The following is a 1,153,433-nucleotide window of genomic DNA, read 5'->3' on the forward strand; positions in this document are numbered from 1 at the left end:
GTGATGTCTTGTGAGGGATGATAGCAGTGATTTAGTCCATCCCTTGAGAACCGGGCAACAAGAGTGAGACTCTATCTCAAAAAAATAGAAAGCAGAGGCACAGAGGGGTTGAATGACCTGCTCAAAGTGACACATTCATACCGTTTCTTGCAGAACTGAGATTTTAGATCATGTGCTTCAATATTTTCTCCCAGCTCCTTCCCTTTTTTCTACAAAGAGGGGAAACGGAAGTCCTGGAGAAGAGAAGGCCAAGTAGCTGGAACCTGGGGTTCCTGCAGCTGTCGACTTGAGATCAATCTTCTCTTTCACACATAAAGGTTCCAAGTACAATCTTAGAGAGACGATCTCGTGCTACTGAAAAGTGTTTGAAGACCACTATAATAGACAAGCCAATTTTCTCTTCACGACAACCAGATACAAAGATGAAATGAAAAATTTGAATGTTATCTGAAGACCTGGTTTCTATATATTAAGCCACTCTGCACATAAATAACACTTTCACTAACCCGATACTAACATAAACCGGATACTCAGTCTCAGGACTACTGAATCTTGTAGATGGAAAGTCTTCAGAAATATTGATTAAATTAAATTGCAAGTCTCAACTGCACCAGCAACTGTGGTTCATAGGTACAGTCCTGACTGACTCTCCCTGGGTCAGAAAAGGCCAGATGCTTATTTGAAATTCAGAATGAGGCCAGAAGAGGCCAGATTTAGATTGTTACTTCTTGAGAGACAGAAACCTTTCAGCATTTTGGCAATTACTATTGAAAAACCACCCAGGGAGAAGGTAGTTTTAAACACAATTAGGATTCTATTTTAAGGAGAAATCATAAACTGCCCATTTAACGTGCTAATGTTTGATCTACTGTGAAGCAGAGAAGGGAGAAGCTATTACAAATTTGCTAATACCATCAAAACTTATAAAGTGATAAAATGAGGCTACATGAAGAAAATGCAGTCATCCCAAGCATTAGCCATGCTAATAGCTCTGAATGTATATGAGAGCAGAGAACTGTTCTGAGAATCAGTGAGATAAATTGGGCTGTTTTATCTGCAGTCTGCTCCGTGACCCTTGATCACTCCTGATTCTCAGACCACCTGAACGCTCTCCAAAGCGTTCACACTCCAAAAAATTAACATCATGATGAGAACGTCTATGGCATTTATTTTTATTTTCTCCATTTAAAATGATGATTTTTCTGATTTTTTAATGCCCATAATATTTTAGTACAGGAGTACACAAATATAATTTTAAATAAATAGCTATCCTACCCAAACTCAAGAACTGAACTAATTCAGATATATTTTAGGATGAATTCTTGGCAATCCAAATTCTGACCGCTTGATGTCAGAACCAAATAGATTTGGATAAACTGATACTCTTCACTATCCAAATGTACCATCTCAACTCAGGAACTGATATTTTTAGATAGCGAAGGATAGCTGTGTGTAATTATGGAGATGCCAGTTTGTTGTTGTTTTTACTGATAAAATGCACTATTAAAAGAACTGAGGAGATCACAGCTGCAGATGACTGATCGACCTGACTCTGAGTCACGGGCAGACAGGGCCTGCAGAAGCCGGGACAGAGCGAAACGCTCCGTCTGTGCTTCCGTGTTAAGTACACTTGTATATTTCTTGGAGATTAGGTTCTGACCTCGGTGAATAAAGTGAAAAGTTCGTATATCCAAATTTTCCCTTGAAAATCCCTTGGGAAGATATATTTTGGAGGCTAAGTTTTTTCTTTAGTTTGGGAAAAGATCACTATTTCTTCATGGAACTCTAAGAAGATATTGAGTTGCCCGTTGGAGGTGTACCAGAAACTTGTATCTTTATTTATATTTATTTATTTATTTATTTATTTATTTATTTATTTATTTATTTATTTTTTGAGGCAGAGTCTTGCTCTGTCACCTAGGCTGTGTAGTGTAGTCGCATGATCTCGGCTCACTGCAACCTTTGCCTCCCGGGTTCAAGCAATTCTGCTTCAGCCTCCTAGTAGCTGGAATTACAGTCATGCACCACCCCCAACCCTGGCTAATTTTTGTATTTTTAGTAGAGATGGGGTTTCACCATGTTGGCAAGGCTGATTTCGAACTCCTGACCTCAAGTGTTCCACCCACCTCCGTCTCCCAAAGTGCTGGGATTACAGGCATGAACCACTGCGTCTGGCCAAATTTATATCTTTAAATATTAGAATGAAACTCAGTGCATTGACATACTTTATAAGAGGACATGAAGGAGGGAGAAGCCCTGAGGAAGACCCAGTTCCAGTGTCTCCTTCTCATCCTCCCACTGGGCTATAGTTGAGCCTGGTGCTGGTTGCACAACACTGTGAATATACTAGAAACCATTGGATTGTACACTTTAACTGGGTGAATTGTGTGGTATCTAATTATATATCAATAAAACTTAATTAAAAAAAATATAGCCCTAGGCACTCATTTTCTAAAGGACAAGTTTCAAGAGATGAAATCAGTACCACTCTTAATTAAATCCAGGCAACTGGGGCTCCTGTCCTGGGTCCTCTACTTTAAAGGGCCCTTTCTTTGGCTCTGCTATTGCTATACTCTCCCCACAGGCTGAGGTGTCCCTGGAGCCAAGGGGATGTGACTACCCAGGTCTCTCCCTCTCCTTTATAAGCCCTGCTTTCGGGCCCAAGCACCCTGAAATTCCTGCTCAAATGGCCCCAGCTTGCTTTCATGCCCTGTGGAGCTCTTCCCCTGTCCATCTTTCAGTGGCAATGTCAGACTTTGCCACATATGTATATGCTTCCAATTGCAAAGGGTAGTCTTTGCCTTTGGAGGGGAAGGGTTTATAGGCAGAGCTTGGACTGTATAGGTTGGGATGTCTAAGCATGTGCACAAGACCCATCATGGTGCAGGACTTCGTTACGGGTTGGAAAAGAAGGGGGTTGTCCATGAGCCAGAGATTCCTATCTGTGCTCTGTTCCAGGTCCCTGCTATGTTGGGACATACATGTTATGACAGAAAAAGGTCTAAAGCCAGAATATGCATCAACCTAACCTAGTACTTTTCCAATATACATTCCCTTTTTTCTCAGAAATCCAAATACAGTAATGGCTAACATGTATTACACGTGTTAGGCTCTCTTTTGTGCATTTAACATACATTATCTCATTTATTTCTTACAGTTATGTGGGTACTGTTAACACCCCGACTTTCCTATGAGAATACTAAAGCTTAGGGAAGTTAAGTAAATAATTGAGTCTGAATTTGGTCACAGAACAAGCTGACAAAATCCAACTGAGCCACACTACTCCCTAGGAATGCTTGGCTCATAGATAAGATTGTGTTAGCAAGAAACAGGCCTCTTTTTATCTTCTAGCAATTCTGAAAGTGATACAATAAGAAAAAAAGAAAAAAAGGCTTACCCTTCAACAGAATCGTTGACTAAGTTCCTTTTATTTGAACAAGGCCGGATAGCACAAAACGTGCATGAGTATTGTAATATGAATCACATTTGTAGAGGACATTTTCATTTTCTCTGTAGCCTGAGGCAGTGGGTTGTCAGTTATTCCTTCTAAGATTAATCTTTCTGCATCAGAGATATGGAGATTAAGCGTTCAGGGCATGATGACTTATGCACAGATGAACTTGATTTTCTATATGTTACAAAAAATTTGGTTCACAAAGCATCCCTTCCATCTAAGATCTCAGTGGCATGGTTACTCAGAACTTATTGATGTGCTTAGGGGTGGTTCTCTCAAGTTGCAGACAAGACCTCCAAATTTACCAGCTCAAACTAGCTTTATAAGAGCTGACTCAATTCTAGCATGGATTAAGCTAAAAGCAATTTATAAGAAGTACATATATGTAAGCATGTTCCATTGTTAGCTGACATCTCCATTTTATAGATGGGGAATCCAAGGCTCAGAGTTCTGTAAATTGTTCAAAGTGATAGGGCCAGAAATCAAACTAGTCTTCTGATGCCACTTTGCATGTCAGTGTCCAGTATTTTACAGATATAGGTCATTGTCATTTTCACAATCTTCTGTGATTTTTATATTAGCCTAGTGAGCTGTATAGGAATATGGAATACGGGCCCCTTGGTGATTGCCTCCCCAGCCTCTATTTCTCCATCTCTCCATCTCCTTCTCCCAGAAATAGCATCTAGATCTTTATTCGGAGGGGAGTCCACTCTTAGGGTGGGACAGCCTCTACCTTATCTCCAGAGAAAGCTCTAGTTAGTTTCCATTTGTTCAGCTCAAGAATTTGTCAGGATGGCCATGTGACTTGTTTTGGCTGATGAGGTGTAAGGGGACAGTTGCTGGAACTTCCAGGAAAGAGGTTTCCTCTTTTATCTATGGTAACTACTGGAAGAGATCAGTCTTCTTCCTTTGAAGTGTGGACTGTGTGGAGGAGAGGCCTGAAAATTGCTGTTGTTTTTACCACAAAAGGAGGCAGCCAGGCTGGAGGGGGAAGAAGTGGGGAAGTGTGGAGTTGACCCACAGGGAAGGATGGAATACAGAGTATGGCAGAGAAATGGAGATGGGGCCATGACACCATGACCTCAGGATCAATTCACACCCGGACTCATCATTTTACTTAATTTTGATTGTGTTGATACAATAGGAACTATCTTCTTGTTGCGTATAAAAAAACCTGAAGCTCAGAGACAGAATAACTTCTCAGGTTACCATAACTACAAAGAACCATGTCTAGGGCTGACATACATGTTCCTTGATTTCAAGTCCAAGGTGGCTTTCGTGTTTTTAAAGATGATTTCTCCAAATTTGGGTAAGAGCAATGCTTCTTCCTCTTCTTCTGAGAAAAATAAGGAAACATTCACTCCATAGAAGATTCATGGGGCAAAGGCCACAAGAAATAGAAAAGAACAATCAAGCCATTGTAACAGAAAGAGTTGTTACAAAGCCAATAGAACCAACGGAATTAGAAATGGCCAATCTTAGGTGTTCAGAACAAGTCCTATTAAAAATGTTGACTGATTTGTTAGAAACCAGGGAGGCCATTTTAAATTTTTATAATTACTAGGGACCTCAAAATATTCCCATTATGATGCCAAAACCTGTGGAGCAAAGAAAAAATATAATTAAAAAAGCGTAAAATATTAGGTTTAGAATAGACGTTAAACATCAACTCATTGGTGGGAGCACCAATGGAGAAGTTCCTTTTACTGCACCCTTAATAGATGGCCATCCTGCTCTGTTTGAACACCTCCATTTACGGAGCTCTCACTACCTCATAAAGTAACTAATTTTGTTTTTTAAATGATACTGTCATCTGATTTAATTAATAATAAAATTTAAGCACACATAAAAACAGTAATGTTGCAGGATAATATCGTTTATATTTATATCAATTTTTTTTCTTCATGGTGTTTACTGTTATCCTATAATAAATCTTCCTCTGATTTGATGAACAGCATGCATGTTCTGTTTCTGCCTTAGAAGAGGGAGGGCCAAGCAGAATGCAGAAAACAAAGGGTCAATTTTATGGCTTCTGGGTTTCAAAAGCTTGTCAGGGCATAAGCAATAGATTTAGAGATACAGATGTAAAGCCAGACTCTCTTGCCTTCAGAACAAAAAACAGCAGTAACTACAAAAAGATTCTGCAGACAGGGGAAGGTGAAAGAGTCAGGAGAGAAGCAAGGAGGGCTCAGACACAGTGAGGGGCCTACAAAGGTATCTGCCTCCTGCCCCACCTTAGGTCAACCCCAGGATAAGAGGGAACAGAAGACCCCACGGTGGTTCATGCCCCTAATCCCAGCATTTTGGGAGGCCGAGGTGGAAGGATCGTTTGAGCCCAGGAGTTCAAGACTAGCCTGGACAACAAAGTGTGATTCCTGTTTCAATAAAAATCAAAATATTAGTCTTGTGTGGTGGTGCATGCCTACATCTCAGCTCTACGGAAGGCTGATCTTGAGCCCAGAAGGTCGAGGCTGCAGTGAGCTGTGTTGGCACCACTGCAGCCTGGCGACAGAGCAAGACTCTGTCTCAAACAAACAAACAAAAAAATAGAGGGAACAGCAGAAATTCCAGACAGGTTTGTGGATGTCAGGAGCCCTCTCCTTTTTTTCTGAAGAGAGTCTGTGAAAAGAGAAAATAGGCCAGAGTTCCAGCCTAGGCTACATGGCCAAACTCCATCTCTACCAAAAATACAAAAAAATTAGCCGGACATGGCGGCGTGCGCCTGTAGTCCCAGCTGTAATCCCAGGCTGAGGCAGGAGAGTTGCTTGAGCCCGGGAGGCGCAGGTTGCAGTGAGCCAAGATCGCACCACGGCACTCCAGCCTGGGCGACGCAGCGAGACCATGTCTCAAAAAAAAAAAAAAAAAAAAAAAGGCCAGAGTAGAAAGGGTCATGTGGCCCGTCTAGGAAAACAGTGCTGCAGCGGCCTTCAGGCCGCTGAGTTGGCGAGGTGCGGTATGGAAAAAGAGACAGAATGTGGCTCCTTGCTCCTGTGGGCGGGAGGAGGCAGATTCCATGGTGACCTGCATGGGCTCATCACATGGAAGTGGCAACATCTCAGTGAGACAATAGAGATGAATAATGACCAAGGTCAGTTCCCGACCCCTGTACCAACATCTGGTTCTATGTCACACCACAAAACAGAACGCAGTCTCACATTACTTTTTGCCTTTCCCAAATCCAACCTCTCTCTGGGATTCCCTAGGGGAACTCTTTCTGTCTCTCCACTGCCCCCTCCTCTGCTAGAGTGAGGACATGTGACCGATTGTCACTCATTGAATGCTTCTACCCGGAAGTTTGACATTTGAGTGAGTGAAGGGATGATGAGACCAGCCTGGCAGCGACCGGGACAGTGGTCTGCCGTGATGGCTATGCTTGTGACTGGCTATGGTTACATCCTGGCGAGTTTTTCCTGCTGCCTCGCTTTGCTTGGTTCTTAATTTTCCAAACCTGTGAGCTACCTAATACCTTCCAATGAATCCCTCTTTTGTATTAATATATGTGAGTCAGAATCATTTTCTGTTCCTTGCAGCTTATTGATGCAGAAATTTGTGCCGAGGCATATACTCCGGGCTCTTCAAGTCAGAAGGCCTTTATGATAGAAATCTGGAGTTGATCAGATTGCCTCAGTGAGGAGTTAGGACATGATCATTCTTTTAGGATTCGGAGACAGGAATATGGAAGCTCATGTCCACAGCAGTAGAACATCTAAAGTATCACCTGTGGTCATTTGGAGGAAGTGCTCATGAAAATCAAGGAAGCTTTTAGGACAGCATGTAAGTATTGTCCTGGGTCAGCGTAAAAGACAGGAGTTAAGGACTGTGGAAGAATGGCTGCTTCAAATGGCCCTGGGTAGCTTATAAAAAGAGAATGACACATTTAAATCCCCAGATTCTCAATTTAAGGCAGACATCCACACCCAAGAACTTTCTATGGCAGTGCTGAATGAATTTCCAACCTCTAAAAGCCACATTGCTGAGAGAGTAGAAAACAAATTCAAAGTTGGACTGTGAGATTGGTAGAATTACATCAGTTGAATGCACAGCTTTGTCATGCCTCTTTGGAGAAAGTTAAGGTACTGATAGAGTAAGATGTGGAAGGCCAGGTGCGGTGGCACATGCTTGTAATCTCAGCACTTTAGGAGGCCGAGGCGGGCAGATCACCTGAGGTCAGGAGTTCGAGACCAGCCTGACCAAAATGGAGAAACCCTGTCTCTACTAAAAATACAAAATTACCCAGGCGTGGTGGCGCATGCCTGTAATCCCAGCCACTCCGGAGGCTGAGGCAGGAGAATTGCTTGAACCTGGGAGGCGGAGGTTGTGGTGAGCAGAGATGGCGCCGTTACACTCCAGTCTGGGCAACGAGAGCAAAACTCCATCCCCCCCCCCCCAAAAAAAAGATGTGGAATGGGGGCATATGAGAAGACCTAGAGAAATCACCAATTTTTCTGTGCCAGCCAAAGCAACTCTCCTCCTTGGACTGTTGGCTCTCTTTATTTTTTGCTCAAAAGACACTGTAACTCTCTTACCCAAAAGAGTTACATGGAAAGAAGGAGTCTGTCCTTTCTCTGCACTGCAGCATCTCTCCCTTGTCTCTGGGATCTGACCTAGAATACCTGTGGGGGAGGCGGGGAGTAAAAAGTCAAACCGGGAGCAGAAGGTGTGTATAACAAATGATTTGCAAGACCTTGCTAATTTACACCTTCAAAACCGAGGAATATGTGTGGGAATGAATTCTGTACGTTCTTGACCAAGGGGAAAGGAACATAATTTCAGATCAAGTTGAAGTCCCTGGTAATGATGCACTTAGTAGAGACTCCAGATTCTGTTGCTAGCTCAGAGCAGCTGGGAATAGACACCGTTGTTTGTTCAGTTGGTTGACAGAAATCTGGACTCAGTGGTGGCCAATATTAAACAGAGTTGAGATGTCATAAATTCCTTGATACCGAGTAAAGGAAAGAATCCAAAGACTCTGAGAGATAGGAATGCTGGAGTGAATTTATCATGTGCAACTAACCCTATCACTCCCTGACTATGTCTCCGAGGAGAGCTTAGAGGACATACCCTTTGCCAAAGTACTGAGAAATACCTTGATGAGGGTAACACCAGCAACTGCTATCTGGAGGCTAGGGATACTGATGGGAGGTGGGATGACGTGGGCTCCCTGAATTCAGTGGGGAGGAGGGTCCCAGGGCCACACTGCAGCTCTTCAATGGCAAACGTGGAAGCTGAAGGGGGAATCCTCCCTGTTTCGCCCTTGGGGACATGTGGCTTTAATTCAGCCACTGAGATCTTCCAGTCCAGAATTCTAAATCCTAAGCAAGTAAAGCAAAGATGACAGATGATGAGACTGTCTCAGAGGACCTTAGGGTAAAGACCCAAATACACTACCCTCCTTAATTTGACTTTTGATATCTTAAAAAGCTGAACATGATCAACCCCTTACTTATTTGTCCACTTTCATCTTGCTCCACTCTCCCACTCATCCACTGGGATCCAACCACGTTGGCCTTGTTTCAGTTCCTTAAACTTGCCCAGATATCTCCCTTCTCATGGCTTTGATAGACACAATTTACTCTGCTTGGAATATTCTTCCAGCTCTGGCCTGGCTAACTCCGCTCATGCTTCGGGAAAAATAGCTCTGTCTTATGAGGCATTTCCCATTACACTTTATTTATTTTCCTCTATAGCTCTTATCAGAATGTTAATTGCCTTTTAATTTGTATATATTTCTTGTTTTTTATATATATATATATATATATATATATATATATGTCTGCTCATGACCCTCCAGGTTTTCTGCTGTGTTCCTGGCTGTATTTGCTGTTGGTGACTTCTAAGAGAGGACCTAACAGAGATGGTGCTCAGAATGATTTGCTACATGGATGCTGTGTATATGCTGCTTTGATTGATTGTTTTCCATCACTGTATAATGAGAACACCTTTTTCCATCAATAAATGTAAATCTATAAAGTCATTTTTAATGACACCACAGTATTCTACAATACGGATGATGATAATAACAATAATAGTCTTTATTTTAACATTACTTTCTGCAGGCCCTTTTGTAAGGGCTATACATGGATAACTTATTTAATCTTCCCAAACCTTATAGGGTAAAAATGTGTATATTCCTATTTTACACAGGTGGGAACTGAGGCATAAAAAAAATTAGGTAACCTTCCTCAGAGTCTCACAGCCAGTGTCATGTGCAGCCAAGATTTGCACCAAGGCATTTTTGTTTTGTTTTATTTTTAGTTGAGAAATAGCACCTAGGCATTTTGCCTTTAGATCTTGTGCTTTAATCTCAGTGTTACATGGCACATAAAATTCTATTTCATTTAACCAATCTCTTAAGGATATATATTTAGGTGTTTTTTAACTTTGGGCCATGGTAAATACTGGAATTAACTCCCTTATCTCTGAGCAATTATCTGATCATATTGGAAAATATTTTGCCAAATTTCTTACCAGATTGAGCATTTTCCATCAGCAGAATGAGACTGCTCTTGCCCACACGCTTTATGCTTTTCAATATTTAGGGCTGACAGATTTAGCAAATAAAAATACAGGATGCCCAGTTCAATTTGCATTTCAGATAAGTAACAGTCTTTTGGTGTGTGTCCCATGCAACATTTGAGACACATTTCTGCTTAGTACAAGTATGTTCCATGCGCTGTTTGGGACATACTTATACTGAAAAAGGTATTCTTTATTTGAAATTCAAATTTCAATTTAAACTCCAGTGTAACTGGGTGTCCTGTGTTTATCTGGTAACCGTAAGGAGAAAAGAATACTTCATTTAAATTTGTCTGTCTATCTTTCCTTAACTGGTCATTGCAAAATGATTTATGAAGCAGTGGCTAAATGCTGGCAACTGTGACTGTAAAAAGGAATACATAATTCCTGACATCAACTAGTGCACTGTCTAGTGAGGAAAATGGACACATCGTTAAATCTAGTGCAAGGTGGCAAGGACAATGATTGAGAGGTGCACAGGGGTTTCAGGGAAGAGCATCTAACACCAGATGCAGGAGGTAGAGAAGGATTCCTAAAAGGCTCCTAAAGAATAAATAGAATTTAGCAGCCAGGAGCGGTGGCTCACACCTGCAATCCCAGCACTTTGGGAGGTTGAGGCAGGCAAATCACTTGAGGTCAGGAGTTCTAGACCACCCTGTCCAACATGGTGAAACCCTGTCTCTACTAAAAAAAATACAAATAATTAGCTGGGCATGGTGGTCCACACCTGTAGTCTCAGCTACTCAGGAGGCCGAGGCAGGAGAATCGCTTGAACTCGGGAAACGGAGGTTGCGGTGAGCTGAGATTACACCACTGCACTCTAGCCTGGATGACAGAGAGAAACTCTGTCTCAAAAAAATAAAATAAAATGAAAATGGCAGTTAGCCCAAGGGGTGGTGGAGTATTTCAGCAGATGAGAGTCATATAATCAAAAATTCACCAGCAGCATGGACATGGAGGCAACCACCAGCAGTTGATGTTGCTGTAGCCCAAAGTGTGGCGCAGAGTGAAGAGAAATGAGACTGGGGGTCAGTGGGAGCCAAATCATGAATATGGTTCATCTTTTGGGTCATGGTACTGAATAGAACAAGATTGTAAGCGGGACCATGTCAGGGAGATCCTCTCTTGTCCTGATCAGCTACCATTGTCTTCTGTGTCTTACTTCCAGTGTTCTCTCTTCCAGGAACCTTTGCTCACCACCCTTTGGTGACTTAGGTGCCTCTCCTCAGGGCTGCTCTAGGACCCTGAGCTTGTTTTGTCAACATGTGACCACCTTGTGTCAGAAATGCGTGTTCACTGTCTTCCCCACAGCGTTCCTGAGGACAGGACTAATGTCTTCATCAGTTCTGTAGCCTCAGCTTCCAGTTCCCTTTTGGTTTTCCTGAATCCTGGCTATTTGCATTGGTGGGTGCTACATTAGTGATGCCCAGGCAGACCATGTTCTCTATACTACTAAATCATATTCTATCTCTGCAGAACCCCAGATGACTTCCAGTGCCCAAACCCTACTGTCAGTAGCTTCCCTAGAGCTGATAGCCCTCAGTTAATTCCAGGGCCCAGAAATGAACCTTCTCATGGCCCCCCACCAGTCCTTGCCCCCTGGGAAACCGTTTGGGGTGTCCATTGTCCAGCAACTTTTACTGTATTATCCCCCTATCTTTCTCCCAGAGGTCCCTCCTCTCCCAGACCATTAAGTTTCTGACATATATTAATTGGTTAGACCTTTGGGCTTGCTCAGATTTAAGCTGATAGCCCGGCATAGTGATGCGAGCCTATAGTCCCAGCTACTGGAGAGGCTGAGGCAGGAGGATTGCTGGAGACTGGGGGAGGTAGAGGTTGCAGTGAGCCATGATTGTGCCACTGCACTCCCGCCTGGGTGACAGAGTGAGGCCCAGTCTAAAAAAAAAAAAAAAAGCTGAGTTGTTGCTGTATATAGTTGAGATCTCAGAAGTCAATCTTACTTCCCACATTCTCCTTTTTATGATTTTCATACAGGAAGTATATCATTAGCTGATCTTCAAGCCTGCCTGGCTGTTGACCTTGCTGCAACCTTTCCTCAGCATGGATAACTCTGCTCTCTTTGCGCTGCCCTGCAAGTCCAAGCCCTACACTGCACCCCAGTGGGTCCCATTAGGTCCTCCTCAGCTCTGGATTTGGCATTTTGTCTTGGCCTCTGTGTCTCTCCAGGGTCATGAGTTTTTATGGTTTAGTTACAAGAACTTTGGAGTCTGAAAAACGCGGCCTGGAATCCCAGCTCATTTTTATTTAAGACTTTATTTTATTATTTAGTCTAACCTACCTGTGTATCCTGTGATGACTATGTTAACCTATCACCTTTTGTTGACAAATAAAAAAACTGTGGGCATAGAAAGGTTAAACGTTTTTCAAAACTGCCCAGCTAGTGAGTAGCGTACCTGAGACTCAAATGCTGGTTTCTGTGATTTCAAAACTCACATTCTCCCTGCAATATGGCGTCCGTGCAGACACCATACATGGGCCTAGGGCAAGCCACTTCAATTTTATGAGTGTCAGCTTCCTGCTCTCTGAAATGGAGTTAATTGTCGGTTAATAAGAGCTACCTTTCAAGATTGTTGTGGAGATTAAATGAAATTATGTAAATTAGGCACCTAGCCCAGAGCCTGACAACAATTGTGCAAGAAATATTTCCTTCCCTCTTTGCTGCACCCATCTGGGTAGACTTTTCCATTGCATTAGCAAAAGAGGAGCTCTGAGGAAATATCAGCCATGTCAGCTGTCCTGGGAGGAGCTGCTTTTCTGATGAGCAGGTGAATGCGGGCTGTTTCCCCAACCATCAGGTAGAAATGGGCTTAGTCTCCACAGGTCCAGCAGGATGGCCTGAGGCCTTCCCCTGGGCCTGGGAAGCCAGGTCTTCACCAACCTATGACATCCCAGAAAAAGGTGATGGTTAATGGGCTCAGCAACTTTTTTGGAAGAAAAGATGTTTTGGATAAGCCTTTTAGATAAGTGCTACATTAGTGATGACCAGGCAGACTATATTCTCTCTACTACTAAACTGTATTCTATCCCTGAAGAACCCCAGATGGTTTCCAGTGCCCACACTTGGTATTCCTTATCTCTCCAGCCCATCTAAATATGCCCATGGCCTGGCTCTGAGTCACGAGGACATAAATCTCCATCACAAATTTATTGCCATGATTTATCAGCTCCTGTTGCTCAATGGCCAAGTAGTTAATTTTTAAATGAAGTGGGGCTGTTTTCATTAATACCCTTGCGCTAACTACCTATCAAAACACTCAAAGACAATTAATACCATGTTGTTGAAGTACTGAACCAATAAATATCTCTAGTCTTCTCTCTGGCAGATGAAAGACATTAGACTCATCCTCTGATGTAATAGTATTATCCCATTGTCTTCCTCTTCACAGCATCAGAAACATCTACATTTTAGGACTAGATTACATGGCTGGACCAGCCCATACCATGACTTTAAAAGGTTGTTGCTTCATGACATCTATGTAATGCCTTCAGGATATCGTGGTAATGATATCGTGGTAATGAAAACTTTTGGTTTCAAAGGCTTTCTAGAAAGCAAATGCCTTGCATCTAACCAGTGCCAGAGTTTAGGTTTATCAGTAGTTTGAGCAGTGAACAGAGGTTGAAATTCACATTTCTCATAGGCGCAAACCTGTATAGAAAGAACATTCTAGATTTTGACAACTCTCGAGCCACATCAGGGATCCATAGCCCATGATAATTTGTTATTTACTAATGCATGGTTTTACACCTCATATAGAGGCTGCTGTGAGCCAGTGATTTTTTCACTTACAGGGACATTCAGTTACCCTCCTTGCCAATAGTATCTCACTCAATCATTTCCTCCTGAACCATTTACTGGGGGCCTACTGTGTGCTAAATGCTGTCCTAGGCCCCAGGGGAGGGAGCATGGCACCTCTCTGCCATCTCAATCTGCAGGGAGCATATTCATATCTCCTTTATTATTTTCTACGTGCCAGCATCATTTACACAACAACTCTTAGGTCATAAAAAATTGGTTTCTTTATGGAAAATAGCCCTGAAAAGAAATCCAGGTGATGCATTTAAAAAGTTGTTTTTATTGCTTTTTTCCCATCTTGCTTAAATAATGTGTTCACCGTGGCAAAAATTAGAAACTATATAGGTAGGCAAAAAGAAGATAATTAGCTCCCTTAATTTCACCATCCAGAGATCACCACAGTTAACCTTTGCCTCCCACACACGGGCTGTCTTTATTCTTTTACATATATCCATTGTCTTTTTTTTTAAGTCACGATTATTCTTTGTATAATTGTCGTGTAATTGTCTGCTCTGCATTTCCTTATATAAGGCTATCCTGCACCACTATTCCATCTTCATAAACAAACTTCTGTAATTGATGGCTGTAAACACTCTTGGAGCCCTGTTGACTTGTGCATGTAACATTCTAAAACATGTAATAGTTTGCTTAATCAGGTATATTAGTCCTTCTTGCGTTGCTATACAGGAATACCCGATGCTGGATAATTTATATAGAAAAGAGGTTTATTTGGTTCATGATTCTGCAGGCTGTACGTGAACCACAGTGCCAGCATCTGCTTCTGGTGAGGGCCTCAGGGAGCTTCCAATTATGGTAGAAGGCAAAGAAGGATCCAGCATATCATATGATGAGAGAGGGAGCGAGAGAGGAGGAGTCAGCCTCCTTTGAACAACCAGCTCTCATATGAACTAACAGAGAGAGAACTCACCTGTTACCACGGGGAGGGTACCAAGCTAATTCATGAAGGATGTGCCCTCCATGACCCAAACACCTCCCGCCAGGCCCCATCTCCAATACTGAGGATGACACTTCAAAATGAGATTTGAAGGGAACAAACCTCCAAACCATATCGCCAGGCCTCCATTTTTTGGATACTGAGGTTGTTTTCTGTCCTTTTGTATGATAAACAAAACTATAGTTTTATTTGTGTAGCCGTCTTCATTGCCAGATTCCCATGTAGACCCCTAATTATGTCCTTGGGATAAATTAACTGTATGCACATTTTAAAGGCTTTGACACATGTGGTCAAACTGCCCTCAAAATGTTTCCAGTTTATACTCTCAGGCATCCTCTGCCACTGTCACATGAAGAATCACCAGCTTCCCACCCTCAGGTTACAGAAAAATCAACTGCTTGCACCCCCAGCATTGCAGAGAAACTGACAGCACCTGTACCCCTAGCATTGCAGAGAAACCAGCTGCACCTGCACCCCCAGCACTGCAGAGAAACCAACTGCTATCTACACCCCCCAGCACTGCAGAGAAACCGACTGCTCCTGCACCCCCAGAGCTGCAGAGAAACCAAATGCAATCTGCACCCCCAGCACTGCAGAGAAACCGGCTGCGCCTGCACCCCCAGCACTGCAGAAACTGACAGCGCCTGTACCCTCAGCACTGCAGAGAAACCAACTGCTATCTACACCCCAGCACTGCAGAGAAACTGACTGCACCTGCACCCCCAACACTGCAGAGAAACCAACTGCAATCTACACCCCCAGCACTGCAGAGAAACCGACTGCTCCTGCACCCCCAGAGCTGCAGAAAAACCAAATGCAATCTATACCCACAGCACTGCAGAGAAACCGACAGTACCTGTACCCTCAGCACTGCAGAGAAACCAACTGCACCTGCATCCTCAGCATTGCAGAGAAACCAACTGCGCCTGCACCCCCAACACTGCAGAGAAACCAACTGCAATCTACACCCCCAGTACTGCAGAGAAACCGACTGCTCCTGCACCCCCAGAGCTGCAGAGAAACCAAATGCAATCTACACCCCCAGCACTGCAGAGAAACCAACTGCGCCTGCACCCCCAGCACTGCAGAAACTGACAGCACCTGTACCCTCAGCATTGCAGAGAAACCAAGTGCAATCTACACCCCAGCACTGCAGAGAAACCGACTGCACCTGCACCCCCAGCACAGCAGAGAAACCAATTGCAATCTACACCCCCAGCACTGCAGAGAAACCAACTGCTCCTGCACCCCCAGAGCTGCAGAGAAACCAAATGCAATCTACACCCCCAGCACTGCAGAGAAACCGGCTGCGCCTGCACCCCCAGCACTGCAGAGAAACTGACAGCGCCTGTACCCTCAGCATTGCAGAGAAACCAACTGCACCTGCAGCCCCAGCACTGCAGAGAAACCGAATGCTCCTGCACCCCCAGAGCTGCAGAGAAACCAACTGCAATCTACACCCCCAGCACTGCAGAGAAACCGACAGCGCCTGTACCCTCAGCACTGCAGAGAAACCGACTGCACCTGCATCCTCAGCATTGTAGAGAAACTGACTGCGCCTGCACCCCTACACTGCAGAGAAACTGACTGCAATCTACATCCCCAGCACTGCAGAGAAACCGACTGCTCCTGCACCCCCAGAGCTGCAGAGAAACCAAATGCAATCTACACCCCCAGCACTGCAGAGAAACCGACTGCTCCTGCACCCCCAGAGCTGCAGAGAAACCAAATGCAATCTACACCCCCAGCACTGCAGAGAAACCAACTGCGCCTGCACCCCCAGCACTGCAGAGAAACTGACAGCACCTGTACCCTCAGCATTGCAGAGAAACCAACTGCACCTGCAGCCCCAGCACTGCAGAGAAACCGAATGCTCCTGTACCCTCAACATTGCAGAGAAACCAACTGCACCTGCAGCCCCAGCACTGCAGAGAAACCGAATGCTCCTGCACCCCCAGAGCTGCAGAGAAACCGACTGCAATCTACACCCCTAGCACTGCAGAGAAACCGACAGCGCCTGTACCCTCAGCACTGCAGAGAAACCGACTGTGCCTGCACCCCCACACTGCAGAGAAACTGACTGCAATCTACACCGCCAGCACTGCAGAGAAACCGACTGCTCCTGCACCCCCAGAGCTGCAGAGAAACCAAATGCAATCTACACCCCCAGCACTGCAGAGAAACCAACTGCGCCTGCACCCCCAGAGCTGCAGAGAAACCAAATGCAATCTATACCCCCAGCACTGAAGAGAAACCGACTGCGCCTGCACCCCCAGCACTGCAGAGAAACCAACTACACCTGCACCCCCAGCACTGCAGAGAAAATGACTGCAATCTACACCCCCAGCACTGTAGAGAAACCGACTGCGCCTGCAGCCCCAGCACTGCAGAGAAACCAACTGCACCTGCACCCCCCAGCACTGCAGAGAAAATGACTGCAATCTACACCCCCAGCACTGCAGAGAGACTGACAACACCTGCAACCCCAATATTGCAGAGAAACCAACTGCAATCTACACCCCCAGCACTGCAGAGAAACCGACTGCTCCTGCACCCCCAGAACTGCAGAGAAACCAACTGCAATCTACACCCCCAGCACTGCAGAGAAACCGACTGCTCCTGCACCCCCAGCACTGCAGAGAAACTGACAGTGCCTGTACCCTCAGCACTACAGAGAAACCGACAGCACCTGTACCCTCAGCACTGCAGAGAAACCAACTGTGTCTGTATCCTCAACATTGCAGAGAAACCAACTGCACTGCACCCCAGCATTGCAGATAAACCGACTGTGTCTGCACCCTCAATATTGCAGAGAAAGTGGCTGCCTCCACCCTTGGTTACTGTGGCAGAAGCCTCCCTCCTCCTGCCCAGGGCTCCCTTTCCCCTGGGCTCTCCTTCCCATCCCTGCCCCAGCCTCAGGGCTTTTCCTCTATTAAGTGACCTCTCTTTCTCTAAGCTCTCTTCCACTACATGTAAAAATGCTTGGCACTTGCATATTAAAAGAAAAGAAAAGTTCTGGACCTACAGGTTGAATTGCATCCCTTCCTTCCTCCCAAAGTTCATATACTAAATCCCTAACCCCTAGTACCTCAGGATGTGACTGAATTTGAAGATAGGGTCTTTTAAACAAGGTGACTAAGTTAAAATAATTCTATTAGGGTGGGCCCAACTTCAATCTAGATGACGTCTTTATGAGAGGAAGAATTTGGGCACACAGAAAGAAAGCAAGGATGTGGATGCACAGAGGAAAGCTTGATGAAGATGCAGCAAGAAGGTAGCCATCCACAAGCTATGGAGAGAGACTGCAGAGGAAACCAAACCTGCCAACACCTTGATCTTGGACTTCCAGCCTCCAGAGCTGTGAGAAAATACATTTCTGTTGTTTAAGCCACCTAGTGTGTGGTATTTTCCTATGGCAGCCCTAGCAAACTAATACAACATCCTAACAGCCACTTCGATGACAGCCCCCATACAACCAAACATCTTGAACACATTTGCTCTCATATGCTTCATTCCTTTGCCCCTTCTCACTCAACAGCCCAATGCAGTCAGGCTTCTACCCCCTTTTTGGGAGACAGCTTCCACCCAGGTCACCAGCAGCCTCCACAGTAGTTACTCAGTGAACATCATGCCCAACATAGGTAAACACTGAATTCATGACGAAGTAGTTGCTGTTGCTGTTACAGTTGTTTAAAAGGGGCCAGCTCAGTCAGCCAAATTAGGGTACAAGATAAGAAAGTAACCCAGGGTGTTGGTGGGGAAGTAGGGATGGTTAATAGATACCAAAAAAATGAAAGAATGAATAAGACCTAGTATTTGATAGCACAATGGGGGGCTAAAGTTAATAATAATTTAACTGAACATTTAAAAGTAATTAAAACAGGATAGTTGGATTGTTTGTAACACAAAGGATAAATGCTTGAGGAGATGGATACCCCATTCTCCATGATGTGATTATTACACATTGCATGCCTGTATCAAAACATCTCAGGTACCCCAGGAATATGTACACCTACTATGTACCCACAAAAATGAACATTTTTAAAAGTCTGTATTATTCTTTCCAAAAAGTGTATTGGTATTTTTCAGTGTACACATGGCATAGGCATACACATTTGAGACTTATTTAGAAAACAGGATAGGCATACACATTATATAGATTATTTGTAAAATACAGTGTGATACTCAAGCAGTCCTCACGGGGTTAACAAGCATTTTGGACAGAAACAGAATTATAATGAAGCATGAATCAGGCTGTGCTTTGGCTCAGTTTCTTGTAATGGAAAGTCTTGTAGCACTAGACACCGACCATTTGCATCCTCATTGTTCTTATAGGTAGGCTCTCCAATGTTAGAATCATAAAGCTTTTAAGAATTGCTTAAGTTGTTTTTCAGACCCTGAATTCCAGCGGAACAGCTGAGGACAACCAGTCTGAAAACCCCCACGGTGGAACCAAATCAGCATGAGAATGCAATTTCTTCATCTCCCTGTCCCATGACTTCACCCCGGCACTGTTTGACCAGTCGATGATCTCCACACTTCAGCCTATTCCAAAACCCTTAAAATCCCTAGTCCCAAACTCCTTGGAATGATACATGTGAGGTTTCCTCCCATCTCCTTGTTCAGCAGCCCCAGGATGAAACCTCTTTCTCTGCTACAACCCAGTGTCTCAGCATATTGACTTGCTGCACATGGGGCAATGAACCTATTACAGTTATAATATCTTGGTCAATTTCCTCCAGGTCTTTTTTTCCCTTATGCTGAGGTTGTCTTCATGCTATAGTCTGCAGAATATTCTCTATACAATTATTTGGCACCCACTTTTCTTTCATTTTAGGAAACGTTATAACCATTCCTCCTCCAGCTATATTCAGGCTATTTAAAAGCAGCATGTAGCTCATTGATCTTCCTGATTCTCCTTTCAGGTTAGGACCTCAGTTTCTGGTACAGCCTTGGCCTCTATAAGGATCAAGACCAGTCAGTCAACAAGCACCCCCTGGACTATAAACCTTGTGCCCACCACACTCTTCCTCCCCCCACTTTCTACTCCCTGACCTTCCACTGCCCCACCTGCAGATGCATATTATGGTGAGTTACTTTGATTTTTTATTTGCCAGGTGTGGCGATTGAGGGATTCCAAGGAATTGGCAAAGAAGTGAAATGCCATTCAGAAAGCAAGGTGAGTCAGGAACGGCTCTTGCAGCAAGCACCTGGCATGCACATGAGCTTTGAATATAGTGATGTTCCTTTCATCTGCTGGGTGGTTTCCCCCTCTCAAAGGAGGGACTCTGAATGACCTTTCACAGACCCAGGGAGAGGTGGCTGGAGGAATTTCAAAACAGATTTATGGACTCAAGACACAGAGATTCCCTGACTTGCTTGAGCAAAGTAGATGCAGCTTTGATGACAAAAGAGGAAGGAATTTGGATCCTATTTTAGGGTGTGGGTTGTTCCCATCATAGCCCCACGGGCACACAGGGCCAGGGTGGAGGTGGTAGGACATGGAGGGACTTTCCTAACCAATCCTTCAACCACACTGTGCTTCCTGAGAACCACATGTCAGACCCTGGAAGGAAGAGAGTGGTCTTGGACCCAAGAGCACCAACCTGCTCTTCTCTGGAGGCTCTCTGTTCTCAATGTCCACTCCTGCCTCTGTAGCTTTGAGGTGGCTCCTTGGAAGCCCATCTCTCCCTTTTCCAGTACATTCTGCCCTCCTTTTCAGGCTCACTTGCTTTTCCAGCATGTCTGTTACCTGACTAAATTCGTGCTTGGCTTCCTGCTGCTTGACAAAATCACCAGTAGTTCAATAATCATGTTGATGGAGTTGTTTTTCTATTTCATTTGTTTTTCTTGGCCTCCAAAACAAGGATCCAGAAACAGTTCCTGCTTTAAGTCTAGAAAGACAGGTATACAAAAAGAAAATTCATAGGGAGAGTGCGACCATAGAGAAAAGCACAGAGTGCCACAGGAGTTCAAGATCCCCTGAAGACAGTTTTTAAACCCAACCAGTGGGCCAGATTCCCAAGCTTACATATATATATTTTTTTCCCCTGCACTTCAGATGTTTAACAACAAACTCACTGCTTGACTTCAATGTCTCACATGCATCTGTGGCTTAAAATGTCTAAAGTTCAGCTCTTAATCTCCCACACATGCTATCCCACACACAGGCAGTAACACTCAAGCCCTTGTCACTTGTCCTGGCTCTGCAACTCCCAACCCCTGGCGTGGCTGCTCCAAAATCCACATCAGGTGCTTCTACTATGTTCTCAGTTTCTACCATCTTTCTAGAACCTCACGATTTCTCTTCCTTGCAAGCTCAGCCACACAATTAAGTTTTACAAATTGTATTGAAAGTAATGGCAAAAACCGCAATGACTTTTGCACCAACCTAATACATTGTTCAGAATGTCTAATTATAAAAGGCATGTGAGTTTCAGGGTAGCTTAGTCTGCCTTAAATGCCTTTATTATATTAATATTTTAAAAGTGTGAAATATAACACATGTATAGATAGGTACACACAATGAAAGTCTAAAGCCAATGATTTATCATATGCAAACATTCTCCTTTATCCTGTCGATATGGTAAATTACTTTGACTTTTGAGTGCTAAATTACATTTGTATTATGGGAATAAAACACCATCCTAGTTGTGTTGTATGCCCATTTACTATAAAGCTGGATATCTTTCTTTTCCTTTTTTTTTTTTTGAGACAGAGTCTTGCTCTGTCGCTGAGGCTAGAGTGCAATGGCACTCACTGCAACCTCTGCCTCCCAGACTCAAGCAATTCTCTTGCCTCAGCCTCCCAAGGAGCTGGGACTACAGGTGCCCACTACCATACCCAGGTAACTTTTTTGTATTTTAGTAGAAATGGGGTTTCACCATCTTGCCCAGGGTGTTCACAAACTCCTGAGCTCGGACAATCCACCAGCCTCAGCCTCCCAAAGTGCTAGGATTACAGGTGTGAGCCAACGCACCTGACCAAACTGGATTTTGTGTTAACATTTTGCTTAGGAGTTTTGCATCTATGTTCGTGCATGAGATTAGCCTATAATTTTTCTTTCCTGTAATGTCCTTTTCAGGTTTTGGTATCCAGGTAAAATAGAGAGGTTTTTCTTTCTTATTCTCTATAAGAGTTATGAACTATTAGCATCGTTTCTTTCTTTAGTGTTTGGTCATCTTCACTATTGAAGATATTAGGACCTGGAGTTTTCTGGGTGGGAAATTTTTTGACTTTTTTTTATGGTAATAGGATGGTTCAGATTTTTAATTTAATCTAGTGTCAGGCTTTTAAAAAAATTGTCCATTTGATCAATACTTTTTAGTTTATTGGGGTAAGACTAGTTCATAAGCTTTTTTTAGCTGTTATTTGTAATGCTGCCACATCTATAGCACATCCCTCTTCATTTCTGACATTGCTTATTTGTGTATTTAAGTTCCTCTTTGACGAATCATTCTCCTCAGGGAATATTCCATTTTATTGTTTGTTTTAAAGTACCAACTTATGGCTGGGCATGGTGGCTCAGTCTAGAATCTCGGCACTTTGGGAGGCCGAAGGGGTGCGAATCACTTGAGCCCAGGAGTTTGGAACCAGCTTGGGCAACATGGTGAAACCCCATCTCTACAAATAATACCAAAAAAAAAAAAAAATTAGCTGGGAGTGGCGGTGTGCACCTAGAGTCCTGGGCAACATGGTGAAACCCCGTCTCTACCAATAATACCAAAAAAAAAAAAAAAAAAAAAAAATTAGCTGGGTGCGGTGGTGTGCACCTAGAGTCCCAGCCACTCGGGAGGCTGAGGCCAGAGGATTACCTGAGTCTGGAAGGTCAAGTTGCAGTAAGCTGAGATTGCACCACTGCACTCCAGCCTGGATGACAGAAGAGACTCTGTCTCGAAAAAAAAAAAAAAAAGTAACAATTCATGGCTTTCTTAATCTATATTGTGTATTTATGTTTTCTCTAGTTATTTTTTTCTCTTTCTCTTTTCTCTCTACTTTTCTTGGGCATAATTTAGTGGTTTAAAATTTTTTTTTGAGTTGGGTTCTTAAAGCAATGATTTCATCCTTTCTTATTTGGTAATACATGTATTCTTAACTACAACATGTTATTCAAGTTATGGTTTAACCAAATCTCTTAAATTTTTAAACTAAAAAAATTTACAAACAGTAAAAATTACTTTACTTCTTTGATAAAGTGTCTATTCAAATCTTTTGTTTATTTTTAATTGGGTTGTTTGTTTTTATTATTGTTCAGATTTGAGGGTTCTTTAGGTATCCTAGATATAAGTTCCTTGTCGTATACATGTTTTGAAAAATTTTTTTTCAGCCTGTGACTTGTCTTTTCCATCTCTTAACAGTGTCTTTAGCAAGAAAAATACTTTAGTTTTAATAAAGCCAATGTATCATCCTTGATACTTTTGCTCTTATATCTGAGAAGCACAACCCAGAGTCACAAAGACTTTTTAGGATATTTTATTCTAGAAGTTTTATAATTTTAGGTTTTCTATTTAGTTCTATGATCCATTTTGAATTAAATTTTGTATGAAGTATAAAGTAGAATAGAGGCTGTTCTCTTTCTTCTTTTTGCATGTGATGTCCAATTTTCCAGCATCATTTGTTGAAAAGACAATTCTCCATTGAATTGCCTTTGCACCTCTTTCAGAAATCAGTTGATTACACTTGTGTGGCTCTATTTCTAGACTCTGCTCTGTTCCATTGATCTATATATGTATTCTTTTGCCAATACTGCACCTTCTTGATTATTGTAGTTTTATAGTAAGACTTGAAATCAGGTAGTGTGAGTGCTCCAACTTTGTTCCTTTCTTTCAAAAATCTTTTGGTTATTCTAGTGCATTTTTAAAAATATAAGTCTTGAAATCAGATTGTTGATATCTACAAAAAAGTGTCCTGAGATATTTATTAAGAACACCTTGACTCTACAGATCAGTTTGTAGAGAATTGACATCTTAACAATATTGTCTTCCAATCCAAGAATATGGTGTATTTCTCCACATTTTTAGATCTTAGTTAATTTCTTTCATCATTGTTTTGGGTTTTCAGAATACATATACTAACCATATTTTATTAGATTTATATCTAAGCGTTTTTGTACTTGTAAATGGTAGTTTAAAAATTAGATTCGAATTGTTCATTACCATTACATAGAAATATAATTGATTTTTGTATGTAAACCATGTTACTGTTATGGGTGGAGTGTTTGTGCCTTCCCAAATTCATATGCTGATGTCCTAACCCCCAGGGCAACGGTATTTGGTGATGGGGCCTTTTAAAGGTAATTAGGGTTAGAGGAAGTCTTGAGGATAAGGCCCTCATGATGGGATTAGTGACCTTACAAGAAGAGACACCTGAGGGCTGCTGAACCAGTTAGCAATGTCCTCCCTTGTCTACGGGTTTCACTTTTCCCAGTTTTAGTTACTCATGGTCAACCACAGAATGAAAATATCAAATGAAAAAATCCAGAAATAAACAATTCATAAGTTTAACATTGTGTCTTGTTCTGAGTGGCATGATATAATCTCAAGCCATCCTACATCACCCTGCTCGGGCTGTGAATTATCTGTTTGTCCAGCAGATCCACACAGTGGATGCTACTCACCCATTACCGTACAGGAAAAAACATAGTGTCTGTAGGGATTGGTACTCTCCGTGGTCTCAGGCATCCATGGTGGGATGAGGGGTGTCTTGGAATCCATTCTCCATGGATAAGGGGGGACTACTGTATTACCTCTGTGATAGTTCACGTTGTTTGTCAGCTTGACTGGATCACAGGACTCTCAGGTACCTGGTTAAACAGGATTCCTGGCTGTGTCTGTGGGGGTGTTTCCAGAAGAGATTAACGTTTGAACTGTAAAGTTAGTAAAGCAGACGGCCCTCCCTAATGTGGGTGGATATGGTCTGATCCATTGAGGGTCCATTGAGGGTAGTATAATAGCACACGAGGGCAAAGGAGGGCTGAATTAGCTATCTGCCTGACGGCTTGAGCTGGGACATCCGTTTTCTCTCGTCCCTGGCACTCCTGGTTCTCAGACCCTCAGACTTGGACTGGAATCTCCACCATCAGCCTCTGGCTCTGAGGCTGTTGAACTACACCACCAGCTTTCCTGGGCCTCTGCTTGCAGACAGTAGATGGTAGGACATCTTAGCCTCCATAATTGCGTGAATCCACACCTTATCTCTTTCCAGATACAGATATAAATATAGATATTTATCCTCTTGATTCTGTTTCTCTGGAGAACCCTGACTAATACAATCTCTCAGCTCCAAACACCACTGTTAAGTCCAGATTCTGTGTATTTTCCATCCCAGGAGATGATGAGGCTCAATTCACTCAAGGGGACAATGGGCCAAGAGTAGGAATCTCTGGCTTCCTCTTGCTGGGCTGAGGGCAAATCCCTGGCTCTCTGTGCAATCACTGAGGATTTGCCCTGACTGAACATGTAGGTGGACTCCCCCTACACAGTGTAACAGGCATGGGTGTGTGTCCTCAGGGGTCATGTTCTCCCCTCACCCACTGAATGCCCCCCACACTCTGAAAATGGTGCTCAGGTAACCAACAATTCAGTTGATGGTTCATGTACTGGCCACTCACTCCCAAAGGACAAAATTTCTTTAAAAGTTTAGCCTATTCCAGTAGTGTTAACATGATTCAGAGCTTTTATCAATTATTCTGAAAGCACTGAAGGATTGTGAGGTGTCTACAAGTCCTAATTGTGAGCATTTTGGGGTGCAAGTATTCAATAATATTAGTTGATAGCAACTCTTCGTCTAAATAAATTTTACTCAGCTTTTGAGGCTCAGAGGTGAGCCCTCAGGGTTCACGCTTTCCATTTGGGTGACTTTAATTTTTCTGTGTCTTATAGTTTCTTCTTTTATTGAATGGGACGCCTAGTTTCTATCCTGCTAGCTTACTGGAAGGATTAAATGATTAAATGAGATGACCCCGTGACACAAGTAAAGCACCCTCTCTAGTGCTGACTGTTGGGTTTCAGGGCTGGACACCTAAATGATGTAGGAATGAGAAGGGGCTGATACATCGGCCATGTATGCTTTTGTAGGAATAGGCTGAAATCCCATGTGATTGAGTTTACTAATCTAGGAATGAGAATAAAACAAAGTGTATGAGATTAGAGAACACTTTAATAATCCAGGTAAATGCTTTAAAACAAACAACTGGGATTGTGTGTGTGGTGTGTGTGCGCATGCACGTGCACTCACACACACATGTGCGTGCATGTAAATGTATATGTGTACATCAAGATTTAGGGGAGAAATTTTTGAATTTTAGTACAATGTGTTTTAAAGCAATGGTCTGTAGGCTATGAGGTTTATCAGATTCTAGGTTTTACTGCTGTTCCTGGTTCATGGCTGGCTCAGTTCAAGTCCATTGGAAGCCCAGTTAGGTAGAGATTGCTGAAGAGAAGAAGCAGAGTATAATGGGCTGAATCACGTCATATGTTGAATTCCCAGTGCCTCCGAAGGTATTTGGAGATAAGGCATATAAAGAGGTGGTTAAGTTAAAATGAGGCTGTTGTGGGGCGGGGGCTCATTCCACTGGTGTACTTATAAAAAGACATTTGGACACAAAGAAAGACACCAGAGACACCAGGGATTTGCAGGCAGAGAAGAAAGGTCACGTGAGGACTCAGAGAGAAGGCAGCCATCTGCAAGCCAAGGAGAGAGGCCCCAGAAGAAAGCAAACCTACAACACCTTGACCTTGGGCTTCCAGCTTGTGGCCTTCCAGAACTGTGAATAAATACACTTCTGTGTTGAAGCCACCCAGTCTGTAGTATTTTGTTATGAAAGCCCGAGCAGACAAATACAGAAAGGGAAGGCAGAGCTGAGGGGAACTGCCTGCAGATTTCTGTTCACAGAGTGGCAGCCTTTGTCAGGGCTGGTCAATAGCAGCAAACCGGCACCGTCCAGAATTTCAGGGTTTGGATAACAGGAAGAGAATACATCTCCAGTAAGATAAAAGTAAATTGAAAAAGAAGAATTCACCATGACTTCTGTCAGGAACCCATTCCAGCCATTTTTTTTTTTTCAGAGATTTTGGCTCCATCTTTCCCTTCTGCCTCGGATAAACCTTTCAAACACATTCGTGTAAATGTTAGTTACAGTGTAGGGTTCTCCTAGAACGTCCAGGTTGACTGCTTGAGACTAGCATGTGCAGATTGTCTGCCTTCATTGATCTGCACTTCAGAGCCTGAGAAGGGCGAGGATGATTTAATGCCTATTTTCAAAGAATAGAGGATCTTTTTTCAGCTCTTGCCAAGGAACAGACAAAGGAAACGGGCTTCACCTGTAACACAGGGGTTCCTGTTAGACAGGAGGGAGATTTATCAGGCAAGGAGACTGAAGACACATGAGTGAGTTATGGTATCTCCTCACCTGGAGATCTTCAGAGTAAGATGTACTTCCCTCTGACAGGAGCAGTCAGGTGGGGGTGGGGGGCGGGATTCCCAGCTGGAGGCAGAGAAATGGACTTCAGTGACCTTTGAAGGTTGAGTCCAGCCTTCTGAGTCTAGGATAAACTAAGATGGGAAAATTTATGGTTTTGACATCTATCATGTGAATAAATCTGAGCCTGTGCTGGAGTTTCAGGAGAAAGAAGATTCCGGAAGCCTGCTCTGGCTTGATCTATCAGTCAGGGTTCCAGCAGGAAACAGATGGCACATACAACTCAAGATGGTTTGAGAGGGGTTTAATACAGAGACTTTTTACAAAAGCGTGGGCAAGATATAGGGTGAATACAAAGGATACAGCAGTACCTCCAGAGCTTTTACTACCCCACGCCTGAAGGAATGAGGGAGGGAGCAGTTACTAGAAAGTAGAAGGAGAAATTCGGATCCAGAGAATCTTGAGAGGAGCTGTGACCTTCTGTTGAGGAATGCCACCAGCCAGAGGGGAACCAGAGGGAGCCAGGGAAATACGACGAGTCTTTAAAAAGTTCATGGAAAATGTGTATTAGGAAAAAACTATGCTTGATTTTCAAAATTTTTACACCAAAATAAACTCATACTAACTTGTTATAACATAACTGAATAGGATCTGCTTTGAGGCACTAAGAAGGATAAGACATCGGTTTGAAAAGAGCCCCTATCAGAGAAGCATGAATTCTGCTAAAATGAAAGCAAGAAGAAACAAATGTATGGTGAAGCTTGGGTGGAAGAATGGTGAGATCACTGATGCATCACAAAAAGTTTGTGGGAACAATGCCTCCCAATAATCAGCAGTCTAGGCCAAGCATGGTGGCTCACGCCTGTAATCCCAGCACTTTGGGAGGCTAAGGTGGGCAGATCACTTGAGGTCAGGAGTTCAAGACCAGACTGGCCAACGTGGCAAAACCCCATCTCTACTAAAAATACAAAAATTAGCTGGGCGCGGTGGTGCACACCTGTAATCTTAGCTACTCAGGTGGCTGAGACATGAGAATTGTCTAAACCTGGGAGGCAGAGGTTGCAGTGAGCCGGGATTGTGCCACTGCACTCCAGCCAGGGTGACAGAGCAAGACCCTGTCTCTAAGAAAAAGAAATCAGCAGACTGCAAATGGATAACTCATTTTAAGAAGGAAAGAAACAATGTTGAAGATGAAACCCACAGTGGCTGACTGTCCACATCAATTTGTGAGGAAAAAAATTAACCCAGTTCATGCTCTAAATGAGGAGGACCAATGATTAACAGCACAAAAATAGCCAACCTCATAGACATCTCAGTGGTTCAGCTTACACAATTCTCTGAGTGAAAAATTAAAGTTGAGTCACCCATTCCACTCAATGGGTGCCAAAACCATTGTGCCCAGATCAGCTGCAGACAAGAGCAGTACTTTCAGTGGAAATTTTAAACAAGTGGGATGAAGCCTCTGAAGCACATCTTTGAAGAACCGTAACAGGAGATGAGACACAGCTTTACCAGTATGATCCTGAAGACAAAGCACAATCAAAGCAATGGCTACCAACAGGTGGAAGTGTGCCAGGCACCATGAATCACACCTGTAATCCCAGCACTTTGGGAGGCTGAGGTGGAGGATCACTTGGGTCCAGAAGTTTGAGACCAGCCTAGGCAACATAGCAAGACTCCATCTCTACACAAAATAGAAAAAATTAGCCAGGCATGGTGGTATGCTCTTGTAGTCCCAGGTACTCAGGAGGCGGAGGTAGGAGGATTGCTTAAGCCCAGGGAGCAGAAGCTTCAGTGACCTGTGATCATGCCACTATACTCTGGCCTGGGGAACAGAATGAGACCTTGTCTCTCAAAAAAAAAAAAAAAAAAAAAAAAAAAAAAAAAAAAAAAAGTAAAGAAGTAGAAGTGGTCTAGTCAAAGCGAAACTGTTCTAGTCAAGAGCAAAGGTCATGGCAACGGTTTTTTGGGGATGCTCAAGGCATTTTGCTTGTTGACTTTCTGGAGAGACAAAGAACAATAACTTACTATGAGAGTGTTTGGAGAAAGTTAGCCCAGGTGTTCACAGAAAAATGCTCAGGAAAGCTTCACCAGAGAGGCCTTTTCCAGCACAACAGTGCTCCTGCTCATTCCCCTCCTCAAACTGGGGCAAACTTTATGAGAGTTTCAGTGGGATATCATTGGGCATCCACATCACAGTCCTGCTTTGACTCTTTCTGACTTCCTTTTGTTTCCTAATCTTAAAAAAATATTTAAAGGGCACCCATTTTTGTCCTGTTAATAATGTAAGAAAGACTGCACTGACATGGTTAAATTCCTGGGACCCTCAGTTCTCAAGGGATGGACTAAATGACTGCGATCATCCCTCACAAAGATGTCTTGAAATTGATGGAGCTCATGTTGAGAAACAAAGTTTGTATTTAAAAAAAATTATTTTATCTTTTTTTGCAGCCTCTGCCTCCTGGGTTCAAGTGATTCTTCTGCCTCAGCCTCTCGAGTAGTGGGGATTACAGGTGCCCGCCACCATGCCTGGCTAATTTTTGTATTTTTAGTAGAGACAGGGTTTCACCATGTTGGTCAGGCTTGTCTCAAACTCCTGACCTCAAGTGATCTGCCCGCCTTGGCCTCCCAAAGTGCTGAGATTACAGGCATGAGCCACCACACCCAGCCAAAAATTATTTTATCTTTTTAACATGACCCCCAGAAAAGCATTATTTTTATCTTTTAACTCCATTTCTCCAGGAACTTTCTGTAGTCCCCGCATAAATACCCTGACATCACTCTCCTCCAATCCACCAGTCTGTCAGCGCTTCCAATCTGCTGATCTCAATTGAAAGCTCTAGGTCAGGGAAGCCCACTGATGTGGTCCACACAGGTCAGTCTTCTGAGCAGAGAGGATTTTGGAGAAGATTGGAGAGTGCATCTGGAGGGGCACACAGGATAATAGGATGCTCATCCCCTCACAGTATAGAGTGCGTTTTATATGCCAAGCACTGTTCTGGGCATCGGGAAGAGGGCGGTCAGCCAGACTTCCTTTTGGAACAAATTGTGATTTACACATGTCAGGCACTACACCCTTTAAACCTCTGAGTGTTTGCACTTTAAGGTCATACACAGGTAGCTACTAAGTAGGGAAAAAATGCTACTGAAACTGTGCCTTGGTATCCTCATCTGTAAAATAGGGATAACAATGGTGTCTCTGCCACTGGGTTGGATTATATGTGCTAGTGCGTGGAAAACACTTAGAATAACACACGGTGTGAAGTTAAGGGTTCACTCAATGCATGTGGCTGTTGTTACTATTAGTGTCATTAATATCTTCCAGCCAATCTCTTGAACTCTTCCTCATCCTTGAAGTCCCGGACTGTGTATCTCCTCCCTGTAGCCTCCAGGGGCTCCCTGTAGAGCCCCTGCTCCTCCCTCTTCTCTCTTCCTTGGGCATGGTCGATTCTAGATTACCTAGCTCATGATGTCTTCCTGGTTCTTGCAGGGCTGTGGCATGATTATTTGGTTTGCATGTCTGCTTCCTCTGCTAGACTCCATCCTTCTGGGATGATCTCAAATTCATCTCCTTCGCTAACCCCAAGTTCTGGCACGTGGGAACTACTCAATGATGTTTGTTGTGTTTGTTTTGAATGACTTTACATAATGAGCTTTTGTAGTTTCATAGAAAAGAGTTGGCCCAGGTCAGGGTTCAGAGCTATGGTGGTGGAAGTGGAAGCAGCAAGTGAGCTAGAGATGAAGTGACCTTAGAGCCTTCAAGAATCCAGCCCCACTGCTTCCACACAGCCTGACCAGGGAATTCTTTCTTCCCTGGCTAGCAACTGACTTCTGGTCCCCAAGAGCACACATTCTCAAAGGAAAGAAGATGCCTATTGAACAAGGAGGCATGAACAGACACAATTTATTTTTATTTTTATTTTATTTATTTATTTTTTTGAGATAGAGTTACTCTCTTGTTGCCCAGGCTGGAGTGCAATGGTGTGATCTTGGCTCACTGTAACCTCTGCCTCCCAGGTTCAAGCGATTCTCCTGCCTCAGCCTCCTGAGTAGCTGGGATTATAGGCATGCACCACCATGCCCGGCTAATTTCGTATTTTTAGTAGAGAAAGGGGTTTCTCCATGTTGGTTAGACTGGTCTGGAACTCCCGACCTCAGGTGATCTGCCTGCCTCGGCCTCCCAAAGTGCTGGGACTGCAGGCGTGAGCCACTGCGCCTGGCCTATTTTTATTTTTTGAGATGGAGTTTCCGTCTTGTTGCCCAGGCTGGAGTGCAATGGCATGATCTCCACTCACTGCAACCTCCACCTCCTGGGTTCAAGCGATTCTCCAGCCTCAGTCTCCCGATTAGCTGGGATTACAGGCGCCCACCACCACACCTGGCTATTTTTTTTTTTTTTATTTTTAGTAGATACGGAGTTTCACCATGTTGGCCAGGCTGGTCTTCAACTCCTGACCTCAGTTCATCTGCCTGACTTGGCCTCCCAAAGTGCTGGGATTACAGGCGTGAGCCACTGTGCCCGGTCCAGACAGACTTCAATCTCGAGTTTTCAACCAGAATTATTCATCTTCCCTGTTAAGGTGGAAATTTTTTTTTTGTCTTTTGTTTTTGTTTTTGTTTTTAATATCAGTAGAAGGTGACAAAGGAGGACAGGGTCTTTTGTCATTCAGTAGGCCCTCCCTTAGCCTTCACTTTCCCTGTTAGAGGAAACAATACAAAACAAAACAAAAATTAGCAGCATAGAACTGCCCGGAAGCACCTTGCCCTTTGGGCCAGTTATTTGCCCACAGTTTCCAGAGAGTCAGGACACAAACCCAAGGGCAAGTCCTTTAGTCCTTCCCATGATTAATCTGTGAAACAGTCTTGGGATTTCATCCCATAGGGTCAACTTCCAAGGTCAGGAATATGCTTCCAGTTTGATGGTAGAACATGCTGAACTGTGTATGCCACATTGATGTAATCCACCAAAGCCTGTGAAAAACTCTTCAGGACAAATGACCCAGTTTCTCAAGCAAATTGTTACAAGGAAAATACCAGAGAGGGAAGGAGACCCTATAGTTATAAAGACTTAAGGCATATACAAACCATTTAGTGAATTTTTCTTATTTGGACAAACTATTTTTAAAAAATTTTAAGACAGGAGTTTTTGAACAGACTGGTTATTCAGTGATATTAAGAAATTATTGTTACTATTTTGAGGTATAAAATGGTATTTTGAGTACGTCTTATAAAAGAATTCTTGTCTTTTAGAGATATATTCTAAAAATTTAGGGATGAAATGAAATTTATGGATACCTGATATTTGTTTTAAAATAACCTGGGGGTGGTCAGTCAGGAAGTGGCTGGGGTGTAAAGGGGGGAGCCATTGATTACAAGTGATGGACGATAGGTACATATTCATTTGTTCATCAATTCTCTTTAATTTGTACATGCATGATATTTTTCCATAATAAAAAATTTAATGTGATAGTAGAGATAAATGTGCTTTTCATTTGTTTTACCAGGTTTCCTATAAAAAGACTTAAAATCCATACTGAGTGTGCCAGATGGAAAGCAAATTTACAATGGCCTAATGTGTTTCAGAGATGAACCAGAAGGTATTTCACTCCTCATAAGTCAGGGGAAGCCCTGCTTCTCCGCCGGTGGGATCTTTACTATTTAGCCATGTTCTTTTACCAAAGAGGCAGAACGTGGATGGTTAAAATGATGACTGGTGCCAGTCTCTTGGCCTTCTTTCCTTGCCTGTTAAGAGTGGATTTACCGGCGGGCGCGGTGGCTCACGCCTGTAATCCCAGCACTTTGGGAGGCTGAGGCAGGCGGATCACGAGGTCAGGAGATCGAGACCATCCTGGCTAACACGGTGAAACCCGGTCTCTACTAAAAATACAAAAAATTAGCCGGGCGTGGTGGCGGGCGCAGTGGCGGGCGCAGTGGCGGGCGCCTGTAGTCCCAGCTACTTGGGAGGCTGAGGCAGGAGAAGGGCGTGCACCCAGGAGGCGGAGCTTGCAGTGAGCCGAGATCGCGCCATTGCGCTCCAGCCTGGGCTACAGAGAGACACTCCGTCTCAAAAAAAAAAAAAAAAAAAAAAAAAAAGAGTAGATTTCCCTGGCAGTCAGAATACCGTTGAGGAAAATAGGAACCAGAGCCAGGTGAGGCCATCTCTCTGGGTTCCATCCAATCTAGTCTGGTGCCTGATGCTTGGAACTGTGCTTCTCAGCATATTCTCATCCATGTTCATTGAGCCATTCGGACTTCTCTCTTGAGGGAGGCAGAGATTGCTGCATTCATTTTACCGGTGAGGAAACTGAGACTCCGAGGTGTAGTAACTTGCTTAGTGTTATGTGGCCAGTAAATGGTGGAAGTGGGACTCACAATCCAGTCCTCTAGTTTCAAGCCAGGCTCCTTTCCACTATACAATACTGCCCTCCAGGGTGCCAGGGTTCTTCTCCTTGGAGAGGCACCAGAGTAATAGTTGTTATGTGGTTGATACTGCGCTGGGTGTTTTACATGCATTAATTTCATTTAACCCTTTTAATGACCTTATAAGGTAGTTACTATCCTTATTCCCATTTTACATATAGGGAAATTGAGGCCCTTAATATTGCAGAACTAATAAAATGACAAACCAAGACTTAAGCCCAGTGTGTCTGGTCTCAGATCCTGGATTCACTTTTTTTCCTTTCATATTTCTATTAACTCTTAAAAATATTTTGAGTTAGCCAGTATGGTGGCTCCCGCCTGTAATCCCAGCTGAGGTGGGTGGATTGCCCGAGGTCAGGAGTTCGAGACCAGTCTGAACAACATAGTGAAACCCCGTCTCTACTAAAAATACAAAAAATTAGTTGGGCGTGGTGGTGGGCACCTGCAATCCCAGCTACTAGGGAGGCTGAGGCTGGAGAATCGCTTGAACCTGGGAGGCAGAGGTTGCAGTGAGCCGAGATCGTGCCATTGGTGCCATTGCACTCCAGCCTGGGCAACAAGAGTGAAACTCCATCTAAATATATATATATATATATATATATATATATATATATATATATATATACACACACACACATTTTTAAGTTTTGGCTGGGTGCAGTGGTTCACGCCTATAATCCTAGCAGGCACTTTGGGAGGCTGAAGTGGGCAGATCACTTGGGGCCAGAAGTTCAAGACCAGCCTGGGCAACATGGCAAAACCCCATCTCCACTAAAAATATAAAAAGTAGCTGGGCATGGTGGCGCACACCTGTAATCTCAGCTACTCAGGAGGCTGATGCACGAGGATCAAGAATTGCTTGAAACCAGGAGGTGGAGGCTGCAGTGAGCCAAGACTGTGCCACTGTACTTCAGCCTGGGCAACAGAGTAAGATTCCATCTCAAAAATTTTTTTAAGTTTTAAATTGATACATAATAATCATATATATTTATGGGGTACATGTGTTCTTTCAATGAATGTATACAATGTGTAACGATAAAATCAGGCTAATTGAAATATTGATCACCTCCAACATTGATCATTTCTTTGTGTTGGGAACATTCAAAACCTTCTCTTCTAGCTATTTTGATATGTACAATATATTATTGTTAGCTACATATATCCTACTATGCTATAAGAACACTATAACTTATTTCTCCTAATTGTAATTTTTGTCCCCATTAGCCAACTTGTTATCCTGCACACCCCGCTTTTCCTGCCTCTGATCACCACTGTTCTACTCTCTACTTCTACAAGATCAACTTTTGCTTTCACATATGAGTGAGAACATGCAGTATTTGTCTTTTTGCGCCTGGCTTATTTTACTTAACGATAATGTCCCCTGGGCTCATCCATGTTGCTGCAAATGGCAGAATTTCATTCTTTTATGGCTGAATAATATTCCATTGTGGATATATACCACATTTTCTTTATTCCTGGACTCATTTTTTATGCTACTTCCTCCTACTTAGTTGAGGCAGGGGTTAGATGAAAGGTTTCAGAATTCACCCAAATAGAGGCCTGAAAATGATCAGGAAGAGGAAGAAGGTTTATGCCAACGGTGCACTGAAAGAATGCCTTATGTCTACATTTTGGAATCATTTGTTGCGTTAGTTACAGCATTCACATAGCATTTACAATATGCCAAGCCACTGTTAACCACTTTACAAAATTTAACTCATCAAAAAGCTACATCAGCCCTGTGAAGTAGTTTGGTGCTGTTATAATTATTCCCATCTTACCAATGGGGAAACTGAGGCACTTGCCAACACCACAGAGCTAATAAAATGCAGAGCCAGGATTCAACCCACGCTGTCTGGTCTGAGTCCATGGTTTTGATCACTGCATTACCTTCCCTTTGAGCCCAGTATTACACACCACTTGTCATAGAGTATGTCAATAAAGGGGTGGTGTTGGCTGACTTTCATTCCAATTTCTTAACCCCAAATACTCAAGACTGAAATAAGGTAGTGACTGATTTGGTCTAACTTAAACTCTAAGGCATGTACATGTGAAATTGCTCTATTCACTTGAGTCAGCAATGTGTTTTGAGGACTGACTATACCTTTCTGAGAGCTACAATAATAAGAGAGAACATATTCAATTTAATGGGATAAATCACCTATAGCACTTGGCACATCAAAGAGCTCAATATGCAGTGGCTATTAATATCCGTATTAATCTCTCGCATCTATCCACTTCTCTTACATTCTATCATGGGCACCACAGCCTGGGAGTCTGTCATCTCTTCCATTGCTGCAGTAGCTTTCTTCGGCAGCCCTCTCCACTCAGGTCGTACTTCTCTCTCCTCTCTTAACTAGTCTGCAGTAATGTTCTCTAAGCCTTCCGCAGGGAAGGATTATCCTTCCAGGTCCTGTCAAACCCAGGCATGGCCTGGTGACTTGCTCTGGCCAGTGAAATGTGAGCGGAGTGGCGTGTGTCAATTCTGGTTGGAATATTGAAAGCCAGCTATGTGCCTTGCTGACACAGCCAGCAGTGGTCCAGATGGTAGCTACTTTTCACCCTGGGTCCCGGAATGAGATCCTGTGCAGAGGCCCCAGGCAACCTTTGATAGACATGTAAAATTGGTGGTAAACCTTTATTGTTGTGAGCCACTGAGATTTTGGACTTGTTTGTATGACAGCATAAACCTAGTCTAATCTGATTGATACATGTTTTATAAAGCTCTTAGAGGGTATGACAAACCTGCCTGCAAGGTCCCACAATGTCTTGACCTAAATATCAAGCTTCATTTCGTACCGCATTTCCTCTCCATTTCTCTCTTCATCCAAACAAGCCTTCTTCTAGCCCCTCACGGGTGCCGAGCTCCATTTGACTCAGGTTCTTTGTACATGCTGGTTTTTCTGCGCAGAATGTTCTTTCTTCCCTCTTTTGCCTGGTTAATTTCTACCTATCATACTAGTCTCATTAGGCTTTCATGGCAATGTATATCCTTTTTTAAACAAATTTACTTTGAGACAGGGTCTCACTCTGTCACTCAGGCTGGAGTGCAGTGGCACAATCATGGCTCACTGCAGCCTCGATCTCCCAGGTTCAAGCCATCCTCCCACCTCAGCCTCCCAAGTAGCTGGGACCACAGGTGCACACCACCATGCTCGGCCAATTTTTAAATTTTTAAATTTTTGGTAGAGATGGGGTCTCCCTGTGTTACCCAGGCTGGTCTCGAACTCTTGAGCTCATGGCATCCTCCTGCATCAATGTATATCATTTATGGCACGTATCACAACCACATGCTTACCTCTGCTGCTGTTCAAACATTATTTGAATGCTTTGTTTGTCCTCTAGAATGCATACTTTATCAGCACAGAAGCCCAATCTTTACTATTTCTAGCCCCTGGCATGATCTCTGGTATGTAAGTAGACACTCAATAAGTATTTATTGAATAAATAATTAATAGAGTCAATATATTGCAGTGATTATAGGATGGAGGTTGGGGCCGGATTTCTTGGATTCAAATCCCCCTTTGTCAATTACACACCATATGGCCTTGGATAAATTATTTAATCTCCCTCTGCCTTGGTTTCCTCATCTATAAAAGGAGGATAAAAGCAGTACCTATCTCCCAGGGTGGCTGTGAGGTTTGAATGGACTGAGATATGTCTGCTGTTATTTATGTATCGTCTTGTCTCCAAGCTGTCTCATCTATATTCTGCTTCACGGGGTTGGGGCTGATACTTTTCTCGTTACCTTTTCCAGACTCCCTTGCCTGATGGCTACCATTAGGTCCAGGCCATGAGAGACACAGGCAGGAGCCTACGAGGAGGAGGAGGAGGAAGAGGGTGAAGGGATTTCTTTCTGGTTTCAGTTTCTGTCCACAATGCCACCGCAGCAGAGAACAGCTGCACCTGCCGCCTCCAGCTCCTTTGGGCACTCTGGCACCAGCCACACCTCACCTCCTTAGAAGAACTAATCTCCCCTTCATTCTCCGCAGTGATTCTAGCACCAGCACCCCATGTCTTCTCAGAGGTCTGGCCACTGGCCATGTGTTGTCCCCACCTTCGTAGTGACCACACCCCTCAGAAAAGACCCAAATATCAGCTGTGTGGTGTCGTTCCTTGAGTGTCCAGGCTCTGGTAAGCTCACCTTTCCCTTCGGTTTCCCCAGCTCAAGGGGTGGTGGCTGTATCCTGCAGTTACTAATACCTAGGCAACTTTACAGCCCCTGTTGGAAAACCCATTGAATCTTATTCCTGATTCCCGATTGGGCCCCAACTGATACAATCTATACAGCACTCAGAACAATATCAGGCACACAGTAAACACTATGTGAGTGTCAAATCCTGTATTTGTCCAAGTAGGTGAAAAAAATAACACTGCCCATCAGAACACAGCCAAGGATGCTATGTGCCCGACAAACCCCATGGTGCATAAAGACCATCTTCTGTGGGAGCCTCCAGTCCACACCCGTGACTGTCACTCAATCACCCAGGCATGCTGTAAAGCAAATGATGACACAGCTTCCATAGCATTAGCAATTTTTTATTTTTCCTTTTTTGTTGCATAGGAAATGCAGTACTTGCTTCCAGTAATTGTATTGTAATGTGAGAAGGTGGTAGCACTAATGGTTGAATACAAGAGTTAAACTAATCCACACCAGCTCAAAAAACCTGTGGAGATTTAGTTGAATAAGAATGGACGCCCACAGTGATTCTCAACCAATTACAAATTTTCACAGAACACAGTAAAACTAAAAGGGTAACTATGAGAGTCAATACAAGTATACTAGAGGCACAGGGGGCCCGGCTCATAAAAACAGATTTCAGACCAAGTTATTAACACGGGGGGTGTTTCGTTTCATAACAGATCTCTTACCATCACTGGAAGTGTTCCATCCCCTCCCCCTACAATTTGAAATGGAAAACAGAGGTATTCCGAGTGGACAGATTTCCATGTGTGGTGGGAAAAGTCCCCAGTGAATTTTGCTCTGGTGAGAGGGCAGGGCTAAGGGTGGGGCGGGGGATCAGGGATTTGCCTTTGAGAGTCTTCCTAAAGGACCTCCTAGAACCTGATAAAGCTCCTAGTCTAGGTCTAGTTAGTATCTCAGTGGTGAGGCTACCAAATGCCTTCGCAGTGCAGAGACGATGGTCTGAGACCAGGGAGAAGGCACCGAGCCGGCAGTTCTCTCAAGCCTCCGTCCCAGCGGAGCTAGCGGCCTTATGACCTTCGGTTGCAATGTCAAAAGAAAAAAAAAAAAAAAGGCTAATTTACAGACTATTACCAAAAAATAAAAATTTTAAAAATAAGAACAACTCAAATAAGTCAAAGGAAAAATAAAAGCTTTTTTCATTTTGAGAAGTTGAGTATAAAAACAGCAGGAAAAATGGCCCAATACATTGGACACTATTTGTCCTTGAAACCACTGCAGAGATACAAAAGTTCACATTGTATGACCTGGTGGGTGTCTTCCACCATGAAGGTGCTCTAGTTAGATTAGAGGTAGCACTTCCACTGTATGCTCTTGTGGTTCAGACATATTTTGGGAAAGTTTATTTTTCTGAATCAAATAGGCGAATGCGTCTACATGTAAAACTCAGGATACCAGGCACACAGATGAGGTCCCACCCCCACACACTGTCTCCCTGTTCTCATGCCCAGCTGTGGGTGGTCCCCCTTATCTTCCTAAGCATTTCTGCTATCTGCTCCCCACATACCATCCCCCTAATCTGGGAAAGGTAACTCTTTGGGGAATAAAAGGCAGATGGGTGCTGGTTTAGGGAAAAAAAATGAGATGAAATTTATTTAATTTGGGAAACAAGTAATTTCAAATTTAGACCAAAAAAAGTATATTAAAAAAAATCCCGTGTTAATAGCAAACTTCTTCTTCTTATGAATCGGGCCCAAAGTTTGTACAGAGTTTTATTTTTGAAGAAAATATTGCAACTGTGCATGAAACTAAATAGCCATGTGATTTCTTACATTTTTTTTCTTATTTTTCCTTTTAATATGAGGAGGTCTGGTGTGAAGACGGATCAAGCATGGGTACCTGGCTTGAACATTGTCCATTAAGAAAATGTATCAGTCTCCGCACAGCGTCAGTCGAGGGTCAAGAAAAATGCCCCTGACTTGCAAATGTTCTCAGAGTGTCTTCGCAGCACAGTTCTTGAAATTCAAATAGTCGTTTTGAGACAAAAATCTCGCCAGGTACTGATTTCTGAAATCAAACACCCATGCTTGTCCCCTAGGAAAAAGAAAACAAAAAAAAAAAAAACAAAAACAAAAACAAAACACGAGTAATACTGAATTTAAGTAAATGTATACCTCCAAAATACTGAAAACAGCCGAAATCAAGAAAAGACAGAATTTGCGTTCTCAGTGAAATACCTTTAAACCTAGCTGACAAGAACCAAGTCGGAAAAAAAGACTAACATAACTTTGAGTAATATTCATACAGTTCACTAAGCATTATGGAATAGCATGCATTAATATTGTACGGTTATTTTACATCACCTATACCAGAAGGTCCTGACTGACAGACAGCGAAGGCTACCGGTGTAGAAAAATCTTACTTCAGAAGAGCAATATAATACAGATTTCACAGGCACTACATTTTAATATATCAGGTATTATGCTGGTTTTCTTATAATTCTTTCTGTCCTAAAGCTGGCATTATAACAATGACCAAAAAGGCAAGGATTGAAGTAAACGGAAAGTAGATACCAAAGTTGATATAGTTTTTTTCTTCAGATAGATTAGTGCATAGTTCTCATGCAGATAAACACTGCTATGCATTTACACTGTTGGAAAGCAGAGTGAATTGAGCCCAAGTTGTCACATTTGTGTAAATCATTTTGTCAGCCTATAATAGCACCATGTAATGGATTTGCATTAAACATTAAATTGATTTCAAAATTGGTGACACAGTATTCACTACAGTTAAGTGCTATGGAATAGCTTCAATGTTACCTGCTATATATCAAAGCAATTTTCATCCCACTGCTTTTTTATTGGAAAAAATAAAAGGAAAACATACACGACGCTAATTAGACGAATGCACAGCCTTGGACGTGGAGAAGGCAGAGCGGGTTTACTGTCAAACAGTAAATACATGCATTGACTCAAGACAGAATTGGCCTTGGAAGCCTATTTGAATGAAAGCCGAGCCGGTGGGCAGTGCAGCTTTCTGAGACTGTCTTTGGACAGATCTCGGAGGGTGGGTTGTGAGGTGCCACTGAAGCTCTCCTTACATTACTATGGTGGTTGTGTTTCAGATTTGTTCTATGGAGGCCTGCTACCAAAAATAAAAAAGAAAAGAAAGAATGAAGACAAGAAAGAAAACAGAAGCGAACAAAAAGAGAGAGAGACACCACCACCACTATGGACAAAGATATTTCCAGAGACATGATGCAAAGTACATTAAATGACATTCTTAGAATCCCTTTCCCCTAAAAAACAAAAAAAATTCACAGGAAAAAAAAGGTTTTTCTTTATCGAGGTTTTGTCAATCCTTTATGCCACTGTAACTACAGGATTCAAAGCTTATGGGTCTAAGGGCTTGGAAAAAATGAAAGACAAACTTTTGGAGATGGGTCTTGCATATTCCTGGGGGCTGACTGAACACCGTGGCTGGGGGAAGTCTGGGTTCCTTCACACTTTGACTGTCAGAAAATGAAGATCACAAGCTCTGGGAGGTGTAACCCTGTCGGCCTGCCTAGAGCCCACACCTGGCGGTGGCAGGGACAGGCCTGGGGAGGGGGCTGACCATACGTAACTGTCATGCCAGGGTGTGAAGAAACAGAACATCAGTTCAAACCTCAGAGGAAAGAGAAGGCTCTCTAGGATGGAGAGCGTGGCATTTCTGGGACGGCCTCTGCCCGTGAATGATCAGAAAAGGGTTGTTTTGCCGGCAGGGACAAGGGCCAGAAGAAAAAGTCTACAGAAAAATGCTAAGATTTAGTGTTCGTGCCTCTGACTTCAGTTCCCAAAGAAAAAAAAAACAAACACAGAAATTTGAGGGACTCATCTTTGCCCAATCTTGTTAATGCCATTTGATGGGAAAGAAAAAATTCAAATGTGTCTCAGAGTCAAGGGCCGGGCCTTCAAATGCTGATAGCTCTCAGTCTGTCTGTCTACACACCCCAGGTAGCAAAGTCTTCCTCAAGCATCTTCACTATGCTTTTAAGCTAAAAAGCAAAAACACTGGAAACTGTTGGTGTTTCTTTTTTCCTGCTTGATCACAACTGAACTAGTTTCCTGCTGCTTTCTGGACAATGAAACATGAACAAAAATGTAACTTAGTGTATTTAATACTTAACCCCTGTTCGTTATCACCCTAGACTGCCTCCCTAATGTTTTAAAGCCTTTAAAACATTTTTTTCCTGGAAATCTGTTCAGAGTTCCCTAATTTTAGCTTCATCAAACTTAATACAACAAAATACCTTCAAAAATACAGCATACCTGTAACGTCCATTTACAATGGTTTTTCAGTAGACCTATACTTCTCAAGCATAGGAATATGCTATACCATTGAGAGAAAAAAAATAACTGTATTTAAATACTTACAAAAAAAAAAAAAAAAAGGAAACAGGAAAGTTTTAAACTTAAATCCAGTTCCCAAAGGGGGGGTAAAAAGAAAGAAAAGCAATTCTATGAACGCTGCCTTTATAATGAACAATCAGAAATTTTACTAGGCTAATTTGACAGAAATTTTTCCTCATTTAAACAACATTACAAAAGTCCTGCATTATAAAATAGGGTAGAATAAATCAGTGTAATCAATAAAACTATACAACAATACAAATTACATATCTTCTGAGTGGGCAGTTTATTCTCTCTCTTTGCAGTCATGACTACAACATGCTCACTAAAAACAACTAAAACTGCCCAAACTATTGCTTAGTTTGTTTTGTTTAAAAAAGGGTGCAATTTTATTGTATATACAACCAATTTACTGGTAATACCTTGGCTTATTGCAAGGTTCTGACAAAATGTTTGTCTAGGCTTTTTTCCCTTCACTGTGAAGCACTGAAAGCTGCTATTTTTTCTTTTTTTTTTTCTTTTTTTCCTTTTTTTTATTTTTTAGTGCACATATGTCATAATAAAGTAATGCCCAGCTAAGTGCTATAGGGGAAGGCAAAGTATGCTGGCTGGCTATAGGAAGTGACACCATACACTGACAATCACACCATACAACAGCGCCAAACGACTATTCAACCACTTATCAGACACATATGAAAATCCAAAATGTTTTATTTTATTTTTTTTTCCTTAAATAGAGATAACCAGTAAACAATTTTCAGAACTTGGAAGTTTAAAAACGTGCATATAAAAATGGGCATTATATACTTTTTCTTGAATGTGGATTGACTGCAGTCTGCTAAGAAAAATGGGGTGTGGGAGCTGAAGAAAAAGGAAGTTGTCTTTTTTTTTTTTAAGGCTTGCTTGTGAAAGGAACAGTTGTAAAAACAAAATTGCTTGAAGCAGGGTCAGCTTAGTGCTTCACAGTTTGACTGCTTCTCTAAGAGGAGCCCTTCCTGCGCACGTGCATTCAAAAATCACAAAAAAGTACAAAGACAAACACCTAAAACACACTGCGTCAAGTGCAGCACCGACTTTGGTCAAATAAAAAAAAATAAAAGAAAAATTAATAATTGCTAAGCTTTTCTACATGATATAAGCAGGTATTGCATATTTTCATATATCTGGGGGAAAATAAAGGAAGACTCCAAATAAATTGTAAAATGCAGCAACATCCAAAATACTGATATTCTAAGCATCTACAGATCTCAGAATAGCACTGCCACCGACCGTACAGGACAATAAAGACTACTCCTATCTGCGGAACAACTAGCTTTCTATTTAGTTCTAGATGTTGAAACTGACGATGGCTGACATAAAAGTCACATTTACAAAAAGTGTCTCCAAATGCTTGACTAGGGAAAAACCCCTTTCAATAGAGGAGCATGTGCAACAATTCCACAAATAATCGCTATCCAGGGCAAGGCACATTGATATGGAATTTTTGTTTTCGTGCAAATTAAGGAAAAAAAACAAAACAAAACAACATTGTTTCGGGGGGAAAGATGAGGAGCAAAGTGTCTTCCCAAGAATTTCAGTTACTTGATTGTATAGGACAGTAGTAGAACCCTTCTGAAGGGCTGAAAAACATAGTTTAAAGGCAAGTGCCTAGAGTAGGGATTACAATATTGTGTCTTAATGCACTCTACTTTATCCTACATTAACTATATAAAAATTAGTTACTAACACTAGAACATGCAGAGACTTTCTCTGATCAGCAGGGCTTGCCAACCAGAACGTATATATATGTATAGTATAGGAAACCTTCTTGAAGTCGCATGGGAAGCAAAGGGGTGCTTCGCTGTCTGGTAGAAAAATCACTTGCACTTTTTTTTGTTTTTGTTTCTGTGGTTTTTTTGTTTTTTTTGTTTTTGTTTTTGTTTTTTTTTTCATAAGATACAGGACATTTGGGGGTGCAAACTTTTTTTTTTCCCTAACAAGTACCCTTGATCTGAATGGGCACCAGCATTTGTGTCAGTATTGGTTTCATTATCATTATTATTATTATTATTACTATTATTATTTCCCATAGCCCAGTTCAGGGATGCAAAGGTCTTTAAAACTTCTGGACAATCTCTGGTACAATGAGGTGTGTGATAACTGATAAATCCTATGATGCCAGATAGGTGTAAAATTTTTTAGAATTGGCATAATCCATTATAGTGACTTCTAGCTTATAAAATTAACAGATACCATGATTTCATTTTAGTCATGTGCTTTGATAACAGAAAATAATTAATTAGCATTTAATGTAGTTAACATATTGTGGTAAAAGCACCATTAGATTTGTTTTTTTGTTTTTTTTTTTTTAATTTCCTTCAGTTTTTAAAGGGATACAAGTTTAACAATAAAAAACATAAAAAGCAAAAATAGCTCCCCTTTTTCTTGCAAGGCTGTTTTTTACCCCAATAATTTAGAGTCCTGGGGTGAAAGGACTTGAAAAACAAAAATAGAATTTTCAACAATCTCTATCTTACAAAGATATTTAGCTATCCAATGAAATTGCACTTTACTCAATTCAAAATTCGATTGTTTTGATTGATTCCTGTCAGTTTCTGTCAAAACAGACCATCTTCCCCATTTCCATGTGAATTTTTGTGTCATTGTTGAAATTGTTGAAAAAATGTTGTTGTTGTTTTTTTTAATGTAAGTGCAGCATTTCAAAACTTTTAAAAAACTGAACAGTAGTAGTAGTTTGCCATTTTCGGAATTGTTCTGCAATGTGAGTGGATTCATTGTCCTTGCGGGCCATGTTATATACTTAACTGCTGACTGCTGAACCAAAACAAACTAAAGGAACAAATAAAAAAGGAATATAACTGCATTTTCTTTTTCCAATATGTTACAGAAAAACATTGCCCTTTGACTGTCCCGTAAGTTATATATTGCAGATCTCAGCTACTACAAAAGATTTAGTTCTCCATGTGCCTCCTCAATGCTCAAGGAGGATCACACCTGTGTGGGTAAATTCATGAAATACTGTGAAACAGCCAGGCTCCGTAAGGAAAGTGTGTTACAACAGGAAGTCAGTGAGCAAGGGTAGTCCTCCGCTAGCCACGTCACCTAATGCTCACGCTACCATGGAAACACTTCAAATGTTACAAAGCCCAACCATTTCCAGCACCATATGAGAAATTACAACAGTCCCTAAAGTATTTTTTTTTTAAAAAAATCCCAAAAGGTTATGGCCTTTGCTGTTTGACCATAATGCTTGCTGTTTCCATGTACAAGTTGATTTGAATCGGTTTTTCTCCCCTTCCACTGACAGTGAAGTTGTAACTGCGCTGGGTTGAGGTTGCGTCCGTGTTACAGAGTTGAGAAGGGGTCAGGTGGTCTGTCTGGTGGATGGTGGGACGCTGCAACTTTTATCCCAGGTACCAGGACTGGAAGACAAAAGGAAGAAATACAATTAAAAGCACAATTTGTAAAAAAGTGTGTTTTAGAAGCTGCCTTTTCAATCATGAAATCAGGATCTACGTTAGGGATGTGGGAGGGATTTGCTGGGAAAAGTAAAGGCATGACAGACAATAATAAATCCTGTGACACTGAAACTGATCTTACTCTTCTGAAATTATAATTCATTGTCTTCGTTGGGGTTTTCCAACATTCTGAGCGTGTCTTACAGAATGAGGTATTTCTGTTCACTTGAAATACAAATAAGCGTTTTGTTAACCCATGGGGGCCGTTATAGGAGGGCAGGAAACTTGACCATCTTGTTTATCATTCAATCCTCAGTGCCTAGCCCAGTGCCTGGAATACAGAACGTTCTTAATGAAGAAGAGTTGAATGAATGGAGAATGGGTGAAGGGAGGAGTTTCATGTGGCAATGAATGGCTACTCTGATGATTTTCAACATCTCCTTTCAAATGAGGTGCAGGCACTAAAGCCATGATTGTGACACTCTCCTAACAGGCCCAGATGGTCAATAGCGACACAAAAGTAAGGGGAGGTAAAGTGGAAAAAGTGCTGGACCCAGTCTTCCTGGGTGATTTTGAGCAAGTCACAGTATCTTTCCTTCCTTATATATGTAGGATTTTATGAGGGAAGATGCTCCTTTCAGCCCAATATATCTAAGATGGTATTTTCAAAGATGAGACATAATAACTAAGTAGGATCAAGATTTTACTCTATTAAGTGCCACATTGTCCAAAGGAAAAATGAGGCCACTGCATACCCTTCATTCATGCTTGCGTCCATGCAGCATTTATTTAGAGCCTTCTGTGTGCCTGCCGGGCCCAGTTACTGGTTACCTTTTCCTTTCATAAATCCTTAGGTGATTAGCTTTGAGCAATTGTCTGGTCATATATCACTTTATCTGCTGGCATCTCTTTTTCTGTTAGCTAGACTGAATGAGCAATTATGGACTAACATCAGAGTTAGTTTCTCCAGTGAAATAAAAAAGTATGTGGCTTTCGCTGACTTTTCTCTAGAGATACCCTGAAAACTTCACTACATTTATCATTATTTACAGAAAAATTACCAAGGCCTAACAAAAGCCAATGCTTCTGAATTCTTTAAGTTGACGGTATTAGAAAGGACTCTAATTGGGTTGCTTCAGGCAGGTGAAGGATCATCTCTGTGGAAGGGATTCAATTAGGTAAAGTAAGGACTCGTTTGGTCCCCAGGGATGAATGGCTAAGTGATAGCTACATGGAGTTTGGTATAAGATTTCCTAGTCACACAAGCCACCTTTGATTTCCAGAGGAGTTTAAAAAACTTAAGCCCAGACCGAAAAACTACTCATCCTGTAGACTTTTAGATGTTATTCTTTGACCACATGCTTTGAGGAACACAATAAAGCCTCTTGTGTCCCGAAAGGAAATCAGCCTGGCAAATACACATGGCCTAAATCTAGCTGGACAAAAGAAAGAAGAGGGGGAGAGAAAGGAAAGAGAAAGCGAGCCCCAAACTGTGTTTCTAGTAGGCCTCTACCTAACAGCTGACTCTGATCCACGTTAGAGCCGCTTCCTCTCTTCTACAAAACAGGCTCAAACTTTGGGTGTGGGGAATAATGCTTACTATTTCTGTTTTCACACTTTCTAAGTTGGTTGTGAAATTCCAGACTTCTTCAATCCGACACTAAGGTAGTTCTTGAAGCAAAGGCCTGGCACCCAGTGAGTCAGCAGGGGGAGCAGTTCTCCACACCACAGTTTCTGGACGAGACCTCAGGGCACTACAAAAATCTGCAGTGCCTCTGCACTTCTCTTAAAAAGCAAAGCAAAAAAAAAAAAAAAAAAAAAAGTTTCTTCACACATCTTACTATTCAGTATGTGCCTTGCCGACAAGGTTACCCCAGAGCAGCTCTGTAATCCTTCACTGAAATAGGCTTTATTGATTGCTCTGGTCTATTGTTCTCTTTTCAAGTCCCCCAAGTTCAAGTTCATCCTGGTGTTACATCATGTCTGGTTGCTAAGAGCAACCAGACAGACCCAGACGTGACTATCATTAGCAAGAAACCCTCTGCTCTCCTCCTACCAACCTTCCAGTGGTTCTGACGTAGCAGGCCCACTGCAAACACATTGAAGTATTTATTCTGCCTAATTTATGACCTACACAGCAAGCAAGACCCCCACTCCAAAAACCAACACTGTTGTATATTTAATTAATCTGTCTTTCTCTGGCACTTGGGAAAGTTAGACAAAGGACTAATTATTGTGTTTCACTCTCCACACTTTTCTTTTGGGGGGTGGATATTTGCATGGGAAAGAAAACTACAAGGCCCAGCATCAGCCCCCCTCCTCTTTTTCTTTTTTGCCCTATTGACATTTCATGAAATACTTTAGCTGCTTAAGGGAATTAGAAAAAAAAATGCGATGTGAATGTTACTCCTTCTGAGTTGGTATTCAGTAACACAAATCAACTCATGACATGTTTAAATTTAAATGCTAACCACACACTCTCAGAGTTACTTTAAAGGTTAGTTTTTAATCAATAGAAGTTGCTGACTCCGGGTTTTTGAGCTGTGCGCTGCAACTCTTGGGCTTTTGTCTAACGTTAAAGCTTTCAAACTTTTTTTTTCCTTGAGATGATTTTAGCAATGATTTGCAGACACAGAAGGCTATTGTGCTGTGACCAGCAACATGTCAATAGAGGGGCTGAGCTGCCCTGTGGTGGGGTGTCAATATGGCTCCTGAAGGCAGAGGTTGGGGGTCTTTAATAACCCGTGAAAAAACCTTAATTAACCCTTTCAGGCCCAAACCAAAACCTATTCTTAAACTTGTTCACTCCTATAATTTGACCATTAGTACTTATTTCAACATCACACTAATCTTCATGACAATTAACCCAGCTACTTGACCAAGGTTTTCCAGAATAGGAAGTTGGTTAGGGGAACCACACAGGGAATTTTTTTTTTTGAAGTCTCTGATTAAATCTTTTATTTGCAGGGATGGCAGATAGACGGTTCTAATAATAATAATAATAATAATAATTCATACATCTCCCTGAATTTTCTCCTAATCAGTTTGTAGTTAAAGACACTCATAATCCCATTGGGATGAGTGTGACAGTCACACATGTGTAAGCCAATCAATTCCTAGAAACTTCCATGAGCTGCTAGTAACACCAGATGGACAATATAATGTTTGTAAAAGCCTACTTTTCTCTTGTGATATATTCTTATAATTTCTATTATGCAAGCAGTACAAGTTTTAGAACATTAATTGAGGAATGATTCTGCATATTTTCTTCTTGGGTCATACAGGAAAAACATAAAAGAAATCTGAGCTTATTCGATTGTTGGGGTTGAGCAGCAAGTCACTGGGAAAATGTTGACACATTAAACAAAAACCATCCTCAGACATTTAGTGACATAAGCTTAGGTTTCATATGCTTTCTGCCTTCGTACTTTATAGCCCCTTAATCTACCCTACTGTATCCAAATGGACTACAAAGGAATCTCCCTCCCTATGTGCAGTGAGTGGCATTATTACAATGCAATATAGGATGATGTTATCTTGATACATTTACATTAAGGAAGTAAACACAGAGCTTTGATCTATTTTTTCCTCAGGAACTTTCAGCTATAGTTGTTGTGGAGGTCCATAAATCCACACTGCCACCAAGGCTCCAGTTACGTAAAATTAGTCGGTAACATTCACAATGTCTAGAGTTTGGGATGTGCTGAGCGGGAGTGGGGAGGGAAGGGGGGTGACTGTCCTCTTTCAATGCTCAAGGTGAAACATCAAAAGAAATCTGCAGTCCAGGACAAAAGCTCAGCTTTCCTTTTCTCCAGTCAAATGAAGAAGTAATCTCATCAGGTTGGAAAAGTGCTGACTAAGGATTTAATAAAGTGCCTGCAGATGTGGCGTCTCTAAGGTATTCAACTCATGTAATGCAAAACAGCTCCACACTGAATGTGCTTATAAAATTTCATTTAACCATTGCAGCGCGACTTTTTTCCCCTCACAGTTCTCTAAGGAGTTTTATCACACTTGCCGCCCGTTAATTTACAGCTCCATGAAAGTTCGAATCCCATTCCGCTGGGATTCTGGAATACTCACAGTAGTCAGGTTTTATGAACCATAAACAATATCTATCCGACTGCATCCTAAACAGGAAGGCTGAAATGGCAGAAGGTACCTCTGACAGTGCCAATCTCTTCCATTTCTTACGCCTCACAGAGAGCAATCAGAACACAGGGGCCATCTTCCAATATGTGGTCATGGGGCTGCTGAAGACACAGCTGATGCGGGCCATGGCCTCAACCCCTGCGTTAACAACAAATGCTCTAATGTGTGCAACAACTTTTTAAAAGGCTTTTTACATTCTCTTTTTACTAAGAGGGCAGGATGCACATTCTAGAGGAAAAAGAAAAATGTCTGAGAAACATTTTTTGTATTTTATATTTTACTTTAACCCCTAAAAGGAGCAGAGAGTGCTGGGGTGGCAGGGGCAGAGGGCAGAGTGGACTGTGATGCAGCAGAATCTGTTTTTCAGATTAAAAACTTAAACAAAAGGCCTCAACAAGGGCAAAGTTTAACACTGCGGAAGGAGGTTGTTAATGTGGAATCCAGAACTGGGTGTGACACTTGGCTTTCTTCTGCAGGGAAGGTGGGTTATTTGAGGACATTCACACACATAAAACGGAAACGTGCAAACACAGGCTGGCCTCCCCGCAACCTGCAGCCCCAGCTCCTCATCAGCCCCCAAAGAGGACTCAGCCAACCAATAAGCCAAGACTCTAGGAGCTGCTGTCACTGTTGTGCATTCTCTCTTGGGGAGGTGCTAGCTTTGCACTACTACTTCACACTATTCCAGTGGGTCATTTTTGGCTTCCCGCACTTGTGTGGATGGACTAAAGCCTACTGTTTAGCCCAAATGAGTTGTCCTTGGCAAATCAGCCAAAAGCCCGGTAGTCTCTTCTGCCCATCTCAGTATGATGGAAATGGATGAGAGCTCTCAGTGGACTTTGAGTTTCTCACATTCGCATAAACCATTTGGGAGCATTTATTCACTCATCCAACAAGCACTAAGGGCCTTCTATGTGCTAGGTGCTATGTATGCTGGCTCTGGGGATATAATGAGTAAAATATAGTCCCTGCCCTGAAGGACTTTCTTGTCTATCAGGAAGCAGGGGCTAGATTCTAGACCCTTCATGATACCAGATAGCCTGCTTTTCTCCCAATAGGATTTTATAAACTTCTGGCAATGAACGGATGCCCAGTATCCAGTGTCCAAAGGACTCAGGATTGGTGTCACTTTTTCCACTGACCAGCAGTGTGACTTCAAGCAAGCCAGTCCCTGTCCTGCGACCCTCAGAGTCTTTTTTTTTTTTTTTACCTTGGACTTTTTAGTTTATTACAAACAAGCATACTCAACAATATTGAGAGATATATGAAATAACAAAGATAGTACAACTTAGTTGAGGTTTTGTGTAGGGGTTCAGAATTATAACCTAAATTAGCACTAGGTTATAATCTTATTTTTATTTTTACTTTATTTTTAATTTTTTAACCCACTTATAAAATACAGTTTATTTTTAGCATATTTACAGAGTTGTACAGCGATCATCACAATCAATTTTAAAACACTCTTTATGATCTCTAAAATAAATTCTGTACTCAGGGTTCCTAAATCTCCCCATTTCCCCAGCCTTGGGTAATCATCTGTCTAGCTTCTGTCTTTATAAATTTGCCTGTTCTGTACATTTCTTACAAGTGGAATCATACAGCCATCCTTGGTGACTATCTTCTTTCACTTAACATGATTTTTTTTTATTTTATTATTATTATACTTTAAGTTTTAGGGTACATGTGCACAATGTGCAGGTTAGTTACATATGTATACATGTGCCATGCTGGTGTGCTGCACCCACTAACTCGTCATTTAGCATTAGGTATATCTCCTAGTGCTATCCCTCCCCACTCCCACCCTCAGAGTCTTGTGAGGACCAGTCTGTATTCATGAGAGGCAGCAGTGATTTACACTGGTTTCTTCTGAAAAGGGTGTCATGCTGTACACAGGTGTTAGTTACTGGTACTGCCAGCCTTGGGCTTTGATCTCTGTAATCGTTTTTCTTGCCTGATTTTATTTTCTTAATTAAAGAAAGTCTGTTTTCAGTAACTCCGAACCAAGACTTGTTTATTGTACAGAAAACTATTAAAACCGTAATCGGCTGGGATTGGCCCCGGGCACCTTTGTGGCCTTATCTTTTCACCACTTGTCCTCAACACTTGTGTTGCCTTAAACTTCTTCCAGATCCCCCAAAGCCAAATGCTTTCTCCCTGCCAGGCCTGGGCACAGGCTGTCCCTCTCCGTGGCTTTGCTAATGCTTGCTAGTCCTTGGGTTCTAAGATTAGATGTCCCTCTTCAGAGGGGTCTTTCTTGGGGCCTTTACCCTCAGGATTCTCCTCTGTCACAGTTGCTAAACTTTAATTACCTGTTTTCACCCCAGGCAAGCTGGCTATCTAAGGGATGCCAGGGTAGGCATGTAATAAATACTGTTAAATAAATAAGAACAAGCTGTATCCGAGGTTCCCAAAGCCTGGTGTCAGTCACCCCAATGAGGGCAAAGCAAGGCATCTGGATGGATGACTTCTAGCATGCTCATGCCACATGACCATGTCTCCCCAAATGACAGACACTCTCCCTCGAGGGACACAAGTCTCCACAAGCCACTCCAGGCAGTTCCGATGGGAGAGTTGTTGCAGCGGGGCCAATTGCAGCCAACTGCGTCAGTAGCATGTGCAATAGTTTTGTAACATGGACTGCTGCCTACTTACTACAAGCTCAGAGGAGTTGTCCAAACCACCAATCCCTGGAGAATGACTGTGCTGCTCCCAGCCAAGACCTCCGTTTTGGTTCAAACCTCAAGACGGGAAAACACTAATCTTTTTACCCAATAAGCCATCCAGTACCTCCAAACCTTGAGAGTGCATACACAATCCAATTATTCTGACTGTTCATCCAAAGTCTGAATCTTTCACGAGATTCCAGCTTGCCCTAGTGTCTCTCTTACCACCAAGTACATTTTTATTTTGGTCTCCCTTCCTTTCCATTTTTCATCACGTAACCTTTTACCTCATGGAATCAAAGACTGCTGGATTAAAAATTGCACTCTGGCCCACCTGCATTTGCTCCAAGATCTTACTAGAGAGCTGCGTGCATAGCCGTAAGAGCCAGGACTCTGGGGTCCGAATGACAAAAATCCTGGCACCATTATGAGCTAGTTAGATAATCTTAGGCAAGTTAGCATCACTGGGTCTCAGTTTTAGACTCCATGAAATGGAGGTAACAACTTTATCAGTTTTTGTGGGGATTAAATGCCTGGCTAGGGGCTACTACAGAAAACCAGAAAGCCAGGGGTAGCTGGGTTCTCTCACTGTAAAAGGTTTCTGGGGCCTTAGAGTCCACGTGAGACCTAAAGTCCCCGGGAAAGCAAATCGCTCTACAAGGCGGCTTTCTCTTATTTAATGATATAATTTCTTAGTTAAAAGTAGCAGCTGCGTCAATTCCATTTCCCCAGTTGCAAGAGAAAGTTCTTGAGAAAATAAAAATCTGTCTTTAATTGCGATATTAAAATCAGAGCGGCGAAACCAACAACACAAAAGGAATTGGCTCAAGTTTATGAAAGGCATTTGGGCCCTTGCCTTGCAAGGCTAAACTGCACGCCTTGGAGGTTGGGGGTGAGGAGAAAAGGGGAGGAAGGGAGGGAGTAGTCAGGCAACCAAGTGGGACAGAAACAATCCTATTTTGGTTTTTGTTAGCGAATGGCATACTACATAGATCAGAGACTTCTTATAAAATACAAACCCCCACTGTACACAAAGCACAGGAAAATGTGAGGAAAAAAGGGAAAAACTAAAAGCAGCTTAGGGTGTGTTAACGCTGCTATTCTGTCAGCTTAAAGAGTATTTTATGCTTGATCAACAGCTCTTTTTTATTGTGCTTTTCTTTCATTCATTCAAGACATCAAAGCCGGGCACCACCAGCGTACCTGCCCTTCTGGAGCCGCTTATGACGGGGTTCTAATGAAGCACGACTCTGGGAGCCGGAGACCCCCGTGGACACGGTAGTTCAAAGGGAATATTTCAACAATGATTACATTTTGTAAATCTTTTTATGAAAGAGACAGCTTATTTCCTGCTTTTTCATGAAAAATAGATTCTATCCATTAAATTGAGCCCGCGCCACGGAAGCTGCTTGAGATCTGAGGTGCAGCGTGGAGATTAAGGGGACAATGACCCGATGAAATTGTCCAGAGTTCCTATCTATTTGGTCAAGATGGCACTGCCGGATTTTCTGGGTGGAGCCCAGACAGTGCAGTGGATGGCTCTGCTGCGGAAAATGCAGTGGCGACGGGGTTTCGCGGCTTTATTTTTCAACTCGGGCCTCATGTTTATTATCTGTTTCTTTGTATTTATTGATTCCACAAAGTCCAACAAATATCAGAAGACAGGCCACACTTTCCATCGCATAAGAGCAAGATAAAAGATTTAAGTTACAAATTCATTAAAGGCTGTATTTTAATGCCCTGAAATGGGACAAACCCTTTTCCATATGGGAAGTTAGCCATAAAAAAGCTGGCTCCTGGTCTGAAGACACAATACAGGCTTTATGATTGGCTAATGTCTCCCCCAAAGGCGAAAAATAAAGAAGCAGCCTAGCCCTTTGTAATTTTTGATTTTCACATTAAAATAATCTTTTCCTTCACAATTTTTTTTTTTTTTTAAAATTTTTTGGCAGGGGGAGAGTTGAGGAGAGTGGGGAAGGAAGGGAATATGACTTCCTGGGGAGCTATGAAATGAAAAAATGTACGTTTTCTACACATCGGATTCCAATTTTAATTAAATGCCTGTTGTCTAACAAGTGCAGACAGTCACACTTGGGGTTGGCCCAATGGTGGCCCAGGGTGGTAACCTTTCTTGTTTAAAAAGAGAGGCGTGGGAGTGGAGGCTGGAGCTCAGCAGAGCGTGGCCACATTGTAATAATCATTCTACTCTGTGCCTCTTCGCTCTTGCTCTTCCCAAACATGACTCAGGTGAGAGCCAATCAATCACGGAGACCTCAGTGTGGATTGTGCAGGAAGATAAAGTCCAGTAAGAGCGAAAATAACATTGAAGTAAAAAGTCCAGCTATTTCAAAAATTCTCCCAGATACACCCTGCAATAGTATGCCAGAAGATCTGGCCTTTTGCCAGAAATGAATTCCCAAACCAACCTTTCCAGCCCAGAAGCCCTTCAGACACTGGATAGCATCTGCCACCTTTGGACTTCTCCACCCCAGCAGGCACTTCCACGCTCAAGCCCTGGCATGGGTCTGCTCCTTACCTCTTTAATTCTCCCCTGTCCACTGTTCCTGGTCTTTCTAGTTCCATTCTCTATCTCCTCCCACCCCTCAAGTTAGTGTCTCCCTCCCTCTCCACCTGTGTTTAATCCCTGTGCAGGAATCATGACAGACCCCTACTCTCTCCCAGGCCGTGCAGACCAACAGTCCCTAAGGATTAAGAGGAAGTGAAGAAGGCCTTGAGCTGCAAACTACAACCCCTGGAAGGCTTCTGTTGTGAGCCAAAGAAACAAGACATACAGGCAGCATTTGGAGAGAATGCAAAGGAAACTGTGGCATCTTCGTTTTCAGATTCATGAGAAAAGATAGTGAGAGTACAGTGAGATGTCACTGAGCACTGGACTGTGGGTCTGGTGGCCTGGTTCAAGTCCCAGTTCAGTCACTGGCTTGCTGAGGGGCCTGAACTTCACCAGACCTCTCTAAGGATACTACAAGATCCTGTTGCTATGCCTTTCTTTACCTTCTAGGAACACCTGCTTTTAGATATCACTGGTGCCAGGAATCATTTTTTTTTTTAATCGTTCACAGGGTAGATGGGATATTGGGAGAGGTAAAACTGTTCCTATCTTTAACTGAGGTCAGAATGAGCTTGGCTATGGAAAAAGTCAGATCATGGAGTCAGAGATCCAAATCCTAGTTTGTAGGGAGTCAGGGGTCCACCTTTAACTTTTCTGCAAAACAGGCCTCAGGATACTAGTTATCACAGCATTTGAGGGAAAAAATAAAGTTAAAAACACAAAACGACTTTCAGACACTGGCCTAAAATGTAAGGAGCATAATTAAGTGAGGCACTGATATAATCTAGATGGGAGGTGTGTGTGTGTCAGGGTTTCATCTGAACCAACAATTCTGGATAAATACCGAACAATTTCCCTGTGCGCAGTCATAGCTCTGTGTTATCCTAAAAGCCCAAACCCGGAACCAGTGAACAATACTTTTCTCCTCCTTCTGAGGATGTGGTAGGATTTAGGGTTTTATGGCAACAAAACTTGTCTTTGTTAAGACGTGACTTGCAAAACAAACCCACATGGGAGAGTTTGCAGTTTCAAATGACAGTATTTTTTTTTTAATGCTGAAACAGCAAATGCTTTTTATGTTCAGATTTATTTCCTTCTAAATTTGTAGATTAAATTTACAACTAAGCAATATTCATTGCTACAAACAATTAGATTCCTCCCAAATATTTCCAGGGGATATGAGGGGGAGGCTTCTTGATGGGGCTGCAGTTGGGATTTGTGCAAGGTGAAGATCCTATAGCATTGACAGTCTCCGTGAAGGGCCTTACCAACAACCTGGACATGTACATAGCATACATGATTGGCAGAGCTACTTGGCTTCCCTGTCAGGGATCTATGCTTCTTGGACAGAGGTAATATCATTCTAACACAGACAATTTATTTTTTACCTTTTTAGTAGTGACTTCTGAGATGGAGATCTCGCAAGCAAAGATTATTGAAGACTGATTCAAGAATGTGTTTTATAAAATTGAGCATGCGTACAAAATCATTCTCACTTTGTTTTCGGATAAATTCCACTTGGTAGTGCTCTACCAGCAACTGAGATTTGGGAACAAACTCTGAATACACACACACAGTGCTAGTTTGAAACGGTCCCACACCTCTACTGTCACTTTATTATCAATTAATAAAATCAATTACAGATGGCAGGACTGTTATATGTGGACAGGCTCTTTAAATATCCTCTTGTTAAATCACCATATGGATAGGAAATTCTATTGTTTATTTTGCAAGAATGGTGATATATGTTCAAATGATATATATACATATACACTTCCATTCTGATTCTGCAATCCCAAAAATCTTGCAGACATGCCAATTTGTGCTATTCTAGAAGACAGTTCAATTAAGAAATACTTTAAGATATTTTCCTTCTTTTAAAGGAGTAAAATGTCTGAGCTAAAATATGACTTCCTGTTCTACTGCATCAACCTTTCTGTATTGTTCTCAAGGAACACGTTTACAAGTTCAAGTTCAGGTTTAAACTAAATAAAACACTCCTCAGGAGTTTATAACGGGGCCTCATTTACATGTGCTCCCTCTGAACTCTGCCGGCCTCTGTATGTTAGTTTCCAAGGCTTGGTGAAGGAATGTTTTACAGTTGGAATCTGGACTGCTTTCTCAGGCATTTCAGACTCAGAGGCTACGCAGCACCAAGTTCTCGTTGGTATTAAAAATTTCCTCAGGTCTACTCCAGAGGCAAAGAAAGACAGAGAGAAAGGCAGGGCAGGGGCTAGGAGAACTGTAGCTTCTTAATTTTCCCTAAAAGCATTCTAGTTAACATTATAGTTGAAAATGGCTTCTAGATGTAGATTCTAGAATCTCATGGCCATGACTTAAAATTTCTGTGCAATGATTTTCGGCTTTCTGTAGAAATGGTCAATGCAAGTTGATTCTCTTCAAATATTAAAACTAGGGTTTGCTTAAATGGTTTTTCTGCCTTGAAGATTAAGTTATGAAGAGAAATGTACCCAGCCCAAAAGAGATCCTAAACCTAAGAGGTTTTTGAGGTCAAAAAGATCTCAGGGATTTTCCAGCCAATAAAGGTGCATCAGAGAGGAAGAAATGGCTATTTTTCATTTAGAAGCAGGAAGAGTTGAAGGGGGTTCTCAGATGCCCACAGGGAACCAATCTGGAGAGAGCTGATTTCCTGGCTTATTGAAATTAAGACTCAATCTTGTTGCTAAGCAAGGGTCAAGGAGTTCAGAGAAAGTAGCCATCATCTTCATGGGCAGAAATGGAAAGGGCACAGGAGAAAGAGCACCAAGGACTCTGCTTCTCAACTTCTCTCTGAATCGGAGTTTATCTATAATAGCAAGAAAGTGGGTACAGCAGTAATAAATCAATGATGCTAATAGTAACTGTAACCTCAGGGCAATGCTCAAGAGTTACTTTATAGCATCTTTTCACACTGGAGCAGTCCTTTCCTAGTAGGTGAGCATACCCGGCAAAACTGCAGGTTGTGGCATTCCCAGTACCCAGATTCAGCAGCTGTATCCCTGCAGAGTGGCATGTGATGAGTCAGATAAATAGTTCAAGAGTAAGCACTGCTGTGGGGGTGGTGGGGTTCAGAGAAGCAATTGCATGGCTGGGGGTGGATGGACTAGGAGTGTGTGGTGAATCTGGATCTCAGTTTGCACCTCTGCTAAGAAGGGATGAAGACACCTTGCTAGCATGGTGCTTGTGAGGATGAAATGAACTAATATATGTGTTTTTTTCTCCTAACAGGACTGTAACTGATGCTTTTTTATTTTTGGAGTTGTTGGGGTGGGGGAAGGGGATTCCTCTCAGTCTTGGGGAAGACAGAAACCTCATCTTCATGTGCAAGATCATGGCCTTTTCTTAACCTAGTGCAATATTGAGCTGTCACTTTTCTTGCATAAGTTCAATAATAGCACGAGCATGCTAGCTATATGCAAAGCTTTTAGTCTTTTTTTCTCAATCCCCTGAACTCAACCTAGCTCAATACTAAAAAGCATTAAGGGTTTTCTAAAACCAAATTAAATGTGAATATGCTTCTAAATAAAACCCTCTGCTGCAAAAATCAGAAGCTTCCTCTTACTGGATAAGGACATGAATGAAAGCGGAATCCATTTAGATGACGTTCTGCAGAAATGAATGATAAAACTGGTTTCTTTGGGAGCAGCAGTTTAGTTACAGTGATTGGGTGGAATTGGGGCTTACAACTCTAAGAGTTTCTCAGCCTTTAGCCAGGACTGATTGGCTGATTTCCAGAAAGAAGATAATTTGCATAAGATAATTTCTCATTGGTCAGTCAACTCCAAATGACTGAAAATCATGTGTTCTTTCTTTTGTGTATTTTTTCTTCTTTCTTTTTCATAAATATCTATCAAACTTTGGTTCATTTTCCACTGTCCTTTGGACCCCTGCCAATAAGGACTGCTATAGGAAGCCTATTAAACATAACTGCTAACGTTACTTTTTTTTTTTAAGCAACTCCGATAAAATGGTGAATGGCAGAAATATGAAACTTAAAATGGTTTGCAGATTTTCCTGAGGATTTAATTTATTCATGTGGATCCTAATGGTTTTGAAGACAAAATAATTTGATAGTTGATTTAACAGTTGATAGTTCAAAGTGTTTTATACTTGTTCATGTGTGGGTAGGTAGATTCAGATCTAATCTCATTTCATTTATGCTGACTCTTCTGGTAAAATAGTAGTTTCATTCACCTATAATTTTCTTTAAGAAACAGAGGGCACCAACTTTGGAAGCATGCTTGCTTGATCAAACTATGTGGAAGGTGTGGGATGAAGAGGGGAAACTATTTCCTGGAAACGAATCTAGCACGGGAAGGAGCAATGCTTCTCTCCTGTACTCCCTTAGAGTTACCTACTCAGCGCCTGGCATCCCTCATCGGGGCTTCATTCTGTGCCTGCTTCTGACTCAAAGCAAGCAGCCAGGAAGGGGTGTGAGGGGACAGTCCAGATTTGACAGTATTGACCCCAGGGCTGAGGAGCATTAGCGAATTCCATAAGGAGTTTCATCCAGCAGTTCTTGGCTTACAAAGGTCACTGCAATGCAAGACCCAAGGGATGAGCCAAGCAAATCGCCTTCCTGGAAGACGGTGGGGGTGGGGGAAAGGGAACAATGACGTTAACAGGGGGGTGGTGTGAAGGGAGTTTGGTACATCTTTAGACTTCAAGACAGGAAAAAAATGTTTGGGAAGAGGCCAAATAAGAGATACAGCGTGGCCCTAGCTAAATGGCAATGATGTAACAAAGAGCAATATTCAGCACTATCCAGATATCAGAGAGAACTGGTGGATACTAAAATCATTATAAGATGTGAAATTATACCTCTCACTGCTTCATTATCACTATATTTCATAATATTTGTCTAGAAAGGCACACAAAGCCTATCAGGTTAAATTAATCCTAATGATCAATTTTAGTTTTATTCTAATTAAATAATTTCAATTTAATTAATGCTAGCACAGAAATTAGTCAAAATTACAAATGTAAATGCTGAACTTTAAATCAAAGGTCCTCCCTACGACCTGCCTCATGTAGAAGCACTTTAAAGTATTTGCCTGTGAAGGTAGATGGGAATTTTGACCTTTGTCTGCACTGTGAAGATCAGAAGACAGGAAAATATGCAACAAAAAGCTGTCCAGGAGCATAGACGGAAGTACAGGTTACACAGACACACACACAGACACACACACACACACACACACACCCACCTGCATGGCAGTCTATTAAAGTAAATGCTGCAAAGTGAACTTCTGAATTACATGCATTTGTTCCTTTGGAATTCCAATGCGTTTGAGTCAGTCTAATGATATTGGGCTTTTATAAAACACCTTTGTAAAATGGAAACCATGCACCCATTTTCTAAGCCACATATTAAACCACTAGTCCCTTCCTTCACTCATAGCAGGTCCCTGCATTTCAGTCCTGCTCTGTCTCTGATTAGCTTTGGGGCCTTGCAAGTTGTTTCAGTTCCCCAGGCTTTGGCCCCTCTTATTTGGAGGTGCTACTTTATTAAAATGATATGAACTTTATTCCAAAATATTCTTAAAGTTGTATCTGAAAAATGATGGGAGTCTGGAGTAGATAATCTTTAAGGAAATTACCAGCTTTAAGGAAATTTCTAAAACTTTGAAAAATACTGGCATCTTAAAATGGATTTGAAAATGGTACAGGGCACATGTGTCTGAGTCATCATATAAAGACATTTAAATATCCTTTCTTCCCTCTTCATAAAAATCCAAAGTAGACAGTATTCAGAGCTCAAAAAATTTGTGGAAAAAGGAATCTGGCAAAACAGACGTTCTTTTTCCCAAAGAAAAGAAAAGAAAAAAAAAAAAAAGGTGGGGAGGAGGATACAAAAATCTTAAAGAGAAAAAAAAAAACACAATAAAGAGAAATACATGTTCTTTTTTTGTACTTAAAAAACATGTACTAATGAATTATACTTAATAACAGGTCTGTAGTGCCACTCATTCTTCATCTTAAAAGAACGTTCTACGTTATCACTGTTATCCATAAAACAGCCACAACTTCTTTCTTCAAAAGAAGGCCTTCATCCATGATCCTCCATCTCAACTTGTTCTCAACTGTATATGAGAATTATTTGGTAGCAATCAATTCACTATTACTGTTTGGGGACATTACAGAACAGCAGAGTAATTTAATAATATAGTTGATTAGTATAATAATCATCATTAAATTTAGTAATGATAGTGGGATTCCCCTTAACTTGGTTAATGATCATGGACAATTCATTTCTTGACTGCCAGTGGTAGAAAAGGTTTTTGAAATATTAACTTCTGCCCCATGGGAATGACACTTGGCCCATCACATTTAATTTTTGACCTTCACTGAGTAGCACGATCCTAATCCCTTGATTTTATAATCTTAACTAGGAAACATTAAAATATGGATTGACTCCAGTTGGCAGGAATCTTTATGTTCTTTTCACTAAAAAAGCTATAAATTCAATGGTTGACCTTTTATTTCCAGGTCACAAATGACACCCACTCAGTTTTGTCCGTTCACACAGGATTTATGTTAGGGTCTACAGGTATAAGCCATGAAAGTTGAACTTTAATGAAATGTCTTTCAAAGATGTGCACTTAACCAAAAATTCCTCACAAAAAATTAGCAGGTGGCCTTTTAAAAACAGCCATTATGTCCTCAGGTTCACTGCTGGCCTCCACTAAGTCTATTTTTCACTTGTAATAAGTTTCTCCTAATATCATTTTTCAGGGAATACAAATTACGCTTGTGTTTGGGATGACAATAACACCTTAGTTCCCAATTTAGGCTTCTAACTTGAAAGATTTCTGAGATGTTCTCTTTCCCATAACCACAATTCATCTCTCTCCAGTTGAAAAATGTTCCTTGTCCTTTTCACAAAATCAATCGTATTGATGGGAGGCATTCCGTGTTGTCAATCAGGGAAATGTGATTTGATGGGACCCCAAAGCAGCGAGATAGGGAGAGGAATACCAAACCTGCTCAGGTCCACACCATCAGAGTGAGATCAATGTTTCCCATAATACTCATCCTGTCATATGGCACCCTGTCACAATTAATAATGTAGAAGGAGCTGATTAACTTAAGTAAAGTGCTCTCTGCTGTGTAAACACATAAAGATCTATGAGGAAAAACAAGGCGGGGGAGGAGGCAGGAGAGAACAAAACGTCATTTTTATTTTTCATGTGTACACGTTCTCACTTTCTATTCTTCTCTTGTAACAATTACTGTACCAGCCACTCTGGCAGAGTCAATAAATTGATCTGGGTCTTGACGCAGCAACAAGGCAGACTAATCTGATACACCATTATCTACACTGGAGAGTGTGGGGGCTTGGGGGTGCACTCAGGTAACACAGGGCAAAGGGAAGGAAGTAAAGGCCAGCCAGCCTAACTCTAGACAGGTAATTAATGTTCAGTGTGGAGCTTCTGGACTAGATGGATGCATATGTAGCAGGTGTGTGTGTGTGTGTGTGTGTGTGTGTATGTTAGGAATGGACAGAAAACGAAGCCTTCACCTTGGCTAAAGGATGCAGCCTAAGTAATACCATATGCACCACTTATTTAAGTCCCTGCGGTATTTCAGTCACTCATACCAATCTGCAATTCAATGAGGATCACCACCCCATTAGAACTAATCATGTCAGCTGTGTATCTGACAAAATAAACATTCAGAAACTGTGCTCCTAGGTTCAGAACTTGTTTTTGCACTGGGATTTTTTTTTCCTTCCCTCCCTTAGCCAGTATAAAATTTAATCGTTTTTTTAATATGAAATTATAAGACACACAGAAGCTCTCCGTATGGATTCCTCAGTGTATTTATCCTTACAACACGAAACTGGCGACGTTAGTTGAACTTTAACTTGCTCCTTGGGAATATGCTAAGTATGATCTTAATAAATAAATACCATTCCACTGGGTAATGAGAGAATTAATGGCACAACTTATGGAAAATGGACACGGGAGGATGCGGTGAGAAGAGACTCAGCTCAGGGAGAACATTACCAGATTACCTCCGGGGTGCTCATCATATTACCATTTCTGTTTCTTCTTTGTGGCCACAGGCCCCTTGTCCTAAAGATAAATGAGCAGCACCCTGCATCCAGTGCTCACAGAGGTTCCCTCCTGAGGGCTGAAAAGGCAGCACCACACATTGGCTAGGCAGGGTGCTGAGGGCTTTTTCATTCTAACTAGACTGAGTCTTTACATAACTCTAAGTGGAATACAGGCATTCATTTATAATTTTATAGATGTGACAGCTGAGGGTCAGAAAGGCTAAAAATTATTCCAAGGTCACATACTGAGATCAAACTCAGGTCTGTCTCCCTCCAAAGCTTCTATTTTTTCCACTACATTATGCTGCCCAGAAGAGGAAGGTACCTCATGACCACAGGTCTCAATGCTACTACTGCCCGTAAAATCCTGTATCTCAGGAAAATTGAACCAAGCAAGGCAGAGGTTTCTTCACATATAGAGATCCCACTGTGCCCATCACCTGCTTCCCATCTCCCACAGAATAAAGTCCAAGTGCTTTACTACCCCTGGAAAAAGGTATGTATTTATTCACGACTAGACCCTGATCTAATGTTTCTGCCGTCTACTGTAAACTGACAGACACACCAAACAGAATAGGGTTCTTCAGACACACACTGCTGTTCCTTTGCGTGCACTGTTCCTCCTGCCTGGTCTGGAATTTTCTCCCCACCAAGTGTATCTGTCTCCTTCAAAACGACTCATTTGTCTTCTCCTCTGGCATATCTTCCATGAGCTCCATGCTTCTCCCCAGAGTTAGTTACTGACTCTTCTGTATGGATTATACCTATTTCAATTACTTCATCAATCACACCTTAGTTTCTTTACTTTTCTTTCTGTGAGCTATGTATGGCAGGGATTGAATAATGTACATCTTTAGCCTCCCTTCCAGCTTAGTATGGTGCCAGGAACATAGTAGGTGCTCAATAAATTCTGGCTTCTTTCTCCTCCCTAAGATCAATCATGCAGCTGGCGGGTGGGAGAGATGAGCTAGGAATCCAGGTTTTTTGACTCCTAGTCCAGGGTTTCTCTGTGTACCAAGATGCACAGGTCCCTCCTACGGTCAGTTTCCTTACTAGACCTACTGTGTTATTCTTCTATCCCCCCAGTACCACTCCTTCCCCATATATGCACAGACACACTGCCAGGGACCAGTGGAAGGAAGACTGTGCTTGAGAGGGGCAGAAGCTGTATGTCATGAGGGCTGGCCTTATGTTTCCCTTCACTAGTCAAGGCAACAGGAGATATGCAGCATAGTCCAGTCCTGGAGGGCAGCAAAGGGTGCTTCCCACATTATTAAGGCAGCACTGTGAGGGTCTGAGGTCGCCCTGTGCTGAGAACAACTGTGCCCAGTGGCATCCCCATTATCTCAACACATTCAGACTCTGAGGAAGGAGGGTGTTGAGGGTGAGAAACACAGGGCCAGGACAGCCTGTCCTAACCCAGTGTCCCTGCTCCAAGACAAGGGATCCGGCTTATCACAAACTCATGTGACTCATTAGTTAAATGTGTAAAGCGTTTGGAAAGTGAAAAGCCAATTAGAAGTGCTAAGTTATTTCATCTCTGCTGTAAAGGAAGCAATGTGAGACCTTAAGAAAAATTCTCATGCAAATATTTTGGGGGACGTGTGTGCTGTGGAATGTAATTCAATGAACAGACTCAATAGAAAGGCTATATCCCAAAAAGACAGGGCACAGATCAAAGAATGTGCCTAAGTCCTCAATAAACAAACAGGAAGGTAAGCAGGTGAGTGTGAGAAAAATGGACAGGAAGAATCACTGAGACCTTGCGTGAGATCTTCCATGGATCTCACATTAGACAGCAAGCTCTGGGCTTGAAACTGTGTGTGTGACAGTGGAACTTTCAAGGCCTTAGACTCATTAGAAACCATGAGAAAGCCTACGTCCAAAAGGATTCCTCGTGCTGAATCCTTTCCTCATGTGAACAGTCATTATTTAGAGTATAGAAATATTCGGTAAGGCCAATTTCTTGGGCATGGGATTTTCACAAGCAAGGACTTTGTGGACAGTGAGAACACCACCTGTATTGCGTTCTCTCCTCAAAGTTCATGCAGCAGGGCCAGTCAACTCATTTTCCTGTTCTCTGAACTCGTGTTGACTCAAGCTCTGCAAAACCAGGCTTTTTTCTTTTGCAAAGGAAGCATCTGGTTCCATGTCATAAAAGAGAAACCCAGAACCTATTGCTGCCTGTTTGGTAAGCACTCTGGAGGGCACCCAGGGGGCACTGTTTCACAGAGCTCCCCTGCAACCACAAAGGCACATATCCTCCAGCTCAACCTTCTCAGAGTTCAAGTTTAACCAGTACACGGTGACCCAGCCCCATGGGAGCTGGTCTGCACAAAACGCCAGGACTTCTGCCCAAATCCTAGACCTCAAACAGAGGCTGAAAAGAAATGACCTCTGCACAGTCACACACACAGCATCTAAGTCTCCTAAACACATAGGGAGTGTGTGGAGGAAAGGCAGAGTAATAAGCCAAGCATTCAGAGACAAGAGGGTCAAGTGCAACTACTGGAGTTGAAAAGTGCATGAAACCTATCAGGGAATAGGAAAAAAGAATATGGCAGATCCTATTAACAGTCTATCCACTATCTATTGCCCCTTCTTCCTTGGGACAATTTTGCTTAGAGAGGTAAATGTGACTGGTCCTAGGTGACGGGTCATGATTTGAGCCAATTAAGATAATCTTCTGCTGGTTTTCTCAGCATCCTTTGCAGCTAGAGATTAAAATGTGACCCAGATTTAGCCAATGAGACCTACAAAGAAATTTGCTAGCAGGGTGCAGAGGAGGAATAGCAGGGCCTTTTCCCTGATATTAGAGGAAAAATAAGGTACGATATGACTATGCTATTTGGAGCTGCAGCAGCCATCTTGCAGTCAGAGGCTCTAAACATGAGGCTGAAAAGGCAGCATACTGAGGAAGGCAGAGCAGAATGTTAGGAAGGGCATGGGTTCCTGCTGGCCTTGTGCAGCACTGAAACAATGCCAACAACCACTCACTCACAGATTTCTTGTTACGTGAGGAAAATAATCCTGACTGGCTTAAACCACACTTAATTGGGGTTTCTTCTATGAGGTAGATACTAATATTGCCTTCATTTCACAGATGAGGAAGCTGAATTTTAAAGGGTAAGATACACAAGACCACTGAGATAAATGGCACAGCCAGGATGTCAGAACAGGTCTGTCCTACTCCTCGAATCATGACTTTTCCTCCTGTTCCCCCAGAGAAACCTGTTGAGTACCCAGTACATTTCCCTTAGTACCCTGGAATGTCACTGATCAGAAGCATTGTTATGGAGACCCATCTAAAAGCTAGAAATGTTGATGGCATTTCTGCACTTGGCACTATGGTTTTCTAAGTTCCATGCATGGCTATCATCAACTTTTGATCTAGTTCCTGTCAGTTCTCTCCACCAACTCACTGCTCCTTTTTCCAACCCTTTTCCTGACATCATTTTCTGTCCCCCTTTTCCCACAGTTCCAAGTGCTAATTTAATGGATAGCAGATTTTTGGTCTATTCCCTTCCTCTCCCATACAATGTAAAATTTCCTGTGAAATCTCTTTTTTACCTTCCCCTTCTCTATTGCCACTGTTCTCATTTTAATATTAAAAAAAGGAAGCAAGAAGAGAAGCAATATTTACTGAGCACCTATTGTGTGCCAGATACTATGGTAGAGACCTTAATTACTAAATAATCATCAATTCGTTTCAACTAAGAAGATCCCCCAAATCTTTGTGGAGCAAAGGTGACAGGAAGAATAGGAACTGAGAGAAAAAGGCGACCAGTATCTAGAACTAATGGCTCGAACTTTGTCCAGAAGTGAAGTTGGTGGCCAAGGATGTCTACGACATGCTGCCGAATTAAAACTTGAAAGACAAAGACTCTGTTTATTGCAAAATTTATTTTAAGAGTGTCTCATAGCCTGTCAGTGAGTCAGCTGCCAAGTGTATGTAAAGAGAATGTGTCAAGAACTTCCAGGTTGGTGTGGGAGCTGGAGAAGCTGGGACGATTCACTCCTGCCCACAGTAGTATGGAGGGAGGGGAAGCAGACTGCATGAGTAACTCATCTCTGCGAGGTGTTGCTTACTATTCAACACCTGCTACTGGAGCTGAGAACATTCGAGAAAAAATGACCAGGCACCACCTCGATTTAGGTACCTCCTTTCCCTTTAGATTCTGGGGGGTGCATTCACTCCCTGCCAGTCCTTACCACTCTCAGAGACATGGTCTCCCCTTGGGAAGGCCCTTCTCAGGCACAATTTAGCGTAAGGGAAGCAATGGTGCACTTAGGCTGCTGCCTGTACAAGGGAAGAATAGCCGTGCCCAATTTAAACAGGCTTTTGGGCACCTGTAAGGCTGATGCTCAATGGAACAACCTACAGGGTTAGGATCTTGCAGCGGGTAGTAGGGGTAGTAGGAGGCTTCCTAATTTGCTAGACGGTTGCTTTTGGTAAGTAGATTCTGACCATAGAGCAGCAGGTGCTGAACGGCTTATACACAAGTCCTTCCTTCATAGGACACGCGGAATCAGAAGTGGGTTTGTGTACTGACTCTACTGACCTCTGCATATGTGGTTCTGGGAAAGTCACTTCCCTTCTTTAAACCTCAGTTTTTTTAAACCTATACAGTGGGGATAACAATAATAACAATAGCTCTGCCTACTTCAAAGTGTAACTCTTATAATCAAATGAGAAAATACTTTGTAATCCAGAAAATAAGAGTTTAGTTATTAACCAAACAATGAAAGCTATCATTTGTTAGGTGTTCATTAGGTGTTAAACACTTTTTTTTACACTAACAGAATTTAAGACCCAAAACCATAAGTGTGTGTGTGTGTGAGTGTATATACACACACGTATTTATATCTCACTATTTTTACTACTTTACAGTTAAAAAACCAGGCTAGATAAATTGAATTACTGTGAAAAAAAAGAAACCAACAACAACAAAAATAAAACACACAGAATGCTTCTAAGTGATAGAATAAAGCTTCAACTAAAATCAGAAAATAAAGGAGTTATCTTAGCTGCTCTGCTATCTGGTCTCTGGACAAAGGCTAGCTGTTCCCACAGATGCAGACTAATATCATTAGTAAAGGTCTTCTTCCCAGGCAGGATGAGAGAATGAATTCAGTCTTGGTTTTACAGAGACATGAACTAACAGGAGACCGGGGCAGATCTTCAGAAGAACGAAGTTCAGCACAGTCCCACTGGAGCCAGGGAGCACTGACACTAACTTCAAGGCTTCTGATTCCTTGATATAAGAGTGTGAGTCAATCTTAGACTCTTTTAAAGAGAAAATGGTCAGTAACCTTTCACTACAAACAATTGGGGATGCAGATAAGTATTTGGGAAAAACAGAAGTTTTGGAGACTGGTTCAAATCTCAGCTACTTCAATTACCATGGGACAAATGTACTCTTCTGAAACTTCGGTTTCCTCTTCTGTAAAATGGAGATGTAGCACCTTAGAGGGCTCTCGAGTATTGCAGTGAGTGTAGGCACAGAACCTAGCATGCACAGGTGCTGTAGAATATTCATTTGGCCAATAAGACTTTTAACTTGGCTCAAAGTCAGGAGAAAATGGAATTTTATCTGCCATTCTTCTCTAATCTTGGGAGTTTTCAGCTGTGAGGGCTTGAAACTGAAATGCTCAAATCCACTTCTAATTAGAAGATGAGGTAGGGTTGCAGGGTGGGGGGTGTGTGTGTGTGTGTGTGTGTGTGTGTGTGTGTGTGTGTGTGTGTGTGTGTGTGTGTGTGTGTGTGTGTGTGTGTGTGTGTGTGTGTGTGTGTGTGTGTGTGTGTGTGTGTGTGTGTGTGTGTGTGTGTGTGTGTGTGTGTGTGTGTGTGTGTGTGTGTGTGTGTATTTTTCCCCTCTAAGGAAATCTGAATTTCTTGCCTTTGTAACTCTCCAGCTGCTCCTTGAACTTCTGTGTGGTAACTAACCTTCTACACTCAGGCAGCTCCTGTCAGGGTGGGCAGGAGCCCGGGAATGCTGTCAGCTAACTGAAATGCAATCTCAAGTGAGCTTGGGTGGGCAAGTGAGGATGTACCACCAGGAGGAGGTGTTTCTTGGAAATGAGGGGTGAACGGGTTACTAGCTGAGCCTTGTGCAGCAGTAAAGGAGTCTAATTTTATCTGGTCCAGAGAAGACAGAACTGAACATGTCTCTTATTGGGATGGGCTAGAACACGATCTACCATCTGGTTGGCAAAAATTAAAAGTAGGGAAAAGTGTACAAGAACCGTATCATTAGGCCCAAGCTAGACAAGGACAAGGACAGAAAAACTATCCAGCCTCTTCTGCTGCTTCCACTCTTTGGAAAGTTCCTATACCCAACTCTGTTGTCTTAAAGCCTCTTAGACAAATCTTTATAGTACTGCTATTACACTGCATTATTGATGTTGATGTTGTCATTACCATTATTTCTTCACATTTGTTTCCTCTGCTAGACTTTGAACAACTCGAGGAGAGTTTTTATTCCCTGTACTTTGTAGGTGTTGAGGCTCTATTAAGCAATTAAGTAAACACTACATGATTGAAGAAAGGAACTTATGAAGAGTTCCACAGATGGCCTAAGCTTTGGTTTCTCAGGTAGAGCTTCAGGAATATGATACACAGAACTGCAACAGCTCAAAATGCCCTCTATGATCTCTACCTCTTTCCTTCTGGGTGTACCCCCACCACAGGCAGACAATGCGTGTCATGCCCATAATTTAGCTATGCAGGGACCTCTCCAGATCAGCCGGCTTCCAGCACAGTGAAGTGTGTGGCTTGTGCATACATTTGTAAATTTCATGAGGCAAAGGCAATCACACTGCTTGCAAGTCAGGCAGCTAAATGATTTATTAAGCAAAGGTTATAGCACCTGTGCCTTTTTGTCAACAAATCAGGCCCATGCCATGCCAAGTGAGTCTTCTAATAGTCCAAATGGTAATTTGATTTTAAACAGCATTTTGGATACCATGATTCTGTTGATGCAAAACAGTGATAGATTTGGGTGGTAAGGAGGAAATGTCTGTTCTTAATATTGTTTGCACTCATTTTTCATTTTAAAGAATTAGTCCTCATTGGAGTTCTGTAGGTTAAGCGTTTTATTTAAGCCTTTTGATTAAACTAGAACCTGTATCAAAATGAGTTCTTTGCTCAGTCCCCCTGTGTGGAAATTGGTATTTCTATTTATTACCTGATGATGAAATATTAACTTTTTTTTCTTTAAGTAAATGCCTCCTCTTAATGGTTCTCATTTTCAGGGATCAGATTAAGTTATGGGATGCAATTGAAATGGCCATTGGCTTTCTGTTATTTGAAACAATGGCAGGTTCCCTATCATTACATTATATCATTCAGTGGGCATGCAGGGCACGTTAATAGTGTCTAAAGAGAAGTAAATACTGTAGGCCCCAGAGACCTTTCTATATGTTAATATCAGCTGTCACGGGACAACGTTGAAAAATAAGAGATTCAAGGTGGGACAAGTGGCCACAGTTTCTCAGTATTGATGGGTGTTCTAAAGGCTATAGGGAGGTGGCCACCTCTCATCTCAATGATCAGTTACAATATGGAGAAGGAGGAAAAAAATGAGAGGCAAATGACGGTAGCAGAGGTAGCAGACAAGTGAGGCGGAAGAATGGGACAGATAACTCGGCAGGAATGTTCGAACAAAGCCGAAAGCCAAGGCCAGATATACAATGCAATTGGAAGGCAGTTTGAAAGAAAACTAGCTCAAGGCAAGGCTAAAGAGAAGGCAATTCTGCTTCAGTCAAGGGAGGAATTCTCTGGAGAAAAAAATAGACTACAAGGGAAAGAGGAGGAAAAATGGCTTTCAATTATCCACGTTATCTTTCCCTACCAATCATTACAGATGATGAATAGATGCAATAAAAGCCAATATTCAATTTTTCCAATTTACATGGAAAGAAGGCCATAATATATTGTTAAGGGGAAGAAACAGCAGGCTACCAAACAGTGTATATAATATGATCTCACTTTTTGCAATATATTTGTATGCACAGAAACACTCTGGATGGATTTATACAGAAATGTTAACAGTAGGACTACAAGTGATTTTTATTATTTTTCTCATCTGTATTTTCCACAATTAACATGTATTATGAATATAATAAGAAAAAGTCATATTTTTAAAGTTCCTTCTGAACCATTTAGACTCAGCCAATGTATGCAGAGTACCCACTATGTGCTGGGCATGATAATTAGTGCTTTTCTGAGCAGTCAGCACACAATTACTCTGATCAACAGTCCACTTGCTCTGACTGTTTTACAGAATTTTTTACTCCTAAGAGGTGAAAAGGACTTTAGAACTTATTTAATGATCATGTTTTAAAAATTGTGGTGAAATACAATGTAACATTTACCATCTTAACCATTTTTGAGTGTACAGTTCAGTGGGATTCTGTATGTTCACAATGTTGTGCAAACATCACCAACATCTATCTCCAGAACTCTTTTCATCTTGCAAAGCTGAAACTCTGTACCCCTTTAACACTAACTCCCCATTCTGCCCTTCCCCTAACCCCTGGCAGCCACTACTCTACTTTGCATTTCTATGAATTTGACTACTCTAGGTACCTCACATCGGTAGAATCATACAGTATTTATTTTGTTGTGACTGGCTTATTTCACTGAGCAGAATGTCTTCAAGATTCATCCACGTTGTGGCATATGCCAGAATTTCCTTCCTTTTAAAGGCTGAGTAATATTCCATTCTATGTATAGACCACATTTTGTTTATCCAATTCATCTGTCAATGGACACTTGGGTTGCTTCCACCTTTTGGCTGTTGTGGAGAATGCTGCTACAACCACAAGTGAACAAATATCTCTTTGAAACTTTGCTTTCCATTTTTGGGGGTATAGGCTAAAGATTAGATTTTAATGCAGTCTTAGGGATAAAAGCAGGGACTCCACCAGTAGTATCCCTGAGAAGTGAGCATCAGTCGCTGTTGGAATATCCCCAGGGAAAAGAGCTCACCAGCTCATGAGGCAGTAACATAATATAGTAGTTAGAGAGCACAGGCCTTGGTGTCAGACAGAACTGGGTGCAAATTCTTGCTCCACTCCTGACTATTGTATGGCCTTGAGAAAATCAACAATCTCCTTAGTCTCAGCTTCCACATCTATAAAGTAGGGCTCTATCCTATTAGGTGACTATAAAGATTAGGTGCATCACATACTTGATGGACTTAGTACATAGAAAATGCCCAGTAGAAGCTACATACAATCAAATAACTCTTTTTCTTAAAAAAGATCTTATGATCGTCTGAAAGCTGCCTACTTACAATGTCTGCATTGGTTCAATTTCTACCCATTTGAAAAAACAGAGACCCCATCAGTTCCATCTTCTGCAGGATGATGCTTCAGGCATTTTAAGAGATTTCCACTGGAAACTGGCCTTTGGGAGCAGAAAGGCCATTTTATTTTGCATCCATTTATAGATTTATGTACAAGATAATGCTTCTACATTTAGAAAGCTTAAGTATCTGCTTGGGTGACTCTTCAATTCTTATTTCTCCATAGGCAGAAAGCAAAATTTTGTTTTCCCAGATAACTTTTCCTGTAATTCAATTAACATAAATGTCATGCTTTGTAACAAGGGTATCAATATAGAAAAACACAAGTTTGCCTAGGAAATCTGCAGACCATGTTCTAATTATGTTTTTAAAAATTCTTCTCAAAAATTCCTCTTCTGAACTAATGTCCCCTTGAAAGGGAACTTATTTTTTAAGGTATATTATTATTTTTATTATCTATATCTACATATATCTAACACTTTAAGTGGTCTCAGAAAATATTTCCTCAGTTAAGGAAAGAGTTAATATATATATCTTAAAATTAAAATATTTAGAACACATAATTTTTACCTCAAGATATCTTTTTTTGGGGGGAAGATGACAACTCCCTTAGCATAGTTTCTCATTAGACAACTGGGAATGACTTTCTTCAAGCCAAATGTGGCAGGTGTCACTATGGTAAGAAACATTTAAGCTGTTGTCCCCATGATGCCAAATATTTAACAGAAACCAAAAAAAAAAAAAAAAAAAAATTCAGTTCCAGATGCCAATACTGGGCCCACATGACATCATTCATCCAGATGCGTGGAAAATCTGGATTTTTAAGAATTGAATTTTTGTGGTCAGCATTATGAAAACTCAGATTCTGGGTTAAGTAAGGCATTTGTGAAGGAAAGCCACAGTGGAATATAATACATTTTGATTATAGAGAAATAAATTGAACAGAACATAGCGTACAATTTCAGGGCTGTGAATCACAGCTTATATAAAAAATACTATGTAAAATACAAACAGGACATTTCAAAGCTGCATTTTAAAGGCTCTTAATGAAGCAACCTGAGGACATTCGTGCTTTGGGAAAAGCAATCATCCAATATAGAGCCACCATCTCCAGTTCTCCCCCTCTCATTGAACTTGGACACTTACGCCAAATGTACAAAATTAAATTATGTTCTTCTGTTTTAATGCTTTACAGGTTAATTATGCAACTTCAAATTCACCGGAAAAGTGTTTGAATATTTGAAGGTATGGGAGAATAAGGAAATAACTGAAAGAATTTTATGAGAGGTACTGAATAGGAGATTTTAATATCAGACGCCATATGCAGGCCTGTTTAAGAAGAAACAGCAGAGGTGGGAAATTCAAGAGTTAACCTTCTCCCTCCCCTTTTGGCTCCCCCTCTCTTCCCAGCTGCCTTCTCTGCTGATGCTGTACTTTCTGTGACCCGGCTTCAGTGTGAGGAAGGCTTCAGACACAATGCAGTTTAACCTGTGCTGTCGACATAGCAATAAACCAAAGCCCTTTACAGAGGGGGCAAATGGACCCAGGAAAGCAAATCTATCCCATTCATATAGCACCTGGCCATAGTTTTACAAACAGACGTGAATAGTTATAAATTAGGCATCTGGAGATTCCACACACAGGCATGTGCACAAAATTGCTCCAAGAATGTTTTCAAACACCGTGCTAAGAACCTTACAGAGAAAATACTTTCCTTATGTTAATTATGATAAAATATGGCCATGATCTAATTAGGAAATCAGAGAGTTTATTTCAAAACGTGAATCTAATTCTATTTCACAAAACTCTAAATGCCTCTACCTACACTAACTTTGAACTTAAAAAGTCTTTTACTGTTTCTCAATATACAGCAGCCATTCCAAAACTTTTCAAAAATATTTCTTCTCCTTGACCTAGACTAGCACAAAACACAACTATCTATGGGCAGACAAGCTCTGGATGTCTGGGCAGTCCTCTTCTCTCAATCACCTGCTTCAGATATGACTCATACACACCCCTTGCCACCCACCGCACCTTGCTCCCCAGTGGCCAGCAGTAACCACTAACAAACACGTCTTATTTTTGGACCGACAGCAGCAACTTAATAGGGCTCATACACCCTTTTCCCCCTCTTTCTTTTAGAAAGCTTGCCAGGTTCCTGGGGACTCTCTAATGAATACAGAGGAGTGGCTGGTCCCTCCATGACCAGCATGCACTCTGATGTCACTGGCAACCAGATATTATTTTCAGGTTCTGTAGGGGCCTGCTTCTGTCTGCTTGCATTTAGAGGGCCATGAATTCCTAAAAGAGGGAACACACACTAGCTAACACTGGGAAACCTTTTTGTGCCATAGCTAAAACAGTTCTTCTTCTACCCACTCAATACAAGAAGCAAAAATTGCAGGCAAAGTTTTCTGTGATTTCTGAGAACACATGGAAATGTGGCTGGTGGGATCAGGAGGAAAGGGAAGACTGGACAGGGTCTGGAAAATGTGGCCTTTTGTGCCAAAAGACAAGTTAAAATGCACCTGATGAATAATACAAGCTGCACCACATACAGAAAAGATGAGAGCGGCCCACCTGTGTCTGTTGAGGGATATTTACAAAGCTTGGATCCCGTGGTCCAACACTGACGAATCGGTTTGCGGGGGAGGTGCTGGGTGTCGAGTAGGCTGTGAAGGGAAGGGACACATGCGTTCAGGAAGCAGCACGAGATTGCACACACAAACAACACCAAAACACACAGTCTCCGAGCCGACGCAGCTGATTAACAAGGAAATGTGCAAACACTGTAGCTAGCAAAGGGGTCTGGCTAGCAAGGGCATTTTAGACAGTCAAAAAAGGGGGAAGAGGGATTGGCTTCCAAAGACTGTTGGGATAAAATGATGTCAAACTGATGCTCAGGCGAGCTATTTTCTCCTTCTACCGTACAAATTAGAACATGCAGGACATTTGCAAAGTATACTTTCTGAGTTAAACATGAGCTCTGGGGTCAGAAAGAGATATCCTAGTCTTTAGAGCAGAGGGAGAAAGAAATTAGGAAGGGGAGGAAAGCAGTTCATTTTACAAGCTTGCTTTTCACACTGTTACACTCTTAAAAAATCATGAAATGGTCCTGTGCCTCTACAGCTAGAGATCGAAGAGGAATCTTTATAAAAGGAACTAATGGGTTCTCCAGGAAGAAGGTAGAAAACCATTCAGAATAAGCTGTCTTTATAGGCCCAGTAGTGTCTAGAATTTTTATGATGCACAAAATATGCTTTTCATATTAACATTTGTAGTCTTCCTATCCTAGAACCTTTCTGTTCAGGCATAAACTATCAAGACCCTTTATCAACTAAGACATCACACTGGAACCTCAGGTACCACACTTCAGTTTACTATCCTTTCTTGGTTTATGGAAGTTTTGTTGTTGGTTTTCGTATTTGTATTTAAGAGCTTCTTTCTACTTTAATGGGAAAAAAATCAGTGGCTTTGTTGTTTCACTGGCTTATAAATCCAAGGGTACATTTTGTTTTTTGGTGTCCTGCGATTCACTTCTTTATCATCAACTCCAAGGATTTGTTCACATTCTTCCTCTGTACTAGAATCTTTAGACTGTTACTTAAAAATTTCAAATGTCTTAACAATAATTAAAAAGGCCTAAGGTTTTTAAACTAACTCTAGACACACACCATCTAAGAAACAATCAGGATATGCAACTTTTTAAAACACAGATAATTGAGGGCATGATATCAAATTCCTGCCAGATTTTTTTTTTTTCCTTATTGACATCATCTGCTCCTCTTACTCTGGCTTTCTGTTTTACAGAAAATTGTTCATACTTCTTGTTTCTCTCATTAAACAAATCTAGGGATAAAATTTCCACCATCTGGCCCAGACCCTGTTGGTTGTCTTTGGTAAGAGCTAAGCCACCCAAACAGATCTGCAATGGTCACATGGATGTGGACATGGCTGTGTTAAAACGGCACTGAACAGAGGCTGAGCATGAGGGTCCCTGATGTCTCTTAAATAAGAAACTTTTTGTGATAATAGTATTTGTTTTAGGAGTATCTATTCAGTAATGACTTTATTTAAAATGATCTAAATGTATGATATGTCATACTGTCTAGCAATGTAAATCTACTGATTTTGTCTCTAGCCCATGCTACGCCAGACTAATTTGAACAGATTTGAGAAATACCTCTGCCTTTAGCCATTCTGCCTGTACCTCTCACTTACTGGTATAGGGGTAATTTAATTTTTTTAAAAGCTCAGTGAAATAATCTATATTAAGTGTTCCATTCACCCCATGGCTTTACTTTGATATGCTTTGAGAAACAGCAACATAGTTTTTATATTGAAAATGAGAGACTATAATTATCTGACAGTGTGTTCCCCTGCTCTTAGAGCACAAAGAGGATGTGGGAGGGATAAAGAGGAAGCTAGGAGGTGAAATAACCTGTTGAACCTGTTAGTGGTTAGGGAAAAAAGTGTTCTTTCACACATGAATAGGTAGGTAGGTTGAGAAGGAACAAAAAGGAATGAAGGGTATATTAAGGTATGAAGTCTGAGTGATTGATGACAGACGCTGAAACGTAAGTCCATGTTTGATGGCCCTGATAGAACAGTGTGCACTCGCCTGCTGCTCATCATAGACACATAGCAGGATTTCCTATGACATTTTTACCATACTGGGGACATCCAAAACAAGCATGCTAACTGATCCCAACACAGAAGCCATTCTGGGGGTTGGCGGGGGCGGGGGGGGGGTGTCATTTTTTGTGAAGATAGCTTCACTATAGCAAGCTTGCTAAATCTGGAAAGGTATTTACATTATATCCCATCATCTATTTTTGCTTAACCTCAATTTCTCCATTTGAAAGAAGATTTAGCATACAAATACTTCAGCTACGCAAAATTTCTATGAGGCCAACAATCAGACATTTTCCCTTCTTCAATCATGGGACAAAACTTGCAGTCTTAGTTTCAGAACATCCCAGAAGGCCTTTCATGCTATCAAAGCCTACCAGAGCTTCTCCAGATTTGATTCTAGTTCTTTAAGAAAAAGAACAATGGTAAGAGAGGTGCTAGTGGGTTTGCATTAAAAAAAAAAAAGTATATATATATATATACATATATAAAACAGCTACAAAATTCTACTAGCCTTTGAGTACTCAGGTGAAAGAATGGGACAAATGGTGCCCAGGCAAGTTTATTCCATAGAAAGCTAGCTTCTGGGAAAAGGACATAGGGAAAATAAAGGAAGGAAGAAAGAAATTCTGACTCATCTTCCATTATTCTAGCAGGGCGGTCACCTATAACAGGATATAGTCCCAAAAATGATATAACATAAGTTGAATTTGATTTTCCTAAAGAAACAATTGGATAAGGGAATTACACTGTTGAATAAAACCTTAATTGAAACTTTTTGTTAAAACAACCACATTTACCATAGTGAATCAATTACACATGCACAGTTAAGAGATTACAATGTGAATATAAAATCAAGCAAAGAGGCAATAAGGTAATTAATTACATACAACTGTGTATACTATGATATTATATCATATTCACATCTTTCTTAATTACAATTCTTGCTTTATTTACAACAGCAATAATCAAAGCTGTAGGTAGAACTATGAAAAATAATAAAATCCAGAAAATAGTTTTCTGGGGAGATTATTGTAGGACATTTTTGGGAATTCTGGAGAGGAGGTTCAGAAGTACTTGATGACTTACTGATAAAGTCAACAAGGAAATCAACTTGGCTACTTAATCTCATTATAAGAATCCTCATGGCAAACATGACTATTAGCAATCAAATCATTGATTATTTGGCTGCTTCTGAAACACAAAGTGTTTGCTTTTTTTTAGCAGCCATTTTACCTATATTAGCAATAGCGCTATGAACCATTTTCCTAACATTGAAGAATGTTCCTATAAGAAGCTCCTGGCAAGCTCTCATTCGCACTTATCTGACCATATTTTCTCTCTCTCTCTAATGTATTTCTTCACATTATCCAAGAGTCTTAGTTTGGCCTGCACTACAGCAGTAAGTTTCAAAATCCCAAACCAGAATTTGATCCCATATCTAGAAAATTTGCATTCTTTCTGTGTTACCCCCTTATGGTAGGCATTGCTAATTATATAATCCTTCACTTAGACGATACCGGTCCTGCCTCCCTAAGATCAGTTGGGGAATGGCTCAAGAACAGTTCTCTCTTTATGAACAATAGTTTGACAGGGCCTCTGAGGATGCTAGGAATTATCTCTAGGGGCATTGTGGGGTACATGGACACGAGACAGTGGGGTGGAGAGGGTTAGTAGGGGTAATCACCCATCAGTACTGCTCTTTTTTTTTTTTTAAATAGAGACGGGGGTCTCGCCATGTTGCTCAGGCTGGTCTCAAACTCTTGGGCTCAGGCAATCCTCCCACCTTGGCCTCCCAAGGTGCTGGGACCAAGCACTGCTCTTTATCATGGCGGACGTCCCCGAGAGGACTGAACCGCCTCTACATCCTCAGAAATGAATGTGGCTTACTGACTGCTAGCCAAACAAATTCCAGTTTTTGTTGTTCCTGTGGTAGGTTTCCGTTTTTCTTTTTCCAAATGGGAAGGTATAAAGGATATATCTGCAAAAACGAACCATGGCATTTCCAGATGAATTAGTTTTGAGTCTGTAATAGCCTTCACTCAACAATTATACCTGAACACGCTGTTGAGAATGTGGTCAAACTGATTTGAGTGGAGATGCTTTCATCTTGTCTTTGGAAAAAATATGACTGAAGAAGAAGATATTAAGATATTAAAATATTTATGCCAACATCAATTGATGTTTCTTTATTTTTTTGAGATGGAGTCTGGCTCTGTCGCCCAGGCTGGAGTGCAGTGGCATGAACACAGCTTACTGAAGCCTTGACCTCTTGAGCTCAAATGATTCTTGTACTTCAACTTCCTGAGTAGCTGGGACTACAGACGTGCGCCATCATGCCCTTCTACTTTTTAAAATTATTTGTGGAGATGAGGTCTCCCTATGTTGCCCAGGCTGGTCTCAAACTCCCAGGTTCAAGTGATCCTCCCACTTTGGCCTCCCAAAGTGCTGGGATTACAGGCGTGAGCCACCACACTCAGCCAGTTGATGTTTCTTTAAGATAAAAATAATACTAATAAAATTCCCCAAATCTGACAAACTGGAAAATGTGAGTTCATATTGGTTGGTTTTGAAAGCAGGCAGTTAGTTTCAAGGTTTAGTTCAAATTTAGCAATCACTAAAATACATGTAATCACAGAAAGGCAGAAAAGGGAGAAAATTTAGCCAGATTTCTTCTGTGTAAAGGGTAAACCTGAAAGGAGAGCTGCTCTTTGAACAAATACCCTTCCATATACCCACAGGGTGCCCAGAAGGAGGCTAAGTGGCTGGTTTCACCTGAGGCTGACCTACTTGAGTGACAGCCAGCTCCTCTGGCCGCAGCTAGGAGGAAAATGTGAGGCACCTTGGCAGAAAAGATACGGCAGGGTGAGCTTTGAGGTTCTGAATTTATTTCCAGATGCAGGAAGCGATGAGGTACCCTAAACCCTGGCAGCCTGGCCTACAAACCGACATGAAGTTTGAAGAGAAACTGGTCTTCTGTTTTATCAAATACTCTAAATATATGGAAGTAGCAAACATTCACCCCCTCTTCATTCCCTTAAACTCGATCCACCAAATCTAGCTTCCGCAGTGCATCATAGAGACATTTTAATAGATTCATTTTTTTTTCTCTCTCTCCAAGAGATATTTCAACACTTGCTACGTGCCAGGCTCTGTACTGAGCACTATGGAGGATGCAAAGGCGAGTGAGACACACTGCTATCCCCAACATGTTAGAGCATAATGGGGAGAGATAAGTACAGAAGACGGAAACACGAGTGCCTAAAAAGTAATATAAATAAAACTCTGCGGGGTGTAAAGGACAGAAAAGTGACACTGGCAGGAGGAACAGGACAAGCTTTACAGGGGAGATGGAGAGGGCTTCTGGGATGGGCTGTGAAAGATGTGTTGGTTGACAGGTTCCAGTGGACTGAGGCCACCAAGGGCACAGCACGATCAGAGGAACGGAGGCAGGGAACGGAGCTAGCAATTGCGGAGGGAAAGGAGAAAATAGAGAACCTGCAAATTACGTTTTGCCATACAGCAAGGAAAGGTAACATTTTAAGGATCAGGGATCTAAATGTTTGAAAATGATGGGCAAGAAACCTGTTGAATTTATTTTAAGAGGAGGAAATAATTTACAAAATAAACAGACACCACATTTCAATTCTAAACACTGTTAAGGCAACTAGACATTCTTCCGCTCTAAACCTTTCCCTTCTCATCTCAAATATCAAGTTGCACCTTCATGTGTTCCCTCGTTTTCAGAAACTCAGACATATTCATGTGTGGGAGTCTCCCTCTAAAGCTAGTTGAAAATTCAATTTCATTCAAAATAGGCTTACTATATGATTCTACTACCTGCTCAAAATTTGCCAGTTATTAGACAAAAGTAATCAAAACAAGTTCAGGAATATAGACTTAAACAGAACCCTGGGTATTCAAATTGCAATTTTATTAAATGTTTATCAGTGACTCCTGGCAGTAAAGGAAACGTGCCTAAGAAGCATTCAGTTGCAAACTGAAACAGGGAGGTGGCTAAATACCTCATTGAAATAATTTCCCGAATCTTTTAACTGCACTGTCATGCTATTTAAAAAAAAAAAGGCCCTGTGAGAAAACTTTCATTTCTAAAAAAAATGCAGAAACTGTTAGAAAATAGATCGGCTAATTTCTATATGAAACCATTACAACTGAACTCACTTAAAAATTTGAACAGCACCATTTCTTACGAGGTCACAAAAGAAATGCTAGAAAGTATTGGAGTGTTTCTCCTTCAAAAAATCAATTGGTATCGACAAGTTTACAGGGCCTGGGTTAGTATTAGTAATATCATTAGATAGCTAGAGAAACAGCCTTTTAAAAATCTACAGGCCTTACTTACACATGATCCAATATTCAGAGATTTAGAAACCCCCACATGATGGAATGGATGTTGTAGTTTTTATCCAGATGTTTAGCATCTAGAGGACAACTACACCGAATTTCTATTACTTTGATCACATCTGTACAGCTACCGCATCCTATTATTTCTGCAAATCTTTTGTCTTTGCAAACAAGTTACCAACAGCAACAACAAAAACTCACAACCCTCAGGGCACAGAATAAAAGCCTCCTTATCGCTAGTAATTACAGAACAACATACCCATAAGCTTCCTTCCTGAAAAGCTAATGAATTCTAACTGAAATATATTAGCAATGCTTAACGTGTATGATAACTATTTGCACGGCATGTCTAAGGTGCCAAGAAGTCACAAAAATCATGAAAAGAAATAGTCTGGCCAGATGGCTTTGCTCTGTTGGTATTTCTGTTTGTATTAAGGATCCTAAGGGCAGTAGGAGGTCAAGCTATATCAGAATATGGGGTAAAAAGTATAGAAAGGGAGGTGCAAGAGAATTCATGTTATAATGTGCACACAGAGAGGCGACCAGAGTAACCCTTCAACTGGAGATGCTTTGACCTTATGTTACCAAAATCTGTGCAAGAAGAAGGCACTTTACAATGAGTGCAATGAGTGTTTCCTGTAGCCAATCTTTTTTTTTTTTAGAGACAGGGTCTTATTCTGTCACCCAGGCTGGAGTGGAGTGCAGTGGTGTCATCATAGCTCGTTGCAGCCTCAAACTCCTGGGGGCTCAAGTAATCTTCCCACCTCACCTTTTCCAGTAGTTAGGACTACAAGCATGTGCCAAGGTGCTCAGCTAATTTTTTTACTTTTATTTTTTGTAGAGGTAGGGGTCTCATTATGTTGCTCAGGCTGGTTTGGAACTCCTGGTTTCAAGCAATCTTCCTGCGATGGCCTCCCAAAGTGCTGGGATTACAGGGGCGAGCCACTACACCTGGCCCACAGTCTGTCTGTCTGAACTGCCTGTAACATTCTTTCTCATAATAGTTTTTAAAGGCTAAGAAAACAACTTTGTTTCAGTTCACTTAAATTTATTTCTGATGGCTGATCCAAATTTTATGACTGTCATTTATTTTTATGTGTATGCTGTGTGTTGCTCAATTGACAGAAAATATTTATTGATCAGAAGCAACCATGTATATGGGTAGGGACAGGTGAAAGTTATATTAAATAGCCACAGGGAATAAACCCTGGATTCGGCTGGGGTTTGCTAAAAAAAGAAACTTAGGTCAATATATTGGATCGCTCCCTCTTGAAAGACTTCTGCAGCGTCTCAAAAGGCAGTGCAACTCTGGAAATCTACTTCGGGAATTTATCCTCCACAAATACTAATAATACAGATAAAGGTTTATGCTACAAGATGTTCATTACATCATTACTTATAAGAGCAACAAATTGGAACCAACTTATAAGTTAATGCTTCATCCATATATTGGAATATTTTGCAGCCATTAATAATATCTTAATAATAATATTGTAATGTGCCTATAAGATGAAATAAGAATCATTTATAAAACTGTATAATACATACACACATATATCATGATCAATTATGATTAAAATATGCACAGAAAATGACTGGAAAATATGCACAGAGAGTGATTGTCTTTGAAGACTGGGATTATGGATGATTTTTTTTCTTTTTTGAGATGGGTTTTGCTCTGTTGCCCAGGCTAGAGTGCAGTGGCTTTAACACGGCTCACTGCAGCCTTGACCCGCTGGGCTCAAGTGATCCTCCTGCCTCAGCCTCCCGAGTAGCTGGGACCACAGGTGTGTGCCACACGCCTGGAAATTTTTATTTTTTGTAGAGACACTGTCTCATTATGTTGCCCAGGCTGGTCTTGAACTCCTGGGCTCAAGTGATCTTCCTGTCTCAGCCTCCCAACGTGCTGGGATTACAGGTGTGTGCCATCACACCCAGCTGGATTATGGATGATTTTTAAATAACTTCCAGTAATTTTTAATCTTAAATAAAACACAAATGGAACCTAAAAATCTCAAATAATACTTTTTTTGGAGACAGTGCAACATAGTCAATAGAAAATAAATTTTATAAACAAGCAAATCCTGGATTGAATTCATTGGATCTCTTATTAGAAATGTGATCTTGGCAAGTCAGTTAACCTCTCTGAACTTCTCTATATAGAGTCCAGTATAATGGACATTACTCCAATCTCCCAGCCCTTTAACTAAGGCTTTACCCCTCTGTGATATCCAACAGGTCACTCTCTTCACAGGAACAGTCCAAAGGGTGATCCCTATGGAGAGGCTTTGCAAATAGGATGGGAAATCCCTAGAATTCCAATTTTAATATAATTGATACAAGTAAAGAAAAACACTAAAATCGTTTCATCAGGGACTACTGATTCCAGTATCTGATAAGGGACATTATATCCCCAACACATTTGCCTTCCAACAATTAAAAAAGATAACACCCAAACTTCTTAAGGGTTATGTTATGATCATACTCGTACACAATTTGAAAAGGTGTAAATTGGCACAACCTTTCTGAAAGCAATACAGTAATGTGTATCAAGAGGAATGTTCATACTGTTTGTATTAGCAATTCCAATTCTAGAAACATATCCTAAAAAAATTATTAGAGGTGGGGACAAAAATACATGTTTAAGGATATGCTGGAGCATACTCCATAGGTTAGAAGAAAAGTTTATGTCCTATAGTAGGAATATAGGTAAAAATTATTTAAAATCCCAGTTCTTAACTTTTTTTTGAGTAAGAAAAGGCATAAAATGTGAATTAATGGCATACTAGATATTATATTCAGTATGGTCACAATCATCTTATATGTGTACACACACACACACACACACACACACACAAAGATGAGGAAACAAGACCAAAATGTTAATAGTTGATAATGGGAGAATATAATTTTCTTTTTTATGCTTTTCTATATTTTGCAAGTTTCCTAAAATGCCATATATTATCTTTATAAAGAAAGACTTAAACTCATCTGTCATCTGAAATAATAAAAAACTAAGGTGAACACAAGAGTTGACTGGGTTATGACGACCCAAATGAATGGAATCATCCAATGTCCTGTTCTTTTTCCTATTCCTTCTTTGCAATGCTTATCTCTTAATCTTTTTCCTGCTTTGGTTTCCATGTTTTTCATCTGTTTCAATGTACCCAGGATGGTGTTATTCTTGACGCAATGTAGAAGATTTTTAATGGGGTGTTTTAAGATTTTCAAGGGAAAGCTGCATGATATTACACCTCTAAACATAATATGTGTCCTGGTAGAGTAGAAAACACTGGGCTTTGGAGTCCAGCAGACTGGGATTTGAACCTTTGCTCGGTTTCATCTTCTTTAAAAGGGGCTAACAATTCCAATTGTGCAGGTTTATAATAACAAACGCAACTAAGGTAATACATATGAAAATACCTATCAAAATGCTTGATTTTTAATAAGTTTTTCTTTTCATTTAAAAAATTTAAACACTAAAATATTAGACTACACAAAATTAAAATACTCTAAAAAGTATTTATAACAAATTATGTTATAAGATAGTACAAGTACATTTATATTTAATGGGTTCGTAAGGCAGAACCTGCAACCAACTAACAGCTACTGTGAATGAAAATGCTCACCTTACACTGAACCCCATGCTCTCTGTGAGGGGGGAAAAGAGTATTATTCTTTACTAGAAAAATCACACATTTTTGGAATCACTCCAAAAGTTCAGGTTAGTACAGCTAAAAGCTAGATGTATAAAAATATTGCCAAGGATTTTATGAACTCCCCCATGTGTGAGTATGTGGTTTTGATCACTGTCATCATTTTAGTATAAACAAGATTATTAGATCACTAGACAAATATTTTTAAGAATAAAGAAATCATAATATTTGATATAAAAGGAGGACTGAAAACTTAACAATATCTTTCTCACTGGATAAGGCACCAAAAAGTTGTCTGCCAACAACCTTGTCCCTTTCCCTGGAGTAAACCACTATTAGTTTCTCTCCTTCCACGTACAATCCGATGTGTACATCATGCATCCCCTCTCCCATGCAGCATTCCATACATATTTCTTAGCACTCTCCTTTGCTGAATTAATGTAACAATAGAACTCAAGGATTAGTCCATGAATTCCTGGAGACAGACCTATCTTTTTATTTTTAAAGAGTTCCTAATGTACCATATTCAGTTGGTGGGTGTTTCAGTTATTACCAGTCTCTTATTGTAATCAATGTTGCAATCAATACTTTATGTACAGTTTTGTTCATATGCCCAAGCCATGTATGCATGGCTTACATGTAAAATTTATATATGTACTAATATAGGTACAAAATGTAAACATGTTTTTGTGTATAAAGTTTATCACACACATTTACATTTTATATATATAAAAAACTAAAATGTCCTCTGTAGAGGCTGAACCAATTTACAGTCCTTTAGTAGCATAAGAGAATGTCTGTTTTCCACATGCTTACGAATATTGTGTTGACACCTTTTGATCTTTGCTAATCTAATAGGTAAAAATATCATTCAAGTTTTAATCAGTATTGCTCTCATGCTACATGAATGAGATGTCTTTCAAATGTTTTCCTTTTCTGTTTATATCCTTTTCTTGTCTTTCTATTGGATTGTTGGTCTTTCTCTTACTAACTGTTAAAAATAATTTATATGTTAGATAATTTAGCCCTGTCACGTCTATTACAATTTTTTTTTTCTATCTTTTGTGTTTTGACTTTGTTCATGGTGTCTTTTCCATGCATAAATTTTGGATACTTTCCTTTCATGGATGCTGGTTTTTTGGCATTATTTAGAAAGCCCTTCTTTACTCCAATATTATAAAAATTTGCCCTGTATTTTCTTGTGCTATTTTATGGCTTAATATTGTATTTTTGATTCCAGCTGAAATTTATTTTGATGTAAGAAACATTATTTTCTTCAGACTGTCCCAATATACTTGACTAACCCCTTTTGCTCCTCTAATATAAAATGCCACTGCTACCATAGATTAAAATACTGTATGTATTCAAGTCTCTTTCATAATCTCTCAATTTTTGAAACATAATGGGATAGCAGCAGCACTGATAGAGGAATTAAAATCAACGTGGAAATTGAGCAAAGTGAAATAAGTTCCCTGGCACTAAGTGACATCAGACGTTAAACTAAGAGTAGGTGAGAACAATGAGAGAGTTTGGGGATTGTTCCATATCCTGTCTGTGGTATTGGTTACAAGAATGTTATTAACATTCACAGAGCTGTACACTAAAGAGTGAATTTTATTGAATGTAAAATTTTAAAATTAAGAAAAAGTACAGTAACATAGTCCAGGCATCACCAATGAAAAAAAACAGTTCCACGAACGGAAGCCACTAACTCCTTTTTTTCATTCTTTCTTAAAATCTACTGCTTCTTCTCTGACAGAGGAAACACAGTCCTTATGTCTCCCCTCAAACTTTCTGCTCTCTTCCTTTACCTGCTAATAAGATGCACTCTCTGGAACAGAAACCAATTCATACTTAAGTATAAACAACTACTAACATCTTCCTCTGTATTTCTCCCATTGGGTTTTCACTGGAAAAAACAAAACAAAAAAACAAAAAACAAGAAGCTTTGGGCTAAAGCAAAGATCCTCATGCTACAGCCAAACCTATGAGCTCTAGGTTGAAGGTGAATTGGATGGAAATCATGACTCTAGCATCCTGGCTGAATGACCTTGAGAAAGTTACCTTATCTTTCCATGCCTTGTCTTTCTCAATCTGGATAACAAGAGAATTTATTTCATAGTATTATTCTGAGGATGAAGTAAGATAATACATATATAAAAACATTTTGTAAAGTGGGCCGGGCACAGTGGCTAATGCCCGTAATCCCAACACTTTGGGAGGCCGAGGCAGGTGGACCGCTTGAGGCCAGGAGTTTGAGACTATCCTGGCCAACATGACGAAACCCTGTCTTTACTAAAAATACAAAAATTAGCCGGAAGTGGTGGTGCGCACCTGTCATCCCAGCTACTCAGGAGGCTGAGGCATGAGAATCACTTGAACCAGAAAGATGGAGGTTGCAGTGAGCTGAGATTGCGCCACTGCACTCCAGCGTGGGTGACAGAGCAAGACTCTGTTGCAGAAAAACAAATAAACAAACAAAAAAACAATTTGTAAAGTGACATATCTGTAAAAGCAAAATACTTGGGCCAGGCACAGTGGCTCATGCCTGCAATCCCAGCACTTTGGGAGGCCAAGGCGGGTGGATCACAAGGTCAGGAGCTCGAGACCAGCCTGGCCAATACGGTGAAACACTGTCTCTACTAAAAAATACAAAAATTAGCCAGGTGTCGTGGTGGGTGCCTGCAGTCCCGGCTACTCAGGAGGCTGAGGCAGGAGAATCGCTTGAACACGGGAGGCGGAGCTTGCAGTGAGCTGAGATAGCGCCACTGCACTCCAGCCTGGGTGACAGAGCGAGACTCCATCTCAAAAAAAAAAAAAAAAGCAAAATACTTTGTTGTTGTTAATTTCTGACAGTAGCAGACAGCTGTGGTTCCCCCCAGAATCAGAAATCTAGTCATGTTGTTTGTAATTTGTTCAGTTACAGTATGAGTTAGTAGAAAGAGCATGGAAAGGCTTGTATTTGACTCCCTACCAAACTAACCTGGGAACGTAACCTCCATCTTCCAATCTCAGTTTCCTTGCCTATGAAATCCTGACCTCATAGGAGTGTTGAGAAGATGGGATAATATATATGTAAAAAGAGCTTTGTTAACCAAAAAGCATTGAACACATGTTAATTATTATACGAGAAATTTTAAATCCCAGTCATAGATTATTGTTATGTTCTTGGCTAATGAATTCATATTCATTTGTATAATGAATATATACAAGATTCATCAAAGATATAAAAATAAATAATAAAGGTAACTTATTATATGCTTCTATTTTAATAGAATTCTAGTTGAAAAAAATTCAAAGTTCATAGTGAAGAAGGCATGGAGAAACATATTGATAGGTCTTTTGTGCATTTTTAAATTGAGTTTTTGTGTTCCTACTTAATTAAAAAAAGAAAATATGCATGTTTTATCTTCCATCATAATTCAAGTGTTTTTTCTCTTTCCATTATATTTCCAGATTATGATGCCAGTCTTCATTTTTTTTTCTGGAAAAGTCCATTTTTATAGTATATTGATTCCAATCTACAATCTAAAAATTGGAACTTAAAGTACAGTTACCAGAAAGAATTGTGTATTTTGAATTACCACAGCACAAACAGACCCAAACATAATGAAAGATTTATCCCATGCCTGAGCTGTTCTCAGGACTCTTAGGTCTATTCATTCATTGTACTACATGTTCAAAAAGGAGTCCCTTCTCAATTTAATGAGATGATACACACAGAAAAACCCAGTCACCTGCAAAGAGCTGCGAAAGGCAGCAGGTTACTATGATCAGGCCATCAGTAAGATGTCTAATAGGCATCTCAAACATAATTTGGTCAAACCGAACTTCTGATCTCCACCCCTCACCCAGAGATGCCCCTCCTGTGGTCTTCCCATCTCAGCTGCTGGCAACTCTATCCTAGTTGCTCAGGCCATAAACATAGGCATCACCACCAATTCTTCTCAACCCACATCTAATGTGTCAGCAAATCTTGTCAGCTCTACCTTTCAAATATACCTGGAACCCACTTACTTCTCATCACCCCTGTTGCTCCCACGTTGGTGCAGGTCATTAGCAACTCTTGCCTGGATGATTGCAATAAGTGCCCCTCCCCATCAACCCTGCTTGTTTTAGTTTTCTCCATTGTACTTACTGGTCCTTAACTCGCTAATTTACTTATATTTTAATTATTGTTTATCCTCTTCCACTAAAATGTAATCTTCACCAGGGCAAGGGATTTTTGTCTGTTTTGTTCACTTTTATATCCCTTGAACCTAGAATACTGGCTGGAATGTAGAAGATGCTCATTTTATTTATTGGAAAAACCCAGCTTTTTAACTCCCTGCTTTAATTCTTTAATTCTTGCTCCTGACAATCTATTTTCAACAAAACCTTCAGGACGTATCTATTAAAATCTAGGTGGCATTACCTCTCTGCCCCAACTCACTCAGGGTAAATGCCGAAGTCCTTACAACAGCCTATAAGAACCGGTGTGATTTACATCCCCAAGGCCCCAAATGCATCCTCACTCCACTCTGACCTCACCCCCTGCTTTCATTCCCTGATCTCACCAGATTGGTCTGCCTTTCTACTGGCTGGTTCTTCTGCTTGGAAACCTCTCCTCCTACAGCATCCTGGCTCACCCTCTCATCTTTGTCCAGACTTTGTTCAAATTTGCCCTTCTCAAATAGCCCTCCTCTGATCACCCTACTTAGAGCTGCATCCCTCCCCTCTCGGCTTGATTTCCCTATGTAGCACTTACATATCACCATCTTATATCCTACCTACCTTTCATACTCACTATTTTGTTCACTGTCTTTCTTCCCTCTCTAGAATCAAAGTTCCATAAGGCCAGGGATTCCCTGCTGAATCCTAGCACCTAGAAGATTGCTTGGCACATAGCTGATGCTCAATAAACATTTACTGAATAAATGAAAGAAGTGGTCTTTTTTCAGTAGGTATCAAAACCCACACAAGTAGTTAATCTGTGGGAATGGAGCACATTGGTTGTGAAATGCTCTTACAGGTTATGCTTCCATTTGTCATAGTATCCTAAAGAGACCTGGCACAGTCTATCAATCTTTCTCCAAACAAATCAACAGTATAAAAATTATTCTTGCCCCACCCCCACTTCCCTATTTCTTAGGGCACTGGTAAGGATTTTTCCCATTAAAATGTATTTATTTCACAGGATTTTTTTTTTCCCCCAGATCTGCCTTCCCCGTTTTTCTGGCCACAGCTGCAAAGTTTAGTATTAGTGCCAGAGGCAACTGATTAGTTAAAAAATACATACTCTGCTCCAGGCTGGCATCCATTTGTATTTCATTATAAGAGGATATTAAAAATGATGCCTTGGACTTTTAACCATCTACAGCACAGCACATCTGTTACTCCTGTTTGTTCTGATAATCTGACTACGAGAGTGAGTAGAGCAGTTAGTGTTATTCCCATCAACACATAAGGGAGTTGAGGTCTAGAAAAGTTGATAATACAGGAGACACTTGGCATGTTTTCCTACTTTTATTTTTATTTATTTTTATATATATTTTTTGAAACAGGGTCTCGCTCTGTCACCCAGGCTGGAGTGCAGTGGCGTGATCTTGGTTCACTGCAGCCTCGACCTCCTGGGCTCAAGTATTTTTCCTGCCTCATTCTCCCAAGTAGCTGAAACTACAGGTGCACGCCACCACGCCCAGCTAACTTTTGTATTTTTTGTAGAGATGGGGTTTCACCACATCGTCCAGGCTGGTCTCGAACGCCTGAGCTCAAGCGATCTGCCCCCGCTCCTAGACCTCCCAAAGTGCTGGGTCTTCAGGTGTGAGCCACGAAGCCCAGTCCCTGTATTTATTTTTAGAATTGTATTTTATTGCAAGTCATCTCAAACTCCTAAATAGAAAAGGCTGTTTTACATCATACAGTTTACATTTTTGAGAACAGCCTCCTTTCAGACATCAAACTGTTGGGATGCTGAGCACATGTACTGAATACCCCGTCATGATGTTCCTTCTTGCTAAAGTTGAGCTCTGATAAACTGACAAAATAAACAGAATCCACTCAACCTGTGTTTTTAATTTCTAAGAAAGCACCTGATTTCTGAAATTATAGTTTTGCCCTACATTTTTATCTAGTGGTAATCCAATTTTAGGCCCCCCACCTGGTTTCAGAAGAAAAGTTCTATCTTAAGACACCAGGACGTTATCCCTACTAAACAGCTTAGAAGTCAACTCCTCTAAAACATCTTTATCTGGAGGCCTACACTGGACCAAACTCCTTCCCATGTCTTCTCATGGCACCTATACACACCTTTATCCCAGTGTCATCCTGTGTAAACTGCCTGTTTACCTTTCCCTCAATAGACCCCCATTTCTTGAGAGCAGGGATCCACCATCTCTGAATCCCACGCACTAACACAGCCATGCTGCGTCATAGGTGCCTGATAGGTGCAGGCTGAATAAATGAATGAAAAAGGCAGTCATCAAAGATGAATGTTAAGGGAGGGGGAAGCTACTTCACTCCTGATATTTATTCCCTTCCATCTACTCCTGGCTTCTCTCCACCCTCTCACCTATTACTCTCTAGGTTATAAGAGCTTCAAAGGAAAAACTGGACATGACTAGTCCCTACCACCCCACCCCGTCTCTTCCTCTTCAGGGACAGGTGCTGGTGGGAAACACACTGCTACCTGCCCCTTCAAGCCATCAGCTTTATAGGCTAGGGCGGACCATATGTAGGAAGGGCTGCTGTGGTCTAGCCCTGCCAGTGACCAGGTAGCTATGACGATGTAATTGGGGGTTCAGTGTTAGGAAGTGCCCTGCCCACAGTTATAAACTAAATTATCTCATAATTAAAGGTGATATTTCATCTTCTGATTTTAAAAGATATTTTATTTATCAATTGGTTTAGAAATCAGGGCATGGGAGAGGATATTTTAAAATGAGGGCCCTTAAATCCCCTCCAATTAAGGATGAGTGGGCTTCAAGATTTTTAATTTGAAAGGCTTCTCCTACGCTATAAATTACAGCTCTCCCAGCCTAACACCACCTTGTTAAGGAAGTAGAAAATGGTAAGCAATAGTATGCTGTGAAACTACATATTACTATGAATTCATCATACCCTAGAAAAGCCTTTAGCTGAACAAGGGCTATAATGAATGATGATAAAAACCTTTCTGTGTCATCCGTAGAACATTTTGTTTTGTCTGTATTTCTAGAATCCCATGATTCAAAAAGTAAGTATCAAATTATCTGTATCAAGCTCTGGGACTCTTTCTCCTGATATTCTCTCACCCCCACCCCACCCCAAATCTTAAGTGCCGCTCTAACATGCAACCATATGAGTTGGATCTGCCAAGACTCCTTCTGCCCTTTGCCCCTTAGTGCTGACAAGATGCTTGAGGCTGGGCACAAGAGGATGATAGGTATCATCTTATACGTAGCGCTTCGTTCAATCCATGGAGTGGAGTCCAGAACTGTGGACCCAAAGGCATCAACTCAGTTTAGGGGTTGAGTAGCTTCTCCAAGTCCCACAGATATATTTTACCATTACCCAAGCCTGGAGCCTTCCACTATGTAAGAGTTTGGGCAGATAATAAAATACTCCAATGATCAGAACTGATCTCACACAAACATGTCAGGTAGATATTATCATCTACATTTTATAGAAGAGGAAATTGATTCAAAGAGAAACACAGTTAGTAATTTGAAAGGTGGGCATTTGAGCCCCCATCCTTTAGACTTGAACAGCCACACATTACTATTTCCACTCTTCTGCTGTGCCTCAGCAGAGCCTCATTCCCGTTACTGAAAAACTCATTATGACACATGAGCCATTGAGAGTGGAGGTGAGGATCTGTTTCCACGGAATTGATGGCATATTACTATGCAGCTTTTAAAAGACTGTGGCAATGTCCTGCACAGACAGAGAGAACACGAGCAGAAAATGGTATGCGGAGGCATGGACAGGGCACAATAGGCATAATCTGTAAGCCAACATCCTCACGGAACAGATGTAAGTAGAGTCTGGGGCAGTTATTTCTCTGACTTGTTTAAAGATGTTACATAAATACACAACAAGCAGGGCACTTATTGTGTATGTATGTGACATCTTTGAACAAGCCTCAAGCCTCTGACAAGCAGAGGCTTTCCTTCTAAGCTGAGCTTCTAAGATCCACGGGCCAAGCCCATCTTGCTTCTGTGTCATTGGACACTCAGGGTTTTCTCCTTTGTTGACAAGTATTGAATCACCTCTTACCAAGAGAAGTAGGTCTTCCCTAGATTGCCCCTGGACCTTCAATCTTTTGGCTATTGATACAGAATCCATGCACAGTGCTGCTCATTTCTGCATATATTATCAAAATGCATAAATACTGGATAACCCAAAGCTCACTCTCTGATGTGTCCACGAGGGCGTCTAGCCATCTGGGTTCCGTGCCCCCAGAATCAAATTCTATGAACATGGCATAAACAGGGGCTCAGTTTTCTTCTTTGTCTCTTTCCCTCCTGTATTCACTATCATTATTATTCCAATACTGAAGGTAAGGAAGCTGACAGGCCCAGAATCTTCATTCACTGTATTTATCCGGAGGACTGCCCAATCCCGATGCTTATGTGTACAAAACACTCCCCACCATGTCCCGTTCCATTTTACACCTATTACTGTGGTTCAAGTTCTTGGCCTTAACACTCCTTTCCTATGCTGCTCTTACATCCTCTTCTCTATAGATTCCTTGCCTCAGTCTCACTTCTTTTGACAACCCCCTTGAAGGCTTTCCTTAGGGTCACACTGCCACAGTTCCTATCCTTCTCTTATACTTTGCTGCCTCTTTACAGCTTTAGGGAAGGTGCTCATCACACCATCTATCAAGGCTAGGGCAGCCATTCCCTAGGAACTCCAGCCATCACTTTTTTTGTCATTATTCCAGGCACTAATAAAAGCTACATTTGTGCATTCAAACTATTTCTATCCCCTTGCCATCTCTAAAACATCAGGGAATATCTGGAGAATTATTCTCTCTCTAGTTCAAGTAATCATTCCCATCATCTAAAAGGGTTGTGAAATCTCATATTCTTTGATTAAATGTTCTCAGACTGTTCACAGAAGAGCCAAGAGTTCTCTCCTCCTTCCATCCTACTCTCCCCTCTATTTCCGTACCCCAGCCACTACCCCAACCTCTGCCAAACCTCACCATGCGACTGCCAGGGCTATTAGCGTTGATCTTCTGCCAGGCTCTTACTCTTAGCGAATGGTCACTGTACACACCTTTGAGTTGATGCTTTGATCTAGACATTTTCTCCTATTTGATGTATGAGGTATATAACTTTCAAGTACATTTCTCTTAGACTGCAAGTTCCTGGAAGGCAGCGCTGTCCGTAAGAATGAGGAACTTTTTCTAAGCAGAATCCATGTAAGTAGCTGCTGCTTGATGATGGGAATAGCATTTGAAATCCCTCAAATAATATACAAAACGTAATAGCTCATAACTTGACTTCAGTCCTAGGTATGTAGCTACACCATCTCACTCACCCAACACCCAGTGTTTTCCTCATCTGGTGGAGTACCCAAGAGTCGTGTTCACTTTGATTCTCGGTCTGGCAAACTCATGCTACAACATCACTGGGGATCTGTGCCTCTTTCTAGAGCCTATACAGTGAGGGACAAAGCCTAAGTGTGGATTCCAGTGCATACAGCTTTAGAAGTGACCGGCGCCTTGTTGCAGCCATACTTACTTGGTGACGTGGGGGAGGCTGCACCTCCTTCTGTTGACGTGGTCGGAGGCTTTGTGTCTGGCACCGGCAGAGGCACAGGCCTGGCCATCGGTGGTGGCGGTGGTGGTGGCAACATTGGGGTGGGAAGGAATGGGTTGTGCACCTTGCCTTGGCTGCTCCCATTGGGCTGTGAGGGCGGGGGGCAGAAAATACACATACAAGAAAAAGAAGAAAGAGACAGCAACCATTAGCTGCTTCTGAAAACAAAATATTCATCAGGCACCTTTAATGTAAATTACTAAGTATCTAGCTGCTTGAATTCTTCCATAAGTCCATACGGAAATGTCCATTGTTGGGTTCTGTTCTTAAGGCATTTCACAAAAGTACTCTTAGCCGCATGTGCTCCATGCATCCTAAACTTATCTCTTGAACTACATTGTCCTTCTTTGCATCTGGTTTCATAAAATCACCTGCCAATCATCACTCTGGATTTGTCACCTGAGTAATCAACTTTTGCTCGGAATGTTTTGTATTTTTCTGTATTAACTGCTACCTTCATTATCTTTCTCATGATTATTAAATATTTAATATCTAAGTGTTTTATGGACTGTGGCATTATTCCACTATGTTTCTTTACATAGAGATAATAAAGTTTCCTAAATATGCACTTGAGATAAAAAAGTAATATTTTATTTTCACTCTTCAAAGTTGATATTATATAACATTTAATAAATGTGTTAAGTGAACATAGAAAATTTTGTTCACATATTGTATAACATCAGGCACAGAAACTTTAGAATTCAGCTGTCAGAAGTCTGCTAGGGAAAAATATCACTTCTAATTTTGATTTAAATTATATAAGCATATGCCATAAGAGTCATATTTATTTTGCTGCCTGATGTTAAAACAACCAAATAACAGCTCTTTAACAAAAAATTCCCCTCTAAAGACAGCAATAAAATCCACTTTATTTTCAATTTTTTCAAAATAGTTTCATGAAGAGACCTGCCTTAAGTTCTATAAAATTTTGATCAAAATGCAAAACTGGGCATTTGACAGTTATATAGGGTGTCAGGACTATTACAAAAATGGTTAAAAATTTAGAAGTCAGATGCTTGATGCTGGTGATCAGCTCAGTTTTTTCATTGTTTCCCAAGAGGCCTCTATTCAACCAACAACAACAGTTCACATTTAGTCCCCAATCAAAATTCGGTTGAAGGAGATTCTGCTGTCCCAGGCTTTTACATTTAAGCTTAATAATTCTACAGAGGCAGTCTCACTCCCCCATCAACATTTACTTATATATTTAGTATTGCTCCTCAAAGACTACCTCGTCTGACGATCAGAACGCTGTGCTTTCTTGCCAGCAACCTTGCCTTTGCGTTATTTCTGAGTGGGCTGAGAGTCCATAAGTGAATGCTTTAGAATAAGCCAAGCAAATGAATATACAAGCAAAAAGAAAAGAGGCACCATATTGATTTGTTGTCTAGACAGAAATGTATCTGCTAACACATCACCAGACATTAGTCAAAGCTGCCTGTTCTGGCTCTGATATGCAGAATCAGGTATTTCTGCAAGTGAAAAAAATCGGTGACAGGATGGTGTGACATACTATCCTAAATTGGCCAGTAATAATTATGGCTAATCTGTGACTTCATGCACAGTTATTAGTAGAAAAGAAAAATCAAATTTGGCTTTATGCTGGTCATTGTTTATTATTATTGGCCTTGGGATACAGCTTTGCACTGTAAACATCTAATCCTATATTTGAAATAAAATTTCTGATTTTTAAAAATCACTTTTACATTTGGAATGCCATTTCAAATTGTGATTATTTGGTTTATTTGAGGAAAAATAAAAACATTCATGTGAAGCTATTGAACACTGTTTAGCTTTATACCAAGATAAGTGGGAAAGATAATGACTTGCAGAAATAACAAACCATAATAAACTGTACTTTTAGCATCTTGAGTTCAAGTACTGGTCAACTTGATCTAAAGTGTTACAAGACTGTATTTTTCAAAAATATCAACTTAGTTGATCTGAAACATCTGTCCCCTTCATCTCCCTACCTCTCTCTACCGCCCCAAATCATTATTTAAAACTATTTGGTCTTTCTATTTTGTTAACTGTATGAGCCCTGGGGTTAGAATGTACGAGGTGGAATGATCAGCCCACAGAACTTAGAAGGTTATATGGTTCACCCTTGAGCTGATTTATATCCATAAACTTGACAGTTGCAAACTTAACACAAACACTGTTTTTAAACCCTGACTAATCACTCTTAGACCAAGTTAACGTTCCCACAATCTAGAATAAATATGACATTTGCCTGCAGTCAGTCAGCACAACATTAGAGCACAATGTCACATGATCATAAGGTCTCCCCTTGTTATTTTTATATTCGGCTAACATTTCTAAAGAAATGGAAAAAAAGAGGTTTCCTTACATTGAGGAACCCCACCTGTCCAGCCTGCTGACCAGCATCAGGGCAGACAAGTTGGACAAATTCTTTCAGCGTCTCCTGAGGGTGATAGCGGATGGCTGGGTGTGAGAAGTAAGGCCCAGGCTGCTGGATAATGGGTGATGTCGGGAAATGAAGAGTCGATGGTGTTGCATGAGGACTTGCTGCAGGAAAAGAAAACATCAGGGTTATGAAAAGAAAGACCTGCTTTGTCATAGCTGAACCCGATTCAACTTCCTCCTTTATTTCTCTTCCTGGCCCGATTCACAATATTGCTCATGTGACTGAATTTAACACTGGATAGGTCTGACAGATTTTCTTCCTTAAGGCTCTAAGACAAACATGGAGGTTAGATTAGGGTAGAGTTTCAAGCTGTCTTTCTATTTTCAGTGGACATGAGTTATAAAGACATTAATAATCCTTGGTGAGGCTGAAGATTATTCATTACCTTAAGAGCCTTTTTAATGAAGCAAGCAATAAAAAATGTATTTGGTAGATTAGACCTGACTTAACTGACATTACATATGACAAATTCTAGTTTGCACATATGGATCCCCTTTCACGCTGAGCTATCCATAGACAATAATTCATTGTTAAAGCTCTTATACCCCTTTCAAGGAAATTTCCAGGGACTAATTCAGGATGAAAATTTTTTGAAGTATGTAGTAAATGATCACTTAATGAACCCATGCAATTTGGGTGCCTCACTTTACACGGATGGTTTATGTCGCCTTCAGATGCCATTTCAAAGCCAAACTCAGAAATGCATAGATGTTAGAGCAGGGGAACCCACAGGTTAAGCAGGCAGTGACCCCTGCTAAAATGTTGGCCCTGTGCCCATAAAAACTGATAAAAGACTCAGACAACTACTACTCCCTTACATTTGAACTCTGGTAAATTTCATGTGAACAAGAAGATTACATTAGATTAAAAAAACTTATGTGAGGTGCCTAATAACTTCTCTAAGAGAACTTTTGCCCTTGAATTAGAAGGATGATTGATAAAACTGGCTGGAGGATAAGAGCAGTGCATGGGAAGGTTGCAGATATTCAAACCAAGTCGAGCCAAGATAGCAGCTCTTGCTTCTCAATGAGAGCCAGAGAAACCTCTCCCAAATTAGAGGAGATGAGAGTATTTATCCTTCCTTTACTTTCTTTGGTTTAAATCTTTAAACTAAAAATCACAGGAATGTCCACATTTTGGAAAATAAGACCTTTCTAATACCAAGAATGACTCATAATACTGAAGAGAAACCCAGTAAGACAGGCCACCACTTCTACCACTATCCCACTCACGGCTAAGGGCTGTGAAAAAGAATGCATCTGTATTAGTTGCTGGGCATGGGCTCTTTGTTCCCTACCGGGATCTCCTCATGACTGGGGTACTTTCTGACTAATGACTGAAATGACTGATGCTATGGGGTTCAGAGTGACATCTGTAGTTTTCAAAAAGACTGGAAATGGGCGATTGGAGTGGAAGCAACTTTCCAATCCATGTCTTGCAGGTGGTCTGGTGAAACCCTTTAATTCATGCAATCTTTAATCTACCCAAGAAATATTCATAGGCTCCTACTATGGGCTCAAGAAACAAATCTGAGCCAAAACAGATGAAATTTTGCCATCGGTCATACAATTGAGGATGTCTCAAACATAACCTATTTGAATCAGAATTTTCATTACCTTCTCCTCTCAAGCTTACACTTCTCCCAGTCTTCTCCATCTTCGTAAATAGCTTTTCCACCCACTGCAATATCCCCAGAACTGAGTCTGGCACTCAATAAATATTTGTTGAATGTGCAGTGAATGACTGAATAAACAGAGGTTAATAAGATAATCATACCGTTAAACATAGAATAAAATTTGCTAAAACCAAAACTTGGTTTCTCCACCTGGTCAAGAGCCAGGGAGCTTTTAGAAAAATCGGTAAAACTGGCCTCGTACGGTGGCTCATGCCTGTAATCCCAGCACTTTGGGAGGCCGAGGCAGGCGGATCACGAGGTCAGGAGATTGAGACCACCCTGGCTAACACAGTGAAACCCCATCTCTACTAAAAATACAAAAAAATTAGCCAGGCGTGGTGGCGGGGGCCTGTAGTTCCAGCTACTCCGGAGGCTGAGGCAGGAGAATGGCGTGAACCTGGGAGGCGTATCTTGCAGTGAGCCGAGATTGCGCCACTGCACTCTAGCCTGGGCGACAGAGGGAGACTCCGTCTCAAAAAAAAAAAAAAGAAAAAAAAAAAAGAAAAACGAGTAAAACTTAGGACTTCCTACAATGAATGATAAATCTTGGAATCTATTATTGTTGCTGAGTTAAAACCCACAAGCTAAAAAGTTAAATGGCTCTGGTCATCTCTTACTCTGCAAATTATGCCACTGGCTTTAAAGAATCAAAGAAATTTTTTCATCCAACGTGGTATAGTCCTCCTTGCTGGTGGCAAAAAACTTTTACTCGGTACCCTGCGTCGGATGGAATAGTCACTAGTTAAGGACAGAACGTGATATTTCCCAAACTAGGCTGAGAATATACTGAGCCTAACAAAACGAAACACCCAACTTTTGCAGGATGTCAAACACAAAGGTACCAATTCTGCTGACAAGAGCCCCTGGTAGGCTGACCTTGAAGACAAAGTGCCGCTGCCGCAGGTGCTCAATGGAAAGTGATGGGTAATAGTTAGATTATGAAATCATGGTGGCCAACAGAGAATGCTGCCCAAAAAAGAAATTCACTTGAGCAAAGATCAAGCAGAACTGATCTTTAAAGAAATGAGATAGAAGAGATAACTCAAAAGCACCCTGTCATCTCCCCATTAACTGTTAATAAACATCCTTTCCCTCATTTTGTTGTTGTTGTTAAATACGTAAAAGACAATCATTAGCAACTTAAATTTAGACCTTCGTTTTTTATTTTACTAAAAACAATTTATTCACCATTTCCTTGTGGAATAGAGTTTAACACAAACACAAGAACATATGGTACTATATGGAATTAATTCTACAATGACTGATTTATAAGAATCAATTAATTCTTAATTAATACCAGGAAATCATTTAGCCTGTAGTTTCAAATTAGGCAATTGCCGAGTCTGCATTTTAAAGGGTCATCCTTTGCAACCCTTACTTTCTCATGCTTTGGACTTTCTGGTTCAGTCATCAGTTCATTGTGCAACTGGAGAGAAATCATTCAAGATCCTGAACCTTCATTTCTTCAAACAGAAAATAGTTACATTACTGACATCACAAAGCTCTAGTAATTATTATTAAATAGATGCTGTTTCTCTGGATAACCTGCTACTCCTCTTCTACCAGACAATGAAACCCACTGAAACTCAGAATTAAGATTTCATCAATGCCTGCCTAATTTTGTTTTTCTTCTCTCCTATTTCTTGTTTTCTCTCTTCATCTTGGATGTTTTTACTGTACCTAAGTTTTTATTTGTCTCAAATCATTTTAGAAAGAGCCGCTGGGGTTAAATCAATTAAAGAGTAAAATTCATCAACTATATTTTGAGATGGCCAGATCAGGCTTTATAGAAACAAACTACCATTATGAATTTGGCATGATGCTAATGGAATGCACAAAGAATGGTATGAGTCCAGATTTTTGACGAAGAAAAACATGTCTTATGGATGTGTGTGTGAGTAGTTGACACGATAAAAAATTATAGCACATTATGTAAATGCATATTTAGATCCTTTAAAATGTGCATTATTTACTCGAGAGTCAATAAAGGCTTTTCTCAAGTGGTTACAGTTTATTGCAGTGCATCCATCTGTATCCACATTGATGTTAATACAATTTTGTGTATTAAAAGACACTACAAAATTGGCTGCTTCCGGCATCTAATACTCTCAGTACCCTAGGCCAGGAGCAGCAGAGAGTGTCAGAAACACTTCACTCCTGATGGATCTCACTACTAGTTTAAACTTTAACGAGTGGCCAGACTTGTTTAAAACAACTGTTGGGGCTTTTCACAAAGAATACAAATAAGATGGGAAGGAAGGAAATTTGATCAGGTTTCTTTGGCTGCAATGGCACTGCCTACACATCCTGAACAAAGTAGCCACAACGAAAGAAACAGAGAGCCAGAATTTCCCAAAGGGTGTAATACTCAGCTATTTATTACAAAATGATCATATTACTGGATACTTAAAAAAACGAAAGCAGGTCAGGTTGGTTTACTTGTTCACTCCCTCCCCACCAGTCCAGCAGCCCACCAGTTCTTGAAAATCCTCTCTTGGTTTTAGTTTGAAGGAGAAAAAGTTAAAAATTCAAACAGTTGAAAAAATACATATACATGTTTAACTCAAAAATGCTTCTTCCGTTAAAAGCAGAATTTATTAAGACTGAGAAAGGAGAAGGTCAACATCATTATTGTATTATTGGATATGTTGCGAGACTTCTATAATACAACCAGTGATTCTTGGTCTGAGAGTCCACTATGCGGAGGAGGTCTTGTAGACACACAGAGTGCTCTTAAGAGGAGTCAGAACTAGTTAGAAAATCTAAGCGTGGGCCATATGAAATAGGATGGTATCAGGGAGCTGTGTCCAGACAAGCTTGGAATCTTGCATTTTTCTGCTTTTATAAGTCTTAGGGAAGAAAAAGAGATAGAAGAAGAAAGTAATCTCTTAGTATTTCCAGTAGTTTTTCTCAAGCTCAACCTCCAAGAACTCTAATAAGTCTCACACATTTTCCCTCAAACCAAAATTTTATGGGTTGAAATATGTTCTTCTGTATTATAACCCTGACATTGCCTTAATTGCTTTATTCCTTGTCCATGAACTGTTGCAGATTCTCACACACTGGACAGAGACTTGGATTCTTTTCACGTTAGCTTTTGCTTTCTGGCATCAGCCTTTAAATCCCAGTCTCTCTTCTATGGGAGGCTCCAAAGAAAAGCTGTCAAGAGAGCAACACAAACAATAAAATGTAATCCTCCTTCAGGCGCAGTGTGCTCTTAAGGCAGTGTTATATACAGGCTTCTTCCCTCACAAGAGCGAATAATCACTCCTGAGCCCTGGCATCTGCAAAACTTCACAGTCTTAGTGTTAATCAATACAAAGGCAGTGGCAACAGGTGAGATTCCAAACAGTTTTTCTCTGTTAGCGCCATTATAAGAAAAACCTTATCTGTCTTCAGAAATAAGATGTTCTTTAGATGAAAGTTACCATTTCCATAGAGTAAGGGTGGCATTAAGAACTTTTGACTACTCATAATTAGAAGTAAAAATCTGTAATACGGCAAAGCTTCAAAAGGAAAAGAAAATCGAAGAAAAAAGTCCCACTTAAAAAACAAAAGAAGCTTTCCATAAGGGTAAATAGAACTTAAAAATGGCTTGGGTTGTCAACTACTATGTATCTTGCTTCTTCAGAAATTCAAAACCACACTATATAACACCATTATACCCTACCTAAAGCTGAGAAATCTATCTTAATGGTCCATAGCCCTAATTTATAAATCATGCATGAATCAGGCCTGCCATTTATGAAAGCTGAGAAGTTTGGAGTTATGGGATTTATTTTAACAGAGACACAGGAAAGAAGAATCGGCAATGCTTTTCAAACCTTTAAGAGGTGATGCCTTTTCTAAATAACAAAGCTTTTGACTCGAGGTGAGCCAAGGTTTTTCAAAACATTTGGTACATATCTTTTAACATCACGAAGATGCACGTGAAAGGACCCGGATATGTCAATTGAGAGAAATATATGACATTGCTTGACAGCTTGCAAAACACCAGTGTTTTTGTATTACTGCTACCAGACAAAGTAACTTTATGCCACAGTTAGTTTCCAAGATGGTTGATAGAGTCTATTCCATTTGAATTGAGGGGATTTTCTAAGAGATCAAATTCTAATGTCTTTTGGAAAAACCGAAAGAAAAAGAAAGACCCACACAAGAAAACAGAAGGCCAAAGTCTTTTCAAATTTTTATCTAGATCAATTTTAGCTACTTCAAGACCTTTGTTGCTCAAGGCCCTGGCTAGACCAGGAGTTGGCAAACATTTTCTGTAAAGACCAGATACTAAATAGTTTAGACTTTGCAAGCTATATGGTCTCTGTTGCAACTGCTCAATTCCGCTGCTACGGTGCAGAAGCAGTCACAGACATTACATAAACAAATGAGTGCGGCCGTGTTCCAATAAAAGTTTATTTTCAAATACAGGCAAAGGGCTATTGGACCTGCGGGCCCAGCCATAGTTTTCCAGTCCCTGGTGTAGACCCACAAAATTCTTGTTCACTCTCCAAGCACCTGCTGTGCTCTGTGAGTCAGACACCTGACAATCACTACTAATTCCACCTCAGCTTTCTGAAGCTTTCCAAAGCAATCTGGTCGCCTTTGATACCTCATTAACTCTCCATGGTAGCCTTTTGATTGTCTGTCTTCACCATTACTTAGCATGCCTTGGTCTGTGCTGGCTGACCACATCCGTGTGTGTGTGTATATAATTCTAAGTTAAACATATGACTCAGAAAAGCAGTGCAGTACAATATAAGGACCAGGGCTTTGGAGTCAGTTAGACATGAGTTTAAATTCTAAGCTCTATCACTTACAAGCTATGCTTCAGGTTGCTGAGCTTCTCTACAACTCAGTTTTGGCATCCACATAATGGGGCTAATAATACCTCATAGAGCTGTTGTGAAGATTAAATGAGACAATGTATATAAGGCAAAAGGCACAATTTCTGATCACACAATTAAGTGATCAATAGCTTCTTTTGTAGTATGATAGTACTATCATAGACAAGAATGGGATAGGCAATGAATACATTGAAATTTGCTCCTGTGTGCTAGGACCTGTTCTGATTGTAGAATACATGAAAGAAAGGAGTGGTGGAACAAGAGGTACTTGTTACTCGCCTGTCTCTTGGACAAAAAAGTACATAAATATTGATAAAATAGTATATACTATCAGTATAGATATGACATGAGGGCCTTGAAAATAATTCCACAAACAACCAAATGAAAAGTAAAAGCAACAATAGCAGTAGCAACAATCTTGACCTAATAATCATAGATACCATAGATATCTAAGTAAAGATAAAAGTTCTTTAAAGACCTAGACAAATAAAGAGTCTTTGCTGACCAAACATACTGTGAATTCCTGCCTTTACTTAAATTTCAGACTGTGAGACTTAACCCAGAAGCTTAGAACTGTGGGGCCATCTCCCTTTAGATGCTATTTTTCACTTAGACCTACAATCCTTGAGTGTCCATACTGACCTCCCTCTTCACCATGTAGGCCCCTGCCAACCGGGCATTATTATTATTATTTTTTTTTTTGGAGACAGAGTCTCACTCTGTCACTTAGGATGGAGTGCAGTGGCGCAATCTCGGCTCACTGCAACCTCCGCCTTCCGGGTTCAAGCAATTCTCCTGCCTTAGCCTCCCAAGTAGCTGGGACTACAGGTGCCTGCCATCACACTTGGCTAATTTTTGAATTTTTTTAGTAGAGACGGGGTTTCACCATGTTGTCCAGAGTGGTCTTGAATTCCTGAGCTCAGGCAATCTACCTGCCTCGGCCTCCCCAAGTGCTAGGATTACAGGGATGAGCCACTGTGCCTGGCCCCCAGGCACATTTCTGACCGCATCACAATCTGAGCGTGGCCTCCCCAGGGCCTCCCAAAACATGGAAACAGTGGAAATCTCTATCATTTCCCTTGAAAGTCCCATCATGTTAGTTATTGGGAGTTTGCTTATCAGAAATCTAATACATATTGACTACTAGAAACACTTTTCGGCTGGGTGTGATGGCTCATACCTGTAACCCCAGCTACTTAGAAGGCTGAGGCGGGAGAATCACTCGAGCCCAGGAGTTTGAGACCACCCTGGGCAATACAGTGAGATCTCATCTCTACAGAAAATTTTAAAAATGTAGCCAGGTGTGGTGGCAGGTACCTGTAATCCCAGCTACTTGGAGGCTGAGGTGGGAGGATTGCTTAAGCCCAGGAGTTTGAGGCTGCAGTGAGCCATGATCACACCACTGCACTCTAGCCTGGGTGACAGAGCAAGACCCTATACCTAAAAAACCAACCAGCAAACAAAAAAACAGTAACAAAAACAAATGCTTTTCAGAAGATCTAGGGCATTTTTTAGGAATATTTTCAGACTAGATAAGGGACTTGGGTTTTAACTTAGTTTCTGCCACTACCTGGCATATTATAAATGTGGATGGCGTCTCTCTCCCTAGGCTTCCCTTCTCACAATAAGCAGCTTGAACTAAATACCCTCTGAAGCTCATCTAGTTTAAGCTCTAGTGGATGTATAGAATTCAGTCTCTGGGATTACATTTACAAATAGTACAACTGATCCATAAAAATAAAATTAAAATCTAAAAATCAAAATAAGCAAGCCTTTTAAAACAAAGTATTTTAAAAATGTTTATGGGACATTAAGTTATACGGTATATCTAGACTCAGTCTTTAAGATACTTTGGCTTTGGGGAGACTGTAATATTTAGAGTTTTAAAAACCCTGGGTATGCTACTTTAAGCTCTGTGAAATAGAGCCCCAGCCTTTGTCCTGACAGGGCCTCTTTGAATCAAAATTGACCATATTCTCACACTAATTGCCTAAGCTTCCATGATGGCTGATGTGAAATGTGTTCAAACGCCATGCAACAGCTGTGATTATTGGAAATATTTAGAGTGATGGTTTAATAGGCAAAGTTGACAAGAATCCAGTTCCATGAAGGGAACTTGAACTTTTACGTAACATGTAAGTGATACTACTGTGAGACTAAATGAAGAATGAAAAACAAATCAAAACAATTACTTGAGAAGAAACTAACCACCATAGATTGGATGATTCCAGAGATTAACAGAAAAAGGGAGGGAATCATCCAATGACCTGTTGGAAGTGAAATGGAATTACAAACTGCAGTCCTGTGAAAGAGGACTTCAAAAAACAAGATCCATGCAGATGCTTCTTGGATAATGACCAAGTGCTGGATCTAGGCTGTTCAAGTCTTTTCCTGCATTAAAAAAACACAAAAAACAAAAAACCACACAGAATATAAGCAGACAGAAAAGCAAATCTCATAATGAACATAAAGCCATGGGTTATTTTGCAGCATTTCTCTCCACCAAATTGTCAGATTTATACTGAAATGGAAGCCTCTATTTCTGTGCAACATGATTACTAAAGCATAGGCTACTTTTCTCTCTCTCTCTCTCTCTCTCTCTCTCTCTCTCTCTCTCCCTATCTGAGACAGGGTTTTGCTCTGTCACCCAGGTTGGAGGGCAGTGATGCAATCTAGGTTCACTGCAACCTCTGCTTCCCGGGCTCAAGCGATCCTCCCACCTCAGCCTCCCAAGTGGCTGAGACTACAAGCATGTGCCACCACGCCTGGCTAATTTTTATATTTTTAGTAGAGATGGGGTTTCATTGTCACCCAGGCTGGTTGCAAACTCCTGAACTCAAATGATCTGCCTGCCTTGGTCTCCCAACATGTTGGGATTACAGGTGTGAGCCACCGCTCCCAGCCAAAGACTACCTTCAAGGCATCCTCCTGAACTTGAAGTATCTTCCTGAATTCACCCCATAGGATTTAAGGATTAATCCTACTGTGGGTAAATTTCACACAAGGAATGGAATAAGCAACAGAATAATCAGTCTAGCGATTAAAGTCAGGGGACCAAGTTTTCATTCCAGCTTGGGTATCAACTAGCAAGATGCCAGCCTCCTGTATTCCTTAGTGTCCTCTACTACAAAATGAGCTTGACTCTTCTGGCTTTAAAATCATCCACTCCCTGTGTTAATCTAGGCAAAGTTATTTAAATTTCCAAACCTACATTTTCTTATCTTTAAATTTCTTATCTTTAAATAGTAGCAGCAATTGGTCAGGCACGGTGGCTCACGCCTGTAATCCCAGCACTTTGGGAGGCTGAGGCAGGCAGATCACAAGGTCAGGAGTTTGAGACCAGCGTGGTCAACATGGTGAAACCCCATCTCTACTAAAAACACAAAAAATTAGCCAGGCGTGGTGGCGTGTACCTGTAGTCCCAGATACTCAGGAGGCTGAGGTAGGAGAATTGCTTGAACATGGAAGGCAGAAGTTGCAGTGAACCGAGATCGTGCCACTGCACTCCAGCCTGGGCAACAGAGCAAGACTCTGTCTTGGGGGCGGGGGAAGAAAGAATAGCGCAATTTAAAAGGCTTTTCTGAGGATTAGAATTAATGTACACAGATGCCTCATTCATCATAGGATCACTCATTCAACAAATGTGTTGAGAATCTACTGTGTGCCAAACAGCATGCTAGACTCTGGGTTATTTAATATTCTTAGGATTGTTTTTAGAATAAATTGAGATACATGAAAAGTAATCTGGATTATACAATGCAATGAGTTAACACCAGCTAATTGAGAATCAAGAACCGAACTGTTTTCAAGTGACCCTGGGGGTCTGTGGCATGAACAAATAGGCCTGGGTTTTTCTTGTGCTCTGCAAACGCTAACTGCAGGAACAAGCCACAGCTAGTGAGGAAGCTGAGCTCATTGGCCAGTGCTCAGGCCAGCTTTGCTGTTATCTCCTGGGGGTAGCTATTATTTTTGCCTGCCCAGCTGTTCTTCACCCCTTCTTCTGGAAACAGAGCTCTAATGTTTCTTTGGGGAACTCTCTGTCCCTCAGCCTCAGCCTATGTGGTTAGGGTGGACTTGACTTAACCCGCTGACTCCATGGGTGGACAGGGAAGCCAGGTCACACCAATGAGGCACTCCATTGTCTTTTAAACATAAGGGTTGTTTTAAAAGTGAGCAAATGACCCAAACCCAGATAATCAGAATCATAAGCATCCAGGAGTAGGCCCTTCCCTAGATCTATTGTTGAAAAGCTGCTCTTTTTTCTCTTGGGATTATTAAATTGGTGGAAATTAAGCCTGGAGCTACTCACACTATCTGGGCCACAGTCTGAGGATATTTAGCCTAAGAATAAAGCTCACACAGAGAATAGCAGACCTGGGTGGGGGTGGGGGTGGGGAGGGGGAGAGAGGGGGAGAGAGAGGGAGAGAAAGAGGGAGAGGGAGAGAGAGAGAGAGGGAGAGGGAGAGGGAGATGGACAGGGAGGGCGGGGGGGGGAGAGAGAGAGAGAGAGAGAGCGAGCCCAAGAGAGCAAGAGCTTTCTGAAGGTAGCATCAGAACACCTGACTCCATCTCTACCTGAAGCCATATACCCCTGGACTTTTCAATTACATAAACTAATCCATTATTTGCTTTTGGGGGAGTGGAGGAATGGCAAAGCAATTTGATCGGGTTTCTTTCATTTGTAAGAATCTTTCACTAGAACAAATACGTGTTAACATATCTACTGTTCATTACCTAGTATGTGACAATTCAACAACTCTTATTATGATACTCAGGAATTTGGAGATTCAGAAAGATCTAGACATATCCCTCAGGGATACCAAAGTTTTAAAAATTCATATTGCATGCCAACAAAAAAGACCCATATATCCTGACATAAGTACATCCAAATCTCTGCAAATATTTCAAACAGCTTGCTATAGTATTCCTCCATCTTCTTTAATTCCCTGCATAGTAATCTCATCACAGGTGTAATCATTTGGCTAATATCTGCCTGTTCTGCTAGATTGGAAGAGCAGGACTGGCTGGTCTAGCTTGTTCATTGGGGCCCAGCACAGTGCTTGGCAGATAATAAGCGCCCAATAATTATTTGCCAAATTGACTCTTACAAACAACAGATTCTTGTAAACAACAAACGTGCATACCCCTTTAGGAAGAGCCATGCCTGAATGAAGGCAGGTCATGCCTGAATGAAGGCAGGTCAGAGCAAAGCCTAGACCATGGCTAAGGGGCTACCCCTTATGCGAGAGGGGCTGCTTGCTCCACTGGAAAGGCTCCCCCCGTGCTTCCAAGTGTACAAGAGCAATGGGATGGGGTAACGGGGCTTGCTCATGTCCCCAAGGCCACATCTCTTCTAGGCAAATGTGGCTTCTCCCCGAGAGGGGGAACACATTCTTCCTCTGGACCAACAAGAACAGGTAGAAAGAGAACTGGGGATGGGGAGTGAGGAATGAAAGAATCATTGCAAGAGAACCACATATAAAAACATACAAAAACAAATAGCAATACGGGGATGGGAGAATCTGAGAGATAAAGAACATGTATGTATTGGATGCCTATTGTATACCGAGCTCTTTCCATGAGTCATCTCACTTCCCTTCCCAGAAAGCCTTTCCAATTTGGGACAGGTGGGAAAACAAAGAACAGCAGAGAATAAGTGACTTGGAGAAGCTGACATAGACCCCAAGTGGCCATCCAGGATCTAAATTCTGTTCTGTCTGACTCCAAAGCCCACGCTCTTTTCATTGCCCTCTCCTGCTCCCATTTATTTTTCAGAGGTCAAATGATTTATTTGCTTTCAGATTTTTTTTTGCTCACAGGCCCCTTATTATTGTAATAGCAGCTGGCAATTCTGATGATCCTAAGATGTGTTTTGTGCATAAGGAAAAGGAATTTTTTTTCAGGGGGAAAAAGCAGCTACCATTCAATATGAAGAAATGGCAAATGTAAATTTACTGCCAAAATATGAAGTTTAAAAAACATTCCATACGTGTGGGTGATTAAATATGCTAGTTTCAATAACACAAAGGATGCAGCCTGGAATGGGTGACTCTTAGTGATACTGCAAGCACATTAATAGGGCCATACATTCCCATTTCCAGTATCAGCACTCACCCCTCCTTTCCTACATGGATGATAAGCTGATACTACATAAACATTGTTAAAGCTACAGTCCCATGCTATAGTAATTCACTTAACTTTAACATGATTTATGATTCTGTCAATAGGGGAGGTTGAAAACCCTGCACTGAAGCTTAAAGGTGAGCTTCATATTTAAAACAGTAATTGTGTGTCTGTGTGTGTGTGTGTGAGAGAGAGAGAGAGAGAGAGTGAGAGGCAGAAGAAACCATTCCACATAAAGAGGAGATACAAGTTCAATCTTGAATTTTTTATTCTATGCTGAAAAAAGGAAAATAAATAATGAGTCTATACATGGAATCAACTTTAGATTAAGCTAAACCAGAAAGAACGAGGCTTATCTGATTATGCGAGGTACAGTCCAAGCACACGATACCAGGAAGTCTTAAAATGAGGGGTTTCTAAGAAACCTTGCTGAGAACCACTGCCTTCACCATGTATGGATACGTGGGTCTATGCCTGTGTGTGCCTGTGAGCACACGTGCACCAGTGGGGCACACAGGCCTGCGTGTGACCGAGAGGGACAGAGAGAAAGGGGCAAAGGAATTCCAAGGGAAAGCAGCTTCTTTTGTGAAGATGAGTTTAAATCCAGGTCCCCTGGGTTAATCACCCTATTCTCTTCAGCACTCACCCTGGAGGCCCTTTGCCTCTTTAAGAGATTAAGGAGCCAAGTGGTCTCACTGCTCTAACCTGTCCTCCCATGGACAACATATTAACATGATTCCACTACGGAAGAGCTCTCTTTAGAAGTTTGCTGCAGGGATGACAAATTAACCCAGCAGGGTGTCCCACACATCTATCACAGTACAAATTATTAGTGTAATAGAGCTTTTAGTTGTGCATTTATCTAGTAATTATTGAATGTTACACAAACCCAAGCTGAGCAGCCATGGCCCTTTATGAGGGTGGCTCGGTGGGTGGCCTTACAGTTAATTTAGGATAGTTCTCCACTAGGCAGTTCACTTGCAGACAAATTAGCTAAACAGCCTTCTCCTTTAAATATTTTCCATGTCACAGTGAAACTCTTTACAATACAATAAAGGTACAGTTTTAATTACACGCTTCCTGACTTTTGTTTAGTTGTAGTTTTAAAACATTTGCTGGCACTCTTTTTTCCTTTGGCTGGGCAGTAATAGCTGGTTCTAAGTATCTGGCTAATGAATTTAATAATTTCCTGAACGGGGACTTAAAGGACCTTTGCAAAAAAAAGAAAAAAGCTGCTTTTTCTCTTTAGTGTCCTGCAACTTCAAATCCCATCCACAACGCTGCCCATTAGGCTAGACACTGGCACTTGAACTAACCCTGAACGAGGCTCACAAGCCCTCTTGCTTCTCTGTTCCATGCTCCTCAAAGGTGGTACTTGTTAGGTCTATGAGGCCTGCATTTGAAAATCAATTCTGGCAATTCTTCTTGGAGAAAGGCAACGTAATGTTTTCTCAAGTGACATACTCCAATAATAAATAAACACCGTGTGTCTGTTGGCAGATTATTTCAGCACCTTGTTAGCAACAGGTACCTAATTGCTTCTCATTTTCCTGAGATGATTCAATTGCACTAAACCAGGAGAGACAAATTAGATTCAGTGGATCACCAGCATGTTCTACAACTAAGTTAAAAGCTTTCCTAAGAGGCAAAGAAGTTTGTGGATGTGATAGGAGAAAGATGAACAAACCTAGCACTTGGGGGCCTAGGCCAGGGGAGGGGGTGCCACAATTACAGTAGTAGTGAAACGCCAGGGGACGTTCTTTCTGGAGGGACCTTAGTTTGGAGAGAAAAACTTAAAATGCCACAGCAAATATTCTACAAATAGGGGACCAAATAATTTTGAGCTCATTTCTCTTAAGGTCTATCAAGGTAGATCTTAATTAAAACCAAACATATATTAGGCTGGGCATGGTGGCACACGCCTGCCAGAATCAAGGCAATTTTACTTCTAAACTGCCTTCCTGTGTGTGTGTGTGTGTGTGTGTGTGTGTGTGTTTGATTCATAAAGAAGTGGGGTTTAACCTTGCGTTCGCATTTTGTATGTCTTAAATCCTCAGTACTTAGTTATGTAAGGGCATGACTTATTTGCTGTTGTAATCCCAGCACTTTGGAAGGTTGAAGCAGGAGGATTGCTCCAGCCAGGAGTTCGAGACCAGCCTAGGTAACACAGTGAGACCCTGTCTCTACAAAAAAATTTTAAAAATTAGCTAGGCATAGTGGCATGCGCCTGTAGTCCCAGCCACTTGGAATGCTGAGGCAGGAGGATCCCTTGAGCCTAGGAGGTGGAGGCTGCAGTGAACTGTGATCAAGTCACTGCACTCTAGCCTGGGTGTCAGAGAGAGACCCTGTCTCAAAACAAACAAACAAACAAACAAATCAAATATATACTGAGCACTTAAACATGCCATGCCTCTTTCCACGTGCTGCTCAATACATGCATTGGAATATTATATTACTACACAGTGGAGAAGGAAAGAACTTCCTATTATTCTCAAACTTTCTATTTCTTCAATCAAATCCATGCATACATTCATTCATTTATTTGACAATTATTTATTGAGTGCTTTCCTTATGCCAGGCACAAGGCGGAGGGATTCAGAGATAAATGATAAAGATGTGGTCCTTGCCCTAATAGGCCCTGCCATCTAGTGATGACTGTCACCATCCTATTTTACCTCTCCTTCCCCGCTCCTCTATTATTGTCTGTGCATATTATGAATCCACACTCCTCTAACCTTTCTTGGTGACCCCAACTTCCTGAAAGGTGATCTTAATTCTCATAATTCTCTGCAGTATATTTTTCTTGGCCAAACTGGGAGATATTGTTAACTTCAGACCCTCAGATGTTTCATCACTGAGAGCAAGATCCCTGTTTGGGCCAGAAGGATCATGGACTTAGAGAGGTTTATAGAGCATATAAACTTCTGACTACCTCTCCAAACAGAAACTGGAATGATTCTTTGAAAGCTGCACAATAAATCTTTGGTTTATATAGTGATTGCTTTAGTGTATCTTAGGCGTATTTTCAGAATCAAGGCAATTTTACTTCTAAACTCCCACCGTGTATTTTTTTTTTTTTGACTCATAAAGAGGTGGGGGTTTAACTTCATGTTTGCATTTCGTATGTCTGAATTCTTTGGTACTTAGTTATCTAAGAGCATGATTTATTTGCTGTTGTTCTGTTTTGCATGCCCATAATATGAAGGCAAACTGTTTGACAATAGTGGTTAGGTCTTCTGCGTGTCTGGACTTGCGTAGTGCCAGATACCACTGTAGTTGTCCACAAGGAAGGACATCCTTCCCCTCATTTTCTACCGCACCCTGTGCTTCTAGCACAGCAGTGCAACTGCTGGTTTCCTTGTCCTCTCGTCCTCCAGGAGGCAAGCACTCTAAGGACAGAATCCATGCTTCTCTTGTTCACTCTACTACTAGAGCATCTTGTACACTGTAAGAGCCTGATAAATATTTGTGGAAAAAAATTAATGGGTCCCCAGATAGTAATAGGTATCTGCAAACTAATACAATATTGGAAAAAGCCAAACTGACCTCAAAAATTGTCTCTAAAGTGTCATGCACCTGGCACATGTATACATATGTAACTTACCTGCACATTGCGCACATGTACCATAAAACCTAAAGTATAATAATAATAATAATAATAAAAGAAAAAAAAACAAACAAACAAACAAAAAAAAAACAAAAAACATAAAGTGTCATGCACCTAAGAGAAACCATGAATTTAACAGTAGCAAGGACTTATGGACTAATAAAAAAGGCTAAGTGATTTGTTTATGGCTGCTATTAAAAAAAAAAACTCAGCGTGATGGCACAGGTTATATTATGATTATCAAAAGATCTAGATGGATATGTTATGACTTTGACTCATAAAAAATGTGAAAACAAAGTAATTGTTTAAATAAATGCAGTTAATTTCTCCCAGTCGGGGGAGAAAAAGGTAGAAACTACTGATATGGCGAAAAAGGCACTGAACTAGAGACTTGATTTCTGGTCTTGGTTCTGGCTAGCTCAGATTTCTCATCTGTAAAAATAATGGGGAATATGTTGCTAACTGTCAACCAGCATATTTATCCCCTATTTACCCACTGATAAAACCTTAATTTTATAGACAGTGGCCATATGCTCAGCTAAAAATTTAGTTTCCAGCCTCCCTTGCAGCTACAGGTGATCATGGGACATAGTCTGATTGTGCTGCAGAAGATCCTATGAAAAAGTGGCAGGATAAGCTGACAGGTCCTTTTTGCCTTCACCTTTTCCCTTCTTTCTGCTTGGCATGCAGACATAAGGCAGGGGGCAGTGCCCATGCTGTGACCTCATAAAAACAATCCACTGAAACATGGCTAGGAGAAGAAATCTCAATCCCTGATGGCACTGCAAGTGCCACCCTATCAGCCTTGAATCACATACTTACTTTTTTTTGTTGTTGTTTTTTTGAGACAGGGTCTTTCTCTGTTGCTCAGGCTGGAGTGCCATCATAGCTCACTGCAGCCTCAAATTCCTGGGCTCAGGCAATCCTCCCACCTCAGCCTCCCGAGTATCTAGGACCACAGGTGTCTACCACTATGCTCTCCTAATTTTAAAAAGTTTTTGTAGAGATAGGGTCTTGCTGTGTTGCCCAGGCTGGTCTCAAACCCCTGGCCTCAAGTGCTTCCTGCCCCAGCCTCCCAAAGTGCTGGGATTACAAGTGTGAGTCACCATACCTAGCCACATACTTGTTTTTGTATGAGAAAAATGTGACTCCTTATTTTCTTAAGCCATTGTTCTGTCAGATATTCTGTTACTTTCAGCCAAAAACAATCTTCACTGATACTGGGAACACATTATACCAAAAGATTCCCAGACCATAATTCTTTCAATTACTTTCAATTGTGCTGCCCAATGTGGATCGTGTAGGCTGCTCCCTGTTCCTAAATCTCTAAGGCACAGAATTGCTTTACTTAGTGCAGAGTATTTAAATAAAGTATCATTCATTATCTTCTTAATCTTCAAAACAGCAAATATTTTAAGCAAAAAGATAAGTTTCAAGAAGATCTAAACCTTCAAGAAACTTTAAGATGTAACTGATGATTACTCTAAATAATTCTCTAACAAGTTAGACCCTTCAGATCATCAACCAGGCAAACTTGCAATTCTTGAAAAGGCAAAGGTATGAAGAAAGATTTCTTTTTTCAATTATCATGAATAAGACAAATAGTCATGAGTAAATACTTTATTATGGTTACAATTTTAAGTAGTGGTAAAAGAAAGTCTTTGAAAGCCCAATCTTTCAGCTTAAAGTACACAGTAATTATACTAATGTGTAACGATGTACAAATGCCTCTACTGAAATTTAATATCTTCCCCCTATCGATAGGATATTCCCAAATAACCCCTTTACCTAATTCTAACCACACAGAGAAACAGGTGGTAAACTATTGTCCCCATGGTACAGATGGCCAAACTGAGGCCACAAGGTTAAGTGATTTATCAAAGCCACAAAGAAAGCCACTATCAGAGAGGGGATTCATTTTAAGAAACCACATGTCTCTACCTTTACACTGTAAATAGGGAAGTGGTTAGAACAACATAAAGAAAGCCCATAGCTCTTAATGGCAAAGCTCTACTTAGAGAGTCTTGCATAGGTTTTCTTTGGATGCAACGCCATGGTTCTTCCACGTCTTGGACATTTCTTACAAGGAAGTACTGCATGAACTATCACACATTTATCACTCTTGGCTCTTCTGAAGAAACGAAAACTCATCAGGGTCAGAGAGGGGATAAATGTCTCCTGTGTGCATTTATATGCAATTTGACTACTTTTATTCATTCAACCAATATTTGAGCATAAAACCCACTGTGTGAGGCACAACAAAGATAGTGAAATGTCTAAGTTAGAGATCATTCCCTTTGGAGGTTCTCCTCTAGGAGACATGTAGATTAACTAACAAGGCCAGATGAGGTTGGTGGAGTCAATGTGCAGACATGAAAGGCAGCAGGAGCTTAAGCAGTGTGAGATGATGGCAAGCTGGGTGGAGGAGAGGAGGTTTCACTTTCAAAGTACTGCTTGAGCTGATCTGGGGGATGGGCAGAATGTTGCTGGGTGAAGGCAATAGGGACAGCATGATACTTTCAAAGCCTGGGTGAAAAAAGATTATTTAACTGTATGACCTGTGTGCATACTGTACTTCCAGGCACTGTGCAAATGACTACAAATACATTATTTCCTTTGCTCCTAACATAATACAATTCTTTTGAGTTAGAGATGAGAAACCTTTGGTTCAGAGAGAAAAGCAATGTGCCAAGTAGTGGACAGAGATTTAGACACCAGCCTATCTGACCCCCTGAGATTTTGTGCTTAACCACTGCTATAGGCTGAATGTCTGTGGCCCTCTAGGATCCATATCTTGAAATCCTAACCCCCAATGTGATGGTAATAGGTAGCAGGGCCTTTGGGAGGTGATTAGGTCACAGGGTGGGGCCCTCATGAATAGGATTAGTGCCTTTATGAAAGAGACCCTAGAGAGCGACCCCACCCCTTCTGCCATGTGAGGACACAGCAAGAAGATGCCATCTATGAACCAGGAAGTGGGCCCTCACCAGACACAGAAGCTGCCAGAGCCTTGATCTTGGACTTCCAGGCTCCAGAACTGTGAGCAATACATTTCTGTTGTTTATAGACCACCCAGTCTATGGTGTTCTGTTCTGGCAGTCAAAACAGACAAAGACAACCGCTGTGCTATGCTACCTCCCTTCAATGCCCTGTGTTTCTCCCTTTGCTTTGCAATCTTAAGAGAGAGATTTTCTTTGTAAAAGGTGGCCATGAAATTTCCAAATGCAGCTTATGTTTGCAGCCAAAAGTAAGGCCCTTGTGTTTTTAGTGAGGTGACCTTGATTTGCTGTAGCTCTGTAAAATCTCACCTCCATTCTGAGCGTGGATGTGTGTTGGACAGTTATTGCTTACTAACTGGTGCTAGTCTAGTTGAGGCATTCCTGTGATAAATGCTAGTGAAGGCAGCAGAAGCCTCGCAACCTAGTGCTAACCAGAGAGCAGTCAATGGTCTCCGTGATCCCTGTCCCATGCCCTGGGTACCTGATAAAGGACATTCTTTTCTTTTCTTCAAGACTCTTTTAAAGTTTGATTCTCTGGATTATCTAATAATTTACTATTTTGGGTTGTGGCAACTTTGCCCAATACAAGGAGTGTCAGAGGTTGAAATCTCCTTTATGCGCACATGTGACATCGATTCCACACTGACTTGCAGCTATACTCTTCCTCCTCAGTTTTGGCCTCATCTTCCTAAAACACCAAGTCTTACTCCCAAATGTGGTATCATTCCAAGCATTAGCTTTCCAACTAGTTCAGAGAGAAATGAAGGAAATTACAGTACCCATAGCAAATAAATAATGAGGCTGAATTCCAACCTTTTAAAAATATCTTAGCCAGAAAAATGTCTTACGTTAGCCTATCTCAATTCTTATGATTCTTACCACAAAGAGGCAACTGAAGTTTCATCTCAACTACTCCAATTCCCTTCACCAGACCACTAAGCGGGGTGGGACACGGTAAGAACGGGTACCTGAGTAGACTTTCCAGAAAGGAGAGCCGAGGATGCTGGGAGCCATCTTGAATTCTGGTGAAAACAAAGAATCTTTGGTATTCCATAATTCTTACACTAGGCATCTTTCTCTTTTCCTCAAACACAATTTTATGAATGAATATGAATAGATTGGAACTCGTTATGCTGTGAGCTAAGGAGGTCCACTCTGGTTCAACCCAGCATGGGTCATTTTAGAAAACGTGCTTAGTCATCTAGCATGAAGAAGCTCTCAACCTGTACCCATAGGGAAGTGCTCATGACAATAATTTCTAGAACTACAGTTTTAAGGCAAGACACACATTAGACACTCTTAATATTTACTGACTAATGATAATATATACAGATTGCATTATGCTCTTCATGGAATCTCCACAAATACTGTTTTATTGTTGTTTCTGTATAAGAATACAAGATTGGGAGGAAACGGTCATTCGTTATTAGTATTGTACCCACTGTATTGATGAGGACCATTAAAAAACCCAGAAGGTGAGTGGGAAGGAAAAGAGGGAGCCTACCCAGCTCTCCTGATTGCTGGCATACTGTTCTTCTCAGTTCTTACTAACTTACTACACCACAAATCTTTCCTTTGCTTACGATGGCCCTCCATTTATCTATGCATCTTTTAAGATTTGACTTCAATGTTATTTATACTTTGAAGTCTCTTTTTTTTTTTTGAGAAGGATCTTGCTCTGTTGCCCAGGCTGGAGTGCAGTGGCACCATCTTGGCTCACTGCAGCCTCTGCCTCCTGGGTTTAAGTGATTCTCCTGCCTCAGCCTCACAGGTAGCTGGGATTTACAGGCGTGTGCCACACCTGGCTAATTTTTTTTGTATTTTTAGTAGAGATGGGGTTTCACCATGTTAGCCAGGCTGATCTTGAATTCCTGAGCTCAAGTGATCTGCCTGCCTTGGCCTCAGAAAGTGCTAGGATTACAGGCGTGAGCCACTGTGCCCGGCCCATCATCTTTTACTTGCTTACTTCCTTGTGTGCCTCTCTTCTGCAGTAGAAAACATGCTCTATGAGGACAGGAACCACTGGTCCCAGTGTCTATAGAGGCACTCAGTAAATCCTTGTTTAAAGAGTGAATGAACCTCCATGGTCCCCCCAATACTGAGCTCCTGCAGGAACTTTTACCATTCAGTTAGCATTTAGAATATGTTAACTTGACCCCAAACAGATGAAAAACAACACATGCCTCATCTCCTTCAGGCCATAAATATTCTGCCTAAAAGGGCTTCATATCTCTGATCCCCCACTACAGTTTATATGCTCAATGAGTGTTAACTATGAGGATAATATCTTAATACTATTTAATAAGCCTCATTCTGGGACCTTATAATCTAATTCTAATGCAGGTTTTCCAATTATATATTGATAGTAAGTCTGTCTGATTATACCACACATATACACAAATGAAAGAAGGGATCTTGAGAAAGTTCTACCAATGATCACAAGATGTTTAAAGATGAAGCAAGTAAGTTTCATAATTATGGATAAAGAAGTTGCTTCCCACAGTGGTCAAAATGCTTACTTTCTTCAATATGATTCCCATCTGTGCACCGGACAGCCCTCTTACCCGCCACATTTCCCTGAGATGCACACAGAGCACATTGATAAAGGGATTCAGATTGGTGGGGCTAACATTGAGATTAATGCAAGAAACATCAGTTTCCCCAGGTATATGTCAAAGCAGACAAGAGATCATAACTTTCTAGGATGTTTTATGAAACCAGCTGGTAGGTCACAGACCTACCTAAAGGAAAATCTGATAAAGGAAAGCAAACATGGCTACAATTATTCATACTCCTACTGTGGGAGTTTCATAAACAAAATAATAAATATTTTTATCTTGCAATAAGATCAAGTTAAGTGATTTGCTGACATTCTCCTGAGGCTTAAGGCTTGTCTTTAATGCGAAATACAAATCATATTTCTTGTGGACACATTTTAATAATAAACTTAAAAGCATATGAGACAAAAATAATGAAAACATTGCAATGAAAACCAGACAAACTATCTACCACTTCAAAAGGAGTGAATGAAGACTGCTTGTCAACACCCTGATGCAAACAACCTCAACACAAAATGCCACATATTGAAATCAGGTTTTATGGAAAGAGAGTCAACAGGGATGAGAAAAAGCTACTACTTGAAAACAGGTAACTGATCACATGGAAATATACTCACCCAATGCATGCATGTGTGCACGCGCATGCGCGCGCATACACACACACTCTCTCTCTCTCTCTCTCTCACACACACACACACACACACAACTTGTAGAACAGATTTGATTTTGGTTCAATTCAAGTTACTTCCCATCTTTCTGCAAAAATCTCACTGGCAAACAAAAAACAGATTTGGTCCCTTTTTGCCTTAGGAAAGGACAAAAAATTTGATGCCAAATCTCTTTGGTCTCTAAAATTCCAAGGCTGCCCCCAGGGGTAAGAAATTGGAACACTCACTGCCTCACAAGTGTTCGGGGGAGTCCTCACTGTCTCTCATTTTGCTACTTGGGTCCAAAGGCCATGATATAAGCACAACCAAGGGTGCCTGTGGAGCAGCTCACCTCTGGGTCCTGTAATGACAGGTCGGTGATGCTGTGTGAACGCCGTTCCCAGGGAGGAGGTCTGTGAAGGGGAGGGGCTGCTGAAACCAGACTTCTCCGACTTCTTCAGTGTGGTTGGAGATGGCATTCCTGGCAAGAAGGATCAACTGGTAAGTACACTTTAATTCATGGAACAATGATTTGTGCAACCTAAAAGATAACATTTAAAGAATTAAAAAACAAAAAGAGGAATCCACCTGTGAATGAAAAAGATGTTTTGAATTGCTTTGCATTTGTCACAGGAACAAAGAGGTGACAGAATAGTCCCCTGATAAGTTGGTCTGTATTTGATTTCAATTTATTCTAATTAATCACAGTCCATTTTTGGGTTATTGGTCTTCAATAATAATATAGGGTTCAACTTTTCCAGTGTTTCCTAAAAGTTGCTCCTTGTGTCTGTGACCTCTGGGACTCCCAAAAAGGAGACCATCTATGCTTATGAAGACTTCACATGCAATCGTTTCATCTTGTTGGTTACCTTGCTTTGACACCAAATCACTTTCTCCATATTTTAAATAATTTGGCTGTTTTAACATAAGAATACCCTCAACAATGGCAACTTAGTTGTTCATTCAATGAATTCTTTAGAATAGAAAAAAAGAAAAAAGAAAAGTAAAAAAATCTTAAATGCCCTACAATTGGGGACTGGTTAAATAAGTATGGTATAATCAATGTAAACAATACTGTAAAAGAGTAATGATGTGGCAAAACATTTATAATATAATGTTAATTGAAAAAGGCAATTACAAAATAGGATGTTATACTATGACACCATTGAAAAGGCTATTTCTATGCATAGAGAAAGAACTGGAAGGCAATATGCATAAACTATAATGGTAGTTCTCTCTCCGTATTGAATTTGGGTGATTTTCATTGCCTTCGTTTTGCTTACCTGTCTTGATGAACATATATTGCTTTCATGTTAATACAATAAAAGCTTGTTTTTAAAAATAGTACTTTTATTATTGTGTCTAAGGTTTTCACAGCATTTCCAGCATAGAAAAAGCTTTGGGAAGAAAATAATGGAGAAACAGTTCCTTGTAATTACTGGATTTGTAATGTTCTCAGCAACCACGCTGACATACCCAACTGGAGGCATCTATCAGTTTGGTAGGGTGCCAATTAAAACAAGGAAAATTTGGATATAAAAATAAAAGAAATAACTCCTAGTCTCTGCATCAGGGGACAAATTTGAGCTCTCTTAAGGTTGTAGCACGAAACTGGTCTGCACTGATGTTAAAAGAACCAAATTCCATTTTACTTATACATGTTTACATGTGCTGTGTTCTGCCCATGACCAGAGAATTATTTGGGTGAACTGGAAAATTAAGTAATAAAAATCATAATGATATTAACATGTAACTGTTATGGAGTACCATGTACTGTGCCAAGCACTTTATAGGTATAGATCTTTCCAGAAATTTAGTTAGTTTTGCCTGTATCTAAATATGTCCCTGTTATTTCTGATCACAGATTTCCTTAATGCAATTCTACAACATGACCTTTGAGTGTGACTCAGACTCTATAAGGACAGAGTCCTTGTCGGCTTTGTTCCCCTCTACGTCCAAGACCTCCAAGGCTCTGAAACACCCAAATGGTCTGAAAAGATATTTAAACTACTCGTGCAGGTCTCAGCTTTATCTGTAGCTTCATGAATAGATGCTTAAACATAGCAAAGCTTAGAATTTTAACCCCAAGAAAGAAAAATTGAAAATTGGTAAACACATTTGCATAGTCAGATATAAGTACAACATAGAGTGGTATGTGATTTCATACTAATTTGACAATTTGAATCAGATCCTTTCTAGATCAATATCCATGTGATTTGAATTAAAAATGAAGTAATTAAGTCAAGTGACTTTAGTTATATTTGTTGCTTGCTGAATCAGTAACCAGTCACACCATACCAAAGTTCTAATGTAGGATGCACTGAGATTTTGGGTGAACATTCACTGCAAGTAACCTAACCTAAGGTATCATCATGTAATTACACTAAGGAGGAGATTTCAAATAAAAAAAATGAAAGAAATAAAAAGCTACCAAAATGTAAACAAATCTCCCAACTCATTTAAACCTTTTTGTGTAGACCAATTTATAGGCTGCCAACCGTTCCACTGATTTAAATTTAGTCCAATGCCTGAACTACATGTCATAAAACAGAAGCAGAACAGATAATTAAAACAAAAATCAAAACTTTAAAGGTGGCAGATTTTTTTTTTTTCCAGATAATGGAATCACTGATGAAATCCAGTATCCTAACTAATCTTATTGATGATAGCAAACGGCTGGACTCAAGAAAAAGTTATGATTTCTTTGAAAAATTCATGTTTTCTAATTCATGCCATTCTAAATACTGCAGAAATATGGACATGATTGAAATCCACTATTTATGCTTCTAAAAGGAATTACAAGTAAAATTTGGGCAATAACAAGTATCAAGAATGACCAAGTTGGTAAACGAGTTCAAAAATAGCAAAATTTAAATCTTCTTTGCAAGGGTTAAAGAGGGAAGAAATACCGTCAGCATGCAGGAACAACCAGCCAAACTCTGTATAATCTTCTAAATTTATCACAGTCAAGTAATATGAACCCTAAGGCTGTCATGAATCTCAAAATTACTTTGTGTTTTCAATTTTTAAAGAGTCATATTGAGCACATTTCCTTAGTATATACTTTAATATTTTCTCTACATGCATAATGTATGTTTTGGTTAATTTGTTTTGTATATTTAATTGACCAGATGAAATTCCAAAATGCTAGTAAACTACTCTCTGTTAAAAGCTAGAGAACAATCTTGGCTTTTATTTTTGAAATCAAATTTGGTTCTGCACATTACTTTAAAAATAAATCCTTTTTAAAATCTCTTTTGCCAATTATTTATGCACAACTGTTACAAAATTACTGTACGGATTAATGACTGATTGGCTTTCTTTTAATGAATTAAAAATTTTAATTTCAATGTATTTTCTAGAAGTACCAGATTTTTAAAAAAAGATTACAGATGAAGTAATCCTACTCCTTTTCTGGAGGAAATGAAATGTTACTTTAAAGTTCAATGCAGAAAAATAAAGAATTTTGTAGAATGAGAAGCAGAAATCTAGCATAATGTTTTGTTTCAATGGGGCATTTCATCCTTTTGATTGGTATAAAAAAACCCAATGAGAGTAAATAGAATTGGAGAAACATGTCAAGAAGGCCTGTGGCTTGTCACTGGTTTTCTAAACATCCAGAATTTTTGAATTTTGAATTTCCCTCTAGTCTGCCATTTTTTCTAAGCTACATGAGTCATTCCAAATTGTGTTCAGTAGACAAGGGCAAACATATATGGGATCTAGTCATGTAGTGGCTTTCATCTCTGGAGGCACTTATAAGTGCAAAGTTCAACAAGAAAACCTTGAAAATACAGGTCAAATGCACTATTCACAAAGATTCCTTCAAATTCATCATTGGTATTTGTGGTAGTCAGGCTGGGCTGGTGGCTCATGTCTATAATCCCAGCACTGTGGGAGGCTGAGACAGGAGGATTGCTTCAGGCCAGGAGTTCGAGAGCAGCCTGGACAATATAGTGAGACCTTATCTCTACAAAAAATTAATTTTTAAAAGTTAGCTGAGGCCAGGCACGGTGGCTCATGCCTGTAATCCCAGCACTTTGGGAGGCCGAGGTGGGCAGATCACAAGGTCAAGAGATCGAGACCATCCTGGCCAACATGGTGAAACCCCATCTCTACTAAAAATACAAAAATTAGCTGGGCGTGGTGACATGTGCCTGTAGTCCCAGCTACTCAGGACATGGAGGCAGGAGGATTGCTTGAACCTGGGAGGCGGAGGTTGCAGTCAGCCCAGATCATGCTACTGCACTCCAGCCTGCTGACAGAGCAAGATTCCATCTCAAAAAAAAAAAAAAAAGTTAGCTGAGTGTGGTGGTATATGCCTACAGTCCCAGCTACTCAGAAGGCAGAGGCAGGAGGATCACATGAACCCAGGAGTTTATGAGCTACAATCACACCACTGCACTCCAGCCTGGACAAAAGAGAGAGACCTTATCTCGAAAAAAAAATTGTGGTACTCAGAATTCTAAGATGGCTTCCTAGTTCCCAGCCTTGTATAATGATGCCTTATATAATCCTCTCCTTTTGCGTGTGTGAGATATTTGTGAATATGATAAACGTAATTCTTGTGAATAGGTTATATTATACTGCAAAGGTGATTACATTGATTAGGTTATGTTACATTGCAAAAGACTTCTACGGATATAATTAAGGTCCCCAATCAGGTGAGTTTGAGTTAAGGAAAAATATATTTTCCCTGGAGGGCCTGACCTAATCATGGGAGCCTTGTATAAAAGGAATTAGAAGTCAGAGAGCTTCTTCCTCAGGCTTTGAAGAAGTCAGCTGCCATATTGTGAAAGGGCCTGTGACAGCCACAAGGCAAGGAACTGCAGGGGCCTCTGGGAGCTGAGTGGGGCCCCTTGCTGACAGTTAGCTTTCAGAAAGCAGGGACTTTAGTCCCACATCCACAAGCAACCGAATTCTGCCAACAATCACGAGAGTTTGCAACAGGCCCTTGAGCTCCAGAAAGAAATGGAGTCTGAACAAAATTCTCATTGCAGCCTTGTATGACCTAAGCAGAAGATCTAGATGAGCCGTGGCCAGGCTCCAGACCCATGGAAACTGTGAGATAATATTAATAACTGTGTGTTGTTTCAAGTTGCTAACTCTGTGAAAATCCGTTCTGCAGTAACAGAAAACAAACATGATATTCAAATATAAGACGATTGCAATGCTAGACATGTGTGTATTAAAGATGTTTGCTATACAATAATTACTCTCTATATTTCTGAAAGTTTCCCTTATTTTTACCTAATCCACCCTAGGTTGTACAGTCTTCCACTAGCTAGTCACCCAGAGAAAACGGTAAGACGTATTCTTAGAAAAGGAACTAAAAAGTGGTAATTTTCAAGGGACATAAATACTTTTGAAAATTTCTACTTCTCCTGATTCTTTCGAGAAACATCAATAACAAAATTAGATTGAGTGACGTGAAAAAAACCTCAAAACAAATTCTCGGGGTCTCCCCTAAGAAGTTAAAATTTGTTTTAGGGAATTTTTCACTGCAATTTGATATCACATAAAATAAAAAGAAGAAAATGGAAAACCAATCATAATTAATTTCACCTCTCCCCTACTCCCAAGTTATGATATTTTTCAAACACTTTGACCAAGAACTCTACAGTGACAATAGTAAAGGAAACACTGCAGGAATCGTTAGGAAGTACAAAGCTGTTTATTCTTCCTTAGGTATCTTCTTAAAGGGGAGATTTTAAGGAGCCAAAGGAGCTACAACATTAATGGGAATGGAAGAGAAGGGAAGGATCACCATAAACTGTAATTATTCCAGTGACAACTGAACAACATGTTGGATTTTTCAAAAGGAACTGTAACTTCTCAGTGTTAGTGCTTACTTTGTTAGAGCACCTATCCAAAAATTCATTCTCCTGTTAAAAGTATCCCTGGTAAGTGCTGCCCGGGACAGCAGGACCTTATCTTGTCTGTCGCAGGAGTTTGGGAGATGTAATTCAAGTTGTCAGAGAAGATATAACTGGTGTATGTTCTTTTCTTCAAAGTGACAAAGTCAAGAATAGAAAGTTTAGTTTCAATAATGTTCATTTATAGTCACAAACAGAGAGAAACTCTGAAAGCAAGCAACCTCAGCACTTTAGCTTTTAAATCCAATACAATAAGCAGGTTAGAGAGGACCCCAAAATGTTACAAGTTTAATTGTTCATGACTTGGATAGCGTCCTGTTCATTGTCATCATCTAATTCCCAACAACCTATTTTTATAACTGTTATTGCCAGAACAACTATTACACCAAACTTAAAGGCTTAAAGGCAACTGGAAGCCTTCATCCATCAAGTGGCCTCAAGAGAGGCAGGAGGCAGCTACAGAGATTAAATCTCTACATATCGATCATGTCCAAAAACCAGGCTGAAAATAATAAAAGCTACAAATTATGGAGTGCCCACTATGTGCCACGTACTTATAAATCTCAAATCCTTACATTTTCTTTTTTTTTTTGAGATGGAGTCTCGGTCTGTTACCCAGGCTGGAGTGCAGTGGTGCGATCTTGGCTCACTGCAACCTCTGCCTCCCTGGTTCAAGCGATTCTCCTGCCTCAGCCTCCTGAGTAGCTGGGTCTACAGGCACATGCCACCATACCCGGCTAATTTTTGTATTTTTTTTTTTTTTTAGTAGATATAAGGTTTCACCATGTTGGCCAAGCTGGTCTCGAACTCCTGACCTCAGGTGATACACCCACCTTGGCCTCCCAAAGTGCTGGGATTACAGGCATGAGCCACCGTGTCCATCCCCAAATCCTTACATTTTCATCTGAGATAGGTAGGTATTATTATCCTTTCTACCAATAACTTAATATTACAGAAATCAGATATCAAGTGATGTTAAACAATTTGTCTAGGATCATACAGCTATTAGATGGTACTGCAGATCCAGGTCTCTCTGGTTCTCAAGTTTTATAAAACCCTCATATAGTTTTCCTAGTATACTATAAACAGTGTCCTATTTAAGTCAATAAAGTATATTTATAGCTGAAGTTTTAAATTTGGTTATCCAAAGGGGGAAAAAAAGGAAGGGTATATCAGATACAAAAGTGTATGCAAAAAAACCCACTCTGAAGTATACTAGGAATCATTTGTCTTATATATCAAAGTTTTCTCTTGGCCTTAGTAAGGATCAGTTAAGATTTTATCAAACACACACTGAATGAATTATCAGCGATTCTAACACAGAACCTCCACAAAATAAATGTCACATAGATTTAGAAGAAGATAATGACCCCAGATGTTGAGTTGCAAAAGAGTATATAAGTGTTTTATATTTACTATAGGCCTCTTGCCTATTCAACAAGTTGCTTCTTCTATAAAGCCTCCTGCAAACCATGTTATATCTCTATCTATAATAAGAAAGGACAAAAATTCTCCTCTTAAGACTTGTTGATAGTGTCCAAGCCTAGACTATATATTACAATGCAGTAATAAATAGCTCACTTAACCAGAGGCTATAACACACACGATTATTTAGAATTCAGTAATTTGTAAAAATCAAGGAAGGCTCCCGAGTGTCTAAAGTCAGCATCAAAACAGGTAACTAAGTTGAGGCATTTAACTCATTGGAGAGTTTATAGAAACTAAGAAGTGTTTCAAGGAGAAGGCTGCAATCAACTGAGTTGAATGCCACTGAGAGATCACGTATAATGAGGACAGAAAAGGGTCCACTGGATTTGGCAACATGAATGTTTCTGACAGTCTTGAAAAGTGGGTTCCAGGAGAGTGAGGCACAGAGAAGATAGGATAGCATGGTTTATAAAATCAATGGGAAGTGAAGAAACAGGGGAAATGGTGTAGTCAACTTCCATGAAATGAAGGAGGAATCTGCAGAGGAGAGCAGAAAAATAGGGTAGTGGCTACAGGAAGAGGGAGGGAAACAAGGGATAGCTTTCTGAAGGTAGGAGAGAGTCCAGCATGCTTGTCTACTGATGGGAATGGTCCAGCAGACAGGCAGAAAGCCATGACTCAGAGAACAGAGGGTCCCTGAGGCAGAGCAGTCCTTAAGAAGGTGAGAGGCTACATAATCAGTGAGTGGAGGAGCCAGGATTTGAACCCAGGAAACCAAAGCTCTTGCTCCTTTCAGTGTACCATGCTACCAAGATCCCTACTTCTGGGTGAGGGTGCGGGGGAGTACTACTTATGTATCTTATCAATACAAACCTATGATGAGCTGATTTAAATCTGAACTATTAAAGACACTTGAACATGTTTCTTCTTGCAAACATTCCAAGTCTTAATGATGCTAACTGCTTTGTGACTCTTCTTTTTTACACTCAGGCATTCAGATTCCCCTACTCCACTAGATCTAAGTGTGGGGAACAGACAGCCCAGTCATGTCCATCAGACTAATGGCGTCCGCATAAACTTCAGTGACATTTCTCAAGCCCAGGATGAATGCTGAGTACCAGTACCATCTTTTGCAAGTCATCCACTATCAGATTTACACTCAGACACATCTCTTCCAGATGCAGAGCTATACTGCACTCTAGTAATTCCCCCACAGGCAGGAACAAGACCTTTCTAGAACCACTGAAAGTATATCTTGTAATTAGATTATCTCTAACCATGATGCCAAATAAAGGCTGTGACTGAACAGAAGAATCCCACGGTTAAGGGACCATTCTGTTCTTGTGAGCATAAACACAGGCTGCGGGATACAAGGAGGTCATTGAAGACACCGCACGTTTGTTAGATGTGTGTCCTAATGATAAAATCCATTAGGGTTCATTCTAGTATAATTTTTTATGATTAGCACACTCAACGATAAAAAGGTAAAACAGACTATTTTGACTTTTAGCCTTTTTCAGTGAATAAAAATGTTTTAAAATCATTTTTATGATAGAGAGCATAAATGAAAGTTAATATAGCTTCTGAGGTTTATCCTTCTTACTCTATATGCAGCCATTGAAAATGAGCTAAAAGGACTCCCAAAGAATTATCACATCATAAAGAAGTTCAGGTAATTTAAATGGGTTGGGGACACCAGTGATTTCTTCAGTTTTTAAAAAATGGGAGTATGGAGTAAAAATTACATGGATTATTCAGGGGGAAAGAAATGATGAGTTCTGTAATATATTCCAAATGTTCATTTGTGAGTGAAAATTTACAACCAGAGAGAGTAAAGAATAGACACAAGGAAAATGTCATATAAAAATCTGGTTTCTGAGCCAAAAATAAAATCTCTCGACTAGTTGGGGGATTTCCTCTCCTTTCAAGGTAAACACAGACACCCCAGTGACAGGACTGAAATAAAAAAAAATTGTGTTACATGCTCCATATACTTACAAGAGGTTGGAGATTCCCTACCCATTCCATCTGCCCCCTAGCCATCCCATCCCCCCATGTGTTCAGGAAAGGACTGATTTTGGCTCAACATAGCAATTATACGCATTCACAGAAGGACTGAGGATAAAGAAGACATTTCTGAGAAAACCAAATTATTTCTTTCCATAAACAATACATATAGTATAAAATAGCATAATGTTTTATTCATTCTCCTTAGATATCCAGCTGAATAGTAAAAAACTCAATCATACATATGTTTGGTTTATATCTGCCCTGCCCAATATGGTAGCTACTAGCCACATGTGGCTACTTAAATCTAAATTAATTAAAATTAAATGAATTTAAAAATTCAGTTGCTCAGCATAGCCACATTGCAAGGGCTTAGTAGCCATATGTAGCTCATGGTTAGAATATTGGATACTATAGACACAGAACATCTCTATCACTGCAGAAAGTTCTATTGGACAGCTCTGGTCTATATGATATGATACCAAATAACTTTTTACTTTTTTGGTCATGCTGTACAACAGTAGATAAACCTTATTTTGTATTGTTCAGCATGTTTAGTCTTTTTTTTTTAAACTTCCAAAAGTGAAACATATTCACTGTACAAATATAGAACTGTATAATGGGAAAAAAATGAAAGCTTTTTCTCTCCATCTCCAACAAGCTGGAAGTAACTCAGTGTTCAAGCTTGGTTAACACCCTTATGAATACTTTCGTTGGCATATAACATTAGCCTTGATGATGTGAACTTTAGTATTTACTTAAATATACTCTCTTCTGTCAGTTAAAACATGATAGAGAGCTAGAGTTTAAGGGTCCTATGGATAAAATTTAATTTGAAAGAGATGCATAGTCTGTGAGGGTCCATGTTTGGGATACGCCTGTGCTGGAGCTCTATTAGTTCCAGTGTTCCTTGGATACAAGCAGAGCACCCAGCTAAAGCAAAAATTTGAAACTGATTGAAACATTTCATAAGAGAAAAAGAAAGAAAATTTTAGCGCTCTTCAAATTGCTTGAACTGTGAAATCAAGTAATGAACACGAGAAAAGGTTCTGTCAGCTAGAATCTAAGGCTTCGTGTTGTCAGCATTTTCTTGCTAAATCTTATTATGGCAAAGCATTTGCTTTTTCATCTCTGCACTCTGTTCATCCCACAAATAAACTGCTTTGACCTCCACCTGTTACTTAGTGAAATCTGCCTGCCATCCTTCAATAACCCCATTCTTTGCCTTTGAAGGCCTTTGAGTCACAGAGAAAGTGGGAAGCTAGCGTTGTGCAATGAATTAAGCTGCTATCACTTTATAAGTATTCAGTAGTTCATAGTTCAAGCTAGAAGCTACATAGCAAAAGAAAATGAATTTTTTTTAAAGATAGTGCTTATGAATACTGGAAGAGGGCAATACATTCCATCATTTTAACCTCAAATTTTTAATAGAAAGAGGTTCTCTCTTCAGCTCTTATTTAATGCAGAAAACTTCTAGCCCATTCCTTATAAGAAAACCTTTCTCTGAAGGAGTTGTGCCTTCAGTTTAGGTAGATGAGCCAAAAGATCCCTTCAAAGCTTAAAAATACTTCAAGTATGTTCATTATACTGATATTTTGCAAAACAAAATGAATGAACCACTAACCTCAAATGCAGCTTCATGGATGTAAAAGGACCACACTACTATTAAACACTATTAAAACAAACACAAAACAATAAAAAGGGAAATAACTGTATTTATGTAAATCACACAACTACATGAGTCATTTTCTGAAGCACTGTATCTGACAAAATAATTTGCTTTTTTTTTTAACAACAATGACATATCAGAAACAAGTATGCTGTGTAAAGTTGCACTTCTAATGATTAATGCTACATTCAACAGAAGAGATGGTGTCTGTCTAATTATGTTAAATACTTATCTAAGAGGGATTAGCAGGCTGTTTCTGCTCACTGTCATTCTTTGTGACAACGTAATGATCCATTTACTTATGAGTACAATTATTAAAAAGCATGCTATTTTCTTAACTGTCTTCATATCTTAGAAATATTTTATTAAAAATTACTTATTTGACACTAAGGGTAAGTGCTTGGCAGAGTTTGGCATATCAATTAAGTAAATGAGTTAGTTCCATCAGTCACAGTCTTTGTTGGGTGTCTTATTTAAGTTGGGTGAAACTTGATCACCATAATCCTTTCATATTGGAGTTAATGATTCACCCTTTTTTCTCCTCATCTTATTTGTCCAACTCCTAAAGTTTGGTTTTCACTTAAACTAAAAACTGCTCATGGCCGACATTTTCTCTGGAGTCATGATTTAACACTTCTTCTTCACATTCACACCTTTTTTTGGAACCGAACACAAGGATCCAATTTTATACAGGCAACTCTTCATAGACCAATCAGAACGGGTTGCTAGCTATATACCATCTTTTGCGGCTTCTTCTACTCATGCAATGAACTTTATCCAGCACTTGTGAGGAAAAGGTCTTTAGACAAGATAAAAACAAGAAAGCAAACCACAATGGGCACTACAACTAGGCTGGCTACACCCAAACCAAAGGACTATTTCCATATGTGTCTAAATAGACAAAACTAGGTTCCTCTCTGTCTTTGTCCTTACACTTACTAACTCTCAAATGACAACTGCCACCAACCTGGCCCTTGGGTATGAAAGACAACCAAATAAGGGTATTGGGTGAAAGTTATTTACTGAACTGCTCCCTCAAGGAAGACTTTATCTATGTCTATAGCTTTTGTCAACTTAAGACAACTATCAAGTAGGCCAAGTGGCAGATAATAACATTTCTAATAAATTATATCTCTGCAAAAGTCTTCGAATGTATGGCCAGGGCAAAAATTTATGTGACCCAATATAATAAATGTGTGTCACAAAGATTTTATTCTAAACGAAAGGTATGTTAAAGTTTCAATGCTGATAGACAAACTTATCAAAACATCAAGCACATCAAAAAAAGAAAAATTGCTAGTTAAGTCTTTTGAGGATAAGATTTCTGAAGGAAAAAAAAATCCACTGGAAGAACGAACTCTTAAAATTAGAAGCAGGTGTCAGCACCATGAAGCGATAAATATCAAAGAATAACTGGCCCTGAAAAGCATTCTTAAGCATCCCATACTACTTTTAAGCCTTACACGTGGATTTTGACATTCGAACATGAAGTGTTGCTTATATAAGTCCCTAAAGAGTGTTAAGACATGAGGGGTGTTGCACAGCCATTTTGATAAATGCTCTCTTCCGCTGGGTTCATGAAATGGCTGAAAGGCAGATGGCAAATTCTGACTGGCATTAAGTCATAAGTAATCATGCTATCCTAGAATTCATTAATCTTGGAAGCTAATCATAGTTCAGTGATTTCTGGGTGGGGCTAACATGGCAGGGGCTGGGAAGACCCTTCAGATTAGAAATGGATATTGAGTTGCCATTTCTTGAATTTCTAATGACGTGAGTGCACTTCCAGCTACACAAATGAAAACTTTAAACTACCTCTCATTACAAGAAAGTAGACGATACCTACAGACTGGAATGTTTCTTCAAAATGAAGAACAAGATGCTTGGACCACAGTAAATCATCAAAGTGTGGGAGTATTGTCTGAATAAATACCGAACATTCACAGCTGTCTGGAAAGCCAGTTCGGCTGAGCGTGCTGGACCACAGGAAGAATTCCTCACTTGACAAAGACCAGAGAATCAAGAACAAAAGTAACACTGTATTTAAAAAGCCCAACGGTTTCAGAGGGTTTTAATTGTTAAGAAAGGGAGGTCAGTGACACTTTACTCTGAAGAGGGAAGCCAATTAATTGTATTAATATTTAATGAGTTTTGCCATTCTACCTCAGTTTAATTTTTCAAGTTTAACAGATGCTTCAAAAAAAATAAAGTGATGTTTTATTCCGGAAGTTTTCTTCCACTTGAGATATACTTTGTGAATCAGTGCTGGAGACAGCCCTCTTCATTTCAGTACTTGGTGTGTCGTTCAGGAATCCATCAGGAAATAGTTTCTGATTTACTCTGTCGATGTGAGCATTTCTCGTAATCTTCCAGGATGTAGTTCACCCAGCATTTTGAAATGGGTGCCATGTCTCTGATTAATTGATGAGTTTATGATGTATCTAAAATCCTTGGATGGACAGAGCTGGATAAATAGGCATTGTTGTAATCCTCTGCTGAGCAGAAAGCAATTGGGATGTGCACAGCTTCATGAGAAACTGCTGCACAGCAGCGTGCTGTACACACTATTGATTGACTCCTGGGATCTGCATGGACCAAGGACTTATTTCTTCCCTCTCTCCCCAATTCCCCATGTAAAAGCCACTTATTCTGGAGTGTTAACAGACTACTTTGTTAAAAACATTGATGGCCAAAAACCACAGAACTTTATTTCCATGTAAATTGATGGTGCTATATTTGGTTATTTAACATTTAAAGAGAATCATCAGTATGCAGGAAAAATATAAGACCCTATGAGAGAGGGAAATAAGTCTGCAAACAATAGTATTAGTGGTATCACTTTTTTACAAATTAAATGAATGTATATGTACACACACATATATATTTATATATGTATGCATATAGCTTAGAACAATGTGTGGCCCATAGTAAGTGCTCAATAAACATCAGTTATTGCTATTACTTATAAAACTCTTATATATTTAAAATTTCAGCAGCAGTGACAAAATATAAGCCAATATATATTTATTGTTAATCAACTTGTCTTGAGTCTACACTGTGTTTATATGATACACATCTACACTGCATTTATATGATAGAACGGAGGAAGTAAGATCACTAAAGTATTTTCATCTTTATATCTGTGGTTAAAACTACCTTCAATTTACGTTCTATAAATATTTAAATAATATTAGATATAGGAAAACATGGTATACTCTTAGGTAAGTATGATCTATTACCTGTCTATCAATGATCGCTCTGTCTTTTTTCTTTCTTTCCTCCTCTTCCAACTATACTTTCTGGTTATCTTACCCTCTGGTGAATTTAATCTCCATTCAGATTAATTTTGTTCCCTCCAAGTAAATTATTTGCTTGTATTCTACCCAATCTATTATCTACAAATCAGAAAACTGCCTGTTTCAGGCAGGGGAGATTTGGGTCCATGAGTATAGTATGATAAACTGTATTTTTGTATATGCACTTCTTGAGGACTTCCTAGTATGTCAGCTCTCTAGATGCTTCTTAGAGATGGAGTAAGATTAGACTCTGATATTACGAAAGGAAGGAAACGGGCCAGTATTCATTGCTGCTCCTTTAACGATGAAATGGCTGATGCACCAGCTATTTCAAGCAGGCACAGCAGAGGACTGTGGTCTAAGCCGCTGAATAAACTCCTCACCCATATGAAGCTTGCTGTGCTCTACATCTTATCTATTACAGCCATTGGGTACTTATTTAACCAGTTACCCTTCCTTCCTTCACTGGGCTGTAAGCTCTTTGAAGGCAAGTTCTGTTTTGTTTATTTTCATATTTCTTCTATCATTTTTGCACAGTTCTTCGCATATAATAGATGCAGAGGTGTAAAATATGTTATCAAATAAATTTCACAGTATCGTAAATTCATATAGTAAGTTTAGGGTTTTCAAAGTATTTACCCCCTAAAAAGGATATACAGTATTTCTTTACAGCGTTTTATTAAATATACTTTGCGTATATTAAAAATATGTATACTGCCCTGCACAATACTTTTACACAGAGCTGATGCTTAATAAATGGTAGCTCTTGTTCTTATCAGCTCATTTGATCTTTTCAAAGCTATGAGTTAGGAAGGCAAGGCTGCTTTATTGTCCTCAATGCTTACATATGAGGAAATGAAAATTCAGAGAAGTAGTTTGTTAAAATTCTCAGGCTTGCTCATGGCAGAATATGAGAATGACTAACTTTTAAAATTCTTAATTTGTACTTTTTCCTCTTTATAATACATTCTATTTCTCACTTATCTTCCTCCCCAGCAAGCCTATGAAGATTGCTGTGGTTGGAATGAAATTTGCTTTAATGTTCCTCCTTACAGTATGCTCCACCCAAGCCACACCACGAGTTGGCCACCTGAGCCATGGGGGCTGTACTGAGGATGATGACAGGCACAGGGAAGAGGATTTCACATATAAACCTAATATATACACTGCATCTCCTTCTTCCTCCCCTTCTAGAATATTTACACAGCTTCATTTTCAAACATGAAATTAAAAATTTGGAGATTTGGGTAATTTATTTATTCAGACAAGACCAGCTGAAATGCAGCATCTGTTTTCCTGAGAGCTTCTGCATTCACAAAATTGTACATCTGGGTTCTCCGATGCAAGTGGAGCAACGCTCATTCGTTTGACAAACGTATACATCACTCTGCTTCTGAGCGCTTGATCCTACTCGAAGGACAAAGTGAGACGTGTGTGATCTCCATCTTATTATTTACTTATTTATTAAACAAATATTGATTGAATGGCTACTAAGTTGCCAGGTACTAGAGGCTTCAGGAATCCAAACAACTTTTTGGATCATGCTTTATCATATATGTATATAACACATACACAGAGTATATGTGTGTGTGTGTATGAGAAGAATATTTCTTTTCCTCTAAGAGGTAACCTTTTAGACTCCAATTACAAAGATCTGTTTTAGGCCCTTTTCTGACATTAAGAAAAAATGGCCTTGATAAAGCAGGCAACGGATTTTTGAAGGGTGGTTACAGTGCTAATTTGGTAATACAGCTTTCCTGTCATAACCCCCTATTTGGGTGAAATTTCTCTGATAAAGAAGGGTTCGTAAAGGAGAGTCCCCTTGTTACTGTACCAATGTCCCCTGGTGCAGCAGTCTCTAATGAGCAGGTGCCAATATGAGAAGAGATCATAGAAGAGGATGTGGTCCCAGATGATGCTTTCCTTCTGCTCCATAAATGCAGAAGAAAAGCCAAGACATCGATCCCATGGCAATGTTCTGTAGCAGTGACTATTCCTACTCCAGCAGGAGATGATGGGAGATTTAATCATTTTCTCTAATATATGCTAGTGCAGTGGAGTGTCCATGATCAACGCACTATTGTTACCAGTCACTGCCTTTTTACTGGCACTGATAATGGGTTTCCTCTGTGTCTCAGCTAGAAGTCTAAGTTGGTAGACTTCCTCCACTCTTACAATTGATAAATGACTGTTGGCAGTCAAATTAGGACCAGCAGCATTGGGAATCCAGGTGAACCTAATATGTGACATTTAAAATTACAACGATTAACATAAGTCTGCAAAATTCAACTATGTTGCCAGTAGTTGTGACACTGACCCCTAGTTCTGAATGCCCTGGGTAGCTGACTGACCAGATGTTTACCGAAATATTCTTCGACAGATGCCTTTAAACAATTTTTTAAAACTGTGTTTCTTAATAATTGTGATAGGAACAGAGAACATGTTATTAAAATACTTAACTTTTTTTTTTTTTTGAGATAGGAGTTTTGTTCTTGTCTCCCAGACTGGAGTGCAACGGCACAATCTTGACTCACTGCAACCTCTGCCTCTTGGGTTCAAGCGATTCTCCTGCCTCAGCCTCCCTAGTAGCTGGGATTACAGGAGGGCGCCACCACGCCCAGCTAATTTTTGTGTTTTTAGCAGAGACGGGGTTTCACCATGTTGGCCAGGCAGGTCTCAAACTCCTGACCTCAAGTGATCTGCCCATCTCGGCCTCCCAAAGTGCTGGGATTACAGGTGTGAGCCATTGTGCTCGGCCTAAAGTACTTAATTTTGACCTTCAAAAATGAGAACAACTTACTCTTTGCAGAGAAATGTATCTCTAAAAGTATTTATAAAAATAAAACTAAATTTATTCCTTATGAAATTTGACTTCAAAACTTTCACTAAACTGTTTTGAAACTTTCAACATGTTGGTGGATGTAACTGTGTCTGTTAATTGTTTTACAATCCCAGTATAATTGAAGGCATTTGGAATTTTGAATGTTTTTCTACAGGAGAAAATTTAAGTAGCCTCTTATGCATATATTTCAAACACAGTACTGAACTTGACTGAAAAGTACTGTAATTTCATGTTTTTTTTACAATAAAAAAATTCGCTTTACTTTTTAGGTCTGCCAAAACTTACTGATATGTCTGTACTTAATGCAGATGCGGTCTCAAATCTGAAAGTGGTGCAACGCAGTCATCCGTGAAGCCCACTGGACCCCTGGTATAAATCGTTAACTTTGGGGACAAATATAACCTGAGAAAGGCTCACAGAACAGCCACAGAACTGCCTTTCAACTTAGGAAGAAGACTTAAATTTATATATACTAACAATCAAAAGACTAAGAGACAAGTCTCACTTTCAAGTGAGACATGAACATTTCTCAGTCTGATTCCATCTAAATCCAGTTTAACTGCCACCTTTTAAGGAAACTATCCCTTATTCTCCAGATGTAACAGCTTTTTTCTTTTACTCCTGTGACACTTAACCCTGTCTGCTTTCAACTACCCTCAGCTGGGTAAGCCTGGCTGCCTCAATAATCCTAATGATGATATTTCACATAATTAGAGAATATTAACTTTCACAAAGGACTTTGGACTTCATTACCTCATCGGTCATAACTTTGTGACAGAGATGGAGCAGAAGGAACAGTTCCCACCTTACAGGTAGTGACTGACACTTGAGGAAATTCGGAGGTTTGCCCTTGGAGACAGGGACTTGCTGGAGTCCCCTCTGTATCTACGCTAGTATACTGCATACAATCAGCACTTAATAAGGATTCAACAACTTGGCTTGGCTTTAATGATAATGATTGGAAGACCAGCCATTCCTTTTCATGCAGCAGGCCCTGAACTGGAGGAATATGGGACAGAGAGAGAGACAAGAGAATTGTTTTTCTTATAGTGAGGTATCTAAGAGTCACCCAGAATCCAATCTTCTCTAATCTATTTGAAAATAGGCTAGATTTCTACCTATCTAGAATTGCTTTAAAGAGAACCTACTTTAACATAGAGAGAACAGTTGGAGAGCATGACATTTAAAGTTAAGGTGGCTTCCAGACAAGTACTGAGTGAGGAGAACCCACCTAAAGGAACAAAAAAGCAGCCTAAATCAGTGCTTTGCAAAGTGTAATAGGCACAAGCATCGCTGAGAGATCTTGTTAAAATTCTGTTGGTCTAGGTGGGGCCTGAGATTCTGTTTTTCTGTTTGTTTCTCTTTTCTTTTGAGACAGGGTCTCACTCTGTTGCTCAGGCTGGAGTGCAATGGCACAATCATAGCTCACTGTAACCTTGAGTTCCTGGGCTCAAGCAAGCCTCCTGCCTCAGCCTCCCAAGTAGCTGGGACTACAGGCACACGCCATTATGCATGGCTAATTAAAAATTTTTTTTTGTAGAGACAGGGTCCTGCTATGTTACTTAGGCTGATCTCAAGGCTGATCTTAAGCTCCTGGCCTCAAGCAATCCTCCCACCTTGGGCCCCATGCCCGGGCAGGGTTCTCTATTTTTAGTAAGTCCCCAGGTGATGCCATGTTGCAGGTCCTCAGACCACACTTTGAGCAGCAAGGGTCTGCAGTGTCTCATATGGGTGCTCCTTACATTTGTAGAAGAGAAAATTTGGTACAGAAATCTGAATTCTTCACAGGTAAGTCAGGGAGGTTGTCTATACTACATAAAATGTTCTATAAAGGATTCACTATTGGGATTCTTAATAAAGAACTAATACTAAACAATGAACTTAAAAAATACAGAATTATTATTTTTTTTTTAAAAAAAGGTTTGATTCACTTAAAGGAACACACTTTCAGGTGAGGGATACTTGTAATAAAGTCAATGCACTGCTGCTCGTCAAGAGGTCCTTGGCTGAGCCTAAGCAATTGTTCTGCTTACAACTTGCTAGTAACTGGATTTGACTGAGAGCCTGCAAATTGAAAGTGTAGTAAACACCAATTCTGACAGTATTCTTGATAGCAAATTCTGCTTTCAAGTTTATTGAAAGCACCCCAAATTCTCTGCTTTATCGCTTCATTCATTCAATCAATATTTATTGAATACCTATTATGGGCTAGACACTGTTATGGATGTTAGAGACACAGCAATGGAAAAGACAGACTAAGTCCCACTGTTCATGGAGTATATATCCTAGAGAGAGAAAACAGACAATAATAGCAGAGAGATGGCCTGGCGTGGTGGGCTTACATTGGTAATCCCAGCACTTTGCGAGGCTGAGACAGGAGGATCACTTGAGGCCAGGAGTTTGAGACTAGCCTGGCCAATATGATGAAACCCCGTCTCTACTAAAAATACAAAAATTAGCCAGGCATGGTGGCATGCACCTGTAGTCCTACCTGCTCGGGAGGCTGAGGCAGGAGAATCACCCGAACCCGGAGGTGGAGGTTGCAGTGAGCTGAGATCGCACCACTGCACTCCAGCCTGGGCAACAGAGTGAGACTCTGTCTCAGAAAAAAAAAATAGTGGATGCAGATGTAAAGAAAGCAAAACAGTGTTGTGAGTTATAGGATGATGGAGGGAGGGTCAGCAGCTATTTTAGATCACTGAGGGCCTGTGTGATGAGCTACTATTTGAACAAAGACCTAACTGCTGAGGGTTATTTGATTTTATAAATGAAAATGATAGTTTACTTTGTTAACAGTTAATACTCTTTGCTTATATATTGTGTCCTATGTATATTTAATAATCTATATTTCTTCTCTAGGTGAAGTTGTATGACAAGGCTTTGGGATAAGGAAAATCGAATATTTTTCAGGTCTCTCTCATGAGTTATTTATTGTTTCTTATTATAATTTTTTTTTTTTTTGACGGAGTTTCGCTCCTGTTGCCCAGGCTGGAGTGCAATGGCACGATCTCAGTTCGCTGCAACCTCCACCTCCCAGGTTCAAGCAATTCTCCTGCCTCAGCCTCCCGAGTAGCTGGGATTACAGGCATGCAGCACCATGCCCAGCTAATTTTGTATTTTTAGTAGAGATGGAGTTTCTCCATGTTGGTCAGGCTGGTCTCGAACTCCCAACCTCAGGTGATCCATCCACCTTGGCCTCCCAAAGTGCTGGGATTACAGGCGTGAGCCATCACACCTGACTTTATAACGTTTTAACTGAAGTACCAGTCCAGGACATGAGACCCTAAAATGCTGCTCCAAATGTTTATGGTAAAAGAGATTATTGAGTATAGAAGATAAACTTAGACTATGAAGTCAGATTTGGTTTCAAATATGGATTTTGGATCCACAGATTTACTATCTGTGTGGGCTTGGGCAAGTCACTTGACCTTTTATGAGTCTCAGCTTTTATCTCTTTAGAGGCAGGATCAGTATATCTTGCATATTTTAAAGGAGGTTAATTTTTTAAAAACCTCTTATACAGTAGGTACTCAATTGTAACTAGAATTTTTCCATCTATTTGAAAGCAACATGAGTATCTGACCCAATGTGGGCGCTGTCTATTGGTTTCTTTCCTGCTTATCTGCATTATCAATTTCTCTGTAATTCTTCATTTGTACAGATAAACAAGAGCTGATGGTATGTGCATTTGTGCTTGATAGAATTTCATAGGACTCGTTTTGTCAATTCATGATTTGCTTCAAAGCTTCGTATCTAACCCAGTTTTGAGATAACTGGGAAACAAAACTAAGTACGAGGGACAAATGCAGCATTGTAAGAGAAGCGAAAGTCATTCTGAAGTTGTCTGATGTTTTTAAACTAACATCATCTTTAATCTCCTATGCCCTTCTTCCCAGATAATAAGAGCTGTGCACTAAAAGTGCTGAGATAAACTAATGGGGAAAAGGATACTACAAAAGACATTTGAAATAGCCCGTGTAATTTACTGCATGTCTGGTTTGTTTTACTTTACATAATCTTCCTGTTGCTCTAGGAAATTTGTCTCTTCTGGCAACCTTTGGCCCTGTTTTGGCCAGGGAGTCCTGAAAAAGCATTTTAAGGCAGGTAAACGGAAACCAAAGCGTTCTGAGTGAGGAGCAGGTACAGGCCTTGCTTCCTGTGTCACATCTGAGGCATAAACACAGTATCCTTAGTACTTGTTTGAGAGAATTATCCCAAATGTAGGCAACCAAGAGGCTGCTGGTGCATTCAGATATACACAACTCCCAACATATTTCTGAAGGTAATTTACATGTGAACCACTAAAAGCCTCCTACTCAATTAACTGTAACCCTGGGGAAAAACTATGCAGGCCTGCATAAGTGTGGGAACAACATAAAGGTGCTCTCTGTGCCAAAAAGGGGATTGGGCTTTATGGAAAATCCCCAAAAAGACCATCTGGCAGCATAAATCATCCATTTAAAATGGCTGGTGTGAGTTAATGACACCAAAGTCACCATGAACATGTGCAACATCCTTCAGTTGAGTTTTAATGTCCCCTCAGGCCTTGTTGCAATTATGACTTTCTGCGCTTGCTGAATATGGCCAAATGTACGTTTATCCACTGTCCTCTATCACTCCCTATAAACATATACCATGAAACTGCATTTTTCTGTAATGAAATGGGGATAGAGAATGGAGAGTCAGTCCAGGAATACAATTGCGAGGGATTCTCTAAGAATATATATGTGTATGTACACACACACACACACACACACACACACACACACCTCTTACCAAAAAGGATTCAGCCATTAAACTTTAGTTGTTTAATGACTACAAAGGATTCAGGTATTGAAACGTTGAAATTTATGATCATTTGAATCATAAGGTACAGACAGGAACATGAATTGCTCTGAATAAAAGAGTCACTAGGTCAAAATATTCTATAATAATCAATCAACCTCCACAGCCTCCAATATACCCAGAGGAAGTAAATGTAAGGACCTAGAGCTCAGTCTCATGATGGGGGAGCTCTGAGTACCTCAACCTAATAAAAGCAGCTTCAATATGCACAAAAATGCATCTACACAATAATCAAGCACAAATGTACCAAACCTATGTTTAATTCTGATTTTCACTGAAGCAGGTAAATTGGCTAGGGCTCTAATTAGCCTTTGAAAAAGGGTTCAAAGAAGTTTTACATCTTTTAATTTTTTAATAGCACATAAACTTTTCATTGGCACTATATAGAGGTCATGCTGACGATGCAGGTAGGGGCAGTGAGAGTCAGCATTTTTCTTCTCATTTAGGACTGGGACTATTTCTTAGGCACTTTAGGCAAACTGATGTGAACACAAATGCGGAGAAAAGACGATGTGTGACCTTCATAGAAGAACCACCACACCTTGAGTGCTGTGGTTGGTACTAATTAGAAACAGAAGGCATGGAAGACTAACACCACCATCTCTGCGCTTCCCATATCACCGTATAATGATCTGCTTATGTGTTTGTTTCCCACCTCTGATTGTGAATTCCTTGAGAGCAGGGGCCATAACCTTCCCATCTATCCTTGAGTTCCCAGAACCTGGCATAGTGCTTCATACAGAGAAAGTCCCCAATGAAGACTATCCAATGAGTGAATGAATGAGAGACTAGGCAGGAGCAAAGCAAAGAGACATTTTTGCATTTTAATAGCAGGGGCAAGATAAAAGACACAGCCAATGGCCTGAGGTGTTTTTGTTTTGTGTTTAATTATGATACAGTAAAATTAACTTGAGCAGGGAGGTATGTACTTCTGTGAAAGTTAACGATTGTATAGATTACTGTCACCACCACAATCAGGATACAGAATGGTTCTATCACCCCAACATTTTCCCTGTGCTACATCTTTATAGTCACATCCCCTGAGCATTGTCTTTTGAAAAAAAATTTAGGGAGGAGACAAGGGAGCTAAGATTTATAGATGAAGAGGTTGGTTCAGAAATTTTCTTGGTGCTTGTCTGTACTTGCAGGGAATTAACTCTGAAGCAAAAGCTGGGGAAGGATGGCCATAGAACAGTTTTTTCATACTTACTCTATGCTAGGTAGTAGCTATGCTAGGAAATAGCTATTAGTACTGTCAGATTATAAAAAGGGAGACACAGGCTCAGAGAGGCTAGGTAACTTGCCCACAATCACACAGCCAGCAGGAGTTAAAGTCAGGTTGACACTCCAACTGTCTGATTTCAAGGCACATACTCTATCCTTTATACCCATTGGACTTGCCATATTCAGGAAGCCATTGGAGAAGATTCCCTCTAACCCACATGTTAGACATCGGTAAGGGTTTCAAATAGTTTTTGCGATCAGACTTATTCATATTACTCCCAAGACTCCAGAGCCAAGATTAGACTACCCCAGGAGATTAGACCAGCAGTCATCATTTGTTCAGTTTAGTACAGATTAGAATAAAGAGAGTTGTTCCATTTAAATAGAAAAAAATCATGATGATATCCAGTAATAGGAAAAATATTGCAAAGTGTCCTTATTACATAAAAATCTGAGTCTAAACTGTAGCGCAAGGAATCCATTCTTCTTTTGAATGTTATCAATCCTGCTGAAAAAGTTGATAGATTTTTATTAGGATTAAAAGATAATTTTAAAAACTAAACCAAAAGATAGTATAAAAACAAAAACAATTGGGAGGCTGAGGTGGGTGAATCACAAGGTCATGAGTTTGAGACCAGCCTGGCCAGCATGGTGAAACTCCATCTCTATTAAAAATACAAAAATTGACCAGCTTGGCCAACATGGTGAAACCCCGTCTCTACTAAAAACACAAAAAAATTAGCCGGGTGCCTGTAATCTCAGCTACTTGGGAGGCTGAGGCTGAAGAATCACTTGAACTAGGGAGAAGGAGGTTGCAGTGAGCCAAGATCATACCACTGCACTCCAGGCTGGGTGACAGGGTGAGACACCGTCTCAAAAAAAAACAAAAAACAAAAAACAAAAACAAAAAAACCAAAACAAACAAAAAAACCAAAAGCAAATCAAATGCTGGATTGTGGTGTAGGGGAAAATATGTAGAGTAGAAAATCATACACCATCTCACCAGTCTTGCATTTCAGTTGAACTACTACTGCTTTGCACAGCCATCCTTTTATGAATGTGGCAATCAGATTACAATACAAACAACTGCTCATCCTGAAAAAGTGAACTACCTTGAGCTTTCTTTCTTCACTTTTATGCATGGCATGGGACCCCATATGCATTTTCAGTTTCACAGTGTTAGCCACATGCCCGTGTCCCCACTCTGCTTACCTGGCTCCACTTCATGCCATCCACTTGACTGACTGCCACTTCCTGGGGAGCGCCCTTGGCCTGTATAAAATGGCTCCTCACCAGGACTGTCCATTTCATCCTCCACAGACTTGAGGCGCTTTGTGGAGCTGAAATAACAAATGGGTGCATGTTTAAAAGCAATCGCAACCACCTTTCTCTTGGACACTGCACCTCTGGTTGAAAGAAAGCCAAGGGAGGAAGCAATTGGGCAATTTAGCGTAGTTCTAGGACCCCTTTTAAACTTCTGTTCAGTGTGGTGAGTCACTGGATGTAGAACAAAGTCTTGGGTCTGTGTTGTTCCAAGTGTCTGAGTTTGATTTTTATTGTCAATCAAGTTGCTGCTGCTGCCACATCCTGTTCCTGTTTCCTTTGAGGAATAAGTGGCTGGCTCTAGCTCCTGTCTCCACCTGGAAGTGTTGGGAGTAAGGCCACATATTTCCTATCTCCACAGGTGGTGGCTGGGGCCTGGCCATCAGCAATGAACCTGGGCATCAATTTAATCCCTGCTGGAACCCCAGAAAAGATAAAAAGCAGGGCTCGTGATCCTTCAAGAAAAGCTTGGATTGGGCTGGGCATGGTGGCTCAAACCTGTAATCCCAGGACTTTGGGAGGCCGAGGCAGGCTGATCACACTTGAGGTCAGGAGTTTGAGACCATCCTGGCCAACATGGTAAAATCCTATCTCTACTAAAAATGCAAAAATTAGCTGGGCGTGGTGGCGGGCACCTGTAATCCCAGCTACTCGGGAGGCTGAGACAGGACAATTGCTTGAATTGAGAGGTGGAGGTTGCGGTGAGCTGAGATCGTGCCACTGCACTCAAGCCTGGGCGACAGAGCAAGATTCTGTCTCAAAAAAAAAAAAAAAAAGAAAGAAAAGAAAAGAAAATGAAAAGTTTGGATTGCTTTTTTTTTTCTTTTGCCACATTTTCCCATCTTCCACTTGGAGTTGTTCATTCAAAAAAACATTTACTGCACAGCTAGTCCAGGTCCTGCTCTAAACACTAGAAATAAATCAGTGAACAAAACAAATAAAAAGGAAGGAAGAAGGAGTGTATTGTCCCCTGAGAACAAGAGACATAAAAAAAGAGTGGCCCAATGACTTTTATGTGCTTTCTCTATACAAAGATTATCAAAACAAAGTTTTATTCCATCAGGGTAGGGATTTTCATTTTTTGGAGAGGTATGGTCAAGAAACTTCCAGAATATATCTCATTTTTTCCAGTTGAAGGACTGAATATTCTCCCCAATTTGAGGCTTCAGGAGTGAAAATGTAGTGAAATGCCGCCTGCTGCTATGCTTGCTGTCGTCGTTTTAATTGAATGCCACAAAATCAGGAAGTTTGCAGGGGTGATAAAACTGTCAAATCTACCCATATTATTAGGACGAGTAGATTTCATATCTACTGGGAGGGCTTGTTGGGAAATCTCTTCTTCATGTTTCAGGGGACAGAATTTTTCGTATGTTTCATTCATGAAATACCTACTGTGCGCATCCTACATGCCAGGTGCTGTGCAAAGCGCTGGGATACAGAGATGAGTCAGACATGGAGACAGAGAGGCAAACAAAACTGTGCAAAAGAGAAATATAGGAGTTATGATGGAACCACACACAGGGTACAGCGGGTCACACAATGGAGACAGTGATGAGCCAGGGGTTCGGGAAAGGCTTCCTGCAGGAAATGGCTCCTGAGCTATCTTCAAGAGTGTCAAGGAGACAGGGAAGAATGAAGGAAAGGGCAGAGGCAGGGCTGCTATACAGCTGATGTACGACTCAGGCAGCCATTTGGTATTAAAAATATTATCAACAGGCAAACTGTCATTGTCTCAAACTCCATACATTTCTTCCAACCTTGCCTCCCCTTCTTTGTCCCAGACACCCTCACAGTCCGAAATCTAAAGGGTTAACGTCTTGCAGATCAGGAGCATTCCAGGACCTAGCCAAAGAAAGCTGTGCAAGCAGGGCAGTGTCTGTTCTAATTGGTATGCTCATGTCACACAGGTTATCAGATATTTCGAACATAACCCCCAGAAGGGAGGAGCCTATCAGGAAGAAGCCACATTGTGAGTGAAGTGTGATATGTTCGGAGAACTGCCAGCTGTTTAGGATGGCTGAGGTGGGGAAGAAGGGGCACAGCGAGTGAGAAGGGTGGAGGTTATAGAAGATATTGCATGTCTGGACTTTCTCCTATAAGCAATGTAGACTCCCCGAAAGTGTCTAAACAGGGAATGACAGGGGAGTTCTATTTTAGAAAAGTGACTTTGGTAATTGTGCAGATGACAGATTTAGAAAGGCAAAGGGGAAAACAGGAAAATGGAGCCTAGGGCAGGGAGACAGTTAAGCTATTGCAGCAATCTGAATGAAAAAATGTGGAGGGCCAATTTATGGCAAGAAATTCTAATTATTAATGTTGGCATTCCAGTATTCTTAGCCATTAAGTTCTATTCTCATTAAAGCCAGACCACAGGAAAGCAACATAACTGTGCCATGCTAGCTTAGTACTCAAAGGAAATGCCTTTAATAGCTTATTTAATGTTCTTTGCTTGGCTTTCCTTGAAAGTTCAATGAAAAATAGCCACTGAAGAACTTTTCTATATTTTATATAAAACTACATCTAATGGGAGTCCTTTATAAGAGGATATACACAGAGAATTCCTTACAAAACATAACCAGAAAAATATGGTCTCTCTGAACAAATTTATCTTGTTTCCTTTTATTAGAAATGCAAACTATATAACCCTTTTTGCCCCGGCAACCAGGAAGCTCAGGGCTAAACTTAAGGCATAACTCTTGGTTCAAGCTCCTGCTATAACAATTTTTTTCCACACGGTTTCTGGCCTCTTTCCACATTTAATATTACCTGTTGTTTTAAAATGCAAAGCCACTTGAAATCATCTTGGAAATAGAAAGAATACATGTTAGAAAAAAATAAACATTTCCCTGAAGTACTCTGGCAAATAAAATGAGAAGCCTATATGTTCTGATGGGGCTGTAAGATCTTTAGGGAAAATGACTATATACTTTTTAATCTCTAGTGCCTACCACAGTGTCTGGCTAACAGAAGATACTAAAAAACTGCTGAATTGGGCTACTGACTTAGAAACAGCCATACAAATACATGCGACATGGATTCATCCAAGTATCATAATTCAAATAGATCTAGCCCCAAAGGCCAACTCCATTGTCCATCATTCTCCCATTATTGATACTTTTCTGAGTTTTTAAAGGTTTTGATTTCCTTGGCATCCTCTAATAAAATGCAAATACCCCAAGCCAGTATTAAATCCTAGAGTTGAAAGATTCTATAGTTATCAGTTGATGCCTTAGTTTGAAAGCAAGGATTTTCAGAAGTTGACAAAAGAAGGCTGGGCATGGTGGCTCCCACCTATAATTCCAACACTTTGGGAGGCCAAGGCAGGAGGATCACTTGAAGCCAGGAGTTCAGAGACCACCCTGGGCAACATGGCGAGACCTTGTCTTTACAAAAAAAATATTTTTTAAACCAGCCGTGTGTGGTGGCAGATGCCTACAGTCCTAGCTACTTCAATAGCTGAGGCAGGAGAATTGCTTGAGCTCGGGACTTCAAGGTTGCAGTGAATTATGATCACTGCACTCACCCTGGGTAATACAAAGAAGTCTCTTGGAGAAAAAAAAAATAAACATCTGGAAGGAGCATGGAAAAGAGGAAAAGATCAGGAATTGAAGCAAGTTAGGAAGCACAGGTGGAGGCTTCCGAGACAACTTTACTCTGACTTCACAAACTTTTGACAGCTGTTTTATCTTGATAAAGTTTTTTGGAATAAAAAAAGTATCCCAATTTTTACACTGCTCTTTCTATGATTTTGAAGATGTTTACCCTGAAGGGGTACAGAACTTACAGTCAGTACCATTGCATCACATTATCTACCTACCTATCTATTGAAATGAATCAGTCATTGATTTTGGTTTCTTGCTCTTTCTAACACACTCATTTTATTTTCCCAGAAACACCTGAGGGAAGCAGGAAAGTATCTGTAAGATCTACACAAAAAGTGAGGATGAATATTCTCCTAAGGAGTGATGCACTATCTCTTCTTGTATGTGGAATTTTTTCTTGTATTTCTAGCAATTATATCTAAAAAATAAGGTAAAAGTATTAAAAAATAAGGGAAAAGTATTACCTTAATTCCAAATATCTTAATTCCTACTCTGTGTAATTACAGCCTAGAAGTCTTACTTAGCATTCCTAAGACTGCAAAATGCCTTAACTTTCCTGAGTGTTCATAGGACCCTGAACTGAAAATTCCCACTTCTCAGTCTCTACCACGAGATTGTAAAGCCCCTCTTATTTGACTTTACACCCATGGTGCCGAGGACGGTGTCCTTGTTTCTTACTAATAAAGTTCGCTGCTGAATGGGAAGAGTTAGACACTGTCATTCAAGGGACTCATGTCTAGATGGGGAGGCTGCACACGTGCTGGCCTCAAAGATGGTAAGAGTAACTCAAGACGGCAAACACTAAGTGCCAGGGAGGAACAGAGATGCTAGAAACTCCTTTTTTAGTACCTCATATTCTATTGTTCCTTACTAAAAGAGTCAGTCCTATTCTCAAGAGGATTCTGTGTGAAAAGAGCATATTTTTAAAGTTCCAACAGACCTGAGTGTGAATGGAGACTCCTCTATTCACTAGGACTGTGACTTTGCGCAAGTTACTTAACTTCTCTGAGCTTTGTGTTGTTGCTCCACTGTTTAAATGGCAACATTGTGTATGTTGTAAAATTATTGTGAAGAATAAATCAGAACAGGTATACAACTCACCTAATGTGGTGCCTGCCACAGAGAAAATGACCCATCAATACTGGCACAGCAGGAAGACATATTGATCGGTGAACATTTCTATATATAAATCTGAGATATTCTTCTGAGCACACTTTCTAACCTGTACATCGTTAATTCTGCTGAATCTACGTATTTAAAGAATTTTAAAAATCATCCTAGGAAGAGCCTAATGAGAGTAAAACAAACATATTACCGGGTTATTAACTACTGATGCAGGTGATAATTAGCTCCTTATCAGGGTTAGTTATTTGCAGAATATGAGAACGACACCGGCCTTTTAAATGACATTCATAATGAGCTTTCCTCTCAGAGAGTCACAAAAGATAATAAAACATAGCTGGACAATTGTGTGAAAACATAAAAAGGGGTAAACACTCTTTGGGAGGTACATGGTACACGTACAGCACACACATGAAAAACAAACAGCCCATAAACTTTTAAATTAATCACTGCCCACAAGTATTTGCAAAGCTTTTTCATGTTGACTGAGTGCAGTTACACACAACGTCTCTCCCATCAGCAAACATTCAAAATCCTCAAAATGTATGAACACCCAAATGTATCCACAATCTCTTTCTTCTATTATAAATATACTTTGGATGTGTGACTTTTTTGTCCCTGAGGAGCTGATACTACAGGGAACTAAAGGGAATATTTAAACAACATGAAAGATGATGGTAGGATTTGGTAGTTATATTAAGGGAATACCTGTTTCTTTAACTGTCTTCAAGGTATTAGTGATGACTAAGTTGATTTTTTTTTAAAGTAGTGATGTTTAAAATATATAAAGGCAAGCTAAGAACGAGTGTGCACCAAGGAAAATTTCTATAATTTGGGCGTTGTTTTAAATCATAGGACTCAGGTACTTGCTTTAGGAGGAATATACCTTTGTCAGACATTTTTCTGCAAAGTGCACAAACATTAAAGATCGTTCTGTACCGTTCTATTCTTTGTTGTCACAGTCCAGTGCTAAAGCCAATTTGTAAAAGAATACCGTGGGTTTAATGCCTAATCCCTTTCCCTCTGGTTCAGGTTATCTAGAGACAACACCATCTTGCAAAAATGCTTCATTTTGATTTTGGCTTTGTGACGTTAAAGGGAGCAAGAACCCCAGAATCATTACCAGGTTACACTACTCTAGCTTTACTGTTTTTAAGGTCTCTTAATACAATGGGGTCTGTGGTCTGGCCCTACCCTCACTTGAGGTTATGCAAGTGACTGCTTCCATTTGTATAACCTCACACCAGGATATCAAATGGGCAACTCCAGTAAACTGGATATTGAGAGCTTTGGGGGCTCAGTGTGAAAAGAGCTGGCACTGAGCTGTAATGTCTGCTGTGGGCACGACACTGGGACTGTCACCAGTGTTCACTTCCTGCCAAACAAGCCAAAACATATGCCCTTTGCTGCAGTCCAGCCTTGTCCTTCATTTCCTGAGAACATGTTATGTTCATCATCCATCCTTCCTCCATGCCTTTGCTCATTTTTCACCCCACCCAGAATTCCATTCTTTTTCCTTTCTATCTCGCCAACCCTAACTAATATTTAGAGCTGGAACCAAGGTATTCTTTTTGGATAAAGCTCTCTTTAACTATTTTTAGCCTGTGTCACACAATTTAGTTCACAGTTTTTTACTGTGTGTAAGTGTGTGTGTGTGTGTGTGTGTGTGTGTATTTAACCTTGCTACATGCATATTTGCTTTATCTCCCCAACGAGACTGACAGTCTGTTGGGGCTGAACCCACTACTTTGGTATCTTCTATTACTAAAGGCGCATTGCTAAATGCATAGAGGGCCCAGAGTTAAAATCAAGGTGTGCAACCATGTAGCATAACTTCTTCAAGAGCTGCCAATCAAATTACCTCGTAGAGGATGTGCTGGGTAAAGACCTCCTCATTGCTCCTGGACTCATGCTGTAGTATGAAGAACTTTCCAAATCTGAGAGAGAAAAATTTGGGCCAGTTCCTGCAGCTATTGGTGCTAGAATTAAGAAAACAAAAATCAGTTAAATTCTGTGGATAAAAAATCAATGACAGCATACTTCAGTGTTGCATTTAGCACATTGTCTTTTTGCATTTATATGTAAGCGAATCGAAAATAATCAGTAATAAACTATGACTCCAAAGGAATATTGACTAAAAATAGTCTATACAGGAAAGGCATATTTTTTCTAATATATTTTTCATCTTTTCTCTTTATGTAATAGTAAATTGTCACCAAGGTTGCAGCATTCTTGGATGCTTTTAACAAAAATACTTCCCCACATTTTGGTCTTAAACTTTTCTGGAATGACCAACCAAAACACTCTTTAGACTTTTCTAACTTTATCTGATCCTGATAGCTTCTACTCATCCGTATTTTGGAATTCTGTTTTGAACTTTGGTGAGAACAAAGTCATCTTTCTAAGCTGTCCATTCCCAGTTTCTTATAATACGAAATGTGTGGTTTCTCTTTACTCTGAATCACCTCTCCATCTTGCATATACCTTAACTGAATATTTGTCCAACCTTGTAATTTAAGGCAGGCCCATAGTTTTCATGAATAAAGTTTTACGGGAGCATGGCCGTAAATGAAAATGAAAAATGAAACACCATGGCCTTTCATTTCTATATTGTCTATGACTGCTGCCACATTACACCATCAGAGACGAGTAGCTGCAACAGAGACCATATGGCCCACAAAGCCTAACGTATTTATTAGCTGGCCTCTTATAAAATAATTTTCTGACCTTTGATTTAATTTTGATTATTTGTGATTTTCAGAAATGACCCTTGTGTGAGACTGATTCCTTGCATTTTCTGTCTTTGAATCTTTAGATACCTTTTTCACAGTAGTTTAATACATGTTTTCCAATGGACAAATAACAAGTACCAATTTTATAAAACAACTCTGTAAAATTAGTGGTGTAAATTATTAGTGCAAATAATCTTTTTGAAAGGTTACATAAAAGCAGGAACAATAGATACTGTATTGAGGCACTGGTTTGAGAGCTAAGCCCACATAATTTGATACTGGAATAAATAAATTACAGGTTAGTATCCATCAGAAGAAATAATAATAAGGGTTATCATGAACCAGGGACATTTATACATCCAATGAATGCTTACTGAGAGCCTGCTACTGCCAAGAACTATGCTGAGTGAGGAAGGCACTTAGATGAAAGACATGGTCCCTACCCTTAAACGGAAAGGGAAGTCTGACAGATTAATTTTTTAAAAGTCTGAGAAGTCATCTGATAGAGCTACAGGTGCTCAACTTATAATGAGGCTATGTCCTGATAAACTCATCATAAGTTAAAAATATCATCAGCTGAAAATGTACTTAATATGCCTATTTTATAATAAAGTGTTGAATATCTCATGTAACTGATTGAATATTATACTGAAAGTGAAAAACAGAGTAAGTGTATGGCTACTTGAAGTATGATTTCTACTGAACATACGTCACTTTCTCACCATCATAAAGCTGAAAATTTTAGTGGAATCATTGTAAATTGGGGACCATCTGCATTCCTAAATTGAAGTGACTGCAAAGAAGTGGGTTATCTAACCCAGCCTGGGGATAAGAAGTTCAAGGGAATGGCCTCAGAAAATGTGAAGCCTGGAAACAATGTTAAAAGGAAAGGAGGAATTATGCAACTAAAAGGGATGGAGGACTTCTAGGTAGAGGAAACAGCATCAAGAGAGCAGAAAATGTTTACTGGATTTCTGATAGCTTGGTATGATGACATAGTGTAGAATACATGGGAAAGAGGAAGGATGGTTAAGTTAGGTTATGAAGGATCTGGTAGGTTTTTCTTTCTTTTTTTTAGAGACAAGAGCTCACTTTGCCACACAGGCTAAGTGCAGATGCAGAGGTGTGATCATAGCTTACTGTAGTCTCCAGCTCCTGGGCTCAAGCAATCTTCCTGCCTCAGCCTCCGGAATAGCCGGGACCACAGGTATGCTATGCCACACCCAGCTAATTTTTAAAAAATTCCTTTTGTAGAGATGGAGTCTTACCATAATGCCCAGGCTGGTATTGAACTTCTAGTCTAAAGCAATCCTCCTCCCTTTGCCTCCCAAAGCACTGGGATTACAAGCATGAGCCAACATGTCCCTGGTGGGATCTGGCAGGTTTCTTTAAGGAACAAATTTGATTCAGCAGATTCCCAAGTTTATAAGCTATTAAAGCATTTACCTCACCCCACTATAACTGGGGATTATATTGTCAGCATCTAATATAGTCCCTGACACCAGGAGGCAGTCAATAAACACTGGTCAATGGAATGGGTTGCTGCATTGAGTTATATTCAATAGTCAAAGAAGGACCAGCATAGTATGGGAATGCTATCATCAAATTTGCATTTATCACCTAGAAAGATCAGTCTGTCATGAGGGTAGGCATGGAGGTGAAAGGGTGGGGGGCGCTTGAAGAATATAATAGGCAAACCAGAGAGTCCACTGGGGCATTTATGCAAGGTATGGTGGGGATGGGGTCTAAACTCAAAGGATGGAAAGGAGGAGCCTGATGTAAGTTATTCAGGAGTTAGAATCAAGATGTACTGACTGGCTGGGCACACGTGTGGTGGCTCACGCCTATAATCACAGCACTTTGGGAAGCTGAGGTGGGAGGACTGCTTGAGACCAAAAGTTCAAGACCAGCCTGAGCAACATAGTGAGACTGTGTCTCCACAGAAAAAAAAAACATTAAAAAAAAAATTAAATTAGTTAGGTGTAGTGACACGTGCCTGTAGTCCCAGCTACTTAGGAGGCTGAGACGGGAGGATCACTTGAGCCCAGGAGTTTGAGGCTGCAGTTAACTATGATCATGTCACTACAACTCCAGCCTGGGCAATGGAGTGAGACCCATCTCAAATAAAAATCTTGGAAAATAAATAAATAAAAAGAAGACATGCTGACTTCTTGACTATTGTAATAATGGGAACGGGGGCGTATGGGATAACTCCCACGATTAGCGCTTGGGAATCCAGGTGAATTGAGGTGCCATAATGGAACTATGGAATCAAGGGACGGTATGAGGAAATATAACAATTTCTAAGAATAAATACTTAGTTATTTGATTAATAGCAATGAATAAACCTTAATCACAACTGTCAGTATACAAAAACAGTCACTGCTAAAAAAAAATGGAAGACTGAAATTCACATCTACTTTCTGAAATTCAAACACATCTCTCAGTAACAGGCTTTAAGGGAGGAAGAGCCTTTCGTTTAAAAAAAATGGTGAGGCTTGACATTAAGTGTAAACAGGGTTCTAATTAATAATTCTGACAGTTATCCCCTAATTTGCTTTTTATGTTAAATTTATTTGCATAATTTCCTCTTTTATTTCATGATTTTTATGTATGAAATAGGCTATGGAGGAAGGGTGGGGGAGATTACTCAAATATGAGCCTAGATCACTCATCCTCACTCCCAGCAAGCTGACATACAGTAGGTACTTAACGCTTTGTGCCTTCCTGGAGATTAGAGGTTCACACCTCTCATTAACTAAAGAAGAGTTATAAGGCTGAGCAGTGTCATAGGTCTGGATTTAGATGTTTTTCACAAATGTCAGAAGGGAGATGAGGCCTCAACTGGGTGGAGAAGCTGTTTCATTTCTGAGCATGGCGGACACTGTCTGGCCCTCACTCCCTTGCTCTTGGAAGGAGAGGAACACAGAGCAAAGTGTGAATGTGAGGGACTTGATCAGACAGAGAGAAGAAGCGGCCTCCTAGCTCGTGGTGAACATCCAGCTGCACTTATATTTAATACTTTATCTATCCTAGAAAAATGTCTTTTGCCTTATCTTTTTTAAATGTCAAGAGAGCCAGAATAGGGGAAGAAAAAGAAAAGCCTGTGTAAACATGGTGTGCCCACCTTCCAGACGTTAAAAAATAATTAAGCCCACATAAACGGGCTTAGCTTGGCCATATATATACTTCCTGTGAACCACTTAAGTACACTGGAATTGTAATGTGGCAAATGGCACCAGGTGGCCTGGCACTTCCCGAAAGTGTCTATCAGACTTCTGATGAGTAACTTGAGAGCTTGGCAAACTGGTTATGTGTGTCTTGAATTTTAAAACATCACTAAGTTTCTGAAATGAGAATGGGTTTCACAACCTGAGTTAAATAATCCTAGTAATTCACAGACCCAAACTCTGCCTTCTTCAAGAGTCTTATAAAGGAACAGCCCCCTGCAACTGCCTGTAGGTATGAATCACATGGACAGTTGGTTTATTGGGTTGGATTCTGACTCAGTGACACTGTCACAGCCAAAGAGAAAGCTTCACACTTGAGGGGAGCAGTCCCTGTCAAAGTATCCCTGCATTGGGTTGGGTATTCTCAATACCTCTAATCTGGAGAACAGAAAGAGCTTTTGACAGGTCATGAAGAACTGAAGAGGTGGGCTTTAGGCAGGCCTTTTGGAGCACCCATGATGCCACGTTTTGATAAGCACTTTATTTACTTTACTTAATTTCATTCTCAAACTTCAAAGTGCATTTGCTAGATGAGGAGAACAAAGCCTTGGAGTGAGATTAAATAACTTGTCCTCGATTACAGAAAGACAAAGAGAGAGTCAGGGTTAAAATGTAAGGATGTTGACCTCAAAACCTGGGCTTTTCTTACTGCACCACACTGACTCCCACATATAGTATTTGCCTTAAACTTGAAATAATAAAAAGATACACGGTGTCTCTGTCCCCAAAAGGTTTATGACCTAAGTGGAATACTAAAATAATACCTGAATATCTAATGCAATGCCGAACATACTAAATTTCATAGGAAAAATGCAAAGAATGTGCTAGGAAAGTTCAAAGGAGGCATAGATCCCACTGACTTGTGAGATCAGAAAAAGGTTTGATTTCAGGAAGAGTGGGCACTTAAGCTGAGCCTTCGAGGACAGTTCAGATTTAAAGAGGCACAGGAGACAGGAGAAGCTTCCTTAGCAAAGGACAAAGTATGTGCATAAGTTTGGAGATAAGAAGTAAAGTGGGCCGGGTGCGGTGGCTCACGACTGTAATCCCAGCACTTTGGGAGGCTGAGGCAGGCGGATCACGAGGTCAGGAGATCGAGACCATCCTGGCTAACACAGTGAAACTCCATCTCTGCTAAAAATACAAAAAATTAGCCGGGCGTGGTGGGGGCTCCTGCAGTCCCAGCTACTCGGGAGGCTGAGGCAGGAGAATGGTGTGAACCCAGGAGGCGGAGCTTGCAGTGAGCCCAGATCATGCCACTGCACTCTAGCCTGGGCGACAGAGCAAGACTCCATCTCAAAAAAAAAAAAAAAAAAAAAAAAGAAGTAGAGTGAGTGATCTGTGGGATCCAGGACAGTTTCTGAATAGGGAAGTGATAAGATCACTGTGGACCTGGGAACAACCATAAGGCAACTGATATGGTTTGGCTCTGTGTCCCCACCCAAATCTCACCTTGAATTGTAATTTCCACATGTCAAGGGTGGGACCAGGTGGAGATAACTGAATCATGGGGGCAGTGTCCCCCATGCTGTTCTCATGATAGTGAGTAAGTTCCCACGAGATCTGACGGTTTTCTAAGGGGCTTCCCCCTTTGCTGGGGACCGATTCTCTCTCCTGCTGCCCTGTGAAGAGGTGCCTTCTGCCATGATTATAAGTTTCCTGAGACTTTCCCAGCCATGTAGAACTGTGAGTCAATTAAACCTCTTTTCTTTACAAATCACCCAGTCTCAGGTATTTCTTCATAGCAGCATGAGAATGGACTAACACAGCAACCATATTCAGAATGCATGGAAGGGGGCTAAGATTCTGGAGGTGGAGAAATCAGAAGATTGATGCAAGTGTCCCAGCAGAAGGGAACAGAGGCCAAGACTCTGCGGCTGGGAAAGAAAATAGAATTTTTACAATGGAAATTTGACACCTCCTCCAGGAGAACAAACAGGTCTCAAAGACCTGTTCTCAATTGTGCACTTGAAAGGGCATAAATAAATGATTATATTCTTCTAACAAATATAAAATATCAATAAGATATGTAACACAGTATACTTTTTAACTAATAATGGCATTAAGTCCTTCTTTTGAAAATTAAGAAACTAATAAAAGTTGTGGAGGGTTAAATGATTTGTCCAATGTCACATAAATTCTGGCCTGCCCAGGTTATCACATTGGGTTTCTGAGGTTAAAGACTAACTGCCTTCTGGTGTGCTACAAAAACGACGCAGCCACTGCCAATCACATGTGGCGATGTTAGGGTAGGACTGGACCAAGCACAGCACTGCCTTTCTGTTCCAATTATTGTGAAATCCAGTTTTGCTCCATTTGTAATTGACTCTAGGCTTTATCATGCTTTGTCTCATATGTAACATTTTCTCCCTATCTAGGTTGAGATGCATTTTGAAGGTTATAAAGAGATATCATGGGGCATAAAAAATGCTAGTCTAGGACGGGGAGAGATTGTCTAGATTCCCAGTCCTGCCAATAACCAACTGTTTACTTGATTAAGTCACTGAAACTCTTTGGGCCTCATAATTCTAATAATAATTGTGGCAAAAATGAACTGCCACCACTAACCACTGCTGCCATCATCACCATCACAATTTATTAGGCATCATTTATGAACCAGAAGCTGGGCTAAGGGTTTTAAGCACATCATCCCATTTACTCCTCACCAGAAGTCCCCAACCTTTTTGGCACCAGAGACAGGTTTCATAGAAAACAATTTTGCCATGGATCAGAGTAGGGGGGTGATTTCGGAGTGAAACTGTTCCCCCTCAGATCATCAGGCATTAGACTCTCATAAGGAGCCTGCAACCTAGGTCCTTTGCACATGCAGTTCACAATAGGGTTTGCGTTCCTAGGAGAATCTAATGCTACCACTGATCTGACAGGAGGCAGAGTTCAGGGAGCAATGCTCACTCACCCACCACTCGCCTCCTGCTGTGCAGTCCGGTTCCTAACAGGCCACTGACTGGTACTAGTCTGCAGCCCGAGCGCTGGGGAATCCTGATCCTCACCATACCACCAGGAAGGAACTGAGGCACGAAGAGGTTAAATAACTCTCCCAGGTCATGAAGTCAGAGGTAATACATATGACCTTTAATCCTACAGGTCCTAGAGCTCCCTTTGACCACAGTTTTGTGTACATAGTTGATCATCAATAAATATGCTTTGAATTAAGGAGAGTGAATAATTACCCTCCCTATTCGCCCCCTCTAAACTTTAAACAATACCAAGTGAAACTCAGAATTCTATAAATACATATAAATCGTGTGGAGGGGCTCCTCAATTTTCTTAAGTAGTATTGTAATGAACAAATATGAAGTATTTTGCTCTATCGAGGAGTTTTTCTCAAAAGGTTAACTTTTGGAAATTATCTCTTCAGATATTACTTGCAAGTCATTCATCCTCTACCCCTGCCTCTTTCCTGTCGTAAGCAGAATGTAGTCTTTGTGTCATTTCTTAATAAATGGTTTGCTATTAAGGAATCATTATAGTAATGTAGGCTACTGGAAGAAAGGGGTTATTTTAGTAGCCAACCCTCTTAATGACCTGCTCTTCTGTACACATTAGTAGTTGGATAAGGTTGTGGTTATTGAACTTCTGCCATCCACCAGAGACAAGCTGCTCAGGCTTGCATTGTTGGAAAGAGAGGATGATGGAAAAAACTTCTATACAAATTTTTGAGCTACTCTGCCTGAGAGATTACAGTGTGCTAAGTTTCCAACTTGTTCAACAGAAGTCAGCAGGGAGCATTAACGAAATGACTAGTTTGTCCAGCCTATGGTTAATAGTACATCTCCTCGGAGAGGCTGTATTCAATGGAATTCAACAATATTTATGGAGCACTTTTAGTGAGCCAGGGATCATTCCAGATGCTTGAGAAACATCAGTGGACAAGATATAGAAAACCCCTGCCCTTGTGGGGCTTACATTTCAGAGACTGACCATTATTGTCCCTTCTTCAAATCTGTATGGCCACTGAGGAATATGAAAGAATGGCAATAAGTAACCCAACTCAATTTCCAACTTACAACTATGAAAAAATGGAGAGACATTTTTCTTCTGATTACATGATCTAAAACACTCAGTGAGACTTTGGGAACTTGTACTTTAAGACCGGGGGGGAAAAAGTCCAATAGCAGCACACAGTTCTATGGACCCAGCACAATTTAGTGTTGTTTTGCATTCCAGTGGCAAAGATCTTGTAAGAAAGTTCATGTCACTGGCACAAAGGGACTGAACATGGGAAAATACTTGTTCTTCTTTCTATCAAAGGCACAGTTGTAAAACGCACAATGCTATGAAAACTCAAGCAAATCTGGAATCATCGTTAAAGGGAATTAACTTGGAAAGTAATTTATGGCAAGAAATCTCAACTCCTTTGTTATCTCCCTTTTACCGTAATATGCTTCCTGAACACTGCCTATGAGAAAGGGCTTTTAGAAAGAAAAAAAATAAGTATAGTAAAAATTAACTCATTTTATCAATTTGTGCTCTCTGCCAGAGTTTCCTGACTGTGGCTACGAGAGGCTGTAAAACTGATGAATTTGCATGGAAAAAGAAACCAGTGTAAGTAATTCGTGTAAGAGGTAACATGAACATAGACTGCTATAATTCAGACACCCTGCAGATAGCGGACTGCTGCAGTGTGAGCAGTTATGGGTTAGAAAAATGACCACACTGCAGTCAGTCTGACTTGAATGGAAATCAATCATGAAGGTACTTTCTCTGCAGCTTCTACGCCACAGTCTTCAGCAACTCCTTTGCCAAGCAGATTTCTGGTCTGTAAACCCTGTGCTGATCTCCTGTTTTCCACTTTTCCTTTCTAAAAAGTCTGACCAAATGCAGGCTAAGAGTATGGTTTTCCAAACAGGAACATTAAAAAAAGGCAATGAACTAAAACAAGGATTTCCCTCTATGTGAAAATGAACTTGCCTGCTATTAAAAGATTTAAGCAATGCTTTTTATGATATGTATTATTAGGTGCCAAAAGCCAGTAGAATATTTTTTAACCCCATGAAAGGTATCCGCTAACACAGACAGAGCCCTATTTTCACACATCCCTGTCTTGTGGACACACGTTAAGGAATATATACATGGTGGTGGAAGGAGAAAAGGGAGGTGAATAGAGGAATTTTTATTTTTCAAAAAATGTTTCTGTTTCATTAAAATAGGAAAAATTAACCGATACATTTTCACACCCCACTCCGAATCAGGAAGATAGTTTATCTTTGACAGATAATTACTGTTTAATTTGTAAATTAACTGTATTCAGGCATTTTATTGCCATCAAATAAGCTCAGTCTTAGATCTCAAGAAACTTAGATATATACTCTGTAGAGGAAAAGGCTGTCTCCTACTTATTTTTGTATTCTCCTCAGTACACAGTGCAGGGTGCTTCATATATTACATATGCACCAAATGTTTACTGAGTTGAACTCAAATTACACGAGCTTGTTAATGAAAAATAGCTAAGAGCTAATATTTATTGAGCATTTATTACATGCCAGGCAATGTGCTAGGTATTTTACCTGAATTGTCTCATTTAATCTTTGCATTATCCCTATGGAATATGTATTTATATTATTCTCATTTAGAAATGAGAAACTACGCTGTGAGTTAAGTAACATGGTCAAGATCATGCAACTAAATAAGTGACAGAGGAAGGGCCTGAATGTAGATATTTCCTAGATATCTGTTCAAAGAAACAGGAGTGAAATTCACATTTCTAGTGCTGCTGTCTTTCCTTTGTCATCAGTTATGAAGGAGATAAATTCAACACGTTTAAATAGAAGAATAATTATCGCCTACACTTATGTGGCAAAACTTCTATCTCATCATTCTCCTTCTCGCCTCTCTGCTTTTGCAGGTCTTAAACTTTATAAGCGTCAGCAAGAGTTCCATTGGATGAAGGGCCCTGCCACTTGGTCTAACAGAGCAGTCTACAGAGGGGTTAGCAATGCTCACTGATCTGCATTAGTGCCTTCTGCTTTGGGGGCCGAAATTGATTTTCTGCATTTTAGAGTATCATCATGTCTTAGCTTTTGGTGGAGGTCAAATGTGGTACCCGTTTAGTATCTGATACAGCCTCAGTCACGGGATTAAGTCTTCTCTGACAGGGGTGGGATCTGATGGCCTAAGAGGTCTTTTTGCCACAGTGATCTATAAACCAGGGAAGGGCTAAGCTAAACATAAGCCCCACAACCAATAGTGCACTGGGACTACTTGACCATTAGCTGTTAGGAAACCAAACTGTATCAACAGAGTCCCATCCCAACAACTGACTAATTCAGCTGTTTACAAAAAAAAAAAAAGTTTTCAATATTTTCACCAATAACTTTCATTTTTTTCTCCTCCACCTAGTGAAAAATCCTGGGTATTAACATGTACTCATATTAACCACACACTGGATTAGTTCAGTTCCAGTATTTGACCTATGTGTGGTTTTGCTGAATGTGGACTTCATAAGCCCCATTCTAGACATGCTAAGATGGTCACTACCAACAGCCCTTCTACTCGGCAAGAGTTAGCTATGATAATGTACTCCAGCCAAATCTCAATAATATTTGTGGCCCTACTGCAGGGTAATATAGGATTTCTCCCAAGCTTTTGGAAGTCACAAAAACCCCTTCTAGTTTTTCAGTGTTACTACTGGATATGGATATCCACCATTAAAAAGTTGAGGCTTATGAGTACATAAATAAAGGTTTATTAAAAAGCACATTATTAGCTGGGCACACTGGCTCATGCCTGTAATCCAGGCACTTAGGGAGGCCAAGGCAGGCAGATCTCTTGAGCCCAGGAGTTCGAGACGAGCCTGGGCAACATGGCAAAACCCTATTTCTGCAAAAAATGCAAAAATTAGTTGGGTGTGGCAATGCGTGCCTGTGGTGCCGGCTACTGGGAAGGCTGAGGTGGGAGGATCCCCGGGGCCTGGGAGGTGGAGGTTGCAGGGAGCCATGATTGTATCACCACACTCCAGCCTGGACAACAGAGTCAGACTCTGTCTCAAGAAAACCCAAACAAACCACACTGTCAGTAATGACCTGTAGCATGCTTCTGCCATTCATAGGGAATTTTTGCTCATAATGAGTGAAAGCAAAATTTAAAAATACTATAAAACTAAGTACTACTTTTAAGAATGCTGGTACACGGGCCAGGCGCGGTGGCTCACGCCTGTAGTCCCAGCACTTTGGGAGGCGGAGGCGGGCGGATCACGAGGTCAGGAGATCGAGACCACGGTGAAACCCTGTCTCTACTAAAAATACAAAAAATTAGCCGGGCGCGGTGGCGGATGCCTGTAGTCCCAGCTACTCAGCAGGCGGAGGCAGGAGAATGGCGTGAACCCAGGAGGTGGAGCTTGCAGTGAGCCGAGATCACGCCACTGCACTCCAGCCTGGGTGACAGAGCGAGACTCCATCTCAAAAAAAAAAAAGAAAACAAGAATGCTGGTACAGATAACCCAGGTGTGGTTTGCCACTTAAAAAGTTGTTAACGTGTCAGTGTTAGATTGAGAATTTTAGAACATTCTGCTATCCATGAGATATCCCTAGGAGAACAATTTCTAGAATAATGCAGAAACACAGGCTCTAGCTGAGAATTTGAGGAAAAAGAATCTTCTGAAAATTTGAGGAAAAACAATGCTCAAAACAGAGGAATGAGGTCTAATATTGGCATGCTCTTACTGTACTGGAATTACTAACTCTGTATGGGTCACTAGAGTGGCTCTTCTAATAAATTGGTTGTTAGAACATGAATTCTAAAATTGGCCCTTCTTAATTTATACATGCACACACACATGCATTTTCAATAAATTTACTGATAGTGGTCAGCTCCAAGATTGGCTCTGAGCACACAGTGAAGAAAGATCAGGGGCTGAGGCTCTGTTCAATCATCGTGGTGGTTATCATTGTTGAGCATCTACTATGTGGCAGACACTAGACTATCTGTCACTGAACCCTCATTACACTCCTGAGAGGTACTGCTATTTCCAGTACTTGGACTTAGACTCAGCACGCAGTTAGGACTTCATAAACATTTGCTGAATGAATAAATGATTGTAACCTAGAAGAAAACACAGACAAGAGGGGTTACATATTGCCCAAAGCTATAGAGTTGATAAGTTGCAAAGCTCGATTCCCCAACTCTATATCCTGTACTGTTTTACAATATCATGCTGCCATCTTGAATATAGGTTTTATACTTGACACATAGAAAGCATAACTGATGAATGACCTAGAAATAGATGAACATACGAATAGAGACCATGACAACACATTAGTATGTACATCAAGGGGTATGTTGTGCTTCTCCCCAGTTAAAATCTTCATAATAAGAGTATTCATAGTCTGGTAAATTTATCAGAAGCTTCAGCTGAGAACAGAGATCAAAAGGGCCCCAAATTCTGCCATGAGAACTCTCACTGCCAGCTCTAACCAGGAAGATTGTAGGAATATGCATGTAAGAGAAAGGACTAGACCTTCATGCAGAGCACTGACTGAAGGATACACTAATGTCATAAGCTTATTCCTGCCATAGTTCTAATTTCAACAGCTCAGTGGTCCATGACAACTGCCAGGGCACATATCGAACACAAGGTATATACACCTTTTAATTCATAGGGCTGAGTCAGCTGAGGACAGAGTCAGTCTAAGGGTGGGGACACTCTCATCTTACATGGCTTCATTAGGTGAGGAGGGTAGGATAGGAAAAAATCAAGCTTGGCCACCCATACTGCGAGCTAGGATTCAGAAGAAAGGGTAGTTTGATGAAAATTTCTATTACCTCCAGTCCATTGCACTTGCTGCCAGCTTTACTACCCAAATATTCACCCCAAATATGTCAAGAAAATTAAAAGGAAAAAATCATACAACAAAACATCCTCCTGAACTAATTCAATTTCAATATTTATTTTGATAATTTATTGAATTATAGTAGAGGAAGCTGGCTGAATTAAGCCAGCCAGACTGTTATTTTTCTTCCTAAGAGTATGGCAATATTTATTATTTTACCTCTCTATGAGGGGTTGATTAAAACTAGAAAATGTAACATTTGCAAAGTCATAATATATTCAGAAGAAGGTGGTTCAGATAGGCAAAATAAAAATATATAGGGGCCAATCAGAATTTTCTCTCCCATAACAGATTTTCTTTAAAAACTGCATTTGGAAATAGACATTATGATTTTTTTAAAGGGCCACCCACTCTTTTGTCTGCTCCACATTCTACCTTCACTCTAGAAGAGGTGCCATTGACTTCTACAGATATAAAATGTGTGATGTTCATTTTAAAATTACTAGTAGAGCCTGCTATTGACCATCTAATTATGCCGAGTTCCATTTATAAACATAGCTAACCACTAAGTTTATGGAGACTTTTTGTGCTGCTTTAATAGGATATTGATCGAGCACATAGTTTGAGTAGACTGCCATTGAATTGTGTAATGGCATACAAAAGGCAAGGTCACAGCAACTGTTCATGCTAGGGCTGCAATCTATTTTTTATTATATTCTTTTTGTTTCTTCCTTTAATGCTCGAGCCCAAATGGTTTCTTTTGAAAGAAGATCTTGCTTAAGAATATAAGCTATTTTTAAAATTAATTTCCATGCAATGATCACAGCTATCGTGTTACTTAACACAGGAAAACCAACAGGCCACTCGTTTAGAAAGAAAGTTTTAAATCTATCCCACTTTAATTAAGATCTAAAGTACTGCGAATGTTTAAATGGCACCCCAAATGACTGGATGTCTGGAATTTCTTATCCTACACCCATTTCCTCATTAGTCCTTCTGTGCAAGAACATTTTGTATTTTCAAGTTTGGGCTTGTTCCTACCCAAGGGTTTCATTTTCTTATTGTGCCTTGTAGCCGAGTTCATTCTGTCTTAGAAGTTCCACCATGTCAGGTTAGAATATTGCCAATAGTTCTTACTAAATTACTAGCCTGAAAATCTAAGCATCTGAATATGGGTACTTGAAGATGTAACAAGGACCTAGAGACTTCAAAAAGAACTTTAGAAATGAACTGCAATTTGGATGTTAATGACAATTCCTGTGTGAAAATATAGAAAGAACGCACATTTCTAAGGCAGAAAACAGCCACTAGGGTGCCACCTCATGCCAGGCTGAGGCATATGCCTGGTTCCATTCACTCCCACTCTCCATTGACAAACAACTCAGGAATCCTGTAGTCGACCCAGCAGCTGAGCTTTGTGGCAGAGCCAGGACAATTCAGCTGCCGGATTTTAATAGATTCTGCAGCACTGCAACAGGAACCAAAAATCAGTCTGGGTAACTGAGAGTGGTTTTCACACCCAAAGACTCTAAGGCTGGCCACAGTGTACTGACAATCCTGGCTTTTCAGAATTCCAGGGCCATGAAGTCATCCTTAGCCACGAAGTTTACTTAACCCTTGCAGCCGGCTTGGGTGTACAAACCGCCGCTAGAAAATTAGAGCCCACCAGGCCAGAGTCACAATGGCTTGTGTGTATTTGCGGTTTTCCTCTTTCCCAGTGAAGTAGTTAGGGTTTCGAAGTCACTCCACCAACTTCAAGTAAAATAGAGTCAGCAATTTGGAAGGAAATGGGCAGAAGTAGTGGATTTTTCAGGAGAACTTTCTGGGTTCATACCAGGAGTGATATTTGACAGCCTCAGAGCTCATACTTTGAGGAAAACACTGGTGCAAAATAAACAAAAGAGTGGGTGCTGACAGAGAGAGCTACCTAAGCAGCATCATTTAGCAGCTAGTAGAGTGGGCTCTCTTTGTAGCAACTTCAAGGGAAAGAGACCAATCTAAAAATGCCTTGAGAAGGCTTTGTTTGAAAATGCAGCATCATGTAAGAGCCATTTCAACAGATGGTTCTTGTCTCTTTCCTCATAGTATTATGCTAAAACAACTTTAGTGATTCTGAACCACATTGTTAACACTTGTAAAACCCCCTTCCCCAAAGCAGAGAATACTTCTCTCTCTCTCTCTGGCACAGCGTCTAGTGGTCTGTATTTTCCTCCTCCCCTGGAACAAGGCAATAAATAATTGAGCTACTTTCAGATGGTCCTACCACATGCGGGAAAAACTAGCAAGAGAACAAATATAGATTTTTATGCTACAGTATTTTCTTTGCCATGGAAGCAGAACTTTCCATTCTTGCCTTTCGTGGACTTTAGATGATAATGAAAAAAAAAAATTAAAAGGTGGTGGGCAGGCGGCAAGGAGGAAAGGGGAGTTCACGGAAGACTGCAGCTTCAGCTGGCCAGCAGGAGTCCCTGATTCCAACAGGTTCATATATCTGATCAGTATAATTCAATGGCAAGCATCCTTGTTGCCTAATCCCTCACCTCTGAATTTGTGAGGCTAAGCCAGCAGCTTTCTCTTGAGTTTCTCTGCCATTACCACCTTGGTAGTGACACTATTAAAAACAACACACTTAGCACATAGTTATTTCAGTGAATCCACATGAGGAAATACTGAACTAGCACCTCCCTCCTCTCTTACATTTAAAAGGAAGAAAATGAAAAACAAAAACTAACTGGAAACCTAGTGAAAGTAAATATTTGTATTAGCAAATGTAAAAATCGAATACTAAAGATCCAGAAAGGGAGAAAAATCTCAAGCTAAGCCATCATTAATGACAACTGTGAAATTTTCAGCCCATATAAGTAGTCATAATTAGGTATAATTGCAGGGGACTGGATGGGGCTGGGATAGATAACAGAAGGTTAAGAAGAAATCTGCAAAATAGTCAGAGATTGTAGGACACTGAGACCATTAAAAACATCTAAGTGAAAGGCATAACTATGCAAAGAGTAAAAAGATCAGTGGTGGGGAGTGGGAGGTAATGAATAGGTGGAGAACAGGAGATATTTAGGGCAGTAAAACTATTCTGTATGATACCATAATAGTAGCTACCTGTCACTATGCATTTGTCAAAACCCACAGAATGTACAAGAGTGAACCCTAATGTAAACTGTGGACTTTAATTAATAATTATGCATCAATATTGGCTCATGAATTTTAACAAATGTACCACACTAACAAACGATGTTAACAACAGGGGAAACTGTTGGGAGGAGGGGTATACGGGACTTCTGTACTTTCTGTTAACCTAAAACTGTAAACCTAAAAAACTGCCCTAAAAAAGAATAAAGTCTGTTAATTAAAAACAAACTCGCACCTGAAAACAAATCCAGGAAAAAAAATTAATTAAGTATCTTACTTGCTTTGGTTTACATGAAAATAGTTTTAACCTTTTTTTAATGCACAAATTAATAAGCTAAAAGTGTATCCAAATCAACAAGAACTGATTATTCAATAAAAGCACAGAATCCTTGGATTCTATTTAGTTCTATAATGCAATTATAGGAGAGGTTTTGATGAAAAGGTAGGCAGTCAGCTAGCTGAGTAGAATAAAGGAAAAAGAGCAAGTTGCTTAACCTCTTGGAGCATCGCAGACTCCATCTATAAAAAGGGACAGTAAGACCAACCATGGCAGGATTGAATGAGATAATGTTTACAAAGTACCCAGCACAATGCCTGGTACATGGTATATGCTTGATAAAATGCTAGCTACTCTAATTTTTTATATTATATGACATCACACTCCTAACAGGGCTAACATCATGTGTTTAATCACCTTATGTGCCAGTTAGCTTATTTCTTTTTTCTTTTTTTTTTGAGACGGAGTCTCGCCCTTGTCACCCAGCCTGGAGTGCAACGGCGTGATCTCGGCTCACTGCAACCTCCGTCTTCTGGGTTCAAGCGATTCTCCTGCCTCAGCCTCCTGAGTAGGTGGGATTACAGGCACCTGACACCACACCTGGCTAATTTTGTATTTTTAGTAGAGATGGGGCTTCTCCATGTTGGCCAGGCTGGCCTTGAACTCCCAACCTCAGGTGATCCACCCGCCTTGGCCTCCCAAAGTGCTGGGATTACAGGCATGAGCCACCATGCCCGGCCAGTTAGCTTATTTCTATTCGAGGATACAGAATGCACTCCAGGTCCACTCATCTGCAAAAAGCATCCACCATAGTTCTGAAACGGGTGCTTCTCTTTTCCCACATGGGGGAACAAGGAGGAGGGCAGCCTTGCGAGGCAATGCTGAGGGATTTCAACTCCACCATGCGGCTTGAGTGTTAAGCCTTTCAGGAGGGTGCGTAGGTGAGGAAACCTGAGCTGGAGATCCTTACCCCAGCAGCCAAGGTAATCTTGTGAAATATACCCCGACAAACCTAGATTATCTCTAAGAAAAAGGGGTCTCCTGACTACAGTCGACTAGTTTGGCCTGAAGCCATGATTGAGCTGACACAGCCCAGACCCACTCTTGCCAAACAGTTTCTGTCAGCATGAGGCCATGTGTGAGTGAGTCCCAGAGCGATTACACAGCAGTGTGCAGAATCAAAAAGCATTTGAGAGCCAAAGGATGTTCATGATGCCAGGCACTGGCTAAGCAATCCCCTAAGCGGGGACAGGAAACAAGTCCAGGTCCCTCTGCAAACTCAATCCCTGTCCAGCCATAATCTCTGGCAGTCTTGAAGGCAGGTTTAGAATTCATTTGGCAGCCAAGCTATCTTAGACTGACCAGAGTTCTAATCAAACTTGGAACTGATAAGCTTTGAGATATAAGACCTTAAAAGGAAAGACACGGAGTGGAAGGAGGAGGAGAGGCTGGGGGTGATTCTGTACTGTGTGGGCCTTCTCATACAACCCCCAGGCCTGGGAACACTGATGGTAATGAGGACTAAATGTAAGAATTGCAGCATCCAGGGCAGAATAAAATGGCTAGCGCTCCAATCTTACGCTTAAAAGGATTTTCGTTTCACTCTTTAAGGCTATGTTTTAGATCCCAGTGAGGGCTCAATGAATGTATTTTCCTATAATGCTACTATGACCGGTATAGTGTGATATATATATATATAAAAATACACTCTCCATATTACTGTTATTATTAAAATTACAAGAAAATGTGAGATATTTATTGTGTTCAAAAGCCCTAAGAAGTAAAAAAAAAAAAAAAAAAAAAAAAAAAAAGATGTATACAGATGCACTGTTATTTGTCTATGGCAAATAACTGCCTAATCAGCTGTGCTATAACTAGGACAGCATATATCCTCTCCAGCTTAACAAGGCAATGTAGTGTCTACTTAACTGGCTGTTTACTTTAAGTACACTTCAGTACCATGGCAGCAACCTCCTCATTCCAAGTCACGACCTGCTGCTCCTAATGTCTCATTTCCTAGGGTTCCAACTCTTCTACACTGGAATACCTCAGCATCAACCTGGGAGTCCTTGATTCCCACAATTCTAACCCCGACAGTTACCTTCCCACTGTTTCCCTGTCTAGTCTCAAGCTATAGATCTCTTCAAGTTCCTTTGGGCCAGTCTAAGAGTACGGATACTGGCCTTATAGAGACTTAGCTTAACGATTTATCCACTATTTGAATTTTTTGTTTGTTTTTTGAGATGGAGTCTCGCTCTGTCGCCCAGGCTGGAGTGCAGTGGTGCAATCTCAGCTCACTGCAACCTCCACTCCCCGGGTTCGAGCAATTGTCCTGCCTCAGTTCCTGAGTAGCTGGGACTATAGGTGTGCACCACCATGCCCAGCTAATTTTTTTGTATTTTTAGTCAAGACGGGGTTTCACCATGTTGGCCAGGCTGGTCTCAAACTCCTGATCTCAAGTGATCCGCCCGCCTCGGCCTCTCAAAGTGCTGGGATTACAGGCATGAGCCATCGTGCCTGGCCTCACTGTTTGACTTTGGATAAATAACTTATATAGACCCTCAATTTAACTCATCTTTAAAAATGGGGTAATTTCTTATCTGAAAAGCTTATTGCAAGGATTAATGTATGTACCTTACACTAAGGCCTATGACAGTGCCTGGCAGACAGTAAATGAATAGTAGTCATTAGATTCTCCCCTGTTCTGACACTGTATATCACATTCTGTGCTCTCAAGACTCTCCTAGCCTATGAGTGACTGAAATAAGAACAGACAAAATCCAGGCTTTTGGGACCAGGATGGCTTGACTTGTTTGACCTGATGTCATGTCCTGAGATGGACCAGCTTACTCAGTCAATCTTGCAAGCCTGTAACACAGTGAATGGGGGGTATGAACCTAAAATGAAAATATTTCTTTTTACTCCAGCTCATTCCACAAAGGGCTGATGCTGCTCAAAACCAATTTTAACCATGTAAATTTTACCTAAAAGTGGTATTTTTAAGTAGGTGGAGGAGTAAAACAAAATAAAATTTTAGTATTTGGTATTTATTTTTCCTTCTTCTTACTGGGACCTAGAACATCATAATCATTGTATTTGTGCTTTTAAATAAGAAAAAAGAGATTCCTAAGGGAAGGCAACTGTGTGTGTGTGTGTGTGTGTGTGTGTGTGTGTGTGTGCGCGCGCATGCTAGATTGTCATAACAAAACTACAATCAATTGAATGGGCCTTTGATCAATGGAGCAAGATGGTGACAGGTACTCTTCATTCACTGTTAGTGATTATTGACAAGCTGGTAATGATCATCCCAGACTGTGTCACTCATACTGAGGGCATTAGCATTTTTTAAAGGTCAAAAACAAATTCTTTTGAAATGCAGAATTTCTTAGAAATCAGGGAAGCCTCAGAATATATGAGACCCTCAGGATTTTGGTCTTTCTTTTATGCCTCACATCAAAATAATATTTAATTTTTCCTGATTTAAATTCTTGGTTGTCAAACAAACTGTGTGTCAAAATTCTTCCAATGGGTGAATGAAAAGGAGATTCTGAAAGCTTTTTTTGGTCTCTAGGAGTCCTAGGCAGAAAGTAAGCACAAACCAAGGCAAATCTGTACCAAATCAAAGCAAAATTATACTTACTCTGTGACACTCTTACTAGCTCAGTGACACTAAAAACACCTGATGTGACAAAACTGTCCTGGAAGCCCAAATGTCCTGAGGAAACAAAAACAAAAGAAAACAAAGTGTCATAAATACAAGACATTTGACAACAGAGCTTTAAATATTAGTTTCATTATGATTAACACATGTGGTGCCTAATCTCATTCTCTGCTCTCCTTAGGGTTTATGTGGGAGGGCACAGTCATTTAGCTAAGCAGATAGATTTTTGGTTTGAATTTCAAGGTTGTGCAAAGCTATGGTACAACAATTAGCTGATTTTTGAAATGGTTAAAAAAAATTCAACAGGAAATCTGAAACAAAAGACAATTTGCAATAAATAGTTACCTTGGGTGACCTCTAAGACCTTAACAATTGGGATAAAAACAGCATATCTAAGAATCTATAGGAGAGCTGCATTCCATCACAGTTTTTTAAACGTTATTCTCTAAAGAAACATTTGATTGGAATTAGTTATCTATTCATTTAACTCAAACAAGATTTAAAGGTGTTCTTTTCTAGAGGCACCACAGGGTGAATTTTTAAAAAGTCAAAATAGAAAAAGCAAGCCCCAACCCACAAAATAGGAAAACAAATTCTTTTGAGCACAAATAAAAATTCAGATTATTTATACACTCCAAATTTTTTTTTTGTGTCCGTTGATTTTTTTGAGAAAAGATAATAAATCAATAGTTCAAAAATTGATTAATCTTTGAACTTTGTTTCTGCTTCATTTTTGCTGGATGCAATTAATTCCCTTTAAGATACCTGGTATTATGTCGATCACCAACTACTCATTTAATTTTATGATATATTCAGAAACATAGAACTTATAAATGACAAGGAACACATAATCTATGATATGTAGTTTCCTGCTCTGCCTCTAAAATTTTCTGATTTTATGACTCTCACACAGGTAGATTCTAGTTGAGAGATCACTCCAAGGTCAGCTTAGTCTTTCCCTGCTTTAAAATCTGGGTCAAAAAATTGTTGGCCGAAGGGATTTTTGAAATAATTGTTCTTTGACATAAGAAACATACCTTGAGAAAATGCAATAAAAGAAAATAGACCAATATGAATATATAACAATCCATAAACCAAATTTATGTTATTAATAAAAGCTAGATTTCATACAATACTGAGGGAAAGCAAATTTACCCGTGGCACTGCATATCCACCGATAAATTTACTAAATGTCATAAACATAAACACACGCAAAAAGTTGCCATGTTTTAGAGGAGTATAGCTGGACCTGCAAATTACTTGTCTTTTTTAGGTTACACTGGATTTTTGCATAAGAAATTTCTACTGAGATTTTTAAAAATTTCATTTAACTTTTATATCAAATACATAATCTATGGTATTTGAGATGAAACAGTTCTAAGTTTTAGGGTAGACAATAATTGTAAACTGCTTTTTGAAATAAAATGGCAAAATTTTACCATCAAAGTGCTCAAGAAATTTCACCTCTCAAAACCACCCACACCCAGGTATTCAGTTGGCTTTGGTAAGCACCTAAGATGCTGTCTCTTAGATTAAGAGAACTGAGAAGTTAAAAAATTAATAAATAAATAAAATTCTCTAATGAGGTCTTGGCAAAACAGACCACAACATCTCTTTCTTATAGGGAGACCATCAACATTACATTTATCCCACAGATCACAGCAAAGGAAATCTAACCACAATATACATTAAGGTTGACTTAAAACACATAGAACAATAACAAGGAAATTCATAGATGAATAGGAAAATCTGGGTTGATCTCCAGCTCTTGCTCATCCCTACCTTCTTTACTTGACTTACAGGCTGATACTTGTTTCAGTTCCAATCTTTGAAATTCCTTATCTTAAGGATGAACTAACATGAATTTCTGTATAGCGTGAATGTAAACACATGCAATTTAATCCTGCCACCAAAAAAGCAAGCAATATATTTTAAAGGCTAAGTTGAGTTTGGTGCAAGGACTTGGGAATTGGGAAGACCCTTGCGTGCGTTCATTCAAATTACCACCCTCTCCTGGTTGCTCCCTTTTCTTGTGTCCACCTCTTAAATGTTGGTGTTCTCCAGGGTCTGTGCTCATCTCTCCCTGTATGTATGTACAGGTGTGTGTGTGGGGGGGGTGTATCTATTTCCTAAGTTATTTTATCTACCTCCATGTCATCAACTAGCAGTCTAGACTGTGATATTTGTGAAAACTAAAATAATGTTTTTATTTACCACTGTATACTTAATGCCCGAGACAAAGCAGGTTAAGTAAGTGAATATTTATTGAATGCGTAGATGAATGAATCTACAGGCCAATGACTCTCAACTCTTTATCATTTACTGAGATCTATTTCCTGGGTTCCAAACCCATAAATCTAAGTATTTGTTGGGCATTCCATCCAGATAGCCCACAGGTATTCTTAGACCCAACATGGGCAAAGCTGAATCCATTTTCTACTGCACCCAAAACCCGTTCTTACTCTTTTGAATTCCGTATTTCAATGAACCATCGGCCATTCATCTAGTTTTTTGGCATCATCCCTGACTCCTGCCTCTGACAGTCACCCACATCCAAGCAGTCCCCACCGCTTCTGTGATTCCTGACTCTATATACGTCTCCATCGCCCTCCTGCGACTGTGGCTGAGGACCTTCCCACTTCACCAGCCTGGTGGGAAAGCCTCCTAACTGTGCTCTCTATCATCTCTCTTGGCTTCCTCTCCAATCCCCTCTCCACCCTTTAGCCAGGGCTGTCTGATAGACATGCAAATCTGATGAGTTATTCATTTATTCAATAAATGTTTACTGAGTACCTACCATGTGCCACGCATCATGCTAGGGGCACAAGATATAGTTCCCACCTTCAGGGAGTTTACAGAAACAGCTAAAAACATGTAAAAAAATTACGGCTGGGCACAGTGGCTCACACCTGTAATCCCAGCACTTTGGGAGGCCGAAGCAGGTGGATCACGAGGTCAGGAGTTCAAGACCAGCCTGGCCAACATAGTGAAACCGGTCTCTACTGAAAATACAAAAATTAGTTGGGCATGGTGGTGAGCGCCTGTAATCCCAGTTACTCACGAGGCTGGGGCAGGAGAATCACTTGAACCCGGGAGGCAGAGGTTGCAGTGAGCCGAGATCGTGCCACTGTATTCTAGCCTGGGTGACAGAGCAAGACTCTGTCTCAAAAAAAAAAAAAAAAAAATTACTTTAAAAATGATAGGCCGGGTGTGGTGGCTCAGGCCGGGGGCAGTGGCTCTCACCTGTAATCCCAGCACTTTGGGAGGCCGCGGTGGGTAGATCACAAGGTCAGGAGATCAAGACCATCCTGGCTAATACAATGAAACCCGTCTCTACTAAAAACACAAAAAATTAGCCAGGCATGGTGGCACACGCCTGTAATCCCAGCTACTCAGGAGGCTGAGGCAGAATAGCTTGAACCTGGGAGGCGAAGGTTGCCGCGAGCCAAGATCGTGCCACTGCACTCCAGCCTGGGCGACACAGCAAGATTCCATCTCAAAAAAAAAAAAAAGAAAAAAAGAAAAAAATTATAAATGGAGGCTGGGTGCGGTTTCTCATGCCTGTAATCCCAGCACTTTGGGAGGCCAAGGCAGGCAGATCGTTTGAGATCAGGAGTTCAAGACCAGCCTGGCCAACATGGTGAAACCCCATCTCTACTAAAAATACAAAAATTAGCCGGGTGTGGTGACGCATACCTGTAATCCCAGCTATTCAGGAAGCTGAGGCAGGAGAATCGTTTGAACCCAGGAGGCAAAGGTTGCAGTGAGCTGAGATCACGCCACTGCAATCCAGCTTGGGTGACAGAGCGAGATCCATCTCAAAAAAAATAAAAAATAAAAAATAATAGGCGGGGCACAGTGGCTCATGCCTGTAATCCCAGCACTTTGGGAGGCTGAGGCAGGCGAATCACCTGAGGTCGGGAGTTAGAGACCAGCCTGACCAACATGGAGAAATCCTGTCTCTACTAAAAATACAAAATTAGCCGGGCATGGTGTTGCGTGCCTGTAATCCCGGCTACCCGGGAGGACTGAGGCAGGAGAATCACTTGAACGGGGAGGCGTAGGTTGCGGTGAGCCGAGATCGTGCCATTGCACTCCAGCCTGGGCAACAAGAGCGAAACTCCGTCTTAAAATATATATATACAAAATAAATGATATGAAGGAGAAAAATATCAAAAGCTTTAGAAAGGGTGACCAGGGCAGGTCTTGTTTAAGAGCTGATATCTGACAGATATGAAGGAGCCAAATAGGAAAAGGAGAAAGAGCTCTTCAGGCAGAGGATTAACATGAGCAGAGGCCCTGAGGTAAGAAAGAGCAAGATGTTGGAGAAACTGAGACAAATCCAATATGTTCTGAGCCCCCTGCCCTATCAGAGAGCTTACAAGAAATATGCATCCAACAAAGAACTAGTATTCAGAATTGACAAGGAACTCAAATAAATCAACAAGAAAAAAAAACAAATAATCCCATCAAAAAGTAGGCAAATGACATGATCAGATATTTTTCAAAAGAAGATAGACAAATGGCCAACAAACATGAAAAAATGCCCAACATCACTAATCATCAGGGAAATGCAAATTAGAACTATAATGAGATGCCACCTTACTTCTACAAGAATGGCCATTAATAAAAAGTAAAAAAAAATCATAGATATTGGCATGGATGTGGTGAAAAGGGTATGCTTATGTACTGCTGGTAAGAATAAGTACAATCTCTATGTGAAACAGTATGGAGATTTCTTAAAGAACCCAAAGTAGATCTACCACTTGATCCAGCAATCCCACTACTTGGTACCTACGCAAAGGAAAAGAAGTCAATATATCAAAAAGACAACTGTATGTGTATGTTTACTGCCACACAAATCACATTTGCAAAGATGTGGAACCAACCTAAATGCCCATTGGCCAAGGAGCGGATAAAGAAAATATGGTATATATACACCATGGAATACTACTCAGCCATAAAAAAGAACAAAATAATGTATTTTGCAGCAACGTGGATGGAGCCAGAGGCCATTATTCTAAGTGAAGTAACTCACGAATGGAAAACTAAATACCATCATGTTCTCACTTACAAGTGGAAGTTAAGCTATGGGTGTGCAGAGGTATACAGAGTGATATAATGGACCGTAGAGACTCAGAAGGGGGCGGCTGGGTAGGGAATGAGGGATTAAAAAAAAGCCTACATATTGGGTACAAATTATACTGCTTGGGTGAGGGATGCACTAAAATCTCAGACTTCACCACTGTACAATTCATCCATGTACCCAAAAATCACTTTTACCCCGAAGGCCACTGAAATGAAATATATATATATAAATATATATTTTTATATATACTGGCTTAGCCACCTCCTAAAGTGTCTTTTAGAACTCAGCTTTGTTGTCACCTCTCACAAAAGTCTTCCCTGGCTGCCCCCACCACTGGGGAACACTTTTTTTCTCCCTTCTGAATACTGACCAGTTATACTCTATATTTCTCACCTGGGACCTGCCGTACTCGATTGTAACTTTGTCTTTTTCTCACATTAGACTGTAAGCCCTCTGAAGAGGGGAAGTATCTTCTGTGCCTCTGGCCCTCCAGGTCCTGACACACTGCCTGACAGGGGGTCAGTGTTCCTGAGATGCCTCAGAGTGAATGAAACTCAAACTGGGCTCACCTATGTCATTTTTCCTCTTGGTAAAATCGTTGGCAGAACTTCTTATTTCTGTCTCTTTCTCTCATTTCCAGCAATATAGTTTAAACTAAAACTGAGTCAGTCTGCACTGGGAAACTATGAAAATGAACTATCCACATATTCCCTCCAAACTAAACAGGATCAGGACAGGACAGGCAATGAAGCTTCTGGTCAGATTGATTCAGGCATTTCTGATGATAAATGCCAGGGGATTGTCTTATTGTTCCCTTTATGGTTCATATTTTTAAAGTTCAAGTAAAAATAGAGTTAAAGGGCAGTAGCATTGTCCATCATGGCCATAAAGCTCCCTCCACCCAAAAAGGATCTAGTCCCAAGCTTACACGAAGATCTTGTGTGATCCTGAGAAAGTCACTGCAAAAATAACAATTTCATCCCTTTTCCCCTACCAGCAACTTGCCTCCCAAGGTTTACCTTAGTGGAATGTGTGCAATTTAGAAGGTAAAATACATGTGAATGCACTATTTTTTTTTTTGAGACGGAGTCTCGCTCTGTCTCCCAGGCTGGGGCGCAGTGGCGCCATCTCGGCTCACTGCAAGCTCCACCTTCCGGTTTCATGCCATTCTCTTTCACGCCATTCTCCTGCCTCAGCCTCCCGAGTAGCTGGAACCACAGGTGCCCGCCACCACGCCCGGCTAATTTTTTGTATTCTTAGTAAAGATGGGGTTTCACCGTGTTAGCCAGGATGGTCTCGATCTCCTGACCTAGTGATCCGCCCGCCTCGGCCTCCCAAAGTGCTGGGATTACAGGCGTGAGCCACTGCGCCCAGCCTTCTTTGGCAGGTTTTGATGTAACCATCTCTTCACACAGTATTATCAGACAGCCTTGGCTAGATTATGTTTATAATATGTCCCCAAGGAAAGGTCTGGGTAAATACTCCATGTAACTTTAAATAGTGATGAAACTGCTCTTGTTCCTTTACCAATTGCTTGGAAACCCACTGATGAACTTTGTAAGAAGATAGCAATGAGAAATGAAACCTAAGAAATGATGGAAAAAGTGATATTGCTAACACAATTACTAAGCAAACCTGAGTGAATTAATATTTCATTCTCACGAACACAAACCAAATCTTAAAAATGACTTTCAGGGAAATGACACTAATCTGATTGTTCTATTTTACTGCAAAGTAAGAAAAAAATAGAAAAGAAAATAAAAAGGTGAGTTTAAGCTATTCCAAATTCAGATATTATTAGTATTGAAAGATCCTCCGTTGGAAAGCAGATTAAACACTCCCAAAAGGTCCCAAGATTCACATCTTGAATAGGGCCTCTCAGAAAAAAAGTGCAAAACATGTGCTTTTGTTAAGTATGTCTTAGATAAAAAGCCAGGTTGCATATTGCGCTCTCTACAATTCTGTACTACTGTTCAGGAGCAATTGTACAGGAGATTGAAATGAGGAGCAGATCCTTTTTCATTTTATATAATATGGCTAAAAAAGTTCATTCACTGAAGTCTTGTTCATTGAATTCCCAATTAGAGCACAGACTTCAATACCTTGGAGTCAGTCATACTCACAGTGGGGAGAGATTAAACTATATGGGAGAGGTAGAAATATAAAAAGCTAAATTCTTTCATGGGTAGTTAGGAGAAGCAGCTCTCTTTACCTTGATGATATCAGCAGTGATTATGGAAAATGCCATTACATGGGAACCAAATCTCATTTCATGGAGGAACTGAACATCTATCTGCCTTTTAGCAGGCAGGAGAGGAACAAAGTTAAGATTTGAAGAGAGACAGGTAACCTTGAAGAGCTGTTCAGAGGTCAAGGCCAGAGACACCTGGGAACAAACCACACAGGAGGCTGACCGCTAAAGAAAGTTTTCAGGTCCAAGAAACAGAGTTAATTTTGCATCTGAGAAGGAAAGTTTATATCCAAGATGGTATTTTTGTTTTCTCTGCTGGAATATCAAGGGGTTCTCAGCTCTAAATTATCAAATCTCGTCTGGTTAAGGAATGTAGGCAAACTGCAATACCCCGGTCATTTCATCAAAAAGAACTCATCTCTATTCTAGTCTTCCTTTGGTAAATAGGGTTCCATCCCTAATAACAAGACAGGCCAATGATTACCAGGCTTCTCCATGCTGGTGTGCCTTGGCCACTTGATGGGAAAAGCTCCCTCCTTCTCACGCTGTTTATATTCCAGAAGGATTTTGGACTGCCTGTGCTGTGCAGGTCTGTGCTAGTCCCTGGGGACACTGCTCTCAGGGAACCTACATTCTCATCCTTCTAAAGAAAAGTTTACCTCATCAACCACACTCCCTCCTTGGAATTTTAATTTCTCCTGTGAATTCCCCACTGGCTTATGAACCACCTGTGGGAATGTGGCTCGTTAATCTTCCCTCTCACCCCAACACAGAACATTTTAGGTGTGCTCAGGAGACACTGTTCAATTAAGGAGAACTTCTCTGCTTGTCTTACGGCACTTGCCTCTTTCTACCTGACTGGACAGTTATTTGTTTATATGTCTTATCTCTGTACTCCTACAACAAACCAGGGGAGGGGAGGGTTGGGTCTCATTATCTCACATTGTCCACAGGGCCCAGCACAAGCCTTTATTCTAGGTGTGTAATAAATATTTATTTAGTGATTCAGATGAGTGACTTATGATACTCTTATTTGGTAGTCCTCTAAAGCATGATGTAAATTTTTGTTAGCTCACCTACAGTGATATTACTTCTGTACTCTTAATTTAGAATATCTTGGAAAACAGTTTTTCCTTTTGAGGAGTCAGGTGCAGGGATGTTTCTGCTGATCCATTAATGCCAAATTTTAAATTTCTGCTCTGATTTCTGACTGTATAGTGACTATTTAAATTGTTCTGCCACTCATTGGTGACATTTGAGATACGGCTTATTTTTAGAATAATTCCTTATATTTTAAAGAAATGCAAAAATTCAGATATCTAAAAAAGAACACAGGAGCAATAAAAGTACATATATATTCTGTTTGTGAGATTAACCTTTATGATAGTGGAGAAAAATTCACTTGGTAGTGTGCTTATGGTAAACATTAAAAGGTTGACATATGGTGTTGGACTGACAGTAAGGCTGAAACACTTCTATATCTAGAAAGCTATGCCCGAGAATTTGCAAAATGCAGAAATGTTTGTCAGCTAATAATATGGATGAGGTGTTTTGAGATTCTCAGATGAATACACGGATTGCTTTAAATGCATTTGTAACATGGTTATAATTGTCATTTTGGTTTATCATGACACATTAAGAAATTGTCACCATTATGGAAATAATGTACTCTTAGACCAAAAGAAGGATGAGGCAAAAAGAGGTTTGAGAAGTATGTGTCATGGGACTTACACACTGTTGGCCTTCTTTTGTGGCTCCAAATTTCCCTGTGCCACTCATTTACTGTTACTCAATACAGACACCTAATCTGTGTTTTTTTGTTTTTGCCATCATTGCTCACTCAATGATTTCTGCCATAGCCATACAGACAGAGTCAATATTTAATTTACTGCTTCCATTCAATAAATGTTTACTTAATGTCTATTACATGGCAACCACAATCCTAGGACCTGGGATGCAACAGGTAATAACACAAGGTCCTTACTCTTGGGGGCTTATGTCCCCAGTCAAGGCAGATATTTACACCAAGATTTTCAGTAATGTATTTATATAAAATTCATGTTTTTGTAATACCTTTCTAGGAGGACATTAGAAACCAATAAAGACTACTGCAATATCTTCCTGTGATGAGTCTGCTGTTTGTCGCACATATACGTGGTTGATAGCCAGAAAGCACACTTTCCAGACTGCCTTACAGTTAGGAGTGGCCACAACCAGAAAGTGAACGCAAGTGATACAATCAACTTCTACCCCCACATACCTGAAAGGAAATTCTTGCCCTGAGCATTGTCTCTACCCCCTTTTTATGAGCGAGAACACTTTCTACCATGCAGGCACATACCCATGGAATAGCAGAGCAGTAAGACAGAAGGAACCTGGGACCCTGAATGACACTGTGGAGTAGAACCATCCTGCCAACTTAGGCTGCTCATCTGGGAATATTACCAGAAAGAAAAATAGATTTCAATATACATTAACTACTATATATTTTTGCGTTTTATTGGTTGCTTTGTTATAGTAGCTAAGCACTTACCCTAACCCACATAACTACTAACTTTTCCCTTTTGAATCTAACATGTCACAACTTAGCAGCCCTCAGGCCAATTCCAGTCTACAAACATATTTTGCTAGTATAGTATGTATTATTAATCTGCATAGGAATGCCTTTAAACTAGACATGAGAAGTTAAGTGACTTGCTTAACGTCACACAGATAGTGGCAGAATTAGGATTAGAACACAGGTATATTTACCACTCTTTATATAATAAATTTTATTCCATTTTAATCCATGATTTTTAGCATCAAAGATTTAATTACCCAGTCTAATCCAAAGGCCTTGTCACATCTTTTCACCAATTCCTGCAGTTAATAAAGGAAGGGTAGCATTTAATTAAACTAAATGTAATTGCCCAATGACTTCATAGAAAGAGAGTTTATGAGTTTTAAGTTCCAAGTGATTGAGCAATTAAAGGACTATGTCTATTAGATATCAAAATACCTAAAAATAAAAGTGGAAATGATTTTTACCTATTTGTATCTTTGCAAATATCAGATCCATGGCATCACACAATGAACTGGATATGGAAGGGACCTTAAAGTTCATCTAGCAGTGGAGTAATAATCATCATGTTGCAACAAAAAAATTGTGGTTAATAAAAAATGAGGGGTTAAAAAAATCATATTTCCCTGAATATATCTACCTTCCTATAACTTGTAATTTACCTAGATTTGGTCCTCTGGTATAGGCAGAACAAATGTTGGCTCTCTTTAATTCTACTATCCTTCAAATATCTGAAGACATCTCCTCAACCTAATTTTCTCTCTTCCAGGCTAAATATCCATCCTTCCTTCCTTCCTTCCTTCCTTCCTTCCTTTCCTTCCTTCCTCCCTCCCTCTCTCTCTCTCTTTCTTGTCATGTCAACAAATTATTTTCCCCATTTCCCCTAAACATTTAGAATTATGCATTTATTAGTCTTAAAAGTTGAAACAGTTGTTTTGCAAGCGGACTCAACTGAAAATTTAGACTTGTACAAGAACAGAGAAACACTTAAAAATAATCTTTAGGGATTATTTTTAAAATTTAAACACTTACTTTAGCACCATTTTAAAAAACAGACAATTTTGCATCATATTAGAAAAGCTAAGGTCTTCTGTAATTAGCATAGTATCAGTATTTTATAAGCTTAATATTTTAAAATTAATTTTATGGTTTTAATGCACTATAAATTAACATTTTTTAATTAACCTGGTTTTGAATTAAAGAGGTTTTTTAAAAAGCAAACTTATTGTTTTTATGTTCTGAATCAAAGTTTCCTCTAAACTTGGACAGTAACAACTGGTAATTTGCAAATGGATCAAGCTATTTGTAATAGCTTTAGTTTCTGCTTATGAACTTTTACATATACTAGGGAAAAAACAGGGAAATGTATTCCCTGAATACATCAGAAACTGATTATCTTAAGTGAAATAGACATGAAACTGGATCACCTGAGGGCTACCCTGGTTCATGGATGTTAAACAGCAAAAAATCATAATGGCCCATCTCCCTTTTCTTCCTTTTTAGGTTTTATACACAGGGCTGTGAGACAGACCACTTACAGAGAATCCTGCTTGCTAAACCACCTGAGGACACATGCAATGATAACGAAAGTAGATAGCCAGGGGCCATGTGCTAATTTTAAGATACTCAACACTGATTTTGGTTCACCAAGCATGGAAAGAAAATCCTGGATGGAGTGAAGCAATAATATTATTTAAAAATCCTTACAATTACTTTTCTAAGACTCCAAATATTAAATGTACTATTATATACAGTTCTCCAAATATAAAATAAAACTAGCTAATGTTTAGAACCACAAAATGCAAAGAGCTTTCATCTTTTCAAAAGTCATTTTTTGTGTAAGTCTTGCTCATTTACCCAGTAATTAGTTATCAATGCCAAAATTCACCGTGTTTATTAAATTCTGGAACCTGTATTATTCACTTCTGCAGATACTATGGCGGGCCACAATCATGTGGGTCACAATACTTTGAAGTTTGCTGGCCTAGCACAAAGTATTTTAGAAGTACCAGAAAATTCTTTGTGAAATGTAACAGAATGAATTAGACTGTTCAGGCCATGTCGTGTTAGCACAATGGAGGAACACTTTTAAGACTTTAAAGTCATGTAATGCAATTCTAGGCTGGATTTTTCTTGTTTAAAAAAAAAAAGTAGAATGGGAGTGATTGGAAGAGAAAAGGGCCAATATTTGACAACAGAAATCAGCATAACCTTTTAACTGCAGCAGCCATGGGTGACTGCCCTCTGACCTTGGAAGATTATGTGGGATTTCAATGACAACAGCTGGAAGTGAGCATGTGTGAATAGAGAACACAGATCTGAGGCCTGGTACAAAAGACTGCACAATCTCTGCCCAGATCAGAGTGCTGATTAGAAATTGTTTCCTGGTCCTGGCTTAATAGAGTGTGATCATGAAAGTTGGTGTGTGTGTGTGTGTGTGTGTGTTTAATTCTTCCAGCAAGAAATAATTGGTGGATTTCTTCCATATCCATTCTACTTCTTCGGCCTCTTCAAATCTTCAGGATTTTCATATAAAACAGACTCCTCTTTCTTCGAATAAAACCTTCGCTCCTTTTTGTAGACAAAATATCTTTAAGTTATAGAGTTCTCTCCTTGAGTTTTAAAATAACCTCTACTGGGGCATTTCACGTAGGCTATCATTATTTTTTGTTTAAGGATCTCTCACTCGCAAACAGACAGACAGACACACACACACACAGCTTGAATAAGGACTCAGTTAAAGTGGGGATCTTGTCTCATCTTTCTACCATTTGTACAATGTGTGACATATGGTGGGTACTCAGTATACCTATGATGAATGGACACAGAAATGAAACATCTATTCTTAATGGTTTTTTCCTTTTATTCTTGAGATGTAATGGAAGATTCCTGCTACTACACAAACATTTGTATAATTTCATCTTTTTTTCCAACCAGCTTCATATATATTTTAGCAATTTTTTTAGTGAAGTCTTTAGGTGTAGTTTGCCAAACATAAACATATGAGAAAGATTAGTAATTACTTCCTTTCCAAGGCAAGGTAACTTAATCCAGTAGATACAGGCTACCTGGTGAATGTGGTAGTTTCCATGCATAAAACCCTCAATGAATTATATTCACTGGGCTGAAGTACATGTACACTGACACAGATGCTCTCTCGGATTCCTACACAGGACCCCATACTTGCTGACACTGCTCTGAAACCACCAGAATGATGCCATATGATTACTGAAAGGGCACTGGGTTATGACTCATTTACGTTGTTTTGGTTTTACCATACACTCTATCTTACCTTCCATTACTCTGGATTTTGCTAACTCTTTTAGCTCTGGATTTTGCTAACTACTCTAGTTTCTATATCAAATTAGCTTCGGTAGAAGGTGGCCTTTCCTTTATGCAAATACCTTGAGTCGGGCAAAAACTAACCTGGCTGAACAATAAAGGACAAGGAGAAGAAACTGGCGAAACTGTCTTCCAAATCAGACATGGGTCATCTGCCTCCATCCTTCTATAGCAACTCTAGATGTTATTCCAAACAAGCCACAGGACAGATTGTTTTTTCAGAACAGACCAAATCCATTTGCTGTTTCAAAATTCTATAAACAAAGTATTAAGGAATTCAATTCCCAGAGCAACTATATGGGTGTTGGCTTCAGTTTCATGGGAGCGTCTGCCAAGCTCACATACTTGTAGAACTATTGGTTTAGAGCGTCCTTTGCAGCTCAGAGCAGGAGGGACCATTGCTTGTGATCTCAATTCACTTTAAGGACTGGGTCTTGCTGGTGACAGGTATACATGATAAATGTTCCAGAAGGCTGACCTAATTTCCGCTGAAGTGAGTGTTTTGCTAAGAACATTCCCTCAAAGTGTCAGCTTGCAACCACGGATTCCAACATGCCGGGGTCCATTCTCCTCAGTGACTTATTACCATTGCTTGTAAAACTTCTCTTAAAATGAAGTTAATTTCGACTTATTTATCCACCTTCTCCAGACTTAGTTTTGAACTTAAATAAGTTATATATCTAATGTAAAATATGTAATTATCAAACATAGTAAGTTTCATAGTTTTTAGTTGTTTGTGATCAGAAAAAAACAAATACTCAGGGCTAAATATGAATCGGGGTGAATTTGCAATGTACTTGTCTTTTCTCTTGTAAAGGGATCTATACGGCAAAATGTTCATTCATTTCATCTTTCAAAAATCGTATTTCCAAGATATTATTTATTTACAATAAAGTAGGAGGGGCAGTATTACAGAAATTATAATTCCAAAATCCTAAGCCTCAATTTCCACATCTGTAAAATGACACTAATGACTATACTTACTTCATACGTTTGTCATTAGGAATAAGGAAATAGTACATTTAAAATGCTTAGCAAAGAACCTAGAACACAGAATGTGTTCAAAAAATGATAACTGTTATAAATAACAAACATAATCTTTATATTTTAGATCTTCAATCATACAGGGAATTTTTAATAGAAAAAAATAAGAAATAACCACATTCTTTTCACATGGAATGTTAAATAATTCAAATATTCTTATAAAAGTAGTCTATATAAATCAAAATGTAGATAATGTAATTTTATTTAAGTGAATTTTTGAGTAAAAAAATTATTTTCTAAAGCTAGTAACAAATTATTAAAAATAAATTCTCTGGAATTTTTTGATTTTTCTACAAAAAGTGAGAAATAACAGTACTTAGTCTCTAAGCTATTTTAAATGTTAGAAATCTAATTCCTAAATATAATCATATTAGTATATATTTATGTATGTTTATGAAAATAATTGTTTATAATTCCTCAAATATTTTCAAATATAAATCACCATCTCTTCTTTAAATACATATTGAATATCTACAGGGGCCAAGCATTATTCTAGACTTATAAGGATACAAATTTTGGTCTTATATTTTTGGGATGATGACTACTAATACTCTAGAAATGGACCTTAGGGCAATTTTACTTGCAGGAGATCAAGTTTTCTCTACTTTTTCATAAATGATATACAGAAGTATATAGAGAAAGAATTAAAAATGGCTTCCTTTTTCCAGTTTCACTTTATTTTTTAAAAGATTTTCGTTTGCTGAAAATTCCTGTTCATAACTAAATATGCCATGCTGCCTGCTCTAGGAAACTGAATTTAATTTATTTAATTTAGAAATCTAATTTTATTTTTCAGTATTTTTTGAAAAAAAGTTATTTAAATTTTTAGATGTGAAAGTACTTCAGATGGTATCAAAAGGCATATAAAATAAGCAATTAATATTAACACTAAATGCAGAAGTCACTTTTTAAAATAAACTACCCTCTAGTGCAGAGCCTCCACACTTTAGCTCCTTCCGTCAATACAAATGGAGAATCATCAGAAAGCATCATTAAAGAAAGGGTCTTGATTCCTTATAGCTTTAAATCAATGCTAAAAGAATTTGGCCTTTTAGGCAGGAGAATGATCGACACATTTCACTTGACTGACTTTGATCACTGAAGCACTTTATGATCCAAGCCATTTCCTTGATTTTAGGGAACAGAACCTTTGACTCACAGAATGTGTTGAGGACATCTCAGACTCAGCTCCAAGTAAGAGCGCTCTCGTTCTTCTCGGAACCACTACAATGTTTCTCATCAGGGTTATCAGCATTTGGAGGGGAATCAGTTCCACTGTTCAGAACTGCCCTGTCCCCTCAGGATGCTCAGCATCCCTGGCCTGCACCACCGAATGCCAGCAACATCCCCTCCTTGTGAGCACCAAAAATGCCCTCACACATTTTTGAATACCCTTAAGGAGGGCCATATGGTCCCTGGGGGAAAATAGCCTCTAGTGTATAAACACTGCCTTAAGACCTCAGCAGGTATTTAGTACTATGTGATCTTGCCGCTGTCGAGCTGTCTGACTTATATTCTCTGTAATTAGAATATAAACTCTTATAAGGTCAGGGACTGATTATTACAATTCTTTTGAAATGCCCCTTCTTCCTCAGCCATACCCTCTACTCTTCACCCTTACGCAAGTATCTAACTCAGATTTTATAGTGAGAACTTGATTTTAAAAATTGTTATACCTAAACTACTATCTTTGGTTGAGGGGGGTTGGGAGGAGACTGTCAGACATGTGGTCTATAAATATAAACTCGACAATTTGGACTTTCTGGAAGAATCTTGATTTTGAAGATTGGCTTATCAGTCCGTATGTGGACCAGAGAGCACATTGGCCAAGCCTCCCTGATCTCCTTTTGTTGTTGCTGAGAAGGTGTGTTCACTGCACTAAAGCTCTCAGGAACACTCAGGCAGCATCTTATTTGTTCACGACAGCATCATTGTCCCTAAAAGTCCACAGCCTCTATGGAAATATGAAATAACATGTAAAAATTGAAAATAAATATGCATTCTGTCCTCTGCTCTCAACTCAAGGATGCAGGTGAACTAAAAAGCCACAGCACCAAAATGACCTGTCCTTATTGCTGAAACCAAATAAACACAACCCTGAAAATATACAGGAAACAAAATTAAGCAACAACAGGCTACATAATGTCAACCAACCATGAATTCCAATGAGCGCCTTTGTTTCAACTGCTTGTTCAGAAGTAGGGCAGCTCCTCCAGCTCTAATTTTTTTTCCTCTAATCATTCTGATATTTTATTGAATATCTGTCATTTTTACAAAATTAAGAGCCAAGGGCTGCTACCCAGTACCAGGTTGCATGGAAGTCCTTCTGCTTTGTGATTACCAAGGAGTACTCTCTTAGTTAAACTCCTACCTCTAACATTAGAAAATCGATCAAATCTCCCAAGGTTGCAGCGTAGTCACAGACCAGATGCAAAGTCCCATGTATATGCATGTATACACAAACATATATGTATGCGAGTTCAATTTCATTTACTCCCTCGAAAACCCACACAGAGAAAAGCACTTTCTTGTCAGATGTTAACTGTCAGGGGCACTTGAAATATTTTTCACTACCGTAGGCATTTCTGACCCTCAGTGTCACCATTAGCAACAATGCCATGAGGGACATGATTTGTAGCTAATTTGAACATGGAGCCCTTCTGGCCACAGCTGGTGAAGCCAATAGCATTCTGCTCTCTTATACAGTAAATCGTTAGAAAAAGAGTCAGTAAGCTCAATGGCTAATTTCTGATGTTTCAGCGACCACTAAAAGGGTTAGAGAGAAGCTAAATGTAGAGTTTTTTTGTTTCAGATGCTTTAATTATAAACCTAAAATGTTTCTCTACAGCCTGATTTATTCATTCAACAAATATCTATTGATGCTAACCTATAAACAAATATGAACAGTGAACTCAGAACATATATCAAAATACTTCGTGTCATCAAGGGCTCACAGATTAGTCAAAACTTCTTTCAAAGAAGAGCTAGTGGGGAAGGCTTGATTCACACCAGAAAGATCCAGTTCAAATGTCACCACCTTCTGATATCATTTCTGTATCCTTAGAGCATCACAGGTCGCTGCAATGTAGGCCTCAATAAATACTGATGACTGCTTGAGAGGAGATGAAAGTGCAAGTCAAATTTATGGGGGGCAACAAGGATAACCCTATGGATAGGAAGTCAAGTGTATATGTTGGAGGCAGAGTATAAAGTGAGTACTATTGTCAGACAGAGGTTTGAAGAGATGATAGAGCCAAAATTTGGAAGGTTTCAAGTAATTTTGAGAGTATTCTGTAAGTAATAATCAGGTGGAATCATAATTTAGTGCATTATTATTATTAGAGGAATATTTTTCTTATAGCTTATTATTTACTTTTATAAGTCAGACATGGGTTTCACTCAATTACTAGCTTTGTGACCTTAAGTAAGTTAATTAAACTTTCAATAATTTACCCAAGAAACCTTTGTTGAATATCTGCTCTGCTTCAGGTACTATGGTAGGCATTAGAGTGTACATCTTTGACCTTCAGGTCCTTGCAGTCCAGTAGGGGATGCAGGCCAACAGAGGAACCATTACAATACAATGTGGTAAGGGCTCTGGTAGTGGAAGCAGGCTCTGAGGGCACAGAGGAGGACATTAAACTAGTGAAGGGGTTAGGGAAGGCTTTATGGAAGCAGTGATGGCCTATACAAGTCATCAAAGACCAGCAGGATTAGTGACGTGAAGTGCAGGAAAGTGACACAGTTTTTTTGTGGGTGTAAGAATAACAATAACAATAAAGTGATAAAAGCTAATATTTACTGAGTGCTCACTGCATGCCAGATATTCTCCTCAGCTTTGCCATGTGTTATTTCCTGTAATTTTCAAAGTGTTATGAGGTAGGTACTATTACATATTATAATTTCATTTTACAGATAAAGCACAGTCTAAGATCACACAGACAGTAACTGGTAGAGTCGGGATTTCAACTTAAGGAATGTAATTAACTAAGGCACTGTTCCCTAATTGCACGAGTAAGAACACCTACTCCAGAGGCCGAAGCACTTAGAACAGGTTTGGAAGATGATGATGGATTATAACCATTATTGTAATCAATGTGTACATACAAATTCCTGATGTGCACATCTAAGTACCATAGATTTTTTTTTCTCACCAAATGATGGACTCAGTAGATTTTACCCAAACCAAAACTCCAGCTTTACAGTCCAGGGAAAGTGTCTGATAGAGTGTGGATGTTGCTCCCTCTAAATCTCATGTTGAACTGTAATCCCCAGTATTGGAAGTGGGGCCTGGTGGGAGGTGATTGAATCATGGGGGCAGATTTCTCATGAATGAAACAGTGCCATATTCTTGGTGTTGTCCTCAGAATAGTGAGTTCTTGCAAGATCTGGTTGTAAAGTGTGTGTCACCTCCCCAACCTCTTCTCTTTCTTGCTCCCGCTCCTGCCATGTGACCTGTCTGCTCCTGCGTCACCCTCTGCCATGAGTGAAAGCTGCCTGAGGCCTTCCCAGAAGCCCAGCAGATGCCTGCAGCATGCTACCTATAGAGCCCACAGACCAGTGAGCCAATTAAACCTTTTTTCTTTATAACTTGCCCAGTCTCAGATATTCCTTTTTAGCAAAGCAAGAATGGTCTAATACAGTGTCGTTCATCAAACAACCTGGTGGGAAGGTTGCTTCTTCCTTATCAATACCACTGAAGCCATTCTCTCTGAATACAATTTGTCATCACTAACACATTTCCCCTCTACTTCTTCCCCCTGGGCTCTATCCTTGCCCTACTACTATCCTTGACTTAGTCTATCCTTGCCTACTACTTAATTTACTGTATTTCTGTTCATATGTGCAAGGATAAAGCTATACCAAATTAATAGTAAAAGGTGGGAAAGAACACGTGAGGGACAGAATTACTAAAAAGTATTTTTTTGTTTTGTTTTGATTTTTTTTTAACATCTAATGAGATTCTGAATAGAATAACCCTTATTGTAAAGAAGTCCTAATTTGAAGTTGGGCATGGTGGCTCACACCTGTAATCCCAGCACTTTGGGAGGCCGAGGCAGGAGGATCGCTTGAGCCCAGGAGTTTGAGACCAGCCTCAGCAATATAACAAACCCCATCTCTAAAAAAATACAAATAAAAAAAAATACAAACAATTAGCTGGGCATGGTGGCATGCACCTGTAGTCCCAGCTACTCGGAAGGATCACCTGAGCCTGGGAAGTTGAGGCTGCAGTGAGCCATGATCGTGCCACTTCACTCCAGCCTGGGTGACCACGTTGTCTAACCCTGTCTCAAAAAAAAAAAAAAAGTCTTAATTTGATTTTTTTTCCAAGTCATAACATTGGGGAGAAGGTCAGCAGTGAATTATAGAATGTCACGAAAAACCACAATTTAGGAGCTCATCTGGATTTACCAATCATGTTAGATAATACAGAATTCTAATAAAGAAAAACCTGGAGAAATGTTGTTATCTGTGTTTTCACCTGAGGGCCCCTTGGGCATGTGGACACTGCACTTACAAAGGTTTCACATGGACAAAACATGAGGGAGAGTACAAATCTCTTGCTTGGCAATGGTTTACCTCCATGAACTCTACTTCCCACACCCAAAGAGCAGGCCAACTGTGCACTCGCAAGTCTACATAGGCAGGCTTATCATTACAGGCATATAAGCTTGCCTGTGATTACAGAGTGCAGGTATTACTGCACAGAATAGCTAACATATGGCTCCCCACACCTTGGTGGCAGCCAACCCCAATGAAATAACACAGTCTCCAGCACAGTTCCCGGTAAAGGCCACGGGAGAGGAATGCAATGGGCACCATTTCCTAATACTCCTGATGTTATTTCTAGGAGCCTGTGACTGCAAAGGTGATTCTAAAGGGCTCTTCACCACTGGTGGAGGTGCTTCAAGCCTCCAAATGGTGGGTGGATTATTTTATAACACTGAAATTCTTAAGAGCTTACAGAATACTCAAACATTAACAGTTAAGATTATACAGCCCAATAATTTGAAGATCATTCCATAATGTGTTTACTAAATAGATTAGTGAATTATTGGTGCCACAACATATAGAAATTTTGTTTATTAAATGGAATTCAATATGTTAGTTCTTCTTTTATCTTAATTTGATGATTCTCAGTTGGGGTGATTTGCCCCCAGGTGACACTTGGCAATGTCTGGATACATTTTTGGTTGTTACTACTGGGGAATGCTCCTGCCATTTGGTGAGTAGAGGCCATGGGTGCTGCTAACATCCTACAATGCACAGGACAGTAACCCACACACAGGACAATGCATGTGACAGAACACAGAAGTATCCTGCCCAAAATGTCAATGGTGCTGAGGCTGAGAAACCTTGACCTTATTTTTACTGAACTCCCTACAGTATGGTTTTTTTTTTTTTTTTTGAGACAGAGTTTCGCTTTTGTTGCCCAGGCTGGAGTGCAATGTCGCAATCTCGGCTCACCGCAACCTCCACCTCCTGGGTTCAAGTGATTCTCCTGCCTCAGCCTTTCGAGTAGCTGGGACTATAGGCATGTGCCACCACACCCGGATAATTTTGTATTTTTAGTAGAGATGGGGTTTCTCCATGTTGGTCAGGCTGGTCTCGAACTTCCAACCCCAGCTGATCCGCCTGCCTTGGCCTCCCAAAGTGTTGGTATTATAGGCGTGAGCCACTGCACCTGGCCTACAGTATGTGTTTTTTTAAAAATTACTTTCAGAAAATGCAATGCAATACTAACTAAATACCTACTATTCATTAGTTCATTTCCCTAAAACACACCAAGGGCCTACTATGTTCCAGGACTGTGTCAGTACTGGGGATACAGAGATGAAGACTGGGACCTGCCTGTCAGGAGCTTGCACAGGTGAGTAAGAGTGGAAAGAGCACACAGTGGGCTCACCACCCAGGTGGAGTCACATGTGTACCAGGGGCAACAAAAGTGCAGAGTAAGTGGCATCTAAGTAAGGCCTCTCAGAGAGGATGTATAGGAAATTCAGAGGAAGGAAGGAAGGAATGAAGGAAGGAAGGAAGGAAAGGAGGGAGGGAGGGAAAGAGGGAGAAGCAGGAGGAGGGGATAAGAGGGGAGGGGAAGGAGGAAGAAAGGAAAAGAGAAAAGAAAGAAGGCAGGTGGCACGTTTGGTTTGTGATGGCTGGAGCTGGGACTTCTGGGAACACTGATGAGGCTGAAGAACCAGGCAGGCCTTTCTTAACAGGGACATGACTGGCATTTGGGGAGAGTTAATTCTTTCTTAGGCAGGTCTATCCAGAGCATTACGAGACATTTAAGATCCCTCACTGCCCTCTTCCTTTTCCCCCCATACACTAAATGGCAGAAGGTGCTTCCTCCCCAGGCATTTTGACAAGCGAGGGAGAGCCTCTACTTGTCCAAGTACCCCATAAGCACCAGCATCGCCTCCTCACTGGAGCTTGGGTAAAGTGCTGAAGAGTTTCTGAAGAGTAGTAAGCTTCCAGTAATGTGATCAGATGGAAGATAACATGGCAGTTCTCACTGGGAAGAGAGTTGAGCTCCTTTATCTCCAGTGGTCTTTTTCTACTGCTGTGTCTTATTCTTGCTGCAATAGACTTGTTAAAGTTTGATATCACATATACACACCAGAAAATGTGGCCATCGGCCCAGCACACTAAAGAGATTTTCAAAACACAAAGAAACATTGAATTGATTAACATTTCACCTGAGATACATCTTCACTGAGCAACTCCAACTGGGTCTTACTTTGTAAATTATCTCTACCACGGTAAAACTCTCTAGGCATTCTTATATATTCAAAGCAAATGGCTTTAAAAACAGACTTCCATTTTATTAAAAAGTTAAAAGAGAAGCAACTGCTTTTATTGCATGCAACCATTCTATAAAATAGAAAATTAAAGGGAGAAGGTAACATTCACCTAAATTTATTTATTTACTTATTTATTTATTTATTTATTTATTTGGAGATGGAGTTTCGCTCTGTCGCCCAGGCTGGAGTGCAGTGGTGCGATCGCGGCGCACTGCAACCTCTGCCACCCGGGTTCAAGCAATTCTCCTGCCTCAGCCTCCCAAGTAGCTGCGACTACAGGTGCATGCCACCACGCCCAGCTAATTTTTGTATTTTTAGTAGAGATGGGGTTTCACCGTGTTGGTCAGGCTGGTCTCAAACTTCTGACCTCGTGAGCCACCCATCTCGGCCTCCCAGAGTGCTGGGATTATAGGCGTTAGCCACTGCGCTCGGCCACATCCACCTAAATTTCTATACTTCTGGAATTTGCTTTTACTCCTTGAACTGATGAGAACCTGGAGCCATGTCTTTATATACATAAGCCTTTGTGTGAATTTTCTTGTTTTTTTTTTTTTTTTCTCACTGTGGAAAGCAAAGGAAAAAGTATTAGAGAAGGAAGGGAGATAAAATACGTACAGAAACATGAAAAGACTTAAGTAAGGAAAAATCATGCATACATTTGTGGGTCAGGGGCTTTTTTGGCAAGTGCTCATATCTGGCCCCAAATTAAAGATAATGAGTATTGACATTGGAGAAGGAGTCAAGACTCCAAGATTCATAGGAGTAACATGTAGGACACATGTCACATGTAGGGTCTCTTCATATTCAACCCTGACAACATCCCTTTATAGAGATGTTTGGCACTAGGCTCCATATAATTACTACAACATACAAAGTGTTAGAGCTCAGACGAAAGAAGGAAAGGCTTTGTAAGGAAAATTGCAGGAAAGGAGGAAGCTGGGGAAAACTCTATAGAGTATTCACAGACATAGTGAACAACTAGTCTCTATCTACTCTGATGAGTGTGCAAATGGAAAATGGATTGAGATCTTAGCCCTACAGTGTAGGTTACTAAATGATGGCATGGATTTCTTATGGCTTCTGGAGAAGTGCTGGGTTTGAGGAGCTTTACATCAGCACTGGTTCTCAATCATTCAAAATAATTAGGTTATGGTTACTCCTTGGAATATAGCATACAGTATCACCACCAGGGCTTCTGAATCAAGACAAGAACAGCAATAACAACAGCAGGAACAGCAATGGTGATCATTTATTGAAGACTTACTATGTACCTGAAACTAAAGCTGCAAAGAAATCTGAAAGTTAGGTACTAACTTCTTTGCTTCCCGAGAAAACTAAGACAGAAAGTTTACATGATTTGCTTGAGGTCACACTACTAGAAAAGGACAAAGCCAGGATGTAAACCTAAATGATTTCCAAGCCTATCTTCTTCCCACAGGGGCACCATCCTCACTGTACCATGGGTTGCCTTTATGCAAAACTGCAACTTACTATCCCCAACAGCTCACTAATATAAAACAGTTCTATTTCACATATAGCCTTTAAAGCATGAACCTGGATTATACACACCTGAGAGGGAAGTCTCGTCTAACTCATTTTAAAAAGAAATCTTTGCTCTTTCCTATGGTGTAACACTCAATGAGACCTTAAGCAATTTTTTATTATTGATGATGATGATATCTTATGGATTTTTTCTACTCATTTATTCCTTGACTTGTGCACTAAAATGGCAAAGCATATGAGCAACTGCATTCATGTTTCATTAAAAGACTGTCATCATCACCTGCTTTCTACCATTACTAGAAAGAAAACGTAACTTCCTTCATCTCTGTCCTCCTCTGCAACATTCATACAGAGATAACCTGGCTGCTACTGCATTTTTCCAGCTTAAAAATTTAAAGCCAATAAATTCCAAGTACTACCAGGTTATTCTGCTAGACTTGTCCTTCATCCAGTTCAGCTACAGAAGGGGATAATGATCTGTCATAAAGGTAAATTCATTACCACGAAATAATATCATCATACTTCTACTGCATTTTCACAGCAAGGCATGCTCTCTCTGTAATGCTGTATCTTAGTCCTCTGGGGAGCAGTTTACTGCTGACACAATAATAATAACAACAAAAACAACTGACATTTATAGGAAGATAAGACAGCCTGTTTCTAACTCTTGACAAAGAAGGGCTCCCACCTCTACTTCAGATGCATCAGTTATCATAAAAAAATGCTCAGAAAAATCCAGAGTCTTTTAAGATGCTAGCAAATGGATCTCCTAAAGGTTCATGAAAGTTTAGCTGTCACAAACAGGTGACTCAATTGCCAACCTCATTGTGCTGGGGAAGCACTGCTAATGGCATTACTCCAGAGCAACTTAATATATTAAACACAAAACAGAAGCACAGTCATATGTGGGTACTGGAAATGATTCTTTATGCATTGCTGACTGATTCAATGGATCACTCGACACACTTATCCAGGTGACTGATTCTCAACATGGTTTAAGAAAATCCCATTTTCTAGAGTTGGGTGGTGGTGTTGTCTTAGTCCTTTTGAGCTGCTGTAACAAAACACCATAAACAAGGTAGCTTATAAACCACAGAAATCTATTTCTCACACTTCTGGGGGCTAGAAAGTGCAAGATCAAGGCACCAACGGATTTATTAGCCAGTAGGAGCACTCTTCCTCATAGATCACACCGTCCATGTCCTCACGTGGCAGAAGGGCTAGCTAGCTCTCTGTGTTCTCTTTATAAGAGCACTAGTTCCATTCAAGAGGGTTCTAGCCTCATGACCTAATCTCCCGAAAGGCCCCACCTCTGAATACCATCACCATGGAGTCAGGATTTCAACATATGAATTTTGTGGGGACACAAACATTAAGGCCATAGCAGCTGTGGTTTACTGTAGAATGCAAAAATCCTTCCAAGCTCATGCCACTGCTCCTACCCCCCAGAAGTTTTTTTCCCTAAAGACACAGCTTTAATCTAAAATGGGTAATCTGTGCTGCATTCACCAACCCAATACTTTCTGAATTTTTCCTATATGGACAGTATTGGGTTAGATGTGACAGAGGAAGGCAAGTTGAATTAGAAAAGAAAAGTCCTCCAAAAGGCATACTGGAGCAGACTGGTTCCTAAACTTTGGCTTAGTGTGACTCTTCTTACAGCATAAGAGTTTTCTGTACCCTGATATGACAAGACAGACAATACCTGGCTGTGCATGGATTTGCTGTTCCTATAGAATAACTCCTCCAGGACTCCAAGGCCAGTATGTGGACCACTATGTGTTTTTGAGGTTGGGTGGTACTTATGAACAACCTCTACAATCTAGGAAGTATTCAGGGGAAAACCTTACTTTGCAGGTACCTTGTTATTAATCACGGTAAGTGGTAAAGAAGAAGTGAGTGAACAAGAGAAAGCATTCGAGAAACAACAGCTGAGGGGAAAAAATACCACACCAAATCCTACAGCTGCTACTTGAGAACAAAATCTGGCAGCGCTTTGGGAGGCCAAGGCGGTGGATCATCTGAGGTCAGGAGTTCGAGACCAGCCTGGTCAACATGGCAAAACTTTGTCTCTATTAAAAATACCAAAATTAGCCAGGCGTGGTGGTGTGCGCCTGTAGTCCCAGCTACTTGGGAGGCTGAGGCACAAGAATCGCTTAACCCCAGGAGAGGGAGGTTGCGTAAGCCGAGATGGCTTCACTGCACTACAGCCTGGATGACAGAGCGAGACTCTGTCTTTAAAAAAAAAAAAAAAAAAAAAGAACAAAATCTGGGTCTCCAGGATGATAGGTGAAATGGCTAAAAGGTAGGCAGATAGAGAACCAGAGAAGTGAGAGAAGCAAAAAGGTTGAGTACAAGTCTCCAAAAATAATCAAAAGAAGTCTGGGCGCGGTGGCTCACGCCTGTAATCCCAGCACTTTGGGAGGCCAAGGTGGGCGGATCATGAGGTCAAGAGATTGAGACCATCCTGGCTAACATGGTGAAACCCTGTCTCTACTAAAAAATACAATAAAAATTAGCCGGGTGTGGTGGTGTGTGCCTGTAGTCCCAGCTACTCGGGAGGCTGACGCAGGAGAATGGCATGAACCTGGGAGATGGAGCTTGTAGTGAGCTGAGATCACACCACTGCACTTTGGCCTGGGCGACAGAGCGAGACTCCGTCTCAAAAAAAAAAAAAAAAAAAAAATCAAAAGAAGACAATTTCTTGCTAACAGGAAAGCAATCCTTTGGAGCTAGGCTCCAGGTCTGGATGCTGGCCATATTCTTTTACTAACCAAGCCTCAGAGTCTTCTTCTGTTAAACGGGACTAATGTTGTCCATCTGAGGATTAAACAAGAGGGCAAGCCCTGAAGACAGGATGGTCTTCCCTTCTGTTTCCATCCTATTGGAAGAGCATTGAAGGAATCCTACCCCTCAAATGCTTACATGGGGACTTATAAAATGTCTAGGCTCTCAGCTTATCTGCCTAACAGGACTGCATGGATATCAGATTTCATAAGTCTACATTGCAAAACCACCATAGCTATGTAGAGTCTCCAGGTGTCTCCAGTCTCTAACTTGCAACCTCTCTAATACTTCTCTTGTTTTCTGCTGTTTATAAAAAAAAATGCGGAGACTTCTGCAGGTGCAGCCAATGGCCATCTTGTGTTTAATGGAGGTTCTGGCCTGATGCTTTGGGGGGCATGGTAATGAGTTGCTTATGGTTAACCTCTGCCCTGCTAACAGGTTCTAGGAACTGTGGTCCTTTTCTCCTCTGCCACCCCTTCCCATCCCCTCCTTCCCCTTTGTATTTGCCTCTGGCTACCTTAATATCGATCATTCCTGCTCCCTACCATATCTCCATTTTCTACCTGACTTCTTTTCCTTCTCTCTCCTTTTAAGGGGTTTCTGCTCTTCACTCTCCCATGCCCACAGCATTTCCACCGTTTTCTCCTTTGCCCCTGACTTACTTTATACTACACTATTTTTGTATACAGTGAGAATTTTGGTTAGGGACCAGTAAGTGTCCATCTTGAAAAGAGAATATAAGTCTACTTACATTTCATTGTGATCATGATAGTTGCAGCTAACATTTGATGAGTACCCTCCCTTAACCCCTGCTATGAGACAAGCACTATTACTATTCCTGTTTTCAGGCGAGATTAAGAGACTTGAGCAAGGTTGCACAGTTATTAATTGGAGGTTTATGACTTTCCTTCATTTTGTACATCAGGAAGGAGGAAAAGGTGGTGCCACGTTATTGTTCTCTTTCCTTATTTATTCCTCATACAGCTGGGTATCTCAGGGAGCATTTGTACGTACTATAAACACAATTTTGGGGGACCATGGGAACTTTCATCTCTTCAATCCTACAAAAAAAAAATCAGATCTTAGATCAAATGGCAGGAATCTGAAGAACAACTGTTGTTTCTCTTCCATGGACCATCTCAGTGTCCCGTTCCCCACTGCCTCCTGAGGATATTCTACGAGTCCCATGTTCCTAGGCAGATCCTTGTCAGCCATATTTGAAACATATCCCAACTATAAACTCCCCATATTTTCCATCTGTTTCTCAAACTTGTAGACAAGCAGCTCTTTGAAAAGGAATTCACACACTAATTAAACTGAAGATTTAACCAAAGGAATTTTAGGTTGACATAACTAATGCTTAGTATGCTTTTGCTTTAGAGGACAACCTGAAATAAACTCGGAATGGAGAGAGAGCATAGCTCAATGATGTCACCCTGACCTCTCTTTTTTTTTTTTTTTTTTAAGATGGAGTCTTACTCTGTTGCCCAGGCTGGAGTGCAGTGGCGTGATCTTGGCTCACTGCAACCTCCACTTCTCAGGTTTAAGCAATTATCTCACCTCAGCCCCCTGAGTAGCTGCGATTACAGGCATGTGCCACCATGCCCAGCTAATTTTTCTATTTTTAGTAGACACGGGGTTCGGGGTTTCACCATGTTGGCCAGGCTGGTCTCTAACTTCTGGCCTCAAGTGATCTGGCCCACCTTGGCCTCCTAAGGTGCTGGGTTTACAGGCGTGAGCCACCGCGCCCGGCCGATGTCACCCTGATCTCTTATTTTGATTACTGTAGTAGAACCCTAGTTGGTTTCCCTTCTTCTGCCCTTGTCTCCTACAGTGTACTCAGAACAACACAAAGAGATTTTGTTTCTCCTATTCTCAGTTCCTGGAAATGGCATTCATGTTATTAAGAGGAAAAGCCAAAGCCTCCCAATAGCTTCAGTGGATCTCAAGTGTGATCCCTGGACCAGTGGCACTGGCATCACTTGGAACCTTGTTAGGAACGCAAACTTCTGAATCAGAAACTGTAAAGGTAGTGCCCAGAGATCTGTGTTTTAACAAGACTTCCAAGTGATTCTTATGCTGCTGAAGTCAGACAGCCACTGTCCTGCATGAACTGCCCCAGGCTTTTACCTGAGTTCCTTTTCTCCTACTCGCCTTGCTGTCTTCATTCCATCCACACTAGTCTTCCCCAAGGAAAACTGCACGTCACACTCCCTCACCTTTTCTAGGTCTTGTTCAAATGTCAACTTCTTAGCAATGTGTTTGTGGCCATCATTGCCTTTCAAACCAAAACTACTCTGGACTACCTATTCCTCTTTCTTTCTTGATTTTTCTCCATAGCACTTATTACCATCTCATGCACTAGATACTTTTCTCATTGATATTTTAATTATCTGTCTTCATCAACTAGAATGTAAGCTCCTTGAGGGGCAGGGATTTTATTATTCAGTAATGTATCCTGTGCAACTACCAAGGTATCTGGAATAAAGTATGTGCTCATTAAATATTTCCTGAATGTTGAGAGAAGGAATGATTACATTCTGCCTCTTAGAAGCCATTTGACCTGTGCAAGGTACTTAATCTCTTTGAGCCTCAGTTTCCTCACCAATAAAAAGAGAATGAAGATGAAAAGCAGACACAGTGCACAGATCATTTAGCCATTAGATTAACAGTAGCAGTTGTGACCCTCAAAATAGGAAAAAACCATTTCAATATCATTAAAACCAAATGAGGAATAATGGTTTGAACTTTTACAAGCAGTTTTAGAATGTGGAGAACATTTTTGGGAGGTGGGGGTGTACTAAAGATACATTTCCCTTTCTGAGAACAGGTTGGTGAAAAAAAGAGTAATTTTCCTATGCTGAAATTATTTTCCCAAAAGGCAGCATTTTGATGAATTAAGAACAAAGGAATTATAAACATACAATCTAATTATCCTTCAAAACAAAATACATATTGAATAGGAAACACATTGAAAACTTAGGTTTGTTTGTGGATGTTTTTTCCAAAATATTGCAATAAAATGTTTGGGAACATCTAATAAAACTAATATGCAGCTGGATTTTCCTGCCCTGAAACTAATTTGTGCTGATTACAAGATAGGTCACAAGGTCTGCAGGCTTTATTTTTGATGCATTCATTATAATTGTTACTATGGATGAAGACTAAACACAAAAAATAAAACATCCTGTTGGGGAATGATCTACCCAACACACACCACATGTTTTCTCTTGTATCATTAGTCTAAAGGGGATTTCCACAAAAACTGAGATTCTTAGAAACTAAGCTTTTACTCGTCATTGCTGCATATTCCCACTTAGTCACTGTCCTGGGACCTCCCAGTTGCTCTCTGATGAAATAAATCTGAGGTTGTACACTAAAAAAAAAACCGTAGCTATGAATTAGCTATTTGGAGAACAAAACTCTTTTTGTACTGTTATGTTTAACAGTATAATATCATGATCAACAGCTTAACAATTTCTTAACATGACTGCATTCCATATAGTTTCTATATGACCAAGACTTTTGTAGAGTACCCATCCGGAGCATTTAGAACTAGGAGATGTTACAGGTCCTAGCCCACACTTCTCTGCTATGAATGAACAAGGTCAAAAGAGAAACTCTGCCCACTGCATGGGGAAATGGCAGTTGTCACAACACATACCTTCACACCTACCACTGTCTCCCCTGTGTAAATAACCCTTTTGGTCCTAAGCAACTGTAGTGTGTCCAAGTAATATTGTAAATGGGAAAGTTCTCTCTCAGAGGAGAGCTATGGATGAGACTCAAAGAAAAGGTTACCAGGTCAGCAGCAGCTAAGTGCTGCCAACAACCACCTTAGGAAACAGCATTGTTGTTTGCTTTTGTAGGTGACCTGGCTCATACGGAACCTACCATTTCACTCCCCTTGAAGAACCCAAAGTTCTTTCCACAGGAGAAACTGCTTTCAGGCAAGAATCTGATGTCAATCATTTCTGTCTGGAGGTGAATTAAATCAGCATGTTCATACCCTCTTTAAAAAGGCTCTGCATTCTAAACCTCATTTCTCTTTAAATAACAATAGACATTATACACTGTTAAATAAATCTTCAGGAAATCTATTAAGGGAAGATAATGAGAGGAATTTTTAAAAAGCACTTTAAAAAATAACCACAAGGGTAAATGCTTGCTTTTCCTATATTCAGGAGCTTCAGTTTTTACTTTATAAGGCCAATCCTGTTTGTTTACTCTGTAAAGTCAAGTCCTTAAGAAAATATCAGTTCTTAAAAAACATCAATGTGAACTGTCTGTGGCTCAGCTTAAACCAAAAGTTTGGCTGTGAGAAATATTTAAAATCATCCAAGGACTATGAGACCTACCTGCTTCTCAGGATTTATAAATTTCATGATGTGAATTTCTCCAGCTCTTATAAAAGTCCTGATGGATTGGCAGCAAGTTACTTTCATGGATCACTCAGAATCACTTTTATTGAGTTACACTTTTGCATTAGGTTCTCAGTTTCTAGTTAGTGGGCCCTAAAAGAAGCTATCTTACCAAATCCTTTAGTCTATCTATTTGAATAGCACTGACTGTTAGCATATCACCCGGTGTCCTCCTGCTGAAGTTCTACGTGAGAAATTTACATCACAACTAAGTGCCAGGGAAAGCTTCCTTCCCTTGAGGAACTGGTATGTATTTTCTCATGGGTAATGAGAACCACATGATTAATCATATGTTTCTCTTTTTCCTTTGGCTGCCAGGAAACTCAGAATCAAACTTATATCTCAATGTTATTAACTATGTAGAACCATATGGTAGAACATTTGTTCAATTTTTTTCCTCTGATTTTACCTTTCTACTTTAATTTACGTATTTCCTAATTCTCGTTTTTTACTTGTTTATATTTTCTGTCTTACTGTCTGTACTCTTATAAGCCATCAATCTTTATAAAAATGGAGGTTTATACATGTGTATGTACCTCTATGTGTATAGGTACATATATAAACACATACATACATATCGAGCTTACATATGGGTGTGTGTGTATATACATATACATACACATATATAGCCAGCTTACATATGGTATGTGTGTGTGTATATACATACATCCATACATATACATATATGTGTATATGTATACTGGGTAACTAGAAAGACTATAATTTTAGTAGTCTATTTTCATGAGAAAGAACTAAAACAATATTGGTTGTAATGGATTAGTCATTGTGGAGAATTATTTTAAATAAATTTCTGCAGGCTATCAATGAATATATAGAAATAGCCATGTTTAATGGTACTTTCTGTAATATTTTTGTATAATGTAAGTAAGTATTTAGAGTTCTTGAAATCTAATTTTCTAAATGGTCTTGTTCTTAAAAATTTCAGACAGGTGTCAATTTTTAAAAATTCAATATGCTTATTACTCATACTCTAGTGAAATTGGTATAGATCTGTTGGAATATCATAAAATGAGAAGATCTGTAAGGTACCTCATGAGATAATGCATAGGCAAATGTTTTGTAAAACTCTAGAGTGTAATTGTTAGCTATCACTGCTATTGCCTAAAACACATAAAATATGATCCAGAGATGAACTGTATCTTACTGGTAAGCATGGTAATTACTGTGGAAATGCAGAAAACAACTGTTGAAACAAGTTAAAAATGTTTTTTTAATGTCATCCTCAGTTGATTTGCTCCTTGAGAGGACCTGGCCAGCTCATGGATGAGTTTTTTGTAAGTTCCAGAAACTTTTACTGGGACTCTCAAAAATACAGATATACTCACAAACCCTCAGATATTTGAAAACTCTTTCACCTCATGAGTATAAATATCTAATTCTAAAATATTCTGCATAACAAACAGAAGTAAAAACCTCAGAGATGAGAAGTTTTCTCGGTGAAGGTATTGGCCTGTTTGTTACTTTCTTTCTGTTTATTAAATACAACTTAGCTATTCAGTAATAATCCAGGAAGCACAGAACTAAGACATTAACCAGCTTGTGTTCCAAACTAAAAGGAGGTTAAAAACAGAGCATTGTAATACAAACACAGCTTATAAGTACAGCGTGTGTACCTACTGTTCAGCCATTTAAACTTTGAGTCGCTGTACAAACAAGTCTATCTTGAGGAAACAGACTGGGTAATTTTCCATTTGGACTGTTTGAGATTTCACCAAGAGCCTCAAACTTGCAGAAGTCTGTGTTGCCAGACATTTTCCTCAAATTTGTTATCTACAGTTCTTCCCATTAAGATTTCCCTTTAACAAAAATGCTTTTCAAAAAGGTTGTGCTTTAAGCGAAAGCTTTTCTTCTACAGACATTGAGATTAAATTAAAAAGAAAAATTAAAGAGGTAGTGGCCTCATTTTGGAAACATAAGTTAAAGCTCTCTTCTGGAGAGCCTAGGACAGACCCAGATCAAGATGTCAAACACTTGAGTCTTCAAAGTTCAGAGGAGAGTTCAAAAGATTGAAAAGGAAGGTAAAATTCTAATCAATGAAAAGATCAAGATGCAAAATTGCTGGAATGGCACTAAATGCCAACAGAGATTTGAGGGATCTTTAGAGCCTTTTGATACCGGATGGGAATCTGTCAGAGAAGGAAAAATTCAGCACTTAGAATGTAACTAGAGAAGATCATCTTCTTTTTAGTTTCTATAAACTCACTGGAACACTCATGAACAACTGTCAAGCAATGCAAAAGAGCTCTAGTATACAATTATTTTAGAAATGCATGAAAGTACATTTCATAAGTTCAGGTCTCAAAAATTTCAAAATAACTACTCTACAAATACAAGTGAGCAGTATTTTAGAATGACTATTACTGGGAAGGAAATAAATAGGGTCTTATTTTCCAAGTTAACGCAGTCACTTTGAACATGGGGACTTTTCTCCCAACGTGTTGTAAGTTATCAATAAGTAAAATAAAGTCCAATTTAATTAAGATGGACAATGAAGTATAAAAATATTTTTAAGTTGTTTCTGCTTTTTGAGTACTGGTTATATGCTGAGGACCCTGCTAAACACCTTTTAGGCATGGTCTAATTTAAGACTCTCAACAGCCCTGTGGTAGGTAGTATTATTATCTCCAATTTACAAAAGTAAACCAAGGCTCAGAGAGAAACAGTTATTTATCCAAAATCATAGTCAATTAATGGCTGAGTCAGGAATAGAAGCCTGTTTTATGGGTTCCTGATTTAATGCATTTTCTACCAACATTCTGACTGGTTGAACTACAGAATTGGGTTAAGACAAGCTCTGGTGACAGTGAGTCCATGGCCAAAGGTGAATTGATCGTTTCTTTGTCTTATGCTGCAAGGATTATCTAAAAGGGTAGTATGTTAGTCCATTTTCACACTGCTATAGAGAATACCACCTGAGAACTGGGTAACTTATTATTTTTTTTTTTTAAAAAAAGAGGTATACTTGACTCACAGTTCTGCATGGCTGGGGAGGCCTCAGGAAACTTACAATCCTGGTTGAAGGGGAAGCAGACACATCTTACATGGTGGCAGGCAAGAGAGAGCATGTGTGAGCATGGGAAAATACCATTTATAAAACCATCAGATCTCTTGAGAGTTCACTCACTATTATGGGAACAACATGGGGGAAACTGTCCCCATAATCCAATCACTTCCCTCCCTTGACACATGGGAATTACAGCACCCTCTTCCCTTGACATGAGGGGATTACAATTCGAGATGAGATTTAGGTGGGGACACAGAGCCAAACCATATCAGTTATACAAAAGCATGAATGCCTTACCTCCATCCCCTCATTACCTTGCAAAGGCCATACCACACTACTTGGCGATTATCCAAGCTCATCATAAACTTTCAGACCACACTATGCCTTTGGGGGTGCTTTTTTATTTTTTTGGAACCTCTTTCTCTATCCTCCTTACCCGTCTCTGCTGGTTGAAATCTAACTTTCCGCTCCCTGCCCCTAAAGTCTGAATTAAAGCATTCTCTTTTCCACATTCTCAGAGCACTTTGTTTCACAGTTAGAGCACTTAGCATATTTACCCTGCATTGTTATTAGGTGCAAACCTGCCTATCACCTGCATAAAAAAGTATGGCTCTTAAGGGACTGCATCCAAAACATGTTTCTATAGCCATGTGTCTTCAACAGCACCCTGAACACAGCAGACACTCAATAAATGTTTCATGTAGAGTTAAAATAGGAAACTCAGGTACTACTACCGCAACATTTATATCAAAGAAAGGACTATTCTCAAAGGAAGTAGGGAGTTTTTTTGCTCACTCTTCTTTTTGAAAGGACTTTTCAGACAGCCTATCACCATTCCAAGGAAGGTAATGGGGTTATTTTTCTGTTTAGGAACCACTGGTTTAAGTAATGTAAGCTATGGATCAGTGGTTTGCAATGATGGGGCTGATCGAAAGACAATCACACTCAGCCCTGCTAAGGTTAATGGCATTGCCTCTTATAGAGGAAATATAAAAGTGGAAGATAGGGAAGAAACCAATAAAAACATTTACACACACCTTTAATGGTATGCAGAGTAGAACCCACTTAAATGAATACCAACTAATGAAAACATCTTGAAAAGAGAGTGATTTTTAGAGAAACCTTTTATCTACAGGTCCTATATTTATAGAGCAAACCTTTTAAATAAATACAGGGTAAAAAATGAATTAAACTGGTAATTGTTGTGACTCATTGTGGTTCATATAACTTTCATTAGGCCAGTGAAATAAATGAACCATTTAACAAAAGGAAGCTCTTCTCCACCAGTTTATGCCATGTACTTCACATTGTAAGTAAGAACCTCCTCTGTAGGTACCACGGACCAAAAAAATTGTCTTGGGAAGACTGGACTTTACCCATTCTGCTGTACTTCTAGCTGGGCACAGTCAAAGACTTTTCTAAGAGGAGGTGAAAGAATTGAGTTCAACCAGAAAAATGCATGAAAAGAGAAACATATTTGTCTTAGCCCTCCCAATATATGTGAGAGGTTTTCTTTCTATGAAACTTATTATTTTTTTCTTTTTTAAAATGAACTTTGATGTCTTAAAGTTACAGGTGGGTAAGGACTACGACGAGGGGGTAGAAATGGAGGCTCAAAAGCAGAGATAACAGTTGGAATCACAAGGTACTCAAAACTTTCTTCTAAAATCTTAGAAATAATTTGTCAGGGATTTAAATCTTATGCTTGACAGATATTTTAGACCAGTGGCTTAAGAAAAAGGACACTAATATTTCCTCTTAAGATCACCAAATACAAAGAAGAAATTACTTGGGACAACTGTGTTCCTACAGCCCTCAGCAACTAATGAAATGTATCTATTTACTAAAACATCTTTGTGGTTTGAGCCTATTTTGTCTCTGAGCTGATTGTCTCCAAAAAAGAAAAGCCTAAGTAAAAGCCAATTCAAAGTGATCTGAATGTCAATGGGGAGAATATACTCAATGCAAATAAGAAAAAAGCCTGGAGATTCAAGGGAGTTTAAGAATAAATAAATGAGTCAATCTGAAGTCAAATACTGATAGGTTAACATAGTCGAAAGATTTCTTAAGTGTATTCTGGATCAACTGGAGCATCATTTATTCAGCGTTGTATTTATTTGTTTTGGCTCTTTGAGGTAATTTTGGATGCTTATACTTTTAAAGATTATGTTTGAAAATCTTAGAATGCCAGATCAGTTCACAATAGAGGGTGAAAGTGATACCACGGTAAACACAGAAAGACACCTTTCAGTACCCTGAGGACTCTGCAGTCATGGGGGTGCACTGGTATGCTGAATGTAAAGAATGTTCCCCCTAAGAGAGGAGTGTGCATTTCTTATGCAACAGCTTTGTTACCATATTCAACCTGAAAATGAATACTGCTGGGCTGAAAAGAAAATATGCAATATAGCCACTGGTTTCTTAGCATTGTCCAGGGGACCTGGGATGGAAATGAAGGAATTCCTAATGACTCAAAATTATTATAATAGCTCATTTTACATATGGCTTGATTGTTCATAAAGTGCTTTCAGATACATCATATCATTAAATCCTTACTAAATCCTTGGGAGCAAAGAAGGGCAAGAGGCATTCGTGACCATTTTACAGATGAGGAAACTGAGGCACAGGAGGTCAGGTACCCTTCCTAAGGCCAGTTACAATTAGTAAGTGTTTCTGTTCTTAAAGCGTTTCACAGCCAGGTGAGCTGTCAAGGTAGAGTCTCCCTTTATCTCCCATCCTTGCACTTGCCACACTCCAATTAGAGGACCACACTCTTCCTTTCAACAAAGTTCCGCCTGAAAGAACTATCCAATGTATCACTTCGAACTTTACCCATGTTCTGAACCCAATAAGATCATGAAAAAGATTGGGCAAGAGAGATGTCATGTCTTTTATGTCTGCTAGGAAATATGAGGTCGACATTGCCTTTCTTTTCACACTGGTTCTTGCTTCAACTCTAACCCAGAGCCCACTCCTAGTTTACTCTGGCCTCCCTTTGCTGAATCTCTCTCGGCACAAAGATCTCTTCATGTACAAAGATCTCTTCATGTCAGTCAGCTTTGCCATGGAACGAGTATTTCTTTCACACTTTGACTAGTTACAGCCACCTCTGCCTCGTATACAATTTTCTGTCAGAGTGCTGCACTTAGGACAGCTGATGGCTATGGGCATATGAGGATGGTGGTGCTGACGTAGAGGGAAGACCCAGATGTGGAGACTGAAATCCTGCTACTCCTAGCCAAGGCAAAGCTTTCTCCCTCACTGGCAGCAAACATTTCATACCCTGCTCGAAACCATCTTGCTGTGTCTGCAGCCTGGGGGCCTCCAGGTACCAGAGCACCCACCCCAACATAGCAAGGAAAACTACAAGCTGCTTGACTGGACACTTAAGTACTGAATATCGAGTTCTGCAGAGGAGATAGACTGGGAATGACATGCTCTATACAGAAGTCCACTGAATACGGACAGCACTGTTCACCATCTTACCGGCAACAGACTCAGAGCTCACGCTGCACACACTGCACCAGACAACAGGGATATAGCGAAGCATAGGAAATGCATTTAGTTCTGCATTTATAGTAGATATTTATTGAACATGTACTATGTGATAGGCACTGTGCTAAAGAGAAAACAGTGAGTAAAAAAGAAAAACAATCCTTGCTTTCATGGAGTTCACAATCCACTTAATGTCTGCCTTTAAAGGCATTATTCAGAAAATCACACACATAAATGTAATATGAAAACTGTGTTAAACTGATTCAAAATCCTACACAAATGACTTTCCAATAACCTTTACAACTTATTGGCAAATGAAAAGAATGATTTCAATCGCCTTTCAAGTAACTTTTTTTTTTTGGTGAAACAGCAAGTGTAAGAAAAGCAGAGTAGAAATGTAGGAGAAAGAAAGCTGGACAAGGAACCAAACATCAAGGCTCTCAGTTCTACAATGAATCTGCTATTGGACGCATGACACTTTACTTTTCTGTGCTTCATCAGTCTTGTGACTCATGCCTGGAGCAGTATCTGCCATACACCAGATGTTTAATAAATAAATATTGGTTGAATGAGTGAATGTAATATGTGAAGATTTCGTGTGAAGATTTTTGTAGCTCAATGTAAACATTAAGAAATTGCAGATGAGAGGAGTCAAGTAACAAAGATGCATGTACTGTGCTTACATACCTGCAAATCAAACTTCTCTAGTAAACTGTGTCAAAGTGACCAAGTGGCCAGCAGGAAAATGTGGGAATCTGACCACTGGTCCTACTTTTTCACTGCATCCCTCAGGCTTGAATTGTATTATAATTTAAACTCAACAAATGGACTTTTTCTGATTCCAACTCAGTAGGCTAGTACCCTGGCTAGCAACTTCACTGGTGCCATTCTAAGCCTTCTCTTCAATATTTACAGAATAAAAAGCAATTTTGGTTTGAGCTTTGAGCACATTAGATTTTGACAGCTTGGAAATGTCATTCTCAAAGCAAGGACTTCTCACATGCATAGAATTCTGGCTCTTAACTATTCTATAAATGCAAATGCAAATATCCTTGACCAGAAAACCTTGAGCATCATGTTCTAAGAATGTTAGTGAGATTACACGAAGTTCTTTTTAACTGTATTAGTTTCCATCCAACATCTACTAAATTGAATTAGAGTAAAGTGGGGAAGGCCTAGGTTTGAAAGGTGGATGCCAAAGAAGTCACATTTTAATTTCATCTCCATCTCTCATTTATGGATGCTTTCTAGCTGTCAGCCAGTCAGTCAGCAAGCTTCATTCCAAGGGAAACACGCTGGGTGACTGGCCATCCAAGAATTCAACATGATATGACTGGCGTATTTGAAACTGTTCAGAAACACTACGTCTTAGCCAAGCTGCAGCTTTACATGCTGGGTCCTTTCTGCCCCTAGGCCTTTACCCATAATGTTCCTTTTGTTTAACAAGGACTTTGCATCTTCCCTCTCATACGCATAGAAACTGCAAATTCCATCTATCATTTTGTCAAGAGTGCCAGAATCCATTGATTGGGAAAATATCTTGATGGCACATTTCTTATTCACAAAGGAGATTCCCAAGAACATAAATTTGCAAGGCTCAAGGAAAACTAAACAAGAACAAGGAGAGGCTCAGAGAAGAGAGGGAGGGAGGAAGACAGGGCAATGGTAACAAGGCAGAGTGACCTAAGTGCTCTTAAAAACAGTTGTTTAAAATCAATGTGATGCGGTTAGTATGTTCTGAGACTTTACTGAAGTGCCCAAACTTGCCCTCCTACAACTTCACCAAAGCCAGCTGTACACATAATTTCTATAGGTACATCAGACAGAAATATAGAGAAGGTGCTCAACCCAACATATGGGCACAGGACATGGAAAAGAGCATTGCACGGCTTCGGGGAAGATCTATAAAGTAAACTAACTCAGCAGGTGCAGGAACTGACAGCTAGAAGAGAACTTTTGCTGTAAGCATTCCCAGAAACGCACAGAAATCCTGGGATAGGCTTTAGATTTCCTCAGGTTGTGGAATGGTGGGTTTGAGCTAATTTTAAGGAGCAAGATAGCTCTAATAACATCTAGGAACATGTATACACTTCAGCATTTGGGCCAAATACCTAACAAGCTCTTCTCTGAACACTTCTAACTTTACTTTTGCTGCTTCTTGCATAGCCTTTATCACTTGTGCCTCCACCATATGCCCCAAACACCATCCAAATAACTTTAGGAGATCACAATCACATTTTATGCAACTATCTGCCTAAATATCTGTATCCCTTGCTAGAATATGTACTCAAGGAGCATGGGGTTGGTATCTCTTTTATGTGGATATGCCCACTGCCTGGCACAGGGATTATATATTAATAAATACATGTACAATTAAGAAAGATCAATTGGAAGGAGGGGAATAACTTATGATTATGTATTATTTTCCCCTGAAAGGACTTAAACTCCTGAACACAAGATTCATTCATTTACCCATTTACTCATTCATTCATTCACCCTAAAATATTTATTGTGTGCCATTTTGTTTGGAATATAATACACTAGTTTCTGCCCTCAGGGAGCACATAGTCTAGAATAGTGGTCTCCTCAACACACAAATTAGGGGTGTCCAAAGAAATCACTGGAGCTTCCATTTATATGGTATCTTTGAAAAATAGGTCGTCTTTGAAAAAATGATGTTTATTTCTAATAATGCATTCTCCCTCACTTGGTACCAATGTCAGGTGGTCATGTGTCAACCATGGTCTGTGAGGTATCCTGAGGAAAATGTGGAATTCTGCAGACTCTCTCTCACTGGCTTCACTTTCAGCATACTGTGACATTTACTATTTTCATTGACTGGTGTTCAGTCAAAGTCCTAATAGATTATAAGGACTACAGATTACACATTGTAATATAATACATATTTACTCAATAATGTAATACATAATGTATGTAACACTATAATACATATATTATGTAGTATATCGTATGACATTATGTCACCATACTTATATGTCATATGCCATTGTTATTCCCTGACCTCAAGTCTATACTTTCCCTGGGGTAAGGGGACAGAACATATAGTCAATACATTGAAAACCTAACAATACAAATTATTTGAGGTTATTATAGCTGCTGAGTACAAAACACTTCAAAGCACACCACTATCCGTTATCCCTGTTTATTCTCAAAGCTCTCCCAAGAAAGATGAAGCAGGCACTCACTTGCTATTGATCATGAACATGTGCTTCAACTTCTGAGCCTCAGTTTCTTCATTCTCTACATCTTAGAATTATTACATCAAATTAACATATTCAAACAATCTAAAGTTTATAGTACACAGTATTATTCGACCACAGTCAATTTTCGTGCCTCTCTTGTGAATGCACAGAAAAAAATCCACAGACATCAGAGTCCAAAACTCAAATGTTCTACACACTTACATGTGATTGGGCTATGAAACTTTGTTAGAATCTTTTGTTTCAAAGTTATGATTTCCTAGTCAATTTACATAGAGAAGTACCACCTGAGTCTCCTACACTGAGCTGCTTTCCACATCGGCCTCACTATCAATTCTGCTCAGATAGAACTGAATTCAACAATATCTGCTGAAAGAACAGTGGAAAGGGGTACAATGGAGATGACGGGCAGCACTTGCAACAACCAGTCTCGACTGGCTATTCCTAGCATCTGCTTTTCTCTTCTTTCTTTGTCTTCCCTAAGAGAAAGTTAAAGGCTATTAACCGTGGTCTACAGCACAGGCTTCTGCATCTTCTCACCATTAAGGACAACTTGTAATCATTTCCTCTCATAGGGCCAGCTTCTCAAAGTATTTAATTTACCATCTTTGCTAAATAATAGATAATTCACCACTCCCCTACCTTTCATTAAATGAATCCAAACTATAACTGCCAGAGTCTCTGTAAGTATAAGAGAACCCATGAGTTCACAAACATAAAGTCAAAAGCAAAAATCTTCAGCCAGTGCAGCTTTATCTAAGGGGAAAAAATGCATAATTTCTTTTAAGATTTTTCCTCTGGCTCCCTTCAAGGACCACCAGTTGGTAACTACTGGTGGAGCACGCGCTAAGGTTTACTTGCATGCCTTTCATGATATTGTGTTGCAAATCCACTAGAACTGAAAGGACACAGACGTTCTGCACTGCTACTTTTAGAACTGACTCAAGCTCGGACAACAAGGTGCTTCATTTTCCTTCTTTCTATTGTTTAGGATCCTACTTAGAGTTCAAAGCTGTAACAATGCATTAAACTGAAAAGCTTTCAGTTTGGGTAGCATTTGCAGTTTTAAAAGAAGATAAACCTCTCTGTGGAGTTAACATGATCTGTGAATGTGGGACCTGCTAGGAATCAGATATCCTAATGAACTTTGTTTTGCTCACTTGAAATGGAGAATTAACCAATTCTTTTAAATAATTCAGAAATCTAAAATGAAAGGAATGGGGCGCCAATTTCTATTGTATTGCACAAAAAATGGTGAATGAAAAGAAACATTTTATGTTTTCAACAAAACTATACCCCTACATCTTTTGCAACGGAAACACTTTCAAATTTATTGGCAATCATAATTGTTTTATGCCATCTAACAAACATAATGGCATCTGGTATAAATACCTTGCAACTAACCTCATTTTATAGTCTCCGCCTCCAGCAGAAAAATCAAATGAAAACTCAGTCCATTGTTTAAAAATATCTATTAAAGTACCATATACTCATAATACTTGAGACTGTAGAAAAAAAGAACGAAGTGTTCATAAAAAACTAAGAATGTAATTTTTCTTTAAAAATGTATATTTTGTCAAAAAAAAAAAAGAAACTTAAAAAGAAGATGTCCCTGGCACCTAGTTCATGTCTATGAGGCAATGAGGTGGATGAGAGAGAAGGTGAGCTACATTTTATTGAGTATCTATTACGGATTGTTGCAAGCGCTCAGCACTTTCCACATATCTACATCCAGACATATAATCCACACAGAAACAGTCCTGTTAGTTCTGAGGACGTAGTTAAGCCTGTGGGTGCCTGAACAAGGCTGAGGCAGATACCTGGGAAGATGAGATAAGAAATAAAGGAAGAGATGACGATCCTAAATGAGAGCAAAACAAGAGGAAGGAAAAGGAACTAACGTTGTTTGTGCTCAGAACAAAACAGCAACGAAAACACATTTCCTGGGAAGGTGATGACATCGCACCTTATACATTAGAAAATAAAAGTTTAAGAGTTTAAATAACTTGTTCAAATTTATACAATCAATACATTATAGAACCAGAGCTTGAATTCCATTCTTTCTCTAATATAATGTCATGGTTAAGCAGTTAAGACTCTGGATTTAGAGTGAGTTTGAATACCCTTTATGCCTTCTTGACTGTGGGGCAAGCTACTTAAATTCTTTGTGTCTCAGTTTCCTAGTCTGTAAAATGGGCACACTAATAGCACCTACCTCCATAGGATTATATTAAGATGATATAAGATCATGAATATAGAATTCAGCACAGTGCATGGCTCTGGTGGCCATGAATAAAAATGGGCCACCCTGATCACCTGTTGCAAGGAACATGGTTGCCTAACAGGGCTGCTCCTCTGAATCCACCACCACATTTGCTTAAAGGCCACACTTCCTCCAGGCTGTTTCCAGCCAATAACTGAGGGGGAGGATACCAACACAGACCCATTCCTATAAAACACAGAATTCTTCCAACAGGGGACTTAAGCTCAGGGACTCTCCATTGGCATGGCCAAAATTTTCTTAGAAGCTTACTCCAGGCGCAGTGGCTCACACCTGTGACCCCAGCACTTTGAGAGGTTGAGGCAGGTGGATCTCTCGAGCCCAGGAGTTTGAACCCAGCCTGGGCAACATAGTGAGACCCTCGTCTCTACTAAAAATACAGTAAATTAGCTGGGCGTGGTGGTGTGTGCCTGTAGTCTCAGCTATTTGGTAGGCTGAGGTGGGAGCATCACCTGAGCCTGGGAGGTTGAGGCTGCAGTGAGCTGTGATCATACCACTGCACTCCAGCCTAGGCAATGGGAGTGAGAGCTCTGGGATTCTTCCAACCCAATCCCTCATTCTTCCCTCCTCCTTTCCCACCTGTCAGAACTGTACTGCAGCCTAAAAGTTCTCTCAACCTACTCTTGCTCTGTCCCCCTTTATATTTTATAGGTATTGCCCCGATAAATCTCTTGTCCTATCAGGACATATTATTCTTGGAGGACCCAAACTAACATACTGGCACACAGAAAGTCCACAATGATTGTGAGCTACTATTATGATTATTATCACCAAAAACCATTATTTTTGTTATTGTCTGGCTTTAAGCCCAATAGAGTTTAACCCTATTTCCAAAATTGTTTTCCTTGAATCTGTGAACATTATTCTTTTTTAAAGCAGGAGGATTCAAAGGTTACACTATATTTCTTTAACATGTTCAAACAAGATTTGTCGTACCTAGCAAAGCTGTCCCAATTACAGATGAAAACATATACATTTATCATTCCATATTGCACATGAAAAATATGGCCCCTTCTATTTTCAAGTTTATCAGAAACGTCATTTCTCTACTTCACCTTTAGATGTGTGAATTCCAAATGCTCTATTATTTGACTGATTTCCTATTTTTATCATCTTTCGTGAGTAAATGGCCTGCCAGTAACTGGATGTATTGGCTCACATAGTGTCGCAGTGGCTTACTCAATTAATATACGACTAATTAAACTTATACACTCACTTGCATGGGCTGAGTGGCTCTCGACTATTATACTGTACCTCTTGACTGTGCCTCACAAGTGGTTTATTGTTCCAAGAAAACTACTGGGCTAGGTACCAGCAGATGCGGGAGGAATGGAATTTAAGCAGCCAAGTCACTAGAACTTTGTAGTACTCTTCCCAGATTTCATTTTCAGTGGGTTAAATTCCAGTGGTTTGACCTTTTGTGATCAGTGAAATCATCACAGACTAATCAAACCTTTTCATACACTGCTGTTACTATTGCCTATGTAACCTCCACACGAGTATGTGGAGAATTACAACTGGTTGCCAGATAAAATACAAACTTGGTCTAGACAAACAATGAATACTTTGTTTGTGTAAGTATATTTCATGCAGTACTAAAAAATTATTCATTGTTTATCTGAAATTCAAATTTAACTTGGCATCTTGTTTTTTTTGGGGGGGGGTTGGGGACAGTCTTGCTCTGTCACAGGTTTTGCCATGTTGCCCAGGCTCGTCTCAAACTCCTGGCCACAAGTAATCTACCTGCCTCGGCCTCCCAAAGTGCTGGGATTACAGGTGTGAGCCACCATTGTGCTACATCTGGCAACTATTAAGGAACAAAATCCACCTTCATGGTGAATGTATATGAAACCTGGGGGTTATAATCTAATGGGGTCACAGGAGCAGGGGGTAAGCTGAAACTCCACAGAGTTAGACCTCCATTTTGAGAAATAATTGTTTACACAATTGGGTATGTGAAACCAAATATTATTCCATGGAAGTAACTTGGCTTTTAGTAATACATGCACGAGGGAAAATCTTTGGAGGTAATAAAAGATATTGCCATGACAAATCAAAGAGTTTCATTCCTTAACAATGCTATGAATTAGGCCTTTGTGTACAACTCCACACTAAACTCTGTCTACTTTGCTTCCCACTGAACACTCAGTATCTAGAACAGTGACTATCACAGTGTAGGGGATCAGGACATATCTACTGTATCAAGAAATGAATGGACTCATATGTGCATTCTTCCAGAGTATATCATGGCTTTTCAAGGATGTGCCATATCTTTTCCTTGGTTTACAAGATCCAATATGATTTGCCTTCCTGCTACTCATCTCCAACTATTCTCTCCCTTGTTTGTACCCTTCAAGCCACACCAACCCCCTTAGTGTTCTTCTAGCATGTCTCAGGGCTGTTATATTTAATGTTCCCTCTTCTTAGAATAAAAGTCCCTAATATCTGCATAATTCACTTCTTTGACTTCATTAGGATTTAACTCAAATGTCAACACATCAGAAAGGCCTTCCTTTACCACCCTTTATAAGACAGTACCCACATCCTCCCTTCTTTAATCCCTTATATTGCCTTATTTTCTTTTATAATGTTTGATGCCACTTGGCATGTGACATGTGTATTAATCAGCTGATTGTCTGTCTCCTTCCCCAAGAAGGTAAGGTAAATTAAGAGCAGGATTTTCTGTTTTGCTCAGTGTGATGCCTAGAACATGCCTGGTTCTTAGAGTGTATTTGATAAATACCTGTTGAATGAATGAATGAACAAATGGTGTCTTTTCCCTTTTACTAGACTATCAGGTTCTCAAGAGCAGGATATCTGCTCTATCTCTGTATTCCCTTAACACATCCAATACCTAGTCCAAATATATCCAGCAATTTTTTTTTTTTTTTTGAGATGGAGTCTCGCTCTGTCACCCAGGCTGGAGTACAGTGGCGTGATCTCTGCTCACTGCAAGCTCTGCCTCCCAGGTTCATGCCATTCTCTTGCCTCAGCCTCCTGAATAGCTGGGACTACAGGTGCCCGCCACCACGCCTGGCTAATTTTTTTTTTTTTTTTTTTTTTTTTTTTTTTTTTAGTAGAGACAGGGTTTCACTGTGTTAGCCAGGATGGTCTCAATCTCCTGACCTCATGATCTGCCCGCCTTGGCCTCCCAAAGTGCTGTGATTACAGGCGTGAGCCATCCCGCATGGGCTATCCAGCAATTCTTTAGAATGATCTGTTAAATCGCTTATGAGAAAATTGAGGTACAAGTCTTTAAGTGACTTGGACAACTGATTTCCCTTAACAGATGCTCAGTGTCAGGCTTTTAATGGCAAGTCTCTTTTGCTAATTTGACCTATTCGGAAACTGTGATTTGGCTTCTTCTTGTTCATCTCTGAGTTTACAAGTGCGACTTGCTGAGAAGCTCTCTGGTTGTAAAATACCTACAGAGATCTAAGAAAACACTGACTTTCCTTCGTGGAGAGATTGTTGGAAAGCTATTCCTATTTTGCTGAGCCTTGCCACAATATCCTTACATTTCTCTTTTTGGATATTCACCATATGATGCCTGTGGATAAGCCATATGAGACTCCCTGGTTCCCTTTGGGTTAAAATCAACCAAGTATAGAAATTCACAACTGAAATGGGGCAGAGTAATCTGCAGCAAATAGTGCCCCCTCCCCTCCATCCCTATTTGAGATATCCCAGTAGATTTCCTTAATGACAAGCTAATGCCAGGGGGAAAGGAGTTGCCTGGAGCCGAGTAAAACCTGAAGAAGAGAAAAAGAATGAGGAAGCTGCAGGGAGAAAAGGTGCCAAAAATCCTTGTGGCCACATGAATTTTTCTAGCAGGCAACTAATCAATCTGGATTAGTGACTCCAAATCCCCAAATACATCATTTATATTACATTCAGTTTACTAATATTATCCACAAATAGGTAATTCCTTCCAAAAAATAATGTACAGGCTTAAAAACAACAAATTCACATTCAAATTTAAAATCAGAAGTGACCCTATTATTTGTGGCAAGGAAAGCTCATACCCAATTCCTGACCCCAGCTTGCCCCCCTGATCTTTCACCATGCTGGTTTTTAATTGATGGGGAGGTATGAAAAGTGGCCATTAGAAGTGGTCCTTCTAAGGATATCTCTGTCAAAGGGTCCTGTCATACTAGTTCCAGGCTTAGATCACAGGGAAAACAGAGCAATGGCAGATGGAGCTGTAGCCAAACACCAGGTGCACCTTCTACAGCACTGCGATTTGATGACGGCTCCTCATTTGATTTCCTTTTTGAGCCCAATTCAAATACTGCATAAATTGTATTGCTTCATATTTTCATATTTTTAGAATCTAGATCTATGTATATATTTACACAATTCCAGATACATTCTAAATACACACTTTAAAATGCTTTTCTACTTGGAACGTTACATTCAATGGGCACTCCTGGGTCTCTCCTGGGATAAGAGTCACAGGCACAAATGAATTTGAGGACCAGAAAGAAATCCTTTTTTTTCTTCTTTCCTGTGTAACTCTTTGTGTGTGAAGGGTTGGAGGTAGGGGGAGTGGGGAGGGGAAGATGTCTGAAACAGACCACCCAGTCAGTCCATTTTAGAACTTGAAAATCAGGGGAATAGGATCTAAAACATTTCCTATTTTGGCTACTAGCCAACTAACCTAAAGTCTGTTCAGCTAGTTATTCTCTGTGTGTAGACAATAAAATACTCATAATGTGTGAGGATAAGACTACTTTAAAATGGCTACAAATCTCCCCCCACATCCCCCATTTTTCAGTTGAAAAGGCGCCTTAAGTACACTGGATCCCGTGGCTTAAGCTCTGCAGCCTCCACTGCGTCATGCACTTGGGGAAGCCCCCAGCCTAGGATGGCACCTCATCTTTCACAGAGAAAGACTCAGGAATTTCCTTTGTCTGGAGGCATTTCTAAGGAGCCTTTGCAAACAATGATGGGTCACACCTGCTAACAATTCTTAAGAAAGCAAAATTCACCTAGTTTCAGACTGAAATTTCAGATGAAACCAAATTCTAGTTCCCTAGTCTCTTAAAGAAGAGAGACTAGCTTCATTGCGTTGCTGAAAATTCATCAGTCAGAATTTAATTATACAGATCTGGAAACCAGAAGGCATTTAGGTTTTAATGTCTCCCTGAGTTGGGACCTTTACATATTTTAGAATATTGATCATAACTGTTATTGCTGCTATTTTGGTGGTCACTCTACTGTGTCTGTCCCTGCGGGGTTTTTTGAAGGAACACTGCAGAGAAGAACTGTTGCTAGGTAATTGTAAAAGAAAGTCATGCAAATTATGAAATATTGATAAATTGCATTTACAAGTCAATGGTGCTAGAATGCTCCTTCTTTCCCAGTAAAACATAAACTGTAAGGTTGCATTGCCTCCGAATTTTTTTAAATCACCCAACTAAATGACACATTCATCAAAACAGTTCCTAAAACAAGCAGTTCATCCAGCAGTGACCATTTTTGCAGTTTTGAATTATCAATTTTATTTTGCCTTCCCACTATATATAAATATTGCAATATAATATTGTAATATATCTACTATACATGTGAGGAGGTAGTAAAAACAATTTAAAACATTAAACAAGAAGGCCCACAATTTTTAAAGAGAATAATGTCAGATAAAAAAATGTTCATCAAAAAGAGAAAAAGAAATTTATAGGTTTCTTTTCTCAGCCCCAAATTACAAAGTAAATCCTACACATAAATCTTTTTTTTTTTTTTTTTTTTTGAGACGGAGTCTCATTCTGTCACCCAGGATGGAGTGCAGTGGTATGATCTCAGCTCACTGCAACCTCTGCCTCCTGGGTTCATACGATTCTCCTGCCTCAGCCTCCCGAGTAGCTAGGATTACAAGCGTCTGCCATCACGCCCCGTTAATTTTTTTTTTTTTTGTATTTTTAGTAGAGACCGGGTTTTACCATGTTGGCCAGGCTGGTCTTGAACTCCTGACCTCAAGTGATCCACCCGCCTTGGCCTCCCAAAGTGCTAGGATTACAGGCGTGAGCCACTGTGGCCGGCCCTACACATAAATCTTAAGTCAGGAAGTCAGTTGCATTAAAACTTATTTCGTAAACATTAAAAATTCAATGAGTTAAATAATAATGCATGAAATAGCAACAATTGCGGATGAAAAGAAGTACATTCCTTGTTCACCTAGCAACATTTAACAATGATACCTCTTTTAACAATTCAGGATGTGAACGACATAAATGAAGATGGTGAACATGAAAGCTAGATTCAACCAATACTCCAGGGTAATTTTCAAATTGGCAGGTAGAGCTGGAAATTTTCAAAATCTGGGGCAAGCATCATGATTAATGGGCTTCCACTGATTGCAAAGACCCATCTGAGGGTTGATGCCACCAACATATGTGCAACTACCAGATAAATGAGGAGGAACAAACATGATTAAACCTAAAGGAAATCATCTAAATACCAATTCTGATTTCTTGTTATAAATATCACATTTTAAAAACCACTATGATAAAGTTATTACTAGCAGTCTGTGCAGGCGATGAGAAATGGCAAATAGAAGGGAAAAATAACCAGGTGAAGATAGCATTTCTTTCTGGCAAGGGAGCCCCACATTTTCTTTTTTTAGTTAAGGATGCTTTCACGGATAACAGTGAGAGCCAGTGGGGGTGTGTTTTCAGAGTGCCAACGCTGGCCTATACTATTGCCTCAGACACTGACTCAGTGCAGCCCTAAAGAAGTGTGCCTTGAATTAAGTAAGAAGGCTATCACATGAGCTTTATCCTCATTAATGACTGACCTGATACACCACAGAATGCAAGCTTTGGAGGACTGTTCACAGGCCCTGTAAATATCAGGCAGGCATTTCAAATACTCTGTCCCATAAATATGTTTAAAGTAACCAAAGCATGTCATGGGAGTTCACAAAAGTTGTTTAAATAGATGTTCTAAGTCAAAGTCCAACAAATCAGGCTTAAAACCTTCAGGAGCTCTGGAAAAGCCAGATTCAGTGATATAACAAAGGATTAAATGATACCAATCAGAGCTCGGAACTTTGTCTGAACTGCATTCCCTATGGTAATCAAGCATCATGCATAAACTGAAATGGTGATATTTCAAACATCTGACCACACCTGCTCATTGAAGTGGCGGTGGGAGAGGGACAACTTGATGTCCTATTCCCATTAGTACCTAGCCCTCAGCTTTGGCTTCCTAGACCTACTAGTTACATCTGTTAATCTCTGTCCATGTGTCTGAGTACAGCCTTCCCCCACACCCAAATTAGGTTTTCAGCTTCTCCAGAGCGTTTTTTTTTTTTTTTCTTAAAATCTCTAGGTAAATCAAGAGTGAACAGATACTCCAAAAATATTTGGGAGTAATGACAATATATTCATCTACTTTTTAATTTTATTCATTAAGCAAATAAGTACTAGGTACCCATTAAGTTCAAGGCACAGATCTACGGGCTGTGCAGGATTTTTTTTAAAAGGAATTTGTAATAAATCCTACCCTTAATCAGCTTATAGTTTTTAATAAGCCAGATTCTATTTGGTTTGTGCCAAGGAAAAACTCAGCTAAAATTAAAGACATCTAGGAGAAGTCTCTTCTTTCCAGAATCACCTTCTTGAGCACTCATTCTGAAGGTTCCAGCAACTCTGAATCCTTTTTGCAATTCCCTGGTTCTCAAACTCATGGGAGATGAACAGATTGTGAGGATAAAACAAAACGGGAAAACAGACATGGCACCGTGGGGATTGTGGGGATTTGGGAAACCTATGTCTGACATTTCAGAGCAGGGTAAGTACCCACTAAAGATGTCTCTAAAAGTCTTGGTATATTTCTGACGCCATCCGCTTCCACTCCAAGGCTCCCAGCTTTGGACCTCTTGAATATAAGTACCCGTTGTAAATACGACAAGCTTTAACTGGACGGTAGTAATGGTAACTTTCCTTTGAGTCCTTACTGTGAACCAGGCAGAATGCTATTTTGTATGCATATTCTGAGTTTAACACTCATGAGATACGTCCTTTTAGTATTTTATTTCTTTTCTTTTCTTTTTTTTTTTTTTTTGAGATGGAGTCTTGCTCTGTCACCCAGGCTGGACAAAGTGGCGCTATCTTGGCTCACTACAACCTCTGCTGCCAGGATTCAAGATCGTCTCCTGCCTCAGCCTCCCGAGTAGTGGGATTACAGGCATGCACCACTATGCCTGGCTAATTTTTGTATTTTTAGTAGAGACGGGCACCATGTCAGCCAGGCTGGTTTCGAACTCCTGACCTCAAGTGATTGACTCACCTCAGCCTCCCAAAGTGCTGGGATTATAGGCGTGAGCCACTGCACCTGGCCTCCTTTTAGTATTTCTGTTTTACTGGTAAGAAAACTGAGATTGGGGCATACCTTACTCAGTCACTCAGCTATTATTTAATTTGAACTCAGGTCTTTTTGACTCCAGAGGCAGAGTTTTTACCCATTATATTATACCAATTTTGAGTTTCAGAGCTTCTGATGTTTTATCACTGGGCTTCAGATAATTCCTTCAAAATTCCCATCTAATGCTCTAATTGGACAAAGATTTGTTTTCTTTTACAGTTGAGTCTTAAGGGAGTACAAGAAAAGAAAGCAAAAATTCCACAGAAAAAACAGACTAGTTGGACAGGGAAGAAACAGCTGCATCCACTTTATGTAAAGTTACATGGCCCAGTTTACGGTTTGGGATGAAACAGCGTGTTACCATTTGTCTATTCATTCTCCATGGTTTACTAGGGAAATACCATTCGTTTCCCATTACCTTTCTCAAGAGTTAGGATAAAAAGAATATTATTTTTTCGCATATATACAAACATACATATATATACACACACACACATACATATATGTGAAGTAATGAGTTCCCATTTTATTTGAAGAATCAAGTCTGTTACTTCTTCAATCAGCAAGATTCCAAAATTTCTTAGAGCTTTGTTGATACACCTATGAGAGTTCCCTCTTTCAAAACAAAAACGAAACACACAAAAACCTCTCAGGAATTCATCTTCATATCCTGAGGTAATGAAAAAGAGGAACCGTTCTCTTGATCAACTCAACACCAGAGAGTAGAACCTTATCTAATGCATGTAAATACCAAGCCCTGAATCTTCATTTATTCCTTTTGGGATTATGTGTCTTTAAGGAAAAGAGAAAAATCATTTTTCCTCCACTAACTTCATCTGAGATTGACAAGAGGCAGAAAACTGAGTAGGCTGATAATTCTTCAACTGGGGCTAAGATAAGCCAGCTTCTACTACTTTTTCTTTGAAACAAATAGAAAACTGAAAAGATAGGAATTTATTACTTTATCTCCTAGATATTTATACTTTCTTTCTTTGAACTCACATGATTTCCCCAAAATGATAGCGTAAATCCTTGAGGTAGTAGCATCAAGTGATCTGAGGTTAAAAGTGAACTTGGCTAGTATCTCTCTGCCTTTGGCCAAAAAATCCAGGCTCAATCCTGGTTGCTTTCTGGAATGGGAAACACACAATATTGGGATTGCAGGCAGCTCCAGAAAGGCATGCCAGGCCTCTCATGCTCTCAATTTATATTTGCATGTGAACAGCTTGTTGGCCATTTTATGAAGACAGATGAATCGCAGGCCTGCTAGAGGGGCGGCCAGACCTAAATACGCGAACTACACACCCGTACAGTCCACACATTTTTGAAGATGAAAATAAAATTATACCTCTGGAGACATCTTTAGGGAGATTATGCACAAATACAATATGTAGAAAAAAGTGAAACTTTGAAGGCATCACCGGCAAGTCAAGTGGAAAATAAAGAACGAAACTAGTCTATAAATACCACTCTTTAAAATGTCAACAAAAAATAAGATGTAGCTGTATATGACACTAAAAACAAACCTCCAGAGTTCTTTTTTTTTTTTTAACTGCCTGCTTTAAAAAGACAACTTTGATAAAGAAAATATCACCAAAATACCAGGATGAGGAGAGGAATTGCCAGGCAGTCCATATTTAATGCTAGAATCCAGCAATGTAATCAAATTTCTCATGGGTAGGAAATGAAACATATTCTGAAAAATTAGTGATAGGATAGCTAATGTGGTAAACTTGATCCTTCACCCCACAATACCAACATAATTCCATTTGCCTATCTTTTCCAAAAGATTGGATGGAGATCAACATGGAACAATGTACAGAACAACAAAAGGAAGAGACTCAAGCAATGGGGTCATTCAAAGTGGGTGAAAAACAAAGTATGATAGAATTATATTGACAAGAAAAATAATAAAAGTCATAATGAACCACAGCTGACATTTTCAAAGCATAAACTCTATGAAAGATACTATGATAAGCACATTACACATATTATCTCTTCAACAAACAGGTAACATTATTACCCTGTTTTAGAGGAATATATCAATACTCTGAGAGGTTAAATAACCTATTCAGTATCACACAGGTAAGAAATAGTAGAGGCAGAATTTGAATGCAGGTCACAGCCTGAGCTTCCGCTGCCCCGCCTCCCCTGAGATGGAGTTCTGCTCTGTTGCCCAGAACTAGAGTGCAATGGCGCAACCTCGGCTCACTGCAACTTCTGCCTCCCAGGTTCAAGCAATTCTCCTGCCTAAGCCTCCCAAGTAGCTGGGGTTACAGGCACATGCCACTACGACCGGCTAATTTTTCTATTTTTAGTAGAGACATGGTTTCACCATGTTGGCCAGGCTGGTCTTGAACTCCTGACCTCGTGATCTGCCAGCCTCAGCCTCCCAAAGTGCTGGGATTACAGGTGTAAGCCACCACGCCCAGCCCACAGCCTGAGCTTTTAATCACAATGGCATATTCTCCCCACAGGCCCTTCAAAGGTAAAGCATTCCACTAGAGTCCTCAGTGCTATCAGCAAAGAAGAACATTTTGGAATTTTATGAGATGATATCTGTGAAAGTATCTAACACAATGTTTGGTATATGATAGGTACTGCTAGTTCACTGAAGTCTCTGTTTTTATTGAAACTGATAGTTTTATTCAATATAAAATTCCAACCCATGACAATATTTTTCATACTTGTAGTGCCTGCCACAAATTCAAATTTTACCAGATACTATGATATTCATATATAATGTATGTTTTATTTTAATAAAGCATCTGCAACAGAAAATTTAGATATTTATGCAGCAGTGGAATTTAATGCTGTCCTGTATCCTCACTATTTTATTTTAGACAATTTAAGGTAGAAAAATCCTTCAAAGCATAGATTTTTTTTTTTTTTCTTAAAGGAATTGGCAAAGTGTTGAGCTCCCAAAAGGCTTAAAACTGCTTGTGAATGAATGATCTTAAATCACTAGTGAAGATGATCATGGGGCATTTGCCACATTAAAGAACTAAAATGAAATGAAAAAGCCATGACTCCTCACTTAATGCTATTAAAGAAAATCTGATTTGGTAAATTAACCCCACTTCTCACAGTTTAATTGGGTAATCAACTTTCTTGGGAATTCAGGTTCTCATGGGCACCCTAATAGTGTTTAGGGCCAGGGGGTCCTGAGGCTGCTGGGGTGATCCCGAGAACAAGAAGTTGCCCTATTAAAAGTAATCTACTTGAGTTTTTCCGAGTCTTTGGAGTTGTTCCTACTGTGGGCTACTTATCGAGTAGGCCCACAAATCCTCACACTTAGTCGGCCTGCTGGCTGCTGTGGACTCTGAGAGCAGCAGTTAGAGTCCCAAGCTAAACTTACCATTTTCTGGCTGGTCCTTAATGTCAGCGTCACTTGGCTGGCTGGGACTTTCAGATTGACTTGAATCTGAAAAACATAAAAATACAGCCAAAAATTACAGGGTCTGCAAGGGAAAGTGGATCAGAGGTGCCAGACTTTCTCAAAAGGTTCAACCTATAAACTAAGAATGGGAACATTACAGAAATGACATGAGACATGAAAAAAAGAAAAGATGGAAAGAGAAAAGAAAGAGAGGGAAATGCAGCAGCAGCCTGTGCCTTTAGAGAGGACGCTCCGGTTTACTGACACCTACAGTGGCATCGGCTTTTGCCAGATCACAACTTGAAGCTCTTCAGCAACCATTCTCTTAGGGAGACCATTTCCAAACTGCTCTTCTCCACTATTTACACACTCGAGTCTGATAAAGACTTCATCCTTCATTACACACATCTGAAGCTTGATTCAGAACATAATAAAGTGTCAAAACATATTTTGAAGCTGGTATATAAAAGCAACCCAAACAACAGTAACAAGTTCTGTTGATATTTAGCTCTGCATTCCAGCAACAGACTATGCAGACTAACACCATTAAATACTAGAGTCCTAATATTCCATCACATTTTCTTGAAATAACTGCATAACTCAAAGAAGTCTTTCTGAAGGTACAAGTTTCCCCTACTTTATAAGAATTATTTTTTTCTTATACTGATGCATTTGGAGATCCTAAAAGGACTTGTTTGCAAAAACAGATTTTTGTACACCTCTATAGAATTAAACATTTTTTAATTTAAAAAATATAATCATATTTTCAAACTAAAAAAGGAATTTGATTAACTTAATTTCTAAATGAAATAATTGAAAATCAAAGTAACTTAATTTTTAAATTAGATAAAATTAACTTAGATCAAAAGAATTTCACAAAATTAGAAACAAGCATATTTATGGTACAGTTTTTGGGGAGAGGAGAGAAAAAACAGGCAAAATGTTTCAAGGGGAAAAATTTTGATATAAAAATAAAGCGTTTTCTGAGACTTGAAGTCGTTTACAACATTGTTTAAAAGCAAACACAAAAATTTTTTTTCAACAAAACCTCTGTATCTGTGGAGAGCTTGCATCCTAACTTCAACTTGACTTCACAGGTTTAGAATTAGCTGCCTGAAATTTAACCACATTTCTGCAAGTTTAATGTAAGGTCAAAAGGTCATGACACTTAACTGTGATTAAACAGAAAATATTACTTCTATAGCAACTGAGTTATAGCATCACCCTTCTCCTTCTTGGAGATGCTGCAGAAAGAAGTGGCACTACTAGTGACCTTAGGTCTAGAAATGCTAATTTATTACTTTAAAAGACTCCCTGCTTTTAAGCAAACGAAGATTTTAATTATAAGAAAGTGCAATAACAAAAAATACCTATTTTAAAATTTTCAGATAATCTTAACCTGGTAACTATGGCAAAAATTCTATGTTGATTCAAAGGTTTAAATAACAGAAGATGCTAAAAAGTGAATTTTTATTTGAGTCTGGCAAAATGACAGCTTTTATCGTTCTGTAACAATTGCCACAGAGAAGACACAAACAAAATGTATTATTATATGCCAAAAACCTTTAAAGAAATCCGTCAGAATAAACTACAAAAATACAAAACCTGGACTAAAAATTAGAAATGCAAACAAATTTACATTGACCCATATTTAAAATTTTAACTACATAAATTAATATTATATATATCACAAACAATTAAAAAAATACAGCATGACTACCTTCTTTTTCTTCTAGGAAACAAGCCTATAATTTTGCCATTAGAAATTACACATTAAATATTTTGAATTCAATGTATTTTAGGAGAAAGACATGCCTCCATTGTTTTTGTTCTGGAAAATCTTAAACCATTAATTTCTATAACTAAAATGAAAGCAAAATATCTAATTTTGTTTTAGGGAAAATTAAAATTCTTGATCATGTCCCGAAACAGATACATAAAATTTTGCCAAACATAATATTTTCTTTGGAATAATACTAGCAAACATACATCTCTATCCATGTGCTACTACTATGTGTAATATCTTTATAATTAATCACTTCTCTATGAATAAATGGAAAATAGTTTTATCTCAATTATTAGATATACAATAGCCAATTACTTTTCTGATATTTATCCATGAATATTAAAGCCAAAAGGGATCAGGAAAGACCCTAATTTTTTTTTATATAATCTGAAAGCGGACTTCTTTCTTCTTTTCACTTTTTGTTTATATTTGGTTTGTCACCTACCTTTACAGATACATAGCATAATAATAGAAAACATGAACAACAATAAAAGATGAATATTAGGTATGTTCAAAGAAAGTTTAAAATTCCAAACCACAGAAAAATAAGCAAACCAACAGCAAAGGAGTGAGTGGCAAGAAAATGCTCAGAGTTGGTCTGCAAGGGGCGGCCGCATTCTCGTGAAAGCTCAGATACAAACACTGGAGAAGGCATCTAGCCAAACTGAAAACGGAATTTAATTTTTCTAGTTTTATTCAAAAGCTGGAGACACTGCTATCCATCCGAGGACCGCATACTAAAATGCACCATCCTGCTAAGGGGCAGGCAAAGCCAAAGATCTACAAGAAAATGTATATGATCTCAAAACTTCAATAATTATTTTCTACCCTCGGCCGTTCAATACCATTTTCTTTTTCAGCCAAGAAGGAGCAAAACTACTCAGTCTTAGTGCTATTCTCTGCTGAGGACGCATGGACACTCTTTCTGGTATTGCAAAAGGTCACTGATGCTGTTAAGTGTGGAGCCAACCAGATGACCAAAATTACAAATTAATTTCTACCCATGCATAATTGATACAAATGAAAGATCTCTTTCTCAAACATTTGCATTAAAACACTATCAAGAAGGTTAACAATTAATTTACTTTTCTCCTTTATATACTCCATAGACACCTGTCAGAAGCCAAGGTAACTTTGTATCTTACTCTTTTGGACAAATATCACGTGGTTGATTGATTTCTACCACCTTAAATAATTAGGAACCTCAGAAAACAAACCCAACTGCATAGAACTGGATGTTCTTCTTGTATCTGAGTCTCCCATACCAGTGAGTTTCTCTGGCTTACTGGTTGAAAGCCAGAAGATTTGTATATTACAATGAAGAGAATATTACTTACACTGTGTTTAAAGGATAGGGTTGGAAATGCTCTTATAAGGAAGTACATTAGGGTTATCAATTTTTTTTCCCTATCTAGGGATTTGCTTTTTGTTTAAGGAAACTTAGACTTCAACCTAACCTTGAAAAGCCATGTTTCTTTGGGTTTTTAAAAAATTTATGAGCAGAAATTTAAACCTAAAATAGACAGGGTTTGCATATGGGAGGCTAGGTTAAGAACTCTTAATTGAACTGGTAGCCATCCATCTATGCAGTTTTATGGCGCCTACAGCTATATTGGTGGAGTACTCAGACAAAGATAGTTCACTGTCAACGTAATCACTAGGGAAAGGAATAAAATAAATCCTAATGCCTACATATTAGTCTCTGCTTCCAAGCGCTTGTACAATGCAAGAACGGAAACCTTGTACTGGATTTGCTACATGTACACATATTCGGCTCCTCAAACCTCAGGTCTACTCCCCTTCAGAATGAAACTTCAGTATTCCTTTGGGGAAAGGTGAGGAATGACAAAAACATGTTAGTATGGTAAAATGAATGAGGCAAAAACATAAATATCTCCTCCATGTATTTTATGCTCTTTAGGCAAGAAACAAAGATAGAATATTGCTAAATCTTCCCTTTCACCTAGAAGTAAACACTTTGTCCTCTCCAGTCCGTCTTTCATTGCAAATATATCTCTTACAGTGTGATTAATATTATGCTATAGTAAGGTGAGTTTAAACCATCTGAGAATGTCAGCTTCTAAAGAAAGGAGTTCCTTCCTACTCTTCTCTTATCCCCAGTACTTTCCACAGGGTGCCTGGCCCAGCCAAGGAGTTCAATAACTGCTGAACTGAAGAGATGAAATTTCAATTGTTGTTCAGCTTTCTAACACTGAACCACTGTCAGTGACTGAAAAATATGCTAAGCTTACACCTGAAAGGGGAGTGGGACTTCTAAGATGAGAAAGGAGGGCAAAAAGTCCTTTATCTCTGCTTGATGCCTTGCTTCTTGAGACCTGGCAAGGGAATATAAGGCATATCCCTCTGGTTTGTGAGTGGTTTGGAAATCTTACACAGTGTTTAGAAATTGCAGACAATCACCTCCTATGATCCACTGGCCACGCAGCACAGAGGCTGAGCTGAAGCCGTTATCTGACACATACGAGGCCCTCCAGAAATGTATACAGGTTAAAATGATGAATGATGGAGGAATATTTCACACATTTAAAAATTACAAAGATTAGAGAAACCCACACCATATTCTGGTGCCTGTAGACTGCCTCAAAATCCTCACAACTGCTGTTGTGAATTGCTTGATAAAGGAAAAGCGGACATACTGGTGAGGAACCCTTCCTACCCTAAAACAAACCAATGTCATTCCTGGTCCGTCAACATGATAGCAACCAAAGTCTATGGACCATAAAAGCACAAATTCTGGTTCCACTAGAAAAATAATATAGCCGAAGTTTCAGCCTCCCTACATGCATAATGATTTGGCTAAAGATGAAGTCTGAAGAGCCTTTGTTAGAATTTTATGTCCAGTTTTAAATCTCCCAAATTAAAAGACGGTATGAAGAAACCAGAAGGCATCCAAACCCAAAAATATTAGTGAAAGAAATAAAGTGAAAATTCCACTCATGAGCTAGAGTTGTTTGTAGTATAAAAACTAAAAGGCAAGGACAGCAGTGAATACTTTCCTGCAAATAAATGAAGAGTTAGGAACATTTCTGAGGTAAAAGAAAGTAAGGAGTAAGGATGATTACACTCTGAGTGTAATAAGCGGTTACCCCCTACAATTGTAGACCTTAAAGATGTTCAAAATTTAGGTAAGTTTTAGTTTTTGAGGGTTTGGGAAGATAAGTACTCTGCAAAAGAGTCAGGCCAAGGAATTCATTTTTCTACATCTATAAGGTTGTAATAGGGAAATAATTCTGTTCTTATGAGTAACATAATTTTTAAAATTACTCTGTTTTGATCAGCCAGTACCATAAATTTATTACATTAACAAAATCCAGAAAATCAAACAGCTATAATAGTCACATTTTGCTTATTAGTCTCACAGCTGCAGTTATAAAAGAAATTATTATTGTAATGCTTTGTAATATTTAGGAAAATTATCTATTTTTTCCAGTATGACCGTGACCTTAAAGACTGAAGTGTGAAGAAAATATTTGAAAAACCTTATTTGAGAATGTAGAATGTCAGCGTACAGGTGTACCTATGTATATACAATTTGTAGCTTAAGGGTAAACATTGATGAATACAACACCATCAGCTAAATATAATATTATCCATCACGGTCTGGTTAAGAACAAACAGAAATCTGTAACACTGTTACTAAATCCGGACCACCGAAAATATGCAATTATTATTAGCATTTCCAGAGAATGAATAAATTCTTTTAAGCTCAGTGAATAACCAAACTAATATTTAAGGTCAATTAATGTACACAACTGTGGCCCGTTTAATGAAAAATTAACGTACAATAACCTAGTTCCTAAAACAGATAAATTATGGGTGAGTCATACCATAAAAGTTTTCTTAAGCTTTAAAAATGGAAACACTCTGTGGTTCTTTAAATGAGAAATCTTATCATTACTGGATTTTAAATACAAAATTTGATCTTTATAACTTTCCCAGCAAGCTAGAATTGAGTGTTTGTCTAGATATATGTACACGGTAACTGCAGTAATTAATGTATGCAGAGTAAGTCCTTTATCGAAGGGAGATGGGGAGCTGTGGCAGCGGGGTGCAGGGGAACTCCTAGCTCCAAAAGGACCAGGCTAGTTTGCACACATTGGTCCTCATCTCCTCTACTCCTGATTCAGACAGGGAGCAAGGTCTGTGTTCCTGCAGCAGCCACTTGGAAGGGCTCCCTCCACCAGACCACCCTGGGGGCTGCCAGCTGCTCTGGAGATCCACCCCTTAGTCACTCCCCTGTACTGCATTGTCAAGGCCTACTTAAGATTGTTACATAATCTAGGTTACTACCATTTTCTTTCTCAAAACTTTTCTTTTTGTAATGCCTTTCTGGCCACGAGTTTGTGAAATATTAAATTTACAGAAATTCAATTTTTCTGGTATTTCATTAATGTTGGTATTCCAGGGCCCATCTGTTTAGTCGGTACTGTGTACGATGATAAGACTGTTTAAGTTGAAGAGTGAGTCAACTGCCTTATCACCTACTCATCAATGTGTTATTTTTCTACATGCACGAGGAGGTTGCAGAATGATACACAGTTCTAACACGTTGAGAAAAAAATGAAATGGCATAACTATTGTTGTGTTATGACAGTGAGAGGAGGATCATTTCTAAGCTTTAAAAATGACAAATTCAGTCACTCTGAAAGTAATGACAAAATGACTCAATCATTAAACCTTCAATCTTCGCATGAGGCTGAATTTCAAGTAATGATCAGCTTTTTCAGTGATGTTATAAATGAAGTCAATGCTAAGAAGCTGGTGATTATAAAAGACAGGCAAACATGATACTTTGACTAAGTTTGTAACTTCTCACATTTTCTTTGACAAGACCCTTTGACTAAACTAAACTAAAATGTCTAGGTAATCATTTTGAATTTTGTTTTCCCCATAAGAGGCTCTGTGTTCACAGTGGTGCCTGCTGATTAATTCAGAACTCAAGTTATTGAGTCTACCGGATCACCTACCCACTCCCATGTAAACAAAGACCTGCTTAAAAAGCCATCCCTGCAACATTATTGCATAGCAGAATTGTGCTTAATTCCCCCGTTTAGTCACTTTTTTCACAATCAAAATTAATCATAACACTAGGTTCTTGGAGTTCTTCAACAGAATGATATACACTTGAAGATTACTCATACAGCCATCTATATACTACTTAATGTAGAAAATGTCCCTGTATTCTTTCCTACTATAAAATACATGCTTCAAATGAAAATGAAGCATAATTGAGTTATAATCTACATGCATTATTTTCATGTACCTGGATGTCTGCACAAAATTTTAATGAAATAATAAAATGCCCTCTATCAAGTGTAAACATGCTATTTAAGTCCAGGTAGCACCTTAAAGTACTAATTTTCTTGCATTCATATTCCACCATTGAAAGGAGTATGAAATGGTAAAAAGATGGTGTCCTAGAAACCTCACTCAGCTATATAATTTAACTGTGCTGGATCTCAGTTTCTTCATCTGTAAAATGGAGACACTACTGATCATTTTGCCTAACTTAACAGGATGTTGTGTGGTTCAAATAAAATAAAGCAAGAAAACCTGGTTTTGAAACTCATAAAGGCCCCCCAAAATGTACATTTACCTCTGCCCTACAGATCTTCACATCCCAACAAGTTTTTTGTTTCTTTGTAAAAATCAACCCCAACCGACACATGATGTGATTCTAGTATAAAACATTAGGAGCACAGACCTGGTTTTAAAGAACAGGTTCTTAATTCTCATATACTGGGAAAGAGATTATCTTTGATAATGGAAATGTAAATCTCAGCTTGCCGTTGTTTATTCCAGACAGACATTTGTGTGTTAAGTCTGTTTATCAGGCAACACTTTGTCTAAGCCAGGAAGTAGTCAGTCTTTGTAACAAGATGTATGCAAATGAATTTCCCATGAGTCTCTGCAGCAAATTGTAGCAGAGAAAAAATAATTCCTTGTTACTTTACCAGCAAGAAGCTACCTCAAAAGTAGACTAGAGACAGAGAACTATGAGCTAGACTATGCTGATGAGTTTAAATGAGTCCTAAACATGTGCTCACAGTCTGTTGCTCTTTATTCTAAGCAGACTTGGTGCATTACATCTGTTTATCAGACAACACTGTCTGGATATTCAGGCTTTGGAACCTGTGTGAAAATGAACAGTGACCATAATCCCATGAAATAACCTATCTGTGGCAAAACTCCAAACCTCCTGCACTTTAAGAATTCTCACCAACAGAAACACCCACAAAACCTTGGAAACTTTTAAAAAAATACATCCAGCTCTAACTGTTTGTCACCTTCTATCATAAATAACTTTTGTACAGGCATTGGATTCCCTAATGGTAATGACAGATTCATGTCAGAATGGTGAATTGCATCAGGCAAATTAGACTGATCAATAAAATATTTGCCAACAAATGTCTTATTTAAGTATCAAAACAGAGCTTTTAAAATAAAATACTTTCTATCATAATAGTATTCTTTAATTCTACTATTAAAATATTTGTCCCAAGTCTTTTTTTAATCCTAATATAACCAATTCTTTTTTTTAAAAAAAAAATTCTATACGTGAAGAGTTGAACAGTGTATTCATTTTCTTTTTGTTTTTCTTGTCGGTTTTCTACAGGGTTTGAAAATCTTACCGAAGGAATCAAATTGGTTTAGCTTGTCTTCCTAGACAAAATAAACACTTTAGGACTCTACTTGTTTGTATTCTCCTCAGTGGCACTGTATGCATCAGCAGCTAAAAACAAAGAAACTTTTTAGCTGCTCAGACAAAATGCAGAAGCTTCCCAAACAACGAGGCAAGGGAGGGGGCACGGGTTCAGGGGACGGTGGGGGTGGAGAAGTGTGCGGAGAGTCTGACAGTCCATTCAATATAGGGATGATGGCTATAATGCATCCAGGGTCCCCTTGCTAATTAAATATGCATTGGCACAGTTTTGATCGATGCAAGCCATGGATCAGATGACACACCTGCAAAATCTTGAGCCCAGAGCTCCCAGGAAAAGGGAAAATACAGTCTTGTCTCCTTATCTTTGTTTTCAAAGCCTCTCAATTTCTGTGCTTAGATATCTAATTTAATTCTCTCACCCCTCAGCAAACTGGATTAGGGAAGTCAATACTGCCTTTGTGCATCGACAGGAAAACACAGCTTTCCTTTTATTCAATTTAGCTATGACCTTTAGACAAAGATAATGACAACTGTCTAAAAGTAAGGTTAAGGCCTCAAGAAGAAGACCCTCAGAACTAAGGCTCCCTAGAAATTCTGGATGACAAGGTGGTAGGGTTTACTGTGACATATCCCTTCCTGGTGAGAAAAAAAGGAAGAAAGGGAATTAAGAATTGGTGTCGGGGGGTGGGGGCAGGGGAGTAGGGGGGCAGGAAGATAACATGGTAGAAGAGATTTGAAACCACAGAATAAATGACTAAACTCTGAAAAAATCAACTGGGTCTTGTCATATCCATAATCAGAAAATAATTCTGTGAAAGGATAGGAGTAAGAATGGCACAGTAACAATTTGCCTAAAAAATGCAGAAGCCTTAATGAGAAGGTTGAAGATTCTGTGGTTGGGTAAATAAGGAATTTCTTTTCCCCTTGAAGCATTTGAGAAAACAGGATTGTCTATGGAGTTTTGCCATAGACAGGTTATTTCAGTGTGTTGGTGAATCCCACTGCTGAGGAAAGCTATAACTAGAGATTCTAGACAAGTCTGGGATTCTGCAGTCATAGCAATATTCATACCACTACTCCTACCCAAAGGGGAAATGATACTGGATCATTCTCCTCTGAAACAACACAGGTTCTTTTTTGATTTAGTTGTCTTTGGGCCTATCCATCTCATTCATTCATTCATTCATTCATTCATCCACTCGGCATCTACTATGGTGCCTTTCACCCTGTATACCTGGAGATACAAAATGAAAAAAGGCAAGGTCCCTCCCCTCAAAAAGCTCCTAATCAGGATAAAGATTCTGTGACATCCCCTCTTGACTAAATCCTATCTCCTGGTGAAACTGGGGTAGAGCAACAAGTTGTTGTGTACATTCATAATTGCTTTTATTCTTTTACTATTAGCAGCAATCAATAACACTAAATGTACCCTTGGAACAATTTACAGCAGCCCTGATACTAACTGGCGGTGGCAGTGGTTAGGGTTAGCTCTTCTAGTGAGATAAAGAGGTTTAGGCAGAATCTTTTTTAAAGTGAAATATGAAGCTATTACTGCATAACTAGCATTGCTGGAAATGGTGTAAAGTATCCAATTTTTTTTCTTGAGACGAAGTCTCCCTTTGTTGCCCAGGCTGGAGTGCAATGGTGCAATCTCAGCTCACTGCACCCTCCGCCTCCTGAGTTCAAGTGATTCTCCTGCCTCAGCCTCCCAAGTAGCTGGGATTACAGGTGCTGCCACCACGCCCAGCTAATTTTTGTGTTTTTTGGTAGAGACAGGGTTTTACCATGTTGGCCAGGCTGGTCTCGAACTACTGACCTCAGGTGATCCACCCACCTCAGCTTCCCAAAGTGCTGGGATTACAGGCGTGAGCCATGGCACCCAGCCTAAAGTATAAAAATATTTTTTTTTAATCAGACTTTTCTCCTTAGAAACAATTTCATAGATGGTACAGAATGTTATTCTGAATTAGGCCTGGTATCCTCCCTTTAATAGAAATGACAGTTCTAGCAGAAGTAGCTATGGTATAGTGAAAAAACGCAAAAGGCACAATAAAAGAAAACCTGGGTTTGAGTCCCATCTTGGCTATTTTTATTAGCTTTGAGGAATTGGGCAAGCCCCTTTACCTCCCTGAACCTCAACTGACTCATTCCAAATACCCGACTCTACAGACTACCAGGACTGAATGGCATGATTTACAGTGCCTTGTAAATTACGAGTGGCTATAATTCTCTAACTGCTCACTGCTTGGAAGCAGGTTTTCTGAAGTATATAGACTGGTTAAAGCATCATGCTATTTAATTTTCTGTCTCATTTTTACTGGCAGATAGCACCATGCCTGGAACATATAGATACTAACACATGTTTGTTGAAATGGAATGTAAATACAAAGATGAAAAAATAGCTTTTTCAGGCCAGGTACAGTGGCTCATGCCTGTAATCCCAGCACTTTGGGAGGCCGAGGTGGGCAGATCACCTGAGGTCAGGAGTTTGAGACCAGCCTGGCCAATATGGAGAAACCCCGTCTCTACTAAAAATACAAAAATTAGCTGGGCGTGGTGGAGCATGCCTGTAATCCCTTGGGAGGCTGAGGCAGGAGAATTGCTTGAACCCGGGAGGATGGCTTAAACCCAGACAGAAGATGCAGTGAGCTGAGATCGTGCCACTGCACTCCAGCCTGGGACACAGAGTGAAACTCTGTCTCAAAAATAAAAATAAAATAAAATAAAAAAGAAAGACAGAAAGAAAAAAAATCAGCTCTTTCAGAGCCATAAAATACAATAGGGTCTCTCTTGGGAAAGGTCAATAGGTGTTTGGGGTGTTCTTTCTGGTTTGGGGGAGACTCTATGACTGGAAGATGGTATGTTTCATGTGGTAAGAACGGTCTCTATGGGAGTCAGGAGGTCTACTTTCTGGTCGTAAATCACCCATTTTCCCTTGGATATGTAAATTCTTACCTCTCCAGGCCAGAGTATCTATAGATGAAGGTGGGGGTTAGGTGTTCAGTAAAGGTTCTTTCCAGCCCCAGAGTTCTACGTTTGAAACAGATCACTAGCAATTGAGCTGTTGGTGTTTGGCTGCATTCAAGGCTAAGACTCTCATTTCATCAAAAGGCACTGAGTGATATTTGCTTATTTGCTGCTGATCATAAGTGCAATTAGAAATAACATGAGTGCAATAATCACTGCAAGTCATAAACTGTGTTTTCTATACTTTATAAATGACCGCAAATAGCCCACTAACAGTTGCAAATGTTTATTTTCAGTGACTTGGCTAACCCCTGACCACAGAAGGCCATAAACAAAGTTTTTTTCTTTATATCTTGACCCATCGGGTCTTCCAGAAAACTTTGTGTTTCAGGAGCTACTAAAAAGATAACCTCAAAGAATTTAATCTAGGTCCTAGAATTTAGGATAATACTTAAATATATATCTTAGATATACCTTCTCTACATTATATTATTAAAATAACGTGTTTTCAATTTCCACATTGACAATAACTTTTCTGTAATAACTTGGTTTTTGAACCTATAACAAATACACATGAATATAGGGAGTTAATCATTTGGTAACCAATAAATGCTCCACCGACTTCCCATATTATAATAAACCTCAGGTAATATCTGATTCTTCAGAAATTCACCCAAGCCTTTCCTAAGTGGAAATAGGCATATATTTTGCTTCTATGTCTTTATGAGAGATGAAATTATTTAAATGATGTAAGTGAATCATTTCACTTATAGGAGCTTCTGTTTGAATTCTATCATGGCTTTCTCCCTGACATATGCAGTGCTAAGTTATTTAAAATTAATTGCAGTACAATATTTTAAAATTTCTTCACATGGTGCTAATCTCGAGTGCTTTGGATGTTTGAACCACACTTGGAAGCCATCAAGTTCTGTGTATCTTTATACTATAGAACAGTGGAACATGCTAAAAGGATTAGTCAGTGATTTTCCAGTGAACTTTAATCTATAACCAAAGCTATACTGAATTACAAAACTTCAAAAATGTATGAGTTGATACAAATGGGAAAACTGCAAACATCCTATATAACAAGGAAAAAACAAACCTAGGTAACTAAAACACGTGAATTCGCTTACATAGCTTTAAAATCCCCAAACGCTTTCAAAGATCAGTAACCAGTCATGAGGTCCCACCCACTCAAACCCAGCTCAGTACCATTGAGCTTCTGTGCTCTCGCCTTCACCCAAAGTTCATTCTATCTGTCATTTTTCACCTAAGTACAGTATCTACATTCTTGTCTGTAGTTACACTGGGGGGAGATAAAAATATTTTCCATCTCAGTAACTCAGTATTTGTGAGTAATTTGCTTAGTAATAATCCTAAAATTAAATTGTCTTCGTATAAGGACTACTAATAGTTTGTGTGGGATTTGCCAAATAAACTACCTTTGGGAAATTCTTTTTTTTTTTTTTTTTTTTGTAAGGTGGAGTTTTGCTCTTATCGCCCAGGCTGGAGTGCAATGGTGCGATCTCGGCTCACTGCAACCTTCACCTCCTGGGTTATGGCAATTCTCCCGTCTCAGCCTCCTGAGTAGCTGGGATTACAGGCGCCCACCACCACGCCCAGCTCTTTTTTTTTTTTTTGTATTTTTTAGTAGAGATGGGGTTTCACCACGTTGGCTAGGCTGGTCCTGAACTCCTGAGCTCAAGCAATCCACCTGCCTCAGCCTCCCGAAGTGCTGGGATTATAGGCGTGAGTCACCATGCTCAGTCAAATTCTTTTTTTCTAAAAGCTTCTTGTTTGTCATCTGGATGTATTTTAATAAAAAATCATGTTTGCTGGGAGGACTCTCTCTAACATAGGTGCTATTTCAATAGCTGATCATCAAAAAGTCCAAGAGGGCGATTGCAACTTTTACTCTGATTCACTTTTCAAAAATCAGCATGGATCCCTCACTCTAAAGAATGACTATTGATTAACCTTTCTTAGGAGGAGGAAGCTTGTTTACGTCAGTGCCTCAAACATTTGTTATCACCTACTGTGTGCAAAGCATTATTCAGTCTTGAGATAGCTCATCATGTTCACCAAGAATTCCATTCATTCAACTCTGTATCATTTATAAAAGTTTACACTTTTTTTTTTTTTAGTCAGAGTCTCACTCTGCCGCCCAGGCTGGAGTACAGTGGTGTGATCTCTGCTCACTGCAACTTCCGCCTCCCTGGTTCAAGCGATACTCCTGCCTCAGCCTCCTGAGTAGCTGGGACTCCAGGTGCATGTTGTCATGCCCGACTAATTTTTGTATTTTTAGTAGAGACAGGGCTATGTTGGCCAGGCTTGTCTTGACTTCCTGGCCTCAAGTGATCCACCCGCCTCAGCCTCCCAAAGTGCTGGGATTACAGGCATGAGCCACCGTGCCCGGCCAATGCTATTTGTTTTTTGAGAGTAGCTACTTCCCTTGTCTTCACTGGTGGTGAGAACATGGAGTTTCTCTGTGTTAGAACCCTTGCCAAAGTCTATCAGGAGGTAAATATTCCTATGAATAGGTAATGGCTTATCTGTTTTATATTCAACAAAAATTACTTATCTCTTGGCTTTATGGTTTTTCAAACATTTGGTCATGGTGGAAGCCTATTCACAAGAAAGAGCCTATAGGAAGGCTGGGGCGCCTGTGTGTAAAACACAAGCGAGCAGTTCTACCTGCCCATCATGCCCTGTTATCACACATCCTCACCCCACACTCCCGCCTGTGCTGGGCTCCTCACAGCAATGTTTAAACCCCAGCAGCATCAGCACAGCCAAGGCACTAACCTGTGGCTCCGGGTGATACCAGTATCACCTCTGTCTTTTTGCAGACTTACAGCCTTAAAGTAAGCAAAGAATAACCAGTGACTCAATCAGTTTGGTTAACATCTACAGACATTTCCTTTGGAAACTCTGTCCTGTTTTAATTTTTGGTTACTAGGAAAGAAGATAAAAACAAATCATGATTGGGAAAAACAAAGTCAAAGGAGAAACAGTTGGAAAAGGAAAAAGAAAGAGGTAGTAATAAAAGAAGTGGTATCCTTTGAACAGGTGACAGAAATAGCAACTGTTCAAATGAGATGGGAAATTTTATTGGCAACAAACATGGGAAAAGTTATAAGTAAGAATCAGAGTTTATTCAAGAATTAAAGGTGAAACAATATGCGGCAAGGTGTCTCCGAATTACCAGGTTAGTGTTGGGGGATGGATGGAACAACACAGCAGAGCTACATGGGAATGAGGTGAAAGAAGGGATGAAAGTCCTTCTTCCATTTCCTTTGATTCTGGCTATCACCTCCCAAAATAGCACATAATTCCATAAGGAGACTATTCCATTTAGTAACTTTGGGACAATTCTTTCTTGATACTTTTGCCCGAATGATTTCCAAAAAAATCACTGAGTGTGTTTTCATTTTCCATTTTTACTTTATACTTTAATAACTCATCTATTGACTTAATGATTTCCTTTTCTCCTCTAAATGGAGGACCCATAGAAAGGAAAACATCTCTAAGTTTTAGTCAACGAAGCCATAAGTCTTGACTACACTCATGCTCATTACAGCCTCACGTCTACACCACTGTTGATATACATTCTTCCAGTTGGCCTTAAAATCAGCACGCCTTTTGTTTTAATGCTGCCTCGTTGGTACTGTAAGGACATGTTTAGATTTCAGACTTTACACAAACATATTTATAAGGACTTTCATTAAAAACATTAGGCAAAACATTTGAAATTAGCAGAAAGTAACATCTCACCAGTAGTAGACAGAAATAAATTATTCAAAACTGTATACAAACACTGAAGTCATAATGAACAACGTCATGCTGTAAGAAACCTCACTGTGAAAAGCTGGTACTTGCACAGTAATTGGGAGTGAAACAAAATACAAATTTTCACATAAAAAAATCTTACCCATTGCTTTTCATAACTCACTCAAAACTCCCCATTGTGGCACTCTCAAGGCACAAACTCTTTATTTCCATAAAGAGAGAAAGTATAGAACAACATTAAAAGTCCCAAGACTCTTAGAGAAGAAATTCATGCAGAACATCAAATGTTACTCAACATTTTCAAGTAACCATAATATGTCAAACAGACCACATGATGCAAGTACATTTAAATATAAGTTTCTATTTCTGTTTTAAAATAAAAAAGATCAGAAATCTGAATCTGGAAAAGCAAAATCTCTTGCAGGTTTAGAAAGCATATACAAAACCTGGCAAAAGAAAACACTATTCACTGTCACCATCTGCTTTCTGGCACACTGAGGAAACTTTTACTAACAGCAACATTTTCTTACATTAGAAAATCCACTAATTAGTTTTGTTGTAATAAGAAAAATAACCTTTGCATGGAAGGCAGATCGCCAGCTTGCTTTTTTTGTTGTTGTTGGCTGTACCTTACATTAGGCCTGTAACATTTCCACATAAAGTTAACCTCTTACTGAGTTCTCTTCTCCTAGAGTACTTTATTATTCCTGTTTAGTCTAAAGTAAGTACAGATGCACTTCGACTTATGATGGGGGTTGCATCCTGATAAATCCACTGGAAGTTGAAAGTATCATCAGGTGAAAATGCATTTGATACACCTAAACTACCAAACATTACAGCTTAGGCTAGTCTACCTTAAATGTGCTCAGAACACTTACATTATCCTGCAGTTGGGCAAAATCATCTAACACAAAGCCTCTTTTATATTAAAGTGTTAAATATCTCATGTAATTTATTGAATACTGTACTGAAAGTGAAAACCAGTATTGTATGGGTAATCAAAGTCCCATTTTAATGGAATGTGGATTCTTAAGTTGAACCATCATAAGTTAGAGACCATCTGTATTCATAAATGTGAGTGCAACAGAGGGGAAAAGCTTGAAGGTATTTGGCTTAACAACCCCTCAAAATGGACATCAAGTTCACAATCAGGAAACCTGGGATTCAGAATCAACTGTTAGAAGCTGGGTTAGCCTGGGTCTTATGTACCTCATCTTTAAGGCCACTAAATTAAATGGGCTCCAGATTTCCCCTAAAATTCCTAAATTATTTGACTCTAAGTCATTTTTTTCCTAAGAATTGTATGTCCTAAGAAACACATGACTTCAAAAGAGCAAATGGAGCTTCAGACATCACTGATAAACACTAAATAACTTTAGAAATTGTGTCATAGATATACTGATTACAATATTACACATCATTCAGCAACCAAGGAAATGGAAACTCTATGAAAATTTCTTGGCAGGGCGCGGTGGCTTACGCCTGTAATCCCAGCACTTGGGAAGGCCGAAGTGGGCAGATCACGAGGTCAGGAGATTGAGACCATCCTGGCTAACACGGTGAAACCCCGTCTCTACTAAAAATACAAAAAATTAGCCGGGGGTGGTGGTGGACTCCTGTAGTCCCAGTTACTCCGGAGGTTGAGGCAGGAGAATGGCGTGAACCCGGGAGGCGGAGCTTGCAGTGAGCCGAGATCACGCCACTGCACTCCAGCCTGGGCGACAGAGCGAGACTCCGTCTCAAAAAAAAAAAATAATTTCTTGATGATATACTGTAATCATTTACTCAGCATATCATTCCACAAATAAAACTACAAATATTTATTGAGCATGTACTATGTGCCAAGCACTACTGTGAGCGCTAGAGATGAAGTCGTGAACAAAAAAGGCTCACCAAGCTCTGTCCTCACCAAGTCTATATCACAGGAAGCCTGTCACCTAGCGAGCTGACATTCATCCGCTGATGAATTCATTCGCCAACTGCAAATCCCTACACTGTGCAGAACAGAACAGTGACATAGTCTCTGGTGCCTGCTCACTGCTCGAAAAGTCTGCGTGAAAGTTCCTTAAGAAGACAAAACAAATGGGTACAAATACTATTTTCTGAAAAAGTGCACGGAAAATAGGTGTCATGTCCTTCGAAACAAAACAGGTCACTGAGGCAATAACTGTGACAGTTTCGACACAGCTTTTCTGTGAAAGATGTCTGCGACCTAAATTCCTCAAAGAGGCCCTGTGCCTTGAGTGAACACATTCACTAGTTCAAAACTCATCTCTTCCATTCCCTTGATTTTTTTTCCATAGGCTTGAACTTAGCTAAATTTAAAAACAAAGCTGCAACACAAGATGAGCTATTGCAATCTCAAAAGTCCCTCAGCCTAAGGAATGAGTGACAGGCTACTGCAAGTTTAATTACCCCACTGGGATTGCAAAAACAAACCCATTCTACTCTTCTCAACTGCATGGCAACAATGGGTTTATTAACCCTCAATTGTCATTTAAAAACATTAATTAAAATGGTAACACTTTATCCAATGCTTTCTACCAAATATTTGAAAAGATTTCGGTTAAACTGTCCCAAAAATTGGCTTTGCTTCTACCTTGTTTACGCCAACAACCTTCTTAGGCACAGGAGGTAATTACACTCTTTCCCAATCTCTGTTAGTCACATGTATACAGCACAGATCTCCGTCTTAAATTTAGGATTCCATCCTTCTATTCTAACCAGTGTAGAAGATAACGTCAGAATCCTTTCCCTTCCTCTTGGCAGAACTCATCATTCCTTCCTCTGGCTCCCTACACCCTGGTTACTGAGAATGGGACTCAGATCCTAATTCATTTCTCTGTGTATATAACTCCCACGTGCCTTCCCAACAAGTTATAAGCCCTTGAGGGCACACTGCTCGTACTTGCCTAAATGAAGTGCTTGCACATAGTAAATGTTCAATAAGTGAGCCTTGAATGGAAGAACAGAGAAGGGAAGGGCCAGTCCGGGCAAGATTTTAAAGGAAGAGTAGACATCTATCTCAGAGATGGCTTATAGACTTTTCTATCTCCTAGCAGAAACAAAGTCCAGTTAGAAAAAAGTATAGATTTTTCAATTAAGGCTAAAATTCCTAAACTGGCTACACATTAGGGAGCAAATTTCTTCTCTTTATCAGGGATGGGCAAAATGTGTCATCTGTGCTCATAATAATCCTAATTGACAATGTAATATTTGAAATATAAACCAACAAAAATTAAAATTTAAAGAAGTGGATAGACAATTTTGACAATTCTTTGCAAATTTTGTAGGAACCAGAGTCTTTAAAAACATTTCCTGGCCAGGCATGGTGGCTTATGCCTGTAATCCCAGCACTTTGGGAGGCCAAGGCAGGTGGATTGCTTGAGCTCAGGAGTTTGAGACCAGCCTGGGCAATGTGGCAAAACCCCGTCTCTACAAAAAAATTAGGTGGGTGTGGTGGTGTGTGCCTGTAATCCCAGCTACTTAGAAGGCTGAGATGGGAAGATCACTTCAGCCCAGGAGTCGAGACTGCAGTGAGCCATGATCATGTCACCCCACTCCAGCCTGGGTGGCAGAGACCCTGTTTCAAAAAAATGAAAAATAAAAACATTTCCTATTATCTGTAGTAGGAATCCATTAGTTTATAGTCAAGTTCTGTTTAATGTGAATCCTGTTAGGTCCTTACTATAGAATATTTCTATAGTATGTGACTCTGGGCTTCTGCAGCAACGGTTTCATAATTGCTGAAGATCCCTTAATATACATCAGACAGCAAAGAACACTTCAGTACACATATGAGGAAGTAAAACAACCATGTTGGGACTAGTGTGTCTACAGGTCTGCTGTTAATGAGAAGAGAAGAGCAACAAAAATAAAGACATCGGAAGTTACCTCTATAGATGACTGCAAATACGATATGAAAAAGTCCTTTTGGTTTTCATTGTAGCATGCATTTAAAAAGATGGGTCTAGAAACTGTGTTGAAAATGTCAGGCTGGCAACAAACTCCAACATGTAGCCTGTTTCCACACCCTATCTCACTCAACTGAATTGCTTTAATCTTTGGCATGATGTATACACAATCACAGATAAAATTAAATTCTTTTAAAAATCTGACCTGCAGTTGAGAATGCTGCTTCCAAAATTAGCCAAAAGTTATGAAAATGGCTTATTTTTATGTATCTACAGTTTATTAGATGCTATTAACATACTACAAGTATATTCAGAATATCCATAAAGTGATGTGGAATTGTGCAGATAATAAAATAATACATACTTTCAAGGCACATAGTATACATGATAAAAGACAATGAACTAATAATAAAGATTAAGGGTCCAGGATTACATCCCTGTAATCCCAGCACTTTAGGAGGCCAAGATGAGAGCATCATTTAAGACCAGCCTGGGAAACTTAGCAAAACCCTGTCTCAGAAAACAAAAAAAAGAAAAAAAGAAAAAAAAAAACAGCTAAGCATGTAGTCCTAGTTACTCAGGAGGCTGAGATGAGAGGATCACCTAAGTCCAGGAGTTTGAGGCTATGCTGAGCTATGATCGTGTGCCACTGCACTCCAGTTCTGGCAACAGAGTGAGACCCTGGCTTGAAAAATAAATAAATAAATAAAGATGAAGGAAACAATATTCAAATAACATGAGAGGGGAAAAAGCTTCACTTATGAACTCAGTAGAGCTGGGTGCGGTGGCTCACGCCTATAATCCCAGCACTTCGGGAGGCCAAAGTAGGCAGATCACGAGGTCAGGAGTTCGAGACCATCCTGGCTAACATGGTGAAACCCCATCTCTACTAAAAAAAATACAAAAATTAGCTGGGCATGCTGGTGTGTGCCTGTAATCCCACGTACTCAGGAGCCTGAGTCAGGAGAATTGCTTGAATCCGGGAGGCAGAGGTTGCAATGAGCTAAGATCACGCCACTGCACTCCAGCCTGGGTGACAGAGGGAGACTCTGTCTCAAAAAAAAAAAAAAAAAAAAACCTCAGTAAAAAATATAAAAAACAAAATCATGACTGGAGACAATTCTCTACTTCTGCACAAACATGCTTATCCTGCTACAGAGGACTAGTTAACTAAGCTGCGACAGCACAGACACACTTCTCTCACATTCCCACAACCTACTCTTGCCTCAATTCTCTGGGTAACTGAGGTAAAACGTAGCTAAGGATATTGGGTTTTCCTCTGGCTGAATAGAGGAACTGATCTTCAAAAACATAAATAAAAGAAACTAATTATTTGCGAATTTGCTAAAATAGATGGACAGTAAAACAACAAAACAAAATTAGAAAAAACCCAATTGGTAGTCCTTTAATTATAACACTTAAATGCAGCTCTAAGTTGAAAGGTTTTAATTTATTTACCAAATTTACGAAAATGGTACATCTTTCTCTCAAGCCTTGAAGTTCTTGTCCCAGGCTGGCACAAGCACACACACACACACAGTGTATGGCACTGTGAGTCCTTTTGGGCCCATACAACAGAGGGTCCTAAATAAATGATACAAGGATCATTTACTGGATCCTTGCATTTTGCTAACTACAGACCTGTGTAAACCATATTCTTGCAATCAAAACATGACAGTATACAACATACAAGCACACAAACCATGACTGTTAACTTTCCTCTTTCTGTATTTCCCTTTTGACCAAAACATAACAAATAGCAGTATAAAGGTAGAATCTGGGCTCAGAAAATTCCTACTTTCCGGTTTAAAATGAACAACACTTAGGGACTAAACCAAGCTTGCCCAACCCACGGCCCAGGGGCCACATGCAGCCCAGGACGGCTTTGAATACGGCCCAACACAAATTTGTAAACTTTCTTACAACATTATGAGATTTTTTTTTTTTTTTTTTTGAGATGAAGTCTCACTTTCTCACCCAGGCTGGAGTGCAGTGGTGTGATCTTGGCTTGCTGCAACCTCCGTCTCCTGGATTCAAGTGATTCTCCCGCCTTGGCCTCCCGAGTAGCTGGGATTACAGGCATGCACCACCACACCCAGATCATTTTTTTGTATTTTTAGTAGAGATGGGGTTTCACCATGTTGGCCAGGCTGGTCTTGAACTCCTGACCTCACCTCAAATGATCCACCCGCTTTGGCCTCCCAAAGTGCTGGGATTACAGGCGTGAGTCACCATGCCTGGCCAACATGCTAAGATTTTTTTGCGATTTTTGTTTTAAGCTCATCAGCTATTGTTAATGTTAGTGTACTTTCATGTGTGACCCAAGGCAATTCTTCTTCTTCCAATGTGGTCCAGGGAAGCCAAAAGATTGGACATGCCTGGACTAAATGATATGCTAGGTATTTACAGAGCTAGAAATACTTCCTAGTGAGCTTACATTTGGTCTACCTGAGGGCAGCCTAGCAGCGGACACATTAGTTGACATGGGAAGCTTGAGCCCCAAATTAAAAATCAACAAGCACAAGATCTGTATTATACAACAAAGTACCAAAGTTTTCATTTCTGTGATATATAAATTGTATGAAAGTAAGAATCCTATGATCCCGTGTGAGGTGCCAAGAAAAAAGAAGTATCTTTTCTACTTAGTTTCACAACTGCCAGTCAGGTGCCAAGGTGACTTGAAGACCAAAACTTCCCACCAAAACCAAACCCTAGGTCTATTTCCACTATGGAACACAATGAAAATCTACTCTTAAAAGATTTTGAGTCTCCCACAAAGTAACATACTTTTAATGTGACCACATTTCAAACAGTTTACCCATCACAATAAGATCTGAAATACATATAGCATGTCTCCTTAGTCTGTTTCCCTTATTATACATGTGGTTTCCTCTTTCTAAATTCGGACTTATGCCCCATTTTAGAAAGTCAGGAGAAAGTAACGCATAATGCAAAAGTATTTCAAGCAAATCATATGATATCTGTACTTGATAATTTCTCATGGTTTTACACCAAGAGAATCACTGCATATTGAAGATTACACATTTTTTAAAAACTAGAACACTGAGCCTTCCTTTCAGACAATTCAAACAAGGAGCGTATTGCTGACACAGCAACACTGTGGTCTCAGACTGTGGGAAATGTCAAATTTATGGTCCTGGGGGTGATTGGTGGATGGTTTTGTGGTGTGTATGGTGTTTTGTTTTGTTTTGTGTGTGCTTTTTCTTTTCTCTTTTGAGCCTCTGACAGAAACAGAGCTCTACAAACTTTCTGGCGACCTCCCAGGAAAACAGAAGGAAGCTGTATCCTGTACTTCCCCTGGGATCTAATGAAATATACAGCCTCTGGGCTTCTTTCAATTTGGACTTTCAGATTGCTAAGCCAGTGAAAAGGGGATCCTAGCTGTCACAAACGTCACATGGTCAGGGTCACCTGCTGCTCGGGGGTTCTCATGCCAGTTGTTGACATAATAAGCCCCCCTTACACTTTAATTACAATTCACAGTGTGCAAACTATGCAATCTGCTTTAAGGCAGACTGTCTTTTAAATCAACACTAAAATTCTAGTACTAATAGGGCAATGCAATGTAGCAGAGGAAGGGTGTGTCCACATGACTAACTATATGCAGATATCTGCCGTTTGGGAGAGAGTGGGTAGCATTTGCCAAAATATAAAATGGTGTTGCTGACCCTAATTCTGGGAGATGGTACTTGAATCTTACTGTGCTCTGAGACTTCTTTCCATAAGCCACAAAAAGGTGATACAATATACTTCATGTGTAGCATTTTACATTTTTATAACTACTGTTTTTTTTTTCACATGGCTCCATAACTGTTCTATGTACTAATCTTGTCTATCCAACAGGAGGAGTGTTGAAGAACAGTGAATTTCTACTTCCCTATTTCTTCTCCTTTAAACCTAGGGCAGTGCCAGTGATGTTTAACACATGCTTCTAGAGTTGTGTCAATGCTCTATCATTTACTGGATCCTTATATTTTGCTAACTACAGACCTGTGTAAGCTATATTTTTGCAATCAAAACATGAAAGGTCATTTTAAAACAGAGCCCATTTAAAATGATATGACAATGCAGGGAGCTGTTTAAAAAGTGCTAACACATAATTATAGTCTACAGTTTTCTCCAAAAACAACAGTGGAAATTAGTTACAATTCTATTACAGACAACTGCTATAAACTTAGGTGGGCTAACCTCTGAATGAACCATCCCAGTACTCTGGGAATTGCAATCTCATTTTCAGTGCCACAAATGACGTAAGATGGAACACACAAAACAAACCCACACAAAGTACTTTTATGTTTATAAAGTCTTACTCAAACACCTTAGCTGAGCTAACTGGTATGCCTCACTGTAAAACACCACCACCACCAGTAACAACAAAATAAATAATCAAACAAAATAGGAGAAATCCAAATAGAAAACAAAAGTTTTAAAAATAATAATGCCTATACTTGCTTTAATGAAGGATGTACCTGAATTACAAATGCCATCATGACAGATTAAATTAGCCAATAATTATTCACTGCTTTTTTTTTTAGTGTCAAACAATGGTAGATACCAAGACAAGTAACAACAAAAGCAAAAGAGTTTATTTTATTTAGACATGGTCATTCTAACATAAGGAGAAGATGCATTTTCCTTTCAAAAACTGAGGTCTCTTTGGGCAAACTTTCAGTCCTTTGGCTATTAGGGTTTGTCTTCATGAAGGCAGACATAAAGCAATTCTGTTCTCTTCCTTATTTGAACACTTTCAGTCTTCACCTGGCTCTCTGCCACCCCAGCTAAACCACTTGACCTCCGATTACATAACAGTCCCCATCTGTGAGCTCAGCCACCCTCAGGAGATAGGAGGGGCCGTGAGAAGCTCAAGTTCACCATGAACCACAGCAGTAAGCCATGCTTTAGCCTCTGACCTGTGCTCCAATTTTGGCACAATGATTTCTGCCATGTTCTCCAACAGGTAAGCTCTACCTCAGGGACTAACTTCTGTACCTGTATTTGGTCAAGTGCCCTGGCTCATCTGGAACTGGAGATGTTGAATTGCTTTTCCCTACCTGCCTCCCAAGAACAAAATTCTGGCATGGAAACCCAGGCTAGCACGTGGAGCCCTATGACCCACTGACAGACTTCTCTGACATTAACCTTCTGCCTGGATTACTGTCATCTGCTTATGTTCTCTATTTCTTGGTTCTGTCCAACTTTTGGGACATTCACCTGCCAGTTAGACTTCCATGTTGTATAACACTCCACTAAGCTTACCAGCCTATACTCCAAGCATTTGGAACATGGCTGGACTGAACTTCTTCATGGAACTTCAAAACTACCAATCCCAGAATATCAGCCTTCACGTAATTTCAGGTCCTGGCCCTTTACACATCTCATCCCAAGATATAAACTCTATCTGCCAATTCCCTTTTCTCTCCCTTGGTAAGTAGGAAACAAAACATCTCTAAAACTCTGTAAAGAGTCAGAATAAAAAATAGAATAGAAGTTATCTTATCCAGTACCGTTAGGGCCAGTCGTTGATTGGTTAATTTGAAAAAAATGGAAGAAGAAGATACTCATTAATGAGACATATGCACCTTAAACATTTTAACTTTGAGCACGTATATGTACATTCTTTGGCCAATCTTTTTATGCAGAGACAAGAATTTAAATTTAATAATAAGTCTGTTAATAATTGGAGCTCCACAGCATCTTTCTCATATAGTGCATATCTATAATGCATCATAAAAGATTTCCAGTTCCATTTACTTTAAGTAGAGGGAGAATTTAAAGATATTTCTAAAATAATCTAACAAAACTCTTATTTTTACAACCTTCTCTCATCTTCTGTAGTTATCTCACTTCACATGTAATCCGACAGAAATTTTTGTAGCTTGCCTTTACTGATTCTTTCCAAGGCACTGGGTTAGTTTCATAGAAATAAAACTTTTCCATTTTGAACTTGCATGCCATTGGTTCACATAAATTTAATTAAATTACACAATGGTGATACAAATAAGACTAGTATAAACAGGTCCGGAATAACACAACTGACGTGGTAAGCACACAACTGGTAAAAACAATAGTGCTAGGATGCGGTAGTAGGTAACTGTTGGCCATGAACATTCAACATGCCAAAGGAATCAGTTAGTATATTACAAAGAAAATAAAAAGCTTAGTTAATCTTGCAAGCTGGTTAATACAGAGTCTCTACTTTGAGGGTCTATCCAAAGAAAATATAATCCAAATATACATTAAATGGATATTATGAGTAGGAATTGATGTTTGATGCATAATGCTTGATGCTGCGATACAATGTTGAAAAAGACATCTTTCCTAGCATTCTGGTATAGCTCTAATTTCTAATAATATCAAAAAGTAATTAGAAATAATTATAAGAAACTCCTCATTGGAGTTACTGTATTTTAAATGGTAACTGAATTGATACCTCTATCTACCTGCTGTAGGAGGCTTAATATTCAAGTTGATCTAAATGTATTTAAAGAACATGAAAAATAGCCAGCTTACCTCCTAATACAGTATTTTCAAATTCTGAACTCTGTTTATATTTTTGTTATTTTGTATCATTACTTCTGTTTTCATTTAAATACATGATTGGTGAGGCAGTTTTTAAAATTAGAGGCACTGTGTTAATACAAAAAATCAACTGCCATTTTAATATCACGTAGTCTGACAATTGAAAACAATCATACAAGTCATAATTTTTCAGTATTTTATGATTTTTCAGGTTATGTAACTATCAGTTTTCACGTGATTGTACTTAAGATCAATCTTTTAGCAATAAGAAGCCTTAATCTCAACCTTCTGCTTTTTATGTTTACTTATTATCAGTTTCAAATTAAATGTATGACGTAATTGTGTTACATATATGACAATAATGATGGTCACAGTAACAGCTAGCATTTATTGAATGTCTAGCAATAAAAATAAAGTGATTTACATATACGTAACTTTCCCAGCAACTTTTGTAAAGTAAACATTACTATCCTCATTTCAGGGTGAGGAAACAGACAGCACTAGAGAAAAAGCTGGAACTCAAAACCAAATTAACTCCAAACTTGAGTTTCCCACTTCGACAAGGTGTGTGTATGTACGTAGTAAAGAGATCACAGAGTTCCCTTTCCAGTGAAATTTTTATTTGTACAGATGCATGTGTATGTAGGCATATGTGCACACAAACACACACATACACTTTAGTTAAATCAATTTCATATGCAAAAGAAAAGTGAGCCAGGGCTAAGTTATTAAAAGAAGCCTTTGAAGCAGAGAGTGATGGTGTGTGAAAGACACACAACAAAAGTTTATTTAAACAAAGAACAAGCACAGAGGGATGGGACAAAAGTGAAAATAAGAGAAATGAAGGCTCTCCATCTTTTTTCTGTGTGTATGGATTTCTCATACATAGAAAAACAAAACAGTAAGAAAGAGATGTATGCAGTTTATGGAATATCCAAAAGTAAAATTAGTTTCAGCTAGGGCCCCGATGAACTCAACTCCACATTGATTTTTCAACAAAGTTTTTCTATGTGAAACACAATCATGTTATCCTGTAGTAAAGTCCTTGATATTAAACATAATTTCTTACTTCTAAGAAAAAACTCGAGCTATGATTTTAATAAATATTTTTATAGTATCTTTTTCAATGTCATGCTATAAAAGCAAAATTTTCAAGTAGGCTTCAGAAAAGAGATAGAGCTTTTTTACTTTCATTCATCATGCTCTGTAGAACATTTCAATATCCGAGTGTACATTTCAACAGGCACTAAACTGGCCCATAGTTTTCTTACAATTCAAATTTTTGTCTGGTCATCTTAATTAAAAGTGAAAAATTTGGCCAATCATACAGAAATTTTATATTCATGACACACACCATCTAGATCATACGGAAGTGGCATGGTACTTGTAAAAATAAATATTCCTCTTTTAGCAAAACAAAGAGCAACATTTACATTGCTCTTGGGGAGCAGAACAAAAAGAGAGGCCAAAAAGTTGCAACAGAGAAAGGTCTTCTAATCTAAAGTGAAAACTAATTTTGTCTGCTTGCATTTAAGTAGACATTATAAAAGTCTTACAGAGACGCCATGCTTACAGAAGGCATTATTGCCTTTGAATATAAATGAAAGCACATTTCTAGCACTTATATTATTACAAATATTGAAAATGGTCTCCAGAAGCTTTTAGCAATGTATGCTTTGTCTTGTTTCCAAAGAAGCAATCCAATTAAAATGATCATTTTCAGCATAGAGGACTAGGACAATGAACCGTACCTTACACCCGGCATCTTAGAAATACTTCGGGGAAAAATCTATGGAAAATAGATTTGAAACTTCCATATGCTTTCTGTGCACTTTTACTAACCAAGATAATTTACCAATATTTTCCTAGAAAAGGAACTGCATGTGTTTTTCTGCCTCTTCCAGTAAGTATCCATCCATGATTATTCCAACCCATACCATGTTTGCTTCCTTGAATTCACTATGTCACGATGTATCTTGTGTACTCAAACTGTCAGCAGGAACATGGTAAGGAATATTATTCTTTTTTTCTTTTTTATGAGATCAAGTCTCACTCTGTTGCCCAGGCTGGAGTGCTGTGGCATGATCTCGGCTCGCTGCAACCTCTGCCTCCCGGGTTCAAGCAATTCTCGTGCCTCAGCCTCCTGAGTAGCTGGGACTACAGGCGTGTGCCACCACGCCCAGCTAATTTTTATATTTTTAGTAGAGACAGGGTTTCACCAGAGTTTGAGGCCAGGCTACTGTCAAACTCCTGACCTCAGGTGATCCACCCGCCTCGGCCTCCGAAAGTGCTGGGATCCACCTGCCTTGGCCTCCAAAAGTGCTGGGATTATAGGCGTGAGCCACCGCATCTGGCCATTATTCATTTTTGATACATTCCTTCCACCTCCCCCATCTAATAGCAAATACCCATGTTAAGCATAAAGAAGACACTTAATAAACGTGTTGGCTGAATTATTTTTCTTACAGTAAGATTACTGCATTGTTTGTCCTAACTATAACATTTGGTTAGTAAATTTTTGATTTGTAGAAATTATTTCCTTCTGAAAAAAATCGATGTTTACCATGTTGTTGTGGTCTAAATTTTTTCAATTCCATAAACTTAATTCTTGTGGCCATTTTTTCAATCAGTAAGTATGTAAGCACCTTTTATAAATTGTTTTAAAATAGTTTACACTTGATACTAATGAAATTATAAAATAAAAATGTACTGTTTTATGTCTTTCAGGATGTATGTCATAAAAGTTGGATGCCTTCCTTTTAAGACATTTGAATGGATCACCAAATAATTACCTACTTTTCTCTCACAACTCAGATAAATAATTAAAAGGAGATATACACAGATTGGTTGCATACTTAAGAGTGAGAATCAATTAAAACAAAATTGTATGCATGTTCTTCCAATAATATATCCCTAAAGGGACCATGAGATGCTACCTTTACATTTGTAAAATTACTGAGGTCAGATCAGAGCCTTAATGCTATTTCTCCATGAGCATTCAGAAGTGGTTGTGCATAGGCGTATGTGGAATTGGGGCTGGGGAAGATTTAATTGGCAATTTTTTAGTTATTAATATCTTCACAATTAAGTGCTTTAAAAGTTTCTTATAATGCCCCAGAAACCAGAAATGGTCATTGAATATTTATTGAGCACGCCTAGAGTGGACGTTTCTTATTTAAGTTGGTATTTAAGTTGGGACTGCAGTAAGGGCATCTTTCACCAAGAAACATTTTGGGATTACCTTTAAATAAACATTTAAATCCCCTTCATTAATTGTCTCAGAGCTCTCCGGTGCAACTTAACAATAGGAAGCAGCTGTGCTCCAAACAAAAGAACACAGAGCTTTGGGAAGATGCCACCATTTGAGAAATCACACATCATAAGGAAAGGTTGTTACTTCTAATTTAGTTCTGTGGACCAATTCAAGTTTGGGGGTTCCAGAAAGCCTGAAACCCTACCTCTCAGGGCTGTGTTTTAATATTAGGGAATTGTCTTAATTTGTGCTTCAAGAAGTTCTGTGCATTAAGTTTTACGAAATCCATCTCACCCAAGCCTTTTAGTTAAAAGGCTTGCATAATTGTGCACACAGATAAAAACTGCACTCATGATATTACATATTTTACTGCATTCTCCCTTGAATCTATCTGCCCATTATTATGGTTAATTATGCAGAGGTTTGGTTCTCTAGCTGGAGGGACAGCTAGTTGAGGGTGAGCTAGTTGAGGACCTTTATTTTTTTCCCTGCACCTAGTTCAGTAGCTGACATAGAAGGGCTTGGTAAATGCTGGCTCAATTAGATTTTTCAGAACTTTCTCAGACTAATGTTTGCTTATCACCGCACACATGTACAAGAAATACTTGAACCTCTTGAAAAGGAAATGTAGTCCTTTAAGGGTTCAGAAATAACAATGAAAGATAACATTCTCACCAAAAAACAAAAAAGCTCAAAACCAGGAAACACTTGATAAAGGAGCTCATGAGGATACTTATTCTCTCATTTATTAAACTAAGAAAGTTCTCAGGATCATGTTGGTAGTAGACTATTTCTGGCCCTGAGATGAATGCCCTTTTTCCAAGTTAAAACTGTGGCCCAGCTGTGAAATAATGATGGCTGCAAGGAACCCAATGGTGGCAGCAAACTCAACTCAAAGGCCCAGTATTTGTAGGCATCAAACAGACATGCCAGCAAAACAGGAGTGGTGACCAGATGTCAGCAACGGCCCGAGGGCATCCCTCTCACCTCCCCTCACACATAATGCTGCTTTCTTCCCCCACCCATTAAGTGTGGCATCAAGAGCAAGTACAGCACACCCCCAATGGACCATGCCAGGTGGGGAGCTGTAACACCTGTCACAGGCCTGCATGACATTAACGAGGACCCAGAAAGTAGCTTTAACGAGCTGACCCTGCAACAGATAGAACCTAGTGTGGTGTGGTGTACGCTGCGACTGTTCCAAAGATACTGCTCCCTATACCTAGAACTGGACCAAACACATACATTCTGAAAGCCCAGTTCTTCAGAGTGCCACTGCATATCACGAAATGAAAGATGAAAGTCTGTGAAGTACACGTTTCACTTGGTGTCAGCTTAATGTTTTGTTCATCTGGAAATCCTTATCAGTGGCATTCAGGTGATGAACTTGAGTTGTGTCTTGACACTCCTTTTGTGACAAAGTTGTAACTTTGGGAGTTGTAAGCTCCTTTAAGAGAAGATGCATTTCTTTCCCATCTAGCTCTTCCCAGTGCCCAAAAGCCAAGTACATGGCAGATGGCTGGAAGAATGAATGGAAAAACAGATGATGTATGAAAATTACTTAATGCTTATAAAACTTATCATGAGACAAACGGTCAAAAAAGTAAAATGTTTAAGAGACTGACAGAGCTCATTTTGGTTCATGGTCAACATTTACAGGCAAAGGGAATGACTTCAGGATTCTTGAGCATCCAAGACACTGGCCTGTAAAAAGTCATACAATGCTTAGTCAACTTAATAAAATCACTAATATGCTAAGATACTAAGGCTACTAATAAAGAACTACAGACAAACCAGTAAGCCAATTTCACATCAGGAGCCCAGCAGGTGATGTCTAGGAGTAAGTACTCGGTACACGTTAACAATGATTATACTTCTGATTGCAATAATAAGAGATATTAGCCTAGTGATTTACAATGTGTCCTCCATAAATCTGTCATCCCACCTTTGAAGAGGATATTATGGACAATGACACAAAGATAGTTGCTTCCAGATATTTTTTTTTAAGAGTTGGAAGGAATCTGAGACATTGTTTTAGTCTAATCCCTTCATTTTTCAGAAGAGGAAACTGGTGCCCCCAAAAGATTAATATACTGTATCTGAAGTCATGCAGGAGTTCTGTTTCTCTTTCTGCCTAAAGAGAACCATAATACCTAGCTTCTATCAACCCACACTGTCATAATAAATGATTATCAAGAGTCGCATTTTAAGTATACGGCATAAAAGTTGGTACAAATCCAAGATAACGTTACTTTTTCAAAATAATGTTGATGAACATATCTACTGTTAATTCCACTCCTAAAACAACAATCATTACTACAACTATATTTATGTCTTGGCGACTTTCCGAAAGATCCTGGAAATGTTAATACTTGTAAAGAAGTTCCAGTTCCTCTTTTTAAACAGCATTATTATTAGATCTTCACAACAGGATAACTATATTTAAATACTAAGTAGCTTATGATTCATACTTTCGAAATAAAATAGTTCATTTCCATATGCAAAGCTTGTCTTCAAACTGTGGACACATAAAGCAGCCACTAGAAAATAGTGGTTTTTAATTATGTGCCGGCTTTAGTTATTTTGATTCTTTGGGGTTCATATAGGGTTTATAGGACTTCCCTCAGTTTATGGGGTTCAGACAAGGCTCATAGTGAATTTCACTTGGAACTTTTCACATGGTTTGAGCATTAACCAGGGATTGAGTGGTTTATAGATCATCCAAAAGAATTTCTGTCTTGGACTCTTGCCGTGAGTTCTAAGTATTTAAATTCCAAATGAATTTATATCACAGAATGACTACAGGTTTTTAGTAACTGTTTCTATTTTCTTTTTTTTGCTATTTTAAATGAAAACCATGAAGTAGATACATAGAGAGGAGAATATGATAATCCAAAGTTTTAAAAAAAAACATAAATAAAAACCTAAATGTCTTGATATCTAACAGTTTACAAAGGACTTTCATATATTAACTTAGTGGATACTAACCACTGACCTTTGTAGAATATAATGAGATCAGTATTTATCCTAATATTATCTCACTCTTTACCTACGTAATTATGTTTTCTAACTGAAATCTTTATGAAAAATAATAATCAATTATTAATAGAATTTATTTTGTAAACAAAGTGTTAAAACCATTTTTATAACATGTTTTTCCCTGAAGAACAAAAGCTTGGACCATAATATATGGAAAACATTTTGTTGCCTATAGTTAGGACTTTGAACTTTGAAAATTTACTTCATATTTATGGAAATGTTTTCAGGGGATGTTATAATGAAGTTTTACTGTGTATACGATGTTTAAAGAGCTAACACAATGAATGAATACTTACAAAACAAAAACTATGCCCCTCAATTTAACTCTGCATACATAGTTTATAAGATTTCAGGATGGTGTCATAGCTTTTAGTTAAGAAAAACCCATCTAAATTTTATAGGTTGAAACTTAGCAAAAACCCAAGTATGTCCTCCTCATACTAATGCATGAAATGCCATTTTTGCTTATATTTTGAAGACTCAAATTCATCCCAGCCATTTTTCTATACATAATTTATGTTTGAGTTGGACAAACCTAGCAAGAGGACATTTAGTTCCATTTATTTCAATCTACTGAAAGTATCTAATGAAGAAAAAATGTTTAAATCTCAAATATATCTCAGGGAATAGACCAGCAATTCATATTGCTCAGTCTACTTAATGGTTGACAATTTAAATCTAGACAGGTAGAAATAAAATTTTAGCATAATTCCCTGAAGTCTATTAGGTGTATACGTAAAAAATGCATTTATGTGAAGTAAATTATTATGCCATTTAAAAGGAGGAGGATACTCTTTTGTTTGAGGAAAAATTCAAGATTTAGGCCTCTAGCCAGAAGTCACAAATAATCTAGGGTTTTTAAATAATCAATAACCAATTATGAAAACACTGTCACATTATTTGAATCCTACTTAAAAGTAAATAATACTCTTCTGAGAATGTCTGACCCAAACCCAGGTGACCATAATGTACTAGATTATTTAAGTCCATCATTTGTAACTTATAACCATATAATTTAGCTCACATATACATTCAAGGTATATAACAGCTAAACCCCTAGCCCTTGAGTTTCCCTACACACAGCCTCTCTCACCTATCCTGGCAGACCCAGGCCTCTGGCTGTGAAGAAAACCACAATGTGGGGAGGAAAGCCTACAAAAGAATGAAAACAGAAAGTGTCTAAGGCCTTGGCAGAAGGACACTAAATAAAATAGAGAGTGGTGACTCATTTTGGCAGTGAATCCACCTCAACCCCTTCAAAGCCTTTGGCAAGAGTCCTCAGAGGAGACCCCAGCCTTTTGCCAAGCCACAAAACACCACAATTATTATCGCAGCAGTCATCAACAAAACAGATTTTGTAAACTGACTTGTTGGCACATAGATTAAAGAAGCTATAAAAAGGAATAACAGCTGTTTGGGTTGCCCTATGCAGAAAGCTACTATATAGAAAGTAAATTTTATATTTCAATACATACTTGGGTAGACACCAGCATACACATACACCCCATGTACTAATTACACGTGTATGCTACGTAGAAAAGGGTAAAATGCTAAATATACCACCACATAAATTTAAAACACAAACAACTCTTTTAAAGTAAAATACTCACTTTGGAAGGACTAATAGAAAAAATTTCCTAAAGAAAAGATTTCTGCAATTCACTAATTTAAAACACGGACTGTGTCTACAACAGCAAAATGAATAAAGTTTTTCTCGAAATACTAAAAAGTACTATGCTTTTTCATATAAGCAAGAATGGTGATGTGGGAATTTGCAAAAATATGCCTTATTCTACCTACGTAAACACTGCCTGATTGGCATTTTATACTATAAATTTAGAATTTTGTCATGCTTCAGGCAATTTGAAAAAATTCTACTTGCTTACATACTCATAACTTGTTATGAAGAAGTAAAAATGACATATTTTAAAATGATTTAATTTTTGCCTCAGCTACAACAACGTTAGTCATCTGAATAAATCATCAATGAATATGTAATATAAAAAAACAACAAAACTGACAAGTAATAATCAGTATTACTTACACATTCTTAATCTGAAGATTTAAAATGCACTATGATTTACTGTAATGAGGTGTGGACTCTTGATTTTCTAATTTAAAAAGAAAGGTTTTATTCGGGTTCGTTGTCACTAACTTACAGTACAATATGTAAGAACTGGCAAGAAAGACTTTTAATTAAACTATTTTACATTTGTAATATATAACATTACAAATATACTCTGGAAATATGTAAGAAGGGATCTGCTACACACCTTGCATATCACACATTTGCCCCACTAACCTCTAAATGCCTCCATAGCTTTATGTTGAAATTTCCAGAACTGAAGCATCTTAATGAACATTGATCTTCTACGCTGAAGGATACAGAGTTCAGATTTCAGCTCTGTCAATAACATTTGGTTTTACCTATTGAATGATTGGGCCTTGGTTGACAATTGCTTACTAGGCGAGAAAAGACTAGAAATAAACACACAAGAAGCTTTGATGGCTACAAACATTGTTGCCTAAATGGCAGGGGAAAATCAGCAAAAAAAGGACTGAAAAGTCACATTTCTTGACTACCTCTTGTGATAGAGAATATACAAAATGTACACACCACCTAAGGGCTCCATGATTGAACAAATCCTAAAGCTATAGATTTTTCAAAACTCAAGCTATATAAACTATATTGCTCTATAGTATTATCACTAGCTGATTCCACTACCAATTGAGATAAAAACAAAACACCACTACCTTCATGACAACCAGCCTTTTTTAACAGCTACTTAAGCATTAAATAAAATGTTTTATCACCTAAAAACTATCTTTAGGAATGCAAGTCTCGATCAGAATATAAAACCTAGTCCATTGCTGATATTAAACAGAAGATCTATTTACGGAATTCACTGACTAAACTAACTGCCTGGAGAAGTTAATTTATCTATTTTTTAAAGGATCACACAGAAAAATTTCAACAACTTGGAGAAACATATTCACTTTTAAGTCATTCTTCAAACTACCACAAATCCTGCCATTTTCAACTTAGTTTAGTACTGGTTATTTATATAATTAACCATATCACAGAGTACAAACTGCAGAGGGTTCAAGTAAAATTCTTTTTTCCAGGCCTTGTTTTTTAAGTTCAAACTATCTTCCCTTATTACCATTTCCTCAGCTTCTTCTATCTACCTTGGAATCCAAGCACATTATGCAGCCAGCACAATGAACCAACATGCCAGCAGAAGTAGTATGCTCCACCTATCCAAGAATTTTAAAAGCATCCAAGCACACACACACTGTCTCCTGTGTAGCCTGGAGATCCCTATTGAGCTCGTGCCAAGTGTCTGAAAAGTTGGACCCTGCATCCGGTATTTACACTAAGCTAAAATTCTAATCAGCACTAACAGCAGTATGTTTTAATTCACCCTTATGATTTTATTTCAATCTGCTAAGTACCACAACTGCCAGAAAGCAATTGCTATAAACTTAAGTAAACAAATGCAAAACTAAAATAAATCTTAAACCTGTTGTATATAAAGTTTGTGCCACTTTAGGCAAGCAGTACAAAAAGGCACAGCCCGAAGTCTTAGTTAACGCTCTTCGATCTCATTTAGAAAGCTCTTTGAAAGTATTGCCTTGTCTAGGCTTTTTCCCCCTTTCTAAAGAATTATTTGGCGCATATTAGATAAGGTAAAGAAAATGACCATGTTATTTTACAGTGGTTTTTCACCTCATGTATTCCCCTGAATAGTCTTCTGCCAAGCATGTGAAACAAGTAGTACGCGGTGACTACTTGAATCTCTGGATGACACTACAGCCACTCGTGCCAAGGAGATGGTGCCAAGTCTTGCATCTTCGGGTTTGTGGTTTTTTTCCTTCCTTTTTGGGTGGTAGTTGTGTGGGGGGAGGGGGTTGGCAGTGGGGGAATCTGACCAACAGATTCTGAGAAGTTGGTCACCATTTTGAACCTGTTCAGTGTGCTCAGACCTTGGCAGCCATCTTACAGCTTGGCAACCATTTTGAGAATTTGTTTGGCAAGCTCTCAGAATTCACTGACACTGTTTAAATAGAATGCTAGTTAAAAATAGTCCACATTAAACAATACAATGTGATATCAGGTAAAATAACCCCCAATAAATCTTGCCAACAAAACAATTTACAACATCCTCATTGAGGTAATGATATCCCAATTTCCTTAACTTAAATACACTGCACGAAAGCAGCTTAAAATCTGATTCTTTAACCCTTTAACAGACAAGCTCTTAAGCAACAATGTCAGAGGGGCACCAGTGAGTAGGAAAGTGAAAGGTATAAGGAAAGAAAGATGGCCAAAAACACAGCCACGATTGACATCAACACATTCCCAAGTGCTTTCAAATTCAAGATATAAAATAGAAGAGAGAGGTGCTGTCATCACATTTCATCAGGTATAATTCTAGAAAATGATCACAATATTTCAGACTGTCCCACTTCATGTTTTATGAGCTCATGGAAATTCTCTTAAGGAGTCATGCGGCACAAAACTCTCCTTGGGTAAAGAAATTATAAACCAAAAACACGTAATCTTATGAACTGGACTAAAAAAAAAAAAAAACAAACTCAAAAAGACAAAACTTGCAGGTGCTGATTTTTCCAAAATCAAGAGGTATGTATAAAGTTTTCTGACAAAGTGGTCATATTCAACTTCACTCTTTTCCCTTACGTTTCAACATTTCTAACTCAATAAAAAATAAGTTCTGTCCTTGAAAATATTTCTCGATGTCTACAAACCTGAGATACAAATGACAATTTTGCACTGGTGTGACTCTGGCATCATTACCAGACCTATATAGTTTTGTAGAAAATTGAATTAACCAAAATGACAGTGGGTGATAATTTTATACCATATGAAAAAAGAAAATGACACTCTAGTAATATGAAAATATCTTTTGTCCATATTGAAATAAATAACACTTTCATGTATACTTCAGTATCTTCTCTTCAATGTTATCGATAGTTAATATCGTATCAGTATGGGGGGAAGATTTACGATTAAAAAAAAGACCCTATTGTGTATGGTTTGTGAAAAAAAAAAAAGTCTAAATGAGCTAGTCTGTGAACCTACTCTTATAGTTAAATCATAAATATGGTGATAAAGCCTAAAGAATTTTGAATCTTGTGATGTTAAAAGACAAAAATTTGGAGTCATTAAATAATGTTCCTGGCCAATATTTGTTATTTGAATTTTAATGCTTTTGGGGGCATGATGGATACCTGACTTGTATTCTAGTTTCAATGGTGATATAACTCATAATGGCACTGAAAAAGGCTAAAGCCATGCATTAATAACAATGTTTACACTATTGCAGTGCTTTTTACACTTGAAAGCTGAATTTTAAAATTTCTATTGAATTTTACAGAGAAAACATTTTACTTCACTTAATACTATACAGAGTGAAACAATTAGTTAAACCATGATCGAAATTAGAACATCACATAGAAAGACATTATGCTGAAATGGATCCATCTGAAGTCTTTATACTATTAGATGTCTCTTTATTGAATGACAGTATCTGCAGAGGTATGACGTAAACCATGCTAGAATAGTTTGGAATGCATTGATAAATTGCTCTATCGATCTCGTTCTGCTTCACTTACCATAATTATAGCACGGTAATGAAAGACATGAATGATATATTTTCACTAGAGAGGAAAGCCCAGAATTTGCCTGTTTCTTTATGAGATTATACCAAATCCTTTCAATTAATACAGCATAGTTGATATCTAACACTATCTGATGAAAAGACACCCAATTCTAGTGTTCCTTCTTAAATATTATTGTTCAAATATTTGACAATTATTTCGAATAATATATTAAGTGTTTAAAGACATAGCATTTGCTCCTCTATAAGATGCTGTTTCAACACAATTTTATACAAACATTATTTCACTTAGAAAGCTATCTTTTGAAACTTTAAGCCACCTTACAAACACAATTTTATCATCTTATATTCATTGAACATGCTAGAAGTTACCCCAAAGTTTTTCAAGGATAATTCCAATAAGAGTTATTATGTTGAAGAAGAATACATATTAGAATGAAAGAAAAGATAGATAAGCAACTAAAAATATTGTCAGAAGAGAAAATTAATGATTTATTTAATTAATGTTATCTGATAGTCCTGATAACAAGAGATTTCATAGAAAAGACTCAAAATAAAAATAAACACTTTTTAACAGACATCACTTATAATAATTATTCATTATCCATAATTATTTGGTATCCATAAAAGTAATCATTTAGTTTCAAAGAAACCAAAATCTGCATTAAAACCACACAAGCATTAGAGCTGTTGTTGTGCCACTTTATTCTTCCTGATATTGCCATTCTAGAGTACTACTAAGAAAAGACACCAGGTTTTCCCAAATGGATACATTTAAAATTAAAAGTGTCATTCCAAGTCATGCAAAAGGAACGTGAGAAATCCTGAACAGGATACAACTGAGTCTTAACAACTTAGAGCAAGATTGGGATTGCTTTTATTTTAAAATTTTCATTAATGAAAATATTTCATTTTATTTGCTTTTGCTGTGAAGAAGGAAAATAAATATGTAAATTTTTCAAAGAAAAATCAATTTATGGAAAAGAAATTCCCCCAGCAACTAAATGGTATAAAAATTGATCTATTCTTCCCTTCTTAAATTACAAAGGCTATCGTGGGAATAAAATGTAACCCAGGAGAGCTGTGACAGCTATCAAACTTTCCCTGACACATTATAATGTCTGAAGCCCAGACACCAAAGGTTTACATCAGAAAAACTCCAGCATGTAGGGAACAACTCAAAACCAACTATCGACCATGCTATTGATTTTTAGTGGAGAAACCAAGAGGGAAAAGCACCAGAAAAGATAGAATTTCTTTTTTATTTTCTCATCCTCAACTTAGTGCGCTGCCAAACTCAGGTCTTCTCAGACTTGAGCCCTGTGAGCTTGCATTGCAGCTAGCCAGGATGTCTGCCTGAGATAATTCAAGCTGAAACCAAGCAGTGTACGGTGGAAGGCAATTCTCCACTGACTTGCAACATAACCTCAGAGACAAATGCAGTTTCTTCACAGAAGGGTACAGGAGACAAGGGAACAACTGCAAAACTAAAACATATAATTTTCTTTTCCAATGATATTTGAAGATACCGCATATGACTCTGAAAGTTCACAAATTATGCTCGACTCAACAACTGCTAGGAAGCTAGGCCAATCATATTCGAAACCATTTAAATGTAGATTATGGACAAGGTGTTACAGATAGATTTATTTGGAAATTAAGGAGTAACCCACTTAGTCCCAAATTCCAAACTAATGACACAGAAAACTCTAAGTTAATTTTTAAAGCGCTAACTTCTTCCCTTTCACATAAATTAACACAAAATGGGTTATTCGAGAAGCTAAAAGGTAACAAAGCAAACTGCTTGCTTTAGCTCCTTGGGGTCTTAATCACATAATCTTGAATTGGTTGAGGATCATTTACTTGGATCATTATAATCATATCCTACAAGTTTTCTGCCACTTAATTTGTGAAATGCATGACCACAGAGCATGTACATAGAAAGAATTATTAGATGAACTCATTTTACTATTAAATTTAGAGACAGCTTTGAGCCATTTAAAAATACTAACAATAATAATAATGATTAATAATGATGCACTTCCATTCTGACTCACAGAACTATCTCAAGAGGTTTTACAGCTGTTCACTAATTAAGTCTCATATTCCCCACCCCCTTACTAGGTAGATGAGTACTGTGATGCCAATTTTATATCTGGGAAAGCTGAGGCACAGCAAAGTGGTAAGAGTAAATCAAGGTCCTACAGCAGGCACAAGAATGAAAATAAGAATGTAGGAAACCCACAAAATAGTGCATCTTGAAATCCATATTTGAAAACAGTGATGGGAGAGGAAAAAAACTTGCACGGAATAACTAATGAAGAAACAATAGGGCTTATCTCCTGTTGATTCTGTTGATTAAAGAACACCCACAATGGGTTTTGTTTGTTTGCTTGCTTTTACCTATTCTGCCAATGATGAAAACACTATTTGTTTTCTGAATTTCAGTTTTAATATACATAAGCACAATATTTTCTCTGCCAGAGATTTAAGTATTTATCAGTCAACTGTCAAACTAATTCTTCTGTTGCTAATGTCATCCAACAAAGATGAGCTTCTCATATTACCTTTTGTTTAACAGAATTACAAATCACCACTAAAGAACTTACTCATGTAACCAAACACCACCTATTCCTCAATAACCTATGGAAATACAAAATTAAAATAATAATAAGTGCATATTTTGCTGAGTTGGGAGAGTGCTTTGACTTGCGACATGGCTATGTAAGTTTGATGTTCTCAATAATGCAAATGAGAGATAACTATATCACCAACTATTTTAGGGTGAATAAATGCTTTGATCATTTATTCATTCAACATGGGGGTGGAGAGGCGAGGCACATCTCCTATGTGCCATGCAGTGTTCAAGGTGCTAGGGATAGAGCAGTGAACAAGAGACAAAAAGTCCCCACCCTCCAGGAGCTTATATTAGACTGGACTTGAGAAGAAGGGTTCTAGATATGTATTAATTAATTCATTCAACAATTATGAAACACCTCAGCCTCTGGAATAAAAGTATGAAAGAGTCACTGGCTATGGCTTCAAAGAGGCTGTTTTGTTTTCTTCTTAGAAAATTTAATTTTCTTAAGATATTCTCACTGGTGACAAGCAAAAGAATGATTGCCATAGCTCTTTAGGCAGGAAATGATTAGAGAAATGGACCATATCTGCCTATGGACTAAGTCCTTGGTTATGTCCTTCACACGTTAATACCACTGATGAATACACTGAGCCATTTTAGACAATAAGGAAAAGAAGTTGCAAAAATCACAAACAAGAAAGAAGTCCTTTCTTGAAAAAAAAAAAAAATCCTGTTTAGTACCTGTTAAAAACATAGCCAAGTAATACTATTAGGCCAAAGTGTGGCTTGGAAGGTGTTTGTTAGCCCTACAACTTCGGCATTTTCTATTTCTCTGTGCAGTATTTTTGTAGGTAAGGGTCATGATTTGGGGTTTAGATGTGATGAAGTACATTGGTGAGAAATCATATCAAATAAATAATGTAAAAATTATATAAAACACCTGCCTTAAAAGCACAGAGCAAACATTGCCGTCTGTTATTTTGTTCAAAGATAGCTTGTGCCATATGTTTGGGGACCCTAACTACAAGTACCCTCAAGATACAGCCTCTGCTTCACACCTATTTAGCTAAAGAACTCTCTCAGATGGCTACTGGGTTTGTCAGCTCTAAATAGAATGGCTGTTCCCATGTTGATACTGACCTAGAGAAATTGGCTTCTCTCTGCCCTCTCTTTCCACCTTTTTTTTTTTTAAGATGGACTTTTCTCCAAAACAATAAGTATACCTTGAATTGGATGCAGATGAATTGCCCGTTTCAGGCTGTTTTTAACGTGTTCTGAATCAGCAGTAGAACATAAAATCAGCCCCAAAGTAGGGGTAAGAGGAGGAAAGCGAAGTTCAGAACCATGTAAATAACATATCATTCCCCACGGATCTGTCATCCACATTGTCAGGCACTAACCTAAAACAACTATGTGTCTCTATAATAGCAAGACAATCTTCATTGAGTGGGGGAGCCAACTCAGTCTTTTTTCTTACAAATGAAGCTGAAAAACCTTTTGTCTCTTTCTTTTTTTTTCTTTTTTTTTTTGAGACAGGATCTTACTCTGTCACCCAGGATGGAGTGCAGTGGCACTATCACAGCTCACTGCAGCTTCAACTTCCCAGGTTCAAGCGATCCTCCCACCTCAGCCTCCCAAGTAGCTAGGACCACAGGTGTGCATCATCACACCCAGCTTTATTTTTTTTTAAAGAGATAGGGTCTCACTATGTTGCCCAGGCTGGTCTCAAACTCCTGGGCTCAAGTGATTCTCCCACTTCAGCCTTCCAAAGTGTTGGGATTACAGGCATGGGCCACCACACCCAACCTTTGTTCATTTTTATTTTATTTTATTTTTTATTTTATTTATTTATTTATTTATTTATTTATTTTGAGATGGAGTCTCGCTCTGTTGGCCAGGCTGGAGTGCAGTGGCGCGATCTCGGCTCACTGCAACCTCCGCCTTCCGGGTTCACGCCATTCTCCTGCCTCAGCCTCCCGAGTAGCTGGGACTACAGGCGCCACCCACCATACCTGGCTAATTGTTTTGTATTTTTAGTAGAGACGGGGTTTCACCGTGTTAGACAGGATGGTCTCGATCTCCTGACCTCGTGATCCACCCGCCTCGGCCTCCCAAAGTGCTGGGATTATAGGCGTGACCCACCACGCCCGGCCCCTTTGTTCATTTTTTAAAATTGCCTGTGATGTAGTAGTTTAATTCCTTTATTCACTCAACAAACACTGGTCCTCCTGTCCATTATGCCTTTCATTGCAAGTGGCAACTTATTTTTGTGGGAATAGCTTCTTTCTTAAGAAAGTAGTCTTAAAAGAGGTATAAAGGCTTGACTAGGATAAAGACAGGACCTACCAGGAGGAGGGAGGAACTAAAATAAGAAGCCAGGGGAACCACAGACAGATGCCAACTGGTATGGCCAATCGCAGTTATTGTGTTTTTAGGAAATAATGCAGATGTAGCCACTTTTAAAAACAACAACAAAAAAAGTAAAACAACACAAACTGTATTTTTAATTTAAAAAGCCTATTCAGGAAGTGCTGGAAGTCAAAATACATACTCAGTCTTCTTGAGTAACTTGTAAGTCATCCGCTCTCAGACCATTAAAGCAGCCCAGCTAGAAAGGAGGGAATATTGACAGTTTTATGGTAACATGAAAAGCACAACCTTTTTTTTTGCCTAAAGTAGTTAAATACTGCATCTCTTGCTGGGACCAGAGCTAACCATTAGGCGCCTCTCTGAGGGACTACTTTCTTTTATATGCTAGTATTTATGAAGGGATTAGTAAGGGCAAAGTAATATGGTAGGTGGGTAGAAACAAGAGAACAAACTTTCAGAGCTCACAGAAGAGTTGGCAATCGGAACAGAGGAGGCAGACGTATACCCGCATAACACAAGGATGATCAGCATCAAGCATTCAAAACCACAAAGCTGGGTCTGTGGTCTCAGGAGCCCCCCCCCTTTTTTTTTTTTTTTTTTTTTGAGACGGCGTTTCACTCTTGTTGCCCAGGCTGGGGCCAATGGCACGATCTCGGTTCACCGCAACCTCCGCCTCCCGGGTTCAAGCGATTCTCCTGCCTCAGCCTCTTGAGTAGCTGGGATTACAGGCATGTGCCAACACGCCCGGCTAATTTTGTATTTTAAGTAGAGATGGGGTTTCTCCATGTTGGTCAGGCTGGTCTCAAACTCCCGACCTCAGGTGATCTGCCCGCCTCGGCCTCCCAAAGTGCTGGGATTACAAGCGTGAGCCACCGCGCCCGCCCAGGAGCCACTTTCTACATTAGGTCCTTGTGTGGAAAGGAGAGCCATTCTCTCACTTCCCCTTCTGCCCAGATGATTTAAAACAAGAAACAGTTAAGAGGTCAAAGATCTTTTCATAGCTCTCTGTAGATCTACCTATAGATTCTCAGTAGAAAATAATAAATTATGCCAAGCAACTATTGAAACCAATGTAATGGAAACCAATTTTGTAGCTTTGTGGATACACTGACCCATGGCCAAACACCCTCCCAAGGAGAGGCCACAGCTATCTCCAGGAGGCTGCTGGCACAGAAGGGAAAGTGTAATTATTGATTGAGCACCTCTGCGTCGGCACTGTGCTAGGTTTTTTACTTATGTCTATTAATTGCATCTCACAAATCCTCTTTGAAGTGGTTACTATCATCCCAATTTTACATATAAAGGAACTCGGGCTCAGAGAAATTAAGGAATTTGTTCAAGGTCATAAGGCTCCAGGATTTCAACCACCTCCTCCAATTATAAATTCAAATATTCCTTCTTCTATTCACAGCACAGGTAGTAAGCACCAACTATGACGAGACTCCTCTGACTTCCCCAGTTTCAGTAGGTTCCCCTTCACTGGGCTCCTCAAATACCTGCAGCATGTTGCTACCACAGGCCTTTTTAAATAGCTTAGCATTGTGACGGTCAACTTATGGAACTTTCTCCCATCACCTATGAACTGAGTTTCTCAGTATGGTCTGTGGGCTCCCTGCATCTGAATCACCTGGTATTCAGAAGTATGATCTTTGGCCTCTAGTTCAGAATCTCTGCATTTAAGGCTTGGGAAAATACTTGCTTAACAATTCTTTCCAAGTGATTTTTGTGCACACAATAGTTTGAGAATAATTTCTGTATAAGATTTTTTCTAGGCTGCCTTTCACCTACAAAATCCAATGCATAGATTAGACAAGAATATAGTAGGTGCTGAATCAATATCTGTGAAAGGCAAGGCGGGGGGGAGGGGGGAAAGAACATTTTTTTAAAAAGCAGTGCTCCAGAGTCCAGAGACAATGTAAAGGCACTGAATACACACTCTAGGAGCTTAGAATTTATTTAGCGAAGACAATATACACTCAATTACAATTCTGAGAAAAAATAGAACAAACCAGAACTAAAAGAGTGGTTAAAACCCAACGAAAAATTCTTGCCAAATGAATTTATGAGCAATGAGTGAAAAAGCAAGAGTTCAGAAAAATAAACTTGGGGTGACGTAAGTACCCACAGAGAGTTTCTTGGAGATGGAGCTTGAGATGGGTTTCAAAAAAGAAAAAAACTTACATAAAAAGGGAAGAAAGTAGAAAGTGTTTATACTTAGAGCAGGAAAAACTAAACTAAACTGGAAAGGAAGATGTTTTTTAAAAAAACTCCTGTCACAACTGTTTTTTAAAAAAATCTCTGTGCATTAATTTTTGCCACAATTAATGGAACTAATATTTACAGGCCAGCAAGTTTGAAATATAGTGCCAATAAAAACTTTTACAACTCTGGAAATTTCTAAAATTGGTTCTCTTTAAATTTGTAGCATAGGCAGAATACTGGATGATGTGGTACAGTAAAAACATTTTATTGGCATTTAGTTGAGATGACCTGCATAATTCACTTGTGGCTTTACCACTTATAACATGTCATCTCAAACTCATGGCAATAAAACTTTTATGTAATATTGCTGTACTATGCTTTATATAAATATGTACATATATAATATATATGGCTTAATTTTCCCTTTTAGTTAAAATGGGTCTAGCCCAATCACTCAGAGGAATAACTGTAAACTTGGATTATTCATAATTAGTGGTTGTGGAATGCCTATGAAACAGAAGGGCTACCCAATGCCATGCTTTATCATTCAGATATAACCTACTCAATATTTACTTCTACAAACGTAAAAGTAAATTAAGGGAAAAACTATTAGAAAAATCCAGAATCACTGTTCTGTTCTGTTTAATCTTTGTGGACTTGCTTTATACTTTCCCAATGCATTACATTTCTTTTTTGCATATTGAGTTCTGTTTTGAGCCCTCAATCAAGAAACCGAAAACTAAGGTTCCAGCCTCAAACCCATCACTAATAGCTGGGTAATGATAGTAGTCACAGCATTTCTTTGAAAGTCAGTTTCCTTATCTATAAAATAGAGGATATAGGCCCTCTCAGAATGCAATACTGTTGTATTATTTCTTGTTTTTGTTTGTTTGTTTGTTTTTTACATTGAGGCATGGTCTCTCTTGTGTTACCCAGGCTGGAGTACAGTGGCTATTCTGAGTTACAATCATAGCTCACTGTAGCCTTAAACTCTTAGCTCAAGCAATCCTCCTGCCTTAGCCTCCTGAGTAGCTGGGACTATAAGCATGTGCCACTATACTCAGCTTAGACTGCTATTTTTAATCTTAAATTGGCTGTTGTATAAGCAGGTCTTACCTTATATACAAGCTTCTTAAAGGCTGAGCTATTTTACAATAGCTAAATACAATAGCACCAAGTTCAGTCCTAAGCATATAAAAGAACGTGGATAAATATTTTTTGAATGGCTCTGAATTTTACCTATATATAATTGTGTCATTTACTATTTTAAAAACATTATGTGATTACATTTTCAGCATATAAGCTAATGACATTAATCTAGGCATAACATCTAACAAAGAAATGGTAAGCAGTGGCAACATAAACACAAGTTCTATCCTAATTCATAAGACTTTATTTTTATTCTGAAAAAACATTAAACATTGGTCAAACTTTAGTGGTGACATCAAATATGTGTATAGTGATACTTTATATCCAGTCATTGCTTAGTTCCAATATGCAAAAAAAAAAAAAAACCAGGAAATTTTAAAGTAACTGTCCCAGAAAACAGCTGTGTAACTATAAAATTATCTCAGAAACACAGAACTTCATGAGTATCAAATTTGTTAAAAATATACATTTCAACAAATAACAAAGAGCCAGCCACTGAGCTACATGCTAGAGATGCAACAAGCTTCACACTCTAGTGGGGGCCACTAGTAGCTACAGTATAATGTGATAAGTACTGTGGCAAAAGTATACAAAGCTTCTCAGGAAACAGGGAAGGTAAGTCCCTAACTGCAAGAAAGTGTGTGGAATGGTTTTCCAAGTGATCCAATGCCTAAACTGAATGTAAAGAGGAGCTGGAGTTTTCCACGCTGTGAAGCCATTTAGATGGAGAGTGTCCTGTAGAGAAACCAGAAGACGCAATGGCTCTGCACTGACACTGCAGTACTGAGGCACTGGTAAAGCACAGCACCTTGGTAAACTGTAAGCATGGCAACTCAGCTAGAACACAGAGCTGGAGCATGGTATGCCCAAGTGTGAAAAATGGGATGCGGGTGAGGAGAGTGGACTTTATACAGCTGGTGAGCGGGAGTCAATGAAGGTATCTTAACAAAGGAGCAACAGTTGTTATTTCAGAAAGATCACTCTGGCAGTAGTGTAATGAAGGGACAGATGATTGGGAAAGACTGGGAGTAAAGAAAAGAGGTTACAAAGTCTAGGTTAGAAATAATAAAGGTCTAAAACTGAAGGAAACATAGGGTAGGATAGGAATTAATTTGCATGCTAATAAAAAGGTGGACTCGGGGAACTTAGTGGATGATTAGATATGAAACATGAAAGAGGAGTAAGAGGTAACTTCTAGGTTATGATTTGACAGAAATATTTAAGGGGTGATACCATTAGATGCCATTCCTTCCTATTCATATAACTCTCATAATTCAGAACACCCACTTCATAGTAGGTCTTTCCATCAAATTACTGTCAAATTATTTTAAGGTTATTTCTAGATATTCTGTTTTTTATTGCTCTCCTGAATGAGATCTTTTTTCTGTCGCAGCTTCTTATTGGAGATGATTGTATAACACAATTTTTGGCTTTGGGATGTTTATCTTTCTGCTAAATTTTCTTATTAATTCCAAATGTTTTTTAATTAAACCTTTTGTCTAGGTAGATAATTCTATCATTTCCAAATAGTGATAATTTTATTTCTTCCTTTCAGATAGTTATAATTCTTATTTCTAAGTCATATAATATGACATCGTCCAAAACTTCTAGAAGAACATTAAATAATAATGGTGACAGCAGCCATCTTTGTTTTCTTCCTGATCTTAGGGGAGATGACTCCAATATTTCACAATTCAGTATGATTCCTTCTGTTGATATGCCATAGATAATTTTATCCTGTTAAGGATACTATTCTCCTTTGTTACTGGTTTTAAAAAATTTGGAATCAATGCTAAATTATATCAAATTCTTTTTGCTCCAAATGATTTTTAGTAAGGTTTTCACACCTGTATCCCAGATTTTTGTAGAAAAGTCAACATTTAAAATATTTAAAATTTGATTGAAAAGGCAATAAATGAATGTTGGGGAGGAAGGAAAGACACACAGCTCCTGATTCAATCAGATTTTGATCACAGAGCAAGGATGGGGTTCTTATAGCACCTAGCATAGTAGGCATTCAATAAATGAACCAATATTGATTTCTCTTTGAGATGATGTCTAGTTTCACATTCCATTTTTGTTTGAGCTTATCAAACAAAATCAAATACAAGGAATTTTAATAAAACATTTCCTAAGATCTTACCTAGAGCAACAATGATGTTTTGGGGGCCTATGTACATGAGAAAATATTTGAGAGATGGGATGAAAAATTCACTGCACTATAAATATATCACAAAATTTCAAGCATAAATACAAAAGATATTTATTTTCAGAATATATGACTGAGTAATTTGGGGGTTATATTGAGAAAAATGACATAGTAATTTATCTTTCTAAGAATATCTTTAATGTGATCTTATATTTTATGCTTTTTAGTTCAATAAAATGGTCAAGTTGATTTGTACAGAGGAATTAAGAAATTTGGTTCCAATAAAGGAAAAAATTACATTGCTTTTTTTTCTTTCTTTTACCCTGACTCCATTCATGACTTACTTCAGACCACTCGGATGAAACATATTCATTTCCTCCCCTATATGAAAGAGGATAATTTGTGTATTATTTTGGGCAATATATTTGCATTCTTTGTTATTAATGGGTTCTTATAAGATTATTTTAAGGTTGAAATAATTAACCTTTAAAGGCACAAATAATTAATAGTCTTTTCTTTGTTCAGGATTATTGAGCTTATTGTTGCACGCAAATGTTTTCAAAAGAAAAATTTATATCTCAGAATAAATGAGGAGATAATAAACATTCGAGAGCAAAGACATACAATGTGGCTGCCTAACGAAGAAAGCTTAAATCATAAGATATAAACATAAATCAGAGAAAATACTACTAATATGATCTTCAGGATTCTTTTGGATTTAACATTACACCGAAAACCTTCATGTACACATTTTTTTTTAAAAAATACAGAAAGCCCAGTATTTCTACCAGGTCCAGAAAAAAATGAAATGAATGAATGAACTGAATACTGCAGAAATTTTAAAATTTTAGAAATGCCAAAAAGCTAAATCTCATAGTTTCTGGAACATAATAGTTTTTCTCTTCCAACATTAACCCTGTCACATTTTGGCCGTTATTATTTGAGCCACACCATCTATTTCTTTGAACATCTTTCTTCAGGGTAAGTGTTCAATACTGAAGTCCAGTCCAAGCCAAGGATGCACAGATGGGTGGTTACAGCTGCAGCTCCTCTGACAGACTGCAAAAACCCGCTGGGACACTTCCCCCAGCTCTGTCTATCCATCTTGTGAGCTGGTGCAACTCCACCTTGCTCACGGCTTTGTTAAGTGTGTCACAGGACTTTGGCCAAAATGCTACAATTCGAATGGGTCTTATTAATGGGATGAAAAATGGACTCTCAAAACACACATACATACAGATCACATGTTTTTCCTGAAATGACTGACAATTCTAATAAAAAAGAACATTATAATAGGTTTAAAAAAACCTTCAGAAATAGTGTATTCAGACTCTCTTTAGCAGGGTGAATGAGTCAAGTTACTCAATAGGATCCATTCAGACTGATTAAATTGGAACCAAGCCAAAACAGATCTTCAAGATCTGAGAGATAGTGGTCATTGAGCCGGGAAGAGGGAAATGGCATCAACTTGAGAATGTACAGACCACAATAGTGATAGAAAAATTGGCCAGTCCAAAAGCTAGCACAAAAATTTATAATAATGAAACTTCTAGGCTTAAATATTCACAGCTCTTCTTATTTAAAACCTGAGATAATGAATCTGAAACACCTGCTTATGACACCAGGAAAGGCCATTTAAAGATTTTAATTAGGAATAGACTACAGTTTCTAATCTGAAGTTTTATTTACTTACTAGTTACTTCATCTACCTTCCAAAAATGATTTGAAATGGTTCATATAGTAAATTAGCACACACACACATTTAAGTCCATGAAAGAAGAAAAACATGAACAAAAACTGCAGGGGTTAGAGAAGTAGTGGGGGCAAAAACTTAGGCTGAAATATTCACCAAGGTTAAGAATTAAATTTATCTCTGAGTTTCTTGGGAGCCAAGGCAAAAAGGGAAACGAGGCATTATATAATTTTTACGCCCAGATGAAAGAAAGAATACTGCCTTTCAGGAGTAAAGCTTTCTCCATCATGACTTTTAAAAAGAACGAATCAGTCTTCAAGATCCCATCAACGAATCGTGCCTGTTCTGCATGATTCCTGACCTAGACTGCCAAAGATTATGAAATCAAGCTTGATAAATAAATTATGAAACAGCTCAACCAATTTCTAAACTAAACAAAAAGGGAAAACCAAATGAACAAACGTTTCCAAACATTTAAAAGTTAGAACCACCCAAAATAAAATTGAAACCAGCGGCAAATAAAGCCAATCCAAATCTCAGCAAACCAGAATCAAAAAACCCTGTCGCTACAGGCTTGGTAAAAAAATGCTGCTTGTCAGTCAAAGTGTCTGTCTATGGCATATGGGTAAAGGTTTCAGTCTGCTATCTCCAGACTCATCTTATGGCACTGGTTCAACACCAGTGAATGATGCTTTAAACAAAAGGAGAGCTCATTCAAAATGGGCATTTGAGAGTTACCGGTCAGTGTAGCTGTGCAGTTTGTATGAGTGAAAACTATTGGCATGGGAGAAATGAAGTGCAGCTCCCAGGCCTTTGGAGTTTCCTAAGTGCTGAAAAGCAGCCGGGAGGTTAAAGCTGGCTGGTCGGAATGGCATACTTGGCTGAATGCACAGCCAGGTGGCTTGGGCATATTGGCAAACAACTGGCAACCTGCCCAATACATATGGCTTAGATTGCTTTGCTCTTCCCATGAAGCCTTCTTAGACTCTTGAGCAAGCATTCGTTTTAGAATAAAATGCATCTGAGTGTTAAATAAAAATTTTTAATAATATCTGTCTGATGTAAAATCCTTTTACCAAAAATTAAAATAAAAATAAAACGATGGGAGGGGTTGGTTGCCAAATGCATGAAATAAAGCATTTCTTTGTGGGAGGAGACTTTGCAGATCCCTTTTCAACCATCTTTGAACTGAATTATTTGGACCTTTCAGTTTCATGGGGGTTAAAATGACCCCTGCAATCCCTGGGAAGCAGGGTTAATGTGAAGTTTAGGGATGGCTGCCAAGAGGTCAGGTGACCATGAATTCCTAATAAATACATAAAAATACAAAGTAAGTAGAGTAGGATAATGGATGTGAACAGCAGATACATTTTATAAAGGAATATTATTAAATCTTGATTGACAGATAACACTAAAAGGTGTTAGTATGGTCTATCATGTAAATACATATCTGGAGACTTGTTAAAACACAGTCTTTAAGTGCTAACTGTTGAGGCACATGTTACTTCCCAGGCTTTACCAAGTGGCTGCTTAACGTTGATAGCATGAGGCAAACTTTGGGTTTAATAACCCCAGCTGATCACTAATCTTGTAATGCTACTACTATCGTACCACATTAAATATTACACAAATACTACTTTCTTCTGAAGTTGGGTTTTCTTCTGTTACATGTTTGTTGTATGTCCACTGTTTCATTTTAGTTTACTGGATATCTTAAAAGTATTAACAACTGATACATTAGTGAATTCGATTACATGGATTACTATCAGAATACCGTTTTACTTATAATAATTTTTAAATATATGTTTATGGTCCCTTAAAGTTGCAAGCCATTCATCTAATAAACTATGTTAAATCTTCTGGAATTACTATAGTCTGCTCGGTAAAAAGATTACAGAGCTGGTGTTGTATTGTGTGTGTTTTTTAAGATTTTAAGCTCAGTAACAGCTCAAACACTGAAATAAATTAATCTCTCATACTAATGAGGGCTACATACACTCACGAATCTAAAATCTCTTAGGTAGATGCAAACATATATATTGTGATAGAAAAGGAATCATTTGTGCTTATTCAGCAAGTACTGAAGATGTCAATCGTAGACACGAACAAGCAAACTTCCTTTTGGTGATACAAAATAAAATTTCCTGCTATAGTTGCTCCATCTCTTTCACATGCAAAAAAAAAAAAAAGTACCAGCTGGGCACGATGGCTCACACCTGTAATGCCAGCACTTTGGGAGGCCAAGGCAGGCGGATCACGAAGTCAAGAGATCAAGACCATCCTGGCCAACATGGTGAAACCCCGTCTCTACTAAAAATACAAAAATTAGCTGGGCATGGTGGCGTGCACCTGTAGACCCAGCTACTCGGGAGGCTGAGGCAGGAGAATCACTTGAACCCGGGAGGCAGAGGTTGCAGTGAGCTGAGATTGGGCCACTGCACTCCAGCCTGGCAACAAAGCGAGACTCGGTCTCAAAAAAAAAAAAAAGTACTATGGACATAAAAACTCATGTAATGGCTTTACATTGAGTATTTACTGCGTTTTAGGCTAAAACCTTCAAATCAATTTCCTTCTCACAGACTTTTTAAAAAAAAAACAACAAAATATGTAAGTGATAAAAACACACTTTGAGGAATGGAGCAAACTTAAGGTAGAAGGGTTCAATAGGTTCCTATGTCATGAATCTGGAAAATAATACATTTTTCAAGTCTGTTTCTTGGTAGGGATAACATAGTAAAGAGCTTCATTAGTAAATCTTTCCAATACTCAAAATTATGGGGTGAAAGGAGTGGAGACCTTTTAAAAATGGACTTCAGTGCCTCATGAAATGACCTTTGTAGCATCACATTTTCAACACCCTTATCCTCTCCTCTTGATCAGCAAGTAGTACCACTTAAGAGCTTTATTAGAACATCCCTTTGCCAACTTGGAATAGCTCCAGGCAACTCTGTCTTCCAAGGACACAGTTTGAAGTACTTAGAGTAAATTGCAATGGACCGGATAGATGAGTAGAGGAGGTGAGACAACTGAATCAAGTATCACTGCTTCTGAGACAGAGTCCCCCACCACCAGGCACTTGGTACCAAATGGAGACCAGAGCGTTATTAATTTTTAAGGGTTTCAGATAAGCAGAAGCGTCAGCAGGAAGATGATTTTTACACCAACAGGACTGAATCAGAGTAAGTTTCTTCACTCAAAAGCAGAGAAAAGGCTAAGGGCAAAATTTCTCAAAGTGTGTTTTGGGAGGTTAATGGGGGTTGCATGAAAAAAGGATTCCACTGACAAATAAATTTGGCTACTGCTAGTTTAAACAAAGTTCTGAGACCCTCTAATATATTAATGTGCGTCATGTCTCTCTCCAAGAGAGACAACGGTATGCATACATATTTAAATCTTAATTCACCAAAAAAGCACCCTTTTTTCTATGGAGCATAAGAGATAAGTATTAAGAAGTATATTTTGGCTAATACTAACTTGAGCTTTTAAAAGTTAGACTTAAGTAAACTTGTTTAAAATTAAATCGAAACGTTAAGTTCAAGACAATAAACTAATTTTAAATATATTTTTAAAACTAATTTTTAAATATTAAACTAATATTAAAAACTAAGTAATAATTTCCCTATTTTAAATACAGTGTCTAACTGACCTTACTGTTTGTATCTCAATAAGTAAAATTCTATCCTATCAGCACTAAAAGTCCTCCCCATCTCCAAATAAAACCCAACTCTAACACAAGCTTTTTTCTTCATATTAGGCAAGAACCATCTGGTAATTTGTAAGTAGAGAGGTCAGTTTTCAAACAGGATGGTTTCTGAATATGGGTTTTATTATTTAAAACAAAATTTAATTTTTCTAGAAGGTTTCTGAGATGAAGTTTTAGTTGATATCCTCAGAAAACCTCAAAGTATTTGTTAATAGAGTTAAGCACCCTAATGATCTAGATTTTGGTCACAGAGTTGTCCAATTAGAAAATGTAAATTTTAATAAATAGAAATACAGAGAAGAGGTGGAGGATAGCTATCATTCTAAATAAAATACTGTTTATTATCAAATGAGAATTCCACATTCAGACAAAATATTTACAAAAAAACAATTCTGGTATCATGTGGAATCTCAGAGAAGGTCAACAAGTGATCATAAAATTTTTAAAATATAATTTGAAATGTTTATCTTATATTCTAAAAATAAGTTAAAATTTGTGGAGTTTCCAAGTAGTCTCATTTTATATTCTCAATTCCCTTTATGAAACCTGAAAAACTATAAGTTTTCCTTGCAAAGTACAGGGAAAAGTTCTTCTACTCATAGCTCCATGTGATACCTTTCATTAAAGCTACTTTTTTAAAAAAAGTGACACAAGAATATGCTTGGATTACAACACATTTTCCTGGTAAACATTTGCTCTATTTTATTTTTGTTTCTGGTCTCTATTTCCTGGCTAAAGAGTAGTCTCACCTAATGGTAATAAATGATTTATTTCTTGGTTAAAACTCCTAAAGAAAATGTTCTTTAAATAGTGAAATTTTATTTAACTTAATTTTCAAAGAACTGCTGTTAAAAAATTCCAGTTAAAAAGAAAGATTAAACAGTTCTAAAAATAAACAATATATGGTTAAAAAAATACACAGATTTAAAGCATATGGGTAAAAATGAATGTTAGTGTAAACATTCGGCAACATTTTTTCCCTTCAAACAAATTTCAGAGAAGAAACAAAAAAAAGTTATTTTGGTTTAAATTGTGAAGCCATTTTAATAAGTAATCATTTCTTCCTCAAGAAAAAACATTTGTATAGCCTCAGAAATCTGTTTCATTTCAGTCTTTGTATAAAACTGCACATGAAAAGTATATTTATAAAGGAAATACCAGACTTGGAATTATTTATGTCATTGTAGCATATATATAATAAATGAGAGCTCACTGGAGATATACATATCTTACATATATGAAGGTTGAATTCTGTCTTAAAACCTACTCTAAAGGAGTATTCTAATTGAATCACATTTTAAAGTTCTATAAAGCATTATTTCAACATAACAGTGCTTTACCTATACTTTAGCAAAACAGAATCTAGCTTTTTACCAGATGTGGTACTGACTCTAAATACCCATCATTAAAGTTAGTAAGTTTGAAACTATACCTCTCAGCTCTCAGGGCTCAATTCTCTTCTTTTCCTAAATTAGAGAAAGACTATAAGGACTCAACCCTTAAACTCCTGGCAACATTCACCCCAAAATGGGAAACTAGAGCTGAATACATCTGCATGTAACAGATGATTCAAGAATGAAAACAAACAGGTTGAAAATATGCTAATGAGGAGAAAAGGCAAGGTACATAGAAACCCAACTGCAAGCCTCTAAACGGTATAATGGAAACCTTAGAAACATAATGCAAATTACTCAACTTTCTTTGCAATTGGATACTCTTGGACTTATATTTAATATTTTTTACATCATTGCTATGAGAATGTTCTTTAAAGGTGTTGCTTCTGCCAACTAAATTTAAAATATATATAAGACGAGTTGGTGGGTGCAGCGCACCAGCATGGCACATGTATACATATGTAACTTACCTGCACATTGGGCACATGTACCATAAAACCTAAAGTATAATAATAATAATAATAATAATAATAATAATAATAAAAAAGAAGAAAACCGTAAAACTTTTTAAACTTCTCCATAACAAAGAGCCCACACTATCCATTTCTACAGTAAAACTTAAAACACGTAGATCACTTTAAAACTTCATATAGTGATAGTGTTTAATATAACTTATTTTAAAAGTATCTTGTTTTGGAGAAAATTTGTGAACAAAAACGTTGTACAGAGTTCAGAGTGCTTTTGAAGCCCAAAGACCAAACGTTCAGTTTTAACAAACCAACAATGTCTGTTCATTTTGCCCAAATCTTTTCAGCTTAAATATTCACAATGTGCCATTATTACCGAATCATTATCTGCCTTTAGCTCTGACAACAGCATCATACGGGCTATGAAAGGCTCCTTTCTTCTCATGATTAGTCCCTAAAACATTTCCTCATCTTACAGTGCTTTTTAACTTCCCAGAATGCATTGCTCAATTACAGTGCTGAAATTAACTGTATGCCACTCTTATTTATTGAGAAAAGAATAATCAAGTACTCCAAACCATGTCATGGGTTGCCCACAATTTTATATCAAATTTCAACTAATAAAGATATTAACTCTTTCAGGATGCCAATTTTTAAAATCTACCATTTATCTTTACTTTTTGGCTGTGTCTTGCAAAACTATCAACAGTTTGGATTTCTACTGTTCTCTATAAAATACAGCTTTTACAATAAATGCTAAGTGTCTATGGAAGGTCTATTTATTCTTAAAATAAAAAATTTTAAATGTTTTTATCAGATCCCTTTTAAACTTAAATTCCTTCCTTCTTTTCTCAGCAAAGTAGGATTTCCTTCTACATCTACTAATGCACAGTGTGAAACTGCTGCAAATTATCTTTCTGGAAGCAGGAAACAGAAATAAATGAAAACCCTGATATCAAAGTGTAGAAATGTTTCAATTCCATAATAATTTTGTTTATACCACTAGATAGCACCTCTTCCTCAATAATAATAGTAATCTTATTAAATAGAGAATGTAATTTTTATACATACACTCTTCAAACAACTGTTATTCTGACAGTATTATTTGAACACAACATTATAAATGAAGTTTGCCAATCTTCAGATATTATTAAATTGATTATTTCTATGTTTTGGGGAAGCTATATTCAAAGTACTTAGTAAATTAAAAAATGGATTACTATCAAATACTACAGTTGAAATATATTTAACAGACACGTGTTGGGTAAACAAAAACAAAAAGCACAGAAACAATGAATTAAAGCTATGATTGTATTCACACTGCAAGTATCTGTATGGAAAGGGATGAGAATATTTAACATGTAGATTTATATTTATTTGTTTTATACCTTCAGCCAACAGAAGAATGTAAATAAAAACACTTTTTAAACCTCAAATATACTTACTAACCCATGCATACATTAATCATTCATACCGCATGATTATTGTTCAGTATTTTCTGCAATAACAAATTGGAGGGTGTGGGGGTTATTGTGGGTTTCAGCAAACCACATTCTATTTAGGCAAAGCCAAGTATTAAAGAAAGGCCTAACTTGCCAAACCAAGATAAATACATGCCATTATTATGATTACATAAAAGCCACTGTTCCCAGCGTTACAATTTCTCTTATAATTGGCACTATTATAATTAAATGGATTCATATGTTTACAATTCTTCTTTGAATTGTAAAGTGATTTAGCAATGATAGTGTCTCTAATTTCTTTTAACTATACTGACAAACTTCACTTAATCAGTGGTCTAAATACCGCATTGCCACAATAAATTAGGTAAATACCCAGTAAGGCCTGAATTGCTATTGAGTTTAAGTATGTTATAATAAAGTAGCAAGTAACTTCTCCAAAGCCTGTTGCTGGACTAGCCCACAAACCCACAAATGGAGGGGATGGCATCAAGTATCCCAGTGGCATTTAAGATATTCTCTGATGGATAGGGAGGCAATATGAACAGGGAAGAAACACACATGTACACACCCATGCAGAGTTAAAATCTCATGGGTTTTGGAAACAAACAGGAAGTGACAGATCATTACAAAAAACAGAAACACTAATATTGTGGGGTTTATAGTCCTTGTTCCTTAAGACCCAAGGAGTTCTTCACTTGCTCCTTTCTCATCAACAGAAAGACAGGGGCATAAAACATGCCTCCCTATCATTGGCGGAAAATGCCGATGGGACATGCCATAGTTTACCTGCCACCCCCAAACAGAAGCTATTATGCGTTGTTTATTTATTTATTATTTATTTATTTATTTATTTATTTTGAGACGGAGTCTCGTTCTGTCTCCAGGCTGAAGTGCAGTGGCGCGATCTCAGCTCACTGCAACCTCTGCTTCCCGGGTTCAAGTGATTCTCCTGCCTCAGCCTCCTGAGTAGCTGGGACTAAGGCATGGGCCACTGCGCCCTGCTAATTTTTCTATTTTTAGTAAAGACAGGGTTTCACCATGTTAGCCAGGATGGTCTTTATCTCTTGACCTGGTGATCCGCCCGCCTTTTTTTTTTTTTTTTTTTTTTTTTGAGACAGAGTCTTGCTCTGTCACCCAGGCTGGAATGCAGTGGCGCGATCTCGGCTCACTACAAGCTCCGCCTCCCGCGTTCACGCCATTCTCCTGCCTCAGCCTCCTGAATAGCTGGGACTACAGGGGCCCGCCACCACGCCCGGCTAATTTTTTGTATTTTTAGTAGAGACGGAGTTTCACGTGTTAGCCAGCAGGGTCTCGATATCCTGACCTTGTGATCCGCCTGCCTCAGCCTCCTGAAGTGCTGGGATTACAGGTGTGAGCCACCGCGCCCGGCTTCTTTGTTCTATTATTTAAATGTTAGATAGTTGGTAGTTCCTTAGATAGTTTTAAGCCTCACTAGACTCCTCATATATGCCAAATCCATATATCTAATAAATGTTTAAAAATAGTTTAGAAATAATTGAGGCTAGTGGTTGGAAAAAATTCTTTTACAAAGTATGCAAGCAATAATGAAGGATAGAGGTTTGTTTTTTTTTTTTTTGAGACTGAGTTTTGCTCTTTCACCTAGGCTGGAGAGTAGTGACCCGATCTCAGCTTACTGCAACCTCTGCCCTGCGGGTTCAAGTGATTCTCCTGCCTCAGCCTCTCCAGTAGCTGGGATTATAGGTGCCCACCACCACACCCAGCTACTTTTTGTATTTTTAGTAGAGACGGGGTTTCTCCATGTTGGCCAGACTGGTCTTGAACTCCTGACCTCAGGTGATCTGCCCGCCTCGGCCTCCCAAAGTGTTGGGATTATAGGCGTGAGCCACCGTGCCTGGCTGAGTTGATCAATTTCTTATCACTTAGTTTTGTTTAAAAATGTTTTAAAAACACAAGTTAATGCTGCTTTTTTACAAAGATGATCTATAAGTACACAGTCATGTTTGAGCAATATAGATCTTAATCGCCACATTAATTATAATAATAAAAACTTGCAAACAAACTCAGTGGCCATCACAGAATTGGTTTCACAAATGATCCATCAATAACATGAAACACTATACGCCCAACGAAATGATTCTGTAGAAGAATACATAATAGGGAAAGGTGCTTGTGATACAGCATTATTTTTTAAAGGATTTCAAAAATACATACATATGTTTGGAAGAATAAACCCCTACATAGTAAAATTTTAAGGATTATTTTCCCAAGGTGATTTTATTTTCTTCTTTTTGCTAGGATGTATGTTACAAGTTTTACATGATGAGGGTATTTTCGATTTGTGGTTGATTGAATCCATGGATACGGAACCCACTGGCATGAAGGACTGACTGTGAGGAACTTGAGCATCCGTGGATTTTATCATCTGTGTGATGGTCCGGGAACGAATCCCCTGCAGATACCAAGTGACGACTATACTCCAACATACACCACTTTGTATATCAATTCGTGATTCTTTGACCTCTTGAAGTCGGTACATGAACATTCGGTGAAGAACCCCCATTTCCAATAGAAGATCCCCAAAGCTTCAAACATCTCTTACAATTGTAACATATTCAGAGATGCAGAGGCGAAGTGAGAATCAGTAATGCCTTAGAAAAAAAGAGTGGTACCTCCATTACAAAATATGTCTCTGCATATTTAGATATGTGTCTTTCTGTTTTACCTACTTAGCAACAATATGGTAAAAATGTTTGGCAAATGCTACTGAAAGAATGAAATATATAATCATGCCCTAGGAGCTTTCTGCCTTAAGGTTTTGCTGAACAAGAAGGAAACCAACATTTATTAAGTATCTTCTCTGTGCCAGTGACTATGTTAAACACTTTTAAGCATTACCTCATTTCTTCTTCAAAACAGTGCCATAATATAGGTATGACAACTGCCCTTTTAGGAGTTGAAGAAATTGAGGTTAGTGGATAATAAGCAGCCTGCCGAAAGTCCCAGAATTCTTAAGTGGCAGAGCTCAGACTGAATACAATGTCTAACTTTAGGCCTATATTCTGTTACATTTAAGAGTTTATAAACCACGAAATGAGGTTTATTCTCATTCTGCAGTAAGACTGTGAGCCTTTCCCCTCCAAAGTAAAGGTTAATCATGTATGGGGCTGTGAGGCAAATGTTTCATACTGACATGTGCCTACCAAAGTTCCATTTCCCAATCTTGAGCTTTTCCCAACCAGATCCAGCTGAAGTCCTGTGGGTCCTTCCCCTCTTGACTTCAGCTCTGCTATGGATTATTAAGCAAAACTCGTGTTTCTGAGCAGCTCTGGAAGCACAGCTAAAGGAATGCTAAGGAGACAAAAGTGTAGATCAACTATTCTAAGCATAAATTTAATAATGACATATAGTTCTCTTCTGGGCATAATTATGTATATTAACAGAGTCCATACAGTAGATATAGCTATTGAAAAGTTTAATCGGCCAGGCAGGGTGGCTCATGCCTGGAATCCTAGCACTCTGGGAGGCCAAGGTGGGTGGATCACGAGATCAGGAGTCTAAGACCAGCCTGACCAATGTGGTGAAACCCCGTCTCTACTAAAAATACAAAAAAAAAAAAAAAAATTAGCCAGGTGTGGTGGCATGTGCCGGCAGTCCCAGCTACTCGGAAGGCTGAGGCAGGAGAATCACTTGAACCCAGGAGGCAGAGGTTGCAGTGAGCCAAGACTGCACCACTGCACTCTAGCCTGAGTGACAGAGTGAAACTCCATCTCAAAAAAAAAAAAAAAAAGAAAAAAGAAAAGTTTAATCAATCTCCTTTTTATTAACTAATTAATTTATTTAGAGATGAAGTCTCGCTCTGTCACCCAGGCTGGAGTGCAATGGCATGATCTTGGTTCACTGTAACCTCTGCCTCCCAGGTTCAAGCGATTCTCCTGCCTCAGCCTCCCGGGTAGCTGGGATTACAGGAACCCACCACCACGCCCAGCCCATTTTTGTAGTTTTAGTAGAGATGGGGTTCCACCATGTTGGTCAGGCTGGTCTCGAACTCCTGACTTCAGGTGATCTGCCTGCCTCGGCCTCCCAAAGTGCTGGGATTACAGGCATAAGCCACTGCTTCCAGCCTCAATCCCCTTTTTAGAGAATACATACACAGACAGTTAAACAAAATAGGACAGTAAAAGTTATTGCTACACACTAGTATCAGAGAGAGTATAGATGTCTATTTCAAACATGTGTCTCAGAGGCAATTAATTTATGTGAGCAATCAATCATGTTTTGTTGAATTGAGCAGGTTTTTAAAAACTAAACTGACTATTCAGTTCAGCTGAAACAGTGAAACATTCTCATTTCAAGAGCCAACTGAGATAACTCCTATGTTCCACCATGAGACTGCATCTACCTTTTACCCAGAGCAAGAAGTTGAGGCCTTCTTTGAAATTTTTATAGTCACCTGAATATTTTTCACATTTTTTTTTAAATTTAGGGGTTTGTGGGGATGACAGATAAAAATTGAAACCCACAGTACTGGGTTGGGCATCCCAAGACATTAAAAACTATTGAAGGTATGCAGATGCATCTTCCAGGCAAAGATGATACGATGATAGCACTGGACGATTATGCAAACCTTACAGCCCTTCCAGAAATGTGAACTACCCAGCACCATGAACTGAACACAGTGATGTTCAACAATGGCCCAAACTCTCTGATACAGGGAATGGGTAAATGAACTGGAACCATGTCACTACAACATGATTTACAACAAGATATGACTATCACAGTGCATCAGCACCATGCAAGGTTCATAGCCATCAATATTTGTCCTTGCACCTGGTAACATCAGCAATTTGGGGAATTATCAAGTTCATGGCAAATAAGCCATCAACCATTTCAAGAATTTATTTAACCAAAGCAAGGTACGTGAATGCTGACCGCATGCGCTGAACTTTCATGTCCTGTTCATTTTACCTGTCTGGGTCAGACTGACCTCAGAAGAGCAAAGGGCAGAATCTGATGCTGAGTCACATAAAAAAGGGGCAAATGAGTCCTGAAATACTTCTGTTCATCATGTTACTGAAGTAAGTTAATAAACAATTCATTTGTAGTTAGCTGATTTCCACAGGAAATATAAAACAGAGGTCATTTATAAGTCAAATAGTATCATCCTTATTTAATTATAGCTTGATAGATATAAAATGGCTTATCTCATTTACTTGAATAAGTTACACTTCTACAATGATGATGAAATTTACTTTAGTTTTTTCTATTTAGTGGTCATCAGTGGAAAGAAACTTACATTAATCAGCTACAGAAGGAATTGAATTTTTATTGGTGGAGTTAATCTAATTTTTTAACCAGTCTTTTACTTTTTTTTTTTACCTGGTTCTAAACATATCTAATAATATCTCCTAATAAAGTAATGATCTTTTGTCTTCAACAGTGGGTGATTTTAATGTTTTTGTTTTCAGAACAGGAAAACTTGGAACATGCTTATCAAAAATTTACAGCATTACATAATCAGTAATTGCATGGACATGGTCCCACTAGAATTTTCCAACTGTGTTACATACAACAAAAATATTCTTGTAAGTTGTATGAGAGATTTTAGACTTCATATAACAGTATAATCATTTTGAGCAGTTTGACAATATTGAAGAATCCATCAAAGGTATTTTTTAATATCTTCATTAAAATACATTTTAAAGCAATGATAAAATTTCCATTTAGGTACTATTTTTTTCAGTTTTAAAAAATATATTCACTGAAAAATGTGCATTTTAACAAATATTTCACTGCAGACACTTATTTTGTTGAAGAAGGGGTACTATGAAGTCATGTCATAGTACTATCTGGCATTAGGGAAGTGGGAAGAGTGTATTCCTTGATCTCTGCAGCTCTTTGCAAATGATTTTACAATAAAGGAGTTACATTTAAGGGTAACTCGGAGCTAAGACCTGTCTCACAAATGGTGCTGGTTTTAGCAAGCAAAGCAAAAAACTTCAGTGCCATTTGTTATACCGGCTACTGAGGTAGTAAACAAAGTATGTACTTACAAAACATCTTCAATTGTCCTATCATATCAAATATGACATAAGACAGGGAAGATCTCAGAAAGCTGAGCTTAGCTAGTATATATTACAGAGGTGAAAGCAAGGCGACTGGGGACAGAGGTCTTGTCATATATCCAGATTCAGAAGTCACCGTTTAATGATTTGGGGAAAATCTCTTTAAATTCTCAGAGCCTCAATTTTGTTATCTATAAAATGGAAAGTGGTAATGATGATAATGATAATAATAGCCCTTCTTTCTCAGCAAGCAAGTATAAAGCTCAAATAATATGTGGGCACTTAGCAAGCTGTTAACTGATATATAAATGTAGTTTATTATTAACCCAACTTTTAACTTCCATCAGCCAAACACCACTCTCTGGCTTCTACTCCCAATTCCCATCATTGAGATTCTATGTAAGATATTAGCAAAATTCTGGCTTTCCAGGATTTTCTTTTTTTTATTGCAAGGACTGAGGCTGGAGCTCCACTTAAGTGGTTTGATCCAAACTGGAAAAGCAACTTCCAGCAAGGAACACCCAGATAAACCCTTCGCAGAACAAAAGAGTGGGCCCCCTCCTGACCACAAAGATGGAATCCAGTCTCCTTGATACAATCCACGAATTTACATCTTTTAATCGGCCGTCCACTCAGGCCTAGGCGTAGTCAGAAAATGACACCCTCCACACATGTGTAAGCAGAAATTAGCTCAACCACGGCTGACCCTATGTGGTTCTGGGTTTGACTGGGGAGCACTTTCAAACTCCTATACTTGCGATGAAACTCACTGGAGCTTTTAAGTGACACAGTTCAATAATTTGTATCCCACCTTCCTGGAGTGTATCTTCCCTGCTACTCATGAAAAGTACAACCACGAGCCGACACACGCCTGGTGCGTCAGCAGGACTTAAACTGTCTGACTGGTGGGTGAGGTCGGGGAGTGTAGGGTGGTGGCGGGCATGATCTGTGTGCAGTGTGACAGAGTAGGAGCAGCCAGGAGAAGTTGGGTAACATGCACTCTGACCATTATTTCAAGCCATCAGATTGCAAGGTTGTGGGTAAATGCTAGGGAGAAAAGCAGATTTTTAGTACCGCTTTATGAAACCCCTTGTGTCCTTTCCAAGGAACTGTACTCAAGCAATCATAAATACTCTGCATACAGTATGTGGTACCAAGGGCATTTTATCCTGGGAAAACAGTAAAATAAGATCACTACAGAGCTGAGGTTCTTCTAACTCAAGTTCAGTTGGGGTGGGAAACCATGTCCATGTGCCAGTACAGATTTAAATGATCTATCATCTGCCAGAGAGGAAAACAGAAAATGAAAAAAACACAGGCCCATCATGAACAGGGTTACATATATCAGCTCATCCTTGGAGACTTAGACTTGCAGTCTGTTTCATGTGAACACATATCTTCACAACCCGCATCTCCTGTTGACATTGAAACATTCACACGTCATCTATATCAGGCGCACCATGCCTCCAACTGAAATGGTATTCAAATCTGGAGCATCAAGACTGATACTCAATTATCAACTGCCCACCAGGAACTTCTAAGGGTCTGAATCAAAGTATATGAAACCATTGGAGGAACCACAGCATTTTCATATCCTGTACATCAAACTTGGGTCACTTTAAATTTAAAATTTCATTATTGTTGCCCTTGGGGTTATACTTTCCTGATTTTTGTCTTTTTCTTTTGATGCAGTCATTGCAATTGATCCAACTGCCTGATACCACAGAACATAGGAAAAGTCAGGGAAAGTACTGGGAAGGGCAGTGGAACAGTCAAGAGGAGCAATGGTGAGCCTCCTCAGATATCTCTGCCAGACCACTAATGGTGACCAGGCCACAGTGTGAAGGCAACATTAGCAGAACCAGGCAAAGCTGCACACTTTAGTAAAAAGCTAATGCAGCTGCCAAATTGAAAATAAGTATGGTCTACTTTCGATTATCCACAAGTGGTTTAACCACACGGCCTCCTTCTTCCTCTGGCTCAACCTCAGTCTGGGCTGCAACCCAGACACTGGGCACGGTGGGGGTCTGTAGGTCTGAATGCAGTGTCTGTGCCTGAAGATACAGTCCCAACTATACTGAATAGTGAATTTTCTTTTATGCATCAAACCACAAAGTTCTCTTTTATCAATAAGGACAACTGCAATGTATAAAAATGAAATTGTTAATAAAAACTATGTTTTACAGCCTCTTTTTAATGTTATATAAAATGAGGTTCTTTGAAATTCACAAGCAGATGTTTAGTAGGTGATAGAAAACTTTATAAATTTTATTCATTAATTCAATTACTCAAAAAGCTTTAAGAAATCCTTACCACATTATCTGCTGGACATAAAGATGAAGACAATTCTTGGCTCACAGACCATACTGCATAATAAACTAGAATTCAAAACTCATGTTTTCTAAAATCTAAAATATCCTTATAGATTAATATTACACTGTCCTTGGAGTAAATGTAATTTATTTGTTAATTGTCTAGAAAAATAAGCTTTAGTGTGTCTCAAAGGTGACATCTTAGAAAATTTTCAGTGGAGTAAAGGTGAAATGTTAGCACAGATGGAATCTGTCTTTGATGTTCTGCCCCACCTGTGCCCTTAAGCACTGCAAGTTCCTTGCCTGCTTATCCCTCTTTTAAAAGCAGACCCCTATGCTATCACGCCTACTTAAAAATCCACAAACAAAACCTTTCTGCTACAACTACAAATCCAACAACCCAATTTGCTAATTTAAATTCACACCCTAAGTGTATAAGACTCATGAAGACTAAAACTTCTAAAGGAGTTTTCTCACATTTGAAAAATAGCAACCAATCCCAGCACTTTGGGAGGCCAGGCGGGCAGATGGTTTAAGTTCACAAGTTCGAGACCAGCCTGGGCAACATGGCAAAACCCAGTGTCTACAAAAAATACAAAAATTATCCAGGTGTGGTGGTGCATGCCTGTGGTCCCAACTACTTGGGAGGCTGAGGTGCGAGGATGGCTCAAGCCCATGAGGCAGAGGTTGCAGTGAGCCAAGACTGCGCCACTGAACTCCAGCCTGGGTGACAGAGCCAGACTTTGTCTCGAAAAAAATAAAAATGAAAAGAAAAATAGCACCCTTCTCTACAAGTCTCTAATTGATGGAATATGTGGGAGAAAAACATGTTTAATTGGGTGTAATATATCCTGGTGTCTCTTATTTGCTCTAGACATCTATGAGAAGCTATTTAAGTTCTCTGAAAATTGACTTTCTTCATCTATAAAACGGCAATGATAAAAATATAAGACTTAAAAGGTTGTTGAGACAATTAAATGAGATAATCCATGAAAGCATTTAGCTTGGTATCTTTTTAAAAAATAAGCTGTTACTATTTATCATCATCATTACTACTTAAATATTATCATTACTAATAAATAGTAATTTGTAATTCATTTCTGAACTGTGACCAACTGCTGACTCAGAAGACAGGGAACCAGAATCTTCTTAATATTATTAAGGCTTCATAAGGTCTCAATGACTGAGAAACATAACTTCTGGTACTGTAATCTTCCCAATAAAAACTGGGTACTGTTTGTTTTTTGAGTTAATATATGCAATTCAGGGCAAAGCCCCTAGAATGTAGTCATTATGGAGGCAGCAGTCATCACAATGTCTTCAGGCTTTTAAAATGACACAGTTCACTCAACCAGAAAAGGTTATACTAAGATACCCATAAGCCACGAAAGTGTACAAACTTCCTTCCTAATACAGCATACTCCTTGCAATCTATTTTCTTACTTGAAATTTATTGCTATAAATACAGAGCATGAAAAATGTGAAATGATGCCAGTTCAGCCATCACATTGGCCCTGATCCTTTGCTAAATTTATGCATTTCTCTAGTTTTCTAAATGCCAAAGAGCTAGGCAAACTAGAAGAATATTATGCTCTTCTCTTCAGTAAAGAAGTCCACCTGAGTGTTGCCTGTAGATGGAGCCAAGAGAGCCAAGGAAAGGGGATAAAAATGTTCTCTTTACAGATGAGACTGGCAGGTTGGAGGTGTCCAATGAGGTAGGATTACAATGAAATCATCCCTCTCTACAAGTGATCTGTGGAAGTCTTGCACACTTCCCAATGTCATATTCATTCTTCCAGTCTTTGTCCAATAATGGATAAATTTAACAGAACAAGGTATGACTCAGCACGAGAACTGTCAGAGATGCACAGCCCATCCCAGAAAGCATCTTTAAGGAAAGATCTAACTCAACAGAAAATAGTCTTTCAGGATTCAGGACTGTGATAGATGCTACAAAAATTTGTACATGCTTAAGGATCTTCCATCCTCTCGTATATAAGTCTCCTTCTCCATATGTGATAATAATTTAAGCCCTTAGGAGAAATGTTCTGGGGGAAAAAAGTACATTAAAGCCTGAATTTGTTCAAAGAAATGGTTTTTGTGGTTTTTTTATTTTTCTGAAAACAGGAATACCATAACGCAGCAAAACTGGGTTGTTTCATCACCTTTGTTACCTATCATAGGGGCAATGTGAAAATTTCTTTCGAGCTTACCAACCTTCCTTTTGCAATCTTATTCCACTTGAGGAAAACCACATTTCCTGCTGCAGAAATGAGAGAGCCCTGAGCTAAGGAACCCAAATGTATTATACCCTTCCCTGTGATTCTGTCATCCCAGTTTTTATGTCTATACACTTTGCCTGGCTACCATCAGTTTCTATCCTACAACACCTGGGCTCAGCATGAGAAGATCTTTTAGGATATATCTGTATTCATAATCATAAATAGCTAGCATAAAGCTCTGTACTAACAGAAAAAGGCTGGAAGGAAGTATACCAAGATGTTAATGTTAATTATTTTTGGACAGTGAAACCGTACATGACTTCTCTTCCATTTTTCTGTATTTTCCAAACTATAATAATCTCATATTACTTTTTATTTTTTTTTTTTTGAGACAGAGTCTTGCTCTGTTGCCCAGGCTGGAGGAGCGCAGTGGCGCAATCTCCGCTTACTGTAACTTCCATCTCCTGGGTTCAAATGATTCTCCTGCCTCACCCTTCCGAGTAGCTGGGACTACAGGCACACACCACCATTCCTGGCTAATTTGTTGTTGTTGTTGTTGTATTTTTCATAGAGATGGGGTTTCACCATGTTGGCCAGATTGGTCTCAAACTCCTGACCTCAGGTGATCCACCCGCCTCAGCCTCCCAAAGTGCTGGCATTACAGGTATGAGCCACCGTGCCTGGCCTCGTATTACTTTTTATAATGAAAAAACTTTAAAAATAAAGATGTTAGTTTATTTTGGGCCTATCTGCATACCGTGATGTGTACCTTGAGAGCGGTATGATCCCTGCCCTCACTGAGATTATTTGGAAAAATAAATTTTAAAAGAACACAAAATAAATAAATAATAACAAAACCATTTGGGAGAAGGGAAACCTATTTAATCCTAGCTGGCTATTGATAGCTTCCAGAAGAGCAAATCTGTACACACACAATGGCTTTTTACACAATGAACAGGTTGCATTTCTCTAAGGCAAAATATATAAATCTGATAGATAATGCAGTTCTCTCAAGTATTACTTTTCCTCTGAAAAAATCCATTTCCATTTAATATCACTGGAATACAAAAGACCAATATCTGACAGGGAAAAAAAAAAAAAACAAAAAAAAAACTCTTGTGCTTTTTAGTTTCCAGGTTTCCTTAATTCAGCAGTTCTTTTGGGTCCTTTGCCCAGGGTTACTCCAGTGCAGCAGGAAATTCATCCTCCTCCCAGGCAGCACTGGGAATGACTCCTCTACTCTGGTCCCCTAATTAAAGGGGCTGTTACTGTTAAGAGCTTCATTCAGTACTTTCTCCTAAATGTGTCATAAAACAAGTATCTTTGACTGCCCACTACTTAATCATCAAGAAACCAATCATGTCTGAGCCCTTTTTAACGTCTTCCATCTTAGACTCCAGACATGTTTATTAAAATTTTAAACTATATTCAATAATAAAGCTTAAGACATATCATATTTTGTGAAAATTAACAGTAGGAAGAAATGCCAGGACAACCTTGTTAATACAAGAATAATAGCAAGCCACTATGTGTAAGGCTCATAAGCAATGTCTTATTTAACCCTTATAACAATCCTATGATATACTTCTATTATTCCTATTGTACAGACAGCAAACTGGATCTCAGAAACATTAATAGTTTGTCTAAGGTCACAACATACAGTTTCAAACTCAGATCTTCCTGACTCCAAAGACAGGGCTTCTAATACGTCAAACTGCTTCCCTTTGAATTTAGAAATAAAGGATGGGAAAGAGAATTTGAGTCTTTTCAAGACTAAAAGCCAAAACAAACATATATATAGAAAAGCTACCAGAGTAGTCTTTTCCTCTTCATGCTCTTAAACCACTACATATTTCCCTTCCTCTTCTGAGCTCACTCTGCCTGGCATGGACCATACTTTTCCAAACTAGCTGCTCTCAGAAGGAGTATGGCAGAAAAAATGATAAAACTGGGCAGACTTACTTGCAATAAGATTTTCAGATGCAAGATTTTACTGGTGTACAAAAACAAGAGTTCAATCATAATGTGAACAGGAAAAAGCAAAGGATGATCTAGTTATAGGGAACGGTTCACCTAAGTGATCTCTCTTAGCTAAATATTAAAGAAAGAAAGCACTTGACCTGCTCCTGCAACACCACAGGTCTACTGGGAGTTCTCACTTTTTAAAAAGTGCTTCACGCATTGCAGACAGTGCCTTACCTTATCCATTTGTGAAGAGCTGCATCAAAAAAAAAAAAAAAAAAAAAAAGATTCAGTGCATTTCCAAGGCATACCACTATCCAACTGGGTGAGACTCCTTTCACTCCTCATTCCTTTTCCTCAGCAAAACGCCCACACAAATGTGCACATTTCCCTCAAAATGGTAACTGATGGGATGTTATTAATATGGAAGTATGTTCTAATCTTTTAAAAACTTTTGTCTGAATAAATAAAGGGCCTATGCCTAACAAAAGCAAAAGGAGGCAGAAACAGTGATGGAAATGGCAGCACCAGAGAAGGCTTTTCACTCATGAATCGCTTTGCTGTTGGTGCCACAAAAATCCCACTTCACAGAAGAGAGATTCATAGGAATTCCATGTGGCCACATCCGAACAGCGCTTCTGTGGTCAAAGATGAGTGCTCACAGCTACAGATTTCCCTGCACTGCTCACACACTCTGGACTACCATCAACTGAACTCTAGATGTCTCGTGAGTATCCCAGTTTGTTAAGAATGACAGCTACCACACTGGGGGAGCTGGGAGAAAGGCACCTGTAGCTAGAATTATTAAATTATCTGAGATAAAACCATGAAGTTAAAAAGCAATAAAAAAGGAAGAAAGATGAACTGTTTAAAGTTGGCTTGTGGTCTTGTTTTAAATCTAAAAATCATGGAGAGAGAGAAAATATGAATAGATGTGAAATGGGTCTATTGTTTATGACTCAAAAATAATTTCCCAGTGAGGGTCTAAATTTGAGAGAAATAAAACAGTCAACGTAAAATATCATTTCTTCCCCAAACCAATCATTCATTAAATTTTTGTTTCAAAATTCTGTACATTGTACAAAATTTTGACAATCTTCTCATCTAATTTTCTAACCCATCGCAGCTACAAAATCTCTGAACCACCTCAGCAGAACCATTCCCTCCCAGATGCAGGGTCCCCAGCTCCTCCACAAGTCCACTGTTGGCCTTCTTCATTGTCATAATGACTTTCTTTGCATGGAGTTGACATCTATCTGTCCTCTAACTCCCATTAGTCCTAGACATACATCGAAAGATATAAACAGTACCTTTACTTATTCTTTCATATGACAGCACTTCAGAATAACAGGTATGTTGGTCCCAAATATGCAAAATTTTGCAAATAACAGTACAATGGTGTGTTTGAATGTGACTGTATGTGTGTGTGTGCTGCCATGAGGTAGGCTTGGAAGGGCAATCTTGAGCAGAAAATAACAATTCTGAAAGAAAAAGAGGAAAAGAACAGCTTTAAGATAATCCTCAGCTCTTTTCCAAAGGTAGTATCCAATGAATTTATATTTATCTAGATTACACCTTGCATCTTTAAAATGCAACATGTCATCTAAAATAGAAGAAATTCCATCTGGTCAGAGGATGCACAGAAAAGAAGGCAATATGGGTCTGAGGTCACATTGACAAGAATTATCAATGCTGGTGAAAGAAAATCTTCAGACTGACTTCTAATCACGCTCATGTCCAAAAGAGAGAAAATGCTAGTCATTGGTTTCAGTCTAAAGCCCATGGAAGTTCAATCAGTTTTCTTCCCTAGTCAACACAGTGAAATTGGTCTAATCTGAAAACTTGTTAGCAGCCAAGGTAGTATCTGTAGCTTCTCTTCCTAAGAAAAGGTTGTTACCAAACAGTAAAAGTGTTGCAGAAAGAAACTCTGAATCCAATCTGACAAGACTCAGTGTGCTGGCAAAAAGACTGATTCCATACAAATACAAAACATTGAAAAATGAAACACTTTTCAACCAGGAAAAGCCTCATATTACAAAATTTTATGTCTTAAAAAGTCTTATATAACAATTTTTATAACAAAAAAAGTCTTATATAACAAAAATTTTATGTCTTAAAAATGTCTGCAAAATAAGCCTGAGCAATAGAGGGAGACAAAAAATAATTTTAAAAACATTAGTTGGGCATAAAAAAGCTAATTGGTACACACCTGTGGTCCCAGCTACTCGAGAGGCTGAGGAGGGAGGATCACTTGAGCCAGGGAGGTCAGGGTGCAGTGAGCCATGATTGCATTACTGCACTCCAGCATGGGTGACAGAGCAAGCAAGACCCTGTCTCAAAAAAAAAAAAAAAAAAAAAAGGCTGCAAAATAAAGAGCAAAACCTCAGTGTAGGGCATTTGCTGACTACTGTGAAACTGTGAATCAAGGTAAAACATGGTAACCTGTGTCAATGCTGAAACACTGACTGGAATAAACACGAGCCTGTTGAAGTTCTTGTCAGCTCAATTCAACAAACCTCTCTGGTCCTGTCTCTTTGGATAACCAAGTGTTTGAACTCTGCCCAGTCTCACAACTTTCTGACTTCCTACTTTTACTTTTTAACCTACTTATGCCTAGTGTTCCATTATTGGAACACTAAGCATGTGGAAGTTATTTATATCCTACTGCTCAAGATCATCGCCAAGGTCTGATTGCAAAAATTCAAAAAATTGCAACCTCCAGCATAAATGGGTTAAAATGAAGACACTGGACACAGTGCTAGGCCACAGCCAGGAGCACCAGATTTGCTCGATTCTAAAAGTTTCTCTATTTTGACATAATTACTGCTATGCCTATGAGAAAGCCTCATCTCTGAGAGCTAACTTTTTATACAAGTGCTAAGACAATTGAGTTATGATGAAACATCTCTTGAATCAAGAAAATCTGTTAAATGGACCTGCACAGAAATTGAGATGCTCTACATCATTTAGGCTAAGTCTTGCTAAAATTCTCAGGCAACTTAGTATAATATTAAGAGTACAGACTTGGGAATTAAGACAACCTCAGTTCAAAACCCATTTCTACAACATATCCTAGCAGTATGGCCTTCGATAAACTGATCCACTTCTTTGTGCTTCAGTTTCCTCATTTGTAAAATGGAGATAGATAATAATAGTATTACCTTATAGGATAGCCATTAAGTACCTAATTGAATTGATAGTGAAAATGAATTTATAATTGGCAATGGGCTTTAAATCCATCAGTGTATACTAGCATCTTCCTAGTCCTATACTAAACCTTCTCAACAAAGTAAAGTATGTTTGGGCCAACAGAATACAATCCCAGTGCCTAGAATGGTGGGTGCCAAGTAAATAGTCATAGAGTGAATGAACGAGAAGGTTTTTAGAGAAAAAAGCTCTACCTAAATGTTTTCAATATCACTCAGCATACGTCAGAAAAATGCTCACACAATAAACTAATCATAGACTACAGGTGTCTTCAACTCACCATCCCTGGTAGGTAAGAACAGCTGAGTTTGTTCTACTAGTGAAGGTCAATGTTCAATCTCCAGATAGCCTCACTATCTTCAGTAACCACATCAACCCAAGGGTGGGCGGGCAGAAGGTGGACTAATGCAGACATAATACAAATACCCACAGCTAGAAATTATATCAAATTTTAGTGCATTTTTGCTGCTTTGTCTCTATAAGGAGTATAGATACAAATAAAATGGAACTCATGTAACCATCCAGGATTGCACAGAAAAGGCTGTTTTTAAAAAAAAAGAAAAAAAAAAAAAGGTCCCTCCTGCTGCATCTCACATTAGTTACTACCTTTAGGGTCATTTACATCCATGCTCTAAATCCAAATAGATGCATGGATGAGATAGTCTATAGAAAGTTCTGTGGCCCAGGCCAACCTTCTAGAAACTACATAGGAATCAGTTTATGCCTGAGTAACATCCAGTCCACCAGCTAACTGGCTCAAGTTCACTAATCAAAACCCAAGTTTAATTCCTTTGAGCCTATGCCTAAGATGACAAAGATCTGAAGACCACAGACTAATAAGAAGTTCTAAACTAGACCCACTTCAAGAGGGCCAGAGGAAAAGCGGGGATCACTTTAATGAGAGCAATGTGGATGCAGAAAGGCCCCTGTCCTGTTCATCATTTCATAAACTGCTAGGCAGTTGGTGGCAAAATACATCCCACAGAATTTACAGCAACGGAAGTCACAGCAACACCTGGAAAAGAAACCAATATCTTCTTTGGTCAAAAATGAGTATTCACCAACTACAGCTCATACACACACCTAAATATCTGCCCTGAAATATGGGGTTAAGCTCTCACATAATCCAAATGGAGCCTGGCAACTGGCCACGATCTTGGGGATGTACAGAGTTCCCTCAATGTATCTTTATCACTCAAAGGCTGGCTCCTACTAAAGTCGATTTCTTTCATTTTTTTCTTTAATTCAGTCCAAACAAAAGTTATAGGGCACCCACTGTGAAAAAGAACATCACAAGCACTAAGAAAACACCATCCCAGTGTTCAAGAAAACATGGCCCGGTGTAGGAGACCTCTTTACACACAAACAAGTACAACGTAAACCAGATTTAACCACTACATGGCAACAGAAACCATGTACAATGGGTAGAAGGGAGAGGAAGAAGGCTAATCAAGGAAGGCTGTACAAAAGAAGAGATATGTGTTCCCCACCTTCTTCCACAAAAGATTTGAGGCAGCCTGAAGGATGAGCAGGGTTTCAACAGGCAGAGCAAAAACCAGGCAACACAGGCAGAAAAATAGGCATAGAAAAGGGGGAGGAGGGCACAGCAGGCTCAAAAGATACTTCTGTTTTATAAATAAGGGAGGGTGGTGAGCTGTCCCGTGGAACTCGTGCTTTAATTTTGACATGTACACTTGAGCACTTGAAGCGCTCACTTTTACACTTTCTCCCTGTTAGTAATATTACTGATAGGTTCAAAAGATTCTGGGGCTTATCCCAGTTTCGCCTGCCTACAATGTCTATCCCACTGCTTAACTCCTTCATTTAGTCAGGGCAGGCTTTAACATGTGGCTCATGGAGAAAAGTGAAACCATAGACACCAACGGAACTCGGAATAAAGAACACATTTTGAAATAAAATAAAGGTTAAGCTCTCACACCAACAGACCTTGCTTGATCAGCAAAAATGTAGGTGTTAACAGGAAATCACTATATTGTGTAATCCCCATTTCACCCTCCACAAAATTGCACTATAATTCAAAATAAGTGAAGCAACAATTGGACGGATGACCAGTTTTTGTTGTTTACATAGTTTAATGCACAAATGTGCAGTTTCCATGATTTTCAGAATGACGTGATTTACATGAGGCTTTAACAATAAATAAACTTAAAGTGCTGTATATAGTTAGCATATGGTGAAATTTTTAAGCAAAACTTTCTTCCACTCCCTGCAAGACATTTAAAATATTCTCCCCATTGGGGTCTTTCATTTTTATTTTACATCCTGCTAATTCTCCTCCTGTGCAAATATAAATTTTTGTTTTATAAATAAAATGTAAGGGTGGAAAATAAAACAAAAAACATGTTCTTTATGTATTATTGCCACAATAATCAGTAACAACTGCGCATTGACTTTACAGATATTTATAACTTTGCCATTTTAAAAGTTAGTCATGGATGACAAAAATACTTACATTACTGTGTAATAATTTATGATATTTCTATAGACCTGGTATGTATCATCCTTCTTTAACCACCTGACATGTCAGAATATCTAGGAAAGGATTAACAGAATTATTTGCAATAAATCTCAAAAATGTACCTTGTGAAGATCATACACAAATAAATCCTTAAACAAGGATGTACTCTCTTGTCAACTTTTTAAAAACCCTGCCATATGAATCTTATATATATAAGACTTCCCAGAGTCTTAGGGAACATATTTTGACCAAGGTGAAGGTCATGTCTGTATTCCATCCTCCTTCCCCAAAATTCACCACAGTGTTTTCCTGCCTTTTTCCTAGCTGGATTTTATTTAAAGAACTCTAATCAAGTTTATGACCATAATTACACTATAGGGAGATAACGCTTTAATTCTCTCTTACCATAAATAGGAAGCAAGCCATAAAGGTGAAATCTCAATCTTAAGTTACCATTGGCACCTATCCTTCTGGAATATCAGGGCAATTGATGAGTTTGCAATGTTATGTAAGTCACGATCTAACACCTGCCCAAATTGGAAGTCAAGCAAGGTCAGCCCTGCAGTTCAATTTTTAATGGCAAATTAAAGAACACATTGGAATCTGAGTTTTTTTTTTTAAGATTTTCTTAAACACGATAGTTGTTCAATAAGATCATCAAGAAATAACAATGTCAGCGTACTTTATTAAATACTCTTAGCCCAGAAATTGCTACTAGAGCTATTTGACAGCTTTTATTTGGAGCTACATTTCTATTCACACTTGCTACAAATCTTTTACCTGAAATACTTTGTATGGAAACTCATTAAAATGCTCTCGTGAAAGCAGAGCACACCACTGCCTTCCCTTTGTCTAATAGCTCAGGACCTCTCGCTCATAAATTCATTCTAATTAAATTATGCTTCTCAAGGTGCTCCCTCTCACACAATCCTTATGTAATTGTACCTAATATTTTCTCCACAACTGATGTTACATTAAACAGGCTTTTACTACCTAATGGCCCCCACCCCTTCCTCCTTCCCTTATTTCCTTTTTCCTTCCTTCTTCTTTTTTTTTTTTTTTTTTTTTTTAGTGAAAAGGAAAGAGAAATCTAACCTGACAAGACACTTTTTAAAGTTTGCCTTAAGCTTTTAAGTTCTTTATAATTTTCTTAATGTGATACATAAAATACACAAGGACTCAAACAAATGTATCTCTCTGAGCACCAGAAAAAGAAAAATTACATTTTAAAGTTCAATGAAAAAACAGAAAACAGGTCAGTTGATACTATTAGCCAGTTTTATCTCAAGGAAGTGTGCTATAGAGAAGGGGATGTGTTGATTAAAATTAGTACAATGACTCATAAAATTATCAACAATCATTATATTTTCCATAGATAGGATAAAAGATACTGATTCTTTACGCTATCAGGGTGATACTTAAGGTAACAACAACAAAAAAGCCAAATCTGAGAAAGTATGTGAGATCTTACTACATATCTTGGCTTGTATTGCAGACTCCCATCAGAATTTTCTATTTTTAAATAAAATGTAGAGGGAGTTGTTGCTTTCCCTTTTACACTTTGCTGTGTTTCAGCAACCCTACAGAATAAATGGGAGTTTTATAAGAAAGGAATCGTTCATACATGAAAAGATTATAGATGACAGAATTTCATAACTTTGCTAAGTCTGTAAATAACTTGTCTACAGCCATAAGAGAAGCCACTTAAATGAGTACTACTACCTTCTATTACTGCTATTATCACAGTTAGAAATATTATTAGCATTATACACATTATTAAAATTTCTGGAGGTTTTTTGGTTTGTTTAGCTTTTCTTCATCTTTTCTGTCATTACTTGGGGATGAATACACATTTAATTATGTGGTTGTGATAATTCACTGGACTGAATAGGTAAGCAACTCTAGAGCACTTGTGGAACCTAAGTAGACATGTCTTGTCTACCCAACATGACTGGTACCTTTTTAAGGTTTATGATACTGTTTTTTATTTTGGAGAATGTATACATCATTTTATAGCAGAAGCTCCATCAGCAATTGACGACTGGCAGATCAAATCAAGAGGGTGACTCATTTTAATTAATCAGATGCTATATAAAGGCCAGAATTTTCTAAAGCATGGATCAATTAATCTCCCTTAATTTCTTTTTTTTTCTGTGTGAAGTCTAAAATGTGTTGATTAATTTTAGCTAACCTCTAATGGGTACTTTCAATATTCCAGGAGGAAGATTCTAAGTGTTTTACTTGGATTAACTCATATTATTATCCCACACAGATGAGGAAACTGAGGCACTGAGAGGTCAAGTGATTTGCACAAGATCACGACGCTAGTCAAAGGGGAGCTGAGATCTAAAGCAGCAACTGGGCTCCAGAGTCCATGCTGCTAATGACTGCGCTGCCTCCTGCTGTCATTTAAAATACCCCAGTTTGTCATCACTGCAAATGGTGACTAAGGGTCAATAGGGAATTGCATAATTCTAGCTCAACATATATATATATATATACATGTATCTATATATTTTGTGAGTTGGAGTCTCACTCTGTCACGCAGGCTGGAGTGCAGTGATGCAATTCCAGCTAACTGCAGCTTCCGCCTCCTGGTTTCAAGTGATTCTCCTGCCTCAGCCTCCTGAGTAGCTGCGATTACAGGCACGCACAACCACGCCTGGCTAATTTTTGTATTCTTAGTAGAGATGGGATTTCACCGTGTTGCCCAGGCTGGTCTCGAAATCCTGACCTCAAGTGACCCACCTACCTCGGCCTCCCAAAGTGCTGGGATTGTAGGCATGAGCCACTGTACTTGGCTACTCAACCTTTTTTTAATACATCACCAAAACTTAGCGTACATGGAAAAGTATACACACTTGGAAGTACACCACATATCTGTGAAGCGAGGATTAGAAGGAACCAGAAAAAAACTTCCATTTTCTTCCCAGGAAGGAAGCAATGTAGTATATACAATCTCAAGTCAAATGGATCTGAATTCAAATTTCATGTCTACTACTCATGAGATACGGTACATAAGATTGGAAATGGTACATAAGCCATAGTATACTCATCTCTAAAATGAGGGTGTTAGCCGTTGCCACAGAATAGAGGTGGTCTGAGAATCAAATGAGGCAACACATGTAAATCGATTTGCATTTTTCCTTAGCATTTTGTAAATGATCAATAAATGGTAGCTATTAACAGATATCCTCAACCAGCAGTATGTCTTTTTTGCTTTGTACAAAGGGACCTACTTCATTAAATTTTGTTGTTACTGTTTTCCAAGAATGCTCCATCTAATCCTATTTTAAAATTTCAAATGTAAACACAAAAGAGCTAAACATATTCACAAAGAGAGGACAGCATTGAAGAGTGATCTGTATGAACTACTGGAAACACGGGAATCACATTTCTGGTCTTTAGAATTCTACTGAAGGGCACCAGCCACATTTCTTCACACCACTCCTTCTCCCTTAAAATAACGACTATTCTTATTTCAAAATGGGAGGTGAGAAAATTGGAGAGTGATGATTTTTTAGTGGGCAAAGGCCGTTTTCCAACTCATTCCTAAGGATGGCAAACATAATACTTCAGAGTGATGAAGGAGGGGGGCAAGCTGGGGTGGTGAGGTCTCTGCCTTTTAAGCAAGCCAGCCAGCAAACACAAATGCATGCAATTTGAAATTTTAATTAGGGTGCCATGTGCTGGTGACATATGGCGACACACTGACAGCTGGGCATCCAGGTTCAGGAACAGACCTGGGTTCTGAAGTCACAGTTGGCAGAAGCAAAGTTCTCTGCTTGTGCGCTAGGTGCTAGCATGCCTGGAAAGTGCTCTGCCAACATCACCCCACTATTCAGCACTGCCTTCCGGTCGCATACAGACGCTGCCTGCCAGAGGACCACGACTGCAATTCAGATAGAGAGTGAAGAACGAATGAAAAGGAATAAAAAGAGTAAAACCCCCAGGTCCTATTCTCAGTTGCAAGTCCAGATAACATTCAAAACAATACAGCCATTGATTTTTGGTGACTTCTCAGTCAAAGACCCTAGTACTTTCACACTAAATCACCCTTGCAGGGGGTGCTCTCTCTGTCACCATAACAGAACACACATCAAAGCACTGCCATCAAGAGCTCTGTGTTACCTGCTCCAGTCAATCAGAAGGAAGCCCTTATATAAAACCAAGTATGATTTAAAAGTCTGATTTGCATAGATTGGAAGATGAATCATGTTAGCAAAGAACTGTATCAAGATTGAATAAAGACATTTTAAGAAAAGTTGTTAAACCGTGAAGGTCAAGTTTTCTTTTTTCTTCTCCCAGAATTTTTTTTCTGTGATGAATTAAATGTTGGTCAGTTTGACCTTTGAAGCTTCACAAGTTGCCTGAAAATGTCTTAAAATGGGTTAATGAATTGTCTTGTGGCTTTTTCATCTGCTCTTCCTTGCCCCACTTTGCCTGTTTACTCTATTTGAAGTGGGAATAGTCTATCTATGTCTGTTCGTTCTCTTTCTTTCTCTCTCTCTCTTTTTCCCTCTTTCTCTCTTTCTTTCTTTCCTGCATAGTTTCACTCTTGTCACCCAGGCTGGAGTGCAATGGCACAATCTTGGCTCACTGCAACCTCCGCCTCTCGGGTTCAAGCGATTCTCCTGCCTCAGCCTCCCCAGTAGCTGGAATTACTGGCATCCACCACCATGCCCAGCTAATTTTTTGTATTTTTAGTAGAGATGGGGTTTCACTATATTGGCTAGGCTGGTCTTGAACTCCTGACCTGGTGATCTGCCCGCCTCAGCCTCCCAAAGTGCTGGGATTACAGGCGTGAGCCACCACGCCATGCCTACGTCTGCTGTTTCTAAGTAAGCCCTCGACTCACAGTAAGTTGAATAATAACAAGGTTTCTTAGCCAAACCATGCAATATTAAGAAAATCATATCTGAATCCTTCTTTATCTACAGAGTGTTTTTGAGGTATAAATCTTTCACTATTAAGAACCAGAGTAGTGGCTGGGTGCGGTGGCTCACGCTTGTAATCCCAGCACTTTGAGAGGCAGAGGTAAGTGGATTGCAAGGTCAGGAGTTCGAGACCAGCCTGGCCAACTCAGTGAAACCCTATCTCTACTAAAAATAAAAAAAATAAGCTGGGTGTGGTGGCAGGCACCTGTAATCCCAGCTACTCAGGAGGCTGAGGCAGAAGAATCGCTTGAACCCAGGAGGCAAAGGTTGCAGTGAGCCGAGATCACGCCACTGCACACCAGACTGGGTGACACAGCGAGGCTCCGTCTCAAAAAGAAAAAAAAAAAAAAGAACCAGAGTAGTAAATAAGCATGCCAAACTACACCCTCTACAACTCTGTGGGAAATCTGAGTTTCTAGCCATTACGTAATGAAATTCTTCTGGAATATTATAAATATGGGGTCCAAACTCTTATCTCTTCCTTGCACTCCAAATACTGCTATCACATCAGCCAAATGAATTTAAGGTAGAGCATCACTGAAGTGGAAATTCAAAATTCATCAACTTGATTAAAAGCCAGCAATTCCCTCTGTTTAATTAAACACAAATACATATGCATCACACACACACACGCGCGCGCGCACACACACACACTCTCCTTTAAAGTTTTAAACAGTGTGACCTATAGGATATTAGACTTTATTTTTTAACTATTGACACTATTATGAGTATGCAGAGAAGTCAATTTACATCACATTTTATTCTACTTCAAGTTAATTTTGGATAGCAACAAAATAAGCTGAAGATTAACATCAGCCGTTTCAGGCTTCAGACAACACTGCTTCAAGCTGGAAAATAGAGATACTAGAATTTACACCCTTCAGTTGTAAGCCCATTAACTAGTTTGGACAGCAAATATGCATTTGCATACAGTTACCCTTAAAAAAATTAAACATGCTGATACAAAAAAAAAATACTAAGTCTCCTATATATTAGCATGAGATCTTTGAAATAAAATGCCACTGGCCAGTCAAATTGCATGCAAGATTTGCTCTACACTAAGAAATATATTTACATGTACTCTTAAGAGTAGCAGAGAAAACTAAAAGAAAATATATTATCAATTCTAGACATTTTCCAAATTTATCTTAAACCAGCTTTTAGCTGGTTCAAGTGAAGATTTCTTTAACTTAATTAGGAGCTCCATAGCCATGACCTAGGAATTTACTAAGTAAGGCAGAATATTGGGCATGAGGATGCAAATTTTTGCCCTGCAAAAATCCTTTATAAAGTTTATACAAATTTCTTATCCAAATCAAATTTTAGGTATTGATTCCCTACTCGAGGTTTTCAGTAGCACACTACAGCTATAATTTTCTCAGAAGATACCATTAAACTCTGTTTAAAACACATATATAGCACCTACACATAAGACAAGAACAAACATACCTACAAAGCAAACTGACTTTTAATTTTCTTTGTAAAATTAAAAACTTGTAAACATGTTAATTACAGAGTTTAAAATATGCTTTGCAAACAACATTAGTGGATTCTGAATTCATCTGTAGAGAAATAAAGCAAAGTCTGACTAAAAAGATCACATCTATGGCACAGAAAAATCCAGTTACTCTGTAAGAAAATCCAGACTCATTTAAAACGGTTAAATACAGTATTTTACTCTGCTTTCTTTATATGTCACATTTTTTTCTAACACAAGAACTAAGTTAACAAAAAGTGAAATTGAATTTCTAGCCTCCAAAATGACATTATTAAAAAGTAGCTTTTAAAAGAGATATTTCTTGTGGTTCTCAAAAGTATGTAATTTTCACTGTTTTTCACAAAATGATAAATTTATTATAAAACATTTACAAAAAATAAGTATCACCTTTCAATAGGCTAAAACTGTAAGGGGATAAAAAAATTTATAAATCTGCAAAAGTCAAATTTTCAAATACAATTTAAATGCAGATAAAATGGATGAGGTGGCCAAATTACATTTTAAAATGTCTTAACTCTTAGTGACACAATATAGACAAAAATAAGGAAAATGATAATATACAGACAGAGGAGGGTACACAAAAGGTCAGGAGAACAACATTGTTTATGGGAATAAATTACAGACTAGACCTTGAAATACAAACGATTCAACAAAATTAAGGTTTAGGTGAAAGACTTCCGGCTCCTTGGGTTGCATTTCACATACAAGTTGCATGTGCCTGTCATTTTCTTATATGGCTAAGATAATATTAACTAATAGGGGAACACATTCATGATGCCGTAAGACCCTGTCATCACAGCAGTTTTGACAAAGGAATCCCAATTGAGCAAAATTAACATTCCCTAAAATACAACAGGAAAGGAAAACTTATAAATGTACACCAAGAATCCCTGCAACTGTTCATGCTGCCGAATAAATAAGAATTATAATGAAAATATTTCAGTATAGATTCCTGGTTACCATGACCTAAAATGTGGCAGTTGAAGTCAGAATAACATATACAACAAGAGGTGGTGAGAGAAAGAAGCAAGCGTTCACAGAATTGATGTCTCAGAAAGCTACAGAAAAGAGACATAATTTTCAAAAGGGGAAATTGATAGGAACTTGTGAAGAATTCTATGCTGTGCTTACTTAGATATCTTTGAAAATGAAAAGAGCTCTATATAGTCAGAGTATCTGGATTTAATCCAGACACACTCATTAAACAGTTTTGAGAACCCTAAAAATTAAGAGCTGTAAGCAACCTGTCAATGAGAGGCCAGGAACAGGGCAGTTTAATTAAAAAGAAAAGTCATCAGCCTGGGATAGTGGGAAGGGCACTGAGTTCAGATCTACTTTGTTATCTTTGCCAGTTCCTACATACAGGACCTTGAACATGGTGCTTCTTTACCAGCAAACTGATGGGCTGAAGTCAAGGCCATATTTCTTCCCAGCTCTACAATTCTTTATCTCTATAACCTAATATCTACCTTACCTACCTTACAGGGGTTTTGTGAAAATTAATTAAGATAAGTTTGCATGGAAATTATAAGATGTTATTTTTTAAAATATAGGGACAATTAACATGACCTAAAGTTGATATAAATAAGGGAAGGAGAAACGTTCCAACTGCAAAAAGATGGACAAAATACAAGGCAAAGACATGATGCTTGCACTACTGATGTCTTCAGAAAAAGAAATGACTCTGTTCACTCAAAGAAATCTGACAGCGATCTGAGACATGGTGTCTTTCAGGCAACACATACTTTAAAAATACTAGAAAATAACAAAAGGTACTACAGTTCATCAGTGACTGGCCCAAGTGTTGTGCTGAGCACTTCCCTAACTTATCTCCCCAATTCTCACTACCTTCTGGGGTCAGTGTTTTTATGACATCTTAATGGATGGGGAAAAAAATGAGACTTAAAGAGTTTAAAACCAAGGTCATCTATAGTAAGGATTTGAACCTAGGTCTCTGCCTGACACTAAACTATCTTGTTAATCAAATTAATTAATTATCAAGTCAAATCAATCTTGTTAATCTTAACCACCACATTATACTAATGCCGTTCCTCTCTGTACAAGCACTTCCCTATTTTAATTAAATTCATCAGGCCAATCAGTTAATTGGGTCCAAAAGTTAAGTTGACTCTGGATGTATGTAGACAAACCCCTGAATAAAAATGTAGGCATAAGGAGGCATTCTCTTAAGAATGTGTACTACAATTATCACTTCTATTAAAGTGGGATGTTTGCCTTTTGGTATTTCCAGGAAAGGCACTAAGGACATACTGGGGAAAATGTTAAAAGGAAAAAGTGGTCATATTATAAAGTAAATGCATTAACCATCAGAATTTTATTTCTAGGACCTAGTGGTTTTGCAGCTTGTTCCACAAATATTTCATATTTATGTATCATCTTTGGTAGAAGCAAAATATACCTGACTACAAATGATAATCCTTCATCTCTTTTCTGCTCCAACTAATGGACAAAACATTTGCAGAACTACGCTGAAAGGCACCTACAATGAATTTTGCCAACAGAGGAAGAATGACTAATTTTTACTATACATTAACAACTATTTGTTTCACCTAATTCAGGAGCTATTCCCTCTCTCTTTGGACAGGAAGGGAAGGTAGTTATAGAGGAGACAGAACACCAGAGAGAGTGACTTCCACGGGTCATTAGTTGTCACTTCACCTAAGAGACCTCTATACATGGAAAAGTTTAAAACAAATACACAAAAGATCCTTCTTGTAGTATTCAGTGATCAAAAGAAAAATACTGCAAGTCATAGCAAAGCTTCTTCTCTTATTATGCTTTTCTGCTCAATTTTATACTCAACTATTCTGAATAGCAGAGATAACAATTTTCATAACCATGTGAACATTTTATAAATTGGTCCAAACCAAACACATGGACACCTGCCAACTTTGGTAGGTTTTGGAGGCACATTCAATGATAATAGCCATGTTTTCCCCCACATCAGAGGATTCTGGCAGTGGTTTCCAGTTTTGAACGCTATACTAGGCTAATCTGAAAAATATTTAACAGAGGAGTTTAAGAATCTGAGTACCAAAGTTTTCAAGAGTGAGAAACAAAAATGTTCAAATTTTAAAATCTAAGCTAGGGCCAGGTAAGCACAAAGGCCAAGATGCAGGATGAAAATGACCAGCATCTCCTTGGAATGTCGGTCATCTACTTGGAGTGTTGCTAATGAGACACATTACCATGGGTAATTTATGGACTTTCCTCTTTAGATCAGAAATACTTCCCAAACCACCTCCCACTTGGTGCTTCGGCACTTACAGTAAATGAAGTCAAGAGTGAAAACACACACAACTCCCTCCTTACTTTGACATTTCTTTTTTTTTTTTTTTTTGAGACGAGTCTTGCTCTGTCACCCAGGCTGGAGTGCAATGGTGCAATCTCGGCTCACTGCAACCTCTGCCTCCCCAGTTCAGGGGATTCTTCTGCCTCTGTCTTCTGAGTAGCTGGGATTACAGGCGCCCACCACCATGCTCAGCTAATTTTTTTGTATTTTTAGTAGTCATGGGGTTTCACCATGTTGGTGAGGCTGGTCTCAAACTCCTGAACTTGTGATCTGCCCACCTCGGCCTCCCGAAGTGCTGGGATTACAGGCATGAGCCACCGCGCCCGGCAAGATATTCCGACATTTTAAACCTCAATAAAGGTTCAGTTCCACATGGTGGCCTAAAACTCGCTAATATAGAAGACTAAAGAAAAAGAAGTTTTTTGTTGGATTGTTTCTAATATGCTTCAAAACTTGTTACTTTTTGGCCGGCTGCAGTGGCTCATGCCTATAATCCCAACACTTTGCACGGTGGCTCACACCTGTAATTTTGGGAGGCCAAGGCAGGTGGATTACAAGGTCAAGAGATTGAAACCATCCTGGCTAACACGGTGAAATCCCATCTCTACCAGAAATACAAAAAATTAGCCAGGCGTGGTGTCAAGTGCTTGTAGTCCCAGCTACTCGGGAGGCTGAGGCAGGAGAACTGCCTGAACCCAGGGGGTGGAGGGTGGAGGTTGCAGTGAGCTGAGACTGCACCACTGCACTCCAGCCTGGGCGCCAGAGCGAGACTCCGTGTCAAAAAAAAACAAAAAACAAAAAACAAAACAACAACAACAACAAAACTTGTTATTTTTAGTAAATTTTAAGTCACAGGTTTGAAAAGTTAACAGGTTTCTGTAAGGGTAAGGCCAAATCCCAAACTCAGGTACTCAGAAGACTGTTAGAATTACTTAGCATCTAGAAGAAAATTTATGGTTTTTTAATGAGTTACCAATATCTGTGGGGGGAAAAAAGCAGATCTCTGAATAGTGCAACCACCCCCATTTTGTATGATGGATGTGGGGTAGGGGAAGGGAGAGGAGATAAACAAATTGATTTGAATGCCATGGCATCACCAGGTTGAGAAGGGATCGGAACCCAGAAAGAGGCACATCACAACAACTTCTCAAAGTTTTTCAAACAGAGCTACTATCTACACACCAGAAGCTGATGGAAACAAAAACCTTCAGCACTATCTCCTGCCTAATTGAATTGGTGCCTGTAATGGGAGGAAGCTGTTTCTCAGAACCCAAAATAAATGGTGCTGGGAAAAGGAGGAGGCCAAAAAAACCAGGCTAGAGACAAACAGAATTGGTGGAACAGGCACCCAGATTCTCCGGAAAGCAAATCCCGTTTAGCATTTATCCACCCAGGTCACGGTGAAGCCTGTATCATAGCAACTTGAGACTTTAAATACTACTATTCATTTGGTCATTAGTTTCTCTTGGTTCCTTTTACTTATCCGTATTTTTGATAGCCAAATCCTTAAAAGAAAGCAGAGACTATGAGAATGTTGTCAAATTTCAATAATGCTCAAGGGGGAAAAAAATCGCCAATCTCTTAATGGTTTGGTCTAACATTCTTTCTGGAGTTACCCAGTAACAGATTAATGTAGCTAAGCATTGTAACATTGAGCTAAAGTACTAAGAAAACATGCCTGAAATTTACAAATAGGCTGCCCTTGCTTGCTTAAAAAAAAAAAAAAAATCCTTCATTTTCACTGCCAGTTTCTTTCTTTCTTTATCTTTAATTTATCGTGGTGTCAAAACCCATGTCTGGTCTTGGAAAAATTTTGGCACAAAGTTGGCTTTTTATAGTACCAGACCATTAAAACTACAAAACCTCAATTAAAAAACTGCCAGAAGACTTTGGTGCTCAGCAGAAAAAAATGATACAAAGACTGCCATGGAGAAAGGAAGAAAAGAAGTTGGTGTTGCAAGAAGTCTAAATCATGTGACTAAAATTTTGAGTACCAGGGTAACCAAATATGGTCTATAGTCTATAGTGAATGTATGTTATTCAAATCATATTCCTGGACCCTGATTTCCCACATATTCTGATTAGAAACTGTGTAACTACAGGTCATAAAATTTGTTTGTTTCAGTGGATGCCTAGACACAATCAGGTATATCACAATATGTGTAAATAACATTTGCAACAAACCCTGAGATAGATTAGCTATCATTCTGCCTGACTTGTTTGATTAAATGTGAATCATTCTTGTGATGTAACCATAAAAATGGGATAAGATGTGTGTCTGTTTTACAAGGAAAATACTGGAAGCCACACATTTGGAACTTTAAATCCCAATTCTGACATCAGCACAACTCAGGAACACGGCCTGGCTTCCAGGAATGATTCCACACTCCAATCCATGCCTGGCATAATGTTGGTAGCACAGAAATCATAAACAGCTGGCAAATAAAGGAATCACCAACCTCCTGGTGCTGCTGGGGAAAGAATTAATTAGTGCAAAACATCATGGAGATGGAATCTATTCTGATGAAGACCATGTTGTGTGGTCATTAAGACCATGGCCTCTAGTGTCACCTGCCTGGTGCCAATTTCCTGGTCAGTAAAACATGGGGGGAAATAGTACTACCTCTCTAAAGAGGTAGTGTGAGGATTAAATGAGGTAACTGATGGAGAGGCTTCCAATGCTACCTGTGTGCCACATTGCAGCACTCAATAAATGCTATTAAAATATCATTATTCTTTAATATCACATTTAATTTCATTAAATTCACTAAATATCATTATTCAAATCAAACAGCATGGTAATCAGAACAAGCAATCCGTGACATTATTCCTTATCCTAAAACTGTAAATGTGAACTAAAGTTCCCCAAATCCAAGATGTGGTCCAAACTCAATCCATCCATCAATAAGTATTTAGTGAGTTTCTAGGATTCAACATGCCTGGCACTCCTGTTTAGCCGGTCTCCTTGGATGTAAGAAGAAAGGAAATCTTTTTAATACAGGCAAATTGGGTCTGCATAATAAAACATTAGCAGTGAACTTACTGATATAGATCTACTGACTTAAAAGCTGGAGACACAACCTATGGCAGACTTTTTTTTTTTTTTTTTTTTTTTTTTTTTTTGGAGATGGAGTCTTGCTCTGTCGCCCAGGCTGGAGTGCAGTGGCCCGATCTCAGCTTACTGCAACTTCTGCCTCCCGGTTTCAAGCAATTCCCCTGCCTCAGCCTCCCGAGTAGCTGGGACTACAGCTGCACGCCACCAAGCCCAGCTAATTTTTTGTATTTTAGTAGAGAGGGGGTTTCACCATGTTGGCCAGGATGGTCTCGATCTCCTGACATCATCATCAGCCCACCTTGGCCTCCCAAAGTACTGGGATTACAGGCCTGAGCCACTGCACCCGGCCAATGACTTCTAACCACACTCTAGAGCACTCTCTCCAAACCTGTAACTCCGGGGCCTGAAGCCATATGCAATCCAGGCAGAGCAGAACAGAAGCAGAAGGGCAAGAGTCACTGTCCTAAGGTCAGGCCCCAGCTCCACATCCTAATCTTCAGGGCTCCTTGTCCTTGTCTGCTTAGCTTCTGAATCTGTCTCCTCCATACCTTGCCAGCCCGCGACCTGCCAAGATCACTGCTTTCTCTGGGCCACAGAAGACCATGCCTTTCCTTGACCCATTACCCTACTACACCTCCTGATACCAGGACTTTGATTTGATTACAGTTATCTCTTTGGTCCCTTATTTGCCTGACTGGTGATAATGCCCCACAATTTTTAAGAGACACCGTAATGGCCATTTTTTTATATAAATCATGTGTCATTTTCACAATGAGCCTATTAAATAGATACTACTATCCTTATTTTACAGACAAGGAAGCACTTATTGTACCTAAGTAATTTGACCCAGATGGAATCGGACAAACAGGAATCTGAAAACTTGCTCAGGCACCAATTAGTATGACTTTAATATATGTAACTTGGAAAAATACAAATTAGGTATGACCTGGCAGCAACAGTTAAGAGTAAAAGAATGACTAAATCTGGCCCTAGTTTTTAAAGATGGGAATTTTCAGATACACTAAATGACTGATTTCTACATTAGAAGAACAGATTTCTGTCTACCATAAATGCCCTAGAAGATTCACAGAATTCAGCTAAAAGATGACGACTATGATAACGACGACACAATCGCACAAAGTCAAATAATTTGCCTAAAATCAAACAGCATCCAAGTGGCTGGGCCAGGATTTAAACCCAGATTAATAAATTGTCCTCTTTTAAGATCCAAGAGTAAATATACAACTCATATGGGGAAAACAAGTTTTTCAAGCTAAAATAGAACAGAAACAAAATTCCTAGCATCTTGTTATTAGTTCCCAGCATACATCTTTCTTTGCAGTCCACGACACAATAGATGTTTTTGTTGAGCTAGGAGGGGATATTGCTATGTTGTAACTCTGTGTGCTTTTTGGGATCATGTTCTTCCTTCTCTGAAATCTAAAGATGGTCATGTAAGAAAACTACCAGGCTGGCCAACACAGCGAAATCCCATCTCTACCAAAAATACAAAAATTAGCTAGCGTGGTGGCGTGCACCTGTGGTCCCAGCTACTGGGGGGCTGAGGCAGGAGAATCACTTGAACCCGGGAGGCAGAGGTTGCAGTGAGCTGAGATCGCACCACTGCACTCCAGCCTGGGTGACAGAGCGAGACTCTGTCTCAACAAAAACAAAAAATAAAAACAAACAAAAAAACTTCAAGGGTAAGCTAACCCTGCTTCAGTTTAACAACTGGCTAAACCAGGCCCAACATCTCTGGGAACACGGAGTCCACCTCAACCAGGAGGCAAAGTGAGCGAGGCTATTCAACTTCCTGACTGCAAGGCTGCCTTTTCCCCACCCTGTGGAGAGGGAGGGCACAGCCCGCTCTCACACAGACCCACTTCAACAAAAGGAAAATGGAGATGGGGCTGTGATGAGACCTGCCCTGGTTTTCAGCAGGGACAGGACTTTAAACAGTGGCATTTATACAGTTCTGAAGTCTTCAAGGCAGGGAAAACATTAAATGCTTTTTAAAAATCCTGCACCACAGGAACAAGACTTAAAGGCAAGTTGTGGGCAATCAATACTTCTCTACCCCTGCTGCTAAGCAAAGTTGCAGAGGATAGGCCAGTCTGTGGTACTGAGTCTACAAAGGAAGGAACAGATCTTTCTGAGACTGTTCTCTGACACTGCAGAGGGAGTGGGTGGCAATATTGAGTCTAAACGGAGCGCATCTCCATGCCACCACCACCGCTCCTTACACTTCCCCAGGAAAACAAACTGCCTCACAGATGCATCGATTTCTGAGTTGAAATATAAAACGAGAAGAGTAATTTTTAAATGACTAAGGCAGTTATGGCAGTTGGAGAAGCAGCTGAGGGATGGTGCTAGCAACCTGGGTAGGATGCCATTTCAACTGCTGGGAACTTGTTCTCTTTGGAGGTGGATATACCAGCACGGATGCTAACATGAGAAGCGGGGCTCGGGTAGGTCACAAGGGATCACAGATCTCATTTCAATATGGCATAATAATAATAATAGCAGTAGTAGTAGTAGTTACGGGGAACATTTGTTAAATGCTTACCATATGCCAAGCAATATGCTAAGCACTTTACCTGAATTATCTCATTTAATTCTCATAATCACCCTATAAGGTAGGTGGATACTTTTACAGTTGACATTTTACAAATAAAGCAACAAGGGCTAACAGGGTAAAACTGGCTCTTTACTGAATCCTTCCAGGGCTTCCATACATTATGAAAGCAAAAGTACAGCACCACTGGGATGCCAAAGTGACTAAGCAGGGATAGCACAGATGTCCTAAGAGTGAAAACGTACGAGATCCCAGCACTGACATTTAATAGTTATATGACCTTGGCATGCCACATAATCTCTCTTTGGCTCACTTTCCTTCTCTGTAAAATCAGGGTGATAACAGTACTGTTTCATAAGGTTGCTGTAAGGGTTAAATGAGAGAATATATGTAAAACAGAGTCTGGTACATTAGTAAAAGAAGTACATAGGTATCCGTTGCTATTATTTTATTATTATCTCTAGGGGACATATTTTTACATAAAAAGAAACTTAATCTGTCTCAAATGCTACTTCCCGTAAGGCATCTTTGCTGTCTACTTAACAGAGGCAATTGCTCCCTCTTTTATAATTCTTTAATATTCTGTTCACATAACCTGAGAGGTCTTGGCACAATGTATGGTAGGTAACTTACCTATTTACATACATGTCTCTTCTACTGACTGAACGATTTCATGGACAGAAGCGTTTCTCACCACAGTTGCACACCCACTGCCTAGTACTGAGCCGCCACACTGCCATTAATTAATAGCAGTGGCAGCAAAAATAATAGTAATAGCTAATATTTGTGAAACTAGAATTTTACAATATATCACATTTAATCTTCACAATAATTCTATGACATAGAAAGTGTTTTTACATCTCACTTTACAGATGAGATACTGAGGTTCTGAGTGGCTGACCCACCTGCGGCAGTTCATACAACTAGTCACTGGCAGAGCCAAGACTCAAGCACAGGCAGACGGATGGCTCACAGCTCTGTCTTCTCCCAACCATTGTGCTCCACCGACTCTCAATGGAGCACTGGAAACATTCGTTTAACAATGTATTTTATAATACAATTCTTATGAGTATAGGTAATAAAATGTAGGATTGAGTAAAATTTAAGGTAAATGAAATATTCTGGAGTATTCTAACTTGCTCAACATTTTATTCCCAATGTGATTAGGAAAAGTGCAAAAGGTAGAAAAGAAGGTAGCAAATGTAGTTTGCATCCTGTGGGACTGATATCACAGTGCAAAAGAGAAATAAATAAAATGAGTAATCAAATAAATTAACAAGAGCATTTCAGACTGTTATTAGTATTATGGAAAATATAAATAGGAAGGCCAATTTTAGACAGAATACTCTTTTACAGGGCTATCATTCGAACTGAAAGAACTGAAAGATAAGAATAAGCCAGCCACAAAAGGAGCTGGGAAAAATGCATTCTAAGCAGACAAGTAGCAAAGGGGATGGCAGGTTCCGAAAACTGAAAGGAAACCAGTATGGCTGGAGCATCTAAGGAGTCACGGTAAAAAAAAAAAAAAAAAAAAAAAAAAGTGGGGTTAGAAAGGTAGATACAGAAGCCAGACAAATCATGCAGTGTCTTTGCAGGCCAATGCAACAAGTTTGGATTTTATTCTAGATGCATAAGAAAACACTGGAGGTTCTTACGCAGAAGAGTGATATAAACTAACTTCTTTGAAATATCACTCTGGCGATGGTGTGAAGGAACAAGAATGGAAAAAGAGGGAATACTCAGGATTACTCAAGTAGTCTGGGTAAGGATGATGGTGGCTTCAACTGGAGATATTCCCCTTTTTTTCCTTTTGATTGACAAATTTCCACATAAAAACTAGAAATGCATTTTATACTTATTCCAGTTGTTTATTCAAATTCAATTTCTTTAGGGCTCAGAAGACTACTACCTATCTTCTTTAATGTCTTCATTATACATATATGGAAACAGGTATAGTAGGCTTACATAACTTGCTAATGTCACAAGAGTAATTAACAGGAAGACTTGATTCACTTAACCCACGTCAGGGTGCAAAGATAAAGCATGTAAGTTTAAAAAGTTTTCTGTTACCCCCCAAAAGCCTGCCAAATTTTCATATTTGGAATTTGCAGCTATCCTTTGACATTAAAATCTTTTAAAAGTGTTTAAATCTCACATTAGTTCTCATATTAACGTTAGGCAGTCCAGCATTCTGCTCAGACACAGAGATGGAACTTTCAGGGTTAAAAGAACGTAAGTCAAGTCAGAGAACTGTGTTTTATGTCTGGGAAAAGTTCATATAAGTAACTTTAAACTCCTCTGTTTTCTTTCAGTTTCTTCCTTCGTGTTTATGTGCAAATTATACCTTACTCTCCAGGTTGCATTTTACCATTTTTCTCTCGTTTCTCTAAGAAAGCTCCCCAAAGTGACAATGCTTTTCTAAAAGGGGCCAGTATGAAGTTCCTCTGAGTTCCTGCTCTCTTGGAGCACGGCTCCTATCACACAATAATGTGTTATTTTGTTGAATTTTGGCATCCTTCTAGCTTGTTTGGTCAGAAGCCAAAAAATTAGAGTGTGTCGGTCCACCAGTTTCTCAGCAGAGAAGCTCTCTTCTCACCCAGCGAGTGTGCTGTACCCTTGGCCTCTGGCCAAGAAGGGAAATCCATTTTACATAAAGAATGCACAAAGCTCAAGTGCTCAGAGACTTTTTACCTACTAAAATAACTTTATGGACAAATGCCAGTCTGCTAGACACATTCAGCAAGAACATTTGGCATGCAAAACAAGGTAAAGTACTCTGTGGAGGTAGCAAGTTTTTTAGAAACAAGGAAATGGCTGTGCGTGCCCTCGTGGCATGTCACGTGGCTTGGCACTGCCGGCTGATTGGCTGCGGCCGAGTAAATACAGCCGCCATGTAAGGAGCGGAACGTCGCCCTTCACTGGCTCCTTAAAATGGCGGCCTGAACCCACACCAGGAGAAGCAAGCCGAGTCCCATTCTCAGTTTCCCCTCTGAAGTTTTTTGTTTTTTGTTTTGGTTTGGTTTTTTGGTTTTTTTTTCTTTTTTTTTTGTTTTTTTTCCCCCCCAATAAACCTTACGGATCTGAGTAGAAACAGATTTCTCACAACTTGCTTCTCCGGCTCAGTTTCACAGTTCGGCATACACTCAGGCTCTGTCAAAAGCTTGACAATGTTCCAGGGAAAATATTAACCGTAAACTTTCCAAGAGGAATTAAAGGAGCAGGCAGAAATGTCAGAACGTCCTGTCTTTTGAAAGCACATCCCAAGTTTGCGCACGTGTACGTTTTGGAGAGAAGCACATGCAGCAAGCTCAAATGACATCCAGTATGGTCCCACTTTACCATGTCACGGTGGAAAGGGAAGGGCGGAAAAAAAGGACATATCCTCTTTGGCTAAAACGCACGGAGGTCTCTCCCTCTCCCTCTCAGGCCTGACCAGTTGAACACTGCACACTCTGATGTATAAATATTTGCCTCTGGCTAAAGTTCAAGCAGCCCTGTGTGGCTGCCAGACACAACAGAAAACCAACATCCAAGGGAAAGTGTTTACTGCAGTGGGGGCCAAAGGAGCAAGTGCCAGCAAAAGATCACATCTGATTGGCCAGGCATGTCTGTGGTGTTATCATAAAGCACCTGGCCACTGGCCACTGGCCACTGGCCGCTGGGGTGTTCCCACCCTTTTAGTGATGGTTATGTTCTTTAATGCACAGCCTTGCCGCAGTTAACGTAAGACCAAAAGACATCCTGATGGTTTATCGGTGTTCCTCCAGAGCAAGGGGCTTGAATGAGCCAAACCACCCTGCCACCACTACTGCAAAACAAGCATTTGCTCCTTGAAAGTACCTAGATAAGGCCTGTGACCTTTTTGCATGGCTCCCACCTTCTGACGTGCACGCCTCCTGCAAACCTCCCAATTCCCATCCCTAAGTATTCTATAATTCTGTAGTCCATAATTCTATAATTTAAGCATCTCTGAAATTCCCGCAGGAAAAGAAATTAAAAGAAACCTCTGATAGGTGGCTGCAACAAAATATTTTAAAGTAATGGATCCTTCCAAGTCTCCCTCCAAGAACCAAAATATACACTGTGCCATTTTACCAGTACTATAGTTCTGAAACAGGTAGAAATAAGAGAAGCTGCCCATCAAAAGATTACGATCTCTAATTAGGATAAAGGAAGTAAATGAAAACAGGATCTTGAAAAAAATCTTTTTGGAAAACTTATGAGCATAGTTAATGCTAAGCATGTAGCTGTCAGGGCAAAGCCTTTTCATGGTTTTCAATATTCGGGGAAGAGTTTGACTACAATCATAAGTAATAATATTTTTAAATCACTGTCATCCATATAACATTTCTATCTTCATAAACAATAATTAAACTTTTCCCTAATGCTGCAAATGAAATGTCTCTTTTTGGCTGAACCAAAAAGCTATACAAAAAACAGGACAAAAAATTCAGGGAATATGAAGAGAAGAACTTATTTTAAGTAACTTTTTTGATATTATGGAACAATAACTTAGGTAAAGCAAGCCAAACTGTTATGATTTCATCTGTTTCAAATAAAATACACATTTGCTTAACTGAAACATTTGCTGTTTGTTGAAAATAAAGATTTTACGTCCCTACACAAATTACAGTTCTAACTTTGAAAATTCTTCAAGGTCCTGAATCTTGATTAATCTTAGGCTTAAGGATATTTCTAAAGTTGAATTTGTTGCAAAGCTAAAATCATGCATCAATTTCATTTTCAATTGTTTCTGAAACTTTTAACAACTTCATTGGTTTTGTCTAATCTAACTCTTAACCAAACATGCCACTAAGTTTGATCTGTGTTCGACCTTAGAAGCCTAGGACTTATAGTATCAAGTCCAGCTTCCAAGAGATCCCAGCGAATCATGTGCAAGGGGATCACAGAGGAATGTTCTGTTCCCAGCTGTGAACAAGACAGAATTAACTCTAAGATGCTTCCTCCTGCTGCCCTGGTGGACAGAAAGGTCAAGATGGTTAGCTCATGTAGTCACAGTATGAACCGTCAAAACAACATGTATGTTAAAAATAGATTGCAGGCAACCAAAATACAAATACAGAAAGAATTTAAAGTAAAAATAGTTTTTATATATTTAAATTTCAGCTTCAAGTATTTTCAAATACTTGAACCTTAAAACCAAGGAGAAAAAGGACAAAGCAATAATTTTCCCAAGTGCATTCACTTAACAAACTTTGAGTCTTAAATTTTAAAAAGCAACCATTCTGACCCATATATGACACTTTTCTTAGGAAATTCCTTGGATTCACAAGTAATTCATTGGGAATTAAAGCACAAGAGGCACATTTACCACTTTTATTTGTTTATATTTTGATAACTGCATTTTTCTCAGCCCAATTTCTATGGAAATAAAAATACTATTTACTATCACAGGAATTTCTTTATGTATCAGTAGGGAATAGAGTTGAAATATTATGAGGTGGTTTTTTTAATGCAATGAAATTATCAAGACATTCCACAGTGCTATAATACATCAGTTCTATCACAGCCATGTAGAAAACCAGGGGTAACTGCTGTTTTATATGTAAGTAGATACTTAACACTTATCACCAAGCAGCATGTTTAATAAAGTCTGTTGCATTTGTATGATAAAATGTTAAAACAATAATAAAACTAAAGTGGAGATGAAAGAAATTCCATCTTATAGACTTTCACACTGAACAAAAATGTACCTTCTAAATAAAAATTATGTTACAAATGTAAATATTCCTTTTAAAGCTGCTGAACGCATCCCTTTACTAGGAAAGGCTTAGCTATGTTATTTGCAATTCCCTCATTGCACAACAATGTACATTACTGTCTGTAAGCTCTAATTTGGCATGGCGCATCATTAATGACCTGAATGGTGGCTGTTTCACACATACATATTTAATTACAACAGCTGAACAAATTACATATTTATGCTTTATAAAGGGGATTGCCAGTCTAATTCATTTGCTATGCATGCAGGTACAGGACTCCATCTGCAACAGCATCTGCACAACAAGAGCTAACAATTATCCATTGTACAGCAAGTAAGCATATCTGGGGAAACCTGTAAGGGAGGCAGTCATATTAACTATTTCACTGCCTCAGGCACTGTATTTTTTTCCAGGGGTCAAAATCTTTTAAAACCTTGAGTAGTAACTCAATAATAAAAATTTTAGCTCTTATATGCCAGCCCAGTCATTGAGAAGAGTCAACCAACCCTCTAATCCATGCTAACTTCCAATGGGTTTAAGATGAGACGGAGAAATAAAGATTCTAAATCCTGTACTATAGTGAGGTTGTACTTTGTGTGACTTCTTATCATGAGCAGACATCTTCTTATAAGGGAATAAGTTGAATTTGCAGCCCCAGAATTCAAGCACTGGTCCTTAATGGCCCAATAACACGGTTTGCCAAGATGTTAGCGGGTCTTACCATCCACCAAGATAGAAGCTAAATCTCTGTTACCATGCCCCCATCAGACTATCTACTTGGGTGTTTACAAAGGATGGGCCAATAACTTTTTTAAAAGAAAGCACACTCTGAGCCTTTTTGAGAGTCCCAAGACTTCTGTCTGCTGAGCCATTCTTATCATCAATATATTCCAGCTAAGCCACAACTAAAAGCTACTCTTCTCTCTTGGTAATAAAGTCCTATTCACCAGTGCTGCAACCCCATCTTAAATGGCTGTAGGACTTTTGTATGTTTAATTTAATATATCCAATGAGTAATATAAATATTCTGGACCATCACTTCTACTTCAAAACCCAAAGAGGAAGAATTAAGAGTCAGCCAATCAATAGTGAGGTTTCCCATTATCATTTAAGGCTTTTGCTGGGCAATAAAGAGGCTCCATAGTGATGGCCCCTAAAAGCTCCTTATGGCGTCTTTGCCTCTTTAGGCCACAAAATCAAAGTATGAGTCAGAGGTGTGGGGTTTTTAATGTTCCCTCTTGAGTGACGGAGTTCAAGCCAGGGGCTAACTGGGGTGGGTGGGGTGAAGGAATGGCAGTGCTTGCCATGATGCTGGATGGGAGGGGACACAATCAGGGGCATCCACCTGCCTCTTTCAGTGTGACTCGTCCTGAGGAGTCAGGCGGTGCTGCAGAGAGGATGCGCTCTTAGCTATTCAGACCATTCTCAGCTGTGTGAGGGCCAAATTCACATAATGCATAGAGTCCTGATTAACTTGATATCAGCCGCCTGTGGAAGAGTCAGCCTTTGGTCAGAAGTGAAAGAAATGAAAACCACTGTGGGTTCTTCTAAAGGCTGATGGACCTTTAGTCTAGTGCTTGATATATGGGGTTGTAAATCCAATCAAAATCAACTTTCACCCCCCAAAACATCTCTGCACTCGATAGGGAGCTACTGGAAATACAGTCTCACCTGGTGCAGAGCAGGGTTAGCAACTCTCAGTAAGCCAGAAACCAGATGAGAGAAAGGGGCCTACATAGGGTTTGAATCCCTTACCCTTGACTTCCAAAGTGTCAGGATATTTGAGGACAGGCTTCTTGAGCCAAGATAGCAGCCTTCAGGTGTGTCTTGTAAAGCAAACAGCTGCCCTCAAAGCTCTGCTAGCACCTAGTACTCCAGCAGATTCCTCAATCAGGAACTCCAATGGCAATGACTCAAAGGTGGCATGTCGCTTTATCATTTACAAACGCTTTTATGAATGGCATTGCATTTGATCCCTGTGAGGCAGCTATGTCCACTTTATAGCTGAGAAAACTGAGACTCGAACAAATTGACTTGCCCAGCATACAGCTAGTAAGTGGCAGAACTAGGAACAATACCCCAAACTGCCTGATTCCAAATCCTACCTTCTTCTCCTAAGAGGAATCCTAGCTTCACTGCCTACTCTCCTGTCTCACTTATTTATACAAGGTTGTCACCCCCAAAGCCAGGTGCATCAGTCTGGATGCATCTTTATCAGCACTGGTGCTGGCTTCAAAAGCAAATGTAACAGAAACTATTGGTGTCCTCCCCACATGCTGCTCACACTCCGTGGAGGTCACCGGCAGCTGGGGCAGACACGCTGTCCAACTTGAAGCACAAACACCGTAGTCTCTCTGCCTCAGGGCTTTCTCTGTCCACATGGCAAAGTGGGGCAGGCTGAAAGGGCAGGGGACTTAATGCACTCAGGAGCAACTCTCAACTAATGAAAGACAAGGAGTTGCTTCTCAGTTAAACAATGAGGCATGTTCTACAGTCTATCAGGGAGGTGCCCACAGGGAGGGAGCCCAATCTCTCACAGTGATAATCTGCTCATTAGGACATCCGTTATTGAGTATACGCCCTCACCATACTTCCTGGGATCACCTCCCAAATAAACTATAATACTTGCCCTCAAAACCTTGTTTCAGAGTCTGCTTGTGAGGAAACCCAAACCACAGAAACAAGTATTAGCTCCTTTAGCAATGAGAGCCTGGCTTCGGGGTCCACTGCAAACTGTAAGCTCATGCTATTCCACTTCAATTAATTTGTTATCAAATATTATGCACAGAGTATGCATCATCCTTTTAAACAAGTGGATGACTTCCAGTAAGGCTGCAGCCTTGCCACAGTCACAGGGGCAAATATTGGAGACACCTGGATTGAATCCTGATTCCATCCATCTGGTTACACATATTCTTCAGCAAGTTATTTAACATCAGTGATGATCAGCTCCTCCTATGTGAAAGGAGGATAATGGCTCCTACATCTTGGTAGAATTTTTTTTTTAAGGCATTTGGAAAAGCACCTAGCATATAGCCTAGGCACTTAGTAAAAATTCATCCTTATCACTAATATGGAATTAACCACAAAGCCAAAAGCATGTCAATATGATTTGGACAAATGTTAAAGAGGAAAAAAATTCTCAAGGTAAACTTTTTCCCCTATTACTTTACCTTCTAGCCATTTTTATTTAACCAAGCACAATTCAAATGCTTTGACAAACTAATTATTTGCCAGTGTGGGTGATATCACCCTAAAAGTTATGGGTGATACTCAACACCAGCTCTAAGTCAATGCCACAGGTACTTCAGCTGACCTTGGCAAATTTTCAAAGTGCAAAGCCATCCTCTACTTCATTTCTGCCTTGATCTCTGGCGATCTAGGGGAAGTGGGCAAAAGCAATAACTAGAGACCCACATAAGATAAATGAGCTCTTGTAAGGTGCCATATACCAATTCATGCGCTTGAAGGGAGATGAATGGTGCCTTGAAAGAGCTGATTTACTGTCTAAGGATAAAGTCTCCTATAGATCTTCATTAAGAATGCTAACTTCCCAAGGTTGATTTGCAAGAGTGGCTACTGTGTGGGAGAAAAGGCAAAAAATAAAGTTTGCAAATGTCAAGGTCTGACAGAACCAATAATAGAGTTGGTTTATTAAAGCTCCTCTCTATTCAGGATGGTTCAAATTTGAGGTGGGGGCTTATGGAAAGGGGAGTCAGACTAGCTGAAAATCAAGAGAGACTTATGAATTATAATGGTATTCCAACACACACACATACACACACACACGATAGAGAAGACATTCTTACTATAAACACTATCCTAAATATAACATAACCTTTTATGATTCAGAACATATCTGAGGATCTTAGCAAGACAGAGTTAATTTCTCCATGCTTTGATTATCTTGTTAGAATAGGGATAACAATAGCTAAAGTTTTAAGCATTAAATGAGATAATGCACATAGCATCACTAGATAAATGGGAAAGTGTTAGACAACCATTACTTTTCAAAATCAGGATTATTATTATGACTCTCATTGTGAATTCACCAAATCCTGTTGAAGACGTATATAGAAGGCATAGGAGATTGAAATAACTTGACACATTTAAAGCAATCTTTGAACTATCTCCTGATAAGCTTCTTATAAGCTTCTTTTGTGTTTTTTCATAAATAGAGAGACCCAAATGTGGGAAGGAGGGAAATACAGTTACTTCTACTTTCCTATGTTTGATATTCCCAATAATTGTCAGATTTCCCTGTAGAGCATTTGAAAGGTTTTAACAAACAAAAATGAAGATAAAGCACGGAAACATAACAAGTATCTTTTTTTTTTTTTTTTTTTGAGACAGAGTCTTGCTCTGTTGCCCAGGCTGGAGTGCAGTGGTGTGATCTCGGCTTACTGCAAGCTCTGCCTCCCGGGTTCACGCTATTCTCCTGCCTCAGCCTGCCGAGTAGCTGGGACTACAGGCACCCGCCACCATGCCCAGCTAATTTTTTTTTGTATTTTCAGTAGAGACGGGGTTTCACTGTGTTAGCCAGGATGGTCTCGATCTCCTGACCTCGTGATCTGCCCGCCACAGCCTCCCAAAGTGCTGGGATTACAGGCATGAGCCACCGTGTCCAGCCCAAGTATCTCTTGAATAAATGAATTTTTTAAAAATCAGTTTATTGCAATTTGATTCTGCTTATATTCAAGAATGTATACAAGCATAGAAAAAAGATTTTTAAAAGAATATCCATCTATCATTTTATAGTAGTTCTTCAAGTAGTAAGATTAAGGTTAATTGTAGTATTCATCTATGCAGTTTTTCTTTTTCCAAATTTTCTAAACTTAATATTACTCATTTATAATAAGAAAAAATTTTTAAAAATATCAATAAATTTTATATGAAAAAAAGCTTTAAGTGGAAGTAAGCAATCAGAGGGGAGAAAATCCACTCAGCCAGATGTTTTATATTCTGGTATGCTAAAAAATCAAAATAGATTTCATTTCTATCCTGTAAAATATCTGCTGAGATGAAAGGGGAACCTGGTAGGACTTAGTTTTATAAGGCAATTTAAGAGGCCTTTACTTTTCATTAATTCATGCCTGCCTCCTGCATCCTACGTTTACGCCCCAACTTAAAATGACAGCATTTATAATAAAAAAAAATGGCAAAAATTAAAAAGGGTGGGGGAGAATTATCACCCTGTAAAAGATAAGTATGGCCCTGCTAGGAGACTTTCACCAGCTGCCATGAAGCCTTCCACTAGAGGTGACACAGTAGTTAGCTGCAGGCTTTCCTCAGCGGACTCCTGCCTTGCTCTTCGGCCTAGGCAGAACTAGGCACAACTGCTGGAACACACCCTGTTCTCCCCAACCTCTCTGCTTTTCTTTACACATGCCATGCTTCCTGTCTCCATCCTGCACCAACCCTTTGCCTCTCAATTCCCACTCATCCTCTGCAACTTGGCTTTGATGAGGTCTCGTGCAGAAAGATAGCCTGGGGCACTCTGCATTAATTCTATCACAAATCAAGCTTTATTGTCTTTGCTTTTCTTTCTCCCCTGGACTGTGAGCTTTGTGATGGCATGACAATTACAGTTTGCAGCACAGAGTAGGTGTCAAAAAAATTGTTGCATAAGCAAGTGAGGAAGTGACTGACTATATAGCTAGCTGTAACCTAAGAAGGAGAGAGACACTTGCAGAAGGCAACCACATGAAGATGTAGCTTACCTGTGAAATAACTGACTTACACAGACTATGACATGTGACAATAAATAAATCTAAGAATCATCTGCATAAATACTGGCCTACTAGAATAAGGCTTCCTGTAGTGTGGGTTCATTTATAATACTGCCTTTTTTGAGGACCTGGAGGAGGGATAAGGTATGACATTGTTACCTTACTAAATACCATTTGGTACTCTACCCTAACAATTACAATGGTAGAAAATGACGACAACATTTGGTAATAGCTTTTCCCATCTATAGTTATACAACATTTTTCATAAGCTCAAAATCATGAGGGCCAGGCGCTGTGGCTCATGCCTCTAATCCCAGCACTTTGGGAAGCCAAGGCAGGTGGATCCCTTGAGGCCAGGAGTTTGAGCTCAGCCTGGCCAACATGGTGAAAGCCTGTCTCTACAAAAAATACAAAACTTAGATGGGCATGGTGGTGCGAGCTTGTAGTCCCAGCTACTCAAAAGACTGAGGCAGGAGGACCACTTGAGCCTGGGAGGCACAAGTTGTAGTGAGCCAAGATTATGCCACTGTACTCCAGCCTGGGCAACAGAGTGAGACCCTGTCTCAAAAAAAAAAAAAAAATAATAATAATAATAATAATAATAATCAATACAGAAAAGTTTAAGTGTCAATGCTGAATAATGCTTTGGTGCCTGGTCTGTTAATATTCAATAAATGCCAAGGTTTGAGACGTGTTTTTTTGTTTTTTTTAATCCTTTACACTGGCATTGGGGAGGAGGCCACACTTTCAAGAATACCAAAATCTAAGCATGTTCTAGCCACAAAGGTGCTCCTCACTCCATGCCAGGATTCTTCCCAAATAAACAAATCATCTCTTGTTGGGTCCCATCAAAAGTGCATCCAAAAATGCTAGCTTTTCAAATGCAAAGCCCAACTTCAGTCTCAGCAAATGTGACTCAAGCTAAACGTCTCAAAGACATGATCTCTGTCTTCTCATCCTTTTACCCAAGGCATATGTATCCATCATAGTATCAGGCACACAGGAGGTATTCAGTTTATCACATAGAACCAAAACAATCTGCCCTTCCACATCATCTTGTGGAATCAAAAACAAAACCACACTCCTCTCCTCTTTCTCAGTTTTCAATGCAAATGGCAGATGTCAGCTACTCAGTAGTTTTGGAGCACAGAGTAGCAGCTTCATTTACTTACTTCCTCTTTCTCACCTCCCCACTCCAATGCCAGATGAGACCAGGAGTAACAAATTCTTCTAAAAGGTGTGGTATACCATCTCTCTGCCCCTTGCACTGGATTCATAATTGAGTGTGGAATTCCCCAACCTTTCCATTAAAAGTCCATTTCATTTTCAGACCACATGGAAAGCAAAAGAAACCATCTGCTTTGTGAAGTGTGTGTAGGCACGCTTGCAGCTTTCAGAGCAGGTAACACTGCCTGGGAAAAGCCTCCACAACAGCTTTGCAAACTACCCTGGCCTGCTGAGAGCGCATGTGTTTCAAAATCAAGTAAGGCTGGGAACAGACCCAAGGCAGGGCTTCAGTAACCACATTTAGCCGCCGACCTCTCCATCTGCATAATGCCCTCACCTTCTAGATGTCTCTTCCCTCAAGACACCTCACATCTGAAAGGGGAAAAGATGAGAGACAAAATGAAAGCTGAAAGATAACAAACAGTGCTTAAAGTGGAGAAAACAGTCAAATCCAAAAGCCATCCTTGTCTCCATCCACTTCTCTCATCACCTCTACCCTTAGCATTTATCTCTATTCACTTTTCCCTAACACAGAATAATATTTATTTAGAGGATATTGAGTACCAGTCACTATGCCAAGGACCCTACATCCATTACCTCACTTAATTCTCTTAGGTACCACCCTCACCCCAGCTGTACAGAATAAACTGAGGCTGAGAAAAGCTACCACTTTTCCTGGTTACGCAGCTGGAAATGGGCAGGGCTGCGCTGACTGTAAACCTAAGGCTCCCTCCGTGGCATGTACCCTCATTCTCCCAGGAACATCTTCAGAGCCCTGGCCAGAGAGGTGAGAGAAAACATAAAGGGGAATTAGGGCCAGTCACAGTGGCTCACATCTATAATCCCAGCACTTTGGGAGGCCGAGGCAGGTGGATCACTTGAGGCCAGGAGTTCAAGACTAGCCTGGCCAACATGGTGAAACCCTATCTTTATTAAAATACAAAAAATTAGCAGGGTGTGGTGGGGCATGTCTGTAATCCCAGCTACTCGGGAGGCTGAGGCAGGAGAATCACTTGAACGCAGGAGGTGGAAGCTGCAGTGAGCCGAGATCACGCCACTGCACTCCAGCATGGGCAACAGAATGAGACTGTCAAAAAAGAAAAAAGAAAAGAAAAGAAATCTCAAGCAAGGAGAAGTCAGTGACTTGCCCATGATCACACAGTGAATGAACTAGGGCAGGAGGCCAGCTCCCTAGACCCCCTTGGTCTTTTCCTGTTTTACTTACTAGCCAATGTGACTCTCTCAGATCTGTCTCTCCTTCAGATTTCCATGTTCCTCCGCGAGAACTACAATTTTTCTTTCCTAGATAAACAGTGAACTTTCCAAGGGTATCAAAACGGAATAGTGGAAAGAGCACTGGCTTTTGAGCTAGGGTAAAATCTAGGGGGCTCCAGTCCCAGTCACTGAGTGGCTGTGAAACCCTGGGCAGGACTTACAAGCACTCAGGTTTCGGGTTCCTCATCTGTAATTTGGAGGTAACAATACCTGCCCTCTCTATCCTCATGGAGTTGTCAGAAAAATCAAATGAGAAAATGAACATGAAGAGTTCCTTATAAAACTGCAAATACTGTACAAATATAAAGGATTATTATTTTTGGATTCAATAGTCTTTCTCAAATGAATGAAGCCCTGTGTAGCTAGATGGTCAAGTTATGTTATAAATAACCAAGAAAAATGTTCTGATTCTCGAAACAATTTTACCAGCCTGCTCTCTCCCATGAAAGGACACTGGTTGTAAAATAAATTAAATCAGCACTCCTTGCTATCTTCAGGACATAAATTGTTACTGGCTGAGGACAGGTAGGGGAATGGATATTTTCAAAGGCATACAGACCTCTGACTATAAAAAGAGCTGACCTTCCCTAGTCTAGAACAGAGGGCTTGGGGCAAGATGGAAAAACAAAGGAGTTGCCTGCTTGTTTTACAACAAGAATTATCCAACATGGACTGCCTCATCTCTAACAGTGGTTGGAAGGGCTCAGATGCTAAAGTCAGCTTCTTGTTAAATATTTCAAGGATGCTAATGGAACCAAAAGATCAACTCTGTTATGCATCAACAGGCTGGCTTTATCCTAAAACCAATTATAAATAAACTTCTAAATACAGCCTGCTTTAAATTTGTATTTTAAAAAATACATCCAACCTTCATGCCATTCGTCACCAGCACATATCCACATATCTGACTCATCTAAAACCCACTTTTCTCTGGGGATACCATCCTCTGCTTCTGTGACCATTTGCCTCCAGGATCGTGGCTAATACAGAATTATTTCTAATAACTTCTAAAGGTTCCTTTCTCTTTGGGAAGCAGAAATTCACTGCCAAATACACTGCTTCCATTCACAAGATTATTTATGGCACTGATAATTAAATTCCAGTCACGTGACTAAGGAAGCCTGGGTTGAGAGGGGAAAGAACCCAACCATAATTTCTAGAAAGATCCATAAATTACTGCTTTTCTCCCTCGAGGTTGAAGTCCTTGGAGCTCTATGGATTCTTCCTTAGCATTGATTCTAAGTTTGGAATCAACGCAGAAATTCCTTTCTCTGCACTCAGTGACAAAGCTCTTAAGGTAAACTCTTTGAAATTACTCTTTGCATCAGCCCCTGAGAATTTCTAAGGAGTGCATAGGAAATCCCCTCCTTTTTCAAGGACCAAATGCTGCTGTCTCTAGGCAAGCACACAGTTCCTATAAGTACAGAAGATTAGAATTAAGGATACAACCTTATGACAATCTGTGCTCTCTTTCTCCCAACAAAGGCACACACCATCACATCCACACCCACACAGGTATAGCACCATAGGCATGATAGCCACAGGGAGGAGGATTCTCTTATTCCTCCTCAAATTAGATCAGCAGGCCATTTTCTCCATTTCTTCAAGAAAGACCTACCAAAAACCTTTCCTAAATAAGGAAACTTCTCCTCTTCTCAAATCCTATATTCAATGTTTTAACAAAGATGAGGCTTTAATGAGTCAACGTAGTATGCATTACAGATAACAGTTACCTGTTATTATCCCTTGGCTCAACCAGAGAAAAAAAACGTCACTACATTTACCTGATTACTTTCAAAATATTTCGTAATTATGTTTAAAATAAAAATACAATGAATAATGGCAGTCTAGAAGGAACATTAAACATTTTTTTTCTCTAAGAAATACCTTCTAAAATGTATCACATTTCGATTTGCTTGGCTTTTTATTTCAAGTAGATGGGTTAAACATCGTCATCCTATTGTTAATACTTTTTTTAGCCTGGAATAATTTTAGCATTTTAGAATTTTTCCACAGTCCTTTTTATTTAACAGTTTCAGAGAATATAATAAACACCATTTGATAAAAGATTGGGAATAAAAGAAACTGAGAGTGTAAATAAATCTTCCAAGGTTACATAGCCAATCTGGTATCCATTTTAAGGCTTTATACTAAGTATTAACACAAGCAGCCGTGTAGGCATGCCTACATAAACACACACACACACACGCACACACACACACACACACACATGCCACAGAGCAATGGCAAACACTGCATTAGCAAGTTAGACATTATTCTCTATAAACTTTCTGCCCTTTTCTATTTAAGAAAGAATGTCTCTTTTTTTTATGAAACTGAAACAGTTCATTACTGTTTAAAACAACAACAAAGTCTACTTCTTTAGAAGCTTATCAAGACCAAACACCTTTGTGGGTGCACCATCACTGATGTTGGCACAGCTTTGTGATAAGTGTCCAGCCGTTAAAACGGCAGGGACACTAATTTTTGCTCAATTCAGATCCTCTTCTAAAGTTCCAAGGTAAAGAAATGCTTCCTACTATACACCACGAAGAATGCAATTTTGTAGGAAAGTTCAAAATGCTACTGATAGTTATCTTTGTCATTTAGATGGCAAAAAAAAGGTCTGGGGGTGTGGGGGAGGGCATATTCCCAGGCAAGAATTCAACTTTGGTTACAGTCCTAAGCATCCAGAAATCCTACACAGGCTAGAGTACAGGGAAATGCCAAATGCTATGACTAGACTGTGAGCACCTCCCAAGGCTATTTATTAGCAAGCTGGATTTCTGGGCCTATCCTAACAATGTAGGTCTTGTCCATAATTTGCCCAAGAGCCCTACAGCGTCTTGAAGGTCAGCTCAAGTTCACAGGCATTCCTCCTCCCCCATCGAGGTAAAAGGAAGCTCTAGAAAATGCTGTGGATCAGAGCAGCTGTGAACCTGTCCAAATGCCACCGACATTTTAGAAATCTTTCAGGGAGACAGGTGTGAGATTCATTCACTTAACCTCTGGGGTCAAGGATGCCTTTGGGAACTTGATGAAAGCCACAGCTGATGGTGTCCAGAGGTTGCAGTCAGACAGTTGTCTATGCATGAGGATCTCCAGGGTAGCTCTACATAGCCAGATGAGGAGGCCAACGCAGTGCCTACAGGTACTCAATAAAATTGACTGCCTGACCTGTGCTAATTTACCATGCCTTCCAAACAAAGAACAAATGCCCAACGACTACATGGTAGGGGTAACGGGAAAAAATCTTCCTTTCTGTACCACCAAAAATCACAATATAATGGCAAATAGAACAAATAACATTACTTTTATTTAAATACCAAAGAAAAAGCTAAAAATCTTTGCTGTTCAAATTCAATCAGAAGACAACTGGTTTACTCAACTAATATGGCTCAATGACCATTTCTTGAGCAGCTACTATGTGCAAGAAGCCAGGATTCACAGAGGACACCAAAGAATTATAAGGCCATTTCTACCAATTGGGAATTCAGAACCAAGTTGGGGAGAAAAAAAACAAGAAAGAGGTTACTGACATCATGGGCCATGTTTTAAACTGTTCGCTTTCCCCAGTAAGTAACATAGTGTTTGACAATAAGAGGCATTTAGTAAATATTGGTTGACCACTGAACATTACTGAGTACACGAACACCTAACACACAAGGTAGAATGAGAATACTGAGTCCAGCCAAAAAGTAGGTAAGATAATTGCACTGGAAATTGTGGACCCCTTTCCACATTCAGTTGGAGGTGTCCATAAAGTCTTCAGGAAGAGCTGATAGCATTTAAAATGCAGATTGAATGACAAATAGGATTCTATTGGACAGAGATGTGAGGATGGAAAGAAGAGCATTCCTTGAGGGGACAAACTAAGAGAATGCAGGGTGAGAAGTGTCCTGGAAACAAACAGCAAGAAATCAAGTTTGACTGGAACACAGAATAGTGGGAAGGAAAAAGGAGCAAATATTTAGAATCTTCTCTTCTGTGCTTGTTACACAGCTGGAAAAACCAGGCTTCAGACCTTCTATGTTGCCTTTTAAGCTTGCAGCAGCAGGGGAAAAAAAACTTGGAATATTTATCTAAAAGCTTTCAAGATCCACTAAAATGACTTTTTTTCCTTTAGGGAGGAATTGACTAAATTTTGCAAATAAAAGATCCCCTTAAACAGAGTCAAGGCTAAGTTTAACAAGTTGCTATTTTATGCATTTAGGCTTCCCACAAACAGAGTCTGATAGAAGGAGCAGAAGTTTCACAGGTTTGTTCTTTGTTTTATATAGCTGCATCTTCTCACCAACAAAATTATGATAAGACAGACTTTGTTTTCTAAACAAACTTAGGGCCTTCCATAAGCAAAGGAAGCGAGTCTTGCTGCAAAAAAGAAAATGCTGATAAGTTGGTAAATGAAAAATATTTAACAGCCATTCATAATTAAGTTTTCAAAAAACTGTGACCAAAGCTGTGGGTTTGTAGACAACACCAAGATTGCTATAGCCAGGCCTTAATTTTTCAAGTCTTAGAAAAGAGATACATAACCTCCATCCTAGAAGCATGAAATAGTCCTGGAGTATTCCAAATATATTTTGAATTTTAAGGAATATAATCCAAGAATTTTTCATTGAACACCTTCAAAAATCAAGGTTATAAGAATATGTCAGTGTTCATAATCTCCACATATCTCTAGTTTAGGAAACTGAAGCTAATTCCTTTAAGAAATTCCAAACAAACAAAGTCTCACCCAGCTGTATATTTAATTCTAGTTAATGTTACAAATAATGCTGTTTTATTTAATCATTCCCCATAATAAAAGGGCAATTTACTAGGGTATTTTTTATTTCAAAAACTATAACTTTTTCAAATGTATCTCTCAATATATACCTTTAATATACATGCACACGCAGAAATAGCCAATTTAGGCAGAAGTAGGTGTCACTGAAATCAGTTGCTTTAGAAAAATAATGTAAACATAAATCAATGCTTGCACTTCCACAGAAGCAGTGGTTTTTAAAAATCACAACTGGTCTTTGCACTATTGATTAGGGCTTTGCTTTTTTATATCTGTATGGGTTAATTCCACAAGCTTATATGATTATTAATGCCCCAATAGTTAACATAAATATATGTGCTAAACTTGGCTTAAAAATGTATACCTAAAGTAACACAAAAAAAGCTCTGACAATGTTCCCCATTACCTGCAATCAAAGCCCAGACCCACTCGCCCTCTGATGGTCCTTTATCTGATCCACCGTGTACATGCAAGGTATCAACTGGCATAAAATCTTCCTAATCCTATTACGTGTACATCAAAATCTATATATGTGGAGAGCATCCAACATTGGAATTTAAATAACCTTCAGGATTTGAGCTAAGAGTTTTGCCAGGCACACCCAGAAATCTACCAGAGATAAAAATAAGCTGTAAAATGCCTTTGAAAGCTTGGTGGTAGAGAAAATGAAATTAAAAGAAAACTAAAAGGATCGTAACACCTAAAACCTGCAAATGTTTTAATGAGAAATAACACCATTTTTGGCTCAAATAAATAACAACAGGATTAATAGTTGTAGATTTGTCCCTTCTACTGAGATCCTTTTTCAAATTATTTCAAAAAATTAGTATGTGAGAGATTGATTTTTAAAGTCATGTAAATTCTTAGAGACAATGCAGACTGACTTAATTATGATCAATAAAATCTACAGACATTGATGCAACCCAGCAGAAACACTGCTACCAAAAAAGCATAGCATAAAAATCACCCTGTGGCTCCCTTTCTACACAACAGTAATATGACCTTAATAAATATTTCATTCCTTTCAGTGAATAACCAAGCATCAAGATAGCAAATTTTAATAGCTATGAAATAATATCATAATGACTCTACAAAGAAAATGCCTCCTTTAGAGAAAAGTAACCTTATTTTAAAGTAAAACTTTTAGTCTTCATTTCCAAAACATACTCCAAATCAGTACACGATCATACATGAGTACACTCATCTATCTTCCTTGCCATACAGATTGATGTACTGCTTAAAGAGGTTTTTACAGGGTTATTTTTCTCACTATGAGAACGTAAGAAATGTCTTATGGGAAAAGATGTAAATTCTTTTTTTTGTTTAGACAGAGTCTCGCTCTGTCACCCAGGCTGGAGTGCAGTGGCATGATCTCAGCTCACTGCAACCTCCACCTCCTGGGTTCATGCCATTCCCCTGCCTCAGCCTCCCGAGTAGCTGGGACTACAGGTGTGTGCCACCTCGCCCAGCTAATTTTTTGTATTTTTAGTAGAGACGGGGTTTCACCGTGTTAGCTAGGATGGTCTCGATCCCCTGACCTCGTGATCCGCCCGCCTCAGCCTCCCAAAGTGTTGGGATTACAGGCGTGAGCCACTGCGCCCGGCCAGAAGGAAGGAAAAGATGTAAGTTCTTTAAGTACAAGAACACTATCTTTATCCTCACACAAAGTAGGTCCTCAATAAACCCTCCTGAATTGACTGTAGGGAAGAGACAATAGTCATGCTGAGAGACAGCCTATACTATGACTCCCAGGTTTCTTTCATGAGTTAAAATTAACACCTAAGAGTCTATAAACTATAAGTTTGGTAGGTGTTTCTTCACTAAGTACATTATCATACATTTACCCATATTTAAGCCCATCTGCTATTTTTCTTCTCAGTTGGCCCGTGTGGGTGGATCTTCTGATACAGGGAAAAGAAATGAGTATGGAACACAGACGGAGCTGGGTTCAAAGCTCAACTCCAAAATGTACTGAATACATATCTTAGGCAAGTCATTTGGTGTGGACTTGGTATCCTCATCAAGGAAGCAGTAGTAACAAAAGCTAATTTATAAGACTGGTATGAAGATTAAAGACAGCAATTTCAATGCGTCTGGCATAATCTCTCACATTATAGGTAGATATTGAATGGAAATGTACTATATTTTCCTATACAAATAGGTTTCCCTACTCTTTTCTTCCTTGTCTTTAAGAGTCCCCTATTAAAACAAAGCACTAATTATAATCCTACTATAAAATAGATTTTCATACAGCATCTGGACAAAATTTTTATTTTTAATCCTAACTAGATTATTTGGAATAGCGGACTGGTTCTCATATCTATATACCCTTTCAATCATTCTAAAAGACTGTCTAAGCATAGTCTCCCCTAATAAAACAGTTTTGCCTTTTATCCTATAGCTTAACTATTTAATTATCCTAGTATTACTAAAGATTCCACTAACTTGCTCAGCCTGACAAAGTGATTACGTATTGGATTATATGTTGTAAAGGTTCCCATGCTTTTAGGTACTCAGTAGGCAGCCAACTCACAGACCCTAAACTTACGATAGTAATGTTGAGGAGTAACCCTTCAGATTATCTGGGGTTCTCTTTTTATTAACATCTAGATCATGAAAACCCAAATTTATAACCCCAAGAAGAAATGATCAGGACCAAATTGGCAGAAATATTTTTCTCAATTTATCTACACGTGGTGACTTCCTGAATTTGTCAAGGACATTAAAGAACAGCTAACTCAGCAGTTAAGCTGCAGAAAGGTGTAAGCAAAAATATCACGAGTCAATTTGCTGGAGTCAGATAGATATAGTTTTCCTTTAGTGCATTCTCAGCTGTGATTTGGAGTTCTTCAAACTTCCATGATTCTTGAGTTTAATTAACTAAATACATACGTGGTTTGGTAGCACTTCAACTACATACATGCATATAGAATATACTTTTAATCAGCTTAAAATGGCTGCTTTTGTAAAGCATTTTGAAAGAATTTCCCAGTGTCTAAGTATACAGATATTAATAAAAAGAGAAGATTCCTTTCTAATAGAGATTACCAAAATCAGGTAACAATGATTTACAAAACAGGCATTTATCTCAGAATAAAAACAACTAAAGGGAAGTGTAGTTTATCCATCATTTTTAAAAAATAGAGTAATTCATATATTAAAAATGTAATACAGCAGTACAGAAATAACATTAAATGGCATTTTCTTCTCTAGCTTCTCCACTAAAACTCTAAATAAACTTTTCCAAGAAATAAATTTATACAATGTTCCCTCAACAGTTTGCACATTGTTAGCAATGACCTATCTTATATATAATACGAAACCATTTAAACAAAAAAATAAAGCACTGGCTGCCTCTCCGACCCTCCTCCTTTCCACCCAAATGATACTTTCACTTTATAATCCTCAATCTGAAGATTTTTGATAAATACTGCAGGCCACAGGGTCTTCAGGTCCTGCAGTTGGGTTTCATGTTGAGTTAGCTGCTGCGCCAGACAGCAACTATTCACTAGTAAATGCAACAACGATTTCCCACTTCTTCACCATCTCCCGCTGTAGAGGCTAGAAAGCTTGAGACATTTGGCTGCGCGTGGTGGCTCACACCTGTAATCCCAGCAGCACTTTGGGAGGCTGAGGCGGGCGGATCATGAGGTCAGGAGATTGAGACCATCCTGGCTAACATGGTGAAACCCCATCTCTACTAAAAATACAAAAAAAATTAGCCGGGCGTGGCGGCGGGCAGCTGTAGTCCCAGCTACTCGGGAGGCTGAGGCAGAAGAATGGCGTGAACCCGGGAGGCAGAGCTTGCAGTGAGCTGAGATCATGCCACTGCACTCCAGCGTGGGCGACAGAGCAAGACTCCATCTCCCAAAAAAAAACAAAAAACAAAAAGCCACACAACAACAACAAAAAGAAAGCTTGAGACCTTTTCCCAAGCTTCCTTGCAGCCAGAATGACCCAGTTTTGGCCAGTAAATCATAAGGGATGTGGCCTGTGTAGTTTCTGGAAAAGTTTGCACTTTCCTGATAAATGGAACAAATAAGGCTAGTCTAATGTATCTCCTTCATTATCCTATCTTCAACATACATATGGCAACCATAAATGACAAGCACTTTTTTTTTTTAAAGTCAACAAATGAAGCAAGTCAGGACAGAAAAATGGAAAGTGTCTAAATTCTTGTTGGTATTAGTGAGCAAATAAAAACACTAGCTATTACTGCTGGACTCACTGCTATGTAAGAAAAAAAAATCTTTGTTTAAACCACTGTTAAACTAAAATTTTTGTTTCTTGCAGCCAACAGCATTCTCAAGATACAGCTGCAATTATTTAAAGCATCCTATGATTCATGTAAAAATCTGCACTTCTAGCTTCTTAGGAAAAAATTAAAAGAACTGACAACACTAGGCCCAGATTTTCACACAACACCAATTGGCTAGAGCCAAGGGGCCTCAACTGGGACTCATGGCTTTTCAATGGGACATGGGCTGTTGCTATGTCTATGGCCTACTTCATTCCTTTAGTTACCTCTCTAGATGCTCCAAGCATTTTAAGACCCCAGCATACAAAAATAGATACCATGCAGTATAAAAACAAAGCACCATTAAAACCAACAAAGTATTTTCTGTTTTGCTAGTTAGAATGCAGGTATCCAGCATAATAGTCACAGTCTCACTTATAAAGTATGTCTTTTTTTTCTGACTACTAACTTTTTCAACAGGCACACCAATTTTGCTTCCACAGCACACCACCAGGTCACCAAAGAACGATGCAATACTAGTTAGGTCTAAAAACAATATCATGGTGACAATAATGATAAAAATAGCTACTATTTACTGGAACTATAAAATTCTAGGCAAAGTGCTGAATGCTTTACAAATACCATGATGCTTAATCCTTTACAGAAAACCAATTAGGTAGGTATATTACCTTTGCTTTAAAATTAAGTGAGTCTCAAAGAAAAGAACTGATCCAAAATGGCACAGCTAACAAGCAGTAGACAGAGAATTCAAATCTAAGTCTTTCTAAGACACATAATTCTTAACCACAGGTTATACTGCTTCACAAAGAAAAGACCAAAATTATTTGATTATTTTTGAGAAACATTCCATAAAGTGTCTCAGCTCCTACATCTTATTCCTATGTAGCTACATTCTAACATGAATATTATGTTAAGTATTTGATTTTTAATGCCCATTAGTATAAGTCTTGATTCCGGTATAGGATTTTTCTTTTTTCAAAAGGCACTTCCTTCTTAAGTGTAACTGACCTGGTACAGTAAGTTCTCGAGATTCAAAACTGACTCATTTCCAAAGCTCCACACATTAGCAGCTGGTATTATTCAATCTGAGATTTAAATTTAGAATGTACTCTTGATAATGTACTCCCAATACATTTTTCACTTCTCTATCTCTTGAATGACACAAGATAAAAGATCTTTAAGGTATAAATATTTTATATAAACTTTCACTCTGTTTCTCCTCAGCCATTTTCCATTTGCAAACACTAGACATGCAAAAAAAAAAAAAAAAAAAGGTTGAAAGAGTTTTATGGATTATGTTGAGGGGGGTGGTGGCTGAGAACTGCTTATCCATTCTGCTGTGGCAGCAGACACCACAGCTACGGGCCTAACTGCCCTTGCTGGCTAATTAGAATGTTCCACCCTCCATGGGGTTTGATTCAGAGTACTGTTTTCCATCGGACAGATAGTAGGCTAAAAGGAACAGTTCTCAGCATAATCTATCATGATAGAAACTAAGGATACAGATAGTGCCTGTGGAACCCTGGTACTAGGATGCCTCCTTCAGCCCAAAGGGTAAGGACACAGCCATCCCACCCAGGCCTTGGGTAAAAGAACACAGCCTTCCCAAGACTCAAGACCCCAGGTAAGCATGTGGCTTTTGGCAGATCATTTATAACTCTGTCTTTTCACATTTGAAACATGAAGAAGTTAACCCATCAAAGGTTTTCGAACTACGTGCACAGTTTTCCCCAGGGACTTGCTTCTCAAAATGTGGCCAGTGCATGTCTAACACATTAGGAGTTTATCTGAAATGCAGAGTCTCAGATGCCTTCCCAGACACACAGAATCAGAATCTGCATGTAACAAGCTTCCCAGGTGACTCCTCGCTCTAGGGGCTGATTCCAACTGGGGCTGCTTCTGGGAGAAAGAATAGGTGGGCCAAAGTTATTAATAATATGGATCCAGTACCCGCATACTTTTCAACTTAAAAAAATACATACATGTACATAGCTTCTCCACAGATTTGGTCCTGAAGAAAACATTCCTATTTAAATAATATTTGAAACCACTGGAGAAAATTATCTATGAGGTCCTTCATAACTAAAGATGTCTATGACTTTATAAATTTACAAAATTGCTTACATTCACCACTTTAATAACTACCTGTTTTCTACATTAACTCATTTTGGAGCAAAATCTTCCATAATTTGTTACTAATATTATTATATGCAGAAACATGCTTTAATCTTTTCCTCAAGATATCATTAAGAACACAAGTTAAAGCGTTCCAATACAGTGAACACCCAAACAACTATTTAGGAATTTAAGTATACAGGATTATAGGGGTGTGTGTGTGTGTATATATATATAAATGTAAATGTATACGGATACACATACACACATAGACACATGCTCCTCAACTTGTGACGGGGTTACATCCTGATAAACTCATCATAAAGTCAAACCGTTGAAAGTCAGAGGCTGTCTGCAAGTGTGTGTGTGTGTGTGTGTGTGTGTTGCACATGGCGCATGTCTAGAGAGAAAGAGAGGATCTCAAGCTACTATCCATCTCAACCTCTTGGACAGTGTCTCCATGTCTTTCTTCATTGTTCAGCTGCCAGCTAACACCTCTTGTTTGTTTCTAGTTTCCAGACTGAAGCAGCTGTCCACTATGACTTTATTTGCTGCTCTGGAATGAAAAATCAGACCTGTGTCTAGAACAGAAGTTGTTAGACCTCATCGAGGAGGTCTTCTCTGTACATAAAGATTGTGCTCTCTAGCGCTTGAACTTCGTAAGTTTTCAGATGTATTTCCAAATGTACAAACTAACGAACAAAAACTGCAGATACAGGAAATATAACTGTAAATGACTTTAAATAAAACGTGTACTGCCAGGCATGGTGGTGCACACCTGTAATCCCAGCACTTTGGGAGGCCAAGGTGGACGGATCACTTGAGGTCAGGAGTTTGAGACCAGCCTGGCCAATATGGTGTAACCCCATAGCTACTTAAAATACAAAAATTAGCTGGGCATAGTGGCAAGTGCCTGTAATCCCTGCTACTCAAGAGGCTGAGGCACGAGAATCACTTGAACCCGGGAGGCAGAGGTTGCAGTGAGCTGAGATCGTGCTACTGCACTCCAGCCTGGACAACAGAGTGAGGCTCTGTCTCAAAACAAAACAAAACAAAACAAAACAAACATGTATTTTACTTTCTCAGTTTCCTTCATCTCACAACAATGCAAATAATCTAGATTGTGATCAACTTTTGAAAGTTATTGAAAAGTCTATAAAATGTGACTTGGTGCTATATCATGATGACAACCATTCGGGGAACAGGAAGAGAGTAAGGAGGAAACTAAAATGGAAGAGAACTTTCTCAGTGTGTACAGTCATCTGCATTAGTCAGCTTTTGTGGGCCACTAAAGCAGCCCCAAAACTGGATAAGCTAGACCAGTGTAAGTCAATGCAATTATAATCTATTCCGAGTTCCAGAGAGGTGAGGTTTTAACCGTCTGAGTTCAGTCCTCCTTACCACATGCTCAATGCAATACAATCACAGAAGGTTCAATTCCCCAATCTTCCTCTACCTGGGAGATGGGAAAGTGTCTAGAGATCACACAGATAGGCTTTCTGTTGGCTGAACCTATAAAGAGAAGGCTTAAATATCTCATTTCAAAGTTGGATGACACTTCAGAAAGTTTCTCAAAGTTTAGTTGCATCAGAATCACCTAAAGAGCTCATTAGAAATCGGATTGCTGGACCCCATTCCCAGAGTTTCTGATTCACCAGGTCTCAGAAGGGGCTAGGAATCTAACCTGCATTTCTAGCAAGTTTCCAAGTGATGCTGATGCTGCTAGTCATGCAACTACCCTTTAAGAAGCACTAACCCTTTAAGAAGCTAGGTCAAGCCCTTATTTTAAAGATGTCACAACAGGGGACCAGGGGAGATGATTTGGCCAAAGGCACAAAATGGGTACTAGGGAGGCAGGGATTCCAGTTCCTTTCTCCTGCCTCACAGTTCCAAGGCTCCTCCTATTAAAGAACAGCTCACACTGATTTGATGAAAGGTATCCAAAGAATGTCTGTATCTATAAACAAAGATCCTTGCTGCTTTATGCTTATTTGACACTTTAAAATTACATCTACAGGCCAGGCGCAGTGGCTCACGCCTGTAATCCCAGCACTTTGGGAGGCCGAGGCAGGAGGATCACCTGAGGTCAGGAGTTTGAGACCAGCCTGGCCAACATGGTGAAACCCCATCTCTACTAAAAATATAAAAATTAGCCGGGCATGGTGGCAGGCACCTGTAATTCCAATTACTTGAGAGGCTGAATCAGGAGCACTCCTTGAGCCCAGGAGGCAGAGGTTGCAGTGAGCCGAGATCGAGCCACTGCACTCCAGCCCGGGCAACAGAGCAAGACTCCATCTCAAAAAAAAAAAAAAAAAAAAATGCATCTACATTATCTAATTTTATTCTCATAACAACCCAATGAGGTAGGCAGAACAAAGATTAATATCTCAATTTTATAGATTAGGAAACTGAGATGCAGAGTTGTTAAACAGTATACCCAAAGCCACAAAGTTAGCTAAGTGGTAGAGCAGACCCTTACTACTCAGGTTGTGGTCGGAGGTTCTACAGCAGGGATGTCTCAGAGAGCTTGTCAGAAATGCAGCATCTCAGGCCCACTGCAACCATACTGATTCAGACTCTGCAGTTTAACAAGATCCCCAGTTGATTCGTATGCACATTAAAGTTTGAAAAGCATTGGGGTAGATAGGCCTAAAAACCAGGTCATCTAATTCCAAGATCAATGCTTTCTCTTGCCTCTTTTTTTCTCTCACTCTCTGAAAACTACCGGTAAGTGTCTTTTTTGATTTGTTTTCCAACATGGCCTAATTAAGAAGTTAACTCTCACCAGGTAAAAAATGTTTACAGTGTTTTGCCTTTAAAAAAATACTAAACTAGGTTAAATTACCTTTATTACTAGTCTTGGTAATTCCTCGGTAGCTATTTTCTTGACTGATGTATAGACCCCTATGAAATGAATCCTCGGAGAAGAAGATGGAAAAAAACAAGACAGTGATCAATGGATTCAATTAGTTACAGTATAATTCTACTAAGATGAAAAAAGATCAAGATGCAATGCAACTACTCCAGGGTGGCTAAAATACTTTACCCAGAAAGTACACCATTTCTTTCCCACATTCTTCAACTATTAAGTTCAGGAAAGCACAAAACAGCTGCTCCTAAGACACCTGGGAAAATAACCAAAATAAATGCCGGCTCCTCACAACTGGAAGTATTTAAATACTGCTTTAATGGTCTAGGCATGATGACAACTGCATTTCTTCACATACAGGAAGTGTTATACAGACCAATTTCTCTAATGACAGCAAATAAACCCCTCTCGCGACATAAAGTCAACCAAGAATTAACTCTGCGGTTACTGTAAGACCACAGTTTTGAAACATGTATGCACAATTTTTCCTTCAACTTTTCAAATCAATCTCTTCCATTGAGATTCTCTGTTAAACAGAAACCAGAATGCTGAGATAGTGCACTTATGAAAAGCTGATTAATTCAACATGGTAAGATGTAAATTCAAATGATTTCTTGTAAAACATATTAATCATAGGCATCTGAATGAGTAAATATAAATACAAACACAAAAGGGTTTTTTGTTGTTATTTTTGGTCATTTCACAGTTGCTTTGTACAAATGCATGATTAGTCAATCAAGGTAGTATGATTCCAGTTATAAAAATTAATGCGCAGGACATAGAAACAACCATTTATAATACCTGAGTAGATCAGTATATTAAATAAAACCTTCTGCAATGTAAAATTATTAAGAAAGATGCACATCTAGTAAAAGGGTTTTTTCCTAATTTAAAAATGTGGTTAATTAATAAAGCTGATCAAGTGATTAACAGGATCCATAATCTTAATCCTATTATTTTCAAAGATGAAAAGGCTTTTCTGCCAAAAGCCAATTGCCTCCATTTGCTTAAGAACAATAAAATCTGACTATCAACTACCTACTCTGAGATAATGTGTCATAGGCATACCTTTAATTCTCTTTGTATTTCTTTATAAGATACACAAAGCTGTTAGTGGTTTATCCCTCTGAAACCTGGGGATTCATGTAAATAACTTTTAACAGTGGGATCACACATAACAATTTACAGAGCACTGTGGCATAATGCAATTCAAAGTTGTGCTTGATTTAAAATGTTTAAAGTCCAACCACAGTGTCAGTCTGCCCAGAGAAATCTCTTATGAAAGTTTTCACACTCTGTTGGGTTAAGAGACAGTGGGTATTAATCCTATGGCTTCCACGCCAAGCTTCCTTTTTGTGGTCAGCAGAGAAGCTATGTGGTTGGTCTGAAGGAGTCCAAAGTCTTTTTTCTGTGTTAAAACAAGGGAAAGTGGGCCGGTTACAGAGTAAAAGAAAAACCACAGCCAGCTCACTCTGCTGTGGCTTTTCCCTTAAATGTGGCCTACAGCTATTCTGCTTTCCAAAAAAAGGTTTAATTTAAACCATACACAGTGCTGCAGGCTGCCACGTTTCCAAACTCAACATTCCTTTCTAATCTGTGCACTTCAGAACCAACATACTCCGTTTCCAATGGTACTCAGACAAGCTTTAATAAATAAAATATCACTGCCCATCCATTACTTAATTTGATAATAATATGTCCTTTTTTTTTCCTTCCTCTATTGACATTATTCTAAGTGCTCATTCGAGTGTGTTGAACTGTTGTAAACATCACCTCTAAAAAATCAGTTCTGCTCTCTTTTGCGGGGAGTGGAGGGAAGGAAAGAGGGAGCTACAAAGTGAAGGAACTTATGAATGTTACCAAGTAGTCCAGAGCTCAAGAAAACAATCCCTTTGTGAAAAGGCTGCATGTGCCAAAAATAGCTTATTATTTTTATGTCAAAAACAAAAAAAACAAAAAGCCAAAAACAGTGTTTGTTTATTCCTTGGATATGATACCAGAATCCATGCTGTCATTGAAAACTACCACCAGGAAAAATAACAGTCACCATAGCTCACTGCTATAGAACAGCCACATGACCAATGCAGTTCTCTTTGGCCACTGGTGTGGCCGGTACTGATCACCACACTGGCCACAGTGAACGGAATGAATACCCCACAGTTGGAGAGCTTTAATTTTTTTGCCTCAGTGTATTAACTTGTATGTTCATTAAGAACTCCAGCCCCAGCAGGCAGCCCCGCACAAGGTTTACTATGTGAGTTGCCATGCCCTATTATACGTGACACTTGTCAATTAAAGAGGAAACCCTTTTAAAGCAAAGTGAAGTTAAGCTGGTACTTTCTTCAACATCTGATTTACCGCTGCTGTTATCTTCCAAAAGGAAGTTTGTTTTAGAACAATGATAGCAGTAGTAATCCTCCTATTTCAGTAGTGAGGGATTTAAACACATTCAGGGCACTGGGGACCAGTCAAAAGGTCTCTTTCAACAGAACTATGTATTTTCGGTAGTAAAAGGAAGGTCTTACTGATGGGATAACTGCCAACAGTGGACAATTTTTCAGCCTAACAGTTTAGAGAATATCATTTTAAACTACCTGGTATAATAAAACTGTGGCACAATAGATCAATGCAATGAATTCTCTATAGTCAGTAAAATGCTCTCCCAAATAATGAAATCCATTAATAATGATTACTGCCCCGGTGCCTTTGCCACAGAAGTAATGCCCAATGCTACGTCTCAATGGTCTCTAATAAATACATACAAGTCCCACAATAAGAACATAATCATAACATGGCAAATGAGGGCTGACTCCAGTGACAGTACAAATTAAAAAGCCATTATGAAGGATACTCACCGTTGAAAACTTATTTTACCTTGGAAAATACACTTTCCTTATCTGGAAAATGGGGCTTAGAGGAGATAACCTCTTAGGTCCCCTCCACCTCTATGAGTCCAGGAGGGTTTAAAGTTTTCTCAAGGGTTTTAATTCTTTTTATATTGGAGACAGTCTCGCTCTGTCGCCCAGGCTGGAGCGCAGTGGCACGATCCAGGCTCACCGCAACCTCTGCCTCCCGGGTTCAAACAGTTCTCCTGTCACAGCCTCCCGAGTAGCTGGGACTACAGGCGCACGCAACGCTGAGCTAATTTTTGTATTTTTAGTAGTGACGGGATTTCACCATATTTGGTCAGGCTGGTCTTGAACTCCTGACCTCAGGTGATCCACCCACCTCGGCCTCCCAAAGTGCTGGGATTACAGGCGTGAGCCACCGCGCCCAGCCAAGGGTTTTAATTCTTAATGAACTCATTTTAGGACTTTCACCAGCACACCAATAATAATTAATGCCAATATGAGTTTGTGAAACTTTTGCAATGAAACTTTAATTGGGATTGATCTAGAGGGAAAAGGAAATGTAAGAGAAAAATTTCAACTCTAGATTTTTAAAGTCAGACATCATTTGTTTCTCGAAAAAACTGAAAGCAGCACATTTGGAACATACAATTGCTAGAACATACAATTTCCTGGAAATGTATATGGGTGATCCAGCATGTATGAGCAGTCTTAAGAAAGTATGCCTTCACACTTTTCTTTAAGAGAAAAACCTCAACGCTCAGAAATATATTTCAATTATATTCTCGATAAAAATGATCATGAATATTCATTGTTTCTTCTATAACCAATATGATGATAAATCCTTTGTATGAATTACTCTAATTTATTCCAAACAGTAAGCCATTATTATCCCCATTTTACAAATGAGGAAACCAAGGCCTAGGGAGATTTAAGTAACCACTGCAAGGTGACAGAATTAACAAGTAACCAAGACAAAATTACACCCAAATTAGGAACCCCAGAGCCTAAGCTTTTAGCAACAATGTAGACACTATCTCTTCTTGTTAAATTATATCTAACCTGGTTAAACCAGGCTGCTATCTTCCAAGCCCTTTATTTTTGTGTGATGTGGACTGCTTTAACAGTCATAGGTCACGTCTCAACTTAAGACTGGTTTATATGCAGATTACTTCTACACTATGTATCTTTCATCTGCTCTATTTAAATGTATGTTTGGCCAGATGCAGTGGCTCACTGCCTGTAGTCTCAACGCTTGGGGAGGGTGAGGCAGGTGGATCGCTTGAGCCCAGGAGTTCAATACCAGTCTGGGCAACATGGCGAAACCCATCTCTATTAAAAATACAAAAAAATTAGCCAGGCAGGGTGGCATGTACCTGTAATCCCAGTTACTCAGGAGGCTGAGGTGGGAGGATCACTTGAGCCCAGAAAGCGAGGGCTGCAGTGAGCCAAGATCGTGTCACTGCACTCCAGTCTGGGTGACAGAGTAAGACCCTGTCTTAAAATAAAATAAGGCCGGGTGCGGTGGCTCATGCCTATAATCCCAGCACTTTGGGAGGCCAAGGCGGGCGGATCACCTAAGGTCAGGAGTTTGAGACCAGCCTGCCCAACATGACAAAACCCTGTCTCTACTAAAAATATAGAAATTAGCTGGGCATGGTGGTGCATGCCTGTAATCCCAGCTACTCGGAAGGCTGAGGTAGGAGAATCTGGGAGGCGGAGGCTGCAGTGAGCCAAGATCGCACCACTGCACTCAAGCCTGGGAGATGGTGTGAGACTCCATCTCAAAAATAAATAAAAAAATAAAATAAAATAAAACAAATGTGTATTTTAAATTGTCAATTTACAATATTCACCAACAGCCTGAGTTAAAGTGTAAAAAATGATTCTTCTTAACTGGAGAGCCAAGTTTTCAAATTGTCTCCCAATCCTTTTAACAAATTCCAAAATACTCTTGACTAAAGGGAGAAAATGTAACAAGGGCCTTTTGGGTAAACTTATATAGGAAGCTCTTTTCAGCTCACTGAATGTAAAAGCCAGGTTTTGTAGAGCCTTCTCTAAGCTGACCAATAAGGAGACAATTGAAAAGACATGAACTGCATGTGGATAAACAACTTACTTGACGCTCTAATGACCAGGGCAGTTCAGCAACTCATAAAAGAATAAACTAAGTTCTCACCTAGAATCCTTTGTCTATCACATGTCTAATAAGGCAGAAGACCTGGGAACTATTTTTCATATATCAAAACTTCAAACAAAAACTATACACTTACCCATGAAACAACTGAACAAGCTAGCTGAAACGTCAACCAACTCATTGCACAAACACTTTTATATTTATACTGTTGATGGCTCATTTGTGTGTTCAGTTACACGTGTCTGTTTTTACAATGGGAAAATTAGTTATTAACCAATGCAGTGTGTCTGGAACACCAAAAGTTTTCAAATGTGGAACAAAAAAATAATAGTTGAGGTCCTTGATGATAAAAGGGTTGAAAGTTAGAGAATTACAGTTGCAGTCAAAGGCATCAACGGCTAACCTGAATCAGATGTAGACCCTTACTATAGCAACAAAAGATCACATGATCAATAATTACAAGGAATCATAAATGCTTATAGACTCTACAGGCAAATGATAGAAGCAGGCTGCTGATAGAACACAATATAATAGGGAACAGTAGGGATTATGGCAAACTAGAAGGCACAGATTCCATCTAAAGACATTCCAATTCAAGTGTTTGAAAACACTGTGCCGGCAGTATTCAACCCACCAAAAACAGATTTACTAGCCCTGAACTCAACACACTCGTTTCATTGATCAGAAAACTTGTTTTCAGGAAAGTAAAGGGACTTGCCTAAATTCACTGCCTGAATTCACTCCCCACCTTTAATGACTGGATGAAGACTAGGAAGAAAATTTCCTGACTCTCACCCTGGGGCTCATTTACTGAACAAACCCAGTGCTTATATTGCCAAGGCCCTCTGGTGAAACCAGGGCCAGAAAGACAAATGATTTAAATCCCTGCCCTCTCTCTCCTTAGAGTAAATGACACAGACCAGGAAACAAATATTACAATACAGTATTAGCCCTACAATGATTCTCTGTTCTCATAAACGCAATGAGAACACAAGAGGCAAACAGAAGCCACTTTAGTGGAGGCAGAGCTCAAATTTTAAAGTGTCCAATCTCTGCATGTGTGTACTCCTATGTGATAATGTTTCTGGACTTTATTTTTTATATCTTCAAAGCAACACATTCCACAAAAAGAAAAAAAAGGCCTTAGATCATGATACTCTTGCAAAGTCTTAGAGAAAACTTTAATAGCCCAGTGATAAATCTTCTAAAATGAGAATTTATAATAGAAATACTGACAGACCTTTAATTATGGCAGCACTATGGGGCTTTGTATAATAAAGCCCACATATTTTCAGCTTAGATCATTATTTATAGGATGCCTTGGAAAGGATTTTATTTACAAGTGCCTGCCTGAATCAATGAGGTAAAGTTTTACACAAGGAAAGGAAGTGCAAAGTACACTGTTTGAAAAAGCAGGGATTTACCTCCTGGGGTGCAGGAGGCCCAGGGTGCAGGGGTTTCAGGCAGTGAATGATGATTTTGACTCCTCCAGTTTGTATAAAAGGTTGAAGTTCAGTCTGGCGCAGTACAGCATTCCACAAGACCTGCTGCCTCTTTGGGCAGGCGATTAATCTCATGATCGATAGACCATATGATTAGGCACTAATAGCTGATAGGAGGAGAGAATAAACAACCATAAATTTGCTTTGTACCGAGTAATCCAAGTGTAGGCAGGGTCATTTAATGGCCCCATTGGGTCATGTTACCTAAGGGGCCATATGGAATAAAAATGGAAGATACATACATTTTTAAAGATCTTCAGTTATTATCACAGTGTTATGGAACCAGGACAGGACTCTCTGAGCAACACCATGAATTCAGTGTTCTTTGGTGAGAGATGCCAAGGTTTCCACATTCTGAGCGTGGAGGGTGATTGCAGAAAGAATAATGGAAAAGTCCCATTGTTGAAATAATTCCTCTATAAGCACTATCACCATCCACTCTCAGTATAACATAAGTGGCTCTGGGTGGTCTAGCTCATCACTCTGTGAGCCAGTGGAATCTGTGCCTAGGGGAGAAATGAAAGGGAAGCAGCACTCAGGACCCAGAATAGTACTATGTGTGTCTCTCAGTCAAAGAAGTTGCCGGACTATTTAATTTTGCCTTTGCATGCAGATCACTGCTCTGAGTTCCAGGGCTGTTTCTCAGGGTGTCATGAACTTCCAGTATTGGGAATGGTTACGCAACATAAAAGCTGGGATCCAGAGGGTCATAAATCTCATCCCTTCTTTTCTCCTTTTCCCTGATTTCTTCTCCCTTTCTAAGACTCTAACCTCCTCAACCAGCCCCTTGAAAGAAAGAAATCAATCACCCCCAGACTAAAATGAAAACCTGAGCCTTCTCTGCACATTGGATCGTTTTCCCTTACCTATGATAAAATTAAAAAAAAAAAAAAAAAAAGCTGCATTAGCCAGGCATGGTGGTGCAAGCCTGTAGTCCCAGCTACTTGGGAGGCTGAGGAACGAAAATCACTTGAACCTGGGAGGCAGAGGTTGCAGTGAGCTAAGATCGTGCCACTGGGCTCCAGCTTGGGCAACGGAGTGAGACTGTCTCAAACAAACAAACAAACAAACAAACAACAACAACAAAAACTGCAAAATGTCAATTTCCTCTTATGTGTGTCCTTCTCTCCAGCCTATTCTGAGCCCAGGGAGGCAAGAATCCCTTAAGCTCTTGCTATCAATGGCCATGATAAAGGAAAGAAGACACTTAGTTAGCCTAAAAGAAACATGATAGAGAAATTAGCTGGTTGATTAAAAGAACATCAACTGGTCTTGCACGGCATCTTCAGTCCCAAGGCATACTACACAAATCCCTTTTCTTTGAAAACTATCTGGGAAACAAACCCCTCCAATCACCCTCTCCACTTCTGAATTGTTCCTCCCAGCCCTCATTCTCTTCACCTCCCACGTCCCTCCCCATTCTTACTAATATGGTCTTTGTTAATTTCCAAGCCTAGAGGGAGCAACTGTTCTCAACCCATCCTTCTAGTCTAACTGTTCAATACTGTTGATAGCTCTTGAGCCCACAGAAGAGTATTCAATCGGGCTGTTTGAGAAAAAGCAGGCGCTTCAGACACCCTGGGGTTTGTTGGGGGAATTTTGTTGTTGTTCCCAGGAAGCTGAGAAATCCACTCCCCATTCAAAGACAACCATTATCGATACCCCTAAGAAGTCCAGTGTCGTAAGCAGTTGCTCTAGCCAAGTCAGATAAGAATTTTAAAATTTTCCCCCAAAATACCTTCTCAGTATATATTTATTCAAAGCATTTCTAGTTGTAGAATTTCTGAGCTGGAAGACTTTTGGCCAGGTGTATTGTACCATGAAAGGATGCCCCAAAATGTCAAATCACAGGGTTACTCCAATGCTCAGCCATTTTTCTGCTAACACTTCTTAAAACAGTTAGATAAGCCCAGTCCTACTGGGGCCACCCACATCATACTAACTCCCCGTCAGGAGGAAGCACTTGCCTGGGAAGAAAACAAACTATAATCCTTTGGTCCAATGTACTCAACTCACAATGCAGGGACATGGGACACAGTGATCTAAAGGGACTTGGCAGAGAACACAGAGCTGAGTGGAGCAGAGCCTGGCCCCGCAAGAATAACTCACGGGTCAGTGCTCTTTCCTTCATACCAACCTGCCTTGTAACGTGTATTTTTTAAAGGTCTTGCTTAGTAACTAGTATCCATTTCTGGCCATCTCTGAAACACTCAGAACATAGGGAGAGAAGAGGCTCTCAGTTCCCTTCTTAAACCAGTCTGAATTTTCTCCAGAGGAAAAAAAGGAAAACCTTTTTGAAGACACATGATGGAACCTGTTTAGACCTAAATCAGCTGTTCTGCCCTGATCTTGGTGGTTACCTGTAAGCTTGTCCTTACTGAAACACTGAAGGGCTTATAGCCCCACCTTGGCTCATTGCAGTAACAGGGTCAAAACAACTACCATTTACTGAAGATCTAATATAGACTACGACATTTATCATTTCTCATCATCAAGCCATCCTGCAAGTTAATATTGTCCCCTCCACTCCATTTTACAAATGAAAAAACAGAGACAGGGGAACTCAGAGAAGTTAAGCAACTTGCCCAAAGTCACACAGCCCATCAGCAGTACAGACAAGATTTGAATCACACCCATCTGACACAAAGGCTAATTAGCTTTCCATTAGATCATGCTGTTTTCCACACTGGCTTAGTAATTTAATACTGCCCTATAGCTCTGAGGAATTAGTTGGTACTGGTACCAATAACTGGCTCTTCTGGTTTACATTTTTGCAAACATGTAAGGCATACAGTCTCACACCATTTCTATGGATACAAGAATCTTATATCACTAAAGCAATCAAACAAGATGAGTCAGTCTTAGCAAAAGCACTAAGTATAGTCTGGGGCTAGAGCTATGAAGGCCAAAAGAAGTGTAGTAGAAAAGACAGGGAATTTTAAAAAATATATTATTGTAAAGCAAAAGGAAAAAGAGGCAAACAAAACAAACTTGGTTCATTTATTTTTTTCATCCTCAGCAAATGTTAGCTGAGCTCCTACTATGCACCAAACTTTCCTAAGTTAAATTAGAAAGGAAATGGTTCAGGCTGGGTGTGGTTGCTAAAGCCTGTAATCCCAGCATTCTGGGGGCCTAGGGTGAGAAGACTGCTTGAGGCCAGGAGTTCGAGACCAGCCTGGTCAACATAATGAGACCCATATCTCATCCAAAAAAAAAAAGAAAGAAAGAAAAAGAAAAGAAATAAATTAACCAGGCATGGTGGCATGCACTTGCTACTCATGAGGCTGGGTTAGGAGGATCCCTTAAGCCCAGGAGTTCGAGGCTGTAGTGAGCTAGGATCGTGCCATTGCACTCCAGCCTGGGTGACAGATTAAGACTCTGTCTCTAATTTTGAAAAAAAGAAAGAAAAGAAAGGGAATAGTTCAATTTCCCAACTTCTTTTTGCCTGTTTACCCACTTTAGTATCAGCTGTACCAAAGGTAATTCATCAGTAGTTTTCCTTCATCTTCCCATTTTACCCTGATACTGATGCTACAAATGGAAGAGAATCTGCTGCTAACTTAACTTCTGTTTCAGCTACTGTAGCACCATGTTCTGCCCATATCTAAATGGAAAGTACCAATAGAGTTTGGAAGATGTACATGCAAATGATGCAAGGCACCTGAAATGATCCACATTCTCCTGAGAAGAAGCTTCAGATATGCAGCTTTCAACGGTGCCACTAGTCAGCAGCTCTCTGTTGTTACCCAAAGAGATATGTTATCATAGAGATATGAAAAACAAACCAGGCCTTCAACCAAATACCCACTATGATGCCTCCTAAAACGTCTTCTAGAAGGTGCTAAGTCATAAAGAACCAGCGGGAATTAGCCAGACAAAGGGGATAGGGGACAGGGAAGGTGGTGTGAGAGTCAGAGGGAATGAAATGTACACAAGTCCAAAGGCCGGAAAGAATGTGGAGTATTTAACAAGCTACAAATAGAATATTATTGCTAGAAGGTGGGGAGATGAGAAGGCTACAGAGGTAAGCAGGGACCAGGATTTTTAAGAGACTTTGCCACAACAACCACTCATTCATTCTTCTATTCATGTTGCAAATGCTAATGAGCACCTACTACATTAGATGCCAGGCCCTGGAGATACCAAGATGGGTTAGCAACATCTCAAGATACCTGTACCACAGCTACTCAACAATGCGCTGTACCTTAAACAGCTAGTTAATGTTGAGTGTATAATGTAAACTGGAATACAAGAAAACACCCCTTGCTTTTACTAATCGACCTACTAAATTAAACTATTCACATCTGGAAGGGAAAGACTCACTTGCATTGGTGTACAAAGAACATTAGCCAACCCCCTAGGATAATGTTGGACTTCTGCCCACTCGTCAATATTAATTGCAATATATATAGATGCAACCCTGTGTTCTCCCATTTCACCAATTTCAGCCCTCACACCAAGCTACTTTTCTTAATCCAACCGAAGTTTCAGGGCACACACTTCAGTGCAGCTGGGACTATAAAAATTCACATGGTATCATTAAGCACCACTAGGTGAAAAAAACCAAATGAAAATTACATGCTTTCCAACAACACAGAAAGCCCAAGGTCTGTTTTCAAAGGGGAAAAAAAAAGTCTGCCTGAATGCTGTTAAAAAGAGGCAAAATGATTTTCCAACAATGACCATATTTTTCCACATAGTAAGATTCTACTTTAAAATTTTTAAATAAAAATGTCTCAATACCAGCGACTTGATTCCATTACAGTAACTCGAAGTTATTAAGCTACAGAATATCTTCTTTGGTGACTAAAACTGATTTTAAGAATTTAAAGATTCAGCTCAGGCGCAGTGGCACACACCTGTAATCTTAGCACTTCGGGAGGCTGAGGCGGGCAGATCACTTGAGGTCAGGAGTTTGAGACCAGCCTGGCCAACACGGTGAAACCTTGTCTCTACTAAAAATACAAAAATTAGCCAGGCACGGTGGTGCCCACCTGTAATTCCAGCTACTCAGGAGGCTGAGGCACGAGAATTGCTTGAACCCAGGAGGCGGAGGTTGCAGTGAACCGAGATTGCACCAACGGATGCCAGCCTGGGCAACAGAGCAAGACGCCATCTCAAAAAAAAAAAAGAATTTAAAGAATCAGGTATTCACCTTGATTTCCCATCACTTCCAACTATGCAGAATCTACCTGGTTTATGGTAGATTTACAGCAACACAGTGGGAAGAATGGTGCAGAGCTTCAGAATTGTATTCAACTGAAAAGAGCCATCCGTAAGATTCACTAATCCACAGCTCAGTCAGGTGTCCTAACAATGTAATATACAACTTAGGGAAGCCATGTGATGCCAGTCCTTCCTGAACCCAACCTCATCACACCCTACTTTCAGTTTCTGGTAAATACCTTTTTAAGTGAAATTAAGTTAAACACACATAAAACTATTAAAAAAAAAAACTATAAAAGATGAGAATCCATTCATTGATACACAGACTTTACACATGTCTTCTGTGTGGTCAGCAGAAGTAGTCCCTTTCTGGAGAAAGCACACCACGTGGGGGTGGAGGGTATGGGGACAGTGGGCAACAAATAAATCCACACAATTACAACAGGAAAGCTTTGATCATGGAGTCACTTACACAGAGCGTGACACAGAATCACAAACACGGAGTACTATACGAGCCCAGGAAAATTCAGGAAGGCGCCTTGGAGGAGGGGTTTTTGAGCCAAGTCTTGTGGAACAGACAGCAATTATTAAGAAAATTTTAGGTAGTTGTGCACATATAATTAGGCTCTGCCAAGTTAGCAACATTTGCATCTTAGAGTGTTTTCTGCTGGGTTGGGTTTCATAGAATGGGAAAGACTGCTCAATAAAACCTGCTCCTTAGCAGCTCAGCCCAGGGACACTGGAATTTCTCACAAGGTATGATCGGCCGAACAATGACCAACCACCAAGATGTCTATGTCCTCACTTCCAGAACGCATAAATACAACAAAAGGGACTCTGCAGCTGTGATCAAGTTGAAGATCTTGAGGTAGACAGATTACCCTGGATTATTCAGGCAGGCCCGATGATGCAACTGGAAGGCTCCTTAAGTGGGAGGCAGGAGGGTCAAAAGTCCAGGGGAAGGAAGCGGAGCTTAAATGGAGTGATGCAGTGAAGAGCCAGCCTCTAGATGCTGGAAGGCCCGAGGAACAGGTTCTCCCCTGGAGCCTACAGAAGGAACCAGTCCTCGGAACACCTTCATTTCAGCCCAGTAACACTGGATTTGAGACTCCCCACCTCCAGACCTATCAGAGAATAAATCTGTGTTACTGTAAACCACTAAGTTCATGTTGATTTTTTACAGCAGCAATAGGAAACTAAAACACAGGACTTGTAGTCAAAGAAGAGTTGAATTAAATCGGCAGTGACTTGACCCTACAAACCCAGGGCACCAGGACATGTCAGAGAGAGAGAAAATGTGACAGCGTTCACTAATGAAGAGTTAAACTTCACCGATAAAATTTAAAGCAGAAGAACGCCAAATGGTTTGACTAGATTATATCACTGAGAATCAGCAATCATCTACAGTGCAGGAAATTAACATGTGAGTGCCTATGATGCACCCAACAACACCCTAGGCTCAACACCTGCATATAACGCATTACTCCAGAGACACCTACACACATGCCCATGTGTGAAAAAGAAAGTAACAAAGTATAGTACCAAGAGGGCAAAGACTTTTGTCCCATTCATTCACTGCTATATCTTTAGCACCTAGGACAATGCTTGGCACATTGTAGGTACTCAATTAATACTTAGTGAATTAATGAACATCTGGAGATAAACCTTGATAATCTATTGGTGAATAACATCTAAGTCATCCAGTAGATAATGTTTCTTCTGAAAGGTTATGTGACCAACCAGACCCTACAGATTTTGAGAAAACATCCCCCTCATAATTGCACTTTGTTTTAGCCATGCAGTCCAATATGCAATAGAAACAGAAAAACAAAAATTTCAGAAATACCAGTGAAATCAGGTTATACGGCAGTATGTTAGCTTCGTGTTCCTACCGTGCTTAAGGGAAGCATTAATTTCCTCAATAATTTTTCTCCTTGGCTTAGTGCTGAAATGGCACAAAATAGGTGGAGGTCTGATTCTGATTTACTATTAATGCCACAAGCATTTCAAGAATAAAATATCTACAAGCAGATTTGGAAGCCCCTTAATTAAATAAAATTTTAGAGGCACTTGAAATATTCCAAAATTAAGAGGTAAAGGGGAAGGCAATATCACACTCTGACTGATGAGGATGAAGTAAAAGCAGTGGCTAAACTGAGGCAGGTCACACATTTCCAAGAGGACTCTGTGTGTCAGGTGCGCCTTGATGCTGAGTCCCATTACTCTTTTTTCTTCTGCTAAAAATGGACCCAGGTTGGAATTAAGTAGCTGCAGACCTTGAGCTAACGGCTAATACAAAGGAAAATAAACATCTACCCCTTCTTTCAAAGACTTGTTCTCCGAGCATGTACCCTGTGCCAGGCCAGGTGCCGGATCCTGGAGAGAGAAAAGCAATTGTCACTAGTTACTGGACATTTTCTTTGTACCAAGTAGCCATGCTACAAATGGAGGTATGGTCCTATTACTGTCAACCTCATTCGCACAATGAAGAAACTAAGGCTTAGAGAGTTTTCCTAACTCTCCCAAGTTCTTGTGGCTAGTGCTTGGCAAAGTAAGAATCTGAATTCAGGTATATGTAACTCCAGGGCCCACATCCTTAGGTACAAATGTCCAAGTGCCTCTGCCCCATAGAGGCCCAGCATTTGAGCTTTGCCAATCACTAAATGCCGTTATAAGGTAAGACCCCAACACTCACATGTACACACACACACATAGTAGTCTGGGAATGAATCAGGAGACAAAGTTTTCCAGAGAGCTATCTGCCATAGGAACACAAATTGTTTAAAATCTTCTAGAATACTGGTTCTCACACTTTCACATACATCATAATCATCTAGAGGGCTTGTTTAAAATCAGGCCCCACCCCTAGAGCTTCTCACTGAGTAAGTCGGGGGTGGGGACCAACATTTGCACTGCTAACAAGTCCCCAGGTTATGCTAATGCCACTGATCCAGGAACTACACTTTTGAGAACCACTGATGTATTAATCTGCAACATCACCTCTGTCAGAGCAAGGATTCTTTTTTGTTCACTGTATCTAGAACAATCTACTTGGCACATAATAGGTATTCAGAAAATATTTGCTGAATGAATCAATCTGCTTTGTATTTGAAAAACAGATAACCAAATTTATTAGAATTGTGGGTAAACTAAGTAGATTCTTACTGTGGCCTAGGAAAACATTTCATGATTAAGGGCTTAAGCACCTTAAAGAATATTGTGGCATATCCTTTGGCCTCTCAGAGGCCTTATGTCAACGTATGGGGACTGCTAACACAACCTTTCTCAGCCTCGGTGGTATGGCATATTGGAAGGAACATGGAATCAGAGCTTATCCTGCGCTTGCTGAATACAGACTCGATATAGCTACTCTATATGGCCAGGTGTCCTGGGATAGGTTCCAAACCTAGTGGATCAGAAATAACACATGAAGGCAAGGCACGGTGGCTCATGCCAAGGTGGGCACATCGCTTGAGTCCAGAAGTTCTAGACCAGCCTGCGCAACATGGTGAAACCCCATCTGTACAAAAAAATACAAAAATTAACCAGGTGTGGTGGCGCACACGTAGCCCCAGTTACCCGGGAGGCTGAGGTGGGAGGACTGCTTGAACCTGGGGGTCATAGGTTGCAGTGAGCTGAGACTGCACCACTGTACTCCAGCCTGGGTGACAGAGTGGGAGGGACCCTGTCTTTAAAAAAACAAAAAAACAAAAACCAGAATGACATATGAAGTGTTCAGCTACACGTCTAGTGAGTAAGAAGTTCTAAATGGTAGCTATGATTAACTTAATCACAAACATACGTTTGTCAAGGTCATCAGAGAAATCTTGTTCTTCAGCAAACAGCCTTTCGCTTAAATAATATTCAACAAATATTTACTGAGCATGCCACTGACTCTCTGCACATGTGATTCTCTGATGCTATGCTGAGTAATAGGTTAAAAACAAAAATCTCCATCCTAAATTTCTTGCCACCCCAAAAAGCTTGTTCTTCTAAAAACCTTTTGAGGAAAAGCCCAAAAGAGCATTCTGGAAGAGCTTAGGGACAAGAATCAACAAGAGTTATGTAAACAGGTGAAGCCAGGTGTTCCTCCTCTCTGAGGAGACACGAAGAGAGTTGAGTCAACAATCCTACTCGCTCTTGGGCCAAGCAGTTGCCACACAAGCGGTTCTCCTCGCCAGGGTGAGTGCATCAGAAGAGAGGCTGCACTGTTCAGGAGCCACAGCAAGGAGGGTCCATCCCCGGCTCTCTCTTAAGTTCTTGGCACAGGGGCAGGAGCTTTCCATGTGCCCTAAGAGCCTCTGTCTGTGTCTTCCTGTCTCCTTACCGGAAAAACTAACGGCAACACATCTTGTAAAGTGCCCCTCCCTCCCGAAAACACTTCAGCGAAAGTTAGTATCTACTGTGTATATATTTGCATCAAGTTATACCATTAAGAAAACTAAAATTACAAGTAAAGGAATCAGAGAGCAGAAAGTAACCTTTACAATTTCATAATCCTGTGTTCATTCATAATCTAAAAGACTTAGAAAGGTACCCATTTGGACTCTTGGGAATAGGAAAATCCCAAAACCATAGTTTACTATTTTCAAAGGAGTTTCAATATGGGCAAAAATCAAGAATACTGTTCTTCAGGCTAAGTTTATATCCTGAAATATGCTTCTTGTAAGAAATAATTTTAAAATGTGGAATCTAAAATTAAGCAAAAATAACATACAGTATGTTCAGCTTTGAAATTTGCCGGGACTCAGCCAAGTTTACCATAAACAGAAGGCAGAATTGTCTATTTTTAACTTTACAGCCCTTGGGTGATTAAAATTTTGAGCCATAATAAACAACTTTTTTCTTCTTTGCAACATAATTTCTCATTTGAAATTGCAGTCTTTTTAGTTGTTTAGGAGATATGGATTGAGCACTTCATGTTTTTAAATTCTTTCTTAAATGGAAATTTCTTGCAGAGACTAAATGCATGCATTAGCATGCCAAAAGCACAATTTTTTTTTTTTTAAGGGAAGAAAAGGGAAAAAAAAACTCACTAAGGCCCAAAACTGAATTGCCTTCTCTTCTATTTTAACTGTTTACCAATTAGCACCTTTGGCCAGCTGCATTTTAGGAGAACATAGTAACAGATCCCGCCATTCTGTTCCTGTAAGTAGAATGGCCACAAACACCTCACCATCACGGGGGCAGATTATTGGGCAATTTGGCATGTTTGCATACCTATTATGTCAGCAGAAACTGTATCTTCCCACCAGGAAAGACAGTTGCATATGCAATAAACCAATAGCCTTTGACATGTCAGTTAATTACATCAGTTAGCCACTATCTCCTGTGCATGATCGCTGTGTTAATGAAACTATTTTGGTGTGGAAATGAAACAGGTCAAGACAAGTAGATCAGGAAACAGAAGGGATTTAGGGTCATATAGAATGTCAATGTGCTGAGTCACACAGAACTTAACCTTGGCCTTCAGAAAGGATATAAAATTTTTCCCTCTGCTGTGAGTAATGTTAGTATTCCTTTTTCTTGGCATCACTTCATGCTAAATAGCTCAAAACTCTTTAGAAATTATCAAGTTTAACAGTATTGCCTCCCCTTCAAGGGCTGTTAACAATTGAGTTATTGGAGATAAACCAAAGACCAGTATTATAGGCGCTGACTTTAAAAGACATGGTTTTTTTTTCCCTGTGTAAAGGGGACCAGTCAAAGATGATGCCCGGTTTCTGGTTTGGACGACAGGGTTAAGAATGGTGACAGCTACTTATTTTGAAACAGGATGAGCAGATGTATTGGAAAAACAGATCAGATATTGCAAGGAGATGTTAACTCGGGTTTCTGTTGGTTTTTTCATGCTGAGCAGGGGTTTGAGGCTCTAGAGAAGGACTTAACTCCTTCTTCGATCTTCTAGCACATCAGAGACTATCCCACCCCTACTTTCACCAGACACTTAAATATTTAAGCTTGTTACTGAGGTCATTCTAAGAAATCTCTTCTTCAACTTTACAGACATGCCTTCTTAACTGCCCGTCACATAATATGATTTCCCAATTCACCGGCATCGAGTCTCCATTCTGTTGGCGTTCCTCTTAGCATTCTGTGCCCAAAACTGGGCAAAAAAAAACAACAACAAAAAAACCCAGCTGTGGTCAGACCACAGCCCAACTACAGCACTAGCTTTTTGAATGGCAATGTCACACTGCTGGCCCCTGTTAATCTTGTGGTCACCATACACTCTTGGGTTAGCTGTCAAATTAAGGTTTCTCCACCCTGCTTTTGTATAATGAAGTTTCTAATCCTAAATGCAGGATGCCCCATTCTGAGCCTGTTTGTATTTAACAGAAAATGGGGATTTTCGTCCCATTTTTATCTTACCAATTCACTCCCCAACTGTGCCAGAATGCCCAGAGGTAATAGCCTTTTGGAAGGAGCTTTCCCATGCTACATTCCAGCAGAGTAAAACAATCTGAAAATGTTCTTGCCCCTTTTATCACTGAATTCTCCATAGCCCAGGCTATTTTATAAATAGAATTTTTCCCTACAGAAAATATGTAAAGCCACTGTGAAGAGAAAACTTTTCTACACATAGAAAACAAGATAATTTCTCATTAGTCTTGGAACAATACAGGTCTACTCTAAGTTGTTTCTTATTCTGGAGTACAAAATTTGCATTTTATAATGTAAATTTGGACACTGTATACTAGTTTTCTCCTACCCATTGCATCCCCCCGCCCTCGCCCGCCAAAAAAAAATACAGCCAGATATTTACCAACATCCTGGAGGCAGTAAACAATTTCGGTTTTTCTGCAGGCAGTAGTACGGACTGTTGATTGCATTTACTTAGCTATCAGTATGTAACAAGCTGTAGAGCCTTCAGGCCAGGGGTACAGAAAAGTGTAAAGGAAGGAGCTATGTTAAAAAAAAATGTATACGGGCCAATTTTCAGTACTTATCTCAGCCTTGCAGCCCCACTGCCTGCCTGTCTCAGGGTCATACAAGGATTTAGAGCTTAGGGGGTGAGTGGTCTCATGGCATTTAACTCTTTGGATATTCCTATCATCATTTATTGGGTATCATTCGGGTTTGGTGGAGCCCAATGTCTGGATTTCTACCAGGTCATGCATCTACAGGAAGAGCTATTCTTCCACTGAGTTTTCAAAACATCCTGCTAATTTGACCCATTAGCAGATACCAACTTTTTTTTTTTTTTTTTTTGGTAAATTCCCTAAGTATAGAAAACAACGTTATACCTCTGTGGGAGATGGTAGGAGAAATATGCTTAGCTTGATGCTTATCAACTTTAAAACTTAATAGTTCAGCTCATGACATAGTCTTTTAAAGAAGAATAGGAATACATCTGTTTGGGGGTAATTTAGGTAGCAGTGCCTGAAGGCAGGAGGAAAGACAAGATCACTTCCCAATAACTGTACATGTTCATGAACAATGCCACCACAGCAGGCACCAGTGACTCAGAATTGAGACAAGAGAGAATATTATGAAATCTCATAGTTAGGAAATGCTGATCTGTATCAGCTACTAACTCCCCAGACTAGCTTTCAGCAAAGTTACCTTCTTTCCCTACTTTCTGATCTGTAAAATAGATGCCCAGAAATCCCTCAGGTGAAAGATGATCTCTTTGAATAGCACCAACCTGGATTAAGAGTCGGCTACAGGCCCACTTGCTCAGCTGCACCAGCAAGCTGCACGGAGCCCCTCAGCAAACTCTGCCCGGACCAGTAGCCTAAGATACTTGTACCTCAGTTACCTAATAATGGGAGCTACATAGGAAGTTCCGGACTATCCTCTGCATGTTTTTTTCTTCACTTTTATCCTCCGAGTAACCAAATGTGTTCAGAATTATTTCTGTTTTACAGATTAAGAAACCAAGGCCCAGAGAGTTTTGTCCTTTTGTTTTGTTTGAGACAGTCTTGCTCTATCGCCCAGGCTGGAGTACAGTGGCGTGATCTTGGCTCACTGCAACCTCCGCCTTCCAGGTTCAAGCAGTTCTTGTGCTTCAGTCTCCCAAGTAGCTGGGATTACAGTCACCCAGTTAATTTTTGTATTTTTAGCAGAGATGAGGTTTCACCATGTTGGCCAGGCTGGTCTCGATCTCCTAGCCTCAAGTGATCTGCCCACCTCAGCCTCCCAAAGTGCTGGGGTTACAGGCATGAGCCACTGCGCCCAGCCCCAGTGAATTTATTTATTTATTTATTTATTTATTTATTTTTATTATTATTATACTTTAGGCTCTATGGTACATGTGCACAACGTGCAGGTAAGTTACATATGTATACATGTGCCATGCTGGTGCGCTGCACCCACCAACTCGTCATCTAGCATTAGGTATATCTCCCAATGCTATCCCTCCCCCCTCCCCCAACCCCACAACAGTCCCTGAAGTCTGATGTTCCCCTTCCTGTGTCCATGTGTTTTCATTGTTCAGTTCTCACCTATGAGTGAGAATATGCGGTGTTTGGTTTTTTGTTCTTGCGATAGTTTACTGAGAATGATGATTTCCAATTTCATCCATGTCCCTACAAAGGACACGAACTCATCATTTTTTATGGCTGCATAGTATTCCATGGTGTATATGTGCCACATTTTCTTAATCCAGTCTATCATTGTTGGACATTTGGGTTGGTTCCAAGTCTTTGCTATTGTGAATAATGCTGCAATAAACATACGTGTGCATGTGTCTTTATAGCAGCATGATTTATCGTCCTTTGGGTATATACCCAGTAATGGGATGGCTGGGTCAAATGGAATTTCTAGTTCTAGATCCCTGAGGAATCGCCACACTGACTTCCACAAGGGTTGAACTAGTTTACAGTCCCACCAACAGTGTAAAAGTGTTCCCGTGAATTTAAAATGACTAATTCTAGTCAGGCGTGGTGGCTCACGCCTGTAATAGTAGCACTTTGGGAGGCCAAGGTAGGCGGATGACTTGAGGCCAGGAGTTCGAGACCAGCATGGCCAACATGGTGAAACCCTGTCTCTACTAAAGATACAAAAAATTAGCTGAGTGCAGTAGCGCATGCCTGTAATCCCAGCTACTTGGGAGGCTGAGGAGGGAGATTTCTTGAACCCAGGAAGCGGAGGTTGCAGTGAGCTGAGATTGTACCACCGCACTCTAGCCTGGGAAACAGAGTGAGAGAGCTTGTCTCAAGAATAAACAAACAAACAAACAAACAAATAAAATGACTAATTCTTTATCAGAAAGTGAGAAACCAGGATTTATCACAAATCTGTCAGGCAACAAAGACTCTTTCCACCTCTAAGGGTGGTGGGGTAAGACCACTGTATTTTGAAAATAACTTTGGCCACAGCAGTGGCTCATGCCTGTAATTCCAATACTTTGGGAAGCTAAGGCAGGAGCATCACTTGAGTCTAGTAGTTCGCGACCAGCCCGGACAACATGGTGAGACCCTGTCTTTACAAAAAATACAAAAATCAGCCCTACGTGGTGCCATGTGCCTGTAGTCCCAGCTACCTAGGAGGCTGAGGTGGGAGGATCAATTGAGCCTGGGAGGTCAACGCTGCAGTGAGCCATTATCTCACCAATGTACTCCAGCATGGGCGACAGAGAAAGACCGTGTCTCAAAAACAAGAAAGAAAAAAGGAAAGAAAATATTTTTTGTTTTACTAAGAAACTGGAAAAAAATACTCCTGCTCTTTACTTCTCTGAAGGGAAAAGTTACCATAATCACTTTTCTCTTCACTCCATCTAATTTGGTCTCCTTCAATAGAAAAAAAAAAGAAGTGGGAGAGAGAGAGAGAAAGAAAATGCGCTAACATTAAGAATAGACAGTGTTTAATTTTTACATGCTAATTAATGCATAAACAACATCTATCACAACTGGAAAAGATTTCACAGCTTCCATAATTATTCTTCCAAACAAGCAAGAGGATCATAATCAACCTTGGCAAATCTCTGGTAAAAGTTAGGCTTAATACTGTGGGCAATCAAAACACCTATGCCTGAGGTAGAGAGATTTTAAAGCAGAGGTCTTCAGTGCAGGTTGCCTACCTGGAATCACTAGAGGAGCTTTAAAAAATGCTAACGCCCAGATCCCACTCCAGGTGATTCTAAATGGGCAGCCAAGGTTGAGAACCAGAGTCTCAAAGCAATGGAATGAGGGTTAAAAAAATAACATAAAATAGGTTTATTTAGAACTCACCCAAGGATGAAAAGAGCCAGAAGGGAGAGAGATTACATATCCCCGTAATTTATATGACAAATGTGATCTTTACAAGTTATGAACATACCTGCACTAGTCTGCCATCCAACCACCCCCAAGAACTAGGCCAACACTGAGTTCCAGTCCTGACTCTTCTATGCTAAAATGCAATTCACGTAGCCTTTCTGAACCTCTTTTTTCCCTATCTGCAAAATTAGGTCAATAATAACTACCTTGTAGAGTTGTTATCAATATTAAATGAGATGGTAAGGTATACAGGATGTTTGGCATGCAGCATTTAACAAATGTTTCAACCTACTCTCTCCATTTGGCTGCTGTGGGCTTCAAATAATTTGCTTCTTATGTTTGAGTCACCTTTTCTTCCAAAAGGTATAAGCTTCTGTCCGCTAGCATTTTCCCTTAAACTTATCTTGATCCGTAAAATTACGCACACAATATTTACATTCATAATCCAATTCTCACATATTTATAGGATAGTTTGCTTGAAACCACTCTTAACTCAGTGGAAGTTCCTTCTAAATACGGGGTACCTATTTTTGAGCACCTATTATGTGCCAGGCATTGTGTCAAGTGTTCTATACTTACTATTTTAATTTTCTAAAATTCTTATAAAACCTCTTCAGGAATAGAATTATTTATCTCATTTTATAGATGATGAAATTGGATTTCACAAAGGTGAAGTAATGTGCACCGAAGAAATCCTCCCCAAACAAAAAAGCTAGTAGGGGAAGTTGCTAGAATTTGAACCCAGGTCTGCCAAAACTCCCAAGTCAGCCCATAATTGTGTCTCCCAGCATATAAAGATCCATAAAATGCTTTGTGCATAGGTGTTAACATGCCAAATTCTGGAAGATTAATAAGTATAGCCTTTATTTTTATACTTATAACAACATAATAAAATTAATTTCTAAATCAATATTGAAATTCATCCAGTTTCCATGTTTCGCAATTGGTTTTAATTTGCCTCTCACAGGCGTTAGAAAGGCTCCATAGCACCTCCCCCAGCCTTTTTATACTACTCAAGCTTTTTATTAGCCCTAATGTTGATTGCCTTCCCAGGGCATCTACTAGTTTGCGTATAATTTGTCTAATTAAATTTAAAGAAGAGATGTTTCAGGGAGCACCATTTCATCATTTCTTCTTACATTCCATGCTGTGGACGTTAATGAGGACCTAAACCCCATCTTAACTCAGCCTTAGTTTCAGCACAGATGAACTATGCTTGTTAAGACAGTCTTCAGTTGTCAGGGAAAATAGCTTTATTAAGGTCACGGAATGCAGAGAGTTTGATTAAAGCTAATCAAGGAAGAAAGCCAGGCTGTGGCACGGTGAATCCAACCTCAGTACAATATGTTTAACATAACTTAACCTAGCCTATCTGTTAAATGCAGACATAAGTAAGATCAGGTTTCCAAAAAGAATGCATGGACAAATGCAGACATATTACATGATGTAGTATATCTCCTGGGTTCAACTTAAACAATGCTTTCAATAAGCAACATATATTTTAAGCTACATGTATGCAAGCATAAGCAGAGGGTTCTGATTTTTTCCAATAGCCCTTGCCACTTAAAAAAAGCTGGGGTAGGGGAGACTACATATATTCTTTCAGATTTAAAATGCGTGCTCTATAGATATGTCCAGACAAGGATAAGGATGACACATAGACGAAACTGTCTTATTAACCTGAAAGTTGGTTTTCTGGTTCAGTAAACCTGGGTGACTGTAATTAGCAAATGTAATGCTAAGGTGGTCAACACTAACAATATTTCGGAAAGTTCTCCTAAGGTGGGGCCTATAATACTGATTTAGGTTTAAGAAAATTCAAATCGCAGCACTTTGGGAGGCTGAGGCAGGAGGATAGCTTGAGCCCAGTAGTTTGAGACCAGCCCACACAACACAGGGAGACCCCGTGTCTACAAATAATTTTTAAAAATTATCCAGGTGTGATGGCACATGCAGTAGTCCCAGCTACTTGGGAGGCTGACGTGGGAGGATTGCTTGAGCTCAAGTTTCAGGATGCAGTGAGCCATGACTGCGCCACTGCACTCCGGCCTGGGCAACAGAGCAAGATCCTGTCTCAAAAAAGAAAAAGAAAGTTCAACAATCAACAGTTAGGTAACAAGAAGGCATGATAAAAATTTAGGAACCTAAAGATGTAGGTTACAGTCTTGACGCTAAAGAACCCAGTAGCACGACCTTGTAAAAGATCCTTGGTCCGGGCTACCTGGGCCTCAGTTCTCTTAAAAGCCAAATCAAAGTAGCTGTATTAAATGATCTCTTAAATCTAAAGTTTCCATGTTATTAAAGTTGATTTCCAAATCTAAAGTCTTACAATGCTTTTAAAGTCTGCTGCAGCCTATACACAGTTTTCTTCCTAATTTAAAGCAATGTGTTAATATAAAGAACCTCCATATTATTTGTTTCTTAGATTTAAGAATTCTGATAGAAAAAATAAATGTGGGAAAAGAATGGGTGTAAAGCCTCAAGTTGTTCCAAAAATAAAAAGTAATTGTCCTAATGATGCCATCTTTTCTCTTTGTCAATACCATTCTATTTTCTTTTCAGTTTCTGTTTCTCTTCCAGATGTACAACCCTGGGACATATTATTATTAAAACACATAAGCAAATGCATATATACACTTTTTTAAAAAAAAATTTATTTTTATTTATGATAATAGAGACAGGGTCTCCCTATGTTGCCCAGGCCTGTCTTGAACTCCTGGACTCAAACAATCCTCCCACCTCAGCCTTTCAATGTGCTGGGATTACAAGCGTCAGTAACCTCATCCAGCCTAAAAAGTAAATTATAGCTAATTCTATGACACAGACTTTAGTTTACTATGTTAAAATGCATGATTATCAATCCATCATATCAACAACTAATAAATACTTCAACTTAGTCATCAAACAATCTTAAGAGTGGTCATAACTAAAAGACTCTTAAGTCATACGTTATAGCCTGTATAGTTCAAACAGGTAAGAAAGTTCATGAGACATGTAAGCAAGATTTCTGAGTCCCACAGAGTAACATGGACATGAGAAAACAGCAGAACCCGCTTTCCACTACAGCCTGACTCACCACCTTTTTCTGATTTACTGGAGGTAATGGAATACAGAGGCTTAGTAAGAACAGAGGAGAGCTGTGCATAATGGGATTTAAATAATCTGATTTTCCTAAGAAAAGAAATTGAGAAGCAAAGAGATAAAGGATTTTCTGTACACACACACACACACACACACACACACACAGTCTGTAAAGCACTCTGTAGTTTCCAAAGCACTTTTGTATCCCTCAGATATAATTTAATCATTAAAAAAACCCACAAAAGGCAAGGAGAGCAGATACTATTATTCCTCTTTTTGTTTTGTTTTTGAGACGGAGTCTTGCACCGTCACCCAGGCTGGAGTGCTCACTGCAACCTCTGCCTCCTGGATTCAAGCAATTCTCCTGCCTCAGCCTCCTGAGTAGCTGGGATTACAGGCATGCACCACCACGCCCAGCTAATTTTTGTATTTTTAGTTAGAGAGAGAGGGTTTCACCATGTTGGCCAGGCTGGTCTGGATCCACCCCCTCAGCCTCCCAAAGTGCTAGGATTACAGGTGTGAGCCACCACACCCGGCCCCTATTATTCCTTTAAGAGACAGGGTCTCACTATGTTGCCCAGGCTGGAGTGCAGTGGCTATTCACAGGCACAATCGTAGTCCACTACAGCCTCAAACCCCTGGGCTCAAGTCATCCTTCCACCACAGACTCCTGAATAGCTGGGCTAGTCCCAATTTTTTTTAAAAAACAGAGAAGCAAAGAAGTTAAGTGATTTCAGCAACAACATATTCTTGATTAATGGCAGTGATGGAACCAGACTCCAAGTTTTCTGAATTCTAGTCTAATGGTACCCCCACTAGGCAATGCTGTCAATTTACATTCATTTTTTTCACTCAACAAGTATTTACTGAGTACCAGTTATATGTCAGGCACTGTTCTAGACACTGGGAAAACAAAGAGTGAACAAGACCAGTAAGTTCCCTTCCTCATAAAACATTCTAGTGTACATATGCATGTATTTATAGTAACTATAGTTTAATATATATGGCTTTTCATACACTTTTCTATACCAGCCAGTTTATGAGACTCATTAAAAATTAAGACCACATATAAATATTTATTATTTTTTAAGAACTGCATTCATTAGGTCAACAGAGAAAAAAAAAAAAAACCCCAGCCACTCCCGCCTCCCTTCCTTCCTCATTCCTCCACACAGCTAGCCTTTTAAAACAATCTAAGTAAACAGCAAAGTAACATCTATTTGAGTTACACATTGGTTCACATGCTGAGAAGAAGAAAAAAAAATGCCTATAAAAGTCTTTAGAAAAAGGAGAGGTTCAAAATTATGGAGAGGGCTTTTTTAAAGGATCGTTTTAAGCACACACAGGATCTTAAAGAATGCACATGGACATCTTGTTTGGAAAAAGTTTGTTCTTTTTTCCTTCGTCTTTTTAATCTACACAAAGCACAGTCTTAAAAAGCCTGGGTGGGGGGGCAGTGTCTGCTCCCCATCTCTAGGTCTGTTGCTGAATGAAAGATCGACAGGAAATTAACGCAGTGGTAGGGAGTTGCTTGCCAAGAGTGAACTCTGAAACAAAAGACCCACTATTGTGTAAGAAAATCTGACATCTATACCCTCAGCCATGTTCTAAACTTCGGTAATCCTTTAGTATGATCTATGATTTGTTATAAGTTTTTAACATGTATATCTAAAGTGTTGTGTTACTCCTCATCTTCCAACTCCTCCTAAAAAAGAAACAGATTTTAGTTTCTTTGGTTCCTTTCTTCTTCCCTCCCTTTTCTCCTTGTCTTTTTAGCCAGCAACAGAGTAAAAGTCAATGAATTCAACCAGCTTCCTTCTTTCACCAGCCATGCCAAAAGACGCTATCTTTGTGGCTTAAAGGACTTCAACTGCTCCCAAGTTATCTGAACTTATGGTACCTGAGGTTTGTTGTTTTGGACTGATATTTAAGAAAATGCTCATTTCTTGATCCATGAGTGAACCTGACATGGCAGTATTTCCTCATTTCTAACAGTTTTCGTAACATTAATATCGTGAAAAGAATACTGAAACTGATGGTGGAAGTCTGTAATCTAAGAATCTAAAACTAAACCACGTCCTCCTCGGGTGGATCCAGGAAGCATGATCCATTTATGGGATGAAGTTAAAAGGGTAGATTTATTTTAGTAATGGGAGCGGACTGCCTGGCTTGACGTTCAGTGCTGATCTCTCAGTTAACTTTTCTGAGGGATTTTCCTCATTCTTTTTCGACCAAATGACATAACCAAAGCTTAGCATATCTTCAGTGCTAATCTCAACAAGCAAATTGGGTTTACTTCATTTCTACCAATTGGCTTACCTATATATAATTTTTTCTACAGAAGTGTATAAAATTTTGACCTACCAAGACACAATTATGTTCCTCTGCTATTTAAATAGGTGCCAATAAAGCCAGGAGTAGGAACAAGTCACCAAAGTATCAGCTGTAGAGGTTTTCTGGGCACACTCCAAAAGTCTACATCTGCTTGGCAACAATTCAGTGAAGAGATATGGTTACTCTTTTAACAGTAACAGAGCTTTCCCAGGCTTCAATGTATGAAAAACAGCTTGGTCTGTATCAGAAAAAAATTCAACCAGATCTGCAAAAATCACATACTTACTATCCTGACTGATCAACTTAAAAATTACTGCCAGAAATGAAACCAAAATCATTAATGACATAGTTATCATAGAGTAGCCTGTTCACATGGTTTGACAGTCCAAGTGGGAATCTTTTTTTTTCCTTTTCTTTTTGCAACATAAACACTTAAGCATTTAGTGATAAAATATTAAAAGCTAGAGGCTCCAGATCCAACGAATACAAGTTGCTGATACAGCATCATATACCAAGGAAAGGTGTCAAGTATGCTAAAATATGGCTCTAGCTTAGACATTAGGGGCCCTACTCTTCCCCTAATATGCTTTCCTTGTTCCTACTGTCCACAGTTAAACGCACACATCAGCACTAAAATGCATCCCCTTAAAATCTAGGGAGGAAATTCAACACATCTATGTCAATGAACAAAGTAATTGTCACATTTATTCACTACAAACAACAGATCTAGACACTGTTTTTAATTATAACATTGATTGATCTTTTGTAATCACTAACTAGAATGATAACATCACATTTAGTTACTTTCCTAGCCAGAGTGAACTTCCAGTTGCTGGAAAATGCATCAATGAAGAAGAGGGTGAGGTGGGCAAAAAAGAAAGATTTAGCAAAAAAAAAAAAAGTCATACTTTTTTTTAAAAGAAATGTTTTACCACAGTCAAGCACATTTTATATTTTAATTAATCTTGCTTCGTGTGAAGATTTCATTTAGTCTCTTTGCAATTAGAGTTCATATTGGTATTATATAAAATGTTGCCCCACTGTTGGGAAATTATGAACAAGGAAGACTAGGTTGATGACCAGAAAAGCTACCTTTTGTGCCTTGAGGGAAAAAGAAACGTCATATGAACCTGTCATAGCCCTAGTCTGTGAGAAATGTAAAGGACTTTAATGGGTATTTTAGTAGAACCACTTAAAATTAAGTGATGAATTGGAATGGGAAAAGTTATTCCAATAAAAGCAAACAAATTAACTAACCTGACCTTGGTCCACATAAAAGATTCATTTTCTTAATGGAAACAAACTATTTGAGTCTAGCTCAGGTTTAACCACTGAAGTGTATGTGGAACCTAAATTAAGCTATAGAAACGTACACCCCCCCAGACACTCAGGTGCACACACACAAGGAGGTAAGAGTTCTTACAGCTTCGCGATTTGCCACTGGCATGGTCTAGTAAGACCCACTTCTACAATGATTACCATATGAGTCAGAAACCTGTTAAGACCCAATTAACAAAAATGTTATGCATCACTGATGCATGTTTTGTCCAGAGCTTAATTCCATCGTTTTCCTAAGTAAATTCTGTCTTTTCTACTCATTAACTTTCTCTTCCCTTGGGTACAAGTACCAACTTCTCTCCTATGTTGTTTAAAAAGGTTACAGAAGATCTGAAAGTTATAGGGCAATGTGTCTGTCTTTTTGTCCATGACTTAAAAAGAGTAAGATGGCATCCGTCTGTTATACATTTGGTATCTCTGATGCCGTAAAAACCACGAGTCTCCCTGATTTCACTAACAGTCTCAGAGGTAACATAATGTAAACCCCAGACAACTGGAAACAGCCTGGTTTTTTTCTCTTCTTCCTACCTGAATAACCAAAACTGTTTTAATACAAAGTAGAAGTGATTGCTGAATAAGTCATTCTGGAAGCATAAGAAAATCTTAGAGTGTAGGCTACTAAGACTATCATGCTTGAAGCCATCAATGACATTGACTTTAGCTATTTGGAAAAAAGAAACCAAAGAAGGGTCTTCTTACCAATATAAGAACCACCACACCGGGTCAATTTCCTTGCCTATCAAGCCAAGATTCTAACTCTAACGGGCGCATCCCCTCCGCCCTTTCTTCAGTGCACAGTCTATAGGAAGGTATGGTTGCTCTCTGTAGGGTTAGGAATGTCTCCCCACATCTCTAACTTTACTCGATATTTTTAACATATTCGTTATCTCTAAAGTTCCCCTTGGAGAGTGCCCCTATTGTGAAACGCAGCAAAGAACTGGTAACTTCAGATTATAAAGTAGTATGACTGGCCAGGCATGGTGGCTCACACCTGTAATCTCAGCACTTTGGGAGGCTGAGGTGGGCGGATCACTTGAGGTCAGGAGTTCAAGATCAGCCTGGCCAACATGCTGAAACCCATCTCTACTAAAAATACAAAAATTACTCAGGCAGGTGGCATGCACCTATAATCCCAGCTACTCGGGAGGCTGAGGCACGAGAATCACTTGAACCTGGGAGATGGAGGCTGCAGTGAGCCAAGATCACAGCACTGCACTTCAGCCAGGGCGACAGAGTGAGACTCCATCTCAAAAAAAAAAGAAGAAAGTATCATGACTATTGTCATTCTGTGCATATGTTTCAGTTGCATAGAAACCATCCTTTAATCCTTTAAAACCAGGTTGTGTGGATTTATGTTAGATGACTCTGTAAAATAATGGCTGATATACACATAATAAACTAATCCTGGGACAACTGGGCTACTTCACATGGTCTAGAAATTACCTGTCATCTTTTAACATTTTAAAGATTTTTCTAAAAAACAAGTAGGCCGGGCGTGGTGGCTCACGCCTGTAATCCCAGCACTTTGGGAAACCGAGGCGGGTGGATCACGAGGTCAGGAGATCGAAACCATCCTGACTAACACGGTGAAACCCCGTCTCTACTAAAAATACAAAAAATTAGCCGGGCGTGGTGGTGGGCATCTGTAGTCCCAGCTACTCGGGAGGCTGAGGCAGGAGAATGGCGTGAACCCGGGAGGCGGAGCTTGCAGTGAGCCGAGATCACGTCACTGCACTCCAGCCTGGGCGACAGAGCAAGACTCCATCTCAAAAAAAAAAAAAAATAAGCAAGCATCACCATTGGTTGGAAAGAGTACTACTGTTCTGGGTCTGCGAGCTTAGGAAAGTCCCTTCACTAAGTGTCCTTATCTGTAGAGTATAGGGAATTCTATCAACAGATCTCCCAAAGGTCTCAAGTCTAAAATTCTCTTCTTAACATATGTAAAATCATTAATGTCCATTAATGTCCATTTTATGCAAGCCAGTGCTCATTTTCAATAACAACATGTGATCGGGGTTATGCTAATCAACACTTTTACTTTGGCTACATTTTTTTAAATGTCAAACATAATAAAGGTCATCTTTTTTGTTTTTGAGATGGGGTCTCACTCTGTCACCCAGGTTGGAGTGCAGTGGCTCACCGTAACCTCCACCTCCCGGACTCAAACGATCTTCCCACCTCAGCCTCCCACATATTAATAGCCAGGACTACAAGCATGGCTAATTTTTGTATTTTTTTGTAGAGATGGGGTTTCGCTATGTTTCCTAGGCTGGTCTCGAACTCCTGGGCTCACGTGATCCACCCGCCTCGGCTCCCAAAGTTCTGGGATTACAGGCCTGAACATCATCATTTTTGAAGAGGCTCTTCATTTTCCCTGTGGACCACATCTCACTGCAGTCCACTGTTCTTCCTCCTCATAATTTATTAAATGTATTAGGGCTTGGTGCAGTGGCTCATGCCTGTAATCCCAGCACTTTGGGAGACTGAGGCAGGAACATCCTTGAGGTCAGGAGTTCGAGCCAGCGTGGGCAACATAGGGGGACTCCACGTCTATATTATTAAATAAAAATTTAAAAATTAAATTAAATTAAATGTATTAGGTGCTCAGTACAATTGCATTTTTAGGCCATTCAGCCAAAATAAAGTCACATGAAATAAGATTCGCCAGATGCTGGGTTCAGTGCTAGGGAGTCAAAGACTTGCAAAGGTCCCTGCCCTTGAGGAGCTCCCAGTCTACTGAGGAAAATAAAATTCTTTATACAACAGATAAGTTCTGGGCTTACAGAGATATTCTTCAATACCACATTTGTTTTCAAAGGTTCCTGCAGACTAAAGGGTAACCTTTTGGTGAACAATCTTGGGCTTACAATCTAAAACAAAGAAAAGTAGGGGAAAAAAGTGAACTCTGTAACTAAAAATTTAAGGATACTTTTTTTTAAAAGGCCTGCGTAACAATATTGCAGTCTCTTTTTCCATTTTTAAGGGCATAATTATTCTTTCTCAAGGTCCAGGAATATCAAGAGAATTCAAGAAATACTTTAATACTTTAATTTAGTCAGGCATCTTACAAGACCATTCACCATATCTTCTGGATGAAATACATGGTCTAGTGATGGCTGAGTTATATGAATTTATGGTCATTTGGGAAGCTCTCCTCAAAGAGGTTAGTATATTCATTCGGGAGCAAGTTCTCTACTCTGAGTACTTCTCAATACTTTTTTTTTAATATGGAGTCTTGCCCTGTCACCCAGGCTGGAGTACAGTGACGCGATCTCAGCTCACTGCAACCTCCACCTCCCGGGTTCAAGCAATTCTCCTGCCTCAGCCTTCCAAGTAGCTGGAGCTATGGGTGTGCGCCACCATGCCCGGCTAATTTTTTGTATTTTTAGTAGAGATGGGGTTTCACAGTGTTAGCCAGGATGGTCTTGATCTCCTGACCTCGTGATCCATCCACCTTGGCCTCCCAAAGTGCTGGGATTACAGGCGTGAGGCGCCGCACCCGGCTTTTTTTTTTTTTTTTTTGAGATGGAGTTTTGTTCTGTCACCCAGGCTGGAGTGCAGTGGCACGAGCTTGGCTCACTGCAACCTCCACCTCCCGGGTTCAAGCGATTCTATTTTAATCTCAGCACTTTGGGAGGCCAAGGCAGGCAGACTGCCTGAGGTCAGGAGGAGACCAGCCTGGCCATCATGGCGAAATCCCATCTCTATTAAAAATACAAAAACTAGCCGGACATGGTGGTACACACCTGTAGTCCCAGCTACTCAGGAGGCTGAGGCACAATAATCACTTGAACCTGGGAGGTGGAGGCTGCAGTGAGCCAAGATCACACCACTGCACTCCAGCCTGGGCAAGAGAGCAAGACTTTGTCTTCCCAAAAAAAAAAAAAAAAAAAAAGAATCTGACAATAGTTACTGACCATTTTTCCAGAAAAATTCAGATAGGCTAAATTCTGCATGCAATTTCAGAAACTTATACATAGACTACAAGTTAACCTATCCTGTTCACCCTGTTCATTATTTTTATTAATGGCTTGACTGATGGCATACTAACAATTGGCTGATGAATCAGGCAGGGAAAGATGAAACTAAAGTATCTTCTGATACTCATACTCTTTGAGGCTATACCTCTAGTATTCAAAAAGAACTCCGTAGGTTGAAAGATGGATTGCAGTCAATAAGAGGATATTTGTGTGTGTGTGTGTGTGTGTGTGTGTATTCATTTTCAAAAAAACCAACTAGGTAAAAGATGGCAGAGGCCATTTTGGCAGCAGTGGTTGCAAACATAGCTGCATAAGGAAAGAGAATTGCATCAGATCTGTGATCCTCCTGAGGCCGAATCAGGACCAATGAGAGATGTTAATGGGAGGCAGATCTCAGTTAAATAAAAGAAAGCATTTTTAAAGAATCTGCATTATTAGACAGAAGAGGTTGCCTTAGCCATGAAGGGAGCTCTCCTTCATCCTGAGAGGCAGTTTAGTGTAATGCAAGAAGATGGACCTAGGTTCTAATTTCAGATTTGCCTCAAGCTAGACACCTGAGCTGAAGCAAGTTTCGTGACACTTATATAAACTTAGTTTCCTCACTTGTAAACTTGAGGGTTATAAAACCTGCACTCATAAGTCAGATGAGATGGCGATAAAGTACCTACTCTAGTATCTTGCAGATACTAGGTACTCAACATGAATTCCTGCCAACCGTCATCCCCACCCCCACTTCCTCACTTTTCTCTGGAAGTATTTAAGCAGAGGGTTTCAGGGTATCACATGAGAGGTTCCTACAGAGGAAGGTGGCTAGACATCATGACCTCTAATTTTAAGTCTAGGGTTTGGTTAGCAAAACTAGGCTTAGGTGATCTCTTCTATATTATGTGTACAAAGTAGAAAACAATTTACTTTCATCTATCTCCCTTCCTTGAGCAGCTACCTAAAAAAATCAGAATGAATGCTCTTATTTTTCTTCTTAGGTATAATATGCTTGCTAGCTCACTCCACTTTATTTCAAAGAATTTTCCATAAGCTCTTAAATGTTTCCATATGACACTATATTTTGCAGGTAACCTGAGTTCATACCATTCCCCACACACGAGTCCCTATAAAACGTTCCAGGATCTCTTTGTGTGCTCTGAATAGAATTTGTTAGGCTGCCAAGTCATTTGGTCTTCTCCAGATAGCCTTGTCGTTCCTAACTTGGTTATCGAATTCTTTTATCAGCATATTTTAATCAAAGCCTTTCAAAACAGTCTAAGGGTTAGGAAATACCATAAGGTCTAAATGAAAAAGGCAAGAAGGCAAAACAGAACTACTAATCGGGACAAAAGCAAAGGGCTATTCTGACTTTGCTTTGGAATACAACACAGCGGACGCTACTGTCATCTCAGGAGGAAAAAATGCCAGCTCAAATGTCACATGTGAATAAATTATTGGCCATTCATAAACAACAACAAAAAAGCGGATATTCAAGTTTTATTTCTAATCCATGGGTTTACAAATGCTCTTTAGTTAGAATAGTTTTATAAAGAGGGAATCTCTCTTTTGTCACGAGATCAACATCTATCACTTACAAATTTTTTTAATAAAATTAAACATTAAACAAGGAAGAAAAGTCCCAGGTTCCATGCCTCCTAAGGCAGCACAGATTCACTCCTCTAACAGTGAGAAGCAGAGACGGTGGGTGAGATCCAGAGTCACAGCTGCTTTGGAAACTGCTGGGCTCTCTTGTCATTTCAGAAGCCTTGCTGCACACAGGCACATTTCAACATGGCCACCTGGATTCCCTCCTCTCATGGAGGGAGGCCAGGTTACAGTGGTTCCATCCACCACAACGCCCTGAAACTAAAAGGGAAGGCTGCTCTGCAAGGTGTTTGCTGCCTCATATACAAGTTGATTTTTCAAACAGGGGAATAATTATAAAGAAAAAAATTGCACTGCTTCGTCCCATCCGGCCCCAACTTTATCACTAAAGGTAATCGTTTCTTCTTTCACTATTATTTTCTTTCAACCATGACAATAAACACTTTTCAGCTAATAACTCATCAGTGGAAAGCTATTCAAATAATTTTACACTGATAACACAACGAACGTGGAACTGGAAAGAACCTTGTTGATCATTTGTTCTGAATCTCTCGGTATTCAAATACCTGGAATGCCTGATCCTCTTGCATGTCAAAATAGAAAATCCTTAAGAAGGATTTGTAATACAAATCTTCCTGTCTACACCAGACAGAATTGACTTTTCCTGTTTTTGTGCACCCGTATCTCATACACAACACTCTCTACATCGTTCAACCACAATATGTTTCCATTGTAAGACCTGGAGTTTCATAAGCATAGGACCCAGTCATATTTGTCTATGGATCCACAATGCCTAGCTAAATAGGTAGCCCACAGAACGTCCTCACATTTGCCTCAATAAATGGTTGCTGAATTGACTTGAGTCAAAGGAAGCACTGAAGGCCAAGAAGCAGAACGACTGGCCAATGATCATACACAGCTAGAACAAGAACTCACTACACCAGCAGTCCTCTCTCTCCTCTTCCACACCGACTCCCTACATTACAAAATATGATCCTAATGGCTCATTATTTTATTGTCTTTCAAAACCAATTGTTCTTCCTAGAACACTGAAGCAACTCTTCCTCTAGGAGGAGGTATCTTTCTCAGCTTCAAGAAAAAGGAATCTGTTTTGCCCAGTATTAAATAATTTGATAAAAGCTGGTAAAACAGAAAGGTTTTTACACATGCAAATCTGCCCTTGCACCCAATTTCAATTCTCTTATTTTCCTGATCTATATTCCTGCTCTCCAGATGGACCATCAGCTTTCTACCAATGCCAGCAACAGCTTGTGTATTGTTTGTTTAAAACAAAGATGATGGATTAAATATCATATGCAATGTGAGGAAAGAGGTTAAGGCTAATATTCCTGTTCTGAAATATATCATTAAGCCAAACCCATGTAGCCTTCCTCCCTCGGTGGATTCGTATAAATAAAGACTTAATTTTATTTTTCAGAGTCATAAGAGGAAGCATGCATTCATCTAGAATATGGAGCCTTTCCATCGCTCCAGATTTATTCTTGTTCTAAGGCATCATTACCCTCCAAATTATACAGACTTATGTCATTTCACTGAAACACTCATTCACCCATCACATGCCCAGATCCAACAGTAACACTTTTGTTTTAGAATTATGCCAAAATGAGCAAACTTGAAATTCTTTCACCTATATTTGAGTACTATGAAAAATGTCTTGAATCATCTCAAATAAATTCCAACCAAAAAATCTACAATTTCAATACAAAATATACAAACGAAAGAAATCACAGTGTAGGTCTCTCTCTGTACCCTCTGCACTATTACATGAAGCTGCCTACAAAACAGCTGCCAGTAGGATGGCCTGCGTATCAAAACCAGTCTCACTATGCAGGTTTCCCGCCCTGGCTGTGGGCTCTGTCCTATGTATTTGAATGTTGTCTCCATTAGAAAAATGATTTAAGGGAGGAAAAATTACATTTAGAAGCTAGAATGGAAGAACTGTGCAAAATACAAAGATAATTCCATAAAGGGATTCTGATGATAGGATATCATTTAAGTAGATTATCATCAACAGAAGAACACTGATGAGGGGTTAGAAGTCCCATAGGGAATCTCTCTAGAAGAATCCAAAAGTAGAACTCTCCATTTCTCCTGGATACATGGACATACATACTGAGTAGAAATGAAGAGCTTGGGCTGGGTGGGGGAGAGCATTAGGAAAAATAGCAAATGCATGCTGGGCTTAACACCTAGAAGATGGTTGACAGGTGCAGCAAACCACCATGGCACACATTTACCTATGAAACAAACCTGCACATCCTTCACATGTACTCCAGAACTTAAAAATTTAAATTAAAAAAAGAAAAGACATGAGCAGCTCATCTGGAACAGACAGAAATGCAGAGTCTAATCCTAGACACAGTCCACACATTGGTTTCTGGACCAAACATTCTATTACTCTGCCATTTCTACCAACTGGTCAGGTTGAAACTTTATTAAGGCTGGAATTTGGCCCTCCCCAGTTGCACCATGAAGAGAAAATATTTAAAGAAAGGTGTTTTGCAACTCCTTTGTTTGGGATTAGTGATACAATCTGTAGTGCTACCACCACTTTCTAGATGACAGCTCAATTACTACCTTTTTGTATGTCAGGAGAGAATAGTAGGTAGGGTGTATGTCTAATGAGACACTCAGCAACACCGTGCAAACTCTGGGATACATGCAAGTTAGTCTAAAACTTTACAATATAACTCTTACGGCAACTTGACTGCTGAAAGCACAGTTAATCCAGTCTTACTTCACTATAACTCTTTACCAGTTTATAATACTGGATTGCCATCTTCTCTTGTTAGTTTGTACATGTGAGCATATTAGTAGACTAAAAGGCACATACAAGCATCCAGACAAATAAAAAGAAACTATGATACAGGATGTTCCCATTCGTGATATTTAAAAAATGGCCACAAATACATGATGGGTAAAATGACACATTAATAAACTTAACTTTTAAATATGGAAAACTCCCATTCACAATCACAAAATATACATTTTATCTAGGACCTGGATGCTAAAATGTGCGTTAAATGAAACCTATGGCCCCTTATAACTATAACATTCTATGATGCTCTGGGTGTCTTTTTATGTATGTATTTGCTTGGATTTTTTTCTTGTCAGGGAAGGTAGCTCCAGCCTCCTTCTGGAATAGCTTTCCACCTACACATCTTCCTACTGCAATGACACAAGTTGAGCTGACTGCACAGTGATGTAACTTCAGGATTAAAAGAAAATGAAAAAGAGAGTTCTACCCCAGTCCTTCATGCTATCACCACCAAGGTCCAGCTAGTGAACATTTTGTTTTATCAAAATATTAGAGGCTACACTAAAATGGTTCCTAACAGGTTAGGTTAAAAAATTCTCCTTTCTTTTAACTTATTGAGGGTAAGAGGGAGAAAATTACAAGGAGAGCAGAAAGATTCTTTTATGTTACACATCTACCTATGGAGTACAAATCCTGTGTCCCATAAAGAAAACTCTATTTGTGCTGAATGTTTATTTACCATTTCCTGCTAATGAAGTAAAAACTGATTCCAGATGAAAGAAAAAATATTTTAATTTTCACTGAAAATTAATTCCAGGGCAAAAATGCAAGGCAGTTTTTTTAAAACCTATAACTCTGTTGATCCATTTCTGATTTCCTGTGCACGCATTTTACTCCCTAGAATTCTTGGGGAGGAGGAGGGTCAGTTTGTGATAATACAGCATACTTTTACATTCCGAGCAAAGGATTGCTAATTTCTATCTAGAAACCAAAGAACTCACATGTTTTCTTTCCCAAAAGAGAACGATTTTTAAACAGCAATAAAATAACAGCATAGCATATTACCTAATAAAACAACAAGAGTTCAAAGAGCCCTGGGAAAAGCAGAGTTAAAGATGATCATTTAATCAACCTTAACTCACACTAGAATATTTAGCTATTGCATCATTTGCAGTACACAAGTCACACGCTGTCCTCAGTCCACTCCATTGAGTAACAGACAATGCAATGCTTTAAATTTGATTTCCTAATGTCCTAGATGTCAATTTAAGACCTTACAATGCTAATACTTTTATCGTAAATGTACTGAAGATTTTTTAAACTGTCCCTGATATTATGGCTAATAGATACTGTTCACAAAATATATTACAAGGCACTAATTAGATATCATAAAATGCAAAGTATGGCCGTGTTCAAGTTTTAAATCTGAAGTGAGAAATTGTAAACTTGAAAGGATCTTATGCCCCAGAAATTTCTTTTGACTTTTAATTTCCAATATTTCCATTTTCCTTAAATTTAGAACCAGCAAGGTATTTAAAAAGTAGTTTGTAGAAGAGCCACTTTCAGTTTTAAATGGACTTAACTGCAGATTGTTAATAACTTCAAAAACGCAGACTGTAGAAGGCCTCATATGTGCTACCTTGATCACTTTTAAATAAATTTCCAATAATGTCTTTTGAGATGGGACCAGAAAAATGACTTTATTGCTTCCCCAAAGGCTTCACTTACAAGCTTATCACTCTTTTGATGGCAGCTCTGTGTGACTGAAAACTGTCACGGTCACGGCAGACATGAAATAAGTGGACATTAGAATAACAAAACGACCAGAGTGTGCCTGGAATGCTCAACCCTGTGTAGTAACAAACGTTGATTTTGATTCTAACAATATTTCCAAACAATCCTTAAATCTGGCAGACAGAAAGAATACTAATCACCTAGATAAATGTGTTTCTTCTACATTCTGGAGGAGTGCCATAAGAATATATCAAGTTTAGTAAGCTTATGTGAGTGGCTCACTGTCCCACTTGGCATTACTTATTGAATTTCATATTATTTTATTAGGATGTTGATACAGACACTATGTAAAACTCTACAATTAAGTTAATTCAATCTTGTCATCTCACATAATTACAAATATTACAGAGCCCAAACCAAATCAATGGCCAAGTGTACACCACAAGATTTAAACCAAAGAAATCCGGTTTGACATACAGAAACCAAAAAATTCAAGGAGAAGGGGGAATCCCTTTACCTCGGCCTTGATTATCCAAATATGTTACCCATATAGATAAATTCCTTTGCGATGTGGGCATAACCTACATTCAGGTAATGAACTACCAACCCTCTAAATATGCAAACTTCTTCCTTCAAATGTTTATTTTTCAAACAATATCAAAGTTGGTAAGACACAGATGAGCAGGGCATACAGAGGCTGTTAAAATTTAAGAGCATTAAATACAAATATCTACTCACCAGGTATAAACCTGATGCATGATTACTAATTCTTCACAGAAAACCTATATACTCTCATAATAAGTATTTCTTCGCCAAGAAGGCAAGCAAACACTATAATGAACACACATTTTGACAATAAAGATTTTAGGTTATAATAAGTAGCTCAAACTTTCAGACCTAAGAATTGAATGTTTTTTAATTCAAATTTTAAAGTTTCTTTAGTCTGAGTCCATGCAAAACTTTAGCAAGAACTATCACAAGTTGTTTCAGTCATACAAATTATTTAATGAGCACCCATGCAATCTATGCCAAATAAAAATGAAGAAGATTGCAATGCCAACTTCTCTGATTAATGCATCCTTAGCTTACATTTCCATACAGTTTCTCTTAATTAAAGACAAACAGAAATTTCCTCTTACTAAACAATTTTACGTTCAAGTTTACTTTCTAGAGCTATTTCTAAAAGTGTATATCATTTGTTTTGCTGAGTAACTGAATTACCTCATATGATAAAGCTATTAATTACGTGGACCTGGTAACAAAGGAAGAGCACTTGGCACAGGAACAGAGACGAGAGAGTTTACTAGTGGGGTGGACTTTGGGACTTGAGTAAGCCAGGTTTTGTAAGTAACACCAGGGGGAAACATACCTACATAAAAGCTAAAATTACCAATTATACGTGCAAATATTTAAGATTTCACAGGAAAAGATTAGCTAATTAAAAAGGTTTGAATACATTATATCTTTCAAAGGGAGATCATAATTTATCATAATAATTTTTCTGAAAAAATTAGCCTGAATAATTTCCTGGTTGTATTATAGGAGGAAAAGACCTATAATATCTTTCATATTCTGTACATTTTTTCAAAGACTACTGAGATGTTTTCCTAGATCAAAGCAATTCTCCACTGGTCTGGATGGCTACAGCAATTATTTCCTTGAATTATGTTTCGCACTTGCCCTCTGCTGCTATAACAGCACATTCCAGAGCCAAATGGACCTGGATTCAAATGCTGCCCTTACCACCACTGCCTATTCTGTGTAACCCTGTGGCAAGCTGCTCTCCCTCCCAATATGAACTTTATTTAGGCCACTCTCCCTTAACTGTCCAGCCATAATGGCCTTCAGTCTCTGGTACACACACACACACACACACACTCATCCTGACCAAACTTTTTGCACTTGGTCTTCTCCTTACTTAAATGCTTAGTATGAATGCGGCCTCATCCTTCACATTCCCATCTAAAGCAGGTCCTCTTCAGTTATTCTCTATCACCTCACCTGTTTCCTTTAGAGATCTATCACATTAGAAATTATTTTGTTTATGCACCCACATACTGTTTCCCACACTCAAAGTGCACACTCCATGAGAGCAGGGCTGTCTCTGTGCTGCTCACTGCTGTACTCCCAGTATCTAGCACACTGCCTGGTATACAGTGGGCAGCCAACAACAGTTAGCTGAATAAATAAACCACCTAAAATAATATTGATTGAAAACATCATTACATATAGAATTGTTTTCTCCATTCAGATTCCCAGAAGTGATCATGCTGATTCTGAATAAGAATTCTTTTCCTTTCTTTAGCCAGACAATATTTCTTTTTTTTTTTCTTTTCTTTTTTTTTTTTTTTGTTCTTTGAGACGGAGTCTCACTCTATTGCCCAGGCTGGAGTGCAGTGGTGTGGCCTCAGCTCACTGCAACCTCCACCTCCCAGGTTTAAGTGATTCTCCTGCCTCAATCTCCTGAGTAGCTGGGATCACAGGCGCCTGCCACCACGCCTGGCTCATTTTTTGTATTTTTAGTAGAGATGGAGTTTCACCATGTTGGCCAGGCTGGTCTCGAACTCCTGATCTCAGGCAATCCACCTGCCTCGGCCTCCCAAAGTGCTGGGATTACAGGCTTGAGCCACCACGCCCGGCCAGCCAGACGATGTTCCATAATTTGTGCCCCACTGGAAAGCAACTAATGAACTGGTACCTACTTTTATCACGAGATTATAGAAAATTTGAGGCTACAGACTATGTCATATGCTTTCATCACTAAGCTCAAAGCCTTGTACCCAGCAGGTGCTCAATAAATACATTTGAGAGCTTTAATACTAAATAATAAACTGCAGTCTGTCAGGACACCGAATTATTAAGCAACCATTATTAGTGAAATATACGATAACCTTGTAAAACACTCAAGATGTCTGCCAAGTAATATTAAGTAAAACACAAAAATAGGTGCTATATAGTTACATTAATATAAAAACTATGCCTATATAGTTACATTAATATAAAAACTGTGCCAATCCAGGAATCTACATTTTTCTTTTCCTGTTCTTAACATTATTGCAGACTTGACAATAAAGGATTAAGGTGGAGAGAAACTAGTTCCTAAACATAAGACCTTAAACTTTCAGGAGGAAAAAAAAATGGTATTAGGGACACCAAGTTAATCCTATATCACAATCCAGTGATTCATTAGAAACATTCTTCTTTCTGGGGCTCATTCTTCCATCACTATGGAGGGATTTATATCCATAACCTCCATTAACATTAATGGAAGGTAGCCACATAATTTCACCAGAAGTCCACTAGAGAATCGGGCCTATAAGAGAAAAAGCTTTCATTTATTAAGTTTATAAAGAATTCCTAGTATAACACAAATAGCGGTGTCTCTGCTAACTGCCCTGATGGGTGCAATCATGCTGTAGAGGGTGAAATTGAACAATTAAACTAATTCTGCTATAGTCACAGAAAATATAGTTCATAAAGCTACATGCTTCTAATACCTTCCACTCTCAACAAGAGACTATCCTTTGATTCCCTACTGTAATTTCAAAAGCAAATGGTATGTTAAAAGTATTTCTTGTCATAAAAAAGCATGCTTTAAAATGGAATGTTCTAACAAAATACACTCACACATGCAGGAAATAAGGAATTTACAAGCCAACACAAGGTCATTATTTAATTTTTAATTAGGTTTCACCTAACAATGGAAAACTAAGTCTTCCTTCATCCATTTAACAAAATGCTCATTTAGAATACTCCATGGCTTAGAAAGCTTCTGAACAGATGTCTAAAATGAGAATTCAAGACTCAGGAAAATATGAAACTCACTTTACTCTGTTCTCAAGTGATGTGATAAACAAACAGCCTCACCCACTGCAGTCATCGTTGATAATTTATTTCCAGAGTCTGATGACTATACGGCAATTCACTTTGCTGATGAAACATTCTTTATTTGGGTGGGATGCACACAGAAACCAACTTAACGAATGTCATTCCCACAAGATAATAGACCATCGAGAAGATGCATGCCAGGCAGTACTGCATCAAAAAACCGCTTTTCACCTATCAGAAGATGCCTTAACAACTGACAGTGTTTATCAAGTGCACAAAACGTTGTTCCCGCTAAGTACAGTTTCAGAGCCAACTCTGTTTCTTCATTAAGGTCATCTAAACTTTCTATGCCCATGTTTTCTGCATATTTGCATTAAAAATCCTTACACTTGCAATTATTTATAGCAGCACTGGAAGTGGCAGATATGTACTGTAAGTTATTTTTATTTTGTTAATTAACTTAGGGTCTCATTTTCACTGTATACAAGGGCTTCCTCAAATTCCTAAGACAATTCTACTGATAACTGAGAACTCTCCTTTTCCAAGATTATTTTAGGGTCTCTAATTTGGGCTTGCTTTTATACCATTTAACTTTGTTGTAGCTGAGGAGCTCTAAGATGACAAGAAATCAGCATCATATTTAAACTCTCCCAGGGGAGGAAAAAAGGGGACTCCTCAAAACAAGGCAAAAAAAAAAAAAAAAAAACAGAAGACATGGCAGACACTCCTCAGATCACCACTGGAGGAAAGGCAGAATCCAGCTGCAGAGTGAAAGAAGAAAAAGAACAGGGAGAACTGTGGTCTTCGCCACCTTTTTAGAGGTTCAAAAGTTTCATACTTTAAATTCATCAAGGGAACGTGAGGTTTCAAATGTACATTTGGGCCAAACTTTATGCCAAGGGATAACATGTCAAAGGCACCATATGTGGACCTTCTCCCTCTCTGAGGCAAGGGCAAGTGGACAAATGTTTTCAACATTGCCCATGAAGTTGGGAAGTTTCTCATGGGCAGCCTTGCTCAAGGGTCAGCACGAGGTAAAGCACGGGTGCTTGCTGAAGGAACAAGGATGGAGGTGAAGCATTACATACTCTATGCATGTGTGCTCTGCCTCCACGTGCTGTGTCCAGAACATACGCTACATATGCTCATCTCCATGCTCTGTCCCTGAAAGTCCCTTGCCAACCTTCGAGGCCCTGCTTTAGGTCATCTCCTCACAGAAGCCATCCTCATTCTCTCCAGCTCAGAATCAACCCTGTTCTCTCCCCAGCCAAGTAAATCCCTTGTAGTCTATGTGTAAGACAGCATTTAATACATTTTGCCTCTTCCCCTTTGAATCTAGGGACATCTGGAAGGGAAGCCCAGCTTCCTGTTTTTCTCTATATTTCTTCTACCAACCTGTACCATGCTACCTTACTTCCAGTAAGTTATCAATATATATTTGCGGCTGGGTGCAGTAGCTAACACCTATAATCCCAGCACTTTGGGAGGCTGAGGTGGGTGGATCACCTGAGGTCAGGAGTTCAAGATCAGCCTGGCCAACATGGTGAAACCCCATCTCTACTAAAAATACAAAAAGTTAGCTGGGCGTGGTGGTCTTTGCCTCTAATCCCAGCTACTCAGGAAGCTGAGGAAAGAGAATTTGAACCCGGGAGGTGGAGGTTGCAGTGAGCCAAGATCGCACCACTGCACTCCAGCCTGGGAGACAGAGTGAGATTCTAACCAAAATAAACAAAAACAAAACAAACAACAACAAATATATATATATTTGCTTAATGTTGAAATGAATACTTCTACCTATGCCAGTGTATTCCAGCTTCCTGTCTGAGTATTAGATCCACTTTTTTCCTGATTATATTAAAATACCCAAAATGTGATGTTTGAGATCAAATCTTTTCTAGTGTCTTCAAGGCACTCAGATTACATACTATGAACAAGGTAAATAAGGAAAAGTGACAAGAAGAGTGATAAAAGTCACCATGCATACCATGTCCAAACTTATCAACGATAAACCATTAAAAGATAAGAAGAAAAGTCCAGGTCTTTCTCCTGAGTAACTCTGACATGACCTCAGCTTCCAATGAAGAGCAAATATTGACAATGAAATAGGCCACACTCAAAGAGAAACGTGCTCCCTTAAAGCCAACTTTTTAAAAAATATACAAGAAAAAATAATCTGGAAATAATTTTCCTCTGAAAGGAGAAAGGAAATAATGTTTTTTGCTCTACATTTTGAGAAAGGATCTTGCTCTATTGCCCAGGATGGAGTGCAGTGGTACAACTGAGGCTCACTGAAGCCTCAATCTCCCTGGCTCAAGCGATCCTCCCACCTCAGTCTCCTGAGTAGCTGGGACTATAGGCAAAGGCCAACACACCTGGCTGATTAAAAAAAAAAAAATTTTAAGATGCGGTCTTGCTATGTTGTCCAGGCTATAATGTTCATTTTTTTCTATATAGGTCTTTCTACATATATAGAATTTGTTGCTATTTTAAGATAACAAAGAAATAACATGTGTTTTATCGTATAATGTTATTTTTGAAGTTTCAAGTACTACTCAGAATCAGAAACCATGTATTACTTCAAAAGTGCTCTTGCCATTTTGTATATTTTGTCTATGATATTACTCAGGGCACAGGAAATAAAAACCATCATGATTTATAATTCTGTGCCGAGACAAAGCTACTGTTCCACTGTCTGTCACTTTACTCTCATTTTCAAGGCTCCCTACATTTGGACTTCATGATTAATCCTTTCAAAAAAAACCTCTTGAAGCATGTCATATCCCTGTTCAAAAACTCTACATGATTCTTACTGCCTAAATCTTTAAATTGGCATTCAATACCCTCCGCTATGTAAACCCCCCATTCTAACCAAACTCACCAACCGACCTGCTCTGGGACAAATCGTGCATATGTCTGCTTCTGCAGCTGTGCTCACACCTTTCACCTGCTCTCCAACTCTTCTCTCCTCTCCACCATGGCCTCTGCTCATTCTCTCATTTCCCAACAATCCTTCATCCACAACTCAAATTAGTTTTATCCAAGAAGCCTTCCAAATGGTCTCAATTCAGCATAAATTCTCTTCCAGATTTCTACCAAACATATATATATATATTTTTTTTTTTTTTTTGAGATGGAGTTTCGCTCTTGTTGCCCAGGCTGGAGTGCAATGGTGTGATCTCAGCTCATTACAACCTCCACCTCCAAGGTTCAAGCAATTCTCCTGCCTCAGTCTCCAGAGTAGCTGGGATTACAGGTGCCGGCCACCACGCCTAGCTAATTTTTTTTGTATTTTTAGAAGAGACAGGGTTTCGCCATGTTGGCCAGGCTGGTCTCGAACTCCTGACCTCATGTGATCCACCTGCCTTGGCTACCCAAAGTGCTGGGATTCCAGATGTGAGCCCCTGCACCCAGCCCACCAAACATATTCTCATTTGGTATTTAAATGTCCCTAAGAAGAAGTATGTTTCATAAAGCACGTCTACACTGTATATCTAGGATGACATCCTCCACCAAACCTAGTACAACTGATACAAACCTGTGAATTAAGAAATTTATCTCAAAGACAGTAATTTATAAACCTTACAGAATCAAATTAAAGAATATATTGAAAGACTGTAATAAATTAGGATTAGCTATATATTATAAACAAAATGTTTTCAAAAGATGTACCATTTTAAGGAGAAATTTTCATTCCAGTCTTATTCCTGATCTTATCACATTTTTAGGGCTAATAAAACACTAGAAATACTATTATAAATTAAGCATGCTAATTTTAATTCCTCAATCCACAGTCACTATAAAAATTAACAACAAAAAATCCTAAATTCTGCAGATGACATTGTATGTCCATATATGCACGATGTAATTAATGCAAGTTCAACAATAATAATCAATGCATATAAAATGAATGTTAGGCCTATAAAAGTACAGCAGACTTTTGTGGGTTAGTATGAAAACTTCATTAATCCACTGTATGCAAACATGTCTCTAATTTTAAATGAGTTTTAAAGAAGATAGTTTATTAAATCACCCTCTAGGAAGCTAATGGCAATTGGGTGGCCATTAAACAGTAAGTTTCTGATTACAGATGTGAGCTATCACACATTTATAAGATCTGGGTAAAAACTACCTTTAATATACACCCTTAATTTTCAACAACAAAAAGACAATTACAAGACAATCTTAAGAGTCTAGCAATAGCCAAAAGAAGCCTTTGACCATCAATAAACTATAGGAGCAGTTTAAAACTCTTATGTGCACAAATGCACACACTTATCTACATGCATGCACACATATACACACACATACACCTTCATCATAACACCTAGTAAGTCATGGTTACTCTGTACTACTACATATAAATGATACTGTACCTTGATTTTAATTTCTTGTTATCATTACTTTAGGAACCAAAGTGTTGTGTGTGTTCAATTTTAAAAGTATACTAAAAATGAAGGATTCTAAAAAGAATAGAGAAATATATTATTAAGAAAATTGAAAACATTTATTTTTAAAAGGACACAGCTCAACATACTAAAGACATACTTAAGCTGCCAATTTTTAGAGTATAGTTTTTTTTAAAAAAAAAATCTTTCTATTTTGGACAAATAGGATTAAGCTTCTTAGACAATTCTTTGTTGTTTTGACTTCAACAATTTATGCAAATGAGATGTTAATTAGTGTAATTGTAACTTAAATTATGCTTGTGTAAACCTCTCCATTGGTAGAAAAGTGTGGGAATCTACACAACTGGTATTTAAAGTAGCTGTACTAACTCACTTCTGAAAGCCCAGCATAGCAAGATCACTTTCATGTCTTTACAATTTGTTTTTATGAGGTGATAACATTTTTACAAATACCATCATTTTTGGTTTTTTATATTGTAAGTGACAGTCTGACATTTTACAACTGGCTTATTGAAAACAAGAATTGAGCACTCTAGCAGTAACGGACATTAACTGCTGAATAGAGATTCAGATGCTAATGAGGTGAGAGGGGCTCCAGAAAGTTTTGATAAATGCTACACACACTCTAACTAGCTGTGAATGTGGGTTGACAAAGAACATCTACACCAGGGTTCAATAAAATGTAACCCTTTAAATTAATCATACTGGCAGTATTTAATAGAATGCACAACAATCTCCTTTTCTGTTGGCTATAAAGCTGAAGAAATGCAAAGTCTTCACAAATGAATGTTCCCACATTCCCCACTCCACATTGCTACTTTCATTTGAACGTCTACAGCTGTTTCAAAAGTACTTACTGTAAATAGCAAAGTATAAGCAGATTTCAGAGTCTGACTCTTTCACAACATGAGATATAATTTTTTCTTCATTTTTACACCTAGAGTTAAACAAAAAGTCCTAAGTAAGAAAAAACTCTGAATATCTGAGCGCTCAGTACAGAATAAGCGCACAGTAGGTTCTCAATAATGGCAGTTATTGTTATAGGAAAGATCTGGCAACTTATAAAAAGAAAAACCATCTGCTCGCACAGGAAAAAATAAGAAAATTCAGGAAGTAAAGCAAGCATTCAGTCTTCAAATCTACAAACTTAAAGTAGGCCTTTGTTCTTCAGGGACTGTGAGGAAAACTATTTTATAGCTTTCGTGAAGAATTCATCTTACATAGAAGGAAAGTAATTATGTTCTATTAAGTAAATCTATAATGAGTCTTAATTCTAACAAGTGTCAGAGAGCCTCTACTTATTTTATTTAATTTTTGATGCTCATATTAATCAAACTCTTCTATTGATTGCAAACTTGTAAGTTTCAACAGACTACAGTTCAAGAGATCACTCTTACATTTCTTAAGCAAATGCAGAACATTAACATGTTATTTCTTCTTAAAGTGACAATCCCTAATATCCTTTTTGGTTTTTGCCAATTTTAATCTTGGCAGGAAGTGGAAATCTGTGCACTCAGCAACACTGCAAGCTTGCTGGCTGTCAAAATTATGTCTCAGCCAATGCCTGAGTGGTATTCTTGTCATTTCACCGTGGTAAGAAACTTATCAGTCTGACATATAAAGCCTCTAAAAGTAGTGATTCATGCCAAAATGTAGATACACTTACCCACCACCTAAATTTCGTTTTTATAACTCCTGCAATTATTACAACTTCCCCTAATTATATATACAGATTGTAGGATGCTTTAAAAAATTCAGAGAATAATTATGACTCAAATAGCTTCAGATTAAAAGACAACTGAATTTTAAAAGTATACATTTTTCTATACTGATACGTGTGTGTGTATATATATTTGTTCCTATGCTTGCCCGCAGATATTGCATATTTTTTTAAAAAATCATTTTCTCCCAAATAATCTCCATGTGAACTATACATTTTTCAGCTAAAAAATTAATCACTTATCAATAGGCTGCATAAAAATGATATCTTTACCCCCTCAACAAGCACTGGTTACTCTTTGACTTTTCTAAGAGTAAAAACTCTCACTTAAAAAAAAAAGTGAACAAGTAGACAAATGTGTGCTATGGTTTGGAAATGGCCATTTAGCCAAATTGCATACCTGTGCTGTGTCAGCGCCAGGCAGAGTCATCTCATTCCACTGGTCTAATGGATGGCAATTGAATTTAATTAACAAAACTCCTTTGACTTAGTTTCATACTGTGCTGAATGTAATGGAATCCTCTCTGCCCCCTTTATCTCTCTCTCTTTCACTCTCTCTCAACTAAAAATTGTCCTTAACCAACATCCACTTTAAGAATATTAAAGGCTATACATTATGCTTAAAAGATGCAATAGTCATCCCCCTTTCCATGACTTAAATTATATAACATAAAATAATTAAAAAGATACTTTGATAGTGATACACAGTATAGATTCAATTACCACAATGTCTCCATTAAAGGTACTTTTATAGTATGAATAAAATGCAAATTCCTCTTTGTGGATCAATACCAGAACATAATTCTACTCTTCCTCCTAAAAAAGGAAGTTAACTATTATAAATCATCTTCACATGAAAATGGTAAAAAGGTATTCCTTTGAAAATGTTCTGTTAATCTCAATATATTAAGAATGTTATTTTCTGTGTTACACCCATTTTAAAATTATGTATTCTAGCACTATCTGATAAAACCGATAAACAGAAAACTTGTTGACCATTATTTTTCATATTTATTTAAATGCTTGTCACTAAATTCAGAGGCATTTCAATTAATTAAATAATCTTTTCTAAATAAAATAAAGAACACACCAAAAAAAATGCTCATAAGAGATTCTGAGTAAGTATTACTACTCTGCCTAACTTTTGCCTGGCTGGGCACTCTGAGACAAGTTCCTATGATTGATTATTGTGGTATCTCTGAATCTTTGACTTTGAACCATAACCTTTTTTGTGAACAATGACAGTTGGGACCTACCATTTGCCATCTGTAGAGATGGAGGGGGGAAAAGGACTTCTCGTACATTAATCAACCAATTAAGAACAGACTTAAACAAAACACTAAAGCATAATAAACCCCTGACTGCTTAATAGCTTTCTACTTTTAATAGTTGTCTTCCTGCAGTCTGCTCACAAGATTAGAAGAGTAATCTATTCAAGTCTTAACAAAAATTACATGAGGAAAAAGGAAAAAGTAAACCCATCCAAACTAGACATTTTAAATTGTAAAAAAAAGAATGCTACTTAAGCGTTCTATAGTTCAAATCAAAACGTAAGAGACTGATCCACACAACAGAGTATCAAAAAATCTCATCAGTATGAAATATGGCAGTTCTTTTCCCTGAAATACCTAAGATAATTAGTTCATACAAATGAGCCTTATATTTTGAAATTTTAGATGACTGCATTCTTTAAAAACACTACTTACCCACTAATTAACAGATACTATACCACTTGGCATAAAGTAATTTGTGAGGAGAATCTGAGGTTTCAATTATGGTAGCATATACCAAACCATAAAATTTTTAAAAATAAGAGGAAAGTTAACAAAACTAGGTCAGGTCTTGTCCTTTCTCTGATTAAAATGTGAGCAGCAAAAGTAATATTTAAATATTAAGGCATTAACTCTGATTCATTCAAGGATTAAAAATAAATAGGAAATCAAGGGAAAAAAAATCAAGAATGCCCACTATCACAGGTTAACTTAACACCGAGTTGCAGATCTTAGTGCAATGAGAAGGGTAAGGAAAATAAAAGCATAGATAATAGAAATGAACATCCTTCTCATTGTTCGCATTTGATATGATTATCAAAATAGTTAACAAAAAAGAATTTACCAATACATTATTGGCTAAAAATATGTAAATATCTCTGAATATAAGATCACTATACACAAAGTAACTATTTCTATACTAGAAATTAGAGTTAAAAATAAAATATTAAAAACAATTTACAAAAGCAGCTTCACAAAAGTGTTCAAAACCTGGTGAAAAATAAAATTCAGTGTAACCAAGAATAAGATCTAAATAAATGAAGAGACATACCATGTTCATAGATAATAATATTTGATAGTTAAAAAAAGATGTCAATTTCCTTTATCTGTAGATTCAATATATTTCTAAACAAAGTCCCAATAGGATGTTTCACAAAACTTGACAAAGTAATGCCATGATATATATGGAATAGTGAGGGGTAAAGAATAACTAAAAAATTTATTTTAAAAAGAGGTGTGAAATTTTGCTTTATCATATATCAAGACTCATTATAAGGGCTTAGTAAGTGAAAAATGTGGTGATGGTATAGGGTAGACAAGCTGATCAGTGTAACAGAGCAAAGAATCCAGAAACAGACATACACAAATACAAAAAACAAATGACAGAGGTATCATTTTACATTATTTGGGGAATAGAGAAACTATTCAATAAGTGATAAAGTGAAAACTGTTCATCCATACAGAATAAAATGAAATTGGATCCCTACCTCACACCATACACAAATTCCAGATGGAATACAAACCTAATGTGAGATGAACACTTAAAAGATGTACAAAAAAATACCATATATTTCTAAACTTGGAGTAAAAAAGGATATCTTCAACAAGACAAAAAAGCAATAACCATGTGATAAAGATTGATAAATGTTACTGTATTAAAATTAAGAATTTTTGTTCATCAAAGATAACATGAAGAAAATTTTAAAACAAGCCAGAAACTATGAAAATATATTGGCAAACGTACATTGGCCAAGAATTAGAATGCAGAATCTATAAAGAACTCCTACAAACCAATAAGTAAACAATAAGCAATAAAATAGAAAAAAATGAATAAATGACAAAAACATTTATTCCACAGAAAAGGAAAGTGGCTCATACATATACAAAAAGATGTTTAGTCTCATTAGTAATCAAATTATAAATGCAAATTAAAAACACAATGAAATACTCTTTTTTAGCCTCAAGATTGGCAAAAAGTAAAAATCTGGCAGTGGCAAATTCTGGAGAGAATGCAGATCAACAGAATTTTTTGTATACTGCTACAGCGAGTGATCGTATAAATAGGCATAACTTGTTAGTAAGATAAAATATCACTATCTTTTCTTAAAAAAAAAAAAAACTTAACATTTACACACCCTGTAATTCAACAATTTAAGTCCTAGGCACATACCATAAAGAAAATTTTACACACGTGCTCTAGAAGACATGTTACAGTTCATAGCACTTGCTAAGAGCAAGAAACTGGAAACCTTCTATAGATCCATCACAGAATATTACACAAGAAACAATAATAAATTACAGTATATATGACCTTATAAACATATTGTAGAGTGAAAAAAAGCAATTCCCAGAAGTGTGTGTGTATATGTATTTATATATATGTATGTATATGTATGTGTGTAAATATATATAATTTTTTATAAAACTTAAAAAAACAAGCAAAACTGAACAATATATTTAATACATATGTGTGATAAATCATTTATTTTACAGGAGGGGAATTACAAACACAAAATTCGGGATAATGGGAGGAATTTCAGGGTAATGGGAGAGGAAAAGAACACATGGGTAAATGAAAGGTATTGGTTGTTATCTTTCTTGGTTCACAGATTTTCAGTCCATACTATGTGTTATAAGTTACATATATATTTATATTAAAAATAAAGTGAAAATAAGAAATTAAACCAGGAATGTTTGTTACAATAAAAGGATTTTCCACAATATTCTACAGCTTTTTAGCAACAGATTTGAAAAAGTTTAAAAGAAATACATTTGGATTTCCATTTTGAATTATTTTACTAACACTATCTTTTTCCCCAAGAAAATACAATAATAGTCAAATTTAGGGGAAATGTAATTCTTTTTTACTTGACTAATGTGAATAATTTGTAGTTAAAATCTAATCTCAGCTCCCCATGCAAACAGGGAAGGTGCAGTGAGGGGGAGGTAACTCCAGCATGGACAAACTCAAATAACAGCTATCCAAATGTATGTCTGACTTAAAATGCATTATCCAGTCTTTTAATATTTCATTTTATGTCCTGTTTATGTCTGGTTTAAAATAAACTTCCATTCTTGAGAAGGGGCTAAGAATGAATGATCTAGGTTGTTGTAAACAGCTGTGCTGTAATATATATGCTGTAAATATACAGTGTCATATATCATATATATGAAGAAATATATATATACGAATAAATCAGTAAGAGAGAGAGAGATAGATAGATAGATAGATAGATAGATAGATAGATAGATAGATAGGAGAGAGAGAGAGGATTTTTGTGGTTTGGCAGAAGAAGGGTGATAAATGAGTTCAAAGCTTCCCTCCAGTGGTAATATTCAATATCTGGTTACAGAACCGAGATTCTACAAATAATCTCCAAAAAACAATTTTTTTTAACCAAGTGAACATGAGTGGCACATGACAGTTAAGGATGAATTTAACTGAATTCGGGAATTCTTTCATCACAACCTGAGTCAGAATTTCAGCACACCCACTGTTGTAGGTGCACAGATATGCAATTCTTTTAAAAAGTATCTTTCAAAATGCCTTCCTAGGTGTGCTAAGTCAAGAAATGGCAATAGCAATGTCCATCCATCCATACTTTGCCATAATGGAAATAATCTTCTCTCAGATACAAAAACATAATCAGAAAATTAAGTAATAATTAAATGAGTTAGAATTTCACTGATAAGCATTATACTCGCTGATATAAAGTTACTCTCTACCAATCAAGATCTCTCCAATATGTTCCCATCTAAATATGCACTTCTCACGACCTGAGATGTGTTCAACTAGCAACATCAAACAAGAAAAAGACGAGCACCACAAGAAAGGCCATGAATTCATTTCTGTAGCATCAACTACATTATTAAGTTAAAAATAACCAATTTTATCTAAGATGCTGTAATTCTGCTAATTAAACATCTTGTTTAGAGATCAATAATACCCTAAGGAATAAAAAAGTTAAAGTTCTTCCTAATTCAAATTATAAATATTAAACATATTGTAGTGTAATGTTAAGAAACGAAAAATAGAGATATTTACCTCCTCAATACCTACCTAGTTTTTGTCATTTAAACATAATTTGAGTCACCATAGGAAAATCTACGTCAAAACTGTATTTCTCCTTCATGAGATTCTTAATACTTTATAAACAACTGGCCACACATTGACCTTGACCTGAATCTCACACTTCAGAAACATGGAATTGCAAGAAGATATATAAGAAAATACACACAATCCCCTATTATTATAACAGTTATAATAGGATGACCCACCCTATCCTTGGAAGCGCAGCAGGAAAATCCTGTGCCTTATACCACAGTGGAGAGTTTGCACTGGTACACTATTTTCTCTGCAGCATTAAGACCTAATTATAATGTAAGTTTTTAAAAAATCCATTCTATTTTTCATTCCCCACTGCAATATTTTTGGTGATTGCTCACCAAAGAAGATCAGAATTTGGTTTCTTTTAGCATTCTATGAAAGCACAAAAGAAGACAATTATTCTCAGTCTCTTTAAAGCATTATATTTTCATGCGATTTTGTAAGTTTTTGTTTCTCATTAATTTTAAGATCTTAGTTTTAAAAAAAGAAATACATATTCTGTCAAAATGTTTCCATCATTTCTTGCTGAAACCAGTAGAAGCGTTTAGATACGAAAACAGGGCCAGACAGAAACACTTTATGGGAAAGTCTGCAGTAGAATGATTTTGATAATGAACACGCCTAGAGAAATAAAATCATGAATGCTGTATGTGTTGGGGGGAAGAAACTCTTATCTTCAGTTGGGTTCTGTTTCCCTTAGAGAAGCTTATGTTACCTACAATCAATAGGTCTCCAATTAAACAAAGAAGATTTACATATGTGGGTGCATTTCCGTCTAATGAAATTGGTCTAACAGTTTTAATGAGAGTAAAGCATTGGATAGGAAGGGAAAATTCTGACTGCACTATATCTAACTGGGCCCAACACCTTAATTGTCATCTTTAACTTTTCTTTTACTTCCTGTGCCTCTCACAGCTTAGGATTAAGTAACCACGCCAAAAACACCCTGATAAGTGAGGACAGACATACAACGTACAAATGCTCAAGAGAAATAAAGACATGACTGACAGGCCCTTTTCCTGCAGAGCAAGACAGTATGTGATTCAAAACCAACAAAAAATGTGAGTGTCCACTCTGAAGAGAATGGGTCAATTTTTAATCAAAATTGTGCTCTTTAAAAATGCAATAGCATTAAATTGAAATCCTTTATTTCCTCCCCTAGCAGGGTACCCAGCACATAGTAGGCACTTGATAAATTATTATTGGTAGAAAGATTATACCCTCACATATAAGCTAGAGCAGTTGCAATATTATTCCATCATCACCAAATCATCTTTTCTAGATAAAAAGCTCAAATAAAAGTCAAGCCCAGGATCTCAAAGGGAAAAACAGATAGCCTAAATGGTTTAGCATCATCAATTGTCCAGCATCATCAGACCTTTGTTTTCAGAATTATAATTACTTACATGTCAATAATTCCTTTGGGTTAATATGAAACTATTGATTTGGGTGAAGAAACAGAAATCCATTGACATGGTAGGGTGAGAAAGGAAAATCATTCTGTAAAAAACATAGGCTTAAATTCAGTCCTAAGGTAAATGCCCAAAAACTATTTTATATGTTACCTAGTTTTAAGATTCATATTATAAGCTTCTCAAGTTATTGTTTTGTTCAATCCAGATTTCCCATCTAGTCGCCAGCTAAACAAAGATACTGAGTGCACAGTTAAGTGCCAGGTTCTATGCACCCCTATGTGGGGGTACAAAAACATTGAATACAACCTAGTCCCTGCTTAGAAAGAAATCACAGCCCAATCTGGAAATACAGATGTAGACAAATAGTTTTATTATGATAAAGGAAGTGCTAATGGCAAGTACTAATATGCTGCTAATGGATGCTGTAGGCATGCAGGGAACGAGTCCTTAGCCTAACCTTGGGGGGAAAAGAAAGCTTCCTTGAGGAAATGATGTTACAGCTGAGCCTTAAAGTATAAATAATGTTAGCCAAGTAAAGGTGGGTGAGGACATCCCAAGTAGGACTACTACAAGGAATAAAACAAAAATATGCGTGCATATACCTGTACTACAATAGAACCTGTGTACACAGGCAGGAAGACAAGATGGTTTCATGTGTTCCACGTACCAACATTTTCACATATGTCTTTGCACATGCTCCCACCAGTTTCAAGGTTTGTTATGTTCACTAATTAACTCAACCACAAAAGGTAATTTATCCACTTTTATCAGGCCACATTTGTCTAAATACACTTACCCTTATTGAAATATTGTACCTACTGTTTTGATTACAAATAAGAACATGCAGTGACACACAGCATTGTTAAAGGGGCCTTGTCAGATGCACAGGTCATTCCACAACACTAAGTTTCTTAAGTCTTGAAACACCCTCTCAGACTTTAACTTCTACTTCCAAAAGCTCAAGGAATCAAAGATCTGAGGCTGATGCGTTAGAATTTACTGAAACATCAGCCTAGCAGGAGTATGCAATTGGGGATTAATCCCAAATTTAAAGACAAGCAATCGTTCTTCCAGATGTTGGACAGAGTTGGAGAAAGAAAATACTCCGAAACAATTTCCTTCTAAATAATGGATTTAAAAAAAAAAACAGAAAAAGATGTTAATGGCAATACTGCAGACTCATAATTCTAACCTGAAATAGATATTTAAAAATATATAGTATTATTGAAGGCTATTTATCATTAATGTGTTCAGTTTTATTCATATTATATGAAGTAAGGGAAAACTAAAGGAAACAGAATAAAGCTAAAACTTTTAAAATGCTATTCAAGATTACTAAAAAATAAGATAAGGAAAGAAGAAAAGGAGGGATATGATTCTAAAGATTTAGTAGCAAAAACAGAGAGATTTTCAAATTTTTTAAGCTTTCATTATTTGGAAATAAGACACTCTGAAAGGAAACATCAAATATTGTTAAAATCATCAAGTAAATTGTGAGATTTGTATACAGATGGCTTATTTAATATGAAGTAACGTGGTTTTCTCTTTCTCTGAAGGAACTGAACTGCTAATATCTCATGAACTATATCAAGTTTGCTTCATGTCTCTTACTGACTGTTAGACAAAGAAATCTGTCTTGAATTTCATGATGTCCTACATGTTACTGTGACTAATCCCCAACCATTTTTATTTACAGTGTTCAGAATGAGTTTCTATGACAATCCCATGCCATTTCTTAAATGTTACAAACACATTTTCTGCTTTTTAAAAATAATTATGGAACAAATAATTTGTTCTGTGCTCTATACAAAGAAAAGCACACATATTAATGAATGGAGAAACAGATTTCACTTTCAGATTGAACAACCAGCAGATATAACAGAGAATAACAACAAATCCAATATATATTGGGCCACCAGATTTTTCTTGTTGTTATTTCATTTATCAGCCAAGCAATAGTTCTCTCATATTTTCTATCACCATCCATACACATTGTCCCATTAATCCACTAACACATGCTCACACTTATAAGACCCCTTACATGCTTTCTGTCTGAATGTAGTATGTATCTGTTTTCTTTTAATAAAAGAGAGAAGAAAAGGCAAATCAGCTTCAGACTTCTGACAACTTAAAATCCACTTCAGCATAAAAGTCTCGAGACTGCTAACTTTTCTCCAAGAAGGAGCAAAATAGGGAATTTAGGTGGCTATGCTACTGGGACTTGGCTGTGTTTTAGGAACTGCCAAATGAATTCACTATCGCCTGCTCTCCAAGGCCTTCGCTTCCTTTCTGTTTTCTACTCTCTCGTTCTCCTGCTGTTTCATTTTCCTATAACGCTATTTGTTTTATATTTCAGCATTACTAGAAGGATGTCCTTTAAAAAAAATAGAACTTTTCTGTGCACAACCAGCTTTCTTTAGAGAAAACATGCTATGGTGGCGAACTACTTTTTTTTTTTTTTTTTTTTGAGACAGAGTTTCACTCTTGTTGCCCAGGCTGGAGTGCAATGGTGTGATCTTAGCTCACTACAACCTTTGCCTCTCGGGTTCAAGCGATTCTCCTGCCTCAGCCTCCCGAGTAGCTGGGATCACAAGCATGCACCACCACGCCCGGCTAATTTTGTATTTTTAGTAGAGACGGAGTTTCTCCATATTTGTCAGGCTGGTCTCGAACTCCCGACCTCAGGTGATGTGCCCGCCTCAGCCTCCCAAAGTGCTGGGATTACAGGCATGAGCCACTGTGCCTGGCCAGGTGAACTATTAAATAATAGAAAGCACCTGTACCATCTTCTGTCTGCTTGAATTTTCTTTACATTTACAAAAATATTTTTGATATAAGAAAACAAAAAATTTAACACAATAGAAATATAGTCAAATGATAGAATTCCTTGACATATACCAATTTTATGGTTAAAAAAAAAAAAAGCAATGTTAACAACTGGTTCCACAAATGTTTAAAACTTCATATAGGCCAGGTTTAGCAGCTCACACTTAGAATCTCAGCACTTTGAGAGGCTGAGGTGGGAGGATCACTGGAAGCTAGGAGTTCAGTGACCAGCCTGGGCAATGTAGTGAGACTCTATCTCCACAAAATATTTTTTTAAGTTAGCCCAGGGTGGTGGGATTCACCTTTAGTCCCAGCTACTTAGGAGGCTGAAGTAGGAGGATTGTGTGAGCCCAGAAGTTTGAGGCAGCAGTGAGCTATGACCGCACCACTGCACTCCAGCTAGGCAACAGAGCAAGACCCTGTCTCAAAATAATACTAATCACCATAAATTTTTTTTAAGTGTTTTAAAAACTTCATACAGGCTATTAGTTGAAAGGACCCTAATTTAAAAACATCAAATGCTCTAAAATCTTGATTTCTGAGGAAATTATATCTGAGATGGTACTGACTTGTCTCAAGGTATTTTCTTCAGTTTTGCATCTCTGGAATCTATCACAGTGCCTAAGATGAGTGCTGGAAACCTATCTGCTGAACTGACCCACCAATCACACAGTAGAGCTTGTCAATAAAGGTAACCAAAACAGATCTTCTATGCCAACACCACCCAAAGAGCATCTGCGCTGATGGAAATGATAACGGTTTACAACTACTCTCCAACTCACACAAGAAGTTCCCGTCTCCATAGTTTCCGGGATGCATGGGCTTAGAATCCTCAAATGTAAAAAAGAAGGTTTGGGCCTTAAGGTTCCCTTCAAGGTAGGAAGCTGAAACTAACACCAGAAAAGAAAAAGCTCTAGTTTCTCACTACTTTTTCAACTACTTTCTAAACAGAGAAAACAATGGCTTTCAGAGTGTTTATGTCTTTGCAGAGAATATTTTTCACTCCATCCATAGCTTCAAGTCTAACATACTGGGGATCATCTGAGATAAAAACAGGCCATAGAAGGGTCTGGCCTAGTTACTAATCCTAACCACATATTAACCATATAACCCTGGACAAGTTACTCAACCTCTCTGGCTGTTTCCTCACTGGCATGAAGGGAACCATAAAAGCTCCCCTACCTAAAATTTGAAGTTTATATGAAGGGCTAATTTAAAAACGCATAAGAAGAGATAATTTAAATAATGTAGTTTTAGGGCAAAAGTCTGGGGTCTAAGGGAATTGGCTTAAATGCTGGCTTTGCCTCTTAACTGTTGGTGTGGCCTCAAGTGAGATGCTCTCCGAACGTCTATTTCCCAAATAACAGGAGTAAGCCACAACAAAGGTCATCTACAATCTCTACTTCTCCAACACCACCCAACATGAAAAATTCTCCAGAACTTGGAAAAGTCAAAAAGGACCAAAAAAATTTAAAAAAACATGCAAAACCAAAGAAACTCACATCCACAATTTAGAAAATCCAACAAAGCAAATCCTAAGAAATGATACCCAGATAGGCAACCTCCTTGAATTGCCAAAAGTGTTTAAAGAGTTGGTAATCGAATGCTCTATCACAAAGCAAAATGAATGGTTAATGCTGCTCTGTCCTGAGTTTTAGACTGGGTGACTTGATAGTAAAAAGCCCAAAAATATGAATCTATGTTCCTCTCCAATCTGTCTGTTTCCCTCCAATTCTAATGTCTCAAAACACAGCTTCACTTATTCATCGTCCCCACCCCACTCCAGCACCTCCAAGATTCAACCGCACATAAAGTAAAAAGCTATGCATAATCAGTCTTTATACAGCCAAACTGAAAATGTCTTTCTTTGAAGAATTACAAAGCTTTCTGTCTGAAACCTCTGACCTTTCTAGAGAAATCAGAGTTACTGTAGTTTAAAAATGTAGGTGGTAAAAGCACAAAGGATTACATTTATCCATTTTGCATGTTTGTCGTCTTTTCTGGGGCCAGGGGCAAATATCTTTAGAACAATTAGTTCTTCAACCATAACATTTTGGACTGCAATATCCTCATTCTCCAAAGAACTATGTATACATATATATATATGGTTATACAGATATAGAACTGTGTGTGTGTATTACTATGTATCTTGGATCCAATGAGATGGCACTTTTTTGTTAATTTTTGTTCCCACTTCATTTTACTGAAACTCTAAAATACATTAATTTTAAAACCTTTTTTAAACATAAGGTTTTTGTCTATACAGTGAGTAAGCTAAGAAATCAATAAAAGTTCATTTAAATTTTTTTTAAAACTGTAGTTACTGATTGAATGTAGGGAAAGGAGAGACTTCTAAAGGTATGTTAAGAAAAGAATTCTTAATAAAAGTCCTTGTCACATATTAAGAGGCCATACAATAAAAGTACTGCAATGACTATCTTTCCCTGACAGGAATGCACAACAATAGTTACGCTGTTGAACAGCATCGTTACAAAGACTTCATTCTCAGAAGTTACTTGAAACTACTCTCCAAAAGAGAACCTCTACCATTTAAAAGAAGAGGGGGAGGAAAGCCAACTAAATGAATCCATCAGAAACTTTAGTAACTTAGTAATTTTTATATGGTGTGCATCCATCCAAAAAAATCTTGTCATAGTCATACAAAGACGCAAAATTTCTTATGCAAATAAGCTTTTGCCAAGTTCTTATCTAGAATCTTTGCTTCATATCAAACACTGGTAACCCACTTATCGTTAGTTCTCAATTATCTAATGTTGAAAATATGTTCTCAGGTACACAGTTTTCCATCAGCAACATGTTAATGTGTAATATTATTTATGAGTTACATTCAGCATAAAAGATATTTACAATTGTCATTGTTAATCTGCTATTATATCTGAGCCTGCACAACTCTGTTTAATAGTACGCAACAGGGGTTTACATGCAGATACACAATATCTTAATTACTTATTCTATAGTAAGCTCTTTAAGCATCTCCATCCCTCATTCATTTGGAATGTTAAAAAATGCCACGAAGAAGGGCTTGATGTCATCTCAACACTGAAAGCCATCTGTCTATGGCCCTCCTTTGACTTTACTCCTTCTGCAGCCAACATTTTCACAAAAGTTGATGAGAATTTGTCAACCTAAGGACTTGTCATGTCAGCTCCTTTGAAAGGCAATGGAATATTTGAAAGTGACAATGATGGGACCCTGTATGTACAATATTCATTTTATGTAGGAGCTTAAAATTAAATAACTAATCCCTTTAAGATTAAACTACACAGAATTCTAAGTGCATCCGACAGGACAAAAGGAGAGAGGCAAGCACATACCAATGCAAAAGAGATGGTTCTGAATTTCTGATATTAAGTGACATGTCTGTAAATTTGAAAATTAAATGAAGATTGGTAATGTAACACTACAGTTTCTATTACCCACTGACAAATACCTTTCCCTACTAAAAATTACTACTCAGATCAAGCTATCTGACTCACCACAGATATATCTTCTCCAACAGCATGAATGCAATGTACTACCCAATCACTGGCTGGCAAAATTACAAAAGGAAATAAAATCAACCAAACCATAGCAACAAAGACAGCCTGAAAATGGCAGCTGCTACATAGACATTCATACAAATTTTTAAATAGTACGGTATTTTTTAAATGTTTTAATTTCGCCTCACTTTTTTTAACCTGTAGAGCACTACAGCAATAGCCATTTAAAAATTTATATGAATACACATGCTCTGAGAACTGTCTATGTCTGGAAACTCACAAGTTATTTGGGACCACCATAAGCACTTACCAGAGATATAAAAATACATACAGTATGGAACTGGATACAGTTGACAATGGGATATGAGTACTATTTTTTTAACCAATTTAATCACTTTTCTTCACATGCCTCAAACTCAGTTTTCCCTTTCTAGCATAACTGATGCTACACAACTCTAAGATTCATTAATATTTCTTAAAAAGAAAGCTATTTTATTTTCTTTGCTGTAAGTTCAGTTCAGCTGCTTATTTTTAAATTAAACCTTAGAAGAATTAATATGTATAATGAATTAATATAGTATAAATTATACTTATTGGTCATCTTTTTCTATTTACAATTATAAAAATTATGTTGAGTGAGGCTTTGAGTTTTTGCACTGAAGTCATTAAGAACTAATCTTGTCGCTGGGAGCAGTGGCTCACGCCTGTAATCCCAGCATTTTGAGAGGCCGAGGTGGGCAGATCACGAAGTCAGGAGTTCGAGTCCAGCCTCACCAAGATGGTGAAACCCCATCTCTACTAAAAATACAAAAATTAGCCGGGTGTGGTGGCGGGAGCCTGTAATCCCAGCTACTCAGGAGGCTGAGGAAGGAGAATCGTTTGAACCCAGGAGGCGGAGGTTGCAGTGAGCCAAGATTGCGCCATTGCACTCCAGCCTGGGTGACAGAGCAAGACTCCATCTCAAAAAAAAAAAAAAAAAAAAAAAGAACTAATCTTGACTAAGTTTAAAGAGTTAGAAACAAAGCTCATGGCCGGGCGTGGTGGCTCATGCCTGTAATCCCAGCGCTTTGGCAGGCCGAGGCAGGTGCAACACCTGAGGTCAGGAGTTCGAGACCAGGCTGACCAACGTGGAGCCCGTCTCTACTAAAAATATAAAATTAGCCAGGCATGGGGGTGCATGCCTGTAATCACAGCTATCCGGGAGGCTGAGACAGGAGAATCGCTTGAACCAGGGAGGCGGACATTGTGGTGAGCCGAGATCGCGTCACTGCACTCCAGCCTAGACAACAAGGGCTAAACTCCATCTCAAAAAACAACAATGACAACAACAACAACAACAAAAAGCTCACTAATACACTAATTTAAGGGCATGAAATTGAAACATGTCCATCTTCAATTTTTTTCCTATTTTAAGTTTTTAATTTTAAACTAATAAAATTCCATTCTTTTCTCAAACATGATTTTGGTTTTATTTTAAATAATTATACACACAGCCATAACCAAAGGATTTTTTCAGAGCAAAGTGAATTTTGCATTTTAAAATCTAATCATTAGGGGAAGTTAGAAATAGATATTTCTCTCTCTGTAAATATATATATATATAAATATATGGAATGTATAGGGGAAATTAGAAATATATGTCTTGTACATACAAAACTATGTACAAAAATCTGCATAGTAAAAATTACATGCAATTTAGTTTTTAAAATAGTGCTTAGTTTAATACACAAAGGCTTCTCAAAGCATCTAGAACCAATTAGTTTAACTTTGTCTTAACAACTAAAAATCTTAAACCTGTGTCATAATGCTTCTATTCACTAAATTTCAACATTATAAAAACAAGAAAGAACAAATCATTCCAGATTTTGACCCTAACACTGACAAGTGTAACGTCATTTCTCTCTCTCTTTATCAAGTGTGGCCTCATTCCGTGGCTAACATCTGAATTTGACAGTGAAATATCTCCATGGGAGGGGTTTGGATTTTGACTTTTTATTTTCCCTTTGATTCAAGACAGGTGTGTGATACCATTAAAATGACATCCAACCCTAAACAATAAGATATAAAGAAGGATACAAAATGAATTTGAATTGTTTAAGAGCATAAGATTTGAAATCAGAAGACCTGGGTTTGAATCTTGCTCTGGACATGTAACCTGGCCACTCTGAAGACTCTATCCTCATCTGTTCAAATAGAGAGTGCATTACTAATTCATAATACTGCTATGAAAGCGACAGCAAGCTACGATATATGACTATGACAAACCTTACTCAGTGCCTGCTGCAGAACAGACATTCAATAAAAGTTATTTCCTTTCCTTCCATCTCCTTTTCTCTACTCCCAATTGATCTAGGTCCAAAATATCTACCACTAGGGAAGTATATGAAAGACATGAAAAGAAGTAAGTTTAAAGTTCTCAAAGAACATTATAGTTATTCCACTTCAATCTCTAGTTATCATAGTTATCCTCATCATTTTTGTTAGGGTTAGCAACATTTTAAAGAAGACCAAGATTTGCCAAAATACACAACACAAATGAACTTCTTTTTCTCAGTTTTATCTTATTTAGCTTGTTTTACAAACAGAAAAGCAAAAATATCTTCTGCTTCAGAGTTGCTGCAACTTGTCATTTGTTGGACTTATTTCTTCACTTCATAAGCCATGTTTATTTAACTAGAACACTAACAGGAGGACTAATTCCATTACATAAAATATGCTTTATGCTGTGGAATTATAACAAAACATGAGGAATTGTTTTCTAATATTTTGGGGAAAATCTAAGGAAAAAAGTCATTTCTGTCTAAGTAGCAACTAAAGAATTCTGTTAAGTTCAGGGACCCAAAAGTTTGGATCAATAATGAGTATCTTACCGTTGCCTACTGGGAAAGAGCCAAAAACCTGACAATACTCTGAACTGCCACCTTAGAAAGCAAAATAGTAAAAAGAATAAACATCTCCATGGCCCCTTTTCTGAGCTTAAGTGTGCAATGATGTCTCTAACTGGACTCTTAAATTCTAAAAAGAATTTTTGCAAAACCTTTTCCTAAAAACTTGAATAAAAACTCCCAAAGCTCCAAATAGTGTCTTAGTCTGAAAAAAGCTATGCAAAAAATTGTGGGAAGACAAATTATAAAATTCTCCACTTGATAGCTCACTGCCCAAGATCGCTTTACAATCATTACTTAAACCAAAATACTTTTACGGTATCTCCATTTGTGATTAAGTTCAGGGTTTCATGTTTCTCTTTAACAAGGCATACGAGTTCGTTCATTCTCTTCCTCCTTCACCTGACTTCTTCCTTCCCTTACTCAACCCCCATGGATTTACAATTTATAATATATTCAAAAGCAAGCTCTAACCCTTAAATAACCACGGGAAAATTATTACTAAAATGGTAATAAATCAGTGTTTAGCACATTCACTGAACTCAATCTGCATTTTATGTTTTTTCTTCTAGTCTAATCCTCAAAATTGGTTTCAAAAATCTATATTGACATTTGTGAGCAATTAGAATTGTTGCTGCTTCTGTGCAAGATTTAAAATGCCGACAGGCTGTTCCGTGTCCTCTGGAAGCAGCTTGAGGCCTTAACCAAATGAAACACCCAGTCCTACTGTGTACAGCAGTGACCACAACAAAGGCTGTGGTTTCTCCCACACTAGCCTTAAATAGGTTTAAATTAATGCTATTCATCACTGAGTGGAAAAGAAGACAAGGAAAATCCAAGCCAGAAGCATTGGGAAATTTTCTTACCAACACACTCAACCTCTTAGGCATAAATGAACTGACTTCCATTCAAAGGTTTACTCCAGAACAACTATTTCTCCCTATTCCTGTACACTCTCTGCCTTAGAACTACCATCTTTTGCACTACATTCTAGATAAAGGATTTTGTTACTACATTCTAGGTAAAGGATATTGTTACTATCCTCAAGTTACACAGAAAACACTCAAGGATGTAAAATCAATATTTATCTCAAATTTGTTGACTGCTACTGCTACCTTTTTTGAAGAATTAAAAGATAAATTAAAATTTCTAAAAATATGCCATATATCCATAATTTACAATAGCTCGATCAGCCACAAAATCCACCTTGAGCTTAAAGCTAGTTTGATAGGGCGATCCTTACTCTCCTAATTTAAATATCACTGTATATACTAGTTTTACTCCTTCTTTTTCCAAACACGCTTTATTAATAATTACAAATCACAGGAAGTAACTGCACAACTTTCTACTAGGGAGTTTATTAAGTTACTGAAAAAGTTTAATTACAAAAATGTATAGTCCTAGATTTGAACGTAAACACACATACATGTACCTGCTAATAGAATATATTGAATATATTTTATATATGCAATGTTGCCTCAAACTAATGTAGGAAGTTACCTAAAAATTAAGAAATTATCATAATCATAATTAATTTGGCATAAAATTATAAACTGTAACAATCTAATGTGATTTATGTATAAAAATTATAATATTCTATATGCACTGAAAACCTTATCTGTATAATTACACTGTATTTAAAATACTAGCATTTCAAAAAAGAAATCATTCCCATTGCTCAAACAGCACTCTGTGCAGCCTGGATGTGCACACACATGCACACGAAGCACACACACGCCCCTACACCGACACTCCTAATCTTACACCTGCTCTGAAGCAGTAGGAAGTGAATTCTCAATCTGTCAACATGACCATCTGGTCTATCTGCATATCACGGCTTTCTCTATTACTATATGAAGGAATGGCAATCACGAAGCCAAAATAAAACTAAAATGCACCTGAATGGGAGTAGCTCTCTTTTGGCTGAAATGGAATAATATGAGGTACAGCAGAACAAAACTAGCAAGAATCTAAATAATTTGAAATGAGCATTCATGTCAGCATAATTAAGTGAACAATATGGTACAGGTAATGTGGTAATCAGTAATATTGTTGAGTAGGTTTATAGGACAGGTATCAGGCTTCCGAGACACTGAAACAGCTCCTTCAGTGATTGAAAGGATCTTTGCTATTCCTGATGCAAGCAAAATTAAGTAGAGGTAATAATGGTAGTAGTGTGGAAGCAATCAGTAACTACTGCACTAAAAGATTACCGTGCAAAAGTGTTCTCTTTCTACCTTAAAACTAACAAGTACTCATACTGCTGCCATTAGGACAATAGCAACCCGCTTTGTCACTGGCTAATTAACAATTAAAGCAATTACCTGACAAACTGTGGTCACTTATTAGTCTTTCAAACTGAATTTTAAGACTGCTAAAAATACTTCTAATGTTAGAAAATTCCTCATCTGCAAAAAGTGAAGATGGCTCACTGTGATTTAGCTTTTAGGCCTAATGTCACTTGAAAATTAGCAAAAGCCTTAGTTGAATTAAACATAAATTCATTTGTTTAATTTTAGATTTTAAATGTCCCCACACAGCTGCCTCCGAGCTTTTATTCTACCCCATGGCAGGTAATAATATCAAATATAAATTGTGAAACTGTCATTCTATGGCCTAAAAATAGCAACCTGCCTCTATCCAAGAAATGAGTTCTTAAAAAGTATAACCTTTCACAAAATCTAACTAATTTGACTGAGAATCTTTCTAGAATCTGATTACATTACCAGAAGTTATACAGAAGTGGTTAAAAAAAAAAAAAAAACAACAACTCTCCAGAAACTTTTCGGTTGAGTGCCTACTAATGAACAAAGGTTAACTTTATCTAAAAGGTCAAATGCCTGGTGGCTAAGGTTATGACCTTAACAACTTAAATTGTGACCTTGCCACGTGCCGGGTATATTGTAGATTCTGATACAGATCATCTGGTAAAGACTGGTCATAAATTAGCTTTACTGTTACATACCCACAAAGAAAACCATTTGCCACAATACCATAATATCTCCAAGTTGTCATATGATACATGGGAAGGACAACTCAAATTGAGACCAAATTAAGGGCATAAAATGGTTTTGTTCTTTTAACAAGATGAAATTCTCAGGCTTATGAAATCACTCCAATTTCATTACACTTGTTACTGTTTATCAGCCACAAAATTCACAGTTCTAATGCCACTGGATTTAGAGGGAAAAAACTGGAATGTAGTTTATGTATTATATTTTAGCATCTCAATAAGTCTTAGAATAAATTACCTCCGCTTTAAAAAAAAAAAAAAAGATTGATTCTGCATTTGCTTCTAGTATTCTCATGTATGTTCTGAGATTTCAACTTCCTACCAAAGAAAGGTGGACACATAAAGCAAGAATTATTACACACAAATTTCAGAAGGAAAAGAAGATCTAATTTCTATGACCATCTAGGGGGAAAAAAGGCATTCTGGAAAGGAAAAAAAATAACATTTTAAAAGAAAGAGCGAGAAAAAACGCATTATAGGTGAAAAGGCCACAATGGTTTTGGCATGTATCTTGAAGCACGTTTCAGAGTCTCTGCCTCCTGCCAATACTGGCAAGTTCTCAAAACTTTTAAGGAGGTAAAAACATTGTTTAGTGTTTACAAATCTTCAGTATTATAACAGATGCTTGTCAAATCAGTTGTATGTAAGTTGACCGATCTACCTCATATTTGTATTGGCAGCTTCCCTTCCACAAATAACAGGTCTCTAAATCTCTTAAATCAAATTTGAAATATTTTCAGACAAAAGACCCTTAATATTTTCTTTTACAATCTTCCTGTTGCGCGCACAGAGAAGCAGCCATTACTGCGGTCCCGTGAAAACCAATGGCCAAACATTTGGCTGGCATTCAGGCATAACAAGGGATTCTGGGATACATCAGGAAAACCAAACCGAAAGGTAGTCTGATCTATGCTGCTGTCAATAAATCTTTCATAAGCAATAAGGATGCTAACTCTCCTAAGTAACCTTCTAAATGTCATTTTACCAACATAACCCCTTCAGGCATTGCAACAACCAACAACTGTGTCAGTTCAAGGATTGGGAGCAATAGCACAGTAACAAACCAACGACGAAAAAGAATGCACGTAATGAGAACAGCGAAAAGATTGCATTTCTTTAAATACAGAGAAATGTTTAAGACGAAAACTTAGAATGGACGCTGCTTACACCGACAAAAACTTCACAGGTATTTCATTTTGATGTTATCTTATATGGAAGCACACATCATGATCTGCATCACCTGTTGGCACTTTCAAGTTTCGATGTTGGTCAACTATTCAGGATAATTTATAGGTTATATTTTTCTAAATATCTAAAAGGTAAAAACAAGAGTTTAAAGAGTGCTTCTTGAAAGCACCTGTAACATCTATACTTTTTTTGCGTTTTGCTGTGCTTAACATATGCAGACACATTTTTAAAAAATTTTAACTTTGCTTTTTCGGTAAACAAAACAAATGAACAACAATAGGGTTAAGAGTGGGTTAAAAAAGGGCTACTTATTCCTGTTTAGAGGTCACTTGAGAGGTGCTGACTTTTCATTCTTGCTACCCAGAATTGGCTAAAGCAAAAGGCAATTCTTATAATTAAGTATACATTTTTGAAAACCCAAATATTTGAAACACTTACAGCTCACATCCTCTAAAATACTCATCTATCCCCTGCCAACAGAATGCAAATGATGATGTGACATGCTTGCAAAGCTAATTTCTCCAGTTTCTTATGTAAGGGCAGATGGATAACAAAAGTTCTCTTTCTAAAACATATATTGAGAAAAATAATAGAGAACAGGCTATCAGCTGGCTTCTTTAAAAACTCACTAACATTTTTAGAATTAAAAATGTTTTGAAGAAAAGTGCAGTGTTTTTACAGGTAACATCTCTCCTTTGTAAAAAAAAAAAAAAAAAAAACATAAATATTTGAACCCCAAAACAACCTACTGGTAGGATTCCACAACCCTCTTTCTTCCATCTGGCTCAAGTAACTGCCATGAAGGTAATCTAGCAAGACCGATATGTACATATATAAAGTCAACAAGTTACACAAGACCTGAGCGTTCACATAGCACAATGAGCCTTTTGTCTAAAACAAGACGAAAGGAACAAAGTAAAAATGCATTATTTTATCTAGTCCTCAACAGTTTTATCCTGCATGCTATTCTAAACACTGAAACATGCACAGGTAAGACATGCCTTGAAAAAAAAGAAAAAAAAATTTAAGATTTTATAATAAATCAAAGCAACTCACTACATCAATTATCAACAGCAATTTTTCAATGTGTTCATGCACTATACAGGTTGATTATTTTTAATATTAACCTCTCCATCAATTACTGAAAGGGCTGGTTTGTTTCCCTTAACTATCTGAGACAACACTAAGAATTCCTAAATACAAAACTACTAAGTCTGCAAATTAATGTGATTTTTTTCCTTCCTAAATGATCAGCAATTTGATAGTAATCTTACCTCCAACTTCTTAACTGGCAAGGGGTTCAAGAGGCCTCAGTAGGTTAAAAACACTCCCAGCAGAAAACCAACTAAAAATATTGCCTCAATACCAAAATAAATGCTTTTAAACCAGATCATTTGTCAGTTAAAATATACTCTTTACTAAAAGGGTTTTCACGAGGCTTCTCTCACCCCCTCATCAAAAAATGTGATTTAAACATATCACATATCTGATTACCAACGCCTCTGAAAACACTACTTACCAAAAGAGCTGAACTTAGTGAGAATTCGCTCAAAGCTATGCTTTTCCACCTGAATGAAGGTGGCACCTCAGACTTTGGTTTCTCAATCTTTGAAACCACACTGGCTTCATGTACGTGGCCTGTAACTTGGGGAGCTCAGGAAGGATCCGGCATAACGCGGAGGCCATCAGGAAAGAAACACACACAAGAAAGTGGGAGTTAATTCTCACCATCGCACTTACCTGCTGCATGCACAAAGTATGCCAAATATAAATCGAGTTCCTTAACAGAAACCCCTATGTGATGGGGTTGGACACAGAGCCCTGGATTAGAGCATTGTGGGGACTTTACAAGGCGCTCGCCATCAGTACTTTCCAGCGGAATACCTTTAAACAAAATCACCATAACAAGGTCCAACCTCCAGACTTTATCTGCCTGGCGGAGGCAGTCAATTCTTCGCATCTTGCCTTTCTGGTCTGGGTTGGAAAGAACACAACATGGAGGTTTTTTCCCTGTAACTGTAAGAACAAAATCCTCTCGATATTCGGGTCGGATATCTTTCCGCAACTTTGCCAGAAGTCGAGATGCCCACTTCTGCTTGACCTCTGGTTTTTCACTTAGCAATTCATCCTTCACGGCTCTCTCTTCTTCTTTTGACATACGCTTTTCATGCTTTTTGAAGTATTTTCGTTTTCGGGCCTGCAGGTTGAACCATGTGTAGGCAAAGGCTCGGACGTGGGGCAGAAGTGCTTCGATGAAAGGATGAAATTCATCCTAGGAAAATGAACAAAAACAAAAATATAAGTAGAATGAAAACAAAAGAAAACAACTTTTCTTCAGCGGGTCACCTTAAGAAAGAAATTCCTCATTTCACTTGAAATTTGATTAGAGCATTCTGTTACCAAAATCATACACAGGATCCTAAGGGAAGTCTGGGAAGGTGGGAGAGAAAACTATCAGTATCATTTCTTATGATTGGAAATAAAAAAACTGCTAAAAATTAAAAAACTGTTTTAATATGTTCACCAGGGTACACCAGCTGCTATTGTCGGGCCTAGCTCCCCATCCTTTAGATAGTAAGTGAAGTTTATCTAAATGCTTATAACAATGTATAATCTTAACCCTATTTCAAGGAAAGCATATCTAATTTTGTCCCAGCCTTGACCTCACCACTTGTAGTACAGCCAGGGCCCGGCCGCCAGATTGGCAAATCCTAAACATTTAGATGCCAGTCAATGTTTATGGAAGTCTAGGAGCAAAAAATCATCTCTACAATCAATGAAAACAAAGGCTTTCCCTCTAAAAATACTGCATGTAGATTCTGATATGTTTTTTACTTATTTTGCTAGTGTCTAAATTCCCCTTTTAAATATTATAACTACATATAATTTTTTTTAGTCAAAAACTAGGAAAAATTTGGCAGGTTCATATACAAAAGAAGGGATGAATTTCATATTTATTAGGCTAAAATAAAAGATCTATGCCCAAGACATAATTGCTAATATTATGGGAATGAAACAAAAAGGCGGAAGAAAGAGGAAAATAAAACAAAGAAAAGCATACATGAATACATTTAATTTACTAATATGATTGTGAAGTGCTTTCAGTAATAATCATACCTAAAAAATAGATTATTTAATTTTTGCAAATACTATTTCAGGATTTTTCTCATAGGGAAACAGAACCTGGTATTTTCAATATTTACCAGATTCCAGGAAAACCCTCATAGATGCCTCTTAAAATTGAAAAAAAAAATTGAGTTTCAAATATTTAAATGTTTCTTCCTGTTTTGCTTAAAATGTTTGATCCTTATACATGACATTTTCATAGGAAATATAAATATATTTTTTAAAAAATTAAGCAGTAACCTCCACAAAGCTTTCGGAGTACGTCTAACTTTTGATTAACTAATCCACAGTGTTACATAACTTCTCTCTGCCACGTAACCCCCTCTCCAAAACATAGATTACCTTCAAATAAATGAGGATTAGAAACCAAAGAAAGATTCGATGGCTTTTTGCTAAATGGTGTAGGACAGACAAATATTATAAAATGCATTCTTTTTCAGTTTGTTATATCTAACTAAATATATACTTTCAAGGCACAGGTAGCAGTAATGTCCAGAATATTATTATTAACGCAATTACTAAATTTTTAAATGTTCAAATGTGAACTGATAAGGTAAAATTGGTAAAATATTTAATAGTCGTGTTGTTTAAAAATTTAGCAAACTATAATCAATCATTTAAACACTCTATATGACTGAGCTTTTAAAAGTATATATTAATATAATACATAATAAATCACTTCAATAACTGACTTTTTTCCTCTCTGCACAAATTTCAGGCTCTATGTTTCAAGTTTAGCTTTCAAAACTACTCTTTTTCAATAAAAGAATCCAAAAGAGAAGTAGTCAGCTTTTGTAATACGTGTGCATTCTTTAAGTAGAGAATAGAAAAAAATACAGGAATTGTTATTCTTGCCATAAACCATTAACATTTTTTAAATTTCTGATGTTTGAGAATATTTCTTATTCTCATACTTTAGGTGACAGGCATGGGGGGCAAGTCACAGTTTATCTGCAAAGGTATTCGCCAAACCACGAAGCATCTAAACGTTACTAAATTCTGAGCTCATCCTTGAAATGATCTAAAATACATAAATTTTAGGTTTGAAACAGAACTTCACATTGACTGATTTTCTTATATATACAAGACATGCTAGGGACCAAGACTCTGTTGTATTATGCAAAAAACTCCTGGAGTCTACCTTTAACTACCAAGTGAGCTTTCACCAAAAGGAGGACTTCATTTTAAAGTTTCATCCCCATTTTATAATGCAAAGGATAACTTAGCTCCAAACAATTCATATCTATGTTAAAACATTATCTTATTTAAAAGTTTGATTAATGATAATAAGCATTTAAAATAAACATTCTAATATGGCATTTTAAGTGTTTGTAGATACTCCCAATATGCTTTTCAAAAAACTGCAAACTGCATGCATGCATTCGTGTTCAACAGGATTCTGTTTACCTGCCAACCAAATGCCCATATATCTCATCATAAAAATCCTTAAACAAGAACTATGTCAGCTAGTCATTAAGAATAACCTAAGTCCCCAATTTTGCATCAAAAGTATTTACAATGTATTACTCCCCAAAGGTTAAGAACCTGCCAGTAAAAGTCCACAATATTTTGTATAACTTTACTCATATGCACAATTAAAGTATTAATTTTTTCTAATGTATCTTTCTCAAGTCATGATTTAAAATATTCCAGAATATCAAAACTAAAGAGTATCATTAGCTTGCAAGAAATGTCCAGGAATAGCATAAATGATTAGTTAAAAAAAAAAAAGTAGTGTGCCTTTATAATTCATATTGCTGAACATATCGCTATAAGCTACGTACTATTTCATAACATTCAAGAGAAAAAAAAGAACATTTTACATATGTACTCAGTGAGAAAGTTATAGGCCACCAATAAAAACAAACCTGAAAACCTGTTTCAAAAGTGGTATTACTTTGAATCAGCATCTTAAACATTGATCTGTTTGAAAGTGAGCCAAGTTTAAGAACCACTGAATGTTGATATTTCTGGAAACTACTTTTTTTAAAGGTTCACCTACAACTTTCTGCTGGGTTATCACTATATGGACAGTATCTGATTTGATTATATGCCCATATTTGATTAAAATAAGATGTCTAGGTTTTTCTTGGTAAAGTTTTTTTTTTAATTGCCTACAAGTTAAATGGAGTTTCATTTACTTTTATCACTGTGCTTACTGATTTTTTTAAATGAGCAATAAACTACCGAAGTTCTTCTTCCTAAAACTGGCTCTAAAACATTATAAATATCCCAGCAAGTTAAATAAATTGTAAATAAAATTTTAAAAGAAGAACCCATAAAATATGAGCCCTCATTCACTATTTATTGTACATTTTCTTTACAAACTGTTACACTAAATAAGCATTTCTCTTAGTGGTGTTTCCAGAAGAAGGCCTAGTGAATGCATCAATCAACGCTGCTAAATATGTAAGCCAAAAAAAAACAAAAAACTTTCTTAATGTCATAATAGCTCATGAACCAAGAGAAGCCAACTTTGTTAAATACCTGACTGTGCCCTAGGCCTGCATGGATATACAGGTGCCCTCATATACGCACCATTCCCAAATATAAATTTATCTTTTCAGAGCTCAATTGAGAAGACACTAATGTATGTTAGGGTCCTTTCCCTTTATTGCAGCTCGCTGGTATTATCTACAAGTTCTGTGTGTTGCAAACTTCTGCCAGCTAGAACTTCAGCCTTCGAATCTCAGCATTTTCACTATAGTCCGTAATTCATTCAAATTATCTTACACTTTGCATCTTATCCATATGCAATTGTGAACCTTGCCAGAAGTGGTTGGAAAAGTTTCATTCCATACTTCCACAAGTTACTAAAATAGGAACTTTGGAAGTTTGTTAGGAAAAAAAAAAAAAAAACTTTTACAGTAACTAAAAGTAACTGCTATCCATTATTAATGCTAGGCCTAAATCCCAAACAGACCATTTCAACATAAAAGCTGCGTTTAAGAGTCTTCTGAGATAAAATACCCGGCATTATTACTGTTAGATATTGCAATAAGAAGGGATGTCATGTGGGAAATAAATCCAGAATCTAGAGAGTAGAGCGAAAACTACTGATACTTTTTAGCCTTCCAGAAACTATTCCGGTTAAACCGTTATCTCCTACTAAATGAAGGCAAGAAGTGGTAGGTTTTTTAAGGGAGAGGTGAATAAACATTTTATGTGAAGCATACAACTTCATGTAGGTGATTAATGGTCAGATCCTAATGTACCAAAGCAGTATGAAATCTCACGCTTAAAAAAAAAAAATAGCGCAAAACCACTTTGACTTCATGCCTTTTAGTCAAAGAAAACAAATAACATATTCAAAGGGGACCGGATTTGAAGTCTCGAAGCAGCAATATTTTGCCTGGGGGTGGGTAGACAAGGGAGGGATGGACAGGAGGGCACGGAAAGGAGAGGCGGTGGGGCGCGAGAGCCCCACGCTCTGAGCTGAGTCGGAGGGGAAAAGTTGCCCCCGTCCTGCGCGCGGAGCGGCCGGAGTCGCGCGTTGGCGGTGGTGGCGGCGGTGGCGGCGGCGGCGGGGGGAGCCGTGTCCGGCCCGGGCCGCCGCTCCGGCTCACGGCTGGGAGCCCAACTCTGCCCGGCGCTACCCGGCCCGCGGCCCGCGGCCTCCGGCGCTCGGCGCCCTGCACAGCGTGGGCTAGTCTCGGCCCCGAAACTTTCACTCCGGGAGAGCGAACGGGCCACCGGCGCGCGGCGAGGACGCAGGCTCCACCCGGCCGGCGCGGGGGAACGCGCGTCCACGCAGCCCCGCTCAGCCGAGGGCTCGCCGCCGCCTACCCGCGTCCGAGGGGCGCTGTCCGGGCCGGGGCCGGGACGGCAGCCCGCGTCCTTCCCGCGGCCGGACCCCGAAGGCTGACAAACAATAAACAAAAGTAAGAGTTCGGGGAGGCGGCGGGGGGCTGCGGCAGCGCGGGCTCCGGGGAGCGGACCGTTGGGCGCAGGCACCCGAGGTCTCCCCGCACCAGAGGACTGCAGCCGGCCCGAGCGTGCGGGGTGAGCGGTGGGCTCCGTCGGCGGCCCCCTCCCCGGGCGCCGCGGAACTACGGAATCCCTGCTCCCGGCAGCAGAAACGCTGAGCCAGATTTCTGCGTGTCATGGACTGCAACCCTGCCGAAACACGTGCGGGGTGTCCGAAAACACTGCTGTTCCGCAGTCCGTCGCCCCGATATTAATTAACGCATTAATAAGAGGGCGCCATTAGCCATGTGCCCACACAAATGGCCGTGCAAGAGGAATGCACCCGCATGGAAACAAAGTTACTTTCTTAAAGCGGGATCCCCCCCACCCGCGGGCACACGCGCGCACACACACAGAAACACGCGCAGATACAGACACACACCGAGACGCACGCCCTGGGCCTGGCCGGAGCGACGGCCCCGGTGCCCCCCACCCAGCCCCAGCCCTGCCCCCGGCGCCCTGGCCCCCCAGCCCTCCGCATCCACGCCGCGGCTTACCTGGGTGAGACAGAGCGGAGAATACATAACTGCCGGGCGCTGGGGTATGCGTGTGCGTCTGGGTGTGCGGTTTGGAGGTGTGCGTGAGTGTGGGTGAGAGAGGAGAAAGAGGGAGAGAGGAAGAGAGAGAGAGAGAGAGAAGGGGGGAGAAAAAAAAATCAAGCCTGCTTCTTGCGTTCACATTTCCAAGTCGGCTCAACTGCAGCCAGCCAGCGCTATTGCCGCTCCATGAGCTGAACTTTAACCCCGCCTAGAGTTTCCCTACACTCCACTATACATGCCTACTGTACGCGGGCGTTAAAGGCATAGCGCACCCTTTCCCGCTCCCGCGCCGGCCCGGCCGGGTGCCCGCGAGCTGCCCGCGCGCCCGCCTCCGCCTCCGCTCTGCACCGCACCGCACAGCCGCCGCCCGCTCGCGCCGCCGCGGCGGGGGGGAGGGGGTGTGGGGGAGGGGGCGGCTGCGGCGCCGCGCGGCCAGCCGGGTCCCGAGCCTCCGCGGCCGCTCGCGCTCGCAGGCTGGCTCCCTCGCTCCCCGGCTCTCTCCGTGGCTCGCTCCTTGCTCGCTCGCTCGCTCGCTCGCTCGCTCTCCCGCTCGCTCCCCGGCCCCCCCGCCCCCCTCCCCCGATCAGCGCATTACTGGGTAACGCAGTGAGGAGCAGTTACAGTCTGTACTCCCGGGCAGCTATAGGCTGCCACAGGATGTGCTTAAGCAAACAAAACTACTTTTCCTCGTCCCCATCCCCCCACCCCCGCTGCAGACCTCCGCGGACCTCGGTGGAGGACTTGGGCAACTTTGCCAGGTTGCCCCGCACCCCCCGGGCCACCGCGTGGGCACGTAGAGAACCGAGGAGGAGGCCGGGCGGCACATTTGCATGTATGCAAATTTCTTTGAAAAATCAGACCTCCTAGGTAACTTTTTTTCCCCCCACTGAAATGCGGTAAGGCTCAAAGCATTGTAATCTCTCCAGCGAAGCTTTCTGTGGGAATAGATTCGTCGGCAGAGGTAATTATGCACACAATCCTGCAAACTTTGTGCAGCTTCGGTCCTGTGGCATTCAGAAGCAGGGGTGGTGAGGAATCAGTGCCCATAGAAGATTCGCCGGATTTGGGGGGCGGGGGTCTGGAGAAAAGAAGGCGGAGATTAATGAGCGTTCTCCCTCCCAGGACTGTGAAACTAGTGGGTTTGAACACAAGACGCCATAGAAAAAGTTCTATCACGTTCAGAAACAACAGTGGTTTAGCTGTGACATCTTTTTCTTTTTAGGGGGAAAAAAATACGTGAAAGGGATGTCCCCTTAGGGAAGGGAGATATTCTGATACACAAACGCGTGCCCAGAACTGGACATAGGCTGTCATTACCGTCCCAGTTTCTGGGACACCTCTGGAAGGGTGCCTTTTAAGAATCCCATTTTTCCCTCCCCCAGGTAATAGTTCTTAAAATGGAAAAGAGCTTCCTGCAATTATTTTAGGTTTGCTAAAGTATTGTTTTGGCAGAAAAGGGGGGTGGTTTTTAGGGTTTGGCAAGTTGCCAGTAAGCCTGCTTTTCCAGTTTTTTTTAACCTCATATTTTCTCTCTAGGCTCTCCTCTCTCGGAGGGGGGAAAAGCATACCTGCCTCTTCTAAGCCCCCATCCCTTATTTTACTTCTCTTCCTCATGATGGTTTGCTAAATGCTTCATTTGACAACCCTTCTCAAAATTCCAAAAGGAAAGAGGTGGGTATCATGTTGAAAGACACTGGCACACAGGGGAATCTGCCCTTCGGTGCAGGTGACATAGCCAGAGAGTCTCTAAAGAGAGGACATTCCTGTAGGAAAGTGAGGGTAAGTGATGTGTTAACAAGTGAGGGTGAGTGATGTGTTAACGCCACTCTCATTCAGACATCTTTTCAAAGCAAGGGGCAGGAAATATTGTACTGGAGAAAGAGCAAAAGAGAACCTCTGAAATAATTCTGCATCTGTCTAAAGTTATTTTATGCTTGTACGTTAGTTACTTTATTGCCAAAATAATTCCCGAATGCTCAAGAACCATTCTCTCCCCCACCCTCCCTCCTAAACATCCTTGGAAATCTCTCAAGATTATTTACTAAGGAGTGAGGAGAAATAATGATTTCAGCCTTTAATGAGAGAGTCCATTTTCCCAAACTTAACCCACTGCTTTTCCTTGGTTCCTCTCAGATTTTAGTAGGGGAGGAATGTCCTAAAAGCCAAGCTGTGTTACAGAGACAACATCCCTGGCCACGAGAACCTTTGCTGGGATCTATAACTTCAATGCGCTCCAAGTTTCCTCGATAGAAGTTTCTGGCTGACGGTCCCAACATGTAACTGAGGCACAGTGAGAAGTTATTGTTCAGAGTGTGTACTCGGGAAGCTCTCTTCCAGAGCAGATTAAAATCTTTCTTTTGGTGTATTAAAAGATACACTTCACATCTGCCTATTTTCAAAACGGCAAAGATTCTTACTTTTGAGTCTCAAGGAAAAAAAAAAGATTTTTTTTAAAAAAAGGACTGGCACGTCGCCCTGTTTTTTTTTTTTTTTTTAAATGGGGGAAGTAATTTAATGCTGATATTTCTACTTTAAAAACTTCTTTTGTTGCAGCAGTTGATGTGCCCCGCGATTTCCAGCTTTCTGCGGTTAGCAATATTATCTTAAGTAACTTTTGGCGCCCTTCGTAAGACTTTTGGATATGGGACGATTGTTTGCGCCCTCTAGGCAAGGGCTGGATCCAAGTTCAGCACCAAAGCCCTTCACATCCGCTCCTGCTTTCTCTCCTATCTCCGCCAGCTCCCGCTCCCTCCCCCGCGGAGGGAGGGGGGGAGGCGGGGGAACACTACAAAGCACAGTTCCAACTACAGCCTTTGGAAACAAGACTGAGAAAAATACAGTAGAAGAGTTACAGTTACAGAAAGGCTTCTGGTAACTTTCTCTCCAACAGGCATAAATTTAAACACACGCACAAAGAAACAGATGTTCCTCAAAGGGCAGACTGGGGGTAAAAAACATTTCCAACCCTCTCCCCTCTTCCCAAGTTGCAAAAGTAAATCCTTGTCCAGAGTTCACAAAGATACTAACGCACTTGAGAGAGAGCAGGGATGGAGGAGGAGGGAAGAAAGAAAGGATAGTAGAGAGAGCAGTGGAGGAAACGCAGGTGAAGTATGGAAACTAGTTCACTGCAATCATATAAATGACCCATTGTTAGGAAGGATAAATCCCTTATTGGAAATAACCACTCCAATCATTTATTTTGCAAGTGGTAGGAGGCTGCCTTGAAATGGGATTGTCTCTGCGCAAAGGAAGCTCCTGTCATGCTCTCTGTTATCCATATTCTTCCTGGCACAGAGCCCAGCCTTGCATTTACTGTGTTTTATTTGCAGAAACGTTACCTTGCCAGCTTTAGTGAAATCCTCTTAGATATATAAATTACGTCAATAAGGTTTCACTTATATGTACATCTCAAATAGCTCTCATTTTGGAGGTTTCTTAATAGGGAGATCTTATTAATATGATTTAGATTTTAATACCCAAAGCAGTGAAGATAGGACTGGGATTCATAAGCGACAACACCATAACTCTGTAGTTCTTATCAACACTAACTTTATTAACTGGCATTTTTCAACATTTTTTCTTCTCTGGTTTTTGACCTGCTGGTCACTTCTGTGCAGATTTTTCTTATGTGCATATAATCCTAAATTGAATCATGTTGCTGAAGTGAGTGTCCAAGTGAATTCTTACATCAAATTTCCAAGCCAGATATGACTAGAAGGCCTAAAGCCTTGGGAAATAGCTCGATGGGAATTTAATCCAAAGAAGGGAAAGAGCCCATATTATTTTCCATTCACTTCCCAACAGAATTAGGTGTCTACACTGCTCAGAGAGGAGGAGATGGAGATATTTTAGTCAGAGGCTGCCAGTTACTGTCTCCAAGACAAGCTACTGCAGTTGGTTTCCACTGGATTTGTATCAAGCACTTGTCCAAGAGGCCAGACTCCAACTAACAGCAAGTCAGCGATCTTCCATACTCACACCCTCCATGGGGGTTGTTGTGGTAACAAGGAGAAACGTGAACTTGGCCAGTCTTAACGTCCTATTTCCTACTGACCATATACTTTAAAAAGCAGAATTCAAGAATAGCCAAGAAAAAACACTCCCCCCATTTCTTTCAAGTGTGTAAGACAGCTGCTAGTCCACATGTGAAACATTCTCTCCTTTAAAACTGTTGTTTAGAGTTCAAGAAGAGAGGTTTACCTATTAATTTCAAAGTACTTGAAATGCCAAAGCTTCTAAGATAATCAGAGTAAGAAGTTTTGTAATGCTGAATACGCAATATGTTATTTCCCAAAGCTCACTACAGTCCCACAATTCAGGCAAGATTTAAGCCACACGTTTCTTAAAGTTGAACTTCACATTCTACAAGTTACCAACTTCCCTGAGCTTAAAAATAATAGCTAATGCAAAGTTAATAACTAATACAAAGTTATTTCTCTAGCAGAATGTTTCTTTTTCCAAAAGACAAGGAAGAAGGCACACGATTCATACAAAACTCCCCCGATCAGCTTTTTTTTTCTTAAACGCGAAAACTCTTTCCTATTGTGCTTGCTAAATCCGGAAGCGCTTGTAGCTTTGACAGCTTGAACCACACCATCCCCTTCAGAGCTGCAGAGAACTTCAGATCTCCTCTGCCCCGCCCCCTCTGGCTATTGAGAACTATTGTACACTCAAGCTTCCTTATGATTGGATAAAGCTTTTGTCAATCTCCCATGTTGTCCCATTGATTAGAGGATCTAATCGTCAATTATTCTCCGGGTCCAGACATTTCTTTTCGGGTTAGGTTGACTGCTGAGGCCAGACGTCTTTTACAGAACAGAGCACGTACAGGATTTCCCCCCACCCCTTTCTGGAACCGAGCAAGCGCTAGGAGGAAAAAAATCTGTCAAGCTCAGCAATTTTTTCAAATCCCGAAAAAAAAAAAAAAGAAAAAGAAAACCCGGTCTCTGATGCACATAGCAAAAACACCATCAACAAAGCTACATCTTTAAAACAAAACCATCACAATAGACATTTACCCAGCAATCACTTAAGTGCATATGCGAGCTAGAGAAATTTTAGTCTTAGCCATTAAACAAAATCATTCTACCATTATTGTTCATAAAACGCATATCATATAAATGCAAAATAGAAAGTTTAAGATGTACCACGTACCATTGCAATGTAAAAAGAGTACGTGAGAAACTTTAAAATGCTCAGACGAATTGCTTCATTTGTTGTCCCCTTTTTTTTTGCATTAAAAAAATATCTAAATAAACTTGGAACCGTTGAAAACCCGGAAGAGATTTTTTAAAAAGCTGTTGGCCAATTGCAGGCTTCTTGGAGAATTTTTTTTTAACTCCAAATCAGAAGGCTTTTGCAATTGCAAGGCGCGCTCTCTCCCTCTCTCACTGTCTCTCTCTCGCTCGCTCGCTCGCTCTCACTCTCTCTTTTGAAAGCGATCCAACCCGGGCTGGCTGGTTCTCAGATTCTCTCTGGTTTTGCCTTGCGTGCTTTGGATTGTACGAGACTTTGCAGAAGTTGCAATCGATTCGGCAGTCCCTCTCTCCTCTCCCTACCCCCTTGTTTATTTCCGCAATCGCTGCAATTTGCATAGTAACCACGCACGAGGCACCCGCGGCAGCCGGCGGCAGAGGGGGCCGGGAGGGGGCAGGGAAAAGGCCTTGCCCCCTTCTCCCCTCCTCCAGTCTCTCTCCCCGCCAGTCGTCTCCTCCCCTACGGCGCGTGGCCAATAGGAGCCCCTACATTCGGCGCAAGCTCCGGTCTGGACACCGTTTTGAAGAAAAGCCCCTGTGTTACTAGGCCCGGCTCTCGGAATCGTGCTGTTGGCGCAGTACAAGTTCCCCTGCCTGCGGACCTCGCAGCCGGTACTGGGCAAACGTGAGGATAAAGTACCTTTGCCTGCGGTTGTGCGGGTTTTGCACGTTTTAATCAAGTCTGCACACCTGCTTTCTCGGTTTCTTTTTCCAGGGCCTCTCGTGAGTTATTAGGCTAGTTCATGATGGTTAGTGAGAGATTTAACCTTTATTTGCACTGGTGTAGACCAAGAGTTAAAGATCCTGTTTGGTGCATTAAATCAAGAGAGTGCAAAATGTCACAGGGAACTTGCAGTAAAATAAAGCTTCTACCCTAGGTTAGGAAAGAAAAAGACAGTGGCTCTATTCTCTGCAGATGACTGAACATAAAATTGTTAGGTGGGCTCCCTCAAGAATAAAGCTGTTCTTTTAAGGCAGGAGATACGGTGAAATTCTAATTTAATTGCCAAGCATCTAATTTGTCAATATCCTTACAAAACCTAGGTTCCACAAAATTAAAGGAGACCCCTCCCCTTCCTACTCCCCTAAGAGAAGAGCTGTAAGAGTTTTGACATTTAAAAGGGGGGCTTTAAAAGATAATTATTGGAACATTAAGTCCTTCATCTCACTGACTCACCTTATTTCATTAACCCAAACTCTTTAAGACCATGTAGTCTGGATATTTCTGTGTCAACGGCTTAAGTGTTTGTTTTAAACAAAATAGCCATTGGTGCAGAGCAAGGAAATAAGACTCTGAAGGGAGGGAGTTATCTCTTTAAATGGAAAGCACACAACCAGGCTACTGCGGTTTTCGTTGTTGTTTTTATAAATGTGATTTCGTTGTTGTTTTTACAAATGTGATTGCTGGCTGGGCGCGGTGGCTCACGCCTGTAATCCCAACACTTGGGGAGGCCGAGGTGGGCGGATCACAAGGTCAGGAGATCGAGACCATCCTGCCCAACATGGTGAAACCCCGTCTCTACCAAAAATACAAAAATTAGCTGGGTGTGGTGGCGCGTGCCTGTAATCCCAGTTACTTGGGAGGCTGAGGCACGAGAATCGCTTGAACCCATCAGGCGGAGGTTGCAGTGAGCCGAGATCGCACCACTGCACTCCAGCCTGGTAACAGAGTGAGACTCTGTCTCAAACAAACAAAAAAAAATGTGTTTGCTTTGAGTCAGTTAAGGAGCATAGGACATTTTGCTGAATAACTTAGAGGAAAACGTGTGCTTACCTGGCTTGATTAAAAGTATCCAGTAAGAAGTCAAGAGTAATAGGAAGCAACCTGGCAGTTGTCTGATTTTCTTAACTGTCCTTGGTGAAGGTACCTAATTAATTAATAACAGGACCTTGCATAGTTAAATTGGAGGTTAGAGAAACCTCATATTTTATGTTGAATCACATTTTTTGCTTTGGTCTTGCTCTCTACAACTAGTCGACTGATGTAGCTGTACTGTGGCTGGCCTTGGCATTAGCTTTGCTATTCTGGTCTGCCCCTCATAGATGCAGACATGCTCTTGGCTGTAGCAAGCCTGTGGCATTTAATCCTAGCCTCCTCCACTGAGCATCCATTTCCACTTGGTGTACTACTCTCACCTAGAAATACACTTGATGTGATGTAGCGCCTTCAGTTTAAATAAAAAATAATACTTTGGGAGGCCGAGGCAGGCGGATCACCAGGTCAGGATCTCGAGACCAGCCTGGCCAACATGGTGAAACCCCATCTCTACTAAAAGTACAATAATAATAATAATTTTTTTAAGTAACCAAAAAAAAAAGTTTTGGGCCTGGTTTAGCTGGTACTAGACTGTGTGACCTTGAGATGGTTACATAACACCTGTAAAACAAGACATCAACCTATTGTGAGAGTGGAAGGCTGTTTTGTCAAAAGGTAAGAAACTTTGAGATGCAGAAGAGGTGTCAACCTGTATTGCATTGCTCTGTAGATGCTGTGGTCTGAATAATCTCCGATGCTAAGCAGGCCAGGCCTTGTAAGTAGGTGGTAACAGTGAATTTTGTGTGCATTGTCTGTAGTGCATTAACTCAGTTTGATATGGTAGGTTGGCACCATTTCCAAAGTGACCTTTTATATCTCCATCTAGTCAACAGCAACATAGCATTGAAAACATAGCATTGACAACATAGCATTGGCTTCAGAGTCCAACTTAGGTTTTTTTTTTAGACAGAGTTTTTGCTCTTGTTGCCCAGGCTGGAGTGCAGTGGTGCAATCTCGGCTCACTGCAACCTCCGCCTCCTGGGTTCAAGTGATTCTTCTGCCTCAGCCTCCTGAGTAGTTGGGGCTATAGGCGCCCACCACCATGCCTGGCTAATTTTTGTATTTTTAGTAGAGACCGGGTTTCACCATGTTGGGCAGGATGGTCTCGATCTCCTGACCTTGTGATCCGCCCACCTCGGCCTCCCAAAGTGCTGGGATTATAGGCGTGAGCCACCAAGCCTGGCCTCAACTTAGGTTTTAATGTTGGTTGTACCATGTGTATTTTTTTTTTTTTTCAGGCAAAACGTCTGTAAGCTTTAGATTTCTGATCTGGAAAATGGGAGATAGATAACATATGTAAATTAGCTAGTACATTATGTGTGCTCAATATAGGCACATTGAAGGTGCTAAGAGCTAGGGATACAGCAAAAAATGAGACATTATCCCTGCCTCTATCAACCTTTCAATGCAATGGGGTAGATAAGACATAAAGCTAACTAATAGTGTAATGTAATAAGCATTATGTCCAATATATAGTATAAAATGGGCAGTGGTGATAGAATGATTCATTTTGTCTGGGTCATTAAGGCAGAGACAGTCATTAAGGTCTAAAAAAGAGACATTTGTGTTGGGACAGAAATATGCATTAGTTAGGTAGACAGGTGAGGGGCAGGGCATTCCTTTCCAGGAAAACACAATGATGTCAGTGTATGCAACAGGCCAAAGAATGGGGATGTATTCTATTGTGGCTAGTTGTCTAGTTAGGATTAGCTTGTATAGTCATGTGTCACTTCATGACAGGGATACATTCTGAGAAATACGTTGTTAGGCGGTTTAGTCGTTGTAAGAACATCGTAGAGTATACTTGCAGAAACCTAGATGTTATAACCTTATACACACCTAGGCTATGTGGTATAGCCTCTTGCTCCTAGGCTACAGCTCTGTACAGCAGGTTACTCTACTGAATATTATAGGCTACTGTAACACAATGGTAAGCATTCCTATATCTAAACATAGAAAAGGTACAATAAAAATACAGTATTATATAATCTTATAGGACCACCATTGTATCTGTAGTCTCTCATTGACTGAAACATCCTTAGGCGGCACTGGACTGTATTACTGTAACTAGAGATGACCTTAGAAAGGCAGGCAGAGCCAAGGTGGTGGAGAGCATTGTGAACCCTTTGAACCTTCACTGGAGGGGCTGTATTTAACCAAGAGATATACAAAATAACATTTGCAAATTAGAAATATCATTCTAGTAGTGGAGGCAAAGAGAGTGGTTAGAAAGATATGAGAGAAGATGCAGTCCTGAGCTATGGCATCGCTGGAATGAATGAGAAAAAGAGAGAAAGGGAAGGAGGAGTAGAGGGTGAAAGAGAGGTAAGGAAACAAGGAAGACCCTCCGTTGATACAGTTTTCAGGGACTTTGATCAACAGAGGCAATTTAGGAGTAAATTTTTCCCAGACTCTTCTCAAAATCCAAATAGCCAGAAGATGTATAATAAGGTCTGTTAGTGAAATAGGCTCTACTTACTCCACAAATTGCTGCTTCTAATATCCTTAAACCTAATATTAAATAATATTAAAATAATACCAGTAATAGTAGTTCACATGGCTTAAACGTTTACACTACATCAATTCTTCCCACCTTTGTGAATTTGCATTCCAGTAACCTTGGCTCCACCATGCCACTGGAAATCAGGTGCAAATCTAGTAGGGTGAATTTGGGTTGCTAACCCCATTGAGAGCCTCATGTTTCTGTGTAGGTTGGCTTTATGCCTTGAAAATAGTAGGCTCTTCCAGGAATTTTGCTTTGTTGACCCAAATAAAAACTTAATCCTCTTGCAAGACATTGATATGGAAACTAGAATGTTAGAGTTTTACAGAATTAGAAACATAATTCAAAATTGCAATATTTTTCTAATAATCAACTTAAGTTTTAATTTGTGAACTAAGTTGAATGTTGACACACAGAGATATATTTCACATTTTCTTGATTTGCCTGTATAAATCCTAGATCATTCAAATCACTTTTTAGACAAAGTAATCAACACAGGCATTCAAAGGACACACATTGCAATATAAATGATAAACACTACAAGCGAAATTAATCTAGGAATTGATGAGATTCCCAAATAAGCAAGTTGTGGCAGACTATTGCCTCCCCACTCCCAAATCTGTTCTTTCTCTATTCTTAGATACACAGATGAACAATTTAAAGTCAATATTAGGCTGAGCACAGTGGTTCACACCTGTAATCCCAGCACTTTGGGAGGCCAAAGCAGGCAGCTCACTTGAGGCCAGGTGTTCGGGATCAGCCTGGCCAACATGGTGAAACCCCATCTCCACTAACAATACAAACATCCTCTGGGTTTGGTGGCACACACCTGTAGTCCCAGCTACTCAGGAGGCTGAGGCAGTAGAATCGCTTGAACCTGGGAGGCAGAGGTTGCAGTGAGCTGAGCTCGTGCCATTGCACTCCAGCCTGGGCAAAGGGGCGAGACTCCAGCTCAAAAAAAAAAAAAAAAAAAGTTCTTCGAGAGAGTTTGATCTCTCCCTACCGTGTTTGAGAACCAATCCTATTAAAATAAAATCCTAATAAAATAAAAATAAAGTTAATATTTCCTAGCCTTCCTTGCAACTAAATATGACACATGATTAAATTCTGTGAGCAGTATTGTTGGCTGCAACTTCATGACACTTGCTTAAAAGAAATTTGTCCTGGGCCAGGCATAGTGGCTCATGCCTATAACCCCAGCACTTTCAAAGGCCAAGGCAGGAGGATCACTTGAGCCCCAGGAGTTCAAGACAAGTCTGGGCAACATAGGCAGACTTTGTCTCTGCAAAAAATAAAAATAAAAAATTTAGCTGGGCATGATGCCACACATCTGTAGTCCCTGATACTCACGAGGCTGAGGCAGGAGATTGCTTGAGCCCTGGAGATTGAGGCTGCAGTGAGCTATGATCACACTACTGCATTCCAGCCTGGGCAATGGAGTGAGATTCTGTCACAAAAAAAAAAAAAAAAAAGGAAAGAAAGAAAGAGAGAAAGAGGAGAAAGGAGAGAAAGAAGAGAAAGAGGAGAAAGAAATGAGTGAAAGAGGGAAGGAGAAAAGGAAAAGGAAGGAAAGGAAGGAAGGGAGAAAGGTGGGGAGCAGCAGGGGGAGAGAGAGAAGAAAGAAAGAAAGGAAAGAGAAAGAGAGAAAGGAAAAAAAGAAAGAAAGGAAAGAAAGAGAGAAAAGAAAAGAAAGAAAGAAAGAAAAAGAAAGATAGATAGATTTGTCCTGAACTTGTGGCCCTTTCCAAAGACAGCAATGATACTGAAATACCAACTTCAACTACAAAGACCCGGACAATTCCCTGGGAGACAAGAGCGCTATGGGATGAAAGGAACCTGTGTTCCTAAATAACCTCCTGGAGCAGAGCCGCTTCTCTAGCATAGATTATATTTAGGCTACCATAGTTGTGTTTTTTTTAAGCTACAGTGTTTTGAGGTCTCCGATACAGCAGCCTAATCTTCTCTATAACTAATAATCAAGATCATAAAACAATCTCATGGTATATTTGAATTGTTTTCTCTCTCAAATCTCATGGCCTTTCTCCAATTTGGTATATAATATATCTAATTTTTTTATCAGCCTACTTTTCCAGACTCCCCTCCTGCTCATTCTCTCTCTGCTGCCCCCTCATCCTAGCCACAATAAATGACTCAGTTTTCCCTTTTTATCACCTCCCAAATATACCATACATGTTCATCCCTCTTTTTCCTTGTTTGTATGATTCTTTTTGCCCAGAAGACCCTGAAGTTGTCTCCCTGTTTCACCCATTTTCTCAAGGACCAATTTAATGCTGTTTCCCAACTCCCATAGGTGGAATTGGTCAATCTCCTCTGTGTTCTCTAACATCTTACACTCATCTAAGACTGCTCTCTTCACATTGTATATCAGTTATTTATTTGTGTGTCTGTCTACTGAGCTATGGGCTTCTTGAAAATGCAGTTATTTTATTCATCCTTGAATGCTTATAAGCAAAGTGCCACAGTAGATCTTCAGTAAATGTTTGGTGAATTAATATGTAAATGACATGAACAAAGGTTACCTTTTCTAGACTTGCATTCTGATAGAAAACAAGGTCAGGAGTATGGCTAATGCAAGACAGGGCATTATCACAAGGGTGGAATTGTCAGTATAACTAGCAGGGCATTGAATTTGCCTTTCACAGGCCTTCCACACAGGTCATCACCTTTAACCTTCCTACTGCAAAGTGGCTTAGACTTTGTCATTCCCATCACAAAAATGAAGAAACTAAGGCTCAGAAAACTATGGGAAGTTTATTACTCAAAGTCATTCTCTTAATGAGTAGTTAAATAGAATATTTAATTCATTTAGAATTGCTCCCCAAAGCTCTAGCCATTGTGTCTGCCTTAGGAAAGACTTCAGGATTCAGTTTTTTAAAATACAATGTTGATGGTTAGCTGGCTCTAATCATAATCAAAGGTAAGCATATGGTCCCATCCTTCTTATCTTTGACACACCACAATAAACTGCAGAAGACCAAAAATGATGTCCAATTGAAAAATGATATTCAACTGAGCTGCTGAGGTGACCAGCAGAAAAAATCTTGACTACAGTAAAGGCCGCAGCTGGGTGTGGTGGATACTCCTGTGATCCCAGCACTTTGGGAAGACAAGGCAGGTGGATCACTTGAGGTCAGGTGTTTGAAACCAGCCTGGCCAACATGGCAAAACCGCGTATCTACTAAAAATACAAAAATTAGCTGGGTGTGGTGGCAGGCACCTGTAATCCCAGCTACTCCAGAGGCTGAGGCACAAGAATCACTTGAATCCTGGAAGCGGAGGTTGCAGTGAGCAGAGATCACGCCACTGCACTCCAGCCTGGGTGACAGAGTGAGACTCTATCTCAAATAAATAAATAAATAAATAAAGTAAAGGTAGCAAAGTATGAGTTTACAATTCACAGAAGCAGAAAGCTGAAAGGGAACTCAGAAGTCTCCAGCCACCACATTTTACAGATGATAAAACTGAAAGTAGCACAGTGAAGTAGCAAGCTCATGGCCACACCATTGGTAAAGAATTCATCCGCAGTCCAGTGCCAGTTTCATTACTTCATGAAAAGGATATTCTGCAGGAATGGGAAAGGAGTGAATAACTGTCTCTGGTATCAAAATAGAAAAGAGGTCTGAGAAAGTGAAGAAATACTGCTGGTAGATCTGATAGGAGAAAGAAAATGGGTAATTGTCTAAACTGAAAAAGTAGCTATAAAATCCAGGCTAGCACTTGAAGATTTACCCAAACATGTTTAGATAGATAAAGGATAATTTTTCAGGAAAAACAAATGAGGCAGGAGTGAGAGAAACAGTCTAGAACTGTAACATAGAGAGTAGTGACTTGAGTTTTTTGTAGTTATTTAAAGACAGGGTCTCTCTCTCTCACCCAGGCTGGTGTGTGGTGGCACCAACATGGCTCACTGCAGGCTCAACCTCCCTGGCTCAAGCAATCCCCCTGCCTCAGCTTCCCAAGCAGCTGGGACTACAGGCCCGCGGCACCACAGCTGGCTAAATTTTGTGTTTTTTGTAAATTCAGGGTTTCATTATGTTGCCCAGGCTGGTCTTGAACTCCTGGGCCAAACAATCCTCCTGCCTCGGCCTCCCAAAGTGCTGGGATTACAGGCATTAGCCTCTGTGCCAGGCTGTGAATTGAATTTTTGAGCTGTGGGGTTAATATGCTTTCCTATTCTTTACTCTTGTTGACCTTGGGACAGTTTAATTTCTCTGACATCCTACCCATCCCCCACCCACTGTAAAATGTAAATATTGTCAGCCCTGCTTACCTCATGCGGCTTGGTGAGGATTCAATAAAATCATGAATGTAAAACTGTTCAAAATATGTAAGTTTCTATTCCCTCAATACCTCTACCACCAACAGTTGTTAATAGAGGACTATATATAACAAATAATTTGAATTTTTATCTAGTCATATTTATCCTGCCTATATTTTATAGGTTTTGGAGTAGAGGTATGTACACATACATACACAAAGTCTATCAAGATAAAAATGCGGTGAAATTGAGAGTAAGATTCAAAACATATGCAGTAAGATTCCATTTACTTTGCTAGCATTGATTTAAAATTTGACTTTGAGTTTCCTAATAATTTAAAGAGGAAAAACTAAAATATATGAAATACACAATGTCCATGTGATTATAAAATTCAAGGCCAGGGAAGGTGACTCACTATAATCATAATATTTTGAGAGGCTGAGGTGAGAGGATCACTTGAACCCAAGAGTTTGAGACCAACCTGGGCAACATGGCGAAACCTTGTCTTTACAAAAAATACAAAAAATTAGCCAGGTATGGTGGCATGTGTTTGTAGTCCCAGCTACCTGGGAAGCTGAGGTGGGAAGAATCACCTGAGCCCAGGAGGTCAAGGCTGCAGTGATCAGTGATTGCACGACTGCTCCCCAGCCTGGGTGACAGAGCAAGACCTTGTCTTGAAAATAAATGAAGAAATTAGCTGGGGATGGTGGCTTGCGCCTGTGGTCCCAGCTACAAGGAAGACTGAGCATGAGCCCAGGAGGTCCAGGGTGAAGTGAGCCGTGATTCTGCCACTGCGTACCAGCATGGGTGGGAGAGCAAAACCCTGTCTACAAAAACCCCCCCAAAAAACAAGAAAACCCACAAAATTCAAGAAAGTTTATTCGGAAGCAACAGAGATGTTCTGAGGTCTGAAAAAATTTACCATGTAACCTCCCACTACCACCTTCACCACTGCCACACAGACCTGGGTTGTCATGAAGAGAACAGTCTTGACTGTGATGCACTGAAGCATTTACTCCAGCCCTGGATGAGAGTCCAGCCAACGTAAGGACAGAGGGAGTGGGAAGGATGGGAATCTTCTCAAATGACTCTTCTTAATGAATATTCTCAAATGACTCAGCTGTAGCTTGAGTGCCATGGGCTAATGGAAAGGCCTAGAATTCAGCAACAGAGAAGGGACAGAACTAGTTGGCATTGATCCCTCTGCCCCTATGGTTTTTCATACTTACTCTAATATTCCTAAGATCACATTACACCTCCCAAAAATAGTACAGAGGAAGGAAGCAGAAACTGGACAATCCAGTTGGTGTGGACGCTATGGCTTCAGACTCTTCCAGTCTCTTTCCTTTGGCTCTCCAGCCTCTCCTGACGTCTTTCTTGCATAAGGTGACGCAAAATGGGGTCAGCAAAGAGAGCTCTAACAACGGAAGTTGTAGAATTGGGTTGTTGCTGTTTGATACAAGTAACAGTAAGTGGGTATCTTGCCTCAAAGCTCCGTTAATAGCCTAAGAACCAGGACTTCAGGGCAACTGAAATCATTACAGAAAAAAAAATGTATTGTGGGTCAGAATAGGAGATAAGTTGAAGTCTGACCCTGTATTGGTGGAAAATGACAATCTGTGTATGTGAAAAAAATATATAACATAACATTTACCATTTTTACTTTTTTTTTAAATTTGAGATGGGTTCTGTGTTGTTCAGGTTGGAGTGCAGTGGTTCAATCATAGCCTTTGTGGGTCGGAATAGGAGATAAGGCAAAGTCTGACCCTGTACTGGTGGAAAATGACAGTGTGTGTGTGTGTGTGTGTGTGTGTGTGAAAATATACATAACATTTACTATTTTTACTTTTTTTTTTTATTTGAGACAGGTTCTCTGTTGTCCAGGTTGGTGTGCAGTTGTTCAATCATAGCTCACTATAACCTCAAACTCAGCCTCTTGCATTTTAAATATATAAATATATATATATGTGTGTGCATATATATATATATATATTTTTTTTTTTTTTTTTTTTTTTGAGACGGAGTCTCACTCTGTCTCCCAGGCTGGAGTGCAGTGGTGCGATCTCAGCTCACTGCAAGCTCCGCCTCCTGGGTTCATGCCATTCTCTTGCCTCAGCCTCCTGAGTAGCTGGGACTACAGGCTCCCGCCACCATGCCTGGCTAATTTTTTGTATTTTCAGTAGAGACGGGGTTTCACTGTGTTAGTCAGGATGGTCTCAATCTCCTGACCTCATGATCCGCCCGCCTCGGCCTCCCAAAGTGCTGGGATTACAGGCATGAGCCACCACGCCCGGCCTTAAGTATTTTTAAATGTACAGTTGAATGGCATTAAGTAGATTCACAAAGTTGTCCAACCATCCCCACCATCCATCCCCAGAACTTTATCATCTTCCCAAGCTGACTCTGTATCCATTAAATAACTCCTCATTTCCTACTTCTCCTAGCACCTGGCAATCACTACTCTACTGTCTGTCTCTATGAATTTGATAACTCTAGGTACCTCATGTAAGTTGACTCTTACAGTATTTTTCCTCCTGTGACTGGCTCATTTCACTTAGCATTATGTCTTCAGGGTTCACACATGTTGTAGCTTATGCCAGAATTTTCTTCCTTTTTAAGGCAGAATGTTTCGTTGAATGAACATATATATATGCACATATATACATATGTATGTGTATATATATATGTTATAGTAAGCTGTGTTTTATATATATATATATAAAACATTTTGGCTGGGCGCAGTGACTCATGCCTGTAATTCCAACAGTTTGGGAGGCTGAGGTAGGTGGATCACTTGAGGTCAGGAGTTTGAGACCAGCCTGGCCAACATGGCAAAACCTCATCTGTACTAAAAATACAAAAATTAGCCAGGCTTGGTGGTGTGCACGTGTAGTCCCAGCTACTCAGGAGGCTGAGGCAGGAAAATCAGTGGAACCCGGGAGGCGGAGGTTGCAGTGAGCCAAGATCACGCCACTGCACTCCAGCCTGGGTGACAGAGCAAGACTCCATATCAAAAAACAAAAACACAAAAAACAAAACAACAACAACAACAACAAAAAAACACACACAGTTTGCTTCCAAACCTTTTTGGCTGTTGTGAATAATGCTGCTATGAATATGGATATATAAATATCTCTGAGACCCTGCTTTCAATGATTTTGTATATGTATATACCCAGAAGTGGAATTATTGGATCATATGGCTATTTTTAATTTTTGAGAAAAAAAAACAATCTTTATTATTGGAGAAAAATATTGAATGAATTATTTAATGACTTGTTGCATTTATGGAGTTGATTTCATGGGCCTCAGGAAGCTCAGATTCTAGTCCCCATACTCCCGTTAGCTGTGTGGTCTTCAGAAGTCATTTGAGCCCCGGTATGGTGGCTCATGCCTGTAATCCCAGCATTTTGGGAAGCCGAGGTGCTGGATCGTTTGAGCCCAGGCATTTGAGACCAGCTTGGACAACATGGCAAAACCCCCTCTGTATTTAAAAAAAAAAAAATTCACTGGGAGTGGTGGAGTGGGTGGAGTGTGCTTGTAGTCTCAGCTACTTGGGGGCTGAGGTGGAAAGATTGCTTGAGCCTGGAAGGCAGTCAGCTGAGATCTCACCACTTCATTCCAGCCTGGGTGACAGAATGGGACCCCATCTCAAAAAAAAAAAACAAAAAAAGTCACTCGAATTGTCAGGACCACTCTGGGTTTCCTCATCTCTAAAGTATCTTTCAACTAATGGATATCTAAAGTTGTTAGAAATTCCATAGGTCTATAGTTCTGCATAATATAACAATATGGTATATGGGTTCATCCATTCATTTCTTCATTCATTTTAGGAATACTTTATGAACGCTGGAGCAGGTTTTTTTCTCAACCAGAAATAAGAGTTACCCAGGAACTATGGGAATTGGGAGGAGGAAGGCTGGAGAGGAAAGAAGAAATAAACTGGACTGAAAACTAGTGGGAGAGGAGGTATCAAGATGAGGCTGAAGGGGTAAATATGAGTCAGAACATTTGGCCATAGTGATCAACTTCAAGACTATAGACTATATCCTGACAGCAATGGAGAGTCATTGAAAGGTTTAAAGAAGGTGGTAATAAGATGAGTTTTTGTTTAGAAAAATCAGTCTGACAGCAGTGTAAAGATTGGATTGCAGGGTTTCAGAAACAAGCTACCTTTCATTTCTTTCCTCCACTATCTCATGTTTTCTCTTTTTTTTTTTTTTTTTTTTTGAGACGAGTCTTGCTCTGTTGCCCAGGCTGGAGTGCAGTGGCTCAATCTCTGCTCACTGCAAGCTCTGCCTCACAGGTTCATGCCATTCTCCTGCCTCAGCCTCCCGGTAGCTGGGACTACAGGCGCCCACCACCATGCCCGGCTAATTTTTTGTATTTTTAGTAGAGATGGGGTTTCACAGTGTTAGCCAGGATGGTCTCGATCTCCTGACCTCATGATCCGCCCGCCTTGGCCTCCCAAAGTGCTGGCATTACAGGCATGAGCCACCATGCCCGGCCTTCTCTTTTGTTTTACATATTGAAATGTTAGTCAAGATGTCCCAGAGCCTAACATGGAACAAAAGACATTTATATCTAACTTATTTCATCTTGGTAAACAATACCATACTATACTTTTTACAGTGAAAAATGTTTGGTCACCATTTTACACAAACTTTGAAACTACTCAGCTGAACTCACTGTGGTTGGTAATGTATGCACATCTTCAGGTCTTTAGTCTGCCAATTAATATTTTAGGGCTATAACATTAGAGCAATTTAGAAAAAAAGTTCTAACTGGGTGCAGTGGTTCACACCTATAATCCCAGCACTTTGGGAGGCAAAGGTGGGAGGATCACTTAAAGCCAGGAGTTTGAGACCAACCTGGGCAACCAAGTGAGACTCTCATCTTGCTTGAGCCCAGGAGGCTGAGGCTGCAGTGAGCTGTGATCACACCACTGCACTCCAGCCTGGGTGACAAAGTGAGACCCAATCTCAATTTAAAAATAGGGCTGGGCGCCGTGGCTCATGCCTGTAATCCCAACACTTTGGGAGGCCGAGGTGGGTGAATCACTTGAGTGCAGGAGTTCAAGACCAGCCTGACCAACATGGTGAAATCCCATCTCCACTAAAAATACAATTAGCCAGGTGTAGTGGTGTGTGCCTGTAATTGCAGCTGCTCGGGAGGCTGAGGTGGGAGAATCACTGGAACCAGGAGGTGGAGGTTGCAGTAAGCTGAGATAGCACCACTGCACTCCAGCCTGGGAGACAGAGTGAGACTCCATCAAAAAAAAAAAAAAAAAAAAAGTTAAAATAAATACAATAATAAGAAAAAAGTTCTGATGGGAAATTGTTATCTTCTTTATAACATTAAAAAATTAAATATCCCATGTTAATGTAATACCTTATATTTTATGGAAAAACTTTAGAAAATACGTATTTTATTAAGTGGAATTTTTTTCTTAATTGGGATGCCAAAAGTCTAATTCTGACTTTATATATTATTCTTTATATAAATAACATGGTATTATAAAATCATAAAATTACAGGGATACTGTTTTCCTTTTTAATATACCTATTATTTTCTTTACTCTGCAAGTTAGGAGTTGTGCTGCATCAGCAGAACCGGGTACCTATGGAAACAATGAATGATCCCTGAAGACCATTATTTTTTATGGGCCAAGAAAAAAAAGTTGGTTTCTATCTTAGATCACATGAATGCAGAAATAAGTTGTTTGGAAAAAAACTCTCTGGGTTTTAATATGCAAGAATAATATTTTGGTTTCCTGTAGATATTAAGATTCATTCCATCAGCAATACCTTGTTCAGTAAAATAATGCTGGAAAGAATGGCATTTACCTTCAATAAATTTTGGCAGTTTTGGCATAATTTTTACTTTATGTTTACCAAGGAAAGAAAACAAAAATGGGAGCAAGTAGAACCAATTATAAAGAGTGCTTTAGTTTGGCGAGGATGTTCTAAATGGCCAGTTTGTTGTAAGCAGGGCCAGGCTGAAAGCTGAAAAATGAAAGTTTGTTAGGTCCTTGGTACGTTTATCGTATACTGAAAAAAGAAGTACTTTTTAAAGAAAGAGACCAAAGAATGGTGAATGTTTCTGGTTTTAACATTATCCTATTAGTTTGCTAGTCCTTGCAAGAGCCATAAAATTGACAATAAATCAAACATATTTTAATTTGTCATGAGATAGCAGATAGAAAAAAAATTCCCAACTGGTCTTCTGCCAAAGTATTTCTACTAGCCCTATCTGCTACCAAAATTTATACTTCCTAACATTTTTTTAAAAAAATAAATTGAACTATCAAGTTTGTAAAATATTTACTGAATGTTATTGGTGTGCCAGGTATTACACTGGGTTCTGGGCATACAGGAAAAGTAAGGGGCAAGCTGGTCTTTAAAAAAAGCAAGTGATTCTCCACAAGGCTAGATTACCTTATTTTCCATAAGGCCAGAGCATAATAGCCTTTTCTGGGTCAGTAACAACATTTGACACATGACTTTGCACCAAATAATGGGTTGCGTTCTACCTCACTTCTCTCCTTCCAAATCCAGTTTCATAGTTAGTAGGACTATCTTTTGGAATTCTTATTTGAACATCAGATTACAGTAAATCCTATGTCCTGATGTGACAGCATAATATTCAAGTAAATTCTGAAAATGTAATATGTGTGATACTTGCTTCAACCCGTGTTAAAAATAGTTATTAATATTCAATTTCATTTCTCAAAGTCGGAATTTGAGAAGACAATTGAATTTTATGTTACCAATAATTGAAACACTCATTACAAATGCTATTTAAAGAGTTTGATTTTTTTTTTTTTTGAGACAGGGTCTCACTGCATCACTCAGGCTGTGCAGTGACACAATCATGGCTCACTGCTGCCTGGACTTCCCGGGTCTAGGTGATACTGACACCTCAGCCTCCCGAGTAACTGGAACTACAGGTGAGCACTATCACACCTGGCTAACTTGTTGCCATTTTTCTTAGAGATGGGGTTTCACCATGTTGTTCAGACTGGTCTTGAACTTCTGGGCTCAAGCAATCCACCCACCTTGGCCTCTCAAAGTGCTGAGCTTGCAAGTGTGAGCCACTATGCCTGGCCTGATTTTTTTTTTTTTTTTTGAGACAGTCTTGCTCTGTTGCCCAAGCTGGAGTACAATGGCGCCACCTCAGCTCACTGCAACCTCTGCCTCCTGGGTTCAAGCGATTCTCCTGCCTTGGCCTCCCAAGTAGCTGGGATTACAGGTGCGCACCTCCCTAGTAGCTGGGATTACAGGGGCACATCACCACACCCAGCTAATTTTTGTATTTTTAGTAGAGACAGGGTTTCACCGTGTTGGTCAGGCTGGTCGTGAACTCCTGGCCTTGTGATCCGCCTACCTTGGCCTCCCAAAATGCTGGGATTACAGACGTGAGCCACTGTGCCCGGCCCGATATATATATATATTTTTAAGCATAGGTAGGAGAGAGTTTTTCTTAGTAGATAATAACATTGACACAGACACCTGTTATTTCCCAAGCTAAATGTTCTTAATTGGAGAGGTATTGAAAGGCTTATAAAATGTATCCTCACCGGGTGCGGTGGCTCACCCTTGTAATCCCAGCACTTTGGGAGGTCGAGGCAGGCAGATCATGAGATCAAGAGATTGAGACCATCCTGGCCAAATTGGTGAAACCCCATCTCTACTAAAAATACAAAAATTAGCCGGGCGTAGTAGGCACCTGTAATCCCAGCTCCTCAGGAGGCTGAGGCGGGAGAATTGCTTGAAACCGGGAGGTGGAGGTTGCCGTGAGTGGAGATCACGCCACTGCACTTCAGCCTAGCAAGAGAGCGAGACTCCATCTCAAAAATAAATAAATAAATAAAATGTATCCTGCCTTTTTTTCTTTTGTAAATGTAAATGTAAATGTGAATAATGACTCAATCTCATAGTTTTGTGTCTGTATTGCTTTTACATTGTTACCTGATCACCCCAGTTGTTTCAATTTCTTCAAAGCCTTTGCTTCCATTTTTTAAAATGTAACATTGCATAATGTTACTTACTATTGTAAATTGTCTCCATGTGTATGTTGGGTACAATAGTATGACTTTCATGGTCTATAGATAATATAATTATGTTAACTTTGATGTGCACCCACTAAAAAAACCCTCCTTTTTTTTTTTACAATTGATAATATGAAAGTTTAACACATAAATCATAAGTTGAAAATTAAAAAGCACTTCATTGATAGAGCAATCCTAGTATGGGAAAATCTGAAGATTTTACTATGATGTTTTATGTTACTTTAAAAATAAGAATATAACCAATTAACTAAGAAAATACCATAGTTAATGTTTATACTATTCAGATATTTATTATTGTCATTAAACGAAGTGCCCATTCAGTTTAGAAAAATGGTCTACAGCAGCAGCATATTAGGAATTTTACTAAACGTTTTCTATAAGAAAGCTATTTTTGTGATTTCTTTTTTGCTTAAAAAAAATCTATACCAAGAAAGTTTATAAAAATTAACTCTGTGGTCTGACTATAGTCTCTATAATGGTGAATCATGGTTCTACCGAAGATATCACAAAGAGTTTTAATTCAGATAGAATGTAGGGGAGTGTTTCGTGAGTTTAGGGCCTTGCTTAATGACCAACAAAGGCTTATTTGTTAGTTTTCAAATGTTCATATGTGAATTTAAACATTTTGGTATCACTTTTATAGCTGTAAGTCAGAATCACATCGAACTCTGAGGCCCTGGAATGTGAGTCTTTAAGAAAAAAGGCAGTGGAAGTTTCGGTGCCTGGGAGACAGTATCGGTTTCCTTTGAGTTGGTAGGTAGGCTGCCTTTCTGTGGACCTAGATGTTAACCTACTTCCATTTGTCTCTTCTGTAATGGCTGAATTAAAATATCTGGCTGGGGTGGTGGCTCACACCTATAATCTCAGCACTTTGGGAGGCCGAGGTGGGCGGATCATCTGAGGTCAGGAGTTCAAGACCAGCCTGGCCAACATGGTGAAACCCTGTCTCTTCTAAAACTACAAATATTAGCTGTGCGTGGTGATGGGCACCTGTAATTCCAGCTCCTCATGAGGCTGAGGCATGGCTATAATTTCTCCTAAAAAGGAGTATTTTTTCACATCATGGACAATGCAGGCCAACTTTATCAAGTTGAACCCAGGAATCACTTGAACCCAGGAGGTGGAAGTTGCAGTGAGCCAAGATTGTGCCATTGCACTCCAGCCTGGGTGACAGAGCGAGACCTCTCTCAAAAAAAAAAAAAAAAAAAAAAAAAAAAAAAATTCCATCAAGTTATGGTAACATGAAAATTGTACAGTTTTACAAATAATGAGTTGTGAAACAGTACCCCAAACACAGGACCGATTAAGTGTGTTTTAAATGTTGGGGAAAATGAGGTTGTTGGTGGTGAGTTCATTTGGGCTCATTTTCACTATTTTAGAAGCACATTTAAAAAGCTGTCTTTTGGCCAGGCACGGTGGCTTACACCTGTAATCCAGGCACTTTGGGAGGCTGAGGTGGGCAGATCACTTGAGGTCAGGAGTTCGAGACCAGCCTGGCCAACATGGTAAAACCCTGTCTCTACTAAAAATACAAAAATTAGCTGGGCATGATGGCACATGCTTGTAATCCCAGCTACTTGGGAGGCTGAGGTAGGAGGACTGCTTGAACCTTGAACCCAGGAGGCAGGGGTTGCAGTGAGCTGAGACTGCACCACTGCCCTCCAGCCTGGGCGACAGAATGAGACTCAGTCAAAAAAAAAAAAAAAAAAGCTATATTTCAACTATGTTGTAATAGCTTACTCCACTGGGTATATATTCACATTTAACTGAGATGGATTTTCGCTGTGTGGCTACATCTAGCTTTTTAATTTCTCCTAAAAAGGAGTATTTTTTCATATCATGGACAATGCAGGCCAACTTTATCAAATACATTAAGGTCATCAGTTTGGCCTCTTTCCAATCTCTCCCTTTTATTCAAGAAAAATGGGGTCCTCTTGCCCCTGGTATCTGCAGGTTGGGATTTCATATAACAATGAGGACTGCAGAACTAACCGGGAGGGATGGATCACCCTCTTTCTTTCTTCTTGGCAGTTTACTCATTTGCAATCCGCTCTGCACTAAACCCTTTAAGGCTACATATAAACTTTGGGAAAGTTACATCACTGTAAACAAAGATATGCTGCTTAAGTTATTATGCAATACTGTGTCATTACTCACACATTCACACTGCAATTATCTTCCCAATTTGATAAATACCACTATGGCTCTGCAGTCAGCTTCAAGAGAGATAAAAACCTAGGATAAATATGTCAATGGCATCTTTATGAATGGAAAAGTTTTCCCACCCCCTCAAAAAACATTCAGGTTTTGTCCTGCAAACAAAGTTGGGTGGCACAGCTGACCCCCAAGTCTTTGGAATCCCACTTTTTAAATGTAAATTATGTCTGGTGTGATCCATATGCTCAGCTACAGAAAATAGCAATTCAATAATAAATATATGAAAGTAAAATTCTGGATGTGTTTTTAAATAAACTCACAGGCATCAACACACATTTCTAGAAATTAATTTGTTAATTAGCCACCTTCCTCCAAAAATTAAAAAAAAAAAGTGTCTGTAACTATTGAGTTGTGTCTGCCCCAGGTGATCTCTACTAGATCTGGTAAAGAGATTGCCTCCTGCTGCTGTTCAGCCACTGTATGGGTTGGTGTTTAAGAAGACAAATCAAACATATTCTGGACAGATGTTTATTAAAAATTTGATAACTAGACAAAAAGGATCAGTTTTAAAAGAAAAAAAATTGGTAACTACTGTCAGAAGAAAAAAGGGAGTGAGAACAAATGACCGGCACGAGTGCCTATGACAATTTCTCTCCCTGGGCTGTTGCAGAGCTGGCAAGGTGGAGGTGGGTGAGGGAGGGAGGGACAGAGGGAAGAAACAGATTAAAAGTGACACCTCCGGCCAGGCGCTGTGGCTCACGCCTGTAATCCCAGCACTTTGGGAGGCCGAGGCGAGTGGATCACCTGAGGTCAGGAGTTCGCGACCAGCCTGACCAACATGGTGAAACCCCGTCTCTACGAAAGTTAGCCAGACGTGGTGGCCGGCGCCTGTGATCTCAGCTACTCGGGAGGCTGAGGCAGGAGAATCGCTTGTACCCGGGAGGCGAGGTTGCAGTGAGCCGAGATCACGCCATTGCACTCCAGCCTGGGCAACAAGAGCGAAACTCCGTCTAAAAAAAAAAAAGTGTCACCTCCCCATCTGCAAAGGTCTGGCCTCCCGAAAGCTCAGGAAACGGTGGTGGCCATTTTCTTTTTTTTTTTTTTTAAGGGAATAAAGGGGAAATAAAACAGAAAATGTATATCTCCCTCTTTGCGCCAACAGCTCGGCTCCTCTCCACAAATAAAAAAAATATTTTTTAAAAAAATCACAGGTACAAAACCCAATCCACATGCATCCTGTGAGGCTTCTGCTGTCAACTCGATTCCATTTGGCGAGTTGCACTACAGGAGATAGGATCTTGAAAAAACCCGTGCTCGCGCCCCCGCGCCGCCGCCGCCGCAGCCGCCGCAGTGGCCACAAAATTAGCGGCTCCGAGGACATTTTTGCCGCAGTGCACGTCCGCCGTAACCACCGAGCACTCGGGTGAATAATGGAAGTACAGTGTGGAGACAATCAAGTTGATTTATCACGCAAAATAATTCTCTGCTTCAGTCCAGTTCTTGGTCCTGTCACTTTAAATCACAAACGCGCGCATACACAGATCCATAGGCGCCCACACATGCACGGTACACGTGTGTGTGAGACTGTGTATGTGTGTGCGCGCGTGTGTGTGTGTGCGCGCGCGCGCGTCAGAGCCAAGTGGAATGATTCCAGATTGCTTCACGTATATGAAGGGGGTGGGGGGAAACGCCCGTCACCCCAACCCCCTACCCCAACCTTTTGCAGCCTGGACAAGTGGTCTGTAATGCAGCTTGGCGCAAAATAAAGTCTGAACAAAACTAGACTGTGAGACTAGCACGTCCTAGAGTGGAATTGACTGAGGTTAACGCAGAGTCTGTAAAGACTACAGACTTGATCATTTGCAAGCAAACTAAAATTCCCTTTTTTAAAAAAGAAAAAAATCATTAATTGGGTTCCGATCTAAAATACTGCTCTTAAAATGCGCTCACATGTTGAAGACTCTGAGATTGCAAGTTCTCGAGTAAACATCTGGTGAAGACATTCCAGGAACACATCTGAAAGGAAGAAAGGAGTAAGACAGCCCCTTCTTTATGTATCTTGGGCCAAAAAAGGGTTGTTAAAACTTTTTTTTAAGTGTGCTGTTAGTCTAAATACTTTTTATCAACTCTAAGGAGCAATCTGGTTTGGGGGAAGTAGACTGAACTGAGTGAACTGGCAATACGGAGTCCTGGGTTCCTTGTAAGCTCGGGCAAGTCTTTCTTTTTCTATGCCCCCAATCCCCACTCCACCCTTTCCTCATCTGTAGAATTGCAGAGGGTAAATGATGTGGTTTTTAAAGTCTTTTTTTTGCACAGACAATCCATGATTCTATTTAAGAGGGAATAATGATGGGGGGAGGGGGTTAATGTGGAGAGAAAAAGAGGTCACATTCCTCAGGTGGCATCTGTTTAAACTGAAGGTGATGAAAGCGATGAGTCCAGTATGCATGAGTCCTTAACAATCAAGATTGTCTGTATTAACAGCTGTTATTGTCCTAGCTCTGCAGTAGATATAGCATATGAGTGCTCTTTGAGAATGACAATTTAATCATATATTTTCTGGGGGAGGGGAAAAAGACCATTTTCAAGGATCAACCAAAAGGATATGGGGAATGGAACAATTTTCAATGTTCTTGTTTATTTATGATCTGTATATAAAATGCATTGAATCACTTGGATAGCTTATGGAAAGTAACTTTTCAGTGGGTAAGAGTTCTTCTGTGCCAGGTTGGCTGTCTAGATGGACCAAATTAATGGGATTAATTACTTCCTGTCTACTTTTTCAGAAAACAGCTCCAAGCAGGATCACATGCAGGGATCACTGTTCAAAACCCCTCTTGTCTGTGTAGTTAGTGGTCAAGAGCACAGGTGCTGCAGCCAAACCACTAGCTAGTTTTAACATGCACTGGCTAAGTAGTAGTAGGCAAATTACTTAGTTTATTTGTGCCTCAGTTTCCTACATTTATTAAATGGAGATTAAAGCAGCAACTAATTCATAGGGCTGTTGTCAGAATTAAATGAGTTATCATATTAAAGTGCTTAGAGCAGAGCATGGCACATGTAGCGAACAGCTCAATGAATCTTAGAGGTTATTATTACTCCAATGTAAACACAGGGAAAGCAAGGTCAGATATAATAGGGGGATCTTTGAACTGCTCCTGGATTTCCACTGAGGCCTCTAAGCAGTTTATTTTATCTGGCTTTTATGATGTCAGTGTGAAGCAAGGAGCTCAGCAGTCTTTATTATTATTAAGAATAGGTCAGAACATTCCCTACCAAATCTGTTCCCATACATGGAATAGTTAAGCAACTATGGAGAATTCTCCACTTGACCAGATCAATGCAAATATGTAATGTTGGCTGTATATGTTAAGTGCATACTTATTAATGTGTGACTATCCAGGTGGGAGGAAGCCAAGGTTTCCTTTGGAGAGAAGTTTTCCAAGCCATGTTCCTGTTGCAATGCTTTCTTTCCTACACAACTTGTTACCTCAGGCCTAGTCTGTCACTGAATTATGAAGAAGTATAAACAATCCCAGGTCTCAGGTATGCTCCCTTTGTGTCATTATTAGTTTAAACCGAAAGAAGGCCATCCTGAATTTCCCTGTCTCTTAAGGAACCCCAGAGTGCTGACTTGAACAAGGCTTCAGGAAGGGTCAAAGGAATGAAATGCTTAAGGGAGCAATTCTGCTAGTGTTTGCAATTTGGGATTGGAGGCAAGCTGCAGTTAAGCTTTATAGCGGAAGCAGAGATTAGGTGTTTCCAGAACAAGGTAGGCGCTGGCAGGCTGAGGTCATTGCTTGTTGGAAAGTAATGCCCCACTTCTTTCCTCCTTGCACTCTTCGAAGCCCCAGGTGCAGTAACTGTTTTACCAGGGGCCGGCAGAGAGACCGCCCCGTCGAGGGCAGGCAGGCCTGGGACGCCCAGTGTGGTATGGGACGCCAAGTTTACTGGGTTGCAAGACCCGGGGTAAAGTTCTCCATTAGTAGAAAACATCTTGCTGAGAGCGCCGAGAGAAAAATTCATTCATTCCAAGCGCTGGCGTGAGCGTAGGACTCCACTTGATCAATCTTACACAATTTTAAAAATAATGAATAAAAATAGAAGAGGGTGTGCTACCTTCTCCTCCACCTGCCTGTCTCCCCCTTGCTCGCTTGTGGGGCCAGGGTGAGACTTTTTATTTAGCAGGCAAGAACTCCCCACCCCATCTTCACTATCACACTCGCACACACCCCTTCGAAAGAGGCGCTGTAAGTATCAGAAGGGAAATCTAAGGTACTCATACTTCAAAAAATTTCGGGAGCCCAATGTGGGAGATCTGGCGGGGCTTCATTTCTCGTCTGCAGCAACCTGGCACCCAGAAGTCGCGGGCGCTTGGCCTGGGAGCTCCTGCCGAGACCTCCTGCGTCCGGGTGGAGACTCAGTGATTACTGTCCCTGGCGGCCTGCGGACTTTCCCAGTTTCAGAGCTTTTAGGGGAATTTGAGAGCAAATAAATTCAATTCTGCTCTCCATCGCCACCCACCCGGACCACGGGGATCTTCCACTGCAGGCCCTAAGAGGGACTGGAGTGAGGGCGGGTGCAGGGACCGAGCCTGAGGCGCAGGAGCTGCTCGGCAAGGTCACGACCGCGAGGCTGCAGGAGGAGGCTGTGGAGCGCTGCAACCGGGCGCCGCCCTCTGGCTCGGTGGCTGACCCCGCGCCGCGCCCCCTTATCTGTCGCCCGCCTGGCGCATCCCAAGGGGAAGGAGGGGGCGACGCGGCAGAACCGATCCTTACTTTCGTGGTGGCAGCTGAAACCCGCCGGGCTCCTGGGCGAGTTGTCCTGGATCAGATGCCCAACACAACTGAACTTTAAATAAACGGGTTTCCTGCGCTGCCCCCTCTCCCTAACGGCGACCTGTGAGGAACCTTTGTCGCCTTCCCTTTGCGTCTTTGAGCCCCGGGAACCTAGCCCGGACGGCCTCGTTCTCCACATTAATTCGTGGTCCACCAGCTCAGCAGCCTGTCCTCTCAGCTTCTTCTGGGGTGGCTTATAATGAAGGTAGCAAGTTCAATGTTTTTTTGTTTTTGTTTTCCCTTTTGGAGGGAGGATTATGTGAATTTAAAATCTCCTAGGCGTTCAAAACCAAAACCAAAACCAATACCAACCAAACAAAAACAAAAAACAAACATAAACCAAAAACAACAACAGCAACAAAAATACTGTCTTCACTTAAGTGGATAGCGGAGTCAATCCAAACCTTCCTTGGGCTAGTCTTGCTCAGACAGTGGAGTTCCTGAATCTTTCAGGAAAACAGAGCCCCTTTCACCCGCTTCTGGAGGGAGACTTAATAAGACTGCAATATATTACCATGTTTAAAACGTTTTGCAGAAGCAAGATTTCCTAAAAACGACCTGCTGGCGATACACGGGAAAGCAAATCCGCTTACAGAAAGGGCCCGATCTGGAGGAAGAGGGGAGAAGGCAGGACCCAGCCCCAACTAAAACCCAGCACTTTCCAATTTTTGAAACACAGCACTCAATGCTGTGGGGCTACAGGATGGAGTGGTGACGGCCCCTGGAGCTGACAGGTTGCAGACCTTCCGGGCTGTTCTTTAGTGCTTACTGGAAGTCTTCAGACTTCTTTTGGAGTAACCGTTCCCCTTTTGTGTTTTGTGGGCATGTGTTTGTACCCTGAATCAAGCTTGTTCCCACACTTGAAGTGGATAGCTCTTGTTCTTTCACTGGCAGTGAGTGGCCCTAGAGTGGGAATGTTAGTGCCAGTGCAGACTAAGGTGTGTGTTTGTGCCTGGTTTGTTGTCTCGGGGAAACCACCACCTTAATCGTTTTGTGCTCAAGGTGCCTGTGTTTTTAAAGTGAACTCAAGGGAAAAACTGCAGAGTTTGCAAGTTTTGTGATTCCTCAGGCCAGGAGAGCCTGCGAAGGTCTTGGATCCTGGTATCTCTGGGGCGAAAATCATTAAGAGTATTTTGTGGAGAGAGCATAGCCTCCCAGTTTCATGAGGATAAGGCTGCTTTCTGTAAACCTTCAAACCACAGTGCACCAAGCCTCTACCCTCAACCCCTCTTCGAGAACAGAAATGCACTCCAAGCATTTCTGGTCCTCTTGTGGTTACCATGCCATTACGTAGCACCACCTGAAACTATCTCTTTGAATACTGATTCCAACTTTTACAAAGTTTCTTGTCCTTTTTTGCACCCTGATAAGTTGTACTTGTCCTATGTGTAATGCAAGCTTGCCTCTGAGCCCTTGACATGCTGTCAACCCCGGAATAGGGAGTATTCTAAAGGTCACATTTTCGTCTTAAGGGATAAAAATGTTGCTTTCATCCTGTTTACCGAGGGTGCCCAGTACAAAGTGGGCAAAGTGGTAGGAAATGCGGTCTCTGGGCTTTGCCAGTGTCGGGAGGATAGTTCCAGCGTATTAGTCCCTGTCTGCTTAAATGCCGACGTTAGGTACCCGGGATGTGATGTCCTGCGGTTGAGCCCTCTTACTCTTACTCATCAGGTCCCGGCTGCAGCGCTGGGAACGCTGGGCACACCTGCCGATTTTAAAGCAGCAAATTCAGTTCAGGCCACCGGGAGCGGGAGGGCTCGCTTTTCCGCTGGGGCTACCGCATGAAGCAAGTGCTTAAATTTTTTCCCTTCACAAAAGGGAAAAAAACATTTTGCTTAAATCTGTTTTTTCTTAGGACGCACTTAGAGACCAGGCCCGCCAATATTCCAGTTAGAGTTAACGCTACCAGAAATGTGCAGTGCTTTAGGATTCCAGCTTGGGACTCGTTGAAGACCAGAATGTTACAGTCAATCTCGCCTTTCTCTTTTTGTTTCCAACACCCTATTTTCCCTTCAGTCTCTTTCCTCTTCGGTGTTCTCTACCTCTTGAAATATAAAAGTTTAATACAAACACCACCCTATTTTATTTTTTAAAATAAAAGTTGACACTACATTTGAGAGCTAGTGTTGCAACTAAGCTCTTTGGAAGTTTACCCATCTGTTCCCCAAACCTTTGATGCCTGTAATGTCAACCACGATTGCTTCTTAAAATTCACTAAAAGAAGTCTTTCAGTAACTTTGAAAAAGTGTAATAAATGCTAATGAGGGGGGGAACTCCCAACTCTGATGGATTTTACTTTCTCGGATCAAGGAGCAGGACTCCAAGCAAAAGAATAAACTTTATGTAGTTTATTTTTAAACTATTCTATTTTCAGTAGCGATTTTTCTTCCTTAGCTAAATTACTCAGCTTTGCTCAATTCCACTTTTACCTTTCCCCACACGTCCTCACTGACTCAGCAATTGTCACCGAGTGAGACCCTAGGTAGTGGGAAGGAGGCCCCCACAGATGTGCTCCCCGGCTAAAGCGCTCAATTGAAGATCTGAGAAAATATCTTCAGAAACTACAAATGGAGCAAATCATTTACCTAATTCACTCAAGAGCTTCCACGGGAAGGACTCTGGAGGATGAGTGTCCTCCTAATGCGGTGCTAATGAAAAGCCCCTTAGCAGGCTCTCCGGCCGAGCGCCGGACCGCGTCCGCTCGGCGTCTACGGCAGAGCGACCCTGGTTGGCGGCGGCCGCGCATTCCCTCCCCACCTGCCCGAGGTGGCGCGGCGGCCGCGGCGACTCCGGTCGCCGCCGGGGCCACTCTCCGGAGCGCCGCCCTGCGACCCCGGACGCCGCCTCCCTGCCCCCACCCACCGGCGCGGGTCCTCCTCCCGCTCTTCCTCCTCCTCACCCTCCCCGGGGCTCTGTGTGGGGGGCTAGGAGGTGACTGGGGACGCTTCCTCGGTCGCTACTCCCGGTTCTCCGCGGCCTCCCGCCCGGGGGGGTTGGGGTTAAAATCTGGGAGTTCAGCTCTGCGGCGAAATCTCGGGTTCCCAGGGAGGGGCCGGAGGGAAGGAAGACCCCGCGGGGAGCGCGCCGGCCAGAGCCGCCCCCGCCCCGCGCGGCCGCTGTCCCGTGGGGAGGATGAAAGCGCAGGGCCCGGGCGGGGCCGCGGCGGCTCCAAGGGGCGGCGAGTGCGGGGCGGGGACTGCGGCGCTCGCGGTGACCGGGCCCCCCTTCCCAAGCCGCGGCTCCTGGCCCTGCAGGTGCACCCCCAGCCCCCTTTTAGGCCCCTCCGTGGAAACCGCCTTCCGGCCCAAGTTCTATCCTTTGAGGCTTTGAACGAGGCCTTTCAGAAGTTTTTAAAGCTGCCCCGCCCCGCCGGCACTCACGGGGGTCACAGTCCCCCATCCCTCCACCTCCGCTACAGCTGCCGGCGAAGCGGGTGCCGGGAGGAAGCGGAGTGGGGGCCAGCGGGCCGGCCCGAGGGTCGGGGACCGAAGCGCCGCCCCGGAGCGCCAGGCTCGGCCTCAGCGCTTGGAGATCGCGCCGCGTAGTCCGACCTCGGAGGAAGCGCAGGCCCGCCAGCCCCTGGAGAGGGGAGGGCAGGGGGGCTGGAAGAGGAAGAGCGCCCGGGGAGGGGGGCACGTCCCCATCACCGAGGTTCCTGCGCTGAGTTCAAGCCAGGGGACAACTTAAATTGGCCTTCAGGGGAGGCAGCTGGTGACCCGTGTCCTCGCCCTCCAAATTCCCCTGAGCGAAGCAGGGCGCCACCTACAGGTGAGCTCTAGATAGCAGGCAGGAGAAAGAGACGCGCCTGCCGAGTAATGCGGCCCCGTCGCAGCAAGCCTAGCAAGGCCTGTTGTGTCCACAGCCTCCTCTCAGCTGCCTGAGCCTGTACAGAGTTATAGGTCTGTTGGCAACAGCAAGAGCCCTGAGGGCACTCAGCGTGTGCTTTTGGGGAGTGGAGAACTGGGTGTTAATTTCAGGAATCAGGGGATTCCAGTATCAAAGAAGTAGAAGCTCTGATTGGACAGGCAGGTTGCACCCTGACAATTTTGGCTGCACTTTGACTCCAGTATCTCGACTTCAGGCTATTTTCATGGGATGCACTATGTTTCCTTGAGAATAGCTGTGTAGCCTTGGCCAAGTTACTTTATCTCCCTGAGTCTCTATTTCCTCATCCCTCAAGAGGGAATAGTGGTACCTGTCTGATAGAGTCATTGTGAGAATTTAATGAGATGATGTAGGTAACAAGTTGTAGGTGCCTTCTAAGGAATTTTCACCTATTTCTTTCTGTTTTAAAAATTGTTTTTATTAATTAATTAATTAATTAATTTATTTATTTATTTTGAGTCGGAATCTCTCTCTGTTGCCCAGGCTGGAGTGCAATAGCGCGGTCACGGCTCACTGCAACCTCTGCCTCCCGGGCTCAAACAATTCTCTTGCCTCAGCCTCCTGAGTAGCTGGAACTACAGACACGCGCCACCATGCCCGACTAATTTTTTGTATTTTTTAGTAGAGACAGCGTTTCACCATGTTGGCCAGGCTGGTCTCAATCTCCTGATCTCAGATGATCTGCCCGCCTCGACCTCCCAAAGTGCTGGGATTACTGGGATTACAGGCCTGAGCCACCACACCCAGCCAACTTTCACCTATTTCCAATGTGAAAACCCATCTTTTATTCTAAGAAATCTAACTTGTAAGACTGTTTAGCTTCTTTCTGTTCCTTGAAGATTAGGGCCTTAGAGGAAGTGGGAGAGAGCTAAGAGGTTCAAACTCAAGAGTTTGAGTAGGAAACAGGATGGGTTACGGGGAGTTTTGATAACTAGCTTATCTCCTCACAGACAACGGCTGTAGGCCGGGTGCTGTGGCTCACATCTGTAATCCCAGCTCTTTGGGAGGCCGAGGTGGGCGGATCACCCGAGGTCAGGAGTTCGAGACCAGCCTGACCAACATGGCGAAACCCCATCTCTAATAAAAATACAAAAATTACTTGGGCGTGGTGGTATATCTGTAATCCCAGCTTCTCAGTAGTCAAGCAGGAGAATCACTTGAACCTGGGAGGTGGAGGTTGCAGTGAGCCGAGATCACACCACTGCACTCCAGCCTGGGGAACAGAGTGAGACTCTGTCTCAGAGAGAAAAAAAAAAAAAAATAGACAATGGCTATGTGGTGGCTCAAGCCTGTAATCCCAGTGTTTGGGAGGTGCATGGGTCACTTGAGCCCACAGGCTGGAGACCAGCCTGAGCAACACAGAGAAACCCATTTCTACAAAAAAAAAAAAAAAAAAAAAAAAAAAAAAAAAAAAAAGCTGCGCATGGTGGCCCATGCCTGTAATCCTAGCTACTTTGACAGCCAAGATGGAAGGATGGCTTGAGCCTGGGAGGCTGAGGTTGCACTGAGCTGAAATGGCACCACTGCACTCCAGTCTGGGTGACAAGCTAGATCTGTCTCAAAAACAACAAAACAACAAACCGAAAAACCCAAACAACATCTTATATTTGTGGATGACTTACTATTACTATTTACTATTTTTATTATCATTTGCCTCTATTAAATGATTTAATTATCATTTAATTTTCACAATCTTATATGGTATACATTATCTCCATTTATTTATTTATTTAAAGACAGGTTCTCTCTCTGTCATCCAGGCTGGGGTGCAGTGGCACAATCACAACTCACTGCAGCCTCAAACTCCTGGGCTCAAGGGATCCTCCTGCTTTGGCCTCCCAAAGTGCTGGGATTATGAGCATGAGCCATTGTGTCTGGCCCATTATCCCAATTTTAAAGATGAGGAAACAAAGACATAGGGATGCAAGCCATAGTTGCTATATATTTTTTCTGCTTTTAAAAATATTTTTTGGCAGGGCACAGTGGCTCACGCCTGTAATCCCAGCAATTTGGGAGGCCAAGGCAGGTGGATCACCTGAGGTCAGGAGTTCGAGACCTGCCTGGCCAACATGGTGAAACCCTGTCTCTACTAAAATGCGAAAATTAGCTGGGTGTGGTGGTGGGCACTGTAATCTCAGCTACTTGGGAGGCTGAGGCAGGAGAATTGCTTGAACCCAGGATGTGGAGGTTGCAGTGAGCCAATATTACACCACTGCACTCCAGCCTGGGTGACAGAGCCAGATTCTGTCTCAAAAAAAAAAAAAAAAAAAAAAAATAAATAATTTTTTTTTTTTTTTACTCTAGGAGCCCTAGATTTATATTTCACTATATTTCAGAATCTACCTTTTTTTTTTTCTTTTGGAGTTGTGGTCTTGCTATGTTGCCCAGGCTGGAGTGCAGTGGCTGTTCACAGATACAGTGATAGCATACTTGTAGCCTTAAACTCCTGGTCTCAAGGGATCCTCCTCCTTCAGTCTCCTGAGTAGCTGGTACTGAAGACTCAAGCCACCATGTCCAGTCAGAATCTAACTTTAACATTAATCTACCTTTAAGTACCTACTGTGTGCTACATTACTAGATTAGGAATTTTAAATATCAGGTGTCATATAATTCTCACAACACCTTTGTGAAGTAGGACTAACTTCTGTCATCACAGAAGAGGAAGGAGAGGTTCAGGGAGATCAAGCGAGTCACTTAAAGTCTCATAGAGAAGTGGCAGAGCCAGGTTATGGAGAGCCCAGATCTCCCAGCACACACCCAGGTGTCTTCCACTGCATTACAACTTAAGAACGCACCAACTGACTCTAGGGTACTTAAAAAAGTTATCAAGAAAGATCAGGCAGAAGGGTGGCTTCCTCGGTAGTTTTGCTATGCTAAAGATGTGGTAAAAGATGGTGTTTTTAGCCTCAGTTAATTGTAGATTATAATGTTTCCTAGGAAAATGTTGATGATGGAAGAAGGGAGCAGGGGTGCATTGGGAAAAACCAAAGAATGAGTGAATTTGTAATTTTATAAATATCAATAATTTATATTTATTTTATGACCAAAACGACCAAATGTCATTTTAGTGAATACATTACAATGAAAAGTTTAGTATAATCTAGCTATTGTCAAATCCTGGCATCTAAACTATAGTCATAGTGCTTTGTCGATCTGGTTATGGAAATTATTTACAATAGGTGTTTTTGTATAGCAAATGTTTTTGCTGGTCTGTATCCATGTAATAGGAACATTTTATGATGAAAGGACTGGATTGTTCAGGGAAGCAAATTATGCTCCTTTCAGGAGTGTTGTTTTGTCATTGTGCAACAATTACTCATTAGTTCCCCTTCTTCTTACTTACCTAAGTAGCAAACCAACCCATTCATCATTCCTAACCAGAAACCTCCTTTCCATCCCCGAGAACAACTGAACTCATCAAAAGGTGTGGAGTTACTGATAGAAGGGTTTGAGTTGGGCATTGGATGTAAAGGTGTGCATTCCATCTTCTTTCTCCCACTGGGTCCAGCCATGATGCTTCTGCTTGCCAACGTATTATTGTGAGCTCAGACTTTGGCAATTCATCTCTGGTTTCTTTACACTGAGAGTGTTTCTAATAATATAGTAGATTTTCATTTTGAAACAGATGCCACAGAGGATTCGTTAGAAGGAAAACCCTACCGTGTAACTAACACCATAAAGTTATCAAATGTAAAGTTGCGTGGTTAGATTGTTAGCTTTTGGGGACCAGTTGGTAATTAGATAAGAGGGCTTTGTAAAGAAAAACCGGTTGAAACCAACACATATTAGTGGAATGTATTTTGTATATTCTACACTGTTCTAGGTGCCTAGCAGAAATATGGAGAAATAGAAGAGTATTTCTCCCGACATTTACATTATTAGTTTTAGGGTAAAATTTTCTCCCATTCTCCCATTTTTCAAGTTCATGCCTTAGTTTTGTTATAATAAAATCATGAGGATAACGTTCAAAGAACATATACCCTAGCTCAAACATTAAGCTGATAAATTTTCTTCCTGAAATTACTATCTTCATTCTAGAATTTTAATGTTCCTCATTTCATCATCTTCATATAGCTAGGGCAACTTGAGAACAGACTTTAGGACTTCCATGTCATGGAAACACACATTGGTTGGTGTAAGAGTGTGGATTGGATAGGTATATTTCTGGAAACCTTAGCTACTTCTTTTTGGTGCCATTTCCCGACAATGAGCAATCCAGGGCTCTTTTTAGTAAATTAAGGGCAGAGCTGTGATCCAGTCTAGAGGCCACTTTGGTTATTTATTTATTTATTTATTTATTTATTTTGACACAGAGTCTCGCTCTGTCACCCAGGCTGGAGTGCAGTGGTGTGATCTCAGCTCAATGCAACTTCCGCCTGCTGGGTTCAAGCAATTCTCCTGCCTCACTCAGCCTCCCGAGTAGCTGGGATTATAGGCATGTACCACTACGCCCAGCTAATTTTTGTATTTTTGGTAGAGACAAGATTTCACCATGTTGGCCAGGCTATTCTCGAACTTCTGACCATTCGCCTGCCTTCGCCTCCCAATGTGCTAGGATTACAGGTGTGAGCCACTGCGCCAGGCCTATAGGCCTTTGAAACTCATTAGTGTTCTTTGAAACTCATTAGTGTTCTTCATATCACCTGTGTTGAATCAGAGCATTGACCTTCCCAAGTCCCAGTCTCAGTACTTCAGAATGTGGGTATCTCCCTGAATCAATTGCAGGGCACAGGCTGTTCTGTGTAGTTTTAACTTTGGGAAAACAGATACTTATTACAATGAAATGACTTTTTACAACAGACAGGAATAAGATTTGCTTAAGAAGCTGAACTGCTGCTCTTGATCATGGGGGGTGGAATGTTCAGTTAGGGCCACTGGTGAGCGTCTAATAAACTGATATTACTTATTATTGACATTAAATGGACCAGTCTTATGGGCCGGTTACTCCGAAAGTCAATTACCAGAAGCTTGTAGTAAAAACTCAATGTTTTCAAATAATTTAGATGCTACAAAAGATATCAGTATAACATGGACTGCTGAGTGTCTGAGGCAACAGAGCTGACTGAACATAAACAAGATGGGCATAGTCACATATTTATTTGAAGAACTCCTGAAGATGCCCAGAGCCTAGGGATCATGGGAACGATTTTGAAATGGTTGAAGGAGAAGGAGGTGTTATATCAATACCAAAAGTATTTAGGCCCAAGGACATTGTCTCATTTAACCCTGTGTACTCCTCACAATACCAAGGCATAATTATCCCCATTTCAGGGAGGGAAACAGAGACTCATAGTTACAATTCGTAAGAGGCTTGGATAGGGCTGCTTCTGTGCTAGTCTGGCCCCAAAGCCAGTAGATTATCCGTTCGATTCTGGGCCCCTCAGCCTTCTCAGTGTGGGCTTGATTTACTTGTCCAACTTTATCTTCCAACCGGAATGATTGGCTCTTTTTTTTAACAACGCCATCTCGAACTTTATTAAGTATCTGTTTTCTAGGCTGGGCCTACATAGAACAACCTCTGAACTGCAGTGAACTCACGGAGATGTCCACACACACATGCTCTGAGACTCCACTAGCCAATTCCAATACCCATCCTTGATTTGTTTACTCAGCTTTGCTGCATCTATTTGGATACTTAAACCAATTTGTCCCTTTTTTGAATTTTTCTCTCGCTAATCAGCTTACAAGATCCTATTCTCATTCTCAATAAGCGCTGCTGGTGCCTGATTCAGTGCTCCGCACGTTGTTGTCTCTCAAGAAATCCTTGCTGATTGCCTGTAAGGCACTCACTCTCCCTCCTTGGCTTCCCACCCTCTCTCCCAACAAAAGCTGGTGCAGAAACATCCCAAAAGGGGCCAGGTTCCACGTGCTCCGTCCCCTTCCTCTGTGCCCTCACTGTCACCCACCAGGCCCCAAATATAAAAGGCGAAAGGCGCCGTTGCAATCAGAGCCTCAAAACAAAAGGCTCAAGGGGCGACTTTATTGACTCAGCCCCAACCAACTCAAACTTCCCCGTCGTCAGAATGTTCTTTCCCGCCACCACCCCGTCTTCCTGGAGCTGAACTTAAGACTCTTGGTCTGGCACTCGAAAACGCGTGAGGTGTGTGTGTGTGTGTGTGTGTGTGTGTGTGTGTGTGTGTGTTGGGGGGAAATGGGAGAGGGTAGCAATAGTGCCGAAGGTGGAGGCAGGGGGGTGCGGGGAGAACGTTTCCCAGGGAACCTGAGAGCCCCAGATCTCGCGGCTGGCGACTCCCAGCTCTCCCAAAGAAAGCCGCGGGCCTAGCTCGTTCATCAGTGTCACATTTCAATGACAGCGCGGGGCGGCCTCGGCCAGGTGCCCGCGCGGGGCCGCGCGCCTTCCCGGCACGGCTCGGCCCGTCGGCGATTCAGACACCGCCAACCCACAAAGCCCAGACGGGAGCCCGGGGCTTGGGGAGGCCCCGAAAGCCCTGCGCGCCTCTCCTTCCTGCCGCCCCCACTACCCGGGGCTCCTTCGCGGCCTGCCGCCGGGCAGTGCGGGCCGAGTTCGGGCCTCTGTGGCTGGAGCCCGGCCGTCCCCGCGCCCCGCTGCCGTCGTGGCTTGGGGGTTCTGTCCTTCCTGCCTTCTAAGGCCAGGTCCCTCCTCGCCCTCCACTCTGGTTCCCCCGGGAGCCACTGTCTGGGGCCAGGGGAGCCGGGCTTTCTGATCGCAGCCTAGCTCTGCGCGACAGCGGGGCCGTGGACACAGCGTCCGCAGAGCGGCAAGGGACTTTCTAGACTCCGGGATCTTTCAGTTTGCGAACAGGGTGGCGAGTAGAACTCGACCCCCAGCGCCACTGCTTTTACCCGGCCGCCGCGAGCTGACACCAGAGGGCGCCGTTTTAATGCGCTTCGGGCAAGGACGCACGCTCCGGGAGCGCCCCGGCGTCGAGGTCGGGCTGGGATCTCGGGACTCGCTGCGGCTCCCTCTCCCCTAGGGCGCTCGGCCTGGGGTGCAACAGCGAGCCCCGCTTCCCTCTTCGCGAGGGGAGGTTTACTGCAGTGGATTGCACAGAATGAGTGTTCCTTGCAGCCGTCCGGGTGAGGAGGAGTGGGCCCTACCTGAAGCCGTGCCCCCGCCTAACTGCTAAGGAACGCGTCTGCAGGCGTTGTTCAATTGCGAACGACTAATTAATTTTCCAGCACTTGTGCAGAATACTTTAAAATGGAAAAATGAAGGTCTTCGATGAAAATGAAGCTTGATAGTGTGCACCTGCCACTAATGTACGGTGCACGGCAACTTCCCCTCATTAGAGCGATGACTTGGGTTGAGAACAAGTCATATAGTGAAAATCACTTCAGCACGTGCCTGTTCATATGCATAAACTCCTGTGTACCAGATGGCAAAATATAATGACATCTTAAACAGCTAATTGCATAAACCTTGTAATGCAGATAATTGCTGTACCAAAGTAGGAGTTAATAATTTCCCACTGTATTGCTTGGCTTCAGAGTAATCCTCAAGGAAAGTTGTGACAATTCTAACACACTAAAGTTCACCAAGAGGTAATTAAAACTAGCACTTAAATCATTTGACTTTCAAACCCTTAATTATGATTCGGAAGAACTGCTTTGTGGAAACCCAGAATTTATGGATGGTTGTGTGATAACATTTAATGCCTGTATTTCATCAAGTTTTCTTTCATATATTTTATTCTGGAAAGTTATTCCAATAGCAAGGGTTTTCCATTTTGGGGTAAGAGTGGTTAACTCCCACCCCCAGATGGATCTGTTGATTTTTTTCAATTAAACATTTATTTATAGAGCCCCTTGTATAATAACTAACTGCAAGCCTTACCATGTGCCTGGTATTGTTCTAAACACTTTATAGGTATTATCTCATTTAATCTTCAAAACAACCATCTGAAATGTGTACCACTGTCATCCTCATTCTCCACATAAGGAAGACCAGACATAGAGATGCTAAGTAATTTGCTCAAAGTTGTCTAGATGTCACTTTCCCAAACTCCAACAGTCTGACCCCAGAGCTCATGCTATTTACCACTGTAATCTACTGTCTCATGGATTAAACCAGGGCCTTAATAATTTAATATTTCTTTTTTTTTTTTTTGAGATGGAGTCTCGCTCTGTTGCCCAGGCTGGAGTGCAGTGGTGTGATCTCAGCTCACTGCAAGCCCTGACTCTCGGGCTGACGCCATTCTCCTGCCACAGCCTCCCATGTAGCTGGGACTACAGGCGCCCACCGGCACGCCCGGCTAATTTTTTCTGTTTTTAGTAGAGATGGGGTTTCACCATGTTAGCCAGGATGGTCTCAATCTCCTGACCTTGTGATCCACCCTCCTCTCAAAGTGCTGGGATTACAGGCGTGAGCCACCGTGCCCGGCCAATTATTTAATATTTCTAATTATTGTCTAATAATATTTAGAAATAAAACTAAAATAACATAATTGGAGTATAAAAGTCAGTTGACAGGTAGATGTCTTTGCTGAATTTATCAGTTTATGTCAAGATACATTCCAGAAGCAGCTATCTGCTATTTCCACAGGGTAATTTTACAACAGTGAATACACCAAGAAAAATAAGCCTTTGAAACTAAGTTTTAATTTCATCAATACCTAGTTTAGAGGCATGTGTGTCAAATATTGTATGTTCTCATTCATAAGTGAGTGTTAAAAATGTGTACACGTAGACATACAGAGTGGAATGATGGACAGTGGATACTCAGAAAGGTGAGAGAGTAAGAGGGAGAGGGGGGTGGTAAGAAATTAGTTAATGCATACAATGTACATTATTCAGATGATTGATAGCCTAAATGCCCTCACTTGACCACGTTGCAAGCTATGCATGTAACAAAGTTGCAGCTGGGCACCATGACTCACGCTGATAATCCCAGCACTTTGGGAGGCCAAGACTAACAGATCACCGAGGCCAAGAGTTTGAGACCAGCCTGGCCATCATGGTGAAACCCCATCTCTACTAAAAATACGAAAATTAGCCAGACGTGGTGGCAGGCACCTGTAATCTCAGATACTCTGGAGGCTGAGGCAGGAGAATCACTTAAACCCAGCAGACAGAGGTTGCAGTGAGTCAATATCGTGTCACTGCACTACAGCCTGAGCAACAGAGTGAGACTCTATCTCAAAAAACAAAACAAAGCAAAACAAAACAAACAGAAAAACAAAAAAGTTGCACACATACACCATAAATTTGTACAAAAAATGAAAAGCATGTGTGGCTTAGTGTTTCTCTTTCTTCATCTTCAAATAAGACTAAAATTAGGCTTCCCAGGATATACAATAATGAGCATAGAACAAAATACTCTTTATAAAGTACACAGAGAACCATAGCCTTCCTTCTCCATATTGATATTGTAGAATTTCTCTTTCCTCAGTTTGGGTAGATGTAGGGGGGCATAAAATGAGAGATGCCAGCTACGTCCTTAGTATAAGGGCCATATAGCATTGGAAAGCCCATCATTAGAGATTATTTTCTGTGAGTTAAGTGCCATCTCATTTGTTTTTATGGCTGCATCATATTCCATGTCAATAAACCAACTTTTATACAGACTCCCAGTAGAGGAAATCGTTGGTGTTTTATTGCTAAGCTCCTAAATCCCTCTGGTCTCTGAGCTGTTGGCTTATTTTCCTTATTAAGGGAGAAATCAGTTATAATCATGGCAAAATCCAGGACAGAAAACTTTAAAAATCCTTTTAAAATTGTTTTAAGATGGTAAATCTCATTTATGTTGGTATGCAACTAATTGCTTAGTAGTTCCAATCTGGTTGTAGGAAGGGAAAAATATGACTCTCTAACACTGCTAGTAGAAATATACATTGGTAATCCTCTTCTGGAGGGTAACTTGTCAGTATATATAATGCCTTATATCTTCTGATTATCCGTTCTACTTTTAGGAGTTAATCCTAAGGAAATAATCATGAACTGTTCAACTATTTAGCAAAATAATGTTTGTGACAATGGTTTTATAATGTTGAATATTGGAAAAATTCTGATAGTCAATAATTGTTTAAGTGAATTGTGGTATATACATACCTTGGAAAACCATGCAACCATCAAGATGTTGTGATATATTAAATGAATAAATTGTTATAAAATAGTAAGTACCGCATGATCTCATTTTTGTTAAAAATGTTTGTATATATACATAGAAAATAGAGCAGTAGGAAATACATATTAGAAAAGTGGAATTATAAGTGATTTCTATTTTCTTCCTTTCCATGTTTATATTTTCTAAATTTTTATTTTATTTTGTTTTGTTTAATTTTATTTTGTTTTATTTTATTTTATTTTATTTTTGAGACGAAGTCTTGCTCTGTTGCCCAGGCTGGAGTACAGTGGCACAATCTCAGCTCACTGCAACCTCTGCCTCCCTGGTTCAAGCAATTCTTCTGTCTCAGCCTCCCAAGTAGCTGGGAATACAGGCGCATGCTACCAAGCCTGGCTCATTTTTGTATTTTTAGTAGAGATGGGGTTTCATCATGTTGTCCAGGCTGGTCTCGAACTCCTGAGCTCAAGTGATCTGCCTGCCTTGGCCTCCCAAAGTGCTGGGATTACAGATGTTAGCCACCATGCCCGGCCATGTATTTGCTAAATTTCTAAAAGTGGGAATGTCTAACTTTCATAATAAGGAAGCAATCATAATAATAAGACATAATAAGAACATAATGTAAAATTATTTACAGTCATGCATTGCCTAATGACTCCATATATGATAGTGGTCCCATAAGATGATAATAGAGCTGAAAAATTCCTATTGCCTAGTGATGCCATAGCTGTCCTAACATCCTCCCACAATGTATTACGTTTTCTATGTTTAGAAACACAAATAATTACCACTGTGTTACAATTTTCTATTCAGTACAGTAACATGCTGTACAGGTTTATAACCTAGGAGCAATAGGCTATACCATATAGCCTAGGTGTGTGGTAGGCTCTACCATCTATGTTTGTGCAGGTACACTCTATGGTGTTCACACAATGACAAAATTGCCTAGTGATGCATTTCTCAGATTGTATCCCCATTGTTAAGCAACGCATGACTGTATATTAAAAACAAAATCAACAGAGCAGAATGAACATCTATCTGGTAATGGTGACAAGGTAATTTGGACTGATCATCCCCCTGAGGACTATGAGAAAAGCTGATAAGAATATAAAAATATCTGCCTTAAGGCATTGGAGAACTAGCAAGGTAGGGAAGAATTACCTGGCCAGTATCTAGAGCATTTGGGCCTAATTTCCGCTAGGGTTATTTGCCCATTCTAGAGAGAGTGGCTAAGGATTAAGGTTGGAGAACAGAAATTAAACATCAGTGCCTGCTCAGGTTGGGAGGCCTGAGTTACAACGCTGGGAAGGTCTGAACCCTGGGAGTGTGGGTGAACCAGAAATAGAGAGGCCCCACAGGAACTAAGATCAGTCCTAAATCACCTTTAAATTGGATTGAAGTGATTATGGCTTGAGGGCAGAAACAAATGGGAATCCTCTCTGGGGAAGATAACATCATCCTAGACCTCAAATTAATTCTATGAACAAATTCTGAAATACAAAAACTATTGCATAATAAGAAAACAACTAGGCATGTAAGGAGATAAGATGATAGGAATGAGAACTGGCAAAATCAACAGGGAATGGAAAAAGATCTATTGGGACTCCAGATATAGGAGTTATGAGACACAAACTTTAAAATTACCATATTTCCATGTTTACAAGAGACAAACCTAAGGCATAAAAATACAGAAAAGTTGAAGAAAAAGAATAAAAAAAATACATAATACTAGCCAAAACACAACTGCTATAGTTATACACATTGTAAAGCATTACTAGAGATGAAGAGAGACTTTGCACTGAAAAAAGATTTAATTCATAGGAAATTGTAATGTACCTAATAACATAGTACAAAAATATATAAGGCAAGAATTGACAAAACTGAAAGGTGAGATAGACTAATAAATATTATAATGGGAAATTTTAATAATCACTTTCAGTACCTAAGAGAACCCACAGACCAAAAATTAGTAAGAATATAGCAGATTAAAATGCATTATAATCACATTTAAATTAATGGACATGTGTAGAATAAAGCACACAAAAATCCCAAAACACACATTTTTTTCCAGGCACATGGAAAACTTAATAGACCATAAAGAAAGTTTCTAAAACTTTTCAAAAATTTTTATTTCAAGCAATTAAGCTAAAAATCAGTAGCAAAAACAGAATGGGAAATCCTCAACTATCTGAAAATTAATAAATATTGTTCTATAGTCCCATAGTTCAAAGAAGAAATGACAATGAGAATTAAAAAATAATTTAAACTAAAAAATTGAAAATATGTATCAAAGCTAGTGTAATACAGCTAAAGTCATTCTTAGAGAAAGATCTATAGCTTCAAAGATGTATATTAGAAAAAGAGAAAGGCTGTCAATGTGTTAACCATCCATTTTGAACATTTAGTGACAGAGCGGCAAATTAAACAAATAAAATAGAAGATAGGAAATAATAAAGATAAAAGCAGAAACAAATGAAATAGAAAACAGAATAGAGAGGATCAATAAATCCAAAAGTTTATTTGAAAAGGCTAATAGAATTGATAAATCTCTCATGGAAAAAACATGAAAAAAGGAAAGCAAAGAAAACAGAATACACATCTAATGTCACAAATAAAAAACCGTCATGATTACAAATATTACACACATTAAAAAATTTAATGAAAGGATAGTATAAATAACTATGCAAATACATTTGAAAATTTACATAAAATAGACAAATTTGCTGAAAAATGAAACTTTCCGAAATGGATAGAGTAGAAAGAAAAAATATAAATGATTTGATAATTATTAGATAAATTGAATCTATAATTTAAAAACTTTTATTTATTTACTTAGTTTTTCTGAGGCAGAGTGTCACTCTGTTGCCCTGGCTGGAGTGAAGTGTTGAGATCATGTCTCACTACAGCCTTGACCTCTTGGGCTCAGGTGATCCTCCCACCTCAGTCTCCCAAGTAGCTGGGACTCCAGGTGCATGCCACCATGCCCAATTAATATTTGTAATTTTTTGTAGAGATAGTTTCGCCATGTTGCCCAAGCTGATCTTGAACTCCTGGGCTCAAGCTATCTGTCTGCCTTGGCCTCCTAAAGTGCTGGGATTACAGGTGTGAGTCACCACAACCAGCCCATGATTTAAAACCTTTTAATGAAGAAAATCTGGAGCTAAATGGCTTTTCCAGCAAATTCTATCATTTAAAGATTAGATAATGCCAATCTTCTGAAAATTTTTTTCAGAGAGTAGGAAAAGGGACAGTAATACCCCATGAAGCCAGAATAACCTTAATACCAAAACTTCATAAGCACAGTTTAAGAAAATTATAAATCAATCTCTCTTATGAAGATAGACATAAAAACTTTAAGAAATTAGCAAAAAATTTAGCAATATATGAAAAAGGATAATAAATCATGACCAATTTGGGTTTAATCCAGGAATTCAAGGTTGGTTGGACATTCAAAACTCAACCCACATACTGTGTAAATTAAATAAAAGAGACAAATTATATGATCACCTAAATATATGCAGAAAAACATCTAATGAGATTCAACATCTATTTTTGATTAAAAACGTCTTAGCAAACTTGCAATACAAAGGAATTTACGTATTCTGAAAAAAGTAGCTACAAAAATCCAACAGCAGGCATCACACTAAGTGGTAAAATGTTAAAAGCTTTAAAATTGGGAACATCATAAGGATGTCTATTATCAACATTTCTACTCAATATTGTACTGATCCTAGTTAGTGTATGCAGCAAGGCAACAAGAGAAATAAAATGTACTGTCATGTGTCACTTAATGATGGGAATGCATTCTGAGAAACACAGCATTAGATGATTGTGTCATTGTGTGAACATCATAAAGTGTACTTACACAAATGTAGATGGTATAGCCTGCTTCACACCTATGCTATATGATATAGCCTATTGTTCCTGGCTGCAAACCTGTACAGCATGTTACTGTACTGAATACTGTAGGCAATTTTAACATCATGGTACATATTTTTTGTGTACTAAATATAGAGAAGGTAATGCATTGGGCCATGACTTTGAGATGACTATGAAGTCATTAGGTGATAAGAATTTTTCAGCTCCATTATAATTTTTTTTTTTTTTTTTTGAGATGGAGTCTCGCTCTGTCACCAGGCTGGAGTGCAGTGGCACGGTCTTGGCTCACTGCAACCTCCACTTCCTGGGTTCAAGCGATTCTCCTGCCTCAACCTCCCAAGTAGCTGGGATTACAGGCACGCGCCACTATGCCCAGCTAATTTTTGTATTTTTAGTAGAGATGGGGTTTCACCATGTTGGCCAGGCTGGTCTTGAACTCCTGACCTCATGATCTGCCTGCCTTGGCCTCCCAGCGTGCTGGATTTACAGGCGTGAGCCACCGTGCCCAGCCCCATTATAATCTTTTAAAATTAAAATTAAAATTTTTTTTTAGAGATGGGGTCTCACTCTGTTGCCTAGGTTGGAGTGCAGTGGTGCAATCATAGCTCACTGCAGCCTTGAACTCTTGGGCTCAAGCAATCTTTCAGCATTGGCTCCAGAGTACCCAGAACTACAGGTATGTGCCATTAGGCCCTGCTTCCCTTGTAATCTTATTGGATTATACTTAATCCAATAAGATTATAACAGTATAATCTTATACCGTTGTATATGCAGTCTGTTATTGACCAAAATATTGTTATGCGGTACATGACTGCATAAAGATTGGAAAGGAAAAAATGAACTCTCATTATTTATATATGATATGATGGGGAATATAGAAAATCCAGAATACCTATTAATTACTAGAATTCTTAATTGAGTTTAGCAGATCACTGGATACAAGAGCAATATGTGAAAACATTGTATTTCTATATTCCAGCCTTGAACAGTAATAAAATAAAAATTTAAAAGTAATCTTTTGGCTGAGTGCAGTGGCTCACACCTGTAATCTCAGCACTTTGGGAGGCCAAGGTGGGCAGATCACTTGAGGACAGGAGTTCGAGACCAGCCTGGCCAACATGGCGAAACCCTGTCTCTACTAAAAATACAAAAATTAGCCGTAGATGGTGACATACACCTGTAATCCTAGCTACTCAGGAGGCTGAGGCAGGAGAACCCCTTGAGTCCAGGAGGCAGAGGTTGCAGTGAGCTGAGATGGTGCCACTGCACTCCAGCCTGGGCTACAGAGTGAGACTCTGTCTCAAAAAACAAAAACAAACAAACAAACAAAAATAAATAAATAAAGTAATCTTTTAAAATAACATCAAAACTTTGAAATACCCAGTAATAAACCTCAGAAAACATGTGCAAGAACATAACAATATTATGTTAAAATACCTAAATTAAAAAGGCATACAGCTTGTTAAAGTTGGACAATACAATATTATAAATATGTTCTTTCTCTCCAAAATGATCTGTAAGTTTAATGTATTCCCAATGAAAACCCCAACTGGAATTTTAAAATGGAACTTGGAAAGATTATTCTAAATGTACATGTTAATGCAAATGGCCAAGAATAGACAAGGTACTTGATGAAGAATACTGGGAGGGTTTGCTCCATTGCATATGAAGACTGCAGAAATCAGTGTAGTGTTGCCACCTGGATACAAAGTTAAAATAGGAATTCCAGTAAGAGACCCATGCACATATAGCACTTGATTCAAAGCAAGATGTTGTTTCTCAAGACACTTTTCCAAAACTGGGTCAGTTGGCTATCCTGAGTAAAAAAATTAAATGACTTATTGCCTCACACCAGACTAAACATAAACAAATTCATTCACTCATTCCAGGTCACTGTAGACCTAAAAGTGAAGGATAAAACAATGAAGCTTCTAGAAGATAGCATAGCATAATATATTCACAACCTTGGGATAGGGAAATTTTTCTTAAAGTGAATGAAATGAAGCACAAAATCTCAAGAGAAATATTGATGCAGTGGATTACATAAAATTAAGAGCTTCTTTTCCTCTGAAGACACCATTCGGAGAGTGTAAAGGAAGCCATCAAATAGGAGAAGAAATTTGTAAAATATATAACTGATAAAGCCTATGTCCAGAATAGATAAAAATAACTTATCATTAAAAAAATACAAAATGACAAATCTGGTAGACAGGCAAGAGACTTGAACAGTGACTTCGCAAAAGAAGATATTTAAGGCCAGCCACGGTGGCTCACGCCTGTAATCCCAGAACTTTGGGAGGCCAAGGTGGGCGCATCACCTGAGGTCAGGAGTTCGAGACCAGCTTGGCCAACATGATGAAACCCCTTCTCTACTAAAAATACAAAAATTAACCAAGCGTGGTGGCAGGCCCCTGTAATCCCAGCTACTCGGGAGGTGGAGGCAGGATAATCACTTGAATCTGGGAGGTGGAGGTTGCAATGAGCCGAGATCATGCCATTGCACTCCAGGCTGGGCGACAGAGTGAGACCCTGTCTCAAAATATATATATATACATATATACATACATATATACATATATACATACATATATATATATATTCAAATGGTAAAAATAAATAAAAGATGCCAATTAGCCATCAGGGAATGAAAAATTAAAAACTACATAAAATATCACACACATGCCAGAAGGGTTAAAATCAATAGACTGAGAAACACAAACTGTTGGTGTGCATGTGGAGTAATTGACATTCTCATACATTGCTGGTAGATGTGAAATTGATGAAACTACTTTGGAAAACAGTTTGGCACTATCTGCTAATGTTGAACGTAAGAATACCTTGTGACCTGGAAATTAGTCTCTAGGTATAGATCCAACAGAAATGTGTGCTCCAAAAATGTGAAAGTTCATAGCAACATTATTCAAACTAGTTAGAGATTGGGAACCATCCAAGTGTCCATCATCTGTGGACTAGATAAATAAAGTGGTCATATGTTCACACTTTGTAATAATTCACAACAGTGAAAAATGAATAAGGGCTGGGCGCTGTGGCTCATGCCTCTATGCTTTGGGAGGCCTAGGCAGGAGGATTGTTTGGGGCCGAGTTCAAGACCTGGTCAACATATTAAGATGCTGTCTTTACGAAAAATTTTAAATAATGAACTGGGCATGGTGACACATGCCTGTAGTCCCAGCTACTTGAGAGGCTGAGAAAGGAAGATCGTTTGAGCCCAGGAATTCAAGGCTGCAATATGCTATGATAGTGCTACTGCACTTCAGCCTGTGTGACACAGCAAGACTCTGTCTCTAAAGAAAAGAAAAAAAGAATAAGCTAAAGCTATAGCTATAACTACTTACAGCAGCATGGATCAGTCTCACAGACATAATATTTATTAAAAGAAGCCCAATACAGAAGAATGTGTAGTATGTGCTTCAATTCATATAAAGTACCAAAAAAAAAAGAAAAAAAAAAGAAAGAAAAAACCAATGCAAAACCAAACTGTGCTGCTTATGGGTACGTCTGTAGGTGATAAAATTATAAAGGAAAGCAAGAACATAGTATTCATGAAAGTCAAAATCACGGTAGGTAATGTTTGGAGGGAACTAAAGGGAGGAGTTTGTAAGACGCTGATCATGTTCTGTTTCTTGACCTGGGTGGTGGTATCACATACATTCACTTTGAACAAATTGTTGAGCTGCATATTTTTGTTTGCATACCTTATATATTTTTGTTTAGTAATATGTTTTAGGTACACATGTTTTATTTCATAATACAAAGGTTAGAGGCTGGAGTCACCTGCGTACAGTTTATAAGGTGGCACATTTAGATTGTGCCAACTTTCAGAAAAATATTTTTGCCCACATTAAGGGCAATAGTTATAAGAGGCAGCATATGTACGGCCCTTGTGAGTTCCACTCAACACTTCTTTTATGGCCAACAGACATCACCAATTAGATTGTGACATGCTTTCCAAAGGCCCAGTACGCCATTCTCAATCAATCTGACTGACTCATCATGGAAGTTGCAATCTATTGTCCGTCCCTTTTCTACATATTCTGACTGGTTAAATAAAGTTAAAGGATCAGGGGAAGGTGCAGTGGCTCACGCCTGTAATCCCAACACTTTGGGAGGCCGAGGCAGATGGATCACTTGAGCTCAGGGGTTTGAGACCAGCCTGGGCAACATGGTAAAACCCTGTCTCTACTAAAAATTCAAAAATTAGCCAGGTGTGGTGGTGCACACCTGTGGTCCCAGCTACTTAGGAGGCTGAGGTGGGAGGATCCCTTGAGCCTAGGGAGATTGAGGCTGCAGGGAGCTGTGATCACACCACTGCTCTCCAGCCTGGGTGAAAGAGTGAGACCCTGTCTCAAAAACAGAAGAAGGGGTGGAGTCAGACTAGTTTTTGAACCCAGTGCTGCATACCCTCCAAAGCTCACTATATCTTGACATTGACATGGATAAAGAAATTGTGCATAAAATCAACATCAGCCCTAGATACAGGAACCTAAACAAAGAACTCCTGAGGGATAATCTGTCCTTGGAAAGTAAGACTGAACATAAAAAATGATACAATTCTTCTGGTCACTTGGGACAAAGAAGGAACAGCACAAATATGATCCTTGCCCTTACGGAGTTTACCTGTCAGTCTCAGGCTCCCTCAGGCATGTGTGCCATTTTTCCTGGCTGTCACCCTCCTGTCTGATCTCCTACCGCTACTGTTCACCATTCATTGCCATTGCTGCTATTCAATTCATCAAGAATTTGTTCACCGTCCTGGTGCTTGGAACTGTGCAAGATGATACAAACGGATATAGTGAAATACGAGACATATTCCCAATCTGGATGCCATTCCATGAAATTCAGGGATGTAAGATCCATATTCACTTTAATGAGGTAAAAATACAGGACCTGAGTGGGATGGAAAAAAACTACTGTAGGATTTTCAAGGCAGGAGGAAGTGACAAAAGTGTAAGTAGATAGAGAACACTTCATGGACAGAGTCCTTAATTGAAACTTTAATTAAATTTTTTCTTTTTTTTAGACAAGGTCTCAGTCCGTCACCCAGGCTGGAGTGCAGTGGTATGATCACAGCTCACTGCAGCCTTGAACTCTGGGCTCAGGTGATCCTCTTGCCTTAGCCTCCTGAGTAGCTGGGACCCCACTGGCATGCGCCACCACACCCGGCTAATTTTTCTATGTTTTGTAGAGATGGGGTTTTACCATGCTGCCCAGGCTGGTCTGGAACTCCTGGACTCAAGCGATCCTCCCGCCACAGTCTCCCAAAGTTCTGGGATTACAGGCATGAGCCATCTTGCCAGGCCCAAAGCTTTTACTCTTTTAAATGTAAACCCCAGTCTTTTAACATGGCTTAGGGGCCCATTATGACCTTGGTGTCTGACAACCTTTCCACTTCCAACTCCTTGTTTGGTCAGTCTACACTTCACGTTCAGATTTAACCCATGTACCACCTCCTTTAAGAAGCCTTTCTTGATTTCTTGTCAAGCATATTTATGTGTCTCCCTCATGGTCTCCCATATCACTTATTTTCAAATAGGATTTATCACAGTATGGTGATTAGTTTAATTTTTTTCCTCAATTCTGTAACCCCAGCACATATGCACAATGATTTTTACATGATAAGTAATCAATATTTGTTGACTGTTGAGGCAATGTATTATAGGAGATAAGGAAGTACATTAAAAGTGTTGATAATGACACTGGTGCATTTGCCTGCACGTAGCATCACGAAGAATATCTGAGAAGGGTAGGAAATCACTCTTTTCAATAGTGCATCTAGGGTCAATTCTAGTGACTAGATTCACATTCTCATGCTTAGTTCAGTACCATACTTTTTTTTTTTTTTTATTGAGATAGAGTCTCACTCTGTTGCCCAGGCTGGAGTGTTTTGAGATGGAGTCTCGCTCTGTTGCCCAGGCTGGAGTGCAGTGGTTCGATCTCAGCTCACTGCAGCCTCCGCCTCCTAGGTTCAGGTGATTCTCCTGCCTTAGCCTCCTAAGTAGCTGGGACTACAGGCACCTGCCACCACGCCCGGCTAATTTTTGTATTCTTAGTAGAGACAGGGTTTCACCATATTGGTCAGGCTGATCTTGAACTCCTGATCTCAGGTGATCCACCCACCTCGGCCTCCCAAAATGCTGGGATTACAGGCATGAGCTATTGCGCCTGGCCCATACTTCTTCTTCTTCTTCTTTTTTAAAATTCCTCCTGTCAGTTTCTCTATACTTGGCTTTGTGCAGTTCAACATTTCTATCAATTATTTGCATGAGGAATAGATGTTTCATTTAATAAAACTTACAGATGACAGAGAGCCAGAAGGAATAGCTAATACGGCAGATGATACAATCAAGATTTAAAATAATCTTGACGAGCTAGAATATTTGTCCAAAAACCACAAGATGATATCCCACAGGGATATATGCAAAGTTTTATGTTTAGATTGAAAAAAAAAATCAATGGCACAATTATAGAAGCCTAGTTTAATGTAAGTAAACTGGAAAAATATTTAAGTGTTTTAATTGATCATTGAAGGAAGTTACAGACATCAGCAAGGAACCCTCCCCAAAAAACTCAAAGACTAAAATTACAAAATCAACACACATAATGGATGGGATTAGGTCTACACAAAAGTAACTTCAAGGGTGAAACTGGAAATGCAAATGGAATTTGATTGTGGAATAATCAGTGATATTATGTCTAAAAATAGAAGGTGTCAGTCCAAAGGTAAACGGATGGTTAGCAAGAAATATAGAAAATGAGGAGCCAGGCTGGACGCGGTGGCTCACACCTGTAATCCAAGAACTTTAGGCGGCCGAGGCGGGTGGATCACGAGGTCAGGAGATCGAGACCATCTTGGCTAAGACAGTGAAACCCCGTCTCTACTAAAAAAAAAAAAAAAAAAAAAAATACAAAAAATTAGCTAGGTGTGAAGGCGGGCGCCTGTAGTCCCAGCTACTTGGGAGGCTGAGGCGGGAGAATGGCGTGAACCCGGGAGGCGGAGCTTGCAGTGAGCCGAGATCGCACCACTGCATTCCAGCCTGGGTGACAGAGCGAGACTCCGTCTCAAAAAAAATAAAATAAAATATAAAATAAAAAAAAGAAAATGAGGAGCCCAAGTGGACCAATTGGTATGGTGTCAGAGGATAAGTACATGGCCAGTGGGTAAGTACGTAGTCAATGGGTAGGTACATGGCCTTGGGGTCACGCTTTAAAACCAAGTTTACAAAATACTAATTATGTGATTTTTGAGGAAGTTACCAATGCTTCGACAGTTCTCACCTATACTATGGGGAGAATCATGATCCCTACTTATGGAGTAGTGAGTATTAAATAAGATGATGTGTGATGGTGCTTGGCCCTTAGGGTTTAAATACATGTTAGTTATTATTGTGGTTTTCTTCATTGTAGATTGATACACTGGCCTTTTTAGTCTCTACACCAGTCTTTTGTGAAATTCTACAAATGGTTCTTTCCTCAAGAGTGTGCTTCATCTTTATTGAGCTGAGAAAAAACTCAAATTCCTGAATGTTTGACCCTGAGACTACATAGTTATTTTTTATAATATTCATTATACATAGTTACCATGTAATGATACCATGGTAACTATGTTAAACAGACCATAATGGAATGTTTTATTAAATTATAAAAATCTATACTCTAAAACTGGCTGAACAAACTGAAATATATCCAGGTTACCATGGCTTAAGAATGGCTAAAGAGCCAGAAATGCTAAAGGGAGCCAGTCTGGTTGTCTTCAATACTTGAAGACATGTCATGTGGAAGAGGGAGCGGATTTGCTTGCCTCCGTGAAAGGAAGGCCTCCACAGTGAATGGAGCTGCCTCAGAGCACAGAAAGTTTCTCTCCCCTGAATGCACATATTGCAGGCCCCGGACAGGCTATGGAAAAATAGCTCTTTAGCTTTGTATTTATGTAAGGCTGGGCATACGCAAAGAAATTTATCAGCCATTATCTTAAGTCCCAATGAAAACCCTGTGAAATAAACAGGATGTGCAAATCAGTCTTTGGCTTCTAAATCCAGTGGGTTTTTTGTTTGTTTGTTTGTTTTGTTTTTTGGTTTTTGAGACGAGGTCTTACTCTGTCGCCCAGGCTGGAGTGCATTGGCGCGATCTCAGCTCACTGCAACTTCTGCCTCCCGGGTTCCCACCTCAGCCTCCCAAGTAGCTGGGACCACAGGCCTGCATCACCATGCCCAGCTAATTTTTGTCTTTTTTGTAGACACACGATCTCGCCATGTTGCCCAGGCTGATCTTGAACTTCCGCCCTAAAGCAATCTGCCAGTCTCTGCCTCCCAGTGTTGGGATTACAGGTGTGAGCCACCACACCCAGCCTGTTGTTTTTTGAAAGTGTGTTCTGAAGTCACCTACATCAGAATCACCCATCTGATACCTGGGCCAATCCAGATACCTGTGCCATATTTCTAGAGATTCAGATTCATTGAACCTGGAGCAGAGCCCAGGAAACTGCACTGGTTCCAGTCCAATGCTTTTCTACTTCTCTGCTAAACTTTCTACTATAATATCAATTTTAAGGCTATTCTTTCAATGAATATTTACTTCCTCCCATGTAGCAGTCATGGTTTCAGAGGCTGGCAGATACAGTGGTAAATAAGATTAAATAAGTCTCTTTTTCTTGAAGCTTATAACTAGTGGGAGGATACATTTTTGAAATAAACAAACCAATAAAAATTGAAAAACATATCAGACAGTCAGAGAGGCTTGTCAAGAAATAAACAGGGTGCTATTGCTGAGAGTGACCGGTGGCTTTTCTGGACTGGAGCATCTCTCAGATGGTGATGTTAACCTGAGAGCTGAATGATAAGAATGAAACCACCATGCAGAAGGTCAGGGTTCCAGCTAACCAGTTGTCTAGTGCCAAGGCCCTAAAAGGAGAATAAGCCTGTTGTAGTTAAGGAGCAGAAACAAGGGCATTGTGGCTGGAGTGTGCTATGTGAAGGCAGAGTGCAGCATCAGGTCAGACAGGTTAACAGTTCCCAGATCATGCATAGCTTTGGAAGCCAGAGAAACATCTGATTTTATTTTTAGATGGCAATTGGTTGGAGAGTTTTAAGCCAGAGAGGGTAAAATCTGATTTATATTTTTAAAAGGTCCCTCTGGCTGTTGTGCAGACTCTATAGGGGTGTGACGCCTCGTTATTAAATATATCATACTACCACTGGAGAGAACTTGCTTTTCATGGGTGTCTCTGTTCATAGTATATAGCACTTCATAGTTTACAAAGCATTTTTTTTTTTTTGAGACAAGAGTCTTGCTCTGTTGCCCAGGCTTGAGTGCAGTGGCATGATCTTGGCTCACTGCAACCTCTGCCTCCCAGGTTCAAGCAATTCTCATGCCTCAACCTCCCGAGTAGCTGGGATTATAGGCGCGTGCCACCAAGCCTGGCTAATTTTTTTCTATGTTTAGTAGAGATGGGGGTTTCAAAATGCTGGCCAAGCTGGTCTCAAACTCCTGGCCTCAAGTGATCCACCCGCCTCAGCCTCCCAGTGTTGGGATTACAGGCATGAGCCACTGTACCTGGCCTACAAAGCATTTTTATATACCCTGTTTCATTTGATACTCTCAAAAATCATATGAGATTCATATATCTATAATCCTCATTTTACTGATGAGGAAACTGAGGCTCATAAAGAATGAGATTCTTCTTAGGCCACGTATCTTTTAAAGGAAGACATTGGAAGATGGGGGAGATTTTACATAAAACTCCGGAATTTTTGCTTTTCAGAAAATAAAGGCTGGGTACTGTGGCTCACACTTTGGGAGGCCAAGGTGGGAGGATTGCTTGAGCTCAGGAGTTTGAGGCCAGCCTGGGGAACATAGAGAGACCCCGTCTCAACAAAAAGTAAAAAATTGGTTGGGCGTTCTGGTGCACCATTCAGTCCTGGCCACTGAAATTCAAAAAACTAGCCAGGCCTGGTGAGGTGTGCCTGTAGTTCCAGCTACTTGGGGCGCTGAGGCAGGAGAATTGCTTGAGCCCGGGAGGTTGAGGCTGCCCTGAGCCCAGATCGTGCCACTGCAGTGCAGCCTGAGTGACAGAGCGAGACACAGTCTCAAAGAAAAAAAACAAAACAAAACAAAACAAAATATAAGGATGTCTTCACTGACCCTGCATCCCTCTTGGAGACAGTGGGCTGGAGCTGCGGGGAACCGCCTCTGAAGATGAGACTTGCCCACTCCAATCTCACCATACCAGGTTGGCTTCAGGCTTTTGTTACCTGCCAGACCCCTGGACACATCTGAGTTCTAGAATGCTGCTCTCAGGTATCCCCAGCCTGCTCCTTTGGTACTGTATCACAAGCCATTTTCTTCTTCCCCCATCAAACATGTTCCCAGAAAGAGAGAGAGGAAGCCTGATGCAGCTTCATTGCCCCGAAGCAGAGGACTGTGAGGTTGTTCCCCCAGGAGCTTAGCCAAATGCAACCTGCACATCATACAGATTTCCTTTCTTTCTTTCTTTTCTTTCTTCTTTCTTTTTTCTTTCTTCTCTCTCTCCTTCCTTCCTTCCCTCCTTCCTTCCTTCCTTTTCTTTCTTTCCTTTCCTTTCTTTCTTTCTTTCTTTCTTTTTCTTTCTTTCTTTCTTTCTTCTCTCTCTTTTCTTTCTTTCCTTCTTTCTCTCTTTCTCTCTTTTTTCTTTCTTTCTTTCAAAATTGACAAATAAAAATTGTATATACTTATGGTGTACAGCATACTGTTTTGAAATATGTATACATTGTGAAATGACTAAATCAAATTAATTAACATATGCATTACCTCACATACTTTAATATTTTTTGTGTGTGGTGAGAATACTTAACATCTACTTAGAGCTTTTCAAGAATACAATACACTTTTATTAACTATAGTCACCATGATGCACAAGGAACAAGTTTTCTTGAACTTATTCCTCCTGTCTAACTGAAATTTTGTATCCTTTCACCAACATCTTCCCAATCTCCTCCTTCCCCCATAACCCCTGCAAAACCCCTGGTAACCATCATTCTTCTGCTTCTATGAGTTTAAATTTTTTAGATTATTGGATGCTCATTATAGCTAAATTCCTGCTCTGGAATGAAATGCTTCCCCTTTCAAATTTGTATATTGAATCCCTGACCTACAATGTTGCTGTATTTGGAGATAGGGCTTTTAGGAGATGATTAAGGTGAGATGAGGCCCTACTCTGAGAGGATCGGTGGCCTTATAAGAAGAGGAAGAGTGAGATATTGCTATCTCCCCATGTGCGTATGCCAAAGAAAAACCATGTGAAGACATAGCAAGAAGGAGGCTGTCTGCAAGCCAGAAAGAGAGCCCTTACCAGAACCTAACCACACTAGCACCCTGATCTTAGACTTCCAGCCTCCAGAACTGTCAGAAGATACATTTCTATTTTTTTTTTTTTTTTTTTGAGATGGAGTCTCACTCTGTCTCCCAGGCTGGAGTGCAATGGTGCGATCTTGGCTCACTGCAATCTCCACCTCCCAGGTTCCAGTGGTTCTCCTGCCTCAGCCTCCTGAGTTGCTAGGATTACAGGTGTGAGCCACTGCACCCAGCCTACATTTCTGTTTTTTTAAGTCCCCCAGTCTATGGTATTTTATTATGGCAGCCTAAGCTGAGAAGACAATGTCCAACCCCATCCTTTCCTGTCCCCACCATCCCTGCTAGAGCAGGGACAGCAGGAGCATCCCCTACTCCATCCTGTGGTTGAGGTTGGTCTAGAATTGGCCTTGCTGTTATAAGGCATGGGATTCATTGTGTAAGTGTTCTGGTGTTCACCAAGGTGCAATTTCCTTTTAATGACCAGCCTTGTGCATATATTAAGGCTTCTGATGGTCTTTTCTATTGTGCTTCACTTCCCCTGTTGAGCACAACACTATACTAATCATCAGCCTGCTGGAGAAGCAATATGGCTTAATGATTAAAGATGTGTGTTCTAGAGCCACCCTGCTGGAGGCTGAATCCCAGCTCAGCTCCTTACTAGCTGTGTGACCTTGGGCAAGTTACTTAATCCTTCTGTGCTTCTTTGGTTTCCTCATTTGTGAAAGGGGTTCATAATAGTGGCTATGTAAAAGGGCCACTTTGGGATTAAATGATTTAATATATGGAAATGCTTAGAACAGTGCTTGGCACATAGTAAGCCTTATATAAAAGCTAGCCGTTATTATAATTGCTTGAGTTGCACTCCATCTCTCACCCAACTTTGGTTGGCCTACTTGCCTCATTGTCTGGGACTTGTTTCCAGTTAGAGAAGCTACCTGCTGGAGTCCTACTCCGAGTAGATGCATCACATGCTCGGCGATGATTCTTATCTCACTGGGAATCTCCAGACACTATAGCCCACTACTGGATTTGAACCCTTTGGGTACTGACTTGAAGGTTGAATTACTCTTTCTTGAAACACAATGCCCTACCTAACCCAGATAATAGAATGAAGATGTGAAATTAATGCAAGCACCTTGAGGCCTTTCTCTATTCCTAAATAGCAATTACAAAGGGAGGGCCCGGTGTGGTGGCTCATGCCTGTAATCCTAGCACTTTGGGAGGCTGAGGTGGGTAGATCACGAGGCCAGGAGTTTGAGACCAGCCTGACCAACATGGTGAAACCCCGTCTCTATTAAAAATACAAAAATTAGCCAGGCGTGATGGCACACTCCTGTAATCCCAGCAACTTGGGAGGCTGAGGCAGGAAAATCTCTTGAACCCGGATGGCAGAGCTTGCAGTGAGCCAACATCCCACCATTGCACATTGCACTCCAGCCTGGGCAAGAGAGCAAGACTCCATCACAAAAAAAAAAAAAAAAAAAAAAGGGAGGACTGTTTATTGTATCTCTATGTAAGGGCTCGTCAGCCAAGAGGGCTTATGTATTATCTTTGACTGGGGGGTAAGAGGGAGATTAGGACTGGTTCTCAAACATGATGAGGAAGGATCTAAACTCTCTTGAGGAACTTTTTTTTTCCAAGATCGAGTCTTGCTCCTTTGCCCAGGCTGGAGTTCAGTGGCACGATCTTGGCTCACTGCAACCTCCGCCTCCCGGGTTTAAATGATTCTCATGCCTCAGCCTCCTGAGTAGCTGGGATTACAGGTGTGTGACACCACACCCAGCTAATTTTTGTATCTTTAGTAGAGATGGGGTTTAGCCGTGTTGGCCAGGTTGGTCTTGAACTCCTTGGCCTCAAGTGATCCTCCTGCCTCGGCCTCCTAAAGTGTTGGGATTACAGGTGTGAGCCATTGCACTGGCTGAGAAACTTGTTCCTAATGTGGTCCCTACATTCCACAACCAGAGCTTCTGTTTCAGTAGGTCTGAGGTGAAGTCTGGAAACGTGTATTTTTAGTAAGTGCCCCAGGTCATTCTAATGCATTTGTTTAGCTGACTTATATTTGAGAATTCCTTGGCTAGATGATTTTTCAAGGTCTCTTTTAGCCTTTGGAATGTAAAATTCCAGAATGAATAGAAAAGCTGGAATACAAAGAAATAACTTAGAGCAAGGTAGTACTTTATCAAAGCATTTCCCAGGTCAATACATGACTGGCAAAAGCACAACCTGGCATGCCTATGTAAGGTTTAGTCTAGATTTTAATTTAAATGATGTGCTAGCTAGTTCTAGTTTATAGAAACCAAAGAATTAGTAGCAGTGTCCATGTCAGAAAATGGAATCACATTTTAATTATCACAGCCTCAATTTGTGAACAGTCTGGGAAGGGCTTCTGGCATGCTGGTCTCATTTAATTTACTATGAAGTATTAATACTTTCTAGGAAAGATGGATAACTGACACCTTCAACAATGTTTATTTTCAAGAATGAACTACCTCGGCCAGGTGCGGTGGCTCACGCCTGTAATCCCAGCACTTTGGGAGGCTGAGGTGGGCAGATCGCCTGAGGTCAGGAGTTCGAGACCAGCCTGGCCAACATGGTAAAACCCGGTCTCTACTAAAAATACAACAAAATTAGCCTGGCATGGTGGCAGGTGCCTATAATCCCAGCTACTTGGGGGCTGAGGCACGAGAATCGCTTGAATCTGGGAGGCAGAGGTTGCAGTGAGGTGAGATTGTGCCACTGCACTGCAGTCTGAGTGACAGAGCAAGACTCCGTGAAGAAGAAGAAGAAGGAGAAGGAGAAGGAGGAGAAGAAGAAGAAAAGGGTAGCTAACATCTTGTAGGTGCCAACTAGAATTTCAGAATTGCTGGAAAAAGAAGTATCCTTGTAGGGAAGACCTAAATCTTGGAAACAACAGCTCAGGAGAGAAAATGCCATTGTCCTGTATTTCGCCAAGACCGCCTGGGATTTGTGGAGCAAGCTAGCTAGTGTCAAGGAGGCTGCAGGCACTGCACATTAAAAGGCATCTCCCCTTTGATGAGTGTTTAATTTGGCCTTGTAAAGTGTATGAAGTGCAGGCATTTAATTTGTTTGACAGAAGCAAGCCCAAAGCACCTTCTGTAATACCATGCCACACGGTTTCATGACTCTTACCACATGTTAGGCATAGTCTGGGAGTCTATTAAATAAGCTTTGAGTCAAAACACTAGTTTGACAAAGATCTGTTTTAATTAAAAGACACAAACCTCTCTCTCCTGAGCCTCAAGAAGGGACATAAAGGAGAGCATCATCCACCCGCCTGGCTAAGGAACACTTTGTTCTTTCCTGTAAGAGGACAAAGATGCTTTGGGGCTGGCAGGTAGAAATCTATCAGTGGGTCCTGGAATGTCTGATGTTGCTGGCCTCCTGTAAGATTCTCCTTCGGCCAACAATGCTGGCTATCTGCCACAATATCAATTATCCCTAGCTGAGACAGTAAATGATCTAGGATACCACTTTTTAAATATTACGTTTTAACAAACTAGAATTAGGAAACTCTACAAAATTAATGCACTTTGACACCCTCTGCATCAATATCCAGTTACTCATAAATCAACCATACCCATCAGGCTCTTCTGCCTCAAGCATGTTAAGTGACCATCTTTAAAAAATGTATTAAATATTTCTCCAATTGGAGCATTCTATATTTCCCTGTTATGGAGAATGCACACCTCTTGGAGAAGTGTGAGAGATGACAGAGTTGGCTATATCTAACTTGGAGTCCAAATCATGCCTCCTTTTTTTGGATTGTCCACCCTGACTTTCCATTTCTTCAGCAAAGGGCCCAAGCTTTCTTGTCCGTCTCATCTCCTGCCACTTTCCCACTTGTTCTGTTCTCTACACTCCAGACACATGGGTCTTCTTGAGTTCCTCTATTATTTTATTTTATTGAGATAAAGTCTCACTCTATTGCCCAGGCTGGAGTGCAGTGGCATAATCTTGGCTCACTGCAACCTCCATCTCCCAGGCTCAAGTGATTCTCCCTCTTCAGCCTCCTGAGTACCTGGGACCATGGGCATGTGCCACTACGCCCGGCTAATTTTTGTATATATATTTTTTGAGACAGAGTCTCACTCTGTCACCAGGTTGGGTGCAGTGGCATGATCTCGGCTCACTACAATCTCCGCCTCCCGGGTTCAAGCGATACTCCTGCCTCAGCCTCCTGAGTAGCTGGGACCACAGGTACATGCCATCATGCCCAGCTAATTTTTGTATTTTTAGTAGAGACAGGGTTTCACCATGTTGACCAGGCTGGTCTTAAACTCCTGGGCTCAAGCAATCCACCCGCCTTGGCCTCCCAAAATGCTGGGATTATAGGCGTGAGCTACTGCACCGGGCCTCTTGAGTTCCTTTAAGAGCTTGATGTGCTCTTCTGCCTCAGGACATTTAAAAAAGGCACCTCTTTACTGAGAAATCCCGTCTGACTGCTAGCCCCTACACCCCCAAACCCCTTCTACTGGTTTCTTTGTTCATTCATTCATTCATTCATTCAACAAGTATTACTGAGGGGCTGTATATGCAGAACACTTGAGTGAATGCAACTGATTTAAAAATTCTCATAGCATCTACATTCTAATTGAGGGGGAATCAGATTATAAAGAAACATAATAAATAAGTAGATTATATAGTACGTTAGAAGATGATAATTGATACAGAAAAACATAAATGGGTAAGGAGTATGCAAAATGCTTGCAATTTTAAATAGGATGGTAGGAAGCGTTTACTGATACTGTTACATTTAAATTAATTCTCAATTGTCCTTAGACTTCAGCTCAAATGAGCTTTCTCAGGAACATCTTATCTTCCAGGATAGTTCCATCAGTGAGTCCTAGAGTCTGTGACTAGGTCATTCCCTATTATATGCTCTCAGCATTCCCAGTACTTTTCATTCATAGTTCTTAGTACCATTTGTAATTGCATACTCATGTGATTATTTATTAAAGAATGTCCTGTCTGCTATAGTAAGCTCTATGAAGGCAAGGGTGAGATACTTTTTTGATTACTGCTCTCTCTCCAAAGCTAGTTGAGTTGAAGTGCTCAATACATATTTGAATTGAATGAATGAAAGAACCTGTGCAGTATGGATAAAATATATACATCCAGACTACTTTAAGAGAATCAGTTGGGATGATGAATGCATGAATCCTTTTTATAAATTGCAAGGTTCTATAAACATGCCAGGCATCATTATTTCTGTGGATAAAAACACTCTTGTATTAACATGTTTCTGTTTATTGATGTTGTATGCTCCTGAATCTCCTTTATGGAGGCAGTGTGGTTTAGTGGACTGCCTGGGATAACTCAGCTCTGTCACTTACCTCATGACCTCACTGTTTCTCCAGCTCCTCCTCTATAAAATGGGATGATAATAGTACCAATCTCACAGAGATGTCATGAGGATTAGAAGAGTTAACGTTTCTCAGGTGCTTAGAGTAAGGACTGGAATAGAGTAAGTACTCAGTACATATTATCATGATTATGGTTGTTGTTGTTATTATCTGCCAAGCTTTTAACTGCATCTAGGTATTTATTGATTGATTGAAATCTTTCTTGGTTTCTTCTTAAAGATGAGTGAACTAGAAATTCATTGTTCAGTGATGTTTCTTTAACATAAGTCAAAGAGTAAGGCTGACTCTCAGGCTCCATCTTATAGCTTCAGCACCTGTTCTAGTTCATCAGTGACTTCTGTTTTTTCTTGGTGGATCCTTTTCAATTGTTTTGACAGCTAGAAGTTAAGCTAGAGCCATGGATGACTGAGAAAACTAGGTTCAAATCCTGGTTCTGCCACTTACTGGTTGAAAGACTTTAGGCAAGGTATAAAACTCTTTGGGGTTCACACTTTCACTCATAAAATGAGACTTATAATCGCTCCTTCGCTAGTTTGCAATGAGGATTGAGTGAGATAATATCCTTGAAGGACCAGTGCAGAGAGAAATTCTACAAATATTAGTTTAGTTCTGCTTACCTTGACCTTTCCTCAGGAGCAAATGTAAATTTTAAAAGAAAACTTCTGGAGACACAATGACATTGTGGTCTGCAAAGAAGTCTCTGACAAGCATTCTAAATTAGGGGGTTAAATTCAACACATGTGGAACCCACTATACATGCCCTAAAATAATTCATATTATTGGCAGAAATCAGTGCAAGAAGCACAGTGTTGGGCTGGGCGCAGTGGCTCATGCTTGTAATCCCAGCACTTTGGGAGGCCAAGACAGGTGGATCACCTGAGGTTGAGAGTTCGAGACCAGCCTGACCAACACAGAGAAACCCCGTCTCTACTAAAAATACAAAAATCAGCCAGGCTTGGTGGCACATGCCTGTAATCCCAGCTATTCGGGATGCTGAGGCAGGAGAACTGCTTGAACGCAGGAGGCTGAGGTTGTGGTGAGCCACGATTGTGCCATTGCACTCCAGCCTGGGAAACAAAAGCAAAACTCTGTCTCAAAAAAAAAAAAAAAAAAAAAAAAAAAGGCACAGTGTTCATTTGTTGTTCTATCATCCAGGGAAGAAGTTATTTTTGAAATATTCTTTTTATTACCAGAAATGTATCAATTTACATAGAACTAACTAATTCACCAGAAATACCAAACCAAATACATTTTGTGGATTGCAGAAAAATTTTACAAAACAACTTCTCCTTGTTGACTAACAAATACTAGTTAGGAATAGTTGATGGCATAATAATCATAGGAGTTAAAAAGAATCTTCTTGAATTATTTGACGTTATTGTTTGATGCTTGTAATTAGGAATTGCCTAATTTGTGTATGTATGCGTGTGATTTTGACAAAAATGAAAGTAATTCCAAAATGTTCCCTTCACATGCATGAAGACTCTAGACTTCCTTCTTTCCTCCCCTGGATGTTTTGCTAACCTTAGCTGATAATTTTCACCAATTGTTCACTTGCAAAATATGCTTTTCAATATATCACAGTTAAACCCTTCAAATTATGTTCCACTTCAAAAGACCTGGTTTCAGTTTCCAAATCTTCCTTTTCCCCATGTTTTGGGTTTTTGATCAACAAATGTTTATTGAGATCCCACTGTGTAAGTGGCAGCCTCCCAGAATGGCTTTCCCGGTGCCCTTGGTGTTCCAGATGTTGGATAAATTGAAAATCCATGAATCTGAAGTTAAAGCAGAATTAAAATTATGTGTGAACATGAACTGAGTGCTTAAAGGACAACATGCTGTTCACCACTGGCAGCAACAGAATTGGGGGATTTATTTTCTACTTATTGGCTTAAAATGTGAAATTTAGATGTGAGGGGGCCTAGCCTACCTGTCCTTAGGGAATCTTCATGCCAAAGCTACTCATTTTAATTCATCTGACGTTTGTTTCTGCTTGGTGAATGCTCAAGCCACTCACTTGTTCTAGTTAGTGCCTTTGATAACATTTCATGGTCTGTAAAATAAAATTTGGCATTCGAAGTTCTTCATGATGTGATTGCTATGTATCTTTCCGTTCCTATTTCCTTTTGCTCCTTTGCTGGCCCTTAATGGTCCAGCCAAAACCAATTTCTTACTGTTCCTCCTCATTCACTGAGTACCTATTCTTGGCCAAGCACTGCTTCATTAACTTTAAAAAATATTTTATTCTCTCACATTTTCTGGGAAGGAATTATTGTTATCCACACCTTTTAGATGAAGACACTGAGGATCAGAGATGTCAAATGACTTGTTCAAATTCATGGGTTAGTACAGGAATGAGCTGTGATTTGAGCCCAGGTTTATAGTGGAAAAGGATCTTCCCAACATGCCATGATACCTCCTCCTCAAAATGCCCCAGCGCTGTCTTATCATGCCCCTTTCTTCCATGTGGTGGCAGAATAATGCCCCTTCCTCAGAGATGTCTATGCCACAATCCCTGGAACCTGTGAACATGTCACCTTATGTGGCAAAGGGGGATTAACTTTGCAGATGGAATTAAGGGAGAAGATCTTGGACTATGCAGCTGGGTCCAAAGCAATCAGAAGTGTCCTTAAAAGGGAAAGAAGGAGGCAGAAAGGTCAGAGAGGGAGACGTGACGAGAGAAGAATGGTTAGAGAGAAGCACCATTGCTGGCTTTGAAGATGGAGAAAGGGATCATGAGTCAAGGGATATGAGTGGTCTCTAGACACTGGAAAAGGCTGGGAATCAGATTCTCTTCTAGAGACTCTAGAAAGGGCTACAGCCCTGCCAACACCTTGGCCGGTGAGACCCATGTTAGATTTCTAGCCTACAGAAGGGTAAGATAATAAAGTCGTGTTATTTTAAGCTACCAAGTTTTTGGTAATTTGTCTTAGCAGCAATAGAAAACGACCCCACAAGTAGCTTTCTTTCTCTACACACTCCAGCTGCCCGCATGTCACGTTCAAGGCTGAAATCCACCATTCCCACCAACCCCTCTTACTCTCAAAGCCTGCCCTTGGGGAAGATCTGAAGCCGATCTTGATGAATCGTATGATGCTAGACAGAGTATTTGCTGATTGACTAACTGAATGAACATAATAGGGACTCAATAAGCATTTCTAGCACATAATAGGGACTCAATAAATGTTTGCTGATTGACTAAATGAATGAAAGGCAGACAGGTTTTCTGAATTTTCTAGTAGTTAACCAGCCAACACTTGTAAAAAGGTGGCTTGAAACTCCTATAAGTAATCGCACAATCACATTTTGTAGCAGATTGGTGCTAGCTAGGGAATGATGGTGTGTCCAAAAGCCAATGAATTAAAACCCTGCTTTGGCATATCCCCTTTCAGAAATAGGAGCAGTCTTTCAAGCAACTTGAAAAATAGGCTTCAGTAAAAGTGTTAGAAAATATGTGCAATTAGACACAATCAATAAAGTTGTCCTTGACTGATGTCTACATTTAAGAGAGTTTAATTAAATTATGAAAAAGGCCATTCTGATAGAACCATCAGTCTGGCTTATCATGTATGTACATAAACTCTGCATGGGATCTTCCTTCAAGACTTCTAGACCCTCAGTGAACACAAAGATACAAGGAAGTATCAACCCATTGCTTAAGAGGGGAGAATCTGGTAGATAAGTTTGAGAAAGCAGGGGAGCTAAAGCCATCTGTTAGGGTAGGTTGAAAGAAATGGAAATCCTGCAAAATGCTCTTTCTCTTCTCATTCATTCATTTTGAAAATATTCATTCAGTATGTACTATATGTGAGGGACTGTGCTAGGTGCTGGCAGTGTACTGGAGTAGAAAAGATAGACGTCAAACACAAATATCTACATCTATATCTATCTAATTATAAATTACATTTATTATGATTATGCTCCCCCAAGCCCAGAATGCCTTCTCTTCTTTATTTTGTTTACATGCATTCAACATCCTTGCAACAAACAAGAGGTAAGGAGTAATGCATTTTGTATAAAAAATATGTCATGTCTACCTTGGCTGGGTGTGGTGGCTCACGCCTGTAATCCTAGCACTTTGGGAGGCTAAGATGGGCGGAGTTCATGATCAGCCTGGCCAACATAGTGAAATACAACATAGTGAAACCCTGTCTCAACATGGTGAAACAGCCTGCCCAACATGGTGAAATACAAAAATTATCTGGACGTGGTGGCGCATGCCTATAATCCCAGCTACTCGGGAGGCTGAGGCAGGAGAATTGCTTGAACCCCGGAGGCAGAGGTTGCAGTGGGCTTGGACCCTGCCACTGCACTCCAGCCTGGGTGACAGAGTGAGACTCTGTCTCAAAAAAAAAAAAAGAAAAAAAAAGTTGTGTCTACCATGTGTCAGATATTGTGCTAGATACTGGGGACACAAATATATCTTCAAGGTGCTTACAGTTCTAATGGGACATGTAAGCAAAAAAAAAACCAATACACAACAAAAATAATAATGCAAAATGAAAAGTGTAGTGACAGAGATAAGCATAGTTGCTGCTAGAGGAACACAGAGCAGAGGAGCTGCCTGCAACTCTCCTGCCCTCTCCTCTCCCATCCCCTTTGAGCACCTCTCTCCCTCCATCTTCTCCGCTCACCCCAGGCACAGAGGCTGGCCACGGGAATGGCAGAAATTGAATAATATCACCAACACTTTTTACTAAGGAAAGCCAGCTTTGAATGAAACTCAGCACTTCTGCCTATCTTCTGTTCCTACACAAGCAGAGGAAGGTTAGGCTGCAGACAGGGCCATCCATCCTGGGAAGATGGGAGAGAAATTAAAACTGCTGCAGTGAAAGAGCTTCTGGTCAGAGTAGAGGAGCTGCCCAGAGGAGGGGGTCCTGAAAGCTGCAGGAGTATTCAAATCCCACCTGGACTGGCTCCATCACACAGTTAGTTGCTCTGAGGTGCCCCAGGCAGAAGGCACTGATGTCAAAGTCAGCAGCAGATCCCGTTGTGGCCAAAGAACGCTCAGCTAAATTTCAAATAGGAAATACATTTAATTTCACTAATTTTATTTAAAACGTTCTAAGTACTGTTTTTAAAGGCCGCTAAGTAAAAGAAGTACTGAAATACCAACAGTGCCATTTTGCCTTAGTACTGTGATCCATGGCCAGGCTCACAACTAGCAGTCATGGGATGAATTGAGATTGCAAGACACACTTTGCTGTTCAAGCACATTTTAACATTTGAGAATAAAAATGTCTTTAGGTGGGGCTAAAGTCTTTCTTCTGTTCATAAAGTTCTGAACACTCTGTTGGCTGACATTGCCATGTATGTTACATGTCTGATCCCAGAGGGCATCTGAGGTTGCAGCCTTTGATCTAGGCTAACCATTTTATTTTTCAGACAAAGAAGCCAAGGCTTGGAGGAAAATGTGTTGTGTGATACAGCAGAGTTAGGACTAGCATGCCAGTGTCCCCCTGCTCTAGCTCTCCCCATGACAGGTGCTCCTGTCATAAGAAGAAGCAGAGAAGTACTTTATGAACACAGTGTGCCCCGGCTGCAGCCAGAACTGCCTTCTGCAAGGAAAAAAATCTCCTTTGGTACCAGTAAATGCAAGCAGTGGGGTTTGGGGGAAAACCTAGGTGAATTATGTCAGGTTCTTTGCAAACTATGCAATTGTTTGGCCTTACACTGAAGATAAATGACAGATTTCTCTGCATAGGATGGTCACATCGCCTGTCTCCCTGTAGGGTGCCCATTGCAGGTTAGAGATAACTGGGTGACCACGGAATGGAAAGCAGGGCAGAGTTTGGCTGAGGAAGAATTCATCACTTTGAAAACCCTCTGAGCCAGGGTCACTTTGGAATGCCTATTTGCAAACTCAGATGTGGATGGGTGGGGAAGATTATGCATTAGGGCTTATCTCGCCCTCTCAGCTGGCTTTCTGTTATCCCTGAGCCCTGTGGTGGGGGCTGGCAAAGGCTCTGACCTATTTGCTTGGCAGGCTTGGTCTGCATGTGTTCGTCTTCCACACTCCCAAGGAGTTGGGCTGGGGGAGGTGGGGTGAACATGATAGGAATCCAGGTGGGAAAAAGAAATCAAATCCCCAAACTTAAACCCAAATTTACAAAAATATACAATGACCGGCTGGCCCCAAGTATGGGAAGAAGGCAGGCCAACCATTTTGGGAAGAATAGACATCTGGGAGGAAAGTGAGCTGATAAACAGCCTTTTCCCCACAAGCCAAGGCATGCTCTGCTCTTGGGACTTTTACATTTTCCCAACACACTACTTTCTCAACTGGCCCCTTCATCACCACTAGCTATGGGGGTTGGGGGGTTCTCTGGGTGGGGTTCACAGGCTTATGACTCCCTAAAATTGGGCAAATCTGGAGATTTCCCACCTACCTGGCATCCTGAAAGGTGACAGAAAATCAGACCATTTGCTGCAGAGGAGCCTGTCACTTTTCTCAGAGGGTCCCAGGCAGAACTGCCACCTACTTTGCAGAGACCTTATAAGACACTGACAGTCCTCTCCCTCATCCCTACCAGCTGCATTCAGGGGCAGCTGGAGGGACTGTCACCCTCACCCTCCAGAAAAAGTCTGGATGTGCATGATGTCTGCATTCAGCACCTTTACCCTTGTGCTGACAGATGGCTTCTGAGGCCACCTCTGTTGCAAGAGCTCTGACCCTGGAGTAGAGTCTTGGATTCTATTCTACTGACATGAAGTCGCTTTTTTTCTATGGAAAGAGGTCTCAAAGTGTTTACCTTAGAAGACTAACAAAAGACCTCATGACTTCAAAAAAGGGCACAGAACTCTTGTCCTGGACTGTGACATTCTTAAGAGAAAAAATGATGGCTCACTTATGTTTTTGTTTTATAGGACCTAGTGCTGTGCTTAGCACATGATTAGCGCATGGCAAAGAATTCTTAAATTTACAGAATGCTGATCATGTGTCCAGCACTGGGCTAATAAAGAAACAGATAAGGTATACTCTTTAACCACAATGAGCTTAAAATTTAATGAAGGAAAACATGCAAATAAGGTGTTCCCACACAGTAAAGAGGAGCAAAGCATCCTCTGTGGAGTGGAAGAGTGTAAGCAAGGGTAATTCCTCCTGATGTTGCCCTTCTGCACGACATCTCTTTGAATTGCTTATGAAGAAATAGCACCAGCCTTGCACCCTGAGTTTCCAACTTTCCAGCAGAACCATGTAGGGTCAGCTCGTGGGTGACATCCCTTATATACCTGAATAGCCTGCCCTGCTACCATGGCCCAGCGTTCATGGTATCTGGGCTCAGGCTGACTTGCTGTTTCTTACAGGTACTCATCCACTAAATAGACTCCTGGCTAGCAGATTCACTTTGAGAAAAAGTTTTTGGTTGTCTTTTAGAGCTCATTTTTGAAAGATAGTCCACCTGGTGCCTGCTCCTGGGCGCTGGATGAAGTCCAGGGGATGACAGCAACACGAACTCGCTGTAGATAACAAGTCCTCTGTTATGACTGGAAGCGTTTGCAGTGCTATAAATAACTCTATCAATATTGTGATAATGGCACTTTAAAGAGGTCTATTTTACAAGTGCTGAATGTAAGAGAGACCACAGCTGCACTCATTAATTCTGAAGTATGCCTCCATCTATGTACAACTTGCAGGTGTAACAATAGGAGTGTTGACTCAATGAAAGTCTAGATAATGTTTGGATTAAGGAAAAGGTTAAAGTAACATTGTTAGCTTCTCCATTGTGTTTGGCATAATGAAAACAAATTATAATAGCTTAATTGGAAATAGGGGGAAAAAGGCAAAACATAACTTTGTTACAGATTTCAGATGCTCACAAATAGCTCCTCCCCCTTCAAGAGCAAGTATCATAATTGACAGCAGTAGATCTTTTGATAATTAATTGCAGTAAATTATCACTTGGCACAAAGAAGGCATAATTGTAATTAATTTACAACCTTCCCAGCATAACGCTGAATTAGAAATGGCACTGCCGTAATTTTTCCAAGTGAGGAAACGGAGGGTAAAAATAGTGTACCTTTTTCTTCTTTTTTTGACATGCATTCAGAGTTGTAAGGCAAGCCCTCCTTGTTGTAATTTTTCTGGTATGATCATGGCATCTCTGTGACTGTCTTGGGTTAGGGGTGTTTAATTTAGGTTGTGACTGTTGGCTCTGGGCTACGATAGTTACCAAGAAGGGTCTCCTGCAGAGCTCTGCCATGGCTTCCCATCTCTAGCCTCGAGTTAGTCACTTAACCTCAGCATCTTTCTGTGTCTGTGTTTCTGTATCTGTCTCATTCACTGGGGTGCAGGAAACCTAATTAATTCAGACAATAGGCATCATTGTGGTAAAAAATAATATTATATTTTTACTTTTAAATTTTTATTTCTAACAGCCTTATTGAGATATCATTGACATATAAAAATTATGTATATTTAAGGTGTACAACTTCACGTTTTGATATACATCATGAAATTATTGCCACAATAATGTTAATTAACATATCCATTACCTTTACATAGTTACCGTTTTGTGTTGTGTGTGTGCGTGTGTGTATTGAGAAGATTTAAGATCTATATTCTCAGCAAATTATAAGCATATAACAAAGTATTGTTAACTATTTTCATTATGCTTTACGTTAGATCTCCAGAAATTATTTGTCTTGCATAACTAAAATTTTATACCCTTTGACCAATACCACTTATTTCTCCTTATTATATTTTTATGTTTTCTAATTAAATGAATTAAGAAAGTTCTTTTTTTTCTCAAAATGTTTCAGTGTAACCTATTTGTAGGGTGATGCAGATCATGATTAAGAATCTTTGCCATAGTACAATTTTATGGTGATTGTAATAGATCAAGATTCAATCTAATTGCTCAACAATTAATTAGAAACAGAAATGAGGAATAAAAACTATTTTCACTGGATTCTAGGGAACAGTTTATAGCATTTCATCAGAGTGCCTGGGAGAACAAATCATTAAGCTATAAAAGATTACATCTGGGCTAGAATTAAAGTCAAGCGGATTCATTAAGCCAAATGGTGGCCCAGAGATTACTGCCATGGCGTTGCTGCACTGACCAAAGGCTCAAGGGGTCATGGACTCTTCCTTCTCCTGCTACATATGTCCCCTTGAGAGAATGAGGAAAATGGCCCTTCTGGCAATCAGGGCAAGAAATTGTTCTCAAAGTTTTGTAGAGTGGTTGGTGATTTAAAAAAAAAAAAAATTAAAGATAAAGATCATGGCCCTATCAGGAAGACCAATATAATAAAAATGAGCCTTATTAAATTTTTTGAATACTTTGAACGTTCTCCTTAGCCCTATTGTTATAAACACTGAAATAAGATGACTTTGTAGCCAGAAGCCTTCACCACTGCTGCCTTGCCTGGAAAATGAACTCGGACTTGACCTATATGTAACACCTTCTCTGGGGGTTAATAAATCATTCAATCTTCATGCAAGTTTCCTTTCTCAAAACAAAAAACAAAAAACAAAAAAACAAAAATGCTTTAAGTAACCTCTGCTACCCTGCACCCCCTCCCCCCAAATAATGTTCTCCAGTTGGGTTGAATTAGTCGTGATAGTTTTACTGTGCGAACTAATATTCACAAGTGTTGAGTTCAAACTGTCCGACATATCTCAAGAGACTTCAAATCGAGCTCAAACTTTAGCCCTAGTTGCCAAAGGTCCTGATGCTTATTTTACTGATCTCCCTATATGAATACCTAAAACACATTACAAGGAAATGTAGACACCACCTTCAAGGGCTGCGTTTAGTGTCATAAACCTAGGATGTTAGAATGTTCACTGAGAATCACTGGGAACAGAACTCCGATTTTCCAGTCTAAAACTGAAACATGATTTCTACGGAGCAAATGAAGGTAAGAAATTTCTGACAGACTCTCATCTGTAAGAGGAAGTAGACTTAATCTGTGCTATCCTCAAAGGATTAGAAAAAGGATTCATGAATAGATGCTTCAGAGAGGTAAATTTTGGCTTACATTTATAGTTGTTATGTAATGTTATGTTATACACTGACAGGCAAAAAGATGCCCATCACAGGAGGAGTTGGAATAGAGAGTGGAGATCGTAGGCAGGCAGGGTTGAAGGGATTGATGATGGGATCTAGCAGGAGGTCTAGCCCAACACGGAGGGCCTTCTAAATTAGTATCCAGCTCTGTGGGTGGAATTATTGATAAATTAATGATTAAACTTAAAATCATTCATTTGTTCTTCCAGTCATTCATTTATGCAACAAATGCTTCTGCAGCCTCCCAGTGTGCCAGGCCGTGGGTGTGCCCATTGCTCTGGACTTAGATATATTCCCTAGCCTGGGGCTGTTCTTAGTCAGGCTGGCCAGTGTGCCTCAATATTTTGGTATTTTTATTTCTCACTCTGACTAGTATCCCAAAGAAAGAAAATATGCTCACTAATAAGAAGAAAATGGGAAGCAAAAGTTTCTGAATTCTATATAAGATTTAGCTTAGACATAAAAGCTTGATCTGGTCCCTGCCTGCCCCCTCTCTAACCTCATCTGATGCTTCTCTCACTGTCATTCTTCCCCCTGCCCCTCTGCCTCACCCCAGCTGCATTGGCCTTCTTTCTTCCTTTCTTTAGGTAAAATCTTATTCAGAAGCCCAATACATAAAAGAAGTCAAAGCAGACTTGGCTAGACTAAAGTGAAGGTAATTTGCACAAATCCAGGGCTGCCACTCACATGGGATTCTATGTGAAGGAATGATGTCCCTGTGGCACTCTGTGTCTGTGGGCAACTTAGGAACTGCCACCATCATGATTACCTTCGCTTTAGCCTAGCCAAGTCCGCTTTGACTTATTTTGTATATTGGGCTTCTGAATAAGATTTTACTTTAAGAAAGTGTTCCGCTACAAAACAAACCTTTTGAAACCTCACTGTTTGCTAATGTACCAGCTGAAGCTTGGGTAGCTGAATGACCTATTCTTGACTTTACAACCAGAGAAGGGCAGAGGTGAGGCTTGAACCTGTGACTCTGGACTCATGGGGATCACTCTGGCCTCTTCCCTAGGCTACCTGTTTAGGGGAGATGTGGCAAATTACAGAGATGACATAATGGGAAGTAAATCTGGGTTGGGTATTGGAAGGGACCTTGTGCAATGAAGGGATGAAGACTGGAATGTTCCAAGCTAGCCACCATTTTGGACCCTGCCTGCACTGGTTAGACATGCTTATTCCTTTACTCTGCCCTGAAGATATGTATCACCCTTGCCCTCATCGCCAGCACCCCACCCCCCTTAACCCCTCCTCACTTCTACCTTGATGGGTTCCCCCTGCCCCCCAAAGAAGCCTTTTCTTTCTCAATTTTGAGAACATTGGAGATTAACACCAGGGCCCTTTCTCTGTTTCCCAAAATTGCTGGGTGTGCAAATTCTTCAAATTCTACCTTATCCTCTGGTTTGGACCTAATTTAGACCTCCCATTCGGCATTAACCTATGTCGGTCTCTAGGACTGTTCAACACCTCAGATAATCTTTTGCAAAGAACAGGCATGTTTGTTGTTGCTGTTCTTGGTAATTAGTCGTAACAAAAAGGCTAATTATTCTGAGAGTCTTTTATGCTTTCTGCTTTGGAGTGAAACAATCATTCTCCTCTTGACCCCATGACCTCACTAATCACATGTGGCCTGGTGAGAACTTGGGGAGTTCAGACTTAAAAAGGATTTCTGGTAGTATTCAAACCCTGGCAAGCACAACTGTACTAAAGGGAAAGAAAGTTACTGTCAGTGTGTCTAGTTTGTAGTTACAGTCAGCAAATGTTACCAGTTTGAAGTATCTTAACTCACTGAATTCTCTGACAGGGCTGGCAAAATCTGTGTTTTTACAGTGTTAGATGTTCTGGCTAGAGTATATACAAAATGGACATCAGCTGGGCGTGGTGGCTCATGCCTGTAATCCCAGTACATTGGGAGGCCAAGGCGGGTGGATCACGAGGTCAGGAGATCAAGACTATCCTGGCCAACATGGTGAAACGCTGTCTGTACTAAAAATACAAAAATTATCTGGGCGTGGTGATGGGCGCCTGTAATCCCAGCTACTCGGGAGGCTGAGCCAGGAGAATGGTTTGAACCCGGGAGGCGGAGGTTACAGTGAGCCAAGATCATGCCACTGCACTCCAGCCCGGTGACAGAGGAAGACTCTGTCTCAAAAAAAAAAAAAAAAAAAAAAAAAAAGGACAACAGATCGTGTCTCTCCCACCCATTAATGGAAACAAGACAAATTCAAACCCCCATTTCAACGAGTGTACAAGTACTAAAACCTCCTCAAGATGATGGAATCTTACCCTGTGTCTTCTGTTCTCTGGGTCACCTCTGGCTTTGAGCTCTACTCTCAGTTCAATCACCCCGCCTTTATGGATTTTCTCATGCCTTGATGTGTCTGGTACCTTACCACATCAACTCAGGTGTGAAACCAACCCTTTCTCCTAATTTTACCAGGAAAACCACGTGTAACTAGGCTTTCAGGCACATAGAATGGGAGGAATTTTGATTGCAGTAACACAGAAAACTTGAAAATTTCATATTAGGGATTTTTGTTTCTGAAATCTCTTTAGCCGGTTTGACAAATTGGACTCCAGTCTCCTGCCATGTGGCAGAACTTACCCCCTATCTCTTTCCTGTCCTCTTTCCCGTCCCCTCTCCTGTCTACTCTGTCACCTCCAGCAAATAAAAACAAAACAAAAAACCCCATAAGTTTGTGTCATTTCCTCATGCAGGGGAATTGAGCTCTTAAGCTTTTGCTTTCTAAATTCAGACCTAAACCCATCAAGGTCTTTAGCAGGACAATAGGACTTTCATGTAACAAGATGCTCCCCTCCTTAGAAATAGAAAGCACAAAAACAAGCAAAAATTGCTCTTGGTTACATATGGAATCAGTGTGGATTATGGAACATGAGAAAAGACCTGTGGTGGGCATTAGCTGGCACAGGGTGTCCCGGTTCCCAGGAAAAAAGGCCTGGGCTTGCAAGTGTGATGAGGAGGGACAAAGGCGGCAGGGTCTCTGCAGGGCATTTGCAGGCAAAGTAGCTTCCCTTTTGCTGACTCTGCATTCCAGGCGGCTGTCACCACTTGCTCTTTGGAAAGGGGACCGCAGAAAAACGTGCCTTGCTTAGAAATGACAAGCTCACCAAGCCCTGCTGGAGGATGGCTTCTGAGTGACAGGCACATCGTAAAGAGTCCCTGCCCAGAGCTTGTGGTCTCAGTCAAGCATCTTTATTGCCGCTAATGCGAATGAGTGTGAGTCTGTGCTGTGCTTCTGGGCAGGGCTTCCTCTTTGCAAGATCCCGGAGACGGGAATTTGAAAGATGGTTGTTAGATCTATATTAAAATGGCAAAGCCAAGTGCAAGAAGCAGCTGGAGCTAGTGGGATGCACACAGGTTCAGAATCAGGAGATTCTAGTACTGGCTGTCTCTGCCTTACACTTGCTGAGTAACCTTGGGTAAGTGATGCCTCATCCTCTGGCCTCAGTTCTGTTATGGTAAAGAGAGTGGTCTTTGGTTTTCAAAGTGTGTTCTTCAGGGGTTCTGTGAGGCATTTGCATGAGACTGAAAAGAGGTGAGGGGAGAAAGAAGCCCCAACCAGGACAGCTCTAGCTCTGGTTTTCCCTGTTTTATTGCTAGTGGCACTTTTTTTTTTTTTTTTTGCATAAAGGATTTGGCTGTAAAAGAAATCTGAAAACTACTGCTGTAAAGGATGACTGTCTTTGGTCTCTTCTAGCGCTGACATTACATGATTCTAGATGGAGGCACAAAAAAGAATGGATGCTGGGAAAGATGCAAGCACAAGAAAAAGAAATTCCTGCTCCAAATAAATCCCTGGCCAATCTCTCTTAATCTCTGAAAGTTTAAAGATTTAAAATATACTTTAAAAAAAAAAACCCTGCAGTTCTCAGCAAATAAAAACTACTTTAAATTATTTAGGTTTGTTACCCCCACAAATCACCTATACAGTACATTCTAAATAAAAAGCTAATAACTCTGTCTCTGCAAGAAGTGTCCCTTCCAAGGGCTATGTATAAGGCATTAACCTGCACTGGGAGAAAATAATCCTAGTGATTTCCAAATTACACTCATTTTAGGAAATAACTGAAATAAATGAATTTGGCCAAATGCAGCCTGCTTATTTCTTCTGCATTGAAATGCAGGGGTAATATTTTTCTGCCAGCAAGTATTGGAAACAAAATCACTTAGAGCTGTACTTAAAGTAATGTTTTGGAATCCTTCATAAAACTACTTTAGTTACATTTCCAAAGCCTTTTGCTTTTTATAGTGCTTAGAAGAGTTGGAAAGGGGCTGAGGGAGGGAGAGGGGGAGAAAGAGGGACCCAGAAAGAGCTGTGGGCTCAGGGCTTCAAATTCAGAGACCATAGTAGTCATCCAAGGCAACTCTGCATCTGTCTCTGCTTGCAACATTCCTGCCTCTAGAAGACCCCCTCCAGGCATGGCTAAGAGTCCATTCCTTTTTTCTGACAGATCTAGTTATTGGGAAATGCTTGGCATAGAGTAAACACTCAATGCTTGTGAGTTAGTAGAAATAGCCTACCCTCTGGTTTTCACCCATTGGTTCTGGTCAGCCCTTTCTCTCTGCTGTACTTCTGGCTTTGCAGGGAGTGCACAGGACAATATTCCTTCAAGGGTGGCCCACAAGGGTCATTTCTCAAGAGGTGGTTGAAGCATGCTGACTAGAGGGGGCTGGGATGCTGGGGTCCCACTCTTTCTCCCTTTTGCCTTGGATGGTGCTGAATGGCAGGGCTAATTCAGTGTATTAGCTTAGGTTGGAAAAGCAGAAGCGTCTAAGATGAATAAGACAAGGAGAGGCAGGCCATGAGGGCACGGGCTATAGCACAGCAGCTGGAAACCTGAGTGCTGGTCCTAGCTGGGACCTTCCTAAGGGACTGATGGTGACAGCTTACTTCCTGTGTCTGAACATCCGTTCCCTCATTTATAAAATGAAGATAACAATGCTTACTGTATAGAATGGCAGTGACAATTCAGCCCAGGAACATTTATTGAGCACCTATTGTTGTACCCAGAACTGTGCTACATCTCTGCCTTTAAGGAGTTCACAGTCTAAAGAGTAGACAGAGGCCAGGCTCAGTGGCTCACACCTATAACCCCAGCACTTTGGGAAGCTGAGGCGGGTGGATTGCTTGAGCCCAGGAGGTCAAGGCTGCAGTAAGCCATGATTGTGCCACTGTACTCTAGCCTGATAGACCAAGACCCTGTCTTAAAAAAAAAAAAAAAAGAGTACACAGATGAGTAAACAGACCAGAGTAAGGTAGTACAGAAAGTACTGCAAGTAAGGATAACTGCCAGGTGTTAGAGGAATACAGAGGAGGAGCCTCAACCCAGACAGAGGGTGGGAGGAGGCTCAGGGCAGACTTCTTGGAGAATGAAAAGATGAAGCAAGGGCTGTGATTTGTATTAGAAGGAGATGAGGCCAAAGTGCAGGCAGGGCCAAGATCATGAGGACCCTTGTATATTATGCTAAGAACTTGGATTTCACTCTTGGTGAAGGGAAGCCACGGAAGGGTTTGATGTAGTGATAAAATTTGCTGATGTATTGGAAAGCACCTGCCACACAGTAGGCTCTAAGCAATGTTCATTTAAAATTTTTGAGCTAAGGTCATTTTTTTTTCAGGAGTGACCTGGCATATCTTGGCTTTATGCAAGTGAAGAAATTAATGATAACAGAGACTTAGTGCTGTGAAAAGAGCACTGCATCAGGAATTAAGAGACTTGGGTTAATCCACGCTCCCTTACTTACTAGCTGTGTGATCTTGGGAAATTCACTTAATATCTTTGATATTTGGTTTCATGAACTCTAAACTGAGATTAACAATGCCTACCCTATCTACTCAGAGTGCTATAAAGGGTAACTCACTGTATCAATATCAGGTGTTCATGTTGTATTTTTTAGAGCTCCCAGAGGACTCTGGGAATCTAAGGTCATAGGACAGGGAAGGAACATGCAGGCAGGATCATGAAAACAGAGTTTTGGGAGGAGACAAATACATCTCTTCCTTTACTTTCTCAACTCACACCTCCTAAGCCAGTGAACTATATATGCCATGTGCATCTCAAGATGGCTGAAGCCGAGTGGCTGAGGATGGAAATAGCCCTGCTGATTTACGAGCAGGAGGCAGATTTGTTTTAATATCGCAACAGAAGAAGTCAGGTCTCTTAAATAATATGGCTCATAGATTTACGGCTGTGCTGCGTGCTGCTTCGGTGCTGTCTCTGACCATGGACGGTGTTTTACTCTGGAAAGGCTGAAGTCAGCAACTTCCTAGACACTGGGAAATAGATCCAGTGGCAGCAGCCAGTCCACTGGGTCAGCTGTTTTCAGCGGGGCCCCACTCCCTCCCACACCTTTGTTATATGTTGTCAGAATGCTGGGGACCTTTTCAGCAAGCAAGGGGCTGGTTTGGGTCCTGCAAAGCCAGAAGTACAGCAGAGAGAAAGGGCTGGTGCTTATAGGGTACTATTTTGGAGATACCAGGAAACCCCAATATTACCTTTGCCCCTGACCGTTAGTGTTATGCCACTGGGGCAAAAATCACTCCCTTTTTGGGCCTTTCAAAATGCACACCAGAAGGGGGGCTCTATAAGTCATTGGTTTCTTAATAATAACAATGATGTATTTATTCCACAAATATTTAGATAGCACTTATTATAACCCAGGAATTCTTAGACTAGTCTCTACTTTTCCTAAGACCCCTCTGAAGTCAGGCTATTATCTTCATCTTACAGATGAGGACACTGAGGTGTAAGCAACTTTGCCAAGGTCACAGAGCCACTGAGAAATGCAGACAAAATTTGAACCTGACAGTCTGGCTCTGCTGTCTGTGGTCCTGATCGCTATGCCATAAATAATAATAACACAACCCCAAAGACAGTAGCAGTGGACATTCACCCTGTGAAGTAGTTACTATTATTTTCATGTCCATTTTGTAGATGAGAAAGCTGAGGCTTACAAGAGGATAGGACTGGCAGACGGTCAGGTAGGTAGTAAGTGGCACAGCTGGGATTTAAATTCAAGCAATGTGACTCCAGAGCATGTCTTGCTAAATGTGAATGTGGTGAGTGAATCTCTTCTTGTTCTTTTTGAAAAGAAAGTGATAAAAAGAGGGAGAAACCTTTAAGGGTAAATGTGAGAATAAACCTACTTATTTTAGCTTCTGCCAAGGGATGGCCCTGTCAGTCTTGCCTGCAGGAAGCCCATGTCAGTGTGGTGGGGATGAGGGCTGACCAGGATACTGTTGAAAATGCACAATGTTATGGACAGCCAGGCTCCCTGCACTTTGTTCTCTTCAACAGGAGGATTTGGTTTCCTTTCCATCCATTACCGCTCCTCCTAGCTCAATAGCTCCTACAGCCATCAGAAATCATTCCTGTCTTGGAATCTTCTGTCTTGCCCACCTCTTATCCTCCAGTTCTCTTATCTGAGTCCTTGACTTCCCCCTTGTCCTTAATAGTTCAATTTGATGACCTGTCCATGTCCTATTTCCTGCAAGACCAGCCCCTGTTTTGCTTTCTCCAGGCTCCCAAATGCTGGAGGTTTGGCTCAGACCTCCAGGCCTGTGAATGTGGCTTGCTGTCAAAGCTGCCATGTTGACGGAACACCTGCTTTTATTTCTTCACTCATTTGATGCACATGTATGGAGCCAAGAGAACACTTATCATGTGCCAGGTACTGTGTTAGATGCTGAGGATACAGAGACCCACAAGAATCAGTCCCTTTCAAAAAAGAACTCATGATCCACTGGGAGGAAACAAATCAGCAATTACAGCACAATGGATGGAGTGGCATGACAGTTGTGAACACGCAGCACTATTGGAGCAGAGAAGAGGACGATGTTAAATCAGATGGGGTGTGTGCAGGTGTGTGTGCATGTATGTGTATTGTGAGGGAGGGAGGCATGGGGTGGTGGAGAAAGGCTCAGCCTTGGCATAGGTGAGTTTTGAATGTTGAGGGAATGGATGAAGAAGGAGAAGGGATCAGTGTTTGTACAGGGGAAATAGCAAAAGTGAAGGTCCTCAAGTTTGGAACAGGGTGGCCAGCTTGAGTAAATTTTAGGGACCTGATATAGCTAGAATAAGGAGACAAAGGAAGGAACATAAGAGGGTGTGGTGGCCAGAGCTGTAGGGGAGATGGGAGAAAAGGATGGGCCTTGTGCACTGAGCTTCAGAATCAGAAGTTTGTTTTGTAGGTGATGGAAAACCAGTAGAAGATTTTAAACAGCGGCATGCTCATCATGTTCAAGTCACCTTTTCAGATTTCCCACTCCACTCAGGCTGTCCACAGCTTACTGAGACATGGAATTTGTGGCCAATTTTTCTGCTCTCACCAAAGGCCCTGTACCATTGCTCTCCATCTACTCCAGAGGAACTGTGCTCCAACCACTAGACCGGATCCCCGGGAGCTGGGTCAGGTGCCCCGCTCCATCATAGTCCTTCCCCCAGCCTGGCGACTCTGGTGGGCTCCCATACCAGTACTTCTGGGCTGTCTGAGGGATAGCAAGGAAGCAGTGGGGCTGGCACAGAGAGAGTGGGAGGGGAAGAGTTAAAATCGCACAAGGTCAAGTCCTGACACTGACCTACAGTGCCCTTACGGTGTGCTCTTTGTTACCTTTCTAATAAAGATTAGTGTAAGGACTTGATCTGGTACTTTTACTGAGATGGAGAACCAACCATTGGAGGGTTTAAGTATAGACATGACATGATTTGATTGACATTTTAATAGGATCAGACAGCTGCAGTGTTGAAAAAAACTGTAGTGTGGCAAGAATGAAAGCAGGAGCCTAGTTCAGAAGCTGTCACCTAATCCAGATGAGAGAAGACGGCAGCTTGGATGAGGATGGGAGTAGTGGACACGGTTGGATTCTGGGGATATTTAGGAGATAGAGATATTTAGGAGATAGAGATAGAATTTCCTGTTGTATTGAATGTGGATTGTGAGAACAGAGAGGGAGTCAAGGGTGACTCCCAGGTTTATGGCCTGTGCCATAACCCTGACGGGTTACCATTGCCTGAGATGGGCAAGACATCCAAGTATAAAACCTTTCAGTGTTCCTGACAGATTTTGCATGAGAGTGACGTGACCAGGAGACCAAAGTAGAGGCCCTGAAGATGACAGGAGTCTCTCAGGGAGTGGTGTCTTCACCTTGTGGCTTCTGCTACAGGGTCTAAGGTTTGGAATTTCATTATGGGAAATGTTTATTTCTGGAAAATACAAGCAAGTTAGTCACTTCAGTCTTTTTTTTTTTTTTTTTTTTTTTTTTTTGAGACGGAGTCTCGCTTTGTCACCAGGCTGGAGTGCAGTGGCACGATCTCGGCTCACCACAATCTCCACCTCCTGGGTTCAAGCGATTCTCCTGCCTCAGCCTCCTAAGTAGCTGGAACTACAGGTGCCCGCCACCATGCTCAGCTAATTTTTGTATTTTTAGTAGAGACGAGGTTTCACCATGTTGATCAGGGTGGTCTCCATCTCCTGACCTCGTGATCCGCCCTCCTCAGCCTCCCAAAGTGCTGAGATTATAGGCATGAGCCACTGCGCCTGGCCCTATTCTCAATATTGATATATTTCCAAGCACCTGTGTGCTACATCTGCAGTTCTGTTGTGTCCTTCCGAAGGTGCTGTCTTACTTATCCTATTGCTAGGTGACAGGATTTATGGTGGCCTCTTATGCCAGGCTCTGTGATGTCAATGTTTGCTAATCAGAAACTCTGGTGCAGGGACTCAGTAATGAATGGGTCTTTCCACAAGCCTTGTATGTTTAATAACTGCCTGGTTATCCCCAAGTGATTTCCGTGGGAGTGAACCAAAAATTGCCTATCAGTCCTAATGAAGAATGCCACAATTTCTTCTGCTTTCCGGTTACTTTTTAATTTCCACACCACTTGCTCCTAGTTCCACCAGGGCAGACTCTGCCAGCATTATCATTAAGGACTTTGTCTTCCTGTGATGTGTAACTCATCAAATCACGGTCCTGTCCCAGCTCAGGAGCTTAAAGAAGTGCTTGCCAATGTAGCAGTATCTCTGGCCTGAGAGACATAAAATGTGCTGCCCCACTTATGTCTAGATTTTGGGCCCATCGACAAAGCATGCCACAGCGTTACTTTGTGCGTGTGTATTATGTTTGGCATCAGGGTAAATTCCACCCAGGCAGAGTATGTGGAAAATACAGGGGCCTTTGCATCACTAAGAACCAGGCTCACATCTTAGCTTTATTACGTACTAAGCTGGTGACTTTAGGTAAGTTAATTATGTCAATTATGTGCTTTGAGCTTCCCCAGCAGTAAAATGGATATGGCATCTGCATCATAGGATTGTCATGAAGAATAGAAGGGCGTAGAGGAAGCACCAGGAATGGCTTGGCACGTGGTGGGCTCATACTACTTGTTAGTTGCCTCACCTTGCCTCATGGGTACAGTCTCACGAGCGTCCTTGTCTGAAAATGGAGATACACTGAACATCACTAGAGGTCAAGTGTTTTGGTGCCAGGACACTTAGATCTGAGTCCTCGTTCCTCTTACTAGTTCTGCGGTCTTGGGAAATTACTTAATCTCCTTGCGCTCAGCACCTAAAAACAGATATTAGCCGGGCGCGGTGGCTCATACCTGTAATCCCAGCAATTTGGGAGGCCGAGGTGGGCAGATCACGAGGGCAAGAGATGGAGATCAGCCTGGCCAACATGGTGAAACCCCGTCTCTACTAAAAATACAAAAATTAGCCAGGCATGGTGGCTCACGCCTGTTGTCCCAGCTACTCAGGAGGCTGAGGCAGGAGAATCAGTTGAACCCAGGGGGCGGAGCTTGCAGTGAGCCGAGATCGCACCACTGCCTTCCAGCCTGGTGACAGAGGGAGACTCTGTCTCAAAAAAACCAAACAACCAACCAAACAAACAAAAAAACAAAAACCAGATGTCAAGAACATTAGCTTCCAAAGATTGTTGTATGTCTTAGGTGAGCCAGTTAATTCATGGAAAATTTTAGAGCAATGCTGGACACAGAGTAAGCTCTCTACAAATGTTAACTATCATCATTCCATAAGGTTCCTTTTTCATCAACGGCACATTTAGTTTGTAGTTAACAAACCCCTTTATCAACTTTGCAAAGTCAACTCAGATACTTGATTTCATTTGATTCTCATAATCCTGAGAGGTAGGAAAATAACCTTTTTTTTTTTTTTTGTGAGACAGGGCCTTGCTCTGTTGCCCAAGCTAGATTGCAGCGGCAGAATCATAGCATACCTCAGCCTCCACCACCGGGGCTCAAGTGATCCTCCCACCTCCACCTCCCAAGTAGCTGGAACTACAGGTGCATGCCACCATGTGTGGCTATTTTTTTTTCTTTTTGTAGAGATGGGATCTCACTCTGTGGCCAGGCTAGTCTTGAACTCCTGGGCTGAAGCAATCTTCACACCTCAGCCTCCCAAAGTGCTGAGATTACAGACATGAGCCCCCATGTAGCTTTTTTTTTTTTTTTTTTTAAACTGCTCTCTAACATACAGGTAACTGAAACACGAGCAAGAATGTAAATTGCTCGAGGTCACAGACTAAGTTAGTAGCAAAGCCCAAGTTAGAACCTGTCTCCTCAGTCCCTATTCCCAATTCTTCTCCAGTGTATTGTACTGATTCCCATCAACAGCTGGGTGGAGGGTATAGGCCAAGTCCTTGGAGCAGTGTGGAGTCTGGTGACCTATGATACTCTTGAATCTATGACCCTATCCTCATTTTTCATAACAACATCACAGTACATTCATTGAGCATGTTCTTTGTGTCAGGTACTTTACATATATATCTTGTTAAATAACCCCACATCCATCCAGATTAGGCGATAACATTCCTATTTCATAAAGAGGAAGCAGAGGTCCAGGAGGAATTAGTAACTAGCCCAAGGCGAAGCAGTTGATGAGTGGGGCTCTGGGATTTGAATCAAAGTCTGTGAGGCTACTCCAAAGCCCATGCTTTTTTCAGTGTGCTATGCTGCTTTCTTTAGTTCCCAAATCAAGCACTTTCATAGGCTATGTGGACTCCCTCGTACTGCCTATTTCTTTGAGAAAGAACACTGGATCCATTTCCAGATACAGTTCATATTATTAAGTTGGTGAAAAGGTAATTGCGGTTTTTGCCATAGCTGCACAACTTTGAGTAAGTCATGTAACCTCTCTGAGCCTAAATTTCTTATCTTTAGAGTGGGGATTACATATGCCATACCTGATCAGTAAGAGCAAACTTCATAAGACTCTTAGCCTACATCTCTCTGGGGTATTGGGAGAGGACTACGTATAAAACGTATATAAAAAGACTTCACAGACAGAAACATGATTTACTATTCTATTTTTTTTGAGATATAATTCACATACCATAAAATTTAGCCTTTGATGCCTTTTTTTTTTTTTTTTTTTTTGAGATGGGTTCCCACTATGTTGCCCAGGCTGGCCCTGAATTTGTGGGCTCAAGTGGTACCCCTGCCACAACCTCCTGAGTAGCAAGGACTACAGGCATGTGCCACCATGCCTGGCCAAATTTAGCCTTTTAAAATGTATAATTTGGTGATTTTTTGTATATCTGCAAGGTTGTGCAACTATTACCAGTATCGAATTCTAAAACATTTTTATCACCTCCCAAAGAAAACCTGTAACTATCAGTAGTCATTCTCAGATTTTGACAGTCACGAATCTACTTTCTGTCTCCGTAGATTTGTCTATTCTGGACATTGTATATAGGTAGAATCATTTGTGACTGGCTTCGTTCATTTGGCACAACTGTTCAAGGTTTATCTACATTGTAGTATGTGTCAGCACTTCAGTCCTTTTTCTGGCTGAATAATCTTCCATTGTATGTATATCATTTTTGTCTATCCACTCACCAGCTGATGGACATTTGGGTTGTTTCCACTTTTTGGTTATTATGAATAATACTGCAATGAACATTCACACATATATTTTTTAATATGAGTATGTGTTTTTTGTTTTTTTTTTTTTGAGACAGAGTCCCACTCTGTTACCCAGGCTGGAGTGCAGTGGTGCGATCTCAACTCACTGCAACCTCTGCCTCCTGGGTTCAAGGGCTTCTTGTGCCTCAGCCCCCCGAATAGCTGGGATTACAGGCACGTGCCACCACACTGGGCTAACTTTTGTATTTTTAGTAGAGACAGGGTTTTGCCATGTTGGCCAGGCTGGCCTCAGACTCTTGACCTCAGATGATCTACCTGCCTCAGCCTCCCAAAGTGCTGGGATTACAGGCGTGAGCCACCGTGCCTGGGTGAGTATGAGTTTTAAATTCTTTTGGGTATATACCTAGAAGTGGAATTGCTGGGCATATGGTAACTCAATGTTAACTTGTTGAGGAACAGCCAAACTGTTTTCCAAAGTGGCTGAACCATTTTATATTCCCATCAGTAGTATATGAGGGTTCTGATTTCTCCACATTCTCACCAACACTGGTTATTGTCTGTAAGGCATTAATTTTATAAAGGCTATATCTTTATTTTGAATACTTCTTATCTTATATACCATTTAAAAGACCACACTACTCAGTCAAATAGATGAGAAGATTTTCAAAGTTCATGGGTTCAAGAGGAAAAAGTAAATTTGCTTCCTTCCATTTGTAAAATAGCTTTAACGGGAAAGAACATGTAACTATTGGCTTTCATATCCTTTTTTTTTTTACCATTTATTACTAACATTTATTCTTATTTACCATTTGTTCTTAACATTTCTTCTTGATAGTCTCTTGTTTTGAGAAATCATTTCAAGAATCTTGGACGAGACTAAGTTATATGACCTTAGGTCCATAAGACCTACTGTTGTACTGGTAGCAGTAGTAGCAGTAGTGATTATGTATCTCTACTATGTGCTAGGCATTGTTCTATGTGCATCATGCATATTAACACATTTAACCTTTGCAACCACTTTATGAGATGGCTACTATTAAAATCTCCATTATGCACTGAGGAAATTGAAATACAGAGAAGTTAAGTAACTTGCCCAAGGACACACAGCAAGTAAGTGGTGGAGGAGAAACCTAAACCTACAGTCCATGTATTTAATCACTTTCTGCAGTGGTATTAATTTTTATAAACTTTGCCTGAGGTTTCAACCTATTCTGGGCTAAAACACTCTCAGATTCCAAGGTCTCTGGGCAGAGCCTAGGCTGGTTGAAGTAGGTTTCTACAGTACCAAGGCCATACCAAGGGACTGTGTGAGTAATACTATGAACAGAAACAGCAAACAGAGAAAATTCCAAGTTAACACTCTAAATCCTCCTTTCCTAAGACTTCCTCGATCCCCTCATTCAGAATTATATCTTATGACAGTTCAATTCAAGAAATACTTTTGTGCCAGACACAGTAATAGTTACTGAGATGCAGAGATATTAAGAAACAGTTCCTTCTAGCACCTATAGTAGTCTGGCTTGTAGTAATTGTTTACATATTTCTCTGTTTCTTCCCTAATTTTCTCTGTACTGCTCCTTTCCCCAGGTGAATAACATTGAAAATAAAATCTAAGTTTCAGGGTAAGCCTTTATAACCTCCTTGTATTTCTGTGACAAAAATTCCCCTCATTTTTCTAGGAGGAGAAGGTACGTGTTATGTGGTCTGTTTGTTTTCCCCCAAAATTCATATGTTGAAATCCCAACCCTCAAGGTCATGGTATCAGGGGGCAGGGCTTTTAGGGGATGATTAGGTCATGAGGGTGGAGCCCTGATGAGTGAGATTAGTGCCTGTATACAAGAGGCTTAGAGGAAGCTCTTCATCCTTCTGTCATGTGACGACTCAGTGAGAAGGTGCCCTCTGTGAACCAGGAGGTGGGCTCTCACCAGACACCAAATCTGCTGGCACCTTGATTTTGGACTTTCCAGACTCCAGAACCATGAGGAATAAATTTCTGTTGTTCATAAGCTACCCAGTTTATGTTTTTTTGTACAGCAGATGGATGAAGACAGTATGGGATCCCCATTTCTTGTCTTCCCTCCCAAAGAGATACTGACCTGATTGGAGAGACCAAGAGAAGGAAGAGGGCATGCTGGTTTCAGCTTGCTTCTCTCCACCAAGCCTAACATGTTGCTCTCCAAATCCCGAGCCTCCTCTAGGAAGGCGAGGAAATGGCACCAACATCCACCCAGTTGCTCAGGTCCCAAATCTAATAGTGTCTCTGATTTCTCTCTCTTCCTCATCCACATAATTTGAATTATATGTAAATTTTGTGAACTCTTTCTCAAAAAAAAAATCACACATCTGTCCACCTCCCTCCACCTCCACTTTCCCCTGGTCCAAGGACTTTCCTGCCATCATCTCTCACCTGGGCCACTGCCGTTAGCTCCACTCTTGTCTCCTGCAATTCTTTCACTACACAGCAGCCAAAACAATACTGTTCAAACATAAATCAGGTTACAACATTGTCTTGCTCAAAACCAGGCAATGACTTTTCGTTGCACAGAATAAAATCCAAATTCCTAACCAAGGAAGCTCTTTGTGATCTTGCTCCTGGCCACGCCTCCCACCTCTTTTCCTTTTAGTCTTCCCCTGCTCACCCTTAATATTCTTTGAATACTTCTTAAATGGCAAGAGGATTTTTTCTCAGACTCTTTGCATTTTCTGTTGCTTCTGCTAAAATGTTTTCTAACCACCTCTTCTCCTGAAAACTTGGCATGGCTCATTCCCTCTCTACATTTGGGCTTCTGTAGAAATGTGACTTCCTGAGTATGGCCTTCCCTGACTCTATCTAACAGTTACCCTTTCTCCCTACTCCCACCTCTGTCATTCTCTATCCCTTCTTATCCTGTTTAGTTTATATTTGTAGCAGCTATCACCAGCATCTTACATGTTTAATGGATTATGTCTCTCTCCTTTGTTAAATATATGCACCATGAGTTTCGGTCATAGTCTTAGTGCCTAGAGCAGCCAGCCACATAGTAGATCTCAATACATATTCCTTGAATGAAAGGAAAAACCAAGCACGTGCAGCTCCATTCCTTTCCCCCTGCCCATTTCCTTTTTCAGAAAGTCCTGTTCTCAGAATGCACACAATCTTCACTCCTATATGGGTAAGCTGACAGGTAGCTATCAGTTATCTTTGTCCTGCCAAGGTCATCTGCCAGGGAGCAGATAGTCATGTGTTAGGTCTCAGCTTAAATTGTGAACTCTTTAGGAGTGCCTTCCTTGGCTACTCTATCCAAAGCAGATCACCCTCAATGAAGCTATTCTCTTTCTCAGCATCCTTTTGGTTTCTTTCTTCATAGGGCTTATCTTTTATTTACTTCTTACTGTAGCCCCTGCCACAATTGCAAAACTTCTTTGGGTCAAAAACCTTGCCAGAACCTTGGAGATATGACATGGTTACTGTACTCAAACAGCCTTCACCCTAGTTGGTAAGCGGAGGAAGCAGAACAGACAGACATCATTCTGTCTGCAGTGGAATTCTAAACTGTAGAATATGAGGGAGGGGACATTTGTTGGGGTTGTTGCTTGTACCAGCTAAGCTAAATTCACTTGCAATGGAAAGACATGACCCTTCCAAGGACTTACTATGTAGTCTGTTTCCTTACAGATAAAGTTACCAATACACCTACCCTATTGGAATAAGGGTGAAATGAAACCGTATATACCTATAAAGTGCTGTCACTATGTAAGATACATGCTAACTTACAATGCTTGGTGTTAAAAAACAAAAATGCTTGCAATTTCAAACCAAGACCATTTGATTCCTTCCCTTTCTGTTATTAGTGTTGACAGTTTGGTATGTATCGCAGCAGATTCTCATGGGTGTAAGCAGGTTGGTTATAATGGCAAGTGGTGCACAGGCCCTTCTTTTCTTTCCTTTCCCACCAGCACACCCTTCTCCTGTAGCTTGCCCTGGAATGTTGGACAGCTGGCCCAACTGTGTTCCTTGGTAGAGCCAGTTGTGCCAAGTAGAGCCAAAAGAACAACAAAACTGAGACCAAATATGGTGCATGGTGTTCTGGAGAGCACAGAGATTGATAAAATCTAGAAAATCGCCCAAACTTGATGCAAGATTTTTCAGAAAAATGATTGGAGAAGTCAGGTAGCATTATTAGGCAATTCGGCATCTAAATGGCCACATCAACAAGAGCTCTAGCCAGATAGAAATCAAGTTTTCATTCCAGTTTGGCAAATACCGAGTGTGTGCTCCACGCCAGACCCTCTCATAAGAACTGGAGTAAAGAAAAGAAGCTCAAATCCTGTCCTCAAGGAGCATACATTCTAATAGGAGGGAGAGGGACAATAAACATAATTAATAAGTTAGGTGCCCGTGATGCAATTTTAAATAGAGCAGACAGGCAAAGTGAGCCCTGAGCAAAGAGTAGAGGAAGATGAGCAAGTCATGTGTGAGTCTGCATGAAATGCATTCCAGGTCAAGGGCAGGAGCGTGCCCTGCAGGTACGAGGGGCAACAAAGAGACTGGTGTGGCTGGAGGAGACTGGGCAAGGGGCAGAGCAGTGGGAGATGAGGTCAGGGCAGAAACAGGCTCCAAGTACTGCGGGGTTGTCTTGTAGGTGATCTTGAGATTGGGCTTTTCCCCTGTGAAACGGGGAACCATTGAAGGGTTTTGATCAGAAGAGTCACCTGATACATTTAAAAGAAACTGGATTATGGAGGAGTCACTTGTGGAAAGAAAGACTGATTTGAGTACTATTCCAATAATCCAGGTGAAAGATAATGCTGGATTGGGCCTGGATGGGAGTGGTGGAGCTGGTGAGAAGTAGGCAAGGTGTAGACATGTTTGGAATACAGAGCCAACAGGATTTTCTTAAAATTATTGTTGATGAATCAAGCTGAGTTAATGTGCTTAAGAATGTTGTCTGTTTCTGTGAGTTTGTAAACTTTTCAGTTTATTATCTCATGTGATCCTTACGACAATCTTGCGATGTGGGAGGGGCCAGCAGCCCCATTCTCAGCACAGACAGGTGAAATGGTTCTCCCAGGGCCACACAGCCTGGAAATTGGCTGAACTGGGGCACTCAGCACCTCAGTCCCCTGACTCCTTTTCTAGTCTTTCCTTCTTGTCAACTTGCTGCCTTTGGACCTGTGCTCTTTTAAGAATCTTACGCTCTATTTTCTGAGCTACCAATGAACCATCCCCATCTTTAATGGCTTCACTCATATCCATCCAAATTTCAAAACACAGTGATTTAACAAGGACAAATGGGAAAATCTGCGGTGCTGGAGGGAAGACTTTCTGGCTCCCAGGCCTTGAACCCCCTCCCTCTGTCTGTCCCCTCCCCTTCCAGTTCTCTGCTCCCTCCGACCCTGTGAGTCTGGACTGAATTCAATTATTCCTCGCACTCTCATTACAGTCTGACCAAGATTTATGAGTTGATAATTGTCTGAAAGTAAGACCACAAAGTATCATTTGTGTTTGGGGCTGACCTTCCCGGTGACCTTTAGGATTAAAGGCAAAATGAAAAGTGTGATTTCTGCAGAGCCAAACAGGGTAACGTGATCCAACCCGGCTAATAATCCAAAGCCTCGGATTTCCCTGGTTGGGGACATATTAAAGCTGGGCACAAAGGTGGACAACTAATCCTGCAGGTTCATTTCACAAATTAATTTTTTTTAAGGCATCACAACCTCCCTCTCTCACTTTAGGGTGCATTCTGAGTGACGTTTTCCAAACAGGATGATGACAACAGCTCACACCTCTGAGGCCTTTATTGGATTATTTTTACAGGCCATTTAAAAACACTTTTTTGAGAGGTCCTAATTGAAAACAGACCTCTCCCCTTGCTTGAGTTAGCAAACAGAGCATCACTGGGGGTGAGAGGAAAATGAATTCATGGAAACTTTCCCAGATCGGTGGGTGAGACTTGACACTCACTTCCCCGAAGCACAGCACACGCGCAATAATGGCCCTTCCTGATAGCTCTTCCTCACGTGCACCAGCTACTCAAAGACAAAACTGCAAAGAAAACACTCCTTGAGACTCAATATAAAGCTTCCAGCCAGCCTGAAACATTTGTGAGGCATTTGTGGTTCCCTGTTGGGAATATGTAATACTGTGTCATTCTGAGTTAGAAGGCCACTTCCTAAGGGAAGAGGGGCTGTTGGCCTGTGTCCCACGCAGTGAATCATAAAATGAAAAGGCCTAATAAATATGAAACTGTGATAACGTCTTCCCTCTGCTCAGGCAGCCTCGATTTTTAGTTCAATACATATCTATTGCACCCAGCACTGGGCTGGGTCCTCTGAAAAAATCCTGTCAAACCTCAAGGAGCTCACAGGCTGGAATATTGTTTCATAGGCAAGCAAGGACCCAGGGCTGTGCTCAAGCTGGGCTACAAGGGCTGGACCAGGGTCTGGGGTTGGGCATAGGTTGGGCTGACTTGCAGTTGCTGGCCTTGGAGAAAGGAGAAGCAAAGCCATTGTGATTGGAGGAAGGAGATTCAGGAAGCAAGGACAGCTCTTAGTGTCAGTTCCGATGGTTGGGTATGAGAAAGAGAGAGTAAAAACTGGGGCTTCAAGAAGGCAGGGACTGTAGTTGTATTTCCTCCCAGTGTATTCACAGTGCATCTGGTTCACCAAAGGTAAGATCAACCATTGCTGAACTTAACAATTTGGTTCCTCCCTTTGTAGTCAATTGTGGTGATATTTCTAAATGCACATATTATTTTACACCAAGTATTTGAGCATTGTCTGAGAATCGTGTTTATTCCACTTTGGAGTATTTCTTCATGTATTTTTTGCCTTCTCTATGACATTTTAAACCCGTCTAACACACACATGTACCTGTACCGCATAGCAGGTACAACCACAGTCTCCTCTGGGGTTAGGCTGCGTGTTGCATCTGTAAAATGGAGCTATCAATAGTGAGATCAACTACGTAAAGCACTTAAAACTGCACCTGGTCTACGTTAAGTGCTCAATAAACTTGAGCAATTATCATGATTAGTCACTAATACATGTGAGCGGTGTAGGTCTCATGGATATCTGTGACACATTCCAAAACCCTCCTCACTTTTTCCTGAACTATTCTTTTTTTAAACAGGAGTTGACCCCAGCCCTGTTCTGATCTGCACCTTCTTTGTGAAGTCTGCCTTCAGCTCTTTGGGTCTGGTGTTAGGACTTTATCTCCTATGTGTCTGGCTTTCAGCTCTCTGTAAATATTGGCTTGGCCTAGTCCTGTAATTCTTACCATTCCAGATGGCTTCAAGTAAGCTGTCAGTTCACATCTGGCCTCTTGAATTGCCACCTGGAATCCCTGTTCTGACACTGTTGCACTGGTCAGCCCTCTGTCCAAGTGAAGTCATCCCAGTGGTGCACTGGAGTGGATTGCAACTGCCCATGAGGGCCAACTGTTAAAAGCTACAGAAATTTTGTAAGCTGGTCGTCAAACGCAGCCACTATTAAAAATTAAATGATATCAATTCTCAATTAAATAAAATATATTTAAAACAGAGTTAATAAATACACAAAAATCTTTGCCTCCAAATTATTTTATTGTATTTTACCATGTTCCATACTCTCAAGGTGACTTCATCCATGGCGGCTGTGTGGCAGGAGTACTACGTAACGGCGAGCTACTTGCGCATCTCTTCTGTTCTGTGAGGTCATGTTGGCAGCTTGAAACTGATCAAGTGGGAAGCATTTACATCACAGAAATTGGTAAGAGCTGCAAATTAGGGCTTCTTTCCCCGTGGACAGCTGGTTGTTTAACACTGACCAGCACACCCCTGGTTCAGCTCTCCTGATGTGGCATAGGAGGCTGCTCAGGCTTCAGACAAACACAATGGCTGCAACTACTGGCATAGCAGTGTGTCCCTTACTGGACTGTGACCAGGTTGAGGGTGGAGGACCAACATCTATTCATCTTCGGTCCAGACTCCCTGTTTCTCTATGCTGCCCTGTCCCCAGCCTATTTGTAGAATAAAAATTTGAATGTGAGTTTACAAAAAAAAAAAAAAAAAGAAAAAAAAAGGCCTCTGGTGACATATGCCAAGATCCCTTTTTTGGGATCTTAACAGAGTGACAGGTAGAGAAAGGGTGAATGACAGCAAAGACTGTCATCCCATCCTCCCCACTGTAACTGGAGGGAGCTGGTGTTTGGTTGGGGTGGAGTTCCCCCCAGGACACTTAGTGACTAATCTACACCCACACATCTTGTGCCAGGCAATCTCCATCAGCAATAATTGTCTTTTGAAAATGGAGTACGGGTGACAGAGAGAAAAAAAGAGAAAAATTGAGGGAGAGAGAGAGAGAGAGTCAGTTGTGTAGATAGAAAAAAAGACAATGTTGAACTGTAGGAGGGAGGAGGTGAAGGAAGGATAGAGTGGCTGTTTAAATATTACTTAAGGATGCTAAACATGTCTCAAAGTTAGAGTTTTTGGTGATCAGACTATCGTTATAAATGCTTGCATTTAAAGCTTTTGCCTGATGCCTGCAATGGAATGTCTAAACAGTGCACACCAGCTCCTTGTAACTGGAAATTGTAGAGGTGCCTAGGAAATAATAAATAGCCCTGGGTTCGGTGCATTCATAAATTTCATATAATGATAACTAGTTAACACTTTTCCAAAGGTCCAAGGAAACAGCCAGGATGACCCTTCACATTTAAAACTCAGCTTCACACATTTTATAATTAAACTGCCTTCCAGGTGACTTATGACCTGGGATTTTTCCTTTTTCCTAATAGACTGCCTTGGCATCTTGTAGGGCTTGACTGTTAACCTGGGTGTCTGCCTTTTGGGAATAATCCTGAGTTCTGGAGAATAAAAAGCCATTGCTTGTGCTTATGCAAAAGCAGACTTTCGAATGGGAGACTCTGGCCACCTCATTCCCCAATAACCTGAGCCACATCATTAGGAACATCTCTGTTAAGAATGTTGCAGGCCAAAGTTTGTGGCTCTGGGCACATTAAGACACCAGCAGAGATGAAATTGCTCTTCAGTTGGAAAGTTGTCTTCTAACATGCAGTTTGGGACAACTGGGATCTTTAGGGCGATCGATCTGAATCTGTTTTAAAATTTGCCTCAAGCATGCTGTTGGCTTTATTTCTAAAATAGTCAATTTAATCATGTAGCTACAGACTGTGGACACATGTCCTATGTCTGTAGGTTTCCCTGCTAAGTCAGAGCCAAGCGCTATAGTATCTTAATAAAAACTAATGCATGTTTACTGTTATTTCTATTTAATAATAATGATGCTAGCAAACATGATTTTATGTATTATATATATTATATATTTATTATGGTACATTGCTATAAGCCAGGCAGCCAGGCATACTCTAAGAATTTAATATGTACATATCATTTAGTCCTATATAAGCTGAGTCTTGTTACTATCATTCTCTCTTTTTTTTTCTTGAGACAGAGTCTTGCTCTGTTGCCCAGGCTGGAGTGCAGTGGTGCTATCTCTGCTCACTGCAACTTCTGCCTCCCGGGTTCAAGCAATTCTCATGTCTCAGCCTCCTGAGTAGCTGGGATTACAGGCGCATGCCACCACGCCTGGCTAATTTTTGTATTTTTAGTAGAGATGGGGTTGCACCTTGTTTTAATTCTATGTATATACATTTGTATGTACTGGTTTATCACATAAAATGTATTATTATTATTTTTTTACTGTGGATAGCAGTAAAATAAAGTTTGAAGAACAATTTTCAAGCCAGCAGGGACTTATAGGGGTGGGGTTTTTTAAGTAGACAAGTGACTAGGCAACTAGATCACACCTGCAGGCCTGCCATGTAGGGTGATCAGCTGACAGCTTTGTGTAAGTGGGTTGAAGATGAGTTGGGATGGAACCAAGGTCAGGCAGGTGAGTTAGGAGTGACTGCAGTTGTCCAAGTGGTGGCTGATTTCTTTCCAGTCATGGGAATATTGTCTGCTGTGCATTTTAAAAATCTGCCCTATTCCAGGCAGGGTGCGGTGGCTCACACCTGTAATCCCAGCACTTTGGAAGGCCAAGGCGGGCGGATTACCTGAGGTCAGGAGTTTGAGACCAGCCTGGCCATCATGACAATACACCATCTCTACTAAAAATACAAAAATTAACTGGGTATGGTGGTGTGCACCTGTAGTCCCAGCTACTTGGGGGACTGAGGCAAGAGAATCACTTGGACCTAGAAGGCAGAAGTTGTAGTGAGCCGAGATAAAGCCTCTCCATTACTCCAGCCTGGGTGACAGAGTGAGACTCCATCTCAAAAAAGAAAAAAATCTGGCGTACTCTGTTCTGCTGAGAGGCAGGATGACATGAGGAATAGGGGCATGAACCCCAGCCAAGTGGTCCTGAGCAAAGTCTCTAACTTCTGCCTTAGTTTCCTCATCTGCATGATGGGGATAATACTAGTACCTGCCTGTGGGCTTATTGTGAAGATTAATTGAGTCTGAACATTCAGCCCCCTAGACCAATACACGTTGCCTAACATAATTTTGAGATTGACAGGAAAAATGGCAATGTTACAATTATGGATTCATCTATTTGTTGCCTATTCAAAAGCTGTTTACTGAATGCCCATAGTGAGCCTGGAACTTTGCCAGCCCGGGAGATACAGGCCAGTAGAGGAGACAAATCCTGATGCTATAGCAATAATAAAAATAAAATAATTATAAGGACCACTGACATTTGTTTAGGGTGACTAGATTATTAGCTCCATGAGGACGTGGAATTTTACTTGTTGTCTTCATTCATTGCTCTATTTTTAGCAATTAGAGCAGTGCCTGGCACACGGTAAATATTGATTATTAGATAACTATGCCAGCCACTATTCTAAACAGATGTATATGTAACGATCACCCCATTTCACAACAACCCTATGAGGTACAGACTGTTCATATTCCTATCTTGGAAATGAGATAGGTGAGCCCAAAGTCACTCATTTAGTAGAAGGTGACCCACAGCAGCTGATGCCCAAGGTTCCTGCTCTATGCAGAAGAGATAGTGCCTTAAATCCCTAAAGCTGTCCCCATGGCACCCTGTTTAGGGCACAGCTGATACACAGTAGGGCTCCACTGTGTGTCACCATATTTGGATTCTGAGCTACAGCGAGTGGGGAGGGTCCCAACACAGTTCCACTCTAGGTTGTCTGCCTTTGAGACAAAGTAAACATCTTAGGGCCATTTTTTTGTGCCCACCTCCTTTCCAAAGCACTCCAATCAATCAAATGATGTATCAGGCATTTACCATGCATCCTGCAAAAGCTGTGGGGAGGGTGGGAAAGTGAGATGGAGTTTGTTCTTTCAAATTCCACAGACTCTCTCTAACGAGAAAGGGTTCGCACACAAGGGGAGACTATGAAAGACAGTGGGGGTTTGTGGTGAGCTGTAGGAGCTCTGAAGAGGAGAGCCCAGGGCCACTTGGGTGGTAGGTGAAGGTCTGAGACAGAGCTTGGAATTGTACATCTCCCATGGGGCCAAGAGATGTGTGAAACCCCATCTCTACACAACCTCATCAAGCAGTTGCCCGTTCTCCTAGTCACTGGTCTCTACTGCCCAGCGACCTTCATGTCACCTCTGCATAGCTTTGCCTCCTCAGAAGTTCTTTCTTACCAGCCGAAATCTGCTCTCTGGTAGGTTTTGGTTGACAGGATGACTTAGAATGGAAAGAGTGGATGAGAAGCTGCCAGGGAGGGAGAAGGCTTGAGGGGCAGCAGCATGTGATGGCTGTGAACCCTCATTGACTGAGGACTGGATTTCCCGGATGATAGCAAATGTGAGCTAATGTCTGTGCTAAGCCATGTGTCTTTGAAAAAGAACTGTTAAGGATGTTTTCCCTTCTTATTACACACACTAATTTCCTCACCAAAATAACAAGTCCTGAAGGCTTGCATCTGCTGGGAAACTGTATCCTCTGGGACCGTGTTCTGCATGTAAGTTCATTTGGAGTTTGGCCTGCGCCTGGGGAAGCCTGCCTCTCCTCGATTCCTTGTGTTTTCCTTGGACAAAGGAGAGACTTGTGTTTGCTCCTTTATAAGTCTGAGAAGCCCCCTCATGGCTCAGGCCCCAGCTTGACACTTTGCTGGGTGGGAGACTCACCTGAGATGTCTTCTCCTCCTGTGAACCCTGGGAAGCCCCAGCTGTGCCGAGAACAAGTTGCTGAGTGGCTTGTTTTGGTTCATGGAGCTGACCCACCAGTCATCGGGCCCTGTGATTGATGCAGGGCCCGTGCTCTGGGTTATGTGAACTCGGAGTGTTTTCAAGGGAAAATTTTGGTCATAAGGCAAAGCCTAGCCAGGTTTGAGATAAGTGTGAAAAACACATTACAAAAAGAAACAGACTCGAAATTTCCTGACAAGGGAAACATTTAACCCTATGTTTAAGGAGTGTGAGAAGCACACACTCAGAAAACCATGCACGTCTGTGTGTGCGCATGTCCCTGTGGACAGAATGGCTGAGTGTGTGTGACGGAAAGTGTGTGAGTGTGTGGTGTGGGTGTGCACGTGTTAGAGAGGGAGAGAAAGAGAAAGAGAGAGAACAGACGTGCCTGGGGAAGGCAGGGATATTAATCATGCTAAAAGCAATCTGGCCCCACGGGATTTATAAGGATCCAGCTAAAATCAATGGGAAGTTTTATGAGACAATTTTCCTCTTGCTGGCTCTGGGGATTGTTTGAACTCTCATGGAGCTTAGGATGGCACTGGCTCAGAGCTACCCCAATCCTCACACCTGTGCATGAGACAATGTACATTCTCCACATCTGCGCCTCTCAGCCGACTTATCTCCAAGGACTGCCATGGAGGGGCCCTGGCCTCCTGACCCCCTGGCTCTCTAGCTCAGACCTGCAGCTTCTGGTTAGGGGTTTGGAGGTCTGTGAGGAGAGGGAGAGGGGCGGAGGGCAGTAAGTATACTTTGTCTGTGGTGTACAGATAAATGTGAGAGGCCAGGAGGAAGATGCACACAGGCCTGCGGGGCTCGAATAGCTCCAGTGGTTCCCTGTCAGTGTCAGAATACGGTCCAGAGACCTTGGTACAGCTGCTTCCTACTTAGTCTTTTCTATTCTCTTTCACACCCAGGCATCCCGGGTCAAAGTGACGCTATGGGTCACTCCTCAGATGGGGCGTTTTACGATTCTGTGCTCCTGGTGATGTTCCCTCAGCCTGGAGGGCCTACTCCTCCCTCCTCCCCATTTCTCCCTGATATGAATCTTCTAGTTTAATTTTGAACTCTTTTAATCTTTCCAGAAAAGTACAGAAAATATTTATCAGAAACTTATATAGCCATCACTCAGCTTTAAGAGATGTTGATATTTGCTAAGGCCCTTTTCCCTTTTCCCTCTCTAGAGGTGAGTCAGGATGTAACCATTGCCAATGTACTTTTACTGTATTTAAATATAGTCACAAGCAATACATAGCATTGTTTATGTGCCCTTATATTTTGTATAGTGGTGTTAATCAGCCCATATCCTGTGGGGAACCATTTGGCAATGCCTGACAAGGAACATACACCAGTAATTCCACTTGTGATTGTTCATGCTAGCAAAAGATCTTGCATGTGTCCGAAGCATGTACATGGAGAGTCAATCTAATAATGTAAAAGTGGTAACAACTTATTTGCCCCTTAGTAGACCAATAAAGATAAGCTGTAATTTAATAAAATGAGATACTATATGGTAGTTAAAATAAATAAGATCTACTTGCATGATAAACATAATATGTGGAAAAAAGCAAGCTGCAAAATTGTCTGCTCATTTTTTATGGCTAAGTTAAAAATGTAATCCTTCTCTTTAATAAAGTGTCCTGTGAAAAAATCCCATCTAAATGTAATTAATTGCTCTTTCTCTCCATAGAACTTTATAACTTTATTTGTTTAAGAATTACTTCTTACCCTTCACTTTCCATCACACGTACATTATGAACTTCTTACATGCAGAAGCTGGGTCTTAGTCATCTTTGTATCCCCAATGTCCCAGCCTGAGAGCTTGCTTACAGTTGGTACTCAATAAGCAGTTGTGCAGAGAGAAAAGTGCTTATGTGTGTGCTTTAAAATATCCCATGAAGGCCAAGCATAGTGGCTCACGCCTGTAATCCCAGCACTTTGGGAGGCCGGGGAGGGCAGATCACTAGGTCAGGAGATCAAGACCATCCTGGCCAACATGGTGAAACCCCGTCTCTACTAAAAATACAAAAATCAGCTGGGTGTGATGGTGCATGCCTGTAATCCCAGCTACTCAGGAGGCTGAGGAAGGAGAATCGCTCGAACCAGGGAGTTGGAGGTTGCAGTGAGCCAAGATCACGCCACTGCACTCCAGCCGGGTGACAGAATGAGACTCTGTCTCAAAAGAAAAAAAAATACTCCTGTGTATCTCAGGTCATGAGAGCTTTATTATCCTAGTGTTTCTGATGAGGAAACTGACTGAAGTGCATTATGTCAAATGACTTCCCCTCTGTCTCTGATGGCAGTGAACGATGAAATCCAGGTGTCCTGTCTCTTGGCCACTGGGGGAAGTAGGAAGACGAGGATCCAGTCGCTCTTGCACAACATTGCCGTGTAATTAACTTCAAGCCAGTGGGATGGTTTAAATTTTATGTGACTGACCTGATATATATGGAAAAGATGGTGGAAGACTTTCTGGAAATCAGGAGAGCAATACATGAAGAACCTTAGAGATCAAGTGAGAAAGCTGAGGCCCAGAGAGGGAAAGTGATTTCATTTCAAGTCAGCATAATTGAATAAATATATTTGAATATGCATTATGTGCCAGGTGATTGCCTAAGCCCACCCAGGTAGAACAAATGGAGAAATCACTGGAAAAGTGCCTAGCAGAGCACTGGAACAGAGCCGGGTTCAATAAACGTCAATACCCCCCACCAACCTTTTTTCTTTCTTTAAGGGCAGAGCCAGAATGAGAACCCAGATTTCCAGATTCTCAGTCCAACATATTTTCAGCCATCTCATGGTCATCCAGAAGTGCAACCAGGAAAAAGTCTGTAGGGAGATCATGCCTATAATACTCTTGCTGGTTAAAAAGAGTATTATGGATTTTCTGACAGCTCTTTTGCTGTGTCACATCAGCCCCCTGTCTGATTTTATGCTCACATGGCCATTACTCTCTATTAGCATACTAATAAATGTTTATGAGATTATGCTGTATAAACTATAAACTTTTACATATTATTAATTAGCCTCATACATTGGATTGGGAGCTCCTGAACATTTACTGACTTGTAAAACAGGACAGTGGCGTACAGGGAGCCGTGTCTGCAAAACTGGTCTTATTTGCTCTATCTGGAGGAAGGGTTGCATTTTCATTTTTGTGACTCTTAAGTGCAAGCCACAGATAGTATAGTATTTGAAAACAGAAGACCTGGTCTTGCCTCTTCCCAGCTGTGACCTTAGGTAAATTTTGTAAGCTCTCAAAGGCCCAGTTTCCAAAATGGGCATAATAATACCTATCTGTGGGGTTACATGGCAGGTACCTAATAAACTTAAACTGAATGAAATTGAACCAATGCAGGGAAATGAATGGAAATGACAGGAAGCCAGTTTGATTTGTTACTGATGAAAAGACCAATGATAGGGATTTCCAAGAATGGACGGCCTGCATTCCGATGTGGTAAATAATGTGTTCTCACTGGAGGTGTGCAAGAAGCTGGACAAGGGGATTCTGTAAGGAATGGGAGGGTTTCCTCCATTCCTATGATCTAAGAATTCTATGAGTCTCTCTCTCTCTTTTTTTTATTTATTTTTATTTTTTAGATGGATTCTTGCTGTGTCGCTCAGGCTAGAGTACAGTGGCGTGATCTCGGCTCACTGCAACCTCCGCCTCCCAGGTTCACGCCATTCTCCTGCCTCAGCCTCCTGAGTAGCTGGGACTACAGGAGCCGCCACCACGCCCGGCCAGTTCTTGTCTTTTTAGTAGAGACGGGGGTTTCACCATGTTGGTCAGGCTGGTCTCGAACTCCTGACCTCAGGTGATCCCCCCGCCTCGGCCTCCCAAAGTGCTGGGATTACACGCGTAAGCCACTGCACCCTGCCAACTCTCATTTTTTAAGGCCAAAGAGGAGGCAAAGTGGGAGTGGTACTTCAGGTCTTAGATTCTAGTTTTAACTTAGTTGCTGATGAGTTTTGCAAATTAGTCTAGACTCTAGGCCATTCAATCTTGTCTCTATTCTTTTATCTATAAAAGAGCTACACAAATTTGATGTGGTGATCAGAGGAGAGAATGGCTAAGAAAGCACTTTCAATAATACAAGGCTGATCTTTAGAAAAATATTAAGTTTAGGCTGGGCGCAGTGGCTCACGCCTGTAATCCCAGCACTTTTGGAGGTCAAGGCAGGTGGATCACGAGGTCAGGAGATCGAGACCATCTTGGCTAACACGGTGAAACCCTGTCTCCACTAAAAATACAAAAAATTAGCCGGGCATGCTGGCGGGTGCCTGTAATCCCAGCTACTCGGGAGGCTGAGGCAGGAAGATGGTGTGAACCTGGGAGGCAGAGCTTGCAGTCAGCCGAGATCGTGCCACTGCACTCCAGCCTGGGCAACAGAGCGAGATTCAGTCTCAAAAAAAAAAAAATTAAGTTTAGCAGCTAGGTTCATTTCACTATTTTTGATGTTGATAGCTGAACATCCCTGCTTTGAATCTTCTGCAATGCTGCAAAAATGTTATGGGAAGAACCCAGACCTGAGAGTCAAGTGACCAAGTCCAGGCTCTGTCACTAAGCTATGAGACTTTGGTGGAGTATTTCTGTCCTTTGCATCCCAAGTAACTGATCTCATGTCTGTAAAATGAAGCTAACAAATCTGCTCTGCCAACATCATGGGGGTGTCCTGAGAGTCAAATAAGGTAATGGATGTGATTTAGTGCTTTCAAATCAGCTCTCGATTTAGCTATTTCATCAGCTATGTTCTCATTTTCTACCCTACAAGGCTGTAAGACCTGTAAGTACAAAGCTGTTTTTTAGATCTTCGTATTTGCCAGTGCCTAGCAAAGTGAATTCATTGATTCTGGACACATTCATGAAATGCCTATTTGGGCCAGGGATAGTGGTAAGTTTTGGGGTCAGGGATGAAAAAGACATGGCCTCTACCCCTAAGGTATTGCTTTGCAATAGAGGAGTAAACTATAAACATATCCAAGAATAAAGTTAAAGGAAACTGATACTGAGATCTAGCCTTTAAGGGCCCCGGCTGTGTGTGTGTCGCCACCTCCGGGGCAGGACAAGCTTCACCCCCTCTCTACTCTCTTGCAAAGAACTGACAGGCGCCAACTTCTGTGTTTTTGATGGCTGCCTCTGTGTTTCTGATGGCCACATAGTTTTTGGGTTTGTGTGTTTCCCTGCCCTTGGACACGTTCTGGTGGAGTACAAAGTGGTAACTGACTCCTGGGGTCTACTCAAGGTGGCTGGATGTAAAAGATTGGTGAAATGATTTAAAGCTTATAGAGATGGGTAAGTCCCCAGGGGCTAGCAGGTACTTTCCAGGGAGGAAGAGGATGCCTCTTATAAATACAATTACTATTGATTACTGTCAGATTCTTTTATCTGATTCCTGCCCATTAGGCCCTCTCTTTGCTGCTAGAAGCTCTCACTTGCCCTCTGCCCCATCTTACCTCTAGAAGTGCTTCTTAAATGAGTCCTGCAGAATCATAGTGATCCTTGAATAGCTCATAGGTACTAAGAGAGCATTCAGAAGAATACTTCAAAGCTTGACAATAAATAACCATTTTACTATTATGACATAAGTGGAAAGAAGGGCCAGCTCATCTCAAAATGATGGCAACAACAGCAAGGTCAGTGAATCCCCATTCAGCTGATTAGCAGCAAGAGGCTTTGAGTGGCACCCTGACTGTGAGAGTGTGCATAAGGGACACTTGTAGACTGCTTTGCATCCAAGGCATCCAAGGTATCTTCCCTTAGCTTTCGACAACAGTACCCTACTTTTGCTTTGGGAGAACTGCCACTCCCTCATTCTCAGTCTTATACTTTCATATGTCCCAGGGGCCGAGCACTTTACATAGGTATAAGGCAATATATGAATTTTATTTTCTGGTCATAGGAATGACCAGATGTTCCAGTTCAGGCCATTGAGAGAGGCAGAGAGTGGTGGTCCCAGGCTTGTGGAAGAACCTACTGGAAGAGACAGTGCTGTGTAGTGTGATGTGTATCTGAAGCTGCTGGGGCAATGAGGAGCCTACAGTGTGAGTCTGAGAATGGGGCCATTACCCGAAGAGCTGAGTCAAGATTTGGATCCCAGACATATTATCGGAGCCTGGGTCAAGCTGTGTCTGAAGCCAAATCTGCTCACAGACTTTCCAAGATATTCCTTTATCTAGTTTGAGTCAGGGCTGGTGGAATTTTCTGTCATTTGCATCCAAAATATTCCTAATATTATACAGTATGTGGTGTTTTACTTCATTTTTGCAACGTTTGGCTAAACAATAATATATTACATAATAATAATATGTAATAATATATTACATTATATGTAGTAATATATTACATTATAATATGTAATATATATTACATTATAATAATATGTAATAATATACATTCCTCTATTTAATCATTATGCAAAGCTAAGAGGTAAAATTTATGATTAGATTTATAAATTCAAATACTGAGTCTCAGAGAGAAGGAGTGGCTCACCTGAAGATACACAGCTGATAAATGATTGAGATAGGACAAGAATGTAGGGCTCCTGACCACAATGATTGCTAAAGATGCATTTTTCCCAAACCAGCTACTTCTGGAAAGCACATATAAAACAAATGCAAAGGAAACCAAAGGTAATGCTGGTTGCCACAATATATTTTTTTGTTGGGAAGTTTCATCCAAAATACATGGTTTCATCCAAAGGTAAAAGACCCTCAGCCATATTTCCTACGGCCAGTGCCTTGGTCCATCAGGCCTTCATCACTTCTCACCAAGTTTCCTCCAACATTTTTCTAGATGGTCTTTTGCCTCCAGTCTCACTTCCCTACTATCCATCACTCACAGTAGGACAGAATCATTTTTCTAAATGCAAGCTGGATTATGGTATTGTTCGCTTACAGCCTTCAATAGTTTGCATAGCTTTTAAGTACAAATGCGGCTTTGCACACAAGACACTTCCTGATCTGACTCTGGTGTTCTCTTCTGCTTCATCTCCTCATTCCTCCAGTAATAGTGAATGATCTGGGGTTCTCTGAGGCTGATCCATTGCTCTACTTTTGTGCACACCATTCTAGCTGTGTGTGGAAACTGTTGCTTTTTTTGTTTGTTTTCTTTGCCTGGCAAACCCCTCTTGTCCTTAAAATCTCCTTCATCCTTCAGATGTGTTTTCTCTAGGAAGCCTTTTGTGATCCCTCAGACTGATTTGGATGTTTCTTCTCTGTGCCCCTGCTAGACTCTGGATCTATCTCTCCTTGCACTCTCACATTGTAGAGTAACTGTGTATTACATGCCAGTGTCTCCTCTAGATTGTGGGAAACAATTGTGCCCTACTCCATTTTACATCAAGGGCCTAGCAGACAGCTTGGCACATAACAATCAGTGAATGTTTGTTGCATGGATGAAGAAGGAAAGGGAGGAAATAGGCCAGGCATGGTGGCTCATGCCTGTAATCCCAGCACTTTGAGAGGATAACCAGGAGGATCACTTGAGGCCAGGAGATTGAGATTGGCCAGGGCAATGTAGCAAGGCCCTGTCCCTAAAAAAACTAAAAAAAAATTTTTTTAAAGGGAGGACATATGGAAGAAGAGGTCAGTACTTTCTCTTTTGTTTGACACTTTCGTTTAAAGTATTATACACTGATGTTATATCGTTTCTTTTATTAAATTCAAATATTATGTTCTTCCTAGCTTTAATATTTGAATAAATTGCTTTGCTTTTTTTTTGAAGAAAAATTTCACGGTGTTCCAAATTAAGAAAACAGTGTTTATTTTTCTGTGACCTCAAAACACTTGGGAAATATTGCATGATGAAGTAAGGAAGGGAGTGGTGAGGGTTTTGTGAATGGTGAGAAAGAAAGTGGACATTTGGAAGCTGAGAGCTGAGGTCTCCTGGTCCCATTGCTAGCTGAAGACTTTGGCAGGATGAAAATGATTTATGTTAGGAATCTAAGAGTAGCTAACTTCAGTTTTCATGGACAGAAACATTCTTTCCCCAACATGTCAGGTTGGGGGTCTTGTGCTTACTGAGTCTGACAGTTGGTACGGAATTTTGTCTCCAAGGACCTTGTCTTAAATTTGCCCCTCAAAACTTCCAGGGGAATGGCTTTTGTTCCTTGGGTTTATGCTTTAATTGGGGTTCTTTCTAATTAAGTTGCTTACCCGCTGTTTCTGGTGAGTATTAAGTGTGTATGTGCTGAGCAGGAATTTTCCATGTTAGGTCTATTATTTTATGAAACTGATCCTTAATTATCAGCTCTCACGTATTTGTAGAAAGTTTAGCTTCCATGTCAGATTTAAAAAATTCATGCTTCACCAGAGGCATTTTATACTTGCCCCAAAATGTGAAATGAGCTTTTGGCAAGTTGATTTCTTGATTGGGTTATCTCACTGAACCATCCTTCCCGCCATCTATCCCTCTATTTATCCATCCACTTATCCATCCCTCAATCCATCCATTCCATAACCATTTTCTGAAATGCTATGCTTTTCCCTGTACTTCTTCTGTGGGAACAATGAGGAGGGATACCTAAACCCAGGGTGGGGGTGGGTGGAGGACAGGGGCAGAAAAATCTTCCTAGAGGAAAGATGCCTGAGATGAATAATAAGAAGGGAATGGGACTTAGCTAGGTTGGTGGATGGAAAGCAGAAAGGGGGCTTATTTCAGGCAGATGGAGCAAGAAGGGCCAGTGCCCAGAGGTATGAGAGGGCATGATGAGTTCCAGGGACTGAAAGCCGTTTAAACAAATATTTACTGAGCACTTTACTTGTGCCAGGGGCTGCATTGAGATCTTCTGGAATGAGCTTTGCTGCATGACTACAACAGTGAAGGCCTAACGCTGAAGCAATTGCTAAGTATTAGGGTGAATAGAACATTTACTAAATAAATTTGATCTAGATGGCAAAGGCAATGGAGGAGCATGAGAGACAGGGAACTACATTCTATTTATTGTCTGCTATATGCCAGAAGCATTACCTTCACATTCTCTGTGATGTTCCATGTACTGCTGTAGGAAGAATCCCCATTCGAGATAAAAGATAAAGAAATAGAATCCCACAGAAGAAAAGCAAACAAACACTGCTGGCTTTGGGGACTAAAAACACCCATAATTTTTCTAGTGTACAATCCTGTCTATCATCAAGAAAGGTCTTCCCTTTGACAGATGGCTCCCAGGATTAGAATCTCCCTCATTTTTCCCTACAGCATTTGGAAACAGAGCTTAATCATATAAGCTACGACTCTAGGGAGTCTTTTCTGAAAGAAGGCCCCCTAGCAGGGAAACTGAATAGAAAGAATAGAAAGGGGATGTCAGGGAGACATTTGAGTTTGGTGCTTTGGACCAAACCATCTTTCAAGACCTGTCTTAAATCCTCTTTCCTTTGACAAGCCTTCCCTGACTACCCCAGACTCTACCCATCTCCCCCTGCTCTGCTCTGGTTTAGGAGATGGTGGCTGTGCAGTAGACTTAGCAATTAATCATACTTGCCCTTGTGACAGCTATTGTACTATTGCCTTAAACTGGTATTTTGCTCTGGCCTTAGAATTCATCTTTGTGCATGTACATTTTCTCCAATGAGATTATAAGCACCTTGAGGACAGAGATTTTGTCATAAACATATCTTAAATCCTTCCTTCCTCCCCAATACCTAGCGCAATTCTGTCTACATAGTAAAGGCTCAATAAATGTTTTCTAGTTCAGTATAAAAGGCCCTGCAAGGATTTCTGAATCAAAAATATGATAGAAATCAAATAAATTAGTTTGAGGAGCCGGTGATTTAGATTTGTTACTTACGGTAGAATGCAAAAATTGCCACAATAATTTAAAGCAATTCTTATCAAGAGGCAGTCTATTTCCCGACTCCTTGAATCTGGGCTGGCCTTGTGATTTGTTTTGACCAGTTGAATGTAGTGAGCTTAATGTAGTTTGAGGTCTGAGCCCAGGCATCAAGAACCCAGCAGAAGAACTGCACAGCTGAGACCAGCCCAAATCACAAACCTACAGGACTGTGAGTTAAATAAATGTTTTTTTATTATAAGTCACTAAGTTGTGGGATGATGTGTTAGGCACCAAAAGCTAACTGTTGCATGATCTTCTTTAATTATCAGGATAAGCCCTTGAGATGCATGTTAGCATCCTACTTTATGAGTTAGGAAGCAAGCATTCAGGAGCAGTATGATGTAGAATGATCATAATTAGCATCTTTCAGAGCCGTTGTTAGTGTCTTTTAGCAAATGTTACCTGGATGGGGAAACATATCAGGAGGCACATGTCTCAGCAGGCACTGGTCTGTCTGATGGGGAGGGGGACAAAGGAGTGTTTGTTGGCAGGAGTCAGGAAAAGTTCAGACCATGGAGAGTTCAACAATGTGTTGAAGGAACAGGCAAGACAGAGCTTGAGGGCTCTTGGGTCCATGCGTTCAGGCTGAAACGATGTAACTTGGGAGTCTATAAAGAGGGAAATGATAACAACAGTGACTAATAAATTCACTGAACATTTCTCATGTGCCACAAGCTGTGCTATGTCTCTAATCTTCACAAATGTCCTAGGTGAGGCTGAGATAAATTAAATAGGTCATATAACTTGTAAGTGATTAAATTTGCCATCGAGACAAAAATGTGTCTAACTCCAAAGGGAAATAGCAAACAGCTAAAAATGCCCTGTTCATTATATTGTCTGGTCTGTAAAATCAATTTCTTCCTAACTTGCCACAAACCTAATGGGCACCTATAAGTCATCGCAGGCAAAACTCTTCGGGTCCTTGGAGCAAAGCCATACACAGCTGAAAACTCATGACTTGTCCCATATTGGGCATGGAAGTGTGGTTTCTCCAGTTTGATAAAATCAGGAGGTCCTCTCTGCAACATGCTTTTGCGATAACATTATGTGGCTTAGCAAGAGTTCTACAAATAGGGTCCCTTTGAAGGGATCTGCCCCTTCTGCTTTTGAAGTAGGGGGACCACAGCCCTCGAGCAGAAACCTTCAGATATCCTCAGGTGGTGGTTTCATCTAGACTAAACTAGTTACAAACCCTTCCGCTTATCTAATAGTTTATGCACTGTGCACACATATATCTTGTTGAATTGAGTAGCACAGCTTTGTGGGATTCACTGGGCAGCATGTGTGATTCCCATTTTATAAATGAGAAAACTGAGACTCAGAAGTTAACTGACATGCTCAAGGTCATAAAGTTAATCTGTGGTAGAGCTAGGACTGGACTTGGTCTGTTTGACTCCTCCTCTCATGTTCTTGACTGAGTCAACACAAAAGCATTCCCTATGTATGAGGCATAGAGAGTACAGAGATGTTTTAGGCTGGGCTCCTACACCCAATAACAGCAAATGTCTGGTCTAAATGCTTTACTTAGAGTAATTAATTTAATTCTCATAACAACCGTATGAGGGAGTACACTTTTTACTCTTGTTTTATGCATGGGAAAATAGAGGTACAAATCAGCGAAATAGATTTGGGGTTCGCATACAGGTGGTCTAGACAGGGAGGCCTTTGACTTAGCCACAGCACCCCACTGCCCCTACGCTCAGGGAAGCTACTGGGGAGAGGAGTGAGACTCCTGAATAACAAGGAGACCTATGACAGCCTGGTAACAGCAGGTCATGCCTGCTTGGGTTCAAATACTTGGCCCAGTGCTTAAAGCTGTTTGGTCTTGGGTAAGTTTTTTGTGTGTGTATGTATCAGTTTTTCATCTGTAAAACGAGATTTTGATATTGCTCACTTCATAGAGAGGTATTATGAGAATGTAATGATTATGTGTGTATGTGTGTGTATGCGCATGCATGTGTTCAAGTGTGTGTGCTTATGTGTGTAGCTAAGAATAATCTCTGGTCCTCCAGTTAGTATGATTTGAGTGTTTGCTATCATCATCATTCCAAGGCCATGAAGTGAACTAATTTCCAGACACATAGCGCAGAGAAGAGTCACAGATTCTGAGAAGAGGGAGAATTTATTGTCAGCAGGAATGGTCAGGACAGGCTTCAGTGAGGAGTTAAGAAGATGTTAAGTGGATCTCGAAGGATAGAATCACAAAGTTGGTAGTTGAAGAGACTTCAGCATTCATGCAATCATATGACTTTATCTCATAGAAGAAATCTAGGACCACAAGGGAGAGGTGATCATGCCATGTTTATCCAGCTAGTTGGGGGCAGGGCCTTGACCGGAACCCAGGTCTCCTCCAAACCATGCCTGTCTGAATTTTTCTGGGCTAGAAAAATTAGAAACCCTGCATCCCCAGTCAATACTGGTGCTCTCTCTTGTAGTCCTCACTCCAGTCTAAGCACCCTTTACTACCTTTCCTCTGCCATCCCTTTGGGAGAGATGCAAGTGAGCAATGAATTTCACAGTGATAGGAAAGACCTTCTACAGAAGCAAGGGACTTGATAATCTATAAACAGTTCCTGGGTAAAAACCATGAATGTGTACAGAGCACCTACTATCAGGTGCTTACTGAATTTTCTCAATCTCTACAGTAACTGCTATCATTCTTTGTATAGATAAAAAACCAAAAGGCTTAGTTTTATAGTATCTTAGTTTTGGTAATTTTCCCAAGATCTCACAAAAAGAAAATGTTTGAGCCAGGATCCGAACAATGGTTTATAAGATTCTTCTATTCACCCACCCATCCATTCACCCACCCATCCCTGCACACACCCATCCATGCACATACTCATCCACCCACCCATCATCCATCTGTCTATCTGTTCATTCATCTTTCCATCCAAGAAACCTTTACTGAGAGTGTGTTCCATGTAAGGCAGTGTGCTTGGTGGTATGGAGCTAAGGAGACACATAGCCCCCTGTCCTCATAGAGCTGAGTGGGGCCTCCTCGAGGGTACTGTTGGGATAGTGTTAGGGAGGAGAGTGATGAGGAAATGGTTTATGTGGAAACTGGGCACTTTGGAAGACCATGACAAGAGGATCAGTGGGTTGCTCCCCGACTCCTGCTTCTAAGGTTGCAGATGAGTGCCCAGCTGGCCAGCTGGCCACTGGCATAGTCTGCCTCTTTGTGTAAAAACTAGTGGAGTCACATATGTGCTGCTCCCAGATGCAGTCTCGGCACCAACACCTTCCAAGCAGGAGGTTCTGTCATGGTGCTGCCTGCCAAGCCTTGTCCAGAGGACTGAGGCCACTTGGCCAGTTGCACTGGGCCTTGTGCCTGTGCAGAGACTGTCTCACCACAGCGGCTGGGGGCGGCAGGGAAGGGCAAGAGCTTCTTTTGTGTGTGTGTGTGTGTGTGTGTGTGTGTGTGTATGTTTAAGCTGGAACGAAGCCCTTTTTCACTGTGCTCTGTACTTGAGATATTTCACTGAGTGGGAGACAAAGAGGCTTTGTGTGCTCTTCAAAGTGCTCTCTGCTGACTGTGATACACATCCAGGAAAAACCCAGACCAAAGCCATGAAGTCACCCCAAGTTCAAACCCAATATGCAATTTGCAGTGGTTAGAAATGACAAAGGATGGGTGGTGGGATCCAGAGAAAAAAACAGTGAAACCCGATGGACCTTAAATAGATCTGAGGGCACTGATTTGATTATTTTGGGTGAAATCTTTTAAGAAAATCTTGTCAGATTCTTCACAGAAAATTTGGTAAAGCCTATATTTCATTGCCGGCCTAGCAAAGGTAAGACCCACGTTAATTTTCTTGGAATATTACTGTTGTTTTTATTCTTAGGGTGTATGTTAGGAAGAAGGGAGGTAGTTTGTCAGATGTTCTTTCCTTGTTAAGCTTCACCTGTTCTTAAGAGCAACTTGCACTTTGTCAGCCACAGAATAGTGCCTGCCGTTCAGGCTAGTGTTTTAGATATAATTGAATTGCTGGGACGCATTAAACATCATAGGGTTTTTAGTGGAGAAATAATTTAATGATGTGGCCTTTAGGATTGTTAATTAGCACTGTCTGTATGAACATGTAACAATAACACCACCTACCGTAAAAGCGAATGTTCTACACTTCAGAACACTCATTTCTTTAGGGCTTCCCGCAAAGAAGCAGTCATTAACTCTTTTTTTGACAAATGCTTTTAGACATGCTCTGTAGGGCCGTGAATTCACCCTTCCCTCCAATCCTGAACCCTTCTCTGCATTTATCCACAAGGCAAGCTGGCAAACAGGGAAACAAGGAGAACTGTGTGCTCAGCCCTCCAGAGAGGCACGGATTATGAGGAGGTGATGGTCCTTCCTTGCCAAGATCCTGAGACACTGTCACTCCGGAATCCAAAAAGAGATTCAGGCAAGGATGTGGGAAAGTTGGAACACTGCATGCTGTTGGTGGGAATGCCAAATGGTGCAGCTGCTATGGAAAACAGTATGGAGGTTCCTCAAAAAATTAAAAATAGAATTACCATATGATCCAGCAATCCCACAGGGTATTTATCCAAAAGAATTGAAATGAGGATCTTGAAGAGATATTAGTACTCCCATGTTCATTGCAGCACTATTCACAATAGCCAAGATGTAGAAATGAACTAAATATCCAACAACAGATCAATGAATAAAGAAAATGTGGAACACCCCCCCCCCCAGAATATTACTTAGCCTTAAAAAAGAAACTCTAAAGTATGTGACAACATGGATGAATCTTGAGGACATTATACTAAATGAAATAAACCAGTCAGAGAAAGACGAAACTGCGTGATTCCACTTATGTGAGGTATCTAAAATTGCCAAATTTGTAGAATCAAAGAGTGCAATGGTGGTTGCCAGGAGCTAGGTGGAATGGGAAATGAACAGTTGTTAATCAATGGGCATGCAGTTTTAGTTAAGCAAGATGAATGAGTTCTAGAGATCTGCTGTACAACACTTTACCTATGGTCAATAATACTGTATTGTGCACTTAAAATTTTGCTAAGAAGGTGGCCCTCATGTTACGTGTTCTTACAAAGTTGAAAAGGAAAAAAGTAATGGGATTGGCTCACTGGAGGAGAAGCTGTTGGCTTGCATCCTGCCTGCCCTGCTGAAGGGAATGGTCAGGGGCTGGTTTCTCTGCTGAAGTTCAGGCGGGTCTGTCTGAGCCATGGGTCTGGAGGAGGCCTGCATAGGCAGTACGCCACAGGTTTCTCTGTCTTCTTGAGAACAGAGCCTGATAATGATGGAGAAATGAGAGCTTCCCACTCCTTCTTCTGTTTACATTAGAACAGCCAAGTGTTTCTTCAACCATCCACCATTCCCTTATGTCAGATGTCTTCTGAAGACACTTTACCTCCTCAGTGAGGCAAGAGCGGCAGCATGAAGGTATTTGAACACTAGATTGTGCCTTGTTCTTCAGTCAGCCAAACTTTTCCCTAGCCATGTTCTAGGTCTTCACGAAACCTCACCTTCCAACATCTCATGCTCTGGCCACAGCCCCCTGTCCTGCTACTTCTGTTACTCCTCTCTTCTCACAGCCTTGTCTGGCCTCTGGTCCAGAGATGGCAAATGCCTGGTGTGATTGTTGCCACTCTTTCCGGCTCATTGAGAACCTCACAGACTGATCATGCCACTCTCCTATTAAACCCAGAGGTTGCTTTGGGATCCTTCTCAGCACAGGTTCCATCAACTGGAGTTGACACGTGAGATGAAAACTATTCGCCATTCCAGCTCCAACTTCTTGATCCACTTTCTCTCAGCCCATCAGGCAGGACAGACTCCACACACTTGCATTTGAACTCTTCATGGCACACCTCCCCTTCCCTTGCACACACACATGCTCTGTCTGTCCAATGATGTGTTCTCTCCACTTTCTCTACTCTCATGCCCAGAGCACTAAGTGTTTTTGCAGTATTTTGCATTATGATGTGTACTTAATGCCACAAAAAAAAATTTGTGGTTTCTACTTCGGAACTGTCTTTTATTTGTTCTTTATTAGTATCTTCTTGCATTTCCCAGAGAAGCCTTCCAGAGCCTATCTTGCCTTTTCAGTCCCCCAAACCACACCTCCTCCCCTCCTTGTCTGTCAACCTCACCTCTCATTTCCCTGAGAAAACTGGCAGAGGTTCCCTATGCTTCCACCCCTGCCTTATTCCCCACTCTCTGCCCACATGCACCCTGTCTCTCCCTTTCAGAATTTTTGTTATCTTTCTGCCTAGAGTGCTGTGGCCTCCCTCTTCTTTCTCCTGAGATGTTCCCTTTTCTTCCACACTCAGCAAAGGGTCATTTCTTTGACAAAACCTTCCTTTGCTAACTTACCCTCACCACAGGCAGGCTGGGAAGTTCCCTCCTCTCTCTTCCCTCCGTATCTCGTATATACCTATATTAAGGTATTAATTTCAGGGAATTGTCATCTCTCTCTCTCTTCTAGTCTACTTTTCATCCCTGACTCTAACAGTATCTGGAATAGGGCAATGATTCAAGTTGTATTTATTGAGTGAATGAATGAATGCATTGGGAAATTGAGGCAGTGAATAGATTTTGCCCATCTCCTGGAATTGGTAATCATCTCATCCTGTTAAATTTCACCATCTGCACTTTTCTTTTTAAAAATGATATTTATCATTTTCTATCATTGGTGTTACTTATCTATGTACAAGTCTTATCATTCCTACCACACTGCAGCTTTCTTGAGAGAGTTATCTAGATCGAAATCAACTATGTGTCTCCCAAAACGCAGTAAGTCACATGTGTTGTTTTTTCAATATTTGTTGGATGAATAATTCTTAAGTTATCCTTGTATTACTTAGAATAAGGGTCCAATGCAGGCTTGTTGAATAAAGCTGTATTTAATCCTTTGTCATAGATATGCTGATGTCGTTTGTTGTGACCCTACCCAAATCTCTTCCTGAATTGTAGTTCCCATAATACCCACACGGAGGTTGTGGGAGGGACCCAGTGAAAGGTAATTGAATCTTGGGGATAGTTACCCTCTTGCTGCTGTTCTTGTGATAGTGAGTTCTCACGAGATCTGGTGGTTTTGTAAAGGGCTTTTCCCCATTTTGCTAGACACTTCCCCTTCCTGCCATCATGTGAAGAAGGATGTGTTTGCTTCCCCTTCCACCATTATTGTAAGTTTCTTGAGGCCTCCTTATCCATGCAGAGCTGTGAGTCAATTAAACCTCTTTCCTTTATAAATTACCCAGTCTCAGGCAGTCCTTTATAGCAGCATGAGAATGAACTAATACAGTAAATTGATACCAGGTAGTGGGGTGCTGCTGTAAAGATACTTGAAAATGTGGAGGTGACTTCAGAGCTGGGTAACAGGCAAAGGGTGGAAGAGTTTGGAGGACTCAGAAGAAGGCAAGAAGATGTGGGAAAGTTTGGAAATTCCCAGAGACTTGTTGAATGGCTTTGACCAAAATGCTGATAGTGATATGGACAATGAAGTCCAGGTGGAGGTGGTCTCAGATGGAGATGAGAAATTTATTGGGAACTTGAACAAAAGTAATTCTTGCTATCCTTTAGTGAAGAGACCAGTAGCATTTTGCCTCTGCCCTAGAGATCTGCAGAACTTTGAACCTGAGAGAGACAATTTAAGGTATCTGGTAAAAGAAATTTTTTAAGCAACAAGGTGTTCAAGAGGTGACTTGGGTCTGGGCGCGGTGGCTCATGCCTGTAATCCCAGTACTTTGGGAGGCTGAGGTGGGCAGATTACTTGAGGTCAGGAGTTCTGACACCAGCCTGGCCAACATGGTGAAACCCTGTCTCTACAAAAAATATAAAAATTAGCTGGGTGTGGGCCAGGTGCAGTGGCTCATGCCTGTAATCCCAGCACTTTGGGAGGCTGAGGTGGGCATATCATGAGGTCAAGAGATTGAGACCATCCTGGCCAACATGGTGAAACCCTGTCTCTATTAAAAATACAAAAATTAGCTGGGCGTGGTGGTGCACACCTATAGTCCCAGCTACTGGGGAGGCTGAGGTAGGAGAATTACTTGAACCTGGGAGGCAGAGGTTGCAGTGAGCTGCGATTGTGCCACTGCACTCCAGCCTGGTGACACAGCAAGACTCCATCTCAAAAAAAAAAAAAAAAAAAAAAAATTAGCTGGGTGTTGTGGTACACACCTGTAATCCCAGCTGCTTGGGAGGCTGAGGCAGGAGAATTGCTTGAGCCTGGGAAGTAGAGGTTGCAGTGAGCTGAGATTGTGCCACTGCACTCCAACCTGGGTGACAGAGTGAGACTCCATCTTGAAAAAATAAAATAAAATAAATAAATAAAAGATGTGACTTGGGTGCTGTTAAAAGCATTCAGTTTTATGTATTCACAAATATATGTTTTGGAAATGGAACTTATGTTTAAGAGGGAAGCAGAAAATAAAAGTTTGGAGAATTTGCAGGCTGGCAATGTGATAGAAAGAAAAATCCATTTTCTGAGGAGAAATTCAAGCTGGCTGCAGAAACTTGCATAAGTAATGAGGAGCCACATGTTAATTGCCAAGACAATGGGAAAAATGTCTCCAGGACATGTCAGAGACCTTCATAGCAGTCCTTCCCATCACAGGCCAGGGGGCCTACAAGGAACAAATGGTTTTGTGGGCTGAGCCCAAGGCCTTGCTGCTTTGTGTAATCTCAGGACTTGATGCCCTGCATCCCAGGTATGACTAAAAGGGGCCAAGATACAGCTGGAGTGTGGTTTCAGATGGTGCAAGCTTCTAACATTAGCAGTTTCCATGTGATATTGAGCCTGTAGGTGCACAGAAATCAAGCATTGAGGCTTGGGAACCACTCCCTAGAATTCAGAGGATGTATGGAAATGCCTGGATGTCCAGGCGGAAGTTTTGTGGCAGGGATGGAGCCCTCATGGAGAACCTCTGCTAGGGCAGTGTGGAAGGGAAATGTGGGGTTGGAGCCCCTACACAGGGTCCCTACTGGGGCACTGCCTAGTGGAGCTATGAGAAGAGGGCCACTGTCCTACAGATCCCCAGAATGGTAGATCTGCTGACAGCTTGCACCATGCACCTGGAAAAGCTTCAGACACTCACTACCAGCCCATGAAGGAAGCTGGGAGGAGGGCTGTACCCTGAAAAGCCACAGGGGCGGAGCTGCCCAAGGCTGTGTGAGCCCACCTCTTGCATCAGTGTGACGTGGATGTGAGACATGGAGTCAAAGGGACCATTTGGGAGCTTTAAGATTTGACTACCCTGCTGGATTTTGGACTTGCATGGAGCCTGTAGCCCCTTCATTTTTGCCAATTTCTGCCATTTGGAACAGGTGTATCAACCCAATGCCTGTATCCCCATTGTATCTTGGAAGTAACTAACTTGTTTCTGATTTTACAGGCTCATAGGTGGAAGGCACTTGCCTTGTCTTAGATGAAACTTTTGACTTGGACTTTTAGGTTAATGCTGGAATGAGCTAAGACTTTGGGGGACTGTTGGGAAGGCATAATTATGTTTTGAAATGATGTGAGGACTTGAGATTTGGGAGGGACTGGAGAGAAATGATATGGTTTGTCTGTGTCCCCACCCAAATCTCACCTTGTGTTGTAGTTCCCATAATCCCCATGTGTTGTGGGAGGTACCCAGTGGGAGGTAATTGAATCATGGGGGCGGTTCCCCCATGCTGCTGTTCTTGTGATAGTGAGTGAGTTCTCAAGAGTTCTGATGGTTTTATAAAGGGCTTTTCCCTCTTGCTTGGCACTTCTCCTTCCTGCCATCATGTGAAGAGGGTTGTGCTTCCTTCCCCTTCTGCCATGATTGTAAGTTTCCTGAGGCCTCCCCAGCCATGCAGAACTGTGAGTCAATTAAACCTTTTTCTTTATAAATTACCCAGTATTGGGCAGTCCTTTATAGCAGTGTGAGAACAGACTAATACATATACCTAAATATCTGAAAAGGCCTGAAAGCTGACTGAATTTTTAAGTTCATGAGGGCAGAGATGGTGTGCCTATCTTGTTTAATATTGTTCTTAGCAGAATGAAAAATACTAAATAAATATTTGTTGATGAAATAATGGACATCTTTTACCCTACCCTTAGGAAGTAGCAAACTCAAGTAGCTGAGAATAATTCTAGAACCACTTTTTATGAAGTTCTCTAGAGTGGACAGCATTTTTTCCCTGAGTACAACTAACAAACCAAATGTCAGGAGGGGAGGTTGTCATAAGCTATTCACTCCCTTCCTTCGTTCATTTGATGAATAAAATTCCTTTTTATTTAGAATAGAGGTAGAATTTTTTTAATCCTGAGACTCTGGCATGGTGTTTGAGTCCCCAGAATCACTAGCTCAGACTGACAGACATGTTATCTTTCCTGCTTAAACACTTTCCTTAATAGATGGCGTCTGGTGCCCTTAAACGCAAGTGCATTCCCACATGGGAGTGTGGCCATATTTCAGCTGTAGTGATGGGGTGGGCAGTGCTCTGTCAGATCAATTATGTACAAAGCTCATCTTCTCTAAGGTTCTCTCAATTTTTTTTTCTCCTGACAGTTCACCTTGTGCCCAACCTTCTGTCTCCCCGAGTCAGACCTGCAGATGATTGCATGCCACCGGCTGTCTTCCCTCCTGAGAACATGACACAAAGGAACGCTCCCTGTCAAGTTCTTCATTATCCTTCTGATGAATTTCCCCTGATTTAAACAAGTTGGTGTTAGACAGACCTTTCTCGCATTTTCACAGATGTGCCAGGAGGAAACCCAGCGTCTCTCAGTTGCCTTTAAATATATGAGGTGGTATCTCATTGTGACCTCAGCTTTCTTCTATTTTCTATTCACCTCATTTTCTATTTCTTCTGAAGTAGTAATGCCACTTTGACCACAGTGAACAGGGCAAACCACCCCGGGGCTGTTTGGAAGAGCAGGGAGTTCTCTGCCAGTGGCTTCTCTCTTCTGTCTGGGTCAGCCTGGGCAGTGGTCAGGGAAGCTGTCTGGCTTCCTAGCAGGCGTTGTTGTTTGTGAAACTTTATAAAACCCTCTCCTGGGGTGTGCAGAGGAGATGACGGCATCACATTCTGTTATTTCACTGAAGTTTTTGTAGTCTGACTTGGCAGAAGCCGGTCAAAACATAATGAAAGCAGCTGGCAGGGGGGCACCACGTGGGAGTATCAGAAAGGCAGCAGCTCCTGTCCACTTCCAAAAGTGTAAAGTGGCAAGTCAGGTCAGCAATTTCCCCAGTTACATTCAGGATGTGGCCACTTCTTCATGTTGCTCACTTATACCTGATCTGAGCCAACATTATTGCTCCATCTGAAGTCCTGCAGTGGCCTCCCCTCTTGTCTCCCTGCATCTTCTTGTCCCCTCCAAACAGCAGACAAAATTATGTTTTTATAATGCAAATCATTGAAAATATTTCAAATGCTTCCATGGCTTCCTCTCTTAATTAGAATGAAACCTGATTTCTTGTGATGACCTGCCAGGCCCCTGAGACTTCACCGCCCCTCCTTTCAGACCTCCTCTTCTACCATTCCCTCACTCATCACTGCAGCCTCCTCCTCTTCTGTGGAGGCATCAAGTCCATTCCTGCCTTATGGCCTTGGCACTCGCTATTTCTCCTGCCTAGAAGGTGTTTTAACCAAACCTTTGCAAGGTTAGTACCTTCTTGTCCTTGAAGCCTCAGCTTATAGGCAACTTTCTTGGGTGAAACCTACCTGACCACCCAATATAAAGCAGACCCGCCCATTTTGCCCTGGTTTATTTTCTTCATTGTACTTCTCTCTTGCAGGACTTTTCTTATTTTACCTTATATGTTCCTCTATTATCATCTGCTGTCTCCAAAAGAAATTATTCCCATGACAGCCTTTTTTGATCATCACTATATCCTCAGAGTTAAAAAAAAAAGTTTGCGGTACAGTCGGAGCTTAATAGGTATTTGTTGAACATTTGAATGAATGGATGTAGTCTTTGCATTCTTCTGTGTCTTCTTAGACTGCCACCTGTATTTTTCATTTATACTTTCTTTAAGACATAGTTGATTAGAGTTTAGGACCTGGATTCTGACAACATTGTGTTCAGGGTCCCATTTTGCTGCATGCTAACTGAAGAACCCTTGGGCAAGTTAACTCTCCAAGCCTCAGTTAACTGATCTCTACAATGGGGATAATAATCATAGGGCCAACTTCTAAACCGGTTGTGAAGATCAAATGGTGTAATACTTGATTGGCACCTGACACACAGCAATTGCTGATTAAAAATAAAAATTTGGCCAATTTATGCAGGGTAGAGTGTATTCAACTCAAAGCCTTGAGAGGACAAATAGAGGCCCACAGAGAATTTTCAATCATAGGCCTTGGTGCTAGAGTTATCTGGATTGCTTTTTTAAAATTTATTTTATTACAGGGTCTCACTGTGTCACCCAGGCTGGAGCACAGTGGTGCAACCATGGCTCCCTGCAGCCTTGAGCTCTTGGGCTCAAGCAGTCCTCCCACTTCAGCCTCCTGAGCAGCTAGGACTACAGGTGCATGCCATCATGCCCAGCTAATTTTTTTGTTTTTTTTGCATTTTTTGTAGAGACAGGATTTTACCATGTTGCCCAGGCTGGTCTTGGCCTTCTGGGCTCAAGTGGTCCTCCTGCCTCAGCCTCCCAAAATGCTGAGATGACAGGCATGAGCCACCAGGCCCAGGCGAGATCTGGGTTCTAATCCTAGTGCCACCATTTGAGTGTCTTCTTTAGCTTTTGTCTCCTTCTTTGTAATGTGGAGAAAATTATGCACTCCTTGTAGGGTTGAGGTGAACATTAGAGGTCATCTTTACCAAAAGGTCAAGCTGGTGCCTGGATTTGGGCACAGTAAGCAGCAGCCACTCTGACTGTGTCCTCGCTTCCTGGGTGGTGAGGTTTGCAGTGTGGAGAGGCAGAAGGGAAGCAGACAATCTAGCAATCTGTGGAAATTCTTTTCAAATGCTTTGATAAGCTCAGGCCCAGGGGCTGTCTCATTTGACTTCCTCTTACTCACCTTCCTGTCTGGTTGGCAGTCACCAGGCTGGAAGCCATGCCATGGCCCCTCACTGGTGGGTCAGTATGTTTTATTTCCCCTCAGTCCTCTGTAATGAAAAGCACTCGCATCCTGTAAATCTTTCTTTGCTCTTATTAAAGCACTTGATGTTGGTTATTGAGGTCTGTTCCAAGCTAGGTGAGAATCAATAAGGCGATCCACTTAATCACTTCAGCAATCAACACGCTATTTTCTTAGCTTGCACCCTGGCCAGTGCCTACAGAAATCCAGGGGCTTATCAGGCCCTTGTAACCCAGGGAGCTGCCTGGAGACTTTCCCTTTCATTTCCCTCCCCCCTGTCAACCTCATGAAGTCCCAAGTGTTCTGAAACAGCCCTGCCCTTTGCTTGGTCTCAGGGCTGTGTTGGGTAAGATAATGACAAGCCTGTGCTTCTACTTGTACTCTTGCCATTAAGGGCTCCAACTGTCTCTGGGCTGTGGGCAGTCAATACCTGATTACAGATGGTCTCGTTTCGGCCGTTGTGGCTTTGCACACTTGGGCAGGGCAACAGCTTAGAATGAGGGTGACCCTATTCCTACTGGGCCAAGCCTTTCTCCCACCTCAGTATTCAGATTTCACTGTTGCTGGGAAATCTTTTTGGAACTCCCAGGAAAAGGATCAGTCGTTTCCTCCTTATAATGTTTTGAACATATGTTTACTCTAAGGTATGCTGTACCATATTCGGGCTCTGTGCTGTTTTCCAGACAGCCTGTGATCTCCTTAAAGACTGGAGCTGTGTCTTAGTCATCTCTGCATTATCGAGACCACCCCAATGCCTGACCTGCAGGAGCTCAGTTGCACTTATTGAAAAGAAAGAAGGAAGGAAGGACAATAAGAAAGAAAGAATGAATTTTTTTTTATAGTCCTAGAAAACAGCATGGTTTCAAGTCCTGGCATTGCCAATAATTGCAGGGTGACCTTAGGCAAGATATAGAATTTGTTTCAGCCTCAATTTCCTTATCTGTCAGTGAATTAGATAATCCCCCAAATTCTTTCCAGCTCAAACATTTTGTAATCTTATGCCTATAAACCTATGGTTCTCAACTCTTTCATACCCAAAGCCACTTTATATAACAAGTATTTTGAAATCTCCTTTTGCCAACATGAAATGAAATGATTGAATATTACAACCTACCTTCATCCAATTAGGAAAAAAATGCTCTAACTATAATTTAAAGGGGAAATAAAAGGAAAACAATTTATGATAAAATAATACATATTCCTTTATGTAAAAGTATGACTAGTACCACAAGATATGATGAAGGAGTCAAAGCCTTGCACTACTATGTTGAATCACTTTGAATGATGTGACAGCTACAAATGCAGAGTGATGCATGTAGGTTACTTTGGTGCCTCATATGCCACGAGAAGTACTGATGTCATTAAAGTTCTAAACTAGCAGCACACATTTCCAGAATTGACATGGTAGTCACATTCCTGGAAAATTCAAGATATGTAAAGCAAAGGTAGATTTTAGGCTCAGATAATTAAAAACAGGCTTTTCAGCCATGTGAATATCTGTAGAAGATTCAAAAGCTTTCTGGGAAGCAGGAAGATTCTTCATAGTTCAGAACTGTCCCTGACATTGAAGATCTCTAGAATTCTTGGCTCCTGCCCACTATGAACCAGCAGGGCCTCCTTGAACCAACGAAGAACATGCCCACCTACCAAATATTAAAAATGCTATCCACAAGTTGGTATCATTTCTTCCAGGAGCTAGTGTTCTAAGCTTTAAAATGTTCTGTGCAGAGCAGGCTTCAAGGACGAACAATCTGCGTAGTCATCAGGGCTCCCTGCTCTTTGAAGGACCCTGTGCTTGAATACTCTGTTGTTACTCTCCTGAATTTCTTAATGATTTTTGAATAAGGGACCTTATGTATTCGTTTTACACCAGGCCCTGCAAATTATGTTACCCGTCCTGGCTATGTATTATGATAGGATTGCTGTATTCCTAAACATCTGAGAGATGTTTAGTGTTGAAATGACTATTTTCTTTTGCCTGGTAGCGCTTTCTTTAAATTAGCTAGGATATCCCTAATTACTTTAATTAATTAATTTGTTCATTTATTAAACTAATACACATTGAACTTCTATTATACACCAGGTAGACTCTGGAGTCAGAAGACCTGAACCACGATCCTGAAAGAGCTTACAGATTCTTGGATTCTCTGACTTTAACATGGAATTACTAATAATAACTCTTTTTACTTATTGTAGAGAATAAGTGTGAATTTAAAAAGATACAGCATTTGGAAGTAAATTGTACACTATGACATAAATGTCAGTTGCTAATTTTATTATTGTGCTACTCTTTATCTCTGGAGTAAAGTTTTCTCCTTTTCTTCAGTTAGATAGCTCTTGGCAGAACACCAAATATGAACTTTCCCACAAAAATCAGAAAACAGAGTAATTGGGTTCAGCAAAATCTTTCAATTTGGGTGTTACTAGTTTAGACTTCATGATAACTCAAAATAATTTTATCAAATTTAAAAAAAGATACATTAAATTGAGTTTGTCACATAATCATGGAAGTTTTTGGCTGATATAGATTTCAAAAAATTATCCAGTGCTTAAATCTTCTATATATCCCTATTGAGTATTTACAGAGCCAGCTTTGGTTAATTCCTGTGATGTGTACTTTGGAAGCATGTGTGCCCTATGCTAGGAACGTTTGAAAAATCAATTCAGCAACTTTTGTATGTGAATTACAAATTATTCTCATCCACTCATTAAAGCAGGGCAGGGCAGCGTGCCTTCTACTAGGCAAGACTTACTTAATTTAGTTGTATTTTATAGTAACAAAATTTCTCTGAAAAGATATACTTTACAATTAACACTTTTCACAAATTCAGTTCACCCCTAAGCACCTAAATTTTTAATAGTAAGGTATTACCATATTATGAAGAAATTAAAAATGTAGGGAGTGACTTTCACAAGTATTAGAATCTACTGGGATATAGTTAGTTGGTTGAGAGATTATTAAGCAGCAACAATTTGTGCTTGGGAGGGAGATGAAAGCTGGTCTTGCCTTAATTTGTTGGAGTCATGGGCTGAGTCACAGTAAGGTCCAGGCACGGGGTCATGTCAAGGCATGGTCCTAACTCTGTTATCTACAGGAAGAGAAAGGGCCATTATACTTTGAGACTGGGGTTCTTTCCTTTGTGGTAGCTTTATGAAAATAGAATTGAGAAGAGTCACATTTTCATATGGACTGCTGGCTGTATATGGTCTGTTCGTGAGAATTTGAAAATGGATATCTTTTGATAACATTAATAAAATGACAGATTTTATTTAGATAGTTTTATATGCAAACCTACTTATATGCATATGGATGTGTGAGCGAACACATGTGTGTTTGTAACAGGAGGCATGAAGAGGTGAAAGTTATGCCCTTTGATAATACCAGGTGGGATAGGCTATTGAATGGTTTCCTGTTGGAAGGACTCAAGCACCTTGCAAGCAGAAAGTGACTCTCCCTGTCCAAAGGGGTGTGAAACTTCTCCCACTGCTGAACCTCACAGGACAGAGAAACGATACAGCTCTCTGAAAAAGTGGAGTGGCAGGGTTCAGGTTAGGGAACAGGAAGCTGCAGGAAAATGCTGAAGGTGTTTTCAGAGTATGTTGGTGGGAATCAGAGTTTTCCCCAGAAATAAATTATTTAATGCTTGGGACCTAGTGTTTAAAGACTGAGTTCTAAGAAAGTGTGCAGGCAAAGACTAAGGGCTGCAAAGCAAGAAATGAGCATTCCTGTGTGGAAAGCTTGGCACCGGAGACTCGGGGGCCACAGGAAACACAGAAAGACTGTTCTGTAGCCTCATTAGTTGCACGATTCTTCAACCAACCTGCACCAGACTCACTGTGGAACTCATTAAAAATGCTAATTCCTCAGCCCCACTTCAGGTCTGGTGATTTTGGAATATGTAGTTTTAAGCAAGCTTCCTGGATGACTTTTAGTCACACTGAAGGCTGAGAATGAGGAGGAATGGAGTAATTATTGGTATAATGCCTGTCTGCTCTCTATGTCTTCTATGAGAACAAGGACCGGGTCTTGTTCTGCAATGTTTCTCCGGCACCTCGCTCAGCCCTTCGACCATCAAAATCATTCAATAAATAGTTTCTGAATAATTAGATGAATGAATGAATAAAAGGAACTATAAACTGATATGATAGCCCACTCTATACCTTTTGTAATTCTTTGTATTTTGATAGTAAAGGCCACAGGTTCCAGTTTGTATTTAAGGACGGGGTTAGACATTTTCAATGAAATCCATTTAATGTTTTAAAAAATCCTGCCTCTAAGAACTTTAAAGTATTGTTATATATAGGTATCTTGATTAGGTGGATTCTTGCTGATTATTACAGTACAGATGATGACGCTCAGAGAGGGGAACTCCGGGTGTGTGCAATGTTAAGAATTCTTTGTTAATTAAATTTGTTTCTGTCTGTGCTGTCTATTGCACACCTACCTAGAGGGATTGCAGGGAAACATGTATGAACTTACAGTTAAAATCTGGAAGAAAGAGTTCAAAGACAAAGCACATCATATTGTGGTGGTCTGAACATCTTTCAACTCCCTCCCTGTTATGCAACTGAAGGATACAGTGGGGCTGCAACCTAATCCCAAGCCCTTCTTCCCCAGACAGAGGTTTTTTCATAAAATCCACTCAGGCCCTTCTTCTCAAGTTCTCCATACACTTCTCACCAGAAAAAAGAAATCATTCATATCTAACAAAGGGTCTTGGATTCTTTAGATAGTTTCCATTATAAGTTTTTGGCACCATTATTACCCTCAGCTCAAGTTACCTTTCTGATCCCTCTTCTTTCATCTGCTGAAAATGGATTATTTCCTTATTAGCTCAAAACCGTTACTGTTCACTGGAAGCAGGCCTGTGTATGAACAATGCTACCCCTGGCGTATTCCTGAAGATCCCCGTTTGTTCAGAAACCTGCCCTTAAAGCAAGCTTCCCTGAGAGTGGAATGGCAGTGTCTTTTCAGGAAAGGCTTGTTATCACCAGAAAACTTTCTAGACCCTTGCCTTGAGAAAGCTGAGCACAGCCAACAAGTGCTGGGAAAACATAACAAAGTATTTTCTGTGAAGGAGGTGTCTCATGGGTTGGCTCTATTGGGGGTTCGTGGGTCTAAGAGGCACAATGAGGAGACTTGGGAGTCCTTCCTACACAGCTTCAGCCAGAGTTTTTCTGCTTTGAACTATTTCATCATGGAAATTCTACTTCTTGGTTAATCTGGAAAAAAAAAAAGATCTAATTCCTAAATGTTTTAGAAATCAGCTTATAGACTATCTCAAATTTGAAATATTTCCTGAGGTTCTTAGCCAGGGTTCATGGATATTATTCAGGGATATTTGAATTTGGATGAGAAAATAAATTACACCTGTATGTTCACTAATCTCTAAAAGAAATTTATCATGTCTACTAATTAGGATGGTGAGCAAAGTCGCAGTAATATTAGCAAAAGCCAGGACTTTGTCCTCTCTAGAAATCACAGATATCTTCATATCACATTGCAGTTGTTGAAGATGTCTTGAAACATTATTTACATTTACCACTATCTTGAAATTCTGGTAGATATTAATCCCTCTAATAGAGCTTGCTTTGTGATGCATGAATACAGAAGCACTATTCTTGCCATAGCACAATATTTGAAATATTTTGATACATGGATTTGATAGTTATATATTTGATAATGTGTGTATGTTTGATCACAACATACTTAGTAACTTTAGTTGCTCAATGCACTTTCTTTTATGTATTTAAAAAACTACTCTGAGAAGAGGTCCGTGATTCACCAGATGGGTTAAATGGGTCCATAGCATAAAGAAGTTCAGAACCCCTGAAAGCAACTCAGGGTCTGCATTTTGTGATTGTAGTAGCTAATGAGTTGTGAGAAGTAAAAAGAGCCCTTGACTTGAAATCAAGAGGTCTGTGTTTGAGTCTCAGCTCTGCCACTAAAGAGCAAGTCACGGGCTGCTTTGAGTTCCAGTTTCCTTACTGTTAAAGGGAAATAGAAACAATAGCCACTCGTGGGGGTAATTGGCAGGGTGAGATCAATAGCATAGGATCTCTCTGTCTCTGGTCTCCCTAACTCAATTTTTAAACATCATACACATGCACACATTTTTCTTCTAAAATAGAGTCCTGATGGTATTATTCCACCCCTGCCTACAGGATACAGTCCAGCACCTCAGCCCAGCACAAAGTTCTGGAACCTTCTCCAACAGTGCTCCCCACTCAACCACTTCAGCCATGAAGAGCTTTTTGTCATTTCCTTGTCACATCATCCTTTTCCTTCCCTTAAGAACTTTGTCCATTCAGTTGCCTGTCCTTGGAATAACTGTTCCAGCTTTTTGATTCAGAAAATGTATACTCAAATTGTGCCCTTCTCTCTGCAGCTCTTCCCCTGCTTCTCTCAGCAGACTCCCTCTTCCTCAATGCTCCCAGGGACGTGCTCTGCTCCTCTATTATAACATTTGACACCCGCTTATATTAATTCATTTTTACCATGTTTGATTCTCTCATTCTCATTTATATTATGATTTTTTTCAAGCTTGGGATACGAAGCTGTATTAGGGAGAAAGGTTGCACAGCTTAAAAAACATGTTGATATTATCATCACATTGACTGGATGTTGGTCATTGTATTTCTTTTATTTTGGAATTCCAGATACCATGAAAGGATTTGAGGTTTTTTTAATGTGAATCCAAAGATGACATTTACAAAAGGTGGAGAAGCAGTTCCCTACTGAGGGACATGGATACAAAAAGCAGATGACACAACGCATGTGAGCATTCCCCACGTGCGTTCTGGGGAGGCACAAGCAGTGGTGCCTTGACCGGGGGTGGGCATCTTCCTTTGGAAGTTTCAAAAAGCCTTTCTCTCTCTCCTTCTTTTTCAGCCCATAGAGTTCCCAAGGAAGAATGAACCCAGATTCTTGACCTGCAGAGGTTGTGTACTGGCTGGAGAAATCTCTGGCTGGTGACCATGCTAGTCTGTCTGTCCACCTAACTGTGGGCTCCCAGATCACCACTGCCATGGGCGGGGGGCCGTGGGGTGGGCCTGCTCGGGGTGACAGGCTAGCTGTGCTCCCATAGCAGAGGTGGGAGAAGGGAATCACATCTGGTGAGCAGCTATGTCGTGCCAGGCACTGTGCTGTGTATTGCACACATCTCAAACCTTGTGACAAATGTGTAAGATATTTTTTATATATTACAAATGAAGGAACTGGGCTCAGAAAAGCTCCATTATTTGCCCAAATTGCAGCAGTAATGCAGGGATTTGAATCCACGTTAATCTGACTCCACAACCCATGTTCTTTCACTTCATTCCCGTATCCTTGTTCCCCCTACTGTCCTCACTGGTCAAGGTGAGCTTGGTCTTCCACAAACAGGCTAGAAAAGTATGCTTACTTATCTTTAGTTTTATGCTTTTAAACTAATTCTTAAAAATCTTCTCTGGATAAGTCAAAGACAATGGGAATGTGTATTTCTAATACATTAATTATAATACATTATTGGTTTACACAATGCCATCACCTTGTCATTTTCTTTGACACAACGTCCCCCTCCCCTCTAGTTTATAAATGGGGACGTTGAGGCACAAAGTGGTTAAGTGACTTGCCCAAGGGGGAGATTTGTCCAATCATAAAGATGGGCCTGAACTTTTTCTACTTTGCATTCTTACTTGAAAGGCAGGAAACATATGCTCAAGAGGGAGATCTCACGAAATTTCATGTCATATCGTGCTCTCGCTAATTTAATCCTGTCATTCCTGGTTATATCCCTTTGGAAAAACCACCACCAGTGCTTTCTCTTTTGATATATTTGCAGTAAAAATTTTCCCTGTACAAACCATCTCACTCTTTCACAGGGAACTGGCTTGGCCCTCTCCCCTGAAGTGGGTTGCACATCCACCCAGCCCACCCCCAGCTCACTCTAGCTCCCTTCCTGTTAGAATTTATTCAGAACCTCCCTTTCTAGGAGGAAGCATGGAGGGGGCAGTTATCTTCGTGGACTTTGGTCCTCCTGGACCCTTTGTCCTCGTGGTTATGTTTCAAACAGAGTTGAGGGCTCCCCAAAGGGGAAAGATTATTTAAGTTTTGTAAATGCTGCCCTCCAAAAACCACTCCACATAAATGTTTCACGGCTTAGCCTCTGTGAGGCCAGAGCTGGAACATTCAGCTGTGAGGGTGTTTATATTTGTGGAACTCTCTTGAACATTTGCTGCGGGTTTTAAACAGCTGCTATGCTGAAGCTCTGGGGATAGGAAGATCATGAATATTCAGGTGAAGCCACCAGAATGAACAGCCGTTAATAGAATAAATGCCTAAACAGTTGTGTAAGGCTTATTAAGACCTATTGGGGCTGAGATAATAAATTCCCACTCTGACATGTTGCAACTACTGTCGCTTAAACACTTTGGACCACCTCTTCTGAACTGAAGGAAAAAATGATGTTAGTTCTCTGCGCGAACACAAAGAAACACCTGGAAGCCTTGGCAAGGGGATGAGATTTGGCAGAGATCTTTCCGTGTACCCATGCATCCTCAGGAAAATGATGTGCCGCTCATTGTTCCTGTTGTCAAGGTTATCGCAATCGACTTCAGGCTGGAACGGGCATTGCTCTTGCACTGAAGAAAGTCTGTCCTGACTCCCTCAGAGTGCCTCAACATCAACCAAGAGCCACCGTGAACCTCTGGGGCACTGAGCCTGGCCACCAGCACCCCCCACCCCAGCCCATATGGCCTGGGCCTCTGCCTTAGTAAGCCTCTTCCAACAGGGTATCAGAGGAACCAAATACACACTTACACTGGACGCTTGCTTTTCATTCGCTTGCTCCATAATCCATAGCAGGGAACACAATGCAAAGATTGCAAATGTAAAAATGACCTTTCCAAGTGGCAACACCTGGTGTGTTAAAAAGTCCATTGCAGACTGGGTTTGCAGTGTGCACACTGTAAATATGGGGAATGTGGGAAACAGTAGAGAGGGACTGTTTTCTCTTTTGGGTGTTAGCTGTCACATTGTGTTAGACTGAGCCAGACTCCTCGGTTCTGGCTCCCACAGTCACAAGGCATTAACCAAGGGTATACAGAGGAACTCACCCAGGTTCACACCTAGAGAAGACTCAGTAATATTTGATCAGCAACCTGCTGTCAATTTAGATAAACGACATTTGACTTCAAATACAGGTGACTAACTCAATGAAGGAAGCCTGTGCATAGAAGGCAATGTTTGCTTCTCCCAAGCTGTCAGGGAGAGCTTGCCCACCCTAGCAGTGGTCGCTGATTTTCTCCACCTCTGAAGACATGATGGGGTCCTGCCAAAGGCTATGAGCTGTCAGAATTCTGAAAGAGACAAACTCACAACAAAGAAATGCACATGTCTCAATGTGGCTTGGGAGGAGTAGCAGATTTTAGAGTGATGCTGACCTGAGTTTGAATTGTGCTCTGCCACTCAAGGTCTGAGTGTCTGAAAGCAAGTTATTCCACTTCTGTGAGGTATAGCTGTCTTGCCTGTAACACAGGCATTATTCTACCTATCACGAACTTGTTCTGAGTGTTAAAAAACAAATAAACCACCTGGTCGAGGAGCTGGCTCATGGTCGGCAACTCCATTAGTGTGTTTATTCATTTATTCACATGAATCATGAACAGTTATTCATTAGTTTGTTTACTTCTCTTCCTCCTCGTTATTTCTACCAATAACTTGAACAGGGTAAGGTTTTAAAAATTCCCTTGCAATGCAGAGATTAGCTTTTTTCGTATGCAGTTTCAGATGTCTCCATGCCTTTAACGGACTGGATAAATCAGTGATTTGCCTAAAAGCCAGGCAGATGTAAGGGGACAAAACTTATATGCCCCTTTCCTTCAGCCTTCCCTACTCTACTCTCCATCCATTATTGGTGACCTGGTTATCAATATAAGAACCAAAGCTGTTTCAGAACCTTTTGTGTCATGGTCAAAGTTCCAGAGGAAAGAACAGATGGAATAAATTAATTAGTCAAAGCATGCTTAACTGGAAGGGCACTTACTTCCAGGAGTGGCCCAAGGGTAGTGGAACATGCAAGGGAAAAGGAAGCAGAAGTCCCTCAAAGAGTCCAAGGGCTAGTGCTGGGCATCATTCTTTATTTTGAATAAAGATGTATGGTTTTTGTTCCCGTTAGCAAATAAGTCAGGAGGGGTCTGACAGTCGTTGTTTTTCCAGAGATGGGTCAGAAAGTGACCCTGAAAATCTGTCCAAACGGTAACACTCTTTCAGAAGGGGGGTGGGTAGGAGAGCCTTTAATGTGATCTCGATGGAGCTGATCAGACACTCGTCTGTAATGATGCCTCCTGGCAGGAGCTTGCATGGGGTTGGCTGGACAGCTGCTTTCGGGAAGCTCCTGGCAAAGCCTGCTTGCTTGGCCAACAGCAGGGGCCCAGCTGATCAGAGCCCGGATCATACTGCTTCTCTTTCTTTCCTTTTTCCCTCCTCTCTGTCATGGGCTAATACTTATTTCATCACGTCTCTGCTCCCCATCCTTGGCACCCTTCAATGTTGACTGTCACTCCCTGGGTTCTGATTTGAAGAGTACCACTCCAGGATGGAGGACTCTAAGAATGCCATACTGTTATTTTTATCACACAACAGGTGTGTACTCTAGGCAAACCCATACAGAGTAGAAGTCCCCTCAAAGCCCCAGATTATGGATTTAATATGCTAAAAATACCTGTCTTCCCACCCCGATTCCATCCCAGGTCTCTTTGTCACATGAAGTCACTCTCACCATCTCTCTTTCCCTCTGAACTTGAACAAACAGCAAACAACACATGCTTTTTATTGCTATTCTGGAAAAGAAGAGCTGTTTCCCATGAAAGCCCATGCCAAGCAGAGTCCCTCTTTTTCCAAGAGGTTTTGGGAATGAGTGAATTTATTTTCAGCCAACAAGCAGGAAAATAAATGCCAAATGGAGGTTGCTTCATAGACAACCAATGCAGGAAGGGACCTGAGAGATGATCGCCTCTGACCAGCCAATGCAGGTGAGGAAATTTGGGACCCAGAGGTTAAAATATTGCCCAAATGTTAGGGAGGATAGGAGAGAGCCAACGCTCCCACTGGGAATGATAATGAGGATAAATTACGTTTACTGAAGCCTTTGTTTTAGATGCAGGCTTTCTGTCATTACTCCTTAACAACCCTCTCATATTCAGGCAAGGAAACACCACTGCAGGTGGGAAGTTAGGTAACTTACCCAGGGCTACACAGATAGTGAGTGGCAGAGCTAGGACACATGCTTGGGCCAGTTTAGTTTCAAGGCTGATTGCTTCACCGCAACTCACCCTCCACCACCTTCCATCGCTCCCCACTTGCAAGAAGTCACTGAGTCCAGAAGACAACCAAGGATTCTGTGCTTGCTCTCAAGTGGAAACAATTGAATCAAACTTCCCATGTTAAGCTGCCCAGTTTTCCTGGGCAGAGCTAGAGTAGAGGAAGTAGGGACACAGATCTCCCGTGCTGAACCTTAGCAAGCAAGCCTATGGCACTTGCTTAATCTCTGCCATCTTACTTTGCAGTTGTGGTTAGAGGTAATTTTAAATATGTCCCAGATGTGACTAGAGGGTAGTGAGCAGGTCTCCGCATGGGAGAGCTGGGCCATGTGTGCACCGGCACCTTGGGCTGGCTCAGGAAGTGGGTCTATCAGCTGAAAAGTAACAAACTTCCTTTTCCCTCTGGCCAGAGGAACCACAAGGTGGAATGGGGGAGGGGGCTGCAGCTGGCTTGAGTTGAATGGCTGGGAGGAGGGGGCAGCTCCTAAAGGAAAAGCAGCCCGATGTTCTGATGTTCTGTCTCTGTGCAGTGTGCTGGGGTATGCATGGGTTTTAAAGTCAGGTAGATTTGGGCCTGCCACTTTACATCTGTAGCTGGTAAGTAGTTTTAATTCCTCTAAGCCTCAGCATTCTCATCTGTAAAATGGAGATCTTTATTTGCCTTATAGGGCTGTTTTGAGCATTAGAGAGAAAGTATGCGAATAATCAGGAACAGAAAATGTTGGGTATTATGTTAGTATTTTTCGGCAGGAACAATAATGAAATCAACAGTTTTTAGATTTGTATTTTTCTCCAGCTCTCTCTCTTTCTGTTCAACAGTTCCCAAACTTTAAAGAGAACAGATCCCAAGGAATAGTCTTAGGTTTCCTGAGTAGGGTTGATGGCTAGGGGTGCCAGTTGCTCTACCGAAGAGAGATACGGGGCATGGTAGCGGTGGCTACAGGAGAGGAATGGGTGTAGAGAAGTTGCAGGAAGGAGGAGAGAGGGAGGAGCAGCTATACAGAAAGCTGCTTTGGGGAAACAGAGAGATTTCCAAGAATGAGTTAAAGGAGGTTTTGCTTTGTAATATAAAATGTGAACCTCCTCCTCTATCTCCATTAAGAAACTTTTGGTAAAACCTATATTATGCTTCAATGTTTCAGAGTATGCTTTGTGATACCTGTTGCTATCAGGCTCCAGGATATGAGTGGCTCAAAGTGACTCAGTTATACTCAAGCTACTTTCAACAGTCTTTGTGCTGGGAAGGGTTACTCTGTATTCTCTGGCTAATGCCTGGAGTGATCAGCTGAGCTGACAACATAGGTGCCATTAGCAACTGGCACTGGGGACTGGCCTTTGGCGTTCAAAGAGCTTTTTTCCCCTTTGTAAACACCACGAATGGGATGATATTGGTGGTGGTATGTATAGGTATGTATTGATGAAATTCAATCTCAGGCACTTGAATCCGGAATCTTTGAAAAACTTCAAGGAGGGGTCAGCATTTTTTTTTCTTTCTTTTCTTTTTGCAGAGTCTCACTCTGTCACCCAGGCTGGAGTGCAGTGTCGCCATCTCAGCTCACTGCAACCCCTGCCTCCTGGGTTCAAGTGATTCTCCTGCAGTTTTAAAGACGTTTTCCTCAGCAGTATATATCGGGTTCGGGTGTGTGAAGAAGGAAGAACTCATGGGAGTTATTTTGTTCCTGTAGTATGCAACAGATGAGAGTCCTGGTTTTCTGAGAGTAACGATAATCAGTGGATCCTACCCTCGGGTCTTAGAAGGAGGCCTACACAGGGTGGGGAGTGGAGAGAGAGTGCCCAGGCTAGGAGTCTCATCTCCCCCCTCTCTTGTGACTATTGCCAAGTCATTCAGCTTCTCAGGTCCCTCTGCTGTAAAGAGTATCAACAGGGACTACTAAACTGGGTCCTTGGGAAGATTTAGCAGGTTATCATGAAAGTGCATTGTTAACTACAAAGTGCTAAACGAATATACAGTTTACAATGATAGGGCTCTGGACTCAACCTTGGCTCTGACGCTTTCTACTTAGGTAACCCTATGCACCACCTGTGACCCTCTGAGCCTCAGTTTCTTTGAAGAAAAGGAGGGGCAGCAGCACAAACTCTGCTGAGTTGTTGTGAGGATCAGAAGAGTAATACTGGCAAGTGTGTTTCATAAATGATACAGTACCATAAATGAAAAAGTCTCCTGCAACTGCTTTTACTGCTTACAAATTTTAGTGTCAATCACATGTAGACTAAAAGAAAAATGGAGCCCTTATATTAAATGCTACAGAGCATACAGCCTTTTAATGCCCTCTAACACTGATTTCCAGTAAGGGAATGACTGTAAGCCTTTCTGAAATGAAACACTCTTCCACAACATTTTATTTGAACTTAATTTTACTACGCACCTAGTGTGGACAGAGTTCCTCTATGGGTAATACATGACTCACCCCTCAAGCTTTTCCAACAACAGTGAAAAGTTATAACTATTTGATTTCCCCAATAAAGAATTATTAGCAGTAATAATCTCAGAGAATATTAGGTTAGGCGCTGTGATCCCAATTCTCAGGGGAGGCCCAGGCTTGAGTACAGTAAATATTTTATAATAATTCCCTGGCTAAACAAAACAGATGCAGAGCCCTGAGACTCAAGGTCTGGATTGTAGCTGCCTCAGTGAACCAAGCCACTCGCCTCTGGCTCGGTCATTCTGGCTCGGGTGCTACGGATCTGAACTTCTAAAGGTTGCAGGACAGAAGGCTCTGCAAACCCCCAAATTCAACATATCCCAAATCAAACAAAGCATCTATTCTGTAGACGTGACACAACCAGCTTTCTAGTTTCTAAAATTCAAGATTTCAGTGCCACAACTGACACAACCTTCTTACTTATTAAGGCCTATCAGGACTGGACTGTGTCTAGCCAGGCAGATCACCTAGTCAGCATTTGCCATTTGTCATGTCCTTTGATTTTTGCACCCACTGTCCCATGTCAAGCCCTCATCATTCTCAGGTGAACCATGGACATTTTGCTTGGTTTTAAAAATCTCATCTGGATCTCATTGTTCTAGCCACCTTTAGTGTATCCTTTGTACAAACACTCTGCACTCGTGTGCCATGCTGGGTTTCTAAAGCACAGGTATGAGCATCCCATTACCCTGCTCATAAGCTATCTATGGCTCCCTAGTGCCTATAGGGTAATGTTTACACTCCTTGGCCTGGCATTCTAGGACCTTCATAATCTGATCCCTATCATACCTTGTTCTTTAGCTATACTCAACTCCTTGCTGTTTCCTAGACACACTTTGCTTTTCTTCCTCTCTTCCTTTGTTCATGCAGTTTTCTTCACATATGAAATCTCTGTCCATCTTCAGGGAAAATGTGAAGAAAGACACTTCCCTCAAAAAAGTGTCTTTTCTATAAGAATCCCTTAGCTGGAGCTAAATGCCTTCTTAACCTATATGCCCACAGAACTTCCTGCATCTTATACCAGCCCTTATTACTCACACTATAACACGAAATATAAGGATCACAGGTAGGAGGCAGCACAAAAGATACTTTCTTGTAAATGTCACATCTGAACCCTACCTTTAAAGAACATTATCCCCTATTATTCTCTTTCATAGAGTTTTGTCGTTTCTCTATAAAACATTTAACTGTGTTCATAATTTATATTTGTTCGTATACCCATTATTTAATATGTGCCTTACCTATAGCACTGCAAACTCACTTTGGGAATGGACCATGCCTGTATGTTTATGTTTATCACCAGGGCTTAGCAAAAGTGCCTGGCTCATAGCATATGTTAAATAAATACTAGTTAAGTAAATAAACAAAGAATGAAATGCCTGCAACTCTACCTAGATTGACAACTTCTTGTGGATAATCTTTGCACTTCACTGCTCCATCTATCCCGGTCCTTTTGCTAGCAGATGCCCAACCAACAGTAACTGAATTGGATTTTAACATTAAGTACTCATTTGTTTCTGTTGAGTGAGGAAACTATTGTGATCAACTTGTGGCCCTTTTGGTTTGTTCGTGAAAGAAAAGTCATCAAAAAGTAGGCAATAAGGTAGTCTTTGCTTGCATTCTGGCAGATTTATGCACCGGAGATTCCCAACATGCTTCCCAATAAAAGCCTTTTCATGGTAACGCAGATCTACAAAGTGGATGTTAATTGCAAAAAGATAATTAACAAATCTCTGATCTAAGTCTGTTTATACTGCTACTGTCAAGGGTAATCATGTTAGTTTAAGAAAGACATTTTGCCTTAATTCTAAGTGTTCACACATGAAAATGTTGTCAGGTATGGATTCTGGCTATGAAATTAACACCTGCAGAAATTTATATATGTGTTCATATTGTGGATGACCCATAACTTTAATGAGGGCAGAACATAATTCATGTGTGAAAAAATTGACCAGACAAATTGTTCAACCATTCATCTATTTGTTACTATTTTGTACTTTAATCTTTCATTCATTCGTCTGCTGACTTGACAAGTACCAGAGTGGTAATTGTGGGCTTAGTAGAGTGAAAGCTATAAGCTCACACAAAAGGTATCAGTACTAGCCCTCAGTGAGAGCTTAGTGTGCATAAAATGATCACAGAAGGCTTTATGGAGAAGTCAATACATAAAAAAAAAAAATAAAAAAGCTTCTTCCCTTTAACAAACCAACGGAAAAATAGGATCTTTGTTCAGTAATTTTATTTTATTTTATTTTGGAGAAGGAGTCTCATTCTGTTGCCCAGGCTGGAGTACAGTGGTGCTATCTCAGCTCACTGCAACCTCTGCTTCCCGGGTTCAAGTGATTCTCCTGCCTCAGCCTCCTGAGTAGCTGGGATTACAGGCTCCCACCACCACGCCTGGCTAATTTTTGTATTTTTAGTAGAGATGGGGGTTTGCCATTTTGCCCAGGCTGGTCTCGAACTCCTGACCTCAAGTGATCCGCCTGCCTCGGCCTCCCAAAGTGCTAAGATTACAGGCATGTGCCACCGTGCCCAGCCTTTTGTTCAGTAATTTTATATTGCTGTTTTCTGTTGGGCCCATTTAGTCATTAACCATACTGTGAGTGTGTGTTTGTATGTATACATTATGCATATGTGTTTGCGTGTATATAGTAAACTAGCTATGCCTAAATTCTGGCTGTGAAGGAAAAATGGAGGAAATTGAAATTTCTAATTTTCAAAATCCATTATTTATGAAATGCCTTTAAACTATAGAACTCATCATTAATAATAATCTACTGTGTGGTGAGCCAGTACAATATATAGTCAGGCGGAAACACTGGTGGGAAACCAGGGTAGGAGGCACTGCGTGGGTCACTCAACCGTCTGTCTCTAGAGAGTGTCTAGGGCTTTGAGTTATGTGATATAAAAATCACTGGCTTAAATTTATCTCTGTTGTCTTTCTTTCAATGTTTTCCTTTGATTTTCAAAGTTTTGTTTACTAGATTCATGTGTTTAGTCTATCAAGAAGAAATCAGAATACAACTAGCAACAGACATTACTCTCCACGCATAAGATCCCTTCAGATATAGAAGAGTCTACCAGTACCCAGGTGAAGAAGAAACAGTTGTCACTTGCTAAAGGGTCTCCTGGAACCTTTTCTCCAGATCACAGTTAGTGAGCAGAGCCCTAAAGGGATCTCAGTTATATCTGAATTGTTTCAGGCCCATCACACAGTGTATAAAATGATGAACATTTGGCAAAGCACAGTGGCTCACGCCTGTAATCCTAGCACTTTGGCGGGCTGAGGCAGGTGGATCACCTGAGGTTGGGAGTTCGAAACCAGCCTGACCAACATGGAGAAACCCCATCTCTACTAAAAATACAAAATTAGCTGGGTGTGGTTGTGCATGCCTGTAATCCCAGCTGCTCTGGAGGCTGAGGCAGGAGAATTGCTTGAACCTGGGAGGCGGAGGTTGCAATGAGCCAAGGTCGTGCCATTGCACTCCAGCCTGGGCAACAAAAGCAAAACTCTGCCTCAAAAAAAAAAAAAAAAAAAAGAAAAAAAAAGGTGAACGTTTACGTTACACCACCAGCAAAAGAATAAAACCCCATAATTATAATGGAATATCTCTACCTTTTCTTTAATTGCATTTCCTCTGCCCTCATTGCCCCCAGCCCCCTTGAGGTAACCACTCTTCCGGATTTGCAGGTCTGCCCTTATTTTCTGAATACCGTAGAGGGCAATTTGGTTTGTATGAACTCTGGATTCAGTTACTCAGCAAGGAGAATTTCCAATTCTTTGGGATTTTCTGCCTTAGATGATCACTAAATTCTTTTTTTTTATTAGTTGATTTGACCCCCTGAAGATAATTTAAATTTGACTGGGGTATTTAAGTATGTGGATTCAACTTGAGTAAGTTGTTCCACAGACACCATGGCCAAACTCTCCATTAATTCAGTTCACTTATGGTGAGCAGCAGTAAGATTGGGAGGAACCAGGAGGATGTAAAAATGGAAAACTAAGGGAATCCCAAGGGAAAGGCTAATGAGAAGTTTTGGGAACATAATTGTCATCCAACTATTTTAGGGACTGTCATTCTCCTTCATACTCCTGACACCTAACGGGTCATCAAGTATTCTCAGTTCCGCTTCTTAAATATCTCTCAGCTCTGTCCCTTCCTCTTCATCTGCATACACAGTGCCTTAGTGTATTCAGGCCCCTGTCACTGTGGCCCGTTCTATTGTAATAAGTCCTTCTCATTTCCTGACTCTACTCGCTGCCCTCTTTATTCATTCCTTTCACTGAACCGAGAAATATCTTTCTAAAACACACATCAGAGTAGGTTACTCCATTTTGCTTGACACCTTTCAGTGGCTCCCCATGGAGGTCAGGATACAATCCTGTCTTCATAGTCAAGGTCCCCACCTGCCTCTGCAGCTTCCTGGATCAGTTTTCTCTACTGCTCACCCTTCCTCCAATCATGCTGAGCTCCATGCAGTGTCCTCCTCTCATGTAGATGTGCTTGTGGCTGCTGTTACCTCCTGCTTGTCCTTCAAGGCTTAGGTATAGTGTCACTTTTTCTGGGAAGCTTTCCTTGATTGGCTCTTTTTGAGTTCTCATGACACCTCCAGACTCTTCTATCTTTGCACTTGATAAACTGCCCTGTAAGGTTTTACTAGTTTGTCTCTCACCCTTTACTGCAGGTTCCTTAGAAGGTAGGGACTGTGGTGTTTATTTCTGAACTATGGCATTCCCCCACAATACCTGGTCTAATCCATGCTTGTGAAACAGATGAATGCATGCATGCATGAGTGAAACTAATGGAGCACAATTGAGGGCTATTCCCCCACTTGCACATAAGCGCCAAGAAGGATGAGGTTTTTGACTGTTTCATTCTTTGCTTAGCCTCTGCACCAAGAACAGTGTATGTCACATAACTGGTACTCAATAAGCAGTTCATGAGAGAGTGTACTATGACTTTTTCTGTGTGGCTGCAAAACGGTGACTTTTTCTTGGTAATTCCAGGGAGACTGTCTGAGGTGCCCATTCCTGCCCTCTGACTCACTACCAGGAGGCTCAGCCCTGTGCATGCCTCAAGCTCACGGTCAGGTCTGACAGCATGATTGACACTTTGTCTCTCTACTGGACAAGTAGTTTTCAAAATAGTGGTGTGTGAACCATCTGGGAAACAATTGCACCAGAGTCACCCAAGGTGCATGTTAATATGACAGTTTCCTGGGTCCCACAGCACACTAGCTAAATCAGAATTTCTGGAGTGGCTCCAGGAATCTGCATTTTCACCAACTTTCTACTTGTTTCCTATGGACACTAGGAAGATTCAACAGTGGAATGGGCTGCTCTAGAAGGTAGTGAATACCCATCACTATAGAAGGTCTAGAAGAGGTTGGGCAGCCTAGGACTGGGTATGTGTTTCACTCTCCCACTGCACCTCCTAAATAGTAAAAGAGTAGCACGGTCTCTGGCCCAACAGGCACTCAATAAAACTTGCTGAAAAGAATGGATAGATTCCGAGATTTGTTCATACAAAATTATGTAAACACATGTAAATGTTTATTCATTATCTACATGCTCAATGATTTATTTATATGAACCAATAATTAGTCTGTTTTTTTTTTTTTGGACTTGAAATTCTCTTTATGTTCTCAAATAACACAGCTGATTTTAAGCCATTAAATTTCTTCTCTAACACTTTCATAAAAGTCACAATTTTCTGAGTATTACAAAATTCCCATAAAGAGGAATCCCTTAAAGTTAATGTGTGTGAAGTTGACCTGGAAAAGGCAAAATGGGTCTTGAAATTGAGGAACCACAGTTATAACTACCTTAACTAACTTACAAGACACTCTCCATGAAAGAGGATGTAAAAAAATGTAAACGTGGTGTACGCAACATAAACGATTTCTTTCATTTGACAAAAGATACCTCTTGTTCCTCTCTATAGTAGGCATGTTTTATCTTTAGCATTTAAAAAGCATTGGCATTTTCAAGAATATTATTCAGATCACCCTGATGCTTTCCCTCCTGGGTTCTTCCTTCCCAATCAATAGAAATGCCAGCAGCAGAAAGAATCAAGAAATCCTTGTTGAGCTGGGAATGCCTGTTCAGAACAAACTGGGAGGATTTCCTGACTTGTTTATCTTTGGGATTTTCAGCAGGTGACCATGAATTCCTCCAAAGATGTACTTTTTGATCTTTTGATATAGTACACAGGCAATCATTTTTACCCCTCTGGGTTTCACGAATTTCAATATCGGCATTTTCTGTTGATTTAGATGTTTAAAGGAGATGATAAAAATGCTGTAACCCAGATAATGATCACCTTACTCATCAAAAATATTGCCCAAGGTACTGCTGATTATCATTACCTCTCTGTATCTGGTCTCTTTCACTACATGGTAGGAAGCTATGTATGGTGGGTTGAATGGCTGCCCCTCTCCCGACCCCCTGCAATCCCTCCATCCCCCGCTCTCCTACCCCCAACAAAATACGTGTCCATTTGGACCCTGAGAATGTGTTCACCTTGAATCTGTGAATGTGAGGCAGGAGAATAGGGTCTGGAGGCTGGGAATATAAGGCCAATTCATGCTGACTTCCTAGAACTAAATCAAATGGAAACACTTCAGCTATGACAAGAAATATCCTCTCTATTTACATAGGGCTTACACTGAGTAAATGACTTCGTAACTTTACTTCATCCTCTTCATTTATATAGGGCGTACACCAAGTAACCAGTGGAAACCTCTAGAGGGTATTTAAACCCCAGAAAATTCTGTAAGCAGGGGTTTGAGCCCCTATGCTTGGGCCTGCTCCCACCCTGTGGACCGTATTTTCATTTTCAATAGATCTCTGCTTTTGTTGCATCATTCTTTCCTTGCTTTGTGCGTTTTGTCCAATTCTTTGTTCAAGATGCCACGAACCTGGATACCCTCCACTGGTAACAAATATGACTTTATTCTTAGCAAGCAACTTTGCAGTGTAATTAAGTTAATGATCTTGAGATGAGATCATCTTGGAATATCTGGGTGGGCCCTAAATCCAATGACAAGTGTCCTCATAGGAAGAGAAGATACACACAGAGGAGAAGGTGGTGTGAAGATGGAAGCCAAGACTGTCGATACCAGTTGGAGAGCACCAAGAACTACCCGCAGCCACCGAAAGCTAGGAGAGAGGCATAGGACTGTCTCCTTGAGACCCTCCAGAAAGACCAAACCTGCCTGCGCCTTGATTTCAGACTTTTGGCCTCCCACATTGTGAGAGAATAAAATTTTGTTTTTGAAGCCATCTAGTTTGCAGTAATTTGTTACGGCATTCCTGGGAAATGAATACACTGTACTTTGGACCCAGTGTCTCCCAGTCACTACCATATCAGTCTCATCAGGCTAGAATTATCCTGAAGTTTACGCCTCCTGCTATAGTAAGAGGGGTTTTACTCCAGAGACTATGCTGGGCGTCAGGGCCTTTGGGGACAACCATTGTCATCTTCTGGTGGAGAAAATGGAAAACTAGCTAATATTTGTTGGTCATTTGTTATTCGTCAGGTGTGCTAAGAGATTTACATGCATTACCTTAATCTTCACAGTAAATCTATGTATGAAATCAGGTCTGTTATTTTCTTCCATTTTCTAAATGAGGAAACAGAGCCTCAGGGGATTTCTCATGTATGAATTTAGGGAATCATACTGTCGAGGGTAGGGCTGAACGCCTAACCTGGATCAGCCTCATACCAAAGTCTTTTCTCTGTATCACAGGAATTATGGGGAAAACAAAGAGAGCCCCTTGAGGGCCAGGGCCATACTAAGCAGATCTTTCATATTCATGAATGCATTCTTAGAGATCTGTGTGACTTCTTAGGTTCTAGAAATCTCTCTACTTGAGAAGGGGACAGTGGGCTAACTAACTCATGAAAGAACTCTCAGGATGAGTGACTTAAATCTGATTCTTATTTAATCCCCAAACAGGATTATGTGTTCATCATTATTAACACTATGACAAGGTATACAAGTCATGAGATACGGAGGTTGCTCATGAATAGAAGAAACCACCAACATCACATTTCAGAATCTATTTATTTTGTGAATCACTTTACATTTTAAAATGTATCTTTATCCTAGAAAAAAAGTTGATGAATATCTCTCTAATCTCTGTGTAGAAAGGAATTTTTTAAATCCTTAAAATTAATGGAAGGAATCACAAAGTAAAATTTAGATAGGTTCAACTTCATAAAAATTAACTGCATGTCAGAAAGTATGTTAAGCAAAATTAAAGGGCAGACAAACATCTGGGGAAACACTTGCAGGAAATATAAACAAAGATTTAGTAATACTATAGGATGACTTTATACATATTGATAGGACAAACAATACTATTCTCCAATAGATAAATGAAGCAAGACATTAACTATCTCAATGATTTTTACAAAGTGTATTTATTCAGCAGCAGAAAGAAGCATCATAAAATGCTAAATCCACAAGGTAAGCTATAAAATCATGTTCAATATACTAATGAAAGCTAACATTTATTCAGGGCTCATCACATGCCAAGCACTGTATTGAGTGCTTCCCATGCCTTATCTCCTTGAGTCCCCAAGATAACCTAATGGGGTAAGCACTGTTAGCATTTTCATCTTATATATGAGAAACCTGAGGCTCAGAGTGGTGGAGTGACTTACTTAATGTCATGCAACAAATCCCTAGCACAGCTGGGACTCAAACTCAGGTCTTTCTCTGAAGTTGTCATTCCTTGTTTCCAATGGCTTACTATGTTAAGTGAACTGGTGCTGGGCCCCTGCCTTTTGCTCTTTATACCTCTCATAGTACCTTGCAAATAATTCAGCCTTCTGAATCGTGGGAGGCAGAGTAATTTATTGCTTAAGATAATAGTTTTAGGATCAAAATGCTCTAGGTGGCCCTGGACAATGTAACTGCTCCCATCTTCAGTTTCTTTACCACAGTAAATTGTGGCAAGGATTAAGTGAATTTGCATGCTTGGAGGGCCTAGGACATTTCCTAGGACATAGAAGATGATCAGAAAATGGCAGGGAATACTGAATAGAATGGCATCATACCTCTTTGTGTGTAATAAGGCAAAATTATTTGTTACTTTAACAGTTGGCACTAACAATATTTTGTGTGTGTGTGTGTGTGTGTGTGTGTCTGTGTGTCTGTGTGTATGTAAGGGGAGGAAATTGTCTTTGTTTGAGGGAAAAAACCCTTGATGACTCACTAAAGGTATTTGAGATCTGAGGGTATGAGTGTTTTAAACCCAGCCTTCAGAAATCATTATCACTCCTCTCCCTCCTCCCTTCCAAAAAAGAGAATGGTTTAAACAGTTGCATCTGAGAATATGAGATTTTTTTTTCTCTTGAGAGAGAAGAGAAGAGTACAAAGGGGTAGAGAATTATGTGGGGTGAGGCTGAGCTGGTGGGAAGGAAAGACGTGAGCTAAGGGAGGTCTGAGTGAAGTGTCACTTGCAATCTTCTGCTTTTAAGATGGTGCCACCTTTTACATTTAGTGCTTAACATGATGTTGTGTTGCTGCATCATTACTCCCTCCTCGTCTCTCCATATTGCAGTGACATCTGCCAAAAATCTACTGAACTCACAAATGCTTTGCAAGAGCTTTTATATAAATAGAAATGACCTCTCTCATGGACAGGTGGACATGGGCTGAGGCAGAGGTGGCACTTAGAAAAGACCTTGTAGACCTGGATGACTGTAAGAACACAAGCCCCTCCAAGAATCCTCAGAAATCTTAAAATGTCAGTGGAATAAGTGGGCATTCACACTGATTAGGAAGAGCCGGGGGACCTCTACTGATATTTGGTTCACCTTTGTTGCCTTCCTGTTCTTTGCATGTAATAAATGCTCAGCAAGAACTTCTTGAATAACTGAGGAGAACAATAAAAAGCATATCTATATGGCTCGGACTCTGATTACATTGGAGTTCGCAGACGGGAGAGACCCATGTGCTAGCGGAAGCAGGAAAGGCTTTGTTCAGGTGTCACTACTGACACCATGCAGAGCTGACCCAACAGCAAGTTTTTCTGTTGTCTCTGTGTTGATAGGAGCAGATGAATGGAGAGTATTGGTGAAGCCAGCCAGCTCTGTCCCTGGTTAGAATCTAGTATTGGCTATTTTGGACATCTGTGGAGGATACTTGGATATAGTGAGTGTGGTCAGAAGTGGACGGTGCTGTTGTAATCACAAAGGAAAGAGGACCAATGAATTCATTTTGGATGGGAGCAGACAACTCCAGGATCCAGTGTAGGTGGTGTGGGCACAATGGAAGATGAGGAGGATTGCCCTTGCACATACACAGGACAGGATTTAGCTACAGAATGGTCACTTTGCCTGTTGCCTAGGAAAGGGCACTTAGGATGCCTCTCAGTTGGAAGATATTATCTCCAGATGGAGTCCTCTGCCTGTTGGCAAAGTCAACAGCATTATTTGGTAATATTTTGATGTGCTATTTATGTGGAAAGGGGGCTTATTGACATATCTTTCACTTCATGCACAAACAGCTCTAACTTTTCTTTCTGAAAGGGACTGTTGCAATGAAGATGACAAATCTCAGAAGGGCACTGGGGGAGGGGGGCAAAAATGGGCAGGGCATGGGCTTGTGCCTAACACCATGTGTCCCGGCTAGAGTGTCCAGGCCTGGGTTTGATTTGCATTCAGGCTGCATCTTTGGTTGGTGAAGCTGGACTCGCCTGTCATTCTGATGAATCTGGCAAAAGCTCCAGACAAGGGGTTTCAATGAAGGCAAAACACTTTGGAGGGCTGGAATGGGAGGGGAGGGCTTGGGAGAATTACCCGGGTGGTGGGGGGTTCATGTCATGTATTTGCATGTTCATTGTCTCCAATTGGGAAACAACAACTTCAGAAAAGCAAGCAAAGAGGTTCACGTTATTTTAGTGACCCTGAAAAACTTGCGCATTTCTGCTAGGAAATGTGTGCCTTCCCTCTATGCAGCATTTGTTTTAAGTATTTAGCTTCCCTACACAGTCGTAAGTTCACTTGCCCGTTCTCTCTCCCTCCCTCCCTCTCTCTCTCTCTCCCTCTCTTGTCTTTCTCTCAATTACTTTAGTCAGCACAAATTTGGAGGCAGAACCAAACCTAGTAATAGCATATCTCATGTTGCTATCAATTTTCCCCCAGAAGAACATTTCAGGACACAAAGTCCTTTGTCTATTTCCAGAAGCTCGATTCAATGACATTACATAAATGACTACAATACTATAGCATGTTCCGCACCGTTTCAAATTGTAACCTAAAAAAGGGAAGAACCTGGATCGCAGCCAGGGTGTAATGATTTCAGTTCTTAAGAAAATCCAGCAACCATTACACTACATTCAATATTTTCTTGCTGTGGAAATTTAAGATTCGACTCTAATCAAATAGCAACCCCCACCTCCTCATCCTCCATTTTGCTATGGTTCCTGTTACTAACTGGCCTCCCATGTCTGTTTTGGCTTAAAAAAATAAATAAGTTTACAATATGTTTTTAAAAATTGGGCCGAATCAGACAATTGTATATTTTAGAAAATGAAGGCAAAATGTAAAACAGGCTAATCATGATTCCAAATTCAATCTTCAGGGCCCTAATTGATCCCATCCCAAAGGTAACATTCTATCTTAATTGACATGCTGAGATGGTTACAATTATGTAAAATAAAACTGGGCTGGTTGGAAACCCCATGTCTTCTTGTAGAACAGGAGATGGCCAGCTTTTATAATAGTTGATTGCAAAAGGATGTAACCACTTTGCTCATATTTCCTATTTTGGTTTGGCCCTTGTGCATGTGCATTGAAGTTCCCCCATCCACCCTTTAAATAAAGTATGGACTGCAAGGGGAATTTGATGTCATTATATTTTCTTTGGGGTTGGGAGAGGACATCTTAGAAAGGGTCAATGTTTTCAATGCCTATTTTTCAAGTCAGGGGTGTGTGTGTGTGTGTGTGTGAGAGAGAGAGAGAGAGAGAGAGACAGAGAGAGAGAAAGAGAGAGAGAATGAAGCTGACATTTCCATATTTGTTGGCCGAGTGATTTTTCTGTGCAATTGTGACCACACGCATGAGCTTGTGTTCAGCCTTGATAGGAAACAGATGGCAGTGAGTGTGGCGATCACACGATGCTGGGCCCACAGAATGGACTCACAGCCCTTCCAGGATGCCCATGAGGGGGCTTCACCCTTTTTCAGATCCTGCCAGACCTTGTGCCTCCCTGCTGAGAGCACCCTGAATGGGAGGCCAGGGCTCCCTGGGGTGATGCTGGATGCTGAGGAGGCAGGAAGGCGGGAGGCCTGTTTATGCAATCAAGAGAGGCAGAGGCCTTCTTCGATGGCAGGGAACACCTGTGCCTCTTGGCATCTTGCCTCCCTGGATGGGCGAATGAAGCAAGCCATGTGCATGGTGATTAGTATCATACACCCCCTCCTGCCGGCAACGCCAGCCATAGGAGTGTCGTGAACATCACATATCCATCTAGCTCACTCCTCTACCTCTCAAGAATGTGGTCTGTGAGCATCCCCGCTGACCCTGGCTTAATTCAGAGCCTCAACACGTCTCCCCCAGATTGTTGCAATGGATTTTCTCTCGGCCTCCTATCTCAGCATCTCTAATTCATGAAGGAGCCAGAGTTGTACAAATCTGACAATGTGACTTCCCTGCCTAAGCCTTTTGCGCAGTTCCCCAAGTGACCCCAAATAAAACACAACCGTTGTTACTTATTTGTGTAATTATTTGTTTAATGCCTATGTTGGCTGCTGGTTTACTGCTATATCAATGGCATGGAGCCCTGTGTTGGGGGGCCTCAGTAAATGTTTGTTGACTGAATAAAAAATTCTTCCTTGAGAACCAAGGAAGACTGCACCTCTAGGGCATTATACAAGTGTGCTAATACATTTTTCCCTTAGCACCATATCAATGCCTTAATCAATATTTATCACCTCCTCCAGGCCCAGATAGACAAACAACACAGTGACAGAAGCACCCTTTGGGCAACAGGTCCAGTCTGGACATGCTTAGCTCTTCAGGAAGGAACTTGGACAGTAATTAATAAGTGGAAAATATTCTATTTTGTGCTTACTTTTTCTAGATTTTAAGGACCTCATGGCTGCGTGGGTCTTAGCCCACCTTGTTCAAAAAACTAATTTTCTAGGAGAGGAATTTTCTGAGCCCTGGAAAGGTTATGACTTCCTAGGTGACCTGTACTCAGTTATCAGCAGGGCTGTGCTGAGAACCAGGGATTTCTTGTACCATATTGGGCAGGGGCCCAGGTTAACTTGGGAATAAGCAAAATCTCTTCATGGTACCTCCGTTGATTCCATTTCACTTTTACACTCCTCCTCCATTCATTTCCTATTTTTATTTTACTTATGCTCAAGGCCCCCATGGGGCCTGTTCGGAAGTAGGCTGGGACAAAGGAAGAAGAGTGGACCCCTGCAGTCAGAAAGACCTGGGTTCAAATCCAAGCTCTACTACTTCCTTGCTTTATGAACTTACACAATTTACTGAGTTCTCTGAGCCTCAGTTTTCTCATAATAATCTCATGGAGTTGTATGAGGATTGCATGAGGAAACATATGAAAAGCCTCTGACATATCATAGAAGCTTAATGAATATTCAGTGCCTTTTCCTTCCCACAATTCTTTACCCCATCAACACTCAGCCATCTTGAGTTTCTGTGCCATACTCTCTGCCAAGTTACTTACACTATTGCATTTCTTCCCTTCTTTGCTTCCTCTTTGCACGTATCCCAAGATAATATGCGCATTTCAACAGGATCTTTCTGGAATAATTTATAATAATTTCAATTTTATAATAGATATAGTTACATAATATGTAATATATTATATAGCAAATTTGTATATATTTACATATTTTTATTCTATAATAATAATTTTTTTGTCAAAAAGATAAATAGAATCCTATGGTCAATAGGTGATTAGAAAGGATGTGGCCTTTGGAATCAGACATGACTTTGAACCTCATGTCTCAAACTAATAATGACATATCCTTGGGAGGGCTACTCTAACTTCTGAAAATTCGAACTTTCTCTCCTGTAAAATGGGGCTGATAGTTTCTACCTTCCAAGCCTGAAGTGAGGATTAAATGGAATGGTGGCCCCACGCCTGGTACCGAGGAAGTCCACAGGAAATATAGGGTCCTTTCTACCTCCTGGTGCAATCTGGGGCCCATAGGAATAATTCCAACAACTGATTGTTGAATTACATTGAATTTCTAAACCCTAAAGGATTGATTTTAATGTAGGGGGTAGTAGAGAAGAAGAGCAGAGTTTCCCAACAAACATGTCGTAAGTTACATAGTATGCTAGGAAGTGGAGATAATGAATGCACACAGTGGGTCACTGTGGTCCCTAGAGGAGTCACAGCCACCCACTGAATACATCCAGCATCCGTTATGGGATTTTCAGCCTAGGTGTCAACAGAACATATATATTTTATAGTAAACAACATGACAAGGTGGCCTAGGCAAACAGCCACAAGAGTGCTCACAATTGACACATTCTCAAGGTGGAGTAGAAGGAGTTTTTCTTTCCGTTTTTTTTTTTGTTTTTTTTTTGAGATGGGGTCTCGCTCTGTCACCCAGGCTGGAGTGCAGTGGCGCGATCTCGGCTCACTGTGAGCTCCACCTCTTGGGTTCACGCCATTCTCCTGCCTCAGCCTCCTGAGTAGCTGGGACTACAGGCGCCCGCCACCACACCCGGCTAATTTTTTTGTTTTTTTGGGTTTTTTTTTTGTATTTTTACTAGAGATGGGGTTTCACGGTGTTAGCCAGGATGGTCTTGATCTCTTGACCTTGTGATCTGCCCGCCTCAGCCTCCCAAAGTGCTAGGATTACAGGCGTGAGCCACTGTGCCCGGCCAAGGAGTTTTTCTTTTAGGCAGGGCTCGTAGGACATTCTTTCCAGGTGACACTAGCGTGTGAGGTGGGCCTTGAAGAGAAGGCAACTGATCAGAGTTTGGAGAAGACTCTATCAGTGGGAATGCAGAAAGGATGAGCTCTCTTATGGCCTCCTGAAACATGTCTTACAGTTTATCCGGAAGCAGAATTGTTAGTGGGGTCAGAAACTGGTGGAGTACAGCTAACTGGAAATTGTCCATAATTGACATGCACTGGCGCTGTTATTCCTGATCCCTGATGTCTTGGATGTCACTTTTCTAATTCCACCATGTTGGTTATAATACTACAGGAGGAGGGGGTTGCTGAATAGCATCAAACTAGAAAAGCTGTTTGTGAGTGGACGCACCAGCTCTGACACTTGCTTCATTCATGCAGTCATTCTTTCATTCATATTTTATGCTGATTATATGCCAGATATCTTCCTTGGACAGTAGCATAGCAAGGGTAAATGGTATCCATCGCTAAGGTATTGTATCTGTTCTGTCTCTCTCTCCACCCACTTGGCCCATGTTGCCCTAGAATTTTTCTATTTTTGTTTTGAAATGGGGTCTTGCTTTGTCCAGGCTGGTCTTGAACCCCTAGGCTCAAGCAATCCTCCTGCCCTCGTCTTCCAAATAGCTGGGACTACAGGCACATGCCATAGTGCCTGACTTAGGTTCTGAAATTGTCAAGAGTAGCATCTTTGTGGTGGCTTTATATGCTGGTTCCAGAGACGAGTGTCCCCCTACTACCAAATACAGTCCCCCATGTGCCTGTATTTTGTACTGTGAATACCACAAGGATGTACAAGACATAGTCATGCTCTCATGTTTTCTGACTAAGGCGTCAGATGAGTTGAGAGAAAATAGAGTCTTATCAATGCTATGACAGATGTAAGCATGATATGATCTGAGGGACCAGAAAAAGACAATTGAAACCTGATTGTGATGTCAGGAGGACTTCTGGGAGGAAGTGACATCTGAGATGCGTCCTGGAGGAAAAGTCTGCGAGAGTAATTTAGGTGACATGAGGAAATACTGTGTGCTGGGCACTATTCCAGCTGTGAAGTTTACAGCGGTGATGAGCAAAATAAAGTTGCTACTCTTAAGGAGCTTTCTTTCTAGTGGAGAGAGAATGAGAGACAGAGAGAACACCATGTACAGAGAACTGGAGGCGTGATTAGAGAACAATATATAATTCAGCAAGGCTAGAACCTAGAGTCCACAGAGGAGGAAGCAAGGAGTGGGTGGTTCAAAGAAAGATAGGACTGAGAGGTAAACATGTGTGTGCCTGTGCGTGTGTGTGTGTGTAAGTGATCGTGAATGACCTTGCTGTGTGTGTAAATGATCATGAATGGCCTTGCATACCAGGCTAAGGAGTATAAACTTTGCCCTGAGGACAGCAGGCAGCCATTGAAGAGTTTAAGCAATGAAGCGGCATGATCACATGTCTCTCTTGGAAAAAGAAGTGGCCACAGAAACAAAAAATCACTCTAGTTTCAAGAATGAAAATAAATTGGAGGGAGAAAATTGTGCAACCTTGAAATAATTATTTAACCTGAGCCTCAGTTTCTTCATCTGTAAAAGGGAGGTACTGTCCATCTAACAGGGTTGCTGTGACATTAACTAAAGTCATAGCTCTGGCATCACTTGGTCCTGTGTACTCTTCCTGTTTCAAGATGATTCCTTTTTTAAAAAAAATTAAAAATTTTAAATTTTTGTGGGTACACAGTATATTTATGGGGTACATGAGATATTTTGATACAGGCATACAATACATAACAATCACATCGGAGTAAATGGATGTATCCATCAACTCAAACATTTATCCTTTGTGTTGCAAACAATCCAATTATATACTTTTAGTGATTTTAAAATGTAGAGTGAAGTTATTATTGACTATAGGTGCCCTTTTGTGCTATCAAATACTAGGCCTTATTCATTATATCTATTTTTTTTTTGTATCCATTAACCATCCCCACTTCCCCTGCGCATCCCCCGTTACCCTTTCCAGCCTCTGGTAACAATCGTTTTATTACAGGATGATTCCTTTTTAAGAAGCCCCAAATTCTGAATGGATTTTAGTCAACAACTTTGAGAAAGAAGCCAGGATGAGGCTGGACTGGGTCAGGGTTTCAGATTGACATCAGGAGCACAGACATTCAGCCCTGAATTCAGAAGAGAGTTAATGAAGGCTGCGGTGTGTCTAAGGATTAGTGATGGAACAGGAGGTGGAGTGGTGGGGGGAGGGAGAGAAAAATTGCTACTCTGAGGCAAATGGCAGAATCCCTGTCAAAGAGGAAAACCTTCGTCTCCAAACACACCTGCAAGGGTTTGTCTGATCATAAAGAGGCTCTGTAGCTGCTGGGCGCGGTGGCTCAAGCCTATAATGCCAGCACTTTGGGAAGCCGAGGTCGGCGGATCACCTGAGGTCAGGAGTTCAAGACCAGCCTGGCCAACATGGCAAAACCCCATCTCTACTAAAAGTACAAAGATTAACTGGGCGCCTGTAATCTTAGCTACTCAGGAGGCTGAACTGAGCACCTGTAATCTTAGCTACTCAGGAGGCTGAAGCAGGAGAATCACTTGAACTTGGGAGGTGGAGGTTGCAGTGAGCCAAGATCTCACCACTGCACTCCAGCCTGGGCGACAAGAGCAAGACTCTGTCTTTAAAAAAAAAAAAAAAGGCTCTGTGGCACAGCCAGGAATAGCTGGGGGGAAGGGAGGAAGAGAGATCCAAACAGATACAAAGTAGCTGGGAATTTGGAGAGTTGAGAACAAGGCAGAAAAATCTAGAGGTAGGAGGAGGAGGGAGAGAGGGGGAGAGAGAGAGAGAGAGAGAGAGAGACAAAGAGCAGCAGAACACCAGCGATTCTGAGGAGAAGGTAAGCAAGTGAGAAATTCCAAGTGGCAGGTATGGTGCAGAGATTTTAAGAAGAGGAATCTCTAATTGCTTAACAGTGACTCAGGTTGTATGCTGTGCTATTGCTTTTGTAGTCCCCCTTCCCTATTCTCCTTATAGTCTCAGTAAACTGTTCAGTAGTGATATTTGGGGTAAATCCAAGGGAAAAGTGGAATTTTGTATTGGAATCCGCATGGAATAGAAAGAAGAGGACAGGGCTGGGCGCAGTGGCTCACGCCTGTAATCCCAGCACTTTGGGAGGCCGAGGCGGGTGGATCACGAGGTCGGGAGATCGAGACTATCCTGGTTAACACAGTGAAACCCCGTCTCTACTAAAAATACAAAAAAATTAGCCAGGAGTGGTGGCAGGCACATGTAGTCCCAGCTACTCGGGAGGCTGAGGCAGGAGAATGGTGTGAACTCGGGAAGTGGAGCTTGCAGTGAGCCGAAATCACACCACTGCACTCCAGTCTGGGTGACAGAGCAAGACTCTGACTCAAAAAAAAAAAAAAAAAAAGAAAGAAGAGGACAGATACAAGAAGGAAAAGCAATAATGTTAACTAGATTTAGTAGGAACAAAAAATCTGAGTATCAAGAGATCAAGAATGTATAAACCCTGTAATCCACAGAAATCTTGGGGAAGAATATTAGATTTAATGTGGAGTGGGAGTGGGGGTAGCATCTCAGCAATTTTGTCAGAACCTTAAAGAACAGAAGCGATGCCAGCTGACATTTGAGTTGCATATGGAATTTGCGGTGACCATTTGCAGAAGCACCAGGAAAAGTAGATGTGGCCTTCTGGGGAAAGCACCAAGCAAGCACCTGAGTTAGAGCCTTATCCACTTTATCTACATTTAAAAAATGTTATCCATCCACCCATTCAACCATCTCTCTGTTCACTCATCCATTCATCCACCTACCCACCCACCCTTTCATCACTTCTATCTCTTTCTTTCATTGTTCTTTAGAGCCCAAACTGATAAAGTGAAAAAGTACAGGAAATTCCTCTCCTATTCCTTAGACTTTCCACTGAAAAATGTGAAACTTTAGACCTTTTTGGACTCTTCTTGTTTTATTGGAGTTTCTTGATAGTTACCTGCACTGCCAACAGGATCATCCTAAACAAATGTGTATAGCTTCTTACTTCACAGTTTGTGACCTAGATATGGGTTGAGGACTTCAGGATTTAATTAGAATCCATTCTCCCCGTTTTGGTGGTGATTGAATAATATAACCTGTATTTCAAATCCTCCTAACTTGACATGAATCTGTTATGTTTTCCCCTTAACTATTCAGATTAGTTTAGTTTTTTTTTTTTTTTTTTTTTTTTAATAGAGATGGAGTCCGGCTATGTTGCCTATGCTGGTCTCAAACCCCTGGCCTCAAGTAATCTTCCTGCCTAAGCCTCCCAAAGTGCTGGGATTACAGGTATGAAATACCTTGCTCAGGCCAGATTGGTTTAGAATAGATGTTTGAGAGATTGTGTCTTCAGGCATTAAAAGAAAATGAACATTTTTTTTCTTGAAAGACTCCCATTCATATTTATTATCCACCTTTATTTTATCCAAAACCATTTGGGTGGATAACTTTTATTTTATGAGCAAATTATTGAGGCTCCCAACATGGGTTTAAACATGTTGTGGTGAACAGGTCTTTGCATTACAACTCCAAGAATCTAATCCTGAATTTTAAACTCTAGGGCACAAATGATTTTCAAAATAGGTTGAAGCCAAGTTTCCAGACTGGGGTTCTGAATGTAGAAATGCATAGTGTGGGGGAGACTGAGGTTATATAATAAAGGCAGAGGCAAACCTTAGCAAGGCCATGTGGAGAGAAGCACCTGAAAGCTGTAATGATTGCTTGGCTTCCTGTCCTGTAGTCCTTTAATCCTCCAGGTGCAGCCAGTTACTCCGCACCTGTGGGCTCAGCCTTGCCCTAGAATATGGAGTCAGTCCTGCCTCTATTTAATGATTAGTACCCAGTGACTCAGATTTGCATCCTGGTTTGCTTAGTTTGCCTAGAGTTTATTCTATTCTGACATCCTGTTTTATCTGAAGTCCGGTTTCCTGGGAACTGGTTCTTTGCACCCCCTTCCCCCATCCCAGACCACCTGCATGTCTGGATATTGCCAATGCTGTTGAAATCAGGATGTCACTTAACAACTAATGCTTCGAAATGCCAGCTGCTTCTCTGCCTACATTTTCCCTATTTCAAGCATTTTCTTCATGTGTTCCCTTTAATTGGGGTTTGTTTAATCTCTGGATCTTGGTTGATTTTCATCTCTTTCTTTGAAAATTTCTGTGCATCACTCACTGTACTACCCAATACAAAATGCCAGGGAAGAGCAAGGAGGGGTATCCTACTCCTGGGGATGATTTGGGGGTGGCTCCACAGAGGAGAAAACTTGAACCTTAGAAGATGAGTAGGAGTTGGCTGCATAGATAAGTTAGATGAACATTTCGGTGAAACAGCAAGACAAAGCACACATTAGTTTGGGGGCATTTCAAGCAGTTTGGGAAGGTTCAGGCATTGGATGGGTAGGAGGTGAGGCTAATGAACTCAGCAAGGGCCAGACCAGTGATGACTTTGTGTGAAATAATTATGACTTTGGCAGTGGTAAGAGTAGAGAAGGATGTTGTTAATAACACAGAAGCCAATGTTTCTCTTTATAATATTAACATAACATGAGTATGAATAACTCATACAATAAGAACAACTAATTTATTTTCCCAAATGACTTTCCTAGGATGTTCCTGAGCGTTTCTAACATCCATGGTCAGACATTTGGGAATTGCTGTGTTAAACTGTGCTAACCAGGTTTCTTAGATCCTTTGATGTGTTGATGTGTTTGTGACTGGATGTGTCTAGAGGCACTTTCCAAACATATTTGACTGCTACCTTCCGTCTCTTGCAGTATTGCAAGGGACTAGAGTTTTGAGCAGCACACGTAGGGGATAGAACTAGGATGTTCTGCATAGTGTTGTCCAGTTGAGAGCATTTATGAACAGCGAATCCTGGCCTATAAGGAAGCACCAGCTGCAGGGGCCTTGCAAAAGTGTGATGCAGCTCATCTACCCGGCTTTGTTCTATCATCCGTATCTGCTAAGATGTTACTGTTAATCACTTAGGCAATGCACAAGGCTGCTCAGTGTTCACCACTTCTGAAAGTAAAGCACTGGAGAAAGAATCAAGTGGAAAGGGGGTGAACTGTAGTAAGAGAGAAATTCTAATAGTGGGAAGAAAAAAATGAGGAAGAAACTTTAGAATGGATAAAACATTCTCACTGAAATTGGACACGGAGCCCATTCTCAAGTTATATTTCTGGTTTAGAGACATTAGGCCAGGGTTGAAGACATCTGGGTAAAAAAGACCAGTAAGTCACTGTTTCCCAAGCCCTGGAAAGGCAAGATCTTACTAACTTTTGTAACTCCAAGGGAGTTCCTCATGTGAGGTAGGTACTCAGTAATTGTGTTAAATAATTAAATTTCTTTTCTCTTGGGGGCTTAGCCTTCTGTTAGTAGGCTTGTTGGTTTCCATTGTTGTAAAAAGTAATGTTTCTTTGAAAACAGTGGTTATCTTTGGGAGGTAGGATTGTGACTGATTTATATTTTGTGCTTTCTTTTGATGTGCATTAAACATTTATTATAATAAATGAATGACTTTTATAATCAGGAAACAACAATAATTCTTTAAAAGGTGCATCACTAGTTCTCTCTCAAGCAATTTTCATAGGTAGAAAAAATAGAAGGCTGAGGGAGTTTGCTTTCATGGTAACAAAAATGAATTCCACCCTCCTTCCGGCAGGGAAGGGTGGAGGGAAAGACTGGGGTTTCTAGACCCAACATTTCCAAGAATTGAGGCCAGCATAGTAACTGGCATGCAGTGAGTGTTCTACACATATCTGTTGAATGAATGAATATCAGGGTGGTTGGTGAAGTTTATTATGCCATTCATTCATTTCCCCTCCTAAAGTTCTTTCCAGTTACAGAATTCCTCCTACAGCCTATAGGAGAGGAACGGGCGAGACAGAAACAGGGCCCAGACAGCTTGAGTGACCTGCCCAGGTCACTCTGTAGGTTAGGAGGTCAGTTTAGCCTCAGGGCTAAATCCAGAGACCTGGGCTCCACCTCCCGGCCAGGCGCAGCGGTCTGGCAGGGTCTTCAGCCATCAGGGTGCTGCACAGCAGTGGATTGCATGCACAGTGCTGCATTCATTCCACCAACGGTGGTGGTGTTTTCAGCATGCAGCTGCCTCCTAACAGCTCTCCACTCCATGGAACATGGAACGAAAGTAACTTTAAAAAAAAAAAAAAAAGATCCTCACACACTAGCACCCTTCCTGCCGGCCCTGTTGTGATTCTGCACCAAGGGTGCATTTTAATTGATGAAATGTGCTACACAGCCCAACCAAATTGAAAAGTAACAACCTTCACTTACCATTTGGAGATGTGACGGAAGTGGCAGGAGTTAAACTCCGAGGACTAAATGAAATAACAGAAGCTCCCTATCCTCTCTTGAAGAAGCTCATTAGTTTTTGCTTTCTCACATTCTGTTTGCTGTGGCCCGCAGCCAAAAAAATGGCGATGCAGAGATAATAAGTGAGAGTTAAAAATATGACGAGAGTGATTGGGAGGTGCAGGACCTCAGGCAGCTGGGTGAGGTGGGGGCGGGGGGGGGGTGGCTCAGGTAGGGCGAGTCTGGGAGGGGGCAGGAGGGAAGGATGCAGAGACCAAATGAGGGAGGCTGAGGAACAGAGAGAGACAGCCACGTGCAGGGACACAGGGAGATGGAGAGAGGGGCAAGGGAACAGAGAGAGAGGGAAGGGTAGAGAGAGAGGACGGGACACAGAGGGTGAGAGGCAGCGCACACACAGAGACAGACATCCATAGGAGGCGCAGAAAGGGTGGAGAGTGGGAGAGGCTGAGAGAAAGATGTGGGAGATTGAGTGTGCTCTTGGCAAAGGTCTACAATAATTGGGGCGGGTTCAACGGTCAAGGCCATGCTGTGGGGAAGAACAGGAACAGGGTCAATTACATCCTGCGGATCCCTCAACATACCACCCCATGGCAGCATTTAGACACGAGGGAAACTGGATTTAATGTGAATTTTGAAGGCAGCCGTGGGAATGACAAGTAGGACACATTGTCTTCAATGTGGCCAGTGGCCCGCCAGGCAACCCAACCTGGCGCCTTCGTCTGTGATGAAGGCTACAAAGCGTGATTCCTTGGTCCCAGCCCCTACTTGCCAGGTAAGCTGAGAGGCCCCTGAGGCTCACCTCCTCTTGTAACTAACTTCCTAGACTTCCAGGCCTAACACAACATAGACAAGCCAGGAGCTTGCTGGGTGCTGGTTGGCAGAGCACACAGGTGCGCCACCTCCTCCCTTCCTGCTACTTCTTGATGATGTCATACAGATCACTCCAGTATTTAGGAAATGCCTAAGCATCTACTGTGTGTGCCAGGCACTGGTGAACTGGCTCAGCCTCTTTCCCCCAAGACAGTCCATTTCACTGGGAAAGACAGACTAAAACATCAGCGCTTCTCCCTAAGGCAGAGCACAGGGGTCCCAGTGAACTGCAACTTGGGCCAAGCTTTGCAGGAGAGTTGCATGTACACGTCTTCCACAAATGCCACAGTGTTCAGGCAGACTTGGGTCTGAAAGGAAATGTCAGGGAACAAAAAAGGAAAAGGAAAAGAAAGGAAAATGCTAGCATTTACTCTTGTGCCAGGCACTGCCACATATGTTATTTCATTGAATCCACACAGTAACCCTGGAACGTGGCTATTTTTATCCTGGTTTTTTTTTTTTTTTTTAAAGTAGATAAGGAAATAGAAGTTCCAGGAGGTGAAGAAACCAGTGCGAGGTCCCTCAGCTAGTCAGTGGCAGAGTTGCTAGCCTGGGTCTGTCTTTCTATTGCCCCAGATTCCTACCAAAGCCTCATGAAATTCATCATCCACTGGGCAGGCCCAGAACACAGCCAGGCTCCGGCTGCCATCCCCCCACACCCCCATAAATGTATTTTTCAACAATGAGGGTTTCTCTGCAAGTTAGTGATTTTATGGCTCTCAGCAAAAATCTGTGACACCAGATGTTAAATGCAGCAGGAGAAAGTTATTTTCATCATTGGTGAAATCTTGCACAGTGCACCGAGTCTGGTCATATCTGACTTCAGGCAACATGTGATCTGATTTCTGTTCACAGAAAGAGGCCCTACATGGGATGACAGAGAGACATGCATGGCTATTTGGGCTTCTGGGTGTTGGGAAAAGGGACAGCTCAGCATGAGACTGCCTGAGACTTGTGACCTGACTGGGAAACAACACCTGGCTTTGTCTGTGGGCTCAGACCTCCTAGCCAGAAACCCCACAATTCATTGCAGGGGCTTGACAATAGTGCTCTTGGGACCTGTCCACCCTGCGGCCATCACTCCTGGAAGTCTAGCTGGTGTGACAGATTGACCCCTCCTCTATTTCACTTCTGTCTTCTCTGTTCCCTCCCACTAGCATATTTAATTCTATCTGGGTTCCTGGCCAGCTCTCATGGAGACAGGAACTATGGGGTTGAACCACATGAAATTGTCATTTTTTTGTGTGTAGGTAAACAACACCCACATGTTGGTGATTGCATTTTATTCATGCTAATATATTGAAAATTTCAGTATCGTATCCAGGGTGGTTTCCTTATTGTAAATTGGAAGGCTGTGGTAGTTGGATCATAGGGTTGTTGAAAGGTTAAATTAGATAATGTTTATAAAGACACTAAGGTCATTGCTTAGAACAGAGTCAGTACTCTGTAAATGGAAGACAGTATTAGGATATGATAACTATTGTCCCAAGTTCCTTACCCTATCCAGAGTTTCTTGCCCCCAAAAGGAGCCTTGCCTCAGACTCCTGCTTAAGGCTTACTTGTCCCCCTCTACAACTTGAGCCTTCTGGTACTCTGGCTTAGGTGCCAGGTTCCTACCACCGAAGACAGTGGCTGGCTCCAGGCCCTGTTGAACACCCCTGAGTTTCTGCCTGCGTGACCATTGACTAAGTCAAGGTCGTTCTTTCATGGTCTGATTGCCCCAGCATTGCCAACATCTGAGGCAGTGGGTTTTCTCAGCCCCTGTGTTCATTGAGTTATGCAAGTCTTTGGTTTGCTTCCCATTGTATCTAGAAGAAATGAGTATCTTCCAGGGGGTGGGGGACAGTGATCGCTCAAGCTGGGCCTTACAAGGCAATGTACTTTGCTGAGTCCAAAGGCCTGGTTCTCAGTTCTGTAAATTTAGAAACATGATATTTGTTCTTAAAGTCAGAATAGAGCAGGGTTTCAGGACAGATTCCTGCTAGCCTGGTGCGTGAGCTGGGCCAATTTATTCACTTTCAATGAGAAACAGAGCTGCCGAAGGGTTAGGAATACTTGGGTCAGCACATGGTCTCCCTGTAGGAAAATTTGCAGGGGAAGTTTATGGGATGCTTGGTAAGCAGTGAATCTGAGAAAAGGAGGCCAGCATTTTGAAGAAGGCATGAGGCCTGATGAATGTCCCCTGCCTGCAGCAGGGCACCTGTTTCCAGTGGCCAGCTAGTGTCACTGACAGATTCACTGACTTTCCCTTCTGCAGGGCCAGGCAAAAACAGCCATTTCTTCCCTTTAGAATTTTTTTTTTTGGCCTGTTCTATGATGATCCATTTTCTTTGGTGAACACCATCTTCTATACTATTTACCAGTGATTAGTTTCCTTAAATACAATTAAACCTCAGGTTTGCATTCCTGAGATTATCCACGTTATAATTCAATTCAATTCCAAATGACAAATATTTCTTGTGCACCTACTATATGCCAGGCTTGCCTAAGATTTTCTACATGATATTAAATTCACTCTCTTCTATTAGGTTTAAATTGAAAAGTATTTATTGAGCTAGGCCCTGCCTGAGACCCTGGGGAAACAATGGTGGACAGTTTATATGTGGTCCTCATCCGGTGGTCTGGTTAGGGGAATGAGGCAGGCAAACAAGCAATTACAAAGCACTGTAGAAGGGTTAAGAGGAGCTGTACAAAGTGCTATGGGAGCTCATGAGAAAGGCATCTAATCTAAGTTTAAGGTTTCTGGGAGGGCTTCCTGGAAGAAGTGACATCTGATCTGGGGCCTGAAAGATCAGTAGGGATAGGGGAAAAGTGTGTTCGTGTGTTTGCGTGTGTACATGTGCTTGCATGTGTGTGAGTTTGTATATGTGTGTGAGTTTATATATGTGTGTGTGAGTGAGTGGGTGTACATGGCACAGTGAATTGGAATCGGAGAATTAGCTGAGGTGAGGCTAGGAAAGCAGGCAGGCACCAGAGACGGCAAGGTCTTATTGCCCTTGTCACGGAGTTAGGACTTTGTCCTGACAACAGTGGGAAGGTATTCAGAAGCTTGAAGCGGGTCATGAAGTAATCCTATTAGTGGTTTAAGACGATCACTCTGGCTATGGTGGGCTTTGGGGGATTTCTAGTATCCGCTACTGATACTTTTATAGATATGCCTTGAATTCTGCTATATGTGATTAAAATTTCCCCATGATTGATGGATTGTTTATTTTATGCATTATTTTCAAGTTTTTGATGAGGAGGGGGTGGGGGGATGGGAAACACTCTTTGTTCACCTCATGAATGGAGGATGTCCTTACCCCCTCTCCCTTCCTGCCTGGTCTTGCTAGAAATGCATCACACCAGAGACTAGTAATAAATGATAGCAACGATGCTCACACAAAAAAACAGGTCTTCCCGTTAGCATTCAAACACTTTTTTTTTTTTTGGTGAGAGCAAAATGGCCATAAAAATGACTTAAAAAATAAGAATTACTAACTCTGCATTTGGTTGTTTAGGTTACTACATGATTTCTGAGTTAAGGAGGAGTCCAGCCTGTGAGTGACAGAGACATCTCCGAATGATAGGTCATTGATTACTTCCTTAATGGAACAGGCTCTGGGGAAGGACAAAGATAATCCTGTTAGAGAAATCAGCATGTTCTAATTGACTTACGCGTAGTGAAAGCAGAGGGCTCCATTCCTTCTCCTTCATTTGCTACCAGCAGGTTGAGAGGGAGCAAAGCTTGGCAGCTCCTGCCTGGAACTAGGTTTTCCTTCCCCAGGTAGAGGAAGAGGGACCTGACCCTGCCCTGTCATGCGCCATTACCTGCATATTTAGGGCTTCCACAGTGAGGCAGGGTAAGGGAACAAAAGGAAACTTCTTGACATGTACAGAGTTACTCCTCACTGTGGTCCTGGCTTTAACACTTGGGGGAGTGATTTGCTAAACTGCCCTTCTTTTACCACTTTGTTAGCTGTTAAAAAGTGTATGTGTGTTGGCCGGGCGCAGTGGCTCACGCCTGTAATCCCAGCAATTCGGGATGCTGAAGCGGGCGGATCACCTGAGGTCAGGAGTTCGAGACCACTCTGGCCAAGATGGTGAAACCCTATCTCTACTAAAAATACAAAAATTATCTGGGCATGGTGGTGAGTGTCTGTAATCCCAGCTACTTGAGAGGCTGAGGCAGAGAATTGCTGGAACCTAGGAGGCGGAGGTTGCAGTGAGCTGAGATGGCGCCACTGCACTCCAGCCTGGGCGACAGAGCAAGACTCCATCTCAAAAAAAAAAAAAGAAAGTGTATGTGTGTTCGTGCGCTTGATGTATGCAGCAGATAACAAGGTAATACAGCTCTTGATGGGACCAGTTCTGGACAACTCTGGAAAACAGGAACTTGTCCTTGTGATTTCTCAATCTCCTTGGCTGTGTGGGTCTCCAGCTGCTGGATTCTCTTCCTCCCACCCATTGCATTCATGGGGTTTCCTTTATTTTTTCCTTCTTCCTTTCTTTTCCTTTCTCTCTTTCTCCCCTCCCTCCCTCCCTTCTTTCCTTCCTTCCTTCCTTCCTTCCTTCTTTCCTTCCTTCCTTCATCCCTTCCTTCTTTCCTTCCTTCCCTCCTTCCTTCTTTCCTTCCTTCTCTCTTTCCTTCCACCTCCTTTCAAGAAGGATTAACTTTCACCTTACACTATTCCATAAGCATTTATAGAGAGCCAACTATGAGTTATTACTATGCAGGCAACAAAAATGAGTAGGACATAGGCCATACCTTCAAACTCAAGACACAAGTAATTATTCTATAAGGCAGAATGCTTTGAGGGTCATAAGAGGATAGGAGAAGGCACCAACATTTATTAATAATAAGCACTTAGTATTGGTCAGCTACTTTCCACACATTATTACTTTTAATCCATATGAAAACCACATGAGGTAGGCATTTCAATACCTATTGAGAAGATGAGATTCAGGGAAGGTAAATAGCTTGTCCGAAGTCACAAAGCTGGCATACGAGCATAGGTCCATTTGACTCCAAAACACACGTCTATTTTCCTCAAGTTTTAAAGTCTAAAGAGAATAAATACAACTTTTGTGGGAGAAAGGGGCTATCAGTGAAGGCTTCATAAAGGAATAATACTGGAGATGGGCATTGAGTAGGATACTGTGTTAATATTTAAACATTGGGGCTATAGTGGGATAATATTTTTAATGAGAGAGTGAGGAAACATATAAGAAAACTTTCAGATGGGTAGTAAATGACAGAAGGTACCAAACAGGATTTTGACATGCAGATTGAGTTTCTGAGCTGCAGCAACGTGTAGGGGGAGGGAGGCTTTGGGTTTAAGCCCCAGCTCCACCATTCATTAGCTTGCTTATGTGATCTTTGGCAAAAATAACCTCTCTGAGGCTCAGTTTCTGCATAGGTAAAATGGGAACAGTACTATCTACAGTAATATCTGTGAAGATTAAATGAGCAAATGTTTACAGCATGCCTGGCACATGGGAGGCCCTCAGTCAGTGTTAGCCATTCTTAAGATACAAAGCTATGCATTGGGGTCCAAGCCCCCATACTTACTCAGGAGAAAGAAGTGAGCAAATTCTCTTTGTCACAGTGGGTGTGGGTGATGGCTCTCACAGGCGAACATTGTTTCCTCTAATGACACATCACTGGGTCATGTCTGGGAATGTAACTGTTTCCACCTTTTTACTGTACAGTTAGTAAATGCCTTTACAGGTTTCTGTTTCCTAAGAAGGCAATTTTAGAAGCATTTATTATCTTTGGTGCTTGCTAGATAGAGGCTTTCTTCCCTCCTTTTTTGCATTAGTGGTAGGATACGGAAATGAGCGGCCAAGAAGAGCCTGGTGTTGGGGAGCATTAAAATGCTTTGGTCCATTGTGGCCAGTTTGGTCTGTGCCACAGAAGGTCTGTGATGTTCACGGCCCAAGAAGTCTGAGGAAATAGGTCTGCAGAACACAGAAAGATGCAGCCTCATAAAAATCCTGCTTAGAGCACCAGGATACAGGGTCTTGGGCCAGAGTCAATGCAGTGAAAGATGGTCAGGCACTGTGGGTGCTGCAGAAAGGGAACGTAATACTTCAAAGGCCCATCTATTTACCCCAAGGCCAAAATTTACAGGAGAAAAATTTTTTACACTTCAGTAACCAGATCACGTCCCTCTCAAAACCCTCCAGCCACTTTGGTTCATACTGTGGCTGAAGTACAGGACTTGGCTCCTCTCTGCTCACCTGTCTGACCTCAGCTCCTGCTACTCTCTCCTTTGCCCATCCTACTACAGCCACTTTAGTCTCCCTGCTTTCCTAGAATGTTCCAGGCCTGCTTCCAACTTAGGGCTTTTCCTTCCATCTGGATGCTCTTTCCTGACCACACTGTTTAGTAGCACGCCCTCATGTCCTGGTACTCCTGTCTCTCTTACTGCGTCATTTTTTCCATAGCACTCTTACCTTCTAACATTGTGATGGGTTGAACTGTGTCCCTCCCCAAATTCCTGTGTTGAATTCCTAACTCCCAGGTCCTCAGGATGTGACCTAATTTGGAAATAGGGTCTTTACAGAGGTAATCAAATTAAAATGAGGTCATTAGGGTTGGCCCCAATCCAATCTGACTGGTGTCCTTATAAAAAGGGTAAATGTGGACACACATCCACATAGAGGGAAGGCAGTGTGAAGGGACACAGGGAAAAGACAGCCATCTGCAAGCCAAGGAGAGTGCCCTGGGGCAGATCCTTCCCTCACAGCCCTCAGAAGGAACCGACCCTGCTGACACCTTGATTTCAGACTTCTAGCTTTCAGGTGAGACAAAATATTTCTGTTGTCTAAGCCACCCAATTTATGGTACAATTTAATGGCAGCCCCAGCCAACGGATACGCAGTCCCTGTGATTGACTTTCTCAAAATTAAATTTATTCTCTGCCTCCCTCAGGAGAGCATAAGCTGCTCTAGACAGAGATTGTTTTTCTGTGCTGTTCACTACGTTAACCCCAGTACAACAACGATGCCGGGCATATCATTTCTGTTCAATAGATATTTTTAAAGTGAATTTATCAGAAGACAGAGATTTATAAGTCTATTAGCAAAGTGCCCATCTTAAGAACAAGACCAGGAGGAATAGGTCTCTGCCACTGTTTGCTAGGTTTGCCTACATAAGAGTGAGGAGCCTCAGATGGTGGATGCCGTCTTCGCTTTGAGCAGGTTTGGGAAACTTGAGCCATTCTTTAGAAGACTTTTAAGGATGAGGAGGGTGCAGCCCTCCTCCGTGTTCAGAGAGAGTAGCTCCAGATGGAGCATTTAGCACAGGGCTCCAGATCCAGTTACACTCGACCGCGCTGCCACAAGCACTAATAAGGCCCGACGGCCTAATAGGCTGTCCTGTGGTGAGGCTGTGTTGGGAAGAGGTTACCAATAATAAGATTATTCTCTTGACGGTTAGCTTGGCAGGGGTGGGTAGTGTTAGAAGTAGACTTGGGTCAAGGTGTGCTAGGCATTTGGAAATTCTGGGCTCCCAAGCCTGTTTCAAAAGCAGTACCACTTTCCCTTTTTGCTGGCTGCAGCATCAGACAGTTTCTCAGAGACACATAGAACCTTCTTTCTTTTCTTTGGCTCTTCTCTCATACTAGCCCAGATGAAGAGCTGAAGGTTATTATTGTCATGGTATAACATGACATACAATTATCATGGTATAATAGCTTTTATTGAGCACCTACCATGTGCCAGGAGGCTATTCTAGATCCATAAATTGTGGGGAGAGACAGGGGTTAGGCACATACATTAGAGAGGTGTCATGGGGATGAAGTGAAATGCAGTGAAATGAAATGACGAGGAATGAAAGTGCCCAGTATCGCCTGTGGCTTAGTGTGAGTGTTGAGGAATACGTTGCCTTTCTTTTTTCTCTTTCTTTGGCTTTCAATGTGGGTAACAGCTTGGGGCAGAAGGCAGGGCATGTTGAAAGAAAAAAGCAAGCAGTGTTCCTTCTTTATCTTTTCACTCCTAGTGCCAAACTGTGGTGTTTATAAAGAGGCCAAGAGATTATGGTCTGAGTGTTTACGTCCCTCCCAAAATTCATATGTGGAAACCTAATCACCAGTGTGATGGTGTTAGGGGGTGGGGTCATTGGGAGGTGATTGGGTCCTGAGGGCAGAGTATGAATGGGGTTAGTGTCCTTATAAAAGAGATCCCAGAGAGCTGCTTCACCCCTCCTGCCATGTGAAGACACAGCAAGGAGGTGCCGTTTGTGAAGCAGAAAGTGGGCTCAAATCTGCTGGTGCCTTAACCTTGGACTTTGCAGCCTCCAGAACTATGAAAAATAAATTCCTGTTGTTTATAAGCCAAAAAAAAAAGAAAAGAAAAGAAAAAAAAAAAGAAAGAAAAGAAAAAAAAAAGGCAAGCTGGTCTTATGATGGGAAAGGCAATTTTGTGTTATAGGGTTTCAGAGCAGGGACACCATGAGGGCTGGAATGGTCAAGGGGACAGGAGTAGGTGCTGGAGAATGAGAGGAATTCTGCTAAGGGGAGGTGGATGAAGGCATTTCCGCTGAGACTGAAGCTTGCATATGTTGTAGAGAGCTGTGGGTTTGGGAGGACCCAGGGGCAAAGCTTGGGTCCCAGTAGGTCGGGGGCCAGGCTCTGTGCTATGGGCTTTGTGTATCACAGTTCTTTTAGAAGTTACTTGCCTCTATAAGGTAAGTTCAGTTACTATCTCCACTTTATAGCTGAAAATATGATGGCCCAGAGAGGGAAATAACTCAACCCAGTTCACACAGGAGGTAGGAGGCAGAGCAGGGTTTAGTTTTGGCCTGTTTGATTCTAAAGCTTATACCTTCACCCATGAACCTGATAAGCGGCAATCAGGAGCTAGTGAGCTGTAAAACAGTTCCTTGTAAAACAGTTTCCTTGGCTCGAAGCCGCCTTACTCCAGTCTCTGCCTCCATCTTCACAAGGTGGTCTCTCTGCGTGTCCACCTTCACGTGGTGTTTTCTTCTTATAAGGACACCAGTCATATTGGATTAAGGCCCACCCTAAGAACATCATCTTGTAACTCGATTACATGAAACTGTTTCCTCCGTTCTTTCTCACTGTCAGTTGCTACCTCCTTTATTCCCACTGTTCTCCCAGGGTGTGGGTACAATTCCTTTATCTGGCAATGTAATTCCTTCTGGGGAGTGTAAAGCACTTTTCTAGGTGTTATTTCACTCCCCCTCACCATCTCTGTGATGGATAATTGCACCTCCACTGAGGCTAAATGAATGCCTGTGAGTATGTATGGAGTTCCTAGGGCTGCTATAACAAGTACTGCAAACTGGGTGGCTTAAAGCAACAGAAATTTATCGTCTCACAGCTCTGGAGGCTAGAAGTCCAAAATCAAGGTATTGGCAAGGTCATGCTCCCTCTGAAACCTGTAGGGGAGAATCCTTCCTTGATTCTTGCCAGCTCTGGTGCTTTCCTGGCAATGCTTGGCTTTCCTCGGCTCACAGCTGCATTACTCCAATCTCTGCTTCTGTCTTCCCAAGGTGGTCTCTCTGTCTTCATGTGGTGTTTTCTTCTTCTTACAAGGACATCAGTCATGCTGGATTAGTTCCCACTACTACTCTCTGGGACCCCCAAATCAGGTAAAAATTTGAGTTTGTAAACTTCCAGCACTTTTTAGTAGTGGCTCCTTGCATTCCTCTAAATTCTCTACACTCTGTCTTACCTCCTCGCTTTCATTAATTTAACTAAAAATTGGGATTATCCTCTTTCTTCCTTGGTGCTGGAGTGTCTCTTTCTTTAAGGCCTTTCACCTCTGCAAATTGTCCTATTCAACCCCAGCCTGCACTGGCTACTTGTTGCTCTAAACCCTGTAACAATTAGGGTCATCTTGTAGGTGGGTTGACTGTTTTACAGTTCACCAGTTCCTGATTGCCACTTTAAAAAATTTGCCTTATTTTTGACAAAGGTGCCAAGAACATACACTGGGGAAAAGGCAGTCTCTTTAATAAATGGTGCTGGGAAAACTTGTTATCTATATTCAGGAGAATGAAACTAGAACCCAATTTCTTCTCATATACAAAAATCAAATCAAAATGGATTAAAGATTTAGGCTGGGTGCAGTGGCTTTCTCCTGTAATCCGAACACTTTGGGAGGATGAAGAGGGAGAATCACTTGAGTCCCCGAGTTCAAGATCAGCCTGGGCAACATAGTGAGACCTTGTCTCTACAAAAAGTAAACAAAATTAGCTGGGCATGATGGTCACATGCCTGTAGTCCCAGCTACTCAGGAGGCTGAGATGGGAGGATTGCTTGAGGCCAGGAGATCAAGGCTGCAGTGAGCCGAGATCAAGCCACTGCACTCCAGCCTGGACAACAGAGTGAGACCTTATCCCCCCCAACCCTGCCCCACAAAAAAAAGGATTACAGAATTAAATCTAAGACCTCAGACTGTGAAACTACTACAAGAAAACATTAGGGAAAGTCTCCAGGATGTTAGTCTGGGCAAAAATTTTTTGAGTAATACCCCCAAGTACAGGCAACCAAAGGAAAAATGAACAAGTGGGATGATGTCATGTTAAAAAACTTCTGCACAGCAAAGGAAACAATCAACAATGTGAAGAGACAACACACGGAATGGGAGAAAATATTTGCAAACTACTCATCTGACAAGGGATTAGTAACCAGAATATATAAGGAGTTCAAACAACTCTATAGGAAAAAATCTAATAATCTGATCAAAAAACAGGCAAAATATTCAAATAGACATTTCTCAAAAGAAGACATACCAATAATAAATAGGCATATGAAAAAGTGCCCAACATCACTGATCATCAGAGAAATGCAAATCAAAACTACAATGAGATATCTTACCCCAGTTAAAATGGCTTATACCCAAAAGACAGGCAATAACAAATTCTGGCAAGGATGTAGAGAAAAAGGAACCCTCATACACTGTTGATGGGAATGTAAATTAGTACAAGTACCATGGAGAACAGTTTGAAGGTTCCTCAAAAAACTGAAAATAGAGCCTACTTTACCATCTGGCAATCCCACTGCTGGGTATATACCCGAAAGAAAGGAAATCAGTATATTAAGGAGATAGCTACACTCCTATATTTGTTGTAGCACTGTTTACAATAGCCAAGACTTGGAAGCAACCTAAGTGTCCATCAACAGATAAACGGTTAAAGAATGTGTTACATATGCACAATGGAGTACTATTCAGCCATGAAAAGGAATGAGATCGTGTCATTTTCCACCACCTGGATGGAACTGGAGATGATTATGTTACATGAAATATGCCAGGCACAGAAAGACAAACATTGCCTGTTCTCACTTCTTTGTGGGATTGAAAAAATCAAAACAATTGAACTCATGGACATAGAGAGTAGAAGGATGGTTATCAGAGGCTGGGAAGAATAGTGGGGGTGAGTGGGGAAAAGGTGGGGATGGTTAATGGGTACAAAAAAATAGTTAGAAATGATGAATAAGACCTACTATTTGATAGCACACCAGGGTGACTACAGTCAATAATAACTTAATTGTACATTTAAAAATAATGACATGAGTATAATTGGATCATTTGTAACACAAAGGATAAATACTTGAGATGGATATCCAATTCTCCACAATGTGATTATTATGTATTGCATGCCTGTGTCAAAACATCTCATGTATCCCATAAATATATACATCTATTATGTACCCACAAAAATTAAAAATTAAAAAGAAAGAAAATTTGCCTAACCAGGTGTAAGCTCCTGATTCTCAGAGATAGAGACTAATCATGTCTTTGTTTGCTGCTTTAGGGTTTAGCATAGGCTTAGCACGTTGTAACTCTCATTAAAGCCTTGCTGGATGAATGATATTTGTTTGTTTCTGATTTTAACTGCATGGCAGAGTCCCCTGGAATAATGTGACCACCCAGCCTATGACGTGGAGAGCTGAGCAGTGAGCTCGTAAGGCTAATGCTTGCAGGAAGCCAAACTGTGCATTCAAGCCCTGCACTCAGTATACTTAATTTTTTTTGTAAATTTTATTCATCTGGTTAATTACCTTAACTTTCCACCAGACTTAACCTGTACCAACACAGCCAAAATTGCAAGAGGTTTGGCCAATCTAAGGACTAGCAGGTCGGAAGCTAAACTGATCAGAGAACAGAGCAGGCCCAAGAGGATAATCTAAGGGTCGCTTTGTTCCAGGTGTCCTCAGAGAGACTCCGCCCCAGGGGATCACATTGCACCTCCACTCCTGGGGAGCAGAACGCTTCTCTTCCCTCCCCAAAAGCTGGCAGGGGCCCTGAATACTGTCATTCTGTCCTTGCCAGCTGTTTCCCTTGCTGACAGCACATCCTTTGTGAGGCCCTGGTGTTTCCTCCTCCTTCCTAAGCACTTCCCCTGAGACTTTCCAGGGATGGCAGTGGGGCAGGAATGAGCAGAGCAGATGCTCAGCCCTTCTCTTTGTTAGTGGAGGTGACTGTCCCAGTGTTTATGACACCCATGGAAGTTGGCAAGAATGTGAAATTTGGAATGTGAGAATTTTAGGCTGGATGATGTCTTTGGGATAGTTTTGCCCAAATGAACCTTGTTTTGCCAGAGGGAAACTTAGAAGTCAAACAATGAAGCTACCAGCTAAAGAGGCACTTTATGAGGATAAGATGGTAAATCTGAGATTAGAACACAGATCTTCCACCATTTAGACCAGCATTGTCTGCTCTCCTAGGTCATTTTGGGAGTCAGCAAGACAGGAGCAGGCAGGGATTCTGCCCCATAAAGGAAGTATGGGGAAAGGCTTCCCCCTGCACGTAGGATTAAATCCATGTGAGCTGGTCTCTGCTTACCTGTCCAGTCTCATTTTGCACCTCTCTTCCCCTTGTTAACAAAACTCTAGCCATCTTGACGTTCATTTCGAAGCTCCTTCAAACTTCTGAGCCTTCACACATCCTGTTCCCACAATCTGAAGTACTCTTTTGCCCACATTTCACCTGGATAATGCCAACTCATCCTCTAAGCCTTAGCTTAAATATCACTTCCTTAGAGCAGCCTTCCTTGAGCTCTGTCATCTAAATAACACACACCATTCATCGCGTTCACAGGACTATGCATTTTCCTTCATAGAATTGTCTATTTATTTGAAGTCTGCTGCTATGCTAGCTCACCTTGACTGCAAGGCTCCTGACAGCAGGCATTACTGTGTAATCTGGGCCAGGCACATAGTAGGCACTCAATACATACTTGCTAAATAGATGAATGAATGAATGAAATAAGAGACTGACTTTTTGGATAAGGTATGGCCAACCTATTCATCTATTGTAGTTTTGTTATTGCTGCCATGTTATAGAGAACTCATTATTCAAGCAGGTCTGGGATATGGGTATTATAATACCCGAGTTTTCATACACATCAGTTGAAGGTCAGAGAGGAGGAGTACTTGCCCAAAGTCATCCAGATTACAAGTGACTCTATTAGTCTGTTCTCATGCTGCTGATAAAGACATACCCTAGACTGGGTGATTTATAAAGGAAAGAGGTTTAATTGACTCACAGTTCCACATGACTGGGGAGGCCTCACAATCACAGTGGAAGGCAAGGAGGAGCAAAGTCACGTCTTACATGGCAGAAGGTGAGAGGGCAGGAACAGGGGAACTCCCCTTTTTAAGGCCATCAAATCTCACAAGAAGAGCATGGGAAAGACCTGCCCTTATGATTCAGTTACATCCTACTGGGTCCCTCTGATGACACGTGGGAATTGTGGGAGCTATAATTCAAGATAAGATTTGGGTGGTGACACAGCCAAACCATATTAGTGAAAGCCTGGGTTGGAATGCAGGTTTGCCTGGCTCCAAAGCTGAAATTTTAAAACTATTTTATGATGCCTCCATTGTATGTCAGGTACCTTTTCGGTGCATCAGAAGTATCATGATGTGCCCTTTGTGCATCAGATATTTAAGGGTCTGGTTTCCCCAAGATTGCACACCTAATTAGGGACAGAGCCAAGTTTCAACAAAACTTCGCTGACTCTCAAATTAGAGTATTGTATGCTGGCTCCGTCCTCAGGGCACACCTTGGGTATACATTCTTTGGGGTCTAAGTTTCTCCAGGGCACACACTAGCAGAGCCCTGGGTAGCATGGGTTAAAAAAGAAGCCATTACCACATCCATTTACCATGAATCCTGTTTTTTTTTTTTTTTTTTACCCTGAGTAACTGAGAACAAAGCTCACTTCACCAAAATGTTCTGATGCCAGGGGTCCCAATGAAACTCCTGTTTTCAACCACTTGCACATAGTTAAGTGGAGACAGTTAAAACCCTAATTACTGAAATGGTGGGGCCCACTGACACCTGTAAGACATTTGGTACAGTACAGGAAGTAATGCTTCCTTTCCAGTTTACATCACTATTTAATCTAATTATTCCTTCCAGTTTGGCTTTCACATATTCCATCAAAGAAGAGATTGCTCATTTCCTTGCGAAACTGTATACGTCCACTGTAATGCTATTTTTCACCTCTCGTAAGTAATCTGAGATTTCCTAACCTTCTCCCCCTACTGTATTCTCTGGCTAATGTAAAACTTGGAAGAAGTTTCTTGACAGAGAAGTCAAGAGAGTCTCACCTGTGGGACAAGCATTTCCATTTCAGAGAATTGGAGAGCTCAAAGGGGCCTTTTACTTCATCTGCATCAAAAGTCCATCCTTTTCTAATTGAGGATGCTGAGGCCTAGACAGCAAACTCTTCCTGAGCTCCTGCCATGTGCAGGCTCTAGGAAAAAGGAGTGGATGAGGCCAAACAAAGCTCCTGCCCTCAAGGAGCTTGTGTCCAGAGAAGCAGAGAGAAATGAATATAATTGAAAATAATCAATGAATTCCAAATGCTCAAATCAATGTGTAAAAGAAGTACAGGTTTTTAATGAGAGGTTCCTTGAGTAAGTCATGCTTAAAATAAATCGTAAAAAGTGAAAAAAGATTGCACCAGGTGAAGAGTGAAGAAAGAACATTGCAGGTGGAGGGAACAGGCATGCAACTGGGATGACGGAGAGATGTCCGGAGCAGTGGGAGTGGGCAGAGTAAGACAGAACACAGTCGAAGAAGCAGCTGAAGTGGTGGGCGGGGCCAGTCTGTGAAGCTTTGGAACACCTGTTAAGTTCTCTCCTTGAGGCCAGGAATGGATACTCCATTTTCCCGGGTAAATCTCTCTCTACCCTTTTGCACTCTGTGCCCTAGGAGACTGACCTCTGGGGGTCACCTTGAGACAACTCAGTTGCCCTCTGCTTTCTGTTTGGGTTTGGCCACTAAGAGGCACCAGGGGAGATTGGAGAGCCGGAGGAGCGACCTCGGGATATTCAATCCCTGGGCTGTTCCCCTGCTGGGTTGCAGGTTGGCGAGACACTGCGCTAGGGAAGGCCCCCGCTCCTATTAGGTGATCATCTCCTATGGGCTTCCCTTTGCTTGTTCCCTTAGGCTTAAGGGTGGTGATACCTCTCTGCCTGGCCAGTGTCTGGTCACGTCACCTCTCTTGTTGGTGTCACCATACCCTGCCCACTCCACCTGTAACCAGTCCTTTGTGAAACTCCCTTCAGTTGCTCTGAGTCTTCCATCTTTCTCCTGCAGGGTCCTTTACAAAAGGGCTGTGGCATCAAAGGGCAGCCGGTGGTGGAGACGGCCCTCAGAGCAAGGACGTCAGTGATGTGGATCAGCAGCTGCAGCTGAGGAGAGCGGACTCAGTCCCAGTCCGCTGAAGGAGGGACATGAAGTCAAGGGAGAGGCAGCTGGCAGACCTAGCAGGGGACCCTCTAAAGTCCCATGAAAGTACACATGACCAAAAAAGGGCAGCTCTCAACTCCTGCCAGGCACAGAGATCTCAAAGCCATCTAATGAAAATGCCTACTAAGTAAGAACTTTCCTACATCCCTTTCTAGCCCCTATGCCTGACCCTGTGCCCCAACCATGAAGGGGCCAGACATCAGGATAAGCAAGCTGGAGGAAGAGATGGAAAGGAGAGGGAGATTGTGAGAAACAGAGCAAGTGAGCTCCAGGCACTCCCAATGTGTGAAGGTGTGTCTCTTGCCCACAGCAGCCAGCTCAGGAGATAGGAAACATCCATGGACAGATTCTAATCTCTATGTTGAGTCATTGTCTAAGAGATGTCAGAAAAGTCACAAGATTGCCAAAATTTTCATCCAGGTGTAAGGAAATGACTACTAATACCACCAAACAGATTTATAGAAATCAGGAGAAACAGAACGCCCACACTTGCCTTCAGGATTACCCTTCATGAGACCCTTCCTTTTTGTTCAATTGACCAGTGATTTTTAGGGAATGCTGCAAACTAAAATTGTATTGTGTTTACAAGTTGCCTATTTCACTGTTGAACTTATTTGACCATGCAACACTTTTTGGGACTAAAACCCCAATGTAATTCTTTCCTTGCCATGTACTTTGGAAAATGTTGCTTTTGATACCAAATGCACAAGTAAACAAATAAATAAAACAACTAAACATTTTCTTCCTAGGGAGGACATTATAATAATGGCTGGTTAGGGCTGGCATGATCCAGTAGGCAATGGAACTATTGTTTTCGGTGTTAATCTGCCCCAAAGCACAGTTTTAACCTAACAATATAGTTGTATAATAAATAAAATGTCCATACTCAAGACCAGGAAGTTATAAAAAATCATCAGAGAATACTTTGCATATGTCACGTTATATAAATGGTAACTCATGCTAATAACGTGAACACTTTGTATTCCTTTAATGACCTCTGGGACCTCACAGCTCATACAGAGTCAGGGGAGGGGCCTATTGGGCATTAAAGAGAGAGTGTTAATAGAATCATGAGTATTTGTTTATCATCTGTTGGCCATCAAAATGAAATGTAGTGAACTTTTCCTGTATAAAGTGATGCCATAATTTTATAGCGAATTTAAAAGACTTGCTAGAATCACAGAAATAAAGTAATAAATGAAAGCTAGTGGCCAGGTGCTGTGGCTTACGCCTGTAATCCCAGGGAATAAGGAGGTCAGGAGTTCGAGACCAGGCTGGACAACATGGTGAAACCCCGTCTCTACTAAAAAATACAAAAATTAGCAGGGCGTGGTGGTGCACGTGTGTAGTCCCAGCCACTTGGGAGGCTGAGGTATGAGAATTGCTTGAACTCGGGAGGGGGAGGTTGTAGTGAGCCAAGATCATGCCACTGCACTCCACCCTGGGTGACAAAGCGAGACACCATCTCAAAAATAAATAAATAAATAAAAGCTAGGAAGAGAAAAACACCAGATGGAAACTTGCCCTAGAGAGGCTTTGGAATTCACCTTTGTCCCAGTGAGAGAGAATAGACCCAGCAGGCAGTCTTAAAGGCACGGTGTATCTCAGGCACCCGTCCTTTACATTTTCCCCACGAGGGAACAAATATTGAGGCTTGTGGGTGCTAGTGTAACAACTGTCACTTGGAAGGTGTTCACAAAATATGTGCTGAATGAATGACTCTGCCAACTCTGTTGTTTCCTAGGTGAGAAGGACACAGGTCCTACTGTGTCACTGTCTCCTTTCCTCTCTGCTTTGCTTTCTGCCAGTTTTTTTTTTTTTTCTAGATTGTGTCTAAATGTCACAATATCACTACTAGGTAAGAACTGTGATTCTTATTTAACGGATGAGAAGACTGAAGCCTAGCAAGATCACACAGCCGGTGAATGATAGATAAGTTCTTATTGCCCCAATGTGAAAGTAAAACTCAGTAAAATGTGCCTGTTCCTGGAACTATTGGACTGTTGCACACTTAGCCTATTAGACAATAATAATAAAGCATAGAGGAGACCCTCGGTATCTTTCTAAAAAGCTTTAAGTGTGAGAGTTTGGGGCCCTGTAGCTCTGAACATTTTATGAAACCAAGTATAATAATACTTGATGGGCATTTCCATGGGTATGAGTTTATGAGACATTAGAAAGGAGGCCTAAGAATTTCGAGAACAGAGTTAAGATGACGACGCATATTCTGATTTTTGACAGCATCTTGAAATAGGTGCTGTTTGTATTTGGTGCCCTCTCGCCTCCATTTAGTGCCTTCAGAACCCAAAGGGCTGGGTATTTAAAGGTGGAATTCCAGGCACTGCAGTAGGCAATGGAACTATTGTTTTGGGTGTTAAATCATAAAGGAGGCTCCTTCTTTCTCCTTGTGAGCATCTCCTTTGACATTCCTGTGAAGTTGCCACATCTTCCTGCTCAGTAGAAAGCCTTGATTCCTATGGCTAGTCTTACTATATAAAAGGAAATCCTGAGGCGTGGAGAGCCAAACCAACTCAAGGAAGGGGCCGACTGCATTCTCCTTTGACCTCCAGACTTGTTAGTTCCTTGACTTTTGGATAATTTTGTTCCTTTACCCGAGTACGCTAGGAATAGCTCATTAAAATACCCTTATTTAAACAGATCACGATTACAGTCTCTGCTACCTCCATTAGCACTCTGAGCTCATCTCTCACTATTCTTCCCCACTCACTCTGTTTTCAGCACATCAGCCTCCCTGATGTTCCTTGAGTAGATCAGGTGTGCTTCACCTTTGCAATTTGCTTTTGCATTTGACCTTTGCACTTTGCCTTTGCACTTCACCTTCGCACTTGCTGTTCTTTTTCTTCCTCTGGGTACCCTCATGGCTCCTCACTTACCTCCCTCAGCATCTTATTCAAATGCCAACTTTTCAGACTCAAACTCATCTGACCACCCCATTTAAAATTGAGAACCTTCCCTTACCTGGAACTCCTTATCCCTTTTCCCTATTGCTGTATTTGTAGCATCCAGAACCAGAACAATGTCCAATACAGAGAAGATACCCAATAAATATTTTGAATGAATTAATACATTTAAGTAGCCTCTGCTTTAACTGGATTTCCTGCAGCCACTAAAAATTCTGAAATGCCTGTGCCCAGGTGGGGCTTCCTGTTCAAATACCTCTCATTTTTATTAAGCTCCTTCCTGGTCACCAGTCTGAGGTCAAACTCGCTGCCTAACAGGGGCAAAGAAGGAACACTGGCTTCAGTAAGCACAGTGAAAATGCTAGGAACGGCTACACACTTGGAATCAATCCCATATTCTATCTTTAACACCGCTCTTAAATCCCCTTTCATTTCAAATTAAGGATGACAAATAAGAACCAACAACTCAGAGTTGTCTGGTTTTCAATGTTGAGTTAAAACTTAAGTCAGCCTTCATTTTTATCAATCTTTATTTTAGGGTCAAGAAGATGGGTTCTGGGGGTGGAGCATTTGGTTTGAGATCTTTGTTCCATGCCATAGTAGCTAGGTGACCTTGGGTAAGTTACTGCCTCTCTCAGTGCTCCGGTTTCCTCATCAATAAAGAGAATATGATTATAGCTACTTCATGGGGTTGTGGTGAGAATTAGCTGGGGAAATATGTTTAATGCACTTCGAACAGTATAGAGGAAGTGTTAGAAATTTCCCTTATCATATGGTGGGAATACTGCTATCTTTCATTGATCTTAAGTGGAAGAAATGCACCCCAGTTACCTATGTCAGCTCCAGACTCCTGCTCTGGGGGTGGGGGTGAGGTTTAGTGATTCTTTGGGTCTTATATCAGTGTGGCTTAATCAGACAAGGAGTGCCCAGTGATGCCGGTTACTTAAAAACACCACCCTCTAGCCAGCCTGGCTGGGCCCTGGTGATTACTCCTGCCCACTGGCATCCTCTGGTAGCCACTGCCTGTGCCTGTTGGCTGGAGAAAAGACCACATTCGGCACTCTTGCCAAGTCATGAGTGAGATGCAGGCTGGTGCCTTGCCCAGCCCCATGACACAGGAGACTGTTGCCCCAACTGAGATAATTTTCTTGTCACCAGGCCTGAAATCCTCACTTGAAGTCATCTTCAAAGTGGTGTTCTGAAACAGGGCCAAGTCCCCAGGCCTGAGTTTGCAGGCTGGGGAGCTGGTCTTCCCTAAAATGCACCTTTCTAAGAAAAGGAAAAAACTTAATACAGCTTGCCGGGGGAATTAAGTGTCAGTGTCTGTTTTTTTGAATGGCTATTTGCATGTAGACAGGAAGCTTCACAGTCTTTTGCAAAAGCAGGGGGGAAAAATGAAAAAAGAAATCCCTCACCTCCCCAGGGAGACATTTGAGGAATAGTCAAGCCTGAGGGAAGTTTGGATGCCAAGAAAGCCGTGTTCTGCACTAGTCAGAATGTGGACATGGTGGGCGAGATTTGGGCAGCTGCACAGCTACTGGGCAGCTTTCTATTCAAACCCGCTCTGGCAGAGGGGAAATGCTCTTTCTTTCATTCTTTCATCACTTTTTTTTTTTTTTTTTTTAAAGGAAAGTTAAAAAAAATATTACGAAAGATCCAGAGACACGCTGATGTCACTGAGAGGGGAGACCCAGGTCATCATCAAAAGTTGGTTTTAGGGGACCCCCTCTCCACCCCACAAAAAAAGCTGAGCTCTAAAAGGCAGCCTAGACAATGGATCAGATGCCAAACCATGTGAAGTGCCCAGAGGCAACTCCAAAACACCCGGCCCACCAGTGGGTGGAGGCTGCCAAGGAGCCAGATGCTGTAGCTTTAAAAATATCTTCCGCTGCTTGGCATCTGCAATTGCAGGCTGCTGTCTCCAAGAAGGAGCGGGCGAGGGCTGGGACAGCTGGCCAGGCCGCAGCAACCAGCGTATATGTAACGAGAGCGCCTCTAACCACGGGGCTGCCCATTTGGCCTTGTTAAATCACCCTCAGCATATGGTGAGAGACATCTGCCCAGGATCTGGACCTCACAGCCTGGAAGAAGAGGGCTCAACACAAGCATTCTGAGGCCTGGGAGGGCTAGAGGCAGCTGGGAAGGCATTCCCAGGGCCGAGGGCCTCCTTTGACAGAGGAGACCTGGTTCTGAGAAAGAAGGGACTGACTCAAGGTCATGCAACAGTGTGCTGTCAGTGTGCTGGGGAACAAGTCATTGAGATTCCTTCAGCCTCTGTTTACTTATCTGTGAAATGGGGTAAAGTATATACCTCATGGGCTTGATGCGAGGGTTAGATAAAATAATTTAAGTGAATGCACCTTGCTTAATACATTTCAGTTGACTATGATTCTCAGTCTTCCAATTACAAATGTTGAAAGCAGCCACTGACATGTTATGTTTTCAAGAGGCTTTGGGAAAGATCCAAAACTCTCCCCAATCCATCTCTACCTGCTTACTGCTGGATGCAATTCACTTACCCAGGAATTGCACCCATTTTTGGCTGCTATTAAAATGCAGCCTTACTTCCGAGGGCAAAACTTTGAACTGTGAAGAGTTTGCCCTCAAGGCAGGTTTTTGAGGGACAGCAGGGAGTCCTAAAAAAAAAAAAAAAAAGGCAAACTAGGATGGGAGCCAACACCTTCATTAGAAAACAGCTCTTTGCCTCTTAGAGCCATTTAACTTTCCTCTACCTTAAATCTCGACTCCAAATAGCAAAACTATGGTTTTATTTATTTATTTACTTATTTTTTTGGCTTCCAGATAACATTCTATTGGATTATTTTTATACCACTACCCTCTCAATTTAAAAAGCCACTAGTAAGTAAATTCTTAAGTAGGGCAATGACCCAGCCTCGAAGGTAGTGGGGATATATAGTGCCAAAGTGGTATTAAATGAGAAGAAATTCATACAGATATCCTGGTGGACATTGGCCATGCATAGCTATGGTAGCTAGAGACACACCACTTTTTTTATCTTTATATAAGAGTACTTCATAAATATCTCTGAAGACTATGACAAATCCTTGGAAGTATCCAATATCTTTCCAAGATCAAATCTGAGACTTTTCATTACAGTGACATTACTATTCTTTCCTCATATTTGTGGTTGCATTGCCAGCCTTTATTCTCACCTGTCTCCAATCCCAACAACCTCTAATTGCCTTTTAGAACTTATGGGGTCCAGGTTCCACTCCAGGTGTGGACACAAGACTGTGTTAATTCAAGCAGTGTCTCCTACCCTCTGGCCACAGTTTTGGTTTGAGAATGGGTCATAGGATGGACATGGATTCAAACAGATTGACTTTGGTTTTTTTTATTTTTATTTTTATTTTTTTTCTGGGAATGCTGAGACTCTTTCTTGTTAGATATAAATGGGGAAGAGACTAGGGAGATTCTTGCCTTAAAACTCCAAGGAAGGCAGAATGGAGAAACTGGGTGACTGAGTTGCTAGATCAAGCCATGACTGAAGGCCATGCTACATTTGGATTTTTCAATGACAGGAACCAATATAGTCTTTTATATTTTAAGCCTGTTTGTGTATCCTGTTTTCCATATTGAGCAACTGAAAATATCCAGATATGCTCAGGGAAGCCCAAGGAAGTTGTACTTACAGATATTTGGTCTTGGCTTAGTTTTAGATTGTCAATTGAGACTTAAAAGTCTTTTGTGGTTTGGTACATATGTTACATGACACCATTAGAGCTTGGGGCTGAGCATGCTTGACCTCTTGTAGCATGAAAAAGATACCACCCCTAGATTAGGAATGAGGATAAATGGGGGCAAGTCCTCACTTACCACCAAAGAAAACCATTTTTGTCCTCCAGTTCCCCACTTGAATTGACAAGCGGGACATATTAACTTAACTTCAGCCATTTATCTATTACCCTCATATTTTTTTCTGTATTCACCTGTGCTATTAGTTGCTTTAAATTAATTCACTTTCAGCATGCTTATACATTGTTGGTGGAAATGTAAATTAGTTTAGCCACTGTGGAAAGCAGCTTGGAAATTTCTCAAAGAACTTAAAACGGAGCTAACATTCCATCCAGTAATTCCATTACTGGATGTACATACAAAAGGAAATAGATCATTATACCAAAAAGGACACATACACTTTGTATGTTCATCGCTGTGTTGTTCATAATAGCAAAGACATGGAATCAACCTAGGTGCCCATCAATGGTGGATTGGATAAAGAAAATGTGGCACATATACACCATGGAATACAATGCATTCATAAAAAATAATGAAGTCATATTCTTTGCAACAACATGGATGGAGCTGGAGGCCATAATCCTAAGTGAATTAATGTAGAAACAGAAACCAAAATACTATATGTTTTCACTTATAAGTGGGAGCTAAACATGGAGCACACATGAACATAAACACGGAAACAATAGACCCTAGAGGGGAGAGGGAGGGATGGGGACAAAGGTCAAAAAACTACCTATTGGGTACTGGGTTCATTATCTGAGGCAATATACCCATGTAACAAACCTGTACGTGTACCCCCTGTATCTAAAAATAAAAGTTCAAAAAAATTAACTCACTTTTCTTAATTTTATAAATCATTTAATAGTAAAAGAAAATGTATATCATGATAGCAAATGTGAAAGTCAATATTTAATACACATTTAAATAAATATACCATTATTAACAAAAAAAATGTATACCACCTAAAATTACCCTGCATATGATCCATTGGGAAAGTCTAGGAGTTGGCCTATGGTTTTCAAGCTGTGTTTTTACGGAACTAAATTGTTTTGTTGTGGCAGTGTTAGATGCAAATTTCATTTTGTAACATATTTTAACTACAGTCATCCATTGCTTAACGACAGGGATACGTTCTGAGAAAGGTGTCCTTAGGCACCTTTGTTGTGCCAACATCATAGAGTGTACTTACACAAACCTAGATGGTATAGCCTACTACACACCTAGGCCATATGACATAGCCTATTGTTCCTAGGCTACAGATCTGTACGGCATATTACTCTACTGAATTCTGTAGTCAGTTGTTACACAATGGTAAATATTCATGTATCTGAGCATATCCAAACATAGAAAAGGTACAGTAAAAATACTGTATTATAATTTTATGGGACTACTGTCATATATGTGGTATGTCATTGACAAAAATGTCATTAAGGAGCACATGATTGCATTTTGAAAACTGAAATAAAAATCTATATTTAGTGTTAGTGTCAGTTTTGGGTTCCTTGTGTCTGTTTTTCATATTTATGTAAAAAAAATACTTGTCTCTTTCTCTGTCTCTCTCTATATATATACACACAGAGACTTAAGTATATTCTTTAACATAAATATAAAATATTTATAATAAATATTTACTTACGAATAATATTTATATTAGAGACCGACAATGTAATTATTTGAGCTACTAGGCAACTAATTTTTATATGCACTCAGAAGAAAACATCAACAATCTCTGTGGAAATATTTTAAAAATAATTTTCATCAAATTTTTATTACAGAAAAAGACTAATACCACAAATGGCCAATAATTCCATGGCCCACGGAATCCCTTGGGTTTTTAAAAAAATAATAATGCTTATCTGCATGTACATTCTAATTTCTTATAAGTATGTAGTTGATTAGGAAGATTGTAGCTCTGCAATGGTCTTTCTGGAATTCAGACTTTTAATCTAAAATTGCACAAGTGAGTCACAGGTACTCCAAATAAGTGGCAGGCAAATATCTCATTTACTTGGCCAGTCCTGTTGTCAAGCTGTAACAATCTAATTCAGTTATGTGTGAACTTGTGACATGCTGATCCCCGTGAATCACATGTTATAGACAAATTTAATGTTAGTGCAAGTTTTGGGCTCCTTGTGTCTGATTGTCATATATATGTCAAAGAATATCGAGGACTATCATTGGTATTGTTACTGGTTCAACTTTGAAACAGAAGTGTCTCACTATCTTGCCTTCAAGCTTCTGGCTCAGATTAAATGAAGAGTATCTTGAGATTGTGAGTCAAGCTGTTAACAAAAAACAAACAAACAGGAAGCCCACAGATGTTACCACTTTCACTACTTATCAGTGCAATCAGAATTTCCGTGAGGCCAGGAGTTCAAATCAAAATGCCAAAATAAAGACAATAACTGAGGCTGATGTGTTTGCAAATATCATCCATAATTCCAATATCAAATGTTAGCATTCATCGGAATAACTTCATTGCTCTTTGTGGCTGAACTTGAAGAAGTAAATATTATTAATTTTAAATAATGAAATAACATTTTATTAATAAAGTTGCAATACACACACACACACACACACACACACACACACACATTCACTTGCAATATCTGAAAACCAGTGGGCCGTATGATTTTTAAGGTATTCTTCCACCTCTAAAAATAAAGTCAACCCCTTAGGCTGACTCAACTTCAAAGTTGTGGTTGTGAAAAATAATAGGAAAATGACAGGTAACATTCATACAGTGCTTCGCAGATTCATAAAGTGCTTTGAAGAGTATGACTTTCAATCCCTAACTGTAACCTCAATTTTTCTGTGCTGCTTTCTCTCATTGCCCCAGGCCACGTTAAGCACATCACTGTCTAGGCCCCCAGGGTTCCTGCTTCATAATTTTGTACTGCCCTACCACAGCACTTTAGAATTATTTCTTTATCTGCTTGCCTCTGCCCCTGGATTGTAATCTCCTCAAAGGAACAGACCATATCTTGTTCATCTTTGTATTTTCAGTGCCTAGTGTAGTGCAGAGCATTTACTTAATGAGTGTTTGGCTGCTTAAGTGAATGAATGGTTTCTTGGGAGTGAACAGAAAAACTGAGCACTGAGTCATTACGTTTTTTGTTTTTTTTTCATCAGCTCAGCACATGTCTTCCTCATCAGGAATATTTATTAAGTAACAGCATATGTTGTCCTCATCAAGGAATATTTATTAAGCAACAAATTTGCACATAAAATTTGGCAAGGTACCATTGTCCCGGACACCCGTTCTCTCCTCTCAGTCCTGACACTGTCCAAGTTCATGTCCTCATTAACTTGGGTCTGTTTCAAGAGCCGTGAACTCTTATCAGCACACACCTGACCCATTCCTATCTACGAGCCTCTGCTCATATGTTTCTCTCCACCTGGAACACCTTTCCTCATCATTTCTGCACATTCGTTATCACTTGTACTTCAAACCCTTTCTGATAGTCTCTTCTGGCCCAGTCCTACCTGAAGTTCAGAAACACCATCTCCTGAAATGCTCTAATGCAGCCTGTTACCCTTCCACTGTCCTTACTCTTCTTAAGGGGAGAGTTTATGTTGAATCATTTGTGTGTCTATCAGAGCATCAAAAGCATATAGTACACACTAAAAAAATTGGTGAAAGAATACTTTTTATGGTCCCTATGGCTGAAACAAGCTAGCCACTGTCAGTATCAGAATAGAATCCTGGAATTTTGAATCAGGTTCATCTGTCCAACTAAGAACACAAAAGGAAATGATTCCTGTTCTTCATTGGTTCACACGTATCACAGCTGTGTATTCCCAGGACAGTTACTTAGTATGTCCAGTTCCCCAGCTTTTCTTTTGTTAATCTTGATTGGTAGCATATATCTGAAGAACAAAATAGGTAATAGATGCAGATGTATCATTATAGGGCCTGGCACATTGGAAAGGTCAGGTTGGTGGTCACTACTATTACAGTTGTTGTTTTTGTTATTGCCAAATAATGCTGTAAAAAATCTTATAACAATTGGAAATTAAAAAGCATGTGAGTTGCGGAAGAAAGCTACAGAGATTTTTTTAGTTGATGAATTTGGCTCTCAATGGAGAACTCCCTGAGGGCAGGTTCTGCATCTTATCTATCTGCATCCTTAGTATAACACGATACTTGGTACTGAAAAGGGATGCATTAAAAGGCTCTCTGATGTAACTGGATGCATTTGTTGATTATGTTAAGAAAAACTGTAGTATTCTGAGTGCTCACTAGGTGACTGCTAGTGTCCTAGATCCTCTCCTGACTGTTTCATGTAGTCCATGCAACATTCCTGCTAGAAATGAGCTATTCTCCTATTTTGTGGCAGAGGCCACAATGAGGAGGTAGCCTAGCCATGATTAAGATGCAGGTCTATTGGATTCTAAAGCCCCTGCTCCTCACCACTGCTATACACACTACAGTATTGCCCTACAAAGTTAGAAGGTTAATGCAATATTCCAGTCCCTGAACTAAGGAGGGGACATAGATGATGGTGAGGCAGAGAAGAAAGCAGCAGTCAATTGACTTTGGAGACCGATTCCTTGGGGAAGGGAATTAAGAGTTGGATGGAGGAAAAGAAGAAAACTAATGATCGCAAAGAGAATTCACGAGAGAGGCAAGCTAGTGAGCCAGATTGCCCAGGATCTAGAGCGATACACTTCCCACCGCCCCAGGATCACGGTGGCTTTCCTCGTAGGTTTCCTAACAGGCCATGACCGCAGTTGGCACTGGCCGGCTGCAAAGCAGGCCCGATCTGTAACAGCAGTGCTAATGGGAAGTTGGCCCTGCCCCAAGCGGGTATGGAAAGCGGCTGTTGGCTCTTGTAAAAATCCTTGGTCCCGGCCACTTTTCCACAAAGAGAAATTCACCATCCCAAAGAAACGCCATCGCCTGTTCCTGGTGCCAAACTCGAGGAAAATCAAGTCGTGAGACTCTCTCTCATTTGCCTGGGTGAAATGACAGATAGCAAAAGAGCTTTCAGTTTCCTCTACCCCCAAAAAGTCTGCCAGAGATATAAATATTTAAAAACAGGAGCTAGACTGAGAGGGTTAGCTTTCACTGTGTCTTCTTTGGCAAGCTTTCGATCCACCCACCAGATATCATTTTATTCTGTGTAATGGAATGGCAGTTCTGGGTCGCACATCCCAACTTCTGACACACTGAGTAGAAAAAAATGACTGTGACCCTTGTAAACTATTTTTGTAGTTTCAAACTGATACAGACTCAGGTTGTGAATGCCAGATTGAGTATAGCTATGAGAGGTTTAAATGCTTTTTTTTTTTTCTGCTGTTTCCTTATTTTTATCTCCTGCTAAGAAGTCCTCTTTCTGATTTCTGTCCAGTCACTTAACTCCTTTTCCTTGGTACACAGGATGCAAAAAAAAAAAAAAACAAAAACAAAAACAGAAACAAAAACAAAAAAACCTGCTTTCATTTCAAATTGGTTAAGCAAAGTACATAAAAGTGTACAGTCTGCATTTCTTTGTTTCTCTCCCATGACAGTCCCCAAAATTGTCGATAGAGAAGACAATTCAAAATTATTAATTCTCTTTTTCATACAGAGAAGTGGATGCAAACCCCCTTGAAATTAAACAGGGTTGAATCATCACAGATGACCTTCACAATCCAGGCCTTCATAATTTTAGGTGGATTAGAGAAAACTAATGAGGATTTTGAAACAGGCTTTGGACTAAAACTCTCATCATGCAAATCCACTGAAAGACCCCATAACTTTAAAGCACAATTAACCTGATCCCCAGTCCGCACCCTCCTGTATCGGACTCATTTTACTTCCTCTTATTCTACTGCCTTCACAAAACAATGACGACGACAATGCAGCAGATATTTTTCTCTATTTTTCATTAGATTCTGCTGTTCTTTTTCTTTCTTTTTCTTCTTTCTTTTCTTTTTGTTCTCCATTGCTCTGTCCTCAGAGTCCTTTTTAATTTGGCTTAGGACTCACAAGAGTTAATAGGCGAAGGGGGTTGGGGGGGGAGGAACCCACTTGTTTTAAGCCTGGAGCCTGTCACCTTTTCTTGGCAATTACACTGCTAATGGCTGGGTCCCAAGCAAAGTGGCAAAGAATATCTCTTCTCACGTTCCCAACTCACAGTGCATTCCCAAATACCAGATGGTGTTTTTGGAATCCATTTCACTATGTTTGATATGACAATACTTTTGTATAATGTTAAATTATATATAACTATTGCAAATAGCTGAGATCAGAACAACCAAGAAGCGGAAAATTAGACACAAGAAGGAAAGATAGAAACTAAAGACTGTGGACTTTCATCTGCCCCCATTGTGCCCTTTTTCCCTTGGATTTCCTTTTAATCTGAAGAGGATTGGCAGGAGGGGTTGCGGTGTGGGGGCGGAGGGGGGGTGTAGTGTGGAGAAGCATGGGGGGATGGGGAAGAGTGAAAAGTGGTGCTGCTGTGTTGTTGCAATGAAATTACATCAAATCGGGATCCTCTCCCTGTTATAGTTTGGTACATATCATGAAAAACTTGCCAGACATTTCGAGAGCAGCGTCATCTCGTTTCAATGGCCAAAAACCTCAAACTAAGCCAAAGAAGACTGATAAAGCCCCACGACCAACCCTTTCTGGAAGCTGTGTGTGTTTTTATTTTTTGTTGAGGGACAAGCCAGTGAATCACCAGATCTGAAAACCTCAGTCACCGCCTTAGGAGCCATGAGAGGGACAGGGACACAGAAAACAAATTCCAACCCAAAACAGTACAAAGGAATTCAACAGAAATAGTCCAGAGGTTTCTTCCTTGTTTGAGGGCATATGGATATATTGATTTGATTTCTAAAACAGTGGATGAAACTGGACCCTTGCAATAAAAAATATCTCCAAGAATCCACCCTTGAAAAATGCGACCAGCACCAATAAAGCTGTATTTCTACCCTAGATGGCTAAATGGAGTAAACACACCACTTTAATTTTAATTTTCTGGCTATTTGACAATAGGCAACCTCTGGTCCTCCTTCCCCAACCTTCAAACAGGCCTTATCTCCACATTGCAGGACTTATTGATTTCAGCCCAGAGTGAACGCATTACAGCCAAGTGATAAATTGCTTAAAATTATTCTTAAATGAAAATGCTGGAAAAATGCAGCTTTTTGAATGGAGGGAGGGCGGGACGATTTCCAAACTGCATATATGAGAGATTCTTTGAGCTGATTGATTTCTTCTTCATCAGTCACATTACCAACCTTAAGAGGTGATCGTCAGAACCAAGGCCCTACCCTATTTCATGCCACTCGGATTGTATGGGGCGAATGAGTTTTTTTCCCCTATCGCCAGTCTTTGCTCCATGCTACCCCTTCTCTCAACAATTAACCCCTCCCCTACTTCCTTCTTCTCCCAGCATATAGCCGAACAGTTCTCCCAGGAAAGCTCCTACAGCTCCAGTGACTACTACATAATTAACAATAACTTGTAGTAATGCAATTTAAGAGTCCTTTTAATGGGCAGCAATGGTAGAATGTATAGCCCATCTTTCTTTGTCATCTGAGAAAAGCGGCCTCATGCAGAGCTGCTGGTTGCTGAGTGACGCTTTGTTGTTTGCACCAGACACAGTACCAGCTGCACTGGCAGGTAGCCGAAGTGCAAGGAGATAGCTGCCAAACTATGCTATACAAAGGGAGCCGTGCCAGAGAGAAAGGGACCTTTGCATGTGATGACCTTTGACCCCCAAGCCAGCATGGATCCCATATTCATCCCTTCCAGACAATTGCATCTTTCATTCCACCACAAACTATGATTAGAAAGGGACCATTTGTGATCAGGGTTGATTAGCTTCTAAGTTCCCACCAATGGAGTTATTGGATTTTTCTTCCGTTTTAACTGTGACAATATTTTCCTTAATCTGGGGTAGGAAGAGATAAGCAATTAAAAAAAGGGAAAATTTAAAAGCAAAACAGTAATCCAGCCAATGGTGAGGGGCAGGGATTCAGGGAAAGTGAAAAGGGTTTAGATAATGGCCATATGGCATTTAAAAAGTCAAACGGAAATTGAACTCTACCTGATCACGGGGACCTTCCTGTAAGGAGACCAATAGAATTGTGCATTTTTAAGGAAATTACTAACTTTCTCAATACTGCTGTATAATACTTCCTTTATTCCACCAGCAAAGCTTTTGTTTGGGCAACTTAGATTAATGAGAAACTAACAGCTTGCATTTGAATATGTTCTAGCAAGTTCACTTTTGTTCTTCTTTGAAAAACATCAGTGATCTTTGGAAAACGGCTTTTATTTTGTGTTTTAAAGCCATTCTCCATCAGGACCTGTGAAAAGAAGCCTCAAGCTCAAGTAAAGACCACCTCAAAGTCACAGCAACCTTTTTGAACCTAACTCTTCACCATCTTGTCTAGTGGGCAGGGGAATCAGTTGTCAGCATTACATACCTACCACAGCTGCATACCAGAGTGCACCTAGGAAACGTTCCCACAGCGGCCAGAATATAATGATCCGAAGTTTCGAATTCTACATCTTTCCAAAAAAAAAAAAAAAAAAAATCTGTGGTGCACGTGGGGGTAGACTTTGAGAGCTTTTCCAGCAGCAGAGGCATTTCTGGAACAGCCCTTCTTTGATCTGCCTCCCTATCAAAGGCACCGTTTCTTTGAGGTAGGAGAAAAAACTGATACCTGCAGGCCAGCCTGGAGGAGCCGCACCTGACTTCAGGCTCCCATGTGAAGCCGTCTGTTCTTTATTTTCACTCTGTATGAAGCTAATGGAATTTGCAGTTGATTAACCTCAAATCTGGAGAAGTGATCCAGTCTGGGATTGCAGCTGGCAGGGCTAGGGCTACTTGTACTTCTTAACTGAGTCAGACAGCAACAAGTGTTTTTCCTCAAAAAGTAAAGGCCCAGAGAAATGGGCATGAGAGGGAGAGTCCCACAGCTCCAAGGACAGCCAGCAGGCATGGAGGCAGACTGTCTAGCGTCTGAGCTGCAAAAATAAGATGATGATGTCTAGCTGACAAATTAAACCAGGAACCTGAGATCCTCTAAAAAAAAATTCACAAATAAATACATGGAGGCTCTGCTCTGTGGAGAGTCAGCAGTGTTGTGGTTAAAGCATGGATGTTGGAGACAAGGACTCCCTGGCTTTGAAACCTGGCTCCCCTACCTATTGCTGTGTGACTCTGAACAAAATACGGAACTTCTCTGTGCTGCACTCTCCTCATCTGTCAATTGGAAGTAATCAGGGAATTTTAATGAGCACTAAATGAATTAATGATGGTAAAGTGCTTAAGAATAGTGCCCATCATAAGCTTATAGGTATTTCCTTAAAAATACATGGATTTGTTTTCAGGAAAATATGCGAATACATATTTTTCTATTAAAGTCATTACTCTTACTCATAATGCATAAAGAAAAATTAGAAAATTCTTCATCAGCTTCTAAAAGATAATAGTACAGGTATACTAATATTATGTTTGGCTAAATTTTTTATGAAACTAACTCTCATATTAAAATCGGTTGAATAAGCAAGTAAAAGACATTGGGTTGTTTCTTATTGTTCCGCATCAGACAGCAAAGGTTGCTGCTGAATTTTCTGAGGGGAAGCTTCCACATATGGTATATTTAGTGCATGAAATGTGGCATTTGGATTCCTGTGTTTTTTTTTAAATTGTCACATAAACAAATAATTCCAAACATATTTCTTCTTCATGGATTTGTTTCTATTTTGCAAATTGTTTCAGGCATCAATAAACAGGATTACACAAATGTGCATACAACTGCAAAACTCATTTAGTTTAGCAAGTGCTTCTCACATATTCATTTACTCAACAATGCTACTTTCAAGTCATGTCAACATTACTCCATTTCTGCCTCATGACTAATACAGTGTTACTTAAACCCATTTCACATCTTACATCCAAGGAATACCACCAACCTTTTTGGTTTGTACCACCTGGTTTCTAATTAAAATTAAATTGAGAAAGAAGCCTTCTGCAGAAGTGTAGATTCTTCCATAGCACACTTATGGGGCCGGTGTCCTCAGCAAGGATTTAAAATATAAGACCACTAATGTGAAAGCTCATTATAGGAAAAAAGCAAAAAGTGAAAAGCACATTAGACCAATTAAGAGGCTGTGAGTGAGAGGCATATGGGTATCCAAGAGTGTGATGCTTTCATTGTCCGTTCTATCAAGGAGAGTGAAAAGAATTTTTCACTTGTAACATAATACTGTGCCAATTTCAAAAATAGGTCCATAATATATGTGGATGATAGAACAGGGGGAAACACAAACTGAAGCCCCTCACCCTTAGCATAATAATAAAAGAATCTACTATTTTGTGTGTGGAGTCAGAGATTTCCAAACGCTCAACCACTCTAACTACCGTAAACAGGGAAACAATACCCGTTATTCACTCAATTTTCTTGAGCTAAAAAAGGCAAATGATAACAACATATGCTCCAAATGTGACCCAGGCAGTTTAGCTTAAAGGCAAAATAAGATAAAAGTCAGCATTGCACGCAGAGTTTAAACAGAAACATACGTATCTATACACTTTCTTTCCCTCTCCATATGTTACCCTGTGGTGGGAATTATAATACTGTGCATCACACCTTTCACTCAAGGATCTCAAGCCCCTCTCAGAAATGAACACAAACTCGTACACCAGCTCTGAGAAGCAGGTGGTGAGTATTATTATTACCATTTTACAAACGGAGACAGTTAGTGTTCCCAACTTCTAGCTGATTGAACTCAAGGCACTGCCACTCTTTATTTGGGGAGGGGAGAGTGTTCCTTCTCTTCTCTCCCTCTCTCTCTCTCTCTCTCCCTCTCTCTTTAATTTCAGTGACAACACAAATGCATGGTAGCACTTAAAGTTGGCCTCATTCAATGATAGTGTAAAAGAGTTTGCTTCTCTTCCATTTACTTTCCTTCACCCCTGAAACTGCCAAATACAACTCTTGATTCTAAGAATGATCTCAAACTTTCTTCTATGTTTCTCTTTTGGATAGAGCTTGGAACACTAACAAGTGAAAGTCACAATCCAGGAAAGTGAGTTCCTGAATTTGATGTTTTCATTACCAAGAGTAAAACGTGGGCAGCTTAGAACTGAAACTGACAAGTAGCACCCTCTGTGATGCAAACTTTTGTGCTGCAGCTGGGGAAGTTGACTTAGACAGCTTTCCAAAGCAGCCCAAACTCTAAATCCAACAAAGAGGGGTATATTTCATAGCAGTGTTACCCAGGACAGAGCTTCAGTTGAGATTCTCAGTTACTAAATTTTAACCTAAGCACAACTGCTTAGGAACCTGAGGTCCAAGTGAGCACACACAGAGGATGGTTTTGAGAGCAGGCTTCCCAGGGAAAACCAACCTCTGAAGTCAGCAAGTTGGAGCTTATGAATTATGAGCTTCCTGCCAGTTTCATGTCCTCTGAAGTTGAGCTTCCATGTGCTATAAAACTGGTCTTGTGTAGGTGACATGCTTTCTGAATTTGATACAATCAATTATTGGGAAAAAGAGTTTTTAAAAATTATAAAAGTCAGTTTGCTTTTCAGGTCCATGTATCTAATTGAGAAGAGCTCACTTTGCTGATACCACGTTCATAAAAATTTGTGTTTATGGGAAAGACTATTATACCCCTCATGAGATCCAGCACAGAGTGAAATACATAGAGATGCGGGCTTGGGAAGTCCTTGATTTTTTATTTTTAGGAGGATCACGTATAGCCATAAGAGGGAAAAAAACACAAATCAGAGAACCCTCTTCCTCCCTTCCCCTGCTAAAAACCAAAAAAAAAAAAAAAAAAAAAAAAACTACAAAGGAACAAAAAGATGTATTTGTCTAATAATAATAATAATAATAGCTAACATTTTTGAGTGTTTATTACACACCAGGCACTGCGCTAGACACTTTGTAAGCTCACACCCTTTAAAAATTATGAGAAAACTGAGGCTAAGAGGGTTTAAGTGACTTTCTCATGGTCACACAGGAGGTGCTTTTGGACTCTAGGTCTGTTTGCTTTCAGAGTTTGTACTCTTAATCACTTCTTATATTGCCTAAGGTCAATTCTTATATTACCTAAGGTCAATTCTTATATTGCCTAAGTTGTTTATGTGAGTTACTAGGACGTAATTAAAATAGGAAGCGAGTGAGGTGGCAAATAGAAGTTACATGTAAAATAATTTTTTATGAAGACCTGCCTTTCCTCCTCTGGATGGATCTCATCGGAATCAACTTTTACAAGCCTCCTAGAAGGCTAAGGGGCTGTATCATAATTGTCTTTGCCTTCTGAGTAACTAAGCCAGTACTAGTCGCAAGTACAGGCTCAATAGAAGTTTATTTAATAAATCAATAAATGAAATGGCTTTTGGTTCTTTGAAAACACTTTGACCCATCAATGGATTATTGGTGACAACTTTTAAAACAGTGGCTAGCTTTTCCAGGTGTTGAGCCAGCCTCCTCTTTCCTTTAGTCCGTGTGTGTCCATGGCATGTAAAAGGATGGAGCCATTGTGAAAGACAGCACGGTGGTTCTTCAAAAAGCTAAACATAGAATTACCATGTGATACAGCAATTGTACTTCTAGTATGTACCCCAAAGAATTGAAAGCAGAAATTTGGACAGATCTCTGCATGCACATGTTCATAGTGGCATTATGCGCAATAGCCAAAAGGGGCAAACAACCCAAATATCCATCAATGGATGAATGAACTAAAAAAAGTGGGGTATATATACAATGGAATATTATTCCTCCTTAATCGGATAGGAAATTCTGACATATGCTACAACACAGATAAACTTTGAACATTATGCTAAGTGAAATAAGACACAAAAGGACAAATATTATGTGATTCCGCTTATATAAGATACCTAGAGTAGCCAAATTCATAGAGACAGAAAGTAGAATGGTGATTGTCATGGGGTGGTGCTGGGGGTGGGAAGGGGAATGCAGAGTTGTTGTTTAATGGGTACAGAGTTTTAGATGAAACAGTTTTGGAGATGGATAGTGATAATTGTTGCAGAACAATTAAATGCACTTAATGCCACTGAATTGTACACTCAGAAAAGGTTACAATGGTAAATTTTATGTTATGTATATCTGACACAATTAAAACAAAAACCTATCCTCAAAGTCAGTGGGCAGTGGGCTGGATGTGTGAAATTGACGGGAAGCTTGGGACAGGCCTAATCTCTCACAATACTATAATGCAGGGGTCCCCAACCCCTGGGCCATGGATTGGTATCCATCAGGTCTGTGGGCTGGTAGGAACTGGGCCGCACAGCAGGAGGTGAACAGTGGGCAAATAAGCATTACCACCTTAGCTCCACCTCCCGTCAAATCAGCGGTGGCACTAGATTCTCATGCCAACACTATTGTGAACTGTGCATGTGAGGGATCTAGGTTGCGAGCTCCTTGTGAGAATCTAACTAATGCCTGATGATCTGAGGTGGAACAGTTTCATCCTGAAACTGCTGCCCCCACCTCCACTGTCTGTGGAAATATTGTCTTCTGTGAAACTGGGTCCTGGTGCTGAAAAGGTTGGGGATTGTTGCTAATGGATTCCCAGTGCCCACCATCGTAGGAAGAGGTGTTTGGCGAGGGTGCTGATGGCCTCTTGGCAAGCTCTCAGGGTTGGGGAAGTGGATGGCAGATGCACAGCCCCAAGGGCTTGGTGTTTCCTGAGCCTGTTGGTAGGGTCCACCATCTGGCACACAGAGCCGAGAGTTCCCAATCTCTGCTTTGAACACCTTTTGAATTTGAGTGGGTCTAGGGATACCGAGCATAAAATCTCTGGGCTAATGAGTTGGTTTCCATTTATCACTGCCTTTGGCTTTTAACATGATTTCTGTGCCACACAAAGCAATACCTTTTATCCAAGGTTGACTTACAGGACATCTCTCTTAGGCAAGGTCTCCCTAAGTACAATAAGGGCACTAGTAAAGCCAACTGAATCAGATGCCTAATGACTTTTTGAAGATGCAGAATAGCTCCTTTCATGGGAAGTGGTATGATTGTTTAGGAATCTAGAAAACTTTTGTAAAGATGAAGAGAAAAGTCACAAAACTGAATTCTGATCACTTCAGAAGTAAAGTGTCAGGACTTAAAGCTGCGTAGGTAGTGATATTAATCTCTTCCTATTTGTATTATTTTCAATATTTTACAGCTTTGCTTTCACATCTACTATTGCCACTAAGCCTTTGAAGGAGGCAAGGCAGAAATTTTTTCTAGTCTACACCTGAGAACACTGCTAAAAGTTCCTTCAGATCAGAGCCTATGCCTTGTTTCCCATTGTATCTTCAGTACTTGGCCTTTCTACCCCAGCTCTGAACACAATAGGTTTTCCAGAAGTTCTTGTTGAATGACTCTGAATATACAAAAAACTTTCAGTTGATTGGTTAAGGTAGTTTGGTAATGAGAGCAAGGGCTGAAATTTCTTCAGCTTTCTTTTTCTATAACAACATCTTGATATAAACAGCAGTTTTTCCTGCCAAACTCCTTCTGGAGACTCTGTCCACCTGTAAGGTTAAATACATCTTAGCTAACTGGCCACTAGCTTGGTGGGCTGAATGCCCTACTGGTTTCCCCATAGGGAAAAACTGTACATCTTGATCGAAAGCTGGCAAGGTAATGGTGTTCCTCTAAGACCCCTCCATGCCACCCTGCACCTCACTGCCCTTCCTCTTGTGCTGAGCTCTCTGATTGGCCAGCTTCTGTCACCCCTTGCTGTCTGCGTTAGGTGATTCCCTGCCTGCCTCTAGACTAGCTGCTGCTAGCCAGACTTCCTTTATCTCTTGGTTTTCTATCGCTGTCTTATCAGGCAACCCCACTCCTGTTGCATCCTTCCAGGCCTCCCTGCCGGGTGCTAGGCCTTTGGTAGCAAGGCACTCCTCCTCCCTCCCCTGCCCCCATTTGCAGTGAGCTGCTTCTCTCCTTCCCTTCTCTTTATCACAGTCTGCTCTGTTTCCTATTAGGGGAGAGTGCATTTTAAATGTCTCAGCAGCGTCTGTCTCCACGGTTCCTCTGCTCCCACCATCCCCCTCCCAGCCCCTTTCTCAAGTCAGACACTAGAGCGGGTAGCATCAATTTACAGTTTCTGGCCAGATACCAGATGTTCTGGATGGAAGCAAATTGTCATAGAAATGTTTGTAATTTCAGATAAAGATCAATGCTGAAACTGGTAAGGATGGAAAAAAACAAAGGGGAGTACAGTTTTTATTGTTATCACAATTAATAATAGTCCCAAGCAGTCCTTCTTTCTCTCTTTCTTTTTCTCATCCGGTTGGAAATGATTATAAAGTTTCTTTCTGAAGTTTCCCCAGTAGACAGTCTTCATCCTGTCCTGATGTCCACAGTAACATAGCTGAGAAAGGATTTTTGTTAGATAGTAGAGAAAAGTGATAGGCAGTATCTCCAGGAGAAATCTTTGTTTTAATGAAAAGTTGTCATAGACTCTTAGGGATGGTACATGGAAGGTAATGCTGAAACAATCCAGTCTAAACACTTAATTTTGAAGATGAGGAGACTGAAATTGAGGCTCGTAAAAAATAAAGTAACTGGCTCAAAGTTACACAAGATTGAGAAATGTTGCTCATTATAAAATTGTTCTTAGAGAATCACAAAGTGTAATAGCATGTTAAAGACACTGAAATTTGGCAGTCAATAAATAAGTTTAACTTTAGCTGGTTTAGCACATTCCTAACCTATTTCACCATGGAAACTTTATTTTCTCCAGGTGATTAGGAATTAGGGTTCTGCAGAATATACTTTTGGAAAATCTGGCTTAACATAACAAAGACCAGCACTGTCTCTAGTCATAGAGGTTTTTAAATGGTATATTTGCATCCAAACAAAGATGCTTCATAAATAACTGGAATTATTCTGGAAATGATTCAGGGGACTTATAGAAAATACCGTGCCATTTCTCTGTGTTCTTTGGAGATGGTTGCTGGAGATAACAAAACTCTCACATTGGTTTGGGGATGTGTGACTAATGTTGATGCTAACTCCAAAGGGAGAAAACAACTCTTCCTGTGGCACATCCAATAAGTGCTGTCTTACAAAGTTACAGGGGGAAGCCCAGGAGGAAAAATTTAAGTGAAGATTAGGTGAAATAAAAGTCACCACAGTTAGTATGCTCCAGATTTGAAAAATGATAGCTGCTTATCTGTGCACATTTACTAGGAACTGAGGACAAGGACAAATATTCTGTGATATTTCAAGTTTTTAGAGGTGAGATAGTAGAATGAATAGTGAGTTTTTGAAAGCAGAAGTGGATGATATTTCTCTTTAGACTTTTATGCCTCTGATTTCCAATTGCTTCTGCTTCTTTCTTTTGGCCTTCTCTCTCCTTCCTTGGTGGGTGCAGGGTGGGTGAACCAACCCAAACATTCACATTTGCTCAGGCTATCCTGACACTCCACTGGGATCTAAGAACTGATCTAGTAAACTGATTCACTCATAGGGGAAAGGACATGCTGTGCCCACAGGTGGCATTTTAGCCATGTGATAGCTTGTTATAGAAAGAATTGAGAGTCTGCACCTGTTTAGAGCATAGGTAACTACCTATGCCACCTATGTGGGATCATTGAGAAAATAATGTGATCAAGGCAAAATGGTGGACTAAAGGGAAAGAGCTAGGCAAGCAATAGGTCAAATAAGTCATTGCCCTCATTTTCAAGAGCAGAGGTTTGGGGCAACTTCAGTTCCTCAGAACCCTGATCCACAAGAGAAGTATGACACCATTCTTACGCTCTTGCAGATGATGGCAAAGGGAGAGAACAGACAGCATTCAAAAAAGAAAGTGATGTGGCAGTAACCAGATCTGTAGCCCTCACTAATACCCAAGTCACAGGCGCTCACACACTCACACATGAAGGATCACTCAGTCCACCACTGTAGTACAGCACAGAAGGTATAGCACAATGAGGGTAGAGAGGAGTTTGATCAACAATTTGAGTAGATGAGAGATTATGAATCTCTTAATGAGCTTGTATAGATACTGCTGTAAGCTTAAATTCATATTGGTGAATTTCATTTTAATTTGTCTCATGGCAGACCTCATTTAATCCACACAGCCTGTAGTAGTAAAAGAATTCATTCAAAAGCAAAATAAACAAAATACCTTTATTGTTCTGAACTAATATTTTGTTTTTCTATTTCACTTTTTTAGAGACAGGGTCTCACTCTGTCACTCAAGCTAGAATGCGGTGGCGCAATCATAGCTCACTGTAAACTTAAACTCCTGGACTCAAGTGATCTTCCCACCTCAGCCTCCCAAGTAGCCAAGACTACAGGCGCATGCCACCATGCTCAGCTAATTTTTGTTTTAGTTTGGAGAAATGAGGTCTTGCTATGTTGCCCAGGCTGGTCTCGAACTCCTGGGCTCAAGTGATCCTCTTGCTTCAACCTCTCAAAGTGCTGAGATTACAGGCGTGAGCCCCCGTCCCTGGCCTCTGAATGAAATTAAGTAGAAATGTGTATATTTCCCTTGCTTTCTAATTACTGTAACAGGAAAATAGGCAACCATAAGTATAGAAAATGAAATCAGTTTTTCTCAAAAATGCTACTTGGTGTATCAAAATTAACTGGGAAGACACTTCAAAGCATATCTGCTTGCCACCCCACCCCATCTTGGATGGCGTATCAGAGTCTGTGGGCTATGGGCATGTGTGGAGGGGGACCCCCAACTCCTAGGTGTGCTTATAATGCCCTGTTCTAGAACCACTTTTATGAGATTTGTCTCTAGCTTAGTTTCAAAGAAAGACCATGGGATTTGGGATCACCTTGGAGTAGTTTTATGATACGGGGAGATTTATTAACTCTTTGAATCTCAGTTCTTTTGTCTGGAAAATGGAGATAACAATACTTAACACTTGAAAGGGTGCAGATCAGTGTGTTTGACAACGTCAAGCAAGTGCCTGACACAGTATAGTGTTCAATCACTGTGAATTTCCTCCTATTTCTAAATTGAGCATTATATATAGTCACAAATTGATGCTCAGAAACATGACTCTGAACTCTGCAAATCCTTACGCATTAAATAAAGATTCAAACTTAATTCCATGTTGAGGCAGAAAAGTGTGCTGTTGTTTTTGGGTTAACTTTCAGTTAACTAGAAAATAAAATCAAGTAGAGTAGCTCTTGCCTAGAAATGCTAATTGGCTGAGATATTTTTGTAGCTATTGACAAGTGCCCAGAGGATAAATCTAAGGCAACAATTTGGCTCAGGAAAGGCAAAAGGTCTATAAATAATATTAAAGTTATTCAGAATTAACCCTTTCCAAGCACAGAGTGTGCCCTTCTTTTGAGAATTTTAAGAGTTGTCTCTTACATTTATATATAATTTTGAACTTAAAATGTTTATTTTCTGCTATGTAAATTCCAGTAAGCTCCAGCAAAGCAACAAACAGACAAACCTAATACTTCAGGATTTTGACATGAATGTCATTGGAAGTATAAGTCAATTTGAGGGAAAATTGTTACATTTGAAACATTTAGGATATAGTATGTTATATCCCCACACTGGAGATATGTTTAATCAACTCTTCTTAGTAATGACTTATAGTTTATTCATTCAAGTTGCACATATTTCTTCTTGGGGTTACTTCTAGGTATTTTATAATTTTGTTTTTGTTACTACTGGGAATGGAGTCATTTTTCCATATGTTTTTTTAACTGCCACTGTTTTCTATAATTAGCTTGTGGCTATCATTTTAGTACCCTATCTTATTAATTTCAACTGGTGCTTTTGGATTTTCTAAGTATTTAATCAGGTCATCTGAAAATAATAATTCTTTAGTCTTCCTTAATAATTACACCTTGTATTCTGTTTCATATCATTGGAGATGGTCAGAATTTCTTCAACATTAAATAATAATGGTGACTGTGGCTGGGTGTGGTGGCTCACGCCTGTAATCCCAGTGCTTTGGGAGGCCAAGGCAGGCAGATCACTTGAGGTCAGGAGTTTGAGACCAGCCTGGCTAATATGGCAAAACCCCACCTCTACTAAAAATACAAAAATTATCTGGGCATGGTGGTGCATGGCTGTAGTCCCAGCTACTTGGGAGGCTGAGGCAGGAGAATTGCTTGAACCTGGGAGGCAGAGGTTGCTGTGAACTGAGATTGCACCTCTGCAGTCCAGCCTGGGCAACAGAGTGAGACTCTCATCTCAAAAAAAAAAAAAAAAAAAAAAAAAAAGGAAAAAGAAAAAGAAAAAATAGTAATGGTGATTGTGGGCATCCTTACACTGTTATTGCTTTTAATGGTAATAATTCTTGTTTTGCCATTAAGTATGATGTTGACAATTCTCTGTTACTTCCTAGCTTTATTGCATATGACTAGACAAGAAAGCCTGTGCGATTTTCACTTTTGGAATATATTGGAGGGTGTGTGTGTGTGTGTGTGTGTGTGTGCATGTCTACACATCCGCATAACACAGTAAATTTTTGGTCAAGGTTTTAAAAATACTTTTAAAGGTGCCATATTCTCTGTTTATAGAGGCCAACATTGTCTAGGAGCCTTACTAGTATTAATTATATTTACTCAAATTGTCCATGTCATTATTTCTTGCCTAATGAAAACTATCAAAATTAAATAAATCTGTGTTAAAATTACATGCAAACCAGTTGTGGTCTTGTCAGTTTCTCTCTGCTTTTCTAATAGTTTTAAATTTATATCATTTGATACTAGGTTAGTTGGCGCATGAAGAGACTAATTACTACTGTAACTTCATTATCTCATTTTCCAATTTATCAACATAAATAATATAAATAATAGATGATATACATATAATCTATTTGCTCTTATTTAATTGCTTTTGCTTTGAAGCCTACTTTGCCAGAAATTAATATTATCACTTCTACTTTTCATTTTATTGTTTTCAATACCTCTTTGCCATTCTTTTTATTTTTAATGTGAACACTTTTGCTTTAGATATGTCTATTGAACACAGCAGATATTTGGATTTAATATTTTACTCCAGTTTGAGGACACTAGTTTCCTAATAAAGGGGATTTAAGCCATCTATATTTACTGTCAAATGGGTTGCTTTGTTAACTTCTGTTGTTCTGTTCTACATGATTTTCTTTCTTCCTTTCTTTCTTTCTTTCTTTCCTTCTTTCTTTCTTTCTCTCTCTCTCTCTTTCTTTCTTTCTTTTCTATTTTGCTTTAGGAGTTTGCATATATGGAACGTCCTGTGTGTTTTTAACTTCCTTAGTAATTGGGAAGGTATATATCATCTTTTCAACTTCACTTTAGTTTTCCAGAAGTCAGTTTTTGATCTTAATTTTTCTAATTATCAGAGTCAACAATTAAATATAATTTTAGAATCTCTTCTATGTGAGATAAGACAGTGAAATTTTACTCCTCTTCCTACTCCATTTTGTAAGCAATTCTTTTTTCTGTTTCTGGAAAGCAGGCTGAGTTCAGGTGTGGATTGCTCATTTATTTTGGCCTGGAATAAAGTAAACTTGGCTAAGTCTATTAATGTTTTGCATGTGCATCCTTTTTTACCCTCTTCTAGTTCAGAAAGTTTTTTTTCCTTCTGTTATGTTTTTGATTGTTGTTTCCTATTCAATTGTTCTGGTTTTCTTTGGAAACACCCTTGTAATTCTTGAGTTGGATCTTCACTTTCTGGGATAGGTGTCATTCTCTTTCATGTGTGTTTTATGCTTTGGGTAATTTGTCTGTGTCTGGGAAAGTTATTGGAAGTATGACTTTCAAATTACTGATCAATTTTCACAGGGTTAATTCTGCTCCATAGCAGTCTTAATTCTGCTAATGCATTATTAGTTTTCTTGCATTGCTAGTTTGTCACTCTCATTTAAAATTTTACCCTCTAGTTTTTATTTCTTATTTTCTTCTAATGGCTTTTGACTCTTGTTTTAAAGAACAGAAATTTTAAATCTGTTTCTTACAGTTTTTATACTTTATGATTTTCAGATATTTTCATTCTGAGTCACCCTTTGCTTTTCTTCAGCAGCATGTAACACTTTTCATTTTTGCAGTGGAAAAATACAAAATTTTGATCCGTTTTCAGGTGTGGAGAGAATTATCTGGATTTAGTATTTACTTACATTTGGGTATGTAGCTTGTTCCTGGTAATCCATCTACTCTCCATTTGGGGTCTGGTGAATCTTCTTCCCAGATTTATAGCTGTACATAAGATTGATCTTCTGGTCTGATTTCCAGTGTGGTAGGACCTTTCTGCTATTCTGCTTGTCTGTGATAAGAATTTTTTTGTAACCCAGTGCTTGACTCCCTAACAGTCAGAGCAGATGGAATATATACAATTATAATTCCCAGCATGCGTGTATACTAGGACTTTCTCCATTTCTTGACTGTCTTTTGGGTTTTACCAGTGGGACCACACTTCAGATGATGCAGCGTGTCACTGCTGGCTTCCCTGACGCCCCTACTTAATTGTTTTGTGGTAGTTACGTTATCTGAATGAGTGCAGAAATGTTAGTGGCAAAACAGGAATGGCTATCTCTATGTGTTTTAGAATCTGTGTTTTTGAATTAGCAGACAGACAGTGTAGATATGGCCAAAAATCTTCTATCTATTTCTGTGAGCACATGGGCCTTTTATTTTATTTTTGCAGCATAGCAGTCATGGGCCACTAATTGTATGTTTCTATTCAATATCATAGATACGTAGTTAGTGACAATTCCTACCAGAATTGTCAGTGTGTCAATTTTTGGTACCAGTTGTCAGTATTTTAAAGATGTCCTGTCTTCTTTCGTGCCTTAAGTATTACAAGGTTGGAAAGGTTCCATTAGGGCCTCCTAGCTAGAAGCCCTTTCAAACCAGAGGTCTCCAATTCTTTTAACTGACTTAGCATTGAGAGGGGCTAAAGGGGCTTAATTATTACACTTTCCAGGTCTTTAGTTCTGCAACCTTAAGTCCTGGATCCCCATGACAACTTTGTGGTTATTATTCTCCATGTGCAAAAATATTAATGATATGATTAATAACTAATGTAAATTTTAAACAGCAAACATTAATATAACAACATATTTAATTAGTTGGTATATCCAGGTGGTTCAGGCTATAAATTTTAGAGTATAAGTTCTGGGCCAAGGTTCAAGTCCTATGCCAGTCACCTACTAGCTTTTTGAATCAACCTTAGGTAGGGTTACTTAACATCTTGGCTGCTAATCTATAAAATGTGAATACTTCATAGGGCTATTGTGGGAGAAAAATGATGTAAGACAGTGAAATAGTCAGTAGAGGGCCTAGCCCATGGATGTGTTCAATATATGCAATCTATTACTATTATTTTTAATATTATTATTGAAAACATTCTTAAAGTTTCCTAATATAGTTTTCTTGAATAATGAAATAAAATAAACTCAAGATTAATAGATGTGTTTTGATTCTATCTCCCGAGGGAACAAAAGGTCGTGGATATTCCAAAAAAACTGTTTACTAAAGGTTGTTGAGCTGAACCTCTGACAATTCCAAGTAGCAAAAGCATGCTTGTAGTTCTGCATGAATTTAAGTGACAGGAAGTTTTCTATAGGCCTCTCTCACTGAGTAATCGTCTTGGGAAGTAGAATTGCACCTTGAGAAGGGAACACATCTGCTTGGATGAAGTTTTTATCATAAAATGCAGAATTTCTACAGTGTGGGATAAGTCTATTGTTAGTTGGATGTTTTTCGTAAATTTTCTGTTACAGAGAAGATGTCTTAGACACATGGCACTTGTGTTAGGCAAATTCAGTTGTTGGGGCTGATTAATCTAACAAGTGGGAAAGTGATTTCTCTGCTTCAAAATCCAAATATACCATCTTGAGTAAAAAAGTTTGTTAGATATTCTTTAACCACCTCGTTAACTTTTTTTTTTTTTTTTTTTTTTGAGACAGTGTCTTGCTCTGTTGCCCAGGTTGGAGTGCAATGGAGTGATCTCGCCTCACTGCAACCTCTGCCTCTGGGGTTCAAGCGGTTGTCCTGCCTCAGCCTCCCAAGTAGTGGGGATTACAGGCACCCACCACTACACCGGGCTAATTTTCTTTTGTATTTTTGGTAGACGCGGGGTTTCACCAGGTTAGTCAGGCTGGTCTCGAACTCCTGACCTCAGGTGATCCGCCAGCCTTGGCCTCCCAAAGTGCTGGGATTACAGGTGTGAGCCACTGGGCCCGGCCCCAGCTTGCTAATTTTCTAGGCCCCTGAATATTAATCTCTTAAAACACTATAGTTACCAAAATAATAATGATGATAATGGTGAAAATGATTACAATCTTAATAGCTGATCTTTATTAAGAGTATGACATGTGTTAGGCAATATTCTCAGTGATTTATACAGATAATTTAATCCTTAGAACAACCCATGAGGCAGGTACTAGCATTTGTCCAATTTACAGATGAGTAGATTAAGCAATTTGCCTGAGGCCACATTGCCTGTGAGTTATGGAGAAGGAATTCAAAATATGCATTCTAATTCCAAAATGTGTGCTCTTAAACTAAACTCTCTTTATTAATTTCTCACTCTTCTTCCCCTTACAAACTCATGCACATCCCTTCAATGATCAATACTTGAAGTCATTGTTGACTACGTGTGTTGAACTACTTCTCCTTTCCCCCATATGGCCCATCGTGAAGAGAAGATAAAGAAAAGGCCATGAGGGCTGGGCGCGGTGGCTCACGCCTATAATCCCAGCACTTTGGGAGGCCAAGGCGGGCGGATCATGAGGTCAGGAGATTGAGACCATCCTGGCTAATATGGTGAAACTCCGTCTCTACTAAAAATACAATAAATTAGCTGGGCGTGGTGGCGGGCGCCTGTAGTCCCAGCTACTCAGGAAGCTGAGGCAGGAGAATGGCGTGAACCTGGGAGGCGGAGCTTGCAGTGAGCAGAGATCGCGCCACTACACTCCAGCCAGGGAGATAGAGTGAGACTCTAACTTAAAAAAAAAAAAAGAAAAGAAAAAGAAAAGGCCATGAGGATTTTGGTAGAATGTGTCTATTTGCAGCCTGTGTTTTTAGGCTTAGCAATAGTAGCCTCTTCTATTCGGATCCCACTTTTTTAATTTTCAGAGAGGCTTTTTCTCCCTGCTGATTCATTTGATCTTTGAAACAGCCTCATGAACCATAGGAAAAATGACACTATTATTTTAAAGATGACAAAACTGACAACCAGAAAGGTTAAGGGGCTTTTTAAAGGCCATACAGATTACTGGAAGATTTGGGACCATTTATAATATTGAAAGTAATGATAAAGCGTTTATTAAATGTTTACCGTGTGCCAAGTACCATGCTAATCACATCAGTGGCATTAACTCATATAATGCTCCACAGTCATAGACGTGAAATCACATGGCTGAAGTCCATTACTAGCACATGACAGAGCCAGGTCCCAAACCTGGGGTGGGGCTCTCAGCTCTTTAGTCTCTAATTTCTGTTTTACTAGAGAGAAATGGATTTTCTTTAAAGACATAAAAGAGGACTTTATCCACATTAAAACACCTTTCTGTTTGTGGCAAATATTAATTATGACAACAATGGTTAATAATATCTCACTGTTCACTAAGGCAGCCACTCTACTGTCTATGTGCTCATTGAATCAATAAACATTTACTTACCACCCAGGTTCTGTCCTGGATGCAAGAAAACATGAATGAGTAAGACATTGTCTTTCGTGGAGCTTATATTATTTTGGGAGAAACATAAAGTAATCCAATAGTCACACATATTTATAAGCACAACAGCTCTATTTGTTTATATAAAGGAACATCTGGAGTGTTCTGAGAGTTTATCAGTAGTGTCCTTTGATAAAGTCTGGGGATAGGGAAGTTCTCATGAAAAGACTACATTCATATTGGGAATGGTGTAGAAGTGTTAACTACAAAGAGAGGAATGTTTCTAGGGAAAGCAGATTAATATGGATAATATTTGAGATTTTGGGGGTTTTGAGGAACTCACAGAAGATTAACTGGCTAGAGTATGTTTAGCGAGAAGAAGAATGACTCAAGACAGGCTTGGAAAGGCAAAACTATGCAGGTCTCATTAAGGATTTTGCTCTTTATCTAGGAGGAAGAGTAATCCATTGAAATGATGGTTACGTGTGTCGGAAAAGGTCCTTTAGCCTTAAGTGTAAAGAATAAATTGTGGAGAGCAAGGATGCCATGAGACCAGTTAGGAAGCTACTATGGTAATGTGGGCTAGACAGAGAGTAGCTTAGATCGGGGGAGAGTAGAGGAGATGGGGAGAGTGGATGGATTTAGGAATTATCTAAGAGGTAAACTTATCAGGATTTATTTGGGATTAGATGTTGGGTAAGCAAGAGGAAGGTGTGAGAATTCTTCCCAGATTTCTGGACTGTGCAATATGCATTGTTTCATCTAATCCTCCTAATGCACTATGATTATTTTATTTCCAGTTTGAAGACACAAACTGATTCAGAATGTCACTGTCCATTCCGTGGTTATATACAGAACATACACGGCAGAGCCAGGATTTGACCAGTGTGCTTAATCAGAAATCGGTGCTTCTGACAGCTGCTACACTGGGAAATGGGAAATAGGAAGAACTACCTGACCCACTATAGAAAGAGGAGTCTTGGCCAGGCGCGGTGGCTCACGCTTGTAGTGTCAACACTTTGCGGGGCTCAAGGAGGGGGACTGCTGGAGCCCCGGAGTTCAAGACCAGCCTGGGCAACATGGCGAAACTCCATGTCTACAAAACATACAAAAAATTAGCTGGGGGTGATGGTGCGTACCTGTAGTCCCAGCTACTCAGAGAGGCTGAGGTGGGAGGATCTCCTGAGCCCGGGAAGTAGAGGTTGCAGTGAGCTGAGATTGTGCCACTGCATTCGCGCCCTACCCTGGTGACAGAGTGAGACCCTGTCTCAAAATAAATAAATAAATAAAGAATAGAGTCTTAAAAACAACAGTTGAGCAGTTGAGTATGGACTTTAATGAAAAAAATGGGCACCACTCTACTTTGAATATATGTACATCCTCAAAGCCCAGTCTTATGACATCTGCTACTGCCATTTTTATGAGATCAATGAGAAGAGGACTAATATTTTTAGTGAGTATGATTTTGTTAAATGTTATTTTATAAGTGAAAAATACATGTTTATTGAAGAAAAATTGAAAGATACAGAAAAGCCAAAAGAAAAGAAAATGAAAATCTCATGTTAACCTATAACTGAAGAGAAGGAGAAAATGCTTGCTTGGTTTTAATTAAATAATACCATACACTATGATTCTCTACCATGGGTATTTAGCAGGAAGCAGGAAGCTCACTAGAGGCTTCAATTCCAGACCCAAACTTTGTCAATACTTCGACTTTGGAAGAATTTTAGCCTTTAGGGCTCTAGTCTTCTCCTTTACAAAATGACATGAAATGTTGCCCGCATTTAATTATCACAGTCTTTTTTTGAGCCTTAGAGCATGACAGTGCTGGACCTATTAGCATCATCACAGCATAGGAGAACACAGCTTTGGGGTTTCTCAGACTATTTACTGGCTTCTTCAGCCCTATGACTCAGTTTCCTCATTGGTGGAGTGGAAACAATGATATTGATCTCAAAGGGATGTTTTGAGAAATAGCTCCCATGTGTGCAGAGCACTTGCTGGGCTCAGTGCCTACACAGAGCAAGCAGTCAACACACAGGCATCGCAAATCTCCATCAACACATGGCATGCAGCAGTTTGCTGGATAATCTACCTCTTGTAGTCTTGAGGCTCCTACTCTGGGGGAAGCAGAGTCCTGGAAGACCCACTAGCCCTTCTTGGCCTCACTTCCCCAACTTCACCTCCTACTGAACTACACTTTTTTTTTTTGTTTTGGGGGGTGGTGTGGGAGGGTAGGGAGGTGACACTTGCGAAAAAGGCTAGGCACTGGAGATATGAAGTGTAGGACCCTAGACTTTATTCTTAAGCAACAAGCAATGTAGTGGGGTTGGATAGTAAACAGAAAAACTCCAACACAATTTAATCAGTGTCGTCGTACTATGAGCAAGCAGCTGTGAGGCCAGAGGGAGGGGGTGGGGAAGTGACTCATTTTGCCTGAAGGGACCTGAGAAGGCTTCAGGAAGAAGCCTTCATTTGTACGTAGGCTGGCAGGAAGGGTACAGTTTGTTGGGTGGAGAAAATGGGCATGAGCATCAGCCTGAGTGGTAGGGAAGAATCTTTTCCTGGAACTCATAGTCCATGAGACCCTACGGATTCCAAGTCCATGGATGAAAAATCTGGGGCCACAGTGGAGGGAAATGGAGTGGGCAGGTAAGGCTCTGCTGGTCTCTATCACCACCAGGCTTCTTTTTCTGCATCCCCTATGAATCCTCCAACATCTCCCAACATCTCTAGTCTGCCAAGTGTCTTTCCTGCGCCAGGGCCCCTTTTCCTATTTTAGATACTGACATGGTCCTCTGCCTCTCTTCTCCCACCCACAAAAGTCTGCCAGGAAGAAAAGATCAGACGTGAATGGTTTAACCTGTAGTGTAGTAATTTATGTGTGTTACATTGCTGTAATCCCTTTCCCATGTAACGTTTAAGTTTCTTTCTTTTTGTAGAATAAAACAATTTGATGCCAGAACCTCATTCTATCATCTGATCCATGGTGTATGCACAATAGCTTTAGGCCCCAGGCAGCAGATGCATTCTGTTTGGTTAGTACAGTGTTGTATTCACTGTTGTTGTTTGTGGTAAATCACTTTCCAGTTTGTCACAGACCCCACCCCGCTCCACACACCCCTGTGTGTACTTACCACAGTCCCACTGCCTCTTCCACTTAGCTGACCTGCCTGGTCTGAAGACGTGTGCATTTGTGCCCCCCATTTTTAGCTTTGTTATTTCTTGACTTTTCATTGAGAAATTATATCAACCCCTCCTATAGTTATTCCCCCCCACCTCAATTATTTATCTTTTTTTTTCTTATGCAGTTCTACCAGCAATACTGTATTGACTTGGACCTCAGTATTGGGCAATGTATTACAAGCTTTCAAAGATTCCTTACTGTTTATTAGGACGGAGTTCAGGCTATGACACCTGAAAACAGGGTGTTTCTCGCATACTTACAAAAACGAGAACTGAGGTTGCCATTTTTCTTTTTTTCTTTTTCTTTTTTTTTTTTTTGAGATGGAGTTTCGCTCTTTCTCCCAGAATGGGGTGCAGTGGCACTATCTCGGCTCACTGCAACCTCCGCCTTCTAGTTTCAAGCGATTCTCCTGCCTTAGCCTTCCGAGTAGCTGGGATTACAGGCGCCCGCCACCACGCTGGGCTAATTTTTGTGTTTTTAGTAGAGACGGGGTTTCACCATGTTGCTCAGGCTGGTCTCTAACTCCTGACCTCGTGATCCGCCCGCCTCGGCCTCCCAAAGTGCTGGGATTACAGGCGTGAGCCACCGCGCCCGGCCGCGATTTTTCTTAAAGTAAGACACAACGAAACAATATGTGATAATTTTACAGGAGTCCACTGTCAAATGTGGTTTCACTTTCTGCAGCTTCAGTTACCTGAGGTCACCCTCAGTCTGCAAATAGGTGAGTCCAGTCCAATAAGATATTCTGAGCAAGTGAGCAAGCGAACATATTCACATACCCCTTTTTTATAGTATAGTGTTATAATTGTTCTATTATTAGTTATTGTTAATCCCTTACTAGCCCCAATTTCTAAATTAAACTTTATCATAGGTATGTATGTGTAGAAAAAAATAGTATACATGGGATTCTGTACTATCTGTGATTTCAGGCATCCGCGAGGGGTCTTGGAATGTATCCTCCTTGGATAAGGTGGGATGACTGTAATTGATTCTTAAATGAATAGATGAAATCAATTATTTAGCCGACACTGTTTGTCTTTTCAACATTTGAAGAGGGCTTATCAAACTCAGCCGCTAAGGCATTTCCTCCGCAGGACTGAAAAGCACACAGCTGTGAAGGAGAGGGTGGTTGAAGGATATTTGGGAAGTCGGGGGAGGCAGATGGGATCATTCTCGGAACAAAAATGTTCTCATCTCCTAGATGAGTTTAGACTTTGTCTGCACCAAGGTCACGTGGGGGAGATGGGATGTGTAATGTGATATTTATTTGGCAATGTATGTGGCTGGCCACATACATTGTGTGCTCAATTCAGCTTACAAGTGCCGGCTCCCGGCTCTGAGGGCCCCATGTGCTTTGACTTGGTGGAAGGCTGCTCTGCCAGGGTTTACGCATCCCTACCTCTGACCCGGTCATTATTCCCAATTATCATCCATTTAAAATGGTCAGCAGGGCAATAGCATGTACACATCAAGGATCACAAAAGGAACTTGGATTAGGAGGAATAAAAAATCTGTCCCACATGTGGCACTATTAAAAAGCTCTGGCTGAGACACACTGTTTATAGTCAGCAGTTGTCTGGAAAATAGATGTTTACTTGGAATGCCTGTATTAAGATCTTTGCCATTAGGCAATATATATCCTGCATTGTGTCTTCTCCTACAGAAAACTCTACATTGGGACAAACCTTTAATTAGCAATTCTGTGGCAACAAAAAAGTATTCAACACCAATACTGTTATATGTTGGCATTTCTGCTTATTATAAAAAAGAGAGACAGAGAGCCAAAACCTGGAACTTTTCTTTGGAAGGATGGCCTCTTTTTTTTTTTTCTTTAATGGAATGCTCCATTTAAAACTGTAAGTGAAATATTTGCTAAATAAAGATTAAATTACTAACAGAAAAAAATGTTCTCAATATTTGGCAAAAACTTAGACACACTGGGTTTCCCTGACCCATGCATGCATCTTCTGATGAAAAGGTGCATTTTAATATGCCTAGGTGCATTCTTTGCATCAGACTCTGTCATCTATCTAATGAATTTCTTTTGTTGGTGATGAGACTAGCTTTTCTGCTTCAGAAGAGAAACATGGACAATGCTTCTGGAACAGGGACCAGGCACCACAGGACTTGTGTCCTATTCTTGCTTTTGACACAATATACATTTTTTCTGCCTCTATTATCTTAGCAAACAGACTTGTGCCCCCCGAATACCATCCTACGAAGGGATGATCCTACTTCTGTGAAGTTCTGAATAACATTACATTCTAGTGCTAAAATAATGAATTAACCTCAGACAAATTTGGTCTAAGATTAAGCAAGTGGACTCTATAGTCTGGGTAGCCCATCCTCGGCCTGGGCACACCCTTGGGCAATGGGCAATGTTTTCTTAGTCTTGGTTCTTTTATATATAAAGCGGGACAATAATGCTTACTTCATAGGTTTGTGGTGAAGATTAAATGAAAAATAAAAAAAAAGAAAAGTAAAGCCCCTAGCACAGATTCTCACAGATAGTTATCAATCAATGTTATTGGTTAGGTGCAGAGGGATTCCCTAGTGCTTTTAAAACTTGAATAATGGCAGCTGGCAGAAGCAGCCACTGATTTTTGCCCCCTCTGGCCCTTAGTAGGAGCCCAATACATATTTGGTGAATAGATGAAAGAATAAAGGGCTACCAGAACAAGCCCCTAAATGTTAAGTCCCAGCTCTACCAGTCTAAGCAACCAACTCATTTTGCCAGATCCACACTCCTCTTCATCTTCTATATCTCTCAGTAGAACCCACCACTGCAATTAGAAGCAGGAAAAATGGTCACATATTCATCTAGAACTCTCTTAAGCCAAATCAACAAATACTTATTGAGGGCAACAGAGGTGAGCAGAGAGAGGTCAGGAATGAGAATTCTCAGCATGGTTTCCAGAGCACGGCTCTGCAAAGATATACGACACAGTAAAAATCTAGAACAGTGTTTTGTTTTCATTATTTATTTTTAATTTTAAATGATCTGAAGGCATAAGATGAATCCTTACCCTCTTGTCCTTATCTGCTATTTCATTCCCTGCTAAGCACCCATTTCATCATATATGCTCACCTGGAACATTCAGACCTGCTGCCACAGTTAGAAAGATTCCTTTCTCAGTTGGTGCCAAAGGGATCTCAAAATGGTTTTGAATGCCTGTTAGATTAACACCTTCACTCCTTATGGATCCCCTTCTCTATTCATTCACTAATATGAGTGTTTGGAATTTGAGGAAAAAGGACTGCATTAGGGCAACTGCAATCTATTTTTCATTTTCAAAATAGTGCATCTTGCTTTCTCCCTTATAGTATTTCATTGTTTGCTTGGTTTCACAGAACTGTTTTGGTAAGAAAGTTTTGAGAATATCCTGGGATTACAGTCTTTGAATGAACTTTCATACGCATAGTATAAGCCCCTTTGGTTTAAAACTATCCCACTTAAAAGCATCTACTTATAACTACCAGCTGCTGGTTCTTTTCTGTTTCTACTCATGAATGCACACATAGACACATACAGATACATGTGCATGCCTGGTTGCGTGTGCACACACACACACGCACACCCTCACGTGCACTGTATATATGTAAATATCCAGAAGAAACAATGCGTTGTATAAATTGTCCTGTTGAGTTCGTAATCTAGAGTGAGTTACTGAGTGCTGATAAGTAAAGGAAGTGCAACCAGACAGTTTAATCCTCCAATTTCCTGTCTTCTAATCAGCCCCTGACTCTTTTGGTTTTAAATTAGAAACATTCCTGTCAATATTCAGTACAGGTGAAGGAAAATCAACTAGAAAATAAGTAAGGACAAAGCATTTATTTCACTGTCTAAAGTTCACAGGGGAAATATGAGTATAACAACAGGAAATCAAGATTTTTAAAAAGATAGTAGAAGTACATAGGCTTGCTTAAGTAACCAATCACAATTCTGAATGAAGTACATTTGGATCATAATTTGATTTAAAGAAAAAAAAATAGGAACATAGTTCAATGTATTTATTTCTCCCTAAAAATAGTAAATGGTACTTTAAAAGATGTTGTACAAGGCTAACCTAAAAGAAAATGATAAGGATAACTTCTTAATATATGTGAGAGGGAAAAATACCTATCCCATTCAGATTTTGCTTGCAATCTGCTTATACTGTGAGAAAATAATGTTGGAGTGTACAGAAATCTTGTAAGTTAATGCATATTCTTGGAAATTAATGTACTTACATATATTTATAATGGTCGATAAAAATAAAACTGTGCATTTAAAAATAAGCTCAGGTAGAGCCACTGCACTGCAAATATCTGCAAAATATCTGTGAAAATACTTAAAAATAGAGTTTGCAAATGCATTAAATAGAAAGTGTATAAATATGTTTACCATGGACTCTTTAAAAATATGCTGAGAGCTGAGAATATGATATGCTTTATAATTTATTGAATCTCCTCAGTTTGAGTCTTTTTATTTATAGGTATTGTAGCAATTTCCTAGTTTATCATAGAAGCATAAGTGCAAATTTATAAACAAATCTCCATTAGGCAATATCTTCAAATAATTATAACAAACAATCATTAAGAAGAGTTGTTCAGCTGGGAATTTTGAAAATTGAAATGGTAAATACAACGTAATATGTGAATCCAGCACATCCTAACAACAACAAAAGATTTCCATGAAATATGAGTTCTTAATTTTGTATCTGCAGTGGTTAAAGCTGCCAATCATTTGGGAAGTAGGCTGGAGTTGAGTTTTTTTTTTTTTTTTTGAATTGTTGAACATAGTAAGGCAGTATTTCATAGAAGTATCTTGCTATTTTTTACATGTGTACTTTAAAGAGTAGGCATTTATACTACAAGGCACAGCATATTCTTTTTGCCCAGTGTTTTCCTGGTATGCAAAGTTTGAGTTGTACAAGTTTGAGTAAGTGACAGACAGTTCTTGATTTTAAAAGTGTATGTCAAATTTTTGAAAGAGAATGCTCCCAAAATAAGTGCTTCAGGACCTAGCATGGGGTGAGGGGGCTGTAGGATAATTTAGTTGCCTTCATTTCACAGTCACTATGAGTTTTTAAATTGGAGGGCAGAAACAAGACAAGTGCATTTTGTAATTCACATAAAAATAGTTCCATAACACATTGTTATCATTATGAAGAGGAGAATGTTCATTCTGCCTTCATTTCATGCCATATGGGTGGAATGGAGATAATTCTGCTGGACAGAATTATATTTTGAAGCAAATACATGCTTCTAGGGTGCCTCCATTTCATTTGGAGCTGAGGAAAATTTCATGAGGGTTTTCTTTAGTTTTCTATGGGAGAGTTTCTACTAGCGATGTCACAACACAGCTAGATTAAGTTGATATGTAATATCTATTTCTTGATTTGCATGATTAAAGCATTAGAGAAGTGGCTCAGATATCAAAAGGTTTCTCATAAGTGGCAGCGCCAAAGGTAATTACTGTTAAAATGTACATGCTTGAACCCTGGTTGCTTGTTAACTTCTAAGTTGTTTACAACTCTGTGGGTTTGAATAAACTTTTTTATTTGACTTTTCAATATCAAGACCCCTTTCTTGCTTCATTTTGATATAAAAAATGTAGTTATCATTCTTATATCCGTGTCCCACAAGGCAACCTTAGCTTCAACCAAAAAAAGTAATGGAGGACAGAGATGGCCCTTCTCCGTATTACATATTTTAAAATAACTGTTTCTTAAACAAAAGTAGTCTTTTAAAGACAAAATTAAAATTTATACCTAAAAAAATTAAAAATTAATCGAGTCAACTGATTATTTCCAATTAGTTATCAAAGAGTGTAGCTAAAGCCCTACTGTAAGCCTGAGTGAGTTATGAGAGGGGGTGGGGATAGAGAGGAAAAGAGGGGAGAGAGGGAAGGAGAAGAGAGGTTGTTATTCTCAGTCTTTTATTAACCAGTTTCTTTCATCCTAGTGTGTCTTTATTATTTAGAAAAATAAAAATGATCCAGAGCTCTACCCGTTCTCACCTAAAATTCTGGAGTAGGTAATGACTGTCTACAACCTGGTACAACATATGCCCCCATACTAAAACAAACAAACTCATTTGCCATACAAATTGTTTACGATTCATTAAAAAGCAAAATTGCATATCCCGTCGCTGGCAGCTGAGGCCGCGTCTCCACGGGCGGAGGGGGCATTCACTGAGTTGCCTTTGTATGCTGGGAGGACCAAGCCGGAGGTTCCCACTATGAGCCCGGAGTCTGTGCAGCCAGATGACGCATGAGGTAATTTTAAAGCTTTATTTGCCTTTAGTGTGAAACTCTGATCTTGTACTGTCCTTTGGTTAAATAACTATATCAGCCAGAAGGAAGTTTAAATTTTTCTTTCAGCTGGGGAAATTGTTTGGGATAGCGAGGTGGGTGAATGGACGGAGAGGGAGAGCATGTTATTCAAGGAAAGAGATCTAAGAGAAAATGTGAAATTTGTGTTATTTTAATTAGTTCCCTCTTTCTTCATCAAAGTCCTCAATTTCCCATCAATAATGAGAAATTTACATTAGAATTATTGGTAACTGACAGATCTGAAATGCCATGGTATGTGGTCACCTTTGAGGGAAAGAAACAAATTGATTTATTCCCCATGATAACTTGTATAACTTCTTTAGAGAGCGCTCTGATTTCTCACTCCTTTTCAAAGCAAAGATCTAGAAGCACTGAAGTTGAGAGAAACTTCCCTGTAGTATGCAGCCTAAACAGCAGCATGTGAGCTTTCAACATTGTTTATTTTTAGGCAACTGCATTGCTAAATGTTTCCACCACTTTTATATGTTATATTCCTGGCGGTAAAACATCTGTAAAATAATTTTAAATGAAAAGCAACTTCCAAGTAAACTTTACAAAAAAGAAATTACAGTTTTCCAAGTTAAAAAAAGAGAAGCATTTGGTGATCTTTGCAAGAAAAAAAAGAGAGAGATGACACAATTTGCCATAAAAAGTAACAGTCTATAAAATCTATGAGCTCTTGAAATACAAGGAAGTAAAATGTTTCACCCAGAATATGACATCAGCGTGCAGTTTTTTTGTAAAAAAAGCTTACAACTTAGAAAATAATTGCTAAACCAATCAGTATATTCATTTCTAATGTTTAACAAGCTGTATAAAGTGAAGCAATAGGCAACATCATAGCATACACAAGTAAACCTTGTTCTTGCTGGCAAAAACTCTAATGGGAAAATAAGTGCCCTGAACAAAAGTTCAGGGTCAAAGTGGATAGTCTACTGTTAGTCTAATTAGCCAAAAGCTGCATGTAACATTGTCCTGAAATTACTGGTAAAGTTTCTAATGTCTAGTTAAGAAATTACAAGTTAAAACACACATATACACACATACCCACAACCACTTTAACTCAAGAGTCCTTAGGATGGACATACTGCATCCCAAGAAGCAGCCGGATAGAATTCTGTGGTAGCTCACTTTTAACAGTCTCTCAGTCCTCCGAATTCCTAAAACTTGCCAAAATGATACCACCATTGGTCCAGGAAGGGGAAAAGAGAACTCTTTCTGCAGATCATACAGTGAAACCGACCATGCCCTGTTTTGTAATTCCATTCGCCAGTCTCCCCCTTCAACATCTCTCTCTCTCTCTCTCTGTTTTTTTCTTAAACTGATATCTATGTGAAATGAGCTGAAGTTCACGGTCCAGTTAGGAACGGATAATACATTCATTGTCCTGGCAGCAAACTTTTTTTTCACTCCCTGGAAGAATTCACGCTTGCCGCAAGAATAATAATTACGGAAAACTAGAAATGCACTGCTAACAAATTAATCCTTAACGGACACCACCCTAACGAGGGCAGTAATGATTTGAGGACTCTCTTCCTCACGGGACTTGCATCTCCTGTGACAATGAGCTATTATGCATCCTCCCAACTCACTCTACCTCTTATAGATCCAAGATGTCAAAGGTTGTCTGTCCTGGTTGACCATGACATGTGAGTTAACTCATTCTGCTGCTGCATGGCAGAACTTTATTCAAACTTTATTTATATCCAGAGTAACTAAAGATAGAGTGTGCGGGTCTTTTCCACTCAGAGCTAGAGTGCCTAAGAGACAGAAAACCTGCTCTGACATAAACGGAGAAAAGTTAGATGAGAGCTGTGGGTCCCCTGATGGAAAATAGGGAGTGGGGACCCGGAGTTCTCTCACAGGTGACTTTAGGCAATCCAGTTAATTGGCCAGGACTAGAATTCACTCAGAGGTTGCTTCTCCCTAGTGCCCAACACGCGTCCTCAGAAAATGCTACAGCCAGAGAAAACCATACACCCCATAGTCCCTGAAAACAAAAGTAAGGGGGATGTGAAACTGGAGAGAGGGGGCAAAACCTGAGGGCCGGGACGAATGTTTCATTTTTTCCCCCAATACTGACTTGGCTAAAATATCCACCTCCACCTTACAACTGATACTCTTTTAAAAAGAATTAAAAAAAAAATAGAAAACCCCAAATACTGTCCCATGGAAAATGAGGGCAAGCATTCCTGGGAACCCAAGTCGCAGAGTGGCAGAGAGAGGATGGCAAGAGGCAGCAGTGTGAGGCTGCCTCACTGAATAGTGTGAAAAAAATCAAATGTGAGTTTGATGAATGTGAGGTCTGGGACATTTTGTCAAAGAGGGAGGGAAAGTAGAAAAGAAAAAAAAAAAAAAAAAAAAAAAAAAGCAGCCCCGGCTGCCAACTCACCATCCACCAAGTTCTGGCCGAGATGTCGTAGCAGAGCTGCCATTTGATGGAGCCGTCGGAAGCTTTCCCTGCCATTACGCTGTCAGCAAGCTTCATCTGATGCTAACTCACGGGAGATAAGACACCTAATTGAGAAAACATTTGCAGTGGCATGTGGGGCAACATGTAGTCCGGTCCATACCATATGGAATCATGGGTAAAAAAAAAAATCTCCTTGACAATGAACCAATCTCTCACAGACCCAGTGGCAAGGTGAAGTGGAGATGAAAAGTCTTCTGCTCCTAGTACTGTCTTCTCCTCTCTCCTTTTTAAAAAACAAGAACCCACTGCTACACATCAAAGGGAGGTGGTTAAAATTAGGGCTTCATCACTCAGATGATTTTGGTCTGCGGGGTTTTTCCTTTCCTTCCAACAACCAATCCCCCCCTCTTTTTTTTTTTTTTTTTTTTTAAGGAGAATAAAGAGATTTAATAGGACAAAGGCAGGTAGTGGACTGCGGAGGGAGATCGCCACAGGCTATTAGCCTAAAATTTCTGCTTGACAGATGGAACTGCTTAGAGACTATCATGCAATGTTTTGGGCTTTTTCCCCCCTATTCACCCCCCCTTCTTCGACTTTAAGTCTGATTCAGTATCTGTTTTTCACAGCCACTTTTCTCAAGAACGTGAGCTGTGCATTTAAAAAAATGTTTAGTTCAGTTTTGCTGTCTTACACATCTCTGTTGGAAAAGTCTCAAACTAAATCTGGGAACAACTGAACAGGTTTTCCAAGGAGTTAAAAAAAAATTTCCAGGAAAAATATTTCTCTTTCCTTACTTTATTTTTTAAAAATTAACTCATTAGTTAATTTAGTCATGAAGGAAGATAAACAAGAGATGGCAGCATTCAAGTCTCTTGATTTTTGGTTTGGCTGGCATTGTGTTTAGATGTATGATTTATGTGAGTAAATAAATACACTACTGATATTTTACAAGTTCTAACCTATGCTGGGCTAGGCACCACTGATTTTTTTGGTGTCTTTTTAAATACGTTAATTTTGGACTTTTCCATTCTTTGTAAACAAAGCAATCAGTCATTATCAATTCGGTTTAGCACAATTCAGGCTAAACTTGACATGAGCTCTTCCTTAATCAGAGAAAGTCACTTCTGATTTCCTTACTGTAACCTAGCCATCTTCTTCACAGGGGTTTTTAACTACACATCCTCTCTTTAGTATGGAAAAGTAAACCACAACATGGACCTACCAATAAGAATGGTTGTAAAAATAATTTTTTTTAAAGTGAAAAAAAGTCCAGACAATTGCTTCATTTCAAGTCATTTTACTTAGGACTAAGAGGGAGAAAGAAGCAGAGAGAATGACTTGTATTCGTTATATTCTTTCAAATTGTGTGACACTAGGGACTGTAGAAATACCTTTATCAGGGTACCAAACACGTCCTAATTTTTGCGGATGTGCACCAAACACATCCTAATTTTTTCTGAATATAAGCGATCCTTTGATCTCCAAGAACCTACGGTCTTCTCCACTATGGGCCTTCAATATATGTACTCCAGAATATGGGAGAATTGTCCATCACTATTTCTCAGGGCTGTTGAACTGTGATTATTTAAAAAGTTGTGCATTTAGTGCCTAATTATCCAGTGGATTTTTGGTTCTGGTCATATTTTTGACTGAATAATATTTAGATAAACTTATTCAGAGCATATTTTAAGTTCCAAAGAGGTAAATTTGGTGCATTGTGCTTTCCTATTTCTGATCTCTTCCTTAGTAGGTATTATTTTAACCATTTAGCATGCTGTTTTGACAAAAATAACTGTATTAAAGCAAATTTTATCGTGTTGCACCAAAAATATTTCTAACTTAAAGCATGATGCACAGACTGCTTCTAGGAATGAACTACAAATACAACAGATATGGAATTTTTTTTCTTTCTCATTCCTTATTGTAATGGGATTTCTTCTAATAAAATTGGGGTGAGAGGCGATAGCCAGAATTATTATCAAATGTAAATATTGTCATCACTCTTAGGAAATATCTTTGTATACTTTATTACCTTGGTGTCACCTGTCTTTTCAGAAGAAGAGTCTTCAGTAGCACAGGAAGTGTTGTTAGCTTGTGTCCAACGAATACAATGGACATACTACCAGAAACTTGCCCTGAGCTTGCCAATGAAAACATTTATTGCCATGTGTAACTGCAGCATCATTAAAATTACTTAGTCTTTCTTAAGTTTATCATTTAGAGAAAGATAAGGAAAAAAGTTGGAAATTCTATATAAAATGTAAAATATCATCTACCAAACAAAAAAAGGAGGAAAAAAAGAAGAAGAAAAGAAATGAAGTAGCATTCTGTCTTTGAATCAACCAACTTCTGATTCTACTTCATCCATTCCTACTTGCCTCTGACAAGCAGACAAAACAAAATTTCCCTGTTTTAGGTCTCCTCCGCTTTCTCCCAGGGCATACAGGCACATGGACATCTTGGACTTGTGGGTCCACAGCTTTACAGTTTCTGAGTTTATCCTGCAGCAACCTCTGAAGTTGGAGCTGTTTCTTGTCTGAGTCGCTGCATTTTTGAGACTCAGAACACCCTATGCATGCCCATTATTTATGAATGAATGGAGCACAAGGTAAACTGGAGTCCAGATTTCACTCTGTGAATGATAGAATAGCCGGGAAGATTTTTGCAGGAGAGGGCACATAGTTTGAACAAAAAAATGATAAATATTATTGGATAATAGTATTTTAAATCCAGAACAATTAGGTGCATTTAACTTTATCATTGTTCTCTAAGAGGCTGGTGGAAGCTGTCCTTCCCATGCAGCAATCAATCTTTTCACAGTGTGGCCCTTTGTTAATAGCCTTAAAACAAGATTAAATAAAACATGTTAAATATTGCAATTATTGTGGGAAATAAAATTATTTGGTGAGCATAATGGGGAGCAATTCAAGCATTTAACATGATCCAGGAAATGCTACTCCAAACAATTGCATTTGCTTTATGCATTTTTCCCCTTTGATTGCTGACAGATGTCTTTTTGGAAACAAACATCTAAACGGTTTGCCTTCAGTTAGAAAAAAAATATAACAGAAAGCGGCTACATGTTTTGAATTTAACTCTTGTCATTTGAATACTTCTTCCCACTGCGCATGAATGAATCCAAGGCAAAAACAGCGCTCTCATCAAGAAATAAGCCCATCAAAATTTGGCCTTTCATATTTCCTTTCAGTATATTTTATAAGAAGTAGGAATCCCCCTAGATAGGGAGTCAGGTGCTGAGGACTATTTCCTGAGTGACAATGGGGAAGCATTAGAAAGGGAATTGTCTCCTTATAACATGAAGCCTCAGGCAAAGTGCAAGTCACTTTCCGGCCTCATTCAGGTCATCATGGCCAGTGCTCCCCTAATAAGCTATCCCCTTTTGTTGAATGGGAAGAACCCAAGAAAACTCAGAGGATGGTGAATTTCCATCTGTGTCATTGCTGCAGTGCATTCGGATAAAGGCCTCGAAGACTCTGCTGTCAACAGGTGTACAATAGCAACGCCAAGGAGAGGTTTTGGTTCCTGTTATATATGGCTAAAAGGAGATATGATATGGAATATTCATGATTTTCAGAGGCTGGGTCGTAGAGAGATTGAGAGAACTGCTTCTGCAATCTAGTTGTCCATATCCAGGCTCTCTTGGTTACTGTGTGACCTCTCCCAGGTTACTTAACCTCTCTGATTCTGTGTCCTATCATAATCAGGAAAATGAAGATAATAATAGTTAAGTGTGTGTGTGAGTGTGTGTGTATGTATGTGTGTGTGTAGTGTAGTTAGAAGCAAAGAAATGCATAGGGTACATAGTCCCTGATATGTAATGAGTGCTCAACTGAAGTTATTGTGCTGTTATTGATGTCTTGTTACTATTGTTCCCCTGTCGAGGGAAGCTCTCTTTCTTCCCCCTTCTGGTCCTGTGCTGTGAGGGTCAGTTGGATCCCTTCCCTCTGTTCTTCCATAATAACGTGTGCCTTGCGCCATTGCAGCTATTAGCACCCTCTTCTGGAATCATCTGCCTCCTAGTCTGTTTTCCCTCCTGGACCTTGAGATCCTTTTCTTTTTTTTTTTGAGACAGAGTCTTGCTCTGTCACCCAGGCTGGAGTGTAGTGGCCCAATCTCGGCTTACTGCAAGCTTCGCCTCCTGGGTTCATGCCATTTTCCTGCCTCAGTCTCCTGAGTAGCTGGGACTACAGGTGTCCGCCACCATGCCCGGCTAATTTATTTTATTTTATTTTTTTTTTATTTTTAGTAGAGACAGGTTTTCACCATGTTAGCCAGGATGGTCTCAATCTCCTGACCTCATGATCCACCCGCCTCAGCCTCCCAAAGGACCTTGAGATTCTTAAGGGCAGGGCCTGTATCTTGCTCATCTGAGTAGCTATAAGGCCAAGCACAGTGCTGGGCAGAGTAGGGGCTCCCTACATGGTTAGAGAATGAGAATAAAAAGGCACAGGACATTAGCCACTTTGAAATTTGCCTTCTTCTATTTACACAGCCTTGTCTTTTACCTTGGCTCAAGCTATTGCCCTCCTTGGACATGATCTCCCTTTCCAAGGTAACACCCTCCTCAGGACGCCAGCTCACAGTGACCCTTAACACCTTTGGTGCCCTGCTGCCTTCCTTATATGCACCATCCATTAGTACTACTTTGCATCGACTGTATTATTATTTGTCTTTGATGAAAATGTGTCTTTCATTCATTTATTCACCCATTTAATAGCAACATATGTGATGCAGGCACTAAAACTTATTTTCTCTTTCTTTTCAAGCTCTGTTTCTAGGACCATTGGAAATTTGAAAGTCTAGGAGAAGAGCAATTTGATTTCGTATGTAACAGCTCATGTTTACTGAGTGTTTCCTCTTGGCCAGGCACTGTTCTAAGATCTTTATATGTGTGTGTGTGTGTGTGTGTGTGTGTGTGTGTTTTCCATGTGAGTCCTTATGAGGTAGGACCTATTATTGACTCCATTTTACAAACAGGATAACAGACTCCAAGAGGTAAAGTGACTTGCTTAGGGCTCCAGAGTTAGTGATGGAAGGGGGATTCAAGCCTTGGAATGATGACTTCAGAGCTTCACCACTCTGGTGTTGCCTCCTGAACCAAAAAAGGAGAGAAGTAACAGGATTTAGCACCTGCTACATGTCATACAGTTTTTAAACACACTTTTGGGTATGATATGTTGTTTAACCTTCACAACAACCATAGGAGGTTGTTATTATGATTTTTAACTTGCAGATCAGGGTCAAAAAGGTAAGAGTCTTAGCTAAAGACACACACTAAAGAACAAGAGCCAAGATTCAACCCTATGTCTGTATAATGAAAAGCCCATGCTTTTGCTATTCCAACCAGCTTGTTCTCAGAAGATAATTTTTATTTTTTATTCATTTTTTTGGAGATAAGATTTATCTGTCACCCAGGCTGGAGTACAGTGGCCTCGGACTCCTGGGCTCAACTGATGTTCCTACCTCAGCCTCCCAAGTAGCTGGGACCACAGTTGTGCACCACCACACCTGGCTAATTGATTTTTTTTTTTTTTTTTTTTTTTTTAGAGAGACGGGGGCTTGCTTTGTTACCCAGGCTGGTCTTGAACCCCTGGTCTCAAGTGATCTTCCTGCCTTGGATATTTTTTGTTTCTTATGTAGAGTTGAATGTTGAGCTTAACAGATATGTATGGCCTTGAATCACCAGGCTCATGGAAAACATGAAATTAGAAATGTACCCTGTTGCTGAAGCTGCAGAAATGTTCAGTTTAGAGCAATGGGTATCCAAGATTAAAAAGAAAGAAAAGAGTAGAACAGAAAATAAAAGCTGTATTAAGAGGCATTAACTACTATTAACACCTAGATGTTTCCTCTAACCTTAATCAGGTGGAAAATCCTAAGATGGTGTTCAGGCCATCACCGTCTAAACCTTCGAGTCAGGACGTATTCACAAGTTAAGTGTTGGGATAAAAAGAAGAATCAACACAAAAGGATAGAAAGTCTAGTTCCTCCAAAGCTCAGAAAAGTGTGAAGGTCTTTGGTGGGAGATTTATCCTTTTTTGATGAAGGGCAGCAAAATCCTCTGCACAGGTACACGTCATTACTGGGTGTGAGTGTGGTGACTTAAAGAAACCAGCATTCCAAGTCACCTGGCATGGTTTTCTCACCGTATGGCAGAAGTGAATGCTGCAAAGATGAAAAGGGCAGAATTGAAGAAAGTGCCAGAAGGTCCAGACAGCCCCATCTATTTTATTAATTTGCCCAGAGATTGCTCAGATTTTTGATCTGGTATATATACATATACATGGATATGGATACGTATTTATTGCTCAATCAATCTATCTGTATTGTGCAAGGAAAATATTGATAATTTATTTTTGGCAGAAACTCACCCACAATGTCCTGCAAAGAATCAGTTTTCTTCTTGGAGGCAGATCTTGTGCCTCACTTCCATTTAGAAATTCTTTGACTTTTACTTTCTCTGCATTTTCTGTTAACCGGCTGCCACCCAAGATTGGACTAAACCCTCTGCCCCCTGTTAAAAAAGAAAAAAAAAGGAAAAAAAAAAACCACATACAACATAATCCTCTAATAAGTATATTCACAACTTCTATGCAAGGCGCTTAAGAAAAGTAAAGGTTAATATATTCTAACTAGATGTTGGGTGTAGAATGTCAGGTCTGTCAAATTTCATTATAACTTGCTGCTCATTGGAAAAGATTTGATTTCTTTTGCCACTGTCCTACTATGTTCAAGTCACAGACTGCCAGCAGCGGCCCACAGAAGACCACAGGCTGGCAGTGAGCGGGCTCGAGTGGGAAACCAGCCGCAAGGACCATCTGTTTCCGATTTCTAGCTGAGCCAAGATGTGCAGTGAAGTGCATTCCATTCACCAGGCCAGCTTCTCCCCTGCTCAAGTTATTAGTGTTACAAGTGAAATTGTCTTTTCCAAACAGCAGGGGAGCTATAATCCTTATGGAACAGGACACTTTAAAACACACGCACACACACACATACATGCACACACACACACACACACACACACACACACACACACACACACACACACACACACACCATTCAGACATCTTTTGTTAAAGTTGTGGGGAAGGCTGTTTGTAAATTTAATTACAGCCTTCATGGGGTTTATAAAGTATGTTTTATTAAGCATGATAACCTCTGAGGCAGCAGCATATACATTGGCCTCATTTAGTGTAATTGAATGATCAAATATCTTTAGGATGCTTTTTGTGGGCATGCTTAAAAATGATAAGAAGAATGTATTTAAACCATTTTAAAATGAAATGGCTTTCAAAAGCATAATGGGTTTTTAGGAATAATCAATGGAAACCCTTGCCCAGCTGGCCCAAGTGAGCCAGTCTCATGCACATTGACAGTGCTGAGGCTTGTCAGCCAGCTATTAAATCCCAAGGGGGCCAAATGACTCATATCACCATGTAAGTTGGGAGACCATAATAAGCTGCATGTTTGTTATTTGAGATTGATCTTCTGCCTGTGTCAAGATGAATAATTTTTAGAAAAATTTGGAGGCGAAGTAGCAAGGCCGATTGCATGATAGTGTGATAGAAATAGCAACAGGAGAAGTCAAGAGACCTTAATTAAGTAATGTTATAAACGTGTTCAGTAACAGGTACTTGCCATCACACTAGGTGTTCAAGATATGAAGAAGAAAGCAATAGGGGCTGCCCTCAAGGAAGTCCCAACTCTCACTGAGGAGACAGATAGAGGAGCAGGCAAGTACATTACAGTGTGACAGAACCATGCTGGGGTTCTAGCCTTGGTTCTTCTGCATGCTCGATGCTTGACTCCAGGTTGTCACACCCTCTCTGCAGGCTTCACCTGAAATGGGGATGGTGATGGCAGACTTTCAGGGACTATTGTCAGAAGTAAATGAACTATAATCCCCATAAGAGGACAAAAGTCTGTGAAAGGCACTTAGGCAGTGCTCAATGTATGCTAGTTTCTATTTCCTTTTAGTTATTCTTTGAATATGTGATAACCTTGTAAATTATAGCAGGTTTCTCCTTTGTGGATGAGTGGCACATTGATCTAGAGAGTATGCCTCATTCGTGACTCCCAGTACAGGTCAAACAGCCTTAGGCCACACATTCCCTAAGGGCAAGGACTGAAGAGGGTGCTGTGCAGGGTCATGAATAATGAAATGCTTAATGTGAGCTTTTGGTTCATGGTTAATGACAAAATGATTTTTCCAAAAATGAACTTTTTTATTTTTCAAAGCAGAAATCATATAAATTCATCTAAAATGAAGAGGGGGCAGAAATATGATAAAGCCTCTTATTTTGTATTTAAGAAAATGAAGCCCAGCAGAGAGAATTACCTGGGGCCACTGAGCAAGTTAGTGACAGAGATAGGGTTCCAACCTAGAGACCCCAATTTTTGATGTCTCTGCCACTTCACTGATTGTTTCACAGTGTTTGAAAGACGTGTTCTGAATCAGGTAATTCAATTGCATTCAGATGCATGTGAGTCCCTGCTGCTGCTGCTTCTGCTGATTGTGTTATAGACCTAGCAGTTGGATCATTGTACTTCACTTATGTTTACAGACAGAAATGGAGGTCATCTGGTAGAGTCCTCTTATTACATAGATGAGGAAGCTATGGGTCAGGGTCCCAGGTAGGTTCTCTGAAAGCAGACTTTGAGACTTGTATGAGAATTGTGAAGACCTGTGTGCGAGAACTTTATTGGGATGACCGTCAGGATCAACACCTGCAGGTAAGTAAAGGAAGGAAAATTGGGCAGAGGGAGGAGATGGCTAGACGAAGTTCTAGCTAATTCTACAGGAAATGTGGAAACTGGGATGGCATTGCAGAACTGTCCCAAATTAGGGCAAGGGGATGAGGATATTGTACTCCTATAATGGATCACCAGCAATTGAATGAGAGCTATTTTCAGGGAAAAGGAAGAGACTCCAGGCTGGACAATTCTTTCCAAGCAAAGAAAAAATGCAAAGGAGTTTCAGCTGAGAGCTGTCAGCTACTAATATTCCCAATAGGTGGGAGGGAATCTCCATGGTATGTCACAGGATCCGCCTATACCCAGAGAAATCAAATGGCCTACTTAAAGTTAGTGGCAAATTTGGGCTTAGAATTTATGGTCCATATCTCAACTCTTTTCTCCGATGACAGTGAGTAGGCTTCATTCGCTATTTGAACCTGGTAGATCCAGGAGTACCCCTTCTCCTTCAGAAACAACAGGGGATGAGGAAAGGAAGATAAGACAATGAGGGCAATATTGGTCATTTCTTGGATTCTTCTTCAGTTGTGCAGTGATTGTCACCTTTCTTGGCAGATGCAAGAGTTCAGTGAATGAATAAAATAGATGTTTGGAGTGTGACTCTGAACACATCTCATCAAATCTTTGTTTGAGCCTTTAAAGAGTCTCGTGGTAGAAGCAGGTGTTGGCATCTGTCTGAGGCCTTGCACCTGTGAGGAAGAGGATTTGGGAGAGGGGAGAGGAAGCACAAGGCAGCAGTGGAGTGAACCACTGTTGTTTCTTATTTCACATGTTTTCATCTCAAAGAAACTCTCCCTTAGACCACCCAGTCAAGAAAAGAAAAAAAGAGGAACCCCCGAATCTGAAACATTAATGGTGTGTGATGATTAAACTCTTTGCTTCAAAGGAGTTCTTTGGAGAACAAACCCAAGCTTCCATAATCTCCTAAAAAGAGCAAAGCTGTTTGATATGGAGCTGAAAGAGGGCTTTTAGAGTCGATACCCCCTCATACCTCCACCTCCTGGCTCTTTAATTTCTTTTCCCTTTGTGTTCTCAGTGGGATTCTTTTATTTGTTATAACATTTTAAAAAGAAGCCATCTTAATCTTTGAGCCATTGCCATCTCTGCATTTCACTGGCAGTGAACATGATGTAAATTACTCAGGAATCCATGGGCACTCAGATTCTCTAGTTAGTATCTCTTCTCTGGTCCTTGGTGGGACAAGTCTAGGAGACTAATTTTTGCCTTATTCTTCATTGTCCCAACATAAGGAACACACCCTTTTACAGGGGATCATGGACTGCCCCTCATGAGAAGTAGAAAAAGGGTTTCTGCATCCATGTTTGGCTGGATGTAGGTTCCTCTCCTACTCCCTCCATCTCTCCTTATCCTGTTCAGAGCTTGTATTTACAGTTAAGACTTTCATTTGTCTCTTCCCTCTCTCCCACTTTCCTTTCTTCCACTTGTTCTTCATTCCTACATTTATTAAACTTCTCTTATATTCCATACACTGTGCTAATGACTAAGTGGGTACACTTATCACCAAGACAGAAGCTTGCCTTTATGGCACTGGACCTCGGAGCAGACAGTCTTGTACCCAAGTTGTCCCAATTCTTTGTGATAGATCCTGTGATGGGAACATATAGGGTCTTAAGAGAGAGCAGAAAAGGGGTACCTCACTTAGTATAGAGGTGGCGGTAAGGGTGGGTTTGTTGCATTTCCTGCAAGTAGTAATGGTGAAGCTATTTTGGTTTGAAGGATGACAAGGCACATGGCAGATAAAGGCAGATGCTGGGGAGGAGGGGTAGCAGGAGTGTTGTAGCTAAAAGAATAACAGAAAAGACCTGAGGGAGAGTCTAGTAGCATCACACCCCTGAAAACTGTCCAATGTGACTAGAGATCCCCACATTTCCTGATCATTGTATTCTCCCTGAAGATGTATCTATAGTCCACCTACTATTTTTTATATGGCTCAAGAACTAAGAATGATTTTTACATTTTTTAAATGGTTGAATAGAAAATGAAGAGTCATATATTGTGACACATATAAATAATATAACATTCAAATTTCAGTGCCCATAATAAAGTTTATTGGACATAGTCATGTCCTTCATTTCTGTATCATTTATAGCTGCTTTTGTGCTATAATGGTAGAGTCGAATAGTTATGATGGAGACCGTAAGGCCTGAAAAGCCTAAAATATTTACTATCTGGTCCTTTACAGAAAAAGGTTTGCTGATCCCTGGCCCCGTGGATGGGGCTTAGGGCTTGGATTAAAACAGGCTTGGACTCAAATCCTGGCTCTTCAACTTCTACTGGTGTGACCTTTAGCAAATTTCTTAAAGTGTCCATGTCAGTTTGTTCATTTGCCAAATGGTAATAATAATACTTCATAGCCTTGTGAAGACTGAGGAAAATATTGTCATATAAAGCTCCTGGGAATATTAAGTGCTGAAATATACTTATTTATTAAAAATAGTTAATGACAATTTCAACTGCTTTGAGCTATTAATAACATTTGTGATAAGATAAATATGATAACATTTTGAACTGCTGTATTCATTGCCATAATGACTGCTTTGGGAATTATCAGTCAAAAAATATTTTCTGTTAATAGATCAACGAGGAAAGGGAAAGTCATATTTGTAAGAGCGAGAGTCGAAAGCTGATGCCAGAACTCCTCAAAATAATAATTACAGTTAAAATTAAGTGCCTGCAATGACACAATGCTGAGTACTTTACATGCATTGTATCATCTGATCATCACTTCAAACCTATGAGGCAGCTACTGTCATTCATTTTTATAGATGGAGAGACTGAGGCTTAGAGGGGTAAAGTTAATTTAAGTTGCACAGACAATAGGAGGTACAGTCATGGCTGGAACCCAGGACAGTCTAATGCCAAAGTTTCTGTCATAACCGCTCTGCTTTTGGAAACATCTGATGAAAAGCAGAGATTCATATTTCAGGGCCCAAAACTGTTCCTGGTGGCTGGCACAGTGGTGTGTCATTCTGAGTTGAGCTCTGTAGAAGTTTCCAGTTAGAAAAATGCTATTGCAACTGTCTATATTCACTCTTGAGTCAGTTTCTCAGAAGAAAGCCAGTAAGAACTACAACCAAGATTGTGTCTTGAGAGTTGTCTTATTAGGAGTGGTCTTGTATGTAATCTCTCTGTTACTTGGGTGTGGGCATGTGGATGTGGCTGTACTAGGGGTGGAAAAATGGGAGTATGTTTGGCTGTGTGATTGGGATAATATGTTGTGATTAATAAATAAAATCTGTTTGGTCTCTAAGTATTATTTATAGACATGGTAATAAAATACTCATACACAATAGTGTCAATTTGGTAATTATGTGCGCATATGTATTTATTTTCAAAAAAGATGGGGAAGAACTATACCAAGATATTCAATAGGTATCTGCCTCTAGGTCAAAGAAATAATAGCAAATATTATTTTGTCTATATTTCTATTTCCAGAATTTTAAGTGATGTTTATGTGATTATGCATAAATAAAATATATGTGATTTGATGCCACATACCAAAAGACTTAAAATTCCTCAAATTCTTCAAATTCTTTTTTTTTTTTTGAGAAAAAGTCTTGCTCTGTCGCCCAGGCTGGAGTACAGTGGTGTGATCTCGGCTCCCTGCAACCTCTGCCTCCCGGGTTCAAGTGATTCTCCTGTCTCAGCCTCCTGAGTAGCTGGAATTACAGGCATGCACCACCACACCTGGCTAATTTTTTGTATTTTTTTAGTAGAGATGGGGTTTCACAGTGTTAGCCAGGATGGTCTCGATCTCCTGACCTCATGATCCACGCGTCTCGGCCTCCCAAAGTGCTGGGATTACAGGCGTGAGCCACTGCACCCAGCCAAAAATCTTCAAATTCTTAAACTCAATTCTACCTCTAGTATACTACCATACACATTGTTCAACCATTATATACACGGATATATGTTCATTTTAGTATTATTTGAAGTGGTGAACAAATTTAGAAAAAAATTTTCTGCATGGCATGACTACTTCAGAGCATATTATGTAGTCATGAAAGAAAATGTTATTTACAAATGGAAAATGCTTATGCTATAATATTGTGAAAAAAGCATGAGACAAAATCGAACATACAGAATGAGCACAATTTGGTGAAAACCCAACAATCTGTTCTTTAAGAGACAGAAGACACATTCGAGTGTTAAGAGTTGTTTATATAATTGGTAGGATTATAAATTTTTTCTCCTTTTTTGTTTCTGTGCAATTTCAAAAGTTCGTTTAATTAATGTTAATAAATAATAAACAATGTTAACAAAAGTTCATTATTAAATAATGAAAACAACTTTGATATTAAAAAACCATTGAAACTGGAAATCTATTGGCTGGTGATTAGGCTTAAAAACTCCCTCTTCTTCCATAGCTCAATTGTGGGTACCTTCATCTGTTTCCTTTTATGGTTATCTGGGTGTTTTCCAGATTAGGCACAAGAACTTTAATGAAAATGCACAATAGCAAAGACTTGGAACCAACCCAAATGTCCAACAATGATAGACTGGATTAAGAAAATGTGGCACATATACACCATGGAATATTATGCAGCCATAAAAAATGATGAGTTCATGTCCTTTGTAGGGACATGGATGAAATTGGAAATCATTCTCAGTAAACTATCGCAAGGACAAAAAACCAAACACCGCATGTTCTCACTCATAGGTGGGAATTGAACAATGAGAACACATGGACACAGGAAGGGGAACATCACACTCTGGGGACTGTTGTGCGGTGGGGGGAGGGGGGAGGGATAGCATTAGGAGATATACCTAATGCTAAATGACGAGTTAATGGGTGCAGCACACCAGCATGGCACATGTATACATATGTAAGTAACCTGCACATTGTGCACATGTACCCTAAAACTTAAAGTATAAAAAAAAAAAAAAAAAAGATTCCAGAACAAAAAAAAAAGAAAAAAAAAAAAAGGAAATGCAAAGAACACTGAGCTGGGAATCAGGAGATGTGGATTGTAGCCAGGGCCATGCCATTAACTCACTGTGTGCTTCAGGGTGAATCCATTTTCCTCCCAGGGCCTCAGTTTCTGCGTCTATAAAATGAGGAGCTCTGGTTCCCTCCCACCCAACACAACTCAACACACACAGTTCTACTTTTATGGTTTTGTTATTGGGTTTACTGGAAAATTTTAAGTGAAAAGTGATTCCTCTGTTAGTTAAAGTTTTAAAAACCATTGGAATGGATGATCTAGATTAGTATAGATGACTAACTGCTTTTAGATTGTAGCTATTGTTTGTATCTCTCTTTAAAAATTTATTTTTTATTGTGTTGAAAAACATAAAATCTACCTTATTAACAATTTTTAAGTGTACAGCACAGTGTTGTGAAGTATATACACATTGTTGTACAGCAGATCTCTAGAACTTTTTCATCTTGCATGACGGAAACTCTATGACCATTGATTAGCAACTCCCGATTTTTTCCTAACCCCATCCACTTTGAGGTTTTTAATTACTGATTCAATTTTCTTACTAGTTGTAGGTTTGTTCTTACTAGTTTAGGTTTGTTCTTTTTATTTCTTCAGCATTCAGACTTGGTAGGTTATATGTTTCAGGAATATCCATTTCTTCCAGGCATATAATTTGTTGGCATATAATTTTTGTTAGTTATATCTTATAATTATTTTTATTGATGTAGCATCAATTGTAATATTTCCTCTTTCATTTTTGATTTTATTTAGGTCTCCCTCTTTTTTTCTTAGTGTAGCTAAAGGTTTGTCATTTTTGTTGATCTCTTAAAAAGCCAACTGTCAGTTTCATTGATTTCTTTCTGTTGGTTACTATTCTCTATTTCTGTTATTTCTGTTATAATCTTTGTTTTTTTCTTCATTTCTGCTAACTTTGGATTTAGTTTGCTTTTATTGTTCCTTATAGTTCTTATAATTCCTTAAGATATAAAGTTAGGTTATTTATTTGAGATCTTTCTTCTTTTTTAGTGTAGGCATTTATCACCATAAACTTTCTTCTTAGTATGACTTTTGCTTATTTGCATAAGTTTTGGTATGTCGTGATTTTGTTTTTATTTGTCTTAAGATATGTTCTAATTTTCCTTTTAATTGCTTCTTTGGTCCCTTGGTTGTCCAGAAGTACATGATTAACTTCATGTATTTGTGAATTTCCCAGTTTTCCTTCTGTTATTGATCTCTAATTTTCATTCCATTGTGGTTGGAAATTGGTATGATTTCAGTCTTTTCAAATTTGCTAATACTTGTTTGGTAGCCTAATATGTGATCTATACTGGAAAGTGTCCATGTGAACTTGAGAAGCATGTGAATTCTGCTGCTATTGGGTGGAATGTTCTTTATCTGTCTATTAGATCTATCTGATTTATAGGGTTGTTCAAGTTTGCTCTTTTCTTATTGATTTTCAGTCTGGATGTTCTAGCCATAATTGAAAGTGAGGTATTCAAATCTTCTACTATGATTGCGTTGCTGTCTGTTTCTCCTTCATTTCTGTTAATATTTGCTTCATGTATTTGGGTGCTCTGATGTTGGGTACATATACATTTATAGTTGATTTATCTTTCTGGTGAATTGGCCCCTTTTTATAATTACATGATATCCTCTTTTGTCTATTGTGTCAGTTTTTGACTTAAAGCTTATTTTTTCTGTTATAAATATAGCCACCTCTGCTATCTTTTGGTTACCATTTTCATGGAATATATTTTTTCTATCCTTTTCTTTCAGCCTGCATATGTCTTTAAATCTAAAGTGAGTCTCCCATAGGCAGCACATAGTGAGATCTTGATTTTTAAAAATCCATTCAGCCACTTGATATCTTATGATCAGGAATTTAATCCGTTTACATTTAAAGGAATTACTTATAGAGAAAGACTTAAGATTGACATTTTGTTAATTGTTTTCTGTCTTGTAGCTTTTTGTTCTTTTTCTTTCTCTCTTTGTGTTGTCATTTTGGTAGTGACATGTTTTGAATCATTTCTTAATTTCCTTTATGTATCTTCTATGTGTATTTTCTTTGTAGTTAACATGATGCTTACATAAAACATTTATAGTTATAACAACCTGCTTTAAGCTGATAACAACTTAACTGCAATCACATACAACTCTACTCTTTAACTTCTTTCTCCTTCACACTTTGTGTTAACTCTTATACTATAATTAAAAGTGATTTATGGACCACGATTACAAAATTCTGTATTTGTTTATAGATTTACCTTTACCAGCAAGCTTTATACTTTCACATGTTTTTGTGTTGCTGTCTAGCATCCTTTTCTTTCAACTTGAAGGACACTCTATAGCATTTACTGGAAGTCTAATGGTGAGGAACTCCTTCAGCTTTTATCTGGGAAATTCAGTGTTTCTGCTTCATTTTTGAATCTCGGTTTTGCCATATATGGTATTCTTTTTTTTTTTTTTACTTTTAGCACTTTGAATATATTCTCCTATTTCCTGCTGGCCTGCAAGGTTTCTGCTGAGAAACCCATTGATATTCTTATGTAGAATCCTTTTCATATGGTTAGTAGCTTTCCTCTGCCCACTTTCAAAATTCTCTCTTTGTCTTTGACTTTTGGCAATTTGATTGTAATGTAGACTTTTACAAGTTTATCTTAATTGGGATCCTTTAGGCTTCTTTTATCTGTATGTCCATTTCCTTCCCCAAATTTGGGAAAATTTCAGCCATTGTGTCTTCAAATAATCTTTACACCATTCTCAATCTCTCTCTTTCCCTCGTTTCCTCCTGGAATAGCCATAACGTGTAATTAGTCTGCTTGATGGGGTTCCATAAGTCCCTTAGACTTTCATCATTCATTTTCATTTCTTTTACCTTTTGTTCTTCTGACTGGGCAATCTGAAATGATCTGTTTTTGAGTTTGTTGATTCTTTTTTTCTGCTTCATCACTTTTATTGTTGAACCCCTCTAGTGAAATTTTCAATTCAGCTGTTGTGTTTTTAAGCTCCAAAATTGCTGTTGTTTGTTTAAAATTTTTTCTCTTTGTTGATATTCTCATTTTGTTCATTTATCATTTTTCTAACATCTTTATGATGGTTATTTTGAATTCTTTGTCAGGTACTTCATATACCTCTATTTCTTTGGGGTTGGTTACTAGAGATTTATTTTGTTCCTTTGATTGAGATATGTTTCCCTATTTCTTTATGTGTCTTGTAGCTATATTGGTATTCATGCATTTGAAAAACAGCCATCTCTCCTAGTCTTTACTCACTGACTTCATATAGGGAAATAACTTCACCAGCTATTTCAGCTAGAGATTGTGAGGGCCTCTCACATCTTTTCTGGAGATATGTTTTCTCTGGTTTCTCCCAATTAGAGAGGTTTGCAAGTTGTTTTTTTCAGAGCTTGTAATCTCTTGCTCCCTCTGGTGTCTATCTGTAGTATTGTAAGTTTTCTGGTGCAACCACAAGCAACTGAGTTTTTAGGTTTTTTGTTTTTTTTTTGGTCCTTGTGGCCCTAAGCAAACAAGTTATGTTGATTTCCCATTAGGACTCTGAATCAGATGAGGCAAAAACTCATCCCTCAGGAAGCCCCTTGAAAAGGCAGAATGCTAGACACACATACCACCCTCCTGTTTTTTCCCAGGGAAAAAGCCACAGCTAGGTGCTTACTCCTGATTAGAACAAGCCCTGCTAATTTCTATCTGTGATATTACAAGTTCTCTGGCACTGCCACAAGCCCCTGACTCTCTTTTGCTCTCTGTGGCTCCCAGGCATCCAACGTATGTCAGTTCCCATGAATCTTCCCAGTCAGGTGAGACAGAAACCAGTTCCTTGGGCAGCCCCCCAAAAGCTGAAACTTTGAACATACATTTCATTCTTTTCTCTACCTGTCACAAAAGAAGCTGTATGTTGGGCTTTTCCTCCCAGAGATGTGCTGGCTTGGGGGAGGGGCTGACATAGTTAATGAAATGAATTTCTTATTCATTTCAATGCAGCTGCTCTTGGCTTTGAGATTGCCTGGAGGTATTGTGACTTCCTAACTGATTTCTAGGTTCTCATAAAAACTTTTTGTCTGTGTATTGTTGTTTAGTTAATGTTTCTGTGGGGGAATGGGGTCTGGGGTTTCCTATTCCCCCATCTTGATGATGTCATTCTTCTATATCTCTTAAATAATGAGAAATTAAAACTTGCTCACTCCACACTCATATGTGCAAAGACACACACACCTTATTATCCTACCTATGGCCTCCTTTTTATTTATGCAATTCTCCCCCTAACGTATCCTCTCTCTCAACGTTGCCCAGCAAGTATGCCCCAAGGTCCCATGAATAGGTTTAATAACATCTTTAGACCTAAGCCATAGGAATCCCTGCTCTAGACCTTGTATTGAAAGATAATATATACTGCAAATACAAAAAGACAGATTTATTTAAGAGCACATGGGCACCTCTGTCACTCAGGACCTGGTGTTGAGGGCTGACATATGCAACCGTAAACATTTGTTCTTACAACTAACATCTTCTGGACCTCAAGGAAAAACTTTTTTTTTTTTTTTTAAATATCTCTTAATATATGTCCCTGAAACATGCTTTAAAAGTTTGTGGTTTGTGTCATTGCCAATGTTGAAGCTAGTCCCTATTTTAGAATGTGGGAACTATTTGAACAACCGAAGCATTTAGGTAAAAGAAGAGGCGAATTAGTCAATTTGTCAAATCTTTCTTTTCAAAAAGCTTTAATATGGAGATTCCTGCTCAATAAAGAATCATTTCACAGTGACATGTAGGGTACTTTCTCTTGCTTCTCTGTTTTCTGGTTCTGGAGATACATCAGTTGGTATGGTATTTATAGCAGTTACAGGTGGCAGATGAAGAACTATTAACTTTGTAATAATTAAAATTTATATTACCCTGAAATTTATATATAGGAAGAAGTAACATGTACGATGTCTGATACTGATTTTTTACCTTTCTATTAAATCTGGTTACTGTTTTTAAAACGGTGAAAATCATGAGACAAGTGATAATTTATACAATGAAAGTATAATAGTTTGTAAAGCTTTCTATGATAGTGATAATTTATCATATGTAATCCCACTATAATGTTTGCATATTCTATCTAAAATTTACAGATCTTTCTAAATCTAAGATAATAATCTAGTTACTTTAATAATTTTATTGATAATTCCAGTTTCTTCTGCCTCTGAAGAGTGAGTTTTCTCTAAACTGAAATTAGTATAAACTTACCTAAGAACTAGAGTGACTCAGGAATAATTGTGTAATTTGGTGTTACTACTAAAGGAACAAAAATTATGTGACAATCTTGATTATAATAGCATAAATTTTTTTTTGCCAAAATGAAGGAAAGAAAATTTTGTGGAATTAGTGTATAGCAATTTATAAATTATGTATTCCTTTATTTTAGTAGTCAACAAACATCAACCACTGATTAGTAGAACAGTGGTTTATTTTCAGTGACATAAAAATAATAGCTTCACACATATTTTTAGATTTTTGTTTTTATTAAAGTATATTTGTCAATGTAGGGATGTAGAAGGCAGTTTATGTAACAGTTTACTAGTTTGATTATGAATTTTGAATTTAGACATCCAGTACATGGACCTCTAGCTATACTCTTGTCCTGAACCCATAAAATGTTTGAACCTGGTCTGAATAGGTTATGGCATGACAGCCAACATTTGTGACTACTGTGAAACTGAAACTGTCGATGAGCAGGTGTCTGGAAACATGGAGCTGTACTTCAACATCCTGCTGATCATATTTGTGGAGCTGTTTGAAGGTGCTCTAGAAGTGCAGTGCTCAGCTCAAGGAACATGGGTGAGGGGAATAGGATATGGTTGAGGGTCCTAGTATGGCATCTTCTTTTTGTACCCTTTGAGTGGCCTCAAGCAAGCTGCAGAATTACTACTCTAATCATGCGAGCATATTTATAGCTTCATCACTGTTTAAAATACTAGGTTTGAGAAAATTTGAGTTACATCCATACCAATTCACATTTTCTTTTTTTTTTTAAGTTCCGGGGTACATGCGCAGGATATGCAGGTTTGTTACATAGGTAAACGTGTACCATGGTGGTTTACTGCACCTAGAAACCCATCATCTAGGTATTAAGCCCAGCATACGTTAGTTATTTTACCTAATGCTCTCCCTCCCCCAACCTCACCCCCTGACAGGCTCCAGTGTGTGTTGTTCCCTTCCCAGTGTCCATGGTTTCCTATTGTTCAGCTCCCACCTGTAAGTCAGAACAAGCGGTCTTTGGTTTTCTGTTCCTGTGTTAGCTTGCTAAGGATAATGGCTTCCAGCTCCATCCATGTCCCTGCAAAAGATATGATTTTGTTCCTTTTTATGGCTGCATAGTATTCCATAGTGTATATGTACCACATTTTCTTTATCCAGTCTATCATGGATGGGCATTTGCGTTAATTCCATGTCTTTGCTATGGTGAATAGTGCTGCAATGAACATACGTGTGCATGTATCTTTGTAATATAATGATTTATATTCCTTTGGGTATATACCCTGTAATGAGATTGCTGGGTCAAATGGTATTTCTGATTCTAGATCTTTGAGGAATCACCACACCACCTTCCACAATGGTTGAACTAATTTACATTCCCACCAACAGTGTAAAAATGTCCCTATTTATTCACAGCCTTGTCAGCATCTGTTGTTTCTTGACTTTTTAATAATCACCATTCTGACTGGCGTGAGATGGTATCACACCGTGGTTTTGATTGCATTTCTCTAATGATCAGTGATGTTGAGTTTTTTCATATGTTTGTTGGCTACATAAATGTCTTCTTTTGAGAAGTGTCTGTTCATGTCCTTTGCCCCCTTTTTATTTATTTTTTTTTCTTGTAAATTTAAGTTCCTTATAGATTCTGGATATTAGAACTTTGTCAGATGGATAGGTTCCAAAAATTTTCTCCCACTCTGTAGGTTGCCTGTTCGCTCTGATGATAGTTTATTTTGCTGTGCAGAAGCTCTTTAGTTTAATTAAATCCCATTTGTCAATTTTCACTTTTGTTGCAATTGTTTTTAGTGATTTTGTCATGAATTGTTTGCTTGTGCCTGTGTTCTGAATGGTATTGCCTAGAGTTTCTTCTAGGGTTTTTAATAGTTTGGGGTTTTACATTTAAGTCTTTAATCCATCTTGAGTTAATAAGGTGTAATGAAGAGGTCCAGTTTCAGTTTTCTGCATATGGCTAGCCAGTTCCCCCAGCACCATTTATTAAACAGGGAATCCTTTCTCCACTACTTGTTTTTGTTAGATTTGTCGAATATCAGATGGTTGTAGATGTGCAGTCTTATTTCTGAGTTTTCTATTCTGTTCCATTGGTGTATGTATCTGTTTTTGTACCAGTACCATGCTGTTTTGGTTACTGTAGCCTTGTAGTATAGTTTGAAGTCCAGTAGTGTGATGCCTCCAGCTTTATTCTTTTTGCTTAGGATTTTCTTGGCTATATAAGCTCTTTTTTGATTCCATATGAATTTTAAAATAGTTTCTTCTAATTCTGTGAAGAATGTCAATGGTAGTTTAATGGGAATATCATTGAATCTATAAATTACTTTGGGCAGTATGGCCAGTTTCATGATACTGATTCTTCCTATCCATGAGCATGAAATGTTTTTCCATGTTTGTGTCCTCTCTGATTTCCTTGAGCAGTGGTTTGTAGTTCTCCTTGAAGAGGTCCTTCAGTTCCCTTGTTAGCTGTATTCCAGGTATTTTATTCTCTTTGTAGCAATTGCCAATTCACATTTTCAAAATAAATTTCATTATCTTTGTCAATAAAAGAAAAGAAAGCCCTTAAAATCTTATTAAAATTTTTATTTTTAATCAACAAATAATAATTGTAATTTTTATTTCTTTAACTGTTTCACATTTTTAACAGTTGTAAAAGTGTTTTTTTTTTTAATCAACTACTTATAGAAGAGAGACTTCTTTTTCATAGTGATTATTAAGAATTTGAAGAGACTTAAAAAAAATCTTGATAAAGACTGTGTATAGGCCGGGTGCGGTGGCTCACACCTGTAATCCCAGCACTTTGGGAGGCCCAGGTGGGTGGATCATTTGAGGTCAAGAGTTTGAAACTGGCTTGGCCAACATGGTGAAATGCTGTCTCTACTAAAAATACAAAAATTAGCCAGGTGTGGTGGCACAGGCCTGTAGTCCCAGCTATTCAGGAGGCTGAGGCAGGAGAATCGCTTGAACCTGGGAGGTGGAGGTTGCAGTGAGCCCAGATTGCGCCATTGCACTCCAGCCTGGGTGACAGAGTGACACTCCATCTCAGGGATGGGGTAGGAGGGCAGGGAAAGACTGTGTGTAACTATTTCAGGCACAAAAACATCTGATAATGAAGTTCTAGTCACAGGCACAAGCTCCAGTCTTGCATTACAATATGTGAAAATATTTTTTAAAAATATAATTTCAACTTTTATTTTAGACTCAAATAGCGTATGTGCAGGTTTGTTACGTGGGTATATTGTGTGATGCTGAGGTTTTGGGTACGAATGATCCCGTCACCCAGGTAATTAGCATAGTACCCAATAGGGAGTTTGTGAAAATATTTTTGAAATTATTTATAAATTCTAAATTTATGATCATTGCTAATGTTTTAAAATCATAATTATATTATAATGAAAATTTGTTTTCTAAAACCAAGCCCCATATTTTCATGTACCAAGCTCCTAAATTTCTTCTAATTTACCCCAGTGTGTCTTATGAAATAGAATAATTTTCTACGTGTGCCATGACATACAAAACACTGGAATCCCTGCTTTATCTGATAAACAATCTTGGCAGCACTCTGTGGTCACCATGGGAGGTTTACAGAACACTCAGGACTGGTCCACCCCAAGAATCTGATTTAGTTGGTCTGGTTTGGGGTGGGGGTTGGAAACTCAGTGTCCTCTCTGTTCTGAGAGTGGATCTGAATGTTAGAATGGCCAGGAGAGCTTGGGAAACACAGATGCCTGAGCTTCACCTCAGACCACAGAGTCAGAATATCTGGATCATGGGTTTTGAGCCCCATACCACTGTTTAAGGTGATATCCTGCCTCTCCTTCAATGTGGCGGTAAGCCTCATTGCTCAGCCTTCCAGGTAGAAGACTACTAAGTGAGGAATGGAAACATTGACATTGGTTTGAGGTTTACAAAATATTAATTCCATTACATCCAAGGATTTGGGACTTGGGTTGCAAAACATTTAGGAGTATTGGAAGCTGTCTTTTAAGTGATGCCAGTTGCGTAACACTGGTGGATTCTGATGACCTAGACAATGATTTTCAACCCTGTCTCATGTTAGAATTGCCTAGAGAGCAAGAAACAAACAAACAAACAAAAACCCAATCATGCTTGGGCCTCATCCCAGACCAATTAAAATGAGAATCTCCAGGAATGGGATCCATATATGGTCTGTTTTTCAAAAAGCTTCTCAGGTGATTTTAATGAATAGCCAACACTGAGAACAATTGGCTTAAGGAAAACGTGCAGGACTTGATTTCCAATTGTTTCCCTGCCCCTGTCTGTCCAGTCACATTGGTCTACTCAGTGTCCAGTGTCCATACCTATTCCTAACTCAAATTTTGTGGTTCTCATGGACTACACTATCTAATATGGCCCCACTGTTCTTTCCCCCTGTATCTTTTATTGCCCAGTTAATGACTTACTTTGTCTGCAAAGCCTCCCTTTATTGCTCCAGCTCTCAGTGACTGCTTCTCCTGTAGTTTCCTCTAATTATAACACATATTCTCATCTGTGAGAGAAGAAACAATGCTCTCTCCATCATTACGTCCCACCGTGAGGAAAGTCTACCCATGGCAGGTTTTTAGGAAATGCTTGCTGCTGCTCTTGCTGGCTGTGCTTTCCTTAGGAAGTGAGTAGATTCTACTTTGTGGAGATGGCGAAGAACTGGAGAAACCCAAACTCTTATTCATCTGTATTTTTCTCCTACTATTTGAGGCATTTTTAGAGGGAAGGTGAGAGTCCAGGATGTTGCAGAGATATCCTACAATGGTGGGATTTTCTATTTTACCATGCTTACTTTACTCCCATGCCATGTGTGAGTAGGTGCTAGATGAGGAGCAATGTTCGTTACAAGGAAAAATAGCTTATGTCCAAAATCACTGCCCTGGTAGGGGCCTGGAACAGTCCATAGCTTGGATATGCACCTCTAGTTTCTAGATCTCCATTGGCATCTTCTAAATATCGCTCAATGTTCCCTTATTTGGAAAAGGGATCTTAACTCTAGCCCAAAGCTCATGTGAACCACTTTTATATTCATTCATTCATCTATCCACCACCCACTGGTTGAGCACTTTTTGTGCCAAGGACCCTGTTAGTCTCTGTGAAGCTCCCGTTAGGTCTGTCTGCTAAGTAAGTGCCTACAACGTTCAGAGCTAGGATTTACAGAGTAACAGAATACTAGTTTCTTACAAAGTTTTTTTCTTCATTTTATTTTAAACTCATTTAAATTTTATTAATGAAACACTTTAACTAAATTGTGCAGGCTAAACATATTTAGAAAAACAAAACTTTTACCTAAAATAAAAAAGATGTAATCTTTGTGAATGTTTACAACAGTGAGGTAAATAGATCCATATTCATGCAAACACAGACTTATAAATACAATGCAAATGCACATATGATATGTGTTGCTAATGCATATGCAGACCCTTGTAACATGTCCATTTCAACACTAAATATTTAAAGTCTTCTTAAAGATGCCAGCAAGTTGCTAATTCATGGTAATTTCATTCTTCTCTAAAACCTTATAACAGTTCCAAATATAACTGGTACATAATTTTCAGTGCGGATATTGAAGCCTCAAGTTAGAAATTGCATAATTACTGTGTAATTATGTGGCTTTTGGTATGTATACACACCGAGTGGCTGAAGAAGGGCTTAGTTCATTTTGTACACTTATAAACTATTCACCTGCTCTGCTGGCTTTCTTGAATTTGCATTCGTATATTCAAATAATACCTCATTTTATGAGCATTCGCCCATAGCCAAAAAAAAAAAAAAAAAAAAAATGGAGTCTAATGAAAACACAACCAAGTCATTGGTCTGTTTTACAGTGTTCCCGAAACATGAATCTCATTTCTAACCTCTAGATCTTTTGGTGACATAATCATTTCACTTGAATTTTGGAAGCAGAGCCTGTTTTTTTTTTTTTTTTTTCTTTCCGACTTTTATTTTAGGTTCAAGGGGTAGATGAGCAGATTTGTTACATCAGCAAATTGCACGTTGTGGGTGCTTGGTGCACAGATAATGCTGTCACCCAAGTAATCAGCATAATACCGACAGGTAGTTTTTCAACCCCTCCCCACTCCCGCCCTCCACCACCATGTAGACCCTGGTGTCTATTATTCATTCCCTTCTTTATGTCCATGTGTACTGAATATTTGGCTCTCACTTATAAGTGAGAACATGCAGCATTTGGTTTTCTGTTCCTGCCTTAATTTGCTTAGGATTATGGCCTCCAGCTCCATCTGTGTTGCTTCCAAGGACATGATGTCATTATTTTTTATGGCTGTATAGTATTCCATGGTGTGTATGTATCACATTTTCTTTATCCAGTCCACTGTTGATGGGCACCTGGGTTGATTTCATGCATTTTCTATTGTGAATAATGCTGCGATGAACATATGCATGCATGTGTCTTTATGGTAGAACAATTTATATTCCTTTGGGTATATACCCAGTAATAGTATTGCTGGGTCGAATGGTAGTTCTATTTTAAGTTCTTTGAGAAATCTCCGAGTGCTTTCCACAGTGGCTGAACTAATTTACATTTCCACCAGCAATGTATAAGCATTCCCTTTTTTCTGCAACCTTGCCAGCGTTTGTCATTTTTTTTTCTGACTTTTTAATAGTAGCAATTCTGACTGGCGTGAGATGGTATCCATTTTGGTTTTGATATGCATTTCCCTAATGATTAATGATATTGAGCATTTTTTTATATGCTTGTTGGCTGTGTGTATGTCTTCTTTTGAGAAATGTCTGTGCATGTCCTTTGCCCATATTTTAATTGGATTGTTTATTTTTTGCTTGTTGATTTAAGTTCCTTATAGATTCTGGATATTAGACTTTCGTCAGATGCATAGTTTGCAAATATTTTCTCCCATTCTCTAGGTTGTCTGTTTGCTCTGTTGATGGTTTCCTTTGCTGTGCAGAAGCTCTTTAGTTTAATTAGGTCCCACTTGTCAATTTTTGTTTTTGTTGCAATCGTTTTTGGAGTCTTCATCATGAAGTCTTTGCCAGGGCCATTGTCCAGAATGATATTTTCTAGGTTTTCTTCTAGGGTTTTAATAGTTTTACATTTAAGTCTTTAATCCATCTTGAGTTGGTTTTTGTATATGGTAAAAGGTAGAGTTCTAGTTTTCATCTTCTGCATATGGATAGCCAGTTATCATGGCATCATTATTAAATAGGGAGTCCTTTCCCCATTGTTTGCTATTGTTGGCTTTGTCAAGGATCAGGTGGTTTTAGGTATGTGGCTTCATTTCTGGGTTCTATAACCTATTCCATTGGTCCATGTGTCTCTTTTTGTACCAGTACCATGCTGTTTTAGTTACTGTAGCCTTGGATTATAGCCCTTCATATAATTTGCATTTACTCTCAAGTTCTTGTTTGTGTATTCTTTCCTAGGCAAAGTAACCTCATTTCCAGCCATGTTCTTGATATTATGTGTTTCAGTTCCTTTACCCTGCTTTTTTCTAAAAGCATCATGGATGAAGTGTTGTCTCTACTGCCAAAGGATCCTCAGAAGAATTGAGTTTGGTCAAGGTCCTCAACTTCACTGGAATCTGCCCACATGGACCATCCTTTTTCAAGAGTCTCACCCTTTCCCATTCAATACCTTAACAGTAATACAAGAGATACTATAAGCTTATGATACATTTTGTGTTGTAGTTCAGATACCTTTAGGATTAGATTTTTGGTTTAGTTTTCTGAAATCTCTAACTGTGGTTACAAGAGATAGGGTTTCTTTTAGTTTAGAAACATTCTGGCTTTTTAACCAGACATATAACTGGATATTTAAAGCCCTAAGTTCATCATTTCCACTCCCTCACCAAGTTCTCCATCACTCTTAGGAACAACATACCAACTTTTTGTTTTTACAAAATATTCTATGGCAGCAGCTGGTTGGTCACCCAAAGACCTTCTCTTCCATAGGCACTTGATTCCAGGTGGTACAGATGATAATTTAGGGAATAATTTTCCACTTCATGCTGTGGATTAGCAGTGTCCCTTTTACCACTGATAATTTGGCCATTAATGCCTTTTAATCGAGTCAGATTAGAAAACCAGGGGCTAGATTTAGGGAAGAGACTACAAATACCTAGGGTATAAAACATAAGGAGCACTTGCACCACCCTGAGAGTGAGTGTCTCCTTAATGTTTGCATCTAAATAACTCACTTGTCTTACCCTAGTCCCTAGTCCAGACAATCAATTCCAGATTTCCAGTTGTAAAGTTTTGTGTTGCTGAAACCACCTCAGTTTTCCATTGCTACACAACAAACCACCTAAAAATTAGTGTTTTTTCAGACAGCCATTTATTTATTCATGATTCTGTGGGTTGGCAATTTGGACTGGGCTCACTCATGCAGTTTCAGATAATTGGTGGGTTTTCTAGGAAGTGGCTGGTCCATATGGCCCCTTCATGTATCTGGGGCACAACTGGGACTCATCTAGGGTGGCTGCAGCAGTTGAGAATGCTGCTTTTCTCTATCTCTACTTGTCTTTCTTATCATGTAATGTTTTATCCCTAAGGAGGCTAGCCTGGGGTCTATTCATAGAATGGCAGTGTTCAAAGAGGGTACGAGGTAAGAATGAAAACTGTACATTGCAATGATGAAAGTAGAAGCACTAAGAAGCTAAAAAAGACAAAAAATAAAAAACAAATTTCTCTTGCTCTTCACCTTGGAAGTTTCAAGGTCATCCCTGACGAAAGAGGTGTAGAAATAGACTTTCTGCCTTGGTGGTAGGAACGTCAAAGGATTTGTAGCCATTTTTACACCCTCCCTCCTGAGTATATCCTCTGGCCACACTTATTTACATTCCTCCCATATATGAAATATATCCATTCTCTTCAAAGAGTTCCACAGCCTCATCCCATTTTGGGACAGGCTTGAAGTCTATTATCTCACTGTCTGCATTAGGTCTAGTTGGAGATGAGATTCTTCTAATGTGGCTCCTTATGGGTGGTTGCTCTTGATCCAGAGTCCTATGAACTAAAAAGACAAAGACTCTTTCCTTCACACACCCCACATACAATAGTGATATTAGGAAAGATAACTGCAAAAGACATGCACATTCGAAAAGGAGGGGTTTGGAAGGTAAATAGCATTAGCTGATCCATAGAAATTCTGGAAACCAGCAGGGTACATGTCAGAGCACCCTACTCCAGTAGTAAAATATGTTTCTTGACTAGGGTTCAGTTCTGCTCCCTGAGTGTGGTTCTCTAACTCACTGTTCTCCTTTGCTCTTCATTTCTTTTTTTTTTTTCAATAGAGCTCTCTGAGGTCTTTCTTTTTTTTGATAAGTGATGGCCTGTGTATGCAGATGAGCATATTATCAGTCTATTTCTGCATAGAAAGTTTCAGAGCCAGCCATTATCCTTAACTAATGCAGGAGCAGAAAACCAAATAGTGTATGTTCTCACTTATAAGTGGAAGCTAAATGATGAGAATCCATGAACACATAGAAGGGGACAACACACACTGGGGCCTGTTGGAGGGTGAAGGATAGGAGGAGAAGAGGATCAGGAAAAATAATTAATGGGGACTAGCCATAATATCTGAGTGATAAAATAATCTGTACATTGAACCCCAATGACACAAGTTTACCTATGTAACAAATCTGCACATGTACCCCTGAACTTAAAAGTAAAGTTTTAAAAAAAGAAAGTTTTGGAACCAGAGAGCTCTTTTCATTTTGAATGGTTTCCCTTTTTTTCAGTTCATTTTTGCAGTGCTTTACTTAGTACAAGTCTGTTACAATTTTTTTGAGTTTCCTATGTACCTTATTAGTCCATGTCCCAAAGCCATATCAATATGTCTTTTTGAGAAATACTTTTATGGTGCAAATATGAGTCTTATTGGTCGATATCCTTAAGATATTTAACTCTCATTTTGCTGAGGGAACCTATTAGTCACTAACTTAAATTTTCCTGAGGTCTTAATAAAGCATCTTATAACCACATGCTTAGTTTGAGCATTACCCTGAGGCCAATTCTTAATTTTAGAATGTTTTACTGGTTTGAAAGACTAGGGGAATGTGAAACAGTTTTATTTTACAATTCAGTAAATCCTGAGATGTGCATACACGCACACATACATGTGCACATGCACACACACAAAGTGTTTGCTCATAGCAGTACTGTTTGCATATAGATGAAAAAACTTCTGCTTGAAGATTGGTCATTTTTCTCTTTAGTTCTTATCTCTGTTAATGCACCTTATTGTATGTAGATAAAAAGATGCCAAATGAGGCTTTCAAAAGTCTGTTTGGAGGCTGGGCATGGTGGCTCACGCCAGTAATCCAGGCACTTTGGGAGGCCAAAATGGGAAGATCACTTGAATCCAGGAGTTTGAAACCAGCCTAGGCAACAAAGTGAGACATTGCTTCTACAAAAAAATAGGAAAAAATTAACCAGGTGTGGTGTTGTGTGCCTGTGGTCTCAGCTACTCAAGTGGCTGGGCTGGGAGGATCACTTTAGCCTGGAGGGTTGAGGCTGCAGTGAGCTGTGATTGTGCCACTGCACTCCAGCCTGGGTGACAGAGCAAGACCCTGCCTCAATTAAAAAAAAAAAAAAAAAAAAGAGTCTGCTTGGAAATCTTTTTAGGCAGGTCCACTAGATTATTGGGTATATAGTCTGTCTTCCAAATTACCACAAGTGACAGCTTTGCCAATTGTTTCACTATCACATGATATGTTTTGCTCCTTATCTGCCCTCCAAGAACAATTTGATCACTGCTCTTTTAGTCCCTGAAAACAATGTCCTAATTGCTCTTCCAACCTCTGCTTGCTTGCCAGTCTCAAAGGCAATGCCACATATTTTATGTTTTATGTTATGGCAGCTTTTGACTTTTATGCAAAATTTTCTTTATTGGCCAGGGACAAGTCAGGGAAGCAGAGCTCCTGTGAGTGTTTGGATAAGGGATTGGTTATAGGAATTAGACTTTATACAATTGTGGAAGGAGCTGATGAAATGAAGCTCCAAAAAGAGGGCTGACGTATCAGAGAAATGTGTCACTAACTGATCTTTTTGAAGCATTGGTGCAACCGGACAAGCTGGAGCTTGCAGGGGTACTCAAGAAGGCAAGCATGACCAGCCACTGAGGTAGGACTATGAGGAAGCAGCTCACAGTGAAATTTGCGAGAAGTTGTTGCCTCTGGCCTGGGGCTGCTGTTGTTCAACAAAGCCTGGGGTATGGAAGAAGAATTGGACATGAATAGGAGAAGAGTAAGAATAAACTGGAAACCACTGGATCTCTGTGTCGGTCTGTGTGTCTGACCACAATATGACCTTCAAAGAGTAATGCTCATTATTCCACCTCTGCTTCTCAAATCTCACACAAGTTCCTCTTTTAACTGACCTGAACTCAGAATCATATTAAGAAGGAATTCTAGGACACCAAGTTTCCAGTTTAACAAATTGACAATAGAACAATCCAGCATAAATACATTCATATCTTATGCCATTAATAGTTACTACATGAACACAGAATTAGAAAATTTTGATGCTCTCTTGTTATTTTTTCCCAACTGCACAGTCTTTTCCCCCTTTTTGATTATCTAGACATCAATTTTATATAGCTCATTTTTCCCACTGGAGAAAAATTAATGTCCCTTATAAGAGCACTGTTTAAATAGCCCATAAATTTTAATAGCACCAACAGTGGCTTTCTGTGTATCATGTACTGTCTGCTGGTACCCACTTAATTTTAGGAATGTCAGAAAGAGCCTCTTACTGTACATTAATGGAAAATTAAATAATCTTACAGGGAGTTTCCTTCTTTTCTGATTATTTTTCTGGGAGAAAACTGTATTTATTTTATTGTAATCAATTCTTCCTTTGATCTAAAGTATTCCAAAGCATTTGATGCTTTTCTTACTATCTTTTTTTGTGGTGAAAGTTCAGCCTGCACTGAAGAACTTCCTTATACTCTAGTAGCAATTTCAGAAAAACTACTTTAGTTCTTGAAAGGACCTCTGAGAACATCTAATATGATTCCTGAATTTTTTAGATGAGGAAACTCCAGACCAGGGTGGCAAGCTAATCCCAGAAAGTAGGTATTACCATTCCATTTTACAAATGGAGAAAGACAGGATAACAAAAGTTAAACAAATTGCCCCAAATCACACGGCTAGTGGGTGGTGGGGCTGGGATATAGCCCAGATGTGTTTACTTCAAGTGTTCTTTTAACTAAACCTTTTCACTTGACCCACGGGGCCATCATTTAAGCTCCTGATATAACACAGTTGTATTTTGTGCAGTGCAAAGGATCAGCCCATGAACCCTTAGCTTAGGGATGGCAAGAGTAAAGGTAAGCATTTTGGAAGTGTTTACTTTTCTCCCTTCTAGAGCCCTTCCTCTTTTTAGCTCCTTCTAAATAGGTAACGTATGATGGCTGATTTGAACACTATCCTGGACACTAAATTATTGTCACCTAGGGTTGCTCTTGTTCTAGCTATCCTTTGACTATCTCTTATAGTGTCCTGTATTCCTTCTTTAGTCTTCTACAATCAGAGTAGATTGCTTATTTAAGGTCTGAGGCTACTTTTATGCTAGAGTTAGTTCAACAGTTCTCCCAGAAAACATTTTGGTATCCACGGTTCGAAATAACTACCCCTTCTCTGAACATAACACCTTTCATCTTTTATTGTAATAATTAAATTAGTTTCTTGTCTGTAGCTCAGACTGTGAACTTCTTCAGGGCAGACATTTTGGTTTCCATTTTTGCCTCCCCAAGATTAAGATGATGCTTGACTCCAAGTGTATTTTAATAAATATCTATCAATGTGAATGCGTGTGGAGGATCCTCTCAGTTGGAATCAGTCTGATAAGTGTTATAAGCATAGTGCAGTGTTCACACTTAAAAGTTTTATGCTGTCAGAACCTCCTCATTCTATTGATGAAGAGACTAAGATCAGGGTTGAAATGAATGACTCAAAATTACACATCTATATTTTAAGAAAATTGAGAATAGAATTCTGGATGATTCTTACCCTATAGGATCTTCCTATGGCATCTGTGTTTTTCAAACACTTTTTTTCTGTGAAAGTCTTTGAATGAAACAGTATCAGCCCACCACATTACATGGTTAGAAGTAGAACTTCTCTAAAGGTTGTAGTTAGTGTAGGGGATGAGGGAGACAGAAGGCCCTGGACAGCACCTGCTGCTGTCACCACTCCATCCTCTGCCTCCACCCCTGGGGTCTGCAACCCGCGAAAGGGTTCCATGGAATATACTTTGAAAAACGCTGTGCTACATTGTGCTCCTTTGCTTTCTCCTTTAGCTCTATAAATAGCTAAACAAATTCACAAAGGAACAAAACAAAATCACACACTCCCCCTCCTGTCTATGACCCCTCCTCTAAGCAGGAAGTTTTGCCCACTTGGTAACCCCAGTGGGGATCAGAGGAGTGAGTGTCATTTTCAGTCCAGCAGTACAAAGTGCCCATTCTTGCACTTTTATGGAAGGCAGTGCAGCGGGGCGGGTCTCCCATGACACATCTGCAGGGCTATATCTCACAGGAAGTAGTGAGATACTCTTCAGAGATAAGTTTCACTGGGGAACAAAGAGGATTTTGTTCACTGCTTCAAGAATGATGCATTGAACCTGAGTCTGGCTTTTCAATTCATGCAGCTAGAAACAAGGCAAAAATGACCCAATGTGCTTCTTCCTTCTTCTCAAGTCAGGCAGAGTCATTTCCAAATCACCCTCCTCCTGCTGTCCAAAGACATTGAGAAAGTATTCTCTTTCCATTTCTGTACCAATCACCTCAGCTACCCCCACTGTATTCCCTGAAATCAATCTTGAACATTTACAAATTTCTGTTTATTTCACACATTTTTCCTCTTTTGGGAATCTGGGCTGTTCACTCTGTTGAGATTAAGATGTCTCAAATTGTGGAAGCCATTGTTAAGGATTTCTGAACCTATTACTTGTAGCAAAGTACCACAGAGCCATGGTGTTAGAGCTTTTTTGTTTTTGGAAAAGCATGCTTGTGAGTCAAGACAGACTTGGGTTTGATGTCCAGATTCCCTTTGACTAGATATTTGACTATGACCTTGAGCAATTTGCAAACTTCTCTGACTTTCCTCATTTGCAAAATGGGAATAATGATATCCCAGCTCCCATTTTGAAGTAGAAAACGGAATCTCAGAGAGGTAGAGTGTTTTGCCCGATGTCCACAACAAGTTAGTGCCAAGGATAGCTGGGCAAGGCTTGTTATATGCACTTAGGAAGCTGTACTGGGTGGTGAAGCAAACATATAACTCTCTGCTTTGTGTCTCTATCTCAGCTTTGGAGGCACAGATCTGACCACATTTGAATTTCCAGAAGCCATACATTTCCTGTGAGATAATGAGGTGTGGTATTGAGGCAGGCAGGATTTATATGGCAGTTAAATGTAGTTTGGTATCAAAAATATGATTGCATTATTCACTGTGGCATAGCAAAGATCACCTCTGCCCCCTTGCTTTTGGCTGGATCAGCAGATGTAGACCACGATTAAAGAAACACTGTCAAATATTTCTTTATAGTTTAATTTTCCCCTTACTCTCCATTGCTTGCAATGCCCTTGCCTCTGGGAAAAGTGGCAAAGTAAACATGGCTTTTCTTACTGGTTTTGTCCTTCTTGCTTTTAGAGAGTGATTTAAGAATTCAGATTGGTCCTGGATTATCACCTTTGGTGTGTTGCACATAAGAATGGGTTAACTAAATAGGGAGTGAGAATCTCCATTTGAAACAAATGGTTTGGTTTGGTTTGAAACAAACCAAAGGCCTTTGGGCAGCTGAGGCAGTGCTGGGATGGGGAGATCACCACTCCCCTGAAGCAGCCCATTTTATTTCCAGAATGCCTTCATTGTTAGACACCAACACTTTCAAAGAATCAGAGAAGTTCCATGATGGGTTGGGTCAAATGTGGAGCTTTCAGTCCCAGGATGTATTTAAACATAAACTGAATGTTCCCTTTTCAAGGAAGCTATCAAAGAGATTCCTGCTGGAGACTAGGCTGTCCTGAGTTTAAATATTAATTCTGCCACTTCTAAACTCTGTAAGTCTTAGTTTCTCATATGTAAAATGGGGCTAATAATGCTTACCCTATTGTGTTGTTCTGGGGGATAAAGTGAGACAGTCTGTATTAAATGCCTAGCAATAAATGTAGTTCTCTATTTACTACTTTTTTTTTTTTTTTGAAAGAGGGTCTCCATTCTATTGCCCAGGCTGGAGTGCAGTGTTGCAGTCACGGCTCACTACAGCTCGACCTTCCAGGCTCAAGCAGTTCTCCCACCTCAGCCTCCTGAGTAGCTGGGGCTACACGTGCATACCACCACATCTGGCTAATTTTTGCATGTTTTGTAGAGATAGTTTTGCCATGTTGCCCAGGCTGGTTTAGAACTCCTGAGCTGAAGCAATCTGCCCATCTTGGCCTCCCAAAGTGCTGGGATTACAGGTGCATTCATTCCAGTGCACGTGGCCACTACTCACTTCTTTACAGGCATAGATATTTGATCTTTGAGTAAATTCCTTTATCAATGGAAAGATTTATAATGGAAAAGTTTCAGGAACTGTGGGAAATGGATGGAAAACTCATTTTGGGAATGCTAATATGAGCATGTATGTATGACGTCAAGACTCTATTGAAGAATGATCCTTCTCAGTGTTCTAGGTCAATGTAGAGTTATTTGTTGCTCAGGAAACCATCAGTGGTCCAGAGAGTTGAAGTTTTTGTTGAAGGAGGGGAGTATTTATATTAGCAGTGATACCATGGACTTGGGTTAGTTTGGATGGTGAGGGTGGGATGGGGCAGCGTGGTGAGAGGCAAGGGTCCATGTTTTGGTGAAATTAGTAGAGTTTGATTCTTATAGTTCCTTATAATCTATACTTGGAATAATTAGAAAGAAGGAAAATAAATGGTTGGAGAAAGAAAAAGAGATATGAATATGTGAAAAGTCAGAGTTTCTTTTGCTATAGCTAGGATATCCTGGGCAAGAAAGGGGAATGGGAGGTTAAGTTACACCTAGGGCTTGAAATCAAACTATTTGAAGGAGGAATCTGGGTCTTAGGTAAGAGGGACTGATATTTTATTGTTCAATCAATGTAAGCATTAATAATAACTGCAGGGACAGAGTATACTGATGTATTCTTATAGAAGGTTTTCATGGGCTTAATAAGGGAAAGAAGGAAGAGCAAGGGGAGAAGGAGGTAAGACTAGGAAAAATTTGAATTTTCTCTTCATACATGACATTTACACAATACTTGATACATTTTTATAAATTTAATTGAAAAAATTTGTTAGGTAGGTATTACTATTCCACTTACAGATGAGGACATTAAAGTTTAGAAGTAGGATATTGTTTAATGTCACAAAGCTAGAGGGTGGAAAAAATTGGCTTTGAAACTTGGTTTGCATAACCCCAGAACCTGTGTGCTTTCTATGGTTCCATGCTGAGCCTGAGCTGTATAAATCCCTAGATTGGCTAAGAAGGCAGGACTAACAGTCTGTGGATTTGTGGGTGGTCCCCTGAGTGAAGAAAAACACCACTTTGTTTGCACCCTAGGTGACAAAGTTGCAGATGAAGGAGAGAGAGTGAAATCTACCCCGTTTTTGAGAAGACTTTTTCTCCTAGATCTGGGCTCCTCAAAGAGTGGTCCCTGGACCCTGTCAGTTTATAAGCTGTTACTGGTCTGCGATGAGAAAAAGACCTTGAGCCAAACTAAAAATCAACTTTGTAATTAAGCACACTGCTTGATTCTATTTATATACTTTTTGTAGCAAGACTTTTTGGATGAAAGAAGCAACGCATGGATTTACATTGTGATGTAATCGCCTCATCACATCTTGGCAATCTTTGACAGATTGGCTACTTAGCAAAGCACTATCCTAGAACCATCCCCTCACCAGGTCATGGCTAGCATTTTAGCTGATAGTCCCTCAGGAGCTCTGTACCTCTCTCTCTGTTTAACAACTTTACCCGAGAAGAGTACAGCTCACGTATGAGTTGAGCCAGCAGCTGAGGGACTTCCAGAGAAACACAATTCAAGACTCTGGGAAATAGGAGATTCCAAAGGACACAGGCCTGTGTTATCCCTCAGGGGTCTTCACTTAGCCTCTCAAGTGAGCTGCTATTATGAACAAATTTGACATACTATAACCTAGCCTATGATTTTCATACACCATCTTTCATTATTTTAGGAACAGGAGGAATCCGGGATTTAGAAGAAAGCTATTTTTTCCCCAAGGAATTTATTCTGAGCTGATTAAAATTGAGAGCTGGTGGTGATCCTTCAAAATTTAAAAAGAAAGTGTTTTCCTTAAGAAAACCAAAGCATCTCAAGACTTTGGTGTACTTTTGGTCAGAATAGACACTTAGACTACCATATGAAAGGCAAAGATATCTTATTTTCAGGGAATACAAAGGTGGAATGAAAGCAAATATATATCAGAGAGGTTCAGAGTTAAAAAGGATTTTGTATACAGGATTAAGAAACTGACTTCATCAAGATGACATTATTAGAGGAAAATATGTAAAGTCATTAACCGATATTGTCAAAACAAATTTGTATCTTACAGGATTGGTTTACAATAGGTCATGCCTCCACTGCTCTTCCCTCTTATGCTCTAGCAAATTCCTGCTTGTGCTTCAAGATCTATCCTGAAGTTCACCTTTCCTGTGATGTCTTCTAGTTTCCCAGGGAAAACATCTATCATTGGTATTCCTGCATTGCAACACCCTCCACAGGCAAACTTTATATTGACCATGTTTTTCCTCTGCTAATTTGTGAACTCCATGATCCAGAGGTAGTGACCTATTTACCTTTGCACTTCTTGCCATTAGCACAGTGCTTGACCCAGAATGTACACAATGAATTGGCTCTACTGCTCTGTAGGTTAAAAGCATGAACTGGAATACTGAAATAATGCCTCGGTTTGCATCCTGGATCTGCCACTTATTATGTAACTGTGAGTGGGTTGGTCATTTAACCTCTCTATGCCACAGTTTCTTCACCTCTTCACGGAGGGTAATAATTGTACCTATAGTGTTTGAAGACGCAATGAGATAAACAATACATATAAAACACCTAGGACATACCTGGAAAACAATAAGAGCTTTAGAAAGGTTAGTGATCATGTTGTTGTTGATAATGAGACTCTAGAGGGCAGAATTAGGATCAGTGATTAGTACTATCAGGGTAAGAAATAACTTTCTAACAAGGGGTAGGGATATCTGAAGGCTGAGTAGTTTGCCTTAAAAAGTAGTGGGCTACAATTTTAAAATCAGTGTGGTAGCTGGGTGTGGTGGCTCACGCCTGTAATCCCAGCACTTTGGGAGGCTGAGGCGGGTGGATCACGAGGTCAAGAGATCGAGACCATCCTGGCCAACATGGTGAAACTCCGTCTTTACTAAAAATACAAAAATTAGCTGGATGTGGTAGTGCGTGCCTGTATTCCCAGCTACTCGGGAGGCTGAGGCAGGAGAATCTCTTGAACACCGGAGGTGGAGGTTGCAGTGAGCCAAGATCATGCCACTGCACTCCAGCCTGGCGACAGAGGGAGAATCCCTCAATAAATAAATAAATTAATTAATTAATAAAACCAGTGTGGTAATACCATAGGGATAGACATATAGATCAGTGGTACAGAATTAAGGTGTTTAGGAATAAGCCTATACGCATATGGTCAATTGATTGTTAGCAAGGGTGCCATGAATACTTAATAGGAAAATAACAGCCTTTTCAACAAATGGTGCTGGGACAACTGCTTATCCATGTGAAAAAAAGTGAAATTAAATTCTTGCCTAGCACTATATACAAAAGTTAAGTCAAAATGGATCAAAGACTTAAATGGAGGAGCTGAAACTATACAACTCTTAGAAGAAAACATGGAGTAATCTACCTGACCTTGGCTTTGGCACTGATTTCTTAGACATGACACAAAAAGTATAAGCCATACAAGAAAAAATAAATAAATCTGACTTCATCAAAATTAAAAACTTTATTGAATCAAAGGACAATATCAAGACAGTGAGAAGATAGAATGGAGGAAAATATTTCCAAATAGTATACCTGTTAAAGGTCAAATATCAGCCGGGCATGGTGGCTCAGGCATGTAATCCCAGCACTTTGGGAGGCCAAGGCTGGCGGATCACGAGGTTAGGAGATTGAGACCATCCTGGCTAACACGGTGAAACCCCGTCTCTAGTAAAAAAATACAAAAAAGTAGCTGGGCGTGGTGGCGGGCGCCTGTAGTCCCAGCTACCTCAGGAGGCTGAGGCAGGAGAATGGCATGAACCCGGGAGGCAAAGCTTGCAGTGAGCCGAGATCATGCCACTGTACTCCAGCCTGGGCGACAGAGCAAGACTCTGTCTCAAAAAAAAGGGACAAATACCCATAATATATAAAGAATAATAACTCAACAACAAAAGCAAATGTCCCAGTTAAGAAAATGGGGAAAAGGCTTGAATATACATTTCTCCAAAGGAGATATATCAATGGCCATGAGCACATGAAAAGATGCTTGATGTCATTAGTCATTAGGGAAATGCAAATCAAAACCACAATGAGATACTCCTTCACACACACTGGGATGGCTATAATTAAAAAAACAAAACAAAACGGAAAATATCAAGTGTTGGTGAGGATATGGAGAAATTGGAACCTTCATCCGTTGCTGGTGGGAATGTAAAATGGCACAGCTATGGTGGAAAACATTTTGTGGTTCCTCAGTAAGTTAACCATAGAATTCCCATATAAACCAATAATCCTGCTCCTAGTTACATACCTAAAATTATTGAAAACAAGTGTTTAAAAATGTGGTATATCCATAAACTGGACTATTATTCAGCCTTAGAAGGAATGAAGTACTGACACATGCTACAACATGGGTGAACCTTGAAAGCATTATATTGAGTTAAAGAAGTCAGATAAGAAGGCCACATATTGTATGATTCCATTTATATGAGCCATCCAGAATAAGCAAATCACAAAGACAGAAAGCAAATTATTGGCTGAGGGAATGGAGAATGGGGAGTGGCAGCTTAATGGGTATGGAGTGTCCTTTTGGGATGATGACAATTTTCTGCAACTAAATAGTAGTAATGGTTGTACAAACTTATCAATGTACTAAATGCCACTGAATTGTTTGTTTTAAAATGGTTATCTTTGAACCTCTGTACATAGTTGGTGGGAATGTAAGTTACTATAAGCACTATAAAGAACAGTTTGGAGGTTCCTCAACAAAGTAAAAATAGAGCTACCATATGATCCAGCAATCTCGCTGCTAGGAATATACCCAAAAGAAAGGAAATCAATATATTGAAGAGATGTCTTCACTCCAATGTTTATTATAGCTCTATTCAAAATACTCAAGATTTGGAAGCAACCTAAGTGTACATCAGCAGACAAATGGATAAAGAAAATGTGGTACCTATACAAAATGGAGTACTATTCAGCTGTAAAAAAGAATGAGATCCTGTCATTTGCAACAACATGCATGGAACTGGAGGTCGTTATGGTAAGTGAAATAAGCCAGGCACAGAAAGACAAGCATTGCATATTCTCACTTATTTGTGGGAGCTAAAAATTAAAATAATTGAGCTCATGGAGATAGAGAACAGAAGGACTGTTGCCAGAGGCTGGGAAAGGTAGTGGAACGGTGGGGAGTGGGAAGTGGGGATGGTTAGTGGGTACAAAAAAACAGAAAGAATGAATAAGACCTAGTATTTGCTAGCACAACATGGTGACTATAGTCAAACATAATTTAATTGTACATTTTGAAATGATTAAAAGGGTATATAATTGGATTGCTTGAAACACAAAGGATAAATGCTTGAGGTGACAGATACCGCATTTACCCTGATGTGATTATTATGTATTGCATGCCTATTATCAAACAACTCATGGAACCCATAAATATATACACCTACTGTGTACCCACATACAAAAATAAATTGGTTATCTTTATGTGTATTTTACTACGATAAAAAGAAGTAGTGAGCTTCTTTTTGTAGCAATTATTCGAACTGAAACTGAAAAGCCACCCATTGGGGGTGCTGTTCAGGGCACTTGCACAGGGTGCTGAAGCTTGGACAAAATGACTTCAAAGGAAGTCAGTGACTGTGAGTGAGCAAGGCCTCTGCCTGTGGTGTCAGGCAGGCTGGGAGCCAGGGTCCTGCATCCTGGCTCTGTGACCCTGGGCAGGGCTTAACACTCTCTGAGCCTCCTCTGTAATGCAAGGACAATAATTACAGGGTTGTTGGAAGATTTATGGTGGAATCACAATGGCTGACACATGGTAAGTGCTCCATAAAGGCCAATCCCTCTTACAGTTTTCAGATTCTATAATTCCTTAAAAGAACCTTCCTCATAATCAAAACTACATTTTCAAAATAATTAAGAAGTGTTTGGGAGCTGTGAGAGGATCCCAGAAATAGGGAAAATCCTTTTTTTCCCATGTTGTTCCCAAGGAAACCCACTGCCACGAGATCTGTTTTCCAGGCCTTGAATGCTTTTGTTCCTCATATCTGGGGTTTCTTCTCTTTTCTCCAGCCTCTGCCTCTGAATGTGAAGGAAAACTGGACCAGCTCAGTGTCAAGCCTGTGAGTAGAACACCCTCTTAGTTCTTTCACAGTTGGTTTCTGGAAAACATCTCTATGTCCAGATTACTTCGTGGGTCTCAGCCCTCCCAGTGTTTTGGCTTCATGGTTTCTGTAATACTTCATTTCATTACGATGTGACTGTAAATGGTCAGTCACCTTCACTTTCTCTAGCTAATTATATCCACAAGGATTTCCACAGGCCTGTGGCATTTTCAAAGAGCTCACACTCATGTATTTGCCAGAAATCTACAACGGAAATTTTAAATACAGGCATTCTTTGCCTTCTGAATGCCTAATTTACAAAGGTCAAATATCTATGGAAGCTTGGCGCTTGCTAGGCATGGAGCTGGGGCAGCCTTCTCCTTCTGTGGGTCCTGGAAAGGGAGAAAGAATTTTGATTGCCATCTGTCTTTCCTTCTTCCTGTGGGGTCAATGGCTGAGGAATTAGTGAAGGGGATTGGGAGGCAGGGGAAGAGATGTGTTTTTGAGAACCCTGAATCTTCACAGGCATTGCCTGATGGCCATACATGATAGAACCTGGAGTTTGGGTATCAGAACTGGGTCAGAAATCTGGCTCTATCTTTAAACATTTATCTTTTATGACTGTGTTTCCCTGGAAAATTATGTAACTTCTCTAGGCTTCAGTTTCTTCATCTATGACATGGAAGATAAATCTATTTATCTTGAGGGATAATGGCAAAGATTAAATTAGATAAAATATGTATGATAGTACCAATAATAATGGACTTTTCTTTCTTTCCTTTTTTTTTTTTTGAGACAGTGCTTGCTCTGTCACCCAGGCTGGAGTGTGGTAGCATGATGTTGGCTCACTACAACCCTTGCCTTTTAGATTCAAGTGATTCTCGTGCCTCAGCTTCCCGAGTAGCTAGGACTATGGACTACCACCATGGTCGGCTAATTTTTGTATTTTTAGTAGAGACTGGGTTTCACCATGTTGTCCAGGCTGGTCTCGAACTCTTGGCCTCAAGTGATTTGCCCACCACGGCCTCCCAAAGTGCTGGGATTAAAGCCATGAGACATCATGCCCAGACAATAGCATTCTTTTATTGAGTACTCACTATGTGCCTGGAATTATTCTCTGTGTTTTAAAGTAATAACTTACTTACAACAACACTAAGGGTCCTACTTTAATCCCTGTTGTGTGGATGTGGGAGCCAAGGCCCACATAAGGGAAGGGCCTTGTCTTATGTTCAGAGCTGGGAAGTGTTTAGTGACAGGAGTCAAACCTAGGTAATCCAGTCCTAGTGCTCATACTATGCTAAGCTATACTGCCTTCTCTTTTCTTCATACAAAAGCTAAATTCTCACTATTACATGGCTTTCAAAATAGTTGTTGACTATTTTGAAAGAGAGGGGTGAGATGTAATTCTGATGTTGCTGAGATTTCTAGATATTGCCTCAATGCTGCTCTATGTCAACACCGTGACTGGCTTGGCTTTTGTGGGCCTTACTGGGGATCCAACTTTTGTTCATAAAATTCTTTTTATGGGGAAATGCCTTTGACATTCTAGAGAACAGATTCACATGGGATACTTTTCACTAGTATTTACAGTAATACTAGTGGTATAGTAATAATTGTCTTTGTCTTTACTCTTAGTGAAGGACAATATAATATACTTAACATTTTTTTTTCCTTTGCTTTCTTAAAATGTTTAGTATGAGAGGCAGGGGGAATTGGAAAACTGGTTTTGGTTTTCTTTTCTAAAAGCAGAAAACAATGTAATTAGTGGGAAATTTACTCATAATCTTGATCTTTAAAATCTTCTGCCCTTTCATTCCATTAAGATTGCCTTTTTTTTTTTTTTTTAAAGAAGGAAGAAAAGAGGCATAAATAGCCAGGCTACTAAATTCTCTTTAATGACTAAAGCTAATAAGAAATGGCTCTGGTATTTCATCCAGCCTCTCAAATAATGGCTCTGTTGTTTTGATCTCAGAAGTGTAAGGGAAGCTTTATATTCAGGGATGGGCGTCCCTGTCTCAGGCACCTGAGAGACTGCATTATATATTTGAAAACCATTTTACAATGTCCCTTCCCAGAGTGTGAGGCCATTGATGCTTTGATGTGGTTAAGTAATTTAGTACAATCATGTAATAGATTAAATTAGATTTCAGCTTCCTTGAAAGTTTTGAAGAGTACACATGAAATGAGTGTATCCACAATCTTGGAGCACTGGGAGCATTTTCTATTTTTTATTTTTTATTTTTCTACAGGCTTCCTTCCCTTAATCTTGAATAGAAGCAGAGGAGAAATGGCTGAATTTCATTCTGTAGTATCCCTGCTTGAGTGAGAGAAAAGAAATGCATGTAGGGAAGAAAAGAGGGAGATATTTTCTAAGATAGAGTGGAAGAAGCTGTTTCATTTTCCATAAAATAAGTGTTATGTGGTGGTGGGAGGGAACAGAGGCAAGAACAAAGACTTCAGAAGGATTTGTAGAGACAGACATGAGTTTTAGTCTTGAGTCTACAGTTTTTTTTTTGTTGTATTATTTCATTTCCCTGAGCCTGTTACTAATTCTGTAAAATTGAAATCATAATATTAAAGTTGAAAATGAGATGATGTAGATAAAGTGGGGGACATAATGCCGGTCAGAGTCAACACTTAGTACATGGTTGTTTGCTTTCCTCTGATTTCAATTTAGTCAGTTACATATTGAATATTTATTGATAAATCATATCAATATGTATTGAATATTTATTTTGAAACACACACTTGCGTGCTTTATAAAATTAGACACATCAAACTATGCACCTGATATTTTCAGGGAATTAGAGTAGCCCAAACTTAAAATATTCCCAAATGAACTCATGGTCCCCGCTTTTGCTAGTATTGCTTAGCTCAGCAAATAGTACTATCTTCACCTGACTGCTTCACCTTCTTTTCCTAAGAAAACTAGGTATCACCCATGAGTCACTCCCTGTTCCTCACCCCTTATAACTGATTCGTCATCATATACTGTCAGTTTCTTCCAAAATATTCTCAGACCCATTAATTTCAGAGCAATGTCTCCAATTTCACTCTTAGCAGCTGCATCCAAGCAATCTTTCTCTCTTTCCTGAGTCATAGCAATAGCCTTATACCTCTTCTTCCTGCGTATATTCTCATCTTTCTCCACCTATTCTTTAAAGAGAGAGCTTTCATAAATGTAAATCTTATCGTGTTACTCCTCTGCTCAAAAGCTTTTACTAATTTTTTATTGCTTTAATGAAAAAGACAAAATCTGTTTTGTTAATCACTGTGTACTAGGCACCTAATATTAATGCATTGCATATATATTAATTCAATAAATATTTGTTAAATAAGTGAGCCCTTTTTTCAGCATCCATCTGGCTGCTTTTAATGGCAAAACCCACAATTACCTTTGCACCAACCTGATAGATTCATCTCATCCACTGCTACTCGATATGCTGTTTTTCACATATATAAACCTGCAAGGAGAAGAGTATAATTTTTGCTTTAAATCTTCACATATAAAATAATTAAGAGGAAAAACAATCTTTGATATTTACCCAGGCATTTAGTACTACCAACGATCTTCATTCCTTTCTGAAGATCTGAGTTTTCATGTTATTGATAGCCCTCAGTCTAAAGAGCTTTTTGAGAATTTCTTTTAAAATGACAAATTATCTTAGTTTTCTATCTAAAAATGTCTTTATTCTGCCCTCATTCTTGAAGGATATTCTTGCTAGATTAGGATTCTGGGTTGGCATTTATTTTTTTTCAGCACTTTAAAGATGCTGATACACTCTCTACTGGCTTCCATTATTTCTAACGAGAAGTTAGCAAACATCTGAATCATTTTTGCTTATATGCTATGTGTCCTTTTTCTCTAGCTGCTTTCAAGATTGTCTTGCCTTTGGTTATTAGTAGTTTAACTATGATATGCTTAGGTGGGATTTTCTTCATATTTATTCTGCTTTGAGTTGATTGAGCTCTTGAATCTATAAATTTATGTCTTTCAGGAAATCTGGAGAAATTTCAGTCATTATTTTCTCACATCTTTTTCTGTGTTGGTTGTCTTCTCTTGCAACTCTAATTACCTGTGTGTTAGATAATTTGATATTTGTCTATAGGTTTTTAGGATTTGTTCACTTTTCTTTTTTGTCTTCTTCAGATTGGATATTTTCTGTTTATTTTCAAGTTGGCTGACTCTACTGTATTCTCCACTCTGCTATTAAGTCCATACTGTAAATTTTTAAATTTCAGATATTGTGTTTTCAGTTCTATGATTTCCTTTTTTAACAGTTTTTATTAATTTTCTATTTTTATTTATTATGAGCATATTTTTCCTTATATGATTGGGCACAAATTATGATAGCTTTTTAAAATAATTGCTTTCTAATTTCAACTTCTGGGTCATCTTGGGGTTGGTCTCTGTTGATTATGTTGTATCTTGAGAACAGATCACATTTTCCTGTTTCTTTGTATGTAGAGTAATTTTGAAATATATCTTGGATATTCTCACTGTTGTATTGTGCAGACTCTATTCTATATATTCTTCTTAAGAGTGTTAAATTTTTGTTCTGAGAGAATGTTAACTTAATTGGGTTCAAATTGAAAAATGTGTCCCTTTGGAATCTATGCAAATTTTAGTTCAGTTCTATTATTCTTATTTTAGCTGTTAGTAGCTTGCCACAAGTGTGCACAATTCAGAAGTCAGCCAGACTTGGATGGAGTTTATATACAGAATTTGGGGCTTCCCACACTTGTTCTCTTCTTTTTGAGACCTCCCCTACTGACTTTACAGCAGTTATGGTTACAGTGAACTCTGTTCTCTAATTTTTCAGGACAGAAAGATGCTAGGTTTTCTTTTGGGATTTCTATCAGAGTTTCCGCTATGTAGTGGTGCCAACTGCGGCCTGCCCTCAGGGTCGATCTATTTCAAAAGTGATACTTATTCTGCTGTTTCCTTCTCTGCAGAACTTACTCACTCTCTGGTAACATGAGGTAGTTGTTTCTTCATATATTGTCTAAAGTATATAGTTATATGCAGAAGGCTTGGTGCAGTTGGAGCTTCTTCATCCATAAGAGAAAAAGAACCCTATATAGCAAATTTTGAGCTACTCAAATTAGTGGGCAACACCAATCATCACCATATATTTAAAAAATTGTTGTGGTGTATACATCTGTGTTATCAGTGAAGTATTAAAAAATTGTTGTGGTGTATACATCCGTGTTATCAGTGAAGTGTGTATAATTCATATTTGAACTGTCATGTATGCATGTCAAAGCTTAGTGTTAGACCATTTAGAAAAAAATGCATATATTCATTATTATATACTGCATGGTGAACCAAACAACCCACAATAGATTAAATTGATGTTGCTGTTAAATTAACAATAAATGATAATTACAAAGTGAGAATGGCAGAAATCAATCCAACGCAATGCTAGGAATTCAATGATGACAAAATTTCCTTTGTGTGTCTGTAAATTTCAGCAATGATGAATTATCTGAGCTACAGTAGGGTGTAACATAGGCAAACATTTTGAGGAAATCAGCCTTCTTAGTAGAAAATGGAATTCATATCTTTGGGAGACTCTAGTGATATGCTAATTTTAATTTATGAATATTAACATTTAAAACCTTTAACATCTTAGTAGATAACTTACTAGTAAGTTGGAGATATGTCAAGTTTTCACCCTTAAGAACTACAGAAAAGACATGCACTTAAGGACTTTTTATAGGAGGTAGTCGTTGGCCACTCATCTCTATCTTGAGAAACTCTAGGCACAGAGGTATTTGCTCATTTTGGCACATTTTCCTTGCTCTTGGCTATGGAGATGAGCTAGGTCAAGGGGCCACTTTCACTGCACAGGCCTGAGAAGAACTGAGGTGGGTGGGGTCAGACAAACTATGTTCTGGACAATAAAGCCAAATCTCTTTTGCTTTGGCTTTCAGCTTAAGCTTAATTCTTATTGAATGCTCTCTGTAAGTCTTTCATTGACTTTGGAAGGAACCGAGAGTTGAATGTTAACTTGCAGTAAAAGCAGGCAAAGTAGGACAAAAATTGACAAAGAAGAGAAACTTCATATTGGCTCTGGAGTCAATTGCATATTTAAATATTTTAATAAAACCTCACCACGTGGTCATGTGAAATTAACAAGTTACCTCACTTTGCATAGCCTCATTTTCTCATCTACAACATGGGAACAGTTCTAGGAGGAGCCATCTAAAGATTTACTGGTAGAATTGAATAATATAATGCATGTAAGGCATGGTTCCACTAGGCTGTGAAGACAGAGGCCACTTTAGTCTTGCTCACTGTCATCCAGGTCTGTTTGGCACAGTGTGTGGCACATGGTAGATGTTCAATAAGTATTTGATAATTAAGCCAGTGAATAAAGAGTACAGTGCCTGAAACATAAAATTCATAATAAATGGAGGTTCCTTCCTTCTCCAACCAACTGGTGATGTAGTAGGAGGGATAGGGTTTGGGCAGAACCCAGTAGGACTCACTTATCAGATGTGAGAAGAATCTGGCTATCATTCAAAATTCAGGGCAGGAAGCAGCTGGCAATTGGCATCAGGAGTGAAGAAGACAGATCGAGACCTATGAGGCTGGCCCCAGGCAAATTTGTGGTAAATGTTAATCATTATTATTTTTATAGCACCTTGCATGGGTCTATTTTACATCTTTCAAAGCACTTTTTACGGCTATGATTTTGCTTGTTTCTTAGGAAACATCTGAAAGGAAAGCTGCTGGCTGTTACATGAGCACATGTGTTGGTGTTATGTGTGCATGTGCACAAAATTTATTTTTATTTGGCAGAAAATCATATAAATTATGTATAGGATTGAAGTTAGAGAATCTAGAGTTGTTTTGACTCTAATGACATTGACCACCTCACTTGAAGTTTAGGAGAATCACTTTCCCTATCCTGAATCTTAGTTCTTACTACCGAGTATAAAATCTTGAAAATGAAGCGTAACTGCTCTGTGCCTCTGTTTATTTATATGCAAAATGTACATAGAAATATATACTGTCCAGTATATATTTCATAAAGTTGTTTATTCACATAGCACATATTTATTGTGTCCACTGTCTATCAGTCCATGTTATAGGAGCTTGGGACACACGAGTGAACAAATGAGATGGAGATTGTTGTAAGGTAGAAAGGAGTGAATACATGCAAAACACTTATATCAATCAGTGCTTGTCATAATAGAGCAATCAATGGAGGTATTATCTTGAAAATGAACAAATTGGCCGGGCGTGGTGGCTCACGCCTGTAATTCCAGCACTTTGGGAGGCTGAGGCGGAGGAATCATGAGGTCAGGAGATCGAGACCATCCTGGCTAACACGGTGAAACACCGTCTCTACTAAAAATACAAAAAATTAGCCGGGCATGGTGGCGGGTGCCTGTAGTCCCAGCTACTTGGGAGGCTGAGGCAGAAGAATGGCGTGAACCTGGGAAGCGGAGCTTCCAGGGAGCCAAGATCGCGCCACTGCACTCCAGGCTGGGCGACAGAGCGAGACTCTGTCTCAAAAAAAAAAAAAAAAAAAAAGAATAAATAATATTTTCCATGGTCTAGATCAGCCTGTATTTTCACATGTGTAAAGGGAGCTATTACAATTCAGAAAAAACTGTTTTGTTTTCACAAATCCTGGCTTTTAAAACTATTTACTTAGATTTGCTAAGGACTCAAGAGAGTCAGCTTTGAGTTGACAAAAGATTGATTTGTTGTAGTTTGTGCTTTTTTTCCTGGGTTGATTTTTCTTACTTAGCATGAATGGTAGGAGACTGTTAGAGTATGTGATTTTCCAGGCAAAGAGATTTGCAGGGGAATGGAAAATATGCCGATTTAATATCATCTCTATTATGTAAAACACATAGTAAATGCTCAAGAACTGATTATTGACAATTATTTCTTTAAAGAATTTGTAAAAATAACATAACAAAGAAGCTTAGGACGAACAAATGACTTGCCAGTGGCAGGACCCTTTGGCAATGCAGCTTTATTGTAGGTGGAGATTATTGAGGGTAGTGAATATTCATAGAAAACCATAAAACATATACTATGAAAGACAATAGTCTAAATAAAATCAAGCTGTCTTTGGGAATGGTCATTTTTCTCAATTAAGAATCCAGTGAATTAACTAGGAGTGTGTTGGAGAGAGAGAAATTTCATGTATTTGGTGATATCCTTCAGCAAATGGATTTACCCTCTTATTTCTCAAGGCATTCCTGCAAAGCAGAGTTGAAGTCAATGTTTAGACTTCTGGTTCAATACAAATAAGTTTCTGAACAATGTAATATCCAAATGCAGAAAAAAGCTTTTGATTGTTTTCTACAACAATGGGAATCAAGGGGTGTAACCTAAAATGCAGTGATGATGAATTTCAGTGTGTTTGTGGAATACACAGCTGGTTATCTGTACAGTGGATGCCTTGTGATCTGTGCATTCTATTGGAATGCCATCAAATGGTCTAAATGCCCCTATCTTACCTAAAGTACTAGGGTTGATCTGGTTGGTAGGCCTGGCATTACAGGGAGTTTCTCACACAAAGTTGGACACCTTGGCAGCTTAGTGCATGTAGATGAGATTTGAGCAGGAAGTTGAGTAGAATAAGTAAAAGAAGTCTCTTTATACATATATACTTGGGAAATTGAATATGGTTCCAAGATTGAGAGAACTGTAGAGACCAATGAAGATCAGCAGGATGAAAATATGTCAAGGGTAGTAATAGACATTTTGGTGAAACACACATTATAGTTTTGTTTGCCTTTATGTCAACTTGGTATATTAACTTGGTACCTGGGAAGGCGGGCTGCAATTACTGATCTAGGCGTGGAATGGACACAATAGCTGTTATGCTTATTTAAAAATTGCCCATTCAGTTATTCGTCATCATCTCTAAAAACCAAGTTGGAATCTGTGAGCCCCATGGTGCCTCTTTTTTATCTTCCTCCACGATGAAATGAGTGTTTGCATGAGATGTTCTTGCATAAGAACTTTGTTATCACCTGTGCAGTGTGTGTGTGTGAGTGTGTGTGTGTGTGTGTGTGTGTGTGTGCGCACGCATGTGTTTTAAACAAACAAACAAAAAAGTGAAGACTGGCCCTAAATCCTAGCTGGCTATGGAAAGTAAAGTCATTATGAACACCTGTGAGTAATGACTTATTCATGAAAGTCTCTATTAGAATACTTAATTGTGAAATCTTTCCATTCTTGTAGAGAAATAATGTCCAGTGCAGAATGGTTTTGGGTGATTTAGTTCAAATTAGCCATTGAAATCACAATGGGTGGGACCATACTACTGTGAGACAAAGCAGTGGTTTCCAAACCTGGCTAAGCATCAGAATTGCCAGCGAACTTATTAAAATACGTACACTAGACCCCACTCACTAAATTAGTGTCTCTTGGGGTAAGGGACTTCTAAATCTTTTGTTTGAATTTTCATCATATTTGATTCTGAAGCACAGAATGGTTTAGGAGTTATTGAGATAGTACATTGAAGCCATTTCTCTCTGTTAGGATTTTTCCAAGTGTGGTCTATAGTCCAGTTGTGTCTGAGTCTTGGAGTGGAAGTGTGAGAGTGGAAAGTGAGGAAGAAGTGCAGATTAAAATACAGATTCCTGGGCTTCACTTTAATCCTGCTGAAGCTGCATTGCTAACAAGTGCCTCAGATGATTCTTACATCAAAAGAGTTTGAGAATTATTATTCTGTATTCTCCTATGAATGGACTGTGGATGGAGGAGATTTGAGCTAGTTGAATTGACCCTAAATAATGGGAAATATTTCATCCAGAGAAATGGGGAAGAGAGCTTGCTATCCTGGAAACCTATTCAATCCTAGGCAAGGAAATTTATCAACATAATCTAATTCTTTACTTAATAACAATGTTATGAAGTAGGTAGTAAGTTACTCATTGCAGAGGGCCTTATTTAAGGTCCCAGAGTTAGAAGAAACGGAAGCAAGATAAAAATTTGGGTCTAATTGACACCAAAGCTTTAAACCTATCTACACTCTACCAAATTACCAGGAAATCTATATTAACCTGTGTATAAATCAGGAGAACTAAACTTTAATCCCCACTCTGAGTGTGTCTATTTATGTGGTGTTAGCTATGCCCTTGGTCCTCAGTTTCCTCACTCTTCAGAGCATAAGTGTTATATAAGAATATGGCTCTATTGCCTATAGTGATATTTTTCTTAAATATTGAATGAAAGACAATGGACCACAGAAAGAGTACCCTTGGGAACCGAGCCTGGCATCTGAAGGTCACACTATTCTTCTCTCTTCTGAGTAATTGTCTGAAGCCAATTCTGAAGTGTTTAAAAAAGAATTCTATTTTCCTCATTTGTGCAGGTAGCCTGAGACAAAAATTCGGTGCGTTGAAGATGTATTGGGACTATTTATTTATTTTTATAATTTAGAATGCTCCCAGTCACCTGCCCTTGAAGTGGGGCCATATATATTAACACCAACACAATCTCAAGAGACTATTCAGCAAAACTAGAAAAATAAAAAATGGTCTCACATTTGCTATTGCTATTTGCACTCTACATTCCTGGATAAATGATGTTCAACCCCTGGGAACCTCTGTGTACCAGTAAAGGTTAAGGGCCTTTTTTTTCAGAATGCCTGCTCTATTTATAATAGAGGCTGCCCCATCCTAGAACTAAAAGCCTGTGAGAAACATTAGCAGTAGCATCCAGGCAGGCAGGAGTTTTTCTGACAGCCCCTTAAGTCATCCCTACCAATGCCCACACGATCCTCAAAGGTCAGCAGGGGACTGAAGTCGTGACTTTGGATGCATATTGCATGCTCTTCAATCAGACTAGACTTTTCTGAATGATATCTTCAGGTCCCCAGCCATTGCTTAGTTATAAGGCCCTTCCAGACTTAGCACTTGTACCCCAGGTCTTCTTCAGGTCTTTGGCTTAACTCTTTCATCTCCTTGCATCCCAATTTCCTTATGACTGGCCCCGTGGGACGCTGTCCATGGCCAGTGTTTGGCACTCAACACTCAGTTGGTGACTGGCATTGTTAGTCCCCCCACCATTCCACAGCTTCTTGACCACTGGAGGGTAAGATAGGCAAGGGCCTTAATGAAGATGACAGTGACCATATGTGGGTTTGCCAGAAATACTTCTTGTTTATTTCCTTCTCCCTGTTAATAATGTTCCCTTTCACTTTCAAATTGTTCTGGTTTCAGTGCTTAAATTATATTGTCACTCCATATAGAATGTTCTTTGTCTCATAGAAATGGTCCTGTAGTATCACACTACCCCCAGTGTCCAAAAGATACAGAATTTCACAACAAAACCTTTCTCTGATTAATTTTCATGAATTGTGGAGCTTTTAAAAACATAACTGCTTCTAGCACTGTCCCTGGTGCACTGCAAGCCTAAATAAATGGAAGTTAACCATATTAGTAAATCTGGTCACTCGAAATGTTTCCAGGGTTAATGTGAATAGTGAATCCACACCCAGTTAGCCCAGCACAGCTTCTCTAAATGGTCCTGCTCACTCCCTATAAGCACATGCCAAGCTCTGTGTTAAAGGAGGTTCCAGTACATACTTTCCATTTTCAAACTAAGTCTGAAACTTCTTTGACCAGTTTCTACTTTCTACCTTCTATTGCATGATGCTTTACTCACCAATCCTGTAATTCATTTTTAGATAAAGAGAAGTGTTAAAATGACAGAAGATGCTATTACAGAAGAGAAAGAACTGAGAGATCTGGATGTAATACATGTTTAGTAGCTGAAGCAATCCGAAGTAAAGGAGGAGAGATAGCATATGAAAAGAATATCTGGTGGAATTTTACAAGTGATGATAATTCTTTCAAAAAGAAGGGGGATTCAGGGTGAAGGGAATGGGAAAGATTGGGGGAGAGTTCTAAAAGTCCTTTTTTGTTGTCATTTGTTTTGAAATGTTTTGGTTCCAGTGAAGGCTCTGTTTCAGATGCTACAGGAAAAGTACTCTCCCGTCTTGGGCCCAAAGGAAGTGTGTACTCCCCCAGGCTGCCAGATTCCAGGTCTTGGAATGAATGGTGAGTCTTGGAGTAATCACATGTCCTCTGCTAGGAATGCATTCCTAGAGATTTGTGGTCTCCCCATCTGGGCTGCAGGTGATGGATTAGATCAGGGAGGAGGAAAAGGCCCGAGAGGGGATTCATGACCCTGGGCTCAGCAGGGGATCTAGCTGGATTAACACGAAGGCTTCAGTCATGGCCGGGCAGAGAAGCTTGCAACTCTCAAGTGTGGCATGCTTGGCTCCAGTGCTGGGAGCAGGCGGTGGCAGTCTAAATGACAGTGGAGGAACATTGGTGTCTGGAAACAAAGTAGATCAGAAAACTTCCTAAGCAGCAGAGGCCACAGGAACCATGCACAAATACATAGGCAAGCACAAGGATGAAGGACAAGGAGTTGATCATAAAGAGACATCTTTTGGCATGAAATTAGCTGTGAATTACTTGGGGAAAGATCGGAGTCTGTGACCCTTGAAATATGTGAAGTTCCTTGGAAATGAAGGTCCAAGTTTCTAAACAAAGTAGTATGTTCTCTATCCCAACTCAGAAATGGCTTATTTAGAGAAGGCTGCACTTAAAAAGATTGGGTTCGAGTCCTAGGTTTAACCTTAACTTCTTAAATGTATTTGGACCTGCTCCATTTAGGCTCAATGTCTTCAGTTAAAAAAGTTGAAGTCTGTGTCTGTGCTGTCTAATATGGTAGACACTTACAACTATTGAAATGTAATTAAATGAACAAAAATTCAGTCCCTCAGTCACATTAGTTGCATGTCTGGTGGTCAATAGCTACATGTGGTTACTGGCTACCACATTGGACAGATATAGAACATTTCCATCATCATAGAACGTTCTTTTGGGCAATGCTGCCTAGATTATCTCTGAGTTCATGTGGGAATCATGAAGCAAATTACCATGTGTCAGGGATGAAGCTAGAAGCCATTTCTGCCCACCTTAAGATCTCTCTGTGGCAGTCTTTGCAATGAAGCTCCTGTTTGAGCTGGTGGAAACTTTCCTGAGCTGAACCATAGTCTGAGGTTCTTCTACTCAATCCTCCTGCCTCCCTATCTTCTTTCACAAGTAGATCCGCATTGTAACATAAAGACTTTCCCCGCCTACTGTTTCTCCCTCTCCTTTCCCTTATACAGGCATTGTCCTCAATAAATCTCTTACACTTCCAACTCCAAATTGGCCTATGGTTTTTGGAGGACCTGAATGAACACATGAAGAAATGTTCTTCACGACAGACAATTAGGATCAGCAGAGAATATGACCATAAGTCATGGTTTGAGCAGGCAGCCAGGCCTGTATGATTTATGAGCCTTCAATGGCTTTCTTCCCAGCCGTGCACTTCCTAGAGATGCCCTGTTAATGATTTCTTGCCTCTCAGTTTTCTAGCCTCTGCCTTCTGGTTCCCCTAACTTTGTCCTGCCTACTCTCTTGGAGCAGAGTCTATAGTCCCGAGCTCATATTTGATTTCTAACCACTGTCTTGAGCTTGATAATTTTGGCCACGCTTTTTTCAAGGCCTATCTTTGCTCAGGTTAGAGACCTTGATTCTCCTTTCCTCTGTACTCCATGATCATGACCATTGGTTCATTTCTAGCCTTGGGTTTTGGAATCCCAACTTGGGCAAATCAGTAGCCACCTTCTTGTCCAGAAGGGAAGATGGGCAAGACTGCAAATGAAGCTCTATGTATGAAAGTGAGATATTCCAACAGGTGGATGGGAATCAGATATGCCATGCCTGAGGATCCAGTTCACTTGCAGAAGCATACCCAGAAAGGTGCAGGCCAGTCAACAGGATTTCTTAAGAGTCCTCTTAGTTTTTGGAGTAGAGGCTAGGAAAACAGGAAAGGCTCCTTAGAAGGCAACGGTGGTATATATCATACCATTCATTCACTTAAAAAACAACATTTAATGTGTGCTTGTATCATGCTAGGTCCTGTGCTAGCTGGAGATGGAAATATGAATTACCAGAGTCGCTGCCTGGTGTTCATGGTCTAGACTTTAGACCTGAAACAGGAGCTCAGGAACCACATCAGAGGCAGAAAACCAGCAATGAAACTGTTAAACAAAAAATTCTAGTTAAACTATCAGCAAGAGGGAATTGATCCTGTGGCAGTGTAGGTGAAAATTTAAAAAAAAAAAAGGGGCAGGGAAATTGAGATTGAGAACTAGGAGGTGGTTACTCTAACTCTCCTACTTAAGACAGCTTTGGAGTTTGGACTCAAGCAGCTGTTGCTGGGAGGAGAGAAGAGGAGCGGAAGCTGAGATCCAGGGAGCATCCACCACTACCCTCCCTGATAGAGACTGCAGACTTCAGGCTGTTACAACCCCTGAATGACGCGCAAAGTATTTGTGGGCTGATAGAGGAGCTCAACTGGGCTTCTGATTATAATTCATCATTCCATAACAGCTAGCATTTGGAGATTTCTGCTGTTTGTAATATTTGTCAGTTAATTTGCAGAAATACACAGGGTTCATCCAGTTAAATAACTTGTACTACAGACAGGAGTAAAAGAACTCAGATATTGCTGCATGTAATGGAAACCCAAGATATTAGAGGTAAATGTAAGATAGAGGTTCAGTTCTCTGTTATATAAATGTCCTTGTGTTTATGGTGGCTCTGTTCGAATTAATGAAAGAAGGATCCAGGCCTCTTTTCTTGTTGTCCTGCGATTCCTCAGTGCTGTTGTCAACCACGTGGTCCAAGATTCTTCATTACCATGCCTGGAGTCCATCTACAAAGAAAGTGGGAAGGGGAGGTGATGAGCATGCCTTTTCCTCAGTGGTAGAGCTTGGATGTTACATACACATGATCAGCTATGCTCAGATTTTACTGGCCGTGATTTACTTTCAGGGTTCCTGGAAGAGGTCACAAGTCAAGGCAAAGACAATAAATACTAGGGGGTAATTGTCTTCAGCCATGGGCTTGTGTGCACTCTTAATTTACAGAGTCTTGCCCACTTCCAGCACTGGCCCTGAGGAGGGGGTGCTAAACCTTCTTTTTGCCACCACTATCCCTCAGACTTACCTCTATCAAGAGATTTTTCACCCTGGATTGGAACTCTGTGTTTATTTGCATCTGTGAGCCTCTTGGCAAGCAGAAGGTATTGCACCAAGTCTGGCACAAAGTAGATGCTCAAAACACAGGATATCTGGCTCAGTAAATGGCTAGTGAATGAAAGAAATCCTTTAGAAATAAAATGTTACAAAATCTCTGCATGAAAAAGAGACATTCCCCTAAACACCCCCTCTCCTGCCCCTTTTTAACTGCTAGGACAGGCTGGGCTCATACATTCTTTTTTGCAATTGTTGGGGATGATTAAAAATAATTTATTTACATTATGTACGATTGACTGAAGGAATGACTAAATAGGTGTGGAAGTTAGAGATTCGGCATTCTTAGATACCAAGGCCACTGTGAATTTTGTCCTCAGGCCTCTCTGAGCCAGTGACTTCACTCCACTTCTCTGTGGGCAGAAACTGGGTAGCCTTTCTGACTTGGTTATGCCAAGCGGAAGTAACATCCTTTCCCACCCCCTGCCACATCAAAGGGGTCCTGGGAGCAAGGAGGAGTGTTATTGTGGCTTTTCACTTCAGGAAGCAAACACAATGATCCTATTCATGGCATTAACTGCAAAAAACTATCATTAAGTCGTTGAGTGTCTTATAATCACGGGGAAGGGAACTAATACTTTGGAGCTCCAAATATGCCAGGCACTTTGCGACCTCCGTCTCTTTTAATCTTCTCAATAGTCTATGAGAAAGGTAATTCGAGTCCCCATTTTACAGATGGGAATCATGTCATAGAGATAAAATAATGTGCTCATTATTTTATAAATAAAAAAGTGGTGCTGCTACTGAGGTCAAAACTGGGATCTGCCTGCCTGAAAGCCTGCATGCTTACCATGATGTCAAGTGGCTGATGCTTACATTCCCAGTGGATTCTGTAATGCATAGCTTTCGTAACACTGACTCTCTTGGCCTTGACAATTAGCCTATGAGGTGTAGGAGGCAGCAGTTTTCATCCCCATTTTGCAGATAATCAGAGGTTCACAGAGATTAATTGACTTGCTACATATCACACTGCTGTTAAATGACAGCCAGAACCAGATCTGCAAGTCTAGGGTTCTTTTGTCCTATCCATGCCCACCTTATGTAGAGGTTATGTAGTTGACAGGAACAAAGAAAAGAAGTTGATTTCTTAAAGACATCAAATACTTTCGTAATGGAGTATAGGTAAGATTACCAGCTATTCTGATTTTCCCAGACTTTCCTGGGTTAGTACTGAAAGTCCTGTGTCCTGGGGTTACCCTCAACTATGGGAAAACTAGACCATTGTTTCACCTAGTCAGGTAAATTTCTTGAATCTCATAGAAATCAATAATTTTCCTTGATGATGTCATGTCAACAAAACAGCATCATAATGACATTAGGTTTACACTATTCTGAATAATAATGTGATCATTGTTGGCCCAATGTTGTCTATTAAAAGCAGTTAATTTCAGTGGGGAATTCCAGTATCTCAGAGTCGCCCTTGGCTCAGCTTTATCTTGTGATTGTGCTTTTATTCCATCAGTCCTTGTCTTAGAGCCAAGGCCACCTTGCCTCACCTGTGGATTTAGCCATCAGTGGTTCTCAAAGTTCATTGTCCATAGAATTATGTGAAGAGCTTATTAAACCATTCATTGCCCAAACCCCAGAAACTGTGATTCATTAGATCTGGGGCTGTGCCATGAACTTGTACCTCTAACAAGATCCCATGTGATGCTGATGCCGCTGGTTTGTGAACCATACTTTGAATAGCACTTGGCCAGTCCAAAGGTCTCAAAACTGTGGATGCAAGGCAATCCATTGGGGTGTGGGAAGAAAATAGAACTTTTATGTATATTTTTAAAAAGCTAAATACTTTCATCATTTAAAATAATGTATTAGAGTGAGGGGCTTAAGAGGGCTGAATAGAGGCATCTGGCACCTCCCTCTTCCACAAAAAACCAAAACAGTGAGTAGATAATCACACTTTGAATAGATCATCTAAGAGAGAACACTGGAATTCAACAGAGAAGTGACAGAAAACACCTAAGGCAAGGAAGAAGAGGAAAGTGAGGCAGTTTGCTACACAAGAATTGGCAGGAAGCTTGAAAAGGCTCCCCAGTGTGGGGCAAAAGTAACTAGAGATCCCCAGCAGTCCTCATTCCTACTGAAGACTCCTGTAATCCCAGCCATGGAAGAGCTCCTCAATCCTTATGGGCCCTGAAACTAACATAAGGAACTGCTTAGAACCTTGTGATAGCATTGCTTTGGAGAGGGAGCTTACACTGAGCCCCACACAACCTTTGAGTCCTAAGCAGCTATAACACGATGCTATTTTGAAAGCCCAGCTCCCACCATACTGCATCCTGCCATGGAGCCCAACAGCCCCTGCATCTCCACAGCCCTGGAGCCCCATTGATAGTCCCTGCCTGCAGCTGCTGCTGCTACTAGCTTCCACTGCTGGGCCGAAGTGTACCTCATTGGTAGTGACCCTATCATTCCCAGCCGTGGATGCATTTATAAGTGCCCTGAGGATAGGCTTCTCAGTCCTCCTCAGTAGCAGGGCTGTGGTGCAGCTGCTGCTGTCCCAGTCTCCTGGCGGTCTGGGATCACCCCACCCTTGCCCATCACTGCCAGTACTTGTATGCATCAGCGGTGGTCCTGAGGACAGGTCTATTTGGCCTGGCTTTTTGCCTAACCCCACTCAGTGCCTGAGCATGCTATCTGGGGACCTGGAGATTGGCATGCCCCACCCACTATCATTGGCACTTGAGCACCCCTCCCAGAGGCCTAAGGATGGGCCTACCTACTCTGACACTATCACTACAGCTGGCATCCTCCCATCATGTGCCATTTATGGGCCTGGAGACTGGCCCATCCAGCCTGTGGTACCCACCACCAACACCAACATGGAGCACTTGGGAGGCAGAGGGTTGTCCCACTACTACTACGATTGCCTATGCCATACCTACTTTCCAGGATCCCAATGATCAGAGCACCTGCCTGGCCCATTACTGCCACTGTTGACACTTAAGCAAGCTGCCTGGAGGCCCAAGAATCAGTCAGTCTTTCTGGAGCCACTAACACTGTTGTTAGTGTATGCTCCCTGGAGCCCAAGAACAGGCATTCTCAGCCTGCTGCTACCATTACTGAGGCTTAAGGACAGGTCCACCTGGGATCCCTGTCCCCAGCAAAACATAACAATGGCCTTCACTAAAAACCACATCCTAAGCCACTGAGGAAACCAAAGACATGACTGACACCATTTAAAGCTGAAGAAATTATATGGAGACTACACTACTGCACATACCCAGAATGCAAGCCAAAGTGTGCTACTCAACCAACTTCATAGACATTTTCAGCAAAAAGTTCTCTTCCACAAAAGCAAATCCAAAAATTAGAATAAGTAACTATTATACCAGATGTGCAGACATCAATGCAAGGATACAAGAAATATAAAAAAGTGAGGAAATATGACACCTCCAAAAGAATACAACAATTCTTTAACAAGAGATCTCAAGGAAAAAGAAATGTATAAAATGCCAGGAAAATAATTCAAAATAATGATATTAAAGAAACAGTGAGATACAATAGAACTAAAAAAAAATTAAAAGGAAATCAGGAAAACAATTAATGATATAAATGAACATTTACCAAAGAGACAGAACAAAGAGATAGAAAATTTATTTAACAACATAATAGCTGACAACTTCCCAAGTCTAGCAAGAGATTTAGATATCCACATACAGGAAGCTCAGAATCATCAAATAGATAGATACAGAGAAAACCAAAAGTTCTTCTTGAGACATTATAATCAAACTGTCAAAACTCAAAAACAGAACTATAAAAAGAGGAAGAGAAAAGCATTTTGTCACTTATAAGAGAACCCCCATCAAATTAACAGTGAATTTCTCATCAAGAACTTTATAGGACAGAAGAGAATGGGATATCACATTCAAAGTGCTGAAAGAAAAAAATTGTCAACCCAGAACACTATATGTAGCAAAGTTATCCTTCAAGTCTCCTTCATGAAGGAGAAATAAAGTCTTTCCTAGATCATCAAAAGCTGAGGAAATTCATCACCAGTAGGCTGGTCCTACAAGAAATGTTTAAGGAGTCCTAAACCTGGAAGGGAAAGAGTGATGTCTATCATGATGAAAACACATGAAATTATAGAACCCATTGGTAGAAGAAACGCACAAATGAAAAAGAGAAAGAACTCAAATGTTACCACTACAGAAAACCACCAATTGTTCACCACAATGGTGAACAATAAGAGAGAAAGAAACAAAGGTTATACCAAACAATGAGAAATCAATTAATAAAATGACAGGAATAAGCCCCCACATATCAATAATAACTTTGAAAAGAAATTGATTAAACTTTCCACTTAAACTATATAGACTGGCTGAATGGATAAAAAAAAAAAACTGGCTGAATGGATAAAAATATGCTGCCTACAAGAAAGTCATTTCACCTATAAAGACAAATATAGATTGAAAGTAAAGTAAAGGGATGGGAAAAGATATTCTATGCAAATGAAAACAAAAAATGAGCAAGAGTAGCTAGCTATACTTTTATCAGATAAAACAGACTTTAAGTGAAAAACAGTAAAAAGAGATAAAGAAGGTCATTATATAATGATAAAAGGATTGATTTGGTAAGAACATATGACAATTCTAAACATATATGCACCCAACAGAGCACCCAGATACCTAAAGTAAATATTATTAGATTTAAAGCAGGGGTCCCCACCTTTCAGGCTGCAGACCAGTACTGGTCCATAGTCTGTTAGGAAATGGACCACATGGCAGGAGGTGAGTGGTGAGTGAGTGAGCATTACTGCCTGAACTCTACCTCCTGTCAGATCAGCTGCAGCATTAGATTCTCACAGAAGCCCAAATCCTCTCATGAACTGCGTATGCTAGGTACCTAGGTTGCATGCTCCTTAAGAGAATCTAACTCATGCCTAATGATCTGAGGTGGGACTGTTTCATTCTGAAACCATGCCCCCTCCCCACCCTTGGTCCATGAAAAAATTGCCTTCCACAAAATTGGTCCCTGATGCCATAAAGGTTGGGGACTGCTGATCTAAAGGGAGAGGTAGACTCCAGTACAGTAACAGTTGAGGACTTCAACACCACACTCTTAGCATTAGACAAATCATCTAGACAGAAAATTAACACAGAAACATTGGATTTAATCTGCACATTAGACCAAATGTACCTAACAGACATTAAAGGACATTTTATACAACAGCTGCAGAATGCACATCCTTCTCGTTAGCACATGGAACATTTTCCAGGATATGTTATTATATGTTATGTTATGTTAATGTTAGGACATAAAACAAGTCTCAACAAATTTTTAAACTTTGAAATAATCTCAAGTATCTTCTCTGACCCCAATGGAATAAAACTAGAAATTAATAACAAGATGAACTTTGGAAACTGTAAAAATATGTGGAAAGTAAACAACATATTCCTGAATGACTATAGGATCAAGGAAGAAATCAAGCAGAAAATGAAAAAAATTCTGGAAACAAATGAAAATGGAAACACAACATGCCACAACCTATGGGCTACAGCAAAATCAGTGGTAAGAGGAATGTTTGTAGCAATAAATGACTACATCAAAAAAGTAGAGCTGGGTGTGGTGGCTCACACCTATAATTCCAGCACTTTAGGAGGCTGAGGAAGGTGGATTGTTTGAGCCCAGGATTTCGAGACCAGCCTGGGCAATATAGTGAAAACCCATATCTACAAAAAAGACAAAAATTAGCCAGGCATGGTGGCATGCACATGTGGTCCCAGTTGCTTCGGAGGCTGAGGTGGGAGGATTGTTTTAGCCTGGGAAGTCAAAGCTGCTGTGAGCCATGATTGCACCACTGTACTACAGCCTGGGTGACAGAGTGAGACCCTGATTCAAAAAAAAAAAGTAGAAAGATTTCAAATAAACCATGTAACAATGCACCTCAGAAATTGGTTTTATGAAAAGATGAACAAAATTGATAAGCTGCTACCTGGACTCAGAAAAACAGAGAAGACTCAAATAAATAAAATCAGAAATGAAAAAGGAGACATTACAAATGATACCACAGAAATAGAAAATATTATCAGAGACTATTATGAACAACTATATACAAAAAAACGTGGAAAACCTAGAGAAAATGGACAAATTCCTGACACATACAACTAGAACTAGAACAAGACAAGGATACTCACTTCCACTACTCCTATTCAACATAGTACCGGAAGTCCTAGGCAGAAAGGACATCCACACCAAAACCCCATCTATATGTCACCATCATCAAAGACCAAAGGTAGATAAAACCACAAAGATGGGGAAAAAACAGAGCAGAAAAGCTGAAAATTATAAAAATCAGAGCACCTCTCCCCCACCAAAGGAACACAGCTCCCCACCAGCAATGGAACAAAGCTGGATGGAAAATGACTTTGAAGAGTTGAGAGAAGAAGGCTTCAGACAATCAAACTTCTCCGAGCTAAAGGAGGAAGTTTGACCCATTGCAAAGAAAAAAGATTAGACAAGTGGCTAACTAGAATAATCAGTGTAGAGAAGTCCTTAAATGACCTGATGGAGCTGAAAGCCATGGCATGAGAACTACGTGACAAATGCACAAGCTTCAGTAGCCGATTCAATTAACTGGAAGAAAGGATATCAGTGATTGAAGATCAAATGAATGAAATGAAGCAAGAAGAGAAGTTTAGAGAAAAAAGAGTAAAAAGAAACGAACAAAGCCTCCAAGAAATATGGGACTATGTGAAAAGAACAAATCTACATCTGATTGGTGTACCTGAAAGTGACGGGGAGAATGGAACCAAGTTGGAAAACACTCTTTAGGATATATCCAGGAGAACTTCCCTAACCTAGCAAGGCAGGCCAATATTCAAATTCAGGAAATATGGAGAATGCCACAAAGATACTCCTTGAGAAGAGCAACTCCAAGACACATAATTGTCAGATTCACCAAAGTTGGAATGAAGGAAAAAATATTAAGGGCAGCCAGAGAGAAAGATCAGGTTACCCACAAAAGAAAGCCCATCAGACTAACAGCTGATCTCTCTGCAGAAACTCTACAAGCCAGAAGAGAGTGGGGGCCAATATTCAACATTCTTAAAGAAAAGAATTTTCAACGCAGAATTTCATATCCAGCCAAACTAAGTTTCATAAGTGAAGGAGAAATAAAATCCTTTACAGACAAGCAAATGCTGAGAGATTTTGTCACCACCAGGCCTGCCCTAAAAGAGCTCCTGAAGGAAGCACTAAACATGGAAAGGAACAACTGGTACTAGCCACTGCAAAAACATGCCAAATTGTAAAGACCATCAATGCTAGGAAGAAACTGCATCAACTAATGAGCAAAATAACCAGCTAACATCTAATGACAGGATCAAATTCACACATAACAATATTACCCTTAAATGTAAATGGGCTAAATCCTCCAATTAAAAGACACAGACTGGCAAATTGGATAAAGAGTCAAGACCCATCAGTGTGCTGTATTCAGGAGACCCATGTCATGTGCAGAGATGCACATAGGCTCAAAATAAAGGGATGGAGGAAGATCTACCAAGCAAATGGAAAACAAAAAAAGGCAGGGGTGGCAATCCTAGTCTCCGATAAAACAGACTTTAAACCAGCAAAGATCAAAAGAGACAAAGAAGGCCATTACATAATGGTAAAGGGATCAATTCAACAAGAAGAGCTAACTATCCTAAATATATATGCACCCAATACAGGAGCACCCAGATTCATAAAGCAAGTCCTTAGAGACCTACAAAGAGATTTAGACTCCCACACAATAATAATGGGAGACTTTAACACCCCACTGTCAACATTAGACAGATCAACGAGACAGAAAGTTAACAAAGATATCCAGGAACTGAACTCAGCTCTGCACCAAGTGGACCTAATAGACATCTACAGAACACTCCACCCCAAATCAACAGAATATACATTCTTTTCAGTACCACAATACACCTATTCCAAAATTGACCACATAGTTGGAAATAAAGCACTCCTCAGCAAATGTAAAAGAACAGAAATTATAGCAAACTGTCTCTCAGACCACAGTGCAATCAAACTAGAACTCAGGATTAAGAAACACTCAAAACCGCTCAACTACATGGAAACTGAACAACTTGCTCCTGAATCACTACTGGGTACATAATGAAATGAAGACAGAAATAAAGATGTTCTTTGAAACCAATGAGAACAAAGACAGAACATACCAGAATCTCTGGGACACATTTAAAGCAGTGTGTAGAGGGAATTTATAGCATAAATGCCCACAAGTGAAAGCAGAAAAGATCTAAAATTGACACCCTAACATCACAATTAAAAGAACTAGAGAAGCAAGAGCAAACACATTCAAAAGTTAGCAGAAGGCAAGAAATAACTAAGATCAGAGCAGAACTGAAGGAAATAGAGACACAAAAACCCCTTCAAAAAATCAATGAATCCAGGAGCTGGTTTTTTAAAAAGATCAACAAAATTGATAGACCGCTAGCAAGACTAATAAAGAAGAAAAGAGAGAAGTATCAAATAGACTCAACAAAAAATGATAAAGGAGATATCATCACCGATTCCACAGAAATACAAACTGCCATCAGACGATACTATAAACACCTCTACACAAATAAACTAGAAAATCTAAAAGAACTGGATAAATTCCTCGACACATAAACCCTCCCAAGACTAAACCAGGAAGAAGTTGAATCCCTGAATAGACCAATAAGAGGCTCTGAAATTGAGGCAATAATTAATAGCCTACCAACCAAAAAAAGTCCAGGACCAGATGGATTCACAGCCAAATTCTATCAGAGGTACAAGGAGGAGCTGGTACCATTCCTTCTGAAACTATTCCAATCAATAGAAAAAGAGGGAATCCTCCCTAACTCATTTGATGAGGCCAACATCATCCTGATACCAAAGCCTGGCAGAGACACAACAAAAAAAGAGAAGTTTAAACCAATATCCCTGATGACCATTGATGCAAAAATCCTCAATAAAATACTGGCAAACCGAATCCAGCAGCACATCAAAAAGCTTGTCCACCATGATCCAGTGGGCTTCATCCCTGGGATGCAAGGCTGGTTCAACATATGCAAATCAATAAATGTAATCCAGCATATAAACAGAACCAAAGACAAAAACCACATGATTATTTCAATAGATGCAGAAAAGGCCTTTGACAAAGTTCAACAGCCCTTCATGCTAAAAACTGTCAATAAATTAGGTATTGATGGGACGTCTCTCAAAATAATAAGAGCTATTTATGACAAACCCACAGCCAATATCATACTGAATGGGCAAAACTGGAAGCATTCCCTTTGAAAACTGGCACAAGACAGGGATGCCCTCTCTCACTACTCCTATTCAACATAGTGTTGGAAGTTCTGGCCAGGGCAATCAGGCAGGAGAAAGAAATAAAGGGTGTTTAATTAGGAAAAGAGGAAGTCAAATTGTCCCTGTTTGCAGATGACATGATTGTATATTTAGAACACCCCATCATCTCAGCCCAAAATCTCCTTAAGCTGATAAGCAACTTCAGCAAAGTCTCAGGATACAAAATCAATGTGCAAAAATCACAAGCATTCTTATACACCAATAACAGACAAACAGAGAGTCAAATCATGAGTGAACTCCCGTTCACAATTGCTTCAAAGAGAATAAAATACCTAGGAATCCAACTTACAAGGGATGTGAAAGACCTCTTCAAGGAGAACTACAAACCATTGCTCAACAAAATAAAAGAGGATACAAACAAATGGAAGAACATTCCATGCTCATGGGTAGGAAGAATCAATATAATGAAAATGGCCATACTGCCCAAGGTAACTTATAGATTTAATGCCATCCCCATCAAGCTACCAATAACTTTCTTCAGAGAATTGAAAAAACTACTTTTAAATTCATATGGAACCAAAAAAGAGCCCACAATGCCAAGTCAATCCTAAGCCAAAAGAACAAAGCTGGAGGCATCACGCTACCTGACTTCAAACTATACTACAAGGCTACAGTAACCAAAACAGCATGGTGCTGGTACCAAAACAGAGCTACAGACCAATGGAACAGAACAGAGTTCTCAGAAATAATACCACACATCTACAACCATCTGATTTTTGACAAACCTGACAAAAACAAGAAATGGGGAAGGGATTCCCTATTTAATAAATGATGCTGGGAAAACTGGCTAGGCATAGGTAGAAGGCTGAAACTGGATCCCTGCCTTACACCTTATACAAAAATTAATTCAAGATGGATCAAAGGCTTAAATGTTTGACCTAAAACCATAAAAACCCTAGAAGAAAACCTAGGCAATACCATTCAGGACATAGGCATGGGCAAGGACTTCATGTCTAAAACACCAAAAGCAATGGCAACAAAAGCCAAAATTGACAAATGGGATTTAATTAAACTAAAGAGCTTCTGCACAGCATAAAAACTACCATCAGAGAGAACAGGCAACCTATAGAATGGGAGAAAATTTTTGCAATCTACTCATCTGACAAAGGCTAATATCCAGAATCTACAAAGAACTCAAACAAATTTACAAGAAAAAAATCAGACAACCCCATCAAAAAGTGGATGAAGGAAATGAACAGACACTTCTCAAAAGAAGACATTTATGCAGCCAAAAGACACATGAAAAAATGCTCATCATCACTGGCCATCAGAGAAATGCAAATCAAAACCACAATGAGATACCATCTCACACCAGTTAGAATGGTGATCATTAAAAAGTCAGGAAACAACAGGTGCTGGAGAGGATGGGGACAAATAGGAACACTTTTGCACTGTTGGTGGCAGAGTAAACTAGTTCAACCATTGTGGAAGACAGTGTGGCAATTCCTCAAGGATCTAGAACTAAATACCATTTGACCCAGCCATCCCATTACTGGGTATATACCCAAAGGATTATAAATCATGCTGCTATAGGGACACATGCACACGTATGTTTATTGTGGCACTATTCACAATAGCCAAGACTTGGAACCAACCTAAATGTCCATCAATGATAGACTGGATTAAGCAAATGTGTCACATATACACCATGGAATACAATGCAGCCATAAAAAATGATGAGTTAATGTCCTTTGTAGGGACATGGATGAAGCTGGAAGCCATCATTCTCAGCAAACTATCACAAGGACAAAAAACCAAACACCACATGTTCTCACTTATAGGTGGGAATTGAACATTGAGAACACTTGGACACAGGAAGGGGAACATCACACACTGGGGCCTGCCGTGGAGTGGGGGACAGGGGGAGAGATAGCATTAGGAGATATACCTAATGTAAATGACGAGTTAATGGATGCAGCACACCAACATGGCACATGGATACATATGTAACAAACCTGCACATTGTGCACATGTACCCTAGAACTTAAAGTGTAATAATAATAATAAAAAGAAACCAAATAATCCCATTAAAAAAGACATGGGCAAAGGATATAAATGGACATTTCTCAAAAGATATACAATTGGCCAACAGGTATTTGAATACTTGCTCAATATCACTAATCATCAGGGAAATGCAAATCAAAACCATAATGAGATATCATATTATCCCAGTTAGAATGGCTATTACTAAAAAGCTAAAAAATAACAAATGCTGGGGAAGACATGGTTAAAATTAGTACAACCATTATGGAAAACAGTATGGAAAATTTGCAACAAACTAAAAACAGAACTACCTCACAACCTAGCAATCTCACTACTGTGTATTTCTACAAAGAAAAGTAAATCAGTTTATCAGATCGATACCTGCATCCCCATGTTTATTGTAGTGCTACTCACAACAGAAGAGGTACAGAATCAACCAACTGTCCATCAACAGACAAATGGATAAAGAAAATGTCATATATATACAAAATGGAATATTATTTGGCCATAAAAAATGAAGTTATGTCATTTGTAGCAACAAGGATGGAACAGAAGTTCATTATGTTAGTTGAAATAAGCCAGGCACAGAAAGATGAATATTGCATGTTCTTACTCATATGTAGGAGCTAAAAAAGTTGATTTATGAAGGTAGAGAGTAGAATGATAGATATAATACTAGAAGCTTGGAATGGTGTGTGGGTTGGTGGGGGAGACATGAAGAGAGGTTGGTTAATGGGTACAAATATACAGTTAGAAGGAGTAAGTTCTAATGTTCTATAGCAGAGTAAGGTGACTATAATTAACAGCTATGTATTGCATATTTCCAAATAGCTAGAAGAGAGGACCTGAAGTATTCCCAATACATAGAAATGATCAATACTCCAGGCAATAGATACTCTAAATACCCTGACTTGACCATTATACATTCTGTTCATGTAACAAAGTGTCCCACAAATTTGTACAAATATCATGTATCAAGAAAAAATAATGTATTAGTACAATAGTATAGGCAAATAATTTGTATGTAAATTAATATACATAATTAAGTAAAAAAGAGCTTGATAGAATTGAGCAATCACTTTTTCTCCAACAGAGCAGTGTGTATCTCCTACATCAGAGTCATCTGTATGCATCTGAATCTCTATCATAGGGAAGAGGCAGGGATTTCATATTTAGCTGAATACCCACAGGATTCTCACGCATACCAACACTGGAAAGAGCCCGATATAAACTCTGGGATTCATTCTCTGGCCCAGTGTTTTTCAAAGTATAGCCCCGTTAGCATTAGCCACTCCAGAAATGTGTTAAGATTCAAATTATCAAGTGCCACCCCAGATATACTGAATCTAAAGCTCCGGGTGTTAGGCCCAGCAATCTGTGGTTTAACAACCCCCCGACCCCCGCCCGGATATTCTGATGTGAGATAAAGTTCGAGAAACCTTTCTCTGGACAGGAGACCTTTAGAGAGAGACTTAGATATAATGATTTGATAACAGGTTGGTCTTCTAGTTCCACAGTTTCTAGCTTTTTAATCTGCAGCCAAGTCTCTCTTGAAGCCTGAATTCCCTGAGAAAATGAATTCCCACTTTTTTCTGTCATGATGTTTGGCTACTTTCTTTTGTCTCCAAAGTTGTAGCACTGAGAAACTACTATTAGTTTACTGAATGTAAATATTTTCTCTTGCCTCTGGCTTAGAGTTGCACAGTTAAATCTGAATTTTCAATAATCAACAAGTGAATTTTTGTTGATTGTACACACTATGCAGTGTTGGGGATATACTTATGTGAAAAAGCATTTGTTGTTTATCTGAATTTCCAATTTAAAACCTACTCTGGTTGCTCTTCCTTCTGCCGCGAATACTCCTCTCCCTGGCTATATTCTTCTGTCCTTCAAGACTTGTCATCTCCTTTGGGAGGTCTTCAAAGACACTCATGCTAAGATTGGCCCCCTATTCTGTTCTCTCACAGTTTGCACTTTGTTGAAATTGTTTAATTACTTGGTAGCCTTTTCTGCTAGACTGAAGCTCTTTAAGGATAGGGACTAAATCTATCTTGTTGGTCATGGCATCCCCAGTGCCTAGAACCAATTTGTGGGCATTCAAACTTTGCTTAGTAGATAAATGAATGGTTCTTTGTGAACCCTGGGATTTCTAGAACCAAGAGCAGATGCTGCCAACACCCCTGATGCTGCCTGGCTGCCCCTTCGCTGCTGACCTTCTGCTGTGATCCTGACTGACCTGTGCAGTGCCTGGGCATGGACAGAAGCAGTGTGCTGTGGCAGGGAGAGCTGACGACAGAGACAGGAACATCAGCTCTGTCCTCTACGTGTGTGTGATCTGGCTGGAATCTCAGCTGAATCTCTTTTGGTCTGTAAAATGAGGGAGTCCTAATAATACCTTGGTTTTGAAGATCCAAGGAGACAATTGGTGATAATGGAATTTTACACATTATAAAGAACTATGAAAATAGTATTTGATTTTCATTTTGAGCTTGGAATTTCTGGCTCAGAACAAACCTTTTCAGGGTGTGTACATTCTCCTCATTCTGTTCATCTCGGATCCATTTCTACTTGTATTTTTTTCTAGTATTAATAATATATACCACTTACTATTGCTTGCCAGGCACTTTGTTATTGCTTTGCACACGTTGTTTTAAGTCTCAACCAGCCAAGTAGGCATCCCCATTTTACAGATAAGGAAATTGAGACCCAAAGAGTTTCTGTGCTTTTCCCAGTAAATAGCAGAGCTTAAATTTAAACTCAAGGATGTCTGACTGCAGAAGCCACACCCCTGGAATCACAGCACGTTAAATCTTGACTCATGATTAGAGTTGACCTTTGCTAGCTCCTTCAGGGGTCCAAACTGCCCTAGGGTGGCCTGTCTCCCCTGGCTCTCAGCCCTGGTTTGGACACTGCTGCAAGGGGCTGGCAATATCCCGCTAGAGTCAGCTGATTGCCAGAGGCACATGAGAGTCTGTAAATATCACTGCATCACCCCAAAGCAGTCGCATTTCTGGTTTTGCCTTTAATTCCATCTGAAAGTCCAACTTTTACAAACTGTGTATTTCTATTTCCAGCACAGCTCACACATGCTGCCTTAAGAGCCTGTCCTATGTATCTTGGGCTTACTTCTGTTATATTCCGTAAATTGGTGAATTCTGTGCTGTAGGCCAGAAACTATTGCCCATCCAACAGCCCTTCCCCTCCTCGCCTTGCTGGTAGAGCCTGAGTTTATTCATCTGTCTACGTTTTCCCCATGTGACTCAGGAGAAGTGACCCCATCCCAGCTCTAGGAGTAAGTCATGATGATCTGTTCATGACAGCATCATTCCTCTTTCCAGTCATTTGTTTAGGGATGGGCACTTAACATAGTTACGGCCAATGGGCTAAGAGCAGACGTCTCCTGAGGGCTTTTGGGAAAAGTTGCTTTACCGATAAAGAGGTGTACAGGAAGACGCCATTGTTGCCTCTACTTCCTCTTCCTCCTCTGTTGCTCTACCTGTGTGTTCTAGCACTAAGGCAGCCATATTGTGTCTAGCAGAAGTGCTAGTATACTGGAATACCAATATGCTGGGAATGTAAAGAAACTAAGTTTTTATAACATCATTGAACCATTGCATAAACCTTTCTTGAAGGAGTCCTATCTTGGATTTATATAAGATCATAAAAGCTACATAGATGTCAAATCATATTTTCAATTAAGAGTTTGTATTCCCATTATTTGCAACTGACAGCTTGGTCACTGATACCCTGTAACTCTCTATTTTCTTCTCTGTCTCCACCCAGGACTATGAGCTAATGGAAAGCAGAATTTTTTTCTTGTTTAAAGTTGTATCCTCAGCATCTATTATTATGTTTGACACACAGTAGTTACTAATCAAGCACTTCTTGACTAAATGAGTGAAAGCTTTGCCGGGGAAACTCACTGAACATGAAAATGCAACATTCTTTTATTTGATTTCATCCTGAGACAGGTTAAAATAAAAGCATGAGGGGGTGCTATGCTTGATCTGTAGTATTTACAGTAGACCAGTAAATACTACATAATTCTCATGTAGAGTTGAAGCAGAATCTGGATAATTCTCATGTAGAGTTGAAGCAGAATCCTTGAAGATCAGAGCAGAAGGGGACTTGGACATGGCTATCCTGAACTGCCTTTAAAAAAAAAAAGACAAGGAAATGAGTCTCAAAGAGGCAAGCAACTTGTCCAAGGCACCTATATATTTCTTGACTCTGTTCCTTTAAGCCATCCCAACTCTTAATTTGCTATGCAACTGGAGCACATAACATACACTCTCTAAGCCTTTTTCAGACATAGGTAACAAAAGGGTAATAATTCCTGTTTTCTCAGTTCCAGATGCATGGTAAAGAGAGATGCTTGTTGAACAATGAGAACACATGGACACAGGAAGGGGAACATCACACTTCGGGGACTGTTGTGGGGTGGGGGCGGGGAGGGATAGCATTGGGAGATATACCTAATGCTAGATGACGAGTTAGTGGGTGCAGCGCACCAGCATGGCACATGTATACATATGTAACTTACCTGCACCTTGCGCACATGTACCATAAAACCTAAAGTATAATAATAATAATAATAATAATAAATAAAAATATAAAATGAAAAAAAGAAAAAAAAAGAGAGATGCTGTGATAGAAGTGGAAGAGTTTTGTAAGTTACACAATTCTAGGCAAATTTGTTTTGCTATTACAGTAGATATTAAATATATGTATATTGAAGTGAGATGAGGCAAGAAGCTATAACCAGGGTGCTAAAAGGTCTTGGTAAGAATTTGTAGAGAACATAAAAAGAGGTGACTCAAATAGAAAAGGAAGATGAAGAGGCCGGGTGCGGTGGCTCGCGCCTGTAATCCCAGCACTTTGAGAGACCGAGGCAAGTGGATCATGAGGTCAAGAGTTTGAGACCAGCCTGGCTAACATAGTGAAACCCCATCTCTACTAAAAATACAAAAATTAGCCAGGCACGGTGGCAGGCGCCTGTAATCCCAGCTACTCGGAAGGCTGAGGCAGGAGAATGACTTGAACCCGGGAGAAGGAGGTTGCAGTGAGCCGATATTGCACCACTGCACTCCAGCCTGGGTGACAGAGCGAGACTCTGTCTCGCAAAAAAAAAAAAAAAAAGGAGGGTGAAGAAAGGATGTTGGGATGCAAAATCCTGAGTTTTTGAGAGCTTGTTTATAGCAGACACTATGCTACACACAATGCATCCATCACTATTTAGTATGATCATTGTATCATAGGTTTGGTTTTTACCAGTGAAGAAGCTGAAGCTGAAGCTCCAAGAGATTCAGTAGGTTGTTGAGGTAGTGGATGGTTTTCATGGCCTGGCTCAACATTCATACTCTTTCTGCCATACCATAGGTCACTCCAGAAACTTGAGGACATCTATCTGGATGACGCAATCTGAGGTCCTCCTGCCTCTGGCACACCAGGGATTCCCATTCCCCACAGGTCTGCCCTGACTGGCAGTGGGAATATGCCAGGCAAGATGACTTGGAAGCTGATGGTTGAGAGATCGTCATGTAGATGATCGCAGTGACCAGCAGCATCAGTCTCCTCTCTGCCTCCCCATTGCTTAGTCCTTAAAAGTCTAGGCATGGACAATTCTTCCTTTTTGTTTTGGTGCCTAGGTCACGTAATTTGTCTTCCTTTCAGTTGTGTTTGGTGTCTAAATACAAGTTTTGGGACAAGGGCAACAGGAGCTAGTATGTATGATTCTAAGTCACACAGCACAGGGTTCAAATTCTGGTTCTACCATTACTCATTTGGTGGCCTTATACAAGTTTCTTTTGGGTCTCAGTTTGTTCACCTGTAACATAGAGGTAATACCTTACGTATAAGGTTATATATTGTTATCATTTCCACATATGGTAGATACTAAGAAAATGAGAGCTGTTCTTTAAATTTATTTGTAAGAAAAAAGAAAAAAACATTTTGGCTTTTCTTCTTCTCTATTAGTTTTTTAGGTCTTCTAAGCCTAGTTACCATCATTTTTTTGTGTCTCTATATATTTCTGTTTTGTTCCCAGATCAGCTTGTATTTTCTAGAATTATGTTTCTGATAGATCCTTCTCCATATTTCCTCTGCTTTCCTCCCCCATCTCTATTTATCCCCCAAGTGGATTATTTTGTTCTCAGCCTCTCTCTGTCCACTCTGTAAAAGGGGGCTTTTCACTCCAAATCTCATAGATGTGGTCATATAAACAGTTGTGTTTGCCCTGAGTTTGTTTCCAGCTCCATTCAACATCCATTCTGCTCCAGGAATTTCTGAGGCCAAAACATTTGGCTGCGAAAGGGACTCCCATGGCATTTGTTGAGGTGCATCTGGATTCTGCAGTCAGCAGCCTTTGAAGCCATATAGTGCATCTGGTTGCAAATGTTTTTGGCCAACAAGGAGCTTAATTATCTATGCACTTTTATTCCAATTTCTCTTTCAATCTGTTAAAAGCATCCAGATTTCTTGGGTTCCATTTAGAATGGAAAACTATAACCACTTTGGAATTCTCTGATAGTAAAAACCTTTGCTGGCTCTGCATTGCCTATGGAATAAATGCTAAAGCACTCTGCAGGCAATCAAGGCCCCCAGAGTCCAGCCTCAAATCAAGCCTTTAATCAGGGGTTCTTAATCTGAGGTTTGGGAATCCCTTGAAGTTCCAAGCAAAATTGTTTGTATACACTTTTTATTTTTCTGGATAGAAAGTCCAAAGCTTTCATCATTTTCTCAAAGGGGTCTAAAAATCAAAATGATTAAGAAGCCATCAGTCCATTAGGCTTGCCCTTGAATTGAATAATGAGCACATCAAGCTGTCATCTTCACAGTTCTTGCTCTGAAGCTCTTGTCCTGCTGTGCTCCCCCAGCTGCCTTCCTAGCTCACATTTGCCGCCTTCTCTCACTTCCCTATCTGCTGGCATCTCTCTTCTGTTTCTCCTTTATAGCATTATCTTGATCATCAAAACTGACCTTTGGCAGCATTTCCTGATAATCACTTACTTCATCATTAATGATAACTTCCTGATAATGTCTTAGTTTGGCTTCCCCACAGAAGCAGACCCTAAGATTCTAAGTCACCTGCAAATGATAGCTTTCTGGAGTGAACCTAGAAAACATAAGAAAGGGAGTGGAGAAGGGATACCAGTTAGAGAAAGAAGCTGAGAGAGGTTCATTATAAAGCAAATGAACAATGTGGGCAGCTGGAGCCTAATCCTGCTGGGAAATATAAGCCTCAGGTTTCCCTCAGGGATGTTTATTCACCATTCATCATTGCTTGGGGAAAGTGGAAAGGAGAAAGAAATCCTTAGCACTCTACCTGCCCAGCATGCAGGCTGAGTGGGCTCCAGCATCCAGATAATGCCCTTGGTTGAAGAGTTGGAAGTTGGGCTGGCTTGTAGCAAAAGGGCACTTTCTGAGGGCATCCAGGTGTGGCCCAACAGTGCCTGCTACATGACCTGCCTCTGGATAAGTACTCTTCCTAGTCCAGTGCTACCTCTGAGCTCCCCCTCTGATATAGTTTGGCTCTGTGTTCCCACCCAAATCTCATCTTGAATTGCACTCCCATAATTCCTAGGTGTTGTGGGAGGGACCCTGTGGGAGATAATTTGGATCATGGGGGCAGTTTCCCCCATAGTGTTTTTATGGTAGTGAATAAGTCTCAGGAGATCTGATGGTTTTATCAGGGTTTCCACTTTTGCATCTTCCTCATTTTCTCATGCTGCCACCATGTAAGAAGTGCCTTTCTCCTTCCACCGTGATTCTGAGGCCTCCACAGCCATGTGGAACTGTAAATCCAGTGAAACCTCTTTTTCTTCCCAGTTTCAGGTATGTCTTTATCAGCAGCGTGAAAATGGACTAATACACCCTCCCTCTTGAGTTTGCAGCACTGGACTTCTCAGCAATTCCCAGATGTGAACAATATTGTCTTGTCTCTGTCTGATTTCTCATTTTGTTCCCTTCACCTAGGTTGTCCCTCTCTCTTTATGCTGAAGACTTAGTCATAATTCAAGGCCAAGCTCAAATGCCCCCATTTCCATGAAGACTTCATAGATCCACCAAAATTACAATGAAACCCATCCTGCTCATGTGGACCCTTAACACTGCACATTTGCTTATGAAATGAGCTGAGCCTGAGGGGTGGATGTACTGTCTTCTCCCCTAGAAATTGAAGTCCTGAGGTCAGATATTGGTTTATTAATCTTTATGTTCCAGAGATGAAGCAAATGTTTGGCACACAGTAGGCATTTGAAAAAGATTTCCTGAGATGAAGTTCATAGTAGCCAAGAATACAATTCTTGATTAAACTACATCATACTCCTGGAAATGAACTGTTTTGTTTGGCCTCTGAAATGTGACTCCATATGTGGTTCATCCCAGGGACAAAGTCTTTTTTTCTTGCATTGATCTATTAAAATATCTTCTTTAGTTGCTTCTCTGGAAATTAATGCTTTAGAATTGGCTTAAATATCCTTCAGAGCAAGATGCTAATTAATGCAACAAATATGTACTGAGCACTAACTACATTCTGAGCACTAGAAACACGTACTTGAATGCGTCAGAACCACACTGTCTAGCCTGGGTTTATAATCTTGTGGTGGTCCTTGTAATTGTTCCGTGTGTATGTATGTCTTCTCTATGGCAACATTGTGAACTTGTTACAAAGGTGTCTTAGTCTCCATGCATGCACTGGACTGGGTTACTATAAGATAATGAGGAACTAATGAAAATCTTTGGGGTGGTTTCAGGCCAACCCCAATAATTCTTACTCAGCCTTCAAGGCTTGGTTCAGATGTGTCCTTTGGGAAGCCTTTGAGTATTTGGGTTGGGTTAGGTGACCATGCAGTGGGCTTCTAGCATCTGGTGCTTACCACATTGTATTAAAATTATTAGCTCTATTTCCACCTATTCAACCATCAGCTCCTCAAGATCAGGGGGTGAATTTTGTTTGGCTTCTCATATGGAGTGTCTGATATACAGCAGAGTCTCAGTTGCTATTTGTGAATGGCATTGGACTCATGTATGTGTTTTCCCATTTAGGAAGAAGAATCCATGGTAATTCCAGAGGTGGGTGATTTTCCCAGCAGACCTTCCTCTCACATCCTCACTTCCCCTTCATCTATTCAGGCTTTCACTCCCTTCCTTGAAGGATTTGTAGAATAGGTTACACAGAACTCTAATGAAGCAAACAAAAAAAAATTACAGTACTTTGGGAATTGCTGTACTTTGCTTCTAGAGATAATTTTTCACTCAGGCCTTCACTTCACCTTTTATTCTTTTATTCAGAGAAGGAAATGCTTTTATGCTTTCTGGAGAATGAGAGAGACTACAGGTTATTTAATTGAAAGTATGTTGGTCAACATAAAAATTTGGCAAAGATGGCGGGTATGGATATGCGTATCTGTTTTCTGGTGAGTATTAGTAATTTTAGAAGAACGTTAGATAGATTTTTAACTCTTCATGTGTATTGAATCATTTTTATAGCCTTTTCCAGACATTTCTTTGATTTTAATTTATTTTCCATTCATTTCTCCTGCCCCTAAACATTTTGATATATTATGAGAATGCAGTTTCAAGGGCTCAATGATGCATCCTGGCCTTGCATGTACCAATGGATTTGGTAGGGGTCCTCTCCAGAATGGTAGCAAAGGGGTCCAGGCCTGGGGAGAGGAGACTGGTTACCCAGGGCAATCATAAGCAAGGTGGCCAGTGGGGAGAAACAGAGCCACTCTACTCACATTCTGAGAAGCTAGGGTTCTCAATTGCAAAATGCCAGTGTAAGTAGAATTGGGAGGATAGAGAAGAATGCAAAATGCCAGTGTAAGTAGAATTGGGAGGAGAGAGAAGAATGCAAAATGAAAAGTTAAGCCATGAGCTAAAACACTGTAGCTCAGAACAGTCTGAGATGTGCACCACAGAGAATAAGCAGTGGTTAAACAATGAAGTTGTGAGTGGAAGATGCCATTCACACCATCCGTTTAGCTAATGCCTCATTTATGATGTACAGACAGGTACAGTACCTTAAAGAAACCCCAGTAGTCTGGACAGAAGATATGGACAAAGGTCCCCTGCTAATAGGGTTTTGTTTTCACCTCATAACACTTTCCAGCCCTTGAAAACTGTTCTGAGTAGGATTGTACTATCCTTGGAGAGAGTAAATATCTTGGGCAGTCATGCCTTTTATGATTTTCCTCTAACATTGATTTCCCATTCATTTGAATTTTACTTAAAGAAAGTGAACCCACAGACCTACCACGCCTGTACTTCTGTGTGGTATGTGAGCCTGTGGGATAGCTATGAAAAGTCAAATAAATACAAAACAGGTGCCCAAGTACTGGAAACAACGGGAGAGCAAGACAAAATTGATTCCAGTACCATGTAAGAGACACCCTTTATCCCAATTTAACCCCAAATTCTGCCTCTGCAGCCACCATTTCTCTTGTTGTGGCTTTGATCCTCTCACACATATGCAGCATATTATGAGATTGCAGTGCCACTGGGAAAGGCAAGGTTTCCATGCAGTTCAGCCCACAGGTCCCCTCTCTCCTCTCATATTAATGCTGGTGTGTTCACCCTAAGAATGGGTGCACTCTCCCAACCTGCATGGACCACAATGCCACATTACATTTTAAGATTTAAACTCTTTACTCACAAAATGGTTGTCAAAAGGCAAATAACCCCTACACTCATTCACTACAAGCTTGAAGTATCCACCAACATCAACTCTAATTTGCTGTTTAATAAAAATCATAAATTGAAATCTACTGAAAACTACGGACTGAAACTGAAGACCCTTAATTCAATAAGTATCTCCTGATTTCGTAAGGGAAGTGAAATAAATGCAAAATTTATATCTGTCCACAGGAAGCTTAGTGTCTCCAGTGATTCAATACACATCTTCTCAACTAACAGTGTTAGTTAGACTCTGTGAGGACAACAGACATGGTTTAGATAGACATTGTGCCTGGCCTCAAGGAGCTTACAGTCTAGAAAAAGAGGTATTCAAGTGTACTATCTATGAATACAACATAATTAGTTCTACCCCTTATGGAGGTACAAATTAAATATTTCTGAATTCCAGTCTCATTTATTACAATGAGGACTTTATTTTCTACTCGGAGTCACCTGTGTGACTGAGTAAAGGATTCTAAGGAATTTGCTTATCTCAAGGGGTCAGTCTCGATTACTGTTGCCCTCCAGAGAAAAAATAAGAAGTTCTGAGTCATGACCTGTATGGTCCTGTTCTTTGCTGCAGTTGTTCTTATAGAGTATTATTGCTCAAGCAGGCCCTCCATTTGACCTGACCATTGCAGTGAATGCTGTGGGGTTCTAGACATGGTCATGGAGATCCAGTGTACCTGTCTGCTGGAAGGTCAAGTGGTCAGGTGCAAGGAGCACTACAGATACGAACTTGCCCCCCACCCCCCCACCGCCCCGTCATTGGTGGTTAATGAACATAAAGCTGCCATTGGTTTGGAGTTCATGGGAGTGAGAAAGTGGTGTATTTGATGTGTCTTCCATATTAATGCTTAAGAGCCCTAGTTTGATGGAACTACTGGGATGGAATTGCTGTGAACTTTTTACAAAGAAACACCGGAGAAGGTACAGAACTGAGGGAGACAGTCATGAGTTCAACTTTTTGATTATTTTGATGTGGGAGCTCCCATGAAACAACTGAGAGCAAATTTTGAGTACATTTTATTTATTTATTTATTTTTAAAATTTTTGAGACAGAGTTTCACTCTGTTGCCCAGGCTGGAGTGCAAAGGCCTGATCTCGGCTTACTGCAAACTCTGCCTCAGGTTCAAGTGATTCTTGTGCCTCAGCCTCCCGAGTAGCTGAGATTACAGGCAGGCGCCACCACGCCCTGCTAATTTTTGTATTTTTAGCAGAGACGAGGTTTCACCATGTTAGCCAGGCTAGTCTTGAACTCCTGACCTCAGGTGATCTGCCGGCCTTGGCCTCCCAAAGTGCTGGGATTACAGGTGTGAGCCGCTACACCTGGCCTTGAGAAGACATTTGGATCAAAGGCCTATAGTTACAAGAGTGGCTGGGCTGGAGATATAAACTTGTGTATCATCATCATATTATTAATCCTACATTATAGATGAGGTTATATAATTTTCTCAGAGTCATACAGTGCTGGAGTCTCTCCTGTACCTTATATAATCTCTCTCTCTCTGTCTGTCTTTCTGTGTCTGTCTCTCTCATATCCCTCTGTGCCTAGAGTAGTGTCTTCCTCACAGAAGATGCTCAATAAGTATTTTCTTATATCCCAAAGACTCCCTAGATAGACATGTCAGACCTATTTAAAATTTGCTGGCGACTCTGGTCATTTGGAAGAGCATGTTTTGAAAAGATGAGCTTTTTGATGGCTGTATTAGGGTAGATAACAGACAAGGAAACACGCAGCGAGACTGCTAATTGCATTTACTGGACCACACGCCTTCCTTTATTCTCGGAGGAATACATGTTTCCAAGAAATAAGGGGTTTGTCTGAGGTCCAAGGGCACTTAGACAATGGAGAAAACAGGTCTCTCAAGCTGTGGTTAACGTCTCTGTCTGAAGACCTCACCCACTATTGCTTCATTTATATCTGAACAACTAGCACTTCAGGATCCTTGTGTTTGGATTTTAGGTATACAAAGTTTTTTTTTTTTTTCCTTAGTTCTGGTAAATGACTCCTTTTCAGCATTTTCAGTTAGTTGTCTTCATGTAAGTTGAATGTGGGGTTCTGGATTTGGAGACTGAACACCAGGCTTTGTATGTTGCTTCTAATCCCTAGAAGCACATGACCTTGGGCAAGTAACTAATTGAGCTGTTTTTAGACCCTTAACAGGGGATTTACATTACCTGCCTCCTAGATTGGTGGTGAGGTTCAGTGAAATGGCCAGGGTGAGACCATGTACTACATGTTTATTTAAAAAATCTGGCAGGTTTTAGCACTCCTCAAAAGCACTCTTTTCCAAGTCTCAGAGAGTTTAGGGCTTTTTGCTCATCTTCAGTTGGGGAGGGCCTTCACCTGTCATATTCTATCTTACCTATGGATGAATGGAGCTAGTCTGCTTCAGAAATTACCACTGAAATAAGATTTTAACCACTATAATTGTTGCAAATTGCTTTGTCTCTCCAGAATAGCTGTTTCTTTTTGGGTAAATTTCTCTTGCACTCTTACCATATATCTTGCTGTTGGCTATGGGAATTGGCCACTGGCTTAGGCCATTCATAGACTTCCAGTCCTCCAAGCAGTCATTAATCCAGGAATGTGCACAAGATCCAACTGGGCCAATGTCTTCTTCTGAAAGTTTAAATGAATACCGACCCTTGGGAGAGACAGGCTTTCTTTCCTACTGATATGGGGAGAGAAGTAGAGGTGACAGGCAGAGAGTTCTGATAACAAAATGAGTTCCCGGACTATTGTGCTTGAGACCAACTTAGCCCCTGCTCTTTACAGACTCATGAAACAAGATTCCTCTTTTTACTTATGCCAGTTTGGTTGGAGTTTTGAACTTGCAGCCATCGTAAATATCCTAGTTATCTGTTGTTGCAGGACACACTACCTCCAAATTTAATAGCATAGGGCCATCACTGTGGATTCTGCCATGAATTCTGTGGGTCAGTAATTCAGACAGAGTACCATAGGAATGGTAACTCCAAGTTCCACAATGTCTGATGCCTCAGCTAATGAGACTTGAACAGCTGCCATAGCTGAAATAGCTCAAATGCTAGGACTAGAACAATGGGGCTGAAGATGTCTCCTTCACCAACTTCTCTGACATCTGGCCTGGGATAACTCATAGGCTGGGCTCATCCGGGACAGCGGCTTGGAGCAACAGTGTGTCGCTTCTCTACATGTAGCCGGAGTTTCTCACAACCTAGTGGCTGGATTTAAGAGCAACCATCCCAAGGAGAAGTATTAGGAGACCAAGGGTTCTAAGACAGCCATGTGAAGCTGAATGACCATTTATGGTCTAGACTCTGAGGTCACAGAGCACCACTTCTAATGTACTCTATTAGTAGGGCCATCAAGGGGAGGGGACACGGACCCCACCACTTGATAGACGAAATCTTGAGAAACTTGTTGCCATTAAAAAAATGACAAGCACAACAATCTTAATACATGTCTTCCTTTTTTTTAATCCAGGCTCACCACTCCATCCCTTCCTCTCTCTCAATGCTTACTCTGATGTCTTTAAAACTCACCTCCTCCAGAAAGCTCTCCCTGACTTTCATTATTTTACTCAGAGGTCCATTTTAATCCTTTAATAAAAGGCAAAAGATGTATTTAAACTGGAGAGAAACCAGAATATCTTTACTAATCCTTGTCTCCTTGATGTCAGTGATAAGCATTTCTAGTATAATCTTAGGTACATCTATGCATTACAGAGCCATAGATGTTGAAAGCTAAAAGAAATGTGAGAAGTGATCTAGCTGATACGCTTAATTTTGCAGATTCAGTTCAAAAGACCTTTGTTAAACTCAACTCTATGCCAGACATTATGCAAGTATAGAGGGTGCAAGGCTGAACTACGTGCACAGAATAGCCAATAAGTATAGGCCAGGTGCAGAGGCTCATGCCTGTAATCCCAGCACTTTTGAAGGTCAAAGCAGGAAGATCACTTGAAGACAGGAGTCCAAGACCAGCCAACAAAGTGAGACCCCAACTAGAAAAAAAAATTAGCTGGGCATGGTGATATGCATCTGTAGTCCTAGCTACTTGGGAGGCTAAGGTGGGAGGATTGCTTGAGCCCAGGAGGTTGAGGCTACAGTGAGTTATGATTGTGCCACTGCACTCTAGCCTGGGTGGCAGAGCAAGACCCTGTCTCAAAAAAAAAAACACCCCAAAAAACAAACAAAAAAACAAACAAAAAAACCCCCCATGGAAGCATATCCTAAAGTATCTTTTCAAAACTCTCTCTCTCTATATATATATATGCATATATATAATCCAGGGAAGCATACCCTAAAGTATCTTTTGAAAACTTGGGTTCCACAGAATGTTAGTTTTATGAAGAAAAAAGTTACTGTTATCAATATATTTGTGAAATGCTAGGTTCAATAAAATTAAACAATTAAACATGCTCTTTATTGTAAGACTTTTTAGGGCCTTTACTGTGTATATATTAGCCTGAACAAATGTTTGTCAAATGAAGGTTCTTGGATGAAAGTGTATTGTACATCCCTCTCAGGTAGTGAGGTGAGGGTGGGACAAGGTATGCTACATTTCTCAAACTTCTCTGTACACATAACTCTTTTTCTTGAAATACATGCCTTAAATATTGCACTTTGGACATATTTGGGGAGTGAGAACAGAACGGGGAATGCAAGCATTCCTTTTTCATTCCTTCCTTTCCTTTGGTCTTCTGCCAGTGTCTTTTGCACTTCTGTTTCTTCATGAAATGCAGATACAGCCCCGAACCCCAGTGTGCTGGTTGGGAAACTCAGACAATCTAGCTTCACTCTTACTAGAACCCTGTTCTGGGTGCTGTGTCCTGTGCCAGACACCTCAGGATAGACATTCGGCTTCAAATGGACTGAAGTTCCAAGCCATGATGTCGATGTTCACCAGAATTTGAGAATTACCCATCTGTTAGATTGAACCTTAAATGCTGTCTGTCGAAATTAGCCACCTTCTTCTTGGCAATTGAATTACCCTTGGCGAGGAATTACCCTGGTTCAGGTCTTGAATTACAGTAGCCTCAATACTTTACATTTGGGTTGAGCCACATGCAATTACTGTTTTTGGGGAATTAAAAACATTTAAGTATTGGCACTTGCATAGTTTTACCTAATATCACTTCATCTTTACAATGTTTGTATGAGTTAAGCCTGAGCTGGGCCAGACCAAGGCACGTGGGTATTGTGGCAGTCCAATAATTTGTACCTTTTCAAATTGATCCTTTAAAATCCCTAGTACTTATAGAGAGCCTGAATGTAGTGTGGCGAAGTGGATAAAGGGGATCCCTGTTGGCCATGGCAGCAATTCTTCTATTTTACACAACAATTAAGCTCTGGCCCAGGAATTCATAAAGCACTCTGCCAAACAAAAACCCTACTGTTAACCAGACGCACCTGTCCTTAGAAGGTTGTTTGGCAACTATTACTATTTATTTTTACTTAATACTGTTCTTCTCCCTCAGCAATTGAATAAAATATTTCTTCCAGCCAGACATTTCTTCTCTGTGAAAGAAATTCTGAGAAATAGTTTTTTTTTTCTCCTATCTCATTTTATTTTCAATGATATTTTGAGGCATCATAAATAACTGCCTGGAAGACATGATAGATTTCATCTGGCTCTGCATATTTTATCCCCATTTTGCAGATGAGGAATTCAGAGTTCAGACAGGTTAATGGGCTTGTTAAAGGCCACACTGCCAATATGTGCTGGAGCTGGGATTTGAACTCAGGTCTGAAGGACTCCCAATCTGGTTGTCTTAATCATGACAGGATCTTGCTTTGTTTGCCCTCGGGCATGGTTTCCCTTGTTACATTAGCTAAAAACATCATGCTTAAGAGCTTGTTACTCTGTCACTTACTAGTTGCACATCTTGGGTAAGTTACTTAACCTCTCTGGTTCAGTTTCCTCATCTGTAAAGTAGAAATAATAAAGATTCATCTTTAAAAGTGTTATTGTGAAGACTCAATGGCTTAAAAATAATAGTTAATGCTATTATTGTTATTCCGTATCTCCTCTCACTTATTTCTATTTTCCCTACATTTCCAGTGGCCTGTGTTGCTGAAGACCCAGTCAGTATATCTTGGGCTATAATTTACTTAATCTGGAGCCAGCCTATTTGAGAGGCCAGAGAAGCTGCATCCTTATTCCCCTCTCCACTTGGAACTGATTCCGAGGAATTCTAAATGGCCAACATTAGGAGTGTAGATGATAGAAATTAAATAGCCATCAATAATACCCTAATGTTCGACATTTAAGTTGTGCCAAATGTTTGTAATTATACATACAAAGAGCAGGGACAATTAGTGGAAAATGAACCAGAAAATTAAAAGATTGAGAAACTGAACATATAAACAATGACCTGACTATATGTGACAATAGATTTCTGACCTACAAACTCTACAGCAAGCAACCTGGGAAGTCAAACTACTAACTCTGGAGCAAACTACTAACTCGAGCAATCCACCCAGGACTTGGTCAGTGACTGCCAACTTCCCTGTTTTTTTCCTCCACTGCTAACTCAGGACCAACTAGGGAGAGCCAAATATACTCCCCAAACCAATGACATAAGATGCCCTTCCACTAGTTATCCTGCCTCCAGCTTCCCAATCCCAACAACCGCCTATCAAAGCACACTTGAAGCTTTGTGTCTTTTTTTTTCACTCTAAAGATTTCCCCCTTCCCTACCTGACTTGAGCCTCTACCAAATTCAAGTGGTGGTGGCTGACTCCCTTGCTGTCATAAGCTCTGAAAAAGTAGCCTCTGCTTGTTCTAATTTGGGTGGTCTTTGTTTATTTCTAGAGATTTTCTGGGGCTTCCACTGACATATGGTCTATGCTGCCCAGCACCGTGGATCCCAGCCTTCAGCCAGGTGCAGCAGCCACAGAAAGCCCTTGTGCCTCACTGTTCACAGTTTTTCGAGTCAATGCTTATGCGGAAAGTTAGCACTGAGTCTGAACTCCATGCTCTTGTGTTGGGTTCCCTGGCTATCTATTCTCAACTTAGCACCTGGGTTTTATTTTATTTTATATTTTATTTTATTTTATTTTTGAGACAGGTTCTCGCTCTTGTTGCCCAGGCTGGAGTACAGTGGCGCGATCTCGGCTCACTGCAACCTCCGCCTCCCGGGTTCAAGCAATTCTCCTGCCTCAGCCTCCTGTGTAGTTGGGATTACAGGTGCCCACCACCACGCCCGGCTAATTTTTGTATTTTTGCTAGAGACAGGGTTTTGCCATGTTGGCCACGCTGACCTTAAACTCCTGACTTCAGGTGATCCACCTGCCTCGGCCTCCCAAAGTGTTGGGATTACAGGCGTGGGCCACCATGCCCAGCTGCACGTGGGTTTTATTATTGGTTCCCATTTGTTTGGAATTCTTGGTGGAATAAGGCCATTTGTTTTTATCCCTTTCTTCTCTTTTTTGTGTTTTTACATAGGACTTGCAGGCCCGTTGTTTGAGTGAGCCTTGTAGATGGTTGAGTTTGTGGTTCTCACTGGACTAGTATCTATACAGACAAACTTTGCTTGGGTCACCAATAAAACTGGATAAGTTTCTCCTTCTGTCTAGACTGTTTTGTCTTGAGAGCTTGGCTTTGATTCAGAGAGAGTCTTTTCTCTGGTTTTATGACTGCTGGGGGTGCTGCCTGCTTTTGGGGGCAGCCAACAGTCAGGTAGGGGTCCTGGGACTCGAAGTGCAAAAGCATCACTTTTGACTGACTGTTGCCAGCTCTCGTGGGTTGTTTAAATAGAAATCCTCCCCAATTGCTGGAAAAAACTTCTATGTCTCATCTATATTCTCATAACAATATGATTTTTTTGTGCTTATCTCTTTAAATAGTAGAATTTTGCCACAGATGATTTGGGCATTCAGTGGCCACTTTGGGGAATGTTTGAACTTGAACAAAATTTTTCATTTGAGAGATGCTTTAGAAAATAAAAGGAATTAAGATTTCTCAGGCCCAATTGGTAGCATTTCAAAAATTTAATTAGTATTCGGAGGCCTCAAAACAAAATTCTGAGAAAACATTGCTTTACTAACAGATTTATTTTTTTTTTTGGCCAAAGCAAGTGAACAATTTGACACACTTAGGTAACAATATACTGTATTTATTTTCCCTAGTAAATTGTCTTCCTCCTTGTCCTCCAGGTACCTCCCTATGTCCAGCTCTACTTTTTTTCTCTATTTTTCCAATCTCTCCTCTTCTGCACATCCATGGACTCATCTTACCTACTCACCTTGTCCAGATGCCCTACCTTTTCCTAAAGACTCGTTTAAAGGCCTAAAAATGTCAGTTGCCTCTAAACATCTATCATCTTGCCCATGAGCCAGATGAAAGCTACAATAGAATTAAAACCTTGGAGCCAAGCTGAATTAAGAACCATAATTATGAAGTTCCCTAAATCCAGGCATGACCAGCAGCTATTCATAGAAGAATTTAGAATTGTTTTGAGTGCATACACCTCGTACGCACTCAACAGAGTTAACTGATTTATATCCACTTGTACTCATGTTGGTTGGAACTTTAGATACTAAATTCTTGGTGGCAAAAGAAATGAGACTGATCCAAAAAGGGGTCTGTAGGATCCCACTTTCCATAATAAATCTCAGAGTCAAAAAATAGGGCTGGAAAGTAGGACAAAGTTTCCCAAAAGCCATATCTTAAACATTTGCAATAAAAATTAATTGGACTGCAATTAAATCATGCAAACAGAGAAAAGATGAAACTATAGAGGATTTCAGGATAGGCTAGAAAATACCATCTGACAACATCTGGTAGTTAAAGAAGATGTTGACATAACAGCAGCCCTTTCATTGGGGACCTAATAAGAAAACAGAAATTAGAACGGAAAGTAAGCCTTTTATCTGAACTACAACACCAGGTAAAATGTCTTGAAAGGGCTCTAGAACAAAATGAGACAGGAACCAAATAAACTTACACCTCTGCAGATCAAACAGCTGGGTGGCTAACTTCCTAACAGACTATCTATTAACAAAGATACCTGTAGAAATTGTAAACAGAAGAAACAAGGGAAAAAAGATGGTTTCATCTTGGAAAAGAAAAGCCATGATAAAGAAAAATTTCCCAATTCAGATCAACAAGAGCTCCCTAAGGAAGAAAATAGTGCCCAACATTTTGCCTTAGTCTTAAACATACAGGATGAATTAACTATAAATATAAATGTTGAAACCTCACCAGATTCTGGTAGACATATATACTACTCTTTCTACATTAAACTCTGCCTCCTTTACTCAACTTCTTCCTTGGAGTAAACATACCATACAGGTGGTAGGTATTTCAAATAATGCGTAGATTCCCTGTCTCCTAGGCTTTAATTATAACCTTGACCCTGATTGTAAAGCATTCCTTTCTGCTCTGTGATACCACTGTTGTAAATATAATGAGAGACTTACTTTGCAAATGGAATTGTAATATTAAAAGAACACCAGAGGAACAACTTCTTTAGGACTTTGAGGTCTGCTGTGTTCATAATCAAGTTGTGCCTGCTCTGGGTATACCTTTGCTTCCCTCATTATTGTTGACGTATATACCCCATGCAGAGATCTTGACTCTCTGTGAATGAAAAATGCCACTGACATAAGGAAAATAATTGGACAGACCTATTGAAGTTCTCCAAACTGTTACCTAAACTTCCCTAACATTCCATGAAGCAAGAGAGAGAGAGAGAGAGAGAGAGAGAAAATAAAGACACAAACCTATAGTTGAAGGCTTTTTAGCAAAGGCCTTTTCATATCCCATAGTAGGCCTAGTAACCATCCTGTTCATCCAGTGAAACAAAACAAAACAAAACAAGCAAACAAACAAAAAACCAAAAACAACCAACCAAATGGATAAAGATATTGATTAGTTGAAGATCTCAGAGCCATCAACAGAATTGTAATTCCTCCATTTCTGGTAATATCTAACCTAAATATCATCCTTAGGCCACTTGCTTCACTATAGTAGACATTTGTTCTGCCTTTGTTAGTCTGTCTTTAGTCTAAGACAAAAAAAATTTTTGCCCTCCCCTGGGGAGGATGACAAAGTATTTGAATAGTGATGCCCCAGGTATTCACTGAAATCACCTTCTATTTTTCCCAGGTTCCCAATTAAGACTTAAAAGATCTAAATTTTCCTTATGATTCTGATATAATATGCAGCTGATCTACTTTGCTCAGAGAACAAGAAAGCCTGTAAAATGTATACCATTTACTTCCTCATATATATATATATATATATATATATTTTTTTTATTATACTTTAACTTCTAGGATACATGTGGGGGCCAATATTCAACATTCTTAAAGAAAAGAATTTTCAACCCGGAGTTTCATTTCCAGCCAAACTAAGCTTCATAAGTGAAGGAGAAATAAAATCCTCTACAGACAAGCAAATGCTGAGAGATTTTGTCACCACCAGGCCTGCCCTAAAAGAGCTCCTGAAGGAAGCGCTAAACATGGAAAGGAACAACTGGTACCAGCCACTGCAAAAACATGCCAAATTGTGAAGACCATCAAGGCTAGGAAGAAACTGCATCAACTAATGAGCAAAATAACCAGCTAACATCATAATGACAGGATCAAATTCACACATAACAATATTAACCTTAAAGTAAATGGGCTTAATGCTCCAATTAAAAGACACAGACTGGCAAATTGGATAAAGAGTCAAGACCCATCAGTGTGCTGTATTCAGGAGACCCATCTCATGTGCAGACACACACATAGGCTCAAAATAAAGGGATGGAGGAAGATCTACCAAGCAAATGGAAAACAAAAACAGGCAAGGGTTGCAATCCTAGTCTCTGATAAAACAGACTTTAAACCAACAAAGATCAAAAGAGACAAAGAAGGGATCAATTCAACAAGAAGAGCTAACTATCCTAAATATATATGCACCCAATACAGGAGCACCCAGATTCATAAAGCAAGTCCTGAGTGACCTACAAAGAGACTTAGACTCACACACAATAATAATGGGAGACTTTAACACCCCACTGTCAACATTAGACAGATCAACGAGACAGAAAGTTAACAAAGATATCCAGGAACTGAACTCAGCTCTGCACCAAGTGGACCTAATAGACATCTACAGAACTCTCCACCCCAAATCAACAGAATATACATTCTTTTCAGTACCACAATACACCTATTCCAAAATTGACCACATAGTTGGAAATAAAACACTCCTCAGCAAATGTAAAAGAACAGAAATTATAACAAACTGTCTCTCAGACCACAGTGCAATCAAACTAGAACTCAGGATTAAGAAACACTCAAAACCACTCAACTACATGGAAACTGAACAACCTGCTCCTGAATGACTACTGGGTACATAATGAAATGAAGACAGAAATAAAGATGTTCTTTGAAACCAATGAGAACAAAGACACAACATACCAGAATCTCTGGGACACATTTAAAGCAGTAGGTAGAGGGAAATTTATAGCACTAAATGCCCACAAGTGAAAGCAGAAAAGATCTAAAATTGACACCCTAACATCACAATTAAAAGAACTAGAGAAGCAAGAGCAAACACATTCAAAAGTTAGCAGAAGGCAAGAAATAACTAAGATCAGAGCAGAACTGAAGGAAATAGAGACACAAAAAACCCTTCAAAAAATCAATGAATCCAGGAGCTGGTTTTTTAAAAAGATCAACAAAACTGATAGACCGCTAGCAAGACTAACAAAGAAGAAAAGAGAGAAGAATCAAATAGACGCAATAAAAAATGATAAAGGGGATATCACCACCAATTCCACAGAAATACAAACTACCATCAGAGAATACTATAAACACCTCTACACAAATAAACTAGAAAATCTAGAAGAAATGGATAAATTCCTCGACACATACACCTTCACAAGACTATTCAGGGATTCAACCAGGAAGAAGAAGTTGAATCCCTGAATAGATCAATAACAGGCTCTGAAATTGAGGCAATGATTAATACCCTACCAACCAAAAAAAGTCCAGAACCAGAAGGATTCACAGCCAAATTCTACCAGAGGTACAAGGAGGAGCTGGTATCATTCCTTCTGAAACTATTCGAATCAATAGAAAAAGAGGGAATCCTCCCTAACTCGTTTTATGAGGCCAGCATTATCCTGATACCAAAGCCTGGCACAGACACAACAAAAAAAGAGAAGTTTAGACCAATATCCCTGATGACCATCGATGCAAAAATCCTCAATAAAATACTGGGCAAACCGAATCCAGCAGCACAGCAAAAAGCTTATCCACCATGATCAAGTGGGCTTCATCCCTGGGATGCAAGGCTGGTTCAACATATGCAAATCAAAAGGCCTTTGACAAAATTCAACAACCCTTCATGCTAAAAACTCTCAATAAATTAGGTATTGATGGGATGTATCTCAAAATAATAAGAGCTATCTATGACAAACCCACAGCCAATATCATACTGAATGGGCAAAAACCAGAAGCATTCCCTTTGAAAACTGGCACAAGACAGGGATGCCCTCTCTCACCACTCCTATTCAACATACTGTTGGAAATTCTGGCCTGGGCAATCAGGCAGGAGAAGGAAATAAAGGGTATTCAATTAGGAAAAGATGAAGTCAAATTGTCCCTGTTTGCAGATGACATGATTGTATATCTAGAAAACCCCATTGTCTCAGCCCAAAATCTCCTTAAGCTGATAGGCAACTTCAGCAAAGTCTCAGGATACAAAATCAATGTGCAAAAATCACAAGCATTCTTATACACCAATAACAGACAGAGAGCCAAATCATGAGTGAACTCCCATTCACAATTGCTTCAAAGAGAATAAAATACCTGGGAATCCAACTTACAAGGGATGTGAAAGACCTCTTCAAGGAGAACTACAAACCACTGCTCAATGAAATAAAAGAGGATACAAACAAATGGAAGAATATTCCATGCTCATGGGTAGGAAGAATCAATATCATGAAAATGGCCATACTGTCCAAGGTAATTTACAGATTCAATGCCATCCCCATCAAGCTACCAATGACTTTCTTCACAGAATTGGAAAAGACTACTTTAACGTTCATATGGAACCAAAGAAGAGCCCGCATTGCCAAGTCAATCCTAAGGGAAAAGCACAAAGCTGGAGGCATCATGCTACCTGACTTCAAACTACACTACAAGGCTACAGTAACCAAAACAGCATGGTACTGGTACCAAAACAGAGATATAGACCAGTGCAACAGAACAGAGCCTTCAGAAATAATGCCACATATCTACCACTATCTGATCTTTGACAAACATGACAAAAACAAGCAATGGGGAAGGGATTCCCTATTTAATAAATGGTGCTGGGAAAACTGGCAAGCCATATGTAGAAAGCTGAAACTGGATCCCTTCCTTATACCTTATACAAAAATTAATTCAAGATGGATTAAAGACTTAAATGTTAGACCTAAAACCATAAAAATCCTAGAATAAAACCTAGGCAATAGCATTCAGGACATAGGCATGGGCAAGGACTTCATGTCTAAAACACCAAAAGCAATAGCAACAAAAACCAAAATTGACAAATGGGATCTAATTAAACTAAAGAGTTTCTGCACAGCAAAAGAAACTACCATCAGAATGAACAGGCAACCTACAGAATGGGAGAAAATTTTTGCAATCTACTCATCTGACAAAGGACTAATATCCAGAATCTACAAAGAACTCAAACAAATTTACAAGAAAAAACAAACAACCCCATCCACAAGTGGGCGAAGGATATGAACAGACACTTCTCAAAAGAAGACATTTATGCAGCCAAAAGACACATGAAAAAATGCTCATCATCACTGGCCATCAGAGAAATGCAAATCAAAACCACAATGAGATACCATCTCATACCAGTTAGAGTGGCGATCATTAAAAAGTTAGGAAACAACAGGTGCTGGAGAGGATGTGGAGAAATAGGAACACTTTTGCACTGTTGGTGGGACCGTAAACTAGTTCAACCATTGTGGAAGACAGTGTGGTGATTCCTCAGGGATCTAGAACTAGAAATTCCATTTGACCCAGCCATCCCTTTACTGGGTATATACCCAAAGGATTATAAATCATGCTGCTATAAAGACACATGCACACGTATGTTTATTGTGGCACTATTCACAATAGCCAAGACTTGGAGCCAACCTAAATGTCCATCAGTTATAGAGTGGATTAAGAAAATGTGGCACATATACACCGTGGAATACTATGCAGCCATAAAAAATGATGAGTTCATGTCCTTTGTAGGGACATGGATGAAGCTGGAAACATCATTCTCAGCAAACTATTGCAAAGACAAAAAACCAAACACCGCGTGTTCTCCATAGGTGGGAATTGAACAATGAGAACACATGGACTCAGGAAGGGGAACATCACACATTTGGGCCTGTTGTGGGATGGGGGGAAGGGGGAGGGATAGCATTAGGAGATATACCTAATGTTAAATGAAGAATTAATGGGTGCAGCACACTAACATGGCACATGTATACATATGCAACAAACCTGCATGTTGTGCACATGTACCCTAAAACTTGAAGTAGAATAAAGAAAAGAAAAGAAAATTCTTTTCTTTAAGAATGTTGAATATTGGCCCCCACTCTCTCCTGGCTTGTACAGTTTCTGCTGAGAGATCCGCTGTTAGTCTGATGGGCTTCTCTTTGTGGGTAACCTGACCTTTCTCTCTGGCTGCCCTTAACAGTTTTTCCTTCATTTCAACTTTGGTGAATCTGACAATTACGTGTCTTGGTGTTGCTCTTCTCGAGGAGTATCTTTGTGGTGTTCTCTGTATTTCCTGAAGTTGAATGTTGGCTTGCCTTGCTAGACTGGGGAAGTTCTCCTGGATAATATCCTGCAGAGTGTTTTCCAACTTGGTTCCATTCTCCCCATCACTTTCAGGTACACCAATCAGGCGTAGATTTGGTCTTTTCACATAGTCCCATATTTCTTGGAGGCTTTGTTCATTTCTTTTTACTCCTTTTTCTCTAAACTTCTCTTCTTGCTTCATTTCATTCATTTGATCTTCAATCACTGATACCCTTTCTTCCAGTTGATCGAATCGGCTGCTGAAGCTTGTGCATTCGTCACGTAGTTCTCGTGCCATGGTTTTCAGCTTCATCAGGTCATTTAAGGACTTCTCTACACTGGTTATTCTAGTTAGCCATTCGTCTGATCTTTTTTCAAGGTGTTAGCTTCTTTGCGATGGGTTTGAACTTGCTCCTTTAGCTTGGAGAAGTTTGATCATCTGAAGCCTTCTTCTCTCAACTCGTCAAAATCATTCTCCATCTAGCTTTGCTCCATTGCTGGCAAGGAGCTGCGTTCCTTTGTTGGGGGACAGGCCCTCTGATTTTTAGAATTTTCAGCTTTTCTGCTCTGTTTTTTCCCCATCTTTGTGGTTTTGTCTACCTTTGGTCTTTGATGATGGCGACATATAGATGGGGTTTTGGTGTGGATGTCCTTTCTGTTTGTTAGTTTTCCTTCTAGCAGTCAGGATCCTTAGCTGTGGGTCTACTGGAGTTTGCTGCAAGTCCACTCCAGACCCTGTTTGCCTGGGTATCAGCAGCAGAGGCTGCAGAACAGCGAATATAGCTGAACAGCAAATGTTGCTGCCTGATCGTTCCTCTGGAAGCTTTGTCTCAGAGGGGTACCCGGCCGTGTGGGGTGTCAGTGTGCCCCTACTGGGGTGTGCCTCCCAGTTAGGCTACTCGGGAGTCAGGGACCCATTTGAGGAGGCAGTCTGACTGTTCTCTGATCTCAAACTCCATGCTGGGAGAACCACTACTCTTTTCAAAGCTGTCAGACAGGGACATTAAAGTCTGCAGAGGTTACTGCTGCCTTTTGTTTGTCTGTGCCCTGCCCCCAGAGATGGAGTCTACAGAGGCAGGCAGGCCTTCTTGAGCTGCGGTGGGCTCCACCCAGTTCGAACTTTCTGGCTGCTTTGCTTACCTACTCAAGCCTCAGCAATGGTGGGCGCCCCTCCCCCAGCCTCGCTGCCACCTTGCAGTTTGATCTCAGACTGCTGTGCTAGCAATGAGCCAGGCTCCGTGGGCGTGGGACTCTCAGAGCCAGGAGTGGGATGCAATCTCCTTGTGTGCTGTTTGCTAAGACCATTGGAAAAGCACAGTATTAGGGTAGGAGTGACCTGATTTTCCAGGTGCCGTCTGTCACAGCTTCCCTTGGCTAGGAAAAGGAATTCCCTGACCCCTTGCACTTCCCAGGTGAGGCGATGCCTTGCCCCGCTTCAGCTCACACTCGGTGGGCTGCACCCACTGTCCTGCACCCACTGTCTGACAAGCCACAGTGAGATGAACCCGGTACCTCAGTTGGAAATGCAGATATCACCCGTCTTCTGCGTTGCTCATGCTGGGAGCTGTAGACTGGAGCTGTTCCTATTTGGCCATCTTGAAACCTTCCCCCTACTTCCTCATATTTTAAATTGAAAAGGACATAAAGTCCTAGAAGATAAAATTACAATTTTTGCCAAAACATCGTCCATTATTTAGGACCAGACCCATCTATGGAGGGAAAAATGCAATCTCCTGATAGACTAAAGACAATCAAACTTATTCTAGACCCCTTGGTGAATGACATTTGAGAGAATTTCTAAGTTAAACTTGATATTGCAGAAGAGTGCCAAATTTTTTCTTAGATTTTCACACTTAATTATGAACTAAGTCCTCAGTAACAGGTAGGAAATAGGTAATATAAATTTGAATTCAGCAACTTTCTTAAGGTGATTGGCCAAATTCTTGCCACTTGAAAGAGACTAATAAAGATAAAAATGTGTGACCCAGCTCATGTTCTATAGAGCTTATAAACACTTACCTTCTCATGTTCTATAGAGCTCCTGTGGGAATGCAAATATGAAAAAGCCTTCTAAAATTTGAAGATGGTTCTTCAACAGCCTCCTTTCTTAGGCATCCCTAACTACAAAAATCCCTTTGGTCTACTTGTGCATGAACAATCTGGAAGAGCACTGAGATTTTAACTCAACTTTATAGGAGTCATCACAAATTCACCAGTTACTATAGCCTCACCCTTGGTCCTATTACAAAAGCTTAAGCCCTTATATATCTTAGGGCAATAGCTGCTGCAACCAAACTCATTCATGCCTCTGATGAACTAGTTTTAAGCTCCTTGCTTCACCCCACAGTTTCTCACCAAGCACAGAATTACTACTGATTGAGAACACGTTATGTTTCCCAGCCATCTGATTAACTACTTAAGAGATTCTGTCACTTTCTTCCTTTCCTATTACTATTTACCACCAAAACACTCTCAGTCCTGCCATTCTCCTGCCCCTAAAGGAAGCAAGGGAAATCTTATCATTCTCTAAACTCAATTAGGGAGCTGTCTTTATTTTACTGATGTGTAGAAGAGACTCCCATCAAGAACTTGGTCCAAATATTATTTGTTGATGGACCATACTTAAATCAGAAGGTAGTAGTTATCAAACAGGATATGCTATCACTAATTTAAGCTCTTCTTTAGAATATAGTTCTCTACTTCAGGTAAAATAAACCTGGATGGCAGAACTTATTGTATTTACTAGAGCATGTAAACTGGCCAAAGACCAGAATGTAAATATATGTACAATAACATGTATGCTTTTGGAGTAATACTTGACTTTAAGATGCTTTGGAAACAGAAGGTTTCTCATCTCCTCTGACATCCTCATTAAAAATAGACAAGTTAAGGAACTTTTAAATACTACTTCTACTTCCTAGTGAGGTAGTTATTATATAGGTTGAGGCCCATAGAAAAAGAGCTGGATTTCATCCAGCTTCGTCTCTCCATGGAGTTTATGTTTTAGTTATTATATGTCTATTTTCAGTATGTGTTGATGTTGAAGTATTTCCTTGCCAAAAAGCTACAGAACTTATAGTTACTACAAAGCTGCTTGATTTTTTGTTTCCAATCTGGGGTATTCCAATTTTTATATATTAAGTAACTGAGACACACACTTTACAGGAACCATTATAAAAGAACACTGTAAGGCATTATCAAAGCTGAAAACTACACTGCTTTTTTCCATCCAAATCTTTTGGAAAGGTAGAAAGAACAAATGGCACCCTTAAATTAAAAGTAGCATAATTATAAAACCTTTTAATAATCCTTTTTCTCTCTTGACCAAAGGTATTTCTACTAGCCATTATGGCCATATGATCTACTTCCTTGGAAACAACCAGTTGTTCCCTTATTAACTGGTAACTGGAAGCATCATGAATTAATAGATTTCATCTTTAATACTAGATTCTGCCCTGTCGCATGAAGACATGGCAAAATACTGCAAGGGACTCAAGTACTAAGTCCATTTCTACCACCAGTATTTTAAGGCCATTCTCTCACACATCTAACTAAGCAAAGTTTTCATGACTTGCAATGAGGAGATTTCATCTGCTGGAAGAGACATAATAGAAAAACTGCACTCAAACCTCATTGGAAGGTACTTTAACAACAAATGCAGGAGTGGAACTCCTGGAAATTAATCCTTGGGTTTCTGTTTTACAATGAAAAAAAATACAGAATTCCATACAATTGGAAGGCTATTATATGTTAATATGGAACCTCAAACAAGATTTTCAGAGATTCTCCAGAAGCAGGTGATCTTTGGAAGTAGTCATCTGACCTGAGACCATGAGAACAATCTTATGACCTCAGATAATGGACAGCTTCCCCTCCCGACCAAGACCGCTGTATAATTCCTGTTTTGTTTTTCATCTGCTTGCTTATAAACACTTATCTTCTCACGTTCTATAGAGCCCTGATTGTTGTCCACCCATAATGGCTTCTTTTTTATTTTCATTCATCTTTATGATAACTATTAGGTTGGAACATTCTCATTCAAACTCATTCTTTGATTATTCCAAACCATAGCCCTGCCTTCAACTTTACCAACTTTTGGATATACCATTAATCAATGGACCCCCATGATATCTTAGGGCAATTTCAGTCTCACCAAATAAAGCCATGAGGAACTACTGATTGCATTTCCATTTGCACCTACAAGGACAAATGTACTAAAATGAACCAACCTATAACTTTGCCAGTGTCTTTCTTTTCCCCCAGAAAAGGAATACATTGTTACAATCTATTGATTGGAACTTAGGTAATATAAATTTGAATTCAGCAACTTTCTTAAGGTGATTGGCCAAATTATTGCCACTTGGAAGAGACTAATAAAGATAAAAATGTGTGACAGAGCTGAAGTAAAGCATTGATTCTGACCTCATACCATAAACAACTAAATTTTTTCCTAAGTGTCCATGTGCGACTATCATATACTTCTAGGATTTCCTGGTCATCTTTTCTTAAGACTAATATCTTCTGCACTTTAGAAATAATATTCTGAGACCTGTCAGTATACAGAGATTCTAATTCTATAAATCACCAAGGCTGGAAATTCTAACTCAGTTGATAGCTCCATCGTAAGTCCTCCATTTGGGGGAATTACTTACTCATTGTTTATGTGAACAATGAAAGGAATGTTCCCAGTGGTGAGACTCAAACAAGTAGAAAATATTGAAAGAAACTTAGAATTAACTCAGCAGAAGTTATTAATTAATGTACTCCTTCTGCCTTAGATAGAGTACAGATCAGTCTCAACTTATTGGCAGGAGTAATGATGGACAATGTCATTACTCTAAATTTCTTGTTGGCTAGTCAGTGTGGTGTTTGTATCATTGTTAATATTTCTTATTTACTTAGATCTATGAAGCAGGCATAGTCAAGTAGGCTACACTTCACCTTAAAGAAAAAGTGACTTGATGCTCTAAGGTTCTTCCTCTTGGTCTCTGGGATTCATTCTGTTTACCTGAGGTGGCAATTGCGGTTCCTGGGTCTAGCTGTCTTAGTGGGACTATTACTTATCTTTGTTTTGGTCATAGTGGTTGTAATCCTTGTTCATTATATTCTATCCAGAGTCTTAAATGCTTTTGTGTAGCAGCTCTCTCATCAAATGATTGTCATGATGATACAGCAGTAAAAAGATCAAGAAGATCTTGTGATACAGTTGACTATGGAGACAAGCAGACAACCTTCCATCAGAGAAGGTCTGCATTTCTGGTCTTCCTTGAATTGACCAACCTCTTGCAAGTGAGAGAATGACTGAAAGGGGGGACTGAGGGACATTGTCTGGACAGTGACCAGATCATATATGGCAGTAGAACACTGACCCACAACCTCTCTGGCTATTGATCCCGGAAAGCAAATCATGACTTTGCATCAATTGACCCCAAACAGTCAGAACTTTGTTAATGACTGCCAGCTTTCCTATTTGTGGCTTTCACTTCTAATTCCAGTCCAACCAGAGAAAACCAAATATGCTCCCTGTATTAGTCTGTTTTCATGCTGCTGATAAAGACATACCTAAGACTGGGTAATTTATATTTAAAAAAAGAGGTTTAATGGACTCACAGTTCCACGTGGCTGGGGAGGCCTCACAATGATGGTGGAAGGAGAAAGGTGAAAGGCACATGTTACATGGCAGCAGGCAAGAAAGAACTTCTGTAGGGGAACTCCTCTTTATAAAACCATCAGATCTCGTGAGACTTATTCACTATCATGAGAACAGCACAGGAAAGACCTGCCCCCATGATTCAGTTACCTCCCACTGGGTCCCTCCCACAACACATGAGAATTATGAGAGCTACAATTCAAGATGAGATTTGGGTGGGGACACAGCCAAACCATATGACTCCCTTAAAAAAAAATCACATAATATATCCCATTTTTATAACCTGTCTTCAGCTTCCCCATGCCAACAACTTCTAATTAGAGCATACCTGAACACTCCCCCTTTTCTCTCTCTTTTTTTTTTTTTTTTAACTATAAAGCTTTCCTTGCTTCTTCTGCCTGACTTTGAGTCTCTGCCAAATGGAAGTGACGGTGGCTGATTCCTTTGCTATAGTAAGCTTTGAATAAATAGCCCCTATTTTTCTCATTTTGGTGGTCTTTTTTTCTACAAGAAAAAAGTAAAATCCTCTTGAAATTGTATACAATGATTAAAAAGGCTTAAAACTCAGAAAGCCTCTACAACTATTCCATAGAAAAACTGAGTTATTATTAATATTCAATGAATGATTTTGCTTCATGGCAATATGTTAACACTAAGGTCAGATTATTTCTTTTTAGCAGGGCTTTGTGAAAGAAGGGCCCTGGGGATCTGAAGGCAGAGATGTTTCTCTCTGAAATGTATCAAAACTAATAAAAGAAAATCTGGAAAGAGAGGGGTATATATATGATATACACTGATCTGAACCCCACAGCTATAGCTACAGACTGAATAATTTCTTGACATTTGTACAAAAAGCAAGCTGTACTGAGCTCATACACAGGTGGTGTGCAATTCAGATTTGTTCCATCTGGTAATCTCCAAGATAAACTGTTGTGTTGAGTAAATAAGGGTTATATCTTTGCCTGAGACACCAATGTCAAAATTTCACTTCTTATATCTTGTTTATTTATACGTTTTTAGGTAAAAAATTTATTATAGTGATGAAAAGAAGACATTGTACGATAAAGGATGTCATTTTTCAAGAGTCATTATCACAAATTATTAACACTACAGTCACTGTGTGAGGTAAGTTTGCAACTCCTCAAAGGTTGCATAGCTAGTAAGTGGCAGAGCCTGGATTTGAACGATGTTTAGTCTGAGCTGTTAACCATGTCGCATAACATCGCCTCTACTGCCCAGTAGGGGGCATTCATTAGCTTGCCCTTCCCTTGCCATGTACCCTTGTGACCTTAGGCAAATTATTAAATTGTCTTAATTTTATGTTTTGAAAGTTGTAAGTGTGTAGATTGGACTTGAGTAGCTTAGGTCAGGGGTCAGAAAACTTTTTCTATAAAAAACCCGGTAGTAAATATTTTAGGCTTTGCAGACTATGTGATCTCTGTAACAACTAAAGTGGTCATAGAAAATAGTAAACAAATGAGCATGTCTGTGTTCAATAAAACTTTGCTGACCAGGTGCGCTGGCTCATGCCTGTAATCCCAGCACTTTAGGAAGCTGAGGCGGGCAGATAACAGGGTCAGGAGTTCGAGACCAGCCTAGCCGATATGGTGAAACCCTGTCTCTACTAAAAATACAAAAAGTAACCGGGTGTGGTGGTGGGCGCCTGTAGTCCCAGCTACTCGGGAGGCTGAAGTAGGAGAATCACTTGAATCCGGGAGGCGGAGGTTGCAGCAGTAAGCTGAGATTGTGCCATTGCACTCCAGCCTGGGCGACAGAGCAAGACTCCATCTCAAAAACAAAACAAAACAAAACAAAAAACCAAAAAACTTTGCTTATACAAAGAGGTGGTGGGCGCATTTAGCTTTCTGGCTGTATTTGCCAACTCTTGGTTTACTTCTCTGTAAGTAAGCCTCTCTCTTCTTTGTTAAGAAGGGAACAGTGGAAGGAAATTAACATTGACTGAGCATGTACTATGAACTAAGCATTGTACTCAAGTACAGTAACTATTGTACTTGTATAAATAACTTGTATAAATAAATATTGTACTTGTATAAATAACTATTTATAGTTATTTCATTTAATCTTCACAATTTAATCTCTATGCTATAGAAAAGAAAGTGGAGTTTCAGAAAGCTGAAATAGGTTGTCCACAATTGCACAGCTGGTGGGAAGCACAACCTTCTGACTCCAAAGTCTCTTTCTTCTCATCGTCGCAGCTTCTCTTCTTTGCCATCCATATATATGCCTTTCCCAGCATCTCTGGCTATCCTTGCTTCTGACTTTATATTAAGAATGTTGAGAAAGAAATAACGATAACAGCAGTTAAACTTTATGGGTGGATATTATTCAGTCCTCACGAGAATATATGTATATGGTTATATCTCCACGAGAATCTCATAAAGCATATTTTCCCCATTTCATAGAGAGGGAACATCAAGGTCACAAAATGGAAACTGGCAACTCTAGGACAAGAACTCCAATTTCCTAACTCCTGATTCCCTAACTAGGACTTTATTTCTAGTCAACATTGTTTAATTAACACAGGAGAGTATTTTCCTTTCTCTGAACCTCTCTAAGTACAGCTGCCAAGTCAATTCCAACCAACAGAAGTAGCTGAGACTGGATTAATGGTTTTGGGGGGAATATCAAATTCAATGCAACAAAATTCTGTTAAAGCAATATGGATTGGTGTCCAGGAAATATCAGAAACTCTTGTGCTTTGTCAACAACTTGGCTATTAGGCTGACAGCCACCTGGATTTCTCTTTAAGGAGTTCCCCACATGAAAAATGGCTCCTCAGAACATCTGACTCTTAGATTGACCAAAGTTCTGGTCAGGAAGAAACCTCTGTCTTTGCTGACAGTTTCCAAAATATAAATACAGAGGCTTGAGGATAGGAAGTCTTTTCATTTTTTAAAGCTGTGTATTGAAAGAGAAAACCTGGGACTCTTCCCTGGTGACGCTACTGGAAACTTTTCAGTGCTTTTTTTTTTTTTTTTTTTGCAGCCCCGTTGGAGCCAGTTTTCAGCTTGGATTTCAGGAGAACTTCTGAGGAAGAATAAGCATGCCTATCTCCCAGTCTTCCCATTTGTGTCCTGGGCCTCTTATGGCTTTGGTCTGTAAGCAGCAGAGACTGGCTCAGGCTGATAAAGGAGAGAAGAAATTTATTAGATGGTATCAGGCAGTTCACAGAATGGTTGGAAAGCTGCAGAGCAGGTGTGAGGTGAGGGCTGGAGAGGAATGATCTGATGAGCAAAGTGCTCCCTGATCCCCCAGCATTGCTTGACTGTGTCAGGGTCTGACATTGCAACCTCAGACACTGAGGTGGGGAGAAAGGGAGGATAGGAGAGGAGAGGGGAGGAAACAGAAGGGGAGGGTAAGAGAGGGGAAGGGAGAAGAGAGCAGAGAGGCAATGCAAGGAGAGACATGTTTCCTTGTGTCCCTAAGATCTTGATTCAGTCCTGTGCCTTAGATGCAAATGAAACCAGGAAAGCAAGTATCTAGCATTCCTGCCTCTTTAAGGAGAAGCAATTTTATCCTACAACAAGACTCATACTGGGCAGCAACAAAAATGACTAATGTCCATGACAGTTTTCTGCCTCAAAGCCTTGGCCTTCACCAACCCTTGGTCTCCAAGGAACCCTCTAGCAACATCCTCTCTAGATACTGAGTGCTGAACCCTTCCTTCTTGTCTTCTAAACCTCAGAGCCTTCTCTCTTAATGGATCATCCACAGAATCCTGGCATTCTCTGTTGCAGAAGCACCTGAATGTTCATCTAGGGCAATGTTTTGAACATGCTCCGGGGAGCCACAGGGCTTCCTCAGACACCCCACCGGAGTGAAGGCCCTTTCCTCCGTCCTCCCACCACACACAGCCTGCTGTGATTTGGAGCAGGTTAAGTTTTGAACTGTTTTGCATATTGGGCTTTTGCTTTTTTGAAGACAGATTTGAAGGCTAAAAAAGTCTTATAGGTGTAGCCCAAGCCCCTCTGTCATGTCTTGATCATCTTTGTAACTCTGCATCTACCACAGGACCTGATGCAACAGAGGTGCTTCATAAGTATTTATGAATGGAAACAAATAAATAGTTTATTCATTCATCTATTCATCTACTCACTAGAGAATCACTCGTTCAACTCCTATTAGGTCGCAAGGACCATTTACCCATCACTTTCATTGACTGCCAGTCTTGGGTTAGCCAGTGTATATGACTAGAAATGTCCCATTCCTCTCCCACTGCTCTGTCTCTGTGCAACCCATGCTGAATCTCAGGCTGTGTCAGCCTGAGGGTTAAAAGTTAGGTCTTATTAATAGTAACAGGCATTATTATTATAGGCTTTACTCCCAATCTGCTATTGCACAGTTTCTCTAGTTTGGTGACTTCATTTCTCTTTGAGGCATGCTCTACTGTAAACTTTGTCTCTTACTAACACACAAGGTAGAAGTGGTGGGAAGAGCCTTTTGCTGCAAAGATTATGGAGCTTTAATAGAATATATATCTGAAAGTGCTTTGAGCAAAGGAAACTGCTCTTCAAGGGTCAGAAGTTGTTATTAAGTAGGGATGCCTGCCAGGGAGCTGGATACTTGTAAAAAATTTAGGATGCTAAGGAGAAGATACTCACCAGAATAATTTATGCTGTTAATAAAAAAACACTTTGCATTCAAGTCTCAGTCAAACCTTAGTCTTCTCCATGGGGAAACCATTAGCTTGTTGGTAGTAACTTTATTTGGTACTACTATCATTGTGCCAGCTATGGGAGCTAGACTATGACCCTTTGCTTCATTCAGCTAACATTTAATGAGTACCTTTTAATGTTTCATTTGCCCATCCATCCATCCATCCATCCATCCATCTATCCATCCATTCACTAACTCATTCAACAAATACTTACTAAGTCCCCATATGTGCTAAGGATTGGAAATACATGAAGAGTCAAGAATCCTTGCTTTTTTGGAGTTTCCATTATAGTGCTGGCAACACACAAATGGGAAGAGGGATACAGATATAGAAATATATGTAGTGTCAGATAGTGGTAAATGCAAAGGAGAAAAGTAAAAGTGAGGATGAGAGATAGGGAGTGTTTGAAGGTGGGACTATAATTTTAGCTAATATGGTCTGTTAGCTAAAAGGTCATGATAAAAAAAAAACAAAAACAAAACAAAACAACAACAACAAAAAAACTCCACAAAGATGATAGCAACTCCGTGAGCTAAGTGTTAGTTCTATTTGATAGATGAAGCACTTTGACTCAGAGAGGCCAAGGAACTTGGTCGAGGTCACACAGAGAGTTTGCGGCTGAGTAGGTATTTGGACCCAGATATGTGTGATCTTGAAGCCAGGCTCTTTCTACAGTGCTACCCTGGTCACATTTTTTTTTTTTATCTGCATAACTTTAGGTGGGGCTAAGTCAAGACAAACAGAGTTTTTCCTTTCTGGTTTTAACATGCCTTGAACCAGTGGTCTTTTCTGAGGGCTACAGAACATTCTTAGCTGCTTTCAGCAATATCAGAGATGGCTGACATATTACCCCGTCTCCTGCTCACTTTGGAGTGATTATTTCTGGCTAAAGATTTGGTCTGAAAGTTAAGCCCTTAACACGCATACATAATACTGAAAAGTGGAATGGAAGAAACTCCCTGATGCTGCAGGATGCTGTTCAAATTTTGCCAGTAGGGGAAGCATCACTGTTATTTATGGTAAAAAAATTATCTAGAATTTAAAAATATTCATAAAGATTCTAGAAAAACAAAACTGAAGAAATCTGAATACATGAGATGCTAAGGAATTCCAGGAGGGGGCCCATACAATCAGGCTATAGGTGGGGAGTGAGAATGCAGGGGGCCAGGGGATCCCGTGAGGTCTGATAGAGGAGACATGCTGCTGGCTTGAAGTGCCTTGAAGGTAGAGTCTCCAGAAGCACAAGCTGGATCTTGTAGCTAAATTTTAACCATGAGGGCAGAGATTGCCTTTCCATTCCCCTGCATCTCTAAGGCCAGGTGCTATGCCTGGCACTTAGCATTCTGATAAATGTTAGATGAATGAATGAATGCATGATGACAGGGAGACCTGAAACCATATAATACAAGAGATGGAAGATAGAACTGGGAATATACATTCCTTTTTCCACATTCCTCCATCTACTCCCAAACCTCACTCTTGCTCCCTGTATTACCTCCTAAACAAATTATTACAAGTCCTTTTCTCAGTTCTGTTTTTCAAGGGAATGCAGCTAAGCTAAGCCACGATCTCTCTGCTAGCTACTTATCTATTTATCTATGTATCTAGCTATCATCTATGTATCTATCATCTGTATATCTATCTATGTATCTATCATCTATGTATTTATCTATGTATCTATCTATCATCTATGTATCTATCTAGTTTGTGTGTGTGTGACATAGAAATTGCATTCAAATAGTAGATCTGGTCATCTTCTCAAGACATTCCATTAGAAAAATTATAATAGTGTCTGAGAAGGAGTAGACATTTTTTTCACGCGTGGTATTTAAGCAGCTTTAATTGTCTAGTAGCTTTTACAATGCTCTGCTGATTCCTGAGTTGTCATATGCTGTGTAAGCCTCATTAAAGGCTATATAAACCCCTTTTGAGCTTTCTCACAGCTAAGTAATTATGCCTTGATTGATGGAAAAGTAAGCACACCTTGATTGCTTATGTAATTTTGAATTAATTACATTACTTCCAGATTCGTGTGTTATTGAGAAAGATGCTTATAGACTGATTCTAATTAATGTATAACTTTATGATATTCATAGAAGCTTTAAACACTTAAGATATTACAGCTCTCCAGGTTCAATTCATTCATTCATTCATTCATTCATTCAACAAATATTTATGGAAGTTTTAATATGTAGAAGGTGCTTTGGGAGTTGGTGTGGTAATGTAGTAAATGCATAGCACTTGGGGCCTCCTTCCTAAGGTGTCAATGAAAGGCATACAAATAACCACATGGTGAAATGGTGATAAATCTGCTCTGGCTTTCTATTGTCATCTTCACATGTATCAGTCCATGTGATTTTTTTTAAGAAAATAAAAAACCACTTTGAGGAAGTTTCATGTAGGGAATTGGTTACATGGATGATGGAAAAGAGGAGAAGTCAGTGACGGCTGGTAAGGCCACAGCAGGAAGTCCCTGCTTCCTGTAGTCCAGACTAAAAGAAAAGAGAGTTTCTGAAGCCCTGGGGCAGAGGTCACCAGAGAAGGCTGGAAAATGGCAGGCCTGGCAGATGGGAGCTGGAGCCATGGCAGTGATGCAGTGATGAGGCTCTTAAGCATAGAGACCAGATGAGGGATGCTTTGGCCTCCCCCTTCCTTTTGCCATCTAGTCTCTAGCCCCTGTGATAGAGAGAGGAGAAAGGCAATGAATGAGTGTGAAGGCAAACTGGCCTGAGACTTGCAGAGAACTCTAAGACTGATCATGACCTCATACACATTACACTTGAATGTAGAGAAAGTATTTATATCATACAGAAGCCACACACAAAGCCTGCTGTTGCCTAAGGGAACCCTCAGTCTGTGTGTACCTGTGTGTGTGTGTCTGGTGTGCACACTGGGGGCTGGGGTGGAAACAAGTTGGGGTAGACCACACGATTGGAAGAAAAGGGAGATTCTTCCCAAGCAATGGATCAAATGGAGATGCTCAGTAGTAAGCTGTTGGACATCAAAGTAAGATATTTGGAAAGAGAGAAAAAGGATTAAATCTCTCTTTGTGATTGAGCTGAGGTGAGGATCCAATGATTTAGAGAGTGTAAAAATACACCCTTACTGGGAAGTATTTATGAGCTGTTTAATTCATTAACAAATTAATTCAACAAACATCTATTAAAAACTATGAACTGCAGACTAGGTGCAGAATTAGGTGCTAGTGAAAACATGATGAGCAACAACAGACTTGCATCTGGCATTATACATTTTGCAGCCTAGTGGGTGAAAAAAATATTTATTTGCAAATAATCACCAATGTGAATAAGTACTAACTGTGATAACTACAATAAAGGAAGAGTGCAGGGAGCTAAAATGATATGTTGTAGGGGATCCTGGTTTAGCCTGGGCTCAGGGAAGGCTTCCCAGAGGAATAGGCAAATCACCTGCAATTTTTAAATATCACAGGAGTAGGACTAAAAAATAGGAAGAAGGGAAGTGGGGAAGAGTGTTTCAGGCATGGAGAAGAGCCACGCAAAGGCCCTGGGGTGGGAGCGAACATTCCAGTGGGACAGGCTGTGGTGGGAAGGAGAATCTTTCAGTGGAGTTTTTTTCAACAGTTTAAGCAACTGTAGTTGAGGGGACTCACATATTACACTTTTCAGTAACCTTCCAACCCTAAAATTATATGATTTACAGCATTTAATTGCTTGCTGATGCGGACTTCAAGCCAATGAAAGATGCTTTGAGAGAGAAAAGGACAGCATGAGATAGGGTGCTTAGGTGAGTAGAACATAATACGCCAACAAGTCGAGTAACCACATACGACAGCATATGATTAAGTGCTACAATGATGGGCCCATATGACTGGGAAGATTGGAGGTCAGGGAAGAAAGTGGAGTAGGATAGGGCTTCCCGTTGTCACGTCTCCTGACCAGACAGCTGGAATTGTCCACTCTGTGGGAGGAGATCTGACCGAAGAGAATTCTCGGCAGCCAGTGGCAATCTGTATATCAGCTGTCAGCTGTGCAACTATCAGGAAGGAGCTGGGACACTGGGGGTACCATGGCTGCTTTGGGCTAGGTGCTTTATATGTATTGTCTCAGTCTTCAAACCAACTGTATGAAATGGTAAGTAATATTCCCATTTTATATAAAAGGAAACCAAGATTTAGATGACATGTGATTTAGATGACATGCCCACAGTCATACAGTAAGATACTGGCTGACCTGGGGTCAGAACCCGGTTCTGTCTGGCTCTGAACTCCATGCTTCACCACAGCCCTAGGCCGTATTAAACTGTAGTTTGTGTGACTTTGTGTTTGTGTGCGTTCTTGTTTTATTTCATTATCATTATCATCATTAAAAATATATGCATGTACTATAGCATGTGTTCTTAAGGATGGAGGGAGAGTGTAAATGAGACAGGAAAGTAACGCTTTTAAAAAATCTGTTATACATCACGCAATATGCCTGCCAATTACGTAGACTATTTCACTTAATGTTCACCACCAACTTCATACTATATATTATTCTCTCCATTTTACAGATGAGGAAAATGTGTTAAGTATCAAGTGTGAGATCTTTCATCAATCAGGGGAACAGAGCTGAGGTTAGATTCTAGGTATAATTGAGTCCAAATTCCATGTTCTTTCCTAGTTCATCACATTAGTCTCTGGAACCCTTTAAGTCAGTGTTTGTATCCTGCACGGTGTTGTGGGCCTTCCAGTGTCTAGTAAATATTTGTTCATTTATTACTCATTTAATAAATATTATTTGTGCACTCATTTTATGCTGGACACTGTAGAAAGCACAGAGAATGGAAAGGAATTCTTTTGATTACTTTTTTAACTTATGAAAACAGTGTGGCATTTAATTATTCTCATACTGTCTTGGATTTTACTCAATGAATATTAGAACTTAAAGAGACCTTAAAGACCATGTAGTCAATGTTTCCACACTAAAAAAAAAGTTCTTGTAATCAAGATGTGAAAGTTCCCAATAAAATACTAGCTTACAGAATCTGGCAGCATATTAGAGAATACTATACCATGAGGAAGATGAGTTATTTCAGGAATATAAGGATGAATCAATATAGAGACATATATTAATAAAAATCTGCATATTAATAGATCTAATGACAAAATCTCTATAATCATTCTCCAGAGATAATGAAAGGTAACTAATGCAACATCACAAATGTCTCATGTACATACAAACTATATATATTACATGTGCATATAGGTGCAATCACATACACATAGTCATGCACTGCGTAACAGTGTTTTTGGTCAACATTGGACTGCATATATGACAGTCCACATATAAGATAGTGGTCACATAAGAATATAATATGATATTTTAGCTGTACCCTTTCTATGCTTAGATATGGGATTTTTAAAATTTTTAATTTTTTAATTTTTATTTTTGTAGAGAGAGTGTCTTGCCATGTTGCCCGTGCTGGTCTTGAACTCCTAGACTAAAGTAATCCACCTGCCTCAGCCTCCAAAAGTGCTGGGATTATAGCTGTGTGCCACCATGTCCAGCCTAGATATGTTTAGATATACAAATACTCACCATTGTGCCACAATTGCCTATAGCATTTCATACAGTAATATGCCACACCAGTATGTAGCTTATGAACAATAGCTATAGGTGTGTAGTAGACTACACTAAGTTTATGTAAGTACACTCTATGATGTTCTCACAATGATGAAATTGCCTAAGGATGCATCCCAGAACACATCTTTGTCATTGACACCTACATGAATCTATGTGTGCATATCTATACATGTTTAACACATACACAACATATTTGTGAAATTGCACGAAAGAAGAGCTGAACAAATAGAAAGCATATACACAGTTGTTGGATAGGAAGACTCAACCAAATAAAGATATAATTTTCCCTTGCATCAATTTATAAATTGAATATAATTTTAATAAAAATGCACAAAATCTTTATAAAATTTTTCTTATGGAAAAAGAAATAGATAAGAATAGCCAGAAAACACAAAAATAGAAGAGCAATAAGGTAGCACTTGTTTTAGGGAATATTAAAACATATAATAAACCTTTACTAAAACAATGAGATGTTGGCTGAGAGGTAAAACCAATGGAACAGAATAAAAAATCTAAATATATATGGAATTCAAATATATAGGGAAATGGGTGTATAATAAAATTGGCAGCTCAAATCAGTGGTGGGTTGAAACTGGGGGGCAGACTAGTCTGTAATAGTAATAGATGGGTAACTATTTGGAAAAAAAATTGGATTCACAGTCACACTGTGCACCAAGATGAGTTCCAAATGAATCAACTATTTAAAAGTAAAAAATTAAATCATAAAGGTAGTAGAAGAAAATATGTGAGGATTATTTTATTGTCCAGGAATGAGAAACATCTTTTCGATATTATGCAAAATGCAATAACTGGACAAGAAAAATCTGATAAATCCAACTTTATGTATTTAAAGTATTTGCATGCAAAAGTACTATAAACAGCGTCAAAAGGCAAATGATCTAAGGCAAAATATGTGCAACTTGTCACAGACAATATCTTTAATATATAAATAGCTTCTATAAGTCAATATGGAAAAGATAATCAACCTATTGGAAAAAATGGGCAAAGGATATGCATAGATAGGCCAGATAAAAGGAAAATTCAAAACTAGAGATTCTTATAAAAGTGAAAGCAAAAGATTCAAACATTTGATGCTTGATGTTGCCAAGACTGTGTGGAAACACTCATATGCTGCTGGTGGGAGGTAAATTAGTACAATCTAAACAGTATCAAACAAAATTAAAAGTGCATCTATTCTTTGATCCTACAATTCCAATTCTAGGAAATTACACTATCAGTACATTTTCCTGTGTGAAAAATGACACATGTAACATTATTCTTCACAGCAAAAGATTACCTAAATATTCATCAAGAGAGACTGGTTAAATGGAATTATGCAGCTGAAGTTTTTTAGGAACTGTTATAGGGAGATCTCCAAGTTGCATTTTTAAGTGAAAAATCAATATGTAAAACAGTGTATATGGTATGGGAGGAAAATGGGAAAAATATTTATATTTATTTATTTATTTATTTATTTATTATTTATTTATTTATTTATTTATTTTATTTTATTTTTTGCTTTTTCCTTTCAGGAGAGCTATACTGGGTGACTGGGGGACTTAAATGGGAGAAATATTTTTCATTTGATGCATTTTTTTCTGCTTTTTGAATTTTGAACTGATATATAAATTATTTTTAAAAACCCTATAGCTAAAATATGTGAATGAGAAAACACCACAATTCCCATTTCTCTTTCTGAGTGAAGTTTGGGGTGTGGACCCAGAGGCTCATCCAGTTAACCCTTTCCACTTTGTAACAACCTCTATAGCAACACTGTGGAATCCTGTTACTACAATGACAGTTTGAAAACCAACTTCAAAAATTCAAAAGTTAGTACATAGAGAGCATCTATAAAAGGCCTGGCATGTTGTAATTATCTTGGCAAATGTTAGCTATTTTTTTAAAGTTGTTATACTTTGTTAAGTGGGCAAATTGAGTCACATGGATAGAAATAGTGAAATTTTAAGATCCCCTTTTATAATCATCATATGGTGTGTATTGATGTCTTGACACATATCAGATACCCAACAAGCACATGGTGATTGATTACCTCATTCTATGGTATTGTCAGTGATTAGTAAAGGTAATATTGTTGGTGAAGACCTACAGGCATGAAGGTAATGTCAAAATATGGTAGCTTGTCCTGTTGTGGGGCTGAGAGTCTTCATCTTCTGAGAGAATAGTGTTCAGCAGGCAGAATTTAATTTCAAATTACAAACTATGGAGGCACCATGGTATGAAGAAAAGCACATGGAAGTCAAAGGACATAATTTAGATTCTTGATGCATTAACAGAGTAGCTTAGCAGACCCTGGGCAGGTCTTTTTACCTGTATCAATCCTCAGTTACATCCTTTGCAATACGATTCTTTTCTCCTCACAAATGTATATAAAGCCCAAAAGACCTAACTGGATTTGAAAGCATTTTGAAATTTTCAAGTATTATAGACACGTGTAGAAGATACATGACAATTTCATAATAATGTCAGTCCTGTTCACACTCTGTGCATCAGTGATGGAGCATTTGTTGCTGGTGAGGACAGTGTTAAATTTACAGAGCAACCCAAGGAGAGACTCGCTTGCCATAAGGGGAGACCCAGGACTGATGGTAGGCACTTAACAGCATGTTCCAATTACAGCATTTAAATCTAATTGCATACTCTGTTAATCTCTGTCAGTGCGGCATCATTTAATATCATCACGGCAGCCTCTAATATCGTGAGCAACGTGAGCCGAGCTGAGACTATTGAAAAGGTTCAGTCCCAGGTCTTCATATCCCCTTTAATTCTCTCTGTCAATTATGCTGCAGCCAAGAGTTCAAATAAAGGTCTTGAGATCCGGGGTTGGAGCTACCTTTTTGAAGCGAAGCCTCCTATAAATATACAGATTATATCAGGAGCCTCCAATTCCTTGCTGTGGTTATTTTTGACGGGTTAGTTGCAGTGACTAGTCTCTGGGGATGTAACTTACTAAAGGCTCATTTTAAACAAATATTGCAAATGCAATCTGTTCCATAGTTTATAGTTCTGGAAATAAAGTGATGTGATACTTGCACATGTATTTTTCTCCCTCTGCAATCCCCTTGGCTCAAATAAGGTTGGTGGGGGAAAAACCAGACACATACTTAGCCCAGTTCTTTGCAAAAAGTAAGCTTTTTATCTTTGTTTACTCTTATTATAAATGACAGTTGATAAGCATGAAAGATACAGGCAAATACTTAGATTTTAAAATGTAATTATTAAATCATAAAAAAACAGATTTAGGAACATCGTCAACTCTATTTAAATCCTATATAGGATTCCATGAATTACTGGCTCATTTACTGTTCCTGGCAGCCGTATAGTTAGATACCATTATTACCCTGATTTTATAGTTGAGGAGATTGAAGCACACAAAAATCAAGTGTTTTGTCCACGGTCTTACAGCTGATAAGTAGAGAGCAGAAATTTAAACACAGGCAAAAGGAATCCAGAGGTGTGTTCTCTAAGACTAACTCCATGCCCTCAAGGACTTTTTCTCAAATTTTGCTGGGGCCATGAGACTTACCAAAAGGAGAAATTGGTTAGCCAAATCCAGCCATGTGTGATTAAATGCCCAAGAGATTGGTAACAATACACAGTGTTAGAGAAGCCCAGTAAAATCAAGGTTTACCAGGTGCTGGAATTGGAAAGATGAGATGGGATATAAACCAAGGATGGAGGGACAGGTAGAATTTAGATGAGTAAAACACACACAGAGAGAAGGGGCAAGTCATGGGGAAGGCATTTTATAAATAAATAGGCGGGGCGTGCTTTCTTGGAAGGCTGTGAGACAAGGTGTGTTAGAGAACAGGCTGAGCTGCTCTGACAAAGGGCCCTTAAATCCTATGATGTAAGTCAGATATAAATGTGTTTCTCAAGAAGTTGTTCAGCGATACCTGGTCCTAGGCTCCCTGGTTTCATCTGCCATCCTCAGACGAGAGTTGGGTTCCAGGCTTAAGTTCTTCCCACCTGCATAACATAATGGGCCAATGTAGTGGTCAAGCCTCTTACACTTTCTGCCTATGGGACCTTGGGCAGGATAGCTACTCTCACTGCTAAAGTTTTCTCTTCTAAAAAATAAGTATAATTAGGGGATCAGTGGTGTAATTGAAAAATATTGAGAGTGGTGCTTGGCACAAAGTGATTGATATTATGTGTGTCATTATTATATGCATATAGGTGGCTCTCAGTTTTTGCCCATCAGTTGGCTCCTTGAGATGGGTGTTCCTCTTTTGGGAGATGTCTAAGGTGAAGTTACTTACCAGAAATAAATAAAGCTTGTAATTTCCTCTACCTGGAATTACTACAATGAATAGAGGTACCCAGATGAAGACTAGAGAAGATAGAGACAAGAGATTAGCCCACAATGTGAAGAGCTTAGGGCAGGCCTGAGTGTCTGCAGGGGGAAGGGATGGGAGGCAGTATGGAATACATGTTGGGACACCCTGCAACCTTTGGTAAAGATGAAGGCCTATTGCATTTTCCCCTTCCTTTCTTCGGTCCTGAAGAGGAGATGAACTCAAAGTTTGTTCAAGGACACACCATTGTCCACGGAGCTAAGCAGAGATGCTTTAGCATCCTAGGCAGCCTTTGTCTTGGAGGATCTACCCAAGATCATTTCAAATGTATTAAAATGCAACCACATGTCCTATTTCATGAAATTATGAATAACCATATGAGTTGATTTGTAGTCTAATAGCTGACAAAATGTTAAATTTGTGTAGATATTTAATTCAACATTCATTCATTTTGATCTGCAGTTTTTGTTTCTTATTTTGGAGCCTATAAATATATCTTTATGCATGCAAGTCTTAGGCCCTGAGCTCATAGTGCCAAATGCATTAAGTGGCCTTGGCAATGGTGGTTTGGAGCAGATGATTTGGTCAAAACAAAAAAAAATTTGTTGAAATGATGATTTTACTTTTGACTGATTTTTTTTTTTTTGAGATTTTACCAGAACCTTTGTGGTTGGAATGTCTTATGAATGGGAGGAGAAAAAGAGGTTATAAGCTTTTGCGTTTCTACTTATTTTGAGATTGTTCTTCACTCTTTGATGATGAGATAAGATAGTCTCAGGCTTTCTCTTACTGAAGAGGTGGAATCTGACCTTCAAAGTCATTGTAGAGTCTGGATAGGACTCAGTCAAATAAATCTGGAAATAGATGATTAGGTCTGAATTGAGTGAGGCAAGAAAGATTCTGGATGTAACTCATGTGGCTTATTCCGAATAGTTGGAAGAGAGGGAGCTGCTCTAATAAGGTGACTTTTAGTAGGGGTTAGTGAGGGTCACGGATGAGTGCAGCATTGGAAGCTGTGAGACCAAGGATCCCAGCTGGAAGTGCAACAAACGCCAGTGCCTCTCAATGATATGACCAGTAGAAGGTTTTGCAAAGATATTTCTCTTTGTTCAGTGGGGGCCCAGAACCTTCTGGGAGGTCAGTGTGAGGCACTTAAATGTATTGTGGAAGCCAAGATCTTTCTTGGGGTCAGAGTTGGCAGGATCTTCATGAGCTGGTCACTTTTCTTAACTAGACTGTGGAAAGCCCTGCAGGAGATTGGTGAATTACTTAATTTTAATTTTAATTTTTATTTATCTATTTTTTTGAGATGGCGTCTTGCTCTATCACCAGGCTGGAGTGCAGTGGCGCGATCTCAGCTCACTGCAACCTCCGCCTCCTGGGTTCAAGTGATTATCCTGCCTCAGCCTCCTGAGTAGCTGGGACTACAGGCATGCACCACCATACCCAGCTAATTTTTTTTTTTTTTGTATTTTTAGTGGAGACAGGGTTTCACCATGTTGGCCCGGATGGTCTTGGTCTCTTGGCCTCATGATCTGCCCGCCTCAGCCTCCCAAAGTGCTGGGTTTACAGGTGTGAGCCACTGTGCCCAGCCGAATTACTTAAAATTTTAAACTTTCTCCTGTTTGCTATTTTGATGACCCCCTTGTCTGGTTCTTGGTAGTGATGAGCAAAGAAACACCTTATAATAAAAAGAGCTAATGAGCTTGTCTTCCAGGCAGCAACATATATTTAAAATGATACTTAACAATGTAACCTAAGTGAGAGGTACTTTTGGAGAGGCAGAGGTGGTTCCACAAATCAGGACAGATTTGGGATGGCAGATTTGAGATGGTGGAAGAGAGCAGTGGTAAAGAACCTAGGTTTTTTATTTAAACAAACTTGTGTTTGAATTTTACTTTGGAACTTATTATTGGTGTGATGCTGAGCAAATGATGTAACCTTTGTGAAATTCAATGTCCCTATCTGTAATAAAGAGTCTAATTATTGTTGTGACATAATTCCTATAAAATGCTTCTCATAGTACTTGGTACACACAGAAATATAAGAAGTAAACTAGTGAAGAGATGGCTCACAAAGATGCTATTGCTTCACCTTCTAAAGTCAAAGAAACAGCCTGGCCACACGTAGGTTTTGCAGAGCATGACATGCTAAAAGAAACTATATGACAACCTCCCATCCCCATGTCTAAACAAATGAAGCTGGGGGTGGCTGGGTGGGGAAGTTACTTTGGTGAAGAACTTCAGTGGAAGATGTTAAACTTAGCCTCCTTTCCCCTTGCTAATTAAATTGTTGGAGTTTCTGCAAGAAGGGAAAAAAAGAAACTTGTGGCTCATTCTCCAGATGAATGTTTGCTAGGTTTCAGACATACCCCTAGGATCCTGGAGTTTGGAGACAGAAGAAGGGGCAAAGACCATCCCACTCAAGGAACGGTGGAAAATCCCATCTGCTTCCATCGGCCTTGTGTACAGGATGATGAAGGCAAGGAGATGGGAGGTCTACATGTTTGCTAGAGACTACTGCAGATATTGAAGATTATGGGCTGGAGTCAGACTGAAGATGTTTCAAAGTGTCTTCGGCGTCACTGCATAAGGCCATGTCCATGCTGGCTAAAACAATTAGTGCCTACCTGTCACAGGTGAATATAGAGACCATGAGTAGATGAGCAGTGAGAAAAAAATGATAAAGGTCACCAGAACTCGTAAATATGCCCCGCACATTCTCCTGGGAAACAGACTGCCCCCTTACCACCTCAGCCCCCATGTTAGCACACAACACGGAGGAGAAAGAAAAAGCACAAGATGATGAAAATGAATGGTCTGGGGTGAACAAGTCACCCTTCTCTTCTGTCTCAATGGCCCTTGCAGCAGCTTAATGCAGGAGGCAGGGAAGGAGGATGCTAATCTCTACATGGGATTGAATGCTTATCTGAAATGAATTTGAGGCTATAACTGGATCAGTCCACAGACTGCTGGACCAGGTTGAATTATTGGAAGGACTAAGATATTGTCAAATGGTTATTTGGCAACTTAAAGTTACCACCAAACCATTCCCTCAACTCCACCTTTCCACTAGTATATGATGGTGGGGGTTGTTGAAAAAGCAATTGCAGTTACTAGAAAAATATAAAACAACTTCGCTCAGTATATCCTTGAGTCATACTATACTTCTTAGTTATGGGTATTTGGTAAGTAAGTCTGAATTAAATTTTAGCTGTATTTTTATGATTATCGTTATGGCTATTATTATTTGTCCTTTCCATATTTACTGAAAATCTAGTGCTTGTTAGGAACTTTGTTATATGCTAGGCATAGAGAAAGAGAGAAAGAGTTTCTGCCTTTAGTGGGCACCTAGTAAGCATGGATAACCAGCATATAAATAAAAGGTTCAAAGACAATGAGACAATAGTGTGGTAGAAGTAAGTAGGGGGGACACTATTGGTACACAAGTCAAGAATGAGGAACTAAGCCATGGGGTGTGTGGTATAAATATTTAATAATGGCTTTCTGGAAGGAAAAACCCTGAATTGTAGCATTTGCCAATTTCTGTGGTGTAAATACTCCTACCATAGTTATCAATGGGATGTTTCAAATGACGAGACAAAATATGCACAAGCAGCTCTAGCGAGCTACTTCCAGCCAGGTGTATGTGTGTGTGTGTGTGTGTGTGTGTGTCAGAGAAGGCTTTCTAAGAGAAGAAACCCCTGACCTGAGTCTGAAAGGACAAGCAGGAATTAATCAAGACAAGAAAGGCAGGAAGGACATCCAAGGCAAGAGGACAGTCTGAGCAAAGGAAAGAGGCCTATCACAGCAGGATTTGGTAAGGGCAGGAGGAGAGAACCATTCAGTACACTTGATGTTGGTTACTGACAGTCAACACATGTTCATTTTTTGTTGTTATAAATGACATGTATGTTAACTCAAATAAAATTGTCATACTGATATTTATTCATCATTCATTGGTCAAATACAACAAACATTTATGGGTGCCTACTTTGTGTTTATCAGGAACTAAAGATTTAAAGATGAGTGGAACATGGTCCCTGTCTTGGAAACAATTGCAGTATAATTGTGAGGAGAACATAGACATGTATGTATACACATACATAACATGGCATGGTGACTGTACTAGTTAAAATACACATACATTATCAGGGGTTGTGGTAGGTGGAGTAAGGGACCCCTCATGTCTTTGGAACATGTGAATATGTTACCTTACATGGCAAAAGGGTCTTCACAAAGATGATTAAGACTTTGAAATGGCTAGGTTATCCTTAATGATCCAGGTGGGCCTTAAATGTAGTCACGGGTCCTTATAAGAGACAGTGAAGATGGAAGTTTGGAACTAGAGAGGGAGAAGGTGCTACACTGCTGGCTTTGAAGATGGAGGAAGGAGGTCATGAGCCAAAGAATGTTGGCAGCTGTTAGAATTTGGAAAACACAAGAAAACAGATTCTCCCCTAGAGTCTCCAGAAGGAACATCTTGATTTTAGCTCAGTGAAACTAATTTTGGACTTCTGACCTCCATACAGAAGATAACATAGTTGCGTTGTTTTAACAACATAACAGTAAGATAACATAGTTGCGTTGTTTTAAGACATCACATTTGTGGTAATCCATTACAGCAGTCTTAGGAAACCAATATCGCGGTATTATAGGAAGCAGTCTAACATAGTGATTAAGACTCTTGACTTGTGAATTAGATTGCCTCTCTTACAATAATGTCCCTGCCTCTTTGTAGTTCTGTAACTTTGGGCAAGTTACTGCCTCAGTTTCCTCATATGTAAAATGAGGTAATTACCTACTTCATAGCTTGAGGGTGTGGATTGTGATGTTGTACACATAATATACTGAGTATACAGCAAGCAATCTATACATTTTAATATTAAAAAAATTGTTTTCTCTTCTCTGTTCTCTGATCTAGGTTCTCATCTCTCAGGTTGGTGAGTATAACTAAATACATGGATAATTAAGTAGGCTTTTGTGGTCTTGCCTGGAGAAATGGGTACCATTTCCATTGCTAATTTTATGGGCAAATATGATCTCAGTTGGAAAAATCTAATCCTTAAAATGTTGGATTACAAAACAATTTGAATTCTGTCTCTTCTCTTTTGAAAACAGTCACATTTGATCAAGCCAATAAAAGGGTTAAGAGTTTTGTATGTTTCCCATCTCCCTGACACCATCCCCCTGCCCCGCCCCCACCAATAAAATCCTTTTTTGTGCACCCTTTCTTTGGCCAGAGTGTTCTTTTCTTTTCTTTTCTTTTTTTTTTTGAGACGGCGACAGAGTGTTATTTTCTACTCCATGATTTGGAGTCGGCCTGTCTGTCCCCTTACTGAGCAGGAGCGGTTGAACAGCTGTGAAAACAATGGAGAAGCTGAGGATGGCTGTGATTAGTGGGGGGTGCTGGGGCAATCTGGGACCCACCAGGCCTGTTTCCCATGTCACACAGCCTGCGGAGTCTGGGTGTCACATGCCCGGGCTCGGCCTGGGGAGGCCTGCTCCAGGCTGGGGCTGCCTGATAGTCACCCTGGCAGCCCCTCTCCAGAAACAGATTTTTGTATTTTTGCTCTTCTTCTCTCCATGTTCTTGGACCATTGTATAAACATAGTGTTGCTAGGCAGCCCTAAAACCTCCTTTCATCCTGGATCCCAGGAAATTTGGTCCAGGAAAATTCACCGGAGTGTGCTTACAGCTGGTGTTGTCCACTGAGCCAGCTCTCCTCTCTGGCCCCAGGTTTCCCTGCCAGAAATTCCCAGCATCTGTGTTGTACATTTGATTTTCTGGATGTGGGTAACATTGAGGTGGGTTTAGAGATCCCCCTACCCTCCATTAAATGTCCCTTACTCTGCGACCTGTGAATACAAAATGTTTAACTTAATCATAGCCTTTTGCAAGTCAGTCCTAGATTACTAAAGAACAAATAATTTTGCTTACCGCTCCACTGAAACACCCAGTGACCGCCTAATAGCAGTCTCAATTTCACCTCATTTTTTTCCTTTCAGCTGCAGAGCTTACCAGTCATGTGTGATTATTATTTTTAAAATCATCTCAAAATTTTAGTATATTTTCAGTTATGGAACCATAATTGTAATCTAAATTTATTTATTTTAAAAAATGTAAATGCATTTTTAATAGACAAATAATAATTTTGTACATTTATGTATGAGGCACAGTGCGATGTTTTGATCTATGTATGCATGGTGTAAAGATCCAGTCAAGCTAATGAACATATTTGTCACCTCACCAACTTATCACTTTTTGGTGGCCACTTTTTAAAACTTCTTCCTGCCACAGCTGTCTCCTGGTTTTCCTTTCAACTACGTGACAGTGACAGTTTTCTCAGGCTCTGTTTCCCTTCCTAGCCAGAGCCGTGTTGCATTTATCTCTATGCTTCCAGCAACCAGCACAGAACCTGGTCTGCATTTGCTTCAGTAAGCATTTGTAGGGTGACAAGATGATGAAATCATTTAAATGTACTCATTCTTTACTTGTGTGTTTTTTTTTTCCTCTTTGAAACATAATTTTAAAAAATCTTGGTACCATCCAGAATTAAGTTTAATATTCTCTCTTCTGGACTGAGCTATCACTCTAATTATTCTTAGTTCCCATTTGATAAAAATACTATATACATTATAAATGTTGACAAATAATTATTAAACGTAAAATTAGAATTTTATTGAAAAGGCCTCTCTCAAGGAGATGTATGGGCCTTTTTTCCCCACATAGTTTATGTATCTATGGATGAAAACTACTTACTCTTAGAATGACAGAGGGTTCTACATTAATTCTGTCCTAACTTTCTGTTTTTTAACTATTTTATATTATAGCAATTTTATATATTTGCTAATAGAGAGATTAGTAGAGTACAATCATCATTTTTCCTCTTTTTATGGTTGCCTATAAATTGTACTGTCTAGGTGTATATAAACTATCTAGCCTATGTAAGTCTTGGATTAGTCAACTTTTATTGAGTGAATGATGTAGACAGCTGTCCTCGCTTGACTTCTTTAATTGTTATACACAACATTTCAGTCTTATTTTTATTAGACTGTTGGAATGTTGACTATATGACTGTATGTATGACCACAGGCTATACATATAGGCTGTATGATCTCACTCCTTCTTGGCAGCCATGGCAGATTTACTGATCTATCAGATAATTGTTTTCTGTGGAGCTCAGAATCCATTTTAACATGATGTTCCAGACAACTGTCACAAACCAACCAGAGTGGGTATGAGAGCCAAAATCAATTTTATTTTTTAAAAATTGTATGAAAATCTTTTTAAAAAGAATGTCATCTTTGTTATTTTTTTTTTCCAAATATGGTACATGCTAAGAATAAAAATCAAGGAACCAGCACAGAATCTGGTTCTAGTGAAAAGTTCACAGAAAAAAGTAAAATCTCATCTAAAATTCTTCCTCCTGGCTGGGTGCAGTGGCTCACGCCTGTAATCCTAGCACTTTGGGAGGCTGAGGCAGGTGGATCACCTGAGGTCAGGAGTTCGAGACCAGCCAGACCAACATGGAAAAAAACCCCATCTCTACTAAAGATACAAAATTAGCCAGGCATGGTGGCACGTGACTATAATCCCAGCTACTCAGAAGGCTGAGGCAGAAGAATTGCTTGAACCCGGGAGGTGGAGGTTGCAGTGAGCCGAGATCATGCCACTGCACTGTAGCCTGGGCAACAAGAGTGAAACTCTGTTTCAAAAAAAAAAAAACATTGTTCCTCCAAGATATTAGCATTGTGATTTTTATAGAGTATTGTTTTGTACACCTGTCTTTGAAAACACAAATTAAGCTGAGTACAATTAATTTTATAAAGATGGGATTTTTTATATGCATATCATTTAAAATAAAACACTTTTTCTTGAATTGAATGGAAGGAAGAAACAGAATGAATTGCTGAACCTCAGATTGTGTCTTTACAAGGGAATGTCATTCTTTAAAGGTACCTCAAAGGCTAAGACAAACAGTAACAAACCTGCACATTGTGCACATGTATGTTGTGCACATATACCTAAAGTATAATAAAAATAAAATAAAATAAAATAATTACTAAAAAAAAGAAAGAAAAAACTGAGAAAAAAACACATGAAGGGGATGAGAAAAAAATTTTTTTAAATGAATATTTCAAATTTGTTATTATCTATTAATGGTAGTGTTTTTTTGAAATATGAGAATACTAGTTTATGTCTCCCCATGCCCTCCTTGCATCACTGGGTTTTTCTAGTAAAATTATTTTACATTGTTGGAATTTATAACATTTGTATTCTATCCTATAACCATAATTCTCACAGTTGTTTAACCTTTGTTCAACACTTGAATTCATTTAGTGCTCACTACCAGCCATTTTACCATGGCTTTTCTATTGAGTTCTTTTATTTTGAAGCATCATTGGTTTCCTGTATTTTGTTATTAGGTACCTTCTTCAAGAAAGGCTCATAAATGTTGTGGTTTTAGTTTTGAATGTGCTTGAGGGCATTCTCATCTTTATACCTGAAGAAAGGATAATTAAATTATCCTTACAATTCTGTGATCCAGGCAACAAAATGATGCTAGTATTTCTTTCTTTCTTTTTTTATATATTTTTATTATACTTTAAGTTCTAGGGTACATGTGCACAATGTGCAGGTTTGTCACATATGCATACATGTGCCATGTTGGTGTGCTGCAGCCATTAACTCGTCATTTACATTAGGTATATCTCCTAACGCTATCCCTCCCCCCTCCCCCCTCCCCCCACCCCACAACAGGCCCCGGTGTATGATGTTCCCCTTCCTGTGTCCCAGTGTTCTCATTGTTCAATTCCCACCTATGAGTGAGAACATGTGGTGTTTGGTTTTTGGTCCTTGTGATAGTTTGCTAAGAATGGTGGTTTCCAGCTTCATCCATGTCCCTACAAAGGACATGAACTCATCATTTTTTATGGCTGCATAATATTCCATGGTGTATATGTGGCACATTTTATTAATCCAGTCTATCATTGTTGGACATTTGGGTTGGTTCCAAGGCGATCATTAAAAAGTCAGGAAACAACAGGTGCTGGAGAGGATGTGGAGAAATAGGAACACTTTTACACTGTTGGTGGGACTGTAAACTGGTTCAACCATTGTGGAAGACAGTGTGGCGATTCCTCAAGGATCTAGAACTAGAAATACCATTTGACCCAGCCATCCCATTACTGGGTATATACCCAAAGGATTACAAATCATGCTGCTATAAAGACACATGCACATGTATGTTTATTGTGGCACTATTCACAATAGATGCTAGTATTTCTCTGTTGAGTAACTGAAGGATGGCCCACATCTCCAGTGTGTAGGTGTTCCTTGGAATGCTGTCTGAGGTCTGAAGGGGATAAGCCTTTGTTTAAATGAGCACAGGTTACACCAGGAGGTTCCCTTGGTATCGCCCATGTTACTCCGTCTGTCTTCAATCCCTTTCTGCTCTTGGCCCAGACACATACCTTTTCCTTCTTTACCATGTGGATTATAATTCTGGCCTTGGTCCATCCTCTGTGAGCTTTAATTTCTTTAGCACCTGCTTTGGAAAGATTTTGTTTCTCACAAAATTTCCTCTTCCTTACTCATAAGGAAAATGCATTCTGTGCTTGGCACCTCTGAAAATTGAAGTAAATGATTTCTCTAAGCCTTTCTGCAGGTTTTGCTATTTATTCCATTAAGATTTTCCTTGTCCTCTTTCTCTCATTTTTTTTTTGTGGCCAGTGTTTCCTCAGTTTCAAATATGGTTTTTGCTTTCAGTTATTCTTTATTGTATCTAAAAATGAGGTGTTTATCAGAAATCTGTTCACCTACAGCTCTGACAGTCTCCGTAGTTCAAAGTCTCATAGCTACTTAGTGAAATCTAACTTGGTTTCTACTTTGGTTTCTTGCCTATTACTAAACAGCAGAGGCCACTATAATAACCCTTTTCATTAGCAACGTACGAATTCAAAATATTTTCACCATAATCTAACTAATTTGGGGTGATGACTGCTTTGTGATTTTATGGGGAAGACAGAGAGAGCAACAAATATAAGACCAGTATTACTTTAATTGGGAGAGAAGAGGGAAGGTGGAAATGATCTAAATTTGCTTAGGAGCTTCAGAGAAGACAGTACAAAGTTTTGACATTTGAAGGGAGACTTGAAGATCAAGTCAGAGTTTGTCAGAAAGTCAAGCCCTTGGGAAAAGTAAAACAGAACACAAGATGCACCATGATGTGGCAGCAGAGAAAAGCATGGTGGGCCATGGAAGTTAAAATCACTTAGTGTGGCCTGGAAGGAACTGAAGTCGCTTAGTATGGCCTGGAAGGAGGAGGGTTAGAATCTGTGGCAGATGAGGTAGGCAGAGTCAACCATACCATGTTTTGATTTTATCATGTAGGTAAAGGAAAGATGGGGGATAATGTTGAAAGGGGAATTTGATATAACCCACATGTCATGCGGGTCCCTCTGGCAGGAGTGGGGCTGTTGTCAAAGGGTGAGCCTGCAGGCAGGGAGACAAAAGGCTACTGTAAGTATGCAGGTGAGAGATGACAGCCATGATGCAGCCTGATTGACTGCAAAGGCAACAGATGTGGGGTGATGAGGGGGCCACCGTGAGAGAGATGTCTTAGATGATTTCGAAGACAGTGAGTCTTTAGAGGAGGGATCAACAGCTCTGAACATAATTGACCTGTGTGCAATACTAGCTCTGTCCCTTATTGTTTATACTATCATGAGAAATTCACTAACCAACCTTTTCAAATCAATTTCTTCATCAGTACACAGGGATGAAAATGTTCAACTCAAGATTGTTGTAAATAATATATGTAAAGCCCCTGGGAGAATGCCAGCCCAGTGACCCTTCAAAATGAGCTAGCTCTACCTGTCTCCACCCTCCTGGCCATCTAAGTTTCTTTGCCTCTAGAAACAGTTATGTTGTTAACTCTCTGAAGAGTGGAATGAAAATTCTGAATTCTGGGGCTACCCTAGCACCCACCTTGTACAGTATTACTAAATATTTCAGACTGCAAGTCAGGAATATAAAATCAATCAAACCCTGGCTGAGTAAATTTGGCATAACACATCTTATTAGTCAGGATGAACAGCGATTTCAAACAAACTTTGCTTGCCATTTCTCAGAGCTGGAATCAACATGGAAGGAACGGTGTGGAGGAAGTATCGCTACTTATACTATCACTATTATTACCACTATTTGTTCACTACTTGAGTTTTATAAGGCATTATAATTTTACTATTTCTACTATCACTATTACCATTAGTTATTTGCTACTTGAATTTCATAGGTCACTATAATTTTAACAGACATTTTAAATGTCTTTTAAATATGTGCTACACACTGTGTGCCAAATATTTTAATAACGTTGTATCACTTGGTTCTTACAATAAACTTATGAGGTAGGAATTTTTAGTCTATTTTACAGGTAAGGATATTGAAGCTAAAACACTATAAATAACTTGATCAAGGACACTTGGCTAGGACTTTGAAATATATAAACTCCGGAAAGAAAACGTATCAGTTAGCTTTTGCAGAATAATGAACCACCCTAAGGTGCAGTGGCTTCAAATAACTACCATTTATTATTACTCATGAGTTTAAGGGCCAGTTGGGTGTTTCTGATGATCTGGGTCAGGCTTGGTTGATATTAACTGGGCTTGCTCCTGCATCTGTGTTCAGATGGAGGCCTGCCTGAGACTGGCTGGTCTTGAATGGGCTTTCTGGTTTTTGGCTGGCTCTTGACTGGAGCAGTGGGAGTGAGTGGGCCTCATCAACTAGCAGGCCAGCCTGAGCTCATTCACATAGAAGACAGGGAGTGTTCCAAGACCAACAGCAAATGTGAGCAGACACTTGAGGCTCAGGTTCAGAATGTTGCTTCTGCTACATCCTTTTGCAAAAGCAGCACAAGTTCAATACAGATATAAAGGATGGAGAAGTAAATTACACCTCTTGGTGGAAGAAGTGTAAAGAATTGTGGCCATTTTTGTTACCTACCACACATGCCTATATGTGTTGGGCTCCAAAGCCAATGATCCTGCAGTGCTGCATTTTAATTTTATTCTTATTTTAAGGATAAAAAAACTGAGGTTCAAAGATCTTAACTTGCTCAGTCTCTTGACTGGTAAGCAGCTGGACCCTGATGTGAAGCCAGGCATGCATGACTCCAACCAGTGAATTTCTACTGGGCCTGGTTGCTGGAACTCGGTTTTCAGAGTCTGTGAGATGTAGAGTCATTCACTCTTGTGGGTAGAAGGAACCTCTGAGGTTATCTGGCCCATTAGCTGATACACTTTTGAATCTCATAGGTCACTATAATTTTAAAAGACATTTTGGCAACCAACACAGAGTGGTTAAACTATTTTTTTTCCTCCAAGTCAAGGCATTTGCTTGTCATTCTCATTTCATTATGAAAAAGAAATGTGATGCCAAAAAGCATAATTTTTAAATAAAGGACAGTTGTTTAAATTGAATTAATTCAGTATTGTGAAAAACTTGCTACTTTTGTTTATATTTTGTTGTGGTAGCTTTACATCAGTCCAAAGAGCAGAATTTAGGAGCCCCTAACCTAGACTACTATTCTGTTTAAGAATCCACTCTAAAACTTTCCTAACATGTGATCTTCCATTCATTGCCTGTGTAATTCTAATGACAGACAGCTCACTATTACCTGAAGCAGCTTATTCCATCTTTGGAGATATGTACAAAAGAATGTTTTTTTTTTTTTAATTTTATCGAAATAAAATCCTTCCTGGTGACATCTACACATTAGCTGAAGTTCATCTGTTGGTGCTCAGCTAGAGAAGTTGAATGCACTAAGGTGTTTGAAAATAGCCATCATGACTCTCTAAGTTGTCATTACCCCTAGTCGCTTTGGTCTCCAGTTATACAGCGTTGGCATTGAGCACCATCTACTTTCATACTGCTCTCAGGCTCTACCCAGTTTGCCTACATTTGCCTTCATGTGGATGTAGACCTCAGTTTAAGTCTCTGGGCCTGGCCTGATTAACTGTAGTAGATTAGGTCATCCATTTTCTCTTTTTTTTATATTATTAATTATTATTTATTTATTTATTTTTATTATTATACTTTAAGTTCTAGGGTACATGTGCACAACGTGCAGGTTTGTTACATATGTATACATGTGCCATGTTGGTGTGCTGCACCCATTCACTTGTCATTTACATTAGGTATATCTCCCAATGCCATCCCTCCCCCCTCCCCCCACCCCTCAACAGGCCCTGCTGTGATGTTCCCCTTCCTGTGTCCATGTGTTCTCATTGTTTAATTCCCATCTATGAGTGAGAACATGCAGTGTTTGGTTTTTTGTCCTTGCGATAGTTTGCTGAGAATGATGGTTTCCAGCTTCATCCATGTCCCTACAAAAGACATGAACTCATCCTTTCTTATGGCTGCATAGTATTCCATGGTGTATATGTGCCACATTTTCTTAATCCAGTCAATCATTTTTGGACATTTGGGCTGGTTCCAGGTCTTTGCTATTGTGAATAGTGCTGCAATAAACATACGTGTGCATGTGTCTTTATAGCAGCATGATTTATAATCCTTTGGGTATATACCCAGTAATGGGATGGCTGGGTCAAATGGTATTTCTAGTTCTAGATGTCTGAGGAATCACTGCACTGTCTTCCACAATGGTTGAACCAGTTTACAGTCCCACCAACAGTGTAAAAGTGTTCCTATTTCTCCACATCCTCTCCAGCACCTGTTGTTTCCTGACTTTTTAATGATTGCCGTTCTAACTGGTGTGAGATGGTATCTCATTGTGGTTTTGATTTACATTTCTCTGGGAGAAAATTTTTGCAATCTACTCATCTGACAAAGGGCTAATATCCAGAATCTACAAAGAACTCAAACAATTTACAAAAAAAAAACAACCCCATCAACAAGTGGGCAAAGGATATGAACAGACACTTCTCAAAAGAAGACATTTATGCAGCCAACAGACACATGAAAAAATGCTCATCATTATTTTCTCTTTCTACATATGATTTTTCTATTAATGAGGTGTAAGATCATATTAGCCTTTGCGCAAAATCTTATCAAGCTGTTGACTTGAGGCTGAAGTTGTCTCAATTTCTGTATGAATGAAATGAGAGCACTGTAAAGCTGTTTTAAAGGCTCAATAAATACTTATTAAAATCCAATATGACTTCAATAGCATTTATAGAATATATTTTATGAACTAGACCCTATGACAGTCACTAGGAATCTAGAGAAGAAAAGGTAATTTCTATTCTCAAAGAAATCAAACTGCAGAAAGTTAAACAAACATGCAAAAATAATAAAGCAACAAGGTTATCATTTTTTTGGCAGTATGTGCAAAGTGAGATGGGAGAATAAGAAAAGCAGCATCAATGCCTTCCTGGGGTTCAAAGAAGACTTTGTAGAGGCTGTAGCATCTGAACTAAGAGCCAGAGATTGTGTAAGATTGGCCAGTTGGCCCTGATTTCTCTACCTCTCAGGGAGGTAATATACCATACAGATGAAAGAGCACAAGCTTTGGAACCAGACAATCTGGATTCTAGTCTTGGCTCTGCCACTTCTCACAGGTCAAACTCACTATATCTTGACTTCCTTTCCAAGGACATTTTTGCCCCATCTCAGTATTGTGAGGATTAAATGAGATAATATGCATAAAGTTCTCGGTATAATTCTGGTACATGATGTGGTAGGTATCATTGTTCCAAGTAACTTAAGATGACCCAAGTACCAAGCACTGCTAGCCTGATTGAGGACACATTTGATCTTCCTTTACCTTACCCTCTGTGCACTGCAATGAAGTGTGCACCCGGAATGAGTCCCTTACATGTCAGAATCTTAAGATAATGGCTTTAGGAAGAACATATGAATGGGCCAAGAGCTGCTGCAGTGAAAAGTGCTGACATTTACCAGAGCATAGTCTGAGGCAATAAGGTTCACATTACTCTTTTGAAATGTAATCACCAGAAACACAAAATTAAGAAAAAAAAAGTTTTTAAAAAATTTTTAAGAGAAAAATAGTCATTTATTTAATAATGAAATTCTATAAATCTACTGAATGTTTTATTGTTTAAAATAACTTTTAAAAATTATACTTCTGAAGCATTTAAACCATTATGTAGTTCTCAAAATTGTATTGGTCATTTTCTCTCTGTGACATTTGTAAATGTGTTTGACCAAATAATTTCAATTTAACTATACTTGCAGGTAACAATTAAGCATGTGTTTTCCATTGTTTTTCCTTTTGACTATTTAAATTTTAAGTTTGATTTTTATTTTATTAATGTGATTTTTGGCTTCAGCCAATTGAGTTTTTAATCACTGTAGTGTTTGAAATCACTGGAAGCTTCTCAAAGGAGAACAATATAATGGGAAAATTAACTCCTAAATAATTTCTATGCAAGTCTATGGGAATTTTCTTCTATTAAAGAATTACTTCTACTTTTTACAGCAGCTGAAAAAAAAATCCACATTTTTTCCTTTTGTTAAATCTTCAGAGTGCCAGAACTCAAAAATATTTTTTAAAAAATGAAAATAAATTTGAAGAAAAATCACAGACTAAAAACAGTGCAAAAGACAGCCATATGTCCTTTATCCATATTTTACTGTTGTTAACATTTTGCCCCATTTACTTTACCATTTCTTCTCTTTTTTCCACACACACACGAACGTGCATGTGCACACAAACAGACACACACGCATCTTTGGAGAGCCATTTGAGAGTAAGTTGCATATATTATAGCTTTTATCCTAAATATTACAGTGTGTAGTTGCTAGAAATAATGGTGTTTTCTTACATAACTGCAAGGTGGTTATTAATTTCAGTAGATGCTGATGTAATACCTTGATATAATCTGCTGTCCCCATTCCAGTTTTGTCAATTGACTCAATAATATCCTTTATAGCATTTTTTACCTTCATTATGGGATCAGTCAAAGGCTAAATATTGCCTTTAGTTGCCATGTATCTTTAGTCTCCTTCAATCTGAAACATTTCTATAGGCTTTCTTTTTCTTTTATGGTACTGACATTAAAAAAAAGTACAGCCTCCTCCCTGCTTAAAATAGAGTGTATCTAATTTGCAGGATGGCAATCTCATATTTCCTCATAATTTGCTTCAGTTTATGCATTCTAGGCCACTTAAGTGATGTCCTTCTCAGGGCATGGCATTTGGAAGTACATGGTGTCCATCTGTCCTTCATTGGTGATGTTAACTTTGATCACCCAGTCAAGGTCATTTTTCATTTCTCTGCTGTTTAGTTACTATTTCTCCCTTTCTCTTACCAATTAGCAAAATGTAGGGAGACATTTTAAGGTCATGCAAATACATATCATTCTCCTTATCAAAATTTCCCCATAGAGTTAACATCCATGGATGATTCTTTTGTCTGAACCAGTTTTACACTATTATGGTTACAAAATGATGATTTTTTTTCCAACTTCAGAACTTCTATATTTACCAGTCAGGACTCAGCAAGACAGCCTTCTTTTCTTTCCCTATCTATCTATCTATCTATCTATCTATCTATCTATCTATCTATCTATCTAATCTATCTATCATCTATCTATCTATCTCTATCATCTATCTATCTAGATTTATCATAAAAATGGACCCATGGATTCCTATTTTTAATGTTCTATAATTAATCACCACCTTTAATTAATTGGTGGTCAAATCATGTCATATTCGGTCAGTGGTAGCCCCTTCAAGTTGGCTCCTATGTACTTGTAATATGCTCTCAACCACTTTTTGAGTATTTCCTTACTTTCTGGCACAACTCGTTTTTCCAGACTCATGTTATACACAACTTGCCCCAGCTTTGAAATCAGCCATCTCTCTGTGGTTCCCTGGTTCCTTTTGGTGGGGAATAGCATTAGAGACAAAAATCTGGGAGCTAAGTATGCTCATTGCTACTGGAGTGTCTTTGCTTCTAGACCCTTTCAGCGGACAGAGCTAGGAAAGAGCCAGGAAAGGTATACACAAACATCTATACATTAGAAAACCTGAATCCCTAACAATAGCCTCCAATTTCAATCCACCCTCATAGGATTCTTTATTTCCTTCTTCTACTCCATATTTACACAACCCTTCTTCCACAATGAAAACTCTGGATCCCATCAATATCAAAACATTTCTTTATTTGCTCACTTCCATAATACACGTAAAATAGTTTTTGAATTGCTTCACTTAAACCACTACAAAAAACAAACTCATTAAAAAGAGTTCAGAATGTATGGTTTCCCACCCTCTACCCTGCCTAAAACTGAGCATATATATGGTTGAATGCACTGTTCATATGACTTTTGTTAAACTTTTCTAACCGTTTCTCTGGTCAGTGAGGTTATGCAATTCATTTGAAACACACTTGGGTTCAATTTTATGGTTTGCTTTCGGAAATTTTTTTGCCCTTCCCATATTTATTGGATACATTTTATTTTCTTTAATATGTAAAACATTAACAGCTTTTCAAGCCAAAGCCCTATGAGCAGCTCTATTTAGAGGAGTGTCACTCTTTCCTATACCTCTTTCTTCCTGTTTCCTTATCTCTGTAGGTAACCAACTTAATTGTTTTCTGTTTTTCCTTTCTTTGTTTCTTTTCTTTCTTTTGTAGGGGGTAAGGTTAAGCAGAGACTTGTATGTTTTCTTATTTTCTCTTATATTTTACAGAAAAGATAGCATACTATATATGCTACTTTGCATTTTGCTTTTGCACTTAACAGTATCTCCTGGAAATTGCTCCAAATTAGTGTGTAGGATCATCATTTTTTTAACAGCAGCATAGTACTCTATTGTGTATATATACTATGGTTTACTCAACCAGTCTCTTATTCTTGGATATATTTAGGTACTTTCCAATATTTTACATATGAAAATGGTGTTGCACTGGGTAACACTATGTATATGTAATAATATACATATATTAAAGATGTATGTTCAGGGTTAAATCTTAGAAGTAATATTGCTAGGGTTAAGGGTAAACACATATGTAGTTTTTAAATATGTTGTCAAATTATCCTTGATAGGTGTTATGGCAGTTTGCATTTCCACTAGTAGGAGAGTGCCTGGGAAACTCAAAATTTTGATCTTTATGCTCACATAATGATAACTTAGAAGGGATTCAGGAGCCAGGACAGAATGAAGATCGAACGTTAGGTGTAAAATTTAGTGGGAAAAAGGATGCCCATACAAAATCAATTCACAAAATGCTTTTTCAGACTCTTGGACACTATCTGCTTGAGGGCAGGGTGGTATTATTTAATTTTTCTCTTTGTGGTTAGGTATCTATTACTAGGCATCTTAGCAGGATACCTAACACATTGTAGGTGTTCTGTCGACACTGACTGTTTAAATGAATTAAAGAATAAACTGGCAAAAATCTGGCATTGCCCATGGGAATAAACAAACCTGGCTAGGAGATTATTTTGAAGTGACAAATCTCACCTCCTCTCTCCTCATCTCTCCTAGACAGACATTTCCTTGTTCCTGGGGACTGAGCAGTTTGAAGTCTCCAAAGATGAAAACATGTAAGTCGTCCTTGCATAAGAAGATGGGGCCGCACAGAGGCCTATTGTCTGCAGGGACATTGAGAGCTCTGTGGTGAAAGAGGATTGTCCTCAACTGCAGCCTGGTCTTTTTCAGCCTGAGCATTGCCTTTTCTCTCTGGAATGTAATATTCTACCCATGCCCTCTGAGTGGCATTGTGCAGTAGCAGGGTCAGGAATGGGAGGGTGCAGGTGGGGAAATGATCTTTGTATAGGCAACCCAATAAGTCAGAGGCAGTATCAGAGGGCATGGCTAGGCCTGGGTCTCTGAATAAGTGCTTTGTGCAGGTCTTGGTGGCAGTGGCTGGAGAAGCACCTTCCTCTTGCAGCTTACCTGGTGGCTGAACAAAGCAGCCTTTCAGGCCTCGGGCCCCACAGCAAACATGCGCAGGTGATTGACCTGCTCTCTTGCCCTGCAGTGGCCCAAGGATCGCATTTCTGCCTGGCATTTCTTGTGGGTCACCACTAGGGCCTGTTCTTCTTCCAGGATTGTAGGGGAAATGGTGGCAACAGCCCATGAGGAGATGGGCACTGGTTCCAAGGTCAGACAAGTTACTAGAACTCTGGAGACATTTTTTCAGAATCACAGGGAGCAGGCACAGCTAATCTAGATGTCTGTTGGCTCTTGGCGTGGTCCACACTACACTAGCAAGCACTCTTTCCCTGGCTTCCAGCATTTATAAAATTTCTTTTCTCATTTGATCTCCATGATAGTCTTGGGAGGTCTCTAGGACAAAATTTACATGGAGATAGTGGGACCATACTGTGCTGAAGTGCATCCAGGATGGTGGAGTCTTCTGACTCTCAATTCAATTTTTTTGGACACAATTATGCACAGTATCATGGGGATTAGTGTGATGATGGGGCAAAATTATATGTTGTAACCTTATTTTGGGTTTTGTTCTGGCTACTCTGAAGAGACCTGAATGGACAAGAGATGTTTTCCTCTTCCTTACCATAATAAAAGAGGTGAATCTTTGTGTTCTGAGTTTGAGTTCCTTGTCTAAGGGATTGTTAATAGTTTCTATGTATCAGGGTTAAAAACAAAAATTGTAAATCACCTGGAGAAAAACACACATAATTCTATTTGGGCTTATAAACTCATGGTTTATAAGGTGCTGTGGGCCCAGGAAATAGAATGGGATTCACTCAAAGGTGAAAGGAGATGTTTTCCTTTTCTCTGGTGGAGACAGGGCTAGGTAGTGTTTTTAGTGTTTCCTTGAGTGGTGGAGATCTGTGACCTATGTGTCTGATGCATCAAAGATGGGGAGGTGTCTGTGAGAGGATTGTGGAGGCTGACACTGAGGCTTTACGAGCAGGCATTGGTTTTGCAGTCAGGCCTCTGTTGAGTGAGAAGGACTCCTGTGAAAGTACATCTGAGCCCACCTGAAGCAGCCTCACCTGCTAGATGGGGGAGGACAAGTTTGTCCAGTAGCCTCATGCACAAAACAGACAATTGGAAGATGATGACATGATGGAGTAATCTCTCACTTTTTGGACACCACGTCAACCTCCTTGATTGTCTTTAAAACCCTAGGAAGAGAAGGAATTCCCCCTCAAAAGTGACTGAAATGGAATCCTTCTTGTCTGTAGCAAGCTGGGACTCAGAGCCAAATTTAATTCACTTAGAGAAAGTGAAATGATTTGTTCATTTATTCATTCAACAAAATTTATTGAGTGGTTACTATGAGTCAATATGATCTCAAAGAATGTCAGTATGTCCTTCTCTGGACACCTTAACAAAGTTTGATTAAAATGAATTCATTAGATATTTGGCCTCTGTCGTGATTCTGTTTTCTCTGTCATGCTCCCTCTTCATGAATTGTTGCCCCACAATGTTTGCATAAATCTGACTCTTTCTTCAAAATGTGGTTCAAATACTTCCTTTTTTTGGCAGATACTCATGTTCTCCCATCCAACCCATAAATCAAGGTGTAGCTGGGTTTCAGTTTGAGCATGGGCCATGTCTGCTTACAGGTCCAGGCATGCTTGAGGCTATTGGAAAAACTTCAGGTTTGTGTCTGATGGAACTATTTTGGGGGATATTGAAGATCCTCCTGTGAAAGAAGTCATAAAGTTTCCACTTGTGGGATCCAGACAGACACATCTGGGCATGTATGGAGAACCAGTTGAGAGGCCTTAGGTTTTAGGAAGTAGGTAGCTGACTCCCAAGAAAAAACCTATGCTCTGGCTGCCATTTGGGTTTGTCTCCTAACCTGCCTTAGGCTTTTTTAAAGGGTGGATCTTAAGTGGCACAAAGTTGCCATACATAGAAATGAAAATAACTGCTTTGTTTAAATATCTGCAAACTTTGGGATAAGAGGCATACAGTTTGGTACTGCTTTCTCTGTTCTTGGAGGTGTATACAAAAGGGATAGAAATGTTCTTCTCCAGTTGTCAGAATATTACCAAAATTTTTGATGCTTTAGCACATCAAAGCCTTTGGGTCATTGAACATGAGGCTTGGCAGAGCAGAGGTAAAAGGGATAAACCAAAAAATATCTGAGACAAGTCTCAATCAGTTTAGAAGTTTACAGCTTGATTTTATGCATTTTAGTGGGACAGAAGTTACAGGCAGATGTCAATCAATACAGTAAGGTAGGCATTGATTCACTCTCGAAAGGCAGGACAACTTGAAGTGGAGGGTGAAGTGGGGGTGTCCTTCCAGGCAAAGATTTTCTGGTTGGCATTTGGTTTAAATATTTAAGCTATTATCTAAAGTCCCGGGATCAATAGAAAGGAATATATGTGTTAAGATAAGGAGTTGTGGAGACCAAGGTTCTTATTATGTAGATGAAGCCTCCAGGTAGTAGGCTTCAGAGAGAGTAGATGGTAAATGTTTCTTGTCAGAGTTAAAAACATTCCAGACTCTAAGTTAATCTTTCCTGGATCAGGAAGAGACCTGGAAAGGTAAGGGAATCTCTCCAGAATGTAGATTTCCTTGACAAGAGACAGATTTGCAGGGCCATTTCCAAATATGTCACCTAAGTATATTTTGGGGTAAAATACTTTGATTTCTTTCAAGACCTGCTATCTGTCATGTAATGTTATACTGGAGTCACATTGAAATTTGATATTTCATTGTTACAAAGAGTCTTTTGTCAGTCTTAAGATTTCTATTTTAATGTTAATGATGATCAGTTATGCCTGAATTCCAAAGGGAGAAGGATATAATGAGGCAAGTCTGACTCCCCCTTTCCCATCATGGCTTGCACTGGTTTTCCAGGTTGACTTTGGAATGCCCTTGGCTGAGAGGAAGGTCCATTCAATTGGTTTGGGGGCTTAGAATTTTATTTTTGGTTTACAAGGGCTTGGTTGGGTACTGTAGAGGAGCAGTGGGCACCTTGACGCCTAGGGTCCAGGTGCAGAGGCCAGCATGAGTAGACTTGTTCAGGAATAAGGAGTAAGATTCTGCCTGTGGAAGTCCAGAAATTATTTGGTGGAGAGATCTTGAAGATGATGGAGGGTCCTGTTTAGTCCAGTGGGAACAGAATGCTACAACATTTGTGGTGTTTTGGGTTAATGTAATCCAGAAGCAGAGAGAGTGGGGGAAGGAATGATGGACACTAGGGAAAGCTCATGGACAACACTGTGGCAAGTCCAAGGCAGCTTGAACTGATCACTAGGAGAGAGTTGTGCTTTAAAAAGATAATTCTGGAGGCAGGCAGATTGGAGATGGGTAAAACTGAAGAAGGAAAAACTGATAACATATCACATTTCTTAATATTTCCAGGACTGATCCTGACCACAGGATATGCCTGGTCCAGGAAATGGCCACATTTCCTCCCTCAGGACCTCTACTTGGATGGACTGTCTTGGAAATAAGGTGAACAATTAGTCTTTATCCTGAATTCTCTTTTGATGACTCTGTTTTCTAGTTATTAACGTGTACTTTATATTTGTTTATAATCCTTCATTTTGTGAGTTTTCTTTTTTTTTGATAATCAAAGCTTTGCCTCAAGAACTAATTTTTGCCTACATTATAGGTTTCTAGAAACCATTCTGGGACAGTATTGAAATATGAATAATAAATGAAATATAATCCCTCCAGTTGGATTCTCAACCCTCCCATATTTTCTCCATTTTGTCCTGAAGTTATAAGGATACTCCTATCCTTAAAATTTCTGTTTGCTTTTTAAGGCACCCAATAATGTTGATTGACTTTCACCTCTCCCTTGACTCAAACATACACACTCACACACTCCCATGCACACTCACACACTCCCATGCACACTCACACACCACGCTTCCCTCACCCCATCCCTGAGGTGCTTGACCTCCTCTTACCAGAAACAGTGGCTCTCTAAAGCAAAAGATCAGGGACTTACTTTGAAGAGATGATGAACCGTGCAGCTTGAAAAATTACAGCTAGGGCTGGGCAAGGTGGCTCAGTGGCTCATGCCTGCAATTGTAGCACTTTAGGAGGCCGAGATGGATGAATTGCTTGAGCCCAGGAGTTCAAGACGAGCCTTGGCAACATGGAGAAACCCTTTCTTTACAAAAAAATACAAAAATTAGCTAGGTGTGATGGCATGCACCTGTAGCCCCAGCTACTTGGAAGGCTGAGGTGGGAGAGTTGTTTAAGCCTGGGAGGCAGAGGTTGCAATGAGCTGAGATTGCATCACTGCACTTTAGCCTGGTTGATAGAGCCAGACCCTGTCTCAAAAAAAAAAAAAAAAAAAAAAAGAGAGAGAGAGAGAGAGACAGAGAAATTCCAACTGGAAATGTTGCTGTTTCCAGAAGGTCAGGGAATCCCCAGCTTTTCAGGATGGAAGCCTATTGACCCTTATGCCACTTGCAACTACTTTCAGGCTTACATTAGCCTTTTAAAAAAGTCAAGTATTATTTGATTACATTTTCTGTACTGGGAATGTAGGAATTTTGCATATGTGGCAATGGAAAGCAATTTACTTTGGAGTCCAAATACAGGAATCAACCAAAATAATTATTGTAAACAAATTTATAATTGTTGTTATATTGCCATCCATGCCATTGGGATAATAAAAGGATCTTCTCCTGTGGTGTGTGTGCATGGTGAAGATCCACAGGGCTATGAAGACGGGCTGAGGAGTCACATGGACAGGGCAGGAGGGCAGATTTTCATGAGTACTTGTAATGACATTGTGCACATCTTTCTGGAAACTGATTAATATAGTTCTTAGCCATTTGCATATTTTTGAGTGACAATGATTTTAAGACATTAAATTGAAATTGGTCCATTATATTATTATATTTTAAAACAATAATTAAGCTCTTTAACAGTTTGGATACTTAAGAGTGTCATTAATCTGGAAATGATCAGAGCTGGAACATTGCAGTTAAAGGAATGCATTTGTTCTTTTTTAATATGTCTTATCTAGAAAGCACATAAAATGGAACTTAAAGTTAACTTACTGTCTTAGTTTGTTTGTGTTACTATAAAGGTACACTTGAGGCTGGGTAGTTTATAAAATCAAAAAAAATTTATTTGGCTGTTGGCTCTTTGGGCTGTACAAGATACATGGCAATGGCATCTGCTCAGCTCCTGGTGAGAAGCTCAGGCTGCTTCCACTTATGGCAGAAGGCTAAGGGGTGCTGGTGTGTGCAGTGATCTCATGGTGAGAGAGGAAGCAAAGGCGAGAAAGGGGAGGTGCCAGGCTCTTTTTAACAACCAGCTCTTATGGGAACTAACAGAGCAAGAACTCACTCACTACTGTGAGAATGGCATCAAGCCATCCATGAGGAATTTGCCCTCAGGACCCAAATACCTCCATTAGGCCCTACCTTCCAACATCACCACTCTGGGGATTAAATTTCAATGTGAGGTTGGAGGGGACAACCATCCAAACTACAGCACTTACTTTATCAATTTTCTCAACAAAACTATAAAATATGCAACCCTATTTTCAATATTAGAATTTGCCAAAATGGCTAGCCTTCTTTTCCCTTTAAAACTACTTTAAAGAGTAAAATGTTAAATAAATAGAAGGAAGAAACCTAAAAATTAAGTCAGCTGATTTATGGTCATGTGATTTTCAAAAATCTTTTCTCTAACCAGGCCTGCATATGTAAAGGAAGGCTCAAACCTTCCATAGAGTTTCAAATCCTCTTCTACCCAAACATCATATTTCCTCAGAACTGGCTTAACGTTTCTTGGTCAAGCCATATAACCTGTTCTAGAAAGGAACCCCCTCTGTCTCATTTTTATGCGTACAAAAAATGGTTAAAATGAGACAATGTCACTTTTTTTAAAATCCTGAATGGTGGCTGCCAGCTATTAAAATGCTAATTACCCCAAAAATACAAAAACACCAAATACAGGAGCCAAAGACAGCCAGAAAACAAGAGGAATGAAGTCTACTGAGTGATTAATCATTTGATTAACCAGGTAAGTCTCTGGCACATTACTAATTAGCCCCCTTATAAAGCCCTGCACTGAGCAGCCCTGGTTTGATTAAAGAGGTGCCGAGCCATTCAAACTCTGATGCTTGAGCTGCTTTTATAAAACAAAATGTGACTTTCATGCTAAGCTCATCTCTATAATCCAGAGATGACTTTTCAGGCCTCTGACACTCAGACCTAGGCAAATAAATCAAAGAGCCAGAAAATAGTCCTGTGAAAACAGCTCCGAGAATATAATCTGTCTTCTAGGACTCTTTATTCTAATTTGTAAAGGGGATTGTCTAAGTTCTGAGGTTGCGGTAACTACTTGTTGGTGGCCCATTGGGTTATCTGCAAGTATTGGTAGAAGACTCTGCCTTTGTAGAAAGGCATAAATCTGCTCTCACTCCACTCTATTCCTGTGGTAGGATTTATGAGATTTGAAAGAAGATATTTGACATCATTATTACAGATCTCAACTTTACTATGGAGTTTGCCTTTAAAATATACTCACAGTTTATTTCTTCTTGGCTAAGTATTTCTATTCTTAGTCATTTTAATGGATTCTTTTTTTCCCCAGATGGAAACATCCATCTTCTCTGTGATACTAATTTAGAGTGATCCTGACTGCCTACAAAATTAAGGAGGTATAATAGACACTTTCTGCTCCATGATTCTACTTTGGATTCTCATACAGAATATTTACTTCTTTATTTTTTCAGCTTGCTTAAAATAACTGAATAATTTTTCAGGCTGTACACTGTACCAATGAGTTTAGCAACAATTCTATTGTAGTTTCCTTTGTAACTATTTCAGGAATTAAAAAAAAAACTAATAGAAATGTTGGTTGGGTTAGTGGAAGTACAGTGTTAAGGTCAAAGCCAAATTCCTATCTTATGACATTTCAGGTTGATCACATCATGGCTGGATATCATCTCCACTCTGAGTGCCATATTCCAAAGGGTTATTTACAAAACAGAGCTTGTCTAACAATGGCCAGGAAAGAGAGGGTCGTATTGGGACATCTTGTCATGGGGGAATAGCTAAGGAACTGAAGAAGAGACCAGAGTGGATATGGACATGGCACCTGTCTTTAAATATCTGAAAGATGGAATGAAATGTACTCTTGTTCACTGTTATAACTCCAACATGTAGCAAAGTGCCTGGAAAGAGCAAGCATAAGCAACAGTGATCATGACTTTTTGAACACATAGTATGTGCCGGTCATTGTAATGGTGTTTTGCTTACCCTATCTTACTTAGAAATTATTATTATCTCCAATATATAGTTTAGGAAGCTCTGGCTCAGAAAGATTAAGAAACTTGTTCTAAATTGCATGGTACATATCTAATCTAGGAGTCAATACAGGTGTGTGTCCGGGGCCTGAGTACGTCTCTCCATGGTAGCCTGACTCTCATGACACCTGTCTTGATGCCACAATGAGCTTGATGTTCACTGGGGGTCCAAGTTGGAACTTTGGTGATCAAATCTTAGGACTTTTATTTTTTTGCTTATGGATGAGGAATTGAGGGTTGGGGAACTGAGGTTACATAACTGGTATATTCCAGAATCAGGACTAAAACCCAAGACTTTCTACAAAACCCAGTCTCTTGATCAGTATGTTCCATCTCCTCTCTGCTATGAACAACGCAATACATGCTTGATTTTAGCTTGATCTGGACAAAATACTGCTGCTTTAAGTGAGAATCTCCATTATATCTACCTTCTTCTGCTTAACTTTTGAAAACTGGGAACTCCCTTGTCTTCTGTACCTGAATTCTTGGTTTGCCCTTAACTGGTATTCAGTTTTTCTCTGGATTCTTTATCTGCCCTACTCCAGCTGACTTTCCTGTTGGAAATGTGGATAATTATTATCTAAGTTTACTAAGTGTTTTGTATAGTGTCAATGTATCAGATCTAGTACAGCATTAAGTGCTTATCCTCCCAACATTTAAATATTACTTTTAACAATCTCATGAATAGAATTATTGTTGTCTATATTTCACAGATTAGCAATCAGAGTCTCAGAGAGGTTGAGCATATTCTCAAGGTCACATAGCTAGTTAATTTAGCCAGGGAAATCCGGCAAGAGAAAGAAATAAAGGACACCCAAATAGTAAGAGAAGAAGTCAAACTATCTCTGTTTGCAGATGACATGATCTTATATCTAAAAAAATCTGTAGTCTCAGCCCAAAAGCTCCTTCAGCTGATGAACAACTTCAGCAAAGTCTCAGGATAGAAAATCAATGTGCAAAAATTACTAACATTCCAATACGCTAACAACAGTCAAGTCAAGAACCAAATCAGGAACACAATTCCATTCACAATTGCCATAAAAAGAATAAAATACCTAGGGATACAGGTAACCAGGAAGGAGAGTGATCTCCACAAGAAGAACTACAAAACATTGCTCAAAGAAAACGGAGATGACACAAACAAATGGAAAAACATTCCATGCTCATGAATAGGAATAATCAATATCATTAAAATGGCCATACTGCCCAAAGCAATGTATAGATTAAAGGGTATTTAATCTATACATTGGTAGATTAACCTACCATTGACATTCTTCACAGAACTGGAAAAATCTATTTTAAAATTCATATGGAACAACAATAAAAAGAACCCAAGTAGCCAAGGCAATCCTAAGCAAAAAGAACAAAGCTGGAGGCATCATACTACCTGACTTCAAACTATACTACAGGGCTACAGTAACCAAAATGGCATGGTACTGGTACAAAAACAGACACATATGCCAATTAAACACAATAAAGAACTCAGAAATAGGGGTGCTCACCTACAACTATCTGATCTTTGACAAATTTGACAAAAACAACCGATGACAAAAACCAACTTGACAAAAACCAAAGGATTGCCTATTCAATAAGTGATGATAGGATAACTGACTAGCCATATGCAGAAGATTGAAACTGGACCCCTTCTTTATTATACCATATTCAAAAATCAACTCAAGATGGATTAAAAACTTAAATGTAAAACTGAAAACTATAAAAAACTCTGAAGGACAACCTAGGCAATAACATTTTGGACATAGGAACAGGAAAAGATTTCATGATGAAGATGGCAAAAGCAATTGCAACAAAAGCAAAAATCGACAAATGGTATCTAAGTAAACTAAAGAGCTTCTGCACAGTAAAGGAAACTATCAACAGAGTAAACAACCTATAGAACGGGAGAAAATTTTTGCAAACTATGCATCGGACAAAGGTCTAATATCCAGCATCTATAAGGAACTTAAACAAATTTACAAGAAAAAAATTAAAAAGTGGGCAAAAAAATAGCAAACACTTCTCAAAAGAAGACAAGCATATGGCTAGCAATCACATGAAAGAAAGCTCAACATCACTGATCATTAGAGAAATGCAAATCAAAACTGCAGTGAGATACCATCTCACACCAGTCAGAAGAGCTATTACTAAAATGTCAAAAAATAACAGATGCTGAAGTGATTGTAGAGAAAAAGGAATGCTTACACACTGTTTGTGGCAGCATAAATTAGTTTAACCATTGTGGAAGACAGTGTGGTGATTCCTCAAAGACCTAAAAACAGAACTATCATTCAATCCTGCAATCTCATTACTGAGTACAGATCCAAAGGAATATAAATTCTATTATAAAGACACATGCATGTATGTGTTTATTGCAGCACTATTCACAACAACAAAGACATGGAATCAGCCTATGTGTCCATTGATGATAGACTGGATAAAGAAAATGTGGTACATATACATCATGAAATAGTATGCAGCCATAAAAAGAATGAGATCTTGTCCTTTGCAGGAACATGGATGGAGCTGGAGGCCATTATCCTTAGCAAACTAATGCAGGAACAGAAAACCAGACACTTCAGGTGCTCACTTATAAGTGGGAGCTAAATGATGAGAACACATGGACACATAGAGGGGAACAACACATACTGGGGCCTATTGGAGGATGGAAGGTGACAGGAGAGAAAAGATCAGGAAAAATAATGGGTACTAGACTTAATACCTGGGTGATGAAATTGCCTGTGTAACAAACCCCCACGAGACAAGTTTACCTGTAAAACAAACTCGCCCATGTACCCCTGAACTTAAAAGTTGAATAAAATATTTATTGACAAGCTTTAGAAAAGTTTTTAGTATTTTACTATTACTCAATGTACACTTTTACAAATATTATTACTTGATGGAAACAAGCACAATGTCTTACAAAATATTGGTATCTGTTAAAAAATGAATGGACAATTCAGGTTAAAAGTAATAATAACAACAATAATACATATATTATTTCTACTATGTGCATGCTACTGTGTTCCCTTCATGCTTCCCTTCACTTGCCAATGTTTCCTTCTTTCCTTGCAAATAACATAAAAAGCCTCCTATTAATCAGTTATCACTAGGTAAGTATCATTGTATCAGTTTGTTCTCACACTGCTATAAAAAACTGGCTGAGACTGGGTAATTTATAAAGAAAAGAGGTTTAATTAACTCATAGTTCTGCAGGCTGTACAGAAGGCATGGTTAGGGAGGCTTCAGGAAACTTACAATCATTGTGGAAGGTGAAGGGGAAGGACGGAAGTCTCCACTTGGCCAACAGGGGAGAAACACAGAGAAGTAAAAGACACACTTTAAAACAAACAGATGTTGGGAGAACTCTATCACAAGAACAACAAGGGGGAAGTCTACCCCCATGATTCAATCGCCTCCCACCAGGCCCCTCCTCCAACACTGGGAATTACAATTTGACATGAGATTTCGTTGCGGACACAGAGCCAAACCACAGGATTCCACCCCTCCCAATCTCATGTTCTCACATTTCACCTCCCAAATCTCATGTTCTCACATTTCAAAAGACAATCATGCCTTCCCAAGAGTCCCCCGAAGTTTTAACTCATTCCAGTATTAACTGAAAAGACCAAGTCCAAAGTCTCATCTGAGACAAGGCAAGTCCCTTCTGCCTATGAGCCTGTAAAACCAAAAACAAGTTAGTTACTTCAAAGATACAATGGGTGTATTGGCATTGGGTAAATGGTCCTGTTACAAAAGGGAGAAATCAGCCAAAACAAAGGGGCATAGGCCCTATGCAAGTTTAAAACCTAGCAGGGCAGTCATTAAATCTTAAAGCTCCAAACAATCTCCTTTGACTCCATGTCTCACATCTAGGCCACACTGATGCAAAGGGTGGACTCCTAAGGCCTTGGGCAGCTCCATCCCTGTAACTTGGCAGGGTACAGCACCCTAAGCTGGTTTCACAGGCTGGCATTGAGTGCCTGTGGCTTTTCCAGGTGCATGGTGCAAACTGTTGGTGGAGCTACTATTTGGGGTCCTGGAGGATGATGGCCCTCTTCTCACAGCTCCCCTAGGCAGTGCCCCAGTTGGGACCCTTTGTGGGGCCTCCAACCCCATATTTCCTTTCCATGCTGCCCTAGTAGAGGCTCTCTAAGAGGGCTCCACCCCTGCAGTTCAGGCCGACTTCTGCCTGGACATCCAGGCGTTTCCATACATCCTCTGAAATCTAGCAGAGGCTCCCAAGCCTCAACTCTTGCCCTCTGTGCACCCATAGGCTTAATACCAAGTGGAAACCTTGGCAGCTTCTGGCTTGCACCCTCTAGAGCAGTGGCCTGAGATGTATCTGGGGCGTTTTTAGCCATGGCTGGAGCTGGACCAGCTGGGATGCAGGGAACAATGTTCTGAGGTTGTGCAGGGCAGTGGGGACCTGGGCCCGGCCCACAAAACCATTTTTCCTCTCCCAGGCCTTCGGGCCTGTGATGGAAGGAGCTGCTGTGAAGGCATCTGAAATGCCTTGGAGGCATTATCCCCATTGTCTTGATTATTAACATTTGGCTTCTCTGTACTTATGCACATTTATGCAGCAGGCTTGAATTCCACTCCAGAAAAATGATTTTTCTTTTCTACTACATGGTCAGGCTGCAAATTTTCCAAACTTTTATGCTCTGCTTCCCTTTTAAATATAAGTTCCAGTTTCAGGTCATTTCTTTGTTTATGCAAATGAACATAGGCTTTTAGAAGCAGTCATGCCACATGTTGAACACTTAGCTGCTTAGAAATTTCTTCTGCCAGCCACCCTAAATTGTCTCTCTCAAGTTCAAATTCCACAGATCTCTACAGCAGGGGCACAATGCCACTAGTCTCTTTGCTAAAGCACAACAAGAGTGCCCTTTACTTCAATTTCCAATAAGTTCTTCATCTCCTTCTGAGACCTCCTCAGCCTGGACTTCACTGTCCATATCACTATCAGCATTTTGGTTACAACCATTCAACAACAGTCTCTAGGAGGTTCCAAACTTTCTCCCTTCTTCCTGTTTTCTTCTGAGCCCTTCAGAGTATTTCAACCTCCACCCAGTTCCAAAGTCATTTCCACATTTTCAGGTGTCTTTATAGTAATGCTCCACTTCTTTGGTACCAATTTTCTGTATTAGTTCATTCTCACACTGCTATAAAGATCTACCTGAGACTGGGTAATTTATGAAGAAAAGAGGTTTAACTGACTCATAGTTTCTGCAGGCTGTACAGGAGGCATGGCTGGGGAGGCCTCAGGAAACTTACAATTATGGTGGAAGGTGAAGAGGAAGCAAGCACATCTTCACATGGATGACAGCAGAGAGAGAGAGAGAGCAGGGGGGTTAATACACACTTAAACAAACAGATCTTGGAGGAATTCAATCACAAGAACAGCAAGGGTGAAGTCTGCCCCCATGATTCAGTCACCTCCTGCCAAGCCCCTCCTCCAACACTGGGAATTACAATTCGACATGAGATTTTGGTGGAGACACAGAGGCATTATCATAAATTTAGGTAAAAAACTATAGAAAGGTATTAACAAAAATATGTCATTCATGTCTTAAAAACAATAATGAAGTATCAAATAAGGAGACTTAGGCTTACAGAAATGAAGTGACTTTCTCATAGTTATTCAGCTGATAGACAAGCCTTGTGCCTTGATTTCAGTTCCATAAAGGTTGGATGGCATATATATTTTAAAGAGGAGCAAATGGATAATTTAGATGTTAGTTAAGGAGAAATAGATAATGATGGAAAAATGTTCAAAAGACTTACAAAAGTTGGTGAAAACTTATAGAAATGTCATGAAAGCCTTAGTAAGGCATAAATAAAAACTTTAAGTGACATTAACCTGTCTGTAAAGCTATGTTTCAGTGGACAAAGGAGCCCTTTTTAGTTCAGAGGAGATTTAGTTAAGTGGGCCCTCCTGGTTAAGGAAATTAAAAAAACAAGTGAATATGCATCTATGATTCTAGAAGAAGAGTGTAGCCAGATTTGTGTACATTGGGCACGTGTGTGATTTTTCAAAGGCTGTGCTCCTTAGTCTTTGATATATGGAGTGGTGGTGATAGAGGAGTTTGCCTTCTGAGACAGAGAAATAGATATCCAAATATCTACTTCCTATGATGTGAAGTTAGGGAAACTTACTGAGTGGATTGGATTGGAGCAAGATGTGCTGGCAAGAAAGGGCCCCCAAAAAACCCAGTGACCCCAAAGAGTAATTCATTTGGAGGGAAGAGAAATCTGATGACTTCTAGGTTTATATCTCCAGCCTGTATCTCTTTCCTAACGCCCAGGCTTGTATATCCCACCTAGTATCTCCATTAACTAGGTCCAAAAAATAATCTCTTGATTCTCCCTGCTGAAGTATTCCACTGGTTTCCCATCTTGCCCAGAGTAAATATCTAAGTCTTTATGTGGCTTCCAAGGCCCTTTGTGATCTTGGCCTCTGCTTACCTCTCACTCCTTATCTCTCCTGTTCTCTACTTGGTTCTCTCTACTTCACCCACACTGGCATCCTAGAAACATATGGCTGTTTCTCAGCCATGGCAGGCATACTCTGACCTCAGGGCTTTTACATCTGCTGTCTTCTCTGCCTCAACTGCTCTACCTCCAGATATTCACAATGCTTGTCTTCTTGCTACATTCAGATGTCAGATGATACCTCATCAGCAAGGCCTTCCATAAACTGCCCACCTAGAATAGCCAGGACTCCCTTATTCTCCCACTCACTCCCCTGCTTAATACTTTACCTCTACATTTTACTTTATTTTTTTCTTGTGCCTATAACTATCTGACATATTTTATATATGTAATTTATTGGGCTGGTGGTGGACCAGTATCTGTCAGATCTTACAGGCCCAGCCTTCAATAGTGACACCTTGTGGCATGAGAGGCAACATTAGCAGAGAGCTGACTTTAGACCCTCCAATTTCCTCTGGGGCTGGCATTTGTGATTAGGACTGAGTAAGCCCCAGAGGTATCGGACAGTTCTAGGTGGTGTGTTTTTTTATTCATTGCATGTTTTGCAATAAGGTAATATATTCACATGGTCTAAAATGCAAAAGTAGCAAAAGATATCTGGTAAGGAGTCTCCCACTCACCCCTGCTCCTAGGCACCCAGAATCCCTCCTCTGATGTGATCAGTTTCTTGTGTAGCCTTCTAGAGATATTCTATGCATGTATAAGCAAATACATACACAGACATATATGTTTTCTCTTTTTTTGCACAAAGTATAGAATATTATATGTATAGTACAGTGTCTTGCTTGTGGATTTGTTTTATAAATAAGAGGCCATGTAAAGTGCAGAATTTGTGGATGTGTGATGACTTTTTACTCAAGTATATACCCATGTGATCACCACCTGGATTAAGATATATATTTCCTGCACCCCCATGTCTCCCTTGTGCCTCTTCCTATTCTCTCCAGAGATAATTGCTATTCTCACTTTTATCACAATCTTTTAGTTTCTCCTGGTCTTGAATGCCATATAAGTGGAGTCATATATTATGTGCTATTGTGTTTCTGTTTCAATCAAAGCTATGTACTTTTTAATAGAAAATTATATCTTGATGATTGTACCTCATAAGGATAAAGGACATACAGAACTTTGTCCTCTTCTTTTATGATAAAGAATGCACCACGCTTTATTTAACCACTCCCTCCTCATGTAGTTGGGACTTGCAAGAAAACATGCACAAGCACACGTGCAAGTATATCTATTGACGGAATACAAGAAAGTGGAATTGGTAGGTCATAGGCTATGTACCTGTATAATTTTGATAGGTGTTTCATTTAGCGCTTGTAGCAATGTACTATCAACAATATACAAGAATGCCTTTTTCCCACACCTTTGCCATCTGAGTATGTTTTCAAACTTTGGATCATTGCCAGTGTTTTGTTTTTGTTTTTGTTTTTGTTTTTTTTTGAGGCAGGGTCTGGTTCTGTCGCTCAGGCTGGAGTGCAGTGGCGTGCGATCTCGGCTCACTGCAAGCTCCGAGTAGCTGGGACTACAGGGGCCCGCCACCGTGCTTGGCTAATTTTTGTATTTTTAGTAGAGACAGGGTTTCACCATGTTAGCCAGGATGGTCTCGATCTCCTGACCTTGTGATCCGCCCGCCTCGGCCTCCCAAAGTGCTGGGATTACAGGCGTGATGAGCCACCGCGCCCGGCCCCATTGCCAGTTTTTAAAAGCAAAATGGCATCTCAGTATACTTTCCCATTATGAGTGAGACCTAACATCATTTCTTATTTTAAAGACCCATTTGTATTTTTCTGTAAACTATGTACATATAACTTAACTTTTTTCAAATTGGTTAGTGATATTTTCTCTCACTGGTTTCTAAGCACAATTTATGTATTAGTAAAATTATCCCTTTGATGTCATATGAATTACAAACATATCTTTCAAATATTTTGTCTCTGGACTATTTTTAGGCCATTTATGAATGGTTAAAACGTTTTATTTTTTAAATGTTTTATTTTTGTGTGGTCACACATCAACTTATTTAAAGTTTTAGGGTTTTGTGTTATTCTTTGAAAGCCCTTCCCAACTCATAGATTGTTTAAATAAATCACATTGTTTTCTTCTAGTCTTTTTATAGTTTCCTTTTAAATTATTAATAGTTTTGATAATTCTATAATTCATTTTGGTGTAAGGTGTGAAGTAGTGATCCCTATTTTTTTCCCAAATTGAATCTATCAACACTAGCTCTGTTTATTCATGAATCCATTTTTTTCCCAACTGAAATGCCACTTATCATAATAAATTCCTCATGCATTTGGGTTTATTTCATAATTTGGCTTTGTTCTATTTATATGTGTACCAGTTTAAATTACTATAGATTTAACATATTTTAATATTGGCTTTTAAGTAGAAATGTGTTAATATGGAACTACTGTTTTTCTTTGTAATAATGGTAGCAGACTTCATAGCAATTAATTATAATAATAAAATAGATGTGACTATATTTGGAGCTCAAATGTAGGGAGCAGAATACAGTGGCTAGAGAAGAATAAAATGTAGCAACAAGAGGGATTTTAAACTAAGATCCCAAAGTACATTCTTATCATCCGCCTCCTCTCTTCTCCCTCCCCGCCAACCCCCCCCTCCGCCCGTCTCCACTCAGCAGATTTACTGCTTGGAGTAGACTGAACAGTTTGCCCCGTGGCATGGTGGATGGTGACATGAAAGTGATAGGTTAGAGCTTGAATATGGAAGGTCTCCCTTTATCTACAGTCTTTAAAAAGTGATAATGCAAATAATAGATTTTATAATTGTACTTTCTTAATAATTTCAGTTTTTATTTCATTTTAATTTATGATTAAAAATTAATTTATTGAATAAATATTTATTGATTACACACCATTTAGAATGATGAAAATCCAAAACACTGACAAACCAAATGCTATCAAGGATGTGGAGCAACAGGAACTCTTATTCAATGCAAAATGGTAGAGCCACTTTGGAAGACAGCTTGGCAATTTCTTACAAAACTAAACAGACTCTTATCATATGTTCCAGCAATTGTATTCCTTGGTATTTATCCAAAGGAGATGAAAACTTTTGTCCACCCAAAAACCTGCATGTGGATGTTTATGGCAGCTTTATTCATATTGCCAAGACTTGAAAGGAACAAAGTTGTCCTTCAGTGGGTGAATGAATAAATAAACTGTGGTACATCTTGACAATGGGATATTATTATTCAGCACTAAAAGGAAATGAGCTATCAAGCCATGAAAAGACATGAAGGAACCTTAAATGCATACTACTAAATGAAAGTAGCCCAGTCTGAAAAAACTACTTACTGTATGATTCCAAATATATGGCAGTCTGGAAAAGGCAAAACTAAGAAGACAGTAAAAGGATCAGTGGTTGCTAGGGGTTGTGGGGAGAGAGGGATGAATCTGCAGAGCAGAGAGGATTTTCAGGGCAGTGAAAATACTCTGATACTATAAAGGTGGCGACATGTCATTATACATTTGTCCACACCCATAGAATATACAACACCAAGAGTGAACCCTAATGTAAGCTATGGTCTTTGGATGATGATGTGTTAGTGTAGGTTCATTGATTGGAACAAATGTGCCTTTCTGAGATGGTATATTGATAGTGGGAGAGGCTATGAACTTGTCGGGGAAGGGGATACATAAGAACTCTCTGCACCTTCCACTCAATTTTGTTGTGATGAACCTAAAACGATTCTAGAAAATAAAGTATATTAAAAGTTCAAAAAAATAATTGAGCATCCAATATAAGTCCTGTCAATGGTAGCTGGTATTAAATGATTAACAAGACTGGTGTAGTCCCTGCCCTCATGGAGCTTGTGAATGCCAACCTAAAGGTTATGTGATGTCTGATGAGAGTCCTAAAAATACTCAGAGGGTTAGCAAGTGAGAGTGGAAAGGACTTCAGTGGCAGTCAGGTGTGGATTCAAATTCTGACTACATGCTTACAAGCCTGACTCTGGGCATATTTCTGAGACTCAGTTGCTCAATTGTAGAAAGAGATAAAAGTCTTTCCCTCCTAATGTTACTGCGAGGCTTAAAGCACCTGGGGTAGCACCAGGCTCCTATTGGGTGCTTACTAGAGAGTAGGTTCTTTTGGGGGATTTTGAGTACCCTGCTTGGGCAAACCAAAGGGCAGCCACACTCAAGAGAGTGCTGGCCGATGCTTTCTAAATTTATAACATGTATACCTCCATTGAGAGCTTGTTTATGTTGGCAATTTCCCCTAGAATCTCTTCAGATTGCACATGTTCTTTGCAGACTACCAGACACAGACTAAACATTCATCTTCCGCCTCTGTGCACCTTTGCTTGGGCTTCTGATGTTTACTCTTGCCTCTTTCCCTCAGCTGAAACCTTGGCTTTGTGAGAAATTTCCCCAATGAAATGCTCTTCTTTTTACTAAGAAAGTATATGCTTTCTTAGTTAAGAAAGTTTGACAACTGCACTTCATTATATTTATATTACATATAGTATTCCTAACATCTTCTTCTTTGTCAGCTTCCCTAAAGCTGACTGGCTAATAATATTGCAGGCTGACACAAAATGGACTGTATTGCTTTGATGCACAGCTCTGTTTTGTGGGGAGGCACTGAAGGTCAGATCTGACTATTTACTTTTGTATTAGCATGAACGGAGACTGAAATATGTAACCTAGACAGGAAATGTGTGCCATTCTCTGACACCCGGGATGGATTCTATTCCCTCCTATTTTGTTCGTATAGTGCCTGGTGTTTGCTCCTGGAGAGGAAGTGATTACATTCTGTGGGCTCTAGAATCTCAATTCTTATTTGAGAGCCAAGGACCACCATAAAGGTGCTCTGGGTCTGTTAGTTGCTTATCTGCTCTGTGCCCCTGTATTCTCATCTATAAAATGGGTTTAATAATAGAACTTATAGTACTTCACATGGCTGACATGAGGATTGAATGAATTAATGCATAAGACACTAAGGTTGTTTCTATACTTTGACTATTGTAAATAATGCTGCAATAAACATGGGAGTGCAGATCTTTCTTCAAAGTACTGATTTTGATCCATTTGGATAAATATCCAGAAGCAGAAATACTAGATCATATGGTAATTTGATTTTTAATTTATTGAGGAAACTCCATATTGTTTTTCATAGGCTGTACTAATTTACATTTTTATCCACAGTGTACAAGGCTTCCCTTTTCTTCACACCCTTGACAACTCCTATTGATAAGAGACATCCTAACAGATGTGAGGTAATATCTCAACATGGTTTTGATTTGCATTTCCCTGATGATTAGTGATGTTGAGTACCTTTTCTTATATCTATTGGCCATTTGTATTGATGTATATTGGCCATCATCTATTGGCCAATATGTATTATATGTATTTCTTCTTTGGAAAAATGTCTATTGAAGTCCTTTCCCTATTTTGAAATTGGGTTATTTGTGTTTCTGTTATGATTTGTATGAGTTCCTTATATATTTTGGGTATTAACCTTTTATCAGATATATGGTTTGCAAACGTTTTCTCTCATTCTGCAGGTTGACCCTTCATTTTTTTAAAAATTATTTTTAGTTACTATGAGTACTTAATAGGTATATATATTTATGGTGTACATGTGTTTTGATATAGGCATGCAATTTATAATAATCACATCAGGGTAATTGGGGTATCCATCACCTCAAGCATGTATCATTCATTTCTTTGTGTTAGAAACATTCCAATTCCATGCTTTTAGTTATTTTGAAATAGGCAAGAAATTATTATTGACTATAGTCATCCTTTGTGTTATCAAATATTAACTTACTAATCCCATCTAACTATATTTTTGGACCCATTGACTATCCCCACTTTTCCACCCTTCCCTTCTCTGCCTCTGGTAACCATCATTATAATCTCTATCTCCATGAATCCGATTGTTTTATTTTTTTAGCTTCCATATGTAAGTGAGAACATGCAAAATTTGTCTTTCTCTGCCTGGCTTATTTCACTTAATGTCTTCCGGTTCCATCCATGTTGTTGCAAATGACAGGATTTCATTCTTTTTATTGCTAAATAATATTCCATTATGCATATGTACCACATTGTTTTAATCCATTTGTCTGTTGATGGGCACTTAACATTAATTCCAAGTCTTGGCTATTGTGAGTAATGCAGCAATAACAGAAGAAAGTGCAGAAGATTTTTCAACACAATGATTTCCATTCTTTTGGATATATACCTAGCAGTGGGATTGCTGGATCATGTGGTAGTTCTATTGTTAGTTTTTGAGGAACCTCCATACTGTTCTTCATAGTGGTTGCCCTAATTTGCATTCCCACCAACCGTGTACAAGGGTTCCCCTCATATCCTCTCCAGCATTCATTATTGCCTGACTTTTGGGTAAAAGCCATTTTAACTGGGGTGAGAGTATATTTCATTGTGGCTTTGATTTGCATTTCTCTGGTTATTAATGATGTTGAGCCTTTTTCATATACCTGTTAACCATTTGAAAGTCTTCTTTTGTAAAATGTCTATTCAGATTTTTTGCTTATTTTAAAATCAGATAATTTGATTTTTTTCCTGTTGAGCTATTTGAGCTCCTCGTATAGTCTGGTTATTAATCCCTTGTCAGATGAGTAGTTTGCAAATATTTTCTCACATACTGTGGGTTTTCTCTTCATTTTGTTGATTGTTTCCTTTGCTGTGCAGAAGCTTTTTAACTTGATGTGACCCCATTTGTCCATTTTTGCTGTGCCTGTGGGGTATTACTCAAGATGATTTTGCCCACTCCAAGTCCTAGAGAGTTTCCCTGATATTTTCTTTCAGTAGTTTTCGATTTAAGTCTTTAATCCATTTTGATTTTATTTTTGTATGTGCGAGAGATAGGGGTCAAGTTTCATTCTTCTGCATATGGATATCCAGCTTTCTCAGCACCACTTATTGAAGAGACTATACTTTTCCCAATGTATTATAGTTTCTTGGTACCTTTGTTGAAAATGAGTTCGCTGTAGATGTGTGGATTTATTTCTGGGTTCTCTATTCTGTTCCATTGATCTATGTGTCTGCTTTTATGCCAGTACCATACTATTTTGGTTGCCATGGCTTTGTAATATAATTTGAAGTCAGGCAGTGTAATTCCTCCAGTTTTGTTCTTTTTCCTAAGGTTAGCTTTGGCTGTTCTAGATCTTTTGTGGTTCCACATAAATCTTAGGATTTTTTTTTTCTATTTCTGTGAAGAATGTCATTGGTATTTTGACAGGAATTGCATCTAACCTATAGATTGCTTTGAATAGTATGAACATTTTAACAATATTGATTCTTCTAATCCATGTAAATGGAATATCTTTTCATGTTTTTGTGTCCTCTTAAATTTCTTGCATCAATGTTTTATAGTTTTCATTATCAATATCTTTCACTTCTTTGGTCACGTTAGTTCCTAGATATTTTATTTTATTTGTAGCTATTTAGCTATTGTAAATGGTATTATTTCATGATTTCTTTTTCAAATTGTTTGCTGCTGGCATATAGTAATGCTACCGATTTTTGTATGCTGATTTTGTATCCTGCAACTTTAGTGAATTTGTTTACCAGTTCTAATAGATTTTTGATAGAATCTTTAGGTTTCTATAAATATAAGATTATATTTGCAAACAAGGATAATTTGACTTCTTCCATTCCAATTTGTATGCCCTTTATTTATTTTTCTTGTCTAATAGCTCTAGCTAGGACTTCCAGTACTATGTTGAATAACAGTGGTCAAAATGGGAATCCTTGTCTTGTTTCAGGTCTTAGAAGAAAGGCTTTCAGTTTTTCCCCATTCAGTAGGATACTAGCTGTGAGTCTGTTGTATACGGTTGTTTTCATGTTGAGGTATGTTCCTTCTATATCCAGTTTTTGTTTTATTCCTCATAGAGGAATGTTGAATTTTGTTGAATGCTTTTTCATCATCAACTAAAACGATCATATGATTTTTGCTCTTCATTCTGTTGCTATGAGATAACAAGGTATCACACTGGTTAATTTGCATATGTTAAACCGTCCTTATACCCTGAAAGAATTTCACTTCATCATGCTGAATAATCATTTCAATGTGTTTTTGAATTGTGTTTGCTAGTACTTTGTTAAGGATTTTTGCATCTAAATTAATCAGAGATATTGGCTTGGAGTTTTTTGGTTGTTGTTGTGTCTGTCTGATTTTGCTATCAGGGTAATACTTGCCTCTTTGAATGAATTTGGGAGTATTCCCTCCTCCTCAATTTTTTGATATAGTTTGAATAGAATTGGATTAATTCTTTAAATGTTTGGTAAATTTCAGTAGTGAAGTCATTGGATCCTGAGCTTTACTTTGATGGGAGATTTTTTATTATAGCATCTATCTTGTTACCGGGTTTTTTGTTTTGGATTTCTTTGTGGTTAAATCTTGGTAGGTGATATGTGTCTAGGAATTTATGTGTTTCTTCTAGGTTTTCCAATTTATTGGCATATAGTTGTTCATAGTAGTCTCTAATGATCCTCTGAATTTCTGTGATATCAGTTGCCTCCTTTTTCACCCCGATTTTATTTATCTAAATCTTCTCTTTTTCTGTTAGTCTGGCTAAAGGTTTGTCAATTTTGTTTATCTTTTTTAAAAAACAACTTTTCATTTCATTGATCTTTTGTATTTTTGGGGGGGCTTAATCACATTTATCTCTCTCTGATTTTATTACGTCTTTTCTTCTACGAATTTTGGGTTTGGTTTGCTCTTGCTTTTCTAGTTCTCTAAGATGTATCCTTAGGTTATTTATTTGAAGCTTTTCTTCTTTTTTGGCATAGGCACTTATAGCTATAAATTTCCCTGTTAGTGCTGCTTTCACTATATCCTATAGGTTTTGGTATGTTGTGTTTCCATTATCATTTGTTTTAATACATTTTCTGTTTCCTTCTTAATTTCTTCATTGGCCCACTGGTTATTCAGGAGCATGTTGTTTAATTTCCATGTGTTTGTATAGTTTCCAAAATTCCTCTTGTTATTGATTTCCAGCTTTGTTCCATTGTAGTCACAGAAGATACTCGATATTATTTCTTTTTTTTTTTTTAATTTAAGACTTATTTTGTGGTCTAACATATGGTCTGTGCTTGAAAATGATCAATGTGTTGAGCAGAAGAATATGTGTTCTGCAGATGTTGGATATTCTGAAAATATCTATTATGTCCATTGGGTCTATAGCACAGATTAAGTCTGATGTTTCTTTGCTGATTTTCTGTTTGGATGATTTGTCCAATGCTGAAAGGAGGGTATTGAGGTCTCCAACTATTATGGTATTGGGGCCTATCTCTTTCTTTAACTCTAATAATATTTGCTTTATATATCTGGGTGCTCCAATGTTGGGTACACATATACTAACAATTGTTATATCCTCTTTCTGAATTGACCCTTTTATTATTATGTAATAATGTTTTCTGTCTCTTTTCATACTTTTTGTCTTAAAGTCCATTTTATTTGTTATATATAAGTGTAGTTACTTCTGCTCTTTTTTGGTTTCCATTCATACGGAATATCTTTTCCCATTACTTTATTTTCAGTCTGTGTGTGTTTTTATAGGTAAAATGAATTTCTTGTAGGTAGCATATAGTTGGGTCTTATTGTTTTAATCCATTTAGCCACTCTTTGTCTTTTGATTAAAGAGTTTAGTCCATTTACATTCAATTTTATTATTGATAGGCAATAATTTATTACTACCATTTTGTTATTTTTTTTCTGACTGTCCTCCCCTCCCCTCCCTTCCCCTTCCCTTCTTTCCTTCCTTCCTTCCTTTCTCTTTCCTTTCATCTTTCTTTGGGTAAAAGTGTCTTTCTCTGTTAGTATGTTTTAATTTCTTGCTTTTTATTTTTTGTTTGTCTGCTGTAGGCTTTTTGCTTTGAGATTACCATGAGACTTGCAAATAATATGTTATACAAATTATTTTAAACTGAGGAAAACTTAACTCTGATCATAAAAACAAGGAAAGAGAAAACTATTTAAAAACCTCTACACTTTGACCCCATCCCCTCACTTTAAACTTTTTGTTGTTTTCTATTTCTATCTTTTTATACTATCTATCTCTTAAAAGTTGTTGTAGTTATTATTTTTGATAGGGTTGTCTTTTAGTCTTCCTAATCAGGATATGAGTGGTTAGCATACCACAATTACAGTGTTAGCATATTCTGAATTTGTTTGTGTACTTCCTGTTACCAGTGAGTTTTTTAACTTACGATGATTTATTTTTTCTGAGATGGAGTCTCACTCCGTCTCTCCCAGGCTGGAGTGCAGCTCCGCCTCCCGGGTTCACACCATTCTCCTGTCTCAGCCTCCCGAGTAGCTGGGACTGCTGGGACTACAGGTGCCACCACCATGCCCGGCTAATTTTTTTTTTTCTTTGTATTTTTAATAGAGACGGGGTGTCACCATGTTAGCCAGAAGGGTCTCGATCTCCTGACCTCGTGATCCACCCGCCTCGGCCTCCCAAAGTGCTGGGATTACAGGCGTGAGCCACCGCGCCCGGCCACCTTCAGATGATTTTTTATTGCCCATTAATGTCCTTTTCTTTCAGACTGAAGAACTTCCTTTAACATTTCCTGTAAGACAGTTCTAGAGTTGATGAAATCCCTTAGCTTTTGTTTGTCTGGGAAAGTCTTTATTTCTCCTTCATGTTTGAAGAATATTTTTTCTGGATATAATATTCTAGGATAAAAGTTTTTTCCTTCAGCAATTTGAATATGTCATGCAACTCTCTCCTAGCCTGTAAAGTTCCTGCTGAGAAGTCTGCTGCCAGATGTGTTGGAGCTTCTTTATACGTTACATGTTTCTTTCCTCTTTTAGAATGCTTTTAGAATCTTTTCTTTATTTTTGATCTTTGGGAGTTCAATTAAGTACCTTGAGGCAGTCTTATTTTGCTTAAATCTGCTTGATGTTCTATGACTGACCTTCTTATAGCTGAATGTTGATTATCTTCCTCTAGGTTTGGAAAGTTCTCTGTTATTACGTCCTTGAATAAACTTTCTACCCTGATCTCTCACTCTACCTCTTCTTTAAGGCCAATAACTCTTAGATCTGCCCTTTTGAAGCTGTTTTCTAGATCTCGTAGGTAGGTGCTTTGTGCTTATGATGCAAGCACAAAGGTGTGCTTCATCCTTTTTTATTCTTTTTTCTTCTCTGACTGTGTGTTTTCACAGAGACTGTCTTCAAGCTCACTAATTATTTCTTCCACTTGATCAATTCTGCTGTTGACAGACTGTGATGCAGTTTTTCAGTTTGTCAATTGTTCTCAGTTCCAGAATTTTTTTTTGATTTAAAACAATTTTGATCTCTTTGTTAAATTTCTCTGATAGGTTTCTGAACTCTTTTTCTACGTTATCTCAAAGTTCGTTGAGCTACCTCAAAACAGCTGTTTTAAATTCTCTGTCTGAAAGTTCATATATTTTTGTCACTTGGGATTGGTCACTGGTGCCTTATTTAGTTTGTTTGATGAGATCATGTTTTCCTGGACCTTCTTGGTGCTTGTGGATGTTTTTCAATGTCTGGACATTGAAGAGTTAGGCATTCATTCTAATCTTCACATTCTGGGCTTGTTTGTACCCATCCTTCTTGAGAAGGCGTTTCAAGTATTCAAAGGGAATTCAGTGTTATAATCTATTGTAACTCTTTGGTCACTGCAGTCATGTCTACACACAGAAGTGCCACAATCCTAGTAAAGCCACAACTCTGGCAGACTTGCGGAAGTACTGCTGTGGTTGGCTTGGATAAGATCTGGGAGAATTCCCTGGATTACCAGGCAGAGTGTCTCATTTTTTCCCTCACTTTCCCCCAAACAGAAGGAGTCTCTCTTTGCAGAAGACTGCTTGGAAATGGGGGAGGGGTGGTGAAAGCACTCTTGTGGCCACCACAGCTGAGACTGGACTGGTTCACATCTGAAGCCAGCACATTATTGGGCCTTGCCCAAGGCTTGTGGTGGCTACTGCCTGGCTACCATGAATGATTATTCAAGGATGAAGAGATCTTTAGACAGCAGATGGGGAATCCTGCCAAGACTGGGTCCTTCCCTTCAGGACAGTGGGTTCCCTTCTGACCCAGGGTGAGTATACAAATGCCATCCAAGAGCTAGGGCCTAGATGCAGAGGCTTCATGAATCTGCTTGACACTTTATTTTACTGTGGCTGAGCTGGTACTCAACTTTTATGACCAAGTTCTCTGTACTCTTCCCTTCCCTTTCCCCAAGTGGAAAGAGTCTCTCCCCGAGAAGCACTGCTTGGAGTTGGGGGAGGGGTGATACAAGCACTCCCTTGGCCACCACAGCTGATGTCTCACGTGCACCCCAAGTCCACTGGCTCCAAGCCCAACATAGCACCAGGACTTGTCCAAGGCCGTTTTGCCGTTCAAATTCATTCAGGACCCCAGGGCACTTTAGTCGGAGGAGCCCTGGGGTCTTGAACAAAGTGGTGGAGCTAGCTGGAACTGAGATTCCTGCTGCTGCAATGGAGGATTTCCCTCTGGCTAGGGCTAGTCTGGCTGTTCCCTCCAAGGGCACTGGTCAAGTACTGCCCTGTGTTGTGTTCTGCTGTGACAGGGCAGCATTGAATTCCTATGCAAAGTCCCACAGTCACTTCACTTTCCCTCCCCCATGCATACAGATTCTCTCTCCAAGCACTGCTGGGGGATTGGCAAAGGTGGTGATTGCAATGCAAAAATGTCTTTCTTACCCTCTTCAGTGCCTCTTTCCCTAATATGATGTTAAAACTGGGTACTGTGATTGCTTATTTGATTTTTGGTTCTTATGAAGGTGCTTTCTTGCATGGATAGTTATTCAATTTGGTGTTCCTGTGGGGGAGGGGCGATCACTGGAGGATTCTATTAAGCCATGCTGCTCTCCCCACTCCCTGCCTTTTAATTTTTTTGACTGTTTCACTTGTCGTGCAGAACCTTTTTAGTTTGGCATAGTCCTACTTATTTAGTACAGAAATAGAGAGAGCAATGCTAAAATTTATGTGGAATCACAAAACACTCTGAATAGCCAAAGCCAACTTGAGAAAGAAAAACAAAGCTAGAGGCATCACATTTCCTGATTTCCAATTATATTATCAAGGTATGGTAATCCAAACAGTAGAATACTTGCTAAAAACAGACACATAGGCCAATGGAACAGAAATAAGCCTATGCATATACCATTAATTAATCTTTGACAAGGGCACCAAGAATATATAATGGGAAAAGGATGGTCTCTTCCATAAATGGTGATCAGAAAACTGAATATCCACATGCAAAAAAAAAAAAAAATTGGGCCCTTATCTTACATTATACACAAAAATCAACTCAAAATGGATTAAAGACTTACATGTAAGACCTGAAATTATGAAACTCCTAAAAGAAAATATAGAGAATAAGCTTATTAACATTGGTCTTGGCAATGATTTTTTTTTGGCTTGACACCAAAAGCACAGGCAAACTATGAAGTTTTGATGGCAGAAAATGTGTCCTGTTTGTTGTTGCATTCCCAGAACCTAGCACTGGGCTTGCACATAGTATGTGTTCAATATTTGTTTTAAAATAAATTAATGGATAATATATTACTCTGTGGTTCATTGACTCAATGATTGTGCAGGGACTGAGGTACTATGGTATGACTAGGCAGATAAATGTGACTATAGAGGTTATGCAGGTTGTTACAGGAGTACCATTTACATAAACTGTACAAAGTTGTTCTGAGAAAGACATTCTTGGAAACTATGAATAAATAGTTTTTTCACATGAATAATTATTTATTCTTAAGAGTTGATTTCAATGACTAAAACCATTGAAATACTTATAAATTCATTTTTTTTAAAGTAATATTTTAGATAGGACTCAGAGGTGTGACCTGTATAATGTTTCCTTTCTTCTTCTTTTTAAAAATAATCTAAGATTTTGAAATAGGACTTAGGGGAAATGCTGGAATGGTGGGATGTGTCTAAGTGGTCTAACCAAACTGTAATCATGACACTCCTCTCTGCCTGACCTTTTCACTCCCTTCACTCAGTGGTGAGATAAGATTTGTCCTTGTGACTTCAGAAGGATGAGGTTATTAGGGAGGCTGGCTGGGTAATTTACTAGTTATCTGATTTTGGGAAAATCACTTAACCTCTTTGTGGCTTGGTTTTGTCCTCAAGGGCTGTTGTGAAGTTCAAGTGAAATAATAAATATTACAATGCTTAGGGAACTGCAGAAGCTATTTGAATGTACGGTTTTATACTTTGTGTGTGTGTGTGTGGGGGGAGGTGAAGTCAGGGGTTCCTTGCCTCTTCTCCCGTGTTTCTGATCTTGCCTTCAGGTGAAGTTGTGCCTCAGACTGCCTTCCCCCACTTCCAGGATTCCTCTATGTTGATAAGGGAGAAAGATTTTCTGTCCAGATGTGCCCACAATTCTGGTGGGCAGGATTACAGTTCCTTCAAGGCAAAGGACTCAGCTCTTCTTGCTGCTCCGTCAAGTCCTCGCAGCACCTGATCTAAAAAGGTGGGCTTGTGGTCTTTTCTCTCAGTATCTTGATGGACATGTCAGATTGATTCTGCTTTGCAATTTGACCATCTTAGATAGAGTCAGAAGAAATGGGAAGCCCATCTTACATCTATCAGCCTCAGGCATGTGCGTCATCCCAGCATATTAAAGAAACTCTGAATTGGACAATCACTTCCTTGGTTTCTTTTCTCTAATTTTTCTTTATGTGAACAGCTTCCTTAGGATGCTAGAGGGGAGGAGGGCCAAGCGTTAAGTTTAAGAAACACAATCCTTTATCATCCTTAAAGTGTTACGAGAGGGTAAATTCTATGAAATCTGAAGATGTAGATTCTAGAATAGAGAAAAACCTGCATTGAATCCTGGCTTAACTACTCTGACTTGGAAATATGTCTTAATGTTTCTGGCCCAAGTTTCTTCATTGTGTAAAGGGAAGCACATTTGTACCTACCACATAGGGTTCTTGTGTAGATCCTCTGTGAAAATGTATTCAAAGCGCTTACTACTAGGCATGCCTGTAGAAGTGGGTAATAAATGCTAAATAAAGTCATTTTAGTTAATTCCAAGCTTTGAAAATCATCAAAGGTTTGTGTGCAGCCATGCAGCATATTTTGATGATAATTAAGTTCAATTAAAGACAGCTTTCTCTTAAAGCAGAACATTGAGTTGGACGTGGATTTTTAATGTTATCTTTTCCTTTTCAAAATGCGGACCATCTCTACATGTCTAACTTTATTTCCTACTGCTTTTCACCACACATATTTCTGACCTTTTCCATGAATACGTATACATACTCATGGCTCTAGTGCCTTAATAAAGCATTTCTAATGTTTGGTTTCCTCTTCTTTTTTCCTCCATTTTACTTTCTTGAAATTTTTCAGGAAGCTTTCTGAACTCCATTTCTTCTTGATTCTTTCAGTATCTATTCCTAGTACTGCAAAATTCATTATATATAGTATCTGACATAATTTGACAATTGCAAGCATGTTCAGTTGTTAACTTAATGAGTATGGGAATCACAATTATTTCTTTTTCATTACTGAAGGAAGACAGTGCAATGTATTGGAAACAGCCTGGGATTTGGAAATAGACAGTAGGGATTCTTTTGATAACTTATCATTGATAATAATTAGTATATAGCCACATTTTCTTTAGATTATATTAGGGCTTCATCTCTCTGTGTGCTGCTATGTGGTGCCTTAGAGATAAACTATCTTTTCTCTGTTAGTTTACAGATTTATAGAAATCTGTTACCCAGCATGTGTTCATTGAAGTCTCTTGTTTATAAAACTTGTTAAAGCTTAACTCTGAAACTCAAGATTTTTCATTGTTAAAAAGATGTCTTCTTAATATATAACCATGTTTTATTTAGTAGAATTACTTCTCATGACATAAGGAAGCTTAGCTAGGAGTTAACAGTGAAAACTAAAGAAAGCAAAGGACAATGAATGACTTTTTTGTAGTATGTGTACCAAAACATTCAGTACTGTGCTTTGTGGCTGAAGAGTTGTGTTACAGAGAGAAAGACTGACATTTATGATTTGGTCTAGTGGCAAAACCTATGCACTTAAGTAGATCCATCAGTGAACTAGCCTGAAGGACTTTCCTAAGATGAGACACTGCTGTAGAACACTCAGAAAAAACAAATGCAAGAAGCAGATCAAAATCAACTTTGCACTTACGTAGGCCTCTTGAAAGTATGTGCCATTTCATTTCACATTGATTGACCCTCTACTGCTTTGTGAACATGAACAGGGTTCCAGAGGTTCTTTGTGAATTGATGTATCAAAAATGGTGAGTTGTATCTTAAGCATAACTGGCTCAAGATCAAGACCATGCTTGATCCCCCTACATTTTAACTCTAGTTAGGAGACAATTCTAGAGTTACTACTGTGAGCTTTTGGGAAATTGGAGATCAGACAGGGATGATCTTGCACTGCTGAATCTTCCCTCATTCAAAAGTACCTGGTACTAGGCACCAATGTTTAAAGATATGATCAAAGATCAGTATGATTTCTGCCTTCATTGAATTAACACTTTAAGGCTATGTTGGTATACCTGGGAGGGCTTTCAGGGTCAGGAAAAATTACTGGAGGAAATGGCATTTAAAGTGAGGTGCAAAGGGCAAGTGAGAATTAGCCAAGTTTGGGGGTGGAGGATCTTGGCTAGCATATACACCACTCAGAGAAGAGTGAAAGTTAGAGTGTTGGGGGATTTTCAAGTCATTCGTTATCACTGGGGTCGAGTGAGATAAAGGGGTGTCCCTAGATGAGTATCTAGTTATTAGCAGGGGTTAGGTCATGGAGGATCTTGCTAGCGATTATGAGACTGGGCTTTCTAGTAAGGGTAATGGAGAGTCACTGGGGAGTTTTAAATAAGGGTAGTGATAGGAGAAAATGTTTTCTTTAGAACCACCTTTCTGATTACTGTATGAAGAATGGGTAAAGAATACAAGACAAGAGGGACTGAGACCACTTAGGAAGTTATTGCTATAAAGCTGGCAAGTTATGGAGATGGCTCCATAAACACAGTGGTATTAGGGATAGAGAAAAGTAGATGGATTCTAGATATGTTTTAGAGATTTAATGCATACAAAGCCCTATGACCCATTGAATGTAAGGAATGAGAAAGAGGTAAGACATCCAGGGTTATGCAATTGAATAATGCGGGTGTCATTAATTAAAGTAAGAGGAAATGAGCATGTTTTGCAGGAAATAAAATAAATTCAGTTTTAACATGGTCTATCCAAGCAACCTGAAACCTGGAGATAACAACACAGAAGCCAAGGGAAGAAAGCCTTTTTAAAGGGAAGGAATAAGCAATAGTATAAATGCTACTGAGAAGTTAAGTAAAAAAGAAATAGAAGTCTACTAGCGAGATCCAGGTTTCAGTTAGAAAAAAAGGTGGAATTATCAAACAGTTTAAAGATGTGAGAAGGTGAGATCTCCATGGAAAAGGATTTCCAGTGTGGAGGTTTGTGGGGTGGGGGGAAGCAGTAAAAAGTGGGTCTGTGAGAAGTCAAGCAGCAACATTCTTATTTACAGAGTGCTTATTATGCACATTGGAAAGTGCTTGAAAGGTATTACAGCTTTGATATTTACATTATCCTATGAAACTGGTGCTCTTATAGGCTCCCCTTTTCAGGTGAGAAAACAGGTTCTGAGAGATTAAGTCAATTTACCTAAAATCATACGTGGCAGATTTGAACACAGACCTATATGGCTCAGACTCCTGCTTGTAACCACTGGTGATGCTGCTATGAAAAGCACAATGAAAAGCACAATATAGAAAGTGTAAACCCATCAGGCGTGGTGGCTCATGCCTGTAATCCTAGCACTTTGGGAGGCCCAAGCGGGTGGATCACGAGGTCAGGAGATTGAGACCATCCTGGCTAACATGGTGAAACCCCGTCTCTACTAAAATACAAAAATTAGCTGGGCATGGTGGTGGGCACCTGTAGTCACAACTACTCAGGAGGCTGAGGCAGGAGAATGGCATAAAGCAGGGAGGCGGAGCTTGCGGTGAGCCGAGATCGCGCCACTGCACTCCAGCCTGGGTGACAGAGCAAGACTCTATCTCAAAAAAAAAAAAAAAAGAAAGTGCAAACCAAAAATAAAATGCTAAGACACCCAACCATCTGAATGGACCCCTCCTCTCAACCAAGGGCATTCCAAAGTTAACCTGAAAAAGTAGTTTAGGCCGTGATGGGAAGGGGGAGCCTGAAATGCCTCATTATACCCTCAGTCCTTTTGGAATTACTGATAGAACAGATTCTTTAAGTCAGATAAGAAACATTTACAGGCTATTCTCTCTGAAGTCTGTTACCTGGAGCTTCATCTGCATTATAAAACCTTGGTCTCCACAATCCGTTATTGTAATCCAGACATTCTTTGATAATGACTCTTTCAATCAATTTCCAATCAGAAAATCTTTAAATCTAGAAATCACCATTAAAGAACTTATCCATGTAACCAAACACCACCTGTTCTCCAGAAAGTATTGAAATAATAATAATAATAAAGAAAATCTTTAAATCTACCTATGACCTGCATGCCCCCACTTCAAGTTGTCAAGTCTTTCTGGACCAAACCAATGCACATCTTACATGTGTTGATTGACATCTCATGTCTCCCTAAAATGTATAAAATCAAGCTGTACCCCAATCCCTTTGGGCACATGTCACCAGGACCTCTTGAGGTTGTGTCACAGGCAAATCCTTAGCCTCGGCAAAATAAGCCTTCTAAATTGATTGAGACTTGGCTTAGATATTTTTTGTTTACAACTGGCAATGATGAAGGGATTCTGAATGGAGGTGCCTCTGACCTTGACAAATCTCCTATTGGTGCTTGGAACCAGCTTGAGCAATCTTTATTGCTCAAACCAATAGGACAATTTGCTGAGGCCTGGGAGCTCCCCCATCTAGAGAATCCCTGATGTCCCCCAATTTGGTTGTGATCTAAGGTTTATTTTGCTGTACAACTCCTTTTCTGGAGTTTTACTCCAACAAAGGACCCTAAAGGTTTGTGTCTTTGAGAACTGGATCTTGTGAATTATATCATTGGAATCCCTTGTGAGTTGCCTTCTGATTGGGTTCAAACAATGGGAGATTGGTGGGCAGGAGAGAGATGTCTCCTGTGTAGCAGTGTCCCACATCTGGTAATAGCTGCATCCCTCCGGGTAGCCCGTTCTCCTTTAGGGTGCTTGTCTTCACAGAGCTCTGGTAGAAGGTTTTCCTTCCTTTGTCCTTTTAGCCATAGGGGGTAGTAATCCTTCCAGCTGTTGCTGGTCTTTTGGTTTTTCACCTGCACCTCTCTAAGTAGAGGCTTCATTCAAATCTCCCCATTTGAACCATCTGGGAATGAATTGTGTCTCCTGCTGTGCTCCTGAGTAACAGAGACAGTAGCCAAGGGGTAATAGGGACATGAGGACTGAAAGATTTAACTGACAGCAAAGCCTATGCACTACATCACCATAAATAATCATGATGAGAGTTATAACACTCAGAATTGTTGGCACTTCAGATTTATAAAGTGCTTTCACATAAGTTATATCATTTGGGTCAAGAAATAACCCCAAATAGTAGATTCCATTATTTACATTTTAGACAAGCAGACTGAGTCTCAGAAAAGTTAATATGTCCAAGGTCTCCCAGGTGACAGGGCTGAGCTTCCAAATTCAGGCCTCCTGAGATCAAAACCAGAATTCTTTCTACCACTCATCTGCTTCCCATTAGTTACTGAGATGACAGAATGCCTTTTCTGTAAAGCCTCCTGCAGTGGGCAGGCAAAGAACGTCTAAATCATGTCAGGAATCCCCAAGGACTCAATGCGTTTCATATCATAGCTAGATTCACATGAAACAAAACTTCCCCCAACCTCTTGGGATTTGTCTCCCTGTGTGTAGATTGAAGAAGACCAGTAAAGCATGCCAACTTCATGAACAATATCAGCATAAAATGGGACCTGATAGTAGGTCTCCAGTGGCTGAAAATAACTGAACAAAGTACAAAGAAATGCTTACAATCCCTGGAGATTATGTTGATGATTTCATTGAGCTTATTCTTGGATCTGCAGCCTTTTTCCAATGTATTGGACATTTCCTGTATGTACTTTGTTGATTTCTTAAGATCAATACTAGCTGACTATGACTGAGATTCAATAGCATCTTTTGAAGGCCTACTCTGTGCCAGATATTTTCACAGGCATCATCTCATTTTAGTCTTTATTCAAGGCCATGGGGCTGGTGAGTGACAGGGTAGAATAAAATCCAGGTGTCCTGGTTCCTTTTGCAAATCAAGTCTATTGATTCTGCTACCCTAGGTTAGGAAGCAGTTTCCACACTTTCTTCCCCTTGCTTTTAATTTCCTTAGATACGTCTGGTGAAAACCTAAAGAGGAATCAAGTTCATGGAGTTGAATCTGCTGATTCAGTTCAGGGGTTTGTGGAAAGGGCTGTGCTTAATAATTAGGGACAAGGGCTGACGGCATGGACATTTACGTTATCCAAAACCCAAGTCTTCCTCTTGTCTCTCCTTATATGCTTAGAGGGAAAGGAGAAGACCTTTCTCCTATGTTAGATTATGAGGCAATAGGCCTGCCAACCTCCCCAATAAGAGTAGCCCTGCAGAGGTTGCAGTGCTGCAGCCTGAGCCAAATGTCTCTCTAGGAGTGACCCTGACAATGGTGATCAACATAGATTAACCATTGTTGTTTTCATTATTGTCGCCTAAATGATCAGAATAGCACACCAGCCTCAGGGTTTATATCCCCTTTGATAAATAATGGTTCATCCAGACCATTGTTTTTGCTGGGAGCCTTCAGTCTCCCAGTGTGACAATAATTGCCTGAATGGAGATGCAGAGAAGGGAACTATTGAATAAACTCCTAGACATGTAGCATGGGGTTGAAGCCTTCTCAGTTTGATGCAAACTTACTCTTTTGCCATAAAACCTGCTGCTGATTCTCTTTCTTTTACCCTGAGCTACAGTTGTACCAAATTGCTCAAGCTCTTTAAACACACCATGACTTCATGCCTCTGTGGGTTATTCCTGTAGTGAACTTCCATGCTTCTTCATGTGAGGAATGTCTGCGATTATTTTAGTACCCAATTCAAAAACCATCTTCTCTCTGAAGCCTTCCCTGATCCCCTCCCTTCATCCCTACTTCTCTAGAACTGATGACTCTTTTTTTCTGTGCTCTGTAAGAAATGACTTTTTACCTTTAGTGCAGGGGTTATCACTTTGTAGAACAAGCCATGTGCATTCCTGAAATCCTGATAAATTCTCCTCAAGGGCAGTGGCTGTTCCACAATGGACACTCAGTGGAAGTTACTATCTGAGTAAGAAATTGAATTCTCCTTCTGTGAGTTGAGGGTTCTATGATTTGATCATTCTCTGATCCTCACAAAGCATTCCAGTCTGTGGTTACACAACGGCAATTTATATCTTTGCTCTCAGACAGAACCAAGCTTTGGCTGGATGCCTAACAATATAGTGGACATAAATTAACAGGGAGCAATTTACAGTCTGTCATGTCTTATTGCTTAATGAATTTGTCAAAAATCATATTACTCTGAAAATTATGGCAACCAGGGTCCATGGGGCTTATGTCTTTAAGAGGGCGATTGTTTCAGCCTCACCCAAGAAAAGCTGCTGCACTGCTTTCCTCTTTTTAATGCAGACACTAGAATCTCTGAGCACTTCTGTTTATTTATCAAATCTCTGTTGACCTTCACTTAGCATTAGGACTACCAGGGATGACCTTGGCCAGTTTGCAAATCCCCGACAACAGTCCACCTGCTGTCAGAGCCAAATAGGATTTAGGAGTCTATCTTAAACTTCTGATTCTATGCTAATATGATGTGATACATTTCTGGCTTATGCTCACCCCAGACTTTATTACTCGCTTTTCAAACAAAGCCAAAGCCTTGTCCTCTGTTATAAAGGCACCAAGGAGAACCCCCTTTTTAGCTCTGTCCCAATTTTTATTCCACCTTTTTTTCTCTCATTCTCTTCTTCTTCTGCATCCATTTGCTCCCTAAACCTCTCCCAACTTTGTTCTCCTCTGTTTCTCAGGATATGAGTCTTCTTTGAGTGATGCTATTTTACAGGATAAAGAGTCAAGACTTGATTTTCTCTAGGCATTAATGTTTTCATTTGTAAATGGGATCAATAACAGCTAATTCAATGGCCTAGTATGAAGATTAGCAAGCTTGGCATTTATTCTTTTCTTCGTTTATTCATTCAGCCATCCACCCATCCATTCATTGATCCATCCATCCATTCATGCAAAACTCATTCATTCACTTTGTAAATATTGTTGGAGTACCTAAAATTGGTCAGGCTCAATGCTTGGGCGTTTAGGATATGCAGGTGTACTCTACATCCTGCTGTCAATGACTTGGAGTCCATTAGGAGGATGAACAGATGAAAAGGTAACTAAGAATGAATGTGGGAAGTTTAGTGATTGAGACATGCTCAGGCCAGAAGATGGGTTCACAGCCATCTTCACAGGGCTCCTAGGAGTGTGTGGAGGGATGCCAGGTATCTGTTTTGCCAGGGCTGCATTCTCTGTTCATACTCTTTGGGTTTGAGGCCACAGTTGACACTCAAAAATGATGATGAAACTGTTGGTTGGAGTGGCAGCACTGGCAATAGTACTTCTGGTTATTATTATCTCTGTCAATTTCTCTCTCAATTTCTCTCTCTTCTTTCTCTCTGCTTCTCCTTTATTTTCTTTCTGCACATCTCTCTCTGTTTTTCACTTTAGATCCCTTTATTTCTTCTTTTACACCATATCTTATCATTCTTTTGGAGACATGTAACTGTGGATTAACTGATGGCTGATTAAAACACAATTGCATCTTTTTATTGCATGCTTTTCCTAAGGAAAAACTGCCCTGATGACACCTAAACATATGGAAGAGGCATGGCTGGGTTGCAAACCAGTGGGAGCTGCCCCATGGAGGTAGCAGATGCCCCTGGGCAGCTCCCTGGCCCATCCTGTGATCTGTCTGGTTGGCCAAATGGAAGCAGGCCAGCCACCTAACAGTTAACTGTGATTCTTTTTTTTCTCCCATTTCATTTCAGTCTCTTTGTTCCATGCAACCAAAGAGCTAATGGCTGGCGAATTTATTATGACCCATTGTTTGGCTTGTGGAATAAACTGATTCTTCCCCTTTCTATGTTCTGACTCCCCCCTTTGTCTGCAATTTTATTTTATGGTTCTTTTTGTACACATCCAACACATGCTGAGGTTATTGAAAAGCACAAATTACACAGAATTCAATTTGCATATCTATTGAGGGTCCAATCCCAGAGTCCTCAGTCAGGCAAAATGCCCACTGACTCTTACCTCCTTTACTCTGCTCCTCCTTGGCACCAAAACCGGCAGGCTGCCCCTCCGCCACTCCTAGCGGACCTGGCAAATGGGCTTCATGAGAGGTTTAAGCAGAGTCACACCATGGAGGACAGTGTGCCAGGAGTTAGCAAAGTTCCCACAAAGTCACTCAGAGTGTCTGAGGAGGCAAGGTTCAGAAAAAGGCCAGATAGCAGCAACACAATGCCAATTTAGCACTGGTGTGACTGAGAATGTACAGGCATTGGAATCAGACAGGGTTATGTGTGAATCCTTGCTCTGCCAATTGCTTCCTCTAAAAAAAAAAATTAAACCTTTTATTTTGAGATGGTTGTTGGTTCACAAGCAGTTGTAAGAAATAATACAGAGGGATCTCAAGAAACCTTCACTCAGTTTCTCTCATCATTTACTTGTTGACCATGGGCTAGTTACTTAATCTAGCCAAATCTCAGTTTCTTCATCTGTAAAATGAGAGTACTAAGAGTTCATAACATATAGGACTGTTTTGAAGATCATCTGAAATAACATCTATGTACCAACCTATAAGCACAGTAGTTGTGCCCACTCTGCCCTCAATAAGCAGATATACTCCTCAGAACCGGTGAAAAGATGATGGTTGATATGGTTTGGTTGTGTTCCTACCCAAATCTCATCTTGAATTATAGTTTCTAGTCGACCTCACAAATGGCTCTCATGATTGGTTAAAGCAGAGTCACACCATAATCCCCACGTGTAGTGGGAGGGATCCAGTGGGAGGTAATTTAATCACGGAGGCGGTTACCCTCATGCTATTCTCCTGATAGTGAGTGAGTCCTCATGAGACCTGATGGTTTTATAAGGGGCTTTCCCGCCTTTGCTCTGCACTTCACTCTCGTGCCGCCATGTGAAAGAGGATGTGTTTGTTTCCCCTTCTGCCATGATTGTAAGTTTCCTGAGGCCTCCCCAGCCATGCTGAATTGAGTCAATTAAATCTCTTTCTTTTGTAAATTACCCAGTCTTGGGTATGTCTTTATTGGCAGCGTGAGAACAGAGTAATACCATGGTCAAATAATTCTGATGAATGAAGAAATATTAACCTGAAGAGAGTCTAACAGTATACTCAGTTTTGATCTGAATCTTATCATGAAAAATAGAATATTTTTAAGATTTTGATATAAAAGTCATGTTTTCTGTAGAAAATTTTAAAAATAGAGAAATTACTGGCACACTTTAGAGATATTGTGGGCTTGATTCCAGACCACCACAATGAAGCAATTATCTCAATAAAATGAGTCACATGAATTTTTTAGTGCTCAGTGGACATGAAAGTTATGTTAACACTATACTGTAGTCTATTAAGCATGCAATGGCATTATGTCTAAAAAATACATACCTTAATTTAAAAATATTTTACTGGTAAAAAATTCTAACAATCACCTGAGCCTTCAATGAGTCATCTGAGCCTTCAGTGAGTCATGCTGGTGGAGGGTCTTGCCTTGATGTTGATGGCTGCTGACTGATCAGGGTTTGGGGTGGCTGTGGCAATTTATTAAAATAAGACAACAATGAAGTTTGCTGCATTGATTGACTCTTCCTTTTACAAAGGATGTTTCAATGCTTTTTGATAGGATCTTTCCCACAGTAGAACACCTTTCAGAATTGGAGTCAATCCTCTCAGACCCTGACACTGCTTTATCAACTAAGTTCATATAACATTCTAAAATTCAGGGGTGTCCAATCTTTTGGCTTCCTTGGGCCACATTGGAAGAAGAGGAATTGTCTTGGGCCACACACAAAATACACTAACACTAACCATAGCTGATGAGCTAAAAAAAATTAGCAAAAGAACCTCATAATATTTTAAGAATGTTTACGAATTTGTGTTGGGCCACATTCAAAACTGTCCTTGGCTGCATGAGGATCATGTGCTGGGGGTTGGACAAGCTTGTTCGAAATCCTCTATTGTCACTTTAACAATGTTTACAGCATCTTCATTAGGAGTAGATTCCATCCCAAGAAACCACTTCCTTTGCTCATCCATGAGAAACAATTCCTCATCCATTGAAGTTTTATCATGAGATTGCAGCAATTCAGTGCCATCTTTAGGCTCCCCTTCTAATTCCAGTTCTGTAGCTATTTACACCACATTCACAGTTACTTCCTTCACTGAAGTCTTGAACTCCTCAAAGTCATCCAGAAAGTTGGAATCAGCTTCTTCTAAACACCTATTAGTGTTGATATTTTGAACTCCTCTCATGAATCATGAATGTTCTTAATGACATCTAAAATGGTAAATCCTTTCCAGAAGGTTTTAAATTTACTTTACCCAGATCCATCAAAGGTATCCCTCTCTGTGACAATAGTAGCATTACAAAATGTATTTCTTAAATAGTAAGACTTGAAAGTTAAAATTACTCCTTGACCCATGGGCTGCAGAATGGGTATTGTGTTAGCAAGCATGAAAACAACATTCGTCTCCTTGTACATATCTACTGGAGCTCTTGGGTGACTAGGTGCATTGTCAATGAACAATAATATTTTGAAAGGAATCTTTTTTTCTGAGCAGTAGATCTCAACAGCGGGCTTAAAATATTCAGTAAACCATACTGTAAACAGATGTGCTGTCATCTATGCTTTGCTGTTTTATTTCCAGAGAACAGGCAGAATAGATTTAACATAATTCTTAAAGGCCCTAGGATCTTTGAAATGGTAAATGAGCATTGGCTTCAACTTAAAGTCACATGCTACGTTAGTCCCTAACAAGAGAGATAGCCTGCCCTTTGAAGCTGTGAAGCCAGACATTGACTTCTCTTTTCTAGCTAGTAAAGTCTTAGATGGCATCATTTTCCAGTATTAGGCTGTTTTGTCTACATTGAAAATCTGCAGGCACCTTCATCAACGATCTTAGCTAGATCTTCTGGATAACATACTGCAGCTTCCCCATCAGCAGTTGCCATTCACCTTGCATTTTTATGTTATAGAAATGGCTTCTATCCTTAAACCTTATGAACCAACTGCTAACTTTAAACTTCTCTTCAGCAGTTTCCTCATCTCTCTCAGCTTTCACAAATTGAAGAAAAAGCCTTGCTTTAGATTAATTAGCCTTTGCTTTAAGGGAATGTTGTGGCTGGTTTGATCTATCCAAACCATGAACACTTTCTCCAGGCCAATCATGTTAGCTCATGCAAATCCCAGCCCTTTGGAAAGCCAAGGCAGGAGGGTCACTCGAGCCCAGGAAGTTGAAACAAGCCAGGGCAACATAGTGAGACCCCATTTCTACAAAAAGATTAACAAATTAGTTGATTAGCTTGGTGTGGTGTTACGCACCTAGAATCCTAGCTACTCAGGAGGCTGAGGCAGGAAGATCACATGAGCCCAGGAGTTTGAGGCTGCAGTGAGCTTTGATTGCACCACTGCATGCCAGCATGGATAACAGAGTGAGACTCTGTCTTAAAATAAAACAAAGAACAACACAAAACAAAACGAAAGAAAAACAAACTTTCTCCTTCTCAGCAATAAGCTGTTTCATTTTCTTACTACTTATATATTCACTGGAGCAGCCCTTTTAATTTCCTTGAAGACTATTTTCTTTTCATTCATAACTGGAGTAACTGTTTGGTACAAGATGCCTAGCTTTAGGCCTGATTTGGCTTTTGACATGCCTTCCTCACTAAGCTTAATCACTTCTAGCTTTTGATTAAATGTGAGAGATGGGTGACTCTTGCTTTCACTTGAACATTTAGAGGCCATTGTGTGGTTATTAACTGACCTAATTTCAACATTCTTGTGTCTCAAGGAATAGGGAGGCCAGAGGAAGAGGGAGAGAGATGGGGAATGGCCAGTTGGTAGAGCAGTCAGAACACACACAACATTGATTGATAAAGTTTCCCATCTTTGATCATGGTTTGTGGTGCCCCAAAACAATTACGATAGTAAGATCGAATATCCCTGATCGCAGATCAGCATGACAGATATAATAATCATGAAGAAGTTTAAAATATTGCAGGAATTACCAAAATATGACACAAAGACCCAAAGTGATCACATGTTGTTGGAAAAATGGTGCCCATGGACTTGCTTGTTTCAGGATTGCCACAGACCTTCAGTTTGTCAAAAACGTGTATCTACAAGGCATACTAAAGCTAAGCACAGTAAAATGAGGTGTGACTATGAATTAAAATAACTTGTAACCCCAACACCCAGTTAATTGCTAATAATTTGTTGTATGTCTCTCATAATTATATTTTTAAACAACAAAAATGTGATTATGCCTTTTATCCTCTTCTGTAACCATTAAAAAATGTAGCAGTTTATTTTAGGGCTGCACGATGGTGTGCAGTAAGGAGTATCACATTTTGTTTTTTATGTTTTGTAGTTTCCAATATTTTGCTGCTGGGCAATCAGTTTCTTTCCTTTCTTCACCTTCTCCTCACTGTCCTCCAACTCCTCCTCCAACTTATTTTCCTTCTCCTCCTTTTTTTACTTATAAATAGATATGTACTAAATAAACAGTCTTGTAAACAAATCTTTGCACTCATCCATGATTATTTGCCCAGAATCAATTTCTAGGAGTGAATATGTATGGCTTAAAGGGTCTATGAATTTTATGTTTTTTGATACATAGTAAACCACATTATTACCAATTACTTAGACTGGTGAGTCTTTAATCAGAGTGCATATCAGAATCATCTGGGGAGCTTTTTAAGCCTATGCTTCTCTACTCTTGATCTCTGAAGATTTTTATTTCAAGGATCTGGCAAAAGCCCTCAGTACCTGTGCTTTTAAGATGTTCCCCAGAGGAATCCCATATGCTGATATGGTTGAGAACCACTGGCTGAGAAGACAGAGGTAAAATGCCAATAAAATTTTCAAATGATATAAGGCTGGAAAGAAGAATTAATTAATTGGGTGATAGTATCAGGTTTCCCCAAAATGTCCTTATGCTGGGATAATGGAGGTAGGAGCCAGGGGGACTTAATATATATTGAGCATCTTCTATAAGACAGACAATGTGTTGCCTCAGAATATACATGGTCTTAATGGTAACTATAACCCAGGCAGGAATGTGATCTATTTTACAGGTGATGAAATAAAAATTCAGGGAGCTAACTTATTTGCCTAAGGCCAGGTTTTGAACACAAGTCTTCCTATCTCCAAAGTCCATTTTGTTTTTTCACCACATACTACTAATTTTTCCTGGTGCATTTAAGAGGGATCAATACAATGTTATGAATTTGAACCCTCAAATCCGAGTACACAAAGAACACCACTAGGCTATGTACTTTATCTAAAGCATCTGGGAGAAAGATTCAAATCAGTGTTCACAAAGTGCACTACAAACATCACCAACAGTAAAATTACTTGCAAGGGGGAGAGAATGTTATGAAATGCAGATCCTTGAGTCTCACCGTAGATCTATTGAATTAGGATCCAGATTTTTTTTTCTTTGTCTAGTTCACCATTGATGGTCACCTGGGTTGATTCTATGTTTGTGCTATTGTAAATAGTGCTTCAATGAACGTATGTGTGCATGTGTCCTTTGGTAGAACAATTTGTTTATTTATTTTTTTGATATATACCTAGTAACGGGATTGTTGGGTCAAATGGTAGTTCAATTCTTAGTTTTTTTTTCTTCAACTTTTATTTTAAGTTCCATGGTACATGTGCAGGATGTGCAGGTTTGTTACATAGGTAAACATGCGCCATGGTAGTTTGCTGCACAGATCAACCTGTCACCTAGGTTTTGAGCCCAGCATCCATTAGCTATTCCTTCTGATGCTCTCCATCCCCCTGCATCCCTCCGACAGGCCCCAGTATGTGTTGCTCCCCCCATGTGTCTATATATTCTCATGGTTCAGCTGCCACTTATAAGTGAGAATGTGGGGTGTTTGTTTTTCTATTCCTGCCTTAGTTTGCTGAAGATAACGGCTTCCAGCTCCATCCATGTCCCTGCAAAGGACATGATCTCATTCCTTTTTATGGCTGAAGAGTATTCCATGGTGTATGTGTACCACATTTTCTTTATCCAGTTTATCACTGATGGGCATTTGGGTTGATTCCATGTCTTTGCTATTGTGCATAGTGCTGCAATGAACATATGCATGCATGTATCTTTATAACAGAATGATATATATTCCTTTGGGTATATACCCAGTAATGGGATTGCTGGGTCAAATTGTATTTCTGCCTCTAAGTTTTTGAAGAATTGCCACACTGTTTTCTACAATGATTGAACTAATTTACACTCCCACCAACAGTGTACAAGTGTTGCCAGTTCTCTGCAACCTTGCCAGCATCTTGACTGTTTCTTGACTTTTCAGTAATTGCCATTCTGACTGGCATGAGATGGTATTTCATTGTGGTTTTGAATTGCATTTCTCTAACGGTCAGTGATATTGAGCTTTTTTTTCTTTTCATGTTTGTTAGCTGCATGAAGGCCTTTTTTTGAGAAGTGTCTGTTCATGTCCTTTGCCCACTTTTTAATGGGATTTGTTTCTTTTTCTTGTAAATTTGTTTAAGTTCCTTGTAGACTCTGGGTATTAGACCTTTGTCAGGTGGATAGATTGCAAACATTTTCTCCCACTCTGTAGGTTGTCTGTTCGCCCTGTTGATAGTTTCTTTTGGTGTGCAGATGCTCTTTAGTTTAATTAGATCCCATTTGTTAATTTTTGCTTTTGTTGCTATTGCTTTCAGCATTTTTGTCATGAAATCTTTGCCCTTGCCTATGTCCTGAATGGTATTGCCTAGATTTTCTTCTAGGGCTTTTATAGTTTTGGGTTTTACATTTAAGTCCGTAATTCATCTTGAGTTAATTTTTGTATACAGTGTAAGAAAGGGGTCCTGTTTCAATTTTCTGCATATGAATAACCATTTCTCCCAGCATGATTTATTAAATAGGGAATCCCTTCCCCATTGCTTGTTTTCATCAGGTTTGTTGAAGATCAGATGGTTGCAGGTGTGTGGTCTTATTTCTGAGTTCTCTGTTCTGTTCAGTTGGTGTATGTATCTGTTTTTGTGACAGTACCATACTGTTTTAGTTACTGTAGTCCTGTAGTACAGTTTGAAGTCAGGTAGTGTGATGCTTCCAGCTTTGTTCTTTTTGCTTAGGACTGTCTTGGCTATGTGAGCTCTTTTTTGGTTCCATATGAATTTTAAAATAGGTTCTTCTAATTCTGTGAAGAATGTCAATGGTAGTTTAATGGGAATAGCATTGAACCTATAAATTACTTTGGGCAGTACGGCCATTTTCATGATATTGATTCTTCCTATCCATGAGCATAGAATGTTTTTCCATTTGTATGTGTCCACTCTGATTTCTTGGAACAGTGGTTTGTAGTTCTCCTTGAAGAGGTCCTTCACTTCCCTTGTTAGCTGTATTCCTACGTATTTTATTCTCTTTGTAACAATTGTGGATGGGAGTTCATTCATGATTTGGCTCTCTGTTGTTAGTGTACAGAAATGCTAGCAATTTTTGCACATTGATTTTGTATCCTGAGAATTTCCTGAAGTTGCTTATCAGCTTAAGAAGCTTTTGGCCTGAGACGATGGGGTTTTCTAGATACAGGTTCATGTCATCTGCAAACAAAGATTATTTAACTTCCTCTCTTCCTATTTGAATATGCGTTATTTCTTTCTCTTGCCTGATTGACCTGGTCAGAACTGCTATTCTGTTCCTATTCAACCGTGTTGAATAGGAGTGGGAGAGAGGGCATCCTTGTCTTGTGCTGATTTTTAAGGGGAATGCTTCCAGCTTTTGTCCATTCAGTATGATACTGGATGTGTGTTTGTCATATATGGCTCTTATTATTTTGAGGTATGTTCCTTCACTACCTGTTTACTGAGATTTTTAACATGAAGGGATATTCAATTATATTGAAGGTCCTTTCTGTGTGTATTGAGATAATCATGTGTCTTTTGTCTTTAGTTCTGTTTACATGATGAATTATATTTATTGATTTGTGTACGTTGAACCAACCTTGCATCTCAGGGATGAAGCCAACCTGATCGTGATGGATAAGCTTTTTGGTGTGCTGCTGGATTTGGTTTTCCAGTAAGAAATCCAGATTTCTAACAAACACCAGGCACTTCTCATGCACACCACAGTTTGAGAATTAGTGGTTAAGGGTTTTAATTAAATTTGAGTTTAATGTAAATCAACAGAGTAAAAAATCTGAAAAGACAAAAAAATGTGAACTGGAGTTACACTGATAAAGGGGCAAACACACCCACACTGTGGAAGTCACATTTGAGCACTCATATTTAAGGATATTTGAAATTTGCAGTGCACAGAGAAGAGTAACCAGCATGGTGGGCATATTGATGCAGTTGAAGGAACTAAGACTACTCAGCCTGGAATACAGAAGACTTTAAGGAGATAAAACAGATGCTAAGATTGGGGTGTCAGGGCTTCCTTCTTATTTTCTCTTGCAGACCCTGGCAATACAGCTGGAAACTCTAGGACTGGGGAGCTCATATTCTATTTAGCAGAGTAGTATAGAATTTAATCTTTGAGACATCTGTGGAAGTCTTTCTCTAGCAGGAGGATGGGCTGTCCCTAGAACATGGGACCCATGGCAACTCCCCTCTATTGTCCACTGGAAGCTGAAGATTTCAACCACCAGGCTGTCCTCATTCTGTGCTTTTCTTAATTAAATAATTTTATGGTACCAGAGAATGGCTCCTTATATGGACATTTTCTGGGGGCTACTGCCATATTTACCAGCTTCTTTCTCATTTGTGGCAATAAGGGGTAAGAGACAAGACCTGGGCTTCAGTGATAGGGGAGCTAGCTTTTGTCCCAGGTTTGCAATTAATGAGACAGTTAAGGCAAGATCCCCAATCTCTATAAAGCGTTTGTTCATCTGAAAGACAATGATCATTTTAGCTGTTCTTCTTTATCATGGTATTGCTCAGAGGGCCAAATGAACAAAAGGCAATAAAAATGATACAGCCAGAGCTGTATGATCCAGCAATCCCACTGTTGGGTATATACCCCCCTAAAAAGGAAATCAGTATATTGAAGAGTGTATTAGTCTGTTCTCTTGCTGCTAATAAAGACATAACTGAGATTGGGTAACTTAGAAAGGAAAGAGGTTTAATTGACTCACAATTCTACATGGCTGGGGAGGCCTCATAATCATGACAGAAGGCAAATGAGGAGCAAAGTCATGTTTTACATGGTGGCAGGCAAGAGAGCTTGTGTAGGAGAACTTCCCTTCATAAAACCAACCATCAGATCTTGTGAAACTTATTCACTATCACAAGAACAGCATGGGAAAGACCTGCCCCATGATTTAATTACCTTCCACCAGGTCCCTCCCATGACACATAGGAATTGTGGGAGCTACAATTCAAGAAGAGATTTGGGTAGGGACACAGCCAAAGCATATCATTCTGTCCCTGGCACCTTCCAAATCTCATGTCCTCACATTTCAAACCCAAACATGCCTTCCCAATAGTTCCCCAAAGTCTTAACTCATTTCAGCATTAACTCAAAAGTCCACAGTCCAAAGTCTCATCTGAGACAAGGCAAGTCCCTTCCACCTATGAGCCTGTAAAATAAAAAACAAGTTAGTTACTTCCTAGATACAATGGGGGCATGGGCATTGGATAAATGCACCCCTTCCAAATGAGATAAATTGGCCAAAAGGAAGGGGCTCAACACCCCATGCAAGTCCAAAATCCAACAGGGCAGTCAAATCTTAAAGTTCCAAAATGATCTTCTTTGACTCCATGTCTCACATCCAGGTCACAATGATGTAAGAGGTGGGTTCCCATGGTCTTGAGCAGCTCTGCCTTTGTGGCTTTGCAGGGTACAGCCCCCCTTCTGGTTTCCTTCATGGGCTGGTGTTGAGTGTCTGTGGCTTTTCCAGGGGCACGGTGCAACCTGTCGGTGGAGCCACCATTCTGGCATCTGGAGGACAGTGGCCCTCTTCTCACAGCTCCACCAGGCAGTGCCCCAATGGGGACTCTGTGCAGGGGCTACCCCACATTCCCCTTCCACACTGCCCTAGCAGAGGTTCTCCATGAGGGCTCCTCCTCTGCAGCACACCTCTTCCTGAATATCCAGGCATTTCCATACATCCTCTGAAATCTAGGTGGAGGTTTCCAAACGTTAATTCTTGACTTCTGTGCACCTGCAGGCACAACACCATATGGAAGCTGCCAAGGCTTGGGGCTTGCACTCTCTGAAGCCACAGCCTGAGCTTGGCCCCTTTTAGCCATGGCTAGAGTTGCTGGGATGCAGGACACCAAGTACCTAGGCTGCACACAGCAGGGGGGCCTGGACCTGGCCCAGGAAACCATTTTTCCCTTCTAGTTCTCCTGACTTGTGATGACAGGGGCTTCCATGAAGGTCTCTGACATGCCCTGGAGACATTTTCCCCATTGTCTGGCTCCTCATTACTTATGCAAATTTCTGCAGCAAGCTTGAATTTCTCCTCAGAAAAATGAGGTTTTCATTTCTATTGCATCATCAGGCTGCAAATTTCCAAACTTTTATGCTCTGCCTCCTCTTGAACACTTTGCAGGTTAGAAATTTCTTCAGCCAGATACCCTAAATCATATCTCTCAAGTTCAAAGTTCCACAGACCTTTAGGGCAGGGGCACAATGATGCCAATCACTTTGCATAGCCAGAGTGACCTTTACTCCAGTTCTCAACAAGTTCCTCATCTCCATCTGAGACCACCTCAGCCTGGACTTCATTGTTCACATAACTATCAGCATTTTGGTCAAAGCTATTCAGTGAGTCTCTGGGAACTTCCAAACTTTCCCACATCTTCCTGTCTTTTGAGCCCTTCAAACTGTTCCAATCTCTGCCTGTCACCCAGCTCCAAAGTAGCTTCCACATTTTCAGGTATCTTTACAGCAATGCCCCACTATCCAGTGCCAATTTACTGTATTAGTCTGTCCTAAGGTTGCTAATAAAGACATACCTAAAACTGTGTAATTTATAAAGGAAAGAGGTTTAATTGACTTACAGTTCCACATGTCTGGGAGGCCTCACAATTATGGCTGAAGGCAGATGAGGAGCCAAGCCACATCTTATATGGCAGCAGGCAGGAGAGCTTGTGTAGTAGAACTCTCCTTTATAAAACTATCAGATCTTATGGGATGTATTCACTATCATGAGAACAGCATGGGAAAGACCCACCCCCATGTTTCAATGACCTCCCTCCAGATCCGTCCCATGATACCTGGGGATTATGGGAACTGCAATTCAAGATGAGATGTGGGTGGGAACACGGCCAAATCATATCAAAGAGATAACTGCACTCCCATATTTGTTGCAGCACTGTTCACAATGGCTAAGATATGGAAGCAACCAAATGCCCATCAATGGACCAATGGCTAAAGAAAACGTGGTACATATACAAAACAGAGTACTCTTCAGCCACAAAAAAGAATGAGATCCTGCAAGCACATGGATGGAATTGGAGATAATTATGTTAAGTGAAATAAGCCCAGCACAGAAAGACTAACAGTACATGTTCTCACTTATTTGTGGGGCCTAAAAATCAAAACAATGGAACTCATGGACATACAGAGTAGAAGGATTGTTACCAGAGGCTGGGAAAGGGTATTGGGAAGTGAAGTGGGGGGAGATGGTGATGTTTAATGGGTACAAAAATAAATAGTTAAAAAGAATGGATAAGACCTACTATTTGACACCACAACAGGGAGACGATAGTCAATAACTTAATTGTACATTTGAAAATAACTAAAAGAGTATAATTGGATTGTTTGTAACACAAAGGATGAATGCTTGAGGAGATGGATACCCCATTCTTCATGATATGATTATTACACATTGCATTCCTGTATCAAAGCATCTCATGTATTCCATAAAGATATACACCGACTATGTACCCACAAAAATTAAAAATAAAAATTTAAATTAAAAAAATCCAAAATGGTATAGCCATAAAACACTGCAAAGTCAGATATTAATACAATTCCTACATGAGATTAGAAAAAAATATATTTAAATACCTATAGTGTTTATAAATCGAGAAAAAATATTGTGCATTATTAACCTAAACTCAACTACAACAGAACAAATTATGATAAAGCAGAAAGAATTGGAACAAATTAATCACAGTAAAACAATATGAGCTTGTCACTTTACACAGAAGCTTACTCCTACATTACAGGAAAGAAGAAGAATGAGTGTGAAGTGTGCAGAATGAGGGACTGCACGTATAAGGGAGGTCCTTGAATCTGCTGAACATGGCTTACGTGGGACGGTTGTTATATTCCTGCCACACTCCTTGAGGAGCTGCTATGGGAAGCCTTGTATTTTGCAGTTGAGGAAACTGAAGACAGAAGACTTTGAGTATTCTGCCCACAGCAGTCACTGGCAGATCCACATGAAGGGGGTTGTTGACATCAGGCAATGATGATGGAGGAGGGAATTGAGTTCTTCTGTGACATCACCTTCTTCGTGGTGGAAAAAAGGTGCCATAATTTAGGTCGGATAGAGAGTCAAGTAAAGTCTTTGATAAATAGCACAGGTCTAGGATGACTTTGCGGCAATATTTGTCTCATCGCATGTCTCACATGCAATTCTGGAGTTCTGCTCTGAGTACATACTCCCCTAATCACAGGAGATACAGTTGTTCCTGCTATTGCAATGCCATCAGTGCTTGCATAAACAGCTTACATATATGCCTTCTTGCTGTAGCTTCTACTTCCTTCCTCCTTCCTCCCTCTTTTCTTCACTCAATTCTTAGCTAGTGAAAACACTGCCAAAGTAGAGATTGGATGGCCGTTCCTCTTCTCCTTCATTCTCTCTTGCCCTTTGCTTTCTTCTTAGTAATACTTTCTAACATATTTACTATGTGCCAGAATTTGTGCTATGCACTTTAAATAGACCATTCAATTTTGTCCTCATGACAGTATCATGGGCTAAGTTTTATTATCCCATTAAAAAATAGATATGAGATGTTAAGTAATTTCTTCAAAATAGCCTGTCATGGCCAGTAAATGTCTGAACTGCCTTTCAAGCCTGGGCTTTTGGACTCCAAGTACATACCACTTACCATGATATAATGACAGCCACTATTCCACATGCATGTATGTTTGCTGTTGACATTGATCATCACTTTAGTAGAAGTTAAGTTTAAAAGGTTAACAGCTTCTGGGAACCATATTTTACAAGAGTCAATGTGCTATATACATGAGCATTATAAGTAAATGCTATATGACTTGGAATTATTTATCTTGTAGGCAAAAATGGGAATGGCTACTTATGTGCTGTCATCACTAAGAGCTTATAGAGGTAGAAAAATTGAATTTGAGTTTTGACTGTGCCGTTTAGTTCATGTGAGACCTTGGAAATGTTATTTAATTTTGGTTATTCTCATCTGTATAATGGGAGTACTAATAGTGTCAAATATGGTAGTTATAAGGAATCAAAACAGTGTAATTCCTAGTGTACAGTAAGTGCTCAATATATTTTTGTTACAATTACAATTATGATTATAATGATTGAGCCTTTAATATTTTTCCGGTACTCTCAGAGGTTTTGTAGAGGATACTGTTATTCTTTATTCATATACACTCAATAAACGTAGAATAGAATGAAAAATTGGTGAACTACTCAACCCTTTGTTCTAGAAGGGCCCACTTTTCCCCTTTACCTTACCCTATGCACATTCTTAGTCTCCTTTCATATGGAATTGCTGTGTCCCAGGAGAGGTGGCAAGACTTGATGAAAAAATGAGGCAAGAATAACTGGGGATGATCTGGTTTTTTTTTTCCTCTTGGGAAGGAGCAGGACCACTCTCCTGCAGCTAATTTCCACTCTGCTAAGTCACGCTGTGTGTGCTATCTGACCAGGCCCCTCACCCCCACCCCAGCTATAATTGAGACTAAATTGCTGGGTTCTTGATTTTGGTGTTTGCATTTTGGTTCTCATGCTGGTGTCCTCCTCCACTCTGTCAGTACAGGCACTAAAGTTGATTTTTTGACCTTCATCTGCTTCTCTTTTGCTTATTTCCCAATTTTGCTTATTTCCCACCAATCAAGACAACAAGATGGGTGCTGTGTATGGCGGGCTCCATCAGAGACTCTTAGCAATCTCTTTTCAGTTAATTTGGCAATATTTATTAAATAACTTGAGTGAGACCTACATTTCAGGGGGTTTGTAAGAGTAGATTGAAAAAGGCTTACAATGTTGCAAAGAAGGCAGCACTTACCCATAGGAAGTCCACAGCCCCAAATACCAGTGTGTGTGGTGCAGCCAAGCCAGGAAAGGGCAAAAAATGATGTCAGTCTGGGCTGGAGTCGGTGGGGAGGTGAGACCTGAGATGTTGTCAAGAAGGATGGATAAAATTGAGCAGTGGAAGAATACTTGGCAGGCCTTCCAGAGAGCAAGGGAAATAATATTGGCATGGAGGAAATGGCTGGGCTCTGCAGTTCTGGATACTTTGATTACTGCCCAAACTGAGTGTGGACTTGGTACAGTTGGTGGGGTTCTCAGTTTTGTTACTTATTCACTGAATGAGTTTAGGCAGGTGAATTCCCCTCTCTGAAATGTGGCTTTCTCATTCTTAAAATGAAGGCAATAATTTTGCCCTTGCCTGGCAGTTGTGAGATTTTAATGAGTCAATGGATAGAACGCATACAGCCCAATGCCTAGCACATAATAAAAACTTAACAAGTTTATTGGTTTTGACCAAAGAGTAACTGAGCTGCATGTGAATGAGATGGCTTGCCTGCAGCCAGTGAGCCTTATCTTTGCTTTCCATGAAATCCTGTCGGATGTTTTTGAGCTCCAAAAATAAAACAAAACACCATAGTTTTTAAATGGGTGTAGTCATTATTCAGTAGACCAGTTTCCAATCTTTAACTCATAGTTGCGAAAGTTTTTAAGCTCCTCTCTTTCTTCAATTATTCATTTTGACTAAATTTTTAATGAAAGAAATGTAAATACAGAACCAGCGTGACCAAATTATAGTTCCAATGTTTTGTACCAATTATTACCTTTAGGTTCTAAAATATTAAAAAGTAGGATTACTAAGCAGGACTTCATGAAATCAAAGCCTGGTAGAGGTTTTATCTGCCTTAGTTCCTTTCTATAGTTTCTCTATCAAAGTCTTGTTTCCTGTCAGCAGCTCAGTTGCTTATTACTTTTGTGTATTTCAAAGTATTTCTGTAATCCTTCAAATATGGTGACTGAATGAAAATAGCCATATTCTTTGACAACAGCTAGTTCACAACTAACACAATGACACACATACCCTAGGAGCAGCTCCTGACATGCAATCAGAACCAGGGGTGAAACATGAAGCATACCATCCTGCCATTTCACATGGACTACACCAGTGACAGCGGTGGGCAGTCTAGGCATCCCCTTGGTGACAGTTGCTATCTGTACACTGATGACTTCCAAATCTAGATCTCCATCCCAAAACTATTGCCTCTGTTCCATACTCAACTGACCAATTCCTGCTGGGCTTTTCCACAGGTGCCTTGATTTACAGCTCCCAGAGAAACTTGGCTCTTTCCTTTCAAGAAGTAAATGACATGTCCATCTATACAATAGGCAACTCTGCAAGAAATTTGGGACACACTCTTGGCTGCATAGTGTTAGTGGTTAATAGCATAGACCTGAGGTGGAGACTACATGTTCACTGGCTATGGCACTTAACCTCTCTGTGTGTCATTTATCTCATCCATCATGTGGGGATTATAGAAGTTCCAACTTCATAGGTGTAGTGTGGTGATTAAATGAGTTAATATTTCTAAGTGCTTAGAACAGTGCCTGGCACATAGTAAAAAACCATGTAAATGACTGCTGAATAAATAAATCACATGTAGCAGTCCCTGAAAAGCTACTACATTTACACATTCCTCTTCCTCTTCATCTCCAGGCAACTAAAGATGCTGCCTTAGTTCAGACTCTATCTCCCCTAGTATAATGCGGTGATTTTCATTTCCTCAGTGAGGTCCTGTCCCCTGTTTTTCCCTGCTCCAGTCTATACTCCCTATGGCAACCAGAGTGACATTTACTGAATGTAGAGCTGATCATGTGGCTCCCTTGTTTACAACATTGAGTGATTCTTCATCATGTTAGCCGGGCTGACTTGGCTCTTCATGGTCTGGCTCCTGCTTGCATCTCTTGCTACCTCTACCCTTTCTCATCACTCTGCCTTCTAAGCATTACAAATTCATTCTTTTTCCCCAAGCCTATCTTCATTTGCTCTCCTTCCTGTTGATGGAATGCCTCCCTCTGCCTTATTCACCTTTAGATCCAGCTTAAGCATCATTCAGTCTCTAAAGATTCCCTGATTCTTTCACCAGGAAGCATTCTTTCCTTTGTGCTTTCTTTGTATCGGTGATTATCATTGCACAAAAGGATTTTTTACTGCCTTTATTTCGTCCCACCATCTATCTTGCCAACCAAAATGTGAGCTCTGAGAGCATGGAGTGGTCTGTCTCATGTGTGCTCATGCACACATACATGTGCATATGCACACCCTCCCACACACAGTTAATTTTAATTAACACGTTTTTGTTCTGTATGAGTGCCTTTCACAATGTCTGACACAAGGTAGTTTATTAGCTAATGTGCATTGAATAAATGAAGAAATAATAAACGGAAAGGTATTTCATTGATTGTTTAATTGAGTCCCTAATTTTATAGATAAGAAAACAAACCCAGAGAAGTTAGTTAACTTGTTCTAGATCTCTCTGTTGGGCAGCATCAGATCTACACTAACAGTAATTTTCCAGCATCTCCCATGACGATATAGTCTCACTTATTAAGTCCCATTTGGATTAATTATACAATTTTAAACTCTAGATTGAGGAAGCTATGTGCTTCCTGATCCCATTCTCCTCATCTGTCCCTATTAGAAATCCTTTTCTTAATACCCAGGATTTAGACTCTGTGATAAGGAATGTTATTGAATTCCCAAACCACTCAGGGCTTCCAGGGTTAGGAGTTTGACTTGCCTACCCTCCAGGCACTAGAAGTGATGACCTTGACTGTTTTAACATTTTAATTAGGGTTGGGGTAGGGGAGGGGCAGCACGACACTTTTTGAAATTTAAATATAAGAACTCTTTTAAAAACAAATTATTTTGTCCTTAAGAAACTCTGTGTGTGTGTGTGTGTGTATGTATGTGTGTGTGTCTGTGTGTGTTGTGTGTGTGTGTGTCTGTCTGTGTGTTGTGTGTGTGTGTGTGTCTGTGTGTACTGAGCAAAGGGGGTGCTAGGTTACTTGAGGGGTTGGTTCAGAGGCAAAAACATGGGGTTGCCCTGAGTTTTGCATTTGTGTTGAAAAGTCATCAGAAAAGAGTAGGGTCAACTCTGAATTCCGCCAAGTTTTGCCTTCAGTGCTGCAGAATGAAATGAGGTAATGTACTTTATGAGCTGTGAAGAGCTACAGAAACGTGAGGCATTTTTAGAATGGTTGATTTATGGAACAGGAAGGCCTTTAGAAACGAGATAGCTCCCCCCATCTTTCTCATTTCAGAGAGTGGTAAAGTGACTTGCCCAAGGTCATAGCTCCGAGGCAGTGGCAGAGTTGGCTCTGCTTCCACTCCAGCCCATGGCTTACCTCTTCCTGCAGGCCCTCCACAATCTCACCTACAACTGTGGCACCTGAATAAGCTGGAGTCTTTCCCCTTCTCTGGGCTTCTGCAAGTGCTGTTCCTTATTTCCAGATACCTTCTTTTTTCATGGTGGCCATGGGAGGACCTCCTCCTCCTGTGAGATTCTGCCTCATCTGACACTCCTCTAGTCTCTCAGCAATTTACTCTCAATGTCTAGTCATAAAATAAAACACATGGAAGACACAGTTCTTCCCTTAGAGAAATTTACAATGAGCTATGTCTGTTTCTAAGGGGCCTCCCTAAGTGCAAGTCTGCACCCCTAGCTGTGATTAAAACTGAAGTCTTCACAGGTGGTGGGAGATGGGATTGAGGCACAGAGAAGGTCCTCTCGGACACACAATCCTCCTGGTCTTCTCCAAATCACACCTCTTAGGCCATGGCTTACTCTACCAATATTTAAAGTCAGGAAGTTTGTTCAAAGCAGTTATCTTGGGGCCCTGCAGTATCAGTCAAGAGAATGTTTGCTTCTTAGAGAGAGAAGTTACAGGGAGGCAGATTTTGAGTTAGCTCGAGGGAGCCCATCCCATCAGTAAGGGCTGAACAACCATAGAGGGCTCTGCAGCCCAAGGAAGAGGATCTCCTGCCCTTGACAGTGTCCAGAAGATCAGCCAGCAGCTTGCAGGGCTGAGCCATGCGCAAGGCCTCCAAGCTTCCATCTGGCACTGAGGCCCTTGATTTAATAACAGGGTTTCCATCCCATCTTCAGTATTGGGTAGTTTTGGGTCCTGACCCCACAAGGTGAGGAAGCATTTCTTCCTGTGGACTGCCAGAAGTATGTTATTTTAATCAAGATTGGAATGACCAAGTAAATGAATTTTGGAATGTTTTATAAAAAGTCATAATTACAATGTTAGTGTATATGCATGTGTGTGAGAGTGGAGAGGGCAGCAAATACAGATGTGCCATTAAATTTATATTTCCCTTGTCTTTTCCAGTATACTGGATTGGAAACCCATTCAATCTGATGTCTGCTGAGGAATGGAGAAGGACCACTGGTGATTCCTCCATCCTCACTCCTGTGTCCCTCCTTGCATTGCAAGTGCTTTACAAGTCTTCCCGATAGACCATGAGCATCCTGAGGGCTGGTATCAAATTTAACTCATCTCCTATCCTCAGTGCCTCATACAAGATGCTGGATGTAGGAGGAGTTCAGTAAGTATATGCTATATAAATGACAAATGAATGAGTGAATGAATAAGTAAGGGAATGACTTGATTCTTCCTCTACCACCAGTTCAGAAGACTTGGCTGAAAGGGTGGGAGAGGGAGTTAGGATTCTGTAAAGAAGACCATGACTGACTTTTGAGGTAAAAAGAAAAACTTCAGACAAAGAACCTTTTGTTCTTCTCCTGGTGCTATCCCCTTTCTGACTGACAGCCTCTTGTTCTTTTTGTGATTGACACCATCACTGTACTATACACATGCTATCTGGTTCCATGTTATATTCTCAAATGCTTTGCACAATGCTTGGCACATAGCTGTAGCTCAATGAGTGGGAACCCAGTCAACACACACATATTGAACATATATTCTGTATCCCAGTTTTTGAGCTAGATGTTGAGGGTACAGATTGAAAGATAAATAAAATTTGGGCACTGTTCTCAATTTGCTCAGCTTAATGGGAAGAGGACATAGGAAGGAGAGCCTCCTCCTCAGCTGGTTTAGCTTCTCAGTATGCTCCTAACAATGTAAATGCTAGCCTAGAGGAAATACATTCATTAACCCCTTTATTAATTCCAGTGTCCATAGATTTATTTGGAATCTCTTTGCAGGGCTTACAGAATATGTGTCTGTTAAAATTCCAGAAGGAATGCAGACTCAAACTGGGTGATTAAAGAAAAATTGAAGGATTCATTTATAAAGGTATAGGAATGTTGTGTGGAAACCTCAAGGATAGTGCAATGCCCTTGGGCCAACAACAGCTCCCTGTTCTTAACCTTGTGTGTGAGACACAATGGGAAGGAACAGTTAACAGAATCTAGAGACAGAACATGTTATGGAGAAGACCATCTGGCAGGAGATGCGCCCTTACGCCAAGGATGCAGCAGCCTGACATGAATGCAAAGGAGCAAGGTTGACCTCACTTTCTTTCTCTCTGGTCTCCTACAGTGCCCTCCATTGCTTGACTCAACTGGAAATCAGAGAGGGAGCCCTTTGGTAAAGTCCAAACAGGTCAGGCTCCACGGGCACAGAGCTGGTGATGAGGGGTTGGGAATGGATCTAGGAGAACAAATGAGAGATAGACACTTCATTATATTAGATAAGGTAAGTCCTACAAAGATATGCCCAAGGCTCTCCTCTCTGATCCACACACTTCACCTACCCTTATGCATCCTCCCCTTACCCCCAACATAATTTATGAGAACAGACTGATGCCAGAGACTGTAGGGAGCACATCATCCACTTTATTTTCTCATTTCAACTTTACAATCATGCCTGAGTAGGTGAAGACACAGACCAAAAAAGGAGAGTAAAATCTTTCTGACTCACAAGTCCATGTGGCATGTTGAATTCCTGAACATTATTAGCACATCTAATTTGGATAGTTCACTGGGGCAGTATCTTCAGGAGGAAAAACTGCCCAAACTCCCATCTGCCTGGACACCTTTCCAACCTCCGTTTACTTGACTAGCCATGAATCTTTACTCCTGACTCTGATAAGCTTTCTTTCCTAGCAAGCTTTTATAGAACCTCCCATCTGGTGGTATGGTCCTCTCTTGGAATTCTCATTGTCACTACTCTTGCTTCTAATATGGCACTAATCACGTTGAACTTAATCATCTTTGTTGTTTTTCTCATGAGACTGTTAGTTCTTTGAGATCAAGGACCATTTCTTTTTTCATTTATATGTCTGTAAAATATACAGTGGCTGGAATGCACTAGGGCTCAGTAAATATTTCTTACCTGAAAGATTAAAAAATAAGGATGACTTTGTCTATAACTAAAAAAAAGATCAGGTGGAGGACAGTAAAGGAAGATAAAGTACAGAATATCCTTTATTCTTCAATGTTTCAGGAAGATTTGATACTCAGGAAACCTAGAAGTTTGTATAACCAGATAGGCTACAATGATGTGAAAATCCTACTGTTATCACCCACGTGAACACCATCTCATTGCAGTTAATGGAAATAAATGTACCATTCAGTACTTTAAATCATGAAACAACATAACTGCCTTCTATTTGCAGTGACCTTCTGGTGCCCTCATTATTTCCTCACTGCAGATGTCTGTGCCTAATCTTGTTGATTCAGCAAAAGGGAGTGCATCCAAAAGGCATAAGTTAGGTGCAGAGAGGTAGGGGAGGGGAAAAGGAATCTGACGTCCCCTAAGGAATGGAGAAGGACCACTGGTGATTCCTCCACCCTCACTCCTGTGTTCCTCCTTGCATTGCAAGTGTTTTACAAGTCTTCATGATAGATCATGAACATCCTGAGGGCTGGTATCAAATTTAACCCATCTCCGATCCTCAGTGCCTGGTACAGGATGCTGGATGTAGGAGGAATTCACAAATATATGCTATATAAATGACAAATGAATAAGTAATGAATAATTAAGGGAGCTGATTCAGAAGACTTGGCTGAAAGGGTGGGAGAGGGAGTTAGGATTCTGTAAAGGAGACCATGATTGAATTTTTTTTGGGAAAAGAAAAAAAAACTTCAAACAAAGAACCTTTTTGTCCTTCTCCTGGTGCTATCCCCTTTCTGACCGACAGCCTCTGGTTCTTGTGATTGACACCCCTCACTGTCAGATCTGGTACTGTATACATGCTATCTGTTTGGTTCCATGTTTTATTCTCAAATGCTTTGTAGAATACTTGGCATGTAGCTGTAGCTCAATGAGTACTTTCAATAAAGTTAAAACCTCTTTATCTGGGGTTTTATTCTTCCTCTCATAGTTAGTCACCACCCACCTCCCCTGCCTCTGCCTCCAATGCTGAATACATACCCTAAGCTGCCTTGCCCTGTGGATATAAGCTCTCCTGCTGTTTAACATTCCATTTTACAGAAAGGAAACTGAAGATTTAAAGAGAAATACTTGCTTAAAGTCATATGAGTTAGTATCAGACTTGGAATTAGAAAATGAATTTCTTGTCTCCTTTGCCATCACATTGTGACCTCAAAGTTCAGTTTTCTGGTTCATTGGCTTTCAAAAAAAACTTTTTAATTAGGAAACTTTTTGTTCAAAGGAAATCTTATCCAGGAGTTCAATATGTAAAGTAGATAAAGTCAGTGCTGCTTTAGTTAAACTAGTGGTGAAACTCAAAACTCAAACAGGCTGGGTGTGTTGGCTCACGCCTGTAATCCCAGCACTTTGGGAGGCCAAGACGGGTAGATCATCTGATCTCAGGAATTCAATACTAGCCTGGGCAACATGGTGAAACCCTGTCTCTACCAAAAATACAAAAAAATTATCTGGGCATGGTGGCACATGCCTGTGGTTTCACCTACTTGGGAGGCTGAGGTGGGAGGATGACTTGAGCCTGGGAGGGGGAGGTTGCAGTGAGCCAAGATCACACCACTGCACTCCAGCCTGGGTGACACAGTGAGACCCCCATCTCAAAAACAAACAAAAACAAACCAAAAAACAAAAATCCAAATCATTCAAACAAACAAACAACTCAAACACAAATGGCTCCTAGGGAGTTGAGAGGAACACAGTGTGAAATTATTGATATAACAGGGTACATGAATCTCCACTCAAAGCCCACTGGTGAAGGTAGAGAGAAGGATCAACTGAGACTGAGCCCATACCCATAGCTTCATGTGAACCTATGTAGTGGCTGTGGCAGTTATGAGTACCCTGGCTGAGAAGAACTACAGAGACTGGGGAGGCATGCTAACTTGGTGTCAGAAATTGCAGGTTCAAGGCTATCTGCCAATTACTAAGGGCAAAGTTGTAAAATTTCCCCTAATTCACTCTTGATTTCTTCAAGATGTTAATGAAGCTTGATAATATCAGTGGTGAGCAAGCTATTTTTCTTCTAATGCTAATGCAGGACATAAAAAATGTTTAAGTACCATTTATTTAAAAAAATCAAAGTGAAAATAACTTTATTGAGTTCTATGGGAAAAATTACATTTTTATAACCTACATTGCTTCATTTATTAAATAGGAGACTTTCAATGAGATACTTGAAAGCTTTCTAAGTCACTAAAATTATATCTTGACATACTTGAGAAATGGGAAGGCAGAGACAAGTTTCTAATATTCTACCCTGAAACTGTGAAGTATTATAATTTAGCATTCACATTCATTCACATGCATTATCTCTATTCATTAGTGAAAAATCCAGCAATGTAGGTATAGTTAATGGGGAGACTCAGAGAAGTAAAGTAATTTTCTCCAAGTCATTCAGCAAGTTCGTCATAGAGCTGGAACTCCAAGTAGTTAATTCCAGTTAATGCAATGCTTACTAACTACATTAATGAAGGCAGACCTAGCAACTGTAGTAAATAAGCCTCTAAATCTTAATGCTTAACACTATAAAATTCTTTTTTTTGCTAGTATAAGAGCTTAGTGTGCATGCTTGTGGTTAGTGAGTCTCTTCTGTGCAGTGATTCAGAGAGTCAGGCTCCTTCCATCTGTGGTTCTGCAATCTTAAACACATGGCTCTTCTATGTTACCTGGGAGTTGTCTCCATTCCATTCAGCTGGAAAGGGAGAAGCACATGGAAGAGAAGCACATTAAAATGGAACAGGTCTGGAAATGATTCACTCATGCCATTGGTCACACATCCATCACATGACCATTCCTAACCACATGTGGGCTGGGAAATATACTCTACTGTTTGTCCAGTTAGGAAAGGGGCATGAAGATTTGCCACATTGCTGTTGTGAGCACGTTGAGGACTAGGACCAGGTCTTATTCATCTCTCTGTGTTGCACATTGTTTTTGCATGGGATTAATACATGTTGTGAACCTTCCCTCCTTCCTCCATTCATATAGATATAGTTGGAGTTGCCATGTTGTTAAACATAGCCTTGCTCTTCCAGGTGCTAATGATTGGTGCAAGGTAGGCACCACCCCAAGCTAAACCAAACAGAATCCTTCATAGATGCCTTCTCTGGGATTTTTCAAGCTGTAATAGAAGAAATAAACTTCATCCTCTGGAGGTTGGATCTGCAATATGAAGCTCAGGAGTTGTTGGTGGCCACGTATCCCACCTTGCAGCAGAAGGTAGTCTGCAGTGATGGCCAAGAAAACCATCAGAGAAGTGTAGAAAAGTGATAGGACGAGTCTTTATGATTCATGGCCCAGATTTCAATTGCTCTGAGGCCCAACTACAACCATCCTTTCCTGGAATTTGTTTGTTCAACATTATCTTAATCTGTTCAGTCAACAAACGAAATATCTTAGACTGGGAGGCTCACAGACCACAGAAATTTATTTCTCACAGTTCTAGAGGCTGAGAAGTCCAAGATCAAGGTACTGGCGGATTTAGCATCTGATGAGGGCCCTCTTCTTGGTTCATAGATGGCAAGTTTTTGCTGTGTCTTCACATGGTGGAAGGGGCAAGGCCTTTTATTAAAGGTGCTCACCCCATTCATAAGGGCCCTCATGATCTAATCATCTCCCCAAAAGCCTCACCTCCCTAATAGTATCCCCTTGGAGGTTATGATTTCAACTATGAATTTGAAGAGAATGGGTGACAACATTCAAACCACAGCAAACACTCCTACCTGTGTGAGATAACACAGTAACCTTCCAATAAATTCCCCCTTTGCTTGACCTTGTCTGAGTTGGGTGTATGTCTAAAGCAATCAAAGAGACCCAGTCCTGCAGTTTAATGGTGCAGAGTGACCAGCGATTGTCCCTGCTGCTCCCCAGCAAGGCTTTCTCACAAGGCCTGTTTCTCATCCCAGTGTGTGGTTGTGAGCTCATTCCCCACCCTGCAGGCCTCCCTAACTCCAGTGGCGAAGGCCATAGTCCCTCCATGGGGCTCCCCTCAGAGGAGGTTGTGCCTGAGGATTCCTAAAAAAATGTTCTCTGTGGTTGCATGGTGGAATTTTTCTGTCTCTCTCATCTGCCTCAGGTAACCTGAATGATTGTGTTTTGACAAGGGTGAAGGTTTGTCTGGAGCTAGGTCCCAGTTCAGGGTTCATTCATATCCACAGCAGATGCTCTGTGAGGTTCCATCCCACCCTGAGCCTTGTACTAATGTTACACGTGGTCTGAGGTTGAAAAAATAACTATTTTTGGAGTGCCTCTTTGACAAAGCTACTCCCCAATATGTTTCTCTCTAAGCCTAAAAAAGGATAAATAACTCTGTCACACATAAGCTGGGTAGCCTAGTGACCTTTAGGATGTCTGTTTTTCTCGTTTGTAAACTTATTTATTAGTGAGGATTACATTACATTAATGTATGTGACACACCTAGCACAGTGACAGGAACTTGCTGGGTGTTAATTTCCCTCTCATAACTTCGTGCATACCTATCTCCACATTCAGGGCTCTGAGTAGTGGAGGGGGATTAAGACGCAAGGGATCTAATGGTCTTCTCCAAATTGTCTCAGAAACCACCACCTTAGTCCCTTAACCCACTCCACTTGGCCCTTTTTCCTTCCTCCTTCCACGACACCTCTATTTCTTCTTTACATTGAAGTGTCCTTGTTTTCTCCAATAGCCCCCTTTTTCCTCCCCCTTTGCCTTTCCCCTCCCGCCAGCCCCAGCTGCTGATGTGGCTGCCTGTTCTGATGCTATTGATTTTTTTCCATAAAAGATTGCTCAATTCATTTTCTCCGCTGCAGCCCAGCGCCAGACCTCAGGGTAGGCCCCACAATGACTGAGTTGATTATGTATACCGCTTCCCCTGAAGGACTACAACCACATTCCTTTTCCATTCCCAGGGAGGATTAGGCAGTGAAGGTGAACGTGATTCATAAACTCTAAAGAGCTAAACAGAGAGCAGTGGACCCTGTCTTCTCATCTCCATATTTACAAGGCTTAGCACAGGGCCTGGCAATGAGTGGGTCTTAATAATGTTTGCTGAAATTAAATGAATTATCTTTGTTTAGCTTCATAGCATTCTGGGCATATAAGTAGAATCTTCATTGATGTCTGATTGCCTACAGCAGTGGCTTGCAACCTTGACTACACATTAGAATCACCTGGGGAGATTTAAAAACTACCCGTGGCTGGCCTTACCTCAGACAAGTTAAACTCAGACTCTTGGTAGCCTGAGCATTAGTGCCTTGTAAGAGCTTGACATGTGACTCTGATATGCCACACTGGCCTACAGGACAAGACTAGATCCCCTAGCCTGGCACACAGAGTCTGCTATATCTTGGCTCCTGCCATGTTCCAGCCTCCCCTCCTTCCTCTTTACTCCACACACTCCAGCCACTAAGACACTCTTGCTCTTCCCCGGAACATCCCTGTGCCTTTGCTCATGCTGTTCCCACTTCAAAAATTGCCCTTTCCTAAACTCCCTTCCTGGCAAGCTTCTAGTCATCTTCTGTGACTGAGATCAAACACCACCTCCTCTGAGAAGAATTTTTTGTCTTCTCAAGTCTCTGTTTCTCCAAGTTTTCACCTCTGCTTGTATTCTCTTTTTGGAATTAACTTTGCCCAATATCTCCGATTTCTGTCATCACCCTGGATTTATTTTCTTCTTCTCTAATTGGCCCTTCCTGTCTGACAGTCCAGGTCGATTTTTTTTAACTTGGTCTTGTACTCCAGCTTTGCCCCTGGACACAGATGTTTGGTGCCTTCTTTGACTCTAAGCTCTGTTGCCCACTAACTGACCTTATTTCTCCATCCTTTCTAGGCTTCTAGAACCCCTGCCTGGGTGCAATGGCTGACACTCTGCATCTCTGGGGGAGGCATTTGAATGCAAATTGCATTTGTTAGTAGTGGCCCACATGTATTGAGTCTTTCCTATGTGCCGTGTTAAAGTACTTCATCGCATTATCGTACATAACCCTTTAATGATAGATCAGTGGGACTTACAGACCTTAAGTAAATTGTCCAAGGTCAAACAGGTGGCAAGAGGCAAAGATGAGATTTCCACAGAGATTAACTAACAGTCTCCAAAGCCCACATGTTTCATACCTGGGTGATACTTGGATGCTCCTTCTCTGTGCATTTTGTTTTTCATTCTGTTATTACACTCGGAGTGTGTATCATAATTTATTGGTTGGTGTGTCTTGTCCACCCCACTAAACAGTGACTTTCTCAAGGGCAGAGGATGAGGTCTATACTCCTAGCACTTAGCAAATTGCCTGGCACATAACAGAGGCTCAATAAATACTTATGGCCCGAATAAATAAATGCCCACTATAGCCTTGAGCAAGACTGGTGTAGAAAAGGAGACAGACCAATCTTGAGCACAGTCTGGTCAAAACACCTACTCTCCTACAGCCCCCATGAGTGAGATCTCTGCTTGGCAGGGAAGGCAGATGGGTGGAAGAGTAGGGGCTGCAGGCCCGAGGGTGCCTTTCCCTGGTTCTCTTGAAATCCAGCGTCTGTCCTGTCCTATAGCCCAGCAGCAAGAGAACATTTGTTCCCTGAAGGACTGGCGCTGTGCCAGCAGCAGGTGGTGGCCTGTCCACTGGGAGGGAGGGAGGCAGCAGGCAGGAGCACTGATGTGTCCCTGAGACAAGATGCTACAAGTCTGCTTGTGGCACGGCAGTGACAGCAGCTGGGCCAGGGTTGCAAGTCACCATTCTGTAGCCATTAAAAACCAGTTGCTGTCCCTTTCATAATAATAAATTAAGATATCACTCCAAACTGTGCTGGGTTCAGAGAGAAAAAATAAAACAAACAAAAAAATAAAATAAAAACCCACAAAAACAAACAAAAAACACTCAAAAGACAAAAACGAAAATAACCAAAAAATCAAACAAAAACACAAAAAAAACACCAAACAAACAGTGTCGGACCATATGTTATCAGTTGGATTGTCTATAAAATTGACTGGTTTCTTGGTAATTACAGAAAAGCTTTCTGGCTGCATTTCAAGAAGCAATTTTTCATTTTCTTCCAGAAATAAAAAGTGGAACAACAACCTGCACCCATCTGACAAAATACACATTTGGGAACAAGAAGATGAGAAGGAGAGTAGGGGCAGCATTATATTTCTGACTGCTTGTTTCATTGCTGGGGGAGCTTAAGTGTTGTTGCTAAACCAAGTCATCATTATCTCCTCTTCACAACTGTCTGAAAACATGCAGCTTTGCTGTTAGCAGGATCAGACTTCACAGGGTGCCTGTGAAGTTGACCTCAATGGCCTGACATGCATTCGTCTTCTATAGGCCACGTTTTAATTCAATCATCAGATAAAGTGGCTTGGACCTCCTATCCTATCTACAGTGGGCAGTCCAGTGCCCTCTTGAAGACTTAAGGGGATTCATGGCATAGGTGACTATGATCTCCTATAGTTTCTTGTTATAAATTTTGGCTTCTTGATCAACCAGTTCACACTTAGGCCTCTTGGGACGTCCCCCCTGCCTCTCCCCACTCTGTCCCATTTATTGACAGGAGTTTTCTTCATTCAAAGCATCACTGATGGAAGGCAGCTATGTATATATAGTAGACTCTTACTAAAAATTTAGTGATGACTACAGGGAATATAGCAGAGAACAGGAACCAACCTAAACTGTAAACTAGGTTACTAGACGTCTCAAAAACTGCCAACCTCTCTACCCACGGGAAGTCCTCACTCACTGTATTTACATTCAGGTCCTACTTACAGACATGTTTTATCAGATCGCAACTGCAAAATTTCTATTATTTTGTGTGCAGAACTCTTTTTTTTTTTTAAAATCCTACCCATCCAGAACAATGTAGGAGGCCTTACTATACACAAAGTTTCCATTTTTGTAAATAGTCAACAGTCTCTGAATTTTATTCTAAAAAAAGCAATCTAACTGTCTTACTAAGAATGGGAATCTGACTGGATAAGTCTGACATCAAATTATTACTATATTACTACTACAATTGCTATTAAAATTACTAATGTTATAAACATAAAACAATTGGGCAGTTTTATGCCATCTTAGCTTAGAGCCTATGAGCGCATACTCTGATCCCTGATCTGAAGCAGTTTGGGGTGGGCAACAGAGTGGAACTCTGGATGTCACAGATATGTCACTCACATTAATCTACTTGGTGTGATTTCCTTAGAAGGGGCTGTGTGTATGGCATATATTCAAATTTTCAATCTGTGCTCCAGTTGGGTATGCCTGGTTTTTAGGAGGATGAAACCGATATCCTGACTAAGGGCTCAATTGTTTGCTTAATAAATGGATGGAGGAAAACCACTTAGTAGTATAATTGTCCTTTTCCACACTTGAAATCATCTCAAATATGTAAGATTATTTGTGAGTTTGTGTGCACTTGTTCCTGATGAATCAGAATAAATTCTACAAAGTATTCCCAGTAGACAGCAGGAGTTTGTGCTCTGCATTTTGGAATCTTCCATGGAGACTGGAAGAATACTTAGCACACTGTGGGCACCTAACTTGCTAGATGAATAAATGGAACAAATGATCCTGACATATGATATCACTGTACTTTGGAATGCTCACCTTAATGCTCAACTTAGTTAATTCTAACTTATTCCTATACATCTTAGCCCCTTATAATCTATGTCATAATACTCATTACATTTTCTTCTCACACTCTATCTTCCCATCACATTTGCAATTGCATTGTTTGAATTGTATTGTTTGAATATGTATTTGTACATGTGTTTGTGATTATTGACTGAACTTCTTTATTCTTCTCTATACTTCAGGCTCCCTGAGGGGAGGCCATGTCTGTGTTAGCTGCTCTTTTTAAAGGAATGGTCTCGTGCTTGGAAAGGAGAAGGTATTTGTGACAGAGATGGAATAATCTTCACCAAACCCATTTCCTCTTTATCAACACCATGAGCTAGGCTACACTTCCTAGTCTCACTTGCAGCTAAGTATGGCCATTTGATGGAGTTCCAGCCAATGGGATGTGAGGGGCAGTAACATGAGCCACCCCCAAGCCTTACTCTTTAAAACCTCCCATGTGCGATCTTCCATGATCTTTCCTCCTGCCTCTGGCTTGGGGAAGCAAGTACAGTGACTTTGGAAGCCACATATTGAAGGTAGGGAATCCATGAGATGGAAGGAACCTGGGTCCCTGAATGATCCTGTGGAAGAAAGCCATCACCAATCACGATTACCTGTTGAGAACTACACTTGAAGGAGAAATGTTTATGGGATTTGAGTTTTCATATATTTTGAGTTTGGATAGCATTACCTCGACTCATACAGTATTAATTTTTTGTGTTTGTAATTATTAGATATATACAGAGAAGCAAATATTCAGGATGCAGATTGTGTCATTAGAAATGTCGAATCCTGATGTACTATGGCAATCTTCAAGGCACCAGAAGAAAAACGGTTCCATAAGAATGAGGTGGTATCCCAGCTATCCAGCACTCTCTCTTCCACACTGCAGTTAACAGAGGCTTGTCCCTCTTCATATCCATACAAATACTCTCTTCTCTAACACACCTAATTTCCCTAGTGCTCTCCATCCCCAAATGGTCCTATATTCCTTCCTGTGCCATTGAAAAATCCAACATTTTACCAGACAGGAATGATCTTTTGAAATCAATTTGTATTAAGGAGTAAACTACTATTTTCTGCTTTACTTTCACAGGGAGGGTATGCATTTCTAGGGAGACTGGCAAAAATTAGTCTCTCATTGCTGATATTTCAGGAGTAGTGTAAAATGAAGCAAGCATTATTAAGCAGTGACAGGCAGTTTTTACAGCCTAATCATCATGAAGTGTTTGCATTACTCCACTCAGAATAGCAGAGAAGAATGATGGAGGGAGCTTGAGTTCTTGATAAGACATAGAACAGCCTTGCCAGCCCTGGATGCCAACCTCTGAACTTCCTGATTGAAGGAAAATCATTCCTAACTGAAATGGATGCCAATGTTTTCCCCTGACAATGTACTTCCTCCAGAATCATGGATGTCAGGAGAATAAGAAGAGAGACTGCGTCTCTATTAAAAATACAAAAAAAAAAAAAAAATTAGCCGGGTGTGGTGGTGGGCACCTGTAGTACCAGCTACACAGGAGGCTGAGGCAGGAGAATGGTGTGAACCCGGGAGGCGGAGCTTGCAGTGAGCTGAGATCACGCTACTGCACTCCACCCTGGGTGACAGAGCGAGACTCTGTCTCAAACAAAACAAAACAACAACCAAAAAAAAAAAAAAAAAAGAAGAAGAGAGAGTGCAAATTTAGAGGTTATGGGGCCAGGAGTACCCATATTTAGTACCATAGTACTAAGTATTTCTAACTATTAGAAATACTTAGTAGTGGGTTAACTCTGATAAAGATATAAAGAATAAGGTGGTCTGGCAACTACAAACTAATCTACTCACCAAGAACATGACTTTGCAGAGGAATGGAACGAGGAGGTCTGTATAAAGTGTATTATTTCCAAACCAAAGTTTAGTTAAGACTTATATGAGTTTAGCACTCAAGTTACCCTCATAAGTCCCAGACTATGGCCTCCCTGCCTCACCCTCATCACCTGTGGCCTGACTAAGGATTTTAGTTCTCAAGTACACTTCAATTTAGTGCTTAACCCTGCATTTCAAGAAGGTTAGTTGGAATCTGAGGCCATCAGATCCTGCCATCCCCTCTTCTTATGGAGCTAGATTCAGACAGACCTCTTTGATCCACAGTGAGACCCTTACATGACAGTGATGCATCCCTTCCTAAAAGGCCCTGAATCTTTTCTCCACCTTTGAGACTCTTCCTTAGCCCTGTTTGTTTACACAGCCCTTCATGGCACCTCTACTTCATGGCCTGCGCATGCCTTACTCATTTCCACATCCCCAGTGCTCAGCGTGTGGCTTGGCACACAAAGGTGCCCAGTCTGTATAGATTGACTACATAAAATGACTTAGTAATTTGCTGAACTGGCTCCATCCTGGAGAAAAGACCAACTCCTGCTGCTCTGATTAATTTCCCTGCTTCTCATTGGCTTAAGTTTATGGCTACATAATCAAAGCCACCCAGGACTGGGATAAGAGATAGATGCAACTCTTCCCAACTGAGGGAATGAGAGAATGGAACATGTCAAACATAACAAGATGCAGAGGAAAGGAAACAAGAACCTGCTATTATTACCTAACATTTCGGGTATTGGATGTTTTTCCTAAAGGGAAATTGAGCTAGGAGAACTCTACATCGGGAAGACGAGATAGTTGTTTATATTGGAAATGACTGAAGAAAGTAAAATAGATTGCTTTAAATCTAACATTCTGACATATATTGATCAAAACGTGATAAAATAAATTCTAACAATAACATTTCAATGGTAATTATATCCATGATGATTACTACAACCATCATTACGTCATCACCTCCTTTGCTACCACTATCACCACCATTTCTTGGACATCTATTATCTGGGACTAAGCTTTGTGATTTTACTAACATTACCTCATTTGATCCTATAAACTTGAGAGAGAGACAAAGAGACAGAGAGAGACAGAGAAAGATCTCTTTTGCCCCAGGATCTATTTTCAAGGGAATCCAGCCTAAGATGTCAAGCCTTATGTTAGGCTAAGGATATGTTAGCCTATCTAAATCGGGATATTTGAGCTACCTGACAAAAACGAGTATAGTTATGGGGATAATGGGTTGAACAAATTTTAATATAATTTATATTTTTCTTCAAATTAGGAAGGTAATACTTTGTTATAGAAAAAAGAACAAAATTTATTATTAATAAGAACTCATTTCTCTCTTCCTCATTGCCTTTCCTCATTCACCCACTCACAAATCCAAGTACTCTTTTTTTAAAAAAATTATTTTTATTTTAAGTTCTGGGGTACATGTGCAGGATGTGCAGGTTTATTACGTAGGTAAACATGTGCCATGGTGGTTTGCTGTGTCTATCAACCCATCACCTAACTGTTAAGCCCGGCATGCATTAGCTATTTAATCCAAGTACTCTTATGAGTGAAAGGTTTGATAAATTCATTCCCAAAGAGTTACTAGGGAACTTCTGCATTGCCTTTTCCAGAGAGAAGTTTAGTCTCTTGTAGAAGTACTAAACTCCCAAGGTGGAGCTGGAACTAGAACTGATAGGAACTTGAGGTAGAAGAGGCTCCCTAGTGGAGAAGACAGCTGTGAGTGAAGGTCTCTGAGATGCCCATCAGGCTGCATCGTCATGCTGGTGGCCCATTCTGCATGTGCTTCAGTCACATTCCAGATATGAGCATACGTGTGTGCACCTGTCAGTGTGTCTGTGCATTGGAGAGGAGCAGTGAGGACCATACAGCAAGAGATGATAAGGCACTTTTGCTGAGTAGTCCTTTCCACATGACCCTCTCCCTTATTTTCCAGGAAGCTCCCACTGAGGCAGAATCACAGCGATTTGGAAAATGGTGAGTTGCCAGCACCAGGCTTTCTCATTTTGGATGGTGTCACAGCCACACTGAATATTTTCTTCCAAATTGTGCATGGGAACCCTTTGTCAGGGGAATTGGGTCCAAATGTGCTCACATTCTTACCTTTGCCAAGCGAAGCTTTTCATGACTACAGGATCTTTGAGGGATATGGTTTGAAAATAAATGTAGAGGTTCAGTGGCAGGGGCCAAGTTGTCATGGTACTCCACCTGTTTCTAGTCCCTATGTCAACACAACAGCTACTGCTCTGGGCTTTGATGTTGCTGCTGAGGCAGGAAACACCATGGAGTCCTGAAATTCAGTGTGACACCTGTGAGTGGCTCACTGTGATTGCCTGGCAGGGCTGCAGACTGCACACATACATGCAAAGAGAGCTGCAGGCTCAACCTCTGCAATGTGACTCACATCTTAGGTGCTGCTAGGGATCTTGCTTCAGGTATCTAGAGATCTGACTTCAGGTACCCCGGAATCTGGCTTCCATGATGTTGCCAGGGGGCTGGGTAGTACCAGCTGTGTGTGTACTAGCTGGGAAGCAGCCAGCACCCAGGACTTCACCTTTTAAATCTCATTAGTAATAGGTGGTATGTGTGGTTGCTGCACAAAATGGACTTGAAATATCCAGGAAAAGTAAATCAAGACACCGTTTCTTTCTTGTGTCTTGCTCTGAAAGCAGGATAAGAGGCCTTATATGGAGAGGGGTTGAAGCTGAGTTGTATTTGTAATAGCAGTGAACAACAACAAAAATCCATTTCTGATCTGCAGACCTTAAATGTCTGGAGAGGTCAGATCAGATAAATGGCAGGAGTTCTAGACAGAGGGAAGATTTCCCATAGCCCAGCCATCCTGGGCTCCACAGTGATTGAAATGAACTCTCAGGGTCAGGCAGAGGAGACCCCAAAGAGGGGATAGAGAGGGAGTGGGAGGAGATCTGGGTGGGGTGGCATCTGGGGTGGGGGCTTAGCTTAAGGACTTTGAATCTTTGAATCTCATCATTTGACTTTTTCCCATCTTAGTCTTGAATTTAGAGACTCAAAGGTTTTTAATAGGAAACCCTCAAGATTGAGCGGCAGGAGGAGGCTATTTGTTTTTTTAAGTTTTGCTCTTTGGGTGGTAAGAAACAATGTGACACCTTCATTACCAGAGGAAAAAGGAGGTTTTCTTTAGGGAAACACTTGAATGGAAACTGAGCAGTTGTTGGGAAGTGAGGCAGCTCTAATGATTCCCTGCTTCTCCCTCATGGGCCTCAGTGTCCCACTACCCTCTCAGCGTTTGCTTTAGCCATAAGCACATCCACTCTATTCTTCTTTTGCTACCACCTGGATTTCGCATCTTTTTGTTTCCGCTTGAAGCATCTTTGGCTTGCCTTTGGCTCTTCCTGATTATTCTGAGCCAGACTCTACCTTGGAAGCTGCCATTTCTAACATTATCTTAACTTCTTAGCATTCCTTATTTCAACATTCCGAGAAAGGATGTCTAATTGTCTGCTTTTAGGTCCAATCAGCTATAGTGGAAGAGCAGAATCACTGAATATAAAACATGGTCATGTCAGCAGCAGGGGCTGCAGGCTGAACAGCTTCACTGGGAAGAGGATATGGGTGAGAAGGTACAGCAATGGGTACCTCCATGAACAGATAAGCTGGATCCTCAATAGGAATAGGCACTAGCTGGTTTTGGATGAAGGTGTCGTAAGATCAGATACATTTTTGGGTGATCAGCATGATCTGGGTATGGACATGGCAGAGCAGGTGGAAGGGAAGGGACCAATATGTGTCAATAACCATCTATGAGCCAGGCACTTACCGGGAAGTATAATGTCTTTGTAGTTAGACAGACCAGTAGTGTCTGCTGCTCTGGAGGAAGTTACTTAAACTCACCAAGACTCAGTTTTCTCTGTATTAAAATGATGACACCTACCTCACTATCTGGCCTTTGGGATTAAATATGAGAATATGTGTGAAAATTTATGTCATGTGGTAAGCACTCAGATGTTTCCTGGAGGAACAGCATGGTGTGGATTAGGAACATCCAAACTCTAACATCAAACTGAACTTTTGAAATAGAGGCCTCCCTGCTCACTAGTTGGGCAATGTTGAACAAGCTAGTTAAACTATCTAGACCTCAGTTTTGTTATCTGGTGAGATTAATAGCATTGAATGGTGTAAAGCACATTCTCAGTAAATGCTCATTATTATTATTATAGTTATTAATGTTTATTTAACTTTGAAATAATAATGTGTAGGAGCTCCTCAGGTAGATAATGGAAATAAGAAATTTCTTAGGGCATGGAAGCATGGAGGTATGGAAAATTTTGGAGAACAAAGAGGAGTCCGGTGAAGTAGGGTGGGGATACTGGGCAGATGCAAAGATTGGCAAGGGTTATATCATAAAGGCCGGGATACCAGCCTGGCATCAAGTGCCTTAGATTGGGAAGATGCAAAACGGTGGTCCAGAGTCAGCCCTGCAGAGGCCTGTTTCCTGACTTTCCATCTTCAATCTCTTTTCTATGCAGTTACCAGAGTCACGTTTTGAAATCTCAGATCTGAGCATCTATCCTCAAATAGAGCCCTACATGGCTCCCAGTTCCTCCAGGAGAAGGTCCAAATCCCTTAAGATGACCTTAAGGCCCTCAAGTGTTCCAGGTTCTGTATGTTCTTGCTGCCACAACTACGCCACAACAAAACAGTTTTTCCCCCATTTCTACTTTGTTTTTCCAGTTGTAGAGTCAAAGCCTCAAGAAGGGGAAAGGGACGAATGGACACCAGGTCATGTGCCAGGTAGCTGGGAAGTGAATACTTCTATTTCTTCTATTTCCTATTCTTTTTTTTTTTTTTTGAGACGGGGTCTCACACTGTCACCCGGGCTGGAGTGCAATGGCACAATCTCAGCTCACTGCAACCTCTGCCTCCTAGGTTCACAGATTCTCCTGCCTCAGCCTCCCAAGTAGCTGGGATTACAGGCGTGCACCACCACGTCTGGCTAATTTTTTGTATTTTTTAGTAGAGGCGGGGTTTCCCTATGTTGGCCAGACTGGTCTCAAACTCCTGACCTCGTGATCCGCCCGCCTCGGCCTCCCAAAGTGCTGGGATTACAGGTGTGAGCCACCATGCCTGGCCAAATACTTCTATTTTCATCTCTTAGGAAAACATGTGATGTAAATCACTGTTCCCATATTCAAATTTAAATGATGACTTACCTCTCCAGGGATGTTTGTATTTGAATGAAGCAGCAAGTTTTTGCCACACTATAATACTTTAACTTTACAGATATTTTGACTCCTTCTGTTTCTGATTTGCTTTCATAAATGAATAAAAATACATTATTTTACATCAAATTCACATGAAGGATTATTAATTGAAATAAAATAACAGAAAATTGGGAATGGTTATAATTTTACATTATTAAATGTATTAGAGGTGAAAAAAATTGGTAAAGTTGAAAAATGTAAAAATCAACCAGGGAAATAGTAGTTTCTGGAGAAATAACCCAACAAAATCATCAAAGGCTAGAGCTCAACATGGTAAAAAAAAAATTATTGGTAAAATATTGGTAGTGAAAAATCATTTTGGAAAAATTTATAAATGCAAAATTGAATTAAAAAATTAGACTTTGGCCCAGATGCAGTGGCTCATGCCTGTAATCCCAGAACTTTGGGAGGCCAAGGCGGGCAGATCACCTGAGGTCAGGAGTTCGAGGCCAGCCTGGTCAATATGGTGAAACCTCATCTCTACTAAAAATACAAAAATTAGCTAAGCATGGTGGCACGTGCCTGTAATCCCAGCTACTTGGGGGGCTGAGACAGGAGAATCGCTTGAACTCGGAAGGCGTAGGTTGCAGTGAGCCAAGATTGCACCACTGCACTCCAGCCTCGGCAACAGAGTAAGACTCTGTCTCAAAAAAAAAAAAAAAAAAAAAATTAGACTTTGTGGAAATAACGCCCCCCCAGAGAAAACTTACAAAGACAGTTTAATTTGATGTGGACAAAAAAAATGAAGGAAAGCTGTATCAAAAATAAATGTACATGGAAAACAGTGGATATTCATGAAAAATAATTTTAGTGAGATAGAAATAAAGATGACTAAAATACTACTAAATAGAAAATTGGTCCAAGAATTAAAATGGCTTAAATCTCCCAGAGAAATAATGCCTTTTTCATTCAGGAAAATTCACCAATACTGGTATAATTCTGGGGCAATGTTTGTATTTATGAACATTGAGTTAAGACAATTTCTGGGTCACTACATTTTGGGTGAATTCAGCAATTGTCAGCCAGAAATTGTACCACTCATTTACTGGGCAATAACACTATACAACTACTTACTAGAAAAGGAGCTTCTGGCTGAAATCTTTTTCTGAACCCAAGAGAATTGCAAGGATTTATCCATTTCTTCTGGGTAGATAGTTTGATTCTGAGAGTAAGCTGCAATGCGATGTGCTACTGACATGAGACCATTCCCAATGGGAAGGACAGCAATCTCACTCCATGACCTGGAAGCATACAGAAAAGCCTGTCTTCTTCAAAGGCACTTGGATGTAAGCACCTCAATACTGCTCCGACTGAGCTTCTTGGAGTGTCCCAAGGAATCGCCAACTCTCAGTCTCTTCTGTCATTCCCTTAAATTATTTCTCCTCTGTTCTCTGTTGCTAGGAACACAAATAGGACTGAGGGATCCTGGGGATTTGCTCCCTGCAGTTGGCAAAGCAGTGATATGATATGGAGTCTTAGTGTTTAGAAGTAACACACATAGAGCACCTCCTCAATACAGCCCCACAGACACTGCCTGCTAAGTTCCTTTGCTGCATCATTATCAGCACACAAAAGCATTTACTAGGATCTCTTTGAAAACACTTCACTGTGACACTGGGCACAATGAAGCGAACAGACGTGGTGGGCCAACCTCCAGGGGTTTGCAATCCAAGGCAGAAGGACAGACAGTGCAAACACACATGAGCGCTCAGGCATAACTTGCAAGCCAGGACACAGGTATGACAGTCGAGATTGACACAGTGTGAGAACCACAGAGCAGCGGTCTTGCTTTTACATAAGGATGCTTCTTCTTACCACAGGGTTCCCCTAGGGCTCCTTTAACAACAGGCCCTCTTCTTGCATTTTTAATGGGATCTGATTTAAAATTATGCTTTGAAAATAACTTATGCGGGAACATATTGACTGCATACAGCTCATGATGTTGGTATAGGGAGAGGTGGCCAAAACTGAATATGCCAGTAAAGAAATGTAAACTTCTATTTGCATAATACACAACCCAAGGGGCTCCTTCCATTGTGTAGGAGCATCAAAAAACCTGGTTCATTCTGTGCCTAGCAGAACACCTGGTCTGTGTTTGTTGGTCAAATAGTATTTATTAAATGAAACAATTAAATAATTACAAACAACATATCTACTCCATTCATAGGTAAGATGAATAAAACACATTTCTGTTTTCTACTTTTTCTTTCTTCTCCATCTTCCTCTTTCCCTTGTTACTCCTTCTTTTTTTCCTTGCTTCTCTTCTCCACTCCTTCTTCCTCCTCCTTTGATTCCTCTTCCTTGTCTTAATATTTCTCATTTTAAAGTGTGAATTATTTTGGTATATGGTATAAATTGAGCCTTTGCACATTTTCCCCAGGGTGTTAATAACTTTCCTAATGCCACTTATTAAATAAGTGGTCCTTCCTTGGACCACTGATTTAAGCCTTTTCCTGACAGGGGCTCTAGTTTATCAATCTTTATGTCTCCAGTGCCTGCTGCAAAACCTAGAGATATTTGTGGGTATATGATGCTATATGATGTACTTAGGTTCTTTTTGGATATATGGTGTATTTGTGTTATGATGTATGGTGTATGGCATATTTGTGTTGCCAAACTTAGCACTTGTTATGGGAAGAATTATGCCTCCCCCAAACCAACTTCATATGGTGAAAGTCTTAAACCCTAGTACCTCAGAATGTGACTGTATTTGGAGATATTTTTAAACAGGTGACTATGTTAAAGTCATGTCATTAGGGAAGGCCCTAAGCCAATACAACTGATCTCCTCATAAGAAGAAAAAATTTACACACAGCCATGCACAGAAGGAAGACTACATGAAGATACTGGGAGAAGACAGCCATCTATGAGCCGATAGAGGGGCCTCAGAAGAAGCCAACTCTGCTACACCTTGATCTTGAACTTCTAGCCTCCAGAACTGTGAGAAAATAAATTTCTGCTGTTTGAACCACGCAGTTTGTGGTACTCTGTTAGGCAGCCCTAATAAACGAATACAGCAACTATAAAAGTAACTTATTTTTATATTAGGGCCTATCTATCTGTGAGCTATCAACTTTATTACTTTGAAATATCTGACTATGCTTTCAATGAGATTATTATATCATGTCAAATGTGTAACATATTCTTAGAAAAAAATGAAGGAAATATAGAAAAATGTGAATTATGCTTATCTCTGGCTGTGAGATTTTGGGTTATTGTACTTTTTTCTATGTCTTTTCCAGTATTTTCCGGATTTTCTATAATAAGCATGATTACTTTTCTAAATAAGGAAAGAAGCTATTTAGAAGTTATATTAAGGTGCTATTGTGTGTATCAGATGGTGGCCTAAGAAGTGAAAAAGGGGAGGTTTGCATGTAGATAAGTTTTGCAACCTCTGAGGTTCCTTAAACATTTTTGAATTGCTGTAGCCTAGGCTTGTTTTGTAAAAAGTGCTTGTTTCTGAAAATGATGATTTGTTTGGATAAACCCCCTCCTCATTTTTTGGGCGGTGGGGGAGCTTTTTATTGCATAGTCACAATGGGAGGCATGGTTCACACAGACCAGCAGCGTCATACTTCTATTCCTGTCACTGACAGTATTATTTGCAATTGCTTTTTTTCCAGCCTCTTCTAATTTCTACACTACCACTTATTGTATTTCATTAAAGCTGGTTTAGAAATGCAAGGCATATAATTAGATTGAGAACTATGCTATCGATTTGGTTTTCCATTATGATGTTATCACATGCACAAAAAAGTCATTTGGTACAATTGTTATGATTAAAACTACAAAAGAGATCTATTACATCAGACTTAGTTTTCAGCGCCTGATGCAGTGTAAAATATGAGTGAGAGGGGTTGATCTGTTTATATTAGAGCTGCATATGTCACGTAACCATAAATGTCTGTAGGCTAATAATTTCAAAGGAACCTTTAGTAGATGAGAGGTTTTTTAGAAATTCATATTAAATAAAAGTCAATCAATACTTCAATACTCAATTTCTAAGGTGGTGGTGGATGATAATCCTTTTCCAGCTCTGCACTATGCAAAGACTGATGCTCCAAATCTGCAGCTTTCTATTGCAGGGAGGCTAGGAGGGGCAAAGATGGATTTTGGCTTCAGACAGAAGTGGAGTCAAGTCACAGTTCCATTGCTGCCTAGGAGAAGGCAGGATCATTATTTAATTCATATCTACCATGAGCCGGGCTTAATAGACATTATCTCTGTCAGTTCCTACAAAGCTGTGAGGTTACTGGTCCAAGTCCATGTAGCTAGTAATCGATAGGATTTTAGTTCCCTTCATCCCTAAATGTCCATGTACTCTCTGCAGTAATATTCTCTTTCTCTTTTGTTGAATAATGTTGGATAAGTTACTTAATGTTTCTGAGTCTTAGTTTTCTCATCTGATAAACAAGAACAATAATGTCCCTTCATAAAGATGGTTTTGATTATTTAATAATCAAATTAATATCCCTGTAAAACTGAGCATTGTGCTTGGCACATAATAAGTACCCAGTAAACACACTTATCTTTCTCTGCTTCTCAGTAAGTTCCCCCACAATCCCAGGGGTAACCTTGGACTTATACTGGGTTAGAGGAATGACACTGATTTTCCTCATCTCTGCATATGTAGGTAATGAAAAGGTAAAAAAAAACAAGATCACTGATGTAGAAAGACCTTGTTTAATAGAATAATATGGGAACTAACTACAAAGATTATCTTATAGCTATGCTTAAGTTGGTTTTGATAATCTACAAAATGGATTTAAAAGTATTTATTAAGCACCTAGTGCATCACAGACATGGGGGCTGGACAGGTTCTCATGTACATGCTGTTTAATTTTTTTCCAACCACTTTCTGGGGGACATAGTTGAAGAAACTGGGACCCAGAGAAGGTGGAATAATTTGAGCAGTGACTTGGAGGATGATTACAGTTTCCACAAACAGAAATAAAGGTATGTACAGGGATCTTACATAAAGTGATATTGGGCTACATTTGATCTTTCTAGTTGTTTTGAGTAAAACAGTCAATTAGTTAAGTGGTGACTTAACTGCAATGTCTAGAGTAGGAGCTAGGTATGGCTGAACCCAAAAAAGGCTCAAATCAGAGTTACTGGATGGCTCATTCCTGTGACTTCTCTGCTTTGTTTCTGGTTGTCCCCATTTTCAGGAAAGTTGACTTATACCCCCATTTTCTCAGTAACATCAACATAAGGATAGTACCCCTTTTCTAGTCAATCCATGAAATTTCCCAAGACATTCTCTGATTAGACTTAGTTGAATTATATGCTCATACTGCTGAAGCTAGGGTGATAGAATACACTGATGGGTCAGGCTTGGGTCACATGCTAGCCTGGATTTGGGAGCAGAAACCACTTGAACAGAATTCATGGATGGAGAGTTGGGAAGGGTGGTGTAGCAGAAACTCTCAGTGTTCTGCCCATACTTCCCAGGATTTCAGCAATCTTTCCCTATATCTTTTTGTCAGGCAGCCACCCTCAGGCTGCCAGAACCTGCTTTGCCTGTGGCTATGGAAAGCAGAGAATTTATGTGTCCCTAAAGGCACTTAAGAGTGGTAAGGGCGGGGTATGAATACTCTAGCTCCTTTCTTTTGGTGGGAACATCTCTCTCAGGTGTGTTCTATACTGTTTCTAGAGCTTCTCTGTGGAATTGAGCTAAAGTCATCTACTTGGGTTTATAATACTAATTATTTTCTAGTAGCACTTAACCACACCCTTACCGGTTTTCTTGGGAATAATTCTAAATAAATCACTTTCCCATGAGTCCTTGTTACAGGGTCTGCTTCTGGGGAACCTAATTTGAGAAATTTCTCCAAGGAAAAGTTGGGTACCTTAATTAGTCAGTTATTGCTGCACTAGAGCTAAATAAAAGACATAAATATCTAAGGCACTTACTGCAATAAACATCTTATTTCCACTAACAGGTTGGCTAGGGAACCCAACCTCTGCTTCAGAGTATGGGTTGAGTATAAGCCTGTTCCACATGTCTTTTGCTCTGGGACCAGGAGTTGTGTAGCCCATCCTTTTCTCAAGACAAAAGCCAAGCCAAGCAAGCACATTTAAAGCTTCACTTCTGCTCCCATCATATCTATTGGCCAAACATTCCATTGGCCAAAGGAAATCACATGGCCAAGTCAAGCAGCAGTAGTCTAGGGAATATTCTTCCTCTACTCTAGACACATTGCAAAGGGTATGCATACTAATTCTATATCAGGAGAGAGTGAGGAATTGGGAACTGTAACCCAATCCACCACATTTCAATTGGAAGAAATTACTCTGCAGGCAAGAAATATTTTTCCTCCAGGAGTTACTCTGCAGGCATAACCAGCAGATGTCTACCCTGATTTACAATAAGTCATGTGTGATAGGCTGAGTAATGGCTCACAAAGATGATCATGTTGTAATTCCCAGAACCTGTGGATATGTACCTTGTATGGCAAAAGGAACTGCACGGATGCCATTAAAATATGGATCTTGAGATGGGGAGATTTTCCTGGATTATAGGTTGGTACAATGTAATTACAAGCATCCTTATAAGATGAAGGCAGGAAGTCAGAAAAGAGAGATGTTGCTCTGATGGCTTTGAAGTTGAAGGAAGAGGCCATGACCCAAGGAATGGTGGCAGCTTCTAGAAGGTAGCTAAGGCAAGGAATGGATTATTTGCTGGAGCCTCTAAAAGGAACCAGTCCTGGCAACACCTTAATTTTAGTCCCATAAGATTCCTCACAGACTTTTGACTTCCAGAACTGGAAGAGAATAAATGTGTGTTAGTTCAAGCCACAAAGTTTATGGTAATAGTGGCTGGCAATAGGAAACTAATACAGCATGTGGTTTACATATTTTAAAATACTTTAATCCTGTAAAGTAGACATTATTTTTACCATTTTAAGGATGAATAACTTGAAGTTCCAAGATATGAAATAGTTGGCCCAAGGCCATATAGCTGACAAGTATCTGAGATAGCATTCAAATGCAGGTCAAACTTCAATATTAGTGCCATTGCCATTGAAACGCTATTTTAGTTTCTGTTTTCTGCCAGTGGGTAAATTAAGGAATGAACTCAGAGAATTCTAGACCATTCTTAATTCAGCAGGAGGAGATGGGGGCAAATGAAACTTCTTCAACAATTGCCCTGGTCTTTGTGGTAGAGACTATATAAGTCTTTCCTCAAGTTTGTGACACATACAATGATGAGCTCTTTGGGAATGAAGAGAATGTGCCTCTGAGGATGGTGTTATGGCCTTAATTATGTCTTCTCAAAATTTATATGGTGAAGCTCTAACTCCCAACCTGACTGTATTTGGAGATAGGGCACAGAAAGAGGTAATTAAGGTAAAATGTGGTTATAAGGGAAGGGCCCTAATTGAATAGAACTGGTGTCATTATAAGAAGAGGAAGACACATGAGGCATGGGCATGCACAGAGGTTAAGACCATGCAAAGAGGCAGCAAGAGAGTGACCATCTGCCAGCCAAGGAGAGAAGCCTCAGGAGAAACCAAACCTGCAGGGACTTTGATCTTGAACTTCCAGCCTCCAAAACAGTGAGAAATAAATTTCTGTCATTGAAGCCACCCAGTCTGTAGTATTTTGTTATGGCAGCCCAAGCAGACTAAATACAGATGACATCTGACCTCTTTTGCCTTTCTGGAAGCTTCAAATCATATTAGGTTTGTTCTTAAACTTTTAATAATTCATGCCTTTTACAATGGTAAACATTTGTACTTCATTTAAAGAAGACAGCTGTGTAGATTAATTCAAATTGATGTGATTTGAGAGCAGGTTATCTTTTCATACCATAAAGAAGAGTGAGAGAAGAAAAGGTCTCAAAAACGTGTAGGCAAGTATGGAAGTGTGCTGTAGAGAAAGTATCAGGTTTTTTGTTTTGTTTTAATACCCCTGACACTGAATGGGTATGATATAGTTGTTCTTTTCACATTAGTATGAGCAGCGGCAGGGCCACAGTCGACATCCTGAGGGTCTTGGGAGAAAAAAATGTGTGTAGAGTAATTTAACCAGAAACAGGCTACCACATTCTCAAAAAGACATTAAAGAAATTGCAAACAGGCAAGTATAAAATATTTATTGCCCTCCAGCTCTGGGCCATGCAAGGTGTGGAGTCATCTATTGAGTTACTATTTATAGAGTTTTTATTAGTGAGTTGTAATAGTTTATTAATTAGGGTAATTCTAGTTGCAGTAACAAACAAATGCCAATATATTAGTAGATAAGCTTAGTAGAAACTTGTCTCTCGATCTGAATATAGTCCAAGGCAAGCATTCCTGTAGGTAGTAGGATTTTTTCCATGTGGGGATTTGGCAATCACGGCTCCAATTTTTTGCTCAACGATTCTTGAGGAGCCTTCTCTAGAACAAAGGGGAAAGGGGGAAAATGGCACACTGGCTGTCATTTTCATAAGTGATGCTCTATACTTCTTACATTTCATTGCTTAGAACTAGTCACATATCTTTAAAAATTCATGTTTTTTCTTTAACTATGTGGAGTTGTCTTTCGAAAGCAACTGTCCAGGCAGGTAATACTAAATCCCCTCTTGCATAATGCAGAAACCATATTACAAGTTCTCACTAATAACATGTGAATGAAAGTGATGTATGTCACACCTGAGCCAAAATGGTTAAAAGTGGGTATAGTTTTTTACCCTCTTATTTGCTTACAGCGGAAGGCCCTGGGACATGGAAGAACCCCCAAATAAAGGAACCTGGGGCTCTGAATGACTGTATAGATGCTTCCTTCCTCATTTATCAAGACTACCTGCATTTTACTGCAGGTGAACTGGAATAAACTTTTATTGTGTTTGTCAACAAAATGTTGGAATGGTCTTGCTACAGTGGCTAAGGTCACTCAAACAAATATTCATGGCCTCATCTAAAAGCAAGAGATGATGGCAAATATGATCTCAGGTTGGCCAACCACTTCTCATTGAAAGCTGTTTCAATACTTTGGAAACAGGAGTGCAGCTTTTAGGTGCTCAGTTAGGTGACTCTACGCAAGCACCTTTCACAGTGCCTGACTTTACTGAATGAATAAATGAATGGCCCATGTTTAAGTGGATGCCTTCCTCTGGAAAGCTCTGTGCACGTTGATGTAGCTATTAAAAATTGACTACAGGACTTTTTACAAACATGTTAAGCTATTTATATACATTATTTTATTAATGCTGGTGATAATCCAGTTAATTATATTTCATTTTATTGCATTGATTTATTTTTAAAATTGTGTCTTCCTGTTTGAACTCTGAGATTTTTGTTGTCACGATTGGTGCCCTTGGTTGCTGGTGCAGTGCGTGGCACATGGCAAAGACTCATTGTCTGTTGAATGAATACATGCTTGGGCAGATGGATGGACAAATACAGGATAGACATGAGGCCAACTGTGTGTGATATAGGGTCTAAATGCCAGGACTGAGGGGCAAAAAATAGTAAAAGAAAAAGAAATAGGCATTTTCACTAGGTGAGGAGTGGTGCTGGATGGTAAACTGGCCTCAGGCATTGGGAGAAAGTCCAGTCAATAACTTCAAGCACAAATCAGAAATATGTGGTTTGGGGCAATAGTCTAAGCAAGGGATGAGTAGGTCTTCAGAGCTGAGGGATCTGGGAGTTGTCTTCAGGTACTTCAGGCAAATACTCATGAGTCTGCTGGGCTAGACATTTCTGGCCTAAAAAGGTGCTGATTTAGTAAAAAGTCATGTATCTAAAATGTTTGGTTATCTAAGATTGAAGAGTAATCAGACGTTTCTGGCTAATGTCAGCACTTTATATTTTTCAAACATCAGATGTATGATTTAAAGTAATTATACTCCTCAGTCTGGTTCACTCTCATCATCAGTCTTTGTAGGTGCCCTTTAGGTTTTGCTATATTTTAATACTTGTTGTTTTTGTTCTTTCTCTCCACCTTTACCATCTCTTCCCTCTCCTCAATTACCACCACAATGGTATATTTGATACGTGCCCTCTAAACCACCTGTCACAGAAGAGGTGGTAGAGCACGCTGTTTAAGAATGCAGGTTTAGGAGCCCAGGCTCAGCTCCTCACCCTGCCAGACTGCATTATGTGACCTAAGCCAAGCTGTTTAGCTTCTCTGTACCTCAGTTTCTCAATCTGTGTATGATTATTCACTGAATTAAATAGATTAATATATATATATATATAATAGTATAAGATTGATTAGTACCTGGGGCATAGAGTGCTTGTAAACCATTGAAAATGTACCTGTTGTTTATGTTTTTAAATAAATAGATGTATAAAGTGTAAATATCATTTAGTTTACTTTTTTCATTGAAGACCGAATTTTTTTAAACCTATGCCTTTTTCAATATGCATCTAGGTTCATTATTTCTAAATGTTGCGTAATATTTCATTCTATGCGAGGCCACTTTATATCTATTCAAATTATCTCAATATTGAACACCTAGGTTGTCTTCATCTCCTGGCTATGACAGGTAGTGCTGCTATAAATATCAAAATCTGTATCTTAAGATTTTTCTTTTTTTTTTTTTTCTCTATCAGAGTTTCAATAACTTGGAAACTTTTTTATTTTATTTTAAGTTCCGGGATACATATGCGAGATATGCAGGTTTGTTATATACGTAAACGTGTGCCATGGTGATTCACTGCACCTATCAACCCACCATCTAGGTATTAAGCCCAGCATGCATTAGCTATTTATCTTTTTATTATTATTATTATTGTACTTTTGGTTTTATGGTACATGTGCGCAATGTGCAGGTAACTTACATATGTATACATGTGCCATGCTGGTGCGCTGCACCCACTAACTCGTCATCTAGCATTAGGTATATCTCCCAGTGCTATCCCTCCCCCCTCCCCCCACCCCACAACAGTCCCCAAAGTGTGATGTTCCCCTTCCTGTGTCCATGTGTTCTCATTGTTCAATTCCCACCTATGAGTGAGAATATGCGGTGTTTGGTTTTTTGTTCTTGCGATAGTTTACTGAGAATGATGATTTCCAATTTCATCCATGTCCCTACAAAGGACATGAACTCATCATTTTTTATGGCTGCATAGTATTCCATGGTGTATATGTGCCACATTTTCTTAATCCAGTCTATCATTGTTGGACATTTGGGTTGGTTCCAAGTCTTTGCTATTGTGAATAATGCGGCAATAAACATACGTGTGCATGTGTCTTTATAGCAGCATGATTTATAGTCCTTTGGGTATATACCCAGTAATGGGATGGCTGGGTCGAATGGAATTTCTAGTTCTAGATCCCTGAGGAACCGCCACACTGACTTCCACAATGGTTGAACTAGTTTACAGTCCCACCAAGAGTGTAAAAGTGTTCCTATTTCTCCACATCCTCTCCAGCACCTGTTGTTTCCTGACTTTTTAATGATTGCCATTCTAACTGGTGTGAGATGGTATCTCATTGTGGTTTTGATTTGCATTTCTCTGATGGCTAGTGATGGTGAGCATTTTTTCATGTGTTTTTTGGCTGCATAAATGTCTTCTTTTGAGAAGTGTCTGTTCATGTCCTTTGCCCACATTTTGATGGAGTTGTTTGTTTTTTTCTTGTAAATTTGTTGGAGTTCATTGTAGATTCTGGATATTAGCCCTTTGTCAGATGAGTAGGTTGTGAAAATTTTCTCCCATTCTGTAGGTTGCCTGTTCACTCTGATGGTAGTTTCCTTTGCTGTGCCGAAGCTCTTTAGTTTAATTAGATCCCATTTGTCAATTTTGGCTTTTGTTGCCATTGCTTTTGGTGTTTTAGACATGAAGTCCTTGCCCATGCCTATGTCCTGAATGGTAATGCCTAGGTTTTCTTCTAGGGTTTTTATGGTTTTAGGTCTAACATTTAAGTCTTTAATCCATCTTGAATTGATTTTTGTATAAGGTGTAAGGAAGGGATCCAGTTTCAGCTTTCTACATATGGCTAGCCAGTTTTCCCAGCACCACTTATTAAATAGGGAATCCTTTCCCCATTTCTTGTTTCTCTCAGGTTTGTCAAAGATCAGATAGTTGTAGATATGTGGCATTATTTCTGACGGCTCTGTTCTGTTCCATTGATCTATATCTCTGTTTTGGTACCAGTACCATGTTGTTTTGGTTACTGTAGCCTTGTAGTATAGTTTGAAGTCAGGTGGTGTGATGCCTCCAGCTTTGTTCTTTTGGCTTAGGATTGACTTGGCGATGTGGGCTCTTTTTTGGTTCCATATGAACTTTAAAGTAGTTTTTACCAATTCTGTGAAGAAAGTCATTGGTAGCTTGATGGGGATGGCATTGAATCTGTAAATTACCTTGGGAAGTATGGCCATTTTCACGATATTGATTCTTCCTACCCATGAGCATGGAATGTTCTTCCATTTGTTTGTATCCTCTTTTATTTCCTTGAGCAGTGGTTTGTAGTTCTCCTTGAAGAGGTCCTTCACATCCCTTGTAAGTTGGATTCCTAGGTATTTTATTCTCTTTGAAGCAATTGTGAATGGGAGTTCACTCATGATTTGGCTCTCTGTTTATCTGTTATTGATGTATAAGAATGCTTGTGATTTTTGTACATTGATTTTGTATCCTGAGACTTTGCTGAAGTTGCTTATCAGCTTAAGGAGATTTTGGGCTGAGACAATGGGGTTTTCTAGATATACAATCATGTCATCTGCAAACAGGGACAATTTGACTTCCTCTTTTCCTAATTGAATACCCTTGATTTCCTTCTCCTGCCTAATTGCCCTGGCCAGAACTTCCAACACTATGTTGAATAGAAGTGGTGAGAGAGGGCATCCCTGTCTTGTGCCAGTTTTCAAAGGGAATGCTTCCAGTTTTTGCCCATTCAGTATGATATTGGCTGTGGGTTTGTCATAGATAGCTCTTATTATTTTGAGATACATCCCATCAATACCTAATTTATTGAGAGTTTTTAGCATGAAGGGTTGTTGAATTTTGTCAAAGGCCTTTTCTGCATCTATTGAGATAATCATGTAGTTTTTGTCTTTGGTTCTGTTTATATGCTGGATTACATTTATTGATTTGCGTATATTGAACCAGCCTTGCATCCCAGGGATGAAGCCCACTTGATCATGGTGGATAAGCTTTTTGATGTGCTGCTGGATTCTGTTTGCCAGTATCTTATTGAGGATTTTTGCATCAATGTTCATCAAGGATATTGGTCTAAAATTCTCTTTTTTTGTTGTGTCTCTGCCAGGCTTTGGTATCAGGATGATGCTGGCCTCAGAAAAGGAGTTAGGGAGGATTCCCTCTTTTTCTATTGATTGGAATAGTTTCAGAAGGAATGGTACCAGTTCCTCCTTGTACCTCTGGTAGAATTCGGCTGTGAACCCATCTGGTCCTGGACTTTTTTTGATTGGTAAGCTATTGATTATTGTCACAATTTCAGCTCCTGTTATTGTTCCATTCAGGGATTCAACTTCTTCCTGGTTTAGTCTTGGGAGGGTGTATGTGTTGAGGAATTTATCCATTTCTTCTAGATTTTCTAGTTTATTTGCGTAGAGGTGTTTGTAGTATTCTCTGATGGTAGTTTGTATTTCTGTGGGATCGGTGGTGATATCCCCTTTATCATTTTTTATTGCATCTATTTGATTCTTCTCTCTTTTTTTCTTTATTAATCTTGCTAGCGGTCTACCAATTTTGTTGATCCTTTCAAAAAACCAGCTCCTAGATTCATTAATTTTTTGAAGGGTTTTTTGTGTCTCTATTTCCTTCAGTTCTGCTCTGATTTTAGTTATTTCTTGCCTTCTGCTAGCTTTTGAATGTGTTTGCTCTTGCTTTTCTAGTTCTTTTAATTGTGATGTTAGGGTGTCAATTTTGGATCTTTCCTGCTTTCTCTTGTGGGCATTTAGTGCTATAAATTTCCCTCTACACACTGCTTTGAATGCATCCCAGAGATTCTGGTATGTTGTGTCTTGGTTCTCGTTGGTTTCAAAGAACATCTTTATTTCTGCCTTCATTTCGTTATGTACCCAGTAGTCATTCAGGAGCAGGTTGTTCAGTTTCCATGTAGTTGAGCAGTTTTGAGTGAGATTCTTAATCCTGAGTTCTAGTTTGATTGCACTGTGATCTGAGAGATAGTTTGTTATAATTTCTGTTTTTTACATTTATTGAGGAGAGCTTTACTTCCAATTATGTGGTCAATTTTGGAATAGGTGTGGTGTGGTGCTGAAAAAAATGTATATTCTGTTGATTTGGGGTGGAGAGTTCTGTAGATGTCTATTAGGTCTGCTTGGTGCAGAGCTGAGTTCAATTCCTGGGTATCCTTGTTGACTTTCTGTCTCATTGATCTGTCTAATGTTGACAGTGGGGTGTTAAAGTTTCCCATTATTAATGTGTGGGAGTCTAAGTCTCTTTGTAGGTCACTCAGGACTTGCTTTATGAATCTGGGTGCTCCTGTATTGGGTGCATATATATTTAGGATAGTTAGCTCTTCTTGTTGAATTAATCCCTTTACCATTATGTAATGGCCTTCTTTGTCTCTTTTGATCTTTGTTGGTTTAAAGTCTGTTTTATCAGAGACTAGGATTGCAACCTCTGCCTTTTTTTGTTTTCCATTTGCTTGGTAGATCTTCCTCTATCCTTTTATTTTGAGCCTATGTGTGTCTCTGCACGTGAGATGGGTTTCCTGAATACAGCACACTGATGGGTCTTGACTCTTTATCCAATTTGCCAGTCTGTGTCTTTTAATTGGAGCATTTAGTCCATTTACATTTAAAGTTAATATTGTTATGTGTGAATTTGATCCTGTCATTATGATGTTAGCTGGTTATTTTGCTCGTTAGTTGATGCAGTCTCTTCCTAGTCTCGATGGTCTTTACATTTTGGCATGATTTTGCAGCGGCTGGTACCGGTTGTGCCTTTCCATGTTTAGTGCTTCCTTCAGGAGCTCTTTTAGGGCAGGCCTGGTGGGCACAAAATCTCTCAGCATTTGCTTGTCTGTAAAGTATTTTATTTCTCCTTCACTTATGAAGCTTAGTTTGGCTGGATATGAAATTCTGGGTTGAAAATTCTTTTCTTTAAGAATGTTGAATATTGGCCCCCACTCTCTTCTGGCTTGTACGGTTTCTGCCGAGAGATCCGCTGTTAGTCTGATGGGCTTCCCTTTGATGGTAACCCGACCTTTCTCTCTGGCTGCCCTTAACGTTTTTTCCTTCATTTCAACTTTGGTGAATCTGACAATTATGTGTCTTGGAGTTGCTCTTCTCGAGGAGTATCTTTGTGGCGTTCTCTGTATTTCCTGAATCTGAATGTTGGCCTGCCTTGCTAGATTGGGGAAGTTCTCCTGGATAATATCCTGCAGAGTGTTTTCCAACTTGTTTCCATTCTCCCAGTCACTTTCAGGTACACCAATCAGACGTAGATTTGGTCTTTTCACATAGTCCCACATTTCTTGGAGGCTTTGCTCATTTCTTTTTATTCTTTTTTCTCTAAACTTCCCTTCTCGGTTCATTTCATTCATTTCATCTTCCAGGGCTGATACCCTTTCTTCCATTTGATCGCATCGGCTCCTGAGGCTTCTGCATTCTTCACGTAGTTCTTGAGCCTTGGTTTTCAGCTCCATCAGCTCCTTTAAACACTTCTCTGTATTGGTTATTCTAGTTATACATTCTTCTAAATTTTTTTCAAAGTTTTCAACTTCTTTGCCTTTGGTTTGAATATCCTCCCGTAGCTCGGAGTAATTTGATCGTCTGAAGCCTTCTTCTCTCAGCTCGTCAAAGTCATTCTCCGTCCAGTTTTTTTCCGTTGCTGGTGAGGAACTGCGTTCCTTTGGAGGAGGAGAGGTACTCTGCTTTTTAGAGTTTCCAGTTTTTCTGCTCTGTTTTTTCCCCATCTTTGTGGTTTTATCTACTTTTGGTCTTTGATGATGGTGATGTACAGATGGGTTTTTGGTGTGGATGTCCTTTCTGTTAGTTTTCCTTCTAACAGACAGGACCCTCAGCTGCAGGTCAGTTGGAGTACCTGGCCAGCCGTGTGAGGTGTCAGCCTGCCCCTGCTGGGGGGTGCCTCCCAGTTAGGCTGCTCGGGGGTCAGGGGTCAGGGACCCACTTGAGGAGGCAGTCTGCCGGTTCTCAGATCTCCAGCTGCATGCTGGGAGAACCACTGCTCTCCTCAAAGCTGTCAGACAGGGACATTTAAGTCTGCAGAGGTTACTGCTGTCTTTTTGTTTGTCTGTGCCCTGCCCCCAGAGGTGGAGCCTACAGAGGCAGGCAGGCCTCCTTGAGCTGTGGTGGGCTCCACCCAGTTCAAGCTTCCCGGCTGCTTTGTTTACCTAAGCGAGCCTGGGCAATGGCGGGTGCCCCTCCCCCATTCTTGCTGCCGACTTGCTGTTTGATCTCAGACTGCTGTGCTAGCAATCAGCGAGACTCGGTGGGTGTAGGACCCTCTGAGCCAGGTGCGGTCTATAATCTCCTGGGGCACCGTTTCCTAAGCCCGTCGGAAAAGCACAGTATTCGGGTGTGAGTGGCCCGATTTTCCAGGTGCTGTCTGTCACCCCTGGAAAGGGAACTCCCTGACCCCTTGTGCTTCCCAAGTGAGGCAATGCCTCGCCCCTGCTTCGGCTGGTGCACGGTGCACTCACCCACTGACCTGCGCCCACTGTCTGGCACTCCCTAGTGAGATGAATACGGTACCTCAGATGGAAATGCAGAAATCACCCGTCTTCTGCGTCGCTCACACTGGGAGCTGTAGACCGGAGCTGTTCCTATTCGGCCATCTTGGCTCCTCTTCCCCAAGATTTTTCTTGATGGTCTTTTAATGTTATAAAATTATTAATCAATTTTTTTGATAGGTCAGGAATCATGATGATTATTTTGTATTATGCTTTAAGATTTGGTAGCCAATATTTTATTTCAGATTTTTAAAATCTATATTTAAATAAATACTTTATCTTAGAATAGTTTTGTATTTACAGAAGACTTGTACAGAAAGTACAGAGAGCGCCTGTACACACCATACCCAATCTTTCCCATTGTCAATAGCTTACATGAGTAGGGTGCTTTTATCACAACTAATGAACCCATATTGACACATTGCTGTTAACTAAACGCCATACTATATTTGCATTTCATTAGTTTTTCTTAATATCCTTTTACTGTTCTAGAATCCTACTCATAATTCCACATTTTATTTAGTTTTCATGTCTCCTTAATTTCTCCTGGACTATGACATAACTTGTTTTTGATGACATTGATTGCTATGAGGAATAGTGGTCAGGTATTTTACGGAGTGTGATACCAGTCGTCTGGTGTTTTCTCATGGTTAGATTGGGCTTATGATTTTTTAGGAGGAAGACTACAGAGGTGAAGTGTCACTCTTATCCCCTTATATTAAGCGTATATACTATCAACATGACATCACTGATGACATTAACCTTGCTCGCCCGGCTGAGGTAGTATTTGCCAAGCTTCTGCACTAAAAAATTATTTTCTCTTCCCTCCTTTTCATACCATACTCTTTGGAATCAAGTCACTAAGCACAGTCTACACTCAAGGGGTGGGGAGTTCATCTCCATTTCCTTGATAGGCAGTATCTACATACATTATTTGGAATTCTTCTGTATGGTAGATTTGTCTCTTCTCCCTCATTTCATTATTTGATTCTTATTTATATTGTTATGGATCCATGAATTTCTAGTTTATACTTTGGCTTATAATCCAATACTCATTTATTTGTGTTGTTGCTCAAATTGTTCCAACTTTGATCTTTGCAAGCTCTTTTAACAGGGTCTTATATCCTTTTGACATACCCCTATCATTGTGTGTGACTTTCTGGTACTATACAATGCTTCAGTATCTTGTATATTCTCTACTGTAGTCCTAGAATCAGCCATTTTCTCAAGGTTATATATATGGTTTGGATCCTTGTCCCCTCCAAATCTTACATTGAAATACAATCCCCAGTGTTGGAGGTGAGGCCTAGTGGAAGGTGTTTGAGTCGCGGGGGCAGATCCCTCATGAAGCGCCCTCCCTGCGTTAATGAGTTCTCACCCTATTAGTTCATGAGACAGCTGGTTGTTTGAAAAGAGCCCCGAATCTCTGTTGTTCCCTCTCTTACCATGTGGCATGCCTGCTCCCTTTGCCTTCTGCCATGAGTGGAAGTTTCCTGAGGCCTTCGGCAGAAGCAATGCTAGTGCCATGCTTGTACAGCCTGCAGAACTGTGAGCCAAATAAAAGTCTTTTCTTTATAGATTGCCCAGCTCAGGTATTCCTTTATAGCAGTGCAAATAGACTAGTTCAGATCCCTAGTTCCTTTTATTGGAGGATGATGATAGAAACCAAAATCTGAGAACTGGATATGATCATTGCTACTGGGTATAATTGCTTCCAGGCCCTTTCCACAGACAGTTAAAAAATACATGTATGTATATTAAGCTGTGTGTGTGTGTGTGTGTACATGTGTGTGTATTTCTATCTCTATAATTATTTCTATCTATATTAGTATTAAGCTAAACATGAGCTCATAGTGATATCTCCAACCCTAACCCAGCCCACATGATTCATTATAGTCCTCTGCCTATGCTAGCCTGTTATGTCACTGTCCAACAGTGAGAAACCTGGTTCCGCCATCCAACATTGTTGTACTAATTTGTTTAATCCTAGTATATATGTACAGAAGTTTTAGAATTGTTAACCTATCCTTCTGTGAGAAACAACTTGGCCAACTAAAGGACAGTGCTTGTGTTTGTAGTCTTATATTTCCCAGTCATTTCTAAAGTTACTTAGGTCAGCATTATTATTATTATTATTATTTGGCCACTCTCTTCAGAAAGGTTATGCCATAACCTCTGTAGTACAATTAGATACTTTCGTCTTTGTCTGAATTTCATCCTGTGATCCCCCAATGCTTTAACTAATTTTTTAAAAATTAAGGCTTACTTTTTGGGCTGTTAAAATTTATTTTGGGGTTTCAACAAATGTATGATGGTATGAATCCACCACCGTGGTTAAATACTGTACAGTTTCACTGCCCTAAAAAATCCCTGTGCTTTCCCTAGTCAATTCTTCCTTTCCAGAAATCCTTGGTATCCATTGATTTGTTTTCTTTATACATCAGTTTGCCTTTTCTGGAATGTCATATAAATGGAATCATGCAGTATGGAGTCTTACAGATTGGCTGCATTCATTTAGGAATATGTATGTAAGAATCACTGATGTTGTATGGATTAATAAACTGTTCCTTTCTATCACTGACTAGCATTCCATTATATGATTGTGTAATAATAGTATGTTTATCCATTTACCTATTGAAGGATATCTTGGTTGCTTCCAGTTTTGGCAATTATGAATAAAGTTGCTATAAACATTTTTGTGCCAACTTTTGTGTGAATATTGCATCTATTTTAAAAATTAAAATTGGCTTATATTTTTATTTTCTCACATTGCCATCTGGTTTTGGTATCAAGTATATATTAAAAATAAAGTGAATAGGGTACTTCCACCTTTAAAAATTTTTTTAAAAAACAACTTGTTTAAATTAGAATATTTATTTCTTAAAAAATAAAATCTTGAAAAATTTCTTTAAAATACTATTTTATTGTGTTATCTGGAAAATTGTCTAGGTTCATGAATTTTTAGAATAGCAGAAGGTTTTGGTTACCATTTCATTAAAAAAGATTACCAATCCATTTAAGTTTTTTAATTTTTCATGTGCCAGTCTTGGCACTTTATATTTTTCTAAAAATATATCAGTTTTATACAGGATTTCAGAAGTATGGTTGTTTCATAAAAATTTCTGTTATATATGTATTTATTCCTTTTTTTCTTTCTTTCCTGTGTATTATTTCTGTCTTACTTCCATTTTTTTTCTTTGTGTTTACTCTGGTAATCCTCTTATACATTTTTAAAATCAAATGCTTAGTTCATTTGTTTTTAATCTTCCTTATTTTTAAAATAAATGTATTTATAATTTTTATTTTAAATATTGCTATAGCTGTAACTCACAAATTTTGTCATTTGGCTTTTTATTGTCTTTCAGATCTAAATTTTACTAATTTCCTTTCTGACTTAATTTTTACCTGTGTATGATTTAGTAGTATTATTTTAATTATTGGACATATGGAATTTCAAAATTATCCTTTTGTAATTTATTTATGATATTATAGTATAACAATTAGATAACATAGTTTACATAATATACATTTTCTGCTTTTGCTGAGACTTTAATATTTGGCTGAATTTATAAACTTTCCAAGCACATTTGAAAAAACATAACATTTATTTAATCAGTGTAAAGCTTTGTTTATGTTTCAAATTGTCTATAATGTTTACCTTTTTGTCTACTTCATTTTTCAGTGTCTGTGATAAAAACATTAACATTTCCAACTAAAATTTTAATTTTATCTGCTGCTTCATCATGTAAATTGTTGCTTTATATATCCTGAAAATATGTTATTAGGTGCATATGTGTTCATGATTTATTACATATTCCTACTCTGAATTATTACTTATATCTCATAGTGTTTTTGTTTGTTTTTAAGTTCTATTTTGCCTCATATGAAATTTGAAGCTCTAGCATTCTGTTTTTCAGTATTTGTTGGGCATATCTGTTTATTTTCGATCATTTAGTTTCTTCTCAGTTCAAGTCTCTTATATTCGACATTGCTGAATTTTTAATAAAACTATTATGGAAATATGTATCCTTGGAGTAAAATATTTTAATTATAAATAGCATCAATATTTATTTCTACTATGTTATTTTTATATATCAATTGACATATTTTTTAATTCTCTTTCTTTTCTCTTAATGTTCCTCTCCCCTCTCCTTCTTTATTTTGTTTCCCTTTATTAAGTTTTTTTTTACTAGTTCAAAAGTTGGGTAATGTTTACTCTCATATATAAATTATAATTCAACTAGATATTCAAGTTGACTCAAGGTCTTTTCCTTCAAAACAAAAATTTTATGTCATTTTCTCCTCATATATAGTGTAGCTATTTAGAATTTGATATTAATTTGATTCTTCACCTATTTTAGGAAATTGTTTTAATATTCTGGAATTAATATTTAAAAAATTTACCTTTGAGTCTTGGGTGCTTTAAAAATTCTTTTTAATATAGGTAGGGCTTGATGAAATCTATCCTGTGCTGAACTCTAGATCCTTTTGAATTTGAAGTGTCATAAATCTTTTCATTTTGGCAAATTATTGGTCACTATTCCCTCAAATACATTTTTTACTTTTACTTATGTCATTTGGGATTAATATTAAATATTGACCCTTCTACATATCTCTTCTACAAAACTTTTTATTTATTGCTCTTATTTGAACTTTCTTAATACCTCCAGTGATAATTCTTTGCTTGAATCTTTGACCCACTAAATAAGTTTGGCACTATATTCTGTAATTCAGCCTATCCATTTTTTTTATTATAGTAATGGTGTTCTTATTACCAATAAATCCAAGTAATTATGTTCCATATTTGCTTACTCCTGATTTGTTCATTCATTATGCTCTCTATAATGTCTCTTTCTTTCTCTGTAGAAATATTTAATAATACTTTTAATAATTATTGTTCTATTTGCTTCATTTATTCTGCTGCCACTGCTATACATTGTTCAGTTTTTAGTATTTCTTTCCTTTTATTTATCTTTCTCAATATCTCATCATTTCCCCCTATGAACTAACATTTCCTTGAGACTCTCTGTTACTTTAGTCACCAATGTATACCTAGAAGAAGGTTGACATCTGGACCCCTGCTTGTGATTTTCAAATTACCTATTAGTGATGAGGACAGCCTCTGGGGTTGCAATCCAGGCTTAACCATTTCCTATTTGCTGACCTCTCCTTCCTTTTGTAGGGACCCTTACCATTAGGGAATCTTCCAAGCAGTGACCCTGTGCTGTGTTGCCTAGTCTGAAGGCAGTGACCCTATGCTGTGTTGCGTAGTCCATGGATTGGTCATGAAAGGGAGATGAAAAAACAATTAGAGGATCTTGGATCTGAGAATGTAAAACAGAGACAGAGGAAACATTCATAGAGTCAGATTCATCACAGTTCCAGCAGCAGTGGCAGGTGGCCAAGACTAGATCTGTGGTTTGCCTTTGGCTATGGCTATTATCCAGCATGATCTGTCTATTATCTATCTATATTATCTATCTATCTATCTATCTATCTATCATCTATCTATCTATCTATCTATCTAACTGATTTATTTGATTAAGAGACCCACAGTATTTATCTTTTGCTAGCTCTGATAAATCCTGCTTAGAACACTATGTGCTTTAACATTTTAATGTAATAGCTTTAGAAATTAACCAGAATATTCACTTCTGGGCTTGTCAGCTCAAAGAAAGTTTTTATTTGCGATAAAAGATTAAAATGTAACACTATTGACGTTGTAAGAGAAGAAGAACAACTGGATTTATGAATCTATTGCTGGCAAATTACTATTTTGAATAATATATGAAAAACAGATTGGAAATGAGGTTTAGGGGCAAATGTTGCTTTGAAAGCAGGTGTCATGTATCACCCCCTGCCCCTAGTGAGTACAATTACTTGGTTTCCAATGGAGCTTTTGCTTCCAAAGTGAAAGGAGAAATGTGGAAGACATTCCAGAGTTTAGCTGTTTATTTTATGTATTTATCCCTTAGTTGTCTTTCCTAATCATGGAGAAACCCCTGTCTGATTATTAAACAATTTCTGGCTCTGTTTCAGAATCTTGCTGCAGTGCATTTGCTATTTGATACTTGAGATATGTACAACATGTTCACAGTGAATTCTCCAACTGAAAACAGTAGAGTTCAAATAAAGTCAATTAATTCACAGAGTGAATGGATTGAAGCCCAGAATTGCATGTCTTGTAGAGGCCTTTTTGATTCACTTGCCAAAAGATATCTGTTTATAAATGCAGGAAGCATAACTATTTCATACTTATGGCGGTTAAAACCTGATGTGATTTTTTCCCCTGTGTTATGGCTGATCTCAAATAATTGAACTATAGTTTACACATATTTCAAACATTCTTTCTTGTACCCACTCCTCTAATATTTAGTCGTGTTCTTCCTGCTTTAACATATACATCTTCTCTTCCTAATTTTCTGTTTCATTCTCTCTCTCACTTCCACCTGCCTTCTTCATCCGTCTTCCTGTTTCCTTTTGTCCTTCCAAATTCTTCTTCCTGTTTCCTTTTTTCCTTCCAAATTCTTCTTCCAGTTCTTTCACTCTCCAAGTGTCCTTCTTTACCTTACCCTCTTCTTCCCTTCCCTTCTTCCTTGTCTCTCTCCAGACCTCATCAGTTGGGATCCCTAAAAGTGCTCACCTGCAGGTTCATGAAATAGGTTTCTCTGAGCACAGCAGAAGCCTCATTCTCCTTGCTCTTCTGTTCCCACAAATCCTCTCCTATAGCATGGTTGGGGGTGGCTCTTGGTAATGTGTGCTCACTGAGGCCCTGGCAGTTACCTAACTTGTCTATATGCCTTGGCCCTGTACTAATAGCTGTTTGTTGTCTGTGTGTTTGATGGTGTGCTTACGTTGGTTTCCTCCTTTTTGCTCCAGGCCCATGCTATGTGTGAGCCCTGGCTTGACACTCAGCCTCCTTGGTTAGTGACCAGACATCCCCTTTTGGCCTCATTTTTGAGTTTGGTTGTTGTTCCTGACCCCCAAAAATGATAAATCAAGATCATATTCTGAAAGATGTAGTAACCAGATTCTGAATAGTTCTTTACTTTGACTTCAAGTATAATACTCTCTTTGGAGATTCCTGTAGCTACCTCCCCAGCTATGATATTGCTTGATATTGATTCTTTCTTATATACCTGGGGCAGTCTCCACTTTATATTGTACCCAATATAAAGTACCTCTTGGGTACTTTATATTGAACTGTGGGATAGTCTGCTTAGGAACTACCAAACACAGGTGTCAGTTGCCTTCTTTGTCAGCATAGCCCATTTTCCTCTTTCACTCAATTATTTTATTCATATTCCTTCCAGCCCTACTTATTTCTTCTTCCCTTAGAAGGAAAATGGAGAAGAATTGGAAGCTCAAGAATAATTGACCAATTCATTTTTTTGGAAATATGTTTTTTCTTTTGGCTTTTTGGCCAATCTCAATTTTTCCTAATTTTTTGTCCTTTTCTTTTCAGTGTTTCTTGCTAACATCTCTGCTAAACCTTTAAACATTAGAGTTATTGAGACCTTGGTACTCTCTTCTCAATTTCAGTTTCTTTCACTGGTTTTAATGATTCCTACTGTTTCATAAGCCATCTTAATGGCAGTTTTGCCTAGAAATTTTCCCAGTATTTCTCATTTTGTTCATTCTGTATGCTTAATATTAATGGACCTGAGTTCCCAGATTAGTACAATTAATATCTTGTAAGTTATTATGAGCTTTCAATAACAAGATTTGTCAAATTTTCCCTGTAAAGCACAAAAACCTAAATAATAACAGCTAATACTGACAAACAGTATCTTCTTTGAACATTTTATATGCCTTTCTCAGTGTAAATTATCATAGCTTTCTATTGGCAGAAATTAGTATTCTGCCATTTTATAGATGAGGTAACTGGTGCTAAAGAGTAATGTAATCACAGCACTGAAGAAACTTACTTTGTCTGATTCAAAAAAGAGAATTTATTAAAATAATTATCAGGTTGATTGGAGAATCAGGTTTGGCATTTGCTCAGCAAAACACTCCCCAAAATCTACCTCAGAAAGCTGGGTCGGAGAGAAAGTTTTGATGCTGCCACCATAGAACTAACAATCGTGGTGGATGCTGGAGGCCAACATTAAAGTTTGAACACTATCTTGCAATGGTAACTTCTACAGAAGAGGATTCTCCATGGCCTTACTTACTTATTTGGATTATGAGCTTTCAGCTCAAAGCCCATGGTGGATGCTGCTGATCAGCAGATTCAAATGGCTGAGCCCTGTCTGTTGTGGAGGGTGCAAAAGCAGCATCGACTTCTTTCTTAAAATTTAATTTAATTTAAAGTTCTGGGATACATGTGCAGGATGTGCAGGTTTGTTACATGACTAATCATGTGCCATGGTGGTTTGCTGCACCTATCAACCTATCACCTAGATATTAAACCCCACATGCATTAGCTGTTTATCCTGAAGCAGCATCACCTTCTTTAGCTTCTATGCTAAGAACTAGGCTCTGCCCCATTCAATATTTATAAGATGGGGAACACTCCAAACATAGGAAGGGGGATAGAAAAATAAGCCATTAAAGGAGTGTCAAGTGTCCTTTACCAGTAACTTAGCCAAAGTCATGATGCTGAGAGCTATCCAGTAAGCATTTGCTAAGACACAGGAATTCACATGTTGCCTCCAAGGCTAGAACTGGGAGCTAGTAATGAGAAATATTTAAGCAAAACCACGGAATTCTAAAATTCTAAAGTTGGAAGTCTCCTTAGAAGTAACTTTGATTGGAATTCCTTTTAGAGTCCCACCCCACCTGCTTCAAACACATTGTCTTGTTTAACGTCAAATCTGGCTATTTCTGTTCCTGAACACTTGTATGGTACTACCTGACTTTTACCCTTGCCACCTAATCTTGGCATCTGAGCTTCCGATTTGGCATCTCTCTCCTAGATTTCTGAGTTTTGGCTCTGTGTTGCCTTTGGCTCATGTTACTGTTTCCTTGTAGATAGCTTCCTCTTTGGTTAGTAGACGTGCTGTTTATTTATTTATTTGTTGGTTTTTTTTTTTTTTTTTTACTTGCTGAGGCAGAGCGTCCATGAGGCTGCTTCTGTCTATGCTTGACTGCCAGTGATGGCTGGGTCTGGGCCCAACTATATGTGTTTTCTGAACAGAGTCTCCTCTTATCTCTCAGGCTCTTTCACATATATTATCTCATTTAATCCTTAGACCAAATCTGTGAGAGAGACATTATTATCGCCATGTTGCAGATAAAAACATTAAGGTTTAGAGAGATTAAATAGTTTTCCCAAATTATGATATCATATAAATAGAAGATCTTGGATTTAAACTCAGCATTGCCTGACTTCTGAGGGTGCTCTTAGTCTGACATGTCATCTCACTGCATCTTCTAGTTACTTAATTTCACTGAATGCTATTTACAGTTAATAAAGTTACTTCATTCTCCAAGGGCTCCCCTTGACTCTATTCCCTTCATCCATTACCTGATATGTTTCTGTTTTCAACTCCTTATGTTCTGACACACGTTCATATCTGAGAGATAAACATTTATTCTTCATCTTCATTCTGGACAGTAACTGATGAAATAGATTCTTTTCCCACAAGCTGAGTTTTAAGTGTAAAGTGTAACTTTTGCCTGGTTAATAAAAGCTCCAATGCATTCATTCTCATGCTATTATTAATAAGTTAATCATAAAATATATATACAACACTATGTCACAGACATAGTTGCTTTTTCTTTTAAAAGACAGGGTCTCCGTCACCCAGGCCGGAGTGCAGTGGCATGATCATAGTTCACTGTCGCCTTGACCTCCTGGGGTCAAGTGATCCTCCTGCCTTAGCTTCCTGATATGATTTGGCTGTGTCCCCACTCAAATCTCATCTTGAACTGTAGCTCCCATAATACCCATGAGTCGTGGGAGGGACCCAGTGGGAGGTAATTGAATCATAGGGGTGGGTTTTTCCCATGCTGTTCTCATCATAGTGAATATGTTTCATGAGATCTGATGGTTTTATAAGTGGCAGTTCCCCTGAACATACTCTTTTGCCTGATGCCCCATAAGGCATGCCTTTGCTCCTCCTTCACCTTCTGCCATGATTGTGAGGCCTTTCTCCCCAGCCATGTGGAACTGTGAGTCCATTAAACCCCTTTTTCTTTATAAATTACCCAGTCTTAGATATTTCTTCATAGCAGTATGAGAACAGACTAATATACTTCCCAAGTAGCTAGAACTATAAGTGCATGCCACCATGCCCAGCTAATTGTCTAATAAGTTAATTAAAAATGTTTTTGTAGAGATGGGGTCTTGTTATGTTTCCCATGTTGATCTTGAACTCCTGGCCTCAAGCAATCCTCCTGCCTTGGCCTCCCAAAGCTTTGAGATTACAGGTGTGAGCCACCACACCTGCCCTTTTTAAATTTTTATTTTTATAATATTTAATTTCTTTAGTTTTATTATCTACACTTTACATTTAAAAAACTGAAGTCCAGAGAAATGATGCCTTTGCTTAAGGTCACATAGCTAGGATCTAATAATGCTAGTTTCCTCTTGAAAAGATTTTTGGTAGCATATGGATAAAAACACAAAGGATGGAGGATCAGGAATATGTGTTAAGCTCATATCTGCACCCAGGAACCTAATACTTGCCTAAGAATGAGAGTTTACCAGAATAGAAGAGCATGACTACCACCTCAAACTGCTAGGCTAAAAAACACTAAGTAACAAGTGACATGTAAGAGATAGACTCTATATAAGGTGCAGCATATGGAGAAAATCAAAATTTGAGGGTGAGGTAGACATTGAAAAGCAAACCTTCTGACAAACCAGCCCCCACCTTAAAACAGGCAAGATAACCAAAACAAAACAATTTCCCACCCCAAAAGAAAACACCTTGGCATATCATATTCAAACTGCTGAAAACAAAGGAAAATGGGAAAATACTGAAGCTAGTCAGAGAAAAATAGTCATGTTACATAGGGAGGAACAAAAAATAAGAATTATGGCAGAGGATTCAAGAACCATGTACACTGGAAGATAATAGAATAACATCTTTAAGTGCTGAGAGGAAACACAAGAGGACTTCTATAATCCACCATGATGGAGTAGCTGAGAGTAGATTTGCTTTTCCACAGAAAACAAGGAGGGAACTGGACAAAATACATGACATAATTTTTCACACTTTGGACAACAGATATTGCAGGACGGTAATCTCTGAGAGAAGGGGAACGATAAGGTGAGTTCTATCATTGTTCTGGAAGAATGTTCATGACTGCAGTGCAGGGAGAAGCCTCCCACACAGAGCATGGCATTCTCACTGAGTTGGAGATACATGGCTATGAGTTTGGGAAGGTAGGAGTAGCAGAAATTTGCTAGTCGTTTGGAGAGAGCTATGTACAGAAAAGTTCCAGAAAACTGCATGCAGGTACCCTTGAGACTTTGGCTGTATTATAGTCTATTCAGGAATAGAGTACTATTTCACAAGGTTGACCAAAATCAAACACTATTAAAATGTAATTTAAACAATCCCAAGATCTCACACTGGACTGGGAGATGTTTGAATGATGTTTGGCTAGAATAGAAAGACTTTGCTGAATACACTACAATTATCACTAGAGACTGAGACCTCAGAAGGCTAATAGAATAATAGTAATAGTAAGAGATACATTATCCCTAGCAATATTTAAAATAAGATTTGAAAGAGTTAAAGTGATTTTCAATAACCACTTTAAGCCAAAACAGCCTTCAAATCTATAAAAAGATAATACAAAAATCCAAACATTCAGTAGTCCAGAATCCAATGCAAAATATTCTAGGCATGCAATGAAAGAGCAAGTTTTGGTAATCAGAAGAAAAATTAGTCAATAGGAACAGAACCAGAAATGACAGACATGAATCTTAATACAGCTTCTATTATTAAATTGCTAAATGTTAAAATATGCTCAAGGACTTAAAAACATGAATAACATGAAGAAATGGATGATAGACATAAAAAGAATAAAATAAAACGTCAAGAGGTGAAAAGGTAATGTCTGAAATAAAGAAATTTATGAAATAGAATTAAAGAGTAAACGGGAAAATGTAGAAGGAAGGTGAACAAACTTGAAGTATTCAAGTGGAACGGCAGGGAGGAAAAAGGTTAACTAAAGAACAGAGATGGACTTCCACTGCTTATCAAGGTGTTATAACAGGGACTAGGTTTACTCTCTCACCTAGAACAAATCAGAAAGAAAGAAAGAAACAAAAACCCTTCAAAAGAAAAAGAAAAAAATCCCAAGGATTTTTAAGAAAGACAGGGAGCAAATTAAGTGAACCTCATTATTGTTGCATCTAACTGCCTTGAGAGAGTTTCCAGGCCATTGCACAGGGAACAGGAATCCTCACGGAGCCTGTTGGACCCCTTGAGTTGAGGAGATGGAGCTTAGAGTCTAGGGATATAAAGGCACCTGGAATTTGCTGGTCAGAGAGGAGAGAGAGAGGAGAGAGCTGCACAGAGAGCAAACTCCAGAGATTTGCAGAAGAGTCTTCTTGAGTATTCAACATAGTATGCAACTAATGTTTATAGGGCATCTACCTGAGGTTAGGGGGAAGAACACCCAAAATGATAGAAGGAATAGTGCCTTGCACTCACACAGGACTGAAGAAAGTCTATTTCTGCCTGTCAGACTGGAAAAATCTCATGATTCACTGGAAATTCGGTGAATTATCCAAAGAATTTGACTCAGTGGTGGGGAATGAACAGCCCCATCCTGAGCACTGTTCCAATCCCACCTAACAAACCTCAAAGGCCAGGTCTGAAAGAATCAAATTGTTTCCAATGACTGTAACTGCATCCAAGAAGAAAACTCATAAATGTTGATAGAAATACAAAAAATAGCCAACACAAAACAAGGTAAAATTCACAATATTTGGTTTTAAATTTTAAAATATCAGGCATGAAATGAACAAGAAAAAGATGGCCCATAATGAGGCAAAGAAAATCAATCAGTTGATATGAACTGGAATTAACAAACGTGTAGAATTAGCAGGCAAACGTATTAATACAGTTATAAATATATTTCATACATTCAAAAAGTTAAGCAGAGACATGGAAGAAATAAAAAAGCCCAAATCAAACTATTAGAGATGCAAACTATAATGTGTGATATGAAAGATACATTTGAGAGGATTAATGGTAGATGAGACATTGCAGAACAAAAGGTTAGTGAACTTGAAGACGTAGCAATAGAAACTAGAAAAAATGAAACATAGGGAGAAAAAATAGTTTTTAAAAATGAAAAAAAAAATAAGCATGGAACAACTGAAAGTAGCCTAACATAGATATAGTTGGAGTCCTTGAAGACTAAGAGAGGGGAAGGACAGACAAAATATAATTACATTTGATTATATTTGAAGATATAATCACCAAAATGGTTTCAATTTGATTAATATTATAAACACACAGAATCAAGAAGATCGATGGATGTCAAGTACAAAAAATATGAAGAAAATTACTCCAAGATATATTATAATCAAATTGCTCAAAACCAGTGATAAAGAGAAACATTTAAAGCAATCAGATAAAAAACATATATAGAGAGGAAAAAAGTTAAAGATGACAGCATATTGCTCATTAGAGACACTGTAAGTGAGAAGACAGGAAAACAGCATCTTTAAAGTTTTATAAGAAGCCATTTCTCTCAAAAATGATCTAGAGATTCAACTTAATGCTAACCAAAATATCATCAGGCTTTTTAAAGTAGAGAAATTGATAATAAGATTCTAGTATTTACAAGAAAATACAAAGGGGCCTAGAACAGCCAAAACAATTTTGAGAAAAAAAAGTTGGAAGATACATAGTCCTTATGTCAAGACTAATTATGAAGCTTCAGTGATCTAGACAGTGTGATATTCTTGTAAGGAGAGCAATTACATCAGTGAAACAGAGTAGAGAGTCCAGGAACAGATGTACCCTTTATATTAATTCATTTGTAACAGAAGTTGTAAAGCAATCAATTGGAGCAATGAGAGTCATTTTTGCAAAACATGCTGGAGGAACTAGATGTTCATATTGTGGGAGAAACAATAGCTTTGATTCTTACCTAACACACTACACAAAAATTAACTGAAAGTAGATCATAGACCTAAATGTAACAGTTAAAAATTTAAAACTTCCAGAAGAAAATGTAGAAGACATTTTTGCAAATTTGAGATGGAAAATATTTTTAAATTAGGACTCAAAAAGTTTAAAACCATAAAAGAAAAAAGACATAATCTTTATCAAAATTAAAAACCAGTGCTCTTTGAAGACACCTAAGAAAATGAAAAGGCAAGTAAAAATTGGGAAAAGTATTAATAATAAATATGTCCAGTAAAGGACGGGCATGCAAAACACATAATGAACTTCTACAATAATAGAGAGACAGACAACTCAAAAATAGGCAAATTTTTAAGTGTACATGAAGCGTTCATCGAGAAAGATATAAATGCCAATAAGCATAAACAAAGATGATCAACATCATTAATCACCAGGAAAATACAATTTAAAATCAAAACGAGATATTATTACATATTCATTAGCATGCCTAACATTTAAAAGACTGCAAAACCATGTGTTGGTAAGAATTTGGAACTGAATATCTTATACATTGCTGATATATATGTAAAAAGTCACAACCACTTTGAAAAACAGTTTGGCAGCTTCTTATGAAATTGAACATGTACTAACCACAGATTCCAGCATTTCCACTTCCAATTATTTAACCAAAAGAAATAAAAAATGAAAACACATGTCCTCACACATTGTGTAAGGAAATGTTCATTGCAGGTTTAATGGTAATTGTTCCCAGGTAGAAACAACCCAAATTCCCTTCAATGTGAGATTGAATAAACAACTTTTTGATATATTCACTGAATAAACAATTTTTTTTTTTTCTGAGACAGTGTCTTGCTCTGTCGCCCAGGTTGGAGTGCAGTGGTGCAATCTCAGCTCACTGAAAGCTCCACCTCCTGGGTTCATGCCATTCTCCTGCCTCAGCCTCCCGAGTAGCGGGGACTACAGGCATCCGCCACCACGCCTGGCTAATTTTTTGTATTTTTAGTAGAGATGAAGTTTCACCATGTTAGCCAGGATGGTCTCGATCTCCTGACCTTGTGATCTGCCCACCTCGGCCTCCCAAAGTGCTGGGATTACAGGCGTGAGCCACCGCGCCCAGCCTGAATAAATAATTTTTTGACATAGTCACACAATGGAACACTACCCAGCAATTATTAATAAAATGATGAAATACTTTTAAGTGCATTATATGAATGAATCTCAAAAACATTATTCTAAGTGAAAAAAGCCAGACACAAAAGAGTATATGTCGAATATTTCATTTACACAAAATTCTAGAAAAGTCAAATTAATCTATAGTGGTAGAAATAAGATTAGTAGTTGCCAAAGTCAAAGGGAGGGTGGAATTGACTATTAAAAGGCATGAGGGCACATTTTTGAGGGATATATTATATTTCTTCATACTACAATGGCTATCTGAGGTATACATATGTCAAACCTCATGACACTGTACACTTATGGATGCATATTATTATATATAAATTACATATCAGTAAAATTGATTAGTAAAGATAGTTAAGGTAGACATTTAGGGATATTTCAGAACTGAATATGTTTGAGTGAAGTAGCAGAAGTTGATACTTCTGGATATCTGAGCTCAACAAATATAACACCTGTGCAATATATTTGAATTTGTTTAGCAGCTTAGTAAAAAATCAAAGCATATTAGATTGCTATCTAATAAAGCAAATATATTCAGAAACTAAATCATGCCAAAATTTATTATTTGAGTCCTGAGACAAAGAAGATTTAATAACATAAACGCCAAAACTATCAACATCAGTTTTGCAACCAATATAAAATATGGGCCAGTTTTTAGATGATGCTGAATTATAGGATATGAGATTTTGGACTTTATTTGCTGGCATGAGGTTCTATGAAGTAATTTTTGGGGAGCAGGAAATATAATATAATATTACAAGGTGAAAATACATTGCATGGTTTGCAATAGAAGTGGTACCCATTGTTGATAAGGAAAGTAACAAATCTTGTGTAAGGTGGATGAAGGAAGAAAGAACAGTGTAGATTCCTATGTGATGTCACTCATGAGAGGTATTAAATGCTGGAACCAGAACACAGGTGGTGGGATTGAAGTAGCCTGGATATATCCCAAACCTACTGTCTCTTTAATGGCAAAAACAGCAATTACTTTTGCACCAACCTAACGGAATGGAGTTTCTTGTTGGCTGTTAATACAGCATGGATGAGTCTCTCAATTGGAGGGCAAGAAGCTAAGTAAGCTAAGTTTCCAGCTTCCTTTTCTTGTAAGATTCTCCAAGTCTGTGCAGGCAACCAACATGGGAATAAGGAATTACCTTTGGACCTTTCACACTGAGCATAGAGGTTTTTGCCCAACCTTTGAAGTTTAGCTTAGCAAAGTTTTAACAATCATGTGAAGGATGTTTGGTGGGTATTTGAATAGTTGCTGGGATCTCAGACACAAGTGTGTTATTAAAGAATTCACAGCTTAGTGGGGACAACGGACTCTAAAAGATTTGAATATATTGTCACATGTACTAAACCTGAGGGCTGTGAGAGTACAGGGGAAGCCTCCTAACTTGAACTGGTGGCGAAAACTAATTTGAAGAAAGCTTCCAAGAGGTAAGACTTCCTGGTGAAGAAAATGAGAAGGGTGCCTCATGGGAGTCATCTTCACATTGGGAGGGATTAGTCAGGACCCGGGAAGACACACATAGAAATAGTTAATTAACATGATCATTTTTTAGCGTCTATCTTTCTCAACTTGACTTCATAAGAGCACTGGTGTTTTGAGAGGTGTTCATAGGTATTGTGTTCTAAAAAGAAAACAAAATAAAACCACACTCGAACACAGGGATTAAACACAAGATTGAACAAAATAAAAACTTTTTTATTACAGGCTTTCTCAGAGCATTTGATTTACTAATGGGAAATATTAGATGAATATAATTAATATATACATCATATGAATATAATTACATGTATTAGATGAATATAAATACAGTGTATAGCAGTTTCCAGACTTATGTGACCACAGAACACTTTTTTTTTTTTTTTTTGGTAGAATCCCTGTGAATACCTCAACTATGTGTTCTGGGAACAGTTTAGAAAACATTATATCCTATTCATTTCTTAACTTTTTCTGTTGGCATCTGTCAAGGATATTGAAAAGATATGTTCATGTTCAACTTTTCCTGGTTCTCATTTGGACTCTTTCTCAGATGACCAAAATCTCATGCTAAATTGATTTCAGACTTCCGATAGGAGAAAATCTATCATTTCCCCCAGTAATGCAGCAATCACACCACAGCCTGGAGCTGATTAGTCTGCTCAGTGCCACAGCCTCAGCCAGGCCAGGCCAGGGGCTGGGAGCTTTCCAAGCCGACCATCACTCCCAGATCAAGTTCATCTCCTCCGAGCTCAGCCTGCTCCCATGCTCAAAATCTCAAGAATCTACCCATGTAGCATTCCTTCCCTTTCTCTTTGGAACCATAGAGCTCCACTGGAAAGGAGTCTGGGTACCTGACACCTCGAGAAGGGGCCTGACATTTGTTCCTTTCCAACTGAAAGTCTTCCTTGAGGGGCGGAGCAAACTGAAGGCCCCCGCTAGCCCCATGTATTGCCCAAAGACTCTCTGAGGCTCTGTGCTGCTTACTTCCCACCAGGCAGAGATTAGTAGCCTCCTCAGCAGATGAAAAAACGAAAGCTCAGAGAGGTAAGATGATTTGTCCAAGGTCTCAGAGTGGCGGAACCGGCAGTGGACACGATTAAGATGACCCCAAGAGCCTGCACTGTCAGTCGTCACCCCGTATTGTCTCTTGGTGCCAAACCCTCATGACATCCCAGGGCTGGTTTTGAGAGAGAACCCTCTTCCTTCTTCCCATTTGCATGCCTCACACTGTAGTTTAGAATGCCTTCTTTCCTTTGCTTTGATTCCCCCGCAACTCTTTTTGGAAAGGATAATCTCCAAGAAATTCCCTTAGGATATCTCATGTCATTCCCAGTCTAAATTCTTCGAAGTGAAGAAGCGTTTTGAGATTCTGTGATTATTTTCAACATCACATTAGGATGTGCCCTCCAAATTTAGTGTGTGAGACTAATGTCCCCAAGTGTGTATTCGAACATTGTTATAGCATGCTCCTGTGTACACCCTGTGAACATTCCCCGACAGTATCCTCTTGCAATCCCCACATACTAGCTTTCAGATATTCCAAAATGTAACCAAAATGAATTGCTTAATTGGATGGATATTAGTATTTTTCACTTGATAAAAACCATGTCTACCAAGCACCTTAGTGTGTTGTTGTAACTTAGTTTATTATTATTGCTGATAAGGATAATAAACATTTCTGATGGTAAAAATGAACACATTCTTCATGTACTTCTAGGTCAGAAACCTCTGCTATTAATCAGATCCTTCCGAGTAGTTCACATCTAGTTTTGATCCTCATGCCACATCTTTAGAGAAAAAACATGTACTTTTAATTTGGTCATGAAAGTTACTGTTTGAATAGATTTTTTAAGACTTTAGGCATTCTGGTTATTTAAATTGACTCAGACAGTATAAACCAGACTCCCTGACATTCCTGGGCCTTCAAGAGTCAATGGCTTCTGGTAAGCAGCCACTCAGGCCTCCAGTTGGCCTTAACTAAGTCAGCCCCAACACACCAGTTCCTTAGAATTATATGCATGGTCATAGGATTTCAATTAAAAAAATACTTTAACATGAGGCCAGAATACCTATGGCTGTGCTCTTGAATAAACTTTCTCCCTATCATTTTTTTGTGTGTGTGTGAAATACTTCACTCTTTTTATAGATCTTGGTCTTTTGCAATCATACAGGATTCTACTTGTTGAATACCTTCTTTGCATTGGAAATTTGAATTTCTTTTTACCCTTACAGTATACCTATAAGGCAAATATCATCAACTTCATTTTACAGTTGAACAATGTTACTGGTGAACTGGTGATGAAAATTAAAGAAGGCTTTTGAACATGAATATATCTTTTCAATATCCTTGACAGATGCCAACAGAAAAAGTTTAGAAATGAATAGGATACAATGTTTTCTAAACTGTTCCCAGAACACATAGTTGGGTATTTGCAGGGACTTATTATTCAGTTAGAACAATAAGTGACTTATTGATTAACTGTTTCTAAATGTTATAAATAGGGTTTAAACTAGTATTTATCATGTATACACAATAAAGATTTATTGTTAACATAAATTGAGCATTTATCATATTCTAATCACTGTTCTGTTAGATTGAACCACATAAAACTGCTGCTCTTTCACCTATCAAATGGCAATTTCATGTGGTTTAACCTAATAGTTGTCTCATTTGATTTCAACAATAGCCTTAGATGCAACTGTTTTTAATGTCATTTGTAGAAGAGGAAATGGAAGCTCAGCAAGATTAAATAATGTGCACAGAATTAAGCAGTCAATAAGGGGGGCTTCTTCTCCCCCAACCTCAAACCAAGCAATTCTTCTTCACCATGAAGTGGTGACTCTGATGAAGTGATGTGACACTTTTATTGTTCCCAGTGATGGTAATTTTGAGTTTATTAGTTCAGTCACTTCATTCGGTATATTGAGCACATACTGTAGATGTGAATCATATGTATTCAGCCTTTGAAAGAACAGAAAGGTGGAAAATCAAGCTAGTTAGCCAGAGTTGGGTTTTACAAAAGCAGTGAAACAAAACCATCTGAAACTGATTTTTTTTTTCAGTATCTATGCAGGTAGGTCTTGAAGATTGTTTCTTAAGTTCTCAGAGGTTGGTTATTACTGGAAAAAATTAAGTGTTGATTTCTGAAGTAACTGGACCCTTTGGACAGTGTAGGTTCTCGTGTGTTTGTTCAGTAGTTACTTTCATTGTACCCTCTGCCTGGGATGCTCAGTTCCTAATCGCAAGATTTTTTAAGTCTTACCTCTGTGGTCACTCTTTACATAGTGATCCTTCATTATTTTCCCTCTGTAAATGAACTGTCCCTCATTTTGGTTCTCATTGCAATTGTTTTCACTTTTCATATGTCACCAGTCTCCTTTCCTAAATTATGTTTTATTATCCATTCATCTATTCATCCATCCATCCATCCATCCATCATACTACACATCTATAAAGTTCTAGTCAGTGTTAGGGGCCCTGAGGTTGCAGGGTTGAAATGACACAGTTCCCACCCTCAGAGGCTTAATAGGGGAGACAGAGAAACAAACAGAACATTTCAGTTAACTATAGGTCTCCTTATTCCACCTCTAACTCATCTGAAAATGCACTCCTATCAGTGACAGTTGCTCATGATGGCTGTGATTCTGGTGGATGATAAAGATTGGTGGGAGATAAAAGAGAGAAAGGAAGAAATATGCTCCCTCTGCTCCAGAATGGGGTTGGGAAACACATGATGCATGTCTCTCCAGCCCAGTCCAGCCTCCTGAGCTGAGGATCAGCAAGACAGATTATGCAATGCGCCTTTGCAACAGAGAGGAGATCTGCTCATCCCACATTTGGAGCACCCGTGGGAGTGGAGCAGGGAAGATTTCTGGGAAACAGTGTGTGAATTAAATCACGAAAATGAGTAGGAGTCTGCTACATGAGTAAGGGAGGGAAGAAAAGTCAGTAGAGAAGGTAGGCAGTGCTTGCAAAGGCCTGAGGTAAGAGATAGCATGCTGTGTGTCCACGCATGTGTGTGTATGTGTGTGTGTGTCTATAAGAAGTCTGCTATGGCTACTTTAAGATGAAAAGTGGAATTTGGCAGGAATTGAGTGGTCAAGAGCAAGCAGTGAGATAATGACATTTTTCAAAAAGATAGCAGTTTGGAGAATGGGGAACGCATATCTTACATCCATCATTAGACTGTGATCTGCTTGAGGGTGGAGATTTTAACCCTGCTTATATCCCAGTATGCCAAGCTCCTAGAATATCACTCCACATGCTTTGGAATTGCACTATGTTGTCTATAGCCTGGATATCACATTTCTTTCATTCTGAGGCGGCTGGCTTGAGGAGAATGAATGTCAGGAGAATATTGCTAATTTTAAGGGAGACACAGGGGAAAGAGAGGCACTGGGATACGAGTGAGAGGAGTCTGTTTGAAAGAAAAACGAGGCTTAAATCCATTATCACCAGCATTAAAATACAGCATTTCTTCTCTGAATGGTATTTGTTCCTGTTTACTTTCTTCCTTGTGGCATTGAGCTGGGCTGCATTTGCCATTTAGGCATAATTACTATTTTATTATTATTTTTTTTCACAGTTAAGTGGAGCATTTGAGCACAGCTGAATTGCTGGGAGCCTCGGTGGAAGAAATCTATTAGTGATACGGCTTGAAACAATACACAAAAGGCCGCTGCGTGTGGTCTGCCCTCCACGCTTTCAACTTCCTTATGTGGAACAATAAATCTCCGAGTCAGCTAGAACGCAGAGACTCCCATCCAACGAGAGCTGCATTTTTATCTTTTATTCATTGGCAGGAACATTAGCTGTAGGAGGTATTCAAATCACACTTTTATTTAAACAAACACAGCTGGATCGCAGCCTCTTAATATAGCAATTCTCTAATGAAAAATAACAACATAGTATTTATCTCTTTTCTTTTGTGTGACTCTCAATTTGCTAAAATTAGGCAGACTTCAATCCCATACAAAATTGGCATGTTTTCATGACCAGAGCTCATCGCAACTAACTGCAAAATTATAATGGGGATGTAATTATAGGAGGGCATGTGAAATACACATCCTTTTGCTGCTGTAAGCTATATGGGGTTATACAATTATGTTGTAATAACATCATTTATCTTAAAGGAGTCAGACAGCTGACTTCATTTATTTAACTTGAGCACTCCAATTATGTGCTGTGTCAGTTTAACATAAATGTCTTGCCCAAAGAACATGGTGTAATAATAATGGTAATAGCAATAATAATAATAGCACGCATTTGTATAGGGCTCTACAGAGCACAAAGGGTTTTTACAATTGCTGTCTTGTTGGAGTCTCCTAACAGTCTGTAAGGCAGGCATCGATGCCTGTGATCTTGTGCCCCATTTATTGTTAAGAAAACTGAGGTTCAGAGAAGTGAAGTGATGTTGACAAGCCTGTACACTTATTAATAGTAAGTGGAGAGGTAAGAACTTTAAAGCCAAGTTTACTGACTTCGCAGCTGAGGACTATTCACCAGTAGTACCACATTTTGGACAGTGTGACATGTTTGTTCTCATCTCTTGTTTCATTTTATCTCACAGTGATCTTTTAAGGCAGGTAACAGTCTAGGGTAGTGGGAATCGCAGGTACTAATTCTGTGAGCCTGGGCAAATTAAATTATTAGACCCCAGATTTCTTGTCAGAAAAAATAGGGATAATAATACACACGGAGCAGGACTGTTATAAGAATTAATTAATATAATGCTTGTGAAGTGCCTGAACATAGGTGCTCAGAAAATAAATTGATTCCCTCTTCCTGTAGGACAAGAAAAAAATTCCGCTTTGCACAAAACATAATTGTTGTGCCTTTTGCTTAACTGACTTACCCAACTCGCCAAGCTGGTGTCAGGGCAGTGACCAACCAAAATTCATGTCTTGTTATTTCAAATCTGCTTGTCTTTACTTTTACACACCTTATAATGCCTTCAAATGTTCACTATTATTTTCAGTTCTTTCTCAATTCTTTACAAAATTCATTTGCTTAAATACCCAAAGGTAGAATAAAATACTTGAACTGAAATCTTAGTGCTCTTTGCCCAAAGGGGAGAGACCACAGGTGTAATGGATGAGCAGGATGTGGAGTCAGGAAGCCCACGTTGGGCCCCTGGCAGTGGCAGTTACTAAGCTATGTGAATTTAGGCCAATCCTCTGACTTAGCTCATCTATAAATGTTATTTCAATCTGAACTTCCTGAGAGGAAGCCTAAAGTACATAATGTTTCTGAGAGAGAAGAAAAAGCTTGTAAAATAATCGACTTAGCTTACCCCATGCTAGTACATTGCTAGAAAGACACTGTCTCATTTAACCTTTATGGTAACTCTGTCGGGTATTTTTCCCTGTTTTACAGATAAGGAAATGAATATTAAAAGATTGCCAAAGAGTTACAACATTTATATTTGGTTATTATATTTATGGTTTGTGGGACTTAATTTTCAAGTTTCTTGACTAAGTAGTTAAATGGGGAAGATGGGTGGGGTCTATTTGGATGCCTCCAATTTATACAGTTTTGTTTATAAATGCAAAGTTTTATAAATGTTACAATTTTCATGATTCCTGGAGGAATGATCAAAAATACAGTTCCATAACATCAGTGTTTCAAACTGAGCCAGCAAGGATAAAGTTCCATAACTTAGGAAAATTTTACTTAGTGAAGGCATTTAAGTGTCTGAATTTCAGCTTCAGCCTAGGGGCCTAGGTATTTTGCAAGTGAGTTGGTGCAGGTTCAGAAAGCCAAAATGACTCAGCCAGGAAGGAATATAACAATATTTTATGTCTGTGTGAATGTGCTCTTTTTATTCCTTCTTTCTTTCTCTGTCTCTTTTTCCCTAGTTATCCATTTATATATTTAATTTGCTAAGATTTGAGTTTTTAAAAATTCCTATACTTTTACTGCTTTCTTGGAGCTTGCAGTGTATTAGGGGAAACATTCTAGTGAGAAACCATTACAGTACAGTGAGATTACAGTGAGGCAGGTGCTAAGCTAAAGATGAGGGCTAGCTTTAATTTTGGCAAACCAATTGATTTGACATCATCAATTCTGCTTAGAGGATGGCATCAAGGAGGCTTCACAGATGAGGAGTCTCTTGAGCCGATTTTTTTTGCCAGGTGCTTTTAATTTTAAGAAACAGAAAATTTACGTAAACAATATATAAATTTATATAAATAATATATGAAGAGGGGCTTTTATTGTAGAGATTCTGGGGTATTAACATCAAGAATGGCAACATGACTGGACCTAAGGAAAATCTGGGTCCATTTATTTGAACATTAACATTTGATTTCTCTCCATCTCTCATCTCTGTTTCACTCAGTGCAGATGGTCTCCTCTGTCTCTTGGTCGCTTTGACAGGAGGTATTGTCACTGACACTTCTAAAGCTTTATATCTCATAGCCTCAGACACTAAAAGAGGCTGCTTCAATGAACTGTCCACTTTTCAAAGTTCTAAGGTCAAATTTCCTGGGGAAAGGATTCACTGGGTCTCTCTGAGACCAATCAGTCAGAAGTAGCGGTGGGGCAGGCTTACTTAGAAATGGGCAGCTTCCACAGGAGCCTCATCAAAGGAGTGGAAAGGCGGCAACTCCTCAAAGAGGAGACGATTAGACTCTTTCACAGACCAGTGGTTCTCAAGGTATAGTCCCTGAGCCCCTGAAGATCTCAAGGCCATTTTAGGGGGTTCATGACTTCAAAACTCTTTTCTTAATAAACCTAAGCTATTATTTTCTTTTTTTCATTCTGTTACCATTTGTATTGATGGTGCAAAAACAATGGTAGGTAAAACTACAGGTGCCAGAGCATGATAAGCAGTACCAAATTATGTAAGTAGTCATTGTATTCTTTAACACTGTGTACTCACAGTAAACAATGCCAGTTTTCTTTAAGAATTCTCTCGAATAATCAGTAAAAAATATTACTTTTATTCAATGTCAACCCTGTGTAACACCTTTTTAGCATCTGTGGGGCAAAGTAGTTGTGCCTTGAAGGTTTTCTGCTCACACTAAAGTACAAAGGCTGCCTTGAAGAAAAGTAGTTGTATAATTTAGTTGCAAGCTGAACTAGCTGCCTTTTTTCACAGAAAAATCTTTTTATTAGAAAGAATGACATAGAAAAACTATGGCTGTTCAGATCTGGGTGTTAGGCACACATATTCCTAAAGAAAGTATATTAATTTAAGGAAAACAACTAACAGTATTTGTTGGCAATGATAATATTTGAGCTTTCACACAAAAATCATAATTTTGGAATCTGCCACTGGGAACTTGATGGTTTCCTAATACTTAAAGCCTTTACTGATAAGATTTGTGGTGACAGTGAAAAATGTAATTTTTTTGATATCGTGTGGTCAATGTATCAATTTTTGGATGATCTACATGGCTCAGTAAACGGGTGTTTTTCAAATGACCCACACATGATGCTATAGAGATCACGCATAAATAAAAGGTTCATTTAAGGTTGACCAATGGGTTTTAATGTAACACAATAAAAAAGTTCATTAGTATAGTTTCAGACTCCATATTGCAGCTAATAAGAGGTTATCACTTGTTGAATTTTTGTGCAGATTCAAATAATATCCACAAAATATTCCAAATTTTCTTCATATACTTCAACCAAAGCAACATAGCAATACAGATTGAATGTAGATGCAGATATTAAAATCTGTATCCTACAAAACCAAATGTTAGAGAAATTTGCAAAAATGTAAAGCAATGCCAGTTTTTCATGAATTTTTTGAAAATATATTTTTAAATGAAAATTTTTTATATATTTTAGCACATATTACTGTTATTTGAAAATGAATTTCATGTAAATAGTAAAAATTGTTCTCATTTTAAATTTCTACATGGTAAATATTAATAGATATAAATAACATGAGCAAGTTATCTTGCAGTCCCCAATAATATTTAAGAGTAGACTCTGACTCTGAGACCAAAACATTTGAGAACTCCTGCCTCAGATACGCTCCACAGTCTTTAAATATGGACAAAGGCAAGCCAGGTGGGTAAGAGATGGAAGAGCATTCCAGTGAAAAGACAGGAGGCATGAGGCAGTGTGACTTCAGGAGTTTAAGAAGAGATGCAAATGGGAAATGGAGTATGTGGAGTAGATTATGGGGAGATAAAGTTGAAACAAAAAAATTCAGTGCCAGGTTATCTGGAGCCATACAAAGGTTTTAAGTAAGAAATGATGTAATTGGCTTTGGGTTTGGACGTGGCATTTTGTTGTCAGTGTGGAAGACAGGTAGGCAATGTGGGTGGGGTGAGGGGTGGATAAAACTAGAGACAGGGAAACAAGTGAGGAAGCTTCTGTCAATAGGCACAGAAAATAAGAGAGACTGAATTAAGGCAATGGTGGTAGGGATGAAAAGGAAGATATATGTTGTGCAGAATTTTAGGAAACAATTGAAAATAATGCCATCTGGATGGAGGCTATACAGAGTAGATTTAATAGCTGGACCCCTGTAGGAAGTGAGCGATTACAGTAGTTACTATCTCTGGGATTCTTTATTTTAATAATTTAATGATTACTTTAAGAGAGTCAAGTCTAAGTCTAAGTCCCAGGCTCCCAAAGTTTACTTTTGCCAAGTGGCTGTATTACTTAAGACTAGGTTTAGCTGTGTATAATATTCATAGGAAATACCAAACAATCAATAGTGATTCAAACAAGAGAGGAGTTTGCCCTTCATGCAAAAGATGTTCAGGGCCATTTTCTGCTTTACCACCATCAGTATATTGCTTTCATTCTCAAGGTCACTTCATTGTCCAAGATAGCAGCTGGAACATTACATCATTGTTCCAGGCTGGCAACAGGAAGGAAGAGAATAGGACAAAAGGGCCCAGTTACCAGTCAAGTCTGTTTCCTTTAGCAGCTTTTCTGCTGTTTCTGCCACTTTTCATTACCCAGATCTTTTCCATTTTACCACAGTTAGGTGCAAGGAGGATAGGAAATGCAGTCTTTTAGCTAGGTTTATTGCTGTCTCAAATAATATTAGGCTTGTATTACAATGAGAGAAGGGGGAAATGTTTATGAGATTGTATTCAGCAGCCTCTGCCCCAGAGATCTAGAGTTCTCTTTTCTTTCCCCAGAAATGTCTTTACATAGAATTATTTGTCTTTTCCTTTTATCATGAGAATTCCTGGGAATGACAAGGACATCTACTTTTTTTATTTGGAAGGCTCTTACCTGGCAACTCGAAAGTTCCATAACACAGTCTGAGAACTGAGAATAAATAAATCCCTGGGACGTCTCATTTCTTCTTTTTCTGAGCTACTATAATCATCTTTTTAATTGGTTGTCCCATTTATTTGCATTTTTCTTACTCCAATTCAACCTACACAGTGTGGCAGGATTAATTTTTCTGAAGTAAATTTCAAGTCATGCTATTTCATTTGTCAAGAATCTTAATTAATTTCTCATAGCCTCCTGAACATTCACAAATGCCCACAAAGCGTTCAAAGTCCTCTTGCAATTTTACCAAAAGCGACATTTCCAGGCATACCTCCCATACCATATGCTTTAGCTAAATGGGGCCTAACAAAATATGGAAAACCTAATCTCTGTGGTTTTGCTCAAGTTACTATAGCTTTTACGAATTCTAGCTCTGCAATTGCATAGGACTGTAAAAATTACAGGGGACTTCTTGAATTCCAGTTTCCTCTCAACACCATTTATTGATGAGACATGCCAAGATCCCACTCTGTGACCACAGATACATTCTAAATGTTATGCTTCAAGAGCACATTTTTCTTAGCCGGAGCAATTAGGTAATAAAAATAAATAAAAGGCATTTAAATAAAAAAGGAAGAAGTTAAATGGTCTTTGCCGGCAACATGATCTTATACATAGAAAACTCTTATATATAGAAAACCCTCCACCAAAAAACCTGATAAAACTAATAAACAAATTCAGTAAAGTTATAGGACATAAAATCAACATGCAAAACCGGTAGCATTCCTGTACACTAAAAACGAAGCATCTTAAAAAGAAATTAAGAAAATAATCCCATTTATAATAGCATCAAAATATACCTATAAATAAATTTAACTAAGGAGGTTAAAGGTCTATATACTAAAAGCTATAAAATGAATGATGATGAATGAAATTGAAGAAGATACAAATAAAAGGAAGGATATCTTATGTTTATGGATTGGAAAATTAATATTGTTAAAATGTCCATACTATCCCAAGCAATCTATAGATTCAACACAATCCCTATCAAAATTCCAATTAAAAAAAATCCAATGATATTTTTAACAGAAATAGAAAAAAAAACAATCCTAAAATTTGTATGGTACCATAAAAATCCTCTACTAGCCAAAGCCATCTTGAGCAAAAACAACAAATCTGGAGGCCATCATACTACCTGATTTCAAAATATGTTACAAAGCTACAGTGAGCAAAACAGCATGACACTGGCATAAAACCAGACATATCAACAAATGAAACAGAATAAGGAGCCCAGAAGTAAACCCACATGTATATAGTCATGATTTTTTACAAAGGTGTTATAATGTATTATTTCCTCAAGAACACATAATGGGGAAAAGTTAGTCTCTTCAATAAACGCTGATGGGAAAACAGGATATCCACTTGCAGAAGAATGAAATTGGACCCTTTTCTTATACCATATACAAAAATAAACTCACAATTGATTAAAGACTTGAATGGAAGCCCTGAAACTATAACACTACTGAAAGAAAACATAAGGGAAAACCTTCATTCCTTTGGTCTGGGCAAGGGCTTTTCAATATCACCCCAAGAGCAAAGGCAGCAATAGCAAAAATAGACAAAGAGGACTGCACCAAAAACAAAGCATCTACACAGAAAAGAAAACAATTAACAGACTGAAGAGACAACCTATGAACTAGAAGAAAATATTTGCAAACCTGGCCGGAAGCAGTGGCTCATGTCTGTAACCCCAGCTCTTTGGGAGGCCAAAGCAGGTGAACTGCTTGAGTTCAGGAGTTTGAGACCAGCCTGGGAAACATGGCAAAATGGCAAAACCCCATTTCTACAAAAAATACAAAAATTAGCAGGGCTTGATGGCACACACCTGTAATCTCAGGTACTTGGGGGGCGGAGGCAGGAGGATTGTTTGAGTTCAGGAGGTGGAGGTTGCAGTGAGCCAAGATTGTGCCACTGCACTCCAGCCTGGGTGACAGCGCCAGACCCTGTCTCAGAAAAAAAAAAAAAAATTGCAAATCATACGTTTGATAATGGGTTAATATCTGAAATATATAAGGGATTCAACAAATTGACAATAAAACAAATAACCAGATCAAAGTTTAAAAATGGGCACATGATCTGAACAGACATTTCTCAAAAGAAGACATACAAAAGGCCAGTGGGTATATGAAAAAATGCTGAACATCACTAATTATCAGGGAAATGCAAATCAAAACCACAATGAAACATCATCTCACACCTGTTAGGATAATTATTATAAAAAAGATGAAAGATAACAAGTATTGGTAAGGATGTTGAGAAAAAGGAACCTTACACATTGTTGGTAGAAATGTAAATTAGTACAACCATTAAGGAAAACAGTATGGAGGTTCCTCAAACAATTGAAAATAGAGTTAGCATATGATCCAGCAAGCCCACTTTTGGGCTTCCAGTGGAAATTAAATTACTATCCCAAAGAGATAACTTCATGTCCACGTTCATTGCAGCACGATTCACGATAGCCAAGTTCAGTGTCCATCCACAGATTAGTATGTTAAAAAAGTGGTATATATGCAAAATAGAATACTGTTCAGCCTTAAAAAAGAAGATATTCTGTCATTTGCAACAACACGAATGAACCTGGAGAACACTGTGCTATGTGAAATAAGCCAGGCACAGAAACACAAATACTGCATGATCTTACTTATATGTGGAATCTAAAAAAATCAAACTCAGAAGCAGAAAGTAGAATGGTGGTTACCAGCAGATGGGGACTCAGGGGAATGGGGAGGTGCTTGTCAAAGGATACAAAGTTTCCATTAGATAGGGGAAATAAGTTTTGGAGATCTAATGCACAGCATGGTGGCTATAGTTAATGATAATGTATATTTGAAAATTGCTGAGAGTAGATTTTAAATGTTCTCCCCCAAAAATTGTGTGAGAGGATAGACATGTTAATTAGTTTAATATAGTCATTCCACAATGTGTACAAAACATCACACTACACCCTCAAAAATATAAATAATCATTATTATATGTTAATTAAAATGTTAAGAAAAAAGAAAAAGAAAAGATCATCTTCCTTTAACCCATGCTAAACCACTGCTGATAGTCTCAGGGAAGAACATATTGCTTAGAAGTGCAAGAGTCTGGCCATGTGCGTAAGTGCTGCTCCCACATCTTTGATATAGAATTCTACATTGTGTCCCTAACCTGAACCCTGAAGTTACTAAGTGGACAGGATTTGTTGTTGCTGTTCACTATTATCCTTGGCTCCTTTTCTGACTCTACTCAACAACCCAAATATTGTTTTGCTTTAAAAGTAGACATTGCCGCATTGTCTGCACACGCACCTTTTTCTTTTATCTAAGATATATTATTAAACTTACAAACTAACCATCAGCAGAAATTAAAGTCCAGGGAAAATTATCAAGTGCCAAGGACTTATTAATAAGGAAAGCTTTGTTTTCACATTGGCAAACTGATAATCCCCTGTGCTCCGGTGTCTTGAAAGTTGTCATGGTATGCAGTCCCTAAAGGGAATCCTACCTGCTGTACTCCTACCTGCTGTTTTTGGAAATGTGTTGTGGGGACACAGAGGGCTAGAATGAGGACATCTGAAATCTGTTGTCTACTTTTGCCCAAGATCCACAATAAGGTATAATATAAATTGTTCTGGCAGTCAATTCAGAGAAAAATCCCCTGTGTGTACTATAAAATTTGTAGGACACTCAGCAAGGCTTTTAATATTTTGAGCCTGAATTTCCTCATCAATATTTGGAAATTGGCACCTGTAGAACAATTCACTTTTCACCCTGCCAATAGCCATTTCAGAAAGTAGGGCATTTCTTGTTAATTATCACCATTTAAAAGGCTTGGACTTGTTAAATAATTTATTTAATATTGTTTTCTAACTTAGGGTAAGTAAATGTCCATTCTGAGATTCAATTCTACCTCCATTGGTTTCAGTTTTGTCACCTATAGAATATATTATAATGTTATATTACAAGACAATTTGGAGTACTAAATGAGACAAAATATGTGGAAATTTCTGGTACCTGGTAAGTGCTCACTAGGACTGGTTTTGAGAAATACAGCTAAATTAAAATGGAGGTCTTGCAAATGACTAGCTTCAAAGCGCTGTAATGGAGACATGTATTATTTCTCAAACATTTTCTGAGAGTACCTACCATCTGCCCTGTTATGTGCTGTGTACTGGGGTTACAAAAATTAATAAGCCATGACTCCTACTATTAATGGAGTACATGAGTTAATGTATATATAGAACAGTGCTTGGCACAGAGTAGGACCCAATAAATGTAAGTTTTGCTATAATAATAATAATAATTTCATATTGTTGTTCTTGTTGTTATATCTGCCTTTTCCATGGTCCCCAAGAAAATAGCATCTGGGCCAAGATTAACTGCTGATGCTGTATCTGGGAGCTGTAAAGATAGGGCAATAAAAATGGGGGAAAAGAAATTGAGTCAGGGAAGTATAGGAAGCAGTGCAGTGTGATGTACCCAGCAGATAGCTTGTTGGAAGTGCTTGTTTGGCCTTGCAGAATGCCTTTGGAGAGGCTGTAAAGAGAAAGCACACCACAGAACAGTACTTGAGAAGAAGAAGGAAGAGGGAGTTTATCTGGCTCTCTCCAATCTTTTCCTTTTCCCTACTGTTCAAACTTTGCCCCCAAAGATGTCAATTCCTCTGTGCTTTCCAGGTACATTATTTGGCTTCCTGAGTGGATTTGGGAAACTAGATCCTGAATTCTGTGGTAGGGTGTTTCATCTAAGTGCAGAAATGGCTGGAGAGACAGAAACACTGGACACATGGCTGGTCAGCCTGGTTGTATGGTGTCTGTTACAGAAGAGAGTCCAGCTTTCCTGAGCAAGTATGTGTTTAACTTCATTTGGTAGAACCACACTGACCTGCACTAAGTGTGTCAATACAACAATAGCCAATGCAAAACAAATATCCAAAGGCCTCTGAGATGGGTGAAGCCAAGGGAATCTAAAGCTGACCCAAGATGTCCCATCTGTTCCCCTCCTGGGCCATTCCAATCCCCCCTTGCCCTCTTATTTCTGGCTCTTGTACTACAATATGGGGTCTCCCCCAAGTATTTTTTTTTTTTTTGGTGTTCTTATTCCTTCCCAAAGAGGGAAGAACAGGTCCAATTACTGGTAGAATCCTCCTCTAGATTGTTTGTCATTTGTTGTCTGCAAGACTTAAGCCATGAAGGTTACAGAAACAAAGTATAGTTTCTGCTGCTGAAACTGATGCTGAGGCCATGAACGACATTTATTATCTCCATCCTTTATCATTTTAGATTTCCCTCACCATTGGCCAATATTTCAGCTAGTCCAGTTAGTTGCCTGTTGGGATAAGACAGACCCTCATTCTTGATGGAAATAAGCCCTTACTTGCCCAACTCTGGTTGGGTTTGTGGTTACTGTCATTGCCCATTGATGATTGTTAGTTAGCATGGAAATATTAAAAGACCCTTCAGTGAATTGCCTGAGTTCCACATATAATCTTCCCTGCTGCGTTTATGACATAGTAACTTCTTTCTTTGCCTACAGTTCCACTGAAAAGATGTGCTTAAAGTAGGCACGTCATAATTACAGTGTTTCCAGTTTAGTGGAACCATTATTTAATTCTCTGGTGGATGTATACCCTATACTCAAGAACAAAGTTGTGGGAGAAGGAAGCACAATCTTGTAAGTAGGTCTCTGGATGTGAGAGTGGGCATACTTACTTTCACCCCTTGATACCTGACCCATACACTCTAGCTATTGTAGATTCAGTGCCATGTATAGTTTTTTTGATACAGTACATATTCCATATTCTGGAAGTTGGGAAGCAACGCAAGGTGATGTGTTACTCATCATCGGTTGCTTCACAAACACCATAAATATTGACCTCAGATCTCTCAGCAGTTGGGTCCACTTGGCCCCATGAAACATTTCTCAGCAGGATGTACAAAGAGCCCAGGTTTCAGAGCACTCCCAGAGAGGACAGAAGGAGAGAGATTTTACTTGCTTGGTTCCTTTCTTTATCTCACTGGTTAAAGTTATGCACATTTCTAGGTTGTGTCATTTAGTTCTTTAATATATCATTATTCGTAGTTAGCATTATAAGTACTGCTATTATCATCCATAATTATCAGTCTGTCTGTGCCAGGAGAGAGAGGTGCATAACTTTAAATTTACATCTGTATCTATAGCTCTATGTATGTATCATGGTAAATACATGACAAATATATGTAATGTGAATGTTGTTGCTCTGAGCAGGAAGATTTAATCCTGCTGGGGATCCGAGGCATTAGCTAAGATATGGAGAAAGGGATTGCTTGGAAAGTGAATTCCAGGCACAGGAATAGCATGAACAAAGACCCTGAGACAAGATATACTGCGAAATGTGCAGGAAGGCAGGGTTTTCCAGTTAAGTAGGAGCAACGTCATATAGAATCCTAAATTTCTATTGAGAACCTTGAAACCATTCAAACACTGGCAAGTTGCTCATTGTTATCCTTCCTGTGCTTCAAATTCCTCATTCACATCATAGTAATAATAATGATGCCTACCCAACTTTTTTATTGCTAGGCATGGAGCAAGCATTCATTAAAAGTTATTCATTATTAGGCATCAGGAAGTCATGAAGTATTCTCAGTGGCAGAGTGACATGGTCAGATTTATGCCATTGGTGTAGAGAATGGATTGGAGGGCATGAGGGTCAGATGCAGAGAGACTAGTTATTTGTTGATATAATATTGTAATAGCCCCAGGGGGTGATGGTGACCTAAACTAGTCCACAGTCAGTGGGAAAGTAGAGGAACTATTCAGATGGCAAAATGTACAGGACTTGATAGGTAATTGATTGAAACTAGTGAATGAGGGGGAGGGCGGACTCAAAGATCACACCCAGGTTTTGACTTGGGTGAGTTGGTGACTATAATGAAATAAAGTAAGAGAAATACAAAAGGAATAGAGAACAGAGAGTGTTCAGAAGGAGGGCATCATCAACAGTGCTGAACTGGAAAGGGCCAGTAAGCAAGGACTGAAATGCCTCCATTGTGTTTGTATTCATGATCTTTGTGATAGCACTTCCCAGAAGTCATCATTATTATTATCCCTTCTTTACGGAAGAAAACACTGAGGCTCAGAGTTGTTTTGTGAACCCATAAGGTCACACAGCTGGTTGGGCGCAGCATTCAGTGTGGGTATTCATTGATTGAAAATAACAACAATAGCAACAACAGCAAGAGCAACACTCTTATTGAGTGTCCACTGTGGGACAGGCCCTGTACTAGGTGCTGGGAGGCCAAGAAAAGTACAACAGCTCCTGCCTTCAAGGAGACCACTGTTTTGGAAGCCACATAAGAAAAATACATTTACATTTATCACACAGCTGTGGACAGAGTAAGGGGGCAGGGGGCACAAAGAAGTTTTGTGCTTGTGCTGGGGACATGGAAAAGATTTTGAAGTGGTGCAGTTGTTTTAGCTGACTCTTGGAAGAGGAGTAGGGATTTTCCAGGTCAATAGCTGGTGTGAGTTAGGGCAAACGGCAAGGAGACAAGTAGGAATTTCAGGTTAGGGAATAGCAAGTGCAGAGGCAGGAGGATGAGAAAGAGCCTGGCATCCCCAGGAAACCCAAGCACTTCAGTGTGGCTAGAGGTAGGCTGGGGCTGCTTAGTTGGTGTTTGAAAAGCCACGTTAAGAATTTTGACCTTGTCTTGCAGACCAGAGGCTCTTAACTGGTAAGTTTCAGAAGGTCTGTGAAGTCCCTGAATTCTTACTCATAATTCTCTATAGATCCCAGTTGTCTCAGAAGTTGAGGGAGGGACTTCAACAAGAAGGTAGTGAGTGGTTATCAATGTCAAATTTTAAAACAGATATACATCTTATTCTCCTCAGGAGTTAATTGTATTTTATAGAGAAAACTCTATGCAATCTTCAGATTGTTGAACACTTCCTACTCTGCCAGGCAGTCAGTGTGCATCCTCTGAGAATCAGACAATTAGAAGTGCAAGAGATTTATTGTGGGAAATGCTAACGAAAGGTAAAAAGGGAGGAAGAAAAAGGCAGGAGAAACATTCAGACTGTGAGTCAGATACAACAACTATGAAGGGAGAGGAAGAAAGATTGGGCAGGAAGAGCCTCAGGCAGGAAGAGCCTCAGACAGGGCACATCTTTGAGTGGGATTTCGCTAGGCTGATTGGGAGTTGCCACACAAAAGTTGCCCACTAGAAAAGTCCTGTTTGGGAGCATTAAAGACCTGAATCTCGTATCTCTCCTACCATGCTCAGTCAGTGGCTAAGAGCAGCTTAGAAGTATGGCATCACAGCCAAATCAATATCACGTCAAATTCAAAAGTGTGGCAACAGCAGGCTGCCAGTCAACTACACTTCCCACAGCAGGTTCTTTAAAAGGGAGGTTTGACTCCGCTACACAATATTTCAGATTGAGAAAAAACTAATCTAACAGAGTATCGACTGGTTATTGAATGTTGTTGCTCTGAGCAGGAAGAGTTAATCCTGTTGGGGATCCGAGGCATTAGCTAAGATATAGAGAAAGGGATTGCTTGGAAAGTGAATTCCAGACACAGGAATAGCATGAACAAAGACCCCGAGACAAGATATACTGGGAAATGTGCAGGAAGGCAGGGTTTTCCAGTTATGTAGGAGCAACATCATATAGGATCCCAAATTTCTGTTGAAAACCTTGAAACCATTCAAATACTGGGAAGTTGCTCATTAAATTGAAGCACAAATTATGCGCCAGAATTATGAATAGAGTGTGCACTGAGGACAAAGATCCCAGTTCCCAACATGTATTTTTTTCTTTTTATTATACTTTAAGTTCTGGGATACATGTGCAGAATGTGCAGGTTTGTTACATAGGTATACATGTGCCATGGTGGTTTGCTGCACCCATCAACCCATCATCTACATTAGGTATTTCTCCAAATGCTATCCCCTGCTAGCCCCCCACTCCCTGACAGGCCCCAGTGTGTGATGTTCCCCTCCCTGTGTCCATGTGTTCTCATTACTCAACTTCCACTTATGATGAGAACATGTGGTGTTTGGTTTTCTGTTCTTGTGTTAGTTTGCTGAGAATGATGGTTTCCAGCTTCATCCATGTCCCTGCAAGGGACATGAACCCATCCTTTTTTATGGCTGCATGGTATTCCATGCTGTATATGTGCCACATTTTCTTTATCAGTCTATCATTGTTGATGTGCATTTTGATTGGTTTCAAGTCTTTGCTATTGTGAACAGTGCTGCAATAAACTTATGTGTGTGAGGTATCTATATAGTAGAATGATTTGTAATCCTTTGGGTATGTATCCAGTAATGGGATTGCTGGGTCAAATGGTATTTCTTGTTCTAGATCCTTGAGGAATTACCACACTGTCTTCCACAATGATTGAACTAATTTACACTCCCATCAACAGTGTAAAAGCGTTCCTGTTTCTCCACATCCTCTCCAGCATCTGTTGTTTCCTGACTTTTTAATGATCATCATTCTAACTGGTGTGAGATGGTATCTCATCATGGTTTTGATTTACATTTCTCTAATGACCAGTGATGATGAGCTTTTTTTCGTGTTTGCTGGCTGCATAAATGTCTTCTTTTGAGAAATGTCTGTTCATATTCTTTGTCCACTTTTTGATGGGGTTGTTTGTTTTTTTCTAGTAAATTTGTTTAAGTTCTTTGTAGATTCTGGATATTAGCCCTTTGTCAGATGGATATATTGCAAAAATTTTCACCCATTCTGTGGGTTCCCTGTTCACTCTGATGATGGTTTCTTTTGCTGTGCAGAAGCTCTGTCATTTAATCAGATCCCATCTGTCAATTTTGGCTTTTGTTGCCATTGCTTTTGGTGTTTTAGTCATGAAGTCTTTGCCCATGCCTATGCCATGAATGGTATTTCTTAGGTTTCTTCTAGGGTTTTTATGGTTTTAGGTCTTATGTTTAAATATTTAATCCATCATGAGTTAATTTTTGTATAAGGTGTAAGGAAGGGGTCCAGTTTCAGTTTTCTTTATTAGTCTGGCTAGAGATCTATCTATTTTGTTGATCTTTTCAAACAACCAGCTCCTGGATTCATTGATTTTTTGAAAGATTTTTCATGTCTCTATCTCCTTCAGTTCTGCTCTGATCTTGGTTATTTCTTGTCTTCTGCTAGCTTTTGAATTTTGAAATCTTCTGCCAGTTTTTCCAACACCATTTATTAAATAGGGAATCCTTTCCCCATTGCTTGTTTTCATCAAGTTTTTCAAAGATCAGGTGGTGGTAAATGTGCAGCATTATTTCTGAGGACTCTGTTCTGTTCCATTGGTCTATATATCTGTTTTGGTACCAGTACCATGCTGTTTTGGTTACTGTAGCCTTGTAGTATAGTTTGAAGTCAGTTAGTGTGATGCCTCCAGCTTTGTTGTTTTTGCTTAGGATTGTCTTGGCTATACGGTCTCTTTTTTGGTTCCATATGAAATTTAAAGTAGGTTTTTCTAACTCTGTGAAGAAAGTCAGTGGTAGCTTGATTGGAATAGCACTGAATCTATAAATTACTTTGGGCAGTATGGCCATTTTCATGATATTGATTCTTCCTATCCATGAGCATGGAATGTTTTGCCATTTGTTTGTGTCCTCTCTTATTTCCTTGAGCAGTTGTTTGTAGTTCTCCTTGAAGAGGTCCTTCACGTCCCTTGTAAGTTGTATTCCTAGGTATTTTATTCTCTTTGTAGCAATTGTGAATGGGAGTTCACTCATGATTTGGCTCTCTGTCTATTATTGGTGTATTTGAATTCTTGTGATTTTTGCACATTGATTTTGTATCCCAAGATTTTGCTGAAGTTGCTTATCAGCTTAAGGAGATTTTGGGCTGAGACGATGAGGTTTTCTAAATATGCAATCATGTCATCTGCTAACAGAGACAATTTGACTTCCTCTCTTCCTATTTGAATATCCTTCATTTCTTTCTCTTGCCTAATTGCCCTGGCCAGAACTTCCAATACTATGTTGAATAGGAGTGGTGAGAGAGGGCATCCCTGTCTTGTGCTGGTTTTCAAAGGGAATGCTTCCAACTTTTGCCCATTCAGTATGATATTGGCTGTGGGTTTGTCATAAATAGCTCTTATTATTTCGAGATATGTCCCATCAATACCTAGTTTATAGGAAGTTTTCAGCATGAAGGGGTGTTGAATTTTATCAAAGGCCTTTTCTGCATCTAATGAGATAATCATGTGGCTTTTGTCATTGGTTCTGTTTATGTGATGGATTACGTTTATTGATTTTCATATGTTGAACCAGACTTGCATCCCAGGGGTGAAGCCGACTTGATCATGGTGGATAAGCTTTTTGATGTGCTGCTGGATTCAGTTTGCCAGTATTTTATTGAGGATTTTCACATTGATGTTCATCAGGGATATTGGCCTGAAATTTTCTTTTTTTGCTGTGTCTCTGCCAGGTTTTGGTATCAGGATGATGCATGCCTCATAAAATGAGTTTTTCTATTATTTGAAATAGTTTCAGAAGGAATGGTACCAGCTGCTCTTTCTACCTCTGGTAGAATTCTGCTGTGAATCTGTCTGGTACTGGACTTTTGGTTGGTAGGCTATTAATTACTGCCTTAATTTTAGAACTTGTTATTGGTCTATTTAGGGATTTGACTTCTTCCTGGTTTAGTCTTGGGAGGGTGTATGTGTTCAGGAAATTATCCGTTTCTTCTAGATTTTCTAGTTTATTTGCATAGAGGTGTTTATAGTATTCTTTAATGGTAGCTTGTATTTCTGTGCAATCAGTGGTGATATCCCTTTTATCATTTTTTATTGTGTCTACTTGATTCTTCTCTCTTGTCTTCTTTATTAGTCTGGCTAGGGATCTATCTATTTTGTTGATATTTTCAAACAACCAACTCCTGGATTCATTGATTTTTTTTGAAAGGTTTTTCATGTCTCTATCTCCTTCAGTTCTGCTCTGATCATATTTTTGTCTTCTGTTAGCTTTTGAATTTGTTTGCTCTTGCTTCTCTAGTTCTTTTAATTGTGATGTTAATGTGTCGATTTTAGATTTTTCCTCTTTCTCCTGTGGGCATTTAGTGCTATAAATTTCCCTCTAAACACTGTTTTTGCTGTGTCCCCGAGATTCTGGTACCTTGTGTCTTTGTTCTCATTGGTTTTAAGTAACTTGTTTATTTCTGCCTAAATTTCGTTATTTACCTAGTAGTCATTCAGGAGCAGGTTGTTCAGTTTCCATGTAGTTGTGCAGTGTTGAGTGAGTTTCTTAATCCTGAGTTCTAATTTGATTGCACTGTGGTCTGAAAGACTGTTTGTTATGATTTCTGTTCTTTTGCATTTGCTGAGGAGTGTTTTACTTCCAATTATGTGGTCAATTTTAGAATAAGTGCAATGTGATGCTGAGAAGAAGGTATATTCTGTTGATTTGAAATGAAGAGTTCTGTAGATGTCTCTTAGGTCTGGCTTGGTCCAGAGCTGAGCTGAATTCCTGAATATCCATGTTAATTTTCTGTCTCGTTGATCTGTCTAATATTGACAATGGGGTTTATGTACCACTAAGAGAGGGAAAAATGCTTACAATAAAACCATGATATATCATTTATTGAAAATCACATTGCTATTTCAGAAATGTTGATGCCTGAAAGAACATATATTAGAATTTATGAAATATGGTGATGAGTTTTCCAGAAACATTATCTAATACATTATTATAATCATACTTGTAATTGTGGTAATTATTTGTAGACATCACCAGGAGAAGATAAACAGACAAAATCAGGATGTATTAATTCATTTGGGCTGCCATAACAAACTACCATAGATGGGGTGGCTTATAAACAACAGACATATTTCTCACATTTCTGGAGGCTGGGAGGTCCTAGGTCAAAGCACCAGCAGATTTGGTGTCTGATGAGGGCCTGCTACCTGGTTCACAGACAGCCATATTCTTGCTTTGTCCTCAACATAGCTGAGGGTCCCAGGGAGCTCCCTGGGGTCCTTTTTATTAGAGCACTCATCCTATTTATGAGGGCAGAGCCCTCTCAAAGCTCTCATTTCTAGTACCATCATGATGGTGATTAAATTTTAATTTAAGAACTTTGGGGGAACAAAAACATTCAGTCTATAGCATAGATAAGATCAAAGATGGCTTCCCTTTTCTATAAGGTAACCGTTTATACAAGAAGACTTTGATTTCCTGTACTATTTTTGGATCTTTATTAAACTCTCGAATAATTATACTTGGAAGAGCAAATATAAGACTACAGGGCTTTCTTACAGAGTTATGCATATAAACTTTGTATATACAATTCAGAGCTTTCTTATATGGTTGTGGAAATTGTGTACTGGACAACTATAGGGAGAGTGGTTAACATGGTATACCACATGGATCTTGCTCCCTAGGGTTGAGCATTGCATATCCTGTGTGAATTCATGTGGTTGGCCTGCATAAATCTCATAGCTAAGTCTACGCAGCCTCATCTCTGATCCTTTATTCTAATAAGCCAGCATCACAGCACAAGACTTCTGCTGGGAAAAGAGGGAATGGATGAGTTTGCAATCAACTTTGAGATTAAAGTTTTAAGTTGTACATTTAGTAATGAAAAATGACTAGAAATGATAAAATCTACCTAATATATTGCAAAGAAATTGGAAAGGATGATTTGTCAGAATGTGGCTGAAGGTATTAATGGCAAAAAAAGAAAATATGTTAGTGTTTTTACCACATCGTATTGAGAATCCTCAATAATATGGTTATATAAAATTGAGAGAAAAACATGTCTTTTGACTCAGAGAAATCTTCATTCTTCCTAAGACAGACAGACATACGATAATGAATTAAGTACTATTGGAGAGAAGGGTTCCAGAAGGTGCAAGGAGGGGGTAGGGATTAGTCCTGAGTGGGCAGCAGAGGAGACTTCTTTGAAAAGCTGACATTTTATTTTTTATTTTTTCAAAAAAATTTTTTTAAATTTTAGATTCAGGTGGTACGTGTGCAGGTTTGTTACATAAATATATTGCATCATGCTGGGATTTGGGCTTCTATGGAACCCACCAACCAAATAGTAAACACAGTACACAATAGGTAGCTTTTCAACCATTTCTATTCTCCCTTCTTCTCCCCATTTGGGGTCCCCAGTGTCTATTGTTTCCATCTTTATGTCTGTATGTACCCATTGTTTAGTTTCCACTTATAAGTCAGAAGATGTAGTATATGATTTTCTGCTTTTGTGTTAGTTCATTTAGGATAACTACAGCTGCATCCATATTGCTGTAAAGTACATGATTTCATTCTTTTTATGGCTGAATAGTATTCCATGGTGTACATGTACAAAATTTACTTAATCTAATCCATCATTGACGGGCATCTAGGTTGATTCCATGTCTTTCTTGTTGTGAATAGTGCTGTGCTGAAAGGAACAACATATGAGTGCATGTGTCTTTTTGGCAGAATGATTTATTTTCTTTAGGATATATACCCAATAATATGATAGCTGGGTTGAATGATAGTTTTATTTATAGTTCTTTGAGAAATTTCCAAACTTGTTTCCACAGTGGCTGAACTAATTTACATACCCACCAACAGTGTAAAAGCACTCCCTTTACTTTGCATCCTCACCAACAGCTTTTATTTTTGACTTTTTAATAATAGCTATTCAGACTGGTGCAAGATGGTATCCCACTGTGGTTTTGATTTGGATTTCCCTAATGATTAGTGATGCTGAGCATTTTTTCATATGTTTATTGGCTAAAAAGCTGGTATTTCATTTCATTTTTTTTAAAAAGGTTTATTTTAGTTTCAGGGGTACATGTGAAGGTTTGTTACATAGGTGAACTTGTGTCACAGGGGTTTGTTGTACAGCTGACTTCATCACCCATGAAAAAGCCCAGTACCCAATAGTTATTATTTGTGCTTCTCTTCTTCCTCCCACCCTCCACCCTCAAGTGACCCCAGTGTCTTTCATTCCCCAAAAGCTAACATTTTAAACCAGCCCAAAATATAATAATTTTAATCCGAAGTCGCATGTGATTTCTGTTAATGATAAAACAGATAACATTTGAAAAGGAGTCCTTTTGATAACTCATGTATTAAGGACTAAATATTTGTACCTGCCCCCACCCCCAAAATCATATGTGAAACCCTAACAACCTATGTGAATGTATTTGGAGATAGGGTCATAAGCAGATGGTAGAGTTTAAATGAGGTCATAAGGGTGGGGCCCTAATCTGATAGAGCTCTTGCACTTTTCAGAAGAGGAAGAGATACTGGAACGTGTCTCTGTCTGTGTGCATTCAGAAAGAAGGCCATGTGATACGGTTTGGATGTTGCCTCCAACCAAATCTCATGTCAAAATGTAATCTTCAATATTGGAGGTGTGGCACGGTGGGAAGACATTGGGTCATGGAGGCAGGTTTCTCATGAATGGTTTAGCACCATCCCCCTTGGTACTGTCTTCACAATAGTGAGTTCTCATGATATTTGGTCATTTGAAAGTATGTAGCACTTCCCCCTTCACTTTCTCTTGCTCCTGCTCTGGCCATGTGACGTGCATATTCCCTCTTCACCTTCTGGCATGACTGTAAGTTTCCTGTGGCCTCCCTAGAAGCTGAGCAGATTCCATCATCATGCTTCCTGTACAGTCTGCAGAACCATGAGCCAATTAAGCCTCTTTTCTTTATAAATTACCCAGTCTGAGGTACTTCTTTATAGCACTGCCAGAATGGACTAATACACTATGTGAAGACAAAGGGGATGTCTGCAAGCCAGGACAAGTGCGTCTACCAGCAACTGAGTTCTGCTGGACTTTGATCTAGGACACCCAGCCTCCAGAATGGTGAGAAAATAAATTTTTATTATTTAAGCCACTCAGCGTGTGGTATTTTGTTATGGTAGCTCAAGTACCATATGGTGCAAGTAGATTAATGCACCACATCTACTCTGTTTTCTGGCTCTATTCAACTAATTTTAGGCCATAACAATAATATTAATTCATAATTCCCCAACAATACAGAATAGTTTAGTTTTTGCCTTGCTTTTTATCCATCAGATTTCATTAGATTCTCACAATAGGCCAGTGAAATGTAAATTATTTTCATTGGGCTATTTATAAATGAAAAAATTTTGAGACTCGGAGTTTCAGCTAATAAGTTGCTCTAGGTTCATTGCTATTTCTACTCAAATCCAAACACTGTTTTAGCCAGGACAAGGGTCAGAAGCTCAGCAACTCTAAATCATAACAGCTGCATATCCCCTCCCCACCTAAATATTATGGTGATTTGATAGGGAAAAAAATGAAATAAGATTTTTTTCTCAGAAGAGCAAAGCTTCCAGAGTTTTACCAAATCTTTGAAGCCTAATGCCATAAAGTTGTTGACTTTATGGGGGTGTGTGGTGGGAGGGAAAGTAGAAGAAACACTTATTATAGTGACTGTAAAGAATAATCCTAGAACATATTTGATCTATCTTCTATATGAACGATTCTTTCCAAAGATATATGTTCCAAGCCATTATATTAAAACATCAGTTAAGAGCCTTATCAGGTATGGTAATGCCTCAGGTGGAATTTGGAAAGTGCAATTATTAGGGTGCAAAGACAGCTTCAAAACCATCAAGCAATCACACTCAGTCAGTTATGGTGTTGAAGTGAAAACAGCAGCAATTGGCATTTGGAACTGTTTTCTGGAAATTCTTGTTTGTGTTAATTCAGGGGCACAATTTGTATAGCAGGAATGATAACTCTATTTCTGGAGGGCCCTTCTATCCTGCAGATTACGATAATCTCTGAACCAACCTACAGTCCATGAGACTACAATTCTGGGAAGGCTCTCTGCTAAGGCTCCCCTACTGTTTTTTTATTCCACCATTCTTCAAGCTGTATTTAACATTAATTTGCCCTCTGGATTGGTTATTGATTACACTGGAGTACATGGAGAAGCTGGCTAGGAGGCAACACTCTTTACAAAGTTCATTCACTTAAGTTTACAGAGGATGTAGGTGGGTCTGATCTGCTGGAGTCAAAGGATTTAAGGAAAAACAGGCTTTCCCTAAGAGTAGCTAGCCTTGTACGTTAGCTTATTCCAGGTGAAATGAATAGGGCTCCTGATTGTATGAGGCCATGTGAAATTCACAAAATACCTTCTCAAACATGATCTTGATCTTTCTTTCTTCTCTCTTTCCTTCTCTCCTTCCCTCCTCTCTTCCCTCGTTTTCTTACCTCTTTCTGTTCTTACCTCCCTCTCTCCCTACTTCTTTTCTATTCTTCCTCTCTTTCTCCTTCGTTCCCTTCCCTCCCCTCTTCTCCCCTCCCCTTCCCTTTTTTCCTTTCCCTTCCCTCCCTTCTCCCCTTTCCCTCCCGTTCTCTTCTCTCCCCTCCCCTTTCCTTCTTTTCCCTCCCCTTTCCTTCCCTTCCCTCCCTTCTCCCCCCTCCCTCCTGTCCTCTTCTCTCTCCTCCCCTTTCCTTCTTTTCCCTTCCCTTCCCTTTCCTTTCCTTTTCCCCCTCCCCTCCCCTCCCTTTTCCTCCCATTCCCTTCCCTTTCCTTTTCCCCCTCCCCTCCCCTCCCTTTTCCTCCCATTCCCTTCCCTTTCCTCACCTTCCCTCCCATCCCCTTTCCTTCCTTCTCCTCCTCTTCCCTTCCCTGTGCTCCTCTCCCCTTCTCTTCCCTTTCCTTCCCTTCTTTTCCCTTCCCATTCCTTTTTTTTTGCGATCATGTAATGACTACTGAGCACCATGCCAAGAACAATATGCATTCAGAGCCAAAATATTGTTAGTTTCAAAGAGCTCAGTGTTTGTGAGATTGAAAAATAAATAGGTGATTCTAATATAGGTTGAGAAGGGCTATGGTCGAAGCACAAAATGTTTCCTAAACAAAAAACTCCTAACCCCAAGTGAGCTGGGTGTTAGGGTAAGGGTGAGGTTAGGAAAAGGTTTCTGTGCAAAGGAGCCCCTGAGCTACTTCTGAAAGAAGAAATTTAATTTAGATTAGTGACCAAGGAGAGGAAGAGCTTTCTAGGAAAAAAGACCAACAAATACCAATGATTGCAGATAAATGTGTTTTCTTTTGGGGGAATACGAATAGTTTTGTATAGCTGGGGTTGAAGATGAGGGAGGTGGAAAAAGAGGTCAAGCTGAAGGGCAGGGGATGGTTGGCGGGGATGAAGTTCTGGTCAGGCAGGCAATGGTCAAATCATGATGGCTCCTGTGTGCCATATAAAGAAGTCTGGATTTAACCCTGAAGATAATGAAATCTGGATTTAACCCTGAAGAAATGAAATTCTGAGAAGCGAAGAATCACAGTCTTGTTAAATTCCAATGAAATTTTTAAGTCCCTTGTCTGCCTTCAGGATTCAACCAAATGTTCAGAATGTTGTTACACTCTTAGACTTCCTCTGACCTATATGCTGTCTTTACTTTGCGGAAAGTAGGAGAGCAGTTGCTGAGTCAGCACCGCAGGGAGACAAGTGTGTAAGGAACATGGATTATTCATGGGGCTTGTGCACTGTTCCAGGTGCAGCCATGATTGCTGTGGACTGGGCCCATTTGTAATGCAAAGGCATGGCAAGAAAATCCATTTTCTCATTTTCAGAGCCTATTTTATCTCCACGCTCCTGCCCATGTTACAAATTTAGGCTGATAAAGTGAAACAGGAGGCAGAAGAGCAAAGTGAAATTTCTGATGACTGTTTGCAAAAGGAATTTTTAGATACCAATTTGTGAACTCCTTTATTCAGAAGGAAATGATTCAGAGAGAATGTATCTTGAGTCCTGGTGGTATAAAACAATGAAGAACAGATTTTGAAGTCAGACAAATGTGAATTTGAATTCTGTGATCCTGAGAAAGTCAGCTAGCTTCTCTGCACCACAATTTCTTTATCAGTAAAATGTGAGTGATAATATTGTGGGAGATGGAATTTTTGGCCCCAATTTTTCACCTCGTCCTGGATCCTTGACCTTTACCTTGTGACTTTGAAGTTGCTTCCACTAGAGGCAGAATATACTTTCTGGTCCTTTTATTTTGGCTTCAGGCATGTGACTTATTTTGGCCAGTAGGGTACCTGGGGGTAGGGAGGAGGGAAGTAACCATGCAATAGGCCTCAATCCTGGCTTTAAAAGTTATCACATGGTTCTCTTTCCTTCTTGCACTTCTGCTATTGCTGTGAGAAGAACTGCCCTAGGATTTTGCAGGCACCCCAGCTTGAACTTCAATGAAGCAAACTTGCACTCACTACACAACAAGGAGTCAAGCATAGGGGAACTGGTAACTTGAATCAGAGATGTTTGGCTGTGTCCCAGTTGACCCACAGACGTGAATAAGAGAGAACAATTTTCATTTCAAGCCACTATGTTTGTGGTGACTTGTCATGCAGCAATAGCAAAATGATACAAATACTGTGATAGACTGCTTCTGAAATGGCTCCCAGTGATCTTTCCTCATCATGGTCACTCCATGGTATATTTTCTTTTCTTTGTATGTGGGCTGGCCTTGTTGATCTAGTAACTTACTTTTAACTAATAGAATATGGCAAAAGTGATAGAATGGCACTCTTGAGGTTAGATTATAAAAGACCATGACAACCACCTTCCTGACACCTTTTCTCTCTCTGCTTACTCACTCTGATGAAGGAATGTGCCATATATGGAGACCTGCATGGAAAGGAACTGAGGATGCTCTCTGACTAAAAGCTAGAAGGAACTGAGACCCTCAGTCAACAGTCTACAAGACACTGAATCTTGCCAGCAGCCATACAGTGAGCTTGAAAGCAGATCTATCCTCAGCTGAACCTTCAGATGAGACCGCAGCCTAAGCAGACACCTTGGTCGCAGCCATGTGAGACAACCTGAAACAGAGGGCACAGCTAAGCCTCAGCCAGGATCATCACCCTCTGAGGAAACTGTGAGAAAGCAAATGTCATTTTAGGCTATTTAATTTTGGAGGTAGTTTGTTACACAACAATAAATAACTATTATAATTATCTTGAGGATTTCCTGGGGAGAATAAATGGAATTGCATATATAGGTCATCATATGCAGAATACTGGTACCTCAGAGATGTTCACCCCAGAGATGTTGTAGGAACCTGTGAATATATTACCTTACATGGCAAAGTTTTCCTGGATGGTTTAAGTTTAAGATGGAAAAGTTTAACTGGATTATCCCGTGGGTCCAATCTAATAACAAGAGTCCTTAAAAATGGAGAATATTTTTTGGTCATGATCAGAGAGACATGTGATGATGGAAGAAGTGTCAGAGATGCAATGTGAGCGGACTAAAACTGCTGTTGCTGACTTTAAAGATGGAGAGAGGGGAACCCGAGTCAAGGAATGCAAATGGCCTCTGGAAGCTGGAAAAGGCAAGAAACGGATTCTCCTTTAGAGCCTCTGGAAAAAAATGCAGTTATGCTGACACCTTGATTTTAACTTAGTGAGACCAATAATGGAGTATGACCTTCGGAGCTGTAAGTTAATAACTTTCTGTTGTCTTATGCACTCGTTTATGGTAATTTGTTATAGCAACAATGGAAAATGGATACATAGCATAGCCTATTAGGACTTAGTGAATACAGGTTTTCTTTATGCTTTTTCTTTCTCCCTTTCCTTATTTTTGAAACAAGTGGATTTAACTTCGTATAAGAGCAGTTTTGTACGAACTTCATGGCACTATTTGAAGATTATGGGGAGAATATCTTTAAGCTCTTTGAAAAATGCCTGGCACACAGCAAGCAGTCAAATGTAAGCTATGATCTTTATGACTGTAATTGTTACTGTTATTATCCAGAGGCCCTGATTTCAATTCTCCATTCCACTAGGAAACAGAATATTCTTTATTCCAGTGAGGAACTATGATATAGCCAGCAGTGAAAAGTGTTGGACAGAAGCCTTTTTTTTTTTTTTTTTTTTTGTCTGGAACTCCCAATGTTCAAACTTAAAATTTTTCTACAAAAAGTTTTGGGCCATTTTTTATAAACTTGTATGTTTCTGAAAAATAGCCTTAGTTGGAGGCATTTACTCTTATGGGTAAAAAGAAGTCTCAGGACATGAGAACTCTCCTCAGATATCTCATGGGCTGTCAAAACGGAGAAGGAACCAATTTTTTTCTGTTTGTTTGGTCTCATTGGGTAGAAGGAGTAATGGTAGAAACTTCAGTGAACTGAATTAGAGTCATGGGAGCTGCAAAGGACCTGAAGGCTCCTATAAGGATACTTAATATATGAAACCAGCAAAGACAAAATTAAAGTATGTATAATAATTCTATAAAGGTGTGGTGGAATGCACCCTTTCAATTCCCAAGGAGACTCATTCATTCTACAATGTAGTCTAGTGAAATAATTATAGTTGTAAATACGTATACAACGATTTTTTTAAAAGACAATTTTCACATTGACACATAAAAATTTTGTTGCAGTGTTCCTGCCACCCAGCTTTGGCTCAGTAGATGGACCTCACCCCAGGGTTTTGATCCCAATTAGTGCTATTGTTCTTAGAAGAATATCTTACAACATCAGGTGATGCAAAGTGGTTCAACAGATTGGGGAGCCCATGTGTTGTAAGAAGAGACTGGGTGTTTCTATCTGCCCTTCTCTAAGTCAGTGACCTGAGGCAACGTTTCTAATGAGCTGAATGTCTGTGTCTTCTTGCCTTTGTCCATGCTATTATCTCAGTTTCCCACAGTTCTTCACTGCTTAAGGGATAAAGTCTTGATTACACAGCAGGACATTAAGGGCCCCATCACAAACTGTTCTGCATCTACCTTTCTAGTTTTATCTCCTACCAAATCTTACCAGACATTACAGACTCTATACGATTAGTCATTCATTTATCTCTTTCATGTCATTTAACAATATTTTACAGATTATAATGTGGCCAGTCTAGTGACTCTCAAGGTATTACAGTTTAGTGGATGAAATAGACATTTAACGAATAATACAAAATAAAAATAGAAGTAAAATTGTGATGAATATCCTGAAGTTAGGTTATAACAGGGGACTAAGAGTAGCAGGAGACTGTATAATTGGAGGGGGGGGGGTGGGGGCTGATCATGCAGGGGCTGAGGAAGTGCTTCAGAATTTTGTTGAATTGAGGCATTATTTTGTGATATTGCTGTATCAACAAGGCCCAGTAGCAGTTTTAGCACAGTGCAGGCATGCAATAAATGTGAATAAAATAAACGGATGACTGAAAAAATTGATATTGACAAAAGATAAATTAATCTGCACACTGTATCATAACAAATTAAAGCACACACATATTGTTTAGGAGCACATATTAATGTAATTAGATATTAAGTCATACTTTACAGTTTACAATGCTTTTCCATGCAGCATCTCAAAGAATTGTACATACACCAATGAATAAAATTCTTGTGTTTGTTTTGTAGAAAACTGAGACTATGAGAAAGTTGCCCAAGGTAACATATCTAGTAAGTAACAGAAGCAGACGTAATGCTTTGGTCCTCTGGTGTCAAATGTGGGGCCTCGTTCTTCTTTATTTATGAAGAAATAAGGGTGGGATGATTTCAATAATACAGAAATAAGTGATGAAAATCAACACTTAAGTGGGTAAAATATTAAACAATCTTATCTGATTGAAGGAATAAAAACATTCTCATTGCATTGAAGAATCTCAGGGTCAGATTAGGGAGAAGAAAACCCAGAGGGGTTAGCCTGGCAGGTATAGCAGCTTGTCACCCAGAAACACCTGCCAATCCAGGAAGAGACAACTGAGAGGATGAGATGTGAGTCCAAGACCCACTGTGGATGGGGATCCACAGTAAACCATACACGCTTTGAACTGGGGACCTTAAGGCCTCCACTCAAGATGGGACAGTGAACCAGAAATAGTCTTTTGTCCTAGGGACTCAATCACTATAAATGGCCTAATGTGAAGTTTCATTGCTAGTGCCCCTAGCCACTGCCAGAGGCAAATCTAAATTCTCCTTGGAGCAGGAAACATCAATCCAAGCCTCCATTATTTCCATAATTAATATTTTCATCTAAAATATTCAGAACTCAATCAAAAATAACCTGAAGGGAAGTGTTCCTTGACAAGTTAAATTTCATCTCTCAAATATCATTCTGTCCACGGAGCTTGGTTTTATCTTAAGGCCATTAACGGGCTTTCAGGAGGGGACCGTAATATTGAGGTACATTTTTTAGAGAGAAAACTCTGGAATCTCTGAGAAGATTGGGTTAGTGTTCAGTTAGAATTATTTTAACCAGCTTCCACTTAACCAATCGACTAACCAATTTAGAGGATTTTAATCCTTTAAGCAGAGGAATGCTGTCCCTCATTCCCTCTGTAAAACATTCTGATTGATATCAGGAGCTAGTACTTTCATGTACTTGTGCTCCAGTGAGTGGAGTTGTATGTTTTCAGAATCACTTGGGTTAGTTACCAAATCATTTATGCCAGTTATATTTCTTAGTGTAGACGTATAATTTGAGTAAATATTTTATAAGCTAATAAAATATTACTAAGAAAGGACAGTTTGTGTTACAATTAAAGTGGGTTGAACACTTCAGAACAACTCAATAGAGGTGCATACAAAAGAGTTACCATCAAATAAAGTATAAACAAGAGAATTATAATGATTCAGGAAATTTGCAAAATTTTGGAAGGCTTCCATATTTAGATTATATCTCAGATATATACATATATATATTTTGAGATAGGATCTCACTCTATTGCCCAGGCTGGAGTGCAGTGGTGCGATCTCTGCTCACTCCAACCTCCACCTCCCAAGTTCCAGCGATTCTCCTGCCTCAGCCTCCCGAGTAGCCGGAATTACAGGCGCCTGCCATTGTGTCTGGCTAATTTTTCTATTTTTAGTAGAGACAGGGTTTCACGATGTTGGCCAGGCTGGTCTCGAACTCCTACCCTCAGGTGATCCACCCACCTCGGCCACCCAAAGTACTGGGATTGCAGGCGTGAACCACTGCGCCCAGCCATTTAGATTATGTCTCAAATATTTTAAAGTTTTTATTTAATTGGAAATCATATGAAATAAAGGATTCTTTCTGTCATGAAAGTTACATTCTAGCTTCCACTGGAATTCTGATACAGGAAAGATTGTCATATAAAATGGACATGCATATGATATTACTACTTGTTAATAACATGGAGTAAAATGAAATATTGTCATATTCATAATATGGCATATAATACTATACTGTTAAATCATAACATATTGTTTTATTTATTATAGTAATTATTGTATTATTATATTATACCAATAATATATATTAACTAAAAATGCTGTAATACTCTTCTTAATATTAATAATAATAATAATAAAATATGCAGTATATTCCATTTTATCAGTCACTCCTTATATGAACACCATTTATCCTTAATGACTATTCCAAGGCTCATCACAGAGTAGGCATTCAAGATTACCTAATGAATGAATAAGTCAAGTAATCTTTCAATATTGCAATGATTCTTCTCAGGTATCTCTCAAATTTGTCAAAATCAATTAAAAAATGTGAAGCTCACAAACTGACACATTAGTTGTTGGTGTGCTCTCAACAGCAATGGCCCTATTTTCTGACAGAACTGACTTATAAGGCACTTGGCATCCAATAAACCTGTAAATCTGGTTTCTCACAAATTGCTCTTATTCTAGGTTATTCTTCATCGTGAACTTGTGCAATTAATTTTTAGAATCTCAGTAGAAGAGTCTGCATTAATTTATTCATTTTATAATTCCGCAAACTTTTATAGAATGCCACTATGTATCACACACTGGCCTAATTATCTCCATAAATAGGCATTTTATTCATTTTGGCCTATTCATTAAATTGCAGGAGTTATTTTGGAGTCTTGAGTCTATTATCTAAAATATTAGATATTTTTATCAACTGTTTGTCACCTAAAAATTTGACAAACATGTTATTTATGTAATTATAGAAGTCATTGAGGGAAGATGTTGAAAGGGACTGGACCAAATTAAAAGATAGTAGAAACCACTGGAATATGGCTTCTTGGCTGTAAAATTCTTATTCTCATCCAGTTGGGGCTGGAAGTGGAACAATTATGACAAGGTGGAATTTCAGATACCCAGTATGATTTAAGGATAGTGTGGTTCCTCTTGGTAATGTTTAAGAGGCTATCCAAGAAAAGAGATGAGAAGGTTCTGTTCTAAAACGGACAAGGCCAGTGCCCAAGGGCATCTGAGAAAGAAGCAGCCAGGAACATAGCCAATGTGGGGAGAAGAAACTAGGAAAAGTGATGAGTTAGGCTCATACAGATAGGCTTATAGAGATAGGCTCATAGAGGTAAGTCTTTAGAAATTCCCTAGGAAAACTGTAGGTGGTCATGAGAGATTTTTTAGAACATTCTAAGTTCATCTTGTGTGAGTGTGCTAATGTCTTTTCATGGAAGTAAAACTGGATGGAAATAGTTGACATTAACACACAAATCAATCATCTTTTTTTTTTTTTTTTTTTTGAGACGGAGTCTTGCTCTGTCGCCCAGGCTGGAATGCAGTGGCGCCATCTCGGCTCACGGCAAGCTCCGCCTCCCGGGTTCGCGCCATTCTCCTGCCTCAGCCTCCTGAGTAGCTGGGACTAAAGGCACTCGATATCACGCCCGGCTAATTTTTTGTATTTTTAGTAGAGATGGGGATTCACCGTGTTAGCCAGGATGGTCTCGATCTCCTGACCTCGTGATCCGCCCGCCTCGGCCTCCCAAAGTGCTGGGATTACAAATCAATCATCTTTTATATTGCCAAATCTGGCTGGGTCCTTACTTCATCTCAGTTACTGGGAAGGAGTATTAATTAATTGCAAGTGTAGGATTCCCTGCCTCCAGACCAAGGAACAACCAATCACGCATTGTATAAATATCTTTCTAATCATACCCTGTAGATATAGTAAGAATTGGCGCTTCCTGGCCAAAGGATTAAAGGGCTTTTCTGATGCTCTCAGCTGGCAACTAGCCCAGAATTGCCTTGTTCTCATGTCCTGGTCTTTTTTGCTTGGATTTCTTCAATATTAGGAATTTCTCTGTCCTGGTGAAAGAGTGCAGCTCTCTCATTGCCTTACCCCTGGGTACTGGGACAAGGTGTAAGTGGAAAAGTTCTAAAATGCATTTAATTCTACAAACATTTATTGACCACTGACTGTGTGCCAGGCACCCTTCTAAATGTTTGTAGTACACCACTGAGAAAACAGAAAAAGAATCCTGCATTCATGGACCTTTACCTAGCAGAAGATAGACAGTAAGCACTAAAAGCAATCAAGAAGTAAAAAATGTATTTTCTTAGAAGGTCATAATTACTATGGGAAAAAGCACAGTAGAGACACAAGGGAGATAAGAGATGTTCAGGAGCTGGATGGACAGATTGTTGTATTAAGTAAACTGACCAAGGAGGCCTCAATGAGAAGGTGATATTTGAGAAAAGTCTTAAAGGTGAAGGAGTGAGTCATGAAAATCATGTGCTAGAATCCCAGGCAAAAGGAATGAAGTAAAGGCCCTGAAGTGAGAGTGAGACTGGCACTTTGGCAATGAGCAGAGTCAGTGACGGGGAGTAATAGGAAATCAGAGAATTAATGAGGGCCAGGCTATGTGGGCTTATAGGCATTGTAGGACTTTGGGCTTTTACTCCGAGTGAAATGGAGAGCTGTTGAAGTGGACAGTGGAATGAAAGGATCTGACTCAAGTGTTAAAAGGATCACATTGGCACTTGTACTGAGAACATATTGTAGGCAAACAAGCCTGGATGCAGGAACGTCTATGAGGAGGTTGTTGTAAGAGTCCCAAGAAAAGTTTTTGGTGCTTTGGTTGGGGATGATAACAGTAATTAGAACTAGCCAGATTCTCTGTGCATTTTGGATGTAGATCTGACAGGATTTTCTGGCAGATTGGCTGTTACATGAAAGGAAAGGAATGTCAAGCATGACTTCAAGGTTTTTGACATCAACAACTGGAAAGATTAAGTTGTTAGAATTGTGATGGGAAGGACTGTGGATGGAGCAAGTTTCAGGGGGAAAGCAGAGTTCAGTTTTGGACATATTGATTTTGAGATGCCTGCCAGACATCCGAGTGGAGATGTTTCGAGTAAGCACTTGGATACATGAGTATAGAGATGAGGATAGAGGTCTAGATGTTTGAGTAAGCAATTAGATTCATGAGTATGGAGATGAGCATAGTGTTTTCTTTATTATGGAGAGCTGATTTTTCTGTTTAATACCACAGCAGTTTTCTAGGATGGGATTTGGGAGGAAGTGGATGCAACTGACCTTTTTTCTCTTGTGACTTGTGTCTGGGTGGGATACGTGACTGTGTTGAAATCTTCTATCTTTTCACCACTCTGCTTCTGAAGCTGCAACCCTGTCAGTCCTCAAAGGTAATATTTCTCTGATTCTTGACATTTCATCTAGAACTTCTTTGAACTGATGTGCCTCTGGATGTAGTCCCTGAAGCAGCTAGTTTCACTCCACATTTTTGCTATTTTCTTGAAAATTTCTTCCCTTCTTCACTATTTCTCTTCATTCCCAGAAAAGCTGGATCCACTGACCTAATGGTTATGGCAACAAGGAGTTAACAGCAATAAGTTTGGTGTTAACTCCTTGTATACCACCAACTGTTATTATGGTGTTAATAACGGTTATAGCACCAACCATTATTTAATGTTATAGCAAATTCCGAAGGCCTCATCTTGTTCACAAGTGTATCATGAGAGGCTTTGTAATGTGGCATTAGACTTTGTTACATGACAGATTCTGGGATATTTTGTTACATGTCAGAGATCATGTTACATGTCAGGTTCACTTTCTCTATGGTATTATCCTGAGGTTTGAGAGGATCTATTCCAAGTGAACCCATGATGGTTCCATGTGATCAACTTACTTTTTCTACATGCTAATAAAATATGTTTATGACCATTTCTCTTGCCAGGAATAAAATTATACATACACATCTTAATTTCTTGGAATTTGATTACTTCTTCTGCTTTGAAATTAGACCAAGTTTAGCCTGCCTTTGCTATTTTGGCATATCTCCAATTCTTCATGATTTTCTCATGTAAGTATGAATTTGAAATTTTTCTATGCATAGATTTTCATTAACACTATATCATATTCAGAGTTGGCAAAAGATGTCATTTTTGAGAAAAAAATAAAGACTTTTCTAGTAGAAAAAGAAGCCTGAGCGGTTTTCTGACATGTTACTATATTTACAAAATAAACTGGTTTCAGAGATCAGTTTATGAATTTGACATAAGGTTTAGTATTTCCATTCTATTTCTTTATACTTTTAGTTTTATTATGCAAATGACACAGGAAGCCACAAGATTTTTAGTCATGGACTAGCTGTGAATATATACAGTAAATCCTTTTCTATGCATTTTGTGGTTTAGTTGAAAAATTGTGGCTTTGGGTAGAAAATCGAGGATTGAATCCTGGTTCTGTTTACTGACAAGTTCTGTAATCTTGGAGGTCACATGAATTCTAGTAAACTTCTTTTCATCATCTGCCAAATAGGGGTAATTATGAATGTGCCACAGGTTGTTGCCTTTTATTCATTCAGCAAAGTTATTGAGTACCTGCCATATGCCAGGCACTATATGACAGACATCAAGGATGAAACATGACAGATATAACCCAGGCCCCCAGAAAAATCATTGTCTCAGAAATAAATGTGTAAACACACTAATAAAATTGAGTGTGGTCATTTCTGTAATAAAAGGATTATATTGGAAATGTATCCTTTTACTGTACGTAAGAGGTTTTGTTTGGCTGAAGTCTATAGAACAATTCTAGATTCTCTTCATATTTAAAGGTCTTCAAATATATTAAGAACTAAAAATGAAAAATTCTCACCAAATAACTTAGCTACCATGCAGACATGTAAAATGTAACTTAAATGTACGCTCTGGCTGTGTTGAAACTTCTTTGAATAATAAAGTTACTGATGAAACAACAATCTCCAGTCTTTACGGGGTTTAAAGCAAGCTACAAAGTCAACTCAAAACATGAGAAGACAATGTGAAAGATTATGTAGTATGATAAAATATTTGGGCTGATAGGTTTCTTTAGCCTCTCAAAATTTAGAATAAAGTGGATAAATCTAGTGGAGCTAAAGATCAAGAATATAAACTTTGAAGCCAAAATGCCAACATTCAGTTCTGTCTCTGTTTTTACTAACTGTATAACCTTAGAGAAGTCACTTAAATTATTTGTACTTCCTCAATTTCCTTCCCTGTAAAATGGAGAGAATGATAGGGTTGTAGTGAGGACAAAGAATAGTGCCTGGAACATAGTAACTACTATATAGGTGTTTCCTGTTATAATAGTATCAATACCAATAATAACATTGAAAATTGATAGTACTAAAAATGAATTTAGTATTCTTTAGTTAAAGATTTTGCATTCAAATTCCAGGCAGTATAACCCATAAAGGAAAATACATTAAGATCACAAAGACTGGAAATTACGAAGTAAAACTACATGATTTGCAGATGATCTGAAAATCTACTTTGAAAGTTCAACAGAATTTTACAGGCAAAATATTAGAAACAATAAAATATTTTAGCACAATAGCTAAATCAGTATTAAAAAACTCTATTGTATTTCCATATACTAAAATAAATATTGGCCCCAGTTCCCCAGTTGTGTTATTAAATAGCTAAAAGACCTTGGGTAAGTAGTTTCACCTCTCTGGTCTTGGCATTTGATCTATCTGTAAACTGAGGGTATTTCGTTCAGTCTCTCCTCTGGTCCCTCCAATTCTAATGTATGATGGATCTCCAGATGTTTCTGCTTTACCTCACCTTGTCAGTGGTGCCTTTTAATTAAAAAAATTCTCTGACATTTGCTAAGTGAAAAGTGTTGTTTTACATGATAATTTTGATATACTCTTTTTGATATACACCTCTACTCAGTTTATAACTTAGTAGCAACTGAAATATTAATGATACCTAACATTTTCTTAGCTAATCAAAGGTAACAAAGTGTTTTCATTTGTATAATGAAATATTTTGTGAGTATTTAACAAGTACATAAGAACGTGAATACCAAACAGGGTGTATTAAACTCAATAAAAGAGGTAGAAACTGAATAGCATTTGAGGAAATTTCTAGTTAACAGTCACTTACTGGTCACTCATGTTTATTTCTCTTTTCTTCCTTGGACTGTATAAAATTATAGTACAGAATCAAATTTTTAAACCCCTCCCCCCAATACTATCAGCCCATGAGGATACTGATTTCTTCTGCATTGTTTGCTTATGTATCTCCAGAACTTAAAAAGTACCGCATTGCTTGTGGGCACTTAATAAATGGTTGTTGCATGAATAATTGAACAACACAAAGAAAAGAGTTGAGGCCATTTGAAGATGAGATATTTCAACAAATACACAAAAGACAATGAAAGTGGGAAAGTCCAGTTTTAGTTATATGGCAGATTAGATAACCTAATTGACCCTTTTGCTGAAAACAACTAGAAGCTACAGGTTTTATGTGAGTCTTTTTATTAGCTATCAAGAAAGGAAGGAGATGAAAATCAACATGAAAATAGGAACTCAGAAAGATAAGCGTAGCTCTGCTTACTGCTTTTGCTCTGAAGGTAATTGACAAAGACTGGTAAGCTTAACTTGCATGGCTTTGAAAGCATCATGGACAAGAGATCAAGCCTAATATGAGGACTTTTCCCTTCTTATAACTGAGAATGCCTTGCAGTGAATCCTTTGATGAAGTCTAAACTTCCTAACTCTGAGAAAACAGCAAGGAGAAGTGTCTTAATCTTTTGTGTTTGTTGGGGAAAAAAGCTATCTATCCTAAGAATGTTAACTAAAAATTAGCAATCATTGAAATGTGTAGGCCAAATTGACACCACCTGAGTTGCTAAAAACAAAACAAAACAAACAAACAAACAACAACCTCTCAATTTGATAACTAAGTTAAAAGTGTCCTAGATTTATAGTATCCAAAAATGCTTGACAGAAACAAATGTCCCAACTCTTTGCAGAAGTCCTTGAACTAGTCTCAATAAATATCTAGTTTCAAGGAATATAAATTCTCAGTTAAAAATTAAAAAACACTGAAGCAAATGAACACCATGACAGCTGGCAGAAACTACAGATAAAAGAATCAGACTGAACCTAAAACACTTCAGATATTACAATTATTAGGGAGAATATAAAATAAACACATAAGCATAAACCTGTTTTCTGTGTCTAACAAATGATTTAAAAATTCAGTGGCTTGCCAAAATAAGATTATATTTTAGTAGGGATTTGTAGGTAGGGTATGGCTTTGCTTAGTTTTTATGAGAGCTGATGGGATTTTCTGAGCTTGAGTTAAAGTTGAAGGTTGGCTTTAGGTCTGTTCCATGTGCTTCTTATTTTGGGACTCAGGTGAAAGGCATAGCAGCTACATGGGGAATGCTTTTCTTATGGTGGGTTGCAGTAGTGCAAGAGAACAAGCCAAGTAATGCAAGCACATTTAAAACCTTGCTCAAACACAGCATATGTCATGTCTGTTCACATTTCATTGGAAAAGCAAGTCATTGCCAACTCCAACATCAACGGTGCAAAGGGGAAAACTCCTGCATGTTTTGGGAAAGAGGAGAATGAATATTTCATGAACAGCAATCCAGTTTACTAAAATAAGCTTAAATAAGGGAGGATATTAAAATATTAATTATGAACAGACTATAAAAATGACCAAGCAAATTTGAAAAAGAACCCAAGAAATGTATAAAAATGGAAAATAACATTTACAATAAAGATTCAATGACAATTTTATAGCACATTAGATATAGCTGAGAAGAGAATTAAACTAAACTATATATCTGAATCTGAAGCAGCATAGGGAAACTAAAAGATGAAAAAACGTAGATAAGAGGAGAAAAGACATGGCTAGAGTGAGATATAACAAATATTTGGTCAGAGAACAAGAGAAGAGAGAATGAGGAAAGAAAATGTTTAAAGAAATTTTGGCTGAACATTTTCAAGAACTTAAAGAAGACAAAAATCATCACATTCAGAAAGCCTAATTAATTTCAAATAGGATAAATGAAAATAAATCTACACCTACATCCATATTGCCAAAACTGGAGTAAAATTCATATTAGAGTAAAATTCCAGAGCATTAAAGACTCAGAAAGTATATTTAAACAGCCAGAGGAAAAAAGACTACCTACAAAAGAATACTAGTAAGTCACTCAACTGACTTCTGAATGGCAACAATGGAAGGCAGAGGACAGTGGGATGACATTTTTCACATACTGAGGGAAAATACTTATCGACTCAGAAGTGTATAACCAATGAAAATATCTTTCAACAATAAATGCTAAGTATAGTTATCTTCAAACAAAATCTTAACCAAGAGATCCTTATTACAGGAAATTCCAAACTTCAAGAAGACAGAAGTTATCTTTTTTTTTTGAGACAGAGTCTCGCTCTGTCACCCAGGCTGGAGTGCAGTGGTGCCATCTCAACTCACTGCAAGCTCTGCCTCCTGGGTTCATGCCATTCTCCTGCCTCAGCCTCCTGAGTAGCTGGGATTACAGGCACCCGCCACCATGCTTGGCTAATTTTTTGTTTTTTAGTAGAGACGGGGTTTCACCGTGCTGGCCAGCATGGTTTTGATCTCCTGACCTCATGATCCACCTGCCTCGGCCTCCCAAAGTGCTGGGCTTACAGGCATGAGCCACCATGCCTGGCCGACAGAAATTATCTTTAATCAAAGGTTGAGTTATAAGATGAAATGATAAGTGACAATAATAACTGATAACAAATAAACATTGATAGTGTAAAACAAAAATGTTTTGGCAGGGTTAAAATAAAACAGTGGAAAATGAAAACACATGGCAAATACTCTATATAAATTTGATGAGTAGTGATAAGAAGAAGCATAAAGTTATCAATAAAATTAGGACTTTGGAAAACTAAGTATGCAGAGTAAAAATTAAAAAATGAAATGTGATAGAGTGTAGAGAGAAAAATCTGAATGAGAGAAATAATCAGTTTAAAAGTAGGCAAGAAAAAAATTAAAAGAAGCATAGAAAAGCCCTGTCAAACAGAAAGTACACAATAACATCATAGTAATATATTGAAATAAATAATTGTTATGGTAAATGTAAATAAACTAAACTCCTCTTTTGAAAGACAAAGATTATGAGGGTAGCTGTATATACAAACCTAAGATAAATACAGTTTACAAGGGCCATCCAAAGTATATAGACATGAAAGGCTGAGAGTTAAGGAATGGAAAAAGAGAGATCAACAGACATGGAAATGAGTCTCTGATATACTAATATCATTTGTGGTATTTGAAAAAAATTCACTTTTTCCAAGCTACACTGGACACTACATTCAAATATAATCCCCATCTTTAAGTGTGTAACTGGTCACTTCTTGATGTGACTATCGACCATCTCCTAGATTAGTTGGGATTACTTTTCCTGATGCAGTGCCACAGGCCGTCTTGAGCAAAACATTGCCTAGGTGCAGCCCTATCCTGTTAGTGTCATTTATAAATAGTATCCTGCCTTTGGTATGGATTTGGATTTTCACAAGGGCCTTCCCTTAAGGAGTTTAATGTGACATTTTCATGCAGGCTGTTAGGAAAAAGACTTTTTTTTTTGAGATGGAGTCTCACTCTGTCACCCAGGCTGAAGTGCAGTGGCACTATCTCGGCTCACTGCAAGCTCCACCTCCCAGGTTCACGCCATTCTCCTGCCTCAGCTTCCCGAGTAGCTGGGATTACAGACGCCGGCCACCACACCTGGCTAATTTTTTTTGTATTTTTAGTAGAGACGGGGTTTCACTGCGTTAGCCAGCATGGTCTTGATCTCCTGACCTCCTGATCCACCCGCCTTGGCCTCTCAAAGTGTTAGGATTACAGGCGTGAGCCACCGCGCCCGGCCAGAAAAATATTTTTAGAATGGTGCACTTTAGAACTTCTTGAATCACCTGGTGGCAGCAATCAGCTCTTTTGCCTTTGTGTGAAGCTGTCTGTGATTGTGGGATATTTATTTCGTTCAGATCAGCCCCTGACATCCCTAGCACAGCTGAGTGGGAGTCATTGTGTTTTTGTTTTGCATAGTTCCTGAGTCAAGATTTGTCTACTAACTCTTACTGCCTCTGTGTATGGGAGGATGTGGAGTACATTGTGTTAAGATATGGTTACTGGGCATTTAGCTAGGCTCACTGAACAGATTGCAGGGTTCATTTCTATACATCTGTCTTACAGAGTACATGATTCAGGTTCATTTCTCATCAAAATGATAAACTGCTTTGTGCTAGAGACCTTGCAGGTCTCTAATAAATAGGTGGAAAATGTTAGTGTTAAAATTCACAGTGTTGTGATTCCACTGACACTTTGCTTCTTCCTGCTTTCTAACTCTTATGTCACATTTTCCATTATAGTTCTAGGTGATTTCCTCAATTTTTTCTTCCTCCTTTGATTAATGCCACACATACCCACTGTGTTAATTTTCCTATAGCAAAGTTCCAGGCATACTGCTTTTGCTCAAAACATTCCATCATTCTCTGGCGCTTAGAAAAAAGTAGTCAAACTGCCTATCCTAGCCTCTAGGCCCCTAATGATCTGACTCTATTCATTCTTTCAAAGCAAATTAAAAAAAAATCATTATTTCCCTTTTGTCATCCTCAATTCTTTCTGTTAAAACTTGTTCTTTGTGTACATCCTACGTTTTCTGTTTCCTCACCTTTGTTTTCATTGTGCCTTCTGCCTGGAGTACCCCCCACCCCACTCTCATTTCTGTAACAAATCATATTATTATTTTGGTAAATTCTGGGAAAAGTAATTTTCAAGTATTATTTTGTATAGTTAGAGACTAACTGAATAGTCAAAATTATCATGGCCAGAGTAGGTAAAAACTAGCTAAGTAGACTCCTTAGAGAGTTCCTTATTAGCCAGTTTTTTCCTAAATGTGTTGAATATTGCCTTAGACTCTAGCTGTGTGTGTGTGTATGTGTGTGTGTGTGTGAGAGAGAGAGAGAGAGAGAGAAAGAGAGACAGACAGACAGTGGAGGGGGTGTGGAGAGAGACTGAAAGAGAGAGATCTTGTGAAGGTATATGTATACCTGGAAATGGACATTTCACCAAGACTGAGCATCCTTTTTCTGTAATGTCTTATTTTAGTGGATGATGCTAAGGGTAAATAAAAAAATATGTTTCTTTCCAGCCAATAAAGAAGTTTGACCTAAACTCCTAGAAAGGAAGGTGAAATGAACTCATTTGCACCTCTTTCTATGTACACTGTACATTTTTGGGGTGTTGCAGACAGTGTGGAAAAGCTCAACATCATAGAGTGGAAAAGCTCAACTTCATAGAGTCTAAAAGCTGTGAGGACCTGGTCATTCCAGCCAAGTCCAGAGAAAATGTTCTTCAAAGTGGGTACATTTTGTTAAGTCAACCATCTCTTACTGATCCAATTTCATATGTCCTAACTTCTCTGTCTTCGTTTCTGACTTAGATTAAGAAGAAAGAAATGCAAACAATGCAAACGATGAGAAACAATGCAAACAATGAGAAACAATGGTCATTCCATTATGAGATTTGATATGATTTGAGAAAGTTATTACTAATGATATGGACTAGCAATTTTCACGTTTTTTTTTTTTTTCCTAGTAGATTCTTAGGGATTCTGAAAAACACCTTACAGACCATGTGAGAGGTAAGGAGGAGGCTCTCCTGGACTGAACTGAACTGTGTCCCCTCCAAATTCGTATGTTGAGACCCAAACTTCCGATGTGACTGTATTTGGAGCTAAGGCCTTTAAGGAGTAATTGATGTTAAATGAGGTCACAGGGTTGGGACTCTAATTTAATAGGACTGGTGTCCTTATGAGAAGAGAAAGAGGCACCAGGTAGCAGGCATGTGAGCCCACAGAGGAAAGGCCATGTGAAGACAGAGAGAAGGCTGTCACACACAAGCCGTGGAGAGAGGCCTCCCCAGAAACCAACCCCGCCGACACCTTGATCTCGGACTTTCAAACTTCAGAACTGTGAGAAAATAAATTTCTATTGTTTAAGCCACTCAGTCAGTGGAATTCTGTTATGGCAGCCCTGACAGACTAATATGGAGGTCAAGTAGATAAGTCTGGTCTCTGTATTTCTATTGGAACTGGATTTACTCTGCCCCTGTGAGTTCTCTCTATGGGAGTTTGATATAAATTGTTAAAAAATTGAAGCAGATAAGCATAAAACTGTAGAGCAATTTAAACATGTGTTGTAGTGGAAACATTTCTTCCTGATGCTGGTCCCATGTTGTGTTTATAAGTGGAAAGTTTCTTCCTCGCCAAGTCCACAGGACTCCTTTCCTTTCTAAGTACTCTACGTGGCTGGCCACATCATTAAAATATGAGTTACTTTGATGACAGAGAGAAGATATCACTTACCTTTATGACTTCTCCTTCCCCTATCTCTTCCACCCCTTTCTGCCAATGGCATACTTAGTCATGTGTACTTAGCAATGTTAAATATGTAAGTAAATTTGAACTATTGAAGAATGGCCTCTATAGCTTCCTAGACAACATATAAACCTATGTTGTAAATCTTCCAGTAACAGAAAGCAGAATAGAATACAAGTTTTTTACAAATCTTTACAGATTTCTTCTAAGAGTTTGGTTTTTCATAAGTAGTTCTTACCATTTTTGTCTCTATGAAAATTTCTGTGCCCTCTTATTGCCTAGAATATTCTCTCTTCAGAGACTTTACAAGGAATATTCACCTGATATTGGCACAAGCCCCAAGTTAGAATTAGAGAGCTATTACTGGACATGATTCCTATGCATTTCCCACAATTTTTATAACAACTGTATATTTCAGTTTATACATCTCAATTAATCCTCACACTACCCTGTAAGGTTGGTAATGGTATCCTCATTTTTCATTTGAGGGAACTGGGACGCAAGGATGTAAAAGTAACCAAAATTATACTGATAATAAGAAGGGCATTTAAGGTTTGAATTATACATTTTATTCTACATTGTGTTTCTTACTTTTTATGTGCTTAAGTATGTAAAAAATAGAAGCCGTAGAGAAATATATTTATAGGATGAATAGTCAGATATGAATCCGTATGGTCAATTATAATCAGGTCCAGATGGTTAGTGCTCTGAGCTACTAGAGACCCCATTTGATGCCCCAGTTACCTACCATCATACAATTAGGATCAGTCGACACTTAGTAAAGAAGATGGCATAATTTGGTGGAAAGAACATGGGCTTTGAAATCTGTCCTGAAATTAGTTTTCAGCCCTGCCACTTACTACCTGTGAGATGCTGAACAATGAAGAGTTAACTCCTCTGAACCTCTGTCTCTATTTGTGTAAAATGTGAAGAATTAGTAATGAGTTTCTTATGAGAGGTACAGGAGACAGCAAATGAGAATGCCCTTGACACAGAGTAGACACACAGTGGGCATTCAATAAGTGCTAGTTGAATGTGAATCTTAGTGTTATATATTAATATAAATTAGTGTAAAATGAAATCTCTCCTTGTTATGGTCTGAATGTGCCCCCTGAAATTCCTGTGTTGGAAACTTAATCCCCAGTGAAACAGTGTTGGGAAGTGTTTGGGGAGGTGTTTAGGTCGAGCCCTCAAGAATGGATTAACGCTGCTATAAAAAGGGCTTGTGGGAGTGAGCACACCGTCTCTTGCCCTTCAGCTTTCCAATATGTGAGGAAACAGCAACAAGGCCCTGCCCAGATGCTGGCACCTTCATCCTGGGCTTCCCAAACTCTAGAACTATAGGGAAATAAAAATCTGCTCTTTATCAATTACCCAGATTTGAGTACTCTGTCATAGCAGCCCAAAGTGTACTAAGAGACTCACTCATAGGGGTTTACAAGCTAACTGTTGAGATACTGAGGAATGAGGACATAAAGGCAGCCAAGGCCAAGTGCCAAATGAGAGAAACCATGACAAGTCACTGGGGGAGGAAATTCTTGAGGGCTAGGACAGTTAAGACAACTGACTTCTTTTAGGAGGTCAGGCTCAAGCTGGGCCCTGAAGAAAGACAAGTTCTTATTTGTATAGATGGGGGAAGGGGGAGCATGTGCATTGCAGAAAGGGAGAAATGCCTTGGAAGAGAAATGTGTATGGAAAAAAGCATAGATAATTATGGGTGGTGCAGATCCTGTAAGGTGGCTTATTCGTTGTACAACTTACAAAATCTTTTGCCTCATTGGAGCCTCTCCTCAGATCTAAGAGGAGCAGAGAACAAATTTTACTGTCTCCTTTTAAAGAATAAAGATGGAACTGAAACTCTGAGAGGTAAAGTGACTTGGCTAAGGTAGCGCCTCTAATCTGTAACAGAGTGGGGCATCAAACTCCAATCTGCTGCTCCTGAGGACTCAGGGAGGTGGCAGGAGGAGGGAGGGAATAAGACTAAAGAAGTTAGAGAAAAATTGGTGACTTTGAATGGCAACCTTAGGGTTTTTTTTTTTTTTTTTTCTCACTGTAAGTGTAGAAAACCCCAAAAGCTTATGACCAAAGTAAACGTACAAAGTAATATTTTTGAAGATTAGTTTGGCCATAGGATCTGGGGTGGATGTCTGTTCCTGAGACAAGGCAGTGTTATTCTAGAATCTATTTCTTCCAAGACCATTGTCAAAATGAGTTTTAGGCCAAAGAGGGCTCTGTCCTTCATACCATCTTAGAGAAAGCCCTCTTAATCAGGGAAATGGAGCTATTAGCACACTGGCAGCCTTTTCTGTTCTGCATTTTAAATTGTTAATTCAATTTATTTCTGGATAAAATATCTGTATAAATCAAGCCAGTTTGCAAAACTGACAGCTCCATGAAAAAAATGTTAGGGGAAAGAAGATCAGATGCATGACTAAGCTATATTTTAATTTAAGCAAGTGTTCTGATTAAATCATAAAGGGAATAAAAATGGCATAATGGGAACATCGTAACTTACTGAATTGGGGTCAGGTTTATCTCTCCATATAGCACCAATGCAATGAAGCAGTGGGCTTGGTGGAAAGATTCAGCTTTTGGAGTAGGTCAGATCTGGGTTCAAATCTTGAACAAAAGTTTGGCGATTTTTCCTTCACTGTTATAACTACAGCATCTAGGACAGTATCAGAGTAGGTACTGTACAAATCCTTGTTGAAATTAAATGAAATGAGCACTTAGCCCTACCACTTTCCAGCTGGAAAACATGGGAAAAATGAGTTCACCTTAGTATGCCTCAGTTTTCTCACGTGTAAAATAGAGGTAATTATATTACTTTATATAATAGTTGTAAGGATTAGCAATAGTAAAATATGGGCTTGTGGGATGGGTTGGTTTAGATACCAGCTCCATGACGTGAGGTCATAACCTAGAGTTACCTTTTGATGTGTTACCCAGCATGCTTTGCTGGGCTGAGACCATGCCCTGAAATGCCCTAGCTAAGCCAGACATTATTTAAGTTTATATCCTTTGCAAGGATTAGCAGGGTTATTATACTAATAGATGCTGAATTATCAAAATTAAAATTTTTAGGGTAGCATAACTTTGATTCAAATTATTTTATTTGTTCATTTAGAGATACCTACATGATGGGCACACTTTAAAAATTATTATTATTCTATGATCTTTGGTCTTTCCCACTGAGAGATACTATATTCTTTTATCTTTTAAATTCCTACAACAAAGCCTCTTTTAAAGTGTTCCCATTTTGAAGGTGAGGAAACAGACCTGGAGAAATCTAGTGACAAGTTCACAGACACACATAACATAAAAAGCAGTGCTGACATTTGAACAGGACTTTTGGTTTCAAAGCCATTGTACCTTATAGGTGTGTTCCATATACATTTGTTAATTGAATTAATGGGCAAAGGCCAGTCATACTGGGCTTTAACTTCCCTTTAGTCACAAGATGTTCTTTTAGCTCCCAGCGTGAAGATATTAAAAACAAGAATCTGGCTTTGGTTCAGTTGCTAAAAGCATGTGTAGTCTAGAACTGTTAGATTTTTGTCAGACTATTCAGAAATATATATCAGTCTTACAAGAGCAAGGACATTTGTTCAATTTATTATGCACCCTCCCTTACACCAAAAGAAAAAGTAAAATAAAATGAAAAGGCCAAGGTAAAGCAGCTATGAATTTAATGTTCATAAAGTACATAGTTATTGTGTACTAATTATGTAACAGGCCTTGTGCTATGTGTTTTACATACATTATTTCACAATGGCCCTCTGAGGAAATAGTGTTGTCCACAAGCTTTAAAACAAGAAACTGCTCAGAACTCTCCCTTGGCTTCCTATCTCACTCAGGGTAGTGCTCCATTTCTCACAATGGCTCAGAAGGCCCTCCACAACCAGTTCAACGATCATAAATTGAGTGTAGGAAACACAATGTGGGAAGTGAGATTAACACGTGTTACCTCTGCCCTACTGCAGATATGGAAATGCTCAAGGCAATGTTACAGGAATATTGCCCAATGTCAGGAAACCTAAGTTCGGGCTTCAGGATCAAACCTTTCATTTTCATGGCAATGTCTGAGAAAACCTAAATGAAAAAGGGCCGAATGTTGCCCTCATATCACACAGAGTACAGAGTAGACAGAGGGCTGCAGTGTGACCAAAAAAGACAAAGGACTTTCTCAGTGAGTACAAAGGGGCAGTCACTGTGTGGGGCGTATGTGAGGAAGCAAATGTCCTTGAGGATGCTTTTGATTAAAAACAAAAGAAACCACATATTCTTTATCTAGTCTATCACTGATGGGCATGTAGGTTGATTCCATGCTTTTGCTATTGTCAATAGTGTTGCAATGAATATACGCATTCATGAGTCTTTGTAATAGAATAATTTATATTTCTTTGGGTATATACCCAGTAATGGGATTGCTGGGTCAAGTGTTATTTCTGTTTTTAGGTCTTTGAGGAATTACACTGTCTTCTAAAATGGTTAAAGTAATTTACACTCCTACCAACAGTGTATAAACATTCCTCTTTCTCCACAACCTTACCAGCATCTGTTATTTTTTGACTTTTTAATAATAGCCATTCTGACTGATGTGAGATGGTGTCTCATTTTGGTTTTGATTTGAATTTCTCTAATGATCAGTTGGAATGATGGACGTTAATGGAACAGTATGCAACCATTAAAAAAAAAATGAGTTCATGTCCTTTGCAGAGACATGAATGGAGCTGGAGGCCATTATCCTCAGCAAACTAATGCAAAACAGAAAACCAAATACCACATGTTCTCAATTATGAGTAGGAGCTAAATGATGAGAACACATGGACATATAGAGGGAAACGACACACACTGAGGCCTACCTGAGGATGGAGGGTGGGAGGAGGAAGAGGATAAGGAAAAATAACTAATGAGTACTAGGCTTAATATCTGCATGATGAAATAATCTGTACAACAAACCCCCATGACACAAGTTTACCTATAAAACAAACCTGCACATGTACCCCTGAACTTATAATAAAACTTCAAAACAAAACAAACAAAACAAAATAAAGCCTCTAATTAAAATGGAGAATGAGTAGCTATGGAGACAAAGGCTTTTCTGTAGATACTAGAGACAAGAAGGAGGCCCTTTTGCTTCAAAATGCTGAGGTTCCTTGAGGATGTCAGTGTAGCCTTCATAAAGCTCCAGATTTCTCTCTTTTGGGGCCATGAGGGGTTATTTGCTAATCTGGAAGTTGGCATTTCGGGTGAACTGGATTTTAACTCAGCTCACTCTTCATTTTTTTGATGGCCATGGAGAAAGGATTGCGAGAGACTGAGAAGTGGAGGCTCTGAACTCCTTGTGGAGCTGTGCTCACCTCACCCTCCACCTGGGTGAGCAAGAGTTGCACATCCAAGGGCTTGGGGCCACTAGACCTCTGGGTGGTGAGGACAGACTGTGCAGAGAAGTCATCCGCCTAGGGATGGCCTTACCACCAGCTCTCCATCCCTGTACTTTACACACTCCTGACAGGTAGAAAGTAAATTTGCATAACAAACTGTTTAAATATTCAATTTTTATCCAGCTTCAAGGCACTCTTTGTCCTCAGCAGTTCTAATGATTAGTGACCCCTTCAAAATCAACATCATTTGTCAAATCAAATTAGCCTCCTTACTAACTGCAAGGCAGTGACATTCATCTTTTTGATGCTTTCAAACCAGTTGGAGGTAAAGTTCTCAGATGGAATGGGGCTTGGTATGCTGCATGAGTCACTTTCTCAATGAGGCAATTTCAGAAAAATAGGAGACGTAGCTCTAAGGTAAATATTGTTGGGTCATTTGAAATGTATGCAGATTTGACATTTCCCTTCTGATTAGCATGTCTACACATTAAAGTTTTGTGTATGTCACATTGGATAGTTCAGATGCCAGGGTAATGTCAGTGAGCACTTAATAGAAACTTAATTTTGCTTCTGATGAAGAAAATGGGAGGATGAATAGGAAAACTTAAGGTGAGAACGTTATTTAGAGTGACACATGGACTGTACAGGGGGTATTCACAATAAAAAAAAAATGCTGGGAAGGAAAGTGTCATTATCTACTATGTGCCAGTTGCTTTATTACCTAATTTAGTCCTTTTAGGGATATTGACCCCGTTTGAATAATTAAAATAGGTGAATCAACAGGCTTAATGCCAACAGATAGTAGAATAGTAGATCTGAAAGTTCAAGCTCATGTGTGTTTGACGCTGAAGTCCGTGCTTCTTCCTGTGGAGTGTTGCCTCCATATGATGCAAAATATCCAAACTAGCCCTGACATGAAAGCTTAACTGAAAGTATCCAACAGTGGGTAAGCATCCTGACTCTGTCATTAGGTTGCAAATTTAAAATTAGAAACTCAGAGCATTTCCTGGTACAACTTGTTCTTTTGTAAATAATGACTCTTCAGTCTCCACTTGAACACTTCCAGTGACCAGGAGCTAGCTTATGATTTCACCATTCATCCATGTCTATATTTATTCCTATGTCCCTTCATATACCAATAATTATGTCCTTCCATATTTAAATGTACAATTGTATCTGCATCTAATTATGACTTTAGAGTATTTGCTCTGTTAGGGACTATGTTGTGTCTTTCACTTATTATATCATTTATCATCACAAGAAGCCAGTAAGATATGTTATATTATTATGTAGACTTAATGGAAAAAAAATACTTGTACTTAAAATAGCTAAGTAGCTTGCCTGAGCCACATAACTAAGGAGCAGCATGTCTAAGTAGTACATCACCTCCCAGTTTCAAACTTTTTTCTGATACAGTGCTAATCCACAGCTCATAATATACAGAAAGAGCAATATCAGCTTTCATCCTCAATTTGAACTTGCCTATCTAATCCTGGTTTCTTATTTTGTGTTGTCAAAATCATATAAAAATAGTACTTGTTCAAGAACACTGGCAAAGTGCTCCAACTAAATCCATGCTTTAGAGATCATCTGTACATAAGGGCTACCGCTAGGCACTTTTCTCATACCCAGCACCATACATTAGATCTGGGGTTGGCAACTATGGCCTGCAGGTCAAATCTTTGTCCATGCCTGATCTTTTAAGTAAAGTTTTATTGGAACATAGCCATGCTCATTCATTTACTTATTGCCTTTTTTTCTCCACTACAAGAGCACAGTTGAATAGTTGTGACAAGACCATATATCCCATAAAGCCTAAAATATTTACTCTCTGATCCTTTCGACAGAGTTTGCTAACTCTGCATTAGGACTCTTGCATAAATCCATCATGTTACCTATGGAAAAGGTGTACAAAAGGGATACAGAGTATCTGGCAGTGGCCATGCATGCTATAGAATAAGTTGCAGAGTAATTGCCAAAATAGTGTTTTAAGCTGGAGAACCAAGACAAAGAAATGTTATCCAAAGTATATTTTAGTTCAAGCTCTCTGCTATTAATGCAGGGATTCTAAAATTGCTCCTTCAATTCTCACCGAAGGGTCAGAGGATATTAACTTTATTCACTTATCCTGAATCTTCCCTGTAAAACAGTGATTCTCTCTCTCTCGCTCTCTCTCTCTCTCTCTCTCTGTCTGTCTCTCTCTCTCTCTCTCTCTCACACACACACACACATACACACACACCACTTAATGAAACATGAACAAAAATCCCAAATCTACTGAGTCATAAAAGCTTGGAATGAAACCAAGACATCTAAAATTTCAAAATGCTTTATCAAGCAACCAATGTCTGGGTATCATTGCCATAAGCAACTACAAATATATCTAATTCCTTTTGCAGCAAGCATTTGAAGATAGTTATCATTTTCATGGCTTTACATACATCTACATGTCAATAACTTGACCTTGGCTTTTATCTGAGCTGTCACTTGGCATTTCCACTTGGCATCTCAAACTTTTCCTGCCTCAACACAAATTTTTGATTTCCCCACCAAAATCATCTCCATTGTCATTAATGGCACCACTCCCTATTCAGTTGTTTAAGCTCGTATTCTAAAATGTTTCCATGATTTTTTTCTCCTCCCCTCATATCCTATCCACATGTAAGTCTGAAATATATCCTGATTCTGTCAACCTCTCCCCATCACCACACTAGGTCAAGACACCATTATGTCTCTCCTGGACTATTATGAGACATCCAGATCTTGTCCTTGCTTGGATTTTTGAATCCTTACAATCCACAATCTATTCTCCCCAAGATAGTCATAGTGATCGGCCTAAAATTATGTCAAGTCATTTTGTTACTTAAAGCCCTTCAATGATGTTTCATTACATTTAAGAAACAATACAAACTTCGTACTGTGTTCTGCAAACTACACGGCCTGACGATTGCCGAATTTTGTGAATCCATCTTTGTCACTTTTCTACTCAGTAATTCATCCTAGCTACATGTATCTTTTTTCTGATCCTTGAAAACTAAGCTCATTCACTTACTGGGGACTTTGCACTTGCTGTTGAGCCTAGAAACTTCTTCATGGCTAGTTCCTCCTTATGCAGGAGTCAGCTCGGAGCATCCATCTCTGACTACCCTATCTAAAGCAGCTACAGTAAATCCTCGCTTAACATCATCAGTAGTGTTCTTGGAAACTGTGATTTTAAGTGAGACAATGTACTGTATAACAAAACCAGTTTTACAAAGAGTTAGGTTCCTATGGCATACAGTACATCATTTCACTTAATGTTGCAGTTTCCAAGAACCTATCAGCAATGTTAAGTGAGGACTTATTATACTTTAAAGCCATATGTTGGTTTTATTGCAGCATCTTCTTCGAGTTTCCATGTAGCTCTTATCACCATAAACATTATTATGAAATTATCATGTTTATTTGATTGTTTATTATCTGCCTTTCTGCAAAAGAATACAAGGGCCACAGGAATACACCAAGTACCTAGAACAATGAGTGGTGCATAATTCTTGCTTAATGAGTATTTGTTGAATGAATACTGCTTTTCTCTTTAATGTTTTATTCTTCAAGCTAAATCTCCCTACCCTTTCAAACATTTACCAAAGTATACAATGTGACTACAGTGTGAATTGGTTAACTATAATCTGTTCCTTGGTCACAAACAACCTATTCCAGAGCAGAACTTTCTATACTTTCTAAGAGGAGAAGCTGGTTTTCACTTTCCTTTACAAGCTTCCTATGCATTTAGTACAATATTGTATACATGGTGGGTATTGAATAAATGTTGATGAATGGACTGTATAATGTCTTTGGGTGTCCATACATCAAGATTTTCTTGAAGGGCAGATAATTACTTGTACTTTATATCTGACGTTTTAATATAACTGGTGGTGGTCATTATCCTTTGGAATTGCATCCTAGTCAATTCTTTCCAAAAAAAAAAAGAAGAAAATAAGCAAAATTACTTTGTGAGCAATCCACAATTGGATTTGCATTTAAAAATTGCCGAGTGAGCACTCCTGCATGATGGCCAAATGAAATTAATCTCTCCTAACTCAAGGTCTCATCTATTTGGAGAGAAGGGAGCTGGACTCACGGAGTGCTGCTGGCTCTCTAAATGCTAAAAGTCATCACTCCCATTATTTATATTTCCAGGGTGCCTACGATGTTCTCTCACTGTGCTAGCCAATGGGAATATAGAGATGGCTAAGAGACTCTCCCTATTCTTCAGCTCTCTGATTCTAGGTTACGTGATCAGAGGCCCTGTTCTGCCTGAACACTACTTCACAGAAATGCCCCACATTCTTGATGAGGGCATGGGCCAGATGTCCATGTGCATAATAGTCTATCCCCTCTTCTGGACACAGCTGTTGGTTCATAGTTGGACATCTGGCCCAGTGCAGGTAGTTTATATTTCTCAGAAGTTCGAATTAAAGGAATAAAGGGTAAGGGAGTTGGCCCCTGAGTTGTGTAAATGGTAGAACACAGATGTCCATCTGTGTTGCTCAGGTCTCTGGGAAGGCTTTATTTTTGACCTTCTTGAGACCTGATTGTTCATTTTTGCTTTTAGATTTCAATGAGGTCTTAAGAGAATTCTATGGGCTTCTGTTTCTTGCAGCAACATTTCCATAAGAAACAGCTATGTAGATGGGGCGACATACAAACCAAAACCTGTACTTCAGTGTGTTCAGTGCCATAGTAGAGGTTTGGGCAGGTTGCTATGTAAACAAAGAGGGAGTTCCTTAAACCTGGTCTAGGAATGTCAGAGGAAGCTTGCAGGAGGCATCAGCTAAACTGAGTCATGACAGAAAAGTAATAATTATCTTGGTGAGAAATGGTAGGGAGAAGAAAGTCAGGTTTAGGCAGCATGAACAAGCCAAGTGGAATGCAAAAGAGCAGGTATATTCTGGGAAGCACAAGTGTAGTATGATTGGAGCTCAAATAACAAGATGATGAAGTGGCAGGAAAGCATGTGGAGAAGCAGGTAGTAGCTAGACCACGGGGTGTCTGCTGCTAAGGTGCTAGGAGTGGGGGCTTTACCTTGTAGGTTTCTCACCTGCTGAATGACCAGTTTTGATCCTTTCTCTGAAGGGATCCAGACCACATCTTCAGGTACCTTTTAGTTATTTCATGATTCTTCTTTAGGAGTGACCCAAGGCAAACTTATGAAAAGAAGCACATGGCATGTGGAAAGAAGAGAAGATTCAAAATCAGTAGTCAGGATTTGAGCCTCTTCTCTTCTGCTTTCTAGCTGAAAAATGTCGAACAAGGAATTCAACATTACTTTTCTGAGCCTCTCTTTCCTCTTCTATGAAATGGAAGTAATAAAATATCTACCTCCCAGAGTTGTAGTTCAGACCCAACATATATATTTTTAGTGCTCTATCATATGTTAGTTTCTGAACTTTGCTCTTTCTCAGGAAGCATCCCACTGAATTAAAAACATCTGTTGAGTTAAATACTATTGTCTCTTCAATCAAATGGAGAAATTCAGTCTAATGAAGATAAAGAGCCTTGTTCCATATCATATATCTAGAAGTAGAAGAGCTGGTATTAAAAATCGTACCTGTTGGACTTTATATCAGGTGCTCTTTTCCAAAACTACAGCTGCTGTATAAAGAAGCAAAAGATAATTTTTAAAACAACACAATAGCAAAGCCATGGAATCAACTCAGTTTCCCATCAACTGTGGATTGGATAAAGAAAATGTGGTACATATATATCATGGAATACTATGCAGCCATAAAGAAGAACAAAATTGTAGCTTTTGCAGCAACATGGATGCAGCTGGAGGCCATTACCCTGAGTGAACTAATGCAGAAACAGAAAACCAAATACCCTTTGTTCTCCCTAATAAGTGGGAGCAAAACGATGGTACACATGGACATACAGATGGGAACAGCAGACACCGTGGACAATTAGAGAGGGGAGAGAGGGAGGAGGGCAAGGGTTGAAAAATGACACATTTTACTACTTGGGTGATGGATTCATTTGTACTCCAAACCTCAACATCACTCAATATACCTTTATAACAAATCTACACGTGCACCCTCTGATTCAAAAATAGAAGTTGAAAAAAACTGTATTTTCTCTAAAAAATTTTGCTTATGTACTAGTTGGTGCCCTTCAAGTGGGAAAAATCCATGCCTGCTGAACTTTCACCTCTTTTTTTTTTTTTGGAGGGCTTCTATTTCTCAAGTGCCCTGTGTCTTCTTGGGCTTGTTTCTTATTCTAGACAAAATGCTTCCACACACTGGGGGCTTTACCTGGCCTGCTCATCAAGGCATCATCTGGGTCCAAACTCCTTAATGGCTACTTATCAAAATGGATCTTTCTCTGCTCTTCTTTTGCATTAGGGTCTTGCTAAGAATCTAGAATTCGCCTGATAGATTGACTTACCCTAAAGTTAAAAAGGCTTTTATTAGCTTATTTTATGGCTCTATATTGTGTATTTCCTTTTAAACACAGGTTCCCTAGAGACTCAATTCCTTAATCCAGCATTTCTTAAGTTTGCTCTTGGGAAGGTTAGTACAAGAAGATGGTCTATTTAAAAATAATTCTTGAGAATCACTATACTGGTTAACATATTAAAAGAACCAAGGAGTCCTACAGATTTTTAAAAAGCCTTTGCTTATTGATACTCTTTGGTTTGACTGCCAATTCTCTTTTTGTGGATCATCTGCTAATATCTAATAAATTTAGCATGACGCAGAACAAATGTTGAGAAACAGTCAATAAAAAACTGTCTTTGTGAAAATTTTGGCATTGCACTATCTGGAAAAAGTGATTTTTGTGAGTAGAGCCATGTAAGTATGCTTCTAAAGACACAACATATTGGCATTATTCTCAGGAGTAGATCCAGGTTTTGTGGCACTTGAAGATTATACAGTTGGTGGGTGACTAAGAAAAAAAATTAATGTATTAATCAAAATTAGGTTTTGAAAGGGGCCTGTGTAAGCAAAGAGCCCCACAGAGTAAGCTTCATTGTCTGTATTGTCAATCTACAAAAGACTGACCTTTTTCAAGTGAGTATAAACCTGGCCTGGCTTATGTTCATGTGGTGAGTGAAAGAATAGTAAACCAGGAAGAGGAAGGCTTATGTTCTTGGTCAGAATTGTCCATTTTACTTCAATTCCCTAGACTCTGTGACTTTGGATAAGTCACTTTATTCTCATCATCAGTGACTTTATTTTTAAAAAGGGGTATTAATTGTCCTCTGGATGATAAAGAATCATTTTGAAATGATAATTAATGGGGAAGCATTTAGCACTATACAAATAGAGGTTATGATTCTTGTCAAAATGCTTATTAATTCTAAGGACTACACATATGTTAACAATCATTATTGCTAACATATCAAATAAAAACAAATCTGGACTTAAGTAAAGGGAGATTTTATTTTAAAAATATTGCAATAAAAAAGGTAGACTATTGCCATAGATTAATGACCCTAAGATCTCCATCTCAAATGTCAGTCAGAGGACAGCTTTTTGTTCTTTATGGGAAGGAATAAACAAAGCTAGAAAGAACTGGTGTGGGGTGTGGAAAGTGGGTAAGTGGGTGGCATGATGAGACAGTTGATATCCCTTCCCCCTGTCTCCCCAGTTCAGCTGATTTTCAGGAGGGGACAGTAAGGAGAGGTTGCTCCAAGTTCCAATGCTCAGCAGAGGATCGAAGATCAGAGACCTGGGGGAAGGTGAGACACTTGAGTATAGTTTGATCAAATCCAATTGGTAGGCATTTTGTCCAGGTTGGCGAGTGGAAAGAAACAGTTAAGCTAATCATTTATGAGACAAAGAGTGGGAATTTGGAGGATCTGCGTCCGGCCTTGTCAAAGGCAAAAAAGCAGTCATTCACAGGTCTTTTTAAAGTTATGTGCAGAAGAGTAGTTCTTTGCAGTAAGCTATTCTTGGGGAACATATTAGGATAAGGGAATGTCTTAACTTTTGCTGTTTTCCAGGAGCACAGGGCTCAGGTAAAGTTCAATATTATTAAATATCAACATTATCATTGCTTTTCTTGTGTCTGGTCAGTTATTCAAAATGCTGTATCTTTGGAAAAGTTACTTAACTTTTCAGACCTTCAGTTTTCTCATCAGCAAAATGAGAATAATTATAATAATAACTAGCTCACTAGGATACTGTGATTCTTGAATGACCTAATGACTATGCAAGTACCTCATAAGCTATAAATATTGTGGAAATATTATGCATTACTTTGTTGTTGTCATTGTTAGTAGTTCCATAGGCTCTGACTTCTTCATTTACTTGATGCAGCAAAAATGGGGAAGGGATGAAACATTGTTTAAATGAATCCTAGATACCAGACACAGGGCTGCTCCACATTCTTTCTCTCACCAGCTGCGAAGAACCCTGAATTGTCATGTGCATGAAATCATCTACTTTCATCCAAGGAATATGGAAAAGAGATGGGCAAAGAGATACCTCAGCTACATTTGCCTGTTAATAATTGATTTATTTTACTCTGGAAGCAATTAGCTTGTTGTTCCATATAGTTTTTTTTGAAAAAGGCAAAGGAAAAGATAAAGAGGAGAAAAAAAAATCCCATCAAGCCCATATTGCACATTGGCTGCCAACAATGTTTCTTTTAAAAATAAAATAAAATGTTCTGTTGTAGATTTTTTTTTTCCTTTTGGAAAGATACAGGAATTGCAAAGAGAGTGCCAGACAGCACTAGCATATGCTTATTTTTCTAACTCAATGTGGGCAGCCTTTCTTAAACATTTTGTATAAATATATTTATTCTCCCACTGAGACCTTGCCTGCCAGGTTCAGGAACAACTGAGTAAGCAGATGAGTTATAAACCAAGGAAAGAAAAGGAATTGCCATGGAAATGCTGATGGCCCCTTTATTCCAGTTGAGTACATTGCCCCAGTATAATAAATTAGTGGTTGATGTGTTGATGATAAATCTATAGCAGTTTTCATATTCAAAGTAAAAGATATTTCACTCTGTCTTTGCTGCAGAAATAATCAGAAAGCAAGGAAATGTTGACATCCGGTGGGCAAGATTGAAAAAAAACACACACACAAAAACCCTTTGGTGCACAACCCACATTTGCAAGCTGTCTGCATTTCTTGTATTGGCCTCAGCTTTGACAAATGTAAAAAAGTCACTAATATTTTGACACTCTCCCTGCCCAAGTCTGATACCAGCTGGCTGTGAAGCCACATATTCATTGTTCTGCTGGATTTTAAAGACTGGGTCCCAGCCAAAGGACTGGACTGGATCCATTCATTCATTTTCAAGATTGAAGTTGCAGCTTAACTGTAATGACCATTTCTCAACTCAATCTGGAAACCTCTTCCAAATCCAACAGATGCCTGAGAGGCAAATGTGCATTTGGATTGGAAACCACTCTCTCTGAGAAAGAAACAAAAGGTGATCCTTGAATCTGAAAACAATTCCTTGTTTTAAGAGCAATTATCATTCTTTATATTGATTGTGCCTTATTTTTTAAAAATGCTCGTTATTAGAACCTTTGTAAAAATGCTTATCTTACTATTTTAAGTGAAAGTGAAAATTTAAATTGCAGATACAGTATGACAACAATTATGGAAAATTATGCCCAGAGAAAAAAATTGGCAGAAAACACACAAAATGTCAAAAACGTTAACGGGAAAGATCTTTAAGGTTATGGTGAGCTTTTTCTTTTACTTTCACGTACTTTTCTTCTATATCAAGTTTTACATTTATAATTGGGGAAAAATAAACTGTTTGTTTCTTCGGACATGTGCTCTGTTTCTTTTATTCTTACTGTATTTTGAGCTCTGGTGACCATATTGTTCTAGTAATCACAGGCAACTATTGCTCAAGTGTGCTACAGCCTTGGAAAATAAAACCATTCTATAATCTACAAAAAATTCTTTGCTTTCTACATCTAAAAAATGCTCCCCTGCTGTGTGTTCCTGCTGTACCATTTTTCCAGTCACTTAATAATTGGAGACATTAACCCTGATCGCTTGCAAATTTTCCATTTAAATTTATTTTCAGGTAAACAGATGCTTGGGAAAACTGCCACCATAGGGATGTAGGAAAAAGGAAGTTATAACTTGATCCTGAAATCATTTGAGGGAATTATTCCCAAAGCGTAATAAGATGCTTATATATTTGAGTGTCAGAGTAGTCTGGGAGAATGGATTTATATTAATTTTTTCATGTAAATATAGTGTGTGTTTACTATGTGCAGATCCTGTGTGAAGTCTTTGTACTATTTCTTGTAGCCCTCATAAAACTTTATAAAATATGTAATGTCATCTTATCACTTTTCAGTTGAGGAAACTGATACTTAGATGGATTAAAAATTTGAAACTCCGCCAGTCTGATTCCAGCTCATGCTAGAATTTTACCCTGTAGCTATTGGCTTTTGTAACCAGGAAGACTTGCCTTCTGATCTCAGTGCCTCAGAAGGATCATTTAGAAGCTGGTGACTCTAGTTTTCTCGTCAGTAAAATGGGGACAAGAAAATCAAAGACAAAGGTAATAAAAATCCATGCAGTTGCAAGGATGAAAGTAGTTAATGCCATCAGTATCAGTTGGAGAAAATCCCCCTGATTCCAGGGCATCTCTTCCAAGTAAAAACTACCCAAATGAGATTAGAGATAGGCATCTCTGGAAATGTTTCTTGTCCTGCCTGTAAAAATTTGACAGTATTTCTCCACAGACTGTAGCCATATCCAACCCCTTGGCTTGCACAGCACTGATTAAAAAACGGATTGCCAGCAGTCATCTGTGATTGTCTACCACGAAGTGCTGCTCTTCTCTTCCTCCACCCAATTGCCCCATGCACTATTCATGAGTTCTACAATATTCCAAACTTTAATTTCCACAGATTAATTCTCACTAATTATTCACCATATGAACCTTCGCAGGAGAATTCCACTGGAAGCTCTTCCATCCTGAGGCAGGGAAGGCAATGTCGAATCGTTTTTTGATTTCAAGTGGAAAACAAACTAATTATGTGGAAATATGATAATAGATTGCGCTGCAGGGACCAGTCCTCTGCAGGCTTCAAAATGTTTGCTTATGATCGGCTCTTCGTGTTATTTCTTCCAGGAGGAGCTGCCCTTTCATAATACATCAACATTATTGACTGGCCTGTGATTCCTTACTTGGAGTTAAGATAATTTGCATAATTGTATATTACTTCCGTCTGGTAGAAACAAACAAGATGTTTGGGTGCTGATGATCAGGCAAGCAGCGGTAACTGCTGGGAAAAACGGCATTAGTAAAGTCCAAAAACAACAAAGAACAGCTTCTCTCCATGGCATCTTTCATCACTTTCTTTGACCTAACTCTGTTCCACTTGGCCACAGGCATTGTTTCTAATCTGGTGGTCCGAGTTTAGGAGGTGATCTGGCTAGGCATATATTCCAAATCTGCAAAAATATAAAGCACCATTAGGCTGAGAACTTTCATACTTTGTATTTGCTTAGGTCACTTCTTCTGCCAAGCATGAATCTCTTCCTTCTTCTCTCTGGCAGAAATGGTCTTATCCTTTGATAAGGTCTTATCAGCCTTTGTGCTGATCCTCCTTTTGATCCCCCCCAACTTTTCCACCTAATATACATCATTCTTGAAAGGAAAACAATATCAAATGAACAGAGTAGATACAGGAGGCACAAAGTAGGTGCTAACCACATACATTCTCACTCATTCAATTGATAGTTTTTGAGCTTTACAATTTGCTAGCTGTATTCTTGTCACTTCGAATAGAGGAGCTAACAAGTAAGACAAAAACAAATCCTCCTTTCTTTTAATTCTACAACACTTATCTGTTGTAATTCATATCCCTATTTAGCAATTATTCATTTGGACTTGTAGTACACCTGATAGAGTGATAGCTTACTTGTCTCTATAACTCCATGACCAGACACACAGTAAGTGCTAAATAAATGTCTGTTAAATAGACTTGGTATTTCAAAAGAGTGGATCATGCAACTTATTTGATGTATTAAATCAAGTATACAAATAGGGGTACATTACTTGCCAGCTCTATATGATTGGTAGTGGCTGCATCAAATGCTGAGAAAATAATTTTGAGGCTGTATATGTTCAGTGGAAAAGTTTTTTGTGATTGATTAGTAATGTCTGCAATGAAAATATTAATGGAGAATAGCAAACCACATGTCAAGTGATTATCGCATTCTTGCTAAAAAAAATTTAACCTTGGGCATCTTCAAGAGACTGAACAGCTATACATATGTGCTGGAGAGGATGTGGAGAAATAGGAACACTTTTACACTGTTGGTGGGACTGTAAACTAGTTCAACCATTGTGGAAGTCAGTGTGGCGATTCCTCAGGGATCTAGAACTAGAAATACCATTTGACCCAGCCATCCCGTTACTGGGTATATACCCAAAGGATTATAAATCATGCTGCTATAAAGACACATGCACACATATGTTTATTGTGGCACTATTCACAATAGCAAAGACTTGGAACCAACCCAAATGTCCAACAATGATAGACTGGATTAAGAAAATGTGGCACATATACACCATGGAATACTATGCAGCCATAAAAAATGATGAGTTCATGTCCTTTGTAGGGACATGGATGAAGCTGGAAACCATCATTCTCAGCAAACTATTGCAAGGACAAAAAAACCAAACACCGCATGTTCTCACTCATAGGTGGGAATTGAACATTGAGAACACATGGACACAGGAAGGGGAACATCACACATCGGGGCCTGTTGTGGGGTGGGGGGACGGGGGAAGGATAGCATTAGGAGATATGCCTGATGTTGAATGATGAGTTAATGGGTGCGGCACACCAACATGGCACACGGATACATATGTAACCAACCTGCACGTTGTGCACATGTACCCTAATACCTAAAGTAGAAAAAAAAAAAATGTGTTCGGTGGGTGGAGTTGATGAGTTTTTCAGGTTGCCTACAGTTCCAGTGTTAAACAGGTTATGATTTACCAAGATGGTTGAATATTATGGTTTTGGACATTAAACCCTTGAAATAAAACATTTTGATTTACTCTCTACCAAAGTAACAAGATCTGCCATTATTGGGCTAGACACCTTCCATGTATTATCCTATTTAATTAGTCCCAGCAACACTGCACATTAGGTAATTTTAATCCCATTTTACAGATATAGAAACCAAAGCTCAGAAATGTGACCAAGATAAAAAAGATTATGAATGGAAAATAGAAAATTTAAGTCCAGTTTGTCCTGACTCCAAAGTATATGTGTTCCCCGTGTATTCCCAAGACAAATTGTTATTTAGTTCTTCCAGTCTAACATGTATTGCTTTGCATTTCAGAGAAAGTGGCCCTTTGATCTAGTGGACAATGAGACAAACAAATGTGAAGCATTCCAATGATTGTGGTCTTTGTGGGTGCTAGAGGAGCAGGGGCCGTCTGTAAGGATGTATGTACAGACAGATTGAAGTGGGAAAGTGGCTTCAAATAGAAAAAGGTTGAAAATGGAAAATAACTCCTTTCATTGAGTGTATTTTTCATGCCAGGAGTTGGGTTACCTACTGAATGGTGAAGACTTTTAAGCATGAGCATTACCATCTCCATTTCTCAGAATAAGAAAATATGAGCTTAGATAAATTGAGTAACTAGATTAATGAAAAGGGGGATCTAGTTTATTCTAGTTGTCCACTACTGTATCCCTAATTCAGTATCACGTCTTCTGCCTAGCACAAATTAGACACTAAACAAATAAATAAATATAGAGAAATATATATATACACACATATATATGAGATATTTATTTATTTATTTATTTATTTATTTATTTATTTATTTATCTATTTAGAGACAGAGTCTCGCTCTATTGCCCAGGCTGGAGTCAGTGGTGTAATCTCCACTCACTGCAACCTCTGCCTCCGGGGTTCGAGTGATTCTCCTGCCTCAGCCTCCCGAGTAACTGGGACTACAGGTGCACGCCACCATGCCTGGCTAATTTTTGTATTTTTAGTAGAGATGAGGTTTCACCATATTGGCCAGGCTGGTCTCGAACTCCTGACCTCGTGATTCGCCTGCCTCAGCCTCCCAAAATGCTGGGATTACAGGCATAAGACCATCATGCCTGGCCAAGAAATATATTTTTTATGAAAAAGGTTAGTAAGAAATAATCCAGGTTTTGGCCGGGCATGGTGGTGCAAGCCTGTAATCCCAACACTTTGGGAGGCTGAGGTGGGCAGATCATGGGGTCAGGAGATCGAGACCATCCTGGCTAACATGGTGAAACCTTGTCTCTACTAAAAAATACAAAAAAAAAAAAAGAAAAAAAGCCAGGCGTGGTGGTGGGTGCCTGTAGTCCCAGCAACTCTGGAGGTGGAGCTTGCAGTGAGCGGAGATTGCACCACTGCACTCAGCCTGGGTGACAGAGCAAGACTGTGTCTCAAAAAAAAAAAAAAAAAAAATCCAGGTTTTAAATCCAGGTCTATTCAACTCCAAAGCCTGTGCTATTGCTATCATGCCAGGCACCCTTTGGGGAGTTTAAAATATGCTTGAGACTTTGAAACAAGTTCCATCTTTCCAGCATAACTTCTTACACAGCTGCATCAATGCAGCTGGATTTTTGGAAAAATGTTTATAAGAAGGCTTGGCAGGTTTCTTGTACATTAACTATCTCTTACAAAATAATATTTTGATGGATTACATGTAAATGCATCATAGACATATGGCTTCCATTTCCTTTAGAATGCGCACACGCAGATCATTTTTATGTGTTTGGTAAAATGGATTTTCCTGTATGCCACTTCCTCGTGCCTCTCTCCTTTCATCCCCCAGTGCATTATATCCAAGAAGACAGGAAGATCTTCTAAGAATTTCACAGAAACTTTGAACCAGAAACAGAGATGGAAGCATCTCTGCTTCCGACTCCACAACATAGATCAATTTTCCTTTCATTTCCAATAGCAGAGACAACTACAGTAAGGAAAGTTAGGAGATTGTCTAGGACTTCCCTAAACTGTGAACCTCTCATCACAATATACCCTTTTACTCAACTTGGGAATGCTTAACACTCAGTCAATGCAGGTGAGGAGATTTCCTCTTCATGTTCACAATGTTAAATGATGTAAACATTACACTATAAATGTGTACATATTTTGAGTCATTTTTTAAAAAAGAGACTTTGCTTTGGGGTGCTATATCTGAGAAGCCCACTGGAATGGGCTTTTCAGATACTTGTTTAGAAAGTGTAATAGCTATTATGCAGTCTGTGAAGTATAAAATGCACCCATCATGATGTCATAGCAAAGATAGTAACTGCAACATACACACCACTTCACTAGGGCTGCAGAATGAAATGATGACCAAATGGACCACAAGGAAAATTGGTACTATCCAATTAAGCTTTTGAAACGCTTTTTATATTTATTCTCAAAGCCAGTTTCTACATCATAATGGTTGTCCTTAATATTCAACTTAGATCAATTTAGAAAGTAAGGTATCTATGTTTAGTGGTGTATAACAAAAGGGTATTATAATATTCAACTAGACATGTTAGATTTTACAAGGCACTTATACATTCTATAAGTTGGAAAGAACAGGGTCATGGCAGAAAATATGATCTTATTCCAGTTACAAAAGAGGTAACTTCAAAAGAAAGTAAAGTGTACAGGTTTCACCTAAGCCCATAAACGTCACTAACTCACATGCCTCAGGATCAAGGTAAATGGGTGAATGTAGTTTTGATGAAATTCAGTCACGTTTGTTGGCGGCTGTGAAAAGCAGAAGTGAGTTCAATCTGCCTGTAACATATTCAAACCCACAAGTTTTAAATCACTAGAGGCAGATAGATTTCTGAATCACAGAAATAAATATAACTTTGGATATCTGGTTTTTAACCTCTGTGACCAGTCATCTTTTGCAAAACTATGTCTCTTACATCTGCAAACATTTCCTCTACTTTCCACCCTTGTCTACTTCCTCCAAGCTGTCTTCATCTACAAATGGGATGACTTGACTGGCAGTAGCAAGTTGGCCTGAATTTACTCTTAAGAATATTGAACAGTAGTGAGGTTCTGCCATTTTCACTTTCTACCTTTTCCCTTCTCTGATTACCTTCTCTCCTCTCATATAATGTATGTTTTCAGGAAAGGATCTGATCCTGTTCAAAGCAATGTGATTTATATCCAGGAAAAGGAGTTTCATTTGGAGAAAAGAAAGCACCAGAGTCATGTTTTCAGATTGGAAGGGCAAGGCTAGAATATTAAAGAGAGCAAGAAGAAAGGGAAATAATAAAGAAGGTGGATAAAAAGAGCAAGGAACTATGTTTATTAATAAAGTAAATTTAATATAAACTATGTATTTTTAGTTCTTTGCTTAGGTTTTCCATCATAGGTCCATATGGGGTCAATTGTTAGATATTCTGTGCGGCGTTCGTTTGGAAAAGTATTACATCCTATCTCACAGAATTGCTTCATTGAGATGTGACGTGATGTAATGGCTAAGATTATAGGCTTTGCAGTAAGAGATCTGTGTTTGAGATCTGGATTCCCAAATTTTCCTAAGGTTATATCATTTTTACATCATAGGGTGTTATCTGCTATTTATTCAAAATATTTATTGAATAGTTATTTTAGATATGTTAGATTTTACAAAGCACTTTTACATTCTTTGTCTTACGTACCCCAAAAATACCTTTGTTAAAACGGAAAGGAAAAAATAAGTAATACAATTTTTCACATTTGAGAAACACTAACATAGAGATTCATATAATTTATATGAGTTTATGAAGACCACAAAGCTAGTAAGTGTCAGAGTTGGGACTAAGAATCTGTATCTTCTAACTGTTAGATTATATTTTTTCTGTAGTATACTTCAACAAAAGACTGGATGAAAAGTGTGGATGGGTCTGCTTATCCACCCAATAAAATGAAGGCGACTCAAAGGATTTCAGGACATGTGAAATAGTGAAAATCATTTTTGTTTGCAAAATGGTTTGTCATTTTTGTTAGAAGAAAAAAATGTTAAAGAAAAGCTTTTTAGAGAACAGCATTGTAAAATCAGTAATCAGAAAGCTAGCTTGCTTTTATATATTTGGATTCACTTTCACTTGGAATGAATTAAGTGCATGGCAATGAAACAAACCTCTGACTATAGTAAAATTAAACGCAAAGGGCATTGTTAAGGAATAGATGTTTGTGTTCCTCCAAATTCATTTGTTTGTCCCCCAAGCCCCAATTACATTGGGAGGTAATTAGGTTAAATGAGATCATGAGAGTAGAGCCCCAGAATGGGACTGGTGTTCTTATAAGATGCAGAAGCTGCTTCTCTTGACCATGTGAAGACAGAGAGAGAAGGTGTGCAAGCCAGAAGGAGGGTCCTCACAAGGAATTAAATCTGCTGGCACCTTAGAAGGAGGGTCCTCACAAGGAATTAAATCTGCTGGCACCTTAATCTTACACTTCCCAGGTTCCAGAACTGTGAGCAATAAATATCTGCTGTTTAAGTCATCCAGTTGATTGTATTTTCTTACATGCATCTTGTAGAATATAAAATTCCTCCAGACATCTAAGATAAAATATTTCATTAGAGAAACAAACCTATAAAAAGAATCAAATAGAAAGTCCAGAAAACCTAAATGCCCATCAATAGTAGACTGCATAAAGAAAATGTGGCACATATATACCATGGAATACTATGCAGCCATAAAAAGGAATGAGATCATGTCCTTTGCAGGGACATGGATAGAGCTGGACATGGATGACATGAATGAGATCATGTCCTTTGTAGAGACATGGATAGAGATGGACAAATCCTCATGGATTAGTCCTCAGCAAACTAATGCAGGAACAGAAAACCAAATACCACCTGTTCTCACTTATAAGTTAGAGGTGAATGATGAGAACATATGGACACATGGAGTGGTTACAACACACTCTGGGACCTGTCAAAGGGTGGGGCTGGGAGGAGGGAGAGCATCAGGAAGAATAGCTAATGGATGCTGGGCTTAATATCTAGCTGATGGAATGATCTGTGCAGCAAACCACCATGGCACATGTTTACCTATGTAACAAACCTGCACATCTTGCACATGTACCCTGAACTTAAAGTAAAAGTTAAAAAAGAAAGTTTACAGTGAAAAATGTAATTTATGAAATTAAACAGTTAATAGACTAGGCTTAAAGCAGATTGGACACAGAGGAAAGAAGGTTACATGTACTGGAAGATAATTTCATAGAAAATATCAGAAATGCAGAGAGGAAAAAAGACGGACAATGTAGAAAAGAGTACAAGAGAATATGGAACATAGATGAAAGGTCTCATGTATGTGTAATTAGAGCCACAGTAGATGAGGAGTGATGGAGGGGAGAAGACAGCGGAAAAGCAGTGTTTGAAAAACTACTGCCTTAGAATTTTCCAAAACTTAAAAAAAGACATCAAGCCACAGTAAGGGAAGAAATCTGTAAACCTCAAGAAGTATCAATACAAAGAATTATAGCAGATGTTTTGTGTGTACTTTACAGAAAATTGTTGAACATCTACATACGAAGATGAAGAGAAAACTTGAAAGCAGTCAGGGGAAAAATTACCTTCTAATGGACGTTACCTTCAAATGGACAATAAGACTGATGGCTAATTAAAATATTATTGCAGTATAGTTGATGTTTGCTACATTGTACATATTTAAAGTGTACAATGTGATCATTTTCCACGTACGTATATACCGGTAAAAGCATCACCGGAATAAAGATTACAAACATTTCTGTTACTCTTCAAAGTTCCTTATGCCACTGTGTAATCCAGCCATCCTCTACCCAGACAACTGATTTGCTTTCTGTTACTGTAATTAGTTTGGATATCCTATAATTTTTCATATGGAGGAAAATACAGCATGTATTTTGCCTGGCTTCTTTTACTCAGCATAGCAGTTTTGAGATTTATTCATTTTGTTGCATGTATCAGTAGTTCATTCCTTTTTATTAAGTAATGTTTCCTTGCATGATTACATCACAGTTTATCTATTCCTCTGTTGATGGACATTTGGACTATTTCAACTTTTGCCTATGAACGTTTGTATAAAATGAACATTTGTGTAAAAGCCTTTGTGTGGACCTATGTTTTTGATTTTCTGTGGTAAATACCTAGCAATAGAATGGTTGGATTCTTTGGTAGGTATATGTATGACTTTTTAAGAAACTGTCAGTTTTCTAAAGTGGTAGTGCCATTTTGTATTCCCCTAAATGGTGAAACAGAATCCATCTGTTCTACATCCTCATCAACACTTGATATTTTTAATTTTTAAAATTTTAGTCTTCCTAATAGGTTTGTAGCATATTTCATTATGGTTTTAATTTGAATATTATTTACGCCTAATGATGTTGAACATATTTTCAAATGCCTTTTAACAATTACTATATCTTTATTTTAGAAGTGACTTTTAAAATCTTTGCCCATTTTATTAATGGGTTGTTAACCTTCTTATTTGTACAAATGTTACATATTTGTGACAGAAGTCCTTTGATATATACGTTGCCGATACATATGTGCAACAGTCTCACTCTGTTTGGAGAAGATGTACCATATAAACATACCATACACTACACATAATTTTCAAGTGCACAGTCTTGCTCTGTCACCCAGACTAGAGTAGAGTAGCACAATCATGGCTCACTGCAGCATTGACTGCCTAGGCTCAAGCTATCCTCCCACCTCAGCCCCCTCCACCCTCCTGAGTATCTCAGACCACGGATCTGTGCCAGCATGCCAGGCTAATTTTTTAAAATTTTTTGTAGAGATGGGGTTGCACTATGCTGCCTGAGCTGGTCTGGAACTCCTGGGCTGTAATGATCCTCCGGCCTCCTCAGCCTCCCAAAATGTTGGGATTACAAGTGTGAGCCACTGCACCCAGCCTATTTTGGAAATATTTTTTGTGACTTGCCTTTTGGCATTCTTAATGACATATTTTTAAGTGCAGAACTTTAAAATTTTAATGAGGTTCAATATATTATTTCTTTCCTTTATGGCTCGTGTTCTTTGTGTTCTATCTAAGAAAACTTTGCCAACCTCCAAGGATAAAAAGCATTTTCTCATATGCATTATTTTAGAGGTTTTGTTTTAGGTTTTACATTTAGTTTTGTGATCCATTTAGAGTACATTTTGTTTATGTAAGATCTGGTGTTCACTTTTGTATTGGTATCTAATTGATCCGACACCATTTGTTGAATGACTTTCATTTCTACCTTTAATTGGCTTGGCATCTTTGTCAGAAATCAATTGACCACATTTGCGTGGACCTATTTCTAAATTCACTATTCTGTTACATATATATGTATATAAATCTAATCACCAATAGCAATAAAATATGTAACTATATATAAATAATATATATTAGCTAAATATATAAAATATTATAATATATATAATAAATATAAATTAATATTATAAATAAATAATATAATATTATAAATATTATAAATAAATAAATATAATATATATAATAAATATAAATTAATATAAACAATATTTATTAGCCAAATATATTAACATAATATAATAATATATAATTAATATAAATTATATATTATATATAAATATAAATACATATATAAATAATATATATATTTTAGCTAATACCAAACTGTTTGGAATACTGAATCTTCCCAGTTAGTCTTGAAATCAGACAGTTTTTAAGTCCTCAAACTTTGTTTTTTTTTTGTAATTTTCCAAAGTTGTTTAGCTATTCTAGGTCCTTTGCATTTCCACATAAATTTTAGGCTCAGCTTACTGATTCCTGCAAAAGAAGCCTGTTGGAATTTTGATTAAAATTGTGTTGAGTATGCTGATCACTTAGGTGAGAATTAATTGATAGAAGCTAGAAGATCATGGGGTGACAATTTTAAATGCTAAAAGAAAATAATTGGCAGTGTAGAATTGTGATTACAATGAGAATATCCTCCTGAAGTTTAGGTGAAATTAAGATATTTTCAAACAAAGCTATTGCAATTAGTCATGCAGGTAAATCTACCAAAAGGAAATACCAAAGTGAATTATTCAGGCAAAGGAACATGCTCTAAGATGGAAGTATGAAAATGCAAAATAGAATAAAAAGTAACAAAAAGTGTAAATATATACAGTCAGTTTAAGTAAATATAGATTGTATAAAGCAATAACAATGGCTTGTTTTATTTAACATAGATGTAGAATTAAAGACCATAACAACAGTAGCAAAAAAGATAGGATGAGGGTAAATTAAGTATTCTAAAATCCTTGAATTGCCTGTTAAGTGATAACATTATTAACTTTTAGAAGACTCTGACCTGTAAGGATTTGTGTTGTAACCTGTGGGATAACCATAAAGAGAAAAATGAAAGAATTCATGCTTCACACACTGATAGAGAGAAAAAGGATTTAAAAGAATATTCCACAAATTAAATAAAACAATAAAAAGAGAAAAAGAACAAAAATTACAAAAAACAAAGAAAAATAAATAGTAGAATAGTAGATATTAACCCAAACAAATCAGTAAGCATTTACTGATTACATTATCAATATTCCATTATCAATATTCCAATAAAAAGTGAAAGTATATCAAGATGGATATTCAACTGCAGGCTGTTCATAAAAGACTAATTTTAAATATAAGGTCTCATTAAGTATGGAGGTAAAAGTATGAGAGAAGATGTACTATACACATGTGCATATACTACATGTATACATGTGCTATACACTACACATAATTTTCAAGTGCACAGAAACATTTACCAAAATTAATCCATATGCTATGCTGAAAAGCAAATCTTAACAAATTTTGTCTACTTGAAACTATGTATAGGCTATTCTCTGGCTGAAGCAGGATTAAGCTAGAAATCAATAGTAACAAAAAATGAAAACTAAACTTGAAAAATTAAACAAACTTACCAAATATTTGAATTTTTTTTGAAGGACACATGGGTCAAAGAAGAAACCACAGCCAAAATTAGAAAATATTTGTAACGAAATGGTAGTAAAAATATGACCTGTCAAACTTGTAGGATGCAGATAAAGCTAGTAGGGTAAATGTATTCCCTTAAAATTCATATGGCAACATAAAAAGGCTGAAACTGGTGATCTATGTATTTATCTCAAGAAGATAGAAAAATAATATCAGACCTCAGAAAGCTACAAGGAAGTAGTTAATATGTATAAGAAGCAAAAAATATTGAAATAGAAAATAAAACTATATAATACAGAACACCAAACAATCCAAAATATATTTTTTGATAAAACTAGTAAAACTGATTAACTTTCATCAGGATTTATAACAAAAGGAGAGAGAATGAAAGAAAAGTGCATAGCAGCAATAACAATAAAAGGGGACTTTACTACAGATAAATTCATTAGAGCAATCGTAAGTAGCTACTATAAACAAATTGATGCACAAACTTTGAAAATTTAGACAAAATGGATACATTCCTTGAAATATACAACTTAAGTATCCAACTTAAAGAAATTAGCAATGAAATAAATCAATATAAAATTTACCTGTATTTGTTAAAGAAATTGAATCCATAAATTATAAATCTTCTCACAAAGAAAAGTCTATGTCTAGATAGCTTTACAGGTGAACTCTTGCAAAAGTCTATGAAAGAATTAACATCATTTCTACAAGAAACCTTTTCAGAGACTAGAAAGAGGGGAATTGGTTTTAACTTATTTGCAGTGATCAGCATAACCTTGAAACCAAGATACAATAAAGCATATTACAAGAAAGAAAAATTACAGGCCAATCTCTCTTGTAAACCGAGATACAGAAATTATAGAGAAAAATATTAGAAAACAGACTTCCCAATCATAAAAAAGGATAATACATCACAATCAAGTTGGGTTTATGTAGGAATAAAAGTTTGTTTGGCATTTGAAAATCAATCATTGCATTAAGAAAATAAAAGGGAAAAATCACAGTTATCTCAAAAGGTTAAGGAAAAGTCAACATTACCTATGATAAAAAAGAAATTTCTTAGCAAACTGAAAACCAAAGATTTATAACTACGAACAGAAGGATATTACTTAAACTTATAGGTATCTATTAGAAACATACTTATTCATGGAATGTTGAAAGTTTCCCCCTTGAAATTGGAAGCAAGATGATTATTTGCTATTTCAACTACTTTTCAACATTTTCTGAAGTTCCTATCCAATGAAATAAGGTGAGACCAAAGTCAATAAAAGGCTCAAGGACTAAAAAGAAAAAAGAAAACCTTCATTTTTCAGAGAAATAAAGCCCAAACTATTGAAGTTAATAATTGAACTTAACAATAATGGGAGATTCAAAGTCCATAAACAAAAATTAATTATATTTCTATAAATCGGAAACAATTAAAAAATTAGAGATAAATTTAATGAATTATTTGAGAGCTTTACACAGAAAAGTGCAAAATATTACTGAGAGAAATTAAAGAAACTTGAATAAATAGAAAGATTGTGCTCTTGAATTAAACCAGTCAATATTGCAAATATTATCAATTTTCCCCAAATTGAATTCTGGTTTCAATGCAATTTCAATAATTATTCCAGTAAGTAGGGGTAGGACATGGTGGAAGATGTGACCTCTGGTACAGAGGCCAATAAAGATGTGCTTACAGTCATTAGTAAGGATTTTAGATTTTATGTCCTAAGTCTGCACTTCCGTGAAGCCGTATCATTTATCCTATTACTAAGACTTTGACCCAATTTCTTGAAAAATAACAATTCTGGCCACATATTGATAAGAATTGCGTTGTCTCCTCTATACCTTGGGGTTATATTATAAAGAAAGAATCATCCTATAGGTTCAGGCACAAATGGTTTCTCTATAACCAGCATATGTTCTTTCTTCCCTGACCTAGATGGGAAAGGTTAGTAGGTTGAAGGGAAGGTATGTGCAACTCATCATAGTGCAGAAAGCTCTCCTGGACTTGAGCGTGGAAGGGGCATGTGCAAAGCAAGAGTGGAAGCAGGAAGGTCAGTGAAGAGGCCGTTTCAGTCAGTGGTCCAATGAGATAATGAAGAACCGAAAGGCAACATGGATTCCTCAGGAGCTAACAAAACAGATATCTAGTCTGATCAAAATGAAATTCACACAGCATAAAAAGACCTGGTATTCTACATTTCAAATTCATGGCCTCTACAATGCGCCCCTTGCAAGTGACATTTCCAGCGACTCCAGCAAAGAGGCCCCAGTACAATCAGCCAGGGATTGACAAGGGAAGTTTGGCCGATTGTTGCATGTTTTCTCTCATTGACATCTCTCCCAGTGGGCAACTGGTGGGGATACTGTACTGTCTTCAATGTGGAATTAAGGCACAGTCCCATAAACCTTTATAAGAGTTTGAGGATGTATACAATGGAACTCTGGAAAATCATACAATGGCAATGGATAATAGTATTATGGCCAAATCTCATGTTTCAGTTAGGACAAAAGTGTTAACCAAGGCCACATAATGCAAAGAGCATAGGCTTAGGAGTGAGACAAGTCCCAGCACCACCACAGCCCAACTGCAATTTCAAGTCAACTACATCACCTTGCTGAGACTCTATTTCTTTACCATGAAATAAACATCATAATAGTTTACATGCGGAAGGACAGGTTGATCAGGAAGGGCTGAGTCCTAGAATGCACTAGACCATCCTGGTAAAGATGCTTAGTAAGACTCACAGAAACATGGTGTTTTTGCTGATCTCAAAGACCCAATGCCTTGAGATCAGTAATCTGGCAGTTTCAGCCAATTCACTATAAATGTAGGAGAAATAGCAAATTAGAATATATCTGCGTAGACGCTTAAAATTTTCCAGGGCATGGAAAGAAATGAAGAGGGAAATTCCTGGCCAGTTACTGAAGTTCTCATTAAAGGTGAGTTATCTGGAGGTCAGTTGAAGACAATAATAAGATGAGGTCTGGATGTTACAGCTGGATTACTCTGGAATTCACTCTCCATTAATAAGCAATGATCTCTTGTACCTCTGTGCTATTGCACATTCATGTTCCTCTACAGAGAACAATTTTTGCTTCTATATTTGATTAACTCTTACTTGTTCTTTAAAAATGGCTGTACACATAGCTGCCAGGTGGTTAGTGGTACTGTGTGAAGTAAATTACATATACTTTCCTGAGTGTGTTAGGAGTTATGTGAAAGTGACGGAAACCTAACCGAAGTGGCTTAAACAAAACAGAGCTTTGAGTGGCTCAGGATGCAGGAGTGGTTCTTGCCGGGGATCTGTTTCTCCTGGTCTCATGGCTCTTCCTCTTTCTCTGTTGGCTTCAGGCTCAAGCTGACCCTGGCACCAGGAGCTCCAGCCAACTCTACTGAAAAGAACTCTCCTCTCCCATTCATTCTAGCAACAATTCTAGGGTCAGTCTGGGTCATGTGCAGATCGCTGAACCAATCTCTATAGGATGTAGTAATCTAACTGGACAGGCCTGGGTCCTAAACCAGTCCAGGAGCCAGAAGCCCGGGCAGTGATTTCACAGTTCATGATTACTGTTTTGTCTGATTGTGTTTCTCCACTATACTGACAACTCCTCAAGGGCTTACTGCACTTCAGAGCTCACAGGACTGTATCAAGGTGGCAGAGGGTTGTGGTTAGGTTAGTAGAGGCAGGAGGCACAGTAGTTGAGAGAATAGACTCCAGAGACAGACTGTCTTGGTCAGAATTCAGGCTCTGGCAGCTTGGAGTAATCACTTACTCTTCTTGTGCCTGTTTCTTCATCTCTAAAATGGGAATAATAATAATAGTACCTAAATCATAGGGTCACAGTGAGTATTAAATGGATTAATACATACAAAGTATTTATAATTGTACCTGGAACTTTTTGAGACTGTATATATATATATATACACACACACACAAATATATATATTTGAGAATGTGTGTATCTGTGTATGTATTCATATGTTGCTTAACAATGGGGCTATGCTCTGAGAAATGCATCATTAGGCCATTTAATTATTGTGCGAACATATCATAGATCAAGTTTGTCCAACCCATGGTTTGTAGGCCACATGCAGCAGGACAGCTTTAAATGTGGCCTAACACAAATTTGTAAACTTTCCTAAAACATTATGAGTTTTTTTGTGATTTTCTTTAGCTTCTCAGCTATTATTAATGTTAGTGTATTTTATGTGTGGCCCAAGACAATTCTTCTTCTTCTGATGTGGCCCAGCGAAGCCAAAAGATTGGACACCCCTGTCATAGAGTGTACTTACACAAACCTAGATGCTATATATACCCCACTATATACCTAGGCTGTATGACATAGTCTATTGCCCTTAGGCTACAAATCTGTACAGCATGTTACTATACTGACCACTGCAGGCAGTTGTAACACAGTGGTAAGTATTTGTGTATTAAACCTATCTAAACATAGGAAAGGTACACTAAAAATACAGTATTATAATCTTATGGGACTACTTTTGTATATGCAGTCATTGTTGACCAAAATGTCATTATACGGTGTGCGACTGAATATCATTATATACATTTATAATGTGTTTCTTACTACAACATTCTTGGGATTTAGCATAGTAGTATATACTTTATGTTTTTAGTCAATACGTGGCCAGAATTGTTATTTTTCAAGAAATTGGGTCAAAGTCTTAGTAATAGGATAAACGATAAGGCTTCATGGAAGTGCAGACTTAGGACATAAAATCTAAAATCCTTACTAATGACTGTAAGCACATCTTTATTGGCCTCTGTACCAGAGGTCACATCTTCCACCATGTCCTACCCCTACTTACTGGAATAATTATTGAAATTGCATTGAAGCCAGAGTTCAATTTGGGGAAAATTGATAATATTTGTAATATTGACTGGTTTAATTCAAGAGCACAATCTTTCTATTTATTTCAAGTTTCTTTAATTTCTCTCAGTAATATTTTGTACTTTTCTGTGTAAAGTTCTCAAATAATTCATTAAATTTATCTGTAATTTTTTAATTGTTTCCAATTTATAGAAATATAATTAATTTTTGTTTATGGACTTTGAATCTCCCATTATTGTTAAATTCAATTATTAACTTCAATAGTTTGGGCTTTATTTCTCTGAAAAATGAATTTAGTAAGGTGATTTCCATTTTACAGATGAAGAAAAGCGAGGCATAGAAAGGTCAAGTAACTTGTTCAAGGTCATATAGCTATTGATTATTTGAGGCGACATTGATCTTAGATCTGTCTGACTGCAGAGTCTGGGCACTTAAACACCTCACTAATCAGCCTTTGAGACTTAGCTTCACTATAAACACTTCTGGAAGAATGTTCTCAGTGCCAGCACCTGCCATGATGAGAGACTTTCCCCTCTCTGTGTTTCTCTCACATGCCAGTTTGTGTCTCCGATGATGGTGTTTGCACTTTTCTCATCTGAATCTCTAGGTTCCAACACAGAGTCATCGGGCTTGACCTGTTAGGTGTCAGGAATTGTTAGTTAAATAAATGAGTGTCAAATGATGATATGGAAGGCATCCAGGAGTATGAAAATAAGTTAATTCCTCCTCTTACCTTTGGAAGACAGCCTGTGGGAGACTTTTCTTTTGGGAAAGAGAATAATGAAGGAGGTGGTGTGGTGGTGTCTTATTTATTCACAACACAGGATTTTGCAGATCACCGTGTAGTGAAACTGGCAGAGGGATCAGCTGGCAAGGATCTTAGAGACTCTAAAACACAATTTTCCATTTAACAAACAAGGACAATAAAGCTCAGTGAGTGAAAGTGACTTGCCCATAGTCGCATCAGTCTGGAAAGGGCCAAAGTGAGAAGCTAGTCTTCTGAAGCCCCGTTACAGATTCTTAATATTATCACATATGATGAACAATTTGGGGAAATAAAACAGCCCAGGGGAAATAAAGAGACACTAGCTGTATGGGAAAGAGTTTGAAAATGAAAACGAGAACATTAAACATTTAGCAAATGAAGAAAAATGCACTAAGGACTGCAACAGGAAAAGAGACAGGGAAAAATTTATCAACTTAATGTATATCAGGCAGAAGTCAACCAACCTGGTGCTGGGCTTGGTTTTGGGGCAGGGAAGATATTCTTAGCTGTGTTGGAGTAGAATAGATTACTTGGCTACTCTGAAATAAATTCAGGTAGATGACCCATCAATGTGAACTGCCCAAGAACACAGCAGATCCCAAGATTTCCTTTATTCTTTCCCTTGGAGAAAAGGTAAACGCTTGCAAAGGGCAGACACACTCTGACCCTACCTGGTACCATGGAAAGAACGCAGGCGCTGGGTCCTACATCCTGGCTTTAATATTCTCTAGGTCTGTGACATTGAGCAACCTACTTACCCTCTCTAAACCGTAGTATTTCTCATCATAAAAAGGGGCTGTTAATTTTTAAATAAGAGGCTTGTGAGGGTTAAATGAGAGAGACTGTAAGATTCCTGTGATAGACGAGGTACTCAGCAAATGGCAGTTATTGTTATTACAGTCGTGAATCATGTAATTAAGTGGGTAGGCTCTGACAAATACATCTGGGCAATTTTGATGTTGTGGGAACATCATCTAGTGTACTTAACACAAACCTAGATGGTGTAGCCTGCTACACACCCAGGCTATGGCACAGCCTGTTGCTCCTAGGCTACAAACCTGTACGCACATTACTGTACTGAATATTGTAGGCAATTGTAACACAATGGTAAATAGTTATATATCTAAACATATCTAAAAATAGAAAAGGTACAGTAAAAATAAAAATATAGTACTACAATCTTCTGGGACCACTGTAGTATATGTGGTCTGTCATTGAGGGAAACGTTGTTGTGTGGTCCATAATGATAACTTCAAAGGGGATGGTGCCCATAGACAGAAATAAAACCATTTCCCATATAAGCAAACCAGGAAATGAGACGGAAGAAAATTGACCTTATTGAATACATTCTATATTCCTTTTATCTTTCTACAAAAGGTTCTATTCTGTAGAAGGAAGAGGAGAAGGCGTCGTATTGGAATATGATGTTATGGTGGCTCTATTTAGGGCATTTTCTTTTCTGTGTCTGATACAAGGAAGACGTGTTTGAGTTCAGAGTGAGATCAAGAGTTTCCAGAGGGGATTTGTATCATTTTAGTGATAAGCTTAAAATTGAAGTGTTAATTAGTCTATGCTAATTTATTTACCCTTTGATTTTTCTAAAACATCGAAAATGGCATATTAGAAGCAGCAGGTATATTCAAAGCTACAGATGAGAAAAGAAGAAAATTCATGAACAGCCACAGCAGAATAATAAAAACACAGCATTCTGGTCCACTTTGTGCATGGTAAAATAGTCAAATATATTTAATTAGCACCCAAGGGAGTAGTATGATCATTGATGCTCATACAGATTTTCTTAAATCATCAATTAAAGTTTCTACCTGTCTACACACTGAAAGGACAAAATATACAAATTTTATGAAAAACCAAAGCAAGGAGGAGCCAGTTTCATGTCTTTGAGAGAATCTTCTTAACCACGTGGAGGTTGTCATGCAGAGACCAGGGTTTCCACTTTCATAGGTGCTATGGCTTCATGGAAATCATCTTTCTCTCTTTGCTTCAGTCTCCTCATATTAGGAAATAATGGGAAAGTAAGGATAAGGGGTTAAAACATCTAGACTTTAGTTTGGAATTCTTTTGGTTGCAAATGATAGAAAGCCAACTCAAACAAGTTTAAACTAATGATAATAATAATAATAATAGAAAAAAGAATTTATTAATGTGGATACTGGAGCATGTAATAGAACCAAATAACAGAGATCTTACTAAGCTTCAAGAAAACTAGAACCAGTGGCTCGAATACCACCAGTTCTCTCTCTCATATCTCTGTCCCCCTGCCTCTGCCACCAGGGTCTCCTGTAATCCTCTGCTGCTCATGCCAAGAAACAAGGTCAGGAGGATTAGAATGAGGCAAGTAAGACATCTTAGGCCTCAAATTTAATGAAGCTATCACTCTCAGTGCCTTGCACGTGCCAATTCCTAAGTTTGGTACCCTAGGTCCCTTGCTTGTCTCAGCACAACCTAGCCCAGCCCTGCTGGTAAACATGGTTTCCAAGAACAACCAACCAACCAACCAAACAAACAAAAACCCCTGCTTTTGTCCCATTTCTGTCTTTGTCTCAAGTTGAAACTTCTTAGGGAAGGTACATCTTAGATAAGTTTGAGTTAGTATGCACTGTGAGTCAACTACTCATAACTAAGGGTTGGGCATGTTTTACGTGATGGGAACCAGAGTACCCATGTGGATGAGTCTGGGAAGGGGGCAAAAGGATAAGATTCTAGGAAAAAATGTCAGGCAGAGAATGTATTGATATTACTCCATTTCCTGGATTATAGGTTGCTATTTGTGCAGTAGTGGGCTCAATGGTGGTATCCCAAAAGGTATGTTGACATTCTGCTTTCAGAACTTGTGAATGTGACCTTATTTGGAAAAAAAGTACTAAGTGGATGTAATTAAGGTAAAAATCTTCAGGTGAAATTATCCTGGGTTATCTAAGTGGGCTCTAAATCCAATGACAATTATTTTTACATAAGTTACACAGAAGAGAGTCCCAGAGACAGGATAAGGCCATGTATGAACGGAGGTAGAGATTGGAGTGATGCTGCTACAAGCCAAGAGCCCCCTGGAGCTACCAGAAGCTAAAGAGACCAGGGATGGAAGCTATGGGGCCCGGCCAATCCTTTGATTTTGGACTTCTGGCTTGCATCACTGGGAGAGAATACATCTCCATTGTTTTAAGCCACCAAGTTTGTGATAACTTGTTATGGCAGCCCTAGGGCACTAATACAGCCACCAAATAAGAAAGCTTTGGTAAGCCACAGGACTTTGGTGGCCATCAGGAGAGGATGCATAGCATCATGGCTAAAATTGTGGGGTCTGGAGCCGGCCTGCTAGGGTTTGAATACTGGCTTTGCCATTTAATAAATATCATCTTGGGCAATTATTTAACGTCTTCAATTTCCTCATTAATGAAAGAAGAATAATGATAGTTCATTTATGCAGAGCTTTGAACAAGTGCTTGGCGTATACTATATACTTACTGTGATCCATGATTACTCATGTGTAACTTTGGGGTGATAATAATAGCTCACCTACCCAACTCATGGTGCTGCTAGGATAATTCACTGTGGGAGTAAGTGTGAGTCCATTCAAGTCAAATGGCCTACTGTGTACGAGGAAATGGATTAGGAAGTACAGGGGACAAATAAAATAAGCTAACCTTTAGAAACTTACAGTACCATTATGGACTGAATTATGTCCCCCCCAAATTTGTGTGTTGATCTCTAACCCCTGATGTGACTGTATTTGGAGATACGGTGTGTAAGGGGTAATTGAGGTTAAAATTAGGTCATTAATATGGGGCCTTAGTCTGATAGGACTGGTGTCCTTACAAGAAAAAGAAGAGCTCTCAGGGATTCCTCTCCCTCTGTGTGCACACAGCGCAAAGGCCACATAAGGACAGTAAGAAGGCAGTCATCTGCAAGCCAGGAAGAAAGGTCTCACCAGATACCAACCCTGCCAGCAAGTTGATCTTGGACTTCCAGCCTCCAAAACTGTGAGAAGTAAATTTCTATTGTCTAAGCCACTCTGCTACAGTATTTTGTTATACCAGCCCAAGCAGCATAATACAAATCTATTTAGTGGAAATTATAAAGCAGTGCGTATTATGATTATTGTATTTTACTATTATTAACACCTATAGCTAATTCTTCCAACCAATAAGCTGCCTGTGGAATGTTAAGGGTGTTTTGGTAGTACAAATTTTCTGTTTCACACTCTGACTCTAAGAAGTTTGCTGAAACACACAGTGGAATTCAGGAAATTCAACAGCTTTAAATGAAACGCTCCCTTGAGGCATGTCAGCAGGAAGGAGATAAGGATTTAAAAAAAAAAAAAAAAAAAAGCTTTCTACTCAGGGAGATATTTTGCCTTTGTGAAATGTGTTTATTCCAACTACTCTCTATTCTATATTTTACCTTCATTTTGGAAGCCTATTGACATTAAATAATAGGTTTCTTTCAATATGGATGAAAATGATTCTGAGATGAAAAATTATTCCTTCGTTGGAAAAGAAAATTATTTTTCTTTTCACGTAGTAGACAAATGCTATTCTTCAAATGTCCCTGCCAGTTAAATTCCTGCTCATCCTTCTAGATCCATTTAAACGTCACCTCCTCCATGAAGCCTCTTCTGACACCACCTCTTTCAGGTCAGCATTAATTAAACCGTCCTCTCTCTGTGTCTGGCATGTGTCATGATCTGATTTGGGTTGGACACATTTGCTAGATTGTGAGATCTCCAAAGTCAAGAGCAGTACCTTTAGTCCATTCCTGCTTCTCCCATAGCCAATGGGGTGCCCATGCTTAGAAGAACTTCAATCAATAAATCAATGAGCTGGAAGGAGTCTCACCTATTCCTATTAATACACACACACACAAACACAGAATATTTCTGTTTGGAAGTCCTATCTTTTGGTGTTATCTAAGTTTACTATACGACAAAAGAGTAAAGCAGTTAAGAGGGTAGCATTTGAAAGTAAACATTGACAGCACTGCTCCAGTCTGATGGGCCTGGTATCCAGTTTTCCTCCCTGTCCCTCTTCCTGAGCATGATGACTTTCTTTTCTTTCCTGGTTTTGACTAATAGTACCTTTTAGAGCGCTGCTGTCTGATGTTTCTGACTTTAGTTTATCAGGGTTTTTGACCTCAGTCATGTGCATTGTGTGCTAAAGAAGTGTTTTTCAAAGTGTGGTTCTTGGACCAGCAGCATCAGTATCAACTAGGAACATATTTGAAATGCAAATTGTACAGCCCCACTCCAGAACTACTGAATTAGAAACTCGCGTGGTGGTGGGAGAGCCATGTCATACCCAGCAATTTGTGTATTTTTAAAATTTATTTATTTTTATCAATATATAATAGTTGTACTTTTTTTTGGGTGCATGTGATATTTTGATACCTGTATACAGTGTGTAGTGATCAAATAAGGGTAATTGGAATATTGTTCACTCCAAACATGTAACTTTTCTTTGTGTTGGAAACGTTACAAATGTTCTCTTCAAGCTCTTTTCAAATATGCAATAAATTATTAACTAAATCATTCCTACTGTACTGGGAGCTTATTTCTTCTATTTAATCTGCATTTTACAGCCTTCTGAGTGATTCTTAAGATGTTAAAATTTGAGAGTCACTACTGTAGAAAGTTCACCTAATCTCTGCATCCTCAGCTCTCAGCTGATGTGGCTATAATTTTTATTCTGTAAGGTGATTTTTTAGGACTTAATAAGATCTAAAGCCCAGTAAGTTCAAACAGAATGTGCTAAATAAACAGAGTTAACTTGGAACCTTATACTCCTCTGTTAAAGCTGTGGGTCTGAGTAACCACACTTTTCCTTCACAGGGCCTTCTACTCACATGGGCTTCCGTGCACCTGCTTCAGGAGACAGCAACACTTGCGCCCGCACTGCGGCAGGCTCCCATCACCTGGTGGATATGCCGTGCTGAGTCTCATCACACCTTAGTGAAGGAACACATGGACCCATATGTTAGCGGATGTGTTTACATCATTTTATACAGAAAGGGGAAGTATGTTTCACAATAAATGTTTGCATACTTTGGAGCACATTTTTTTTTTCTTTCAGACAGAAAGAGACAAAAAGAGAGGGAGAAACTTTGGCTGAAGCCATTGATTCTTTATTCCCTTGCAATGTTTTTATCACCCAGCCTTGAAAATAGTCTGTGTGTCAGCTGGGCAGGGTCTGTGCTGAGGCTTGGGTCCCCGGGGGCAAAAAAAGTGTAGTGACTTCTAGTTGAAAGAGTCAGGAAGGGAAGAGTCAATAGTTCAGCGGTAAGTATTCTGAATCCAGGCAGGGAAACCAAAATTCAGGGATACCTGAAGCCCTCAAGCTAAGGGCCAGGAGCTAGGAGCTGGAAGGATACAGGAGCTATGTCATAAATAATTTAGGAGGTGGCTGGATGATTGCCAGAGTGTCCACAGCATGCTTTACTTGGCTTTTATGGATACAATGTGCATAGGTTGCTTTTAGGAACAATAAAGAAATGTTTATTAAACTAATTATGATTCAATAATATTGACAATAATGACAATGTTGATAGTATGCAATATAATAGACTGGTGTGCTTTTATTTCTCCCTTTTTCTGTGCACATCTGTTTTACTCTGTGACATTCTTCCATTTAGACTCAGAAATAAGAAACCGGTATTGCTGCAAAGGTAGGCTGTCACTGGAGGAAATGAAGATTAAAGATTAAAAAATCAAAATATCATTTTTATAGTTTAAAAAAACAGCTTAAGTGTAACAGAGAAATACTTGGAGGAGGTTAGAGGATGAGACAAGGAAAAATTTGCTCCAAACCTCCTCCCGCATAATCACCTCTAATAAACAAATATCCTAGATAAATATAATTTTCCAAGCTAGGGAAATAAAAGAGCAGTTGGAGAATATAATGTACACAAGTTAATCACCAAATAAGGCCTGCCCTATTCCTCTTTCTCCTCCAGCCATTATAAGGAACAGGAAACATAGAATTCTCTGGTAAATATGGAATCTAGGAGTAGAAGAAACCCATGCTTATATCTTGCCCATAACTCAGAGAGAAAGCAGATTCACAGATGGTGCCCACACCCCAAAGTCACGGGGATTGTAGAGTGCAGAATTATTCTCCAAGTTCTGTCCTGGTTCTTTCAATATATTTTCAGGAATCAATCCTGTACTATTAGACTCCTTTAAAAATAAAAGAAGTGAAATTTAAGTGTTAAGTCCAAGACTGCCCAGCAAGTACATGGGGGAGATAGCAAAAAAAATTCAAGGAAAGGAAAAGAAGGAAATGGGGCAAAGAAGTCCCTAGAAGTCTTCAGAGTTCTGCCTTGAGGCCAACTATGTGAATGTAGATGAAACCTACTTAATCCTTCCTCACCTATAAAATATGAATAATCATTTTGCCTACTTTACAAGGTTCTTGAGATAATAAGCCAAATGGAGTATAACATATAGTATTTATCCTGCTCAAGGTCCTCTAAGGTCCTTAGATCTGTGGTTTGATGTCTTTTGTTATATTTTGCAAAATTCTTGGATGCTATTCTTTCAAACCTTTTTCTTTCTGCCTCTCTCTCTCTCCTCCTTTTTGGGCTCCAGTTACACATATGTCAGACCATTTAATATCGTCACGTAGCTTTTGCGTACTCTGTTCTATTTTTCTGTTCATTTCCTTTATTTATTTATATGTTTTCACTTAAAAATATTTTCCTTTCCATTTGGGTAATTTCTAAATTTCTAATTGTCTTATCTTCAAATTCACTGATTATTTTATTGGCTGTGTAAAATTTAATGATGAGCCTGACAAAGGAATTCTTCATCTCAGATAAAGTCCTTTTATATTTCTCCCATTGTTATTTGTCTGCTAAAATTTCTCACTAGTGCTCATATGTTTTCTGCCTTTTCCACTAAATTCTTTAACATATCAACCATAATTATTTTAAAGCCCAATATTTTGGTTATTTCTTATTTTTATATTGTTAAGTTGTTTCTAGTGACAATGGGTCAATTTCACTTGCATTTTGTGTCTTTGTAATTTTATCTTAAATGTCAGCTATCTCATCCAGAACAGTAGAAACTTGAGTAAATACTATTTACTCCTGGAAATGAATGCACATTTTATCCTTTAGGCAAATAATGTGGAGGTTTGAGAAAATCTGGTTAGGAGTTGAATGGGGCTTAGGTTTCTTTGCTATGATTACTTCAATGCACTGTAGGCTTTCATCTAACATGCCTTGAGCTTAGGGTGAGAGTTGTGGTGCTGAAGTGTTTTTCTCAGTGTACTTACTTTAATCTCACATTTAGGGTTTCCCTACGCTGTGTGCCATGTGTTCGTTCTGTACGCCTTTTCACCTCCCTCAATGGTATATTGCCATTGCTTGCTACTTGGTGCATGTTAGGCTGATGGTGGTGTTTTTTTTGTTTGTTTTTTTTTTTTTGCTAGTCTAGTCTTAGGTCGATGCTGTATATCTGGGCCTCCTTTTCTTTTCTTCCAAGAAAACTGCATACTTCAGAAAGGTGTTGCTCCTCACTCTGAGTACTAAACTAAAGATAAAATGGAACAGAGACAGAGCTGACCCATGACAGGTATGTAATGTGAGTGAGAAATATATCTTTGATGTTGCAAGCCAATACAATTTTAGTGTCTTATATTACTACATAATAGCTTACCTAAGGTAACTGATATAATTCTACAACACTATTTTTTTCCATTTGGTTGATTAAAAATATTTGTATACAATAAAAGAGTTTTACAGTTCATAGAGATGCTACATTTTGTTACCTGAGTTTTCTAATTACTTGAAGAACAGACCTCGAATGGAGTCTCTTCTGTTTAAGTTGAGTAAGCAAGGGAGTGAAGTAGGGTCACAACTGGGCTGGATTTCAAATGAAAAGTTTTGGGTTTCATTTTTTGTTTCATTTCCTCCATTTGTAAAATGAAGGAGATTGGATGAAGTTTAGTAATTTTCAACTTGTGGTCTTCTAGGGAAACCATATGTTCAAATAGGACTGGACATTAATTGTGGCCCAAAAAACTAATAATGTCTTTCACATAGTGTTATGGGTTGAACCGAGTTCCATAGTGCTGTACCTTTAGATTCAGACGTTGAGATACTATTTCCCAGTTAGACTCACAAGGTAACCTTATTTGGGGATATAATCTTTACAGAGGAGTTAAAGTGAGGTCATTACAGTGGGCCCTAATCCAGTATGACTGATGTTCTTCTAATCCAATATGACTGGTGTCCTTAAAATCAAGTATTACTGATATCCTTATAAAATATGGAAGCTTGGACACAGAGATGGACACACAGGAAAGACAATGTGAAGACACACAGGGAGATGATGGCCATGCCACTGGAGCAATATACCTACAAGTTGAGGAATACCAAGGAATGCCTGCAAGCAACAGAAACTAGAAGAGAGAAGGAATGATTGCATGGTCCTGCTGACAATTTTTTTTTTTTTTGCACTTCTGGCACCCAGAACTGTGAGATAATACATTTCTGTTGTTTTAAACCACCTATGTTTTTGTACTTTGTTGCCTAGGAAACCAATTCAGAGTTTTGTACTGGAAAGTGAGGTGCTGCTGTAACAAGTACCTGAGAATGTGGGAGTGGCTTTGGAATTGAGAATTGGGTAATGAGTAGAGGTTTGAAGAATTTTGAAGACTTTATTGCTTTGAAGAGATTATTTGTGAAAATATGAATGTTAAAAGTGCTTCTGGTGAAAACTCACATGGAAATGAGGAACATGTTATTGGAAACTGGAAGGTGATTCTTGTTAGAAAGCCACATAAACTTGCTGAATTTTGTTTTGTTGGGTGGAAATACTGTGGACATTAATATAAAAAAGTACATAAAAGTGTTATAGTTACTTTTTGTTCCTAAACAACTGGTGAATCTGATAGTCATGGGTGCAGTCCTGTATCCCTTTCACTGTGAGGTGGGTCCTTTGTCAGATGCTATGCTGTCTGATACTCCATGCTTGTGAATCAGACGTCCCCTGTGTCCCCAGATTGTGGTACTGGCTAAAGCTCTGTAAGCAGGAAAACCAACCCATAAAGTAGCTTGCCATCTAGGATGGAAGAGACTCAGTATGGCCAACTTGCTATGAAATGGCTGGATGTGTTGGACATTCAGACTCAACAGAAGTTTAACCAGCCTTGGTAAGAGAACATCCATGCTGTTTGGCCTGTGCGTGGATTTCTACTTTTCTGCCTCTGTGGCTTTTCCATTTATGTGTTCATCACACCAGTTTTGGGGTGGCTAATGATGAAGCTGGCTTATGTCAATTTGCTGAGTCATTGTGTCTACTTTGTTCTTCAGTGTCTTTCCCATGGTAGGTGCTTTCTCGTGTACATTCATGTGTAAAACAAAACTTTTGTTACTTCTTGTTCTCTCACTTCCCTATGGCTCTCTGTCCATCTACATGCCCCTATTCCAGATCGCCATGTCTCTAATCTTGCAGGCTTTTACATCCAGGTGTCTACAATCTGGCCAGGTAATTAACTAATAACTGCTGCCCGAGAAACTCTGAATATTGTCACTCCAGGCTACTTTTCCTTCCACATATTATGGATGAAGAGGTTCACTGCCCATAGCTTAGTGATGATCTTCTCTTTATGGTGTCTTTTGAGTCCACTCCTGGATTTGACTGTTATGTAGCTACACATTTCCCCAGTAAATTTTTGGGCATCAAATCCCATTTTGTGGTCTGCTTCTCTGAGGCTCTAAAAGGAAAACCAGGTGACATCTAGAGTGGTCTGAGAAGACAGAGATTTGGGGACTGGCTCACTCATTAACTGGCTGGCAATGAGGACGCCATCCTGAGTGGAATGTGGGGGACAGATAGTTCCTGGCACAAGACATCCGTCTTCAATAGAGAATTAAATGCCGTAAGTGTTGATGATTTCACCATTATGGACCTAGGAAGAAACCCTAGTCAAAGGGAATCCTCAGGTCACAGTAGGTCTGGTTTCTGGTGTTTCAATATTGTCACCACAAGTCACAGGGACTCCATCATGCCCCAGGTTACTAAGGAGCCCAGCTTTGAGACTTCTCTTCTACCGGTCAGCCCTGGCCTACAGAGGAGTGATGTTGGTACCCCTCTCACTAATGAATTATTGATGGCCTTGGAAAGTGGTAGCAGATTCAGCTGTAGTGCAAGCAACTCTGCTGCTTTTGCAGACCCTGTGTTACTGGGAGTATTAGTGGTGGAAAAAGATGTTGTATGGAATTTATTATGGTAAGCCCCATTGACAGAATCACAGTACAGTCCCCTGTGGTTCTGGAGCAGGGCTATGCCATCTGCAATGGAGAATGATATGTCTTTTGAAAAAGAGTTCCTTGTGTGTTACTGGGCCCTAGCAGAGACATAAGGCTTGTCTATGAGGCACCAAAAGAACATGCTTCTGGAACTACCCATTATGGGCTTAATTATGTCAGAGCCACCAATTTTTAAAGTTAAATTAGGCCAGAGGCAGCCTACTGTAAATTTAGAATTATACACGTGGATTTGATCTAAAGTGTGTGCATGATAAAGGGAAAGTGAACAGGGGCCTTCAGATCACTACATGGATTTGAAAGCTGTAGGAGGAGAAAGGAAAGGAAGGAGGATAAATGGGAAGAGCCTCACACCACAGTACAATTCTGAGAAAATGTTGGCTAGGCTGATGGGAAGTCCCCAAACAAAGATTGCCTGTTAGAGGCATGTCTCATGTTAAGTGGTAATGACCTGGCTCTAGTATCCATGCTGCACTCAGTCATTGGCTGGGAGCAACTTGGCAAAAGATTGGCTTCACTATGAACACTTTGCTGGATCCAGAGTGCTTTGTCTGGATGCTGCCAGTCAGCCATGTTTCTCAGAGAAAGTCTTTTTGAACAGGAATCTGAGTGGCACACCTCTATATCACCACATTTACTAAGCTGTAGAGCCAGATTTTCTCTTTTTTCTCTTTATCAAAGTTATCCTGCACCCTCCCTCTGTAGTGTCCTAACATATTATGTTCTCCTGCCTGGAAAACTCTTTCCCTTGTGCCTTTTACCCAACTGAATCTTCAGATTGTAGCTCAAATATCACTTCTCCAGGGAAACTTTCTTTGAATCTCCAAAAAGATTAGATTCTTTACTGCATGATTTCATAACTCTCTATATTTTTTATCCATGATGCTTATCAAAGCTAATTACACATTAGTAAAATGATGGTATTTATAACCTTACTAGTTTTGAGCTCTGTGATATCATAGTCTTCTCTGTCCTGTATTCCCAACACCTGTCACAATGCTTGCCATATAGAATGCATTCAATGAGTGTTTGTTGAATGAATAAATGACTCACTTTATTAATTTCAACCAGCTTTTAAAATAACTGAGAAACTCTTAGCGCGTTAGGCTCATAAATATGGACATGAAATATCATCATCCTATATATAGGTGAAAGTACAGAACATTCAAGGAATTGATGCCAGGAAATTATAGTTTATTAAATATTATTTTTTAGCTCTTTTTTCTGAACATCGTGTCTAACAATCAGAAAAATATTGATCTTTGGAGAATTTTGCATATTTGGCTTCCTGGTCTTCAAGAAATTATAAACAGACATTTAATTAAATCAAATCCTAATAGTAAAAATAATGATATTATTATAATTTAATTACTCTTCACTATGTGATATATATTATAGTAAGTCTTCTATACGTGTTATTTGACTACTTATTCTCAACATTATATGCTAGGTGAGGATGTTAGCACTTAAATGGGGTTATATATTTGTTCAAGGTCTCAGACATTGCATCTTATGCATTTAGGTTTATAGATACATCACATCCATCTAACACCAGTGACCATGGCTTTGTTCACAATCTGCTTATATTTTGAATTTCTTGCCAAAATACCACATATTTTTATTTCTTTCTGGGAGGCTATCTAAAGAATAAGAACTTTGGAATCTTATCTAATTTCAGCCTTGACTTAGGTTCACCTCATCTGGTCAAATCTTCCTTATGAGCACCAGACAGCACCAACCACCACCCTTTCTCTCCCAACACCCTTTCTCTCACCAATTTCTGAATAATATTGAATTTCTCCATCTGGATATCTTATTTACTCCTCAATCATAATATGTCCAAGGCTAAACTCAGCACTTGAATGATTAAATCACTCCTTTCCCTTGGTTCTCTTTTTCAATGAATAGCATCACCACTTTCCCAAGCATTCGGGTTTGAAATTTCAGAGCTACTCACTCCTTCTTCACAAAAATACATATTGTGAGTTCCTTTGAGATGGGGATCTTGTTCTATTACCTCTATTCTTTTAGTATGCTGCACAACATCTTGCATGGAATAGTTGCTCAAGAAGTAATTGTAGAATGTTTCCTTATCCCTGGTCTCAGGCATCCATTGGAGATAAAACAGTGTTAAATGCAACAGAGTTTTCCAGTGAGGACTAAATTCTGTAAACTACAGTGCTTTTAAACTTGATCAATAGTTGTTTCAGTGAATTCTTTGAAAATATTATGAAAAGTTTGTTTGTGTGGGTATATACGGTCATTTTTGTAGGAAAGGGCACATGCTTCAGGAGTCAAAGAATCAGCTAAGAATTTTGCATCATGAAGATCATCAATGAATGGCCTCTTCCCAAGTAGTTTCAGTGAGTGCGAGAGGCAGAATAAGATTTCAGAATGTAAAATGAATGAGAAATAATAAAGTAGGGACACAAAGAAGATAAGCTTTAAAGAGAAGAAAAACAATACAGGTGGATACAAGATTAAAAGGAGATTTTATTTCCAGGCTGGAGAAATTTGGACTGGAGAGGGAATATAAAAGCTATAATCATTGAACATGTACTATATTTTGATTGCTGAATCATGTACTTTACACAAAGTAGGTATTATTGATTACTGACTGAGTCAGATCTGGAAGATAATAGAGTTAGGAGAGAGGGATATGAAAACAATGAAAGAATTGGCCTTGTATAGCATGAGAGGCACCTAATTTTCTTAAACTTGAAAGGAGGAAAATATGGGTCCAGAAGTAAATGAGGGGATGAAGAGGCTACAGCTGGTTCATGCTGTAACCTCCATTTTTCTTTATCAAGTAAAAGGCAAAGCAGTCTGACAAAAATGAGATGGTGCAGTTGGGCATTCACATCGATGAAAGTGGGGAAGATTTTGAAAAATTACTGAGAGGCTTTTCTTACTCATTTAATAAATATTTGTAAAACACCTATCATGTAGGTACTAAGAAAACATAGCCCCCATTCTCTAGGAACTTGACACGTTTAATAAATTATAAGTTCCCAAAGGGTATGGAGCATGTTATAACTATTTGCATATATCCCCAATAGTTCATAGCCTTGTGTTTCCAGCACAGTAGGTAAACATTAGAGTTTAAATTCAACTGAATTAAATCCACAAAAACTCTTTATTTTGAGTAAAGCCTGAGGCTCTTGGGGTCACAGATTATTTTTGTGGACATCCACTACAATCAAACAACAGAGGTCTGCCAGTTGGGAATACATCTTGCAATTATTAGTAACTGAAAAATGCATTTAGAACAGTGATTCTGAACCTCAGCACGACTGACGTTTTGGATTAGGCAATTCTTTGTTTGGGGAGCTGTTGTGTGCATTGTAGGATTTTTAGCAGTATCTTTGGCTTCTGCTGACTATCTGCCAGTAGCACTTCTCCCCTCAAAAAACCCCTACCCAGTTGTGACAAAAATATCTCCAGACATTAACGAATGTCCCCTGGGGGGCAAAATAGCTCCAGATTGAGCAGCTTTGATCTAGAATTTTGATGATTAATTTATATAAAAATAGCTTTGTGTAACAAATATTTAAATTCAGAAAATGTGATTATTAGGTAGTGATTAGCAAAGCTGGGATGCTCTTTCTTTATCAACTGACTGGTGTTTGAACAATTCCTACTTCTCCAGCTGGGGGAAGTCAGAGGACCTTCAAGTAATGTTTGTTCTCTCCTCTTAGCAGCTCTGAATGGGAGGTTACCCATATTTCTCTGATCTTTGTCTTCCTTCCTTTAGGATTAGATGCAGTGGGTTGTCCTCCCTGTTGCTGATACTTTTAGTGACTGCAGATGTGTTCATATAACATTGCACAATGTAGTGCAGTAAAATAAATGTGGGACTTAGAACCAAAGGTCTTGGGTATCAAACCAGCTTGGTTATATACCTCTGAGCAAATCAATTATTTTGTTTTATCATTATTATACAGATGTCTTGATACTGATAAATGAAGGATAGAGCTTTATATAAGTACAGAGGAATACTAATTTCTTCCCCCATACTTACATTTAAGATGATCCCTTTTTTGGAGGTAATGGATCAGGGGGACAACTTGAAGAGAGAACTATAAATATTTGACAATGTTCTTACACTTTAGGAAGACAGGAAGCCAAAATGTTGCCAAAATTTTAACTGTTAATGAATGCAATAGTGATGGAGTAATGATGTCATACATTGAAATCATAGGAAATCATTTTTTTAAAAAAATTTAGATACAATTTAAATGCCAAAAAACTCACTGTAAAAATCAGTGGTTGTTAGTTTAGTCACAGAGCTGTGAATCTGTTTAGACTATTTTCATTATCCTCAAAATAAATCTCATACTTATTAGAAGTCATTTCCCATACCCTCCTTCCTTTATCCCTTGGCAACCAATAATCTATTTCTGTCTCTATGGATTAGTATATTCTGGAAATTTAGTATAAGTGGAATAATATAACTTGTGTCTACCTTCTTTTACTTAGCATGATTTTTTCAAGGTTCATGCACATTATACCATGTATCAGTATATCATTCCTTTTCATGGCTGAATATTATCTTAGTGTATGAATATACCACATTTTGTTTATCTACTCATCAGTCGGTGAACATTTGGTTTGTTTCCACCTTTTGGCTATTCTGAATAATAATGTTATGAATTTGTGTGGACATATGCTTTCATTTCTTCTAGGTGTATATCTAGAAGTGTAATTGCTGGGTCATATGGTTACTATATGTTTAACATTTTGGGGAACTGCCAAACTATTTTCCAAAGTGGCACAAAGGAGACTATAGGAAAAAATGTAGTTGAAAGGTAAGTTGATTTTATTAATGTTGAATTTGGAGTGTTTACAAGACATAAAGAAGGGTATTTTCAGAAGATTGATAGCTATATGGGTCTTATGCTTAGGGGAATAGTATGAGTTTGAGAAACAGGTCTTGGCATCGTCAACATGTACAATTAAAGATGTGAGAAACCAACAGCTCACCCAAAGAAAGTAGACATTACCACAAGGAAGACTTATATATCTAAGGTCAATTCAGATAGCATGCATACACTGTGTGATGGAGGGCAGGAAAGGTGGAGATTAATTAGGACTTGGCAGGCAATTGATCAGAAATTTTTTTTCATAGCAAGAAGATTTGCTTCGTGGGAGGATTTCACTGGGCAGAGCTGGACATACAGAGAGCAGAGAAGGACATTCCCACATAGAATCTTAAATCTTGAATGCTGGGGAAGAGCCTGCTAAGCAGAAAAGTGTGGGAAAGGCTTCCAAACATGGGAAATGGCATATATACAGGCATAGTTGTTCAAAATGTCTTCATTTGAACTTCAGGATAATTAAACAATTAGCATCAATTTGTTTGTCAGTCTGTGCCAGCATTTTATTAGGTGCTGCCCACAAATTATCTCATTTAAACCTTACAACAGTCTTCATTCTAGAGATGAGGAAACAGACACAAAGATGTTAACTGTCTATCAAAGATGACATAGCTAGAAAGTGGTAAAGCCTTGATAAAACCCAGGGAGTTTGAGACTAGAGCCTGACCTGACATGTGAAGCAACTCATCAAAATAATTTTAAGTATTAAAGACCATTAGTCAGCACCAGTGGTGTGCTCCTGGTAGCTGATAAGGCGCTCCCAATCTTGGTACCACTTGGTGATCTAGTGGCTTACTTGATATGTTCTTCATTGTTCTTTTTCTTTCCTTTTCTTTTCTTTTTCTGAGATGGAGTCTTGTTCTGTCACACATGCTAGAGTCCAGTGGTATGACCTCGGCTCACTGCAACCTCTGCCTCCCGGGTTCAAATGATTCTCCTGCCTCAACCTCCCTGGCAGCTGAGACTACAGGCTTGCACCACCACTCCTGGCTAATTTTTTTATTTTTATTTTTTTAGTAGAGATGGGGTTTCACCATGTTGGCCAGGCTGGTCTCGAACTCCTGACCTCAAATGATCTGCCCGCCTCGGCCTTCCAAAGTGCTGGGATTACAGGAGTGAGCCACCATGCCCAGCCTGTTCTTAAGTCTCCTAGAACAGAGATTCTGAAACACAAAATTCATCTGGTAAGTGCTTAAAAATACAGATACTTGGACTTTTCTATAGATTTACTCATGCATAATTTTCAACATGAGGCCCAAGATTTATGACTCTGAGTACCACTGAGGTGATTATGACATACCCTTGCTGCTGGACTTGGACTAGGTAGGTCATAAAGCAGTTACTGTCTTGAGTCTTCAGATGCTCAAACTGGAACACAGTACTTCTTAACTTTCCAAATTTAATTCCAAGTTCAGTTTAGAAAAAAATCCTAAAGAAAAGGTGGCTATACTATACATTCTGGACCTAATTTATCCTAGTTTTATTCTCCCCATATTTATTGGACACTATTCAGGTAACTTTTATATGCTAGCTGCTCTCATTAAAATGGACTTATTTTCTTCTCACAACATCCCTATGAGATGCATCATGTTGTATTAGTCCATTCTCAGATTTCTATAAAGAAATACTTGAGACTGGATAATTCATAAACAAAAGAAGTTTAATTGACTCACAGTTCTGTAGCATGTACAGGATGATTCTGGCATCTGCTCAGCTTCTGGGGAGGCCTCAGGAAACTAAGAATCATGGCAGAAAGTGAAGTGGGAGCAGGCATGTCTCACATGGCAGGAGCAGGAGCAAGAGAGAGAGCAAGGGGTGAGGTGCTACACACTTCTATACAAGCACATTTCATGATAATCCACTTGCTGTCATGAGACCATCACCAAGGGGATGATGCCAAACCATTCATGAGAAACACCTCCATGATCCAGTCACCTCGAACCAGGCATCACCTCCACCACTGGGAATTACAATTTGACATGAGATTTGGGCAGAGACACAAATCCAAACCATACCACATGTTATTTCAGTTTGATGTAAAAAGACACAGAAACTTATTTGCCTCAGTTTATAGGACTAGTAAGAACTAAGATTTAAGCCTAGGAATTCAAGGGTTCTTTCTGTTACCTCAGCACCCTCTCCTGTGGGAAGTGTTTAATACAGAGATTAATCCATTTGCTAGCTATTAATGTACTCTTCATTTCAACAATGTGCAAAGACATGTTCAAGGCTACCTATAATAAACTTCTGAGCTATACTGGTCACATTTTATGATGTGACTCATATGTTTCAGAATGAAATTTAAAGTGTTTGAATTATTCTTTCTGTAATACGCAAATCATAGCCATCATGTGGTCTAAGGTCACACTCAGTTGAAGGATCACTGACCTTGCTGGCATTGGAAAATAAACCCGAACAGTTGGAGCTGGAAACCATCTGTCTTTAGCTATTTCACATTTTGTCAAAGTCATCTGCTTAGCTGGAAAATAGCTGTGACCAACTAACATTATTAAAATGTAAAGTATGATTAAATGGAACACTCAAACTGTTTATTCAGAGATAAATTATTGTATGTCTTTTGAAATTTTAGAAGAACACTAAGAGTTATGAAAGATATTCATACTGCAAAGATAATACAGAATACTTGACAGGTTGTTGGAAAAAATGAATTTATGCACACATATTTTATAGGTACAGAATCTTAGTTTCTTACATTAAAATTGTAGTTGAATTTAGAGATCATGTAACCCAACTCTTTTGTTTTATAGGTGAGAAGAATGAGAGCAAGAGAGGTTAAATGGGTTGTTCACGTTCATAAAGTACTGACAGAAGATGACCCTGAACTGTTCTCACTATATTAAAAGTCAAACAAGTATTATTATTATTATTACTAATATAAGGAGCTCCAATTTATTTGATTCTCATGATTTGGAGGACCTTACATATATTAGCTTATTTAATCTACACAGCAGATCTAGATGGTAAATATTTTCATTGCCATTTTACAGAGGAGGAACTGAGGCTCCTGAGGGTTAGGAAACTTGCAACATGGACTCCATACAGATATACAGAATGATATAAATAAATAAACAAATACGTAAATGTGGAAGAAGTAAAGGCTCTTCCTGGAATAAAGGCCACCTAATAAATGAGGCAGGAAAGATAAAATTAGAAAAATCATTTGCAAATATCACAGTATTAATTGCTTAAGGGAAGAATTATAAATAGATAATAAAGCTAGTGGGTGAAACATTAATGGGACTAAGATATTTATCTAGCCCCAAAAGTTTTGCTTCATAAAAATACTTATTTAGGCTGGGCATGGTGGTGCACACCTGTAATTCTAGCACTTTGTGAGGCCGAGGTGGAAGGATTACTTGAGCTTAGGAGTTCAATGGCAGCCTGGACAACATAGTGAGACCCCATCTCTAAAAAAAAAATTAGCCAGGTGTGGTAGTGCGTGTATGTATTCTCAGCTACTCAGGAGGCTGAGGTAGAAGGGATCGCTTGAGCCCCAAGTCGAGGCTGCAGTGAGCTGAGATTGCAGATTGCAACACTGCACTCCAGCCTGGGTTACAGAGAGTGATCCTGTCTCAACAATAAAATAAAATAAAATGAAAAAAAATTCATTACAAATGAAAAAAATGACATGTTTACAGTGGAGAGGCCTACAGGCATCATCTTAACCAATGATCAAAGTTAATATCTACATGAATAGGACAAATAATATCATTTTCCTCCTGACCTCATGCATGTTTAAAACACAACCTAACTTCTTGGTTATTTCTGTCAAAAGTGCATAACCTGAAACTAATCATAAGAAAACACCAGATGACCCCATGATGAGAGGTATACTAAAAAATATCCAAGTTGTTATTTTATCTTATTTATTTTTTGAGACAGAGTCTTGCTCTGTTGCCCAGGCTGGAGTGCAGTGGTGCAATCTCAGCTCACTGCAACCTCTGCCTCCTGGGTTCAAGAGATTCTCCTGCCTCAGCCTCCCAAGTAGCTGGGATTACAGGCTACTTTTTGTATTTTTAGTAGAGAGGGGGTTTCACCATGTTGGCCAGGCTGGTCTCAAACTCCTGACCTCAGGTGGTCCACCCACCTCAGCCTCCCAAAGTTTTGGGATTACATGCGTGAGCCACTGCACTCAGCCACCAGACTTTTTTTTTCTTCCTTTTTTTGAGACAGCATCTCCCTCTGTCACCCAGGCTGGAGTACAATGGCACAATCTTGGCTCACTGCGACCTCCGCCTCCCAGGTTCAAGTGATTCTCCTGTCTCAGCCTCCTGAGTAGCTGGGATTACAGGCGTGCCACCACCAGGCCCGGCTAATTTTGTATTTTTAGTAGAGACATGATTTCACCATTTTGGCCAGGCTGGTCTCGAACTCCTGACCTTAGGTGATCTGCCCGTCTCAGCCTCCCAAATTGCTGGGATTATACATGCGAGCCATCGTGCCTGGCCTATTTTGAAAGCAACATATAATCCAACTTTTTCTTTTGTTATAAAGAGCAATATAGGAGCAAGGAGTGAAACACCAAGGCAATCTGGCAGTTAAATGGTAGAAGTAGATCAATGTTAATTTCCTGATTTTGTAATTATATTGTGGTTATGTAACAGAATGTTCTTGTCTTAGAAAATACACATTGAATAATCAATGGTCATCTTGTCTGTAACTTAATTTCAAATGTTTCAATAAAAATATGTGTATATTTGTGAGCGATAAAACAAATGTAGTAATGTGTTAACATTGAAAAACTCTGTGAGAAGATATCCTGGAATTCTTTGTATTATTATTTTTAAATTTTCTTTAAATCTAAAATTATGTCAGAAAGAAAGGTAAGGGCCAAGTACACTAGCTGATGCCTGTAATTCCAGCAGTTTGGGAGGCTGAAGCAGGAGGATTGTTTGAGACCAGGAGTTTGAGATCAGCCTGGGTAACATAGTGAGACTTTGTCTCCATAAAATATTTTAAAAATTAGCTGGGTGCAGTGGCATGAACCTGTAGTCCTAGCTACTTAGGAGGCTGGGGCAAGAGGATTGCTTAAGCCCAGAAGTTCAAGGCTGCAGTGAGCTATGATTGTGCCACTGTACTCCAGCCTGGGCCACAGAGCAAGACCCTATCTCAAATAAATAAATAAATAATAAATAAATAAATAAATAAATAAATAAAGTTAAAGAAAATAAAAAGAAATCTACTACAACCTCAGCTCTGGGAATTAAACCAATCCAGTCTTCCTGAGCTCAGAGGCCATGCTTTCTATCCTCATGCATCAGCGGGTGTGTGAATGCCTGTGTTTCCTCATCTTGAAGGAGTTGTTCTTGCCTTATACCTGAGTCTTCTACTTATTACCATGAGGCAGGGGGTTCTATTTACTTAGATTTATATCTCTCATGTAATTTCAGTAACACTGATGAGCTTTGGTAGACAGTGCAGTACAAATGTGAAGTCTTGAATCTCTTAATTATCCTTTGTGAACTCAGTTTTCACATCCAAAAGGAGGTATAACAATACCTACCTCAAGGATTGTTGTGAGAAATACATGTAATCATGAGGGGAAAATACATATATTTTGAAAGACATGGTGGTTTTTTAAAACAATGTTAATTGTTGCTCCAGACTGAATGTGTTCCATTCCTCACCTCCCCACCAAATTCATACGGTAAAACCTTAGTCCTCGATGTGATGGTATTTGCAGGTGGGGCCTTTGGGAAGTAATTAGGATTAGATTAGGTCATTGGGATGGGGCCTTCATAATGAGATGAATGCCCTTATAAAACGAGGAAGAAACATGGGATCCCTCCCTCAGCAATGTGAAGATACAGCAAGAAGTTAGCTGTCTGCAAACAAGGAAGTGAGCCCTCACCAGATACTGGAACGGTGAGAAATAAGTGTAATTGTTTAAACCACCCAGTCTCCCAGTCTATGGCATTTTTGTTATAGCATCTCAAACTGACTATGACAATTGTGATTTTCTCTGCCCTTTTGTATCTACCATGACATGTAGTTTAGGCACTGAGAGCATCTAAAGAATTTGAATGATGACCAAAGCTTTTTCGAAGGTTGGATTAAACTACAATTGTTCTCTCCAAAGAATGTTCAGCTATCCTTTATGTACTCTAGTGCAAGTATTTCAGGAAGGAGGTGAGAATATATGAGGTTCACGTAGCAGCAAAGGAACTACATGGTAGAAGAGGGCACCTTTTTTCCAACATCTCTTTATGCTAATGTTGTACATTTGCAAGATGCAAGAAGAGGACAAGAGCCTATTTTTGTAGCATTCTTGAGTCAAGAGCTTCCATGAAAAGCTTTAAGTAGCAACAAGCCTACCATTGAAAAAGAAATATTTGGTTTGGAATTTGAGATTGTTAAAAATCATTATAGAATGCATGTTCTACTGTGAAATAAACTGATAAATGAATAGTATGTTGGGGCAGCCCCTGAAAGGTCATTTACACTAACCTAGATGCTTTATAGTTAAGGAAAGTAGGTCCAGAGAGGGGAAATGATCTGGCCATGGTTTCAAAGTTATTTAATGAAAAATAGAATGAGGAGTAGTTCTCCTGACATTTAGACAATAGAACTACCATAGAAAGGTGGTTTTATGATTCCATTAAGATTTGGATCACTTTTTCAAGGCTTTGAAAGTGAGTGGTAAAATTTCTATTTTCATGATCTCTGGAGCAGTATACTAGAGTATACTAGATATGTAAAAAAGTCTTTCATCTAAAAGGTAAATGAACAAATTCCCCCAAAACCAATGAATAATATATAAAATGAAACTTCAGAATGCACCATCAAAGTGGCAAGAAAATAAGAAATCTTAAGAGGAATAAAAAACTTAAAAAGTTAAAGCAAGAATCTAAGAAATTAAGCTAGTATAATTTTAAGGCAAAAATGAAAGAAAATTATAAAAGATGGTATACTACTTATTTATGCTGATCACCGAAGAGTCTCAACTCTCTGACTTCTTGGCCCATAGTAAGATTGTACTGCCTGGATTCCCATGTGACCAATTCTGGACAGTGTCTTGTGAGAGGAACTAATGTGTGTCTCTGGCTTTGGGCTAAGCATTTAATTGTCAGTGAGATCCTCCAGTGCTTATTTTCTCTCTAGTAGGATGATTGGCAATATTCCACATAGCATTTTCTTCCACATTTTCTGGTATATCATACCACGTGTGATATGGTTTGGCTGTGTCCCAACCCAAATATCATCTTAAGTTCCCACCTGTTGTGGAAGGGACCTGTTGGGAGGTAATTGAATCATGGGGGCATGACTTTCCTGTGCTGTTCTTATGATAGTGAATAAGTGTCATAAGATCTGATGGTTTTATAAGGGGGAGTATCTTTGTACAAGCTCTCTTCCCTTGTCTGCCACCATGTAAGATGTGCTTTTTACCTTCTGCCATGATTGTAAGGCCTCCCCAGCCATGTGGAACAGTAAGTCATTAAATCTCTTTCTTTTGTAAATTGCCCAGTCTTGAGTATGTTTTTATCAGCAGTGTGAAAGTGGACTAATACAACATGGGAATTATGGGAGCTACAAGATGAGATTTGGGTGGGGACACAGAGCCAAACCATATCACTCCACACCTGGCCCCTCCCAAATCTCACATCTTCACATTTCAAAACCAATCATGCCCTCCCCACAGTCCCCCAAAGTCCCAACTCATTTCAACATTGACTCAAAAGTCCACAGTCCAAAGTCTCAGCTGAGACAAGGCAAGTCCCTTCCACCTATGAGCCTGTAAAATCAAAAGCAAGCTAGTTACTTCCTAGACACAATGGGCATACAGTCCTTGGTAAATACAGCCATTCTAAATAGGGAGAAATTGGCTTAAACAAAGGGGCTATAGGCCCATGCAAGTCCAAAATCCAGTGGGGCAGTCAAATCTTAAAGCTCCAAAATGATTTCCTTTGACTCCATGTTTCATATCCAGGTCACACTGATGCAAGAGGTGGGTCCCCATCATCCTGGGCAACTCCACCCCTGTGGCTTTGCAGGGTACAGCCTCCCTCCTGGTTGCCTTTACTGGCTGGCATTGAGTGTCTGCAGCTTTTCCAGGCACACAGTACAAGTTGTTGGTGGATCTACCATTCTGGGGTCTGGAGGATGGTGGCCCTCTTCTCACAGCTCTACTAGGCAGCACCCCAGTGGGGGGACTCTGGGTGGGGGCACCAAACCCACATTTTCCTTCCGCACTGCCCTTGCTGAGGTTCTCCACGAGGGCCCTGCCCTTGAAGCAAACATCTGCCTGCATATCCAGGCATTTCCACACATCCTCTGAAATCTAGGCACAGGTTTCCAAACCTCAATTCTTGACTTCTGTGCACCCACAGGCTCAACACCAAATGGAAGCTGCCAAGGCATGGGGCTTGCACCCTCTGAAGCAACATCCTGAGCTGTACCTTGACCCCTTTTAGTCATGGCTGGAGTGGCTGGGATGAAAGGCACCAAGTCTCTAGACTGCACACAGCAGAGGGACCCTGGACTTCACCTACAAAACTATTTTTTCCTCCTAGGCCTCTGGCTGTGTGATGGGAAGGGCTGCTGTGAAGACCTCTGACACACCCTGGAGACATTTTCCCCATTGTCTTGGGGATTAACATTTGGCTCCTTGTTACTTATGCAAATTTCTGCAGCTGGCTTGAATTTCTCCTCAGAAAATGAGATTTTGCTTTTTCAGTGGCATTGTCAGGCTGCAAATTTCCCTAACTTTTATGCTCTGCTTACCTTATAACACTAAATGCCTTTACCAGCACCCAAGTCACACCTTGAATGCATTGCTGCTTAGAAATGTCTTCCACAAGATACCCTAAATCATCTCTCTCAAGTTCAAATTTCCACAAATCTCTAGGGGAGGGGCAAAATGCCACCAGTCTCTTTGCTAAAACATAACAAGAATCACCTTTGGTCCAGTTCCCAACAAGTTCCTCATCTGCAGCTGAGACCACCTCAGTCTGGGCCTTATTTTTCATATCACTACCAGAATTTCTGTCAAAGCCATTCAACAAGTCTCTAGGAAGTTACAAACTTTCCCACATTTTCCTGTCTTCTTCTGAGCCCTCCAAATTGTTCCAACCTCTGTCTGTTACCCAGTTCCAAAGTTGTTTCATATTTTTGGGTATTTTTTCGGCAATGCCCCACTCTACTGGTACCAATTTGCTGTATTAGTCCATTTTCACACTGCTGATAAAGACACACTTAAGACTGAGCAATTTACAAAAGAAAGAGGTTTAATGGACCTACAGTTCCACATGGCTGAGGAGGTCTCACAATAATGGCAGAAGGCAAGGAAGAGCAAGTCATGCCTTACATGAATGGCAGCAGACAAAGACAGAAAAACTTGTGCAGGGAACCTCTCATTTTTAAAACCATCAGATCTCGTGAGACTTACTCACTATTATGAAAACAGCATGGGAAAGACCCACCCCCATGATTCAATTACCTCCCTCCAGGTCCCTCCCACAACATGTGAGAATTATGGGAGCTACAAGATGAGATTTGGGTGGGTACACAGAGCCAAACCATATAAATAATCTTCTCAGTATACATGAAATAAATGCTATTATTTCCACTTCATGAAAAAACTGAAGAAGCACAAAAGTTTTAAGTAATTCGCTTCAAGTTCACAAAGCTACTAAATTACAGAACTAGCATTATTGTCAGTAAGAAGGAAAATTACCCCATCGTAAAGTCTAATATGCAATGGTATGACATATGAAGATACTAATATATATGAGGATATACCTAAATTTCAGAATGACGACACAAAACTACCAAATAATAATGATTAGAGAAGTTATGAAAATGAAATAGAACTAAAACCCTCAGCAAAAATAGTACATAGTTTGGAAAAGGATGGAGATTAGATGTTCAAGTGTTGTAAGCTTCTCCCAGTGTTCAAAAGTACAGCAAATATATGGATTTTTATTTTATTTCATTTTAGATAGCATCACAGTGGTGCAATCATGGATTATTGCAGCCTCAACTTCCCAGGCTCAAGCAATCCTCCTGCCTCAGCCTCCTTCAATAATTTTAAACTTTGTAAAATATTTGGCAAAATATTTATAAGTGGCCACTACAAAGTTAGCTAAAAAGTGTATACTTTCCAACTGGAGAAGATTAAAGAATTAACAATAGAGAAAAGACTGAATCAATTTAAAGGGAGGCAAGAATGTGAGAAAAAATGGAAAAAGCAAGACAAATAAAAATTAGGTGGTAGAAAGTAGAATTAGTCATTTCAATTGATGTAAGCGGACTTACTCTTTATTTACAACACAAAAATTTTGACTGAGTAACTTGATATCAAAATTAAAAATAGTAGAAGTAATAAGAAATACATACTATTTCTACTCATGTTAAAATTTTTAACATGGTATTAGCAAAAATAAATGAACAATCTAAAAATGTATAATACATTATGAATCTTTAGATTCTCCAGGACTGCAAGGTATGTTTAATATAAAAAACCAATTAGTATAAATTAATTTTATTAGCATATGATTACAAAAGAAAAATGCATGACCTTCTCAATGGGTATAAAAGAAGCATTCACTGACATTCAATATCCATGCTTGATAAAATTTACGGTAAACTAGAATCAGAAGTGACATTTAATAAGTACATGTTGAAATACATAGAAGATGCCATGTCCCGAATGTTTGTGTCTTCCCAAAATTCTGTGTTGAAAACATAGTCACCTGTATGATTGTGTAAGAAGGTGGGTTCTTTTGAGAGGTGATTAGGTCATGAGGGTAGAATCCTCGTGAAAAAGACTAGTGCCATTATAAAAAAGGCCCCAGAGACCTGCCTTTCCCCTTTCACCATCTGAAGACGCAGTTAGAAGGCAACTTCTATGACCCAGAAAGTAGGTCTTCATGAGACATTGACTATGCTGGCACCTTGATCTTGGACTCTCCAGCCTCCAGAACTGGGAGAAATAAATTTCTGTTGTTTACATGCTACCCAGTATATGGTTTTTTGTTACAGTAGCCTGAATGCAGTAAGACAAAAGACAAAAATGCTCACCATAACTACTTATTTTCAATAATTTTCTGGAAGTCCAAAGCAAGAAGAAGATATAAAAGTTAGAAATACAGAAAAGGACGGGATAATGTTGCTGTTATTATTCACATATACATTGTTTCCATATAAAATGTAAAGCATGTACCAATAAACTACTAGACTTGAACAGGAAACTTTGCAATGTTGATCAAAACAATGTCTCTATATAAAATTCAATTTGCATTCCCATGCCTCATCAATGAGAATTAGAAAATTTAATGTAAAAATGATATTATTTACAACAACAGCAAATCTATTCACCTCTCCATTCACATGTATACTTATAAGAAGAAATAAAAGAAAGATTTTTATGACATAAAGAAAAATTATAAAACTTAATTTAATAACATTAAAAGAGATTTAAACCAATGGGAAGGTAAGGTATGCCGTGTTCATAAATAGAAAGAACCCAGTAGTTTAAAGCTACCAAGTTCTCTCTTAAAACTTAAGTCAAAAACTTACCAAGACTTTTGTACAACTTGACAAATTAATTCTAAAATTCTAAATTGATTCTAAAATTTTTGTGAAGGAGGAAGAGCTGTCCTGACTAGTGTTGTGCAAGTGCAACCAGCTGTGCCTTGCCCCTCATCTGTCTTGCAGCAGGCTTCTTTGCATAACTCGACAGATACACACAACGTGGAAATGCAGGGGAGGTAATGCCCTGGGATTATTCTTAACCGATGGGGGATGGTTGCTGAGGAATAAATATTTTTCTCCTTTTTTTCCTTAGGCAAAGAGTTCTAAGATGCATTTCACAACACTCCACAGAAGGAAGGTTGAGAGACAATCATCTGCACCAGTGCCCAACTTAAAAACATCCTTGTATCAGTTTTCCCTTATTTCCTGTTCTCCTCCCTAAACCTTCAGTCCTGTTCCTGGCAATCACTTCCAGAATAAACCATATGCATGCCTCAGATTCTGATCTCAGAGGATCCCAGACTAAGACAGAGATACACTATGCTGATTGCTTAACCTGCATTTTCTCATTTAATTGAAATGTATACGTGGTAAGGTATTTATTCATATCTGCATGATTTTGTAGAGAAATCTCAGATAAATTAACACTTTTCAGAAGGCAATTAAAGTAACACAGCAAGCAATTGATAAAACCTGGATTCGCCAAGTTAAACTGGTCTGGTTGCAAAACCTGTATTGTTTCCTAACATACCACCTAAATTCTCAAATGGTATTGGAACGAGTTAAATGAGATTATAAATGTAAAATTCTTGGTATAGTTAATTCTCAAAAATAGGCCTTCAATCTATAGAATCCATTTGTAGAACTATCTTCAGGAAGGAAAAATACAACACCCTCCTCCACCCCACCCTCAAAGAAACATGGAAAATTTAAACTGAGACTTCAAATCTTGAGCTCTGCACATCTTAGAATATTTTGTTTCTATGAAAAAGAAGCTTTGGAGAATGTGTATCAGTCGGAAACACTGTAGAGTGAGCACAGAAATCAGCCCATCACATTATGCCCCAAATGCTAAAGTACTGCTGAATCTGATTGCCCTGCATTTTTAAGTGCTGCAAAATTCTGGGACTTGGGATCATCTGTCACTACAGACTTGTCACATTCTGCTGAAATAAAACATATAGTCTAATTTGCAAAGTTCTCGTGTGGAAAGAGTCCTAAAATGTATATAACCTCTGTCCCAGCAATTCCATTAGGAATTTATCCAATCCAAAATCTAAAATGCAGAAGGTCTACATATTGAATGCTTATGGCAGCATTCTTTAAAATTATGAAAATTGAAAGCAACCAAAATCTTCAAAAACAGACTAATGGCTAAGTAGTATAACCCATACTATGAAATGTGGTAATTGAATATTCAAAATTTGTTTTGTATAAAAATATTATTCATGGTATAACATTTGGCTATAAAATAGAATGAATTCAATTGTATTTTTTAAACCAGTACCTCTGCATATTTGTGAACCTAAAAGATAAGATGGTAAATATTTAACTGTATTTTTCTTTAATTGTTGGGGCTGTGAATTATTTTAATTTTCTTAATACTTTTTAATCTTCTCTGAAAATTTTATAATAATCTCTAATAATAATTTATAGCAAACAAAATTTAAAGGGTATTCTTTTTGTATTTTTATCAAGAATAAAAATATATATCAATGTCATTTCTTCAAGAATCTTAAAAAGTGTTATTAGACCATTTAATGGAGGTACTTGAGTCATGTATTCTTAAAGGGGAGTGGAAGGGAAGGGAGGTGATATGAGTAGGCCTAGTGCTTGGCATGATCAAGCAAATATAGACCCTGCAGGGGTATGTAACTTCTATATGCTAATCCCACAGGAGGACTCTGATCGGACCTGTTTGCAGCACGTGCCCACTTTTAAACTCTATTAGTCTGTTTTCTGTTTTAAAGGACCTGAAACTGGGCAGCTTATAAAGAAAAGAAATTTATTTCCTACAGTTATGGAGGCTGGGAAGTCCAAGTTTGAGGGTACGCATCTGTCGAGAGCCTTCTTGCTCGTGGGAACTCTGTGGCATCCTGAGGCAGCGCAGGGCATCACATGGAGATGGGGCTAAGAATGCTAATGTGCTAGCTCAGGTCTCTTTTATTTTTATGAAGTTACCAGTTTCCTTTCCACAATAACCCATTCATCTATTAACCCATTAATCCATTCACCCATGAATGATTAATTCATTCATGAAGACAGAGCCCTCATAATTTAATCATGTCTTAAAGCCTTCCCTCCAATACTGTGGTACTGGGTATTAATTTTCAACGTGAATTTTGGAGGGGACATTTAAACCGAAGCATAGACCAATGCCCACGTCCAAAACACTAGGCTATTTTGGCTATCCATGGGTTACATTACTCTCTTCAAGGCAGTGGCAAGAGTGGAGGACACCTGTTGAGAGAAGATGGCTGTGCTGGGAGATACAAGGTTACAATCAAAGTTCCACTAAGAAAAAAAGCCCTTTATAAGTCGACTCCTGCCTATTTCTAAATTTTTTTCTGGTACACACCTTTTTTTTCTGTACACACCTTTGGATCACATAGAACTATAGGCAATATTCTGAAATAATATATGCTGGTTTACAATCAACGCTTTCTTCAACTTAGAAACACCAAGAAATACTACCTCTCTAAACTATAAAATTTCTGTTTTTTCATTCCGCTTCCTCTAAGAAGTTTTTCCTGACTCCTCCTGCGATAGATGGCACATACTTTGTATATTACTCCACTTTCCCACTATAGTGTAAGCCCCTGACAGCAGGGGGAGTTGTATCATTTTATGTTTATATCCCCAGCTCCATGCAAGGCCTTTCATGTATAAAAAGCATTTATTTGAGTTCATTGTAGATTCTGGATATTAGCCCTTTGTCAGATGAGTACATTGCAAAAACTTTCTCCCATTCTGTAGGTTGCCTGTTCACTCTGATGGTGGTTTCTTTTGCTGTGCAGAAGCTCTTAAGTTTAATTAGATCCCATTTGTCAATTTTGGCTTTTGTTGCCATTGCTTTTGGTGTTTTAGACATGAAGTCCTTGCCCATGCCTATGTCCTGAATGGTATTGCCTAGGTTTTCTTCTAGGGTTTTTATGGTTTCAGGTCTAACATGTAAGTCTTTAATCCATCTTGAATTAATTTTTGTATAAGGTGTAAGGAAGGGATCCAGTTTCAACTTTCTACATATGGCTAGCCAGTTTTCCCAGCACCATTTATTAAATAGGGAATATTTTCCCCATTTCTTGTTTTTGTCAGGTTTGTCAAAGATCAGATAGTTGTAGATATGCGGCATTATTTCTGAGGGCTCTGTTCTGTTCCATTGGTCTATATCTCTGTTTTGGTACTAGTACCATGCTGTTTTGGTTACTGTAGCCTTGTAGCATAGTTTGAAGTCAGGTAGCGTGATGCCTCCAGCTTTGTTCTTTTGGCTTAGGATTGACTTGGCGATGCGGGCTCTTTTTTGGTTCCATATGAACTTTAAAGTAGTTTTTTCCAATTCTGTGAAGAAAGTCATTGGTAGCTTGATGGGAATGACTTTGAATCTATAAATTACCTTGGGCAGTATGGCCATTTTCACGATATTGGTTCTTCCTACCCATGAGCATGGAATGTTCTTCCATTTGTTTGTATCCTCTTTTATTTCCTTGAGCAGTGGTTTGTAGTTCTCCTTGAAGAGGTCCTTCACATCCCTTGTAAGTTGGATTTGTAGGTATTTTATTCTCTTTGAAGCAGTTGTGAATGGGAGTTCACTCATGATTTGGCTCTCTGTCTGCTATTGGTGTATAAGAATGCTTGTGATTTTTGCACATTGGTTTTGTATCAGGAGACTGCTGAAGTTGCTTATCAGCTTAAGGAGATTTTGGGCTGGGACGATGGGGTTTTCTAGATATACAATCATGTCATCTACAAACAGGGACAATTTGACTTCCTCTTTTCCTAATTGAATTCCCTTTATTTCCTTCTCCTGCCTGATTCCCTGGCCAGAACTTCCAACAGTATGTTGAATAGGAGTGGTGAGAGAGGGCATCCCTGTCTTGTGCCAGTTTTCAAAGGGAATGCTTCCAGTTTTTGTCCATTCAGTATGATATTGGCTGTGGGTTCGTCATAAATAGCTGTTATTATTTTGAGAGACGTCCCATCAATACCTAATTTATTGAGAGTTTTTAGCATGAAGCGTTGTTGAATTTTGTCAAAGGCCTTTTCTGCATCTATTGAGATAATCATATGGTTTTTGTCTTTGGTTCTGTTTATATGCTGGATTACATTTATTGATTTGCATATGTTGAACCAGCCTTGCATCCCAAGGATGAAGCCCACTTGATCATGGTGGGTAAGCTTTTTGATGTGTTGCTGGATTCGGTTTGCCAGTATTTTATTGAGGATTTTTGCATCAATGTCCATCAAGGATATTGGTCTAAAATTCTCTTTTTTTGTTGTGTCTCTGCCAGCCTTTGGTATCAGGATGATGCTGGCCTCATAAAACGAGTTAGGGAGGATTCCCTCTTTTTCTATTGACTGGGATAGTTTCAGAAGGAATGGTACCAGCTCCTCCTTGTACCTCTGGTAGAATTTGGCTGTGAATCCATCTGGTCCTGGACTTTTTTTGGTTGGTAAGCTATTAATTATTGCCTCAATTTCAGAGCCTGTTATTGGTCTATTCGGAGATTCAAATTCTTCCTGGTTTAGTCTTGGGAGCATGTATGTGTCAAGGAATTTATCCATTTCTTCTAGATTTTCTAGTTTATTTGCGTAGAGGTGTTTATAGTATTCTCTGATGGTAGTTTGTAATTCTGTGGGATCGGTGGTGATATCCCCTTTGTCATTTTTTATTGCATCTATTTGATTCTTCTCTCTTTTCTTCTTTATTGGTCTTGCTAGCGGTCTATCAATTTTGTTGATCTTTTCAAAAAACCAGCTCCTGGATTCATTGATTTTTTGAAGGGTTTTTTGTGTCTCTATTTCCTTCAGTTCTGCTCTGATCTTAGTTATTTCTTGCCTTCTGCTAGCTTTTGAATGTGTTTGCTCTTGCTTCTCTAGTTCTTTTAATTGTGATGTTAGGGTGTCAACTTTAGATCTTTCCTGCTTTCTCTTGTGGGCATTTAGTGCTATAAATTTCCCTCTACACACTGCTTTGAATGCGTCCCAGAGATTCTGATATGTTGTGTCTTTGTTCTCGTTGGTTTCAAAGAACATCTTTATTTCTGCCTTCATTTCGTTATGTACCTCGTAGTCATTCAGGAGCAGGTTGTTCAGTTTCCATGTAGTTGAGTGGTTTTGAGTGAGTTTCTTAATCCTGAGTTCTAGTTTGATTGCACTGTGGTTTGAGAGACAGTTTCTTATAATATCTGTTCTTTTACATTTGCTGAGGAGTGCTTTGCTTCAACTATGTGGTCAATTTTGGAATAGGTGTGGTGTGGTGCTGAGGAGAATGTATATTCTGTTGATTTGGGGTGGAGAGTTCTGTAGATGTTTATTAGGTCTGCTTGGGGCAGAGCTGAGTTCAATTGTTGGATATCCTTGTTAACTTTCTGTCTCATTGATCTGTCTAATGTTGACAGTGGGGTGTTAAAGTCTCCCACTATTATTGTGTGGGAGTCTAAGTCTCTTTGTAGGTTACTAAAGACTTGCTTTATGAATCTGGGTGCTCCTGTATTGGGTGCATATATGTTTAGGATAGTTAGTTCTTGTTGAATTGATCCCTTTACCATTATGTAATGGCCTTCTTTGTCTTTTTTGATCTTTGTTGGTTTAAAGTCTGTTTTATCAGAGACTAGGATTGCAACCCCTGCCTTTTTTTGTTTTCCATTTGCTTGGTAGATCTTCCTCCATCCTTTTATTTTGAGCCTATGTATGTCTCTGCACGTGAGATGGGTTTCCTGAATACAGCACACTGATGGGTCTTGACTCTTTATCCAATTTGCCAGTCTGTGCCTTTTAATTGGAGCATTTAGCCCATTTACATTGAAGGTTAGTATTGTTATGTGTGAATTTGATCCTATCATTATGATGTTAGCTGGTTATTTTGCTCATTAGTTGATGCAGTTTCTTCCTAACCTCGATGGTCTTTACAATTTGGCATGGTTTTGCTGTGGCTGGTACCGGTTGTTCATTTCCATGTTTAGTGCTTCCTTCAGGAGCTCTTGTAGGGCAGGCCTGGTGGTGACAAAATCTCTCAGCATTTGCTTGTCTGTAAAGTATTTTATTTCTCCTTCACTTATGAAGCTTAGTTTGACTGGATATGAAATTCTGGGTTGAAAATTCTTTCCTTTAAGAATGTTGAATATTGGCACCCACTCTCTTCTGGCTTGTAGAGTTTCTGCCAAGAGATCAGCTGTTAGTCTGATGGGCTTCCCTTTGTGGGTAACCCGACCTTTGTCTCTGGCTGCCCTTTACATTTTTTCTTTCAAATTTACAAGAAAAAAACGAACAACCCCATCAAAATGTGGGTGAAGGATATGAACAGACACTTCTCAAAGAAGACATTTATGCAGCCAAAAAACACATGAAAAAATGCTCATCATTACTGGCCATCAGAAAAATGCAAATCAAAACCACAATGTGATACCATCTCACACCAGTCAGAATGGCGATCATTAAAAAGTCAGGAAGCAACAGGTGCTGGAGAGGATGTGGAGAAATAGGAACACTTTTACACTGTTGGTGGGAGTGTAAACTAGTTCAGCCATTGTGGAAGTCGGTGTGGTGATTCCTCAGGGACCTAGAACTAGAAATGCCATTTGACCCAGCCATCCCATTACTGGGTATATACCCAAAGGATTATAAATCATGCTACTATAAAGACACATGTACACATATGTTTATTGTGGCACTATTCACAATAGCAAAGACTTGGAACCAACCCAAATGTCCAACAATGATAGACTGGATTAAGAAAATGTGGCACATATACACCATGGAATACTATGCAGCCATAAAAAATGATGAGTTCATGTTCTTTGTAGGGACATGGATGAAGCTGGAAACTATCATTCTCAGCAAACTATTGCAAGGACAAAAAACCAAACACCACATGTTCTCACTCATAGGTGGGAATTGAACAATGAGAACACATGCACACAGGAAGGGGAACATCACACACCAGGGACTGTTGTGGGGTGGGGGAAGGGGGGAGGGATAGCATTAGGAGATATACCTAATGCTAAATGACGAGTTAATGGGTGCAACACACCAACATGGCACATGTATACATACGTAACAAACCTGCATTTGTGCACATGTACCCTAAAACTTAAAATATAATAATAATAAAAAAATTAAAAAATAAAAAGCATTTAAAAAGTGTAGAATAAATGTTGACTAAACTATCAGTGTTCTAAAAAGATACATGATAGGGAAAAGAAGAAATTTTCAATAAATTAACCTGGACAAAATCGTTACTCACATATAGAGACATTGAATTTCTACTTCATACTTTACAAAACAATCAACTCCAAAATAAATAAAGACTTAAATGTCAAAGCAAAGCTTTCATTTTTTTACAGGAAATAACAGATAATGATAGCTTTCTGATCATGGAGTAAGGAAGGATTTGTAAATACAGATTCTTAAAAAAGAAAATCCATAAAATAAAAAATTTGATACATTTCATTATAGCTAGAACTGTTCATCAAAAGATACCTCAAAGAAAGTATCTGAAGTTGGATTTCCTAGAAGCAGAACCTGAGATAAAGATTTTTGTGCAAGTGATTTATTGAGGAAATGCTCTCAGGAAGAACCTATAGGGAAATGAAAGAAGCAAGACAGGGAGAGGAAGGAGTTGACTAAGGATGTGGTTTCAGCCGGAGACTAGTGTCAGCCAAATCCCATGGAAAACTGTGGGCACATGAATTGTACCACAGAGGAAGTATTTCCTGGAGGGAAAGGAGTCAGGCTCTTGTGTCTGTGTATTAGTCAATTATTGGTTGCAGGCTGAACCCAGGGTATGACGGAAAAACTTTTGGGTGAGGCATGTCCATTTGCCAGGTACAGTTCTTTTGAGAAGGATGTAGTTGTGAATTGTTAACAGTTAACATTCATTTGAAAACAGCATCTACCAGGAGACTCAAAAGATAAGTTTCAAACCGGGAGAAGACACTGACAATGTATATGACTGACAAAGAGTTTGTATCAAAAATAAAAAGAAGTTCTACATATAATTTTTAAAAATACATAAGGACGATGTCTGAAGATATTCTCAATCTTATTAGCAATTGAAGAAATGCAAATCAACCCTAAAATGAGGTACCATTTTACATCTATATGCTTGATAAAATATTACAATTCTGGCAATAGTAATTATTGCAGAGAATGTGGATCACCAGGATCTCTCATACTTTGTTGGTGGGTTTATAAATTGTTATAACCACTTTGTAAGAGCAACTTGGCATTCTCCTGTAAAGTTATACATTCATATAATTTACAACCTGGCAATTACTCTCCCCAAAATGTTAAATCATTCATGGCAGCGTTATTCATAGTAGCAAAAACAAACTGAAAAAACTGAAATGACTCAAATTTGTATAAATAAAACAATGATCAAATAGATTCTGGTATATTCGTATAACAGAATATTACTCAGGAGTGAAAATGAAGAAACTGCAACTATATCAAAGCAGTATGGATACCTATTAGTAATATAAAGTTGAATTAAGAAAATCTAGTTCCAGAAGACTCTATGGAATATAATTTTAATACAACATTCAAAACAGGCAAAAATGAACCAAAACTAAACTAACTGTAAAAAAAAAAAAAAGAAAACAAAGAAATGGTAAACATGAAATTCAAAATACAGATATTTTAGGGTTGGGCAGTAAATCCAGGGTTGGTGAGATGGGAAAAGAGTAGTATATAGATATAGATAGCTAATGACAATATGTTAGATATAAGGTTGAATGATGGATTCATGTGTATTGGTCATATCATTCCAATATGAATACATGCACACACACATAAAATTAGGGATAGGCATAAACTATCGATGACTGTGATAAACCTAGGAATAATATTAATCCAATTTCATACACCTGAGCTCTATTTAAGTAAAAGAATAGCTCCAAGGAATAAATTTATAAAGGCATGGATGGTCTAAAAATTCCACTTAATTTAATATAGTCCACTAGATTTAAAGTCAAAAAAGGAGAGTTGATTTTCTGTCTTGCATTTATTTCTCATGGATATGGGGCAAGACTTTCTGAGTCTCAGGCTTCTCACCTTCCCTATTTGAAAAATGGCACTAAATACAGCTACTCTTACAATCCTGTGTGGTAATCTTGAAGTTCAAAAGGAGACCACATATGTAAGCTCACTGTGTAAATTATAGATAGACATATAGCTAGATATAAATGTGCACATATCTTTAGATAAGAGGGATAATGATTGAGAATTGAATAGGTAATAATCGGTAATCATAATAAAAAATGTTCCTGAATGTGTGCTGTGTGCCAGGCATGGAGCTAGGCACTGTCCAGCTGTGGAAATGTATGTGTAGGCTGCTAACCATTACAGTTACATTCATATAAAATTGATAACATTCATATAGGGATATGATATCAAAATGTTGTTAAGGCACAGAAGAAGGAACAATAGGGTGAACTGGAGAAGACTTCACTGGAGATAAAATTGTGATGCTTCTTTAAGGATGAGCAATTTGCCAAGAAAGAAAAGAGGGAGGCTTCCTAGGTAGTTTGAACAGCATGTGACTTAGATAGGTTTAGGAAATGATGAGATTTCGGCATGACAGGCAGAAGACTGCAACCAAAGCAATATTCAGCTGGCACCAGAGTAGAGAACAGATCTCAAATTCTTGAAAGTAAAGAAATATATTATGCTTGTTATGACTTTTTTAAAAAAAGAATCCATTACATCTAATTTATCCTCAACCAAATTTTTCCCCAAATATTCATAAAGTGTCTTCCTAGAGAATAAGTCAATTACTAAAATGTATTACGCTTTCTGAATCTAATGAGCTATGAAGTTCATTCATAATTAACTTTTGTAAAAAGAAAAATATTTCATGAATATCATTTGTATTATTACTGTGAGATCATTTCCTTTGTACAAAGGAGAATAAACTTCAGAGCTCTATCAGCTCCACCCAATTCATTAAAACTTGTCTTTGATCCATAAGAAACATCCTAAGGTTTTTCCTCACTCAAAATTCTCTACTAAACTTACTCGTTAAATTATCCCTGGGTCCTATCTTATATTTACTGAACTGTCTGAGAAAAACCACGGTGCCCACATCACTTGGAGACCCTTTATTCATGGCCTTAAAAAATGCCCCAACCACCAACAACCAAGAGATGATTGTATTACTCATTACTACTGTATAAATAGGGACTTTTAATGCCTCATTTTATTGTAGTCGGGACAATTTTTTAAATATAATAAAATCCTGGTTTTGGGTTGTTACTTTACTTTAAAAGGCAAGTGAAGTGTCCCACTGTCTTAGTCTGTTCACTTTTAGATAACAGACTAGAATACCATTCAAAGCAATAGTTGCCAAATTTTTAATTCTTCTATTAAAAATTAGGATTAATTTATTTTTTCTCTACTGGCTCAAGATTGCTATTTCCTCTAGATTCAGATAGGTCCATATTGGCAGGGAAAGTAAACAGCTTCTGCAAGAGCACCGTATATCATACAGCTAATTTAGGGTCTTTCAGCAAATCGAGGGATTCATTTGGTATCTTGAAAGATCAATTCTACTTAAATGGTAAATAGTAGATGACAGACATCATTCTTTGTACATATTGTCATTACCTTTTGTTCCTCCTTTGTCCATATTCTCATCTCACTTGAAAGCTTTTTGTGGATTATTTCATCTATTCTCATAACTATACTTACCATCTCTAATTCTTTCTGAATATCTATCAATACATCTAGCCCCTACCTCTCCATTTGGCTCCAAATTGATTTATCCTAATTTGTATTGTATCCATTTGAATGCCTCTAAAGCATTTAAGTCTTATCATTTTCAAAACTAGACTTATCTATCCTATTCTTCCTCAACTTGCTCTCCAATCCATATTCCAATATTTACTTATTTGTAATCTCCAAACAAGAAATCTGGGACTATCTTTGACCCAGTCCTTTTAAAATCCAATTCCCAAGTTCAGGGGATGGTTATTCCCTAAATATTTCTAAAATATACTCAGTTGTATTTATTCCCATTACCACTTCCTTAATTCTAACCTTTGTTATTCCATATCTCTATTACTATATTGCCCTCTTAAATAATTACCTGCCTGTGTTATTTCCCTATTCTCATTTTTGCGTCATATGTCTACAAGAATGCACTATCTAAAATGAAAATATAAATAAGTCCTTCACCTGCTTAGAACTTTTTGATGGTGTCACATTGACACTAAGAAAAAGAAATCCTAGAGGTTAGCATGACATAGGCCATCATGTTCTGGATAGTTACTTCCATAGTCTTAGCTCTTGTTTTTCCTCTCTTTATGTCTTAAGATCCAGGCACACTAAACTAGTGGCAAATTTGCTATATTTCCTTGCCTCATGAATGTTCCTTTTACTTGAAACACGCTTCCCCCTCTTTCTATTTGCTATACTTGCCTTTTTTTTTTTTTTTAAGAGACAGCTCAAGCTTTATCTTATTTTAGATGATTTCCCTTATTCCTGGAAAGAATTTATGATTTCCTCCTTCTCTGTGTTCATCCTGTTTCTTGCACTCTGCCATAGCATCCATCAAACTGATTGTTTTTATTTGTTTACACATTTATATCCTTCATTATATCCTTCATTTAAGTATCAGCATTTTAAGGACAGAGGCCATGTCTTATACATCCTGTTCCTACCACTCCAATTAGTGTCCAATCCAGGATAAGAATCCAGTAAATATTAGTTTCACAGTTAAATGGATTCCTTAAAGAAACAAATCAAGAGCCATAGAATATGTAATTTTCTACCCTGTTCTCATTTCAAACCAAGGATTAAATTTTTCCCAGGATGATTGTGTAAATGTCCTCATTCTTTACAGAAAACTCCACCTTTCATCAGCAGAGGTACTGTGTGGCCCTGTGGCCACCATAAGACCATGATGCAACAGGGTAACAGTCCAACATCAATACTGTTTGAAAGGCTCAGGCAATTATCTCTGAATTCACTACTTGACCAAGGTCACATCACTAGGAAAGGAAGGAGCGAAGCATCAAATCCAGTCCCATCTGACTTGTGCCAAGCTCACTCAACCCTTTTGTCCAATTTCTCCCCCAACTTGAGTTAAACGGTGGGGCTGCATTTCTTTTCCTGCAGTCATGAAGTCTCTTTTACTAATCTCTTTTGATCATGCATCTTGGTCAAAACAAGCAAAAATCTGCAGCCTAGATTCCTTAATAAAGAAATCTTTCTCTCAAAGTAGCAGCAAAGTATGCAAGGAAATAGCTTTGCTAAAGCCTACATCTAATTTGCATTGCCAAATAGCACATTTCTTCATTTAGTCTAAAACATATGCATTCAGGTTATCCAACAAGGTGGATGGCGATGAGGTGGGGTGGGATGGAGAGTAGTTACATTAACATTCGCGTAGCTGAATACGTATATCCAGATGATTCTTCTCAAAACAAAGATATAATGTACTTCAAAATTTAATCAAAGTATCTACCACTTGCAAAACAGAAATTCTACAAGCTCTGATATTACTTTTTAAAAATTGCCTTTCATTGAGGTTTTAAGCAAAAAAAACTTAAAGCCAAAGTGATTCAGAACAAATAAATGCATGAAAAAATAGCAATAACACAAATAGTCATCATAACAATAGAAATTATTAAAATAATATAAAATAGAGTTTCTTATTGGCCAAGTTTAGTTTAAACATTTTCATATATGTTAATCTATTTAATCTTCACAACAATCTTTGTGGTAGGTACAATTATTATCTCCATTTTACAGATACATTCACTGAGATGCAGAGATTAAATAACTTGGCTATACTCACATAGCAGTAACTGATAGAGCTGAAATTCAAATTCAAGTCTATTTCAGAGTCTATACATCTATGCTCTTAACCACTACAATAAATGATAAATATGGGTGTCATATTATAAAACACATGCATATGTATATGCATACACTCCATTCTCAAATCATAATGAACATAAATTTCTATATACATAGATGCACATTTAAATGCATACACTATATATAGACACATATGCTCATATGTGTTATATGCATATACATAGAAAATGGAGACATACATATTTATATATACACACAAATACGAAAATATACAATATGTAATAAATATAAAATATAAATATAGCAACAGTTTTAGTAACTTTTCCTACAAAATCCCAATTGGGACCCTCAAATTCAACAATATGAAAATTAGAAAAAAACTTCTCCTTAAAATTATATTTAGCAAATGTTTTCCAAGAAATATTATTTAATCACTTCAGGGAAGCGGAACTTTCTAAGGCTGTAGCCAAGTAAAACTTTTGAAAATTGTTTTGTAATGTTTACCCAGTGAGATCATATTTTCATTGCCCTGATGAAATACAGGTGCAAAACCTAAATACATTAGCCCCCATAGTGCAGTGTTTCCTGCTGAGTTCCTTTCTTAGGAAGGCTGAAATCCTTCCACCTCTTTTTCTTCTACCTCTGTTCTTCACCCCAGAATTTGCTGGACTCATGTGATTCTAATAATATCCACTAAAAAAGAAAACATCAGGGAAATACTGTTTACTGAATGCCTACTATGTGTCAGTAGCTTTAACAAGCGTTATTTCATTAAACTTACTCAACAATGTTATGTGGGGTATATTGTTTTTACAGAAGGAGAAACATGGGCTCAGATAAGTTAAGCAACATACTCAAGAAAACAAAGCTATTATGAAGCCAGAAGCTCGTGGTGTTCCCATGTTGTCATAGCAGAAAGAAGGAATAGAATTATAGAATATCATTGTCGGAATGAACCTTATTTATCAAATTGTAATTATCTGTTTACTATGTACTCCTGGAGGGAAGTGAATAATTTTTTGTTCATATTTGAATCTCCAACCATGTGCAAAGTGCTGGCACAGAGAAGGCACTGGATAGCTTTTTATTTTTTTATGGTATAAAAATATATTAAAATATCCAATAGCTCATATGTGTCAGACATTTTGTTATCCTTGTCATATACTTTCTCTCATTTAATAGACTCTAGCGTTACCTCCTAACATTACATTCGAGAAACTGAGGGCCATGAAGGTGAAGCAGTTTATTCAAAGACACCCAGTGAGTTTGAAAGTGACAGTTTGAAATTAGTACTTTTTGTACAGCACAGGAAATAATTCTTCTTTACTGTTACATTTTTGTTTAGATTATCTGAACTAAATAGATTTGAACCAAACAGAAAACTATTGATTCCTTGCTCATATAAACTGCCAGTGCCAGTTCACAGAGCAGATGGAAAGGATGTTTACTCCTAATACTGCTAGGAGGTTAAGGCGTCGGTTTTGTTTCCATAAGCAGGGGGGCAGCACCCTCTAGCCTAGAGCCCACGCTCCCATGCTGACGGCCAGAGCTGCCAACCATAAATCAAAAGGGTAACAGCTTCTGCTGGGGATTCAGATCCGCATATCCCTGCATGGAAACTAAAATCTTTTTTGCTTCTTAATTCAATCACATACCCAACTGGCAATCTTGCATATCAAAATGGGAATCCTGGGAGGCTGTTGGAATATGCATATCAACAGAAGCTAATTAGCATTAACTTGCAGCCATCCTGAACTGATTGGCAGCACAGCTGTGGGGACCCAACAAAACATGCTGAGTCGCATGTTTGTCAGGCCACCTGCCACTTGGCAGAATCCAAAATAGTGCAAACCACCAGGCCATAATAACTCAGTGACCTTAGTTTGGGAGGAGTAGGGAACAGACATATTTGGATCACGCAGTAATTAGTATGGCCTTCACCTGACACGCATGCAACAATAGGCTTCATGGCAGTACCTTCCTCCTCTGATACGTTGACGTCTTAATTCAGGTTGACAGCTTCTTCCTGAGGCTACCAGTCCTCCATGAAGTTTGTAATGTTACTCATGATCACTGCAGCTTGCCGGGCCTACAGGCACTGAGACTCTCGATGTAGAATTTCATCTCCTGGAGCTTGGCTCTCATTTTTTAAGAATGGTACATTTTAGGAAAAAACACAAAAGACATTAGGGAGTGTACATGCCAGGGAGAGTGGGGGCCTGAGATGTTCTGAGATATTGTGGGCTTTGTTTTTATTGGACTTTCAGGTATTATTGAAAACCTGAATTCCCTCTGACTACCCGTAGTGAACCTTTCGCAATTTCCTGCTAGGGTAAGTTCACTGTATCAAAAGTCCTCTTAGTCACTTTTACACTATCCCTCCCTACCACTGCTGGTAACCCCTCCTCCCTTTACACATGGTTTGTGAAATGTCTTAAAAATATATTTCACTTGGAGTGGGTGAAACTCCAACTCTGAGATAGCCAAATAGGTTTCAGCTTGTATCTCGGCTCTGGTCAATTGATAATGACAGCTGGAACACTGGATGGGGAAGGCTTTGAAGCCATATTCTTGCTCACAAGGAAAGGATGATGTGATGGGTGAAGATGGGATCAATGGACCATGAACCAAGTAAATGTCATCTTTATTCTAAATTGCTCTTCAATTACTATTTTTTCTTAAAGTTTTATTGTATTTTTAATTGATAAATAAGAATTGTATATAATTATGGGCTATACAATGGGATGTTTCAATACATTTATACACTGTGGAATGATAAAATCAGGCTAATTAGCATATCCATCACCTCAAATATTTATAATTTCTTTGTGGTGAGAACATTTAAAATCCTTTCTTGTTGCCGTTTTGAAATATACAATACGTTGTCGTTAACTATAGTCACTGTGCTGTGCAATAGAATATCAGAACTTATTCCTCTTATCTCACTGATGTTGATCAATGTCTCCCCTTTCCCATCCACTCCTCCCTCAATCCCAACCTCTAGTAACCACCACCATTCTACACTCTACCTCTGTAAGTTCAACATTTTTAGATACCATATATAAGTGAGATCATACAGTATTTATCTCTTTGTACATGGCTTATTTCACTTAACATAATGTGTTCTAGGCTTATCTATATTGTCAAAAATGAAAGAATTTCCTGGGTGTTTAAAAGACTGAATAGTATCGTATTGTGTACATACACCACACTTAAAAAAATCCATTCATCCCATTCATCCGTTGATGGACGTTTAGGTTATTTCCATATCTGGGCCATTGTGAATAATGCCACATTAAACATGGGAGAGTAGGTATCTCTTCTACATATTTATTTCAGTTCTTTTGGGTATATACTCAGTAGTGGGATGGTTGGGTCATATTGGAATTTTATTTTTAATTTTTTGCAGACCCTTTATATTGTTTTCCAAAATGGCTGTACTAATTTACAATACTATCAGCAGTGTATAAGAGTTCCCTTTTCTTCACATCTTTGCCAAGACTTGTTATCTTTCATCTTTTTAATGATAGTCAATCTCTCATTGTGGTTGTAATTTGCATTTCTCTGATGATTGAAGATGTTTAGCAATTTTTTTGTTTGTCTGTTGGTCATTTATATGTCTTCTTTGAGAAACATCTATTCAAGTCCTTTGCCCTTTTGAACAGGGTTGTTTGTTTTCTTGTTATTTAGTAGTTTGAGTTCTTTGTATATTTTGGATATTAGCCTCTTATAGAATGTATGATTTGCAAATATTTTCTCTCAATTGGTGGGTTGTCTTTTCACTCTATTAATTGTTTACTGTGCAGAAGCGTTTTATTTTGATGAAATCCCGTTTGTCTATTCTTGCTTTTGTTGCCCACGCTTTTGAGGTCATATCCAAGAAATCACTGCCCAGATCAATGTCATATAGCTTTCTCCTATAATTTTTCTGATTGCAGACCTTATGTTCAAGTGTTTAATCCATTTTGAGCTGATTATTGTATAAGTAGTGAGACAAGGGTCTATTTTAAATCTCTGTATGAAAATATTCAGTTTTTCCACCAACATTTATTAAAGAGACTATTCTTTACCCATTGTGTATTCTAGGTACCCTTGTTGAAAATCAATTGGCTGGAGATGTGTGGGTTTATTTCTGAACACTGTATCCTACTCCATTGGTTGATGTGTCTGTTTTTAATAGTAGTATCATGCTGTTCTGATTTCTATAACTTTGTAAAGTATTTTTATCCAGTAGTCTGTTGCTTCAAGCTTTGTTCTGTTTGGTCAAGACCTTCTTAGCTTCTTAGGTTCTTTTGTGGTTCCATATAAATTTTAGAATTTTTTTTCTATTTCTGCAAAGAATGACATTTGAATTTTGATAGGGATTGCATTGAATTGGTAGATCACTTTGTGTAGCATGGTTATTTTAACAAAATTAATTCTTCACTTCATCAACATGAAATATTTTTACATTTATTTGTGTTATCTTTAGTTTCTTTTATCAATGTTTTACAGTTTTCAGTATACAGTATACAGATATTTTGATGCCCTGGTTAAATTCACTCATAAACATTTTATTTTTTGATACTATTATGAGAGAAATTTTCTGAATTTATTTTCAGACAGTTCATTGTTAGTGTATAGTAATGCTATTGATTTTTGATTTTGTAGTCTGTAACTGCATCCTGCAACTTTATTCAATTTGTTTATCAGTTTCAACAATTTTTTGGTGGGGGTCTTCAGGATTTTCTATATACAAGATCATGTTGTCAGCAAACACACAATTTCACTTTATCTTTTCCAGATAGCTGCTGGAATTGAGCCTGTTGTGTGAGAGACTTAGTTACTAATTCAATTTCCTTACTTGTTCTTGATCTGTTCAGATTTCAAATTTCTTTATAATTTAGTATTGGTAGGTTATATATTTTAGAAATTTATTCATTTTTCTAGGTTGTCCAATTTGTTGGTTATAGTTATTCTTAGCAGTCTTTTGTGATCATTTGTATTTTTGTGTTATCATTTGTAATGTTTCCTCTTTCATTTCTGACTCTCTTAATTTGATTCTTCACTCTTTGTTCTTAGTCTAACTAAAATTTCATTACTTTTGTTTAGTTTTCCAAAAATCCAACTCTTAGTTTATCTTTTCTATTGTTTTTCTAGTCTCTATTTCATTTATTTCTGCTGTGGTCTTTGTTATTTCCCTTCTTGTGCTAACTTTGGGCTTAGTTGGTTCTTCTAATTTCTTGACTGTAATGTTAGGTTGTTTATTTGAGATCTTTCTTCTTTGTTGATGTAGGCATTTATTGCTATCAACTTCCCTCCTCTAAGTGGTTTCTTTATCTCCAAGGTTTTCATAGCTCGTGTTTCCATTTTTTGTCTTGATATTTTAATTTTTTTAAAATTTCTTCTTTGACTCAATAGTTGTTCAGGATTATGTTGTTTAATTTCTACATAATTTTTATTTTCTATGATTTTCTCCCTTTATTTATTTCTGGTTTCACACTTTTGTGATTAGAAAAGATGCTTGATAAGATTTTGATATTTTAAAATTTGTTAAGACTTGTTTTGTGGTCTAGCGTAGTATCTCTGTTGGAGAATATTTTGTGTGCACTTGAAAACAATGTATTTTCCACTCAACAGCAGCAAATGTACACATAAATTTATATATACATTATAATGTATATATAGATATAATGCATATACAGAATATAAATGTAATACATATATATTTTGTTGCTGTTGGGTGAAATGTTCTGTACATGTCTGTTAGGTCTATTTGGTCTAAAGTGTAGTTCAAGTCCAATCATTTAAAAAAATTGATTTTCTGTGTGATCTGTCCAATGTTGAAAGTGGGATATTGCATCTTCTACTATTATTGTGTTGCAGTGTTGTCTCCCTTCAGACCTCTTAATGTTTGCTTTACATATGTAGATGCTCTGATATTGGGTGCATATATATATTTACAATTGTCATATCATCTTGATGAACTGGCCTCTTTATTGACTATATAATGATCTTGTTTCTTTTGACAATTTTTCACCTAAAATCTACTTTGCCTTAAAAGAGTATAGCTACCCCATCTCTATTTGTTTACATTTGCATGGAATTATTTTTTCTATCTCTTCACTTTTGGTCTGAGTGTCATTTAATGTGAAGTGAGTCTCTTGTAGGCAGCACACATTGGGTCTTGTTATTGTCTTAAAAATATCCATGTAGCCACTCTATGCCTTTTGATTGGAGAATTAATATATTTACATTCAAAGTAGTTATGGATATGTAAGAACTTATTTGTACCATTTTGTTAGTTGTTTTCTGATTGTTTTGTACACCCTGTGCTGCTTTCTTCCTCTAGTACTTTATTTTGTGGTTTGATGGCTTTCTGCAGTGGTATGTTTTGTATCTTCTCTTTTTGTCTTCTGTATTTCTATTACAGGATTTTGCTTTATGGTTACCCTGGTGCTTACATAAAACATCTTATACTTACAATGGGCTATTTTAACGTAATAACCACTTAGCCTTGATTGCAAACACAAACTTTGTGCTTTTACTATTCCTCCTCCCACATTAAGCTGCAGTGAGGCTCTGTGGCAAATTCCTGTATTCCTGTTTTTGTTGCACTCTCTGTTCTTGGGAAGATAGCTGCTGAAGTGGACCTATTGTATGCTCACCTGTTTGTTTTCTGTGGTTTAAGGCCACCCAGGAAGGCAAAAACCCATCAACTCCCAGGGCTGAGTTGTTAAGTAGACAGTCCTTTGTGTTTTTGATGTTACAGTTTACATTTTAAAATAATTTTTATCCACAACAAGTCATTGTAGTTTTAGTTGTATTTTGATAGTTTTGCCTTTTAACCTTGATACGAGAGACATAATTGATTTACCCACTGACATTACAATATAAGACTATCTTGGATTTGACAGTGTACTTATTTTTACCAGTGATTTTATACTTTCATATATTTTCATGTTACTAATTAGAATTATCTTTCTTTAGCTTGACTAACTCCCTTTAGCATTTCCTGTAAGGCAGGTCGAGTAGTGGTAAACTCAGCTTTTGTTGTTTCAGAAAGTTTTTTATCATCCAACATGTTTGAATGAGGGATGTTGGGTATAGTATTCTTGGTTAACATTTGTTCTTTTCTTTCAGGTTTTTGATATATCATCCCACTCCCTTCTGGACTGCAAGTTTTTTTCTGAAAAATCCTCTACTAATATTATGAAGGTTCTCTTGTATATAACAATTTGCTTTTCCTCTGCCACTTTCAAAACTCTCTCTTAGCATTTAATTTTTGACAGTTTGATTGTAATGTGTTTTGATATGGATCTTTTTAAATTCATCTTCTCTGGTGTCCTTTAGGCTTCCTGGATCTGGATTTCTATTTCCTCCTTCACACTTGTGAAACTTGCTGACATTAATTCTTTTAACATATTTTCTGTCCCTTTCTCTTTCTTCTCCTTTGGTATTCTGAAAACGCAGATGTTGGTGTGCTTGATATTATTCCATAAATTTCTTAAATTTTCCTCATTTATTCTTTTGTTTCTTTTTGCTCCTTAGATTATATGATTTCCAATCACCTATCTTCAAGGTCACTGATCCTTTCTTCTGCTTGATTTAGTCTGCTGATGAGCCTATCTATTCTTTGTTGAAATTCTCAGTTTGTGGCCAGGTGTGGTTGCTCACACCTGTAATCCCAGCACTTTGGGAGGCCGAGTCAGGTGGATTGCCTGAGGTGAGAAGTTCGAGACCAGCCTGGCCAACATGGTGAAACCCTGTCTTTACTAAAAATACAAAAATCAGCTGAGTATGGTGGCATGCGCCTGTAATCCCAGCTACTTGGGAGGCTGAGGCAGGAGAATCACTTGAACCCAGGAGGCAGAGGTTGCAGTTAGCAGAGATCATGCCACTGCACTCCAGCCTGGGCAACAGAGCAAGACCCTGTCTCAAAAAAAAAAGAAATTCTCAGTTTGTTCTTGCATTCCTCTTCTGACCTCAGTGAACATAAACAAAGTAAATCACATATCTTCGTTTTACTCAAGTTGGTTTGTAGAAATTCTTCTTTTTAAATTTGGAATATTTTAAAATGATTTCTTCATTTTCTTTGACTCTCTGTATTGGTTTCTACATATTAGATAAGACCACAACCTCTACCAGTCTTGTCACGCTGGCCTCCTATAGGAAAAGAATCTCACCAATTCATCTGTTCAGAGATCTTAAGGTACATCTCGAATCTTTGAATTTGGAAAGTTTCTTTCTGTTTTTGGTGGCTCACTGGAGCTTAGAATGTACAATAGCCTGTCAGTAGCCCAGAACTGGTAAGGTAGGAGTCAGATTTTCTAGATGTAGCTGATAATTTAAGATGTTGGATGTTTATTCTACTTCCTTCTATCTTCCTGGTAAAACTGAGCAGAGGCATTTATCTTTCACCCTGCATTAAGCTGTAGTGAGGATCTGTGGCAAATTCCTGTATTCATGTTTATGTTGCACCCTCTGTTCTTGGGAAGATAGTTGCTGGAAGTGAACCTATTGTATGTCCACCTGTTTGTTTCCTGTGGTTTAAGGCCACCCAGAAAGGCAAAACCCATCAACTCCCAGGGCTGAGTTGTTAAGTAGACAGTCCTTTGGCTTGGAGCTTATAGAAGTTGTGGCTCTCAACCAAATTCCTTCCAGGAAGAATGGGTATACCTGGATTTATCACTGGGCTGAGCTGGAGGAAAGGCTCATGAAGAGTCAAGCTCTGGCTTTGGCTGCTGGAGGGCTATTGTTTGTTTGCTCTTTTAGATACTGATGCAAGTTTGTTAGAAGCCAGACTGGCAAGTAGTCACTGGAAAGCCCTTTCCAAAGAGAAAATGGGAGCTGAATGTCTGTGCCCCTTTACTGCATTGTTCCAATGGGGTGTAGCCTCTGGAAACGTTTGCACCACATTTAACATTACCTCTTTTTTTCTGTAGTCTAGAGAGACTCACATAGGCCTAGTCCCTTCTGCTCCCAAAGCCAAGAAGTTTAACATGGAATCTTTTGTGAGGTAGCTGTAAAAATTGAGGCACTTGATATGTGGTATAAACCTCTTCTATGGAGAAACAGGAAGGTACATTTTTAAAGCCCCTTTTCTGCACTACTCCTGGGGAATGAAGCCTCTGAAAGTGCTTACGCATCCATATAAAATGGTCAGTTTTTTCTGTGGTCTAATAGAGTCACATTTTCTAATTGTCCTCTGCTTCCAGGGCTAGGAGGTTTAGGATGCTGTCCCTTGATAGAAGCTATAAAAGTTAGGGTGCTCTATCTGTGAACAAACTTCTTCCAAGGATTAATAGACCTGAAATCGTCACTGGGATGAGTCAGAGAAGCCTCAAGAAGTGCCCATCTTCTCAGCTTGCCAGCAAGTTAATACTTGTCTGCTCCTCCAACTCACTTATACAAGTTAGTTAGAACCCAGGTCACCAAGTGGCCACAGGAACACTATGTCCTTTCCAGGGAGAAATAAGGGGTTGAAGTTTTTAAAGCTCTCTCTCTGCACTGTTCCTGGAAGACAAAGCCGCTGGAAGTACTTGCAGCTTGTATAAAGAAAAAATCTGGGGCACATTTATGTAATCCTGTGTAACAAATATTTCTTAGATATGGTATCAAAAGTTCAACGAATAAATGATAAAAATAATAAATCGGACTTCATCAAAATTAGGAACTTTTTTTTTTTTTTTGAGACAGAGTCTCACTCTGTTGCCCAGGCTGGAGTGCAGTGGCACGATCTCGGCTCACTGCAACCTCCACCTCCCGGGCTCAAGCAATTCTCTTGCCTCAGTCTCCCAAGTAGCTGGGATTACAGGTGCCCACGCCTGGGTAATTTTTTAAAAATTATGTTTAATAGAGACTAGGTTTTACCATGCTGGCCAGGCTGGTCTTGAACTCCTGACCTCAGGTGATTCACCCGCCTCGGCCTCCCAGAGTGATGGGATTATAGGTGTGAGCCACCACACCTGGCCCAGGAACTTTTGTACTTAATAAAACACCACTAGAAAAACTTACTTGTGAGTAATCCCTTCCCTGCATTCCCAGAGTTGGTGAATTAAGGGCCAAATCATGGGAACCTTAGAGTTAGGGCAGTCTATGTGATGTCCAACTCCTTCTCTCCACAGGGAGGCGTTGTGTGTTGATTTCTTTCCCAATTTTATGGCATGGTGCCTAGAGGGAGGTCCACGCCTGAATGTGCCTCAGCATTTTCTGCCTGTTTAATGTGAATGTTTCTGACTTCTCCAGAGGGTAGGAGTCTCTCAACTGCTCTCTGGCTTTCCCTCAGAGGGAATTGATCCATGAATAAATGTTTATTTGATGCATCCATGGGTGGAAAGAGAGTCAAGAGCTTCCTATTCCACCATGTTGTTGATGTCAACTTTTTTTTTTTTTAAGTAGGTTTGGATTGGAGGGTGGCTGGCAGAGAGCATGAGGGCACTGTATATCAGAAAGGGAAAAATAGGGTTCTGCAGATAAATAGGGTAATTTGAGCTGCAATGCATAAGCAACTAACATTTATAAATCATCTACAATATTTCTATTACATGCAATCACAGTCAGTAATTTGATAGACAAATCTGAAGACTCAGAATGTTGAACAGGATGACAGAGCTAGCAAATTATGATGACAATATTAGAGCCTAGTCTTCGCTTATGCTTATGTTTAGGCTTTTCTTGCTAAACGCTCCTTTCATTTAGCCTACAATGCAAGTTGTGTCAGGTAAAGAAAACGGGCAGCATGGAACAGTACAATATGACAAAGGGATCTAATCCCCTCACTATTATCAGTGAACCTGGACAAGTCATTTATTCTAATAATATTAAAAGCTCTATTTTATTGGACCAGGGCGTGCAATAAGCGTTCAACATAATTGCTTGTTTAATTTTTACACTGCTCTACGAAGGAAATGAAATTAACTCTATTTTGTAGGTTAAGTTCTGAGAGGTTAAATAATTTTTCTAAGAAACATCTGGTTAGTATCTAGGATACAAGTTCACGTATCTCAGGCTCCAAGCCTCCAGCTGTTAACCAATATATCATGAAAGCACAACTATAAAATAAGAGTTTGCACAATAGAAGAATGCTTTGGCAAAATCATTGCTATGAGAGATGAACTGAAATAGAGGAGATAGGGATTTGGGGGCTGATAAGAAAGGTATTGAGTTTATGAGTAAGAGAATGGATGGCAGTGGAAGAGAGGTAAATGCTGTAATGTATCTAAAGTGTGGCCTCCAAAAAAAATTCAACTCTCATTTCTTGTCATTTTCTACAAATGTAATTATCCAATATGTGACTTTTTTTTCTGGCTTCTTTCACTTACCATAGGTTTATTTTGAGGTTTATTCATGTTGTAGAACATTCCAGTACTTTATTCCTTTACATTGCCAAGTAGTGTTCCATTGTATGGATATGCCACACCTTGTTTATGCATTGCTCAGTTGGATTATTTCTACTTTTGACTATTATGAGTAATGCTGTTCATGTACAAGTCTTTGGGTGGATATATGCTTTCATTTATCTTGCATGCTGAGGAGTGGAATTGCTTGGTCATATGGTAAATCTATGTTTAATACTTAAAAAAATGGAAACTGTTTTCCAATGTGACTGCTTCATTTGGCATTGCAATGTCCAATTTCTCTATATCCATATCAGTACTTGTTTTTGGCTATTTATGACTACAGCCATTCTAGTGGGTGCAAAGTGTTATCTTATTATGGTTTTAATTTTTCTTTCCCTAATGCCCAATGTTATTGGGCATCTTTTCACGGGCTTATTTGCCATTTATATAGCTTCTTTGGTGAAATGTTTATGAAACATTTCACATTTTAAAATTGCTTTGTTTTCTTATTGAGTTATAAGAATTATTTTATTCTGGATACAAGTTCCTTATTGGATATACAATTTAGAAATATTTTTGTAATCCATGACTTGTCTTTTTTTATTGTCTTGGTAGTGTTTTATTAAGGGCAAAGTTTTTAATTTTAATGAAGTCCAATGTATTATTTTTATCTTTTCTTCATTAAACTTTAGATACCATATCTAAGAAATATTTGTTACACATGATTACATAAATGTGCCCCTATATTTTCTTTAAGTAGGTTTATAGTTTTAGCTCATATATTTAGGTCTAGGAGCTATTTTGAGTAATTTTTGTGCATGGTATGAGGTAAAGGGACAAATTTATTTCTTCCAGTGTAGATATCCAATTGTCCCAGCATCATTTGTTCAAAAAACTATCCTTTCCACATTGAATTGTCTTAACACCTTTGTTAGCAATATGCCATAAATATGAGGGCTTACTTCTGGACTCTCAGTTCTATTCTATTGATCTATATATGATCTCTTTAAGTTGGTACCATACTGCCTTGATTTTTGTAGCTTTGTAGTAAGTTTGGAAATCAAGAAGTGTAAAATCTCCAACTTAGTTTCTATTTCCAGTTTGTTTTGGTTATTCTGGATCCTTTGCATTTCCATGTGAAATTTAAGATTAACTTTTCAATTTCTGCAAAAATACCAGCTGGGATTTTGACAGAGGTTTATCTGAATCTTTGAAATACAGAATTTTAAAACTTTGGAACTTGAAATGGAATGCTTTCAATGCTTTCAGAAGACACAGTTGCTTTCCAACTTGCCCAGATCTCTACTGCTTATTATTGCTTTGTTACAGATTGTTTCACATGATTCCATGACCTGCCTGGTCCCTGGAGCATTTACATTTTCAACTCTAGATCTCCACTTATCACTAAAACAATGTGAAATGCAATAAAAATTATAAAGACCAGGGCACTCTAAGCTTATTATTAACAAACAATTATCATCAGGAAGCACTGATTTTTCAGGATAAAAGTAAACTAATATTTCTAAAGATTTTTAGTAAGGGTACAAACAAAAACTGGCAATGAATCTTCAAAAGTTACACAGTATTTTAGCTCATTTATTAGGCATCAGTTACATGTTTGATGACATTTGAAACCTTTTACATATGCTGCACTCTTTTTTTTTTTTTTTTTTTTTAGAGTTTGACTCTTGTTGCCCAGGCTGGAGTGCGGTGGCACAATCTCAGCTCACTGCAACCTCCACCTCCCGGGTTCAAGCGATTCTCCTGTCTCAGCCTCCTGAGTAGCTGGGATTATAGGCGCCCACCACCACGCCCAGCTAATTTTTTGTATTTTTAGTAGAGATAGGGTTTCATCATGTTGGCCAGGCTGGTCTCGAACTCCTGACCTCAGGTGATCCACCCACTGCGGCCTCCCAAAGTGTGGGGATTACAGGCATGAGTCACCGCACCCGGCTTACATATGCACCCTTTTATCCATATAACACATCTGGAATATAGGCATTATCCTTTTTTTGTTTTTTTTTTTTTTGAGACAGAGTCTCGCTGTGTCACCCAGACTTGAGTGCAGTGGTGCGATCTTGGCTCACTGCAACTACTGCTTCCTGGGTTCAAGTGGTTCTCCTGCCTCAGCCTCCTGAGTAGTGGGGATTACAGGAACACATCAAGATGCCCGGATATTCTTTGTACTTTTAGTAGAGAGGAGTTTCACTATGTTGGCCAGGCCAGTCTCGAACTCCTGACCTCAAGTGATCCACCGGCCTTGGCCTCCCAAAGTGCTGGGATTACAGGTGTGAGCCACCATGCTCAGCCGGCATTATTCTTACTAATAAACTGTTCCTATGTCGCAGTCACTAAACAGACTGTTTATTCCCCCCACCCCCACCCCCACCCCCGGTAATTCTGATTCATTTTTTGGCCTTTACCTGGATACATTGTTTTTATCCCCTGATGTCCCATGGCATTTTCTCTGGATCTGTCTTAGAATTTGTAGAAATATTTTACCTCTTATTTTACTTGTTTGAGTACACGTCTTATTACCTTACTCAACTGGAGATTTCTGAAGGGATAGACCCTGTCAGAGTCATCAGTGTCCCACACTGAAAAGATTCATCATTGCGATTCATCCATATTTGCTGCAAGAGTGAATATCCCAAATGATAATTAATTGAAGTTTTAATGTGAAGTTTTGTTTCTGAAAAGGAAGTACTTTGGGTGCATTTTATATTTATTCCCAATACAAATTCTAGAAAATTTAAAATAAAACATGGTGGAGCATTTGAACTACTAGAAAATTTCCTTTGAAAATCTCACAAAAAGTCACATTCAAATAAGTTTTAATATACAGGGTTTCAAAAATAATCTAGATACTATAATTATATTGGTAAATGTCCTCCTTAGTTGGCATATTAAAACTTTTTCAGAATTGTTTTAGAGTTTCCTGAACCCTCCTTCCACAGACACGGCCCTGTGCATGACCCTCCTTGTCTTGATACCCTGGTCTCATTATGGGTTCATGAGAATAGTCTATAGGTCTATTAATTGCCTAGTAGTTGCACTAATATAACTCTGCTGTGATCACATCTTGATCTCATCATCCAAAACCCCAATGCAGGACTTGCTCTGCTGGTTGCCAAGGCTCTTCAGTGTGTTTTGTGATTGAATGGGTAGGGTGGAGCAGTTTTGTCTCTGAGGCTGCTGAGTCTGACTTTGACGCTGAAGAGCAGTTTGGGAGTGAAATCATGACTATGACATTTTGTTTTAGTGACTTGTTTGTTCTATTGGTAAATCAAGAGTACATTTTATTATATTAAAGCCAAATGAACACCTATATATATATATATAATATATATATATATTTTTTTTTTCTTTTTTTCCTCTGGGGAACATTTTGAGATTGTAGCAGGAGGCATTTTAGGATTCCACAGGCCCCAAAAATATGTGAACCAGGCCTTGGAGCACATCTTATTTCAACACTGAATCCTGAGCACCTCACATAGTACCTGGCGTATGTTGTGTTTAAATAGAAAAAAATTTGTCTTTCCATTTCTATCATTTTGTTTGTTCTTCTTTTTGCTTTTTTACTGGTTCTCCAAATATCTCCGAGCTTATCAAGTTTCACATAAAAAACACAATTACTACTAAATATTGCTAGAGATTAAAGGGTTGCCCTCCTCACACAGGGTGATCAGATTGTTCCTAGGATACTGAGAATGATTTAAGGCCCCTTTCTGGTTGTCGTGTTGCCACTGCAGGATCAGGAGTTAACTCTTAACAAAGACCTTTTATTGGCTCCTTATTTTGGAGATGCTTTTAAAGTCGGACTCCAGACAGCTAGATTGACAGGACTTTTAGGACCTATTCAAACAAAAGTACTACAAGATGTTTCGTTATTCATTTAATCACTCAAGAAATGAGTATGGAACACCTACCATGTGCCAGTTTCTGTGTTAGGAACTGGGGATAAAAAGATAAAAGCACAGTCTCTGTCCTCAAGAAGCTTACAATACAACTGGGCAGGGGAAGCCTAACAGACTCTGACAGGCTGCACTGAATGCTGTATTAGAGAAATGAATAATGTGCTCTGGGAATCAGAGAAGGTAGTGAATAGTGTTGCCTGGGGGTTGGGGAAGCATGTTTATTTTGTTGGTGTGCAAACTCTTTCGTCACTGGAAGCCCTGAGGACAATTTTTACACATACGCATTTGGCAAGATAATATTTGTAAAATATTTTGCTGTCCTCAGATCACAAGGGAAATAATTCATATGGCATAGCAGGACATGAAGCACCAGTATAACACTGGATTAATACTTTCAAAGTATTTACAGTCAGTGCTGTGAAAGGACCTAGAGAGAGTCTAATTATTTTGTGACAATGGATGCACAATCAACTGTTTTATCCAACCAAGAATATCTTCCCTTTCATTTACTAGTGTTAAGCAAATCCTTTCTTTTTTTTTTTTCCATCCCATTTACCTCCCCCATCCTGGACCCCCAACCTCTCTCCCCAACTTTCAAACAATTTTTGAACACTTGTCATGGGTTAGACCCTATACTGGGTGCTGAACATACAAAGATGGCTAAAACAGTCTTGTCAGGGAGGCAGAGAAATAAACAAATCAGCTCTATTCACTAGGACATGTGCTTTAATAGAAGATGCACAATATGTTGATGCTTCAAGAAGCAGTAATTAATTCTGCCTCATTGGAATCCAGCAAGGCTTCAGAGAGGAGGTGATGCTTGAACAGGATCTTGACAGACACACATTATCTGTTTCATAGGTAAGGTTTTATTTGTGACCTCATTAGTTTTGGGGCAATTGTAGCAATGTATGCAATTGTGAGCTGAATTGGTTTAGAATAGTGTTATAAATTATAAACTAAAATTCTATACCTGAAATCCTATACCATAAAATATATAAATGGTCATGAAAAGAAGGGAAAAGCAAACAAATTTGCAAAACATAGAGTATTAAAATCATACATTTAATAGAAAATATTATTTCATCAATGTTTTCTCTTTTTTTCTCTTTTTTTTTTTTGAGATGGAGTCTCACTCTGTCACCCAGGCTGGAGTGCTGTGGCGTAATCTTGGCTCACTGCAACTCCGCCTCCCGAGTTCAAGTGATTCTCCTGCCTCAGCCTCCCAAGTAGCTGGGATCACAGGCATGTGCCACCATGCCTGGCTAATTTTTGTATTTTTAGTAGAGACAGGGTTTCACCATGTTGGTCAGGCTGGTCTCAAACTCCTGACCTCGTGATCTGCCCTCCTCGGCCTCCCAAAGTGCTGGGACCACAGGTGTGAGCCACCTCACCCAGCCGTGAGTATTTTCTTGAAGAGGTTTTATAGAAAAACTCAGCTCCCTGAGGCTCCTTAAAAATAAATTTGATTGGCCAGGCACAGTGGCTCACCCCTGTAATCCCAGCACTTTGAGAAGCTGAGGCAGGTGGATTACCTGAGGTTAGGAGTTCGAGTGAAACCCCATCTCTACTAAAAATACAAAAATTAGTCAGGCAAGGAGGTGGGTGCCTGACTATTTTCTCAAAAAAAAATTGATAAAGTTTGGATTAACATTCCTTGGCTTGTTCTTTGATATATAATGGACCACTAAAAGCTTTTGAAAAGTAATTCTAATAGAGTAGTAGTTTCCACAGTAATCAGATAAAGCCATGCAATTTTGTTCAGGTCTAACTCCAAGGGGTGCTATTTATAGAGAAAGACTGGGACATGAGTTGTGCATCTGTGAGTTAAGTGGGCAATGTGATAGTCCTGGTATTTTCTAAAGTGATCTGTTATTTGTCTCCCTTTGCCTTATGTACATATAAGTATGTATGTATGCACACACAAATGCACACACACATGAGGAATCTTTAAGACGTTTATGGAAAATGCATATTATAAAAAACTTAATGCATGGATTTTGATTTTTTTTGCACCAAAATAAACTCATACTAGCTCATTAACATGTCTAGACAGGATCTAGTTTGAGATGCTAAGAAGGATAAGACACCTTTTGGAAGAGCCCCTATCAGAGCAACATGAATTCTGCTAAAATTGAAGCAAGAGCATATATCAAATATAGTGTGAGATTTGGGTGTAAGAATGGTGAAATTGTTGATACTTAACAAAAAGTTTATGGAGACAATGTCCCAAAGAAATCAGCAATTTACAAATGGATAATTCATTTTAAGAAGGGAAGAGACAATGTTGCAGACAAAGCCCATAGCAGCAGACCATCCACATAAACTTGCAAGGAAAAAATTTATCTCGTTCATGCCCTAACTGAAGAATTAAATGTGCAAACAATAGCCAACACCATACACATCTCAACTGGTTAGCTTACACAATTCTGGCTGAAAAATTAAAGTTTAACAAAACTTCCACTCGATGGGTGCCAAAACCATTGCACCCAGATCTGCTTCAGACAAGAGCAGAGATTTTAATGGAAATTTTAGACAATTAGGATCAAGACTCTGAAGGATGTTTTCAAAGAACTGTAACAGGAGATGAAACACGGCTTTACCAGCATGATCCCTAAGACAAAGCACAATCAAAGCAATGACTACCAAGAAATGGAAGTGGTCCAGTCCAAGCAAAAGCAGACCAGTCAAGCACACAGGTCATGGCAACAGTTTTTCAGGTTGTTCAAAGCATTTTGCTTGTTAACTTTCTGGAGGGCCAAAGAATGATAACATCTGCTTATTATAAGAGTGCTTTGAGAAAGTTAGCCAAAGCTTTAGCAGAAAAATGCCCAGGAAAGATTCACCAGAGAGTCTCTTTCCACCGCAACAATGCTCTTGCTCATTCCTCTCATCAAACAAAGGCAATTTTGTGAGTTTCAATGGGAAATCATTAGGCATCCACCTTACAGACTTGTTTTGTCTCCTTTTGACTTTTTTTGTTTCATCATCTTAAATAATCTGTTAAGGAGACATATTTTTCTTCAGTTAATAATGTAAAAAAGACTGCATTGACATGATTATATTTCCAGGATGTTCAGCTCTTTAGGTATGGACTAAATGGCTGATATCATTGCGTACAAAAGTGTCTTAAACTTAAGATGACAGCAAGAATGAGGAAAACAAAAGTGTCTTGAACTTGATGAAGCTTATCCTGAAAAATGAAGTTTATATTTTTTATCATTATTATTATTATTATTAGAGATGGGGTCTTGCTGTGTCACCCAGGCTGTAGTAGTGCAATCATAGCTCACAACAGCCTCAAACACCTGAGCTCAAGCAATTTTCCCACCTGTAGATAGGATTATAGGAACAAGCCATTGCACTCAGCTCCATATTTTCATCTTTTAATTCCATTTTTCCACAAACCCGTTCAAGCCCCCTTGTATACATATATTTATATACACACATACATATATGCTTATGTAAATGTGGAAAACTGCATATCTTAACTGTACAACTCAGTTATCACTAAGTGAAGACACCCAGATAGCAAATATGCAGATAAGAAGTATAACATAACCGGAGCATTACCTTAAAGTTCCCCTTGTGCCCTCTTCTAGTCACTATTCCTACAAAGTTACTATTTTGACTTTGAAAAACACTGATTTGCTTTGCCTGTGTGTGTGTGTGTTTGTGTGTGTTTTAATTAGCTCTACAGATCTGATGAATTCTTTAATGACTGCTTTAAGGTTTACAATTTGCACCTTCAACTTTATCTTAGTCTACATTTAAATGATATTATATCATTTATTATAATATTAAAATCTTACACCAGTATACTTCTATTTTTTCTGTCCTTTGTGCTATTATTGTTGAAACTTTTATGTATATGTATGTTTTAAACTTCCACATATATATTATTTATTTTTGCTTTAAAAAAGAAATTTTAATGAAATTTTAAACTGAGAAAAATAATGTCTTTGGAATTTATTCTACATTTACCCTTCTAGCTCACTTTATTCTTTTGTACAAACTTATATTTCCAGTTTGTATCATTTCCCTTCAGCTTAGAAATTTCCTTTAATTTTTTTTTTTTTTTTTTGGCAGTGTAGGTGTGCAGGTGATGAATCTTTTCAGCTTTTGACTATCATTGTATTTATTTTGCTTTTATTGTTGGAAGATAATTTTTTCTGGGTATGAATTCTAACTTAATTGTTTTTATTTTTATTGTCTTATAGCACCTTAAATATTATTCCATTGCCTTTGGCTTTCATTATTTTGATATGAAGTTTGTATTGATTCTTACCTTCATTTCTTTGTAGGTCTTGTGAGTTTTTTCCCTCGCATTTAAGATTTTCTTCTTATAGCTCACATCAAGCAATTGGATTATTATGTGCCTTGATGTGTGTTTATTTTTTTTGGTATTTATCCTTCTTAGGGTTTGTTGAATCTCTTGGAATTGTGGGTTTATATATTATAAAATTTAGAAACATTTTGGTCATTACCTCTTTAAAGATTTTTTTCTGTCTCACCTATCCTAAATGCCAATTATATGTATCTTAGACCACTTGACATTTTCCCACAGGTCACAGTGGCTTTGTTCATTTCTTGTAGCTTTGTATATATGACTGAAAGCATGTGCTTTATGCTGGTTAGTTTCTATTGCCCTTTCTTCAGATTTACTGATCTTTTCTTTTCTGATGTTTGATTTGCTATCAAGACCATCAATGATTTTTCATTTTAGGTATTGTCAATTTCACCTCAGAAGTTTTACATTTTTTTCATAATTTTAAGTTTCTCCCCTCATTATTTTAATGCTTTCCTTAATATCCATTTACATATTTATATAAGATGTTTTAAAGCCTTATCTATGGTTGGGTGCAGTGGCTCATGCTTGTAATCCAGAACTTTGGGAGGCTGAGGTGGGCAGATCACTAGAGGTCAGGATTTTGAGACTACCCTGGCCAAAATGGTAAGACCCTGTCTCTACTAAAAATACAAAAATTAGCTGGGTGTGGCAGTGCGCATCTGTAATCCCAGCTACTTGGGAGGCTGAGGCAGGAGAATAGCTTGAACCCGGGAGGCAGAGGTAGCAGTGAGCCGGGATGATGCCACTGCCCTCTAGCCTGGTTGACAGAGAGACTCTGTCTCAAAAAAAAAAAAAAAAAAAAAAAGGAAGAAAGAAAGAAAAGAAAAAAAAAATAACCTGATCTACTAATACTATCTTTTCTATCACTTATGTGTCTGTTTTTATAGACTTATTTTTCTCTTGGCCGTGGGTTTCATCTCTTTGCTTCTTGGCATATCTAGTAATTTTTGGTTGGGAACTTGATTGGATTTTGTTATTTTCTTTTAAACAATGTGTCAATTTATTTCAGAAGATAGGCAATTCATTTGCAGATTATCTCAATATTTTTGGCGTTTGTTTTTTAATTTTCTTTGTGCTAGTTTTAACAGGTCTTTACTCTGGGGCTGGATTAGTCCTATTCCTAAAAAGTAAACTTCATCGGTTTCTACTGTATGATGTGGATTGTTAATAAACTCTCTTCATACAAAGTGATGAGAATTAGAACATCTACCAACCCTGTGTGAGCTCTTGCAGTTAAATTTATAGCTTTCTGGTAGCTGTTCTTTTTTGGCAGTTGTTCTTCACCCTGGCTCATGGGATCTTGCTTATGTTTTAAAAGCTTAAAATTCAGCCAATGGCTCAAGTGGAAGTCTATGTAAATTTCTTGGAGTTTTTCTCTGCACAGCTTCCTCTTCCCATTCACTCTGATCCCGGCTACCTGTGCCTCCTTGAATTCCAGTTTCTGCATCCTTAGCTTAGTGATATTGCCAAATGCTTTTTGAGCTCTCCTCCTCTAAACCAGGGTCTGAAAAGTGCCCAGCGCTAGAAATATGGGCTAAACTTAAGGCTTACCTTCTCTTAGGGTACAAAGTCTAGGCTATTAGTTGCCCAATATGTGAAAACAGTTATTCTGTATTTTTTGCAAGTGTTCATTATTTTTGTGGCAGGGCTGGTTCAGCACCAGTTACAGCAACATGGTCAGAAGCAGAAGTGTTATTTAACCTATTTATTACTTCATGGAGTTGCAATCATACATCAAGCAACTCCTGGGTGGATGACTTCTTTCACTTGCTATTATGTTTGTGAGATTCATCCAAAATTTTACATGTAGTGGAAATTGTTCATTCATTACTTCATAGTATACATTGTGTGAGCATATCACAATTCTTTTACTCATACTACTTTGATGACTGCCTATGGGCTTTAACTCAGAATTAGAAAAGAAAAACAAAAAACAATAACATTTATTAAGCTATGTGCCAAGTGATTTCTTAACAATATAGCCAACACTCATGCAGTATTGCTAAGTACCAGGCACTGTTCTAAGTGCCTTAAATATATTAACCAACTTAATTATCACAAATACTTTATAAAATAAGTGATGTTATTATCATCTTATCCTAATTTTCAGGTTAAGATACTGAGGCAAGATCAAATTCCTGAGCCAAAGACACACATAGAAATTGCATGAACTGGATTTAAATGCAGGCAGTCTGGCTTTATAGGATCTTAATTATAATGCCATATTGCCTCTCCATGAACAAGCCATTACACTTAATCTCATTTAATTGTTACTACTGCCAGATGCATTCTCCATTTTATAGTTTAACAAACATACAAAACAGAGGTTGTTTATCCAATGGACAAGAGTCAGGTTTGTCACTCAAATGTTTGTCTCCTGCTTCTACTCCTATAATTCCAGATCTTTTCTTTACTTTCACTGTTCATTTCAAAATAATTCAAGGGTCACAGAAAGTTTCAAAGATTTAAAGCTAGAACAGATAGGTCCCGCTGCACCCTTTGTCTAGTCTCCCTGTGGTAACGTCTTAGATAACCAAAGACCACCCTCAAAACCAGGAAATTGACATTGGTACAATCCACAAACCAAGGCTGATTTTATAATGGCTTCTAAGTACTCTAAAAGTTATGACGTACAAGAGTGAGATAGTTCTCTTTTCTGTAGATAAAGAAAAAATTTATTAAAAAGGACCAACAGAGTACTATCATTCTAGGAATCAAACTCTCAGGCTTAAATGGCTAGGAAGGGGTAAAATATGGATTAGTGATAGAACTTGCTAGCAAAATGTTATAATACAGTATAACACTATTACATATTAAAATCCTAATTCCAAAGAAGGAGCTGAGTTAAATTGGGAATATAAGAATGCAGACTTAAGTTACATTCAATACAGGAAAGCAGTATCACTGTGAGAAATTATGGACTGGAATACTAGATGCTGAAACATATTTCAAGAGTAATGTCCATCCAGTATCCCTCAGAAAATTGATGGCTGGCCTCTTTCTAAGTTTTCCATTCAGCCTATGGTGGAAATTTTTGCTCTGCAGCATTACAGCTCTAAAAATCTTTTCATGAAATTCACTAGAAAACTGAAATTCATTGCTCAGATATGAATGTGAAACCACTTAGCCTGTAAGGCAAGAGAGACCTGTATTTGCTCTTGTTAGACCATAAAACAATCTCACCTCAGGTATTTCGATAGCAATAGCTGCATGAGAATGAGAATTGTGATAGGGTCACAAAAATAAATCTTCATGGCTCTTCCCAAGGTAGAAGACTGAGACTAGTCCACATTCCTTTCAAATTTAAAAACCAAATGTTTGCTTCTATTTAATCCAGAGCCTATGCTGTTCTGCCTAGTCCATGCATTTATTTATTTATTACATTTCTAGAGCACCTTTCTTCCAAAGCAACATCTTTGTCACAGTTGGCTCCTGGAGGAGCAATTGATCCCAGGGATGTTGTGGAGCCTGCAAGGTAAGTAGAATATCACACATTCTTTTGTATTAGAAACAGAAATGGCTTTCTAGGATCTTAACTGTGGAGATGTTTGTGTGCTTTAAAACTTTGTCACAAGAGGTTGAAGGGACAGGTGAAGAAATGACAGGTGAAAGAGCATTAGGCCAAGAGATAGAAAACTTGAATTCTGGCCTAGATCCTTCATTACCAGCTGAGTCAGTTTGGCTAATTCATTTGCTATCTCTGGCCTTCGGATTCCTCATTTTTGAAATAAAGTAGATCCGAGGTAATCTCTTAGGTCATTACCCCTCCCAGGACAGTCTTCTATGAAACTCAGATCAGATTTCTGGAAACCCTGGTGAAGTCAAATTTTCATACTTCATTTATATGTGAAGTGAAATTCAGTCAACATAATTTTTTTGCGTGTATTTACTGCATATTTACCATATACCAGATGCTATGCTAGGTGACTCAAAAATGGAGCTTAAAAAAAAGAAACACAGGCTGCTCAGAAACAGCTTACAATCTAGGAAAACTGATGGAAATTGAATAATAAATTAAATACATGCCTAATTAATTACAATTGTGATTAAAGCTATAAGGGTAAGATACAGAATGTTATTGAGAGCTCATAATAGAATTTGGCTATCTAGGTCAAGTACGTTTTGTTGGCTTTTATTAAAAATTATCTTATATATTCCCAAGGAGTATATTTCTTTCACACACATTTGTTTTAGGAAGAGTCAGGGAGGACACAAGACTGCAATTTATAAAGCGTCCTTCATTGCATTATTTTATCCTAAAAGATTGCATGCAGGCAGTAAATTATCTCATAATAAGAGCCACCTGAAATCATGCTGGGTCTCTTCTTGGCAAAACATGGAGCATCACCCTAGTTTTACGGCTTATTTGGGTGCTTTTTGTTCTGGACTATATTTTCAAGGATGTTTGTTTAGAGAAAATTTTTAGAAAATAAAGTTTGTATTATTTCCAGAGCAAAGTACAGTTCTGATCACAGCTTTGGAGGATAGAGATAGCATCTTCCTCTGGAGTAAAGGGCAGAGGTGCTCACTGTCCAGTATAATAAAGGAAATGCTTCCTGCTCCCCTGGAGAAAGGAGAAGTACATTTAACACCCATTTAAAAATATTTGGGTCCTCTCAGCTACGTTTTCCTCTGCTGCCACACAATCCACCACATGTACAGGTGACTTTTGGCCCTCTTGTCACATTGTGGGAATGGAGGCTCGAGGAACCCATAGAAAAATTGCTGATACTCTGGCTACTGATATTGCTGTGAGTAACAAACTGTTCTTTGTCTCATGTCTTCTACCAGCATCCATGAAATTGTGGCAGGCTAACTTAATAGTTTGCAAGTGAAGTAAAATCTTAGACCATTCAAAGTTCTTAATAGAAGCTAATAGAAAAGTGGGAAAAAGAGTTCTTATTTTTCTTTTTTAGAATGGCAAATACTACATCATAAATAGACCTGTTATTTCAGTCTCACTTGAGACTATTGTGACTTGGAAGAGCTCATGATTCTTGTTTTAAAAAAAAGTTCATTTTGCAGACAGAATGTTTTATTTATTTCAGTAATAATAATCTTAATAATAATTAAAATACACACTATTCGTTGAGAATGTAGTGTACATGAGCACCATGTGAACCATTTTATGTACATCCTTTCTTTTAATCCTCTACACAACTAATGAAGCAGGACACGCGAAGCCTCCTGCTTTTGACACCACACCTATTATCTCCTCTCATTCTTTCTGTAGGTAGGCCCTTTGGTCATGCCACTCCTTGTCCGTACAGTCATTCATAGCTCTCACCTTTTCCATGGAGAGTAGCTGTGGTCCTTGGGATCTCAGAGTCACTTAGGAGTCAAAATAATACTCCATGGTATCACTTTTTGTCCATTGACTGTGGCATCTGTGGAGGCATACTGCCTTCTTCTGTCATAGAGACCAGAAAATCAACTCCCTGACAAGATACACATTATTTAACTTTAACTCCGTCCTTAATGACCTCAGGCCAAAATATAAGTCTATAATCCCAGATAAACCAGAGCTCTTGTTTCCTAAAACTCATTACTTAGGGTGGAAGTATTGTTCTGAAGTGAAGTATGTTTTTCGGTCAGTTTTCTTGATTATGAATATAAATATTATTATCAATAAGTATAAATTTTTATATGTGTTTACGAGTGGTCACAAACTGGGTTAGGTCAGTACATAATCTCAGTTAATCTTCACAAAAACTGAAAAGAAACCAGGATTCACAAGGTTTAAACAAATTGAAGTATAAGAGAGGCCATCAAATGCAGTCATTAAAAAACTTTGATTCTGCAGTCAGATTTGTTATCAGTATTTTTGGTTTGTCCCTGCTTTGGAATTTGATATGGATTTAAATTCTGGCTCTACCTTCTACTAGCTTTGATTACCCAATGGCTAAACCCCAGTTTCCTTATGTGTTTAAGGAGACTAATAGTAATACCTAATTGATAAGTGTATTGTGAGGATTTAACAAGATAATGCTATCATATGCTTTCAATAATACCTGGTAAACAGGAGGTGCTTAATAAATATATTCTGTTATTATTATTAATTCCAATTTAAAGTAAAACTTGAATATTGGTTCCTGATTTGAATCCAGGATAGGGCTACCAGATAAAATATAAAACACCCAGTTTTGAATTTCAGGTAGAAAAAAGAATAATTTTTTAGTATAAGTAAATCCAAATTATTGCATGGCATATATTTATACTAAAAACTATTCATTTTTTTCTGACATCTAAATGTACATGTTATGTTTTTATTTCCTGAATCTGACAAGTTTACCTCAGGGTTAATTGGTCCCAAAGCGCAAGCTTTTTCCATTTGTGGCATTAAAGAAACATTGGTTATTCTAATAGGGTCTACATCATCTCCATTTTTTTCTTTTCTTTTTTTTTTTTTTTTTTTTTTTACTAAATTCATGTTCCCTGTGTTTCATTTCAAATTATTCTTAAAGCCACCAGAAAGTAGTCAAGAGAAGCGACTTATGAAGAAACTCAAATCACATAGTATTATTGCTAGCAATCCTGGCAGAATTTAAGGGACTAGAAGAAGCTGAATTAAATGATAAAAATTGTCAGGTGCTAACCTTCCCTGTGAAGGCTGCCTTGAGTTATCAGTGCTGGGTTAATTGCCCCTCCTAGGCTCCATACAGTGCTCTGAAATGTCCCTCTACCAGAACATTTCTCAAACCTTATCACAAGGGTTCTCAAACATGGCTATTATCAGAATAACTTGGAGGACATTTATTAAACCAGAGATTGTTGGACCCCATTTTCAGAGTTGCTGATTCAACAGATCTGAGGTGGGCCTTTAGAATTTGCATTCTGCCCAAGAATGCTAATACTGTTAGTTAGGGGACCACAATTTTTTTAAATTAAAAAACCTAAAATTATTTTTATTTTGTTCAGCTTTATTGAAGTATGATTGACAAATAAAAGTTGCATATATTTAAGGTGTACAAAATGATGCTTTTTGTGAAATGATCATCATAATCAAGCTAATTAATACATCTATTACTTCACAGTTACATTTGTGTATGTATATGTGTGGTGAGAACACTTAAGATCCACTTTCTTAGCAAATTGCAAGTGTACAAGACAATGTTATTAACTATAGTCACCATGTTGTATATGTAAAGTTTGTACCCTTTCACCAATCTCTTCTGTTTCCCCACCCTGTGACCCTAGGTAATCACACTTCTACGATCTGTTTCTAAGTTCAAATTTCTTAGATTCCACATATAAGCAAGATCATGCAGTGTTTATAGTCCTGTGTTTGGCTTATTTCACTTAGTGTAATGTCCTCCAGATTCAGCCATGTTTTCACAAATGGTAGGAATTTATTTCCTTTTTAAGGCTGAATAATACTTCTCTCTCTCTCTCTCTCTCTGTGTGTGTGTGTGTGTGTGTGTGTGTGTGTGTCTGTCGCATTTTCTTTATCCATTCACCTGTTCACAGACACGGACACTTAATTTCCATATCTTGGCTATTGTGAACAATGACGCAGGGATGGCACTTTGAGGGACATGCTTCTGTTGTTCTTATTGGTTTATTCCTTTGTTTCTTTTGACTAAATGGCGAGATCATTGATGATAACTAAAATGTTAACTTCTTAAAATTCAATTTTCCAAAACTCACCAAAAATTAACTCACCAAATTATTGCAGTATATTTGGTTTGCCCCTGCTCTAGCATTTGCCCTGGAGAAAACATGTCTGTGGTAAACTCTCCTAGACTCCATTTAAAGTAACTGTCAAAAGATCTCTGTGGCTAATCCAGAGATGAAGGTATAGGGAGGGCAGTTATACACCATGATATGGTTTGGCTGTGTCCCCACCCAAATCTCATCTTGAATTGTAGCTCCCATAATCCCCAGGTGTCATGGGAGGGACCCGGTGGGAGGTAATTGAATCGTGGGGGCGGATTTTGCCCATGCTGTTTTTGTAATAGTGAATAAGTCTCACTAGATATGATGGTTTTATAAATGGGAGTTCCTCTGCACACGCGCTCTTGCCTGCTGCCATGTAAGATGTGTCTTGCTTCTCCTTCACCTTCTGCTATGATTGTGAGGCCTCCCCAGCCACGCGGAACTGTGAGTCCATTAAACCTCTTTTTCTTTATAAATTACCGTGTCTGAGGTATGTCTTTATTAGCAGCATGGGAACTGACTAATACACTCTACTAGACAGGTTAAAATAACATATACACAGACACACACTAAAGGGAAAGCACATTCAATCATCTAAATGATCAAGGACAAAAGTAAAATTAAAAAAATTAATGTGGTGAAAGAGCCTTTCATTGATTTAGTCTCTTAGTGAACTAGTATAAGAAGACTTTGTAGTTGTCCCTGAGTTGCCATTTAACAAACTGGCTTTGATCTCTTCTTGGGCAAGACTTGTGTCTTGTTTATATATCCTCATGACATACATCAAACAATAAGTAAAATTTTTAAGTACTTAATTTTTTGGTATAATTGTTGAATAAATAAATTGAGAGAATTCAGTTAGCCATGATGTTTTTGAACCTAATGACTGTTGAATAATTATTCAAATATCAAATTGGAAGGAAATCTGCAGTTTTTCTGACAAAGAAGAGCCTAAAAGTAGTCATTATATTAATAGATTTAATGTCATATACCCAAATAAAAAAAGTGTCTCTTGAGAGTATCTTCTGTTCTTTGAGACTATGATTTCATGAATTCTGTTTTTCCTTCTGGCAACAACTTCTTAGCTGTTTTGAAGAGTAAAGGTTCTTACAAAACTTACAGAATAGAATTGATGAGAAAAGTAAAAATCAAGTCCACATCACCCTGCCTCCTGAAACTACAGTAATGTGGGTCTTTCTGCTGAGCTGGAAGACTTTTGTTTTAGTGGAAGATATGTCAGGGAAATGTTGATAATTGAAATTTGTTTCAAGGAACTTTAAATAACATACAGTTGAAAATACGGGAGACAGAACTGCTATCTCTCTATGTGTCACAAATCTGGAATTTCCTCTAGTCCTTCTTATAATAGTTTAGAAGGAAATTATTACATGGTCTAGAAATCATTCAAAAATGAACATCCTTCCCAAATTCATCTTACATCATATAATCTCATAATTGGAAGGAAGTTGAAAAGTTATATAGTTAAAATATACATTCAAATTAGAATTTCCTTTTATATGATGACTGCCTATTTTTCCCTTGGCAGGGAAGCACATTACTGCACAAAGAACACAAAAGATTTAGTTGCAATAAAATTCCTTTTTGTGTTGGACTAAAATCCAACTTTACTGATATTATCAAATGTTGATGTATGTTTATTCACTTATTTAATTTACTTATTACTATGTACAATCATAATCATTTTTGAGTTGGTTCTAGTCATCAGGAATACAAAGTTGGGAAGTTCTGGTTTGCTCTCAAGGGTCATACAGCTTAGGGGCAAAAGAAACATGGAAACAAACAACAATCAAGAAAGACTGCTTTTAGTGATGGTACTTACAAAGTGCAATGAGCATTTAGGAGAAAGAGTTCTTAACTTATCCCTGGGGGTCAGAGAAGGCATCCTGAAGTAGAGAATATTTTAATTGATATTTAAAGGATGAATTGCGTTATAGGTAGGGAAATAGCATGTAGCAAGGCCAAGATATTAGGAAAGATCACTCTGTGTTCTGTGGCACAGACTGTGTGTGTGTTGTGTGCACATGTGCTGGGGGTGGGGGAAAGGGGAAGTTAAAGAGAAGTGTTGCAGGAGTGGCAGGACACAAGGCTGAGCACAAAAGTTAGGGGCACGATATTCAGATGAGTTTATTTCTTAATCTTCAGGATGCATGGGACAATGTGAAGCAGAGACAATTAGTAGCATAATCATATTTTCGTATGAGAAAGATAGTCTTGAAAACATTCTATAGGATACATTATAGATGAGATGGGGCCAGATAGCTAAGTGAGGAGCTCACTGCAATTGCTCAGACCAGACTAGATAAAAGAGATTAGAGAAGTCAGGAAGGAATAGATTTGAGATAAATTTAGAAGGAATAATTGACAAGATTTGGTGACTGATGGTGTTTGAAAGAAAAGGGAGATGCAACAATGTTTTACATAAACTCAAATTCTGTGACTTTGACCTTCACATCTCATGGACCAGCAGCATTGGCGTGATCTGGAAACCTGTTAAAATGTAGAATCCCGGGCCTCACTCCAGAAGGACCAAATCAGAATTTGCACTTTAAGTGGATTCTTAGGTGATCCCTTTGCACATTAAAGTTTGAGAAGCACTGAATCAGACAGAAGGGTGAACAGAAGCACCATGCATGAAGGCAAAAAACCCAGGAGGAAAACATAGTGGATTCTTTCAGGGGTGGGTTGTTCAGAATGGAAGAGGAGGAGGAGGATAACTTCGGTTTAGGCATATTGAAGAGTTTGATCTGTCTGTGGAAGATCTAGTTGAAAGAGCCATTGTGTATAAGAGTCTAGATCTCAGGAGAAAACACTGTTTCAGCAATGACCAGAGCATTGGAAATAGTGGATACATGGGACTAGAGGAGATTGCCCAAGAATATAAATAGATAATGACCAATTATATTTTGATATTGACTTTGGATCCCTAGTCATTAGAAAGGAAGAATATTTTCAAGCCAGTTTCTTCAATTTGAATCATTTGAGAACAAATCTCTGTCCCCAAAGATGGCCCCAAACAATCTTTCCCTCCTTATGTGTGTGTGTGCTGCTCTTCACATCAAGAGGTGGTACTTATTTACCTTCTCCTTGAATCTTGACTATGCTTGAAACTGGCTATGCCAAAGAAAAGGTATTTAGAGTCGTAACCAAGGACGTCCAAGCCCAGGCCTTAAGAGGTCTAGCATATTCTACTTCCTTTCTTGTAGTAGCTCAAACAACATGGGGAAGCCATGTGAAAGAAAATGAGGCGCTGCCTTTAACATCTCCAGCTGAGCTCCCAGCTCACAGCCAGCAGCAGTACCAGACATGAGTGACCCGTCTTGGATGTTGCAGCCCAGTCAAGACCCAGATAACCACAGCTCAAGCCGACATCTTGTGATTACAGCTGTGTAGCTGAACTGAGTTCAGTCAACCCACAGAATTATGAGATATGATAAGATGGTTGTAGTTTTAGGCAATTAAGTATTGGAGCTGGTTTGTTATTTAGCAGTAATCTAATATTTGGGTAGTTGATTGGACACAGGATGTATTTTTAATAAAAAAATGCTTATATACATTTCCATAAATGATAGATTAAGACAAATAATAATTTAATTGGCAATAATTATTTCTTATAATTAAATACCCAGGCACAAATTTTGAGGAATCTCTTCATACTGTTAGTTCCTTCACACCCAGTTATCTCTTCTTCTATCCCCACCTCTGCATTCCTGTTGTCATTACTTTGGTTCAGTCTCTCATTATCTATTACCTGGAATAATGTAAGGCTCTTTATACCTTCATTTGTGCTTCCTGAGTTAGCCATCTCCTCTTAATGCCATCAGAATAATCTTTCTAAAAATGTACTTGAACAAAGATTTTCATGTTGTATCATTAACAGTAGCATAAATTAATTAATTCAGTCATTCAGTTATGCTTGTTATCAAGGCATGAACGTTGCTTATGATTTTAGTTGAGTCTTATTCCAGTTCCACCTCCCTTCAATAACTTTCTATTCCTCATACAGTGATTTTTTTTTGGCTCTATCTATACTGGTTTATATTCTATTCCCCACATCTTTGACACGTACTTCCACCTCTCCGTGCATTTTTCTAGGCCTTACTGCCTTTCTCCCTTCCCACTTTATTCTTCTAAGGTAATTGTCCTCATCCTTCAAGGTTCAGGTCAAATACTACCTCTTTGGCTAAGATTTCTCTATGCTACTACTCAGAAAAAAATGGCCTACTCCTCTTGAACCTCCTGTGTTTTTTGGCCTTTTTAACCAGTTGGAAGTATCTTACTAAGCACACACTGTGTTAAATACTTCACATACAGTGTGTCTTTAAATCCACAGAACAAACAAATTTTTAAAAAGCGTAGAATTATTATTTCCATTTCATAGATAAGAAAACTGAGATCCAGAGGGATTGTATAACTTGCCCAAGGTCATGAAGTTCTTAAGGTTCAGGGCCAGAATTCTAGACCAGGCTTATCTAACTCAAACAGCTGAAATCTTAAACACCAAATTATGTTGTCTTTTTCTATGAAGTATATTTTATTCTCATTTGTACTATTATCAATTATGAAAGATTCATCTCACTTTAGACTTTAAGTTTCTTGAGAAAAGGAGGTCTTATTATCCCTGGAATTAACAGGGTACTCACTACTTCTTTGATAAGTGATTTGCTAAATTGATTTAGTTTAATTCAGGTTAGTGGGGTATACCATTTTAAATAACTTGCTCTATGCCCTGAATGTTTTGATGTGTCGGGGAGTAGAGAGGAAAAAAATATACTCTAATGTTTCCTACCTTAAATCTTATAAGAAAACTGGAAAGGAAAGACTGAAACTACTACCACCCCACCATTATAGACAGAGTTTTAAACAATTGTGCTCTAACAAAGATCTTTTTACAGGTAATCACTCTCTGTGCAAGCATTTCTCTCACACATTTTCTCTTCCTTCCATGTTAATGAGGTCCAAGGTTCCTTACGTTGATAAGTATTGTGACAACTGGTGTTACCCAAGAAAGAAGGGGACAAAAGTACTTACCTCATGGTAAAGTCTAATAAGAGATAATTTATTCACCTGACACTTGGTGCATTAGCATGCAAGATGAACTCATTTTATTGACAATCAGCATACTGCTACTCCTAGAGGGGAAGAAAACCCAACAATCTCCTTCTGTTTCACACTCCCCTCTTTCCATCTTTCATCCTCGTGCACTCTCTTCCAGCAACCCAGTGGAAGTGCTAACAATGATGGTTTTCTAACATGAAGATTACATTGTTAACTACCAATGGAAAAAGTACATTTTTATTTATTTATTTATTATCATCATACTTTAAGTTTTAGGGTACATGTGCACAATGTGCAGGTTAGTTACATATGTATACATGTGCCATGCTGGTGTGCTGCACCCACTAACTCGTCATTTAGCATTAGGTATATCTCCCAATGCTATCCCTCCCCCCTCCCCCCACCCCACAACAGTCCCCAGAGTGTGATGTTTCCCTTCCTGTGTCCATGTGTTCTCATTGTTCAATTCCCACCTATGAGTGAGAATATGCAGTGTTTGGTTTTTTGTTCTTGCGATAGTTTACTGAGAATGATGATTTCCAATTTCATCCATGTCCCTACAAAGGACATGAACTCATCATTTTTTATGGCTGCATAGTATTCCATGGTGTATATGTGCCACATTTTCTTAATCCAGTCTATCATTGTTGGACATTTGGGTTGGTTCCAAGTCTTTGCTATTGTGAATAATGCCGCAATAAACATACGTGTGCATGTGTCTTTATAGCAGCATGATTTATAGTCCTTTGGGTATATACCCAGTAATGGGATGGCTCGGTCAAATGGTATTTCTAGTTCTAGATCCCTGAGGAATCGCCACACTGACTTCAACAATGGTTGAACTAGTTTACGGTCCCATCAACAGTGTAAAAGTGTTCCTATTTCTCCACATCCTCTCCAGCACCTGTTGTTTCCTGACTTTTTAATGATTGCCATTCTAACTGGTGTGAGATGGTATCTCATTGTGATTTTGATTTGCATTTCTCTGATGGCCAGTGATGATGAGCATTTTTTCATGTGTTTTTTGGCTGCATAAATGTCTTCTTTTGAGAAGTGTCTGTTCATGTCCGTTGCCCCCTTTTTGATGGGGTTGTTTGTTTTTTTCTTGTAAATTTGTTTAAGTTCTTTGTAGATTCTGGATATTAGCCCTTTGTCCAATGAGTAGGTTGCGAAAATTTTCTCCCATTTTGTAGGCTGCCTGTTCACTCTGATGGTAGTTTCTTTTGCTGTGCAGAAGCTCTTTAGTTTAATTAGATCCCATTTGTCAATTTTGGCTTTTGTTGCCATTGCTTTTGGTGTTTTAGACATGAAGTCCTTGCCCATGCCTATGTCCTGTATGGTACTGCCTAGGTTTTCTTCTAGGGTTTTTATGGTTTTAGGTCTAATGTTTAAGTCTTTAATCCATCTTGAATTGATTTTTGTATAAGGTGTAAGGAAGGGATCCAGTTTTAGCTTTCTACATATAACTAGCCAGTTTTCCCAGCACCATTTATTAAATAGGGAATCCTTTCCCCATTGCTTGTTTTTCTCAGGTTTGTCAAATATCAGATAGTTGTAGATATGCGGCGTTATTTCTGAAGGCTCTGTTCTGTTTCATTGATCTATATCTCTGTTTTGGTACCAGTACCATGCTGTTTTGGTTACTGTAGCCTTGTAGTATAGTTTGAAGTCAAGTAGTATGATGCCTCCAGCTTTGTTCTTTTGGCTTAGGATTGACTTGGCGATACGGGCTCTTTTTTGGTTCCATATGAACTTTAAAGTAGTTTTTTTCAATCCTGTGAAGACAGTCATTGGTAACGTGATGGGGATGGCATTGAATCTGTAAATTACCTTGGGCAGTATGGCCATTTTCACGATATTGATTCTTCCTACCCATGAGCATGGAATGTTCTTCCATTTGTTTGTATCCTCTTTTATTTCCTTGAGCAGTGGTTTGTAGTTCTCCTTGAAGAGGCCTTCATGTCCCTTGTAAGTTGGATTCCTAGATATTTTATTCTCTTTGAAGCAATTGTGAATGGGAGTTCACTCATAATTTGGCTCTCTGTTTGTCTGTTGTTGGTGTATAAGAATGCTTGTGATTTTTGTACATTGATTTTGTATCCTGAGACTTTGCTGAAGTTGCTTATCAGCTTAAGGAGATTTTGGGCTGAGACAATGGGGTTTTCTAGATATACAATCATGTCATCTGCAAACACGGACAATTTGACTTCCTCTTTTCCTAATTGAATACCCTTTATTTCCTTCTCCTGCCTGATTGCCCTGGCCAGAACTTCCAACAGTATGTTGAATAGGAGTGGTGAGAGAGGGCATCCCTGTCTTGTGCCAGTTTTCAAAGGGAATGCTTCCAGTTTTTGCCCATTCAGTATGATATTGGCTGTGGGTTTGTCATAGATATCTCTTATTATTTTGAGATACGTCCCATCAATACCTAATTTATTGAGAGTTTTTAGCATGAAGCGTTGTTGAATTTTGTCAAAGGCCTTTTCTGCATCTATTGAGATAATCATGTGGTTTTTGTCTTTGGTTCTGTTTATATGCTGGATTACATTTATTGATTTGCATATATTGAACCAGCCTTGCATCCCAGGGATGAAGCCCACTTGATCATGGTGGATAAGCTTTTTGATGTGCTGCTGGATTCGGTTTGCCAGTATTTTATTGAGGATTTTTGCATCAATGTTCATCAAGGATATTGGTCTAAAATTCTCTTTTTTTGTTGTGTCTCTGCCCGGCTTTGATATCAGGATGATGCTAGCCTCATAAAATGAGTTAGGGAGGATTCCCTCTTTTTCTGTTGATTGGAATAGTTCCAGAAGGAATGGTACCAGCTCCTCCTTGTACCTCTGGTAGAATTCGACTGTGAGTCCATCTGGTCCTGGACTCTTTTTGGTTGGTAAGCTATTGATTATTGCCAGAATTTCAGCTCCTGTTATTGGTCTATTCAGAGATTCAACTTCTCCCTGGTTTAGTCTTGGGAGCGTGTATGTGTCAAGGAATTTATCCATTTCTTCTAGATTTTCTAGTTTATTTGCGTAGAGGTGTTTATAGTATTCTCTGATGGTAGTTTGTATTTCTGTGGGATCGGTGGTGATATCCCCTTTATCATTTTTTATTGCATCTATTTGATTCTTCTCTCTTTTCTTCTTTATTAGTCTTGCTAGCGGTCTATCAATTTTGTTGATCCTTTCAAAAAACCAGCTCCTGGATTCATTAATTTTTTGAAGGGTTTTTTGCATCTCTATTTCCTTCAGTTCTGCTCTGATTTTAGTTATTTCTTGCCTTCTGCTAGCTTTTGAATGTGTTTGCTCTTGCTTTTCTAGTTCTTTTAATTGTGATGTTAGGGTGTCAATTTTGGATCTTTCCTGCTTTCTCTTGTGGGCATTTAGTGCTATAAATTTCCCTCTACACACTGCTTTGAATACATCCCAGAGATTCTGGTATGTTGTGTCTTTGTTCTCGTTGGTTTCAAAGAACATCTTTATTTCTGCCTTCATTTCGTTATGTACCCAGTAGTCATTCAGGAGCAGGTTGTTCACTTTCCATGTAGTTGAGCAGTTTTGAGTGAGATTCTTAATCCTGAGTTCTAGTTTGATTGCACTGTGATCTGAGAGATAGTTTGTTATAATTTCTGTTCTTTTACATTTGCTAAGGAGAGCTTTACTTCCAAGTATGTGGTCAATTTTGGAATAGGTGTGGTGTGGTGCTGAAAAAAATGTATATTCTGTTGATTTGGGGTGGAGAGTTCTGTTGCTGTCTATTAGGTCCGCTTGGTGCAGAGCTGAGTTCAATTCCTGGGTATCCTTGTTGACTTTCTGTCTCATTGATCTGTCTAATGTTGACAGTGGGGTGTAAAAGTCTCCCATTATTAATGTATGGGAGTCTAAGTGTCTTTGTAGGTCACTCAGGACTTGCTTTATGAATCTGGGTGCTCCTGTATTGGGTGCATATATATTTAGGATAGTTAGCTCTTCTTGTTGAATTCATCCCTTTACCATTATGTAATGGCCTTCTTTGTCTCTTTTGATCTTCGTTGGTTTAAAGTCTGTTTTATCAGAGACTAGGATTGAAGCCTCTGCCTTTTTTTGCTTTCCATTTGCTTGGTAGATCTTCCTCCATCCTTTTATTTTGAGCCTATGTGTGTCTCTGCACGTGAGATGGGTTTCCTGAATACAGCACACTGATGGGTCTTGATTCTTTATCCAATTTGCCAGTCTGTGTCTTCTAATTGGAGCATTTAGTCCATTTACATTTAAAGTTAATATTGTTATGTGTGAATTTGATCCTGTCATTATGATGTTAGCTGGTTATTTTGCTTGTTAGTTGATGCAGTTTCTTCCTAGTCTCAATGGTCTTTACATTTTGGCATGATTTTGCAGCGGCTGGTACCGGTTCTTCCTTTCCATGTTTAGCGCTTCCTTCAGGAGCTCTTTTAGGGCAGGCTTGGTGGTGACAAAATCTCTCAGCATTTGCTTGTCTGTAAAGTATTTTATTTCTCCTTCACTTATGAAGCTTAGTTTGACTGGATATGAAATTCTGGGTAAATTCTTTTCTTTAAGAATGTTGAATATTGGCCCCCACTCTCTTCTGGCTTGTAGAGTTTCTGCCGAGAGATCTGCTGTTAGACTGATGGGCTTCCCTTTGATGGTAACCCGACCTTTCTCTCTGGCTGCCCTTAACATTTTTTCCTTCATTTCAACTTTGGTGAATCTGACAATTATGTGTCTTGGAGTTGCTCTTCTCGAGGAGTATCTTTGTGGCGTTCTCTGTATTTCCTGAATCTGAATGTTGGCCTGCCTTGCTAGATTGGGGAAGTTCTGGATAATATCCTGCAGAGTGTTTTCCAACTTGGTTCCATTCTCCCCGTCACTTTCAGGTACACCAATCAGACGTAGATTTGGTCTTGTCACATAGTCCCATATTTCTTGGAGGCTTTGCTCATTTCTTTTTATTCTTTTTTCTCTAAACTTCCCTTCTCGGTTCATTTCGTTCATTTCATCTTCCATCGCTGATACCCTTTCTTCCAGTTGATCACATCGGCTCCTGAGGCTTCTGAATTCTTCACGTAGTTCTCGAGCCTTGGTTTTCAGCTCCATCAGCTCCTTTAAGCACTTCTCTGTATTGGTTATTCTAGTTATACATTCTTCTAAATTTTTTTCAAAGTTTTCAACTTCTTTGCCTTTGGTTTGAATATCCTCCCGTAGCTAGGAGTAATTTGATTGTCTGAAGCCTTCTTCTCTCAGCTTGTCAAAGTCATTCTCCATCCAGCTTTGTTCCGTTGCTGGTGAGGAACTGCATTCCTTTGGAGGAGGAGAGGCACTCTGCTTTTTAGAGTTTCCAGTTTTTCTGCTCTGTTTTTTCCCCATCTTTGTGGTTTTATCTACTTTTGGTCTTTGATGATGGTGATGTACAGATGGGTTTTTGGTGTGGATGTCCTTTCTGCTTGTTAGTTTTCCTTCTGACAGGACCCTCAGCTGCAGGTCTGTTGGAGTACCCGGCCGTGTGAGGTGTCAGTCTGCCCCTGCTGGGGGGTGCCTCTCAGTTAGGCTGCTCGGGGGTCAGGGGTCAGGGACCCACTTGAGGAGGCAGTCTGCCCATTCTCAGATCTCCAGCTGCGTGCTGGGAGAACCACTGCTCTCTTCAAAGCTGTCAGACAGGGACATTTAAGTCTGCAGAGGTTACTGCTGTCTTTTTGATTGTCTGTGCCCTGCCCCCAGAGGTAGAGCCTACAGAGGCAGGCAGGCCTCCTTGAGCTGTGGTGGGCTCCACCCAGTTGGAGGTTCCCAGCTGCTTTGTTTACCTAAGCAAGCCTGGGCAATTGCGGACGCCCCTCCCCCAGCCTCACTGCTGCCTTGCAGTTTGATCTCAGACTGCTGTGCTAGCAATCAGCGAGACTCCGTGGGTGTAGGACCCTCTGAGCCAGGTGCGGGATATAATCTCCTGGTGCGCCATTTTTTAAGCCTGTTGGAAAAGCGCAGTATTCAGGTGGGAGTGACCCGATTTTCCAGGTGCCGTCTGTCACCCCTTTCTTTGACTAGGAAAGGGAATTCCCTGACCCCTTGCACTTCCCGAGTGAGGCAATGCCTTGCCCTTCTTCGGCTTGCGCACAGTGCGTGCACCCACTGACCTGCGCCCACTGTCTGGCACTCCCTAGTGAGATGAACCCAGTACCTCAGATGGAAATGCAGAAATCACCCCTCTTCTGCGTCATTCACGCTGGGAGCTGTAGACCAGAGCTGTTCCTATACGGCCATCTTGGCTCCCGACCCCAAAAGTACATTTTTTAAGTTTACAGAGGAGCCAGAAGAGCTACAGCTTCTACCAACTCCCCAGATTCTACCCACCACAATGAAAAGATGATAGAAGTTACAGTTAAGTAAAATGTCCACCAGAAACATTTTGGTATTGTTTCAGTGTGATTTCTCATGAACTCACAGAGGATCCAAGGGCTCCCTATTTGTAATTCTAGCCTTGGAGACTAAAATAATATGTCCTTGTATGACATTAGAGGCCCTTCTCCATTGCCAATCCATGCCTGAGTGCTTTCTGGCCATGTCCTATCTCTCATTTCATGCTTTAGCAATTTCTGAGATCTTTTGTAGTTCATAGAACAATAAGGCCTCTCTTGCCTTAATGCCTTTGCATATACTGAACTCTCTGGGATTTGCCTGGAAGGCACACTTATTACCAACCTTCAAGATCTGGCTTAAGAACTAAGTTCTCTGAGAATTCTTTCCCACATTTAAAGCCAACTTAAAGTTTTCTTTTTGTATATTCTTATCAAATCTTATAGAAATGACCATCAAACTGTGCTGTAATTGCTACTCTATGTCCCCACTTAAGGAACTCTTTAAGAGAAAGAAATTTATTTATATGTTTTTTCTATACATATGATGTATTATGCAAAAAATTCACTGCATTTTCGATTCAATAAATGGCTGAAAAGTGGCTAATTCAATAGCTTTGTGGGTTCTCATTTTCAGATTGCCTGGGTTGATACCCTGACTCTACCACTTAACAAGCTGTGTGATGTTGGGCAGTCACATGTCCTTGTAGTTTCTGTGACTATGTCTCCAACCAACTCTACATCTTTGCATCTCTACTGAAAACACAAACTTGTGAGAGAGAGCACCGAATTGACTGCACTTCTGTCACCTGTCTTCTTCTGGCCAATCTGGGCAAGGAAAGGGAGATCTGGAATGAGAGGCAGCCATTTCCTCCAGAACCACACAACTTGGGGAGTTCCCCAAAAGAAAGATAAGGGTGCAAGTAGGGATGGTCACCAGGGACTGGGGAAACAGGAAATGGGGAGTTATTGTTTCATGGCTGTATAATTTTGGTTTCGTAAGAAGAAAAGAGTTCTGGAGATGGATAGTGGTTACAGTTGCACAACAATGTGAATGTGCTTAATGCCACTGTACTGTACACTTAAAAATGGTTTAGATGGTAAATTTTGTGTTATGTGTATTGCACTAAAGTTTTGAAAATAATTAAAAGATAATCAAGTTAAAAAACAATTCAAGTAGGAAAGAGGGTATTGACAGTCAAAAAATGGTAAGTGTTCACAACGGAGCCCCCAGTAAGAAGTGCTTAGAAATTACCTAGAGCATTGCTGGCCTCAGGGGTACTTTGCTGCTGTGTGGCCTTGGGCAAGATTAGATTGCTCCTGGTCAATCATTGCTCTGCTTCTACTACCTGCCCCTTTGTGGCTCCTCTGGCTCCTCTTTGTTTTCCAGGTCTGCTCTTCCAAACTCTGTCAATTGGATGGGCTCCTAATAACTTTCCAGTAAATTATTTTTCTGCTTAAGATAGCCAGACTCTGTTTCTTTCACAAGTAATTAAGAACCCTGAGTTATAAAGACTTTTACTTACTTAAGCCTCCAAGGAGACACTTTAGAAGAGATCCTAAGAAGGAAAAACACCCAAAATAAAATTTGAGGCCCTTGTGAAATTGTCTCATCCCACCTAGAGATTTTCTCTAACATATATTTAATTATTCCTGGTACGATCTGAGGTTTTATTTAAACAAATTTGTGTAAGTCATACTTCAGGATTCATCGTCCTTCAAACTTCTCTTACTCTCTCATGCCTTCCTGGACATTGTCCCTTTTGCAGTGCTTTTCTGACATTTCCCACATTCTTAGTACGTGCTTCCATTGGGAAGGAAACAAACTTGTCTGCGATGCTGTGTTTACTCATGTGTGTTCCTGACTCAACCATGATTTCTATGAGAAAACAGTTCGTATATTAACAGCTGTATACCCCCAGCACCTAGGAAGTCCCTGGAATCTAGTAGGTCAATAATAAAAGGTTTAATGAGGAGGAAAGTGAGTGGATGAATTGCTGAGTACAGTCAGTTTGGTCTGGAGAACCCTATTGGATTCTGTTCACCTCCCTCTTAATTTCCCTTTTCGCCTCAAGCTCTCTGGACTGAAGATATTCTGTTTGAAGTCAATTACCATAGTCAACGTTTCCACCATGGCTAATAAATTAGCATCACTTTGAAAACAAAAATGATTCCATTTTGCACTTGGAATGTGGTCTGTGAATTAGAAAGGGCAGGGGTGTTACTCTCCCTGAGGCTTGGAAAGTCTCTTGGTGTTTTATGAGGTAACGATTTCTGTTTTTACTGGATTTGCTGGTCACTAACTTGCCCCTGGGAGCCTGAATGAATGCCAAGAGTATAAAGAAAAATGGCATGCTCCCTGCTACCTAAAGACTCAAGTAACCTCCTAACCAAGAGACATCTATGATTGTGATTCTGAGCATGGACTTTCTTTTAAAGAGAAAAAGAAGTAGAATTAGGTCTATATGCATGGCTTTGTTAGAAGCAGTTGGTACCAGGTTCCTTTTCTGCTCATCCTGCCTGTGAAAAAGTCCTGGAAATGCGGGAGATAGAAAGCTTTTTTCCTCATGATTATTCTTTTTAAGAATTTTTTATTGGAAGAGGAGCCAAGATGGCCGAATAGGAACAGCTCCGGTCTACAGCTCCCAGCGCGAGCGACGCAGAAGACGGGTGATTTCTGCATTTCCATCTGAGGTACCGTGTTCATCTCACTAGGGAGTGCCAGACAGTGGGCGCAGGTCAGTCGGTGAGCGCACCGTGCGCCAGCCGAAGCAGGGGCGAGGCATTGCCTCACTCGGGAAGCGCAAGGGGTCAGGGAGTTCCCCTTCCAGGGGTGACAGATGGCACCTGGAAAATCGGGCCACTCCCACCCGAATACTGTGCTTTTCCGAAGGGCTTAGGAAACGGTGCCCCAGGAGAGTATAGCCCGCACCTGGCTCAGAGGGTCCTACGCCCACGGAGTCTCGCTGATTGCTAGCACAGCAGTCTGAGATCAAACAGCAAGTCGGCAGCGAGGCTGGGGGAGGGGCGCCCGCCATTGCCCGGGCTCTCTTAGGTAAACAAAGCAGCCTGGAAGCTTGAACTGGGTGGAGCCCACCACAGCTCAAGGAGGCCTGCCTGCCTCTGTAGGCTCCACCTCTGGGGGCAGGACACAGACAAACAAAAAGACAGCAGTAACCTCTGCAGACTTAAATGTCCCTGTCTGACAGCTGTGAGGAGAGCAGTGGTTCTCCCAGCACGCAGCTGGAGATCTGAGAACGGGCTGACTGCCTCCTCAAGTGGGTCCCTGACCCCTGACCCACGAGCAGCCTAACTGGGAGGCACCCCCCAGCAGGGGCAGACTGACACCTCACACGGCCGGCCAGGTACTCCAACAGACCTGCAGCTGAGGGTTCTGTCTGTTAGAAGGAAAACTAACAGAAAGGACATCCACACCAAAAACCCATCTGTACATCACCATCATCAAAGACCAAAAGTAGATAAAACCACAAAGATGGGGAAAAAACAGAGCAGAAAAACTGGAAACTCTAAAAACCAGAGTACCTCTCCTCCTCCAAAGGAACGCAGTTCCTCACCAGCAACGGAACAAAGCTGGACAGAGAATGACTTTGACGAGCTGAGAGAAGAAGGCTTCAGACGATCAAATTACTCCGAGCTACGGGAGGATATTCAAACCAAAGGCAAAGAAGTTGAAAACTTTGAAAAAAATTTAGAAGAATGTATAACTAGAATAACCAATACAGAGAAGTGCTTAAAGGAGCTGATGGAGCTGAAAACCAAGGCTCGAGAACTACGTGAAGAATGCAGAAGCCTCAGGAGCCGATGCAATCAAATGGAAGAAAGGGTATCAGCCCTGGAAGATGAAATGAATGAAATGAAGCGAGAAGGGAAGTTTAGAGAAAAAAGAATAAAAAGAAACGAGCAAAGCCTCCAAGAAATGTGGGACTATGTGAAAAGACCAAATCTACGTCTGATTGGTGTACCTGAAAGTGACGGGGAGAATGGAAACAAGTTGGAAAACACTCTGCAGGATATTATCCAGGAGAACTTCCCCAATCTAGCAAGGCAGGCCAACATTCAGATTCAGGAAATACAGAGAACACCACAAAGATACTCCTCGAGAAGAGCAACTCCAAGACACATAATTGTCAGATTCACCAAAGTTGAAATGAAGGAAAAAATGTTAAGGGCAGCCAGAGAGAAAGGTCAGGTTACCATCAAAGGGAAGCCCATCAGACTAACAGCGGATCTCTCGGCAGAAACCCTACAAGCCAGAAGAGAGTGGGGGCCAATATTCAACATTCTTAAAGAAAAGAATTTTCAACCCAGAATTTCATATCCTGCCAAACTAAGCTTCATAAGTGAAGGAGAAATAAAATACTTTACAGACAAGCAAATGCTGAGAGATTTTGTCACCACCAGGCCTGCCCTAAAAGAGCTCCTGAAGGAAGCGCTAAACATGGAAAGGCACAACCGGTACCAGCCACTGCAAAATCATACCGAAATGTAAAGAACATCGAGACTAGGAAGAGACTGCATCAACTAACGAGCAAAATATCCAGCTAACATCATAATGACAGGATCAAATTCACACATAACAATATTAACTTTAAATGTAAATGGACTAAATGCTCCAATTAAAAGACACAGACTGGCAAACTGGATAAAGACTCAAGACCCATCAGTGTGCTGTATTCAGGAAACCCATCTCACGTGCAGAGACACACATAGGCTCAAAATAAAAGGATGGAGGAAGATCTACCAAGCAAATGGAAAACAAAAAAAGGCAGGGGTTGCAATCCTAGTCTCTGATAAAACAGACTTTAAACCAACAAAGATCAAAAGAGACAAAGAAGGCCATTACATAATGGTAAAGGGATTAATTCAACAAGAAGAGCTAACTATCCTAAATATATATGCACCCAATACAGGAGCACCCAGATTCATAAAGCAAGTCCTGAGTGACCTACAAAGAGACTTAGACTCCCACACATTAATAATGGGAGACTTTAACACCCCACTATCAACATTAGACAGATCAACGAGACAGAAAGTCAACAAGGATACCCAGGAATTGAATTCAGCTCTGCACCAAGCAGACCTAATAGACATCTACAGAACTCTCCACCCCAAATCAACAGACTATACCTTTTTTTCAGCACCACACCACACCTATTCCAAAATTGACCATATACTTGGAAGTAAAGCTCTCCTCAATAAATGTAAAAGAACAGAAATTGTAACAAACTGTCTCTCAGATCACAGTGCAATCAAGCTAGAACTCAGGATTAAGAATCTCACTCAAAACCGCTCAACTACGTGGAAACTGAACAACCTGCTCCTGAATGACTACTGGGTACATAACGAAATGAAGGCAGAAATAAAGATGTTCTTTGAAACCAATGAGAACCAAGACACAACATACCAGAATCTCTGGGATGCATTCAAAGCAGTGTGTAGAGGGAAATTTATAGCACTAAATGCCCACAAGAGAAAGCAGGAAAGATCCAAAATTGACACCCTAACATCACAATTAAAAGAACTAGAAAAGCAAGAGCAAACACATTCAAAAGCTAGCAGAAGGCAAGAAATAACTAAAATCAGAGCAGAACTGAAGGAAATAGAGACACAAAAAACCCTTCAAAAAATAAATGAATCCAGGAGCTGGTTTTTTGAAAGGATCAACAAAATTGATAGACCGCTAGCAAGATTAATAAAGAAAAAAAGAGAGAAGAATCAAATAGATGCAATAAAAAATGATAAAGGGGATATCACCACCGATCCCACAGAAATACAAACTACCGTCAGAGAATATTACAAACACCTCTATGCAAATAAACTAGAAAATCTAGAAGAAATGGATAAATTCCTCGACACATACACCCTCCCAAGACTAAACCAGGAAGAAGTTGAATCTCTGAATAGACCAATAACAGGAGCTGAAATTGTGGCAATAATCAATAGCTTACCAACCAAAAAAAGTCCAGGTCCAGATGGATTCACAGCCGAATTCTACCAGAGGTACAAGGAGGAGCTGGTACCATTCCTTCTGAAACTATTCCAATCAATAGAAAAAGAGGGAATCCTCCCTAACTCATTTTATGAGGCCAGCATCATCCTGATACCAAAGCCTGGCAGAGACACAACAAAAAAAGAGAATTTTAGACCAATATCCTTGATGAACATTGATGCAAAAATCCTCAATAAAATACTGGCAAACAGAATCCAGCAGCACATCAAAAAGCTTATCCACCATGATCAAGTGGGCTTCATCCCTGGGATGCAAGGCTGGTTCAATATACGCAAATCAATAAATGTAATCCAGCATATAAACAGAACGAAAGACAAAAACTACATGATTATCTCAATAGATGCAGAAAAGGCCTTTGACAAAATTCAACAACCCTTCATGCTAAAAACTCTCAATAAATTAGGAATTAATGGGACGTATCTCAAAATAATAAGAGCTATTTATGACAAACCCACAGCCAATATCATACTGAATGGGCAAAAACTGGAAGCATTCCCTTTGAAAACTGGCACAAGACAGGGATGCCCTCTCTCACCACTTCTATTCAACATAGTGTTGGAAGTTCTGGCCAGGGCAATTAGGCAGGAGAAGGAAATCAAAGGTATTCAATTAGGAAAAGAGGAAATCAAATTGTCCCTGTTTGCAGATGACATGATAGTATATCTAGAAAACCCCATTGTCTCAGCCCAAAATCTCCTTAAGCTGATAAGCAACTTCAGCAAAGTCTCAGGATACAAAATCAACGTGCAAAAATCACAAGCATTCTTATACATCAATAACAGACAAACAGAGAGCCAAATCATGAGTGAACTCCCATTCACAATTGCTTCAAAGAGAATAAAATACCTAGGAATCCAACTTACAAGGGATGTGAAAGACCTCTTCAAGGAGAACTACAAACCACTGCTCAAGGAAATAAAAGAGGATACAAACAAATGGAAGAACATTCCATGCTCATGGGTAGGAAGAATCAATATCATGAAAATGGCCATCCTTCCCAAGGTAATTTACAGATTCAATGCCATCCCCATCAAGCTACCAATGACTTTCTTCTCAGAATTGGAAAAAACTACTTTAAAGTTCATATGGAACCAAAAAAGAGCCCGCATCACCAAGTCAATCCTAAGCCAAAAGAACAAAGCTGGAGGCATCACACTACCTGACTTCAAACTATACTACAAGGCTACAGTAACCAAAACAGCATGGTACTGGTACCAAAACAGAGATATAGATCAATGGAACAGAACAGAGCCCTCAGAAATAATGCCACATATCTACAAGTATCTGATCTTTGACAAACCTGACAAAAACAAGAAATGGGGAAAGGATTCCCTATTTAATAAATGGTGCTGGGAAAACTGGCTAGCCATATGTAGAAAGCTGAAACTGGATCCCTTCCTTACACCTTATACAAAAATCAATTCAAGATGGATTAAAGACTTAAATGTTAGACCTAAAACCATAAAAACCCTAGAAGAAAACCTAGGCATTACCATTCAGGACATAGGCATGGGCAAGGACTTCATGTCTAAAACACCAAAAGCAATGGCAACAAAAGCCAAAATTGACAAATGGGATCTAATTAAACTCAAGAGCTTCTGCACAGCAAAAGAAACCACCATCAGAGTGAACAGGCAACCTACAAAATGGGAGAAAATTTTCGCAACCTACTCATCTGACAAAGGGCTAATATCCAGAATCTACAATGAACTCCAACAAATTTACAAGAAAAAAACAAACAACCCCATCAAAAAGTGGGCGAAGGACATGAACAGACACTTCTCAAAAGAAGACGTTTATGCAGCCAAAAAACACATGAAAAAATGCTCACCATCACTGGCCATCAGAGAAATGCAAATCAAAACCACAATGAGATACCATCTCACACCAGTTAGAATGGCAATCATTAAAAAGTCAGGAAACAACAGGTGCTGGAGAGGATGTGGAGAAATAGGAACACTTTTACACTGTTGGTGGGACTGTAAACTAGTTCAACCCTTGTGGAAGTCAGTGTGGCGATTCCTCAGGGATCTAGAACTAGAAATTCCATTCGACCCAGCCATCCCATTACTGGGTATATACCCAAAGGACTATAAATCATGCTACTATAAAGACACATGCACACGTATGTTTACTGCGGCATTATTCACAATAGCAAAGACTTGGAACCAACCCAAATGTCCAACAATGATAGACTGGATTAAGAAAATGTGGCACATATACACCATGGAATACTATGCAGCCATAAAAAATGATGAGTTCACGTCCTTTGTAGGGACATGGATGAAATTGGAAATCATCATTCTCAGTAAACTATCGCAAGAACAAAAAACCAAACACCGCATATTCTCACTCATAGGTGGGAATTGAACAATGAGAACACATGGACACAGGAAGGGGAACATCACACTCTGGGGACTGTTGTGGGGTGGGGGGAGGGGGGAGGGATAGCATTGGGAGATATACCTAATGCTAGATGACGAGTTGGTGGGTGCAGCGCACCAGCATGGCACATGTATACATATGTAACTTATCTGCACATTGCGCACATGTACCATAAAACCTAAAGTATAATAATAATAATAATAATAATAATAATAATAAAAGAAAAAAAAAGTTAATTTAAAAAAAAAAAAAAAAAAAAAAAGAATGTGTGAAACTAAGCTATGGTGATAAAAATCATTTCGGATGATTGCCTCTGGAGAAGGTCTTGGGGTAACTAGAAAGGAATACTAGGAGCTTTGTGGAGTAATGGAAATGTTCTCTCTCTTAATTTAGGCGGTGGTAAAACAAGTGTATATTTTTTTTAGCTTTTAATTTTGATGTACATAATTTTCAATTTACAGAAAACTTGCAAAACCAGGACAAGAACTTCCGTATTCTGTATCTAGGCTCCCCAACTGTTGGGTGTATGTATTTGTTGAAATTAATTGAACCATGTGCTTCAAATATGGATGTAAATGTTACCTTAATAAATAAAGTGGGGGAAAAGCTAAAAAAAAAAAAAAAGAATTTTTTATTGACATATTAATATAATATTTATAACAATTTATGGGGCACATGTGGTAATTTGTTACATGCGTATAATATGTAATAATCAAGTCAGGGTATTTAGGGTATCCATTACCTTGAGTATTTATTATTTCTATTTGTTCAGAACATTTCAAGTCCTCTCTTCTAGTTATTTTGAAATATGTGATTCATTGATGTTAGCTGTAGTCATTCCACTCTGCTATCAAACAGTAGAACTTATTCCTTCTATCCAACTGGATGTTTTTATGTTTTTCCACACATACCCTTCTCAGCCTCTGGTAATCTTCATTCTCCTTCTACCTCCATTAGACCAACATTTTTTAGCTCCCACATGTGAGCGAGAATATGCAATATTTGTCTTTCTGTGCCTGGCCTATTTCACTCCAGTTCCATCCATATTGCTGCAACTTACATAATTTCATTGTTTTTATGGCTGAATAGTATTCCATTGTGTATGTATACCACATCTTCTTTATGCATTCATCTCTTGATGGACACTTAGGTTGATTCCATATCTTTACTATTGTGAATATTGCTGCAATTAACATGGTGGGTACAGATATCCCTTTGTTATACTGATATTTTTTTCCTTTGGATATATACCCAAGTAGTGGCATTGCATGATTGTATGGTAGTTCTATTTTTAGTTTTTGGTGAAATCTCCATATTGTTTTCCATACGGGTTGTACTAATTTACATTCCCACCAACACTACCTTTTCTCTGCATCCTTGCAAGCTTCTGTTACTTTTTGTCTTCTTTATTAAGAGCCATTCTAACTGGGGTAAGATATCTTTATGTGACTTTAGTTTGGATTCACTGATTATTAGTGATGTTGAGCATTTCTTCATATGCCTATTGGCCCTTGGTATGTCTTCTTTTGAGAAATGTCTATTAATGTCCTTGATGACTTTTAAATGGAATTATTAATATTTGCTGTTGAGTTGTTTGAGTTCCCTGTATATTCTGGATATTAGTCCCTTGTCAGATGAATAGTTTGAAATATTTCCTCATATTCAACAAGTTTTCTCTTCATTCTGTTAATTGTTTCCTTTGCTGTGCAGAAGCTTTTGGTTTAATATAGTCTCATTTCTCATTTGTCTACTTTTTGTTTTTCCTGCCTTTTTTTTTTTTTTTTTTTTTTTTTGGTGAGACAGGTTTCTGGCTGTGTCATCTAGGCTGGAGTGCATTGGTGCCATCTCGGCTCACTGCAACCTCTGCCTCCTGGGCTTAGGTGATTCTCCCATCTCCGTCTCCTAAGTAGCTGGGACTACAAGGCATGTGCCACAATGCCTGGCTAATTTTTTTTTTTTCTTTTTTTTTTTTTTTTGTATTTTTAGTAGAGATGTGGTTTCACCATCTTGGCCAGGCTGATCTCGAACTCCTAACCTCAGGTGATCCACCCGTCTCAGCTTCCCAAAGTGTTGGGTTAACAGGCATGGGCCACCACGCCTGGCCCCCCTGGGGCCTGTGCTTTTGAGGTTGTAGTCATAAAATCATTCTCTGGACCAATGTCTTGAAGTGTTTTCCCTGTATTTTCTTCTAATAGTTTTATAGTTTCAGGTCTTACATTTAAATTTTTGATCCATTTTTAGTTTATTCTTGTATATGTTGAGACATAGAGGTTGAGTTTTATTCTTTTGAATATGGACATCCAGATTTTCTACTACCATTTGTTGAAGAGGGTGTTTTTTTCCCCAGTGTATGTTTTTTAATTCGTTTGTCAAAAATCGTTTGGTTGTAAATACATAGATTTATTTCTGGGTTAACTAGACAATGTCTGTTCCATTGTTCTACCTGTTTGTTTTTATACCAATACCATGCTTCCATGCTTCTTTGATTACTATAGACTTGTAATATGTTTTGAAGTCAAGTAGTATGCTGTCCCCAGCTTTGTTCATTTTGCTCAGGATTGCTTGGCTATTCAGGGTTTTTTTTTTTTTTTTTTTTTTTTTTTTTTGAGACGGAGTCTCGCTCTGTTGCCCAGACTGGAGTGCAGTGGCACAATCTCGGCTCACTGCAAGCTCCACCTCCCAGGTTCACGCCATTCTCCTGCCTCAGCCTCCTAAGTAGCTGGGACTACAGGTGCCTGCCACCATGCCCGGCTATTTTTTTGTATTTTTTTTTTTAGTAGAGACGGGGTTTCACCATGTTAGCCACGATGGTCTCTATCTCCTGATATTGTGATCTGCCTGCCTATGCCTCCCAAAGTACTGGGATTACAGGTGTGAGCCACCTTCATTCTATTGATGTGACGTGTCACATTTATTGATTTACATACATTAAACTATCCATGCATTCCTGGGACAAATCTCTCTTGATCATGTTTTATTATCTTTTTGATGTGCTGTTAAATTAAGTTTGGTACTATTTTGTTGAGAATTTTTCCATTCGTGTTCATCCGGGATATTGGGCTGTACTTTTCTTTTTTGTTGTTGTGTCTTTGTGTAATTTTAGTATAATGGTAATACAGGCCTCCTAGAGTGGGTTTAAGAGAATTCCTTCCTCTTCAATGTTTTGGAATAGTTTCAGGGTAATTGGTGTTCCTTTTTATAAGTTTGGTAGAATTTGGCAATGAAGCCATTTGGTATTGGACTTTTATTTGTCAGGAAACTTTTTATTATTGATTCAATCTTTTTGCTCATTATTGGTCTGTTCAAGTTCTCTATGTCATATGAATCAATCTTACTGGTTGTGTGTGCCTAGGAATTTATCCAGGTTTTCCAGTTTGTTAGCATATAGTTGTTCATAATAATTTCTGATGATCTATTGTATTTATTTGGTATCAGTTGTAATGTCTCCTTTTCATTTCTGATTTTGTTTGAGTCCTTTTTATTAATCTAGCTAGCAGTTTATCTTTTCAAGAAAACATGTTTTCTTTTTTTGATCCTTTATATATATTTATTGTCTCTGTTTTATTTAGTTCTGCTCCGATCTTTATATAGTTTATTTCCTTCTACTAATTTGGGGTTTGGTTTGTTCTTACTTTTCTAGTCCCTGAGGTACATTGTTGGACTGCTTATTTGAAACCATTCTACTATTTGATGTAGACAGTTACTGCTATAAACTTACCTCTTAGCACTGCTCTTGCTGTATCCCATAAGTTTTGATATGTTGTGTTTCCATTTTCATTTTTTTCAAGACATTTTTGATATCTCAATTTTTTTCTTGACCCAGTGGTCAGCCAGGGTCATGTTGCTTAATTTCCATGTGTTTATACAGTTTCCAAAGATCCCTTTTCTGTTAATGTTTAGTTTCATTCTATTGTGGTCTGAGAAAATATTTGATATAATTTTGACTTTTTAAAATTGGTTGTGCCCTAACATATGGTCTATCCTGGAGAATGTTTTATGTGATAATTAAAACAATGTGTATTTTACAACTGTTGGATAAAATGTTCTGTGGATGACTGTAAGGTCCCTTTGGTCTAAAGTGCAGTTTAAATCCAGTGTTTGTTAATTTTCTGTCAAGACAAATCCTCTAATGCTGAGAGAGGGGTATAGAAATTCTTAACTATTATTGTATTGAAGTCTATTTCTCCCTTTAGACCTAATAACTTTGCTTTATATTTGCTCCACTGTTGCATACATGTATATTTAGAATTGTTGTATCTTCTTGTTGAATTGACCCCTTTCTCATTATGTAATGACTTGTGTTTTTTTAATATTTTTGACTTAAAGTCTGTTTTATGTGATATAAGTATAGCTACTTCTGCTAGCTTTTGGTTTCCGTTTGTATGGAATATTCTTTCCATTTCTTTACTTTGAGCATGTATGTGTCTTTACAGGTGAAGTGAGTTTCTATAGGCAGTATATAACAGGGTCATTTTAAAATCCATTCAACCAGTCTGTATTTTTTAAGCAAAAAATTTAAATCATTTACATTCAAGACTATTATTAATATGTGAAGAATTACTCCTGTCATTTTGTCAATTGTTTTCTTGTTGTCTTACTGTTCTTTGTTCTTTTCTTTCTTAATTTTTATCATTGTGGTTTGTTGGTTTTCTGTTATGGTAACATTTGAGTCCTTTCTCTTCCTTGTTTGTGTGTTTGGTCAACCGGTGAATTTTATACTTTTGTGTGTTTTCATGATGGTAGATGTAACCTTTTTATTTCCAGGTGTAGGATTCCCTTACACATTTCTAGAATTGGCAGGTGTAGTGGTGATGAACTCCCTCAGTTTTTGTTTATTTGGGAAATACTTAATTTCTCCTTCATTTATGAATGATAAGTTTTCTAAGTATAGTATTCATGGATGATAGTTTTTTTCTTTTTTTGTTTCAATACTTTAAATATATCATCCCATTTACTCCTGGCCTGTAATGTTTCTGCTGAGAAATCTGCTGTTAGTCTGAGGGACGTTCACTTATACATAACTAGAAGTTTTTCTCCTGATGTTTGTAGAATTCTCTCTTTGACTTTGACAGTGTGACTACAATGTGCTGTGGAAAATACATTTTTAGGTTGTTTCTATTTGGTAATCTCTGAGTTTCCTCTATCTATATGTATAAATATCTTGTCTGGGATGTTTTCAGCTATTATTTTGTTAAACAGATTTTCTATGCCTTTGGCCTTCTCTGAACCTTTAGGAATACCAAAAATTCAATACTTACTGGCTTTATGGGGTGTCATATATCACATAAGTTTTGTCATTTTTTTTCTTTTTCCAAAAAAAATCTGATTGAGTTATTTCAAGAGACCAGTTTTCAAGTTTTGAAATTCTTTTCTCTATTTGATCTAGTCTATTGTTGAAGCTCTTAGTCTCTTAGTTGTATTTTGTATTTCATTCATTGAATTCTTCTGTTCCACGATTTCTGTTTGGTTCTTTTTTATGACATTTATCTTGCTGGTGAATTTCTTATTCATTTCCTGAATTGTTTTTCTGATTTCTTTGCATTCTTTGTCTGCATTGTCTTGTATCTCAGTGATTTTCTTTAGTATCATTATTTCAAATCCATTTTCTTGGCATTTCTTTCTTTCTTTTTTTTCTTTTCTTTCTCTCTCTGTGTTTTTTTGTTTGTTTGTTTGTTTGTTTTTTTGTTTTTTGAGACAGAATCTCCCTCTGTTGCCCAGGCTGGAGTGCAGTGGCATGATCTCGGCTCACTGCAACCTCCACCTCCCTAGGTTCAAGTCATTCTCATGCTTTAGCCTCCCAAGTAGCTGGGATTACAGTCATGCACCTCCATATCCAGCAAATTTTTGTATTTTTATTAGAGATGGGGTTTCACCGTGTTGGCCAGCCTGGTCTCAAACTCCTGACCTCAAGTACTCTGCCTGCCTCGACCTCCCAAAATGCTGGGATTATAGGCATGAGCCACTATGCCCAGCCCGTTTTCTGGCATTTCATACATTTCATTTTTATTGGAATCTGTTGTTGCAAAATTACTGTGTTCTTTTGGAGATAATACTTCTTTATTTTTTCATGTTCCTGTGTTCTTATGTTGAACTGATATAGTAGTCACTTCTACATTTTTGAATTGGCTACTGTAGTAGAATACTTTCTCCTGAAGATATATATATGCTGTTGGTTGGGTAGGTCACTTTAGCTTTGATTTTGTTGTATGCAGTAGTATAGTCTCCATATGATTTCTTTAGCTCAAAGCAGTGTCAGTTGTGTTCATGATTTCTTCAATGGCTTAAGCTGCAGTTGTTAGTGGAGGTTGTGTTGAGGTTTTGCTGAGGACAGGGATGCAGGTGGGCCAGTCCTCAGGCCTCAGTTGTGGAAGCTGTAGGCCAAGTGTGCCTGTCCTCAGGCTTCTGGGCAGGGTACATGTGTATTGGTATTAAAAGGTCCAAGTGAGATAATTCTTGGACCTTCAGTTGACTTGCTTCAGTGCCAACAGTGGTAGTAATGGGTGGATTCCATGCCCCTGGACAATGTATGTGATGTGGGTGATTACAGTAGTGGTGGCAGGACAATCTTCAGGCTCCTAAGCAGCACTTTTTGGTGTTAGTGGTGGCTGTGATGTGTTGGGTGGGCCAGTCTACAGGCCCCCAGGTGGTACATGTATGTGGTGCTGACTGTAGTGGGTCTGGCAGGCTAGATGGGCCCATACTCAGGCTCCTGGGAGTAGTGTATAAATGTCACTGGTGGAGGATAGGGCAGGATGGTCCCCAGGTGGCATGCTCATGCACTGGGAAGCATGGTACCAGGCCCACTGGGCCTATCCTCAGGGACCCCAGTGGTGTGCATAGATGCCAGCTTTAGTAGGCAGGGGAGGGGATCCACAGGCCCTCCAGCCGTGGTGGTGGGCAGGGAAGGCATGTCCTTAGGGTGTGTACAAGTGCACTGCAGTCTTGGTCCTTAGGGAGTGGGTTACTGTCAGTGGCAGCAGCCAAAGGCAGGCAGCTGTCAGATTCTGGGGAGCATGCACTTCTGCTGCTATGGCAGTGGCAGCAGCAGGAACAGTCAGTCCTCAGGGTGCATGTATGTGTCGGATAGTCCTGCTGATGGGGTTGTGAGGCAACTGCCATAGCACATGCTTTGGCCTCAAATGGCGACAGTGACAGTGGCAGCAGGCAGGAAGATTCTGTCCTCAGGGCACATGCATGTGCTGGCAGGGGTTGGGTGGGGAGAGATGTGGTCAGTGGCAGCAGTTGCATGGAGGTGGCTCTCAGTCTCTGGGGAAGCATGCACTTCAGCCCCCAGTGACAACAGCAGTAGCTGTGGCAGTGACAGTAGTCGAGAGAGCCAGTACTCAGGGGACAGGCAAGGGTGCTGTGGCCCTGCTTCTGGTGAGAGCGGGGTTGCCATCAGTGGCAGCAGCCATACCAAGAGGGTTTCAGACTCTGGGGAGCATGTGGCTTTGGCTCCCTTTGTCCTGGGGCAGCCTCCCCAGTGTGCTGCACCACCTGTTACCCAGAGCACAAGATACTGTGTATGCTAGGGTGTTGGGAGCCCTGCCACTATGCTGGGCTCAATCAGCGTCATGCCACTACAGCCCTCTGGGTGGACATGTGGGGATGTCATTGGAACTCTAAGGATGTGCAGGTGCAGGAGCTCTTGATACCTAGGGCAAGATGAAGACTGGTGGGAGCTGGGATCTCAAAATGGCACCATGCATCAGCTTCTTAGGACTCAGGGGGTGCATGGGACCCAGCATGAGCTCACTCTCTGAGGAACTGTCATCATGCAGTCTCTGGGCAGCTCCTTATGCAAGTCTCAGGGCCTGTGAAGGTCGAAAGGCTCTTCCATGGCTAGGGTTGAAGAAGTTTGTGGTAGAAATGTGAATCACTAGGTTTCTCTTACTTGATTTTCCCCATACGGGGGAACCTCTCCAGGGTGCCAGCTCATCTTGGCCAATGTGGCTACCTCATTTCCCTCTCCTTATATGCCTCAGTCATTTCCTGTCACTGCTCTGTGGAATTCCAGTGTTCTCTCTTAACTGTTCTGTTTAAAGTGGGATTATCACTTGCTATTTTGGTTCTAATTTGTGGAGGTTGTAAATGCTAAATGTCTCTAGTTGGCCATCTTGAGGCCCCTTCTAATTAGCTTTTTTCATGATCATTCTTCCTTAAAAACTTGTATTTTTCAAAGACAACCAGAAAATGGGTTCTCTATTTTGGTAATTGTGTGAGATTTGGGACACCAACACTAATTTTTCAGAATATTTGGGGGTAATTTCATGCTACAGTCACAGTCTTGTTACCTCTTAAAATCCATATTGGGCTCCTCTGTGAATTGTCCTTCCTGTTATATTGGCAACTAGAGAACCATGTTTCCTGGAACATGGTGTAGCTGTCAGAGCATTAACTCAGGAATTAGAAGATTTAGGTACGGCTGTCATCTCTACCTTTCATAGATAATTGACCCTAGCTAAAATATTTAACATCTTTGAATTTTTGTTTCCTGACCTGCAAATCAAGGATGTTGCTGGATGTCTTACTTTGCTACCTACTTGTACTTTTAAAAGTCACAGAAGATGCAAAGTCTGTCAAAATGTTCAGTAGGCAGACAAACTATCAAATGGAAGAGATTACAAGAATGTAATGGGGTACAGGAAAGGCTATTTCCCTTTGCTCTCTAATTGACCTTCTGACAATCTCTTAAAACCGTCTACCCTTCATGTGAGGCTACAGAAGCCATCAAACATTCATGTGAGCAGAGAAACAAACCCAGGCTTTGGAAACAGAAATACTTTGATCCAAGTGATTCAAGAACTCTGTCTTCTCTGAACCACGATTTCTCCATTTCTAAACTGGAGATGGTAATGCCTACTTTGACAGGATTCCTGGTGGGAGGCAGAGGCTTAGGTGAAATAATAAGATGAAACTGCCTGGGACATGGGAAGTACTTGGTTTTAACTTTTCTTTCTTTCTCTGTCTTTTTTACTTTTAGGATTTTAAAGGAATGGGGAGGGAGGCAGAGAAGAGTTTATTAAAATGGCAGAAATTTGGCTCCATGCCACCCATGGTTTCTGCTTTATAGAAATTTGCCCAATGGATTTGAACTCTAACTGATAATTGGGGAATATGGATAGGAGTTTCTTTAAGAAATCAGGAATGTGGCAAAAAGATTATTCTCTAAGAGAAAACCGGTAAGTTCAACAATGAATTAGAGCAAAGATGTACAAAGTTATCTGAAAGAGATGCACTGGTTCTCCTGCTGAAGACCCTTACTTTCATGTGATTGAAATATTGACGTAGTTGAAGAAAGTGCACCCTGGAGTTTAAGGATATTGGTCAGGCAACAGAAACATAGAGGAAGAGAAAGTTATATAGAGCCCATTTCAGTTTTGTCATCTGATGAAAAGTCTTGTCAAAGGGACTGTAGCTATCATAGCCCTATTGGCAAGGTTACCCTGAGTTGGGGAGGGCTGTGTTGGTCTTATGGCAGGCAGCTCGGTATTGTAATTAATAGTATTTCTCTGTTTTAAGGCAGACTAAGGTCTAAATCTTGGTCCCTGATATTTACTACCTGGGTAATCCTGGCAAAGTGATTTAACCTCTTTACCCTTTAGTTTTCTAGTGCACAACATGGGGATACTATTATATCTAACTCATAAAGCTGTTGTGAGGATTAAATTATATAAATTACTTAGCACCATGGTTGGCACGTAGAAAATATTTAATAAATATTAGCCTTTTTATTGTTATTTTAGCCTGTTTAAGCACTAAAACAATTAAGTTAACTCTTCTGGGATTGATTGTCTGTTTTTGAGGAAGTTTTTTTGACTTCTTCAGGTTAGGCTGACTATAGAGAGGAAATGCAATGAGAGTTGTCTTTCACACTGTACATTTTAAAATGGCCATTCTTGTTTACGTATAATTTTCTCTGAGCCTAGATCATTTCAATTCATTCCTGAGGTAATGCCTACGGTAATATAGGGTTGACAAAGGTTAGTCTGAGTTTGTAAGGGTCAGATTCTGATCTGTGTTCAATATACCATGGAAAACACCTCCTGTCAGGCCTTTTGGAAGTCAGCAAACTGGCAGGGCTGCAGCCCAGTGAGTCTACAGGGGCCCTCAACAAGCCCTTCAGAAGGCAGAACTTGGTGGGCTCATTATGGTATCATCTGTCTGGTTCAAGAACTTCAATTCATTAGTTCATTAGGCTACACTCTAAAGAAGTATTTCTTAAATGTTACCATGCATCAGAATCATCTGGAGGACTTGGTAAAGCTGAGTTTTCTGGGCCCCACCCTCAGAATTTCTGATTTAGTAGGTCTTGGGTGGGATCCAGTAATTTGTGTTTCCAGCAAATTCTCACGTAATGCTGATGCTGCTAGTTTGGGGACCACATTTTGAGAATCACTGCTCTGCAGAGGTTTAAAAGATCTATATTTCAGGATAAATGTAAAAACACTTATTGAGTTTCTGCTGTGTTCAAGAACCATGCTGGGTTTTGGATATATAAGAATAAGCTCCTACCAGAAGAGAGATAAATAAACCGGAATGCCAATAACTGAAAAAATTAAATTGGCAAAACAATTGAACTGCTTCATTTCACTGGTCTCTCCTCTCAAGGAGAATATATGTATAGGAATTCAATCATTCTGAGTAGATTGGAAACTCTAAAGTTAAGTGCATGGATGGGATAATATTAATGAGCAGGGCTCTAGATTAAAGGAATGTGCCAATCTCTTCATCTAGTATGATCTTCAAACTGCCTTTTTTCTTGCTCATTCCCCAAGAAGACATTTTTAGTCTCATTAATCAGATTGGGTCTTTTTGTAGGCACTGTGTGATAAAAAGTTGTATATGTATGGCTTTGTTTCCTGTTCCTACCTACATTTTCCTTCCATGAATTTGGATGGATAAGGTAATCCAAAGCCTGCCTTTTAAAGACCCATTCTGCCATCTTGGTTTTTCGCTAAGAGGAGGAAAAGGGCTTTGTTGTTTTCAAGGCTATAGCAAATGTTCCAACCCAGGATTACAACTTCACATTGAGTTTTATTGAGAACCAGCCCAGTTTACCATAACATAGTACCTTGTTTCCCATTATGCCAGATTGTTTTTTTCAATAACCTCTTTTTAATTAATTAATTAATTTATTATTAATATACTTGAAGTTTTAGGGTCAATAACCTATTTTTAGAGTAGTTTTAAGTTCCACAGCAAAATTGAGCAGAATGCATAGTCTCCATATACTCTCCCTCACAGAAGCACAGCTTCCCCCTTTACCAACATCACACACCAGAATGGTATATTTATTACAACTGATAAACCTACATCAATGCATCATTATCACTCAAGGTCCATAGTTTATGTTAGTGTTCACTTTTCACTGTTGGTGCTGTACAGTCTATGGGTTTTGATAATTATATAATGGCTTATATCGACCATTACAGAATTATACAGAATAATTTCACTGCCCTAAAAATTCTCCATGCTCTGTTTATTCGTCCTCTCTCTCCACTTACTCCAGACAACCACTGACATCTTTACTGTATCCATAGTTTTGTCTTTTTCAAAATGTCATGTAGTCGTAATCATCACCATTAATCTTTATATGTTTAGATGTCTCAAGAATATTTTGGGTGATTGTCAGGAAACATCACAGGCATTATTCTGTACTCTAGACAAATAATATCTCCCAGTAAAACACGTCCATAAAGAGAAAAAGGAGGGTGGTCACTAGGTCCAAGGCCATACTGAATAAGATACACTGTCAAATTTTTGCATTCTGGTGAAAATAACTCTCGACTCTGCAGAATACCAGCTTTCCATTAGCCCATACTTTAGTCATGTGATCAGAGAAAGGATATTGAAATGACAGTGGGTACTTATGAAATGAATGAAGATATCAGAAGAGGCCATCTGTGTTCTCGTCCATGCTTGGAGCTTCCACCACAATGAATACTCTTTTCATTACAGAGAAACTTGAGAGATGGAGCCTCTGAGGACAGCCCTTGAACTGTAAGGCCTAGAATGATATTTAGTAATTTTGGTATTATGAATTCATTACTAATTTTATAAAGCTATAAAGCCTCTCCACCAAAACCATAAGAGATTTATATTCACAAGTTTTCATAAAATATCAGAGACTTCACTGAAACCTGAAGACCACTGGCCCAATGTAAAGACAACAAAAACACAGCACATAAACAAACTAAAAAAACCTCTGAAAAGATTAATATTGGTCCCTCCATGAATGAGCTTGCCTAACTCAACTAGGATGTGATTGACTGTCAGTCATTTGCCCGCCACACCCATCAGCAGCCATGGTGGTGGTTGTCTTGGTGCTATATAAAGGTCAAACAACTTCATGAGAGTTATAAGACATATCTTTGGTGATTACTGAATAGCCAATCTCAAGTCCCTGAGTTAGTGAGTTCAGGTCTAGTAGTTGAAATTCCTAATCATGCCAGAAACTTTTAAAGTGATTTATTAATGTAAGTATTTCTTTAAATAGTGATTCTTGTAAACACGAGTCTTCTTATTAAAAAGCAATATAGTCCATAATATAGTTAGTTAATTACATTTCAGCTTTCTATGTTTCCTATAATCCTGAGAAAATTGAGATGCTCTAGAGACATATGTATTAAACTTGGCATTGTCCTCAGCTATCTACCACAGGGGTTAACTTTTGTGTGGGTTTTTAATTTAACACATATTCATTGGGGGTCTATTTAGTGCCAGGCACTGTGCTAGATCCTTGGGGTAGAGTCATAAAACAATCTGAGATAAGGAAACAGTAGACTGTGGAATTTGATACACAAAAATTAAAATCTCACCTATAGAAATTATTTTTTACCTAACGTAGTTATTTAGCATCTATCTTTGAATATAAGTTTCATCATCTGAAATAGAAAGGATTAATGATGACTGCCCAGTAGGGTAGTTATGAGTCTGAATTGATACATTTGATACTGAGTTTCTGGAGTTTCTTGTTCTCAAGGTAATTTTTTTTTTTCTGATTTTGCCCCCACACCCTGGAGGTACCTCAGTGTAGCTGCAGTGAAAGTTTACTTTTATATAACAATTGTTGAATTGAGAAACTCCTTCCTCAGTTACTACAGGGCTTTCCTCATCTCCCTCCAGCGTGCACATTTCAGGGCAGAGTAAGTTCTGCTTCCTACTATTACAAGCAAAAAAAAGACTTTTGCCAAGAATTTAGCTCCCATGTGCTTGGCACAGCAAAGCAACAGAAAGAGAAATGAATGATCATTGCAATTATAAATGGGTTAACATTCCACTGTACTTCAGAAGAATAGATTTCAGGCAAGGCTGCAATGAGAGCTTGGGGGAAGGGGTAAGTGCACAACTGACTCCATTCAAACATGGGAACAAACCCTTCTAAGAATGACTACAGAATGAAACACCTGCCACCCAATTCTTCACATAAAAGTTTGGCAGACATACAGTGGGCAATTTGGAACAACTTTTATATTCCAAGTTAAAGAAACTGAACAAGAAAACTATACAAATGAATCTCTGAGAATAGACTTTTATAAGTCCAACTGCTATTTAAAGCCAATAGAGCAGAAGTCAGGGGTCAGAGCTTATCTTTTCCATCTTTCATCCCCAAAATATTGTTTCCTTTTGTATCAAGATTTAGTTTAACCATTTAAAGAATTACAAAATTCTAACTGAGACACTTACCCTTCAGAGCTCTGCTCATCTCTTTTCTCAGCTGTTGGCAACAGTAACCCCAAGCTCCTGGCTCCCATCCTCCCCAGTTCCTGGGACCATTATTTTTTCTCTCCCTCTTTTCCTTCTACCTCTTCTTCATCTCTCTCCTTTTCTCCCTACCTCGTTTATTCCTCCATTTTTCTTTTCTTTTCATTGTAATACAGTTTTCATACAATAAAATACATAGATACCAGATGTACAATTTAATCAACTTTGATAAATACAAGTATCTGTGTAACCCACATCCCTGTCAAAACATAGAACCCTCCCATCATCCTAGGTAGCACTCATGTGCCCATTTCAAATCTATTTCAGTTGCCACCAAACAACCAGTGACAACCAACGTTCTGGGGTTTTTTCATCATGTTAGCTTTGCTGGTACTAGAAATATAGATGAATCAAATAATATAGTATATATATTTTGTATCTGGCTTATATTAGCTTTCAAATTCCTCCATGTTGTTGCACATAATGTTAGTAATTTATTCTGTTTTATTGCTGAGTAGTTTTATATTGCATAGCTGTAATACAACATCTTTATCTTTTTGCCTGTTGAGAATATTTGGGTAGTTTGCAGTTTTGTGATATTATGTATAAAGCTGCTACAAACATTTCCTAGATTTGTTTACTGATGCAGTCATACATTGCATTATTAATAATTTTGCTTTAAAAATACTTGTTGGTAGAATATGTAAAGAAAATGGATTCTTTTTTTACATGCTGAGATTTGCTGTATTTACTTAGTAATTATTTTAGGTACTTTGTAGATTCCTAAAAATTTTCCGTGTAAACAATTGTGCTGTCTGTGAATGAAGACAGTTTTACTTTTTTCATTCCATTATGTATGCCTTTTACTTCTTTTTCTTGTCTTACTGCATTGGTTAGGAATCCCCAATAAAGTACTCACTAGGAATTATTAGATTAACACTCTTGTCTTGTTGCCAGTCTCAGGGAAAATGATTCAGTCTTCCTCCATTAAGTGTGAAGGTAGTTGTGCCTTTTCTATAGGTGACTTTTATCAAGTTTAGGAAATTTCTATCCATTCTTAGTTTGTTAAGAGTTTTTATTATGAATTATAATTAAATTTGGCTAAATTTAATCTGTGCCTATTGAGATAATCATAAAAATTTTCTCCTTCACTCTATTTTCAGACTTAAAATGATTGTTTCTTAAACATTGAACTAACCTTGCATTCTGGAATGAACACTTCTTCTTTGCTATGATGTATTGCAATTTTTCTATTTTGCTAGATTAAGTTTGCTAATACTTTGTTGTTGAATTCTGTGCCTTTATTAATGGGGAATATTGGTCTGTTTTTTTTTTCCTTGAATGTACGTGTCTAGCTTTAATATTACATCTATGATAGTCAGATAAAATAAATTAGAACGTGTCCCATATTTTCTTTTCTCTTTAATGAAAAAGATTATCTTCTTTTCAATTATATTTTAATAAAAATGTTGGTATTATTTCTTCCTAAAATGTTTGATAGATTGCAACAGCATTTTCGTAATGAAATAATTTTTGTTAATTCAGTTTTTCTAATATAATATTTTTATTTTTAATGTCTTCTTGTATAGGTTTTGGTAATTTGTTTCTTTCCAGGGATTTGTACAGGATTTCCAAGTTTTAAAATTTATTAGGGAAAAATTGTTTATAATACTTCCATATTACTTTTTTTTCTGTCTGTAAGGACTAGAGTAATGGAGAAATAGTCTTTCTTTCATTCATGATATTGATAATTTATGTTCTTTCTCTCTTATCCTCCCTCTTGAATTTAATAATTCTAGTTAGAATCAGATACATTTATATTTTTAAAACACTAACATTTGCTTTTGCTGCTTTATTCTATTCTCTTTTTTTTCATATCATCAAATTTTGCTCACATCCTTGTTATTTCTACCTTACTACTCACTGGATTTACTTTTTTTAAAATGCAGGCTTGTTTAAGTAGATCTTTTGATAATTGATTTTTGATATTTTTTCTTGTCTAATATAAGTTTAAAAGGTGTAAGTTTCTCTCATGCTTTATCTGCATTAACAAATTTGTGACTTCATTATCATTGAGTTAAAAATATTTGCCAAAATTTTGGGGATTTCCTCAGGATTTCTTATTTGACTTATGGATAGCTTAAATGCATGTTGTTTAATTCCAAACTAATTCAGAAATTTGCAGACTGGCCCTAATGCAAATATATTTTAAAATATTGAAATAATATGGAGAAAGATTTTTGGTGACTATCAAGTAATGAAGAGGGCTGGGTTTTTGTTTCTTTTTTGGTCTACTTCCCTTATCTAGTACTGAGAAATGAGTTTTTAAATCTCTAACTATAATTGTGAGTTAACTTATTATTTCTTCTTTTTGTTCTCTTAAGTTTTGTTTCATGTGTTTTGAATCTCTATTACTAGGTACATCCACAATTAAGGTTGTTATGTCCTTTTGATGAATTGATATTTTTATCATAATAAAATATCTCTTTTTGTCCATGGTAATACTGCTTGTCCTGAAGGCTTCTTTGTCTGTGTTATTAATATAGCTAACTTGGCTTTTTAAAATCAGTGTTTGTACGTCTTTTTCTATCATTTAACTTATCTGTGATTTTATATTTGAAGTGTATATCTTGAAAATAGTACTTCATAATGTCTTACTTTTCATGTAGTCTCATAATATCCTTTCAATTCGAGCAATTGGTTCATTTATATTTAATGTTAATTATTGATATAACGAGTTTAAATAAATTATTCTATAATATGTTTCCTTGTACTCCTATTTTTTCTCCTTTTATTCCTGCTTTTCCTGCCTTTTTTCAGAGTAATTAAGTATATTTGAATATTTCATTTTGTCTTCATATTTGCTTTTAAGCTATATGTGTTTTAATTTTAGTTGTTTTCTTATAATTCCTAATATTTTACTTTATGTATTATGTAAGAGTCTTACACTTGATCATTGGTGCTATTCTTGTCATACGTTTTACTTGTATAATCATTATAAACCTTACATTGTTATAATTTTTGCTTTATATGATCACTAATATTTTAAATTATTGCAAAATAGGGATAGTATTTTTTATATTTGTCCACATATTTATGATTCCCAGTGTTCCTTTGTACAGGTATGAGTTTCTGTTATTTTCTCTCAGCCTGAAAAACTTCCTTTAACAGTTCTTATGCTGGTCTACTGGCCATGAATTCTTTCAGCTATTATTAGCCTGAAAAAGTTTTAATTTCACCTTTGTTTTTGAAGGTCATAATGTTAATCCCAGGCCTGGGACCCTGAGACCTGTTTCTTGCTGTTCAGCCTTTGTCCAGCTCTTTTAAGAATACTTTCCCAGTTCAAAAGACCCACAGTATGGCATGCATAAGAGGAAGTCATACCTCCTTCAATAGATTAAGCCCTAAACTTGCCTCTATTGCAACTGTTATTTGGTTTATCTTTGTAGCTTTTCTAAAGTTGTAGGAAGCTATTAGCTAGTTGTTTCTAGTACGTCATATTGTTCAGTATACGTTTGTACCTTGATTAGTAAGAACCTTTTGAGTTTCTAATGTGTGCAATACCCTGAGTGAATTGCCTAAAGCACTATGTTAGAAACAGTCAGCATGGTAAAAACAAACACACACACACACACACACACACACACACACACACACCAGGGGTTGCTAGTCCAAAATCTACCAATAATTAGCTTTAGGTTAGTCCCTGAGCATCTCTGAGGTTTGGTTTATTCATTGTTTGTCCATCTGTGAAATGGAGATAACACATATTTTACAAAGTTGTTGTGGGAATAACTAATGACATAGGAAAGTGCCAACCCCACTACCTGAATGTAATCGATCATTGCTGAATCTGAATAATTCGCATAAACATAATGGGACAATGCCAAAAGAGTTACTTACATAGGACTTGTCAAGATGAATTATAACATATTGACTGGACTTCAACCCAGACACAAATAACTTCTGGGAATTTGCAACAGATTTAGGGAAAGCAAAAATAATTTGAAAATGCTAGTTTTAAGTAAGATCCTAGTAGGGTGGGGTTGTGAGTGATGATGTCGGGAAAAGTTAAAGTAACATCTTATTCAATGCAATTTAATTCCTGTCAATTCCAATTTGTTTGAGTTTCTTTTAAGTACTAAATTCTAATAATTCAGAAATGAAAACTAATATTTCTTATCAAGGAACCTAGAGTTTAATAAGAGACAAGGTAAATGATATTTAGTGGGACAGTATAGCATTTGTGTAGAAGTAGATGTATAGACTCTGGTACTACACTGCCTGATTTAGAATTCATATTCCATCGCTTACTAGCTGTGTGACATTTAACAAACTACTTTATCTCACTATGAGTATTTGTTCAGGTAATGCTAGATGCTGGTAAAGACAAAATCTCCCTGGTTTAACATAATAAACATTTACCTCTTCCTCATATAGAACCCAAATAATAACATGGGTGGGGTGGGGTGGGGTGGGGAAGCTCTGCTCCACACTGTCATTCAAGGGCCCAGAGTGAACAATGACTTCCCAGGGTTTTGACACCCAGCTAACAAATGGGGAAGAGAGGAGGTGAAGGATTATATCAGAGATGTGTACGGGCAGGCCTGAGAGTGGAGAACATCACACTTACCTACATTCTGTTGGCAAGAACTCTCAGATTATTAATCCTTTGGAGCATATGGAAGTGAAGATAAGATGAAGTAACTCTGAGTGTGTATCCCTATTCAGTGATATCATTAGCATTTAACTCTTACTTCCTCTTCAAGCTCCCCCTCCTCTCCCTTAGCCCAAGGAAGGATCAGGGACTGCTTTCACAGAGAATCTTTCGGTATAAGTGATGAAAATAGTAATATTTCAATTATAATCAAAGCAGATATAAGCACCACAAAACAAACCAACCAAAGGCAATTTGTATTAGGGCAAAGAGATTCCATATTTGGTTAAAAGTAAAGAAAGAGAGATTGGAAACATTTTTGTGGAGAAAATCATACTTAAAATGAGCCCTGAAGTAAATTTGGTTGAAGTTATGGTGGCTGTCAGTATAGGTATTCCTGTTCATTGTGAACAGATGCAAGGCTGTGGGAAAACACAAAGTATGTTCAGTTAACAGGACACAGTAGTTGGAGCTGAGTGGTTAGGAACACGGCATTTGGATTGAGACAGATCTCAGTTTGAATTGTACCTCTACCATTTATCAACTCTGTGACTTGGATACGTTATTTCATCTCTATGAAGCTCAGTTTCTTCATTTTTCACAAGGAGTTGTAATCTTTATCTTGAAGGTTAAAAATTAAACAGATCATGATTCTAAAGCACATAGAACATACTCAATAGGTAAAAACTGTTATTGTTTTTGTTGCTAACAGTGAAAAAAGCTGGACAAGGACAGATGTTAGTGGAAAGGTGGAAACAATGATTTATTTAAGTTTTATTTAGTCCCTGAATCCTGATGTTGCTTTTGCCCAATAATCTGGACACTACTTCTTTCTTAAGGCCCTTTGAGTCAGAGTTGTAGTGGGAATTGGTTTTCAGAACATGAATCCATACCACATTTTACCCCTCACTGGTCTCTTATTATCTTTTCCAGTAGGAGAGATGAGCTTGCTAGGTGAATCTAAACTACTACTAGCATTTACTCCCTCAAATGTGTCTTAATTGACCAACGAATTCCAGCAATCAGATCCAAGCAGGTTTTGGAGAAGAGATTTAAAAAAGTGTTTCTTGTGAGTGTAAAAGACAAGATCATTGGCCTGTGTAACACTGGTTTTTGGACCAGCTTTTGGTGTTGGGAAGCCTCACTTCCATGGTTCATGCACAGGCTTTGCAGGTACAAAGCCTGGTTCAGATCACAGCTCTAGTAGGTTTGTTAGGACTGCACGCAAAGGAATTTAACAAAGGCCCATCCACTGTGGATTAGCTAAACTGGCTTTCATTTTTCTCAGTAATAGGAACCCTGGGTTAGCCGTTGGAAGCAAGTGACAATGTTGGCCTGAGTCACGAAGGACCAATGTTCCTCTCAGCTTCCTGCTCTTCTATCTTTAGCATGCAACTCTTCCTTGCAATCACAAAATGAGAAGAAAATGGAAGGGCCATGAACAATAGCCATCAATTAGCTGAGTCTGTCCTTTTTTTTTTTTAATCAGGAGAACAGTAGCTTTCCTGGAAGATGCCCTCCACTGGTGCCCAATGCCTTTTGCATGTGTATCACCAGGCAGGACAATATAAACACCACAGTCTCCCACCTCAAAGAAGAATGAAAGAGGGATTATTTTAATTCCTTGCTGTCATCCCTAAAATTGGGGTCATATTTATAGAGAAGAGAAAAATCAATATAAGGTAGGGAAGTTAAAATGTTTGTCAAATCACATTATACCAATTTTGTTTCTTAACTATTGGATGCATGACTTCCCTTCTCCTCCTGTTCTTCTCCTTACTGCTTGACCAGATGGTTATAATTGCCTACTAATTGGTCACTGTCTATTTCACCTTTACCCTTTTAAAATTGATTTTCTGTCCATAGAAGTTTTTCTGAAATGGAAGTCTCACCTGTCACTCCATGTGTAATCTCTCCAGTAACTTTTTATAAAATTCTCACTCCTGAGGATCGCATCCAAAGCCTTTCATTCTCTGACTACACTTAAAGATTCCATTCTCACCTCCTGTACACTCTATTTCCCATCTTGTGATTCACATTCATGTACCCAGAAATACTGAGAGTTCTTGCCTCTTTCACCCCTCTATGCAAAAGTAGAAGTCATGTCCTTTCCCATTTTCTTATTTTTTATTCTTCAAGGGGCATCATTCCTCCCCGAGCCATTTCTATTACCATTCACTTGGACGAGGAGCATATCTTCTGTGCAGAATTGACTACCTAATTTGCAGGGCCCAGCACAAAATCAAAATGTAGAGGCCCTTGTTCAAAAATCGATAAGAATGTCAACACAATAACAGCAGAGCATTAAACCAAACACAAGCCCTGCTAAGTGCAGAGCTTTGTGAAAATTCGCCGATTACACACCCGATGAAGTTAACCTGCTCCTGTGTGCCAAGATCTTCAGGCTTCCCGAGTCGAAACTGCTGGTTGACCTGTCTGCCTCTTGCACTAGACTGAGCCTCTGAGGACAGTGACTGGGTGGTAGACATCCCTGTGTTATAGACAGTTGCAGGTGCATATAGGAAACAGAGTAAACTGGGTTTTGTTTTACTTACCTGATATCATAAACACCCGATGGGACCTAGACAAAGCTGATTTATCAAGACAGGGGAATTGCAATAAAGAAAGAGTAATTCACACAGAGCCAGCTGTGCTGGAGACCAGAGTTTTGTTTTTATTTTTGTTTTGTTTTGTTTTGTTTTGTTTTTTCCTTTTTTGAGATGGAGTCTCACTCTGTTGCCCAGGCTGGAGTGCAGTGGTGAAATCTCAGCTCACTGCAACCTCCACCTCCCGGGTTCAAGCAATTCTCCTGCCTCAGCCTCCTGAGTAGCTGGGATTACAGATGTGCCTCACCACACCCACCTAATTTTTGCATTTTTAGTAGAGATGGGGGTTTCACCATGTTGGCCAGGCTGGTCTTGAACTCTCGACCTCAGGGGATCCACTTGCCTTGGCCTCCCAAAGTGCTGGGATTACAGGCATGAGCCAAGATGCCTGGCAGAGACCAGAGTTTCATTGTTACTCAAATCAGTCTCCCCGCACATTTGGGGATTACAGTTTTTAAGGACAACTTGGTGGGTTGGGGAAAGCCAGAGTCGGGAGTGCTGATTGGTCAGGTCAGAGATGAAATAATGGGTTGTTGAAGCTGTCTTCTTGAGCTGAGTCAGTTCCTAGGTGGGGGTCACAAGATCTGATGAGACAGTTTATTAATTTGGGTGGTGCCAGCTGATCCACGAAGTACAGGGTCTGCAAAATATCTCAAGCATTGATCTTTTTTTTTTTTTTAATTATACTTTAAGTTCTAGGGTACATGTGCACGAAGTGCAGGTTTGTTACATATGTATACATGTGCCATGTTGGTGTGCTGCACCCATTAACTCGTCATTTACATTAGGTATATCTCCTAATGCTATCCCTCCCCCCTCCCCCCACCCCATGACAGGCCCTGGTGTGTGGTGTTCCCCTTCCTGTGTCCAAGTGTTCTCACTGTTCAGTTCCCACCTATGATTGAGAACGTGTGGTGTTTGGTTTTCTGTCCTTGCGATAGTTTGCTCAGAATGATGGTTTCCAGCTTTATCCATGTCCCTGCAAAGGACATGAACTCATCCTGTTTTATGGCTGCATAATATTCCATGGTGTATATGTGCCACATTTTCTTAATCCAGTCTATCATTGATGGGAATTTGGGTTGGTTGCAAGTCTTTGCTATTGTGAATAGTACTGCAATAAACATACGTGTGCATGTGTTTTTATAGCAGCATGATTTATAATCCTTTGGTTATATACCCAGTAATGGGATGGCTGAGTCAAATGATATTTCTAGTTCTAGATCCTTGAGGAATCGCCACACTGTCTTCCACAATGGTTGAACTAGTTTACAGTCCCACCAACAGTGTAAAAGTTTTCCTGTTTCTCCACATCCTCTCCAGCACCTGTTGTTTCCTGACTTTTTAATGATTGCCATTCTAACTGGTGTGAGATGGTAACTCATTGTGGTTTTGATTTGCATATCTCTGATGGCCAGTGATGATGAGCATTTTTTCATGTGTCTTTTGGCTGCATAAATGTCTTCTTTTGAGAAGTGTCTGTTCATATCCTTCGCCCACTTTTTGATGGGGTTGTTTTTTTCTTGTAAATTTGTTTAAGTTCTTTGTAGATTCTGGATATTAGCCCTTTGTCAGATGAGTAGATTGCAAAAATTTTCTCCCATTCTGTAGGTTGCCTTTTCACTCAGATGGTAGTTTCTTTTGCTGTGCAGAAGCTCTTTAGTTTAATTAGATCCCATTTGTCAATTTTGGCTTTTGTTGCCATTGCTTTTGGTGTTTTAGACATGAAGTCCTTGCCCATGCCTATGTCCTGAATGGTATTGCCTAGGTTTTCTTTTAGGGTTTTTGTGGTTTTAGATCTAACATTTAAGTCTTTAATCCATCTTGAATTAATTTTTTATAAGGTGTAAGGAATGGATCCAATTTCAGGTTTCTACATATGGCTAGCCAGTTTTCCCAGCACCATTTATTAAATAGGGAATCTTTTTCCCATTTCTTGTTTTTGTCAGGTTTGTCAAAGATCAGATGGTTGTAGATGTGTGGTATTATTTCTGAGGGCTCTGTTCTGTTCCATTGGTCTATATCTCTGTTTTGGTACCAGTACCATGCTGTTTTGGTTACTGTAGCCTTGTAGTATAGTTTGAAGTCAGGTAGTGTGATGCCTCCAGCTTGTTCTTTTGGCTTAGAATTGACTTGGCAATGCAGGCTCTTTTTTGGTTCCATATGAACTTTAAAGTAGTTTTTTCCAATTCTGTGAAGAAAATCATTGGTAGCTTGATGGGGATGGCATTGAATCTATAAATTACCTTGGGCAGTATGGTCATTTTCAAGATATTGATTCTTCCTATCCATGAGCATGGAATGTTCTTCCATTTGTTTGTGTCCTCTTTTATTTCATTGAGCAGTGGTTTGTAGTTCTCCTTGAAGAGGTCCTTCCCATCCCTTGTAATTTGGATTCCTAGGTATTTTATTCTCTTTGAAGCAATTGTGAATGGGAGTTCACTCGTGATTTGGCTCTCTGTTTGCCTGTTATTGGTGTATAAGAATGCTTGTGATTTTTGCACATTGATTTTGTATCCCGAGACTTTGCTAAAGTTGCTTATCAGCTTAAGGAGATTTTGGGCTGAGACAATGGGGTTTTCTAGATATACAGTCATGTCATCTGCAAACAGGGACAATTTGACTTCCTCTTTTCCTAATTGAATACCCTTTATTTCCTTCTCCTGCCTGATTTCCCTGGCCAGAATTTCCAACACTATGTTGAATAGGAGTGGTGAGAGAGGGCATCCCTGTCTTGTGCCAGTTTTCAAAGGGAATGCTTCCAGTTTTTGCCCATTCAGTATGATATTGGCTGTGGGTTTGTCATAAGTAGCTCTTATTATTTTGAGATATGTCCCATCGATACCTAATTTGTTGAGAGTTTTTGGTATGAAGCGTTGTTGAATTTTGTCAAAGGCCTTTTCTGCATCTATTGAGATAATCATGTGGTTTTTGTCTTTGGTTCTGTTTATGTGCTGCATTACGTTTATTGGTTTGAGTATGTTGAACCAGCCTTGCAACCCCGGGATGAAGGCCACTTGATCATGGTGGATAAGCTTTTTGATGTGCTGCTGGATTCAGTTTGCCTGTTTTTTATTGAGGATTTTTGCATCGATGTTCATCGGGGTATTTGTCTAAAATTCTCTTTTTTTGTTGTGTCTCTGCCAGGCTTTGGTATCAGGATGACGCGGGCCTCATAAAATGAGTTAGGAAGGATTCCCTCTTTTTCTATTGATTGGAATAGTTTCAGAAGGAATGGTACCAGCTCCTCCTTGTACCTCTAGTAGAATTTGGCTGTGAATCCATCTGGTCCTGAACTTTTTTTGGTTGGTAGGCTATTAATTATTGCCTCAATTTCAGAGCCTGTTATTGGTCTATTCAGGGATTCAACTTCTTCCTGGTTTAGTCTTAGGAAGGTGCATGTGTCCAGGAATTTATCCATTTCTTCTAGATTTTCTAGTTTATTTGCATAGAGGTGTTTGTAGTATTCTCTGATGGTAGTTTGTATTTCTGTGGGATTGGTGGTGATATCCACTTTATCATTTTTTATTGCATCTATTTGATTCTTCTCTCTTTTCTTCTTTATTAGTCTTGCTAGCCGCCTATCAACTTTGTTGATCTTTTCAAAAAACCAGCTCCTGGATTCACTGATTTTTTGGAGGGTTTTTTTGTGTCTCTATTTCCTTCAGTTCTGCTCTGATCTTAGTTATTTCTTGACTTCTGCTAACTTTTGAATGTGTTTGCTCTTGCTTCTCTAGTTCTTTTAATTGTGATGTTCGGGTGTCAATTTTAGATCTTTTCTGCTTTCTCTTGTGGGCATTTAGTGCTATAAATTTCCCTCTACCCACTGCTTTAAATGTGTCCCAGAGATTCTGATATGTTGTGTCTTTGTTCTCGTTGGTTTCAAAGAACATCTTTATTTCTGCCTTCATTTCGTTATGTACCCAGTAGTCATTCAGGAGCAGGTTGTTCAGTTTGCATGTAGTTGAGCGGTTTTGAGTGAGTTTCTTAATCCTGAGTTCTAGTTTGATTGCACTGTGGTCTGAGAGACAGTTTGTTATAATTTCTGTTCTTTTACATTTGCTGAGGAGTGCTTTACTTCCAACTATGTGGTCAATTTTGGAATAAGTGAGACGTGGTGCTGAGGAGAATGTATATTCTGTTGATTTGGGGTGGAGAGTTCTGTAGATGTCTATTAGGTCCCCCACAATAATAATGGGAGACTTTAACACCCCACTGTCAACATTAGACAGATCAATGAGACAGAAAGTTAACAAGGATATCCAGGAATTGAACTCAGCTCTGCACCAAGCAGACCTAATAGACATCTACAGAACTCAAGCACTGATCTTAAGAGCAGTTTAGGGAGGGTCAGTATCTTGTAGCCTCCAGTTGCATGACTCCTAAACCATAATTTCTAATCTTGTATTATCTTGTGGCTAATTTGTTAGGCCTACAAAGGCAGTCTAGTTCCCAGCCAAGAAGGGGATTTGCCTTGGGAAAGGACTGTTATTATCTTTGTTTTAAACTATGAAGTTCTTCCCAAAGTTAGTTCAGCCTACCCCCAGGAATGAATAAGGACAGCTTGGAGGTTAGAAGCAAGATGGAGTTGGTTAGGTCAGATCTCTTTTATTATTTCATTTACAATTTTGGCGGTTTCATTATCAAATAAGTAGCAGAATATTTTCAAAGGCCAGTACAGTGGGCTTCCTTCTACCCAGCCCCTGGCTTTGGTGGTTATGGCAGAGCTGAGTGAAAGTCAGGAATAAGAATCTGCTCCTTGCACGGAGACTCCTGCAAAAGTTGTTCCAATGGTTTTACTTCAGTCAGACCCACTGAACTTGGGTTTAGCAGAATGTGGGGAACTTCTGCACATTTTTAGGCCTGATTTCCTGGCAAACAGTGGAGCTATTGAGTGAGCACTTCTAGGAAATTAGAACAGATTGTGAGAAACAGTGCAAATTGCAGGAATTAAATAAGCTGGTAACAGCAGGCCTGTAACAGGCGAGAAAGAAGGAAAATGGCAGGAATGCGAGTCCTGCAGAGATGTGTATGTAGGCTCTGTGCAGCTGCAGCCTGGGCATTTGTTTGGGACTTTCTTTGTCTGACTTTGTGGGAAGAGCATTGACCTGGCATATGTAGACCTATGTTTGTGTCCCAGTTCCACTGCTGACCAGCTAGCTGATCCTGGGAAAATTTGCTAAACTTTCTCAGTTACCTAGATTCTATAGGTAATAAAATCAAGACAATAATACTGTAAGTAAAATAATATATTAATAAGACAAGCCAAACTGTACAGCTTTAACTAGAACATAGAAAATACGTAAGTACCCTTATTTTGGTTACACACCCAAACTACAAGTTTTCTGAGCCCAAACAACATTATTCCATTTATTTTCTTACTTCCGTCTCCTGGGAGTTCTAATTATGGATCATTATTCGACATAATCTGTGGCTGGCTGGCTGTCCCTATCCTGATCTGCAGTCTCCATATTTGCATGAGTGAGCATTGTCAGCAAGAGTATACAGAGACTTAAAGATAGACAGACAGACAGGTTTGGTTTTACTATTTAAAAGCTGTATGATTTGGAGCAAGCAGTTTAAAGTCACTAAGCTTCGGTTTTCTCGTAGGTTTTAATAGGGGTTATTTTTAGAATTGTTGTGAAGGCTTTATGAAATAATGTTTATAAAGCCCAAATACAATGGAGTGACAATAGTTAGTGTGTAATGATAGCTAGTTTTATTCCGTTACTCCCACACCAGTTGATCCTGCACCAGAGCAGCTGCTGAGAAAAGTAAATTCTGGTCCCTCCTGCTCATCTTTATCTGTGTGACATTGGGCAAAGCTATTCTACATCTCTAGGCTTCTGGGAGGAACTAGACCATCTATAAAATGCTTTCCCCATATTTGTCCTTGATATGGTTTGGCCATGTCCCCACCCAAATCTCAACTTGAATTGTAACTCCCACAATTCCCACGTCACAGGAGGGACCCAGTGGGAGGTGATTGAATTATGGGGGTGGGTGTTTCCTGTGCTGTTCTCATGATAGTGAATGGGTCTCAAGACATCTGATGGTTTTAAAAATGGGAGTTTGTCTACACAAGCTCTCTCTTTGCTTGCTGCTATCCACATAAGATGTGACTTGCTCCTCCTTGCCTTCCATCATGATTGTGAGGCCTCCCCAGCCATGTGGAACTGTAAGTACAATAAACCTCTTTATTTTGTAAATTACCCAGTCTTGGGTATGTCTTTATCAGCAGCATGAAAAATGCCTAATACAGTAAGTTGGTACCAGTAGAGTGGGGACGTTGCTGAAAAGATATGCAAAAATGTGGAAGTGACTTTGGAACTGGGTAACAGGCAGAGGTTGGAATAGTCTGGAGGGCTCAGAAGACAGGAAAATGTCAGAAAGCTTGGAACCTCCTGCACACTTGTTGAATGGTTTTGCCTAAAATGCTGATAGCAATATGGACAATAAGGTCCAGGGTGAGGTGATCTCAGATGGAAATGAGGAATTTGTTGGGAACTGGAGCAAAGGTGATTCTTGTTATGTTTTAGCAAACAGACTGGCAGTATTTTGCCCCTGCCCTAGAGATTTGTGGAACTTTGAACTTGAGAGAGATGATTTAGGGTATCTCGCAGATGAAATTTCTAAGCAGCAAAGCATTCAGAAGGTGACTTGGGTGCTGTTAAGGGCATTCAGTTTTAAATTGGAAACAGAGCATAACAGTTTGGAAAATTTGCAGCCTGACAATGTGATAGAAAAGAAAATCCTATTTTCTGAGGTGAAATTCAATCTGGCTGCAGAAATTTGCATAAGTAATAAGGAGCCAAATGTTAGTTCTCAAGGCAATGGGGAAAATATCTCCAGGACATGTAAGAGACCTTTAGGGCAGCCCCTCCCGTCACAGGCCTGGAAGCCTAGGAGGAAAAGATGGTTTCGTGGGCCAGGTCCAGAGTCCCTCTGCTGTGTGCAGTCTAGGGACTTGGTGCCCTGTGTTCCAGCCACTCCAACCATGGCTAAAAGGGGCCAAAGTACAGCTTGGGCTGTTGTTTCAGAGTAGAAGCCCCAAGCCTTGGCAGCTTCCACATGATGTTGAGCCTGTGGGTGCACTGAAGTCAAGAATTAAGGTTTGGGGCCTCGGCCCAGATTTCAGAGGATGTATGAGAATGCCTGGATACCCAGGCAGAAGTTTGCTGCTAGGGTTGGGCTCTCATGGAGAACCTTTGCTAGGGCAGTGAAGAAGGCAAATGTGGAATGGGAGCCCCCACACAGAATCCCCATTGGAACACTGCCTAGTGGGGGTGTGAGAAGAAGGCCACTGTCCTCCAGACCCCAGAATGATAGATCCACCAACAGCTTGCACTATGTGTCTGGAAAAGCCACAGACACTGTATGCCAGCCCATGAAAGCAGCCAGGAGGGAGGCTATACCCTGCAAAGCCACAGGGGCAGAGCTGCCATGGGAACCCACCTCTCACATCAGCGTGACCTGGATGTGAGACATGGAGTCAAAGGAAATCATTTTGGAGCTTTAAGATTTTACTGCCCTGCTGGATACTGGACTTGCCTGGGGCCTGTACCCCCTTCGTTTCGGTCAATTTCTCCCATTTGGAATCGCTGTATTTACCCAATACCTGTACCCCTGTTGTATCTAGGAAATAACTAGCTAGCTTTTGATTTTACAGGCTCATAGGTGGAAGAGACTTGCTTTGTCTTAGATGATACTTTAAACTGTGGACTTTTGAGTTAGTGAGTTAAGACTTTGGGGGACTGTTGGGAAGGCATGCTTGGTTTTGAAATGTGAGGACATGAGATTTGGGAAGGACCAGGAGTGAACTAGTGTGGTTTGGCTGTGTCCCAAACCAAATCTCATCTTGAATTGTAACTCCCACAATTTCCACATGTCATAGGAGGGACCCAGTGGGAGGTGATTGGATTATGGGGGCAGGTCTTTCCCCTGCTGTTCTCATGATAATGAATGTGTCTCACAAGATCTGATGTTTTTAACAATGGGAGTTTGTCTGCACAAGCTCTCTCTTCGCCTGCTGCCATCCACGTAAGACGTGGCTTGCTCCTCCTTGCCTTCCGTCATAATTGTCAGGCCTCCCCAGCCATGCAGAATTGTAAGTCCAATAAATCTCTTTCTTTTGTAAATTGCCCAGTCTTGGGTATGCCTTTATCAGCAGCATGAAAACTGACTAATATAGTCCTAATACCACAGCTAATATTTAATTTTCAAGATACCCACACAACATGGATATTACTATGTTTTCTGTTTTGCAGTTGAGGAAAATAAGCTTTAGGAGACAGAATGAGGAAAAAATGAAGCTGGGTTTCCACCCAAGCCATCTGCCTCCATAGCCTTTGTGCTTAACCTCTATGTCTGTTGAAATCCATGGAAGCATGCTAGGAAAGGATCCCTGTGTCTGCAACCCTTCACTTCTGTTTTTCAGTTTTTGGGTATCTGTCTATGAGCCAGGGCTTCCAGAACCTCCAATGGTTACTTGGACCCTCAGTAAGCATTGCAATTACTCTTCCTCCTACAAAAATTAAAAGGAGAATAAGCATAGTTGCAGAAGAGCAGGTTTATCCTCATGCCTCGGAATGAAAACTATCCCTGTTCTTTCTCTAAATACAGTTGCAGTTTGGCTGTGTAGCACTCCGTCACTTCCAGGAGTCTTTGCCCACCATGGACCTGAAACTGAAGTCACAAGCATCCAAGTGCTCCTGCCTAAGTGGGGCTCCAGAGAGCTAATTTTTCTTCAGAGGGAGTTGGGTAGTGCATCTGTGGTTTTTGTCTGACCATCATTCATTCTCCTTTTTTTAATCACAGTTCCGATTTATTTAGAAGAAACACTCCTCTCTATTCTCAGTCCATATGACTTAATTAGCACTGATCCCATAGGCTAGCTTGGAGTATGAGTACATAACCTGGTTTAGGCTGGTCAGTCTTGGGAATTTTGCTAAAATTTGGGGAGAATACGGGTATCTTTTCCATGGGGTCTCTAGAATATGTTTCTGGGACTGCTAATGACCATCTTCTTGCCTGTCTGCTCAAGAATGAAGAAAACTAGGAGGAGAACACACTCAAGAGATGCAAATGGCCATAATCCTGATGTTGTTTGAGTACATGTACCCAACTGTGCTTGAAGCCATCACTTCTATGAACCAACCCATTCAACTCTAGTTGTTGTTTTTTTTTTTTTAAGTCAGTTTGTATTGGGTTTCTGTAATTTATGAAACCAAATGATCTCTGGATAATACATAAAGAGGGGAATGAGTACAAACCTTGAACTGACCAAGGAAGGACAACTAATTCCTTTGTTTTTTTTTTGATTCTCAAAATGCTTTCCTAACTATGTGGTACCATTGAATCCAAGTGGTACTCTCTTGCAACTTGTGGTAGGCAGGAACCTGTCAATGTATTTCCTTACATGGCATTAGGATCTTTCCAGATGTGGTTATATGAAGGATTGAGATGGGGAGATTAACTTGGATTATTCTGCTGGGTGAAATGTAATCAGAAGTCTCCCCATAAGAGGGAGGCAGGAAAGTCAAAGTCAGAGAGGAGATGTCATCACTGGAGCAGAGGTTGGAGTGATGAAATTGCTAGCTTTGAATATAGAGGAAAGAATGTGGGCAACCTTTTGAAGCCAGAAAGGACAAGGAGACGAAGTCTCCTGTGGGACCTACAGAAGGGAATCAGCCCTGTCCATGCCTTGATTTTATCCCAGAAAAACCCATTTCAGACTTCTAGAACTATTAGATAATAAATTTGTATTGTTTTAAGCCACTGAGTTTGTGATAGTTATAGCAGCACTAGGAATCTGATATACCACTCGGGTGCCTAATGCATAATATCTTCAAAACAGCATGAGTAATAGCTATCAATTATGGAGGAGTAAACATGTGCCCAGTTTTTTTTCTTCTTTTTTTGCATAGTTTATCTTGTATCCTCCTAGTGACTCTGAGAAGGATAAGGATAGGCCATTAACAGTGTTGACCAAAAAACCATACACTGTAAAATGTTTAAAGAAGTTTAGTCTGAGCCAATTATGAGTAACTGAGGCCCAGAGAACAATTTCAAGAGGTTCTGAGAAAGTGTGCCCCAGACATTTGGGTTACAGTTTGGTTTTATACATTTTTAGGGGGCAGAAGTTATAGGCAAAGATGTAAATCAATACATTTAAGGTATAAATTGATTCAGCCTGGAAAGATGAAATATCTCCAAATGGGTCTTACAGGATATAGGTAGATCCAAAGATTTTGGATTGGCAGTTGGTTGAAGGAGTTAAGCTTTGCCTAAAGACTTGAAGTCAGTACAAATAAATGCTTGAATTATGAGAAAGGGGGCTGTATAAACCAAGGTCCTTGTTACGTTGATGAAGCCTCCAGATACCAGCCCTCAGAGAAAATAGATGGTAAATATCTTTTTGAACCTTAAAAGGTGTCAGACTTCTGGTTAGTCTCTCCTAGATCTGCGAAAAGTCTGGCTTCAGTAATGAAGATTTTCTACAAAGGCAAATTTCTTCCACCAAAGACAGCTTTGCAGGGCCATTTCAAAATATGTCAAATAAATTTTATTTTATTTCCTTTAGGGTCTGCTATCTGTCATGTGACGTTACACCAGAGTCAGGGTGGAATTTGGTCTTACTACCACAAAAAGCCTGTTTTGTCAGTCTTCTGATCTCTATTTTAATGTTAGTGTTGGTTAATTGTGCCTAACCTCCAAAATGAAGCAGGTGTGATGAGATGTGCCAGACCTTCTTTCCCTTTATGGCGGGGAATTCAGTTTTTCAGGTTTCTCTGCTATCCTCTTGGCCCAGAGGGGATACTTTCAGTTACTTGGGGGAGTTTAGGATTTTAGTTTTGGTTTACAACAGCATTTGTTACAGCCTGGTCTGCCCGTGACACACTGCTGGATAAAGTCATGCCATTCATTTTATCCATTGCATTGTTTTTGGCTATAGTTAGTAGCAAGAAAATAGAATTGGCTTAAACAATAAAAAAAGTATGTGATAATTTTGAACATAGGAAGTTTCCAGGGTTTATTAAATCAATAGTTCAATGACATCATCAAAGACCCATGCTGGCTTTGTCCATAGCTATCTCTTAGTGATTCCACAGCAGCTCCAAGCACTACCACTTCCTCAGCCATAGCTGGAGCCAGAAAGGGGAGGCTTCTCCTCATCCACCTTTTAGCTTCATGATAAAATAACCTTTCCTCCAAGTTCTTCTACCTAAACATCTGTTTAGTTTTTTTAATGTGATTTTTACTATAAACTGATTTTTATAGGAAATGTAACGACCTTTTACATTTAACTAAAAGTGTAATTCAGTTTTACAGAACTTTATTAAGATTCCATCACCAATTCTGGAAAACGCTGTCATTGATGGTAACACTGCTCATGGAATTTGTCAATATAACACACCCATTTGAGTTTGCATTTATACCTACTGCATTCAAAGTGAAAGTATGTATAGATGTAGGCAAATGTTTATTGTATATGCAAAGGTAGTCATGACTGAGAAGCAATTGTATATTTAAATACATAATATTTTATTATAATTTACTTTTTTTCATCCCTTGTATTATGGTTATGACATACACACAAACATCTTTGTGGGAGAGGTTATCTATATCTTTTTTTTCCGAGTAATAAATGAGACACTACAAAATGTTTGTTATAAAAAGAGAAGCTTTAATAGGATTAAGAATGACTGGCATAACTCATCATACAGTTTACCATTTCAAAAACATTATTTTTTTAAGTCTCTGGGACATTACAAAAATGTTCCTTTTGTTCAGAATGCCCTTTTCTGTTGTTTGCCTGATAGATTCCTCCTTCTCTATCAGGAACAATGTGAATTATTTCTTGACCGTGCTGTGTTTTCTAACATAACTATGTGCTTACTTACATTATAGGACATATCACATGGCATCATAATCATGCATGAATGTCTAGCTCTGTGTTAGTTTCCTATGGCTGCCATCACAAATTACCAAAAACAGTGGCTCAAAACAACCCACATTTATTATCTCATAGTTCTGTAGTTCAGAAGTCTGAAATGAGTTTCGCTGGGCTAAAATTAAGATGTCAGCAGGGCTGCACTCTACTGTAGAGGCTCCAGGGGAGGACTCATTTCTTTGCCTTTTCCAGACCTCCAGCCCATATTCCTTGATTGATGGCCCCATTCCATTATCTCCAAAGCCAACAATATTGCATTTCTCTGTGCTTTTTTTCTATAGTCAGATCTTTTTCTCATCTCTGACTCCCCTTTTTTCCCTTAAGAACTTTTGTGATTACATTGGGTCCATCTGCATAATCCAAGAAACTCTTAATTCCATGTGCAACCTTTATTCCCTTTTGCCATATAACTTAACATATTCATGGCTTCTAGAGCCTCGAACATGGACAATTTGGGGATCATTATTGTGTCCCATAATATCCTCCATCCAACTGGGGACTCCTTCATAGGAGAGATTGTTTTAATTAATCTTTGCATAACCAACAACTAACAAAGTTCTTCACACATAGTAAAAGATACTCGATAATGTATCTGAACAGATGACTGATTTAATGAATTTATGAAGATTAAAATAAGTGTTGTGGCATGAAAGCAGAGATTTCAAAAGTTTAACATAGATTAAAATGAATTGCTGAGCATCTTGGTTTTGAGTAACGGATAGTATGCAATAAACTGAGTACAGAAAATGTTAATTATAGAATTTAAGTGGCAGAAATGTGAGTGTTTGCAGTTAAATATTTCCAACTTTCCTTTATGTTTGAAATTTTTAACAATAAGATGTTGGAGAAAGATCTTAATCCAGGCCTTAGCATACCAAACTACCTCCATAAATTGTTGAGAGATGGATAAATTTAGTGGAAATCTGCTTGCCAATTAGCTTGGAAGTTAAGATGGAGATCAGGACAGTCTGTCCTTTTATGGCAAGTGTTATGCAATATGATCAACACTCCATTCCGAGGTGCTTATGTGCTGGAGTAGTTGCTACAACAAGCTTGTTGATGAGAAGCCTGCATAGGTAGTTCCAGCAATCTGGGCTATTGTAGAATGTGGGCAGTAAAGCAGCAGGTATCTTGTCTGAAGAAATCTTCTGGGAGCCCTATAGTTACTGTGCATTACAGAGGATGTTTTTTATCCAGTTATGTATATGATACTCAGATGGAAAAAGAATGTGTGAGAGATTAGTTCAGTGATTGTCAAGTGCAATTACAGACATTAAATTATATGGTTTTTTATGCCCATATCTAAGAAAAGTAAATAAGGTCACTGGCAGGCAATACGACAGTAATTGCTTTTCTTAGTCAGTTAATAAGCATTGTCTGAGCACCTACTATGGACCAGGTGCTGGGCTAGGTATTGTGATACATGTGGAGATAAATCAGTGACAGGCCTTGATGTGAGTCACTCACTCTGATCTCTAGGGAGATCTCAATGTCTGTAGCTCTCTTTTACCCCCTACTGCTCAGGAAAGGAGAGCTCTGTTCCAGTTCAAGGACAAAACAGATTTTTTTTCTTTGGAGACGGAGTTTCGCTCTTGTCACCCAGGCTGGAGTGCAATGGCTCTATCTTGGCTCACTGCAACCTCCAGCTCCTGGGTTCAAGTGATTCTCCTGCCTCAGCCTCCCGAGCAGCTGGAACTACAGGTGTGCACCACCACACCCAGCTAATTTTTGTATTTTTAGCAGAGACGGGTTTTCACCATGTTGGCCAGGCTGGTCTCGAACTCCTGACCACAGATGATCCACCTGCCTCGGCCTCTGAAAGTGCTGGGATTACAGGCATGAGCCACTGTGCCCAGCCAGATTTTTTAAAGTATGCACAATGGAGCCACTATAGGGAGTAGTGCACTTTCAGGAAGATGCATGGTTAAACTTGGATCTACTTTGTGACTCATCCTGTACTCCCTCAGACTAAGGTCACACTAAGATTAGGTCTGCAAGCGGCATATTGGGAACTGCCTTGCCTTTGGAAGGCCAAATGTAACAAGGAGTTTCCCAGTCAGAAGTATGCCCGGAATGAGTAGTTCAGATAAGTTCCACATTAGATATGGGATGGGGTGGGGCGAGGTATGACATAAAATTATATAAAAGGGCCTCAGTTATTTAACTCAGCGTTGCCTGGTACAGAACCACATAGGGACTCTAGCTGAGGTCAGGGCTAGTAAGAAAAAGGGAGCACTTTTCTGGAATGTCCTTTAATAGGTATATATTCGTCGGAGACAACATTTGAGTTTCTGTAGAGATAAACATCTCATCAAGAGTCAGGGACTGAAATCTCTACTTATCTTCTCTCAGGTGACATGTTTTACACTTAGCTCAAAGAGCTTAAGTCTCAAATGGAGAGGTAAGATATACATCCCCATAGTGACTGATCATGCTAATTACATTTTGCTGTAATAATGTATTATTTTATATTCCTGTGTCCTCTACCAGTTTTTGAATCATTAAGATCAAACACTATTCTTTATTCTTCTTCCTATTTCCAGTGCCTAGTAGAGTGGCACAGTGTTGTTAATAAATACTGTTGAATGAATTAAATAAATCATTAATACGAGGCCAGGCATAGTGACTCACGCTTATAATCCCAACATTCTCTTTGGGACTCTTTGGGAGGCCAAAGTCAGGAGTTCGAGATCTGCCCGGCCAACATGGTGAAATCTCTCTGTACTAAAAATTAAAAAATTAGCCAGGTATGGTGGGGCAGGCCTGTAATCTCAGCTGCTCAGGTGGCTGAGGCATGAGAATCACTTGTACCTGGGAGGCAGAGGTTGCAGTGAGCTGAGATTGTACCACTGCTCTCTCCAGCCTGGGTGACAGAGTGAGATTCTGTCTCAAAAAAAAAAAAAAAAAAAAAAAAAGAATTTATTATGGACAAAATGTGTCTCCTCAAAATTCATGTTGGTGCTCTAGCCCCCAGAGTAGCTATATTTGGTTGGAGATAGGACCTCTAAGGGAGTATTTAAGGTCAAATGAAGCCACATGATAGAGCCCTGATCCTACAGGATTAAAGATCTTATAAAAAGAAACATGAAAGAGCTCTCTCTACCTGCTTGCTCCCACCAAGGAAAGGCCATGTGAGGACGTAGCAAGAAGGTGGCCATCAACAATCCTGGAAGAGAGACTCCACCTGATACTGAATCAGTTGGAACCTTGATTCTGAACTTCTAACCTCCAAAACTATAAGAAAATTAATTTATCTTGTTTAAGCCATGCAGTCTATGGTATTTTGTTATGGCAATATGAGCAATGTAATACAGAAGTCCTATCACAGTGTAGAACATTGAGAACATTAGCAAGATGGCCAACTAGAAAGAAGCTCCTAGTGCTTGTCCCTCTCACAAAGACAGCCAAAGAAATAAATAAACAAACATTTTTAAGGAAAATAGCTAAAGGAGAGCACTGGAGTACATCAAAGGAGTAGCATAAATCCTGTAGAGAACAGAAACCCAGGATGACTACCTAGAGGGTGGAAGGAAACAACTCACCTTCCCTAACCCATTCCCCAGATGGGATCAGCTTGGAACCAGGAGGGACTTCTCTCTGTGAGGAAAAGGTAAACGATAGCACTCAGCAGCCTCCATCACTACCTTGGATACCTACAGTTCTCACCACTAGGGGCTCCTATAGTCCTCATAGGCACTAGACCCAGCTGAAAGAGTTTTCTGGATTCCACATAGCTGTAGGCCCTTGGAGAAGGAGCCAACCCTGTGCCTTCTTTCTGTGGCCCTGGTGGCTTCTGCACTGCTATCTTGGAACTGTAACCACTGCTGGAGTGTGTGCTGCTATGGGGCTGAGCAGCCATGACAACATTCCACTTCTGAGGCTTTGTCTCCATCGAACAACCTTAACCATCTCTAAGCAGAGCTACTACTACACTGTATGCCATGGGACCAAACTGCTGCAGAGCTGCTGTGTCCATTCCTCCCAATGACTGTTTTGCCCTGCCCCTTAGGACCTCACCAGAAACAGTACACTGCCTCTGAGAAATCAGTGCCTTGACTACCCAGAGCAGTCACACTCACCTGTGCCTGAGCTTAAACGGTGTGGGGGAATTGGTGCTTTGGCCACCCACAGAAGTTGCACCTCCCTGTGCCTGAGCTGATGTGCTACCTTGTGCCTCAGGGAAACAAAGCATTGGCTAATCCGAGACACCCTGTCCTGTAGCTTAAAAAAAAAAAAAAAAAAAAAAAAAAAGCAACAATAATATTAGTCTGCTCTCACGTTGCTATAAAGAAATATTAGACTGTGTAATTAATAAAGAAAAGAGGTTTAATGGGCCGTCTGTTCTGCAAGCTGTACGGGAGGCATGATGCTGACATCTGCTTTGGGAAAGCCTCAGGAAACTTTCAATCATGGCGGAAGGTGAAGGGGAAGCAGGCACATCTTGCATGGCCAGGGCGGAAGGAAGAGAACAGGATGGGGGGAGGTGCCACACATTTTTAAAAGGCCAGATTTCATGAGAACTCTATCATGAGACCAGCACTAGGCAGAAGGTACTAAACCATTAGAAACAGCTCCTATGATGAAATCACCTCTCGTCAGGCCCTGCCTCTAACACTGAGGATTACAATTCAACATGAGATTATGGTGGGGACCATATGAAGTATAATGCTTCCCTGAAACTGGACTGGCCTTCTAGAGTCTAAGCTGCAGAGACAATCTTCTCCCCAGGGAGTGAAGTCATCACTGTGCTGCTCCTTGCCCACCCTACCCCTCCAGGGCCCAAGTGACAGTTATGCTCCACCATCTTGGGGTCCCTACAGCCACTAGACCTGGTCTCATAGAGCCTGGGATACTGTTGTGTACCACTATTCCAGGGCCCAGCAGTTCCTCATACCCTAGGACCTGAGATGCCACTGTGCCCTATTGGCTCTTGTTTCCAATTTCCAGCTGTACCCTGCTACCAGGACCCAAGACCTCCAGAGTACCATTTCTTTCTCAGAGCCTGGCCAGTGCTCTGCCCTGTTCCCCAGGGTCAGAGTCACAGCTACAATCCAGCCTCCTGGACTCAAGCTGCTTGAGTGGGGAGGTGGGGTGCCTCAGAGTAACAGACCTTATATTTCTGAAAAGTCTGCATCAAACCCTGTCTCATCCAATCTGTCTCAGAGAGTACATTCAACCCTGTCTCACAGAGTAAACATGTACCCCAAGACTCAAGTGACACAATAGGTTTGTGAGATCCTGAGCCCAGGACCCTGGCTCCATAACCGTTCTAAGTACCTGTGCCCTGGAACCCAGGGCCACTGTTGCTGCTTGTGGGTGATGTCAGTCCCAACCCCAAAAAGGATTCCCTTAACTAAGACTCCCTATTGTGGCAAAAATGAAAACAGGAGGATCCCCAAAACCCTTGCTACTGAGGACCTTAATAACCTACACTGCCATTACTGCTGCCATAAATTCCTACAGCCTAGACCACAGAAGCACCCATAGCCATTGCTGAGATTGATTGCAGGTGAAGAGTCTGTGTGGAGGCTGGAACACTACATCTACTGGGAACCAGAGATATCACACTCTTACTAAATGGCACACTAAGACTCCTCTGCTTGTGAGTCTTTCCCTACAAAGCAGCTCTGTAAAGTGTGAAAGAGGTGATTATTCCACCAGAATTCACAAATATCAACACAAGGACACATGAAACATGAAAAGCAAGGAAACAGGACATTACCAAAGGAACACAATAATTTTCTAGTAACTAACCCCAAATAAAAGAAAATGTAGTAATTACCTGAAAAGAAATTGAAAATAATGATTTTTAGGAAACTCAGCAATATACAAGAGAACAAAGACAGACAATTCCATGAAATCAGGAAAACAATTTATGATCTGAATCAGAAATTTAATTGAGCTAAATATCATTAAAATGCCAGAAATCTTGAAACCAAAGAATTCAATGAGTGAAATAAAAAATGAAACAGAGAGCTTCATAGTAGACTAGATCAAGCAGAAAAAAACATTCTGAACTTGAATACAAGTCTTTTGAAATTTCCCAGTGAGAGAAAAAAAAGGAAAATAGAATAGAAAAGAGCGGAGACAGCCCGCAGGACTTGCAGGACACCCTTAAGCAAACAAACATTTGCGTTATGGGAATGTCAGAAGGACAAGAGACAAAAATAGAAACAGAAAGCTTAGTTAACAAACTAATTGGTGAAAACTTCTCAAGCCTTGGAGGAATATAAACATTCAGATTCATGAAGTTTAAACGTTCTCCAAAAGATTCAACCCAGGAAATGTCCTCTCAGAGGCACCTTATAATAAAACTGTTAAAAGTCAAAGACAAAGAGAGAATTTTAAAAGCACCAAAGAAAGAAAGAAAAAGCGCCAAAGGGGAAAATGTCAAGTCACATGTAAGGCAATCCCTATTAGACTACTGGTTGAGTATCCCTTATCGAAAATACTTGGGATCAGAAGTGTTTCAGATTTCAGATTTTTTTGAGATTTTGGAATATTTGCATGTACATGGTGAGATATATTGTAGATACAATCCAAGTCTAAATACAAAATTCATTTATATTTTATTTACAACTTACATACATAGCCTGAAGGTAATTGTATGCAATATTTTAAATTATTTTGTACATAAAATAAAGTTTTGACTACATTTTGACTGTGACGCATCAGATTAGGTAAAATGTAATTTTCTACTTGTGGCATTATACTGGTACTCAAAAAGTTTTGTATTTTTGAGTATTTCAGATTTTGGATTTTCTGATTAGGCGTGCTCAACTTGTGTCAGTGGATTTCTCAGCATAAACCTATGAGGCCAGGAGATAGTAGGATAATGTGGTCAAAGTGCTGAAAGAAAAAATAACTATTAGCCAACAATACTTGTATTAGTCCATTCTTACACTGATATAAAGATACTACCTAAGACTGGTAATTTATAAAGAAAGGAGGTTTAATTGACTCACAGTCCATTATGGCTGGGAAGCCTCAGAAAACTTACAATCATGGCAGAAGGTGAAGGGGAAGGAAGGCATGTCTTACATGGCAGCAGGAGAGAGAGAGAGTACAGGGAAACTGCCACTTTTGAACCATCAGATCTCATGAGAACTTCCTCACTATCATGAGAACAGCATGGGGGAAACCATCTCCATGATCCAATCACCTCTCATGAGGTCCCTCCCTCAACACATGGAGATTGCAATTTGAGATGAGATTTGGGTGGGGATCCAGAGCCAAACCATATTGATACTATACCCAGAAAAGCTGTCCTTTGGAAATGAAGGAGAAATCATCTTTTCTAGACAAGCAAAAGTTGAGGAAATTCCTCACCATTAGACCTGCATTACAGTAATTTTTTCTTTTCTTTTTTTTGAGATGGAGTATTCCTCTGTCACCCAGGCTGGAGTGCAGTGGTGCCATCTTGGCTCACTGCAACCTTCGCCTCCTGGGTTCAAGTGATTCTCCTGCCTCAGTCTACCAAGCAGCTGGGATAACAGGCACCTGCCATCATGCCTGGCTAATTTTTGCATTTTTAGTAGAGACGGGTTTTCATCATCTTGGCCAGGCTGATCTTGAACTCCTGACCTTGTGATCCACCCACCTTGGCCTCCCAAAGTGCTGGGATTACAGGCATGAGCCACCATGCCCAGCCTATTACAGTAAATGTTTAAGAGAGGTCTTCAAGTGGAAACCAAAGGATGCAACTTACTAATATGAAAATACATGAATGTGTAAAATTCACTGATAAAGCTACATATATAGTCAAAATCAGAACACTCCAATACTGTCATAGCACTTTGTAAATCATATTATATATCTCCAGTATGAAGGTTAAAAGTCAAATCAGTCAAAATAATAGTTACAATAAATTATTAAGAAATACACAATACAAAGAGATGTAAATTGTGACATCAAAAATATATATTGTGGGAGGGAAGTAAAAGTCTAGAATTTTTGTATGTAACTGAAGGAAGGTTATATGTAAAACAGTCTATTATAACTATAAAATGTTTTATGTAAGCCTCATGGTAAACACAAAGGAAGAATCTATAGCAGATACACATAGAATAAAATAAAAGTATCACAATAAAGAAAAAGATCTCTTCTTACTCTTGGAATAAAGGATCTAAGGATCAACAAAACAAACCTTAAATAATTAAAAAGTGGCAGTAGCTAGTCCTTATCTATCAATAATTATTTTGAATATCAATGGATTAAACAGAAAGACAGAGTAGCTGAATGGAATTAAAAAGTTAAGATTCAATAATATGGTGACTACAAAAAACTCACTTTAGCTTTAAGGACACACGTAGGCTGAAAATGAAGGGATGGAAGAAGATACTCCATGGAAATAGAAACCAAGGAGAGTAGGAGTGGCTGTACTTATATCAGTTAAATAGATTTTAATTCAAAAACTGTCACAGAGACAAAAGAAAATCATTATTTAATGATAAAGTGCTCAATTTATCAAGAGCACCTAACAATTGCAAACATATGTGCAGCGAACTGTGGAGCATCTAAATATATAAAGCAAATATTAATGAAAATTAAGGGAGAAATAGCAACACAACAATAGTTGGGGACTTCAGTATTTCAATCCATTTTCAACAATGGATAGATCAATTAAATATAAAATTAATAAGGAAACACTGAAATTAGACTGCACCTGAGGCTAAATGGACCTAACAGATATATACAAAACTTTCTATCCAATAGCAGCAGAATACACATTCTTCCCTAATGCACAGTATCCAGGATGATATTTTGGAAATATTACTCTGTAAAAGTATTTGCAAAAAATATTTTAAAAAATATGATAGGCCAGAAAATGAGTCTTAACAAATTAAAGAAGCCTGAAATTATATCAAATATTGTTTTTGACAACAATGGTATGAAATCAACAACAGGAGGAATGTTGGATAATTTGCACATATGTGGAAATTAAACAATATACTTACAAACAACCAGTAGTCCAAAGGAGATATCAAAAGAGAAATTTAAAAATATCTTGAGACAAATGACAATGGAAGCACAACATAAGAAAACCTATGGAATGTAGAAAAAGCAATTTAAAGATGGAAGTTTATGGCAATAAATGCCTCTATTAAAAAAATAAAAATGCTAACTGTATAGCCCACCATTGTGCCTCAAGAGACTAGAAAAAAAGAACAAACTAAACTCAAAGTTAGAAGAAAAGACAAGATAAAAATCAGAACAGAAATAAATGAAATAGGGAATATAAAGATCATAGAAAAAATCAATAGAACTGCGTTAGGTTTTTTCTTTTGAAAAAATAAACAAAATCAACAAATTCTTACCTAGACTAAAAAAAAAAGACTCAGATATGTAAAATCAGAAATAATATTAGAGGTATTAAAACAGATGCCTCAAACAGACAGGGTCACAAGGGACTATTATGACCAAATGTGTAGCAACACATTTAGTAAACTAGAAGAATTTGATAAATTCCTAGAAAAATACAAGCTACCAAGGTTGAATCAGGTAGAAATAGGAAAGCCTGAACAGATCAATAACAAACAAAATGATTGAAGGAGTAATTAAAATCTTCCTAACAAGTAAAAGCTCAGGACCAGATGGCTTTACAGTTGAATTCTACTGAACTTTCAAAGAAATGTCCAACAACGATAGACTGGATTAAGAAAATGTGGCACATATACACCACGGAATACTATGCAGCCATAAAAAATGATGGGTTCATGTCGTTTGTAGGGACATGGATGAAACTGGAAACCATCATTCTGAGCAAACTATTGCAAAGACAAAAAACCAAACACCACGTGTTCTCATTCATAGGTGGGAATTGAACAATGAGAACACTGGGACACAGGAAGGGGAACATCATACACCAGGGCCTGTTGTGGGGTGGGGGAGGGGGGAGGGATAGCATTAGGAGATATGCCTAATGTAAATGACGAGTTAATGGGTGCAGCACACCAACATGGCACATGTATACATATGTAACAAACCTGCACATTGTGCACATGTACCCTAAAACTTAAAGTATAATAATAATAAAATTTAAAACAAAACAAAACAAAAAAAAATGTTAATACCAATACAACTTAGACTTTTTAAAAAAAATAGAGCTGGATACTGTAACCTTGTAGTTTAGTTTGAAGTCAGGTAGTGTGATGCCTCCAGCTTTGTTCTTTTGGCTTAGGATTGTCTTGGGAATGCGGGCTCTTTTTTGGTTCCGTATGAACTTTAAAGTAGTTTTTTTCCAACTCTGTGAAGAAAGTCATTGGTAGCTTGATGGGGATGGCACTGGATCTATAAATTACGTTGGGCAGTATGGCCATTTTCACGACATGGTACTGGTACCAAAACAGAGATATAGATCAATGAAACAGAACAGAGCCCTCAGAAATAATACCACACATCTACAACCATCTCATCTTTGACAAACCTGACAAAAACAAGAAATGGGGAAAGGACTCCCTATTTAATAAATGGTGCTGGGAAAACTGGCTAGCCATATGTAGAAAGCTGAAACTCGATCCCTTCCTTACACCTTATACAAAAATCAATTCAAGATGGATTAAAGACTTAAATGTCAGACCTAAAACCATAAAAACCCTAGAAGAAAACCTAGGCAGTACCATTCAGGACATAGGCATGGGCAAGGACTTCATGTCTAAAACACCAAAAACAATGGCGACAAAAGCCAAAATTGACAAATGGGATCTCATTAAACTAAAGAGCTTCTGCGCAGCAAAAGAAACTACCATCAGAGTAAACAGGAAACCTACAGAATGGGAGAAAAATTTTGCAATCTACCCATCTGACAAAGGGCTAATATCCAGAATCTACAAAGAACTCATACAAATTTACAAGAAAAAATCAAACAACCCCATCAAAAAGTGGGCGAAGGATATGAACAGACACTTCTCAAAAGAAGACATTTATGCAGCCAACAGACACATGAAAAAATGCTCATCATCACTGGCTATCAGAGAAATGCAAATTAAAACCACAATGAGTTACCATCTCACACCAGTTAGAATGGCAATCATTAAAAAGTCAGGAAACAACAGGTGCTGGAGAGGATGTGGAGAAATAGGAACACTTTTACACTGTTGGCGGGACTGTAAACTAGTTCAACCATTGTGGAAGACAGTGTGGCGATTCCTCAAGGATCTAGAACTAGAAATACCATTTGACTCAGCCATCCCATTACTGGGTATATACCTAAAGGATTATAAATCATGCTGCTATGAAGATACATGCACACGTGTGTTTATTGTGGCACTATTCACAATAGCAAAGACTTGGAACCAACCCAAATGTCCATCAATGATAGACTGGATTAAGAAAATGTGGCACATATACACCATGGAATACTATGCAGCCATAAAAAAAGATGTGTTAATGTCCTTTATAGGGACATGGATGGAGCTGGAAACCATCATTCTCAGCAAACTATCGCAAGGAGAGAAAACCAAACACCGCGTGTTCTCACTCATAGGTGGCAATTGAACAATGAGAACACTTGGACACAGGAAGGTGAACGCCACACACCGGGGCCTGTCATGGGGTGGGGGTCTGGGGAAGGGATAGCATTAGGAGATATACCTAATGTAAATGATGAGTTAATGGGTGCAGCACACCAACATGGCAGGCAGATGTATACGTATGTAACAAAACTGCGTGTTGTGCACATGTACCCTAGAACTCAAGTATAATTTAAAAAAATAGAGCTGGAAAGAATATTTTATAACACATTTTACGGCATCAACATCACCTTGATTCTCAAACCAGATAAAGACACTCCTGAAACTAAAACTATATATCAATATATCTGATAATAATTGATGCAAAAAATCCCAATAAAATATTAGCAAATCAAATTAAACAATACATCAAAAGGATTATAATTCATCATCAAATGAGATTTATTCCCAGCATGTAAAGCTGGTTTAACATATACAAACCAATGAATGCAAGATAGCACATTAACAGAGTGAAACACAAAAACCACATGATCATATCAGTTGATGCAAAAAAACCATTTGACAAAAGTTCAACATCCTCTTTAGACAAAAACTCTTAACAGTTTAGGATAGAAAGAATGTTCCTCAACATAATAGAGCCCATTTATAAAACAAAAAAACCCTCAGAGGTAACATCATAATCAATAGAACATAATCAGTAAAAAACCCCTGAAAATTCTTCCTCTAAGGTCTGACACAAGGCAAGGATACTCATTCTCACCCTTTTATTTGGCATAGTACCGGAAGTACTATCAAGTACAATTAGACAAGAAAAATATAAGTATCCAAATCACAAAGGAAGAAGTAAAATTATCTCTATTTGCAAATGTCATGATGCTATATTTAGAAAACCCAAAAGACTCCACCAAAACACTGTTAGATCTAATATATGAATTTAGTAAAGTTGCAAGATATAAAATAAACATACAAAAATCTGTGGCATTTCTATACAGAAATAATGAGCTGCTGAAAAAGAAACTAAGTAAACAATCTCATTTACAATAGCATAAAAAAGTACTTAGGAATAAATTTAGCCAAGGCGGTGAAAGACCTGTACACTGAAAAGTATTAAAAAATGAGAAAAAGAAATTTAAAAAGACACAAATAAAAGAAAAAATATTCCATGCTTATGAATCAAAAGAATTAATATTATTAATGTGAATGCTACCTAAAGCAACTTACATATTCAATGCAATTCTTAACAAAATCTCAATGGCGTTCTTTACCAAAGTTGAAAAAACAATCCTAAAATGTGTGTGAAATTATAAAAGACCCCAAATAGCCAAAGCAATTCTGAGAAAAAAAATAAACAGCAACCAATGTTAGAGGCATCACACTTCCGGATTTAAAATTATGTAACAAAGGTATCATAATAAAACAGTATGGTAGTGGCATAAAAACAGACATACAGACCCATGTTACAGAATAGAGAGCATAGTAATAAATACAAATATATTTGGTCAACTGACTTTTGACAAGGGTACCAAAAAGACACAGTGAGGAGAGGATAGTCTCTTCTATAAGTGATGCTGGAATAACTGGGTTTCCATATGCAAAATAAATGAAATTTGACCCTTATACCACACATAAATATTAATTCAAAATGGATGAAAGAAATACATATAAGTACTGAAGTTATAAAACTACTAGAAGAAGCTAGGCACAGTGACTCATGCCTATAATACCAGCACTTTTGGGGGCTGAGACAGGAGGATCTCTTGATACTTGGAGGTGGAGGCTGCAGTGAGCTGTGATCACACCACTACACTCCAGCTTGGGTAAAACAGTAAAATCTTGACTCAAAAAAAATAAAAAATAGGGGGGAATAAAACAGGGAAAAAGGTCCTTGACAGTGGCCTTGGCAATGATTTCTTGGCTATCGCACCAAAAGCTCAGGCTGCAATAGCAATAATAAGTAAATGAGACCATATCAGATCAAAAATCATCTGCCCATCAAGGAAAGCAAGCCACAAAATAAAAAGGCAACCAGTAGATTGTAAAATATATATGTAAACTATATATCATGTAAGAGGTTAATAGCCAAGATTTATAAAGAATTCATAATTTAATAACAAAAGCCCCCAATTTAAAAATGGCCAAATGACTTTAATAGGCATTTCTCCAAATATGACATAGATATAATCAATAAGTACATCATTAGTCTTCGGGGAAACACAAATCAAAACTGCTCTGATATACCACCTCACACCTGTTAGGGTAGCTATTATCAAAAGGACAAGAGATAGCAAGTGTTGACAAGGGTGTGGAGAAAGGGAACCCTTGTACACTGTTGATGGAAATGCAGATTAGTGCAGCCATAAAGACAAACAGTATGGAAGTTCCTAAAGAAATACAAAATTGAACTACCACATGACCCAGCAATACCTCTTTAAGGTACATACCCAAAATAAGTGAAACCACCACCTCATAAAGATATCTTCACTCCCATGTTCATTCCAGAATTATTCACAATAGCTAAGATGTGGAAATAATCTAGATGTTTATTGATGGATGAAAGGATGCAGAAACTGTGGTATAGATATACAATGGAATGTTATTCAGCCTTAAAAAAGGAGATTCTTCCACTTGATGCAACACAGAAGGATCTGAAAGACATGCTAAGTAAAATTAGCCAGACATAGAAAAAGGAACAAATATTGCATGATCTCACTTATATGTGAAACAAAAAAATGTCTTATATATACAGATAGTGAATAAAACAATGATTACCAAGGTTGGGATGGCAGGGGAGAAAAGGGCAGATGTAGGTCAAAGGATACAAAGTATCAACTACGTAAGATGAACAAATCAAAAGATCTAGTGTAAAGCATGAGGGGCTATAGTTAATAATAGTGTGTTATATTTAGTATTTTTGCTAAATGAGTAGATTATAGGTGCTCTTGCCATGGGACTATGGGGGGCAGGGAATGGGTAACTATGTGAGATAAAGAATATGTTAATTTAAAAAGTGCAGAAAATGCTAGCATTTAAAAGGATAAAGACATCACTTCCAGCTGAGGGCAGGAGGATCATAACAATGAGGAAGTAGCACTGGAGAGCCTTGAAACCTAAAAGATGCTATTTCCAGTAAGGGAAAACATGATGAACAATGGCAGGGGGAAGGAAAGGATAAGAAGTCAGATCACAAAAAGGAAATGTAATGCCTGAAAATGGGGTTTGAGAATTTAAATGTTGGAGGATACTTTAACCTCCAGCTAAGGTCTTTTAACTTATTTTCATAGGCATCAAATAGCTATCACAATTTGAGCAGCCATACTAATGTGGTCAGAGTGATGCTTTGAGAGGAATGGTTTCTGTGTTCAGCCTTCCTGTCTGAGGGTGACTGACATCAGGCATGACCTCACTATTGACTGTCTTAACAGGATAATCCTATCTTGTATACAATATATCAGCCCCCACATTCATATGTGATACTCCCATAGTTACAGGGAGTCATTCCTTACATCACTGCTAGTACAAAGGTTACTTTGGGGCCAGTTCTTATCCAAGCAGTTTATCAAGCCAGGGTAACAGGCATCCATTGCAGGAGGAAAAAATAGCTCAGGAACTTCCTTAAATTTACCACTGGATTTATTTCCAGTTCGTTCGTAATCTCTTCCTTAGAGCAGTAAATTCTGAGCTCAGAGCTTTGCATTTAATTCCAATATTTGGATTGTGAGAGCTTTTAATACCTGTGGACTTCGCTATTGCAGGGAACAAAATGGATCCCCATTAATCAGAACTAGACTGAGTCATGTTACACAAACCGCAGATTTCTACAAGAAAATTAAAAGGCAGTATCATTTCACTTCTGCTAAGTGTTTTCTTAAGATTCAGGGGGAAAATTGGGACCCTCTATATTGTGTCCAGTGATGCTGCCAAAAATATAGCACCTGGAGACACGACAAATGAATGTATAAATAGGAATTCCTCAGGAGGGGTTAGTCATAAATCACTGTGTGAGCTGGAACCCAGGCTTCTTTTTTTGTGTTGCTTAAAATATGAAACATTATTGGTGACTTCCAGAAAAACAATTTGATTTTTGTACAGTTGCTTTAGAAGGTTGTGGAAAAATAGGGAAGCATAATTTCCCTAGTGGAACTAAAGGCAAGATATAAGATTTTCTGGTGACTCTAGGATCATATAAACTACTTTGAATAATGGAATGGAGTTTGCTAAAGAACTGCAATGGTGTGGTTTCTGGAATCGTTGAGTTTTCATCTTAAACGTTTAAAAGTCTGGGGTATGGTGATGGACTGGCTTTGGGTCAAAAATGCACTATAGTAAATTGCATTGATGTGGCAGCAACAAATATGTGCCTTTTCTGTTGGGGTCCTGTAATTCTTCCATAGTACTTACTCCTAGAAAACTTTTCTCTGTGTTTTTTACAAAAACTGCTTTATAATGTCCTAAGTTATGTCTGAACTTTCTTTTTCTTCAAAAACTAAAATAGAGTTTCTGTTTTTTAACGATATTAAACTCAAAGCTGGAGGACTATGGCAAAAAGACATTAAGATCTTTGTAGACAAAAGTGCTAAGCATTTTAATAAAACTGCATGTTGTTAATGCTAAATAGGTATTTTAAATTTTTTTTACAGATATTCTTATTATGCCAGTTATGATTTTGGTTAAAAGTAGTACTTTTCCTTTTATTTAAGAGCACGGTGGTTGAGATTGCTACTTTTATTTTCAGAAAACCTATAAAGAGATTTGGAAGGTAGTGAATTAATTCAATCACCAACCCCAATACTAATTCATTAGGAGTCAGTCAGAGTTAGCCAAAAAGGCCTGAGATGTTGAATATATTTCCAAAGTGTTATAACTTCTCAATGGCCCACGTTTTTGAATTAGTTTTTGCTACATTATTTGTTTTCATGATTTTATTCTGCTGGCCATTTGGTCTGGGCTCAGCTGGATGGTTCTTCTGCATGTCCTATCTAGACTCACTCATGTGGTACAGTCAGTTAGAGGGCTGATTGAGGCTTGTTGGTCTCAGATGGCTTCAATCACCTATTTGGAGTTTGGATTGGGTGACAGGGCAACTGAACCACATATTTCTAACATCTGATAGGCAGCTCTGACTTTTTCTCTCCATGGTGACTGGGTTCCAAAAACAGAAAGAGAGGGCAAACTCCAGTGTGCAAGCTATTTTTAAAGCTTCTGCTTTTATTATGTTGCTGATGTTCTATTGGATGAAACAAATCACATGAACAAGCCCAGATACAAGGGTTGGTTGGAAAAATAGATTCCAAACAATGTAGATTAGCTTTCAGTTTTATAGATTTGCTGAAAATAATATTAGCAATCTCAGCTCATGGGTTTTTGAAGGAAGGAGTTGCAAAATATTGTGGTGCCTGTGTGTGTGTCTGCTGTGTGTGTGTGTTTTAGTTAATCTATCATATCAAACTTTTCTTTAATGATATGATCCCAGTGGTGGATAAATATTGTAGCTCTTTTACTTACTAGTTGTGTGACTTTGGGAAAGTTTCTTAGCCTCTCTGTACCCATTTCCTCATTGCCTCATGGGACTAAGAATAGTATTAAAGGATTAAATGTGTTAACAATTGTAAGGCTTGGAACAATGCCTGGAATGCAGTGCACACTCAATAAATATTAGCTATTACTGATTTTGGTCCTTTCCCTCTGTATTATTTTCATATTATTGCTGTAACAAATGACCACAGACTTGGCTTAACACAACACAAATATATTATCTTACTGTTCTCAAGGTCACTGGGTGACCTCTGGGTTTTCCTGGGCTAAAATCATGTATCAGCATAACTGGGCTGGCCTATTTCCTTGCCTTTTTACACTTTGTTCATCTTCAAAGTAATTAACGTCCAGTGGAGTCTTTCTCATATCACATCACTCTGATCTCTGCCGTGTCATCATGTCTCCTTCTCTGACTCTAACTCTCCTGCCACCCCCTTTCACCTATAAGGCACCTTGCCCTTATATTGGGCCCACCTGAATAATTCCAAGCTAATCTTTGCACCTCAAGATCCTTAATTTAATCCCATCTGCAAAGTCCCTTTTTCCATGTAAAGTATCAAATTCACAGGTTCTGGAGATTAGAATGTGGACATCTTTGGGGAGCCATTACTTTACCTGTCCTAAACTTGGATTATTCATTACAAAAATAAGCATGTTGGAAACACTTCACTTAACCATAGCTCTTTCAGGAAAGATTCTAGTACCAATAAAGAAATATCATCCTCTACAATGTTGAGAGCATGTCTTTCCACTCTATACTGACAGAAAGAAGTATAAATATTTTGAATGATGAGATAAAAATTGTGATCCACTATGAATCAGTTAGAGTGTCAGAGAAAATGCTATATATTCACCAAATCTTATTTATTTTTATTTTGGCATTTAGCTATATTATACGTGCACCACTCTTGCCTCTCAGTGTTGTCTTGAGACAAATCCTCACCAATGAAATGAGAGTGGCAGAGATCTATGTCACATCTGGAGTGAGGCAGTTAACAATAGGTATGATTTTCACGTGGCAACTTCCTTGTTAGAGGGACTCTGAGGCCCTAAGGATGACCAAGACACAAATTAGAAGAATCCTGGGTGCCTAAGTTCCTGTGTGGTACAGAGCCCCACTTTCCTGCTGCTGAGACACTGAGAGTTGAAGTCGCTTCCATTAGCAGCTGGCCTACCATGACTAGTTACCCAAACACTGATGTGCAGAAAGACTCTCCATCCTCAGCTCTGTCCCCTTAGTAAAAGGGGTTAGAGTCTGTGCTCCATCTTGACCACATTAGTTTTTTTCTTACTCCTGTACTGCAAGAAGAGACTTTAGATAGTTCGATAGACTATAATTTGGATTAGGGAATACTAGAAAAGAGTGGTGGCTATTGATCTTCTCATGCTTCTGGCCAGAATAATTTTCACAGTATTACAGAATTTAAGGAGCTACAAGGTCTCCTAATAATCATCTCATCTTATCTCTACCAAACAGCTGAGGAAACTTAGGGTCATAGAGTTTCAGGGATTTTCTAAATTATTCTAGTGAAACTCAGAAGTAGAACTGGGACTTGAATCGAATGCAGCATTGAGCTCGGTACTCAGCATAGTGCTTGGTGTACCAGGTGATCTGTGAGACATTGTTAAATGAATGATTGAATGATGTACTCATCCTTCAATGTCCAGCACAATGCCACATTCACCATGGAATCTTTTTGAAAAGCTCCCATTTCAAATTAATCTCTCCCATCTTCTCTCTTCCTGAAAGATGATATTGATTCTCTATATAGCATTTAATAAAATCTGCCTGAAATGTTAATTTGTATGCATCTATCTGGCCCTGGGGGACAAATAGGTTTTATTTTGTTTGCCAAATTAGATTGATTGGTGGTAATGCCTGGATCACAGTGTTAAAACAGAGTGTGAGATTTTGTCCAGCTCAGTGGAAAAGAATGTCATAAGTGAGAAGGAATGTCTGCCATGGAAAAATGATTAGAACATATGGAACATGTGTCATGTGTTTACCAATCACAGTCTATTGTTTGTTAGAATAAAAGCTTCTTTAGGACAGAGATAATATGGCTTTTTCTTTCTTATAGTCTACATGGTGCTAAGAAGAGTATCTTGTAAATAATAGATGCTCAAAAATATTTGTTGAATTAGACTGAAATTAAATTCACATGAATCTGAATCTATAAATCTTTTAAAACTGGAAACTTCCATCTACTCCTTATCCACTTATTTTTATTCTTATGTCTATAGTCATGTGTCACTTAACAATGGACGTATGTTCTGAGAAATGCATCATTGGGCAATTTCATCATTGTGCCAACATCACAGAGTGTACTTACCAAACCTAGATATTAAAGCCTATTACATACCTAGGCTATAAAGGGTAGCCTATTGCTCCTGGGCAATAAACCTATAGAGTATGTTACTATACTGAATACTGTAGGCAATTGTAACACAATGATAAGTGTTTGTGTATCTAGACATATGTAAACATAGGAAAAACACAGCAAAAATATAAAGGGTAAAAAATGGTACACATGTATAGGGCATTTAATATGAATGAAGTTTGCAGGACTGGAAGTTACTCTGGGTGAGTCAGTGAGTGAGTGGTGAGTGGATGTGAAGGTGTAGAACATTACTGTATATTTCTGTAGACTTTATGAATACTGTACACTTAGGCTACACAACATTTATATATACGTTTCTTTCTTCAGTAATAAATTAACCTTAGCTTACTGTAACATTTTTACTTTAAAAACTTTACTTTTTTAAACTTTTAATCTCTTTTGTAGTAACACTTAGCTTAAAACACAAACACATTACACAGCTTTACAAAAAATATTTTCTTTATTTATATTCTTATTCTACAAGGCTTTTTTTCTATTTTTCAATTGTTTATTTATTTTTACTTTTTAAATTTTTTTATTAAAAACAAAGACACAAACACACACATTAGCCTATGCCTACATAGGGTCAGGATCATCAATATCACTAACTTCTTCCCTCAAATCTTGCCCCACTGCAAGGTCTTCAGGGACAATAACACACATAGAGCCGTCATCTCCTACGACAGCAATGCATTCTTCTGGAATACCTCCTGAAGGACCTGCCTGAGGCTCGTTTACAGCTAACTTTTTAATTATAAGTAGAAGGATTACATTATAAAATAAACATAAAAAGAATAGTATAGCAAATACATAAACCAGAAACACAGTTATTTATTATCATTATCCAGTATTACGTACTGCACATAACCATATATGCTATCCTTTTTATGACTGAAGACACAGTAGGTTTGTTTACACTAGCATCACCACAAACATGTAAGTGATGTGTTACGTGCTCCAACATTATGACAGCTACAATGTCACTAGGCAATAGGAAATTTCCAGCTTCATAATACTCTTATGGGATTCCTTTCATGTGCATGGTCTGTCATTGCCCAAAACCTCCTTATGTGGCCATGGTAGTATATTCAAATACTTTTTTTTGAGGAGTGCTCTGAATCTCTGTGGTTGGTTTACATGTAACAATGAATCTCTTAGAACTATTTACTTCAAAATATGTATTGATTCTCCCTTTTCTGGTCTTTATATTACATAAAGATATTCACATTAGTGTATCCCTTCTGAAAGAGTATAATAGAAATAGTGCCCTGGAGGATTATCATAGTGTGCCAGCCAGAAACTCTGCCTACCAAATGATAGCAAACCCACTGACAAACACACTGAATTGAAATTGTATCTTAAACACAAAGAAAGAAGAAAAGAAACACAAAAAGAAAACAAAAGTGAAGAAAAGAAAAAGAAGGAAAGGAAGAAAAAGAAAGAGGTAGATATGAAAGGGAAGGTGAAAATATCAACTAATGTTGCTTTAAACAGAAATGGAGAAAAACTTTCAAATACCACCATGAACAAAATCTGGGGAACTAGCCAGATGTTCTATGTGATATATTGTTAAAAAAATAAGAATAGTTTGGCTTATACCTCAATATCAAATGTACATGCTTTCTTGTGGAAATGTCAATTATTGCTAAATTATTATTTTACAAAGGAAGGAACTGATTGCAGGCCCAGGGCTGAGGAGGAAATATGCTTTAATAATACAAAACTTATATTGTCTCTTCACTTAAAAGCAAGAGTAGAGGAAGCTGGACTGCATTATCTGGGGTCTGTTTCAAACAGCATTAAGCATTGAGATTTAACTCTTGTATCTGCCTTTGAAGGTTGTCTCCCTATGCCCATTTTTGTAATCCACATTTGGTCCTCAAGGCATTTGAGAAAATGACCTGGTGGGTTCAGTCCTCATCTGCAACAGCCAATTGCACACCTCCCTGTAGACGTACCACGTGTGTCTCAAACTTACCACACCTAGCATTGAACTTGTCCCACCAGCAAATCTGTTCCTCCCTATTCTGCGCTCCACTTCTACTAATGGGATCGCCAAGCTGTCAGTCATCCAGGCACAAAGCTCTATGCTTAGCTTTGGCTCTTCTTTCCTCTTTCATGTTCTACACTCTTCTAGAAGCTCAATAAGTCATATTAATCCTACCTCCTAAGCAAAAGAGTAGAGTCTCCGGGGACCATCGGACTGAAATTTAAGACCCAGTTCTCCCACTGAAGAAGTGTGTGACCACGTGAAAGTTGCTATCTTCTCTAGGCCTTAGTTTTTGAAATCTAGAATAGAAAGGATACCTCGTAGACTGGTTATCCAGGTTTTCAATGATTTAATAAATGTAAACCACTTGACACCGTATCTTTTATAAGTACATTGAAACCCGAGTACAACTGATAATTGCTCCCACTACATATACCTCTATTATTAATACTGCCACCACCATCCCACCTCCCCTCTCTTTCCTTATTACCAGGACTCTCATTTAGGACCTCAGAATATCTTTCCAAGGATCTTGCAAGCATCTTCTGCTCTGGTTTCCCTGCCTCAAGCCTGTTGCTTCAACGTATTTTTCATGTTTTTCACTGTTATCTTTCTGGTGCTTAGCTCTGACCAAGTCATCTGTGATTTTAAAAGTTTCTATGTCTTTCCACTCTCATGTCCTCTGCTCCTCTGCCTATGAGAGTCCCCATAGGGTAGGAAAGGACATTCCATGGAAGACTATACGTCTTTGCGCTTACTACTGCCTTGGCAACTACTTCTAATAGAGACTTGAAATTTTTGGAAAAATGAAAACTAGAGTTATAATCAAGATCAAATCTCAGCCTCTTGAAAAGGACTAAAGATATGGGTCAAAGTCAAAGAAAAAAATCCTGCCTTTCTACTAAGGGTGGAAGTGTGTGTGTGTGTGTGTGTATGTGTGTGTGTGTGTGTGTTAGGGAGTAGTGATAATAAATTGCCAATTAAAAATCAGTCTCTTGCTTTAGGGTGCATTTTCTACCCATTTCTCCCATGAGATCCCAAGAGTCACAGCAGAAAAAAATGGGCTAAATCTTAGGCTAGAGCCAAGAATGTCCTTAATTCTCACATATTCAGCTTAAGTGACAAGGGCAGGTTTTGTAGGCCAAAGCCCTATGGTAATAAACAAGTTGAATTTCACTGGGGGATTCTGGACCCTATTACATCTCTTTCAGGTGTCTTTAGCGCTGACACTAAGTATTTGGGGGTTCATGGCTTTGGAGTCTTAGTCAGGTGGCTTTCTGATTCATCACAAGCAACAAAGGCATTTTCTTAATTCATTTCAGAGAATGGTCCTGAAGCACTTCTTCTTTGGCGGGCACACAGCACATGGCCTGGGATATAAAGATAAGTAAGGGTGAATCCGTGTCCTTGAAACATTAAAACTTACAGCAGACACAGACACATAAATAATAAAGATGTAGCATGAAGACTGCTATAAGAGATGAATATATAAATTTCTCTGGAAACATAGATGAGAAAGCAATTAATTCTGTTTAGGAGGAAGGTTATAATTTCCAGGAAAATGAATCAGAATGAATGAAGATAGGGGAGTGAGAATCCAGGGGGTCTAAAGGCATGGAGAAGGCCTGCATGTGGGGGTCACATACCTAAGGCCAAGTGGTGTGGGGAGGGAGGTTGGCCAAAAATTAAAAAGAAATAATTAGTTAACCAAGCCAGACTGATATGCATTGTATGGGAGTATCTTTTTTTTAATTCTGCAGTTTTGGCTGGGTTGTTTGCCCCAGAGAATCTTGCCATTAACTATGGAAGTTTTAGAAATGTTTTACATGGGAAATAACATGTCCAAATCTAATTTATTATTATTTTTTTAATTTCACAAGTTTTTTTTTTTTTTTTTTTTTTTTTAGAGACAAGGTCTTGCTGTGTTGCCAGGGCTGGTCTTGAACTCTTGGCTTCAAGGGATTCTCCGGTCTCAGCCTCTCAAAACCTTGGCATTACAGGTGTGAGCCACGGGAACTGCCTGAAATCTATATTTTTGAAAGATAATATTGGTGGCATAGTTGGCATGTACTGCAAGACCACTTAAAAGACTTGCATTAAGGCCAGGCATGATGGCTCATGACTGAAGTCCCAGCACTTTGGAAGGCTGAGGCAGGTGGATCATGAGGTCAGGAGTTCGAGACCAGCCTGGCCAATATGATGAAACCCCGTCTCTACTAAAAATACTAAAAGTAGCAAAGGGCGTGGTGTCACCCGCCTGTAGTCCCAGCTGCTTGAGAGATTGAAGCAGGAGAATCTCTTGAACCTGGGAGGCAGAGGTTGCAGTGAGCCGAGTTTGCACCACTGCACTCCAGCCTGGGCGACAGAGTGAGACTCCATCTCAAAGAAAAAAAAAAAAAAAGAAAAGACTTGCATTAAATGAGATATGATAGATAAGATGAAGAAGACCTGGATAAGGGAAATAATCATGGGCAGCAAGAAGGAGGATGATGCTACAGAAATGTCAGTGGTATCATTGCAAAGTTTTGGTGATTGACTAGCTATGAAGAAGAAAATATCAAGAACGACTCAGATTTGTAACGTGGGCAGTTGGGTGGATGGCGATAATGCAAACTACATAGAAAAGGAAGACAAATAAGCAGTTTACGGAAGAAGATGATGGTTTTGTATGTTTTAATTTGATGAGCTTTTATGTACCTTCTTACCAGAAATATTGGGTAAGCCACAGGAAATGGGAAATGTGGAAACAGGTTGGGACTTGGAATGTAGATTTCACACATAGGAGGTCAGCAAAGAGGAGGGCTTTGAAAGGATAAGAGTGATAGAATCCAGCAGAGAGAGAATGTAGAATGAGAAGAAAGTTTGGAGCAGAACTGAGAGACTCAGCCATTCAAGGGTGAACATTCTTCCTCTGTATCTTTTATAATCTCTTCTCTCAGCTTATGACTTTAACCTCAGCTTCCTGCATCTTTTCATTGAGTTGACATATATGGTGAATTTCATCCAATATTTTATTTCAATAAATGTTACAGCTATTAAAAAAATTCTGTAAAAAACTATTTCCTTGCTTTCTGCCAATTAAAAATCAGTCTCTTGCATGGTGGACTCTTCTGCAGCAGATTTGGAACAGGACATAAATTGAGCCATGATTTCTACACAGGCAATTTAAGTGGGCCATATCCACAGGCAATACTGTTAAAAATATGCAATTTGTGCCAGGTACAAAGCAGTGCACAGTGTGAACATACAAACCTCGATTCACTGGTGTTCTGAACATGAAATCCCTCCATCAAACAGCACTGCCATCTGCTCAGAGGTAACTTTCCTGCAAACCCACCCCAGTACTAGAGAACAATGGAAACGGAGGCAGTTGCTGGACTGTCTTTTCCTAGACAAAAGACTGATTCTTAGTATTGCCAAAAGGAGAGGCTGCCCTGCAGCAAATTGCTGTGGCTTCAAGTGTCCCCTTCATCCAGATATCAGGACACATCATGGGCCTGTGGGGATCTTGAAGAGATGGAAGTATCCACAGTTGAGAAGAAGATCCTTCTTTAGGAGGGGAGGTGTCTTCTGAGAATTCCACGTAAGTAAAGTTGAAGCACAGAAAACACCCATAGTAGCTTAATGTCTCATTATAAACATCTCACAAGAGGCCAGAGTAAATACCCCATGTTGCTATGCCATGGGGCCTTCACCCTGATCTTAAATGTCTTGTGATTTGGAGGTCTGGAAGAAGACAGTACTCATTTGGAAATGGATGGAATATTTTGAAGAACAGCCAAATACTGAATCCAAAGCAAGCAAATATCCACCCCTTTCTAATGGTGCTGGATGGGGCACAGAGGCAGGAGAGCCGTGCAATGGTATTTCATGTGCTCTTGCCAAAAGCCAGAGGCTTTTTTTCCTCATTTATTTTAAATCATCCTCTCCAAACTCACCTCATAGTTCAGACTGCCAAAGCCCTTAAGTTCTAGTGGTCTGCTTTCCTTTTCTCACACCCTTCTAAAACATATTGTGGTGTTTGATCTCACGCCAAAGATTGACCACTGGGGAAATATGGAAATGGAACCACTCAGTATTTTGTAACCAGAAGGGGAGGGGCGGCATATGATTCCAACAGTGTTGCCTACCCAGACTATTGCAACTGGTTGTTTGAAACCTCTGTACTTCCAGAGAAGTGCATAGAAGTATAAAGGAAGAGGAATAAAGAAGCTTGTAGAAGTCCCACCCATAACTGTATCATCCCAAAGAAACCATTGTTGCTATTTAATCTTGCTGTCATTTTAATTTTTGTTTCTAATGGAGCTCATATATGCTAATTATTTCCTTTATTATATGTACATTTTACCAAATATTTAAAACTACAAAACAAAGTGTTTGCATTTTATTCTCACAACAGTTAGATATTCCCATTATATAAATAATTTTATAAATTCAGAGAGGCTGGATGACCCACTTAATGTCACACAGCTAACGAATAATCAGGCTGGAATATGAACACAGGTTCCCTGGCTTCATGTCTACAGTTTTTCTCACTACAAACACAGCTGCAAGATTTTTTCTTTCTTTTCTTTTTTTTTTTTTTTTTTTTTTTTTTGCTGGAGTTGTTCACAGTGTTAAAGAGCCTAAATTTCAAGCAGCATGTGAATGGACAGTGCAGCCTGAACAGATTAGTGTCCACAGGTGTTGAGATTCAGTAATAAAGCTTTGGCTTCCTTGAGCTCTGCAGACTTGGTTCCAGAATAGTGTTCCAGCTTTCTTAAAGGAGTTAATCCAGCTTGTTTAGGTCCCAAATTTCCTATCAGTGGGTTGCTGAAAAGCTTTCCTTTGTGGGTTGTGATGCAAACTGAGTGCAAGATTCACACCTCATATTGAAAATAGGTAGAAAATAGCTAGTGGACTTTTTGAAGAAAAGTGTATTGCCTTTGTTTTATGAGCTGTAATTTGTACAATCTTAATTTTAGATCTTGTTGAGTTTTTCAGTCAATTGGTATGGTTGACCCGCGTTCAACAGTTTGATCTTTGATGTTTGTTTGTTTGCTGAACCCTTGTTTTCTTGGATTTAATGCAAGATTAAAAATAAGCTTTAAAACCATAAACAGAATTTACTTATTTATTTTTCAAAAGTAAAAGTGCTTCCAGACCAAGATAGGATGTCTTGTTCCAAGTTCCAGTCAAGGCTACATTTTTTTGTAATTGAGTTATGACTCCACAATTGCTGTATTTTATGAAGGGAAATTCAGAAATCACCCTCCCATATCATATATTATGAATATATTTTTCATAAAAAGCTAACTACCTACTTCCTCCCTGGAATATCACTGGGGTACTAATCATGTCTCATTAGAATTGTTGAAAACCACTGATGAGACCATAAGCACTTCCAAAACCTTTTCCTGTTCTGGCTCAAAGTTTCTCCACTGAAATTCTCAGTGGCAGCTAAAAATGTGCCTTTCATCATTCAGCACCTAATTTGTGTCTACCAGAAAACGTTGTATCTCTTAACAACAAACTCTGTTTTGAACAGGATTTACTGAAAAAGAGATATAAAGGCACTTTTCCTTTTTGCTTTCCTTTCATTATGAATGTATAACCCAGAAACATGAGTTCCTTCAAATTCTGCTCCAGATAAAATAAACTTGTACCTATGGTTTATAACCATTTTTTCCCATTTGTTAAACTTTCTCAATTTATGGCCAAGATATTGCACATAAATTCATATATAAATTACATGAATGAATTAATACTAAAGCTTAATTACTTTTCTAATTATAAAAAGAATATATTTTATTGTAAAATATTTAACAAATATAGAAAAATAAAAATAAAATCACCAATAATCCTAGCATCTATAAAAATCTGCTAATAGTTTGGTTTCTTTGCTTCTAGTTTTTTAAATGTGCTTGTGGTAGGTGTGAGCACATGTTCAGAATATAATACTGCATATACATTTTTATATCTTGCTTTCTCACATAGAATTATCATGTAGGCATTTTAACCTGCATAAATTTAATTGCTGATGGCTTAATCGAGTACATAATTCACTTAGGTATTTTCTCCTATTATTGACTACTTAAGTTGTTTTTGGACATTTAACTTAAATGATATTTTGTTAATTTAGAACTAAATACAGGAACTATTGGCCACTTATGATCAGATTTGTTTACGTTAATGTGAAGAATATTCATTGGTTTAGTCAAATGTAAAAAACAGCCAATAAATATCAGAAACCTTTCGTTTTACATTGTTTTGATCATTGTCCCTATCAGGAGACAATGGTTAAAAATTCGATTTGAAGTGAAAACTGTCCTATATTCTGATCTTGGTTTAGATATTGTCCTTCAATATATTAGGTATTAGACCTTAAGCAGGTTATTAAAGTTCTCTATGCTTCTACAAAACAAAGTTCATGATAATACCTATTTGATAAAGGAATCGTGATGGTTAAATGAGATAATGCATATAACGGGGCTTTTAGTTAGGAATAAGGTACAAGAAACATACATACATGACACAAAACAGCATCACCAGTGCTAAGGTATGATGAGTATCAGGTCTTATGGGACTAGACAGAAGAGTCACCTACCTCAGACAGGAAAGTCAAGGGCAGGGCTCAGATTAGGAAAAGCTGAAAAGCTACTTGATAAGTAAGTAGGAAGAATAGTTGGGAGTAAAAACAGAGTTAAGTGTTTTCCAAAGGGCCAAAGAGGAGCAAGAAACAATTTTATACGGGGAGGGCTTAGGAAAAGAGGCATGAGACAGGAGTGCAAATAAAGACAGTTGCCCCAACCATGTTAAGATGAGAATAGGCACTTAGGATATAGAATGAGTGGGAAGCACCATAGACTTTGATATCATCTACGAGGATCAAGACTCTAGATGACAGGATTAATAGCCATGTACAATGTAGTTGATAGAACCACTATGATTTCTACTCATAGTTCCTATGGAAAAGTAGAGAAAAGTTTTTACCTATGGTCCTAAGAACCAATATAACTACTTTTATATTTTGATATTTTGGGGATACTTTCCTACACATGATTACTTTTATACGGTGTGATAATTCTGTGTATATAATTTTTTATCATTTTTTCCCAACTTCATGTTACACTAGGAACATTTCCCCATATTCTTACCAATCTTTCAGAAATGTCATTTAAATAATTATATAATACTCCAATATAGAGATTTATCACAATTCATGTAAACTTTCTCCTGTTTTAACATCTAAGTCTGTTACAGTTGCTTTCTATTGTTAATGTTGGAGTAATCACATTTTTCATTTTTATTCACTTTTTACCTTAAATCCTTAGGTTAGATACTAAGGAGCTAATTATTGTGTTAATGGGAAGGGTGGTACCCAATGTTTCTGGGGTCCGTGTCACATTCCCTCTACCAGTCTCTCATTTTATTTGTGGCTGGGATGGTCCATTCTAACAATTAGGCTCATTTTACATTGACAGCATTTCACCTTAAGTGTACTGCCCAGCTTGCTTTTCTTTCATCAACACTTGGAAGCTCACAGGTGCTTTCTTGGCCTGTGCACACATGATGTTCAGCAGTGTAGGGGATCAAGCATTCTTAAGAGCAACCCTTGACCAAAGGCTTGATGTTGGCTGATGTCATTATAAAATGTCCCCATGACTTTTGGATAGAAAATTTAGGGTAGCATTTTGTATACTTCTTGGGAAGTTCTAGCAAAGTTGATTCCCCATTTCTCACAGTGGTATTGTTATTGTACTTATAGTATGCTTTTTCTTCTTTCATTGTCTCACTCTTCCTAGTCCTTCATTTTTGTTCTAAGGAATGACTCTCCTGAACATATTTTCTTGTCAAACGTGGAAAAACCCAGCTAAGGCAAAGGGATCATAATATACATGTTGCAAATCTTGCTTTTAAAGTGTTAATCATTCCTCCTACATTTGTTCTATTAAAATCTTATTTGTTAGCTTCCCCTGAGGGTGGAGCTCCTCAATGAAGAGTATACCTTGAGTGATATCTGAACAATGACCACCAATCTTATTTCATCCAAGTACCAACAAGAGTGACTTATCTTTTTCAAGTTGAGTTGTACCTAGGCTCTAAATACAACAAGAGCTAAGATAAGTAATACATTAGGAGCTCCCACTCCACCAGTGGATGATGCCTGCAAAGTCTGTTGCTACATGCTCAGAGTCCAATGCCTGTAGGAAACAAAACACAGTTTTTTTACAAATGTGGTGTCCCAGGAACCCGACCTACCATCTGCTTTGAATTTTTGAATCTTACGTTCCACCCTGGCTCTGCATTATTCCTGGAAGCCAGAACCCTACAGAAAACTGAGCAGTTCCTTGAGGCTTGCTCCTTTTTTTCATGGCCCAGTGAGTTCCCAGTGCTACTCCTGGGCAGTATTCTGCTTGTGTGTTCTTCAACATGATTTCATCCACACTTTCCTAATCCATGATTTCTGCTCGTATCTGATTCAGGACTCCTGTTACTGACATCAATTTTGTTGGAACTGCAGTCACCTATATGAAATACATTAAGCACAAAGCTAGAAGACTGTCAAAACAAAGTTTAGTGATAAGCCCTAGAGAGCTCATGTACAGAATAGTGCCTATAGTTAGCAATACTGTATTGTATACTTAAAAATTTTCCAAGAAGATAGATATTAAGTGTTCTTATAAAAAATAAATAAGAAGGCAACAGAAAACTTTTGGAGGTGATGGATAAGTTTATGGCATAGATTGTAGTGATGGCTTCACAGGTGTCTACTTATTTCCAAACCCAAATTATATACATTAAGTATCTATAGATTTTTGATTGTCAATCATATCTCAATAAAGTGGTTTTTAAAAAGGCTTAAAAACAAGTTTAGAGAATGTAGAACAGATAAAGGTGGAACAGAGATAAGGACTTGGGTGAAAAATTAAGTTGCAGAAGTTCAAAAGTGAAAATTCCTGGATCCCAGGCATGAAGTCCCTTTGATATATACTTTATGACTTAAGTGTCAAACTTTCTTCACCAATGGCCTCTTGAGAATGAAGTTAAGAGGCACATATTTGTAGGGGTATCCAAAATGCCCCACTTTAAGATAATTTCTGGAGGGCAGCTAGAAGTTATACATAATACACTTCACATTTTACAGAATAAAAGGTCATGCATAATTAGCTCACACCTTCTCACTGTACTCCCCAAGATGAAAAATCTTAATGCTTTCACTCCTCCATCATTCATTTAAGACCTGCTCAAGAGAAGAAGCCACATTCTTTACAGAGATGTCTCTCATCTGATAACACTTTATTAAACTGCAGGCATGTCTCTTGCTGTTACCTGACCACCCTGAATTATTCATGATCAGAACTTAAAACTGTTTCTTTATCTAAAAATTCAACTCTTGCCTTTTTATCTAAAAATTCAACTCTTGCCTTGCATAGCCTATGCAATTTACTGTGTATTTTAGAGACAATAGCATTATTTATTCTTCCAGAATTACCAGAAGTCCATACCGTTTATCCATCACAGCTTGCAAGTATATTCACTGTTTCTTTCATTGCTTTCATCTGATTATTTTTCAGCTTCCTTTCCTCCAGTGACTAATACCTTGGAAGAAAAGAGTTTCGGTTGTCATTCTATAATGGGTAATCCCAAACTTGTGATGTTCCCTGCTGCCAGTGGAATTCTCACTATCATTAATTCATTTATTTAGCAAGAATTTACTGAGTGTTCTCCCAAGAAGAATACAGTAGTGAAGAAAATATAACTGTGGTCCCTGTGAAGTTTGAAAGTTAGCATATAAATTTGGGAAGCCAAAAGGGAAACTTATCCCCCTAAATACATGGGATAGCCATCAAGGGGTTGATATGCTCCAGTAAGTTTTAGGCAGAAAAAGAGGGTTTCTAGTCATGTTGGGGAGAAGGAACAGTTTCTTCCTATTTTTGTATGTTGGATATCTCTAGGATTTTGGACAATCACTTCATTATCCTGTGTCTCATTTTGTCTTAAGTAGAAGAGGAAGACGATAATTTTTATTTCATAGAACTGTAAATATGACATGATTAAATATGTATATAGTGATCAGCACAGTGAATGGCACACTCAGAAATATTAGTTATTGTTGTGGTTGTTACTGATGAAACAAAGAACCTTGGGATTTTAGTATTTTGAATTTAGGATTCAGGTACACAGTTATTATCCATGGGTTCTGCCTAGAGGTAACATAATATTGGCCTTGTGGTCAGCTAAGGGAAAAGCTGGATACAGATATGAGGATGAGAGTCTGAATACAAGCAATTCAGGAGAATGGAGAAGGTTAGTGCTAGAAAGATGTTGTGAGAGAAAGCTCACCTATCCAAGAGTTGTTAAGCAAGATCTTATAGGATGTGACATCCCGAGTTGAGCTTCAGAGAATAAGAAGGGCTTAGCTGCGAAGAGAAGGGAGATTATAACTGTTAAGGAAAAGAGTAAAGTGTTTGAGGAACAACAAATAACTTATTCTAGCTTTAGTATAGGATATAGAGTACCCATTACATTTTGGGAAATGGTGAAAGAAGATATTAGAGAGAAAACAGGGGCTATATATGTAGAACCTTATATAAAAATTATTAGGGGAGGTAACTAATACTAACAATTCCATGATATCAATGTGTTAACCTAAATAAGTTTACTTCTCAATAATTTAACAATTTAATGTAGATAGTCTATGAACTCATAGAATCTTCCAGATAGTGCTCTAGGGACCCACGTTCTTCCAATTTTGTCATTTCATCATCTTTAGATACCTTAAAGTATTGGGGTCTTTTGCTAAATCATAGACTTCTGGGGTGAGAATGCCATTCTAGAATTAAATACTCCAAGCCAACATTTCCCAAATTGTGTGCTGAGGCAACCCAGGGTGCTGCAGCCTCCTCACAAAGGCATTTTTCTAAATTTCAAGAAAAACACAATGATGCTTCACATCTTTCAGAGAGCATGGCAACTACCACCTCGAGATAGTTTAGAATTTTAACACCAAATCACAATATATTCCTTTTAATGAGGTCACATCTTTGCATAGCTAGGATTTTTATTAAAAACCAAGCAACAAGTGTGTGTGGGCAACGGGGTACATGAGAACTGTCTGTACTTTCCGCTCAATTTTGCTGTGAACCTAAAATGACTCTAAAAACAGTATGTTAAAAAAAAGAAACAAAACCTAACATAACATGAAAATCAATGTGAAACAGGGAGTGAAGGTGACAGCGCAGTCTTTTTCCAAAGTTGAGAGGTTACATAGAGTGTCCAAGAGGTACATGCTTCCTATTCACAAGTAATTTTGGTTATATAAAAATGAAATCAAATATTTTTCTTTGTATGTATAATTTTTTCAAAAAGTTGCTCAGTAGTTAGGATACAAATACTTGTTAATTTGTTTTTACCCATCTACATAATAAAATTATTAAGTATTTCTTTGGGCTGTGAAAAAAATTACTCTGATACTAAATGTGCCATGAACCAAAAACATTTGGAAGACTCTCTATTAAGCTGTATTAAACCCTTTTAGAATTAGAAGTCTGTGTGACATACTCCTTTTAATATTTCTATCTTAATTAAATTTTGTCCTTTTAATATTTACTATTGCCTTTTATTTCAGTGTTCTTTTTAAAAATTTGTATAAATTTAAGGGGTACAAGTGCATGAATTGTTACATGAATATATTACATAGTGGTGACCTCTGGGCTTTTAGTGTAACCATCACCCAAATAATGTACATTGTACCAATTATTCAATTTCTCATCCTTCACCCACTTCCCACCTTCCCACCCTTCAGAGTCTCCAATGTGTATGATTTCACACTCTGTCCATGTCTACACATTATTTAGCACCCACTTGTAAGTGACATTATGCAGTATTTGACTCTGTTTATGAGTTATTTCACTTAGGATAATGGCCTCTACTTCCATTCATGTTGCTGCAAAAGAAATGGTTTCATTATTTTTTATGGCTGAATAGTATTAGTATTTTCTTTATCTAATAATCTGTTGATGAACATTTAAGATGATTCCATATCTTTGCTATTGTGAATAGTGCTGACGGGACACTAATATCCAGAATATACAAGGAACTCAAGCTGCTGCTATTTTTAAAGCAAAAGCCATGCTGTGAATGATATACAGTCTACAAAATTTTGCTCCTTTTGCTTGTACCATACAATTCAGCACTTAATTTTATATTTCTATTTTTAAAAATGTTCACATTTTCTATCGCTATCTGTACTATATAGCCCTTGTAGGCATAGAGGTCTCACGTTCTTGTATCTGTGTGCATATATCATAAATCAATTTATTCTAAGCATAAGGAAAATTAGATACATACACATTGCTCTGTTAGTAATTGTTATCTCTAGGAGAGTTATTTTATAAATTTTAAGTGGTCAGATTAGGAGTGGGATGTATTTTATTTTTCTGCCTGTTTCTTCAACATTTTTCAAATAGACAGTTTTTAGAGACACTCTGCAAGGAGTGCTTCTGGCATAAAGATTTGTGATAGCAGAAATCAAGCCAAATTTTATTTGGCAATATCTGTGCGACAGGCATTGTGTTACCTGCTTTAATGTAGTATTATTTTATTTACTTCTTACAACTGTCCAAGGAGGTATTTTTTTTTTTTCCACAAATAAGCAAATGGAAGTTCAGGTCAGAACTCCTGGATTCTTGTCTGGTTACATGAAAGTTTTAAAACTCAAGCTCAAGCTAGTCATAAAAACACATATAATTCAATTTCTGTAAGATATCCAGAATAGAGACAAGAAAGATTAATGTTTGCTTGGGACTGCATGCTGAGGCATAGGCATAGTGGTGGGGGTAGGGGTAGCTGGGGAATGAAGGGTGTTTGCCCATCCATATGGGTTTCTTTTTGAGATATACCTGTGAATATATTAAAATTTGGTAAATTTAACATTCTAAAAAGTGGAATTTTATGGTATGCAAATTTATCTTAATAAAGCTATTTAAAAGAAAATAAAACAAACAAACTCAAGCTCTCTATTGTTTAAGCCTGAAGGACAATTTAGTAATGAACTTCTGTTACAACCTAGTCCAAAAGATTCAGTAGGATCCCAGAAAATGCTTAAAGGCAATAAATTCTACATGGGAAGGAGTATTCCTTATAGGATTATTCACTCCTCCTTAAAATGTATCATAGCACTTCCTAAAATGTAACTAAAAACTGGAAAATTATGAGTGCGGTATGGCCAGGTAAGGGAGGTCCTTTAAGTCAGTGCACCCCACATCTAGCATAAGGCCTGTCACATCATGTCTCCTCAACAAATATGTGTACAATTGAAGTTGCATCAGTGACATTCAGTAACAATAGTCTATTCCTGGGAAAAAGAACCCTTTTATAGAAAGAATAGCCTATTTTCCTGAGATGATTTGAAAGAAGCACATTGCCCATTTGTGTTTTCATGTAAGATTTTGGGAATCTCCTTTGTCATTACGGTTTAATTACCATGGAACCCCTAATCCAGGCCAGAAATTCCTCGCTGCCCACATTTCTTTCTACTTCAGAATGCGTATCTAATAGCAACCAATTACTTTTCCTATTTTCTCACTTGGAATCTGTTTTGGGAGCAGGGAATTGCTATCTTATAAAATCGGTAACATCTGTGACGGAGGGCAGCTGAGTGGGGCAAGGTAGCGGGCTAGACAGATTTCCTGAGTGGTAAGGTTCTTTTCCTCCGCTGGGATTGCTCCAGGACAGTTACTTGTAAAGCCTTCTATGGCTTTTCAAAAGTCTTTCCAACCCTTCAGCCCCCCTTTTTCTCTAAGGGGGAAGAAAAGAGTTTTGTGTTTAAGAGGTCAAGTGACTTAAAGGAACGCTTCCAGCCTTCTGAAAAGTTTCCGTTTCAAACACATGAAAAATAATTCTGAAAGAACAACCCCAACTCTGCTTAGCTTCCAGGTATGGCTTTGATTTCCATGCTGGCATGCATCTGCCTCTCACTATTTTAGCTGGTCTTCCAAGAAGTCGGGCTTGGTGCCTGAACACTGGTGCTTTTTTACGTTTGGCCACAGCAGACCTAATGCTGAAGTTGGAGCTTTAAAGATTAGAAACCGCATTATTCTTATAAGCATCCTTATGCTCCATGGAAATGAGTCTTTTATCATTTTCAGAAACAGTTTTGTACTTGAGAAACATATCCAAGATGCAATGGTGTTGGATGATTTTAAGAAAACAAGGGAAAATAAATGATCCTCTAAAATGTATTAAATAATTTGTTTTAGATTATTTTCCCTTATTCTATTCTGTCTCTCTCTCTCTTTTTTTTTTTTTTTAAACAGAAGTCTCTTCTGTATTCTTTGGCTTAACTGGTGCCTTGATACATCTGCAATTTTCAGATAAGGCAAATTCAAGGGTGAAAAAGATGGTTTTATTTTGGGGGAACTAATTTTGTTGTTGTTGAACAGCCTCTCTGCTCTTTGAGCAGACAACAAAAGTGTCATTATCTGGATGTGGGAGCTGCTGATAAATTATTCATACCACTAATGATGATGCTGAATCTTCCTGGGGAATGCTGTGACTTATTTTTCTTTTTCTTAAAAGATGAAACCACTTGTGTAGGCATGTCTGGCACACATGCCTGCTTGAGGCAAGCAGGTGTGATATATTCCTGACACACATCCTTTTCCCGCCATTCTCCAGGCGTGGGTTTTAAAATCAAATCCTGTGGATATTTGGCCTTCTTTTGTGTAACAGACATAAATTTTTAGATAAATTCACCAGCTTGAAGGAGAAAGAACTAACCCATAGCTACTTGTGATTAAGAATTTGACACCATGGATCACATTAATATCTTAATTGCTGGTTGCAGGTGCACAGGCCTTTGAAAATGCCAAAATGTTACAAGGTTGGACAATATAAATAAGAAGATAGGGACACTGTGCTATTGAGGTGAAATGCAATAGTCTTTATTGACAGCATAGTCTATGCTAAGTGCTTAGTACACATTATCTCATTTAATCATCATAACAGTCTTATTTTGCTAACAAGAAAATGGAGTCTTAAATAGGTTGAATAATTTTTCTGAGTCACTCAGGTAGTAAGTGATGAAACTAAAAGTAGTATCAAGAATATTATGCCAAATCCCATGCTATTAACCATGCAACTGTTTTCTAAGTGCCTACTATATGGCAATCAGAATGCTAACTGTTGGGAGTATAAAGGCAAGTAAGTCATTGCTCCTGCCCTCAGGGAGTTTACATTTGGAATTCTTATACTTTGATTATATTATTCATTAATTGAAAAAACATTGATTATATTACTCATTCATTGAAAGAACGTTAATTGAGTGTCTGTTTCAATTATGTCTGTGCAATATATGGGATGGTGGTTCTATCTTCAGAAACAAAACTTGGGACATGCCATCTGGCATGGATTATGAATAATGAGATGGGATATAATGGAATGGAATATTTCAATTGAAATGTTTTGGCACTGCTTGTAGAGAGGAAAAGGGGATAAAAGGGCTGGGGAGCTAGATATGAAGAAAAGGGAAACTATGAAAACTGAAGGAATAGCTGTCTTAGGGTTTCCCTTTTGAAGAACACGAGGCCATGTCCAGAAGAGATGGATGTTGTCCGTCTCTGGAAGCCTCATGCTTCATATAAACTCTTCATATGGGCTCAAGACTGGCAGGTAGAGAAGCTGGAGGACAGTAGAATTCCTAGCTCTGCCCGTGCCTTTTGTTGCTGAAAACCTGACAGTTGGTGAGCAGAGAACCAATAAAGAGACAAGCAGAGGAATTCCAATTTTCTCAGCTTAGGACATTGGTGGAGTAGGTTCACCTAGGAGTGTAGCAGAGAGAGATGTAAAGGTCAGGCTTATTACAACCTCTCCTCACTTCTTCCTATGCCATGTGGCTAGAAAAGGCAATTAATTATTCTGTTTGATTTGGGCATTGTGTATGATCTTTCTAATAGGCATTTGTTTTGTAGGAAAACTGTTGATGAATTAGCTTTATATAAATATGGTTGTTTTTACCTTTTAATAATAAGAAATGTCACTTTAATTTGAAGGACATGTTTTAGGTTCCAGTTTTTAACTCTTACTCTCCCATGGTTTTTCTTGGAATACAAGGCCAGTGGTGTCATTCAAAGATAAATTATTGAATAAAAGGGTGAGAAATCTTTTCTTTGTGGTCTCTGCTACACTAGTGTATCATTAGTCAAACTATTCTTTTCAATGGGATATAGAAAATTAGAAGGAAAATATCTCCTTTGTTCTCCCAAGGAAGGCAGAGAAATATGGAGATCAAAAAATTAGGAGCATTTGTCCAACAAATCTCCAGAAGCAGTTGGAGGGGAGGCAACTTTGCTTTAACCCAAAGATAGGCAAATTCATCTTTGGATCTTCCTTGTGTGTGTCTAGGTATCGGTAAGGAAATTAGTTCAATTCATTAGATTTTGATTGATTATCCACTATGTGTTGGATCTCTGCAAGGTAACATGTGTGTCAATTAGGGTAGACTAGGTTCTGCTGCAATAACAAACAATCTTCAAATCTCAAGTGAGCAAAACCAAATATTGATTTCACACCCAATGGATATTTCCAAAACATGTTGACATCAGACGTTTGCTCACCACAGTCACTGAGAGATCCAAGCTGAAGAAAGCTGTACCTGGATATGTGTTTCTACAATGGCTGCAACAGGAAAATATGTCGTGGCTCAGTCTCATTGGATCTCGAAGCTTCTTTCCACAGGGGCCACATATTACTTCGGCTCCTATTGCCTGCACAAAGGAAGCCATTTCTAACTTCAAAAGGGTGGGAAAGTAAAATCCATGTGCTTGGAAGGAGAACTAGAAGTATTTGGTAAGCGACTTTAAAGATTACTACCTAAGCAAACTTCCCTCCCGCAACATAAAACTCATATCAGCTATAGGATGAAGAAAGGCAGGTACATGTGGTTCCAGCTCACCTCCAAAAAAAGAAAACTGAAGCTTTGGAGGGACAGGATGTGCAAAAGTTTGGTTGATTGCTTTTGTTTTTCATTAGCTTTTGGAAAACACAAATGAAATCCTCAATTTATCTATTTATTTCTCGTCCAGCTACTATGTCACACGGTTACAAACTAGGTGAGAAGAGTGCTAGAGAATTTCCATGTATTATATTTCTTTTAATCCCCTCAAAATCTTTATGTACTATGTTCTATTTTTATATATAAATAAAATAATATATCCGTAAATATTTTACTAATATATATTATATATAATAGTATAATATAATTATATCAAAATTATACTACTTTATGTTATTATATTATATGTTATATAATAACTTGGTAGTGATGGAAATAATATATAATATTATTCAATAAAATAGGGCATAGTACTATTACATACTATATAATATTATATAATATTATTTCTATCACTCCCAAATTTTCTTTGTGCTCCTTCCCAATCTCCCCCGTCCTTGCTTTATTGGCAAAGAAATGAAAGGCAAAATGTTCAGTTATTCATTGCTCATTACATATTTTTTTAAAGAATCTGTACGCCAGGTACTGGGCTACTTCCCAGGAATGCATAGATTAAAAGACCTGGCCTCTGCCTTCGAGGAGCTTACAATATACTTGAAAGGCAGTCATGAAATAAACCTCAAAAGATTTCTAGCTTTGCAATGTGGCAAATCGACTAATGCAAAATGCATTTCATTATAAACTAGAAATTCTGGAGAGAATCAGTGAGAAAAACCCAAATCAAGGTTGGAATAAGTTTGCCAGGCATTAATCATATTAACGTTTTATCAAACAGAAACTTACTCTGTTGATCTTGTATCTTGATTTTGTAAACTTCAAACAGGATTCAGTTTCAACATATACTTTTAGTCATTCTGAGACACATCTTTCTGTCTTTATGGGTGTTATGTGAAGTACATTGAGGAATAACTTCCACAGCTCAAAAGACTGTTCTTTTAAAGAACTGGGCTTAAGACCCCAAAGCTTAGTAAACACCTCAGCAGTGGGTAGAGTGTATGCATATGAGGGACAAAAACACAGAGTAACAGACATATCTCCCCCACCTTCTCCAGCTTTACAGAATGAATCGAGGGTGCAACATTTCCTCATTTCTTGAAGACAAGCTTGACATCAAATGTTCCTGCCTTCACTGCTTTCAGAAATAATTAGGTGTTGAAAGCTCTGACTAGAAGGATTAGAGATATGTATACCAACTTGACAGATCAAATCAAATACATTCTGATTTGATTGCATTACTAAGTCAATTATTATTTCTTGTCACATTAATTATGGCAAGAGTTATAAAATGTGTCTTCCAATAATTCCCTACCTAAATCATTATGGCCATATTCTTGTGGTGAATCTGTATAAGGTCAAGGCTACACATTCATGTTCACAAGGCAGGAGGGACTAGAAGGAGGGAAGAATTTTTATATTTATCTATTCATTTATTTAATATTTAAGCACCTATTCTGTATGAGGTATTGGACTTAGTTATAAATGTTGGGGATACAAAAATAAAAAGATTCAGCCCCTGCTGCCTTCAAGGAACTCACAGTTCAGAAAGTGAGGCTGACCCAAGACAGACAAGTCTATTTGACAATGCAGGAGGGAGGGAGGGGAAAGGAGGCATAATAGGAGAATGGAGACAGGGTTAATTTTGCTGGCATATTCAGAGAGGTCTTCACAGAGGATTTTGTTTGGATCTCATGTTATTTTTGCATCAAGCCTACCCAGAAACTAGGAGACTACTTGAAAACTAATGAGGATAATGTTTTGAAAAATAATAGTTATTTGTGTGGTGGATGCTTAGTAGTCTAAAGGTAATGCTTTCTGATTAGAGTTGAAAGAGACTAGAAGATATTGTGCTGAACAAGGTCATTGCTTATAGAAAAAATGGCCCAAGAATGTAGTCCAAGCATGCATCAAGGCCTAGAGAGCAATCGCATTGTCACTCTGCTCCCAACAATACATGCGCCTAAAGTTTCTAAATGAGACTAAGGAATACTTGATGTTGAATCAAAATATAAAGGGTTACTTTGGTGTATGAGTGTGCACTTACATGTATACCTGAGTTGGGCACAGTGGTTGAGATGGGGACAAGCTAGGAAGGCATGAAAGTCCCTTCCATGAGCCAAGTACATAGCTAAGCACATTCAATGGCCCTTAGCTCACTTAGCCCTCATATACTCCTCTTGAAGAAGATAATATTCTCAATCATTTGCAGATAAGGAAATTGAGAATTAGAAGGGATGGGTAACTTACTCAAGATTAAACCACTAGTATATGGCAGCGTTCAGATTCACACTTGGTTGTCACTGACTTAAAAAAAAAACCATTCCATTGTGACTATGGTGCAACTTTAAATCTAGACACTATTTTTCCCAAGGTGGATCAGAGTAAGTAAATAACTTTCTCAGGATCATAAAGAAACTTAGTGGCAGAGCTGGAACTTAGACTCCAAACACACAAGCTGCCTCCAAGTAATTTTATTCTCTTTTCAAACTATGTATTAAACCACAGTATGTGGTCCTGCACATCTTGTAATTTACATATATATAGTATATAAAGTGAGTGATACAGATCAGACCCAATAGTTTTGGAATGAGCAAACTGCTGTATCTAGTAAGTTTACAAGAATTCAACATGAGGTCAAATTTCAGACACTAATCTCACTTGTTTAATGGAGGAAAGTGAAGGAAAAAAGAAAGAATCAATTAAGCACTGTGCTAACAACAGCAACAAAAGTAGTTACGATAGCTACCATGAATATGGTATTTATTATAAGGCATTATAAGCATTTTACATGGATTAACATATATAATCTTCAAACAACCCTATGAAGTAGGTTCTATTACAATTCTCATTCTACTGAAGTTGAAAATGAGGAGCAGAGAGGTTAAGTCTCTACCTAGGTCACAAACCTAAAAAGTTCTATTCTCAGCATTCTAACCAAGGCATTCTGGCTCCAGAGCTCGTGCTTTACAAACGTTTTCTTATTTAACATTGGATGTGATTATATGAAATATTTTTATTGCCAATTTCCAGATGAGGAAGGTAAGGCTCAGAGAAGGAGAATGAAATGCCCAATGACTCACCAAGAGCAATGGGCAAAAAGAGGATTTTAAACCCATGACCCTGTGATTGTTTGGGGTACTAGTAGCCTGCTAGACCAGAAGTATTAAAAAGTACCCTTGGTTCTCAATAAGATCCTCATAAGACTGATGTGGCAGATGACATGAAGTGGACTTCTCTTGAATCTACTAGTCATTGGTTGATTGAATCTGCTTGTTCATCTCCTATTGTTCTCAGTTCATTTCAGCTTTTGGAATTGATTATTTCAACCACCGGGTAAGTCCCACCTGTTATCTGAATTATTCTCAACCCAAACAGATGATGTCATAGAAGCCTCCCATGCACCAACATATAAGAACTAGAATTTATCTTATTCCGTTTAAGAGGCAGCCGTTGTATAAACACTACACTCTAGAACTAACTGCATTGGTTCAAATCCTGATTTTCCTTAGTTTTGTCTGTACTACCTCAGGTAAACTATTCATCCTTTTATTTATCTGTTGAAGAAGACGATAACAGGACCCTGCTCCTATGGTTGTTATAAAGATTCATATGCTAATTAATATACAGTGCTTGGAACAATGCCTGGCACACAGTGGGTACGCCATACTTTGCAGCTTTTGCAGCCAGGGATCCAGCATTCTAGGAAGCACCTTTTTCCTGGTGCCCATTATAATTAAGGGTGCAATCCCACTTCTAGCCATCTCTTCAAATCCTGATCTGACCCCTAGACCACTCATAGAATTATCACGCACTGCCTAACCTTTGCTAGCCCCTTCTCAAATCTTGCTTTCTGGGTGCCTAGGCCTTTGGCTGGGACACGATGTCACATAAAATTTCCAATTTGAAATAGTTATGATAGGACCATCCTCGTGACTTTAAGGATACACACAGATTTGCGATCTCCATGGATATCAAAATGAGAGATGACGAAGCCTGAGCTTTCATACCTCACTGGGCACCATCTCGCTGACTCTTAAGTCCACTCAAACAAGAGTCCAGTACTGTGCAGGACCACTGCAGATCTGCTCTAACCTGGTTTCCTCCACTTTCTCAGCACCTGCTCCAATATACAAGTCTTACTTGCTGCTGAATGTATATGAGTTATATACTGCTTAGAGTATGTTGAGAACCAGCCAAAGACCGTCTAGAAGAATATTTTTTCTGGTGTTTTAGCCCTGGACCTCTTTAATCCAATATTTTGAATAAAACATTTCAATATGTGGGTAAGATTATAAAAGACATGTGACTAAGGTCTAAGGAGATGTCTTATGGTAAATCCATGTACTAAATAGAGATGGAATTTGGATGGGAACTAAGTTACATACCCATTGTCGACTCTTTTTTTTATGATTTTATTTATTGAGATATTTTGGGACTAAGTTATTTATAAAATGAAATTATAAAACATTACTGTCTGAAGTTAGGAGATCAGTAAAAGTGGTGTCTCAAAATTCTAACCAATTCTAAGATCTATTATTACGAGACTGATAATTTTACATTTTGTGGTTTTAAAGAATCTATTTATTTTTAATATTAGCAAATAAAAATTATATATATGTATACATATTTGTGGTGTAAAATGTGATGTTTTGAAATATGTGTAAATTGTGAAGTGGATAAATCCATAGTGTGATTTTTAATAAATGCTATTGGCGCAACCTATTCCAGAATCCAAGACTATACAGCAAATGCGCACTCACTTTTTAGCATTTAGATAATTCATCCCTAACAGAGTTCATTTTGCTCTCATTTTCCAGATTTTATACAAGAATTCTGTATTTTGCCAGAAGTTGAAGATCTTTCTAATACTCTGTACTCAAGAGGGAGGCAGAGCTTTCTATATGTGGTGGCTGAAATAATTTGGTCCAAATGGTTGATGCCACAGGCAAAATATCCAAAGATTGTTCATTTGAAAATTATGACTCTTTTTCAGAATTTTACATCACGTTATTTGTTTTATGGACTATTCAGTATGCATTGCACCAACACTAATTACTGCACTAATAAGTCAGCGTGCTACCAAGATGTTTTGCCATTATAATTACAGCCACATGTTGTTGTCCTTCCTCAAATAGTCCAGGCTTAATTGCATCATTTTTCAGGAGAATTTATGTGGTGCAGCTTAATTCAAAATTACTACATGAATAAATGAAGTGTAAACTTTTTTTTTGTACTGACTCACATACAGAATAAATGTTCTAGAAAGGAGAGTAGCCAAGTTGCATTTCCCCATTGTCTGTGGTTATTTCTGTGATGAACTCCCAGTGGTAATTTATAGAATGGAGGTCGCAAAATGGCAGAGGAATGAGGGTGAACATGTAGAAAGAATTTTGTGAAAGGTGCCAGGAGCATGGGTTCTAATCTCTGCCCTTCATTTACCATACGACTCTTGTGGTTTATTTTTCCTTTTTGAAGCTTCAATTTCCTCATCTGAAAATTTAACAAGTTGTTCAAATGATCTCTGATTCTCTCTAGCTCTCTCATCTAATAATATTTTGCTTCTACTAGTGTAGTTCTGTGAAGATAATATTAAAAGTCTGCCTGCCCTTAAAGGAATTACTCTTCTTTCCCATGCTAAAAATGAATAATAAGATGCATAAAATAAAAATCAACACAAGTCTTTTGAATTCTACGTTCTATAACCACGCCTGCTCCCAACATTAACCTACATAACCTCTTCCTTACACTTGCATATATTTTTTTTTCTTCAATTTTCCTTTTTTTCTTTCTACCCTGTCAATAAAATTGAGTTTGATTTTGTGGGTATGTACATATTGCTATCCTGATCTTCGGAAATTGGACTCCCACTGCTGATTGTCTTGTATGTTGGTGTGGAGAAGTCATTTCATGCCCCATGCTCTGCCCACTCAGATTGTTCTTTAGTTTGTGACTTAAGTTCTAACATTTTTAACTAAATAGTGCTGGCTATGTGGTGAATAAAAATTGGCCTAAAAATAAAACTCTTTCCTTTTCTTCCATAGAAAACTATGCTGTGGTTGGATATAACAAAGAATACCAGTCCATGCCCAAGAGCTCCTGTTAGCCAGTCACATTTTTTTCCTGCAACGAAGACTGGTTTAAGACAGAGTCACCTCTCCCTTCCCACCCAGGACCAAACAGAGAGACAGGAAGGAAGGAAAAAGAGATGTAACTATGAAGAGGCATATGCTGTTCAGAGTCTCAAACTGTGACCTACCTTTGCCTCATTCAGGCAAATCTTTGAAACTTGGTTTCCTCATGGTAAATTGGAGATAATCCTGCCCACATGATTAAATGAATAACATATGAAATATGTGTTTCACAAGACCTCTAAAACAGGTTGATTTTCTATGTCTTAAAAGTAAGCCAATAAGTATATGCAGTTGCTGGTAAGAGCATTCTAGGCAGTGAGAAATGGGTCAACAAAATTATAGAGGTGGGAAAACAAGGTGTGCTCAGTGACCCCCAAAGTGGAACTAAAATTTCATGAAAGAAAATATTAAGAAAGAGGCATAGAATGGTAGGTAGAGCCAGGTCTCAGAAGGCTGTCGATATCAGGCTGTAGAGCTCAGCTTTATGCTCATTCTGTAAAGTAGGATTAAGTAACAAAACCTCTGATGTCACAGTAGGAAGTTTGCAGGGTCTCCACCAGTCCACTTTTTGCAAACACTCTTGTACAAATCAGAAAAAATTCACACCTTCCACACTTCTTCCATTAGTCAGAAGTTTATCTTTATGAGAGATGTATAATGCTATGGTGTCTCTGATGTGTGTTGTGCTCTCTGGAGATAGGGCGCCCTTGTGCAGTGAACAATTGCAGGAGACACAGAACCTTTGACCTGTGGAATTTTATGACCCTCGATTGTGGAGGGGAGTGAGGAGTGATAAATTCATCCATTCACTCTTTCAGAAAATATATCCTAAGGATCTCTTGAATGCCAGGCAGAGCGTCAGGCACTGGGGATACAGAGATAGAAACACTTTCTGATCTTAATGAATGGTGAAACTACATTATGAACAGGTAAATAGGGTTCTGAACATTCCAATGAGTTTATACCAGGTGCTAGCTGTGCTATGTTGAGAAAGACTGTGAGCCTGCATGTTGTCTCTAAAGGATAAAATATCTGGATTGGCCATAGCTTTATCCCATAATCTCAGGAAAAATAAGTGGTGGCATGCATGGTACCTGACATGCTTGGTTTAAAGTAGTGGTTCTTAACTAGCATGACTTTGCCCTCGAGGGGACATTTGACAATATATGGAAACATTTTTGGTTGTCACCCCAGGGGAGGGGAGGTTGCTACTGGCATCTAGTAGGTAGAAGCTAGGGACATTATTAAATGTCCTACAATGCACCGAGCACCCTCCCCCTCACCTCCAGAAAATAGTAATGTTTGGGTTCAAAATATTGAAAGTTGTGGCATTGAAAAATCTTTATCTCAATAAACATTATTCATTATGCTACTGTAACAGTTCATATGGGAGATAATAGAGTAGGAGGTAAAATTTCCAGCAACAGTATTATGTAGAAAATGGATCTAAGAGAGAGAATGGGATCATAATGTAAGAAAGAAAATTTCTTAGTTGACTGGAAATGGAGGCACAGTGATGGAGAGAAGTTAAAAACAGGTTTCAGGATTATAGTTTGAATGACAAGAAAAATGGTGGTGACATGACTAGTAACATGTTGGTTGGATGTGATTATTTGTAGGGGGTAAGGAGAAGTAATTGATTCAGTTTTTGATATGTTGAGTTAATAGGACAATCAGATGAACACACCCAGGAAGATTCAGAGATATGGGGGGAGTTTGGGCCACTGGAAGCATCTGGGCATGGGAGGCATTGGCAGTGTACTTGAGATGTGAAAGTGAGTGGCACCTTCAGACAAGCCTCACTCAATGACAAGAAATACATGTATGCATTTCTCACAGGCTGTGGCTTTGGTGGCTAAAGAACTTCAACATTATTCATCGTCCTATCCCCTGCTTTCAAAGAACTTCAACATCCTATCCCTTTCTACACCCACCTTTACTCCCTTCCAGGATAAATTCCTCTGAACTTAATAGGTACAATGGACAAGGAGATGTGGGGAAGGAGTGGAATTTATCCCACACTTCATCAATTTCCATTACATTACATGGGTCTTGAAAGATAAAAGGAAAAGGTCTGGGGGCAAAACACATTTTAGGTTTCATTGAAACAGAGCTTGAGTGTTCCATTCATTCAGCCAGAGACTGTGAAGCAAAGCATTTCAGGGCTGGAACTAGTCCTGTGGAATCTGGTACCCATGAAACCAAGGAGTGGGGGATTTTGAGTCTCCCTTCATCACAGAGAGACACAGCAATTGCATTTTATGAGTGTTTTCATTTTTATGAGATTAGAAACTTACTATCGATGAGACAGAAATAGAAGTAAACTTTTCTGCCTGTCTTCTTTCTTCCCTCCCTACTTCCTTTTATTTTTCTTCCTTCAACAAACATTTATCACATGCTGACTACAGACTTTTTATATGCCTCAAGGATAGAGAGATGACATTTTATAGTAGTCAAAGCAATTTTGCATTTTGTTGTTACCTGCTCCTCACACTCACTCTCCACAGGGCAGGCCAGGAATTATTATCTTTACTTTTCATATAGGGAACTTGGGATGAGAATAGTTGGACCTTACTTAAAATTAAATGTTGTCTTTGTTCAAGCCACTATGACAAAATACCAGAAACTGGGTAGCTTACAAAAAGCAGAAATTTATTTCTCACAGTTTAAGAGGTGGGTAAATCCAAGATCAAGGTTCTGGCAGATAAGATGTCTGATGACTCAGATGACACCTCCTAGCCATGTCCTCACATGGTTGAAAAGACACACTCTCTAAGGCCTCTTTTATAAGGGCACTAATCCCATTTATGAGGACAAAGCCAAATACCTCCCAAAGGCCCCAACTCCAGATACCATCACATTGATGATTAGGGTTTTAACATATGAATTTTGGGAGGACACAAATATTTAGACCAGAGCATATAGCTAGTTGGTTTTATGCCCAGGACTAGAAGCCAGCTCTCCTGATTCATTGAGCTGAGTTAGAACAGCAGAGGGAACTTTGTATAGTGATCCATAAGCTTTGAAAAAAAAAAAAAAACCCTACAAAGCCAAAGCATATGAGGAGGGGGGAAACAGTATAAAAATAAGTCCTGAGTCACAGGACTCAATTGACTAGCTGTGTGAGATTTCACTAGGCTTGATTTCTTCTTCTGTGAAATGAGAATGCAAGATCAAATAAGTTGTTTTTCAACCTATTTTTTAAACAGCTAAAACATTTTTCCAAATAAAATATTCTTTAAGACCTTGATACATAGATAAAATTAAAGTGAATTTGCTTATATTGAAATAGCAGCAGGGACTCCAGAACAGGCCTACTTGATCCCTGCTCTATCACCTCCTTCTCTCCCACCAGTGGACACTTAAGCACCTGAAAACCTCAGGATTCTGCAGAAGGCAGTGTGAAATCTCCTAGGCCACATCTTCCTAGCCTAACCTATGTTTCTAGTCATGATCATCCTTTATCTAGCATGCATATAACTTTCAGCACCATGATTTCATGTTTCAGGTGAGCTAACTGGAGGTGTGATAGGTTAAGAAACTTCCCCGAGATTATTTAATGAATGCAAGATGGTGCCAATACCTTGGCTTTTTTTTTTCTGCCTGTAGCTTCCTCCCAGTGGATCTGAAGTCTCCTGCTTTGAATTTATCAAAGATAAAAAGGAATTCCTATGTAGTAGCTGTAGTGTACTGGGATCTAAGGTCTTAGGGAGTTGGTCAGTTCACCCTTCCTGCTTGGTGGAGAAAAATGCTTTGTGTTATTTCTAGTTGTGTATCATGCCATACCAGCCTGTCCCATGATGTTATTTTAGTCATTATCTATTAATCAACTGGAGAAAAAAGAACAGGCTTAAATAATATGGTTATAAGGGAATAGAGAAGATGGAATAGGGAAGTATATTTATTCATCCATTCAATAATGCCTACTGTGTGCTAGGTACTATAGGTGCTGGCAATATGAAAGCAGTCACAAGAAATATGATTCCTGCTCTCCTGAAGTGTACAGTCCAGTGATAGAAATAAAGCATTCATCAAAAGATTGTGCTAGTCTGAAACAACAAACTGATAAATTCTAAGAAAGAAACACGGTTTCTGTGAGAATTGTTTAGAGCACCTAAACAATTTTGGGAGTTCATTAAAAGCCTCTCTGAGGAAGTGGCATATGAAGGTAGAGGGTGAATTTATTGAATTTATCAAAGATTGAAAGGAAAAGTGGTACAGGGAGAAGGAATGGTCGGAGTATGGGGAAGAAGACAAGTGTGGCTGGACTGGAGAGAACGAAATGGAGATGACATGAAATGGGGCTAGAGAAGCAGCCAGAATGTAAACCATTGTACTGACAATGACCAGCCAGGCTGTGTGGATGGTCTGGATTTTATCCTGAGTGCAGTGGGGAACCCGAAGGAAGAGTTGTCGGCATGAGGTGACAGGATCAGAATAAAGTTTTAAAAAGATCTCCTTGGATGTTGTATGGAGACTAGGCCAAAGACCTAAAATATTCTGGATCTTTCTTGCCTTTAAAGTTATTAGACACCACCAGACAGACTTCTGGAGACAGTCAAGTAGGTTCTAACCTAAGACCTAATGAAAGCATAATGAAAATATACCTTTTAGTACTTGAGAATTTGACATATATGGATATATAATTTTTAAAAATAGACTTGATTTTAAATTTGGGTTCATTAGCTATATGATATCAGACTGTTTCACATCTCTGTCCCTTAGCTTCCTCATCTGCCAAAAATAGATAACAATACCTATCTCAAAGAAATTTTTAAATATAAAAACATTTTAAAAGGGTGAGATGCCTGACACTGAATATTAATTCAATAAATATGAATGATTTGTATGGGATTTAAATTTCAGGTTTTGAGCTGATGATTCTTTAGTTTATAAATGAACTAAAAGCTGCCTGACACACAGATGTTTAAACAAGAGAGCTAAACAGATGACTAAAAATTGTTTATTGAGCTGAACAAGGACAGTTAATACTACCTGGGTTAACAGGTGCTTAATTGCCATTTCCTGCCCATGGAACATGTTCCCAGGAGCCGTCTGCTCCAGTGGGTTCCCAAGGCACTGAAGCCTGGTGTGAAGCCTCTCTTTGAGCACCTCTTCTGGAGGTACGACATGTGTATTTTGACAATCTGAGCCCAAAGTGGCCCAATATTTTCAGCAAGATTCAGAGCTAGAGCATCTTTTGCAATAACAACTAGTTTAGCTAAAAGCTGGAGGCTGTGCTGACCAAGAGGAAAGACAGCCAATGCTTACTTGGCAACTGGAGCACACAGCCAGTTGCAGCCAAAATGCTATCGCCCCATTCACAATGGGGTGCCAACCACAGCAGTCTAGCTCTTCCAGGAAGGGTGCCCATGGTGTCCCACCTAGGTCCCCTTTATGAGGCCAACAACCCATCTATTGGTGCTGTGAGTGTTTGTTGCTAACAGCTCAGAGCTATCCTCTTCCTGTGGGAAATGCCGTTGGCACCCAAGAGGTTATGCCTCCTCTCTCCCTGGAGATAGACTGCAGGAAATGAGTGATTAAGGTGGGGCTGCAGAAGGCTGGCCTCTTGCCTGAAGATGAGGCAGTTCATCTCGCTCCAGTACTTGCTGTAGGATTAGGCTGAAGCTAGTCTCCAGTTGAGACCACATCTGTAGTTTTTTCCCCTTGCCTGTCCTGGTCCTCACACTCCCTTTCTCCTGGGAATATACCCTTTAATAAATCATTTGCACAAGAATCTCCATCTCAGACTACCTCTAGGGAACCCAGTCACATTTAAAGCATTGAACTGTTTCTTGGGAAACCTACCAATGTAAGTAGAAAGGCATCTGTCATGCCACAAAGTGAGACATCAGAGAGTCATAGCTAAGAGTACGGCCTGCAAGCCTAGACAGGTACGGGTTCCGATCTCAGCAGCATCATTGACTGGCTGTGTGACCTTGGGAATGTCTCTTTAACTCTTGAAGTATCAATTTCTCCATGGATAAAAATGAGATTAGTGGACCTACTTCAGATGAGATGTTGTCAGAGATAACAGTTTGAAAAGTACTTGGCCTTTAAAATTTTATAGCATGCTGCCTTACATAATAAAATTGGGTGATGAATGCTTGCTTATCCATTTATTTGAAAAATCCTTACTGAGCATTCATTGTATGCAAACATAGGAACCACGTCTGGGCTGGATAGAGACCAGTCCTAGGCAGATCAATAGTGGTTGTGAGAATGACAAGTGTCATACAGTAGTGACACTGAGGGACAATGACTTACTATAATTGGAGGATATGGGAATTATAATTTTGAGGAGGCAGTGTGAACGTCTTCATGTTTCTGCATGAACATATACTTTATGAACAAAAGTGATTGGCAACTTGGGTTAAATAATGACTGAATAGCAAATTTAGGATAGTAAAATGCCTTAAAGAGAGAGTGAGAGGTTATCTCACTAGAGGTAAGGATTCGAGTCTCAAAGTAGGATAAAACAAGGAGCCATTTGTATACATCCCAAAAGGTTCTAATAACTTAGATATCATTTCCAGAGAGGATTTGATGATTTTAAATAAGAAAGGCTTATGACTCTCTCAAAAAAAGAGGGGCAGCTCTCCAGTGGTTCCATAAATTCCCAGATTCATAATTTTGAATTTTGAAATTCCTCTCTCTGTACATACAGCATGACATCTGCCCTCATCACTTTGCTCTAAGGGGCAGCATGTCCTAGGGAACTAGCACAGTTGTTGCTGTAAGTAGTAATAAGCCTGGTCTTTGATCCACAAACTTAATGCTTGCTCACAGGATAAAATAAATATAGATATTAAAATTGTATCAATGTTATAAGTTATTAGATAAGAAACAACAAGTAAATTATTGATATAAGTCATAAAGCATGAATTGGGGTTCAGCAGGCAGAAGTGAACAAAGGCATTTCAGGCAGAGGAAGCAAAATGAGCTGCAGGATATATACATGAAAATAAAATATGGGGATACTATAAGTAGACAAGCATTTCCATTGCTTATCATTTAGGTCTGCATTTCTTGCCCATTATGCATAGCCTATTTCCTTTCTATTCTCATAAAGCAATAGTGTTTGGCCCTCACTAGTGCTGTCTGAATGGTGTTCTATTTTAGGGAGGAAAAAATTAAGCAAATATTAATATTAGGTCTTGAGGTGATACATTATAGATGATGGAATATTTTTTCCTAAACATCAAAAGCAATGTTAATTGAAATGGAGAAGGTTTGATTGCTCAAGGGGCATTAAAAGCCAGCAAGGAGTCAACCTGAACATATGCGTGGATTGGAGCAAGTTGGTCCACATAGCCCCAGTAGAGGGAGATTACCATCTGCAGAAACAAAGAAAGTGATTCAGGGGAGAAAAATCACGGAGCATGTACAGCACAGGCTTGAAGAAACCCTCTGGATGCCTGGTGTCATTTTTCTCCATCCTAGTCCTAATGGTAGCTGCCCAGGGCTAAGGGTTTCCCAGGGGATATTTCTGTGGTTAAGAGGTTCAAATTATTTAATAACATATTTGGAAAGCTTTCTCAAGTCCACTTTAAATGAAAAACATTAACTTAATGATATAAGAAGACAGCCTTTACTCTTTGAATAATGTTATTTTTGGAAGCATGCAAATGCACATACAGAGTTATAATATTGGCAGGCACAAGCATAGAGATGCTACAAGAAAGTCTCTTACCTTCAGTAATAGTAATAGTAATAGTAATAGTAATAGTAACTCCTTACATCCAAGTAGCACTTTCAGTGTGAAAATATTGTTATATAGTCTTATTGGGTCCTTGAGGAAGACAACCAGGAATTATGAGAAAAGTAGGGGCTTTGGAATGGGACAGACCTGGGTCCATTTCCTGGGTCTTCCACTGCCATATTATCATAAGCAGATTTCCTAACTTCTCTACAAATCAGTTGCCTTATTCATAAAAATTGGACAACAAACACCTTGCAGAGTCAACTCTGCATTGACCCCAAATGTGGAGGTCACCTAACATAGGCTGGCATAGTAGGTTCTTAATAACTTAACTATTTTTGTTAAGTGCAGGTGAATTAGGATAGCCTGTTTAATTTTTTTTTTTCTGAAGAGAAAATGAAAACTTAAAAGAGATAAATGACAATACCAAGGTCACCAAAGTAGAAAATAAATAGGTTTAAAACCCACCTTTTGTATTCTCAAGATGAGTTCTTTCCATGACACCATGCTGCAGTCTTGGGTGTGCCAGTTTTTGAGCAGCTCATTAGGGGGCAATGAAATTGAGTTTGTAAGATAAATCTGAGAAGATTGATAAAAGCCCTAAATCCTGAGCCCACCAAAGATGTCCACATTCCTGTTTCCAGAATCCATGAATATGTTCCCTGACATGGCAAAATGAGCTTTGCGAATTTGAGTTTGGATCTTGAGATGGGGTATTATCCTGAACTATCTGGTAGGCACAATACAAGAATCTTTATAAGAGGAAAGCAGGAGGTCAGAAAGGAGATAAGATGCTATGCTACTGACTTTGAAATGGAGGAAGGAGCCACAAGCAAGGAATGTAGGCAGCCTCTAAGATTTTCTCCTAGAGCCTCCAGAATGAACACAGCCCTGGTGACTCATTTGAGACTTCTGACCTCCAGAATTGTGAGATAATACAAATTTGTTGTATTAAGTAAGTCATTGAGTTTGCAGTAATTTGTTATAGCAGCAATAGGAAACTAATACAGAATCTAATAAAAACTTTAGCCCAGGAAGTGGTAGAGAAAAGTGGACTTTCTAAATTTAATCTATACACATAACAGTGATGATGTTTTGAAAGTAAATGTCTGATACTGCCTCTTCCTGAAACTAGCCGTGGATATAATACTTTTATTTTCCTCAACTGTAAAATGGGAATGATAATAATGGGTACTAGGAACTAAATAGAAGTATTTTGTGGATCATGATACATCAATTAAAGTCTGTTATTGTATTAGGCCATTTTTGTGTTACTATAAAGTAATATCTGAGACTGGATAATTTATGAAGAAGAGAGGTTTAATTGGCTCATGGTTCTGCAGGTTGTACAGGAAGCATGGTGCCAGCATCTCCTGTGGTGAGGGCCTCAGAAAGCTTTCAATCATGGCGGAAGGTGAAGGGGAGTCAGCACGTCACATAGACAGAGTAGGAGCAAGAGGCGGGGGAGGTGCCACACTCTTTTAAACAACCAGATCTCATGTAAACTAATAGCAAGAAATCACTTATGACCAAACGAATGGTGCTCAACTATTCATGAGGGATCTGCCCCCATGACCAAATCACCTCCCCCCAGGCCCTACCTCCAACATTGAGAATCACATTTCAACATGAGATTTGGAGGGGACAAACATCCAATCCATGTCAGTCATTATTATATATATGAAGTTTAGAATTAATAAAGTGTTCAATAGTAACAGCCTAGATAGTTTAACTGTGGATTAGAAGGTATGCTAAAAATTCAATGACAGAAGCTTACATTAGATAGATTTTAGTTGGTCCAAATAAATATTTTTAAGAAATGTATTCTTTATGCTTAAATGGGAATATCTAAGCAAATATAAAGAATATTCCAAATATATTTAAGTGATTGTTAGACTTATGGAATTGTAGACTCTCACAGTTGGAATGGACCTTAAAGGATCCTGGATCCAGTTATTTGGTGAATGCTATGTTTTCTATTAGGCATACCACATAAAAGATTCATGGGGAAGCAAGACTGCTCATTTCCATGGCATGTTTGGATATCTACCATTTATTCAGTGGCTGGATCATTGGAATCCCACCACAACCCTTTGAAATAGATCAAGCCCATGGCAATTGCCTATTTTTTTAGGAAGAAGAACAAGCAGAAAAAAATAAAGCTTCTTGCCCAAAGTTATACAATTGGTTAAAATAATCTCAAACAATTTCTGGGCAAATCCTTTCATGGCTTGGTTGAACTGTGTTTCATGGAAACCTAGGATTCTAAAGAACAGCTGGGTATGCTGTATGGGGCCGGGGGGAATAAATGCTGAGCAAAACAGGCATAGCACTTGTCATTGTGGAATTCATAGTCTAGTGGAGAAGACAGATAATGAAGCGTGGGAATTTCACATGGGAATTTCAGGTAAATAGACCCAGTGGGTGACATGTGGGATCACAGGTCAATAAAGCCTTGACTCCTAGAATTTTGGTTCCAACTCCAGGTTATGTTTCTTAAACAATGTGCTCTCTTCCAGAAGGTAATCAATTCATCATATTATCAAAGATTGAACTATCTGTGAACCTTATTTGCCTGTTCTCTTCCTTGGAGTGTATGTAATGAAAGCTAAAATAATGGCAGAAGCAGGCATGACCACGCCTAACAACATTGCCTAATTTAAGAATCGCTCCAGAGAATCCTACTGAACTTAAGGATCCTGAAGGCATTTAGAGATTCCTGTGGTGGTGGACTCCTTGCAACTTGAACTTCTTGAAGTCACCAAGTTAGATGAGCTCATTCCTGGTGTAGGTGAAGGGAAGGAGCAAGACTTTCTTTAAAAATCTGGTTTGTGTGGGAGATTGCCCAATGGGTACAAAATTATAGTTGGATAGGAGGAATAAATGTTGCTGTTCTATTGTGCAGTAGGATGACTAATACTAACAATGTTGAATTGTATGTTTCAAAATAACTAAAAGAGAAGATTTTGGATATTCTCATTGCAAAGAAATGCTCAATGTTTGAGGTGATAGATATGTTAAATGACCTAATTGATCATTACACAATATATACATGGATTGAAACATCAGACTATATCCCATACATCCGGACAATTATTATATTAATTAAAAATAAAATAAAACTTGAAAAAAATCTGATTCTTTTTTTTTTTTTTTTTGAGATAGAGTTTCATTCTTTCACCCAGGCTGGAGTGCAGTGGCGTGATCTCGGCTCACTGCAACCTCCGCCTCCTGGGTTCAAGCCCTTAGCCTCTTCAGTAGCTGGGACTACAGGCATGCACCACCACACCAGCTAATTTTTCTGTATTTTTAGTAGACGCAGAATTTCACCATGTTGATCAGGCTGGTCTTAAACTCCTGACCTCAAATGATCGGCCTGCCTGTACCTCCCAAAGTGCTGGAATTACAGGCATGTGCCACCGTGCCTGGCCAAAAACCTGATTTCTAACCCAATTAATGACTGCTACCTTATGTGAAATCATGCTATGTCAGAAAGTACAGACGTGATAAATTCTATAAAATTTGAGGCATTATTATTACTTCAATTAGAATTAGAGGCAAACTGTAGGGAAAGAATCACAACCTTTCTTGAGTATATTTCAAAATCTGGAAGAATGTTTTGCTCTTGTGTATGTGTGTCTGTGAAGAGAGAGGAAAGGGAGAGAGAAAATAAAAAATTATCCTTCAATGGGGAGAATGCGCCTTGTTCCGGTGCCATCCTTTGCCATTCTGGGCTGGAGAAAATGCTCTATCAGGAGCTCCATTCTGAAGATTTTTCTGCAAGTGGGACTTGAATATCACAACTTAATCTCACATCCTCACTCTCATACTAATAATACTTTCATTTAGGTCAAGCTCAATAGCAAAATATGTAGATTTTAGTACCAGTTCCAAGTTCATTTGAAATGTTGACCTGAATAATACTTTTAGGGGAAGAGAGTAAAGACAGAGGGAATAGATGGTAGAATACATGATTTGAAATACACAACATTTATGCTGAAATAATCATCTCTGACATTCCAATTATCCAATCTATAGAATTTCTCCAAGAGCTCCATCAGGGCATTGATTTTAACTTTTGATCAACTCTTTTCTTCTTTACATTGCTTCTTCAGCTTTCCAGATTATATTTTTATCTAGGTTCCCTTCTATCACCATGCTTTCCTCTTGTCTTTTTTGCCATTTTCTATTTCTTTCCTTCCAATCCACATCTTGTCTTTGATGCCTACCTGATTTCTTCTCTGTTTGTTTCTTAAAATTATTATAGTGCAAAATGGTTGAGTATAGATCTAAAAGTACGGGTAATAATCTAGAGTCAGATTTCTTAAATACTGGTTCTACCACTTGTTGACTATGAAGACTCAAGAAAGTTACTAATTTCTCAGTCATTCCATTTGATCATCTACATAATGAGTGTACTTCCTTTATAACATCAAGGTCAGGATTACATGAGATAGTACATATGAAGCATTAGCATAGTGTCTATCACATGGGAAGCACAAAATGAAGATTTATCATCATCATCATCATCATCATCAATATCATCAACATCATCATCATCATCATCAACGCCATGTTGCCACAACCTATAGCTCTAGCTCTGGCCACTGTCTTCTTAGCTTCCCATTTATCAGCAAAAGTCCACTGGCATTTCCACTGACATCTTTGAATCCACATACCTAATTCCAAACTTACATTTTTCTTTAGAAATTCCAATTGGATTTGAATTCCCAGACATTCTGACTCATGATGACTGGAACCACAGAATAACTAATTAAGAACTTGGTTCTAAAAGTGTCTGAATAAATAAGGCTATAGAAAGACTTGCTGAGGTAGGAAGGATTTGATAACACAGGAAATGTAGATGGATAGATACACTGGCAATTGTGTTGTTGGGAAATTGCCAGAGCCTCCTGAGTAAGGTCTTAGAGTGACTAGGGTTTTATGAGCATGTTTCTATTGGAGTTGCTCCCATTGCATATGTTTTCTAAATTTAGATCACAGGTCAAGGCACACCACAGGCTCACGATTAGTTATCTCACAGGTAATTATTTCTTTACGTGGCTTAGGGTAGCCTGCCCCATTTGGAGCTACAATCCTAGGAGAGTTGAGATGTATCTAATTCCTATTTTAATGGACTTAACAGACCTTCTTGGCTCCCAGCATTTAGCCAGTGGGCTCAGTACCAGCTTTGACTTTCAATATTCTATCTAGAACACTAATACCACAACCTTTTATTTATTGATTTTTTTGCCTTTCTTCTTTGCTTTAATTGGCCCAAGTGTCTTAAAATGAGAATTTTGACTGGATTTGATATTTCTATTACTCTCTGTCTGTATATATTGAAAATTACGAATTCACAGTAATAAATTAAATTCAAATCCAACAACAAATGACTCGTTCTATTTGTTTCCTGTTTGGAACTCTTTTCTCCAACAGTGAGTTATCTGGCTTCCATTATCCTTAACATATTTTCTTATCTAATCAATTCACCTGTATGCTTCCAGTCTCCCACTGCCATTATACAACCTTACCGATGCAGAGGCTCTCCTTACCCTACATATGCTTCCACACTCTGTGCTGGGTCTCTGTAAATTCCCTCTCACTGGGATCCTCTCCTTAAGCTCTGCAGGCTCTGACACCTGTGTTAGACTGCCCCGGTGTGTGGAATCCCTTCTCACTATGTAGACTCCAATCCTTCCTTTGGCTGTCTGTCCTCCACACCCCTCCCCCATTCCCTGTAAAATGCTCTCCTACTATGCTTGGTCTCTGATATTCTATACCAGGCTTCCTCCCACATGGATGCTCTACCCACTCCCATTTAGGCTTTGATACTCTGCACTAGATCATCCCTCTCTGTAGGGTCTCACCCCACTTAGGCTTTCACCCTCCATGCAGGCTGATTTTCTAAAGAAATACCCACCTCATTCTGCCTGGACTCTGACATCACATACCAAGCCATATCCTTGCATGCATGAACATCCGTTTTGCCACACTTGGATTCTAGCTCCCTGTGCTAGGTTCTCCCTATGCATATATATTGTCAAGCCTACTTGGACCTTAATATTCCACATCAGTCTGCCTTCAAGGGGATGCCCCTGCATGACACTCTCTTTACCCTCTCAGGCTTTGACAGCCATGATCAAACATAATCTCACCCTGCTGAAGCTCAAACTCCTCTCTCTGGGACACCATGGCCCTCTTTTCTTTACCAAACATATTCGCCTTCTGGTACACCCGCTAAAATAAATAGTTACAGCAGTGAACTGTCCTGACAGGAAACAAATAGGAAAGGGAGAGAAGAACGTGAAAAGAAACCCCAGCTCTTTCCCTTTAGATGGAGGTAGATTTCTGATTCACCTGGGGATTGTTGAGCTTTCATTTTTACATACTACTTTGGTTTTGAGTTTCTTCCTTTTTTCTTACAGCTGGAGAGAGATGTACAAGCTTATGCATGTATTTTTTCAAGTAATTGTTATATTGTATCCAGCATATTTTTATATGATTTAAACAGAAACAGAGGCTTCCTGGATCAACCCATTCTGGTGTATTGATGTAATGACACTTGAGTTGAAATCAAAAGAATAAGTGAGGAATTAAGTAGATGAAGGGGGAGGACAGACTGTTAAGGCAAATCTGAAAGCAGAAGAGAAGATGTTGGGGCCATTATGGTTGCAGTACAGAGAGTGAAGGAAAAAGTATGGTTGAGGATGAGGCTGGAGAAGAAGGAAGTAGCCAGATTACATATAGCCTTTGTGTTTAACCTAAAAGGAAAGGGAGGCCAGGTCTGATGTTCTGAGGAGTTCCCACTAGTTACCTTTCAAAGGCAATGGGTTGCCTCTAGCAATGAGGTTCTACTTTATTCTACCAGGTAACCAGGTCAATGGAATCTGGCTAAAACAGTGGCAAACTCTTAAGGAAAATTCACCAGGCACTTTGTGTGTCAGATCCCTGGCTCTTTTCTTCAATTCCTGCTTACTTCTTCAGTTTTCTGACTGTCTTTCTTGGAGTTCAGCAGGTTTCTTACTCTCTGGTACATTCTCAAATGAACTCCCAGGTGGTGATCTGACTGTGTGCCCCAGTGCTGCCTCTGAAGTCTCAGACAAAACCTGCCTCCCAGACCCACATTCCCATTTAAATCTGGGTTCACACCAAGTCCCATTATGCTTAGATCAAATTTCACTCAACACATTTCAGATAGAGAGATGGATCTATAAGTGAATGAGATTGTCTCTCAAATCAGGAGGTTTCTGTCATCCTTAATAAACACCTTATCCCCCACCAAGATTCTCTAGGATGGCATTTGTTTGTGTTTCTTTGTTGTTTTCCTGCTAATTTGAACTTTATGTCATTTATGCTGCCTTTACAAAGGTCCCTCTATTTTCTATTTTTCAATCAGAAAGGCCAACAACAAAGCTCATAGGGAAGTCTGGATTATGTGTACATGGAATCTCATCTGAGGATGAATTTAATTCACAGGCATCTCTAAATACTTAGTGATGGGTAAAATGCTTGCAGGCTGTGCCATGGCACATGAATACAATTAATTACAGTATTTTTTAAAAAGATGAAATTGGGGAATTGAACACTGACCAAACGTGTAATACCTCAATTGTGTTTACATGTCCATGTGTTTAGGTCTTTAGTAGAAAACTCAGATAACGATTTCAAAGTGAGAAGAAGAAAACTCTGAAGTGGATTGTAAAAACTTCGAGAATCATAGTCAATTGACTAAGGTTCCTTCCACAGAAGAGAAAACTGCAATGGAAACAACATTGGCTATGAAATCTAAGAGAGTTCAGTTTTCCAGTCCTGGTTACTAGCTCTGGCTCTGTTATTGCAGGTAAGTTAGGAAACATATATGTCAAATATGGAAGCATATTCCATACACCTAGCAAAAATTCCAAAGTGTAGGCACTCAATAATTGTTAACTCAGTGTGCTAGGCCATTTTTGCATTGCTATAAAGAAATACCTGAGAATAGGTAATTTATAAAGATAAGAGGTTTAATTGACTTACAATTTTGCAGACTGTACAAGTATGGCACTGGCATCTGCTTGGCTTCTTGGGAGGTTTCGGGGAGCTTTTACTCATGGCAGAAAGTGAAGAGGGAGAAGGTGTCTCACATAGTGGAAGCAGGAGCAAGAAAGAGAGAGAGCATGGGGAGGCACCACACACTTTTAAATGACCAGGTCTCATGTAAAGTCAGAGCAAAAGCACACTTATCACAAAGGGAATGGCCTAGGTCATTCTTGAAGGATCCACCCCATGATCCAAACACTTCCTACAAAGCCCCACCTCCAACATTGGGGATTATATTTCAACATGAGATTTGGGTAGGGACAAATATCATTCTGTCCTGGCCCTTTCCAAATGTTTTCCTTATCACATTTCAAAATATAATCATCCCTTCTCTAAGTTCCCCCAAAATCTTAACTCATTCCAGCATTAACTCAAAAGTCCCAAGTCCCAAATCCAAACTGAGTTTCTTCCACTGATGAACTTATAAAATCAAAACAAGTTATTTACTCCCAAGATGCAATGGAGGTCTAGGCATCGAATAAACAAAAGGGAGAAATTAGCCAATAGAAAGGGAATACAGGCCCTATGTAAATTTGAAACCCAGCAGGAAAGTCATTAAATCTCAAAGCTTAAAAACAGTCTCCTTTGACTCAATGTCCACATCCTGGCACACTGCTGTAAGAGGTGGATTCTTAAGGCCTTGTGTAGGTACACCTCTGTAGCTTTGCAGGGTTCAGTCTCCAGGCCTGCTGTCATGGGTTGGAGTTGAATGCCTGTGGTTTTTCCAGGAACAGGATACAAGCTGCCAATGGATCTACCATTCTGGGGTCTGGAGGACAGAGACCCCATTCTCACAGTTCCTATAAGCAGTGGCCCATGGGGCACTGCATGTGAGGGCTCCATTCCCACATTTCCCCTTGGCACTGCCCTAGTAGAAATTCTCTGTGAGGGCTCCAGCCCTGCAGAAGCCTTCTGCCTGGCCACCCAGGCTTTCTCATACATCCTCTAAAACCTAGATGAAGGCTGCCAAGTGTTCTTTACTCTTTCATTCTGTGTGCCTACTGGCTGACACCATGTGGAAGCCACCAAGGCTTACAGCTTGTATTCTCCAAAGTGGCAGCCGAAGCTGTACATAGGCTCCTTTGAGCCACAGCTTGATCTAGAGTGACTGGGTTGTGGGAAGCAGTGTCCTATGCAAGGAAGAGGGGCCCTGGGCTGGGCTTACAAAACCATTTTTCCCTCCTACACCTCTGAGCCTGTGACAGAAGGGACTGCCTTGAAGGTCTCTGAAATGCCTTTGAGGTCTTTCCCCATTGTTTTGAATATTAGTCGTTCTCCTTTTTAATTATGCAAGTATCTTCAGCAAGTAGTTGCTCTGCAGCTTGCTTGTATTCCTCTCTCAAAAAAAGCATTTTTTCCCTCTGCCATGGACTAGTCTGCAAATTTTTGAAACTTTTACACTCTGCTTCATGTTTAAATATAAATTCTAACTTTAAGTCATTTCTTTGCTCCTATATCTGAGCACAGGCTGTTAGAAGCAGCCAGACCATATCTAGAATGTTTTGCTGCCTAGAAATTTCTTCCCCTAGATACCCTAGGTCATCACTCTCAAGCTCAAACTTCCACAGATCCCTAGGGAATGAACAGAATGCAGTCCAGTTCTTTGCTAAGGCATAGCATACATGACCTTTGCTCCAGGTCCCAATAACTTTTCCATTTCCATCTGAGACCTTGTCAGCCTGTATTTCACTGTGCATATCACTAGCAGCATTTTGGTCACAACCATTTAACCACTCTCTAAGAAACTGCAAACTTTCCCTCATCTTCTTGTCTTCTGAACCCTCCAAACACTTCCAACCTCTGCCCACTACCCAACTGCAAAATCATTTCTACATTTTAAGGTATCTTTATAGAAATGCCCCACTCCTTGGTATCAATTTTCTGCATTAAGCCATTCTTGCATTACTGTAAAGAAATATATAAGACTGGGTAATTTATAAAGAAAAGATGTTTAATTGGCTCACAGTTTTGCATGCTGTACATGCATGCCACTGGCATCTGATTGTTTTCTGGGGATGCCTCAGTGAACTTTTACTCATTGAGGAAGGTGAAAAGGGATCAGGTGTCTCATAGAGTGGGAGTGGGAGCAAGAGAGAGAGATTCAGGGGAGAGGTGCCACATACTTTTAAATGACCAGATCTCATGTGAAATTAGAGCAAGAGCTCGCTTATCACAAAGGGCATGGAGCAAGCCATTCATGAGGGGTCTGCCTCCACGATCTAAACCCCTCCCACCAGGTCCCACCTCCAACATTGGGGATTACATTTCAACATGAGATTTGGGTGGGCACAAATATCCTAACTGTATCGCCCAGTCTTTCTGTTTGGGCTACAACTACCAACCCACTTCAGCATATTTAAAGTTTAGATTGATTCTTGAAGCTGTTCTTTGAGAATGGATAAAGACTAAAATTATTTGATTAATTCTATAAATTGAGACAAGCCACTTTGGCTTCCAATACTTTTCCCAGTTTCTAGGAATCTCTTTTTGACAAAATATACGTATGAAAGATATATTAAACAATTGAATCTTTATTTCTCCAAACCGTTTGCCTCCCTGACCCTATCCCATTTGAAGAAAGCTGAAATGTAATTTCAAGACAGATATGTTTGCCCTTTTCATTCTAATTTGGTATAGCACAAGCCACAGGGCATAGTGGTTTCTTTTTCTTCCAAGTGTGCAAACTTCTCCACATGTAACATTCAAGAAACTTGTTTATTTTGAGAACAGGATCTTATGATGTATTCACTGATTCAATATAGTTTAAAATGTTATTGTTTTAGATGAGAAGAATTACTACTCATTTTAGAGCATTTGAAGACTACAGAATATCCCCCCACATATAATATAATTAAATAAAAACCTACTGCATAAAAAACTGTTTTCTTGAGAAAGTATTCTTTGAGTGCTTATTCTGTACCCACACTTTGATAGGCACTAGACATAAGCAACACAATAGATATAAAGTAGTTGCTTTCATAGCGTTAGTAGAGGAGAAAGGAAATATAGAAATAAAGAAACAAATCAATGATTAATCCTGATAAAATTTTTGAAGAAAGTAAATGAGGTGGTGTTTTTCAAAGTAGTAACACGTTAGATAAAATGGACAGCATGGGCTTTCTAACATGGCTTCTGAGTGAAAACTGAAGGAGAGAATGAGGCACCCATAAAAAGAGTTATGACTAGAGACTTTCTGGTGAAAGAAAGAGTAATTGTGATTAGGAGACAGAAAGAATCTTGGTGAGAAAGGGAAAGGAAGTCAGAGTGACTGGTATGTCGTGGGCTGGGGCATAATGATACAGGATAAACTTACAACTGAAAAACTGAAGAACTTGGAGTATGATGTTCAAGGGCAGGCATCCAGCACGGGAGAAAGATGTAGGCTGGGAGGCTAGGCTAGTCTCGCTTTTTCACGTTTTTCCGCCTGCTTTACGTTCACTGGCAGCTGATTAGATGGTGCCCATCAGGTTAAGGGTGGGTTTGCCTTCCCCAGCCCACTGATGCAAATGTTAATCTCCTTTGGCAACACCCTCACAGACACACCCAGGATCAATACTTTGTATCCTTCAATCCAATCAAGTTGACACTCTGTATTAATCATCACAATATGGAATCAAACTAAGTGCCTGTCAGTGGTGGATTGGATTTAAAAAAAAATGGTACATATACATCACAGAATACTATGCAATCATAAAAAAGAATGAAATTATGTCCTTCGCAGCAACATGAATACAGCTCGAGGCCATAATCCTTAGCAAATTAACACAAGAACAGAAAACCTAATACTGTATGTCTCACTCATAAGTGGGAGCTGAACATTGAGTGCACACGGACATAAAGATGGGAACAACAGACACTGCAGACTACTAGACAGGTGAGGGAGGGAGGAAAGTGTGGGTTGAAAAACTACCTATTGGGTATTATTCTCACTACCTTGGTGGCAGAATCATTTGTATACCAAACTTTAGTTTGGTGCAATTTACCCATGCGACAAACCTGCACATGTGCTCCCCTATCCAAAATAAAAGTTGAATTAAAAATTAAAAAAAAAATTCTTTGCCTCTATAAGGAACCGGCTTTGTAAAATAACCTCTCCTTCACATTCATTGCCTTTCTAATAAAATAAGGACAATATTACAAGCACATTTCCTTCAGAGTAGTTGTAAGGATCAAATCAGGTGTATGTAAAACACCTGCACTAAGTTCATGTTCAATAAATTTAGTAGATAGCACAACACAGTAGGACAAATATGAAATTTGAAATCTAATAGATTAAAGAGTTCAGCTCCCAGCTCAGCATCTAATTGCAGGTGAGGCATTCCTCCTCTGAATTTCAGTCTCCTTATGTATAAAATGGGAAAAAGAATTTCTCTCTCTCATGCAGGTTGTGGAGTTTTGGCGAAATCATGTGTCTAAAGTGTCTCCTCAGGTGGCGTACAGTGGGGCTTATCAAACATGACAGGAGACAGTGCACACTTGCTCTGCTTATGTGGAGACTGGATCAACTGTCTTTTGCTGCCTTGATCTGATCACTTTCCTAGTTTACCTGAAGGGCACTAAGAAGTGGAAAATGTGGCAGGCATGAGCTGGCAGAGGGCTGGGTGCTAAACTGCGGAGTGAAGACCTGTCATCCATTAGGAAGTCAGTTACTTTGTAAATCCTCAGAGAGAATGTTCCCAAGAAAACCCAACCCCCATCCACAGGCACCTAGGCACAAATTTTCAAAACTCTTCACCACACAATTTTCATAGTGAATAACAAAGAAATATTTTTATTTCTTCTTTTTTATCCTGGTCGCCGGAGTTCTCTTAAACCCCAGTATGAAAAAAATTTAGCCCTGGATGTGCAGGGTTAGTAGCTGCATGAACATGCGATCTTCCAAAGGGGTACCCATTTCTATCCCCTTTTGCATAGTGCTTCACCAGAAGGGGCTTTGGGAAAACCTGGCAGGTTCAAGGCCCCAACCGTGGCTTCTCTACCTTCTCAAACACAGATGGAGAGCGATAGGTCACAGAAAGGACCAGCCTGGTAGCTACACAGCTCTCTGCTCTTGTCACAGGGCCATGCACGCGTCTGCTTTCTCTTCACTCCATCTTGGATGAGAAAGAAGAAAACTGCAGAGAGATCATCTCTTCTGCCTCAAGCCAATTACTGAAGATGGTAAGATGGGAGAGTGGCAGAGCCAGAAAAAGAAGCCGCCTTGACTGTGCCAAGGACTCGCTCCTGCTGCCAACTCCAACTCTTTGTCTGCAGACAGTCTGTGCAGCCGACTAGGACCTGCCTCAAGCACCGCATCTGCCCGGGGCTCTTTCCCAGTATAGTTTCCTGCTCTCCAGCCCACCCCGGAGGATGTCACTTTCAGATCCCTCTCCCAGTCCTCCGCGACAGCTTCCTGTCAGTTGACTCTCCCCCACAAGTCTTTTTTGACAAATCTCAGAGATGCAACAGCTGGTCACCCTTCAAGACTTCCACATGTCTCTGCTGCCACTTACACAGATTTCTTTCTTCCTTATTGATTTTTTTTTTTTCCATTTCTCCTCTTCTGTTTTGTGGGTAATCAACTAACAGTTTACAGTCTCTTGTATTGCTCGGTTCTGTCTGTTTAAAGTCCCTAACTTGTGGCAACTCCTGCACATATGGACCTTCCAATTATAAAATTAAAAGGAACAATAATAGATAGTAACATGTCTCTGCTTACATTCTGTTTTACTGTTCAAAAAGTATTTGCACAAGCAGTTGCATTGTAACTTCTCTCTGAGATAAGCACTTGGTGCAAAGATTTAGTTTTAAATTTTTATGAAAGATCAAATAGCTTCAAAATAATAATTATAATGTCTATTTATTTATTTATTTGTTTATTTTTTGAGAGAGAGCCTTGCTCTGTCACTCAGGCTGGAGTGCAGTGGCGTGATCTCTGCTCACTACAACCTCCATCTCCTGGGTTCAGGCGATTCTCCTGCCTCAGCCTCCTGAGTAGCTGAGATTACAGGCTCCCGCCACCACCCCCAACTACTTGTATTTTTAGTAGACACGAGGTTTCACCATGTTGGCCAGGCTGATCTAGAATTCCTGACCTCAGGTGATCAGCCTGCCTTAGCCCCCCAAAGTGCTGGGATTACAGGCATGAGCCATAATACCCGGGATAATGTCTATTTAATTTTAAAAAGCATCCATGCTTCTACCATCAAACTTACGAAACAGAGTATTATCAGCTTCTCTGAGTACCCAGGAACTAGTTCTCTATCTCAGTGCCCCTCTTCCCTCCTCTCCCAGAAGTCATGATCATCTAGATCTTGGGTTTATGAATGCCTTGCTTTTCTTTGTAGTTTTAACACATATCGTGTGTCCCTAAATAATTAACATATAGTTTTGTTTATTTTGAAAGATGGGATGTAAGTAGAATTATACCATTTGCATCTTCTCAAACTGTGCTGTTTAACATGATGGCCACCAGCCACATGTGACTGAGCACTTGAAACATGGCTAGTCCCAATTGAGATGTCCTGCACATATAAAATTCACTTCAGATTTCCAAGATTTAGAACAAAAAATAATGTCATATATGTCATTAATATTTTCATATTGACTACATGTTGACATGATAATGGTGAACATATTACCTTAAATAAAATACAAATTTATTGTTAAACTAATTTCACCTGTTTTTTCTTATGTTCTTAATATGGCTGCTAGAAATTTTAACATTAAATATGCATCTCACATTTGCAGTTTGCATCATATTTCTATTGGACAGAGCTACTCTGGAACTTGTATTTTTCTTAGTGCCTTCTTTATGAGGCTCATTTATATTGCTGTCTATAGCAGTATTCACTGTGTGTTGTAATATGCTTTATTCCTCTATTCTATTGTTAGTAGATGTTTGGACTTGTTCCATTTATGAGTACTGCTGGTAGAATCAGCAAGAGTTTTCTAGAGTAATTCTAGGTCCTAGGGTTTGCACCTATTCATATCACTAGATAGATAATGTTGCTTTCAGAAGTGTTTATGCCATTTTCACTCCTACCAGCAGTGTAGAATTCCCATGCTTTTTGTATCAGCGTCAGCAAACATTTTCTGTAAAGTGTCACATAGTAAATATTTTAGGCTTCAGCATCAAGAGACAAAATTGAACAACTATTCTCCCTGAAAGGCTAATAGTATTTTTAAACTCTTCATTTAAAAATGTAAAACCATTCCTGGCTCATGGGCTATACAAAAGTGGGTGGAAGGCCAGATTTGGCCTGTGGAGTTCACCAACTTTGGCTCCACCTCCTTGGCACCACTTGATATTGTCAGTCTTTAAGTTTAGCCCATCTTATGAATGCAAAGTGATGTTTCACTGTGTTTTTAATTTTTATCACCCTGATTACAAAGGAGGATGACCATCATTTCACTGGTTTATTGAGTTGTGATGTTTCCTTTCTTCAAAAATGTTGGTTTAAATCTGTGGCCCTTTTTATTAATCTGGTATCATTTCATAGGCAATGGAACTACATTTGCCTGAGAGGACAGACTATGTGAATTTTCTAAGATCCCATAACTGGAAGGAACAAAATGTAGACCTATCCTTTTTCCCCTAATTATAATCTCTTTGATGCTCTCTTTAAAAACAAATTAGCCAAAAACTCTAACACTATTATAGTGATTTACAATCTTATTTGATACTTCTATTCGTTTTACAGATAAATGTCTTTTCTTCTTAGCTTCTAATAGATTTTATAATGCCTGTTTGGATAAGGGTAGTAACATTCATATGATTTGAGGTGTGCTTTAGAAGCATCATATTGCTTAGAGTGTGTAGCTGATTTTCTCATTGCTGATTTCTCACACTGTGTCTTATCTGGTCTCCGTTTCTTCCTAATCAAGAAAGCCTAACTATATATGGACAATACTTTGCCCAGCTGAAAAGCCTGATTTTCCAGGCTGTCTTGCACTTTGTGATAGCTATTTAACATACGTGGAAGTCCATTAAGTGGTGCTTCTGGAAATGATTTTGTTCCCCTGATACAAGGGAATACATTCAAGGAGCACCGGCCTTTTGGTTTCCCCTCTACTTCTGCCTGGAGTTTAACCTCATGCCCAACAGTGCAGGAGCTAATTTCAATCACAGAAGCTAGAAAGTTCCTGGATTCTCAGTGGCTTCCTGAGCACCTGCACTAGCCTTGGACTACCTCCAGATGTCTTATTACCAGAGAAAAATAAAGCCTCTTCTACTGAAATAAGTTACTGTAGTCAGGCTTTTGCCAAAGCAGCTAAAGCCACTCTAATTGATGAAGGCAGAAACACGGGCTTGCAGAAAGTCTAGCTCATGTTTGAATCACTTTTAGTGACTAATTTTTTCAGGAAAAAAATAAATTTCAGAGAAGATACATCATATGAAGTCTTAAAAATGTTTATAGAATTATCATATATTTGCAGAAAACATTTCCCATTTCCCTGATAGCATTTCACTCTGTAAAAACTAGGAAACTAGGCTGTAATATAAAAGAACACTGCTACTTAGTTTTTTTTTCTTCAGTTATCGATGAAATGAATTAAAGAAGACTGAAAGAAGAATATTTGTAGAATCTGGGAAGAGGCATTGGGTCACCATCTAAAATCTCAGAAGGAGATAAGCATAGTATGGGAGAAAAAGTATGGGATTTTGAAGTCGGTCAGACAGACCTGTATTCAAATCTTAACTGAGTCATTTAGCAGCTGTTAGGTCTTTGGCTTTCTGAGATATATTTAGACTGAGTTGTCATAAGGATTAAAGGCCTTTTCAATATCCATTACTTCTTTTAGGTCCTCTTTCTTCTTCTGAGAGTGATTTTGGTAAAACAAACTTATAATGAATGAAGAATAATTAATGCTAGACATAATACATCCTGAAACGAATTGCAAATAGTTGTAAGAATCCTTGATAATTAAATGACTCGGTTAAAAAACAAGGAACCATATTGATTGTTCTTTAGCCTTAATCTTTACCATTTCTGGTACTTGGCAGACTTGTATAACAACCACACCATCAACTACCCCTCCACATACACAGATTGCCTCACTGACATCTTGTAGTCCCCACTCATTCTTCTAGTCTCAGCACTGATTTCACTCCTTACGGGATGCCTGGCCTGAAGCTCTCCAATACCCCACCTTTTCATATTGTGTTTATTCCTGATTTGTATCCTGATTCCTTGCATTGTAATTTCTTGCTTACTTGCTGTTTTCTTCCCTAGACTGGGAACTCCCTGAAGGCAGGGAGCATGTTTAAGTCACCATCTTATCCGTAACACCAAGCACAGTTTCTAACACAGTAGACGTTTAACAAATACTTCTTGAATTAGTGAGTGAATATTTGACTGCTTGATGCCAGGTATGGTTGGGTCCACTTGTATGCAAGGTCAATCCAACTGGATTGCAACCAAAAGAGTTCAAATACAATCATGTGCACTGTGAATCCATTTGTGGAATAATCGTATAACTGAAAGCAATAGCATTGTATGACGCCTTGAAAAAACAGAGACAAAGAGTAATAATGTGAGGCCAGGTGCAGTAACTCATGTCTATAATCCCAGCACTTTGAGAGGCTGAGGCAGGTGGATCACCTGAGGTGAGGAGTTTAAGACCAGCCTGACCAACATGCCGAAACCCTGTTTCTACTAAAAGTACAAAATTAGCCGGGCGTGGTGTTACATGCCTGTAATCCCAGCTACTCGGGAGGCTGAGGCAGGAGAATCACTTGAACCCGGGAGAGGGAGGTTGCAGTGAGCTGAGATCGCACCATTGCACTCCAGCCTGGGAAACAAAAGCAAAACTCCACCTCAAAAAAAAAAAACAACAGCAACAAAAAAGAGTAAACAATGTGCCTGTGTTCCTCCATTCTTCATCACTCCAGCACCTTTCACAGGAATGGGAGCTCTTATTCAAAGAAACATAAAGGAGAATGCAGCAACAGTGTCCTTAGAATCTGGGACCTTTGATTAAAGAGCAATATTTCCTTAGCATTATTTCTGGAGCACCCAACAATCATATATTAAGGAACAAATATGCCATTTGTAGGCTTGATCCATATAGCAATATAATATTTGTATGAATATAATAAAGTCATATAAAAAAGAGTGAATACAAATATTTATATTTGTGAATCTATATTTATAAAAATAGATATAAAATAAAATATTGTTTTATAGTTTAACATATTAATATTTACACATTAATAGATTGTTTCATGTTTAAATTTTTGGTGAATTAACAGGGAGTAACTTTCTTAAAATGGCCTCTATCAGAATTCTAAGAAGAAAAGCCCTATAAACAGAGATAACTTCAACTCCTCCTCCTCCATCCTGGTTACCCAAAGACCCTTCTCAACCAGATAACCATTAAGTATGTTAATATATTAATATAGGCAGAAACAAATGTGTTAAATTTGGGAATAAAGGCTAAGAATTGATCATGCACAAGAAACTGTTAAGAATTTCTGATAAATATATGCTGTTAGGAAATGTCTGAGGAGGAAAAGTTTTTGATGAACTTGGTATGTTTTATCTCTAGAGGAACAACAATGGGGCCAGAACAGTAATAAGAGGAAGCCTAGGAGATCGCATATCTTTCAAAATAAATTTCCACTGAGCTGAAGAGCTAGATGTTAAAATAAAATAAAACAGTAAATGTGGTAGTTTAAAAAGATCGTATCAGAAGGGGAAGGCTTTCTAAGCTTAAAGGCATCTTAGGAACAAGAACAGAGTAGTAAAAAAAATAATGAATACAGAAAGGTATTTAAATTAATACAACCTATTTTATTACATTAGGATGGTAATTACAGACAGTAATAAAAGTTTTGGAGGAAATATATTTTCAATCTCGACATAAATTATTTTACCAAAATGAATTTTAAATAGATACATATATGATATGATATATATAATAATCATATATATATGAAGAGTTCAGTGAGGCGATCTGTGCATGTGGAGGGGTAGTTGGTGGTGTGGTTGTTATATTAGTCTGCAAAGTACCAGAAACGGCAAAGATTAAGGCTAAAGAACAATCAATACGTTTCTTTATTTTTTAACCTAATAATATATTAACATGCAAGATGAGAAATAGATTGTGTGTAGAAATAAGTATCATAAACAAAGTTAAAAGGAAATTACTAATTAAGAATATTTTTTTCACCACTTTAGATGCAACATTAATTACACTACTTAAAATATACTCTTACAGATAAAAATAGAACAAGTCAATTTTGAGAAATGATCAAAGGACATGACTCTGTGGTTCTCAGAAAAACTTTAAGAAGAATTCTAAATGACCTTAGGGTCTATGAGTAGATGTTCAATCATACACATAATTAGGGGTATGAAAGTTAAAGTAGGATAACCTCCTTTACCTAGAATAAAAAGCTTGATAAAACCATTCTTAACTAAAGAATAGGGAGATGTCTAAGTAAAATTAGTATAATTGTAGTGAAGGGAAATTGAGCCATTCCTAATTTTTTTTAAATGAGTACTAAGCTTAATACCTGGTGATGAAATAATCTGCATAAAAAACCCCCATGACACAAGTTTACCTATGTAACAAAACTGCACATGTACTCCTGAACTTAAAATAAAAGTTTAAAAAAATGCATACATGTCTTTTGACTTGGCAATTTCATTTTTAGAAATTTTGACTGCAGCTGTAACAGATGGGTTCACACATGTAAAAGATAAATTAACAAAGATGTTTATTAAAGCTTTGCATGAAATAGATGATAACTGACAACAATGTAAATGTCAATGAATAAAACAAATTGTGGTACATCCATAATATGTAATATTATACTGCTGTAAAAAGGAATGAAGTTTTAAAAAAATTAACATACGCCTGTCTTATGCTTATTATGTGACATTTAATCTTCATAACAATTTTATGAAGTAGGTACTATTATTATATCCATTTTAAAGATGAGCAAACTGAGGTTAAATAATATGCTCAAGGTTGCAAAAACTATTATGTGTTGAATTCAGAATTCAATTCTGGCAGCCTATCTCTAGAATCTGTCCTAATCACAAAACATGCTGCCTATGACACTTATATTGCTCATGTATACTTTTTTATAACAGCACAGAATATGATTATCATAAGCCCATTTGTATTAAATACATCCATATACACATATACTTATGAAGCAATCGATATTTCTGGAAAGATACACAGCAGGTATCTCTAAGTACTATGTTGGTAACATTTGCATTTATTGTTATAGCAAAACATTGGTAATATCTCAACTCTGAAAATATTTAGGCTATAATATAATGGAATTATTGTGGCCATTACATTTTTTGCTTAAAAGAATTCATAGCAGTAGGGAAAAATCTTGTATTATTATATTAACACAAAAATAACATATATAATATGTTCATGACCATATTATATTGAAAAAGTATACTTAAAATTATTACAGTAAAAAATGCACAAAAAATGACATGGCGGGGCGCAGTGGCTCACGCCTGTAATCCCAGCACTTTGAGAGGCCGATGGGGGCAGATCACGAGTTCAGGAGATGGAGACCATCCTGGCTAACACGGTGAAACCCCATCTCTACTAAAAATATGAAAAATTAGCCCGGTACGTTGGCACATGCCTGTAGTCCCAGCTACTTGGGAGGCTGAGGCAGGAGAATCGTTTGAACCTGGGAGGCGGAGGTTGCAGTGAGCCGAGATCATGACACTGCACTCCAGCCTGGGTGACAGAGCTAGACTCCATCTCAAAAAAAAAAAAAACATTAGTTAGTCATTTGGGGGTAGTCTAAGGGTTTTCCAGCTTTCTACATTTTCATATTTCTGAATGTTTTTTATGTATTGTATGTAGTGTAAAATACATTTTATTTACAAAAATAATGTCACCAACTCTGGGAAAAGCAGACTTAGAAGGCTGAGGGTTGGCCTTGGGACTATAGTGATGTCATTAAGATCTATTAAAGATGGTATTTGGCCAGAGGATTTCGGCAATACCTGGCTCCCACTCCCCACTTTGGTCCTATTATAAGAGACCCCTCCTCTCAAGGTCTTGGGGAGGAGAGGGGAATATATATATAAGGAACTATGGCTATGCCATGAAACCCCTAATAAAAATCCATTAAATGGAAAAAGAAAACCCAGGGCTAACATAAAGCACCACAGAAAATTCACACTAAATTAAAACCATATGTGTTGGACGACATTGGTTTAGAAGATCATCAGAACAAAGGAAATGCCACTGCAAAAGAAGGTTGAAGAAGGAACTTTCTCCATGTTCCTTGTCAAAGGTTCTAAGATAGTTTCTGGCATTAATTGTGCCGCTTTGTTACATTACTTACTAGAGCAGCATATGGCTGTTTTCTTAAAGCCACATAGACACACGTCTGCTCAAATAAATTAATGTTCCCATCTCAACTGGATGATTTGGCAGGAACAGCACACTCTGCAGCCAATGTGTAGACTGACCCACACAACTCCCCAACTGAAGGAGCTGAAGTGGAACATTATATATTATGAGTAAAAGCAGTTAAAGGCAGCACATTTTCTTTTAAAAATTTTTTCATAACAACATCTATTGATTTTTGCCTAGCATGCGGTTTAATGCATTTGTGTTAGAATTTGAAAATGCAGGAGAGGCTCTGGGAAATGGTGCACAAATTGGGAAGGAGGACAAGATGCGTGTTTTAAAGGAAGAGAATAAGATAATAGGCATCTCACTACTTACTAAAAAAGGATACTTTGTTCAAAAGATGAGATGCAGGTGCGCACGCACACACACACACATACACACATTACACTTTTACGTACATGTACCACTTTCTGACTGTCTGGCTACCCTGAACGTTTAAAAAGCTTTCCAGATCTATATTATTGGAGAATGAACAAAACGTATTTTGTATTAGGACTAATTTATCCTTGTTTGATGATTCCAGTTCTTTCTGTAATTTTCACTGGACTAAACAACTTAAGGTATCCTCTATTCTCTTACTCAAGGGGGTATCAAAGTATTCTGTGGTGTCAGTATTTTCCAGTCATCTGTTCTACGACACTATGAGAAATTGCAGTGTGCTCCCTCTCTGATTTGCATGGAAACACCATACAACTATAACTAAATATATTTGCCATGTAGAGTGTATGAACTGAGAGACATAGTTATATTTCAATAGAAGCACAAATTCTGGTATCAAACCTCTACTATTATAGCCCACTACAGGATAGCAAAGTGGTTAAAATAATGGGCTTTCAAATCATTCAAATCTTGAGTTCAAATTCTCACACCTTTTCTTACCAGCTGTATGAATTTGGGTTGTCCCTTTATTCTCTGAGCCTGATTCCTCCTTGGTAAAAGGAGGATAAGTATCAAGGTTAAATGCAGTGGTATATATGGGCAATTATCAAAATGCCTGGCACATATTGATAATTCAGAGACAGGGTAAAAGGCCAGGGTGGTGGGCACAGCACACTGAACAGTAGGGCTAGTGAGAGTCATATGAGCCTGGAAAGTTCATGACCATGTTCAGGATTCTCAACTTTAAGAATCTGACTATCCTTAAACTTGGTTAATAAACATATTAAGAATTTTTAATGCAACCTTAAGGGCATTAAGAAGGTACACTTAATATACAGACGCATTCTTAAAAGGCTTTTTTCAAGGAATATTTAAAAGGTAACTGAAGTGCAGTAACACTTTTCTAGGCACTATGGAATACAAGACAGTCAATCAGTCAGAGAATCTTCTCTCAAGCTGTCTGAAATTCAATTCTACTCAAAATTCCAGTTTTACACCATATTAAGCGTTTTGATAACTAAGACATCACTTCCCAATAAGTTTAGATCTACATTTTAAAACCAGTTTTTAACTTTGGGAGGCTGAGGCAGGTGGGTTATGATGTCAAGAGATAGAGACCTTTCTGGCCAACATGGTGAAACCTCGTCTCTACTAAAAATACAGAAATTAGCTGGGCGTGGTGGCGTGTGCCTGTAGTCCCAGCTACTCTGGAGGCTGAGGCAGGAGAATTGCTTGAACCCGGAGGTGGACATTGCAGTGAGTGAAGATCGCGCCACTGCACTCCAGCCTGGCGACAGAGCGAGACTCTGTCTCAAAAAAAAAAACAACAGTAACAAAAAACCCTAGTTTTTAAAGTATTTTAAAGATAATACATCTCTCTGTCTCTCTGTCTCCATCTCTAACTCTGTCTCTGTCCTCCCTTTCAATCCCCACCACCTCATCAGCTACATGCAGTTTCCTGTCCTCCATGTAGTAAAACCAAATCTCTGCATGGTCTTTGGCTGTTGCTAGTAATGTATCTCTAGAATGTACTTATGTATCTGATTCTGTCAACGTTATTTTGTTTGGATTACGATTTTGGTACTGGGGATCTGTGTGTGTGATTTAAAAAAAAATCTTAGTTGTTGTTCTGGTGCTTATATAATCTTTCATACCTTATGAACACTTTAGATTCCAAAAGGTAAAGCTCATGAAGAACTTGGGGTTATAATGATACAACTTCAGAGCTTCAGAAACAGCTACTAAAAAACAGTGATTCCACCCAAGTGAATGAAGCTCTATTCTACTGGGACTGAACAGAGAAACTTAAGAGAGGAAATATTTGGAATTTGGAAATACTTGAATTCTTTTGAACTTTAATTAAAATACCAATTTAATTTTTGAAATTTTCTTTCACTTTGGGAATTTAATAATTGATTCATATTGTTCAAATTGGAGTACTTTTTGTATTCCAGGCAATGCATTAATTTAAGTATTTTTGTGTTGTCATTTGAGCCCTTTACATAACCTCTGGTGTACTGTATCAGGTAATGTGCCTCCATATACTTTGAAATGAGATTCAGAACAGACAATGAACTTCCAGCCCATGGTGCAAGGTGGCCTTTAGTCAACATAATTGATGTACCCTGCTGATCCATATCCAAAAACATATCCACATATCCACGATCCTTCTGGCTGGAGGGCTGTTGTGTGGGCTGTACAGATTGGGGGTGGGAATCTCTGTTCACAGAGACCCTCATGTGAGTGACACTCCCTATAGAAAAGCCTGAATGATCATTCCTGTTTTGGTGCTAAAAGCTGAATTACCCACCAACCATCCCAGGAGCAGGGGTTGCTTCTGGTGGGAGAATCCCTCTAAAATCATTATTGTCTTGCTAAACTTCAGACTTTTGCCTCAAGGTAGACAACCCACCGTGAGTTGACTTGGGCTTGAGTTAAGATCAATAAGTTGAGGAATGGTATTGCCTAGGTTTTCTTCTAGGGTTTTTATGGTTTTAGGTCTGACATTTAAGTCTTTAATCCATCTTGAATTAATTTTTGTATAAGGTCCATGTCTAAAACACCAAAAACAATGTTAATGCAAGCCAAAATTGACAAATGGGATCTAATTAAACTAAAGAGATTCTGCATAGCAAAAGAAACCACCATCAGAGTGAACAGGCAACCTACAGAATGGGAGAAAACTTTTGCCGTCTACCCATCTGACAAAGGGCTAATATCCAGAATCTACAAACAAATTTACAAGAAAAAAACAAACAACCCCATCAAAAAGTGAGTGAAGGATATGGACAGACACTTCTCAAAAGAAGACATTTATGCAGCCAACAGACACATAAAAAAATGCTCATCATCACTGGCCATCAGAGAAATGCAAATCAAAACCACAATGAGATACCATCTCACACCAGTAAGAATGGCAATCATTAAAAAGTCAGGAAACAACAGGTGCTGGAGAGGATGTAGAGAAATAGGAACACTTTTACACTAGTTTACTAGGACTGTAAACTAGTTCAACCATTGTGGAAGACAGTGTGGCGATTTCTCAAGGATCTAGAACTAGAAATACCACTTGACCCAGCCATCTCATTACTGGGTATATACCCAAAGAATTATAAATCATGCTTCTATAAAGACACATGCACATGTATGTTTATTGTGGCACTATTCACAATAGCAAAGACTTGGAACCAACCCAAATGTCCATCAATGATAGACTGGATTAAGGAAATGTGGCACATATACACCATGAAATACTATGCAGCCATAAAAAAGGATGTGTTAATGTCCTTTGTAGGGACATGGATGAAGCTGGAAACCATCATTCTGAGCAAACTATCGCCAGGACAGAAAACCAAACACCGCATGTTGTCACTCATAGGTGGGAATTGAACAATGAGAACACTTGGACACAGGGTGGGGAACACCATACACTGGGGCCTGTCATGGGGTCGGGGGAGTGGGAAGGGATAGCATTAGGAGGTATACCTAACATAAATGATGAGTTAATGGGTGCAGCACACCAACATGGTACATGTATGCATATGTAACAAACCCGCACGTTGTGCACATGTACCCTAGAACTTAAAGTATAATAAATAATAATAATAATAGCATAATAGGGACTAGTGGTTACAAG

At 39.4% G+C, this 1,153,433-nt stretch overlaps 1 protein-coding gene and 3 long non-coding RNA genes across 12 annotated transcripts; 3 read left to right on the forward strand and 1 right to left on the reverse strand.

The window, feature by feature from the left end:
• Positions 1–38,100: 38,100 nt before the first annotated feature.
• On the reverse strand, positions 38,101–637,613 carry NFIA (nuclear factor I A). Of its 9 annotated transcripts, none has more exons than XM_063654968.1 (12): positions 637,190–637,494; positions 414,173–414,704; positions 225,188–225,253; positions 170,681–170,755; positions 150,736–150,853; positions 144,040–144,167; positions 119,993–120,121; positions 117,404–117,457; positions 97,116–97,294; positions 94,688–94,853; positions 74,905–74,996; positions 38,101–45,534 (listed from the first exon to the last, which is right to left on the reverse strand). In XM_063654968.1, exons 1-12 carry the CDS (start codon positions 637,283–637,285, stop codon positions 45,517–45,519), a joined length of 1,653 nt encoding a protein of 550 aa, XP_063511038.1. In that variant the 5' UTR covers positions 637,286–637,494; the 3' UTR covers positions 38,101–45,516. The 9 variants fall into 9 exon arrangements, with proteins under 9 accessions (XP_063511038.1, XP_063511046.1, XP_063511044.1 ...); XM_063654976.1 differs by lacking the exon at positions 637,190–637,494 and adding an exon at positions 425,218–425,617; XM_063654974.1 differs by lacking the exon at positions 637,190–637,494 and adding an exon at positions 420,022–420,630.
• On the forward strand, positions 249,188–253,743 carry LOC129034930 (uncharacterized). The gene is made up of 4 exons (XR_008502056.2): positions 249,188–249,327; positions 251,371–251,453; positions 252,759–252,792; positions 253,617–253,743. It is a non-coding gene; the product is annotated as an uncharacterized LOC129034930 (long non-coding RNA).
• Positions 634,433–739,293, forward strand: LOC134738579 (uncharacterized). Its single transcript, XR_010124392.1, has 5 exons — positions 634,433–634,740; positions 676,541–676,704; positions 677,739–677,788; positions 736,364–736,468; positions 738,350–739,293. It is a non-coding gene; the product is annotated as an uncharacterized LOC134738579 (long non-coding RNA).
• Positions 739,294–879,360: 140,067 nt separating this feature from the next.
• On the forward strand, positions 879,361–984,348 carry LOC129016060 (uncharacterized). The gene is made up of 8 exons (XR_008494712.1): positions 879,361–879,551; positions 901,484–901,607; positions 905,393–906,224; positions 913,666–913,791; positions 958,937–959,051; positions 960,896–961,080; positions 972,062–972,397; positions 983,020–984,348. It is a non-coding gene; the product is annotated as an uncharacterized LOC129016060 (long non-coding RNA).
• The last annotated feature ends 169,085 nt before the right edge of the window (positions 984,349–1,153,433 follow it).

This window comes from Pongo pygmaeus, chromosome 1 (genome assembly GCF_028885625.2).
Source record: "Pongo pygmaeus isolate AG05252 chromosome 1, NHGRI_mPonPyg2-v2.0_pri, whole genome shotgun sequence".
In the NCBI taxonomy this organism is placed as follows: Eukaryota; Metazoa; Chordata; class Mammalia; order Primates; family Hominidae; genus Pongo; species Pongo pygmaeus.

Coding starts and splice junctions, on each gene's coding strand:
- NFIA (XM_063654968.1), bottom strand. CDS start 637,285: ATGAAGCTTGCTGACAGCGTAATGGCAGGGAAAGCTTCCGACGGCTCC. Junction 170,756..225,187: donor TAAGGACCAGCCAGAAAATG/GTAAGTTTAGCT, acceptor TTGTTTCCTCAG/GACATTTGGGCTTCCAGGAC. Junction 97,295..117,403: donor TTTCTGGAAAGTCTACTCAG/GTACCCGTTCTT, acceptor CTTTTCCTGCAG/CAAGTCCTCATGCAACACCA.